Below are 924061 nucleotides of genomic sequence, written 5' to 3'. Positions count from 1 at the left end.
GATATGAGAAATGAGCTGAATGCTAGCTGTGATTAATTATACTACACAAAGAATTCACTGATGGTACACTCTGAATATACAGTCGCATCTCTTAATTTAAGTCAAAATTAAAGATGAGATTTGAGTCCAGTTAAATCAATAGAGTTTTTGCTAATGACTTGATCGGAAGAGTGGTCAGATTTTGTTTCATATGTGTTTGTCTTTGGGGTTTTGTTGTGCTTTCCTAGCTTCTTCCCTGCCCCCCCGTTCCACTGTCCTGTCATTTTTTTTCCTCTCCACCTCCTCAAACTCTTGAAATCCTTAGCCCAGTTTAAATGGGTGTAGAAGTCTGCTGCACATTTTATGAAAATTCATGGCAGAGTAGAGAAGAGGCACTTTAATTAGGCCCCTGCTGATGGAAAGGCTGCAGTGAGATCCTGATGCTTTTGTCTTGTTTGGCATGGGAGGAACTGAATGTCGATACTTTCAGTTAGAGGAACGAAGTGGTATTGTATTAAGGAGAGGTGGATGTCACAAGAGACATGGCAGGGCAGTGAGAAGGGGACTGAGGAGGGAGGTTGGTTGGGGAGGGGGTGGCAGCCTACAGGCAGGCTGCATTTGTTCTACTGCTCATGGACCAACTTATCTCACAGAAAGGATCCTTGAGTGCTGACAGCCAGAAGCATTTGGTGGCCAGTTTCTTGACCTGTTTCAGTTTCTTTTAGTAAATCAGAATAGGTAAACTGGTGTTATCTGCTTTTGCCTGAAAAAGAGACTAATAATAATTTTGTAGCCATTGAAGGAGTGATGAGGAAACTTAGCTGTTCCTTACATAAAATAAAAGATTTAGCTAATATTGAGCACTCCATTCCCATTGACTCAATAGGAGCTACATGTGCAAAACACCTGACAGGCCAGCAATGCCTACATATATTCTGAGGGTGCGTGCAGGAGTAAATGAGTTAAGTGTTCATGATATTTGCCAGCAGCATGAGATGGAAATGCTGCCCACTGCATCAAACAGATCCACCACCATCTGTTAACAAAGGTTTGCTGCATTGAGAGGAGCAGAAAACTGTATAATTTTCCTTCTATTAAACCTTGTGAGAAATCTGCGTTTTTTTCTGACTATTTTCTCTGAATTCAGGTCAAGTCTTTGTTCTTAATATTTTGAAATTTCTGTGAATGTTATAAATTTAAGTAAAGGAAGCCTTATCTATGTAAGCAGTATTTTCCTCTATACTGATCAACACTAGATTTTACTTTGCTTTGCTACTTCAGCAAATATATAAACACCATAATTAAGGTCACAGGCAAAGCAATCAGTTATTTGGATCATACAATGTTTTTATATATTATTGAAAATGTATGTAAAAGGGCTCCCTTCACTATAATCTTGTACTTACAATTATCAGGCAGTCAAGATATATATATATTTTTAAGACTTAAGCAGATCAAGTAGAATAAGCAACTGCTGCCACATTTGTTACAGGTGGGTGTTTGCCATCACTCTTGAACAAATAATCTTTTCTATTTTTTTTTTTTTTTTTTTTTTAACATTGACTATGTAGGCCAACCAAGGCTGGCTGGTAGTCTGTAGGCTGCAGCCATTAATATCAGATACTAAAGAGTTGAAAGGTAGAGTCAGCTGGTCTTAAATACAAGTCTTGTTATTTTGTTCGTGTGAGTAGGGCAGTGTATTCAGCATCTTTTAACAATTATTCTCCCTATTGCAAATAGCTGTATGCTGCATCACTGAACCATGAAAAGATGTGATGTACAGTATATGGAATCTGTAGGCAGTGTATTCTGATGTTCAGATGGTCTCCAGTTTTGTCTGTCCCCAACACCTCTGTGACACATGAACCTACTCTGAAGTCATCAGCTTTCACTTGGCTAAAGAATCTGTCAGTCTTTTCCTGGTGAAAGGAGCAGCAGTTGCTACCTCTTACCTTCTGTCTGGGACCCCTGAGCAGGAGGCATCCAAATTGGATTCCTTCAGTGTTTCTGGCTGCTTTTTACTGGTAGCACTGTAGTACAGCACAGCTGTTGCAGCCAGGAGCGGTTTAGGTCAGATGTGAATTTGGCCTGCTTTGTATCAAAGAGCCAAACTATCCCTGGCAGCCTCAAGAGCAGCTGGGTGCTCTCCCTTTCGTTCCTGAAATTGGCTTGGAGCCAGCACAAAGATGCATTCTTGGCATTATGACTTGGCCCTTTTTTTTTCTTTTTCTTTTTTTTTTTTTTTAAGAGGGAGATGCTTCTGCATTACAAGTGACTTGATTATTTGGCCCTGCCATGACCAAGAAATGCAGTAGATACAAATCAGCTACTTGGCAATCTAGTCATATAGTCATTTATTATGGTTTATACAGCCTAATTTGATTCTTGGGTACTTAGACTTCTAGCACTAGTGTAAAGTCCATCTGTGCAGTTGTCCTAACAAAGTAAGGCACTCGGATTAATTTATAGAGCTGGCTGTTGACTGGAATCCCTGTTCTGCAGAAAACTCTGACTTGTTCCATTAAAAAAAATCTAAACCAAAACTATGAAGCAGGAATTTCAAAACTCAAAAAAACAAACAAACAAAAAAACCTTTCAACCATTTGGGAAAGTCTTGGACACTGAGCTACCTGAAGTGTGTGGGTGTTGGGTTGTGTGTGGGGGTGGTTTTTTGCACTGTTATGTACCACCTTTGTTCATTTGTTTTGCAGTCATGTATACCTGGCTATGCAATTTGCAGTTCATGTTGGTAATACAAATATATACATTAATAGCTAGTACATTAAAAAAGAAATGTAAATATGGATCCATTTCAATCCATTTCTAAACATTGGCCTGTTGACTGCTCCAAATTCCAGGGAACAGAGTGCTTCAATGTTGCTTGCTTTTTCTCTTGTTTCCAGCTGAGAGAAACTGAACAGATGGGAGTGGGAGATGAAATGACAAGCCAGCGCAGACAGTGTGATTAATTTGTTTTTAATTTGAGAGGACAGCTCACTTACGGCAGAAAAGACAGCAAAAATACACAAGTACGTTTCTAGTGTTATTTGTCCATGTGTCAGATGTTGCTTCAGTTGCTACCTGGATGTAGTGGGAGGGGAAATAGTCTGTGCTACTGTATACAGAAAGGTTTGCATCCATAAGGTAGTATCACCAGCAGAGTCTGAGAGCTCTGCCAGATGGTGTTAGCTATGCAAAAGTTCTGTGATTCATTTGGTAAGATGTTTGTCATGGCAACCAAGGAGCCTCAGACTTCAATGGTCTGGTTGATGGTAGAAACTACTATTGGCCTCATCAGATGCAAGCCTAGGCTTAAAGCAAACTTTTGATGATACTATTTTTCAGCCCGATTACTTTGCCCAGTGAGATGCAATTGTTCATTTTTTTGGTCTGTTCATCTTGGAGCTCAGCAGAACTTAAATTTACTGTTTCAAAAAACCTCCAAAAGTATACTAAAACATATGAGAAAGATTCACTTGATTTCCCCCCCCCCCCCTTCATCTTGATTTCACCCTATGTGGTTATGGGGGGGGGGGGGGGAAAAGATCAGTTTTCAGTTTCATTGAGTTCTGAAACAAGCGGTAACAGGACTGGCACAGGAATGTGATATCCAGCAAAATAGCAAAGAAGGAGTGAGGGGAGTCTAGAACAATGCTGGATTCTTTCCTGTAAATAACTCTTTGGGGACAAGGTCTGTAAGGTGGTGCTCCAATAGCCTATGCTAGCCCAACAAATATACCTTTTGCATAGCTTTGCTCCTTTTTTTTCCCTCAGTTATGCTGTTCTCATCACCACTTACACTTCAGTTTCTATTAGCATCCCAAAGTACCTCCTAGCTAGTAATTAGTAAGTAGTGATACTCTGAAATCTATCAGAATCATTACCCAAGGAATACTGTGATAGCTGCCCTGGAAAAATGAGTAAGCATCCTCAAAGGCAACACTGGATAACATGTTACAATCCAGGAAGGGCATGTATTGACAGGATGGATGTTTAGAGAGATGCAACAGAGGCTTTTTGGACTTCTTATATGCTGTTATAAATGAGGGAAAAAAATCTTCAGGGAGTGTGGATGACTGTAAACTCTCCCCCCTTGGTAAACTGAGCAACTACAAAAAAGATTGTAGTATCTGAGACTATTGCAACTCGTGTAGTCAGAAGTACCTATTTAGCAATGGGGCTTCTGATGTAGATAAGCGGTTTTGGAAGAACTCCGTCTCCTGCCAGAGACAGACTAGACCTTCTTATTTCTTTTCCGAAACAGGGACTTTAAAGCTTCTGAGCTTTCTAGCTTTCGCGGTAAATAAGTGACTGGCCTAGGAAGTGCTATATTTCCCCACCCCCAGTTCTGTTCATTTTCCAGAAATGTGTGTGTTTGCTGTTGTGGGATTGACAGACACTAGGGAACCTTCAGTTATGAAGTCACTTATTTGATCTGAAAATATCTTCTCGATACTGTAATCGAGAAAAGTGTGTTTAGAAAGGGCCCCTGCTAAAGAGAGATCTTCGACCTCAGTTAATGTAGATCAGCCTTGCTCTGTTGTCTTCAACAGACCCATGTCTGCTTGCATCATTTCAGGATCAGACTCACTGCCTCATTAAAATGTCATCCAAAGAATATATGTGTGTGTATACATACACATGCATAAAGGATACATATATATTTATATCTTCTTAAAATAAACATACATATGAAAATATCTAATGAAAATATAAGTATGGGGAAAATTTGCAAGACAGTTTTGCTAGCTCTTCTGTGCTTCATTTTGACCGGACTGCTTTTGTTCATGTCATCTTGTCAGCTCCGAGTAACACATCCTGAATGTTAGAACAGTTGCATAGCACCAGGGAAGGAGATGTAGTAATATACATATATAGGTGATCCTACAGACATGCACGCCAGATGATATCTGATTTAAAATTAGGTCACAGATTAGTACAGGAAAAGGAAGCAACGATCATCTGTAGTCATCATAAAGGGAAGCCTTTAAGTTGGGCAATTTGGAATAGTGTGTCAAAGGACATGGAATCACTGGTGATGGGGGGAGAACTTTATACTAAGGTGTACTGTAATTCACATAACGTTTTTACATTGCTGGTCTTTACGCTTAAGATGCTTTTTAGTAAGACTGGAAAAAGAAAACTTGTTCTTCTCGAATAACTGGTTCTTGAAAATCTTGATTCAAGGGAATGGGTAATGCTCTCCTTTTTTTACCAACTAAAATGTCAAAGAGAAAAAATTTTAGTTAGAATTACTGATGGAAAGTGCTTAAACTGCAATGATAAACGTGATCTCAGTTCTAGATTTAAAGTAATGTTCTCACAGCTGTTCTTCCAATACAAAATCAAAAGAACTGTTTAGGTGTTGCACATGGAAAACTGCCTTTCTGCATACATAAGTATTGTTCTACTGTGGCAGAAACTATCTCATTTTATAGAGGAGCAGAGGCTGCTTGCAGTGCCTTGTTTGAGTAAATGAGAATGCTGAAGTAAAGTGTGTTTTGGACAAGCTTAGTGGGAAGCTCCAAATGTCAGTATTTGTACTGACAATGTGGGATGGGTGTGGAGCATAGACTGCTACTAAACAAGCTCAATCAAAAGTCCTTGTAGAACAATAAGGGTTTGTAAATAGATCCAGCAGACTGCAGATTGTTTTGATCACACACAATGTAATAATAATATTTTGGACAAAAACAGTTTATTCTGGATTTCAGGCTAGGTGAAATTGATTTGAATACAAGTGGAAGGGTAGAGGTCACCTCGATGGAGGGCTGCCATTCAGTCCAGAATTCCCCGAAGAATACGGACTATTTCACACAGCTTGCATGCACTGCAGGACCTTGGGAGTCTGACTGTCTAGAATGAGGACTTGGTCAGAATATATCATGCAGTTTTTGGCCAGGTTTTCCTTCCTCTGGGAAAGAAAACAAAGTGGAGACGGGTTCAGGAAGTCAGCTGTAAGCAGGCACTCTCTTAACAAGGGTGGCAGGAAATGTCTCTAAGATGGTTGGAACTAAGGTGAGGAAGTAACAGCAACTGCAGCTCTGCTGGTCCAGCTTTTGTGTTCTTACAGAGGACCATGCTCTGCTATGGCTTTATGCAGTCAAGAAGTCTGGGACTAGGTTTGACTGATGCTGGTGTGAGACTGCTTGAGCAGAAGTCAGATGGGAAGGCAGGCACGAAAAATACTGACTAAGCTCTTTTGGATCTGTTCTGTATGTATTTTAGATGCTTTTAGCTTTTGGGTGATATAACGTAACCGAAAAGGTGGTTAAGTGTCCTGTGTGACTTCTAATGGTGAGGTGAGCCAGGAAGACTAGAGGAATCTGATATGCTGTTGTGGTTGAAGATACCTTGAAACAAAATAGTCAAATGCAGAACTGAACAGGTGGTAGTAAATGGCTATGTCTAAGCTAAGGAATGTATCCTTTAGGCAACTTGTACCACCAACTAGGAGTGGGAAGGCAACTTCCTGACAGGACGCGGGGGCTCACATTAGCTATGTAGGCTTGTTTTACATCTAGTTGCTGAGTGCTCTTGAACAAATTATTTCGGTGCTTTTTCTCAGTTTCTCCACTTGTAATGCAGGTAATTCTCCTTTATAAGATGCTTTCAGTTTGAGATGGGTTCCATTAAAGCAAGGCATTATTTTATGACATATGCCAGCACCTTTGTATGTCTCGCTCACAAATATGTACCTCCTTCTTAGCTCCGAATTAAAGAACGCTTCAATGAATGTGACTCCTGGAGTCAAATTAAGGCCTGTTTGAAACTGTGTACGTTCACACTCAGAGCACAAATGTTCTTTCTGTTGTCTGAAGTTAAAAACTGCTTTGTTCTGTGATTTTAGATGGATACCAAGTTTGAGGTTATTTTCAGAGCATGAATGCCCCACTTTTTCAAGAATGTAAGCCTCTAAAAACCTTTATAGGATGAGTACCCCAAAATCGAGCTATCCTAAATTACTGCACCCTTTAAAAATGTATTTTGTCTTGAGCAATGTGTTGTTTGTACATCTCTTAATAAGTGATTAGAAGGCTGACAGTTTGACACTTGACAAACCCCTTCCCTAAACCCAATTAAAGAAAATCCTTTTCATTTGATTTATTCAGGCTGAAGTAGACCATTGCTTGTGGAAAGTTAATTTACTGGAGGCAAAAAAAGAACTAGTTTATAGACTCTCACCTCTAAACCTCACTTACAGATCAACCAGACAGTCATATAAAGCACACTGAAAAGTTTCTGTCAATGCTGGATTTCAGTATCAACTGATAAAAGTGATAACAAAGGATCCCTTGATTTTTACCACAGGAGCATGTTGGCTTTTTTGTTCTATTTGACATCAACTAATTAGATTGGTCGGTTCTCAGAACGATTGCATAGAAACAGTTGCTCTCATGTATTGTTATTGTATGGCAGGATTTCTTTGCTTGCCAAATTGAATCCTATTCAGTTAGAGCTGAGGCAGAAATAGTATTGATTCTTGGGAAAATACACAGAACTCCTGAGATTTGGTGCTCACGTTTATGCATCTGTTTAAATTTAATGCTGGTCATAAATATGTGGGTATTTTGTATAGGCTTGGGGATGGTCAAAGCATGCTGAAATGTTTCCACCTGAAAATACATATATAATAACTTGCTTTTATATATGTATATATAATTATATATATATATATATATATATATAATTTTCTTTGTATGGAACATCAGTGACACCCAGTGGTTATATATGGTTATGGTCTAATATACATACTAAAATTTAATCTAAACCTTTTTTCCTTGTAAAAATAGGGCTCAGAGAAACCATGGAAAAACTGAGAGAGATCCATGTGCTTTTGTCAGGCAAAGTGTCTCCCTATACTTTAGGCTTACGAATTTGAATAAGCTTAATTAAAGGGAATGGAGGGGGGAAAAAGCATGTAAAATGACTGTTTTGGAATGGTTCTTGCCTTACTTCCTCACAGATTTAATGACAAGGGGGAAAGTGCCTTTTTGTGCTGTAAGGAATGCTCCCTTTCTGCTCTCTTTTCCCTATCTCCCCTCCATTTCACATTTTAAGAGTATGTTCTATGGTATATAATTTATTCTTCTCTTCTATGGCTTAGGTAATTATGTATAGTAAGCTGGGTTTACCATTTTACACTACTACCATTCCCTCCTTGTATCCTGCTTGTTTTGCTACAATCTTGACTTGTTTTGCAAATGTGTTTACTAATAACTGGTTAATGTTTGCGAGGTGTTCTGAAGCTATGGGTCATAAACTATTTCTTTTTACTATGCCAACTTTTGCCTTATGCACAAACAAAACCTTCCTCTGAAGTCAGTGAGAGTTCAGTCCTGCTAAGCTCTTCAGGATTAATTTTTTTGATCAAAATGATTAGTTTATTTTATTATTGGATAGAATTCGCCCCAGTAGAGGGCTCACTGAAGGCTTCCCACCTTGAGAGCTGATGTTTTACTGTGCAAGGCTTGTGTGCAGTGCAAACAGAGCAAGGCTATATTCATTCTGTTTCTGCTAGAAAGAATGGAAGATCGAGAGATTTGTAGATCCAGCGTGAGAGACGGCCAGTAAGGGGTGCAGCTGTCGTTCTTTCCAAAACCTTTATTTCCTGTCAGAAACCCAACTATTTAGGCTCTACATAGGGGAAAAATGGAATGTCAATCTTTGTTAGCAGTTCTACTGAACTGAGTATTTTCTTAAATTCCTATTGGAGGCTTGCTGACAAAGCTTGCTGGAATACTTCTGAGCCTTGAATTTCCTGGAGCTGATGATGCAGGGTGTTTTTGTTAGTGGTGGTTTTTTTTTTCTCCTGATTTTTGAATGAAACATCTTTAAAGCAAATTAAGTAATGTGAGTTCTCATTTAACACTGCTTCCTGACTGGAAATCCATAAGGGACCTGGGAGCCTAGAAATTAATGACCCTTTAATGTCTGGCTGTAAGCTGAATCTGCTTGCACTCTTTGAATTTTTGCCAGAGCTTGTTTTTCCTGTGGCATAAGGTCTCAGGATTTTGTCTAAAAACTGACCTGGGAACAAATCTTCTAAATGCAGATGTTCCCAAGGGTAGTGATTCCAGCAGAGAATGGGAAGGGGCCGGACAGTAGGAATTCATATCCCACCAACACATGTAATCTAAGAGGTGTAGAAAATTAGCTTGTGAACTTATCTTTGTTATAGCTAGGGGATGATGTAAACTTTAAGCTTCTAGGGGAGGATTTGAGTGCAATTCCTTAATTTCACACAGACTTGGACAAATCATATAGACATATATGTTCTTCATCTGTAAAACAGTGATGTCAATGTTTCCCTGTTTGTGAGAATAAGTATACCAAAGCCTAGTGACAGTATTTTTGATGAGTCATGTCAGTGCAGGATCCAGGCTTCCTAGGAAGGAGAATACATCTTTCACCAATAGGAAAGAACAAAATGACTTGTGGAGGAGAAAGCCTGTTGGCATTGGTCTTACTCAGGAAAAAATCCTACTGCTGTGAGGAAAGACTGTAAGCTTCCTTCGCAGGCAAATATAGTTTACAAAGCATGGAAAACCCAACAGTGTCTTTGATCTCCAGTTTAGAAGAAAGATTAGCTAGGATAATCAATTTCAATGTCATTGACTTCATATGGTTTTTTCTTTTTTTCCAAACTGTTGTTCAGTTTGTTTCTTAAAATGAACTGTCTTTGTGTTTCTGGCCTGGTAGCTATTTTCATTTCAGCAAATGCTCAGGGTAATCTTTCAGAGTATGGCTGCACTTTTCCAGTATCTGTTTCACAGGAGATGGTGTTGTGAAGGGGTTGAAGTCTTGGGATGAACAGCAAAATGAAATGACCGTAAACCTGGAAACAGTTACTTGGCTCTCAAAGTTTGTCTCTTCAGCAGATAGTCTCTATAGCTGTTACTGTCCATTCCTATGTAATACTAATCAATTTAGGACAGATAATATTTTCATTCAGAGTGGCTAGTACTCTTTATGAATGCAGGAGAGAGTCCATGAAATCGAAATGAGACCAGTGTGGGATTGATCTTCTTATATCTGTCTGTCTTTGTCAAGGCTTGAACTGAAATATTCAGATACCATGTTTTTTCAGATGCCTGCCTTTAACTACAGAATATATTTATCATATCTCCCAGAGAAATGAATAATACTGCAAGGAGGTATTTAATCATGAGCCTGGAGATTGCTATGTAGATTGCTGTACTCTGACAGTGCCAGTCAAGATTGAATAAGAAAAATAATGCTGGGAAACGAGGTGTCAGACTCGTATTTACTTACAAAGGAGTAAACATAGCCTGTACTTTCTACATAGCATGAAGAGAAATACGTACAAAGGGAAGCAACAGCATCTGTTCTTATTAGCCAAGCTTAGTAATGCAAAATTAAAATGATAACCCTACAGATCTTTGTCTGATATGTCTCAACATAATGTTATCAATTCTGGGAGGCAGCCTTGCTGAAGAGACTGAAATTAAATGAGAATATCCTGAGCTGTTTAACCTTTCACATTTAAAATACTGAGCATATATTCAGTTAGGTTATGAAGCCTGATAAACAGTCACAGACGATCAGCAGTAAGCCCCCAAGAACTCATTATCTTAAGTCTGTGCTGTGTTTGGGCAGTTCTCAGTGGTATAGTTTTACAGTGCATTTTGTACTGTCAGATATAGTCAAGCTGATATAAGCTGAACTTGTGAAGCTGCAGCGTGTATAGTGGGTGTGTTCCAGTGTGACAACGTTAACAGAGTTGTAGTAAGGCATGTTTCTTTCTCAGAGACCTGGCCTTAGGCTGCCATCTTTTAGCTTATAAGTGTGAGGACCCTTTTGCCTAAGAGGAACCTTAGTGGAAGAGAGAGTGCCATATGGAAGCCTGGTTAAAGACAAGTGGGTGGAAGAAGTTTAGAAAGATCAAGTGTAGCAATGTGGCTGCACACCTCAGCCAGGTGAAGCAGCAGTGCTTCACAGTGACAACTCTAGGACTTCTATAGCAGTGTGGCATTTCCCAGTGTTACAAAGACAGTCTGAGTTCTGGTTGTCTATAAATGCCATTTGGTATAGTGACAGGTCTTTCAAGGAAGGACTTTGTAGATGACATATCTACCTGAAGTTGTTTGCTTGACATCATCAAAAGAACATATGGATATGTGGAGGCAGACCAGCCTTGTGGGCTTGTATGTTTTTGCCTTTGCCAATGGTTGAGTATAGGCTTGTACCTACAGAGTATAGCTACAAGGCAGAGTTTGGAGCACAGCTATTGGTTCAGATACATTAGAGTTATTGCCACTGATGAGATGACATGGTTGCTGTGGCTGGTTGCATGTGCACTTTTTAAGTTTAAGTCAGATTTTAGTCTATCTAAGTAAGTGGCATTGGTGTATTAACACCCCCCCCCCCCCCCCACACACACACACACCCCTTCTCAAATCATGACCAGTCAGAAAGATTTCAATAAACTGACAAGTGACATTCTTCCACTTTTGCATGAAAACCTGCAGCTGAGGAGATGTATTTCAAATTCTTGGCTAGGTTCAGCTACTTGGAAAAAAACAATGAAGATACTTGTTTTAGGAGACTGAATCTGCACCCATAGAAGTACAGGTAAGAAGTACAGGGAAATGGTAAGGAGTTGCAGTTAGCAGAGAAGAGGAGTCGGGATGTCTGCAGCAATCACTTTCTCTTTAAAACTGGCCTGAGAGACTTGTTTTGAATGACTGTTAGGGAGGTTGTGGGCTATTCCAAGAGCTTGTTAAACTCTACTAAAATTTTAAGTCTCTTAACTAATGAGCCCTCAGAACTCAGTTTTTAATTAACAGCCTTTCTTTTTTTGGGCCACAAGTTAGACATAAGCACCAACTGTCAGACAGTGAGGTTGGTGCCCAGTATCCAGTTTTCAAGCAGTTGCATCTTTGTGTTGTAAAGTAGTTACAGTTTCTTTGCACTAACAGAGGAGAAGGGGGATGGCTGAGGCAGTGTCTTTTCATTCACCAAGTTGTTCACTTTTGGATAGAGAGAAAGAATGAAAAACTGTCTCGGGGCACATGTTTTTAGAAGTTATGAATATGAGAAATATGGTATGTAAGTAGAATGGGTGGAGTTGTTCTGCTGGGTTGTAGCCAATCTATCACAGCTTCTTTTTCAGGTTGACTTGAATTCTGAATGGCTGTTTGATTTAATCTTGAATAGGACACTTACATTTGCTATTCCTACCTTTGGGTTTCCCAGTCTTTCAAGGAATGGCCATTCAAACATTAGTGTAAGAAGAAAAAAAACATGTGCATGGAATGTGGATTGGTTACCTTCTATTTGAAACTGTTTCTTATTATCCTTCTGATTTCAGGAGAATAAATCATACTATCAGGGGGCAAGTTAGATAACAATTATACCATTGTAAAAGGGGAAGAATGAAAAGTGCGTAATTCTTGATCAACCCATTGGCTTGTGAAAATATACATTGTGTTCACAGTTCATAGTTGCTCAAATTAATAACTTTCAACATGAACAATTCCGGAAAAGAGGAATGGGCTAAATTTAGCAAAGTATTTATCACAAATAATAGCTCTAGTTTCAGATGAACTGTTTCCAAACATAAGTCACCTCCAGAGACTGCTGAAGTATTTCTTTACCTTAATATATATTTCTCAAAATGAACCAGCATGATAATATTATAAAATTACTGGTTTATATATTTTTTGAGAAATATTAGAATTAGGAAGTACAGCAGTAAATTCAAATTAAATATGCTTGTGATAAAATTAAAAATAAAAGGTAACCTCAGGATTTAGAGGCTAAGTGGTGTTTAAAAACAAAACAAAAGAAGGATCCCAGACCTGTTCATGCATGCACAATCTCCTACTGGAGTTAATTATTATGCTTTGAGCCCTGCTGCTGGTTCTGAGTTTCTTCTGTACATGATTTGAAAAAGTATAAAAGACTTAGACAGGTGCATAGTTAGAGATTTACCCAGCATGGGAGTAGGAGCTGAGTGCACAAGTACTTCTATGGAGAAAAATATTTTCAGATTTGAAATGTAGCATAGGAAGCAGAATGATGGCACTTGGAATTAAAGTAGCATTTATAAATATTCTGCTATTAAATAATGGGGTAGGAATGTCGATTCAATAAATAATTTGTCTCATTAGTATTCTTAGAATAATTTAAAAATATTTAATGAAGCTGTTACAAAGCATTTATAAATAGGACATAATCAGCTATTCTGACATATGTTATGACATATTGTAACACATTTTATCATGGTATTATGAAAAAAACCTCAACAACCTTTTTCCATTGGAGTTTGATCCAAAGCCTATTTAAATAGGAAAGATTGATTAGTCATTTGGTAGGATGATGTCTTTTATACCTTAATTTCTGGCATTGCCACAGAAATTATTAAAAGCTCTAAAAATATTGTTTTACAAAAACTGTATTGAAATACATTATTTGAATGGAATATTACCTATTTGAATGGGAAGACTATCAATAAAGCCTGCCATCAAAAAGAATCATACTTATGCTAAATAGCAAGCATGTATAAGCTCTCTAAATGGATTAAACTGCAAATGGCTGTTTTGTGTACTCTGAAAAAGAATCCACAGAAAAGAGCTCATGTCAGAGGAGATAGCAGACTGTGCTCTTTTCATCTGGTGGTTCCTTAGCCTTGTTTTAAGGTTAAAACCCTTTAAGAAGAGGTGAACTACAGAAAATGCCAGATTATTTGGGAGTGGGTCTGCGCTACTGATGCAGTCTGAAGAAGTTTAGTTTGCAGGAAAGAGGCAGGATTTTTTTTTTAATGACAGAACTGTGAAGCAGGATAAGGGAGAACAAGTTATCAGGAAAAGGAACCTTAAAGTAAGAAAGCACTGGCTGTGGATGTGATTTTGTCTGAAGGAGCGCTGTGCGTGATTGGCAGGCTCAGTAGGCATCCCATGCAGGAAAAGGTCCAAACACCATCGATGAGAGTTCTTCTGTGTTCAGTTCTTGCTGTAGTGAGACAGCCCAGCAGCCCAAAGGATCTTAATGTCTATGACAATCTCAAGACAGGCTAAGGACAGACCAAATATGAAAGTTCTCGAGTGGTATTTCCAATCCAGAATAAAACATTATCTGGATGCTGCAAAATCTCAGTCATACTTGACATTCCTATTCCATTCCTTTCACATTTCCACCAGTGCTTGCACTGTCTTCTTACATTTAGGTGATCAGATCCTTGCTAAGGAAGGGCAGAGAAATGAAAATTATCAGTGCTGTTGTGTTAGGTCAGTATTGCTGACAGATGTGGTGTAGTGGCTTACTGTGAAATGTAGGTAATGATTAGACCGATCCTGTTTCGCAGTTCCTGTAGTAAGTGTTGTTGCTTGGTTTATTTGCATTCTGGTTGAAGATGTATGGTAGTTTAACACACGGCACCAAAGCACTTAAATGTTTAATGAGTTTTGATTCCCAGTCCAATATCTTCCTTGAACAAAACTGCAGTAATTTCATTTGAAAAAGGAGACAGCCCTGAAAAGCAGTTATAACAACGTCTTTTGCAATCCCATTTTAAAGTGGCAGAAAATACTGGATTTTCTTATTCTTTAAATTAAATCTGTAAAATTCTAAACCTCAGAGTGCTGCAGAGAAATCAAACAGGGCTTTGCCTTGATGTGACTTTGCAGAAGGATTCCCTGCTCAGTAGGTTTCTAGTTTTATCACTGATTGCGTAGCTGTGCATGAAACTTGCACAGTAATTTCTTTCTTGCTCCTTGTTGGTTTGACTTTCTTTGTCAATTTTTGTTCATGTTATCTCAATTTTCAGATCTTCTGCATTGTTCCTTATTTTTCCCTCATTTTTTCTGAGTTAAATGAGTCTCTGAAATCACTTGTTTCTTGTTTTCAGTCATTAATCAGGTGTCTAAAATTCATCAGTTTGAAACTCATCCTTAAAACTCTTGCCAAACTTCAAAAAGTAGTAATTTCTAAGATGCTAACACTCTTCTGTATTCACAGGGATTTCTTATAGACGTCGTATATATTGCTTGTATGATCTGTGTGGATTTTCTTTATCAGAAGGCAGTCTTCACCACTCCTTACCATGTATGTTCCTCCCCAACCCTTAAAAGTAGAATTTCATTGGGATGATAACATTTCGGGTGGTGGACAGGCCTTCTGTGGACCAGCCGCTTCCAAGGGAAAACTGACATGTTTTAAAATGTAATTTTGTTGCATTTAATGATCATTAATACACTAGAAGCTGTTTTCTTGAGGTTGTTTTGTGCTGAGATGAAATTCTTTTAGCTAGTTTCCTTCAAGCAGGATTGCTAAGCTAAGATTGGCATCCATCTGAAGGGTCATACTAGTCTGTGCTAGAAAACTGATAATGTGACATGGGCTGAAGCATTGACAGGTCACAGTCCATACTGTCTAACTGGCAGCATGCACACTGCCATTGCTCTGGACCATGCCAGCTGGTGCTCTCTCAGAGGATGCCTGGGTTCAGGGGATAGCACAGGTAGGCGCTGTTCCCAATAGGCAGCATTAACAAAGCTGCCCAGGTTTGGGGTTAACAAAAGAGCTTGGCATTATCAACTCAGGCTGTGCCATGCTGAAGAATACAGACCTCTTTACAGGCAAAAATGTTATAGAATGAATAACAGTTGGGCCATATAAAAAGACAGCTTGGGTTCTGAAAGTATGTCAGTTTAGTTTATATTATAAATGGTTGCATTGCAATAATATTGCCTATAGATGAAACTTCATCCGAAATCGACAACTGTTCATGGTGCAAAATGTTAGTAGCAATGTTGTTGTTTCTTTCTTCTTGAGTAGAATCAAATTTAGACTTCAGTGGTGTTTTACAGTCTAATTTTTCTAATAGATGGATGAGCTGGCTTTGCTGCCAATATAGTTGGGACAACTTTGCAACTGAAAATCCGGATGCATTTTATTTGGGTGAGCTTTTCAGACTGAGTCCAAAGACTTTGCACTGTCAGAAGAATTGTGTTAATCCAGCTGGAATTTCCATCCAACTTTTTTTTTTTTTTTTTTGTGAAAAGTAGACAATATTGAGACTAGAGGAAGATGAAAACTTTTGCATTATACTTGGAAGTGTTTGTCTCTTGGGGGCACAAGAACAGAAGTGTTACAGCAAGGTCCTTCTGCCCTTTAAACCTCCCAGCAACTTGCCTGATTGGTGCCCTTTATCTCAGCTGGTGACACAACAGTTGCATGTGAGTGGCAAACCAAAGAGCTTAAGTAAAGTGCTGTAGGGCCAAAAAGGCCATATGTAATTTTTTTCAGAAGAGGAGCAGCACAGGAGGTGTCTGAATTAGGCCTTGATAATTGAAAGCAATTCTCAAGATTTCATGGAGTACTACTTTTCCATTTAATAAAATCTTATTTTTTGACTTGCAAGTAAATTACTGTTTTGCAAAACTCATTACAGTTTGTTCTCTTCAGAAAATGGGTTCAATCATGATGCAATTAAAATAACTAAATGGAAGAGTGTCATCCCAAAGTGTATGATGTGGCTATTAAAATAAATGCCACATTTAAGAAATTGCTTTTTGATGTGTCCATTCTTTTTCTGATTGTTCTTTGCATAAACTGAATGCAGTGATAGCTGCACAAGTAGGAACTGAACTGACAACTTGACTGGGTTTTGCTAATTGGTTCATGGAAACTTTGGGTTGGTTTGAGTCGTGTTAGGTAAACAGCTCAAATCCATCACTGCCAATTGCAGTTATGCGGTAGATGCTTCCAGCAGTGTAGAAGAGGGTGTGTTAAAAATTTTGTCTGCATCTCTCTTCTGTACGGAGGTTTACTCACGCGTGCTTACCCCAAACCACCGTACTCCAATAGCTGTTAGTGAAACCTCTTTGCAGTGTTAAGCAGTGGAATAAAATATGCTATCTGTGAAGTATTTCTACAGAGCAACTAATTCTACCAGTTCTCCATCTTACTGGACAGTTTTCTCCAGATTAGCTTAGTTATTTGCTGCACTTTGTAACTGATTCTAACTTCCAGTTTGCACCTAAGCATTAATTTTGGCATCTCTAGCAGTGTGAAGAGTTTCTTTTCTGTATCTATGCTCAGAAGTTCATACGAAGTAATTGCATACTAATCATTTTTCTCCAGTTTGAGAAACAACGAGCATCTAGAATTTTGTCCAAGTGCAGCATTCCATTCCTTCTCTCTCTCCTGAAGAAAAGTGGCTGTAAGGAGGCAAAATGTGCATTAATCATGAAAATTCAAACTTGATCATTTTTAAAGTCAACATCAGCTGAAGAGTTTAACTAGTGACCATTATAATCCCTTGACTTCAGATTGCAAATTACTCACAAAAATGAAGCTCCTATCCAAAGAGAAATTTATTAAACTATTGAGACAATGCAACATTCATTATAACAGCATTGAGCTGTGCTTAGGTTAAAAAGTCTTGACCTATCCCAGTGGGAGGAGTCAAACAAGTATTTTATAATTGTACTTCTTTTTTTTTTTTGTTTGAATTGTGTAATAGTATGGATTTTCCAGCAGAGGGAGAAGTATACTGAAATATTGATAGTTGAGCTATAATTTTGCAATGCCTGGTTCTGCAAAGCTATATGCAAAGCTGGAGATTCCTTTGGACTGTTTGCTTAGAAGACATACTCATTCCAATTGTTCTTTCAAAATGTCAATACATCTTTCTGCCAAATTTGTTACTAGCAATTTTTGTATAATCATTGTTTTGGTATTTTTAAAACCATAATCAAATACCTGAGTGCTTGTTTTACAGGTTTTTTTCTCCACATGTATAGTAAGTAGTCTGGTCTAATGAGGCCACTTTTCACTGATTGCACCGATAGCTGTTCCTTAATTCTTAATTAAGCTATGTTGAAATATGCTGTAAGGGACATGTGTGATAACATTGCATGTCTAGTCATTATCACAGTAATCCATGTGCAAGGGCTGTAAAAAAAAAAAAAAAAAAAAAAAAACTGAACAGCAGCAACAATAAAGATACTCTTTGTTAGAACGATGTGTTATTTGAAGAAAAAGAAAAAAAAAAAAAAAAAGAATGCAAAACTCCACATAAAGAGAAATACCCCTTGATGTGCCAAACTTGGTATACATGTTTTGGCATCGCTGTTCTTCCTTTATTGGCCTCAAACCAGTTCTCTTCCTTGCTTCTTGCTCAGCAAAGCACTTCAGCCATGTGCTGAGTGCTACTGATGGTTTTGCTGACAATGCATGGCTCGAAGTACGTATTTCAGTCCATGGAGCTACAGTACAATGTCTTCTAGGTGCTGTTTTATGAAAAAGAGTCATGTCACCCCCAAAGATTTTTAAGCAATAGAACTTTTTGTTGCAGAACTCAATAAAGTTTGATCACTGCTGTCTCAGCAGTTTCAGATTTAACTCTGCTAAAGAGAAAGAGAGAGAGAGAGGGAGGGCAGGGGAGTCAGTTTAACCTTTAGTGAGGCCGCTTCTACTCTCTGTAACAATATTAACCAATATGGAAATAATTATTCTGCAATCACTAAATCCTCTGTCCTTCTTGTGAAAGTGGCCACGTTCGGCAGTGAAGCTAACAACACTGGGAATATTACTGGATAACTTGCCCTGGGAGAGCAATTCATGTAACACTGTCAGATTACACAATGTCAGTGCAAGGTATTGAACACATTACAATGACAAATTAGAAGTGCAAGGTCCTCTGAATAATGTAGTTCCTGTGAAGGTGGAAACACATTTCAGAGGAGCTCTTGGGACTGCACAGGCTATCTGGGACTTATGAATATGGCAGGTATTTTGCTTTTAGGATCTGGGGAGGGGGGAACGTAGCTCCACAGTTGGGCTCTTGTCCTCACTTACTTGTTCATGTGAGATGGCAATGCGTCTCACAGCCTCACCTTTACGGGAAATTTGCGTGTAACAATTGTTTAGGTAATTCTTTAACTCACAGTGCAAGAATTGAAAATTTACTGTATAGCAATAAGGAATTATATACATCACTGTACTAACAGATGTGCTGTAAAAAGGTAGAGTTATAATTCTAAGCCTTTGCAGAGACATAGCCTGCTTTAATTGACGCTGAATGTAGTTGCATTGAGCAGAGCTCTGTGAAAGGGCAGACTGAATTTTTTCATATCCAAATGGATTGGCAACTAGGCAGAGTAAAATAAGATGAAGAGCTAGATCCGTAAAAGGATTTAGGAGCCCAATCCATAACTGCAGAACTTAAAACTCATCTGCTTTCCAGGCTTAGAGCAGCCTGCCAGAAGTCCAAAGGAATTTAATTTTTGTCAATATTGTTTGATCGGCATCTAAATGTCTACTTTGGGGCATGCTGAGAAGTTCAGCTTTCTTGATAAAGCAAAGTAGTCTGGTGCTTAACTTCTGCTTAATCTTTGAGCCTAGCATCTTTCTATCAATATGGCCTTTGAGGCTTATCTCAAAATGTATTCTCAGAATATACATAGCAGATCATGTTTTTCAGTGTTAGAAATATTTTCCTGGATAATAGTTTTTTCCCAGTGAGTTGGCATGTGCTACACGCAATAGGAAGAAACTGTAGTGTGAGATTCAAACTAATGCAAATTTTGGGAAGGCAAAAGTTTAGTCTGTCAGTGTCTACAATATCGTGAAGCTTTGGGCAGTACAAAGAGAAAATGAACTTTGTGAGTATGCTTTGGCAGCTTTGTAATTTAAGGAAGTACTCTTTGTGTATTCTCTTAGAGAAGATGATGATGTATCATTAGATATTGTGAATCCAAGTCTTTGGTAGCAAGTTCCAGCAGTTTTTCTGGAAAGTCTGAATAGTGTTTGCAAATGTGTTTTTTTCCTTCAGAAGTCTTGTGGAGTTTAGGATGCTCAGGCTTTTTTTTTGTGCTTGATTCTTAGATATCAAGTGTTGTTTTTAAAGCCTTAATTCTACAACAATGAGCAAAGATTTGCTTTAGCAACACTTGTTGCTCATTGTTTCTTTTTTTTTTTTTTTTTTTAAAACTTGCTCACACCTCTACCAGTGTCAGCAGAATTGAGTGAAACTCAGTCAGATCTTCACCTGTGTTCCACTGAAACTATATGAAACTACAAGTTGCTCATGCCCACACTGAAAAGCTGTAATTCTGCTGTGGTTCATTTTGCAACAGACCTGGAACGTCAGAAGATTTTAGCCTACCATGATATGAGTTCCAAGGTTATTGCAAAACCAAAAAATGGGCCAGCTTGCATGATTTTTTGCTTCATTATGAGTATTTCATGATGAGCTGGCTTGGTTCAGTGGTTAGCAAATGGGTTGACAAACAGTCAGTGTGTTTTTACATTGGAGAGTTCATCACTGTGACATCTGCAGTGATACTTGAAAATGTAAGATTATTTGCTGAAAGCTGTCTGAATTCTTAAGTGCTAGTGTTTTAGCAGTCTAAGGATATTGAGGGAAAGTGTTTCTCCACTTTCATATCTTGGTAGTCTTCTGAGCAAAAATGCAAAAGCATCTTCTAGCCAAGTGTCTCTGCTGAATTGTGTAGTTCACAGTGATCCTAGCTTGGCAGCAATGAGATTGAGTTTCCACTTTGGCATGTGTCAGTTGTGCTGATGTGGCAGCAGCAGAATGTCTTGGCTAAACCACATCTCACAGGGGAAGAGTCCTCTGGCCTTCTCCTTTCCCCTGCATCACAAGGGAAAAGGAACACCAAACATGACCCTGCTAAGCTTTATTTATTAAGTGGACTGAGTGATAGACTGTGTCAGGGAAAAGCTTTAAACATACACACGTACATGCAGAATTAACTGATACCTGCCCCAATTATCACTCCAATGAGTAGGCACAGTCAAGCCTCGGGGAGACCTGACGTGCTCTGACTGGTCTCAGTGTAAGGCTGTGGATGGCAGCTCAGCCCTGACACATAACCACTCCACTTTGGGTGTGTGGTAGTGGATGTATGCATACCAATTCCAAGCCCCTTCTCCACTCTTGAGGTTTTTACAGCCAGATGTCAGCACAGGCTGTCATCAAGTCAGTCCATGATGGTGTCAACAGTACACCTCTCCAGCAGCTCCAGGTATTGTTCGCTGGTCACTTGTTAAGCCATGATTCCTCCTAGGGCTCGTTATGCTCCATTCCTTGCTTGTGTTGTCTAGTTGGCCGTGGCTCGTTATGCTCAGGTCTTGTTTGTGTTGTCCTCTCAGACGTGCTCATTCTACTCAGTAACTGAACTCTTGATCAAGGCAAGGTTGTGGTACTCCCATGGCACCCTGTGTCAAACAGGAGCAATGTAGCTCCCTGTGTATGTACAAGTAGAGGCGTGTGGTGATTTGGGCTGCATTTACTTTCACTGAAGTAGCTAGATGCTAGCTTGTAGATTCTGTGGGCCAGACCCAGTCTTCAACTATTAATTGAAGTAACATCTCTATATAGATGTTACTGAGGTAACTGTAGGAAATAATGGATTCTTAACAAAACTATATTTAGGTAGGAATGATATGCAAATAAGAATAAACTAGTAAAATGATGAAGGGAAAAAGATAAGAATGTGTTTTAGGCAAAACCAGTATAGCACCATACCAGCAACATCCAAAGGCACATGGGAGGACATGTGCCACAGCAAAACTCCTTTCTGTTCATATTCATGATTATATTTACCAACCTATTTCAAAAAGAACCATTTCATGTAGTGAACCAGCTGACAATTTTAATGACAATGATATCATCCCCAATGTGTGGGGAATTCATATTTATTAATAAATCAATTGTAATAGCAAAGCTTTTAAGATTGTTTTGTGCTGCAGCAGTGGTTTGCAATGCTCAGTTGTGACAAATGGAGTTTTCGTTAGTGGACAAATGTAAAAATGAAAGAAGCAAAATTGTTTTAGTAGTCAACCACAATATCTTGTTTCATTTATTTAACCTTTTTTGCTCCTACCTAAAACTCTCTGTTGATTCAAATACTTGACTTAGCTATTTTCAGGCCATGCAGGCTTTTTTTCTTCAGCCAAAAGTATTTGCTGGATTAATAAATAGTTTTGACCAACTTCAGACTGGGTTTTCCAGTGAGTTTTTTGTTTTATGCAAAAGCTGATTTCGCTCAGCCTGCTCAGCAAGAAGAAGGTAGACCCTCACACAGTCAAGCTTAGTCTAAATGCATCTTTTTTAGTAAGGTCCTTTAGGACCAGTCCTCACTACTGTTGATTATAAGGGAAAGTGGAAGAAAAGGAGAAAAGAATGAAATACAATGAGAATAGGAAGAAAAAGTAGGAGGAAAGGAAGCGAGAAAAGGGGAGATGCAATGTTTGTTCAGCACTTTCTAGCATGCTTTGTGCTGTGTTAAATATTTGGTAGGCATTGCCAGGAAGTGGAAGTGGCCTGAGTGCCTTAGCAATATTCAAGGAAGATAGATGGGCCTGTCTCTCTGAACTCCTGTCTTTTCTTCTCTGACCTCCTAAGGTTTTCTGTAAGCCCAGTTACCTCTGCCAGGGTTTGCTGAGCTGATCATTTGATCTTACACGTTCTCTCTCTCCTCCATTACGGCACATTTTCACCAAGCTAGAATAAAATCCTGCTTTATCTAACTGTATTGAACATGGTGGCATTCATGATAGGAACTGGTTATGTGCAGAAGTGTAATTACAATGTCACTTTCTTACCCTAGCATGCTGTGGAGTGAAAAATACTGAGGTCATGGGAAGGTTTTGGTATTCTTTGACAGGCATCACCTGGTTTACTCTGAACTTCCAGTTCACCGTCATGACTACCTACTGTTAAGATTACAATATTATGATTTAGTTAATTTCTTTAGCATTACTAATAGATTGCTGTATCCAGATTTACAGCTGTGGATCTGTAAATCCACAGATTCCAGCCACAGCTGTAAATGTTGCAGTGCTTTCATTTTGCATGTCTGCTTTTATGCTTTTGATTTTGCTGCTGCTTTCATGCATGATATTGGCAGAAATACCTGGAAGATATACTAGAGTTCTACAGGCTGTAGACTGATGAAACTCTGACAATTTTATTCCATTTAGCATCTATATGTGACTTTATATTTTGTGTACTTTCTGTTCATTTAAAGCAAGTGTTTCCTTTTTGCTCTTTTATTCTATCAAATATTTTAAGGCTTCCTGAAAGTCCAGCTTTAATGGTTAGAAATCATCTTAAAAATAGATTGCATCAAGCATTTTAATTTTAAGTAAAAACAATTCCCTCCTTCTTTGCTTAATTTTGTCACAGGAAAAAAGTCAAAATGTGTGACAGGAAGGTAAGAATTAGGTAAGAATCCAATGTAAAGATGGTGCAAAATCTTAAGATTAGCGTGCTCAATCTGTACAGTAGAGCAGAAATCAAACATGATCTAAATCTATGTTATAGTTTAACCTAAAACATTGTTAGGTTATTTAGCTGTTTAATACATGGAGATGATTATATGCTTTTCAGCCTGGTCTGCTGTGGGTTACGGTACCTGGCATTTGCATTTTGAAGTCTTGGCTAAAAAGGCATAACGAGCATTTAACCAAATGTACACCAGTCACATGAGTTAACTACTCAAGAGGTGTTGCATTCAGCCCTTGCTTTCTCTCTTATCAGGAGACACAAAGATCTTTGACACTGCCAGACTGTCTGACTGCCAGTTGGCAGTGCATTCCTCTCACCTCCCTTCAAGGGAATTTCAATGTGCTTATTAATGCTTTGTGCCTTCCATTCTATTTGAGTAACTGTATAACTGATTTCACATATTGCAACAATGAAATGCATCCACAGGCACCTCCTTTTATAAAAACCCCTTATGTGGTAATTCTGTAAATATTTCCAGCACCATTTTCCCTCTGCTAATCTCCCATTCCTGCTTTCTCAGTGGGAAAGTGGAGGGAGTGCTGCAGGATGGAAAAATGTGAACTGTTCCTATGGCCAATGCAGTTGGACACAAGCGATTGCCACATCGGCCCCCTCAGATGACAGTCTGGCACAAGAGGAGGCATTTGATGGCCTGTGCAGTATTGTTGGGTAGAACAGACACTCCCCAGCTCCTTCTGGGGAGGGCCACAGCCTGCATGAAAGCAGTAGGATCATGTTGGGCTATAGGACCCCTTGAAGTCCATATTACTTCATTCCATTTAATAGGAATTAAAATATCAGACCTCATCCTCTAATCTTACGTACTGACCAAGTGATATTCTAGGCAGGTCTGAATATGGACTGGAAGGGGCTTGTGCCATGGGCTCATCTTGGTCTGTTATAAACAGTTTCTGGGCTGCTCTTACATATTTGTGGTGATATTCATTATCAAAATCACTTTGGATTTGCATACAACTGTGATGACTGCAGCTTGCGTTAACTTACTTGAATTGACTTGGATACAGGTATGTGGCAGCACTGAGCTTAAGGTGAGCTACCTGCTATATAACCAGCTTCTTGGACTAATTCTGCACTTGCTCTCAGGCTCTAGGTTGCTGCAGAAACTGAGTTCTAGGTATCTACGAAGTTGTTACTTGTGCTGGCTGTGCCTGAACGAGCTCTACTCCAGCCAAGGATTTCCCGTATGCTACAGGAATGCTGGAGGTTGAGGGTATTGTTTCAGGACACTTCTAGCTGCTTTTTGTCACCTGTGTGGGCTAATGCTCTTGGAAGAGAACAAAGTCTTATGCCCATGGGTTTTTGTTTTTGATGCTGTTGTGAGCAGAGCAACTCTCCTTAAGGGAAAAGAAATTCAAACCGCGAAAAAGGTTTTACACTAAGGGGAAATGTACATTTTTAAATAGAACTGTTTGATCCAGATTTTAATGGGACATTTCACTCATGCATGTAGCTGAATAGATATTAAAAGCTGAGAGATATTAAGGTATGAACAAAGTCATTTTGAATACAAGAGCTATATTAGGGGCAGGCTATTACATTGTAGTCCTCAAGAAGAGAATTAAGTTAATGGGCAGAGGAACGGGGTGTGATCCCAGTGATAAAAATGTGTTTGCTAGGACAATATTTTCTGCACCAGTTGCTCTTGCAAGTATCCCTCATCTGGTGTGTGCTGGATTACCTCTTCACATAGTCTCTTTCTGCAGTTTCTTTGTACTATGCTTAGACGTTGTGAGTACAATATATATGTGAGAGAGGTTTAACATAAAAGGAACTGTCCTTTGGTGTTTCCGTCATTGACCTAACAGTTCCTGTTAGTGAGCAAATTAGATCTGGTTGCCGTTATCTGATACACCAATTACCATGTGAAATTGTCCACGCCTTGGAATGCATGTGACAAGATAAAACGACATTAATCTGATGTCACTTTGAAGTAGCCAGCTATTAGAGTTAGACAGGATTGTCTCTGGAGTAATATCTTATGCCTTGGCAATTACTGCAAAATAAACTTCTGTAGTTTCCTGTTTTTGAGGATGCCTAGTTATGTACTTGTTCCGCTGAGGGGGAGTATCTTTGAATTCAATTGGATTGCCCTTTCCCTCATACTTCACTTCAAGCTGAAAGAATAGAGGAGAAACAAGGCATGAGTGGAGAGAAAAACATGCGAAAGAGATGAATAAAGAAGGTGGAAAAGGGGATGTTTGCTTGTGACAAATGCATAGACTAGTCAGTGCTTTGGCTCCTTTCTCATTGGCACTACAGAAAGAACGGTTCTCTTGTCTTGATTTTTCTTTTGTGCTTTTATGGATTTCATAGTCTGGGCACTTAACAAGCGTGGATTAGTGTAAAGCTGCTGGAAACCAGAGACAGGCTGAGGAACTGCTCCAGGAGGAATTACTCTGGAGCAAATGTGGTGTAAGCAAGATCAGAATAATAATGTGTGCCTTTATTTAGCTCAGGTCCTTAAGCAAAGGGATGGCCAACTCATGAATAATATTGGCGACAGTGCATTCAGCACTTCTTGGCCTGAAGGATAATCAAAAAGCCGAAATGTTCAAATAAGAATCATATAACGAATGGGGCAGAATCGCTAAGCAAAGAACACTTTGTTGAAGGCAATTTGAGTAGAAGGTAAATTACAGTCAATATAAAGGACCTGGACTTAGGGAAAGTGGGAAGTGTCTGGCAGTTTACTACTATCTTTAGTCTGAAGTTACTGCCTCCCTGAAGCAGCTGGTCTTTTGCCTAAGCCAGAGTTCATACCAAGACCCACTACTGTTGAAAAATGTTCCCTGCACAAACCAATTTTCATATAACCAGATCTACATTTCAAGTGCATCTGAAGGGCTAGCTTGGTTGAATGTATTTAAATAAACCTTCATCTATAATTTATGTACATTGCTCTTGTCAGGTATGTATTGATTACCATTCTATTGGATGTCAGTTCCCTCTCCCCAGAGATGCATGGAGCAAAGCAAGAAGCTGATCCTTCTATTAGAGCTCTATTAAGCTGTAATGATTTGCAGCCTTGTGTACCACAGAAGCTGCGTAAGGTCATGGATTTTGGGACTAGAGCAGGCTGACCCATGCAGGGCAGAGTTAGGCCACTCTGTGAAAAACCTTTGCTGTGTGTTTTCACATAGCGTGCCCACCCAGATCTGTAGGATAAGATTGCTCTGGGAACTCAGCTGTGATACATATCTGTGTGATGGGAAGATTTTAAATGTAGGCAGCTATTCCTTGGTTTAATCAGAGTGCAGTATATCCCCATATCTGCCTAGGAAAGTGTATGACCTGGATCAAATCTATTATGCCTTTGTTCTTTTTAAAGAATCATAACACACACACCCTTTCCTCTGCCCCCTTTCCCTTGTTAGTCGTAATACATGAGATGAATGTGGTTGTGTGTTTTTTTTTTTTCCCTTTTGTTTGTCAAAGCCAGGAAGGGAAAAATATCCTGGAGAGAGTATTTGTTTAAAATGCCTTTTAAACCTGATGTGTCTTTTAATTAACTGTTATTACTGGTACTTACTACAGTAGCACTGCAAGGCTTAAATCGGCGTCAGGGTCTAATGTGTGAACTGTTGTATAAACACAAAGGAAAATTCATCTGGTGCCATAAAGAGCTTACAATCTGGGTAGAATTAGAGTGACATTGTAGGCCCACTTCCCCTAAGTTACATTAACCAATCTGTTGCCAGCTGTGTATGATCAGCAGCAACCAGTGTGTAGATATGGCAGCTTAAAACAGTTTCGGTTTCCTCTGCATTCCTGTAGAGCTATATCTGAGGACCCAAGCTAAGCCAGGCTGGTTGTACTAGAATTTTTCCCTTGCAGAAGCTCTGTCTGATCAGGTATGCAAAAAGACGAAGGAGGTATTGTGACAGAAATGCGGGTGGTGCAGTAGTTCAGCACAGGCTGCCGTTACGCCAGGGATGCAAGGACTTTGGCTGGCTTTATGCTCTTGAAGATGGACAGAATCTCTGACTGGTGTCAAGCAGGCTACTTTTGCGGTGAGAAGTTGCACAGCTGATGCAGTCTCGCAGAGCCAAGCAGGATATTTTCCTACAGAGCAGTACTGTGCTATGCTATGTAGAAATATTGCTAGGAGCAGCTCAAGACCGGATGTCTGTCCGATACAAGCATATCCTTAGCTTCCTGTTCCTCACTGCTACAAGTCCATTAGAAATTTCCCAGAGACTCAGCATGGCAAGTGAAAAAGCAGGCCTCCCTGGGTGGTGCAGGGGGCTTGGTGCCCTGCCACGCTCGGGTGGCGGTGTGCTGAGTCATGCAACTTTGTCGCTCTGCACAAGCAGAGTTAATTTTGTTTTGCCTCCAGTTTTGACTGCCATCCCGAAAAGAAAGGTTGGATGAAAAGAATTTTTCAAAAACATGTCTAGGAGGAACAAATACCACTGATTAACTTAATGGGCGAATGAGCATCACTGTGCTACAGGAAATATATGTCTAAATAGGTTTCTTAGTGGAAGAAATCCAAGGGAGGGAGCTTGACAATGACAGATGTTTCTGTGTGTGGTTTATTTGTAGACAAGGAAACAGGTTTTATGCTTAAATGAAATATCTAAGGAATGTCAGGGTATTCTTAACACTTCTATTCACCTATTTATGCTATAGATGTTCACATTTACTTAAAGTAGATCAGAATCAATATAGGGGAGTTGGGTGTGGGGGATGTGGGGAAAATACTTGTTTTCCTTCAGTGCCGGTCTTGAGGTTTTTGAGACCAACATCTGTCCTTGCAGCATGCTGGCTTGGACTGAGTTTGTGTTGAAGTTCTGATCCCCTTCTGCCTCCTGGATTTGTGGTTTTTGGCTCAGGCAATAGGGCTCATGATCTGGATTTCTTGGGTCCATTTGAGAACCTGCTCAAAGATGCAGCATTTATGTTTGCAAGTATTAGCCTGTGTTGTATGTAGATAGATAACATGTAGAATCTGTGCTTCTGTCAAAAATAAATAATAAAGTCTTCATATAAACAGCCATTGCTGTTTAAATTTGCTCATTTTGTAGCTCTCTAAGATGGAAGGGAAGTGTCCTTTTGTGTTTCAGAAGGGTTTAGGCAGGAGGTAGGTATCTGGGTGTCCCAAGTGTGTCCCAACTTTGGCACAGAGGATATTGTTAAGCAAAGCAGGAAGGCTGTTAGGCTATTGTAGGGTTATGTGTTAAGCCAAAATCTGGCTTTAGAGCTCACATATATCCATTACTACATCTAGCTCTCCATCTCCCATAAACAGCAAATGATACGCACTAATGCACTGGGACATGTTACAGTTTCTTAAATCTCACTGCCCCTTAGCTTAGAGACTACTGAATATTTCAGAGAGAGGTCTTCTTTATACCAAATATCTCTTTTCCCCAGATATAAGTGTAAATATCTGTATAAACTGATCAATGATAGAGAAATTGTTACACTACACTGAAGTATCGCTGCTTGTTACCCTGATCAACAAAACCTTTTATTTCATGCCTGAACGACTACTGTGACTCACATGAGAAATACTAATGTAGTTTTTATTTGTTCAAGATGTGCCCTTGACTTTTTGTTGTAAGTCTAGAGGCAGTTTTCCCTGCTTCAGGGAACTGAAGGAAGTGGCTTGTAGAAATCAAAGTTAACTTTTTATTTTTTCCTCTCTTGCACCGACCTTTTGGGATAATGCACCTTGTAATTGTGGAAAATCCAGTGAAGAATTTCCCTTTTTGCCATATAAGTTGTATTTGCAAATACAACTACCTGGGCAAAGATATATGTTGATGATTTCTGCTATTTCTGCACCAGCAAACATTCCAGTTAATGTTGCAAACTGGCTTTCATTATAGCCCTCTTCTCCCCACCAACTCATACATTTTTGAAAAATTCTCCTGTCTCAAAACTGCCATCATTAGTCTCAGCTCAAAAGTTTTGAGGAAGGTTTCAGTTAATTTGGTCGGCTATTATGCAAGTGGGAAGAGAATGCACAATTTCTATTACTTTTGTTTTGCACATAATAGCTTGAAAATAGTTACATGTGTACTTCAACTGTGGTGAAACATGAATTGTGCATGCAGGGTTGTTCCTGCTTTCAAAGGTTAAAGAATTGTATTTTCCTTATTCCTACCATGATAATTAAAAAGTGAAACTAACATAAAATCCTATCAGCTTGTTTTTCCCATATTGAAACATTGATATAAAGTGGGAAACAGTTTGTTCTTTCTGTTGTGTAGGTGGATTAGAAAGGCAGTCATCTGTTTATCCAACAGACTATGTATGATTTTAACTCTTGAGGACACTTTATCAGCAGACAGAAGAAAGAACCTATCTTTGAATTTCATTATAAGCACTATTGCATTCTAGTTCAAATATTTTTTGTCATGAAATCAGTTTCAAAGAAACACCTCTGTTAATTCCCTCCCCCTTCAATACTTTCATTTAAAAAGTTAGTTTGTTCCTTTAAAAAAAAAAAGACTTTATTTTTCCATGATTTCCTAAGATGTCAGTACTATTGGCACAGGAGACCATAATCCTTATTATATTGAATTGTGATACACTGTGTCACTACATGTGTGTACATGTGACACTTCCTGTTAGAAAAACAGGCAAGATGGTATATATATTTTTTTAATTCTCTTTAAAAAAAAATCCTTAATGATAGCCATGGTTTAGCACTCACTGAAACATACTGTAATTAAGATCAAGATCTCAAGTTTGTATTTGTAATGAGAGAGTCTGATATTCTGACAACTGATTAGAAATAGAAACTAAGCACTCTGAACTAGAGGCACAGCTGTCTGCAAAACCTTTGTGTTAGCCTGCAATATTCTAGAAATGTTCTGAGATATAAGTATTTTTCAGACAAAAATGTTTCCAAGTTATATTTTGGATTTTTTTCTGAAATGACATTTTGCTTTTCAAAAATACTGTGCGAAATATTTCAGTTTTGACTCTTCTTTCTGCTGGGAAGCAATCAGCTCTTTTTGTAGCACTGAAGTGCAGAAAATAAATACTCTGCAGTTTGCTAGAATTACTTTACCAATAATATAGCTACAGAATTCATAATCCTTTGCCTTTGTAAAGGTCTGACCTGTCACATTTTAGTATTAAGCTCTTCTGATGATGATACATTGGGAAGAATGCAAGAAAGGGGTTGATTAACATTATGATTTTTAACATACGCTTCTCATTTCTTATATGAGAACAGGGTTGATTGTAACAGTGGAGTATTCCACTTGTCTGCTTTAAACTTGCTGATGCTACTTAAATTATTATAGAATTAATGTATTTGTGAGAAAGTGGGTTTCCACAGTAAGCATTAAAACCTTTCATTCATCTTGAACAGTCATTTGAGTAGAAAATGTTGTCAGAGGTGGTTTTGGGGTCAGGACCAAATCCAGGTATTTCTTCAAGAATTTAACCTATTTCTGTGAACTCCTCTGGATAGTTAACCTGTCCTCTCTAACTGGTCTCTCTAGATACAGGTCTTCTCATAAATGACTTAAGATGAGAGAAGAGATGTTCTGGGATTCTCCTTAGCTTTGGCAAAACATTTTAATAGAGTACCTGTTTTTTAATCTGGCAATGTTTTCTATGCTGCCCAAAACCTCTACTGCAAGAAGAATATGGTAGTCAAATGAGGGAAGAGATCCTCTGTGGATCTCTGCAACACATAGCGTAGACCTTGTTCAGCAGAGTGATGAATTGAGGACACCTTCTTCAGACGCTGACTGCTACACCTCTCTGCTTATCCCTTTGTCTTACATCATGTTTTATAGTCTCTATATTCTGGGGTGGTAGAATGTTTTTACCATTTTATATCTGTCTCGCGATGGCCTTATGTTCAATTTTCAGTGCTCTAACCTCAGTAAGCCTCAAAACCTTTTGATCAGTTGCTGTCCTTTGGAAAATGGCTGTTAAGTGACAATAAATATTATCTTGCTGTCCTTTAATCAGTGCCAGCAGTGCATTTCCCAAGGCCTGCTGAAGTCTGCCAGGTGGCAAAAGCAGTCCGTATTAACCATGTTTAGATTCATTGTTCTGTGCCTTCACAAAATGGCTATTTTCTTTTCTCCCCGCCCCATGCTGCTGCAGCATGGAGTGAACCAAAGGCTGCTGGGTTGTTGGCTGGCAAGGCAAACTTTTTCAGGGTGTCCATCAACCTGTCAAATGTTTTTCTGCCTGTTACAGACAAGCACTGAGCCCTGTCCAAAAAAAGATGCATCGAGTTGGCCTTAGTTTTGAAGAAAAACAGCAGCAAACCCTAATAGCTTATCACCACCAAGCTCTGAGTTTCAGTCTGTACAAATAATAATGTTTTTTGTTGGCTCGGAGCACTTGCATGTTTCTTCTTTTGCTTCAAGGCTATGAGAAGCAATGCTGTTGACTGCGTCGTATGTAGTTTCTGGGCCTGTGCTATGCTGCTTTTAAAGTTTACTGATGAAATTTGTCTCACAAATAGAAAATTGCACTTCATTAATACATTAATATGCCTTCACTATCACTTACTTTCAAATAAGTCTGCATTCCAAATAATAGAGCTATAAATAGAGCTATAAAGAAAGTGTTTTCCAGATGCAGTGTGTTTCTATAGGTCAGGCAGTCCACAGCTCCTCTGCTGAAACGGCTCCCACATGCTGTGTGTTTGGAGCAGCTGTTTCCTCTTTCAACACGAGCCACCCAGTTGACATCTGATTTCCAGATGCTCTAAACATAACACTTTTCTGGGCTGTCCTGTTCTTGTTCTTAGGTTTTACTAGCTGTTTTCAGGGCAAATATTAGTTTACTCTGACCAAAAAAAAAAAAAAAAAAAAAAAGTGATGGATTTGAAATAAACTCGAGCACCTTTGTAAAGCCAGAGGATGTATGTGGCCAAGTTTGCTGCAACTTTGGAAACTCACTTCTGTGGCCAGAAGTGATTAAACTCATGGGGTAGGCATCTCAGCAGTGATTACTTACAGCTTTTAATTTTGACTCAGTGATTAGTACTGTTTAATTTTTCTCCTGACACCCTGTAACTTCTCTGGCTTTCAGCTGTGTTCGTCCTCTAGTACACCCCTAATATCTTTTAATATTCTTGACAGCTACAGTAGGTGTCCTTGGCCCGAATGCTCTCCAACACCTGTTGGCTTCCTCCAGATCCCACTTCAATAAATGTCTGAAATTATACATATTTTGGGGGGAAAGGTAACTGTTTATATATAGAGTGATGTGACTTTTTTCTTTTTCTTTTTTTTTTTACAATCAAGCTTATCTTCCAGTAAGAAAAATATACATTATCTTTTGTCTTTCATTTTCACTTCAGTTTTTCAATTTTATATATGACAAAAATATGCTCCTTTCATCCTACTAAATAAATATGCAATGACCAATGAAAAAGAAAGTAAAGTGGAAGAGAGCCTCTTTTTCTTTCTTCTACAGGAGTAAAAGGCCAGCATTACTTTGTGTTGTTTTTTCTTGCTTACAAGAAAGGGTTGAAACATATAAGCTTTTGAAAAGCCTTCTCCCTTGTATTGCAATGGGTGAAGGAAAAAACCTGAGCCATTGATATTCTTCCATGCTTCACCAAAAATAAACATCACAGTTCTGAAACACTGGGAGATTTATGCTCCCTGAGATTCTGAATATATAGTTGGCTCTCTGTGGAACTAGAGGATGTAAAAGGGAAGTTACTGTAGATTGTAGACATGGCAGTAATGTTGTTGTGTCACTGATGGCCTAGGATTTAAGAAATGCAGTGTTAATAGGGACAGACAATGTCTTTTATTAGACCAGCTGGTATATTTTTCTTTTGTGCCTGTCTCTTATAACTCGTCTAATAAAAGACAGCCTGTTATTACAAACCTTGCATCCCTGTGGACGTAGACCTTTTTCCAGGAACTTTTTCCATCATGCTCTTGTATCATTGGATTCCACATATCATCAACGTTTTCTCTCACTGCAGTGATTTTCAGAGACAGAGCAATGATGACTCCCATTGATTTCAGTGAAAGCTGTGTATGCCCATCACCTCTGAAAAGCAGTTCTGTTCCAGGCTGATCACTTGGGAGTCCAGGCCTGATCTCCTCAGTTTGTGAAGAATTACAGCATTCCTCTGTCTTTATTGGAAAGCTTCCATCTTAAAGGGTTTTTTGTTTTCCTCACCTGTGGTCCCCTCGGGCTGTGAATTTGGCTTTCACAAATAGAGAACTGCAATAGCCAATTCCAAGGTAAACTTGACCTGAAATTAATTATAATGATAAGTTTATACAAAAAACTGCATAATTTTTCTTCAGTTTAGCAGTTCTGAGTTCTGGGCCCTTGGGCTTTGAGGGCCATATGCTATTTGCAGCTGGGACTTATATAAATAACTGGGATCACAAAGAAGAGGTCTTCGTTTTGTAATCTGTGTTCTAAAATGTCACCTGGTTGTCACCTTTTAGTCTTCTGTGCAGATAGAGCAAAAAAAAAAACCCTGTTTTTTTGGAAGTTGATGTAGGCTGAGGCTTCTTTTTTTCACTAAGGTTTACTAGTTCTAATCCATACTCTTTTGTTTACCTGAGTCCATTAAAGACTAATGCTGAAAGTTTTAGTCTGTTCACATCTCCCAGCACAGACCATGTGTTTGTATATACGACATCAGTGTTTCTCTTGCACACTCTGTGAAGATCAGCATGATTTCAGGAAAAAACAAATTCTTTATTGCTGGTTAAAGCAGAAATGATGTCTTGGTTTTGTAATTATCTTGCTCTGTTCAACGTGAACTGGACTTTAACTGAAGTAGCATCTAAGTTTGGAGATGACAGATGCATATGTTTGGACTGAATTTGGAAGGGAATAAAGATGTGTTAAAATTAGAAAATAACACCTAGGAATAAATGTTAGAGCTTGACAACTTCACTGTACAAGACAACTGTGCAGGGAGACTGGCTTATGACGCCTGTAGGTTTAAAAGAGCACCATAAATGGGCATCATTTATTCTCAGGGAGGTGAAATGGGATTAATTGTAACAAAGAATTTACTCTGATTTGGGAAAAATGTGGTGACTGTAGAGATGTATGGGCAATAGAAGAAGTGGTGTAGGGTGGCTGTTCTGTCAATATTATTGGTATTAGTCAAAACTAAATTGGTAGTCCCTCATCCATTAGGGGTTCTGTAAGGATAAAAGAAATAAGTCTTTGCTGACATCAGTGATCTAGTAAACCTACTTTTACATCTGCATGAACTTTCATTTATATTAAAAACTTTATTCCATTCCTTCCCTTCCTTTTTTGCTTTTGAATCTTTGTAACCTGATGTAGTTTCTTTTTTATTCTTCAAACATTACAGCTGTGAAATCTGACTTTCTGAAGCTGCTGCGGTGACTTGTCGTCTTCTGCTGTGCACTCATACAACATAACAGTTGTAGAAACATCTTGGAAGCCAATTCCAAGAATACAACTTCAAGTAAATGCACATTTTCTTGTAGAAATTCCGTTATTACCACTGAAACTGACAGCAACGCTGAATTCTAAAGCATTGCATTAACTCTTGGTACTCTTCCACATGCTTCTCCTTTAAGAAATTACATTTCTATAATTAAAATTTCATGCATCTGCAAATGTCTACTTTAGACAATAAATCTGTTATCTGGGCCAATCCCTTTTCCCTCAAAGTCAGAAGTCATGAGATGTTAAGTAGTCTCAACAATCAGCGATGAAGGAGAAGTGTCAAAGGCCTGTTCCTGAGGGGCTATTTTATGGTACACAGAAGATTTTTTTGAAAAAAAATGGGAGAGAGAAAAGTAAATTAAAAAGCCAACCTCTCCTCCACCATGCCACCTTGCCAGCTGAAATCTTTGTTTTGGTATGAGGAGAAGGGCATGCTTTTGGTTAAACTTGCCTTTCTCTTTTTATCTGACTCAACCAACTCTGTGGAAACTGTTACAGTTTTTGGAGCAGCTTATTTTCAGGGAATATTTCCATTCACAACAACAGCAGGCAAATAGGGACCTGTATATGCATGACTGCATGTATGTTCCCTTCTTTCTGATGATAAACCAATTTCCTGTTTGCCCTGGGAGAAAATAAGTCTGCATGAACTTCACACATTCAGTGAAAGAGATCAGTGTCATCCTTTTGATAAGTAAAGAAATGCTAGGAGTAAGTCTGGAGGGGATGGGGATGGGAAAAATATGGGAAACTATTTACTTCATGATAGTGCTGTGGTTCTTGGGCAATATGTCTGACTGGTATCCACGTGCAAAATAAACAGTTGGTCTCTTCAGAACATCTGCAAAGACGTAACATGGTTGATTTATTTTGTGAGGCTGCTGTGGTTGTTCTAGCTTGTCATCAGAATCCACATGGACATCTAATATAGGGCATGAATGAAGAGTGTTTTCTGATGGGCCTTGGAGGAAAACAAAAATAACCAGTTTTTGATATGCACCCTTGGAAGGTCTAAGCTCTGTTAGATGTCATTTTTAAATATTTCCAATGTTTTCTTTTACTTGGTCTCAATACGTCAGGCTCAGCTAAACGAAGAACTAAATTAAAACTGTCATTTCAGCTCATAAATAACAGATGTCTCACCCTTTTAATTATTTATAGTCTTGAATCTTTCAAAAATGAAAATGGCTATACACATTTTTAATGTAGTTCTTGGTAATTTGCTGCATGAATGATAAGATTCCAGATAATCCCAGCACACAAACATGAAAAATAAAACTTTGACTGACTCGCTTATCTTATGTGACTGCTTCTTCAATCCCCTGTGACTTTTTTTTAAATTAAAATTTAAGTGAAATCTAATCACAACAAAATGATGTTCATACACCGACATTAATAATTTATCTCCCAGAGATCACAGTGCAGGTAGTATGGACATTAGAGATTCATTTGCTGCCTGAAAATCAATGCTTTCTTTTTTTGGTGAGATTCGTCTTTTCATCTTTGTGAACTGTGTTTGGATGAATCACAAGTCTGAAATATTAATGTTGAAAGGAATTGAAACTGTGCCAACCTTTTTTTTAAAAAAACAAAAAATAAAAAAGCTCTCTCCTGTATTCCTTAGCTAATGATAAAATTATGTCACTTGCCTTAATGACTTATCCTCTTTCTATGATCATAGCTAATCTAGTTGATGATGAACTTACTGGGTTAATGAAGATTTGCTGGCACAGTACACAAACCAAACATATAGTGCGCAAGCTGAGAGATGAACCGTATGGGTGCGATGTTCATTTTGCAGAAATGCAATCTCGGACAAAACACACCTATTCCTCTCCACCTTGGAGCAGCACAGCTCAGGTTCCTTTGAGAGGTAAAGGGAAATTGCTGACGATCCTCACCTGTGGAAAAAGCACTGTGTTGGGTTGTTCTGAAATCCATACTATGTGGCATAGGAATACTTTGTTTTGGAGCTGAAGAAGTCAGGTGTCATTGCTTGGGTGGAGAGGGAGCTTTGTGGATGGGTGAACTGAGGGAGGCAGCAACACTGAAACGTGGCTACGAAGGAGTTATATGTATGGTTAGAAAAGCATTTGCAGAGCAGTTGTGGAAAAAAACTGAGTGGGAGTTAGCATCTTAGCAGGTTGCAGGCTGCTAAGAGGCTTAGCTGAAGGAGTAAAGAAATTGTGTTGCTGTTTGACTCATAGTGTGTTCAGGAAAAGAAAATCTTGGGTGTGCTTTTAGTAAGCAAGAGAAGTATCTTATGCGTGAGCATATATTGCTAGTTGGAACAACTTTTGAGACCCTAATATTTTGAAAATACTTGAAGGGTTGCAAGCAAAAGACTTTGGTATTTGAGACAAAATATCTCTGTACAAATGAAACAAAGGAACTGTGAGTGGCTTCACCAAATTTCTCTTTGAAAAGGAATGATTTTGCTGCTTGCAACCAGGCACAGCAGAACTTTATTAACCAGTCTTTTATTGTAACTTTAGCAGACATAAACCAACATTGATCCTTTGAATTAACAGAGTTGCTGTAAATGGTCCCTGCAAAAGTTCAAGTCCAGTGTTTTCAATCAGGAACTGCTCCTTTGAGGGGGAAGATACGGTACCATCTGGCCTGGAGAGGTTATGCTGGACTTGATTTTGAAGGCCTGCCTAAGAGGAATTACTTGTACCTGCAGTGTATTGAGAGGAGGCATAACTGTTTGCAAACTGGATTACTTTGAAGAGAACTAGAAAAGCACTGTAGTGGGTTTACTAGTAATACTCACCTGTCTTCCTTTTTGGTGCTTGTTCAAGCTGAACGTTTTCATACTCACCAGGAGGAGTTGTGTGCTTGCAGTCTCCCTTCGCTGCGAGCCTGGGGGAGCGCTCCCGGGGCCGCTGGCTGCCCTGAGCAGCTCTCCTGCCAGCAGGGGCTGGGCTGAACATAACCAGGGCTAATCGAAAAAATTGCCCCCAGGAATGAAGAGGGGAAAAATGATTTTCAAAAGACAAGTGGAACATTCTGTAGGAAGCATTTTTTTAAATTTTGGTCTGCTTTTCTGCTGAGCCAAACACAGAAAAGAACTTTTTATTTTTACAAAAACTAGCACTTTCTGTGTGAAAAATTCACTTTCTCACTAACTCTGCTGATGACATATGACATGTTAAATTCCTAAGAGCATTTTGTTTCATACAAAGATAGAGAGGATGTGTTTTTTCCCGTGTTTCAGCAAGGTTGCTTTTCAGTTCAAATATGGAACGCTTAAAACAGATTCTGAAATCTCAATCTGTGAAGATATTAAAAAATCAATGGGACAAGGCCCTGGGCAACCTAATATAACTTTGAAACTGGCCCTGCTTTCAGCTGGGTGTTGGACCAGATTATCTTCAGAGCTTCCTTTCAATCTAAAGTAAGCTATCAGTCTGTATCCCCTACAAAGAACCTTAGAAAAATCCTGTATCTCCTCAGTCTCCAGGAGGAGAAGGCCACAAGCAGGAGGTGTTTGCTCTGAAAGACCTGTATTGCTGCTGAGGGAAGAGGCTGGTTTAGGAATTGTTCTGCTGCTCTTGGGTGCCTTACTGTAACTGAGAAAGGAAGGATTAAAGGGTGAAGTAGATTGTCACCTTGCTAGGTCTCAGGCTGGATTTTGATTTTGTTGTGAATCAAGAGGTTAAAAGATTTTGGAAAGACAGTTTGAGAGAATTTCCCTTGTTTGCAAAGTGTTCCTTCACCCATCTGTATTAAAAATAAAATATTTAGGAGTGCCCATAGTTACAAGTCCCAGTCCTGACTTATAGGTGTAAGTTTTGGGAGGAAAGTGGGCACGGTGAAAAAGGAGAGGTGCAGGGATAAAGGTAGGAAGTTCTTCAGGCTTGTGGGAAGTGAGATAAGAAATCCCACGTGGAGCTGAGGAGTGCAGGCTGAGTGAGTGGAGTTAAGTACTGCCATGCCTGTTGGTGGACAGATGGGCTGGACAGTTTGAAGAGAAAGAAGTAAAAGTTGGGAAAAAAGGATTGCTGTGGCCTGGGATAAAAATGGAGAGAAAATAACAACTGTATTTCTGGCACGTTCAGTAAGGAATTGGGCACACAGAATAGTTATGTGGCCTCCTTGAGCATCAGAAGCTGCCGCCTATGTCACAGAGGAAAGACCCAAGAGAAGCAGGCTGTTGACTGACTAAAAAAAATACAAGGAGAGTGCTATGAGGGAGGGAAGACTGCCAAGGACAGGAGGAAGGGATGCTGGTCAAGGAGCTGAGGAGAGCTGCTGGGCCTGGTTTATTCATGCAGAAGGCAGCTCATGTTTTGAATATAAGTGACTCTGGAATACCCAAATAAGGTGGTTACAACTTCCAGGGTGCTTATAAAGCTGAACTAAAGTTAGTAAATAGATGTATAAAAGCACTTTTATACATGCCAGGTGACGAAGCCAGGAAAATGAATCTTTTGAAAACACTACCCATCCAAACTTGGCTTCCAGCTCCGCGTATATTGTAAATGTTATGTCAATGTGATACCACATAACAAAGGAAAAAGAATAGATTGGCACCCATTTTCTCAGCTGCAGGGAAATTTCACTGGCTATGTAATTGGAGAATGACAAATCAGGATTGCAAACAGATTTCTATTCTAAGTTTGCGGTGTATAAGAAATAACAAAGGTAAGTAAAATAATGATTTTAAAAATCTGATTTAAGCTGTGGAAGTGTCCCTTTAATGATGTTTTGCACCAGTGCAGAATTACATATTGCAGCTTTTTACTAGACACTGCCCTTTGCAAACTTTCTGGAAAATATTTTCCATCATTCTGACATTTCATTTAAAATGAAATATAGAAGATATTAGAAATTCATGTTCGTGACAGGTATTATTTGTTTGACTTTGAAATATACAGCGAACACACATTAATGCACAGTGACTGAAGTGTTACAGGGGTGTGCGTCTGCATATTCATGGAGCACTTCTTTACTCCGCAAGAAACAGTTGCAGAATCAGAAGAGGAGTGACCTTTTATAGTACTAAAAATCCATGTGTGTGCACCAATGAATAATTTAAAAAGGGGCCAGTAGAAATGACCTCCTTCCTGCTACGTGTGTGTGTGTGTATATAGCGAAGAAGGTAAAATATTATGCTATTTTTCATTGCAAAGGTGCACAATGCCACAATGTCTTGTAAGTTGTTTCTGTTTTATACATTCAGCACAAAAAATTCGTATCCAAACAGTTGCATTTATATAGGTGTATCAACATTTTAGCTATGAGCCCAGGATATATATTGAGGGACTTGTACAAAAGTGCTTGCTACGAATGCTAGCCTCTCCAAACAGGAAGAACCAGGACAAGAACAGTGTTACTGTGTTCGATCTGCGAATCAGCTGAGAAGATATGTCCCCTTTCCAGTCATTTTTTTGGAGCTCCGGTTGGGGAATATGATGGTATTTGGTTCAGGGTTGGAAAAGGGGCTACTGCAAGTTTATAATGAAGTTAGTCCCAGCTGAATTTTATTCTCTGAGAAAATCTGTTCGGTTAGGAGTCTTTTTAACATGAGGCAGGTTGTGTTTCTTTTCATACTAGAGAGGAAAAAAAGGGGGATACATTCTGTGGTCACCTTGTACAAGGATACTGAGTGAGATTTTTATTAAAATACACATAGGCACATACATGACCAGAGCTGTGAGTAAGTTGTACAGTGTTTGGAGCTATTCTGAGCACAAGAAATTATTGATTGATAACTCCTGTTTGTTGGGCAAATGAAGATACAATCCATTTGCATTTGAGTCAATGGTTGCCTTCCTTTGTGGTTTAGCTGCTGTATAAAGAACTACTCTGCATGTTTTTGACCAGATTAACTCTATTACAAACCGAATGCATGTTGCCAATGTGGTGAGCAAGGCATTTTAAATCTTTTTTTTTCCTTCCCTTCTATCAAATGCTTCCTAAAGAATATATTGTTACTGAGGAACGTTATTTTGATTTATAGAACTTCTGAGGTGGGGTTTGTCCACAGTTCCAAGTATTTGTATTGAACCTTGAGCTCAGCTGACTTCTGTATTTAATGCAGTCACAAAGTTTAGTATATATTTGTATGGCTTGTGTATTTCTGATCTTGAACTTGCACCTGCAAGTGTTGAAAAGTTTGGCATAGCATCTTTGTCTTTGTAAAACTGACAGCTACAAAAATTGAGGTTTGTTTATACAGCTGGAAGAACCACAGGCTTGCTCCCTTTGCTGAGGTGGTATATTGCTTTTGCCTCCAGAAAATCCTGAAAGTCTCCCCTACCAACCCTGGAACTTGGTGCCTTTCTGGAAGAGTTACGAGACATTGTTGCTTGGAGAGGGAATGGACTCAACCTGATGACCCTTCTTGTCCTTTGCTCCTAACGCTCCTATTTAAGCATAGTGACTGCCATGTTTTTAATGAAGCCCAGGTTTTACTCTACAATGTGCAACCATGTTTTCCTGTACAGTCATTGCAAGCGTACGTGAGCATAGGAATACTGCCTGTGCTCAGTAGTTTATTAGCTGCCTACGTGCAATCACTGAATTTGCATGTGTACTTGTGTAGTTAGGCAATACCCAACTCTTGGTAATATAAATAACTTCTGTTGGCAATGTGCATCATAGCAATCAATGTATGCATCTAATGCAGAACAGCTGGTTATATCATTAGAAGGATGTAAAATCCTTCTTAAACAGCACTAGGAAGTCAGTATCTTTTTCAATGGGGTATACTTTTTTAAAATGACTGATGTAAAAGGAACTGTACTGGTCTGCTTCCCAGTTTGACTTGTACTGTCTGGAACTGATGTCTCTCTCTAGCTCTTACACCATATTTGTATGGTCCCCAATAAATACTAAGTAAAGTAAACACAGAAAGTAAGGAAGAACCAACCTTGTGTATGTGCATTTGTATGATATGTTGGTAGAAGTCGTAGGTTAAAAAATCTGATCAGTGAAATTGGCATTTGGATAGTATTTGCCGCTTACATCCATGGACCAAAGCAGCTGGTTAATTCATTATTCCCTTCTCCATCTGAACTGTGTAAAACTTGTATGATAAATTATTTTATTCAAATTCAGATAAAATAATTTTCCAACTGCCCCTTGATATTTTCCCCATATTTCCAGTTACAGTCGCCCCAGTCCATACCATTCTGAATGCCAGTGCTGGGTTGTTCTCTCCTGCAAAGTGGTCTCTGATCAAGAGCAACTGATTATGTACTCTCTCCACACACATCGGCATGCTGATTATATGAAATCTCATGAAGAATTACAGTCAATGCCAATCACTGTCTAGCTGAAGGTCAAAGTTTGCATTCCTCTATTGATGTCACCAGTTTTCCCATACTAAATCTATATACCATGTAAGGAATTCTTGGATACGTGTTCTTAACAAAATGCAGGGTTCAAAGTAGATTAGTTAAGATATGTTTTTTTAAAATGCTCTTAATCAGTCCTGTATCTTTTCAGATTTACTCCTTTTACACTTAACATCCCTGATTAATTGCTACCTAATGGTTGCTTTGTATTGGGCTCCCATATGAAGCAGACAGATATTGGGCAGATCAAGACAGTCAACAAACACTTCAAGAACTTTGGTCACAAGAAAGGTGTCTTTGAGAACAGATGGTACCTGCTATTGAAATATCTGGGTGCTGCTCTAAGCCAGTGTTCACTCAGGAAGCGTTGGCCAGGTAAACTCTTGCTGAGCATAAGTCAAAAACGTTCACTGGTCAAAGCCCGAATAAATGCAAAATGAGTTTTTAAAAAAAAAAAAAAGAGAGAGAAAAAAGAAAAAGATTCCAATGGCATGCATTGTGTGTAATGTCAGTTCCTTGCATTTGAAATGTCAAGGCCAGAGATTTTGAGAAGGCAGCTAAGCTATATTGATTATGTGATGTCTGTGTGTTATTTGCAAATAGCTTATTTTACATGCGTATTGTTCAGATATGGGCACCAGAATTATGTATGTAGGATATAAAGATTCACTTCTTCTATTATATTGCTGCTCATTTGAGAATTAAGGCTGCTTTCTTCCCCCACTTCCCTGTTATCAGCTGTGTAATAGAAATCATAGCATGTTGTTGGGCTTAAGAACCAAACTTTCATTTCCAGATTTCGATATTTTGCTACCAACTTTCAGAATGTAAAATGATTCGGAAATTAATTTTGCATTTTTTTTGCCACAACACTATACTAACTCTGCTACGTCTTCATGGCAGAAGCGCAATTTTTTCTCTGACAAAATAGGTGCGTTTGTATTTTGCTTTCTGTACGACTGTGTAAAACGGGAAGTTCACTTAAAGGGCTAGGTAGAAACTTTGTCCCAACAAGATTTCCTAAGGCTAAATCCTCTGTGTACTCTAACCCACATCCTGGAGTGTTCAGGGACAGCTACATAGAAGGAACTGGATGCAAAAGGTAGCAATCTATTTTTGCAGTGTAGTGTGATGGATTCAGCAGCTCAGAAAGTAGAGGTAAATAACCATTGTTATTCATGGTTTCAGCCTTTGTTTTCCCATAGGTGAGAGGTACATGAAAGAGACTGAAATGACTTGACTAGTATTTCACCAGCAGATCATTGCCATATATTTTTGCATAGAAGCTTGTTGCTAATGGTGCTCATAAGAGAGAAGTTTGGCCTATTTGACAGATTTCCATTGAAATTGCTTTTAATGAAAGAATGGAATTTTTATTGTTTTGGGCTCTTATATAATGTTCTCTATGTATTGGAACTAGCTTTTCAAAAAAGGTGTAGAGGCTTTCTTATTTTGCTTATAACGAAACCTCCAATCCATTTGGATTCCGGCTTACTGCTGCTGTAATTTACTGAAATTGTAGGCTGGACTTTTTTTTTTCCATCCAAGGAGATTTTATTTCTTAGGATTCAGTAGGATCAGAATCTTCCTGTTCCCTTTATGAGAAGAGAAGTGGTGTGTTGTGGGAGGTAGAATCCAGCTGGAGATCCCCATTCATATTTCATTATGCATGCTTACAGTACCTGTAATATACCTCCTATGAGGCTCAGTAGTGCCTGATAAATATTTTTTTACTGCTGATTAATGGCTATGAATCAATATTTTGCTGAAGTCAAAATTTCCTGAAGAAGGAACATTTCCTCACAAGTGCTAGAAATACTGGGTCTTGTGGTGTTACCTAAAGGAGGACATGAGAAGAGAAATAGTTATGTATTTTTCATGGGAGCATAGTCCCCAGAAATACAAGCTCTGTTCTGCTTCAGTAGCCTTGGCCAGATTAAACCCCAAACCATTTTCCTGCATTTTTATAAGTACGCTAGGATTTTGTCAGTGAACTAAATAAATTTATCAGGGCTTGCCTGATGGGACTGGTGCCAGTCTGGTTCTTAGCATTGAACTGAATTTCAGTGAAGAATTTCTTTTCTTATTACTATTTAATGCTGATATGAAAGGAAGGCAGAAATAGTACGTCTCATTTATTAACGTCTGTAGTCAAATTAATGCCATTCTAAGTAAGATGGCATTTCTCATTTAATTTTTTGATTTGCATAATTTAGATATAACAAGTCAATATGGCAAAGAGAATGGTACCCCAGTGTGATATCTTCTAGGACTGCTATCAGGCGATATGGCAATAGATGTGTCAGTTTAGTCCAGAGCTGGGAGTTCAGGCTCATGGATTTTTCACATTAACCATTCCCAGGATTATGGGCATGGGCTGTACCTAGGCCCAGCCTCATAAGTTCAAGGTTTGAAAAGTTACATTTGAATACTTGGTCTGTTTTGTATGGAGCCAGTACTGTTGAAATAATTATTTTCTTGGCTTGGGAAATAACCCAAGTCATAGCTGGAGGAACTCATATTTTTAACAAAAACATAGAAAAGAAGAAAAACCTGAAGGCAAAAAGCTTAAAAAAAATATTTACCAGGATATATGAAAATGTTCATTATATATTTTAACTTGAATTGCACTATAACACTTCTGCTATATTATATTCACGTTTTACAAAATGTAGTGCTCAGCCAGAAAATACAAATATATCTTTTCTTTGATCACATAATATGACTGCATCCAAATCTCCCCTCTCTCTTCTTTCCTTTTTAAAGCAGACTCAAACAGCGGCTGTGGGCTTGAGTCACTGTGATACAGTTCCTAAAAATGTGAATCAGAACCTTCGGCCTGAAGATTGAGGACCATAGTCCCATATGTTATTTCTTGGCCACACCTTGATTTTCAGGGAGTCAGGACTAAGTAAAAAAAAACATTTTTCTACCCTTTATTAATGCATTCATCAGACTTGAAGCACCTGAGGTTAAATAGCATATGGGAGCTCAGCCCAGTATCAGTTCCTAATCCCAGTGTCTTACAGATGGATGGCTTCTTGCTAAAAGACTTCCTTTGCAGGAGTTTCATAGATGTGTCAAGAGATACTTGTGGTGTTACAGTATTTATTTATACTGCAAAAGCAGTAAACCCTATCAGATAGGAATCTCGGGCCTCAAGAATTTTTGCAGTCACATTGTTCCTGCCTGGAGTGACTTTCCATCTTAAAAAATACATTTCATCTCTGCTCTTTACATAACCATGCATCTTTTGTATGCGTTATTTGTGTTTCCTTCCCTTTGTTTGATTAGATCAGGTCATCCCCCAAATGCTTATGTTTTAGTTGTTCGCTGGCAGAAGCTGCTGTCGATAGGAAAGCTGATATTCGTGGGTGTCTCAGTTCTCGGTCAGTAATTCTTTATCCTTCTTTCCAAAGTGTGATTTTGATGATTCACTATTTGTAAGTTCACTTTAGTCATGATTTTTTTTTTTCTTGAATTACCTTATTTTGGTGACAACATTTTCCATTGTGACTTCCTAACTGGTGCTGAAGCTGTATATGCAGCCTGGGCAGAAGAATGATTGACCACTTCCACAGGAAAGAATACGCTTTGCTGAAAGATACCTCGGCCTGTTGCTTCCATTACGGAATTCCCTTTCCAGTCTCCTTTAAATTGGTACCAGCATGACTACCCTAATTGTGCCATTACCCTGTCTCACATGTCCTCCCCATTGCTTTCAACTTTTCAACTATTTTATTGTTCCATCTATTACTACTATTCAGCTTTCTCAGTGTTGTTTAAACAGAAAAGCCAGTTACTCTAGCATTCTCCAGAAAGGGATTTTTAGGCCAGGTGTGGGCTGCTTTTCAGATTGCTGAAGCATTTGCTGTTATGCTTCTGATGATTGCTCCAGAGCACTTATTTTTGCTGTAAATGTTTCTGTGCAAAATAAACACTCACCATAGATCTAAAATTACACAGACTTCTTTGCTTTAATTCACCAAAGGCAGTGGAATTACAGGTAAGACATGATCAGCTGTTTCTTCTTCTACTGGTATCGTCCACATGATACAAGATTTTGCTAGCTGACGTTTTTTTTACTTTTAAATGCATCCCAGAGAGTTTGTAGGAAGCTCATATACTCTCAACTCTTACTATTTTCTTTGAGAGTTGGGAATGCTCCTTACCTTTTGTAAGAGCAAGCCTGCCCTGCTAATGGAGATGATTTGAGCAAGCCACACTCACGATACCTCTGCATATAACAAATGGACCATGGGCATTATTCTAAGGCATAGGCTGAAAAATGAGTAATGGAGGAGTTTAGCTGCAAACTAAGTTTTTCACTTGATTTAGGGCCACTTGTTGGACTTCTCTGTCCTCAGCTCTTGCTTCCTTAAAAAAAAATTATATTTCTTTATGCTGATGGGTGAGGTATATAGAATAAATACCCTTTCTTTCTCAGAGTGAGTCAATTTGTGATGGGTGTGAAACAGGATAGCCCAGCAGTGTGAGGAAACTTAGGTGGTGGTTGTTCCTGTACCATGAAATAAAGGTTTCCATTTTTGAGCTGTTTGTTCGGTAGCTTTCACAAGTGTCTGTGAAAACTCCACCCTAAGAGTCTGCAGTCTGACCCTGAATTCATCTTTTCTGGGTCCCAACATGGAGAAGATGAGGTAGGGTTACTTTAATTAGAAAATTTCCAAATTGTTAAGCAGCTCTGCATTATCCACTCCAATTCATGTCCTGCAAGTTCATTGTGTAGGATGGTATTCTGTTTTGTGGCCTCACGTGGTTAGTTGTGTTATTAAGCAATAACATGTGTGCGAACATGTTTCAGAACAACATGCCAGACTTTGTCTATAGTTAATTCTTGAATGTCGGTCAGCAACGTATTTTGTGTCTAGATATCTCTGGGAGCAGACTGACTCTTACGCCTACCAATTTGATTTTATAAGTTTTCTTTGGACCCATTTAAGGGTTCTTTAGATTCATATCAACTATACTTTTTGTGTTCTTTTTATTAAAGAAAGTATCTCATCAAGTGCATATCGAAGATTGTCATGTCCAACAATACCAAATTGTACATGAGCTTCTGATAAATGTGGCTGCTTATACTGTGAATATGCAATGATTTTACTATCCTACAGGGTTAAGCAAGTCAGAGTAAAAATATATTTTGACTATTAAAAAAGTAATTAGCACAATAACTGAAAAAAAACAAGAGAGAGAAGTAAGACTAGTCTGTGAGTAGTATGTCTGTAAGTGATTTAGTAGAACAGGTGCATTGCTCAGTGAGTTATTTCATCAGAAATTAAATATTTATTAGAATTTAAGACTGCTGTTTCTGTAGTGTAAATAGGCGTACGTGTACCTTGTGCCATTTAAGTGCAGTCGTCACTTATGTTTGATACTTAAAAGAAACGTAGTGCTTACAAGAGATGACAAATCAAAGGCATCTGAGTGAAGTTCTAGTATTACCCATGGAAGATGAGTAAGATAAGAAAAACTTCACTTGCTCAAATCAAGGATCTGTCTAGTCCAGCAGCAGGTTTTTACAGAAAAAGTATAGAGGAAAGGGTCATTTTATATATATATATATATTTATATATATATATATTCTTACAGCTTTTGGCAATCAACAGTTTAAGGACTTTCAAGTCAAAAATTACATCCAAACCATCACATCTAATATCCATTGCTAGACCTATCCTCTAGGAAGTTGTCTAAACCTTTTTGAAGCTATTTATAGTTTGCCCTGGGCAACATTTGTGGCATCGAGTTGCACAGTGCAGTTAAGTGTTGTGTGAAAAAACGCTTCCTTTGGTATGTCCTGTGCTTGCTGCTTGGCCGCATGGCGGTGTAGTCCTGTACGTGCTGTCTGTGATCGTGCCCTTGCACTGCTTCCCTGTTAACCAGGCAGTCACTTGAGCAAGGGAATATGCGTAGTTTTAGCTGCTGAACCCCCAATGGCTTCCATAAAAGCTTGACTTTCTGCATGGGAGTAGTCTTATTGAGCAGTGAGATCTCTCATCCTGAGTGTACGTCTGTTGCTGCTGGATTGTGGCATTAGTCTTCATCATGATTATTAAGGATGAAGTTTGAAAATTCAGAGAGACTGTGAAAGCAATATCTGTGATTTGCATGTTGATCAGTATGCATAACTATATTGCATTAAAGACACTAAACTCCTTATCTATACAGTAGAAGTTCTGTGATGATTGCTTCCGTGTCACTTCATCCCCACAGCCTACTTGATCATTTTGTCTTGAGAGGCATTCCCCTCAAGCATTTTTCCTCGCAGATATGCAAGTTTTGCTACGGAGGCGTCATTTCCCCTGAAGTTGCTTTCCCTCACAGAGGAACTTCTTTATGGCATAATAGTTTTGAGGAGTGTTAATGGAATATTCTACTTTTATAGGATGCTTTTTTTTTCCACAAAACACTTCAGGATAAACTGTTCGTGGCCTGGGGCTGCCTACCTTACTCTCTGTACCAGGAAGACTGAGAGATAAGTCAGTATTTCTCACCAGAACTTTATGTGAGGCTGAGGATGAGAGAAAGAGAGAGAGATTGGATAAAGGGTCTGATTCTGTTCAGCTGCTTTGTTGTGTTCTGATGACTTACAATTCTTAGAACAGCATCTTGCAGAATCCCCTCTGTTTAATGGGATTCCCTCTACGGCTTGATAGCTGGTGGAGAAATCACACAATGGGGCTGCATATAGCCTGGGGGGTGAAAGAGGCTGGTGTGTGTGTGTGTGTGTGTGTGTGTGTGTACTTTACTATATTCCAGCTCTTCTGGGCAACCATACAGATTCAAGCAGCTGCACAAAACCCTAATTCAGGCCACTTTGGGTTTGTCCCCAGTCTTCTAGAGGATTATCCCATAATTCAGAGGACAGATAAGATCATCTTTGCTCTTTCTTAGTCTAACTTCCATTTATTCCATGGTATGGCATTCAGTTTGGCCCAGTGTTTCTGCCTCTAGAGAGTAAGGTTGATTCCAGGAAAATGCTATTTTACAAGCAAAAGCATTCAATATGTGCCAAGAATATTGATATTAAGAGGAGTTGCTATGTCTGTATTTAGCAGGAGGAGGAATATCCATTGCAACAGAAATGTACATTGATTTTACAGCTCATTGCAGACTTTAGCGTGCATGCATTCTCCTGTACTTTTCACAGGGAAAATCTCAGAGAATTCTCATTGCATTCTAGGGCGCCGCAAGTGACCTATAAGTGGGTCTATCAAAATAAATGCCATACCAGGAATAGTCACCAAATGTTCCACCTGACAACCGAATGTTCATCGTAATCATTTAAAACTTTTGATAAATATTTTTCCATGTTTCTGTTTCTGGTATGATGTGCCTCTGTTACTCATTTAAGAATGCTTCATTTCCAGCAAAGTGTGGATGATACCCGATACATTTTCAGATGTATATGGCCAATGGGTTTTGGTACATAATGTTTAAAATTTCAGTTTTGATTTCATCAAATTTGTCTGTGTTTTGTTTTTTAAAAAAATAATTCCATAAATTACTTCATAGTCCAGGCAAATTGAGTGTTAGTTTAAATTATCACAAATTATGCATTTTGGAAAGAATAGCGGGAAGGAACCATGTAGTACAATTGTGGCAGCATGTAATAAGTAGAGAATTTTAGAAGTTTTAATTTAAAATGAGTTAATCACTCAGTAACTATGCTGTGGCAGTGGGGCATTTGGAACATTACTTATTTATTGTCATAATAATTTATTAATAAACAATATTATTTATTTATGAGATATCCATGCATGTGCTAGGCAACTCATAAAATAAAGCTGATATTTACCCAGAAGAGCTTACATGATTAGACAGGAGAAAATCTGTCACACATGGATGGCAACACTCCAAATGACACCTGTAAGTCCGGGATTTTGATGATAGAAGACAGTGGGAAATAATGTTGTTGGTTTTTTTTTTTTTTCCCCCAAAACAACATTGTGGAATTTTATTAATTTGCTTTTGGGTCTCTGCTTCAATACCATCTTTTTCTACTTGTTTTTATTTGATCTCTTTTGACATTTTTTCTAATAAAATACTTGCTTGTCATCTTTACTATATACTTTATCAGGGGCATATGAGAGAAGAACAGTCATTTTTGTATTTGCAGTTCAAGTGCTTTAAAAATTGCTACATATTTTGGTGAAAAGTGAGTTTGATATTTTATCCAATACTTACAAATCTTATGACTTTTGGGGGCAAAAATTTAACGGAAAGTGTATTAATTTTTTGTTCTGTTCAAAACAAGAATTGTCAGATTTTTCCTTTGTTGTGTAGTACTCTTTATTTTGGAGAAGAGACAGGAAAAGTGGAAGTAAATGCATATGGTGTTGATTCTCTTGAATTTGAAACAAATATATTCTGTTTTGTTTAGCAGAAACATCTAAGGGCCTAAAGGCCCCCAGCCCCAGATACCATGTTTTCACTGTATTCTAAGTATTTCAGTTAATACAGTTTTCTTTTTTAAGCCAGTTTGTTTCAGTGAGATGAATGCTGTGAGCATATACTTGAGCTTTCTATATCTGTTATTTTCAACTGATGAGGACCTTTGGACTGCTAAAATCAGACTTCCCTTCCTGTGGCTCAAGAAATTTCCTGTAACAACACTCTACCTTGATAGGTTTAATTTTTTGCGTCTGTCAAAAATCCCAGTGGAAAATGCTGCTTGAAACTAAAGGTTAATTGTAGGAATGTAAGGTTTTTTTGTCCACAATGCAGTTTATGGTTAAAAGCAAACAGAAAGGAGAGGCCACAGCACAGAGTAGTCAGTAGCTTTCAGACATACAGTCTGGGATCAACCCATTTTATTTCTGCCTTGTGTGGCTATCTTTAACCCAGCTCTCCACATTCCAGGTAAATCCTACAACTTTTGGACGATGAGGTCAGTTCCTCTGTAACCCATAGGATACTCAGGTATAGAGGCACTGAAAGAATGATTCATCTGACCTATTGGTTATGTTTACTTTAGGGTAAAGTGAATTACTCATAGACTCTATGGACCTTTGACTAGATTTCTACTGTTTATGAAGGAAGCCTGGGGGGAATATATCTGTAGCCTGTAATAGAAGATTAAAACTATCCTTAGAGTTCCTCACCAAAGAGTGAATTTTAGTTTATAAGAAACATGACATATTTTAAACCATAGAAATCTTCCGTTCTCTCCCTCAGGTAGACAACCATGTAAATATCTAGCAGTGTGTGTATGTATTGAGAAAGCTTTAATTCAGGAGCAGCTACCTTATGACCTACTGACAGAACCAAACCTTACAGAACAGGTCAACCACCCTGTGACCTGCTTTCTGGCACCCTCTTGTTCTGCAATCTTCTCCCATTAGGTAACCAAAATTAAGGTTTTCATGGCATGGACACACATGTATATTGGTAATATAACTGGAAACCCTGTGTAACTTCAGCCATGGGGTGATACAGCGCTTGGTCATATTTTGATGACGTATCACAAAAAGGCAGTTCCATGCTCAGCTGACATGGCACCCTCACCTTATTCATGAGGGCCTATGTGAGGGTAATGTAGCTAGCCCAGCAGGGAAAAGGCAGACCTTATTTTGATTTTGGAAGAGGCTGGAGGATGGAGGCTCCTGAAAAGGCATCAGACTTTGTTCTTCAGTAGGTCAGTATTAATGATATTGCAGTTGTTTGCCCTGTTTCTTGTCCATCAGTATGCCCAATAGTTTTGTTCTTTGATTTTATTCAAATTAGATGATAAGACAAATTAAAGTCTACAGACCTGCCCATGCATTTTTCTTTCCTAGAGTTAAATTGATCAAGAACTAAAGAGATGTACAGTTAAATGCAATGTTATTCTAAATTCTAAGTGCTTTTGCGAATGGGAATTTGTTTTCATGACAAAAGTGGTTGCCTGAAGCCCAAGCTAATCATCATCTGAAATGAAAGAGTAGTTAGTTCTTTTCTTATTGAGGTGGGAATTCATTAACACTATTATTAGACCTTGCAGCCTACTTACCTTACTTTGTTAAAATGATAAACTCTTTTAAATGCTTTCCTTAACACATGAATGCATGACACAATCTGATTTTAAAGGCATTCAAGGGAAAGAAAATTCCTGTTTACTAGACTATATCTTATGAACATAAGTGACTATAATAAACTGATGTATATTGTATGAATTTAAATGTGTACCATTATGAAATAAGTTACAACCCAAATGAAGGAGAAAACAATGTTAAGGGGTAGATTATGAGGAATATAATCTGCAATGTCAGAGAAAGAAGGAATATGGATTTTGTATAGCTTTCTTTACTTTTGACATAGACTTTCATTATTTTCTGACACTTATGCAGATTCTAGCCACCTCACATTATTTACAACGTAACACTCGGTGGAGAACTTAAATGCCAAATGTAATTCATTTAATCATTGACTATGCTAATACCAAAACAAATCCACCTTACAACTCTGAATCACAAACCCACTGGGATGTGTCAATCCGTCTCTGCCACAAATGCTCACAGAAAAGATGGACTTTGCCAAGTGCCCGGAATATTAATGAATGAAGCCCTGAATTATCTGAAGCTAGAGCAATTGGAAACAAGCATCATCCTCAGCTGACAGATCTGTCTAGCCTTAGAAGTCCATTCACACCAAATGAGAATTTGACATCTTGAACATTATGACCTAACATCTTATTTGCTGCATGAAAAATGAGTGTCCTGCCTTCCTGATGCTAGGGGCTACCTGCTAATTTTTCTCTGATATAGCGCCATCCTTCAAATACTTACAGGTGGCCCAAAATCGTCTCATTTAGTCTAAAGGCTTGTCTGGCAGTTGCCATAACCAGTATTGTTCTGGTGTGAAACAAAACTAAGGAAGTCAAATAGAAAGAATGGGATTAGCTGGTTTTATGTTCTACACGAAAATGTGCTTCGCAGGAGTTTGATGTAGAAGGAAAAGAGAGGAAAAACTGCTCCTGCTTAGGTTTCTAAGGTATGAAAGAATGGGAAATTGAAAGGTATTTTAGAGATTACTGCCTCTACCTCATAAGATGTAAAAATCATTAAATGTCAGCATGATTCAGGATGCTATTTTATCAAAGCATTCTTCAGTTTTTGTTGCTTCTGTGAACAAAAGTGTTCATTACTGCCACAATGACATTGGTACTTCAGATGTGGCAGGGCTGCATGATGAGCTTGACCAGAGTATGCACAGCGTGAAGGAAACTGCATCCCTCGTTACACACTGAATTTCACATTACAGAGTTGTTTCTTGATGGTTTCTATCTTCCTTGGTACAGTCAGCATAGAGTCTAAGGTTGTTTTTAGGGGTGGTAGTTTGCAAGGGAGATCCATCCTAACCTTGGAAGAATTTATCTGTATTTAAACAGCAGTCTTAATAGTAGTATATGATTTCTTGGTGGTGCTCTTGCGGGCCATTCTTTTCCTTGGTTGTTTTTTTTTGCTTTAGAATGACAGTTCTGTCTGAGATGTAAATTAGATGCAAAGGAAGTACAGCATAATTTCTAAATTCCTGACTGGCAAGAAGAGTAATAATGCAGTGGGTAAGAAGTTTTGAGGGCTGTGACACTGAGAGTCTTCTGGGGCCTCTGTCAGTGCTTTGCAGTGTTAGCTGACAAGAATGCAAATCTGATTGTCTTAGCCTTTGGTCCTGAGTCTGGACAGAACTAGGTGGTACAGGAGAATAAAAACACTTGGGTTCTCTGTACTTAAGTCATGATAGGATTAAATAATCTTTGATCTTCCTGCTCTGTGCAGACATTTATATTGCATTCATCCTTGTCCTATCTGAGCGTACCAAGAGAACATAGCCTCAGAGGACAGAGCTCTCTGACGAGAGCATGTGCACTACTGAAGTGCACGTTGTGGTTAGAACGAGTCTGCCTGCACTGCAGTCACTCAAGTGCAAAACAAGAGCTAACGATATGGACACTTGCTTTGTTACACCATTCACTCACGGCCTCAGCGTAAGAGTCTGGGATAAGAGCCAGGACACAGAGACAGGGGATGTTCACAAAGACATTGTGAAAAGGTGGGGGGTGGGGGGGTTTTTTGGTTTTTTTTGTTTGTTTGTTTTTTTGGTGTGTTTGGGGGGTGTGGTGTTGGTGGTTTTTGTTTTTGTTTTTTTGGGTTTTTTTTAATCCCTCGGTCTTTCCCCAGTGAGCCTAAAAGGCTGGGCCTTATGTTATTTTTTTTAGGCAGGTGAGAAGACATTTTGTCAATGGGTGTTGAGATTGTACAATTTCCTGCTTGTGAATTGTGAATATTTTCTGTCCGGATAAATCTCTGCTCATTTTTTCCTGCCAGATGTGTTTTGGACATTTCTGTCAGTGCTGTGGTGATAAGATCCTTCTGCCTCAAGGGACTCGGTTCATGGTAATGCTGACACCAGCATAACTCCCCTGAAGACACTTTATGGGGTCTTTCTGCTTTTTAGGCTATATACAAGGCCAGAAAGGCAAGCTGAGAAAGCACTGCCTATCTGTCCTTTCTCACCCAAATGAATAGCATCTCTAATGTGAGCAGCCAAGGCAATGCCAAAATTGCTATGATTAATCAGTCACTCAATCAGTGCTGAAGGAGCGAATGCAATTCAGAGGCAAAAGAGGCAAACGGGGTGGGAGGATGCCTTGAATGAGGACACAGGTTTACTGAGTGATCCTATCTAGGAATCATATTTTGGTGGAAATGAACCACATTGCAAGAGAAGCAGCATCTGAAATTTCCCCGATCAACAGTTTATTGCATAGGGATGCATCAACCGGCTGTTAGTTTTTAATGTAATACTTTCAGCTTTCCAGCTTTGTTATTATCATTAATCACTCGTATTATTAAGAGGCCTGAATCACGGTATAATCAAAGTTGATGCAAACATAGACACACAAAAAACATTCTCTGTTGTGGAAAGAGCTTACAATTAAAATGAAAGCTATGAGACAGCAGATTAGAGGCCTAAAAGGAAGAGAGACTGTATTAGTCAGCCTGCTACGCCAGTGGTTGTAGTTCACCTGTAGCCTAACCATCATGCAACATAATATAGGGCTTTGAGCAGGTAAAGTGTTTAGGAAGGGATTAGGTAGAAAATAATGAGGTGGTTTGGTTTGTGATGTTCATGAGGAATCTCTCCCACCAAAGAAAGAGAAAGCTCAAAGGTTCTTCATTTCAAATTCAATGAGCAGTTGCAGGAAGATGGCATCACTCTCTGAAGGTGGAGGAGACCTCCCAAGACTCAGTGCAAAATGGTCAAGGCAGATGCACAGTGACACAGTTAATGTGACAAGCTGAGAATGCAGCAGCATCTTCAGTGCACATTGTTTTTGGCAGGGAAAGGTGGTATTGCAGTACATGAGTCACTGGAAAACGATAACTTGGACAAAGAGTTTGGCTGATGAGCAGGAAAGATGGATTCTGCTTATGTTATTTAGAAATAATCTGCAAGACTATCAAGTAACTTGAAAGAGCTGTCTGTTTCACAAGTGATTTTCTGGGCTGAATGAATTCCTGTTCAAGTCAGAGGAATGACCTAATTTAGCCATTTTTGTCTCAGTGCAACAGAACATTGTAACTGCACCATTATCTAAAACTAATCAGCCAGCTCTCCCTGCCTTTGCTGCTAAATAATTCGTCACTTCTGCCTGTGCTCTGGCCATATTCCATGATTTTTGTCTCCACACTACTTCAGCAATCCCATTTGCAGTGAAATGCAACATACTGCAATTAAATCTTTTTTCAAATGCAGTGCAGAACTCACTAATTAAGAATATCCACAAACATGGCAAGCAGCAGATGTTATCTCTTTCCTATCAAGAAATTTCATCTCAGACTTTTTCCATTTTTGAATTTTTTTTCAGGTTTTCTAATTTTCCTAGCCCACACTGCTTTTTTCCAAGACAGTCAAAAGTCAGAAACCTCGGACAAATCCTTCCACAGTCCCAGTGCCACAGGCTACTGCGACAACACCACAGCCCTGTCTCTGCCTGAGGCAGACAACTGAAGTAGCCGCACTTCAGCAATGACTGCTCTTGGGACATGGGAAACTATTCTGAGGTTGTTGGGCTTTTTCCTTTACATTTGACTGTGGAGAAATGAGGAAGTTCAGACAAAATCTAAATGATAAAAGCTTATATGATTTATTTTTCTTGATTCTTAATAAGAAACATTTTTGGAAGCTTTTCTGAGATACATGGGGTGGATTTAGCAGTGTTTCTTAGTCTCCTTCCTGTTTTCCAGGAGGAGTGCAGGGCTTGTTTTGCAGTCACACAGCCTGCATTTTGAACTAGCCATGCCTAAACCTTCTGTTGAAACTGGGGCAGTCTCCCCATTCTTAGCAGAGCAGCCTCAGTGCTTTCCAAGGTAGACATCTTTTCAAGCAGCCCCAGGCAGTGGTTGCGTGGGTTCCCAACTTATCCAAGATAAGATTCTGTTTTCTCCCACTGATACTGTAGAGATAATTCCTGAGGTCAAAGATAGTCATTTCATCTTTCAAGTCCTCTTCCTGTTGCTTTCAGTACGTGTCTGTTCCAAGAAAAGCCATATAGAAGTAGAACATACATTTCTGCCTATTGTACGTCACCAGGGAAATCTTGAAATATTCTCCAAGCCTGCCTTTCTCTGATGACACTAGAGAGGATTCTTGTGTAACCAGGTGGTACAACAGAGAGGACGTTGCCCTCTTAATTGAGCAAATCTGTCTGATGTTACCGAATTTCCTTAGAAGACAAATCTTTTCAAGAGGTTCAGGACAATTGCTGACCTAGGTCCTTCTTAGACATCAGATGCATTCACACATGCATCTTCTTAGCTTCATGTAAGCAGAAGGAGGACAGACAGTGTAGACCACAGCTTAGACTTACAGATGAGTTAGGAGAATGAGGTAATTTGCAGACCGTGTCCATCGTAGCACCTATTCTACATTTTGCTTGAAGTCTTTTCTGACATGCATGGTTCTGTGATGAAAGAGAATTTGGAACTCTTGGGTTTGTAATGTGCTCTTCTGTACTGTAACTGTATTATTCTAACAATACCTAGGGAAATGTAGATTCACTTCACTCTATCAACATTCTTTACAAGGCATCTTTGTAATGGCATTTTTGCTTTCTTGCCTCTATATTTTGTTGTACTATAAGTGAGTTGGTCAGCAAATAAGTCTTACGGCAGCCTTCAGTTTTTCTATTTTCTGTGATGTGCTTTTCCCTGCCTAATCTAATACTACTGTTAGATTTACTCTGATGCAGTTGCAGTGGCAGCCTGGAACCCACATGTAAAATTCTGTTTTGGAAATTAAAAGTCACAGGTCTAGAATACCATCCCTTTTCGCTTTGAGCTGGGTAGAGTTATTCATTTAATTAAGAATTGGTTTGTTTTACAGTGTTTTTTGCTTCATATCTATTTGATGCTTTCAGGTTTTGAAGTTCTCCTTGAGGTCTGTCTGTGCAGTTGTTCTGGAAGCTTACTATCATTGTTTGAATTCCTCTGTATTTGGAATAACCTGAGCGTGCTCTCTCTGTATAGGGTAGAAGCATCCTCCAATATCGTGAATGAGATTGCTTCTTGCCAGCAATTCTTGGATGGTTCATACTGGATCACTTAGTTATCTGAATAGAATTATTCTAGGTTCTTAATTCTAAAACCAAAATGTCCCGGTAGCACTTCCTTTCAGGACACTGAAAAATCATTCTTTTCTGAGTTTAAAACATGAATCGAGCAATGATATTGTACATATAGATAAATATTACTCGCATTATTTCTTTCAGAAAGAGCCCAAACTGTTTTGAGTTCATTAGTAGCCGTAAATTCCAGCTTGCCTTACTACAGCTACACAGGCAGCCAAAATGTCTGCCCATGTTAGCTGTCTTCACATCTGAAGGTTTGTCCACTTTTAAATATATTATGTAGAAGAAGCCTTCATTTAAAAGAAGGGGGAGAAGGTGTTATATTCCAGGAAGTCACAGAGTTTTTGAACATACAGAGCAATATGCTTCAGCTGCCTGTCCCATCTAGTGATGGAATAGCTTGGTCAAGCTTGAATGGTTGCTGAAGTCAAGGGACTAGATGATCTGCACCAGCTGGAGATTCCGCTGAATGGCAGGGTGTATGATGGTCTCCTCTCCTGCGACAAGGAGATTGCAGCACGTAGGTGTAGCTAAGCAGAAATTTCCCCTTCATTAACAGATTGACTCTCTTCTGTACCTGTTTGGTTTTCTGAGCGAACTCATCCATGGCCTTTGTAGCCTAAGTTCTCTCTGTTGCTTTTAACCCAGATCAGACCAGCTGAGAGTCTCCCATCTCTGTCTAAGGTCAGAATGTTAAGTTTTCTGTCCATGCACCCTTCCCTCCCACCCCTTTCATCCACTTCTGTTGTTCAGGAGTATTCCACCGCATGGCTAGGGACAAAAAGGAAAGTTAGAGGCTCTAGATATGTAGATAGTCATCCAGTTTCTGTAGCCAGTTCCTGCATTTGGCATTCTAGGCTTCTTCCCTCAGCCACTTGGAGGTTGGATGAACTGCTTCAGAAACTGTATTACACACTGGTAGTCCTACTGCTAAGCATTAACTGCAATCTCTTCTGGTAGTTAGACCATCTTCTGTGCGATAGTTGTAGTGTGAAATCAGATTATGTATCTCAGAACAGTTTTGTAGGAACCGCTCTGTTAATTTCTCTTTATTTCATAATCTAGGTGTTATCTTTGTAAACACTAGTAAAAGCAAGCTTTTGTAATGCTTGTTTTATATTTTGGAGCATAATTCTGTGGCTATGTGAGTGGATTTCGTTGTGAATTTTTTAGTTATGTAAGCAGGGTATGGGGATGCCCTGCAAGAAGCTGTATCAAAATATGTAAAGGAAGAATGTTGACTTATTTAAATTTCACCAGAATCCTATTAGTGGCTACAGGCAGAAAAAGTCTTAGATTAAATCTGAAATCACTTGTGACCTTGTTGAAAGAAAAAGGAAAAGGAAGATGAGTGTTTTTTAGTAGTTTACCAACAGCGACCGCGTAACTACATAATTAATAATGTAATTTCTGAACATCAGTCAAATAAAAAAAAAAAATTGAACAATGGCCTTAGATTTTCTTGAATTTTTTGCAGTGTGTCAGTGTCATCTTCAGTCACTGATTGCAGGAAAAATGCCAGATGCCCAGCAAGTAAATAATGTGGCTCAGGCTGCGATTGTTAATTACAATCAGTACAAAGGAATTTGGTAGAGATGATGATCTCTTCAACCCAAGAGGAGAAAAAAAACAATCAAAAGAGTTAGACAAAGGATGTTCAGGTAAGGAGAATAAAAGAAAAAATCCAAACTTTCATCTGTGAAAAATCACTGCAATGAACTTTTTATTATAAAGCACTGAGGGACAAGTGTTAAGGGGTAATTTCCTGAAGGACTGGCTCCTGAACTCTAAAGTCTTTATGCAGAAGATAGTGCTAAAAGGTAACAATTAATCATTTCTGCTTAAATCTTCCAGGCATTGCATGAACAAGACTTAGCTGCATAACTCCTGTGGCTAAATCCCATGCAATGTTGAAAACGTAAATGATAATATCTCCATCAAAGAGCTCAATGCCATGGCAGAAATATTGGAGTCAGTCCCTGTGGGAAAATGGTAGTGATCTAATGGCTGTCAACTATGAGATATCGCTCCCATTTTTGTGTCCTTGCATTACTCCCAGGTTTTGGCTACTGCAGAATGTGGTTCATACTGTCTGTTTACTGAATAGCATTTAATAACACAGGAAAAGGAAAATGACACTTGTAAAAATATGATGCGCATTTGCTTGAATAGACACTTAATTACAGGGTAATGTAATCCCATTAAGAACATGTTTGATCGTGTGACTACCTGAAAGATTGCTATCATGTGACCTCAGAAATTCTTGCATAACGTGAAACTAGGAACATTACTATTTTGATGTGTAATTTTTTCACATCAAAGATTTTTTTCACATTCTGAGATGCATGCAATTTAATATTGTGACTAAAATGTGTTTAAGTAATGTTCCTGATATGCTATTGGTGTCATCTTTACAATTACTTTATTAGAATAATGTGATGCTTCTGTTGACTGTCGAGAAGTCTTACTGTCTTAGCAAAAGATAAACCTACTATTTCCTGCTGCTGGAGCTTCACTATCCCTGTACATTCATGAGGAAGGTGGTAGTGCCTCCAGACAGAGAAAACCTAGAGATATGGACCTGTTCTCAAAAAAAAAAAAAGTCTTTGAATATTTTACTTTGCTGCTTGAATTAATGTGGAGAAGGTGTTAATGTAACTTGCTACCTTTCATACAGACTTTATTCCCGGTATGGATGATTCCTTGGCTAGCATGACCAAGACAGTGCCTAATCTGTTTTTTGTTTTTTGGTTTTTTTTTGCAGGGACTTTGAGTGGTTCAGCTGAGCATTGCTGGCAGGCAGTCTAGAAGCTGTTGAGTTTCAACATAGTATGAATACATGTTTCAGAGGTCACTGATGTAAAAAAGATAAGAGCAGAGGTGCAGGTCCAGAACAGCCTTGAAACTTTCTGTTTCCTGGTGAGATCTAGCAGCCAACAGGGATTAAAACAGGAGCGAGTGTAACTATAGATTTAATAAGGTGAATGTTTGTAAGAATGATGCCTGTTTTAACTGAACGTATCAACCAGCTCTAGTGTCACAGGCTATACAAAGGTTATATCAGGAGCAAATGGGGAAGTCCTCCTGCCAGCAGCTGGCCTCCCTTTTACAAGCAGAGCTCCCATCTGTATAGTTTCTAGAGCTGCGTTATGGGCCTAGATCTGACTGCATGTAAGAATGAGGCTGGAGGAGTAAATACTGAAATTTGGGACTGCTGTTTTCTTTGCAAGATCAAAACTGCCTTTTTTTTTTTTCCCCTCCCTGAACGTGCTGAATTCAGACCTCCCTCCCAGAGCAACAAAGTTATTGTAATTCTGAAATGTGGAATTTCTGTACCACACCATGAGATGGGGACAGCCATCTGCAAATGTGACAAGTGTGGCTATACTTAAAACACATGTGCTTGCTCCTGCATTTGGGGTCATATACTGGATCACATCATGAGAAGGACCTGTTGCACTGGACAGCTATTGGGAATCTTCCAGCCCGTGTTCATTTTGCTGTAATTTCTTTTGTGCGCTTGCCCGATTCACAAGAAGTGGCAGAATGGCTGATCCACTAGGTTTAGCACATACGGTCCCACAGCACAGCTGCTCTGTAAGCAATTTGTTGCCGAAGAGTACATTCTCTGTCAAAAAGTAAATCTCGCAGTCGGTGCAGGAAACCTGGCAGGTCTATGAGACAGTGTTTGGGCTGCAGATCTCCTGGAAATTTTCGTCTTAAAGTATTTGCATTTTATTTTATCAATATTTGTCTTCTTATTTAGCCTGTATATCAAAGTGCTGTGCTTAGGATGCTGCCTGAAGAATACTTTAGCTGAAGTCCATGGTTGGAATCGTCACCAAATACAGTTTGGCAGAGTTTCTTTTGGAAGGGTGGGATTATGCTGATTTTATGTTAACCGCGAATGTGGCCTACTTGGTGCTAGGATGGTGTGACATTGATGAAGCTGCAATTACAATGAAGCTCAAGTCCTCTGCATGTTGTTTTCTAGAATCCTGTGTGTAGGATTTGGTTTGCTTAGGCTGAATTCTTGATATATTTACTGTCTTTATATTGCGGTATTACATCACCAATTTAACTAGAAAGGAATGTCCTACTTAAAAATACTGCACACAGTTAATGGATAGACAGGCTGAACTTTGGGCCCAGAGGATCTTAAAATCTCTATAAAATGTCAGCTTAATATTACTGTCTGGCTGCTGTTCGCTTATTTAGTATTGACATATAACCTTGATTATAGATTTCAGTATTTAAATTGACATAACTGTAAAAGAAATAATAATGGGGCTAGCAATGGCAAATGGACCAGATAGCTCACTAAGGGTAGACACCTTATGTTGATGTGGCAGTTAAAATTCAGAACAAACTCCCTCACCACACCTCCCAGACCCTTCGGTCCTCTTTAAAACAATTATTAGCTTACTTTTGGTCATCAATAAATTTCTAGCTGTGTATTGCTTGGTGTCTCTTTTGATACAATATGGCTCATTTTCATCACAAGAATACATAATAAAGGTTATTTTTGCATGATCTTCAAGCATGCTAATATGTTTGACTTAGCATATTCTTCTGCCCATATTCTCACTTCACTTGGAGTATCTTAGAGCTTGCTTTTATGGAATGACTGAGAGGCCTAGTTTGGATTGAATTGAATGGAAGGGCAATGTAATGACTTGATGCTACATGTTGCGGTCCATCGTATGCACAGACAGGTGAGAAAGAGCATATTCTAAGCTATTGCGTGCATAATGTTTAGAAGGTTCCTAGCTGCCTTTAAGCACAGCTTGGCATCCCACGACGGCTGACTGATGTTCTTAGCAGTGTGTGCTTTTCAGCTTGGGGCGCTGGTAACAGTATTTATCACTTTGCTGTTTAAGAGCTGATGGGCAGCCAGAATTGGTCCCTTTGCCATTCACTGTTTTTGGGGTTGACGCACAGCTGACATTGCTTCTTAAATTGTGCTTTGTGTTTAACAGCCAGCCGGAGCTCTGCTGAGTTTCTGGAAGGTCTTGGAATGAAAGATTGAAGGGAAGCTATTATAGAGGCTGTTACAAAAGTGGTGATTGAGCCAGGAACAGTACTATGGGGCTGAGAGTCTCGTACAAGAAAGCAAGGCTTGGTCTGTAGCAGTCAAAGTGCTCAGGTAATTTGTGACAATCCATCCTATGCATCACTTGCTCTTGGCTGAGTGCAGCTGCAATGCTGCCCTTGACACTAAGCAGACTGCAGGGGACCGGAAGTTGGACCAAGCTTCAAAGCCTTGACTATCGCAGTGGAGAGCCTTGCCTTGAGCAGACATCCATTTGCTTGTTAGGGGGAAGATGCAGTCTGCAAAGTTGCATTCTGCTCTTTTTTCCAGAGTTCCAGTCTTCAGATGTGTTCTCGAATGAAGTGGCACGCAGTAGGATGATAGCTGCTGGCACAGCAAGAGAAGAGAGAGTTTAGATTGACGTCATCAAGTAGAAGAAAACAGTTTAGTAGAAAAGCTTTAACAGTGCTTTTTAGTTCATTAGAAGGAAGACACTGTCAGCTTTATTTAAACTGTATTTTTGAAAGGATTGCAGGAAACAGGCTGGCATTGTCTTTGCAAGTTCTCTCAGAGTAAACTGTGGAACTCGGAGCAGATAAAAGGACTGTATCCCCATTGTATAAATATGCTAAACAACATGGGTTTTATATTTTGCAGTCAATTTCTCATGCAGTGCGTTGAAGGGATAAGAAAGCATGCTAAAGTAAAAGCAGCATGATTGGTTATGACTTCAAATCTCGAGGACCTCAGAGACTGGCTAAAATGCTGCTCAAGGAATTTTGTGTTAAGATATTGTCTGTCCTTCTGATACATCCTCCTATTTTATTCTGGGCTCTTGAAGGACATGCACTGAATCTAAGAAATACTGTTTTGGTTAATATTTTTTATAAAAATTACATAGTTACTTATGCAATAAAAATAATTAAGTCTGAATATTCATCTCAGGATAGATCTGCCAGGTCTTCTGTCTGACTGCTTCTCATAGTACACTTCAAAGAATATGTACGTAAAAGGATCCATTTAAGGTTCTTTTCTGGTGATACACTGCTCCAGAAAGGAGAATCTTGGTTTTAGAGACCCTGTGACTCACTTTACATGCTCTGTAGAGTTCAGCCTCTGTTGCTGTGCTTGACATTCAGGTTGTATTTGGGCCCAATAAAATTTTGTAGAGCTGTGAGGATTATTGTTCATTCCCGGTACCACTGAAAGCCAGAAGTTCTTAGCTGCTTCACCAAAATCTGTTTCTTCTTGCCACCCTCCCCAGCTTTATAAACCTAATAAAATGAGAAAAATCTCATCCTATCACTCAACTGTAGCAAGTGAGGTTTTCTGAAAATTCAGAGGTCACAGATTTCAATTGGTAGATGGGTAGCTAATTCTCATTTATGCCTTTGAAAACCTCCCACAAAGACCTTAGAGCTGTTAGAATGTTCTGAAATGATACTTCTGTTTAAAGCAGAAGATTTGGGAGATGAGGGCTGTAAACCTCTGCAAAGAGATGCATGATGGTAATTTCAACATGCCACTGACAGCTTGAGATTGCGTGTATCTTTAGCTGTTTACTAAGCTTCATTTCTTTCCAAAAAATTAGACCTGCAGTTTCCCAACTTGTAGAAACAAAAATAATCAGCTTATGTAAAGTGAAATAAAAATGAAAAGTTTAATTGGTAATCAGCAAAGATTATTAATTGCCAATTGTTATTGGATAAAATTTGTCAGTACTTAAGAGACTAATGAAATCAAATTTAGGCATTTGAGTCTCTCAAATTCTTTTGAGAAGTTGAACTAAAATCAGACTATGGATATGCAAAAACCTTTAATTATTAGGAAACTCTTGGCATTGCTGCTAGTAAGACTGCAAAAGTGCTAAGGACCATATTGATTAAAAGTGAATATCCAATAGAATGGTGCCTGTGACTGAGTGATCTATATTGCACTTAAAAAAAAAGAAAAAAAGAAAAAAAAACAAAAAAAAATCTATTTAGAGAACTATCCCATTGAAATGGATGGTATCAGTATGGCAAACATCAGAAAGTTTCTGTACTTGCAGAGTAGTGGTTGCTGTTTCGAATGCCACCACCTTTTCTGTCGAGTTCAGCACATTTCTACTTGTGAATTGCATTGTCTTACATTAAGAGTGCCTGCAATTGCAGAGATAAAGGCAATGAAATAAATGTTATCAAAGCACTTTCTGAGCTCCTGGTAAACTGATTTACATGCAGCAGCTATGGGGCACTCTGAAACAGTAATTGACCCCATTGCCCTCTTCTGGTTATTCAAGGTGGAGTAATCTCAGGGGAACCCATTCGTCTCTGTACCGTAGTGCTAGATGACTGCAGAGTAATTACAGGGAATTCAGGTTTAGACTTATAAAGATTTGTCACTAGCCAGTGGATATCACTGGGCTCAGTAAAATCAACAAGCTTATAATTAGTCCGAACTATCTAACAGTAACCTAATTTTAAAATGCAAATAATGAAAACATCTACCGTAACATTAAAGAAAGTCTTAAAATATTACTGATTCCAGTCACAGAAAAGAGTGCTGATCTTGAAAAGCTTGATGCCAATTATGTGCTTCACTGAATTAAAATGAACTCATGTTATTAATAAAGACTCAGATCATCTAGTCTGCTAGTCCAACCTTTTAACACCTCACTTTCATTAGAAATGAACTTTTCAATTAAGAACTGTCTTCTAAAACTTAGTATAGTTCCAAAATTAAGTTTTCCAGACTGTGATTCAGTCACATCAGCTTAAGAAACACAGAATGATCTTGAAAAATTTGGCACTGTGACATGTCATTCTCTCGTATTGTATCATGGGTCCTTTCACATTAAGTGATCACCTTGTTCAGGCCATTCACAATGAAAAATAGATCCAGCTGAGTGGTGAATTTTACAAGAATAAGCTCAGAAATAAGCCAAATGTATACAAAGCATGACACCTATCAAAGGCAATACTGAAATCTGAAAATTAAAATGCAGCTATCAGAGCTCTTCTGATGAGAACAAGCAGCAATGGATGGAATGAAAAATATTTAAGAAAGCTCTATGCTAACTTTGTTTTATTGTTCAAAGAACATTTCCTCATGGAGAGGCCTTATTCTAATACTCTTTAAGGAAATCCCATTGATTAACTTGTAAATATTTGACATATGGGGCATTTCCAGACTTTGAGGGATGATGGTGTTGTGATTATTAAGGTTAGGAATCAGGACATGAGGGTTCTGTGACTGATTCTGTACTGGACTTTTTGTTTGACCTTGGACAAAATTTCTAAAGATTTATATAGGTATTCAGGCTAGGTTCTGTACTCTCCATGGCTTTCAATGATCTTTTTTTTCATCAGACACCTTTGATGTTATGTATGAGAGTGGGGTTTGATTTAAAGGGGTCAGATACCACTAGTCTGGGGATTCTTTCAGTTGTAACTAATCTATTGAAAAAATTAAAATAAAAAAGATGGTTAACTGGATACCCTATGTAGTGATACCCGTATCTCCTATGATGCTTAAGGAATTGTAAAATTAGAATAGGAATGCTGTTGTGCTTTCAGAGGAACTTGTCTGTGCCGAATGGTTGTACATATTCCTGTGTCTTTGTGGCTCTGCAGAAGCAGATGTATTTGTTATCCTAAATCAAGAAAGGCGTAGTATTTGGCCTGAGCAGATTTTCCACAAAATGAATGGTGAACTTTAAAAGAGAAAAGCAAATAGGTTAGTTTGGTTTGTGCCCAGAGGTGTCTTGTTTGAGCTGGGCTGTGCTGACTTCGTATGGATGCATGGAAATCAAACTTCTTATAGAAGGCTTATTTTTTATTTGAACGTCCTCCTTTTATTAAAATAATTATGAGGTCAAACTTTCTTATGTCAGAAGAGTCAAAGGAAAGACTGCAGAAAATATTCAAGTGCATATCTTTTAAAGGTAAGACAAAATGCAAATACTTCGTGTGTAAGAGTGCTTTGTTTTTTTAAAAACATTCTTCTTTGGCCTTAGGCTTTGTTATCTGTTAATTAAAATATCATCTTGGTGAGTATTGGACTTCACAGATATTCCAAAAATAGAGCTTTTGGGAGCAGATGAAGGCAGGGCTTTCTGGATATTGGAGTGTGGGTACTAGGTTTAGAGGGATCCAAAAGCTGTTGGGAGTAAAGACCACAAAGCAGAAATGGCTTCACTCTTCACAGTTCTCAGTGGGATGTAAAATTCCACAATAACTTCATTCCACAGAAGGTGAGAAGAGCAAAAAAGCACAAATCCGTAGATGAAGACTGAACAAGCTCCTATCATCTCCCATTTCAGTGAATTTTGATCAAGCACAAAAATGTAAACAATTATCTTTACAAAAGGTGCCCCAGAGTAGCTAGATCTCTGAATGAGTATTCAGGGCAAGGTCTTCTGAAGCATCTTTATATAAATAGTGTAACAGATTGCTTTGGATTTATTGCTGGGGAGCAGTCCCTCCAGTAACTTCCCTTTGTGGTGATGAAAATCCTTGGTGATATTATGAAATCATTTGTAGTATGTCTGGGAGTGGATATTGTCCCATTTTTTTTCTTAATGTTTCTGTGTATAGCCTTTATTTTGTAGCATGCGATATTTAAAACATAATTTGTTTGTCTGAATGTTTTCTTCTGCTGTTGCACCTATAGCAAATGCAGAAGCTTTTGTGAACCTTGGTAATTGTTCCTTCTCCAACCCCTCTTTTTTCTTACAAATAGGTGTCATTAAATTTTCGTCCTCTGATTCACTTGCGTGGTCTGCTGAGCCTTTGCCTTCTTTATCCCTTACAAGCTGATATTTCGGTCCTGAAAAATCTTCAGCTGTTGTAGTGACAATATTTAGCTTAATCTTCTCGGTACTAGTGACACCAAACCTTTTGGCAGAGAGGAGGGCCTGTGAAAAGTTGTGTGAGGAGTAGCTGGGCTGGCATTCACTTGCTTTCATTCCTTATGTTTGAAACACAGAACACAAAGGAAAAAGCGTGTTGTTAGAGAGAGGAAGTATGTCTCTCATCTAAGATGACAAGTGCAGCCATGTTATAATAAGTTGTTTTTTTAAGTGGCTACCAGTGCTCTTTGCATGTCAAATTCCAGCTAGCACTTTGAGGTTCATTTCACTGCAGATACTGAAGAACTTCAACAGAGGATGACAACAGAGAAAAAAGGGTAGTAGGAGACCAATTGAATGACGGTTTCTCTGGGAATCAGGCTCCGATAAAGTGCTTTTCTTCTTTGATTTATTTTCTTTTTCTATAGAGGGAGAAGCTAAACAATTCATAACCAAGTGCCACTCACTACAGCGCAGAAAGAACATTGAAGAATTTACTAGGGCCCAGAGCAACAGTATCAATCAAAGGCTTGGAAAAATCTCCCTGGAAGAGTGTTTGAGAAATTTTGGAATATTTGCCTTAGAGGAAACTAGTAAAAATATATAAATAATGAATGTAATAGGAAATAAGAGAAGGACCAGTATACAATGAAATTATATTGCTGGAGAAGCAAAGCTACTTTAGGATTTTGTATTTTTAAGGATTAGGATCATTTTGCCTATGGGTTTCCTAGGCATCAGCAAAGACAGATGAGACCTGGAGATCTTTCGTTCCATTCTAGCCTGTGAGAGTAACTCCAACCTGCCCAGTCCTGGATTTCCCCTCCACTGGCTTTGCTTCTTGCTGACCTCATCTCAATCTCCATACAGCAGATTTTTCACCTACATTTCCTTGCCAATATTCTACGAAGCCTAGTTTATTTACCTGGCTACACTATCTAACTTCTATATCTTCATTTTTATCGCTCTCTCTCTCTCTCTCCTCCGGGCTCACTTCCAGATCTCTCCTAATCAGGAGTCCTTCTTCAATAGCATCTCTTCTCCCTTCACCTCTCCAGCTTCTACCCTAGTTTCTCTGCTTAGCAAGCGTACGTACTCCTGAGTAGACCTAGTTCCATCTACTCTCAACCTTTTCTTCTGACCTGGCTGTTCTGGACCTCAATCTGTCTTTCTCCCACCCGTCTCCGGTCCCTTTTCCTCTCCTCAGGCACCTTGTCCCAGTTGGCCCCCTGATGGATTGGTCTTGTCTGCTTCATATATGAGTTGGGAGCTGCCTGTTCTGTGTTGCTTGAATCGAGTAAGGAGAGTATAGAAAAATCAGAAAAGACCTCTGGCCTCCGCTCAGATTGTTAGGCTCAGATGTGGTACTGAGCTGCAATTGCAAAGAAGGATCTTCTCAGCCTCCAGGAGCGTGTCCAGGACAGACAGTACTGTTGGCAAGTACAGCGGCTAAAGCCCAGGAAGTACTGACTGTGTACAAACCACAGGACTTGGGGATTTATTTTCAAAGGCTTGCAGCAAGTTGGACAGTTTAGAGTGGCTTTTCAGTGAGAGTGCAAAAGGCACAAAACCTACATCTCTGCCAACTTGCAGTTCCTCATTCAAAAGCATGAGATTGCTTATGCTCTCTAAAGAAAGGTCTTCAGAATCTTTTAACATTGTAAAGAAATGCCGTTTCTGCCAGCCTTTTTCTCTGGAGTGGCTGTGGTGTCTTGACTGAAATTTTCCAGTAAAATTCACCCAAAGCAGAAATATGACACAGAAGGTCAGAGCTTCAGCGCTGCTGTAAGTGGTGAATCTTAGGTTGGGGAACCATTATATTAGAGGGGGATATTGGCCCTCCTACTTCAATCTTAGTTGAATAGTATTCCGGTAATACAATTTTTTTTCCATCTTTCTCTGCAGGTGTATATTTTTTATTTCTTCTGTTTTTAATAACCATTCCTTAAAACTTGTTTTTCTTTTCATCTTTCTCATTATTATTTGAGTACCTGAATAAGCAGGTAGTGACATTGCAACACTTGACATTTGCAGTGAAGGCTGACCATTGTTACATTACTTCACTGTATGTATTGTGTATTCTTGATAATGTTTCATATTATTCTTAAATAAATGAATTAAAAATCCAGGAATAAATGGATACATCTTTTGAATAAATTCCATAAATGATAAGACCAACATTTTGATGTCATTGCATTCGAAGTGGATCAAACAATGATGTAAATGACCTCATCTTTCATACCAGCAGGTAAGGGAAGTGATAAGTAAAGTATAGTGAACCTCTTTTTTCCTCTTCTGGATAGAGCATAGTTACAATGAAAATTAGATCAATAATAGCATAGATGAATAGATCTTGACTTTCTTACTGGAATACTATGTTTTAAACTCTGTTGTATCCAACAATGTATTTATCTTAGACATTCTGTAGGCTGACCTGTACTCTGCAGAAAAGCCCTTAACATAGACAACAAAGTTTAGTGAAAATGACTGTTCAACTGTTACCTGGCAGGCAGTTGAACTGTGCGAGCGGGGGTGTGCGTTCTAGAATAGCTCCAAATTCTTGTAGCAATGGAAAAGTTGCTTCCCTAACTTCATTCCCGTGTTAGAACACAGGCATGCCTATTATAAATTATTACAAATGTACTAGACAACTGTACTATTTCTTATCTTTATACCATACAGTAATGCAAATCTTTTAAAGTGAACAGTCTCTGGGAAAAGATGCGTTCATGTAACTTATGTGCTTGTTTCCTTCCTCTCCCCCTCCCTCCTTTTGTCAAAAAGAAGAAAATCATTTTAATCCCGTGGAAATGCTTTTGTCCTGTAAATTTGAAAAGTGTTCCCTGACCCTGTAGATAGAGAACACATTTGTTTCTACTGTGATAAACACAGCGCAGTTTATCAAACCAGTGTAGTATGTGATGCTCCATGTGCTTTTCTACCAGCGTAAAATATGTGAATCTCTTTTAGGGGAAGATATTAAATGCAACAAATTTCTAATTCCTAGTTATAACATTTTGATATTTTTGCTATCTAAGCTTGCTTTTTTTTTCCTTGGACTTGGAATAACAGGAAGGACTGGGTAGGCACAAAGAATTTAGAGACACAAGATGGACTGTAAAATGCTCCCTTTAAAGAGAACGGACAAAGATTTGGCAATGGGATGTGGGCTTCTGTTCCTAGACTCTGCCTTGAGTTTAAGCAAGGCTGGTTGTGATTAAGATCAGTATTACTTCTTCCTTTTGTACAGAGCCATCTAATGAAGACCAGCTCACAGGCACTCACTGATACTTAAATTTTAACTGGGAGTCCTAGGAAGGACAAGATGGGGAGGCCAACGTGCATCCCCGTGTGGCCCACCCAGGCTGAGGCTGAGCCACTGTGACGGGCTGTATGCTGAAGACAAGGTACAAACCTTCTCCATACTATACTTACTAAGCGGCTAGATGAAAGATCTTGTCATCCAGGCCTGATGGCATTAAATAACTTTCCTTGTTTGTCCAGTTACTAGTAGAAACTGCTTAGTTGTATTATGAAAAGAGTTCCAGAAAGGGAGGTGATTTATTCTATCTGCATGCTGGGTTTTCCTGTTACCTGAGTGTATCCTAACACCATTTTTAATGGAAGGCAAAGACTGAAAAGAAACATTCCCTATTATATTTTTTTCCAGCATTAGAGTGTGGTTCTGTAAATGGCTGAAGACGCTTGGTGATATTTGCCACATATAGGAGAATAATATGGGGAAGGATCTTAACAGAGGATGGAGAGCACATATGCATCATAAACTGTTTCATAATTTAATGTTTGTCACTTAAAGGAGTCCAGCGTATAATTTAATGTCATGCGGACTGCAACCGTTGAAAATGCTGTGGTTTTCTTCATTAAAGCATTGGAGCTTTAATAGCAAGTGGCTGTGTTGATGAGTTATCAACATTATTGCTCAATCTTCTTGGAAAGTATCTTGGGGTGCAATAGAATCTGGCACTCAGCGTAGTCCTGCTTATGGTCCGTTTTGTGGTGTAGGAATAACGCTTGTTTTGGATGGCTGCATGAATAAACTCTGTTAAGAAAGGACATAGTTGGATTCCATAGCTTATCTGCAATTACTTTTCATAGAAACATTTATTGCAGGATTTACTATATCAAAGGTACAGGACAGAATTGTCTGGGGAAAATTTCATTATTCACAAAAATTGTTTCTGGAGTAGTTTGTGGTCATCCATCCTTTTTTTTTCTTTATCATTTACTTTAGAAAGTGTTCGAATGTAATAAATGTTGGCACAGTCTGTTCGTTCTTTCTTTCTTTCTTTCTTTCTTTCTTTTTTTTTTTTTATTCATGGTTTTTGATGACTGTTTAACCCTGTAATGACATATTCATTGCTCCCTGAAAGATACAGTGTCCCTTGGGAATTGATGACTTCCCATGGCTGGCAGTGTAAAACAGACTATGTAAATTGTGCAGCCTCCCCCCGCTGCCGGGGCGTAGTTTTTCATTCTCGCGTTGCATAACACTGAACTGCCAAACTGGTTATTTAAATCGTAACTGCTGGTTGATGGGCAGAAAAAAGTGAAGTTTATGTGCCTATATGAATTATTAAATGATACCAATAATACCTAAAATCATTTTGTTAAAATGCCATAATATTCTAAGCAGTTGCCTGAAAAACATGTTGAAAATGGATCAATTTGCAAGATTGTTTAGACGTCTATTAGTGACTATTGCTGACAAATCACAATGAGTAATTTACTTCATGAACTACATCTTCTTCACAGAAAACTTCTAAAACCTGTAACTTTCTCAGATTCAGATTTTTTATTTAGGAGATGCCTGTGTGATTTGAGCAGTCCCGCAGTGCCGTTTCTGGTACGGGGTATTTGTAAGAGGAGTGCACATGCTGCCGGAGACGCTTGGGCTGAGGCTTTATGCGGGCCGGGGAGGCCTGGCTGCAGCGGCGTGTGTGAGCGCACCGGCACGGCGCTGTGGGTAATTTTCAGCTGGTTTGCTCCATGGACAACATCCATGTGTGTGTTCATACCCTGACGTACCCATCAGAAAATACAAAGCCCATTGTATTCTTTTCCCCGAGAGATAAGCAACCTCACCCTTTTCTGAGGTAAAAGCATGCAGAGTTACCATGGAATGGCTGATGGACTCTAGCTTTCTCTGCAGTGAAGTGTACGTGCTGATGACCCTCCTTCAGGCTATAATGCCAATTGTGGAACAACACACGAGAAGGAAAAGTTTCTCCTTAACCTCTATCCGAGGTTATTTATAGAGCTATGGGACACAAGTTCTGGATTTATTTTCTTAATGCCTTGGTGCATGGGGATTCAGCTCTCACTAATATAGTTGTATTTCTCCTCATTATCCATAGATGTCTAAACCTTTCTAGTTTCTGGTATGAATACTTGAAAGAAATTAAAAATTCAGATGTGTTCATTCACGCTGGTGAAACTCAATGAAGTGAATATTCATGGAAAGCAAATACAAGAAAGAAGTAAATGTAGCCAAGGCAAATTTATTTAAATTTCTTTTTTTTTTTCTTTTGCAGTATTTGCTGTCTCTTTTAGTAATCCCGACAGAACAAATGAGTTATCAGAAAATGGATGAATGAGTTACCTCTGGAAGCAGAGTTCAGTTGGGAAAAATGCCAAGGAATGGAGAAGAGGTATCAAAGAGCATAACCAATACTGCTGCGCGGAGAAGGGAGTTGGGATTACTCAAGACTCACATAAGTACATACAGTAAGTACAGTCTGAAAATTAAAGGAGCTCCTTTGGACAGAAAATCTTTGAATACTGTGGCTTTAAAGAAAGTGCTTTTCATAAATATTGAATCTGAATCTCAAAGATATAATCTACATAAAATGCAGCCAGAGGATATCCGAGTAGGTTCAAACATAAGGCTTAGTGAAGCTGTACCAAGATGCATAAATCTTTGGCATGTTTTGTGACTAACAGTATTTTAGGACCTATATAGAATTAAAAAAAAAATGGGCTTGCCAAGAGGTAGGAATTGAACTGTGTTAATTGTGAATTTTTCTTTTTTTTTGTGGCCACATTGAAAAGCAGGTATGAAAAACATGGCTGAGTTAAACTAAAATAGACATTAGCCAGTGGTTTTGGATATTTTTGATTTTAAATAAAATTTGAAACTTTTCTTTTTGAGTCATCAGAAAATCATCTCAGGTCAGTTTTGTAAAGAAATGAAAATATGAGCTGTTTTGTTTGGAAAAACAAAGAGATTAAAAATATATTTTTTATTTAGAAATGTTAGAATTCAGTATTCAGCGTTCTTTTGAAATTTCCGTCATTTTACTATTTTGGGGCTGACACACACCTTTTCAGGCAGGTCACTGTTTGAAGAGGTTTTTTGCCAAAATAGTCTAAAGGCTGAACCAGAGGCTTTATTGTTAAAAGCATGAGTCTTTATAACATGGGTTAAACTTCTTGTGGCTGAGGACGTTTGCAGTTTTTGTTGGTTTGTAAATGAGGGGGCAGGCAAATTGCTAATTGAAATTGTACAAGAACTTTGTAGTTTTTCTAGAGCTGATGTTCATGCTTAGAAGCGTGAAGATCTGTGCTTTTTGCTTTGAAGAACGGTGAGCTATAATCCTGTACTTTGTCAATAAACTAAAAGAAATTTATGGTCTATGGCCTTTAAAATATTAATTTATTTTGAAACTCTAATAGGATGATACATTTGTTTTCAGCATCTTATAAAGGAGATCTCAGTCTCTGTTCTCTTTAACAGTTTTTCAGTGGAGCTATTGTGTTATCAAACTGGTGGGCACTCAGTGAGATGTGATGATATACTGATGATAAAGTCACTGAGAATAGAAAATGCCAGATTATTTGATTTCTTGCAGTGCAATTTGTATCAGAACTGTCATGTGAAGGTCTAAGGGAATATTTGTTTTCTATTAGATGTTTGAGTTCTATTTGTTTCCTATTGGATACCTGTTTGTTTTTTATAATCTATTTGCATGCCCTATAAAGAGATTGTGTATTTAGGGCCTGCCTTTTCCCTTATGCCAAAGTAAATAAGTAATTATTCTGAAGGTGTCATTGACACTGTGCTAGTGTTGAACTGGCATGCGATAAGAGTGCCAGCAAAACTGTTGCGATGGGTGCAGTGGGTGATCTGTGGGGTTTTGTTATTGAAGAACTTTGTTTGCTTTGTAAGGTGAAATAAGGGTGCAGACCCTGTCTCCTGTGTGTGCTCCCCTGTGCAACTGCAGCACGTACGTTCCCTGGCTCAGCTCCCTCTAGGGCGCACACATAGGCTGGGTGGTACTCTAACAGGCAGGTTCACTTTAGGGTCCCCATTAGCATTTCCCAAACTGGCTTGTGTCCTTTCTTGTGAGGGGCACAGCTTAGTTATTTAATCTTATGCTTTCCCTGGGTGTTGTGGGTGCTGTTGCTGGGAGACAGTTTGTTTTCTAGTTTTTCTGGGAGTCTGTAATGTTTTTCTATTCTTGATAGAGAAATCAGCATCCTGATTTCTGCCAGAGTCATCCAGTTGATTTTTCTAAGTTCTGTACGATGAAGTAGTCCACAATTACAGAGTTCTTAAAAGAGATTTTGACACTGTTTTATCTTGCTGCTGTGAGTCATGTAGCCTATACATGCTTGCCCTGAGCTCTTCTGTATGTTAGCCGCTCTGAGAAAGGAGAGAACCTTTCTACTGCAAAGTGTGTTGTCTGCACTGATGAGCTATCTGTAGGTTTCTTAGGAAAAGTCAAATGACAATATGTCAGTTTTTCAGTTTTGGAGAAATTATCCCACATTACCTTGGCTGTGCTAATAGTTTACAACGGTCATGGTCTGTAATGGGCTGTTTGCCTTAAAGGGCTTTGACAGTTTTGCTGGACTTAACATGTACTCAGCGAAAAGATGATCTTTCTTTACTACATTACTTTCCGTTTGAATAGGTCATATTTTGATGAGATGTCTTTGATTTGGTGACTGTGAAACTGTATAAATCTTCCTTCATGCTTACATATTTCTGGAAAGATCCACTCCGTTATTCTGAGAGCAAATACCTAATTATTTGCTGCTGAAAGCCTTGTAAGAACAGTGCCCTATATTTCTGAAATGCTGCAGTGACATCTGCCACAGTAAATTTTCACCCAAAATGAATAATGCAATAGGAAGTGATTTCTTTCCATAGGCTTGTTGAACTGGAGTCTGGCTTTGTGCTAAGACAAAAAATGAAGCCAGAGTGTGTGAGAGTTGGCTTTCAGTAGCTCTTTTAAGACTATGCTAATATGGCTGAGGTAGTGAAGATCTGGTCAATGTATTAGTTTATTTTTGTTTATAATTGTCTGTGTTATAGTCTGCAAGTCTGGGACTGAGTACTTGTTGGTGTCATCGACGTCAGATGAAGCTGTACATGTGCTTCTGCACATCTCAAACACAGGTCTCCTAAGAGCCTGCCTCGGAAACTGGTTCTCTTTATGATGCATGTCTTCCATCATAAACTTCTAAGCTGAGTTGTTTCCTGGGCTTCCAGGATGAAAGATATGGCAGTTAATTACATATTGGAGGGAATGCTGTCCAGAAGAAAAGCTACCTGTGATATGATGAAAAGAGTTTGCTTATGCTCTGCTGACTAGGAGGATCCGGAGAAGTATTTGTAGGGCTACCAGGACTGAGTGTTCTTAGTGAGTCTTGCACTGCAAAATGATCTGAGTTTTTCTGCAGGATCTGGATTTCTCTCACAAATGTTTTCAGTTAGTAGTGTACTGGTTATGACAATGGAAGCCAGCAAAATAAGTATGTCGGCCACTTTGAGCATCTGACAATGCCCATAAAGTAGCTTGTGAATGTTAAGCTAATTCTATTCCACCTCTAGTTTGGATCTGTGAGGAGGAATTGTCTGAAACTGGGCTTTCAGCCATCAGTGCTCGTGCTCATCAGTGCTGAAAAATGGTAACAGTCATTCTGTTTATCACTCGTAATACTTGCCCATATGCCATGTGTTAGGTGTCAGGTGGAAACTTCCTTACTTCTGTACTGTGAATTTCAACCTGGCTATTTTCAGAATCCACAGAGTACATTCGTTTTGGCCGGAGGGTATCCCATTAAGCAGAGTAAGGAAAGTCTCTTGTGATCGCTGATGACCCTCTTCTTGTAATCCCTGCTGGTCCTGGGAATCTGAGGTGGAAACCAAACCTAGATCTTTTTCTGGCTTTGTACAGTTCTGCAACACTGTCTCCAGGGCTGCTAATGTATTAGGGCCAAATTCTGCCAATCTTATTTTCACAAAGTAACATTTTGTTTCAGAAAGGTACTGGCTGGCTTCAGTGACAATTGTGAGATACTGTTGCAGAAACTTCCGGTAGCAGAATCTTGCTTTTTTTCACAAGTAGCAGCTTTAATTCCAGCTTAGGAAAGAGCCATGAAATCAGAGAGTTTTTGCAGGTAAATAAAGCACTTGACATTCCCTTCCACTTTTTCCCTGACACCCCTAATGATCCGATTTTTGCTGTACCAGACAGGTCCGCCCTGTGAGCTGATGGGTGAATTATTTATCCACATGTCCATTCACAGGTCTGCACTTGTCCCACCTTTGGTATGTATCTAGTTTTGACACTGTCTGGTTACAGGCTTCCCCTTGGTACGTTTCGTTCCCTATCAGTCTGCCACTTCTGTAGTCGTCAGGAGTATCTGTAGCCTTGGTGGTAGGCCACTTAGTTGTGCCTTCATAAATAATTAATAAATAATACATCAAGTGCTGGAATCTTGCTTTACGCTTTTGAATCATATTGGGAAAACTGTAAATGTAGCAAGCATTAATTAATGGATGACTCTGAGGCTTTATGATCCATTTCAATTTCCACAACTATCCTGTATATGAGTGAACAGAGAAACATTTCTATTCTGAAAATTAGTCCTGACATACATGTCTTTGTTTTCTTTTCTTCTGTGTTTCTGTCACTGCTCACCACTCTTTTGTGATAGAGCTGCCTCCCCCCCCCCCAGCTTTCTTTTTCATCTTTCAGTTAACAGAAAGGCAGTGATGTTCAACAGAGAGAACATTTGTTTGCTTTTCAGTTTACTGAATGAAGCTACCAACATCTCCAGGTGCATAAACTTCAGTAAGTGGAAAAAAATAAGTCTATTGATCATATCAGGAATGGTGTTACAGCAACAGAGATAACAAGATCACTTGTACCATATTTAATGAAATTCACTTGCAAATGTGCTAACAAAAGGGCTGTTTTAAGTTCTACACCAGTTGCGCTACCATAAGCCATGCTGACTGTGAGGTGATGGCCGATATAAACTCTGCAGGCAAACGCTCGAAGTGCAAGGGCAAACTGTGGTTACCTACTGCAGCGATTTACAGCTGCATCCATTGATTACCCAGTGCACAAATGAGAGATGACATCAGATGAGCTTTTTGCTAGAGACTTGATTAAATTGGATGCTGCACCAGACAGAAAGGATTACAATGATGTTAGAGGTTCTAAGAAAACATGTAGCACAAAAGACTAGACTATACCTCTGCCAGCTGAACCTGACAGCATTGCTCTGTGAGAGAAACCTTTGAAGGTAAAGACTCACTCTAGTCTGATGTACTTTGTGTCTTTCCACTACATCAAGCTTAAGGTTATTTAAAATATGCTTTTCATGCTGCCTAGGTTGGATAGAGTAAGATGACTGACTTGTACTGTTATTTTTTGAGATTTCAGATTTTGCATTGATGTAGATTCTTATTACATATACGCAATATGCCAAGTGCACAATCCTTTCGAGGTACTGTGAATTAGCTGCAGTATGTGAATCTCGGCATGTAATAGGATAGCATTTTATTCATGTTGGAAGTAATGATTGTATTATGTGTTTCATGCCCAAAGAGAAATAGCGTGACTTCAGGCAACAGAAATTAACAGTATGAAACATTATTGTTTGTGATGTTGTTGATGTTTTAATTGCTGATCATTAATCTGTGTTCTTCGACTCTAGTGTTGGTGGAATTATAATTAGTCCAGTGTGTTTTGTTGAGATGTAGAAAACAATCAGTCTGCCATTAAAGATAGGGCATGTGGGACTCCAAAATGGAGTAGCAAGTCAGTACTTCTGTACCTCAGTGCATATTTTTTATACTGATATTTCTGGAGAAAATTTTGCTTGTCAGGAAAATAACTTAATCCAGAGAAGACTTAAAGAACTTAGAAACAATTTTTCAAAGAAAACCTTGCATATTTTGATTAATTTCTATTTAAATGCTGATTACATTATGATGTAATTACTGTATCATGGTACAGTGGAAAAAAATTGGATATGCATACTTTCTGAAAATGTAAATACTATTGTTGTAATTGATCGTAAATGTGGCCTTCACTCTCTTCTATAGCTGTTTGCCCAGTTTATTAGAAGTATGTGTACTCCATTTATTCTATGTTTTTTTTAAGTAATGCAAGGCTCATGTTCATCATAAATTGACACACGTGATAATGTGCATATGTGGCATTAAAAACTGTGTACATGTTTCAGGATTAATTATGCTGTAGAAGCAAATCTAGCTCTGCTCTTTGACCAAACTCACTTTAAGTTGCAATAATTACTGTTCCATTTTCAGCCTTTTATGTCAGAAAAAGACCACTGATGATCCCAGTCAAAAAAAAAGAAAATCACTTTCCTGTATGTCACTGCAAAAGGAGCCGAAGAATTGTGGATTAGTTGCACAACTTTACAACTATCGTGGCAAACATTTCCTAGAATAAATTTCTAAAGGATATAAAACAGCTTTTACTGCTTTGCATTGTCTGTGCTAGCAGGGCTTTGTCTGTATGGGTAAGATGCTCCAGCCTAACCCAAGGTGTGACTATAAATGTACAAAAATGAGTTGATGTAAATTCCATTTTTCTTCATTTTAGCTGAAATCAACTGGAAATAAGTTTTAGTTAAGCCAAAAAAGAGCCTAGAAACTGACTAGTGGGTGTCCCACCAAGCGTTTTGCACTCTGTGACTATGTTGGCTTCAAATGCGTTTAGGTCACACTGATACATTATAGTTTCAGAGTATCTGTAATCTAATCTGACTCCAGATGAAGTCAGTGAGACATTGCCACTTACTACAGGAGAGAGGGTTGAACCTCTCTTGTAATGAGACAGGGCCAAGTTCTGATTTGTTGTAAATCAGTATTTAATTAATTTTTTCCTGGCTAAGAGTCTGTGCCCTTCTGTTTAAAGAATAAATTTATTTCCTGGTTAGTATCAATCTGTAAATTCCTATACTTACTCTACTAAAAACCAACAACTTGTATTCAGGTTTAGCACAGAGCAAACCAGTGTTTATTCAGAAATTATTGGGTGTACTTCTAAAAACAGCTGTTTCCACACTACTCTAATCTCTGTAATCTGCGATGACATTCCTGTTGCTGGCAGACAGCTGAATGTCTTAACGACTGGATTTTCAACAAGGCTCAATTTCACCTCCATTTCAGATACAGTGGGGCTGTGAATTAGGAAAGTTACTTGATGGAATGAAGTACATTTCTCATAATGACTGTTGAACATTTAGGAATTTCCTTTTTCTTACAGGGAACTCTAATGGTGGACAAAATTTTGGATTTAATGTCACTTCATTTTTGAAAATCCCAAATCTGCTTTCACAGCAGAGTTTAAGGTGTATTAGTTTATGACTAAAAGCTGATTCTAAATACCTTAGTGGTAGCATATTCTACATGGGGGTGTCTCTATGGATGATGGAATGTGCCTGACTCTTAAATGAGATCTGAAAACAAAGACAGGCATATGCACCTATCCACGAAGAGACATATACCTAATAATAATAACAATACAATAAAAATAATTGTTTATGGCAATGATTTGAAGCACTTCCAGAATGTGGTAATTTTTAGAAGCAACTCTGTTGCCAAGCAATGAAAGGCTTATAGCTGTAGTTAGATGTGATGAATGAATCCAGCGAATACTTTACAAATTCTTCCATAAAGAGAGAAAAAGAAGTTGTGCCACTTCAGGACCAGCTGTGTGATGAATTTGTGTAATACTGATAACACAGAGAATGTCCCAGAAGGGATTTCATTACAGCCAAAGAATTTTACATGGGAATTTGCTCAGATTTATCCTGAGATGTTCTGGTTTGAAATGTCAAAAGTGGGGAAAAAATAGCATTGGCTGCCATACGGCATAGGAGTTGTTAAAAGTTACCCACAGCTGGTGTTAATCCTTCCCAAACTGCAAAGCAGACTGAGACTGGCTATTTATTAAAATGAAAATAAATGTTGGAACAAACCTGAATGCTCTATGACTAGTATTGTTAAGACAACACTCAGTTCATCATATCCTTCGGGATCATCTCATGCCAATTATAACCAGTAAAACAACCTACAGAACATCTACACAAGCTGATGACTCTCTTCTTTGTTGTCAAGTGTGAAAAATTGCATTTGTGTGAGATTACCCAGCTCGCTGAGCTCTGAGCAGTGGCATTTCTTGGCGGAACGTGCCATTACTTGTAACAAGATACAGTTCAAAGCATCATGCCACACTGCACCAAACCGTATTCCAAAACAGTATAAACCTGTTCACTTACCTTTTTTTGCTTTCGTTCTTTATACCTTATCATGGAAGCATTAAAAGCCACCAGCTTTTTGCCTTTCATGCCTATGTGAAGGTGTAAATACAACATTTCTGGTGTCAAAGAAACTAAAGAATCAGAATGAGAAGCTCCATGAATGGAGGAAGGGTGGGAGGGAAGCAGGAAAATGAGCAAAGGAGAAGATGAAAGAGAAGCACTGAGGAGAAAAACTATTTATTAATTACACGATGAACTTTCTCTTGCAGGCCTTGATCTCACCCTAATTAAGGTAATTGGCATGTGGCAGTGTGATACAGATGGAATTCAGACGCATACTGTACTGGGCAAAGAGGGTTTGAATTTGCATTTGCTAACTAGCTTGCAAAAGAGCTTTTTTTTTTTCTTTCTTTCTTTCTTTCATTGTGTGCAAAAGGAAGAGCGCGATTACGTGGCTGCTAAGAAAGAGGAGGCTCGTGAATGCACATCTCTGGGTGTTCCTCTTTAGGCTCTACTGCCTGAACATATACACTCACATTGCATTCAGAAGGAGCTAGAGCCCCTACAGGGATGTCCCTGTCATAAATCCTCAGAATGTTTTAGAGGATATTATGTTGTTTGGGGAGATTTTGTCTGGCCTAGAAGCAGACAAGAGCTATAGCTATCAGCGTCTAATCTGAATTCTTCTAAAATGACTGGAGTGACACTGTTTGAAAATCTGGCCTGTTACTCTGCTTTACTTCTTTCTATTCTGTGAATTCTGGTTAGCTTTTTGGTTTTAAAAAGTGAAAGCAGGATAAAGGATAACAGCTTGTTCATGTTTACAATAGAGAATTTAGCTTCCATTAGTGGAGAGAAAGCAGCATGTTGGTAACTCTTCTCTTGAAGACCTTGGAGCATATGCCTCGTCAAATGGGTTGCAGAGGCAGAACACTTGCTTCCTGGTTCCCTAGAGTTTACAGCTCTCGAAGTCTGATCTTCTGGGTCTGGAGAATCTCTTCATGCATTCCTTGATCTTTCAGAAAATTCCAGATTAATTTGGTTCAATTAAAAATAGGTCTGGCATAAGTTACTACTAATGGCACTGGAGAAAACATAAAAGCCTGAATTGTGTCACTGAGGTTGATTCAGCTCCTAGCATAAGCTCTAGCTGCCTGGAAACGTCTGCAGACAATGGACAGTAGATTGAAGTCATAGACTAACGCTTGGACGCTGATTCCTGCGGTGGCCTCTGAGAAATCACTTGAAGTCATTTCAAGTTTTCAAATTGCAGATTGCTGAGGGAGGGTCATAGTTTAAGAAGTACAAAGCTTGTACAGATCTCACTGATTTCAACGTAGGCTGTGGGCTTTCACACAGCCGTGTCTCAGGACGCTCCTGCAGAGCTGGGTGTGAAAGAAGGGAGGTTAGCTGCCTTTGTCCTCAGTTACCAGGTCTGTAAAACTAGGATGGTTACTAGGTCCTGTCTTTACATGTCTTTACGTGAGAAAAAATATCAGCTTCCAAAGGCCAGGGGACTGTATTACCTCTCAAGAACACACGTCTGCCTTCACAATAGAGAAAAGACTGAGGAGTTATAGACATAAATGAAATTCTTACTCAGAATGGTAAGCAGACCCTTGGGGCTTATATGTCCCTCATTCTGTTCACAGTCTGAGGATCCTAGTGTGTGAGCCATACTGAGACCATTAGGGTGGGTTGAAAACCTTGATTTTTTCCCAGAAAAATGTGTTATGACTGTGTTCTGATGACATGTGCAAAGAGCATGCAGTCGGTGGTATGTCCATGCAGGAGCAGGCAGAGATTACTCTGCAGGATTAGCCGTACCGTCCTGGTACTTGTATGGATCTCACTGAAATGCCACTGATTAGCAGGCTGCGGTGACTTTGAGTCTTAGTTATGTAACGTGTTCTTGAGTTTTGAGGTTTGAATTTTCTGTATGTACAAACAGAAGTGTTCAGAGCCTCCGAGAGCAGCCGGTGTCTGGCTGGAGCAGCATTGTTGGGAGTGTCTGTGTTCGAGTGACAAGTGCCTGTGCTCTGCGGATCGCTGTGCCTGGCAGGCGGCTGCTGCACTCCCGCCCCCAAGGTTTCTCTTGGTGATTGCAGCAGTCTGTGTAGCTAGGTCAAAGAAGGACATTATGTTCTCAATGGACCAAGAGGTATTTGAAGGCCTGCCTTTCCACTCAATGGTCTTCAATTTGTCTTCAGATCCTTTAGAGGGAATTGATACTTGAGGGGCAAACATACCCAGATCCTCTCTGCCCACAGGTTAAATGCAGAAACCGATCAAAAGCACCGGTGTGTTTCCTGGTAGGAGAGGTTCACTGATCTCGTGGGTGACAATATCCTTTTCCTTCAGCTTTGTGAGAGTTGAGAACAGTTGGAAGAAGGCAGCGAATCCTTTGAAATGGTAAGGAGTTTAAATATGGGTACACATCTTCGTTTCATCCTGTCACCTGAGCAGAGCAGGGGGCGAAACCCCACGAAGTTCACCATTGTCACCTTCCCTTCTCAGCTCTTGTGTCTCTAAAAGCGAGGAAAATGTCATCTTTCTCTTCTTCCAGTGACTCAGTATTCCTCATTAAATGTTTTACAGGCTTTTGCATGGGAACAGGACCTGCAGTGGCTAACTGTTGGAGGGCAGACATGCTAGGCATAAGCCTAGCCTATTTCATAGGTCTGACTATTATTGGAAGCACAGATACACCTAAATTTAATTTGAGTCAGTGGGACAGAGACTCAGGTGTGCTTTTAAATGCTTTTCTGGGATGGAGCAGCATGTATTACTCAGATTTTTGTTCTGGTCGTGCTACACAGATTTCTGTAATTGCTGTAAGGCAATTATGTTGAAGATTGTTTTGTTTTAAATGCTTGAACTGAGTTGGATAGTTGTTCTAGAGTGCCCTGCGATACTTGGGTGAAGCAGTTACTGACTCGTTCATGACACGTCATTGCTGTGTGCCTCTGCTTGACCATCTACAGCTGTAAGCAAAACCACGCTATTTAGAGGGAACCGTTTCTTGTTGCGTACAAAGTGACTGTAAAAGATTTAATAGTTTTTTTTTTCTTTTTTAATCTGCTCTGTTTACGGCTCTCAGAATGGTTTCTGAATGTAAGTAGGAAGCTGTAAGGTGAATACATGGCACACTCTGTGCTTTGAGCTGCATTTCCCGTCATCCTTTTGCATGTGTGACAGATCTGGTATTTTATGGGGAAAAAGTTATAATTTTTTTTTAAGTTAGGAAAATAAGTCCAATGAATCCAGCTAAAAGGCAGTCAGTCTCATGCTGTTGTCATTAATGGCCTCCCCTGAGAAACTGGCAAATTGATAAATTAAGCTTTCCCTCTGTGACAGCCTCTGATCCACTCAAGATGCAGTCCTACTTTAGTCTTCAGCAGCAGATAAATCAATCTACTGTAGAAATACTTTTACCTTACTACCTAGGTACAAAATACATCCAGCAGCTTGGTTCCTCCATTCACTGTGGTTAGCTCTAAGTCAATCTTTTGACCATTATAAGAAGTTTGAATTTTGTATTTCTGTTGCAGTACATTTCTAATCGAGATGTCTATACTGCTTCCAGCTTGTCTTCTTGAAAACTAATTAATACATATCACACTAAAATACAGTCTTTTTATTAAGACTCAATTAAGGAAGATATAATGAGGCCAAGCTAGGCGAAGCTTTTAGTGTGTATTAAACACAATAGATCTTGAAAAATAGTTTCAAAGTCAAATCTCCCTTTGAACCTGCTTTCATCCAGTAGTAGTAATAAAAAAATCCTGTGTGGTGCCTGTTCTAACAAGGAGCTAATAAATAAATAAAAAAACTAACCAAACTAAAACCTCCTTCCTTAAGTAAGAGATGGATTTTAGTTATGTCACTTGTGGGCAATGGAAAGTGATATTTTTCTTCCAATTTTTTTTATATGGGCTGATAGCTCATTTCATTGACTATTACCAGATGCTACTAAATCATTACCATTTGTATTTTAAGTAGATGCATCTCATTTTTTTTCTCTCCTCCAACTGCAAAGAGTTTTTATGTCATCTTGGACAGTTATTTAGCCAAATCGCCTTTATATGCACCAAGGGGTAGTGTTGTTTCTCTGGACTCTATGTGATATTTTGCTTTAAAAATGCTGAGAGTGATACTTTGAAAGAATTATGATATCGTTCATTAATGCGTCTGATGATAACCACTGAAGGGAGATGCTAAAGGAAAATCTCTTTTGTGTGAGGATAGCAATAACAGCTGCTACTGGCTGGTGTTAGTAGTCTGTTGGCCAGACTAATGGAAAACATGGTAAATTTGCCTGAGCTTTTGCCAAAAATCTGAACTTAAACTACAGTTTTTAAGAAAGTTGAATACAGTCAGTGTAGTTGATAGTGATGTCATTGATGATTTGCAGAATATGGCTGAAATAAACACAGGTTTATATATTATATTCTGTTGTTACAATATATATGTTATCAATACAGGCTATAATTAAGTAGAATAAGAAAGAAAGATGATGAAAAACTGAAAAAAGAAGATAAAGTGGAGGGAAAATTGCATAGGTCATCCTTGCAAAAAAGCATCTTAAATTATGTAATTGTTGTGGACTCAATGGATCTGACAGCATCTTTCTTGTTAAATGAAGGGCTCAATTGTTCTTTCATATTTGCAAAGGAAATTAACTTTTTTGTGTCACTTTTTAAAAGATAACTATGATCCTTCTTAGGAATTTAGAGGGTTGGCTTTTTGTTCACCGTTACTGCTGCTAAGTGCTATTATTCTCAAAACAAAATCCAAAGCAATTGGCAGAATGTCTTCATCTTTATTGATAATTACGATGCATTAAAAACAGTAACTTATAACTAGAATAATGCTGTCTCTGACAAGTGGCAGTGCCAGAGAAATTTTAGGAGAGCCATGAATCTTTTTGTTTTACTTTATATGGGTCTTTCAGGTTCTGCCTTGTAAATGTTTGATCAGTCTGGCACTCCTTGCTAATCTAGGGTGACAATTTTAGTCACGTACTGAAATATTTGGAGCATCCAGATGCCAACAGGAAAGCAAGAGAAACCAAAGTCACATTCTGGCCCCTCAATCTTCATAGCTTTGTTACTGAGTTGTTTCAGTAACTCAAAACATGCGAGTAACAACTGACAGCTCTGCTTTCTTCTCTATCTTTGCTGCTGTTTATTGGTGCTTCTAGTTCACCCTCATCTTCCTTTCCTATGAATCCTTTAGCATTTTAGAAACTGTTAACACGTAAAGGATTGCTCTTTTATGTTGGTGCCATATGCTTCTGTGCAGATAGATCACAAGCAGTGATAATGGCCATTAATTTTTTTAGTTTTGTAGTCAAACTTCACATGATATCCTACTCCCAGTGTACACCCATCCTTTCTGAGCTGTGTACTCCTGGCTCACCTGGTCAGGTTTCTCTGTCTGTCTCTTGTTGTGCATCCAGCCATACTCAGAGAACATATGTATTCTATTTCCAGGTTCTCAGAGTTTTAATTGTGGGTTATAGTCAAGTCATTCTTCAAATTCTGAGATATAGAGCCTTACTTTTCTTTTAGGAGGTGAAAACCTCAGATTACTAGATCCTATCAACAATTCATTGTCATACAAGCTGGCGAGGGCTGAGTTAATTCCAAGACAGGAAAGTAATTAGTTGTGTTTGCATGTTGCTGGGATGCCAAAGGAGCCTTTTCCACACAGAAACAGGCAGCAGGGTGAATATTTAAGGGAAAAGGTATCAAGGTTGGGGATCCCTTCTCTCTTTAGTTTTACAAATGAATGAGTGAGTCTAATTTCTTGCTGAATGTTGCATGGTAAACAGCCCTACGTGCAGGGGTAGCTCTGGGCGTGGATGAGTTTAACAGTCCAGTGATTGGGCTCTTTAGCATCAACTGGATCCCTTAGGTCAGTGTACATACAGATATTTGTACATATAACATGTACTTGTTGAGCATGCAAATATGTGTGCTAACACTGATACACACTCACATCCATGTAAAGGTAAAGTCTGTTGCTTTATAGAAATTTTGGTTTTTTTCGAAGTCTGTAACTGAAAATCATATGTAGTTGGTTCACTGATCCAACTCCCAACCACTAGGAAATACACTGAATTTTGGAAAAATGGGAAGAGTATGTTAACTTTGGAGTAATTGATTTTTAAATGGAAAGCTGCTCTCTGAGAGGTGTGAAGGTACGCAGTCATTTTAATGTCATGCTCCCCACTGAATGCAGGCAGCCTGCACGGACAGACACAAGCTGAACCAGCAGGTCTGAAAAGTGTGAGTTACTGTATTAATCTTACCAGTTATTTTCATACTGTTCGGCACCCATGCAATGCCAACTTTTGAGAGGCCTGTGATGCATCAGATATGCCTGTCCTAAGCTCCTTGACAGCTTTCTGTATGATTCCAGTTGGCCTGTTCTCAGGTTCAGTGCAGAGAAATTCAAATGCTCTTGTATCCCAGAATAACACAACGAGACAGGGAAGCTGAATGGATGGGCTTTTCTGCCCTTTGGACTTTGCTCTCTCATAAAGAAGAAGTGTTGTTCCTGGATACCTAACAATCAATATGAACTCTATTTCCATGAGAAAATTAGAGAAAGGTGGACTTACCTTTGAAGTAAGTGTTTGAAATCAAATTTTGGTAGGATTTTCAATAAATTTTCCTGTGTAATTACAAATTAATCAGAGTAACACTCAATGGATATTGGGATGGTGATAGCTCTTTTATACATAGATATTTATCAAAATAATAAAGCTGTTCTGAATTATCAGTTTACATGTCTGTTCTATGGAATAAGAGAATTTTGTTCACCATCTGAAAATGGGAGCCTCAGGACCTATTTGCTCAGCAAATCCTCTCTGTGAACAGACAGCTATAAAGTGAGGGCACAGACTCAGAGAGAAAATGATAATGCAGCTTATTTATGCTCAACAATTAGTGCATGAAACAAAAGTTAAAAAATTATATTGATTTCTTTTCCTCTCTGAAGAAGTTGACACAGGAGTTCAACAGATCAGTGTTTCCTGATGTTGTGCTCCTTAAACAGGTTCACATCCTAGAACATTAATCAGATCATATTACATCCTTTCGAGCTCAATGAAGATAATGTGACATTAGTAATGGTGAGGGGTTATTGCCTCCAATAACAAGGAATGAATCTGCTTTAAATGGTCAATTAGGGAAGGGAGGGATAATTTGTCTGTATTTTACTGCCAAAACACAGCAAAATCGGTAATGCGCTATGAGTTCAACAGTAGGGAGAACAGCAAATGATCATTTGGGTGCAGCCTGTTTTATTGATCTTGGTTTATTGGAAGTTGAGGAGCCAGATCTATTAGGTTATTTGCCAGTTCTCAACCTCACAATTTAAATCTAGAGTGCTGTGTTGCTAAAACTGGGATTGTGGAGATCCTGGAAATACTGATTAGCTAAGTAAAAAAGTATAAATGTTCTGTGAGAAGTTGGTAGCAAGTTTCATTGTAGTTGGTGACTACATTTCTTTACTGCAAGATGGATCTCTTTCCAGGAGAGGCATTAACTTGTGTGTGTAGGAAGACACACTGTTTTCCATTTTAAACTCTGTGCGCAGTCTTGGCAGATACTCACTGTATCTCCTTATGGAGAAATGAAGAATGCTCCCTAAAACCAGACACTTGTTTCAAAGGGATTACTTCTACCCCCAAATGTGGCTTATGTGGAGACATGAAGTTAAACAATACCCCAAGCAGGGAAAAAAAGGATGACATTCTCAGAAGTGTAGAAGACCATAGTCATCCAGTGTTTTAGGTTCCAAATCGTCTGAAAATAAAGTTTGAAAATGGTTATGGATATGTATTAGTTTATTGTTCTTAACATACAGGATGTGACAATAATTATGTTATTATAATAATTGTGTTATTATGTTACAATAATTATTATGCTATTATGTTGCTATGATTATGTTATAAGGAGACTTTGGGGCAAAAGTCCTTCTGCTGTAAGTCAGCAGGGTTGCTCCACTTAACAGTAGTTGAAGAGCTGGTGTTTTTCTTCATGTTTTTCTTCTTTGAAGAACAGGTAAAATTCCAAACCCTTGAAAAGGTTTTTCTGAAAATACTTAAGGCAGATGGACACTGCCAATGGTGATCACTGGACTGGAAATTGCATGAGTGTAAATCCATTTTCAAATATATAACACAACACAATTTATTTGGAGAATTCTATTAAAAGTAAAGCAGATATTAAGGAATCTTCCAAAAAGTATTAGTCAGTATAGCTAGGTGAGTTCTGTAGATAAATACTAAAGGGCTGTAGAAAGATTAAAAAAATTCAGCACACCTTCTGACAATATCTGTTAATCTATTTAGCAGGATTGAAAGTGAAGTGCACTTTCAGCTAGGTTGCTGCACTGCAGTTCTTTTCTCTTGTTTTATAATAGATTTTAGAAAACTCAATTAATTTGCACAGACACCAGTTTGTTTTTAACTTATTGTTAGAACTCTTGATGTCACATCACCCACTATCACAAGATTTTTAGACACATGGATGCAGGCTGATTGTCTTCTGAGGAGGTTAGTCCGAAAAGATCAACATTTTCCAAGCCATTGCTTGTGGCTGCAGAGAAGGAATAAATAAGGATTTTTGGAGTTTACTGCTAAATAAACTTCCAGTTCTCAAGTATGACTCCATTCATGTGTTGGATTTAGCTAGACTACAGTCCAAAAAGAGGTCACTGGGCCTTGATCCAGCAAAGCACTTAAACACATGCATAACTTTAAACACATGAGTAGCTGGATTGAAATCATGACCTTAAGTGCTTTCTTTGACTGGGGGTCCACTGATTGCTTTTTGGCACCAATCTCATTCTTTCTTTGAAAGAAGTCAGTCAAGAAATCAGAAGCCTTAGTTCGCTTCCTTGTTCCGAGAACAATGACCTATGCAGGGCTCTGCTGATGGAGCTCTGGAGGGGGTGAGTAAGACCATTTTGGTACTGGAGAAAACTGTACTGTACATGACTCCTGTTAATTAGTGGTTGGTCTGAAGATCCTTATGGTTCTATCAGGTTGGCCTGGCACATCATCCAGTCATGAATATAGCCAATTAAGTTTTCTATTTTCAAGTTCAATACAGCAGTCACTCCCTTCCCTTTAGGATTCCTGTAGGCTGTGAATGGCAACCAGTTCTTAGGAGTGTCTCTGGCTGCAGGTGTCAGTAGTTTGTTTGATAGCTGGGGCCAGGAAGTCTTTTCAAGGCAGTGAGTGGCTCTTTAACAGTGTAAAAATAATAACAAGAAAGGACTCTTTTCCATGAGAGAGTGCCATTCTGCCTCAGCCATGTTCAGGCTGTTTTGGAAGGATGTGATGGTGAGTTACTTCAGATCACATAAAGCAGAGCTTCAGGAGATGAGGAGCCATTTCCTGTTACAGGAATGTCCCTCTGTGCCAGAGCTCACCATAATGCTGAAATAGCAGGTTTCTTTCATCCCCTGAGCTTCACTCAGCTTCTACCCTTATCATGACCTCCATAATGTCTCCTCTGGTGATTGTAGGAGGCATGAAGTAACTGCGATACATGTGAATATCTGCTTGGCTTCCTTTTCTGATATTCCCTCCTTACCTTCCTGTAGACCAACTCTGGTTAATTATTTAAATAGCCCCTATGAATCAGACTGGAGAATTAGAGAATCTTTCCATATGGCAGAATGTCTAGGTTTATTCCCTAGCAGGTTTAGACAGTCTTTCTCTCAATTCTTATTTTTCTGTGAAAAACATATTTTAAAAAATCCTGGACCTCAGGAGTCTTCTTTTCAATAATCCAACTAAATACAGGGAATCAAACTGAGTTTACATTATTCTTTTTCTTCACTTTCTTTCCTTTTAAGGTGGAGTGTTGGGGTTCCCGACCTGCTTTGAGCCTAGAATCTTTCATAGCACTGTGCTGTCTGCTCAGCAGCGCAGCCTTGCCTTCCGCACAGGGGCATAAGCAAGAACTACTGATGCTACTGGTAGTGACAGTGACACAGCCCACCCAACAGGCTTGGGGACACTTGTCATAGAGGCAGACTCAAACTGAAGAATTCACTTTTCCTTGCAGCGTTCATTGCTGAAGAAGATGATCTCTTTCCTTTCTGGGACAGGTGTAGAAAACTAGAGATACCAGACAAGTAAAGAACTTTTGGCATTGGCAGGGCATTAGGATGCTCTGTGTGTGACTGAATGTGTCTTTGCTATTTTATCATCCCTGGTCTGAAGCTGAGAATCAACTCCAGCAGTGTCTTCCAGTTTCATTACAAGAAATTGATTTAACAGTAGCATATATTTTCTGTGATTATTCCTTTTTTCTGATAAAACTATACGTCTTGACAGAAACTACTCATGGCTGTTGCAAGAATGAGCAGGAAATGACATGGAGACACAGTGTTTGGTCTTAGACACTATGATGTCGGTTAAAAGGTGGGAGTCCTTACGGGAAATCTATCCCAGAGGAAACTTGAAAATGCTGTGATAGCCAAAGTCTGTTGCAGATTTCCTCATGAAACTCTATTTTGTTTAGATAGGCAAGATGGTTCTACTAAACTGCTGAAGAACAATTGTAAGGAAAGTTTCCCATGAGAAGAAATTCCTGTTTAAAATTAAACATGTCATTAAAAGGTCTTGCCTGAATCAAGGCTATGGGAACCCAGATCAATGACTCTGCTTTCACACCTGAATACTTATGAAGCAAAATGTGTGGGACCTCCTGAAGCTTTTTACTCTGTTCAGCTGAGTGGTTTGGAGATGACTAAATTCTGTCCTACCTTATTTTTTTTTTAATGTGATAGCATCCTAACTGGAAAAAGCATGCTTATTAATGCATTAAAATTTGTATCTCAGGAGTGTTAATTTTTATAGATCCAAAAATGTTTGCCAAAAGTGTTTTCCTAAACAGACAAATGGGAAGATACAAGGCCTAAAGAAACTGTGCTCAGTGAATGTGTTTGCCAGATAAGTCAGAATAGCACATTTGGAAGAAAAGTTTGATAGGAATCAATGCTTTCTTAGCCTGACTGGGGACTTACACAGACCAAAATTACAAACTGCAAAGAACGGGAGGTAGAGGGTATTGGGACTTCACAGAGTCTCAAAAGCTGTGCAAAATCATGGCTATGACCTTCTGTATTTCAAAAACTTTTTCACAATGAGAACAGTCAAGCATTGCAACAGGTTGCCCGGAGAGACTGCGCAGCCTCCATCCTTGGAGGTTTTCAAAACCTGACTGGAAAAAGCCCTGGGCAACCTGGTCTGAGCTCATAGCTGACCCTGCTCTGAGCAGGAGGTTAGACTAGAGCCCCTGTGAGGTCCACTCCAATCTGAATTATCCTAGTCCTATCCTATGCTTTGTCTAGCCAATGCCCAGAGTGAATGAGATTCTTGGCCATTGGTATTTTTCATAAAATGTTAAGGTCAAGAAGGAAGTCTGAAATCTTGACCAGTAAAATAGGAGCATCTGACTCTGTGGAGAGCCTAACAGTGCTTTTTCTTTGAATGTTGCACTCTACAATGTTATTGGACCTGTTGAAATGTAGACCATAAAAAAATTGTTTGAACTGCCATAGCACTAAGCCAGCAGGCTCACATTAGGTTCTGAGCTTACTCAGTTTAACGTTGCTGGCTCAGTCATGCTTATACCTCTCTCTTAAGTCAGTTCTCCTGCAGTCTTCACTGAATTTTAACTGATTCGAGGAAAACAACTATTGCTTGATGCACAAATCTTTTTTAGTTTTTTGCAAGGTTTGCAGCTGAAAGCTAGTGATGTGGAGGAGAAGTGGGAAACATTTAAACTAAAGAGAGGAACACAGCAAAGATAATTATCTTTGACTTACGAGATCTTAAGATACAGAGGACTTGAGTAGGTAAACTAAGTTTCTCTGTAATCGCTTGCTGCCTTTTGAACATAACAAGAATCTCTGCTCTGTGTGGAGAACTGACTTGGGAAAAAGAAGAAAAGGAAGGAAAAAATTGGTCTAAAAATCATCTTTGGGTAAGTTTGATACTTCTGAAAAGTTGGTTTTCATTTATTTATTTTTTTGGCTGGTTGTGGGGGTGGAATGTAATTGCAGACATTTTGGCAATAAGTTGCCATTCAGACTCTGGATACTAGAAGAGCTGTTCAGTCCCACTTCTGCACATCAAATTGGGTGTTAGAAGGGGGCAGTCAATGTCATAAACCACTTTGAGCTCTTATGTAGAAGAAATGACAATGGAAAATATTTTTGCTTCTACCCCCTACTCCTCTTCCCTTCATGCTGACTGCTGAGAGGTTTTTAAAAGCCTATCGCCATCATGAGCACATGGTTGGTTTTTACCCTTTATCAGGCACAGAGGAGGCAGGCCAGCCTTTTGAAATTTCTCAGCAGTCAGCAAGAATAAAGTGGGCATCCTAGTGGTAGGAGTAATTTTCAGCTTCCTGACAACAATTGGCAGAATGCTGGGAAAAGCTATTAAAAATGAGGTTCGATCACCAAAGTCTGTTTTGGCCTATATTTAATGAGATGTGTCAGCTAGAATTTACAATAAGTGGCTAATTGTTAATAATAGGCTTTTCTAAGACGCTTGGCGACTTCAGCAGATCTGCACAATACAACTCCATGTGCTTGCTAGGTTTTTCTGTGTTGGGTATCACAGGTCAACTTATCACTGTAGTGGAGGAACAGGATGTGACGGGAACAAAGGCATTGTTAACTTTATAAAAGTGTATTTATTATATAGTATTGAACATATTATAGGGGAGAATTACAAAAATAAGTTAAAACTTAAAAACGAAGATGTGACCTCATTATAGCAGTGGCATTTCATCCCCCTACCTAATTGTATCTACAGAGCTTGAGTGTAAGATCTGTAAGAAGAATATTTTGCATTTAAGGCACTATTGCAAAAGCTTTTTTGTTGCTCTTTTTTGTTGGGGCAAGTTACTACATCTTTGTGCTTCAGTTTTATATCTTTAAAAGGGAGTGACACTTTTCTCTCTAGCAAAAGTGGAGGGTATATACACACTAAGGTGGCTAAGGGGTAGTCATAAGCTCCTGTCAAATAGATTTGTGACATAATGACTTGATATGAATAAATCTAGACCTCCCTTTGTTAAACTTTTGAATACTAACATTTCAGTCAGCTATGCCTGTTAAATTAAACAGTGCTCAAGCTCCAAAAAATGTTAAAGCACATGTTGTGCCCACATGTTTGTCGTTTGCTTGAAACTTTAGTTTCATGACTGGAACTCTGGGTGCCTTAGGCCAGTGCTCTGGCGTCCCCCTGTAATGTATGGGTGTAGGGGGAGCCAGGACTGCTCCCCTCAGAAAGACCATCGCCCGACTGTGACATGTGCCGGCAGAAGTCACCACCCGCCGTATGGAATGGTTCAAATTTGCTTCCAGAAGTTATCCAGAGCTCTGCTTTCCCTTTGTTTTGCCCATGTCTAGTTCAACAAAGCTTTCAGGAAGGGGTGATAGCTTTTGATAGACTGATGTAGTTGAAGCAAAGAGCAAAATTTTAAGACATATAAATCTTTCTTCAGATTTGAAACAAACCAGGCCTTACTTTTATCCCTTGACCATCCTAGATCAGATGCTATAGTTCCTGGCCTTACTTCCCAATGATCGTTTTCCCCTCATGAAAACAGAATCTACATACAAAGATTATCTACTTCTCCATCCTCTTTATCGGGCTTTTCAGGTTTCTGATGATGAACAGCAACTGGGAGCTTGTTTTCCTCATAAATGTCCAAAATGCATACCGACAGTCTCGTGTAGTTTCTATAATCTTGTACATTGTCAGGAATCTCAGCAAGTGTAGCGTAAACGATCAAAAACAAGTAACAAGAATTGATGCCGATGATCCGTTTTATTTTTTGCCTTTAAATAAATGAGAACTATTTGTTGAAAGGGATGAAAAACTGATAGAAAGTGTAGACACTTTTTTTATGGTATTTAATGGAAAGAAGGTGACTGGTAGGCACCAGTCTAGCACTGCATATGTTGAATAGGCACCCAGACGTCAAGAAAGCTAGAAAAACACCAACTGTGTGAATGGGCTTATGGTGGGTGTGCGTGCTAAAAATTTGCTCAAATTAGAAAGTGAGCTTGAGAGATAGATGGCACATCGTTATCGAGAGAGCTGCACACAAGAATGCGTCTTGTTAATTGAGAACGTGGTCCAATGTTTCAGTTGGCTTGTTCTTATAGTAGTGATCTTTTTGTAGATGGGGTTATTTCTGAGCAGTAAGCTTTTATCCCCTCTTTCCACCTTCTCCAGCTAACAGTTTCCTCCTAAAAATGAGAAAAGTTTATAAACCCACCCAGTGCAGGAGAAAGAAAAAAACATAGAAATTAAAGCTGAAGGGAAGGTGTCCAGCCTTGGAGGTTTTCATTTCTTCCTTGTCTTGCATCTCCCTGACAGGAGTGATGCAGCTGGCTCTGAGGTAGGTCCCTCTCCCCCTCAAAAGGAGATCAAACCACCATAATTAACAGACCTGTGGGCTTCACTGGGCTGCTCTCACTGAGTCTAAGCAGCATCTCTCTCCTGTTGATTTCTCAGAGCATACTGAGATAGATAGGGCACAGATGCCTTATTGTGGTTTACGGAACAAGGTAAGAGGCACAGTACCAGTGCTCCTTGCATACCTTTACATCTCCTTGCACAGGATACATTTTTAGGAATTTTTAATACTTTATTTTCTTCCTTTATCTTCATTGATTATTTCACAGACACCACTTTTTCTGTCTTCTGTTGCACTTTTAAATCCTTTTCTCTAAAGAAAACAAAAAAGGAAGAATTTGAAAACATCAGAGTAAAACAATCAAGCATTCTCCAATCCACAGGTCACAATTACCCTAAAATTACATTTGGAATCTCACTCCATCAGCTTGCATGTGTGTATTTAGCATTTAGTTTCTTATTGTGGAAACAAATGTTTAGTTCATGTACCACCTATCTGTCTTTACGAAGTGCATTTGTAGTCCTAGGAAAGACTGTTTCAGGGTAGAATTTTGTAAGTTTATTAATCTGATTAGAAGAAATATCCAGGAATGCCTTACCATCTTCTGAAAAGAATGTTCTCAACTTCTCAATTAGTGAATTTTTGTAAAGCAGTCTAGATCTCATCCAAGATCTTCTTACTTCCCATGGCAGGTATATTTAATTTGTTCTCAGTAATATGTTGTGTTCCTTCAAGAAATGGCTGGATCATTCCAGGTGGACCTCTGAAAGGTGGGATGAGATTTCTGCTTTCTTGGGAGAACACGTTTGAGAGATGAAAGTTTGTGGTAGGCAAAAAAGTTACACCAGTGTATTGTAAGACTGCAGCTAAAGTGGAAAGACTACAGTGAAGAGTAGCCAGCAAACCCAGAGGAGACAGAGACTCTCCTAAGAATCAGAAAGGACTGGGCAGAGTTTTCTGCAAAATAGTCGCTGAGTTAACTGCAGCCATGCCTGGAAGAAAAGGTCCAATGGAGACATAGTTTTATTCTGCCTTCTCTAGTTGGGTTGAGATCTCTCTGTTTAAAAAGTTAAATATTCTAGTTCAATTTCTACACTCTTTTTTTCTTTTAAAGTTTAAAAACTTCATAGGATTCTTTGTGCGCTTGCTATGGGAGAAAGGTCCACATGAAGGCTCTGGCTGACGTGGTGTCCCACCATAAATATCATTTTAAAAACCTAATGAACTTTTCCACTCCAAGAGTGATCATCTGAAACAACTCTAGCACAGATAATACTAATCCTAAAGAATTATATTGTTTGTAACCTAGCAACTTTTAACACAAATAGTCCCGTTAGGCAATTTTTCAGCAGAGGTCTCAGGAATTTCAGATCCTGGTAACTAGATTCAGGCTTCACTATCTTTTGTTGTAATAGGCTAGATTATTCACCATTTTTGCAGTCAATACACTATAACATCACGTAATGCTGAACTAAGCAAATGAGCCTGAAATTCATTTAAATAATATTTCCATAACTAAGGTTAGATTTTCAGTATTTTGGTAAATTATAATTTCTGTGATTAAAAAAAAGCGTTGTTTGTTTCCTGGCAACTAGTGTTGTAGAATGCTGATTTTGGTGATTAAGCCCAGGTTATTTTCTTAACTGGTAGGAAAAATATTCTAATGATGCATATGGAGGGTATGTCCTTATGGGGTGTAATTATGTAATAGGTGTGAGTCATGAACAATTACTACTAGGCCATGATTAGTCTTCTGAGTTTTCCTTGTCATTGTTTTGTCTTGAAGGAGGTAATAACAAATACTAGTCATGTAGAAAAATATTAAATAGATCATTTAGATGAGCTTTCTTTTTGATTTGTTTCCATTGTAGTATGGAGAGCAATGTAAACTTTATATACTTAAAGAAAAGGGTAGGGATTATCATTGATAGTTATTTGAAAGTGTATAATCCTCGTATTGCTATTCAGTCATGTGAAATCGGGGCACACCTTTTATTCTAAACTGCTGTGAAGTTGTAGAGGACATCTGGCTAATTTCCAAGTCAAGCATGATTACAATGCTGTGCCTTCAACAGATTTCACACAACTAATTTAGCCTTCAAAGGCAGGAGAGGTTAAAGCTAGGTCAGCTAACATCCTTCTTGCACAACAGCATATCTTCAGTTAATTATGTTGCATCTAAATGTGTGTTCTGTGTTGTCATACTGACTAAGCTAAGCCTAAAAGCACAAAGAGAGAAAGAAATGTAATTGATGAAGATGAATGCACAGACTGCCAGCATGGCGTGTTCAGTAGCTTCTTCAAACACATCAGTGAGGGGGTTCAGCTCAGAGCCCACTGTCCAATGCTATTGCAGATCTGTCCTACGAGCAAAATCTTACCAAGTGATAATAGAGGTGATAATGTGTTTTAGGCTAAGCTCTACTGAAACATGTATGAAACCATTAGAATGTATCAATTCAGCTTGAGTTATACTTCTAACAATAAGAAGTGCCTGCAGAATTGCATATTCATAATTTTACCATATCAAATAGATTATAGTGGAAGTTATACAGCTGTTTATTAATAATTAATCCAGTACATAGACAGCTCTAAACTATAACAATGCCACATCATTTAAATTACACTGCTGAGGCCTCTAGAAGATAATGTCATAAATTACCTTTAGGTGCTGTACTGTAAGGAAATTACTATATAGATAATACAAAACTGTTATACATGCTACTGGTATATATATAGTATTGATAAAGGCTTGTACTCCAGACAAATCTTGTGGCTCTGTCAGTTTCTGTTCCTGATGAATCCTATTCATTCTCATCTTAGTCTGAAGGTTGTGTAAATCACCAGCAACACAAAACCGTCGGCTAAAGAGAACTGATATCTCTGCTCCTGTTTGTAATTTAGGGAATATGTTTACAGCAGTAGTTAGGAGCACATTCATGTTTGTACATTCTGTCCTTTCATATCCATAAACTTGGCATGGGCCTGTAAGCCCTGCACAATTTCTGGTTATGTAATTGTGTCACTTGTCACCTGCTTTTCTACCTGATCAGTTTGCAACATCACTGCAGCATAGCTAGACGCTGTGGGACATGACCCCAGAACTCTTGCACTGATAATCCTATTCCATCTTTCTATGTTTGCAGCCCTCTCTATAGCTGTATCCCTCTACTCCATTGCTAGCAGTGCTGCCGTTAAGGACTGTTAGCCGACTTTGCTTTTCAATTCTGCAGTGTCTTCCCAATGTCAGCCAACAGAGCACAGCTGCATCCTGGAGAGTGCCTGGAGCAAGCACTGCAAGCCATATGATTCAGCAGCTGCAGTTTTCTCACCTGCAGACACACTGGGCTGTTGCATTGCACAGGACAAGAGGAGTGTGAACCAGAGGTCTGGGAATTCTCTATCTACGTTTCTCTGCTGTTAAGAGCTGAACACTTCTGGCCGAGGCTTCAGATACAACTGGTAGCAGCCCCAAGCACTGAGCCGCATGCCTGCCATAACCCTGTTTGCAAAGAAGGGGAATTTCTGGATACAAAGAGAAGGAAGAAAAAAATATCAAAGTTGAGAAGTCCTAGGACATAACTGTGGTGATGACCCTTGTGAAAACAGGGACTCTGGAGAACTCCCCATAGGATGCTGTTCCTCTGGATGCTCCAGGGAGGAGGTTCAAAAGAGCTGTTTAACCGTGGGTCCAGGGATGCCCTCACAAGAGAAGATCTTGAGTAACTGGAGCATCAGTCCGGTAAGTATTGCTTACTGTTTCTATTGCTTTGTGGGGAGCTTATGTGTAAATAACTCCTTCGGTGAATCTGTGCTGTAAGGAGGAATTCTTGCTTCTTGGGGAAAAAATAGTTCTGATTCAGAGCAGAAGCCATGTGAAGCGTTTGTTCAGAGGCTCGCTCTAGCTATGCCACTGCCATGTGCTTGTCAAGGTGGCTCCCAGCTGTGGAGTACATATATATGTGAGTAGATATATGCACCAATGTATTGTAAGACTGCAACTAAAGTGCATATATATATATATATATATATGTAAGTATATATAGGTCAAAGTGAAAGATTCTGATCAAAATAGGATTGTTAATTAACCTAATTTTAATAAGTTATTAGTATTAAGTAGCCTAACATTATTTGAAATCTTTAGCTGAAGAAAAGCTGTTAACATGCAGAGTCACAGGTCTTTGCTAGTCCCATTCTGTGGAATCTTCCCTAAGGTGGGGGGGGACATTGTTCTTGGTGGTGTTCTTGGTAAGTGCCACATTCATGGGCCTCCAGAATATGTATTTCCTTGGTGGGTTGTTCACCGTGAAAGACAGACACCAAGTGCTCTTAAAGAACCTTGTTCTACTAAAATGTTCTCCTCCTGCCTTCCACACCCCTGTTCAACCTGTGCTACCAAACGGCAACTTGCAGCTGTCCTGGAATTTCCTGAGTGTCGGGGAGCACGTGGGTATGTTTTCTGTGGTAGCCTGCAACTTTATTTCCCCAGCTAAGACATACAAATTCCTTTTCATGAATGAGACAGATTGTGTCAGTGGAAAGAAGTGCAGGTGGAGAGGCAGTTAAGGCATGATAGAATTACTTCAACATGGTAGAAGACTCCTGAAGTCATGCAGTTTACTTTCCTGCTCTAAGCCAACTGCCCTGTACTGTAGGGATGAGCACATGTATGTTTTTGGATGATCTTTTTACTAAAAATTTGGATTAATTTGTTTGATGTTTCAGACCAGTAATATTCCTTCAAAAAGGTTTGGACAATGTAACTTTTTGTTTTGACACTTTCAAAACAAAGCTCTGGTTTTGTGTTTTTATTATGTACTTTAATGTTTATTATAGCTTTTGATTTTGAAATTTAAAATTATTTAAAAAGTTTTATAAATATTTATAATTTGGGGATGAAATTAAATAGTCATTTTAATCAGAAGTGTTTTAAAACAGTTTGGTTCGCCGAAAAAGTCTCTTGGGGTGAACACACACATTTTTTATTAAAAAAATCCAAATTTTAGGAGTCATGCAGTTAAACAGTATAATTAGAGTAGATCTTTATAACCAGTCTGTTCTATAGCTTTCAACACATCCCTGAAAACCTGTAGATTGGCTGCTTTAGTAACTGACCCTGTGCAGTTTCCTATGGCTGCCAGTGTTTTCTCTGCATGAGTTGTTGGCTTGAGCCTGAACACAGCCAGTTGCAGTCCTGCACAGTTGCTTAGAACAAGAACCTGCCTGGCCGTTGCAGCAGGAGGGGTGTTAAGCTACAGCTGTGGAGTTGAGGAGTGTGTTTAATAAGCAGATTGGTGGTGGGAGGGCTTCTGTCCTGGCACAGGCAGCCAACAGAGCCATGGAGGGAGAAGGAAGCAACAGGGCTGTGCCTGATTGTATTGCTGCTACGTGGTAGTACTTGGGGTGCAATAATTTACCAGCGTGCGAGCTTTTTCAAGGGTTGCTTTGTTAAAATCTTGTCCTTGTTTGGTTTTCACATTGTAAAGAGTTTGGGGATGTATTTAGGAAACTATGATAAAATAATCTGAAACCACTAAAAAGGTTCACAGTAGAAATACTAAGGACTGAACTGAGTCTGGAGACTGAACAAGCCTTAAAATTGAAATAACATAACTAATCTTAAATGAGCTTCATTGTGCAGGGAATTTGGCAGAACAGATTTCAAGGGAAAGTCCTGCTGAAGAGCATAGGAATGGAGAATACGTATTTGCTACTGAAAGAGCACATATTGACAGAAGTCTGGGTGATGTACCCTGCTGAAGTTCTCCCCTAATCTCAGGCGGACTTTGGTCAAGTGCCGAGTTCGAAGATGTGACTGTGGCTGCCTGCAGCCAAAATGCAGGGCTTGGGAGCTGTAAGGAGAGCAGCTCTCTTCCTCTGACCAAGATCCTCTATCATAAATTTGTGTGTGTAGCCATTTCGGGAATCTGCCCATGCTACTGAGAAGCAAGTGTGGTTGTGAAATCTCAGTAATATCTTGGTTTCATGTTGGACAGTAAGAGCTCCTAATTTTCTGCCTGCCCTGTGCCAGAACTCAGACAGACAGTAGCTCAAATCTAACATTAAGAAGTCATTAAATGGAGATAGTCTGCCGTTCAAATACAAACAGCTACTATTTTTCCTTGGGAGGATTGAGATTTTTCAGGAAAAAAAGTCACTGGGGGCAGCTCTGACACTTAGGTAGGGATCAGTAATAGTTTGCAGATCCTGTTAAGAGAGTTGCAGAAAGGTTGTTAAGGTACCTGCTGAGGCCTTACCCTTCCCGAGGCCCTGTAGGCAGCTCAGGCCAGGACCTTGATGGGGTGAGAGGAGCCGGCCATCTCTAGCCTGGGGCACTTGGGAGGGAGGATGTGCCTCCGGTAAAGGCACACATAGAAAAGTTTGTTTTGTTTTGTTACATACAAAAAGTTTGTTTTGGTAATACAAGCGATTACAGCCTGTCCTTTAAGTAAAGCCCTGGAAGTGCATGTTTGGCCTGTTCCATGTGCCTCCTGAAGCTGTAGTCCAGAATGCTAATGCTTAAATAGCCTGGGAAAGGGCACGGGTCAGCATGAGGAGCCACAGAACAGGGAGCGGGATTGTAGCCTGGAGGAGGCTTGTAACGGGGTTTGGTCCTGGCGCATCTGGGGAGTCCCCGAGTTTGAAGGGATTCGCATCTGTTAGGATGTGGATTCTTGACCAAACGACAGAAACGTGAGGGTCGCGGGAGGGACTCGCAGGTGCAGGCAGGAGCGGCTGCCTGGCAAGGCAGCGCCACAGGGGGCAACCAGGGCTGTGACCGAGCTAAGGCAGCGTGGCTGCCGCCACCACTGCCGCGAGGAACGGTGACCCCTCTCCCCGAGCCGTGCCAGGTGGAGCGCTGCACAGCAATGCAGTAGGCTAATGGAAGGAACTGATGTGGCTTAGAATGAAATCAGTTGGTTTTTTCGCTGAGTGAGATCTAATGAGAGTCGCTCCTTTGTCCGTCTCGCTGTGCGGCCACATGAAAACTTTTGCTAGCACGTGGGAGGGAAGAGCGAACAGGGCAGGGCTGAGAAAGTGGGAGGGGAAGGACAGAACCACAGCTTTCCGTGGCAGCATGTTTTTATGTAAGGGTAAAATGTAGAATCTGTAGTCCTGGTAATTATTTAAACTCAAAGGAAAAGAAATCGCCTCAAGAGAAAAGGAATTTCTCCTAAAGCATTCACGTTTTGCAAGCTACTTGGACTGATACCACCTTATAAATTATTTGGCTACCACAAACAATGAGTGAAGCATGGAATAAGCAGTCTGTATTTCCTGACTAAAAAAATCTTTCCAGACGGGGAAAGGGCTTTCATCCATCCCAGAGAATAAAACAAAATGTTTTAGTTATCAGAACTCAGAAGGTGTTTGCCTTGATTTGTATGTTGTAGTTTCAAATAAAAGGCAAAGAGAGGCTTTCTTCCTAACAGTGCTGCCTTGTTTCTTTATAGAGCAAACGGGCTTGTAGTAGCACAGCGATAGCATCAACAGTATGCCTTATGCAACCCTAAGGCACTGCTGCATTTGATGCTTTGAATGCAGAAAAGGAAGCCTGGGTTCTTTGGTTGTGGTTTTAACTCCACTATTGATGTTGCCAAATGTGCAGTTAGTCACCTATCTGCTGCTTTCTCCTTATTTCAGAATTGGACCATACTATTATCATATTTAAGTTCTGGATGGCAGCAAATATTTCTGCACATTTTCTTATTAGCTCTCAGATTAATGAGATTCACCTGACTAAATCCAAGATGGGAGAACAGTGTATGGCTCCGGCAGCCTGACGATGGCTGACTGAGCCTCCCATAGAGAGAGAAATCTGTGCTAAGAGTGTGCCTTTTAATGAAAAATTATCTCCTGTTTACTTCAAGACTATAAGATGACTTCTCTGAGATTATGTAAAACCAGTACTGCAAAATTAGGATTCTGCGAAATTCAGATTCTGCTGTGGAGGGAGAAGTCACATGAATGGATGCTTATAAAGAAGCACAGAGATTAAAAGATTCAGGATATCATCTCTGTAAACTATAATTTAGAGAGCTGCAAACTGTGTTCTGTAATCAGTGAAATTATAGGAACACAATTACTGTTTTCTTTATTAAAGCTTATATTTCAATGTACTGTTGAAAATTCATCTTGTTCTCCAAATAATATCAACAACTCATCCTACCCATCAATACTCATCAGGGCAGAATTCATGGCAGGGTTGTGTGGAAGCATGCGAGGGCAGGAGCCTCGCTGCCTGCGGGTGCATGCTGTATGGCAGCGGCGAGGGAGTCCATGCTCTTCCAGTGGGGCAAGTGCGCAGGACCAGCTGAGAGGTCGCACGAGAGGTGAGGTAGTACTGCAATGTCCAGCAATTAGAAATTCAAACCATCATGGACATGCACATACAGTTACCACCTTCAGCTCCTTGGCTGCAGGCACGCATCTTTCTTCAGATCTACCTCAAGCAGTTGAATGCAGTTGTTGTCATGGCACAGGTGAGTAAAGTGCCTTAATCTGCCATAATGAGTGCCATCTAGGTTAGCGCAAACTATCTTCGGTGGTGCACCCTAGAAAGAATTGGGTGGACGAGAAAGCTTGCTGCACCTGGCTGCCTCTGCTGTCTCTTCAAAATTACCTGTGATTCTTATGTTTGTGCTCCTTGATGTGCTTCCACCAAATTAAACTTAGCAAAGACTAGCGCTTTTACCTTTTTGATAACCTGTCTGGAAGTAACATCTTCAGCTGCTCCAGCTGCATCTGGAAGAGCATTTCTGTTCACAAGCTGAGGAACTGTATTCCTAACAAAACTTCTTCCAGTACAACTTCTCTGTAGACCAAACCTCAGTATCCAGCACAAAGTCTTCTTCAGACTTCTTGCAGAAGTCTGAATTTTCCTATGGGTGGCACTAAAGAGTAGTGGCACCTTGGAAGAAACCTAACAAGATCAAAGAGGGTTTGTAATTACTGTCACAGACAGTCCTTTGCCATTGGTCAAGAAATAAGGTCCTAGGCACTTCTGGAAATTAGTTACAAAATGTCCTGAGTTGAGCAACCAGTAAACAAGACACTTAAGGTTAATGAATGCTTCTAAATACTTGGTGGTTTGTATCCTCCGGAAAGACTGCGAGGCCTGCCAAAGATTGAGGCTGCTCCAGGATGCCTGGCTTACACAGCATATGTAGTATTTCCTAAGAATGATGCACACCGGCAACTTGGACTAGTGCTGCTTTTCCCAAATGTCTGTGCGCTTTGATTTTGTTAGCCGCAGTCTTTTTAAAATGCTTTTGAAATCCTGATCTGCAGGAGTCAGTTAGTGCTTTCAATTTCTTCCGCATACATTAGTCACTAGATTGTTAGTTTAAATTTCCAAACAGGGGGCTTGCATTCATATGCAAACTAAATTAGGGGTTGAGGCATGAGAACATACCACTTCTTTTTACATTCAACTTTCAGGCCTGAGAAATCCTAATGTGCACAAGAATATGTCGGAAGTGCTCCTAACGGCGCCAGCGGAGAGAATGGTTAATCGGAGACTGGATCAGCGGTAAGTTCTTACACCACCGTGCTTCGCTTTGGAAGACTCATTTTAACAGGAAGGCAGCAGAGTTTCACGTGCAGTTAAAATCTAAGATAAAGCCATGTATATTAATTATTCTGCAGGTTTAAGGAATCCTAGAAAAGATGCTGGATTACCAGCTTTATTGTCATCCTCCCTTCCCACTCCAAATAACCATTTTACCTTTATGAAGATGTGTTTCTGTTATATTGCAAATGAATGCAGAAGTTTGCAACATTAGATAATATTTATCAGTTGGAGTACAGTGTGGAGCTTCGACATTTGAGTGGCATCAGTAACAATACTTGGTGTTGCATCAGACTGGTTATTGAAGGACTGTTATGATACAAATATTATGCTTGACATGAAAGGAGGAAGGAAATGCAGATGTGAGTAAGAAAATGGTGAGGCTTGCTGTCCTATCACTTTGTGCATTCTTGAGTAGCAGTGACCTGCTTTTGGGTAGTACTCACTTGAAAAGTGTGAACTTAGGTCAGTTTTGAAGTTTTGGATGTGTTTATCAAGTGCTAGTGTCTGTCAGCTTTTCCCCAATTATGTAAAGATATAGTTGCTTCTTTGGAAAGGATGTCTGTGTTCGGCTGTTGCACTGTCATGTGCCACCTGTGTTGTCTGGTTGTCTTACACCTGCTCCTGCTCATCTGCCTTGTAATTTGGGGTGTTGTCCCTGGGCTGTGGGGTGGTGTAATGGAGGCCTGCAGAGGCAATCGGGGCAGACCGCTGCTTTCCCTGGGGCAACGACCTGACCCCAGCTGTCCTGTATCCTGGAACTGCTCGGGCCCTCCCCTCGTCTGCCTCCGCACCTCGTCAGCCGGTGGCATGCTTCCTGGCAGCGTAGAGTATTTTGTGTGGACGTCTTGACTTTGCATTTTCCCAGTTAATTTGGTGCTTTGGGAAAGACCAGGCTCCTTATGCATATGCACTATAGCTGCTGTGCAGTAAAGATAAGGATGTGATCATGTGGAGTGGTCTGTCTTAGTCTGTAGGGTTACATCCTGAGATCTAGGAAATTCATCCTATATAAACTAAATCAACTCTTCAGTTAGAGAGGGTTAATGCTGCCCTATTGCATAAAGCTAGTGAGAAGATGCAATCACATAGCAAGTGAGAGGGTAGGCCAGGGGAATTTAGTACTGTTTCTCTGCAATGCTGTTTTTTTTAAGGCTTTCCAAGCTTGGCCTATGTCAATGAAAGTTTATCTGGATGGTATTTCATTCCATAAAAATGCACTCTTCAAGTTCTGATTTTCTGCTTTGAAATAACTTTGAATTTTTCTCATCTGCTTTAATGAAAATTCTCAGATGCTAATATTTATAAAAGTGCAATCCAGACCCATTAAATTATATTTTTGATTAGTGTTAGAGGCATTTTAAAAGGTTGGTATGTGACCCATGGTAGTTGCTCTGTGGTCAAGGCAAATATCTGCTTTGGTAGTGTGCCTGCAGAATCTTGTTTGTTTGATCTTGAGTCTTGAGGATGTTCCCAAGGGCAAGCAGAAGTGCTGAATGCTAACTAGCCTGCAGCTTTAATTAAATGTTCTTCTCAAGCCCTATCTCTAAAAACGATTCTCAGGCTTTTTTTATTTTGTTCCCTGACTTGGTTGTCCTCCAGCGTTTGCTTTGCTCCTCCGTGTTTTTTCTTAGTTGAAGCTTATTTTCTATTTTCTTGTTTCTAGTTATGTACCATTTTCTGGTTTAACTTACGGAAACGGTTTCGGCTAGGCTGTAGCAGCTGAGAAGCGCATATGCTCCTACTCGCTGCAGGCAAAATTATGCACACAGCTTGACGTAATCAGATCCCCAAATACCTGAATCTCTGTGTAGTGCATATGTAACAGTTCAGAAGCATATGTATATAGTATGATCTTGGGTTTCCTGCTTTTGTCAGGGTGGAGGCACGTCAGGCTTGTTCCATTCTGGCTGTTTTGAGGCAGAGAGGCAAACAGAATGACTCTCTGCAAACAGCATTGGTAACCGCAGTCCCAGAAAATATGCTGAGTTCTGCTGTTAGTCAAAGGTTATTGTAAAGTAGCTTTTTCTCTTCAATTAGAACAACTTCAGGAAGGGAGGACATGCCATACCATTAGAGATTTAATGTTGAGATACCTTGGTTACAGCACATAATTTCTCCAGGAGCGAAAAATTGTTTTAATCCTGTAGAGAATGGTGAAACAATGAGCAACTGAGAGCTGAAACTAGACAAATTCAGAATGGATGCTAAATATAAATTTGTAAAGTGGGGGGCTACTAACCGTTGGAATAGGCTACTGCAGCCCTGGGGAGTGTTGGATTCTCCATTGATATTTCCAAAGCAAGCCTGAAAATCTTGCTGTAAACAAATACAAGTTATTTGGCTTGATGCAGGCATAACTGGCTGAGATTTAATGGTCTGTGATATACAGGAGGTCAGCCTGTATGATCTAATGGTTCCTTCTGGCTTTAAATTCTGTGAATGAGAATTGTAACAATGTATTGCTTCTAGTTCCTGTATATCAAAATAAAGTAATTCTTTATTCTGTGTCTGGCTCAAATCTGAAATTGCTTTTTTTCTATTTTTCCCCCCTACAGGGGCAGCAACTCTCTCTGATTTATATATCTGTAAGACTGGCTACTTCTGTGTTTAATATACAAGGTCAGTAGCTTTTGATATTTCTTTTGGGCCCTGGTGGTCTGTATAGAAAGCAACTGGGACCCTAATAGACTTAATAGGCTTGACCCAAGCATATAACTTCTAGTGCCAAAGGCTTTATTAGCCAGTGATCATAGAATTATAAATGTTGTGGTTCACTGCTCATCAGCCCATTTGCGGGAAAAGAATTTTTTTCAGTCCCTGTATTATCTGCATTTACAAACATGGAAAAAGTGTAGGTAAATGAAATGAAAATCCTGCAGTATGTAAACATAGCTGATCCTTCTCCATTCTTTTCACATCTGGAAAGCAACTGGGAGAGTTTAAATGTGAGTTTACCCCTGCACGCTAGACGTAGCACACTCTCTGTCATTGAAAGGAAAGACAAAGTGACTCAAAATACGTGATAATTCAGGTTAAAACTGCAGTGATTTGTTTTTGAGTTGCTTCCCTTGTATTAGCCTACTTTGAGGTGAGAACCACCACAGAACGAAATAACATTTGAATTATTCCATTTGAATAGTACTTTCTCGCTCATCAGCACAGCTTACTTGTGAGCTAACTAGATAAGAAAACATAATGGCATTATTGTTATGGCTGTATTACTATAGTTATGCTAATACAGCTCATGTGAACACACTCTTCTGAGTTATGAAGATGAATTCTGAACCCTTCCCAAAGGGAAACTCTGTCAGTATTAGTAATTTGGTATGATTATGCCCATTTCATTAGGAAGGAAATTTTACTATGTAATGTCTACTATATCTTAGTTTTGCTGGACATCCTCATCATTTCTGCATAGATATTTTGTCCAGGCAAAAGGTAGGGAACTCTTCTAATTTTTCTAAGGTTTCCAGGTATTTGTTCAGAGAGTCTGATGCACTCATGGTTTGTGGTACCCAATGCAAGGAGGTAGGTCATCTGCTCAGTGCCAGCACACTAGTCACATTAGTCGTCTAATACATCTTAGATAGGTCAGTCTGTGTGTGCATGTGCTACTCCATTAGAGATTAGGATCAAATATCCCAGCTTGGGAAACCCTGTAGCAAGCTGAACAGTGTGATGATTTCTTCTGCAAAGTGTGGACTGGGGGATCTTGTATATCAGTATCAGGTAGGAGGGAGGTAGTAGGAGGTTAATGATGCTCCGAGATGCTCACCACATTCGTTCTGCAGAGCAGCTCTGATTTTTTGCATCCTTTTGAGCTGAGTTACTTGTGCTAAAGGGTGGGAGTTCTGCATGCGGATGTGAGGTGACTTAGGGTTACGTTCAAGTTAACTTTGCAGTACGTTCAAGTTAACTTTACAGTGAAGATGTTGTAAATCTCTTGTTATAACTTGTAGTAAGAAGAAAAGCTAATTGCATATACAGTCTGTTTTGGGGAATGAAATTCTGCATTTTCCCACCGCCTAGTTTCCCAAGGGGCTAATTTTTGAACTGGGAAGTAGGTTATATAATCTGTATTCAGAACTTTAGTCTCGTGACTGAAACCACCAAGTAGCAATTACTGTGATGATTTTTTGATATGTACAGCTGACCGCAAGGATCTGGCCTGTGAACGAATTTCACACAAGTCACCATAAAGTGCCTGCTGGTATTTTTTTCTGTGATTAGTGTCAGGTGTGGGTTTGAACTAGTAATCTGGAGAGGAAAAGCTTCATATATCTTTACCAATCTCTTGGCAATCAAATGCACCCTAGTAAAATGGTCTCTAGCTACTTTTAAGTTTCAGGTATGTTTTTTGCCACCAACTTTCTCACTGTGAATGGAATCGACACTCTGACAAAATAATTGGTAGTAATTGTTGTACCAGTGTCAGTTTTAATAAACCATTCAAGTAGCAAATATTTTACAGATCCAGCCATTTCCTATGTGTCACCGGATAAAACTTTCACATCCTTCAGCACCTGGCTCTTAAAGCTTGTATTTTTCTTTCATGCTATATTTTTTTCTTGTTAATAATAGAGCTGTCATTTCTAATAAAATATGAAACAACCATCCGGGGAAATAACACCAGTGATAGATAGAGCAAGCTGCAACACTAGACTGAGTGAACACAAATGCTCACTAGTTTGGAATATAATTCTGCCATTAAGCGGAAGCTGTGGAGGGACGAGGACAGACTGCACTGGCGGGGCAAGCGCTTCGTGCACAGGAGACTGATTCTGCTTTGTGGGGATTGTTCAGGGTGCTGGAGTCAGATCAGGCTTCTGAAATTTGAAGGGAGTCCTGCAGTGGAGGAAGAAGGGCTGTTAAAAATTAGGCTGTGTTGGTCTGTCCAGCAGAGATCCCAGAGGAAGAGGCACCAAAGGTAGAGGTCTTTTGTCAGCCTCTTTGCCAAAATATTCCCTTTATTTGTCCCCTACTTTATTGAAGGAAAAGATGTTGAGTCCAGTCAGAAACCTTGCACAAAAAGGGATCATGGGGAGCCCTATGGATCTTATTTTTCTTTTGACATTAACAGCTAGGATCCAAGGCAGGAGGAGTGGTGCAATAGAGACACCTCCTCTCCCTGGTCTTCTCGAGACAGACATGACCTGTGTTGGAAAGATTTCTTTTATGTATGGATCTGGGGAGTATATGTTCTCTCTCCTTCAGCCCTCAGTAAGGTTTGTCCAGTAACTCAAGTTGTATGCTGTCAGCCACGGGGCAAATTGTTTCTCCTCTCTGTGCTTCTGTTCCTTCCTTCTGAAGTGGAAATAAATATATTTCTTTCCTATCTTTAAAACATACTATGACGGCTCTGGATGGACAGTGCTTTAGGAGACTTCAATACTGCTGTTATTGTAAATTGTGTTGTTCTTTGGCCCAAATATTGAAGGTGAATATATTTGGGGGGAAGGAGAGATTCAAAGTAGATAACAAAAGTAAAACTGCCTATTCAAATGACAACTATGTTCTTCTCATCCTCCAAGTAACAGTAAAAATGTCGGTGTTTTTCTTGTTGAGCACTCTGGTTGGCTAATGGACGATGTCTATTTGCAGTTAAAGCTATCGCGATGTTGACAATTAAGCATGTACGTGGAACAACATAATGGGTATGAATGCAGCTTTATCACTAACGTCAATTATCTAATATTTCCCAGCTTACAATAATGTGAAAATTCCTTAGGCATAAATGGAAATGAACCCATCAATTACAATTTTTCTCAAGATAATGGCTGACAGAACATTTGCCGACCCAGAAGAATGGAAGCAAGAGAAAAATTAACAAAATTAGCAACTTATTTGTTCAGGCTCTATAGTATTTAAATGTAGCCATATATTACATGGTGTGTACTCTCATTTCCTCATGGGAGGAAATTTCCAAGTCTGGAATTACCCATACAAATCTTCTTCTTCAAGAGGTTTGTATCTGCAGCCACTTCTGAAATTTCTAAGGAAAACACCTTTAAAAGCAGTGGAACAAACCCTGATCTTGAATGTTAGTTTTAAATGAGAGCAGAATAGGTCCAAAAGGTATTGCTTACTGTGCTAATCCTCATGGGTTCACTACGTCAGTGCCTAGGAGCCTCTGGCCCGCTTTATGCAGAAATGAGGCGAATGCTCTCTGGCATATCTCCTTCATATTCCTGAACAACTTGCCCTTTTCATTAGTTCTGAACTGATGAGAAATAAAATCTCAGTTATAATCATTGCAATCAGACATTCTCAAATGACCTTTAAATTTTGACGAGAGCCACCAAAAATTATTTGTTAAATCCCTTCCTCCAAAGTTGAGTAAGTTAACAGGGAGTGAGAGGAACCCTGAATAAGCAATAATCTTCAGGAAAAATAATCTTGACAGCCTCACAAGCTCTGTGATCAATTTTCTTTTTGAAGTTTATCTTCAGATGAAAAGTGGAAGACACTACATTACTCTCTTTTTAAAAATTAAAGCTGAGAGTAGCGATGACTTTTTGAAAGAATTCCAGAAACCAGGGGACCCAGGGTTAAGGGCTTGCTGAGCTCCAAAGGGAAGTATAGGACTTCTAACTTCCTTTTGCATGATACAAATGCTTGGGTTTTAATTATCTGGCCACAGCTAATCCTCCTTAAATATTTAGGTTTCTTGAGCAAACTACAAGAAACTGGTTTGCTCTCAGCAAAATCCCCAAACAGCATGCCTCTCAAAACAGAGTTTAGCTACTTTATCCATGAAAACAGTGCTAATAAGGAGGGTTTGGTGTAGAATATTGGTAAACTACTGTCATTTCCATTTGTGTCCCTTTGGGAACTTCAGAACTATCTCTGTTACCAGTGGCCAGATGACTTTACAGGATGTTCCCAGTTAATTTAACCAGGTTTGCTTTGCATGGACTTTGTGACTGCATCATTCTACCTGTAAACTTTTGGCAAGCCTTCTTTTCTGTGTTTTTTGGAAGCAGCTGTTCTTTGCTACATGACCTTTTAATTTGAGCCAGTGCTCATAACCTGTTCAGAATTGCTCGTGATAGTCATCTTTTTTCCTTTTTTTCCTCTTTTTTTTTTATAATAGATACTAAAATATGTCTGTCACAAATTTTCAGATTTAGTCCAGGGAAGAGTGCGCTATATGCGATGAGGTCTGTGCGGTAGAACTGTGCTGATGTTCCTGCTGAGCACTCAGCGTTGTAGGCCTCAACTTTGCTTGAGAAGCCCTAATTTTTGTGTTTGTTTATAGCAACAGATTGATTCCTGCCATGTTTCCAGCCCATGACTGCTAGCTTGTCCGAGAAACATTAATGAGTTAGGTCTTGCGTTCACCGTGTGATGTGAGTTGAAATATCTTTCTCCTTTCCTTCCAGTTCAGAAGAGGAGGTTGAGATTACCCAAATCTTCTTGTGGCAGAGGAGAAGTATGGCTGCTTTCTCTGTCTTCTGTGATAACCTGTTATGTCAGACTTAGCTCCATTAATGACGGATATAGAAATTCCAGGGCTCTTTGGTGAATTTATAGAACAAGGAGATAGCTATTCAATCTGGTATCTGTAATAAAGCAAGTTTAAGTCACCGCCAGCCATCACACATGCCAACCACTGACATAGGTCATTATATCACTCCTTCGCATGTGACAAACTAAGGAATTATATTTGCTGGGTTCACTTTATGAATCACTTAATGATTCTTAATATAAGCTTAGTTGGCTGAACAGGCTGAACAGAGGGTGTTTCTCCCAAAGTTGTAGTGTATATTTTTGTATTGCTGACAACTGTGAAAATCTGTTTTTTCAAGTAAACTCTGCAAGAGTATGTATGGACTGTGGCAACGTACCAGTTCAGAGTTGGGTATTTTTTTCCTTCTCTCTACCCTCACAGAAAGCACTTTAGCAATTGCATATTCTCTTGCCTCCTCTGGCTTTCCAAGCTCATGAAAATTGTTGGATTGTGTTCTCTGTTTTGTAGGTTAGATGGCTGAGTTTCTTAAAATGTTTCTTCATGTTGACCTTTTACTGCTCAAAATAATATCAATTTCTATTTCTTGTTACCCAAGATAAAGAGATCTTTATCTGTGCCTCATTTTTCTCACAACTGGTTTTGGTGTAACCCAGTCTGTATGAATTTAAAGAAATGTGTAACTCTATTTCTCCCCTGAGTGAGCATTAGTTAACTAATTAACTTGTTATGGATCTTTGTTTACTTAATTGTAAGCCCATTTATTCTTTAGAAGCTTTGGTTTTCAGAATGATCAGTGAGTCGAACTCATGAGCACAGCAACTTTATGGCCAATTGCCCAAGCATTGTAGGAATCTGTATGTTTTCAGCATAGTAGCAAAATAAAAATGGAGGTTAGCTTGAGAGAATGGTGCTCTAATTAATGATGCTGAAGCACCTGTGTTCCTGTAGGCTCTGGAAGGTGAGCCCCGGCAAAGCAGGACGAGGGCAAGATACTTCAGAGGCCTTGTGAATCCTGCGGCCGGTCCAGGTCTTGGGCAGGTGGTGCGTTATCCTCAGCAGAGAAACGCCAGTGTGTGCTGAAAGCTCACCCAGGAAATCTCATTTCCTTGCCACAGAAATGGGTGCTGCAGCTTAGCACAGTTTGAAGATGCTGATTTTAATGGGGATGCGGTCGGCGTGTTAGAGAACTGCGTGGCCTGGGCAGAGCTGTAGTACAAAGGTGGCTTCACACATGGAAATGGAGATTTGATGAAGGCATTCCTTGCAGTGTCTCTCACCATAAAGCCTGATTGTTTTAATCCTTCTAACCAGAGTTTTAACCAAGTTATCACATTGCCACGCTATGGTTGTCATTGCATATGTGGATTTATGTGCTACGTATTAAAAATCTTGCAACAGAAGCAACAAATTAAAAGCTTGCTTTTCACGCAGTAATATTCTTCCAGCTTTCTGCTATTATGCAGTTGGATGTAATTGCTTGTCAGGAGGTAACTGCTTAGGAAACATTGCTACCCAGTTCTAGAGACAAGGAAGAAAAAAAGTACAACTTGCATTAAATCCAGAAAACTAGCAACTCAGAGAGAAATTTGACTTAAAAATCTTACAAACTCCAAAAACTTCAAGTCAATACATCGATTGCTTACACTGGGTATGTTGTAGCTTTAATTTCATTCTGTGATAAAAGCACAGTATATTGTTCTTTTTTATATATATATATATATATTTTTTTTTACCTCAAATCAAACAGGAATTTTCTCTCCTAAGGTCTAGGTTTTAATATATAGGCATTTCTGTAACATGTAGCATCATTATGCCTGCATGTTCCAGAAGATTGAACTCCATTTCCTTGCACATAGAAAACATTTGTGCTTATATTTATGTGGTAATTAGATTCTGAAAGTGTCTGCCAAATCTAAGTATTGCCTTTCAAGAATGGGATGTTTTGGCCCATATCCTTTTTTTTTCTTTCTTTCCCTTTTCCTCATTCCCTGCAGTACAAAATAAATTTAGGATAGTCTTTCTAATATTTGTTCCATTTCTGTATGTAACCTGTTTCTGCTGGGAAACAGTATTAAACAGTTCAGCAGAAACAGTTAGAAAACACACTAAGATTGAGTGAACCTCTCACTTTTAACTTTCACATAAATTGACTCATCTGTTGGAGATGAAACAGCCCTAGTAGATCATCTGCCTGATGTTCCTGTAAGTATAGGCTTGTTCCCCAGGAACGCTTTCTTGCTTTATGCAACCAACCTTTAAATATTTCAAGCAGTGGACGATACTTCCCTCAGAGACTAATTTACAGGCTTAACTATTTCTTTAACACTTTTGTTGTGGTTATTGATTATTCTTGGTGTTACTTGCACTGTGATATGCAGCGGGGCCCTGTGCATGTGTACAGCGAAGAGCACGCCCCCGCCTTGTTTCCCCGAGCCAAGCTGGCCTCTCAGACATCGTTCGCGTCTTTCAGCGATGGCATGCTCAGATGCGAAAGTGCTGCACCCAAAATACCATACTGGCCTCAGCATAGGTCTGTCTTGCCCTACTGCCTGAAGAAGCTTTGCTTTCTCTGCTGTGGCAGGTGGTGGCTTTGCAGATGTTGCTCCAGTTTGCCACGCCATCACTGCATACGATAAAGTTGTAGGTGAGTAGCTGCAAGCAGCAGTGCGCAAGCCTTTCAGGTATCGGCCACTGCTCTGAACTGTTTACTTCCCAGTATATCGAGCTGCCTTTCTTCAGACTGTCTCCTGTTTCTTTTCTGAAATATTGCTAGGCAACATGCTCAGAACTATTAAGTCAAAAACCTTCAAACTATTAGCTAAGTGCAATAGATATTTCCAGCTAACTTCCTGCCTCTGTGGCTTTGGAAGCTACGTGGCTAATATAGCAGGGCTTAGTGATCACAAAGATCAATTCTGTGAATCTAAAAAGCAGGAACCCTAACCCTTTGCATGTTTGAGCAGTGCCAGGTAGGTTATAGCCCCAGTTCTGGCTGGGGTCTCTGGGCAATGATGTTATGTAAATTTTACATTGGTCAGTGTGAATTAGAATCAAGCTTGGGGCAGTTCTGATTTCTATCAAACAGTGTCTCTGTTGCTTAATTATAGGATGTGGTAGCCAAATAAATAAATGTGATTTGCATTGATAAGTTAATATGATTTTTATAAAGATAAACTATTAGTGCTACAAAGCAAGGTTGTATTTTTTTTTATCAGAAACTACAAAGTTCAAAGGACGTTGATCCATGCTGAGTTGTTTGTAAGCAGATTGGTTTTTCTTCGTATGAAGACCTTTCCCCTGAAGTGCTGAATTTTTCATTACACCAGGGTAAAAAAAAAACCCTGAACAAAAGTGGTTTGGACCATATTCATGGAAACAGTTCCTTAATCTCTTTTTGAACTTGCAGCTCATGTTTTAGTCAGCAAAGCAAATACACTGCTCAGTGTTGTAGGCAATGATAACACCAGGGTAAACACAGGAAATGCTTTTATTAATATGATTTAATTGCCTTTCTTGTAGTTTAATCTTATCTTTACACACTGAAGCAGCGCATATTGTACATTTTTGATCCTCAAAGGACAACTTTCCATACGTAGAGTAAGACATTATTACTGGAAGCCTGACAGGCCCGCAATGTCGCTTATCAGCTGAGGGGTAGGAATTTTGTTGTAATTATGGTGGAGATGTACAAAAGATCACGCTTTGCAAAAGGCAGTGCTGCATACCGTTTTGTACGTAAAAAGAAGGGTGAAGTGAGGGTGTGCCGAGAGGGCTGGGTTCCTCTGAGAAGGGAAGTGGCAGAATTCAGTGAGCCCCAAAGTGGAGAGTTCAGTCTCCAGGTGATGTATTTACAATCAGGTTTAAAACTAAAGCAAGAAAGCTTTAAATTAAGCAAATTTATTTTTGCTTAATTATTAAGCAATACTTAAGAAGCATAATCCCATTTTAAGGAGTCAGTAATTTACTAATCTAAGGCTGGAGAGCTAAAACTTGGAGGGTGTAAAGTTGATCTGCCGGTAACCAGAGGGAAGACGACTGCAGAACTGCTTTAATCTCCACAAACCGATTTTCTAGAGCAGCAGTTTTCATGTTCTTCAATTTAAACTTTCCTTTTCATATTATAATCACATCTCTATTTGTACCTGTATATATAAAGAAACACAAACTGAACTAAAAAGGGAAGTGTGCCATACTTAAAGGGGAAAAAAAAAAAGTCTTCAAATATGAGTATCACTACACAGAGCGGGGTTTGGGCTTTCCTAGAGAACTTAAGAAACAGAGAACTGATGGCCTTGGCCTTTATTATTCTTTCTTTTTCCTCTGCGGTTCTACAGTAATGCCCGCAAAGTTGATTTGCCTCCGTTTTGTCTATACCAACAAAAATGTGTTCATGCAAAATAGATTAATTACACTGAGCCATTTGGCCGGCGTGGCCAGGATTGGAGGCCATCCTAAGAGCGACTGAAGCCATCGACCTAAACATGCCATTGGCCTTTAGAAGGGGAGACATGGGGAGAGGGCCACAAGCCCTGTACTTAACGTACAGGATGCTTAAAGGTGAATTTATTCCTTTCTTCAAAGGAGCTGATACCACCTTGAGTTGCAAGTGTTTCTGACCAATCTGCTTGGACTTGCTGGTTTTACCTGCCCCTTATGTTATCCCAAATAAGCTTCTCAGTCCACCATGGTAGTGTTTCTGTGTTATTCCCCTGTAAGGCTGGCAGATGTGAGCTCTCACTCAGCCTTGGCAAAGAAGGTCAGTGGGGGTAATTTCTCACTTCACATATTCAAGGTGAATTTGGTGAATCTGAATCTTAGTATTTAAGGGATCCTGGCCAGGGCATCCTCTCCTGTGAATTTGCTGCTGACTGATGTACAGAGTAAAAATTATCCTTCATCTTTGTAAAAAGTTAAATTTACCCTTCAAGTTAATTATTATTGTTATCATTATTTGTTTGGATTTTAGGGCTGCAGATATGGGAGGCAGATGTCAGATGTGTGGGGCTTAGGGGCACTAGTACCAGTGTTCCCCTGTGAATCTTTCTGAGCGTACGTTTTGAAAAGGAGTTAGAAAAAGCTCTATTATAAGACTATTTTACAATCTAAATGCTCTCACAAGAAACCTGCCAGCCTCTATGTATTCATGGCTAGTATAAAACTATTTGCACTTGTATTATTGTTTTATAGCTTAAATAGTTCTTCCCTGGAATTTCCCATTATTTTCTTCCCTCTTTGCCTCTATATAGACAAAGAGCAATCATATTTCCTTTCATGCTTCTTTTTACCAGCAGTTTTAGTTTATTCTCTAAAGACAGGTACTACAGTTCTTAGAGCCCCTTCTCTGTTCCAGTTCTGTATTCCGTTATTCTTGCTTAAATGTGAGTAGCTAGCATTGCATGCAGTCTAATATGTCAGATCTGGTTTCTCCAGTGTTAGGTATGGTAACCTCAATATTTTTCCATCTGTATTGAGAATATCTCCCCTGATATATTCCGAGTCTATGTTTGCATTTTTCATGGTAGCACCACACTAGTGGCTAATTTCAAATGTCAAATGTGAAATCCCAGTGTGAGAGTCTCCCTAATCTCTAGCATCCATTCCCTTGACAAAGAATCTGTTGGGACCGTCTCTCATTCATATGATCTATCTCCATAAATGTGGCCAGCATTTTATCCTGTTTTTCCTTTCTGTACTTTTAATGCTTTTATTCCTTCTTTTAAAATGTGCTCTAAAGCACTGTAGGGTGTAGAGATCCTAGAACAAGACACAGAAGAGCGAGCAGGCATAAATTATCGCTCTGCCAATAGGCTGCAGCTTGCCTAGAGATGTGCTGTTATTCTAGGCTGGTAAATCCAAGAAGCCAGGCTAACTTGTTGTTACACCCCTGCATAAACTCTCTCAAAAGAGTTTTCAGTTTCAGTCTGTATGCCAAATGGCAATGTAGTAGGCAATATGAATATAATTGCATGTGCAATAAGTTCCAAATTAATATGACTTTATTCAGAAAAATAGTTGCTAAGTAAAAATTCTCTCCCTCCTTCAAACTTTGAAGAAATGAAATATAAACATTCACTTCAGATATTGTGAGCATATTTCTTTCAAAACAGACTGCCTTTCCTAATCCTCTAAAGACCATTTTGAGGGCTGTCTTAGAAATACTGTATTAAGCAGCTAAAAAATCTTTAAATAGATTGTGAATTATGTATGTCCTGGCCTCTTCATGCATAATTTTCTTGCAAAAGCAGAATTGTATAGCACATTTGTTGTAACTAAAATCTGCTACAGACCAATATCCTAAATTTAGACCACTGACATAGTATAGTTTGACCCTGTGTAACTAATTAATTTGATGCAACAATAAACTTATATTGTCTCAGTAATGGAGCATGTCAGAGAAATTTCTGCAGGGCCTCTGATTTATGGCACTAGATTACAAAGGGAATCTTGTTTTATCCTTTTGCTATTTTCAACAAATACTTAAGAATAGGGATCACCTTTTCCAGCTTGAATTTTCCGGGGATTATAGGCTTTAAAGGTAAATGTAATCAAGTGCATAGATATTTAAATATTACATAGTGTTTGCATAGCTGTTTCCTCATGTTGTATTTCCTCATTTGTGAGACCAACAATTTATCAATGTGTTTTGGACAACTGTCTAAACGGTGTTCTATATTAAATGTTACCAGCAGATCTGTACGTGGACTTCCCTTAACTTTTGTAAAAACTAATTATATGAAAAGGTGCAATTTTAGTACCATACAGGTGTGTATCCACCTTAACTTCTTCAAGGCCAGGAGTCCTGTTTCTCCTGTTTTGCTTTCACATGAGCATGGCAATATTGGTTTCAGTGGAATTACTTCTGATTTACAGTGGCTGAAACCAGGCTCTAGGGTAGAATAATTGATTTGGTAACAATGTAAAACAATAAGCATCTGGGCCAGTCCGTTCTGTATAGATTTATATATGATAAGGGTGAGCACTTGGGAAAGGTGAAGACAGTATTAATATTATTCTGTGTGTTTTTCTATGAGCCTTCTGCTTGGTTCTTGAACTTGAGGGGTCTGTTGGGAAATTTAAAAACTTTTATCAATTACTCTAATAATAAATTTGTCAAGACACAGCTCTTGTAATACTTTGTTCTTGGTTTTGATCCAGTTATTTTGACATTACTGAAAAGAACCTAGAAATGTCTCTGCACTGGGGAATAGAGAGGCAAAAAGAACAACATAATAAAGAAGTCATGAAGAAAGCTTTGTGAAGAGCCAAGTGATTCCAGAAACAGACAGGTGGAACGTTTCTCATTTCCTGCTGTCCCATCTCAATATACTTCAACAAGTGAACCGTATTTTACCATCAGCCACTTCCCTATGACCACAACAGTTTTGCTCTGATCAGTGATCCTTTGCCTTTTACTGAGCTGAGCATAAAGGATTTTGAAAAAGGGGGTGGGGGAAAAAAAAGCTAAGGATTTCTTCAGGGACAAATCATCTTAAAATACCGCAGCTCAGAAGTGGCTAGATTACTGGAAAGGTCTGTGTACTTTTTTCTGCTTCTCATACCATTCGGTGGAATGTATAGAAATGGTATTGAAATGAAATAGCATTGATAAAAACATTAAGAGAAGATGTAGCTATTTGGTTCCCTCTGGATATGAGATTGAAAAGCTTTGTGTTTAATAATAATAATAATAATAAAAAATGTACATTATTGATACAATTAAAATCCCAGTTATTAAGTATCAGTTCCTTATATTTCATCTTTCACTGTACCTCACAGGCTTAGTTCAAAAGTTGAATATCTTAACAGATAAATGAAACTTGCATGGGAATTACTCTGCATGACAAAGTCATATTTGCAGTTGTTCCATCTCAGTGGAGAGCTCTGGAGCTTTTGCTGATGATCTGAATGAGTCCACAGAGGTATAGGTCACATTCTAATTTTTAGTGCATGGTCCATTACTGCTTGGCTTCTTGGGAAAGAGAAGGTCTCTGCTCAAATTAACTCAAATGCATTTCCCATCTTTAGATTGTTGCGTGCTAATGGGGTGTGATGGTACTCAGATAATCTGTGATTTCTTTAATGGGAACTGTAATTGTACCGTGGGCTTTTATTTATGTTAATGGCAGTGTCGCATGAAGTATTTCAGTTTTGGATTACTTGTCCCATGTTTTCAATTGTCTTATGTTGTCATTTTTGAAATTCATTATTCATTAGCTCAGAATAATAGGCCTTGACTGTTGGGCAGGGCTACTGTACTGCTGGCTTTCCCAGACAGGTGGTCTTTCTTGACCTAAGAAATCCTACTAACATGAGATTTTCAGTTTTAGGATACTTGCCCAGGATTTTTGAGCATATTGCAGCTTGGTCTGTTCTGTTTTTCTATGGCTATAGGTTGTACAAATCTGGAAATCTTGGACTTGTCCAGCTTCTGGTCAGATGTCTTCTCCTGTTCATGGGCAATAGCTGGACTGCTCTGGGCATGCCCTGCAGAGCTGCCATCTGCTTGGGTTTGAGCACACATCAACGCTGTTGCTTTGTTGGTGAAGTGAGCTAACTGGTTTGCCTGTGCTGCGTGTGCACAGTAGGTCTGTCCTGTCTCAGATTGACAGGTTTCACTGAACATTTACTGCACAGTGCTTCAGCAGGTGTTTATGTCTGGGGCATCTTGCACTACTTTATAAACAATAATTTTTTGTTCTTACGTGCTCTGTATTGCATGGAGTCACATATTATATAAAGCTAGAGACTTGCTGCATCTTGTAGAGCATGAATCAGTGTATAGGAGAAAAGACCTGCTCTTTTCACAGACAAATTTGCTGATAAACCTAGATTAGTATATCTAATACAGTTATTTTATGGCTGTAGACAGTTTTTTTTTTTTAATGAGCATACTTTTATTTTTAGTTTCTCAAATGAAATAAGCATATATTGGCAAAAAATGTGATTTCCTCTCCTGCCATTCTGACTACACCTCCACAAGTAAGTTGGCTAGGAGAAAAATATGTTTGAAAAAGCAACAACCTTAATTGAAAAGACTAGACTGTCAGGAATCTCTAGCATAGCCAAGATCACAAAATTAAGGACAAATCTATGTCCCTGGTGAAAAATGCTTCCAATCATAGTCTTATATATATAGCTCAGTATTGTTTGGCACTGCTGCCAAGCTGTTTTTTTTTAGAGTTCAAGAACTGAGCTATCAAGGAGATAAAAAATCTTTTTCCTTTCTATACGTGTCATCTCTGCATCAGGTTAAGGTCACTTGAAAGACAGCCCAGGGGAGTTTGCGTTGTGGCTCTGTGTGCACACAGCTGACCTATTGATAAATAGGAGTTTGCCTTACAGACATGCCAGTCTGTGGTGGTACAATTATTTACTCAGAAGTGGAAATCAAAATAATACATGAAGACTGAATTTTCAGTTCTTTTGGGACTTGCTTCTTGTCTTCTTTTGGAAAACTCTATTAAAAGCTTTTCTTCCAAAGAGGATATTGATGATGTGGATGAGCTAGATCTGAGTGTGCTTCTAACAACTGGGAAAAAAAATTACTCTGGCTGACAGCTGAGAATTTTTATAGCGATAGTGAGATACAGTTAGTGTCTTAACAAAGCTGCAGATCATCTGCTGTAGATGTAAATAAATATGTTTAGGGAGCTGTTATTTCTTCACATATCTATTGTAAGAGGTGATCTTGGCCATCCACCAGTGTATAGTGTATGAAGATAACAGAAATCACTGCTGATGGATACCGGTGATCTGCTTTTCAGATGAGCTTGCATTTCCTACTCAATATAAAGTGTAGTTACCCAATGCCCTTGTAGTTTAGATCATTAATACTTCATTCTAGCCATGCTCTGTAGTATTACATCAGTCCCTCTGATTAATTATGTATTTTAGACTTGTCTTGATTTATTGCAAAGTAGCTTAATTCCATATGATTTTGTATTTGTTATTAGTGCTGATTTAATAATATTCTTTATTTTTTCAAATAAAATACAAATGAAGATTTTCACATATTGACCCTTTGGTTGTTGCTGGTGTTTTTTTAATTTCCTTGTGCCATACCCTTTCCCCAAACCAAATGCAGAGGTAGCTGTTTCCTAGTAAGCTGTAATGGCTCTAGATCTATCCATGCGATTGCTGTTCATGTTCCTCAAGACAAGCAGAGTTCTTTTCTTCAAGCAGGACACACTGGAAATAAATGACCAATCTATGTTGTACCTTGTACGAGATCTATCAAGCCAGTTTTATCGGATCAGTCTAATTTCATAGATAATGGCTGACCCCAGACCTGTAAGATCTGTATAGCAAAATTGGTGACATTTCTTTACACATCCCCCTGGCTTACACACTCTCTCATTTGCCCCTGTGCCCAGTTATACTTGCAAAAAGCAGGACCTTATACTCTCAGAAAGGTGTAGTCAGTTCTCTGTCAGATACTTATTTAATGCTGGGTGGTCATGTGTGTGCAGGGGGAGGTTATCCTTCTTCTCATTGTCTTGCTTCTAACAGTGATTTTGACAAATAGAGTAATTGTAGACAACAGTAAAGAATCTATAAATTGTTCCAAAGCCAAATCTTGTTGTAAACTAGCTCTTAAGAAGTCAGGAGCTTTGTAGATTATTTCTGCCCTTAGACGTTTGGCTTAATGACTTGTTTCTGATGGACCATTACTTGTGCCTCTGGAGTTCCCATAGAGGAAATTCAGCATTATATTTTAAGCAGGATTTTTATTTCTTCATTTTCCACCTACAATCTTAATTGCAATTTTCAAAGTTTGCTTCCAGTGAGAATGAAAAAATCAGGTTAAAGTAGAAAAAGAGTTAATACAACAAAGTGTCACAGTTCAACACTGAGAAGAATTGCTTGGAACTGAAGCAGGGAGAGAGTGAGTTATGTCAGAGCTGGAGCCTGTGCTCCAGGACGCAGGGTGCAGTCTGCCTCCCCACACGCGTCCGGGAATTCCCTCCCACGTCCGCACCAGTGGCCTTGTCAGCCCAGGCAATGGCCCTTGCTGGAAGACTAGGCTTAGTGGCGCAGTAAATAGAGATTGCTTGAGTCCGTGCAACATGTAGATTCACCTTCTGCCCAGAAGACTATGAGACCACTTGACATGCTGCTATATCATGAAAACCGGCTCAGGGCTCTTTTCTGTTTGTTTGTTTGTTTCTTTCTTTCTTTCTTTGGTAGATGCTGGAGAGGTAACTGCGCAAGAGGCAATCCATCTGAAGATGGTATAGCATTAGATGTGCTATTTAGAAAAAGATTTGGTTATTTGCTTTCTTGTTGTCCAAATTTCTGGGAGATTTGGGAAATCTGTAATTGAAGTGAGCTATGTTCACACCTTGGTGTTAATTTTAATATGCATGTCATGTTTGAAAAATGTCAGCAGAAAGGACTGAATAATACTTGTTGCGTATTCATCTGAAGTACATAATTGCTCCAGCTGACATGTATGAATGCACTTTCATTATCGTGTCAAGAGAACACTTTGTGCTTGCAAACGAACAATGTTTAGGGATGGCAATAAAATGGGAAGCACTTGCTTAAATAAAGTTTATTACAGCTTTTTAGAAAAATGTAATTATGAAGTGTTCATGCTGGATGAGAACACTGTTTTTGAAGTGTTAACTTTAATATGAAAATGGAGTTATGGCTTAAAGGGGAAGGCTGTATGGTGTTCAGGATTTACTCGAGTGATCACCATACAAACACTAAATAATGCTGTTTGATGCGCATGTCTACATGGTACTCAGTGGCTGTGTGAGGTGGTCCCACGAACTGGCAGAGGACTGCCAACTCGCTGCACTTCCTTGAATCAGGCCACTTCAGTGACCACATCAGTGGTCACAGTGACCACAGGTGGAAAACAGTGTAGAGATTCGATTTGAGAATCCAAGGTGAAGTGTCCAAGGCTGCAGTTAAATCACCCTAGGAGCTAATGGCAAATCTAACCAGAAACACCAGCCTTTACCTACAGAAAAGAATTCCTGTTAAACAAGTTTTTAGATTTTTTTTTATTTAATGAGTAATAACGAAATGTATTAGTACTAAAGTTTCATTCGGCATCCATACAACACCTCATTTTAAAAAAATGGAATTCGAGGAACTGAGAGTAAGGCCAGGATTGTCACACTTGGATGTCCACTGTTCAAAGCCTTTTGCAAACATCTAGTATTCACTGGTGCTAATCAACCTCTGGCCTGCTGTTTGGCTCTAAGTAGATGTGACACATACAGAGAACTGTGTGGGGATGTATGTGTCTAAATGTAGGTACCCAACTTGCATGGGGTAGAAACATCCAGAGCTTTCAAAACTTCGGCAGCTTCCAAGGCGTCATAGCTAGGACTCAAATTTATGAGCTGCTGGCTCTCAGCCTTGTGCTTGGCCTATTTATTATACTCCACACATGGGTTAGGTTATGATTCTGACTCCTGTGCTGCTCTTGGTTTAAATCAAGGACTGTTGAATTAGGGACTGCAATCTCTGGAGAAGCATTCGATAATTCTCCTATGTAATCTGTTAATGTCACCTCCACTGTAGAGACAGACAGTGTAGGGAAAGGTAGGAAATGAAGCACCAGCTGGATGCAGCAAGTAGGAGAGGTGCCGCAGGGTGTAGTCTCAGCTGGTGGTGGACATAGCAGTCAGCAGCAGCTGGGAGGACCTGGAGATACACCCATCTGGGGGATGGAGATGGAGTTTAGCCTGGGAAGCTGGAAAATGCATTGAATTGTCACCTCCACAAGATACCTTCTGCCAGCCAGACTGCGATGGAGCCTCTGGCATCAAATGAAAGCTGAAGCCCCAAGGGAGCCCAGATGGCAATATTATTTTCCACTGTGATGAATTCTCTCATGTAGGTACTTTTTGCACTCCGCGGCGATAGCAAGAGTGAGTCTGATCCTTATTGTGTTCAAGACTTAACAAGAACTTGTTTATGTTGTAGTGCCTTTTGCAATTATTCAGTATTTCTATTGCTGTGTAAAGATAAGCTATTACTCTTAAAAGAATGCTCTCCAAATAAGAGAGATTCTCAATTCCATGTTTTCCTCTGTTCTTTAAGAGCCGTGCTGCTGTGTTTAAAAGAACAGTCACTGTCCCAGCAGCGAGGCAGATTTTGTACAAGGGAAATGATGGTTTGAGTCCTGTGAAAGCTTCACTGCCCGTTTATAAAGAGAGTTTAAAGTATTGCACCTGTATTTAGTAGTTAGTTTAATAGTAGTTAGTTTAAAGTAGCTCCTGTATTTTTGTCTGCATTTTAAAAATATTGCAACTTCAGTGTGTCTCCTATTTGTCTGTAGATGTGTAAATGCGTTTTTTAATGTTTTTTGGAGAGTTTGTTTTTTGAGGGAGAAGGAAATAAGAAAAGTAAAATAAAATCAGTTTAAAAATCTTTCTTCCTCTTTTGGACAGGAGCTTTTTCCTGCTCCAAAACTTCTGCCTAATCTATTTTTGGTTGTCTCGATAACCTCTTGGAGGTATAGAGGTGCTCCTACGAGTCTTGCTCAGCAGTCCTCATCCCTGCCAAGCGGTCCCTGTAAACGTGAGTGCTACCATTCACTAGATACTCTCACAGGAATGCTGGTTTCATGTAATGTCCACAGAATCACATTTCGTCCAAAGGCCTGAAACCTGCAGGGTGTTGAGCAGCTCTAGAAAGGTGAGAGGTGTTGCTGTACAGGATCACCCTCCCGTTTCCTGCTGTTGACGTATCAAAGGAGAAGTCTGGTTCCTGTTTGTGTTTCTCTGTCTGCTGTTTCTTTCTGGCATGCCCCTGCTTCACTCTTTATTGAAAGAGATGATGGTAGCCAATCTGAAATTTAAAAATTAATATACTCTTTTTTTTCTTTTTTACTTAAATACCAGTGCAACTAAAGAGAGCCAGTCCTCTCATTGAGCTAATTTTATTTCCCTTGCTGATGCTAAGCAGTTGATGCAGAGATATAAAAAAATCCCTTTAATGAAAGTTGGGTTTTACTACTAAATATAAAATCTTTTCCAAGATTATGTGTTAAGTATCTAACTTAAACTGGTTGAAGCAAAGCTATGTAGCACTAAAGCAATCTCTCCATCCTTAACTCCCTTTGTGTATGTGTGGTATGTTGTTCCTGGGATGTTCCATAGTATTTAAACTGCGAGTTTCAAGCATAATGATGAGAAGTAATGGTGGAGGAGTGCTAGGCTTAGCTCTTGGTATCATTGGTCTTGTTGGATTAAATTAGATAGCACTTCTGTGAACTTCTGGGTTTTGTGTGCATTCCTATATAGCCAAATAGTGCAAGTTAATTTAAATTAAAATAAAACAACCAGACAAGCCTCTATTGATATAGTAATATCAGGTGTGATATTGTAATGCTAAGGAGATGGTGAAAAAATTCTGTTGATGTCATATTTCCTACAGTTTGAAAGGAAAACCTCCTCTGTTTTAAACTGCTGGACTACCTCTGTTGGTATTTCAGTGGATGCTGTGGATAAATCTTTAGAAATAAAAAATCATCTTCCATACACCTTGGAGACATACCTTCACTTTCCATCCTGATGTTTCACTGGGATTTGCTATGGTGTTAGTGTGACTGCTGGAGGAGTTATTTCCATCTCACACAAAATGGGAAACTCCTGCTGGCATTACACACTGGCTCAGCTGGCATGATGTGCCTTACTCCTGATATAACGTCACTGGAAGCAAAACACATCCAATGAAACAAGTTTCAGTGACATGATGCAAACTAACCATTGCAATTCCAGGTTTGAGACAGTGGACTTGTATAAGCAGTCTGACAGCACATATTATGCCAAAGAGTGCTTGCATCTGCTTTTAAAATTAAATAACAGAGAACTGAATTTTGAATTTAATGTGGATCAGATTTTATTTAAAAATTGATTTTTAAAAAAAAATTTTGTCAGGAGCAGGTCAAATGTGTGTTCCTGGATCTAGTGAGATGAGTAGTAAACAGTTCTATTGATTTCATTGACCTACAGGTTTTTTGTTACTGTATGGAGAATTCTTGCCGTGCCAGAGAAGAGGGTGCTATTTTCCAATAGCTCTGAAATGCCTCTCTTTTTTGCATTTCTGGACACACCACAGAATGGGAAAGAATGTAATGCATTGATGATTCATTTGAGATGGTTATATTGGACCATACTCTTAGTTTTCTTACCATAAAATAGCAGAGTAGAATGAGATACCATTGGACTTGTTTTGGAGACGAGAAGTTCACATTCACTTTGCAGAGCACTTGCATGTTGAACCGCACAGCGCTACGCATTGTGATTTTATTTGCAACTAGAACATAAATTCCTAACTCTGGAGGCCACAGGGGACCATTATGATCATCTAGTCTAACATCTTCTACAACGCTGTAGAGAGAATTTATCCATTGATACTTGCACGTAGCTCGAGGATACCTTTTAGAGACGTCTGAGCTAAAATCTTGAGGTAAAGGCTCCAAATGATAAAGACCTCACCCCATTCTTAGGGGAGGAAGACTAATGTCTAATTATCTTCCTGTGAAAATATTGCATTTTATTTTTAACTTAAACTCCACTGACTTTATTTTCTCTCCACATGGTCTTGTTGTGCCATCATCTGTAACTTTAGAGAGTGTCGCTACAGACCCAGCAATTCAGCATCTCTGATGTTGTCATTTCTACAGTCCCCACTTTTTGACATTGTGACAGCAAATTACAGTGTAGTTTTAGCACCAGGCACATGGCAGACTGAGGGGTAAGTGTCTGGACTTCAGCCTTCATGGAAAACCCACAGTATTTTTAGGTCCTGCCATTCTTTGTTTTTTAATAGTTTGAGGAAAAACAAATCTACTTTTGTAAAGAGATTCTTATACCATATGTATTTTTATCAAAAGGCATAAAAGGACATTAGCATACAGTGGACATGAGATTACTCTGGTGTTCATAGGAAAGATCCAAGTCTACCTTATTAGAAACATAGTAGTCATGGAAAAAGAAAGGCTGCAACACTAGCTGTTAGCTTACTGACTGTTATGTATGTTTAATTGTTTCATTATTAGCCCCTACAGTGCAGTATCCTTTTGTGAGAAGAGTGAAAGATCCATGGTTACATTTTTTTGCTTCCTGCCAATGAAGAAAGATAGCACTTCCCACAAGTAAGTTAGTTTTCTGCACATAGAAATGAAAGGCATTAGATATAATTCTCCATTGGCAGAAAAGGGAAAAGGGAATAACCCTATTTTGCTTTGGTACAGAAGAAACTGGAAGCACACAATCTCTACAGACATGTAAATAATCTGTTTATTTTATCTGCAAGAATGCATAGGAACGCATAACTAAATTATAACTGGTTTGCTGTGTGGGTTTGATTATGAATTGGCTAGAGGTTTGCAAAAGAGTTATTTAATTCTTTGTTCTTTTAAAATGTTAATTTACATTGTTTTAATAAGTTCTGTCATGACAAAAGCAAATATGAAAATGTCAGTCATAGCTCAGCTTTTTGCATTGCCAGATGTTCAGTGTTTCGAATGTGAATTCAGCACATTCTCATGGTTAATCTCACCGTTAACATAATAATGTTATTTTAGATAAACCTAAGGGTGATAACAAAAGGTTAAACTTAAGTTAAAACAAGTCATGTGCAAACAAGACTCTCAAGAAAGGAACCAGGTGATTGCTGTGGTTTCTCCTTAATTCTGTTTTACATCCCAATTCTGGAGAGAGTGAGGGGGAGGAGACCCTCATTTCATACATCCAAGCCAACCCTGGTCATTTCATGCCTGAGTAGGTTGTGTCCAGTAGCAATGTAGAGCTTCTGCAAAGGGGGATATTTTATTTTCTGAGGGGATTAAGAGGTGGAATAAATATTTTCCTCTATTTTTTGGCATTATTCAAGAATTGTGATAGTTACTTTTTTATATTTGGCTGAAAACTGAAGAAATAGACCATGCCAAGCTTTTGTTCTATCAAGAATATGAAAGCCTTTTGTTTTCAGTCCAGCCTGTCACCTATTCCATAGCAATCTACTGATTTAAAAAGTGCAGGATCTTACGATGGTGATAAATCTTGAACTGACCAAGCGAACAGAAGAAATACTTTAATTCCATACGTCAGTCCTAATATTCTGGTCAGGATTTCTCATGGTTTATCAGTAACCTCGGCTGAACCTTGAATACCAGTTCTGACAGCGAGCCGCTGGAAGACTTCAGTGGGGATAAAACATGCTGATAGTGGTCAGAACTGAGCAGTGGAGCGTGGGCAGAGCAGAGGAGCACCGGGGGATGCACAATAGTTATCGGGAAGATCAGAGGTAAAAGAGGTGGGTAAGAAGGATTAGAGTGCGCTTCAGTAGTTAAACCATAAGAAAAGAAAGGTGAGCCACGAGGAAGCAGGCCTCCATTGCTAGAGAGATGGAGGCAGATGGGAAGTTTTCAGTGTCAGATGTAGTACGTATGAGAAGATTGCAGCCCACTAGGCTGAAGTGGCAAGCAGGCAATCTTTGAGAGGTGCAAGGCTGAACAGAAAGGAGAGAACTGGCTGAATGTAGCAACATATCTTATTAACGTAGAGCACTCGCTGCCTTCTGAAGCAGCTCCTGGCAACTGTCGTACACATCCCCTCTGTTTGATGCTGCCTCTCTACAGCAGGCATATTTTGATTTCAAAGTTTATTCGTCCCAGCTGGCTTGACTGTTTTCACCAAACGGGCATGGAGTGGGTTATAATGCGACGTCAGTGACAGCACTGCCAAATTAGAGGGCATTTTCTTTTCCCCTGCCTCTAAGTATCAAGCGCCTAGAAGATTGCACGGAGACCTCAGGCTCTGTGTAGATTCTTTTCAGACTCCCTGACTGTAATTATCAACGGCAATAGAATAATTCCTGGTGCTAAAGATGTCATGCAGGAAGCAAAAATTACAGACTGTCGTTTCAAAGTCAAAGGAAAGAAAGATTCTATTTTTCACCATATTGCCAGTTCCTGTCACTGCCTGTGCAGGGTGCTTGCCAGCAAGGCCGCCCCGAACACTGACAGGAAGGTAAGGGAACTTGGGACGTGTCTAAAATTGTGAGTGTCCACTGCTCATGAAGATGATGATGATGATGATGATGTCTGATGCAGTTCATTTCCCGTCGTATCTTAGCTTTTGGAAGATATAATGACAGTACAGATCTGTGTTGAGGAGTTTGTTTCAGTCATTTCTAGAGCATTTGTGGGCACTGACTAACTGCAAGCAGAAAGTTGCTTTTCTGGCAACCTAATTAAGAGAAACATCACAGAGAAAGGAAGATAAGAAAGAAAACATATGGAGAAAACTCTTTTATGAGCACTAACATTTTGTTATGGTAAATTTTATTGAAAACTGTATATTCTCGAGGTGGAATGTTAGAATTCATGGTAATCATAGGCAAATTATGAAGACTTTATTGTAAGATAGTCTTCTGTTTTAAAACAGGCAGCATTTTATGTATAAAGGGAATATGGCAAATGCTCAGTCCCATTCTGATTTGGAATTTTATGACAAAACATGTCTTTATTAACAACTACTGATTCATCAAAGAAAAATAATTTTTGAAAACATATCAGAGAAGTTGAACTTCCATCTGAATGCAGATTATTTTCTGTCAGAAATCTGTGTGGTTTCTTCAAGTTTTACTGTAGGACCAAATACTCTGGGAAGGTTCTTTGCCAGTGAGACAGAAACCTTTGCAGCACAGAGCTCAAAATTCAGATAACTCCAGTGTGTCTGAAATTAAAAGACTTAGAGTTTATTAAAAAATTCAGAACAGTCCATTTCATTTTGAATGAGAATGAGAGCAAATTCCCAGTGTTAAATAATGTTGTGAATCAGAAAATCACAGGGGTCAGTCTTTTGACCGTCTGCTTCTGCTTGGGCAGAACAGATATCCTCTGACTTCTGAACTCTGTATCCTTGTCTTAACATCGATTCACAGGAGGATTTCTGTGTCATTTGGGCTGCTCAGCTGTTCTCTGCTGGCCTGGTTAGGATGGTGATTTGAATATAGTGTGTTGTATTCGTTATTTCTGACTAGCTGAGACACAATTGCTCCTTAAGCAAACCTTATCAAGTGAATCAAGACTAAGCTGCAATTTACTTGAACAAATAGAAAATAAATCTGTTTCTCAGATTTCATTCATTTATTTGGATCACCCTGTACACCTGAATGCGGAACTGGTTTGCCCAGCGTCAGAGTAGTATCCTTTCACTTGTGAGTCAGAGGCTGCCCAGTTCATACCTGCTGGAATGAAGATGCCAGTCTGAGGTGGCCATGGGTGGGAATTTGGTATTTGTTCACCCCCGAAGTCCCAGAGGTTAGAAAAACATTTAAACTTAGCTGAAGTTGGTTTTTTGCCCTCTATGTGTAGAGATCCAAAACTGATTTCAAGCTCCTGTCAAATTTATCGCTAGGAACCAGGCCTCTGACACTTGATATGTGATTCAGTTTGGTGCTCTGCAGTACGTAGGGGGCTTTATTAATCCCTGTAAGGGCTTTAATTTCTAGTGTCCCTTCCTCAGTCAGCAATATTTCTTCCCGTTTTCCTTGCTCTGTAGTCATTGCCAAGCACTTGCTAGTAGTAACACTATTGGCTATAACCAAGTATGAAAAAACAGTTGAAAATTGCCAAGTAATCTTGGCTTAGTCAGTACTTTATTCCATATATATTGTGCACAGGGGCACAAACCTATTAATGTTTGACTTGTGTTGTTATTTCTTTTCGGTACCAGGAAGGTATTGTCCCAGGTTGCCGGCATTTGTTTTAAAAGCATTTTGAAGTTCTGACTGTATGGTGCTGTTTAGCCGTACTGAGGCTTTTGTGTAGGAGACTGATTTGTTCTAACTGAATGAATGAACAATTATGTTCTCAAAAGAGGATTTAGAGAGAGATACAGTATTAGACAAGATTGGAAATAACACATCAGTAGTGAATGATATTGAATTATACAGGTTTACTCCCAGAGCGTACTCCTGCATAATGATTTTGGCCATTACAATGAAATCATATATTAATGGAATAAAAGATTGTCAATAAGGTATTTAAACTTCTGCTGCTGAACCCAGAATATTTATATGTTACCTTTTAATGGCAAATAAGATACTTCACCTTATCAGACTGCAATTGTTTAGGAGAAAAACTCAGTTCTTTTAGTCTTGTATATCAGCCTTAGGGTGAAGGTGGGGTTATATTCCTCTGCCTAATGCACATTTGTTCTCATCACAAAGCTAATCTTGTAATTTTTCACAGGACTGGCAATCTTGGGAGAAATGAGCTAGCATAGAGATTAAATTATCTCTCACCCTAAAGGAGGCAAAGGATATTCCTGGATGAATGGCTCAGCATGATACACATTATAGATAACCAAGGTGTTGCATAACACAATTCTTGGCTTTTGGCTAGGGAAAGAACTTTAGTCCCATATCTACTAGCATAACTATCTGGAAAATAATTCAAGGCTTTTTGGAATAGTTCAGTTTTACTGGAAATCTTTAAACTCAGACTGTCCCATTTTATGTTGTCTGTTGACTGCCTAGCTCAGAATTTTCAGTAATGCCTGGAGCCGTAACACATTGGCTTTCTAGCTTAAAAATGTACGGTGTTGACTTTTTGATGAAATGTGGGCAGTATTTGGGAATTTAAGTACTGTTTTTTGATTTATACAGCGATAAGTAATACATAAAATATATATAATATAAAATATATTACGTAAAAGTATAAGCAATAAGTTGGAAAGGCTGAGAGAGCTGGGTCTGTTTAGCCTGGAGAAGAGAAGACTGACTGGGGTTCTTATCAATGTACACAAATATCTTAAGGGAGGGTGTCAAGCAGATGGGGCCAGACTGTTTTCTGTGGTGCCCAGCGACAGAACAAGAGGCAACGGGCACAAATTGAAACATGGGCAGTTCCATCTGAATATGAAGAAAAACTTCTTTACTGTGAGGGTAACTGAGCCGTGGAACAGGTTGCCCAGAGAGGTTGTGGAGTCTTCTCTGGAGATGGTCAAAACCTGCCTGGACGCGATCCTGTGCAACGTGCTCTAGGTGGCCCTCCTTGAGCAGGGGGGTGGGACTAGAGGATCTCCAGAAGTCCCTTCCAACCTCAACTGTTCTGTGATTCTGTGATAAGTGATTAAATTCATTTTTTTGAACAGAGCAATTAATCTAAACTTTCTAAAGCCCTCACATGGATGCTTGCAAATTTAAAGAAAAGGAACAGTGAAATACTGTTTCAGCGATTACTTAAATTATTGAAATGAATGAAGCTAAGAAAAGTTAGGTAAAAGTTAGATAAGTTTGCTGAAAGCAGATTTTGCAGTCTGTTTCTTTATTACTGAAAGTACTGATTCTTCTTTTTTGAAATAAAATAAATCATAATAAGCTATAGAGTCATAGAATTGGTTGGATGATACTCCTGGGATCACCTATTTAATGCTTATTACCCAACTGCTTTTATCTAGTAGTAGATTGTTTTTCATTATTTTCACCCAGTCTATCTGAGAATAACAAGAAATGGCTAGCTCAGCAGAAAGTAATGGCATTAGAATATATGAATGGTTCTTAAAAGCTTCAAAGAAGGGCAGTATTTCAAGGAAAGGTCTGTACTGAAAGAAATTAGAGTGCCTCTTAAAATTAAGATAACACAACTGTGGTTAAAGGTTCAAAAAGTTGAGTGTTTCTTGAGAGTGAAATCTCCCCTCATTTGCCAGTAGTGAGGACTTATGTGGAGAGATCCACTTCACTCTTTGATGTGTCCGTGGAAAAACTAGGTGAATTCATCCATTTTTTTGTACATGCTGATATTTTGGTTGGCAATGGAAGACATAGTAATCAAAATGGCAGAGAATTTAATACAGTGGCAAGGTAAATGGGGTGTTTAACCAGTGAGGTTTTAACTTCATGAAATGGGGGGTAGACCAATAAGAAGGTCTACAACAAGCTTTGTTGTATATTACTAACAGTAGTTGGCAATAACAGATATAAAAAACTTTGTATAAATGTGTAGGAACATTAACTAAAAATAATGGTTTGGTGAGGGACTAGGTAAATTAAGACATTAGGGATTGGAATCGGCATCATATAATTTTCCAATAATATTCTGAGATGGAATTAGGTTGAGTTTGGGAATTCTAGTCCTTTTTGATTTTTTTTAATAGTATTTTATTTTTAAAAGTGCTTTTTCTTCCTGTACAACAAAGGTTGGTTTCTGTGACACCTGTCATAGGAATGAAACTGTATGGATTTCATCCATTACTTCTGTCGTCTGGGCTAGTAGATTAGACATCTGAGTTAGATAAAGGATACATTCAATTGAGCGCCTTAATTCCTGTATTTAGGTGATCAGAGTTATTAATGGAAATAGCTGAAGGACAACTCTATTAATGTGTGGACAAAGATAAATAGTCATAGTAAGGTGATCTTAAAGGGTAATAATCACAATGACCATAAATCAGGCAAGATCAAGAAATGCTTACTAGTGACAAGAACGGCTCTTATATAACGTTGCTTGTTGGCGTATCGTTCTTGTTCTGACTGGAGTTTGTATCATTATGTAGTGCTGATACAGGGAAGTGAAAGCCTTGAGCGGAGTTTGGGTCTGTTCGGGGTCTGCTGTGTGCAGAAATAGCTCCTGAGCCATGAATGAGTTGCCCAAGTTCTACCAATATCAAACCAATGAGAGATTAATTTTATAATAGTCGGTGAGCATCTTTCCATACAATTCACCAGCCTCATCATGGTATCCAAAGATTTTCTTACTCCTCGTTTTTGGTAATTTGAGTGATGTTTCTGATGGCTTTTCTGCCACCTGCTGAAAGAGCATTAACGGCACAGGGAAATTGCAGGGAGGTCTCATTGCTCTGCTAATGCGTTCAGAGACAAAAAGGACCTTTAAAGTTAAAACTCCTCCACGCTTGCTTTTGATCTGTGGTCCTTTGAACTCTCTGATCTGCTGGTTGTGTGGGCAACCCAAATAGCTGCCTTATCCCGAGAAAGCTGGCATCCCTGCTTGCGGAGGAGCCGTGTTTTCAGAACAGTTTCACCTGCTCTGTACAAATCTCTTTCCTGCTCTGGCTCTAATTTTTTTAAGAGATTCTTTGTGTCTGTCACCCGCTGCTACATGTAGATTGTATGTGTCAGGGGACTGACACACAAAAGGCCTCAATTTCTTCAGATGCTGCCACCCGATCACCTAGTAGGCTGTCAGTTTGACTGTTTAAATGAGACACCGCGCGGGAGGGAATGACGCTTTTAACAAAAGGCTGGTGGGTAGACCGGGAGCAGCCTCCCTTCCCTTGGCAAGGCAACTGGAAACGCGGTGCTTGCCCAGAAGGGAGATTCTGATGAAGGCATCAGCGCGGAGAGACTGGTGCTCAGATAGGCTGTATTAACAGGGCATAGGGAGCATTTGTGACAGCAGAAGGAAGCCCATAAGGAATGAGGCTAGGAGGATTAGAATTACCTTAAGCATAGTGTCTCCTTTGGAGGATACAATGTTTAAGGCTTGTCTCCTCTGGTGATGACTGCTGTTTGAGCCGTATTTTAAAGCAACAGCTGTGTGGGTATTACAGACGTGCGCCTGACTGAGCCCTGGAAAACAGTGTTTGTACGTCTGGCAGGTGTTTTATGCCCCTAGAGGAAGGTGCATCTTCCAAACTGTACATGCTATTATTTGGTTAGGTATTCAGATCTTAAATTGTGTGTGTCAGCAGCCTCCCAGATTGGCCTGGCTCACCAATAGAGCAGGAGAGGTTAGAAAATGCAGGAGAAGTTTAAATCTCTTTGGTAGCAGTGATATATTTGAACACTGCCAATATGAGAGCACATTTACCATGGTGCTCATAGTAAGACCTGTTTCCCTAAAGCTGTGGAATCATGATTTGATAGTCACTGTTCGCTTGCCACGTGTGGCACTACTTCCTGGCCAGAAGTTATAGGCAAATACACTTCGATTTTTATGAATTTTTATGTAATCACTTAACACATACTCTGTGCAAGGACAGTTTCTCAAAGTGGTGGATTTCTCTTGGACTATAGAGTTGACCGTTGTTCACTGGTACTAAGAGATTAGTTACATAAATTGTGTGTTGTCAGTCTAGCTCTGCTGGCTGACTGACACGTTACAGGCAGTGAAAAAGCACTTCTGCCATGAGTAGAAAAACACTGCTGTTCGCTAACAAAAGAAATAGCTATGTAAGGAAAAGGTACTCTGTGCATTTGTTCATATGCTTATTAATAGAAAAGTGTATGAAAAAGAGCTTACACAGGTCAGAACTACTTGTATCTATCATGGTGTTGAGAATGTGCCACAGTTAAATCGTATGTTGCCTAGCCTTTATACTTACCCTCCCTGTCTGATGTAGATTTAACACCAGGAACTTCAATCTCATATGTAACCAAATGATCTTTGCATCTCCTAATATCATAATTCAATGTCCAGTTCCAGTTCATTCTTAGAGTGGGACAGTTTAAAACATTTCCAGATTCCATTTTACAGGTAAGAGTGCTGTATAGATGACCACTTATTATGTAGAAAATGCAATATTTAATCTGAGCTTGTTAGAAAAGAAAATGTTAATACCGAAAGTGTCTAGAGGGTGGCAGTTCCAGAGTTGCAGCCTTATGACTGTCTACTGGGATTTGTAGCATAGTTCAAAGCCTGGCGAGTTGCAGTGTGCTGCCCGTCAGAAGATGCTTTGTGCAGTACTACTGAAAAGGTATCTGAGGCTGATTTTCCTTCTTTGCTGTTTCGCTTCACGCGAAGGAGAAGAACATCCTTTGATGTGGGTTCTTCAGTCTGAAATAGGAATTAGTTCAGAGTAAGGACTAGAGAACATTTCATGTCTTGGAAAGTCCAAGAGGACAGAGAGGACATGCCTGTAGCCCCATCCGGGTTTGCTTCCCTGGTTTTAACTCTACTAGGAAAATGTGTGTTTTCTGCACCTCTGCTTCTTCTCTAGTGCCAGTCATCAGTGGAGATCAAGCTCTGGTATCTCACCATGCTGTCATCTGTCCTGGCTAAGACAAGAGATAGATGCCATGGTAGTAAATGTCTGCACCTGGTCTCCACTTGCACGGCTTGTTGCTAGCACCAGTGGGTCTGCACTGGCTCTAGGGAAAAGTTTCCCCTCCAAGCACAGGTGCGTTGCCTGAGCTGCAGTAATCCGGCACAGCTTTACCAAACAAGCACAGGACTTGGAGAGAGGTGCTGGAATGCTTTCCCAGTGGTCGGGGCTTGCTGTTGGTAGACAAGAGAGACAAGTCTGGATACAGTAATGTTGCCCTGTCTGCTGCCGTTTGCTGTTTATATGATTTCTTTTTAGAGTTTAAAGACCGAAGTGGCATGATGGGAATGTGGACAGAAGCTGTTGGTTGGCATGTTCTCTAGCAGCTTAAACTCTTCTTATAAATGAAACCTAAAATCCTGGCCAGGTTTCTTTTGCCTAACCTCATTGCCCGCAGAATTTCTGTACAGGTGCAACATATATTAGATCTTAAATATCCATTTATCAAATGGAAAACCCAGTTCACGCTGTTTGGTGCTATATGCCTTTTGCTGGCTATCTAGTTCTGGAAAAAAAGATTTCTGTGCTGGAACAGTGTTTGGGGTGTGTGAGCACAGAACATGAATCATCCTCTTGGAAGGATTGTTTTCAGATGTGTTTACTGCAAGGAGGCCATTTCAGAAAATGTTTGGCCTTAAGGGAAGAATTTCTAGAAAGATAATTAGCATTTGCATGCCACCTCATGGAGCACCTCTAAACTGCCAAGCTTGTTTGAGTCTCGCTTTATACTGTGGTAGACTGTGGAAGACCTGCCCCTGTTCTCACTAAGTGGCGTCGCAGGTGGGTCTGCAGAGCTTGCAGTGCATCAGAGCTTGAGGCGTTTATCATGATTTCATTTTGGAAACTGTAACCAGACCCTCTGCTGCGTTCTTCAAGAAAGATGGAGAGAAGAGGTCTGTTTCTCACTGAGACAGTGAAATAATCACCTTTCCGGTGCTTGGATTTCTTCCATGATTATTTCCCAAAGAAATTGGACTGTCTTTTGCAAAAATGAATGGCCCAGAAAGAAGCCATTATAAGCCATGGCCACTGTTTCTTCCTCCCTACTCCTGCATGCTGGGTCACTCGTGCCTTTGGCTACCTATTTTGCTGATAACTTGCCAATTACCGGATATTATGAGGTGGCAAGTCCCATGTGTCTGAATGTTATTAAATAAGCCGTTTACCAGATGGCTGTAATATTACATCTTTAAATAAAAGTACACAAGTTTAGTGTCAGTATCTTATTTATGGAATGCTTTTGGCTCCTGAACTGCTTGTTGAAATTGTTGTGAGCCATTTGGTCACTGAGAAGTAATTGTGTATTACTGTAGACAACAAGCTGTTTGCATTAATTAGCAATCAAAGCATATTGCCAAATGGGGAATAACATGTCTTTGACGTCTCTGCAGATCTGATAGCTGAAGCAGTGCAAAACCATGGATTTTCCTTTGCTGCATGTTTATAGTATGAACTTCCAGTCCATCTGCCCACAAAGCCATCTGCAAAGTCGCTAGGGCAACAGCTGATAGAAATAAAATCCCAGGTTGGAGAAGAGGTATTTGAAGGTACAAGGGGGGTTGAAAAATACACTGTCTTTTGCAGTACAAGTAGCTTTTAGGACCATCTCATGCAGTTTGCCCCAGGAAAAGCCGTGAATGTTTTGCTGTTCATAAGCGTTCTTCTTCACCAGATTAGAAAGAGGTGTAGTAAGCGTGATCGCAGGTAACCTGAAACTAGCTTTAGGGAAACACAACAGAGTGGGACAGAAGGGCAAAGAAAGATGGCACATAAACCAACACCAGAGATGGGCCAATACACAGATAAGGGATGTTATTAATCACATGGAATTAACTGCAAAAAGGATTAAAATCTTACCATTCTCCCCCTCCCCCATGGTCTTTTTGAAGGCATTGGCGTTAAAGGGGTTTGCCTCTAGACAGCAATGCTTCCCCAGAGGCACATTTGCACAAAAAAGGTGCCTTTAGCTTGTTCTTGGGGGTAGTTAGATGCAATATTATTTTTTGCTAAAAATAGTCGAAAGAGTATTAAAAGACTGGGAAAGATTTTAGGAGAGATCAGAAACTTGCTGTTCCACATGGACTCAAGAGAGCGAAGATAAAAAATTATCTTCTAGAACTGATACTACAAATGATGCTATGGAGCTTTTTTCCTTTAGCCATTAGCTTTCCCCTTTCCTTCTAAAATATGGTACGTGCTATCAAGTGCATTCTAAGCAGCAATCGTTTATGGCATGCACTCAGAAAACCCCAATATTCTTAATACATTGTATGTAGAGTGGTTTTTCCTCCTGAAACTAGCTTTTCAAAAGTGTTCTTCTCCCTAGTAGGAATGTTGCATGTGAAAAATGAGGATTAAAGAAAACAGAATAGTCTGGACCCAGGTGAGGGTGGTAGATGTGGGCCTCGAGCTCTGGAGTCTCTGGTGCCTCCTTGCTTGCTAGTCCCAGGTGCGATTTTTGCAGTTTCTTTGTTGTCATTTTTTGGCTAATGACCAGAAAAGTCCTTCTTGACAAAGTTTGTCAAAGTTTGTATATTTCTAGGAAAAATCGCCACTTTGATGAATTTGTGCTTTCTGATTAACAGTCCCGTGTTCCCCCCCCCCCCCCCCGCCCCCAAACCACCAACTGGAGACAAATTCTTGCCTAGTTATTTTATTCCCCAGCAGGATTCAGCCTGTTAACTTTTTGAGGCATGCTGTTTGAATTCTATAAATTCCCTTCACATTGAGGGAACTTAGCTCTGAAAGTGGGATCCAGATGCAAAATTCTTGGTTTAGGGTAAGTGGCACTAGATACAAAATACCCAGGACTTTGAAATCAGGCAAAGAAATCCCAAAGCTGATGTCAATAGCTAGGAATTACTGACAGCCGACAAGTCACTAGAGCACAGCAGTTCCACTTGCAACAGCCCGGTCTGAGAGAGAAAAGGGAAAAGCAAGATAAAGAAACTGTATTGAAACCTCTGGAGGTTCCAGAGGACAAAGGCTCCAGTCTCCTCTGACTGCGTGCAACCACTGACACATTAGCCTTTCTCGCTATATGTGTGTACTTGAGGCGTGATACTATCAGGATCCGTCAACTGCTGTTGCAAAGAACAAGGTGTAGGAGCAGTTGTATTAGATCCATCAGGGAGGAAGGCAACTTTGCCCATCCACGGCCAAGTCCCGCTTGCACAGGACAGCTCTCTCCTGCTGTGATTCCAGACTTGCGCCTCTTCCAGGCTCACATCGGTGCCTTTGCTGCCGTGGCTGTTTCCCTGGTTGCCAGTAAGCCCATTCCCCGTTTATGTCTCAGTTCTCTGCTCACTTCCGACCTTTGCTATGATGATACTACCTTTATATCACTGGCGCCTGAGTTAGAGGGGTAGAGTGCGTCTCTTTGTTGTGTGACAGCACATCTTGGAAATTAAAGGTGATAAGCAGGTGAACTGTCACTGTTTTTCATATGTCGCTCTTTTACTCTAGTGAAAACCAATCTTTGGGATTGGAAAGTCTCATGCCTTGATACAGGAAGCTGGAAAGAGTGAACGTGTCTTAGTTTTTTATAAGAATTGAAATTGTTTTCCCAGAAAAGTACTAAAATGTACAGGCTAGGCACTGCAGTTGTGGCATTTCATTCCAGCAAGGTCTCAACAGAAGTTGCATTTCCAGCTGCTCAGTGTTAGCCTACTCAAGACCTCAGCTGGGGTATTTTGGGGAGGGGTGAAGGTGCTAGGGAGGGAATTTACACAGATACTTCCTGAACTTCTGCTGTTTAGGGTAGTCACACTGTTGATTGCTTTTCACCCAGCTGCTAATAAAATTGGAGGTTTGACTCTCAAAGCATTCTGTTTTATGCATGAATAGCAATGTGTATTCCTTAGAAAGGAAAGCAGCTAGGTGCTCTTTCTCCAGGAGCAGGAGGCACAATGTCAACTACGTGCATTTGTCTTGTAAAATCAAATGAGGCAACTAAGCTTGCGGTGGCTTTACGAGTCATCTTCCTGGACCCATGCGAAAGAACTGTGTATCTCACTGGGAACAGTTGTGCAACTGTAGTGGGCTGGAATAATTCTCTGTGAATGTTCCGCAGTATTCTGACTCTGACACTCTTAAATATTGTGGCATTTTACATTACTGAATGAATGGGAATTGAGTGCTATGTTTTAAAACAGTTTGGGACACTTTCAAACAGTTTGAGAGCTCTGCTTTGTTGCAGTAGCTCCCAGAAGCCTGCAGAACAGCAGTACATGTATGAAACCAGGTGTGTGTATTTGTACATAGCGAGTAAACATGGTTATCTGAAATCCAGCTGTGTCTGTGTGGCTTCTGCCTATTCTTGTGTGTTGTGTAGAGAGCAAAGACACAACGGGAGAGAAGAAGGAAAAATACATTCAAGTGCAGATCAGTGCTTTACATTTAGACTTTTTGGAGGGAACGCATGTATTGGGAAATGCATTTATTCATATATGCTATGCTTAAGAAATAAAAGTATTTGCTACTAAAATTGATAGGTTCTCTGAGTTATTAAGCACAGCATAATGAACCCTTTGCAGAAAATAACTAGAATGTGATCTATGTCTGCAGAGGAAGCAAAGTGGCAAAACACATTAAAAAATAAATTAATATAATGCAAAGTAACCTTAGTTCCACTGCACAGTAATTTATAATTGCATTGATCTTATTAAGCTGCTCTTCCAGAAGATGCTGCACACTCTTTGCAGAAGTACAGTATGATGATCAGTGTCATTCAGAATTAGTATTTTTCCTATTTGGAGTGTTTTGCACATGCATTCAGCCTGCGCCAATAGGGATGCTTCTGTGAAGGAAGATGTTTTCTAGTCCGGAACTCTTAGCAAACAACTCCAGAGTTTTGAGTTGTTTTTTTCTTTTTTCTTTTTTTCTTTTTCCTGACATGTATTGCTTTCTCTGTTTAAATTCAAAGGGCAGTGCATCGACATAATCTTTTAGGATCTTGGTCAAACTTCCAAGGTTGCGTTGCAGGCCAGGCTTGCATTCGTGGCTCTTAGTGGCTCACAGGGGAGGGATTTGACTGAATATTCATGCACAGGTCAGTTTTGGGATAACTGAACAACTTGCTGTGAAAGGATAAGCAAAGCTAAAATATCTTCTCTAAAAGCCACAGATTTAGATGGACAATAAATAAATAACAAAAATTCTCCCTTGCTGTGCTGTCTCTCAGGGTAGCAGCTTCTCTGGAGGGTCTTTCACACATTCAACGAATTCCCAGGCTTAGCTGAATGTGGCCTTAGTTACAGATCCAAGACTTATTTCTCTTTCTTAAAAAACTTCCTGGGGCAAATAGGTGCCCTGTTTACTCCTGGGGGAAATGCAACTGTGAACAGAGAAACACAGTGTAGGATGCTGAAGGCCATTTAATAGGGGACCACGTTTTCTGCCAGTAATGAAAGGAGACCATCGTTTCAGACAGGTTTCTTGCCTGCTCAGGGAGATGTGCAAAGCGAAGGAAGCCCCTGTGAGGTTTGACCAAAAGATAAATAAGTGCGCGAGAGATGGCAGAGTAGGTCGTCACCGTAGGGCCTGTAAGCTGAGAGGAGCAGGCTGCAAAAGTGGAACGCGCTGAGAGGAGGCTGGCGTGCAAGGGACGGGCAACTGTGACCGTAGCCCTCGCTGGGCTCGTCGCGGGGCAGCTGGGTGCTGGCAGGCTCTCCCCGCAGCTGAAGCAGCTCTGAGATGCTCGTTTGTTCACATTGGTGGTTAATCAAATTAGCAGGCATACCATAGCACTGCAGAGCTCCTTATTACAGATCGAATTATGGTGTCTGGAAAAGAACACCTCAACCTAGGCTGTAAAAAAAGAGAGATTTTGTTTCTTGTCTTTTTCTTTCCTCCCATGAAAAAATTTAGTTTGCCTTTTGTTGTTTTGGAAGATTTGTTGGGCATTTTCGGAATGACTTTATTTACTCTTTTTTTTGTGTGAACATTGACCCAAATTGAAAGGGAAAAAAAGTGAAAGAAATCGATTTTTAAAATTCTCCCAAGTTTAAAAAGCCTACACTTTTCATTTTCATTGAAGTGAAACATTTAAGGCTGTGTTTCACTGAATTTATGACTTTCCACTTTTTCTTAAAAGTGTGTTTATTTGCCAGGAGGCTGAGTTTTTATAAGGGGGTAAGGTCTGCCTTGAGAGTGAAGCTGAGGAGGATGCTTTCAGCTTGCCCAGCTTGGCTTATTTTTCAGGACCAAGCGTCGCGCTGCTGTTGAGCCTGTTATTCTCTTTGTCATGCAGCTCTGCTTTTCCTCAGGACAGTCCATCGGGTAGGTTTAGATGTCTTCTGGGATGAAAAGGCACAGAAGTAGACAGGAATGCCACCACTAGCTCATGCACTGTGGAGCAGATGCAATTTGGATCTTCAACCTAATATGGTGTTTTCATCTTATATAGGTGTGGTGTTTTAATTTTATGATCTTATTTAATCTTATATTAATGTTCATTATGTTTTTCCTCAGACACGAAGAATTTAGTTTTAAATAATTTATTTGATAGTTGAAATATTTCATAACCCCAATGCTTGTTTACTTTTGCTCCCTTCTAGTTTTTCCTTGTCATACTTCTTTGTGGTAAAAACTATTTATTTGCTCTTCTTGCTAAGATATGTAGGTCTGATGATGAAAATTGAGAGGTCATTTTCAGTCTCTCTTTTGAACTTCAACATAGACAGCTATCAACAAAATATTTACTTTTTTCAGTGGTGATTAAGGATAAAGCTGCATATATCAAGGATGTTCTATATTTTATAAGCTAAACTGACAAGCAGTAGTTGAATCTGGAGTTTCACTAGGACTAGAAAGTGCCAGACTGACTCTGTGAACTCTGAGCATGACCATAACCGTTGGAAATAGTCCAAATCAAGGCTTTGACCCCAATGATAAATTATTTTTGCTACTTTTCAGTTAATTTCTACCAGTACTGTTCTTGATGTTAGGGTGGAGTGAGAGAAGATAAAGTGTTCCTCTTACCTAGACCCACAAAAATTCCACATGCTCCAGTATTTTTCCAAAAATTATTAAAACAAATCATTAAAATAGTGGTTGTCTGCACCATTTGAGGGCCAAAATATATTTGGAGTTGGTTCTAACATCTTTTTAGCTAACTTTCTGGATTGGACATATTACCAGAAACTTTCTGGTGGGCAAAGTTAAATCTACTTTTAGTTCCACAACATTGGTAAAAAATAGTTTAGCCTATTTAGATAATTAGCTGCAGTTTGACATATCTGTGTAATTTCCAGTAAGTTAGGTCATATTCTGAATTCTTTCATGCGAGGTCTTCTTCCCTCCTAATTTCTTTAAAATCTTTGGTTTAAGACCAAATATCTGTTTTGATATGTCCTGTAGCCTGACCAGATGTTATGAGTTTGATGAAAATGTCACCAGAGGCTTCTGAGAAGTTTGGTGATTGTAATGATATCTATTGCCTTTAAATACTTATAAACACTTTTGCAATGATTTATGACATACTGTGACATATTAGTCTCAGAAATTCCTTAAGGGTTGGTCAGCCACTGTCTCCCTTTTGGCAGCCCCGTACAGAGAGAAGCAAACCGAAGCTCCTTCTTCAGCTGGGTGGTGGGAATGCTTTCCCCCAAGAGCGGAGCGAAGCTGTAAGCACAGATGGGTGTGCGACTGTGATACAGTCCACTAAATAGGGACTGTGTGGAGTGGCTGTCCATCATTTGTCACGCCAGTCTGTTGGTCTTCTGGGAGGTATAGAAAGCATAAAACCCAGCTGGGTGAAACTATCTAAATCTTTCTTCCACATTAGAAGTGTTGATTTTTAAAATTTTCTTGTGTTATTACCTGTATTTTCACACCTGCATACACAGTGCTGCACAGAGACCTGGCTAAAACATAGTAACGGCTGCTACTTGCTTCTGCTCTTGGGAAAGCCCGATTAATATAGTTGTGCCAAAGGCAATCTGTGACGTTGATGCAAGGTAGGTGTTACTCCAGTGTGACATGCTCTGCCCCTTCTACCCAAGCGCTCTGCCAGCTTCATTTTCTACTTCTATACTGTGTTGGCACTGGTGTGCCTTTGGGACAGCTCCACTGATGCAGGTGTCCAGTTACCTGATAGATCCCAGCCCTATTTGCTTAAATTGTTATAGCGCCTGTCAAGGCAGGACATGGACTGTCTGCTCTCGGAGGCTCTAAAACTTATGCTTAGAGTCGGCGTCGTTCTAGCCCCTCTTCGGAGCAGAGAACCTCTCCCCGGTGGCAGCCCTGGCAAGGAGCTGCGGGAGACCCACGTCTGGTGCTTCCCGCTGACGGCCAGCGGCGCGGCGAGCAGGACCGCCGGTTTCCGAGGCAGGCCGGCTTGTGTACGCCGTGGGGTGCAGTTCTGGACTTTTTTCAGACTGGTGGGTTTTTTCATTGGGAGGGGGAGGGAGGAATAAGAGGATTTTCCTCTGATCACCTTTCCCAAGAATAAAAAAACTTTACTTGGATGAGGAGAAATGTTTGTGGGTTTGTTTTTTTTTGTTTCTTTTTCTGTTTTGGAACATGCTGCATTTGATTGCACACAACTAACTTAGAAAATTCGTGAGGAAGAGAATGCTGGGCTTTATCAAGAAAATACATAGAATTAGATTCAATATTTTTTAAAAATAAGAGATTATATAAAGGTTTCACTGTCTTTAGGAAGGAGCAAGTTACTCCTCGTTGCTGGTAATTATTTCATCTGATAATTATTGTCAGGGAAATGAAGTGCCCCTGGGCTTTGTAGCCACAGCTATATATTCAAGTATGTCCCTGTAATACCTCCTCTTTTTTGGTCAAAGCTGTGTTTAGCATGGAAACACTATACACAATATCAATATGCCCAACATGCATCAGTTTTATAAAATATCTATATCACTAGTGGACCACATTAAAAGCCAAATTTCTGAAGCACATGAATGCACAGAGAGCTAATATTCCTTAAATGAAGTTAGAATTATTTTGGTATGAAACACAGCTTTTGACAGGCTACTCTCTGTCCTTCCTGCAGTAAAATAGTGGCCTTTGTAGGTTTTTTTTTAATTATTATTTCTAACTGGTGTGCTTGAGGTATCCATTTCAAAGAGTAAGGAAAAGTAAGACAAAAAGAAATTGTTACTTTCCCCATCAAATCGGTTTGATTTCTGTCATTACAAAGCAATACCTTTTCCTGAAGATGCCTTTCAAAACCAGCCAACACTGTGACAGATAAGTTATGGCTGGTCTGATTATTCATGCAGATACCAGCAGGTTCTTCCAAAAGGGCTTTATTTCATATTGTTAAAGCTATTCTCTAAAAGAAACAGTAATCTTTTTGATGAGCATGGGGAACAATTTCTTCAATACCAATCCAATTTATTTGGACCCTCTGATTGGTGCTTTCAGCTAGATCTCTAAGCACAACATTAATTATTCATCAAGGTACTTGAAGGGAGAATATTTGCATAGCCATACTGTCAGAATTGATGGGGCTTTGCATATGCACCATAGGAATAGCTTTCAGCCTGGTGCTAAAACTAGAGATGATCCTAATAAAATTAAAAAAAAAAATCTAAAAAGCCAACAATAATTTGAACTTTCTCTTAACCACAGCACATTTATTTTTATAGCACCCACATGTCCTATAGAGAGACCATGAAAATATTCTTCCTACAACTGGTCATGTGGATATAGAGTAAAAAAAAGTTGAAGAACATTTGTATAATAAAAGGTCATAATGGGGATAATAGATAGTAAAAAGGAAGAAAGAGACTTTGTGTGAGTGGGAGGAAAGAGAAAGTTTAATATACTTATATCCACTCGGAAGCGCACAGCCCGTGTTTATGGGAAGCTGTGTTCGGTAATGCGTGCGTAGATGGGCAGGAGATCCGCCAGCCCTCGGATGTAAAACACTGGCTGCTAAAAGACTGGGATCTTCTCTTTGCTTGTGCATGTTAAGATGCAGTTACTTCTGAAACGGTTTCATCTTGGTGATCTGGAAAACTGTGCTTCTGGCTGTGCTAAAACTTGGCTGCAGTCCCCATAGATGTTTTTTAGATGAGAGAATAGGCCTTAGATTTAATCTCATTTTATTCCTTTATCCCAGACCTTGGGCAGAAGCTCTCACTTCCCACCACGCTGGGTTAGGAAGGAGCGAGTCCAGGAGCCTCTGCCCCAGCCGCCAGGTATTCTCGCTCACTTTCTCTGCATCTGGTCACGGTAGCAATGCCAGCGACCCAGTCTGAGACTCTGGTCTGTATTTGCTCTTACGGCTCCCTTGTTAGCAGAGGGGGAAATAAAGTGCTGAGTTATGAGTTTAGGGAGTGCTGCCGTAACGTTTAGTAAACACAGAACTAAAATTGGTTGGTTCGTCAAGAAGCAGATTTAGCAGCCCCTGGAGTGGGGGGGGAAACTCCTGGTATGAGAGGTGAATTTTGACACCCAAGAGTATAATAAATAACATCTGTATAATCTTCTTTTGGAAGGGACTGAGGGACACAGGGGCTGCCTGCCCCATTGCTCACTACTAGTCAAGTTATTCTTTTTGCGAAAGTGAGATGAGATTTTAATTTTTTCGCTGAATTTCTACCTCTACGGTTACTCTAAAGGGATCATGCTGCATGTACCGGCTCGGCCTGTAACAGCACTAACAGTGCTCTCAGTAATAAAAGAGAGCATCGTAATGGAGACGTGTGCTTTACCTGGCTTATTTCTGCATAAAGCTTTATCTTTCCTCGAGCCTCTTTCAATATTGATATGAACAGAAGTGGAGGTCATGCGTGCATGGCAGGTCTGAGCCTCAAAGGTTATATAGCTTGCCTAGATCAGAGTGAGATCACTGGAAATGTCAACAGTGGATCAAGAACAGCATAGACCCTTCTTGATATTATATATATCCACAGCAGCTGGTTTCTGCGATTTTATTGAGAGTCTCAAGATACTGTGTTTTTATTTAAAACTAAAGGTCTGGACTGTGCAGTCGCGAATATGTGGCTTGTTTGCTTCTTCTCTAAGCAAAATAAGCTTCAGGCTTCATGACAAACTTCAGTCATAATCGTTCAAAACAAGAAGGCAAGAAGTTTGTTTTAAACATTATGATTTTTAAGCCTATGTAAATGAATTTTAAAGGCAGATGCATCTTTTGTGAACTTTTTGGGCTGGCTAAATTGCATGGCATATTTGCATAAAGATTCTGTTAACTTCTTTTGTGTGAATTTGTATGTATCTCTATGGAGTGTAACTTTTTTTTTTTTTTTTTTTTTTTTTTTAATAAAACCATAAAATAATGATAAGACTTTCTAAATACGAAGGAGGAAAAGTTAGGAAGTATTTGCACAATGTCTCTTTTTATGCACAACTAATTTGTCATAATGTAATACTTCAGCACTTTTTGAGAAAAATAATGAGTTCGTAAACTTAAAACTGGAAACTAGAGGGTAGCATCACAACAATCTCAGGCTGGTTTTAGTGCAGTTCTACTGAGTCTTAAAATGTGATTATTCCAGAAAACTGATTTTGGTGCAGGTCTGTGGAGAAACTGTTACAGTGTAAACTGAAATATTGCCAGATAAGTTACACTGTCATTGCAAAAATGAATTAAATGAAATACAAAATAATATGCTTATATAATGCTATAGTTCAGAAGCAAAACCAGAAGTGAAAGTCATTCCTAGTTGAGTGCTGCAGAGTTGTTTATACTCAGCTTTGTCATATCTCAGGAACTGCAAAGCAAATACACTTAATGATGCAAGGTTTGGAAATTTCTTAATATGACAAGATGTGAAAAATCAGAGGCCAAATGCTGCACTAAATCAACTTAAGTGTTCTTGCTCTTATATGTTAGTTTAAAGCTTTCCAACTCATGGAAAGAATTCGGATGTTAAATTTGTGTTAAAACTAAAGGGAATCCAACATCTCAATCTTTTGAGAGTCTTTGAGAATATGATAATCTTATCTAAGTCTCATTTACCTTTTTACCTTTAACAATTCTATATATTACCTCAGTATTATTAAAGTATTCTTTAAAGTGAGCCTGATAATATTGGGTTTCTGTTTCCAAACAAAGACTAAAAATAGTTGAAGACATTAAGAGAGAGAAAGACTGACTGTTAAGGAGTAATGAAGGTTAGGAAAGGCACACATACGAGTCCTGTGCTAGGCTGAGAAGGCACCTAACAATGGAATTGGAAAATACGGTGCTACAGTAGAAGAGAATATGAATTTCATCAGTATTCATAATGTATGCTGATATTCTATCAGTGAAACACGGCTGTAAGCATCAGCCCATTTGCATGCAGAGCAGTGCTCTTTTAAATAGGAAAATAAATGAGGAGTTAGTCCTGATATAGGAAATGTTTCAGACTATTTCCTTGCATTCAAAATTCAGCATCCTTGGCATGATTGCTGATTTTCAAATTTTTAGAGAAATAACCATGGGATGAAGTAACCAACCACAAGTGGTATCAAAATAAATAATTCAAAGGAGTTTTGATAATCATTTGGGGTTTTATTTGAATGCAATATTAGACTTTAAAGTTGTTCCACTGCAGGAATTTTTCCTTCTTTCGCTCTTTAAAGAGGTGGTGACAGTAGTGCTTAATAAGCTACAGTACATGGAAAATCTCACAGAATGCTGCCACCTGCTCAACGGCCTTGGTGGCATTCGAAGCTTGCGTTTAATGGCAAGGAAGAAACATGGCAAAAAGAAATGATTACAATGGTCTCTACATGGCAAAATGACATTGCTTTTATGCTGTTGATAGGAGCAATTTTCTGTGCAGCTGGTAAATGAGATGAATGTAAAATCAATGCTTATGAATACCATTTCTAGAATGGACATCTCTTTTGGTGGTTAGACAGCCTTTCATTCTCACAGTATACCAACACCACCAAAATCATATTTTCAAAGCCCCCCAAACCAGAGGAACTTAATTCTCACTGCCTTTTAAAATGACTTCATCTCTTACTGCCTATGTTATTTTTGAAAATTGGCCTTATGCTTCTAAGTCACATGTGAGATTTTAAAATTATGGAAGTATATTTTCTCATTGTCTCTGTCCTGGTCTGTGGATCATGAAAGCTGTGGTTCAGGTACTCATGGTATACTTCATGTGTCAGCAGTTCTGCGTACCATGGGGCCCCATCACTCCCAGGCAGCAGTGGCCACACTTGAGATGAGCACAAACCCATGAGTGGTTTTTAGCTGAACAGGGAGTTTAATAGGACTGTGAGAAAAGGGGGATGGCAACTAAACCCAACTTGCTCCACAGGACTTCTCTGTTGTAGTGACAGGGGCTGGCTGTATGCAAGATGTGAGGGGTTGTGAAGAAGGGAGCAAAAATGGTAAGAAACTGCAGGAATGGATAGCGCTAAGGCAAGTTTCAGGATGAGGTAGGTGTTTACGTACAGGGAGTGGCTACTTCATCATTCAGACTGAAGTAAACAACACAAAGCCTTTGGTAAACATGATCCCTAGGGATTTTCATCTTGCAAACAACCCCAAGTAGCCAACATCTCTTGGAATGCCGCTGCTTGGTTTGGACAATTCAAGCACTGCTGCACATTGAGTATAAGGTCCAAAACATCTGTATCTCTCTGTCTTGTGCAGATCCCCTGGCTACCTGTCTATGCTTCTCTGAAAAGGAACAATTTTCTTAGACCTTTCTTTAATTTGTTTGTCTGTGGATTTTTTATGTCTAAAATTTACAGGTATCTTGGACTGTGTGTAAAAACATTAGGGTAGAGTCACCTTTCACTTTCCCTCTGTCAACATGTTAAGGTTAACTCCCTGCAGTTCAGGGCTGTGTTGATCAGGCTACGGTTGCCAGCACCTTCTAATAACATACTTTGAAATTCAAGCTGAGCTTAGCCTGCATGGTTGATTTCACCCATTGAAAGAGTTACATCAGCTACGACTGAAATTAAATGTGACATCAAAAGTCACCCAGATGCCCATCAGCATAATGGGAAGGTGGGAACCAAGTTTACCAGTGAGTGAAAGACATATGCTTACATACAAGATGCTACAGCCCTGTCTTTTAGCTTTGATAAAACATTGTCTTACAGCAAAATCCACTGCTAATGCCTAAAGACATATGTGTCTGTAATAGTAGTGAGCAGCAATTTCAATGTTCCCTGTTTACGGTGTGATAGAAACATTTATAAAGCTGGTATAATTTAACAGAGAGAAGGAATCAGTAAGCTTTTGCTTATTGCTCATTCCACTCAGAGTGGATTAGAGTGCCCCCACAGGGTAGCAGCTGAACTGAGAACATGAATATTATCCTTTGCCAACACATTTTACTGGAAATTATTTAGATTATATTGAGATTATGTCTATTTGCTTTAGTGTGCTTTTTTCTTAAGAAGATTAAGTAGATCTTTTTAAATGATTAAGTTAATGACTGTATACATAGAACAAAGAGCTTTAAATTTTGTTTTTATTTTAGGCTAAATATATATGATTTGATATGCAATAGTTCAGATCTTTCTGTGTAACCCTATAGCATATATCCGAAGCCTGCACTCAAAACTGGAACCTTGGATGTGGAGGTCTTTGCACTTACTGAGAAGGCTGGAACCTCCAGCGGTTTTCTAGTTGTCGTTTGGGGAAACATCAGTGTCGCAGAAGGCGAATATCTTGGGTAAAGAGCTGGTCTTAGGAGATTACTACTGCTTCAGTTTGTCATTAATTTTACTGCTGCCAAATGTGAATATAAACCCTAGCTCCAGGTCTGCTTCAAATCTAAATTCTTGTTTAAATTTAACTTTTTCTGGATCAGTACTGCCTCCTTGAATGATCTGACTTAATTAGCAAATATAGTTCCAATATTTAGTGCTGTGAAGTACTTTGATTTCAGAAAGAAACATATGAGATTTTATGAGGAAACAGCTGCACTGAGCAGATTTTGTCTTTAAAACGGGATTTGCATTAAAAGAAACTTGGCAGAAGATATGTTTGGGCAGTCAGTATTTTGCAATTTTTGCTAGGGGTATAGTAGCAGTTGTAATTAATAAATATGTAGTAACCAAAGACAAAGTTGTTAACCTTTGCAAATAGCACAACATATTTTCAGGTAAGTGCTCATGACTTACTGGAAAAGAAAGCAAGGTACTGCATCTAGAACCTCCACTTTCAGAGGTATCTATCTCATTTTTCTTTTTTCTTATCAGAAGCCAAAGAAGATCACCCATTACTTAACAGACTGTTCAAGGGGGTCTGGTTAGGATCTTTTAAGTGAGTTTCATAATGAGAAGAGGCTGGTTGAGGTTCCGTGCTGGGAGGATGTTCCCCCTAATAACTGCGTAATGGTGCCTGTCTGTCGGTCTCTGTTGCTGTCTGTCTCCTCTGTCTTGATGTTGTTTCCAAAGTCAGCGCTGCTTTGGAGTTTTCAGATCACATTTCCATGGCCAATTGATTTTATGGCATGATGCGGTGTCAAGTTAAATAGGTTAATTATTTTCTGCATTTATTGTTATTGCTTTAGAACAGGTGCTTATCAGTATTTGAACAGCATACAGGAAACATAAAAGACAGAGGCAACTAAAAGGCAAAATGATAGCTGGGCGTGGGAGGACCTTCAAGAAGTACAAGCTCATGCTTTTGCTGCTGACTAGTACAAATCAAAATAATCTAAAAGTTATCTCTTAATGAATGCTGCTGGCTTGAAAACTGTCTGTCCAGTTTGGTCCAGCTCAGTTCACAGGCAGTGTGGTGGTGTTTCCAGGGGTGTTTCAACTCTATTCTATGAGTGCTCTGCAATGGTTAAGGCAATGTTAAGCACTTCTACTATGTATCCTTTCCTCCACGCTCCCTTTACAAGAACGCTCCTAGGTAGCCTTTCACTGTCAGGATCATTGTAACTTCCACAGGATTAGAGTTGTGTGCTTCCCTAGGTCACAGGACACTCACAGATCTCTATAGGTCACTAGTGCTGATATAGGTTAATTTTTGAGCTGCCATGAGAGATTATTTGCTATTCCTTAAATCCATTTTATTCAAGTGAAGTGGCCATGATTTGATCTTCCTGAGCTGCTGTAAATTAGAAGGCATTGCGGAGAAACAGATAGGAATTTAGGAACAGTTTTACAAGCTTAACAATATCAGTTTAACTACTGTTAAAATAGTAAAATCCAATTAGGAATCATGCATGCCGTGCATTTTATGATATATATATCCTCTTCCATAATTATATGAGTTAAAATTAATGAATAATCAGAAAGAGACAGAAAATTTTCAATATGCTTGTAGCTCATTGGCATTTAGTTTGTTGGCATTTATCATTAAAAGTCTTGCTATAAAACACTTTTAGGTTCATCTCCCCCAGTCTTCTCTGCTGAAGCTATTCAGTGTTGCATGAACAATAACCCCGGGAGTCAGCTCTCCACTCACCTGCAGCCCAGCTGAACTCCCTAAGAGTCACTTCTTCTCCCTGTGATCCAGTGAATATCTTATTAATCTTGTCCTCTGAGAAATGGGAGATTAGAGCTCAGTTTCTATCTCCAGTGTTAAAAGAAAGGAACCTTTATTTTGTGGGTTTTAGAAAGCTTCAAAATGCAGAAAGCAGGTCACAAAGAAAAAACCTTTCTCATCTTCAGTTACCTCGTTTTTCCAGACTGGTCTAGCTATGTTTGGTGTGGGGTTTGGCATATCCTTTGCCTGCTTAATGGATTGGACCCTACGGGCAAGTTGGATGTTGGACAACCTAACCCGTGAATCCTGCTCCCATCCTTAGCGGGAGAGAAGTGCTAAGCAGCTTAGTGCTGACTGGCCTTGGATGCTCTGTGCTGCTTGGTGGCTACAGTCTAGAGGACTTTGTTGGCAGACGTGGAAGTAACGTAAGTGTGCCCCCAGGGTTTAGCAGGGATGCCAAGGCACTACGTTCTGCTTTTGCATCTAGGTGCTATAGGTGCTGATGATACAGTATGTCTCTGCTGTAATGTAAGGTGTTTAGGTGGTAGTAGAAACTTCTTCTAGGTTTATAGCACTTTGTCTGAATTCAGTGGACACAGTGGGCACTGGCTTTTTTTCCTCCTGTGTGTCCTAAAGTGTCACTTTCGAGCATGGTATCTGAAAATGCTGTTGTGGTACCAGGAGACATTTTATTTCCAGATTCTGTGATAACATTTCTGGAGATATATTCTGCCAAAGGCAGTAATTAACATACTCAGGCAATCTGCTGCATGCATCAGCAAGCTCAAATAGTTTGCTGTATTCCTTTCTCTGATTTAATGGGTCTGGGCTGCCTGAAGCCCGTTGAGGGTGGCGAAAATAGCTGCCTTCAGATTCTGGCTCTCAGTACTACTCCTTAGCAGATTGCCTTTGCGTATCTCTACTGCCTCCTCCTGCATGAAATTAATCTGAGGTAGCGTGAGGGCACGTACCCGAACAAGTTACCGTGGGAGAAGCCATGGCGCGACTCCGTGTGATAGATAACATGTCAGGGGTTTGCACTGGATTGCGTCCTCTCTCGCCGAATATGAAGAAGCTGTGGGAGAAGTAAGCTTCCCCGCTCATGCGGTGTAGTGTGCGAGCCGACTCACAGGCCATTAGTGAGTAGTGGATGTGCTTTAAGTCCATTCCTGGCTTAATCTGCAGTATGTTGTTCATATGTCCACACCGCTAAGTGCACATTGATTTCTGATGGTCTAAGAACTACCCAGACAAAAGAAGACTTATTGTATTTATAAATACAATCTTTATAGAAAGGGTTTTACTTTGGTTTTGGGGCCTTTTTGCTAAAACTGTGAAAACATGTTTATCTGCAACAGGGTCCTGGGGTCAGTTCCTTGTGCTGCATAGAGTGAAATAAATCCTGTAATTGTTCCTCATGCAAAATACATCCTGCACCGGAGAATTTTGAATGAAGTATATGGGGTCCAAACTGGGTACAGGAAACTTGGGCACAAACCTAACCAAGGAACGTAAAGCTCAGGTGTAACAATGCTCCCAGCCAGTTGCTGTTCAAAACAAAAATGTGCTAACTTCATTTCTGAGTACCTGACTTTGCAGCCTTACTAATGTTCTTTTTTGTGTGTAATTTAGTATATTTTCTTTGCCTAGAAAAACATTGTCAAAGATGTTTGTTCATGTAATTTGGTGAAGAATGTGGGGACATGCTGTCAAATTTTTGCATTAATCACATGCCTTAATGCCCCCCTCTCTGATCCTGCATTAGGCAATTTAAGACTGCGGTGCCAGAACAGAGCGCTGTCCTGTCCTCTCCTGCCCGGTAGCCTTGCACTAGCAGCAGTACATGTACGGCTGCTCCGAAAGTCACATCAGCTCTCTGGTAGATGTTGACCTGTGTGGTTTTGGGCTGACTGAAGTCAGTCGTCAACCTTCCCCTGCTGCCTTGCTGGGCAGGTTTTAAAGGAAGTGGCTCAGGAAGAGCAGTCAGAAGGAGAGCTGGAAGTCTAACCTGGGTGAGACCGCAGAGATTTTTTTAAACGGAGGATTCTGGCTGGAAGGGCAGCTTGGATCCTGAGTTACAGCTGAGGAATCCAGCTCTGAGACTTCATAACTGAGACTGGTGGCAAAGCCGCGTTGTTGGTTCCTGACGATTGTGGGTGCAGTTAATGTCCTTAGAAAAAAGCACAGTAAATTCTGTGGACTGCTCCTGGCGCTGTGAGAGCTGGGCCCAGCCCGCTAGTCAGAACGCACGTGAAGCAACCTCACCCAGAAACATGCCCGCGCTTGGCTAGCTGAGGGGGTGATTCGTCAGGGCTCGGGAAGCAGTCAGCCTTCAGGAGGAGGAAAACACCCGTGGCACACCAACCCGTGACAGCTTCGCAGAGTCATTCAGTCTGAATGGAGCAGGAAGGGAGACCTTCTCTGCGTGTTGCCTTGAATTCCTCATCCTTGAAATTTAGAACAATGTCAGCATTGTAACCTCCGGTGCGGTCGGAGCTTTGAGCGCCTTGGCGTGAATGTGCCGAAACAGCATTCTGAACACATCAGCACAAATAAATATATTTGGCAGTACAAAAGCCGTGAACTGCAACTGACCTTAGAATTTGTATCTTAAATATGCACTGTTGAGCTCTTCACGGCATATGCTTCCTTGTCAAGAGGTTCGCTGTTTGTCAGCCTGTGACACAGCCAGACGCAACCAGCAAAATTATGTTGGCCTAAGCCATAGGGGTGGGAGGCTTTCATCTGGGGGCAGTCACTTAGTATTCTCACTTCTGGTTTGGTGAGTATAAGTTATGTTTTCACTTTCTTAGGAAAACTATGTTTAATAAGTCCTCACAATAAATGAAAAAAGAATTTTTATTCTCCATTTCTTAGTAAAACAGGTGCATTCAAGGATGATCTGGGTGATTAATGAACAGTGCAAGATACCAAGAGTAACACAAATTAAGCCAGTAACACAAATTAAGCCAAGTTTTTATCACTTTTAATTCTGCATGGAAGGAAACCCTGCTGCCGAAGTACAGGGCTGTTAAGGAAGTTTGGAGAAATAGTTCACTTGCTGTCAAATTGAAACTTTTGAGAAATCTGTTCTTTCAAAAGAAATGCAAAGGTTAAAATTGAAACAAAAAAGGACTTTGTGACTTAGGGGATAATCTTGTAGTTTGGTGGATCAGAGACTCTACCAAGACACTGTACTGCAATAAAAGTCAGAGACTGACTACACTCTATGAAAGAAAGCAGAATTACCTTTTGTTGCAGAAATTAGAAGACAGCAGGGAAAGACAGACTCCTGAGTGGAGAGCACGGACCACAGGAATCTAAAATACTAGAGAGAGAGAGTGGGATAAGTAGAGTTTACAATCAAACCCTCTTAACTTCTTACTCCTCAGAAGAAAAACTCAAAATGTGCCAACCGGTGGAGCTGCCTATTCTCTGGACAAACAACCTGTGATGAGGCAATGTTCAGCAGTTAGAAAAAGTTTGAAGAACTACAATAGATTACATTATTTGGCAAGAGCTCACAAATGTTGGTAGAGCGTGAACAGCTTGGTTAAAGGTGATGTTGACAACTCCCTTAGCTCAGAGGAATGTCTTCGTTAAAGTAATGGACACCAGTGCAGCAGGGAATGAATAGATTACTGGTCTGAACGCAAATGAGACAGTTATTAACTTGGAATTGGACACAGGTGCCAGAGTCAACTATTATGCCAGAAATGATGTTGTTGGAATTAGGAAGAAAAACATACATTAGAGTGAGTGAGCCCCAAGATTGCGGTCTTGACTTACTAAGACTGCAATGAAAGAACTATGCGGGAAAATATGAAAAATAGGAAAGAAAATATTGTATTAGTATCATATTGATTAAACATATATATTGAAACCATTGGTCCCATCATAATGGCACAATCTTTGGAGCAGAAGAGGACAAGACAATTGAAGAAGAATTTGTGGATGCTTTCAGAAGATAGGGAAGCTTCCACAAGAGTACAGGAGTGAGTTAGAGGAGCCCATTCCACACTTCACACTTTTAGCAAGGGTGAAAAAGGGAGCTTGAAAAGCTTGTTGCTTGGGATTCAAAGAGAGACTAAAAGAAAAGTCAGGTCTAACTGAGTAGGAAGGCTGCTGTGGAAGGTACACTCCATCAGTGCTGACTGATTAATGAACATCATGGATGTCACTTTTGTCTCCAAACTACGTTGTACTGGATAAATGAAAGAGTGAAGGGCAACCTGCAGCTAAAGATGTCTAAGGCTAAGATGTCTCAGGCTTTTTGAGGAGCGAATTTTGATACCCACCTGAGCATCCAGTCTTTTTGGAAAGCAGCCATCAATGCCATAAAATCCTCATTACCAGCAGCGTATTGGGGAAAGCCCTCTCAGTAACCTCTGTCTCCGCCAAATACTACCAAGATCCCAGTTCTTTTTCAGTCAAGCTACAGGACATAAAACACAAAGCTGGAAGATGAAGTATTTATCTCTGCAAAAGAGAGACTGAAAGATGATTTAGCCATAGATATTTTCCTGCCTATCTCAGCAGGATTTGATATGATCAGCCATGGATTCCTGCTATTCCATCTCAGACACATGACAGGAAAATGCATTTGTCATTGTGTTGAATATGAGTCCTTATAACAGACACCCTGCCAGGGTGTCTTAATGTTTAGTCTCAGATCTTATGTTTCCACCAATAGTGTTCAACTCTTGCTTGGCTACAGCTAAAAGACTGGATACTGTTTATGAAGCTTAATCTTCCACTGCAGGGTGATCTGGCTTCCCGAGTGACGCGTTCTTCTAGTGTGTGCTTCAGAATGAGAAATGGATGCGAGTAGAATGAGTTAAGAGAAGAGGGAGAAGTATCCTTTCATCCTGCAGCTGGAACAATGGCTTTTCATTACCTTGGATGTCTTGTTGTCATAGGAAAAAGTGGTATTACAGATGGACTGCTAATGTCTTCATCCACATATATCCACACAGAAAAATATAAGTATTTTCATAATCATAACTTTGAAGAATGCTTTTGGCTATTAAGATATACAAACCTAATGTTTCTCTCTATATATGCAAGAAACCGTTTTAGATATATTTATATATAATCTTTTTCTTGCAGTATTTGCATACAATATTTTATGATTTGCAAGTATTTAGTAGATAGGGTATCAGTGCGAAATTTATACTTAAGATACATTCAGATGTGCATCTCTGAACATCTCTTTCTGCACGTTATTTGATATTTTTTTAATTCGTATTAGGGAGCTATTTCAGTTGTGTGATCAAAATTTGCTGAACTGTGGTTTATAGCAGACAATTAACAGCTGTTAAATAGGATTATTGCAGGCTGTTATCTTCACGTAGCATCAATTCAAATGCTAATTTCACTCAATTTACTGCTCATAAGTCCACCCTACTTCCAGGTACACTGTGCTCATGATGAATGACAAAATGCAACTGAAGTGAACGTAGCCTATTTAAAATATGTATCGGTAGATTTGCGGCCTAGCTGCCAGCTCATTGACACGGGTCGAAATTCAGGAGTAGGGTTGTATCAGTGTAAGGAAGAACAGACTCAGGCCTAGCCCAATAGAACGGTGAGAGGAACACTTTTTCTTGGATTTCTTTGGCTGTGATTACAAATACAACTTTAATAATGAAAACACACTTGGCTTTTCACCTGTCATTCTTTTCACCTGTGGAAGAATGCCATTCAATGTGGGACATACAGAATAAGACTGATTTTTTTTTGATAAGTGATGTGTGCTATCTAAATGATGCACTTCTGAAGAGCTGTAATTTAAGATTCAAACTGCACTTTTTTGTATGAAGTTAACCGTCCTTTTCTTCTCTCTAACAGTCTCTTCCTCCTGTCCTACCTCAGATATGGCCAAGAGTAGACGTTTCAGTCTTCCCAGGTGAAGTCCAGGGTGCAACAGTTCTCTAGACTGTGCTGTTGGGATGGTGTTGTCATGGGAAGGCATGGTCTCATCTTCCTCTTCCTGCTCCTGACCATGTATTTCCACTGTCTGCCTTCTGCTGACAGTAGCGCTCATACAGATTGATCCAATCTGACGGGAGAAGAATGTGGCAGAAAATCTCAATTTTCAGGTGAAAATTCCCTTCCTTAGTTCTATATGTGGCCGCAAGGCAGTTCGGCATGAATAGATGGGGGTTGGAAAGTGGGATTGCAATTTTGGGAACAGTACAGGCTTAGACTGGCCCCTTGGAACCAGCTGGGAAGCTATACCCTTAAGCTGAGATTTCTCATTAAATTTTGGCTCATCTTTACAAATAGTACATGTGGTCCCTTGGTATCCACACTAAGGTCTTGGCAATTGTTCTTTGAATGCTTTTATTCAAAGGAGTATTGGGTATGCTAAAGGAGAGTTTGCAAAGTTTATGCAGAAATCTTCTGTATAAACAAATCTTACCATTCTTATCTCTAATGCTTATTAAGGCAGCAAGAGACCTTTAGGCAGCATTTCTCTTAAGTTTGACTTCTGTGCTTTTGTCCCTACTGTTTGGTGCCTTTCTACACTTACAGTTCAGTTAATAGTCAGGTGTTCTAGGAAGATAATTTTGACTACTTTCTGCTTAAGAAAGAAGGGAAGAAAGAAAAAAGAGGATTGCCTTGCAGTTTCAGATTTACTGTTGTCTCACATTCACAGTGACTCTGCAAAAATGATCTTTCATATATAAACAAAAATATAATTCCAATGTATAATGTAATAGGCTTACTGCTACTGCAGGGAAAGGCCACGTAATAAAAAGGATATACTGTATATTTTATCCATTCTAATTCTTCTCCTGTATACTTGTATATATTAGGTGTTCTATGGTTTAAGTTTAGATTTCGCTTTCCAACAAAATCTTAAACAATAGTTACAGCAGGTGAAAATATGAAACCCAACAGTATTTGCAATGGTGTTATATAGCCTAGCGATCTCCAAACTGTAGCAGTCTACTTTTATGTAAGGCTTCTCCTATTATCTGTAAGATTCTGCCTAAGTTTTATTCAAGCAGGTCACAAGAGGGGAAATTAAAAGTTTATCTGGATGCATAAAATGGTAATAAAATTTGAATGAAGTATCACTGGCAAGTGTCAGCCATCTACAGTTTAAATAAACGTAATCAATCACATCAGCATGACATTTTCTTCAATGCAAGGGCAGCAATACATTGTTCTTAATTACATCCAGATTTGTAGCATAGGAGAATTAATGACAAAAGGATTAGAGTTGCTATTAATGCTCAGAAAATCTTATTAGGATAAAGGGTTTAAGATCTTCCTACTTTCATATGGGTCAAGATTAATTGTAGTCTTGTGCCAGAGCATTTCACACTTGCATTACAAGCAGCATGCATCTATTTTTGGTACGATAGTGAGGTAAAATGTATATTGTTTTGGCAGCTTTCAACAATCCAGACCTGAAACATAAAAAGGGGATTGATAAATGTATGGTTCTCTGATTATAACCCGTATAAAAGGAATATATTCAATATACAACTTTGCCTTGCACAAATATGTTTTATTTCTCTTTTGCTCTGTAGAGTAACAAATAGCTATGTTAAATTAAAAAAAAAAATTAAGTAGTCTGTCCTTAGAGGACATAAATAATCATCTGTTTTAGGACTGTGCCCCTTGCTAGTCACAAGAGCTAGGGAAATTATTAAACCAACAAATTTCTGATAAATTAAGCCCTTTTCTATTCATGAAATGTCCACAAGCGGACTTTGATTTTGATTGTTTGTAATCATTTGATTACAATCATTTGATACAAACATTTTTCACTTTGTGGATTATTTGTTAAGTATTTTTCTAGCAGCTACTTTTTATTTATAACAAGTGACTGACTGGTCATGTAAGCCACACTTTTGTTTTCTCTGCTTGTGGAAGAGACAGTTTTTAAACTGTAGGAGGATAAAATTGTTATGAATGACAGATAACCATATCCATCTCTAAATCTCCCTTTCATGTCTGAAGTATGGAATGAGGCATAGCTGCTCTCCGGTACCTTTCGAACAATAACTCATTCACATCTGCACTCCCGAAGAAGCAAACAAATCAATGTTCAAGCACAGATGAAGAAAACATGTCTGGGAACTGACCAAAAGACTTGCAGATAATTATTCCTTATATTTATCTCAGTCTTGCTGTTAACTCCACAGGATCTATTAATGTTCCCATTGAAGTCATCTGGACTTTCATTTAATAAAAATTCTTGAAAACAGAACTTCCATGGGAGTGGCTCCTAGCCTGGTCAAGTGTCCCTTGAAGATGATGAAAGCCCCACAGAGCTTGGAAAAGGCTGTGTTATACATGAGTAGTATGTAGCATTTAACCCACCTCAACACAGGCAGAAATAGCTGTCTTGTAATTTAATTTATATTTTTGTTCTTTCTAGAGTGATATCTTCCCCAGAGCTGTTTTTGGAACTCAGTGCAAAATTCAAATGAAAATTTCAAGGGCCTCAAACCTGCCGTCAGATATTTGTGTATGTATTCTTTGAAATTCTAGCCCTTCTTAATAAGCAAGTCAGACTTTATTAATGGGGTAGGCAGATAGGCCCTAGCAGCAAAGACTTTTACAGAAAATACTGTATGCTTTAACACCGTAAAAAGCTCTAAAACCCTGTTGAACAATGGTAGTAAATGCGATTCCACAAAACTCTAGCTGCCTCTTCAATCCGAACGTAAAACAACAAATAAACCCAAAGACACATTTCTCTCAAATGAGTAGTACAGGTACACTGCAAATAAGCTTATACTTGATACCAGATTGTGTGATTGCTGAGAGCTATGCCATGGGCAAAACCGGTGGGGGTGAGGAAGGCATCTTTTGATCTTAGCACTAATCAGACCTGCAGCAATATGATTCTGTCAGCATCCACCATAAGCGTAATTAGGAACATTGCCTCACGTGTGTGTGTGTGTGTGTGTGTGCACACGCATTAGGTGGTATATAGCACAGTACACTGTGTGAAAATATTGTAAGCATATACAGGCAGAGCGGAGGAACAAGGTTTGCAGTTAAAGGCATGAGACAAAGCTACTAGAGTCTAGATTCATGCTCCATCTTTGGCTCATGTAATCTAAAAAAATCTCTCTGTGATGCTGTTTATTATACAATTAATGGGAATGTCTCCTTTACTTGGGAATGTCTATTTGAAACTTGTCAGAACAGTGATTATTTCCATTATACGTTTGTGCAAAACCTAGAAAGATAGGGTCATGCTACCGTAATTTCAGTAAAATTGTGAGACATTCTTTGTCAGAGACACTAGAAAGAATTCCTGAAAGAATGTGTTGTATCGAGAGCTGGCACTGAAGGATTAGGAATGAAATCCCGATTCAGTTGGCCTCATTTTCGGAAGTCCCAATGATTTCAAGGTGGCCAAGATTTCACTTTGCATATTCTGAGGAGTTCTGAACAACACCTTAGACTGTTATCACAAAATACATTTTTGTGTTCACATGTCCTATTGATGAAGGAATAACACAGACACCGTCACTTATATTTGTATTATGTGATAAAAGTGCATACCGCATAGATGAGGAATTATCTTTGTTTCCTATGTAAACAGTACTGTTCCTGTGCATGGGAGGGTGTGTGGAATTCAAAATAGAAGTGAAATGAAATGAAAAAGGTGAGACTGCAATCATAGAAAAAGCACATTGTACTTTGTACAGTGTACAAAGGATCTCTGTGCCAAGTTCTGATCCATTTGTATTGATGTTCATGAATAAAGTGGAATTGGTGTGGTAGTATAACAGTCATACAATGTCATGCTTATTTTAGAAACAGCCAATAAAAATAAAGGAGTAGTAAAAAAGTATGAATGTCCATGATCTGTGGCCCTAGTTGCATTGTGCACCAGTATATTGTCCAAACGCACTGTTCGTGCCCGTATCCATTCTTCAGACATTACAGTACATGTTCAGGATTGCTGCATGCTGAAACCATGTAGTGTCTGTGGGTACTGCAAAATCACTCAAGTGGAACATGAAACTTCAAATTTCTCTCTCTCCATCTGTTTTTCAGAAGCTGCTTAATGGAAAGCAGCGAGCTTTTAAATCGCTGTAATTTTTAAATATTGTTCATAGAGGTGTCCAAGTGCTCTCTGACCAGCCCTTAAACTGGTATTTGAAAAACTAAGTGGAACCCAGGTTTGAATTTGAACCACTGGCTATCATCTCATCTGTGTTTAGTATTGGTGTCATAGCAGCCAGAAAGAGAAATAATAGAAAAACAAGAATGGAAATAAAAAGAACATAATGAGACAAAGGAAATGCATAATTTGTAAGTAGTGCTGTGGATTTTCTCCTTTCTGGATCCACTCACCCTCAATAAAGCAAATGGCATATGAAAGGATCAGCAGTGATTCATATGCCATTGTGCGTAGCTGGTTTGAGAGCGCCAGATGATGTATTTGCTATTTATGTAGTCAATAGGCAGAGTTCTAGGAAGCTTCTAAAGTGGTTAAGAGACAAAGCATGATTTGTCTCTGCACTAATGACAGGCAGCTCTTCTGCAGCAGCTTCGGAGCTCAGGCAAAGGGACTAATCTCTTTCAGAACTTCAATATTAGCTTGTCTAGAAAGTATAAATTATTCTTATGCAACAAGACCCCGAAAAGCAATGCTGAAATACGTATTAAAATAACTCTAAATGTTAGATATAGGCAGAAAATAAAAGCTAACCTAGAGAGCTTAGCAGGTCAGATGTCAGCACAGAAGGACTGAACAAAAATCCCCGCTCCAAATTCTTTTGAACTTTCACAAAGTTTGGATCCAAATAATATGATTTGAACAAATCTTCAGCTTTCTCCATAATTGCTCAGATAACCAAGGCCAGTCTAGAAATGAATATCCACTGAAAAAACTTTACTTTAAATTGATTATTTTTATAGTCAGTGAGGTAGAAGTATTTGATTATCACTTCTGTAAACTTTTAAATTTGAACTTCCAATGTTTTTATGAATTAAAGATTTGCAGGTTGTCAGTATATCAAATGATAGTACAGATGGTATTTTTTCCTTTTTTTTTTCTTGTTTTAATCTTTAGTTTTGCAGCTTTGTAACACTTTGAAGCTAATTCACTGTTTTTAGAGAAAGAATAACAGGCAACAGGATTACAGGGTTATTTTCCTGAAGATGATGAAGTTTTGAAAAATTGCACAGTAAGGAAATAGAAGAAAAAATAAAGATAATTTTAAGTTTTCAGTATGCCCATTGGAACTTTTTGGCCAAATAATGAATCTTTGCCAGTTATTAGTTTTAAGCACCAGACATAACGAAGCTTGGCCTTGCCTCCTGACAGAAAAATTACCCTTAAGTTTTTTTTTCTATCTGTAGCTGTTGTTCTGACAGATGAAATGGCTTCTTTTTGTGCTTTCAAATGTGTGTGATTTCAGTCTTTTCAAGGGGTCTTATGAGAGGCAGAATGTGTTATTGGTAATTGGCTAGTAAAAAACCAGAAAGGAAGGGCCTCTTTCATGCAGTCTGCTCTAAACCTGAAAGACTTGGAGATTTCTCTCTCTTAAAGTGGTCTATGTGAAAACACAGATACTTCCCTTTGCAAGTAATACTGCACTGCAGACCTCTGCTGATCTTCTGAAAGCTAACCGAAAGTTGGGAGGTGAGGAAGAATCACATATTTATTGAAAAACCATTTTAGTAACTGAAACGTTCTCAAAATTCCCTCAATTTCAGACTCATGTTGAAAGTTTATTCAAAAACAAATAGATTTAGTAAATATTGGGATATGCTCTTTTCTAAATGAAAAGCTTTATTTTGGAAAATTTGAAAGCATTGCAAGTTTGGTAGAGACTTTACAAATCTTTTTGTAGTGAAAGTGATCTAAATTTTCCCCAAAGTGGTGATGGTGAGGGGGGCACGAAGGGAAGGGAGGCTTTTATTGTCTGAAGCCTCGTGAGAAGGGCTCGCAGACACTTAAATGCACTGGCGTAGTCAACCCGAAATCGTCTGTGCTCCAAAAGCCTGCCAGCTTCCGTGCTCCTGGGGGGCGAGCTGATTTTTCTGTTTGCATGTGTGGAGGGGAGGGATTCTTCCCTGCAACCAAAAACTCATGATAATTGCCAAGTTTGCTCCTTTGTGTACTCTTGTCCTTCGTTAGGCCACTTGTTTGTACGTCTGCGGGTCACAGGTGAGTTCCTCAAGAGCACGTGAAACCTGGGTCATTCAGTGCTGTTTTTTCCTTTGAGAAATTAATTATCCTCAAAGCTTCTTGGTATGTTGCCCTGTTCTGTCAGACTGGGAAAACACAGAACATAATCTGACAACTAATTTCCACGGCAAATTATGTGCGTGCTGATCTGCATTACATGTTGGAAGGAGGCTGCATGAGATTCTGCCCTTTAGGTGGATTGAACTTGTCTTTAATTTGTTGGGTTTTTCCTTTGCTGCAGTGTAATGGTAGACCTTGCCTAAAATGATGAAATGCTGGTTCCTGGCCAAAAATTTAAAGTGACATATGTGTATTTTCTGCTAGGAAAGTTGATATTAGCTCATTAGCATCTTTCACAGCTGAAATAACACAGTGAGCCAATGTGAATCAAACATTCCCGGGGGGCTCATTTCCTCCCACTGGTTGGAGAGTGATGAAAACAAAGCATAAGAGGTCAGCCTGCGTCTCGTCTCAGTAAATGCCCCAGTGATGGAGAAAACATCTGAGATCAAACGACTATCAGCCAAGTGTAATCCATACTGACCTGATCTGTGAGAAACAGTGAAATTATCCATTATAATACTATTACCATTCATTATTATGAAACATGTGATAATTTTCCCGTACAGCCTTTTTTTGCGCACTACACAAAATCCATATTTGGGTCATTACAGTTCTGTTGAAAATTGAATTCATTAACATGATACCTGGCAGTTAGTTGGCAGCTGATTGACAAAAGCCACCGTGACCAATGCGAAGTCACAGCTCTTTGGTCACCTGGCTGCTGAAGGTGGAGAGGGGCTTCGCGTTTCGGGTCCTTGAGGAGCTCTCTCCTTCCTGGAGCCAGACCCCCTAGCTCACTGCGTCGTGGGGACACATCCTCAGCTGCTCAGACGCCTCTGAAATCAGCAGTTGGAAATAAACAAAATAAAATAACATTAAAGACAAAAACTCGGCACATAACAGATGCACAAATCAATGCTGAGATGAATGCGGCGTGGGCTCACAAGTTAGCTGTCACCACTCCCCACTGCACTTTCCTCCCGTCCACGTGCCGCGCACCTGTGGCTCGCAGACAAAGGCTCTGATTGCGCTGCGGAAAACTGGCAGGCGAGCGAGAACTGCTGCCGCCGCCTGTCGTCCTGCCTTTGTTCCCTCCTGTGAGCTTTTTACGTGCTTTTCTCCCATTTTTTTTCTTTTTACATTACCTCTGTGTGGTCTTTCAATTATTGTATTAGTACCCTTTGCTGCTGGTTTTGAGATACTCTAAATGTAGCCAGGGGAAAAAACAGTACACAGAGTTGAGTGAAGGCACTGTAGACAGAGGAAAATAGATGCTCTGCGGTCTCTGAGGAGCACAGAAGTGTAACTGGTGTCGTGGGCACTTGAGACCACCAGGCAGGAGGAAGGAGCCAACTGCGGACCGTCCCCTCCCCCCAAATCCCATCATCAAAATTAAGTGAACACCTGCACTAAATAAAACCGAGCTGAACCAGCATGAATATTAAACTCTGAGCCTGATTTACTGCTGTGTTACTCCAGTTTTATGCTGGCATAAATTCCCTTTAAAGCAGTAAGACTTACGCTGTTATGAATCGGGAGTAATGCGGCTGTGAATCAAGTTGTTCAGGCTCTTTCCTGTGATGTCAGGTGGTTTTTTTGCTTCGGAGTATCAGCGTAAGTGCTATTTTATGTCCTTTCCGGTAGAGCTTAGTGCTAGAGACGCGCTGAGGACTGCGTGGTTCAGGAAAACGGCAATCCTTGGAAGACTGTGGCTCGCCAGTCGCGCTTTGTTTCACAGTCTCCTTCGGTTCTGTGGGGGTTTGGCCGCTGCCGGCGAAGCCCCGCTTGCTCGGCAGGCCGGCGCGGGCTCCGTGCCGCTCACTGCAGCCGTGCGAGATGTCTTAGGCGCCGCTCAGCGCCGCATGAGAGCTGGGGTGCTGGGAGGCTGCGTGTGTGGGGAGCCTGGGCTGCCTGTCGCTGCCAGGTTGGGCTGCGCTGTGGGCCCGGCTCCTCCTGGCAGGCGCGGGGGGTGCGCTTAGCGTGGGGTACGCGTGGAGCCGCCACGCGGCATGGGCGCCGCGTGGACTGCGAGGGGCACTGAGGCGGAGGCGGCTGCCAGAAATGTCCGCTGCGTCAGCCCAGAGGGAAATGATTTTCTGCTGCTTCGCAGGGGCTCGTGCTGAGCTCGGCCGGCTGGGTGTGCCGGCAGCTCGGGCTGCCCCGTGGGGGCAAGGCTCGTCTTAGACTCATGTGGTTTGTTTTGATTTTCTAGCCAAGGTTTGGGCTAATTCTTTTACTGGAACTATTTTGTCCATCCTAATGATGAATTGTTCAATTTTCCAAGATGTCATGCCTAGCTCACCACTTGATCTGTGGTACACATCCTATTTGCCCGTATTTTCCCTTCTGTGAGGGAGCTGGACATATTAAAGGAAACAAGTGATAAAACAAATAGGGCTGTGCAGAAGGTGCAAGCAGCTAGAGAGACACACATGCGGCGGCAGGTAAAAATGTCAGAAGACAGAAGCATTTTGAGACCTTAACCTCAGTTCCCTGTCTCCTAGGGCTCAATCTAAGATCTTTTAGAGCCCGCTGAAAGACTTCAACTGACTTCAATAGGCATTGGATTAAGCCCTTAATCCTTTATTTTAAACTTTCATTGACCCAGATAATGGTTTAGTTTTTTCAGGAAATCAGTGTGATTTTTTTTTCTCCAGGTGTTGGGTAGATAATTTCACCTTTCCAGGACCTATAGGACTGTCTTATCCTCTCATTCAGCCATACATTGCTAATGCCTCTCTTTGTTATGAGTTTTCCAGCTATCCTGGGTAATTTATAGCAAGAAACTTCAGTTCTGGGGAAGTATTTGCAATGCAAAATCATCCTTAAAGAAACCCTCATTTCCTTTTATAGTTTACTTTTCTGTAACAGTTTGCATTCCAAATTTATCTTTATGGAAAATTTTCACATATTATACTTTTTGGATCATTGAGCTAACTGCTCGTATTATTAATTCAAAATGACTTGACAAAAACATTTCCAATCTCTTACTGTACAAGTCTAGTGAGAATGATACTAAGCCATCCTGGCAGTGGCATTGCGTTTTCTATTGATATTTCAGATGATAGCAGGCCGAACGCTGCAATAATCACTCTTCCACGTTTCAGCAATCTTCTGCTCAGTATTCCTTGTGTTCACACATATTATTGACTCTATCTTAAGGCCTTTTGCCAGTGGCCGTTGCTCTATGAAACACAATAAATTTGTAAGGTAAAAGGTGCCTTTTCCATAGATGTTATCCTCAGCCGTACGTAGCCCACCTGTGCTTCCCTGGTCTCAAAGGCCATGGAGTTCTTGTTCTGAAATCCTGGATTGCATTTTTTTATGCGAGCCATTTATTTGGTGAAAAAAGCTATGTGAGCTTGACCAAAATAATCTGCAAATTAAAATGGAAAGTGGAAAACAGCTTCAGCTGAATATAAAGTGTCAAAGAATCAAAGAATTTTGTTTTGATAGCCTTTTGTTTTTGATACTTAGAAACAAATTGGTTTTGCTTAAAATCGAAATTTTGTTTCAAACCTGAGCATCATGCAAAAAATCAAAGTATGTGAAAATAAAGTATTCCTTTTATACTTCTTTTGTTTCAGCACAAAAGAAAAATGCTTAAGATATTCCAGGACTTTTTCTAGCTTTTCTTCAATCTCGCTCTTGAGCTGTTCAGACACTTTCCCGGGTAGTTCAATGGGCAACTCAGGCAGATCCCCATTAGCTAGTGCTGCTGGTGCCTGTTCTAGCTGCATAGCAGGGGGTGAAGGAGTGCAGAAGTATTGGATCCAAACTCGCTCAAAGCAGCGTGTAGAAGCATGGCAGAGACTGTGTGATTAAGAAGGTTGTTTATTTTCTAAATTCCAACAGGTTACCAAAGCTATAAATCTGAGCAGCAAACAAGATGTAGACAGTCCATGCTCTACTGGACTATTTTTATTGGGTACATAGATAACTAAAAAAAGCTAAGCGGAGACATATAGTCCCTGTTCACAAGATCTCTCTAGGCCATTAGCCAGATGTCCTGGGAGCTGCAGGACCCTAGAGGCTGTGCATGTCAAACGGAGCTCTTCTCTCCAGGTGGGCGCAGGCTCTGTGCTCTGGCTGCCTTCTGTCAGTTGGCTTTATTTGTGGCTGGTAGCTCTTCCGTTTACTTCAGAATGTGCTTTTCTTCCTCCAGCTGTTACAGTCCTCCCTTTAGTCCTGTTCAAGGAGTCTTAAATTGGACAGTGGCAGCTGCTCTTCTCATTGTTTGATTTGTTTTGGGATCAGACACTGATTGCTTATACTCCCTGTTGTCTACACCAGCTCTGGGCTTCTTACCAGGTAGCTCAGCCTCCATCTCACAGCCTCTCTCAGTCTTATGGCTCTACGGGTGCTAATATGTGTGCATGCGTGTCCAGATCGCTCCTTAAATTTGCACATTCATGCCAGTATGGGATGAGTCCGAGTTTGTCCTGATATTTCATTGGTCTGGGAAATTTGGAAATAGTATTAGATTCTGGGGTTTTATAATTCTAACAGTTAAACAAAGATATGGAGTATAATGCTCACATATATCGAATCTCTGTTCTTGCAAAATCAGTATTTGATTGCAGAAGGGTAGGAAGTAGTTATAGAGTTCCTTCATGCATTAACAGAAATATAATTGGGGTCACCTGTGTATCAGCAGTATTCTTTCATCTAGTGAATAATTAGCTGAAAGTGAATTTGAGATGACCTGATTCTTTAACAAATACTTACTTTTTGCGTATGCGGTTCTGTGCTCTCATCTGCACTGGAAGTTTATCCTGGTTCAGGTACTCATCAGCCAGCTGCTAATAGGGACTGCAGTAATCTGCCACAGAGACGAGCATTTGTGCCTGAAATGTCGCCTGAGACCAAGGCGTGCTCAGGCTTAGAGCAGCGGCTGAAGGCTGCAAGCAGCCCAGCAGTGGGGCTTTAATTGTGGAGTAGGAGTGGGGCAGCTTTCATTGCTGCTGTTCATACAGTATCTCTCCTGTTCATAAATAAAGGACTTTACTCTTTGGAGCTGCCAATTGTGAACTTCTTCTAAGCACGTAATTTTTTTTCTCCTAAAGAAAAAGAGGTAGTGAACATAATGGGACTGTCATCTTTGTATAGCAAGTATATTTAGTATTTTAATTGCAGCAACACTGATGTAATGAAAATTAGCTCATGCTGCTGGGAACTTTTTAAGAGTCCTTCTTCCTTGATTGCAGGTGGGTTTTAGTGTGCTAGTCTCAAAGCAGACGCTAGCACAGAACGTCAGTTCCCAGGTAAGAGGAACCTGTAATCAGCCCCCTTGATACTTGCAGCCTGACAGCTAAACTGTCTTCCTCAAAGAGGTTAGATATACTTAACTAAGCAATAAATACCCCAATGACATATCATAATGGTTTACAAAAAAGAAAAAAAAGTAAAGGGAAGCAAAAGCAGAATCCTACAGCATGTTGAAAAAAATCTAATAATTTAGATATAATGAATTTCAGCCAATTTCCTGAAGTCCAAATGCACATTAGAGATTAAAAATGCTCCAGCCTGCTGCTAGTGAAGTGAATAGGAGCTTCCCCTGACTTCCATTTTAGCAAGACTGGGCTATGTTTGTGTAGCAGTGCACTCTACAGGTGCTTTTTGCTTTGGAGAGCTGTTCAAGACTTTCTATGCCATTTAATTTCACTAGATGTTTTATGCCAAGAGTTAGCGGCTGAGCAGCTGAGATGGAGTGCTCTTCACTCGCTGGCTGCTACCAGTTCAACAGAAGAGGCCTCGCTCCTGGGCTGGCGTTGCAGGTTGCATGGAGACCAACCAGGCAGTGGAGAACAGTGGGTGATGCAGCTGGTGCGCTGCTGCCCCGGCAAGCATTGTAAATGCCGCGGAAGAGCTGCAGGCAGCGAACTAGCAGGAAGGCTGTTGCTTGTTGTTACTCTGATACTCTCCTGCTGTCTTGGATAAATCAGTGCGGCTCTTGGGGCCACACAAGCTGTCGAAGGGCTTTAGATCAAATTCATGAATACCAACTTGTAAGGCTATAGGTGGGTAAATTAGGGTTCACCTTACTGGAGGAGATTCCTAATAAAGTCAGGCACTCGGCACTAAAATCAAAACCAAAGTGAGCTTTCACTCTTTCATTTTCACACCAAGCAAAATCAGAGTTATGATCTTTGGGATGGCTTGCTTTTATAGCATCAGATGATGCATCTGAACAGAAGACACTGAAGTAAGTATTGACAATAATTTGAAGGTAATATCTAAGAGTAAAGAAAAATCTAGTCATGAAGACATTAAGCTGTGATATAGAAGAAGTTGGAGAACTGTCTTTTGACAACATAAGTTTTACAGACAAGTAAATCCATCATGGGAATGAAATGTAAAGAAAATTATTGCATCATAGACTCCTGGCTGTGGTTAACCTCTCAATAAGGAGCTATGGAAGGCACTGAAATTTATTTTAAAACAGTCTGTGAAGATTTTATGTAACTTTTTTACCTGTTTTTTATGCTGAATTTTAAATCTTCACTGTAAAAGCATGCTGTAGGAAATTCAGCATTCTCCTCTTCTCTCTCTCCTTTTTTTTTTCCTTGTGGTGAGTTAGTTTATCCAGGCTTCTTTCTCAAAATTAAAGATAAGGGGGTAAATTCCTTCCCAGTTAACCTTGCTGACAATACGCTACAACTGAACTTGGTTGCATGGCTTACAGTAGGCTCTCAGAAGTGTGCAATCATAAAATATGATCACTGTGAAACAGGTACTTCATGTACATATGGGCAAACCTTGCACATGGACTTGAGCAAGCAAATGAGATTTACAGGTCATGCCTGATTTTTAAGAAGCAAGGAAGTATATTTTTAAAAGGGCCAATAGATCTGATGTTTTCCTATGATGGGTAACAAATACCTAAAATAAAGGCTGCATGAATCATCTGTACAACTACTCAGGAAAAGACGTATCACTTTTAATAATGACAGCATTTTTCCAGCGATTTTTATATGTTCTCAAGTAGTTTAAATGTGTTTATTTATTCAAATAGTCCATATTTATTCAAATAGATTAACAGCTTCTAGAAACCCATAGCAATCTGGAAGCAATGGCAAAGGATTCTGGATCTGTCGTTAGGTTCTGTAGCTCAGCCGTGTTAGACATGTTCTTCAGTGAGGCTGCTGTACATTTTTGACATGTTATTTAAAGGTCTCCTTGACAGTAAAAGAAAGTAAGAGTAACAAAGTAGCAGTTTCTTGATACTTGAAGGGCTTTTCAAGATATATTAAATATTTTATCAGAATTAAATCTCATAGCTTCACAATGGCATGCTGCTGTAAGGAAGTGTATTGAAAGAGGCTGAAAACCTGAATTTTGTCCAGACTGAAACACTGGGTTATTTGTAAAATCTATAACATAACCTTGCACTTTTATGGATAAAATGCTTTGTAAATAGTTGAAGCCTGGAACAAATCTTTTCCCTAAATTATCAGATTCCAGTGGATGTGATAGTGATCTGTCTAGTGATGGAGAGCTATCAGTAGTCGATGGGAGCACTATCCATTCCAGGGAGTGATTAGGCTTAGATCATTAAGCATTTGGTGTAATTGGAATAGAATGTAGACACAGGATAAATGTCTTCTGCTCTGAAAAGAAGGATCTTGGCTTCTCATTCATGTTTATTGCAACTGATACTTATAATTACAAAATGACTGAACAGACTTTTTAAAACATTTTAAACATTATTCTGTAAATCAAAAGAAGAACCTTTCGCTCCAAAGCAAATTATGCCCAAGTTAGTTTATGTATAAATATTACTCCGTCCTTGAATAAATGTGATAGAAACAGCTGTTTGGCTGTAACTAATTACAGTGGTGGAGTTGGGTGCTTCCATTTCAATCACAAAATGCCCTCACAGGAGTAAAACCACGAACAGTAGGGAGTTTGCAGAAGTGGGCAAAACTACAGTGGTCTGTTAGAGAATTTAGAAATGCAGTGATTCACTGGCAGTCAATGGATACCTTCTGCGACAGAAAAGCCAAAGAAATAATTACTGAAGACTCAACCATACTAATCTGGAAACAGAAGGAATTGTCCTTGCTAGACGGTCTGCCACACTTACTAGGCAGCCGTATGAGGAGGTGAAGGAAATCTGGGCTGAGTTCTTCATAATCAAACAGAAAGAACAAAACCCTCCTAATATTTCTGAGCAAATTCTCTTTCCATTCTGTATCCTCTCTATGTTTCAATAAGTTCAACTCATGGAGTAGTCATCTTTGTGAATTAAATTTAAGTCTCTAAGTGCAAAAAAAAGTATGTGGACAATATGAGACTGCTAGAAGGTAAGTTGAATAGGGACAGGAGACTAGGTTCATTAGAGGGAGATGTAGGTTCATTTCTTACCACTGTGAGAATCTGAGTGGGTGACTTGAGGCAGGTGCTAATCCATTCATTGTGGGAGAGGCAAGAGATAGCTCTCATGATGTGATACTTTAGACCTCTAAGTTACATGGCTTAGACTTCCTTTCAGAGGAAAGAGATAGGCTTCTAACTTAGGCACCTAAGTTCTCCTCTCTTTCTACTTGTAGTATAGTATTGATAGTTTCCTTCTACCATCGTTTGCTAATTATGATGGTAACCTTTCTGATAAACAGTGCTGCCTTGCCCAGTAAAGTGTTAATGTTTGCTAGAGATTTTAGGTGACACCATAATATCAACAATGAAAAGTGGTTATTGGTTGGTGATGTTCTCACTGTCTTTATATAGTTCTGCAGTGTCAGCTATGACCAGTCCAGAAATGTCTCTCAAAGTCCAGATCTTAGCATGTCTCCAGCTGGGGAAGTTAGTCATACTCAGTTCTACACTTAGTTTATGTGTACATACCATAAACTGGAGGGAGAACCACAAGAAAAAAAAATCACAATTGTTTTCTTGCTTAGGACATTAGCCAGTGCTGATCCTTGGTCTTCACAGGTTAACCTACTGTTTTTTTTTTTTTTTTCCTTACTCAATTTCGTGGTACAGGTAAATGGTTATTAGGTTATTTAAGATCATATGGGTCCTTTAAAGAGTGACTTTTAATCTGCCTGTTAAGTTAGAATCTAATTTTGTCTCAAATGGCTTTTTACAATGTCATAGTATTCCTGAGGGATTCAAGTTTCCCTGTAATGTTTTAAATTAATATCTATGGTTTTCATAATCATGGCATACTATTATATGCACTTCTGGTGAAAAATTGTAATTATATGGACAAATTTCCAATTAGCATAATATAAGTTCCAAAAAAGTGTGAGTCATCCTCATTGCCACTTTATGGTTACCGTGATGTGCTCATGTTCCTTACCCATCTGACTGCTACCTGGTGTTGCCTGCTTGTGGTTTTCTAATATCCTGTGATATTAGAAAGATACGATGCTAGAACAGAATCTAAGCAATATGCCCCTCTACCAGTGCAAGGAAAAAAAGAGCCTAATATACATAGAAGAAGGGATATTAGGAGATAATATGCCCTTATCTAAGGCAGAAATACCTTTAAAACATTCCTCTCAGATTGCTACCTGGCATTCTCATAAAAATTTCCCCTGACGGGGATTCCACAGGCTCCACAGACAAGACTGCTGTGCTTCATTGTCATTCAGCATGAGAAAGTTTTCTGAAGTTTAATTCTGACTTGCTGCAATGTAATTGTTTGCTTCTTGTCCTCGTCTCTGTGGACATGGAGAACAGTATTAGCTCCTGTCTTATGATGGACTCTAATTATACTGAAGATTATTATCATCTCCTCAATCTTCCCTTCTGTGGACTGTTATACTGTTCTTTCAGTCTTTCTTCATGACTCATTTTTTCTAGATTTCTGGTCATCTGTTTTGGTCTCCTGTAGACTGCTTTCTTTTGCTCTATGTCTTCCTGCAGCAATGTGACAAAACAGAATATGATATTCCAGCTGAGATCTTAAAATGGATGTGGCTGTTACTACCTATCATCATCATCAGTATTATGCAAGAGGACAGCAAGATTTTAAAGGATATGAATAAGAATTTCTAAAAATATGTGCTTAGGTGTGTTCACATGACAGTCAAGCTTCAGAGAGTGAATCATATGTATAGTGTTACAGATTTGGCTAAGAATTTGCACAGCTAGGGTGAAGTACTGCCTCTGCTCTGAACTGTAAACTGCTCCTTCAAAATGAACTTTTTTTCTAAAGAAATTATTTTCATTGAAAAAAGCAGCCTATTTTTAAGTGCAAAACTCTCTCTTCTCTGAATTAACTTTTTATATCGGAACAAATGATAGTTTTCAAATTTCAAATGTGAAAGAAGCATTTTAATCAAATTTCCAAGTAACGTATGGTTTCGAGGTGTGAAGTCACATGAGACCAAATAGGAAAAAATGTTTCTGAGAAATCCTGCTCTCTATGTGCTGTGAATTTTCCACCACTCGGTTGCTAGCACTCACTGTTTGTTTGGCCCATGGAAAATGAGTTTGTGGTCTCAGTTCAATTCCCAGTAGAAAGATCTATATCTCTGAAGCTGTCACTCCAGTTAGCACCACAGCTGGCAGCCTTAGCTGAGATCTCTAGGAGTAGATGGGCCATGCAAACTGAACTAGTCGCTTGCTCCCGGGGGCAGTACTTCTTGGTAGGTGTATCTATCGATCGGCAAAGGACAGGAGAAAAGCAAATGTTCCCTGGGTAAACACAGCCTTTCTTCACCAAGACCTGTGATTTGGGGGTATTCAAGTACAGGAGGTTGTCCCAGGCAGCAGCACCATTGCAGTCATATAAATGACTTGGGTATTTTAGCAAAGTCCTTAGGTTCTTTGCGAGGTTAAATTTGTATCAGCAGAAGGATCCATTGAAATATCTATGTTTTTGAAGACTGCTTTTAAGAAATGACTGTATGAACCTCTCTGAACAGAAATTGTACATACCATGATAGCAGCTAGACAGGACCACGGGACCCTGTGAAGCAAGACACCATACACAGTGTAGCAGTCTCCTTTGCAAAATGCTAACAGTCTAAACAGTCCTTGAAAGCTGAAAGGGGCAATGATCTAGAGCATAATAAAAGACTAAATCCGCACTGGGACTTGCATGAAACCCTCACCTCATGACAGTAGTAGTAGTAGTAGTAGTAGTAGTAGTAGTAGTAGTAGTAGTAGTAGTAGTAGTAGCAGTTGTAGTAGTAGGATTCATACATGCAGGCAGATGGAGGATTAAGTTTTAGGGAATGTAAGGAGAGGAGCAGTCCTGTATTGTTTGAAAGTAGATTAGTGCTTAGCTCTGAGCAGGACTGAAGTGCTCATCTCTTCTCAGTACTCCCAAACATGATCTTTTTCTAGAATTAGGTGCATAGATTAAGTCATATCTCTCTCTCATTAAAATAAATAAAAAAACCCCACACACCAAGAAGGAAATTTCTTCCTCCATTTTAGAAAATTGTCCATTGGTGTGAGTATTCACCTGGAGAGGAATATTAGCACAGGGACACAAATCCAGGTCTCCTCCCATATGGGAGAGTGCCTTATCTGTGAAGCGTTTTGGGATGGTATCCTTTAGTACCTTTGAACCAAAATTAGGTTAATAATTCAATATTGTTTGGGTTGGGGGGAGAGAGATGGAAAGAGAGAAAGAGGCCGAATCTATTGATTAAAACTGTCAGCTGGATATTAAGAAAGTCATATTCAAGTCCTTACTCCAATTAATGTGTGTGTGCATGCATATGTGTGTATGCATCTATATATTATATATATAATTCATGTGTACACACAGCAAAACCAGATTGAACAGTACCCATCCAAAAGCCAATAGCCTGGTGTTTTGGGCATTTTTTTTGTTAAGACTGCGAAAAAATGCAGGTGTTGCCGTTGCTTGCTTTTCTCTCGGGGCTCTAGTCTATGTAATCTGTAACAGGCAGCCATCGTGGCATTAGCTGGGAAGCAGCTGATGAGTCACGGTGTGTCCTGCCTCCTCCATGCCAGCTTGCTTTTTAAATCTGTTTGGGTGTAGAAGGTATTCTAGGGCAGAGGAACTTGACGATGTTCTGTGTTGTGCTGTGGGCACTACTCGGGTAGTGCTTGGCCGCTTGGGAGAAAGGTAGCCAGCTGGGTGTTAGTCTGAAGGGCATCTGAGATGGTGTGTGCCGGCTTGCGTTATTAGGAGGTGGGATAAACCCATCTTTGCTGTATGTGAATGAGTTCTGAGGCACTTCAGATGTAGCCTTTGAAAACTCGGTGAGCTGAGTGACTTCACCTGGTTACAGAATATGACACTGCTGTTGGTGGAGGGGATATATTTTTGATATGTGGATTATTTTTTGCGGACTGTCCAACAGTTTTTGTTTATGTTACCAATAACCAAAGGGAGACAGTGATGCTTCTACACAAAATCACGTCTGAGCCCGTGACAGTCATTCTCTAGTTTTCAAACAATATGGCTCAGGACTGGTTGGTGCGCATATACGCTCTAATGATTTTCTATTTTGCAAAAAGAAGAACCATACTCTATTCCTCTTGAACCTGTTCTAATTCTTTAGGCATTCACTTAATTGCAATATCCTATTTCAAAATGTTCAGATGGCTTTGAAATACTGCAAACTCATGTTCACCTAATTCTAAGACAAACAAGTTTGAAAAATTCATCTGCCTGGACTAATAGAATATAATCCCAAGAATATAAATGTTGCTTGGCTTAGGAAATAGAATGAGCATGTAATGTTTCTATACTAGGTTAGCAGTACAGTAAAAAACAACCTGTGCTGTAAGCTGTATGATAATGAGAAATGCTGAACCAAGAAGCAATCTGTGTTCACACATCATGTTGTTCTTAATCACATTAGTCTCAAATATGCATTGATGATTTTTGTACTTAAAGCTGCTGCTGTTGTTTATTTTTCAATTTCTTCATTAATGCCAGATTCATATGGCCTTATGCAACAATTTGCTGAGGTACTGGCATATATTTTATTGCAAAAATGTAATCATGCTTGTCAATTATAAAACTGATTGCATTATATGTCCAAGTTACTTTTGCTTCATATCATTTAGGAGAAAAAGAGGGTCTTTAAATTTTTCTACAGCAGAATAGCTTAAAAAATTAACATCTAGCTTATTCATTAGTTACATCAACATTAGTAGCATACAGTGGTTGACAAAACCGTGTCCTGTAACAATGTGTAATTGTTAGTTACTAAAAGGGATGCAGTTCTGAGACATCCACCGTTTGATAAGCAAAACTTTCTCTGAGGGTCTTGAATCCATGTTTGCAAGTTTCTTGTGTGTGTGTTGAAAGTTCCTGTAGTGTCGGTATAAAGGTTTTACTGTGGGTGGTGGGAGTGGTGCAGCCACTCCAAAGTGATGGACGTGGTCCGGGTCATTCCAAATGGCTGATATGCCTGCCACATCATTGTATGTTATGCCATGTTAGACAGAAAATCCAGTTTATAAATATTTTAGGATTTTTTCAGTTAATTTATTTGGGAGAAAGATTTTTTCCATCCTCCTGGTACTTTATGAGTCTTGATCTACAAAGCTCACAAGAAGGGCAACATTGAGACCCTAAGCTCTGTAATGCGAATTCTCGGGAGCAGCAAGAGCTACAGGAGTACTGATAGAGGAGCCTGTGGAAAGGCAGGAATCTCCCCTTTGTGAGACTGAATCTTCTGGAAGGAGTTTTCAAGGTTCCCTACAAGATACCCAAGTTTTGAGCCTCGGTTTGAACGTTGTTGGTAGCGGGGCTGAGACTGTGGCCTTTTCTGGTTTGGCAGGGAATGGGAGTGAGGAAAGGGGCATGTACAGCTAACGAGGGAACACAGAATTGGAAGCTGAGGAGAAAACACTACTGGGGCAAGTTAGCAGCAGAAATAGTCACTATTTAGATTTGCTGTCCTTATGCAGTAGATTAGTGGGTAAAGTGTAAGTGAACCAAGAATATGATACAGACATGCCATGAATCTCACATACGTGTAGGTGTATCACATGTTTTTAATATATTGTAGTGTATTTTTCACCAAAAGGAGAAAAACGGAGAGAGAGAGACTGTTCAAGTCAAGGAGCAGGGCAGAGTAACTCGGCTAGAAGGGGCCAGAATCAGGCGGTAACTCCACGCTCCGAAGCCGGGAAGGAGGTTGGCATACAGGTGAGCTGCCGGGCACATGCTGGCAGTGAGCCCTGACCGACACTCAGTGCGACGGGGAGGCAAGACACAGAGTGTAGAACAGAGGAGAAATATATGTTGGATGTGTCCAAGACCTTTCATGGCTCTACAGGCTCCTGTAAATTATTCCAGCTTAATTTACAAGGAAAGCCATTCATTATGAGACATCTTGGTCCGTGGTGGTATGTTACAGACCTAGAGGGGCAGCCAGAAGCAAAGCATGTGTCACCTCTCTGGGCCACACTACAATGAACTTAGGACTTGACAGCTGCATTTTAAATTGCAGTTCTGTCAAAGGCAGGCGGGGAAGAATGGAGGAATAGCTTAAACTTTCTTATAAAGCCAACAAGAAAGTTCAAACTATTCCTCCATTTTTCCCTTCCATTCTACTGAGGAGAAGAGCGTATCTGAAGAAGTGGATATATCCTGATCTCAAAATACGTGTCATTAATTGCTCTGTAGTGCTGAAGGTGTTGTATAGGGCTGCACAAAGTGCGAATTCAGACGCTCCGGTCGGGATTTTGAATTCAAGCTGGGATAGATCCAGCCGGTTCCATGAAGCGTCAGTGTTTGTGGCTCTGGATTTTAGGTTATAACAAGGTGTTTCTTCCCAAAGCCACGTGGGTTTTTGTAGAAATGATGGGCTATCTATTCACCAGAGGGAAAATACCTGGGATGGCATGTTTGAATTTGTTCCTTTTCTCAGGAGATCTATCCACAAGATAAAGAATAAAAAGGAAAACAAAAATCTTAGACCTGCACATTTCTTGATGTGAAAGGTTTATGAGAGAGAAGCACGTGCAGAGGGCTCTTGCTCTGGGACTCATGTCGGTTACAGGCAAATAGTTTGGCCACCTCTTCCTGAAGACTGAAAAAGGAAGAGATGTTTATGAGTGAGTGGTTATTACACACATGTTTATACAAAGTATGGAAATTATATGCTACTTGCAGTCTCATCTTTTCTACTGATGACTTGCTGCTGGCAAAGCAGATGTTTCTGACAGGCTTTTGCTTGGCCGTTTGTAAACAGCTTCTTTCAGAGCCATTCCCAAGAGCCTATACTTTCTTTTGTACGCTGGTATCTTTTTCCCATAGTCCCTGTCACCTTTTGTGCCCCTAACTTTTGCAAAGCTGCTTTGAAAGTTTCATTTCTTCTGAATGTCTGTCTGGTTTAATTACTATAATTTACTCTGCACCATTGTTTTTTCTATTTAAAATTATTTAAAATTATTTTCTGACTTGTCTATAGTAGTAATGTTTAGTAATAGACAGTATCAGGCAGTTTCACTACAACACCAACAGGAGACACTTTCTTCTGGAGAAAAAAATCTGTATCTGTTAAATGGTAGCTGCTTTTGTTGACTTAATGGAAAAAATAAGGGCATGTTGCAAGTGGTCTGTTATATCATTTTATCTAGACAATACTATTAAAAAGGGGAAAGTTAAAATTTAAAAACAATTTCTTGAAACATGTTAAAGTGTTTAGGCATTTGGGAAGTAGAGTAGGACAGCAATTATTATTATTAAACTGAATAAAAATGTGGAGTTTCTCTACACAGTGGGAATTCTAGGTTTCAGCTAGTTTTAGGTAGGCGATCTGGATTCACTTCTAGCTTTATCACTTTTACAACATCCTGTTTAATGTCCTGCTTTCCCTGTATCTAAGATCAGCATAATATCTCACTGTCTTATTAGGACAGTGAGACATTTACTAGAACAGTGGGGCATTTTACTAGGACAGTGGGAAATTATTTAAGTGAGACAATTTAAGCTCTGTACGTACATTGAACCTCTCAGGTGGAAGCTCCTGTTGAAATATGGCATTGCTGTTCTGAGCAGGTGGGATAGTGGCAGACGATGGGAAGAATGAAATTCGTACAATTGGAGTCTTAAAACAAACAAGGTGTGGATTTCAAAATTTAAAGTGTTTTTACAGCCCCTTTCATCCAAAGATCATGTAAATATACGTATATATATAGTTAGAAGACATGCAGCAATCTGCAGGTTGAACTTTGGGTGTCCTTACCAATGAACACCTGTTCTTAACAACGGCTTTACTGTCAGCTAGTAGTTATAAAACTTGAAACAATAGCTGTATTATGGATTTGCTGCAGGACCCTTGGCTTTAAGGGTGTATCAAGCGACATTGCAGCCCTGCGTGCTTGCCATGTTTATAGTCTTAGAAATAATGGCCCCTGTATTGTTTCCCTGAAGTCTATATTAGAACAAAATGTAATAACATCACTGCTCAATTCAGAAGGTGGTAAGGCATCACTGCCTGCAGCATTATTCACACTATGAACTCTCTATATGTCTTTACTTGGGTTAGAGCTGAGTAGAACTAGATGCTACTATATCATCAAAGGACAGCAGACTTGCCTGAATAGAGTTGCTCTAAAACAGGTCTTTGGGCAGACAAAGTTCTACCAGAAAGCACAGTAGACTGTGGTTTGTGATTAATGTTAATCTAGTTTTAGTTAATGGTAATCTATGTAATTAGATGCTATATCAGCTACTTTTAGGAGATGAAATATTTGTGCATTCTTAAAATTATCTCTGCTTTATATAGCTTTGTCAAGTGTTTTGAAGAAGCAGCAGCAGATGTGGTTGGAGAGTCTTTTCAAAGTGTTTTAGCTCCCAAAGTAGCTCATGGAGGTGCAGTCAGCTTGGCAACTGCTATTTTTGCAGAGGTAGCTGGCATAGTACAAAGGAGACATGCAGTCGAGGAGGCAACAAGGTTCGTAGCCACATTGAAGATTGAGGCCTATTATAGTTATATAAGCGCTATTTCGTGATAAGCCAACTCTTGGTGTTTCTTTTGGAGTTAGTCCTTCTGAACTATTCATGAATAGTTCCAAATTTGCTCCCAGTGAAATCAGGACAAGTCTGCCGTTGCTTTGCAATGCAGGCGAACTTTATAATGAGGGTTTCGTTCTGCCGCTGAAAGGAGTAGTTCTTTTGAAACAAAGCAAATGCCGCTTTCTTGTTTCCTCTGTGTGTGTCCTTGTAGCCCCAAAGCCTCAACAACTGGGAAATTTGGGTGTGGAGGAGGAACTGGAGAGTGGGTTTAAGCAGAAGGACCTCATAAAAATTACTGGTAACTGTTGTAAGCTTTTGCCTTTTTCAGGAAAATTCATTCTCGCCATTGTGGAAGCTGTCTGTTGCTTTAGAGCTTTGTAGCCTGCTTAAAATTGTGTCTGATTCCTCCACATCCCAGCATCCATCGAAACTCCTTTTGTATCTATATATTTACTGTATGGGGGGTGGAGAGGCACAAGTAAGGCTATACTATTTTCTAAAACATCTTTTATGGTTTATTTTCCAAGATGACAGTAAAATATCTGCTTCTGATTCCTAATTCAGTTCCTTAATTGAAGGGTGCCTTCAGCTGAGCTGTTAAGAAGCATCAGTCCACTTAGATGCTCATTCCTTTGAATCTTGTTGGTTTGTTGGGGATAAGGTAGAATCGAATCAAAACCATGCAGGCCAGACTGATTCATGACTGAAGTCCATCAAAATGATTTGAGAACTTGGACTGGCAGGACAGGACTTGGGATGAGCTTTGGCATGGTCAGGTATGAGGAAGCGGTTAAGGAGAAATACAAGAACCAGTTGGAGGAGCTATAGGAATATTTTCTTTCTTACATAAGTTAATTGACAGAGGTTGTAGAAACATTTTTCTCCTGTAGAAAAAACAAATACTCTAAAATATGTCATTTCTAATTTTCTTCAGTGGAAGTCTTACAGCAACAATTGCTTCTGTGTGTGTGTCTCAGTAGTCCCAAGGTCTCTGCAGACAGCCAGAAGATTTGTATTTGAGTCAAAGCCACTGCATCACACACAGGAGCTCGCAAAAGTACAGTAAACATCCTTCAAACAAATTCTCATGTGCCCTGACTACAAAGTGAATGGAAGGCAATACACGGGGTTGGAAAGGAACCACATTTCTAGGTTGGTTTCAATAGACTCTTAGTGTTCCCAGTGTATTAGTACTCACCCCGAGTCTGCTGCATCCTGCTCTCTCCCCCACCACACAGCTGAGCTGCACTTTGTCTACCACTGTGACGTTTTATGAAAAACCAACATATCAAGAAGGTTTATCTTTAAAACAGTAAAAATAATAACTCTCGGTACTTGTATGGGATCTGGCTAATTTATTCTCTCAAAATGTAGTCAGTAGGGACATAGAAAAATAACAGTTTTTCTCCCTGCACGAAAGAAGCAGGAAAGGAAGTTGATTAAAGCAGAGTCCAGTGTTAGTTTAAATACCCTGAGCCATACTGTGCCATTGATTTTAGAACAGAAATCCCCATTGAGCTCAGTGGGGATTTCTGCTTAAAAATCAATGGCACAAAATGACACCCTCAGATTGAGATACAATATGGAGGATGAGTCTTAACTGGTGCCTTCTTGTCGGGATAGGTTTCCCCTATAGAGGGAGTTGCTGTTCTTTTCACTGAATAATAAATAGTAAAACCTGGAGAAATTTGCATGCAAGAGGATTGTTATTCTAACGTTATTCCTATTGTAAATCTTACCATACGTTAGATTTCTCCAGTTTCATTAAAACAAACACAGAGGCATATTAAATATTCATCATTTTTAGATATTAGGTAATGTGAGGAATGTCTATGAGAAGCTAGAGCGCGCCGCTTGGGCAGAGGGAGGCGTGACGGTGCGCTACGTGCTGTGGGACTCCACACGCAGAGCTGGTCTGAGAAACAAACTGAGGACTTTTTCTGTAGGGTTTGCTGCAGTAAGAGTTTCATACCCATTAATTAATGTGTCCTTATCAGATTCTGCGAGATGGAGCAATTACGTGGCCTCACTTCACAGACGGGGAAATAAAGCAAGGCACCGTAGCGTGACTTGCCTGTGTTTCTTCGGGAAATTGATGGCAGCGGTGGTAGCTGAAAGTGGTGTTCCCTACTCCGGAGGCAGAGTTATGAAATCTGCTATCTTCTCTTTGGAGGAGTGGGAGTTTTTTAAAAAGAATACATTTTAAAAACTTGTAATTGCAACTATTATTATTAATAAGTGGATGAGATAATGAAAGGCATTTATGAAAATTCTAGAGCCAAAGAGGAAAGAAGAGGATGTGTTTGAAGAAAAGGTTTTTGCAAATAGTTGCCAAGCAATGGGATAAAAGCTGACAGCAGAATTCCAGAGCGAATCCCTAGGACTGTTGCCTATCCTTGTCTGACTGTGAGAAAGGCAGCAGGAAGCAACAGTGCTTTGAATGATTTCTGTAATTCATCTTATTGGTCCATAGGGCAAATGAAAAGGTTGGTGACTTTCTTTGCCATTGCAAAAAGCAAGTCTGGACCTTACTCAGAAAAGAAATCCGTTGTGATGCTGTGGAAGAAAAGCTTGGAAATGCTGAGACAAATTTTGGCTTGAGGCTTGCCCTATAGAAACAGACAGCGTAGCCTAAATCCTCTTGACTTAAAAGATAATGATATTCCTCGAAATAAAAGAAGACAATTTGGATGGGAGTCATGCAGTTGTTATAATCTGGTGACGGACACTTTGAGACATAATTTCACTGATTCTTGCATAGCCTAGTCGGATCTGTTCAGAATTTATTTCCATTAGAAATGTCAATCTTTTGTTTTAAAAGAAAAACAGTCACATAAACAGATGGCTTTTTGTCTCTGGCTTCCACAACTTGAATGTAAAACTCAAAAAAATTGTTTCCTGAAAAAAATAGGCAGAAAGGCAAAACTCTTTGATTAGAAAAAGTAGGTATAGGGGGGGGAAAAGCTTTTTTTCTTTCAGTCCTATCCATAATCGAATACTTCAGAGCTTCTCTGTGCATGTGTTGTTTAATTTATTAATTCTGAGGAATACGTGTCTGAGATGGCTTTCTGTTCTGAGGGCACACAGAGTTTCAAGCTACTCCTTCTGTGCAGGGAGCAGTTCTTCCAGGCTTTGGTTGTGTGGCTTTGTTTGCACTATATTCTATACGTTGTGTATAAATTACTTTTAAGCGGTGATCAAAAAGCAACTCGTTCAATGGGGGAAAGAAATGACTTCTGAACCATGCCTCTGGCATTGGCTCTGCGGGCTCGCGGCTTGCCCTCCGCACCGCAGCTCTCCCTTGGTAGGGCTCTGTGTAGCTCAGTGACGGCTGGGGCAGCTGGGCCGGTTTGGCACACAGGTTTCTAATTTGGTAATCGGTAGCTGGCCAGTAACGACCAGTTCTGTATGTTTTCTTACAAGTGGGTGGGGTAGGAATGATCCATCATTGCTGTGTGTGCAAAGAGCCAGAAATGATACCAAAGCTGTAGCTGGAGCCAGTTAGCTCTCTTGCTGTTAGACAGTTTTAGGTATCTGCTCATCCCCCTGATGGCATTCAGGATTATAAAGGGGGAGAGTTATGCAGTCTGGGAATAGGCAGGCGTAAGTGTAGGAATACACACCTAATTTCCATTAAGTAATTCCTCCTGTAAAGGGCTGTAATGGTTTGTAGGCTGTAGCAGCTGAATGAAGAAATTGCAGGATATGAGAGTATAAATGTGCTTTTTCAATAGTTTCCCTCATTTTTTGAAGGTTCTTTGAACCACCAGTTTGTTTTCTAGGCAATTTCCTTATAAAATTGCACAACATTGCAAGACCAGAGGATCATACCTTAAGAAGGAAAGGAGGAGAACCTGAGGAGTGCCAAGGCTATATTGGGATATTATCTAAATAACAGATTCTAGGACTGGTGCTTAGGGCAATGTAAATCTGGGCTGGAGGCTTACTTTTGGCCAGAACAGGCCTCCAGCTTTATGTTATAGCCAATATTGCATTTTTTTCTGTTTCTGCAGGCAATAAACTCTCCATTTCCTTTTCATCCTCTGAATACAGATATCTTTTCATCTTACTGAATATCTCAGCAGAGCATCCTCACCAACAAAAGTGTGCAAAATGAAAATCCAAAGTAAAAGATTCCTTATGTAAGGGCTACTGGGTGGACACTTCCTCTCAGGTGAGAAGGGGTGACTTGGGGCCTCGCTCTGAAAGTAAGGGTGGAGAGGCGATGGCGTGCCAAGGAAAGGGGAGGCGGATGCTGTTGTGGCAGGAAACTTTCATCAGGAAACTCGGAGCTCTCTGCAAGAGGCACGGAGTCAAAACCTGGGGATCTGGATTCAGGTTTGTGAGGTGCCCTGCCTGTCAGCAGCAGGTTCTGTGTCAGAGAAGGACATCTACCATTTACATTTAGTGTTGAGCACTGATTATTTTCTGTTGTTAGTTATCATTGTCCTTGAGCATGGGTTAATGTTTGGAGATGCTGCATCTTCTCCAAACCTTTGTTTTACTGGAGGGAAAAGTTCCTGTCGTGACTTCACTCTGCTCATGTACCTTTTCTTAGCCTTGCTGATGCTCATAAAAAGACTTGAAAATGTGAAAATGTTCTTTTTAAAGTTAATTCCATCTGAGCCATCACTTCTTTTCAGGCTCCTTGGCACTGGAGCCCCAGGTCACAGTGCAGAGATAGAAAATATGTATTTCATAATTAGCTTATAAATAATGCAGTGTTCTCATTCCAACTTCATCCTTTGAACATGCCCATGGATTATTGTTCTCGGTGCAGTTTGTTTCTGAGCTCTCTGTGGCCCAATCTTTCTGCAGTTTAGTAGGTTAATTTGCTATTACAGCACACTCAAAGCCCCCAAAATGCAGTGGTGGGGAGTCTAGGCCTTATGCCTAGTTTTCATTTGTTTTTCTGTCAAGAATGTAACAAATAAATTATATGGTGCTTGTAGTCAGGTATGAGTCTGTGTATCTGGAGTCTGAACTGTTGATGCACTTACTCATGTTGTGCTCCTTTCTGACCTCAAAGGTCTTTTTGTACCACAAATAGAACTAGATTGTGGCTGTTTGCGACTGAGATGCACTAATAGGTAGTTTAATAGAATAAAGAGGATGAAAAGGGGACAGAGATCACATGAAATATTTGGACATAAAAATGAAAACACCATTCTTCCTTACAGTTTCTTGGTAAACAACCTCCAATGCCTCTTAGAAACCTGGAAGGCTAACCCATTTGAGAAAAAAATAACATTTATTTTATAAAAGACTCCTTTGCTCCAACAGATGTTTGCATCTCAAATTTAACAAAACAGATTATTTTTAATTGCTGCTAGAGATTTTGCACAGGGAAAGAGAGGGTACCTCAGAAAATTTGCCCTAATTACCCAGTCTGCTCATGTTTTTGTTAAATGGGTGCTGCTATTTGTTGCTGAACGCAGACCACGCTGTCATTTTCAGTGGGGATTTCTGTGGTGGAAGGGCAGAGGGTCAGAAAAACTCTCCTTGAGGAACCACCTACAGTCTTTTATTATGCATCCTCCCAAAGGTAAGGTGATTAGAGGGAGGGAGGAAAAAAGAAGGCATGTCCTATCGAAAGGAAGAACCTATAATCTTTTCTTCTACCTCCACTCCTTGCCACCTGCCAAGTGACCATGTGGTGGCCTGGTCCCCCTGGAGCTCAGCATCACGTGTATGTGGAAGCTGTTCGATAAATACGTGCACCTTCCTTCTGATCCAGTGTGTTGATAGAAAAGATTACAGCCCTTGATGGGAGACTGCAAACTAGCACGACTCCAATGCCCTTTTCCCTTTGCACAAGGAGAAGGGTGTAAGACCTAGGCTACAACAGGGACACCACAGCAGCCTCAGACCTCTTGGCTGTTAGCCTGGAAGAATTAAAGAGAATGAGGGAGGTAGTAAAACCTGGAAAAGAAGAAATGTAATGTGCTCATTGAAATGGGAGGGGGAGGAGCTGTGGACAATATTCCAGCTTTTATAAGCATCTGAAATAGAAGAAGAGTAGCACCCTAAGTGAGATTTAAGAACCATTTTTAGTTTTTCTTTCAACCAGTCTAATTTTGCTCTGTAGCTATGCATAACAGGCCTGGTGAAGAGAGAAGAAACTGTTTGTCAGCTTGTGATCTTAGTAAATCTTTTGCATACTTTTTTGAAAGGTGTTTTTATAAACAAAGTAGAGAAACGTAGTCCTAATGAAGCTTTCACTGGAAAGTGAAAAACTGTTTTGATAAGATAACCAGAGAATACTGACCAGAGAATACTTCTTTGTCAAAGCAGAGGAAGTATTGGTTGAAATCCCATCTCAGACTGCCTTGATTTAGTGTTATTCAGTATCTTGATGAAAGACCTGGGTGATGGAACAGGGAGTAAATTTATAAGATATTCTGGAAGGACTCAACACTGGGGAAGGAAGTGCAGACGCTTGGCAGGACAGGACTGGAATTCAAAATGGTCTCACTCAACTGAAGAAAGACTCGTCTAGAAAGTAGGATGAAATTCAGCAGTGACAAATGGTCTGTCTTGTCCCATTTACACAAGAGTAATCAGCAACACAAATGTAAGAGGAGGAACAATTGATTTAGGAGGAGTTTTTCAGAGAAAGAGATAGGGTTATGGCAGCTTATAAACTGGTCAAGACTCAGGAGTCTTGTACTGTTGCAAAAAGGCCAGACGTGGTGCTGGGATGAAGGGGACATAGCTAAACCACACAGTTCACTAGCCTTGAGTGAAGAGAGCCTGGCTGTACCATATACGTTACAAATCTTCTGTTCTTCTCTGCATTGGTATTTCATCTGGAATGCTGTCCCCTTTGGGGACACAAAATTTTGAGGAAGATTTGAACTACTTTATAGAAGGCCTAAAAGGAAGCAAGATTTGTTTAGAAAAACATAAAGCATGAGGGAAGATTTTAAAATATCAGGGATTTTAGCTTGAAAAAGAGTCTGAGGGGGGCATGGTAATACTTAGGTACATAAGGATTATTGCAAAATGGAAGAGTTTTTCTCCGATTCCATGGTGGCTATAATAAGAAATAATGGGCTTAAATCGTATCAAGAGATTTTCCAGGGAAGGCTTTCCAAAGCAAGGGTATTGATACACTGTCCGGGCAGTTTTTGAAGCTTCAGTTATTGGAGCTCTCTAAGAGTGGGTTGAGCAAGCATTTTAGGTATGATGGAAGTAGAACTGATCCTGCCTTGGGCATTGCAGTGAGCAGTGACCTCTAAAAATCCCCTAGAGCTCTGTGTTTTTGTGGTTTTATGCAATAGTAGTATGGAAAGAAGTGTTTTAGCAAAACAACTTGTCCATTTCTAAAAGACATTCTGCATTGTTCGGAAAGCATGGAAGTGTCCCGTATTTCTGCTGTCTGAATTATCAGTGAATTATTCACTGCACTGCTCAGCATAATCATCATTGTTTCTGATAAAACATTGCATCTCAGAGTTCATTTGAATTTATTATTATATGATGAAAGACTAGTTTGCAGTGTAATTCCCAGATTAGACAGCACTCAGTAATGGAATTCCTTGAATGTGTGAGTGACACTAACGTATTTGCTGTGTCGGTGTAAATATTCATAGGGAGATTTTCTATTTACAGCATTATCTAGGAGGTACAGGATATATTTTGCTTTTGCAGAGATTTCATTGGGATAAACAAAGACTGAATGTTTGTGCAGCCGTAAGTGATGGGGAATAAGAAAAGGCAACCTACCACATTCTTTGGTTTAATAAAACATGCTTTAAAAGGGTTCTCCATTGTTTTAGATGATTTGAGGGCTTTGGTTAGAGTTTATTTAATCATTTAATTAGGTAGCCAACTGCAAGTGCGAGACAAAAGGCTTATTTTGTTTCACAGGGAGAATTCCTTCATTAATAAAATTGACAAAATAGATTAAAGTAAATGCAAATATAGGTTGTTCAGTCGTACACGGAGGCATTCAGAGCAGAGTGGAAAGGAACTGCTAATTGAGAGTATGTCCGTTTGCAGCTGTATGAAACCTCTCTGGGTTGCACTGTGTGGAGGGTCCAGACCTTCCAGTCATTTCCTGTTCCTGACTGGGAGTTTATTGCGTTTGGATTTGAATTGAGGCTAACGCTGTGGCGTTGCCAGGAAGTCCAGGTTTTGGGTTGACATACTTTAAACAGTGGAAATCAAAGGTTTCTGTCTCAGTACGCTCTGATTTCTAGTACTCATCTTCAGAGGCATCAGATGATCAGGCAGTTTTGGAGGAATAATGTAGTGAGATTCTTTTTTTCTTCGTGAATTACATGATATGTGTCTTTCTGATTATTTGAATAAAATCACTGGTAGACTTGTAGCCTACATGACAGCAGTAGGAAGATGGAGATGAGCTGCCAAACTGCTCTGTAGACCGAGGTCGATTGTTGAACTCTCCCTGACTGCACAGTTATTTTCCCTGGCTGCGGTGGAGCCATCGTTTCACAGGGCAGAGAGGCAAGTTTAATTTCAGTATATCATTTAAGAACAATGATGTTAGAAAGAAAACAATCTATAAGAAAGCAATACTGATTAGCCTTTGTGAAAAACAAAGGTCTATCAGAAAATGCAGAATAATATTCTGACTCTCTCAGATGATATTTTGCTGTTAACTTCTCTGATCTACCTTTTTTCTTAATTGCACTTTTTATATTTCTGAAAGAGGTTTCACAGAGAGAAACCTCCATAGGAAGTTTGTTTTCTCTGGCTATCCTCAAAGGCTCTTGTATCAATTCATTATCACAATAGCAAGATATGCACGTACAGTAAATCAATGTAGGTTAACTTTTTAATGGGAAAGGCAGTCTACATTTCTGGCATCAGTCTTTATCGTGTTTCAATTATAATGTCTCTCACTGGGCTAAACATTCGTCTCATAGGTGCGCATATTGGCGACGACTTAATATTCAAAGGTCAAGCTGCAGAGATCTGGCCAGTGTGATGGCATCTTTGCTCTTTAATAATCAGATGGGATGTCTGTGATGTCTTGAAGTGCTACTTCTAGGTGGCATGTACCACTGCAGTAGCTAATTGCCTGTTAGCTTCTTGGATCAATGTAAGAGATGTGAAGATTTTTCCAAAGACTGCTTGCTTTTTTCCTTCCAACACAGCTCTATTTGAGCAACTTCTTCTGATTTACCCCAAAATAAGGAAATTTCAATACTCAGTTTAGGGAGTTGCCTCAATTTTTTTTCCCTGGGGGAGGTTGGAGGGAAGAGGGGAATTCCCCCTTCCCTGCACTAGGGACCTGGTGATTATTCACTACATAGAAGAGTGGTCTGTGCTTTCTCAGCTGCCCTGAGGTGCCTTGGTGCCATGTCTCCAATGGGGTCAGTGATTCTATTTAATCCTTAAGCCTTCCCTCATGGGGAGCCGAATTCATTACAAATGTCTTCTGTATACAAATGCATTCTCCATTTTTCTTGAGCCCTCTCTCCTTTCCCTTGGGTGAGGGAAGAGAGAACATGTCTCAGATATCAAATGACTCTCCATGTGCAGCCCCAGAGTCTCTGTTTGCAGTTGAGAGAAGCATGTTTACTTGCCGGACTTCAAGGACTGGCTTCACTAAGCCATCCCTGACACTGATGGCCATTTATAGGAGGTTATGTTTTGATGTTCACATGCTATAGGAATAATTTGTATGGATGGATGTAATCTGCCAGGTGAGTACAACATGTAGCTGTGCGTGTCTATGCAGAATATGTCCACTGCCTGTGTCTGGGGACATGAACACATCCACTCTAGGCAGATACTGCCAGCTGTCAGAAGGCGTGTGAACTAATATGTATAGGACCTGAAGCTGGCTTGTGCCCTAAAGAACCTCCCTGAGAGTGTAAGAACTATTAGTAGGATCCCAACTCTTTAAGAGTTCTCATCTAAGTTCTTGTCTCCTTGATATGAACTTGAATCTTGAAATAAGAAAGAAATAAGAAAAAAAATGAAAGCAGTGAAAAATGTGTCCTGGTCCTCCTCTCTTTAAAGATTTTCTCCTGTCAAGGTTGCAATTCCCAGAAGGCTGAGATTAATGCTGCTTTTCACATCAATGCTCACTGTATTGTTTTTTGACCACAGTCATGTCATAACATCCAGTGTAAGCATTAACATCAGTTTGGGAGAGTCCCGGTAGCTCACCGCTTTTCTAACGGCTAGCAGAATCAAGGAGCTCTGAAGAACAAGAAATGAAACTCTGTCATTTGTTAAGTTTGGGATTTATTTCACTCCTTTAACGTTATGAGGAAAAGGTAATCATTGCCCCACAACTCATTCTACATTTTTGCTTTTTCGGGAACTGTCAGGACACTGTGATAGACCAAACTACCAGTCAGTATTGTAATAATACCAGTTCTTACCAGGAAGCCTCTGAAGGCCTTTCCATTCTGGCTGACCATACCTTTCCAAATGCCTTTGACTCAAGGGAGACGGAAGAATTTAGAGTGAATCCGGCATATTTACAAGGATGTCTTGTACTTATCAGAATAAAGTAACTTTTGGTTATCTAATCACTTTGAAACTGATCAAGTATATTCTGAACAAGACTCGAGACACATCGATGTACCTATGTGAAAGCTTTTGAAAAATTAAGGCTGATGTGTTGACAGCTGTAATACCACTAGCTTTTAATCCTTGGTTTCTTTTTTTCATTATTAGGGATTCCAGGACATGGGTAGCAGAAGATTAGGTTTACCCACTAACAATATAAAATCCTGTAATCCCTTGAAAGTTTAAAATCTTCCTTGGGCTGGAGAAGGAAGCACTTTATCAATATGTACAGCTAGCGGGCTCTTTAAAGGATAAAAAGCACATCTAGCTTGGGGGAAGAAGAATCATTTTATAATGGTCTGAAGAATTTCAAATTTGAACCTGTGCCTCAGTACATGGAAAAGGCTTGGGTGAAACTACTATTTTTTGTTAATGTTTTCTCTTCTATAGATATTATTTAAAATTCTTGAAAATACATGTTTTTTAGCTCCTATATCACTTTCCATGTATAGATTTCTAAGAGCTTTACAAGGGTCAATAAATATTTTGTAACTGTTCGACCAGGCATTGACTGGCAGCAGTGGGAGCCTCTTGAGGTTCTTATTAAATAATACCCAGCAAAGACATAAACACCATCCAGAAACCTGAGAAATTAAATTTAATTGTTTGCATATTGTCTAAGTGATACTTTCTCACACGCAAGTGGTGAGTTAATCCAATCAGCTTAAACAAAAAGAACTTCTTTTGGAATGCTGAAATAAAAAGGGAAACATGGGAACACATCGTGAATAGTCTCCAGAAGACAAACTACCCCCCAGTGCTGCAGTAGTAAGAGCAGTAGTCAGGTAGTAGCTCTCTTTCTTCTCCAGTTACACCCACTCACAGGTTGTCTCTGAGGAGGGTGTTGAGTTTCCAGGACTTTTCACTTCATCCAAACCTTAGGAGGTGGGTTGGGGAAGTGGGACCAGACCAGTGGGACTCAGCAGGAGCTTGGAGGCAGAGCTAACCCACCTTCCCCTTAGAGTGGAGCTCAAAACACCAGAAGGGTTGTGGGTCTCTAAAATTGTGTTTCATGAGAAACACGCTATAATCAGATAAAGGAACCTCAAATTGGCTGAGACAGAGAAAAATAAAAGGTTTTTTAAACAACTTTCCTCTGACATTCTCTCTGTGAGAGTCCTTTCCTCTGACATTTTGGGTGACTTCCCACTTTCCATCCTAAGCTGGAAGCCTTCCAGTGTCTGCCTGTGTTGCAACAAACTCTCCAAAGACCCCTGTGGGTCACCAGGAAAAGGATCTATCTTTTCATCCCCTCAGGCTTGGTTGTGTCTGCTCTCTAAGGTATGTGCATACCCTAGGCTTATTTGCTGTATTCCCGCTCTTCCCCACCAGAACTGCCCTGTGCTCTGGAAGATCTCTCAGCAGTCAGACATGCAGAATTTCTCTCTGGGAAGTCGTACTGCATCCTTCTGCTCCCCCGCTTTCCGAAGGGTCAGCAATCAGCTGGAGGTCACCAAGCAGCCTTCCTCTCAAAGACCAGCCACACCTGTTTTTAAAAGAGTATGTATCAAGTGAAGGGTATAGCATACATCACAGGAGGCCTCCTCAGACCCCTTTCTAATCCTGATGTACCTCATTGGCCATTGCCTTTTGTTCCTTCTCACCAGCTTTCCCATCAGTGTCCAGTCAATGAATTTGTCCTTAACTGCTCCTGTTCCTGCTAGCTGTGCACCCTTTTGGCTGCTCCCATGCATGGCTAGTCCCCCCATCACCCTCCAACAGTCTTCTGCCTTTGTTGCTTCAACTCTTGTAGAAACGTGCAGTGACAAGCAGGAAATGTCGAGTCCTTGCCACGGAGTAGAGGCTTTCTGGATGGGTTCTTTCTGATAAACCATGGGATATTTGCCTCAGTTTCTTTGTCATGAAGTTGCAAGTTGCAGTTAAATCCAAATGACTTCTTCCCCTTGAGCACATCTGGCACCACTGGGGTTTTCATGCTTTGCACAGTGTAATTACAGATAAATCATTCCTTCAGACTCACAGTTTAGATGTTTCTAACACAAATATCTCCAAAATATGGCATGTCGGTAGGAAAGCAGAATGTTCCTTTTTAGGCCTGTACGGTTCTCTTTTATCTCTGCTAAAAGCCCCCGAAGTTGTTCCATCCCCATGGACTTCCACCTTTGGGACTTGGTTTTTCTGATGATGTTTATCTTTATACTACCTTGAGACAGAGAGAAGTTATTTGTCCAGGGAATATGGTCAGATAACAGCCAACTCCACAACAGAGAACCAAATCTCACGACCACCCATTCTCCAGTTTGTCTTTTTAGCTGATGTACTCGGAGACAGATCTCAGAGGCACTCATCAGGTTAATCCATATAGTAGAAAAATGTAAGCAGCAAGCAGTGCTGCTGGGACCTGGCTGCCACACTGTGTAAACAAGAGCAAGCAGCCAGCAGTTGCTTGAGAGCAAGATACATCCCTTTCTGCAGCACAGCACATGCCCCAAGTGCCCAAAGGTAACCGAGCCCTCATCTGCCTGCTGCTGTTTGAAGCTGCTTTTATTCCTTATAGAAGCCTATTTGTCAGTTGAATGTAGTCAGTATGCTCTGATATCCTAATTTAGATGTATTCTGCTATTTACTTTACTGAAGTTATCCCATCTGCTGTTATACTGTATAACCGAGATCTGACCCTATTTGTGCAAACACCAAGTGCCGGGTGATTTAACTGAAGAGTAGTGTTCAAGCTGCTTTTTATGCATTTTTTCCAGTGAATAAGAAAATGCATATTCAACTTGATTAGTGGAGAACTAGAATTAATAATTATTTTCTTTTTAAAGATGTAGTTTCTTTCAAAGAATTGTAGCTTTTTATAGGAGTTTCGGAGCTGAGTCACCATGTTAAAAATGGTCAGGCCAAAAAAATAGTTGTGCATTTTCCTAGCTTTGCCAATTGCTCAGCAGTAGGGCAGCCACTGGGGTCAGCAGAGCCAGCGATGTGTGTAACCCCCTCCATGGGCTTCCCCACAGTTCCCTCTTGATTTCTTACAGCATGTAAACTGAGGTTGTTGGGGAAGGCAAGTGAGTCTTAGTGCCTTACGAACGTAGCTTCCTGGATAGCGACATGTATTTCCTTCACATCTAGACTCACAGCAGCAAGATATTTACATGGGCATGAACATTTTAATATTTCAATATTTCCTTATAACTTACAGGGGTTGCTCATATCCTTATGGGTAAGCACATGGTTACTTTGTTTAAGCAATGCTTCAAGCCCTGAAGTTGTTACTGCATGGTGGGAGTTGGAAAGTATTTTTCATTGTAACTTTCTGAGGAACAAGGGCTTTGGAGAGAAACAAACTTAAAAACCTTTTCTGACTGGACTCCTACATATACAGGTGACATGTAGATACTTTTGCGCCTAAGGCAATTCTAAAGACTCATGAAGATTCAATTGTCTGTCTTTGTGTATATACTTGATTATCATTAAAGAAATAATAACTACAGACTGAGAGATTAGAGAAAATTCAGTGCCACCTTACTAAGAAGTTATATAATTTTTCTCTGATAGCAGTTTAATTTGCACCAGTATTCATTATGAGTGTGTCTATTTGTGTATGTGTGTGTATGTACATATATATGTTTCGTCGTTACGATAATCAGTGAAAACAATTCTTTCACTGCAGTAGCAGCACCAGTTTGCTGGTATCCTAACACAAATTGCTAAATCTGAACTCAGAAGTCAGTAATTATTTTTCTTCAAGCCTGAGTAATTTTCAACACTTGGAAGTATGAGTGTGATTAAAGCCTATTGGAGTCAATGGGAATCTTTCCAAAAACTGCAGTGGGTGCTGGAACAGTTCCATCATGAATCTCTCTACTTTTCAACCTGTTATTTTTTTTTCTTTTTAATTTAGTGAACTAATCTTTCTCAGTTTAAGAAGTATTACAGTAATATAGAGCCAGGTCTGCCAGTGCATATTTACATCCATACCTTCAAACATGTGGACAGTTCTGCTGAGTTCTGGGGACCATCTGTATGCATGACCATGTGCTTTTATGTTTAGGGATTAGGACCCTAAATACCTAAGTGGGTCAGGAAAAAGTTATTTAGCAACTCTGTGGCTTAGTCTTCTTCTCTGAGATACGGTCCTAATGGCCAGTTCAGAAGAGCATTTCTTTGATCGTAACTAGGGAGAAAGGGAGACCATCCTGCCCAACGAAATTAAGGGAAATTGCCCCGTAGAGCCATTCCAACAATCCCTTGCATGTTTTGGAGCAAAACTGAACTTTCAGTGTATAACTCCTGTATCTCTTTCCCTGTAAGGCTTGGAAAAACATGTTTTTAAGGCTTTATAAATTGTTTGTAGTTCTACCCTGTGTGTTTGCAAAGAATAAACTACTAGGTACACTCCATAATTGCCTCAGAGTGGTGTTCTGTGACTTAGAAAATAGAAGAATACCTATAGCTCTCATTTCAGTTCTTCCAAATCCTGAAAATTAGAAGTAATGATGGGACTGCAACATATACTTTGTCTTCACTTTTCTGGATATGCATACAATACAATCTATTTTTATGTATTACCCTTCATACGGAGTATCATCACTAGAAGAATGGCTTGAGGCTTGTCAGGACTGTGCTACTGAAGGTGATCTCCTTAGATATTGTCCTCTCAAGATCTTTTCTCCAATTCTGCTTCTGCCACTCTTGAAATCATTGGGTGTGCTGTTGATACTGGTCCTAGAATAAAATCCTTAATAAAAGATTTCAGATTTCTATAGAATAACGTTATCTCTCTCCATCACTGTCATTGCAAGTGCTGCTATAAGCATACTGCCAAAAATGCTATGGAGAGAACACGCAGCTTGTGTACTGCTTAAAGTTCTGGCAACCTGATGTTTCCATGTTTTCAGCTGCAGAGGAAACCCTGAGTTACTTCCATTTCTTAATTTCTTGTTTCTCAACTTGGCGTGCATAATATTATTTTAATATAGATAGCATATGCTTTATTTATTTATTATATATCCAGTTTTCCCTAAAATATTCATTTTCTCTCTTCAATTTCCTGTGGTTTTAAAACTCTCTTATTTTTCCTGTACTTCTTTTGGTCAAGGAAAGACTGTTGTTATTTCTTTGCGCACTGGAGTCCCGATATGCTGGGTGGGTAATAGCAACAATAATCCGTCAGGTTTATAGTGCAGAGCCAGAAGTCATGAGTCAAGTCCCAGAAAATTTTGGAACAGAACAATATTACGACACTTCAAAAAATGATACATTTGTGGATCTTTTTTTTGCCTTTGTTTCTTCCAGTATTCAGTAGTGTCCTCTCTGAAACGAAGAGACCCAGCAACACTTTTCCCCTAGTCATTATTCATGATGGTTGGGGTTATGTTGTACTGGTTCCCAGTCGTGGGGCTTCAGCGGAAGCACTACCTACCATGAAACGCAGCGTGCCTTCGCCTCCCGGGGCTGGTCTTGTAGCGTCCTGTAACTGCTGGCCTCTGTTCAGCCAAGCACACGAGCAGAGGCTTCCTGTCGTCGTAGCTCTGCCTGAGCGCTCTGGCATTCAAGCAGGTACTGCTGCCGCTCACCTGGCTGCGTTTTGGTCACATACGCATTTTCTAGGCATTTTCCAGATATAGGTGAAAAGTATTCTGCTCATCAAAGATTTAAGTCACAAAGCCAAGATTCACAATCTTCATGCTGATAAATATTCTTGTCTTAGCTCAGTAGGAGAAAAAAAAAGAAGAGTTATATTTTTTAATTATCCTGCCTTTTTATACTTTATCCTAAGCAAATGTTTGAGCATCTGAGACATTTCTATTTTTGGTGAGTAACAGTGTCAGTCTTTTTTGCTTCATTTGCTTTGCATATGAGATTCTTGCCAGGCAAGAGCAAAATAGTCAGGTCTCATTTACATTGAAAATTACTCTCTCATGGTTTAGGGGAAAAAATAGAGATGTTTTTTTCTGACAGGTGTTCTTTTGTTGATGATAGTACCAGCAGCTATAAAGTGATGTTCTAGAAGGCTTTAATGCTTTCTATAAGTGCACAGGTAGTCTTTAAAGACCGTAAATGTTAAAGACCTATTCTCCAGGAAAAAAAATCAGGCTCTGTCTTTGGGGAAGAAAATGACCTGTAATAGCAGAGTACTTTGATTGTGCAAGTTCAAATCCCTGACAGATTCACTCGAATGGGAGATATAAGATGCAGCTATAGGTGAATTCTGTCATGTTTTCAGGCCAAGCATCTTAGAAATCAGATGATTATCTGGTACTTTGTGGCCTAAAAGTCTCATAAGAGAAGACTTTAACTGTTTTCACGTCAGGTAGTAGTGCAAGAGAACTAGGGTTTTATGCACCTTTTGAAGAGATTTCAATGACTGACTTTGGTCAAAATAATTGATTTTTTTTAAATAGTATTTTAAATCTTGATCTGTTTCAGATCTTAAGTGATACTTTGTTTCTCTTGAGCTTATATTTTGAATTTGGCACAGTTATCTCTTCTTCCAGAATGGCAGATATTTAGATCATTTTTCTTATTCTTAAAATATCATCCTGGTGCTGTAGATATTTTTTCTTTGCCAGTATTTCCAAAATTGAAAACTCTACAGAGCAAACATACGGGAATTTTCAGTGGTAGGAATGCATCCAAATATGTACAACTGCCACCAGGGCAACTGTTAGTAACAATAGGTTTTCACTGCGATGAGGAACATGGTGTCGCACATAATCATGGGAACTTTTGCCAGTGAAGAAGCAGCTTTAAGGGGTGCTTCTTTCCCCCCATCTGTCTGTTCCCACCATTTTCATCGTCTTTCCTAGACAACCGTATTATGGTATGCTTCACAACTTGTGTTGTCCTCCAGGATGTAGGTTCTGGGTAGTCAGATCTAGATACAGAGAACAAGATAATGGGAGAGAAGCGGGAAGACGGGTTGAAGAAGAAGAATCCCAGTGCACTGAGCTCTTCAGGAAGTTCGGAAACTCTGGAGAACTTTGATTGGGGAGTGGATTTATTTTATGAGTAGGAAAGGATTGATATTGAAGGATAGAATTTGGTGCAACAGAGAGAATGTCAGGGAGACCTTTGCCAAATTCAAATCCTTTGGGTCTGGGGAGACAGGAGAAGAGAGAGATCATGAAATGCTATCTCTGTATGTGCTTTAAAACTGTGAACCTCCATCACTACCTATTCATTGTAGTGCTTTAAGTCCCCCTGTTGTGCTGTTATCAGCTGCTCACATCTTCTTGTATCACGCTGCTTGTCACATAAATTGTTTGATCTTCTCTTGTACTTTTGTCATAAAAGCTACGATGAACTGGACTGAAAGCATGAAGTGATCTTGCTGAGCTGTGTGCAGATGACAAGGCCAACTAGTGACAGCCTGCTTGATTTGGTGTCTGTGCAACACTGCAGAAGTTCAGTCTGGAAAGATATTCTGGATCCTGAAGTGTTGGAACAGAGATAGCAAGTAGATAGTTGCATCTGGATGCACTGAGCTATAAGCAAACAAGTTTTATGTGGTTCATAAAACTATCACCTTTACGTCAGTCAAAGAAGAAGTGAAGCTGATAAGCATTGCTGAAATTATGGCTAATGGCAACGATAAAATTACAGACCCACCCAATACATAAGGCTTTGTTGTGATATGAACTGCATTGTCCTGGCACATGGAGAAAAATCCGATACACCAAACTTAAGGTTTTTTATGAGCTTACCTAGAATACATTGTTCTCAAAAGAGAAATCATGTTGAAATGGGTCTTATCAGCTACTACCAGGCTTTACCAAATTGCTTCTCATGTGTTTAAAAAGCAAAAACAACACAAAGTGAATTAACCTAGAAGAACCAAAGGGGGCTTCTCTCCTATAAATCTACTGAAGGGTATGGGACAAAGCTCACTTTTAATGACCTCTAACACTACCTACGTTTTAAATCAGAAACAGCATGCCCTTCGCTACTGAGCAGCAGGCGTTTGGGACTGTCAGTGTTCTTGGGTTCAGATGCAAAGGGCATGTGTGGAGTCCAAATTCAGATTCATTGCAAGTGCTCTGGAACCACAACTTTTGTCTTTAACTTCCTTCACTAAGCCTGCTATTACCCTGAGCAATGAAGTCTACCTAGTAGTTAGGGTTTTACTTGTGATTAACAGCTGTTAAGTTACTGGGTTTGCATCCTTATGCATTGACCACTTGTTAAGGTTACTGCAGACTTTACATTTTCAGGTGTTCTCTGTATTGTTTGAAATATTAACGTGCTCTGTTGCTACCTAGTGTATACTAAGAAATTATTAACTATCAGCTGGATATGGCAAACTGTTGTAACATTTTTATATATTATGTTCTACTCTATCAATATATTCCATGATGTTTGTTCTATTACTTCCCCTTTCCAGCTACTACTATGGAGGAGAGTGATCCTGTCGTTGCATTTGCCCTTGGGGGAACGCTGCAAAGCACTTAATCACCTACATAACGGAGTGGCGTCCACGGTGCTCAGGCAGTCTCTCTGTGCATGGGTGAGAGGCACTGTATAGGTTAAGAGTCTCTAGATAAAATCCTAGAATGACGTTAAGCAGGTACATTGTGGTAATGCTCGTAGCTAACGCACAGTGGTACTAATGCAATAAAAAGAACCTGATGAATTTTACTGTTGATTCCCAGTATTTTTGTAACAGATCACAAACTGAAGATCATCTGAGATACGTGAGAGGATTTTACCTGTGATAAATACTGCCTTTTTCCACACTTCATTCCCATTTTAGTGTCCTGTTTAAAAGGATGAAGTGCCAACTTCTTTGTAGGGTCTGATTTCAGGATGATGTGGTCTAGGACACTGACACATATTCTTGTGTCTCCATGTCCATGTCTGGCAATGTTATTCTAAGACCTAACTATTGGCCCTTGAGACACTGATATATTTAATTGGATTGTGGAAAATGGCAGAAGTTCATTTTTCAGGCTTTAATCTTGGGGAGTTTCCAATGTATATGCAGTTAGAGTTGTAATTCTCAGTTGTTGCAGAGGCCTAACAGATTCTAAGTTCATTAACATTATGCTCTTTGCGGCACGGCTTGGCCATAAATTATGCTGGTGGGAGGTCTGGTAGAACGTTATGAGCTCAATTCTGCTGAGGCCTTCAAACCTCGTGCTGTTATAGTTGTAAGCAAGGATGCAAGAACTCATTAAAAGGAGAAATTCTAACACCAGTGCAATTTTTCAGTAGAATCTCATAGTTCTGTGGAATTAAAGCTCCCTCAAATCACTTTTTGCCATCATTCAGTTCTAAGGCACTTTAAATTCTTGTTTTGTTTATCTTTTATTTCTGCTTAATTTTTTGCTCATGAAATGCTTTTAAATCACATGGCTTTCCAGTGATACTGTGCATTAGTAGGAAAAATGCATTTGGGCTTATAGTTGCTCTTTGAAAAATAGGTCATTCCTAGTCATGTTTAGTATTATTATTATTTCTCTCCTAAGGATGGAGTCTGCTTTCAGACAGTTTCTCAGAGGGGATAAGGATTAGTGAGTGCCTCTTTATCAGTGTTGTCCATATCCTCACCCCGTACACTGTATTATCACTGCAAGAAGGTGCTTCTCAAAGGCTGAGTTCTGGAGCTGAATCAAGCTTCCAAAAGCTGAGGAAAATTGAAATGTCACTCTCTACGCAGAGCCTTAGGAGTTAGACGAAGCGTCTACCTCAACACAGACCATCCGTTCTGTTGCCTAGTTTAGAAACTTTCAAAATCAATTTAAAATCTTTTCTTTGTAACTTTCATATCCTTTCTGTATAATACTTTTTTATTATTACTGAGTTGTCACGGCCAGAGCAACATTTGGGCAGGACACTGATTTGTTAGCTGCAGTGACTACTGTTCTTCCTGCCGTGGCTCTGCCAGGCACCACATGGCCTGCAGAACGTCATGTTTGTGCCAGATGCATTCGGCTGCTGTGCTGTGTGACAGACAATCCCTCATATCCATAGAGCTAGCAACACTCTTGCAGGCCAAATTAGATTTATGTGGGATGGTAGCTGAGCTAGCGGCATTATGTACCTCTAAGTGACTATGTTAATAAGCGACCAAAATATAAATAGTGGCATCTCCGCAAAGGAGAACACTGGCATGCTAAATACATCTGTGGCGAATCAAATTAAGAGAAATCCCATTATCTTGCTTGGGATTCTGCTTTTCTGCTTTCTACTGACCACATGTCTCAATGTCTGAGCAGGCCCGTTACTGCAGAGATATTTTGTTATTCTAATATGCTCTCTTAGAACAAAGCATGGAGCCGTAAAAACTAAAACCAACCCCTAAAAATGCTACTAGATCATTATTTACAATTAATGTGAATGCACAGATTGCCTTTTTTTCTTCTCTGTGTAACTTAGATGAGATTACAGAGTCACCAAAGCACATGGTATGTTCATAATTTTAAAGCAGTATATAAATACTTCTGTTTACATGCTGTTATCATAGTAATACCAATGAGCTGTTTGGAAGACAAATATTTTTCATAATACTTATAGCCTTGTCTTGCTCTGGGGTTTGTTTTTAGACTTTTATAAACATTCACATAGGAATTGAGTGTAGTCAGCCATCCATTCATCTCAACTTTATAATCTTTACCATTTTTCAGCAAGGAGTAGAGAAAACAGTAAGTTTTCATCATTAAAAGCAAGATTATTTTATTGCTAAGGCCTGAGAATGAAAGACATGAACATAAAAAGAAGCAGATGTACGAATTTCTCACACAGAGTGATCCTAGGGCTTGGGGAAAATAAGAGCAAATAGAAATATATATTAATCCCTTTGCACCTTTTCTAATGTAGGATCATTAAATTCAGCTTGATGGGCAAGATCTGATAATTAAGTTGTATATTTAACTAGGCTTTGGAACTGACATTTTCCAGCAAGGAATAAGAGAATTTGATTTTCAGTATACACTATCACTACTTTAAATATTAAAGAAAATGTATGTTTATTTTTTGAATATTGTAAATGCATTAAAAGCAAAATATCCTCAGTGGAATGTAAGCTCAGATATCAAGTACTTTCACTCACTAAATTTCAATTAGGGAAATCTGAAAATAAAACCTCTCTCTTTTCTGCAGGCCCTTTCTGTTAAAAATCTGTGCATGGAAATAAAATCCAACATTTTAATGTAAAACATCAGGCAGTATAATTAAGGGCTCCAGTAAAGCAGCTGTATCATTTCAAGTATTCTAAGTTTGCAGACTGCCAGAGATGCCTTCTTCCAGAGAACTTCAATTGAGATAATAACATACACTTTAACAATTCCCTTCTGGTATGGCTCAGATTATTAATTATGTTCATATTTGCTGTCCTGACTTTTTACTTCTTTGCTTACACCTACGTGGTGTGGGCTGTGTACCAAAACAGTGTACTGGGTGCTCTGCGATGGCCCTTTCCCTTCAATCTCAACATGGAGTCATGAGTAACATTGAAAATATCTATCATTATAGTTCTCCTACCATCATCTGTGCTTTTTTTTGTTTACCTTTATTTAGAGGGAATACTTAGTCTTCATGAAAATACTACAGTGAGAGCACTGAAGACTTCTGTGCCCGAACGAGAAGGCAGACTTCGGTGCAACCTTTCAGGTGGGATTCTGGGGCACTGTCTGTAAAGAGCAAGGAGGTGCAGTAGCCACCAGGGTTTGCCAGCTGCTGCTATGCAGCACTCTCTTGGGTACTTCTCTCTGCTATGCAGAGTACTACGGTACGTGTCATTCAATGGTATGGTATGTGACACCGTTGGAAGCGAGTTCTCTTTTTATATTGACTACCTTTTTCAGTTCCCATATCCATTTGATCTTTGGCTTTTACTTAGACTCTTAATGATGGATAAAATTTGCCATTGGCAACTGTACAGATTATGGTGATTTACCATCATCATTCTAAAAATAAAAATAAAGATCAACACATCCCCCATATCTCCAACCAGTCAGTGTCCTGGCAGTGAAATCACTGCGTTCTGCGCCGCTGCCTGCGCTCTCAGGGGTTGTGCAAGAGTCCTGCGCCCAGGGCAGCTGTGCCCTGCAGCCGGGAGGACTGCTGTGGTGAGAGGTATCCAAGTGATGTGCCTTTGTGTTGTGGAATTTGGATTCCTTCCTTTGCAGAAACAGCAAACCAGGTTTTGGTTCTGAGCAGTAACCATGTCGTACAGAGAGTAATTCTGTTAGGTATTTTTGAGCTCCTGGGTAAATATCTTCTGGTCCTGGAGATTTGCTGCCATTCAGTTTTTTGATTTTGTTCTGTAAAATTTCTTCTATTCAAATGGTTTCTCAGACTCACCTGTTCCGGTGTGGTAATGTTGCAATGTTGTCTGCAATGAACAGAGATGCAAGAAGTATCTGATATATTAGGCAGGTTCTTATTGCTAGATTTTATGCCTCTAATAGGTTACTCATCAAAATCTTTCTCCTGCTTTGACAATTTTACATTTAACTTGCTGGACTTAAGGCTCTTTTCTATTTTTGCATTTAGGTGTGACTTTTACTTTCTTGAAGAATGTTCTTCTACTGCTAATAACTCCCTTTACTCGGCTATTAAAATGTGCTAGCTTAATTGGGTAGTCCTTTCAGTCTTTAATTCCTGATGCACATTTACTCTGAACCTCAAATGTGAGATCTTTAATCGGTGTCCATGCTGTTTGCAAGAATTTTACTCTTTCAGGTGTTCTCATTAATGACCCCTTTCTCTGTTACGTGACTTTTAAAAGGCTGAAGTCTCACTGATGTGGAATTTGTTTTTCCTTTTGGCTTTTCCACCTGCGAGGATGCAGAGTATGATGGCGCTGTAGTTGTCAGCACAGAGCCGCTTTCCGTAGTGAGCTTGTGAACCGTGGCCTCTTCCTCGTCAGGCTGAAGCAAAAGCTGTTTCTCTGGCACCTGCACACGCTAGCTCAGGTTCTTCCTGCCCCCCGTGTCCCAGGCCCTCCAGAGAGATACGGTCTTCTGAGGTGCTTGTTTGAGCTTTTGGAGTATTTGAAAAAAATGTCAAAGCCTGCGCCTATCCTTTCAGATTTTTCGTGGGATGTTTCAACAGGATATTCACAATCTGTGTGTGGGGAAGGTCGACTCAGTGCTATCATTTTCTAGAAAGTTCTCTTAGATGTAGTTCCTGGCTCAACACACTTAAATCAGGTGCTTGACTATTATTACTGACCTAACCAGTCTTACGTACTAACCAAGCCACAAGCAGCCGGCGCCTTGGTCGCCGGGCAGCCCGTGCTGGCCCGGGTCGCTCCACCTGCAGCAGGATGCTGGGAGCCGCGGGGACGCTCATCTCCTCGCAGAGCTCCCTGCCCATCGCGAGCCCTCGTAGGAGGTACCAGCTCTGCGTCGGTGCAGAGTCGAGCTTCTGCCTTTGCCATGTGGTCGTGCCGTGTGCGTGGACACTCACGACCGCGTCCGCGTCCATGCCAGGGCTGCCGCGGAGGAAGGCCGGGAGGTCTGCTCCTCAGAGCAGCGACGGAGTAAGGAAGGGGCGTCAGGAAAGGTAAATACGTTTAAAACAGATGTGTAATGCTTGCCCATATCAGATGATGTGCAGTTTTATGAGGCATCACTGAAAGTGCTAAAAATTATATTCAGCAGCATGTATGTGTGTGCCTGTGTGTGTGGTTGTGTAAGAGCAGACTGAGAGTGATCGGGCAGGTTCCCCCAGGAAAGCCTGTCTCCCAGGACCAGCCGCGAGCGTCTGCAGGCGGCTGGTGTCGTAACCTTAGCGTACCTGAGCTATGTACAGGTTAATTATATTCCACTCTGCTGCAGCTGTGGTTACATTCATGGGACTTTGTGCCTAATGCTGCTATTTAGTTAATGTACCACTGTAGAGATGAATTATATTAATGCAGATCTGAAATTATTCATGTCAATTACAATAACTTATTATACTTAAAAAGTAGAGCTAGAGAAGATTTTTATTATGAATAATTATGAATTTAGTACTTTTGGGAAGTGCTGTTTTCTTTATTTTCTGCTATCGCATTTGTTATTTTTTAATATTTCCTTGCTAGCCTGGACAGATAATTTTCAGCCTGTGGGCTGTGATCAGTAAAGTTTGACCCTTTCTTGTTTGCTGTTCATCTTTTGTAATGTTACTTATACAGACTGGTTAGAAGACCAGGACGTTCTAACAATTATTGCAGGAAGTATTTGTAACAGGAATTTTTGTAGGTATGTGAAAATTATTGTGAGTACCCAGAATTACTTGAATGTTTTTGAGTGCCAGTGTTATCCCACAGATTGGACCAGACTCAGCGCCTTTAAAATTTACTTTCAGACAGTTCTTATTTGCTACACTCTAGAAATATTCGGTATAGATCTGTAGGCTGACTTAAGATCTAAGGGAAATGGTAGGTCACGTAGTCGGACTTCTTAAAGACCTAGGAATTTTCTCCTGTTGTTCTCTCTTTAATATGACCGCTTGTTGGAATAAGGGAGTTAGGTGTCCATTTACAGATCCGGCTTCACCAAGTTAAAGCTGTGCGTTACCACCTCTACGCTGGCATGGTCCCACCATGCAGAACCCCCTGTGAGCTCCCCCAATTTAAAATCTTGTGATAAGGTGCTGATGTTTCCTACTGCCCTAACAAACTAGATAGATGGGGGCACAAAATCAAGAAGAGGTGCAAAAAATAGGTTCTCCCTTCAAAAGTGCTCTGTCTTGGCAGAATTAGGAGTAGACTCTTAAGAGTCTTAAGTAAAAGTCTTATTTAAGACTTCAGTAAGAGGCTTAAGCAAGTGTTGCGCTTTGATGTTAAAGCTTGAAGGGGGGTTGCTAAGTTAAAAGGTGCTACTTTTACACGGTCGCGTGTCAGCAAAGGACTAGAAAAAACACAGAATCCAATCTCATCCCATCACAGGGAACTATGTTACATAGCTGCCTTCATCAGTGAGCAAGCCTTGTCTCACCGAATGCCTAGGAGTTGTGTTCAAAGGCTATTTCAGAATCTCACTACTCAGAAACAGGCTTACAATGTCAAGCCTAAATTTGTCGGTGGTGGTTTATTCCTACTCTTATGCTGTACTTCCTATTCCTATTCTTGCCTGTACTCAAAAATTTTCTTCCCCCTCCCAGTGTCCATCTCTGTGCTGTTTCTATAGACAGCAGGCACGTCTGCTGTCAGCCTCAATTTGTTAATGTGTAAGGCCAAGCCGTTTTGTCATTTCTAATAAAACAGGTTCTCCACTGCTCAGGTCATCCTATAAACATCTCCCTGCATGGGATCCAGTTTATCTTTCTTCTTTAAGGGTCATCAAAATTGTGTACATTGTATTCCAGCTCAGATCTTGCTGGTGTCATTAACTTTAATAATTCCTCATTTTTATTTAAAATCTTTCTCTTCCTACATCTGGGATTAGCACTGCCTTTTTCATGACCAAGTCAGAATGCAGATGTGCTTCCCTTCTTTTTCTTGCTCCTCTGTACCACTGTCACCAGCTTCACATAGTTTATCAATTGCTTTGAGATCTTCAGATGAAAAGGGAAATGCTGAGAGAGTTTGCATTACAGCAGGACTTAAGGGCAAAGTGCTTTCTTCCAAACAGTACAAATCACTTTTCATGTTACTTTCTGTTATTGTAGCAACGGTCTTAAAAAACAAAAACCTACCCTGTTGAAAGCGAATTTTACTGGTGCAATATGGAAAATGAGAAAGGCAAAAGAGCAGGTACCTGTGGAGATAATAACCATGATCAAAAGGAACTGTACTTGTAGCTAAGGCAGGTGCTATTATTAAGTGTATCTGTGGCTAGGCTTTGCAGAACCTCTAAGTGTGCTTTTTCTTTCGGAAAGGTTCTCCTTTGGTCTTAGCCACTTCACTGATAATTACCAGGCATTCAGTTATGTGATGCAAAATATCAGAACTCACTCCTGTGATCATGCTCCTGCAACATGTTCACTTGGACACTTAAATTACCACAGACTGGATCATGACTACTGCAAGTTTTTCTATATTAGGGAAAGATATATGCCCAGGCATTGAACAGGCAGCACTGGTTAGCAGAGGCGCAGGGCCGTGGAGCATCGTAAAAGGGAGCAGCTAGCTCACGTCTCTGTCCATTTACAACGGTGCTTTCTGCCAAAGTTTCTCCCTCTGTTGCTGCAACTGGTTTGAAAGAGTTATTGCTGGTAAGGTCCATAAGGGTGATTTGTGAATGAGAAAGGGGGCCAGTCTAAGCTGTCTCAGTATAAGTTAGCACTAAGGAGATTAGCCCTCAATCATGGTAAATCTGTCCTTAGTTATCAAGCAGCTGCTGATATTTTCAGTACCTCGACCTCAAACTCTGCACAGGCCCTGTCGCTTAGGAGAGCGCTGGCTATCAGAGCTCAGAGGTGTCCCTCGGGCTCGGACTGTATTGCTGTTAGAGCAGCTGCTGTGGGAGCTAAACCAGAACCAAACCCACACATTCACCTCTAGAGCAGAGGAGGATGCAGCTGCCCTCAGAGTACAACATTTAGGCTGCACTGAAGAGCAGGTGAGGTGGAACAATTCCAGTGTACTTTTGTCCACACTGCGGCAGTCAAACAGTTGTGCTGTTTATTTTGTGTGCTGCTTATGGGGCAGTTCATTCTTTAGTAAGCCTAAAGACCCACTGTTTTCCCTGGGAGCTTGAATATGCTACAGACCAGCGCTCTTTAAGCATTGACAACAAAATGTAATGGTGGAAATTACTTAAGGTGGAGCCCCAAAAGCTTATTTTTCTGGACATGCAGCATGCCAAATCGAGCTATTTTTGTGTATGCTGCTTAGGCAGCTTCTGAATAACAGAACCTGGTGGATGCTTCTAAAGACAGTTGAGTAATACATTATTGTTATGCATGGCAGTAGTATTATGCTATGTTTTGGACATGAGATTTCTGTATTGCTTTAGTTTAAAACATCTGTCTTCTGGTGAAATCAAATGTCTGAACACTTGTGTTTACTAGTAGACAAGAAATATTTCCTCCCCATGTTTCCACAGAAGATGTTCTTCCCTATTCAGATGTATATAGCTGCGATTCTGAGAAAGAATTGCACATCCACATCCTTTTCCCAGTTGAGCTTCATGTAGTTTTCAGCCAGTTCAACTGTTAAAAGGAATTGTTTCCAAAATGTTATTGAAACTTTTTTTCTGTGATGAGAAGGCCATTTTCACATGCTTATGCCTTGAAGACCTTTAGGAAACTGCTACAGTACATCAGATTTATTCATACAAAGTGTTAACTTTTTGTGTAGTTACATCCATGGACGTACTTAGACTCCAAACTTTCCCTGATTCTGTGGTCAGTTTTGTCATGTTTCTTGCAGGGTCATGGTGAATGTTGCTCTGCATCTTATGTCTCCCAGCTTAATGGAGTTTGGCCTTCGAATTACTCCCTAGCCTAGTGTAGCTCTCATAAATGAAGAGTAAGCATGACCAATATTTCCTTGTCAGAGAGCTACAGTATCAAATATTTGCTGTTCACAGGAGGCTTCACGGGGACCATGTGCAGGGGAGGACCGAGAGTGCTGAATGTACTGAGCTGCTGCCACCCCTGGTTAGCTCCAAAAAAATCCAGGTTCACTTAGACTTTGCAAAACACACATGGCATCTTAGAGGAGGAAGACCCTAGAGCAGGTTTTTCCTCTTCCCATCCCCACTTTTTCCTTTCATGCCAAGAAAATATTTCCCCGTGGAAGAAGGATTTCCTAACTAGATTATGTGTGGAGTTTTAATTGTTGAGATAAGTTGTTTAGATTATACTATTTTTTCTACTTGCTGACTCCTCTCTGAGCACCTTAGACAGACTTATTCCTGAGTTTGTAGCCAGCTGTAGACTTTTTCGCCACAAAGCCTCACATTAACTAAGGCTGTCCTTTACCTTCTTAAGTGTTGCTTTATACAGGCACACAAGAGAGAATAGAGAAGGTGTAATGAAAGTGAACAAGTAAGTTGCTGAACTGATATGAATCTTAAAAACTAGAATACTTTCCTTAAATGGTAGCTAAAATCCACAAGTTGTACTTTGCCCTGGTTTTGGTTGTACCTACACAGTATAATCATGAATGAGCCTGAATTCAGTGGTTGCACCCCAGCTGGAGAAGAGTCAGGATCGTCATTCATCCTGTGACACTAAGGTAACAACTTTGCCTTCAGCATAGTCAGTCCTGCATCCTGTGAGACAGGAACAGGTTTTTGCAGGACAACTTATGGCAATAGAGTTTTGTCTTTCTTCCTGCCACTGTGATTACATGAATAAATGCCTTCTGTTCCGCGTACCAGTATGTAAACAGAAACACATAGACCTAGTGATCTTTCTGAGTGATTATAAAATACAGTCACTATAATGAAATATCACGCATTTGAAATGGCCTGTATGAAATGCAGGTTGGATGCTGTGAAATATTGCAGGTCTACATATGGAGTAAGCATGTGTATAATCACAACATATTTAATTAGGTGGTGTAAATCCCAGATTCTCCCCTCTAAGTTTTCATAAAATGAAGCTACAATTCTTCTGTAGACCAAAACTCTGTAGTAGACCAAACTCAATCACTTTCTGTTTTGATTAAACATCTCTCGGTTTAGTAGCAGGAAAATAGAGCTTTGCGAAGATGAGAAAAGGTTCAGTGCACTGAGCTGCTTCTGATTTCACAATATTAAACTGGTGTATCCCCAAAGGACCAAATTCTGATCTCAGCTATTGTGGTTTTCAATGAGTGTACCACCGTCAGTTTGCCTGGATTTATTTCTGTCTCTCACTGCTGTGCATGAGAACAGAATTAGACCCTTTTCAATATTACATGTAAGTCTGTCGCAGATGTTTGTGCAGTGTGAAATGGCTGAGTGGCTGATGGCTCACCATTCATTTTCCGTATCAGGCAATTCGGGATCCTGAGGCATTCTAGTCACGATATGCAACAGAACCCCAAAGACAGATTATGCAGTCACAACGATGAAAATTGATTACTAAGCACTCAATGAGTCATCTGCCTCAGGAAGTAACTACTTCAATCTATTATTGTCGATGTCCTGATGGGTCAACCAGGACGTGAAAAGGAATTTGCATTAAATTGATTTGAGTGTTTTTTCTAGAAATAACATCACTCAATCAAAGGAAACATTCAGACAGAGCTAGGGAGAACTGACTGAATTTGATTTGGGGAGGCAGAGCAGCAAGGGATGAGGAGGCTGATTCAGATAAAGATATAAATGGGATTTAGAGCACCATAAATCTCATATTACAGAATGAAGAGTTGGAACTGTTGTTAAGAATTTCTGCAATGCAGACTGGGCTGCGCATTCTGGAAACTCTTTGTTTGCTTATAGATGTGTGTGCCGTGCACATATATACATGTACACTTCGCCCAGTTATGTGAACAGTGTATTTAGGCAAACAGTGTATTTATATATGTACTCACCATAACAAGTTGCCATCAACTTGTTTGCCAAAACACAGCAACATGGCTTGTTTCCAGTTACCTTGGACTATGTTGCTGTATTGACCTCATATAAAAAATGGAGACTGGGACGTTTCTCTTCAAATATTGTTTCCTTCTCAGAGCTGAAGTCTTTCAGAATGAGCAGCCCACCGCTCAATAAAATTCAATAAGCGATAAATCATACTGAAATGTCACTTCCTTCTTATCAGTCTTATTCTTAGAGCAATTCATCCTGTCTCTCATGCTTGTAGTATGGTGTGGGTGTGTTGGCATCTTAAACCACCATGGATTTCTGCTGTCATCTTACCCCCAGTAGCTTTGTATCTTCTTCCAAGAGCATTACTTGCAAAATTTGAAAGTCCAATTAAAATCACATATTTAAAGCACCTACTCCTTACCCTGTACAAGGTTTGTGATTTGTTCTCCTGTTGAGTTATATATAGTCAGCCTTTAAGACTATTCAAATAAATGGAAGTTTTACTTGAGTAATGATTTAGTGATTTGGCTCAAGAAATTACAGCAAGATCTTCAAAAATGATTAGTGACTTCGTGTGTTTCAGTTCCTAGCCACTTTTAACCATCACAGTTTTTCCTCTTGGAAATGTCTCAAGCTGAAACCTCCAAAACTACGGTATTCAGAATCACTATCATGGTTGGAACACCCTGGCCCTTATAAATAAGGTTTAACTCTGAAGTAATACAAGGGGAAGAAGGACAGAGAAGAATAATTGGAAAGGCATATGCTAATGCATTAGTGAAACTGTACAAGTTTCTGGACTGTACAAGGATCTGAAAGCACCAGCTCAGTGCTGGATACAGGATGAGGAAAATCTCTCAGCGAACAGAGGAAGCACCACAATCACAGTCCCCTCTGGCTAATCTGTAAGTGTCATCTCCTTCTGTCGTGGACTTGGCCTTATCCAGTCTGGTTTCAGCCAGGCATGAAGAAAGCATTGGAACTGCACTGTGAGGGAGAGAACTGGAAAGCTGCCTGTTATTTCAGGCCAGTAGCGCAGAAGCCCGAGCTGAGATATCCCAGTTTTCATTAGAAACCTGAAGAGCATATAGAGGATTTTGTTGTGCAAAGGCTTGTACCATCTGTATATGCTATATAAATAAATACCAACTTTTTTTTGTCTAAATAATGATGTACATATACTGAAGATATAGAAACGCATGTTTTATTGAACAAATACAATATTGCTTTAGCTGTCAGGAGCCTAGAAGACAGCAGAAAGCGATGGTACTATTGTCAAGAAAACCCTCCAGCCATCACATTCACTGTTTTCCTGATCAAAACCAAAACACTCCAGCTGGGAAATTTGATACTTTGATGGTATATATTATTATTGAGTAAGGAAGATAACAGAAAGTGTGAACTTAAATATCATATCTTCTTCTATCATTCTCGCTTTGTTCTATTCATCATTTGTTCTGGCAGTAGAAAAAATACGCTGCCTCTTGTCTCCCCCTTTCCAAACACAGCTGCTTATGCTTCTCCTTCAGGAATTTAATTGGCTGATATTGATGAAGACATAACATTGATAGTGTCTGTATACTTTCTCCTGATTTACAGATCTGTGAGATTAAGACTGAGTATTAGGTATGGGCAAATGACAAGGAACTGAAGTTCTGTTGTTTTGACAACGTTATGAACATATCCAACAAGGAATTAAATATTTGAGAATTAATGGGAAGTCGTTGTCAAGCCACTTAAAATGTGTGGTGGGCCACTGATTACTGGGTAGTTGTGAAAAGACTCAGATTCTTTCCTGCTGTAAATTTCCATAGCTGCATTTTCTTCATTTCCCATAAACTACAACAGTTTACACTAGCTGAAGTTCCTCTCTCTAACTGTGGATGCAAATAGCAAATTCTGCAGTGCCTAGTAATTCTGAGTAGTAGCCATGGGAGTAGGATCCTAGAGAAAGCCTTTTCATTTCATTTTGTGCCAAGCGTTTTACCAATGCATAACTGGATACAGTGCCTGCCTGGCACGGCAGGTGTGGAAAAAGGCCTGGGAGCTGGAGAGTGCAGTCTCTGTATGAAGAATAAGACTCACTTTTGAAGTCTTCACCTGCATGGACTAGATTTGCAAAAACATAGGAAAAGGAAGTGTTAGGGACTTCCTAATATGTTCCTAAAGGAAGGGAAGTCCTCCCTACATAGAGGAGTCTGAGGGTGCATCTACATTTGTGTTTCATTTTGGTTAGGAGCTCATTTTTGAAGAGGAATCTCCTGATGGTCTCCATTTAGTGTGCTTTGGTTTGCATCGGAGGATGGTCTTGGAGTGCACTCAGATTCCTGTCCAATGAAACTGAACTGAACACGTGTCCCAGAAATGCACCCAGTGCATTCCAAGCGCTAAAGAGTATTCAGTGCCTGGGACCAGATTAGCGCTAGTCCAAAGTAAACCTCTGAAACATATAGAGTGACGCTGAGCCCTGAGAACAGCTGGTTCACTCTACTGAAGCACTTCTGTGGGCCTGCACTACTAGATGATTTAGATGTATCCTGAGATTGCACAGAAACTTATGTCCTAGTTCAGCAAACAAATAAGCACATGCCTTATGTTAACATTTGCGATGCACAGTGGTTGCTGGTTTAGGTTACTGGTAAGAACCAGAATGAACAGGAGCCGAAGTGAAAAATGCTAGAATTTAGCAGAGAATGACGAGTGGTCAGGGCAGACAGTAATCTGATGCTGAGCACAAGCACCAAGATGGAACATAGACATCGATCAGTTCCTATAAATAACATGGCTGAAAGACTTGAAGTACCTTGAACATAATAGGTAAAACTTTTAAATTATATCCCTGCTCTCAAAAAAAAAAAAAAAAAAGGCGAGAGAGAGAAAGAAAGAAAAATATCGATGAAGCTTCTTAATCCAAGAGGTAACATGATCAAAATGAGTTTCAGGACAGCTCGTCAGGGCACTGCATTCCACGTAGCCCGAGTGTGACAGACAGGAATGAAAGCAGGTCAAGCACCGTAAGGGGAAAGTTCTCACAGAAGTTTGGACCTGGAATTTTGAATTCTTCTTCCAGCAATTTCTGAGTTTAAAAAGAATCAGATTGATTGAGAAAGAATCAGATCAGATTGAGAAAGATTTGGTTTAGTTTTGAGGGAGAAATTACAGCTGCTCAAATACCCCTGTAAAACCACTGTTTTGCCTTCTTTGCCTAGGAGTCCTAAAAGCGAGAGAGTAAGTAGACAGTAAGGTGCAGGGAGACTGATACTCCCTCAGATAAAGATATGCAAAATGAGGTAACTTCTCGAAGTCGAGGAGATGCACCTCTCCTAGTGTGGTCTGTGTGAGATCAGCAGCAATTCCAAACCGCCCTCATCGTCTTAACTGCGTGCTGTAGAGAGCAGTTACTGTCTGAAAACTGCAGCCTGCTGTTGAGTAAGGCAAAACATTTGTCTGTGCGCAGGCTCGGAAACAAAGCTAAAAAATCCTGAAACAAGAAAAATGTAGTCTAGTAGCCTGGCTTTCCCCCCAAACAATACTGCACATACATATACAGCAAAATAGAGCCATTATAGTACTCTGATTTAAATCAAACTCTTGTAACTCATTTACTCTGGAACTTTTTTTAAATTCTGCCCAGCCTGTACTTGTGGGAGCATAACTCAGCTCGCGCACTTAGCTCGCGCACCCCTGCCTGCACACTAGTAGCGCCCCTACAGGCATGCTGATTAATGCGATAGACTTCCTTCGTGAAAAGGACGCGACGTTTGCACAACATGCAAGAATTAGTCCATCCAAATTGTACTTACTCATATTTAATAACATAGAATCACCCATGTACAAGTGAAGACTGCTTGCTGAAAACTGGATTGAAAACTGGTAAAAATTAGTATTTTTATTAGTATTGTTTTTCAAATAAGCAACTGGTGATCCTGTCCCATCTGAAGGGTCAAGAGCATTCTGCTAGCAGATCTATTAGCATCAGAGTTAAAGAAGAGAAACACCAGAAGTATTAGCACTGAATGTCTGCAAATAATGATACTCAATATTGAGATAAAGAGCTTGGTAAGGTTTGAGCACTAAATTGTGCTCAATGTAAGAAACATATTTATTGTTCCTCAATATAAGCAATGTGATTAGAAGAGCATAACCATAGCTTTGGGATGGCTAAGGTATGAGCTGGGGTGTGAACACTGATGAATTTTAAATTCTGTCATTTGAAGCCAATGAACAGTGGCATTACTTCAAATGACTTCTGAAGTAAAACATGGTTTAAATTCTGTCATTAGGTGTGCGTATACAGATATATAACTATTGTGTGCCATCCCGTCAAGTTAAGGAAATCATCAGCTACCTCTACATGCCAATAAGTGAATTGCATTTGAAAGCATAAACAATAGTGGGCTAGAGATATGAATCAGGATGAGATGAACTATCCTAGATTTGCTTGTCCTCTTGTTTTTATAAGTCTGGCCAACCTTTCATAGACTGGTGCACTGGCTCTGAGTTATTTGTAGCAGAAGCCCCACAAGGCAGGAGAAGCATACACTAATGCTTTTCCAGAATATTCTTTTGGTTTGCAGCAACTTCTGCCTCTGGGTTTCCTTGAACTAGAAATGAACTGAAGGACACTTCTGCTGGTTTTAGTTACCTACAAAGAGAATACAGTGAGTTCTGCTTGGGTAACAGAAGTGGTCTCATACTTGCCACAGAATATAAAAGAGGAAGAGAATAATAGAGACAAGGCAAAGCGAGGTAGGAAATTCTTTGGTAATTTTGTTTACAACCATGTTGTCTCTTTCAGAAAGTCTCATAGGCAGCTCTGAAACTCTGGACTACTCATAAGTGATTGTGTCATAACATCTCATAAGTTAAGCAGCAGCTTTAGGATTCCTGATCTCATATCAGGGCATAGAGATGTTCTCCTGTGGTTGATGTAAGCAGTCTTAAAACTCAAACTCTTACTAAACGCTGGATTGTAGCCGGTTGTCACTTCTCTTTGAGCTTGGCATTTTGAACAGGAGCCAAAGAATTTAATCAAGAATGACAAGTTATAAATAATTGAAACAAACTTTGCACGCCTTGTAGAAGGCCAGAAGGATTGCCACTTCAGCCAGGAAAGCCAGTGGAGGATGAAACAGATCTCAATCTGCCCCTCTGCACTTAATCCAAAAATGGCTGGAACAAGGAACTGGGGTGAGATGTGCATGCTCGTGGAAACAAAACAAAACAATTTTAAACCTAAATTACTGAAGCAATTGAAAACAGAAGCTCAATGTTCTGTATTTAGTCTACAGAAATCACTGTTAAGAGAAATAAATATTTCTATAAGGTGAGGAATGCTAAATAAGGCTGATCTTATTTGAAAATCTAAATAAAAAGCATTTGCCAGAGATGAAGAGAGGTAAAATTCAGTGGAGAGGCCACCCTAAGAGAGCCATATCAGTTATCCTGTGGTTGTCCTTTGTCTCCCGAAGTCCATATGTTGTCCAGGAAGCACTAGCTAAGTACAGCTTCCAGGTACCTTTGTAAGCATCAGCAGTGCTGCCTCGTCAGCTGGCTGGAGACATTGTACTAGAACCTGGGGTGTCAGTGGCAAATTGCAGCAGAACACCCCAAGACAATCACAGACATTTGGAAAATATTTGTCCATAGAGTAAAAACACAGGAGTGAACGAATAATTTTGAATTTTCCTGTTAAGAATAGCTCAGGAAACCATATCTGATATACATTTACTGCTGGCCTGAAACGTACATGCTTAAAGTTCCCACTGTCTAATTGGCAGGATTTCTATCCCTTATAGGCGAATGCAAATTGGTTCCCTTTTTCCAGATTGCATCTCATACTATAGCATCTAGATCTCCCGAAGGCAAGAGGCAGCTTCCCATGGAGAAAAGGCAGTTCAAGCGATATTGTTGCAGCAGTTCCAATTTGAAACAGGAAGAAAATCACTGAGCTTATTGTGCCATGCATTTTTTTGAAAGCAAAGCTGTCCTGGTTTTTTGAACTATCACACGCAAAAAAGACCAGATTATTTCCATGTACTTATTTTTGTCATCTGATTTGCTTTGAGAGCATCCCTGATGGGTCTCCACAATTAGCCAACATTCAATTTTTACTGATTCTTTTGAATTATTATTTTAATTGATTTTTTTAAATTGCTTTGGTTTAGAAGGAGGCTTTTAAGTATTAATCAATATAAGCCCATCAAAGTTAATGCAACTGTACATATTTACAGTGGTAAAGGTCTTGTCCCACTGTACCTCTGCCAAAGAGGCAATCTTTTGGGACTTCAGAGAAGAATGAGTAAAGTATCAGTGACAGTTAGGGAAATCACGGGGCTGTGAAGTGTTTTACTGTTTTACATTGCTTTTCTATCAGAGGAAAGAAAGGTGTCTAGAAAGAATTCAGGCCCCAAAATAATAGGCTATGCTGAAACGAGGAGTGAACAGCTGAATAGCAGAAGACCTGAGAGAACAAGGCTGATGCTCCAGTTGGTGGTAGCTGGCTTGTCAGTGCATCCGAAAACTACTTTTAAAAAGAGTGGGTATTGAGGGGAAGACATGCTAGACAGTGAAACATACTGTGCAGAAGATTTTTACCAAAAAAAAATCAATGTCTTTGAACTGTATAGACTAAAATTTACTGAGAAAGCTTTCACTGTGCATGTTATACTCTTTAGTGTGAAAGATGCCTATTGAAGTAGGCTGGAAAGGGTCTAAAAATAAGCTGTAACAAGTTTAAATTTTCTTTCCTCTGCTAACGACACATAAGGTTTCTCTTGCAAAGTTAATGCTGAAGTCTGGTGTTTGTATGAGCTGCTGTGGACATTGCTGGGCTAGAGCAGATGTGAAGGAAACAAATGTTGACCGACAGTGAGACCTTTCATGGGGAAATCCATGTGAATGTTTCCTATGTTTTGGTCTGGTGTTCACAAGTGCAACAAGCAGACCTAGTGCATCCAAGGGACGTGAGAGCTGACAGGAATACACCGAATGAAAACCTGACCACTGCAGGGACCTGCTTTTTCTTAGCAGTAGGATTTAGGAGCCTAAGGATGCTCGTAATGCCTCAAGCTGTCACCATGTCGTCATGTATACGTCGTGGCCACAGTCAGCTCAAAAACCTGAGGTATGTTAATAAGAAATAGCTTACTCATCACCTTAATCCCCAATTGCTGAAGACTTTCTTATCAGTTAGCATAAGGTTCTTTTCCAGAAATATTAAAGTTGTTTGGTTTTTTTACTGTTATACATCTGGTTATTCTCACATAGGTTTTGTTGCCTGTCTTTTTAGCTACCGTAATGCTGGGTTATTGGCTTCAGTATTATCTTATGAGTTCCAGAGGCTAAACATGCATTGTATCAAGTGCTTTTATTTTGTCCTTTTTTATAGATATTGCCTTTCAATTTTCTGTTTCAGTAGCTCACATTTTTTAGAATATTTTTTACTTCTCTTTCTCCAGGAGAGGAAAATCTGAAGTTCTAGGGAAGCTGTTTTTGGAGTTACATTCCCTGAAGTATGAGGAGGATTATCTAAAACCTCATCATTATCTTACAGAATTGCTTTTTTTTTTTTATGACTGACCTGAGGCTGAAAACAGGCAACCGTTGCCAAGTTGCACGTGAGGAAATAGTTTAATCTGTCAGTGAGGCCATTCCTAATTTAATAGGGCACAGTAATTTCCTATTTATTGCTTCATGAAAAACTATGAAACACCTCTTACAGAATTGGTCTTCAAGATAACTTTGTACAAGAGCGAGGAGGATAAAAATCGATAGACGAAGTTATATGTCATAGAAGAAGGTAGGACGGGAGTGCTTTCTTGGTACTGGCTCCATCTTAATGAATCAGTGGATGTTTTTCCTATTAAAAGCTAGCATAGCTGGCCCCGGTAAACATATGGAAGTATTTTGTTTACCTTTTTCGTACAGGATGAAGCCTGCACATAGGTCTTTAATGCAGAAAGTCTGTTGTTTTAGAACAATCCAGCAACTTTCTGGAAATGTAGCTATTCTAGTAAATACATGAATAGCACAGGAATAGTGGTATTAATCGTACTAGCTTAGCAGTGACAGACAGGGGAATACGCATTTGACCTTTCAGAAGAATTTGCTTGCAGTATATTCAAACCTTTCTCACATTTGCTTTTCCTTAGCAATTGAGGGTTTTTTTGCATAAGTGTTCACAGAATTGTTTGAGTTTTCCAGATCTCTTCAGTAGTATTGTGTCCTGGCGACTATATTTTAAATGCAGTGCTTTTGCTAACAGGGTCACCCAGTCATGGAGCAGAAGGTATACCAAAAGGCCTAACTAAGCATAACTGCCCAGTTGGTGAATACACTTAACTGATTTTTAAGTATTTTATTTTAATAGATTCAAATGATATAATTTGTATTATTAAAATCTTCCCATTGTTACTGCATAAAAAGGAAAAGAGGGGAAGTTTATTGAATGAGGTATTCTTGTGAAATATTCACTCCACTTGAATTATAAATAAATGTATCTGAGACTTTCAGTGCATACAGAGGTCATTGTCTGTTTACAAGAAAGCTGTAAGAGGTCTCTAACAGAGGAAGAAATGTGATGTTAATATAACTGTCGAGACTCATGCAGCTAAACACAAAAGATGCCCAGGCCTAGTAAAAAAGGAAAAAGAAGAACAAAACATAAATGGGTTTTTAAAAATCTAGGAATTTGTTTAAAAACTTCCTAAAACTGCCTAAATGTGGAATGATGGATATTCTTCCATGCTGTCATATTTATAATTTAAGGCTTTCTTATGCGTTGCCTGCCTTGCAATTTCTTCCTGAGAGAAAAGTTCAAAGGAGACAAAGCTAGTCAAGCAAAATACAGTACTGCCAAGGGAAGGGCTGGTGCTGGATAGCGTAGCCAAGCTAGAGAAGTGCTAATATTCAGACATTTTTCACCTCTCTCAGAATGTCGGGGGAGTTTTCAGTTGCTGTCCCATGTTACTTACCCTAATCACGTCAGTAAAAATGGTTTATCTGCAGTGTATGAGCTTGCAGGGCTACTTCTTGCAGTGATTAATGGTGAGTAACCGATTCCCTTTCCCTCCCTGTTGCTCGCTAAGCGGCTGAGGCAGTCGAGAGTCAGTACGTTCCTGCAGGGCCACGGCTCAGGAAATAGCCACACAGCTTTGGGCCCTTCAGGCTCAGAAAGGCTGTCTACAAGACTGTGAGGTGATTTAAAAAATTCAGTTCTGGTATTTAAGATTTTTTGATTTTATGAAGCCTACAACTGTCTGTACAGGCAACCTACTTTCTCTGATTATGCAGCTGGAGAGTTTTCAAAATTGTATTCTGGCTGTATAATGTTGTTCCTCCTTTACTTTTGAACAGTAGTGCTTGTAACACTCTCTAGATATTTAATGAGAGCTCATTATTACTTATGGATACCAGCAATTTAGGAACTTGTTGTTAACATCTGTAAAGAGGTGGCTGATACAGAGAATTTTCCTAGGTATTATTTTCTCCTGTGATGTTGCTCTTAACATGAATTACTTGGGTATGTTTAATGCACAGGTTTGGATTTGCATTAATTTTGAAGGGATTGCCCTGCATTGGCAAAGCATCCAAACAAAGTTAGACTAGATGTATACAATAAATGGGTTTCCAGTTACATCTATATTTTTGCTTAATGATCTCCATTTTAATAGAGTGCTGTGGTAAGTAATGCAACTTAAATATTTAAATTAGAAAGTAAACTGGTCTTCCTTGGCTCATTTCTTAAATGTGCTTTCATCTCCTAGTTGCTTCAGCTCAGATAGTTTAGCTCCATATAGAACTTGGAGGGACGTTTTCCATTTTGGTGAAAAAATATGTTTTGTTGCAATGAGAGGGGGCAGTAGGAAATGGAAATGTACTGGAGTAGCTCATCTGTCTCTTAGCAGGATTTCTCTCGTGTAACATATGAGGTTGTCAAATCCCCTGTCATCCTTTGGGCTAAAGCAGTTAATACTTGAGTCTAGACCTATTAAGATGATCGGGGGTACATTGGATTTCACAGTGCGGTGGTGTGAATCTAGAGAGGGGGGCAGATATTTCCGAGGATGCCCAGAGGGTATGTGAAAGGAAGAAGATGAATAAAGATATCAATATGTTGTTGTCAAGCCAAAGCCCCTTAGCATGTGCTCATTGAAACTTCACAGAAAAATGGCTTTCTAAAGAAGCTGGTGTTAACATTGTCTAACTTGATGAAGCCAGAGCATCTCTGTAACCTGCAGGGTAGTGAGTCTGTGGTAAATAAGTATAGTACTGATGGTTTACTTTTCTCCTTTTGGTCATTGGATTATCAGCAGGTATTTATTCAGGTTTGTGAGAGTGCATTGATCACCTCTAGTAACAAGCTAATCAGAAATGCAGCTACAGCAAAATTCTGAGACAACCAGCGCAGGTCGGTTAACTTTACTTTGCTCACAGTATACCTCTCATCAAGCAAAAATAATTTAAAGTTCATCAGCACCACCATATTATACTAGTACAGCATTTTATTTTACGTATTATTGTCTAAGTTTTCAGTAGCCAATTAAAATTGTGAGAACATATTTTTAGTCTTCGCGTGAGTCAAGGCAGGGAAAAAAAAGACATGAGTGCAAAAACTTGCAAGTGGTTGAGCTGTCAGACATTCCTGAGGTTTTCTCTTCACTATTAGCAGAAACAAATATGTTATCAGGCATTATAATACCTCTTTAGTTAGTCCTGGCAAAAGAAATCTAACTTTATTTTCTTTGTTGGAACAAAGGGAGACTAAAAATCATATCTAGTGGCAATATTAATCTTGTTTGTATGCCACAGATAAAAATAGACTCCCATTCATGTTGGTGTAGTTATGCACAGAGTGGATTGGGAAAATGCTTTGTTTTCCTTTGCATTTGTTTAATGAATATTTCTGGTGAATACAGAGAAGATACATACTTTCACTGGAAATCAGTGACTAAATTGCTGAATATTGTCGACAAACCTTTAAAAATATCTATGGTTTCAGGATTGTTTTAGCATTACTTTAAAAAGAAACATTCTTCAAATATTGATTAAAGCCCTCTGCCTTGGTATTCCTGTTGCAAAAACAAATTGGGAAATACAAATAAAATCGTGGAAAAACATTGTTTAAAAAGGGTTGCTGGAACTATATCCGTAATCTGGAATTCACAGAATGTAACATTTCTCTTGAATTATTACAAAATCTTTACTTGCAGAGATGGTGATGACATCTTTCAGATCTCTACCTATTTCTGTCTTTGCTTTTAATCTAACTTAGTTCCTCTAGAGCCTTTTAATGTGCTTATTTTCTTGTAGATTATAAGATATCGCTGGAATACAATGGTGCCAAAGGGGTGTTTCATCTGGCCAAAAGTAGTTGTCCAAAGTGAGCTAGTGTCTAGATTCCTTTTATAGTCAATAAGTACAGCAGGAGTATGGTTCACCTCATTCAGAAGTAGACATCTAAAATAGGTTAGATGAACTGATCCTTTAAAACGTGCAGGTATTTCCAAGTTGGGCTGTAAAAAGATCCCGGAGTGATTATCTCAACTGTAGATGTCTTCATGGGACATGTCTAAAGCTAAGTGAAATGAATCTTAACCCTGCTGGCAAGTGATAACTGTGTTATCTTCCTCTATAAAACTCTCTCAATATGAAATTCGTCCTATATGTGGATGGTCAGAACAAGCATTTGAGGGTGTATTAAAGTGCAGAGGTTTATTTCTGGCCTTTTACTAGAGTATGAATTTCATTCCCTCTATCTTTTGGGTGGTTGTTGCAAAACCTGGAAAAGGTTAATCCCTGTATCTTAAGGTTGTAATTCCTTTAAGAACTTATTTTTCAACTTTGAAAAGAAATCAGAACTATGGTAGTGTATTTATGGGTAATGCATTCTTGTTATCCAAAAAACATGAGGTACTTTTTGGTTTCATTCTGTATTTTATCCTGCAAAGATATACAATTCTAATATTTTCCATGAAAAATCAGATCTCATATGATGAAAGTAATTATTTTAATTTGTACTTTTCCTTCATTATGCTGCCATCCCATTTAAAATGCTAAAGATTTTTAATGGCATAAATTACGTGGCATGTATTGTATAAGAGGAGCAGTAAAAATATCAAGTTGCGGTGGGATTTAGAGTTTTTCATTTTCAAGAACTGATTATATAAACTTCAAAAGCGTGGCTGAACAGTCTTCATTAGTATAGCTAAGCAGTCTGAACTTAGGCAACAGACTGTGATTCTTAAATGTTTTTCATCAGTTTAGGACTGTTAGTGGTTTTTAACTCCTTTCTTTTGGCATCCATCTGTCAGTGACACTCTCCTTCTGGCTAGACATACTAAGGCACTATGATCATTTCAGTATATGCTAGGACAGAGGGAGGGATTGACCAATGAATATCTATTTTTGTAGTATCCTTCACATCCTTGGTGCTTCTGATGGCTTTTATGTCATATGCCAAAGGCATATGCATCTTGGGTACTATAATGCAAGGATTATGGGAGTAAAGGGGAGGAACTGAAAGTTTTTAATCATATTATTGAAATGATATAGATAGTTACAAAGAATGGCATGAACTGTGCAAGAGAAAAGACAGAGGTAGTTTTGCCTTGTATGTCAAAGAATTTTTGAAAGCAAAGAAAATTTAGGAGAGAAACTGAAGCTATGAGGAAAAATGGATATAAGGATTAATTATAAAAATACATATAGTACACACTGATGAGCAGAAGGTAGCAAAAGATAGACCCAGAGACTTTCACGAGTGATACTCTCTGAGTACCTTCCATTTCTAGTGACAAAAAAAAGGCCGATGGGGCTGGCAGTGCTGTTGTGTGGTAATGTGGGTCATGAACTACCCACCCATCTGTTGGAAAGGAATCCAGTAAGAAACAGATGGCCCAATATCTGCTTAAAATGTTTTGCAGCTTTCAGATTTGCAAGAGTGAAGAAGCAATTAAAGGGAGGCTTATGGATTGCACCGTGAGCATCAGAGACGGACAGGTGAAAATGCAAAAGTGAAGGGTGGGCTGCTTTATAAAGTTTATGAAATGTGGAAGTTTCTGATACAGAGGAAAACAGAGAGAAGAACAGATTAAAAATACTGGACTTAAAGAAGGGATACTTAAATGCCTTAGTATATTGGTATGTAAGAGCCTGTGTCTGTGCAAGAGAAAACAAATGGAAGAGAATTGGCAGTACCTTAGAGAACTGCTAGGAAGGTCACGGACACCAACTGTCCAAACGTGAAGGTTAGTTAAATCATGAACTCTTCAAGTACTCAAAAATCAAGAAAGAATTGTTCAGAAATTGGAAACTAGGTCAAATTACTAAGGATGACTATTTAAGAGTAACACAGGTATATAGGTAAAATACGAGAAAGGCCAAGAAGAACCAGCTGGAAAGGAGCATGAAATATGGCAAGAAAATACCCCGTGTGTGTCAGTAACCAAGAAGTGAGTTATTTCACTGCTTAGCAGGGAAGAAGAAGCAGTAGCAGATACTGCCAAAGGGGCTGAATACTACTTTTTGCCTTGCTTTTCACTAAAAGGTTGTTTTAACCATATGATCACAACTAGTATGAAAGATGTCATGATAGAAGACCTGCAGATCAGATCGTGATCTATCTGGTACATATTTTCCGAATAGGTAGGCCTGCAGACCTTTTCTTTAGAGCACTTAGAGAACCAGTTAAAAATCTTGGAGCCATTTGGGATTGCTTGGAAATTTAGGAAGGATGAGTGAGGCTCCAGAAGCCACATGTAAAACTCTAGGGGAACTGTAATTGAAGAGTAGTTATTAATGGCTTTGTTGAGCAGGACTGATGTATCAAGGGGCCTTTCAGGCTATCTGTCTGGGGTTTGGGACTGCTGGTACATTTATTAAGTTTGTACATGACACCAGCTGAGGAAGAGCTTCAAAACCATTGCAAGACTGATTTGTTCTTTAGAATAACAAGCTAGAGAAATGCTCTAAAGTAAAGAAGATGATAAAATTAAATTCAGGCAAGTGAAAAGTTGTCTTCTGTGGCAGGAATACTATTTAAGTACAAGAGTGACAGATCTGTAGATGAAGATCAGGCCTGTACTGGATCACAAGCTGAGCACAAGTCAGCAGTGTCATACTGCTGTGATAAGGACAGGCATCACAGTGGGAAGCACAAAAAGGTGCCTAAATAAAAAGCAGATGAAGGATCTCTTTCACACTAATGACAATAGCAAGGCCGTAGTTAAAACATTGACTCCCCTGCAGTCACCACCTTTGAAGAAAGACGTGAACGAAGTAGAATGAAACTATAGGAAGAAAGGTATTTTTTGTTCATTAAAGTAAAACCAAAAAAGTTGACAAAGCTAACATTAGGCTGCCAAAAATGTTAAAAAATGTAAGGAAGTATAAGGAAACATAAATAATCATATAAATAAATACAAACCAAACGAAACCTGAAAAAATGAGGAAAGGAAATGTAATTGTTCGTCTTTGAAGGAAGAACACCCCGAACCCCAAAAGACTTGGAAATGTTATCAACGTAACAAAATACCATAAGTGTTATTGCAGTTCTTGATATCGCAAAACAAAGAGAGAACCTAGAATTGAACAACAGTCTGATAGTAACAGGTGGAAACCTAGTGAAATCTTCTTAAATGAGCGATTTCACCAGTCTTTTTTCACATCTTTGCAAAGGATTCCTGATGTGCATGGAATAAATTGACAGAAATCTATTCTTGCAACAGGGGAGGGATGAAATTCTTTCTCACTTGATCAGGTACAGAATAGCCAAATGATTTGACCTTTTTCCCGGGGAGCTCCTGGATAGCAAACAAAGCAATCGATGCGGCTCCTGTTTCCGGATATATAATATTTGAATGTCTTACTCTTCCCTTCCTCTGGCTAGAAGGAGAAGTATTTAAACAGGAAGCTGTTGGGGGCCCTCCAGAAAGATGGTAATTCTCAATGGATCCGCATAGTTTCTGAAAGCTGTTTTGCAAATTGTCTAGTTTCAGGGAACTCACTTAAAAGCTTGCTCCAGTCCCCGTGGCTGCCTTTTAATGCGAGGAGCAGAGCTAGCCTTTTTAGTGACTCTGCAACTCAAGTGGAAGCTCTAGCACCCAGACTCCTAAAGCCGTTCAAAGGTTTGTAATCACAGGGACTCGTGTTCTGCAGTTCCTGGTTCAGAACGTACTGCATGCGTAGGAAGTTACCTAAAAGCACAAGGAGCCACATCCTGCCAGAAGCAAAGGGGACTTTTTGCTGACATTAAGGGACACGTTTTGTTAGGTCTGTTCCACTCTGCTGGGTAATCGTTCCTCTCTTCCCTTTCTGACTTAGCATGTTCTTCCCCTAAAATGCAGATATTTTCCTGAGCTTTGATGTCCTATCAGGTGACACCTGTATATGCTGGTTACTCGTACCAGTAGCTATGCTGATAGGTACTTGACAAAAATATTTTTTCGCACCAGACTAATATCCTGCAAATTAAAAAATTAATTCTAGTGTTACCAGAATGTGGATGCGAGAAAGGCGAACCCTTCCTGAATTCCCAGGCTCAGAGTGAGTTTACCGAGCCAAACTAATTCCTAGCTTAACTTCACAGGTGAGTTCCAGGGCTTACCTGAAAATGAAGGTCCAGCTACTCTACAAGTGTGTGCACGTGAGATATGCAGCTCTTGCGACAGAAGAGCTTTATATTCAATATACGCGCGAGAATCCATGTATGTTTACACAAACGTTTTTGCAAACCGTTAGTTTCAAATCACGGCGATTACTACCAGCTGTTACTCCGAGCCAGTGCAGCGGATGTGTCAGCGCGGAGGTGCTGCTGTTCTGCACGTAACGGCCGCGTGGGAGGGGGGAGCGGCAGAAGCGCACAAAAGGATCCTGATTCATTCGCCTCCCATGTGCCTGCCCTGCCGCTCGCGCGGGTCAGAGGGCCCTGGCTGTGCCCGTCTCGCAGCAGATCAGCTTGACTGCAGATAGGGCTGTTTATTCAACTTACAGAAATTAGTACTTTCTTTTTTTTCCCATCGTTTCTGTGCGGCGCAAGATGATAACTGCCGTTCTCATTTAGAGCGGTGATCTTTGGAGAAGCTTTCGGCAGCGCTGCCTGTCTTTAAAGACCGTGTAATTACAGATTAGCATCTGTCAGAAAGGAGCATGTTTAGACTGTGTTTGGGATGCGTGATGTTGGTAACCTAATGTCTCAAAATTGTTCTTCCTGTCAGCTCTGGATAGAGCCTTTTCATTTGGCAAAGAATATGTTTTTAAATTGAATTGCGCTTTTGGGGAGAGAACTTGGAGGCCGGAAGAATAAATTTAACTTGCAGGAAAAATTAGGAAGTTTAGCCTAACCTTGAAAATAGGTGGTTCTGGGGCTCTTCAGACCTTTGAGTGTCCTGGGACCAGCCTCTCTGTGGACGCCGCTGGCTGGAGGCACGAGGAGGTTTGCAGCAGGGGAACGCTGCCGGGCCGCGCAGGCGAGCGGGGCCCCTGCTTTGGCAGTCGGGGGGGCTGAGTAAGGCCTGTCCCCTTTCAAAAGCAGAACAAAAGCCAGGCTCAAGCCCAAAGCTTTCACGTCTCCTGTTTGTTAGGTTCTTTAGAATCTTTTCATTACAAAACCCCCCAAAGATACTCTGTTATCAAAATTAAATTGCGTTTGATTGTCGACAGATTAAATCCTGAGGGAGAAGCACCGCCTGAAAGGAGCCCTCTTAAAGCACTGTAATGGCTATATACCCTATTTTGTGCTGACTTTACCTATAATAAGTCAAATGACTTCCTTTATTGTTGTGTCTAGCAAATGTTTCATGTACAGAATGCTGCCTTTATATTGTTTTTTTAATTTACTTCGGTTTTATCTCTTAACACTTTAGAGCCCTTGCCCCAGGAAACATATCCTGCTCACAATTATTTGGCTGGCAGACTGGCAGATGCAAGTGTTTTGCCACGGGAGGATGACCAAATTACACTTGTATGTATTTATTGCCCATCATTTTTCAGTATAGCTGAAATATAGACAGAAAGTGAATAAAAGACGTCTTCTGTAAGAATACTAGTGAAGACTTCAGAATTAAAATAGCATTGTTGGCAACTGTCTTTTCCAGAAAACTATTTTAAGAGTGAGTTAGCGACTGATAATTAGATATTGAAATGCACCCAGTTTCACATTTCAGTGCTCCTTTCCAATTAGAATGGCATTAGAGTGAAAGTGTAGCTATATAATTGTATGAAGAATAGATCCAATTTTCTCAGTGTCACTGCAATATCACCTTTCAGTAGTAACGGCACTGAATGATTACGCATATCATTTAGTAATAGTATTTTATCCATTTCACAGAGAGAGATGATTTTTTTTAGAGCGGACATGTGATCAGATTGTAAATGAGCATATTGCAAGGAGGCCGTGCTACACACAAATATGTCAGCGTTAATGTTACTGCATCCTGAGCTGTTCTGAATAACGTGGCATCGTGTTTGCTAACATTCGGCGTTTACGGGCAGGGTACATCTTAACCGTCTCTTTAATGATCAAAAAAAGCAATTGCGAAAACCTCTTAACCGTGAGTTAAGGGAAGAGGTCTTTACAATATCTTTTCGGTCTGCTACTGTACGTAACTACAAAATGGACTCTGAGCCAGGTTTGGGATTAGAGACTGCCGTTAGCCTTGCTGGCTGGCAGGCGTTTTGTATGCATCCTTCCTTTGTGGTCCCTATCGTTCGATCTCGCTGCACAGCAAAGCGGGCTGCAATCCGGATAAGCCCGGTGAGAAGGTAGCGCTCTGGAGCTCAAATCAATCGTGCCAAATGCTACCGGAAATATTTCTTATAGGTTATGGTTGGAAATTTATCCAGTAATCGGCATTTAAATAGCAGCTGCTAGAAGCAGAATGTATAGGAATCAGCATAGCGTCTTTAGGCCTCAAGTTATGTCCCTTAGGACTGTAGGAAAGCACAGGCCTCTTTACTTTAACACCGTAAATATTAACGCAGCAATGTCTTGTACGATTGAAGCTACATTATAAAAGGAAACAGAGGCACCTGAGTGGGTTAAATTTGATACACCGTATTTGTTTGGGGGCATTTCCAAGATTTGGACAGTCAGGAATGTTTCGCTTTAACAGCTGATGCAAAAGCATTTTGACGTTTAACCTCGTGTCTAACCTTTTAGCTAAGAGTTTTTCACATTACTGTGACACTTGTTGCTCTTCCTGGTCTCACCTACTTCTCATGTCTTTCTTTTAAAGGAATAGTTTTGCTTGGGGTAGAAACAGTCTCTCATTGCGTGTGTTCGTTCCTGGCGTTACCGTGGGCCATCTTACTACGTCCCATCTCGGCGTTAATTCTTACCCTCGTGTTGGCTCTCTCATACTACCCAGGTAAGTCAGGGACGAAGATCACTGTAGCCCCAAATTCCTAAAACAACTCTTTGGCCAGGGTTGCTCATGCTTTATTCATTAAAACCTCCTTAACTTTATAGTATCCTGTGCTTTCAGTGCAAAACGAATGGACCGTCACTGGTGGTGCTTTGATATCCTAAAAGAAATTTTAAATTACAAAAATTTGGAAGATTTACAGTTTTAAGCAAGGACTTTAAAAAGTGGCTATTGCAGCTGTGTCTGGTGGGTTGTTTTGAAGGGCCCAAGTGTACCTACTGCATCATCCGTTGTTTCTCTTCGGAAAAGTAGAATATGCCTGTAAAATGTGTCTCTTTATGTGCTGCAATTATGAATGCAATAAACCAGGATGGTTCTGAAAGATATATTGACAAAATAATAGTCTGTACTTTTTGAGAAACTGAAATACTTACAAGGAAATAATTTTTGTCTCTAGGGTAGAAAGATATATCACAAATGATAAAATTAGGAGAGAAAAGAATATTAGATATGTGTTTATAGCATATGTTTTAAAAATCCAAGGGATTCAAATTAAAATTGACACTCCATTTTTAATTACTGTTGCTGTTGGTTCTTTACATAATAGCAGGCTGAGGGCAAAGGATGAATTATCTAATCTGGATGAATTTGCCATCTTTTCTATTGTTTAATGGTGATTTGCCTTTTTTGGAATTATGATCATTATGAAGACAAATATAATGTAAGAAATTGGAAATTGCAGCAGGGTTCTGACATCATTAATGTTTAGTTTGCTTTTCATACTGAGAAATAAAACATTTTCAAAGAACAGTATATTCAAAAGCTGCTATAAATTCCAAAAGAAAATATTTTGATGCATGGAAATCTTCCATGTTGGTGTCAAACAGAAGCCTGACATATGTCTTTGCTAAATTCATATTAAATACCACAGAGTGACATAGCTCACTTTTTTTTTTTTCCCCCAACACTAATGGGTGCCTTTTAGAGATTGCTTTTGTTTGTGGAAATGAAGTTCCAGTTTGTTGCAATCAGTGCAACCCTGCTACTTCCAGCAGCATTTGGCTCCTTGGAAATGCTGCGTCAGAAGCAAGGGCTGCAAAGCGTGTCGTTGTGTTGCTGCCAAAAGTAATTCTTGTACTTATCATTCCAGACATCCTTGAACTTAGCAGCAAAAAGCACAGATGGCCAGTGAAGGGGACTGACTGACTTGAACAAATTGAAACCTCGTAGACTATCTGTCGATTTGGTTCTGATTTTTTTGAGTTCCATGGCCACATTTTTGTCGTTTGTGATGGCAATGGGAAAAGCAAACAGGCTAAAATATTCTGACTGATGTATTGTGGGCCACCAGAGCGGCGGAGTTTATAGTACATAAATGGTCCTTTATGTAGCCAGGGATTTTCCGGGATAAAGCGTAGGTGTGGGTGTGTTATCGTGCTTCGCACACTGCTTGCGGTTGTTTGCCAGCGTTAATTTGGGCTTGCAAATTCTATTCATCAGTGTTTCCCCCCGGCGGAGCCTATCCAGTGTGCTCCACCTTAATGTATTCTAGACATCTGCATTCCAATAATTTATTCATAGGCTGAAATCTCTAATCCTGGTTTGGGGTGCAGAAATGTTTACTTGGTCACTTATACGCTGTTAATCTGGGACGGTGACAGGCAGGTCACCCGACGCTGTCCTTTTTCATGCAACTTTTTGCACAATGGATTGTTAGTCATTCTATCAGAGAGCCAGAGGTAGCAGTCTGTGTGGATGTATTAAGAATCACCTAATGGACAGAAAGTACCTGCTCCGACACATTAATTCCCTTCCCTGTCAGCCTGCATCATCGTAGAGTGTGCATGATGGGAGGCAAGGTCCCATCGCACTATGGCACCTGCTGCTTTTCCATCTGCCGAGCGCAATAGCTTCTTTGATTGCCCATTTTTCAGCCTAATGGCTTTATTCCTTTTCTCTTTGTAAAGTTTTTACATTTTTTATTGTTATTTCAATAGGCGTGGATTGCAGGGCTTTTTTTAATGTCCTCCTCTCCACTGGGCACTTAAAGCGTTGATAAAAGAATAACTAATACAATAATATTGCAAACCCATGCCCAAATTCTGCTTGCCCCAAGTGTTGTGTTTCATAATTTATTCTGATAAAGTTGTCATGGTGATAACATCTCCTGAGAATAAATTTGCCATGTGCCTGGCTGATTACAAGAAACAGCTCAGATGGTACATAAACTGGTAAATATTGAACCCATGGGCAATAAAACTAGCCATATTTTCTCCACTTATTTATTTATTTATTGCAGCTCTGGTCAGCTTGATTATGGAAAAAGTGTGACAGTTCATTTTTTACTTTACGTACGCTTGGATTTACGAGCACAGGAGATGGGTTTTTGTTGTTTTTAGAATCCAGTGAAATAAATGTTGGCTGAGTTCCCCGAAATGGCCTTTGAATTCTGTCTAAAGCTGTTGATTTGGCTGGATTAGTCAAAGCAGCAGATCATTATTACATATCGAACATCTGTCAAAAATAGAACTTGCAATTAGCAGATACATCCTCTGTAAATTGTGGCTTCAGATTTTGTGTCAGAGAAGTACCTTTGTGATTCCTGGCAAATGCTGACTTCATTTATTTAAAATATGTAGGTAAAAGTTGTACTTTTAAATATATTTCTTTTCCATCAAGGAGGAAGCAGAATAATATAATTCTTATTCCAAACACTGATCATGTTAAAATCAAAGTATGCAAGTGTACTCCTTGGAGATGCTGTGTAAAAAAATCCTTCAGTGCTGAAGTTCTAAATTATACACTCAAAAAAGGAAATTGAAGATTCTGCTGTGGTTTTTCATACATTTATTGTGCAGTATAATCTTTACTCTGTGTTTGAGATATACCAGGTAGTAACCTGCAGGTTTTTTGCAAATAAGCACTATTAGTAACTAGCCATATTTCGGTTCTTCCTTTTGCATAATAATTCCTAATAATTTCTGCTGATGTAAGAGACTACTTAGAAAGGCACTAACTACATTTAAGTATTCTGGTTTTGGAGGTGGGGGGCTTTTGTATCTGACTCCCGCTGGAGTTTTTGAAAAGGTTTCCCACTTCTGACTCTATATACAGGATTCTTCAAATAGTTCTGAAGAACTTAGTGAAGGAGCTCTCAGTAGTGCCCTTTAAACACCTGGGAAAAACCTGTCCTTACATACAGAATTTTGAGCCCTGAAACGTGTATTTGGATAGCATATGTAAATGGACTGGGCATTGGTTAGTTCAGTTTGGAACAAGATACACAAGGACTTAGCCAAAGCACCGAACAGTGCCGTGGGACTGGTGGAGAGTCCCCGGGCAGCCTGGAAGCTCTGTCAGCAGAATGTTTTAGGCAGTGTAGCGTGCGCCGAGAAGAGGACTGCTGGCAGCGTCCGGAGAAACTGGTGGGGTTGCAGGTGGTAAGGAGATGCTTCTGAGGAGGCTTTTGAACAGGAACACACCATTTTCTGCTTTGGCAGGAACATACAATCACTAATGGTGCTGGGAAAGTGGGTTTCTCCAGAACACACCTGATGCTAGACACAGAGCCAGGCCTACTGGCTCCTTTTCATATGCATTGAGCAAAACAGAGCAGACTGGCAATTTTTCCAGGCAAGCTCTGGCTGGCAGGCAGCAGCAGGGATGCCAAAGACATTGCACTGAAGTCTTTCAAGGTCATGGCAATATGAGCACAGACTGTAGTGTCTTGTGATGGACACCTGCGAGGGGCAGCAGCTTCCAGTTTCTAGTGGCTCCTGATTCCAGATCCAGGAATTCCTAGAAAGCATTAGGAAAATTCTGACAAAGCACTGTGGAAAATTCATAGGAAGCACTAGTGGCACTTCCTAGAAAGCTTAGGGAAAACTCATAGAAAGTCCCAGAGAAATTCCTAGAAAATAACAGAATTAATGGAAAGCATGAGCAGAATTCCTAGAAAACAGTAAGAGAATGCCCAGCAAGTGAATCCCTCAGAAGCACCATGCACAATTCCTAGAAAGCAGTGGGGAAGTTTTTAGAAAGCATAGGGGGAATTCCTGGAAGGTACTGGAGAAATTCCTAGCAAGCACCTTGAAAGAAACAGAAGTCTTAGAAAACTCTGTGTTAATTCTTAGAAAGCACTGGAAACTTTCCTTGAAAGCACTGGGGAATTTTTCTTGCCTCAGTAGAAATCAAAGCACTTCACAGAGGAGGGCCGTCCAGGGCTGCCGTTCGGTAAATGTCCTGAGCTCTCTCCCCCTGCCCTGCTGCTTCTCTGGGGCTGGCTGAGGTGTCACATCAGCCACCGTGCTACGGCCCTCAGAAGTGTCCGATAGATCGCAAGGGCCGAAGCACTGATCAAGGCAAAACTGATGCAGGCAGAGCAGGAGGTCTCTGTGCCTGAACTGAAACACCCCTACCGTGCTCAGGGCTCGGAGCAACACAGAGCCTTAGGAGATATGTTTGCTCCCGCACCGTAAGTGGTATCAAACATGCAGCGTTCAGTACTTACCTTCTTGTATTCCTGCATTCATCTGTTGCATCCTTCAGTGTAAATCCAGAGACTAGCCAGTTCCTTGCTCCTCTCATCACAGGCAATTCTGAAACCATTTTCTAGGGTTGGCTGTTGTACGGCCCAGATGCACCACACAAGCATCACGGAGAGCCTTATAAATGACTATTTAGCCTATTCTTTGGAACACAGTGGCATGAGCTATCCAAGCATTACATTGTAAAAGTCTATGGGAAGATATGAAGCACAGAGGATGAACAAGGAACTGCCTGAGAATTAGAAAACTTTTGTAGTCAACACGACACCTGGTTTCACAAAAGCAGTGTGAGGGTTGACTTTGAAAGCTGTAACGACTTGCTTACTCTCCTCTGCTTCCCACTGAGTGAAGAATGACCTCTTTTCCTTTGTTTTGCACGTGAGTCTGAGCAGGTTCAGTAGTTGACCCCTAGCTCTGGCACTGGGAGAGACACTTGCAACAGGCAGTTCTTATCCCTTCTCTCTGCAGATCCAGATTTTATATACCTCTCTTATAGCCCTTGATGTTGTCTCTTTCCCATGTTGAAGAGCCACCATCCACTTTCAATCATTCCTTGCTGCTTCAGGAGACACATCTGGCTGCACGTCTTTATTCCGAGACTGTAATCCCTAATTTGAAGAAGAGAAATACAGTTTGGCACAGCATCATAGGAGGACCAGGTGTCTCCGGTACCAGCTACGCCTCTGTTGTGCCTGAGGGAGCCTGTGGGGCTGAGCCTGAGACCTCTCTGTATTTCCCAGCCTTGCTGCCACCAGCACGGGAGCCTGGCAGGCTCAGCACACAAGGCTTGTAATTACTCTTGCTGTAAGTTGCCATCATGCTGCCCGGGCTAATGGAGAAAGACATGCACTGGGATCCTAGTTGCAACTTTGTTTTTGTTTTGTTTTAAATGAAAAATTTTTCTTTTTTTTAAATCCAAAATATTGCCTTCTAATAGATATTTTGGTTCTCACTCTATGACAGAACTATTGATTTTTCCCTAGAAACTTGGAATTTCTACCTTGAAGATACTCCACCTTTCAAACAGTCCTCTCCCGACATTGTTTGAGTCAATAATCCTGGCATGACCTGTAAGTTTTTTCATGTATTTGGAATTTCACCAAATCCCCTCGTCTTTTAATATGCAAGGAAAGTCACAGCTGCAGCCCTCCAATGATACCAGTCACAAACTGCCATTGGACCAGGATTTCTTACTAGGGCCGGGATTTCACCTGTGTCTGTGTGAGAACAAATTGATTCACAACCCTGAGCTCCTGCACCGGAGGGGAAAATTAACTGCTTCTGCAAGCCATCAAATTGTTATTAAAAAACCCCCTGAAACTTATTATAAAGTCAGTGTGAAAGTATTCAGTCCCTGACACTTCTCTGTTTCTTATGAGCACTTGCAGTATATTTAGCTCTTTGACAAGGTTATACATTACACCTCAAAAGAAAGGGGAAGGAGACACTGCACACTGCAGACAAAGGCTGGAATTATCTGTGATAGGTGAAAGACAGCGGTGACCCCAGCGCGGGGCTGTGGTGGAGAGCTGCTGGTGTGACAGCTCCTTTCTGCGCTCGCAGATACAAAGCGACAGATGGGAACAGAGCGGCGTTCTTCTACTTCCCTTTCTGCAGGAGTCAGAGGGGGAGTCGAACTTGGTGAAAGCAGAACGAGACACTTCCACGGTACTTTCAAGTAGCTGGAAGCATTTGAAAGACTTGAGTTTCTGTGTTATCTGAACACCATTGACAGGAAAACGAGGAAAAGGGGAAAAGCTGCTACGTGTCCTCCTACCAATGATTCGAACGCTGGCATTCACATATTTTTTACTTTTTCTATTCCCAGCTGAAGATTTCAGAATAGCTCTGTACACATTTGTTCCAGGGAGAAATAAGGGGGAATATTGAAGATCCAGAACATGAGTGCAATTAAAATACACCAAACCTATCTTCCTTCAGTCCTTCAGTGGCCCCCAAATGAGACCCCCTGCCCAGCTCTCCCAGTATCCTGTTTAAATGTATCCTGTTAAAGTCCTAAACCGGGACTGCTGCTCTGCCAAGCAGGCTAGCCGAGCACCCAACAGCAAACCGTTTGCGTTTCAGAAGACCTGCAGCCCAATATTAATGCCATTTGTGAGAGCTTGGGTAACACACTAATTAGAAAGCCATGAAATAAATTGAGAAGAGTTTCTTATTAAAAGACCTACAGATGCTAAAGAGCAATAGGGAGAAAGTTTGGGGGGTTTGTAGAATTATTCTAAAGCAAATATTAGAGAGAACTGTCCTGCAGTTATACAAAGCTGTGCATCAAACTGACGTGTGTTTGCTAATGCGAGTTACAGTGGCACCTCTCCTGCAGGCTGGCTGAGCTTCAAGCCCTCTGCAATTTAAATCCTTTGGTCTTAAAGCTCTTATTCAGCATCTGAATCAGTCTGGTTGCTGTTGCAGACTCGCACACATTGTTCTCAGCAAGTTCCTAGCAGGCTTTGAATCCCAGCGCAGATGTCCCTTTCCTCTAATAGGACATTTTGATTTTCAGTGGTCAGGAAGCAAAATGCCCTTCTTGGCCTTCTTGAAGAAAACCTCAATAGGAAAAGCATTTTAATTAAGAAAATATACTAATTAGCTACCACCTGACGTGACAATAAGAGTTTCACTTCATTATCAAGGCTGGGTGTGTTTGGAGAAACTCACCTGGCAACAAGAGGACTCATTTTTCAGGCTATTTTCAATATTACTCATCCTGTGGGGGGGGGGGGGGGACAACAATCTTAATTAAAACCTGTGAAAAGCAGGGCATTTTTAGCTGGTAATTTACAAAAGTTTGAATAAGTCAAAGGAGGAAAAGACACCTTTTTGGCAAATGCTGCATATAGATGCCTGCCAGCAAGCCTTCACTTAGCAACAGGCGCTTTTTATAAACCCCAGAGAGGCTGCTGTGCTGTGGGAGCTGCAGGGTTCTTCTGAGATGAAGGCTGGGGTCAGTGGTGGTTGTGAGCATGTGTCCCCTGACCCAGACATGGCCTCTAAACCCTTCCATCCATACACTGTATAATGCACACTATTTGTGTGCCTGTCAGGAATGTTCTGTGCTGCTACAAACCAGAATTGCACAGCCCTGTGGGCAGCCTGCACACTCATCTCAGGGCTGTTTTGCCCAATTCCAATCTCCTTCTGCCCTTGCCCCAGTCTTTTTCTTTTCAGTCTTTCTTATAGATTCTTGAAAGAAGGAGAAAAAACAGAAAAGTTTGTTTTCAGTATTTAGTGCTTGATTCCTGGCCTTTGCTATTGCTCTTTCAGTCTCTCCCACTGCCACACAGAGACCCAGCCTCGGGCTTAGCTCAGACACACGCTATTCAACCCGCATGCCTACAATGAGATCGTGGTGCGGTGTGAGCTCATTCTGAGCGATTCTTTCATGTCAGCGGCTCCATTTGGTGCTTGCCCCTAGATCAGCTTGAGTTTTTTCACTTGTGTGGAGTTCAGTGATTTGTGTTTGTAGGATTTCTCTTCCTCCCTCTTCTTTGTCAATTGTTAAGACTTAGTTGTCCTTCCCAGCCAAATGAGCCCATTCAGGTGCATGATGGGGGACTTATGGTCCAGAGTTGCCGTGTTTTGACAAGCCTAACCGTTGGATTAGAAGCCCTGGCAGACCCTTCAGCAAATGTGCTAAGAAGGCTGATTAAAAAAGTGCACTGTATTGTTAGTGCTGGATTAACGCAGAATCTTTAGATATTGGCCTTCTTTTGAAGATGAGGAGGGAGGTATGGGCAAGTGCTGCTGCTCAGGTGGAGCCTGCAGATGGCATTTAACGGAAGGCTTCTGACCTGACAAGACTGGAGGGGGCTCAGGAGTTATGGCCAAGCCAGGCAGGCCTTGACTTGAGTCCATTGAAGGTTTGGTGAGCCTCAAGATTTGACTGCAGCAGAACTAGAATTCCCCTGTGTTCAGCTCTGTTTAAACAACCTGCAAATCCCCTGATTTAAGAGTTTTCTAACATTGATGCTGCCATTGAAGTTTGTCACACACAGCCCTTTTGCTTCCCTCTTTTCATCAGTATTACTTAAAAAATGAATTAAAAAAGATTCAGCAGCAGTTTAGACGTCTAGAAAAAGACGTAAATAGGAACATTCTCATTAGGTGGGTGACAAATGAGTCAGATTTTTTGGCAATGCTATTTATAGTAAATCTTTTCTCCTAACAATTGTTTAATTATAGCAAACACTGAAGAAACCTACTAACTGCTGGCCTGATACATTCTTTCCATTTAAAGAAGAAAAAATGTGATTTTTTTTTTAAACACCAGGCAAATGAAGCCAGATGTACAGACACTAAAGGAAAAAATAGTGCTGACATTTCTCTATGCATTCTGGATTCCGTCTTGAACACACAGAGCGAGAGACAAGCAGTGCAGCTTTTGGCACCTAGCCAGCAAACCCTGACTACTTTAAAATCAAGCCTTATATGCATCAAATCTGACAACAGTAGCATCCAGCAACATACATCAAGCACTAATCTTTCCTTCTTCATGGTTGCTTTTGAGGGCACTTAGGTCTTAGGCACTTAGGCACTTAGGTATTCATTGTAGGTGCAAAAGCTGACTGGCATGTAAACCTCTTGCTTCCAGAAGCTTATGTTTAAACTTCACCACTGATCTGTATTTGAGGAGCATTTCAAAATATTAAGCTATCTATTAATCTCCATTCTTAGCATAGAAATTTTAAAAAGTACTCAGTTTTTAAAACTGTTAACATCCAAGTTGGTGGCTTTCTCTTATTTTTCTCTTTCTCTCTTTGAGGTGTCTCAAAGTAGACAGTAGGCAAGTGGTCTCCTGTTTCCTCCATTTCTGAGAGATTATTCCATACTCATGTACTTTTCCTTTTTAGAGAAAGGGGGCTACGTGCTACTCCCTGTCTCCCTCTGAACTGGGCATCAGCTCTGTGGTTTAGAAATGAGCCTGAAGAGTTGATTGCTTTCTGGTATTGTGTGTCAAGCATCATAGCAATGCAAACGCACACTTTCTACACATCACAGAGTTGCAAGGCAGCCATGACTGTTCAGTGTCCCTTCAGTCTTACTCTAAATTATTCCATCAGTGTGAGCACTTTAGATGTTCTTGTAAGGCTAAGAAAATGTTCATTATGATATCGTGGGAACATATCTTACCAAAGCATTCACAATAACTAACATGCCTTGAAATGACACACTCCGGTGATTCTTGGAGGAGCAGAGGCTGTGCTTGGCTGCGTAGGCAAGTACTGTGGTGCCTTCCTTCCTTCAAAGGATGCTGTCGTGTCCATCACTGACACCTAACAAGGCTAAGTAATAATTTTGCACATCTGCCTAAGTATTATTGACAGGGCTGGCCAGATGATACACTGTGCCCTTAAATCAGTTGTTTGCACTTAACAGGTAATTGAAATCTTTTATAGGCATAAAATACAAGTCCAGTTTGACAACAGCAGGTCATTAAATTTGCTTAGTCTCCACATGAGTAATTTTGTTTCACTGAAAATGATACAGTTTTGCTGGAAGCTCATGTTGGAAGTTAGGGCATTGGCATAAACTGTTTGAAAGCTTTTATGGACAAAAATCTTTCAGCTGCTAACCTTATTTCTTTTCTCTGTCCTCTCCTTTTCCATATCTAAGAATAAGCCCATATGAGCACAAGTTTTCATTATTTTAAGTGCAGAAAACTTTGTGGGGAGAGTTAATATCTTTTATTGGCCTAACTGATATAGTTGGGGAAAAGCAGGCAAACTTTAAGGCGTATAATTGCTCAGATCATTGGAGAAGGACATGGGTTCCTGAAATCTTATCTTCTTCTAAATGTGTCAGTTGATCTAATAAAAAGTTTTATCTCCCTATATACCTTCCTTGTTTATATCCTTAGACCATACCAAGAATATCATTATTTTAATACACCATAATCACACATAAATAATACATAGACAAATTATCTTGAGTTTCCCTATAGAGCATATTCTGGAAGCCAGAGAAAGAGCAAAGTGACCTAATTTATTCTCTTTTTTTGGAAAAACAATGCTGTGTGCTGTCTATATTCCTACCAAGCATTTTTCTCTAGCTAATTACCAGCCTATTTTCTCTATTTGTGGGAGTCTTCAGCATGTAAATAAAATTCAGGTATTCATTCAGAAAAAATCCTAGCTGGAGTGCCATATGATTCTCGAGCTGGCAATTGCTGAAAGACTTGATTTATCACATTGTCTTGTGCCACCGAACCAAACCCCCCGATCACAGTCTCAGCACAGGTGTGTTAATGCAGGTGGCATTGTTTCCAAATATTTTTGTTCACAGCATTGTTACAGGTTGAACTAATGATGGTAGACAATAGTCAAGGATAAACACATGCAACAAGATTCCAAAAACGTCCAGTGCTTCCCGACCAAAGGGCAGCCGGAGGCGGATCTTACCCGTCTCCATTGGCGCAGAGGTGTGGTTGGGTCAGGGAGTCTGGCTGTGCTCTGAGAACTGTTACTTGGTATAAATGAGAAGTTCCTCCATGATTCCATCTTTGCGGGCAAATTCTAAGGCAGGAACTAGTAAGTGGCCCAGTTAAAAACACGGGTAGCACCGAGCTTGTAACTGGACCATCATCATAAAGTAATTATATAAAACAATTAAGTGCTTGTACGTTTTTTCAAATAAGTGTTGCGTCTTGTTTCACAGACATGCTGGAAGCGTGTATAAGCAAAGTGGAGTTAATTATGTAGGCAGCCTAGAACCATTTCATCTGAAAAGAGTAGCGGCCTATTACCTAAAAGTGATTACTTCAAGGGTCATGATTTTGAGTTGAAGCTGGTGAATGTTTTTGTGTGGAGAAGAGAGACGAGAGGGCCACTGCTTTTGAGGGAGCTCTGTGGCTCATGCCCAAACTCTCAGAGACAGGAGCAGTGACTGTTCAGCTGGGTGTGAGGGTTATTGGTAAGATGGCTAAAGTCTCCCACCATCTTAGTCCAGCCTTGCTTCTGAATTGCTAGCCAAGCATGTCTCCTCCAACGTTAGTGCTGCTGTTGCCATGAGTTAAGAACTCAGGTAAGACAAGGTTTGTAGAGAGAGGTTGTATCACTTATTAGACCTACTTGCCCTGCCATCTGCTCCCCTGCGCTTGGACCTGTCTCCCCATGCATGCAGCAGCCCAACTGGAAATTCCTAGGGTGAAAAATCAAACCTGGCACGGAGTGTGATGGCACAATAAAAAATCGGAGAGAATTAAAGTCATTTCTGCTGTCATAGCTTGCAATCAGTTATTGGAAGACTGTGGCAAAGGCCCCCCCATCATTCTTCTCCTTCTCTGCTTTCATAGGATTTATCATTATTTTCCCAAATAAAACCGGTTGGAAGGTAGAATTCCTCTTCTGAATGGGAAAGCAAAAGGAAAGTAGTGTAGAGCAAAAACTGAAACATTGTTTCAGGAAAAATTGAAATGGTATTTTCATTCAATCATATCAAAATATTTCAGCAAAGTCAAAACAATGCTGATTCAACTTTTAAACTGTATTCAGTTATAGCATGTTATAATAATGATGTTTCAATACTATAGTAATCATCATAATACCCAAAATATTTTAACTATTTTAACTATTATTTAAATATCAGAACACTGAACTTGTCTTAATGAAAAGTTTCAGTGGTTTTGTCAATATTTTACATGAAAAGCACACCTCCAGAATTTTTTAATTTACTCAAATATGCCTTTTCTTATAGAAGATCTTTCTGCCTGGAGTTGCGACCACCTCTGTCTGCAATGTAATGGACTTCTGGCTCCCAGTATTGTTGCACCATGTGCCAGTGAAGTATTTTGAGAAGCTGGGTTTTTGACATCCAAGTTATAACTCCGGGGGGTTCAGGAGGTAGATCCAGTTTAAAGCCTGGAGAACATCCAAATTGTATGGGCTGATTTTCAGATCCCCAAATTATATTGGCTGATTTTCAAATCCTTTTGTGTTCAGCAGATTATGCTATTTAGATATCAGTTTTGTTTAGTTTGGTTTCAGTTTCGACTCAGTCTGGTTTTAGATTAAATCTCTCTAATAAAGATGTCTTCTGCATGCTCAGTGGTTAGTATGCATGTGAGCTTCCAGGAATACTGAATCCTAATCCAGCAAAATGCTTAAGGATTTTTATAATTTTAAGCATATGAGCAGTTCAGTTAAATTCTAGGTGTTGTTCATACGATCCAAGTCGTGAGGGCATTTAGAGTTGAAAACGAGACCTTGTAGGAATACAGAAAATGCACAGGTAAAGTTGAACTTCAAAACATGGCAGGTGTTTTACCTTAATTCTGCTCCACAGAGATATCAGTCTACCGTTTTCCCTCCTTGCGTAAAATTTACTGAAGGTATCTACCACAAGCTGTTATTTTTATCATCGTTTTTGTTCTTGTAAGACTGATGATTTGTATCCTGGTGTCACCAAACTGACCTTTCTCCTTCTCACGGAAACGCTCTGATCATGCCATCTGACTACGTGAGGTCCCGGTAGGGAGATCTTTGGCCAATAGTGCTTAGATTATTGGCTGCTGTAAAATGGTTGGGGCAGGATCTGACCCTCAGTGAAGAATGGGAAGTGGTTTTCTTTGACATTTTGTTAATTACCATTCATGTTAATTACCATGACAATAAGAAGAGTGACTTGGGTTATAAAGTTACATTTTAAAGCATTCTGCTTTTTATAGTGACTGCTGAAATAAAACTCTACAAGTAGATTGGTAAATAAGCTTGCCTGCGTTTGCCAAAGTCTTTTGGTGATGACAGGATTAAGGTGGTGGGAGCACCTCCTTGGAGAGAAAAGGCCGAGTGAGAAGAGGTTTGGTGTGCTGTGGGGAGATCCCAGTTGGCGTTGTTTCCTCCCAGTGCCTCAGGCCTGCAAAGGTAAGAACCCACAGCAAATCACAGCAGGCTCCTAATCCCTGCACAGAGCGTTTGGGGGGAGCAGTACTCTTGGTTCCATTGCTAAACTTTCCTAATGTCCCCCAAAAAAGGACTCTAGACTATGTATTTCTTTTTTTAAGAAACTTATGTCCTGCTGTAACAAGTTTTCTGGAGTTGCTTACCTGCAACTACATTACAAATCCCAAAGGTAGTAACTTCCGACATTAGCCTTTAGTCAGCTCAGATTTGGTACTGGCCATTGGAACCTTCCTCCCAGTGCTGAAATCAGGTACTTTTTTGTATTTATTTATTGTGATCTCTGTTCTGTAATCCAAGGTGGAAGGATGAAGAGGTATTTTCTGACCTGCTTGGTATATCTCCATTCCTATAGCACCATGGGTCACAGCAAGAAAAAGAGCCTGAATTAGAAGGATTAAGGTTTCTCTACCTTAAATGGAATTAATAATGAAAAAAAATCTAAAGCATATCTCCATTTCTGGATTAAAACTTGCTAGGAGTAAGATACAAACTTTTGCAAGTTGAAACCATCTCATTTACTACCTCGCTGGTGAAGGACTGACATCCTAATTGACATGAAGGATCTAACTTCATTTTAAGACATCATAGTATCGAGCAGGACTGCTGATACGGTGAGTGGTGGTCCCCTGGTTACACTTGGGAGTGTGCTGAGGGCTCTGCTACATGACTGGTAATTTCAGGCCTTCCAGACCAAGGCTCAGACCAGTGCCATCTCACCTAGCCATACAATTTGCAGACCTGATTTTGGGAAGCTGCATTTTTACCCTGTACATTTGTCTCTCTCTTTCTTTACATACTAGAGATACTTCCCCTTTCTATTTGCTCTGTGTGTGTGTGTGCGCGCGCGCGCGTGTGTGTGTGTAATGGTTTTGGGACATGAACAGGTATGTGTGAGTTCAGATGTTAACATGCACGTGTGACATTCCTGAAGAGTTTAAATCTGGAATCTTTCTTTGTGCTTCCTTATACCTAAAACTAAAACAAATAATGTGGTCATCTCCATGGCAGAGAAAGTGTTGTTAAAATAAGCATGAGAGATTATGAAAGATATTGTAGCAAGTGTCAGTAGGCTAAGGAATTAGAAAACTGCTAACGTATGTGAACTCCAGGACTTTATACATGCTTTGAGGGCTAAGAAAAAGTCAAATGCTTCTTATTCTAAAAGGTTGAATTGGTTGGACTGATTACTTTGCTACAGCAGGATGCTGTAATTGGGATATGGGTTTAACTGGGCAATGCCTCCTTAAGTTCTCAGGGTGACTACTTGCATCTTCTTAAGAACTGGCTGTGCTGTACAATCATATTACTTGGTGGCTGGCTGTATTAATTTGATGACTTGGTTAGGTGGTGACTCAACTCAGAATCACTGTTAATGCATTGATTTTATTGACTCCATTTCAATTGTGACCTTGGCTTGTACCATCTAATTTCAATTGAGTAAAAGCTTACAGTAGAGACCTCTAGCAACATGTTAGATCTTAAGATTTCTCTTTCTTCAACTCTTAAAAAGAGCCTGTGAAAAATAGATAGTGCTCATTACTCTTCCGACATAGCAGCTTGAATGAAAACCTCAAATATCTAAACAGATGAGGCAAGGAATCTGAGAGCCACTTTGATTTTTGTCAGAGGATATATGATTTGGTATAACTGGGTTATCTAATCAGATCCTTACTGTCCAAATCAAATGTGGGAGAAAACGCCTGCAGTGGCCCCCGAACTAAACCAGCAATATTTAGGCTGTTATTTATGAGGGTTTTGGAGGGATGTAAATCAGGTTTATGAAACCTATTTCCAATTGTAATTACTTCATAAAAACAAATGATACAGTACTGTACCTAGGCAACAATGCCAAACTAACAGGGCAGAGTAAAGCTGGCAAAAGAGAATGACATATAAGGGATAAGTAGTCATAATTTGTTTGGAGGCTTTGTTTCATGATTCTTTAACATATTTATCGGGCAAAAGCAGGGGGATTTCAAAGCAGCTATTCTGGGCACTCCTCCAGAATTAAGTGCAGCTGTTTACGCCTTAAAGTCAGTTATTTTTCATGTTTGTTCTCTAATAACTCATTATTTGTAGATGCCACGAAACAATCCATGAAGAGCTGACAGAACAAACAGTCCCTTTAGATTTTTAAATATTAATCATATGCTTATCGTTTGTATAAGGTAGTTCTTTGAACTCAGCAGCATTCAGGGTGGAGAGTGCATGAATTTAAAGCCTTTTTGCACTATTAAAAATCAAAGTCCTATTTATTTTTAAAATTGCTTGTTTTATGTTTCCCCTTTCCTTCTGCCACATGTTACTGTTGGGATAAATCTATTAAAATATGGGCTGAGTCAGTGTGTATCTATTACAGAGCGAGCCTTTTCAAATTAATATTTCAAACAAGGATTTATCTCTGTCACTTTAATGGTACAAGTACCTTTGTCCATCGGAGGCTGGCTCACCTGCCGCTGGATCCTCACCTTGAGAATTTCAGTAGGGGATTAATTATTAATAGAGGGCAGATATGATCCTTAGCTACACTGAAAGAGAGTTTCAATGAAGAATGCTCACAGAAATCATTATGCTTTTCAATTTAGTTTTGTGAGCTTTGTATAGCCTGAGTAAAAGCCCAAGTCACCCACATTTTTATGAGCATTAATCTAGAAAGTTGTCTTAGATTTATTGCCTGGAATACGCGCAGAAATAGCTCGGATGGGTCCCCATGGGTCCATCCTAGTTAAACAGGATCTAGCAGGCAGCAATTATTTCAGGTGCCACTAGATGACAAAGTCTGTATTGCGGAGGTATCTCTCTTTTCTGCAGTTAGAGCAGTGTTTCCAGGCCTGGTCTGTCAAGCCCTTGCTGGCCGCGGGACAGGGTCCTGCAGAGCCGGCTGCTTGGCGGCAGCGCGTGGTGCAAGTTCTCTTTCCTCTCTTCTGTTTCCTGGTGCCTCCAGATCTGCAGGAGCAGAAACAGGGGAGGAAACCAGTCTCGCTGTGCCTGTTAAAACCTACCACTCTTATCTACTAGAGGAGAGAAGAAATACAGAGCACAAAAGGCCCCGAGCCATTAGTGGGACCAGAACAGCTGTGGGATTGTCCATGGAAAGAAAAGAGGAGGGGACAGCATAGGAAGAAAACCGAACATATTCATGGGGAGAGAAAGAAAAGATGTCCAGTAATAGAGAAACGTGTGTAAGAGGACAAGGGAGACAGCAAGGAAAGACCTACAAAAAGCCCATGTTTTCCACTTGACTGCCCTTGCTTTGGATGCAGGCAGCTTTCATACGAAAAGAAGCTGGCATTTGAAAATAGGGTTCAATAGGGTCTAAAGGCAGACTGTATTCTGAAAAGCTTCACTATGGGCCCAGTCCTTCTTTCCTATTCCCGTGGCGATTATCCCAGCAGAGAGCACAGTCCTGGTTTTTATCTGGGCATGGGGCAAGCAGAAAATTTCTGCTGGAATAATTGGTTAATCAGTAGCACTGAAGGGGCCTAATTCAGCCTGTGTTTTCCAAAGTAAATCAAGGAAGACTCAGCTGAAATAAAATGAGTGTAAGAGGGGAGTAAGAGCCTAGATCCACTCTCCCCTTAGATCGAAAGAACGGGGGTCAGTGTGTTGCCCATGCATCTCTGCTAGTGTGTGAACCCAAGGGAGACTTGCCTGTGGTGTGTAAGAGATAAACAGACACTGGCCATATCCTTTGCTTTTTGTGTTTCATGTCCAAATCCCTTCTTTGTCCTTCAAAGGTGTGCGGTGACAGCTTTAACCATAATCGGCCCCATTCTCTTTCCAGTTAAATCAACGACAAAACTTCATTCCATTTACAGTCTACCCTATTTATGCCTAATAGATGCAGATGGCAATAATAAGCAATAAAATCACAATCAATCTTTTCTTCTTCCATAAAATCACAAGCCTCCAGTTTGCTTTTTCAATTGTGTACTGTATTAGTTTTCTAATTCTGCTTTTAAGGGAGCATTGGGGCTTGCTTTTTAAAGGGTTAGCAAAAGGCTGAATTTCTTGCAAAAACCAGGATGCTGAGCAGCACAACTGCACATGCAGGGAGTGACACTGACCCGTGACATTTAGCTGCAGTTGGCAATGCGAGCTTTCCCATATATTGCTACTTTAGCCTCTGCTAGATAGTATGGTATCCAACACAAATACCTTCAAGATGCTTCATTTTGCATCTCTTACTATTAAAACAGATAAAAACGGGAAGCGTAGCAAAGTGCTAAATAAATGCAGATCGCCTGTTTTTCTAGAGTATTATTCTGTAGCCTTCAGCATGTTCATCTTTGAAAATAAGCTGTTGCACAGAGGGAGCAGCTAGTGTCCATCGGAATTTTCTTGCAATTGAAATTGGCTTAGCTCTGTATTAATTAAAATATTATTGAAGACATTTTGGAAAGGTGAATATTTAGAGAACAGTCTAATAATTTAACCACACAGCTTAGTCCTCTCTATTCCGCACAAATTCCCCCCAAAAAATGCCCATAAAGTACAAGTCTAAGAAGTGTCATTATGGCATTGGCTAATATAAATTGTGTGATGCAGCACTGTCAGTCTAAGAATGAGTGATTGCTTTGTAGGAGAGGGTTTCATGACTGATGTAAAAAGATGCTGGAGGCTGAAGCACTTGCAGAGTGATGGGTGGATTGAGTGCTTTGATGCCAGCCCAACTCTGGTGTATACCCAAGAATCAGAAATGATGTTGCTAGGTAAAGGGAAGTATTATAGTATTCAACCTTTGCACACCCATGATTAAATCCATTGGAAAAGATACCATTTATTATGATAACTGTCATTAAAAATTGGTTTCTACCTTCCACCCCCTCTGAACATTAATGTGGGTGTAAAAATACAGCAAATTAGCACACAATGAAATGTAATTCCAAGCAGAAGTGGCAGGAAGGGCAGCGCTACTTCTTTCTCTCTATCTATAGGACTGAGTTAAATTTGAGCCCTATTTTGATCCCATAGCTATGAACCCATCACCTTTCACAAATTCTAGTTTCATTTAAAATTAACAGCTTTTGAAAAAAAATTATGTATTCATCCATCCTTTTGGTTGAAATAGTAGCTAGGTTCATGCAGCAGAAACACTGTTTTTGTGATCTGACAAGTTGAAAACTTAGAGACTATGGATCTAATTCTGCTCCTTGGTTCAAATCAGGTATAATCTCAGTAACTTCTCTGAATCAAATTATGGCCTCACTTAGGCCATTAAAACTGGAGATATTCGGCAAAGTTAAGACAGAAATTGCAGATTTACACTAGTGTAAGTAAGTGGAGAATTCAGCCAAGTAGATCTGTAGAACTTTAAAAGAAAGTGTGAGAGATTAAAATCATGTTCTGTGTCTAATGCAGTGTTCAGCTAAGCTCGTTGCACAGTTCCTATACATCCCCCTGAGGTCTCAAGCACAAAGGATAATGCACAGACTGTCAATCTTAGCTCTGAATTTCTTTGATTTGGCTGGCATGTGTCATGATGACCTGAACATCATCTAAGCTGAAAAGGTGGGGTGTTTTTTTAGTATGTTAGTCTCCTGTGGTGTTACAATACATTACATGCAACATTCTAAACGTGGAGCGATTTATCTATTTTTTATAAAGGTGGTAACATTAATTTTAATGTTAGCCTTTGGTATGACACAGACTTTGTCTTCATTATTCTGAAATATTGTTTGAAAAAAAACCACAAATCCATTTATGTTTTCAATTTGCTTTGAACTATTTTTCAACAACTCGGGTCAGGACCTAATTTCTGAAGCAATCTTCACTGTATTTTATTGTTCACCAGTGACTTGTACATGATTAAGGAATCCATCAGGAAAATTCTCTTTCTATTCTTTCTGTAACATCTCCTTTCCCAATATCTCACTTGCAATGGTTTTTTAGTATGGGGGCTTGAATAAAATGTAAGGAAAAAAATGGATGCTATACTTCAGAAACTGTCAGATTCGTTTCAACTACCTCCTTTTTAATTTTGCATTTTGTATTACAATAAGATATTTCAATCATGTACAAATGCAAAAAGTCATTCGAGTGTTTGTAACACGGTGTCTGCTAGAGGTGTAATAAGGCACTGTTGTTTGCTTTCAAGCCTAAGAATCCTGCCAAAAATATTCATGCTGGCAAACATCAGAGTAACCTAATTCACCAATTCATCTGTTCATAAATAAATAAATACATAAACAAATATATTTATTTTATTTATTAATATTTAAGTGTGTGTTTGTTTATATATATGTGTGTGTATATATATAAATAGATAAATATATATGCATATGCACATGTGCATGTCTCTGAAACACAGAAGCCACTAGATTTTTATACTTACAATAGGATACCTCTGATACAGGCTTTTTGTAAATAGGAGGGCAGCCAGATTTCCCAAAACTTCAGTCCTAACTGGTGTGTGGTGGAAAAGAATGTGCATGTGTTCAAAGCAGAGAGCTTTAGCTGCTGTCTTGCTTAATTATACACTCACAAAAACTCTTGTGCTGATAATGGGTTCTCTGCTGCTGATTGCATGATGTATAGAGTCAAAACTGCCAGCTCAGATTTGCCTCCCCAGACATTATTATGCTTGATTTCTGCAGCTGAAATAAGCTGAAACGATACAAACTTTGATTCACAGTAGAGTTAGTAAAAGATTTATAACACTGTAAAAGGCATTAAAATTTAGATTTTTTTCAACTGCAAAAGTATAAGACACAAGCTATTAAACTCCATTTATAATACCTCTAATATCTGACCTACTCATCGTGAAAGGTTAAATGTCATCAGGTCCCTGATGTGCCACTACAGCAAAGTGCTAAATATGCATATATTTTATATGCCTTCATATATACCCCTTATCAACACAAAGCTGCAACATATTAAGTTATAGCGATCCATGGCAAATGGACTGTGTGCTCTAATTTGAGTACCCCGACACCGTCACAGCTGCTCTGTGCGGGGAAGTATCCTGGCCTGTTTATTACACAGGAATCTGCCTTTACAGACCAGTTGCAGAATTGTTTGATGACTTGAACGAGCAGGAGTGGTCAACTTCACTCTGTGGATTCCCACCCAGTTAAAGAAAAAAGATCATACAGTGGATTGGACTTAGAGACGCCTCAGTCAGGGTAATTAGGATTGTAAGAGAGTTTTCATAGGCTAGGACCCAGGACAAAAAGCTCAGGATTCATAGAAATGTATTTGGAGGTAAGATATCAAGACTAAGACATGCCATCAGAAGAGCGCTTTTGACAGTAGAAGTGTTGCAGAAATGCAGGAACCACAATTGCTGTCAAAGCAATTAACATTTCAGAGCCTATTTAGGAAATTGTAAAAACCTTATGGGAATAGACATGTCAATTTTGGCAAAGGCAGGTAGGCAAAGCGCTGAAGAAGCCATGCTGCATGTAGCCACGAGTCAGCAAGACACAGCAGTGCCTTGGGAATGGTGGTGCTGGCCGAGACAGCAGGAAGAGTCTTCATCACCCTTTATTTTCCCAAGCTCTACGAGATTTTCTATGTTTATGGCTTAATGGGGTCAGACTCCGTTCCAGCATTCTGTGGAGCTGAGGCCTTTTTCTCTTTCTTCTCTTTCTGAGGTCTTGTTAACCCTGCTGGTCTTCAGCTAACGTCAGCTAGTTATCTCTTCCATCACTTGCATATCTCCGAGGCCTTGTGTTTCAAACAGTGCTCCCAGGCTGGTACCTTCTTGAAGCTATGTAATGCAAAGGAGTTGGTACCAGCACAGCATTTATCAAGGTTAAGATGAAAAATCCCTTCTTGGGTTTTCTCTGCAAATACACCAGGCGGTGCCATGGATGTTTGCTGAGACAATATGTAATCACTTTCCTTGTTCTGCCAGAAGAGCTTTAAAAGGCCACATGAGTTGTACCTTTTCACTTGCCCCCCTCTTTTCCCTCTTGCTGCCTGTGAGTCACTTGGAATCTCTTCTGGAAATGTCTCCGTGCTCAGTGGCTATGACCCCAATTACTCCTTCTTGCTTCCTTCCTTCTCTTCCCCTCCCTAAACACTAGTGGATTTTCTTCTTTGCATTTACATTATGACTAAGAGTAACGACCCCCAGCCCTTCCTACTAACAATACATGAATCTTCAATCTGGTATCTGATATGAAACATTTTAAGCCATATAGAACTGTTCCGTATCATGTTGTTTGGGTAGTCTGTTAATAGAATGGAGCGAAACAGGTTAAGAGATAGACCTGCCTTTTAAAGCAACAATAGTTTCATTTTAAATGAAAAGGTAGGTTCCATTGATTCTACACTTATCACGCTGGAGCTTTCTAATTCTGTACATGTCTAGATTAACGCAGGTAAAAAGACTCTTTTGAATAGCAACGTTCCCCACAGTTACCACTTTCCTAGCTCATATCTGGTCGTCGTGATGATCTTGTAGGGTCCCTGTCCAGTCTGCCACTGTTCCTGCTCCTATGCAGTGAAATGTGAAATTGCAGTCTTCTGCACCAAGAGTGCGAATGGCTTGTACTAAAGCAAGCATTGGTGCGTGTAATGGCAATGGCCATGAAAAAGAAGTTTACAGCAGATTGCCCTTATGCATGAGGCATGCGAGAAGGTCATTACCTGGCTGATACTTGGACTGAAGTTACAATTTATGTGTAAAAAATATCTTATCAGATACAAATATTTTATGAGACTGATGGCTGAAGCTGACAGTTGTTCCCCTTTCAAAGTCCTTCACCAAACCGGGTGAAGGTCATGTTCATATCACTGAGCACTTGTTGACTGTGATCTGAATGCTCAAGTACATATTTGTCATTGTATACTTGCACATATCCAGCCAACCAGCTATGACTTTATCTAATCCACATGTCATCTATAATGGACTCTCCGTAGGCAGAATTTTTTTAAGATTGAATTAGCATCGAGTTGCAAAGGTAGTTAGCAAGCACTGGTTTGGACTGTCTTACCTGAATGTTGTAAATCTCCAAAGTAATCTTCTAGAGAAAAGTACTTAAGTTTCAAGACCACTTAACGTTTCTGATAAATACCATTCTGTGTGACAGCAGGGAAGACCTGAAAAGAAGACTGGCAAAGGGCGGCCATTCTCTCAGTCACCAACTATTTAGTGAATTTCCCATTTCTATCTCTTTTTGAAATTTTACACCTTTTTCAAAAAGTTTTCCAGTTTGGAGGAAAAAAATCAACCCCAAACTCTGCTTTCGTCTCTGCGTTGTATATGTTTAGACCACAAACATGCTCAGCTAGTTGAATTCCTTATAAAACTTACCTGATAGTCTTTGTGTATGGCATGAGTATGATTGTACCTCCTGTGACTGTTAGAGGATTTGACTGTACACTTCCCTGTTAACTGCACACTCTTCTCCATTGTTCTGTGATTGGTTTTGTTGTAGCGAGATGCAGGGGTAACGTCCGAAGTAGCTTACAGAGTGTACACAAAGAAATAATAGATGTTTTGTAGTTCTTCTCCTCCCTTTTCGTGATTATCTGTATTTGTTTTTTCCTCCGCTGTCTTCCATCTCCAACTCAATTTTAGAACCTGTTTTTACTTGTGTTATTTTCCTTGTCCCTCGATCCTTTCCCAGAAATGTCTTCCAGATGAAACTCGAACCAAGTACAGATTACTTTGAAGTCAAACCTTCAGATTCACAGACTTCCAGTGTTTTTTAACATTAGTTGCAATGAGCTAAAACATCCCTCACTAGAAGTATTTTGAAGTGGCAGGTAAGCCTCGTGCACTCTTTGGGCTGGTGATGGAGACTAACAGAATTTTGAGCCACCTCCCTAAAGAACAGCCCTGTGACAAGGGCAGGACCCAGCTATATTCAGGATAAGGGGCAGCTGCAGATGCTTTCTGCTGCAGTAAACAGTGCAAATAAATGGGTCTTAGTCCCTTAGTAAATCCATGCTTACTTGTAAAAATATAAGCTGTAACCACATGCTGGCAGAAGATAAAGAAAGAAGCGATTTATGTGCTTAAATTTACATATGTACATAGCCACTGTGTGTAGCACAAAGGAGTTGTCTGTATTGTATTGGAGGAGCAGTATATTTTCCGTGGTATATCTGCTTATATTACTTTGGCTGACAGCATAGAGTTAAATAAAAGAGTGGTGTTAGGAGAGGAGAATTGACAGCAGATGAAACAATGGAAGAGAAGGAAGTGTTTCCAGGGATAATACCAATGTCCTTGAGATAAACTGTAGGTGAGATGATGATAGTGTTTGTACGTGGTGGTTAATGAAAAGGGATATAATATACGCTACATATGTTAACACAGACTATAGGAAGGTTGTTCAGAAAGGCAAAGAGAATAAAAAGCTGAATTTCTTGTCTGCTGTGCTGCTAGGATCTCTCTAGGATCATACCAGCCAAACCAGTTCTTCAAGGAGGAGGTCCTAGAGGCCACCTATCTGCAAGCAGTATCAGTCAGTATTCACCAAGAAATGCCTGTCACCAGGCTCTAAGACAGATCTGTTTAGTACCGGGCCAAAGGCTAGGTTCAAAAGAGCACCAAGGCATGAAATGCACTCATCAAAGATGAACTATGCAGAAGGTTTTGGGGTCTTATCACTTAAAGAAATGGAGCACTCAGCAGGGCTTGGAGTTGAGGTCAGGGCTTCTATAGCATGTATCTGACACAGGTGCTCTTTTCTGAACTTGGAAAGAAGTGGCTAGCTGTAGGCCTTTTGGAGGGATGTTTCAGGTCCTGATTTTCTGTTTATGTGGGCATATTTTGTGTTTTGTGTTTATAGTGTGTCTATTTGGAAGGATTATTTTCATATTCTGGGTGAGCTTCTAATGGCAGTGATTCCACTCTGTTAACATGGTTAGAAATGGGGGTCTCCATATGAGAGTCCAGTATAACAGAGTGAGATGCATAACTTTTCATCCAGAGAGAGATGAAGTTAGTGAAACATGCCACCTGTGATCCCACCAAGGAAAACGGGGTGCGAGTGACCCTGTAACTACAGCAGGATGTTGCGGGAAGGGAGAGGGGTTACAGGCCAGTAATTGTGTCCAATATATGGTGAAAAAGAAAGCTGAGCTTCTGGAAAAGGCGATGCAGAGGCCTCTAATGTGAAAAGATCACAATATGAAGGACCTCAGGTGCGGCATTCCCCTTGGTGCTGCGTACTGTGCACGCTCACAGTAGCAGCACACGCATTGCCACTATGTGCACACAGAAGCGGCTCTCTGGAAATGTGATCTTTTATCTCTAGTCATAGGCGGTTTGACCTAGAGGTACTGCTGCACTTATACAGACTCATCGTTTTTTCTTTTGCAAGTTCTCTTACCACCTTCATATGATCTCATTTCCGTACTTTTGGTGGATTCTGTATTTGCTCACAAGGCTGAGAGAGGAAAGGAGAAACCCTTCCTGTTCCAGACACACTCATATGCAGAGTTATATGTGTTATATATGTAGATAAAGCCCCATGTTCTTCGGTCGGATTTTTAAAATTGGAATTTTGCTGCTGTTATAGTTTAGCCTCAAGCTGGTAATTTGGCGCTTGCGTCAGTCACTTTCCCCCTGCCTGGAGAAAGCACAGAACGGAAGAGAGAGGCGAGGAGGGAGGGGTGAGAGAGCATCACATTTATACCAAATAACCAAGTCCCCAAGCACATGAATTCAACCAAACTTTAAATATCCATTTGTTTTCCCTGAACAGAGTAGAAAAGAAACAAAGAGATTATGCGCTGATGACAGAAAAGTCTCCAGAAAAGCCTAAAATCTAATAACACTGACTTTCCATCCAACCTCTCACACATGTATCAGAGGAAAACGTCTCTTGCTAAATGCAATGAAAGTTCAGTGGCAGGGTAATTTATTTTCTTTCTAATACTGCCATTCCCACAGATATGAATATACTTATTCTATCTCTGCACATATCTACACATGATATATCACTAATCTACATAATTCACAGAGGCTCGGTGCAAAAAATAAAGAATTATCTCATTTTTTGGCCAGTTTTCAAAACTGAAAATAAGCCTTACTAGTGCCACCTACAAACCTTTCCTTTTGATGTGGCTAGAAATGTGAGTGGGTGTCACTGGCCTTCAAACCGATGTCGGGCATTATCAGAAGGCTCCAGAGTTTCCTTTCAGCTGCTGCAAGCTGTCTGGTGCAATCGTATGCTCTTAGGAGCCCAGAATTAAGTGAACAGGACTTCTGTGAGGCTGCCCCTGGGGTCTCTCACATTGCACTCTTTGTATAAGCCTCTGTGTGGGCTATTTAAGGAGCTCACATTTATTCCTCACCACACATTATACAAAATTATCGGTCCATAATGTGAGATGCTAACATTTTCTCCCAGAGAAAGATAGAGGTAGTGAAATGTGTCACCAAAGTGTTGTTAATAATTTGGGTTTGATGCTTCCCAGAGCGAAAGAAAGGTTGGGAGAAGGAACGAAAGAGGGGCTGGTGGCCAGGCAGGGAGGCGGGAAGCGCTGGCGCTGCTGGCCTGAGATCCTCCAGCTGTGCAGCGGGAGGAGCGGGGCGTTGAAGCGGGGTGCAGGTGCTCCCCGTAGTGCGGCTCCCGGGGCTGGCTGGCAAAACGCTGCAGTAACTAGCCGCAGAGAAGCACGTTGGAGAGGAAGTTGTTGATTTGTGGTAGCAATATTCTCTACAGCTGCAGTAAACAGGCACGGTTTGGGGAGAAGGGAAATTACTACAGTGGACGCGAGCGGGCAGCTCCTCCGGAGACCTGCTTTGTTGTCCACATTAGTTTGGCCCTGGATTCCTGAGTCTCCCAGTTTTACAAAGCTGTTGCCATGGCGCAGGAGCTGCATCTCTGTGGATACATGTAACCGATACCCCTGTGGATGTTTCTGTAAGGGAGAGAGTTGGTCCCATAGGTCCCATTCATCACTGTAGGTTCAGGGAATCTGAGTTAGCGTAGTAGGTGTCATAAATGGGGTTTTTATAATATACTGTAAGCAGGCTGGTTTGGGATCCAAGTCCTGTTGTATTTTTTAGCGTATGTATAAGTTTACTTAGAAGCTCATATTAATTGAAAGAGATGTTTTTACTCAGCCAGGAGTTATTGACCACTTTGACAAAAAATGTGCACTCTACCAAGCTCAGATTACACTATTGTTCAAGTAGGACTAGTACCTCCTGTGGCATCTTTAGTTGAAGGGAAGAAATAGTTACATTAATCAGGACTTCTGAGGGTGCTGATAACGATAATTCTTTTCTAATGTACTGATATAACTCTCAATTGTTTCATATTAAGCTGAGAAAACGGGAAGAGTTAGGAGATGGTACACATTTTAATAGAAGCAATAATTCTGCTCCAAGGGTTGTCTGAATGCTGTGCAGAGGAAATGAAACCAATAGATCCCATTCTACTGAATATAGCTGAAGGAAAGGTCATAGCCCTGGGCCTAATTCTGTTACTGTTTTAAAGCTGACGTTAGCATTTTTCAATTTATTTTCGTTTCAGAAAGGAGACAAACATATAAATGTAATAATTACCACACACTGTAAAACATTTGCCGTGGTTTGTTTGGATCACATGCTATAAGCGTATTAGCCGGTGTGACTCAGCTGCCTTCCACTGTCCTCAGTTACACCAGCTTGCACCAGATAAAGATCCAGCTCGCAGTATTTCTTTCCTATTGATGATTATTTAAGAGGCCCTCTCAGGACCTCTTACAGTTTTTGTTACTGATGGGCTATTTGCTGTTATGGGCAACCCAGCTATCTAACACGGTCTGCATTCATACCTAGAAGCCTTGCTAAGTCAGTAGTAGCAAGTGACAGCTTCTGAATTTTCATGAGTTAAGAAGCATCACGGGTCAGATTCTCATTTAGTGTAAGGCTCTCCTGGATGCTGTGGCATTAAAAAGTGGCCTTATTATGGATATTAAATAACCATAGGCTTTTGAAGAATGAGACCACATCATTTCTCATAGCTCTTTCATCTACCATAAGCACTTTGCAGTCCAATCCCATTTTCCTTTGTATTGTTTCCTTTTGGGAAATCTGAGCGGTGAAATCTTTAACACAGGCCTCAGGCTTGTAGCCACTACTGAGAAAAGGGGTCACTGCCAAACCTCGTTAGTACTGCCTGTTAATAAGTACTGTCTCATCAGATTGCCATCGCTGCTTCAAAATCTAGACGTATTTTTGTACTGTAGCAAGTAGTGACACGGTTCAATAAATAATAACATAAATGGTCAAACTTGTTCGAAGAGTTTGTGGTCCCAGTTGAGAGAGAAGAGGAGATACTGACAGCCTTTAGCCCACATCTTCCAGTACTCTCCCCCTAATTAAAAAGGAGTCCAGAGCTCAATCACCCTGTCTGCATAGTATCTGTAAACACAGTTAACGTGTGTTTAAGATAAGAACTGAAAATAATGTAGAAACTACTATTATCTTCCTATAACTAAACTGTCTGTTTTAAAAATTCTGGCTTAGATGATTTAAGGTCTTGGGTATGTAAAATCATAATGGCCAACAATCTGAGTGTTTTCATCTGACAACACCCTGCTCTCTGGTGCTGAAATATTTCCTCATTCTCACTGTTGGAGTGACACACTGTGTAGACCAATATGAAAGCTTCTTAAAGAGTTAATAAGGTTAACGTACCTGCTGTGGTGTACATGATTCCTTAAGGAAATTCTTCCTGTCTGCTAATTCAGAAGCAGTGCTGCTGCATACCCTTCTCTGTTTATAAGGCAGTCTGGTCTAATTGTTTTCCTTGAGAGCAGAACTCAAGAACCATTGGCTTCAAATCCCTTGTCTATTCCTAACCCACCCTGAGTCCTGGGGAAGTCTTGGTGCCTCAGGTGTACCTTGGAAAAAGTAAGAATAATTCGTTTGCCCAACTCACAAGGCTTTGTGAAGCTTACTGCACTGTGATGCATTTTGTTTATTTTACTGTGCAATAGAAGTGCTGTTACCGTAGCACCGTCTCCAACAATGGTATAAGCTTGAGTTAAAAAAAGTAGATACCAGCAAAAGTTGTGTTTCCTAACAACTGAGATATTTAGAGATTTTTAGAAAATGTTCATATATATTTGTTTTGATCCACTTTCTACCCCACAGAAGGTTTATGCTGCACAGGCATTTACGTTACTCCATAGTTATACCACCTACTAACCCAAGGTTTATAGCAGACTCTAGTTGAAGAAAAAAAATGTGCTGCCACTGCCTGTTTTGTATCTACTTCTGTGACTAAACAGAGGACTTTGTTTTTCTAGACTATTAATCTACTTCATTTCATAAGCATCAAAATGAAATGAATATTTGCAAAGGTCAAGTTACAGAATATGGTGGGAAAAACATGCCAAAAACAATTAAAATTGCTAGAGTTGTACAGAACAGTAATACACACCACATATTGCTCACAGGTGCTCTGCGTGAAGCCCAATCCAATAAACGTCAGTCCAGGCATTTATACCAGGAGAGTGCCAGTCATGCAAAAAAGAAAGACAAGAACAGATGCTTTATGAGAAACAAAACCCAATACAAATAAATTCAAAACTGATTATAAAAAATTCACACTAAACAAGTATTAAAACCTATCTGAACTACATTTGGGATTCAGTGAATGCTTTTTCTACATTTGGGATTCAGCAAATGATTTGTAAGGCAAGAGACAAATGATTTATCCTGGTTTGTAAGTCATTTGAAAACTTGTCACTGCATCTCTGTGAGGTATTTTTTTTTCTGTTTAATTCCTCTCTCTATCTCCACTCTGAACCTCAGTTTGCACAAGGCCAAAGTGTCCACAAAAACATGCTGAAATTTCAGAATTTCATCTGTTTGGGTGTTGGGTGTCTTTTTATTTGAAGTACTGAGGACTGAAGATTTGGCTTTAGCAGATGTTCTGGAAAGATAACACACCTCTAGCTGGAACTAGGACTGTCTTTAAAATCTGCTAAAAAGCTAGCTATGTGGGTTTAGTGTTTATTGTAAACATTTCACAGTTATCTATCTTTGCTGAGAGAGAAGTTAAAGCTATTATCACCAGCAAGAGAGAGCCAGGTTCATCAGCTACCCACGCTTCCCTTCCGTGTTGGCAAGCATTGCCTGTATGTGCTACAGTCATGGCTGGAGAATCCCGTACAGGTTGAGAACTACTTGAATATGAGAGTATTATATACTACTTGAGGAAAGAGTTTGTAACTGTTGGATAAATGTTTATAGACTCACATCTTTTTTAGGTTGATGTTCTGCCTCCTATAAGCCAAAGAAGATCTTGTAAGAGGCTATAGATTCTGCTCTGGTGACATTTTTATTAGTCCGATTTCAGGCAAGCCCCAAGCACTTGTGCATGCTTCAGGATACAGGCATCCTAGCCAGATCCAGTCTACAGTGCTGCCAGCCATTTCTGGCCTGCTGAGATTTCAGGAAAACTGGAATCAAACAGAGCTGGTCTGAGCAGATTTTTAAAGGAAAATTGAATGTGGTTTTCATTCTTTTTTTCTTTTATCCAGAACAAACGTAGGAGCCCTAGAAGTTCGGGAATGTGTAGACCTCAGGCTTGAACTTTTATGCCCATCAAGATGGGTGTGGAGCAAGCAGCAGTAAAGCTCACCGGATAAATTGTCTCAACTCTGACCTAAGGAGACCACACTTTTGGGTGAAAAGCTAACTTGTGTTCCTTACTCATTTAATCCCCTGCTTTTCTGCTGAAAGGGTCATCAAGGGACTCGTTCCTACCAGTAACTGGGCTGAAGCCACACGTACGTTTCATACACGCCACTGAGCAGATTTAGGATACTAATGATTTTCAGCCACCATGAACTGGGGTTGGATCTGACTTGTGACCAGGAGGTTAAAGGCTTCCAATTCAATTACCGAATCCCAGAGCTATGAACTCCCTTTTGCTTGAGCATGACATCAGCACTGATGGAAACTGCGGTGAACTATTGTGTTCAGCCAGGTAGACCAGCAACACGAAGGCAAGTTGCTAGGATATGCACCTTTCATACAGCAAAACATATTTCAGCTCTTCTCCTTTTGCAGACACTTTGTGTTCATCTTTCTTCAGAAAGGGATTGTAGAGCAGTTGAGAAGGATGCTCTGCACATAAAACGTACAATTCCTTTCTGGGCACTGTGTGTGTTTTCAGTATTTAAAAATATTAGGTGATTCCCAAGTGAAAAATTGACTACTGCGTATAGTTTATTCATGGCCTATCTAGCACTGACATTTGATATTCAAGAGTCATTCTTAGCAGCTGGTTGATGCAGCCTCTTGTCTGTCTTCTCTTTGCTGGTGCTGCTGTTCTGTCACGACTGAGTGTGACACACACCTGTGCACAGGCAGGCAGTGGCTGATGAAGTGTGAATGCACGGGGCTGCTCTGCCTCTGAGCCAGCCGGTGCTCTTCTCCTTCGCTCGCGCAGCTGTGTGATGGCAAAGGCCCAGCTTATGAGCACAGTTATGAGCTTATGAGACCTCAGTTATAGGCAAGTTCTGTGACAGTGGTGGACAAGGAGGTTTTCTGCTGGGCTTTGGCAATTTGGGAAGGGCAAAGGGGGTTAAACAGAGAAAGATCAGAAGCACACTGCAAGACAGGAAAAGATAGAAACTTAATAGGAGCAGAACCACTGAACTAATAAATTCCATCCACCTGTGTGATGGAGGTGTCAGAGAAGAACTATGATTCAGCCAGATCTTCTCCACAGTTAGGGCTTTTCTTGAGCATGTGCTATATATTTTTTATGGTTGTTTGAGTTCTTTGGGGGGAAAGTAAAGAAAGTCTCTTAAATTCAACTACTAAATCTGACCTTGTTCTCAGGACAGAGAGGTAAGATCTTGCAAAAGGGCAGGATGATTTTTCAAAATTTGAAATTTGGAAATGAATTGGACAAAGGAATACTGGATAAAGTTACCTCAGAGTTGAAAGTGTTCAGAACACAAAAGCATTTTCCTTTTTTGGGGAGGGAGGGTTATTTTTTCACAAGATGACCTCTCAAGAAGACTATAAAAATAAAATATAGTAAATTTCTAAACTCCTCTGAGAGTTCTAATAAATGATGTTACATTGCTGTTGACCACAGTCTGTTTGTTGAGAGATAACCTGGTGAGAAACAAAATAAATAGGAATGATCATAATTTAACTACTGCTATAAGTAGTACTGCATTCAGTTTTGTTTTATAGGATAATTTTAGTCTCTGTGGGCATAGGAACAATTTATGTGTGTTTACAATATAACTTACCATTATTTTGAATGAGTACAGGTAAAGGTCCTCCATGAGGAAAAATCATTTGACCAGTTTGTTATCCATAAAAGTCTCACAGTAACTGTTATTAGTATATATCTTCAGTGATTTTTCCCCGAACAACAGTAGAAGCAGTAGGCTCAGGGTGTCTCATATCCGAGCCTTCTCAGAAACATCAAATCTCATTTTCTGAATAAGCTCTGCTCCATTGGAAGAGTTTATTTCCACTGCCTATGGGCAAACTCATTTGGCAAATGAATTCTACGAATGGCTGGATATCATTTTATTTCTTTCACTCTTGCACAACCGAGAACTAAATGAAATGAGGTAAATGGTATAGCAAAGAGTGGAAGCTGTGGGTGAGATGTCAGATGAACTTCTTGCAAGCGTATACTTTGTATAGTGAAGCTCAAGCCTCAAATGTTTTACTGTGTTTGAGATTTCAGTCAATGCTGTTCTTTATATGCATTCCTTCGCGTTGTAGGCCCTGTGATTGCATATACCAGGACAGGCATGTTCCTAGAACTTGGGCATCTGCTCTCGTTGCAACAAAATTGCAACCACAATTCTGTGTAGGGCTTGTCAGAATGGAGTGCTGTCTAATAAGAAAAGCTGCTGTGAGCCAAATAGAGTAAATACATCTCAGCTAAACCATCACACCTTAGCAACGTCAGTGATGGCTGTAAAGCTGCTTCAAATACCTTATTGTAAAGCTAACCAGATGTAATAGTTATTTTGCTTCAGCTCAGCTCCAGTGTTGATCCTCCTGCTTTATTCAATTTGAAGGGAATATTACACACAGGATGATCTATTCTTACTTAATTTATTCTATTTAGAAAAGGGAAAGTTCTCTTTTGAAAAGGCTTTTTTCAGATGTATCTAGATGAAGACAAAGCTTGATCCTCTATTAATTATTTTCTAGCCCAAACCAGGACTAGATACCCAGAAGAAAATAGAATAAATTTTGTATATGTGTGTGCATGTATATATTTCCCAGTGGGATGAAATTCAAACAAAACTGTAAAGAAAAATAAATATATTTGTTTTAATGAGCTAAATGAGGCTTGAATGTGATGTGAACATGTCTGGGCTTGGTTTCTTGTTTGGGGGTTTTAATGTTAGATATAGCCTCGAGACTCCTGGGGATTATAAAAAATTGAATTTTTATGATGAAGGATTTTATGGCATTTCTGAAGTATGAAATGTTCTCAGCCATTGCTGCAAGCTCAGGCTAGCTTAACATCACCTCCTCAGCATGATTGGCTATTTCATTATGCAATAGAGAAGCGGTGGAATTTGCTTAAGATTTACAAAGAAAGCTTCATATGCAAGGGGCAATTTACTAGAATTTAAATGTCTCTAAAGGAAAGATTTAAATCTGTATAGGAAAATATAGGCACACTTTCTCCATTACCATTTCCGACTCTTCATGTATACACTGTAAATCTCAAGAGGAATATGTGCAGGACTTCATTCTAGGGAAGTGTACACAGTAGGTTAGTATTTTACATTTTACCCATAAGGAGAAGTAAAAAGTACCCTATTGCCTTCAAAGGGAATTGTGTTGAATTCCTGACTTGAATGCCATTGCAAATAGTGGTGCAAACAGTGAAAATAGAAAATGATATTTATTTGTTGGTTGCCTTCTTCTTTAAAGTGCGTTTTTTAACTGTAATTCAAAAAATAATAAAAATGGTGCAGATGTTAAATTTTTCCTCAGCCAGTGCTAGCTCCTGCACGCCTCTCCATTTTTACTTTGCGTGCAGTGGGGCAGTCCCAGTAGGCAAGGCAAGCTTTAATGAGCAAACAAGCTGTTCCTCGGGTGCACTAGATCTTATGACGGTACCTGGACTGTTTATACCTCTTCCAGTGCCTTTGGTTTGACTAACTGGTACTGAGTACGACTAGCTACAAATATGGGGAACAGAAATATTGTGGTCAGTAGCAGAAGCTAGAGGTTGCCCTAACTCACACCAAATGGACAGAAGATATGCAACTAGCCAGGGATCAGGGGAGTACAACTTTACCTTAAAGACACCCTTGTGCCCTTTATCCTGTGCTATCCCTTCCATCTTTGTACTGGAAGAGCCTGGTCTGCGTTGTCAGCAACCTATGTACTTCCTTGTTGCAACATATGAAGAGAAATACACATTTGACTATCAGATTTCATACTTCTTGGATTGCAGAGTCAAAACATTCTCATTTGACGTGTAGCCTGCATGCTTGTCTTCTCAAAGGAGGGATGCCCAGGCTGAAACACATACAACCCAGTCGCTGTCTGGGTGGCAGACCCTGATATGCCCCAGAAGGCAAGACTTTCCCAGCAGGATAGATTTCAATTCCTCCCAACCCCCAAGTTAGATGTTTCTACATGGGATATACAGGTAGCTGTAAATCTCCTCTGAAGACCCCCAACTCTGTCCTTAGCCTGGCAGCTGAAGTACCTAACCTGATGCTCTGGCACTTGCAAAGTTCAGTGCTGGGCTGCTGAGACCACAGTGGCTGAGCCCTGCTGTTGACTAAGCTCTCCCCTAGTGAGCGTGAGTTAGAGGGTCACTGTTGCCCTTCGTGATAAAGTCATGCTAACAGACAACTAGCAAACCTCCTCCCATCCCCAGGGCTTGAAGCATGTAACAGGCTTATATAATGGCACCTGGAGGAAGGGAAGAGCTGAGCTGGAAACCAGAATGGCCTAAACTGTCTGCAGATGTTGTGGCATCTTTCTGCAGGTGGTCAGTGATGCCAGATCCCTGGGAGGGCAGGTGTCACCTGCAAGCTTACTGCCCTTGTGTTATGCACCACATAGTTTTTAAGACATGTCAAATCCCCATGTTTATTCTTATGAAAGAAATGTAGGGTCATGTGAGGCTAAGATTCAGAACAAAGATTGCAAAAGGGTGTTTTTTTCTGTTAAGGTAAGTAAATTACTTTAGGAAAACATATATTTTTAGTATGAAATAAAAACCTTGCACAGGAAGATGGAAAGGGCTATAGTATTAACATAGAAGGCTTGCATAAAAAGTGAGTCTCTACCTCTTCTGCTCCCTTCTTCTCTCTCTTTTGTACATTTGGCTGGTGAAAAAGGTTTATTTTACTCTGTATGAACTGTAAATTTTGAAGATGTTAATTAAAACTAGTATTTCATTGCACAGGATACTTAATCAATTAGCTGTATTTGCAAAGCACTTTTAAGCACTAATTACTGCCAAATATTAAGCTGAGGGGTTTTCTTAACTTTCAGAAACAGAGGATGTCAAGAGGATGAGAGCCCTGTAGTGGACCTCAAACAGCTTTTGATCCTCTCCCATTCTGATTCAACAGGAGTGACCAGGTGAGAATCCTGACACGGCAGCAGATTTCATGTAAAGCAGGGCAGCTCCGCAGGTAGGAGCTGTGGGGCTTTGAGTGTGCAGGCGTGCTCTTTTGGTCCATGTGGACTTGGGTTTCCAATGTGTTAGATGAGACACACTGTTCATGTTCCTGGGAACATGTGATTCAGATCCTTAAGTGTGTGGTCAGCCCTGTGTCTGAATCCTCTGCGGGATCAGCTCTCCCAGTGAGGGAGCTGGAGGAGTCTGGGTCGGTTGCCGGCACCGTTCCTAAGTGGCAAACAGTGGGATTGCCAAGCGATTTGGAGTAAGGACGCTGTTCCCTGTTCCTCCCACTTGACACTGCCCTTCGCCACCTGCAGTGGTGATGGACCACAAGAAACAGCTTTGACAGTTACGCCCTGCTTTCCCTTCTAGCAAAGGACAACAGAATTTCATGGTGCATTGAATGCAAACTGATGGACATTGGAGGAGGAGGTATAAATATCAACACTGCATGAGGGCTGACTTGAAAGATGCCTTGGCAGCCAAGCTATTGAACCACTGACTGAAGTGTTAAAAGCAGGAGCATAACAAGAGTATTGGTGATAGTAATGGAGAAATTGCATGGCAGTTTGTGGTTAAGAGAGAAAAGAAAAACAGGAGATGTTTCTAGCCTTGACTGAATAATATTTATTAGACTCATCTGTACTGAGCTCATAGGGTGTTTTTCTTTAAAGGAAGGAAGTAGAAAGCAACTAGGGATGTACATGATGGGTGTCTTTGCAATAAAAAGCAAGCAGCTACAGAGAGAAACATTTCAGATCTCAAGGGAGAAGGATGCCGTTCTTGTCAGGAGTTCCAAATTGTGAAGAGCACACAGATAATTCACCAAAGGACACATGTTCTTAAACACTACCCTGAATAGAAATTAAATCACTAAATTAAGGCCTAAAGGTCCAGTCCTATCTTTGGTAGATACAACAGCAGAGAATTAAATGGTACTTACATTTCTAAATAGTTGTATTGACTTCAGTGGGACTCTCTGGGAGATTTGTCTTTAACTTTGCTATAAAGAAATTGTAAGACTGGACTCCAAGCAGTGCCAGAGGGGCAGAATGAAGAGATTATAGCTGTCATTGGTCTTCTGTTATTCTGGGGTCATCCACAATGTCATGCAGCAAAAGGATAAGTGTTGAAGAAATCTTAGAAATACAAAATTTAATTTAAAAGAATGTATTAAAAATCTCCCTGTGTCTTTACTATTATCTATGTAATAAAAAGGAATATAAAATTGACAGTGGTGCATGCACTCCTCTGCAAAATAGAGATTACTTACATGCATAAATGAGTCTATGTTTACAGCTCAGGTTTTTAACCTTAACATGCAATTTCTTTGCTTTTGTGAGAGTTAACATCTCTTAGATGCAGTTACTGCGCTTGTTAGCGAATTACCTCTTTTGGAAAGTAAAAGCATAAAAGAATATGAAAAGAATAGTTTACCTTGCAGTGGGAACTAAGGTTATGTATTTACCTATTGACACAATAAGGTATTGAAGAACTATTCTAATTAATCATGGGAAAATTCTTACAGCCAAGTAGTGAACGAGGTGCTGTAATGTACATCCCTTTGCACTATTGCCGCAGAACAGAGGAGCAAGTAACTTGACAGAACCTCCTGGGGATATGTGCTGAATGCTTGTTTTTCCCTATCCATCAGACTTTGTAGTCTTCGATGTAGTAAGCACCTATAGTTATCCCCAGATGTGAGACAGGCCTACAAAGGTTATAGACAGCAGTAATTCTGAGTAACAGTGGCCTTTCTCTGAGCTTACATTGTGGTCTCATTTTATCAAAGCATATCCGGATCTGAAAACCAGTCCTTTTACTTCTGGAAACTTTGCTCGTGTGACTACTTCTGCTGTCTTGTGTGTGGAAGTGCTGCTTAAGTGAAGTCTGGAAACACTTGTTCTTCTAACGCGGCGGAACGGGCTGCCTTCTCGAGGAACAGGAACTCACTTTCTGTTAGTGGATGTTGTGTGTGCTGGAAGCATACTCAGCGAAAACGGAAACTTGAAAAGACGGTGTTTCTGAGATAGCAGTCTGCCTGGCTAAGCATAGAACCACTACTTAATTTATCCAACTATCCCCTTAAAGCACCAAAGATTCCCATTTTCATGAAATCCTTGCATGCCAGATTTCAGCCTAAAACACACTCTTATGGGCAGGTTACAAAGCCTTAGAGACCTACTCCTGTTGACTACAGCAGTGTGAATTGTGCTCATCTTGGGTTTAAGTGCTGCTATTTATATAAGTCTTGGCACTAGATGCATCCTTCCATTAAGACAGATGTGGAGCAGAAGTAGGTAAAATGGGTCAGAGAGGGCGTAGGGAGAGAATCAGTTCCACACGCTTATGAAAGGCTATGTATGAGGGAAAGCATAAATGAATCTTTGCACTGAAACTCATTTGTTGTTGCATCATATGCAATGTTATATGAACTTAGTCCACAAAGTCGAAATTGATCATTTGATCTCCTTTTGAATTAGTTTGTTTTGTGATGGTATCATGCATTATCTTGGCGGAGCAGAATTTCAAAATCTTCATTCAGTGTCTTGGATATACCCCACATATAAGTGAAAACTCTATACTGCCCTTGGAAAATGAGTATTTACAAATATCTTTGTTTGGAGGAAGAAAAAAGGGCTTGATATATTTTAAGTGCCAGTCTTTATTATTATTATTATTATTAGCATGATAATAACCATGGTCACTTCTGACAGATTTCTTTTTTTTTTGAAGAAGTTTTTCTTTTCATTTTGAAATTATCAAGATGAAGCTGTTACCGTATGGTCGAAAATGGATTGTCTCCTGAATCCTGTTTTCTAGTGTTCAAACAGTAAAATCATCTTAAAACTCTGAATTCTTTTAAAGGGAAAAAGGACACATTGACTTGAACATTATGTTTGTACCAAACACTGTTGTGGCAGATGTCTCAAATGAGCATCATCCAGTGGAAAGTTTTGCAAATTATTCCGTGCTTTTGACCCTCCTCAGGGATGTTCCATCATGTCTAGCATTTGGATTCCTCCCCATTTGTTTGAACGAGTGACCCTTCTTGGAATTTATTCTTTCTTTTTTTTAGTATATATTATGTGACGAGAAATATCGTCTAGAAATGTCAGGGGAAAAATTGGTAGCAACAGTATCTGAAACTGCTCTTTAAAATCCTGACTTTAAAAGCAGCATCAGCTTGGCAAACTGGTAGCTACAGAGCGGAAGAGGTAAAAAAATTAAAAACTTGGTGTATTCAATGTAGCGCTCTCTGAAGACCGTGTGGTTAGCATTTGCCTGTCACTGTTCAAATAAAGGAGTAAAAATATAAGAAAGCCTGATGGCAAAAGATTCATCTTGAGATCAGATGAACAAAGAGAAGATAGTTGGTAATAACTACCCTATTTCTTAGGATAAAACAGTTTATTCATCAAAGGCAGGAAAAAACTCCAAACATTTGCTTTTCATAACCTTCATGTGATGTGTGTTTCCAAAAGACCCAGTACTCAGTATTGCAGTCAAACTTAGATTTCATTTGCTCAGAGAAAATTGTAGTTCACTGGTCACTATGAACAGCTGGTGCTTACTATTAGATACCACATAATAACAAGGGCTATCTGCTATCATGAAGAGCTGGAAAATATGTGGTAGCTGTAGGTTAACCCATAATTGTTTCACTGAAAAAGTTTGTTTTCCTGCTGTAATCCAGGACTTGTGAAAAGAGTATGTAGTTGATTTCTTTCATCTCCAAATGTAAAGATTTTGGTTATTATTCAGAATTGCAATTCCCTGTTTTCTTTAGTTTCTTCTTTCACAAAGTATCCTGCTAAGATGTAGCTTATTTTCACCATGAAGGTTCAGATTCTAGTTTCTTCTTCAAAGAGAGCCAGAGATCTACATCAGAAGGAGACGGAGTCATTGTTTGCCTTATTGACTCACTAGAAAAGATTACGGTTTCCGATAGCCTTGTCTTCGGTAAAAGGCAGATTCTCAGCTGCAGGTAGGGGCAGTGGCACTTTCCTGCCATTCAAACTCAGATGTTTTCTACTGAAGTTAGATGAAAAACTGTAAAATTCCAAATTATTGTTGTTGTTGCTCCTAAGTAGTAGCGTTAATAGCAGAGCCTCATCTGCATGATCACATGGTTACTGGCAAGCTGCACCTTGGAAAACCTGGACTCTTCCCAGACCTAATCAACAGGCGAATGGAGCCAGAACTTAACTGGCATCACACTAGGTGGGGAAGATATCTCAGGTCTCCCTTCTTGCAATCTGATTCCTAATTTACAAATCCATATACATAGCAAATATTTCTTTCTTACCTAGATTAGAATAAGATTTCCATCGACAGTGTGGATTTTTCCTATCTCTATTTTCTAAAAGTTTTTACTAACTTTTTGATATTTAGTAACATTTAAGTGTATCCTACAATGTTTTATATGTTTGATTAAACAAACTACTGTAATAATAATAAAAATGGGGAAACTGGCTGAGAACTATTTGCTGTTTTTTATTCCTTTAAGTCCTGTTTGGTATTTGTTTCTTTCCTGAAATATGTGGTTACATGAAGTCCAAGGCAAGGGAAGCAGCTGGAAATACTACAGCATGATGCTATTTCACGTGGAAGTCATAGCTATGAGATGAGAGTCAGACCAGGAACCCATGATGTTTTTCATCGGTTGATTATTTGCCTAAAGGCGGGGAAGATGCATCTCTTTTGTTTACTGAGGCCAAAGGCTTATCATGAACATAATGTTAATTGACCAGTATTTTCTTGGGACATCTAGGATCTTATTTTCAAATAAACTAATGCTTTAGAGGCCTGGAAAATTGTGGTTTGGCATCTATTTGAACTGTAATTTCCATATTCTTGGTTTGTAGGATTTGCATTGTGCTGTGATCTAACATCAGTCACTAGATGAATGCTTGGAGTTGAAAGAGCAAGGGTCTGAGGTTTAGGTGTTACTTTGAGCCAGTGACCATCAAATCTAAATTGTTTTATGTTTGCTGCCTCTTGACGTTTCTCAGATCCATCCATTCGTTAGCCCATTCTGTTGTTTACTGTGCACTTTAATGTAACCCCTTAACCCTGTTCTCTCCACTGCAAAAATTTATAGCTAGGAGACTGGAATAATTTCATTCAGAAGCAGTTTTAATAAAACTCCTAAAGTGCAACATTTATTTTATGCTTCATATAAAGCCCTGATACTTTCTGATTTCTTTACGTAAGCACAATTTGAAATTTAGTAGGAAATGGAACTATTGGGAAATTAGTTTTAAAGATGGCAGTCTAATAAGACCTTGTTTTAAAATTTATATTATTTCCAGTGATTAAGCTGAGTTTTGGCATAGCCTGGAGTGCTTCGTTCATGGGGAATGATTGAGGAAGTAATTACAGCTACCTCTTTGACAGTGTCTGCAAACACTAGGACTGTGCTACCTGATTAAAATTAGACTTAGATCCCAGAAATTATCACCATTTTAGAAGAACAAAGCTATAGATTGTAGGGAGGAAATATTACAAGCCAATCCATGTATTTAGTAGAATTTTATCTGTGTTTCTGTGGTTTTATAGTGTTTTATTTATAGTTATAAGTAGTATCTTAATATATTATCCCAACATATCAATATCTCAACTCAGAGCAATATTGAAATGTATTACAGCTCAATCCCCCCCCCATTGTAAGAAAGGAACTACTAGACTGAACATTATTTTTAACACTTTTCTCACATTTTTTAGTCCATCTCATCATCAGTAGAAAGCACAAATCCCTTGAGGAAGAATCTGCTTTTGGGCGGAGGAGCAGAGAAAGAGGGTCAAGGTTGCTGGAAAGTGAACGAAGCAATCCACAAAAATTCTGTAGATTTCCTCTCTCCCCTGAGGTTTCCTCTGCTCCCCTGAGCACTGAGAGATGCTCACTTGTCCTTTCCATGGTGACAGAGCTAATGCTGATGCCAGTAAGACTGAGCAGTAATTACCCTTCTCCGGAATACTGGCTTCCAGGGCCAGGGAGTAGCGTGGCTCAGCAGTGGGGCTTGGTGTTCCCCCGCCAGGTCGGTTTGGTGCTGTCACACCCTGCTGAATGCGCTTCACCTAGTTAAGCGTAAGCAAGCAGATTTGAATGCAGTTCTTGGGTTTACATCAGAAATGTCCAGTCTTATCTGTATGTGGACAAAATGGATATTTAAAAGAAAAAAAACACTTTCTGGAACATTGAATCATCCAGGTTTGTTGTGACTGTGTCTGTGACTGCGCAAATCATCCTGTCCCTGAGTGCAAGAACTCTGCTGTCTTACTGCACAAATGCTGGGTGCAGCCAGGCACCATAAATGCAACAATGAGCCATTAAATAAGGCACTTCTAAAAAGGTCATTTTTTCCCAAATCACTAGGCTTTCACTGTGGAGAAAATTAATTATAATAAATACAGTGGCCATATATTTGTTTTTATAACCCCTTGTCTTCCAAGCAGAATAAATTAGTCATCATCATCATAACAGGCTGAGATTGAGATTTATGGTCCAACTTCATCCCTGGTGCTATTTCAGCAGTGTTACACCAGGATTGACTTTGATCTAAGCGTCTGTCCTGCAAGTTGTGGAAGGTGGGGGGCCACCTTCTTCCTTTTCATTATTAATCGTGCTGTATTCCCTCCTCCTAGAGAAAAATCTGTCCTTTTTTATTATGGTTGCTCTTATTCTTTTAGCATTCTTTCCATTCTACTTGTGAACTCTTCCACTATGCTGTGTTGTTTTGCCTTAAAGGTGAAGGCCCTATGATAAGAAATTCACATCTCTGAGCTTTCTCTACAAAGCAGTTCAGAAGAAGAAGATTCAAATGCACTGTTGGACCATACATAGTTGAATTTTTCCGACCTGTCATCCGAGAGAAAGTCAGGAAACTCAGTGCTTCAGAGCTTGTTTGACAGAAGTCTTTGTCCCTGGTGCCTGTTAGCTGTGTTGTATCAAAAAAGCCTTTTACTGATCTTCAAGAGGAGAAGACAGAAGAAAGATGACCTTTAAAGCTGCCTGAAAGCAGACTTCTTTGGACCAGTCAGGGTTACAGATGCTTAGTTCTCTGTTTTGTCCTCTTTGTGACTCAGCACCTTGCCAGAGTAGGTCTTTCTATACACATGCCCAATAAATTAATGAGTGGTTCAGATACTGGCAAGTAAGACTCAGTTTTTTTTCAAAATGGATCATCCTGGCTGTAGAATTGGCTAACGTTAGTGAGGAATAGGTTTTACTTTGTATTTCCAGTGCTTCCTTTTAAGGTCATCTAGTTAGAAAGCAGTATTTTGCATGAACATTTTCTAGAGGAATTGTTTTCTTTCATTGTTTTATATTTTGGAAAACTAGTTTCCTAAGCCAGATATTTTTAATTGGTAAAATTTCTTACAAAACAGAGATATCATGAAGCTTTTCCTGTCCAAAAAGAGTTTTGATGTGAAATATTCTGTCGTCTCTACTTCTAAGGTATCTGCTTTGATCTGGGTCAGTATAGATTAGGAGTGCAAAACAGATGATAGGACAGAATAACATTTGTACTATTATTATCAATTGTATAATGCTAGATGTTGATTTTGAACTATATAAAAGGATTTATGCAATCTTTATCTCTAATAGCCCTAAAAAAGAGAAATTTGATTGTTAACGATACTGGGTGAAAGTCTTCTCTGTTACAATAGTATGACCCCATTTGAAGTCATTAGAGTGAACTGCAGGGAAATTATTCCCTTTTAGATGTCTTAGTCTGGGTACCACAGTAAATGTGGATACCATGGAACTATCTTAAATACATTTTTTTTTGTCAATACCCAGATTTTCTGTAAAAATATATTTTCTCAGCAAAATAGTGCTAAACATACTTAATTAATGCATGATTACACAAGAGCAAAAATTATATCTGTTCATAGGCTTGTTTATTTTAACTTCCTGAAAATACTAAGATGATTTATTTTTTCTTCATTTGAAAACATCTGAAGCAGCAGGAAGAGTATTGTTTCATAACCCGTTGAGCCCAGCATACGCTTCATGCCCAAATCAGCTGTAGTTGAGCTCTTTTGCTTAACACTTCTAGTCTTCTTTCATGATATTCCTGGGACCTTTGCCATGATGTTGATGAAGATATCGAACAAAATGTTGTGAGTGAGATTTTTGCTACCTGGAGTGTGAGATGTATTGGCACAAGTTGGAGAAATGAACTTTAAAATTCAGACTGTTTATTAGATTTATTTGTGGAAGTGAAATAGTGAATGTGTGAGAGAGAGATGCATTTAATCAAAATATCCTTCAACCACTGCAAAAAAAAAAAAAAAAAAAAAAAAAAGCAAAGCCACAGATGAGAGCTGCTGTTAATATGAATGCTCAGCCTATCACTTTAAGTCGCATAGCAGAAAATCCGATGGGAACAAGACCCTGATGTGCAGGACTAGAGTTAAGGTCTTTTAATTAAATTTAAAGATTTTCTTCCTCGTGGGAAAGGATGTGATTAGCTATTTTCTGACAAGTATTTGACTTGAAGATACTTGCATCAGCAGACAGAGGAGTACATTGAGAAGTACTAGTAGATGCTAATTATGAGATTTTGGGAACTGTTATTCATGTGATATCTTGTTATGTAAGTGCTAGGATAGAAACCTGGTAAATAAGTATCAGCATCATATATAATAATTATGAACTGTTTTAAATTGATGCTCAGGACGCAAGGCTGACTTGAGGAAAGGCAATTGCCATATATTCCACTGCAGTCCACTGTTGCTGTGCTTGCAGCTGATCCCAACTATACTCCAACTTAGCAAGCAACCAAAATAAAGATAGTGAAGTAATATAACAAAGATATGTCTGTATTAAATTTAAGGGGACCTTAAAGGACTATAGCCAACTTACCCCTTTTTTGCCTCTGCTAACTTCAGTGAAGTTAAGGCAAGGAAAGATTTTGGTCCCTGAGCTTTGGACACCCAAGTCACATTCTGATTCTTGCTGCTCCAGCAAGCAAGCCTGTCATGTCATTGCAAATTGACATTCAATACAGTACATACTAATCTCTTCAGTTTCATATGATTCTTCATGCTGTAGAGGCAGTAGCTGGGGTGAAGGCAGGTGCCCAAGAACTAAATCCTCATTTGGTGCATGTATCATAAAGCCAGCAGGGAAGTTTCTCCACCAATATTATTGCATGTTCTCCTTGTCCCTTTTTATGAGTCAGAGAATTGCTACAAACACTTTAATTTGTACTTAGCTTGATTTGTATCCTGTCTTTTACTGTCCTGTTTGAGCAGATAACAGTAGCCATTTGGTTAAAAGGAGGTGGTTTTATGTCTTAGCATGACTATGTTCAGTGAGGCTCATTTGTTGGTCCAGCATGGGAGGAAAGATTCCCAAGGCTATCCTGAAGGATTCTTGCAGGAAATGCTGTACAGAAGTGGTAAATACTGTAAAGATTTGCTCTACACTAATGAAAATTGTATTTCGTCATCTCTGAATTACACACTTTTGAGACACAAGAAAGTACATTACACTCAGAGAATGCCAAAAGGAGCTGTATTCTGAAGCAGGACATCTTCCAAGAAATCAGATGACTGATGTGCTAGAGGTTGCTGTTGATTCCACTGTATGTTGAAAATGGTTTGGAACAAGCTAGATTTAAGCAGGTGCACTAATGCTCCTCTTCAGGATGCTTGAAAAAGGACATGGTTTGTTTGCTGAGTAAATTTGCAGCTACTGTGACTTTAATGCTGAAAAATTAATTTGAAAAAGGGACCCGGACCTTCCTATGTGCAGATATAAAAAGTGAAGAAGGTATTACAGACACCTTTTCCTTTCAATCTAAAAGTGAAACCTCTTTTGGAAGGCTTTTGAAGACAGAAGCTTTAGGTGACAAATTTGTTACCTTGTTCTCAAGTGCCTGGGTAAGGGTATTAGTTAGAAGTCTCCTCTTCCGGATTCTTCATCTGGTGAGAGGCTTCAAGCTTTCATAATCAAACTTCTTCCCTATCCAAAAATTAAAAATAATAATAAAAAAAAACAGAAAAAGAAAAAAGGTAGCTACCATTAGATCCTAAGATTAAAAGCACAAACTGTAGCAAAACTACAGTTCTGAAAGTTGCACTGATAAACAATTGCTCAGCTCTTAATGACCTACTGCTCTAAGACAGAGCTGAGAAGCCTCCTGCCAGGTTGGTTGGTTTTTGCATCCTTGCTGTCTGCTATGTCTGTGTCTTGCCTGGATCATTAAGGGGCTGTGAAGCTACACCACGTTGTCCTCTTCCAGTCAAAGCAACCTGTGGTGCATCTGTGAAAGTAATCAGAGGTTTTCAAGGCTTTTACAACTCTTCCGCTCACCATTGCATGTCCATAACTTTGGATTCATGGAAAAAAGCAGTTGCAGCAGCTGTACTATTCTCTAGTAGTTAGAATGGTGTGGGTAGCCAAAATAGTAGTGTTCGAATCAAGCAGCAAGGACACATCTATGGATTTCCTTGAGCAAACAAATTACTCGAGATACACTTTTTGCCCAAATACAGAGATCAGTGTAAAACACACATGCGTGCAGTCAAGGGATTGTTTTCAATCTCTGCCTAGGGGCCCAGATTAGCACATATTATCTGTGTATGTGCATAACTTCCTTTTAAATTGAAAGAGGAGCTGTGAAAGGAATAACTTTTCAGTTAGTCAGCTTAGTTTGTACTACAGTACAGCAATTTTACGTGCTCAGTAAACTTAGGCTGAAGGAATAGAATGACTCTTTGGAGCAATTAGCTTAATACTATTGGCTTCTCTATGACCAGATAGAGAAAACGAGAACCAGAAATTCATCAGTCTGTTCTGGGGGGGTGAAAATAGCATGTGCTCTTGGCAAAAGTGCTAAAGGATGTTTAAAGTGGCCACAGTGCGAAAAAGATCTTCCTCTAAATTTGACAGTTGCATTAGAATTGTAAAACACTGGGAATATTATCTACCTGTAATGTTCAAATGGTCTGTGGTCTTTCAAGTTAGCTTTTGATAGGTGTTCAGATGTGTGGTTTTCACTTGCACAAATGCAACCAATAAGCAAGTTCTGTACTGAAGGTTATGGGCATTTGGCAAAAAGGCATTTTAAATGATTTTTTTTTCATATTCAGAACATGGATTTCTTGCTGGAGTTCGTGCCTTAGCTAATAAAGGACAAATTCTGAAATGTTGCAATAAAATCTAGACCTTGAAATCAATACTGTTTGTTAATTACAGGTTCTCTGTTAGATAACCTTGCAAACCTTGGAAATCTTTTGTGCCTCACCTGGTTTCAACAATATGTAGTGAAAACTGACACACCTTTGTGACCCACCTTTTGAATGACTATTGGTCTGTTGGCATCCTACAACCCCGTGATAGCAAAGGTGTTTCTAAACCTGCTGGGTCTAGATGGTTGTTGATGACTGTATCTACCTCTTGATTTCTCAAACATGCATTCATGCATGCATCTCATGCAGGTCTAATATCTTCTTTTTAAGCACTGAGACTTTGTAGGCTGACTTCCTAGAACCAGCCTAACCGCTCTCTGAATTTGCTACTTGCCTGAACATATTTGTCAAACTTGTTTTAATAAGAACTGCCAAAGTCCTGTCTTCTAAGAATTTATCTCTTTAAAAGACCGTGTGGCAGAAGGACGTTGAACGGAAACAAGGGAATCTTTTAGTGACAAAGATTTTTAAAATGTAAAATTGGCTCCAGGACTGTGGAAAACAAAAAAAAAAACTAGTGATCTCAGTTCTCTGCCACCTGAATCCTGGGTTTGAACCAAATTATTAGGAGACAGCCTTGCCAACCTTGACGAAGTTGGTATAACTGGTTTTGCTGGAAGGCATGTTCTTTTCGTAAGGTATCACCTGTCCTTCAGGCCGCTGCATGTTTCCACCATGAAATTCCAAACTGTAGCACTTGTATCATTTGTTTTCTGCATCTTTTGGTGGAAAGTCCCTTGTTTACCTAAGAATGATCTATTCAGCACCAATGGCTCAAGATTATTTTACTGCAGCTACTCAGACACACAATCTTCCTAAGATTCAAACCTCTGCTATAAACTAGGTAGCTCATGAAGATATGATCAAAGAGAAACAAAGTGGAATTCATGTCTTGGGCAGACAAAACTCCAACTGTTGGAGACAAATTGTGGCCTTCCACTTGGAAAAGCAGATTATCTCTTCTACTGTTCTCATAAATCTGATGGATGCGTTAGTGCCCAAAAGGTGTCTAAGGCTTGCTTGCTATACATTCTCTAAAGATCTTATGCACTGACTGCTGATTTAGAGGAGTGCCATCTACTGATTCTTAGCACCACTTAATGCCACAGTCCGATGTTTCTGATGGATAGCAAGAAGATTTAGAATATTTAGGTTATATGTCTTACTGCTTTGAAACCATAATGTTAACACATGTATATTATTTCATTTCAATTATTTTAAGTGTAGTAGTACACACACACACACACACACACACACAAAATAACTGATGAGTTGTTGATATCATGTCATAAGTCACCAGCCTCATAAAACATGACATTACATAAAATTACCTCCTTTTAACCAAATGGTTGCCAGCATTTTTTTCAGTTTGTAGAAAGATGTGAAGAAAGATGTGCCCAAAGTGTTTTGATAGTCACTATAATAAGCATGATGTGTACACTAGGGGTTAATTTTCTTGACTCCGGATGCCTGACTAGCAATATAACCATGTGCCAGAATTGCAATTACTTGCCTTTGCTCCATGAAGGTTTCTTGCGAAAGGAGACTTTTTACTCAGCAGACCATGCATATCCACAGATAAGCCCTGTGAACGGTGTGCTGAAAGGGCAAAGGAACCACAAGATCTACTTTAGGCTGCAGTAATGGTCATAGAGACAAGAGAAGCTAATAATATCCCTTTCATGTGTCAGCCATTCCCCTTGGTTATGTGGTTGTGTGAGAGGGTGGACTCCTCAACACAGAGCTGTAATTTTCTAACCTTGCTGTTGCATTGGGGAGCCAGCCTAGCATCTGTTTGGTGTTCAGAGAAGGCACTGGAACAGGTCCCAGTTTAGAGTCAGTATCTTTTTTTGATACTCAGGTCTTTGGTAAGAATATTTGCAAAGGAACAGTAAAAATTAAAGTGCACTCTAATACTCTTTACTCACCATTAACTTCTGAAATATTATTGCACGTTAATTTTAACAGTTACTTTACAAAACCACTTACCACTGTCTTGATGACAGAAAATGCTATAATGCTGTTGATGTTACATCAGAGCATCCCACAAATTGGTTCTTGATGCGCAGCAGTCTAGCTCATGCCCATCCTGTTACAGCAACCATCCACAGTGCTTTTCTCCTCTTCTAAACATGCATAAAATACTCAGCTGGAAAATACTCCACTGTTTTTCTATTTAAAACTCAAGTTAAATTTAAACAGTTGCTCTCCTGTGGCTTCAGATTAAAGTACATGAGGCTATAGTATAGCACTGATGCTGAGTTTGAAATTTCAAAAGAAAAAAGTTGTTTCTTTTTCAGTTGGTATTTGTAAAAGCTTTCTAATTTTCCCACTCAAATAATGCACAGCAGCCACTGATACAGTGGCATTAAACACTTATAAAAGTCAATTTATCGATATAGTTTAAAATGCTTTACAGATATTAACACAATGTTATCCACATTAGTAGGGGAAACAGAGCCACAAAGAAGCTAAGTGATTTAAAACCTCATCTCATATCTTAAGTATCATTGACCTCTTCATTGCTGTGCCCTTATTAACCACAAGCTACCCTGGCCAAACCCCACAATTTTGGCTCAAGTAAAATTCCATGCTGTAGAGGACCAGTGTGTGTACACTGCAGGGCACTGATGTATGACTTTGACGTATGGAGTCAAGAAAGACCCTCTGCTTCATTTAACTCTTCATCAGGACCATAAAACTATGGGGGAATGCAAGGGAAGCCAAGCAGACTACATATTTTATGCTTGATGCCTGCTCTAGAAAAGGGCTGTGCACCAGCCCCATTTTAGGACAATGCCTTCTCATTTTTCAGAGCCAGCAGTACACACGTAATGTGTGTACTAGACAGTCCAGGCAGTTTGTAGGTATGTGGTCTTTTTTTTACCCTACCCTCTACTTATCAATCAGAACATTTGCCAGAGAATTTGCCTTGATCATAGAAGGCCTAAGAGAGCAGAGTAAGTCTCAGGCAATTCTTCACCTACCTTGAAAACGATACTGTTGATTACTGGTGACTCTTAGAAGTCCTACAAGTTAGTAGCTGTATGTGTCAGAAGATTTGCTCATTGCCAAAAAACTCCCCACTGGCTAAAGTAACTGCTCATAGTATTTGAGAATCAAGATAAAGGCAGAACACTGAGGTTTATCTAACTTCATTAACTAAAAAAAAAAAAGGAGAGAAACAAATTGATGCAATATTTAAATCAGAAAATCACTATAATGACAAATGACAACCCTGCAGCCTGCAAAATCTGCTAATAAAGTGTCTGCTGTGGTTGTTATTAAAACTAAACTTATAATCCATGATTATCCAACCATTAAGCATAAGTGGAAGCTAAACTGGATATGTGTCAGATGATATTTTGCTGTTGTCTGGACTGAGAAAATTACTCATCAAATTTGATTTCTGATGCCTCCCTTCTCTGAAGATTAGCCCCCTAAGGAGTTTACGGGCATTTAGAAAGATTCCTTCTGCCCCTTGTGTCCTCTTTCTCTTCAGCAATTACACTGTAAGCTTTCTTTAAGTTTAACTTGTAGACTTTTAAAAATGACTCCTGTAAAGTAGTTGTGCTGTGGTGTGGTGGGTGGCCCCGCATTAATTCTGCTTTGCCATAGGAGCATCCTTCATACCTGCATAAATTTATTTTTGTCCAGCTGAAACATGTTACATCTTTAGCTGAAACATGTTACATCTTTAGCAACAGTAGTCTGGGTCCCTCTATCAGTCAGATTGTTTGAGTGCCTGGGTAATCACTCAGGTTTTTTTTACCACAGATACATTAGCAAAATTAAAGTTAAGAAAAAGACGCATTCAACTGAGATAGTTGGCACATGTTAGACTTTTTTGATTGATATATGCTAAATTTATTGTTGTCAAAAAATTGTTTGTACCATTTGCCTAATGGGATGGATGGTCTGTTTAGGACAGAAAATAGTTACATATGGCAATGGAAAAAGCTCTTGTTTTGTTGGATGGCTGCCCACATACCAACAAAATGCTGCATATGCCTTCAGTCCTAGCCCCAACTGGATTTCACCGTAGCCAAGAGAGCTGTGAATGGTGAAAGCAGTTACGGAGTATTTCTTACTGAGACCAACAAATTACATGACTACGGTGCATTTTACCTTCATTACTTCTCCTGGAATGTGGTAAAGTAAGTTCAATGTATATTTTTTTAATTCATGCATGGTTCCACACCAGATAATTCTTTTTAGAGGCTCTGCAGTTCCCACTGCTTTTTCTGTTGCTAGCAAATATCCCGTCAGCAAAAAAAGTCCGGAGCTGACCTTTAGATGATGAGGCTGCAACTGTAAAACCACCCACTCTTCTACCAATGTATGAAAAAATGTCATATTAAGTACTAATTGCTTTATATGAAAGCACTTGCAGGTAATGGGATGGACAGATTTACCAGATATCTGAGTGATTTACTGACCAGCTTAATAAAACAAAAATATTGGAGAATGATTTTTTTTTTTGCCTTAATCAGGGAAAACACCAGAGTTTAGACTGACTTGTGCGACCTCCTTCAGTGGAGGTGCCAGCTCTTTGCTTATCTCAGCCTTCTTTTGGTGGCGTGAACAGGAGAGAGGAGAGGGTTGTCACCAGTACCATTATGTTCTGCTACGGACTTTTATCTGGTAAGAGCTGAGCTGAATTGAGACTGACTCTCTCCATGGGTCACTAAGCAACGTGGAAACAATTTTCAGCCAGTGCTGCTGTGAGCAGGTAGCTTGGAGGAGAAAGTCTCTGCCTGCAAGATATCACACCCTTAAACCATTAAGATTTGCTCTCTGATTTCTGCATAGCAATCATCCAAATTACAGAGCAAAAGATTTTATAAGTAATGTGCAGAGTACAGCCAAGATTCTTTTAAAAACCTAACAGTCAATAAGATATTCATGCTTTCTGGAATGAAGTTGGGCCTCTATATGTCAGTTACTTTATTAATGATTTAATTTTAAATATTGCTATCCTGATTCACAAAGGAAGCATTTTCCATTCCATCACTCTTCTGTTAAATAACCAAAGTGAGAATTTTCTGCTTACGGAGAAAGTAATCTTATAGATGACCACAGCTGCTGAGGGCCAGTTTCAGAAAATGATAGTCTCCTCTCCTCTTTCTCCAGAAGTTCCTGTCCTTGTTCATTAGCCATACACAGCAAGAGATATGGAGCAAGCTGTATGAAACATTGTAATTGGTTGTCTCCTACTGATGCCACATTAATATGTCATTAAACTAATATTACTGACACACTGATATGATTTAGAACAGATTTAGAAACCTTACAAGCTGGATGTTGCATTTGAAAAGATTTAAATGTTTTACACATCTCTCATTTATAACATTCTTAAATTGCAGGGTTCCTCAAGATCTGGCAGAGACCCTACCATTTTAACACATCATTATAGAAAGCTGGTTGCCAAAAATATTTGTGAAGCAGTGGGGCATAGTGGTGGTAGTGCTACTAAGAAGTTCATGCTAAAACGGTACAAAGTTCTGAGACCCCATACTCTAAGCCCTGAAAGCAAGATAGCCAGTATTCCCTGCAAATTGGTTGTGCAGAACGTAACTGCAGCACTTGCTGTATGTGTATAGGGCTTAATTTCTTTACATGAGGACATATAATCAGAGAAATTTAACTTTCTCCTTACAGTCAGGTGATATGCACTCCTACATAAAGACCCAACCCCAAATCCAAGTGCCTTGTTAGTCCATTTGGAGGCTTTCCACTAGTCTGATGAAGAAGTGGACCACAGCTATAGTGTATGATCTGGGAATATGTTAGATTTCTTGCTAAGGTGGGAATTCTCACTTTAAGTCCTGTGTTAGTCATAAGTAATTTCAAGGCAGGCATATCATGGTTTATACATGATGCTCCTTTCTCACAAATAAATCTCAATGGCCGAAGTGCTGGAAATAGAATTTTTTCATAATTTTTTAGATAAGTGGCAGATGGAGAACCTCTCCCCAAGTGACCTTGGAGCATGGACGTTGTCTTGGAGAGAGGAAAGCCTGTCTTTCTAAAACAGAGAGCTGCAAAGAAAGTTTGAAGGGCCTGTACCCCTGAAGTGCTGCCTGCCCTTCTCTTTAGCAGTGTGCTAGGGCAGAGTGAATTCAGTTTGAATGATTTCGGCATATCTTTATGCTGAAGAGCTTTGTGTTGCTAAGCAACATTTAGCAGTGTGTAAGCACATAGAAGTTGCCTTAGATACTTTACATGACTGTATCTGCTCTCATACCTGGATTCTGTTAGTCAGATGAAAGGTCCTTCTATGGGTTGGTACAGGATCAAGGTGTATATTGAGAATGGCACAGAGATCAGAAGCTGAGCTCTTTCAAACCTAAATCAGCCATAGACAGAGTGCCAGCTAGACAAAAAGTGGGACTCAGTTGAAAAACCATGTTACCATTCTGTCTCCTTTAAACTATGAACTGTCTTCCTTGTTGCAACTGCAGGTCTGTTTACTTTCCTTCCCAGTGACAATAAGAATAAAAATCTGTTTAACGTGTCTAAAGGAGTCAATGGCACAGCAGACAGAAATAGCTTTTGTGAAGAATAGTATATTGCTAGAGTAGGTATAAAGACTTAGGCAGCTTACTTTTCCATACCAGCAAACAAGCTGGGCTCTTGTACAAGCCAGGCCACTCGTGAGTAAGTTGTTCAGAGAGCTTCAGTCTGAAAATTTTCTTGTCACTTTTAATTTCTGTCCCAGATCATACTAAAGTATAAGGGGAATAAAGAAACTGTTGGGAGGGGACTTGTGGTCTAATGTAGTTGATCTTGTTACATTTTGTGCTTTGATGCAATGTCCGTATGATCAGATGGGATAGCCTGAGGCTTGATGTAGTAGAAGGCCTGATTTGATATTCCAGTAATGTAAACCAGGAGCAACTCCAGTCTAGACAGATGTGTTACAAAATCCAGACTCTAAGGTGCCAAGCTTGCCTTCCCACTTCCATGTTTTAGGAGATGCTCTATGAAGGCAAGATCCCTGCACTATTTGAGAACAGGCAAGGGTCTGCTTTCAGCTTCTCTTACACTGTGACATCCTCAAAGTCAAGGACCATTTTAGCTGTCACATCTCAATACTGCCTTTTACCTTTTCCTTTCTGTGGTGGCAGTAAGGTAAGAAGAGGCCCTCAGGCCTAAGCCAAACATATAATAATATGTTTGGGGTTGTTCCCAATTCAAAGTCAGTAAATCTGGCTTTAGTCTTGATAGCAAGACAAGCAAGGTTCTGGGAAATATTTTAGGTAGCTATAATTCAAAGAAAGCCTGAGCTGCTCTAATTTTATATATAGCAATGTAATAGCCCTTTGCAGCCTTCGGGAGGAAGGGAGTGTGAGGATTGTGGAATAGCAGCCTCCTAACTGCAGCTTGGTGTCCCATAGCACACATAGCTTCCCTGAACCTGAGGGCTGACGCCATAGCATAAGCTTCTGCATATGCTCATTCACGCTATATAAATTTAAAAAATCAGATGTATTTGTAATTAAAATGCTGAAGAAAGCCAAAGAGCTTATAATCAATGAGGCCGTTTGTTTTTCTAATACTGCATCACATGTTTAATCATTCAATATATGTGCATGTACACCCAAACCTAACAAAATAGGTTTGACGAGTGTTTAATTTCAGACGAGAGTTTAAACTGTGAACTTGGAAGTTAAGTTTTTTAAGCTTAAATTCAAATATGTGCTTATTGTGAAGCTGATATGTTATTTTTTGTAACGAGGCTTTGTTGTACAAATCAAAGGCCTGAGAAATCTTACTGAAGAAAGTGGTACCTAACCTAACTGAAGCTGCAGTACCGTAGATAACTTGGATACTGTCATTTGTTTTGCTTAGAAGATAAACTCTCTGAGACAAAGGACCACTGTTTTAATCTTTATAAAGCACCTGATACGTTGTATTCTGTTCAGTTATGGTTCCTGTGCTCCACTGCCACGTAGGAGTAAAAATCAGCTGATTAATGTAGCTGTATAGAGGAATTTGTCAAATAGTAGAAAAAGCAGTTAGTAAAGCTTTTCATCACACTTTGTATGATAATATATGTTCCCTTTTCTGTTTGCAACAGAAAACACACATTTTTAGGGGCATCATTACATATTTAATTTTGTGAGTTCATTTTTGTGCTCGAGATGAAAAGCCAAAACAGTAGTTACCTTTTTCTTTAATTTCAAACTGTCATCATGCCAGAAGAAGATTATGTTCTTGCAATGTTAAAGTGAGAAGTATTTTTGCATAACTTTTTTCAACTTGATTCCAAAAAGAAATCTGGCATTTCTGGAGATAAAAATTTCCGGTATGTATTGTCTTTCAGAGAATCATCAAATATGTACATTCCAGAGGGATGCTTGACCTGAACTTAGATCTGCTGCCTCTATCAAGATTCTTTCATTATAGACTAATTGAAGAACAGTTAGTCAGTACTCAAGGCATTAGTTTCTTTATTTGTTGTTTAAATTCAGGTATTTCTGTCCATAGCATAATACATAAGAAGCAGTGATTGTTGCCTCATAACTTTTTATGCAAATAAATTACAGCAGTAACTGTCAGTTGCACTAAAATTAAGGGGCTGTCAGTGCTTCAATTACAAAACTTTATTTTCTGCTGTTTATAAGTTAGTTATAAAAGTTCTGTACAGAATACAAGACATAAATTACCTTGAAGACATAGAGTGAAAAGTGTGTTTGTTTACATCTTTAATGATCTTAGGAGGCTTAGTTAATTAAGATTTTTAAAGTACTTTGAGATCCTCAAATGATGGACTCAGTATAAAGTGCAGAGTATTATTAATATTTTGTTCAGTTAGTTCATGTTAACAGCATATAGCATAAGGACTGTTTCAACCAACTGTGTATTAGATCCCACAATGGATCTATTAGGAAATGTCTCATGGAAATTATTAAAGATTCAGTTGAGATTTAGTGATGACTGACTTTGGCAAGCAGAAGAATTACGGAAATGTGGAAAGATGATAGCCATCTAGTGCAGATGGATTTGAGAAAACATGCAGTATTGGAAAACTATCTTACACTGGTCCTTTATGAAAGTGAATAGCCAAAGCTATGCAGCATCCTTTTAAGGTGAAAGATGAACCAGTGCCTTCTTGGAGGTGGTGAGAATGGGGAGAAGTTGCTTCTGTTGTATGTACCATAAATGTGGAAGTCCTGGTTAAAAATGTATTCAGATAAAGATATCTATAGATAGACTATATCTATAGATTTATCTATCTTTGTATGTATTATTATAATAGATATCTTTATAGATATATAGAATATACATATATACAGACACACAGACAGACACACACATGTATATATGTAGTGTTCATTATTTAGACCTGGATTCAGTCCACCCGAGGAGGTGCCAGTTTCATGTTATAACTGAGCTAGCTACTGCCAAACGTGGGTTTCACAGTTCCCTTTCCCTCCACACCCCCCCAGCTCTGTTCACAGGCATATGATTACCCTGGGTCTGAGTCTGAACTAACTATTCTCACTGTGATATGAGCTGGTCCAGGGAGCTAAAGATGACAGGAAACAGTTCATTTTTGGAGAGCACAATCAGTTTTCTATAGGTTTAGTGACCTGAACCAGTTCACTGCAGGGCCAAACAGGTATTGGAGTAGTCAGATGAAGAGAAGAGGTATGAGAACAGATCAGCTTAATGAGAATGTCAGATTTTACTGTGAGTTGGGAGTAGTCCCTCTGTATTTGATGGTGAGAGCCAGACCCTGCTAAAGGGTGTGCAGGCCTTAGGTTGGTTTCAAGGTCCTTTCTTCATTGACTGCAGGGGAAGGATAAGGTCAGAGCACTCTTAATGTAGCCACCTCAGTTTAGTACCTAAAGTTAGATCATTTGAATCTCAAATAAACTCAGTCTTGTTTAAATGAAAGGTATGATTTTTCCTCATCTTTTTAGGATTTAAGTTAGGGAGGAATATTGCTATTTCTCTTGGACTTTAAACCCAAAAATAACATTTAAAATGTTCATCAAGTTTTCTTTGAAAGCTATTTAAATATCTGAACAAAAGGAGGAAGATGTATTATTATTTAGAGCTCCTTGGAGAAACTCCAAGCTTTAATTGCTCTTCACTTTCATTTCGGTAAGAATGAATTTGAATGAAAGTGACTCAGTCCTGTAGTGCTCTTTCATTCCCCATCGTACTTCCCGTGAAAAAAGCATTCTGGTGCAGCCAAACTTAGCCAGGCCTCTTCCTGCTGTTGATTTAGACATCTCTTTTCACTCCCAGCTAATTTTCTCTTGTTTTGAGAATAAATTAAAGGCAAGTTAGAAAGTAGCAATGTCAATTTTCATAATTATCTGAGACATGGTGGCTATAAATACCACACTACCTATTAAACAAATATATTCAAGGAAGTTTGGTAGATGATATCCAGACAAGTTAACTTTTTACAGGGAATTCAAAGTTTCTTGCTGGGATTTTCAGGCCAGGTAATGTGCACACAGTGGGCCCAGCATGATTCTTCTGGGTATGTTGCACCTACTGTTCGTGTACATTTGCAGAAAAGTGATCATGTTTCCTAAGAACTTGCTGAGCATGTTCTCTGGCATCCCTCTGTGCGCTGGCTGTCTCTCTGCTATGTCTATGTGCCACAATAGCCAGAAGACTCTCTTTTTCTCCTCCCAGAAATCATGAGTTGAAAGAGAGGACAGTTCTAGAGAAACCCACGCCTAGTTATTTTTTATTTGGCTAATGAGAGCTGAACTCTCTCCATTTTGCATCTAACTACACCTGCTCAGATCCCTGGCACTGCACTTACTTACAGCAGTTTCCACTGGAAAGCTGAAGGCTGAGTTTGTCTTACCTTATGTCGCACTGGTTTGTTGAACTCTACCTGAGTTTTGATGTAGTGTCAGGAGTTCTTTGTCAGCAGAACAAGGAGCGCTTGATGTTCCTTGATGCTGTTTTTCTGTTCCCAGGCCTGTTGCTAACAGATTTCCTCTTCCCTCCTACAAAATACAGATTTTTCCACTCTTTTCAGTGTCTTCTGACATAAGAGGTTTCTTGACATACACTTGAGATCTGTATGTGCAGATATTCCCCATAATGTCTGCTGTTCTAATTCTAAACTAAGCACACCTTAGGGCTTCCTCTGGTAAGACAGTCATGCTTTGAGAATGTCTATGGGACATTATGTATTTAAGACTTACAGCATAAGTTCCTTTGGGCCAGATTGTTCAGCCATTACATAGACTTAGCAAAGTTAATGACTGTGTTCATGAAAGTGAGAACTGCGATACTGGATTGTAAATCGAATTTTATAATGATGAATCTGGTTGTTTAGTACATATAGGCCACTGAAACTTTGGCCTAACTTTAAATAAACGTTAGAAATTGTGAGAATAGGCTGTGAAGTCAGAGTGCTTTGTTATGCCGGCTCCTAAATGTCTGTAAAAATTGCAAAGCAGAGGAAAATTGGGCATATTTGTAATTGTCATTTTAACTTATAAAAAGAAAAGGAAGAAGGGCTTATATCTCGTGAAATGTGAGGTTCCCCTTTCTGAAATTAGTTCATAGCACCAGTTATATTGCATTTGAGTTTCACACACTCAGAGCACTTTTAATGTTACAAAATCAAATGAAGAATCTGAAGAACAAAGGCATACTGGAAACTTTTGTCTTTTTCAGCAGCATGATCTTTTCTGTGTCATTGATAAATGCATAAACAGTATATCCTACTTGCCTTAATTTAAAACAAAACAGTGTAATGAGTTATTGTCAAAGCTATAGGTAGTTCAGGTAGTAGTACACTGTCTTACTGCACACGATCTTTACGGTCAACAAGACAAAAAGGTTCAGTCGTTGTGTGCATTTTCCTGGGTTCTGTAAAGCTCCAGTGAGAAGTCCTGCATCCTTCTACCTGTTTGTATGTGGGTGTAGACCTACTTGTGCCGTGTGAGTAGTACAGGAATCCTCTGTGTATATTTGCCATTTCTTTTTAGGACAGTTTAAATGAGCATGGGAAATTACCAAAAAATGGAGTAATTTCCTTGGGACTTACCCTCAGAGAGGAAGTAGCAATCCATGTTCATTGACCTGCAATGAGCTGGTTTGTCCATTGCTGGCTGGTTGCTTTGGTTTCAGTTTGTGTTTTTGATGATTTCATCTGGATGATTTCAGTCTGTTCAGAGAAGAGGTTTTTTGCATGTTTGCGTTGTGAGGAAGATAGAGGCTGCACCATTAACAGACTGAGAGACTTAATATTACCATACTGGCATTTTTTAAATTTTCTTTTTAGCTGTATTGCTTACGGTTTTCTCACGCATATGAGGAAGTATTGATTCTATTGAACCATAAAAAATACTGTGTGTACTGCTCCTGTTAACCTTGTAAGGAAAACAGAATGTGGTACAAAGAAGAGCTACAGGGATTTGGAAGCCTGCCTTGTAAAAGGAAGCTGAAAGCTGCTTTGGACAAGGAAAACGAAAGCTGAAAGAGCATAGGTTGTTCTCCCTAAAAATCACGAGGGTTGGATGCGAAGCTCTTCATGAAATTCAACATACTTTGCACATCTCATTCAACTTTGCACATTTGATAAAAGATCTTGCAGGAAGTTGAGTGTCTTACAAGGTGCTAAGAGGCTGTGACTCCTGTTTAAACCACCACGAGCTGGGCACACTCAACAGCTTCTAATGAGCTGTTTTGCACCTACAGACATGCTTAGCTCTATGCAGCTCTTCACTTTGCAGTTCACTCATGATGGACCATTGAAAAACCTTCTAAGATGCACCCACACTGCCAGATACTTTACAGAGATACCAGTGTGCTGTCACGTCAGGGTATGTGTTTTGTATGCCTCACAAAACGTGAACCCAAAAATATAAAGTGTGAATATATATAGATTGGATAGATACATCGATTTTTATTATGCTGTTGTTTTTCTAGATTTTTTTTCTAGTTGCGTCACAGTTTAAAACTGGCAATCAATCTCATGCTTATTCTAGCCTTCCTCAAGCTTTCTCATTGTTAAAACTTATCTTTAAATAAGATGGGTTTCCTTAACTTTTATATAAAAAATATTTTTTACCCTGTGTAATATGTAATACTTTCATCTACTGTAGGTGAAGGAAATGTGTCTTTTTTTTGCAAAATCTTAATACAAGACTACAGAACTGTAGACAACAGACAGTTCCTGTGTAAGCTATTAGTGTATTGTTCAATTCATCTACATGCAAAGCTGAGGTAGTGGTATTCAAGATTCATATGCGTGGGCTAATTGGATTTTCCATTTTGCATTACTTCATTGTTGAATACTTGCAGGCTTAAAAGATTCAGGCTAATAAAACTGGCATAATGCTATATGTATATGATTACCTCTGTCTTGTCAATGACTTAATCCCAGAGTTAATGTTATTTATTTTTCAGATGGGAGAATGACCCATCATCTAACAAAATATAAAACTGACTCTCATGCTACATAACAGATTTGTAGAGCTGGAAGTGCCCTTAAAGGTTTTTTCTTTTCTTTTCTTTTTTTTTACCAGTTTGAAAATGAATGCAACAAGATCTAGCTCATTCTTGGTAGTATATAGATTGTCTCCTGCTGCATGTTGTCTGAACAGCAGGCTGGGTGATGGTAGCTAGAGCATGATCTTTAAGTTGTCTTTTTTGTTAAACTCCTTAGTAGCTCAACGGTAGTAGTAAGGACTTGGGATTCTGTTGTCAGAGCATTGATTTGCCTTATTTTTCTTTCTTAATGACTTTAAGTTGTTAAGATACAGAGGACAAACAGATACAAACACTGAACATAAAAAGGAAAAATAGACTAGGAGAGTTAAGGTAGCCTTAAGGAGTCAGGCACTCATTCCCACTTAAATCCAGTATGTAGGGCTTGGACACCAGATTCCAGCGGACAGCTTGGGAAATCCTGGTCTCCCTGCTGTCTGCTTTCCATCTTTTCAGTAGTCGACATTCTGAAGGTTTCTTTAAAGTCTCTGTCTTGATAGTTGCTGAAGTAATATTAATGTCCCAGTAAGAGAAAAGTTAGGCAACAGCTCTTAGCTATTAGACATAGTTGTTAAAGTAAAACATGTTCTCTTCTTAAAAGTGATATACCAAAGAGGAAGAGGATGCATTCTGCTCCTGAGTGGAAATGGGGTTTTTTTGGCTAAGGAGCTGAAACAACCTGAACAGAGCTCAGAAATGCCATGAAGATGCATATAAGACTTGTCCTGATGAAGGGCACAGCACTCCATCATATATAATCAGGGGAGATGTAATGGTTTGAAAAACCTCCTCTTATAATGCAGTTCTTTTGTGCCTCCCCTGACATAGTGGAACAATTGGTACCAGGAAGCAGCATAACAAAGAATCTTATCCAGCAGTGAAAGATGGGTAGAAAAGTGTCAATATGAGAATAGAGCCACTTACCCTGGGTGGCAGTTACAGAAGGGTAAAGACATTGGTTTTGCCCCTAGCATTGTCTAACCAAATAATAGACCTGGCATCTAAAGACAAACTTGCAGTATCTTGTGCAGCTTTCTGTGTCTTGTCTCCCTATTTTCTTTCTCTTCTTTGAAGGAGAGTTGCTTACTAGTGTGTATAATCATAGCTTTGTTTTACTGTGGTAAGGTTGTCAAGCAACACACCAGCAAGAGTCCGGCAATATCCCCAAAAGGCCATCCAGAGCATTCGTGCAAGTAATCAACAATGATAAATTTAGCATGAAACATTTGGCCATGTGAGCTGCAGATTGAGAACAAAAGATCTCTCCAGCTATGATAGTAGGGACAGGGATACGCAGACTGGCTGCACCCCATCCACTAATTATCTGTGAAAATGAGGCTTGGGGTTTGCTAAAAGGATTAATTATTTTGCAACTGCTGAAAATTATGGTGATTTTGAGAAAGTAGCAGTCAAAGAAAATGTTTGTTTGCCAAAAATAGCACAGCTAATACATGACCATGTTTTAAAGCAAAATGAATTCTACCAATACCGGTATTGTTTGAATGCATAAGGAGCTGAACTAGCAGCTTGAACTATGGCAACCCGAGACAGTAAAAACCTCTAGGAGAGATGTGAAGACACCAAAGCACCTATCACTTGCCCCATTAGTTTTGTGCACTTGTGATGGACCCAGGCCCTGACAAGGAGCTGGTCTTCTGTCAGCTAAGGTGTGGTTATACAGGTGTGGCAGTCTTCCACTATTTTCTGAAAACGTGCTAATATGCGGGACAGAACCGGTGAGACATGAGTGGTGAAAATGTTGCAGAGATTTGCTTTCCAGGACAGGTTTTCTGTGGCAGATGATGATGTGGGCCCTTGTTTTTGCTGGTGGAAATTTTTGGGTGTAATGGAAAGAACAGAGATGCTATTAATAGTCTTACTGGGGGTAAGTCGTACTGCCTCAGTAGAAGCAAAAGCATAGTCATCCCGTTTGCTGTTGAGAACATGCAACTTCTCCAGAAGATACCTAGCTTTTCTACTTCAGGTAAAGAGAAATCCAGGAAACAGACTGAGAGTTGTCTGGGTCTCTGTGGGCCTACTCTTTTGTGGAGACCACTGGCCTATAGGTTTGTCCTATTAGTCAGCAATTTCCAGGTCTTTCTCCTAGGTATCTGTCATTGTATGGTTATTCTAACTGCTTTTAGGAAAGAGTTGTGCAAAACATATTCACTGCTTTCTTTTGTACATAGGTGTTGGTATTAAGAAAAAGGACATTTTAAAATACGATGAAACTTGAAGAAGACAAGAAGACTGCAAATATTCATAGCTCCCTTAGCTACAATTTTGAAAAAATCTGACAATATATCTTTATATTACACTGTACAACCTTTGAGGCGGACATCTCCATCACATACAGACCACAGTATATTAGACAGCACACTGAATTCTGCATTAATGACTTTCAAATAGTCCTCACAACTCATGATATTGCTTGAGCTGTGGGAACAGTTTTCTGTGAGGCTTACTGCCAAATCCTTCACTTCTGTTATTCTCTTATGAAACTGTGGCAATTTAGCACAAGCCTGTACTAAAAGCTCACATTTTATATACTCAAGAAGTGCAAAAATCAATGCATGAGCAGGTAAAGAAATACTAAAATGCTGGTAGTCTGAAAGGGGTCTACTTGCAAACCCATTTCATCAGTCTGGATAAGTACCCCAAAGTCAGGAAGCTTATCTGGTCCGTCTAGATTTCTTGATGATGGAAATCTTGCAAAAACAAAGGATTTCTGAGGCTTCATGGTTTCAGTCATTCAGAAAATACCATGAGAAGCACTTGTGCTTCTTTCTCATTGCATTTGTTCCTGTCTTCAGACAGAACAGAAAATGAGAACACTGAACAATTCTCAAAAAATAACCTTTTTAAAAATCCCCAACATTTTTGGCTCATATCTAATAAAAAAAAAAGATGTAAATCAGTTTCTGCTTTTGACTCAGCTGACTGATCCTTGCCAAAAATGAGTGTTCACATTTGCTTATTTCTATAAATAAGACATGAAAAGGATGTCAGGGACCAAATTCCAACCGAGTGTAAATAAGTGTAATGCTACGGAGATCGAGGGAATTTTACCCCAAAGATTTTTAAAGCCTTTCATAGATGCGAAGGAAGTGACCTTTTTGGTTGTGCTTTACAAATGTTTTGTAATGAAAACAGAATTGGTATGAAACTTCATTATTTTGACAGAGCATTTCATACTGTGACAATCCAGCCCCCTTCAGAAAGAATAAATGCAAGACATTGTCCTAATCAAATGGCAAAAATGCCTATTCCTGAGGGGGTGTCAGCCCTGAGTTGCTCGATGGTAGGATGTTTCCTGATCTGCCTACCTCCCGTGCTCACTAGTCAATAGATCCTTACTTGGCAATACAAGTGCTTTGGCATCCTGTCATTTTCCCAAGAGACATTTTGTCTTTTGCATTCCAACTTCCCATATCTGCCATGGTGTTTAAATAAAGAATAAATGCAGATATAACAATGGCCTCACTCAAAGTGTACTGCAGTTCCAGAGGAACTGCTCGTTCTAGCTGTGCTGTCTGTGGTGTGGGGAAGTCTTTGAAACCTCTGCTGTATCAGAAAAGAGACCATACTCTTTTACCGTGCCCAGGCTCCAAGGCAGAGCCTGGATTGCAGCAGGCTAGAGAACCCTGAGAAATATTTTCAGTCACACATGCTCCTATCCTCTCCTCTCATCACCCGCCACACAGAACAGCTGCTGCTAACTACTCATCCCTTTTATAGACATCTCAGAAAATGAAACATTTCTTCAATTATTAGTGATTCACCTCACCAAATTATTAGCTAAAACAGTCTCCTCAGCCTGAAATTAAGTTTTAAACAGAATACAAAGTTCCCAAATTCTATTCCCCTGAAACTGTGTTGCCATTTCATGTGTCTGTGCATGTATTTAACGGTAAAAACTTAAAAATATTAAGTTTAATGATCTTAAAATGGAAGAACAGCTTACAGATGACTCTAATGTATCCAGAGTCATGGTTGCATTTTTGTTTTTCAAAGGAAAGTTCAAGCCAGATCCCAAAGACAAAGAGCCAGAAGACACATGAAAAATTATTCATCACATTGTATCCCAAACTAAAGCAGTAGGTACTTGATGTATTCTGACAGAAGTGCTTCCTGTAAATTTCCTAGACTAGATTTTTGAATGTACTTTTAGGAGTCGAAGAAGCACCTGAGCTATTGTTTGCTGATCTGAACCAAAGCAAAGCTCTGTTTGCAGTTCAGCCACCTCTAATCAGTGGAAGTTTAAAGGGCTTTTGAAAGACTAAACAAAGCGCATGTGGCTAAGACAGAGTGCTTGGCAACTCCAGGGAGTAATCCAACAGTTGCAAGCCAGAGTCAATCTGTTCCTTGCATGACGGCACAGATACAGCCACAAGCAAAGGCCATTCAATTTACTGAGAAATGTGGAGTCAGCTATGACCAGATTCAGAGAAATGTGATCCTTTGTGTTTGAGGTACCTGCTAGAAAGAACTTGTGCCATGGCAATATTTAATGCTCCAGATGGCATAGTGTCTCATGAAACAGTCTTGCTGCAACCCCTTCGCATTCATCGTGCAACACATTGCAGGTTTATACATCTCCTGCAGTAATGTTTTCTTCAGCCAGCAAAAGGGAGTCTGTAAATGATGCTGAAACTATTGAAAATGAAAAAATAGATGAATATTTCCTATGCTTAATTACGTATAAAAATAATGTTAGCAAGAGTCGGGAACTCCAGAGTTTCGGCTTTCCAGAGCCTGGGTTGCTGTCCAGCTTTAATTCTGTATGCTTTCTCCTCATGCACATGCATTATGATTTACCGTAATGGTTTTACCACTGGGCCCTAGCAGCCCTCAGTGCAGTATATGTGAACAACTGTTCAGTGCTACATTTTGTCCTCATGACTGATTGACATGTCCATGCTCCTCTCCAAAGATAAAATTAATAATTCTCCCACAGGTTTTTCTATGATGCAGATCACCTGGCAAGCAGAATTGCAGACCAAATGGTTAAAGTTTGTCAGAATTAAGTGGTATTTGAAAATGGGGGTGTTAAAATGGAAATCACCAGACACACTTGATGATAGGAGGCACTACCACTCCTACCTGTATTAAAATTCTGCCACTGTAATGTTTTTAAAGTGACTTGAACTGGAGCAGGCTGCTTTGCCCATTTCAGGGTGGGTCAGAAGGGGTAACTAACTGAGCAGCAGTAGTACCTAAGGATCACAACAAACTGATATCGAGGGATTGCTCTGAGTCAAGCTTAAAGACCATGCAAACACATAAAAACATCTACCAGCTGATTTCCAGAGTACTTGATGAGCTCAAAGTGCATGTGTTCAAATGAGTTACAGCTGGGAAAGTGACTGTAGTTGTCACAACTTTAAAAAGATACATATAAACATATCCTTTGCAGTGAATGCCTGTTCAAGGACATCACAAATCTACTGTGATATCTAATGTGACTGTGGTGTACTGAAGATGGCCTAAACATTTTCAGTAATATGTACAGATAGATGTAAAATGCCCACCATGAAGAGAAAATGCATGTTTCATACAAGGGTGCATATATAAACGGGAAGCTTTAGTGCTGTGAACCAAGCCTAGTCAGAGAACGAAGTTAATCCTCCAAATCTAGGGAGACCGTAGTTTAAAAATCTGCCTTCCAAAGTCTTGCTGTTAATGGTGCAGCCTCGACAGAGCACTTAGTTCTCCCTGCTCTTTGTCTGTGATAATTTACCTCCAGAGCAATATTATAGATCAGTCACTCTGAATCAATAATATTTGCATGCACTTATGTGTAGTTCATGCTAAGGAGGGTAAGCCAGAGCTAATCAAGCTAAAACATCATTTGTACACTTGGCAGCTCCCTGCTAACTTTGAACAGTCCAGTACATTAAAGCATAAGGATCAAAAGATCTAGAACTGAAATACAGCTGATTTTTAAATGGAATGACTATAAAAGTCAAGTGCCTCGTGAGAGTGTATGGGTTTCTACAAAGCTAAATGACGGATCCTGTTAATACCCCAATGCAGGCAATAAATTACCCACAACCAGCCAATAGTTCTCAGATCTCTCTGGCTAACCATCATAGTATCTGAATACCTCCCAGGTATTTAAAAACCAAAATATTTCTTTTTCAGAACTTGTTGGAAGAACAGCTTGATAGATATCTATTGTTTGCTGGATGATAAGTGAAAGCAAAGATCAGCCTCTGTGCGAATCAGGATTTCCTACTCTGTGAAGAGATGAGTATTTTATTTTTCAGATCAGGTTGGTTTATTTTATTTAAGATCCTTAGATCAGGACACCAGGTACCTACCTCAAGCTGAAGCTATATTTTATTCCCCTTTATAAAAATGGCATCATCGGCAGTGTACCAAAGCTTTTTTAAAAAGGGCAGTTCATTAACGAAGTAAAATGCACATGCAATTACATAGATGCTGGACTCAGTGTATGTGGGGATTAATCCATTGAGTCTGGCATCTGTACCTAGCATACTTACTCTCCTTCTAATCACTTGCAGATACTCAGAACCTGCTTGTGCATAAACTATTTAACCCATCCTAACCTGATCTGAATTTGCCATCTCTCTGTAGAGAACTCACAGCTCTCTCTCTGTATTCCAGACCTGTCTCATTCTGCTCAAAGAGAAATTGGTCCATCTTCCTGGCATCACCTTGTGGTTGTCTAGCCACCAGCTTGGGCTCGACATGACTAAAACAGAGCCTTTAATCTTCCTCTCCAAGCTACTTTCCTGCCATGTCCCTTCTTAATCACTATGGACAACACTGCCATCCTGCTGGTTGCTTGGGCCAGTAGCTGGAGTATCGTACTTCTCTTGTAATGCTGTGTGTGTCCTCACAGTCACATTATATCTAAATCCTGCAAAATTGTTTTTTTTGTTGTTTTTTAAATCTTAGATATAGCCTTTCCAATCCTGCCCACACAGCTAAAATGCTCATCCAGACACTCCTCATCTCGCATCTTGATTACTGCAACACCCTTTTTACTGACCTTGACAATGCATTTTGCCCTGGCCATATCCATCTAGAACGTTGCTGCCAACACCATTTTCCTAGCTTGTTGTTTTAACCGTATCATCGCAGTGTTATAGTCAATGACAAATGCAGACAGTGGAGTTTAATTTAGGCAGTATTTCTCATTTACACCAAATAAATGAATGCACTCTATTTTATTTAGCACTATTTGACTGGCATCGTTGTCCTAAAACATCCAGGACAGAAGCTTGCATTCCCTTCCTGCTTGCCACTCTTGACTCCCTCCACTAGCTGGTTTCTTGTGGTGGTTCACCCCTTCTGCTTTTCAAATGAGCAGCCAGTGTGCTGTTCTCTGTTCTCTTTATGCACAGGCAACATGGACGAAGGGATTGCCCAGAGGTGCTTCGTTGTTCTTCTCAAACATCTATTTTGCCATCATATGACTCTGTATATTGAAAGTATGCAATCTATCATCACATGTATGCAAAGTGTTAGTTTATGTCCCATCCAAAACCACCTGTCTGAGGAGTATTTACAGAGTTATACTTGAGCATTTACACACATGCAGAATTGAATATTTTCAACATGTATGCACAAAGGATTGTGTTTACGTACTATGGATACATTAGCCATGGATAATAGAGTGGGTGCCTGCACAGACAGAGAGAAATTTGGAGGGAGAAGAAAATGTGTATTCTCTGACCATTTTATTATTTTCAAAATAGTATACAATAATAGCAATGATTATGTATCTCAAGAAAACATTTTTTCATTAAGGAGAAGAGAAAAGAGAGACAGAAAACTTAGATCTTCTGCCAGCATTCACCACAATCTTCAGCTAATCTGATCTGGGGAAAAATCCAAAATTAATACTGTCAAACTGAGCAGCAGATGTTGAAAAAGAATCAGGCACTGCAAGAAAATTGATGTGCCAATGAAAATTAGACAGACAGGAAATTCTCACTAAATAAAACCCAGCAGGTTACAGGGGCACAAAAAAATTAACTTAGATCATCTAGCCAGTTCATTTTTGTGTAACCATATTAATGAGAGGGGTTTTTTTTTGCTGATTATGTGTATATTTGTGTAGTAATAAGAAATCTTTTGTACACTGTTTTAACCTTCTGCAAAACATCTTTTCTGCATTCATGAAAGGCTTAGCCAGATTGACTTCACCTTATTTACTTGTGAGACTTTCTGTGCTCTCTTCTAACTTGTCAGCACTCAGTTCTCTGCAGCAGCCATTGTTTGCCTTTGTATCTGGGTGCAGACAAAAAGGCTTCTGTTGATTGTTTGCAAGAATAGGAAATACATTTACATTCATCAGAGTAATGGGTTTCCATTTCCAGGGGCTGAGCCAGGGAGCATCTGAATTTAGAAGCAGCCTGGTTTGCGAGGTTGCTGCAGCATCAGTCTTTGAGTGGCTACACACAGCCTAGGCACTTTTGGGGTATAGAGTTTATGTTATCCCTAGATTGTTCAGACAAGAGCCCAAATATTGGAATCCTTTTGCCAGCTACAGCTGCCAGGCCTCTCATTCAAGTTGTCAAAACAGCCGTGATTAGGTCAAACATTTTTCAGCCAAAAGCTTCACAAACATAATAATTTGAAAATCAAAAAAAGACTAATCTTCTGTTTCTTCTAACTCATCTCATGTTTTCTCTCAGATAGCAGCTGCTGCTTTAGGTTGCACGCAGCATTATTATTTTTATTTCCCCAGTTTGACTCATTTCTCTTGAAAATAGATCTCTTTGCTTGTTTTTGGCAAGCAAAGAATTCTGGCCTGACTCTAGATTTTTCTCTCACTCTCACTTGCTCACACATACTTTGCTTCCTTTGCCGTTTTTCCAACCTTTTAACTGTTTCTCCCCCTGCCATGTTTGCTACAATACTGGGGCCTCATGCATAAGCATCAGGCAGTATCCATGAGCTAACAGTGTTCAGGTACCAATGCACTGACTCTGTTAACGCATTAGCAAGTAATGACATGCTGAGCAGATTAATTTGTTTTTGATAACATGAAAAATTACTCAAAAAAAATTTTTTTTACCCTGTTTAGGTGTGTGTGTGTGTGTGTGTGTGTGTGTGTTAGAACTGTGAGAGGAAGACTGGAATTGTCGTTAGTGTTACTGGCTTTGGAGAAATACGTATGTCATTCACAGTCCCACTCCGCTCATGTTTCTTTGGACAGCTCATCAGCTATGGAGTGGGGATACCAGAAGTTCTTTTCCTGATTTATTTGTGTGGACAGTAACTTTGGAGAACCAAGCAGCACACACTTTGTGGCTGTGTCCCTGCCCTTGAACGGGGTCTGCGGACTGGATACCTGTGTGAGGTCGGGAGCGGACCTCCTTCAGACTGCTCTGGTGTGAGCTCTGGTGCTGAGCTGAAGCTGGAGTACAAAGATTATAACAAGAGTCTTTGCTGACAGCTGGATAAACCATCCTTCTAACCTGTCACATCAGCAAAGGTACCAGTTCCTGCCAACCTGCTAGTGTAGCATAAGGCCCAGGTGTCCCCGGGGGGACCTACCTCACTGAACAGGAGAGAACTGGTCCATGTGCTCAGTTACAGATGCCCAGGAAGTATGACATTAGCTCTGTGAGGTGAATGGATGGCTGTTGGGAACCGAACTGAGATCATTGCACTTGCTGTATTTGGGCAAAGACAGGTTGACGAACCTTCCAGCTGAGATAGATCAGAATAGGTAACCACAAGTGTGCAGGCAAACTAGTGCACTGGCAAATTTCTGGGCTTTCCTATGCTTATGTAACTGATCTCTTGTTTCCTTAGGATATGTATGAATGTAGGTTATAGCAATGCAGATTTTAGTATGCCTTGCTAAAGATGGAGACAGAAATCCATAGAGCATTATGTACAGTTTTTCTCTTGGAGGCAGCACCATGGAAGTTTTTCATCAGTGAAACACTAGTAGGGACTGTGCCACCACACCAGTAACGGCTTGTCTGGGCAGGATAGAGAGAACTTCTGGACAAGGAACAAGTAGAAGCCAAATCCAGAGCTCAGTGAGGCTCAGAGGAAAGTTCACCTGAACTCTTTGTGATTCCTGTCCCTGGCTCTGGGTATCAGCACAGGCAAACAAAGCAGGTATTATCACAAAGCTGATGCAATTCAACAGGTCTCATAAAAAAATCACCCCAGGAACTGCGTATTGATTTTCTAAAAAATAAAATCTCACCTTAGTTCTCCAGTTGTCTGAATTTTGCCAAATTTTAGGTTTGGGTATGAGTTTAGGATCTGGGGTTCATTTTTTCTTATTATGAGCCTGGAACACCAAGTGAAATAGGTGGATGTGAAGACAAGCAACCCTGAGCAGCTGTGGGTTCCCACAGAGTCATGCACAACAAGGTGAGTTGTTCTGCAAAGCTTTGACGAGGCAGTGAGGTTCTGAACTTACTGTCAAGCCTGGAGGTAGTGTCAGGATGAGAAGATGTTATCAATACATTCCCTGCTCTGCTTTATAGGGTGTTTTTCTGAAGAGATTACAACCTGATGGAGCTGTTGGATAAATTAATGAGTTTGGTGGGGTAGGGAGAATAGAGGAGCACAGTTTTGGTATATCCGACTTGAGGTACCGTAACAAGCCTGATTTTCCCGATCTGAAATTCAGGCCACTGAATCCTGAACAGAGCTGACTGAAAAGCATATATTTTGCTTAAAGTGTTGCTTTGTGTTAAGCATGTACTTAACTATTTTCCCAAGCTGGCACTTCTATCAGGTTTTATTAGCACTCTTAGCACCCTGAATAAGATTGGATTAAAGAAAGGAAGCAAAATTTGTCTGACAAATACGTCAGCTAAATCACTTCTTTTTCCCTGAAGAAGGTTCTAATGTTTTTTTCAGATCTGCATAGGAACTAAAGTGATACATGAGCACTTAGCAATAAACATTTTTAATGGAGACCCCTATCCCCAGCTTAATTTCTGCCCTCAGTCATATTGCATTAATCAATACTAGTGATGTTCCTAGTGCTTTCATTGCACCGTGTGAACAATCTTGCTGCTTGGAATTATAGGAACGTGCCTTGAGTGTATTTTGATACTCAGATTTAATAACAGGGGATCCAGTATTGATTTTAATGGGAAATTGTGTATATGTGCATGCACATCTGTCTTTTTCCGTGCACTGGTTTCCTCTGCATTGAGTAGTTATGCTCTAACCTGGCACTGGCGAATATTGCAATACTGAAATATTGGGTATCAGAAAAGGTACAAATCATGACAATGGTAATTAGAGAAAAGTGATTAACTGATTAATTTGACCCTTGTTCACTGCAAATTTTATACAAGTTCCAGAGACATTTTATTATTTGGTGTTACTCACATAGGTGCAATTTCTACTGAGCATTCTTGGCAGCATGAGTACTCACAAAATTTAGGCTGTGCCAAATGACACTCTGTCATATGATGTTATTGAGCTTTTCTTTTTAGGTGCAGGTCTTAGAACTGAAATTCTGAAGCTGATATGTGTAGTTATTCACAATTCCTTTTCCAAGTGAAATGTAATCCCTGGGCAAACAGGCAAGTGGGACCTTAAACAGGCAAATGAGATCTACAGATTTACAATGGGCTTTCTGAGGATAATATTTACAATTATTCACAATTGTGTAGTTGAATTTGATTTTCAGTGAAATTTACTCCTTCACCAACATCCAGTGAGACATATAGGCACTATTCAAATCCATTTCAAGCCATTTTTAGAGAGCTTATATGGGCCATTAGGACTCTGTGCTGGGGAGTTCAGCCCCTGGGAACAGTCTTTGATTTCTGCATATTGTTTTGTTTTCACTGCATACCTCTCAGTGCCATAGAGCATGCCTGCCCAGAGCAAAGGCTTTGGGCTGTGCATGGGGCCAAGCTTTTAGCAGAGCTTCACCAAAACACAAATGAAAAGCCATTGCAAAAAATCTCTAGAAGCAATTTCAGCACTCTATTTGAGTATTTTAAGTTTTTCAGACCATGCCTCCAACTGCTAACACAAGCCACAGCACAGAAATGTTTACAAGAATGTGTACTTATTCATTACTCATGGTTGAAGAAAAAATATACCTCTGTTATTCACGGAAAATTCAGCCTAATTATTTCACAAGCTGATGATTCTGCAGTATTTAAGGAAAGGTTAGGGGTTCTTCAGTCTACAGGTAGCCAAATTAAGGAAGAAAATTAAAATGTCTGGTCAGCTTTAATTTTTAATGGTTCATAAATTTCCAGGCAATAAACAGACCTTTTTTTTAAATGGGAGCAAATTATTCCTTGCCTTTATTGGGATCTGAAGGCTCATCTCACTTGTGTTCTTAAAGTAACTTTCCTTTAAATAATGCACTTTTATCAGGACACTTTTGTACAGTCTTCCAAAGTCCTGTTCACTAGCACATCCCAGTCAATATGCCCTTTGAGTGGGTCAATAAAACACCACTGCCTTTCTTCCCCATTACATCGTGACCAGAGAACAGGAAAGGAACATTGTGCTGAAGCTGATCTTTCACAGAGGTACAACCTTAGACCTTTTGCTTTCTATGCAGGTTAACAGAAACCTCTTCCTGCAGGTAACAATTTTTTTTTTTATGTAACAGGATTTTTTATTATTATATAATAACAAAAACAGACATCCTAAAGCTATATCTATATAAATTACTACAGACTGTACAACTACTCAAATTAAAATATAGCATGGATAACCATTTTTAATAGCCATACCATACATTTCTTAAATATGCTTCCAGTTACCAAGCTGCTCTGTGACTTTTCTCAGCCATACTGTTTCAGCAAAAAGGACTATAACCATAATATATGTACCTTTGTGGTATGCAGAGGAAAGGCCTTTCACTTTTGATGAATAAAGTGTTTGTATTCAATTTAAAAACTATTTAAAAATGACTGCACAATAACAGTGCATAAATTGCTGAAGCCTGCCTGAGTTTGTAGTTACACACACAAGACATACAAAAGATTTGTAAAGGGGTTATATTCAATATTCATAAAATAAGAAAACATTAAATCACAACAGCTCTACTACTCTGAAGATAAAGAGTGCTGTCTTGAGCAATATTTACAGATGTGCCTTTGTACACAGATGGAGAGGATGAGATTAATTCATAGATTTTTGGAGAACACAACAGAGACTGTCTTCCCTGGAAGCAAATTCTGCCATTTTGCTTGACATATATGCAGTAGAGATACTCATTTCTGCCATGAGAAGAATATCTACTTGATTTACTGGATGAATCTTTCTTCAAAATCTTTGTCCTAATCAACCCCTAATCTCCATAGGTCTGTTGTATTCAAGATTTTCTCCAGGCCTCATGAGTTATGAAATGTGTTTTCAAACTATGTGAAAATAGCTATATCTCAGAAACAGGGAAACATGGAGATATTACTGAAATTCTAGTTCCTTGAGCAGTTTCAGATGAAAAATGCATACTATTTCACTTGTGTTTAAATAGTGCCTACACATGAGCTCAGGGAATTATTGCTTTGGCCAAAACACAGATATCATAAAAAGGTAATTTGTGCATCAAGATTTTGCACGTTACACATATGAGACAAAGGAAGTGTGCACGATTGCAGAGGGGAGACTGAGAAATTAAATGCCTTGCCAAAGAGCGCATGGCAGGTGTGAGGCAGAACGTCTTGGATATCCTTCCCCACAAAGCACCCCTCCTCCTTTGCCGAGCCAAAGGGATGAGGGGCGTAGGCCGTTCCTACAGGTCTGCACTGCTGTTGTTCAGCAGTGAGCTGCTCTGTTGTACTTCTAAACGGAGCTGGTGTAAGATATGTTGCTGCCCAGAGCATGCCTTGCCCTCTTCCAGCTGCTGCTCTGCCTAGTTTCCTTAGGGTCCCAGCTGACACTTGCTTTACATTTGTTGCTGTTGTGTCGTGGCAGCAACAGGAGCTGCCACTGAGAGAGGCTTGAGTATGTTTGTCCAAACTGGTGCTCTTCCAGAAGAAAACAGGGGCATGGGATGGATAACTGCAACCCAGACAGGGCACAGCCAGGCTGTACACGCAGCTCGGGGTGTGGGGAGCCAGGGTACTCTGATGGTTGATCACGCACGCAGGACCAAGCATTTTACCGTGAGCTACAAAAATAAAGGAAATAAACTCCTGTGAATGGTAAAAGGACTAGTGGGTGCTCTTGAAAGTGAATTTGAGTTTAGACATAGGGAAACATTTTCCATCAATAAAGAAAAGCCCTGAAGCTGATTACCTGGGGATGTTGCAGAGACTGGAACATCAGAGGTTTTTATGATCCGACTGAGCAAACTTACCTCAGGCATGACAGAGGAAGAGATGATCCCGTGAGTTGGCCTGGGGACTGGATTAGATCCCCTCAGGGCCTCTTCTGTGGTTTCCGTTCTGAGTTCTGGCCCAGGGGGCTGACGATGCAGAGAGACAAGCGAGGGGACACCAGCTCACATCGAGGGCACATCTCCCCTGCCTTTCTCTTCTTGCCTCCCAGCACTGCTCGTTCTGTCTCACCCTGAGGCTGGTGGGCCAGGTGTGCCTGGCCGGACAGAGGTGTATGTACACACACACAAAAGGGGCAGAGATGGATTTGGGCCTTTACGCTGTGCACTGTGCCTCCGGGAAGTTGGGAGAGCAGCGTGCATAATGAGACTGATCATCAGGAGATGAAGCAAATTAGTACTGCTGTGCTCGAGACTCGAGTCAGCAGAGCGGGTTCAGAGAGCAGCCGCTGGTCCACTGCCAGCAGTAAAACAGGCCCCAGTCGGGGTCATCTCTTCTCCCAGACCCAGAAGCATGTAGCGGACATGACCCTCTCCAGGGGCACGAGGAATCGCAGAGCATCTGCTCTCCCCCTCGCCATCTGGGCTGTGCGAGCGCTGATCAGAGGCTGACGCTGGCAGGCCAGCTGCCTGCAGCGGTTCGAGCAGGACGGTCGGTGGGGACGTCACCAAGGCCCTCGCTTCCCTTCTCCTTCCCGAGCATCCCCGCTCCGCACTGCTGGCTCCGTCCCCTGCCACGCAGCCCCTTCCCCCGAGGCAACGAAGCTCTGCAGCGCGGGTCTGGGCACTCTCCTGAGGTTGAGGCGGACGCTGGGTTTGTAGCAGAGACTTTGCCCGTCGGCGGAGCAGGACGCTGCCTCCAGCAGCGGGCAGGTCCCCCCGCCATTGCACCGCTCAGGCCCGGCCGGTAGCCGCTTCCGGAAGGTTCCCGGCGGCACCAGGGCTCCCCCTGCACGACACGGGGAATCCGGCAGGAATCTCTCCGGAAGGTTCTGCGGGGCAGCGGCAGAGGCGCGGGCATCCCTGCCATTGCTCGCCCGCCCGCGCGAATGGCCAGCCGGGCACGAGTGAATTACAGCTTCCCGTCCTCCCGCCGTAAGAGCAGGGCACGGCGCAGCCCCGCTGGGGGCCGGGGTCCCGCCGGCCTCCCCTCCCGCATGGCGCCGCCGGGCAGCCGCGGCCCCGCGGCCCTGGGCCCCCTCGGCAGAGACTGCACCGCTGCCTTCACCTGCCGGTGTCAGCTGTCTGAGGACGCCTAACGCAAACCAATGACTTGTTTTAACCATGGTGGGAAGGGAAATTTGGGCCAAGAACATACCCATAAACTTCAGGAGTTTGTGTGAGTTTCAGTGAAAAAAGACCAGGAAGGCTCTTCAGCAAAGCAAGCTGTTTGTTCCTGTCCTCACACTGCTTCGCTGCGGCTTGGGCAGGGTCTGATATGAAAAAACACTGAAATAAGATGGCCTTGCAGCATTTCCACCCTGGCACTGGCACCCTGCAGGTTTCGTAAGGTCTCGACCCCCACGTCGGTGCTTCCGCAGAGCTCCTGGTTTCTGAAGCCGAAATCGGGGTCTGTTGGCATTGCCGTCATCTGCTGAAGAAGAAGGGGAAAACTTGAAGTCTAGATAGGTAAAGTCGAGTTAGTAACGTACAGGTTGTGTTTCTCAGGATGAGCAGGCACCATGCTTTACAACTCATTCCTTTTTTTGCAGCTGTACCCTTGGCAGGGTTGGCAGGGTGGGCGTCTGCGGACTGGCAGTATGAAAATCTGTCCCAGGGTGGCCAGACGAGGAGGTTTCATGATCTCTTGCAAAGTAAATGAAAGTAATTTTCTGACTGAGACTATTACCTTTAATTCGTTCTTCGTATTACGTACGTTTTGGTTCTCCTAGCCAGTCCTTGTACGTTGTTGTTTTTAGTGTGAGCTATTTTCTTGCTATAAGCTGAACCAATGGCTACATCGTTTCTATGTGTACGTGGCTTTTGTCTCTCTTTGTTCTTATTTCTAGATGCCGGGGGACCAGTGTGTTGTATTTGTTAACAATTTTTTTATAAATCTGTCTTTCTTTTCACTCCCACAGCGTGCAGTCTCTATGGCTGCTGTGTCATTCCTCTCCTTTAGGTTTTTCAGTAACAAAATCCAAGTGATTGTTTTTTCTGATGAAGAGTAAATTTGAAGACAGTTGAATATTGGGGAGAACAAACTCCTTCTGGATTCAGGTTAAATTCAGAGAATAGTTTAGACCAAAAATTGATTAGCACATGGAAAAGCTGAAGTGTTTAAAGACAAATGTTTTGGGGGATTTTTGGGTTTTGTTGAAGAATCAGAGCAACTCATATGAGTAAAGCCTAAACAAAGGGTTAAATCGCTGCAAAGTATTTCATATCAGAATTAAGGGAATGTTTCATATGGACCACAAATCAGTTTTTAATCCTTCCCTTCCTCAAATGAGGTATCAGTTTGATGGCCACTTTTCTGGAGGGAGGTGTTTTACCTCAAAGCAAAACAGAGAGCTTAGCTTGTAATTCCTGTTTGCTAGGGGATGTGGTTGGGGAGAGGAGGGAGGTCTGTGTCAGTCCTCCAAGGATCTCCTTAGTCTGCCGTTGTTGAATGGGATATTATCCAGAGATAGCTGGCTTTGTGCCACCTTCCTTGCACAGCGATCCCCCTCTGCCTTTCCAGCTATTTTCCCAACCCAGCAAGCAGTTCTTGTTCTTTCACGTATATTGCTAGTGTCACTTTAATTTTGGTCAGCATATTTATCAGTATAACACACCTGTCTTAATGACTGTCAATACATTTCATAAGTCTATTAATACTGTGTTGCAAAATGTACTGTCCTGGTTCTCAGCAGCTTTGTATTTTTGAAGATGTTTACACCAGAGCAAAATGAGGATAAAATCAAACTAGTGCTGCTAGATCGGGCATTGTTACAGTCTTTTTCTCCTGGTCAGGTCCTTAGTGGTGTAATGTGGCATTACCCCTTTAGAGGGCAGCTACACTACTGTTATGTTAAAGTTTGTTAGAGTAAGTGGAGTGATGCTGGTTTGCTCTGGCCGAGGACCTGGCCCTCTTTTTGCCATCATTTGTTCTGCTGAAATGAGTAAAATATGGCACTTTCTGGATTCTCAGTGAGAAGGTCACTTTTTCTCCTCTGTTCATTCTTGTCCACTCTAACTGAATCATCCAGTTCCAACTTTCAATTTTTTTCTCTTTAGATTTGACTCTTTGGCCAAGAAGGGAAAAAAAAGGTCAACGGTGCATGTAAAATGTGTACGTGAGCACATGTAAAACTAAGGCACTGCTGTTTCTGCTGCCAATAGCAAACAAGGGATGCTACTGCTGCCTTTGATTTCCTAGCCCGGATGCCTGTGGCCCCTTCATAGTTGGTCCAATGAAGAACTGCCTTCAGATCAATACATAGCTTGCAGGCAAGATGAGAACTCAAGTTTCTACATGGAGAGACTTTGTCTAGGATGCTTAAATGATAATGGATGTCTAGGATGTCTGAATATTTTAGGAAATAGATCCCCACTCCGTCAGTACTTTGTGACTTTTGAGAGAAAACAAGCCTACAGTCCTTGAGCAATATCTTGTGGTTTTTCAGGTTTTGGTACACTGTCTCCTCACCTTTCTCTTCCATCTCGCATGTGCCTACAGTCGCTCTTGCCCCATATGCAGTGCAGCCCTCCCGCTTTATTACCTCCAAGTTTCCCTTGCTCCCTCTGCAATCTGTGCAGGTGTGCATGGTGCAAAATGCTTTGCAATCTCCATGTGGTTAGTACAGAGGAGGAGCATAGCAGAGCTGGTCCTTTTCCTCTTCTTATGAGCAATTAGACCACTAGAAAAGACCGAGATACTCAGAGAGACCGTAGTTTAACTAGCTCTTGTAGTAGATTTACATCCATCAGGAGGTAGTCAAGGGCAAGGCTGGAGTTCTAGCAGTGGTACAATTTGTAGCTTAACTCTTAATATAGCAACAGAATATGAAAGTTCCCAATCCTAGAGAAATGTGTTTAAACCCCTAGTCCTAAAAAATGAACACTTGTTTTAAAAAGCTGGCCAGAGGTGAAATTCCTCACTATCAGATCAATCACTAATATAATTGGAGTCATTAACATAACCGATACAGTTTTCCCAGCATGCTTCTGTGTTGGCTGTGCCTTTAAATTTGGCAGAGACAAGCAGCTGCAGTCCTGAAAGGGTCATTACCAAGCTGCTTTCAACACTGCTGCTTCCCTTTGGTAAGACTTTTCAGCTCTTGCTGTACAATCTTCTATGTTCAAAAGCTGGTCCTTTCCCACCTGATGTTCCTGTAAAGGCTTGGCATAATGGGTAGCAACTTTTGAATTAGTTGTAACAATGCGTGTAATTTTTCCGGGGTATAAACAATTGTGTTTTGTTACTATGTTTTTCAACTTCAGTCTTGTAAGCTGGTTTTAACTAGGATTCTTTTTTCTTAACTATCGGCAATACTGACTCTGTCTGGTGTGTTTTAATCCTGTACACCTTTGTTAGAGGATGCCAAGGTGAGGTGTTGGCTAGAATTTGCATTTAATGTCTGATTTGAGGCAGTTGATTGTTTAGTTCTGGGCTGAACAGTAACGATTTAAAAGTTATCAGTTGATTGTTGCTGAGCAGTTTAAGTGAAATGAGTTTTTGGAGCCTCAGTCAATTTTTCTGTGGGTTGTTTTCTAAACCACGATTGCCCCCATCGCAGGCCTTCCCTAATGAAGGGTTGAGTGGCCCGTATGAAACAAACTCTGTTGGTCAGAGGGGAGGTGTATTGGCAAGGCAGTATGGGGGGGCTAAATTGTTGTTGCTTGTATTTTGTGTGTCTAGCCTTGGTCTGGCATGCCTCACAAAGACTATATTCACAGAAGAGACTTACAAACTGAAGAAATTCTGCTCCTAGAGCTGTTCTAGTAGCATTATCAATGGTGGTGCATAAACAGGGAAACAGCCAAAAGAATAAGAAGGCCAGGTGATTTCAGTTTAATTGAAAATGGCTTTAAGAAAAGGGAGAGAGCATAGTTATCAAAAGGAAAAGTACAAAATTGATAGAATAGTAATGCTAGTTGTAAGCTTCTGTCAAACAACACAGACTAAAGAAAATTGCTTTTATTTCTTTTTTAGTTTGTTTGGATAGCTTATTGGTTTTATAATGAATCACACAAATACAAGGGAGAAAACAACAGCAAAGATCTGCAGTGAAATACTGTGGAGATTTATAAGGCTGTGGAAATGCACAAGTGCTCAAATACATTGGCCTGTTTTGATTAGAGGTTCATGGCTACAACCTGGCTTATCTCTTTGCATCTCCCACCAATGTGTTTAAGTCAGGAGAGCATAAAAATGATTGTGCATTTTGCTCAAGCACACTTGCAATGCATCCTGCAAAATAAAAATAACTCTTGGCCATGACAATACTCCCATTAATAAATATCCTGTTAATTTTCAGAAATCTCCAGTGGGACATCATTTTCTTAGTGTCTTCTCACAAATAGCTTATAGAATCATATGCATCTCTTGCTGGTTTGGTACTGTGTGCTATAGCTATATATTATTTAACACTTTGGCCAAGTTTTGGTTTCATGAACAATTCGTCTTCTGTGCATTTCTGCTCTTGTGATTAATGAAGGTTACCGGCCTGTGATTGCGAAGTGCCCTGGGTTTTCTCCCTTACCTAATCCTGTTTAAGTGCATTTTGGTCTAGCTTTTTCTTCCAGTCTTTCCTTTAAGCTAACAATTCTTCTCATAGATGCTGAATAATTCCTTCGTGTTACATATTGCCATGCCAATGTCCATAGGGAAGCTACAGAGCTCACTAATGCTGTCACACCCTGTATTTATTGTCAGGAATTCTGGTAACACAAAGTGCCTGGGGTCAAAGGAGCTGAAGCTTTTAGTTTATATTTACAGATTCTACTAGCTTTTCTGATTTATTGGCTTTTGTGATCAGTTTGATAAATGAAGACATACTGGAACCATACAAGAATTACTAATCTCTGTTTCATCGTGAATCTTTGGTAGTGTTAGGGTGTTGTATAATAGTCTGTTGCTGTGCAGCTATTCCCATTTTCCACAGGAGAAAATAATTAGTGTTTTAAGATGAACCTGCTTAGTCTCTTGTTTGGTAGAATACGAGCAGTATATTTGTCTGTATTTCACATCACAGAATTTGCAAAGGGCTAGTCAGAATAAAATTTGTTATGCCTATACAAAATAATGTCTACACTGAGTACTTCTTAACCTATAAAGAAAGGTGATGAAGTGGGACTTTTTAATAGTGTTTCCTTCCTTTCTTTGTTTCTTTCTTCTGTCCTCCTGTGTCCCTTCTCTGGCCCAGCTCCTGAGCCACCACAGTCCCAATATATTTACTGTTGTGTAGGAGATTTCCATGAGGTTATTGTTGTGTGGGCTTTTCCCCTTCCAGAATGAAATATCAAGCTCAGGCTGAACTATAAAAACAGTGTGTAAATCCAATCAGGACAGATCTCAGCTAGGGCATATCGGTTAAACTGTCATGTCCGGCTTGTACTTCTCTGGAGTGAATTTGTGTATCTCCCTTGAAATGGATGGAGCTAAGTTGCTATGTGCATCCTGAGAGCTGGGCTCGTGCTCTAGCTAGATGGCTTCACAGGTCTCGGTGAGTCCTACTGTCTTCTGTGTGAATTAGCTACAGTACGAGCTGGGGGAGGAATTCATCTTAATATCCATGTCAATGCCACTTTGCTGCACAGAGTACTAAAATGACAGGGAGTGATTCAGTCATCAACCATCACATATGTTAGCTTGACAATGCAAAGCATAACACCTTGCTATTGCATGCTTTTGCTGTCCATTCATCATTTTTATGCGTATATATGTATATATATTTGCACACGTGTGTGTGTGTGTGTGCACATACACTGTATGCCTATTTTATGAAGTTGTGGGAAAATAACTTGGTCAAGGTTTAAAAGTATGGGGAATATATGCATCCACACAAGCATATATTAGGAAGATGAGAGCTGGAGCCTTCTTGTTGTATTAGTAAATTGTTACTCTCCCCCCCCCCCCTTTTTTTAAAGCAGAGTTTAAAGAAAAAAATAATCTCATGCCACTGCGTGAGATGATGTTCAGAGCAGCATAGACTGTTCTAATGGCTGATTTCAATAATAAAAGACAACAGGGGACGAAAAGGTGCAGTGCAGGAAGCTGAGCAACACATTCCTTTCCCCAGAGGGTGTACTTAGCTTTGTGCCTCTGATCACTTGAAGTATCATTAGAGTGCAAAAAGGCAGGCACTAGGGAACATTATGGCAATTATAATGTGCTCGTTTAAAAAAATTTCAAAGAAGTTTTAACTTATTTGGGAGTTTTCTCCTATGAAGGACTGCTCCCAGCTGAAGGATAAGATGCTGCAATAGATAACATATAGAAGCTCCAGTGGAACTGTTCTTCAGCTATTGACTCCCAAGTTAGCTCCAGTGCAGAACAGCCTGTGCAGAACAAACTATGTTTACAAGTTCAATAAATCTAATCTGTGTACTCACTTTATCATTACTTACTATTTGTATTGCAATAGCACCTGCAAGCCCTTGGTACTCAACTAGATCCCACTATGCCAAGAACTGTACAAACATAGAACAAAATAAAACAGGCCATGCCCAGAAAGCCTTCAGACACTGTGGCTGCAACACAGTTGTTGGCTCTTGGAAAATCAGTCTATTTGTCTAATACCTTGCAAATCACTATGCAAATAAATGTTGTAGCTTTTTCTTTTATAATATTATGAATGGATTTGTATTTTTATTTCTTAGTTGTTACAATGGAGAAATTTAAACACCAGTGCTTTTTTAAAGGTGTGTGGTTTTTTCTTTTGTTTAGTAGTGCCTTTGCAATACAGAGCTAAACTTTGCTTTGCTGTGACCTCAGAGAAACCACTTCTTTGATCAGTAGAACTTAGGGTGGTTGAGGCACAACACCGGATGAGTTAACATTTGTATACGTTTCTGCTATGTGCAATGCTTTGGCTGTAAAGCTGATGACAAAGACATCCCCCCTACCCCACGCTGCCGAGGGCCAAAAGCTCTGTGTGAATCATGCTAACTCTAGCAACCAGGGGTGTGGTGTGTGTTTGCAGGTGTGAACGGGAACATGAGCTAGAGGTTTTCACATAACTTCAAGCTTTTCAAGCTTTAACTGAAGTATTCTGGAAACATACTATATGGTATTAAGTAAAAACATTAGGTGACTAATAGAGCAAAATGCAAGTCTTTGATATAAAACAAGAATACTGCAGACTCAAAGTCTCATGTCATCTGCATTGTCCTTGCACATAGTGCACAAAATCCAATAATAAGCACAGCTTTTAAATATGTGTTTTACTACCTCATGACAAGCTGCATTAATTGTGCACACGTGCAACATCCTTGACCATCAATATAGCAGTTAAAAAGAGAAGAACAACCTAATTTGGGGGGGGAGGGGTTAAAGTTCTCATTGGACACACATGGAACAGATCTTGTCGTAACATAGCAAAATTATTTCAAACAAACTGTCCTTTCATAATCATCAACCAAAACAGGCTGCCCACATAGCCTTGGCATTTCAATTTTCTGCTCATTTTCTCTAGCCTGTATCATATGCATTGCCCATTTTCTGCAGTTCATGGATTTCTCACTGTGATAGGAGCCTGGAGAGCAGCAAGCACAGCCCATTTTCAGAAATGGCAATTATAATGAAAAAGGAAAATACAATAAAACAATCCAATTCCCCAAGACTCTGCAAATTATTCCATCAAACCAGAGTTAGAAGTGATTCTCCTTTTCCTGGTCCTCTTTCCTGCTTCTTTCTTTTTTGCAACCACTTAAACATTATGGGATTAGTGGCATATATAACTGCGTAATGTTTGTCTCCTGGCTTCCTTTATCTGGCTAAGACGGCCTGCCATAGTACCGTTTTATAGGGCTGAGCTGGAATGAAAGCATGAAAGGCCAGAGGAGTATATATTTCTTTTGTGTCCAGTGCTTTGGTTATAAAGCTGACACCAAGAATGATTTCCACTTTTGTTCTTTCTTGACTCTTCTGAATATCAAATGTATGTGGTTGCTTCTTTATATAATAAATGTAAGAAGAGCATGTTTCACTGGACAGAGGAAAAGATATAGAAAAGAGATTAGTTATGGAGGTGTTACAGCTTATAGCACCTGACAGAGAGGCAGGACACTACTGCATTTTCCAAGGTAATGAGCTTTCCAAACATCTGTTGTGATGACAAGTTGCTTGCTTGTCTTGGCTTTGATTCTGCCTTCTGTGAATGGGATTGCTGCTTTTGTCTTTGGTAGTGAGAACTGATGTGTGCTCTACATTGTGAGTGTTACATATTCATTCATTCATGCATTTATATTCCCACTGCCCATAAGATTTGGATTTTTGCATTTTATGCATTAAGAACTGGCTGAGGTCCACGGGATCTTTAAATGCTGAGCTTCTACTTTGGTATCTAACTTACCATATATTTCAATGGGGAATTAGTTGCCTCCGTATCTTTGTGGCCTCATACTAAATGATTTGCCCAAAGAGACATAGGAAAATATGGTTATTACCTCCTGACTGAAGGACTGGATTGCACTTCTGCACTCACAATATTATTATAAGTCTTTAATAAATTAATGTTTTCGCAAGATGTTATAAACCTCTTAGGAGCAGAGCTTTGCAAGTACAAAATGCTATTTTATTCATGGACTTCTGAAACCTTCTGCACTTTAAAAAGTGGGGGCAAAGACAGAATGTGTAATAGAAGGCGAAGTTGGACAGTTATAATCTCAGTATCTCAGTATAATTAGGGAAAGGAAAGAAACAGCAGTAAAATACAGAATCTTCCCTGAGAATTCTGTGACTGAGGGTAAAAATGAAACTAAAATGAGTCAAAAGGTAAGAAAAGCCATGATACAGTGTCACCCACCCAAGAGTCCAGGTTATTTCAATCTAAATTATTTTCAGGTGGCTTCACTTTCCCCAACCAGCTTTTTATTGGCATGACACCTAAGGCCAAAACAGCCTGATAGTTTAACTTCCCTCAATCAATCCAGAAGACATAATCTCTACCATTTATATCACCTTCCATCTTGGAATAATTCAAAGACAAGCTTTGGACTGCTGTTCTTGGAACACCAGAAGATGGTAAAATAAGAAATTATGAAAAGACCCTGCAAAACCAGAGACTGTAGAAAAACAAGAAACAATAAAAAAAAAAAATCCACAGGCCTTGAAAGGCAGAGAGAGCATAATTCTGAATCTTGGGAAGTATATGATGTTCTTCCTCATCATTTCTTACTCCTAAATGGTTTGCTATAATTCAAGAGCTTTGAAAACAGTTTCAGTCCTTCAAGAAATGAAAGCTCCAAGATGTCTTCTGTAACACAAAAGAAAAAAGATAAGGGCAGCACCAGCCCAGAGTACAGCGAGCTGATGCACTTCCTGAGCCATGGTTACAATATGAAAAATTCACGGGAAAAATTTGTAAGTGCAGTTGACAGTATCTTGAGTCTTTAAAGATACTCTTTCTTTAAACCTAATGGACTATTCTTCACTATATGGAACTGTGTGAGGAAGATTGCTGCAGATTCTCATTTGGAGTAGATCAACACTGTCTGTCCGATTTCACATAGGAGTACTAATTTGCACTATCTGCAGATAGAGACTTCACTGTGTAGAGATAAAATTATGGAGTAATATTTCAACACTTTACATTTTGGGAGCTGTCAAAAGTGAGGGAAAAGCTGCAGAGAGAAAAGCCAATTGGAAAACTCAGGTATGAGTGCCCCCACCCCATACTCTGGTATTGGCTCACTGCTATTTACTGTTCTAAAGCAAATTGAGTGACTTCAAGGTCACTTCAGCACATGTAACATACAGACTCCTAATTAAATGTTGGATGCCAGTTAGAGACAGATTGGAGAAGGTACCAGTCTGCCAACTGTGCCTTGTCTTTTTCCAAGCTTGGTGTCATTGAGAACTGTTTAGCTTTATTTATTAAAGGTTTTGAAATGGATCATGTTGCAGCTAACTCATTACAGAAGTTCCAACACCTGTCTGAAGTGAGGTTCATGCCCATAGTTGCCTCTTGACTTGCCAACAAAGGCTAAATTAATGCAGTCAGCATCATCCATAAAATAAAAAGTAGTGGTGGTGCTCCTGCACTATACTTTGTATGTAATTTAAACTTGGATGTATATAACTCCCTGCATCATTAATTGTAGAACAAAAATATATTCCTGGTATTGCATGTGAGTTACAGCTGCTTTGACTAATAGCCATAATGGCAGAAAGAATTTTGACTGTGAAACGAGGTGTTTGTGGTGGGAGCTCTGCCAACACATCAAATCGAGCGGGAGGTTTGAGCGTGCTGTAAACTGGTGTTCCATATGCTCAAGAGACTTTTGGAATCGGCCCAGCCTACATATGCTTCTGTTGGCAAGCCCTCGAATAGAAAGGAAGATGTTGTCCTTGCCCCACCTAACATACCTCCCACTCATTCGAGATGCTCACTTGCAAAGGCAGAACACGCAAATCTGAGAATGATATTGGCACACACCCTGTCTTGATACAGCTGGATTGGGGGGGGGGGGGGAAATCACCAAAAAAAAAAAAGAAAAAAAAAAAGCAGAGCGAAAAAGATTTTGATTTAACAACGTTAGCAAAAAAGCATCTGAGATATTCTCCTGTCCGTGATCTGTGGAGTAGTAATGAAGAATAACTTTTGCTATTGTAGTAAAGTGCACAGACTTCCCTGGCCAATCCATGGAACCATAGTTTGCTAGAACATGCTCTTGGGAACAAAACACTCAGAACAATCATCTTCCCCTACTTTTCTGACGTTACAGTAAGGAAGCTGCAATATCAAACAGTTTTTCACTGGGCATCAGAGATTGCAAAACGGGCCGGTCTGGCAAGATAACTTAATGTCTAGTTGGCAAAACCTTCAGCTTCTACATAAACAGCAGAAGAGGAGATGAAATATTCTAGGACTGGTAGTATGTCTGGGCATCCTAACGAACAGATTGGTGGCAGAGCCGCTGCAACTTTTAGTCCTACCCAGTGTGACCACATCATCCATGTTGTTTGGGGAATGACTCAAAGATAAGTTTGGCACAGGCTGGTATCTGCACTAAAACATAATGTGGTTGTGCAGTGTTTAAGACTGGAAGGAAATGTCTGAGAAGAATGACCATACGGTAGCTAGCTACTCAAATATATATTACTTCCATTAATTTATATCTACTAATGCAATAGATTTGAGGCAGCAAAAATGCTAGTGTATTTAGGGTTGTACTATCAATAACAGAAGTGGTTTTTACCCAGAATTCTACACTGACTAGTTCTAATACGGAAAATTCTGCAGAGAGAAGAGTCAGTGTGTCATAACCTGCTGAAAACAATTAAAAAGAGACGAAGTGGATAGATGGATAGACAGATTGTGAGTTTGACTTGATTTAGATTTTGTGTCATGTTTAACTGCTGGATGCTGTTTCTGTCCTTATACTGTCAGTTCCACACTTGGCTCCACACAGAAGTGACAAATTGCAGAAGCTCTTTGGTTAACTGTTGTGACGTGTCAGAAACAAGAATATTCTCAGACAGTTATCCGGCTGATGCTCTGGCCAGAAATGGGATATGGATGTTCTGGAGGAAGAAGCCCCCTTTCTCTTAGTGTGGAGGTTTGCTGTTGCGACAAGAAAGGGAAAATGGAGAACATGCAGGATGTGCAAATAGCCCTAGCAGGAATCTGTTTCTAGAATTTCCCAGCTTAATACCTGCCATCACAGCTTTGTTTATCCACTCCCATAAGCAGAATATGTTGATGCTCTGAAGATTCTTTTCCAGGCAGAAAGACAAGTTGTAGTAACAGGAGGGCTGTGGAAAGGAGCCTTGACAGAAAGAGAGAGTTCAGAGAATGGGGAGCTTGCTAGAAGAGGAGGAGTGCCAGCAGGAATGTGCCATGGCAGTGGGTTTGTGAGGAGGGGCATGGGGCAGCTGCATCTCGCAGGGCAAACTGAGGTGGAATGGCAGAAACGGTGTATGGAGCCTCCAAGTTGGGGTGAGGAGGATAAAAATACAGAGGGAGGGTTCAGGGCATGTAGCAGAGAGGAAATGGGGGGGGGGGGGAAATAAAGAATCCCTGGACAGAGGGATTTGGAAAGATTCAGAAACAGGATTGTGGGCAGGGAAAGAAGCAAATTTGTTAAGGTTAATAAGTCTCCACAAGTCTGCCATATTTTGCAATGCAAATCACAAACCCAGGATAACTGTTCAGTCTTCTCCCCTCTTTGGTTTGACATCCCAAGGAAACCATCTCACCTGCCTGTTTGAAATTACTTCTCACATCTCCCAAAATCTCTCTTCCCTTTTTCTGCAGTGTCGCCTTCCTCAGCTTTTTTAGTTATGTGAAAGCCTGGGTTGCCCAGATGTGAATTGCAGAGCAAGGCTGGAGTACACCACTTGCCCTTCACTCCACGAAGGCAGATGCTGCACATAAAAGCCATGGGGACAATGCTTGGGTGGAGGTTTTGTTTTGCTTTAATGAATCATGCTGTCTTGACACAAGTGGCACAGATGAGCCACACAAAACATCCTAGATTAAACAGTGCAAAGCGAGAGCTGAGCTGGAATGCATTTGTTTTATATCCATTCCCAGATGGTCCCCACTGGATGCTGTTGCCCTTTCAAATGTTTCTGTAATACCAGGTTGTGGCAAGTGCCAGACAGCTCTTCCATGAGCCTGGCCCATCACGTGCCCATCGCTGACACACGGTACAGGTGGCTAGCAAGAAAATCATGGCTATCACCTCACTTCACAGATATTTTTATCACTGATATATATCAAGAACTTGATTGCTTCTGCTCCTCCTCTGCTGCCCTACCACCATGCTGATGATTTGCAGAGGGATGGTAGGAAGACTTTCCAGTACATCTGATATGCAACACATACTTTCTGCTCTCCCAAATGTGTTTTTTGAGGTGTTTCGATGCTCTCCTCATGGTACTGAATGCGGTTGTATTTCTGCTTTCAGCAGTCATGTTTCCTAACACAGAAAATTTCCATTAGGTTCCGTTGCTCCTTGCCTATTCCTGTGCCTTGTACCCACCACCAAGCCTTTTTTCCTTGCCTTTCTTACATGAGTCTAATTGCCATTATGAGAATTTTGGTTGAGTTTGTAGGGCTTGGCAGCAAGATTGTCTTGGTAATCCTTAGCAAACCTTTACCTACCTCTTCTTTCCTACGTGTCCTTGCTACTGTTAGGTGTTAAATAGCAGTAGTGGGAAGAGTTTTGCAGCATAGCCAGTGCTCTAATTTCACAAATTTCTGTCTTTTGATGGTAAGTTCAGTTGAATTTAAAGGAATGTTCTCTCTTTTGAAGAAGAAAAATCAGAATATGTAATTTACCGCCAGATTTTGTGTTGACTTAATTTTTGTCTCTTGTACCTTCAAAACTCATGTGATCCTCCCTATCATTTGTACATCAGGTATTTTCTGTAACAGCTCCTCTGTGAAATGTGGTTATTCCCATACTACAGGTGGCAAGCTAAAGTATAAAAAGATCTGGGGAGAGGTCTGTAAATCTGATGGGTTTCCTTTAGGTCTGGTTGGTTTGGGGTATAGAGTGAAGTGTTACTTCCTCAGATCACTCTGTAAACATTTATACTGTCTGACTTTACTGTTATGACTAGTCCTGCTAGAAAAGTGTATTCATGGTAATATATTAACTGTGTATGTAAGTGTTTACAGGATTGGGTCCTGGGCCAGAATTGCGTAGGTGGGTGGTGTGTTGTGTAAACTCACCTTCAATAACATATTAATATTGTTTTAACAATTGGAATGAAATGACCGCACGGGCATATTGAAGTTCCATGTAAAAAATAGCTGCTTAACTTTCTATGGAAAACATAGGCTGTTCATGCTCTGTGAAATATCTTCTTTCTTCCATTTATCTGCTCCCTGCATTGGATTGGAATTAAAAACACAAACAAACAAAAGTTGGTGCAATTAAAATGGCCTCTGAGAAGGCAAGAGGCTGCTCTTTGTGAGTTTACTGCAATCGGCAGTGATTCCGGCTTTGAACCGCCTCTAGTACAGTTGCTATCACTTGGTTTGGATATCTTTTTTCCTCTTATTCAAACTTCTGTTACATTTAGGACTTGAGTAAGATGGGAGTGTATGCATGTGTATGCATATACACACAGGCATTTACATATATTTATGTACATGAATTGCTCTTATTCACCACTGCCTCTTCCCTCTCTATACTCTGCCCTTGTTTATCCTTTTCTTCAGAAAAACAAAAATGAAACCATTTGGAGCTTCATAACTTTTCTTTTCCACTCAGACGCAGAAGGCTTTGGCCTGCTGTTCCTCCTCCTACCCACTGCCTGAGACTTCCCGTTCTGGGAGTTAGACACACAAACATATGTCACACAAAAGTGGCATAAATACCATATGCAAACAGACTCTTCTGTGTGGGTGGGAAGTACAAAACCCAGCTTCTGGCACAAAAAAACCCCCAGCTCCCTGGAAAATTTTAAAGAAAAAAAATTACACCAGGTAAAAGCAGCATCAGATAAAATGCAGCCTTGTCAGGTTTGCTTTTTGGGTAGGACTGAGGGATTCCTGCAGAGTTTGGGGTTTTTCAAGCCTCCTGAACCACTGCTGGAGTTCACAAGGGCTGCAAAACTAGTTCAAATTCACACCATATTTTTTTTCTTCCTCTTTTCCTGAACTTATAAACCCTTGTGGTTTCCAAGAGCAATTTGATGTAAAAAGGAAAAACCTCTAGCTAATGGAAAAGCACGACTGAACTGGGATGGAAGGGCAAACCAAAAAAATAGGTTGGCACAAGCATATGGCCTATGTATATATGAGATTTATACTGACAAGGAGACTTATCCCTGCTGGCATGGATCCCAGAAACCACAGTGGCTGGCAAGTCTGCCCAGAAATGGATTGCACCAATAGTGTGAAATGCCTATTTCCCCCTGCATCTCCTGGGGAGGGCTCAAGACACGATAACTGCTGAGTAACAGGATTTGGCTGAGGAAAGTAAGAACAACCCCCTCCATAGTGGAATCTCCCAAGGGAGAGGGATGGGGGATGTTTGCAGTGGCAGATACAAGTTGAGCCATAAATCTTTTCTTAATTTGAAAGTATTCTTCACTCCTTGCCCTCTTTCCACAATCTCTCTGCATTGGATTTCCATCCTACTTGCTCGGTGCTAGTCTGTTTGCACACTGAACAGTGTGGGGTTTTCGGTTTTTGTTTTTGTTTTTTTCCCAGGTCTTTTCTGGGCACCCAAAGTCATAGCCTCTCCTAACCATCACACTAGCCCAGCTGGGCTTTTAGCTGTGTACCCCACAACATCTGCAGGTTTAAAATGGGTCAGCCTGGTTGGGAATGGAAAATTTTGTTGTGAGAAATTTCACGATTTTTTTCTCTTTTCTTTCCATGCCTAAATATACCAGCTGAGTCTGTATTTATTGCTTCAAATTTCCTGCTGATTATTGAGAGTTCAAGCCTAGAAGGTAAAATCTGTACTAAACACTGGAATGGTAGCTGACAATTTTTATTATCCCTTTTTCAATAAGATTAGGAAAGCATCACTTTAGAAGTAAGTGTAAAAATCATAATTTCAGTAAAAATAGTAAAGGTAGATGAGAAATCATGGTTCACATGAATAGTGTCAGCGCTTGCACTGAAGTAGGAATTGAGACAAGTGAAAACGCTCCAGTGTATTGTGTCGCACTCGAGTGCTAGTTTTACTGAATTGCTTTCACCATAGTTGAAATGACCGCATCTTGTGCTGCTCGTCTCCAGCTTTGGATCCACCAGATGTATGAGAGCATGTCTCTAATTCCTGTACAGCTGGGGCTGTATCTTCAAGTGGGCCTCTATGTTCAGCAAGGCCAGCTTGAAGGATGTGTTCCACCAGCCAGAAAGCAGCACCAGGCTGTGATTTTGTCAATCTCTAATTTTGTTACTGTATCTGATAGAAGTGCAATAACTGGACTAGCTCCTTAGCAGAGGTAAGTTCTGCAGTGCCACTGATGCTATTCTGCATCAGCCGAGGATCAAGCTCCTTGCGTGTGCAGACAGGGACTGAATCTAAAAACCTTGACTCACTTTGAAGATCCTTAGCAAAAGGGAAAGTTCAGTTATGTTCTTGCAATTGATGTTTTTCTTTCTCCTCATCCCGCTCTCCCCACACCACAGCCACCAGTATAAAATTTCAGGTAGTTTTTTCATCAAATAAAGTGTTGTTTTTTCTTCTGTTTAGACTGGAGAAAGAGTGGGAGGTCTCTTGTCAGTCTTTCCTAGGTTTTCAGTATTCAGTGGTATTTCCAAAGTTCAGCAGATAACAAGAAGGTACAAATAATTCTTCCAGAATCTGGACAGCCTGAAAATTTCCTGCTGCCCTCTGTCAAGCATGGCACCATGAGCTCTATCTTGGAGATTTCTTTCTTGCCTCATTCTTTTTCAGAGCTATCAAAGCTGACTGTGCCTGTGTACTGCCTGCCTGTTCCTCCAGAACAGTGTGAAGCAATTAAGAGTCAAACGTTTCCAGGGTGACAGTCATCTTTATTTGCAAGCTTCAAAGTCAGAGCACAGATAACATTTATTTGTAAGAGATTAATAAAAGTTCTTGGAATTTGGATAGAGCAAGAAGAGTAAGTCAGTCTCATCTCAAATGTGTGAAGAGACCTTTCTAATCAAGGGGTGGTCCATAAAATGAAAAAGGATGCATGTAAAACTCTTTAATAACTAGACTGTGCTCCAGGTCCTATTCCTTTCACGTGGTGTATACACAAAGGCTTTTCAGCAGCATTATGACCGTGAATCTTAACTCTGTGGTCCAGTCCTATGTACCTGGAAATGTTGGCTTTTTGTCTTGTCTCATCTGGCTGCTTTCCTGGTAGTCCTTGTACTTACCTATCACTAGGAGAAAACAAATGATTTATCTGTTGGCTTAGTGGGCAATGAAATGAAAGGAATTTGCATGCAGAAAATGTCTCTGAGAGTAAATATTTTCAGAAGAGTTATAGCACTTCTATCAGTCAGTCGAAGCTGTTCCTGATCGCATTTGAGATGATAAAGGAAGCCCTAAACCATGTGGCGAGATGCCTACTTCCTGGTCTCCCCAGAAATATTCTCTCTGCATCACAGGCTTTTACAGCAAAGCTTCAGTAAATAAATTGTAATGAGCATCTTACTCTATTTCCACCTTGCCTTTTGTATCCATGAATCACGATAGTTGGGTGTCTCCCCCCCCCCCCCCCAAACTGGTCTGTATCTGGAGTAGATTCTGACCTGTTTATTCTTAACTGATATGCTGTGAGTATTCAATAACTGCTTAAGGCACCTGTGCGTTCTTTCTGCTGGATTGGATGACTGTGACTCTACAAATTTTTAGTGAGTTTCCAAATTCAGTTTGCTTCTGAGAACTACTGTGCGGAAGCTTCCCACTCCAGTGAATTTTGAAGCAAGAAAACTGATTCAAATCCAGTGGACAAAAAGCCAAGAAAACAGGGTCAAAGAGATTATAAGATGGGGGATGTACATATGGAAAAATTCCTCCCAGGAGAGATTATTTCTGGCTGCCTGGAGATGAATGATGACTTCCATGACATTGTGTTCCTCTGAAATTAGGATAACTTCTCTTAAAGCAATGATTAAAGTTTTTATTGGGATTTTATTGGGATTGACCTTTTTCTCTTTAGTAATGCATTCAGAGGATATCTGGAAGGACTTGGCATGCTACTTCAGTGTACCAAAGCTGCAGAGTTTCACTTAGTGCTGTGAAAATACCAGAGGGGAAAGCTTCCTTCCCCCGTTAGATTTTTATAAGTTTTCAGATCCTCTCTCATGCCCTTTTTCCTTGACTTACATCTTTCAAAAATCATATTTTTCTTGATTTTTTTTTTCTCTCTCATTAGTTCCAAATTAACGCAAAGACCTTGGTGGTTGGAATAAGGTACAGGTCAGTTTTGCTAATGAACTCAGACTTAAACTGTGAGATGTGAGAGGGAAATCCCTGCGTAGAGATGAGGTGGGCATCCCCAAAGGGTAGGCTGCTCTTAGTCTCTATGTTCCTGGATACTTGCAGCTGTTAGTGACAAGCCACTGTAGTTAGCGCTGAGAAGCTGGGAGATTCATTTTTGTTTGGGGATTTTTTTTGTTTTCCTCCTTTGTATGGCTTTTTCTGATCATTAGTTTGATGGGAACTATAACATTTTCTCAACAGGACTGTTCTGTTTTAGGTAGCAATAGGTCATTGCATGGGAATCAATGTCTCAGTCCTTATTCTAAAGCTGATATTGTAAAATTATTACACAAGGTTACCCATGCATACCCCTTTCTATTTGGCTTTAATTTTGATATGGTCTGTAGTATAAATGCTTAAGTTTAAAACTAATTACAGAACAAAATCCTTGCTATTTTAGCTGTTGAATCTTTAGTTTTCTGTTTATGGACCTAAACTATTTTCCTCCCCTGGGTTAGAATCTAGACTGCTTAATGTTAGAGCTATTTATTTATCATAATAGCATCCTTCCTAGAGGTATTTACTTCTCTTTAAACATATGGATCAGTTTACCTCCATCAAAATAGAAATGCATAATGTTTACTTCTCCAAGAACATTAGTCCCAATTTACCATCACATTATTACATATACTGTGACTAAGAGCTGACCAGTGAAACCTCACTGTATTAAGCACTGTACAAATGTAGAGTATTAGAGTGTTCTTGCTCCAGTGACATTACAGGCTTATTTATGGCTCAGTATCAGCACAAAGCCTTTCTTTCCTGAAGATACCTTGGTAAGGGAAAAGATTACCACCTATGCTGACTCTATTAGGCTATGTTTACTTGGGACATTGTCTTCCCTTTATCAGGCTTGAATAGTTTAGCTGCCAGTATTAGCTTCTAGGGGTTTCTTCCCATATTCCACGCACTATGGATGAGGTAAGATTAAGTAATATTTGTGTCTGTTGCTTCCAAGGAGTCTGTGTCTAATCTCAGCATGATTGTTTTGTGGCAGCGTGTCTATACCAAACTGCCTCATCAGCTTCCATTCTATTAGTGTTCTGTGCATGGTTCAGCATATGTTAGGGAGTTCATTTTTTAATCAATAGATGCACTGAATTGCTCCAGCAATGCTTTCGCTTTGGGTAACACTTTGTCAGACAAGATTACCGAAAGGAACTAGGCAGTGGTGGATTGGTCAGGTGCGGTCTATTTATGATCTTTTCAGTGTTGTATCAGAGGTACTTCTCCGACAAATCTTATCTATGCTCAAATTTGTTTGCCTCCGAATGCTATTTAATTTCATTTTTTTTCTCCCTTGTTCTTATGTACTTATGTCTCTGCATCTGTGTTGTTTTAACTGGTGCTGATTTTTTTGCTTTTGAAAAGGTATTTTCGTTCTCTTGGAATCAGTATTTTGTACATTGTGTGTCTGAAAGAAAACAAATTGTGAATCTATTGCTATTCATAAAAAACAAAACAAAACACTTATTTGGATCCCAGTATATTCATCCCAGTTCATACAGTGTTTGAAAACTTCTGAAACTTAGCAGCCATTAGGTTTAGTTTGAATATGCTGCACACATAAAACAAAAGGTGTATTTAATGCCCCCTCTTGTTTTCTTGAAGTCAGTGACAGATCTCAAGAGGAGCAGGAATAAGGATTTAAATGCAGTAATTCTGGGCAGTTATGATTTAACTGGTTAGACTATAGAATAGATGACAGGACTGCCATGGAATCGTTGCTCAAATTAACTTTCCAGTGAGAAAATAGCTCAAAAACTGTTGCAGGTCTGAAATAATTGCCATTTTTTAATAAAGATTCTTATGATTAAACCTGCTCTATCAGTGCATTATTGCATCTCCTGGCACCAGTGAGCAAACAGGCTGACACAGCACAGCTCCCCACTGACCTCCCAGCAATGTCTGATTGACTTTGCAAGGATTTTTCATTTCAAAAACATGTGCAATTTCCTGCAATGACTCCAAAGAATCACATCATCTTATTTTGTATTCACATTTGCTTGCATCAGTTATTTTTGGGATAGGAGGGGGGGGAATGAAACTTTCATATGAATAAGATGGATATATTTCATAGCAAGGAATGTTCTGACCCTGGCACTGTTGTCTTTCTACCCAGCTATATTGGAGTAGGATTTCATTGTGCTGGGACATTGCAGGTTACCCAGAATCCCACCCATTTTCTTTGTATTGCTGTGAAGATGTATCATAATAGCTTGCTTTCTGCCTTTTGTTAAGAAATAACACAGTTGAGAATCAAAAATAATGAAGATGCGGATGATCAGAAGAAGACATGAATGGTTATAGCTGTTACAAGGAGTTGTCCACCCACAGGCTCGGCAGGTTCTAGAGCAGTCAGCTAGGAAATGGCATATTTCCTGTACAGCATTTGCAGGTGCTTTGGTTAGCTTCATTAGAAACCCCTTCAGAAAGAGAATACAGTAAAAGGACTTTGAGTTATAATCTATGCCCTGTTCTAATCTATGGAATACCTAGAATAACATCCCAAATTGTGGCCTTTACAATATACTTTCTTCCTCTTCTTCCAGGGAATAATTTGTACAAAACCATGAAAAGCAACTATATAATCTATGGTGGACATTTGCACATAGGTGTCCAGTTCATGTCACAGCTATGTCTCTAAGCCAGAGCTTCCAGAGAGAAATCTGAAGCACAAGTAAATGCATGTGTGTTTTTCTTTATATGGGAAACTCTGCTCTGTTCAGCTTCTGCTCTTTCCCTTGATTCTTATTCATTTCTAAGTTGTGGTTTTGTCCATATCAGTTTGTGGGCTGGGACAGCTGTAAAATCTCTGTCAGACCATTTCAATTTGCGAAGAAGGAAATAAAGCTGCAGTAGGGCAGAGCACAGTTTCTTTCTGAGTGTGGCTAGTTACATGGGTATCAACTCTAAGGTGAACTGAAGGAAAACCCAACATCATTGTCACTGATTCAGAGCATGTGAAACTCGAATGAAAGTGCCTTATTGCTTCTACCTCAACGGTGATTTCTGCTCTTCCTTCCCTTGCTAGTGCCACAAATGTTATTTTGGGAGAATTTAGCTAATTTGCATTCATTTGAGGGAAGAAAGCATGAATGCAAAAGGACTATAGGCAGTGAATCTCTAATCATCTATATCATAATTTGTCTGATCATCTTTCCTTGGGTGACAAGTGAACTGCCAGGTAGAAGGTGCATTTTCTAGCTATATGGAACTGTCAGCTGAGTAGAATTTTTGCTGTCGGTTTTCATCTTTCAACTTGAATTTCTGAGCTGAAATAATAGGTACAACATAGCTTATGAAATATGGTTGAACCTCCTCAGTTTCTGTAGATATGACTATAATTGATAGTGCGGACATAGATGTGTTTTGCTGGAGAAATTGCAGAGGGCGGAGAATTAGGATTCCCTGCCTCATTAGTGGAAGTCCGCATTCTTTGGTGCAATATCCCATGTAACACCTTGCAAAGCACTTGTCATTTGCAAACTGAACAGAAAGTTGGCCCTCATAGTTATGGCAGTAAGGAGGTAATGATGTCCACCTAGATGAGTTTGGCAAAGAATGACAAAGGTTGTGCAGCAGATCAGAAGTAGAAAGGAAAACCCAGTGGCTTGCTCTGAGGGTGGAATGAGAATGACTGCTGAGAGAGGAAAGGAAGGTAAAATGAATCTGCGATATGACTGCTTTGAGAGAGGGTTTAAGCAGCTTTGGGATGAAAGGGGTATTTGTGCATTGGGTGGTACAAGCTGTTAATTTTCCTCTCACTAAGCCCCAGTATGCAGCAGAGAAGAGAGGTGTTTGGTTAACCAAAGCAAGGACTCCATAGCAAAAGAGAAGAGATTTAGTTCAGATAAAATATAATAACACTTTGCTTTTCTATAGCAGCTTTCATTCAAAGGCCTCAGAATGCATTACAGTTAGAGTTCAAAGAGAGGTGAAATTATCTCCTTACCTAATAGGTTGCCACTGACTAATATCAATGCTCTAATTTGCTCCTGTGGTTGAAGTTTTCTGACTAAAAGCACAAATACAAACTTCACTATCTCGGTTTTCACACACATAGACCTGTAAACCTATTATGCTGCTGGGACCATCAGAGGGAGATATGTTATTGCTTATACTTTGTGAGCTTTCTTCAAGCCTTAGTGGCAATTGAGATAAATATCAGAATGTTACTTTAACTGATTCTGTGTTTGTGCAAGACTGTTTTGCAAATCCAGGTGGTAGAGAGGTAGTGCCATAAGCACAGTTACCATTTTTCTTCAGTGTTTTTACTGGCAAGAAATGCTGATATTAAGGAGTAGAAGCCAGATTTATGAAGGTTTTCAGGTATCTATTTTTAGACATTTAGTGTGATTTACAACAGCAGTTCTACAAGTTAGAGTTGTGCCCAAATGAATTAGACATCTATTACCCAAAGCACCTCTTTTTATTTTTGGAACTCATATATTTTAGAAATACTGCCCCATCCACTTAAATGAGGACTTAAGCTGAAATGTCTCTGAAGAAAGAAACTTGTCTGTTTATTAGTCTAGGTCCTATCACAGTGAAGTCCTACTGTATAGTATCTTTAGTCCTGGACTATGAAACATACCATATTCTAGACACTGTGATAATGCAGATGATAGAGCTTTGTCTATGAGTAAAGAACACAAAGTTATCTACATCCATTATAATTGTTCTGTGTATTACCTGATTTAACTTCTGGCAGTATGCATATTTTAATAAGCATTCAGAGTCAGCTGGTGCACAGGAAGAAGAGGCACTTTTCTTTGTTCATTCCAAGTCTATTAAAATGCATGGAACATGTGAAGAGGAATATTGGTGCCATTTAAGTCCATGGCAAAGCTCACATAATTTGGTAGTGGCAGGATTTCAGAAGAGTTAGTAGACAGGACATGCTCTGAGCTTTCCAGTGGATGTTAGCAGCAGGGCTGAAGCCATTTTGTTCAGCTCAGTAATTCATCCACAGCTCATGACATGCTGCAGTTCCTCTTCAGCTCTCCTTGCCCCCATGTGCCAGACTTCAGGAGCTGGGCAAATTTTCTCTGATGCAAGTAGACAGGGGACCAAAGTCTCTGCCCACATGGTACCAGGCCACAGACCTGGTCCCTCCACAGGGGGACCCATCAAAGGAAGTGGTCCTTCTTCCCATTTCACCATGAGAAATCAAGGATATGGCAGTGGAGCTCAGTCTTCCCCTTTACAGCAAGACAGCATCCATCCCTTCATTAGCGTAAAAGTTGCCTTGTTAGCAGAGGCATGGCGCTTGATACTGTGGGGCTTGGCAGCAGTGCCAGCAGTAGCAGTTCTTAGCACTCCTAGCATAGTGCTCCATCCCCTAATCACACTGATGCAATTTGCTGGACTGCAAACTGGAGCAGAGGGCAAGGACTCAGGGAGACCCAGAGGGTCAAACCAAGGCTTTTTTGGAGATGAGTCAGACTTAATATGTGATTATAATTGGATTAGCTAAATCTTGGCTACTCTAGTTTAATTACAGTTAAACTGGCCTTAATTTCATTCTGGAACTGAATTAGGCAAAACTAAACTGATGCTGCTACACATCTGAATATAAGTCCACAGCAGGATATTAAAAAAAAAAAAAAAAAAATCAGTAAATTAGTTTTACCAGGTAGCATGGATTAAATCTCCTGAGCATCCCATGTGGAGAGCTTGGTGACTGATGTCATATCAGCTCATTAGCTGAGCATTGCTGTACTAGTAAATTATACCCAACCTTACATGCCACCATAATTGTTTGCCCTGTTGGGGATAATAGTATGTCTCTCCCTTATTAGCAGTCTTACTGTCACTAAGGTCAGAGACAGCACAGTCACCTGCATCACTATCAGCTTTACTTGGGAGTGCATGATGTGAATCTGACCTGACCCACCTCTCTCCTAATAGCTTTGTTCTTCACAGTGATTTCAAGTTTAAACTCGGCTGGCACTGCAGTTCTCAGAGGTGCTGTTGCATGCAGTCCCTGTTGGAGGGGTGTCCTTGCACCATCCCTCCAGTCTCTCAGCTGTGAAATCTTAGAGACAATTTTGCACATTGAGGCTGCTTCCTAGAAGTGGCATGGTTATTTGCTCAGGGGCCATGCCTAGAGCTCTTTCTGTTCAGTCTCTTTTCCTTAATCTGCTTCTGTTTCGTGCTTTTACTGATGCTACAAGAACCCAGCAAAATAATAATTCAGATGCAGACATGTGATCTGACTAGCAAATTTTTAACCTTTCATTCATAAAGCCTTCAGAGAACTGGATGCTGACTTTCCTGGTCCGATCCTCACCTGTGGCCCTCATGAAACCAGGGGAATTATGCTGATTTATACCAGGTGAAGATCCAGCCTTGTGTATGCATCTCAATATGAGAGGTCTTAGTTTCCTGTTCACTATCCTTTTTTACATAACCTTTTTATGAAGCAAGCTCAGCTCCTCCTTCCTCACCATGGAATACAAGTGAATTCTGCCCATCTTTTCTCAGGGCAGATGGCAAAGGGCATCAGTAAGCACAGCAATTATTTATGCTAATAAAGGAGTACTTATGTCTTCCCTCTAAACAGCCATTCTGAAAAGCTTTGCTGGGTAACCTTACACTTGAAAGCCAGAGTCCACACACTATAGTGCAACACATTGAATTGTGATAAAAGAACATACAATGTCCGAAGTCAGTGTTTCCCAACAAAAGTGTGATTTATTTATTTTTAATATGTTATATTGCAGTTTGGCTAAAAAACAGTGGAATGACCTAAAACCAGAGGGTTGACTCTGTTTCACTGAAATGGAGAAGCTGGAGAAAATTTTAAAACCTTAATGGTAACAGCAAAAGTCCTGAATTAATAGCCTAGATATGAGCTGCCTGCCAGAATATATTGGAAGTCTGAGGTCAGATGATGAGGGAGAATTCAGTGAGGGAGAAAAACATTGAAATGTTAGTAATAAAGAAGCTTTTCTAGTCAGGAATAGAAACACAGGGTGCATTGGAAACAGCTGGATACTGTGCGTACTAGTCACTCAAGTTTCAAAAGTGTAATAATTTCTGTGGCTAGGTCTAAATTATCAACTCTGTGTGTGGGATGTGTGTGTGTGCGCGTGTGTGTGTACGTGAACTGAAACCTAAAGCCTTAGACAAATTATGAGGAGGCTCCTGCGAAGGTAAAACTCTAACCCAGCAGAAGCACTGTTTCCACTGAGCAGCAGGCAAGTCGAGAGGCTTGGCACCCTCTGATCCAGGAAAGGCTTTAGAGATACCTCCGTGTACGTGACAGGCAGAAGGATGGATGCATGGGGGGAGTAGGTCCATATTTTGCAGGCGAGAAGAATACAATCTACTGATTTTTCTTAGGCTTTCCAGCAGCTTCCTGGGATGGAGTGTGAAGAGCCGAGACAGGTCCTGAGACCTGATGAGGGACGTGGTTTTGTGTCTCTTCTGTTGAAACCGGATCTCCTATATGCTGGCAAGTGTTCTAACCACAGTGCCACGGAGTGAAAGAGGCACAGCACCACCTTCTATCCCGACTCTGGCCTACTTTTTTTTTAAACAGGGTTTTTTATATGCCACTGTGGCAAGAGAGTTCAGGGCTTAGAGTGCCAATTTGACAGCAGTACCTCTCCAAGGCCAGTATTTAGCTGTGTAGAGAGGGCAAGATTTGAGACAAACTATCAGCTCTCACGTCGTGCTCCCCTGCGGCAGGGCCTCAGGATCTGTGCTCTGAGGGAGTCGTTGCACAGAGGTTAGCCACATCGCCTATCTCGCGCCTCTCTGTTATGCCAGGCTCCAGCCTAGAAAAGCACCGGGTATTGCAATGGCCAAAGTCTGACCCAACCCTGTATCCCAGGTTTTACTGCATGTACCACATAGCACCCCAGAACCACAAATGATAGCTGCAGCAAAAGAAAGCTGTATCTAAGAGAAATAAATCAGCCAGTAATTATTTATAGAGAAAGGCCAGCTGAATATTAATTGGAATCAATGGCAATTACCATGCTAGGAAGAAACAAATTAAGATTAAATCAATTAAAGGTAATGCCTTGAAGGAAGGACAATGATATTTAATTTAAATTGTTTTAAAGAATATTTCACACTCCTAAGCTGTTATTTCCATCAAGACATTTTAAACACTTTAACATTAAAAATTGAATTGAATTTTCTCTTCAAAGGCAGAGAGCAAAAAGCAGCATTGGCAGCTTTTTATTCCACAAGATAGGTCAGGAATTACATAGGTAGCACTTTGCAAATTTGAAAAAAGCTAAGATAAAGAACTGTAAGTAGTTTTGTTGGGAGGGGGGCAGTCTAAATGGTAAATAACATTCACTGTTTTTAAATGGATGTATTTTATATTCTGGACTTCCTGGATTTTGTTTATTCTTTCATTAAGTTGCAATCCAAGCCAAATCATTCCATCAGGGGCCTGGTTATATATATTTCTCGTAAATGTTCTTCTATAGATCCAGCATGCACTAAGCTGTGTATAGTCCCTGTATTTTTACTTGTTATACTTAGAGCTGAAATCTCTGAAGTTGCATATTCCTTTTTTGTTTAGCTTCTAAACATGCAAACCTGGAATACTAGTTGAAAAAAATATTCTTCTATTTTTCTTTCCTATTATTTTTTAAAAAAGGCAAGTAACCATCTATGTTTTCTATAAGGCCTCTGTTATGCCCTGAATCAGAAATGTCCTATAATTGGTGTCAGGTGTAACTAGCTCCAGTCTGGTTTTACAGCACATGAAAAAAAAATAAGAGATTTTCAAAATGTGTTAACTACTGCCATCCCATGGTCCCTGTGCAGAGATTTTAATGCTGACTACATGAGCAATATGCTATACTCCATGTAGTATATATATATCTGTAATATGATCTCCTTTCCTGAGCCTTTTGATTGTACAGATTGAAGGACTGGTCTTGTAGCAGTAACATGGAAGGAAATGTTTCCTGAGTGGAAATGGGTGCCCTGTGCCTGATATTCCAGGTTCTCTCTCTCTTAACGCCAAGATCCTGCCCTCATTCCTTCAGGGACTATAGAACTAGCCTCCCATTCTGGTATACTTGGTTTAAAGCTTTTGTCCACACACATATGCATGCACTAGTATAGCTTTTTGCAACCCCTGTGCTGAGGATTGATGCATTGCTTGGAACAGTCTATAGAGGATGCCTTAGTGTAAACATTACCAGTTGCAGGAGGTTGGCATTGCCTGAAATCCTGATGTAGCAAACAAAACAAGAAATACCCCTCAACTCACAGCAGAACTTGGTCTGATTATGAGACCAGGATTTGCAGCAGCTCAACCTTTAGTGTGGGTTAAGGTGAGGACAGCTGATCGGAAGGCAGCTCGTGCTGTCCAGGGCTTGCCAGATATGGTGTTTCTTAAAGAGGTTGCGAACCACTGTCCTAAGGCATATCAAGTGCATCTTAATTAGACTTTTTCCTCACAGTCTGTCAATCTTTAGCAAAGTAGTCAGAGCAATAATTTAACAGAAAAGCTGTAATTGCAGATACCCTTTGTCTGAAGCTTTGCATATTCTCTGAAGGATGCACATTTTGAATTCGTCAGGCCATCTGCTTGGGGGATCCCAGCAGCTCAGGCTGCTCCATGGCTTAAATTACATGAAGTTGTTATTTATATTTTGCAACTGGCTTGATGTCAGCCCTATGCTATAGTGGCTTGATGTTGCCTTTCCAGAGAGTGCTGTATGAGTCCCTCACTAGCACTTTCTCTATGGAACTCATCCTCTTGGGTGAATGTCCCTGTCTCTCTCTCACTCTTTAAAACCCAGACAGGCTTCACTCAAGGATCACGGTGGGGCCAAAGGAACACAATTCTCCCTTAACTGACAGTTGTTTTGTCTAATGCAGAGAATCTGGTGTTTGGGTTATTTGATCAGCTTCAAGACACAGACTTTGCAGATTAGTTCTTTGTAATTAGCTCTGCATAGCAGTGCAGAAGTACTGTCTTGTTTTAGCCACATTCAGGAAAACCTTTTTCTTCCCTGAGGAGGAGAAGAAGAAAAGCTCATCAGATTTTTGCACCCTTCTCCTTTTAGGAGTTTTAAAAGATGCTACTTTTTCATCTACTTTCCATCTAGCTCTGGTAACATGTGAAGATACTAGTTTTGAAGGTTTGAAGGCAATTCCTTTCTTAATTCATGAGATAGAAATGCCAGGAATGCAGCTGGGAAAGTGACTCCCAATTCTGTTGTGCTTTGGGGTGAAATCTGTAGCAGGGCCAAGTAAACCATCTAGACTTTGGGAAAGAACGCAGCCCACTCCTGGAGCTCAGCAGATGTTCTGGAGCAGTCCGGGAGGACCCCACTGAATTGGTCTGTAGTGGGCAAAAGTCTGGACTTCTCGTAATATCACATTGTTGGAGGTTTTCCTTCCACTTGCACTAGGTTTTCAGGGATGTAGCTTCATAAGCTTCATTGTTACTGCTGATTTCAGCATTGCTTAAATGAAAGCACAGTATGATATGAAGTCTGCATGAAAATCACAGAGACCTTTCTTTTGATGGGTTCAGCAAGGTGTTTTATCAAATTTTCACAGTAAGCATCAATTAGATAAGAAACCATTTCACAGAATAATCATAAAACTCTTGTTGCTATAAGTATTGAAAATTTCCCCACACCTTAGGTACAACATATGCAATAATTTGAATGGGTTTTATGTTTACTGTGTATAAGAAAAGTGATGTTTACTGCCTGTACAAGCCTCCAGAGAAACATTCTGTGTAGCTCTAATTCAAACTAGACCAGCTGGGCAGATAAATCATTATGTAAAAATGCATCATTTCTATTAGAGTATTTTACAGAAACGAACAAAACTAGGTATGCTTCCCTTCATAAGTTTTCCCTAAAAATGCTGAATTTACCATAATTAGTTTTGTTCTGCACAGAACCTTCATTTAGTAGTAACACTATTAAACAAGTGAAATACAAATTACAAGTGACATTTATATGATCATAATCACTCCTTTCTGGCTGCCAGGAATATTTTTTCAGAGAGGAACCTGCATTTTTGCAGATGGCATGAAAAAAAATGAGGCTTGCAGAGCACACCATTATTCCTGCGAGGCCGTCAGTTCATTAGTCGAAGCAGCCAAGTCTTGACGAGCTGCAACTGATCAGCAAATGGGAAATGAGCAGGAGTATAAATTCCCAGTAAACCGAATCATTAACATTTGCTGCCTGCATCCTGGAAACACAGTAAATCAAAAGTGTCATGATGTATCAAGACAAAATATCATTACTAATTGGGATTAATTTGCTGCTGTGGGATTGCTGACCTTTGCTGAAAGAAAATAAAACTGCTCGTTAACTTTTGTTACTTAATTTCTTTTTTCTTCTTCTTTGAGGATGGAGTAAGATTCCAGGATAAAGGCTCTTCCAAACAGTACCATTTGTGTTACAGTTTGGTCCTTTGATGGACAAATATGATATTTTCATTTAAGAAAATCCTTGTTGATTTGGGGGCGGGGGGTATTAGATGATGAAGATGGAATTTTGTATAACCTTAAGCACTGACTTTATTTTTTCAGTTGTGGAATGGAGGAAGATCCAATGTGGGAATATCAGCTTCACTGAGCACTTATTAGTGTTCCTCAAAATGCTCAATGGTATTTCCAAAAGTTTCTGAGGTGCTCTCTTCCCACAGTGCGTTGCAGCTGCAGGCCAGCCAGTCTCTAGTGCTCTTCTGAGCAACCGGAGCTGAAAGGGCTGTGGAGGTGCCCGGGCAGCTGAAGCCCGCTGTGGTCTTCAGAGAGCTGCCGCAGAGGCCTGGGGAGCGATCACTGAGGGCTGCAGCCTTCGCCCTGGGCATGCCTGGTGGGGAACGTGGAAGCAGAACAGACCCACCAAACAGCCAGTCCTCTGCCCTGTGCTTTATTGGTATGATGGTGTAAGTGAACGTGATTTAGGATATTCTTCACTTCTTTATACTTGTACTAGACAGAGGTTGTCAGGGAAGGACAAGCTGGGCCTATAAGCAAGACAGTAGTATACCAGGCTGATAACAGTTGGATAAGCAGGATACTTTCCTCAAAAGATAGCTCATGTGGCTGAACGAGGGAGTGACAGTCATGTGTGGGACAAGGTATTAGGCTGCCCTGGTATATGCTAACTGCAAAGGAGTATAGTTTGGGTCAAAAAATGCATAGTTCCTCCTCCTCCTGCATGGTCTGTTCCTATTTACAGTAAGCAACTGGGAAAAGGGGAAGAAAACTGAGGCAAGAAACAGGATGGCACATGTGAGAGTAGAGATTTTTCTGACCTGTCTACCCTGACAATTACATTTTTTGATCTGTTTTCTTCTAGTACCATCTCTGTCAGCCTACCTGCCGAATGGGATAAAGGGGTTGCTGCAGGCTGTCCTGTTCAGACTTCCCATGTCTTGTTTTCCATCCTTGGGTTCATACAACCAGCTGTGGTGTAATCCCCCAAAATGCTCTTATGGTTCTTTCTGAGGAGGTAATACGTAGTTAAGCTGACAAAATATTCCTCTTGTTCTTAATACTATCAGGCATTTTGATGCCTTTTTCAGTGTATGCAAAGTCACCATGTGCTTGAATAGTTGCCCGCTGATGAGTTGTTCCCCAGATCTTCCTTAATAAGTCCCCAAGCCCTCACCAAATTGTAGTTAAGCATCTATTTATTCTGTGAGATTTATGCATGTTCTTCATGTTTTTCAATGTTCTTCATTAATTTCTGATGCTTGCCTCCTTTGTAATGTTTCCTTGGCGCTCCTACGCAGACTAAACTATGGTGTCTCTGGAAATGCAGGACAACGTGAAATTATTATTAGAGCTCCATGATTGTACTGGCAGTGGGGAATGCTACAGTTTGGACATTTTTTTTCATGTGATTTGGGTTTCTGATCTTGTAACCCTCCTCTTTTATTGTCTAATAAACTGTAATAATATAAGAGTTTTACCTCTTTCTTCCATTTCTTTTGGCCTGGGGTCCTTACCCTGTGTTTATTTCTAAGAGGTCTTTTTTGTCTGATATGACAAAACCCTCCTCCCTACCTCCCAAGTGAGGGCAGAAGGTGTATTGTGTGTAGAGGCTGAACAGGCACACGATAAGCTATGCTACCTGCCTTGCGCGCCCCCCCCCCCCCCCGCCTTGTATCCCTGTGAGAGGATATAACAGTTCTAGCACCACTGACTGTACTGAACAGCCATGCTGACACAAGAAAGGGAAAGGGACAATAGTCTATAAATAATTAAGAAAAAGAATAATTTGTTCTCTGTTTAGTGCTCAGAGATAAGCTCCTGTTTCAACTTGAGGTGTGTTACAGCCAGAATTGATAGGCCAAGGTCAGTCTGAGTTTTGCACAGAGCCCTCCTAGAAATAATTTTCTCTTGCTCAGAACGAGGGACTAAGCACAGCTTTCGTACAAAGCTCCAGGTGTACGTAATGTGTTGGATACAGTGTGTGTTTGGATGACTTACACTCCTGTTCAGAGGGCAGTGAACTCTTCAAAATAGAAGACAAATATTAAGAAACCAACCCTGTGTTCAATGACTAAATTAAAAGGAAAAAAAAAACTCACTATGAAGTACTGTTTTATCCTTGTGGCCTAGATCTTGTGGCTCATCTGTTTAATATGTGTGTAGGATGGCTTCAGACGCATGATAAACTACCAGCTTGCCTACTGAGCTCAAGCTGACTTTATTAACACCATCATTAAAAGCACATAGACAGTATTTCATTAATTTAGAAGAAAGAAGTTGCTTTAATTAGATAATGTAATTCAGCTTAAAGTTCCCAATACCTAACCTCAGATGCAGTCACCTGAAATCTAGCAATGTATCAAGAATTGTAACATTGGTATTGGCTTATTTAAGGTGCACAGCCAAAGCCTGGAGTGTGGTCTGTTGCGTTTTTGGATTCCGATTCCTCTAACTAGACAGCTATGGATTAGAAAGATTGTTTCTTAAGTCACTTCATTTACAGTTTAACTGAACTGATAGTGTTTCATTATATTTAACATAGATTGCTAAGGTGGGCTGTTCATACCATGGCTGTGAATTCCATTTTTTTTCGCCTGCATCACTTTCAATGTATATACATATACACGGAGGTATATATTCACATTAGTATGATGAAGTATTAAAACATTAGTAGGCTATTTTAAATCCTAGTCTATCATGGACATTCTTTTTTCTTTCACCCAAGCATAGCTGTTGACACAAATAATTACTTTTTCAACTGATTTCTGCCTTATCAAAAAATGGCACATGACAGCAGCTGAAAGCCACTCTGGGCTGGGAAGGATTCTGGCACAGCAAAGCCTTATCTGTCTGCTCTCACTTTGCCATACTTCAACTTTCAGGAGCTTATGCTGAAAAAGGAATCTATCCATTTCTAATGCAGTCACCTTGTAACACTTGCCTATTTGAGCCCTATCTGTTTGTCATATTGCGCCTAACGTACCAAGACTACCCTTGTCTGCAGAGCAGTTCTACGGGGACTCTTCAGTCTATTTACTACCTAGTTATTCTGGTTTTCAAACTGTGTTTGGATCATCCTTCCTGTTGACCTTATAGGCTTCTTGCAGAAACCATGTTATTCTCAAAAAGACATTGCTCAAAGCGGTTCTGGATATTCTTTCACTGAGGCTTGGGTTTTGTAAGTCAGTCAGAAGTTAAGAATTTAATGAACAAGTGATCCGTCGTGTGATGGTTTAATGCATCCTGCTTTTCTAACATAATATGATGCAAAATTTTACTTTGATGCCATTCTTGAAAGTTTCAGATTTCAAGATGAGCTGTTTGCTACATTATTTTTCATTAAATGCTAATGACGGATCAGGAAGTACTGACCATTTTAGTGTCCCATGCAGGTGTCTGGCCAGTTTAAATCGGGAATAGCAGCCGTTTTTCATAAATGAAGAGAAACTCTGCTTTGTCACTATGACCTCTGCTATTAAGGGGAAGAGCCCTATAAACTGCATGGGAATCCAGATAATAATGAAAATGCAAGTATTGATGAGTGAATAATATACACTGAAAGACAGAAAACAGTTTTCCTAATCCTGTATCTTAATGAGCTTTGTTTCTTGCTATATAAAAAAAAAAGCTGTGAATAGTTTTATCAACAGAATATAAGATTTTTAAATTGCTGTTCTGTTAAGAAAACGACCAGTGTAAGAGAATACAAAATGGAAATTTTTAAGAGATTATTCACTGTGTTGCCTGCACTACAGTACAGCCAGCTGCCTTATATATGTGGACAGGAGTCTCTTAGAAATTGAATGAATTCACATTCAGGACTCAAAATGTAAATGTGAATGACTGTGATTTGCTGTGGTAAAGATTCATTAGTGCCATATCCAGCATGCTTCTCGTCCCGTGCCAGAAGGGGAAAAGTCTTTTGCTCCATGACGCAGTGCAGAGGAAGCCCTGCAAACTTTCAGGAGTTTTGCCCAGCACTGCGCAAAGCCCAGCACAGAGTTCCCCAGGTTGCCTAAAGGTGATGGAAAACAGTCAAGCACAGAGAAAAATGTCACCAGTGACTTTGTTCATTTGAGCAGTCAGCATAAGATGCTTTCAATTCCCTTGGACTGTTTTCTGGAAAATCTCTCTGAAAAGAAAGAATTAAATCTTCTGCCTAACATTTTTCTTAGATTTTTTTTTTGTGCAGATGAAGAAATGTCTGCCTCCTTAGGAAGATTAGGGTCTGCCCTGTCCTGCGTTACTGAGTAACGTATGGCTCCCTTTGTAAATAGTGTTCAAAGGAAGGATTGTCCTGGCAAGTGTTTTGCACCTCCAGCTGCCACCACAAATACTGTGAAGTCATTCATAAAACAGTTCATGAATGAAGATAGTGGGATATTGTTATCCCACACTTCTCTTAGATGAGCACCATAGAATGAAAGCAGGGTCACCTACTGAAAGTGGCATATTCCCACTATTAGAAAAGAATATATCTATTTTCTCTTGGGTGTTACTCCAAAGAGGATGTGAAGGTGGGGACAAACCCAGTGTCTCAGTCCCAAAGTAAATCAAGTGTTTGTAAATTAATAATTTTTAATATTTATCAGTAACTTTTCAGGAGAGATCTTAATACAAGATCACACTGTCACATTCAGAGGCCACACTTGAAAAGTGCTGGATGCAAATACATACTGAAAACACAGCTAATGAGCGTTGGTCAGGCTAAGCTCCTAGATCCAGAGATCTACGCCAGTAGTTTTCTGTCTGTTCGTTTTTAGCGTGTTCTCTGCCAAATGAGTGGCCTGACCTTCATAAGAGTGTCTTCCTCAGTTTTCTCCATTTGGCATACTGTATAAATATATATGCATACCAGTATATTTATGCATATATGTATGCATGTATATAGATGTATGTGTGGGTTTATACACCGGTACATTTTATCACCTAAGTCAGCTGTTATATCATTTTATTTGCAATATATCACTGAAGTCTTAAAGGATATTTCATTGAACTAGCTGAAGCTCACCTGAAATCTTAATTTCTTCCATTGAAAATACAAAGTTCCCATTCACTTCTCAATTGCTTTAGGTCAAAGCTGCAACAAAGGAGAAGGACAGGTGTTAACAAGAAGGAATGTGCTACAGAACAAGTAATTTTTTTACAGTATCTTGTCACAATACTTTCAGAGGAGCTATTGTTTCAAGCACAAAGCATTGCCAGGAACATGCAAGAGATGTGATAACACATTTTTGGTAGCACTTTGTTTCCGAAGCTGTATCCCAGTTGGAGTGTTAAACATTAAAATCAGAAGTATAAATCTTCATTTTTTAGATAAAGGAATGAAAAGTAATTCTTGTATTGTTGACTTTAAGGAGTGATCTACTTGAAGATCTATTAGTAATTGCTAACCTTTAAAAGATAATCTCAAAAGTTTTAGCATTAAATTGAAATTGCAAAGTTAGTTTAGAATTAGGGGCCCAAATTCCTCAAAGCATTTTACACACTCACCCTCCCTCCCTCCTTTCCTATTCAGAGAAGCACTAATGTATTTTAAATGAAACATGCTGAAGTGATTCTAGGTATATATTTCATTATTGCTTTTAGGAAAACATGGTAGGGGAAAAAAATCCAACAGTGGTGAGGAGGTAGTATGAAAATATACATAAAAGCTTGAAAACCAAGGTAGTTCCAAGCCCACAAGAGGTCAGCTTTATTAGATAAAAATCTTTAAAGAAATAAATATTGTAGTTTGACCTAAATAGCAAAGGCATTCCAGTTCAAAATCTTCCTGAATTTGAGTAGAAGCTGATTCAGGATCTGAATGACTTTACTGATGTTTAGTCCACAACTTATTAGACTTCTCTGCATTTAAAAAGCTTTGCATGGGATTTATGTTCACTAATCCTGTTGCACAAGGAATTAGCCACCAAGTTTCCATTACGTTCAGTAGTAACAATATGGCTAAGCCCTACACAATTCAGTGCAAATTCAGATGTTCCTTAGCAATGTTATATGAAGACCTGGCATTTCTAATGATTTGTTCTGGTGCAATGAATTCAGATAACTTTGTTTAGGCAATACATATTTTCCTGTTTGTGAAGGAAAAAGGTTTGGTATGGCATGTTGTCAATGGAGCTTCAACCCTGAAGCGCTGTGGCTTGTTCTCTTAAGGCTGTTACTGTTCTAGGACCTGCTGCTGCCACTTCTCCCAGCCCTCCACTTGCTCTTTAAGTTTCTCTTTCGTACTGCACCACGTAGTAAACAACACTGGGCTTCAGTAACTCCTTATCTCCTAGAAATGAAAGGGTCACTCCTGGCCTAGTGAAGTCATGAGTTTTACCATTGTTTTAGATGTGACCAGAACGGCAGTCTAACAGGTTGTGTCCTTTGCTTTTAATGATGAATACAAACCAGAAATTGGAAAGGAAGATTAGACTAGCTAGTTTGTCTGCAGTTGCTGGAGAAAATGGAAAATCTTTATGGTGGGTGTCTGTTTTGAAATAAGTCAGCTACATGAAATGCTTTATATATGATTTAAGGAACCCTTCTCCTTGTATAATTCAATCACTGTATGGTTTGCTCATGATATCAATTTGTATTCATGTCTAATGCTTGGCCATTTATTTCATTGTTGTCACTGGTATCTCTAAGTAACAATCAGGAGCTCTGAGTGTAGATGGAAATGTTCATTGTGCAGTAGTATTATATTAATATTACTACTAAACAGCCCAAACATTAGCATTGCAGAGAATTCTCCATCTCTTCAGAAAGTGCAGTGCAGTCCCATTCTTTTGTCTCTTTTGTTCTGTATTATCCTCACATCAGGTAATAAGAGTTCGAATTATTGTTATGGCCTTCAAAGGGGCATAATTTGATATACTATAGAAAATAGTAAATGACAATTTTCTCCGTGTTTTGAGATACTGATATTACATTTCTGCCAACCATAGATCATTTGAGGGACAAATTGCTTCTGCAAATATATTTAACATTAGATAACATAAACAAGAATGTACTTCTGCTATTTTTTATAAGCTCTGGATATAATGTTTGATCATTCTATCAAATATAAAAGCTTACATTTTAAAGAGGACAGAGTCCATAGAAGAAATAAAATATTATCTGCTTTTACCACAGTATTTAATGAATTTTCATCAAAGTTTGGCTTGTGGTAGCAACCCAGAACCCAATGAAGATGTGTATCCAAGTTTTGAAATAAAAGTGCCTAGCTCAACTGCTTGAGTAGTTTCACTGAACTAGAATATTTTAAGTCATTGGTACTAGTTATGTTGAGCACATGAGTAACTGTTTGCAGAAGGGCCTGTGGCAAAGATGAGGAAAGAATAATACCAAGAAGGGGACAAATATGCCCAAATGGACCAGTTGCTACTGGAGTGAAGAAAGTGGCTCCCAGTTCTTCTGTAAGGAATGCAAAGTGCCCAGGGAAGCTGGAAGGACCCCAGGAGAAGGGAACTAGAGAAGTATGGCTGGCACTTGCAGAAACAAGTCATAAAAGGAAAAACATTACAAAGTTGCTGCACTTTTCCCAGAGTGTTGGTGTTCATGCAGAGAGGACTGTTCTTCAGTTTTTAAAGCTGATAAATTGTGTATTATTGATAGAGATTTATTTTTAATTTGTTAGAAGGTATTTTGCACTGTAGTTATCATTGAGTGCATTTATTTTTCATTATCAGTGTATATGTAGCTCTGCTGTACCGAGAGGGAGAATTTTCTGCTTTGATTTCTGAGCAAATGAGAATGATGCTGCTACTAGTAACTGTGATGTTAAGGATTCAGGTTCCCCAAAGGAGAGGTCATTAATGGCAAGTCCTAAAGACATCCCAGTGTGACTTGGAGAAAACCCGCTTTGACAGGTGACCTGCTCTGGTGGTCAGTGAGGTTGCGCTGCTTGTCCTGGGGCTGTAAGCAGTCCCACCTGAGGGGAATATATCTCCCTCTATTCCCACGGCCATGGCAGCATAGGCCATCAGATGTTTATAAATCTTTTAAATTTCCCTGGTTGAATACTGTTGATACAGCATCTTAAAGTAGTGTTCCTTTCTAATGGTGCTTCTTTTTCAACATCTTTCTCATCACAGGAAGTCAGTATTCCTCTTGTGTCCCATTTGTCATGTTTGTGAGACGATTCCTCTATTTGTCCTGTTCCCTGAGATAGGTATTTAAAATTGTTGCCTTCCTCTTACAGTTTTGGTCATGGGCTTGATTCAAGACTAACAAAAGTCAGTGTGGATTTTCTGGAGGTTGGACTGACACCTCAGAGCTTTATAAAGACTACCAGTTGATACGAATATTTTGGCATTCACTCAAGTGCATTTTTTAAAGTTTTTTGGGAAAATGTTTTTGGAAGAAGACTATTTTCTAAAGTCTGCTGATTAGTACAGCTAATGCTAAGCCATGTGTCTACACTATCATCAACTTTGTATTAGCAAAGTCTGTTTTCACTGGATTTTCACCAGCTTCTCTGTTGTCTTTTTTTTCTGAAAAATATATATTGGGGATCCTAATGGAGCCTGTTCAGAATATCTAACCCCTGTTCATGGCTTCATGGTTAAATTGATAATTGCAATGGAGAACTCTGCATTTTTTAGATCAATCTATGTTGCTATGAATTTAAAACTTGATTTAGCCCCTCTAATTCCCTGAGCTAAGATTTTCTAATGAACTAACATTTAATGTAAGGATAAATTCTCATCACAAAGCAGAGCTCATAACTGTTTAAGTTCAGTTTATGGTCTGTTGATTGGCTAAGGCTGAGTTAATTGAAAGTAATTATAAATAGACAATTTGCAAACTGTGAAAAAGAAAATCAGAGTGAAAAATTAAGCCTCCATGGTACAATTCAGTAGGTCTTATGGTTGGAGGAAAGAAACTATAATGCAAACATAATTCCTCAGCAGCAGTGCTCTTCCAACTATTATTATTTGAAAAATAAATGTAAACAGATACAGTACTTTCCACTGAACAGCAGCTCCTGTTGCTTTTAAATCTCTTTGGTATAAAACATTTTCTTTCTTTCTGGACTTATTCTAAATGGGGTACCATACTCTGTACTCAAACTAGCCCTTGGAAAAAACAGATCTTGCAAAATATATTTATGCAATGACCTTGTAAAAAATACTACCTAGGGCTCATCTCCTTGTTTATTTAAGATGTCTCTTTGGAATTGCTTAGTCCAGGAATGACAGAGTGAATTTGGATTAGGAAATCTGAGCACTCTTCCCACAGGGCAGATGGACTCAGAGGCTGTTTTCGGGGTGGCATTTATCCATTACGAGATTGGGCAATTCAGAGGGGAATAGGCTGGATGAGAGACCTGCCTTGGCCCTGTTTAGATGCACAGCTTGTGAGACAGTGTGATCTGGTGGTTATGGTGCTGCACTGGGAACCAGTAAATACGAGGTCTGCTGTGAGCCCAGGAAGAGACCTTTGGCAGATCGCATTGTTTCTCTGTCTTATTCTTTTCCTTTACCTCCACCTGAAAGCTTTAATTTTATACTCTTTGCTAATGGGATTGCCTGTCTCTTGCTATGATACTCAGATGCCCACAGCTTAGACTTAGCTGGGATCTCTGGGAACTACGTAATGTAAATAATGCTACTGAGAATCCTATCATTTCTTATTTGTTTATAAAACTCTAGATACAGCCTCAGTGTGACAGAAGATAAAAATCAATAATGAAGTGGCATGGGGCAAGTAATCCAGTAGCATAAAGGCCCATCTAGACTCCAGTTCTTACTACAAGAAACAAGTCACTATGTGTATACTCAGCTACCCTACGAAGTGATTTTAAGAACTTTCCACCCACTCAGCTTTTCTGTCTATGTTGACTACTCTATCAGAGCATTAAAATGAATTTTAGCTACACAACGTTTTCATGAAATGTTCTCATAGGCACTTATCTTACTGCTTTCATCAGAAGTCATTATAAATAAAGGGAAATGTTGTTAGCAATGACCAGCTGCCCAGATGTCTACAGCACTGCATGGCGTCATCCTTTTCCTACAGCAAAGATACCTTCCATATTCAGATATTAGCTTTGATATCACACAGATCGCAAAGCATTGGCTCACTTCCATGGCTGTTTCCAGAAATGCATCATCTTCTGAAAGTGAGAGAATAGTCTTCTAGTCATATAAGAATAGTATAAAAATCTAGGAGCGTCTTTTTAACTGCTAGCCTATCAGTCTGACCTTCCAAAAGGAAACTTGCATTCACAAAAGACCTCTCAGTACCTGTGTACCTGGAATCGATAGAGATGGAAAGGAAAACATAACACACTTTGCAGGCTGTAAGATGGGGAAGGGTGTTTTGCAGATGCGTTTGTCTTAAGGCCAGCACTGAGACCAGGGTTGTGGATGTTCTGTAGATGAGATCAGACCTCTAATTGTAACTGCCGAATACTAATGGAGAAATTATGGAATATTTGCAACAGGAGATCCTGAGTTCTTCTGAAAATATTGTTTGTAGGTTTTGGCACCTGAGAGCCTCAGGCCAGCCTTCCTTTTGTGAGATGCGTCCCTGTGTTGCTCTCTCACCGTCTCCCCACAGTGTCCTTATGTGCAAAGAAGCATGAGCTACCCAGAAAAAGAATTTCCAGCTTTATAGACCCTAGCCAAAACTGCATGGTCTAAATTAGTAAGTTATATGCATATGTTCAGAATTTTATTTGTGTTCATCTTCCTTCCTTCTTGCAGCCAGGGAAGGATAGGTATAGCCCCTGTGTCAACTAGTCATTTAAAGGCAAAAGTCCAAACACTGCACTTCTGAATATTTGGAAAGCTTTATAATATGGACTTTCTAAAAAGTGAATCTTGCAAATAAATTGCATGGTATGAGAAATTATTTAACTGTTGGAGGGCACCAAGGCTGGTTTTCAGAAAAGCAACTAAAAATAGAGAACAGGATCTGCCCAGTTGTGCTTGGCTCTATTAACATGGGAGAGATTATGAGCAAGCAAAGTGTGTCCAGGAATACACAGCTCAGTCCTAATTTAAAACTAGATATTCATCAGACTCTGTGAGTATATCTGTGTAAGTAAAAGTAAAAACATCTGAGAAAATCTTTTACAGGTAATCATTTCATCAATAGATTTATCCTCCTTTTCTCCCTAAGGAATAATTATTGTAAGTTGTTTCCTTTGTGAAGGTAGAATTTAGTCTCTTATTTAATAAAAGCTAGACTGATCTTTTCATGTTCTGGAAAATATATTGACAGTTTTCTCTTTAGCAAAGTTTCCTGGGGCAGCTGAAGTTCCTGATGAATGGAAGGCTTAAACCTTCCTGTGTTTGCAGTGCATAACATACAGACAGTCACTATGTGTAGAGCTTGTCAAAAATATGTTTGGATGGAAAATAGACTTTCTGCAAAACATAGTGTTTTCAACTTTCTTGTTTTTGGGGATTTTATTATTAATAATCATTTTGCCTGAAAATGGGGAGTATTTTACTATGAGCCTATCTCTGTTGCTATCTCATTTTAGGGTACATTAACGTTAAAGTTCATCTGCACATGGTGTCTAACAGCAGCTGTGGTTTTATGTGACTCGCTGTGATCCTTGTGCTGCTTGCCAGTCTACCTCCTCCATGATCTACCAGGGTCTGCCCTTCAGCTAATTCATGATGCATCCTGGGAAACCAAGGAAGCTTATCTACAAAGCTGTGTCAGCATGCAACTGAGCCCCCGATTGAGGCTTACCGTCCTGAGCATTCACATGGCAAACACTCTCAAGCACAGCAGTTCAGAACCCAAGCACAGATGTAATAAATTGAAAGCAAAAAACTGTCCGAGAGAGCTGGCTCAGCCATTTAGGCGTTATAGGGCTAAGGATTACCTGAACCATAGTCATTACTGCAGCACACTAGAAAAATGCAATTTAACTGTAATCTAATTTGGAAGGACATGTCATCCAATTCCATCTACACATCAAAATACAAGCAGTCAGCATTTTGGTAGGGGTTTTGTTGTTGTTCACTGGAGCCTTCTATCCAAGAAAAATGTAGATATTTGAGCTTTCTGCCCAATTCAAGACAAAAACCAAGTCAGAATGTTGAAATGTACCACAGTGCAGAAATTCCTTTTTTAATGGAGCTCTGTGAGTTTATACAAACATGTCTGAAACACCTAGGGTTGAGCAAGATGTCTGGCTGCCCTTGGCATTAGTTTGCATCACCAAAATTCACACTTTTGAAGATATACCCATTATTGTTATGAGAGCTAAATGAGCACGTTGGCAATAGCTTGCTTTTGGGGAGTATATAATGATGTATATTAAGACATAAGAGGTATTTTGTACCAGCTAGAGATTAAAAATGTGAATTTAAGGCATCAATCTGCAAATAAAGCCATCTAATAGCAAGTAAAATGTGAAAGGTGATAAGAGAGTTATGATTCATGGCATGAGCCAGCTGCATTATGAATGATCAATGAACATTATCATCAGAACAATGTCATACTCTTACAATTATGGTGCATCATAAATGCAAATATAATTGCTTTGTATGTAATGAAACACAAAAGCTACATTTAAATAATAATGTTAAGGTTGTGATCCAAATTGGCAAAACCTTGAATAGTCAGCTAAGCTGAAATGGTTTCATCCTTAACCTTTTCACTGCTGTCAGAACACGAATGTGTTTGGAGAGTGTTTGTTTATGAAACATCAAGATTTCCTGCTGATATTGGAAATGTATATTTTTTCCTTGTAGATGGGAGGCCAAAGCAAATAGATAAAATTTCTTCTCCTCTATACTGAGGTCATCTTATTGATTTCGAAGTTGCTCTCATGTTGCTGAGAGAAGAGGTGAGCCAAGTTCTAATACAATTCGCTATACAGGGGAAAAGAGACTTCAGGAATTACTAACAGTTACAGACACCAAAAATTGCTGTGGCCATCCCGTGAGTTTCTCTGTTAAATTCTTCATATTGGGGCAGACATCACAGTGCTAGAAATGGGTAAGGTGACATTTCTATAGTCAGTCAATCACTTAGGCAAAGTGCACAATGGTGTATAGGAGTGTATACACTCAGTAATTTATTCGGTGAAGATTCCCAGCGTAGTGAGGTTCCGCCACACTACTGCAGTGGAGAGCCAGTAAGGCCTGCAGTTTTCATGCCGTGTTTTTAGAAAGGCATGGTATGTGTTGCTAATGTCGGCCAGTGTAAATAAACCACAACAGGGAGAGGGAGATGCAGTGAGCTGGGCAGAGGCCAGGTTTATTCCCTCCTTTTGTTCAAGGAGTACAAAGAAGTAAGGAAAAAGCCATGGCTGAAATCTTGGCATCACTGAAATGAATGACAAAGCTGACTTTAATGGGATCAGGAATTCACCTCAACAGTCGTTCCTGACTGGTGCTCTCCCGTGGTGGAGTCGCAGTGTAACCTTTGCAAATACTGACACTGCACTTTTCCTCGCATTCCTCAAATCATTGTGCATTCCTCTTTCCTCGTTTGCACTGGTATTTTGATATAAGCATGAAGTAATACCCCAGGTGAAGGTAGAAGCACATCCTGAACTCTGAATGCAATGATGGCTTGCAGTTCCCTGCTTTCTTGACATAGCCAGTTATTTAAAAACGTCCAGTTTCCTCAGTTGATTGAGGACTGGCAGCTGCTATCTTCATACCACTCAGCAGGGGACAGGTGATGTCATTCCTCAAAAGATCTCTTAAATACAGGTTTTATTCTGGCAGATTGTCCAGGAGCTGTGGCATTACAAAGTTCGCACTTGCCATAGAAGACCCAAGTGTGTGTATATATATACATATATATATATGTATGTATCAAATATTAGTCTCTCCCTCTTGCTGTGGATTTTAATAGGGATGTTGTATCAAGTAAATCTTGTAAGTGGTTCAGAGAAAATCAGGTCAAAAAGACATTCAGTAATGAATCCTGCACAGATGAATGCCACAACAAGCGTCAGTATTTTGCCTGCTTCATTGATATTATTCAAAAGGAAATTATAAGCATTCTTCTGTCATGGGATACATGTAATTCATTTATTTCAGGGTAGATTATTTGAATTCCACATTCACTTCTTGCTTTCAGTTGTGCTGGTGTGACTCTGAACAACTTCTCTGAAGTCATCACAGTGCCTCGGATTTCCATTGATGTATTTCAGCAGAGAATTGAGCTCACTGGGTTATCTCGGATATACCTCTAGTTCAATCCTACTCCTCAGTTTTAGCTTCAGTAAATTTATGGTGGGCAGGCAGCATGCTTATATTCTACATATAAATGTTTATGTGCCCAGCAAGGGGACAAAACAAGAAAAAAAATTCATATGCTAAAGTTTCTCTCTAATCTTCTGCACGTTAGGGTCTTTAAAAATGAACAAGAAGGTGTATTATCACCTGATGCCATCAGTGTAATTACCATGTGCAGTCAGAAAACAATGGTTTTCAGCATATAAAGATAAGGTTAATAAAAACAGAGCTGTGATGGCAGGGATAACTTTTCTGGCATTGCTGCAGTATGTTAAATTGTCTAAAAGTCTCCATTAAACTCTACATGAAAACATTTGACCCTTTATTATTATTAAAACCTATTGGGTTTTCAGAACGTCAATGTCTGAGTTACCAAAAGCAGTTAAGTTAGAATAAGGCCCCGCATGGAGATAACACCTCTATCTATAAAGTGCAGGGAACATTAAGACTGTATTCAATAATAAAGCACTTGACCCTTTTAACCCTACAGTTTCGCTAAGTTTATAATTCTTACGTTAGCAAGAGCATTGTCATTACCAGGAGTATTTTATTCCTAGGCAACTTCAGTTTGGTTTGGAATGTGGTCATAAAACATTAGATAATGAAAGGCTTCATTCCTATAACTTTACTTTAATTGAGTGTGATTTACATATCTCTTAATATGCAGTTTCTGTTAACACTTCCTTAAATTTGCAAGGTGTGATTCAAAGTTAGTTGTCTGTGACAGGGATCTTGTGAAGATAAAATGTATGGGAAAGTCCATAAATGCCTTACTTATATGTATATCCCAACAAGACTGTGGGCTGAAATTGGTGGGTATTTAAAAACCTGACGTGGGTCAAGATTGTTTCATGGATTGAAGACACCAGTTCCCATCTCGGAGAATTCTAGGAGGATCAGATTCTTTTAGGATTAAATTGTTGAGAGACTTAGGTATGAGCTTCAAGACTAAAGCCATACTTAAAGACTTAATAACCTGCAGGGTCTACAGTCAAGGTTTCCATAAAAAGCAAGTACAGCTGATTCATGCGAAATACCAAGTCTCAGCATATTGAATAGGCATAATGAGTCATCAGACCTGCAAGATACAAAACGTGGGACTAGAAGGATCTCCGACATGTTCAAGTCCTGTCTATCAGTCAGTTATGTTATGAAATTCACACACGTATCAAGCTCCATCTTAAAACTAATGAGATTTTGTATAGTCTTGCTATTAGATTCTTTCAGGCAGGTCACAGTTCTGATATTGTCTTTTAATTTCCAAATTAAATTTACACAAGCAATTTAAATCTACCTGCTGTTCTACCAGCATTTCAGAACAAATAGTTCTGCTTCTTTGGCCGTATTAAGCTCCACTGTATTTACAGAATGTAATCATGTCCTTCCTCTTTCTGCCTTGCTAGGTTGAGCATGGCAGGCAGTTGTAGGGAAGTCCGTGTGGCCTTACCTGAGCCAGCTCTAGAACCAGCGAGCGGGAAGCCCCACGGGGTTACAGTTAGGCGCTTCCAGCGCCCGAGCTAGCAGTGTGTTGTGCCATGCTGGGTAATGTTTTTCATGTGGATGATCACACCTAATCAGATTACATCTTGGTGAAGCTTTGTGTGGTGTAAATATTATTTATATCATATTATAATGCACATGGTGTGCAGGGGCACTTCAGGCATTCAGGAACAGACTGTCTTCTCCAAAGTCAACTGTCCTAATCCTCAGCAAAACTGCACAGTTTCTGTTACAGTGCTGGCTGATTTCTGTAGGAGTCCGGGAGGGCACAGATTTTCACCCTGGCAGTGCATACTGGAGGACAGATGCATGGACTGGCTGAGGCACTAGGAATAGGAGCAAAAATAGCTAAAGAGATTATACACAAATGAACTCAATTTTCTTTAGGTCACTGAAAGAGACTTTTCAGAGGATAATTGTATAAAAATACTAATTTCAGATAGAAGAGGAAGGGTAATAGGAAGAAGAGAAAATGTAATCAAGTATGTTTGGCTTTTCAGAAGTTATATGACGAAATGAAAACAAAAGCTCTTCAATCTTTCATACATAGTATATATATCTCACATGCGATCACCTGTGGTCTCTCTTACTCCTGATCAGCTGCAGATAGATGTGGGTGTATACATCCTGGTTTTGATTAGTTATGCTGCCCAGTGGCTGAGCTCTAGGCTCCTGTCAGGCTATGTCTGTTCACTTTTTTCTGTCAACACCTGTTCCTCTCTACCATCTTTTGCCTTTAAAGATGAAAACTTGTATATAAAAAATAGAAGGCAGGGAAGATGGAATTCAATCAACTCAGTAATTCCCAGTAGCAATAAAACATTTTGTGATTGTTCTCTCTCTGATAGGTACTCCTCACTTAACAAAGATTTTTGCCTGGGAACTTACTTACCTTTATTAAAGGAGAGGAGGAGGTTTTCAAACTGTTCCCCTCACACCTGCTAATTTCCAAAGGCCTTTGGGGGCTGAGCTTTGTGCGGCTGCCTGGACTCATAAGGAGAGGTCATCTCCTGTGAAATTGCGGGGTTCACGAAGTAGGGCAGCAGATGCACTATCAAAGTGCGAGCTCTAAGAGGTGTGCCTTCATTACTCCTGTGAGTTTGGGGCTTGGGACAAAAAGCCCAATATTTCTGTACCTTTTAGAAACTCATGTGTGAGCCTTTTGAAACCCACTTGGAAAAGCTGTGGGCATCTCACTTTACCAAGTTCCTCTAGACACCCAGACAGCGAGTCCCCTTCATCCCTGAAAATGTTGCTACCTTTTTTACTTAAAATTTTGAAAGTAATCATGCTGTGATATTTGTATGGTTTGGTATTGTTCCTTGCTACATTTATCCAGAAATACTTTATATGATAGTACCTATCATATAGTTTCTATCAGTAGGTTTTTGTAGTAAATCCATGGCCAGTGAGAAAACACATTGGCTGAATTTAGCATGTGCATCTGGGGAACAAAGTGATCTGTAATGACTGTAAAAATTAGCTTGTATTTAGGATGCAGATTCTGGGGACGCATGCAAATGCGAACTTACCCCAACTGTCCCCTCCTTTTCATTCCAGCAAACAGCAGTGCATCCAGTGTGCCTGCTTCCCTCTCACCTTACCCCAAAGAAAGATATTGCTGGTAGGTTGGTTTTTTTTTTCCCCTCTGCTCTCATATTTTATATGTAAAATACTTTACAGTATAACCTGATGCTTGACTATGAAGAATCACTGCAGCAAGCTTGTAAATGATGTATGAAATGCAAAATTGGTACATTGAGAAAAAGCAAGCACGTGAGTGCACAGAGGCAGACATTATCCAGTTTTGCAATTGACTTCACAAAGCTGAAGGGTTCTTTTTGCAGGGGGAGGAGATGGGCAAGGTGAGCACTGAACGCCTCTCAAACGGAAAATCCATTTCAAACTGTGTCTGGAAAAAAGAGCGTATTGACATTTCTTTGGGAAAATGCACGTTTTCTCTCCTAGCACACACCAGCCCCGTTCTTCCTTGCTGCTCCTCCTGTTTTATCAGGATGATTTGGCTAGCCTTGAAATAAAGATGTTAGCTATCTGTGGTGCTGGAGAACCCCAGAGAGCAAAGTGCCTTAAGAGGAGCCACTTGTGAGGCAAAGTTGGTCTACCTTACCTGTCTCTGAACCCACCGCCTCCTGCTCAAAGGCAGATATTGGAAACTGCTTATTAGTTTTCCCCTCATGAGTTCATGGGATCATTCTGGTTCTTTGCAGAGATGTAGCCCTTGCTGCTTAAGTGCTATTTTATGCTTTTCCGGAGATGTTGGGACATTCATATTTATCAGATGTTCCAGAACTGGGGATATCCTGTCTCCCAGGTCTGGAGGGAGACTGGTTCTGATGCCCACAGTGCTTAGGTCTGCAGGCACCAGGCAGAGGAAGAAGGACCCTTCCTCAATGTCAAATACTTGGGGGGGTGAGGGGGGAGTGTTTTTTAACTGCTGTGATTTCCCCATAGCAGAAGTAGTGCTGCACTTCCTCAAGAACCTGTGATTCAGATCATAAATCTGTAGTACCACTTTATAAATCATTCACAAAATATGCACTATGATTCATTCCTTTCCTTATGGAGAGTATTATGAGAGAATAGGAAATAAATGCATTTTTAATAGGGTCTGATAGCCAGAGCATTGTCTCTCCAGGAGAGACCGGAGTGCAAAAATAAACCTCTGCTGCCCGTGTGTTAATTAAACTGGCCTACCTCCTTCATCTGCACTTCCCTTCTACCTGTTACATCAATAATTGGCTGCTGGGAGCTGAAAATGAAATAGGAAGCTAGTGATTGTTGGGTGGGGGGGATCGGAGAATAAACCATGTATTTTTATATATAGAATAGTAGCATAGAAGTGATATATATGTGCTATCTTAATGTCATTTTTTATATTTTCTTTTGTATTTTTATCTTCCCTTTTTTTCTCTTTTCTTTTTTGGTATTATATAGTACTATGAAACAGGCTATTCTCCTAGTATTCTGGCTTCTGCTGTAGTCAAGAGTTTCCACAATGAAGTCAGATTATAAGCCCAGAGAGTTTTGGATAATTTAAAGCAAATCTGATCTAAAAGTTTTTAAAAGATGTTTATCTAACCTCAGCGCATAAATCTCTCCAGCTTTTACCCATTTCTACCCAAGCTCTGTATTGTAAGCTACTACCTAGACTATATTCCCTGCTTCATTTGCCTTCGGAGTTGATACTCTAATGGGCATCATTTTGTGGACATACTTGTGGGCATACTCTAACTGTAATAAAATGCACACCCAGATATTTGTGCCCAGTGTTACCATGGTTTCAGAAATTCAGGCTCCAAAACTAAAACACATTTTGTTCCTGATACTGCATCCCCTTGGGTGTGATAGTTGTTCAAACTGAGATAAATTTCAGATTGTGAATTATATAGTCATTTCATAACAGTGGAGTGAGCAACTGTTGTTCCATGGCATCACTATCCATCAGATACAAGGGTTGTATCTAAATAGCCGTAATTTTGTATAATAGAACTAAAGTCAATAAAGCAGGGAATTATCAGAGTCTCTACCTCTGAAAACCAGCTGCCCTTGGCATGTATCTAGAAACACAGAAGCATTATCTAGTGACAATATTCTATCCATTACTGCTATCTCTTCATTATTTCAACTAGCATCTGTATTGCTCTGTCAGATTGCTATATGCCTGACTGGTATCACACACTTTTATTATTACTTTTTTTTCAAAGTATTGAACTTTCAGGAAAAGAAATATTAAATTCCCCTGTCATGGTGTAAGTTATTTGTGACTTACCTTCCATCCAACATTAAATAGTATTTTATGTCCTAACGCAGTCCCAAATCCATGTATTTAGTGCCTGATCTAAAGCCTGTTCAAACCCATGAAAGTCTCTACGGGCTTGGGCTTCACATAAGGCCCTTAATACTGCTAATATATACTACCCGATTGAAGGTATCTCTGAGTAGTAATTACTGGAGAGGAGTAGCAGTGACTGCTGGCTGGGCAGAAGCACCTGGGGTTCACGCTGGAGCTCCTGGAAGGTTGGTTTTTACCGCGCGGGAGGGCTGTGCTCCCCCGGGGTAGGCAGGCTTTTACGTTTCATTGGGTTTGATGCAGCCTTTGAAATTCTATAGCAGGTTTCTGTAAATGGATGAAGGTCTTAATTAAATGATCAGAATTGTAATTGGCACAGTAGCTGCTGTTTTGCGAGCTGCTAAATAGAATTGGTTTTACACTTCTGCATTTTTGATCCCAGTGTGTCTCAGGCATTTGCAAATGACTTCTCTGCCAGAAGAGTTGCTGGGAGGGCGAGAGAGGATGCGGTAGGTGGGGAGGCGGTACCGAGGGGACGCAGAGTTGCTCCGCAACTGTAGCTGTAAGCACAGGGACCGAATGTGTCTGCAGACTAATCAGCCTTGCAACAGTTAACTGTGAGGGGAGGGGAGGGGATGTCAGGGTTTCAGTTAACAAACATTTGAGACAAATGGTCTATTTTCTATTTTCCAGGGCTATCATTTCAAGCAGTGGGCAGGCTGTAGAGGAGAAAGCTGAATGGGTTTACATGCAATTCATGTTTCTGAGGTTGCTCCTAGAGCTGCAAGACCTGGAATATATCTAAAATAAAAAAAAAAAAACCCCAGTCTTACAGACTGGCTTGGTGGCAAGGAATGATTTTCTCCTACAAGTTCCAGGTAGACCGAGTGAAGCACTACTTCGTGGTTACTCCTGCTTTCATTCACAGTATCGTTTCCACAGGCCCTGGGATTGTGCCACAGGGAACACAAAAGTCATTCTTCCATGGCACCCATTTTTCCCCATAGCTGGAGATATGGGGATTTATTGCCCTATACCCTATTGCTTACAAACTAACTCACAGGAGCAGAGAGGTAAATATTACATTAGAGCCTGAGAACAACAAGGAGAAAAAGGGCTTGTGGGAGGGTGAGGCAAACCGTAGGAAGCCGGGCTAGCAGGGAGCTGGGCTCGCCCGGCCCTCTCGCGCGGCGCCGGCAGCAAGCGCGCCTAGCCTGTCCCGTGCGGAGGTCTGGGGAGGAAACGTTCGTTCCTGCCTGCAAGGGGAACCGCGCGGCTGAGTCGGGCGCTGCGGTAGCCACGGCCTGCTCCGAGGGCGGACACCCTCCAAATCCCTCCTTCCTTAGGATCAAGCTAAGACTTTCCCTGCTTACCTTGAATTTGTCTCATCAGCTTTGCAGAAACAGCACCATCCCAGTTTTCCCTAAATCTGAGTAGACTGATGTAGCTGTAGGAAAGCTAAAGCCAAGGAATATGAGTAAATGCAAGTAAAGCCCAGCATGAATTCTGACTGCTGCAGCCACTGCCCCAGTCTTTCTAGTGCAACAATTTTTCTGCCCAACTGAAAAACCTGCCTTTGCTCTAAAAATGACCCTACATGAATTCTAAAACAAGTTATAAGCAACAGGTAAAAGATCTCTAAAACTAGTTTTAATTTCAAAATAAATGCAAGGGCTATCCATTAAACTCTATTAGCAAGCTGCTGGAGCAGCCATTCTGCACAGTAGCTGGAGCGAATAACCTGAGAAGATGGATGGTTCAGGAAAAAACAAGAAGTTCTGACATTTTGATCCTTAAGTCAATTTGCCCAAAGATCAAAGTACTTTAGTAATATTAGTTTAAAAAGGCTCAAAAATAAAAGAGAAGTAGCAGGGAGTCCATTTTACAGAAGTTAAGCCAGAGAAGGTGACTAATAGTTGAGTGTTATTCTGTCATTAGGTAGATTTAACTGTTTGAATTTTAGAGCAGCTATTTTACAAATGATTTAGTTCCTCAAAGTTACTCTTTACTGAATTATATATATGTTTTTTGTATGACAGCTGAGCTATTTTTGGAGAAAATGCTTCTTTTCACTTTTTTTTCCCTCTCCAAAACTTTTGGAGAACTCTGCTGCTAAATATTCCACAAGTGGATTTTTAAAAAACAGGGGTATGCATATTCTTATACCTGTATTTTCCATTTCACTGAGAAGGGAAAAATAATGGTTCATCAAGATTTTCCCCCCTTTTAAGCTCTTCTCTGTTTTGGATCTTTGCATAAAATCAAAGAGCAAAGATAATAAAATTAGAATAGAAGCATGTTCTTCCCAGCCTACCCTGATGCAATTAATAATGAAGATCAAATGGCTTGTAAAATACCTAACAGTATGATTAAAATGCTGTGAAAAGGTTGCTGTAAGAATAATTGCCTTTTGTTTAATGTAACCAAAAAACAAATCCATGGTTCAATATCTTTTGTGTTGTATGTTTTCTGTTTTTAAAATTAATGTGACATAAGGCATTCTTTATGCTAATGTTATAGCTCCTTGTTCGAGTTTAACACCATTATCTTCTTTAATGAATAATTCATTCCCTGTTGAAAACTTAACTATATCATTTTTACAGTGTGTAAATGAAACTTTGAAGTGCAATTTAACTTTAAGGAACTTCAGATTGTAGAGAATTCCCATAAACCACCAAAAAATGCTGTGCTAGTAATACTGTCTTGCACTCGAGTGTAATCACATTATGGTGAGCACGTTTGCAACTCTTAATTTTGCTTCTTTTTTAAAAAAAGCCTTAGAAAGGATTCTTGGATTCTTGGGTTTTTTGTTTTGTTAGTATTTTATGTACTTTCAGTTAGGTCTTTGTTTTGTTTTTGGTTTTGTTTTTTTTTTTTGAAATAAGTATTATTTGTTAGCACAGTGAGCTGTCCTTAAATATTGAGGAAGAAACTGCAGGGAAAGGTGGTAAAATTGAAACAATACTTTTTTTCCAACACCTGCTCTTAGCCTTCTTGTGAGAAAACCCCAACAGTCAAAGTCCTTGGTGCAAGTGGGAGGGAAGATCGATGGGTTCCAGAAACTTTTCAGATTTCTGTTTGTGTCCAATATTCTTTTCTAACCAGGCGAGGGCTTCAGTATCACGGGAGGTTATTTGTCTTTTTGGGTAGTGATTCCTACATGTTGTGTTACCTTCGACATTGGGCTCTGATTTTGCATGAATTCCTCTGCTCCAGGAGAGCCAGGATCTGAACCTAAACTTCTTCTTTTCCTCCCGATAGGTGAGGTCGCTGTTTAATGTGGGTGTGACGAGAACAATATGGGGCACATGATATCGCTGAAAGATGCTCACCCAATCAATCATGATAGCATGTTGACCATAAAACATGGTCACAATATATGAAAATTAAGTTCAGATTTTAGGAGGAACATTCAATTAATAGGTCAGTCCCAACCAGTCTTCTTAACACTGAAATATGCATGTTTGTGTTTATGTATCATATTTGAATTTAATCAGTTTTTGCTGATTTTATTGCATATCAGTTCATATAAATTTTACAATTCTGGTATCTAGTGAAGAATTTTACTGGGCCACTGGGCTCGTTTTTTTGAGGTTGTTAGCTTTCTTCCCATAGATACAGTCATCTAACTGGAATATGTATTTATATCCATGTAACGATGACTTGTTTCCTGATGCTTACGGAGTGTCACCTGTAGTGAGACATGATTGATTGCTGTGCTTTGATGATAACGTGGCTGAATGGGGCGCTGCAGGGCTGGGGATCAGATATGACTCCTCCTGGGTGAGGAGGTAAATGATAAAACAGAGGAATGTTTCAACAGAGGCATTTCCCATGCACTAATTTCATGCTAAGCCATGCCTATTTTGAAAGTTTCCTGATAGCTCTAAATCTGCTCTGGAAGCTGGAGATGCATATTACTGTGCAAGTTGTTTTTATTCTCAGTAGAAATAATAGCTTCTGGGTACCAGGGAGCAGTGTATGCTCTTTCTTCCTTGGGGAGCACATTATCTGCTTTATTTTTATTATGTCCTTGCAACAAATTTTCATTTTAGACATGTTAAGACTGAGAGCTGTGATATTTTGTAAAAACCCACTTAGTGAGTGTGTGTGTGTGCGTGTGAGTGTGTGTGCGTGCTTGCTCTTTTGCTCTCCCCTCCCCTTTCTTCTAACGTTTTGGAGCTTGCAAGACAAAGGACTCTAAAGGGCATTTACCCTGAGTCAGGGAAGAAACTGGCCAAAAAGCAAACAACTGTACTTAATTATTTCATTTACTTATTTATTGTAGTTCTCTTCCCTGTGTTAATGATTTCTCTATCTTTAACTGGTGATATCCTCAGAGAAAACAAGTGCATCTCCAGATCCGTATTGCTTTCCTGGCCTAGGTGCCCTTTCCCTAGGCAGGGAGTTCCTCAGACACGTCCGTCCATGTACAACTAGGCAGCACGGTTTTCTCAGCTAAGATAAAAATTTGTCAGGTATGTTATCCATGGAAAAGGGTGCGACTGGGGAGGGAGGCTTGAATCATAGCACTTTGCATAATATGCTATCCCTGTGACTACAGCTGGCAGTGGACATAAAACAGTATTTCTTCAAATGAAAAAATAAATCCTGTGGTATTAAAGGCTCCTAACAATGGCAGTTCAGCAGTCTTGACTTGTGGTCTGGAATTGTGAGATTTTTGTTAAATTTCTGTGAGCTCTTGTTACCAAAAGCTTTACACTTGTCCATCTGCACATTGCAAAACCTTTGAGCATTTTCATTTTACTCTCGAATCAATCATTTGAAGTAAGAAATGCTTTATGTTTTCCTAACAAGCTTGGATCATACAAAACATTGAAATAATCAGAGGTTATCCTCCTTTTCAATCCAGAGTTCATGCTCTTGTCTCTTCCTTTGTGTTCCTTTCTCTTTCTTTTAGTCAAATGAAATCCTTTGAAATTGAGCACACAGAAAAGTTCATTTTTACCTTGAATAACGCAAGCAGCGATCAACCATCAACTATTATACAGGAGATTAGCTTTGTCATTGGGAGGCATAATCCCTACAATACTCCTATTCATCAGGTAACATTTAAATGAAGAAAATGTGTGCAATTTATTCTGTGGTCCTGGCAATTGTTATTAGAATATTAGATAGAATTCATGTAGGCAGAATGAAAAAATAATTAGGACACCTTTTTTCTCTTTGACACTATTTGTCTTAAGATGCTCAAAGGAAATTTACAATCACCATTCAATAACTGTGTTTTCCGTATCATTATTATACATTTCCAAGTCTCTTAAGTTTCATTTAGCTCTTCTTATTCAGTGGATTTATTGATCTATGATGCATCTCAATATTTTTCTCAATCTAAGACAGTACCTACTTGTGATTATATCAAGTAATTCCTTTTCTTCATCATTGTTTTGATATCAAAAAGATGCATTCACTTGAAAATAAAGGTGACACTTTTACTTTATGCCAAAGAACTCTGCTCTAATAATATGGCCTATTTAACCTCATACTGGAAACTCTAGCAGAACGGTGGCATTTGGTGAGTTGAGGTAAATCTATGCTGGAGGAACAAATGTCACAGAAGACAGGTTGCTGTGGGACACAGCAGCCAAACTGCAAGGCTCCATAAATCGTTCAGAGCAAAATCTGAATCAGGGCTCTGGGGAGCCTGGGTGGAAATGGGACTTCTGTGCATGTGCTGCCCGTCTGTCCCTCATGACTTCTGAATTTTCTGGTCAATTTTAACCAACTTTGAGGGAAGAGTTGAAGTTTCCAAGGTCGCTAAGTTGTTATATGGGTCCTGAAAATCAGCAGCAAAATAGATGAGAGAGATCCAAATGGCCGTTTCCTTCAAGAGAGGCTGGCGCAACTCAGCCCCTGGACGTTGTGCTTGGCAGCAGTCAGCCGCCAGGCTGGCACGGGGACGGCCGAGACAGGCCACAGAGGACTCTGTCCTTTGGCTAGTGGGAATGCCACAGAAAACATGGAGGGAAACTGCAGGGAAAGAGGGATGCGAGGAAGCAGGAGCATGTCAGGTACGAATCCACGGGTTAACAGGGTATGCTGTTCCTACTGCTCCTTAGTTTTGCTGTAGACTCTGTGCTCAGACTGTATTGGCCAAAGCTGTGAGTGAGATTGAACCCAGACGTGAGTAACGCTAAAATAATGCATGGCTGGACACTGCACATAAGCAACTTTACAAGGAATTTTACTCCAATTAATTCATTTAGGAGTTCCAGTTAAACTTGGTGTTGCCCTTTTCCTTGTATTTTTGTCCCATTGCTACAGATGGTATATTGGTGTTTGAGTGAACGTTTTCTAGCTGGAAAGTGATCTTTCATTGTTGGTTTATAAGGAGGAAACTAATTGAAAAAAATTGGCAAGGTGACTCCATGGATGGAGGGATTCATGTTATGTGCTGGTGCAAGTCCTGGCAGAATATTATCTTGGCATTATATTATCATTATGCTTTTGGTGTCAAACAGCCAGTTTTCAGATTTTTTGACCCTACTGGTATTTCTTATTTGTAAAGAGTTATGTATGGCTTGTTGATTGAGTTCGACAGCAGGGAAGGCAGCAGTGATCAGTTTTGCCCTAACTGAGAATCATTGCAGTCAATGGGAATTTCTGTGAGAGGTTTCCAGGGACAATCTGCCAGCCAAAAGGCAAAGGCAGAACTAAATTATAATAGAAAATTGCAGCAAACCTAATTAAGCTGGGTTTGTGGATAGAGATATTGGTTTTAACCACATGAATATCTATTATCTGCAGTCACTAAAGATGCTTACAAAACAGCCCTCTCCAGCAAATCAGGCTGCACCTAGCTAAAATCTATAAGGACCCTCTCTCTCGTGCTTCCATATGGTACAAGGTGTTTAATATTAATCCTTAAGATGGCAAGTTTTTGTGACGTTTGAAAAATGCTCACATATGCTCATGGTGGGCACCAATATGGCTACAAACGATTTGTGCAGTGTGGATGACACAGCAATCTGCTCTCTCCAGCAGCAGTTTTGCAAGACAGAAAAATCAGAGAAGCATTTCCTGAGTGAAAGCAAATATAATGCAAGAATAGCGCTCCTTCAGAAACTGGCGTATACAAGGCACCGAGAATCTCGAACGCTATTCAGTACCAACTCTCTCTCTGTTAGAAGGGGAAGACGCTGAAATCCCATTGTAATATTTTCATCAAGGCAGATGACAAAAGAGGTGGAATGACCTCATGCTGATCTGAGAAGACTGTACCAGTGTCGCACACTCCCAGATCAGGCTCTTCTCTGAGAAGAATTGATTCTCTTCTGCCCTTTTTCCCTCCGGCCAGGATTATCATTATTGATTTATTAAAACACTGTCCAGACAGCGCAGTGAAGGCCAGAGCCCCATTGCTGTGGGTCCTGAAGGGTTTACAGACTGCTGCAGAACGGGCCCCATTCTCATTAGAGCTGCTCTGTGTTCTGGGAGACACAGCCAGGAGTCCCTCCAAGAGGGGTGGCAGCCATTCTTGTGGTGTCTTTCCCAGTACGTTTATACTAATCTAGGGCGTTACTGTCCTATAGTGCCTGCCGGTTGGCAGGCTTCCGACCTGCCAGTAGTGTAATATGGATAAAGATGATCCCTCAGGAAACTCCGCTACAGCCTAAACACAACACCAAGGCTGGAAACCGAAGGCCTGAAGATCTACTGTGTTTCTGACCTGTGTTTTGCTTAGGACATTTGGAAAGGTGGGGAGAGGGGGGAGCTGGAGCAGGTAAGTCAACGCCATTTTGGCCTCCTGATTTACTCGGTGGTTTTCACAGGCATCTGTAGTGATGGTTGTGAAAGCCACTGCACTGTGTGGGAGTCACTAGGGGCAACAGAGTCTGGTCAAGTCCTGGCATGTTTGCTGAGAGGTAGGAAGGAGTAGTATTAAAGCTAGCTGGGTTAGTAATATTCATCGTTCACTTCCTGGAGCAGTAACTCTAGCTTCTCCTTTAATTATCCAAAGGTAAACCTGGGCTTGAAGTTTATGTTTAACCAGAAATTAAGTTCTCTGTAGGAACAGATGAGTGTTTCATGTGAACAAATATGACTTTCCCAGGTTTTATAGGAGGATGTCTTAGGCTTCTCACATTAAGAAAATATTCTAGAATGACTATTTTCTCCTCTTTGTTATGCACAATTCTTTGAGACTCTGAGTCATTCCCAGAACTTTACTACTCTTGGCCAGAAAGCCAACAAAATCTTGTGGGCCTAGAGTCAAAGAAAATGTTTACGAAGTAATAATTACAGCTCTGTGGTGGAGGAGCTGAAGTTAGCCATCCTGTCATGCAATGAAAATCTTTCTGTGCCTTGTAACTGTGCAAAACACAGTTAACAAGTCAACATAGCCCTGTAAAAAATTTCAGCATCTGAAGAGAGGCAGTTTGGGGCAAAAAGCTTCTATAATAAAATGTACAGAATATGCTGACACAATAAAAATATTACATTGTTTACTCTCTTCCCACATACACCCTTGTTTGATTATAAAGGTTGCTTCTTAGTATCTTCATTTTTCCATGTCTTCAGACATAAATCCCTAGTAAAAATTCACTGAATTTTAATGAGCATATATTTTGCAGTATAGCCTTGGAGTTTACAGTGCAGTTTACAGTACAGTACAATTCTGACAATGTAGGGTTATTTCTTTGCAAGATAAACAATTGTATTAAAAATATCCTAGCCCCTGAACTATCATTAAGGTGTGGATGTAGACATGTAAATACTAGCTATTGTGTGTGCAGATAACTACTTCTGTAAAAGAGAGGAAGAACTAGAGCTTCTTTTGCAGTGTGGCTCCTAAAAATGTGTTTGTACAGGATCATACTTACAGGGGTTTCCAGTAAAAAGTTAGCATATGGGAGCATACGTTAAAAAAAGAAATCAATTGATTGTTTAAATGCAGGGGGAAAATACAATATATAACGTGCTACAGTGAGATGCCCATTACAAATATAGCCAAAGGTTTGTTATACATGCTGCTGAGGGTAAATCTGTCTTGTGGTGTTCAAGCTGAATGATAAGATAAGGTGGTTCTAGCTTCCTGATGGATTTTATCTGGGCTGAACTCTACCATCTCTGTTAAGACTTGCATTAAACACGAAGCCAGTGTAAACAGTCACTGTCGCATTGAAGACAATAGCTGTTAAAAGAAATCAAGGAACAGCCCATTTTTTAATGGACGTTATGTCATTATATCTGTATTTGCCAAGCAGGAGATTAGTATCACAAACAAGTGAGTTATGAGGCCACATGTGGAATGCAGTAATTACAGGTCAGTTTGTTGAAGACTATCAGGGAAATACATAAAGAGGGTGGCAACTATAATGTTGCAAGAAATTAGGTACTTTTGTTTTTAAGATAAGCTTTTCTACCAAAAAAAAAATCAAAAACCCCAACCTTAAGGCTGAAATAGGTGCAGTACAGAGAGAAAGTGGTGACCTTATTGAGGTATATAAAATTCTGAAGAGACTTGAGAGGATAGGTGCTACAAGGCGATTTGAGCTTGTGTCAAATGCAAGAACAAGAGGCATGAACTAAAGCTAAGAAAGGGTCAAGTCCTAAAGGGATGCGAGCAGAGTGTGTCTGTGCACAGAGAATAGCTATGCTGTATTAAAAACAAGGCAATGATATGAACAATCATCATAAGAAACAGGGCTAGGCAAATATCTAGGGAAAAACATAATTGTGGGATGTAGCAATTAGCTCCAGACAGCGCAGTGATGCTAAGAGGATCTGATGGTTGCCTCTGATTTTGCAATTCCCTTGCAATTTGTATGTTTAGATTAAGTATATTTCTGTTAAGCAAGAACTGCTGTTCCTGCTAGGGGACACTGGATATGTGCAGTATTGGAAGCAGCAACAGGAGCAGTACGTGTTTGTGCTGCTTGATAAAAAGTTAACTTACGTATGCATGTTGTAAACTGCATGAGTGAACTCTATGCAGAATGTGTTCACAATTGCCACTCTGCATGCCATAACCACTGCACTGGATTTCTTTATTTACAGCTTATCTGACTGAGGTGAAAAAAAGAAAAGAGAAAAGCAGCAGGTTCTCTACCCCACTGAATGCCGAATGTAGGGAAGAAAAGAGGTAACTAGGAAGCTCCTTGTGGAGAGCTCATTTCCACTAAGGCTTTCAGTGACCTTAGAGTTTCTTTAATTTGTGATATGGCAGCTATCTCCTGTGTCACTCCCACTTCCTTCCTTAATATCATAGGACATATCAGAGCTCAGCTGGACATTGTGTCTTGCTCGGTATCCCCAGGTGGGAAGTTAGAAGAGATTTCTTCTCTATAGATGCCTCTTGAGATGTGCAAGGGCAGGATGACAGACCACAGTCCAGTTGAGCACTTCATGGATTACTACATTTGTAACAAATTCTTTATAAGAAATCTATAAAAAAATTAAATCAAAATAATTGTGAAGATCCTTCAAGAAACACTGTGATTTCCAGCGATTGACTGTACTAATAAAAACACTCTGCAAAACACATTTTATTTCAGGGCATAGACAGTCCAGTTTGATGATTAATTTGTGCTAAACATCTCATTAATAGCACAGATTGTTTTGCCAATGCTTCCGAACAAATATAATTGGAAAATTTATCAAAAATTCCTTAATGTATTTAGTGTTACAAAAGACAAAATAGAGAAATTAATAGCAATATCTAATGATTTATTTACATGTTATGGTGTGCTGTTTTGCCTATTATGTGGCTCGGGATGAGAGCTGTAGATCTATATGGCTTGCCAGCTCCAACAGCAGTATTCAGCTGACAGCATATACTAGAGCCCAGACTTTTATGTGGAACAAGCCTTGACCCAGTCTTACAGCTGTAAGCAGCTGGCAAAACTCTTGTATCTCAAGGAACGCCTGTCAGCTGGGCAGAGTGAGTCAGGTGGGGCTCGCAGCAGAGCCCTGCTCTCAGCGGTGCAGCTCGGGAGCCTTGCTCGGGCTCTGCCAGCTGGGGCACCCAGGCTGCTTTCTGCAGGGTGTAACACAGGGTCCGTGGTGCGCCCTGGAGTGTCGCAGAGGCAGGGGGTCGGGATATTAGGAGTGTGCTCACCTGAAATCAGAAGCGTTCCTGTGTCTGTCCCTTTAGGCATAACCAAGAAGGATGAGTGTGCCCGAACTCATATAGCTGTCTTAGAGTCTGAGTGTCTTTTCTTCTAGCAGATCTTATTAGCTGAGGTGCAGTGTCATAGTGACATGGCTCTTCCTCTGTCAGTCAGCTCGGTAAGAAGTAATGCAGATATTTTTGCACAGTGCGCAGTTGCACAGTACAAATGTGCCCAAAGAAGGTGTTGATTCAATTTTTGGCTCTCTTGCAAAAAATCTTGTGACCTTGGCAACTGTCAGATTTCTTTGCCTTGGTTTCACATCCACAAATAGGATTAAATTCCTTGGTAGCCTTTCGGTTTTATGTTTTAAGGTCTGAGGGATAGGTATGGTCTTTACTGCATAGTGTACAGAGCTCAGTGAGACATCTATCTAGTCAGAGGTCACTGGCTGCTGTAGTAAGATGCATATTTTACTCAATAATATAATTAATAGAAAAAAGTAATAATAAGACTTTTGCAGACGGGGAAATGCATCAGTGCCTGCACTAGTTAATCAAGTTGACCTGATATTTTGCTATACTGAAGATGCTTCATTGTATCAGAGGACTAACACAAACAGCCTATCTGTTAGTGTAGCCAGCTGAATGTTCTTGTAGATCCCAATTCTGAGGTGACAGCAGTGGGATGTAAGCTCATACAAATGTGCTATGTGATTAGAGGTGGATGTTTGGGGCTTGAATTTTTGTTAACTGTGGTTTTTAACTCAGATGTAGGTAATGAGATGAGTATGCAGTTCCAGCACCATTCTTTTGGAAATCTTTGGGATCAGACATTAGCCTTCAGATGATACAAATCTTGTCCAGTAAGTTAGTCAAATGTCATTTCACCCTAGAAATTGGTATTAGAAATTTAGGATATCTGAACTGTTAATAAATTTCTTATATAACAGAACCACAGAATGGTTGAGGTTGGAAGAGGCCTCTGGAGGCTGTCTTGTCCAGCACCCTGCTCAAGCAGGGTCAGCTAGAGGAGGTTGCCCAGGGCTGTGTCCAGTCAGGTTTTGAATATTTCCAAGCATGAAGACTCTACAACCTCTCTGAGCAGCCTGTTTCAATGTTCAACCACCCTGACAGTGAAGAAGTGCTTTCTTGTGTCCTAGTGGAACAGTTACATTTATAACTGGATGGAGGAATAGGATCTCAGCTGCCTGTTAGTACAACTACTGCAGAGATCCTTTCCAGCTACAAATATATTATCCTTTACTCCCATTTGGCAACTAACACATCTATGCGGTTTTCAGATCTTATCCTCCTTGCTGAAGAGCGTGCTTTATTGTACTTTACCTGACAGCCTGAACTTAAGATTTTCTCCATCTAGATGCCTCTTCTGTGTTCAGTGCCAATACTTGGATTCAGAAAACTAAGATTCTCAGTTGATATCAATCTCTGCAGCTCCTTTAAAGTCAATTGTCTATCTAAGCTGACACATGTCAGCTGAAGATCTAGCTCAGATTTGTTTTATGACATGATTTTGACATGTCATCATTGGACGCATTTTCCAAGTAATTATATATTGCAGCTGTTGTGCCATAAAGGTGCTGAATATTTTACAAAATAGCTTTTGAAGTCCATGTGCCACCTAAGCATTAGCTGGATGATTTTGGCAAATTTATGATGGATTGAGAACAAGCCAGCCTGCAGTTTTCGTCTTCATCTGGATTCTGTGAGATCTTATATGGTGCACAATATAAAGACAGTTTATTGTGAAATCAGCTCCTCGGAAGAGTAAATGATTCCATATTCATGGACTGGTATGTAACCAAATAACATACCTATGTCAATTTAGATGTCAGAGACAATCCTAATGGGATGCCACAGTAGCAACACAGAATTAAAGCAGAAATCTCTACTTTGTATTATATGTCAATAGTGAACTTAGGAACTAGAGAATATTCGCTTAAAGAAACAGATGTCACACGTCTGCTTACAGGCAGAAGAACCCTTCTGTTGAACAGCGAGCAATCAAACATCAGTCCAGATTTAAGCTTGGTATGATGACAGTAAGGAAGGTACCCCTTTTCCTCAGAGAAGGTCGGATAGAAGTACAGGTAGTTCCCTATTTGCATTAACAATTATTTCAGTACTCAACTTCATTCTAGCAGAGATTTCTCCTTTTACTTGTCCACAAACTATTGTGGTCACTCGGAATGCTGAACAAAAAACAGTTAATAATAAACTCCTTTCCCTGCTGCTTCTATATAGAAGTATCAGAATTAAAACAAGCAAACAAACAATCTTTCGAAAATCATAAATATATAGAAGAAAACTCGTATCTCTAAACTGGAGAGATTTTTCAGCCTTATCTTTGCTGGCCTTTCTCCAGGTCCTTCAGATGATTGGCCCCTTTCTGCAAAAGCACTAACAAAGAGGTGGAGAGAATTCATTCCTGTGAGTAAAACCTAAGAAAGGTCTTTTACTCAATTAGAAAAGAGGGAATCATTTTTCCCCAAAAGAGGAGCAGATGCATGGGTTTTCTCTAATTTCATTGTGCTGGGTTCCATGCCTTGATTCTGCTCATTATAAAGATGAGGCTGAAATAGGAATTCAATGCTGACATTTTGGAGATGGACTTTGGTTCAGCTTTTGCAATCACACTGTATCACAAGGGTGAAATTCAATTTGCTTTGCATTTCCTAGCACTATAGGAAAAGTAGCCTGCATTCTACCTTTGAAAAATAGGGGATCTTGAATTTAATTGAAATCCAGTGTGGTGGTGATTGGCTAGATCTTGCTCCAAGTTATGGTACTGTGACTGCAGGGTTGTGCGCATAGTTAAATGATCATGCATAAATTGCAGGGGTGGTCTTTTCAGGAGGCATAGACGGAGCTCTAGACCTTATTAATACAGTCTAGTAAAACGTACGTTTGTTGTCATGTGCCTGTGGAGAATTGTACATCTGCCCTCCATCGTCGTAGCAGCTGATCTGGGAACAGAGGAAATAAGACAGCTACAAACATACTTACTGTTAGAATGTTGCTTAAATATGTCTGTGCAACCAAATAGTGTTATTAATGGCTATTTAGAGAAAAAAAGAACACAACAGGAGAACGCTGTACATCATTCAGGCCTTCCACACAGACTGCGTATGATTGTTCTTTTAGTTACACTTATCCACCTGAAAGTGCTTTTCTTCCGTTGTCCAATATACACTGTTCTCCAGCATCCTTACCATCCTTCACATTCCTCCTTCATTTTAATGAACTGCTCTCATTAGACCTTTGCTCCAGATGATTCTTTAAACATACAGCGTGGGGAGGGGAGACAGAATATTTCACAGTGGTATTTTATCTCACTTGTTCCTCAACATGTTCAAGCCTGTAATATTGTTCAGCCCCCAGGTACAGAACATGAACTCCTGAGGTTGAACAGAATGATTCACTTGTTTCACTATGAATTCAAAGTGGATATGAAGCATAAATCCCCCTTTTCCCTCTGTAATATAGTAGCCATGAATCACAATGTCACGCTGAGTCGATCATAATCTAACACTTCACGCCTCAGCCAACAACTTGATTTGTCAAGAGAACAGGCCTGCAAGCTGCCAATAGCATTGATTCCCATTGGAGAAGAAAGGATAATTAAGCCCTCAGTGAGCTAATTTCTTTTTTCTTTTATAAAAATAACATTTACTTTCATCTTTTAAGTAAACACAAATAAAGAAATACTACATATGTATATGATCACTAAAGTGTTTACTTTCTAAATCACTACTATGAGTTTTCATTCCATTTCCACCTGATAAAATGTATCCAGGATCATTTTGTCCCACTATTTTATTACAATAACATACTGTGCTGCATCTCAATTAGAGAAACTGAAGCTAAAATTAATTATATGCAGTCTGCACACTAACTGGCCTAGAACAGGGTACCACCATTCCTGGGTACAAGTGTGAAGCTGTCTCTCTGTGAGCTTGATGAGAAGTGTGGATAATCCTCGTGTTTTGTTGAACACTCTGACTGAATTCTGGTCTGTGCACTTAGCTAATGCCCCGAATGGCTCCGACTCCTAAATATGTCCCATGAGTCCTAAATATGTCCCAAGGTCAGCACCCTTTTTGCAATATGTTGTGATTTGTTTCCTGCACGGAGATGTGGTATGTGAAGAGGTCGGTCTGTAATGAACAAAATTTCCTGTTCTTTTCTGAGAAGGAAGGATGCCTTGATGCTTTGCTTTCACTGTTGGTGAATTTAGCCAACAAGTGGAGGCCTCTTCTCCATACAGGGAAATACTGATAGAAATAAATATCTTACTGGCATGCAGATACTGTTTGAATATGCTTATAGATATTTACTTTAAAATTTGATTTGGCTTTTGCATTTATGTCCCCAGAGTGCCTGGGAATTTATGAAACTCCTAATAGTCCATGTGCAACCTGAATTAACCCATTGATTGGGCTGTGATAGACCCTTCAGCTATTTCTCCTTTCCACAACAGAATGGAAGAGCCAATGTTCATCTGTCAGGGCCCAATCACTCCATCCTTCTTTCTTGTTAAGCTTCATGTCTGGCAGCACAACAGAACAAGAGAAGCACAGACTTCCAGGCGTATGAAATAAGGTTGGAAGGGGCAATGTTGTCATCAAGTCCAATTTCCTGCGATCCTTAGCAATGTTGTAAAAGGTTTCTATTCCAAAAGAGTGTCCGCTTGTTGTGGCTGCAAAGCTCTCCGCAGCATCCCAGAACAAACTCTGCCCTTACAATTTACAATCAGACCAGTTGTCAAGGTGGAAGAGAGTCTCTTAACCTCTGCAACACAGAGGAATTTGCATTCCTCTTGCTTCCATGGCTCATGAAGCTGGAATGCTCTCTGCTACACTTATTATGTGAATTTTCAAGGACGGGCATTTTCAGAAGGCCGCTGCATCAGGGGGAAGGAGCTGTTTGTATCTTTGTCCTCTCTGGAGCACCGCACAGTCCTGGGAGAGCAGGGGTAGACTTTGTGTTTCTCCTAGCACCTCTCCAGCAGCAAAAAAGACACAGCAAAAGTACACTCATTTACAACCTCACTGGACAGCCAGACTTATTTGTTTCAACATGGTTATTAAAAGGTTTCTGGTAACTTAGGGCCTAATTCTTTACTTCCTACTGGAGTGAAATTGGATATAGTTACAATATCATGTAACTATACAATCTTTTGTCCTCCTAGTCATTTCTTTTCTTCTTCCTACAACTGTATCTCTTAACAACCACTACCTGGTTTTCCTAATACATATTCTATAGTTGCTGGGATACATGCCATTCATAAGCCTCCTGAAACAAACTGTCTTTTTTGGCACTGATGAAGCTTAATGTGGCCCAATTGTACTTGCCTTTTTCCAAGTATTTGTTTGGGTTGAATTGCTAAGATACCATGTCTCCTAGCCTCCTTCCCTGTTCCACTGGAGCAGAATGCAAACAGTCTCTTTAATATGGCTGTTTTTCCACTAATGTTATCTATATATTCTTTTTTTTCTTTAAAAATAATAATTTTGCTCAGCCACCCAGATGCTATTTAAATTAAGTTGTATGCAAATCTTGCGTTGAAGGGAATTTCTTAAGTGAAAATTCATTTTGACATCTGTTTAAATTTTCTCAGATTTTGTTTGCAGCTAAAAGCATTTTAAAAGTCTGTCAAAAAAAAACCCTCTCCTTTAAGTGATTATTTACTGAGGGAAAGTAGCGTAAGTTAAAGAGGATTTATCAGCTGTGGCCGCCACGTGTTTGACTGGTGTTTGGAAGCTGTAAGGTATATTTCTAAATGCTGTCTACCTGTTGTCGAGTTACAATCACTTTATCCTTACAAAGCAGATTGTTTCTGGCACTGCGTCCTTACTCTTTCCACCCATCTGTATGACAAGCGTGTATACTTTGGAGGGATCCGCTCTTTAATGCATGTTCGTGAAGTATCCAAAACAGTCTGGCACAGGTTTCTGAGTGGTCCTCAAATTGCTAGGGCATACGCTGCGTATGTGTGGTCCAGAGCAAAGGCTTAGCTCCCCACTGGAAGTGGAGAGACAATTTTACATTAAAAATAAATGGTAATATGTGATTGAAAGACTTTTCTCAGTCATCTGCTCAGAACATTCAGTACCTCGATTAAGCATAAATGTTTGCCATTTTTAGTAGCATGTATAGTACTTACTGTATAGAGATTACGTACATCAGAGAAGAAAAATAACTAAATTGTGTGGGAGGGCAAAGAGAAGTAACAATTTGAAGATCTTTATTATTCCCAGCTCTGTTAAAATCTCCCTGGCAAACTCAGATTTATCAGTTCCTTCAGCAACTACAGAAATTAACTTTAGTATTTGTAATTTTCTGTAGATTGTATAGTTACTACAGTAACTAAATATATGCAAATGTAGAATTGTGAATATTTAATGGTAACCCATGACTGCAAATATATGCATACTTTTATTTTAGAGATGAATTCTCCTGTTACATTCGTAGCACATTTATCTCTTCGGTTTCATATGACACATTCCAGCATAAAAGTCCCTCGAAGCTGGAGCATTCACTTTTCTTGCTTGTCAGGTTTAATTCTATTGTGTCAATAAAGGCCAAGTCATCTGATGTTGCGCCACGACAGCAAACTTTTGCCAGAAATACGATTTCAAGCCATGTGATAATTAGCATATACCACATAATATTTATGAAATTGGTTACAGCAGGTTTTTACCTCTTTATAGGTCTGTATGTGTCATAGAGCAGCTTAGTCACAATACACACCATTATCCAGGTAGACCTCGTTCCAACCTGAATACAGACTTTCTTAGCTTAATTTGGCACACCAACAGTTTTGTTTTATTGTTACTATATATCAGTATAAATGCTCAATGCCAATTATGGCTCAAGATTTGTCTTAGGTGCCAAATAAACACAGAACAAACATGCTCATAATGCTAGTAGAAGGCAAGTGATAATAGTTTTACTGTGAGAGGGGAAGCGCAAGGGAACAGCATGATGATATTGGTCAGCAGGGTAGGAAGCTGTTCAGATGACTGCTATAGTATTTTATGGGAATCCTTCTGAAGGAGGGCTTTATGGCGGAGAGTGAAGGAAGGAACTTTGCAGCTGTTCTTGGGAAGTGAGCAGGTTGATGGGAACAGCAGCACAAGGGGAACGGTGCCATTTGCTTCAGTAATGCCACCCTGGGTGACGCTAGGGAAGGAGTAGCCCAAAACATGTTAGAAAGACTGCCTCTGAGAGCTGAGATTTCTCTTTTGGGTCACTTTACAAACAATCTGAGCATTGTCAATTTTTAGAAGACATTTTTGAGCAATATGTACAAGCTATTTTGCAGCAGAAACATCTTTCCTATGTTAATTGACAACTGCAAATGTTTTTTTTTTATTTAGCTATCATGTTTTAACTAAGGCAGAGACCAAAACACAAGTGAGTACTCTGTAATTGTAGTAAAACAGCACTTAATAATAATTGGATTTGCATCTTGTGTAAAGACACTTTGGTTCCTGTAATTCATGCATCTCTCCATAGAAAATAACAGAAACTTGAAGGGAGATATATTAGAATCAGGACAGAGGGTTTTATCTAATGCACTTTGTAGCTTGACTTACTGTTTTTGTGTCTGTTATCACAGATATTTTCAGGTTTTGCCTTCTGGGAAAAAAGCTAAGTTTGTTCAGTGCAAAAGTTCAATGAACATTAGTATGCAAGAACAGCTCTGAATTACACAGGACTTATCCCTTCAGTATCTTTGCTTGTTTAATGTGGTTTTAAATTAAGAAAATCTCTGCATTAGTGCAAAGTAAAATTAGCTCAAAGTATCATTTTAGCTAAAATGATATTTTCCTATGCCCCCAACAAGACCACTAGCATTTTGTCACTTAGGCAAAGAGCATCATGGCATTCTTTAATGCAACATAACAAGATAATACACATCAGTGACAAAATATCGACTCCCTTGACATACATTTATAGTATAATTTATACTTATTTTCATCTGCAAGAGCCACTCAACTCACGTAAAGGCCTCCCAGTAGACAAAGTGACATTAAACCTTTACAAATTAAATATACTAGAAAACTGTACATGATATTTTGCATAATAAACTAGCATGTTTGTAGCTGATATTAGTTATAAGTCTTTTTAGTCATCAAGTAATATAAGAGGACATAGACTCGTGTGAATGCCTCCACTTTAACTCTTCCTGTTTTTTCCCTTGCTCGGGCAAGGGACATGTCTTAGCAAACGGCTGAGTTAGGTGGATTTGCCTGAAAGGTCACAAGGATCATGAAAGTGCTGTAACTGCAACTATCATGTTAACTTGGATAAGGCTTTCTTTGGCTATGAATATCTTGAATGTCTTAGAGTCAGTTTTGGAGAGGAAATGATGACAGGCAAGAGAAGCTACCATATAGGAGAGAAAGTAGGAAGAAGAGTTAAGGCTGGACATCTCAGATGGGATATAGAGTTTCCAGGTTTTTCTCCATTTATTTATTTGGCATATGAGTTTTGACATATGGAGACTTGGGCAGATATTAGAATATCAGCTAAAAATGCTCCATGGAAAGCCCAAAAGCTGAAGAAATTAAACCTTGGATTGCAAGCAGTGAAAACAAAATGTGCATAGCAAATAACACTGCAATGTCCAAAGGGACTAAAGGCTTGATTCTGGCTGAGCAGTCTGGCCTTAATACAGCCAGACACTTAACCTCATGCTTATCTTTAAGCATGTGAGCAGTCCCATCAAGTTTAAGCAGTCACATGCTTGAATGCTTTGCTGGTTTGAGGCCAGAGTGCTCTGAACCTTGCAGGATTAAGCCCTAACCCGATGGCTTCTCAGTCAAAACTTTAATTCATCTCTAAAGGCTTTCATCTCTTCTTGCAATCCTGTATGCAATTGGATTTTGGGAGAATCTGCTTAAATGAATAAAAATTTGCAGAACTGAGCCATCTCAAGGAGATGCAGCACAATGTTTGTATATAAAAACCATGCTGTGTAACCGGTACTGGTTACTACAGCATTTGTTCAAAAGGTTCCTGCTGCCACCAGGCATGCGTAGGTTTTATCATTCGCAACGACAGTGAAAACAGTAAGGGGAATGCAGTTTAAGAAGAAAACCTGCATGAGTGGTTTTCTTCTCTTTTTGCAAAACTGAACATATTTACTATTATTTTTGTAGTTCAGGCTTTCATGACCTTAATTTTAATACTGTTCTTTTATTTTGCCTTTGAATTGAAGGAAAGTTAGATCATATTCCATGATGGGGTTGCAATCAGTCAGCAGTGCTATCTGTTTATGATGACTTTTTGATTACAGTTAAGAGAAAATCACACTTGCCAGGTTTCACTGTTGATTTTGCTAGGGTTAGGATTTCCATACAAAATTAATCCTATAGCTTTCTAAAATCAGAGCACTGCACACGCTTGGAATATCTGGCTATATGCAAACTATTCATTGTGTCTACAATTTTATTTGCCTAAAGTAAGCTGCCTTTGCCTTCTAAATGCCTCTATTCTTTCTCTAAGGGGTCAATGTGACTTAATAGAGGAGCTCCAGCTGAATGAAAATCAGTGAACTCCATTTCTGAAATCCCTGCAGTACTTTCTGATCTCTCACACAGAATAAAGGAAATTGCTTTGTTTAACAACAGCATGTTGATATTCGTAAGCATGTAACAAAGGAGGAAAAGATGACGATGCAAGCCGCCCTTAGACATGAGAAGCGGCATTCTGCCTTTGAGAGCTGGGACAGGTCCTTAGCCGGATGTCCTCGTGGCAGTAGAGTAAAGCTTGTTCTGCCAGCATTATGGCCCACGCAGTCATGCATGCTCTTCAAAAATCTACTACCTCTGCCTGCTCCTAGGCACTGCTGAGACACTGTAGAATATAATTTCCTGCCATATTTTCATGAAATTAATACCATGGAGTCAGTCTCTCTCAAAATAAGTATCATGGGCCTCTTTTCCCAAGGCATCCATAAAAACTGCTGCCAAGATAATTTAATTACATTCGAAGTTCCATGGAAGACAAGGAAGACGTACAAGTCATCGGGGCCCATTTCCTAAACTTCAGAGCAGAATAGAGACACTTTAAAATCAGACAGATAAAATTTTCCCAGTTCCTCTTGTTAATCTAGGGTTATTCCATAGGTTCTGCTATGTGAGTTTGGATTTGCCCTGGTGCATTTGAAAACAGAGTATGGAATATAGGTGAACAGAGGCAAAAAGAGATATGATATGCGATTCCTAAATATCTTTTATTAGGCTTCTAGTGGAAGGGATTTTAGCTGAACCTTAGAAACGCCATAAGCAAAATCTGTCATAAGAGTATAGTTCTGTGAACGTACTTCTTGTATGTCAGATTTTGATTCTGGAAATTAAAAATTACTCATTTAGTCCTGCAGCTCCTGTTTGTGTGAATAGTCCTTATTTACACAGCACGTGGAACTTCTCATCAGCCTGGATTGCTCCCATGGGAGGTGGATCAGGCACTAGATCTGTATTCGTACGTTTGTGAGAGAATTCTTACATTTGTAAGAATCCTAATGACAATTTGTTTTACTGCCATAACATAGATAAGTATTGTAACTAAGTAGGTTTTAGTTCTGTATCAGAGACTGAAGAGACTTTTCATTTTCAGCAAGGTGAATTGCAATATTAATTCAATTAAAAGCACATTGTGAACAGCTATTGACAATTTCCCCCTCTCTGTCTATTAAATATGCTTGAATGGTAAGGCAGATTCTGTTCTCAGACCAGATTTATACCTGAATAACTCCACTGACATCCATGAAATTGCTCCTAATTTGAACCAGAGCCAACAAGATTAAGTAAAGATTAAAAGCTCTCTTACTAGCAGTTTTATTCTGTATTTGGTGAGCTTATTACTTTATTATAGCTCTATTTTAGTAAGTTCATTGACTATTTTATTTTGTTTTGTGTGCTACAGAGCTAGGGCTGCCTTTTTTTTTTTTTTTAATCTCTGTCAGAATAACACCACCACTGGCCAAGTCTGCATACAGGCTTGCTTCTGAAAGCAAATTTGCCGGATAAAGTATTACTGGCAGAGGAGGTTTCATTAGAAAACATGCTTCATATTTATTATTCTGCAAAGTATATGAAGCAAGGGATCACCTCTTGTCCTGTGTTTGCCCTCTAATGTACTAGATCTGTATTCATAATTGGGGGTCCTAAAATTTATCATAGTCTCCATAATAACTGGTAATAGTCTAAGCAAAAAATGACTTGATTCAAAAAAACCCCATGCATTTCCTACTTACTGTTAGGCCTCTTGAAATCTCCAAATAGTGCTGCATTTGGAATCAGGACAAAAGCCAGGTTTCCCGTGAAACAAATTTTGAAAGAAATTGGTTTCACATTAGTGTCATGGAAACAGAAATGCTACAAAATGGTCACTAGCCTTTATCTTACCCCCAGAATTTTTGTCAAAATGTGTATGATCTTGAGGGAAAGCAAATTTAGAAAGGATAGGTTTTCCCAATAAAAGCTTTTCTGACAGCAGTTGTTCAAAGCTCAGTTTGAATGATATATGTAGAGAACAACCTGAAAGAAACTGTTTAGATACTCATGGGAAAAACTGATTTAAAAAGTGTCTGAAATGGACTAATATTGTTTATTTCATAATGAATGAATGCAAATTTGCATGAGTTTAACTAAAAGGGCTGCTTATATTCTGGGTCTTCTATCCCAAAGACACATGATTGTTTGTAATGCTATTATTTTTGTCAGGCCATTTTCTGCTTTGATGAAATGAATGATTACTTTCTAAGGTTCATTGAGGGAAGTATGTGTTTTTCTTTCACGGTTAAATATATTACACTGTTTTCTTCAGACCAGGCACCTCCTTTAATCAGATTTTAGAGACAGCTGTATTTAAACAAGACTATCCATACTGATGTTGTGCTAACAGACATGTAAAGAAGCTCTTCTGATTATCTTACTCTGATTATCACAATAAGGTATTACAGGCCACATAGTGTCTTTCAGTTTTCTAGGCAGCATGAAGAATGGAGAAAAATATCCCTGAGCAAACAGAACTCCCCAATTACAAATTCTGTGGGAAGAGAAAGAGCAAAAAGTTGTTCTTTGTTGTCTTTTGAGAACTACATACAGGCAGGCCTCCAGGTATTTTGAGAAGAAAACAGCTGGAAGAGAAAAGGAAATGCAACCAGGCTTCTGTGAGGGCATGTAGCTCTACAGGTACCTGAGAAACCTAGATAGGAGTGATAGTTGATAGACTGGGCAAAATCTTGGACAGAATGAGTAAAGGGTCTTGCTTCTTATACAAACAAGGAGGGAAGATGAAATTGTAAAAATAACTACACCTTTTCTTTTTCTATATGACAAAACAGAAATGTTGTCTTTTTTCTGCTGAAATATAGACTTCTACTGTGGTGGGTATAATGTGCTTAGCTTATCTGAATCTTTCAGAAGTGCAACACAGTTTTGCTTGGTATTCATGTAGCATCCAAGATTATTCTGGATTTTTTTATTTGTAGCATGCAAAGCACCCTGCTCTATAGAATACTCCTAAGAGCAATCATTGAAATAAATCAAGTACTTTGATTTAATGCTAAAGTTCAAAAGCATCTAGTTCTAGTCTCTACTTCTGGACAGTTTTGCCATCCATTCAAGTGAAGCAATATGATTTAGCGATGATGCTGCCACCTGAGCAATACATCACCTGATTTAGTACAGGTCCTTCAGGTTACAGTGCTGCTGTTGCATTTTCACTGATATCTAATCTAAAGGAAAGAATCAGCCTACCATATAGTTTTGTGGTAGCTGCAGCTATTGCATTCACCCAATGTCACATCCTTGATCAAGACTCATGGATCTGTGAGACCATTCTAAATTAAAATTCACTTATATATCTCCTCAGGACCATGAGAAAAGAAGCAAAAATCCATGTAGAATGGAATGATTAAAAAAAAAAGAAGAAGAAGATCCACCAGAGGCTGCACTCAGCAATAAAAATGTATGTTGAGATTAAGTCTGTGACACGTGACATCAATTTTACATTAGTATAAAAGAGGTCAGAATCAGGTCCCAGCATGTATGACTGTGACATAAATTCACTTAGGCAAGTTAAGGTTGGGTCTTCCCTAAAAGTGGCGAAGGGCCAAGCTGAATAAGGAAGAGCCTGGGGAGGTGCTTACTTGATAGGATGTCGAAGTATAAATACATCGCAGTTGGCTCTGATACCTGGTTGAAGAGTGATGCAACTCAAGGAAGTACTGATTAAATGCCAAGCAGGAACTTTATGGCAATCAGCAAATATACTCAGCTCTAATTAATATCCAGTTCTAAGGTGCAGTGTTCTAAGCCCATAGCGTAAGTGAGGAACAGCATCACGCCATTGCAGTGGTCCAGTTGGGGACCATGTTAGGAAAAGAAAAGAGAAACCTTGACTCACTTGGAAACTTAGGTCTCTGTCCCCTTCACCCAGGGCTCAGTGTCCCATCTCTCTGCCACGACCAAGTGGGTCATTGCGCCTGGCTGCAAGCAGAGCATTTTGAAGCCAGCTTCTCTCATTGCCTCTAAACCCCTGTGTAGAAGAGTTAAGCAGTTTGAGCCAAGGCCACACTGCCTCCTTCAGCTCCCTCGCCTTTGAGCAGTGCTTTTGGGGGCGGGGGGTGGTGTACAGGTATGAGCAGCCCTTCTACTCTGTCAGGCGGAGGACTCAGCCCTTAGGCCCCTGAGACCCTCAGCCTGGTGTGAAAGCAGGAGAAAGAAGAAGCTCCTGTTTCTGCCCCTGTCACCCTGTGTCAGGAGCACTTTAACCTATTCCTTTAGCAAAGAGAGCTCAGGCACTGCACAGAGTTAAGTTGATGATGTTCTGATTGTCTAAAGGAAATAGCTTGTTTTGGAAACAGCCTCCAAGAGGCTATTAGCATTTTTAATTACACAGATTCTGTTTAATGCCACCCTATTTCCACTTCCCATTCTTCTCATCCTCTTCATTCCCTTGTGTGGAAATTGCATTTCCTTCTGCTCAGATGCCTTGTTTGTGCCTTGTTAGCTTCCCTGCTCCTGCCCAGAAGTATGCTCTGTCCTTGCTCTGAATATCTGGTAGTTACTGACAGGTTTGGTTATACAAATACGCTTCTGTGCAGTGTTTTCATCAAAATGATCTCAAAACTCAGCCATGTCCATACGGATGTGCTTATTTTCACTTTCTTCTTCACCATTGTCATCTGCTGTCCAGCTAACACATGTTCTCTCAAGAATGGAAACAAAACTCCCGGATCACCTGTTTTTCAGTAAACTTCTGGGTGTGCTGTTTGTGATGCTTCCCCACTTTCTAACTCTCTGTAAACTTCCATTCCTCAATGTCCTGTCATTGTGATAACTCGTTAGGATTCATTTTTTCAAGGATTGCTATGATTTTGGAAATCAGAAAACAGCTGATTTGGTAGATAAAACTGCACTATTGGTGTTGCCAACAACTTGCTAAATCAACCTAAGAAAAAGGGGAAAGGATTAGGAAACAAATAGTATTTTATGTGCTATTATTTTTCAAATCACCTGGTCACAAATTCCTGCTGCCTTATGTACAGAGAAATGTCTTTGTCCCAACTCTTAATTAAAAGCACAGTTAATTCACTAATATGATCATGATTATTAACTCTTGTTCCTGTGTGTTATTTTCTTAATATGCACATCCAATAAGAAAAGGACTAAATTATATGTTTTCAGGGCCATGCTAGCACTAGGAGATAGAAGATGAAGTTCTGTTCCCACAAGCTTTCTGTCTGATCCTAGGTGGGTCTTTTCCCTTTTTGCACCTAGCCTTTCCAGGTTTAACTACTTACTGCCAGCGTTTTCTCCAGCTGAAGTGCCAGGCATGGCCGCAATTACTCCCTATCCAATGGCAGTCCAGAGATGTGTCCAGTAGGTCCAGTAGTTCAATACATTCTTTGAACACCTTCCATCAGCCACTGCCAACATCATGGATTAGGGCCTCTGAAAAAGAACCCGTGAGGGTGGCATCCTCAGCACCAAAGGCCGTGCTTCCTGTCCTCTACCTTCAGGCATCTTGCAGACACTCTGGCAGAAGCCAGATGAATATAATTCATGTTGTGCTGGCTGAATGGACACACCTGCTGTCACCTGCTGAAGCAGGCTGAATTCGTATTCATAAAATCCTGCAGTAGTCTTAGGCACTCCCTCAGGTTGCACTTTCTTCTCCCAGGTGAAGGAGGTGGAAGTTTGCAAGTTTTCTTTTCCTTTCTGCTCTCCAAAGGAGACACCAAACTCTGGTCGAGTGCAGTGTATTGCGCATGTTCATGTCAAGTGGCTTCTTCCTGAGCTGTACTGAATCTTGACAGTTTGACAGGACTAAGCAGACCTGATGTGCTCTTCCCTTTCTTTTTGGTTGGTCCATGGATTGTTCTATCTTCTCAGCTCTCTTCATGTGAGCCGTCTCTCTGAGATGTTTGCTCCTGTACAGGCACTTTATAAAGAGAGATATACCAAATGTTTTTGTAAGTGGAAAGGGAGGGGGGGAGTGTGAATTCATACCACAGGGCACGTGTGGCCACGATGAGAATGGAGTGGGCAGCTGTGCGGTTGTGAACATGTCGCATAAGAGCAGTGTCTTTTCCTCTCAGTTTCCTCTCCAAGCGCGTTCCCTTCCAGCAGGTCAGCGGGGGGTTACTTGTGCATCCGAAAGAAGCACGTGCTTCCCGAGTGCTGTGTAGATAGAGCTTTACCTTCTCCTCTGCTTTGAGAGATCATGTACAATTGGTCTTGGACTAAAAGAGAAGCCATGTTCCTGAAATAAAAATGTCAGAGGGAATTAGTTCTGAACAGCAGGAGGAGGAAAAAAGGAAAATCCAAGCACTGTGATCCTTTCTTTACTGTGATGTTTTTAAGATACCGGCTATTGGGAAAAGACATTCTGGGGAACGTTGCTAATAAAAGAGATTAAAAAAGGGTCAGAGTGGTTAGATATCAACAGATAGGCAACATGCCTGGCTAGCAATGTTGAGACTGTACTGGGACACAGGGTCTTGAAAGTCTGTAAGAATTTAGCAGCTGTTGAAATCTTTGGGAATTAGCAGTCGAAACATTCAGACTCTTGATTCCAAGATAAAGGAGTTCTGTGAATATTTGGGGGGATATCATTTTTCTTTTCGTGGAACATTCCTATTTTCAGGCTTTTCTACAAAAGTCTTTGTGCTTCATGTGCTTTCAATTCACCAGCCTCACCAACAGAAGCTGTGAGAGGTATCAAACTGAGTAAATAGGCAGATGCAACTTTAAATGCCTTGTGTGAGCAACCTGTCACACTCCCCTTGCCAACTATTTGACAGAAGCACACCCCGGTGACACTACGAGCTTGTGTGTTAATAATAGTCAAAGGAGAAGCCTCTGTTGATGCTGTAACTGGCAAACAGATGTTAGCTGCAAACACCAAAGAAAACGGGCAAGAACTGTTGTGCAAGTCGATGGTTTGAAGGCTGTTTGCTATAGGCATTCATCTGTGTATTGCTGGTGGTCATCGATTCTAGTCCAGTGTTTTCCTTGATTCCTGATAATGCCAGGATGATGATACATCAGGCTCTGAAAGTGTACCCATCCAAACCGTCTTCAAGCTGTGGAAATAATTTACAGTTAAAGTGGCCTGTTTTGAAGCTGCAGAAAGCACCTCAGGCCCTCCTAGGTTTTTTTAAGACTTTGTTCATCCTGAGTATGACAAGAGAGGCAATATGAGAAAGAGAAAGAAGGGGAGGAAACTCCGTGAAATGTTGAGGATAATGGAATTAGGTACCTGGCGTCACATCTAAAAGGAAACATGCAAACGAGTGCCAGCCTTCAGGAGCCTATTGTTTACAGTACATGTGTTGTATTTAAAAGGTTCATTCAGATGCAGCAATGGGTCTGTTTTCTGGGTCTGTCTCAAGATGGCAGGCTAAGAGTAATTACTCACTTCAGGAAAACAAACGCTCTGCAAGAAGACTTCTAGAAGCAAAGGACGAGAATTATTGAAACAGCAGTTTGCCAGGATAAAAACAAACTTGTTCATCTGTATCTAATAAGATTGGTTTAAAATGATACTGTTTTAAATTATAAAGAACTCCAGTGAATATGTGCCTACATCTGTTTTCTTTAAGGGGAAATTTGTGATTTAAAATATTCAAAATCCGTTCCAACTCTGCATCCCAGGAGTCACTGGCACAAGTCACAAAGCATTAGGAAATAGTAATGGGCAAAACTTGGAAGGCTTTCAGTTCAGGTTCAGTTTAGATAAGCCTGCAAAAGTCTGGAGGCTTGCAGCTGGCACGGTTAAAAATTTGCATTTGTGAAAGCTCTGATTCAGCAAAACACTGTATTCAGGAAAGTACTTCAAGTTAAGCACTTAAGCAATTTCAGTTGTTTTGCTAAAAAAGAATAGGCTTAATTAGGCGTTTACGAATTTTGCTCCAACCACTGCCCAAGTTACCATGCAATGCCGTCTGAAATATCTCAGTTTCCCCGTCCTCAGTATCAGGAAAGAAATGTAGTTGAATAAAATATCTGATTTGGGGTTGGGAGTTTTTTTGAGAGAAAAAAAATGCATTCAGGGTCGAATGTTGAAGGCAACTTGTACGATGATGATGTTCTGCAATATCGTAAAGGACCTGTCAAATACTATCTGACTGAAGTATGTGGGCCAGTGTTTTCTCTTTGGGTTGGTATGGGTCTTATTTTTATTGAAGCTTTTCATCCCTCTCCTCCCCAAAAGAGGATTCCGCATGATGCAGTTTTAATCTGATAAATCGGAGTGCTGCTGAGATATGCTATAATGAACTGTGCTCATGTGAGTTTCCTTTTCGTCATTGTTGTTGGCCTTTTTTTCTAAAAAGTCTGGTGGTAACATAGTGGTTCAAATATATATGAAAGGTGATGCAATTGTGTCCCTAGATATCCTGCACTCAGGAATGAAATTGTCAGTCAAATCACTGGGAGATTTTTTGGCTGTAACTAAGATTTGAATTTTCCTTTTTTCCTGTTTGTATGGTTTTAGTTGACCTTGAGACTTCTGCTTGCTCTTTCAGATCTTGTGCTCTCTTTTTTTTTTCCTTCTGATTAACGTTTTCAAAAATAAGTCATGCAACATTTGTGTCATAATAAATGTCTTCTCACTTGTCATTTCAGTGCAGAAATGTTGCTGCATCTGGGGTAAAATTTAGCTCAATAAGCAAGTAAATTCTGAAGCCTTCAAAGCGACTTAGTTCCTGACTTAGAGAGCACAAAGGATTTTCAGCATTTGTGCTGGCATAGTTTTTAACAACTGTATTAATAGTCATGAGGTATATCGCTCTTCAGTAGTCTGTACATTTTCACTGTAAAATAAATTTGTATTCATCATCCCTTTTTTAATACTAAATCTTTTAATCGGATTGTTTATTGAGTATCATTTCCTCTGGTTTTCTTTCTGAGACTAAAGAATGGCTATTAATGTAATGCATTTATTAAAATGTTTAAATATTTAAACTATTCTTCTTCAGTGTGAAAGCTACCATTTTAATGCAGGTGCATCGTTAGAAGAAAAATGCTTCATGATATTGGAAAATACCATACACCCACAGGAACAATGTCTGGTTAATTACTAACGAATAACCTCCATCTGGTAGATTTGTCTTCCCCAGTTCACTCTAAAATAAGTCTCCAGGTAACCTCTGAAACAGTCGTCTTAAACACACTAAGGTTTCTGAGGTTATTAGTAGTAATTGTGTTGCACAACCAGGGGAATTTTATTTAGCGTGGTGGAGGAAGCAATGTCATTATTAGTTGATTAGTGTGAACAATCTTTGACAATATGTAGCACCAACTATGGTTTCCACTAGTGACACCTCATTATTCTGATTGCGGTTTGATTTGCAATGTTAGGAGGCAACAGGAAAGAAAGCAATCATCCAAATAGACCTCCGTCAGCCTAGGGCGAGGGGAGGGAGCATGCGCTTCACGGCGTTCTAGAAATTTCATTCCCACAAGCAAATACGATCCCGTTGTTGACAAATGACTGGCACTGATTAGGAATTAGCACAAGCACCGTGAAGTTTCTAACCTGCGTTATTCTATACGCGTGCTTTGCGGTGCTGGAAATTGCTAACAAGGTTAGAAGCATACGTTGTCGTAGACTTTGCATTCTCTTGAAATCCAGGTTATTTAAAGCAAAGGTGCCAGATCTCAAGATATGACAAATCAATTGCTGTTTGATATGGATTTACCCTTAAAGTTAAAGCCAAAATCCTTTGGGTCAGGCTCAGCGCTGCGCGTCGCAATGCATGTGGCATAAACCCCACTAAAGGCAATATTTCTACAGTAGTTGTTGGGCACAGAGTTTCTTCCAGTGTCCCAGGAAACCGCAACGCAAATGAAGATAAGAATCTGTGGGGCACTGTTCAAATGGCAGGTATCTGAGTTTAGCTGGTATTCCTACAAGTACCGTCTCCGGAGTAATTCGCAGGTTAGCATCTCTCTCTGTGGAACGTGATAACAAAGCTGCTTGGTCCTCTTCTGGCGAGGGAAGCTGGCTCGCAGGCCGGATCGGTCCGGGCTCTCGGCAGCTCTGGCTTGCGCTTGCCGCAGAAAGGGGCAGTAGTTCTGGCTGTAATCATGCGAGTAATCTTAACTGGTTACATGTGTGAGGTTATGCAACCGCACACACACTTCGTTAGACTGCGGTTTCTTGGCTACTTGGGCCAAGGTTGCAATCTTGTGACATCTGTATGCTTGATGTAGTCAAGCTGTGTGACACCTGTGTATTTCATTACAGCATTTCGCACAGAAGCGTAACAGTTTACTTTGGATGCGTGGATGTGTACTTACATATAAACCCATGGGGTGAGGAGATCTGTGTTTTCGTTGGTTCGTTATACGCAATGCCTCTCACATTAGTATTCCCCTTAGAAATCCCTTGGGTGGTAGGGGATGACTGACCTGTTTAGAGTACTCTCCTCAAAAAGCTGTTTTGAGGTTTTATTTTTGCCCAGGATGATATTTTTGCAAAAATTAAAATTCTCAAAAGTCATGCTTATTTTAGGACTAATTAAATGATTAATAAATGCCTCCAATGCTTGCCTCTCCCTCTTCAAAGAGTACTGATTTAAATGGTGTTTAATACTTGTTTAACGTGTTTGCCATCATTTAAACAAGTAATTGGAGCACGTGGTACAATCAGTAGCCAAGCAATTGACTCTTTATTAGTAATCTTGGGGGAAAAGGGGAATGAGGACAAGGTGCTTGTATTACTGTCTATACTAATTTGGACTTAGGAAAATTAGCATCTGTTCAACCTATATATATTGGCAGGAGCTACAACTGAACTGGGAAACAGAGTGGTAGCTTAGCATGAAAAGAGATTCAGGACATTTGTCTTCCACCAAGGACAAGCAGACTGTTAGAAGAAATGTTAAAATTATAATGCGTGCCTCTCAACTTTGAAAAGTGTTTACTGGGGTAACTTCTGCTCTCTGTTTTATAGCAGGAATGTCAAGGAACTCCATTAAATTAAACAGAATCACTCTGTCCTTAGCTGCCAATACAAGCAACAGCATAATTTGGACACGTTTCTAAATCAAATAGACCAAAAGGCACCGTTTCCATTAGAGTCTTCTGGCTTTGCAGAACACCTGTAGGCTGGGGGACTGGGCTTCCAGCACATCTGCAGAAGGCTGCCTAACTGGAGTAGGACTGTCGGTAGTAATAGCCGCAAATACAATGATTAGACAATCAACTGAGTTAGTTAGTTATTCTTTTCTCTGAATTCTGTTTGATTAGAAGGTGCTTGGGGTAATGACAGTTATTCACATGTACACAGAGGCTCTGAGACAGGGGCATACTCGCTCAGCTAATCTTAGCCAATACTGCAAAATGTTCATTAATTTCAGTGCCATTTCATTAAAAAAATAGGTTACGTAAGGGGGTGTCTTTAGAATTTAAAAACAAAATGGGAAGAAGTGTTTTGTTTAATTTGCTTCATATGATGCAGAAGACTATCAAAGCCGTTGCAAGCAGCTGCCTGCCATGAGGCCTGAGCTGCGGGCTGAGGGGCCAGCGTGCCTCCGCAAGCAGCAAGCGCTCCATCACCTCTGATGTCAAGCCAAACTGGAGCCTGGCTGAAAACAGACAGTGTTTTTGCATATCCACTGTTGTTATAGGACTGTGATGAGTAGAGGAGAGGGAAAGGAGTTTAAGTGTCTGTTCCTGGCTGTCATTGTCTTATTCTGGAAGCATGGACAATCTCCCCCCCCCCCCACCTTGTCTTTTGGCCTATTTTCTCCAGCTGCAGAATGGTTTGATGATCTTTCTGTCCATGGGGCACTGTGTGACTACATTAGCTAATATTAATAAAGTGGTTTGAATTCCATTGACAAACTTCATACAATAACGAAAGCCTTATAATCATGACATTTTGTGTTTGGGAATTATTTTTATACTGTGAAAAGTGTTTCTGATTGGCTGGCTGTGACATTATACGCTTATCAAGTGTTCCCTGCTGCTTGTATTTATGGCTATAAACTCTGTTTTATAAGAAGACATTTCGCTCTGCATTTCTGCAGGACTACTGCGCATCTCAGGTGGTAGAGTACCCTGGCCTACGGCTTCATGCCTCATAACAGCGCCTGAGGAGTACAGTAATCACTCATTCACCACTGCCTGGTGTATCTCATCGTTTAAATGCAGTGTATGGATTTAGAGGAATGGAGAAAACAAAGCCAGAGTGTGGCTAGGTCCAAACGCATAATGCAGTTTACTTGTAGAAATTGATTCCATGCACTCAGATCACGGCAGCTGAAAAGCAGCAGGAAGAGGCTTGCATCAATTTGACTGGCAGGAAAGCAAATAAATGTGGCGGCCTCTGAACTTGTGCTCTCCTTCAGGTGAGCACACGCAGGTAATGAGGTCTGGGTGACCATCCTGGGACACCTGCCTGCCTCTGCAGGGCCCTGTGTGCTGAACCCTGGAGGTTAAATGCAAGTCTTGCAATAGTCCTGATGCTTTTTATTACATTTCAAGAATAGAAGTGTAGATTTGTTTTCTTTTCTTTCTTTAAATGGCACTGAATGTATTTGGGGTCATGCATCCCTTTTTGAAAACAGTTCTTTCTTTGTCTGCACAGCTTTACTAATATTTTTAGATTTCTACAACATTGCAGGCTTTGGGGACTTGGGGATTTTGCAAATACATACTACTTGCTGCTGAAAGACAAGAGTGCTGTTCAGAAAGCGTTTTCTTTGGCAGCTCCAGCCTGCAAAGTGACTTGAAGTGTTTAGGCCAGTTGCGATTAGGGGCTCTCACACCTGGAGTGGTGCAGTGGCCATGTTTTAATAGCAAAAAAACAAACCCCAATGCATGGAACAGCTTTACCAACGTTCACACATCTCTCTCAAGCTCTCAGCCAAATTTGAAGTGAACCTGCGTTCATTTATGGGTTTGGGTGGAAATGGAAACTATGTCAAGGTCTTTGGTTTGAGTTGAAAGTCAGCCAAACTTAAGGTTTTACTATGCGGTAACTCTAGCAGCCAGAAAAATACACACAGAGGCAAACCTCCCGTTGTGAGGCTGCACAGACCCCCCTCAAAAGCTGTATTTGACTAAAGGCAAGAGCACGACTTGCCATAACTCCCCTTTCACTGGGCCTGTTTGGAGCTTTGGTGTCTGGATCTCGGTGCATCTCAGCGTTAGCAGCCAGCCTTCAAGGAGCTGGCTGCGTTAGCCCCAGCACACGTTAGAGCAGCCTGCAAAGTACTTTCAGGACTTCCTTTGCTTCTGGTGCTGGTGAAGGACCTGTAGGGTTTGAGGAAATGGCAGGCACCTATCTCCCATTTACCTTCATGTGCCCCTGGGTCAGGGTCCAGGGAGCACCCACCAAATTACTCCCGTAAGAGGGTGAGCAGGACTTGGCTTGGGCATAAATCTGTGCTGGCTTGAGCATGAGTCAAATTTCACTGAATTCAGTGAAATTTCTTGCAGTTCAGTTTAGTTCTTCAGTTCAGTTCTTGCAGTTTTGATATATTTTAAGAGAGACTTTATTCTGTGCACATCTCACTACTACAACAAGAAGTCTGGATATGTAGTTGTATTTTCTGTTGGGTCTGGGCACATGTTCCCAGAAACACGGTAATGAAAGCAACAAGGACATGGGAGCGCAGAATATCAGAACCACCAAACGACGCCTGCAACAGAGGGTTGCTCCTGAATTGTTGCGTGCGTTATTGATATTTTTAAAAAACTGTTCTTTTTGTTAGCTATAGTACTATAGTTAGCAATATAGTACTTAATCAAACTAAGGGCAGAAGGTCAAGCATTGATCACACATTACTGATCATGACATCTGCTGACGTTTCCTGAGAATGTAATTCAGCGTACTATTAAAGCCTACTTGCTATTAACATGCTTGAGAGGATGTGAAAAAAGGTTCAGCACATTCATGTTTGGAAAGCATAATAAAATGTGTTATTGTCAGGAAAGCCCACACTAGAGCAGGAGTCAGAGAATGCTACATTTGCTATTCTGTATGTATAATAAATAGCTGGTTAGGTATGTTACAGCTGAACTGTGAAATGTCAGTTTTTATTAATGAAACAGATAGTGCAGAAGGAATGATGAAGACTGACTGGCTGTGCATTGCAAGCGGCTGGCTGGGGGTAGTGCTTTTCAGAACAAGTACGATCCAATCTGAGGATGTACACTGGTTGCAGAATTTGTGATTCGGGGAAAAATGCAGATTTAGGGCTTGTGATACAGAAAGGAAAGAACATAAAAGAGCTCTTAAGTCGGAAATAAAGGATGTAATTCACAGCCCATTGAAATCAGTGGGAATCATCTCATCTCAGTGGGCACTGGATTAAGCCTCAAAAGGATTGGAGCAACATAGTGTTATTCAAGGAAATTTCCGTTAGTACCAGAGCGTGAGAGCTGAGGTGTTCGAAATGAGAGTGCTTTGGAGTGAGCCGAGGCACAGCCACAGGCACGTGATGGCGGTCTGAGTCTCCTTCACTTCTTCTCAGCTTGGGCAGAGTTCAGAGTAAGGCATGCCAGTTATGACAGGATCCAGCATGGCCAGAGCACTGAGGTGGACCTACCCAACTGCCTCTTGGAAGTGAGAATGTCCAAAAGGTTTCACAGTCTTTAAAACTTTATTTTATTAGAACTCCAAATTGATACATGACAACAGGGGAATACTTTAAACAGAGAGAACTCAGATGTGCTTGATGAGACAGAACCAATGAAAGGCTGGCAAGCAAACTTACCCTTAGCCTGCCCTGTCCTTGCTGAGGATGAAAGGGTGACCTTTTCCCTCCAGCTTTGCTTTTTAGTCTATCAGCTTTCATTTTCTTTCTAGGTTGCAAAAACTCCACCATTTCTTTGGATAGACCTTTGCAGACTCTTCAATCCCTAGAGAAGTTTTCTTCTATCAGTCACTTTTTGAGGCTCTGCTTTTGGGGCTGTGTCCTGCAGTCCCCTCTGCACTTCTCAGGAGTGCTCTCGGTCTGCGCTCGGGTTCCAGACTTCCTGTACACCAGGGCTTCCCCCTCAGCCCAGCCCAGCGTCTGTGCCGGAAGGCTCTCCCGTGTCCTGTGTGCTTACTTGCTCTTCAGTAGCGTTTACTGTCGTCACTTCTTGCAAACAGTTCCTCTTGAACCAGCTTGCAGCAGGAAGGAAAATGTAAATACTTTTTTTCTCTGCTGCTCACCAATCACAGTCACTTCAGCAGAGTATACTCTATACGCTGACTGACTGTAGCCAGTGAACAAACAAACCGTAAGCATCAGACGAGGCTTTCCAGTGGGTGTATGTTTGAAACATATGTTAGGTGAAACGTCATAGAAAAAGTAGAAGACTGTGGTTCAGTTCTCCCTCGGTGCGCTCCCTGACATGATACACCCTACTTGCGTAGGAATGTGTGCGTCAAGTGCTTTGTTAATAGAAGCCAGTAATGTGGTTTTCCTGTATTTACAGATCACTTTGGTTTTACGATGGCAAGCACAGAGCCATTCCCAGTTTAGGGATAATCCCTCTTGTTGCTTCTGTTTCTGTATTGCAAGTGCTAATAGATTCCACACGCAACTGTGTCATTACTGGGGTGTCGTTGGTGTGGAAGTGTTGTGCCACAGGTGAGAGATGCTGTTGATCCTTATGTGTTTCAAATGTTGAAGCTAAGGAAACTGAGTATCTATGAGAAATGGACTGTGGTGTAATTTCATTTGTCACAAGATGGATTGTTTCCTTTTCTGTTCTGGGTAACTTTCTGATAGTTGCCAAGTGTCTTTTATGGATATTGTATGTGCAAGCATAACATTGATAGTGACCACCAGATTATTGCCAAGAGCAATAAAAATCACAATTCCGCTTAGATCTGATAAGTAATGTCTACGCCATATCTGTCAGTGAGAAGTCTCCTGTAGCCAAAGGCTGTCTGAGAGTCCGGTGGGTACCACTGTGTACCGCTGCCCTTAGCGATAGCAGAGCAGTCTTAGCTTTACTCCCCACTCTTCTTGTTTCAAAAGTGGCATTTCTCCAACTGGTGCTGAGAAAGCAGAACCACAATTGTTAGCTGATCGCAACATTTTTACAAGAACCACGAGACAGCAATCTGAGGAATGATGGCATGTCAGTACGTCCACTGGTATGTGTGCACTGGGTCAGAGACCAGGGTGTGGAATAACGTACTAATCCTAAGTAAGATCCATGCCATTTTTTGGTAAGTTACGAAACTGTCTACCCTTAAGTATGTCATCATATAGGGCATATATGGCATATAGCTGTGATATTAAGCATGGCAGGCTTAGATGGCTGGTACTGAGAGCTGAGGGTACACTTTGCTTATGTGTACTCTTTGCAGGTTTTCTTCCAGATTAAGAGAAAACAAGCAAGCAATGGCCTTTTAGGGGTGGGTGGAAAAGGGCAACAAATCATCAGATCTCACTAGGCTGCATGACTTTCAAAGAGAAAGGAAATAATGAGCTTAAGCTGAAATAAATGATTTTTATATTTTTTCTGGAGAAAATTTTCAAGTATGCAGAGGGAGTGCACAGTGTCTGAGCTGCCAGGACTGTCAGTGCGCTGACAGCTAATATGACTAAATGAGATCAGCCCACCTATCAGAGCGTCAGGAAGGGTTCAGAGATTGCTTAAGATAAAACGAGTGGTAAAGAAATGAAGTACAAGAGCTTTCTTCTTTTAAGGTACAGTAGGCACACAAATCCCATTATTTGCTAATAGGATTTTGCACACACCTCTCCCTCACCACTTTGCAACTCATTTGAACTGCTCATACTGTTCGAAAAATGTCCTCTTTGGTTGTCACTGGTGGGACATCCATTTGATTTACTTTGCTGCATGTAAGTTAGTCAGAAGAATGAGGAGAAATGGCTCTCGGTGTTTTCAGCAGATATTTGGATTTTTCTCCTTACCTATATTTCAGGTACAGAAGTACATATACTTCAGGACAGAGGTATTTGGTGTGTTTTTGGTTTTTTGTTTTTTGGTTTTTTTTTTTTTTTACGAGGTTTCAAGTCTAAAAGTCTGAGAAGAGAGTGCATGGGTCCCCCATCTTCCATCATTCTGTGCGCTCATGAATCTGTCACTGAAAAATAGGGAGCAATGAATATTATTTTACAAATGGGTTCAGACTTACATTAAATATTCAAGAGGTTTCAAATGAGCTCTAATGTATTTAAATGCAGTTTTATCCATGTCATTTTTGTCTGCGCTGTAAGGCACGTTGCCATGTTCTTCATATGGTCTGGCAGATGTATCTGCAGCCATAGGATAGATGCATATGAAAAGGTGAAATGATTAGTTCCTATGCAAGTAACATGATTTGCTTTTCAGTAAGTTGCACTGAATGCTCAGATAGTCTCATACATAGAAACTTTCAGATGTGAGCCTCACTGTATTTTTAGTCCTTGAAAATCTTTTGGTTACAGCTTGGATTTCCCTTTAAGTGGCCAAATTAATACAGTACCTTCCAGATGTCTGTGTAGTCTCCGTGCTTGGAGGAGGTATCCTTGACCTATAATCCTTCTCTGCTTGCCAGGCCTAGATGAGATGGCTCTGCTGCAAAGCCGTCGCTACAAATCGTCCTTGACTTCAGCAGAGGCAGGCCGTTCTGCCCTCCCTCGTTCCTGCGAGGGGACTGCCAGGACTGACAGAGTTGCGCTGTTCTAGGAGACCCGAGAGCTGAACCAATCTCAGCTCCTTCCGTTTGGGTGTGATGTGAGCTTTGTCGTGGTTTTGATAATTGCCACAGTACTCTAGATGAGGACAGAGCACCTTTCCTGTGAATCCATAGAAAACATCTAGGGGGGGTAATGAATTTAATCTGATGCCTGCTTGTTATTCTTAATCAAATCCTTCCAGGCTGGGAAGGAAAGTTTTGCAGAGGATTGTGGCACCAGTTAGTTTTACATGGCTAGAAGAGCTATACTAAAGAAATCTGTGATGAGTCTTGACAGAGTTACTAAGCATCAATTTCTTCCAATTTTTATTTTGGCAAGAAAAAGTATGAGCAGTTTGCAGAGCCAAATGTAGCCTCTCCTGATGCTGCCAGATTGTTTTGACCTCACTTAATTGGGCTTGAGCGAGGAACAGAAGCGTGTGGAGACAGCATGGCCACTGTTTGGTTCCTTCGGCTTCTTCTTTTAGCGCTCTTCACAGTTTTGCAGTGAAAAGGTTCCTGATTGACAAATAAAACCTTTAGGCCCCAAACCAACTGGGTGCTGGGAGCTGCTGAGCTGGAGGCGATACCTGCTCCCGTGACATGCCCAAGCTAACGTGGCGTTTCTCCCGCGAAGGCAGTGCCCGGGGGCTGAGAAGGGGCCTGGAGCATCATTTAAACATTAAACTGAACTTTTGAAGGGAAAAACAGCCAATATAGTATGTCCAACACGTTTGGACTGCCCCGGCCTGCTCTGTAGGGTGTCGGGAGAAGATGGCACCAGCTGTGTGCTAAAGCAGTGTGCTGAGAACCTCCTGCAGGGCAGAAGAACAAGGCCCGGCAGCCGAGCTCGCTAAAGCTCTCGTCCTCATTGCTCACGAAAGGCCGCTATTTCCTGGCTATCCAAAAGTGATTAAAAAAAGTCTCCCCTCCCCCCAAAACACAAACACGCGCGCACGCACGCAGACGCTCTGCTTGCCGTTGTCTGCCAGAAGCAGAAACATGCCCCACTTGAAATCAGGAGACGAATTACTTCAGTAAAGAATCGGCACGTAAGCGTGGCCAGGTCCGTGTTTTCAGAGCAGCCTTTCTGCAGGCTTTCAGAAATACCTTGTTATTACCTTTAGTCATTACCAGTTGGTCAAAATGTGAACAGAGCTGTCAAGGGACTAGAAAGGACTCTATCAGCGTCCTACCAGCATTGTCTCAGGACTTCAGTGCTGTAGGTTTTGATTAAAGCAATATCTTCTGCATTTTTTTCTCTAAATGCTTTACTACCCAAAGTAATAAACACAGATAGATATTCTGGACTCTCTTGTCAAGAACAAAAAAATTTGTGCAATAAAAGTCCACCTTTTAAATAGAGAAACTGCAAAATAGCTCTGCTTTCCAAGTATTATTTAATGGTAATGAAGAGAGCAGAAGATGAGCTATATTGGAAAAGTAATAAAGGCCAAGTTGCTGTACATGACATCTAATTTCTGTATCAATTGATTCACCTGCTATTGATGTACTACTGTATTTATATACCCTGCCCCCAAAAATGAAACATTAGGTATGGCAAACAGTTCGTCCTTGCTGAACAGCAGTGTAGTTATAGTCTGTGCTCTCTTCCGATTACCCTGCTAATAGGATAGCGTAAGCAGCATTTCCCCCCCCCAGTCTGGAAATAACTATATGCAATTAGAGTTGTCTGCATACCTGGCTAAAGAGCCTGAAAGCACAAGACAGCAGCTTTGTGCAGAGGCTGTGATAAGCTCTGTGCACTGAGAGGGGAACGCGTTGCAGTCTGTGTGTGCATTTCAAGTGGGGTTCTCAAAAGCCCTCGATGTCGGCCTTGCTCTCACCGAGGTCACTGGAAGCGGTTAGGTCACCACTAAAAACATCTACAAAATCCCATCCTTCCCCTATAAAATGAGGATAGAGGGCTGCATGGCTGAGGAGAGTTTTGTTCCTGGGTCACTGGTGAAAATACGATTCAAATCCTTTCGAACTGACAAGTCATCCCTAGGTGACAGCTCTCAGAGAGTTCGTGGTTTCACTCTAGCATCTAGTGGATAGTACAAGTTGACAGGAAATCCTGTTAAGTGCTACCAGACAATTTCTCTTCCTGGCAATCTCCGCAAAGAAGCAGGGGTTGAAAAGGAGCTCATGAGCATGAAGCTTAAATATCTCTCTCGCTGCTAGGTTATCATGGAGGTGAAACTAAGGCATATTACTAGGCAACGTGAGGGCAGCTTGGCTTACTGATGAATCTGCTTTGCAAATAAACAGTGACATCTACTTATCAGACTGTCCCACTGACATCCGTCACACGAACCAGGATCACTTAGCTTTCTAACTGTAAGAAACGTGATCATTTTTTACCCCTCATGTGCTCCCACTTCTGTTACAATTGTACCAGAAGTAATTTTCCTACATGTCAAAGTTATATGCCCATGACAGAGGCAGGTATGGTTCAAGTCTAAGTGAGGAGCGCGTGCAGTCAGGGAACTTTGACCATGTCACATGTCAGAGAACAGGAGGAGGGATAACTAAAACTCGTCCCTTTGGCTGCTGCAGTAAGTCCAGCCTGTCCCTGAGGTCGGCGTGATGGTATGTAACGATGTTGTTCTACTCCAAATGTACTCACAGTTCTAGCAAATGTAGTAGCTGCTGCTATAAGGACCAAAAAGTAAGTATTTCAAAATACCAACATTTAATCTGTCATCATTAATTTCCAAATCCGTATTCTAAAGAGATGAAAGCAGGAGGCGCATATTTTCTGAAACCAGAAGGCCACTGAACTGAGTTTGCTTTAAAAACTTCTACCAGGGCTTTCTAAATCAGCCTGCGAAATAGCTGATCAGACAATACTACATCCAATTGCATTCGCCTCACGTGGCTGTGGATGTTAGAAACTGACTTTTGGCCAATGAAAAACTTGAGGCTGCTGTAACGAGGGCTTCGTTAGAAAGGCACAGGTAGATTTTAGCCCTGCCTATGCTGTTCAGCATCTGGCATTTGCTGAGAAATTATAGGCTTCTGTGTTTAGATGTCTAGATGCTATGCAATGTTTCATAGCTTACTGAGGAACAATTTTTTTTTCAGCTCAGGAGAACAAATAGCTTACATTGGCTTGTTCTGTCAAATTCAAGCTGACACAGTCGCTCTGTAAGAACATCCATATTTCCAGTATATTTATGACCAAATGTTTCAGACACCACAGCTAGAAAATGTAAAATAATTCACTTAAAAGACAACACAAATGGGATGCATTCCAGCTTGGGGCTGGTGGAGGTTACAGGAGATTATGTACGGACATATGCAGCTAGCAGTGCTGCTGGTCTAGCAAAAGGATAAGAAAAGGCCTTTAAATAGCCTGGAATATTTGAATAACCTAGAAAGGCATAAATAGTTTTAGAAACAATGGATTGGGAATATCAAAGTGAAACGTGTCACTAGTCCTGTGCAGAGGCCAAGATTGGTGGGAGGAACAGAAAGCGGCTCTCAGGATGGCCTTCAGCATTTCTCATGCAGTTTTTTGTCCTCATCTGGCATAAAAAGCACAGACCTTCTCTGCTGCCCACGTACTTCCGTCACTTCCGTGCTGGGTAGCAGGCGGGTCCCCCTGTACCTTTACACACCTCCCTGCCACTCAGCATTGCCAGAGGAGCTTGCTCAAGCTTTACATGCTGCAGTGAGTTTTGGCCATCGTAACTTCATTAGGTGTGCTGACAAACATTACTAATTTAAAATTAAAAAATACATATTTTTAAGAGATACTCAAGCTAATCTGGACAACTTTAAATATCTTTCAAATTGCAAAGGAAGAAATGCTGTTTTTAACAGTTGATCTATGCACAGCTTAAACACCAATACGATTACTGTAATTAAGGTCGTGTTTCCTAACAGAATAGCTATTTTAATATACTACTTACTATGGATTTAGTTATAGTAGCATTGCTTTAATTTTTAGCCTTGCAGGAATGAGCAACACTTCTATGTGTATTTTTATATACCAATAGAGGGAGATATATAGCTCTGACTTTATGGATGTAGTGAGGCAGCCCGGTATGTGTATACATATAAGGCTGAGACCCACAAAGGCAGCTGAATATGCTTGATTTTGATAAAAGGCTGGTGCCTAAATGCTGTGGTATCATGTAGGCCATCTAGAAATGCTTCTCGTCTTGTACAGAATGTGGAAAGTTCTCATCACCACCGCCACCAGTGAAAAACAGTGGGTTTTCGTGTTGGATGCAGAGAATTGTTACAAAGACAGTTTATGTATCCTTTTGCTATCAACAGCACACATGCTCTGTGCTCTGCAGCATGTCATCAAATGCTTTAGTTAATTACTCACTAATTATAACACTGTTGAATGGCTACACTGTGGCAACCATATAATTACGGAGCGTAAAGTACTGAGCACTTGCAAGACTGAGCATATTGACTGATTACAATAAATCCCCTGCTTATTGTTGATATTCTTCACCTGCTTAACATTTGTAATGTTTGCCTATCGTACCCTCAAACTCAGAGCGATATATGAAGTGTTAGTAGTAGAAGTTAATTGAAGTTAAAAGCAGGTAAGCTGTATTGAAATGGTAATGTATAATGGGAAATGTACGTTGAAACAGAAAGCCTGGAAATGGCCCCTCGCGTCTGCCGGGGCATGGTATTTCCCGCACACCCGCCGCCTGACTGCCCCCGCCCCGAGGCAGGCAGAAGAGGAATGGGCCACGGATGTTTTACAAATACAACGTGGTGGGTCGAAGTCTCAGGGCAGCTCACAAAAGATGGGAAGGAGTTCAGCTGGTCTGTGCTTCCCGGCCCCCAACATCACCAGCGAGGGAAGTCATTCAGAGAGCTGCTGGAAACTTTGCCAGCTGCTGGGTGGGAAAGGGAGGCCCTGGCGCTGCCCGGGGCGCCTGAGCCCTGCCTCACCAGCCGCTTGCCCATCGCGGGCGGGCGGCTAGCGGACGATGCGCAGCTAGCTGCCTTGGGTTATGCCTCCCAAACGTGCTCTTACAACCCAGGAAATGTCAGATACCATCTTAGGGCAGTTTCCTAGGCTGGTTTATGTTTGCTGGTACAAAGTAGAAATAAAGATCTGCAGCTACCCTTTTTTATGTTTAAGGAAAAAAAATCCAGCCTCAGGACAAAGTATTTTTCTCCTTGTACTTCTCACAAATCATTGTTCTGACCCCTGAAAATACACTGATGTTCAGGAGCTGAGAAAATGCATACTGAGCTGTCACTGCCATTCATATCTTACACCGTAGCTCCAAGAACGAGATACAAAGCTGCTCAGCAAAACACACTAATTCATTAAAACTCAGTGAAAGCCTTGCTCGCGCGTGCTGCTACAAGTAGCTCTTGCTTTGTTCTCGGAATGGAATGGCAAAGCAGGAAATGTCTGATCAAAGAGTTTTCAACTTCATATTTAGGAAAGTGAGTCACTCGGAGTTTGTGTGGCTCTTCATTCACTAACAATGCCACCTGCCACCTGCCGTATGTGCTCGGAGGAAAGCTCAGTGATCGTCATGTGCAGAATATCTAAGTAGTACATAGTCATCCTTTCAGTTCCAAGTAAATGTAAAGTTCTTCCCACAACGACAAACCTTTTTTTGTAGTGTGCTGTGCTAGTTCCTTTCCTGTGAATAGAGGTTGACTCTCAGAGCAGCCTTGCCTTTTCTCTGTATTTGTTAAGAGCTCTGGAAGTTGACAGGAAGCCTACAGTGTCTGTGTGGGCTATTAGTGTGAAAGGACTGACAGTGTACTTCGAAGCTTCTGTCTTTATTGTTGGCATTCATTATCAAAAAGAATAAAATGCTTTAGCAAGATGTGACAAATTAATGCCATATGGCAGATTGCAACAATTGGTGGGTCCAGATTTGGAATATACTATGAAAAAGATAATGCTGGTGTAATTACACGCAACTCCAGACAGTGGTGTAACTGAACTTTGGTCATTTTTGTGCCCATAGTAAAATAATAACAATAATAATCCAGCAATAGAATATCACCCCATTCTCCACTCAGCATTGTCTTAGAAGTGTAACGGCCGGTAATGCGTCTGCAGTCTGTACATTTTTCTTGAGTGTTTGGTTTGTTTTGGAAATGTTCCATTCCTCAAACATCATATAACCTTCAGTGTGAATGAAAGCTTGGACTGGAAGAGGTTCAGAACACAACAAGGAGGGCATTTACGGCTTTTCAATGCCTGTTGAGAGTGATAGACCTGTAGATTCTTCTGGGGACAACATATGTAAAATGTGTAGATATTTGCTAAGATATTTGGTATATTTATTTGAAAAAGTGGGTTACTAAAAAAGCTGACTCCAAAGAGACAGCAAAAAAGCTCATCACTCTTTATTCTGTATCCTGCCATAGCCTGGTTCCACCCTTTTGGGCAGGGGGTGGGTTGTCTGAATTCAATTACATATTTTGGATTGTTGTAACTGAGCCTGATTCTGGCAAATCTGCTATGACTGTTACAAGAGCAAGTCTTTGAGATACTGTCTGTCTTTGAATGTTTTTCTCATTCAAACAAGCATTTCCTTTGTAATTCAAAAACAATTCATCTTTAGGATAATTTCTGTACACGCATTTCTTCAACATTCCCAGAGTCATACCAGGGGCGAATTTGACCCCTTTCTTTTCAGTTAGTGTGACTCTTAGAAAAATAGGACTCATTAGCTTTAAAGCTCCTTTCGTTTTGTGAAGATATGGCCTTGAGAACATTGCCAAGAAAAGACCAGGTTATAAGCTGCAAAAAGAAGAGGCCAAACAGGTTTCACTTGCCCATTCTTGTGCCTTCGTATTTCAAGCATTTTAGGTAGTCTCATGTGAAATTTAGACCTGCTGTTCACCCATTAGACCTGCTGTTCACTTTTCCTCCTTCCAGACTCTTTTTGGTCCTTAGAAGCTCTTGTGAACCCGAGTCTTGGACAGTTTCCCTAAACTTGGGTGCAGGGAGTTCAGATCAGGGGACACAGGGGAAGCTGCTGCATTGCAACCCTGAGCAGACCAATGTGGAGCACTTTGGTGGGAATAGTGGGGCCCTTTAGCATGAGGCCAAGTCACATTTGGAAAGCATCACATAATAGCATGGGGTCAATCCAGTACTACTGCAATAAATAAGAGCTTTGTAATTCATTCCCATGGATTAGCCAACAACACGTAGAAGAAGTAAGAACACTAGACCAAAACACTGCTTCTAATCCCTGCTCCATGAAATGTGGATGTCGGTCAAGTGTTGTTATGAATTCTGAGAAGTTTAGTGGTCTGAACTTTTACTAATTACAGAGTTCAGAAAAGAAGGCTGCTCTTGTAAAGAAAGGAGCCAGAGGCCTATGTGATGTAAATCTGCAATTTCATTGCCTTCAGCAGAGCCAAGCAGGGTTGTACTACATCACAAAATATGATGGGAAGTGATCAACAAATAATGGGAAAAGAATAATCGTAACCCCTAAAAAGCCCTATCAGCTTGCAAAAATCTCAGTGACGCCTATGCGAATCGTAACGGCATAGGTCTGACCCTATGGCTGAGAGCACTTGTGATAGGGTTTAGCCTCTACGTTCTAATTAACCCTGAACTAGAAAAGGCATCTGTGTTAGAAAGGTGATGGGTAATTTGGCCATGGGCGCTGGCAGTTCACTGCGGCCCAAGCCCTCCACACAGCAGTGCTGGGGAATGAGCGGAGGCAGCGGGGAGGAACGTGGCCCTTCTTGTGGCATAGAGAGGAATGATTTCCTTTGTGGAGACTTCTTCCTTTAAGTCTGCCAGGGATCATTTGCTGATTTAAAAGAACATTTTACTCTTTGAAAGGAAACAAACAGCAGCTCTGTTTCATCTATATCAAGAGGTACAGCAGCGTGCAAGGGTAGCCAGGTGACAAATAGGCGGCCCGTGCCTGAGCACTCCCGTTGTTAAACGCGCATGCAGAGCTGCACCGTGGCAGGAGATGCGGAAAGCAAATGTTTGTTGCACATGCTCCGTTAGTCCCGTTATCGGCTTTGTAACGAATAAGGAAAAAGGAGCTGTTTTGTGACATAGCTGCTAACGCTAACACACACTGTCATTCATGAAGGAAATTTAATCTTGTGCTTGCAATTTAATTCAGAATTATCCATCCATCATTTCTTCCTCCTCAGATATAAGAAACTGGCTTTGTGCTAAATGCAGCTGTAGGCAGGCGTCTCAGCCGGGTGCTGGGTGCCGGTGGTGACTGCTGGCTGCAGGCGAGGGGCACCGACGGTGCTGGCCCTGCTGCGTGCGGTGCTCCGCACCACGCGCACCGCAGCCTGCAGGCTCGGCAGCAGCCTTCTGTCAGGCGTAAGCCGCTCATCTATCAGACAGACCGGTAACGTTGCAGTGATCCCCAGCTCTCCTGACTCGATAGCCGTAGCGCACCAAAGGTGGGTTAACTCCCGGCCCTTTCCCCCACCCGCTCCCCGCCGCCGCCCCTCGGGCCGGGAGGGTGCTGGGTGCCGGCGCTGCGCAGCCCGCGGCGGGGGCCTCAGGCGGCCGGGCGACGGCACGGTGTCAGGAGCCCCGAGAGGCGAGGAGAGGCGGCTCTGCCGGGGGAGCACAGCGTAAGGTGGTGCTGAGAAAGAGCAGCCTTATGATCCCGCCTGCGCCAGCCAGCAGCCAGGTGCGGTGCTGTATCCCCGAGCTCACGTGCGCGCTGGCACCGGCCCAGGGACCGGCTCGCTCCGAGGCGTGCGGGGAGCGGCTGGGGCTCACCCTCTTCCACTGTATTTTCAAAAGAACTTTTCAACTTTCTGTTTTTGTGCAGTATTTTTCGTGAGAACACGAACCTCGGTTCACAAAAGAATAGGTAAACTGGCTGGGTTGGATGGAATCAACCGTTTCTTCTTGTCTCAAAAGAAATGTTTTTTGATTTGTCTGCAGCTTTGCCTTTTTTCCTTAGCAGATACAGGATACGAGGAAATCTCAGTTTGTTTTGGTTTGACCTGATCGTAATTTTTCAGCTTTCCCTTCCCTTCCCTCCCTCCCTCCCTCCTTTTCCCCTCTGGTGACTCTTCTTCTCTTCTCAGAATCACCCTGTGCTCGTGTCAGGCCTGTGCCTGGAGTTGGCACAGAGCTGGTTCTTCGACCTGCTCGGAGACTTTCTATGCCAAGGGTATTCTTTAATGAGACACGTCTGCCCAGTGACCCAGCTGTGCTCTAACTGAGCTGGTGCAACAGGGCCTTAGGGCAAGGATGGAACAGGCGTACTGTGGTAATCCACATCCTCAGTTACTTTTCACCATGTTCATGTCAGATAAAAATCCTAAACATCCCCCCCCCAAAAAAAAATTCAGACAGCAAAGCCACACTGTAAGCATGCAATCCTCTTGTCGTATTTTCCTTCCTAACAAAGCAGGAATAGGAAGAATACTTCCCTTTAAACCGATTTTCAGTTTGGCACTTGTTTGCTAACTTGTGATAAAAGCTTTAGACTTGCTTCTGTCAGAGAGATCTAGGCTACCTAATGACCTAAAGAGACATAAGATCTCTCTTGCTGTCACTCTGTGCATTTTTCCTTTTGTCCTTTAAATTTGCATAATGATTTTTCATATTTCTGCTAATGAAAACAATCTCAAACTGGTTGAGATACAACTATGTAAAGAACAGAGCCTCTTACAATAGGAAAGGGGGAAAAACATAATAGATGACTGGGCTGTCTTCTTTCATTTTTTGACCTTTAATTGAAAGATTGAAGATAAGTAGTTCCTGGGAGAAAGCAAAAGGCTGATTCACTTAGCCTGTAGCTTCAAGTGAAAAAGCTTCCTGGAAGCCTTGCTATATATTATGAATCATCCTCTTGTCATTCCAAGAAGTTCATAGCCAAGTAAAATGTTAGAAATGGATTGATAGTGGAGTGACGGGCAGTAGGGCCTAAGTGAGAGGTTAAAGGTCTCAAGATAATACATTCATGCATCCCTTAGGATATTTTTGTAAAGCTGATGTTTCTGACCTCCGGAATTCTTGTCTCACTGTATTAGGATTCACTGCTCTCTTAGAATAATGTCATTTTGAAAAGTTCACTTGTTTTATATGAAGTTTTTAAAAATGAAGACTGTTTCAGTTGTCTTTCAAGGAAATCTGGCGGAGTCATGATTGCTTTATGCTTGTGGGATTGTAGAGCATGTGGGCTTGACTGATTATAAGTGTGCCATTTCAAACCCTGAAATGCAAATGAGGGGAGTAGCTATAAAACAGGTTTGATCACAATAAGAGCAAAGGAGTAAATTATTAAATCCTTGAGTGTGGTAGGGTATATCATGGATGGATAAGAATAGGTTTTTGCCTCTTTTGAGGAAACAGAACAGGAGTCAGAAGAGCAGCAATTCCTCTATTTGGGAAAGGGATCAACTATTTCACAGTATGGCAGGATTTCAATTGACCTTGAAAGTATGCGAGCTGCTTACTCTGTTTTGAGGACCACATCCTCTCAAGATGCTGCTTAGAACAAGTCCTTGCTGTTGACATGGGAGTTTACTGTATACGCTCTCCAAACTCTATTTAGGAGTTTGCTATATATACTCTTTCTAAAATGTAACTACTCCTCTTTTTTAAGATAAATTTTTATCAAGATGAGAATCCGGTGACCACTTTTTAAGCTGCGTGTCAGAAAATTTAATCCCAGAGAACCAATGTTCCTATATGCAGTCTTTTGTATGGTGTCATGTAAATATAAGTTCAGGAATGCTATGTTTTCTGTAGTCGTTCATTTTGAACAAAAGGAGAGGACAGGGGATGAACCCGCCTCTTGCTCTGCTGTGATCTCTTCCGTCACACACACCTGCTCAATGTACAGCGCTCCGAACCTCCGCACGGACCATCCCACTAGCCCTAGTACTCTGCAATGAGAGACGAGGAGGACCGCATGGCAGGGCATCATTACAAGCTCATTCAAAAGCCAAATGTAGCCAAATATTTTAATGCCTTTTTTAAAGCCTTTATACTTAGGACAGGCGTAATGCTACAACTCCATTGACATGCTCCTGATTTACATGAGAGCTGAAACAGGCTGAGATGTTTCTTTGACTCACTGAGCGGTAGCATTTAAAATGATCGCAGCTTGGATTTGAAATGAGCACTTCACTGGGGTGAATATGGTACCGCAGAGTGAAGGCTTATATGCCTTTTTCTGCTGATATTGTTTAGCTGGAGACAGCTTTCTGCAAGACTGGATTACCAGGGCAAAAGTGCACTGATTTCCATTCTGAAGGTTATCTTTCCAGTGGAAAAAGGCAGAACAGTACGTGGGGTTTTTTAAGTGAAGATTTCGAGGAAAAAATATATGATAAAATAAAACTAGAGTTGAGGGGGAATAGCAGTGTGTGGATTTCTAAACAGTGAACTTTAATACTGGAGGAGCAAGGATTTTATATTCTGCTTGACTTTCAGTTGTTCCTCCTTGTATGCTGGCATGCATCACAATAACGTATTTTCACCCTTGCTTTTTGCTTTAGCCATCAACTCATTGACTTGTTTGCTGATAAAAGATAATCAGTTGAATGAATTCCAGAAGGGGATGACCAGATATTTGATCACTAATGGTACAGTCCCTCAGACCCCTCTGTATGGAATGTCATTTGATTTGATTTATATGGTGAAGACTTAATATAGTGTTATTCAAAATGCTTTTTAGGATTGATCTGTATACTCCTACTTTAACATTAATTGGAAACTATCTATTGTTATCTCTCTAAAGGTCAGCTTCTCCTCTGCTTCCTCACATGAGTAATGTAATTGATTGCAGTGCAGCTGCTTATGAGAATAAGAGGATTCCGGTTTGATGCCATGTTAAATGGGAATAGCTCCAGTAAGGCTCCGTGTAGATGCTGAACAGTGCAGCTTCAGAGCAGTACACCTCATCTCTTGCATACCTTAGTGGAGCTTCCTTTCCTATTTTGTTTGGTTAGGGCACTGTTAAGAATAAATCGTGCCCTTTTACACTTGCCAGGTCTACCGGTCATGAGGTAACCCTGGACAGCCTCGAATCCTTCCCCAAACGCTCTGTGGTTTGGTCACCGGCCCTCTAGAGCCAGGCTGGACAAACAGACTTTTCTCCAGCTCTGGGCACTTCCTTTGCGGTGCCAGACCCCCCGTCAGGGTCAGGTCACTCGGGAACGGCGTTTCTCCATTGCTCGGCATGACGCATGTGGTGGTGTCAAGCCTTGGAATTTCTGCTCAATATGTGAATACAGAGGGGAAAATAAGGTTTGAAATTTGAAATAGATACATAAAGAAGTATGCAAAAATATTGTTTATGGGGACTAGGTCTACTTGTATCTGCACTTTTGAAAATCACTTCTATAATTCTGCCTTTCTGTCATTTTTCTGAAGGGAATGGGGTCCATATGCTTGTTTTTGTTCAATTTTTGATAGTGTTTATTTCTGACGCATTAACCGATCTCTTGTAGTCACAATTATCTCAAAGGGCTGGAATTAACATTCTAATAAGATATAATCTACTTCCATTCATAACTTTTGCGTTTTAAATTATAACACGTGTAATACGTTAGGTCTGAATCATTTGAGGGATTCTACAAAATGCAGGGATAATTGAAATGAGGATTTAAATTTGGATTATTGAAAGGAGGATTAAATTCAATCTGTGAACAGCTTGAAATGTTTTATGTTAATACAAACGCAAAAATTCTGTCAGATTTAGAACATGGAACTTGCTGTTCACTGGGAGACGAGAGAGAGAGAGATTTTCCTCCAGATTCGAAATAAGTTACAAGTGGAAAGGGGAAGGAGGAGGTTTCATTCACAGCTATGGAACATAGGAAAAATGAAGTTTTGGGGTTTAGAAAATCTTACGCCAGTTAAAAGAGTTCATTCAATTATAGATAAATAAGGCTAAATAGTACCTCATGCCATCTAGTCCGACTTCTTCCTCCAGTGCAGATCAGTGATATTTGTCAGTCCTGACAGATGCGTACCTAGATTTAGCCTCAGGTCCTGCAGTGGGAGGGACTGGCCAGTCTCCCCAGACAATCTATTTCCAAGCTTTATTACCTTTCCCACAGGGAAAAAACCCTTCCTCCTTATAATTACCCACAATTATATGTCCTGTTCATCTGGACCCAAGCTTTTTCTTCATTCCTCCTGGCAACTGACTTCTGCATGCTCGAAGATTGTTATATTCCTCAGCCCTCGGCCCACACACAGACACATTTCTTTCCTTAGGCTGAACTACGCAAGGCCCTTGGCGTAGGGGGAGCTCCCTTGGTCTTTTGTGCCAGCGTGACATCGTCCACTCGCCTTCATTTGTCTGTCCGCTACCTGGACCCGTGGTTGTCCTCAGTCCTGCAGTTCTGTCCCTGACTCTTCCCGCACCAACATAGTTCCCTATCTTTGGCCTTAATTAGTTTTATCATCTTTTTTTTTCCACACCACTTCTTCAGTTACTGAAAATCATTTTTATTTCTGTTCCTGTTCTCCAGCATACTTTCAGGCCCTCCCTCTTTGGTGTCATCTGCAAATTTAAGAAGTATCTCCGTGATGAAACTTTGACTAGAATCAGGCTCTTCTACCCTGTCATGGAAGGAACTAAGATTTTTTTCCACATAATTTCTTTTTGAAAAATTCATGTTGGCTGTTGCTTATCTCCTGGTTGTCTTGCAGGTGCTTACAAATAATTTCATTGCTTCTGCCCAGATTTTTCAAAGAGTTGAAGTTAAGCCGTTTGATAAAATTTTCCAGGTAATCTTTTTCGTCCTTTTTAAAAACAAGGACGGTATTTACTCTTCTAATATCTCCTGCTCTCTCCAAGTTCTCATCAATAATCACTTCTGAGATTCCTTCAGCTTGTTCTCGGCATCTCTTACAGTGAAATTTATCAGGCTTAGGCTGTCTGAAATCACCTTAATTACCTAAATATTCTCTAGCCTATTCTCTCCTCCTTCTCCTCGGAGATCTTATCCTTTTTTGGAATTAAATGCAATAGCCTCCTACTCACAGATGACTTATGATTCTCTCTATTAGTTTATGAAGGCGTAGACCCCCACCCCCCATCCCTGAACGTAGTACAGTTGGTGCGGTTTTGCTACACCAGAATTGCGGAGGTTATGAAGCTGCTGGAGCAGAAAGTTCACATGCCCCATTGCTGCTCTCTGCGTACGGGTACCGCCGCAGCCCCCCGGCAGCACCGCTCGCAAGGCTTCCCCAGGGTCGGCTCGGCTTTTACAGGCAGTGCCGTCCTAGCAATTCTGCTGCCTTTGAGGGACTTTTGCGTCCCTCATTATAAAAGCAGAAATTTTAACTTTGTTTGGTTGCAATCTTGCAGTTTGCCCCTGTAACACAGCTAGGTAGCTTGTGGTCAGCCTGCTAGCCATGGAGTCATGGCCAGTGGGGATGTGGCATCCTCGCCAGATCCCTGCGCCGTGACAGAAATAAAAATAGGAGAGTTTTGGACGGATGTGTGCCTTATCTGTTCTTAAAACCCCTGCAGCCCTTCTAAGTAGTTCTTTTAACGTCTAGCTCTCCTAACAACCAGGAAGCATTTGCTTGTGCTGTCTAAATAATTCTCATTGTATTGTAAGGCTTTTATTTCCTATCCTGTCCTATCCTAGTGGAAAAGGAAAGCAGTTTATTATCCTCCTCTCTGTGGCAATCTTGTATGTACTGTAAGATTGTTATCTCATGTCCAGGCAAGGTGATTCTTCAATATTTACACCATTTCCCTGAAATATTCTATAAACGTGTTGGGAACGCATAGTGGCTTGTTCAGTTTTGGAGCTGACAGAATGTGAAATCATGTATTGATTCTGCTATTAACATAAAAAATGTTTGATCAGCTTTTCTCAGTTTTCACTGCACAATCCTCTGTAATGCTATATTTTATTTTTTATTACATCTTTATATTGTCACTGTTACAAGTTTAAACAGGATGAAAACAGAACCTATGGAAGAATCAAATATCAAAACAAATATCTGATTTTATATAGTTTCCAGAAAGCAAAATTTATCCCTAGTGTGAGCAGATACAATTCTGTGGACTTAGTGGGGATACGCTGAGTTATCGTGAGTCTGAACTGCCTTTCGCTGCAATATTGTTTATTTTGTATGTGTAGCAGCCACAAATCTGCTCTCAGTAATACTCCAAGAAATACTAAGCATATAGGGACACATATATATGGTTCCATGGTGATATTATGATAATAGAAAGTAAACTGAGGCTGTTAGAGTAATGTTAGGTACCAGACATCTGCCTGCAAAATCAATGAAGTAAACTATATTTTTAAACCAGGTTGTAGGGCATCAGCACTGCAGTATTTTCCAGGCTGTGGGTTAGATAAACTGCTTCGTGTTTAACAAGACACATTTAAAGACTGCAAGCTGCGTAGAGCTCCCACAAGCTCAACCCCTTTTATGGAGTCCAAAGGGAGAAATATTAGGATAAACAGACCTGCATCTGTAAATTTATGAATGTACAGAGTGACTTGGGGGGAGGAAGAGGGAAGAACAGTATCAGTCAACGAGATTATTATTCAGTAGAAGCAGCCAAAAATAATGATAATGTTGTCCTCCTTATTAAAGATCTGATATTGATCCCTCACCCTTTGGAGGGTGACACTTGAGCCCAGAGGACTCAGCCGGCGGAGCTGAGGGCATACAGAGCGGTATCTGCATATCATTTCATCATCGCACATTTATAAGGCTGAGCTCTCTCGGTGGTACTGATGCCACACAGAAAACAGTATGGTCCTGAAAAAGAGAAGGGAGGAACTGATAACAAAGGATATGGTAGACGAGACTATATCAGCATCAAACTTGCTAAGGGATTGGATGCTACATGGTATGAAAACTATATTGAGGCCAACTTCACTCTGGGAGCAAGTTGCTTTTCTGATACAGAAGGCAGAGTGGATCAATACACAACTATTATTTATGTCTGCATAATATCCAGGTGGGTATAATTCATACTCCATTTGACTTTCCATAGCTGCATGACGAGCTCGCTACATCACTGCACACATTCACAGAGTATTTGGTTGGTTACTAACCGGACACAGCATCTGAGATGGCTTCGAGTAAAAATCCATAATTTTCAGCATCATGTGCTGCGTGGAATCACACACATATCAAGGTGTTAAGACTTAGCAGTAATGTTGGAATTAAAAATGAAAGGTATAAAAATGTAGTTCTGGTGTATAATTAACATGAAGCTGGAGCTCATTTAAATACTTTTGTCAAGAGTCAGCATTTGACTTTTTAAAGGATATATGTCTTCATGAAGTGATTAGTTATTCCTTCTTGTTCTGATTTTTCTTTCCCGTGTTTTCTCTCTGAGTAATATTAATCAGACTACATGATGTGAATTAGATGTTGCTCTTAAAAGACAGCTTCTTGGGGAGATACATAGCATGAAAGATCTTAGCAATAACTAGCACATGTAAACTCTGCTGGGCCTGAATGGTTAGAGAAACCTGTAACACCCTTTTCGTGATACTACACATTTATGAGCATCCCCAAAAAGTTGCATATGGGAGAAGATCTTTGTGGGAAAAGGACATAGCCATTGGCATATTTGAGATGATTGAAACCATTGACCAAATGCTTGTTAAAAGTTAGTTATTAATATTCATGCTGAGATTTTCAAAGGAGCCTAAGGGAGATGTATGCTCCTGACTCATTGAAATTCAGAAGGAATTGAGTGCCTAACTCCCTTAGCTTCTGCTGAAAATCCCAGCCTTAATCTCTGTGTGACAACCTGATTTTGATGTTTTACAAACCATACTCCCAATAATAAAGATATGCTCAGGAAGCTGGGAGAATGCTGTGAGTGCTTATATGTCGTGCCTTTATTTTGACATAATTGTTTAAAGGACTTTAGATGAAAATTTGTAAAGTGAAGCAATTTCCAGCTGAATGCCTCATAACACGGGCTTCAGTCTGTATTAGTGATGTAAACACATGCATTAAACTTTGTAATGGAATTTATGAAACTTAATGAGCAAATTTTTATTGTGCTGTAATACTATGGTGAAGCTGTTCTTCCTTCTTCATTTTTCTTTGCCTACAGCTACAAATAAATTTGACATGCCGTATTATTATGTTGTCCTAGTTCACTGTAAGTTTATAATGTTACCTGAAACCACAGCCTTTATTTGAAATTGCTGGCAAAAGTGATTGTGCATCATGCCTCTCACTCAAATGAGAGAGTGATACATAAAATGCACCCAGTCATTTGAAAAATAAGTTGATAGCAAATATATTTTATCGTATTTATTTCTAATGCTGTTGTGACCGTGAGTCTTCAACTAACCAGGGTAGGCCAGTCAAATTCTACTTCAAAGACTTGCGGCAGCATTGTGAACACATACAAAACAAATAGATAATGTTAATTTTAACTATCAAATGGTTGCTCTTGATCAAAAGACTAAAAACTGTGTGTCTATGTATGTGTCTATGCAAATTCAGTCCTCAGTTATACTCCTGCAATTTTACTGTAGTTAATCTGGTTGCGGACGTGCAACCAAAGGAAAAATTTTCACTCTTACTGATACATCTGTGAGCCTGGCTCCATAATTCCAAACTATTATATTTGTAAGGCACTCGAATCCTGCCCAACTCTTCCCAATATCTTCATGGAAAAGGTAGGAGTCCATCTGTTCTAAATTCTTTTTTTTTTTTTTTTTTTTTTTTTTCTCTGTGCAGAATCAAAGCTCAAATTGGGTTTATAAAAATGTTCTTCTGAGGTTTTGGGAAATTTGGGTATAAAATTTCCAGTGTTTTACCCAAGTTTGTTCATTTGTATTTTTTCGCTTTGAGCCTGAATCCTCAAGCATAACTGAATCAAAGAAAGCCAGACAAAAACAAAACTTCCTGTGGATCCAGTGAAATATCTGACCTCCAATGAGTCCAAACTGCCAGATTTCACAGCTTGAGCTGTAACCCAGCTGCACAGATTCAAAGGAGAATACTGTAGCAATCTGAAAAGTTTGAAGGGTGAGAATAATTTAGTATTTCTGCATGTGTTCTGCTAATTGCCTTCTCAAAAATGAAAAAACCCACAAAGTCCAAATCTTCCTGCACAATTGGAAGTTGTGCCAAAGTCTGTAGCACTGGGGTGGCGGAGGATTCCTCGCTGCGCCAGCGAGCTCCACCTTCACTAGCCTGGCCTGTTCCACACCACTGCTGTTGTGAGGTATCAGCTTAAATCACAGGTCAAGTGTGCTTATAGACTCGTAGAAATACCCTGCAAAAACTAGACTGATTGCTAATCAGTGAACTATTGTGGTCAAACTACATTGTGTTATAGTGCTGGAATAGGATCGTTTCAGTCTTTCAAATGACAGACAGCATTTTCAAAATGATGAGTCTTTAAGCTGAAAGTCTTGTTTTGAACCCCAAGATCTGTAACAAAGAAGAGGCAAAATATGTACGATTCACATTAACATGTTCACAGGTATAAATGGGGAGGTGAGCTATATAGATATAAACAGTACATCTGGTGAGAGACGAGCTGCTTTATCATTCTTCTTTTATGTGCTGCGCTAGTACAATGGGCCGTGGCGCAGGACTGGACTGTTTGGCTCTAGTGCCATGTATTTGGTAAATACTAACGGAAATAGCAATATCACGCTTCACTGTCCAGCTGGAACTGGAGGATTCTGTACTTGTTTAAAGAAATATATACTGAAACAGATCTTAAAGTTAATCTTATTGCATGGTTGAAGGGCTAAATACCTCCCTCCCTGATATTTTTTAGAGTATTTTCACTGAAGGCAATAGACATGTTACTACTGTAGCTAACGGATCACTTGGCTTAGACTTCCCAGGCATCCAAGCATGGAATGCATGGAAGCATTATGGCTTCGAGCTCAATTAGCTGGGGTATTTTAATATCCTTATGCCTAATTAAGAGTCCAAGTAACACACAGAGCTGGTTGAACTTCTCTCAGTTTCAAAATGTAGGAAAAATAATTAAACAGAAGAAAAATGTCAACTTTTTTTGTTAGCACCTCTCCCCACCCACTATGATTAATTATGAAGCACTTTCCTTTTTCAAATTTGAAGGATCAAAACAACAAAGAATGAACTATTCCACAATTTCATAGTTTTTCTTTCTTTTAAACACAGAACTCTAGAAATGAACCATATACTTCCTACCATGATTTAAGTTTCTCTGCCCAAGGCATGAGAACATAAGATTCGATAGTGATTGCAAACAATAACTTAGGTTATCTTGGCTTCAGCCGCTCCTTTCAGGTCTTCCTGCTAGAGAAAATCTTTGGTACTCAAAGATCACATAGTGAAATCCTAGCTCCACTGAAGTCTCCAGTAAAACCCCAATAAAGTCAGGTGCACTTACTGGTATTAGGGTTTAGCATCTATATTTAGCATAGATATGCCCCAACCTGTATCTGCAGGGGTCTTTTCGTAAACTTTTTTTTCAATCTAACTATTCAACAAGGCGGTGTCCAAGTTGTAAAGAACCTATTAAGCATCGCCAATCCTGTTAACGTCATTGTGATGGACACAAGTGCAGTAAGAGCTATCTGACAACAGGCAGCAGGGCAAACTCTAGTCTTCGTAAGTAATTCTGCCCACAAAAGTGTAGAACAACCTCTTCATCCTTGCTTTGCAAATGGAAGGGTACCTTTGTCTTCAGAAACTTGTAAACTGTCATTGCCTGAAACATCACGCTGAGCCTTGTCATGCCCGTTTATGAGAGACTGATTGTGTAGTACTAATCTACAGGCTTTGAAACTGCTTCACTTCCTAAATCCAGTTGAAGACTGAAAAGTGCTTGATAAATCCCTAGAGTGCTTTAACTTAGGAGAATTCTTTTGCAACCGAAGCAAACAGGATTAGTACACATGGCCTCCCATAAGGGAGCTCTGGATCTCCCTTGCACTGACAGAGCACCCTTGTCATTTTTCCTCCCTTTGGCACCTTTTGATTTGAAAGGTAAAGAGATCAATAGGTTTATAATAGCATCTTTTTAGCCTAGCCCTAATAAAATATCTGTTGAACTCTCTGTATTACAAGACCGTGCTTCAGGGTCTTCCAGTTCAGCTGTAAAACATGTTCTGGACAACATTTTCTGATAGGAAAGTGTGCTGAAGTCAGTGGAAGGCTTTCTAATCAATTCCCGTGGCTCTGAATCAGATTATAAAATTTACTCTCTTGTTTTTTCTTTTCTTTTTTTTTTTTCTTTTTTTGCTGTCCGGATTCTAGGTCCCTCACTAAATACATTCTACCATTAAAAAAAGTTGTAGATAAATCAAATCTCAGATGATCACTGTAATTAGGGGTTTACAGATAGTTTCGCTCTCTTAGGTATTTTAAGTGACTGCTTTGAAAATGAAACTCTATAAGCTGTTAAAGGTTAAACAGTCTTGTGGTCCTTTTGCAGGTATTTCACCTGTGTGCACAAATGGCTTTTACCTTCTTCTGCATTTGCTGAGAGTACAGGCAACCACCGGGCCTTGTATTCAGGGGAGGAGCAGACTCTTCTTCTCTGGCAGTTGGGAGATGCAAGCAGGGTGGAAAAGCAGAGCCTTATACTTACAGCTTTTTCCAAACATACATGTCATCATGATCCAGTTTGTAAAGGCATTGGAGAACCATCTTGTGTGCTGCACTTAGTCTACAGAGCTGAGAGAGAGCTTTCACTACCAGGGAAAATGCCTGGCAGTTGCAGTGCTTGGGGATTTAGCTCATTCATTCTGGAAGTGCGCTAAGTCCTTCAGAAAGAATTCTGTCCTGGGACATGAAAACACGGGTGACTGAGTCACACAAAAGCCCTGCTCAACCACTTAAATGCCTAAGGAAGCCTTGGTGCCTTTTGGAAGGCAGTGTGCTCATTTTGGTTGAGCCGAACACTTAATTCTCCCTGCAGCCATTCTACAAACGCAGATGAGGTGTTCTTGCACTTGATCCTCCAAGACAAAGACCTGTGCAGAACACAGGCACACACACTGACAACACTGAGATCAGCTAGTGGTAGCCACTGACATGTAAAGGTTGCTCTGATATTAGTACAGCTGCTCGCAGTCTTTATATAAAGGTTGAACAGCTAAGAGCATTGCCCTAGAAAGTGTAAGATCTATTCCCTAGGCCTTCCTCAGGCTGAGGAAGATCAAAGCCACATCATGCAAGGAAATACTACAAGCACCACACTACAGGCTCTGTCCAAAGTGGAGGCACCCTTGACACTTCGTATGAGGGGCTCATAAGCCTAGGCATAGCACAAACAAGGGTAAATGAAGTGGGTATGTCTAGGCAGAGCACTAATCATGCTGAGAATAGCTCAGGCAGCAAAAGTAGCGTAGCAACGATACTTCTCAGCAGAGCTCTTTAACTCAGGTGGAGCAGTATCCTGAAGACTCACAAGGAGTGAGCTCAGATAGTCCTTCAGGGTACCGTATTGTGTGGAGAAGATACTCGCAGAGAGAGCCAGGAATTCAGAAACAATTCTCTGCTGAGCATTCCCTGCTCATTCATTGAGGCTTCTCGCCCCCTGCTTAGCGCTCTGTCTCCAGTGAATTCCCTTCCTAACCACGATGAGTGAATTCTGTTACCAGAGTTGAGTGAGTTTGTGTCTGGGCCTTAGTCTTCTTCCTGCCTATATAGTCTCTAACGCAGTGCTTTGTGAATAACAGCAAGTGCTTTGGCTTGCAACATTTTTCAAATCATGTTTAGCATGGAGCAAAAGCATCTTTGACAGCTCTACGGAGTCAATTTTGAGATACAATAGACTCTTACATTGCTATAGTTTAAAAAGTTAATAGCATACAGTCTAAGAACTGATTGCCTAGATAGTAACATGGCAGATTTTAAGAGGCTGTAAGCCTCTCAAATGTAAACAGTGCTAATGAAAAAAATAGTTATTTCAAGCTTTTTTCTATTTTTGTAAGGGGAAACCCTGCAAAGATGGCAAATGTGTATGTTTAATTTTTCTGTCACTTCATAGAAAGGCAGCAAAACATACAGAAGAAAAGCCTTTCTCTCTGGCTGATTTCCCAAATGTACTTTGAGTTACCAACCACATTTAAGAGGCTGCTGGAGCTTCTTTGTACAGTGAGAAAGTGCTGAAACAGAAAAAGCATTGAGCAGAATATGCAATGACTTTGTCACAATTACGGGCATCAAACACAGGGTTTTCAGACACAATCCTTTATCCTGCAGATGTTTCAGCTCAGTGTGTTCATCAGCGCATTGCCCCAGGAAACTGCCTTCCTGATCAAAAGTGTCTGTGTGTGCTCCCCTTGCACATACCCAACACAGTCTTTCCAGGACAACTACTAGTTTGAATATGCAGAAGCTAGCAGAATTGCAAAGAGTGGTTGAAGCGTTGCAGTGGTGCACTCATTAGAGCGCTGCATCTATAATAAGCAAAAATTTTCTTTGTTACAAGTAACATTAAGGGCTGATGATGTGTGTAAGAATGCAACCTGTGCCTCTTTGTTTAATGCTCTCCCTTGGGAAACTAATGCCCTTTGAGATATTGGGATGTACATTCTCGAACAGTCATGGTAACATTTGATTTTTCCTTTCAACTTGCTGTATATAAAGTCAGTCAGTGAGTGATAGTTATTTTGATACTGTAGACATGGGGCCACATTCTCTCCTGGCATTCTCTCTTTCACTTCAGTGAAATCATGTCAGAAGAAAATTTAGGTTTCTACCTCTGTATTATCTCTTTTGCTGGAACAAACTGTGACTGCTGTGTAAAGTTGGCTGAGTGCTGTTCGTTTCTTTCTTCACCAGGAAACGTCTTTCCTTCTTCGCCAAAGTGATCAGTGAATTTGCACCTCTTCTTTTTCAGATGCTCACCTAGTGCCATTTTGCATCAGACTTTTGAAGATACTGAGTGCCAGCAGCTCCTGTGAACTTTACTGCCAGCTGGGAGGACTCATCACTGCGAATACATCTGTGGGTGAGCACTCAAAAACGGAGTTTCCAAACCCCTGTGTTCTAAGGAGCTCTTCAGCCTTACTTGTCTGCCTGTGGTGATCAGACTTCTAGCTATAGGCTACCTCCCGTCAGGCTGATGGTTAAGAACTGAAGAGTTGGGCCTGGGTTCACCTGCTTAGCTCTGGACGTTTACCTGAGACATCAGGTTCATTGTTCAATGCCCAGAAAGTCACTGATATAGGGAAGGTTGGTCAGTGGCAGGCCAAATCTCCCACTCCCTCTCTCCTCACTGGCATCCCAGATTAGTGCCTAACATTAATGAAATAACTCTACTTTCATACTGTGTCAGGGAAAATGAATGTGTGGCAAGGAAACGCAAGGAAGTGCACAGGATGGACCACCACTTGTGGCGAGGGGACCAGTGGGTCCGTACCTCCTGGAGAGGGTGCGAGGAGAATGCAGAAGGATTGAATCCTTCTCCCCAGTGTCCTCACTTAGCGTTCTTCCAACCCAGCTGAGCAACCAGAGGGAAAAATAAGGAAACAGAGTATTTCTTTGCCTTGCAAAAGGGAAAGGAGGACTAAAGTGTGATTCTCCAGCCTGCTGTTTCCTAGAGCAGCTACATGTGGCCATAATTCAATCTAGTGCTCACTCATTAGTTCTACAAGGCATTTGCACTTTTATTCTGAAATTGGATTTGGTAAATCTGACGTGTTCTACTGTGGACCAGAAGGGAAGTTCATTACAGAAATTGCAAGACTAAGGCCTTTTTAGCTTGTAACGAACCTTTGGATTTTGTTAATCAGGTACATTTGTCATTTACACTGATGATAAACATTTGACAAGTAATCAGCTCTGGGAGGAATATGATTTACTGCTGCAATCTGGGCTTGCGCTATTAATAACAATAATAATGTTTGGCACTGGTATACCCAGTGTAAGCAAAGGACAGGACAGACTTCCCAAGCACTAGCTGGCTGAATGTGGTTTTCTGTGCCCTGTTGAGAAGGGTTTGCCAGGGACAGGCCTGCTGGGATCGATAGGGCATGGAAAAACATGAGCAGAGACTTGGTGCAAGTTTGTCATTGTGTTTGAGGATGGATTACTGGGCTTGATAGGATTTCTCCCATTTTATTTCTCTCGGATGGATTTAATATAAGACTTTGAGCTTTTCAATGCAGTGCTGTGAAGGGATTTAATTTTTGAAGAGAAATTTGAGTAGGATTCTGTCTAAACCATGTTGAAAATTTTGTCTTCATCTTTTCTCTAGCAGAAAAGTGTGCATATGTTTAGGTAGTGCTTTCATTTTTTTTTCTTTCACAGAAGTTATCTGTTTTCTTTTAAAACTAAAGGAGGTTTGTGTTCACTGTAAGAATGAAAACCTGCAAACCTGACACATTTGTTTTGGTTGTGGATCCCACGCCCTCCTGTAGTAATTAGAGTTTAGCTGTTCAAACTTTCACTGTTTTCAGGGAGGTGGGAAGGAAGAATCAGGACAGAGGAGTTTCCAAAACCTTTGATACCTGTGCCCTTTTCAAGGGTATTCTCCTGTCTCGGATATATATTTGTGTGACTTTATTGCAGACCTGTCTTTGGTCCAGATATGTAAATAGGTGCAGTGAAGACAATTCCCACCAGGTCCATTTCTGCACTTCTGGGTGGTTGTTACTTTTCCTATAGTTAATATACCCAGAATCAATACGGTTTCCTTTCTAACTCAGTTATGCAAAAGTCCAGACAAGATTAAGAGCTGTTTGACTGACAGCAGAGCAACTTTACCATTAAACAAATGTGAATCACTCACATACGTGAGAGCCCTTATCCTCTCCAACAGAAGCAGGTATTCACTGACTTGTGCATTGGTGCAGTGTTTCTCTTTTATGGGTGACTGCTTAAATGGTGCAGCTGAGACCTGCGTGTCCTGCTGGTGGAACGTGATAGGTCTCCGAGGGCAGCAAAGGTTATGTGCCATTTTGATGATTTTATTCAGTTTGATTCCTAGCTTTCCAAAGCTGCCGCCCAGCCCTTTTCTGAAATCTTTCTGATAGCTGCATCATTGCAAAGAACTATCGCCAACATTTTATTCATATATTTACTACTTTATTGAAAAACTGTTTTCCTTTCAAGTATACCTGTTTGGAATGAAAATACTATTTTTGTAATGCATTTGAATGTTTTTCATTTTGTGTGGATACAAGGTTTGGTCTCTCTTTTCATCCTTTCTATTGCAAGTTTATAATATATTTGATTGATAGATTTTATTACCATGGTTACTCCTATTTGATACTGTAGATTTTATTTGTGAGAGTAGTATCAAGCTCTGCCCTCATTCAACCTACTTTGTTTACTACTGTTTATTGTTTTTGTTTTTCCAACTGCTTTCCTTAGAAACAAGCTTGCCACAAAATAAGGGGCTTCTCATGTCTGTAAATCCACTATGTTCAGTACTGCCACCTGACAGAGAGAAGAATCTCGTGTACTGGAATACCAAGAAATTTTGCTGCCCATGAGAGTTCAGAAATGAAAATCAAGCAGAGAGCTTCCATCTTATGACATGGCTTTTTTTCTCCTTAATTTTCAAAACTCTTCATTAAAAAAAAAAATCTTACTGGGCAAGTCACAGTGATTTACTTGCGTGCTGCAGGCTGCTTTAGGATGCTTATTCGATCAGTCTGCTTCTAATGACACTAGAAATACTGTAATGGATGGAACATTCCTGGCCAGTCCTAAATTGGATTAGATGGTTTACTAATGTAATACAGGCAAGCCAAATCAGCCTGTGATGCCGTGGGGATTAATCTATAGGGAATATTTGATCTCTAATGCCCATGTGCTAGTTGAAGTGCAGTCATATCTTTTGATTTAATAAACCATTTTTATATTTCCCGGTGGTATGTGTGTGTTTGAGCTAGATGAGCTAATTGGTAGAATTACCCTTTTTAACAGAAACTTCATAACTTACTGCTAAATGAAAGGATCCTAAGTACTTCAGTCTTAAAAGATTTGGCTGTTGTTCACACAATTTCTCTTTGGTAGTTTAAATGCTAAGGACCACACTAGGATTTGGTGTTCTCTGTTAAGAGAACAAACTAGCGATGCTGATATATCCTGTGAAACTCTCATTCGTTACTCAGCTGAGAAGTCGTAAAAGGTACACATCTCTTTAAGCCCAATATATTAGATCTGGTTTTATTTTGTCCGTCACATGATTCCATTAAAAATTAACCCTTGCCATACAGACATTTACAAATTAAAGATCAAAGAAATGGTTAGGAAATAGATCGAGAAACAGAGAAAAATTGCAAAGTGTTCCTGTGTTCCTGGGTGTTACTTGTTAGCGCTGAGGTGTTCGCTGCAGACGTGTCTAACCTTTGGCTGAGAGGTGGCTTGTGTGGGTGGCAGAAACAAAGGCACAAAAGGAGGAGTAGCAGGACCTGATGAATTACAAAGCCAGAACTTCCTCTCTGCTTAGGTGTGTGCATCTTAGTGCACTTGTAGTAATAGATAGCTTTTACTAAAGGTAATATAAAATGTCTCCATTATGCCCAAGTAACTTTGCTGTTAAGTAACTCATGCTATACCCACAGAAATCCACTGTACCTTTGTGACTGATTTTGTTAGTGGCAGAGGAAGTCTCTTGGTGATATTAATAAATTAATACATATACATATATATATGTGTGTGTTTGTATATGTATTTTCCTGGGTATAATTGCCTAATTCCTATAGTCGTGGCATAATCTACAGGGACATGGAATAAACAAAATCTTTACCCTTCCCCTTGCCGTCCGACTTAGCTCGTTCTATAGCCAATATTTCAGACTTCGGTACAGGCGACATGCGCATGAAAAAGTACCTACCACAATATTCTTTACTTTCTTTTACAAGTATGGAATTTTCCTCACCAAATTATACATTCCACACCTATCAGACAGACACGTCTTTCCCCCTCCCGGAGCTATTACAAATCCTAAACCGAATACCCAGACTAACACATGAGTTTGATACACGTAGGATATTCCACAACACAGTCGGGATTACTGGTCTTCCAGTAATTTGTTTTCAAGTATGTACCAAATGAAGTGTGTTTTTTCTAACCCTGGCCATTCACAAAGTATCAGACCATAAAGTAATGACATCTTATATATAGGAAAATGATTTTAGATCTTTTTCGTGGATGTAAAGAGTTTATTGTTAGTAGTATTTCTATCATTCTGTGGCCTCTTCATAGTAAGTAAATCTATTTTTTGAGAAGTTCTTTGAAAAACAGTACCATAAAAACAATAAGACTCCTACAATTTTTTTCCAAAAGCCTTTTCCAAGAGGCAGCATAAACAAAAAGCATGAGAGTATTTGTTGGTCTGTGTCAGATGTTTTGGATGACTTATGCAATCTCTGTATAACTGGTATCAAAATGTCAGTCAGTGCAATCCTTCTGCAGTACATCACTCTGCATCAGAGCTTGAGTCTTCTCCCACTGGTTTGCCGGTAATTAGGATGGGTTTTCAGGTGCTTTGCTTCAAATGGCAATCTATCAAATATATCAAACAACAAAAATCATGCCATGTGTTTAGGTTCCCCACTGGGAAGGTGGCAAGAGAAGTTCGATTTTCTGACTGCTACACTGAAAATTGTACTTCCCACCAAATCTCCACGCATTGCCATATCAGCTAGAAGGAAGCTTGGCATTTTATGTTACATCCAAAGTGTTCTTGCTTGCCAGAGCTGCCATATCCTTCGTCAGACCAGGTGTCTTCAGCTCACATATTTAAAATAGAATATTTTTCCCTGGTATTGAGTCAGCATGTGATGTGTACATATTTCCCGTAGGTTCCTCTGAAAGTCTTGTCACACTATAATGTTAAGTATCTCTGTTTCTCACTTTGTCTTGCTATGTAGACCAGAATCTCTGCCATGGTCTGGGTGTGTGAGGAGACAGAACGGTGAGGAAACACTTGCAGAGATTGTTTCCTTTGGCTAGTGTGGTCGATCATGACTTTTTTTTTCCATCAGGGAACATTCTGATAGACATGGCCAGCTGTCCTTCAACTTATGCTACTAGCTATAAAACTTGTCCAGCAATGGTAAGACACTCGTGATAGTAAATCAAGCTGGGAGAGCTGGCGTGCATTATTTGTTGTGTTTGTATGCTACTGACATGAAGGGACAACTTTTTTAAATACAACAGCTTGAATTGTGCACAAGTATTTCCGTGCAGGGACAGAGACTGAGTTTTGCATTTGATCAGAGCTTTGCATTTGTTTGTGTCCGTGCCTGAGCGAATGCCAGCTGTTCTGTCTTGAGGAAGTACAACCGAGCTGCTGATGTACTGGAAATTTGACACTGAAGGACATAAATCCTACAGGGCATGTGAGTGTTGCTGTCATGCTGTAAATTTTAACTGTAGTAGAGTTAGTCAATTTAGAAGAGGAATATAGTTTAACTGTAGTAGAGTTAGTCAATTTAGAAGAGGAATATAGTTAGAAATAAAGTCTATCCTAGAGATACATAATCTCAGGAAACTAGGAAAATTGAACTATGTGCACTTGGTACTTGCTTGCTAACACTAAACTTTTTATAACTCTTTTTAGTTAACAATTATTAATTTAGTTAACAATTATTAAGCTAATTATTAGTTAACATTTACACAGCATTGCTAGATACGGTCATGAAATAACTGTCTTTGACTTTACTTTTGAATAATGAGGAATAGCCTAAATATTAGAAATGGAGTGATGTTACACATTAAGAGTATATCAATGTATTTTTGCCTGTTGACATATCTCTATGTAGTGCACACATTCCTGGTACCATGAAAGAGAAGAGGCTACACTGCCTTTGCATCACAGCTATGTGAAGCCCCAGGGGTCTGCCTAGCTCTTGATACTTAAGATCTGCTGAAGAAGATTCGTAAACATATCTGTATAATTATTTATCCCATGTGCAGCGTTGATAAGCATATGATGAATATATTTATTTAGCCTGACATGTAGTAATTTGCAAGTCATAACCGCTCTGAATGAAGCTGAAAAGAACCAGGAGAGGAAGTGTTAAAGTAATTCCAAATGCCCCGACAACATCTAGACCTTGTGCAGTCACCTCAGTGACTGGGACACTTCGATCTGTATCTAATATTTCCAACAAGCCGTTATTTGGAGGGCATGCTTAACTTCCGAGCATCTGGGTTATCCCAGGCTCAAAATGAAAGATCACTCCTTTTGGACAATGATAGAGAATTACTAGATTTCCGGTGTGAAATAATAATAAAAGCAGCAGTATTAATGATGTAGCTGTATATACAGCTGTATGTATATAGAAAATATTTACTTTAAGTTTGGGATTCATTTCCCTGTGTTCTGTCCAACAGTTCAAACTTCTGAGATACTTTAAACCTTTTAAAGACCCTGCCATAAATCCATCCCTGCCTTTTCCCACAACTATGGCAAGTCATGAGAAATCAGACTTTGAAACTGCTGCTCACTGGTGCGTGCATATCAGCTATTGGAAATCTCTTCTAACTTTTCTCGCTGTCCAAGCCTTACAATTGCTTCCAAAGACATCTGGCTTCACTGATGAAGAGCTACGATAAATAGTTTCAGTAAACATTTCCAGAAATTTTCTGATGGCACTCAGAGCCACATAAAGGTAGAGTCAGTAAACAGCAACAAACAGTACATCACCGTTGTTACTCTGCCAGCAGGATCTGCATAGCGCTCGTGAGAACGTTACAGTACACATTACCAAGCCCACCCTGCCTTCACCAGAGAAAGAATAACTGGAGGATGGTGATGATGACTTGGAACAGCACAAGAATAATGTTCTGGTTTTGTACTCCAGCACTTTGTACTCCTTGACTTTCAGAAGCGACCATTTCATAAAAGTCGTATTTGCTTTCCTGTGATTTACAATTATTGAAATTTTAATAAGGATTGTGCAGCGACTCCAGACATCACATACTGTCAGTGAGGAATTATAACTTTATTGCAGCACACACTGACAGCCAACTCATAAAAATGAATGACATTCTATATCATAACATCTCGTAGGCTGTTCAGCATGTTAATAGCTCGCTTCATCTTTCTTTAGCATAATGAGGCAGACAGTGTACCAATATTCAATGTGAAAATGAAGATTAAGAAAATTTGAATTGAAGCAAGAAAGTAACATTTAGCAGAAATTCAGACAACATTCAGATAAAAAGTTTCAACTAAAGTACTGTTAGGGAGCCTTTTATCACTGGAGCAAAGCTTTGTTACCAAAGACCAACACTTACTGCAAAAAATGTCTGTTTCCAGCTGTACTTGGCTTTTGAAATGCTACTTCTGACAGTATCTATAGTCTTTCTCTTATCCCTTATGATAATACTTTCTTTATAGGTTCAATTGTAGAAAGTTAGATTGATTTATAATAAGACATTATTTCATGGTAGATCAAATTTAAAATGGAAGCAATGTTTAGGAAAGGGAGCAGACATTTTTAGGGATAACTCATAGCCAAGTTTTCTTTATGTTATTCTACAAACAGATAAAAATATTTGGTAGCCAGCCTACAAACTGTTGCAATATAAAGCATCGATTAGAATGTATAAATGTCTCTGAAAAGGATATTCATAGATCTACTTCAACTCCAAGAGATGCAGTTACAATAGGAATATTATCATCCAGAAGTACTGCTTAAAGATATACTTAAACAAATGTAAAACAAAACCTCATGGCTGATCATCTGTCAGTTTGCATTACAGATTGTTTTTTTTTTTACCATTTATTGGCAGTTCTGTACATACCTACCTAAACACAGACAAAACTGTCCATACGCTGCCCCAAATCTGAGTATTATTAATCAATACATCTGTAATTGTAAGAGCCCTTGTTAAGACACCACTGTGGTCTCATTGTGGTCAAGTATGAATGCATCTCTTCAGTATGACCCTGCATCAACCAAACGTAACTACTTACATGAGTAAAATTATGCAGTAAAATTATGCAATTAAAGTGGCTGCTGGCTTTGCTTTTGATGATGATCAACTACAAACTCTCACTTTAGATTGGTAAGGACTCTGTCTTCAGCTCCAAAAGAATCAGGATTGAAGACAAGTTTTGGAAAATTCCTAAAACAAAATATTTACTGTTGCATTTTCAAAATATATGTGCTTTTTAAACAAAGTTTCAAAGGATCTGCAGTATGTATTGCAGCTCCTGAGCCAAATATAGCACCCTTGATGTAGAAATATATATTATATCTGTTGGAGGGGAAATGTGTCCAGCCACCTGGATAGAGAACAGTAGGTTGATATTCCTTTCCGGAACAGGACAGTGGATTTGATCCTTTATCACTCCGGAGGGGTCTTTCCAGTGGATTCTCTATGTGAGAAATGCCGGATCAATACATCATTTCATTCATCCCAGAAATACTTGTGACTAAACAGTCTACTTCGGGATCAGCGGTGACCAGTGCTGGAGGTTGTTGGTGCTCCAAGGTACCAGGCTCTCCCAGCTAGACTGCCTGCCACAGAGAGCCCTCTGCTGTTGGAAGTGGCCCCAGACCCAGGATAAAGCATTTTTTTTTAAATCCCGATGTTAAAGAAGACTACTCAATCTTCAGGCTTCTTTTTTTACCATTATTCAAACCAGAAAGTGGCTTCTTCTGAGCACTACCATAATTTCTGACACCTGGAGTGTTGTCAGCAGGGACCGAGGTACATAAAGTAACCGTAACATCCTGGAAGCACTACTTAAGACACATCCAAATTTCAGCTTACTTAATTGAATGCTGTATACCTGTTCCAAGTGCAAAGAAATCAGAACCATATGTTCCAGCTAAAAAAGACACTCCTAGTGATCTACGCTGTCTGCGGAGACCTGTGTGCTCATATTTAATCAGTCTCCTTTGTTTGTCTGAACTGCTTTGGCCACTGTTTTTTTCATCCTTTTGCTTTTAAACTGTTCTTCCTTCAGCCTGCTTTTCAGTTCATGCCATTTGGGGTTTCTATCACCAGCCAACCATTCATTCTGATTTGTTAACTAATGGCCTAAGCTGACTCCTGATTTGATTCTTCACTCATTAAGACTTTTCATTATGGGTGATTCCGAAATTTATGCTGATGCTTTGGAACATTCACTCTTACAAAGGTTTAATGATTTGTTGAATCTCCTTAGTTTATCACATTATGTTAATTTTCTTTCTTGCAAAATGGACCATACATTAGATTTGGGTATGTTACTTAATCTTCATTGCAGTAATATACTGCTTTTTTTTCCTTCTCATTCATTTCCTCATTATGGACTGACGGAAGGTTTCTCTCCCTTTCCTTGCTTTTCCTGTGGTACTTACTAGCTACCGCGGGCTCAGCTGTGCTGCAGGTTCTGCATCCTTGCTCCTGACACACCGGACTTTTGAAGTCGATGCAGCAAGCCAAAGCCTCAGCAGCAGTCCCTGCCCAGGACCATCCCTTTGCTCTTCTGCTGCCCTCCTCTGTGCCCTCTCCTTCCCTCAGCCCTGTGGGATTCCTGCTTGCGGTTCCTTTCCCTTAATTCGTTTGGTTCACTGCAGTGTCAAGTACAAAGTGGTACTTGATCACCATGTTGGTATTTATCATATTTTTTCATGAAATTTTGGATTCACTTCTCTGTATTTTACAAGCAGAAAATATTAGGCTACATCACTCTCTTCTGATGTTTTTTACCACACTTTCAATTTTTTTTTTTTTTGTTTCCACAGGCAACTTTATTCACTGATCTCATGATGATGAGATTAAAGTTATGATTCAGAAAAATACTTCTCTTCAATCATTTACCCTTGTTTGCCTTGTTTTAAGTAGGCTGTATTAATTCCTAAGGCAAATCATCCTTCTGCTGAATATTTTTTTTCACTCAAGGTCAGCTCCTAGCTTGCTAGAGTATACTGCAATTACTTTTAGAATTAAGAAAGCTTGGATAGTCTGACTAAGTGTAGTGAATTTTAATCCAGTCTATACCATTCCTTTTATTTCACTGGCAGCTGAGAAGGTGTTAGTGAAATAGCATTTGCAGCAGCTTCATGTATTTGATTTTATCGGTAAGTCTTAGTTCCCAGATCTGATTGTTCATTGGAAAAACTCAGAAGTAATTCCGCGAACTAGTGAGTCTAATTTATCCCTATGTCGTAAGTGAGTTCCACATAGGACTGGAGGTCTGATGCGCAGAAGTACTATCCTTAAAGTTATCTGGCTTTCTGTAGGGTTTAGGAAGTATAGCTGCAGTGAAGAGTAACCAGAATATAACCACTGTCTGGCAATGTCATGAGGACCAACAAATTTCTTGAAGGAAGTACAGAGCTAGCCATATCCCTCAGCTGATGACAGGTGGGCATTGTCTCCTCGGGTGGTGGAATCACCTCTCACGCTTGCAATACAAATGTACCCTATAGCAGAAATTATTTGGGTAAAACCAATGCCCACGGGATGGCTCCAAGCACCTGTTACTTCATTTGAGGGTTGCCTTGAACGCATCAGTGTTCAGTAGGGTAAATCCTGTGCAGTATGAATAAAATTATGCAGTTTGAACCATTTTGCATCAATTCATAGAGTTTAAACTTCTCAACTGGTAGTGTGTGGCCAAAGAATCTCTCTACCTGATGTTTCTATTTTCCTGTTTATAAAATTCCTTTCCTTCATGATCCAGGTGTCTGATATCCTTTTTCTGCTCACTTGGGATTTTGCACTGGCTTATCAAATTTTGTTTATCTGTCTTCTGTTATTATTTAGCTAATGCCATGTGTCTGAGGATTTACTATTGCAAACTGCTGAATGCCATTTGTGGTCTCTTTTTATTTTGCATTTACAGACTTCCCCCAGGTAACGTTATTCATACACTTTGTTTGTGGTGTCATTGGTATGCCGAAAATACTCCAATATACTTTACAGCTTTCACAGATTTTGAAAAGCAGTTGATGTTTTGCATAATTATCTGAGGGATATTCAGTAATAGATGGCTTCAAATTCCTTTAAACCTAGTGGGTAAAGTGCAATCAAGTACTGAATTTCTGGGTTTCCAAAAGAGTATTCAGGGTGAAACCAGCAGCTCTCTCCACTGTTTTTACTATTAAATAAATACTATACTTGTTACTAACATTGTCTTCAGGTGATTTGGGCTTTTTAGCCTGGTCTTATGCCTCAGTGTGCAATATTACTTTTTCTTTGTTTTGACTTCTCCGAGGAATGGAGATCCACAAAGAGTAGGAGAAATTAAACAAGCTTTTTATTAGTAAAGCTTTTCAAGCACAGAACTTGCTCTCAGCAGTTCAGCTCAGCATACAGAGGCAGAGAGCAAGAAATGGTATCCTATAGACATCTCCATGCCTTTTTTAAAGAACCAGTGCCCCCAGCAAACCTCTGAAAAATCATCTGCAAAACAGTAGAAATTTGGAGATGACATTAGTGGTGTCTTTCCATAATACCAGCTTTGCGAATGTGGATCACATGATGGGGAGGGAGCAGTGCCATCTGGGATCGGCCCTTCCAGTGGCAGCTGCAGAGCTACCAGGGCAGGGGAGAGCTGGAGTATTCAGGTAGTAATTGGTAGTCAAGCAGCTGGGATATAGTGGTACACCATACACCTCCACTTTTTATGGAGAAGAAAAAGGATTAATGAATTTAGCAGGAATTCAAGATGTCCCTACAGATACTTGTGATCACTGCTAGTAACCCAAGTATAAAATGCGTTCGGCACTGGGCTATACTGGCCAGGAGGTCATGGAAGCTCCAGCACTGGAGGTTTCCAAGAACGGGCGAGACAGGAACTTGCCAGCAGTACTTCAGGTCAAATTCATCTTGCCTTCTGGAAGTAGCTGGGTGAGATGACCTCCAAAGGTCATTTCTAGGGCCTCTTCTGTATTTCTATGGCTGCATTTGTTAAAGTATGTAACAGACTTTCAGGGTCAGGAAGGATTATCATTACATTTCCTATCAATTAGAGATACTGTACTTTTCCGTTAGGAGAGTGCGTCTCAATCCCAAACTTAACGGTATCTTTTGCTACATAGTTTATGAAATCTGCTGTTCAACCTCTGTCTTTGTCTTCAGTGAAAGACTCACCAGGCTACACAGGACAGCATATAGGAGTATCTCAGATTAGCCAGCCCCTTACATTTTAATTATTTTTAGTGATCTGCCAGGTAATTGCATTCATGGTTGAAGTGTGCATAAGGACAGTGAATGATTTATACTAGTCAGAGTAAGAGCATTGAAACATTAGCAAGGATAATGTATGATGCTGTAGGTCACTTACTTATTTTAACTCTCATAAAAAAAAGAAAGAGAGAATCTAATACGGCTGTCTGACAAACCCTCCTTCATCGTGTCTGTAACTTTCCTTCCATCCGTTCAAGGATACATTTCTCAGTCTTATTTTAGGCACTTCATTTAATATTGTGTTGTTATCCTCAAAAACATTGGATGAAACTTCAACTGTCTGCCTTACCATTGCCTTGTCTCTGTCCTCCTCTGTTCTGGGAGGTCAAAGCTCTCCATGTTTCCATTAAAAAGAACATTTAAGTATGGAGGAAAGAGGATCTTCTATTTACTTTAAAAACACAATTTTCTTAAAAAAGCAAAACCAAAAGCATTTGGCATGGGTAAGTGCCAATCAGATATGTCTGTGCTTTAATAAGGAATACCTAAGAACAAAAAGGGAGGGGCAGGATAATTACATAAAATCAGTAATAGATGTCTAAACTGACTGTATTGCCTGAAAGAACTTCAGGCTAATTTTCCCGATGTTAAAACAACTGGAATGGAACTGAGACCAACTCGATGAATTTCCTTGTCTGTCTGTCTCTTTCCTGATGTGTGAAACAGAGATAATAATATTTTCCTTCCCAAAATGGTGTTGCAAATCTCAATTAACATGCTTTGGTTGCAGCAGCAATAAAATGTTCTGTTCTCTTGGTCTAAATCCAATGTAATATCTACACTTGTGCAACAGCAGAATTGGACTCCGTGGTATTATGACAGTCCTAATAATCGTAAGTCAAATCACAGTTAATTTCACTTAGGGATTTAAATTTACAAAATGTGAGTTCTCTGTGTGTCTTATGAGATCTAGAGCCACTGTTGTCCACAGTCTGAGATGGGAAGGTGGGAGAAATGTGAGATTAAACCCTTGCTAAATTATTGTCAGTCGACAAGTGCAAATTCTATTGTGTCGACAAAGCATTAGAATAGCCTAGAACTATTAAATGATAGTCTTCACAATGTTTTATAAGCAGACCAAAAAAGGTTTTTTGGGGTTAATGCAAGGGAGTCTTATGCTGCCCTTTTTAACTAGACACAGTGAATACAAAGAGACTGAATATACTGATCTTAAGTCTGCAGTTAGGAGTGTTGTTATGAGTCTAGTATTGTAAGATATGTCTTTTTGATTCATGGCACATATTCAATGTTTTTTTCCATATATTTCTTCAACTACTTTGGTTTAAATCACTATTATCTGAAAGGAACATGTCCTACAAACCAGAACACAATGGATGTTAAATATTGACTTTTCAATGGGAAAGACATATTCATTATCCAGCTGGAATTACCCTATCTTAAATGTACATAAGGAAACAGAATCTAAATGCTAGAGAATTCCTCTTGAAAACTAAGATTTGTAGATCAGTAAGATCAGTAATGCTCTTCTGACTCTGCTTGCTGTTACTTCTGCTGCCGTCAGTTATCTGATGTTAGATGCTACCTTCCCATTATGGCTTAAAAAACTTTATAATCTAATTTAAAATTGTGCACAACAGACTGTTCTAAAAATCACTGTCACAGGTTTTGTAGATCTGGTATTACATTTTCTAATTTTCTGATACTGGCTAGAGTCATCAAATAAATACTAAAAGCTGTCCTTAAAAAGGATTTTTTCCCTCTCTTTATTTAAAAGTTCAGAAAAAACTTGTTGGGCTATTTCTTTGTATCTATTGAATTCCCACTAGGCAAAGCAGACAGGATAGCAAAGGAGATGCTAAGCCAGTGTTATGACTCCTCACATCCTGAGTTGTCTGAAGCCCAAAGTAGGACAAATCACTCAGACCTAATTTATTGCAACAGAAATAGTCTGCTAGCCTAAACTGAGGCCTATCAGGCCCTGCATCTGCTGGCTTCTGTCATTCCCAGTATATGTCCATTTGCAGACGATGAATTCAGCTGTCCCGGCTCTTTGTTGCTAGCTGATTTTCCAGCAGTCCCTGTGTTGCAATGCACAGGGGACTCAACCAAGACCGAATGTCAGGTCAGTTCTATATGTTCCTGGCATAGTCCAATCTGGACATGTTTTAGTTTAGTTTCAGTTATGATTTATCTTTAACTGAAGCTGTTCTATTTTGACATTACAGTTCAGGTTTAATTCTGGCTGGAGAAAGTAGTGATTGAGACCAGTTTTGGCTTGGATTTGATTTGATTCCCAGACTCAAGTAGGTCTGCTCTGACCACCAAGCTATTGTGTCCATCCTTCTTTCTTGCAACTAATAAACATTTATGACAGCAAAGATCAGCATGCTGTCCCATGCTGCTGATCAGGGCATTTGCCTGGAATATTACCCCTGTTCTGCATAATCCAAAGCAGAGACATAGTCTGGGTCTCATCTGAGTATCTCAGCCACTGAGCTATTGACTATTTGGATCTTTCCTTCTATTTTTTTCCAGAACAGATGTTCTACACCCAACTTCAGGAACCTTTCAAATGAAGAAATAACCTAGCAAATATCCTTGACCAGGTTTAACCTTCAGCCACAACAGTGGCTCGATGTTCAGAAACCCCTCTACCATTGCAAACTGCTGAGAGGAAGGACAAGCGTGCCTCACATCATGAGAGTAATTGCTACCCTTGAATCCCTCCAGAAGCGCTTTCCTTGCAATCATTATTTCTCTCCTTTTTTAAGTGGGCCTGAGGCTTTGACCTTCTGTTGAGAATCTTTTCTGGGAGAAATTAGAAACTGAAAAATCCAGGTTTGATTAAAAGATGTAGAGCTGAGTCACTTCAGCAGACTGATAATGCTCGTGTTTTACAGTCATCTCCTTTGGCATCATATCAGCAGTAGTTGAGTTGTTGGGGGGGAAAGCGAGAAGAACCCTTTGGGAGGATGAGCTTTTTAGTTATGTGAACCAGCAGCTATATTTCTGATACCTTAGATACCAGTTTTCAGCTTAGTGGAGCTGAAAGTTTTTATTTTTACAGCTTTCCTCTCTACTTAGCTTCTTGCCAAGTCATAAAACCTAAGGTATTGCAATATTTAGTCTATTCATGTCTATGTACAGGGCTTATATCTGCAATATCAAATATAAAAGTGGCTTTGCATGACTCCTATTTAAGCAGACACTTGAAGATCCCCACAATAAGGGAATATAAGAAGAATCATTCATCGTGTAACTGCTTGAGAAGTTGTAATGCATTTCCCTCCTACATCCAGGCATCCTTAAATGCTGATTATTCTGGACTGCCAGCATGGCCTTTTGTAGCCACAGGTATCGCATATAATTGAGAACATCCATCAGCTATCTCTGAATTCTGCCAGAGCACTAAACCACTAAGATCCAAATTAAACCTGGTAAAAAAGAAAAATGTGATGGAGCAATTTTCCACTGGAAAATGCAGATTTAATTTAACCAAAATGTTTCAGAGGAATGTATTTACTTTATCTTTTTTTGTGATAATAAAATTTAGACTTAAAACTCAGGTAAGCTATTTCATTTTGACTTCATATAATAGCATATAATCAATTAAAAGTAAGATTAAAATGATTCTGAGATGAAGTGAAAGGCATTATTGAGATGAACTGTTTCTCCAACATTATTTGACATTTTTATAAACATTCTTTCAGAAATTTTAATTCATAGGAAGATCCACATTTTTGACATATTGTTCTGACTCAGGACAAAAGAGAATTTCAGAGTGGTGATAGATGTTTTGCAGAAATTCTAGTTCTATGATAAAGAGCTCTGTAAAATATTTTGAATTTCAGTGAAAATTGTGACAAAAAAATCACAGAAAGAGTCAAGTTTTTCAGCACATTTTATGCAATTTTTTTATATGAGTATCTGCTTTTGGGACCAGCTCACTTTCTGTAGGGATTTAGCAGCTCTTAAGATAGATTTAAGGTTAGACGCAGGAGTCCCAGGACTAGGAGAGCCCGAGGCAGAAGCAGGAGGCAGGGGCCGAGCAGGCAGGAGCAGGAATACGAGATGGAAGCAAGAGCTAATATACAGCTGTATTAAAACTGGAGCAAGAGGCAAGAGCGGTGGTGTATTTTAAAAGGTTTCATTCCTGTCTGGTGTGAAGACGCGGGTGCCGTGGGAGCTTCGGTGGCAAGAGCCGTCAGCTCCTTGGCCGCCGGCGCCCAGCAGCAGCGCGAGACGGGCTCTGCGTGAGCCGTTGCTGGGTCGTGGCCCGTCCCCTGCTCCTGGCTCCCAGGACGTCCCTGCAGTGGAGTGGGAAACCAGAGGGGTAAAGGGGGCCTCAGGCTTTGTAGTATGTTTTAGCAATTGCATATGTAAAAGATCCCTTTGTGGCATTAACTATACGTGGCATTAAATGCCTTTTCACTTCAGCGATCACCAAAAAAAAAAAAGGACATTTGATCAGCCATGTAAGACTCGATTCAATTTTCCTCTGCCTGTGGGAATGTTCTCCTCGTGATGCCACAGGTGAAAACAGTATCAGCTGGTACTTGAAATCTGGAAGGTACTGATTAACATGTCAATATTTTTTTCTAGAGTATGGATTTCAATATGGTGACATTATCAAGCATATAGACAGAGGCTTTGCTAATATACAGTATTCTGATCAAATGCAACATCTACAAACAACAGAGCAAGCTTTTTAAATTCAGGAATGGAGTTAGAAGGGGCAAACTGTATTCTACAGTAATCACTACATCTCAATAATAGTAAAGGTCAGCTTTATGAAAGTCCATCCAATCCCAGCCTTGCAAAAACTTATCAATCATGGCCATAACTGTTCTCTTGTAAATAAAGACAAAATAAAATGTGTATATTCACCACATAGACTTTCGATTTTCAAAACTGGGCAATAATTTTTGATGTCTCTTATGTCTGCATTTTTAACACCTCTAAATTTATGGAGGTGTTAATCCACCTGACTTAACTTATGGAAAATTAGGTCTTTTTATTCTTTGGCTGCAAGTGAATCACTAGCCACTTTTTAGGAAATGTCCTTGCATTAAAAGCCGTGATGCACATGAAATAAATCAAAGGAGTAAGAGGCAGAGTTCCTACATTATGCTACTCTTGATCTCTGAGAGGAAGGGGACAAGTTTCAGTTCCAGCAGTAGTAAAATATGCTGGAAGTAAATTTTAAATAAAACTATGGTCAGCAGCAACAGTACTGAAAAGCCCTAAAAGGTGAATGTCACCTGCATCAAAAAGCACCATCAGAAAACAGTAATTCACATTTGTGAAGAATCACTCTGCTAGAAGTTTTGCTTTCCTATTCAGAAAAAGGAAGCAGCAGGGAAAAGAATGGTTCAAGATAGCCACATCCCTCCAAATGCTTGGAAAAGAGTGAAGGATAATCCCCAAACTATTCATTTTGAGGATTCTGTGTCTTTCCTACATTCGAATGGTTTCAAAAGGTCAGGAAAAGATGGTCATTAGTGTAAACTGCTTGGTTTTGGTTTCTGTACTTTTTTATGATGTTTTTCCCTAAATGCTTGGGTACTATTGCTAAAATAAACTATACCTTAAGATGGTATCTGCTCTCTGCTTCCCACCAGTCACAGAGCTCCAAAAGGAATTACAGCACATTTTAGTTAAAATCAGATTATGTATGGAACTGTGTAACCCCAGTTATATGTGCCTTACCTGGGGTACTCACACTGTCTCTTTTTAACTACTTTGAATAGCTAATACAGACACTTCTAGCATAGTAGCCAGGACACCATGGTATTAAAATAGTTTGCAAAACAATCTGAACAGCTGGAAAGGGAAGACCTACAGAAGGCCACCCCAGGAGAGGTTGTGGCATGAGAGCTGCTGTTTCAGGGGCAGTGGAGAGAGGAGAACTGAGAGAAGAAATTCTCTTAGAAAAAAAAAAGAAAAAGAAAAGAAAAGAAAGAAATTGCTGTATTTCAGTCCCTGTAAAGCAGCAGACTTTTTATTCAAAGTAGTTGCTGAAACTTTAATCTTGACTTGATTGTGTCAAGGTATCCTTTATTTTGTGAATATTCCAACATCTAGCCTTTGATGTTACCTTTGAGCAAAGCCTTATCAGTTCCTGAAAATAGCTTCAGACATGATTTTTTTTTCTATTGTATTAGCCCTGTTTGAAAAGAACCTAATTGACCTACTGCAATAATAGGTTTGACTTTAAAGTTTGATCCCAACTTACAAGGGTTTGTGTCTCTTGGTTCTGTCTTTTGAACACTTAATCAAGGGACATTTTTCAGCTTCTAAAAAGCTTTTAGCTCGTGTGTGTGTGGACACTACCTAATGCACCCTATCCATTTATTCACTGGGCTCCACAGCTATGAAATGTGATTCCTTCATATTTTACAACTTCAAAATGCTTTCCATTTTTAGGTCAAAATGAAAAATCCATTTATCTTATTTAGCTTTTAAAATATTTATTTTATAGTATTTTACATTCTTTGTGCTTTTGCCCAGGGGTATTTGTACAAAACATGCACGTGATTGATTTGATTTTTAAGGCTGGCAACAGGAGTCAGGTTTCACTCCCTGTGAAACTGCAGGGAAGTGATGGGACTGTGTTAGAGAAAGGAAATATTATATTTGCCTTGCAAGGAAGAAGAGAAGCGATACTGAAAAGAAGAACATGATGGGACTTCAAACAGACTGGGTCTGATTCTTTTCTGGAGCTCTGCCAGCTCTGCCAGGTGAGAATCTGGTCCAATATTTTTCTGTATTCTGTAACCTGAGTGAGACATAAAAAGTCAAGCCAACAACATTTTATTGCCCATACGTCTGACTGCCTAAATGGAGAAATATGATGATTTATATTACCAGGATGCAGAAACATTCTCTATTTGCAATGTCTCTCAGCCTTTCACTCTACAGGCCAGGGTAATCTAACATGTCAGGTCAAAGGATGGAAAATTTTCCTTGCAGAGGAAAGCACTGACTGAACCGTCGATGGCTGATTCTGCAGCTCGTGCTCAGGTGGAGTGGTTCCTGCTCACTTAAGCTGTCCTACTGATGGGGGCTGGAGCTCTGTACTCCGCAGCCACCGGGCCAGATCTGAACAACCTCACTCCATTTTGATGCAGTCAAAATTCTCTCTTCAGTTAATGGGAATTGTGTGCAAACAACAATTTAGCAAAAAGTGAGGATGGCAGGATTTGGAGCGCTGCCAGGTGCCTGGGAGAAGGCCGTGCTTCCTGCCCTCTCCGTTAGAAGTTGGGTGTTGTGAAGCAGCCAGTAATGCCAAGAGAGTTGGCAAGTGAGCAAGACAGAAATAATAGAATTAAAGGGGGGAAGGACTTTTTGCAATTAAAATTGCATGTACTGGCATTTCCAGTATGTGGCAGAGATCCTGCACATTTTACTCCTGAGTAACAAAGAACAGAGCTGTGTATGTCACCATGGAAATGTAAATGGAGCTCCTTTGACAAACAGAGAAATGTATGCCATTCCTTTATGCTCAGATGAACTGTTTGTAGTGGGATGCAAGAGAAGAATGAGATGCCTGTTACAAAAAGATATGAAAATGTGATTGTGGTACCTTATTCTCAATTCCTTGTTATATTTTAATGGGAGTTTGCAAAACATGGGACAAAATGGAGTGGTTTTTTTTTTTTTTTTTTTTTTTTTTTTGTAATTCATTAATCAATACAGTATTTATAGCAAGCAGTATAAAATGACAGTGATCACGCATGTGGGAGAGAGTATGGAGCGAAAAGCGTGGCGGTGTATGCGGTGCTGCTTCTACCTGGGCTCTCCGCCTGCCGACTTGTTTGAGAGGCAGCAAATTCTTCGTCGTGGTGACAGGTTCTGTTCCAGCCTGAGCAGCCAGCAGCAACGGAAAGGATGAATGGATGTTTTAGAAAGGAATGGACTGCTGTGTTCCAGCATTATGGAGTTAATTGGAGAGAATTTTTGTTTAGTTGTTAGAATCAACAGATGTTTGCTGATTTTGCTCTAATTCTGACTGCATCATTCTTTTCTTTGTTGGGGCACGGTTTTGTGTAGAGTACATAGAGAAAATGGTGAACAGCAACCTCTGTTGAGAGCTGAAGAAGTTGTAGCTTTTCTAATATTCTGCAGATAGCTGTTTCAATTTTGCTACGTGGCTTTAGGGACAGAGAGCTAGGTAAATAGCGTCAAGTATTTTCTGTTTTCTATGTTGCTGCTTTAACATAGGCTTGTATTTTCCACGTGCTTGATTCTGGCCCAGGTTCTGCTCCCTCAGTGACGACGAGAAGCGAGTATCTAGCTCGTATGTTTGCATATTTGAACTAGAAGTGTTTTAGGAGATAAGCAAGGGAGATGAGTTGCCAAGTCAGTTGCTGTAGAGTCAAAGCACAAAGGCAATGAAAACAGAAAAGGATTTAAGTCCAAACTCTGCATTTACCCTTCGTTCCCCATAGAGTTATGTTTTATGACTGTCATAAGATGAAATAAGTTTAAACTCTACACCAAGGCAATAAACTTTACAGTATCCTGTTTTCCTCTTAGGAACAAGGCCTTGGACAAGGTTTCTGCAGCACAGAAAGGAAAAGCTTTAAGGTTATCTATTATTCACTTAATCTTGCTTATTTTCTTTCTCTAACAGAAACAGCCCAGTAGCTTCTTCAAGCCATATCCTGATTTATTTTAGTCCCTTCAGGGAGTAGCAATGATGCTCCACCCAGCTCATGTTCTGAATATCAAATCTTAAATTTTCTCCGGGAAGTTTCTCATCAAGATAGAGGGTACTTTTCGTAACTTGCAGAAACGATTTTTGAGTAAAGCTGACTGACAAATTAATGGAAATCATAAGCACTGTGAAGATTTTCTAGTAACAGAAAAGGGTAGTAAATTAGTAACTACCCCTCAAATATAACCATAAAGACTGCCTAGTGACTAAATTAGCTTATTAAAATGTGCTGAGGAGTGACCATTACTATATTTTGTATACGTTATGAATTAAGTCTTTTTTTTTTAATGTGGGAGATTTAAGAAGATTCAGAAAAATGCAGTACGTTCAAGCATAGTGATAATCACATAATTTGTGTAGATTTTTTTTCCCCCAGAGTAAGCTAAGATGATGCTTTTTGTTTCTTTGGTACTAAAATGCAACTGATTTTGCAATGAAATATGCCAAGTGTTTGATACCAGCCTGCAACACTTTGCAGTAGCTTGGGACAGAGAGTAGCCAGCTAACAACACAGGATCACTTTAGGGAAACGGAATATTATGTGGTCAGAGTGAGAAGTGCTGGGGAAAGGGCCACGGCAGCTTGTGTCATCACATTTCACATAGGATCTATTTATTTGCTTTAAAAGTTAGCATTCCACATCCAAGTAATGGTCCTTCAAGGTAGTTGTCCCCTAAGCATCTTCTGATGGATGCAGTACTACTACCTGATCACTGTGTCTCACAACCTAGATTTTGTCTTGAGACCTTTTGAGTAACAGGATTTTGTACAGCTTGATGTGACGACAGACTGCAGCATCCTCTTCCCCCCTGCTCCGCCGTATCTGTGTACTTTCTACTCCCTGCTGTTGTCCTATGGGCTTGAAGGAGAAGTTACATGCGGTTGTTACCTCTTCATGCAGTGCTTAACTATTCAGAAGTTAAAGTCCCATACCACCTTCTTTACTTCTCACTTCGACTTCAGTATCTTTGTTGCTAATTGGTGCAAAGTTCTGCACTTGAGCTTCATGTTCTGGGAAATGTCTCATGATACAGCGTTTTGCTGCTCTGCTCCGTGCTCTGTTTTTTGGGGGAGATTTTTTTTTCCCCCAGGACATACTGTAATGTGCTTCTGAGGAAGAATAGAAATTCTGGGATGGAATCGAGCTAACAAGTGGTTTCCTTCATGAAATCCAGTGGTTGTTAGGAGAGGAGTTTGCACTGCTCTCTGTTGGCCGAAAGCAGCACCACGACCAGGACGACTCTCGCGTGGACGGCACTCAGACTCTCATGAGCAGCTGGGGTTGGTGCTGCAGCTTTGTAGGGATTAGGATGCTGTGGGGATGTGGCTATAGCAGGGGAAGGAAGAGCAGGTAAATAAATTTGAAGAGATACGTTTGCAGGCCTTTATCTGAAGCAGTTATAGTCTGCTTTTAGAGTAAGTACACCCCAGTTATACTGGCATCCCAAGGGAGCTGCTTTGCCTTGCAGAACGCATGCCAAAATAAAGTGTGCTCTTCGTCTCAAGTTCCCTTTTATGACACCTACAGTTCAGCATAAAGCACACTACAAAATTAATAGCATTCTGCAGTAATTGTTCTGAGCCCAAGGGGCTCAAGCAACCCTGAATGCATATAACACCTTAAAATCTCCATGCTTTTTGAAATGTCTCTGTAGCCTAATTTGGGCTACTTACCTCATAAAACCTCATCTTAACCCAAAGCAGAGTGAATTAGTGAAACTGAGAGCCAGTTTTACAGTTGCTTTTCCTGTATCCGTGGCTGCAGTAAACGTTTGCTTTGCAATATAGTTGGATTTTTCACCCATCTCCCCTCACCTTGTGATGAGCTCTGCAGGAGGAAGGTGAAGAGAGCGGGCATGAACGGATGAACAGGGGAACAGGCTTGGGAAGCAGCTCGAGAGGGACATATAGGCAACAAGTATGCCTGGTGCTTTGGGGATTTGTTACTGCAAGGACATAAAACTTCATAGCATTAGGTTTATGGTACTTTTATGCTATATTGACTTAAGAAGGAGAGGATTAAAAGACAATAGGCAAAAAGAGAGCTTTACCTTCTAATTCTTCCCAAAATGGTAATGAAGAGCCAGATCCAGAGAAATGAGATTTAAATCCCTCCCTGTACAGTTTATAAGATAATACCATTCATTATATTTAATAATAGATCTCCTTCTGTTCTATAGATTTTCGCATAAGGATTGATGGAACATGTAAATCTGCTTTACTGTACAATTTCTGACTGTCGAGAAGTGCATCCTCCTGGCCAGGTGCCTCCCAGGTGCCACAGGAGCGGCAGGGCTGCCCGGGGGCTGGCCGTCCCTCCCCAGGGCAGCTTCACGTGCGGGTAGCAGTCGGCTGGGGGGGGCTCGTTCTTTCGCCTGCTGCTGGCAGCTCCTGATAATGGTTTCCAGTTCCTCTTACTGTGGCCTGCTGAGGAGTTTTAGCGCAGTTGCTCTTGTCTTCAGCTGTTTTTTGCCAAACCTTTTCTGCATTGGCTTGCTGCTAAGGTCAGGTCTTGAAAGACTGAATTTCATTTAAGTTTGCTGAATCTCATAGGCGCCTTCACTCCTTGGCAGGGGCTTGTTGTTTAGTCCACCAAAGAGATAAATCAAATCTAGGGCCTCTAGCGCACACACAGGTACCTTAAAAACACCAGTTTTAAAGAGGATGTGACACTGGTTATGTGAACTCAGTTCTGCCTGGGGCCTGAAAAGGACTTTGACGGCCTGACAGCCTTTGAGGACAGACAAGACGGCGAGTCCGTATGAGCCCAGAAGTGCTGTGGATGCCCAGATGCAGATTTAGGATGCAGTACAGTGAGAGGATCATCAGAAATAGCGTAGGAATGTGTTTGCTGGTCCCCCAGGACAAAGAAGTGTTAAATGGTGTTACTCCTGTTCCAGGAACGCTACTCGCTGAGAAAAAAGGTGCCAAAGATGGGACTTGGATTTAAAAGATTTTAAGGATAACAAAGAAAGATCCATCCCCAACTCGATATGAAATAAACACATAGTTTCAACATAATTCTTCAAATATTGAAGTCACATAGCAAAAATTAATGGAATTCATACTAGCTGGGTTTCAGTCGTTGGATTCCTCAGGGTTCAGGTCACACGCAGACTTCCCTGGCGCCTGACTTCACGTGGTGAGCTCTGCTGAACCAGCGTGGGCATGGTGTGCAGGTCGCTATGGGCACTCTCACGCTGCAAACTTTGACTGTGAATCTGCTCTCTATGTAAAGAAAAATGGAGCTTTCAGGGCTGTCAGTCAGGCACCATTCACAAGGAAAGACTTCATTTTAGAAAAGAAAAAAAGAACCTGTGCAGAAAAGACTGGTTTGGAGAGACAAGAAGAGCAGCCAGTTTTGTACACTGGCAGGAAAGGATGTCATGAATGAATGAACGGCATGGCTTTCTGTTAATTGTGGGGAAGGCAACACTATGACATGGGTCTTAGCAAGTTTTTTCTGAAAATGAATTCCAGTAATGATGGAATTCAAAAGAAATAGCAAGATCATTTCCTATATTTGAAAACACCCTTTATAACACAATTTCCCCCTCTGCAGAGTAGGCAAGGGACACAGTGGCGAAGGAGAAATTCCAGAGATGGAAGAACTCAAGCTAGCTCAAAAACCTTGTATACTAAGAATCAAAATAGGAAAGCTGTCTGTATTGCTTTTGGTAGCATGGCTCTCATGGACCTCTGAAGCTCACAGCAGAAAGCAGTATCAAATGTATAAGCTGGTTCCAGTATATAGACTGTGGCACTGCAGATACATGAAATATATGAGATCCAGAAAAGTGATGTCCAGGAGAAAATCTACACAGCTGATTTCTCTAGCAAAAACTGAAGAAAAGTTCTCACATATTTTTTCTAACTTTCTAAAGATTACAGTTTTTGCCATCTTGGTAAACTGGACAGCTATGTTTACAGGAGACCTGCTGTGTATATACTTGTTGCTCTACTTTTATTATTACTATGTACTAGAACATCAGTTATAGACATGAATTAATATTGCTACTAAAACTAGACAAAAAGCTACATTACAATGAATAATGTTTTACCTGATACTTTCTAGAACCTCAGAAAAGGCTCTTGGGTGAGATAAAGATTTAAATTTTCAAAATATCTTGTTCCTTAAAAATTGGTGCACAGACAATTTTCTCTTTGGTCTGTTTTCTTAACAGGAATTCCCTACATGCATTGCATGCCAATCAGTAGGAAAACACGCAGTACAGAGCACATAGCTCATTTCCCAACTTATTCTTTCTTAGTGTCAGAAACATAATGCTGGGTGCTAGGTTTGCAGGTGTAGACACATCTATGAATGACAAACTATTCTACATTAGGAAGGCTGGAAAATTCTCAGTGAAGTAGACAGCTAGAGAGCTTCTCAAAGAATAATTTTATGAAAAGGTTCCATTTCACTGAATCTTTTTTCCCATGTGCCTGAACATCTGCAATAAGAAGAATCTTTCTATATGTGTACATATGTAGATAGACAAAATGATAGTACTGACTTCTACCTACAACAAATTGGTATCTCGTTTGTTCTATTTGAAGGCCCAAGGGTATGCTATAGCCAGGAGCTGACAGATACCAGGGCTCTGCAAAGATTTATAGAGAAGAGTTGAACAAATGCTTGAAGATAATGAAACAAAGAAGAGAGAGATAAGAACAAACTTGGAACAGTTACACTGTTCACATGAAACAAAGTTAAGAGACATTGCGTTGGTAACATCTTGTTCTACCAGTGAGAAACAATAAGCCAATTCTGGTCTAATTTACCTTGGTGTGCATCTGGGGTAATCTTGTGGCAATCATAGAAGAACCCTAGACTTGCGTGGGGAGTAAGTTGGATCAGTATCAGCTGCACTAGTCACACTATAAAATTCTACAGCTTACTGTTACAACTTATTTTTTTAAAAAAACAGATTTCTACAGTGATATTTGCAAACAGATACTAAACTTGCTAACTTTAACCAGAATCACTTTTTTTTTTAACTAACCTTCTGGTCTAAAAAGGCTAGTGTACTGATTCATAGAAAATCAGTAATAGAATAAAAAAGACAGCACGGTTATACTAGTTTGTCAGAAAAGCCTATTATCATTCTTTTTGGTGCCAAAAGTGCATAGCAGTGCTCTTCACAAGAAGGTATTCTTATCTGATAAAAGATTCCATAACAAAATTCATTCATAAAATGAAGATGAAACAGTTTTCTTGTATCTCTTCTTTCTGGAAGGTGGATCATGACAGCACAAATGAAGGTTAAGTAGACTGGGAAGGCTTTGTAGAATAACTGTGGGGGTATCTCACGTAGGTGTATCTTACAAAAAAAGCACTGTAGCACCTACCACATCATGTGTCATGTCAAGTGAGAAAAATCTTTCCTCAGTTCCCGAGGCATTTCAAATATAATTGCTCTAAATACAATGGGTGAAGAATCATGTTACTTATGAGGCAGTGTTCAAATCATCTTTTTCTTTCCGTCTGTTTCATTATATATGGTTGGTTTTTCCCCATCACTTCAAGCAGTACAATTGTTTTGAAGACTATATTGAAATAATTATTGAAACTGAAGCCGTAGGAAAATGTAAGAGATGCAACACCACAAGTCAGGTGGCCCTGCATGGACAGGACAGCAGGCAAGGAGCCTTCCCCTGCCAGGCACATGATCCAGGCCCTATCTGCATCCTGCTGTGTTAAGTTCGAGGCAGTGCTACGACTCCGTTGGCAGACAAAGGCAAGAAGAAAAAAGCTCTGAATTATCTCTGTATCCGTTGGTGGATTTGTGCTCACATGGGACTGGGAAAGCACATGTTGCAGACTGTAATTTTATGAGCTCTTTGTAGTGTGTGCTAAGACCCCGTTTTGAGGACATATCTTCAACCCCAAAATGGTCAGGGCTGGTTAGTTCTGCTATTCATGAGATTTTATTTAAATTAAAGAAAAATAAATGCTCTTTTGGCCCAAAGCAGGAGTTTTTTAACTCTAGAAATAGTGGGCCCAAACTTGTAAGAGGCTGATTCACTTCTGTCCTTTTCACTGTTGGAAGGAAAGCTTGCAGTGCAGGCGCTGGTATAACCTAAGAGTGATAGACGCTGTACAAGTATCACCTGTTAGGTCCATTTGCGAAGAGCAACCAGGCAAAAAATCCAGCAAGTTAAAATCATTGATGCCAAAACAAAATCCTTCAAGTCCAGATGCCAGGCAAAGTCGTCACATTAGAAGGCAACGTACCACAATAGGATTATGTAGCACTCATACCAGCCAACACAGAATTCAAGAAGGATCATATTAAAAATAGGAAAGATATTTGTGGCAGAAAATAGAAATGTAGCAGAATATAGAAAGCAAAGCCATGTAGCACTAGAACAAAAGTGAGAGTTTTAAACTCAAATGCAGTCTCAATGCTAACATATGGCCGTGCGAGCTGGAGCTACCCCAAGTGTAAAATCAGACACCCTCAAAAACAAATGTCTGTAAAAGATTGTGATCCTGGATAAAAATACTTATAACTGACGTGGAGAGATGAGAAATCAAAATCACCAGGCAGCCGCTTATCTCCGTCAGTATGAGGAGCACAGGGAGTCGACGGGGAGCGTGTACTTTAGGTGCCGGCACCAGACACTCACGGGGCTGTCAGACGCAAGCGGGCCGGCGTGAGGGAAAGAGGCAGCCAGGGAAAGTCCTTGAAGGAGCCATTAGCAAGCAGGACGCATTAGCAAGTCAGTCACAACACGGCAGAGCACTTGGAAGCAGCAGCAAATGGCAGAGTGAAGTGGAGAAGATTAGTTTCTGACCTATTCACCTGTGTTGGCAAGGAGTTATTAAGCCAAATAACGCTATTATTAAAAGTGATCACATCCTTAGTTCAAAATAGTCCACCGATTTTTTTAATTCAGGTGAACACACTCTTTTACTAAAACTTTGAATTCTCTAGCTCTTGCAGATGATCAAAAGTATCTAATAACAGCTGCATCATTTGAACAATTATTTTCTGCAGAAAACAGAACTTGCTAGAAACAGCAAGATGCTTTACCAGTATGTAGGAAACCAGCGGGTTTGGGTGATGGGTTGACAGTTTAGCAGTCTCTTTGCTGCATGCGTTGCAAACTGCGTTCCTCTCCCTGGCTCTGGGGACCCAAGCAGTCCGTATCAAAAGGAGCACATCTGGGCCTCCCCTCTCACGCTTGGAAGTCAGCAGGACGAGAGCGCTGAGCCCGGTCCCTCGGGGTGGGAGAGCCCCCTCCGCTGCCCGGGGCTCCATCCCGCGCACCGTGGGCACGGCCAGGTGCTGGGAGGCTGCGGCAAGGGGACACCGGGTCCCAGGTTATGAAGAGGGAAGGATACCTGAGCTGTGCGAGCAAACGAGAGCACCTTGACTGCTTGAGTTTGGGTGCCCTCCAGCTCTGTAATCCAATATATTTTCAGTTTCTTCATTAGAGGTACATAAAGGCACCAGTACAAGACTCTGTGCAGTTCTGCTGTGGAAGAATTTATTCTGTGAAATAAATAAATAAATAAACCCAACAAACTTGTTTTACAAAACTCTGAGGAGCTGCACATCGCCTGCTGGCACTTCTGAATTGAGAGTGCTGCATATCGAACTGTTTCTGCATGCCTGTATTTTGCTTCCCTTTCAAAAGCTTTTCTACTGCAATTTGTAAAACATCTTGTGGGCAATTCCTCTGCTCGCAGCCCTGCCTGTCACATTGCTTTTCCTTCACAGATAGCAGAGGGAAATAGAGTATGACTCTCCGGGATGATACAGCTTCTTTTGTTGCTATTACATATGGACAGAGTTGTGTTGTGAAATGGTTACCACCTGTTTTCTTCTGAAAATAGGAAAAGCAGTTTTCTTTCTTCTTATAAAATACTTGAAACATCTCATTAACTTTGCTCGTAATTTCTCATTTGCATAATAAACCCACCTAGGACCACATGCTGAAATCTCAGGCAAAATTCTCAGTCTTCTATTGAGACTTTGTGTGTGTTTAATAGCCACATCTGATGGTTTGGCCAGCTGTGGGGGAGAGGTTTCACACTCTGCTACCAGGTCAGAGAAACCCCGCGCAGGATTCGCACTCACTTTTTGCTGTGTGTTATCGCAGGGTATGTTCTCACTCATATAACGTCTTCCACTGGGAATGAACAGAGTGACAGTGGAGAGGGACTGAGACCCAAAAGATGTTGGGACTTCATTACAATTAAATTCAAACCTTTTAAAACTTCTGTCCTGTCTCAAACCCTCAGCTTCTCCTTTAGACCCTTCAGCCGGTCGGCGCTTCAGCAGGTGCCTTCTGCTGCCCAGCGTCTTGTCGGTTATGAGAATAAAATACGCAGTCGTGAAGCTGCCTGGAGGAGGTTTTAAATAAATCTGTGCACGTTTCTAAATTCAGATGAATGTGTAACTGTTAAAGTCCTGCATGTTTCTGTGATAAATAGTCGTCATTTGCTCACCTCATTTTTAATTTCAGTGACAAAAAACTTGTTGCCAAACATCCGAATAACAGAAAAAATTGTAAGGCACAGCAGAATACAGTTGTTCTTTTTTTTTAATATTGGATATGGAATAAATTTTTACAGTTTTGCTAAGAGCTTTTCTCCATGGACTGTTTAAGGGGGAAATGAACTATAATTGTGTAAAACACGGAGTTTAATTATTCTGTTTAGTCAGTGGCGTGCTGGGGATATTGGCCTGAGGGGTGCTGGCCAGGGAGCAGTGCCCGGAGGAAGGCCCTGTGCGCTGGACCTCCGCCGCCGTGCAGGCCGCGAGGCCTGGGAGCGGGGCGGCTGCTCCGCCGCCTGCCCGCACCGCCGAGGCAGGGCACCGGCGTCTGCCGAACCGAGAGCGCTGGCGGCTTCTTCGAGCTTCAGCCCTAACGGACCAAAGAGCAGCCTACGCACGGGAAAGGAGGTAAATTACCTAATCTTTCGTCATGAGTAAAGAAAAAAACATGGGAGAGCAGCAGTGTGGTAGTCGAGGCCGAGCACAGGTAAATGGAGTTTAACCATGTATAGGGAGCCTCTCTAGGGCTTGCGGTGCCCTTTAGAGCAGCTGTATGTGGCTCTTGGGTTGACTGCAACACACCAAAATTATCTGCAGCAAAATGTGCCTTTTCTTTGAAAATCTATTTTTTTATCTGAGGCATTCAAAAATTTTCAGATAAAACAAGTGGAAAAAGAACTGTCGGTTTTAGAACAAAAAGCTGTTTTTCTCACAGAAAGTTACGTCCTCCTGCAATGGTTCTTTTTTGGGGGAAACCATTATTATCCAATTAAAAAGACTGTCAATAATGTAATATAATCTAACTATTATGCCAACATTTCTTCTTCATTTGAATCCTGAGGCGGTGTGGTACTGTGATGACTGGGAGTGGGTCGAATACCTCTTCAAAAAACTACTTTGCAAAGAGCAGATAAAAATAGCTTGGTGCTTGGCAAGTGGCTTTTGTTTTCCTCAAATTTTACCCCTTCTTGGGGATAAAAGGGGCAGTCGATTTTAGCTTCTTCAGCTCTAATGACTAATTCTGTGAGTTCTCCAGCCTCCTACCCCCTCTCCCTCGCTGAGATGCTACATGTCTCAGCATTCACTGGAGTGAATTAATATTATTAATACTCCGACAACTCCAACTGAGAAAGAGGGCCGTACTGTGCCCGCTGCCAGGGCGATGCGTCCCGGAGACATGACGGTCTAACCGAACGCCTGCCTGCAGCAGAGGCGGGGAAGCAGCGCCGCGCGGGTGGCTCCGGCTCCGGCTCCGGCCTCGGACCACGCTGGCTCCGCTCGGCAGCAAATCACAGCCCCGCGCCCCGCCGCCTCCGCCGCCTGCCAAGGGGCTCTGCGCAGGTAATGGTTTTGGCAGCCATCTTCTAAATTAGTAAGCAAATTATGAAATGGATGCTATCTGTGGTGTCTGAGTGCAGGGAAAGGCCTTAATATCCTATGATATGTAGCTATCCTAAATTAATTCCAACAAGGTAACTGGTTAATTACATATTTCTAACTAAATACTTGTGTAATTTTAAAGGAGTATTTTTCCCAAGGTGGTCATAAATCGGAAAGATAGATTGCATTAGGCAATTACCATTTTGAAGAATAGATGTTGTCACCATTAAAAGTGGGTACTTAGGACATATAATAGCAGTGTCACATTCGTCACAGCATCTAAGAGACAGGATGCTTAAATGCGGTGAGAAGGCTATTAATGCAGAAAGGTTTTAAAACTGCCATCAGGTCTCTTGTAGTCAATACCGGTGCTTTACATAAAAATTGCCTGCGCTGATGATAAGGTAACTTGTCTGAGCTCGAATCATTGGAGAACAATCAGATATGATAAATGATTGCCAGGTGCTGCCATTTTCCAAGTGGAGACACAAACTTATGATAATAGAGCTGAGCAAAATCACGGAAACTTCGAGGGGGTGACCCCTCAAGTATTGTGTGGCTCCTGGCACTCAGGCAACGTAAATGATACCTGATTTTTAGGGACAATAACAGGTGTGTTTTCAATAAATACATAAACATCTATCTGTGTGCAGAAGGCACAGCCTGTACTGAAAAGCAGCATTATATGTCCAAATTATTCACATTTATTATTTAAAATTGCTATATTGGCATTGTAGAGACTCATATAAAATACTCTCCGACTATCTGAGAGGATTTTCTGAGAGGTTGAGCAATTGAGGTTGTTAACTTTGTTCAAAGTTGAGAGTGCACAGCACAGTCAAAAATGAGGCCTAAATGAAGTTCCAATTCAGTGCACCAGCAGAGTAGGCATTTTAAGTGAAGTATAATTTTGATTTTATAATACAAAATTGTTATAAATATTGTATACTTTTATGTTTAGCAAAATTCCATGCAATCACATGCAGCAGGGTGAAAATGTACCTAATTTTTTCAATAAGAAAGGAAACACCTGTTTGGGGACCAATTATGAACTTCACAGAACTATCAGTCCTAATTGCTAAATAGCTACAGGATTCTCATTTAAGCAAAATCAACCATACTTGAAAACTAAACTTAGAATGCAAATGATGCAATCATTCATAATTCATTCTGCCATGGTACACAAAAGCAGAGCCTACAGTAGACGCTTTTTAAATTTTTGTGCATAGATTTTAAAAAATTGTTAAGGAGAGACAGACCTTTTAAGGGTACTGTTTCTTACCCAGCATTTTAAAACTGATCTTAAACTCAGATATATGTGCTTTAAAAAAAGGCTTAGAAAAGAGAAGATTATAAGCGGTTTGTCTTTGAGGAGAGCAATCTGTATTTGCTTCTCAAGAGAAATATTAGCTGCTCATTAAAGAACATGGTTGTATTACTATTTGCAAGACCCATACTTACTAGTAACTGGTGAGTTAAATCTTAAATCTGGCAGTAGATTTTATACTGCCCATACATTAGTGGAATCAATGATCCAAGGTAATCCAAGGATAATATCTCAGGCAAAATAACTGAGGGCAAGACCTCAAGATCTCAAATGTGGCTACAGCTCTCTTGGGGGACGAGAGAAGACTCTCAGCATCACTCCTTGATTTGCAGGTCTCAGCCTCTTTGCAGGCTAGAACAAGTGTGCAAATTAGTTGTCCAAGCTCAGGCTGAGGTTCGCTGCTGTTATCCTTATCCATGGAAACTCATTATAACAACTGAATATCAATTCATGTTACGTGTCATTTTTATGTGAAATTGCTTTTTGCATTCAGATAAATACTACCCTATGCACACACAAATATTAACCCCACAGAAAATTGATTATTTAGTACACTGAATTCCAAAGCAGCATTTCTGTGGTTTATAGTGTTATTTACTTAGGATGTGCAAAGTTTAGCTTGGAGCTGAGCAGTTTAATGTCTATGGCATTTCTGTGTACCAGTACTAAATACTGTGTAAGCCAGTATTAATCCTGTGAGCAGCTTGGGAAAGAATTTGCAGTAAAAATATACAAATCAAATTTAGTCCTTTTCTCCTGTTTGCAAATTGCTCAAACAGATTATGAGATCTACTTATTTGTTTGCTATCCATTATTCTTTACCAAATATTTTGGTGAGGAAAATTGAGCCTGCTGATTGATCAGGAATTGTTTGCTGATATTGTAAATATCCTACATATATATAATGTATTCTTATATATATAATGATTTGATGTGCCATCTGTGTGATTAGTCACTTCAGAAGACATTATTCAATTCCCTGTGCCTTAATCTTTTTTTCAACACAAAATGTTACATTTCTGCAAAATCGCTTTCCACAGACGTTCCTGGTAGTAGACCTGTGTCTCACGTGGCTTCTCCGTGGCCTGGCCCTGCGAAGGCTGTCTAGCTATTTCACAGTCTGGTGTCCATCGGTTACATGCAGGGTTGGCGCTATCAGTCGTCCCGATGTGTATGGCATTAACAAGGATGAGCAGTAACGGGATCGAAGCAAAGTTGTTCAGACTTCCTTCCCCAATAAGGACTGGAAAGAGACTATTCTGCTAGAGCTCTCTGTCACGAAAGCTGAGCTAGGAGCTTCCTACACACAAGCCTGATAGAGTGGCCAGTAGAGTAACCAGGGTTCGTTTGGTCGTGAATAGAAGTTACAGCATCATCTTTTTGTTGTTGTTTTGTTTTAAAAAAGACACAGAATTCAGGTCACGATTCTGGAATTTGTTCTTGGAATTCCTAAAGCATATAAAATGTTGAGGATTTCATGCCTAATTCTTTTTTTATCAAGTTTTTGCTTTTAGTATGTAAAGTCTTATATAGGTAGTGCCCTTGTATCAGTGCAGTGGGTACTTAAAAAAAGGATGCTCTGGACGAGACGGCAAGGAGCGTGTAAACTCTGTTTACCGTTGGTTAGTCCTGATTGTACCACATCAATCCTGGTGATACTCGATATTGCCTCTTTTTATTCTCACTGGCAAATCAGATTAAACGGGACCTTCTTGCGGATGGTTCCTGTATGAGTACTTCTCCGGTTGAAGTCAGGTGCTGTTCCAGGAACCCAGGAAACCATGGATGCCTGTCCTTCCTCGTATGCTCAATGCCTGTAGATTCCCTCAAGCTTTCTGAAGTAAGGTTTGGGAAGAGTTAAATTCCCTCAAGGATTTGACCAGATTTTTTATTTAATTCTGATTAATTTAACAAGTACAATGCATTTGTATTTTCACATGCATGTAGTAGGGCAGAAAAATAAATGCTGTAAATGAAATTTAACCCCATATTTTGAAAATCTGCAAGTGATTTCAAATCTGTTACTGGTCACTTTAGATTCCATTAAAGATTAACGATATGAAAAAATAGCAAGCCACAGTATTCCTTCATAATTTGAACATATAACATTACTAATAATTGAACGTTAATTGTCTAGAGGTTCAAGCAAGTGTTTCCATATACAATAATTTATATAACCAAAAAGAAAACCCCATTGTCCACTTAGTAGGATGTTAAAGGTAAGGAAGTGGGAATATAAAGTGTGTATGCAACCTAACTCTTGACATAATGGCATTTGTGTCTGTTTTGTGCAAAAGACACATAAAATCATGCGTTTTAAAAGTAGTATTTACTTTAAAGAAATCTTCTCTCTGCACATGTATTAATAAATGTAAAAGGAAAATGTAAAAGTTCCGTCGCTCAGTATGTTTAACCATTTATGAGTTATTTATTAATATTTTATTAACCAGTGCTTAAGAGAACAGAAAAAATGCTGCTCCCAATTTAGAGAAAGTAAATGATCTTTAGCTTAATGATTTAACATATAAGTTTTATGAAATTATGAAACATGATTGTTGCTATGTTACACGTGCATTTCTCTGACAGAAGAGGGAGAAAAGTAACGTAATACACATTGCTTTCTCTTGCATGAAGGATATCACGCTCCTTTTATGTCTGTCTTATTTTTTTTTCCTCCTACAGACCTCATGTCCTACCTTTACTCTTTCTTGCTGTACTGCACTCTTTGCTCATGGTAAGCATGTACCCAGCAGTTGAATGGCCACCTTTTGGAAAGTGGACAACCTTCTGATGTACATTTTAAAAGTACCTGCAGTGTTTACTGTAGTTGAACTATAACCGATTTGGAAAGATTGTGAAAATTTTTGCCATTTCTGTCATGAAATGTAGCAAAGCTGGAGGTGTTTCATGAATGCAAAAGCTGTACAGAAAACAGAGCTCAGATTCGTACTGAACAGAGTATTATAGCATCTTCTACATAATCTTTCCCCATTTTCTGTCTTACTCTACAGGATACAAACTTTCATAAACCACTCATAATAATAATAATAATAGCTAAACTAAAAAGTAGTTGTGATTCTGATTATAATTGTCTTAAAATGTCAGGTAACTACAACAGATTGTGCAGTTTCCTGTTTGCTCGTGTACAGTCTGGAGCCAGCTGTCAGTAGAGAGGGTAGAACTGAAGTTACTGAAACCTGTCAGATCATTTGTGTGACTGGAACATCAAAATCGATCGTAATCTCAAACATTCGAAGTTGGTAGAAAAAAATTATACTAGGAGAGGGGATGTAATGTAATATGAAGGACATGTAAATTTATAGACAACTCAGAAGAGCCGTCTGGGACAACCTGGGAATTTTGCAGGTGAGTGTGTTGACTAGCCAGTTCCACAAAGGCATGCCTTTTCCAGCCAGTACAGATCATCAGTCCAACTAAAGAAGAGATGAGCACATCCTTAGCACATAACTGAGGTAAAAAAATGAGGGTATTTTGGTTGACTTGGTTTGGGAGAAAATGCTGGAGGTTGCATGCAAACAGTATTAAGGGATCATTAAAGTTCCTGAAAATTTACAGACCATTTTCTATTACAAAACCGGTTCACCCCGAATCAGGCCATTCCATTTCTACTTGCTTTTTTTGGTGTGCACAAATAGGAAAATCCCAACAATTATCAAAAGGGGCTTCACTAGAGGAAATTATGATCAGGAGGAAAAAAGAATTACGGATGTGTAAATGAAAATTCATCACCAAATGAGGTTACTGCTAGTGAGTTTCTATAGGGTTCAAGCGGAAATGTGAATCCTTTCTATAAAGGTCTGGGAGTATGTGTAAAACTTCTGCTACTACAGCTCCTGTATGAGCCAGAGGTTGGCAGAACAGTAAGTAACACTGAAGGCAAGATACCCAAGCGAAATAATGGAAATCGCTTGAAAAGCTGCCTTATAGGAGTATCTTAAGATGAGCAGATGCCAAGTTGCGCATCCTGAGATGGAGGAAGCAGGCCTTCGGGCCAAAGCGTGCCATGGAGATATCCAAACAAGCTCTAACCAAGCCAGCTCAGCTGTGGATTTACAACAGCTATGGCAAAACAGAGGCCCAAGCAAACTAACCTATTCTGCCAGGAAGCTTGGTTAAAACTCTTTGGAGTATTTCAGTGGTACACTACAATGTATGACACTGATGTACTCATAGTTTTGTAGATACGACTCCCGTATCTGCAAGAGATGTCTGGTAAATGATGGGCTCCTTCTGTTTGCTTATTAGGCTTTCTTAAAGTTCTGCAGTAGCTCATCTCTTGCTCTAGGCATGAAGACTGAAAGACATAATTTTCATCTGCAAAAATCTCCTCCAATTATTTGCATCTGTCAAAACTTTGCATGAGGTCTGGAATCTGTGCTATGACTGTGGATAATTACTGTTTTCTCTGTGTATTTATCCCTTTCCTCTATACATAAAAAGCAGTCCACATGCAGGTACAGAAAAGGCTAACTTTTATCAATGTAGCCTAAAATATATTTGCTCATATTTCCCCAATCTGTGTGTGTGCTTAGTGTGGGACTGTTGGCCTTCACTGAAAATGGTAGTGTCCAGGCTCTCATTCAGGGCTTCTCTCATCTAACTTGTCAAATTGCAGGTCTTGCTTCTAACCTGGAGCGCGTCTTTGTTCTGAGATCTTAGCTGCCACTTCTTTGATGGTTTTCATCAGATAATATTTATGTTTTATGGCTTTATTTAGATCACGTGGATCAGTTCATATCTGTGCTTATTTGGATTTGCAATTACAAGCATAGAGTGAAACCTGTCTGTAGGCCAGCTTACCTTTTACACATCTCTCAGTTCTTCTATTTATCAAACTCTTTTTTAAAATTTATTTTGTAAGGATTTTTTAAATTGGTGTCTGGTTCACTAGAGATACTGATTTGTGTTACAGCAATGGAGTATTCTCCTTTAAAAGGTTCGAGACTAGAAAAATGTTGCAAATTTTCCTATTAACTCTGTACACTTTGCACTATCCTGTGGAATTTTGGCAAGCATCTTTTTCAACTAGCTTCATGTCTAGGCAGGTTTTATCATAAAACTGGTCATATATCAATCTACTTTTTGGAAGTGGATTATTAAGTGACGTGGAAATTTAAAACAAGACATAAAGGTTACTTGCTCTTTTACTGGTATTTTATGCCCTGAATATGAAATAAGTTTTGGCTTCCACTGTAATACCCTTTTTTAATCTGAAATATTAGCACAAGGATAACATGCCATTGTGTGTCATTATCTGCTTTGAAACAATTCTGCTATTAATGTCTAGTTGTATTCTGCAGTCTGAAGCAATTTGCTGAGCATTCACGGGGCCTGATTCTCCAAGACCCTGAGCTTGGTATAATCAGAATAATAGTCCGTGTGAACTTTGCTTAAGGGTAAATGATGATAATTAAAGGTAAATAAAATGTACATTAGGAAAGATCAGACCTTTCTGCTTTGAAATTTTCTTCACAAAAATGTGTTATATGCCCTTTATAAGAGACATTCTGTCGTCCACTTGCTTCACATATTTGGGTTAATATTGCAGCTTGAAGAACTGAACAGTTGGGATTTGTTATATGAAAGCTGAAATTCCCAAGCATTAATCTGTAACGAGAGTCAAATTCTTTCAGATTCCGTGATATCGGAGCATGCAGAGATTTGCCTACATGTTGCCCATTCTAGATTAGCCTATTTTAAATGTACATTATGTCTGATCATTACAAGGAATGCTATTTGAAACACTGGAATGGCTAATGTATTTAGAAAATTCAAGAGGATATTCCTGCTTGTTTCCTGACCCCAAGAAGCAGAACTAATGAAGGCAGAGATATTTAATTTAATTACAGACCTAAGAATTCTGCCGCCCCCACTTAAAAGTTTGCAGATTTTCTACTTAAAGATAAGAACATCTGTGAGATGCCTGATTCCAGGTTAAAGAAGAGATTTTGTTTGGTTTGTCTTGTTTTTGAGAGGAATACGTCGATTCTAATGTAATGCTGCAACCACATCAGCTGAGGAAAAGAAGCACATCAGTAACAACAACCGCTGCAGAAAAAATACAGGGCCACGCGAAGCAATTCAGATAGCAGGACAGGGACAGAGACTGGAAGCCTAAGCCTGTGCATTTGCAGTAGAGAGAAAGAATGAAAATGCTTATAGGAGATGAAGGGTTACGGGGCAAAAGAACCACTTCATGTTGCACTGCAACAGCTATCCAAAAAAGGGAAAGCACCTACAGCACTTGAGCACATTGTGAATTCCTGGGAGCAAGAGGGTATCTGCCATATGACCTCAGCTGCTCCACAAACTCCTGATTTAAATGCTCTGTAGAAAAAAGGCTGCTGTAGTTGCAATTGAGCTATTAGATCAGCAACCAATTCAATTCCAGCTGAATCATGGGACCAGCTGCAATATGAGCCCCAGAAATACTGATAATATTACAAATATTACACAAGAGTAATGTAGTTGAGTGCTGGTGATATACGGTATGCGTACACTGAGTCCTGTAAGCAAAAACAAGCTGTTAATAAGAAATCTGTGAAACAAGCAGCATTATCTCTCGGAGTCTGTAACAGCTGACAGGCAGGAATCTCTTGCTGAGCAACAGCGTAGCATGAAAAGGAGCAATTTGCTCACCAAGCACCATCAAAAATATTCCTAACTGGAAGAGGGAGGACAACAGCATTCCTGTGTGATGGGGGCCATCCACTGCTCCAGCAGCCCTAACAAAGCAGTTGAAGAAGGACCTGGCATGTCTTCAAAGAAAAGGCGTGGTTACATCTTCTGAAATGAGCACAGTGTGGGTCTGCCTCCAAACAGTGGGGACAAAGGCTTTGGTAAACTAGAAATCAGCATTGACTCAGAAGCACTTAATAGTGAAAAACAACATTACTCGTTAGCAGCCCCAGCAGAGCTCCTGCCTGCTTGACTCGTGTTCAGGAAGGACAGTTTCATGTTCAACCAGACAAGCCCTCCAGTCACCTGACAAACTTTTCTTCATCTTGTGGTGAGTACCTCCAAAAACGCATACCCATGGACATATTTTCCCTCCCAGAAGTATTCTAATTTAAACTGGACTTAGTATAAACTGAATGAGGTAACACCTCCTAAGTGTTACGATTAGAGCAGATAATAGTTTTATTTTATGACATGGAAAGGGCAAAGAAGAAGTAATTCAGGGCTCTCAGACCACATTACAATGACTCCTGACTAGGAATAAAAAGAAGAAATTAGGCTGAGTGGAGAAAAGCCAATAGTAAGGTTCTCTACTTTGGACAGCTGTTGATTTCTTTGTGAGTCCGTCCAAATCCTAAGAAAGCAGGAGAAGTACTACCACAAAAGTTAAACGAATTTAGAATTTAGCATAAGCTGGCAAATCATCCTGGTTTCTACACGTCCATTGAAAAAGTAACTGGAGAGTGCACCCAAGAAACAGGAACTAATATTGAGATATCTGGTGCTACCATGCGAGGAGAAGGTTCTACCTAGGAAAGCCACTAAAGATGTGTCCACAGAATTCGCCTCCTAAACTGCAGTACAAGTAGTTCTTTGGAACAGGAGATAAATTGTGAACATGTCCTGTTTTTCCATCTATATTTTAGCACCTCTGATATGAGGTTTCAGGAAACCTGGCAAAGCATCTGGAAGGATAGGAAGATAACAGGCAATGACGCAATGCTTTAATGGCCATCTCTCTAGGAGAAAGCTCCACAGTGTACCACTGACTACCAGTTTTGTGTGCAGACCAAGAGCTTATTGGTATTGCTTTTACAGATCATTCTTTTGGGGGTTTTCTTGTTGACACCAGGAGCCCTAAAATGTCACTTGATTGGCAAGTCAATATTTCCCTTGATAGACACTTGTAAGAAAAACAGAAGAAATGGAGGGTGAAATTCAGGAAGGAGCAAGTAATGCCCCTGGTTTAAGCAGGAGCTGTGCTGTTTGAACGCCAGCGGAGGCTGTCAGGACGCTCTGGGTGCAGTTCACTGGCTTGTTGGTGATTTGTACCTGTGATCCTAAATCGCCGGCAAGTGTCATCCACCTCGGCTGTGAAGCTGGGTTTCTCCAGGTACTCCTGTCGGAGCTCCGCTGGGCTCCACGTGGAAATAAATGCTGAAGGATGAGCGGGACTCTGTAATGTCCTGCTTCTCACCCGAGAGACTGAAGAATCTGATCTAATTCCTGCTCCAGTTAATGTTATTTGTACATATTTGTACGTCCCCAGATAACTGATAACTTAGTGGATGGACAACGTGAATTCAGATTCACTCAGGCAGAGAACAGAGCTAGACCTGGATCTCCTACATGCTTGAAAATTGTCCTAGCCTGCAGTATACTGTCAAACAAAGGATTGATGAAAACCATTCTGCCACATTTGTGAATCTTGTCCTGAAACTATCTTATTTCCCCCTGCTAAAACTATTCAGCACGGATAATCCAAATCTGTAAGTAGTCTGAGGATAAATGAAACTGCATTTGTGTTGAATCTGTTATGTGCAAAAAAAACCCCAAATCAGCCAGCTTTTATCCACAAATTTCTTTAAGGGGAACTCAGCAGAAATCCTGGGTGGTTTAATCACTAATGTTGTAAGACAGATACACGCTTCACAACTTGAAACAGAGACATTATTAAGAAAAGCTGAGGGGGAGCATTATTTTTTCCAGTGATGTGTGTGCAGCTGAGACCGTTTATTGGACAGTAAGGGAAGTGCAAAGAACATAGTGACTGGCAGTGAAAGGGTATTTCTGCCCCGTGTACTCAGTGTAATTCTGTAAAAAGGACTACGGGACAAAGCTGCCCTGACTGTCGGACTTTCAGACAAGAATTATAATCAGGAAACTACAGGTGCTACAGTCTACTGAAACACTCTGTTCAGCCAGTGGTACACTGCAGTGAAACGCGAGTGATTCGTTGCCAAATGGGAATTTCAGCAAAAGATATCTTGTCTTAGGTACCCGCAAAGCCTTCGGGGGACTCAGTGGGAACGGCAGCCGAGGGACTGGCGGTCGTGGCGGGGGGAACCCCTCTCTGGCAGTCCCAGGCCATCGCAGCGCGCCGAAATCCCTCGCGGCCCCGCTGCGGCCGAGGTGCCTCGGAGCAGCTTCTGTGCCCGGTGCAACCGCCTCACCCAGGGGGACGGAGGCCGCACCGCGCCGCTGGGACCCCTGCGCCGGGCAGGCCGCCAGCAACGGGAGACGTCCCCTGCGCACGGGTGGGCAGGGCTGCAGGCAGCCTCCAAGCGCCTACGCAGAGCAGCGGGCTGCATCAAGGGCTGGTGCAGCACAGTCGTGCTAGCTGGGTCTGGGTTCGTGATAGCAGCGACAAAAAAATCAAATGTGATTGCAAAACAGTGGCAAACGGTGAGTCCATCCCCAGTCCTGAAGACAGAGCAGGGGACCTTAAACACCTGTGGAAGAGTAGGAAGCAATGAGGTTTGGAAACTTGTAAGCTGCCACTCCACAAAATTAAGGCAGCAACAGCGTTGAAGCGAATCACCCACTGCGAGTGATAGCGGAGCGGCCGTCTGCAGCAGCGCGCGTGTATTCGAAAGACCAGCGGAGGGCCAAGGGCCGTGGGAAAGACCGTCCTTGAGGAGGGCTCTGTGCTAGCAGACGGAGCGCGACAGAGCTGCCAGCAAGGGATGCAGCAAAGACCTGCATGCGCCATGGATGGAAACGGAAGGAGAGACGGTTTTGGAGGAGATACGAGGAAGTCAGTCCCCGGCACATGGCTTGAAGCCAAGCTGCAGTTGCAGAATCTGAGAAACATCTGATTGTCACTAGCAAACTTTCAGCAGAAAACTTTGCATATATTAGCATCCTCATCCCTGTGCAAGTATTACTTTTTCTGACTAACAGCCCCTTTCCTTATCTGTAGTGGGACCTGTATGTGGAGAAGGAGGCGATTATTGCTTTAATAAATCATGACTGATGTAGGTAAACTACAAATTAATTTCCCTTATATGCTTCTTTAGCTTCCATTTATTTCCAAAGAAAATACATCTGAATTCAAGTCCAAACCACCCAAGTAATCAATTTTGTGGTTTGTTTTTTATCCAGTAAAAACAATAGTAAAACAAGGGCATTCAGATTAGACATTATGCTGTGATCCCCAAAATATGAGATTTTAATGAACAGCAACAAATCAGAAGCTGCAAAGAATGAGCTCATATTTATATTTCAAGAGTCAAGTTTAAAGCCCGTTATCTCTGATGCGTAGCTGAGAAATAGAATATTTGTTCTGAAGATTTATCGTTGCAAAATCTGCGACGATACAAGACAATCCTGATCTCGGTCTTGCCGTAAAGCCGGGACCGGGGCTGTTGCGGATGAACTCGGACCCCGCTGAGAGTGAGCCCGAGCGGTTTGCTCTAGGTCGGTCGCAGGCCTTAGAGAAGGAGCGCGCAGCCCAGGCAGCCCTTCCCAGCCGAGGCAGCCCTTCCCAGCCCAGGCAGCCCTTCCCAGCCCAGGCAGCCCTTCCCAGCCCGGGGTTCCTCCTGCGGCACCGGCAGTCGCAGAGCCCGGCGGAGCAACGCGTGCTCGCGAGGAGCGGGGAAGTTCGCCGGGATGCAGCGCAGGAGAAGTAAAACAATTTACTTTCCAGAGGAGAATCTCGGTTTGACGCCTCTGCCCGCAGCCAAGCCAAATGACTTCTGTATCGATTGCTGGCGAGCATCCGCAGTGCCGGCTGGAGCCGGGGGCGGCCGGGGCAGGGCGCGGGCGAGGCGCCGGGGGCGGCTGCCGGCCCCGCGCGGGGATAAAGCGCGCGCGGAGGGGCCGCGGCCGCGCTGCCGGGCGCTGCCTCCGCGGGGCACGGCGGAGACAAAGGACGGGGAGAGCCGCGGGGGAGCGGGAGGAGCGGAAAACGAGAGGAGCGGAGAGGGCGCGGACGCCGGGCGGGGAAGGTAACGCGGACAGGTCCCAAACCCCCAGAGGGCCCCGCGGATGGGGGGACGCGCCCGGGCGCGGCGCGGCGGACAATGGGGCGCGGGCGGCGGCGCAGGTGCGGCGCGGGCGGCGGCGCGGGGCGGGGCGGGCCGGGGCGGGCGGCGGCGGCGCGGGGCGGGCCGGGGCGGCGGTGTGAAGTGCGGCCGCACGGGGCGGGCGCCAGCCGCGCCGCGCCGCGGAGTTTGCCGCGCCGCCAGCCGAGCCGGGAGCCGCGCTCTGCCCTGCCCTGCCCTGCCGCAGACCCCAGTAAGTCCTTCCTCCTCCTGCTCTTCCTGCTCCCGGCGCCGCCGAGCCGGCTCCAGCCGCCGCCGCCCCGGGCTCCGCGGCGCCGCTCCCGGGCGCGCACCCCCCGCGCAGCCAGGCGGCCGGGCGGGTCCCGGCTCCCGCCCATTGTTCGCGGGGCGCGAGGGCCGCGGGCGCCGGCGGTACGTGCCTCCGCGCCGGGCGCGCCTGCCGCCCCGTGCTGCCGCCGTTAATGCCTTTAAGGTGTTTCTACTTTCCAGTTATTCTCTCAGCTGGGGGCGCGGCGGTTTCTCCGCGGTGGACTGAGGAAATGCTGTTTTTTTTTTTTTAAGCGCTGTTCTGCACTTCTCGGTCACCGGGCAGCACAGGCGGGCGCGCTGCCGCGGCTCTGCTCCTCGCTCGAGAGCCCCTTCGCCTGCGCCCGCCGGCGGCCCCCGGGGCGGAGCGGCGCGGAGCCGTGCTGGGCCCCCCCGCTGCCCGCCGGCCCTGCGGGCGCCCTGCGCCGGGGCGAGCCCGCGCCCCCCCGCCTCGCTCCCCGCCCCCGCGGGGGGCACCGCTGCAGCGGGGCGAGGTAGCGGTGGTTCAGAAGGCGCCTTTTGTAGCGACCGATGCAACTCACGACGCCCGCGAGTGGCTCGGGGCCAAGTGCTGCCGCTGCCGGGCTCGGCGCGGGCGGGCGCCGCGTACCTGGCCGCCGGGACGGTCCTGCCGCTCCGGCGGGGCCCGGGGGGCTCGTTCAGCGCCTCAGCCGGCTGCAGCGGCGAGTTTTCAGCCCCAGGAGAAGCGCGCTGAGCGAGCGAGCACCCTGCTTCCCTCGGAGTTTGCTCTCAAAGGGAAAACCCGTGGCACGGAGCTGGTGTTGTGACTGTGGGAAGCGATATGGAATTCATCTGAAAAAGAGGAAATTCGGAAGTGATTTACAAAATGCTTTTTAATGATAAGCTTTATAGTAAGCTTTTTTACAGGAATCAAATGTTTGCATTATCTGTTGTCAATATAGTCATTTATTCCCTTCTGCTCTAGTAGCAATTTGTTTTCATTTTCCAGTTTTATTGCCCTTTCCATATTGATTTTCTATTGACTGAATTCCTTTTCTTTCCTATCACTGGAGATGCTGATCCCTAATCCAACCTTTAACTGCATTTGTAACTACAGTTTATGCCCTCATCTTAAGGAAAAGTGCCAAAAAAAAAAAAAGCTGTACCCGCCTTAATTTCACAGTTCTGAATTTATAGGCTTGCATTCAACATTGATCCCTTTATTGTCCATTTGTGTTCTCTTTCAAATGTTAATATAATTTGGCCCATTTCAGGCGGGTCTCGATTAAGAGAGAAGGCAAAACATAAATGAATTTGGCTACCTTTAATGACCCTTTTAGCTAATTCCATTGTCTGTTCTCCAGTTATGATACGATGTGAGTTGTAAGTCTGTATTTGTCTTTTCAGGCATTTTTCCCTCCTTTGGTCATATTCATTTTTTTCCCCCTCTTTCCTCTTGTGAAAAATGTTTAGTAGTCAGCAAGCCTGTGGTTTCACAGAATTAAAATTTAGTTAAATATGGTGCTAAAATATGCAGGACTTCCATGATTTTTCCCCCCTTCCTTAAGAAAAAAAGGAATGAGTTTAGATGCATATAAGAAAAGATTTAATAGACTGTGGAGAAGCAGGGATTTCTTTCTTTTGCAAAAGAACCCTTACCAATGTTTATTGAATTTGCTCCTCTGCATGAAGAAAAGAACTGTTGTTTTGTTATCTAGCAGCTGTAAGAAGATTGACAGCTACAAATTGCAAATCTATGAAGGATCTGTCCATGACACAATTTTTAGTTCATTTAAATAGTTATCCTACACATCTTGTCATTTGCAAAATTATATAAACAAGATCAGTAAGTTTGTGCAGAAGATATAAATGCAGTGAATATACTGTAAAGATTTTGAAGCTCTTTGGGATAATTAGCAGAGCATGCTCTTGCCTGAAATGTGAGATTAATACACTTAAAATATGAACATACCATTGTAAATATTGTACTGTAGAAAAGAAATACATATTTTTAAACATGCTAGCTTTGTTAGACTACTACATTTAATGTTCCTCTTTGTTAAGATAAAGAGAACATCATTGATGTCATAGCGTGCTTTGCATTTTTAAGCAGAATCTAATGAATTACAAACATTCATTATGCTAGAAGCAATTGCTGAAACTTCTCAGGACCCCAAAATAGAGAGTTATTTGTATACTGATACTCGCATGTTTTCTGATTATGGTTTGACTGTAAAAACAGAAATAAATAAAAAAGCCATTGTTCTGAATTAAATGTACGAGATAGAAGTAGACAAACAGAAGATTTGGACCTGGCAGAAAATTCATGTTTAAATACCTTGGTGTGCTCAGGTCAGAGACCTTCCTCTGGGAAGTCTGGGAAACCTGCGGCAGGGGACGGGGAGCAGCCTTTACTGGATCCTGTAAGAGTTAAGAGCGTGAAGCGCACTGAGGAAGGTCAGGTATACTAAATGTCTGAGAATGAAGATAGCCGAAACTTTCATAGGTGAAAAAGAGCTATGTGCTAATATTAAAGGACATCTTAAATAAATATAGCTTGTATTTGCATGTCAAGATGCAAAAAGCAAAGATTAGATACTTTTGGGGCTGTGTTTTTATCTAATGTTTGCATTAACAGTTCACCTGTTCATGTACAGGTATTGGTAATACCGCTACTGTTCTTATAAGGCCATTTTATTTGCTATGGGCTCCAGAGCAAGTCGGTGGAAATGAGCTGTGCTTTCAGGCCCAATCTAACTTAAAACTTTTGAATGCCTCAGTTCATGGCAGTCCTTGGCACTGCATACTGCCGCTTTCCAGAAATGAATTTCTTTGCAATACGTGGGTCTCTGGGGTTCAGTTTTGCTTCCCCTCCTAGGCAGTTCCTGCGTGGGCGTGGGAGAGGCCGCAGTGCCTGTCCGGAGGCGGGCTGCGTGGAGCTCCTCGGTGCCTCCGCCTTGACCCGCCAACGCTGTAGGCTGGCAGGTTTATGGTTCAGAAAGCTGTCTGGCTGAAAGGTCAGTGTGGGTAAAGTGAGGTGGCGGTCCCCGTGGGAAATGGACGGGCCAGGAGGCTGACGTCCTCTCCCGTTCCCTGAGCATGTCCTGGCAATTCCTTACTGTGTTTTGCCACTACTTACAACTCGTGTTTGAGTTTTTCTTAACTATTGTATCTTAATCCATTGTCTTGAGACTGAATTCCTGCTGTGGTGCTATATTTTTAAATTAACTCAAACTGGAGTGGATTCAAAATACAGGAGACCATTTTGTCAGTGATTCACAGTGTTGATGGTAGATCACAAACTACAGTGTTTGGAGGACATGTACCGGTTTAGCTGTTGGCTTGTAAGAGAAATGTAAAACTCAGGAAGATGTAACCTGTGAAGTTCTCAATGGCGTGGGAGCTGACTGATGTTCTTGCTGTGCTGTGCTGCAGCTCCTTTGGTTATCGCAGGTACACCAGGCGATTCTCCTTGGCTGGATGTAGTGAGAATTGCAACAGAGGGTACATCTGCAGGAGCTCTAGGCTGTAGAACCAAATTTGTTGGATCACTTCAGATGAAACAGTATTGTTGATCTCAAGGGAAGTGCATAATGCCCATATCTCTCTTTTTTTTCCTCTTTTTTTTCCTCTCCAGGAGAGAACAGTTAGTAAGGATGGCTGATACATGGGGAGTGAAGTTTTATTGGAGAAGAGTCTGTCTTGAATTATGATGGTGTTTTTCATAGATGATTTAATTGTTAAGTAACATAAATGGTGTCTAGAAAAGCAGACAGATCTTCAAAATGTAGTTATAAATAAGAAGCGGAAAGAGATGCAGTATTTTTGAAGGCTGATATCTGGCAGTGTTTCAGGACTAGGAACGAGCATGGCTCCATGAAAGAGCTAAGGAGTTCTTTTTCTGATGCTGTAAAGTACCTGTTTCTTCCCTTGTATATTAAAGTCAAGCGATCTTCAGCCTTCAAGTCAGATGTCTGAGATGAGCTTTCTTTGGCAAGGGGTGGTCGCCATACTTCTGGGTGTGTTCTGCTCCAGTGGCAGGCCTGCACACACAGTAAGTGCTCGCGATGCTGTTAGCCAAGGGATCGTTCCTTTAGCTCAAGTAGGAACGATCTTTGCCTGGGAAAAGGGCTTTTGAGCTCTTACTTCCAGAGTGGGAGGAGTCTCTTGTCAGTTTTGCTGTAGTATTTTTAAGCACCTTCGATTACGTATTCTTGACTCTGTTTCACTGCTGGGAGCTCTCCTTTCCATCTGTCTCTGGCCTTTCTCAGTCAACTTAGTTTCCACTGAAGCCATCCTGCCTGTTCTCTTACGGCTGTCATTCCCCTTAAAGTCAACCTTTGCCTTTCTCTATTCTGCCACTTCTGTTTTCGATCATATTTCTTCAGTGCTCAGAAATACTTTGGATTTATTAATCCTTACTTTCTCTCACTGATAGGCCACTTCTATCTTCGTTAGTATACCCAAAGAAGCTCTGATCCCTTCTACCTATCCAACTGGTTTGTTCACCATCTCTGAGGAGATCCCTTTATACCTCCAATTTCTTCTCCCACTTCAAAGCTAGTCATGACAGTGTGACAGTACACTTTTTTCTCTCCAGCTGTAGCATTTGTCTGTAATTGTAATATTTCTGAATTTGAACTTTCATATTACTAGCATTACACACCGTATGTTGTCCCTGTGGAGAGAGTTCATCCCAACAGATAGAATTATTGTGGAAAAGGGCGATCTGTCCATCTTGAAAGCCAGCAGAATTGATGTTTGAGGACTTGGATTCTGTGTGTGAGACCAGGACCATCACACAGATTATTTAAGGGAAGTACGCAAGGCTGAATTTATTTATGTTAAATACTTAACTGACAAACTGCTGATGGAGTCTGTTCCTACAACCACGAGAAGCAGGCTTCTCGGGTTAACAGCCTGTCTCCTCTCCTTCGCCAGCCTCCCAAGGATCAGGATCCTCTCCTGAGATCCGTTCCCTTCTACAGGGGTTAGTTTCTTCTGCAGAATGTGGTATAAGCTCTGCGAGAGCCTAAAGTACAGAATTCCACCCTACTGCAACTGCCCTAGAAAGGAGCAGCACTGAATTTTGTGTGTGGATGGTAGCTGCTTGCTGGGTCATCCTAGGAAATATTACTGTAGTTCCAACATTAGCCAAAGTTATAAAATCAACTTCAGAAAGTGCTTAGGCCTTAGTTATTTATTTGGGGTTGGGGGAGACAGTTCTTTGTATATAATGAACGTGCCCAGTACTGAGTCAGACCTAGCCAACCTGAAAATGTCAGGTTATAAAGTTCAGCATTTTTGAATTGGGGTTAAGGTGGGGGAGACCCGCTTACGATTTTGTCATTTCAAGTAAGTATTACTTTTTCACTCTCTCATAATTCAAAGAACAGGTGAATGAACTGGTCGCAAGCTGTAAAATTACAAAGAAAAATCACCTCTGTAAGGAAAGGAGACCAAGCCTTTCACAAAACAAAAGATCAAGATGGGGCATTTCAGCTGTGAAAAAGAAATTTCACAAACATTAGCATGTGAATGAGGGTTTACAGTGCAAAGTCTAATGAAGAGATAAGTACCATCTTACTGTTTTATACACAATATAAAAAGTGAAAAAATCCCAGTATATTAACATTAAAGTCACAAATTCAAGTATCCAGAATTTAAAAAATAGTAGAAGTTGGGTTTAGAATTTAAAAAACAGTGTAAGTTGGGTTTTCTAGGCAGTCTCCAACTGGGTCTCTGAATTACATGGTGACAATTTTTTCCCCAAACTCCTTATTAAGTGCCCAGACTGCAAGACATGAGTCTTCCAATATCCTGTTCAGTGTGTGGCCACTGTATTTACTGAATAGTATTCTGACTTTTGGGAAGTCAGAAGTATTAATAATCAAATTTGTGTTCTTACTGCACTTCACGGCTATTCATGAGTTTTTCAGAGCAGCAGCAGCACCATCTGGGCTGCCACTGATACCCTGTTGCAGGTATGAGTATTAAAACTTCTGCAAATTGGATCCTGGGCTGTCGTGCCAGTTGCTGAAAACCTGAGGATCATGCAACTACTGGTCACAGCTGCTAAGCTGGAAAGAAGGTCCACTCTGCATCCCTGTTGTAGAGATGGGATTAGAATCAGGTTCTCCAGTGCAACTTCTGATTACATTTATTGATGGAATCGTCCTTCTGTCTTCTGCCTCATTCAGTGCAAACCTTAGATTTTACTACAGTAATACGGGGGTCATATATTAAAAACTCCCTTTGTGTTTGGTGTGTTGCTGTGTGGGTTCTGGTTATCCTCAAGCAAGAGTAAGGTGACTGAAACTATCAGCAAGCTTGTCACACCCAGCTTGTGAATGCATAACACTACAATTTTTCTAATAGTGCTTTTACATTGCTTTGTGTCTATGCCTTCCTGTTAAGAGGTAAAGGGGAAGATGACAAACTCTGCTTGTTTCTTTAGTCTGTGAGCAGGCTTTGAACCTTTGGATCACCAGGCAGGTCTGTGCCACCTGAGGGAATGAAGTGTTAAGCAAAATTGCTGGTTCTGTTTGAACTATGCTAGTGGAGAACATGGTACATGCTTTGCCAGATCTACCATTATTCTACCATTTGTCCCAGTACTCTTGGATCTCGTTCAGATTTAGAAGAGAACTTCAATTCATTCATCTAGATTCACATCCTGGCAATTGGATGTCTCTTTATCCACAGCCACTTGTTCCAGTCTCCGGTGTCCCATATAAACCTGACCTGGTTTCTCATTCCAGATTTTCCCACTGCTCACACTCATCATCCCAATTTTGTTTTCCATTCCCAGGCAGCTTTTTCAGATATCTTGCCCAGTCACCAGTTTCCCCCCTCCCTTCCTCCTTCCCTGTCCCCATTCCCACTTCCCCTACCGGTGCACTAATCTCAGTTTTTCTTTCTTTATTACTCTCATTTTCGCTTCCCACACGATCTCGGTTGTTGTCTGCTCTGGAGCTTCCTTATTCTGATCCTATTTCCAACAAACAAACAAAGTCTTCCTCCAAATTATTTGTGAGCAGAGAAGTTTAACTGCTCATTGCCTAGGTACCCAAAGCTCTGCTGGCTCCGCAGCTGAGGCCAGAGTTCGGGAAGGGTTTTTTTCATGCCTCTGGACCTTGGAGGTAAATTATGTGGAAGATATGCTGAATTTCCAGACAACATGGCTGTTAAACTCTGGATCTCTGCAGAGAATTTCACATGCTTGTGAAGCAAACATCTATCCTTCAAGGTGAAAAATTCGTCTCTGTCATTAGGAGAGTCTTTCTGTCTCCACCAATGTAGGAAAGCCTCAGCCTTTCTCAGTAAAGCACAGTTTGTGTTAAAGCATTCTTGTTTTCTCTTAATCATGCTAAAAAAGCAAGGTGGTTTTGATGAAGCTCGTACTGAAAAAGGATAAGAAATAGTGTGTTTCCCCCACACTCATGCTAAAACTTCAGCAAAATGCTGTTATTGGACAGCTGTACCCAGCCAGCTGCGCTTGCGCTGCCAGCCGTGTCCTGTGATAGGAGGTGCTGGGCAGCACTAGGTGGGCATGCAGCTCGCGTCCTGCCTCTGCCACGTCGCGGGGGACCCCGTCTGGGTGCACGCCCCACGCCTGCTGGGACGTGCCCACGCGTGCACGCTGCGGCAGTACTGAAGCCATTTAATTAGATGAGAAAAGCAGTGTAAAGGAATGCAAGCAGAGTGCTCTACCACGAGGCCTCCGTACGCCGCAGCTCAAGAATTCTCACCAAGCACTTGCGGACACGGCGTGGCTCTGCCGCTCGTGGGAGATGGGGTGTACACCGAAAGGCGATTACAGCCGCAGGTGTGCAACTAGCGTGTGTAACAAGGGTATGGGTGAGAGAGAAAATACATGATAATGTCAGAGACAAAGATTTCAGTAGCAATCCAACTTTAGACGACTGTGTTAGTCACAATTTGAAGACATATATGTGCTGATGGATAGATACAGAGAGTGAAAGCAATTGGTTTGTGTGTAGGTGTTGATCTGCTTGGGAACAAGATAAAGATAAAATGTAGTTAAAATGTAAAAAACTGTGCACTCTGAAAAGCAACACTGTTCAGTAACTGTTTTGCCCTGTAGAAACCTTCACGTACATGGTTCAGCTCATTACCTGGTGTATAGGGTTTTCGAAGATTGCAATTAACTGCCAAATTGGGATTTACCTTGTTAGACTTTGAATTTTAAAATTGCTTTACCACTTAATTTTGTATATGATGAGAGCAAGTACCTAACTTCCATGGGGGCTTTCTTAATTTGACTTGTAAAGGTAGAAATTGTTCTTTTACCCATGCCTTACTTCAGTGTGCTGTGAGCCTTTAACAGACATACTCATTGCGAAATTGTTGAAAACATTACCACATTACTTCCTGGATTATAGTGTGTCTTCCAGTTTCTGTCAAATGAATTTTCTTGATTGCCTTGCAACATATGTGAAGTAATTAAATGTCCTAATTACCTCACTGAAGACTGGGGCGGGTGTAGGAGGAAGAGGACACAAAAGAAAAGGAACAGAGGCAAAAATTCAGCTATTGATAGATGTGGAACTTCATAGGCATCAATGCCTCTCCGTGTCGAGGGCTATCAGTGTTGGTGGGTGCCGATGCCTCACCGACAAAATTGGTCCGAGAGCGAAAGCTGTGGATGCGAGTCAAGATTGAGCGGAGTAGTCACCTATCCCTAGGGATCGATAGCTCAGGGTTTTGTTCCCTGGCGATACGTATGCGTATCGATACTCACCCAGGCCTGCTGATATTGAGAACAGTCAATGCTGATAGCTGCTGGTGCGTACGGACCGCAAAAGTGGTCCAAGAATGAGACCTCTAGATGCCTGTTGAGATCGAGAATTACGGACGCCTATTAGTAGAGATTGTTACTGATGGTTATCCATGGCTGTTGATACCTCTTGATGTCTGTACCTATTGACAGGTAAGGAATTGGATGGATAGGCCTCGGTCGTGGTCCAGGATATTTTCTAGGACTGGTATAAAACTAGGGTAGCTTTAATTTTGTCAACAGGTATTGTTATTAAGAATACTTATTTCATGGCTGTAATAAATGACCAGAGAAGTATCAACATGGATGAATACTGATATCTAGCTCAGTGTGTGTAGAACTGGGAGCTTTATTTACACGTGTTGGAGGTCATTCTCCTAGATCTAGGGGTAACGACAGGATGATGAAAGAGAGCTGGAATGCCTTCCCTTTTACTGAGAGCTTTACTTTCCATCATGTCTACAGTGTGAGGTTGCTCTTAAAGTCTTGCCATATTTTGCTCTTTAGCATATGAGCGTGATCAGAACAGTGCAAGTGTACCTTAAGCCTCCACTGGTGAAAGATGTCAAAAAAGGGTGAAAGCCTTTGTGGAAAACTTGCAAAATGATTCCTGTTGGAAGTCGGTGTCTTTGTCCCTTCTTAAACTCTTCCCCTTTGTGCTTGTTAGTTTCATCCTGACATTCAAAGTAGTGGTTTTTATTTATAAGCCTTAAATAGATTTGGATCTGCTTATGTTAGTGTTTTCTCGAGACACTGTCACAGTACTCCTGCTAGTACCTACAGGTGCCCTGGGACTTGCTTAATTCTTAAGTGTATTTTCTTAATAGTGCTTTGGTTTGCAATGCTCTGTCCCCTTCCAAAATTGTGGGCCACGCGGTGTGTCCTAGGCTGCTGAAATGCTCCTGCGTTTGTGCAGGTACTCTTGGATGCTGAGGTTGCTTCAAGCAGGATTTCTATCAAGTGGAAAATTATGATTTAAAAAATAGTCATGATTGCAGCAGGACTGGTAAGCTGAAAATTTTTGTCTGAACTGCTTTTCAGGGGAAAATGTTGCTTCTTAGAAAAACAAAACCAAAAGAGTCTTTTTCTGAAAACCCCATTTCTAGTTAAGGGAAGAAAAACCACCCTGAAAGTAATTGTGTTGGAAAACTGAAAGATTTGTGGAAAGTGGAAATGGATGATGAAAAGATACTCTGAAGATTTCTGTAACTTTGTAGGGGAGGGAGAAGGTAAGGAAAGTAAGGCTTTGACAATAATAGTGTATATGGTAATATTTTGTATGTGTCAGTTTGGGGGACTTGTCATGAGGCAGTTGTACACAGCTGAAATAAGTAGAAGAAGGTTGTCAGACCAAGAGGATCACAAGCCCAGTTTATGTAAATCAGTATTACCCAGCAAACAGAAAGTACTTGTAATGCTGTCACTTGAAAACCTGGTCATAAAACATCCGTTTGTTCACACTGAGCTGCATTGGGATTGAGCGACCTCTGTTTTTGATCAGTTGTTAGACATTTTTTTTTGGGGGGGGGGGGGGATCCATAGGAAGCTAAAAATAACCTTGCCCTCTCTCTGGGGCATGTATCCCTAGGGACAGGTCCAGGAAAAAAGTCTGAATTTCAGTCTGAAGGCTTCTTCAGTCTTCTTTGTATATGCAGAGAGTGTTTAGGAGATCATGTTTGATGTGCTGACATCAGGTTGGTTAAAATAAGCCATGAAATGACTATTAGACAGATTATCAGCTTTAAACGATCATATGCATCTTTCATCTTAGGTGCCGCTGTAATATAAATGCAATAACAATAATCTGCTTATTTAAGTTCAAGCAGGTGGTCCGAAGGGAAAGGATAGGAAGGTCCTTCTGTCTTCAACAGCTGAATAGGTAATTATGCAGACAGCTGGGGAAACTGGTAAGGAGCATTTTGAAGTCCCATGTTCTAGGTCCCAGGTTTTTGTTTTGGGGGGTGGGGGGGGGACGACTCTTCTGACCTACTGGTTGCATGACATGAAGGACTCTCTTTTCCTGAGGAGAAGAGACTTAGGAGAATTGAAGATCACTTGTTCTCTTATCTGCTTTGTAAAGGGGAATGGCCTGTTGTGGCAGGCTGGTGAGTGGATTTCCCTTCCAAGGTAAATGATGATCTTGCAATCATTCAGACTTTGTTACAGAAAATAAATTATAATTATTCTCCTCTCCACGCAGAATGCACAGCATTGATTTTGCTCCTGCTGCCCTCGAGGCAAAGTAACTCTGCGAGCAGAGAGGCTGCAGGACCAGCTTCTGCTGTGGTGTGCGCTGGCTGTGCTGGGAGTGTGGCGGCGGCGGCGGCAGCAGAGCCGAGCTGGTGGCTCCCTGCGCTGCTGCGTGGTGGTCCCGGGGCTGGGCTGGCGCCTCGGAGCCAAGGGGAAGCCAAAGGTTCGTCGGCCACCTAACGTCCTTATAGTCGATTTAGTCCAAAATAAATTTAACTCCTGCACGTTGCCTGGTAACGGGATTTGGCCCCTCCGTAACTGACGGGACATTCTGTTTTCCTCAAGCTGTTCAATGTCCAAATTAACTTCCTTCTTGGAAATAATTTACTTGTTTTAATGGCTGTTTGTAGAAGTAAACATATATGTCACGTTCTTAAATGGATATTGATACTATATAAAATACTTTCATGCCTGAAAATAACTGTAAAGCTACAAAGGAAAAACAGAACTGTACAATTTCTCCTGGGGATCCAGGAGCTGAGTTAGTAATTTTTGGTGTTTCATTATAGGCCTTAATTACAAAGTTTGGGAAGCAATTAATATCAGTTGTTCATAAACAATTTGCAGTACAGTATATTGTACTAACTTAGTAAAAATTCATGTGACCACGAAATTGTCTGGTATAAGCAATCATTTCTGTTGTCATTTAAAAATATATTCCTTTGGGTATTTTCTAGGACTGGTGTAAAACTAGGATAGCATTGATTTTGTCAGTAGATACTATTATTAAAAAAATGCGTATGACAAAGCTGTAATAAATGACTGGAGAAGTAGAAATGGGAATGAGACACAGTTTAAGGTTTCGAAATAGATATAGGAGTTGTGGTTAACTAGAGATTCCCTAAGAGTCATTGTTCTTTTTTTAATGGTTTAAACCTGGCTTAGAAAATTACATGGAAATCCCTTGACCTACAGATACAAAAATAAAAGGCATGAGATGTTGTGGTAATAAGTTGTGCCTGAATTAGCCTGATTAGTGTGCTGGGGCGAGGAGCGGAGGAAGGAACTGGGAAGAGAAGGGAGCCAGAAAAGCAACTGCACCATCTTTGTTAAAGGTGGTCTCTTTCCTGCATACAGCCAAAAACTCCTATCTTGCTTTTCTTTTTCCTTCCCCCCTCCCATCTGTTCAGGGGAAAGCTTATGCGATTTGCATTTTTTGAATGCTCATTCTTCCTAATTCATATCCAGACAATTTGTTTCTGCATTATGTGGCTTTGTTTGGAACAATGCTTAGAAGAATATTCAAGAATGAGTGTTGAAAAGCAGCGTGCTCCACAAAGTGAATTTCAGAGCAGGAACCCCTACGACTGAATGGTATATTATGTACAGCTCCTCCATATGCTTGAAGTCTGTATATTGCAACAAGATTAACGGCTACCCTATGAGCTAATTGGCTGAGTAAGAAGGGTGATACAACTCTCCAGGCTGGGGTGGAAACGTGCATTCAAGCCAGTGCGTTTTCAGACCTTGCCATGATCTTGGTTTCGGTTCTTCTTTATGGACTGTCCAGACAGAGGTGCCAACCAGAAGTTACACTGCAGAGAGAGACAATATTTAACAAGCACAGGAAAAAATAATTCCTGTGTGTTTTTTCATGCTGTTCCACAAATTGCAAGCAGAATGAGCAAGAGACCGATTCCTCTTGAACTGTGGATAAAGAGGGACTCTTCATTCTTCTGTCTCTTGTAAATCCAGTTTGCTTTTGAAACTGAGATGCTCTTCACCTGCATAAAAATCCGAACCAGCTTTCCTAGTTGCCATAGGTTTCGCTCACAGGAGCGCAGGACGTGCTGTATACTTCACCACAGATTGAGCTCCTTGGAGCGGAGTGGAAACGCGCATTGGTGGGACATGGGAAGATCTCACACTTCCGCTCTTTCTTGCGTTTGAGATGACTGACTGACTTCAGGACACCAGCTCTCTTCTTCATTTACACTTTCTCTAGACACCGAGGAAGAGATTCAGGAACCTAAACATAGACATCTAATACCACTTTAGATGCTTTGGGTACCTAAGGCAGCTGTCAGAGCTAGCAGGTGTGACGGACAGCTGAATGCCTTGGAGAGCAGCAGCTGAGAGCCCGGGTGGGATGCCCCGGGGCAGTGGCGTGGAAATGGCACTGGGTGGCCAGGCTTAGGTACCGGCGTTGCTCCCTTGTGCTCTCTTGTAATGAAGCAGATCAGGGAAAGATGATTTAAACAGTTGTATAGATATGTTCTTGTGTATTTGAGACATTACCTTGGGTCTTCAAGTTTGGTGCTGGAAGATAGTGAAAGAAATCAGATTTAAGCTGAAATTCCTGTTATATCAGTTTAAGTTGCTTTAGAAACTTGCTTTTAAGCACAGACTCCACACAAGCTTGCAGTTGTACAACCAGTGAGGTAGGGGCTTTTCTTTTTTAAATGATCAGTTTAAAAAGATTGATATCATCACTCATTACATCTAGTTTTGTATTGTTTTAGTCTGAACTACTGAATGTTTATGAGATAACCAGTGTCACATTCGCGTTGCTGGATTCGGGGAGATTTCCATCGATTTGATTAGGAAATGACTGTTTTCATTTAACCGGGGCCGTTGTGGAGATAAGAGCGTAGTTTGTGCCGTGCTGCGACTAGGCAGAGCCGGGAGCCTTTGCCGGCGAGGTGGTCTCAGCGCCAGTGCTCTTGCTCTGCTGTCGGAGCGCCTTCCTGTGCCGGGACTGGCACCCGTGCGCTGCTGCATCCTTCAGCTTTTATCACAGGAAAAATGCAGGGATTGGGAGGACGGAGATTCACGTTCTCTCCTGCCGTACACAGGTTTCCTGCTTCTCATTTGCCCCCTCAAAGGCTCTTGCCCGGACACCATTCGCTTAGAAATACTGGCAGCGTTTGCTGTCCTGAGGCGGTCAGTAGTCAGGTAATGTACGTATTTAAGTAGGTTTGATAAAGGGTGTTCTGGCAGTGGTAGCTATCCATCCTACGTTCGCTGGTCAAAAAGAAGTTTTGAGTATTCCAGTGTTATATTATGTATTTGCATTCTCCACAGCCGATGTACGTTTAAACAATAAGGCGCAGCGGGGAGCGGGTTTCAGCGGGATTGATGCACGTGTCAGAGGTGGTGTTGGGAAGGTGGCTGGAGAGTAAGCTGCTCTAGCTACCTGAATGGCACAGTAATCACTCATCAATTCATTACCTGGGGTGCCGCGTTGCTATTATGAAACAGTAATTTCAAAAAAAAAAAAAAATCTAGTAGCTGCTCTTCAATTAACAGGGGATTTTAACAAAAGTTTGGCATTGCTGATAGCTAGTAAGGAAGTGACATTTCTTGTAGTGCGTTCTGAAGCGTTTGCTTCACTCGCATCGAGCGCAGCGTGCCGGGAGGTCCGAGCTGCTGGGACCGCGGGTGCACACGCCACTGTAGTCAGTAGTCCCAGTAAGTTTTCCTGTACACGATATCCATAAATTATTGCTGGCTTTGCTTAGAATAAATAACCTGTTGTGAAACAGCTAAACTGGCTGAAACCATAATGCAGTACGAGTCCAATTTCTTATTAGAAAGACTAAAAGCAAGTTCCATTAACAATTTCTTTTAATAGCACTTGACACTTTCCAGTATGAAGCATCTGGTTAACCAGTATGTTATTACAAGATACAGGAGGAGCAGAAAAGAGTAGGAGCTGACTTCTTGTTTCTCTTTTTTGTCTGATATGCAGTCACAGTTAATATGAAACTTTTTTATTTTAAAATATGGAAATGTATATATTCATAGGTTTTAACATCTGTTCTTTTCCAATTGTTTTCTTACCAGCTACTCTTAAATATTTCAGAAAAAACCCAAGGGCTTATTAAAATTTTAGTAAGAAAACTTTACTTTTATTTTCAGGGCGCACAAGATGTTACCTTAAAGAAATACTAGTGAATTACTCCTTTCTTTTGACTGTAATGATTTTATAATTATACTTGGGCAGAAAGGGAATCTATACAGGTTCATTGTTTTTCATTTTTTTCGGGTAAAAGCTAATCTTGCCCTGGAATGTGGACAGATGGGAATAAGCATCATAAGCATTCGTCGCAATGACTTCTGTGCAAAAATCAGGGGTGTTTTAATGTTTGTTTTTAAGCTTAATTAAAAAGCACATCCCACCATGTTTTGGTCCCTCTGTATGGTGATAACTGGAGAATGAGACACAGAAAGCCAGAAGTGATGGTTGCATAAATGACAGGGACAAAAGTGTGCTGTATTGTGGAATATATCGCGATTAAGATGCGTGCAAGAATGTAACGCTTCTTAGTAAGCATACGTATCATTCTGGGGTAGTATGTTCCCTGATTTGGGCTTGGAAAGAGAAACTTTTCTGTTAGGTTGGCCAAGGCCATTAGTGTCTTTTTGTTGTCATCTTCATCATGGGGTATGATCTGTTTCCGGTGCTGTCTGGAATATTTCATCCAATTTATTCTGTCCGGTGCTGTCTGGAATATTTCATCCAATTTATTCTGTCCGTGTGCATGAATATAAATACAGATAAAGCCTTTGGTTTCTTCTGTATGGTGTTGTTTCTGACACTTTGGCCTTTAGCATTAAGAAAATATCAGTTTTTGTCTAAGGACTGAGTTAGCTGTGAAGTATTTTGTGGCAGCCAAAGGAGCCTGGGGGCCCTCGTGGATCCTGCTCGGTAAATGCCTGTTCCAAGCTGTGTACGAGCCCGTGAATCCAAAGGCGTTTCCAGTCCTGCATCTGCGCTCCAGGGCTCCAGCCTTTCATAAACAGCAAAGAAAACTAACCTGCGATACTGCGACTGTCTTAGGTGCATGTAAAATGCACACAGAAATTTCTCACATAACATTTCTGTTGTTTGCTGTCAAAGACTTGCAGTACTTCCTAATGAACGGCTAACTAGAAATCATTGAAATGAAACAACATGTCTTCCTTACTCTTGTCAGTAAACAGCTGACCAAAGTATGAGGGTTTATACCTCATCCTTTAACTTATTTATTTAAGCTTAACTAGACTGAGGATACTGTCCTGTTGTCTATCTGTTTAAATATCTAATCCTCTCTGAATCCTACTAAGCTCTTGGCTGCAAGTTTCTCCTGTGGCAAATAAGCTCTGCAAGTTAGTCATGCACTGTGCAAAACGACTTTCTTCTCAATTTTAAATTTTTGCCTTCCAGTTATATTGAACCTTTGCTCACCTTATGAGAAATGGCAAAAAGAAATGTCTGATTTAGCCTCTCTGCAATTCATTGTTTTGCGTGGCTTTATTGTATCAGATCCTATGTACTCATCTCATGTGGAAATGAGTTCCTAGTCCTTTAAAGCTGCCTTCCATGCCACTAATCATTTTCATTGCCCATCTCTGGTGCTCCTCAATGTTGCTAGTGTTGACTTGTGTAATTGTGTTATTGTATTTTCAATATTAATTTCCTTGGATGCACCAATAGCACGTTTGCCATTTTTTGGCTGCTGTTACATTGAACAAGGGTTTTTAATGCATTGTCGTCAGTGATGCCCAGAGCTTTTGCCTGAGTGTCTGCAGTTGAGGTTGAGGCCAATGCGTAAGCAGGTCTGTTCAGGAGGTGGTTCAGTACTGTTCAGTAGAACCTCTTTAAAAAAAACAATTTTAAAAACAGTTGACAGCACTTGGCTGTTGGAGCTCGCTCCTGTTGTCCAGCTGCACCCAAAGAGCAGTCCCTGCTGTGTCTTCGGGAGTGAATTGCCTTGTGTCTGTCTATAATGAGTTTGTTAATTTGCCAGACTACTTAGCGTTACCATCTGACTAGGTGCTCTTCAGAGGCAGGGCAATGCGTTATGTCACTTTATCGCTTTTGTCATGGTAACCAGGCCCTGTGCTAAGTAGGAGGGCAAAGATCTAGTAGCCCCTTTACTGAGGGTCTGGATAGTAAGGCTGGAAACCTGGCCAGGTACCGGCTTTGAGCATTAAAGTCTGCCCACTTTCCCCAACAGACTCAACTCACTGGTGGTGGTGGTGGTCCCGGGGGGGTTCCACTCCTCCCGGAGCAAGGGTGCAACACCTGCTGATCCTGCTCCTTTGGTGTAGTTCAGACCTTGCAACTCCTCTCTGAGCTGCCTAAGTAACAGATGATGTTTGTAAAATGTGTAAAATGCTTTCAAGATCTTGAGCATGAGAGGCACTAGATAAGGGTGGAATTTTATTACAGACTCTACCTGAGACCTGATTAAAGCCAGCCAAACCTGTGGCTGCAGAAACTCTTTCAGAGAGGGTAAGCTGTCAAAGCAGTTTTATGTGAACCTTAAAAAACACATTTCACTTAACAAACAAACTTTTTTTTTTGGTAGCTCCTGTGTGAAGCAAGTTCAGTGTAATTACAAAAAAGACCACTATAGCGTATATACTGACGCATGTCAAATTAATCCTTTAAACTGGTTGACGGCTATTAAAATTGTTCTACACTTTCCAAATCAGACACTTCTTTCAGGGGAGAAAAACATAAAGGTCTGAAATTTGTTGAATGTAATTAGCCATAGCCTGCAGTGCTGGTTATTTGCTTTCCTTCAGCCAGCCCTAACTCGGTTACCCCACACCTCGGGATATTGCAGATGCTGAAGGAGCTTGTGAGGAACCCGCATATTACGAAGTGTTTGAGTGACAAGAGGTTTTCAAAGCATTTAAAAAGTAGAAAATGGAAGGAAAAAAAACTCCTGAGGGTTCTGACAAATATGGGGGTATGGGAGTCCTACACAATCCATCCTACAGTGTTTCTGTGCTGTTCAACTGTAGAATGGGTAACTTGGCACACCTCCCAAAAGACATGAGAGGTCTTAAGAAATAATTCTTCTTATGCTGCCTTTTTTTAAAATTAATTTTAAGATGTAAGACACTATTCAGTGTTCTTGCTGTAAATGTAAAATTAGTAACTGTTGGATCTTTATTTTGACAGGCATACTATTATTCAACTGTTGCTTTGTATTAAGCATGTGTGCAAGTGTATATGCAAATAAGAATAATCATGGAATAATAACTGTAAATAACATTAGGGGTTTTATTTTGTGTATGTCATTGCAATATTGAAGTGGGTGACATACAAAAGTATTTTCAGCCTTTGAGGATGAATTTTCATATTGCCAATATTTCAGTTTGAACTGTGCTTTATTTTGTACATATATGCATACATATTACAGTCTTATGGGAAGGGGATGAATGGCTCTTATTTTAAACACAGAATAATCTTCTGTTGAGTTTGACAAGGATGGATGTTAAGAGGGGGGGAAAGGAGCTGCATTTGGAGTAAGGAGATAAACGTTCTTTTTCTCCAGTTTAGTGTGCAGGACTGACCTTTCTCATGACTGCTTAACTCGCTGCAGAAGTGGATTATGTAGCCTCTGGGGCCTACGTAGTGCATGCACTCTGGGAAGCAAGGAAAAATACAAAACTTGCAGCCCACATCATGGGCTGTTTGGAAAAAACGTAAGAATAATTTTTGCATGTGCAAGTCTTGGACTTCTTAATCAGGCTTCCATAGTACTTATTGATCTGCTAAAGAACTAATAAAAAGAATTTAGATCCCAGAGTAAAATATTGAAATTGTAGGCATACACTTTACATGCAATCAGTGGCTGCCTTTTAACATGTCTGCTAGTGCTGAAAGCAAGCGAGCGGTATAACACAGTTCTGACTCCTCTGCTTAGAGATTACATCCAGTACAGCCTGGTAAGGAAGCACATTTATAAAGGAGGAAGAGAGCTGTATACAAAAAGGTTACAGTCATGCTATAAGGTCAGCGGTTATCTGCGCAAAGCAGGGCATAGTGTCTAGAATACTGCACACTTCGTGTCCTGCCTGGGAGGAAACCGTACCGTAAACACTGAGGTAATGCCCGCAGACAGCGGGCCAGATCCGTTATTGACGCAAGCAGGTACGATCCCATTGACACATCCGTTGTCATCTGTGCTTTCAAGGCTTAGTATTAACTCTTAAAAGGAGCTAACAAAGCTAGATGAGTGGGAAGCCGGATGGCACAAGAGATTGATTTTTGACAAACGAAAAACTGCTCACACTGGAAGAACTTCATGTACACATTGCTGCTTCCTCCCCAGCCTCACGTACAGCGCTGCTCCACCATTAGCTCTCTTTCAGGTGATAAATCATTTTTTGGGCCTCATCCACTTACTGACTTCTGCTGTCTGTGGAATAAGGTGGCGGAATCTATCCTTAGTAAACCCAATTACGTCTCTCTCTGACTGTGAGAAATCATCTCTTTGTTTCAGAAAAGATTACCTGTCTCTAAGACAACCCTATGAAGCCACAGAAAACCCAGAGAGAAAACAGCAAACTTGCATGCGCGAGACGTAATGCTGCCACTTCAAGGAATTTGCCCAGCCACTCAAGAAGGAACAAGAGAAACAGTGGCAGGTCTCAAAAAATATCTGTCTCTAATCTTCCTTGCTCTCAGCATGACTTGGGAACACCCGTTTCCCTTGCTGCAAGAAATCCCGGGCCAAGCGTGTGCCCTGTTCTAGGGGCCCGCTCAGCCGGTGTGAATTTTGGGAAACGCTGCATCTTCCCTGAAAAAACATTCCCCATGCCGTAAATCACTTCAATTGCTTTCTAAATAAGTTCTATATGGGTTTGTCTTAATTGAGAATGGCAAAAGTGACTTCAGTGGGGTTATTTTTCACATTGCATATTTGCGGTGCTAGAAAGGAAGGAAAACAGTCTCAAGGGCAAAAGCCCATCCCTGACACTGAACTTGCAGTTTACTGAACTTACAGCTGAAGGCGATCCGGTCTTGTTGGGGTTTTTGTTTGTTTTAACAATTGCTGGTGTTCTTTGACATGTTTTTTTTCCTGTGTTTTCCAGAGAAACTCTTTCCCTTTTTATTTGTCTTTCACCCTGTTGGTGAATTGATGACAGTAATCTGATTGAATTGCCTGATTTTCATGTTTGCTTATTGACTGAAATTAAAGCTGAGAAAATACAGCTACACTGTTTAAAACATAGTAGCGTGAACATTATTATTAGAATGGAACTTCTTCTTCCATCAAGAGGTGGTTTTATCTCTATTATACCTCTCGCGTATCTGTCATTTATGCTTACGTTCTGCCTGTCCATCATCACCTGCGCAGTCTTTGGTCTGCTATTGAAGCAAATTGTTACGTTCAAGGGACAAAACGAACCAGCTCATATTGTCAAAACACTTGTCAATTTTTCACATTAGTTGCAAATTAAAAGAAATATTTTGCTAAGCCTAGCTACTATTAGGAGCTATATTAATAATGAAAGATAATTTAACGGCACGACTGCACAAGAAGAACGAGCCTTTGAAAAGGTCCGAACTTATGACTGTGACTGAATAAACCCATTAATTCCTGACACATTTCCTTTCTTATTCCAGGCAATCAAAATGAAACTATGCAATCCTTTATTATACAGACAGAAGATGCGCTCTGTTCAGGATATCACTGTACAGACATGGCAGCTTATTTAAAAAAAAATCATGCAAACTGGGAACAGTGGGTTTTTTCTCCATCAGGAGGAGAAGACGGGTTTGTGGTGGAGTTTATTGTTGTGTTTAACAAATCAGACTAAGCAATTAAAAGTGAAGAAAAATACACCAGCTCGCTGCTTTCTCATGTGCACTGAGGAAAAAGAAAGGAAACTATTGAAGCATTAAAGTTTCTCTTCTACTATTGATCAAACTACATTTGCATGTTTTTAAATGCACCATTATAATATTGGTGGAGTTATTAGCAAATGTATAAATTCATGCTTGAGATGCACTGCTGTGATATGTTGATATGTCATTTTATAAAAGTCTTGGTGGAGAAGCTCTGTCATTAGGCAGTAGACCAGAAAGGATGAACATTGGTTAAAAACAAAAGAACTGACAAATTGCCGGGGCTGGATCCCCTAGGAGAGAGTAGGGGGAAGTAAAGGACCTACAGCAGGTGCCCTGATCCCTCACTGTCCCTCTCTGACCCGCTTTAACTGACCCAAGGTCCTAAATGACTTGAATCTGGTGTGCAATTGGTCTGTGGTGCTGTTTTCTACCTGCCGCTATCTCTTCAGAGAAACGGGCAAAAGCCCTAATCCGGCTCTTCTCTGTTGCCGCTTGCAGCAGTTCCAGCAGGGAACGGGAGTTCTCCGCTCAAGCTTCCCTGCCGCGCTGGAGCTCCGACAGGGGAGCGAAGGCGCCTCTCCCACCTTCCCCTGGAGTTGTCTGGATACTTGGTAGACATGAGTAAACTTGATAGGACAGGGAAATATGAGGGAAGAAAATACAGAGCAAGAAGGATTATTTTAAGAGGAGAAAGTACAGGGGAGCGAAGGAGGCATAAGAAAAGAATAAAAAGTTTACAACTGAGGAAGAGAAAATGAGGTGGTAATGTGAAGGGATAGGATAGCAGGACGGGTACAGGGAGAAGCCCAGACTGACGTGCAAAGAGAAGGAAGGCAACAGGAAAGGAAGGAAACTGAAAGAGGATGGTCACTTCAGTCTCTTAAGCTAATAACTTCTCAACCTTTTCCTTTAAAGCATCTTTTAAAGTCGAGAAAATAAATAAGAGAATACATCCAAAAGACTTACTGCGAAAGTGGCTGACAACAATCAGGAAATTCTGCATTACTGCTAACACTATCTTTACTAGCTATTGTGCTGCTTTGTTTTTGGGGATGGTTCGCACTATTGTCCTAATCTTTAATACAACACAGTTTATTGTGCTTCCTATTGGGAAAAGGACATGGGTCCCGAATTGCTACACCAATTATTTCCCTTATCATTCTCTGTTTAGACTTTGCTTCAGGTACTTTTAAATGAGAATTTCTGAAATCTTGAAGTGAAACCTCTAGTTATTAGACATGATTCTTCCTGCCTTGCGTAGGGAGTAAGACCTTTTCATTCTGCATTTGATAGACACTTTCTTGCATAAATAATAGAACTGCCCTGAATGAATTTGCACAGGTTTTTGCCTCGGGCAGAACAACAAGCTTAGGTAGATGACTGAGTATGATCCTTTGTCTGTTGACATTATTTTTAAACTCTTCTTCCTTCAGGCTGTGGCAGTGTGCATTAAATAAATGATAAACCCCAAACCTAGCAAAGAGCCTGCTAACACTTGGGCTACAGCGGGTGTTTCCCAGGTAGTTAAGAGGTTTATATCGGTGAATTATTTATTTCTTCTGAGGGGTCACGTTCTCTCCCCAGTTTTCTCGAGCAACTGGTGCTCAGCAGTGGAGGTGGATAGTATCCAGCAGCACTGTTAACTGGAGCCTATAAAAACCACTACTGTGATTCACTAATTGTTACATTGTGTCTGAACCATCCAGCCTAGTGGCTTAATCCAAAAATGGGACAAACTGCTGTTTTTCCAAATGGCTGAGTTGCTAGTCCTCTAAGTTCTGTCACGGCAATTTGTCCTGGCAAAACATAAGATTTGTAATGGTGAAAGTGCTGATTTGTTCTCTGATAAGCCAGATGTGCTAACTGCTGAAATACTCAATGAGCCTCTTCTAAAGGCCTGTTTTACTACTCGCTTTTGATAAATAGAAAATGAATTGTTGGGGACACAACCATGTCCAGCAAGCAGCTCTAACAAGTGGAAAAAGTGGCTTGATTCCACCTTAAAATGCAATGAAAATACTATCTGTATTCAGGATGTGGGTGTCCTTATTTTTCTTTGGCTGCTGAAACAATTAGCATAATGTGCTCACTTGCTGCTTTTAGAGCAAAAAAGAAGTTTCAGCTGAAACAGTGGCAACTGTGTTGTCATGATTCTGGAGCGGATTCACTGCACCGAGGTGGTGAGGAACAGCCGGTCAGCAGGGTCGCTCGGAGAAGGGAAGCCCATCGGTCAGTTCAGGCTTCTCTACTGGGAGAACTGGAGCAAAGATGGAGCCTTTGAGATAATGTCTGGTCTAAGAGACCTGATTATTCCACAGACCATCCTTTCTGTGTTTTACATTTTCTGCTGTAAACATTTATTATCCTCTTATTTTGTTTGTTTTTTCTAAAGGTAATGAGTTCGCTGAAGCAGGCAACCTCCCCCCTCTGCTAGCCCAAAAGGAGACAGAGTGAAAGGGATGTGTCAGGAGAAACCCAGCGTGCCTGTGACGTGACACTTTATCTAATACACTGCCATGTTATTCCTACAGAAGTGTGCTAATTAGTCATTAAACTGAAGTTACCCCTACGATCATGTCCAAAATGTCACATGTGTAACATTCATTCAGAACCAACAGACTGAGATGATGGTGGTGGTTTTCAAGCTATCTGCATAATGTTGCACTGTCTTGCGTGGTGCCTTTCACTCCAGTGCTAAAAGGGCACCTGCTGTGCCCAGTGGCTTCAGTGAGACTAAGTGGGAAAGCAGTCCTAGGACTTAGGTAGCAACGTGCGGGTCCGTCACTCTGGTACGGAGCCACCAAGCCTTCGAGTGCCTCTGCCTGTGTTACAGCTCTAGGCTGGATGCAGAAACTGGTATGGGGGAGCGACTGGGGCAATATTCTTGGGTGAAGAACTCTACCCTGGGTACGCTTAGATTGGAAAGAGATGCCGTACGCTTCTCCATGCCTTCTGTTTTCTGCTGTGCCTTGCCTTTCAAAAAAAAGTTATCATTTTATGCAGTGCTGTAAATGGGCACTGAGGGGGAGGAGGGTGACCATAGGCACCAGCTTCATGACCTAGCTGCAGAGAGCCTCAGTGGCTGTGTAGCAGCCCAGGAGCACATGTATACATGCCCCTTGTCTGCACTTAACGGATTTCCTCTCTCTCTCTGCCTTTAATTCCGTTTTTAACAGAATTACTAGCCAGTTAACTTGCTGCAAGCTGCAAACATTTGTAGACTGCCCTAACGGACAGATATTTGGAGAGTGCCCAGCCTAACCTTTAGAGAGGTGTTAACTACTCTTAATTATCTGGCTGTTGCTTAAAAAGGTAAGAGCTGCCAGGCCTCCGAGAGCCAAGTGGGCACCTCCACCTGACTGGGCAGGCAGGTGGCTCTTGTGGCCAGCCAGGAGGGTCTCACCTCAGGTTTGTGCCCAAACCTTCCTCTTTTAACTAGCTCTGGCTTCTGCATCGTGGTCAGAGAGCAGTGAACTTCCCTGGTCATTTCAGCAAAGTCTTAATTTAGGCCACAGCTTCGCGTACTTTTTTTCTTTTCTGCGAGAAAGTGAGTTTGAAGTTCATGTCTACTGTAAGCTCACCTCTTCCCTCCCTTGTGCCTTTACAGGGCTTGGTTGGGTTGCGCCTTAAGCCAGATCGCTAAAGCGAACCAAGTTTTAAAAGAAAACTGAAGTGTGTTAGTGAAGTGCACGTTTTATGGGGTGAGTATGGAATGATTACTAGCTTCTTAAAATAATTGTTCATGTGAAACTGTCGGCAGTGGAGGTAATCTCTAATTGGGGTTCCATATTGTCAAGCAGTTGATGTACGTATATCACTTCCCCCCCCCCCCCTTAAGGAATGTTGTAAAATGTTAAATTATGTGGGAAAGATCCATATACATATATGAGGAGTGGAGGAAATATCTGCAGTGAAAGAGCTGATGAGCTAAGCCAGTGTATTTTATCAAAACTTGATTAGGTGATGACTTGATTAACCTGCAAAAAGGTTCTTTAATTCGGTGAAAAAGGGTTAAAAAAAAAAATCCAGAAAACTGTTCACATCTGAAAGATGATGCTTTTTAACAGTGTCTCTGATTAGCTATTAAAAGAAACCATTGATAGATGCAGTGAATTTTATATGTAGCGATGATTTCAATTTGGGAGCATATGCCTGGGAAGTTTCCCAATCTTTAAATTGTTAGACTACTCTTAATTTGTTGTATTCACCAGGGATGACCCTTTCCTCAAACTTGTAAATGAAAATATTGAAAGGGTGTTATAATTAAAAAGAAAATTCTAGGCTTCATAGACTCCCTAGGGATCATTTTGTCATGGTCTCGTAGGCCACAGCAGAAGAACAATCGTGTTACTGGAAGTAAGAAACAATTTAATCAGTGGCTATTCTGGTTAATAGATTCATAACTGAACTAACTAAGGAGGTCAGATTTAGGTCTTTAGGTTTTAGTGGTCTTTCTGACTTTAAACTCTTGTAAGATGAGTAGTAGTAGTACCACCTCTCTTGAATCAAAAAAGGCATGAGAATATCGAAGTTTGGAAGCCTAGGAAGATGTGAGTGATTGTGGAATGACTCTAGAAACTATTTCATATTCTGTTGGCCTTAGTTGCCCAGGCGATTGAGTAAGGTACCGCTGGCAGTTTGGGAACTCCTGCAGCAGAACAGATGCAGCTGAGAGCTTGAAACAGCAAATCCCAGGAGCAAAGATACAAAACTCAGCCTTTTTCACTCCTTTTCAGTTCAACTTCAGCTGTTATCAAAGATGTGGAAGTGGTCAGGTTTATCTGGGAAGTGTTCACTTGAATGACATTTTTTTATAGTAGTATTTTATGAGGATGGTTCCCCAAAACTTTGAGGAGGAAGAAACATCATTTGTCTCTTCCTCTTAATCTTTCATTGGGAGGAAACAAGGCATTAATCTCTCAAGTCTATCTGTTTGAGTGCCTGTCAATCAATTAAAGGTCACATGCAATCTACACACCAAAGCATTTCAACTGAGTCCATGGCGCCGCATTTGCAGCGTAGTGATGCAGTCGGTGCAGTCAGTGCAGCTTCCTTGGGCAGACGGTACCTTGCCGGTTGCCAGTTTTCTGCTTTCTTGTCTTGTTCCTTTTAGCAGTATCTCGCAGGTAGGGCTATGTCATTATTCCTGCACGTTATCTCCTGAAGTAGCTGCTAGTTGCTGATATGCTGACTGACTCGCTGGGGACGCTGGTATCCCTGGCAGCCTGCGCGCTCGCTCTCTCTCGCACACGGGAGCTGTCTCCCTCTGGTTGTGCCGTGCTGGGCGAGGGCTCCCTCCTCTGCCCCTTGCTTCCAGAAAAGCTTCGGTCCAGCAACTCTGCTCATAAAAGGGAAACTTTGGTAGCTGAATTATTTTCACTTTAAAAGGGAGCCTTTCAAGTCAGCTCATTTCTCCAAAAAAATTGAAACCAAAATTGTTTTCTAACCTAATTTGTTCTTTCATTTTTGTTTGACCTATATTCTGGTGAGATGCCAGCCTGTTCATTGAATTGACTTAAGAAAAAAAGCTGAGGACAGCTGTAGCTTGCCTTTTAAGATGAGCTGGATCTTTAAAAACTGCTTATATGAATAATTGGCTGTTGTGGTAGGCAGCATCTTGATAAAGATTTTGAGATCTGCTGTTGGGAAAAAAAATGTGTGTTTGATGTGCTCTGTAGTAATGTATGATAATGCCAGCTGATACTTCTTGGTGCTCTCTGTCACTAAAAATGCTGTGTCTGGTAGCTGCATATTAGGCCATATCTTCCCTTTTTTGGAGTTTCACTATCAGCTTTAATGAGAGCAGGATTAGGCTCTTTGCACATAATCATTTCACTATTTATCAAAAGGTTTGAGTGATCGTGTGGGCATCTGCCTTCAGCAAATGGTTATGAAATGAGAAGCTCACAGTGCATTCCCAATATTTCTTTCAAAGGCAGAGTCAATTTATCTATAAGTGACATACTGCGCTCTTTGTGCAATTACTTTTGGGCCTCAACCAACAGCCATTAAGTAAGTGGAAAAGCTCCCATTGACTTTAATTAGAGCTGGCTTAGTTGCACATTGAAGAAGACTTAATTGCTGTCTGAAGCTAAGACATAATGCTGAGAGGTACTTTATAACTACCAGAGATAAACAGATACTATTAGTCTGATTTTATTTGTATGTAAGTAGGAAGTACAATTGGCCATATAATTCTTTTTACAATTTTTATTGTTAGATGTTATTTACTAATAAATAAAATAAATGAACTTGCTTTTAAGTTGTTGAGTGACTATACCATGACTCTAGTATAGCATCAGGGACTGATGCTGTAATGCTGCCTGATTTTAATTTTCAAAGATGGAGCCCCAAGGCATTCTTTTTTTTGTTTTTGACTGTCTTTGTATTAAATTTAAAAAAAAAAAAAGTAAAAGAAAAGTATAACTCCAGACACTTCTAAACATCAAGTTTTCATTACTCGCATTATTGCTTTTACTGCCACTTATTTTATATTTTCATATAAATGTCAAAGAATGGCAATGATTTGTGGTGAAACAGAAGAGATTGGTAATCCGGAGAGGTTGTCTGAGTGCTTTGAATTAGGTCTGGGATTTACCTGTATCACAAGGCCTTACTCAATTAACTGTTGCAAGGAGGAGACTTCTCGGCCCACAGCACGTGACAGCTGAAGAGACGGGGGGGTCTCTCTGTGTGTAAAATTCCTGTTAGTGTTGATCAGAATTATATGTGCACATCATAAAATGAATAAATTAGCTGATACTGCCTCAGTTTTGGATAATTTCCACATTTTTTTTTTACTCCTGCAGAAACGCCTCAAACTTTTGCAAATAGTGCCAGTTTTCTCCAAAATTTGTATTCATATGGAATCAGATACAACAGAGAGGAAAGCTAGTTACTGAACACCAGGGATAGGGGAGCATGACCAAAGCAAAAAGCAGGCAAAATGATTTTTACAGCAGTGTTATTAATGAGTAAGGTCAGAGTGAATCAATTCACCAGGAAGAGAAATGTTGCAAAGTGAGAGCTCAAGTGAGAATTTTAGATGGATGGATGAGAAATGCCATGTATTAGAAACAGTATTAAAAAAAAAAAAAGTTGCAAGACTTGTGACTTGGGTTCAGGAAGAGTTTTTGGTAGATAATAACGGTCAGATTTTGTGATTGGAGTCAGGAGGAGGCTAGGTTTTCCCTCTCGGTAGTTGAGAGGGTGAGAACGGGAGGAGGGTTGCGAGGGCAGCAGGTCAGAAGGTCCGTTTGGGGCTTGGCTGAGGCTGGCAGCTGGGCAGCCCTGGGACCCCGGCGGCAACCCGAGGCTCGGTGCAGCTGCAGAGGGTCGCATCCTGAGCAGGGAAGCATATTCGCAGCTCATCCATATGACAGCTTTAGCTGTGAGTGCAGAGGTGGAGCTGACTATTCAGAGACGAGACATGGAAGAAAGAGATGCGAAGGCTGAGCCGTAAGGATCTTAAGCATGGCATATGGGAATAAAATCAGACAGGTAGACAGAGAATCATGAGAAGACAAGGCCAAGGATGGGAAGGCTCTTGAGAGGTGTGGGGACAGTGGTTTTAAGCCAGGTGTGAGGGTGAAAGGAGGCTGGAATATTGACCGTTTCTAAGCTTTTTGCTGGGAATTGTGTGTTATATTTTTGGGCGAGCTGGGTGTATTAGAAGAGAAAAGAGGAGGAGGAGTGTGAGCTATTGGGGGAGATGTTATGGGGCTGGCAGGGAGATGGAGATGGTGAGAGGGGAAAGGGTTACTGGAGAAAATAGGGGATAAAGTATGAAGAGCAATCAAAAACTTCTGTCCCCTTAAAAGAAAGGGAAGAGGTGAAAAACAAAAAGGATAACGTAGGGAAAATTGGATTATGTTTTGCCTATATTCTCTGAAGAAATCATTAGGTGCTGTGCAGACAAAAGAGGGAGAGAAGGCTTCAAAAGAAAAAAGGCAAAACAGCATAAAGAAGTCCAGGATTACGAGCAGTGCATTCTGTCAGGGCAGAGAAGTAGAGTATTTTAGCTAGGAAGATGTCAGAGCTGAAGGGGAGAAAATATAGAAAAAAGATGTCAACTTGGTCCCTTTTGCCCTGCCAGGAATGCCTGCAGCAGGCACCTAAGAGTAGAGAAAGCAGCTGCTGTGGGTGGACTGGACCTGCAGGTTGGCAAGTCCGGCGTTGCCTTCAGAGGAAGGAGGAGAGCGTTGCGGTTAGGAGTACAGCCTGGAGAAAACCCAAAATTCACAGAAATAGTCCTGAAGGAAAAGAGGGAAGAGCTTTTGGAGCAAAAGAGAAGTCATCGTTGTGCATGCACTGGAAGTCATTGCACAGATACGTGTGTGAGGGAGAGGCAAGGGGGAGAGCGTTTTGGCATTAAGAAATACCAGCCGGTACTTTGTCAGAGCCCTTCCAATTTTGGGACATGTTTCATGTTAACAAAAAAAAAGTAAGATGGGAGCCCAGTTTTATGGGACCAAAAATACAGTGGTGTGTTATAGTGAGGGCATATTTACTTAGCACCTATTGGCTGTATAAAATTGCTTTTGGGCTGTTTTTATGATTCTTCATAAAACAAAGACTTATTAAATTTACTTGGCAGCTGTAGGGTAAGGTAAAAATGAAATAAGCTGTACTTTTTTTTTTTAAACACCCTTTGGCAGTTCTGTCTTTTATTTTAAGCAGATGAGACTCGAACAGAGATTACATTTAACACCTTTGGAAACTTTTAAACATGATATTTGGCTATCATAAATTTTAATGGGAAGTGTCCTGGAGTCCAGTTTGTGCCCTAATTCCCTGCGGGTTTAGTGAACGAGGTCGGTACTGGGTGGCGCGGATGGCGTGCCACGCTGCGGAGCGCTGGCGGGAGGAGAATTGTACCGACCCAGTTACCGCTGTTGAGCCTTGCAAACTAAAATAACAGAATCCTAAATAATTAACTTACCAAAATATTGATGTTCAGATCCTGCACGGGAAACTTAAACATGAATGGTTGCATTGATAGGGCAAAAATATTTACCAGGTTTTTTTTTTTGGGTTTTTTTTTTTTTGGTTTTCACTGATAGAGTTCAGGATTTCTGTATTCAACCTCAGGGGAGTCTTATCCAATTTCCCTTTTTCTTCCCCTGCCCCATTTCAAGTCATTGCAGGCTCTTTCTTCACTCAAGGCAGGTTGCAAGACTATAAGCCATGGTTTCTGCACACAGAACATGCCACTGTTTTTTTCATTTAAAAAAAAAATGATTTCCTTTCATGTGTTTCGACCATTGCTTAATTCTGTTCAGCTTTATTTGCTGACAGAAGCTTTGCTCTCACCGCTCCTGGGAGCAATGCGGAAGTTCAGGTGCATGTGCCATGCCGCCGGCTGGAGCGGGCCGAGAGCCGGTGGACGGGCCGCCTGCCGCGCTCTGCGGGCCACCGCCGCGCTGCCGCGAGGGGACCGGCAGCCTTGGCCACCAGCAGCACCCGCCTCAGCGGTACCTTGGCGTGGTTCCCCTCTTTTTCCTCCTTTTTGCTTTGAAAGGCCACATCTTCTGATGCCTCGCCACTCGCACCAACTTCTCGTCTTATGGGTTTGTTTGGACCCCGTGTTATTTTTTGTCCTGATGTAGTAGGTTAGCTGTCATCTGGCTGTCGATGTCGGGCATTGGCTTTCGAGGGTAATGTCCAGCATTAGGACCAGATTATTTAATGTCTGACATTACCGTGGAGGCAATGGCAGGCTCTTCTGCTGGACTGTCTTTCAAGACTCACTACTCATTTCCATCCAGACGGCACCATTTTAATGAAGAAGATAAGATTTATAGAGCTTTCGTCCCATAGCCATGACTGACAAAGCGGTCTCCAATATGTGGTATTCAAATTAAAATAAGTGACCATTTTCAGTAGGTTTAAGCTTCAGTAAATAAAAAAGTTCGTGTGGTGACTTGCCATCCTTGACGTTAAAATTAGGAAAATAAAGCAAATGCTACCTTATAAATATGGATCAGTGTTTGTCAAAGCTTTGGATTCCTTCTCATGTTTTGAATGTGGAAGCACTTTCCATTCCCAGTGAACTTTATTCTAGGGCTGTGACTTCTCATTCTGGCAAATTTGGAGTACTTCAGCATAGCTTAATTTTGGATACCTGTGGGGTTTTTCTGAAAATTTCAATTTCAGTCTCTTTTATCAGAGTTTTCGCTTAAACGTCTGATATGTTGCATGTTCTTCCATTGTTTCATTTACCAACTTTACCTTCTGATTGAAAACAAATATTTCATTTGTGTGATGTATATTTTTTTTTCCTTCCCTTGCATACAAGACTCAAATTTTTGTACCAGATTTACCCTTTCCTGCCTGAGTTGATTGAAGACAACACATTGCAGGAATGGGCTGCGGTTCAGACCTGACTCCTGTCAGACTTTGTAACTGAATTCCTTCGTCAGATATAAAGCAAAACTCTACTTTTTCAGAGTTTCAGTTGATGGGGATTTGGGCTGTTCTGTTCTTCCAATCAAGGGGTTGAGGGGCAAATTTTAGTAGCTGTATTTGTATTCTTGGTTCCTTGCGGTATTCAGAAATCGCCCTGAGATACAGGGAATAAGAAACTTCAGTGTCTCCTTTACCTGCAGTCCTGCTTGGAAGAGTAGGAGCCTGCTAAGGGCGCAGCTCCTCACTTGTCAGCCATCAACCGTTCCAGCAGTGTCAGCCCCAGCAAAGTCGAGTCTGAAGCTTGGAGAAGGGCGATGTAATGGCAGAAGAGTATTTTGATACTAATACCCTGTTGTTTCTCTCAGGGTTGTTCTTATGTTGTGGTTAATATGCAACATCGCAATTAACTAAAACTCATCCAGATAATGTTGAGTTCTTTCTTTGGACCTAGTAACTTATTTGATGTTAGAAAGTGAAACTTTTGGCAAAGTAAAGTCAGCATCCGCTGTAGAGCAAAGGGGGCTGTTGTTGAGCTGGAAGTGAGCAAGTGCTTCGACCATGAACGGGACGTGTGGTGTCACTGGCCTCCCCCGGGTGCCTCCACTGCTTGCCCAGGGCTTTGGGGACAGGCTCCCCACTGCCGTTCACTGCTGAAACACAAATGCCCATCTCACATCGGTGAAGTAGAGCCAGCGCATCAGGTGTTTGAGTCGTTGGGGGAATGGAGCAATGTGGATTTCTAGTTTACTCTGGGTTTTCCTGGAATTAAATGTAAATATTCTTGCCTAAAATCTGATTTTTTTTTTAATCATCTTCAGCAGCCTTGAAAAAGTATTTGTGTGTTCTTTTTTGCCCATGGGGTCTGCTCATTTGCTCTGTCTGTAAGTTTTACTATTGTTTTCAACCCCTCTTTTGAAAAGCTTTGGTTATTGCAGTAGGGTGAATTTTAGTCATAAGTCTCTTGTTTTTTGTTGCATAGTTTTTATGAGAATTTATTTGCTTACTGATAGAAAACCAGCCACAAATTCATTTACAATAGAGAGGAAAATAAACTGAACACTTGAGACGTATTTACCAATGGTCAGTGATTAAGTAGAGTTTTGTCAAAATCGGTTCAGTTGGAACTTAAAAATAACTGTTTATTGCTTATTTATTAGAAATGCATTTGGGCAAATTGAAAAGCTGTCTGCTGAAAGAGACTTGATAAAGCTGGGGTTAACGGCGTTATGCGTTGCCGCAGCCCTGAACAGAAGTTGCATTAGAAGTCTGCTATGTTCCATTTGTTGTGCCTGAACCTTTAGATATTTGTGCATATAAACAACTTTGCTTATTTGCGTAATGGCTTCCATCTGTGTGCGTATTGGCAAGAAGAGGTTCTTAAACATTACAACAACTTTACAAAACTATGGTGCAGGTCTCATTACCTTCATCTGAATTTCTTAGTTGTCTGTTCATTAAGATGCAATGTCATATGTGGCCTAGCGTAGCAGCTCAGTCGACATGTGCTAATTGACTTTTGGGTTCTTACATTTTTAAGAATTAATCTTTTCGAGTTATGAGTGAGCACCACTGTGGGAAAGATCTGTCACAGGACATGTCCAAAACTTTCTAACTTGAATTTCTCTTCTACACGCTTGGCTATTTTGTTCATGTCTGCAAAACACAAGGGGCAAATGCACCCATTGGGCTCACTGAATAATAGCCTCCAGCTCCTGAAAGAAATATTTCTAATGACCATTTAACCTAAAACAACAGTGGGATTTGGGGACGGAGTGACCTGTTTGTGCAGACAGGATGTAGCTCAGAATAGGTAGGTGTGAGGAAGGACCAGATGTTGGGAAAAGGAGGCAGAACGAAACCAAGGAGTGGAAGGCACCTGCCAGTGAGGTGCTGGGAGGATGAGAAGTGCTTGATCATAACCAAAACATTTGAAGATGCAGCCGCAGTACAGCTCAGTAGCATAATGCCTCTATATGTATGCAGGCTTCATAGCCAGTATTATGTATGACCTATTAAAAGGGAGAGTGCTCACAGACTGCCCAGCAGAAAGCCATCGAGAAATTCAGGCAGTGAAGAAACAATCATCTGGAAATTGCCTGATCTAAGAGAGATTAAAGAAAAATGTTTTTTTCAAAGGAAGCAGGACTTGCTTTTCTCTCTACATAGGTCCATTATGCAGGAAAAGAGGCAGAAACTAGTTCCAGTAAGGAGTGATTTCCAAGCAGGCTCACACTTGTGCTCTTTCTCCCTGCCCACCCATGAGCTGACTGTACCCAGCTGAGCTATGGGTACGTAGCCAGCGAAAAATGCTGCTGTCCTAGGACTGCGAACATTCAGAAAGATTGTTTGTCACGTTTATTTAAAGATGGCAAAAACCACTGACCTTGCTAGCATGCCAGTCATTTCTGGCCTCTCCAGTTTAGAAGCATGAAATGAACTCACGGCAGTATTGATAGCTGCTCGCACTGCACTATAAATTCAAAGGTCTGAAAATTGTTAGCTGCGTCCCTCAGTGCACTGCTGTGTCAACCTGGTGTAAAAATGAAGTTTTACGCTGAAGAGGGGTTTTCTGCAATTAGCACATTTCTATTCAACAAGTCTCCCCACTTATATATGACCTTTCCTTTGCCTGCTTTTTTTTGGGGGAGGGTGGGGGGTGATGCTGTTTATAGCTGTCTTTACAGCAGATGATTCTGGTGTGTAAAATAGGCTAATGCCTGTCTCTTGTAGCTGTTGGCAGCTGCTTTGCCTTTCCAGGATCACCTCTAAAGCCCTTTCTTCTCGGTTGATGCCTGCAATGACACTGAAGATGGTGGGTTTATAATTGTGTCATTTGGGGATGGAGCTGAGGGCCCTGTGGGTTTACAAAAATCTCTTGATAAGACTGCAAGGAGCTGATTTGGCTTCTCGGGTTTAGGCTTCATTTTCGGGCCCAGCAATTAGCAGTAGGGGGCTGGAGGAAGCTCGCCTGGTGAGCTGCTTGTGTTTTGTTGGACAGGCGATGTAGAGCCACGTGCGGCTACTTTTATACGTTCTTCTATGTGGAACCATACGTTGATGTTTCACCTGTAATATTACTGTTGGCATGTGTAAACCCAGACTTCCACAGGGGTTCTGCTTTGTTTTGTACCATGTTTGTAATTTGTATTACTTCTATTCTATAAGCAGTAATAAGCTAAGCTAGAAGCAGTGGCAGAAATGGGAGGTAAAGACAATACAGGGTCAGTGTGGAAAGCTACTGTCGCTGCTGGTACTTGCCCCTTGTGAGCTTTTGGTGCTCTAAGTGCACAGCCTTATCATTGCATGAATATGGTTTGCATACTTAACTCTAAAAAGAATGGGAAAATGTTGTCCTTGCATATTAATATAAATATTAAATGTTCGCCATTTAAATGCTAACTGAAGTGTAGCATGTTCTGCTCAACTCCAGCCGCACTTTTCCATGGAAGCCGTTGGTGGATAATAGGGGTATCCATTTAAGAAAGTGTCTTTTTAGGCTCCTTTTGCACACAATTTACATAGCTGATTGAAATATGGTGAGCTTGCAAACCATGTATGCAAACACACCAAACAACGTTGAAGTCCTTTCCCTCACAACACTGAGCCAACCAGAGTTTATCCTTGCTTGCACATCCCAACGCCAATTGGCGGCTGTGGGCTTTTCATGCTTAATGTGTGCAGGGCCAAGTCCCCATTTCGGTATATAATGCCCAATACAAAAATGGCTGTTGCAATATTAACAGTCTGCCACTAATGGGTGCAAAAAAAGACTTAGTACAAGTTTTTCTTTTGTCTTTGGATTATATTTTAGTTCTTTTAAATCTTACCAGCATGTCCTGTGACTTCATTGCTGGTTCCTAATGTGTTGAAGCTGATGGTCAGCTTCTATCTTGCTTCTTTTACTGCTAATTAAGTTTGATTTATAATGACTTTATTTATGATGGCCCATTTATAATGTAAAGCTTTGGTCAGATGTGAATGGGGTCTTACATTTTCAGGAGGAAGTGTTTTCTGAACAGAAAGTTAAATGTGTGGAGGCTTCTGGGTATGCATTAAAACCAAGAGCGATCCCGAGAAAACTTTGTCTTTTTATAGCATAGGAAGCCTAGTAGCTGCATAGCTACCTAATGCTTATTTGAGGTGTAATTTGTTGAAACTTGAGTAGGTGAAATAGAAAATAAACTGAGAGAAAATGTTAATTGAAAACGAATTTATGTGCCCCTATATAGTTTACAGCAACATATGAAATCTAGAGCTGCATTCAATATTTTAATGAGTATGTCCTTTTAGAGCAGAATAATATATTGCTGTGGTAGTATTTTATCAAAATGCAAGACTTATGAGAACAAATGCTCCCTTTTGTTTAACAGATGAGTAAATAGTGCAATAAATATCCACACAAACTGTCATCAGGTGTAATTTATAAACCTGTGGCAGACAATTATCCTTACAGTTTTTAACACCTGCATTTTTCTATTAATACGTATGAACCTAGTAAATTATAAAGAAGTTGAGCCATGAGGAATGGGGAGAAGGCTGAAAATATGAAAATATATTTTCTTTTGGTCCCTAAGTGGGTATGAGAAATCCAATAAATAATAAGTAACTGTATTAAGTAGGACACACTACTCTTACAGTCAAGCTTCACAACTCCTGAGTAATCATCTTGAACTCACACTGATAGAAGCCTTTATTCTACTGTGTTCTCCAAAATATCTCGGCGTATACAATTTTTAAAGGTATTTTAACATGTTAGGGCACTGCTGAGCATCCTGCCACGTGTTTGTGCGGGGCCAGGAGCAGAAGGGCAGCACTGCTCCCCACCAGTCTCGTGCTGGTTGCTTCAGTCCACGTTACTCTGGCCAGCACAAGGGACCTGGCAGGGGGTGAGGTGTGAAAAGCCAGGAACTCCCAAATTAGGCGGTACGTCCCTTTCAGGGTCTTCTGTAAGCTGCAGGGAGACGTATCACGTCCTGGCAAGCCAAATCCTCCGCGGTGTGGGCGTAACGGGTGCCGAGGCTGGGACCTGGGGTGGGCAGCTGGATGCTGGGTCAAGATCTTGGCTTTCCAGCCTAACTGCACTCACAGTTAAGTGTAGCCTAAGAAGTAATATTTGGCCGTGGTGGAAACTTGTACTAGTGATAACAGTTCGTGTCATCATCTTTGCACAGAGAGATTCAGTGTGGATGTTGGTATCCTGCATTAAGACTTCCAGCTAAATTACGTTCATAAATACCGTTGGAATCGGTTCAGGGGAAGAATTGGTTGAGCAGTCAACAGTGAAGGGGGAGCCCTGTGCCTTGAACCATGAGGGATAAACCTAAATGGAAGTGGTCCCTCTGGTCTGCAGCGCATGAGCTGCATTACAGAAGTCACAAAACAATATTTTTCTGTTTTTCAGCGTAATTATTTTATTTACTTCAAGGGCACAGATTTCTAAGCACAGCTGAATTTAGACAAAATTATTTTTTCCTTACTGTGGAAGGAGATCTGTATTTTAATTTCCAAGAAAGAAAGATATATACTGCTACTGTGGAAACTTAAAGACTGCTTTTACAGAACTGACTACCACTAACACATGAGTATGTAACATTTGAAGGCTGCATTTACCTAAATTAAAGAGCAAATGATGCACATCCAAATTTTTATGCAGTGCAGTTTTGATTGCTTTGGGATATTTATCGTAGGCAATAAGAGTAGAGTTGATCAGCACAGTCAAGAAACAACAGATTTTTCAGTTTTATCAACAGAATTTTGCTAAGAATAATGACTTTAAAAATATCTCAGGAGGTAGGATTAATCTGGTGACATGAACTAGTTAAACTGAGATTTAATGAGGTTCAGGTAAATCGGAGACAGAATTATTTTATTATTTCAGATAATATAGCAGTTTCGTTCTTGTGAGATAGAAGTGGAAAGAAACATATGACCCCATGTTTGAATAACCTTGTATTCTCTAAAAAGCTCTGCCTTTATATTGTGACGTATTAGTTAACAAAAGCAATCATGCAAAAAATAGAGTACGTTAATGCTAGCCAGATAACTCTGCATTGTGTACAGCTGTACAGGAAACTCATACAAAGTTAATGTTTAAATTTATCAGATATTTTCCATTAACTCTCTATTTAACAAATGATCAGCTATTGTATGTAATATCCAATCTCCTAAAGTCTTAACGATCATGGATGTGCACAGTAAGAGATTAGCATAAAATTAGCACTGATGCAGCTATTAAAGAATCTTGAAAGATGTTGCTATCCTGGCAAATAAATTGGGCTGCAGCACATATCTGAGCTTTGTCAAACCCCGAGGCTCGCTGAGTGAAAGCATACTTTATGTTCCCCTGGGGTGTATTCCCCCTACTCCTACCCCCTGTTTATTACTTTGTACTAATCTTCAGATTCAACAAAATAATTTATAAAGCTGTAGGGGACATGCTACCAGCTGATTCCTCTTGCCAGATCAAACCTCAGAAAGGATGCAAGTTGCTGAGTGAGTCCTGGGGGGCACTAAGAGTTTTCACATCTATATTGGCTTTTCCAGCACAATGCCAAATTGCGGGGCCTGATCTTTTTTCTTTTTTTTTCTTTTCCCCCCTTTGAAGTTTGGACTTCTTGCAGAGGTACACAACAGTCATACTGTATAACATGTTAGGGTGTCTACTTTGTAGATGTGCTATGGCCTGGTGTTATCTGGTAGTTATCATACATTGATCTTTTTAATATACAAAGTAAATAATACATTTTGTGATAATGTCCTGTTTTCAGTGATTTCCCTCAACCCTGCTCTTGTCATGGGAACACACTAAATTGTAGCTTTTTCCCCAATTTCCTCAGTCTGCTGAATGCCTCAATTCTTAAGGTCTTTAACAGCACTCCCTGGGAGCCGAGCATAGTTTTAAAAGAATCCATTAGCCCTGTGGGAATATTGTCACCAAAATGAAATATTTCCAAGATGAAGGAAACTCTTTAAATAGTCTGAAATTAATTCTGAATGTTTTCAGAACTGGAGTTCGAGACGATGTTTTCTTTCGTACTCCTCCCCCAGCCCTTCAGACGGGCTCGCCAGTCCCTACTGGGTACAGCTTCCTGCTACTTGCAGAGCAGTAATTATCCTAATTACACTCCAGCATTTAAAGCCATCTTCTGGAAGATGATTTACAAGAATTACATAAAAGAGATCTATATACAATGACACACTTGCTTGTTTGGCCCGAAGCATTTTATGTTTTCCAGCGAAATCGTGATTCGTTTGGTAAGTTCTAATGAGTTCCTACACGAGCCTGTGCCGGAAGATGCAGTCGGAGCCGCGCTGCTTGCTTCTTTCTCCAAGAGCAGCTGAGGTGGTCAAGCGGTCCTTTGTCACTCTGACTTGCCATGAGCATTTATTGGGAACATGTGAGATCACAACTGTGACTCTTTCCACTAGTTGAAAAAGTTAAAAATGAGAAAATACTTAGTGGAAGCTGAAAATAGTGTCAATAATAACAGGCAGATTGATACATCGATATGTGCCAGAATGTGTGCTCCTCCTCAGGACAGCTCAAAGAAAACATGAGAATGAGATGGTCTGTGAAAAGCACTGCAGGATTTCCACCTCTGCTCTTGCTATCTCGGAGGTGGAGCCTGGGGCACGGATTCAGCCCTTGCAGGAGTGTGTGTGTCTGGGGGGGCACAGCTGTCTGATTTTCGCATAGAGACACTAGGGCACCACTTGGCTCTTCGCTTTATCTATTTACCAGATACTGATCAAACAGCTGAACATGAGCGGTGGGGCAAGATATGGCAGCAAGTTGATTTATGCCCTTTTGGAGTTTTGTAGTCGTTCCTAAGATTAGTGTCAGCTCTGTTCTCCGTGTGTCTCTTGCAGAGTTGGCCACTGACCCAAGGAGATCATGCATGCACAGTAAGCTGATCTTCCACGGTAACATAGTAATGAGAGACAAGAGTCCTAGTGCTTGAATCACCCCTGAAAAGCCCGTGTGAACATGACAATATGCCTCTAGATTTAAATCAGAAGCCCACTTTGAAACATACGTCATAGGCAGACTGCGTTTCGTGTGAAATATTCTTTTTTAAGGAATTTTCTGTGCTCCCAAGCTCCAGTTGTGTATTTCTGAAGTACAGTGTTTGCTATGGTACAGCACTAAAAGAGCAGGATGAACCTTAAGCACTGATTACTCCTGACCCTTTACGAGGCTCATATGAGAGGATTTAGAATGTGTCCCACTGCCGTTTTACTTATTACATCTTGATATACACTACTAATATTATGAAGCATTAATATTAATTTACGGTAGCTGAGGTACATTCAAACCTGGTTATAGAATTATTGAGGAGCTGTGTTTTTGCGGCTGCCTCTAGAATAGCGACTGGGAAGTGTTTTCAGTACGGAAAACCTGGTGGCTTCTTATGGTAAGACTATTATAACAGAAGTGGTTGTAATGAAGGGGAAAGTACCTGAATCATCAACCATAACATATTCTACTTTCCAAGTGTTGAGGTTATGATGATATGCAATCTAGTTCTATAAAACAGTTAAGCACTTTCTGTAGATGAAGCGGGATAAGCCAAGCTGTTCCATTAAGTGAAATGCCCTCCTCCAAGGCCCTGCTGTATGTTACTGCTAGCACTGGGGAATGGCTCATAAAAAATAAAAGATTAGTTGTTGCTTTCTTAAAATACAACTTTCTCTCAAGCATATAATGCCCCAGTTTTTTCTCATTGACTTTAATAGTGAAAGGGTATTGCATCTAGTTTTTCACATGGTGCTCATCATCGGTATTAAACTTTTCTTACAGGGTAGATTTGCCAACAGACATTTAAATGAATTTCTAGAACTACAATAATACTTCAGCTGCTCACCAAGCAACTGAAACCTTTCCTACGTTTTGACATTGGCTGAAATCCTGCTCGTATTGACAGTGACCTGGAGTTAGTGGGTGGGGGTGCTTCGGCAGCCCTTACGCTGTGCAGTCGTGGTCTTGATCCAGTATCTCCCCACACTGGGTGTGAATGATAAAAATAATAACTCTCTAATTATTTTACTGTCTATTAATGAAAAGTGTGCAAAATAACTGTGATATAAGCGGGCAGACAGATTTCATGGACGTGCATTTCATGCGGACTGAAAGGAGAACTTCTGTTTACGGGATGGATTTATTTTGAACGCTTCTTTGGTTTGGGAATGAATTAAGCCCTCTGATCATTAGTGTGCAATAATTTTCAAGCTAAATATGACTTCAGAAACTTAGCAATCAAATTGCTTTCCAATTCCTTGCTCTTTTGCTTGCTTTGATGCTCGTGCATGTTATTTGCATACAATGGGTCAGAGTGTCTTGTACTGTGGGGAAAAAAATGGGCAAAGAGTAATGAATTTGCAGATTATGCATTTATTTAGGAAAATTGAGACTGAACAAGACTGTGTGGCTTAAAGCTTAGCTAGCGATCGGAATAATGGAAGGTGAAATGTGATATCGACTAATGGAAAGTAATGCACATTAGAATAATTTAACATGCTATTGGAGTTTACTGGCACGTAATTAACTGTAATCACTCAAGAAAAAGGCTGAGGTATATTTGTAGAAAGGTTAAATAGATATCCCTTTGAAGTAGAATATGGTGGTCAGGAAAGTTCATAAAGTTGGATAAGCCTTGAGAATGGGATTTAAAAAAAAATCTGAAAGTACTGTAATTCTTTATTTGGAATCAATATTTTGCCACCACTTAAAATGTTGTATTGGGTTCTGGTCAGCCATTCTAAAAATGATACTGCAAAGAAGATAAAGATAAGAACTTCTGGATTGGTATTCAGTGCTATAGGATATCATTATAGCAAAAAAGCTTAGTAGGATTCAAGAAAGGATTAGACATTTCCTTTTAAAAATAAGAACATCCATGTTTATAATAAATAAGATAAAACATTTATGATAAAGGTACCCTAAAGCTGTGAAAGGTTTAGAAGTCAACCACTGAGCAGGGGTGGGTAGAAGGCAATTTCTCTGCAGGACAATTGCTCCATTATGGGACTTCTTGTTCCCTGGGGCTGCTCTAGGAAGTGGCTCTGTGGACAGACAAACACCTGTGCTATTCGGTGGGGCAGAGGTGGTCCCTAACTGCCCTCTGCCAGTATACAAAGATACACTGGTGTGACCGTATTCACTGTGATGAAAAATACATTGCTTTGACTGCTGATATTATGTGTTTACATTTAAAAAAAAAGTAGTCAAATTCAGGCACGCGTTCTTCATTGTAGGGATTATCAGCACAATCAAAGGAGCTCACAAAGCTGCTCATATTTCCCAGTGGGTTTTGAGATCTCTTGCTGAGGGTTTTAGTGTTACTAGTGCTGATAGAGATAAATTTTAGCAAAGAAATTAAAGAAAAATAGTGTCAACAGGAAATCATCCAGCCTAGATCTTATTAGGATGAAAATTCACACCTTTCTTTTCCGCAGAGTTTCCCAGTAAGCCTTTGTCCTTGTTTGTGTGCTTTGCCAGCCAATTTTATTTAAAAAATATACATTTCTATTTTAATTTTTTACATTTATAAAATATGTTTTTTTTAATTTAAGCAGCAGCAAAACTATCAAGAGACAAAAGTGCACTGTAGGGATGCTTTTTTTTTTTTTTTTTTTTTTTTAGGTTGGAACTTTTAGTGTGTTAAATTATTCCTACTGTGCAAATTAAGAAGACAACATTTTAACACTCTTTTCTTTTTCTGGTTTTTCTTTTCCCCCCCTCAGCCTAACGCGTCGCTGTCGAAAGGGGCACTCGGTGAGCGTAAGCTTCTTCAGGGTCACGGATACAGGCCCTGCCGCCCGCTTGCCCTGAGACGCTGTCGGAGCCCAGCTCGTGGCACGTGGTGCCCGCGTCTGGCTCTGTCACCGCGCTGGCGAGTTTGAAGTTCAAAGTTTGGCTCCCACCACCCGTGCTCTCCTTCATCCAGCGCGTTTGCTCTCTACAGGTCCTGCCCATCTGCATAGAGCAGCGAGTTTCCCTTTCACAGGACCCCACCAAAACGGGGGGGAAAGCGGTGGCAGCGAACAGCCTGGCTCTGCTTGGGGCTGGGTGAACGCGTCGATGGTGGCTTGGGCCTCTTAGAAGAAGAATATGGAGCTACTGAGTGTGCTCCCACTTTTGCTGTTGGCATCCTGCGACAAACTACCCGTATCAAAGCCAAAGATTTTATCACTTGCCATTGCATATCAATGGGGGGAAAAAGGACTGCTTAAACAATCTTTCCTAGTGTTTTGGTTTATCGTAGCCATTCCTGTTCAGTGAGACACCTCTTCTGCTGAATTAGCTTTCCTGGAAACAATAAGCTGTACTTGCTGTCAATCAGCTGGCGGGAGCTGTTTCTAAGAGTGCTGATTAAGCAACATGGGAAACCTACAGAATCACTTAAAAAAACCTTCAGTGAGAACATTTTATGGAAATACTTTTGGTAGTCACGTGTGTTTAAATGAGACTGATTGATAGGAGGAAAAAAAAGCAGGAAAGATGGCAAAATGTAAAAGCATAAAGAAAATAGGAAAGAAGAGAGCTGATACATATATCTCTCCCATTTACTCTCCTCTTGTGCAGGCTCTGCCTCAGAAGTTGAGATTTCCACTTTCTCCCCAGAATGCTTTCATATTGTTGCTTTTTCTTTCAACAGCGTCATCTTTCTGGAAGTCTAGTAGCGTCCTGGTACATCACGGCTTGACACCCTATCGGAAGGGAAATCAATGATGCAGAATTTTTGTAACTTATTTTATTGTATACAAATACGCAAGTCCTGGAAAAAGAGGCAGCTGCAAACACTACACAGGCACTCCTGCCTTCCAGAAATCTCAGTTCCCAACATGCAGTTCCCAGGAATCGCTTCCAAATATAGAAGATAACCCAGAGAATAAACTCTATGATCTGCTACCACTTCTCTCATAGTGTCCTTAAACAAGAAAACAAAACAAGTAATTCGTCTTTCTGTAAAGACTAAGAACTTGCTCGCACTGTAGAAGAACTCATAGAACTGTGTATAATAGTACTTTTTTGATTCCTGAAGACTGAGATTATGCTTAATGCTATGTAACATAAGGACAGCTGTACAGAACCGTGTTAGGAAATTGCATCTAAATTATTCAGGATCGTAGCCATGTTTATCTTGTTTCAGAGAGACAGGTAAGGTCCTGATCCTACAAATTGCTTATTGCTTTGTGCCAAGTGCCTTCAACTCCTTACCTTTAAGAACAGATCCACGTGTTTTCATGCTGCCCTCAAATTACACTCCTCAGACATACACCCACCTAAAGCATTTTATCACTCGTGTTTTGGCTTCAGGCCATAGCTGCTCAAATAGTTTGAAGTGCTGCTCAGTGTTGGCACTGGCCTGTAATCTAGCAAGGCCTCGAAGGGAGCGCGAACCCCAAATTCCCCGGGCGGGAGGGCGAGCGTGGCTGTGCCGGGGCAGGGCTGGCAGCGCGGGAGCTCGGGTCGGTGTTGAAAGGTCTGTGGGGAAGGCGAGAGAGACGGAGATAGCGCAGTGCTCAGCAGGCGAAGGCTGTTGGACGTGGCAGCTAGGAGAATGCCTGTTCTCGCATCTCTCTATTATTGATGTTTAGATGGTTTTAATTCCGTGTGAGTCAAGCAGCTGGAGCTGATGAGGCTGTAGTTTCTGTGGTGTGAGCAGGCTAGGAGCCGGTCACAGTCTAGACTGTGTGTGTATCTCTTCTGCAGCCCAGTGGAGTGGGATGGGACACGGGGCTGCTGCGACAGGGATGCAGAAAGGAACCGTTTTCTCTTTAGCTTACTGCCGGAGTGGGTTATTGTATAAGAAAAATGCTGGGCTCTTTGGGGCTTGTGACGTTGCTAAAGTGTGGTGAGGGCTTTTCTATAGCATAAGAGCCCGGAAAATACCAGATTTCTAAAGGTTTTATTTGGACGTGGGAAGTCTTTGCTAAGGAGAGCCTTCAGCAGCCGGGGGGTCGGGTCGGTTCTGTAGAGCCTCTGAGCGCAGCGCACCTGGAGAGGCCTGTGAGGGAGCCCCTGATGACTGCTGAAGTTAGAAGCGCCTGTTCTGCAGAACCGGAGCCCCCAGTTGTGGTGGTGCGCGGCACAGCTGCAGCAAAGCAAATGCACAGGCCCCGGCCCCACCGGCTGCTCACTCAAAGCCGAATTAATATGACTTCGGAAAATCAGCAATATAATATACTCCAAAATGGCGCTGGTATGGAGTATCACCTGCCTACAACAACAGAAAAGGACCAAGGAGCATCTTCTCCTGAATAAATGCCGTAGGTTTTCTTTTTCTGCCATTCTTACAAAAGTAATACCTTTTCCAGGTTTAAATTTGCAATATCAAGTAAGTTGGAGTTGCTAGAAGTCAAGCTGTAAATAACTATTCAGTAAAATCCTGTGAAATTATTAGAGAACAGGTTTTTTAAAATGTTGTTTGTAATGACTATATTATTTACCCTTGCATGGAGAGACGTGTTCTTTTCATGGATTAATCTTTTCTTTTTTCCTTTGGGGAGCAGAAAATAGGCATTTGTTTTTCATGGAAGAAATCAGAAATATTTCTGAGCCCTTGGGCAGAGAACAGGTGATGCCAACTTTGTGACAGGTTTTGCCTTAACTGGGGAAGGACCCTTGTCTTTTTATTGGGAACTGAGGGAACCCAGAAGCAGCCTCCAAACCAGGTCCTGGTAGCGAGTGATAGATGGCTCTGTCGGAGGTGCCTGCAGCTTCTCCTGCGCTTTCCCTGCAGCGACAGAGAGAACATTAATTTTCTGTAAGTGTATTGCTGCAAATATGACTTTAATACAATTCTCAAATGTTTGAGTAAAACCCTAATGTCTTCCAGTAATTTCCTTCTATAATCCTGTGTCACTGATGATTCCAGACAGTGACAAATGGCAGACTCTGTCTGGTTGCTTTTTTCCTTGTCTCCTGCCTCCAGTTACCTTACTGGTTTGGGTAATGCAATATTCCTTGTTAGGCTGTGCTAAGTTTATTATCCTTCATATAAAAGGGCTATGGGCACTTGATGGATAGGCATATCCCACAGTAGATCTAAAGGCCTGCTAACCACAAGGGAAGGGCAGACATGAAGCTGGAGGCGATAACCACTGCAGCCGAAGGCATAAATGGGTATGTGCTCATGGCCGATATATGCCATATTCCCCTAAAAGCATTACTTTGCAGCAGCCAGCCTGTTTCTCCATTCCTTTCTTCTTTACATATGTACTGCACAGATATCTTGGTATTGCTCTTCTGCTGCAGCATTAGATTTCATTACCTTTATTTACACTTTTCATTACTGAAATCCAAATCATGACCCACATGCGTTCGTAGAGTCTTGATGTCCTCCTGGTATCCAAAATTTCCCTTGCACTTCTGTTCTCTCCTATATATGCATTTCGGCCTATACTTTGCCTCCCTTTTATTCAGTGTCTGTTGCTGGCGAAGAAAACATAGAGGAGGGGAGAGATTTGCATTGAGGAAGTTTTTTGTCTGCTGCAATCCTGCTATTTTTTAGCATCCCTGCTGGAGAAAAATACTTGGAAGTGCTGCATTTGCGGCTTTAAACAGCATCCCTGATACCAGGAGAACACTCGTGTAGTCACTGATTAGTCTCTACTAGTGTAATTGAATTTGGATTTGTAGGAAATTTTGAAGGCTTGCAAGAATGGTAGCTGACACTAAATTACTTTGAACATTAGGAGTCCAAGCAAGTGCAGCTGCCCATTTGCCATTATGAAAAACCTGTATAAGCAGTACAGGATCTGAGAGGCACTACTTTGAGGAAGAAACCATTAAAGGAAACTGATTTTCAAATGCAATTGCTACTAATTTCTTAGCTGCTGGGCAAAAAGAATAACTAGAAGTAAATTTCTATACAGTCGCACTTAAAATTTGAAGTCTGCAGCCACTGTGAGCATGTTACCTCAGAGAATTTAATAATAAATGCTATTTTGATTTTGACCAAAGAAAATAATTTATCTGGCTTAATATTAAGAATGCTGTGCATTTTACTGTCTGTGAAGAGGAAATAGATACTGTTTAGTTTGAAACAAAAAATCACTGGCTTGTGAAGACTGAGTGGGTTCCTTTAATTGTTAAAATAGTTCTGCTGCTGGGCTATAGTATTGCTTGCATCTTCTTGTGTGTGGGTTGAGCTATCTAAAGCAAATTTTTTATGCTTTTGTCCATATTGAGGAGGACTTAATGAGTAAACATAAGAGAACATAGAGAGGGCCAGATACTCTGTGACAATGTTTAAAACACTCCATCGCTGTTCATGCTGCTTGGAGATGACTTCTTTCCTGTTAGTGGAAATATCTTTTTTTTCTTCTTCTTCTTTTTTCTTTTTTAATTAACTTGTCTCCTTTTATCCATGCTTTGGGCAAAAAGGCATTCTGCTCTTTATTGCTGCTAAAATTACTTTGGAGGTAAAGTCAGTAGGGAATATGTTGGTCCTGGCAAGCAGAAGTCACAGAGCGGCTCTGGGCGTTGACAGATGTCACATGTTGCTTTAAAGTGTAAACCTGTTTATTAGTAGGAATGCAGTAAAGACTGTAGTTCATTAAGAAAATAAATGTTTGGAAAGAATAAAACAGCTAATCGAATTTCTAGGAAGGACGGTGCCGTTCCCTCACTACCCTTTAGCATTGACAAAAGGAGATGCTGTGTTTCCTTTCCAGTATTCCCCTGAATATTTCCAGTTTCACGGCCTCATATTCAAGGGATAGGGGGGTCTCTCTAGATAGCATGTGCTTCTTTTGATGGGAGCAGTAGGATTGCAACTATTTTTGTATTTATGCAAAAGGGCAATGTCCTGGGATGTTCATCTTGTCATGGTGTTAATTTGTCATAGCGGATTGTCATCAGAATAAACAAGGCTGTCACCTTGCTGTTTACTGTATCCCGACACTGGTCTTGGTATCCCAGAATGTGTTATAGGTGCTGTTTTCTTGGCATAAGGCTGTTCACAGAAAAATAGGACGATCATGCTATGGTTGAGTACAGGTTTCAGTCCTATAAGTTAAGTTTCTGTGAGCTGGCAAACAATAGCCCTTTGCAGATTAAGATGCATACTTTAATTCAAAACGTGTATCTCGCGGAATTGAAGCACCCCGTGTAAGTATTGCAGTTGATGATCTTTAGGAAGACCATTGCACTGTGGATGCCATTATTAAGGCTTTCACTGTTCTCCTGGAGAGTGTCAATTTATGCATGTAGTCCTACTGCTTTTAATTGAATAGTCTGAATGGGGACAGAAAGAGCTCTCTTCAGCGGGCTGAAGATGGCAGGCTCAAGCACGTGGATTAAGCAGTCGTGCTTCAGGGAGGAGCATTAGAACTTAATAGTCAGGATATTGCCACCGAGATAAGTATATTAAGCTAAATTCTCAAAGGTTTGCAAATGGTTTAACCACATGTGCCATTCAAATCAAGGGGAGTCACATATCTAAAACCCCATGTAATGTTTTGAAATGTATCTCTTGGGTGTTAATTTCATCATCTAAAATATATAGCATAATGGGTAGCTGCTGCATGAATACGAAGTTTTAAGCCCCTCTAGGGGCTCCGCTAACAGCGCAAACCATGAGAGTGTATCCGAGTTGTTTATGAACAGAGGCAGAGTCCCAAGAGTGATATACAGCTATAAATTCACTCCAGTCTGTGCCTATCTTGTTATGTGTAATGACAGAGAGCAGTTTCCCACTAAAACTACCTCCTTGAAGACCTTTAACTGAGGAGCTCTGCCTGCAACTCAGTCCTGATAGCCGAGGAGCTTTGTTGGGGAAGGGACTCCATTTTCCCTATCAGCATTCGTGTGTTTTATCACACTTTCATTTTGTACTTAACACAGGTATTTAGTGCATTCACATGAACATGCTAGGTATTTGCAACATTTTATTTACTTACTGGAGCTTATTTGATAATAGATATTCTAGTGCGTTAATGATATGTTTTCTTAAAATGTACTATTGACACAGGCTATAACAACTTACTTAAGAGATCTCTTTACACACCTAAAATGTTGTGGATTTTTTCCCTATCTAAGAAGTACAAGGTGAGAAGCCTAATGAACTTCTGGAGCATTCGGTTGTTTTTAACTGTAGAACAGCCGAATCCTTTTCCCGTCAGCGAACCTGCCTTAGGCCCCGTCAGGCAAAGCAGTAACACGCCGCGGGGGACACGTTCGCTCTTAACCTCAGCATAAGCCTCTGACGAGCTTTTATAAATGCAGAATTTTGCATAAGATTTCATTTGGATTAAAGCGATAAAATGCTGCTTTAGCTGTCGTTACAGTGACCTAAATAGCAGCCTATTATTACTTTGAATTGTATTATGCATACATCTAGACACGATAAAATACATATTCTGTTCATTTAGTGTGACAACATGCACGCAGGTGCTGCCGAACTCGCTGGGGGTCACTGGCGGGCGGAGCGGCGCCGGAGGGACACGCGAGGCGTCCCTGGGCTGGGGAGCGGGGCCGCGCCGCGGCAGGCAGCGAGGAAGGCTTGGCGCGTGCGTGGGGACCCGGGTGTCTCGAATGCCTTAGGGAAGCCAGCGGGATGTTCTGCACCTGGTTTCTGCGTTTCCCAGTGAGAAACCCTGATCTCTGCTTTCGTCCCGCAGTGGTTTGGGCTGCTCCCCGGAGGAGCTGAGCACTTTCTGCATAGCACGGGGTTGCGGGGGGTTCTGGTGGCAGGTTTTCTTGCCGCATGGCACTGTGGACACTGTCTTCTCCAGCGTAATTCTGGTGGTGATGGAGAACACCAGTCACCAGCAATGCCAGTTCGTCTCGATCTTGCATAAGGTCGTTCGGTTGCTCGTTGGTACCCTTTTTGTTTGCTTCTGCTGTGCCTGTTCCCTTCTCGAGGGGCCGAGCGGCCCGGGGTGGTGCCCCAAAGGGCCGCTGTGGGCTAGCAGCACCCTGCCGCCGCTGTCCCGGCCCCCCCCGGGGCAGGTCGTCCCGCTCCCAGGGTAGCTGGAGCCGTTCTCTGAATTAAGGCATGGTACGGAAGTGCCTCTTCTTCCTTCTCCCTGTTCCCATTCTTTCCCCCCCCCTGTTTACTGCCGTATTTCCCAAATAAACCTCAAAACCCCTATTTTTGTGTTCTGTCCCTTCAAAGCTGTCCCTTGCCTCAACTCCTGTGTCAATATACTGCTTCTCCTCTGTACTCCTCTCCCCTCTCTCACTTGAAATGCTTTCCGGTCGTCTTTCTTGCCATCACGTTAATTCACGATCCGTATCTCATTTCGTCTCGGATCGGTCTCCCCTGCGCTGCTGCCACGTGTCCCTTGCCCCTTCCCCCAACGTGGGGTATCCGTGGCCTTCCCCAGGCGGCCCTGCGAAGGCGGCGGCGGGGACCGGCTCCGCCTTTCGGCCCGTGCGGACACGCAGCGGGTGAAGGATGTGCCCGCCCGGCGGCCTTCTGGGGCTGCGGACGGCTGGGTGGCGATAAGGGCCCGTCCGAGCGGCCAGAGCCGCGGCTGCCCTCTGACGGCGTCCGTCTGCCCGCCGCCGCCGCGGCTCGGGGCTCTCCTCGGCTGTGGACCTGCAGAAGGAAATGGGGAGGTTTCCCGTGATCGTTAACTGGCATCATACTGGGGGACGGGGTGTTGGGTTTTTTGTTTGCTTTGTTTTGTTTTGTTAAGCAAAGAAACGTAGTCACTGAGCAGTGTCCTCAGTCGAGGCAGCGGAGGAGGGTTTAACTTTGTCCTTGGTCAGCCGCAATAAGGAACTTGTGCGTTTTAGACTGGGTGTGATTGTAGCTACGCTTGAACTTCAGTAGTGCTAGAGTTTTCTGTAAAACTGCTTTGGTAAAATACATCTGTGCAGTAAGTTTTGAAATTCCTGTACGTTATGATTCTGCAAAGTTGCTGGTTACCAAAACGAATTTTGCTGTTACCGTGCAGCTGCCTGGTAGGCAGCAGCTCGTAAACCCTTCTGTCCGTGTGTCCTGGAGGCTGCTCTTGAACTACCTGGAAAGGGTGCCGTGATGTCCCTGTTCCTTCTTTAGAAATGTTGTTCCATTGAAATAAGCAGGTGGGCCTAAAATATGATCCTTTCGAAGTCTTATTTTGGACTGCTGTGTTTAGTTTGATGGAGAGAGATTCTCCTAAAGAGGCTTCTGTGATAGCACCGCAGTTGAGTACTTGATGCAGGTAGCAGCTCTTTCAAGTGGGTGGCTGTTTTGTGCACACAGCAGTCTTTTCTTTTCTTTTTTTACTGGAAAGAACAGAGAATGGAAAAAGTATAAAAACAGTAACTGTGAAGAGAAAGTTGGAATAACACTAACATTGCAATCAAAAGTATATTCAACAAAGCTTCGTGTCTATCAAGTTATTAAAACTGTGCAAAACTGGTAAGGTGAAAAATGTGGCAGGTTTTTTCTTTTTGTTTTTTTCAGACCGAAATCCTTTTCTGCAAACTCAGAGTGCCTAAGCAACCAGGACAGGAGCTATTCTGTGCTTCTTGGCTACGCCTTGACTAGGATATCTTACTTTTAAGAATTCTAGTTAGTCAAAGGAGCAGCTCGGACCGTTCCAGCACCAAAGGCAGTCAGCAGAAAAAGACCTGCCAGCTGAAGTCTTCCCATTCACTTCAGTGCTTATTAGATGGGCTGCATAGCACTTGGCTTCTTGCCTTTGTCAAACTCCAACTGCAAGTAAATTTCAAGAACTTGTGGAAATCATACAGTCTTTAAAAATAATACTTAGTTTCAGCTGTGCAGTATATCTAAGCAACTGCTCATAACCTTAATGCTCTGCTACTGTGTTCTTACCTGCCTCCTGCTGTAGAAGAAGCCTCGTTTAGATATATTTCAGCCACCTTAGAATATTTAAAATAGGTATGTTTTGCATAGCTTTCCACCTGTGAACTCCAGCTCCCTCAATTTTATGAAACTTGCTCTCAGTATTTCTGAGGAAACCTCTGTGGGTAAAAATGTTATGATATGACACAGAAACATCAAATGTAAGAGCAAAGTTAGCTTTGGTTTTCAGTAACATGATGTGTGGATCACAGCTGTCGGTTAACAATGTAAGCTTGACAAAATTAAGAATTTTCATTATGAAACAGGTTCTGGCAGTTGATACCTAACCGGGAACCGTCCTCTTGTTCGCCCTAAACACACGGCAGAATTTGAGGCTACTGAGTTACCCTGGGGGTGCTGGGGCCTCTCTCCATTAAGATGAACCTGTACCTCTTCCACACTGTTTTCCATAGCTCTCGATGGTATTTTTCCTTATGCCTCTTTTTAGCATCTTCACTAATTACTTAGAGCAGAGAGTAACTGGCATATTAATGAATTTTACAGATGTTGTTATATAATGAGGCATTTTGAATAACTGTGAGAGGATTGTGATTAACAGAAATCTAAAATTACAGCTGTTCGGTTTGGTAAATTTTGCTGTTGCAAACGGAGACTTTCACCTTTAGTGAAAAGTTTGTACTGTGCTGTCGGAGGCGGCTTGAGTCAGGGCGATCAGTGCGACTCGGTAGGTCTCACGGATGAAGCCGTATACCTCGGGGAGAGACGAAGGTAGGAACGGTTAGGTCTTCCAGCGTCTTCAGGGTGCAAAGGAGGTGGCTCTGCTGAGCCCCTGCAAAGTTTGGGAACGGAGCAAAGCAAAGCAGTTGGATCCTAGGGCTGGTGACTGTAAGACCTGTGAAGCCAATGCTGTACAACTCATGTGCGACTGTGAGAGCCCATCACTAAGCCATTGCGTTCAGATTTACTTGTCTTAATTTAAGCCATTAGCATAGTGAGAAAGGTTAAGCTGACTATTATGAATAGCAGAGCTCAAGAACATGTGTTCCAAAGGCTCTTTGAAAGCCCACAAAATGTGGCCTGAAGGAGCCAATTCGTGAAATATTATTTGGTCTGTTTCCATGGGATTCCTGAAGTATTTCCCACTGATAACCATTCTTTGTGTACAGTTTCTAAGACGGTTTTCACTTTCTTGGAGTTCTTCCACAGGCCTTTGTGCTCCTATTTTTAAATAAGCCTTTTCCCCCCTTTCTTTTCACTTGTAGGAAAACTCCTTTTGAAACTGTGAGAGGGAGAGGTTTGCATCTGTCTGCCTACAATGACTTCTGACCTTAAAAGAAGGTCACGATTACTTTTAATTATGTTTTTTGAAACTTTTCTGGGTGTTGCATGCTAACCTTTGTTTTGTGCAAACAATTTACTGTTGAGTTTGTTAATGAAAGCTTCCAGCAGCGTTCAGGGCAGCGACGGGGTGGTGATTGGCGTGAAGCAGGAAATGAGATTGTACAGCAGAACTAAAAAGTGGCGCAGCGTTTGCCAATATTCAATCTTGTGGTTCATCAGACTTGGAAAAAATATTGTTCTGCTCTACTGCTCATTTCTTTTACTGCCTTTAAGACTTTAGTGTCGTGTGAATAACTTCCCATGCTTTTTTGGTTTTGTCTTAAACAGGCATAGTCTTCCCTAGGCTTGTAAATGACTGAATAGAAAAGTTATGATTGAGAAAATCGTAGATTTTGTCCAGCAATATGTAGATAACGTGACGTGTAGCATACTGTCTCCTCTGCCTGTGATTTCATCTCTACTTAAACACTCTTTCTTAATCTAAAGAAAATATTTAATGTGCAATTATACATTTGAAAGACCTCTCTTTGCTTTTCTTTCCTTAAATTTTACCAAAAGGACATGAAAAGATCTACCCCAAATATGTTATTTCCTGCTTAAGTGTTATCCATTAGAACTTAATGCTATTTACCCAGGAGATGGCTTGTATGGTTGTCATCTGAGATAAAGGCAGACAGTAGTTGTAGTTAAAAATGGCTGCTTGCCATTCTGTTTAAAAGAAGAGCTTGTGTGATTTTTTCAAAAGGGCTCAAAATCCACATTGAACCTCTAAGGCTGGCAGCATCAGTATAGAAAAGAGAAACCAAGTAGGTTTATTTAACAGTTTAATCTGCCTAAAATGTGTGTGTCCAATTGCCCGTCCCCACGGAATGAAAATGCTCAGAGAACAGGTTCTGAATTCATGCTGAGTTTATCATCGGGATTCTGCACATCCCTTAAAACCTATTTAAGCTATGAAATAGCAGGAATGAAAGCAAAGTCTGATCTATCAAGCATGGCAAAGGTTTAGGTTTTCCGGGGAAGAGTACTGAGTCTACCCTGGCTTGCTAACTAGTGTTGTATGTGCTCTTCTTATATACAGAGAAGATCTCTCATCAAATATGCATAAGAAGTGATAACAAGTAAGCTTGTGACAAGCACGTAGACATTTGAAGAGGACAAAATCTAGAGGTTTATAGCATTAATATTCATACAGAATTAAGTCTCCCTTGCAATTTCTATCAATTTTAAGATTTACTGCACTCTTTCCCCCACCCTCTGTTCTCCTGGAACAAAAGGAAAATCACTCTATTTGTCAGTGATAGTTTTTCCACACTGAACAGTAACTTGCTCTGTGAATTGTCATATTGAAATTAGAATCTAAGCTGAAAAATATGCAGTGAGAGCAAGCCTTGGAAAAAATCTACTTTTATCTATATTCTAATCACTTAAAGAAGTATGACTTAATCTGTGATCGATCGATCATAGGCAGTCCAGCCCATAAGCAATGAGAAGAGTGTCTGCTGTATTACTGTGTTTAAAAGATTAACCCTATTTCTGCATTAAGCAAGCTGTAGTGACAATGAAAGTAATTAATGAATGTTCAAAGCTCAGGCTACTTTTGACTTGGCTGTAAATGAAGGCCATTGTATGAAGTGTTCCAGGGAGTTTTTTTTAAAGTAGGCTGTAAAAACAGTTACTTGGAGTATGCCTACTGTTGAGATGTCCTCACATTGCAGTATTATTTGAGAATGAGAAAGAAAAGTCATAAACTTACGAGAAATAAAAAGGCCTTAGGAGCACCTTGCAGGACAATGTTCCACTAATACTGAATTTATTTATTTATTTATTTATTTATTTATTTTTGGCAAAAGAATTGACCCATGAATTTTGCTATGGTGCCTTGTTGGTATAGAAGCTGAGGTGTCCCAGGATGCCCCTACATTAGCACTGGCACTTGGACCAGAAGCGTGCCTTTGAAGCGAGTCTGCGAGTCGTTCTCAGTGTGCTTGGGTTTGCTGGCAGAGCAGTTGTGAAGTGCAAACTGGATTTCTTTTGCACGAAGCTAATCAGAAGGTGCACTCCGAGAGTACGCCTAAGGCGTCCCAGCTGCTAGCTGGAGTTCAGTCCATGGCAGCACCCTGAGAAGCATATTGGGTAGATACCCGATCCTCACCACAAACTCCTGCCATGGTCCATGCTGCTTGTTCACAAAGATATGTTAGACAGTGTAGCTAATGCCTTAGCTCTTCGCTGGCTATAGCTCTGGTCTGATGGTGAGAGTGTATTTTCTGTGATGTCTTTTCCACAACTCCGTGTGTATCATAGACTTGTTCCATGGTTTTCTTCCCACCTGTAAGATGCAGACTCCCAGGAAAGCTGCGCTGAGAAAACAAGAGCTAAATTCCCATGGCAGTGGGGAACTGTGAATTGAAAACTTTACAGTTTCTTTTTCTTCTGTAGATCAAAGGAAAAAAAAACAACAGCAGAAAGTAGGCTCTTATCAGAACAAATTTTGTTTTGATAAAAATTCAACTTGATCCTAATAAACTGTTTTGGTGATTTTCTTTTTTGCAATCCAACCAATTACATGTCAAGTTAGATGATACTCAGATGCCGTAGTTGAATATACGCTGTCTGTTGCACTAACAGTAATAGGAAGCCTGGAAGTTGTGCCAAGTTTCCTTTTAACTATCTGAGTCTTATTGTGAAGACAGTGATTTGCGTGAATTGTCCCGATTTAGTCAGCTCCCTGGCTTTCATAATGGGGGCATATTTGGTTGCTTGGTTACCCATTTTGGATCATTGTATTTTAGATAATCATTGATGGAAATGTTACTCAGAAGGTGACTGAACAGCATGATGCAGATTTTCAGCAGGCCTCAAATGTAAAAATATATCTCTGCAAAAAAAAAAAAAAAAAAGTAATAGATATTTGCAATTTACATATTTGCTCACACTTACTGAACATGTTCACATGCCATTTGTATATGCCACTTTGTTGTTGTTATATCCTTAAGCGAAAAAAAAGTAGAAATTACGGAAGCGTGTGGTTTGGGTCAGCAGGAGCAGCGATGATGTGCATCCAGTAACAGGCTGAGAGAGGAGAAATCAGGTGTTCGTAGTGGATCAGAAATCTGTTTCTTCCAGGGTCTGCAGCAGCTCAACCAACCTGTATGTCACAAGAAAACATTGATTTGTTTATAAAGCATGAGAACTGTGATCCTGAGTACATGAAATAAAAAATTAAAATGTTGTTTCCAATGACGTGCCAGCTGTTTGACATGACACAGGGCAGCAGTTGAGATGTAGGCCACGTAGGGATGAACTCGTGCTATACAGTACAGTGACATCAAGTATTTTAATGGCTCACATCTATTTAATTTTTTTATTCTTTCAAAAAAAGAAAAGATTTACTTCCAAATCTATTAAAGACAGCTGCTAATTTTGCTGTTATAATGCAATTTCCACTGGGATGACTTATAAAAGAATTAAGGAAAATGGCACCATATACATATTGCAGGTGAGTGTTTTAAACTGCTTCTACTCCATTATACCCCAGAACATCAGCGTGGTCAATGTTTATGATAGTGGTATTTTTCCTAAGGCTTAGCTTCTGAAATCTTTATATGAATCATAGGTCTCAGTATACATTTAAAAAACAAAGTAAGCTTCTCTCTATGATGATTGAATAGAATTGCTTGAAAACACAAACAAAGCATGACCTGAAGATGGAAAACTGAAAAGCAAGGAAAACAAACTCAGAATAAACATGACTGCTTTACAGGCAATCTCAAAAATTTTAGAGAGATCTTCAGAGTCTTTGTGAGCTCAAGGGCCCATTAAGTGCTCATTAATATTTAAATGCTTTAAACCTCAGATTGTTTTAATCCCATTTTATCCCCCAAACATACAAGATGAGATGCAGGTGTCACTGATTTGCCCAGGAAAACTGCTCACGGATAATGGGAGAGCCAGAATGGCAGTTTCCAGTGTTGTGGTGGTGGTTTCTAGCAGCAACTCCCATGTTCTCCGTGCAGATCTGAGTCTGTCTTTGGAAGCACTGTGCCGATATCTAGTGTAAGATACTCTGAAAGATTTTTGCCATCTGGTGAAGACTAAAGGCAAATTATAGGTATAATAAATAAAACAGGTGTAGAAGGGAGAATGGGGTGAAATTATTTTTAATTTTTGGAAAGGAGAGTCACTGGGGGGGGAGCCTAGCCAGGACTCAACAGTAATGTTCTGCAACACTTCCAGAAGATGAAAGAGGATTGTGTTTTGTACTTCTGAGCATTCAAAAACATGCGTTATTCACCAAATTAAGAGATTTTTCTACTTTTTTTTCCTCAACATGTAAGTTTTTGCTTGCAGTCCAGTTTTTGAGCTTTTAGGGCATACTCTGATACCGTGTTCAAGCTTCTGTCTCATAACTACAAGAATTAGAAACTTCTTGTTTTGCTATTTGTTGCAGGTTTTAGGGAGGTTCTTTGTCTTAAGAAACTGAGACTTTATTTGATCACTTGCCTCCAGGATCTTGGGATTTCAGGAAAACACTTTATTCTGCAAACCTAGCAATGCTGAGGCCAATAATCGCGCAATCCATGAAAAAATATTTGGGGAGAGGGTAAAGAGTCAAATTCTGTGAACGGCCTTAGATAATATGGTGTATTCGGTTGTAGTATTAGGCCGAAACTGGGATGTGTGTTCTTTTGGGGCACGAAAACTCCTTGAATTATAGCTAATTTAGCTGTGTACAGTTGGAATTTTTTCCTCCCCCGCTGGGGCTGAGTAATTTCTCGCCGGCAGCGTTTGGCGGTTTGCGTCCACGCTCCCTCCCAGGACGGGCTGACAGCCGGAGGTGGTGTGAGCGTGGGCTGAATGGAGCCCGGGCAATTCACCATCTTCAGCTATGCCCGGATCCTTGTGATCTACGTCTGTGACATAAATCCCTTCTTTTTCTTGTTTAAAAACACAACAGTCTACTCTCTGCTTTGGCATGGGGTATCTTGCTTCCCTTTCACCCGCTACCAAGGTAGGAAGAGGTTTCTGTTAAAAACATGTCTGTTTTTAGTCATTAGAAACCCTACTGCCATATAGCAGCTATTTAGTGTTTTAACTGCAATAGTACTTCTGCCTTGTGGGTCTTTGTATTGAATTCTCTTGTGGGAAATTTAACCCCACCATTCAAGGGTAAGTAGTGGAACCAGCTGTTTGCAAAGCCAAAGAACTTTTCTGGCATCAGAAATGGCAGCAGAACTTGTGGCATCATTACGCAGCTAACCCAGCTCACGGGCGAGGCTTTCTTCAAAGCGTCCCTCCGCCGTTCCCTTCTGTTTCCAGCACCAGCGCTAAAACCCTCGTTCCCTTTCGTGGGAGCAAAGGTGGCCCAACACCGAGCGCTGTGTTCTCGATGTGCTGCCCAGGAGTACCGTTAAAATGGCAACTTGTGCAGCGCCGCAGTAGCGATAATGCGTCATTTGTCAAGCGGGGCGATGGAGAGGAGAGCAAACCCGGACTCAGGTTCTGCGTCAGAATTCCAGGGCGGTGGGAAGATTTCTGATTTTGGGAAGTATCCGAAACTTTAAGTGGGGTTCTAAGCTTTTAGCTGGACAAATTCCCACTGATTTCGATAGAGCTGCATTTTGTTGGCCCTCCATGGAATTGGGTTGCTCTTATTCCAGTGCTTGTCTATAGGAGATTGTATCTATTTGCAGACTTCCAAATTTTAAATATTTTGCCTTTTTACATTGCAGCAGAACATTTAACAGATGTCATTTGTTTTCCATACCGGTGTGGTAACAAACCTATGCCTTGGGTGTTTAGTAAAGGAATATTAGTGTATTTATATATGTGTGATTTTAGATGGAACAGTTTTGTTTTAGCAAAAGCACATTTCGTTCTTGCCTTAAACTCTTATCTGATTTTAAAGTCTGAATTTACCAATCATTCAAGTCATCCTGGAAGAGACTTTACCTGGGATTTGAGTCCTTTGGGCTGTATAAAAATAGGATTATAGAACATCTGGCTGCACAGTAGGAATATTTCACTCTAAAGTACAAAAACAAAACTACGAAAGATTGAGAAGAGCATTCCAGGCAAGAAATTATCCTTTCTTTATGTTCCCTATATCCATCAAGTACTAGCATCTTAGAGAGAGAAGGCAAGGAGACAACAAAAGAAAAATAGAGAGAATTAAGGAGCCAGATCATATCATTAATACTCTGGCAGTTTTGACAGCCTTAAGTAGCACTGAAAAACACTGCTGTTTTCAAAGTCTATGATGAACAGGGAACCCAGCAGGTTCCCAGAATCAGGCCCTCAGTTCAAATTCACAGAAAATGAGCATCCCACACTGTTGCTGCATGATGATGTGTGTAAGAGCAGAGAATTAAAATTATCAAATGTATTTATGAAGTAATCCCTAAAGAATGAATTTCTGAAAGTCTATGACAAGCACTGAGGATTTTTTAAAAAGAAATATTGTAGGTAATTAAAAAAAATAGTCTTATTTTCTGGAGTCATTTGCTTACATCTTGTTTGGTAATCTTCTGCATCTCTTAGTTAAATACCCAAAGGGAGCACTTACTGGAGCTGAGGAAATGTTTTTATTCTCTCATTGCTACCTTTCACTAATCATTAATATCGCTAATTATAAAGATATCACAAAGATATGTGGTCTACTGTATTTTCATTAACACCTTGTCAACCCGAGAGTAACTTGATGCTGACAGTTGTTGATAAAGTAAAATAGTAGCTAATGTTTTGGATATTACTTAAATATTAGTGATATTGCCACAAAGCAAAAAAACATGTTCATCGTTCCAATAAGCATTGCTTAATTACAGGGCAAAAAGCACTATAAAAATGTGAAATATTTTAGAACTTTAATTAAAGCCTGGAAATACCCATGTGAATTAACTGAGTAGTATTTTTACATTGTGCATAAAAATTATTTATGGGTAGGTATATTAGATATAGAAAGGGATAGCTAGATAATGTATTTCCTATTTATATATGTATCTTGTGCCTCCAAGTTGCCCTGATCAGGAATGACTGGAAGGATGAACTGCAAATGAGATGTACTTGGATAATGCAGCCTAACAATACCATATAATAAAACCATACAGTGTATGCAGTGATTTAAGAAAATGGGGCAATCCAGATAAAAATACCCTTTGTACTTGTTTATTAGTGAGCCTGGGCTAAACAGCCCAGGCTGAAGACGTGTTTGCTTGAGAGCAATGCAGGGTTTACCTCCTCTGTATATGCTTTCTTGCAAATATCAGATCTTGCCCGTTGGGATGATATTCACCATTTTCAGCCAATACATGCATTCAACTTCACGTTCTGAAGCTTCACCTGTAGACAGGCCACCAGTTATGGTATTTCTAGGTTTTCCTGCTACATCCACTGTCTGTGTAGTAAAGAGAATGAAATGCTCTAACACAGTGTGATAACACATGGTGGCTCTTTTCCTGTAGAAGTCAGTATTTTCTGTGTTAAGGTACTGCAACATATGGTACTGGATGACCCTTTACGTTGAGTTTGTTAATGCTCCGGAGACCGTGATTATTATTATTGCTGTTTTTAAAGCAGTTCTTCTAGAATCAGTTCCTCTCAGCATTTGTGCCCGTGCAGTGCTCTCTGGTCTTGCAGGTCGTCTCCTTTGACTAGAGGGAGATGAGAAGCCATCAGCAGGCACTTCCACGGTGCTCTTCAGGGCCTTCATGGTTAGTACGTGGGGAAGCTGAAGCTGAGGTCTGTCATGTTCCTCTGTTTAATGTTTGCTGTCTTCAGGGAAGGAGGAATGTGTTTGCTCGTTCTACGTTGACAGCGCTGACATCTATTAAACATTTCAATTAAACACAACGCTGCCTCAACACTGCTTATCTCTTGTATGGCTGACGACAGGCATGTGGCTCGCAGGCAGTGGCTTCCCTTTGACAGAGTGAGACACATTTCTAAGAACAGGAACTTGCTTGAGGTTCAGCTTTCTTCTGCACTGCTCTTTGCTGCCCTGGCTGTATCTGCTTGGGCATGGTACAGCCTCATAGGAAGGTAGGTGCTTGCAGGGGGCTCGGGCAGGTATGTTCACCAGTGTCCTCTGCCCACAGTGGTGCTTGAGGAGTGCAAAGCGAGACTTGAAATGTCCTCTGCTGGTTGGAGGCAAGCCGCCATCGTTCCTCAGATACGTAGGATCTCGCAGCATTCTGGGGAGTTTTATGTAATTTCTTTCAAATTGTTTGACACCTTTATAATGTATTGAAGACTCGCTGAGCAGAGATAGGAATGATTTGTAACAGATGTAATATCTTCTTAGCAAATTTCCTTGCCACATATTTTAATTTTCCATGATGCTTCACCCACACTACTTGGAGACCAAAATCCAAAACTGCTGTTGTGATTTTAAATTCTTTTCAATCGAAGTTGAAAAGGCAGATTTTTCTTCTCTGCTAAAAGATGGCAATTATCTTGAAATGAGGTTCATGCTGAATCTTGCTGATTATTTCAGTGATCACTGACTGCATTTTAATGCCAGCATAAAAGTTAGCATATTAGAATAGTTTTTGAATTTTACCTCTGTCTTAAAGCACATTAAATAAATAACAGAAAGAAGGGAAGTGTCATTTTGTTTAAGATGGACATTTTTCATTATTAAGCTTTTTTTTTTGCCACAGACAGCAGAAGCCTTAAATATTTAGTTATTGTACATGTCTGTCTGGATGTGTATGTAGATATGTATCATACCAGAAAGCTTTGTGCTATATAAAGTAATGAAAAAATATTTTGCTGTATTTTGCACTTACTCTCTCTGTATTAAATATCATTATAATCCTCCCTGTTCCAACATTAAGAACTTGTCTACCAGGGAAGGTTGTGTGGAATAGGTGAGGGTATAATTTAACAGCACAGCCACTCTCCAACTGAATGCTCTTGTACCTGCTAAGCCACCATATATGAAAGGCATTTACTGTAGACAGAGATGATTATCATGCAAGTTGTTAGTTTACAGTGCATGAAAAAATTATTTATTCCACATTAACTAATATTGGCAAGCCTTGCATTATATGTAATGATTTATATTACAGCATCTGACGAGGTCCAGCTGAGATAGCGTCCAAATGTCCTAGATACTGTGTAGAGGTATATTAAATGATGATCCTCACTCATAATCGCATAAAGGGTAAATGAGTCACATAGCTAGATGGGGTATAAGGTACTAGGCTGCCTGTTGTGAGTTGCATTAGAAGCACGTGGAAGATCTAGTAATAGAGTTTAGAGTTCCTGTAATCTAGTCTGGTGTTGTAAACAGGCTAGTCTTTGCTCTAGATACAGGCAGCGTAGCATTGGCTTGTGTTGCGTACCCACAACTTTCTGCAATGCCCTTCTGAGGAAATGAGACTTGTGAAAGCACACTGTCTGCGTCTGTCTGTCTGTCTCTCCTTTTACCCTTGTAACTTCTGAACCCATGGTCCAATTTCAGTGAAATTAAGCAAGAGGTGGAGAACTTGAAGAAAAGTTGTTCTCCTCAGTTCATCAAATGGGTAAAAGATTCTGTTTCTGTCACACTGAGTGAAAAGCTCTAGAAGGAACTCCTACTTAAAAGACAGATCTTAGGGCACAGATTTTATGAAACTAACTTATGCAAAAGATCAGTCAGCAGTTGTACCTTGCTAGACAAAAAATGTTGAAGACACAAATCTGTAGAAAACCAGATTGCCTTAGCTGAAATGCTCAAAACATTGCTTGTTTTTTGAGAAAGTGGAGCATGTATAATATGGACTGGTTCAGTCTGCTCCTTAAGCACCAAGAGAAATGCAGCCTCTGCAGGGGTTTATTTCAAGTGAGGTGGGCACAGCTCTCCCTTGCCTTGGTGCAGTGCCCAGGGAGCAGGCTATGCCACCATAGCACTGCATATGAGGGGTGGTGGAAATCCCGTCTGTAGGGGTTAGTTGTCCATGACAACTCCAAGAAGAGAAACGTGTGGAACTATGTAGCATGGAAAAGGGTACATGGACTTATCTTAAAAATGTACTCAAAAGCCTGGTAAGCCACCAAAAATGACTAGTCCTGAAGCTCCATTAAAACAGACAAATAAAGCCTTGTAGAATAGAGCCACTGTTTCATGTGCCTATGGAGAGGAATAATTCCCAAGATAAGGATACATTAAGCAAGTGGCTGGTGCTGTGTGGAAAAGGTACTGGGACAAATTCTTGGCAACGTGATACTGAAGTTCAATGGAGCTACACAGATGTTTGCTAGGAGAGGATCCGTCACATTAGGGAACTGTAGGTTGGAATTTCGCACTGAAATAACTCATGGAGACTTAATGCCCAGCTTATGTTCCTGTATTTATTTTTCCTGTTTCTGTATTAATCTAGTTATGTATATCCTGAGGAACTATTTTACCTGCTTATAGAAGTAGTACTAATAGGGAAAATGTGTCTGACTAATCGTAATAAAAACATGGACGCTGAAGTAGCTTCTTCAAGACAACCATCTAAATTATCATTAACAACTCCACCATTTCTGTTTTAAGTGTTTTTCAAGACAGGCTTTAGCGTCATATAACTGTGTTCAATTTATTTATTTTTATCCTCTGCTGTTACTTGCAATTAAATTCTAAAGAGATCAGACATTACTGCTCAAGGGCTGAGTGCTGATCCTGTATTTAAAAGGATTTTTTCCTTGGGAATTGAGTGGGCCCAACCAGACTTGGAATGCTGTAAAATCTTCAGAGCAGCTTTTCTGTTCTGTGCCATAATTCTTGTATAGCTCTGCTCTTATGATTTTCAAACCTAGAAATGGCATGTTTTACATTAAAGAAATTGCACAATTCAGGGATATTTAAAATGCTAAAAATACCTTGCTGTGAAGTTGAATACGTGTTGCAAACCTGATACCACAGGTTTGCTTAAGTGACAGGGAAGGATCTCTTGAGGTATGAAATGAGCAGGGTATCAGCCCATTGTATTGTTCTTTATAATCTGTCATCAAAACTTTGTAGTCGTAGCAATGCAATGTTCCAGCCTGATTGCAATGAAGAGTAGTATCTCTTATCGCGTCATGGCACATGTGTCTTGCAATGGTTGTGTCAGAGCCAGTTTATGGATATAGTCACGCTAGCCTTTCCTCCTCCCCCTCTCCCCCACAGCAGAGACACTGCTATTATTTCTGTGGTTGTAATTATGCAAGGTTCTGTTCCAGTTCAGTTGGAGTATCACTGACAGAAATTCTTCAAAATGTCTAAAAAGTAGTGTATACGATGAATCATTCCTTCCAGCAGCCCCTTTTCATTTATGGACTCTTTACCTAACATGGACCTGGGTGGAAAATTTCGAGGGAATGAAGTTGCTGCCAAGGTGCCAGTGTTTTTGTGACCCCCATTTCTAACCAACTCAGATTTGATAATTTTAGAAGCTTTCTGTGGTATTTTTGTCTGTCTCTTTCTTGAGGCTTTGGCTCTGCAGGGAGTTGCTCAATAACAACCATTTGTGAAGGCTGATTGCAGTCTAAACATTCTGGTTAACTTAGGGCATCTGAACAGAGTGGGAAAAGGCAGCAGGCATCATTTACCGAGGGAGAGGAGACAGCGGTGTCATCTTTATCCTCTGCAGAAGAGAGAGAGAGGGTGGCCAGATAGCCTAGAAGTGAAACAGTCGCATCTGGTAACGTGTGGGCTTCAGCCTCTGAATCTGTGACTATGTAAATGTTTTGTACAGAGGCAGGAGAGCTGGAGAAAAAACTCCATTCCTCAGTTTTGTCTAACATGAGGGCTCAGCTTCTTTCTAAGCCCTGTCTTGAAAAAGGAAGGATGGGACTTTAGGATGGGCCTCCTCCCTCCAGCATGACTGCCCTGACCACGAGGCTAAAGGAAATAGCAGAAGTTACTCCTTTTGTGTCCAGTTTTGTGACCGGCCCCTCCATCACCTTGGGAACCTGGCCTGGGACCACCAGCAAGGACATGAGGAAGGCTTATGGCACGTTCGTGGCTCGGTGCTTTGCAAACCTCCCATGATGGCTGGTTAGTCCAACGTCAGGGCCGCGTTTGCTTGGCAGAGATGCCCACCGGAGGAGAACAGGGCAGCGTGTTGGTGCACCCAGTGCTGAAGCTTGGCTGACAGCTCTTGTCGCACTCCTGCCAGGAACGGCAGCTAAGTGGTGCAAAAGAATTCAATGTTTATACACGAAGAGTTGACAGGAAAACAGGAAATGTTTGTGACATTTATTATAGAGATTTTCGTATGATTCATGAACATTGGAATAATTGCAGGTTTTGAGGGTATAAACGTGAGCTGATTAGGCCCTCAGCTGAACACATTTAGGTTGCAAGCAAACTTTTGTTATAAGCGAGGTCAGAAATGCAGCAAGCCTGTTGTTTCAGGAGTGACGCCGGATGCCTAGATAACGTCTGTGCATGTGAAATGCGAGATGCATCTGAGCAGGATAACAATAAAGTGCAGCAGAGATAAAGAACTGACATGGTTTGAAAGGGGTATCCAGTATCATTTTCTAAAAGACTAGATAATATTAGCTTCAAGCCAAACACAGAAGATAGAAATCTTTTTTTTTTCCTCTTTCTTTTTTAAAGAGGTGATCACATACTTAACAGCTGATCAATTCACTACAACACTAGGAATTAGTACTTGGCAATTAGGAAAGGGAGAGAAGCTTTGTTTGGCTAAGATGTTCTTTTCATGTGCCTTAGTAATTCAGATATTCATTTTTATATCACTCTTCATTTTGCTGCTCTTTACTTTGCTGCTACCTTTATTTGAATATCATTAATTCAGTTTGATCCTGAGCACAGTTGGTTGCAAACAGCTGTAATCTCTGTTACAAATTGACTTTTCCTTTAAAGAAAAGGAGGGAGGGGAAGAGACGGACAGAAACGTCAGACTTGTTTCACAGTGGAAATGCTGAGCATCGGAGCTGGCTCCAGCACAGTGTCCACCCAGTGGTTCTATGAATAAGTGCCTATAGATTATACTAAGCTTTCTAGCCAATTCCTAGTGTCTCCTAAAATTACTGCCGTAGGAAACAAAAATGTTAATCTGAAAAACCAAAGCCTTCATTTGAGTTGTGTAAAGCTATTATTCTACTTTATGTGCAGTTTGCTAGAGGACAGTAAACTTATGTGTTTAAACAATACAGGAACACAAGACTGACTCCCTGCAAGCTTGCTTCTGACTCCAGTGATGATTGACAGTAACACTCTGGTTTGCGTGACTTTTTTTAGTTATTGGTTTTAGTTTTTGGCATTTTGTTTTTTTTTTTTTTTTTTTTTTCCAGATGTCTCCGGTAGTGTTTTGGGGTTAGGGTTTTTTTTTTGTTGTTGTTCTTTATGTTCTGGACTTTCTGGTGAAGTTGGTAAAATCCAGTCTTTGGATTGGTTGTAGTCACATTCCCTGTACCATCCTCTCTGTGTATACGTGCATTCTTTCCACTGTTTCTCCCGTTGGTTAAGAAGGTAGAGGACGCAAATGAAATGAAAACAAATTAACTTGAAAGAATCGTAACTATTGACAAAAGTAAGCATTTGCAGAGGACCAAGTAGCTCAAAGAAAGCCTATAAAAGCTCTGTCTAATAGGCATTAGGAGAATGTGCAAGAGCACATACCTGTATCTACCATGCAGGATCATGCAAGAGATGAAGTCCGTTTTTCTGCCATTCCTATTAAGCAGCTACACGTGACCTGGTCGATATTGCTTTAACTCATTGATATCAGTACTTGCCCTTTGAATGTTTAATATGGGACACATATGCTAAATCTTTCAGTAACTCAAGGTTATAAGTATAACAGTCACTAAATGGTACACAGGAAAGAGTGATTAAAAACGCTGAAATACATGCTGTCGAAGCTGGCGTTGTTCTACAGTGCCACTCTGCTGCTGCTTTTTAAATAGGATGGGTCATATATAGACACACAAAATGCTATACAGTAAAAAGAAAAAAATGAGGAAAAATTGTATACCACCTGCTGATGTGTGAATTGGATAGCTACACAGGAAACGACATGTGTTAAATTACTCTGATGATAGGAGGAAGAAAAGTTAGAAAGTAAATGATTTATTTTAAAACACTGAATTAGAACATAGCATGTGTTCAATTTGAAATACAAAAGCTGGGTGCAATATAATATTGGCTACTGACATTTGAAGTTTGAACAAATGCAATGGTTCTAAAATCTAGACATGAAATAATACTCAGTGCATACTGCTATAATGTATGCGGAGGATTAAAGATTATACGTTATGAAATTTGAATCACAAGTCTGCAAGCCTTTCAGGCTTGAGGTCCATTCATGTAGGAGTGTGTGTGCATGTCTGACTGTACTTGTATGTATGAAATACAATCAGGTTTTCAAAAGCTCCATGGACTGCTGCACCTGCGGTTTCATATGCAGATTGTCAGGTATAGGTTTTTTGCACTGTAATTTGTCCTACATGCTGGGAAGGTAGATTTATAACTTTACCATTTGTATGTCCTTTTCAGCATAAATACTGCAAGGAGAATTCCAGAAACAAAGATACTGGTTGATTTAATGTGATTCCCTCTATTTATATGACCCTTTAATTGAAACACATTGCTGTGCATTTGAAACGTCAAACTCTTATTTTTCTATTAAAGTATTAATTATGAGACTCGGTAGCTTCTGCTATCACATATCACTAAGGTAAGCAGTTGTTGTCTTAGAAAAACTCCTCTTCAATGCAAGTCTTTGCTAGGAGCTTATTATGGTGGAATTGGCGGGGGCGGGGCGGGGAGGAGGTGGAAGTTTAAACCAGGACTGACTTAGGAAGAATGCATTTGGTAGCCAGAAAGCCCCAAGTCTAGTTTTAGGAGTGAGGGAAGCTTTAGCTTAAAGGTAGTTCTGACTGCGGTCTGAACTGAAGACTGGAAATGATAAGAAATGAGTAACTAACTATAACAATGGGGAAAAATGATAGTAAACCATATAAAGTAGAAGTAACAAAACAAAGAAAACCCAAGTGGAAAGGTAGAACTATCAGGAGAGATGGTGTAGTTGATACAGCCACAAAAATTAACAAAAAATTGATAAATTAAGAACAGAACACATCCTAGCTGGTGTTTCGACCTGTTAGAAGAGAAGGGTGGCAAGAGCATCAGCAAAATGACACAGCAAAGACTGCCAGCGCTCATTTCCTGTTCAATTTCTGTGCTGAGAAGGATGCAGGATAATGTGCCTTGATTACATGAAGCAAATGACTCGTCCTTTTATAAGCGGGGAAGATATTAACCACCATTTAGGTATAAACAATTCGTACAACATCTGTAGGTCTGCTGTTTGAATGCTCCATGCAGTTCAGAGGCCCCCGTTTTTAAGTGATGCTGATAAATAGGGGACGGTGCTGAAGAGAGAAATGAGGCTGTTATGCTGTTATTTCCCCATGAGAAAGTCTCTTCTTTATTCTGCATGGCTCTTAGTCTAGGAGGTAAGGTTGTAAGGAGAATCATCAGGTGGAAACTGAAACAAAATAAATTCAAATGAGAAATCAAACAAACTGAACTGTGACGCTGATTAACCTTGCACAAAGCCTTGTGCTGAGGTTTTCCAGCTCTCGATAGACTGTGGTCAAGATTAGGTGCCTTTTTGGAAGGTCTTGCACAAGATTTTAAGCTCAACAGTAGAGTAATTAATGAAACATAATGGTGTATGGTGTGAAGGAGGTCCCATGACCACCTCTGACTTAAAACATCTGAATTTATTAATCCTGTGGGATGTGGAAAGCTGGAAGCCCGCACTGGTGCCTCTGAGACGGGGCGAAAGGCGGGAGCCCCGCCGAGCTCGCCCCTGGCCGCTGCTGAGCTGTTGAGGGGAAGCAGCCAAGGGAGACGTGGCCGGGGGGGACATGGCCTGGGGGGCAGCAGGCTGGCGCTGGGGTGGTGGGAGCTGCAGGCGCTCTGCAGGGAGAGCTTCAGGAGCCTTTCCCTTCACGGCCATCCCGTGTGGATGCTGCTGCTCCCACGCGCCTCTGCGTGCATCTTGCGGCATGGGCAGACCTGTGGACATCTCAAAGACTTGCCAACACGACCCCATCCCCGGTGGTTGTCCTACCCCTGGGGTTTTGACCTGGCTCTGCCTTCCCTCTTGCACATTGCCAGTCTCTCATCCCCCCCTCATAGTCCCTGGAGTTCAGCTTGGCTTTAACGCAGGGCCTGGCCCACGCTGCTCATCTCTGCGCTTGCGTTGCGGGTCCTGGGGCCGGCTGTCGTCGCTGCCTGTGCTCGGTGTGCGGCGGTCCTGCACCGCGTCCCGCTGCCTTCCTCGCGCCGTCGGGGAGCCAGCTCAAGTTTTCCTCTGTGACTTTTTTTATCCCAGCGAGGAGATCTGCCCATCTTTTCGGATGGTAAGACCTGAGGTACCTGGAGCACTGCTAATCGGGCTCTTTCCCCCTGTCAGCAGCTGTGTCACCGAAGGCTGCTACGCTGCGCACCCGGCGCTCAGCACGCGAGAACCCACGCGTACGGCCGTGCTCCAAGCAGCTCTTTACTACTATGAATAAACATGTGGGGCTGTGCTATTTAGATGTGCTGTTTGTCTCCGGCGTTCTGGTAGCTTCTACAGCAGATCACAGGCCACTTTGTGAATAAAACATTTTTCAATTCTGTCGCCTGAACTGATCCAAAATGAAGATTCTTGCTGACAAATCACCACACACACACGCAGGCGTGCGCACGCACACTTGTTTCAGGTAAATGGATTTCTTTTTCCTGCCTGAAATGAAAAGTTGTCTGGCATTTATACTAAAGAAAGCAGCTTGGAAACGAGCCATAATCTTTGAGTGGATTTCAGTTCTTTTGGCCAAGCGGTGGAGCGGGCACTGTCCACCCCATAGAGCTCAGTGATTTGATGCTTCCCCCACAAAACAGAAGGAAAAAAATATTCATAGGGACTTCAAAACCCTATCTACTACAGATAATATGTTGTAAGCAAGTCTGGGATGAGGAGGAGAAGGAATGATATTTTGGTGCCTTGGGACTTTCCCCCTGAGCAGGAGAAATGGATTGGCAGAGGGAGAGCGTGGGCCGCTGAGGAGCGCGTGGCCTTCTGCAGCACTGCTCTCTGGGCACCACGAAGCGCAAAGGCTGCTTAACAAAGAGAAGGAAATGGGAAATACAGAAAGGAATAAATGATTGAGAAGCAGATGTACCAAAACAATAATAAGCTGCTGCCCTAGGGAGATGGAAGAGTACACTGTAATTTTGACGGCACCAAAAAACAACAGCAAAACTCATGAAATATTGGCTCCAGAAAAAGTAATTTTTTTTTCAGGAAACATGAGACGGTTTTGTGAATCAGCCAGAGGTTAAGGTTAGTCTGTTGGTCATCTTGATGGTTTGAAAAAGGTAACAGGTGTGGAGGCTTTTATTGAAAAGATGATGAAGTTTTCACTTCCAGCAAAATGTCCGTGCCTGCTTTTGTTAATGGACGAGTGCACGTAGGGTCCTGCATCAGCATCCTCAGCCCAGGAGGGAGCCTGTGCATCTTAATTTTTTTAGTACTGTGATGATCTAGTCTGAGATAGCAATTCGTGTTTAGCAATTCTGATTTAATTTACAACTCAGCTAGAATATAATTATTTTCTGATTATACTTCAGATTTTGTGAAAGAAGAAAGGTTATTTTTGAAGCTTTTAAGTAGAGAGATTCATAATTTTATATAGTCAGCATTTATTTCAAGAAAGCTGATCTTTCTGTTAATGCAGAGCAGGTGATGAATTTTTGAGTTTTGTCTAGCCTGAAGTGAGAATTGATCCCAAGCTGAAGATAGGTAAGGGTTAATGGATTTCTTTGTTATAATCTTAGAACTCTGCTGTGCATGCATTAACACATCTATTAATTTGTACCAATGACTGAGAGATTTGCAAATCAGCTAATGAATATGGTTAGAAGAAAAATGAAGCTATACATCATATAGTGCAATGCATTAATTCTGACAGACACTGCATAAGATTTGGATATTTGCTAAAATGCTTCACGCTGTCCTAGAAAACATAGAAAATAGAGACTTGGGAGACCTTAGTTTATTTAGTGCTGTGTTTCTACTTCAAGCATTTGTCTATATGCCTGTACCTTTCCTAGTATGTATGTTGTGTGGTTCTTCTCTTGGTGAGTGGCCAGCAGTACCCCGAGGGGCACATTCAGCCTTATGGTCCTTCTGCATCGTGCAGAGAATACGTGGGACCAGGCATGTCTCCTGTGTGCCAGCGGCTCGCGGCTCTCTCTTGGTTCAGGCCTTCTACTGTCTGTGTCAGATCTCACAAAATTCCATCACTCTACTCTGATTTTTTTGGCAAGAGTTCTCTCAGAAAAATCACCATTGATTTTAATATATTCAATATGCTTAGTTCCTTTTTTTTTTTTTTTTTCCTTTGTAACTCTCATTAGGTTTAGGATAGTATTCTCAAGGCCAGAAGTGTTGTCCTTTCGAGATGATCATACCAATTCAAAGCAGATGCTGTAAGTATCTCTAATTCTTGGGAGAAACAGGTATCCTTGGTACAGCACATTTATCTACAGGACAGGAGGCATCACACACAACACCAGAACTCCCCAGTTGCTTCCTTAGGAGCCAAAGGTACAAGCCCAAGCTTATTAGCTCATGAAAAGCCTGCATCTGCTCTTGGCGTACCATCCACCGATATTGCCTAGAGGTCTTTATTAGAGGAGGTAAAGAACAGATGGATTTTCAGAGATGAATCCTTCTGAAGTGCTCCTCCACCACCAGGGGAAGATTCCTCTCCTTCACCCTGTGATCCTACTGCCATGTCTCAGTCCCAAATCATTGCTGATGGCTGGTGCGCACTGCAGTGCTGGGAGCTGTCACCGCAGCTCCTGCTCTGAAGCAAAAACCTCCACTGGCACAAATTCATGAGCTAGCGTAGACTCTCGCAGAGTTAATTCATCACTGCAATCATATGCCACATGTTAGCCTGCAGAAATGAGAAATCGCAACACTGGCAGACATGTTCCCCACTCCAACCTGATTTCATGCAGCTCTTCTGGCTTAGTCCTTGTCTCTGATGCCAGAGCTGTGGGTTGTGAGCTAGCAGATTCATTACGGACAGAGGAATTGACGGTGCTTCCCCAACCTTGTGTGCCCTCTCTATCTGCTCCCTCTGGCACAGCTGTCCTAAGGTCTCCCTTGTGGACCAAGAGCAGCGAGTTCCCTGCTGCATTTCTAAATGAACTGATTTTGACAGCTATTGCATTGACAGAGAAGATGGAGAGATTGCTACAATGTAGCTTCATAGTTTTTTCTTCCTTCAACAGATTCACTTTCTGTATTTACTGATAGAATCTCAGTATACGGGACAAGGGGCAGCAACGTGGTGGTTCACTGGAGGATTTGTTCATCTTAGGCATCTCTGTAATAGTGAAGTTCCCTGACTTGCAAGGTCTCAGGAAACTGTGAAGTCTCTAAAGCTGATGCTGGGTTTGGTGAAGAGGTGTTCCTGTAACTCGGAGTGAACAGCTTTACTGCTTTGCGATTGCCAGTAGCGGAATATGTGTGTGGACACTTACTCAAGAATTAGGGCAGAGTTATTTATAATAATTTGTAACTTTTTTAGGAGGTATTGCCTGCATGCATGTAGCTTTGAGTCTTTTACACGTGAAATTCTGCACCTGAAAACAGAAGTATGTTGACAGAGGCATTAGTGCTTCATTGGTTACCCTTTGCGGGGGGCTCTCAGGAGGAAAAAAACATGAGAATCCTTGGTGTATGGCTGGCCAAATGTCTCTGAACTCTAGTGCGAGAGGTTCTTGCACACATACTCTTTCATCATGTTGGTATACCAGTAACATCTCATTTTAAATCTTTAAGCAGGGAAAAGAGATGGCCAGTTTTTTGGAGGGAGATGTTGTTTGTTTTTAATAACAATTAATATATGAGTTACTTGAAGCACATGTTCCTATGTTCTGGGTGGTAACCGGAAGAAATTTATATTATACTACTTTTGGGGTAGGGTTTTAAAATGTTCCATGTTTGCGTCAAAACAATGCATCCTTGGTGTCTGCTAACAGTATTGAGAGTGTTTGCGCGTTATGACTTCATTCAAAACAGCACAAGAGGAAAATGAATGTGATAGGGAAATCCTTGTGTGGATGAACCTTTCTGAGGTGAGGGATCACAGGCAGCTGCTGCCTTGCTAGCGTAGCCACAGTTTGCATGGAAGAGTGGCTCCTGGTTGCAGTCCTTGGGTATTCACTGTGTCTGGATCCAGGTACCGAATGCCTGGAGATCAAAGCAAGAGCTGTTAGAAATAAAGAACCACATTTCTCCTCTGGGAACTAGCATTGAGGGTGGCTTGCAAGACATGCTGATGGCTTCTTCCAACACTTCCCCCTCTTGGTCCAGATGGGTTCACCGGTCATGCCTTCCTGCAACGGCCAGTTGCAGAAGCTGAGGGTAGCTGTAGTCACAAGCGTGAAATTTGCCCTTGTGCAACACCCACGTGGAATTTGAGGCCTCTCTTCACAGAGCTGAACTTAACCCTGGAGAGGTAACAACTCCATAGATAATGCCCAACTTCTTTGATTTTCAGACTGAGGAGTTGTAATAGTGAAGCAGTTAGAAACTGGGAATAAAAACAGCAAACTACAGGCATGGCTATTATGTAATGAGGTAGTTAATAGTATTGCTGTATACATGATTCACCTTCCTAGCAGCTCAATAATATATAATCCCATATTTAATTAATAAACAATTTTAAAAGTATTATAATTTTTATTCAGTTGTAGGCTTGTAATAAATCTCTAGGCATAGGAGAGTTGATTAGATAGGCAGATCTTCCTCAGTTAGGCCCAAAGCTCACATTAGTAATAGCGGTTGTGTGTTGCAGATGTAACATGCAATTTGCATCCATGCAAGGGAGGGAAATCCTCAGTCTCCATGTGCTTCTGTTGATTTGCATGAAAAATGCAAGCATGATAGAGGAAAATTTGATAGAAATACTTAACTTTACCATTCATGCTAGCTTCTTAAATCCCTTAATTTATGTATTCTGGGTAGATAAACAAACCTGATTAAAATTTGCTATGCAGGACTTTGAGTCATATAAACAAGCTGATTTATTAAGTACATATTTAAATATTTTAGCAAAATTAATGTCAATGGGTAAAAAAGATTACCACTTACATTTGAATATGTTACCCTTTTAAAGTAATGTTAATTTTCAGAGAAAGAGTGGAGGAAGAAGAGACATGATATTAGAAGCCAGTAGTAGGTGCCAGAATACCTTTCATTTCACTAATGATAGCCTTTTCCTATTCCAGTATTTAAAATGGTGGAATTACATTACTAGTGTCCCTCAAAGGATACTTAAACTAATCAGGAAATATCTGAAAAAGCTTCTGTCTTCCCAGAAGAGCCCGATAGCGTTGTCGCAGCTGCCATGTATTATTTGCAATAGCAAAAAAGCTTCTAGGAGTCCGTAATGGGGAAGGCTAATGGCATCATGTCTATTAATGGTCAAAGCCTGAGTAAGAGCTGATGCCCCTAAAACAAGTGCTGATTATGTCCATTGGGAAACATTCCCTGCATAGTGGGTTTTTTTTATACATACATACATACATACACATATAAAAGAGGGAAAATATATTAGGCAAAACCACTTCCAAGATTAAGGAGTTCACGTGCCCTGGTCAGGTAGCGAAGGCCAAATCCTGAGACCTGTGGCATCTACAGCCTACAGCTAGTACCAGTTTCATTCAAGGCAGGAGGTTTCATTCAAGCTGGATAATCTGATCTAACCTCCTGTATCATAGAACACGGCATTTCACTTGGTTACAACTACATGAGTTTTAGTAACTTTCTTTAACCAAAACAAATTCCAGACCATACCCAGCCTAATTTGCTAGTCAATGCTCCACTCCTCCTTACACTCTGTAACGGTAAATCCTCAGTTTAAGAAAAAAGGAACTGTACTGTTAACTTTAAATTTTCTTCTCTAAGCTTCCGGCTACTAGTTCTTGTTATTTCTTTTTTCACAATATTAAAGAAGACCTTTGTAACGAGTGTTCCCTCCTAAGTTCTGGTTACTCCTCAGTCTTCCTTTGGATAAATTTAACTGATGGAGCTCTTGAAATATTTGAGCCCGCAGACATTTCTAATCTTCCAAACGTTTCTCTGGCTCTCTTTTACACTTCTTGTTGAATTAGGGCTTGTCAACAGTGGAATTCCTCCTCTTCACGAGGAAAAAATATCTCATTCTGTAAAGACATATTTTGAAAGCAGTCACCTCAGACTCCCACGATATTCTTTACCAAGACTGAATGTCATTTATGTTGACTAAGCATAAACAGTTTTCACCAGGGAATAACGTATCTAAATCAAAAATACTCATTTTTATAGTGGATATTTTGTGATATTTGTTATGTTCTTTAAAAAAATAAACAGCAAAAGAATATCAGGATTGCAAGATCAAGCACTCAAAAGGTAATAGGTGTGCAAACAGAGGTTGCCTTATCCTGCTCCTCCTCTTCTCCTCACCTTATGCACACTTAAACCCTGCAGTTTCTCACCTATTGACACTGGCTGCGAGCACTCCCCTAACCTGGCACCCAGTGTCACCCAGGCCCCTCACAAGTCCTTTCAAGATATGCTCAGTGTATGTGTTTTCAAACTATGTATTTTCCAAAAGCTAACAAGCTTAAATGATCTTTTGCAAATAAGATGTTTCAGAGACTTCTCTTGTAGCCAAATTTGCATTTTCTTAGAAACAACAAAAGGTACATCCTGAAACGCAATTGAAATCTTGTGTTCCCCACACCAAAGCTCTCAATTAAACAATTGAAAATGTATTTCTGTTGTGACATATTGAAGCAATGTATTTCCCCTAATGTCAATTCAAGAAGGGGCAAACTGTTTAATGCATGTTTTCAGAAAAATTCAGCTCTGGGCATGAACCCAGCGTAGAAAACTTCTCCTACTTTCTCAAACATAAGGAGGAGTGAGGCAAAGACCTAGACTGCTTTGCCTTCCCAAACGAAGGATTAGCTGCGTATTTGAAGCTGCAGAACCATGGGCACCCAGGGAATTTTAAAATCTGTAAAGTTTAGGTGTTTTCTAAGTGAGCTGGCAGCTAAATGAGAATTTTCAGACTCGTGTTTTGGGTGTAGGCACCCATGTCCTTTACCGATTTTGTCATATGCATCCTGAAAAATCTCAGAACTCCCCAGAAGCAGCCTTGTAATGAAATGCTAGCTGATAAAGTATGGATATTTGAGGCTTTTACAAACCACTTGGCTTCTCACAGCCCTGTAGTCATTCATTGTAATTTCATAGGACAGAAGAAGAATATTCTTCACAAGGGAAACAGTTGATGGCATCCCAGATGAAATACACAATTAGAACAGCCGTGCCATATACAGTCTGCTGCTCTTCCACCATTTGTCTACTTCCAAATTACAATTGGTTAGTAAAGTGACTTGCATTTTTTAAATACGTTCTTTCTACATTCTGTGGCAGACAATTTTTCCCCCTTATTTCCGTGTGGATTTTAGTACACTTAAATTTGGACAGTAGCAGGAGATAGCACAGAACTTTTTAAGGAACGGTGGTGATCAATCAGGCCTGAAACTCAGACAATTACAGTCGCAGAACAGGACTGAAACATTTTTCTATTGAATATGTAAGACAGTGACCAGACTTAATGCACAGTATCAAAAATTATGCAAAAACCCCACTGATGTCTTAGTCAGGCATGCATTTTTATTAATTCTATCCATAGTTAATTAAGTGATTTACATTAAAAATAGGAGTTTTAAATAAAGAATTCAAAAATTAATAAGTAATAAGTCTGAAAATTGTTGAATGAAACCATTTATTTTATTAAAGGTTTTGGAAAGTACACTTTTCATTTACTTCTTTTAAATGCATGTAACAAATCAGAAGATAGCAGTATTTGCCCTCCTATTAAATGTAACCAGTGAGTATGCTTTTATGGAGGAAGTCAGGGAGAAGCGATTCGCAGTGTAGGAAACCTGGGGATGGTGGAACAGGCCAGAACACTTCTGCTCCATGAAAACTCCATGGTACATGGGCATTAGCTGCCCCTACGCAGAAAGCGCTGTGACGTTAAATATAAGGCGTGTCTGAAAGCACGCTGCCGCTGTCCCGTTGCGCTTGGTGGTAGCTACTGAGGTTTGGTTTTGCAGCTCGTCTTCCAGCCCCTCAGCGATGGGCTGGGTGAAACATGGCAAACGTCGTTTTTTCGAGTTTTGTTTCCCAGGCCAGCATGTGACTCCTCATTTTCACGGCCTTGCAAATGTCACGTACCTCTGTTTCTCTGTGTAGTAAATCTCAGGATTTACATAAGTAAATAGCCTTCGGCATTCTTGAAGCTGCAACAATGTATGTGTGTGCTGGAAGCGGATGGACTAAAAATTATAGAAGACTGCCCTGAAGTGAATAAAAACTTTGAAGATTAAAAATACTATTAATGATTTCAATGCACTGTTTTTATATTGAGATTACTGAGCTGGCAGTTTGAGCTGCTATATTAAAGTTTTGGTTCTTTATTTTTAGTGTGAGCCTCTCCTGAAGAAGTTTGAATTTAGAAGAGCAGAGTAGGGCAGAGATGTGGTTTGCATACTGAATTTACCTAGCAGCTAGTTCAAAGATTTTCAGGAGCAGATTTGAAAATGTACAGAAGTAAGACAAGATAAAAGCTTTTATTTAGAGCAAAATGTGAGTGTCAGCAGAATGTTAGAAAATCTATATGTTTTTCCACATCATTTTTGCCCAAGATTGACCTCCTTCCATACAATTGCCACTGAACTGTGTTTTCTTTCAATAAGAAAGGTAGCTGGAACAGTGCTCTCTGTTTATAGTGTTGTTGAATGTCCCCAGCCTTGGGGTAGGTAATCCCCCTCTTCGGGTAAAGGCTGTATGTATTAAATTATGCTTGCAAATTTGCTAGCTCTTGGGTTCTAGCTTAGCTTTTTCCCAGAATTACTTGGGAGAACTCTTCACTGTAACTGATAGGCTAAATCCTGAAGTCCTTTATGCCACCAGTTCCTGAAGCAAAACTTCTACTGATGTCTGTTTTGGTCATTTGGTCACTGGACAAAGATGCATACAAAAGTTAAACGAGAGCTTAAGAGTTTTGCTCCGAAGAAGTTTGAGTGCAAAGTTCTGTATGAATTTGGATCTTAAAAGATAACTTGAGTGCAAATACATTTGATTTCTGGAATATATGTGACTTAAATGCACTAATGAAACAGCATAATATTCAACCACGTCTTTAGTTTGGTATTGTTTACTACAGTAGAGCCTTGATGCATGACAAAATTCTTGAGTTGTTCCTGTAATTGAAGCATAGTACAATTTAATAATAATAGCAATATTTTACAATACTTAAAAGGACAAGCTTTCTGCTTCCTTAAAACAACCTTGGATATGAAACCATTGCTTTCAGCGATCTGTTCAAGTTTCCCAGCCTGGCCACAAGTGCCTACAGAGAAAGTCTAGTTAGGATTAGTCTCAAGGTGCTCGGTTCTGCTCAGCTGCTGGACGTTTATGCTGGCGCTTACCCTGTGGTTGCCTGTGCCATGTGAACTGTCCTGACCCGTCTGCCACAGTCCTGCTGCAGGAATGCAGATTACAGGGAAGTCACAATATCCCTTGGACTTGGCGTGAGTGTGATGTGCCAGGGTCTGAGTGTGCCCATATAGGCAGCCTGGGTGGTGGTTTACAGTCAGACTCTCCGTGTGCCCTTCCACTTCTCTGGTGCGAGCAGAAAGCTGAGGATGAGCCCGCTCTATTGCATACGCTGTCTGGGTCCTTACCCTAACTGCACTGCCTTCATCCCTCTGCAAGAAGTGGCAGAAGAGAGCCGAGGCATGCTCTGCAGGGAGGACGCTGCCATGGCATATCCAAGCTGCCTGCAGCGGGTGCTTTCATACGAGGGATTACTCAGGACACTTGGATCTTGCTCAGAATGTGTTGTGATTGTATCTGGAATTGTCTGTATGTCTTCATATTTGCACATAGAAGGGGGGGGGGGGAAACCAACTTAAAACATGCCTGTAAAGGTACTATGTAGCAACTGTTAAAGCTGCCTTTTGTTGGGCAATAGCCACTGCTATCCGGTCACCGTATTTGTTTGTTGTTCTTTTGCCTTTCCTGCATCTATCTGTTGCTTTTCTGCGTGTCCTTTAGAAGGTTAATTCAGGAGATGATGCCTTTAACGGTGCTCAGAAGGCACCTGTCGCACATGGGACGCTACTAGATGTAACACGTTACGAAGATAATCAGCCCCAGAGCTGGAAATGACATGATAGTAGATGTGAAGCCTGTAGATTCCCAGTTCCTCTAAAGCCTGTCAGTTATCTTTAATCTTTAAATAAAAGAGCTGAATTGTGAAAAGAACTTCACAAGGAAGCTGCAGAAGGGATTTGAATACCTAGCTATTAAAATGAATAGTAGTCTAATGTTCAAATTATTTCAGGGGCAGAAAAATCTGAAATACTGTTTACAAGTCCATTTTAGCAGGACTCTCTTTTTTAGACTCTTGTGACAGTGGCTATATAATAAAAGACATGCAAACTTGGCCTACATTATGATTTTGTGAGTAATTATTATTTGCATCTACCTCTTAATTATACATAGCCCTTCACAAAAGTTCATTGTAGAGAGAGAGAGGTCTTTGAAAAACCTGGAACGGCATCAGAAGGAATAAGCTTATTGTTCTGCAAGTTCACTCTTTAACTTAATGTGCAAACCATTGGATTAAACTCGGGCGGTATCATAGGTCAACTACCCTCACTAATCACTGCCTCCACAAAAGAGGTTGACTTTGTTGCTAGCTGGCTGCAGGAAGAATAGTAAATCACTTCACAGACTTTATATTTATTCAGTTCACAGCTTGATCACTATTGTTTCACCTTTTTTCTGAAAAATGGTAATGTTCTTTGCTTTGTCCAGGAAATGGAAATTGCTCTTGGAATCTCCTAACTATTTGTTTTAAGTGAATGAGCAATGCAGCTTATGCCCACTGGTTCCTGAAATGAAGCACCGTCATAGCATGGTGGTGGCATTCAGTATTTATATTGAAGTTAAAAACAAGTTTTGGGGGTTTTTTTGAGACTGCCTCTGACAGATGATTGTGCTGCTTTGTGCGTTGCTGTTTCTGTACGTTGTTATCTGTGACGACCGCCGTAATACAGCCTTGCAGGTAGAACTGCGGGCAGACATCCTCTGACAGTGATTGCATTACCATGCTAAACAAAATTGCTGTAACAAAAATGTTTAGCCAAATCTCCATGGAAAAGGGTAACATTCATCCAAATGCATTTTCAAAGGGAATCTTCTGAAATGGAGGAAATACCTAAATACGCCTTTGAAATAACCAAGTATGCAGAGGAAAGATGAAAAATAAGTGTTTGTTGATATACCATTTCACTTTCAAGCTATAAACTAGAATTTTAATTTTATTAGGAGTAAAGTGATGGCCTGAATACTTATTGACACTGATACTTCTCTGTGCCAAAAAGGAGAGTCTTTTTGTTTAGAGCCAGGTTTGGAAAAAGAGGCTTAGAGCGGGACTTGGGCCCACAGTGACGGGCTGCCACGCGGGGGCTGAGGAACAGGCAGTTTCTGTGGGCCCGACACAGAGACCAGGAATATTCTCGTTAGAGCAAGTGTCCTGTTCCACTGGCTTCACTGGTCCAGGCTCATGTGTTACAAAGCGAAAAGACTGCCTCAAGCGCGTGAGCTCCCAGGTTCAGAGGGTTATAACCGTAACGCTAAGTTTTATAGCCTCCTAGTACATCTTTTTGTAGCCTATGACTAGATGAAATTAAGTTTAAATGCTCTGCTTGCTTTTAGGTATTTCATCTCTAGCTCTTAACTAAACAATTTCTAAGTGAGTTATAATTTGAATGTGATTGTAACAGTTAGTTATGTGGTCTGACCCTCTTGGAAGGAGGAAGAAATGGCTTTAATTCAGAGATATTCCAGCTCACAAAATGGGTTTTGAAAGGTGCTGAATCCTTGCCTGTATAAATATTTCAGATCCCATTAATAGAGTAACGTGCTGCTATTAGACAACCAAATCAAAGGATTATGGTAGTCCTTTGTAAATTAGTGGCAAGAAAAATCAGAGCACAACAAACACACCAGTAGTCCAAGCCAGAGTTTCCAAAACTATAAGCAAGTGGCACACACACAGTTACATATAAAAGAGTGTGTGCTAGACATGCAATTAAGTTGGCCATGGTGCAGCTAATGAATTATAAGCATTATTTTTCACATGCATCTTTCCAAGTATTCAAGCCTTTATATATATTAGTGTGCTCTAAGGCAGGGTCTTGAAACAGGAGGAAAAAAAAAAAAAAAGATGTGATTGCCTATTAGGCACAAAAGTAGGAAAGCATAATATTGCTGTAAAAGCTAAGGATATGTTGATACAGAGATGATAAAAGAAAAGCTGTTCTATTGGCTGCCATTTTAAATGATAAATAATGGCATAGAGCTCTTCCACCGTAAGCGAATAATATCTGTTCATAAAAGTGTTATGTGTCATTATTACTGGGTTTTCCATGCTTTTTGTTAATCAGCATACTCTTTGCAATTAAGTCTCTAAACGTTTTTTCTGAGCACGTAGAGGCCCACCCCTTCAACGTTAAGGTCGCTGATACTGATGTTGCAAGACACCTTGTTATGATTTTTACTTCGTAAGAGTTTTCCCTGCCTTGGTATCTTTAGTGTCCTTCTAGGACTGTAAGTGGTTGGCATATGAGTCAGGTTAAATTCAAGTACTTGTTAGTCAGAAGATCTCAGCTGCATCCTTTTGGACTAGAAGCTGGGTAGAGATGATGGTTAAGTATGCTGCGTTTCATTGGCAGGGGCTAATTCTTAGGGAAAGTGGGGATGGGTATGTTATGGAAGACGCTACTAATACCTGGGCAGAGAAGAATCCCGGTTCAGCTGCGTGTGGCTCAGGGTATTAGCTGCTGCCTGCTGATGGAGAGAGCGTAGTGGGGAGCTTGGTTATTCCACCACCTCCACCTGCAGCAGATGAACCAAATGCCGCAATCATTTTATGTGGCAGTGCACTGCAGCGAGTTGGATGGGTGGTTTCTGAATACACATCTATTTTTTTTTTATGTACGTGTGGGTGTGTGTATATATATATATATATATATATATACACACACACATGTAGATATACACACTTGCATTTAACTAGGTTTTAAGAATAGCGTGGGGCACAAGTGCAAAGAATGTATACAGGCAGCATATAATGAATTCTTAGACTGTGATTCCTACGGATCCTTAGAGAGCATGAGTAACTCCAGCCTAATAAATGTGTGCCCTGAGAAAGGAAAGCAGCCTTGGCAGACAGAGGCAGACCCTCGGTTCCTCTGCCGGAGCGGGGCGCGGGGGGCAGAGGCAGGGCGAGCCGCTGCCTGCAGGACGGTGCCCCAGGGATGCGGTGATTGACAGGGGAGCCCAGATGTTCTTCTCTAAGCTCTGGCCCTGAAAGGCCCCCTTCTCCCTAGAGGGATGATAACTGTAGTCAATAAAATACTTTGTCTAAAGGGAAATGAGGGACTGCTTTCTCTCTGGGTAGGAAGAAAAAGTCATCTACAAACTGTTTCCGTGGTGGTGATTTCCTATGCCTGTGCCAGGCCTTCAGATTATTCCAGTTTAGGAATACTTATTATCTGCTTCTGCTTCTTCATTTCTTCAGCTAATGTGCATTGAAAATGTTCGCTTATCCACCTGGGCTCAGTGGAGCTTTATACACCATATGTATTTCTGTTAAAGGCTGAACTTATTTTTATATTGCTTTAGGTTTTCAATTAACCTTGCTTCCATATATTTCACAGTATTAAGAGCAGTTCAGTGTTAAACATAACTCACTTCTCCTCACCTCCCCCCAATCCCACATGAAACTTAAAAATGCAGCTTTTCTATGCTGTATGCAACTTCGTGATATCTGAGTTATGTAACCGATTCAATGTTGGATTTCCATTATTTCTAGCAAATAGCACCAGCAATAATTTTCCAGTGTATTACACCACTTTCAGATGTACTAGCAGGCGTTGCTACACTGAGCCGTATTCACTCTTAGTAAAGCGTGGGCATCAATTTTTATGTCAAGGTAGATAGGCAGATGCAGCTTTTCAACGTACGTGTATACATCTAAAGAAAAAAAATGATTATTATTTTGGAAAATTCTGTTAAATGCAATGCATTTCATTACATGGAAAGAGATGAAGTGTAGATTCATAAAGGAGAGCAAAAACAGCTAGAAATTCCATTCTAAAATGTTATATTTGGGGCTGCTGGCTTTTTCCTTCTGTTGTTTCACACAAGTACTTTACACAGATTAATCTAATGTATGTGCAAATTAATGAGTATTTTATGGTAACCTGTTCAGACAACTTGATTACATTAAGATGTAAAATTAAGTATTGTTATGAATACTCCTTCAGCAAATCGTAAGGTGTTATCTCTTTAACCATTTGCTGCTCTTTCTCATCTTTCAGTTTTTGAAAGTGCTTGACAATATTTGGTCAAGAATAATGTTTCTCTTTTTAAGCCCTTCCCCTTCGTTGTACTTCATACCATTATCTGTGACATGTAAGTTAATGAGCTGAAGTCAGAGGTGCCACCACAGACCCTTCTGATTTGTGATATAAATCTCATCTTCAGGAACTGTCCACTCTGTCCTCTCAACTATTTGCCTGGATGCACACTTGGGTGTCACTTGTGAAGATCATTCTTAAAGTTTTTCATTAGCAAGTTTGATTTTTTTTCTCATTCTCACTGCTTTAGTTGCAATTCCTGGCTCTGCCAAAACAGTGTTAAATTTCATCCTGATCATTAATAAGAAAATATCTTTGTCCAAAAATCCATTCTCGATGTCTTACAATGGCTTACTTTCAGTAAGCTTTCTGGAACATAAGTATTCATAATATCCCCAACCTCGCTCTTTCTTCCCAGGACTGTAAATTTGCCTTATATAAATCATAACATCAGCTTTCCTCAGACACCGTATCAGCCGTTTGTCTGCCAGCGCTTTGAGGGGCTTGCTGCTGCCTCTGTTCGAAACTATATTACATGTGTTGAAATCCTTCTGTATTACCAGAAGTGTGGTAAGATTGCTAACATGCATCTTATAACCCTAAAATGGACTTGACTATGAAGAAAATGGAAGATTTCAGCCCAAGTCATCAAGTATTTATGTCCTCCCACTGAAATGTAGTTATATCCCATGAGCATGAAATATTTCATATGTTTTTCCTCCAAGTACAAATCATAGGAGTTCTCTAAGATAAAAAGTATACTGGGACTTAATATGCCTGTATTTTTAACCAGTTCAGGCATGTGAATGTGAACCAGATATTCAGAGACCTTGTCTGGTTTTGCAATCATTTTTGTAGTGCTACAGCTCCATGGTAAATTAAACTCATCCACATGTCAAATTCATTTCATCTGTGTCTGAGACTCTTAAACAGAGACCCACTTATGACTTGGTCTAGCATGGGTGACAAATATCCAGTGACTTTATTGTCCATCCTCCCCTTGGTCTCCTTGCACAAAAGCAAGCGATGTTCCTGAACTGATTGAGTTCAGAATCTGCCTTCTCTGTGAATCTCTCAAAGCCATCATCACCACAGTTCTTATAGACGCTTTCTCTGCTTGTTGTTTCATGCAACAAAGCATTTCTGGCAGAAATCCTGTGAACAAGCTGACTTGCTCCACTGCTGTTATTCTTTCTATTTAACTGAGAGGAAACTCTCCATTCTGTCAAATGCCTAGCTGCTATAATTGAAACCTACACCCATGGTCCTAATCTCCTCTTTGCCACCTTTGACTCATTCCTTAAACCTTCTTCTCCTACCACAATTTCTTACTCTGAAAACGATCTTGACAGTTTCTTCCCAGTGAAAACTGATAGATATGATAGGACCCTCGTAACTCCTCCTTCCACTCATTGCTCCCTTCCTGAAACAGCCCTCTGACCTCTTGCAAACTGTGAAGTTCTCCATCTGCTGTCTTCCTCTGCTCTTCCACTTTATCCGGTAAGCCCATCCTATCCTTTTTTTTTTCTTTTCCCAGTCAGTCACTTTCTTCTTCCTCTTTCCCCTCACATTTCAGTCATGCCTTAATGTCCCACTTTTTACCCTACGTACTCTTGTAATAAGCTCCCATCTCTGAATGCATGGAACACGCTTTACAGTTCCGTTCTTTGCAGCCAACAAAAAATGCTCAAACCAGTCTCTAATGACTTTCTTCAGCCCAATCAGTCAACTCTGCCTTTGACCACCTGAACCTTGATCCTTCAGGGTGTACTCAGCTTTGATAAGCTTATTGTAATCCTCTCTTCTTTGGCTTCCATGACTCCATCCTCTCCATTGTGCACCCTTTGGTGAAGCTGCCGTCTCCAGCTGCAGAAATTTATAGCAAAGTCAGGTTTTGACTCTTTTCTTTCCCTCCTCCCTAATTTATCTAGGCGGATAAATTGGCAAGCACAAATTCAACTACCATGTTAATGAGATTGATTAAAAAGTGTGGTGTACCTGCCTACTTCAAGCCTGCCTTATTCTACCCAAACTAAGGTCTCAGTCTTTGTCTGTGTAAACACTGAAGAGGTATCTCAAACCAAAATGGTTAAAGCACTGGTCCTTACTGTTCCTCCAGAAGCCCTCTCCATTACTCTTTCTCACAGTGCGTATAAACAACTGTACCATCTCATTTATCACCCAGACTCATAACCTGAGCATCGCCTTCAGCTGAGATTTCTCTTTACCACCTCAAATCCGGCTGACATCTGAGGTCTGATATGTGGGCTTTCCAGTCCATCCACCTTGGCTCTTGGATTTCTCTGACTGTAAATTTCTTCTCTCAAATATTGACAAAGATAATCTTACCCAGGTCAAACAATGCTTCTAGAAAGCCCCTTTTCCTAGCTTCATTTTTTTGGCCGTATTGCTTTCTGACCATATCGTTCATGTGTGATGTGTGACTCCCCTTTCCGTCTCTCAGGCAGCTTATTTTCCCTCTCTCCGCTCTGTGTCATTGCTTACTCGGTATGAAAGCAGCAGCTCCAGGCTCAGTTTGATTCACAATGTCCGTTTCCACCTCAACTCTCACGTTCCAGCCAGCACCTTCCTGCTTTCTCCCTTCAAAACTCTTCAGACGTTTCTGCAAAACTGGTTCTTCAAATCCCCCTTCAAAATCCTTTGCCAGGTTGCCTACAAAAAACTGCTGCCTGTCATAATGACCGATGGTATCTTGTTTTTTCTCTCCTACCCCGTACTGAGCTAGTGCCTTGTGTCCTAAATCTACTGTATAAATTCTTAGAGGTTTCTTTCCACTATGCATTTGGATAGGGCTCAGGCAGTGAGGTCCTGGGCCTCGACTAGGCCTCGGAGGTGCTATGGTAAAATAAACAGCGCTGAAGGGAACAGGAAAGGCCAGGAGGAGCTGAAGTCATGGCTATATCCCTGCAGAATGGGCCTGGCACACTGTTCTAGCAGTTAATATTGTTGGCAAAAACACAGATATGGAAACTATGTCCATGGCCAGATGTGCACGCAGCGAGCTGCCAAGACAGAGCAGTGTGCGCTGCAAGATATGCTGTTTTCCCCAATAACGTGCGCAGCGATTCTAGTCCTTACCTTGGAAAATGTGAAGCACTGAATAAACTCCGGGATCTGCAGCTATGGGTCTGGGGTGATTTACAGTATTGCAAACTGATGCTTAACCAGCTAAGTCATTCCCTCCAGCACCCTTTGTTGTAATCTCCCTCCAAAGATATTAAAAATAGAGAAACCCTGGCCAGGTTGTATTTGATCTAATTTATAAAGCATTTTCTGGGTATTAAAAGCTAGGGCAATGTACTAGTGGTTTTAAAATTGTGTTAAATATACTGTAAACGCCCAGAAAGATCCTTTCATTGAAGATTATTGTATGAAGATTTGAAGATTAAAGTGTCTAGATTAAAGATTAATGTGAAGTGCACTGGGAAATGGTTTGATGCATAAGGAGCTATATAATATATTAATCGTGCACTTTTCAAAACTGCCTGAGGGAATTAGACACCCAGTTCTCTTACATGTCTTTGAAAATCTCTCAGTAAAAAATTTGTTGTTATAAAGTGAAAATGGCAATATTTTCATTGAGAGTTTGAAGAAAAGAGAAAGAGATGTGGAGACCTTCGGTACTCATCTAGACCTTGACTTTAGCTCCTTACAGCTTTTCCTGTTCAAATTTGCTCTGTAGGTTTCAGAGGTTTTTAGAGCATTTGTTACTGTATAGAAGCAACTTGGATTAGAGTACTGCAGGTTAATAAAACTGGTCCGACCTAAGCACACTTCTCCACCTGCCTATATATTTTTTGGTCATCAAATCCAATTCTTTTTTTGCTTTCACTTAAAGATAGTTCTCCTAAACAGAAGTAATTTAAATAATTTGAGAAATCAACCATGTAAACCTCAGTGAAACAAATTTATACATATACATATTTATATTTACAATATAATATACATTAATTAAAGATAATCAGAACTGATTGTGGCAAAAATAATTATACTTATCTATATACTTAGCAAAATAATCCTCTTGCAAGAGTTTTTCTTAGTAATGCTTTTTTGTGTAGAAATTTCAATACTGTTATCAAAGAAATGTTCCACATATGGTAGAAATTACAAGTTTGCTTTCCCTGAAGTGCTGCAATACAAATAAGCTGTTAAATGCCAGCTCTGAATGTTATTTTTTTAGATGTTGAGAGATAATCCTGTACTAAAACTATTAGTAGGCAAATTTATTTGAACTTCAAAACATCTTTGATCTGGAACGAAAATGAACTGTGTATGAGTGTATATTCCATTAATCTAGGGTTGGCCACTTGTGTGCGTTTTTGTTTGCTTGTTTTTCCATTCTCCATCTTTCTAATGCAGTTTATTAAAACTAATCTTGCAATACGCTGTTATTTTTCCTGGTAGAATCTGTTCCGTTGCCTTCATGAAAGGACACTTTTTCTATAGAAAGTACCCTGTGGGAATCAATATTCAGGTTCACAGTCACTCAAAAAGTCAGCGTGCTGGTGTGCTGCATTCAGATCTATTTTTGTGGTCTTATCATTAAACCTGCAGTAAACCTGCTTATAAAGCAAGGCTTCCATGGGTACTGGGAAAGTGTGATTAAAAATAATCATCTATCTGATGAATATTTTCCTCTGACTTTTGGCAGGATCACCCATCTGAATTTGTGCCAGCCTCTACAGGAACACTGATGCCAGCAATTTAAGGATCTTCACATTTGCTCTCAGTGGTAAGATCTAAAGATGTCATAGTAAACAACATTAGTATATTACTGTTTTCTGTCATGTTGCACTAAAAATGAATCCGTGTGAAAAATGAACTCTCTCTCCTTGACCATTACAAGGGTGCTGAGATGTAAGAACATATACTGATCTGCAAGAGACTGAGCTAAGGACACAAATTCTGAGCAATTTTCATCAGAGTAAACCTAGAGAGGATAAGAAAAATGTTTTTTCTAATGTGACTGCTCTTGAAAGGTTTGACATTGTGCATTTTGAAGAACACAACCATTTATAGAAGGATGGTAGACAGCCTCCTTTGAGAAGGTAGAATACACAGAAAGGAAATTTCAGTAATTTCCTTTTACAGAAAACTGAGCAACTAAGTTGCAAAATTGCAAATAATTTTCCCATCTAATGCTGACCTTGTTGTAACTAATCTAATTGTCCAAACCTTCAGTCAGACTCTCAGATACTGTCCCACACCCCTTGTGCTGCTGTGGAGACCTTGCAAAGGGCATTATCTGGTTGCATCTGGAAGCTCAGAAATTCTTTTGCAAAGAGAAATTGTCTGCTGTAGTAACAGCGAAAAGGAAGAGGGAACAGTGGTGTCCCACCATAGTTCTGTGTGAAATTGGAAAGTATTTTCTAGAAAACCGTGGTTGGGTAATGTGGAGTAATTCTTACACTGTAACAGAAAATTACGTGCTGTATAAATGTTCACTTTTTGGGCTAGGAAGGATCTAATTCTTGCATTCTAATATTGTCTATGATAAGATTTTTGGTCAAGTTGTTTCTCACCTTATGCCACCTACTTGCATTAAATATTTTCATTTATTTTAATGGTTGCTCAGCATATAAAATGCTGGCAGAACTGGACACCTTACTATGATGCATAATCCCAATTTTCCAAATACTTGCAATAGAGATCCCACCATGTTATGCATTCACAGGCTATCTAATTCTCAGCAAATATACTTAATATCTTTTAATAGCATTTGTCCCTGAAACAGGTGATCATAGAAGAAATAGCTACAAAATAATACACTAATTTGTGCAGCACTTTTCTGAAAAAAAATATTGATTAGCTCTCACATCCCTTTTAACCTAACATTAAGAAATATTTATTAGATTATTACTTCTCAGTAGAACACTGTTTAACATGTTTATCTTGGGACCAGTCTTGGGAGATGCTGCTTTTCAGCTCTTCCATTTTTCACTTTTGCATACCCTATCTGATGTGCACAGAGTGGTATTTTCACACACAGCAGTACGTGTGTGGGCACCGTGTCAGCGCAGCCAGTGCTTTAGCAATCACGGCAGCCAGGCTAGAGCTGTCCTTGAGATTGAGTCCCTGCATCCTGGAGAAATGCAATCCAAAAAGCAGTGCTAGGGAAGAGGAGAGGGAAGAAAACAGCCAAAGTGCCCCCTTCCCCCAGTAGAGCTGCCCTGAACCCTGTTCCCCCACTCAACATGCTGCTTCTCACCCAAACTGCTGTGTAATTTCTCCAGCTGGAAGGAAAATAAATACATGGACTGCATGGGTGCGTCTCACACATGCCACCTTCCTTACTCTTGAGAAGCAAAGCTTAAAGGGGGCTATGGAGGATCATTGGTTATGAAATTGGACACTTGCAGCACAGTGTCCTCGTTGGCCTGACTGCTCCTGTGGACATGAACGTCCTGGTAGCTTGCAGCCCCGGCCCCCTTGGTAGCTGAGTGGCTTTGCTCGCCTTTCCTTCCCGGGTCCTCACGGCCCTGGACTGCATGGAAACAACCCACCCGGGGCACGGCTCTACCTTTACTCTTTCAGCCTGCGAAAGATTAGTCTAGGCCTAAACGCAAAATGACTCGTAAGAAGTAACTGTGTCTAAAGCTTTCCTCTCACATTAGTGCCGATAGACCCTGGGGGTCTGTGCTGGGGGCTGCTGGGACCTGGGGAAGTGCAGGGGCTGAACTGGGAGGCACCACCACATGTGATGTTCTTCCTGTAGCGTCAACTGTTGCCCAAGGGTAGTGGCAGGAGACCAGCGTGGCCAGGCCTTTGGCTTCACCCCGCCTGCTCACGTTTATGTTCTCTGTAGATCACTGTGATACAGCATTCAAGTACACCCCTTGCAAGTCTGGCCCATTCCAGGCTACTGAGACATATATATTTTTTAAATTAGATTACACCCCAAAATCCGGAACTCTTCTGACATGGAAACAAAACCTGTATTCAGCATTCCCCTAGCAGTTTAATGCCATTAACCTACCTACCTACCTCGTAGTTCAATGAAACCTCTGCTTCAGTTCAAAGATAGACTCAACGGCAGTAGCTTTCCTATCCCATCATATTCTTTCCATAAAAAAAATGAACATGATAATGTGTTATCATGAATCCTGAAGACAGATTACAGGTTGTTATTGCTGTCTAACTTATGTAAACTTGAAATATGTCCCTAATAAAGGACAGTGTCTCCCTCAAAGCATACTGTACTAGTGTTGCTCTTTGCAAGAATACGTCAAACTTATCACATTACTTGATCGTATAGTCAAGGTGCAAAACAACAAATTGTCAAGGCAATTTTGCAGGGAAATAATATGCTCCGAATAACAATTTTCTAATTTTTCAATTTTTTTGATGCCACTAAATTCTGTATGCACTATAACTTAGAGAGCTGAAAGTCAATACTGTTGTTTGCTATAGGCAGAGTTTGTGAAAACTAGAAGTCACTGGTACTAAACTACTAGACCTTTTTCCCCTGGAAACAGAAGACACTAATGATCTACTAAAGGAAAGCAGAAGACCCTCATTTGTTGCTTCTTAACTAAGGCAAATGAAAATCCATTACAAGTCATCAGAGGCTCAGTCCTGTGATAAAGCTCCCATTAACTTCGGCAGGAGCAACCTGAGTATCACTTAAGGACAGGAAACAAACATTTAAGCATGAACAAATATAACTACTTTTAGATGAAGTTCACTAGGCTCCAGGAGCAACAGTTGACTAACTGTGCATGTTTACAGAGACACACACACACCCCGTTCCATGTTCCCGTTTTCAGTAAATATATAACAGATGCTTCATAAGGATTAAGGACCGTCAGGGTATATAGAAGACCAGTTCAGTTCTTCCATTGTTATTGAATCAAAAAATAGTTCAATATTCTGTACAGTTAAAGTAAAAATATGTATGTTTGTGTGCGTGTGTTTTAAAATGGGGAAAAAAGAGAGAGAGTTCCTTCTGATTGCATTTCTGTGTTTGACCATGCCTTCACACTTCATTTCAGCCTTTTTATGGTTTTTGTGTTGATACTTTATTATATTTTCTTGAGGCAAGAAAGGTTTTCAATGAGAACTTGATGAATGTCCATATTAAATTGGATCCCCTTTTTTAATTATGTTCATCTAAATTTAATTTTGCAATTTTACTTCAGTAAACTCATCTGACTCCAGATGTTGAATGTGCTTTTTCTATTGCTGTTCTCATATAATTGTACCTGTAAAAGATTTATGACTTAGAGAGGCATTTCTGAACACTTTAGAGTGTTTTCAGCATATGCTTCATGGATGGCTAGTAACATGAGCAATTAGCATCCTAAAATACTGTTCTGTATCCAAGATTTCTTTTAATAGGATGTTACTTTTATTAGCTTGAACTTTAAACAAATAATCAGTTTAAGAGAAACATTGTTATCAAAGGATATCAAATGATACTGAAATATTGCCACCTAAAGAAACTTTGAAAATGAAAGAGAAAAATTCAGAAGCTAAAAGATGTGATAAAAAATATAAGAAAGAATTACTCCCTTTGATTAAAGAAAACTCCAAACAATTTGTGGGTCCTGGGTCTTTTCTGTTCACTAAAACTGTGGAGGTGAGTTGTTTCATGGTGGTGTTGAACTTTGTAAACAGGGGAAATACATGCTCAAGTGCTTACAGTTTCTCAAAGATTTTTAAATGCTTTTACTTATTTTGCTGAAGTGGGCAAAGATTTTGCAAATTACCTAATGTTGCTTCCTTCTCATACTCTGTCATGACTTCTCAATCATCGTAAATGGCTCTTACTATAAAAATTACCTGGAGTTCTGTAATTATTTGGGTTCTGCCTCTTCACTCCTTGAAAGTGGACATATTCAATAACGTTATATATGTCATATATGGGACATTGTTTAATGAAGAACCTTGTCCTCACCAGGGAAACTTATACCACAACTGAACTTTCAGTTAATACTAAAAAGAGAAGAATCCAATTGTAAAGTGAAAAGATGACCTTCTTTTTTTCCTCAAAAGCAAATCAATTTCCATGAGATTTTTTTGCTATTGTAAGTACTCCTGGTGTATTAGTTTGAAATATTTATCTGTTCAGTAAACAAATCCAGTTCTGGATATTTGTGTAAATTCAAGGCCCATAGGATGCGAAGTGCTCTGGACCGGTCTTGCAACGTGTCACTCCAGGTTAGTTTGGTGTTTCTCCAGTGCAGGTAGCACTCACTGCCAGCGCCAAACCTCAGTAATGCAAATAGGAATCAACTTCTCTGTTTTCTTCTTTTATATTCCTACAAGCCTCCATAATATAGCGTGGCATTTATTAATGACTTCTAGGAGGTGCTGTTATCACATGGCGCGTGTGGGGATGGGGACGGAGGAGATGCCGCGGTGGGTGCTGTGTGCCTGAGAGCGGTGGGAGCTCCCAGGGCCGCGGTGGGCTGCAGAGCCCAGGACCCCGGGCACTGGAGGGCGGCAGCCCAGCACCTTCCCTGGCCAGAGCAGCAGTGTAAGCCCCAGCGATTTGGCCTTTCTTTCTTGCTTAGATCACATCTTTTTAGTGACATGTTGTGCAGAGTTAGACTGGGCTGCTTTCTCATAATGCATTTTGCCATCTTTATTCTAGCTCATTTCTGAACTAGACTTTTTTCATTCATCAGTAGAGGGAGTGTTTCTGCATTGTTCCTCCCACCTGACTTCTCAGTGATGATGGATTAAATGAGCAAGTATACACTGACAAAAGTTGCAGCAAAGAAACTCAAGTAGCTCATTTAATTTCCAGCAGAAGAAAGAAACATAACAATACTCCTCCGTTGGGTGAAAGCCTTCTGAGTCTTAAAGACTTCATGTGGGAGTCTGGATGGGACCCAAAGAAGGGAACCACTTCAAAATTATGAAATGACACAGTTTATGTTACTCTTAAGTTGTCAGGATTCGCTGTATATTTGCTGAGATGGTAACCACACAGGGTGTTTTCAAAGACGCTAACTAGAGAAGGGTACGTTAAAGCTCCAAAGTCTTAAGAATGCCTAATGACTGCCTGCCAGTACAGCCAAATCCTGCTGGGTAATGGGGGAATGCCTACCATGTAAATATAAAGGGGGTTATTTAGGAGACCCAGTGAGCTGTGAATTATTGCCTAGGTTGTCACACACAAAAAAAAAGGAAAATGAGTTGTGAAGAGGAAAGAACGTGCACTGAGTCCTGAATAGCTTTCTGAGACTTTTTTGAGATAGACGGGGAAACGTATATGCACTCTGTGCAAAAAGAGATATCTGTGTTGTCAGATTGCAAACATACCAGCCACCGAGATTACTGTGAAAATCCCGTTGCAAAAACAAAACTGGGTTATTTATCTCTGACAAATGCATGAATCAGAGGAAAAGAATATTTGTCTATTAACTGATTTTAACATCTGTATTGATCCAGCTCCCACTGAAATCAGTGGGAACCTTTCCACTACTTTTAATGGGATTTGGACTGGACCTGGGTGTGTTAAGGAGTTAAGAGCCAGACTGAAAGGAGAGGTAGCAGGCAATAGCTGTCAAGCCTGGTTGTATTCTGCACCATTAGCACCAACCGACTGAAATGATAAACTTGGAAATACTTAAAAATAATTTGTCACTTCACGTGCTCATTTACTGAATCCCAAATGAACAGTCTGGAAATACGTACTGTGTACTTCCATACGGTCACATATGCAAACCAATTTTTGAAAATGGGAAGGATTTCATTTAAATTATGTAGTTCATCTTTCTGCTTCCTTCAGATGCTCATCTCAGATGAATGCAAAGAAATACCAGGGGTATTTAAGTGGGGATATCTTGGGTTAGAACTTCCTCAAAACTCCAGTAAATTTAGACCCAGTTACCAAGAGCAATAGGATTTAAATGGCACATTGTTGCTATTATATTGAACTAGTACAGGCTCTGTCTTTTCCACTCCATTATAGAGCAACAGGGACTTACAGCTCTAGAGGAGGGATCTCTCCCTTATCCTTATCTTTGTAAACAGAGGCTATCAGTTCATAAGTATGGGAACAGAAAAAAACAGAAAATGAAAGTAACTTATGTCAGCTCTGTTGGAAGCTTTCAGTAAAGCTCGTTTCTTTGAACTGATTTAGCTGGAAATATCCCCTTTTCGTTTTAAATGGTAAATGGCTTTTCAGTTTGAAACATTTTCTTGAAATTCTGCTTTCAGTAGAATACATGGTATTTTACATAAATAAAAACTGGAGAAAAGGCAAGTTCATTTTTGGTTGCTATTGACTGCAGAAAGTGTTTTTCTTGGCGTTGGCTTCATTTTTCAATAAAAAAATTTTGAGGTTTTATTGCTGAAAATGAACAACTGAAATTAACAGGAAAAATAAGTGTTTTTTCATCCACATTTGGAGGTGGGGCAGAGTTCTTCTGACGGTCTCTCAGTATTGTTGGTAAGGTCTTTTGCAACAGATCTCAGTGATTCTAAATTAAATGATTCATTTTTCAATATGAATAAGATTTTCTTATCAGTCAGCTTACATGCAATCAACTTAAATGCAGTTTTAGAAAGAGATGAACCATTTCAGTGTAATTCCCAAGAGGAGAAATGAATACCTGATGAAGTTCATTCTTCTAAGATTAAAAAAAAAATACAGTACCTTGGCATTTATTTTTCCTGGTGATTTTGTTAAGTAGCAGTTGTGGGGTGGGTTCTTGTTATACAGAGAATATTCTCTGTATAATACATACATGGTTACTCTTCTTGTACCATAATTCCATTATTAGTGAAATATCCCCAAATAGGTTAATTTTACAACTAAGCCTTTCTAAACTAAATTTAACATGACAAATGAAGCTGCCTTAAAAAGGGAGAGTGAGATTTGACCAAAAACAATGGCAGTAAAATGCTGAGTATGGACGCGTGCTTTGAAGCAGTTGTATTTTTGTTAGGTTTTGTATGACATAGGTGAGTGTGAAACAATAATGCAAAAGGAAAGCCAGGCCCCAGAGAGGAGATAGATACTGATGGTAGTAAGAAAAAGTGAGGTAGTACAAAGGATTTGGGATTAAGCTGAGTTGAATTTTCTTCAGGTGAAGTATAAGGTGACAGCACAGAGCCCACGAGAGGTCTCGGTGGGGACTGTAGGCGGTTCTTCAGGTGCCTCTCATGCAACATGGGTTAGTTCTTCGCCGTGGTGTTAAGTAAAATATCAAAAATGCTGCTGGGGAGAAAATACAAAGGCAGATCATTACAAAATCTTATGTCACGCTGTGGTGCTTCATGAATATACTGCACATATGTGCAGGAAAGACCTCTTCAAAAACAACTCCCCTTTTTACCAAGATTCAAGTTAATGGCCCACTGGATCGCTGTGTTATGAGATGATGGGATCTTACTGTATCCCATGACAGTGTAATAATTCTTAGTTCATGAGAACTAATAATACATAGTACAATAAACTCATTAACTATTTTTTAATTCCTTTTTTGTACTAAATCTTCATTGTCAAAGTGCAAACAATAGTTAAAGAAAAAAAACCCTCACACTGTTGTATCTGTTACATGCTAGTGCAGAATTACTAATGAGAACATATTTATGTATAAATAAATCTTTTATCCTCATTATAACTCCACTGTGTTCCTACAATGAAGTCATCTACCCAGAGCTTCTTATGGGTTGAAAGCCTCAATAGCCTCTTTTATTTATAATAAATATTGCATACTAATGTTAACAATGTCATTGTGTGATGTCTCAATAGAGGATTATGACTTCATGTAATTTTAGCTTGATGTCTCTTCTCTCCTGTAATGAAGCTGATTTTTCCTTAAAAAGGAGATGAGAATCGTTTATTCACAAACCTTGTACCAAATATTCTATGTACAAACTATGTTAACCGAATAATAAGTCAGCACAATGAAGCTCAAAGCCAGGAATATAGAGTTAAACTTCAGTGCCTAATCTTAACTTAGCCCTATTGTGTGCACTAAAATACACTTTAAAGTTAGAAATGCTTATTTCCCCCAAAATAGTATTTGAAGCATGAATTACTGCATTTTCAGGTGTCATTCCAGATATAGTTTTATGGAATATTCCTGAAATGTGCATGTCTGTAAGTAACAATCATAAAAATGGTTTTGTGGCACATAGCTAGTGCAAAGAGAGGATAAAATGTATTTATATTAATGAGCAAAGAGTAAAGCAATCTTCCATCATCTACCAGAGATGAACTGCACGTTGGGGAATAGGGGCCCATCTCAAACAGCACTTATGCACATGCTTAACCTCAATTATTGCATCAACGGGATTTCAGTACAATCTTAAAGTTAAACACCAGGGGGAAAAAGGAACTAATGCATTGGCATGAAGACTCATATTTATATAATAATGCAAAATATTAAGTAAACTATAGCACATTCTTTTGTGATGTATGAATATAGATATCTTGTAATATTAACATAACACAATTGGATGTTTCGCTCCTGAACACGTTCAAAATAATTTATATGAATGCTCAAGAGAGAAGTTCAGGCTAAGATGAAAAGCATAAATCCACCTAACAGCTAACAAATAATTCACGTAACTGTCTGAAGACAGGTTCAGAATACAGGATTTTATGATAATCAATGAGCAGAGTAGCCCAGCTCTAGTGAAAATACTAGGTCTTCAGTAGCGCATTTGCAGCTTACATGAGAAATCAAATTAAACAGTAGTCATGCTAAAGCAAAACTCAAATGGAAACTGTATTCGCTTTAGTAGGACAGAACAGCTCTGGTAAACTGTTTTGGAGCTGACGCTGTGATCCCACGTTGCTCACGTCTGTACGAAAAATAGATGTCACATACAGGCTAGCACAGGTACTGGAAATACACAGACGCTTCGTATGGGGAAAAGAAGGCGCAATGCTCGAGGAAGAACTCTTTCTCACCTAAACTAAGCCCATGTCTATATTTTCCTCAGAACAGCACTCTAACTGCAGTGTAGTCCTGCCTGAGGTGGCAGGAGATTTGCAACGTGCTAATATTTTTATCTACAGTACAAACATCTTATTCAAGAGGTGGTATTTCATTTAGGACTTGGGAACTGTTAGCTAGACCGGCTTGTTCCTACCGGTGCCGACGTGGAGCTGTGCCACCCCTGGGAGCGGGCAGCTTTGCATTTGCACCACCCTAACTGCAGCTTTGCGGCTGAAAACTGGGATAAAGCTTTTGCCCTCTAGTCTGTGTTTTCGGAAGGTTTCATCTTCTAAGCTTAACTGCATGTTCATAGTTTAAGAGCATAGTTCTGTTTGGGATTTCTTTTTATTTTTGTTGGAGCGTGCACTAGTTAGGAATAATTTTAACCAAGGAAAGGGCGTGGAGCGCGTTGGCCAGGCCGAAGCGGAGGGCGCAGGCCTGGGGCACCCCGGGCTGACAGAGGTGACGGGCTCCCATGCGCCCGCGCGAAATGGGCTGGGAGCCGCCGGCGGTGTTCTGGTGCATGGTCACCAGGAGGAGGTCTGGGGACAGGGCTGCGCTGCGTGCGCGACGGGGGCCAGAGTAGGTGGCGTTTCGGCTTGCGGGCGAGGCGGGCGCCAGGGCCTGGGGGCAGCGCTCCGGCGCCTTTAGACGTGGCATTTGCCACCTCCGTGGCCGCAGCTCAGCTGCAAAACCCTCAACTTGGCGCAGTTAACCGCGGCCAGCCAGGTCCCTGAGCGGGCGCAGGGCTCGCGGCCGGCTCGGGGAGTCCTCCGGGTTTTACGTTGCGTGTGACTCAAAGCGAATTTTCCATTGCTTCTGATTTAATTTTCTTTTACTTCACATCTGTGGGACTGTTCGGTTGAGTCGAGCCTGTTGCGCACGTTTGCAGGATCGGAGCGTTCGAGGGGCGCGAGCTCTGCGGGGCGCCGCGCCGTGCTGCTCCTGCCGCAGCGCCGGGCATGGCCGGGCCGGCGCGCCTCAGCGTGGTGTAGGTAATGACCTTAGAGGTATTTATAAAGCAGGGAAAGAATTATTTTGATCGCAGTTTCCTAATTTAAAAAATTCTAATGGGATTTTTGCTTGAACTTTTCAAATATCTGCTGAGATCATCTAACAGCCCAGCACAAAAGCTGCAGGTTTTGCAAATGAAAAATGACTGAAAACCCAGATATTCACTGATACTGTATTTCCGTTGTGTGGGATGTTGTTCTCAGCTGGGTTTGCACCGGTCCCGACAGACAAGGGCCCCAAAGCCCCCCGGTGCGGGGGGAGTCCCCGGCGGTGCCCCGGCTCGGCGTGGATCGCAGCCCCTCAGCCTCTCCCCAGTGAAAGCCACCCATTAACAGAGCCTTTGTAAACAAGTAATTAGCATCATGCTTAATTATAGCTCCAAAAATTGTCTGAAAACTGATGTTTTAAAAATTAAAAGCGAATTAAAATTTCTCTCACCGCTCTCATTAGGAAAATCCTCCCCAAAAAATCCTCTCTTGCATAGATAAGCCTCTACGTACAGAAATAAAGGAGCCAAATTTAGATTCAGGTTCAACATTCAGGAGAAGTTTGGCAAATCTAATGTTTTCAGATCAATTCAGTAGGTGTTGTGAGAATAACATCAGTAAAAAGGTTACTTTTAAACTTCTTTTAAAATTTCTTTAAAAATGTAAGGGAGGAAGAGGAAAGTTGGCATAAATAAAGAGGAAGGCAGCGCTTTAAATAGCCAGAGCAGTGATAAGGCAGAGAGCTTCTAAATAAATATGAGGTGTGAAGATCTTTTTTACTCCAGATGAAAACTGTATATTCACCAGAATGGCTTTAAATTTTGTGAAACAGGACAGCAATATATTTTACAGTTTTCAGCAAGGAAACAAGAGTCTTGCCATCACAGAATATGTACTAAAGCCCACCAAACAGGACAAGTAACAACAACATCTAAAGCTTTCACCTTGACCAAAGCAGTTCTGTAAGCTAACAGTAATTTGGATTTTGCCACAATAAAACAACATCAGAATTTGGACTTTGATAAAACTGTTCTGCTGGCTGGGAGGTTTGCCTTTCAACTGTGTTTGATGTGATACTCAATTCATTTTGCCAAAATATTTTATGCCAAGTATTGCTATTAAATCTTTTATGTTGCAGAGGTTTTTGTCAACAGACACACAAGGATAAGGTTTTAAGTGGAGTTAATCATTGAACTTGGAGAAGAGAAACACTGGGGGAGTACTTCACTTACACAAACAAACCACCACGCAAGCTTCAGCCATTTCTATAATTATTACCCTGTTTTCAGAGTAGTGTAGGTAAAATATAAAATCTGGCTCCCCATCTGATCTCTATTCTTGTTTATGTCTTGTAGAACTTATTAGAAGAAAGGGATAATTAAAATAGAAAAAGCCATGTATTTGCTGCTGCTGCTGGTGTACCCAATCTTTGAAGTCTGCGTTAAGCAATTATATCTGAGTACTTCTTTTTGGAAGCCTCAGAAATAATGTAGAACTTTTAAAGATATCATTGTTTTCTGAATCTTTCTACTCTTTGTAAATACTATATGTCATTATAATGATAGATTAAACATTAATCCTTTTAGTCTTCAAAAACAAACCTTAAAAGAAAACAGATTCCATAAAAAGGATTCATAGAACAAAGTAATGCCCGTCTCTTTTCCCTATACCTTCCAGCATGTCTCAGTCACTTTTTAAAATAATATTTTTAATTGGTGTTTGTGGTTTCATTGTAGTATTTGATTTACATTGTAAATGTAATGTAGTGCTGTCTCTTTTCCCTGTACCCTCCAGCATGTCCAAACCAGTCACATTTTAAAATAATATTTTAATTGGTGTTTGTGGTTTCATTATACTATTTGATTTACATTGTAAATTTAAGCAGATCTTACAAATGCAAAGGTAAATATACCTTGTGAAGGTGTGGTTCAGGGTGCTGGTTGTGCCTGTGTGCTCAGGTGTGCGTAGCCAGTGAGTGCAGATTAGCTCTGTCATGGGAGCCGCTAATAATTGTAGACATTTGGAAAGTCGTCCCCTTCCCTGCTGGAGAGGGAGCCAAGGGCATGCTCGGATGTGGATAGTACTGAGTAATGTTTAGCGAATCTAACTGTGCTATTACTGCAGCTCTAACTTATAATTCTTAAAGCAAGGTCTACCCTCCGTCACCCAAAGCAGTGAGGTGTGGTAGTAGAGTGTGATTGGGATGTGGGAGAGAAAATATGTGGCACAATCCAAGATAAGAAATAAATCACAGGCTGACAACAAGGCAGCTATCGCTGCCTAATGAAACCCTGGTTCCTAACGAGCTTGTCCTCCTGTGCCGTAGAGGATAATGGATCTGTGTAATTCTGGGCTCCTTTCTCCCATCGCAGAGCCCAGGTCCAACTGGGAGGCACTATGGCGTAAAGGGATGACTGCCATTTTCCACTGCAGACCCTTCAGTTAAAATGATTTGTCCTTGTGTTTCTTATTCTCCATAGTAATCACTACCATAACTCTGTGTCCAACGGCGTCTGACTGTGAAAGTGACACCCACGCTCGGGAATACAGCTAGAAAGGGAGCAGACGATGTGGCAAGTGTTGCTGAAGTAGCATCAGTGCTGATGGGCTCGTAGCACTCGGTCCCACGCGGAGGCAGAAAGTTATAACACGGAGCAAACGGTGCCTGCGCTCGGGCCCTGCGGTTTGCCAGGTCCAGGGGCCGGTGTCCTCCGTCTGGGTCTTGGATGAGGCGGTAGGCAGTGTTGAGGAGGGTTGAGGAGCATCGGGTATTGTGTAGAAAGTGGTGACAGCGCACAGCAAAGGCTGCTGATGTTCAGGACCTGCCCTTTGGTATGCTAACGGCGTGCTTGCTAGAGCCGGCACGTGTTAGGGATGGCTTGGCAGTGCAACAGGAAAAATCCCAGTATGGGTATTCCACAAGTTATCTTTCTTCCCAGATGCTGAGACTTTTACGGGAGCAACCCTAGTCTGTCCTGGCAGCACCCAGAAATATTACTTTTCCTCACTGCTCTTCCTGCTTTTTGGCTGCTGCTGTTGCTTAGCCAGCAGCTAAGCCTGCACCCTGCACCAGTGGGCTCCCTGTACGGCTACAAACAGAAGTCAGGCGAAAAGCAATCCCAGTAAGATGTTGGTTAAGAAATCCCTGTGCCACTTGTATAGCTCCCTTGAGATGACAGCAGAGACATAGCAGTGGCTCCTCCAAAAAAAGATTCCATTTCTCAATGTTTTGAGGAAAGTGGTATGGCTACCTTAAACTTTGAGAGCGTATAAGAAGGGTATAAATAACAGCTCTCTGAGCTGTTTTAAGCATTTGAAGTGTTGTATTCATCAGGATGGATGTTTTTGTCAAAAAATCCTTCCAGCAGGGACACGTCTGTCTCAAGTACTTAAAAATAGATCCCTAAACTGAAATTTCCAAGTTAAAAGTTTTATTGCAAAATAAAACATTTTAGCACACATTTTGGATAATTTGACTCTCTGCTAGCTCCAGTTGCAGCTGTAAAGGCAATGCATGGTGTGGGAAGGTGGGTCGCTCAGCCTCGCTCACATACGAGCAGTCGGTGGGTCCAGGAGATGGAGCTGAAGAGCAGCAGGATAAAGGGAGAGACCCCGACTCATGTGCCCACCGCTGGCAGCAGCTGTGGCTTGCACCAACCTGGGACTCTTGTTTAAAGAGCATTTCTTTTTGGGGTGCTACCAGAGGCTGCCTGCCCCCTACGCTAGTTTGTTGTGAACTGGACAATTGTTTGTGTGGCCTTTGTTAAACAGCAGAACCAGCATATTTTTAAAATAATGTAGAAAAAAAACAGTCCAGTTTGCTATTCAGTCCCACAAATATCTATTTGGGGAGCAGTACAAGGGCAGAAATAAGGAAGAAGATGCAGAAAACGTCTTGTTATTTTTCAGCCCAGAACACACCCCCCCGTGGCCTGTTGAACACTTTCGCTAGCACAGCTGGGGAGAATACTGGGGTACAGAGCAACGGCGTGTGGACAAGGCTCCTTCAGCTCTCACTGCTGTGGATTCAAGTCCTGAGAAGCCCAAATGAGCCAGGAATAGCTGGGTCTTGCACCCTTGTAAGTCCACAGAAGCGAAGGCTTGAGTCCATTCCCAAGACCCGTTACTATTGGTTTTCTTTTTTCCCCCCATCCAAACACTCGGTCTTTTTCCTGAGTAGATGTCCAGCAGATACAGCAATGCTATGCTGGCACAGATAGGTAAGGAATGATTTTCCATACAGAAGTGGAAACAGGTGCTCAGTGATAGCGCTGAGTTGCCTTGAAATAAGAATCAGAAAAATGCGGTGTCCCTTGCCTGTAAAGTCCCTCTGAGTCTTTAACTTTGTGCAAATCAAAAGGTATTACTCTCCAAAAAATTGCTCCTCAGTTAAAAAGAGGAAAGATGCCCTTTGCTACATTTGCCTAGAGCCCAATATCTTCCCACACTGAAGAGCAGCTGTGGCAATGCTCTGCTTAATGCAGAGAACATCTGGGCTGCCTGCAATTCTGGGAGAGTGGTGTCAAAAGTGTCATAGACATCCTTGAGCAAAGAAGGATCTTCACTTTTATTACACAAAAGTGTCAGAAACAGCATTATCGAACATCAGGTTCCAATTTGGCATGCAGAATACAACTCTGAATAGATGTGACAAAACCGCTTCTAGGAAATTGCTACTTAACATTATTTTTTCATAGTTTCAAATTAGCATTTAAAGAAAAAGAACAAAAGGGGGAGCAGCTAGGTAATCCTGACAGTGAAAGATGCAGTCACTCAGTTTTGGCGCTTACTTCCCAACCTCATTGCTATCCAGTGAGCGACCTGAGATTGATTAAGTCATTGTCATCATTGATGAAATACGCTGTATCGATCCAGCCTCAATCACCAAAGCAACCGATGTGGTACAGCTAATCTGGTGTAATTGAAAGTTCCCACTCCAGAAGGTCACTGAACTCAACTCTTGTCTGGATGGGACTAAAGTTATCATTTTATCCCTGGAGCAGGGTCTGCTCTCCCAAACAAATATGATAGCTTTGGTGTCACATTCTTAATTGCTTTTTCGTGGCTCGTGTAGGGTAAACCCAGGCTTTCATATTTTGATTGAATTTTTATGAAGGACAGGAAATAATTATCACCTCTTTATGCTTTTTTTTTCTTCAACTAACCCAAAACATGGGCTTGAGCTTTTGTTTCTTACTGAAGTACAGCTCTGATAGAAAAGTCTTCAGGTCAGGGCAGCAAATGTCTTTAGCTCAGGACAGCAGTGTGGCACATATGGTTATGTATTTAATGTTAAAAAGGAAAATATTGCGCTAGTTAAAAGTTTACTGTAATGGTGTTGAAAGAGAGGCTTCTCTCTCCTCTTATCATATTTGCCTCCCACCTTCCCCCTCCTCTTTCCTTCTCTGCTCTGCTCAGGGGTGCAGATGTGCTCTCAAGGTGAACCAAGGCGCGAGGCCTTGGGGTGAAGTAAACTCTGAGGTCCCGCGGTCCGAGGACAAGGAGTCGCAGAAGGACGTGGGCAGGCATCGAGGGTGCCTTTGCCGAGTTCCTGGCACTGCCAGGTGTTTCACTAGAAACCCCTCTGAAGGGGCTCCCGTTTCCCAAGGCGAGGCTGTGCAGTAAGCGTCTGGCCGTCTGGCCCTCTGCCTCGTGCTTCAGGAGCGACACCAAAACTACACGCCGCTGTAGGAACGGGTGGTCTATGTGAGCAGGGCAGAGCGAGCATGCATATGTAAAAGCAGTTTCTCAAAAAGAAACCCAGTGCGACGCTGATGGCTTGTACCGGTACCTAGGAGTGTTTGGAAAAATTGCTTCTTTGTACAGAATCGAGCGGGCAAGGCTCGGGATTTCAGTGGTCTTAAATGCTGTGTAATTCCTTCGCTGGCCCTTGGCGTATAGTGAAATTAGCACCATATCTGAGTTTCCTTCCCTATGTTTGCTGTTAAAAAAGTCAGCATATCCCAATAGCTGCCATTGCTTCCCATTGCAAGTATAGGTCAAAATACCAGCCTTCTAATGCTGAATGTCATGTATAATTTATCATAGAAAAAGTACTTGATAAAATCTCTGCAATAGTTTCTTGTGGCTTTATTATTCAGATAAGGGTTTTTTTGGAAGAGCTCCTTCTATCAGCTACCCAGATAAAGAAGAAAAAAAGAAAAGGCACTGAAATGAAAATGTGCTGGTAAATAAGATAAAGGACAGCTGTGGTGCTCTTGTGGGGACACTGGCTTGACATTATCTTTTTGTAATAGATTAGTATACCTTAATGTCTGAGTCAGCCACAAGTGATTTGTGGGGAAGGATCTTCATAAAACAGTTTTTTATGATGATGAACATAATAGCAAGTTAAGACAGTTGGCTTATTCAGTGAGTATAAGATAAATATAAAAAGCAAATAAATCTATATAGAAAGTTTACTTAAAATTAGCATTTGGATATATTTATAGAAATAGGAAGCAGACCTGTATCAAATATGTAAATTTTGTTTTATAAAATACAGGTCTAATCTAGGCCAAAGGGAAATGACAAGTTGTCATGCAATAGTTCTGAATGCTTTATGTTTTGTATGTCTTTCAAAAGTTTCATCCTAGCAGCTTTTAAAACAAAACTTGCAATCGACAGATCCCACTGGGCTCCTATTTATAGTATCATAATTTTCAAAGAAAGCAAATCAGGCAACAGTTTTTAACATGAATAATATTGCTCCCAGCATTCTGCCTGCAGCCCACACATTGTGTTTTTTGGCATGATCATGGCAATTAAAAAAAATAAACAGTTCTTTTTAATTTTTTTTATACTTAAGCTATTACAGTCAACGCTGACACAGCTGGCAAAGAAATTCAGTGAAAGGTAAACATTCTGCTCAAAATGTAATATAACATATTGTTGTGTTTGGTTGTTAAAATGTAATCCTCCTGAAAGAATATTTTAAAAGTAAGTTTATTTTGTTTATTTCTCTACAGAATTTCAAGTATATTGATATCTGATAAAAAATTTAGCCTTTTAAAGAAATGACACTTGTGGCAGTGGATATTCCAGTCAACAGCTTATTGAGTTTTTTTTAAATACTCCTACCAAAAATCAGGAAAGCAAATGAGATATGATGTTTTATCCTTCAGCAAAATATAATAGTCTGAGCTAGTAAAATCAATTTCTTTTAATAAAATTCTGTCAAAAGCAGGAAGTTCAATAATAAATGTCTTCAGCTATTTTTAAAGAAAGAAAACTTCCCACAGAATGAAGATGAGTTCGAGACTTGCTTCAGCAACAACAAAAAGATCGTCTAATTCCTTGACATAATTAATATGGGTATATATAAAGTGAGATTATTGCATGATGGTATGGGCTGCAGTAGAGAAAGCATGCAAAGATGTTTCCTTTAGGTAAGGGCGATAGGTGAATAGTTGTCTGTCACCCACGTCCTGAAGCTCCTGGTTGATGTGTGCTGGGCTGACGTGCGGGAGTACGCGCTGTGCTGGTTTTCGCTAGCTGGGCATCGCACTAGCCTTCTGCTCTGGCCAGCTGAGTGCCTGCCACAAGTGGTGACCCTGTCAGCTTGCCTGTCACACTTCGGTTAGGTTTGAAAGAAACTCTTGGAAAGATCCAACTGTTCTTTTTGCTGATTAGAAGTCCATCCTGGGCATTGGAGTCTTCCAGCTCCCAATTGTTGTTTTTCTTTCTCTCAGACTGAATTATAAAAAGGGCAAATGTGCTGCAACATAGATATCTGCCCTTTTATAATCTAGTAAATAGCTCTCTGGTTATAGACTTGGAGTGTGTATGGATTCGAGGTTGTAAAAGGAAATGAATAGTCATTTTTAATGTGTTTTTAATAACATGAGATGAAGGGAGCATCTGAAGTTTAGAGCAACCTTCAAGCAAGAAGAAAATTGTCTTGTGGATTCTAGTGTTAATCTTGGAATGTGTTTCAGATGTTAGAACATGAGTATTTGGGGACATCCCACATGGTTATCTATTGGTTCCTTAATCTCAATAGACGTGCCCTACCCAGCTGTCCCGACACTAGCGTGCTGGTGGCTTTGAGAAGAGCCATGCACTCCTGACCCATGGCCAGCGTCCTGCTGTTCTTGCTGAGTTTCAGAGCAAGCTCTTCGCCACATGCAAATCCCACATATGATAATCGGAAGGTCAAATAAAGTTAACAGTGTGCTATCAATTATGATAGAGACCATCCAGGATCGGAGAGAACACAAGTTTTATGTGCCACCATCTACTATTGGCGGTGCATTTGGTTTGGGCTTTCAGAGTTGTTGGTAGGTGTTCACATGCTCTCTCCTCGTGTGCTTAGCAGCCCACGCCAGCCTGGACACAGGGAAAGATCATCTCTAGCTGGTGTAGCCCTGACAAGTAGGAGATGACCTGTGCCTCTTCCCTGCCCTGCGAATTGTGCGGGAACTCGAGTCGAGCCTGCTGGAGCTGCTCGTGGGGCTGCTGGTGTGCACTGCCCGTGCTGGAGGGCAGACTGTAAATTGCCAGTCTGCCTCACATTGACGGGAGAGAAAGTAGTGCGCTGTGGAAGAATCCAGGTCTTTCGTGGTACACAGCACTATGGCTGTTATTATACACCCTGTATTAGGCCCACGTAAAATGAAGTTGTTGATGTTAAACACAAAAATATCCGAGACAATTTTATGTCTGTTCAAAACAAGGGGTGAGGGGAAGAAAAGAGGCAAAATGCAGGGGATCGATGTTTTCTTAATAGAAAAAGACAGCATCTGTAGGGAGAAAATTATATTTCCAAGGTTTTTAAGACCATTACAAAGAATGGAGAATAAAAATAGAGAGAGGTGGAAAAAGCAATAAAATCTATAAACATTAATTCATAGTGTGCTTTTTTTGAAGTATATGACATTTTTTTCCACAAACCCACTAATAGAGTTCTAAATATGAGCGAGAATAGTGGATTGCTTTTTCCATTTCTGGGATCTATATCTTCACCTCTATACTTGAATAAAAACATTAGCCAAGAGACAGATTTGTATTTCTTTTGTTTATGCTCAGCCTCAGGAATTTTTCAGCTGAAATCAATAATTAAAATGTTTATTAGCCACTGTAGTGTTTCAAATGCAACTTTGTTACGTATAAAGAGGTGTATATGTATTGAGGATAACTGAGATATTTATGTCCAGATTTTTTTAGCAAATTAAGAGAGGAGGGAGGAAAGGCAATATATAACATCATATTTACTCAGTAGGTATTGTATTCACTAAAGAAATTCAAACAATTTCTTCATTTTCTTTACAGAACAGAAAGCAATAGTCTGTTCTTAAGAAGAAACAAATTCACACAGGGTTTATTTTAAAACTGTTATAGCAAGCATAGGGTTTAATGCAAAAGCTTCTAAAAGATCACAGAAAATCCTGGTGCAACCAGAACTTCAAACACTGTCCTGAATGAATGTAAGTATCTGATTAATCAAAAATAGTTAAAATATCTACCTGAGGTTACATATGTATTTTTATATGTGCATATGAAACAAGTTAATTTGGGTGTATATTTGAGAAGATAAAATGAGACCTTAGTGTTAGAGTACGTATCTTGGCGTGTAATGTCTCTACTATGTCATCTATTGTCACTGACACTTGCAAAAGAGAAATTTTAGTTTAGAAAAAAGGTCTCCATCGTGGAGATACTCAAAAGCTGTCTGGACAGGGTCCTGGGCAACCTGCTGTAGGTGACCCTGCTGGAGCAGGGGGTTGGACTAGATGACCTCTCAAGGTCCCTTCCAACCTCAATAGTTCTGTCATTCTGTGAAATTTCATAATGAATTAGTTGAACAAAATCTCTGTGGCAGGTGTATAAGGTATCGTCATGTGAACTGATACTCAAACCGAGTGTTAGAGTGCACGTTTTGGGTAGAACAAGGATTGTATTCCCATATGCAATACTCTGCCATAGAGAGGCAAAGGTTAAATAGAGCCACACTTCTGTTCCTCCTCTTCCCTTGGTGCTCTGGCCAGGAATGGTTTTATTGCTGAGGAATGAAGACATAGTTCTTGCTTGTTAGGCTCCTGGGACTGTAACACTGAATATAGTGAAAGAAAATAAGCCTAAAGCTTTTGGGAGCTGGGAAGCTTTTCTTCAGATATCCACAGAAGCAGAAATATAAAATTGTTTTTATTTATTTTTTTTAAATTTCCCTTAATGATTCCAGGATAGCAATTCCTTTGCCTAGATGAAACAAAATGCAGTTTCCTCTTTGCGCTCCCTCGGAGCCTCCCCAGCTCCGAAGTGCAGCCGCACGCCCAGCTGGCAGGGCGCTGACAAGGGAGTGCCACTTCTCTGGCAGCCTTCTTCTGTCCGCCTTCAGCGGCAGTCCCCGAGCGAGAGGCAGTCAAGCTCGGCTGGATTCTTCCTCCCAGCCACAGAGCTAAATCCACGAGGCAAAACAGTTGCCCCCTTGCTCTTCGCCTTATGCCAGTGGTTCCAGCCTGGAGTACTTCATTCCCACGTGTCTCCGTTTTTCCCTCCAAGGCTTTTCATATGAAATGCTGTAGTTTAATGAACATGTCAAATACTCTTCTTCTCTGAATCCCTCCTCAAAGCAACGTCTGCTGCTCAAGAAGTCACTCGTACCCAGGGACAGCGGGGGCTCTGCGATAGGCAGAACGAAAGGTGGAGATTTTGTTAAAAAATTTCAGATGATTTTGGAATCGTTAAACTGTGAAATAGCTATTTCTTTAGCTTACCTTTTTTTCTGCACATAACATTTTTTCCTCCTCATCATTCCCTCCTTTTGCTTCTCACAGCCATTTGTTGCATCTAGCTTCAGATGAAAGTGTAAATTCTGAATAAGCCTCGTATCTTCTGGTTCACTGACCTTGCACAGTGAAGCCAAAGGCAGCATGCCCATCCTTGCAGATAATAGCCAGCCCCCTCAAAGAAAGCATAGGTAAGCAATACCTTTCTCGGTGTAAATAATCACCAGGCGTAGATCTGCTTCATATTGTAGTCCAGCAGGTTTCTTAGGAATTATATTCTCTGGACTGTAGTCTCGTATGCATATCTTAAGATTAAGCTATTATCCTATAGGTGAAATTAATTATGCCCACATTTTAAAAGAAAACTAAGCATTTGGATTTGAATACTCTGTCTTTTGTTTGTGAGAGTGGAGAACGTTGAGTCTAACAAGAAACTCATGATTCCATATCCAGTGTAATAAGCACTAACAACAAATTTCTAAGGTCTGTCTAGAACTATTTTGTTCTCAGTTATTCCAGCAATGATGCAAAAAAAATCCATTTGGCTCTTTGGGCTTATTCTGCACTGTGATCAGAACCAGACCCTTTGCTTGTATTGATATTCATCTGCCAAAGTTTCTGCCTGACAAGAAGCTTCTTCCTTCAAGTTTGGTGAAAGACTGGAGGATTGAAAGGCTGCTGTATTGCTGTCCTCAAAGGCACTTTTTAGTCAATGGCTCCCTGTAGCAAGAAGCGACTAGTTGAACATTGCATCCCTAAATTGGCTTCTGGTTAGATTTCTGTAAAGCTCTGGAAGGATAAGTTTTAAATTACGTGTATTTTGTTAGGAGCTGAGCATGCCAGAATATGTCCTTCTCTTTGCTTCATTCACTGTTGCAAATCGGAGATAAGTAGCGCAGCTAAAAACATGGGCTATTTTGAGACTGATAAAGGAAAGTATCATGGAAGAGCAAGGTTATTATTTCTGGGTGCTTGCATTTAATTGCCAAAAAATTTAGACAGAATGAAGAAAAACCATTCATGCAGTATAGAGGCTGTGAGATGAGCATCATTTTAAATACTCATCCCCTCTTCTCATCTCTCAGCCATAAAGGGCAGGCTAGCACAGTGAAGGAAAGTGCAAGCCTGGTAGACTCAACTGTATTTTCAGAATCCTGGATATTTTGTACACAGGCTGGCATAGTAGCAAAATATTGCAAAAAATAAGTAAACAGCCATTCTAATAATAATTAATAATCCTTAGCTAAAGAAAGAAAGCATAGCTGGTGAAACTATGAGGCAGAAAGGACTCTGGCTTCCTGCTCTGCCATCTGGAGAGAAGATGGGTTCTGGATCTGCCATGGCTTTCCATGCCTGGCCTGCAAAGCACAATGCTGTGTGGGAAGCCACAAGTTTTCTGGTGCATTCCCATGCCAGAACCTCCCCTGATACTGCTCAAAAAGGCAGACGTGCTTATTTAAATGAGAATAAGAAGTTAATCCAAGAATATCATAAACGTCACAGGAACTCTTTAGGACAGGAAAGATCTTCCTGGTCTGCCTTTGTATAAACCCCAGGGAAGGTTAATACTGAATGTTGATGCCCAGTTTTGAGATACCCTGGTAGCACGCAGTTCCTTCCAGGCTAATTTTCCTCCCTAGCAGGGCCAGTTAGCCCTCAGGGACATCTGCACTCATATAGCTGGACTACTTCTGGGCCAGCACAGCTCGGTGATAGCTGCACCGTGTCTGGGGGAGGTGCTCCCCATAGGGGCTGGTCAGGACGGGGAATTTTCAGCGTTACAGCAATGCAAATAATACATTCTGCTAGGAGGCTTTGAAAGAGAAGCGTTTGACTGTATTGTGCAAGTGATGCTGTTTGATGTACCTCCAAGGTAGCAGTCAGTGGGTGAGCCTTGCAAAACTCAGCTGCTTCTCTCTCAGCAAGTCTCCGTCTTGTAAACAGGACCTTTGTTTCCATGCGGGCTCCGACACCTTGGATTTTGCTTTGATGTATGAATGAATCCGGTGCTTCAAAATGAAGCTTAAACTAGAGCTGGAGAAGCATGGAGGGAGAGAGGAAAGAAGGGAAGAGGCAAATGTGGCCTTGAATTGTGTGTAGCCACATTAATAAAGCCGGTGAAAGTACACGTCTGTGTACTTGCTGTCTGCGACCATTTGGGGCAGTTTAGGCTTGTGCATATACCCGAGGTTACATGAGGTTTTGGCTGTTTGCTAGCACCTATACGTGTGTGAGCAGGGGCAACATAAAGCAAAAAAGATTATGACCACCGACCCACGGACTGAAACCAGTTTGGTTTGCGTTCGCTGTTCGAAGCGCGCAGCCGGAGGACGACTAGCCGCAGCGCGCTGTGAGCAGCTCCACGGCAGGACTTCGCTTACACGGACTGTCTGTCAGACCACCCCGTGCAGCAACTAATCCAGGTGAAAACGGTAATCTGGTCTTGGAGCGTTTGCAGGCAGACAAACGGGCCGTGGGTGAGGCTGCTGTGGCCCATCCACGGGGGGTAGCGCCCGGGCACCCCGGAGCTGAGGCAGGACTGAGCCTTTCTTTGCACCCCCCCACCATGCCGCAGCTCTTGGTCTCTAAGGAACCTTCAGTTGATCAATTACCCCGTATGGAAACAGGAAAGAGAGGAGACCGATGGCTTATTGCACCCTTCTCTAGCTGTTGCGTGTCTGTGTGAGAGGTGGCAGAGGTGTCCTGGTCGGGGTTTGCTAGGCGAGAGCCGGGGCTCGGGGCGGCTTGCGGCACCGTGTGCGGGACGGGCCGCCGCTCCCCTCTGCGCCTCTGCGCTGTGAGCTGGAGCCCCGCTAGACCTGGCCCTCAGGTTGTCTAAGAAAGTTGTGTGCTATAAGTGGATCAGCCAGTCGGGACTGGAACCGCAGTCCTCGGGGAACCTGTCAGCAAATCTGGTTTGCGTTTCAGGTTGCAGTGAAACATGAAACGAGGTGGGTTTCATGTGGTTTCAGGTTTTGTTGAAAACCTTTCAACCAGCGCTAGTCAGTAGCTGTTGCTCTTTCAGCTTCCTCCTCCCTCCCCCTGCTCCGTCTCGGCGTTTCTCGCTGGACGTGGCTCAGGTTCGGGGCAGTCAGGGGAAGGGGCGGAAATAAAAGCCCCGAAACGTGACTGCCCGCGCTGGGAATGGGGACAGAGGGAGATGCGCTTTCTGTCGGGTTCCTGCTTCCAGCCCCGCTCCCCGCGGGCTGGTCCCGAAACTTCGCTCCCGTGCGGGGCTTCGGGGACGGCTTAACCGCGCTAACAGCGCTATCCCGCTCCCCTCTCGCGGGCGGAGGCGGTGGGAAGGAGCGCGGCGCTGCGGCTGGCGCGAGGCCCGAGCGGCGGCCGTCCCCGGCTGGCCGGGGCGCTGGCGGCGGCAGAGCCGCGGGGCCGGGCCGGCAGCAGGGAGGTGCGCGGCTCCCGCCGGAGCACGCTGCTCTCCGTTTGGCTGCACAGCTGGAGCGGGAGGCCAAGAAAAGAGGTTCAGTTCCCATTAGCCTGTCTGGAGCTTGATTTGCTTCCTTCGTTAAAGGAGGCAGAGAATACTGATGTTGCTGTGCCAGGGACAGGACTGAAGCTGAGTGGCACGGAAGAATAGAGGCTTAAATAAGCGCAGCTCGCTGTCTCCACTTGCTTTTGTCAGTTCGTGCAACAACCTCGCTGCCAGCAACCTTCCTCGCTAAACGGAGGAAAAAAACGGGGTCACTGGGAGGTGATCGTGCAGTTCTACATTTAGTATTTCGGATTGTTTTAAATTATTACAGCATCGGTCAGAGCACCCATTGTTAGTCTGAGCAGCGTCTTAATGGTTTAAGTGTTTAGGAAGAGCTTAGTATTTGGTGATTCCTTCCCAGGTATATTGGAAAATGTAAGTAATAGTTTGACTATTAGAAGGTTTTTTTTAAATAAATCACAGGTATTTTGTGTGACAGACAATTCTAGCTTCGTCTGCCCTGAAAGCATATTTGTAGCATATTAATTTTTTAAGTGTGCAGTAGTTAGGAAAAGGACAACAATAGATCTTCTGTTAACATGCAGCTAGCTCCATTGTAAAACCTGATTATTTTTTTTTCCATTGCCTGTAGTTATTCCATTGGAATTCGTGGCCTGGTTTTAAAAATCATTCCTGATTTCCATGCCAGTCTTTACTGGAGATTGTAATAACACACTGTAATTTAGGCAGCTCTCTGAAGGTCCCGCGTGTAAAGTTTTCTGTGTAGTGCTTGCATGATCAGAATCCAAGTCAGCCCCATTTTCAGCAAGCACACAATATTAACATTTTTAAATGACTTCAGGTCCGTGATCCAGTAAAAGCCAGGGGAACCCGAACGCCAGGACGGGGCACCGCAGCGGTAGCATGTCTGTCACCTGGCTGGCACGCAGGGCCAGCAGCCGCGAGGCGCGGCAGCACGTCCGTCGGCTGTGGAGCCCCCGCCGCCCTTGGAAGGCTCTGCGGCCTGGGCCGCAGCCCGGGCTGACGTCGCCTCCCCCTCGGGACCCGCGCTGGCAGGCGGGCGCCTCGCCTGGTGCAGTCGCAGGTGCGGTTTTTAGTGTGCTTCTGGGCCCGGCGTAGACACGGCATCAGTTGCTTTTGAGTTTCAGTCCAGATTTTTAGCAGGTAACATCCCCACAGAGACGCAGCCAGGGCTCTCTCAATAGCTGCTGAAGGCCCTTTGGTAACGGGCTTACTTTGAAACCAGTCTCATCACGCCACAGCCAGATCCGGGGCCGCAGATGGGCTCACGAATGCAGTGATTCGGAGGGGCACGCCGAATCAGTAGGCACGTCTTGGGGAACCCTGTGCATCCAAGGGCATGTCTTCAAAGAGCAGGGCTAGGCTTTGTGGAAGCGCTCCAAGCTAGCTGAGGTACTAGGAGCAGTGTGATCACCTTCCTCTGGCAGTCGCCCAGGCTCATTAATTGCTTTGTAGCACGTTATACCTGCCCTGGGGTCCTGAACGGGCTGCTGTGCCCTCAGCTGAGGGATGAGTCACCAGGGAGCAGCTCTCAGTTCCTTCATCCAACCCCAATGTCTCGAAGAAGCTGATCAAGGAAAGCAGATGAACCAGGTAGCATCTTCTGAGCCAAAGAGGTATTGCAGAGCACCTCAAAAATACGTCATTGTATGCGGCGCAGCAGAAATGAAGGGAAAATAATATACTCATGGTTACATGGCCCAGTTACAGTGATACAACACAGTTTAAAATAGGCACTCTTACACCTTCACTAAAGCTCACCAGCCTATTTTGACTGAAACACACGTAGCAGCCTGTACACAATGCACAACCTTCCAGGGGAACGTGTTCACCAGGCTCCACCTTTGCACCCCAGGCTGGATTCCCCCATCCGCTTGGAAAGATGGTTTCTAGACTTCTGCCCAGTCTTGGTGCACCACTCACTCGCATAGACAAACATACATTTGGCCCATCTTTATTCCCACAAAATTCCTTTTTTTTCCATAAGCATAATTTTAATCATTGTATTTACAAGTTAGCCCATTTTACTTTAAAAAAAACAGTTGACTGGCATATTATGTGAGCAATAACCTATGAACTGAGGATTGTTTTACACTCGTAAAGGCCTAAAATAGCAAGACTAATTTGTTTATGAAAAAGTGATTGAAAAAGACAATGCCTCTTGCAGAGACTTTGTACACCACCTTTCTTTCTGGAGTACATCTTTATGGCTGTGTTATTAACCCCTCATAAATGGGTTTTGTAGTAAAAGTGCTGCTACAGCTTTCAACTATAGAATCTTGAACAGCAACATTGCAATAAAAGATCAAACTGTGATGCCAGAATATCAAGAAAGAAGCATGATATGCAAAAAAGAGCAGAAGATTTTATGAGTATCGTAATATAAAGATCCTAGATATCTGCAAAAGAAGTAGCCAGCCAAATGCTTAGACCAGCCCATGGAACATTATTCCTTTGGCTTTTAGACTGGCTGCCCTGGGGAAACTGGGGTCTTGGTGTGTGATTGAGTATCAGGTCCAGAGAACTGTTGACACTCAACTCACTGTACCAGGTTTCTGTCCTTCACTTTTGGCATGTTGTACTGGAAAGTTCAGCTGACTGTTCATGAGCAGCAGTCCATTTGCACTGCACTATGCAATCCGTAACCTAGGGACCTGACAGAAATGCGCTTCTGTAGGGGGGCTTCAGCGAGAGGAATCCAGAGTAGGACATTTGTGCGGTGATGCAAGCTAGTTGCTGTCCTTCCACGGTTTTGACAGCAGCCAAAACAGCATCCAAGTCAATAGCAGCAGTCCGTGTTAAAAGGGGTACCATTTGCCTAACAATTTTTTACTATTGCTTTGCATTTGTCAGATTAGAAGGTCTGTTTGAATTAGTGGCGATCATGAGGAAAATTATGAGTTTAGCCAAAGAAAGATATATGGTGATTATGTATTTTAACTGAAATGGCTGGGGGGCCCTCTTGGAAGAAGTCCGAATATGTCAAGTCCTTTTGTTATTGTTCAGCTTGGATGTACCTGTAATACAGTGTACCCCATGCAACTGAAAATCAATTTGTTCTCTCTCTAAGCTAGCTCTCAAATTAAGCCCTATAAAACATTTCAAATAGAACAAAGAAAGCTGGCTGAAATAATATTCCATCTTTTGAAATAAGGATTCTTCAAAGCCAGTTGCATTACATGTGGCCAAGGAGGACAGTGCTCATTTGAGAGGCTGTTGAGAGTCTGAGAGCTCATAAGTTCAAGTCCATCTGCTGCAGACTTCATGCACTACTAGATATTGCACTAGCTTGACAATAATCTTAGCATCATCTTTTATTCCAGTCACAAATGGCTGTCAAAAAGCAAATAGTAAGAATTACTATAAACAGCAATGATTCAGTCTCAATGGCAATGGCTCTCTATATTCTAGCAATGTAATCTACTGTTCTACCCTTAAATTGGATATAGCATATGAAGTCCGTCAGCCATGCAGAAAGTGAAAATGTATATTGTCAAGGCCTTTGCTGTCTGGAAAACTGCTGATGAAGAGTCACAAAAGGAGTTTTAAATGCCCTAGAAGAAATTCCAAGTAACATTAAAGTCACAAATAGCAAATTTGACAACTCCCTCTGGACTAAGAAAATGCCTTCAAGAGTTTTATATTAGCTTCATGCATCATTGTTATAATTTATTAATGTACAATTTTGAGATTTTTTTTCAGTCTGCATGGCTGGGGAATGGTAACTGTAACTTCTTTTTCATGATAAACAGCTGCTGAAAGATTTGCCAATATTCTCCTCTCTTATAATTCAAAAATGCCTGCATCGCTTTTCATATTTCTGTTTCCCCAAAAGCATAATAAGATACTATATTTATGATTTAATCAATGAAACCTGTTCTCTGTGGATATAATTACATTGTTTAGATTGCTAATGTGTATATTTGCACCTAATCTATTAAAAGTCTGATATCAGGGTTGTAATAGGGCATATGCTGGGTGAAAAGCATCTTCAGCACCTTGGCTTTTTCAGTATTCAGTAATCCTCTGGCTTTTCCTGTTCATCTTTGATTACTACCTCCAGAGCTTGGAAGAAAGAGACAAAACTGATAGGCAGTAAAAATACAGAATTTTGAAAAGGTCACCTGCTAGCAGGATTAAAAATTTGATTCCACCTGCTCATTATAACATTTCTTGTAACAAACAAGAAATGGCATAACTTGGATCTGTTTTTCCAGCTATGATTGGTTTATAAGATTAGCAAATGCTATATACCATTCTTACCGCAGTCTGCACGCAGGAGGAACCTGCCCTGGCTGGGTGTCGAGCGTGCCAGCGCCTGGTGCGTGTGCTGCTCCAAGGAAGGGCGTTTTCGACGCTGCAGCCACTGGAGCTGTTGAAGTTTGCAGTGCCGGTCTGTTCACGCTGCCGCTGTGCACAGTGTCCTCCTCGGTGTTTCACATCCGAGATCCTCCATGGCCCATAAGACACTATTTCCAGTTCCCCTAAGTGTATGGTATGTACTTGAGCTTAGCGTGTAGTGTGTAAAACCAAAAGAGCACAGAGCTGTTTTTATGAGATATGTTTGGATTACAGAATCCTTAATTTAATCATACAATAAAACTTCACACCCGAGGTGTTTGCCACCTTCCTTCAGAGGGAAAGCATCGTTCAGTTAAGGGCTTGACTAAAATACTTAAGTTAATTAAATGTAATGAGCTTGTTAATCAATATTTGTTGCAGCCAAATTCTTCATTTTATCTTAAGCAAGCCTCAGAGTAGATTCAGGTAAATGAGAAGAGAGAAATCATTAGGGAAAAATTTACAATTTCCTATTAAATTGCACCCGAAGTACTGCAAACACTAGATAATGCATTTATCAGGTTATTCCCACTGAACTGAATGACAAAATTCCTGGTTTTATTTCATCTTTTGTGTACCAGTTATTACGTACAATCTGCTTTTTGGTAATAGTTATTTGGAGTCCTTATCTTTGTTCCTGAAATGGTGTGCTGTAACTGGCGATAGTAGATCCGTGGTATAGTGTGATTTAGCTATTGATACAAAAATGTAACGCTTTTCTGCTTCCCTGCCTCGCTGCACACACCACTGGGTGCAGCCGCTCGTGCCTCCCTGCCGGCTGCCTGCTCCTCGCATCCTCGCTGCCCCCTTGCCGTGTGGGGAAGTGCAGGAGGCCGCCCAGAGGATTCTGCCCCAAACCCCTGGCACTCGTGTACAAACTCACGTTGCCCTTAAATATGGGGCAAAATCCATCTGTATCGGAGAAGTACTAGAGAAGGAGGCTTCCAAAGATAATTGCAGGGGAAATGGTGTCGCTGCGTGAGGAAATATGTGGGGGGAATGTGCGTGGAATTTGAAGAGGGTGGCGAATATTTTCGTGATTTATGTGCGTGTTTTTAAATAGCTTTCCTTTCATGACATTACGGAAAAAGAAAGGCAGAACAGCCCCCACTATGGGGGTTTGACACTAACTCGTTGTTCTGTAAAAGCAGTTAACTAATAGTCCCGTCCCCAGGCTGTTCCAGCACATATCATTGCAATGATACTGGCGAACAATGATAGAAGTCGTTTTGGCTTCTGCTCTACCATAAATGAAACAACTCAAAATGTTTCAGAATGTTTGCCCAGTACCTTAGATCAACACAGTAACAGCAACTATCTTAATAATTACCCAGGGACAGATAAAGTAATGGCACAAGCAAATGTTTGCTGTGTAGGCATTTAAGCAATGGCACTAGTAAGTTATGATAAAATAAAGTAATATCATATTTTGCTTTCCTGGCACTGGCCTCAGGAATTGCGCTCCCCCTGCAACGCCGTTCCCTAGCTGCTCACCAGCCCCCGTGCATCACTCCTGCTCGTCTGTCTCGTAAAGCAGAGAGATGCTGGCGTTCATGACCAGATTTCACCTTCTATTTACCCTGGCCCAGATTTGGAGTAATCCCATAGATTTCATCAGCCCAGCAGTGTTTCTAACTGAATGAATCTTCCTGAAGTTTATCGTCATATCATGGATTGCTGTAAAAAAATCCGTAAGATTTATATGGATGTTGCATCCATTAACACTGCATCTGGGACTCAGTAAGTTTTGGGTTTACTGAAGAGTTTAAAGTATCCTAAGCTGAGCGAGTGGGAGAGGAAAGGTGCCCTTTCAATTTTATTATGACTTCCTTGAGACTGCTTCGTAGGGGAAGACTATCCAAATCTGAGCGTAGTGTGGAGGTTATGAAAGGGTTCGGTTATGTCTCTGTAAAGCATCCTAGTCAGAAATGCAATTCTCCTAACACTCCAGCTATGTAAGAAATTAATATTTTTGTTTCTTGAGGATATGGCTAAATCACAGAGAAGCCAGTGCAGATGCACAAAAGAATTAGGACAGTTTGGCATTTTGTTTTCCACATGTTCTGGCTGTTTATTGTCTTGGACTTCATCACTTCCTTTCTTTCTGCCATGTGTTATTACTTTAGAGAGGCAGGAAGCACAGTCTGCTTTTGATATGAGCTCCATTCTGCCTGTATTTCAGAAATTGCTACATCGCTAGTGGATACAAAAGAAATGAAGGCCGTAATCTGTCCACAACTGCAAGTTAGGTAAAATGATTGAAGTGACTCCATGCATAAAAAGGAAGGTGGCTTTGGCCCTATAATAAAATAAGAAAATAATTAAAGGAAGTGATAGGGGGATTCAGATATTTAGACTACCTACAATATTTATTTTTAGGAGTAAAAAAAAGCCCCAGTAAATCCATTTTAGTGCAAATATGATGAGAATCTGAGCTTGGCTGGCCTGAATTCTGCAATCTGTAAGCTAAATTATTCTTGACACTTACTGTTGAAGGATCATTTGACCTTGCCGCCTTCTTTCACCTCCCACCAGCATCCACCCACTTCCCAAGTCAGACAATGCAAAATTTACACCTCCACCTAAGAGGAGATGTGTAATGTGTCAGGAATATACTTAGCACATTTGTGAAACCCTTTTGCAAGTATCTGTCACTTTTTAATACAGGTATCCTTCTCTCATGATCCCAGAACAAATAATATGGTGCTAATCCTTTTCATTTAAATATTTTAAAAACTAATAACTAGTGCTTTAAAGTTCTCCTGTCCCACTGGTTCACTCAGTGTTGATCTTTGCCTTCTCACTAAAATAACTTTTGCTGCTTGCTCTTCCTCTGTTTTCTTCACATCCACAGCGCTGCCTCCTCGCTGTCGTTCTCGTACCTTCCTCCGGCTCCCTTCAGCAGTTAATGTTCCCGTATTGATAACGCTTGTTATACTAAGTGTACTGATCAGGAAGGCCAGGATGAACTATAATGTCTGTCACAGGCAGAACCGGGCACATCTTGATTCAAGATTAGCCGAGTGTCCAGCAACACCCAGGGGCTGAAGGCGCGGGAGTGGTTTGCATTATACGAGCAGATGCTCTCAAAGTAATGATGGTTCTAGGGGAGACAGGTTTTCTCAGACAACTCCTTCTTCCACACAGCTTCTCAGTCCTGCCTGATTGAAGTCTAGCCACCCATATGGTATGAAGATGTCTGGTTGGGCATAGTTGCACACAGCTGGAAGTTGGTTCATCTTTTCTCACCTACTTTCCAAAAGTTTCATGCTGATAATGAATAACTTGGGAAAAGTCCTGGACCAGGTTAGGGTTTTGAAGGTCAAGAGACAAATGCCCCTGAGGAACCCTCATCAAGTACAAAGGGGAGCAAAAATGTTGGATGAATTGAATTAAAAACCCACATAAACATCAGGAGCTAATTAATGGCGCAAGAAACACAATAACAGCCTCTTTGCACATGTGGCCCAGAGTACAACCACAGCTCACAGCATCATAGCCAAGATCCTCTTCAATGACTCCAGCGTTCAGTAAGAAACCTTAGACTAGATCCTGCTCTTAACTTTCCACATTAAGCATTTTCTTCTTTTGGTGTAGATAGCTTAACACATCTCCAGACACCTTTTTAAGCTTTGTGTCAAAGCTAGGGACAAGATAGAGACTGGCCATGCCATTGGAAGGATGTGGGAAGAGTGACTCACTGGTTACTTACTAATTTGGTAATGTATCATTTTTCCGTCAACGTCTTTTCACCTGCACCGGGGTGCCATTGCAAGCAGCTGAAGTGACTGCCCGAGTGAATGAACCGATGTCAGCTTTTCCATGCTAATTCATGGAAATGTGCAGCGTAGTCTTGGTTCTGGAGCATGGATCGTGTGAGAGAAAATATGAACTCTCTCTTAATTGCATGGGTGACAAGAGCAGAACTTCACGAGGAAGTCAAAACTGTGGTTTTCTGTCTAAGAACTGTGAAGCAGAAAAGCAAATCACTCAGTTTCCCTAGCCTTAGGTCTTTCTTCGGTTACATCTCCTGGTGCCGCCATTATGGGGGAGGAATGCCGCGAGTCTGCAAGTGTGGCTTCGAAAGCAGTGTGATTTTGGAGTGCTTTGTTCCTTTCCCTATGGTTTTATTCTAGGTGAATGCACATGGGCAATTACAATTCCTTCCACAGATAATTGGTATTAATTGCATTCTTAGTAGTAATTATGAAACAGCTTTTTGACTGCTCTTACAATGGCTGTAGGTAAGTAGTTGCACGAATCCTCTAATCTAGCTCTAAAGTGATTCTTTCAAGTTGAGCTTTCATGATCACTATTCCTGTACATCATTTGCCAGTCTTCTACCCTGTAAAAGGAAAGGAAACATCCACTGGATGTTGTGCTAGTCATTCGCAGAGTAAAATCTGTTTGTTCATCTTCAGTGAATGCCGTTTTCATATTGGTTTACAATATACATTACACTCTGACTGTTACTGCTTTATTACAGTTCAAATGCCTTTTTCACTAGGTTTGAATCAGGGAAAGTACTGACACCTTTTTCAGACTGGGCCTATAAATGATGCCACTGGTTTCCACCAGGCCCGCGGAGGAACAGATACGAGTTGCACAAAAGCAAAAACTCTTTATACTTCTGTCTCAACTTACCCTGCATAATACCCAAACTAATATCCCCTCTTATTATTTCCAGTTGTTTTACACAAAGGCTGTTACGTTTAAGGCCAGAATATGTGCAGCATATGTTAAGCTATTTATAGATTTACAATTACCTCATCAGCCAGAATCAGGCAGATGGTAAACATTACTACTAGGCATAAGTACATTTAGAATCAGACATTTAAATAAATTCAGATCTGTCTGAAGCTTATTGAAAGGGTTTTATCTCTTAAGCCATTTGAGGTGTCTGGTTCTGCTGAGTATTTGTATCACTTTGAGATATCAGGCTGTATGACCACAGCCTATAGATAGCTGGAGAAAGCAGATGACATTAATTCTTGTTTTCTGAACCTGACACAAGCAATTGAACTAGTAAGCCAAATTAATTTGAGAATAAAGAGAATAAAACTTCAAGATTGGAAATGACAATGGCTGACTTCTCTGGTGTTGAAAGAATATACATGCTTCAGGGAACTTCAATTGGTCTCTCTCTAAAGCTGAAAGACTTCATATAGAGATTAAAAAACTGACAAAGATACATGCCAGAAGGCCAAATTATATTCTTTCAACTTCAAAACCTCAGGCTATGGTGGCTTTTCACATGAATCTTACAGAGGAACAAAAATAAGGGTTCAAACTAGATCTGAGGACTGAATGAGCACTTCAGTTGAATGTGATTAAAGTTACTTCTGACTGCTTAACAGCATCTTTGGAGTCTTCAGAATTGTTATTTTTAGACAATTTCAGAATACACATACAGTTAAACAGTGTTGTCAAGTTGTTACCAAACATAGTCAGAAAAACAGACTTTGGCATTTGAATTGATCTACCTGGTGGTTTTTTGTTTTTTTTATTAAGTGTCAAGTCTCATTTTGTGTATTTCTCCAGAATTCTTCACCTTACGCACTGTGACACAGACCCGTTAACCTGCTTCTCGTTAGGCGGCAGGGAAGGAGGCAGTGATCCACGTTGCACCCCCGTCGCTGCAGCGTGGTCCACAGCACCACCACGAAGGTCAAAGCGATTCTGCCGAATTGCCGCCGGCTCGCGGCTGCCGGCCGGAGGTGGCCGTACCCGTCCCAGCCCCGGCGAGGCGCAGCAGACCTATTGAGGCCTGCTGGTATTTTTCTAAGACCTGGGTAGGGCTTAACCTCCAGAGTGCCCTAAAACTGAAAAACACAGTGCAGCATGAGGCAGCGCAGCGTAGCCCGCAGAGCTCGTCGGTGCTGCCGGGCCCGGGAGCGCGGGAGAGGCTTTGCAGCACCTCCGCCGGCGTGCAGCGGGCACGCGGTTACCTCTGCTTGCCTGTCTGCGCGACCGCGGAAGGTCCTGTCCTTCTGCCTCAGTAACGTACTCCCCTCTGGAAGCTCGTCTGTAAGGTGGGTATCTACTAGGATGTGCCCAGTTCAGCCCTCCTGGGGGTGAACCCAAATGAACATTCAGATCCGCCAGCCTCGTGAGACGTCCGCTGGGCTTTTTCGGTGCTGGACTTCACTGTTAGTTTAGGGATGCGCTCCGCTCTCTGCTTGAAGGGTAGTGCTTATAGATGTTTTGCTTTTTTCCAAGTGTTTTATGGGAGCGCTCGAGTTGTTTTTGAAAGACCTCATCGGTGTCCCAGAATTATTAGGCACAGAGTAACACAGAGAAGAAAAGTGAGACTAATGTGCAAGCATTTCTAAAATGATCGCGTTTGCCACAGTAATTGCCACATAATTGCTGGGAGGGGACTCGGTTTGCCAAGTAGCTGTGTTCCGGGATCTGAGCTTTTTTTGTAAGCCTAAACCTTTAATTTTTACAGTTGAAAAGTAAATCTTTGAGACAGTCTAGATCTGTCTAAATGTGTAGGAAGATGCTGAGCACTGTCTGGATGGCACTGGAGTTGGTTTGAGAAGGGTGATGAGGGAGAAGAGGAGCATGAGTGGGGCCACGGCTCTGTTAACGCTGCAGTCTGCGTATCTGCACCTTACTGTGGATCCCCCCGGAATATTATCATTAACAATTATATTTTTGTGTCATGTATTGATACATACTGCACAGGATACAAAGCTATCCTAAACACCCTGTGGACTTGTACATTCAACACCAGCGACATATTACCATCACTCTTTCTGCGTGTTATGAGATAGCAAACAAGATATCTTTATTTGGTCCATGAGTACATTAAACTCTAGACAGAACTGAGTCTGAATACAAATAATCTTCATACTGCAGCAAGTGATAAGTATAAATTGTTTGTCCAGCACTGTCATATCTATCAAGCTCTATTGTTAAAAATGCAAACTGGAGCTGGCCTGGAACTCGCTCACAACTTGATGTGTTATGCTTGGTTTCTTTAAAGGACTTGCAGCTCTTTCTCTGTATATATAGAATTGTCTGGGGGCTTTAAACCATTTTATTCTGTACTGAATTAACATGCTAAACCTGATCTCTGCTGCCAAAGGAGATGAAGAGTGAACATAACTCTTTTATTGCAGGTGGCTCAATCCTCATTTCTCGTTTGAAATTTTACTCTGATCTTGTATTTCTGTACTTTGAAACTTCTTCTTCTTACGTTGCCTTTTCAATAACTGAAATCATATCAGGAGGGGCAAAAAAACAGATTAATGAACCTTCTACAGATAAAAAAGTAATAATAGGCTTACCTTCAAAATGCTGCCTGATACTACAGATAAATCATGGAGAAATAGAAAACATAGTCTAGTCTAGTTAATTATAAATGGATTAATACTGCACAGAGTCAAACCCTAAATATTTAGTTCTGTGATCACAGTAAAATATAATTATACTTATTATAATTATAATTACTTTGACTGCAGTTTGGTACTATGGAATCAGTAGGATCACTGTGCTGCCATGTAGGAGGCTTTTGGAGGTGCGGTTTACAGAACCATCTTTCATGGCAGCCAAGTTATTTAGGGTAAGAGTGTTGCTTTTTCTTTGCTGGTTAAACCATCATTTCTTTCTTCATGTGAATATAATAAGCTTTAATATAGAAAAAGCTGGTCAGTAACATACAGCCTTGCTTTAGTAAGTTGTCAAAATAATTGCTAAATGTAAGTTAATCATTTAGGTCCTTGATGTGTTTAGCCTGTTTCGTATTAGTTGCTTTAATTTGTTTTTTATGTGGTTAAGAGAAAGCTGCTTTGATCTGAGATTGCTCTGTTTGTTTCGTTCAGTATCTTTAACTTCTAATGAGTGTAATTTTCCTGATAAAAGTGATTCCTAGCCAAAGTGTTGCATCAAAGTCTTTACAAGGAAATAGAGGAATTCACTGTTTGTGAAGAGAGCTAATCTTTATTTTCTTTATGAATCTGGAAGAGAAAGGGGGGAAGATACCATAGTTGTTAGTAAACCGGCAAGGGCGGTCTTATCTGAGCCTTCTTGAGTCAGGCCTCTGACGAGTACAGGCAGGACAGACTGTTTATAGATTTAGAAGTTTTCTAAGAAACACAGAAAAAATATTCATGGATGAATTGAAGGAAACGTTTGTATTTTATCAAGTAATTATTGTAAATACTCAGAGTACTGTGGTATCTGGACTTCTATACAATGTAGTTTTGAAGTGTCCAAAACCAATAACGGTTTTCAAAAGAGTTCAGCTCATGTCTAGGCCCTTAAGTGAGTGGAAATTTTGGAAATCTGGCCAGTGGTGTCACACTGAGAACTTCAAGTGGCTAAATGCTTTGAAAAGCCTGTCCTTAATCTTGTGCCAAAAGGGAGGTGAGCTCTTTTGATAATTTGGCCCGCTATTTTGTAGTTAAAAGTGTGGTTGCAAGTCCACTTGGAAACATATCCTTATAATGAATTTCCTAAGTTTTTTCTATTACTAAATGCCATTAGGAGGACAGGAAATCTCTACCGCTCAGCTTTAAAATGAAGGATGTAGAAAAAAAGTTACATTTCTTTTTCAATTTCTCTTAGAAGGTACACACTAGAAATGAACTATTCAGTGGGGGAGCACTAAGATACTGTGGGTTCATTTTCAATCAGTGTATATTACTTTCTGAACTTGGAGGAAAACTACTTTTTTTCTGCATTTACACTGGCTCCATGTAGAGCATAAAACATAAATCAGGAAAAGAGTTTGCATATTTCATATGTCAGCTGCAGACATGTGCAAGAACAATTTACAGAAATTTTGGGACATGAAGCCAGAAAAGATACCTTTTGCCTCCAGCAAAAGTGTTTGATTCTAAATGAAAATTGGTAAGAAGAGATGAAGGGACAAAAGAGCTACTAGCAATCTCTTCTCGCTCTCACTGCCTCAGAATCGAGGGAAAGTCCCTGGAGACATTAAAAGATATTGCATATCTGTGCACTAATGCACAGCTTTTTGGTTGCTGCTGCTGAAAGTCTTGGTACTATCTTTTTGCCAAAAAAAAAAGTTGCTGTACAATGAAAAATCATGTGCAAATGTACAATAAAAGTGACTAGCAGCTCCTCTACCCACCAAAAAGAATATGGCTTGAAATTCGCAGTGGGAAGCTGGTGCTATGCCATATGGGTGTCTCGCACGTGAAGTGCCTTGAATGCCTGTGATACGCTAAGGTGACACAGCTCTAGCTCTGTGTTAGAAATGCAACATGGTATACACATCAATTGTTAGCAAAGAAAGCCCGATGCCTTTCATTTTCAGATGTAATAACTCATTGTACAGGTGCACACCAAATGTTTTGCACACCAAATGCTTTCAGTGATAAGCAAGCTTGCCCCTAGTTTTCAAAGCTGAATAGTAACTTTAACAGCAAGGCTGTCTCCAAAATATATTTCTGTTTATCCTGATGTTTCACTGATGATATCAGAGTCATCAAAATAGGGAAATGCTCACCCTGCCATAAGGAAAAATGTGACAGGAACATGTTTTGCAACAGAGAGCTTTCACAGCCGAGGAAAGCTGAGCGCAGTTCCCAGCGGCATGACTTCTTTCCAGAGGCCTGTAGGCTACAAGGGTACTGCTTCGCGTCCTGGGAAGCTGCACATGCAGCAATAAATTCAGCCGTAGGACAGGTGATTCTGTTAATTGGGATTGGCAGGCACACTGGGGCTAGGATCACAGTCACACTGAGTTGATGCATGCTGACTGGGCTGAAAAAATGCCCGCACTGGGACAAGCCCCTGGTGGCATTCCTCATCTTTAAGGATATCTGAGGGGACACCAGTAAACGTGTTCCTATGTTGCCATCACCATTACTAAATAAGCTAATTAGAAATATTAAATGTAGGCGAGTTAGTAGCACCTGCAAACAGTTATATGAATAGAGGCATGTGTCAGGCTGTGATATATATCCAGTGAACAGGAACTTTGCATGCAATATGCAATCACTGAATTTTATCTGGATAAGTGATTCATGGCTGTACTTAAGATGGTCATCCAGGAAAATGCAGGCCGCTTGGGAGCACGTTTTGTACGTGCTGTATTGCACGGAGAAACCTGAAATGCACTGGTGGTTCGAATGCACTTCCACATGAGAGTTCCTCCCATGCAAATCTCATTTTATTTAAAACTCGAGATAGTGGGTGACACCACAAACAAATGTATCTGTAGAATTTCCAAAAGGGCAGAAATTGCAACAGCCAGGCCACGGCTGCAGAGCTTCGGAGAGCGGGAGGGCGGAAGCCTCCGAAGCCAGCGTTGCTGGTGGGCGCTGGCCACACGAAGCCCCACTCGGAGGCTAAAAGCAAAGCACAGTTTGGCATTTGAAAAATGCGTGTTTCACTCAACAGAACTCCAAACTCTATCCTAATTCATCTTGCTTGGAAAAATGCGATTCGCAGTCAAAAAACAATAAACTCACAGGTAGTTTATTTGGAATATGAGGTAAAAACAGCCAACGTCTCATGGTATTTATAAAAGTGTCATCCAACTAGTTAGCTGTGGGTCCACACGCTGTAATGTTGTTACGGGATTTCTCTACAGGAAAAAGCAATTTTATCAGTAGGTCGATGCCATTTTAGGGTTATTATTTGACAAGTGCAGGAGTCTGCAGAGCAAGAGGAAGGTTCCCAAGCGGTGGCGAGCGCTGCCTCCCCGGGAGCGGGCGTTGCCGCAGAGCAGGCCTCTTGCCACGTGAGCCCAGCCCTCGCCGCCGGGCAACGCTGGCTGCTGCCCGAGCGGGCAGGGCAGCCCTCGCAGCCCTTCTGTGGCGCTTGGGGCACCGCTGCAGCGGCGTCGCTGCAGCAGCACGGTGCCAGCAGCTGACTGCTCCTGGGCTTTTGTTTCAGCAGTGCTTTTTCTCCCCGCTGAACAGGAAATATTACCATATGGGCCCAAACATAAGGTTAGAGCTTTTACTCAGAAAGAAAGGATCTGAAAAAATCAGCTTCCTTATGTCTGTGGAGATATATGTATGTCCTTATATCGGCCAGCTGCACATGTACTGAGAGATGTCTTTGGAGAGCCGTGTGGCTTCTGCAGGCAGCTGCTATCGTTTCTGCTCTCCGGGCTGGCCACAGCCCCGGTGCAGCGGTACCGCTCTCCAGGTTGTTAAAAGGACAGCTGTCTGTCAGTCCGTGCCAGGCGGCTCAGAGCTGGGCTTTCGGTTTGGGGCTGGGGTTGCAACACCGGGTCGTGGGGCCATGAAGGAAACTGTGAGTTTGGGAGGAAAGAGCAGGACGGTTGAAGGAGGTGGGTTATGGAGCTTCACATTGCGTGGGAGCGGCGATGTTTGGGTTTTTGCAATTGAAGTTGAATTTTGGTGGCTCTGGAGTGAGTATTTCCCTCATGGAGAAATGCGGTCAGAAGGAAAGCACAAGCAAAATGGAACAAGTCCTTCTGTAGCAAGGGAGGAAGATGGTACTTACTGGATGTGGATAAACAGGAAAAGGAATGGAATGAGGCTCAAGGAGCTTAGAGAAAACAAGTTTGTATAGCAAAGAGACTGCCGAAGTGCAGACTGAGACTGTTGAATCTGGACAGGACATACATCAAATCAAGTTAAGGGGATGCAGCGCACGCACCCAGAACCAAAATGCTGAGACAGGTAGACACTTTAACTGTAGTGCAGAAAGTGTATATTCTGTAGTTTCTCTTTGCCACTCAGTCTCCTCCATCTACATACTGAGCAGGTCTAATTTTGTTTAGCAGGGAAGATCTGATAAAGACAGATGCAGGTTAAGCATTTTCATCCCATTATTCCCTGAATTTCTAGGATGAAACAATGACTTGGATTCCATCCAGATTTTTCACATAACATTGCATATCTCCGCCAGATATAGAAGAGCTGTAGAAACCTAGGAAAACTAATGAGAAATGTTAATTAAGTGCAACCATGACTAACGATAGCTGTAAATGCTCTTTCACATAGGCCGTGCCCAGCCTCAGCTTGTGAAATTGAACAGGATAAGGTCTAGGAAGAAAGGTGCTATTTTGCTATTTCAGGTTTTCACAAGTGTGTTTTCATTTCCATCCTGCTAAATGATTGATCTGATGCTGTTATATTTATATCTTAAAACATCAGCTATGCCTAGAACTAGTGTTAGGTGACTGTGGCGGCACCCAGGGCTTGGTGAACTCCCCACTGCTGTTGGACGTCCAGTGCTCCATACCAGCAGCCGAGCTGGCCCCAGGATGGCGTCTGTAGGTAGCCACAGCCCCTCAGAACTATGCACACTCCCACTGACCAGGTAAAAGCATCCTTCTGGTGACGAAGATGCCCAAAGACGGTCAGGGGAGCCAGGCTGGCTGCTCCGGGAAGGGCGTAGACCTCGCATCAGAGGCCGTAGGTGAGCAGAGCTCGGCGTGGGATCCGGGTCCTTCAGTAAGCTCTGCCGTGAGCCCAGCACCGGCGCTTCCCTCCCGCTCCGACACGACCACAAGCAGGAAGGGCCTTGGCTTTTGTAACCCCGTGCGAATGTGCTCGTGTTCTTTCTAGGCTTGCAATTACACCATAAAATAAATTAGATCACATTATAAATTAATCTCATGCCTAATTTCAAGCACATGAGTAATCCGAGTGAAGATTTAAGTGCTTTGCAGAACTGGGGTCTAAAAGAGGTTTGTTTTTCTGGGAAGCAGTTTCCCATTTCGTCTGTAAAGTTAACTAGATTCACTGATGTGAGAACAATGGAGCAACTATAACTTATCCCAAGTCAGGACAGCAGTGCACAGTGCACAATCACAGTGTGATCTTTAAACACCAGAGCGATTATGTCAGGGGCTAAAAACCAAGATGTTCCCATCTCTCCCTCTCCCAAACAAGATAGTTCAAAAGAGTCGGAATGTTTTTACTTCTGCCTTTCTTCAGGCTATGGCCAAGCATGAGAAATTTTAGCATAAAAGTTTCTTTGAAGATGTTTTAGCATGCACAAAGTGATGAGGTAGAAGGGAAGTATCATCTCAGCCTTAACTCTCAAGCCTTTGCTAAGATACATCTTGAATTTCTTTTTAATTTCTGTTAACTGTAAAGTGTCAATGTTAGAGTTTTACATTATAAACAAAATGTTTGGTTTGACATATTTAATAAGATCTCGTATCAACAGCCTGTCTGAATTGTTAATAGTTACCATAGCAACTTCACAATTTTCTTCTCTATCATTATTTGCAACCTTTGGTCACATCATTTTAAAAGTTTGGTTTCTGTGATGGCATAGCCTAGTTGCAAATTTATTCATACCATACTTTTTTTTTTTTTTTAAGAGTTACCTATTTCTCTCTCCCTGCAGAAGTGTCAAAGTTCCTAGTACTTAAAAGCATACCTGCTGTCATTTTTGAAGCATTACACAGGCAGTGGCTAAAATAGTGGACCGGGGCTAAATAAGAAATGTGCTTTAGTCCGTGGTTGATAAGTAGCTTGTGGTTAACTTTGTCTGGTAACCTTGAAGAAGTCTCAAGTCTGAACTGGGTGAATATCAGGTGGATTTCAATTTTCCATCTATAAATGTGTTTTAAATAGATAACTTTTTATGGATAACCTCTTTTTTCCCTGCTGGCTGTTTTGTCTCTTAAACTGAATACTCCAGAGAAGGAGCTGTCTTCTGCATGTAGGAGCAGCCCCACTTCAGGTGGGTCCCACTCCACCTCCTCGCTGGGCTCTTCCCTGCGTTCTCCATCTCTGAAGAATCCAAGGCCCAACTAGCCAAGATGTGATTTTTCTCTCTCGGCTGTATCATGGCAGTTGACATCACTTTTGATATTCAGAATTAATTGCCAGAGTTGACTGGTCAGGCAGGGGGTGTTGCAGTAATTTAATAACACATTTTAAGTGTTTTTGCTAAACCGCTTTTGTCTCAGGACAGTTGTTCCATGTCATCTGGTAGAATGTTGGTTAGTTGAACGTTATGGGATGTGTCATAGCCACGATTTATCCTTCTGGGCTTTCTTTGAAAAAGGAGTAGGTTAAGATGGTGGTTGCTTGCTTTTGTGTGTGTGTGTGTAACATTATTGGTAATTACAATGCATTGATTGGACGAGGAAGGGTTTAATAATTAATCTGTGAGATTCACAAATTTTTCATTGGACACATGCCAACAGTGAATGGATGGCTGTAGCTAAAAGCGGAATATGTGAAACAAATAAATGGCACAGTCAGTAAGCTTTGCTTGCTATTTCACCTCAAGTGATCCTTACTTTGGCTTTCTTCCATGCCTCAGAGTGATAGCACATTCGGTCCCTTGAGTCCTTATATTTTTCAACCCCCCCCCCCCCAATGTGTTAGTACTTACACCTAAGTAATACAGTTCTGTATACATACCGCTTCTGGTGTGTCTCACAAAACCCCTCTGTATTAATTCACTCTGGCCTTTTATTCTGTGTCCTTTCATCTAAGTCTGCCATCTTCCAATAATGACCACAACATCCACTCACTTCTTATCTAGTTCATCTACTTCTCTCCCAAATATTTTTGTGCTTTTACAAAAAATGGTGAGAACATAGATATAGCATGTCTTTGACCCAGCTGCATGGGCAGGCTTATTCTAATGATCCCAGCTGTTTTTCCTTTGAAGTGTTTGACTTAACAACATTTAGCCATTTTTAAATGTAGTTATGTGTAAAATTATAAATGCATCACATTTTCTTTCCATTTTTCCTCTACACATTTGTATGGAGAGCTCTTATTTGAGAGTCTTAAGGTAGGATTAACTCTTTATATATATAAAGTGGCAGTTGCCTGGCACATTGTGGCTTCCCTTGGACACAGAAATAATAAATACTTTTAAGGCACCTCCTTTGCTATATACAATAGCAGAAAGATTTTTTTAAAAGTGCTCCTAGGAGCATTTGAAGGCATCTCAAATGTCCTGCATTAAATGTTGTACCAGTTAGCACATGTCGCAATAAACTTTCATTGCTTGGCTTTTTTATTGGCCTCCCCCTGATACATTAGATAAAACTGAGAACAGAATGAGTCCCACTTTACCAAGATTATCAGTACTGAGAGAACAGTCAGGTGCTGCCTCCTGGAAGATATGGTGCCGGAGGGAAAAAAGACAGGCTGACCTTGAGCTGTATTCCCTGTACGTCTCCAGTTCTGCTCCTCCACTGGCACAACTCCACCGCATCATTGCAGTCTGCCAGTGGGTGCTGCTATGGACACGGGCAGAAAAGAGCCAAGTGTGAGACAGAGAAAAGGCAAAGAAGACAGAAAAAAGGGAAACCCTTGACTGAAACAAAGAGGAAAAAAATGTGATGGGTGCTATGGGTACTGATGGAGCAGCTCTACAATTTCAGCTTAAGTCCCGCCACAAATGAGATTTTCTACTGCTCTTCAAAAAGTGTTGAAAAAAACTCCAGTCTTTAAATAGCTAAATGTTACATCTGCAAATCATCTGTGGAAATAATCCATCTGTATTTTAAAATGGAGCTGTATTATCCTCATCTGTTTCAAGGGTTCAGGCTCTGAACTGTTTTATTCTACAGCTGTATTCTCCTAGCCCTCCGAAAGAACAGCCAAGAGTGAAGGCAGGCAAATTAACTCCAGCTTGGTTTGCATATATTTTGTAAAGTGTTGTTCTGAGCATAGACACGGAATAGTATCTGAGTACTTTAACAGAGCTGATCTCCTTCCTGAATATCTTCATTCTTACAGCTGCTTTCCCTTTAAAATCCTCACATAGGAAATACTTTTCATGTCCTTTGAAATGTGTTTCCTTCTGCGCCCTCACTCACAAGCCCTTTAAGGGATTTGTTGGTTGAAAGGCTGTGCAATAATTACTTTTGTTGCTATAATACTGTGATAGATGGGACTGGGAGTAGCTCCCATACAGAATCACCACGGAAAAGCGCTGTTCACATTCGAGGATATTTTGAATATTGTTTTCCAGGCATAAAATCCTAAACACGGCGCGGAGCTGGTTGTGCACGACCTCCCAGCGGCAGCACGGTGCGGTACGGCACGGCACGGCACGGCGGGTCTGCTGCCCGTGCCCGGGGGCTCGGCCCCTCCGAGGGCACAGCCGTAGGGTCCCTGCTGCGCAGAAGGGGCTGGCGCTTCCCACCAGGCTGCAGTCTATTTTGATCTGCAATTGATTAGTGCTTTTTGCAAAAAAGTGTAGCAAATCGATTTGCAAATTAAGGTAAATCAAGGCAGCCTGCTACGTTATCCATCATTTTGTGAATAAAGGAGACACATATTGATTTACATTGTATCTTCCGGTAGCTGTTTGCGATTAAAGCTCTGTACGTGGCTGGATAGGAGGCATCCTGCTCTTGGGGACATAAGTTCTTCTCCAGGCTTTTCAGGTCTTGTTATGCTGTTGATTGGCTGGTGTCACATCCTTTCATGTTACATCAGCTCCTGTGCCGGTGTGGCTCAAGGTCAGTAAAATGATATTACATAGTGGTAAAACTGGAAGGCAAATACGCCTATCTTTGGATGAAATATTTTACCTCCTATCAGCTCAGATAGTGGACAGTCAATCCCAGTTTAAGGCAGATAGTTAGGATTCTGTTATCTGCTAAAAGTGGGTAATTTTCTCTAACCTTGAACCATCCATGGAGACCAAAATACTTGTCCTCCCTATCTCTAGTAGGTGCGCCGTGGCTGTGGCTGGTAGTTTTGTACATTTTTTCCCCTGAGGAAAGATAAAGGAAAAATTGTTATAATGCAGCAATAATCTTTGCATTGCTAACCTCAGCCTCACGGCAAGGCAGCGAGCCCGTGCGCAGTGCTGCTCCAGCAGCGCGGAGGAGGCAGCGTCTGTCCCTTTCTGCCAGCAAGAGAACAGGAAATTGGGCAGAATGGGCGGCTTAAATGCGTGCTGGAAATGGGAACCAGTTTGCAATGAGGCTTCCACCATTAGGCCTCATTCAGGAGCAATCTATAATGTAAAAGTCATTTCAGAAGATTGCTTACTTGTTATTCTTCTGCTTTCTGTACATTAGCGGGAATTTATAATGTGTGCATGGTGGGTTTTTTGGGGCCGAGTTGCTTTTTTTGGTTTTCCTTTGTTGCAGGGGGAGGTTGGCTGGTTGCTTGCTTGCTTGCTACAGCCAGGACTTTGAATTAACACTAACAAGTCCAACTGTAGGTGCCCATACTGTAGGACCAGCCCCCTTGCCCAGCAACATCAAACACCACACCCTCAGGAACCAGACTGTTCTTCAAACACAGTAAAATATAATTTCTACCTCTAAACCCAGCCCTTTCTTCCCTCAGCCAAAGCAAGCTTCAGAGAAGCCCTCCCACCCCAAGTGCGGTCCTGCAGCCTGTGTAAGAACCACTTCCCACCTGGACCTGATAATTGAAAAGAGCTGGCTGGCCCCGAGCCCTGGCTCTTTCTGGGGCAGACCACCCCCGTTACATGTGCCTTTTCCTCAAAACAAGATAGGTTTTGTTTTGCGACAGGGGGAGAAACTTCTAAATGAAAGGTGGCAAACACTGAAAAATACCTATCTCCAAAAAACATACGTATATTTTTAGAAGCTGTAAGATCTTCACAGATTTTGGGGGGAAGCAGACATATGCAGCATCTGTGCATATGTCTTAAGATCTGTGTACACACAGACGCAACGGCTTGACTCCGCACCGAGCAGGTTCCCCTGAGGAGGCACCAGGTGACAAAGCGGGAGTCACGTAATCCTCCAGGTGTTACAGACATGCCGACCTGAACCTGCTCATCCTGCTGCATTTCGTACTGCTCTAATGCAGTGTCGTGAAAGCGCTTGGAGAGATGGACTCCACATGATGAAAATGTGATGAAATTTAGCCAGAATTGCCTCTCCCTGTGTTTGACTCTTCTCGGTGCTGTCTTTGACAGTGACAGCAGGGATTGGGAATGCTGTTTTTAGGTTCTAAAAGTACAATATTGCCACCCTTTTTCCAAGCTCGTGGGGTTTTTTCCATTTCAGCATTAGTGTTTTACTCTTCACATGGACTTTAATCTCCTCTGAGGGGGAAAAAAAAAGAAGCTGTAATTTCTATATAAAATATATAAAAAAGGGACATCCACAGGTAGAAAACTCTCAAAAGGGTTCTTATCCTGGTAATATTCCTCTAAAATACCTAGAAATTCAAGAAAAGGACAGGCTTAACAAGGCCATTTGCTAAGTCTGAGAAAAAAAGAAAAGGCAACTAAAAGAGAGGATCCAAAAGCCACTTAAAATCACTTCCAAAGTGCAAAGAAGACAGGAGGTCAGTAGTCAACAAAATGACATTTCAGCTGTAAAGACACTTTATTGCACCTTGCTCCTGTATCATTTGAGGCATGATAAGGGCTCTATCAGTGGGAATGGCAGTTTTGCTTGTCCGTGTTATATTTTTTCCCCATCTTGTTGTAAGTGCCTCTCTGCTGGGATTCTTCCATGGGGGGGGCTGGAGTTGTCTGTGGCTGCTGCCTGATATAACTTTGACCCACGTCAGTTCTTTTCTGGACTGAATCCAGATGTCCTTGAGGTTATGGGTGGAGATAAAATGATTTGTTACATCCTTGGTCCCTTTTTCCACTAATCTGTATTATTTCATAGTGTCTTACCAGGGTGTCCCAGGGCAGACCTCGCTGCGGTGTCTCTGCAGCAGTAGCATTCGCTAGGAACAAGCTGGTAAGAGAGCAAGCAGGAACGTCATGGAGACCCCCAATTCCCATCCTGGGCCATCTCCGTTCTTTTGGCTGGCGAAGTCAACAATAGCCAGTTGTTCCTCCCCCCCACCCCCAAGGAAATTAAATGTAAAAGATATGTTAGCTAACATATCTGACATATGTTAGATATGTTAAAGTTGAGATTTAAACATGTTTTCCAGTGTTATGATTCCCACAGCAATTGTAATTCAACTTCACTGCACATTCTACTGTAAGGCATAAAAATTATCATCACACTGTATGCAGCATTATGTATTACTGTAGCACTGCCTGAAATACAGTAGCAATTTGAGAACAGCATTAGGTTGTGTCCACTCCAAGCTGTTGAATGAATGTGTAACTTTAAGCATTAATATAGGAGTCGTTCAGATTTGGCTTGTGTTTGCAGTCCCAGGTTAGCAAGATTTTGTACTTTCAGGTAACTTGCAGCACCTGATTTTTGATTTTTTTGGTTCTTAGGGATTGCTCAAGTGCTTAAAATCACATGCCAGCTTAAATACCAACCTCATGAGGCCAAGGCCACAATGAAAACTACCTGCCCGTTTCTGCTCAGGGGTTATTTCAGCAGCTGCTTATATCTTTCTGAACCTTTCAGTTTTTGAGCAAACATTTCCCATCCTTGGTGACTCTTTCTTTTATTACATTTAAAAATTAATTTTAATAAAGCTTGAGCAAGAAATGTTTCATTGTTTTTTGAGAATGAGGTGAGGCAAAAAGGTCACTTTTCCCATTATAAAAATTGCATGTGACTTTTATTGAACAACTCAAAAGCCGCAGCGGTCAGGCTGGGAAGCTTAAATTTGGCAGGAAGACAGGCGTTGGGGGAAGAGGTGCCTTTAACTGTTCCGGTAAAAATTTATTTTGATTTGCTGAGTGTTGAGCGCTTGGAAACCATCGCTCACTCACCCTTGGTACTCCTGCAACAGCGACCTTCTTCCTCTGCTGATGTTCCAGAAGGAAATGGGCTCCATGGCTGGTGAACAAGGACTCAGTTAACTGCTTAGGGAAAATATGATGAGTTTATGTACTGGAAGAAGCAGAGATTCATGTTGCTGCACCTACTTTTATTACTACTTTAACTCTCCCTTCCACTCTTAATCTACTGTGGCATTAGACACTGTGCTGGGTATGATTTTATGCTACATAACTAGCATGTTGCTCTTGCTTTTAAAAGGGTATAAAATACAGTGAAAGTAGCTTGAGATTTAAACCACTACCGCTCTAACAGACTGAATTTAAAAGTACCCACAAAACAAAGACACCAGCTTCTGGTCAAAGATTTCTTATTCCGCGTCGGTGAAGTGGCTGGGGATGCGGAGCCGGCGCTCGGTTTGCGAGCAGGCTGCCGAGCAGGCAGGGGTTTTGCGCTTGGTGCGCAGGATCCCCGAAGCCCGGGTCTGCCGAGCAGAGTTTATTATTGCAGCGTGTGGAGCCAGCTGGTGCTCTGCTGCGAGGGCTGCTGGTTTCTGCGTCTTTTATTATCATAAAATACATACCATGGCCAGAAACACCTCTGTCTGGACTAACTTCATATATTTTTCTGGCCTCTTCATCCTTGAAGTGCGTGACTATCCAGGGGAACGGGCACACACGGCAGCTAAGGGAGGCCGTGCATGTGAGGAACACCTGGCTGTTAGTCATAGCGTGGGTTTCCGGCAGCGCTGGCAGCGACCGCGCCGTGGCGGCCGGCAGCCTCGCTCGGTCGGCAGAGCCTTTGCTCTGCCCATGCAGCCCGTGGCAGCCCCGGGCACAGGAGGAGGCTCCCAGCCCCACCGGCGGTTAGCATTAAATGCTATTAAATAGCATTCATTATTAAAATAGTGAAGTATCAACAGTGTTTGTCAGTCAGATTTCGGGTAGATTTCTCTGCAGAAATGAGGAGGAGCAGGTAGAGGGTTTGAGCAATATTTTAGTCCCCGCAGTGAACCTACAGGTTGTAGAAGCAGGTAAACGAATAGTGCTTTCCCACACAGGAATACAGTGATGCTGGAATTACAACAACAAGAGTTTAACTTCTCTAAAAACAACATATATTCGTTATTGGGTTGATATATAAAATCTAGACTTTGCAAAAAGGGCTGAGAACATGTTATTATAGTATAAAAAAATGGGCTCAGAAGGGGCCCATCTAATGTTTGGTGGGCACCTCCGAGCCGCAGGTGCCAAGCACATAATGAACGGCGAGGTGCTCAGGGCCTCGCAGGGGTCTTCCTGGGACGGCTGGCGCGGAGGAGAAGCTTCCCAAGGAAGCTCTCGCTGCAGCACCGGGTCAGGCGAAGGCGGAGAGGCTTCAGGACCCACTGAGCTTCCACAGGATCAAATCAGAAGTTATTACAGTGAGGCAAAATAGTTGTGCGTACACAACAGATGAGAACAGCTTATAGTTTTAAGCTGTTTTTTTCCTAGCTATTCTGCCATCTCTTATCTTTACATAGACTTACAGAAAATTGCTCCAGCACAGCATCCCGGGTGAGATTAGTAATCCAGTTTTGAAGTTGAGTGAGCAGGGAGTTGCTGCACCTAGAAAAAAAAAATCATGACATTTATGTTTTTATTATAGATTTTTGCCCATTTCTGGGGTTCAAATTATTGTTCTCTTCTCCAAACTAATCTCAGGACTGATAACATTGTCCAAAACCTTCTGACCTACCAGAGAAGCAATATTTTAAAAGTCATATGGAGTTAAAATTGCATCTGCACCATGTCCAGAGGAAAGCTGATGAGCTGGAGTCTTTTGCCCGTGTGTATTAGTTTTGTTACAAGCCAGAGTATTTGCAGGCATCTGCTATTAAAGTAATTCTGTGGGTTGGGCACCGAACTGATGTACTACCTCTGTACTGACTCTTTTTCCTTAGAAGCTTTTTTGACACTGCTTGCGTTTTGTAGGGAGTCCTTCTGAAAGATTTCTTCTCGTAGCAGTGTTTATACTGTAAGTCAATGTTTATTCAATGGTGCTCTAAAATATCTTGGTATATACGGGTTTTTCAGGTTTCTGTTTCTTATTTGTGCTGGAAGTGCAATGAGTGGGGCAGACTTGGAATCATTAGATTTAGGGAGTCTTCAATATTCAGACCCCTGAATAAACAGCTGCACTCTTCAGCAGAATATTATAATAATAAATACAGTTTTATGGAACATCTGTGCCCAAAGGCCTCTTCAAAAACACATTTAAAATGTTAGCGTATTGCAATCTCTTCTGCTTCTCATCACAGTGCTTTAGCTGAATTGGGAAAGAACTGCCCACAAAACAGTCCTGCCAAGATGTCACAATAATCAGCGCTTACAGGGGAATGGTAAGGTAAGAGAATAATGGGTGAAACATATATGATTACAGAAAAATTCTTGGTTTCCATATAAACAACACTTTATCAATGTCAACTGCCCCAAAATATTGTTAATGTAGGTTTAAGGTTGCCCCGTAATGCTCTCGCCTAGCTGGGAGAGCAAGAGCTGGCTGGAAAGCCAGCAGGGCGAGGGAACTGATTTTTCCCTATTCCTCAGGATTTCGGAGGCCACGTCTGGAATATTGCAGCTGGTTTTGGGGTCCCTGAGTACAACAGAGAGTCCAGCTGAGGGTCACCGAGATGGCCCTCGGAGCATGCAATGTGTGAGGAGAGGTGGAGGGAGCTGGGTTTGTTTAGCCTGCAGAAGGGAAGGCTGGAGGTTGTGGTGGGGGATGCAATTAGTCTTTCAGCACGCAAAGACGGGTTACGGAAAAGGTGGAGCCAGGTTCTCCTCAGGAGTGCACGGCAAAAGGACAGGAAGCACCAAACACAAGCTGCAGCAAAGGAAATTTTAATTGGACATCAGGAAATAATTTTTCACAGTGAGGGTGGTGCAGCAGGGAACAGGCTGCCCAGAGAGGCTGTAGGATCTCTGTCCTTGGAGATTTTTAAAACTTGGCTGGACACGGCCTTGAGAAACATGATCCAACTTTCAAGTTAGACCTGCTTTGAACAGGAGATTGTGCAGGGGTCCCTTCTAACCTCAGTTTTTCTGCAATTCTGTGATTCAATTCAGTTAGGGTACAGACTGTCCCACCCTAGCCAGGCGCTCTTTCCCGTTCCTTCAAGCAGCAAGAGTCACCAGAAATTGCTCAGTAAATGAAGTGTCAAAGAAGTACAGAGAGGGAACGAGTATGCACAACTGCCACTGTATATGTTGTCCTGAACTCCTGCAGAATAAAGGCATCATGGAGAATGGTTTCTCCTGGGCTTAGCAAATGGAAGGGTGGAACATGGGATGGGACTGGTGAGAAGATGGCATCTTACAAGTCCAGGATATTGTCAATGGAGCAGACTTGGCATTTGAATATAGGTAGTTCCTGCTCACTACCTGCAGCTGAGGTCTGAGTTTTGATTTAGTAAAGAGTTAGTAAACTTTAGTAAAAAGTTAGACTTTACCTGCAGCATTCATGGTGTCTAAAGCCAAGTGTTGTGATACACTCAGAGAGCTGAACTCAAAGTTACACTGTGAGAATGGTAAGTAACTGAACTTGGTATTAGAGATTTATGTAACTGGGAAGAATTAAGAAGCTTTAAGAATTAAGAAGAATGAATTAATCTAATTCTTTGTTGCCTGATGTCCAAGCTTTAAATTTAAATGTGTTTGATACTGTGTGAGATCTTGAAGCACGCTATTGAATCTTAATTCTGTTGTCATGATCATTTGGGGTAGTTGATATAAAAGAAAGACGGAGAGGGGTACTTCAAACTCATCAAGCATGCATGACTTTATTCATACTGCTATCTCTTCAGCTGCTGTAGATGAAACTCTTTATAGTTTTATCATGCTTCAGATAGTACTTGTGCAGCTTTCATTTATGCATATAAGGATGTAAATATTTGTTTTGCTCTAAGATCTTGCTGCTGATAACTAACTATCAGCTAATTTGTTTGACTGTCTGCTTCTAAAAATATTTAATGGCAAAAATAGTGTGGTGGAAAAGTGCAACCTATCAAAGTTTTCGGTTCATAGCAACATGTAGCAACTTTTTGTCATTATTTTTGTGTTATACCCACGTTACTAATATAATCACAGAGCAAACTTAACATCTTATCACTAGAATAAACTGTACTGAGTATCATACCTGAGACCGAGAATTAAAGAAGAATACGTATAACAAAAAGTGATTTTCCAGAAGTGAGTTTTATCTGACCATAGAGGATGTTGCTTGCTTTTAAACAGCATGTCCAACAATGAAGTATAGCTTCAAAATATTTCAAAATCGTCATTGCTAAAATAAAATATGCCTGAGCAGCAGCGAAAGGTGTGCCTGCTACTCGTGATGCATATGCCCAAGCTGGTATTAAGGTAATTAGATATGATATAAACCCCAAAGGGGCTCCAAACGCAGCTAGGGATCTGTCTGTCCAACTGCTAAATACTGCCCAGTGTTGCCATAACGTTCTTGTCGCAGTGCCTGAGCTAGTTTAAAAGGAGATGCAGAGCATCTAGATGCGCTGCGGTCATGTCGTTGGCTTCAAGACTTGCCCTAAGAGGTCTCCTACGTAGTTTGTTACAGTAAGAACAGTCTGCAAAGTTTCTGTCAGGAAAAATAAAAATGCTATGATAATGCATCTTCTTTGCCAACATTTTTTATCAAGTGGGTGATGTTGGTTTTAATCAAAATATTCTCAATTTGTGGAGACTTTGGGATAAAAAAGGTGATGACAGTTAAGGCTGGGTGCTGTCCTTGATGGGCCAGCCTCCAACGGCTTTCAGTTCCCAGCTCTTCATGGCGACATACCTTGTAATCTCACCTTAAATGAACGCGCAGGCTCCCAGTCTGATCCAGTAGCCTTTGATGCTGGCCTCGCACTAGTATAAATAGCTGCAGTGGGAGCCAGAAGCAGGACAGTGATGAATTAGTCTCCCAGTGTTTTCTGATGGACTGGAGCTGTATAAGGCCATTAAATCAATTAGCTCAAGAGCCTCTGATTGACTGAAATGTACTTTACTTTAGAACAGATCCAGGCGAAACTGTGGCGTAAAATTCTTACTGTTTGTTTAGCTACTTAGCCCAACAAGTTCCTGAAAAAGTCATCACGATGTGCGGTAGGCGAGGAGGTAGAGCACTGCCGCCGTAAGCGCAGCAGAGGAGAACCAAGGTACCTAAAGCTAGCGCTGTGTGGAAGCACAGAGACATGCAGAGAAGCTTTTCCTTAAACACGGTGACACGGCTGCCGCCTCAGCGACTGCAGCTGGGGTCGGCCGCGCATTGACTGCCTGGTGCTGAGCAGCAGGCCGCGCGCAGCCTCCTCGCCGTGCGGGCCCGCTCGTGGAGCGGGTGAGCCAGCGACTTGAGGTGCCCCCATCAAAGAGTGCTGATATTGTCGTTAAATCTTATTTGCTCACTGCTGACATTACGTTAAGATCTGAACTGGGTTGCTTTCTGCATTTTTGTGGAGGGAATCAGGAACGGTTGGAAGGTACTTCTCAGTTTTTAATGTGCTGCTTTGCTGAAAATGGAGCTCATGACCCTCTGGTCGTAAAAGAAAAAGAAAGGACTCCACAAACTAGTGACTGTTTACTTAACTAGTGACTGTTTACTTTAAGTGTACTTCAGCTGCAGTTAGTGCGTGGTGCTGCAGTTAACACAGGACACGTGTGTGTGTGTGTACATTATGTACATACATTAAAGAGCCTGAATGGAAGGGAAATGTCTATAAGCAGAATGCTGGAATGGACCAGAAATGTGACACCCATCTGAGACTTTATTTTTGCCCTGGCATAGTGTTACCAGTCACCCAAATTGTCAGCTTATAAATGGCCCCTGTAGCCAGAGACATTGAGAGCACAGAATACCTCCTAACGGGTCACAACAGGCTGTCAGCTTTCCAATAGGAAAACTTGATTAATCTCTTTTTATATGGCACATTATGTTTGCATTAGCATGAGCTGTTAGGCAGGCTATGTTGTTATTGCCCTCTTGAGCTATTACTCAACGAGATATTTAGTGCATCTCATATGCAAACTTTTACGACTTGAGCTTTACCTTTCATTGAAAAGGTCACGAGTTCATTTCCCAGCGCGACTGACTTTTCAACCCACTTACCTGAAATACAGTGTTGCCATTTTTAGCTGCACTGCCATGTTCATTCCACCAGAGAGAAAAACATCTTGGAAAAGCACTTAGAAATAAAACAAAGAGCTGACCTTATCATATTCTGCTTTGTAAGAGCTTACTTGGTATCTGTATAAATGGTCCCCATAGCCGTAGATATTGAGAGCACAGAATCCCTCCTAATGGGTCGCGACAGGCTGTCAGCTTTCCAGTAGGATGCTAATTGATTATACAGCTCTCAGACTTGCAATATGTTCATCCAGGGCCCAGCGTTTTACCTGTTTGCGTTGAACACTTTTCAGCCGCACGGGGCTGGGTTTTGTGATTTTAGAGCCGGAAAACGCAAGGAGGTGTATTTCAGGTTTTTTTTTTAAAGTATATATTATTTGAACCTAAATTACATGTTTTTACAGTCAGATGCTGTGAAACTAATTATAAGGAGTCTATGTGCATTCAGTTCTGCTTCTTCAAACATGCAAATAGCTCCCTTGTCATTATTATGGTTCAGTGAATAGGAACAGGGCTAAGGAGGGAGTTTAGCTATTGATTTTTGTGGGGCAGGAGCTTCGCTACAGAGCTCTCACTATTCTGGCTTGGAAGGAAATTGTGTAAGACCATGACAGTAAATATTCTCATCTCTGCTACTTCAGCAGTGTTTAAACCTGGGCTGCAAGTTCCCTAATTGCCAAAAGGGGGTGGTGATCTGTGCGTCCTGCTGCAGAGGGGTGAGGAATGACGGGTGACTTTGGCATACGTGCCAGTGGTTACGGCTCAGGTGAACGCGGCGAGCAGGATGCTTAATTACTCTACGGGAAATGGCAGGTTGCTGTACTCTGACTAGCTATTTCCTAGGCGGGGGGTGCCAACGCAGTTCCTAGCTGTGTACAGTCAGGACATGCTGCAAATGAACTAGAATCATCATAACAGCCACAATTAACTGAATTCAATTTGCACATTTTGCCCAGAGAATTTCTTCTGGGATTTTCATTTTTGGCAGAACCAAAAGTTATCATTAATGGCACAAGCCTGGTGCGGACCCGAGCATGTGCAGAATGATTACCTGGGACATCTAAAAGGGGGGTGAAGAATGGGAACTACTGCTTATCCCTGGCTGAGCCCCTGCGCCACAGCTCTGCTCCCGCGCCACGGCTCTGCTCCCACGCTGCGGCTCTGCTCCCGCACCACTGCTCTGCTCCCGCAGCTCGGCTCTGCTCCCGCACCACGGCTCTGCTCCTGCGCTGCGGCTCTGCTCCCTCGCAGGGCCCCTGGCGTTTTTCACGTGCTGGGTTTTCCAGTGTGAATCGGTTCAACCAGAATGGGAGTTGCTGGCCCACTAATAGCCATTATTGGAACCGAATTGAGAAGCTTCAATCCCACCAGAGACAGAGCTGGTACTACAAAATGCCCTCGTTTGACTGCCTGGAGAAAGTCTTCATAAAAATGTATATATTTTAAAATGTAGCTCATAAACTGTATGAGGAAGTAAAGAGAGAGCCTTCGCTCGCCCCTCGCGCGGGGAGGCCGGGAGCCGCGTGCTCCGGCCGTCCTCGCCTGCAGCCCGGTCCCCTCGCTGGCGCGGCCCGCTGCCACGGCAGGGCCAAGCTGCTTAGCGTAGCTCCTGCGGGCCGAGGGCAGAGCAGGTTGTCGTAGGAATTTAAGGAGTTGCAACTGGCTTTTTGCTGGCTGCCCACCAAGGGAGAAGAGCAAGGGATCGTTTCCAATTCAAAATATTGTGTAAGAATAATATACACACACAGCGACGAACTGCATTGCTTAGGGACCGCGGTCTCTGTGGGTCAGACTGAAGGCGATGCAGACCTGCAGTGAAGGCCTTTTGATACATACGCTATTAAGAACAATAATAACGTCTGAGAAAGGCCACGTCATCTCCCTTTGAACCCGTATTGCTAGTCGTTCTGAGCTTCGTGCGGAGCCTGTTTCCGTCAGGCCAGGCCTGCGCTCCTGCCTGCCGGAGGGGCGTTGTGCCATGACACAGGGCGATGCTCGTGCCACCTCGAGACACGCTTCGAAAGGGACCCGGGTGTCCTGAATGTATTACAGTTGGAGATTATTAATTGTGAGGCTTAGCTGCGGTAGTATTTTGCTGCTAGTCACAGCTAACAAAAGCAGCTGAAGTTTTATGGCTGGTGCAGTTCATCTTTAAATTTATACATTCTATAAAAGACATAACATTGTTATTTTAATCTGTAAATCAGGTTTGTCAAAGACTGCCCAATAAGAAGGGCTCCCGTGCCCAATATAACTCCTCGCAGCCCCAATTTTGGTGGATAAGTGTTGATTTTAAAAAGACTCTTATGTTGCGAGCTCGTCACACTCCTGCCTGCCTCACACCAGTCGTGCTATGGAAAATCAAGGGGGAAAAATATTTCTGTTAGTGAAACATTTATTCTTGGCAGGCACTGAAACTTAGGTGGATTTTCAGTTCGACCATTCCCCAGGACCAAGACATCAGTCTTCTTCTGGGAAGCTGAAGCAGGCGTGAGCGGTGGGGCCAGCCCAGGCCCTCCCGACCACAGCTGGCCTGAGCTCGCTGGCCTGCAGCGCGAGGGAGCTTGTCCAAATTAACGTGGCGTTTGGCAGCACCACGGCAAAAACACCTTTGGGAATGTCATGGAAACGTGGGGCAGAGGAAGGTTGTAAAGGCAGTGCTAGAGCCGCCTGTCACCGGGGCATCCTCCGGCAGGGTTTGTGGGCCGCAGCCCAGGAGAGGAGGAGGAGGAGGAGGTACCTACCGCGTCTGGACACCAAAAGCAGAGAAGCAGCTAGGGAACACAGGACAGCTCAGATCGTACAAGCTGCCATCAGACTGAGGTGAATATCCTGACAACTTTTGAGTTTCTTTGGGTTGCCTCCATGAATATTTTAAGATGTCCCTGAATTAATTTTGCATTTTATCCGTTAAGAAGAGAAGATGACACGTGAAAACAGGCTGGTTCATGATGAGCTGGCAGGATTCAAAAGATGAATTCTTGCTCACAGGTATGAGCTGATTGTATATTTTCAAAACTTCCAGCAAGCCATGAGTTTTGGAAAACTTTAGTCTGGCCTCTTCTCTTATTGACGGTAATCCTTTCCCAATCTTGTCATTAAACGGCAGTTCTGCCCGCTCACACTAGCAGCTTTACTGTTCTGTGGGTTTTTTTTTTTTTTTTTTTTTTTGGAAGGAAAAAGAAAACAACATTTTCCAGCTGGTGTCCAAATGCTTTTTTCAGATAACAGTTATGGAAATGCCCTCACCTCCTGCACAGGGGAACAGTGGGAAACGAAGATTAGTGTTGAGTTGTACGTGGCCTTGGTTACTGGAGGGAAGTTCCCTTAGTCTGAGCACTGTCTTCCCTAGCAGGACAGAGGAAGGTGTTCTGTGGTTGCTGCTGAGTGTTGCTGTGGTCACAGCCGAGCAGAGCAGGACACCATTCATTTGAGCATTGAAGCTAATCCGGTTATTCTGGACAAGGGCCGCTCATCACTCAAGCCGAGGTGGGGTTCGCCAGCCTCGATCCCCGCGGCACCCGCGCGCTTGCAGGAGCGGCTGCCACGGCTGGTGCTTGCACCGTGAGTGCTTCAGCGAGAAGCCCTGGGCATGGAGAGATCTTCCTTTCTGCAGGCCTCATTAGTTATTTTCCATCCGGGCAGTTTCTCTTGCTAAAGATGAAAACACATATTTCTTTCTACATCATTTCATCGGCTTTCCAATTTAGATATAATTTCAGCAGCATCAAATGTAAAAAGAAGCACCTTTGGGATAGCCTGTTCCTGGGAAGGAAACAAAATGCCTAATCCTAATGCAGGGCAGATTTTAGATGTTTAGAACTAGAAACGAACCCGAGTTACCTAGTTGCAGCTTACGGTGTAAAATAAAAACCTGCACATTTCCAGTAGCCTGCATTTAAAAAGGTTCTGATAATAAAATGTAGTGCTAATAAAACAGATTGTGCCCTCTCTGTGCACCCAGCTCTCAAATGCTTTATGGTCGTTTTGCCTCCTGGTGCTGGCGTCCCTTACCCTGGAGATGCTTCTGCCCCGTGCGGATTTCAGAGAAGGATGTAGAAGGTGGTGGGCTTATTTGAGTAGATACACCATTAACTCTGTTTACACCATCATCTCGCTTTGAATATTTGAATAAGAAACATGCAGATTTGTTATGTGGTAGTTAATGAAAGATTTTGCATGGGCACATGGGCACGTGTGGTGTTTGGCCAGAGAAGTGAGTGCGCGAGAGCACGAGTGCCAAAACCCCACACGTGTGCATGCTGGCTCGCAGCGTGAGGGAGCATGTAGCCTGCCTTGCTCTGCTCTGAAGTCGTCGTGGTCAATTCTCGTTCCCTTTGACTTAAATATAATTAACAAGAGCAAGGTTTGGCGTCTGAACTGCAGAAACCCATATGTGCTAGTCTTTCCAAAAACCTTCTCCTATCTGTATTTGTGGATAATTTTGGTATTTTAACACTGTATATTTCTGTGCTCCATTACTGGAAAATGTGTCTGACCTTAGCCCTCTAATTGTGCAGTAATTAGCATCTAAATACCATGCAGAACTCTCTGCAAATCAGCCAATTGGAATATTAATTCTTAATCTAAATATATCCTTTAAAAAAAATTCTACAAGTGCAAATTCAGTCAGTAGCAACTGGTATTTCTGCATCTGGTATTTGAGTGCAATGAGATGGTTTGTGTTTTGCGTGTATCTCCAGATGCAGGAAACTGCCTCTGAAAGTGACTGTGAGAGACCCGACATCTCCCGCTACTCTCAGAGGTTTAGGCACAGGGACCTAAATAATGTTATTCCTTATATACACTCTGAGAAGCAAGAAAATCAAAATGTGCATCATGTCAGATCTTACGTTCCATTATTATTGACCATAACCATATGGCATATCACAAGTCTTTCATGATTTAATAGAACAGCATTAGTGGTAGCAATACATTTTGTCTAGACAGCTTTGCTGACAAGTTTGAGTCATGAGTACTAATCTCCCAGGACATATCCAAGTAATGAATAATTAAAGCTAGGACTCCTCATCTTGCAGACCACGGAAAGGTTGGCGTGTCCTTCCCGTTACCTACCCAAGAGCGAGAGGAGCGCTCACCTGGTGGATAGTCAGGCCCTTTGTGTGCTCTGGATTCAAAGAATATCATATCAGCTTTGTTCTAGGATTACGAAGGCAAAATTTAATCTAATAATTTTATGAGCAGAGAATTTCAATTCTGCTTTTTAGTTTTGATTTTGAAAAAGAAAGATGTTTCAACTGTTCTGACTAAAATTATCAAAGGTACTGGGAAGGCAAGGGCATGAAAAAAATTAACCACAAAGGTGAGTCAGCCTCAGAGTAGATAGTGCCTAAGGGAATTTTCCTCATTGAACACAAGGTTAATCCTGAAATCTGCACCTGGAAATTGAGAGAAAATACCTCTAAAGTCAAACTGTAAACAAGAACGTTCTTTTCTATTTCAGGCACATGTTGCTATTTATCAGATGAGCCTAATTCAGTACCATTTGTGTAAGTCTCCAAAGTTGTGCAAACAAATGTGTTGATCTGTATGTACATTTTGATAATCAGAAAGGTTTGGGAACTTTGGTCACTGTAATACTGTGATTGTATTTAATATATGCAAGTCTGAAAGCTTTGTGTCGTCAGTAGCAAAACATGAAATACTATGAATTAGGAAAAATCCAATAACAAACAGCAGGATGCTCCATGCATACATATCACTGTTGTGGTTATGAGCAAATACAGGACTGTACATGATTAACTACGATTTATTCTTACTATAAACCCAGCAGACGGATGCAGAAGACATACTATAATTGCATACACATTTCCTCCCAGAGCTCAGAACCAATAAAAATATGGTAATTTTGTATAACTTAAGACACATTCTTTACCGTTTTTAAATAAATAATAGGGTTTTAACATGCTTCCATTGTTTTCCTTTTTCAGTTTTTGGAATAAACTGTGTTTTGAATGCTGATATGTAGTGAATTAGAAGCAACGTTACCTACAGGGACACTGATATCATTTGTAGGAAAAGATACTCTGAATTAAATTTATCAGCCCATGAGGTTTTTTTCTTTTCTGCAGTCCCAGCTATCTTAACACGTTCTGGTTTATCCAATATTCAGAGTTTTGACTGAAATGGTGTTTTTACATAACATTTTGCCCATCTCCGGAAAGGATATTTTCAGTTGCACTAAGTGTCTTGAATAAAGACAAAACAAATATCCAAGCCAAAATCAGCCTTCAGAGCTCAGAAAGCAGCTACGAATTTTGACGGTAATTAAAACTACGGAAACATCAATTGTCTCAGTGCTATTTTAAACTAAACATTTCTATACAGAGTCCCAAAGTGTAATAAGAGTATATCTAAATATACTGTTAATCGCATCAAAATAGCGCATCCATCTGTGAGCTTTGTGCTAAGCTTGCTAAGCGAGTTGAAAATAAGGAATGTGATCTGCAAACGAAGTAAGTTACTAAGGAGTCGTGGAAAACTTGTCCAAAGAAGGAGTCGGGCTGCCGACGCTGCCCGCCGCGGTTCTCACTGCAGCCGGAATGAAGCAATTTCATGACGGGCTCGACAAAACCAACCTCCGCAACGTAAGCTGTTATCCAGACTTGACCCCCGTCCTGCTCCTTCCGCCCTCCCGGTTTCCCTGCGGATGGTGCCCGCGGGCGAGGTGAGCACCTCGCAACGATGCCTTGGGCCAGGGCAGCCGGGAGCCTTCGTCGGCCGCCCGCGTGTTCCTGCCGGGACGAGCAGCAGCCCCGCTCGAGGCGTCCGCCGGAGCCTTCTGCGGGCCGCAAAGCGACCTTCTGCTGTTTGTGTTTGCGACCCGGGAATCCAAACAAATAAAGTGGCATGTGGTTGCCGAACACTTAGATCTTTAGGTAGAGAAAGACGGGTTTTGTCTTTGGTTTTCCAGCCTGATTAATCCTTTTAAGAAACGGAAAGCCGCTAAGCTCCGTCGCCGGATCCCATGACAGCGCGCCTTTGTGAGCCTTCCTGCCGCTGCCGCGCACCTTCAGGAAAGCCTCTTCCAGAGGGGCTTTTTAAAGCGAGTTGCCTCCACGTATCACCGTAACGTTATATTTTAATTACGGTTTGCAGTGCACTTCAGACGCTCCAGCAGGACTGCCTAATTAACAAGGTTCTTCAGCTTTCACATAGTATCAATCAACTAGTTGCTGAAAATGTCTTGATCTCATTTTCTGAGATTAAAGTATAAACGAAGGACACTTTGCTCCATTGTTACTAAACTAAGGCAGTACCATCTGGTTTGCAAATGTGATATTAAAGTCTTTGGAAATGTCTGAGGCCCCAACTCAACGCAGCAGTAAGCACATGCCTACCTTTGAATATGTAAGTCGTACCATTTATTTCAAGGGAATTGCACGCTTAAGATTGAACGTGCGCTTAGGTGTTTTCTTTTAATCAGAACTTCACAGACTTATTTGAAATACAAAACCGAACTGTTCAAAATAGACAATAATAATGAATGAACCTATTTGTAATTAGAGAAGTTGTCTGATCTTTAGCATGTAGAGCTCAGGGTAGTTTGAACAAGCCAAATATCCCCTATGGGCTGTATCACATGAGGCTCAATAATGGTGTCTGATAAGATAAATAATGTAATTTTAATTCAAAAATCTTCCACAGAGTTTTATAGTTAGATTCAAACTGTAAAAAAGGCTATTGCAAGATATATACAGAAAAATGAATGGGAGAAAATGGCTGTAATTAGAAATCTTTTTTTCCCAGAATTTATTATATCCAAACATTGACTTTAATGTCTGTTTGAAACAGTGAAATCGTGCTGAGAATTGTTATTAAACTAACAGTTCAGTGGTATTTTAAATAGATTCAGATTCAAACTAAGATTGAACTGAACTAGATAGCTTACCTCTCCCTCCTCCCCTCTCGATTTGCTACCTTCTGTGGACACAACTGGTGAGAAAATCCTTACTCGTGAAATAAGAAAATCAATTCTTTCCCCTCAAATTTGGGAACGGTTTGTGGCTTTGCTCCCAGCCCCAGGGACGCTGGACGGGGGGCTGTGCGTGATGCAGGAGAGCAGGTCAGTTCCCGATGTTCGGCTGCTGCAACGGGAGCCAGCGTGCACCTGCCCTTTCCCGGCCCCAGGTCTGCCTCCGCGTGCACCTTGCTGCGGGGAGCCGACACCTCGCCCGCTCTGCCCGGCTGCCCTCCGTCCCCTGCGGGCAGCCACGGACGGCAGCGGCCGCCCCTTCTTCGCCCCTAAGGCGCCGCATGGGAGGTTCGTGCAGCGGGGACAGATGGTGCCTGCTTCCTCTGCGTTGCCATCACTTGGCACTTGCAAAGCTGAACGCGATGGCTGCATGAATGCAAAACTGAGCTTTGAAATACTAGAAACTCAGATTCACCCCTCTGCAAAGAGCAGGAGCGAGACCTCTTCACCACTATCATACCACTTCAGTTCTGTTGTGATGGCATATGTGAGCTTAAGTGGTGCTCAGGGACAGATTTCACTCATAAAATCATAAATGGATTTCATTAAACCTACATGGTCTTTAATATATCAGACATAGTTGAGCCTCGGGAGTTAAAAACAAAGAACAGAGAAGATATACTGGCTCTTTGCCCTCTCCCCCAAGCGTGAATCATGGATGTTGCTAAATCAGCACTGAAAAATAAGCAAAATTAGAGTAAGAGCTGCATAAAAACAAGGTGAAGTGGCCTTCCTGGGAACCAGGAGAAGTTAATATATGTACATAGGCATGGATTCAAATCAAGAATAATATTTTTAAGCCTAATTAGAGAAATATATAATCCTCCCTGTTTGGAGCCCTGAGGGAAAGCCAACACAAGGGTCCATGACCACAGAAGGCTGAGTATTCAGTGAAGCAGAACACAATATCATCTTTACTAGTTTCACTAGTTTTGAAAATAAATGTTTCAACATCCTTTTACCTTGAAACACACACTTTTTCTTTTAAATTACATTCATTGTTGATGTGTTGCACACAGAAAGGCCAAATCCATATAGTTTCTGCATTCTCTGTCCTTGCTCTTTGAACAAGTTTTTACAGGCATAGCGTATGCTTCCATATTACATTGGACCTAAAAAAAAATTAAAGAATGATTCCTATATTTAATGCATGATTTTGAAGGGAGAGCTTTTTCTTATAAATGCTGATATTTTATTAATGTTCTGCACATGAATATCAGAGCAAGTTCTGGTAGTTGTAGTATGCTGAATAGCCAGCAACTATTTAGGTTGAAAAAAAGAAAAACCTTCTGTGTTTCTGCAGTGTGGTTATCTTGAAAAACCACGTAGCGGTAAAGCTTTGTGGATTAATGCCTTTGAATCAGCAAAGCTGCTTCAGATTAACAATTCTTTTAGCTGGTGGCATATTTTTTATTCTGTATAATAACAAACATGATTAGCACAGAAGTACCGTGCTCTCCTTAACCTGTTTGTAATTGGGAGAATCTGCAGTATGTATTCTACAGTCCAGCTCACACTGAACATTGAAGTGTAATTACAGTATGCGCAATCTCATCTCTAGTAATTACAGCTGTCACCAACGATCCAATTAACCAGGAGAACTAACTCTGCTGAGTCAGAGTTGACAAAGCTTTCTGGCTAAACCCAGATTGCCGTACAAGAGTTTTTGTTGGTTTTTTGAGACTTTTCGATTGCCAAAATGCTGGTGCTTGAAAAAGTAGATAACAAATATTGCGGTTTACGGATTAGAAAGCTGGAAGCAAAATCTGATCTCACTACGTTCTCAGGATTGGAACTTCCAAACGTGCTTGCAAGGCGAGCGTGGAGATACGAACAGAGCCTGAGGTGCATGAGGTGGGTGCGGAGAGGGACAGGAAGGCTTCCCGGCGTACGAATCCACGTACGTTGGGTCCCATGCAAGGAGAGCACGGTGCAGAGCATCGGGCGGCACTGCCGGAAGGCAGGTCAGCGGCGGGTGGTGCAGGGTGGTGCGGGGAGCCCCAGCCCACGGCACGGCGGCGTCTCTTACAGCGGAGGCAGAGCCGCAGTTCTGTGCCAGCACCGCTCCACTGTTCCCAGTGTATGGGTTAGCCTTGCCTCCCGCAACTGCTTTGAACTGCAGGAGCAGGCCAGCTCAGCTGTGGACCTGGGATCTCAGCACCCTGCTGCAGCCCTCGGGGGAACCATATGGGCCCATGCATTGGTCCACCAGCAGTGGGGTCCTGCACATCTTGCTGCAAGGTGCCCAAGAGCAGAGTCTGGCCCAGCCCATGGACAGATCCTCTCATCTCTCTCCACACACCAGTTCTCTAGAGATGCTTTTAGGCACTCACTGGAAGTATGCTGCAGTCTAAACCATCTAAAGAGGAAGATAGATCTCAATGCATAAGGCAATGCTCAAGCTCAGAGTCAAAATACAAGCCCAAGGACTTCTCACTTCTGACCAGGAAAGGAAATACTCAGTTGCAGCCTCAAAAGCAAGTGATTATTTTACAGGAGCTTTGGCAACAACAGTGCGGTTTCCTCCGTTGTGCTGCCTCGGAATTGCTTTTCTTTTGTGTTGTAACACACAGGCACCTGAAAACTTCCTTATGTGCAGTTTGACTCAGCTGCTTCTTCTGATTTTGCTCTATTACAAACCGTTGCCTTGCCACCTTCTTGATTGCTGACACTCTAGATTTAGGACAAGATTGTGAAATCTTGTGCGAGTATGTAGTATGTCCCTCACAGGTGTTTCTCTTGAGTTCTTTGGTAGGTATAAAGCACTGTTCTGTGGGTTTAAGTGTTTGTTGACTAGCTTTTAGGTAACAGAGTAGACTTTCTGATTCTGCTTTCAAGCACTCTTCCTAATCCAAGCTGAACTGTTAAAATATGATGCCACTAGACTGTGTGATTTTTATAAAAACAAGTGGAGATGTAAATGGGCCACAAGATTTGATACTTACTTCTTTCAGAAGACTCCAAAGTATTGCTAAGGTAGGTTAGAGTCTTCAATATTGCATTTCTGTCCCTCTAACTTTTTGGGAAACAATACAGATTTTGAGGTATTTTTCTGTTTTTAGGACTTTTTCCTGGATTCCAAGTGTATGACTTGGAATGACTTGACAGAAGGTTTTGAACAAAGCAGTGATTTAACACTCTCTCTCTCTGAGTTTTGCCTAGATCTTACTTGACCTTAGCAACACTCCAAAATAATGCAAAATGGCCATTATGGCAATGCTGGCAATGAGAGAGTGACAACTGTATACTGTGAAGTTGGAAAGTTCCAAAATAATTCACCATGATGCCTATCAGGAGAATTCCATTTAAAACATCAGGAGGAGAAACCTAAGGAAAGTGGCAAGTCTTACTAAAATCTGTCCGAACTGCATCCCGAAGCATAGTCACAGCAGGATAAAAGGCACTGTAAATAGACAGTCGTAACTGATACTTTGTAGTGTCTTCTCTGGAAAACACTGGGCATGGAGAAATTCACCTTTCCAAGAGCAAAGTCATCAATTTAATCAATATGCTGTATGAGAATGAATCCACACAGCCAAAATCCAGGGCATCTTTCATTCCTCACTAAAGCGATATACAGTTACCTTATGTGCAGTACTTTGCTCTTAGTTGTATTTATAGCCTCACTGAACGAAAAAGTCTATTGGATGTACTCACCACGGGGCCATAGGAACTCTCGCATCCGAGTGGGATATAAAATTACCCACTGGGTGCGGGGACTGGCTGTGCACTGCACATTCTTTTCTGGGTAATGTCAAAAAGAGTAAAATATAAAAAAAGAATTGTGAAGCCATGTCCCATCAATAATATAAGATATTGTAAAAGGGCCATAAATTGAGAGGACAGCTTGTTGGTTTGGGCTTTGGTTTTGTTTTGTTTTGTTTCTTCAGTGAATGTGTTTGTCCAAGAAAAATCTTGCAGTGAATCAGTGTTGTGGTGGTGCTTGTTTTTAAGCATGCTGTCTAGCTTTCTTTTTGAGTAGTGAAATTAGCAGCCAGGTTAATGAGGTGATGTTTTAAAATCCATTCAAGTCTTTTTGGTCTAACACATTTGCATATAAAGGACTTCTAATAAGAAGGACACCTTAGAGGTGTGTTCCCTGTCAACTGGAAACTGTGCTATCTTTCCTTCACCTGCTCGAACCCTTGCTGTTTTGCTCCAGCACCGATCACTGAGTTGTGCGGTCTTTGGGGAATCCTGATTAACCTTACCAGAGGAGAGGGTTTGGTAGCTGCAAAAGTGTAGGAGCTAGTTCAGCAGGCAGTGGGAAAACGCCCATGGACTTCAGCGGAGGCACAAATAAAGGCATGCTTAGCACTACAGAAAATCCTCCTCCAAGCAGAAAAAGCAGATGCGTGGACTTGGTCCTTTCTTCGAATGACTGTGCACAGCCCTGTGGTAGATTGGGTCTAAAATTACATGTGAAGGATGTGACAATACAGAACTGAACCTTTGCTACTGCTATACTTTAACAGTGTCTTCTGGAGGGCTCAAGAGCAGGTCCACACAAGCTGGCTTTGCTTCCTGTGTTTTAAGTCCTTGTGCTTTCTGTAGGCTATTTCTGTTCAATGGCATGTTTTTCTCATGTGTGAGTGTTTACATACGTGCCTGCAGCTTAGGTCGTGCCAGGTGCATTGACTGCTTTACATTGCCCGTGCAATGCCACGCGCCACTGTGCGTCTGAATGGCACATTTTCTGGGTGTAGGACTTAGTGTGCATGCTGTATTAAAATTCAGAATTAGATCTGTAAACTCCTAACAAATTCTGGGGAAAAAATCATGATCCGATGTCTCTTTGTTCAGTTTTTCATTAGAGAAAAATTCTGTGAGTTTCCTTTCTCTCAAAATGTAGATCCATAACCTCTGTGAAAAAATACCATCTTTCCCAGTTCTGCACAGCTCATTAGCACTTTCCTCCATACACTTATTTCTGGTACCATTTATTTCTTCTGATATTATATTATGCAAATGTAATACACAGCCTTGCTGTATAAATAAGAAACCTTCCTCAGCACTCACTTCTTTTTGCAAGCTCTACAAAGTGCATTTCATGAGCACAGTTGTTCTAAAACAATTGCATGAATTGGATAACAGATAAAAAAAATACATATGAGAAGAAAATCCCCAAACAGTTAATCTGAAAGGTCACAGACCAAAGTAGTTTAGCTTCGTAAAGCAGGACCCCGTGTCCTGTAGGCTGGCCAGGAGAACCTTGGAGCGGCTCCTGTGAGCCGAGGTGAAAATCTTTGTATGTCTGATGGCAGATTTATGGCTAGACAAGCTCTGAGGAAGTCTGTGGTTGTTTTTTGTAATCCTAAACACAGCTGTTTTGTTAATTGGAAAGACCTTTTAATAAAACTGAACGGTGGGTGCTTTTCAAGTAACCCAATTCAACAGCTAAAGCCTTGCTTGAAAGCTGAAGCAACAATGCTGCTTTTCCCGACAGTATACATATTTGGAAACAATTGTTCAGTTTTATACTTTTACCAGAATGTGTCAAGATTAGAGCTGGATTTTTCTGCTCGTGTCTAGCCTGGAAAAATATATTAAAATGTCAGTCTCAGCTGACACAAAACATTTCGCCTGACCCAAGACAAAGAACTGTATTTTCTAAGAGGGCTATTTACCCTTTTTTATCCCTAAAAACAAATAGGTCCAGCAGTTTCAAAATGCAATGTCATTTTGAAACAAAAAGTCAAAAGTATTTCACCTAGAAAATATCAGTGCATAACATTTATACTTCTCTGATTTTTTTTTTTTACTTTTTTTGGCCAAACTATTCTACTACATGGTGTGACTTTCCGAATAGCTTAATTCCCCCTGAAACTGCATATCTGCAAATTTTATGTACTCTGAAAATATTTGCAACCTTCTCTAGTAAAAATGGAGGTACTGCTCAGATTTGGATCAGCTTCGATATCCCTGCAAAAAGGCACATCTTTCGCTCGTGCTTAGGAAACGTGCGCCAGCGGGAAGCGCCGGGAGGTCTCCAGCACCGCGTGCCGCGAGAGCGGCTCGGCCCGGCGGCCGGGGTCAGAGGCGGGTTACCGTAGCTCCCTTTCATAAGGCGTGTGCCAGCTCGCTCGATGACTCTAATCCTGTTATCTCCAGCCAAAGAGGTTTTTTTCCCTCATATCTACACATATCTAGGACCTTATCCTGGAAATTCTTGCTCATGCCAGTGAATTTCATAGCCAGGAGATTCCCTTTGAAGGCAAGGCGAGTGTTTCCAATCTGCCCAGAAGTGAGGGCAGACAGCATCAGGCCTACAATCAATACACAAACACTTGTACAGCCAAACATTGCATTTGTATATGCTAATCTTTTACGATGTTAAGGAAGTGGTGCTAGAAAAGCTCATTTTCCCCAAAGATTGTCAGCCTTAATAAGAACTAAGAAACTAGAACAAAGTCATCGTGAATTCTAATGTATTTGAACATATGGCCCTAGGACCTGTTATTACCATATCAGTCAGATAAAGGAGTGGGAGAGCGGTTGCAACAGCACAGAAGGAAAAATGTTAGCACAGCAAAAGGACTCTTTTTAATTTTAAAGAAATACTCAGTTCATGAATTTTAGTTTCCAACTTCAAGAATTTCTTGTGGATAGTAAAAAATTGTTGTTATTCTTATTAAATAGTATTTTTACCATCACTGGCGGAGCATTTCTTTTCTGTTTAAATTTTTTTATGCTGTAAATCTACCTATAGAGAAAATGAGGGTGTTTTTCATAGAAATCCGGTGTTTTCTGTCCATTCATGGTAGACTAAGAGGGTGAGCAAAATAATCTCAAGTACAGAGAAGTGAAATCAGATGAGAGTCAATCTCTAAACCACATCTAAAAAAACCGATCAGTTCATTTAGTCTCTGTCCTCCAACTCTCAAACATACAGGCACAAACATACTGTCCCAAAATCTCAAAGCAACAACCAACTGCCAGCTGCCAACCAACCACTGCCAATTGCATGTGTGCGCGTGTGAGAGGGGGAGATCTATGAAACCATTCAAATATACGTGTCTGGAGAAGAACCAGACCTGGGATTGCTAAGAACTCGATGCTGGGTTTAATCAGGCTTAACTGTAACTCAAGATCCTCTAGAATTATAGACCGTCTTAGACAATTGCAGTGTGACTTTTGTCATTAATTCATTGTAGAGAATATGATATTCACAGAATTTTTTTAAGGAAAGAGAAAAGCTTTGTAAACACATTTGATATTATTATACAATTTGCAGGCAGCACGGATGCCTGGCAGCAGGTTAGCAAGTCAGGATAGAAGGTCTGGTTGGATTTCATGAGTGCAGATGGTGCGGAGCCAGGATGGATGGTGGTGTCTGGTGATCAACTACTACCACCACGTTCCAAAGCATATTGCACCATCTGGATTGTGATCATTTGAAAATTTTCTGGTTTATATGTCATTAAAACATTTCCAAAGCTTTACTAGAGGTTTAAACCAACCTTTCTGCTAACTTTACGGCTGAGCAGATACAGAAACATTTGGAGAAATGCTTTTAGTAACTCTAATGACATTCATCAACTTAAAAAAAAAAGATTTTGCCTTGACAATGTCCAAGTGTCTCCTGTCCTTGCTTCTACAGATATCCTAATAAATGAGTTTACTCAAGATAGGTAAAATTTACCCTATTTAGAGGCCTGTCACAGAGTCTATATATCATTTAAGTACCATGTTTACTTTGAAATAAAGCTGCAATGACACCTAAATGCAGTTTAGGAGGTGCAGAGGCAGTGAGCTGGCCTTCTCTGCAAGCTGTATTTCACCCAGCTTGTTCTTTTGCTAAAATTCAGGTAGAGCTGAGCAAAGAGTGCATTACGCCCTGATTGACTGGTTAAATTGAAAAACTTGGGGTAATTGTTTTGACCAATGACAGTGTCCCTGTAGTCCCTATATGAAGGTTTCAGTGATAAAACAGGAATATTTAAGGTACTCAGGCCTATTTAGGAGGGGGCGGTATCAGCATTACTCCTAGACTAAGGGAATTCTAGTGAAGAGACAATTACAACCCAGAAACAGGGTTGCAATAGGCAGCAAGCTGTGTGTTTTTAGATGTTTCTCCGTTATGCCGTTTTCTAAGCATTCATATTGGAGCTTCTGGGGAAAAAAATGAGCAGATGGGGCGGGGGGGGGAGGAGGGGGCCAGGGCCGCAGTGCTCACCGGGGGCTGCTGTCCTGCACCTCCTGGCTCTGCCCCCCCCAGCCTTGTCCCAAATATACTGAAATACGCTTGCCTAGCCAGCCCTAGCCTTTGCCACTGGGATTGAGGTTTGCATAGTGAGGAACATGAGTTTGGTTTGGGAAGGAAAACGTGAGTTATTTTCTCCTGTACTGAGGGTTAAGCTGAACAGCTAGGCACTGTCTTTCCTGAAGATCAAGTCCAGTAGGATTCACAGCAGGCTGAAATGTGGCTCTAGGAATGACCTTCAGGCTACAAGTGCCTGTCTTCTTGCTCGTAATTCGATTTTGCAGATAAGTCTTGTGCAATGGTCATTCTTTTTGCTGGTTTTTTTTCGGTGGCTGCTTTTGTAATTTTGTGCCTTCATAATATTTTCAAAGAGAATTTCTTATTACTGCCCCCAAAAGTCAGGCAGAAGCCTTTGTGGAACACTGAATATTAACAAACTTAATGCTGAGAGTAACTGTCATCTCATCTAAAGAAAGGGACGGAGGCCTGTGCCTCCATCAAAATTTCTTAACATCTCTTGAGCCTTGAATATCCCAAAGACCTGCTAAAAACTCACCACATACAAGCCTAGGATTATTTGCTGAAATGGTTTGCCAAAAGATTTTGAATTATGAATGAAGCAAAACAAGTTGTAAACTGTTCACTGACAGATCACAAACAGAACGAGAGGCTAAATTTGTGCACTATAAATTCACTATAATTTGTTTACTCAGCTCCAGCTAGTTTATAGGTTGTGCTGGAAATCTGCCAGGTCCTGTTAGGGCTGAGGCTCAGTAATTCAAGAAGAAACCTTGTTACCGCTTATGATAAGAGGTTCTCGGTACTTCTCATGATGGAAAGTCAAATGAAATGAGAGTAGATCTCGATATACTCAGCACTGAATTTCAATATGACTTGTGGGCAATTAGGTCGAAACATCAAGTCACTGGACTCGTGCCACCAATCCTGCCTGTAAACCTGGCTGAAGCAGTAGTTATCGCCTGTCAAACACTGATGTCCAGGAAAGAACAATGTTTCCCACGCAGAAGCCCAGGAAGCGAGGCGGGTAACAAGAGGTGGACCAGGATGTCTGAACACCAGTTTCCTAGAAGATTATTAGAGGGCCACCTGACTCAACTGCGACCACGAACTGTCAAGAAGTTTCTCTTTGTGCCCTTGAATCGTGCCCATTTCCGCACAGCCTGGAGGACAGATCGCTGATAATGCAGCAGAGGGCAGCAATGGAAAATGACCCTTCGAGATCCCACGCTCAGTGTATTTTGCCAGCAATAAACATGCACAGGGTAAATAAAACATAAAAAGACCAGACCAGAACCAACCCTCAATAGATCCTCTAGGAGCAATCCCACAAAAGCAGAACATTCAGGCAATGGAATAACTTGGAAAATGTCAGTATAAATATCATTCTGTTCTCCTTATTCTCAGCCTTAAGCGAATCTTCTGCTAAAAGAAGTTTTTTACTACAGACATCAGGAAAAGGGATGCCACAAAGTGTCCTGGGGGACATGCAAGCCCAGCGACTCAGTATCACGCTACTGCATGAAAAATGCCATGCAGAAAAGACTGCTCTTTTCCATTGTGTAGGGAAGAGAAATGAAGAAGGCACACTCATAGCAATGAGAAGCAGAAATTTGGTATTTAACCTTCTTGCACAGTACTAATTGAAGAGGGTGTTGACACAGTTGACCAACTGATGCAGCCTGCTACAGCTCTAGTGGTTGGAGTGGCCACTTGCCAAGGAGGCCCCCACCCCCCATGCTCTGTCTGTGTCCCTAAAAATCCATTGTTTTTAATTAGACAGTGTCCCTCAGTTAATTAAAATAAATTAAGTTTATCCTTATGACACAATCTGCTATATTCAATGGTTTCAAAAACAATCTTGTGTCTAAAACCCATTTTTTTAGAGTTAAACAATTTTCTGTGAGTCAGCTAAGAGTAATCTGCTACAATCAGAGCTCTGGGTAATGGATAAATTTCAGACATACATTATGTGCACTTTAGGCAGATAAGTGTTAGGAAACTAAGTTGGAATAGCCTTCTGTGGCTGCCCGCGGCTGATAGGGAGTGGGAAGGGCTGTCTAACCGTGAAACACGAACAAAGGGGAGACGGGGATCGTTGGGAAGACTTAATTCGGGAACGGTAAGCATGCGTGAGGGACACGTGAAGACAGGATTATTACGGTGCCGGAGCACTTCATGCCCTGCAGAAGGGAAGAGGGTAATTTGTATCCATTTTAATTTACCAATCATGCCTTTTGAAGTGATGGGGTTTGGCAAGGATGTTTATGACTTGTTTAACAATTACTAAATGATCCTTTCTGCTAAAAAATCAAGCTGACTGGGAAACAGACTCACCTTTCTCTCAGACATGACTGCGGTTTGATTGTATTAGATTAAATGATGTCCTGAGACCAACGTAGCCCTCAGAGAACTGTCATTTACAGTATTTAACATTTATCGAATGAACAAAGATTATGCTGATCGAGAAAGCAGTAAGCAAAAAAATCCTGGGTGATTATAAAGATAAGTGTCCCAGTATTTGATTTGGAGAGCTGTGATCTGTCTGCTCTGACGTGCGGTGGAGATTTACACTTTCTACCCAAGTGTTCTTCTGGAGATATTTACTGTAGCTACTGCTGAGGGATTTGCTGAAACTGCAGTCTTAAGGATACATGTAATGTGATTTGAAATCAATAAGATAACTCCAGTGCTTCACTTTAAAGATTAAACTTTAGGAATTTTAAAGAAATTCCAAGTAAAATTCACTCATGCTGCAAATATTGCATAAATTATTTGTTCTCCAATTTTATCTTAATTGAATGGCAACTTGTTAGCATCAGTATTCACCAACACATTTGTCTGATAACCATATGAATAATAGCGGCAAGTGAAGCTTGTTAAATATATACATTGAGATTTTTTACCTTCTGCCACCACTTGAGGTAATCTTAAAATATATGCCTCACCTTCAAATGTGGCAGCTGTTTGGTTTGTTTTTTTTTTAAAGAGCTTCTACCCATATTATATTAGTCTGTCTTTGGTGCTAAAAAGAAGCTTTGTGCATTTTGGGTTGCTGAAACAAAGACTATATTGTATTTAGCATATTAAAGTCAGCCTATTAAAAAATCAAGCACGGTGTTTTCTTTACAGTATAAAACATTTGTGAATCATTTATACAGTTTTTGCTGTCAAATGATGTTTGACAATAATCATATGATAATGAAATGTATAATTAATAATAAAAATGCCAACATCTGTTAGGTTGTCATTACAGACTGATTCTAAGTGTACTATTTGGAATATGTCATTATTAACTTAATTCATATTAAAATCCCTTAAATACAATCTGTTTTCATTAGTTACTAATTTAGGTAGGCACAAGGCAAGCAGAGGAAGTTATAATTTTTCCCTTTGTCAATAACCAAATTTCACAAAAGCTTTTAAAACTGTTAAATTAACCCAAGTGCCCAGTTAACAGATGGATCCAGTTAGGTGACTATATTGGGTTCAACTGTGATTGATTAGCCATCACCTGAGCTAGGTTCTGCAGTCGAGGGGAAGAGCCCCTTGCAGGGGGGCTGTGCTGCCTGGCATCCTGCTCACTGACCTCTTGGTCATATAAATGCATGTATTTATATATGTATGCATACATGCATATGTTATGTGTATTAACCCTTGCCAAGAGAAATATTGGGTACTGGGAAAATCTGTTGTGTGGTGAACAGGCAGAGGTGGTAATACAGAAGATATTTGCACGTATGTGCTATCATGCCATCTGCAAGGAAGATCTTACCTATGGGGCTCACTGTGGGAGGCTGCAGGAAAGCAACCTATAAAGTAAGTCTGCCTCTCTTTTAACATGCACATTAAAGTCATCCTCCAGTAGTCTGAAAAGGCTCTAGGGATTTGTGGAGGCCATCTGAAAGCTGCTAAGCTTCACAATAATGGGGGTGAAAACATCTGGCCATGGATGAAGATCTCCCAGAAACATCCCATTCTTCTGGCCACAGCTGAATTGGGAGGTGTTTTGTCATTTTTGTGTTTGGAGTCTGTTGGCAACGAATGTCCCTATAGTCTTTCTCTGAAAAGTTATTCAGTCTTTTGAAAACCGCAGAACCAGCAGCTCAGCGCAGAGATCCACTTCATTCTGCCTTCTGAAACTAGTATCTAAATACTTGAGATAAATGATATTTTTTTAAATAACTTCTGCATTTTAGCTATAATCAATAAATAGGTGTTGCAAACTTCCTTATGAACAATGCGCACAGCAGAGATTTGTTACCTTCTCCCTGTGCTACAGTTAAAGCTGTCTATAAAAAGTGCCCCTGCCTCCATTTTCTGCTTGGGAAGGGCTTGAGCTGAAATAAGTGAGACCTCACATTTTTTCACATCTCTTTTCCTCTTCATTAAATTTTTCACCTGCCGTTCTAAGCAGCCCTGCTTCACTGAATTCAACAGGAAGCAGCCAAGGGTGTTTCTCTGGAGCTGCAATATACAATTCACAAGTTAGCACTAACAGATTGTAAGAATACACTAATTACATTTAAAAAAAAAAAAAAAGAAAAAAGAAAAGAAAGAAAACCACTGTTCATGCTGACCAGAGAAATAAGCCAGCTTTCTTCAGCTCACAGCAATGTTAAGGAAATCAAAACCTTTAGTGGGTCTTTGTATTTAACTAAACAAAAAGAGCAACATCGTATTAAAACATGATCTGTAATGGTTGAAGCTTCTGTAGTGCCCTCCTTTTCGTAGCGTTTACTGCCATGTCCTCCTCCATCTGCCGCAGAAAGAGGTCAGTGCCTTCCGATACCAACGGGCTTGCGCTGACACGGGTGGCTTTGGCTGGTGTCAATGGGGGAGTGCTGGCAGCTGTAGCCAGGCTGGCAGCGGAGGCTGAAGGACAACAGTGGTGAGGCTGAGGGCACGTGTCACTTCTGCTGGGGGCAGCCGCGATGGCGCTGCCGTGCCTTCAGCCCAGCGCGTTAGACCACCTGCCTGGGCCGGGACTTAGGTGAGATGAATCACATCGTTTGTCTCTATCCTTGCTGTGATGAGGGACTCGTTTCTGCTGGCTCTGCTGGGAGCTGTGTGTGTGCAGCCAAGAGAAGTGTCAGACCCAAATAATTTGTAACGGCTTTTGTGAATGTTACAACAAAAAAAGCCAGCACTTTAAAACAAAAGAAAATGGTGCAATGGGCAGGTTCCTCCTCAGCTTCTTTGCATGTGGCGGTAGGGTGGCAGAAGGTTTTTGGGCAGGCTGTTGCGGTGTTATTAGCAGTAGTCCAGAGGTTTGGAACTGGTTCCACTCCAGAAACTTTTAATACTGGCTTGTAATTCAGTCCTGGATATAAAGACTGCCTGATTCAATGATTATTGAAGCTATTGACTTAGGAGTGGACTTTTCGTGTGAAAATATGAAGAAGGAATATATGTGTGTGTGTGTGTATGTGTGTGTATATATATATATATCTGAAGGTCCCATCATTAAAAATGTAAGCAATTTTTTTTTATTTTTATATTTCATTTTATAGAACTCTGTATTTTCTACTATTTCCCTTGTCCAGTCAAGATTGTTTTATTAGATACTACTGTTTAATCAGTGATTGAAACGTAGATAGATCACTTTTTTCCTTTGTGGTGTTAATGGTTATAGCACATCTTTGCTGAGAGTTTTAGCACTTTAGAAGCCTATGAGTAGTTCCTGTGCAGAAAGTGAAGCATAGCCCTTTGAGGATGTATCATAAAACATCCATGAGGTCTGGAGGAGAGAGCCCATCACATGAGGCACTGTAACCAATATATCAGGCTTCATTTCTGGGCTTTTTGCAAACCCCCTCAGATCTCCAGATTCCAGTGTTGTGGCAGTCCAAGAGTACTTGTTGGGTTGTTTTGTTTTTCTTTTCTACCTTCTTGTACTGTTCTAAAACTTGTTATTCTCAAACCATTTTTAACTATAGTCTGGAGTCTGTATGTGAGTGAATAACTAATTCTGTAGAATAAAACATACCAAAGGGCTAGCACTTAAAATTATAATAATTTAAGACTACCTTTACCTTCAGATCTGGATCCCCTGGAGGTAGGTTTGCAACATGACTGTGGTTCTCCTGCTATAACTATGTAATATTAATATAAAGGGACCTTTAAATGATGCACTCCACCCTTGGAGTGCCCCATCACCCTCTTTCCCTCCCTAAATAGATGTAGTTCATATATTTCTAATGCTGAATGTATTCAAATTGAAGACATCAATTTTCCAGGGCTCTGAGGCATTCTCTCTGCTCTGAAGGGAATCAGATCACATGCTTAAGTGGCAAAGGTTCAGCTATTTTGAGAGATGACAGCAAGTCCTACGGAGAGATGTATGTGAATGCAATCAGGCAGAGAGTAGGTACATCACCGAGGTGGGCTAGTGCCAGACAAAGTTTCCGTCTGGGATCAGCAGTCTGTGTGTTGCCCCTCAGCAGCTAGACTCAAGGAATGAATTCTGATTCATCTGGTAATTGAAAGACCCCCCTCTGATAAGATTTTAAAAACCACAATCCAGTAATAGCTGCGTGGGTAGAAGAGAGGCTGGAAGTGCATTAAAATAAGATTTCCTGGATGTTCTGATATTTCATAACAAAAGAGCAAATGTAACAAACCACATCAAACGTGTGCAGCTGAAATGATTAAAAACATCAGCAAGTCATTGGGGCACTAATGTCCCTAAGGATTAGTGAGGTGTATTGTTTCCTCCTGGGCTTTAAGGACCATCACAAGTTGGAGAAAACTGGTCAGTCTCTGTAAGCAGGATGCATATTAAGAATATTTTCTTTATGTCTGAGCTGGGGTGGCAGCATGGAGCTAAAAACAGGGTTAAGGAGCAGAGAATGCCAGTATTCATCATTGTGGATTTATTTATTGCTTTGCTAGGCCAGTGCACGCCCTTCACATGAAAGTGGTATTAACTGAGGGAAGTATTCATCATCTGCTTTGTTTGACATAAGATATGAATCTGCTCAAAGGCTGCTTAAAGGAAATTATTCTTGAGGATTAAGTAAAATAACATCTTGGTTTGGTTTTCATCACGGCTGCAGTTATGGCCACAAATAGCTAAGTAGAATACCATTTAATTGGGCTGTAACTGGCAGCACATTATATCCCCTGAGCTCCCAGGCTGCTTCTTGGGCTAGTCACTTCTCACTGAGGCACAAGCACCTCTAGCTTGTGATGGGTATTCAAAGACCAGATAAAGCAGTTTGCATTACTATATTTTTTTGAGTCTAAACTTTGTGATTACAGTTTTCCTAAGAGACTAATGCTTTCTATATGAAGTATACTTTACAATGTATTGGATTTTAACTACAAAGATATACACCTTCATAAGTACAGGCTATTAAAACAATTTAATAGTGTGTCAACAAGTCCCGGTATGTCCATAAAAACAGAATAATTTGGTTTGTTTTAATGCACTGAGCCAATCCAGTGATGCACCATCGAGTGCTGTTGAGAATCACTTTGCGCTAACAGGCTGACACGCTGGAATCACGTTCAGCGCGCGTCGGGGGTCTGCTGAGCGATCCAGAGCTGAAATGAATGACTGACGCTTTGTGAATAAAAGTATAAAGCGATTGTGCCATTTGCCCTGTGCCGAGGATAAGAATTTACTTTCCTTACACTGGGTATTAAGATGCACTATGCTAGAGTTCATGAAAGTAGGTGGGAGACTAGGACTTGGTGAATAATTAACAATAAGCCATTTATCAGGCAAATTTAGTTTGTTCTGCTGCTTGTAGAAAATCCATAAGCAAATCACAACTGCTTCAAAGGTGCTTGCTGTTCGAGCCTATTTTAGAAATGATTGGATTTTTTCCAATTTTTAGCACTTTGGATTGATTGTAATTTGTCTTTTGAGACTGTAAGATACTTGTTAGTCATGTAGCATTGACTAGCTATAGGTGGTCATATATAGGTCATGTGACTATCTTTCCCCTTCCTAGTTGGATGTATTTGCTTTCCCACAGCAAATGTCGGCATGCACACATGCAAATTTAAATTTGTTCTTTACCACTATCTCTTCAGTGGCACTTTGAAGGCCATTTTTGATGAATGCTGGTGCCAGGAAAAGGAGATCTGAATTTCTATGAAATGTAAACAAAAGAATCTGGTGCACAAGTAAATCCATTTAAATGATGACAACATTTGCAAAGTATTCCAGTTTTTTATTCCGGTTTCTTTACTAGATTGTATCAATGGATATTTAAATTAGATACAAATTAGATAGATAAAGAAGCTGGGTAGTTATCAACAACAGTTCTGACATGCAAGATATGCAACAGATAGCAAACATCTGCGTTGCCATTTGCCGCACTCTGCTACAAAAGGCGTGTTTTGAACACAGGGACCATGAAGCTATTTTTCACAAAACTGTTTTTGTGTCTGTGGCTCCACTGAAGTAATTTGGCCATTAACTTCAGAGAGATCAGTATTTTACTGGGTACAATTGGCCATTGTCCTTCGTAATGGCCCAGTGCACCCGGTTCTGCAGGCTCCCTCCTTCAAATGATAGGATCCCTCACGCCACATATTTAGCTTTCCTCCCCTAGTAAGTGCCGGTATCTGGTTTGAGATCAGTGGATTAAAAGCTTTTCAGGAGTGCTGAGAATTATTATTATCTTAGTTATCACTATATTTCAAAAGCACATGCCGGGAGAGCAGAAATGCTGGGCCTCTCGATTGCAGGCTCGGGCAGCGCTGAGTGGCGGGCGCCCTCATAACCGGAGAGCTGCTCAGACAGAAAGGTGGTTGCCTCCTGCTTCTGATAGCTTTCAGGTAAAGGACGGATGTCTGGAGGGTGCCTGTGGGAAGAGATCCATCTCTAATGAAAAGCCATCCAAAAAGTCAATAAAATTAATTTCTTATTCACAGCTGTTAGAAGAAAAGCTGCACTCACGCTAAAATACAGGCGCTGAATCCCACTAGCAAAACAGCACACACCTTATACTTAAGCGTATATAAAGCTCTCTTTGAATGCCTTCTCAGGGCTCTGGTGTTGCCAAAGGTGGTGCCTCCGGCTTTGATGTGCCAAGCGTGCCTGCGCACCTGGCAGCGCGGGCTCCGCTCCCGGGCCGGGGCGGCTTGGGTTACGCGTGGGGCGGGAGGCGCTCGGCAGCAGCGGCTGAGGGGTTTTTTTCTCTTTTTAAGAAGAAAAGCTTCAAATGGAAAGTGTAACTCAATGCTTTCTAAATGTGGAGGCACGCTTAAAGAGCAGTGCTATTTGGTTTCTCTCTACTTTGGAGAAATTTAAATCCTCGGTAAATAACTCCAGCTCTTCAAGCACTGAACAAACGAAAAATCACCTGATCAAAATTTAGACAAGCTCCCGCTCTTGCGGCACTTTCCAAATATTTCCCAGAAGGATGGGGAAAGAGCCAAACCTGCTGGAGCGGAGCAAGCTCAGCCCGTGGCGGCTGCAGGGAGCTAAGCTCCGTCGCGGGGTCAGCGTGGGTGGAGCGGGGCTGCCGGGGGACGCGGGGCAAGCACGGGCTTGGCCAGAAGAGGCAAGGGGGAGATAATAGGGAAAACAGAAACATCGGGAATTTTTACAAGTGCCTAATATATGTGGAAAAATTCTTTCAAGTTCTTCCACGGTTCAGCTGTGTAGTCGCAGGTGTGAGCGGGAGCACGCGGCCTCGCAGCGGGGGCCGTGGCAGAGGAGGAAGGCTGTCCGAGCTGGCCAAATGCTCTCCTAAAGCGTTGCTGCTGGGACGTGATCTTATGATATTTGCACTTGTGTGATCAGGTTGGCGGTCAGAGAAGTAGCCAGGGTCTGGTAGTGCTGGGGCAGGGCTGCTCAGGCCTCTTTCCCCAGAACAGTTTGGTTTGGGGGTGTCGTCCCCCCCACCACCCCCGAATGTCAGTCAAGCACAATGATCCCACTGCAGCCGCTCGCTCGCGCCTGTTCCCCCTGAGCAGCTGCTGGAGCAGAGACTCGAACCTGCGTCAGGCACGCCAAAGCTGAATGCTCAGACTGCTGGACTGTAGAATCCATCTCTCATTAAGTTTAATGAATATTTAGTCACTTCTACAAATTGGAACAGCTCAGGAGTGACAGAGAATCCCTCCTCTAAGGTGACCAGTTCCTAGCAGTTACAGCATGTATCTGGGACATGGAAGTTCAGGTTTTTGAGTCCTTGCTTTAACTCACTTGCGGTGGGCTTGAGGACATGAGTAGAGGGTCCTAACCATGAAGCTGTTGACTGTTTCATTGCTAGGCTTTTTTCTGACCCCTTTTAGGCAAAAGAAGGCAGCAGATATAGTTCATCCTCATGAAGTAGAGGATCATTTTAGAAGCTCCCAAATATTTGATAGATGGAAAATCTTTTTTCCCACCTCGTTCCTGGCAGGAGCACAAGTACGTGTTTATACTGAACGCAAGTTAAGTGCTTCACATGCAGAATAGCTAGATCAAATGCAAGGTCCCAGCTCACAAAAGCTGTACTCAAACATCTGGGATAAAGTCAACCTTGTGTAGAGGGGCCAGGAATTGGCTTCTATATTATTTGCTTCTTATTTAATGCCATATAAAAGTTTCTCTTTCACCGCAAGGACTGCTTACTCCCTCTCCTCCCCCCAACCCTATTTTATCTTCCATAGATGAAATTCATTAAATCTTCATTATGTTATCTGCTGCCACTGTTGTAAGCAGAAAGTATGCAAATCAAGAAAGAAGATGGAGAGGTATAGGCCACTGCCACAAGGCACGCACAAACTGAACTTACTCTGCATCCTCTTATGGTGCTGGGAGACTACTGGTGGAGGGCAGAAGAGGTCCCACAAGAGCAAGGGGCCTTTGGTGTATTCTTCATGTTTTTCCCACAGATAATTTAGAAGGAATAAAGTGTACTTTTGTATGCCCCCAAAGTAAAATTACAACCAGCTGATGGAACGATCTCAGCAGCTACAGTGAGAGTCAGCTCAGAAAGGCAGGCTTCGTTGCCAAATAACACAGATTGTTTATAATGAATATAAACAATTACACTGCTGACCAGATTCCCAGTACACTTCCATCCACAGAATATACAAAATACAGCTCTGGCATGGGTCTCCCAAATATTTGCCGTAATATTGAGCATTTTCCCTGAATGAAATTCCATGGAAATGGAGCATTCAGCGAAGATTTGTCAGAGGGAAAGCTGCACCATGCTGTTCTCATTCCCCAGCGTTTTTTTGTTCAGCACCCTTATTTCTGCCTTTCATTTTATAATCATATAAATAACCAAAATGCTTCCTGGTCCATCAGGATCCCTTGCTAATTCTTTGATCCAGCATGCCTTTTTGTTTCCCTCTCATGTAGCGAGTTTAACACTGAGGACAGGCACGCATCTGAGAGGTGTTGGGAGCAGACGATCAGCACCTCGCTGCTTCCTCGGCAGCACTGATAAGTCGTGCGGTTTGGCCTCTTACCACCTCCTCTGGCACCTCTGGCTGCAGAGCGTGACAACTTGACTTGTCTTCCCAGAGCCAGACCATATGTACATTGGAGATAGTACAGAAGAAAGGCTTTTCACTGCAAAGTCCACTGCCAAGGGTTTATCTGAAAGCAGAAACTGAAGAGGTTTCTAGTGCACTGTAACACTTTAAACCCTCCTTCTGGCTAGTATTGAGGGAACAAAAGTATTCTCAACGGACAAGAGAAGAATCTTGCAAAAGAAACCCCCTTTCCAAGGCCTAGTGATAGAAATATGTTATGTATAATGTTAACACAAATAATTTTCAAGAAAAGTTCCATAAATCATCGTTTCAGTGGTTTGTGAACTTCAAACTGTGCATTCAACTCAGCAATTTCATTAGTGCGGAATAACCTTATTTCCATACGGAGCGCAGTCATGGTGCTAATTCTAAAGTAACAAATTGTTCTTTTGTTTCAACGCTTATTATTAATGTCGCTGACATTTGACAGCTGGGGGGAGGCAGACAAGAAAAGCAGGCTTTCCAATGATGTTGTCCACAGAGGGGAAGTTGAAAAATGGTGATGATGATGGTCCACTCACTACAATTTTCTGTTGGCATCAAGGGAATGTGTTTTGCCAGCTGAAGATAAGTTGCATTAGTTCCTATTGGAATCAAAGGCAAATGCTATACAGATCAGTTTGGAGCACAACTTCTATCAACGCCTAATGGGTTTTAACATTTACTGTAGTTTTTGAGTCGTGTTGCAATGCAACACCTGTCAGTCAGTACTGTACACACAATATCCATTTGCTTAAATAATATTCCTTGCCCATAAGTAGTTTAGCCACTTTGAGTGCAGCTATCTTTGACAAAGTTTTACAAATAATGGTCTAGCTAATGTTTCCCAGTTGCTCCCTATGTAAAATACTGCAGAGTCGCACAGAATAGCTGGGGTTGGCAAGCACCTGGGAAGATCGTCTGGTGCAAGCCCCAGCTCAAGCAGGGGCAGCTGGAGCAGGTTGTCCAGGACTATGTCCAGTCGGGTTTTGAATAGCCAAGGAGACTCCACAACCTCTCTGGGCAACCTGTTCCAGTGGCTGACCACCCTCACAGTTCTTTCCTTACATTTAAATAGAATTTCTTGTATTTCAATTTGTACCCATTGCCTCTTCTCCTGGTGCTGGATACTGCTGAGAAGAGTCTGGCCCCATCTACATTACTCGCTGCCATCGGGTACGCGTGCACATGGATAAGATCCCCTCATGGCCTCTCCTTGCCTGACAGATGCTCCAGCCCCTTCATCATCTTCTTGGCTCTTTGCTGGACCCACTCCAGTATGCCCAGTACTGGACACAGCACTCCACATGTGGTCTCACCAGTGAAATAATATCTGCTAACTTCTGTGTCCTTGTGCTGCATTCACATATAGGCCCTCAGAGCTCCCTTTTTTCCATAGCAACCTGCTCCTATCTCCTAGATGTTTTTCTCATAAGAAACAAGAATTAGTGTAGCACGGTTATCCATGGATCTGTTCTTTCCTGGATTCACCTCAGACCATTGCTGCTGACTTTACTGAGTGTTTTATGAAGGTATCAAATGGGTGAGTTGAGTAAAGCTGTTCCTGTCTTTGTAAAAGCTCTTCTGATGCTGCCGCTTCATTGTAGTGCTGCACCTCTCCCTACCCGTCCCGTCTGCTGTCCCGGGTCACGCAGTCAGCGACAGGCCCTGACGTTCTCACCATGGGCACAGCTAAACCTGCTCTTAATATTTAAGAGGTTTCCCAGTTTTTAGTTTTGCTGGCTGCAGACCCAGTTGTGCACTTCCTGATGACATTGCCACTGACTGGATCAAAAACAGGCCTGGGCCTGTGATGCTCTGATTAAAGTTTTGGGTGAAGATAGAGACTTTTCCGGAAACAGTGACCTGTCCTGCCATGTTGAGTGCCAGCAAATCAGTCAAGTCATTTTCTTCGTTTCACTGTAAAATGCTATATGGTCTTGGATATAGCAAACTTGAAAACTAATGATAAAGTATGATACATTTGAGTCTGGCCTTGAAAATCTGGAGCTACTGCAGCTGTGGGTGCCTTACGCTAACTATATCCTGTTTATAAACAGCCAGCACAAAAATGTCATTTTTCTGACTTGGAGCCATTTGCTCTAGTCAAATATGTATTTGATGATAACAGACTTATCATAGCCAGTTAGAAATCGTTTCTCCCCCCCTCCAACAAGCAGGGATCAGCTCTCTGGTTGGTGGTGGCTCTTCACTCTGCGTAATCACTGTGTGGCTCCGGCCCCCCGTGCTATGAGTATGCAAAGGTCTCCACTCTCATTAGTTCCTGAAGTGGCTCCACATGCCCTGCTTTCCAGGGTTGGGATTTTTGAGCTGTTTGGGTAACAATACCATGGCTTATCACCCTCCACTGAAGATGACGATAAGTCAAAAATGTACACAAAAGAAAAAAATAGCCTGCCACAAAGCAAATAGGGTTGACTCTTGAATTTTCTATCTCAGCAATGGGTTTTCAGTGCTACAAGAGGGTGTTAAGGAGACACCTCTTGCAGCTGGGCTGCCCGTATTTGTAAGCTCTGGATTCGACAGTAAGTTTGGCCATGCCAAGAAGCCTGGCAGGGTGTGTTTGCAGGGTTGGGGACGTGAGCAAGGCACGTTCTCAGAAGCGAAGCTGGTTTGACGTATGTGCACGGGCTCTTGTGCTCCGTACAATGTCTGCTTTCAGTGCGCTGGCCGGCTCAGCTCAGTGCCGCTTTCTATGTTGTCTTGGTTTATTTTTTTAATGAAAGCAGACTCCTTTAAGTTCCACAGCTTAAGTTCCAAAAAATATATTTGTGTTATTCAAAAAAAGAAAAAAAACCTGGATCAACAACTCTTTGTGGCCTTATATGCAGGCTGCATGAGCAGGTTTGGGAAGGGTGTGTACATGCTGACCTTGCAGAGATTTACATCTAAGTGTAACCTCCCTCGCTGTTCACAGTGCCAGCGAAGTGGCTGTGAACCTGCAGTATCAGTTAAGAAACCATTTCTGTGGTCTGAGACATTGCTGCTCTACCTTCCCCAGTGACCAGTCCCGTGGCAGACATTTCCCCACATTTCTCCAGCAGACTTGGTCTCCAAGACTTCCCCCTAATTCTCCTCTGAGCTGTTGTAGATTAACACTACATTAGGTTTACGTAGCTTAGGCGGGTGGTTGAGCTGGCCCTGATGAGCACGGGGAGCAGGCGCGGGATCCCTGCGGGCGGCAGAGGGGCAGGAGAAAAGTGCAGGGGGCCTGAGACTGAGCATCTGGACGGGCAGCGCGTGCACAGCCCCACCGCCGGGTCCTGCAGTCAGATCGGTGCTGGCAGCCTCCTCTGCCCCAGCAGCGCCCCAGTGACTACCTGGGCCGGGCTGGGGAGTCCTCTGGCACGCCGCTCGCCGCGGGACTGCCAGCTCTGGTCTCCATCAGGAGAACAGCCAAGACCATTAATGGTCCCAGTCTCCTTCAGCGAGCCCTAAGTGCATGTCAGAGGCTGAGCCGTCCGCAGGAGGAGGGGAGCCTCTCCAGGGAGGTTAGCTAAGCTGCAAGACTTCGCACTGAAGCAGCTACTGAACGCTCACCCGCGTTTTCTGTCCACCCTTCAGTGGCAGGATGCAGTGTCTGACGAGCAGGTGGCAACGAGCAGCTTGAGGAAATTGCTGCATCTGCTTAGTTAAGTGAGCATGTGTCGAAGCCCTGAATCCATCTTTCAATCAAGCTTTTAATAGGAAAATGGGATCCTCAAAATGATATTTCTGAATGCGGCCCAGTAAGGAATAGATGGAAACATAGGCACGATATAGAGTGAAAACAAAAAATCAAAGTGCTGTAAAAAAAAAAGAACACACACAGTGCTGCAAGCAATTGTAATTGCACCAGCCAATTATGAAACTATACAGTGAAGTGTGAACCTGGCCAATCTTCTGTCTAGTTTCACTTGCAAAATTGAGTCTAACTTGAACAAAGAAAATCAACAGTAATCCTAAGAAAAATCGTGGAGAGCCCTGGATCCATTAGTTACATTGCCATCACTTTCACTGGACTATGCAAGAGAGCGACTATAAAATACCAAACTGCAAAATATAATCTTATCTTGCTATTCCCCTTTTGAGATTGATGAGTAATAAAAGCAATTAGCCAGAAATGTTTTTAAAACTTGCCAGATACGTTATTTGAAAAAAATATATTCATAAATCGTGTATCAGGGCACAAACTGGGTGAGCTCTGAAAACTACTTCATCATTCGAACACAACTTGAAAATCTCATTTCATCCCCGATGAGTCACCTCCCCCCATTAGCGCCGCTGCCACAAGCCAGCTGGCGACGTGTTTATCCTCTGCGTCGTTCCCAAGCGCGTCTCGGCGCTGACGCCGGCCGCCTGCACCTTGCGGATTCGCGCGCGGGCGAAGGGGCAGGAGGTGCGGGGGAGCCCTCCGCGTCGGCGCGGGCGGGAGGCGCTTCAAAATCGGTGTGTCTGTTGGGGTTTGGGGCAGCCGCAGGAGTGTTTGTCCTGCGTCGCAGGCTGACAACTAATGGCGTTGGGCTCTGGCAGATGCTTCACCCGGCGCCTGTGCCCTGCCTCGCGTGCCGTGTGCCGGGCTGCAGCAGCCGGGCCCTGGAGTGCTTTGCGTTGCGCTGCCGGAGGGAGCCGAGCGTGGGCTTGCGATGCTGCCTGCGAGCACGCGCAGCCCTCGGCCCCGGCACGGTCCTCCGGTCCTCCCGGAGCTGCGGCCAAGCCCAGCTTCCCCAGGGGCTTCTCTGAGGGAAGAGCAGCTTTGCAGGCCTTCACGCGCTGTACGTCCCCGCATCACAGGAGGTTGATGGTGCTTCCGTTGTCCACTCTCAAAAAGCTGGTTATACGCTGGGCTTTTCTACCATACACCCAGCGTGACTTGCTGATGAGCTGGCTGCACATACGCTGTTTTGGTGAGGCAGAAATATTCCAGAGAGATGCACAGGTTTCCACAAACCTTTCAGCAGGAGAAGATTTGGATCTAAGAGGAAGGTAAAGGGGGGGGGGGAAAGAAAGAGGTCCGCTGTTCGAGATGGAAACATCCAAAAACATTGCTTTTGGTGCAGTGTCGAGTGTGAACCCTCTACTAAGCCTCAGAAGTTGCTGCAAAATGGAATTATTGCCTGCTGCATCATTTTTTCCATTTCACAGACTGAGAATTTGAGGTCTTAGCTAAAAAGCAGAACCCGTCTTCCCTTCTTGAAGTCAAGGTATGCACTCTCTCGCTTGCTTTCTCCTGAGCCTTGTTCCAGCTCATCTCTATTAATTTACAAAAAGCCATACCATATATTAATAGACAACTTGGCCTTGGAGTTTATTTTGCAGGAGATTTTGTTATTGCCTCATAAACACAGAGCTCCTTTAAATTGTCATCAAAATAAATCATCATAAAATTACTGAAGCAATAGGAAAAAGAAGAAACCTACAGCACTGCTACACCAAATTCTGCTTCACGTAATATGCTGCTCTTTGGTGAAATTCATTGTACTTGCAGGGGTCGAGCAGCATTGCCATGTTCTTCCACCGATAGATGTAGTCTAAAAGAAGCAATCACGTTTTCAGTAAAAGGTGATTTAATTTCCATGGGACTATGAGCTCCAGTCTAGTAGGACCATCTTAACTCTGCTTATGCGCAGCTGGCACTAGCTGCTGTTCTTCACTACTTTGCACCTTAGACAGATATTTATGTCAGAGTAAAGGAGCAGTAATTTATATCTGAGCAGAGCAGGGCTCTTGACGTGGCAGCACTTTGCGCAGGTGTAAATGACAAGCCCAAGGCAGCGGCAAGTCCCGCCGGGGAGATACCGGTAGCCCGTTTCGGGGACGTGGGGAAATGAGACTGCTGGCGGTGATCTGCGCCGGGTGGCCGTCAAAGGCTGTGCGACGCTTTGCAGAAGAGGGAAGATCTGCTTCTGCTGGGCCCCGCGGCTCGGTCCGCGTTCGGGGGTCCATGTTCGGGGGGTCCACGCGGGCCGTGGGAGCCGGGAGCCCCCGCGCGCCGCCCTGCGCCGCCCCCAGGCACGCGCCCGGATGATGTTACGCCAGGAGCGGGGCACTTCTCGGTAAATAAGCTGTTGGCAAATGGCAGTACCAAATTAAATTGCAATAAAGTGTTTGTTTTGTTTCAGTTTTATGCAGGTTTTAAGAGGGAATCCGTGATGAACTGCGTTGTGTATGCTTCCACTGAAATGAAGAGGGTAGCGTGGCATATAAATAAGTTTAGCATTAGACCAGTATCTTTTCCACATTATGACTTGCTAACAGTTTTACAGAAATTTGATTACAATGTTGCTGCGTGGAGAATTCTTTTGCATCTGTTTCACAGATATTCACCTTCCAAATTTTATTTAATTTGTATTGATTTTTGCTGCACTTTCATAAGCAGATATCACACATCTGAGCACACACAAAAATGATTACTTAAGTGATGATTTAAAAATAATGGATGTACATTAGCACATGAATGATTAATTCCTTTTCGTGAGTACAAGCATCCAGGCTATGGCTGAGTAAAATATTGATGGTACAAAGGAAATGAGCTGTTTCTTAATTTAGTTTTGTTCTGGTAATGTGTAACTAATGTTGTTTCCTTCTAGCAATATGCATTTAGTGACCCTTTTAAATTTTAATACCTAGTGATAGCTAAACTAATAGCTTCATGGGACATACAAGAGGGGATTTTGAAAAGATGCAGATATCGTTTACGTACATTAATTTGGGACTCTCTGTAACATATTTAATACAGATGGTACTACCGAAGAGTCTAGATCAAGTCTCTGCACGTAGCTGGCTTTTCGGTAGGAAGCTGCGGCGTTTTTGCGCGAGGCGCGCGGGCAGGTGGGGATCTCCCGGCTGTGCTGGTCTCCTGAGGCTGCGGCGTACGAACCCCGGTCGCGAAGGCCTGGCGCTCTCGTGGTGCCCCTGCGAGTGCGGGGATTTGTGGGGCTGGCACACGGCGGGGACGGGACCGCTCTTCCCACCTGGTGCTTGGGCAGACCTCTGCACGGCAGCCCCACCTGCGCTGGGCTCCGGTGCCACGGCCGTCTCGCGGCTGCCCTGGCTGCGTGTTCCTGGAGGCCCTCGCCGTGACCACGGCCTCGTCCCTCCAGGCTGCTGCGGAGCCCGTGTCCGCGGCGCTGCCGGCCCGTCGGACGTGGAGCGCCTTGCCGCGGGGCCGCGCCAGCTCGCGTGTGAAGTAGGTGCCCCCGGACCACGGCGCTGCGAAAGCAGCCTGTTGAAGATGGCAACTGACACTTGGCTCTTCAATAGGCTATTTTTGGAGTGGGAACAGTTGCTGGCAGCCAGTGCAAAGGGCCTAAATCGGCTTCTGTTAGTCAGCTGCAAAAAAAAAAAAATCTCATTTGCTACAGTGACAGAAGGTTTGGGCTAAAAAGCAAAGCGATTGCTTGCACTTGCACTTGCCGGCCTCGCATGGGTGTGTTCCCTGCAGCTACTTAATCCCCCTGCACCGAGGTGCGTGGCAGTTTGCAGGTGGGAAAGGGAGAGGACCGATGTAGTGCTTTTGAGACAAGAAAGGGTGCTTTCTTATTTAATTTTAAACCGTGATCCTTTGATATTTTCCACTGCTGCAATGGATATTATATGGTAATCCTGCCAGGACATTTTATACGTGAGGAAGAGTTTGAGGGTTGGCTCCCCAGAATGACATTTGAAAAATATAGGGTTTTTTTTTTTTCCATTGTCAACGGAGAGAAAAGAGGGATCTTCACGCCGCCCCAACCAGGCTCTCTGCTGCACGCGGGCAGCCGAAACGCGGCAGGGCGTGAAACCCCGCGGCTTTGAGGGCAGCCCCAAGCGCCCACGGCCCCGGGAGCACGTGCGGCCGTGATGCCCTGCTCCTCCTAGGAGGGACTTGGGTTGTGTTGCCAGGCTGGTTCCAGCCCCGCTGCACGGGACACATGGTCATCACGGGTCCCGCAAATGCGGGACGTTATCCGGGAAGCACCTGAAGAGCTCTGATAAAAAACCCATCCCTGAATTGATAGGAAAGCTGCGAGTAACCTGCAGTTATCTTTGGCTACTGGAGAATAGAGACATTATTATAAAATGATTTACTTGCTATAACGTGGCTGCTAAAATCCTGGCACCTTGTTATGCGACTAATTAAAAAGAGACGAATCTATAAAAGGAGCTGAAACACTTTGGCTGGAGCCACAAATGCTATTTCTTCCACTGCTTCTCAGATGGAGGATCACTTTTTGCGCCCTCCCCGTATCCCAAAGGGGCAGGAGGGAGGTGGGCGGCCGCACTCCGAGCAGCAGAGCGGCTGTCGCAGTCCCGGTGCCCGGCTGAGAACGGACGTGTCGCGGCTTCTTCTTATTAAGCCGCGTTAGATAAGAGCGTGGGCATTCCTGCCTGAGCCTATTTCTCCAAATCAAGAGCGTTTGGCAATAACTTGGTGATGACTGCTTGCTGCTTTGTCGTGTATTTTCGCTGTGCTAGTTCTTCCAGCCTGTGCTGCCCAAGGGAGGCGATGTCCTGGGCCAGGCTAGGTGCCAGCGCTGCGTTGTGCTTCCGCGGCTCCGAAGCGCTTTCTACACTTTGGACCCCGCGCACACCCCTCTCCTCCCCGGCCGCTCCCTCGCACGCCCGTTTCTCGCACGACCTGTCGCAGGAGTCAGCATTTCCCGGACGCGGGCAGCTTTGCGTTGCTCCCGGGCGGCGGGCTGGCACGCACAGTCGTGCGGCCGCTGGCAGGTTACGATCACTGCAGCGGCGTGGAGATGAAACGGGCCGTCTAGCTCCCCGTCACCCCCTGCCACCGCACGGCCGAGGAGGAGCAGTCATCCAGCGCCCAGGGCAGAGCGGCGGTCAGCCGTGGCCCGGGCCGGCTGGCAGGACTGCGGCTCTCGGGAGCGGAGCGCCGCATCGAGCGCTGGGGGGGACCAGGAGTAGCAGGAACTCCGGAGGAGGAAAGGTGCTCGCACTCGCTTTTGCATCTCAGTTTTTGTAATGAGGAACACAGAGAAAAATGAATGTTGTTTGTACTCACTCACTCTGTGTAAGTGGAAATTTTTCTCCTGCGCTAACCTGCAGCGCACAGCACAGAGAGGAGCGATGCTTTCATGGCTGCCTCTTACGGCTGTTCCGTAGAAGAGACTTTGCAGCCCACAGCTCATGCACCAGAGGGGACACGGAGGTTTGCCAAAGCTAGAAGTCATTTTTCAAACAAACTGCAATATCAGATAAGGCCATAAGTGTTGAAAAAATAATTAAAGGTATCCACCTACGTCCCAAGAACAAAATATTCTAGGCTAAAGCCAGATACTGCGACGTCAAGGGCCAGGCACTAAGCAGAAACTCCGGTTAGCATGCCAAAGACAGCAGCTCCTGTTACTACGGCTGCTGCGCGGGCTGTGAACTCTCTGCGTGTCACGGAGGTAAAGGTAAATAGCTGATCACCCCTCTGCAGACCTCGGGCGAGCGGGTGCTTGCTGCCGGGCGGGAGTGGGCGGGGGACGCGGCCAGGCTTCCCGCCGGAGTTCCTGCAGACACGCGCTTCCAAGCCCCTTGTTTACCTCGCTATCTTTAGTGAGCACTGGCGTTAGCTATTTTCTAAGTACCCTCCCTCCGTCGAACATGAAAAATGTCTGTCTGATCCTGTACAACTGTTTCCCGTCACCCAAATGAGGCCGGGTTTTGGCTCCTGCCTCCGCTGGGGCCGGACAGCTGCTCGGCTGCGCCGGCCCAAGGAGCTACCTCGGCTCGCACGAGGGATTCGGGCCGTGCGCGACTGCGTTCCTAGGCTCATATTTAGGGCCTTAATCCCTTGGGTTATATTCGGCGGGACAGCGAAGGAGCAGGGCTCGGGTGCGCCGGTGCCTGCGTGAGCCTGCACACGCGCCCTTGCCCAACTGCTGGGTTTTCCATAACGCTGAAACCTCCGCGACTGTGAAACGTCCTCCCTCGGCTGTCACCTGCGGACTCACCTCCGCATAGGACGCGACTGCTGCTGTACGGAGCCAAGCTGATTCACTCTGGCTTTTACGGGCCCTGGCATGAGTAATGTGATACTGATCTACAGATAAATTAATCCACCGGTATTTATAACCTGGACACAATTGCCTCTCCCACTAACTGCAAGTTTGGAGCTGGGACGCTTAGGCGGCAGCTTTCCTCTAGCTCTGGGCTGTCTGCTGCTTCCTCTGGAAGCTGTATGATTGACTAAATTTCTAAAGGAATATTTGATTTACCTTAAAGAAAACATCAATCTTGCCCTTGGTCATTCTTACTGATAGGCAGTAATATATCTTTTGAGCCAGGCCATAAAACACTTAAAGTCTGAGCCTAGTGAAGTAAATAAAAAGATAAAATTATTGTCTGTTCCCATCCTACATTATCTTGTAATTTACACATAAATAACAGTGAAATAATGAAAGTTTTCAGGCCTTTTTCTGTTGTGAAGGTCATTGGGTCTCCAAAGGGCAAGGGGGATTCATCACACACAATCGATTACAGGATTAGGTAATCCCCTAAAATGGGATGGAAAAGTGATTTTGTGCAACTTAAGTTGCTATATATAATTAAGTAGAAAACATTAAGTATCTTGTCATCATACTTGCAATTATATACCATGGACGTAGATTTGTTACTAATACATCTTTTCATTTGCCTCTGCCTGAAAAAGGCAGTATTTACTACTAGTGAGGAACAGGATGGGTACACGCTGCGGATGGTGAATCTGTACTGACGGGATAGCTGCACGACAAATGAAATTTTGGAAATTAAAATCGTAGACTGTGGTGGAGATCACCTATCAGTCTTGGAAGTATGCCATTAAATCTGATTAGAGTATTTTGTTTATATTACTTCGGATGTTTGAAGTGAATTCCCTCCCTACCAAGTGATAGGTGAGGTAATATACCCACCTGGAGGGCTAATGACTGTAGGGAAAGCAGGGGGACTCTTGCTCCCGGTGATTCCCGGAGACATCTGAAGTGCTGAGAGGCGTCAGCAGCACCGGCACCACGGCAGTGCCGTCAGCGGGGCTTCTCTCTTCCCAGCCCTGTGCCTGCTGCCCTCTGCGGCCTGGCCCTCTTTGGGGCTTTTCTGCAAGATTGTTCTTTTGCAAGGACCGGGAATTAGTCACGTATTGCAGCAATCCGTGCAGGAAGGTGCCATGGCCAGGCTCGCTGGCCTGAAGGCGCTGGCCTTGCACAGCTGAAGGTGGCGGGGAGCGCGTCGGCAGGAAAGACCAGTTTTGCAGCTAGGCTGTGCCCGGTTACCTTCCCTGCTTGACACCCTTTTCTTAGTTTTGACATAGAGACATCCAGATTTCACTGTAAGCACATTTCAAGCAGTAAAAGGCACAGTGCGAAGCATTGCAAACGCTGCGTCCGTGCCTTTCCCCTCTCTGCTGACGCGGGATTCCCTCCGCCGGCCACGAGGCCTGGCCGTGGGCCCATCTGCGCCAGACCCCACGCGGTCCCATCTGCGCCAGACCCCACGCGGTCCCGTCTGCGCCAGACCCCACGCGGTCCCGCTGGCTGACCCACACAGTGCTGCCAAAGCATAAAAACCTATTTGTGTTTCAGTTATTTTTATTAATTACTGGCACATGTCCTCCGCCTTCCTAGAGGACGGGGGGGAATTGAAGAGCAAGTGCACTGCCTTTCAGTCGGACTTTTGCCTAAGAAAGGACTGAGAGCAGATATTAGATTTATCACTCAGAAGTGCAATACAGCGATAGTGTTGTGTGTGCGTCTCAAGGCCAGGTGACAGCTGATGGTCCCGGCTGGGCATGGTTTTTACACCAGCTAGAAAGACGAACGCAAGAACGGAGGCGTGTGCAGATGTTGAGACCAGGCAGAGCCAGGCTAAGCTTGCCAAGGTGGGGTGCACGTCCCGTCCGTGTTAGTGGAAAATTATCACTCCGTCTTCCAGCTGACGGCATGCACCTGAGATTGCCGCACATCCCCAAAGAGGAGGCAGGCTCGACAGACACGAAACGGAGAGAACAATGATGTTAAATTGAGGTTTTGACAGTCAGAAATGCTCCTAAAAAACTACTTTAAAAACAATTCTCAACACAGTATCCATGAAGATCTTAAAAGACAGTGTTGAAACTGTTCTGAGTCTCCCTCTGTTTTACCAAACGCTAATCACGCGGAAGCACCTCCTATAATTTTCTGAAAACTGACAAGGGTGAGAAAGGGGGTTTCACATCACTGGGAAAAAAATGAGATTTTTTTTTTTTCCTTCGAGCTTTATGAAGAACTATGCTTGTGTGCTACCTGAATCAGATACTACTTACAGAGATAAAAATCACAGTGTCTTTTTTTAATACTTACCACTCTTTATACAGTACTTGACTTATGCCCAATTATTTGCCTGTATCAACAGAGCGCAGCCGTGCTACATTAGCAGTTTGCTATTTTTAGCCAATCGGTGTAAATCATGAGCCACCGTGCTCTGAAACGTCTCACTTCTGGCGCGTGTTGATACTGCTGCAGGCGCCGGACTCGGGGAGCAGCAAGCGCTGGCTGCACTGGTGCGCCTGGCCGGCCGGTGCCATCTCCACCACCGCTGCCAGGCCGCCCGCGTCGGGGCGACCGGAGGGACGTCATCGCACTGCGCTGCGGGCAGGGTGAGGACCCGCCCCGTGGGATTTAAACCGGGGGGGAGGCAGTGAGGGTGAGTACGTGGCCCCAAGCAGGGCCGTAGCCCCGGCGAGGGCTGGTGGAGGCGCGAGGCTGCGGGAAGATGGAAGGCGTCCCTCTGGCAAGCGCGAGGGAGCACCGCGGAGCGAGCGATGCTGCGCCGCGAACGCTAGCAGTGGACCGCCGAGACGAGCTGTTGGCTTCCACATGTGTGTCTTTAACCGTGTCCTGTGATGAGCTGAGAGATGCTATAGGTTGGGCTTCCTATTTTTTTTACGTTTCTGTTTTAAAAAGTCAAAGGAGAGAACTGCTCACCGATCAATAGAGATGAAAAGCCTATTTTTCTTGGAAATTGTTCCTCATTTATTCATGCGCTATACATGGCTGTGACTATCTGCCCTGCCCCATACGGCAGCTGCCTGGGTATCGACAAGGCACTAAGGCACATAAAACGGGAGCTGCATGAAAATAGTACTTCTAGGTTGTTAACAGAAACTGATATTGTCAGACAGGCTAATATTTACCTCTGCTTTGGGAACATTAGTTATTGAAGAGCACCTTAAATTGTCCCACTAATTTTATGCATTCATAATAAATAAAGTCTCTTCTCTTTTTTATCAAAATGAATTACAATCAAGATCAGTCATAACATCTGCACATTGCAACTTAGATCTAAATACAGTGAATATAAAAACGGCATATGTCTACTTCATCATAAATTGCATAGCTAATCCATAGTAAATTACATATCAATTACTCTGTACGGTCCCACCCTGCAGACAGATGGCTGGAAGCGCTGTTGGAGTGTGGTGCTTCTTGGAGGAAAGAAAAGGAAAATATTTGGTTAAAACATAAGGACTCTTACAATACAACATCATCACATCCTGGCGTTACCGCACTTTGACCGTGCCTCTAACCGACAGTCGCTGTTTTCATTGGAAGTGACACAGCCCAAATGAACCTGTCCTCCAAACGCCAGCTCCCGTGGCACTTGGCTGCCGTGGCCTCGCGGCGCTCGGGTGCTGCCACGGCAGAGCTGCCCGGCGGCGGGGGCACGAGACGGGGCGCCCACCCCGCGCCGCGGCCCCTCCGCAGCCGTGCCCACCACCGCCGGGCTGCCGGGCTGCCTTCGGCGAGCCGCTGCGCTCCTGGAGCCAGCTCGGCCTTGCTTATACGCCCAGTGGAGGCAGTCAAGTGGGATAAAATGTCCATTTGAAGCACCCATTAGTTTAATATTATCCACATTTTTCATAAAGCAAAACCCCCAATTTGTTGTCCTAACAGATGGTGATTCTTCTACGCGTGCATAAATTCTGAATAGGCTGCTCGCATCTTCACACCGGTTAACAAAAAGAGCGGTGCTGGAGTCTGCACAACGCTTTGAGGGTGGGAAGTCTGGCCGCAGAGCGGAAGCGCCCCTACTTTCCGCTCCCCTACGCTACGCCTGGGGAGAGGGCTGGTCCTGCAGGGCCGGCTCAGCGCGAGGGGCTCCTCCGGGCAGCGGGCGCCCGCTGGCGCTCAGGCCGTTTTCGCCTGCCGCTCTATTTCCGATTCTGCCGATGTGTTTCTTTTACAAATCAGTCACTGTAGAGGTAATTAACATTTAAAAGCCAGGTTTCTTTTAATTCCATTAATATATTTGTGACAAGAAATGTGCTGGCAGAATTCAAAGGTTAAGAGTTACAATGAAGAACAAGTTTTAGGATAAATGAAAGTTAAGGCCTAAAATAGCTTGACAATACCCCATTAATCTGCACACTATTGGCACAATAGTGGTCTGTTGTGTCAATGAGGATTTAAGGAGCTTTGCAGCACATGTTACTGATGGTTTATCATATCAATAGGCGCCTGCATATATTTGTGTTAAAACCTGTGGCTGTATAATTCCTTTACTGACTGCACACATATTGTAAATGCACATACTTTAAATGCTTCCATAAAGTGGTTTCTAGCCATGCAGCAAGTTTTGAAAGTGTAATAAACCACCATATTTAATATTTAAAGGTACATTTATGATTATGAGACTCGGCTACACCAAAATCCTCCAACACGTCGTACTTCAAGCTGAAACCCTGTGCCCTCCAGGGATGCACTCCAGCGCTCAGCGTTGTATCACCAGCCTAATTGAAGCAAAAGGAGATTTAACCTGCATTAATCTCTCATCCTGATACATGCAAGCCGCGAGTCGCACCGTGGTGGGGAGGCAGAGCGGGGACGCGCTGTCCTGCCTGCGCGCTGCGGGGCGGAGGGGAGCCACGGCGCGAGCGGACGGAGGCTGCCCCACGGCTGCCCGAGCCTCCCCGGCCCTGCCGCCACGGGGCACCGCTGCCCGGGACCCCTGCAGCCGGCCACGAGAAAGGATATGGAGAATGAAAGCACGGGCAGCCTTCGAGGCCTGTGCGTTTTCTGGCCGGCGCCACCACCAGGCATTGCAAAGCCAGGGAAGCAAGTCCCACAGCTGTGATGTCCTGGCGTGGGCAGCTTGCACCCAGGCGTGCCGCCCTGCTCGAAACCCGCGCGAAGCGGGGCTGCGCGGAGCAGACGTCCAAGCAAAGGGCTGCAGAGCTGCCTTGCGCGCTGACGCTTCCCTTTGATGCAGCCCCGCTTGCACTGTGGGCTTTCCTTTTGTCCGCAGGCTGCGATTTGATTCCTAATCAAGCCGGTAGTCTCCATCCCGGCATCTTCGCGCAGCCTGCACATTTCGATGCTTTTCAGCTCGGGGCTGCTCGCGCGAGGAGGAAATAAAGACTGTCCCTGCACCTGTAACCAGGCCAAAGCTGCCGGGGCGCAGCGTGGCCGTGCTGCATGTTGCTGCGAGGAAGCCCGTGAGGATTTTGCCTTTAGCCTCTCACCACTAGGAAACATCAGGGGGAGACAGCCAAGGCACTGAGTTGCCAAAAATGCCCTATTCCCATGGCTGAGAGATTTTGTTGGCACGGTCTCTAAAGAGAATTTACTAGGGGCCAAATCCTGGCGCCCTCGCCGCGATGAGTCGGCTCTCGAGAGGCAGCGCTCCCACGGCGAGCGGGGGGGGCGGGGGGGGGGGCGTGTGTAAAACCTGCAGGATCAGCCCCAAACACAGCCTGCGCGCACCAAGCGCTCCTCGTGGGAGGGAGGGAGGGGAGGGCCGAGGGGGGCGGGACGGCCCTGCCCAGCAACCTGCGCGCAGGGGCAGGCGCCGGGGGTCGCATCCTGCGAGCGGCAGGGCCGTCCCCGCAGCGACAAGCTGCACGTTGTTTTCCCTCCCAATTTTTCTGTTTTCCCACCGTGCAACAAAGCGCGGATGATACAGTTTGGCGAGTAATCCTCTTTCTTTTTTTTTTTTTCCCCTTCCAGGGGCATCCAAAATATTTCGTGCAGCTTTAAGCCTTAATTAATTCATATTTCATGTGAAAAAAATGAGTAAGTGACAGCTATTTCCTGGACTTCATTTCTGGGATTAAACCCTTTGTTTCTGCAATATCTGACAGGATTTGGGACAGGCACTTAAAAAGATGTCATTTCAAGGACATTCCCCACCACCGCCCGCGAAGTACTTGTCTGCAAAATTGAGTCTCATTAGCCTGCAAAATTACATTGCTCGCAATGACTTTTCTTTCAAAGTAGAAAATGAGAATTTCTGTATTAAGAAGGGGAGGCGGTGACGGCGAGGGGAAAAAAAAGAAAAAGCCTTTCTGATGGCTTCGCCCCAGCTGTTTATCTTGGTGGTTACGGGGCGGCGCCGGGATGGGAGCGGGGTTGTTTTGGGGGGGGGGGGGGGGGCAGGTTTCCCAAGGAGGGGGATGAAACTCCGGCCGAAGTTGGCCGGGGCGCCGCGGGGCCGCGGTGAGGGCCGGGGAGGGGACGCGGGGAAGTTGGCAGCGGCGCGGGCGCGCTGTTTGCGCGGCGGCGGGGGCGGCGGCGGGGGCGGAGCGAGGCCGGGCGCGGGGCGCCGCCGGGGCGCGGCGGGACAGCGCGGCGCGGCGCGGCGAGGGGGCGGGCGAAAATAAATACATGAAAGGGAGGGAAAGGGGGGGGGGGGGAAGGCAGCCGCCGGGAAGGGGGTGGGCTCTGGCGGGCGCGCCGCCCCCGCGCTGGCTCGGCACCGAGCGGAGCGGCAGGGGATGGGGCGCCCGGCGGGGGCAGCGGGCGGAGGAGGCGGCCCCGCCGGCGGGCGGCCGTGGGCAGCGGCGGCGGCAGCGGCAGGTACGCGGGGCGGCGCGGGGCGGGCGGGCAGCGGGGGCAGCCGCGGAGGCGCCGCTCGTCCCTCCCGGCGACGCGGCCCCGCCGCCCTCGGGGCGCTGGGGGTGAGTCGGGGCGGGCGGCCGCGGAGCGCGGAGGAGCGCGGAGGAGCGCGGCGGGGCAGCGGGGCAGCGGGAGCCGCGCTGCCGGGTCCCGGTCGGTTGCGGACGGGAAGGAGCCCGGGAGGCGGCAGGGACCGAGCCCCGAGCCGCCCCGCTCCGCGTCCCCGAGCCGCTGCGGACGCGGCGCCGTTCAGGTGCAAAGCGGAGAAACTTTTTGTGCTTGGGGGCCGGGTGGGGGGTGAGGGGGGGCGTTTCGGCTCTGCAGAAACCGATACGGCAGCTTTCAGGGAGCAATTAGAAAGGGTTTAAAGCCTTCTTCATTATTTATAAGCGCTGGATGGAAATGAAAGGTCACGCAGATATTTCTAGGTGGAGATTATGCCTGTGTTTTGAAGGGGATCTTTTTTAGACTATGGTCGTTGTGTTTTGTCTTGCAAGTTGGAATATGCTGTTAAGTGTGCTTTAGGCTGATATTTTGAAAATCCTGTTCCAGTGGGTGTCCCACTTGTTAGCACGAATGTGGTGCTCCGCTGATCAGTTAGCAGTTGTCCTCTCATCTTTGAGTTGCTTCATAATTCTGGTCAGATTATTCCTCTGCTGCTGGCATTAACCTGCAGTTTTAGCAAAATCCGACCCTCGGTGTGTAAAGTCATCTGTATTTACGTGTGCGTGTGGTTCGGAATACATTTACTTTTGAGCAGAGCAGCAGCTATGATGGTTCCTAATGCTCGCATATGTGGTAGTTGCTGTGCAGATGGTATTGTAGCTTATCCGTGTACACACACACGCGTACACACACACACTTCACACGTAGCGTGCGGGAATTGCAGCAAAGAACTTCCTCCAAAATACCAGGCAGTGCTCTGTAAATACATGGCGTTATTTTCACGGTCATTTTCTTCAGGAAAAACGTGGATCTTTATTAGGATACGTACGTGTTTGAAGCTGTTAGTGTTTTGAGGAGGTAGACATGTTCTTCATTAATGTTTATTAATTCACTTAAATATTATTTGAGGGGACAACTTGCTACTGTGTTAGAGGCTTTTAATGCTGGTGTATCTCTCTCTCTCTCTCACACACACACGCACAAATACTTTCACAGAGAATTTTCTGAGGTTCTTTCTTTTTTTCCAAGTTCAACAGGAAGCTCATTGTGAAGCTTTGTAATCACTTTTGTAGCTAAAGAGAATAGACTTTTTTTCTGCTTTATTCACGCTGTAAAATTCTATGCACCTCTAAAGTCTACTTAAGTTACTATTCAGTAAATTAAGCTGTACGTAATCATGTTTAATGTAGTAAGTGACAGGCATATTCTGTTATGTTGGCAGATATTGTATAAACATTTACTCTGGCTTATATAAATACAAATTGCCAGATGAGTGCTCTGATTTTTTTTTTCTTGTCTATATAATCATGAACTTTAACACTTTTTGTAGTAAGCAATATAAAGCTCAACTGTTTTAAAAACAGGAAGAGAAAGTTTGTATTGGGAATTTATTAGCATTCTGAATTATGTAGTTCAAATTTGTTTTCAAAAGGACAGCCAAAAAAGTGTAACCCAGAGGCTTTAAATGGGAGTCTTTAAAAGGCTTCTCACTTTCATCTGCACCTTTAATTACAGTGAACAACTACCTTCCTCCTTCCTATCCTGCAGTCTGTTGCTACCTCTTCTCATTTATGGGAGAGATGCAACAAAGATAGCATCCTCTCCCAAACGGGCGCCGTGCGATGCAGGGGAGTGTGCCAGGAATACAGCCACGGCCCCGTCAAAGCCCTGCACACTGGCTCGGTGGCTGCCTTTTTTTTTTGCTTTTCTTTCTTTTTTTTCCTCCTCCTTCCTGCAGTTACTCATGCCCTTTTAGCTGGACCATCTGAACGTTTCTACCTCTTTGGTTTGGCTGATCTGAGCTGACTGTTACCGCCGACACGTTAGCCCTTGGAGCTGCTGTAACTTTGATGTAGACTTACGAAGTGCACACATTTAGATAGCATGCCTAATTATATATGCAATTAATTCTGACTAAATGGATCTTAGATCTGATCGGTCCTGTCATAGGAGATACATGAAGGCAGAGAAAAGTAAGTAATAGAAGCTCACTTTAAAGTATTTGTAATAAGGTGACTGCTGATGGTCTTACAGTTAGTCACATGAAGATTGCAGCTCTCAATATTTTTTTTTTATTCTCCTTAAAATCTTATTGCACTTAACACAGGGTTCAACATCCATTGAAGTCCGGATAAGTCTGGTTAGCTGGACGGTACCCTGTTTAGCAGTGTTGAAAATGCTTTGGATATGCTTCCTTCTGAAAAAAATGTGAAATCTGAAGTCAAGTGAAGATGATATGTGAATGTGGTCAGTTTTTATCAAGTGTCTTATGAGTGACATGACAGACAGAGACTTACTCTCCTGGCAGAGACCATTTTAGTGCCAGTCTCCCCAAGCAGGACAAAGGAAGTACTTCTACAAGCAGCTTAAGTGTTCATGTAAGCTTGTGTTGAGCGTATTTGTGTTGCAGTCTGATAGTTTGCAAAGAATACACTATATGTTTGCTTTGCTTAATGAACAGCAGAGATGGTGGTTGATTACATATTTTTGTGTTAAACATACCTATAATTCCAGTTTAAAAAAAAAATCAGACATCTTTCCATTGGATAAAGTAATAATTTGCTTCACGGGTAATTAAGAAAAGATGGAAGGCATATTATTTGCATTGGGTAGTGTAAGTTATTTTCAGTCTTAGCAGCTCTCTATATAATTAAAACAGTTCAAATGTTGCTTTCATCAAAACTGCTGTTAGAGCAGATGATCTCTTTTTTATGCATCAGATAAGCTACTGCAGTAACAGTTAAAATGTATCTAAGCCATTTTATTAAGTTGTTGCTTGTTCTGTGCATAGCTGCCAGGCTCAAGTTGAGGAGAAGGTGGGCTCCGGTTTGCTCCGCGCCGCGTGGAGAAGGTGCCCGGCCCACGTGGCGCTGCCGGCTGCCGGGGCTGGGCAGAGCCGTGCGTGGAGGCCGTCCCGGCCCGCTCTCCCCTGTCGCCGCTCGGCTCGGCGGTGACTGCAGGACGGCTGATCCCAGAAGTCAATGTGGTTTATTCGAGCAGGAAGGCTGCTGAGTGGTCTCGCTTCCAGAGTCAGATGTTTGCGTAACCACAGAGATCGCGTCTGGAGCGCACGTATATGCCGTGCGAGTCGCGCTTAGCCCCCGACTTCCCTCTTCCTCGAGGCTTTTGTTCGCTAACCCAGATTAGCATTTTAACAACCCCAAAGTGAACTCCGGCCATTCTCCGCGCTTGGACAGTGTGTGTAGGCCATCCATCATCCTGTCCTTGGCCACAACAGGCTACTGGCTCCATAGCCGTGCGGAGCCACGCCGAAACCACCCGGCTGTGAACGGCACAGCTGGCTGCAGCCATTTCTTCTTCCGCGCCGCCGGCAGCATTGTCCGGCCGCGGTAACTACAGCTCCCCTCCGGAGCGCGGCGTCGCTGCGCTCGCCGGCGCGGGGCCCGCCACAGCCCGCCGGCACACCTGCAGCCCGGCCCTGCTCCGCCGTGGGAGCCCGCGAGCTGAGCCCGGCCGCCCGCGGGTCGCCGTGTGCCTTGGACGACGCGGGACTTGCTGCTTTAACGGAGCCGCAGGCGCTGCCAAAGGGCTCAGACAGGAACGGAGAAATCCGGCTGCGCGTTTCACACATTCTTGTAGAAGCCTTTTCAGTTCCCCAACGGAAACCACGTGGCTTCGCAGGATCTGTGCCCAGACTCTAATAGTTGCTGCAGATGCGCCCCTTGGTTTGCTTTGCAGATCCGGGAGTGTGATGGAGGAGAAGGTGCTGCAGGATTTATTGCCTTCTTAACCCTGCCGTGTTCGAAGAGCGGCAGGTGAAGGCACTCATGGCACCATCCTGGCTTCACTGGCTGAGATTTTTGCATAATTTAAGCAGATTGGCCCCGCGCGGCTCTGTGCAAGACACAGCTTTCTTCCCAGAAGAGGATTCTGGTTTCAAGAGCGAAGGAGGTCAAGAGGGGAGGGGTTGGGATCGAAGTGGAGGAGCAAAGAGGTGGTGATGGAAGAGGAGGAGCGAGGACCTCGAGCAAGCAAGTGACATTTGTTCTCTCCAGAATGGTTACAAACCTTGTAAATGAAATCGCTCCCCAGACAGCTTTGATTTATATTCTCGCGCAGCAGATTGGCCTTGGTCTGCCCGACCTTGGTAACATTACAGAGGTCGGATTTGCACACAGATACTCTCCTTGCGGGAAGGTTTGTTGTTGCTGTTGTTTTTGTTAACCATTGCGCCGAAGAGCCCCATCGCAGGCCGGGTTGCTAATTTGATATGCGCTGTATAAATACGGGGTAGAAAAGGTGGTTCCTGCTCCCCGCGGTCGATGGTTTAGGGGAGGCGGCAGCAGCGGGGCGCTGGCAGGCAGGCCAGGGCCGTCCAAGCAGTGCGTGCCGGGGAACGGGACACGTGTGTCCGTAGGCTTCGGAGCCACGCGGGCGCTTTGAAGAGGCTTCGGGATGGGAATAACGAGCTAATTGGCAGCCGCGTGCTGGGGGCTCTTCAAGCGCGGCGGCCGGCGCAGAGGCGCTCGTTCGGGAAGGGGACGAGCGAGAAGCCGCAACGGGCCTCGCGGGCCGCCTGCCTGCCCACCGGCCGGGGGAGCACTGCGTGGAGGGATGGGAGGCGATCAGCTGGCCGCTCCTCTCGGCTGTTACAGGAATAATAGGCTTTTCCTAACGCGGGCGACATGGTTCAGCTCTGTCACGCCAAATGGCGGTGACAGCTGGGCCGCCGCTCTCCGGAGCAGTTGTGATGCGCTGGCTCGCGCCGCCGCCGTGCGGGGGGACTTTCCTCGGAGCGCGTCACGGCGTAAGGCTAAAGGTGTTTCCCTCGGGCACCCGTGTCCTGGGGCAGGCCGGGCCTCGTCCCCCTGCCCTGGCGCGCGCAGGGCCGTGCTGGGCCGCTGCCCCCTTCCCCGCGCGTTTCCCGGTGCCGTCAGCCGACGCCAGCGGCAGCAGCTCTGCAGACAGCACGGGCAGGAAGTGTTGCTGCTATTCCCGTCTGTGTGTATCATGACAGACACTTCAGGGTCAAAAGAAAACTCTCACGCTTGTATTTCAAGCCCTTGTTTATATATCCCTGCACTCCGGTGCGTGCACGTGTACACACGCACATGGATGCAGGCAGCCAGCCCGTGGTGCGTGCAGGCGCTCTTCTGGCCTGCCAGGCTATGGCTCCATCGTGTCTGTTTAACTCACAAGAGTCTTAGGGTGAATAGTTAAGACTGCAGTCTTAAAATTTTACATGGTGTTTGAACGTAGTCCACGTTCCGTCCCGCCGAACGTTCGGTCCCACGCTAGTGAGGAGGCGGTGATGCTGCCCGCTGCTGTGATGGTAGTTAAAATTAAGAAAGGGCCGTAACTGCTGTGCGGGTCCCCAAAGCCAGCAGCACCCAGGGACACGGCCGGGTGCTGCACGTCGGGGCCCTGCCCGGGCCCGAGGAGGGTGGGTGTTTGCAGAAGCGGCACCGAGCGGGCGCGAGGCAGGAGCGGTCGGTCCCTCCGCGTTGCGCGCGGCCGGCGGGGAGCCGCCGTGGGCACCTGGTGCAAATATGGCCATTTTGTGCATCGCCACCTGGGGAAGAGTGCCGAGGTGAGGGGGTAGGGAGCAGCGGAAAAGCGGTGGCATGAAAGCTGTCAACAGTGTCCCCAGGTGTCTCATGAACGGAGTAATAAGGGAAAAAAGCCCTTTTGCAGAGTTGAATGGCTTCCTTCAATTTGCAAAGTTCTGCTCTCCGTGACAGTTTCTTAAACCCGGCACATGTTTATCAAAGATGAACACTGAAAAGCCAGTAATTTGTTTTTGCTCAGTGGATCATATTTCCTTCATAAAGTAAGTGCTGTGTGGATATTTTTAGCAATGTGTAATTTTTTTTTCTTCTTAATGATAACCTTGGACAAAGATAATCAAATCCCCTGCTCAGGGAATTAATCTGATTCCCTGCAAGGGTATGGCTAAAACTGGTTTGGTTCTGTGTACCACTGGGCAGGTTTCGCTATGGAGCTGGATTATGGCTTTTCCTTCCCCGAAAGCATCAGGTTTTCATCCTCGCCAAAGACATAACAAACATGACTGAAGAGTGGCCTTACGTGGCAAACTGTGCCAGCACAAACATGCGTGTATTTGGTGCAGCTGTAGAGATAAATAAAGCTGTAGAGATAAGATGCACATATACGATTACTGGCCCAGTATTACTAGCGATAACATGGGGATTTAGGGGAGCCTTGCGATTGTATCGGGGGCCGTGCAAGGCAGGTGTGGAGGAGCGGCTGGGACAGGCTGTAGTGTAGCGCTCTAAAGCCCTAAGTCTCATTCCCTGATTTGCCACAGATTTCTTAAGACCTTGATTCAAGCGCTTGTGGTCCATATGTTACTGATTTAAATGTTTTTTTTTCTTTATTATTATTATTTCTAAAGCTCTGATCCACAGTTTCGCTGTGGCACTAGCCAGAATGTCAAAGCAGTGCGATACTAACTCTTCCCTGCCTTGCAAAGCCTGTCCTGCGGCGACGCGGCTCGCGTAAAGGCGGCGGGGCGGGCGAGCTGGTGCGCCCTGGTGCCAGTCGTCCATCCAAAGCACCGGTGCCTGCAAGGTGCTGAATGCACGGGCTCGGCAGGCTGCGGTCGGCCCGTGAAATGATTGACCCCAGCCCACGGCCTCCTTCCTGCGCTGTGGAGGTTCCCCGAGGCGGTGGGATGCCTGGCAGCACGGGTCGTGCCTCAGCGTGGTCCTGTGCCAGGATACCTGTGGTTGTGCATCGCTCCGATCGTGCCTCCAACCCCAGACCAGCTTCTGAAGCACCGGGGAGCAACAACATGGATATAATTTACCTTTCTCCATTTACGTCTGTTTAATAACTTTTGCTGAACGTGGGCCAAGGAAGCGCCAATATGCTACACGGAGCCCAACGATATCTCCAGTGTAAAAAATGTCTCGCTGCTACCCCTCGGCTTTCCTGATAGTCCACATGCTCCCAGGAGAGCCGGCCTCAGCACCGCCCAGGATGCGCCTCAGCAGCTCTCCTGGTGCTGGAGGCACGGGGGGGTTCCCGGGGGGTCACAGCCAAAGTGCCAACGTGCCCCTCGCCCCGCAGACATGATGACCTGTATGATACATTTACAAACGCAGACTCACAGACTACCAAAGCAGCAAATGTAATAATGTGATCCAACTGCTCAGTGCAAGGCTAGAAAGAAATGTTTTTCTGCCATTATGTGAAAATTTAGCGTGACTGGAACAGAGTCTGCATTTGATTAGGCAATTTAAGAAATGTAAGAGACTTTATACTGTAGGGCAGTGCTGCAAAACAATTGCTCGGAACATGTTCTAAAATTGGTTTGCTTTCACCCGGTCTCCATGTGTTTCTGCACGACATCTCAAATGAAAATATGAGCAGTCACATGGCAAATGACTGCATTTGGATATTATAGCAAATAAAAGCAACAGTTTATACAATTTTGCCAAACTTTGAGTAGCCTTTGAGAGGAAAAGAATATATATCTAAAACTCTCCCTCTGTTTACTTTCCAGCATGGGAAAAACATTTCATAACACATCCTTTCACTGGAGTAGTTAATCTTTAACGCTTAACAAGATAATAGCAAACGTTAACTTTGAGCTCGGCTTCCTCCCTCTTCCATGCCTGCATTTGCACGTATAATTGATTGTGCCAGGAAAGTGGCAGAGCACATGCTTTGCATATACAAACAGGGAGCTGGGTGGCCAGCTACCAGATTTGTCCATGCAGAAAAACCACACATAGTTTGAAAACATGTTGTTCGCCAGCCTCCCTAGGCAGTCCTCCTGCGGGCAGGACTGGATGGGCGCGCGGCTCCGCGGACGGCAGGCGGGTAACACCCGCGCGGTGCTTGGGACGCCGCGATGGTTTGTTGCCAGTTGAGAGCCTTCTCTCTCTCTCTCTGCCCTCACGTTTTCCATTTACTTTCTCGCCGAAGCGAGAGCGATGCCGCTGGGCAGCCCCTCTGCCAGGCGGCAGCAGCGCCCGAGCCCCGGCGCGGATCAGCACCGCTGGCGGCGCAGCAGGGGCGGGCGCCGAGGGAGGGCTGCTTCCCGGGCGAGAGGGAGGGCGACGCCGTCTGCGCCGCCGCCTGTTAGACAGCAGATGTGCCTCCTCCGCCGTGCGAATTCCCTTAGGCTCCAGCCGTCCCGCTTGTTGGGGAATATTCTCCACCCTGAACCTCGCTCCCGTTCCCGGACGGCCCGTTCCCGTCCTCCCGCAGGTGCACGCCGACCCCACCGTCCCCGGCAAGGTCCCCGGCATAAGGGGTAAGGATAAGGTTGCTTTCTCGCCGCCGTGGGGCGACCGGGAGCCCCGGGGTGCTGCCGGCAGTTCGGCCGGGCTCGGCGTGTTGTGCCCGAGCCCTGCGCTATGTCCCCACCTGCAAACGCTGGTTTATACCTGTCCCAGGGCCGCCTTATCAGATGACGCCTAGTCATGCTGAAACAAGTGGCAGTTTTGCTATGTAAATGAGGTACTGTAGGCCTGCGGGAGGAAGAGTTATTTATTGCACTTATGGTGCTCGTCTGCGTTTGTAAACAGCTCTCTGACAGGGAGGAGAGGCTAACCCTAGGCCTCGGCTTAGGGTTTTGTTTGGGGGTCTAGGGGGCAGCTTGGCTGCTTCTAAACCTACATCCAAGCCTACATGCAGTCACGTAAGTAGTTAGATCTTCATCACCACAGTTCAGGCGTTCTCGCTTTAGTTTACAGGCTGCAAGGGCTTGACGAGAGCAGTGGAAAGAGGTGGCCACGCGTGGGCCGGGGGCGCGGGAGGTGCCCGCGGTCCCCGGGCAGCGCGGCGATGCTCTCTGCACCCGACGATGCTCTCTGCGCGCAGCCGCGGCAGCGAGCGGCGGAGCCGTGCTGAGGATGCAGCACGAAACCCAAACGCGTCCTGCGCGCCCGGCCGTCGGCATGCTCGCAAATAAACTGAGTGTTTCCCAAGGCAGTCGCAGCTGGGCACAAGTGGTTCGAATTAGTAAGCTGCAGGCTTGCTGAGGGGGTTAATCCAGCGGGCCGCCTGAGCTAAGGGAGCCCGCGCCGCAGCACCTGGCGCAGCCCTGGCGCGCTCTCGAGGGGCGTGCGTCCTGCTGGAGCCTCGCGCGGCACAGCAGAGCTGGCCGTAGGGGCGGGCTGGAACCAACGGCTGTTTTCAGCTGGAGGACTTCTGCATAATGTTGGTAAAAGGAAGGTAGTTAACGTTCAGTCTCCAAAATTAGTTTAAAATATATATAATTGAAGCAGTCATTTCTGGTTTGCTCAGCATTTTATTCCCTTTCTTGCTGAAACTACCTTGTGTTCACATACATTTTTGCTCACAAGAGAAATTAGCCCTCAAAGTGCATCTAATCAACCACTAAACATTTGCATCATTAAAAGTCACCCCATCCATTTGCAGGCATTTTGTCAGCTTGTTCCAGCGCAAGGTTTGGGGGGGGGGGGGGGGTGCGCTTGCTGTAACGGTAAGAGCCTGCAAACAACTGAAGTGTAGCTAGCAATACCATAAGCCAATTAAGATGAAAGCTGTGATACTCAGTAGTGGGTTTTCATCACTTTAATATTAGACTATCTCTTTTACTTAGGAATAGATCAAGAGGCGTTAATGCAGAATCCTTAAAGGAAGTCAAGCATTATCTTAAAATAACAGACCTGTTATTTGCACTTTCATGCTCAATTAATATCATGACCTCCAAATACGCTTAATTTTTTCTTCAGAGCTGCAGATTTTAAAATTGTCATTATAAAAAGTATGGATAGCTACACACTGCAAGTTAAAATTTGAATGCACCTTTATAGGCCAGAAACAGTTGTTTCTTACCCATTCATTTATACACAATCATGCTATAACTTTTAAAATGGACTACAGGAATTGTTTAAGTATGCATCTTTTATTAAAACCACAAATATTTTCCTGTGTTATTTGATAATTAGCTGAAACAATCTGTCACCAAACTCCACAATGTGGATATACCACATCACAGACAATCTGAGATTTAAATGTACAGTAAACCCCTGTGTCAGGCATTGCCTCAGGAACTTAGCTGAAGTCAGGCCTCATTAAAAGAAACACATTTGCATTTGCACCACAATGCTGTTTGGAAAAAAATCTTTAGTGCATTGATGCTGGGTGTTATTCACTTGTTCTGGGAGTACTCACCAGGCGATAAAGGAATCGTCTCAGTAGAAAACCTGTGTGTAGACATGACCTCAAATGGGCATCTGATCCTCTGATGCTCATATAATAGACACTGATACACATTTGTAAGGTAAATGCTGTGTTTTATGTGGAATGGTAGTTGGCATGTAAGCAAATATTCATTATTATCTATTTCACAGCATGAGACTTAAAAGGCCCAAGACAACAAAAAGTAGAGGTAGGATGAGGATTTGCTTACTCCCTCTCTAGAGTTCAAGCCACCAGGCCCTGGGCTGTGCTGGTCTTATATTTTGGTTTGGATCACACAGAAATGCTGCATTTTTGTGTTTCATCTGCCAACACGTGCCTTGGCCTGGGCGCTGCATTGGGTGGCGTGGCTCTAGCGTTGTTTTGCTCCACGGGCAGCAGGGATAGAGGTGCTAGTCTGACTGAATAGCACGCTGCAGCCACCGTCACCCAATGTATGAATTTCTACAGCGGGTCCAGGCGCCACAGAAGAAGGTTCCTACACAGTTGTGTATTTTGTTCTCAGTATCTTAGCTTCTGAAAAGATCGGCCTGCTGGACAACCCCAAATTCAGTAACCACCTGCCTGTCCGTACTGCTGGCTGGCGCGTGGTGCTGCGTACTGCCCTGCTCGCCGGTGCCGCCAGCGAGGCCTCGGCCCCCGAAGGCAGAGTCGGGGCCAAAACCGCCACTCACTTTGCAAAGACCAGAGTTTGAACCAGACCCTTTTAATTGGTGTTTCTCACACTGCGGTCTGTGGACCGTAAAAGCGCTGTAAGACATCAAAAGATAATCCCTGAGGCTGTTAAAAATATATATATATATGTATATATACTTTTTATACATACATATATATATATTAGTCTATTCACACCTAGTCCTCTGCGTGCAGAGGTGGGGGAAAGGCCTAACCACAGGTGCGCCCCATTCGGCGCCTAGCGTCAGCTGTGCGTGGTCGCGAGTGAAGCCCTCGGCGACTCGCTGTGGCCAGGCCACCAGCTGCGTGGTTGGGGCGGTCTCCTGGAGCAGCAGCGCCTGGTTTAGCCCAGGGTGGGTGCCGCGAGGCTCCTCGAAGCGGCGCGGGCGGGCGCTGGGCGCTGAGCGGGGGCGGCCACCAGCACCGCTTGGGGCTCTTCTGGGCAGAGGAGCCGCCGTCCCGGCAGTGGGGCTGGAGAAACGTGTTGCACAGCCGAGAACTAGCAGCAGCTACTTTTGGGGGTTTTTTGTTTTTTTAAAAAAAAGCTTTGTCTTATTATAAATGTGAAGTTTCACACTCAAATTGCAGCAAGTACCTTCTGAGCAACACACTAGTAGTCAGTGCCCTCCGGGACCCCTTTGCCCGCAGCGAGGAGTGGAGGAGCGCAGGGACTGCCTGATCTGCCGAAGTCCGGGCCCCTGGGATGGTGGCAACCACATCACGTAAACTGGCTAAACTCAGCATACTGCTGCTCAGCTCTGCCTGGCCCCTCACCGTGAGGGCCAGGGCTTGTCTGCATCCCGCTGGAAATTTTTACAGGTAGTCTAGTAGGGGAAAAAACAAAAAATACACGGTGACCTCTAGCATCATGGTTAAAACATACTTCCAAGCCCAAAGGAGATCCTGGAGCTCTCCTAACAGCCTGGCTTTCTCTCATGTCCGGTGGAGATGGAAAACGATGCGGTCTCATTTAAGCCTTTTTTGTGTTATATGTCTGTCTTTCAGCTTTTATTAGGATCACAACCCTTTTTGCCTTTGCCTGTCCAAAGTTGCCACAAGAGAACGAACTTTCAGGAGCTATTTTTCATTCTAACCTGCCTTGAACTTGTGTCTGGATTTGCCATGCCCCACTCCAGTCTGCGCCGAGCACTTTTGAGAAGCATTTATTGTGTTAAGGCGATTTTTAATAAGTTTTTTTTCTGAGCGAATAAAAGCTATTGCATCAGTCTGGGTTGAAGCTATTTTATGTATTGCTTCTCTACGGCTGGCTGGATGCCCTTTCACTTCCCTTCCTCTTTTACATGGCAGAGCACGCAGAGATGATTGATGGCATGTCACCAATAAGTTGTCAAAGTCTGGAGTAGATTAATGGGTAAGAAACACTGGCCTATTCCCCTTCACATGGGATTGTTTGCAGGAGGGCTCATATTTTACCAGGAATGATATCCTGCCTCCCTGGACCTCCCCCCAGTCAGGAACTGAAGGATGGGCTTCGTACCCGAGCGCCAAAGGTGCTGGCCACAGCCAGGTCATGCTTTGGGACAGCTGCTGCCTTTCACTTGACCAGCCCGGCACTCGCCCGGGGGCCTTTTTTTCCATGCAGGCTGCTGTCTTTACAGGTGCGGATTTGTGCCGACGGTTAACATTTACACCGCTTTTTGTTTGGCCTTGCAGACACACGTTTCAGAGCAGATGCCAGGCTCTCTAGGCCGTCCCTAGCTTTCCCCCCGGGGACGCTGGCCCGCTTGCCTGGGCTGCAGGGCGAGCGGTGCTGGCCACCCGCCGCGGCTCAGCGCCTCCAGGGAGGCTGTTTCGGTGGCTGGTCCGGCAGGGCTGCTGCGCCGGGCGGGAACGCCTGCCTTCCTCTGTGCCTCAGTTCCCCGGCTGCTGACCAGGGATAGCAGCATGGTAACTACCAAAATTTACACTTAACCGTAAATTATGGGTGCAGAGATGCCAGGAATGCAATTCATTAGAGAAATTGATTATCAAAGACAGGTCTGAATCCTGGCTGGGGGAAAAAAAACAATCAGACCCAGAGTGGGAGTGTTTCCTACATTTCCTTGAGGGCAGACATTGCCAGCATTTCATAATCAGCTGTTCTGGTCCAAACAGATACTTCGGCGCTGTTATTTGTATAGGCCCCAGCAGTGGCCTCCATTAATAGGGCTGAAAGAGGCAAGAGTTGTGTCTTTTGCGCCAGCGTATCTGTGTGCAGCAGAAGCGTGCACCTGGCTGTCAACAGCCCCGCTCCGAGGGCTAGGCTGAGTCTGGTTTTCTGATTAGCCTTGGAACAGCTATTCTTCAAGTGGAGCCGCTTTTTAGCAGTGCTGATGTCAAGTCTGTGGCTAACCAGCTAAAGGGTAGTTAGGGGCAGGTAAATTCCTCTTAGAGCAAGGGCCTTTTTTTGTCTAGTTAGAAATCAGAGCTATTGGTCATTGACTTACACTAGTTTAACATGCAAAATACTAATGAAATCTGTACATTTTATCTCGCGGGGCATCGTTTGCTGATCCAGTCCAGCCATCTCCTCCGCTGGCCTCGTGACAAAGCCCCGCGCGCCCGTCCCCAGCTGCAGCGCTCCCGCCATGGGCGCCGCGCGTGGGCATCCCTTCGCCGGGGAGAGCGGCTTCACGCCCCGCTCTGGCGCAGCCCTTGCAGCCGCCCCTGCGCGCTGACCCACCTCACAGCCCACGCGCCGCCCCCTTTCTTTGCCGCCTCTCACCTGGACAGCCGTGGGTTGGCTATTTGGAGCCTCTGTGTCTATTTAAAAAAAAGAAAGGGGAAAAAAAAAAAAGACTGTGTAACCATTAATGATTTGTTTATGTGTCCGGGAGCCACTGTGCTGCAGGACTTTGCTCTGATGGTGCTTTCACAAGAAAGAACTAATTTGACTAACTTTATTAATGCCAGTTTGTTTTAAGTTTGCTCATTAGTAATTTCATGCAAGATGCTTCGGCTGAAGAGGCCATGTCAGGACAAGGAAGAGCAGAGGGAAAGTGCCAGGAATCATTAGTGTTTATTAACCACTGCACTCATCAATCTCGGCTAAGAGCACAGCCCATCCGTTCTGGACTGGTGGCCTGAGATACAGAAATATCATCAAGAGCAGAAAAATGCTTCTTTTCAGGTCAGGCCATAATGGACAGGCTTTCAGAACCCCCCCTTCCCCCCGCCAAGCACCCCAGCACCCAACATTATCTCCATTTAAGCTGGGCTCATCACTTCTAGCACAGCGCACAGCAGCCTTGCGAGAAGAAGGAGCCTTGCCCCAGCCAGCCAGAGTATCAATTAACAAATACAGTCTTTTCAGCCCAAGTAAACATTACTAAAAGGTTAAGTGTTGTTATGAAGGGTTTTTTTTGTTGTTGTTTTAATTGCTTTTCAAATTATTAAATGATTAATACTTATGTACTTCACTGGATCAGGCCTGGCACACTGTGCTGGCAATGTGTACCTCTCACAGCAGTTCACAAAATAGCGGAATTGAAAGTTTTTGTTGTTGGTTTTTTTTTCCCCCCCTCCTGTTAGCCAAAGAGTTTAGTAAGTGATTTCAGCAACTACAAGGCATTGGGTTGGTGACTCAAAGCTTTCTGACCCGTGAGTCAGGGCTGAATGAATGCCCCCAAATCGCAGGAGAGGGGACAGTGCTACATCTGCCAGGTTTCTAATGGGAATTATAACCCCTTCCCAGACCACTTGTGGTCATTAAAGATTGCATTTCACGTTGAGATGCGTTTTCTTGCATTCTACCCAAATTGCAACTTGAGTAGTTGCATTCTGCTCACTAAAATATCCCTGTGGTTTAGTTGGAGAAGTTGTTTTCCTTCCCCTCTTAAAAGCTTTGTTGTGCAGTGTTGCGGTCCTATCATAATATGATGTGCTGTATAATCTATAGAGCACTAAAAAAAAAGAAAGAAAAAAAAAGAAAGAAAAAGAAACACCCTAGAAGGTGCTGCTCAGTTACTTGCTGTCTAGCCTGCTGCAGAAATTTAGGAGGAAAGTAAAATCTTGGGAACGCAGTTGGGCGCCGTCCCCGTCCTTCCCCCCCCCCCAGCCTCTTTGCCACCCTTGCGATGTATGTGACAAGCCCTGTCACATTGCAGCGGCAGCACTTTTACACTTGCTTTGCACGTGTAAATCACTGCACAAGGCAAAGCGCCACGTGTCGGGTCTTAGACATAAGGTCTTTGGCAATGAGCATGTTAGGCTTAGTATTATGATGCCACAGCCTAGAAACACGCAATAAATTTAAAACATAGCATGGATGTTCAGACAGATTGTGTGTGTCATGACTTTCTGTGGATAAGATTTAGGTATTTTATGAGGGAAAGGTTTTATTGGCTGACATTCAGTGATAGAGGGGATGGAAAGAGATTGCAGTTTAATTAAAATTCTAATCCCAAGTTTGACAATTTTTCTTGCCAGGTCAGCAGCCTGCATGTGCTGTTTGCGATTCTCGCGAATTAAATGGGCTGACAGTCATCAGCTTCCTCCGAAATGCCTGCAACTCCAGCTAAAAATTAGCAAACATCAATATGGTTTGCAGCAGCTTTGAGCAGGGATGTGTCGCGCAGCAGTTTTCCACCAGCGTACATACAGAGAGAGGCCTCTTCATAAGCACCGATTTATTCCACTGCTGCTGATGATCAAACACAAGTTGGATCGGGGGGACAGGACTTCTTCTCTAGTAAGAAGTCACGTTTATTGTCCTGTGCTGCTGAAATCTCACCAGCACGTTCCTGTTTTCCAGGTAGTTAAATAGTGTTGCACAGAGGTAGCGCTCGCCTTCCCCAGCCATGAGGCTTCCTCTGCTCTGTGCCTGGGTGATGCTAATGAGCCTGTGCCGGAGCCGAGCCGTCAGCTTCCCCGAAGACGAGGACCCCATTAACGTCGTTGACTACCACTGTAAGTAATCTGCAAATGGCGCTAACCACCGGGGGAAAAGTTCTAATGCATTTTTTTTTCCTTGGGAAGCTAAAAAAAAAAAATGTTTCCTTTCAAATTGAAATGTGTTTACTGGCTTTGTATCTTTAATAGAGCACTTAATCATTTTCTTAAAAAAGCAATCAGAAATACAGCAATAACTTCAGGAAAAAAGAACATTTGCTGACATTAGCCATCTTTTTTTTTTCATTTATATTCAAGACATTACTCAAGGAATTTAGTTTAAACCCTTCTACACCTAGTATATACAGCTAATCAATGCCATATATTGATTCTTTAGCTCTATAATCCTGAGTGATGGTGTAGCCCATTTTTACTTGCAGATTCAAGGCAATATCCAGTATTTAGAGGACGCCCTTCAGGCAATGAATCTCAGCACAGACTGGACTTCCAACTGATGCTGAAAATTCGAGACACACTTTATATCGCTGGCAGGTAATTTTCCTTTAGTCAGTCATTAGATTAAAATTCTTTTCTCTCCTCCTGGTTTTGCATTAATGTGTAAAATTCATTTAGAAAAATCTGCAGAATATGATAAAAATTAGAGCTGGGAGGAGGACTTCCCAGAGAAATATGTCATATCTATGGCCAGTGCATGAAAATTGGATTTGAAAGCTGCAGTTACTGCAGTTATGCTAAAACCAATGATCAAATACCCTTTTCCCTCGTTACATTACTGCTCTGATAAAAACTTCTCCTGATCATTTTAAACCTGGACTGACACATCAGGGATGTAGGAATGAGGCTAAAACACTTGAAATTTACAGTCTGGGTTGTGCTTCAGCAGTATGGAAAGACAAGAGATGGGTAACTGGAAAGTAAAGATGCTTTCTGAGGACGACACCATTGAAAATAAAATATACTGCCTGTGCCCAGCCTTCTCCTGTTTTTGTTGGGAAAAAAATCTATAAGGGTTTCAAAGACATATCTTGTCTAACAAAACAATCTGTAAAATAGATTGATCTTATCAAAAATAAGTCCAATAGATTAATAAATTCACCCATATCTTCTTACTCTCTTTGCAAACAGGGATCAAGTTTACACTGTAAACTTAAACGAAGTTCCAAAATCGGAAGTTACTCCAAGTAAGGTGAGTAGATACAGGGGGATGGCAAGGAAAGGTTGTTCTTTTTTTTTTTTTAATTATTATTATTTTTAAGATTTTTGTGGAAAGAAAGTCATTTTCTTTTCTCATTTGATTTAAGCAGAAATTAACATGGAGGTCAAGGCAGCAGGACAGAGAGAACTGTGCTATGAAAGGCAAACATAAAGTAAGTTTATCTGATACACTGTAGAAGAAAACAACTCTAATATTAATTGTGTGTGTGAAGTCTGTGATTTATATATCTTATCCTCTTTTCAGGATGAATGCCATAACTTTATTAAAGTCTTTGTTCCAAGAAATGATGAGATGGTGTTTGTCTGTGGAACAAATGCATTTAATCCTATGTGCAGATACTATCGGGTAAGAACATTGACTAGTATGTCATTAATCTGTTACTGGTTTTGCTTGCACTAATTATACTACAGCAAGTACCTCCGGTGTGATGATATGGAGCGTGCTTCAAGGTGAGATTAAAAACAGACAGCAGCCAACGTGCCAAATTAAGTTTTGGGGAAAACCAGTATTATGCTTTTGTGCCACTGTACAAAATAGAAATGACACTACTACCCATTTATTTTTCTTCTCCAGCTGAATACCTTAGAGTATGACGGGGAGGAAATTAGTGGTCTGGCAAGATGCCCATTTGATGCCAGACAAACCAATGTCGCCCTCTTTGCTGGTAAGAACTTTTGCTTGTAATGAGTCTAAATGATTAATGACACCAAAGGAACCAGAGGGCTTTTAAAGAAAGCTTTGAAAAGCTAAAGGTGTCAAGGTGCCTCTGATCCTAAATTTTTTAAATGGCCTCCAAAGGATTAGAACCTGAACTGTTAATAAATAGGTTAGAGCAATTCAGGGAAGAGTGGCAGTAAAGACATGGGAAAAAATACAGGTTAGTCAGAATTCTCTATTATTGAAGGCCTTTTAATACCACATTTTAACTTCCATTTTAGATGGGAAATTGTATTCGGCAACAGTAGCAGATTTCCTGGCGAGTGATGCTGTTATTTATCGCAGCATGGGGGATGGATCTGCCCTAAGAACAATAAAGTATGATTCCAAATGGATAAAAGGTAATTGGGTTGGGGGGGGGGGTCCCATATGTATGGTGAATGCAATTTCAGTGGCACTGAGGGTCAGGTAATTCACAGCCAGCATGCTCTACCCATATGCCACAACATCAGTGTATATGTGGCTTTCGATACTACTGTATTGCAATAAGAAAGCAATTTAATGCCCATGAAGCAAAAACCTTTGTTAAATGCATCAGTGAATGAATCTGCAGTAACAAAAACCTTAGCTGAAATGCAATTCCTTTGAGGCCTTTTTACAGTCCATTAGCCAACGTTAAAGACTCTGAGTTCATTTAAGCTCGAGTGCACCCATATTTGGCCATCCTGAAGTGTGGGGAGGACTGGAGCACACCGTAGCTGCAGTGGGCTGCGGAGGGGCCGCCGAGTCACCCAGTGTCTTCTGCCAAGCAAACACTTCCTGAAGTAACCTTCTCTTTGCTCTTTCTTACAGAGCCACATTTCCTCCATGCCATCGAATACGGGAACTATGTTTATTTCTTCTTTCGAGAAATTGCTGTAGAGCACAATAATTTAGGCAAGGTAGGTGTCATCACAGTAAGCTATCGGGTAGCCGTGAAGCCTCATCAGAATGAGCTCTACCTAAAACAGCATCAGTAACAAGCATAGTTTACAATTTAAAGTGGGGATCAGTACACAGTTCATGTAGTTTTCCCATCATTATAATTTGCCGGGAGGGGGGGCTGGATAGAACAGTGCACTCTTCAGCTATAAAGTTGTTTGTACTTTCTGTGCCTTGCTGTTAAGAGAGTTCTCTACAGGTGTCTTTTAATGCTGCTGGTTCCTTAGCACTTGCGGAGAGTCATGGATTTGTTTTTGTATTTCATGCTTATTAAAGAAACAACAGAAAACAACACAGAAGAGGGGTTTCAAAGCAGGTTCTCTCATGTTTCTAGATATTGAATAATTCAGTCATACCAACACAGCATATAATACTCTTGCCTCACCATGGAAGGATATTCTATAATAAATTATTAAATCCTTTACATGTGGTTAATTAAAGTCTTTAAATCTCACTAACAATATGGTTTTGACGGGGGGGGGAAGGGGAGGGGGCAGGCTGGCAGAGTTGCATTTGCTCGGTGATGCATTAAGATGCCCGTGCACTAGCAGCTAAACGTTGTTTACTTTCTTCCTGTCTGTGCAGATAAATGGCAACTATCTTCCCGTTAACAAAATTATCTTCAGTGTGCTATTAACAGCCCAGAAACAAGCACTGCTTTCCTTGCCACTCTCAAGCCTTCCTCCTTGTTTTTTTGTCTTTTGCAGGCTGTGTATTCCCGGGTGGCTCGCATATGCAAAAATGACATGGGGGGGTCCCAGAGAGTCCTGGAAAAACACTGGACCTCCTTCCTGAAAGCTCGGCTCAACTGCTCCGTTCCTGGGGATTCATTCTTCTACTTTGATGTGCTGCAGTCTATCACAGACATAATAGAAATCAATGGTGTCCCCACTGTCGTCGGCGTGTTCACCACACAGCTTAACAGGTGAGAGAGGCACAACCTTACATCAAAGGGCCTTCCTGGTTCTCGCGTACGCTGAGATTGGTGCCACTGTAGCCTGAGTTCTTGCAACGATTTTTCTTGCTCGACAGCATCCCTGGTTCAGCAGTGTGTGCTTTCAGCATGGATGACATTGAGAAAGTCTTCAAAGGGAGATTTAAAGAACAAAAGACTCCTGACTCCGTTTGGACAGCTGTACCTGAAGACAAAGTACCAAAGCCAAGGTAAAAGATTCTTGCTCCTGATACAATAGTACTGTCCTTGTAAAGAGCTACCTTAAATCAGCTGCACTCTTGAGTGTCTTGCTTGGTAAAAACCAAAGCAGAGCTTTACACTTCAGCCATACGAATGCTCATTAGCAGGCTGCCTGCTCTCATTAACTAAAATACCAAGAGGAAAAACAATGTTGTTTTCCTTTCAGACCTGGCTGCTGTGCAAAACATGGCCTAGCAGAGGCTTACAAAACCTCCATTGATTTCCCAGACGAAACACTCTCCTTCATCAAGTCTCATCCCTTGATGGATTCAGCTGTTCCCTCAGTCATTGAGGAGCCCTGGTTTACAAAAACACGTGTCAGGTATGACATCATTCAGAAATAACAGATGTGAAAAGGAAAACATACTGGTAATTAATGATAGGCCTTTTGGTTTTGGTAGATACAGACTGACGGCAATTGCTGTAGACCATGCTGCTGGACCCTACCAGAACTACACAGTCATATTTGTTGGCTCTGAAGCAGGAGTAGTACTTAAAATCTTGGCAAAGACCAGATCTTTTTCTTTGAATGACAGCGTATTACTGGAAGAAATTGAAGCTTATAATCATGCAAAGTAAGTATTTCCAGAACACCTAAAATATGTAGCTCTTCATCTAGTCTTTGGTAGCTAGCTTAAAAAAAACTAATAGTGGTAAAACAAACCCAACTCATTATCACCACCATCATCACTTATTTGTCATTCCACAGTGTTTCTTGTGTTGAATAACCTGAAAATATTTGGGTACTTGCCATTTTTCATGGGTTGAGTGAACAACCCAATTCCACTCGAGTGACGTCAGTGACACAGTCTAATACTTCTGCAAGTAGATACACTTTTTCCTGAATATCAAATATCAGAACTATATACTGCTGTTAAAAAGAAATGATGTGAGCTTATCTTGGGGGTTTCTGAAGAGTGACCAATAATAGATAAGTCACTTCTAATCATTTTAAACTTGTTTATTCTGGAGCAAAGACTTTTGGAACGGAAGCATTCCAATTAGGCTCCCTGGGCACCCTGCACAGCACTCCTGTTCTGCTCTGCTGAGATGTTTATGCCAACTGAGAGAACAAAGAAAATGGGATGTGGATTTTTTTTTTCCTACATAGTTCAGCAAGATTGTCACCTAGCTGTAAATAAGAGCCAGAAGCCAGCCTATGGTAACCCATAGGATTGTTTAGTAAACACTCAGCAAAGACTCGTAAGTTATGTTTATATATGCAAAAAGTCACTTTTCAGAATCTACGCAGACAATAAATCAAAATGTTACCTGTGTAAGTATGTGCTGTACAGAGTACTACGGTTACTAAAATAACGGCTTTGCATTACTTTTGCAAAACAGGTGTAGCGCCGAGAGCGAGGAGGACAGACGAGTCCTTTCCCTGCAGCTGGACAAAGAGCACCACGCGCTCTTCGTGGCGTTCTCCAGCTGCGTCATCAGGATTCCTCTGAGTCGGTGCGAGCGGCACGGCTCGTGTAAAAAGTATGTCCCTCTCCCCAAACTCCTCCTTAAGGGAAGGGTACAGCCATCCCTAGGGAAGGAAGTTAAAAAAAAATGCCTGAATTTTCTCACATTTTTCTCTTGCAAGGTCATGTATTGCTTCCCGGGACCCGTACTGCGGCTGGTTAGACCATGAGGCTTGTGGAAGAGTGAAGCCAGGCATGCTGTAAGTGCTGCTTTTCAAATGAGTCCAGCGTCTCTACCGTATGTTTGATAGACCACGAGAGCCTGTATCATATGCCTGCTCCCTTGCACTCAATTAATAAATCTCCCCTTTTTTTAGAGCTGTTTTTTTCATGTACTGTCTATGTAGAGGAACAGAATGCTAAAGTCTGACCTAATTCTGCAATCTCTACATGAAGATTTGCTTTCAGTGGGAGTTTTACATGTGTGTAAGGACAAGCAGCCCTGTAGGAAGAGCAGTGGGAAGTGGGAAGGTGACAAATTGCTGCCTGTAAGCCTGAGCAGCTCAGTGCACTGTCTGTGCCCAGGCACACTCATGGCCTGGGCGCATTCAATTGCAAATAAGAAAATAAAATATTTTGGACTGGAGAATGAATAAGATTTTTGGCTTCATTCTGAAGCTAGGGCGATATATACCCATCAAAGGCATTTTGCACAAATCAAGCCTATAATATACAGTGCATTAGCAACCGTACCTTAAAAAGGGACCACTGTAGCATGCCAGCGCAAACTTCAGCTAGTATAATTGGATGGCGGTATCCAAACCAGGAGCAGTCCCAGTCTAGAAGGGAATGATGAAGTTACTGTGAAAATTTGATCTTTTCTATTTCCTGACATAAGCAAATACAGTTTTAAAGACTTGACATAACGTATGCATTTTGTAAATAATTTTATGATCATGTACTAGCTCTTGTCTCTGTAAGTTGACTGAATAAATATGCTTCCATTTGTTGCTTCCAGAAAAAAAAAGAAAATCACCCTTTGTTTCCCTACCAATACTGTTAATTGCAGGTTCTCTTTGTTTGTTTCATACAACCACAGCACTGGAGGGTACGTCCAAGACGTAGAGTACGGCAACACAGCGCAGCTTGGGGACTGCCACGGTAAGACATAGCCACTGCTGCTCGCTTATAATGTGCCAGCACTAATTTGTGGCCGCACTTCACTGTGGATGTTAAATTTATGAGCTTTTCAGTAACACGTTGAACACATCACCTGGCGTTACTGTGAATGTTCACAAAGCTGAGCTTTTTGGTCCTGGGTGGCAGAGTTTTACCTTTCTTCCCCTTCGCCAATTTACAACTATTTGGGGTCTACAGCAAAGTACTGAAGAATTTATTTTTTAGAACCAGTAATATTTTAATTTTTATTTTCCGTCACTCAGGTTTGAGATCTTTTGCTTTCTTTTTGTTACTTTTCACTGATTACTTGTTCCTTTAATTCTTTTAGAAATTTTGCCTACTACAGCTACACCAGATTACAAAATATTTGGCGACCCAACATCTGGTTAGTTTTTTTTAATTTTTTTGAATTAATGACCTTTACTTTCCTTCAGTTCAGCATTTTCAGCCCTTTTTTCCTTCCTTTTGCACAGTTGGCAATCCTCCATTTTTGTGCTTTTACTCATGTTCCCACTGATGGTAAAGATAGTCAGACTCTTCTCACTCAGCACTTCACCCTGTATAGTCGCATGTTAACAGCTCATTATTTATTGAGACATCTTTTATTAAAGAGCCTGATTAACATAGATGACATCTTCACTGCACGAATGTCCACTAAGCTTTACTCTTTTCCCCAGCCATGCATTTGTGAATGCCCCTATTGGTCATCTCTAGTAGCTGAATGGCAAAATATCATCTTCCTTCTTACCTCTCCTTTCCTCTTTCCTTCTTCCCAACAAACCTTTTGCACAAATACACATTTCCTAAAATGTGTATTTCTACATTTTTTGAAATGTTTTAAGGCGTTTGTGCTAATGGAAATAATTTAACATCACAGATTTTGTAGCTGAATGAGGACTTGTGTAGACAAAAGTGGATTAGAAAACTTGATGCATTGCTGTCAGATGGACTTTCACATCCTTTTCTCCTTCAATGATTTTTCTAACGGTGTTTCCATTGTCAGTCCCTGGTGTTCAGGGAGACAGGACCCAATGCTCCTCTGTTGAACTCAAAAGCAGAACCTGTATTGACTTCAACAGGAGCAAGGCCCAGCCCTTATTTTCCAGTGTTTCCTCCTGGAACTTGGTCTCTCATTTCAAACTGAAGGCACATATCTGATTGCTAGATCTGAAAAGACTCTGTATTTTTAACTTGTAAGAGTGCAACAAAACACTATTTTGTGTTCTGGTTTCTGATAATATTTTCACCTCTGTAACTTGACAAGAAGTAATGTTTGAAACAAATATTTTCCAGATTTATTCACCGTAATGTAGGATAGAGAGTCATTTAGGAGAGCAAAACAAAACTGTGTTACAGGAAAATGCTAATTTGCTTGCATGAATGTTTACTTTATCAATTGAATTTTCAAAGTGGTATTTTAGGACACAGATATAATTGAACCTGCTTTTCAAATCCTGCATTAGCATGCTTTTTGAGTAACTCACTTTTCTTAGTCAGATCTCAAGCCACAGACATTCGTGTCTAAACCAATCTGGCCAGCGTACACAAAATGCTACTTGAGCGTGCAAAGTAGACTCTGGGTTGTAAACCTGATTCGGTCTGTCTCCTCCTCATGGGTATCTCCACCTAGGCCATAGGGACTCCATTCAGCAAATATACTAAAGGGGAACCCAAATCTATACAACTTTGTTCCTTAGGAACCATTATAAAATAGAGGTTAAAGAAATTCCTTCCCCTCCCTCCAAAGAAATGGCTCACTTCAGCAGTTCCTGGTAAACTATAATAGCACTCATGGAGCTGATCTGGTTTCTCAGGAGTAACCTGTCATGAGCATGTGTCTTTCCAAGAGCTTTTTTTTGTTTTTTTGTGGGTTTTTTTTGAAGATATTTAAAAGACAGCAAAGTATGTTGTCTCCAGTGAACAATATACCAATTAAGTAGAATAAGTTGTGCTTTTCACCCTCCACCAATTGCTTACTATAACTTTTGCACTGCTTTCATGTTTGACTTCTGTGGCTTTTTGTCTAGCAGCTGTTGATGTTTTAATGTATTTTTTGTACTTAAAGTTTTGAACTGATTGATTTTAATCAGCCCTCTGTACTTCTGGAAAGTGTAGGGGTCACGTTTTGCTCTGACATGTAACTCCCATTAAATACTGTCTCCAGCTATAGCTTAGATGTGCCATGAAACACTGAGGAAAGCCTGACTGTAATACACATTAATAAAAATCTGTTTGCCACCACAGACATGGAGTTCTCCTCAGCTTCCATTACCACAATGGCAAGTATCCCAGTTATATCACCTAAAGTGATTGGTTCCTGGAAACCTAAAGTGACTGGCTCTCGGAAATTTGTAGTTCAAGATGACCCAAACACTTCTGATTATTCTGATCCATTATCAGGTGTCCCAAAGGGTAAGGCCTTACCAGGGAAAATACATTGCAGCTGAATGGAAACCTGATAGTCTCAGCATTTTCTAAGATTTAGACATAACAGCCATGATTGTTGGGCTACGTTTTATATCCATTTCCTGTGAATATGCAGACAGTGCAATCATGTTTCTCATGCCTATTTATCTGGTGTACGAAGTGATGCTTAGAGCTTATAATGGGAAACACAGATAATAAGCTCAGCCTTTTTTTCCTGGGGTGCTCCAAAGCACCCATCAAAATCAGCAGGAGTTCTGTATGCGTTAAGAAAAATAAATAAATTCAGCCTTACCTGCGCTTTGGTTGTTTGTTTTTAAACCTGTCTAGTTAGGATAAGACTAGTAGTCCTCAAGAATGGTTGTTTACAGGCAGCACCTAAAATAAATTTAATGTTTTGGGGGTTGGGACAGGAGAGGGGAAATAAATCACAGAACCTACTTGACATATCCGTGCTATAAATGGGGCACATCCCAACTCCTTCTGCTTGCAGCAGGTTTGTAAAGAACATGGTTCAGATCTGAGTAAGGACACACTGCATTTTTATTCTCTGGTGATGAGTGCAAGTGTACACAGGATCTCAGTACACACAAACACGTACACATGGCTTTTAATCTGAACACTAAAAGAAGCATCTACCACATGTAATTCTTCTTTCTGTAAGCCGTTCTTCCAGCTAAGTGAAACTCAAATTACAGCCGCAAAGATTTCAGTTCAGCAGGACAATATCACAGTCAGCTAAAGAAACCAAAGCTTCCAGTCCCATAGCCAAAACTTAAAACAAGTCTTCACCAGTACACAGAATAGCCGGATGACAGACATGTTTGCACAATTCTGTATTTACTGAATAATCTCACCAGCTAAAAACCATTCCTGTTTTATTACCATTCACCAAAACATATCAGGTTTCCTATCAGTCATTATGGCAGTGCATTTGTCATTTTAATTTGTTGCAGTTATTTTCCATTTTGTTTTGTTTAAATTTCTGTTATCATTTGCTCTTGGTTCTCAGTCATATTTTGTGTCATAGCTATTAGTGAACTTTACACATGGTTTTTTCTTCTTCTGCACAGTGCCATTAAAACCTATAACCCTGAACATTAACAATGTTCAAAGGCCTTGCCTCTAACAAAAGCGAATCTGTTCCTTCATTCTTGCGCTTTCATTTTAACATCCTTTGGGATAGTTAACAATTACTTTCATTAAAAACTAACATAGTCTTAGCTGCAAGATGTCTGTGGTTGCGCTAAAAATCTCAAAAAACAAAGGGAGCCTGTTATTAATATGCGAATCACAAACTAATCCACTATTCGACTTCTTGGTCTAAGCTAAAAGTTTTCTAAATTTTAACAATCTCTTATAACATCTTTTAACCTTGCGAAGCTTTTTAATGATATGCCAGTATGTATGTTCATTATTGACTAAAAAAAAAAGAGAAGAAAAACGAGCACATTAATAGAATAACATAGTATTGAACTTTAAAAATTATACACTTACATAATGCAAAGTGTGCCACTGCAAGGCTAGCAAACTATGGATGTATTAGTTGACATGTTCTGCACAGTATCATATTAACATGGTTATAACAACACAGTATGTACCTTGTACAGTTTTACACAACATTTGCATAATCCTGTCTCTCTTTTGATACTGATTTATGAGTTGGGCAGGAAATTGAGAAAGAAATCCGTCCATGAGTTATTAATTGCTGTCTGGCCACGTAACACCTTCTAACCTCAATTTTCTAGCAGAAATCGTTAATGTTAATAACATACAAGCCCCTATTGGTGAGCCTTAAAGGAAATTTGGGGACAGACTAAACCAATAGAGTACAGTATATAACCAAGCATAATATGAGAAGTAAAGCACTGACAAGCATTCCTCATTAGCAAAGAGAATGGACAGTCTTCATTTGGACTGATCGATACTAACATAGTACCTTTTATTTGTAAAACTACTTGCATTCACCAGTGCTTTAGATTTCAGAATCCAACTGAGTTATGCTAACACTGGGTACAGAACTCTTAACAAACACTTAAATAGATACCGCTGTCCTTCCCTGAGGCAGGCTATCTTCTTCTGAAATGTATCACTGGGAACTACATGCTAATTTATCATATACTGTATGTCTTTTGCAGGTGTAAGGTGGGAAGTACAATCAGGAGATTCCAACCAAATGGTACATATGAATGTCCTAATCACTTGTGTCTTTGCTGCTTTTGTCCTGGGAGCCTTTATTGCGGGAGTGGCCGTTTACTGTTACCGGGATATATTTGTACGGAAATCCAGAAAAATACACAAAGATGCAGAATCTGCTCAGTCCTGTACTGACTCCAACGGGAGTTTTGCTAAACTGAATGGGTTGTTTGATAGTCCCGTCAAGGAATATCAACAAAACATCGATTCACCCAAGCTCTACACAAACCTGTTGACTAGTAGAAAGGAACTGCCGCCCGGTGGTGATACGAAGTCCATGATGATGGACCCCAGGGGCCAGCCTCCCGAATTAGCTGCACTGCCAACTCCTGAATCTACGCCAGTTCTTCAACAAAAGACTATGCAGGCTATGAAAAGTCAGTCAGACAAAGTGCATGGTAACTTCAATGCCTCACGGAAAGAAACCCCACTAAAAAGCCCTCAGTTTTTTCCTTCCAGTCCTCCACCCCATTCTCCTCTAAGTCACGGACATATTCCTAGTGCTATCGTTCTTCCCAACGCTACCCATGATTACAATACATCTTTCTCAAATTCTAATGCACACAAGGCAGACAAAAAGATGCAACATATTGATCACCCACTTACAAAACCATCCAGCAAAAGAGACCACAGAAGATCTGTTGATTCCAGGAATACCCTGAATGATTTTCTGAAACATTTAAATGAAACTACTAGTAATCCCAAAGCAATTATGGGAGATATTCAAGTGGCCCACCAGACTTTAATGCTGGATCCAATGGGAAATATGTCTGAGATCCCACCTAAGGTTCCCAACAGGGAGGCGTCTTTATACTCTCCTCCATCGACTCTTCCAAGAAACAGTCCCACAAAACGGGTGGACGTTCCCACCACGCCTGCAGTACCAATGACCTCTTTGGAAAGGCAAAGAGGTTATCACAAAAATTCTTCACAAAGGCATTCAATATCTGCCCTTCCTAAAAACTTAAACTCACCAAATGGTGTTTTGTTATCCAGACAGCCTAGTATTAATCGTGGAGGGTACATGCCTCCCACGGCAGGCACAAAGATGGACTACATGCAAGGGACGCCTGTCAGCGTTCACCTCCAGCCTTCCTTGTCCAGGCAAAGCAGTTACACGAGCAACGGCACCCTTCCTCGTACAGGAATAAAGAGGACACCCTCCTTAAAACCTGACGTGCCACCAAAACCCTCGTTCGTTCCTCAGACAACTTCAGTCAGACCACTGAACAAATACAGCTACTAGGACTTGTCTGTGCTCAAAATGAGTGTGGCATTGACCTGTACAGGTTGTGAGATGATGTTGTGGGAGACACATAAGACAGAGACTTGCTTGTAATTAAAGAGAACAAAGTGGCCAAAGAAACTGTCTTTACTTCAGCAACATTTGTGTCTTGCCACATGTAGCTATAGCAAGACTTTGTGCGCTTGCTAGGAGCAAACAAAAAAAACAAAGGAAAGTGCTGGTCATTACATTTCTTTTGTTTGGAGCTAAGGAGACATGTAGCACAATGGGGTGGGGGCTACTTTACTGTTCTAAATAGCTGAAAAAGTTCCTGGAAAAAATATCTGTGAGCAAATACTTGAAAAATGGGTTCCATTTTTGACTGCCATTAAGCGTGGTCCTTCCCATTAAATGTGAACATTTTAATATGTATGCATTCACCTTGCCTCTTGCACAAATGTCAGAAAATGGTAATGTCTCAATGAATATCTGGGTTAATAATCAATTTGCTGGAATTCAGTCTCTGGCCCAACTGTAGCATTCTTTTTTTTTTTTTTCTGTCCATGTGTGTGGCATTTTGTTTGTGCCACAGATAAAGCTGTGCGTGTGTGTGGATGTGCGTGTGTACTGTACACACTAGGATGTATTTAGATCCCCATTGCATCTTTTATGCTATGGAATTGTTTACATTGAGCATGACTGAACAAACAGATGACTCTTCCTTCTGCAGCGTTTGAGTTCAGTGCGGAGACGGCTAAGGAAGAACTGTGCATCTCTGCCAGCCTTCTGAGTGATTCGCCTCGATGAAATAAGTCACCCAGTGAAAGAGTGCATATATGTTTAATTCTTCATAACTCTGTTATGCTGCTATTGATTCAGAGCTGTACATTTCAAATCTAGTGTTTTGGGCTGGAATGGGGGAGTTTTACTGTGCTTCCACAGTTCCCCCATCCAATACCTGGCCACTGTGAACTCGAGCCCCTGTACTTCTCATTGAGGGCAGCTAATAATCAACAATTTGCTTGGCGGAGGCCTGTGTAACGACAGAAGGTTACGTTTTTGTTGCATTTAATAATGCCCTACACTCTGATAGACTCTTGTCAGTAGAAAGGAAGAACCATTAATTGGCCTGGCAGAAGCAGTCTGTGAAAACTCAACAGTAGTGCAATCAATTTGTTTTTGTTGTGTAATGTAAGGTTTTTTTCCAAAGTCATGCAGGTAATGACAATATTCTGTAAATATTATGTGTGAGTTTACCTGAATCTGTGCATTTTGTGCCTTATTCATGCAAATGATAAAAGTACTAAAAAAAAAAAAAAACTGTCAAGTGTTCTCACTATAGCACATATTTCCCGAGTGCCAGTGTAAAAAAACCTCTCAACAGCACCCAAAAAAAGATGAAAAGCAAGAATAATTAATGATAACTAAAGGCAGCCTACAATCCAAGAAGACAGCAGCATTAAATCACCTTACCATGATAAACATTCCACCCCAGCTCTCCGAAGGATCAAACAGTTATAATGTGAAATCAAATGAGGTTTCTAGGGTAATGGAACACCTGCTGAAGTTGTGTAAGCCATTTAGTAGGTTTTACAGTATCCACTTGCAGCTGATGTTCAACACAGATGGCTATTTTAGCTTGCAAACGACACACTACCACATTGTTTATTGAACATAACTGTAGAAATAACCATGGCAGAGGAATATTCATGAATTAGCAGGACAAATAACTGCAACGGGTTTCAGAGACGATGGAGACTTATATTATCTCTTTGAAGGGGAGAAAAGGTTAGCCACTGAAAACTGGATCTCTGTTATAGAACAAAGAATAAAGGATAGAAGTAGTCATTTTTTATGGTAAGGCTGTAAGGGACATTTATTTCCTGAGACCTCTGGATCCAAAAATCAATGATCTCTCTTCCTAAACACTTCCGTCTTGCAACTAAAACACTACAAGATTAATAACTATTAAAAATGTACTCAGTTGTCAAAAGACAAAAACTGATCCGAATTCACTTTACAAATATTAATTCAGACTTGTGTGAAAACGAAAGATAAATGTATGTGAACCCTGATAACCTCCTGTAACATTGTGCTGCCTTGTAGATGGTAATGTGAGTTCTCTCAGTATTTACGTTGAAATTTCTAACATTCAACCTAGTCTTTATTCTGTTAATTTAATAATAAAAGATGCTTTATCCATTTGTGCAAAGGTAAACGCAGATTGTATCTTTTTTAATGGTACGGCATAAAAAAGTAACCCTTAAATGAAGCTGCTCTATACTATAGAGTACTTTAACATGTATAGATATCTTGTAAACTTGTATTGTGGATGTGTAAATAATACGTTCTTTGGGTTTTTAACACCGCATGTAAAGTCAAAATAAAATATTCCAATGTACTGAATGTCTCACTTCACTGTTATTGAAGGTAGCTCTAAGTGCATCGTTCCTGAGATTACAGTGGAGGAAAAACTGCTTGCCTTTAACCATCTGGGGAGGAAGGCACAGCGACACCCTTTCATCAGCATTACGGGGCATCGGGCAGCTTGCCGGGGCCGATAGCGAGCCACACAGGTGCATTTCCATTCTCCTTGTAGTCGTGTGTTGACATGCGTGTTCTTGAGGGAGAGAGTGTCTGCAGACGACTGTCAGCCTCCTGAGCTAAATATAAAACATCAAAGTAACTGGCATGGCTCGTGAGAGTGCAATAGAGTCAGCTTAGCCCGTATGAAACCCCTACTGTAGCTTGATCCAACTTTCAGTTGTACTCTGGTTCCTCTGAACCCCTCGTGTTAGGGTTAAAAAACCCACCAATTTTGTGCAAATACAATATGTGTTTTCCTCTAAAATATAAGCTACCAAAAAAAAAAAAAAATCATTCCTGGCAAAATTAATGACAGACCTACAGATCAGGATATTCCTAAATACTTACTAATGCTTAATAATTGAAATTCATGTTTCAGACAGATAATAGAGGCCCAACAGAAATATACATGCTGTGTATTTAGTATGTGCCAATATCACATGTAATTTTAAAATAATCAGGGTAATTTAGTGTCACAAAGCAAATATGAAGTATTCTTTTAACTAAAAGTTGATTTGAGATAATGGATAAAAGTGATTTGTAATGAGTTTATGATGTCAAGGTATTAATCACTTGAAATTACTGTGCATGTTACAACAATACAATGGCACCTAGTTGTATTTTACTAAAAAAAAAGCACTTTTAGGAAGATAGCAAAAGGAAAGGAAACACAGTACTAAAAGAAATACCTCAAACCTGTAATGTCTCAATGTGTATTTTTCTAATGTAGAAGCCAATTTGAATTTCTTTTTACTGATGTGATTTTTATTGGATGCATACATGAAACGCAGAGTCAAACACATATAGCTGTCATTTGCTGCAAGCCTATGCTGCTTTTCCACTTGAAAATTAACTATGCCTTTAATGTGGAGGTGCCAGCCCGTACAGCTATAAGTGCTCTTTCTGCAAAGGGGCAGTAACTCCTGAAGTACGCTGGCTTGAATAATTTTCATTTAGGCTTTAAGGGGTACAAAAAATTACAAATAGTTATTTTAATGACACACAAGTATGCACCCAGGACACAAACAATGGAATATTTTTGCTTAGAAATAGCTGTATTTATTCTGTCCATACGGTATCAAGTGACCGTTTTCCACCATCAGCTTTTTTGGTGTATATGAAGGCAGCCTGCGCTGACCCGGAGTCCCGCGGTGGCTGGACGTGTCTAATGGTGCCAGCGCTGCGGCCACCCCTGCCCCGCTGGGTCACACCACAAACACACCATGCAAACACCACAGAGGCCTACAGAAAGCGATAGTCAACGGTGTTAGGAAAAACACAAGTATAAGAAAAGTTCTTCTGTGTTTAAAAAAAAAAAAAAAAGAGAGAGAGAAAGAAACGTAGTCTCCCCATTACTAACAGAGAGAGGGAACACAGCAGCCCAAGGCTGTTAAACGATTTTGTCTTTAATGATGCCAAGGTGGACATCAACAATCTCCTCAACAGGAACTGCGACAACCACCGGAGCTGGCGAGACACAAAACAAGAGCAGTTTCAAGCAGTTTTCTCCTCAGATGCTGTCCTGGGCTGGCTGGTTTGGCTTGAGGCACCCTATAGTTTCCCCGGAATAACGACTCGCAGCTCCAGAGCCATCCCGTGAGCGGGTACCAGGTGCCCGGCGTGCCGCCAGGGCGCTCGGGGCAGGCCGGCCGCGGCGGCTCAGCCCGAGCCCGAGCCCTTCCCTGCGGGCCCAGCGGCACAGGGCAGAGCTTCCCGGCCGCCTCTGCCTTCCCTTGGGTTTTGCAACACTCAAAACAGCAGCAAGGCTGAAAACCAAACAGAACGCAGGCAAGTTAAAAAAGAAAAAGAAAAAGGAAAAAAAAGCTGCGGGCACATAGTAGTGAGATGACTACAAGAAAACCAATTTGTAAAGCTGTGAGAAGTTATCTGCATGACTGTGCTGCCAGCACAAACTTGCGGCCTTTCAAATTGGGGTCTTAAAGCAATCAGAGTAGTTACAAAAATCAGGATGCCTCTGTCTTAGTGCCATCTTGCTAATGACTCACTCAGTGACCCTGGGAAGATTATGCAGGGTTTGTTCAGTATAATAAATGCTCAGAAGACAGTGTTCTTATTTAGAGCCTGTACAGTTGTTATGTTTGTAAAGTTTTCCACTTATGAGGGTTTTCTTCATATTTTTCCTCCTCCCTCTGAGCACTGGCAAGGACATCTTGCAGGTAAATAAAGGGAAAGAGAAATCCTTTTCCATCTGGGAAAAGGTTAGTATTTGCGGGAACAGGGAAGAGTTGGTTGGTATTTCCCCAGGTAGCTATTAATTTCATGGGATGGAAAAATGTTTTTTTTAAATTGATCAGGACAAAAAACCCTCATAAACGCAGCATCTGGACTTCAGCTGGGATGTGCAAGCTATTCATATAAAAAGCAGTACCAAGAGACCCACGTACCAAGACTGCATTTGTTGTTCAAATGTCATCATAGCACAGTGTGAAAGAGCAAGAAAACAAAGGATTTGGGAGGAAAAAAAAAACATTAAATAATTAATTAGATTCAGCTTTGCTTAGTGAACTAGAGATTTTTGTATTTTTAGTCAATCACACTAAAAAGCTACTGGTGTGGGGGCCTGACTCTGGCTGGACCAGCCACTGCTGCCTGCCTGCAAACATTTTTGTAGACACATTGCATTGGCCTTACACACATCTGAAAGTATAATCTGTCCTGAACTCTCGACTGAGAAAATGTTTCTACTCTGCCTGAAATGAAATTTATTGGAAGCTCTGATTTTATTAGTGCCTTCTGAATTCATCCGATGACCTGATTTATGGCCCGCTTGCTTGCTTTTTTCCTACAGTCACCAACAACTTTTCTGAGCTCTCCTCATTAAAATCCTAACTAGATCCAAGTCTGTGTCCTACGGTGAAGGCTGCTGACCCGAATGCAGATGCCAGAGGGTGACAGTGTTTAGGTAAAGCGTGAGAATACCTCAGGCGCCTGCAATGACACTGAATCCTCTCAGCCAGACAGGTACATCTGCCCTTCGTGTCAGCCAGGAAGAGCGACATGTGTTGTATTGCTCTATCTCCTACTTTAAGGGCAGGGAAGGAGAAAAAAAAACCTACCACATAGACCAGCTAGGCTAACAATTGTCAGGAATGGTCCCATCTGTTAAAAAGAAGAGGATGTTTACTGCAGGAAAACTTGAACGGCAAAAACCCAACCTGCACACATCTTACTGTCCATGTTTGGCCGGTCATCGGCAGCCCAGACAGCTTTTCCACGGCTGAGTCCCACCGACTTCAACAGAAATGAGCAAAGGACAACAGTTCTCAATAGAGGCTCTTTTTGCAGGATCATACCTGGCTGTAACAGCCAGTTTCTGTAACTTTTTCCAGTAGCTGACCTTAAGCATTGGCAGAGGCAGACCATGAGCTAATGGCTGGCTCTGGAGCTGTACGCCAGCCTTTTAGCACGCGCCGACTCCTCACAGAAATGGAAGCGATGCCTAGTAAGACAAGAAAGGTGGCAACTGAATTTTAATTTGGGTCATTTTAAGCACAGGCTTATTTCTCAAATCTTTGATTTACAACACTGACCCCACACAAAAAAATAAAATAAAATAAAATAAAAGTAGACCAGAGCAGATGAATCACAAAGGCAACGCACCAGCTAACTGTAACTTCCCTTTCTGTGCAAGCAGCATCCACCCGATTACTCTGATTTCCTCAAAAATACTCGCGGATCAATTAACACTTGAGATTTTTTTGCTACGCACTAACAGGAAGCTTTTATAATCAGGCCATGCTGCATAACCGTGAACAGCCATCAGTCACAGGCTGCTGTGCCTGGCCAGCCATCAGGTGAGCAAGAGCATTTCCAGTATTAATGCTGCATGTGAGAACTGATTTCTGTGAAAGCTTGTGCAAGGAGCTCCGACAGTCAGTCTCCGTCACTGCTAGCGCAGGTGAAATACGGACCCCATCGAAGGCAGCGGCACATCGCAGAGCTGCCTGGGGCCAGGCCATCACCCTCAGTCACTCAGAGGCTCCCGGAAAGCAGACACTGAGCAGGCGTGAGCAAGGCACAGCAAGATGGGATGCACGCTGGGAGGAAAGTATTTGTTACAGCCAGACACAGCCCCACCATCATCTCTGGCCAGGTGTGCCATAATCTTCAATAAGGAGATCTGGGCTTCAGAGTGAGAAAAACGCGTGTGCGGAGGGGTCTGCCTTTGCCTTGGCTCCAAGGGCTTTCCAGGCAGCGCTGCTGAGCTGGGCTCGTCCTGCTCCTGCCATCCCCAGACCACTCTGTGTGGTTGCGTTTGCCTGGTTTTAAATTCCCCTAGCAGAGCCCGTGAGGTATTACGCTGAACTGTGAAATTCGGCTGCAAAGCCCAAGCTGCCAGACGCCCAGAGAAAGCTGTAGGAAGGCACTGCCCCGCGCGCAGCGAGACCAGCCTTGCGGAGAGCTCCCGCGGCTCACGGGGACGCGCAGCAGACGGCATTTCAGTGGTTTCACTTCCGCTGCTAACAGCTCAGCTGAGGGGTACCAAAACACCAAAACCCACTCAAGCATCTACCAAATCACTGACCTGAATTAACAACCTAAACTGAAAGACAGTAAAAATGATTACTCACCCTTAATATCTTTTCTAGGACAGCTTTCAGATTAAACTGGTCTTTTTGCATAATGCTTAAGTCTTCCTTCTCTGCAAAGTGAGCTGAGTTTGGATACCTAACTACTACCTTCACCGCAGCAGGTATTTTGCTTTGACATGCACAGGGAGCACATCTCAAAGAGCCCTTCACCACCAGCTCCTGGGGGACACCAGCTGATCTCAGCGCACAACACACCGCTCGCCGTGCGAGGTGTTACCTGAGGCGACATCACGATCAAAACCAGGTTACACAAGGCGTGACAAGCTGGGGAGAAAGTCCTGCCACACTTCAGAGCTGCTTCATTAGTGGGATGGTTAGTTCAGAAAGTGCTTGAAAATGACACTTTACTATACATGAGATATCCATATTACAAGCATTCCTTGATAGTTCCTGCTGCTTCAGTTAAACTGCAATATTCAGTGAAAGGCTGGGTTTTCTCCTCTGGAGGAACAAAGCTGCAGCCACGATTTCTGCCCACGCTCCGAGGGAGGCGACGTGCCTGGAAAGGCTCCGACCACGTACGAAATTCCGGGGCAGGAGGAACACAGAATCACACAGGCCACAAAGCAAAATCTGCTGCCAAAAGTACACTATTTGTCACATTGCAGGCTAAAACCACTTAGAAAATAGCCATCAGAGTTGGGGGGGGGGGGGGAATGCCTGCTCTGAGCCTGCTGACAAAACGGACAGCTTCACGATGGCTTCCAACAAAACCCTGCGCAGATGGCACACAGCTAACAATGCCAACAGTGTCCAGCTAAATCCAGTACTGGATTTTCTATAGCCTTCCTTGTGCTCTCTAAAACATCATTTCACCTGTCCTGAATAGGATCATAACTAACCTATCTTCAAGCCTCATGTACTTATTTTATTGCTTATTTGTTTTTTTCATAAAGTCCTTCCAGCCAAGGCTTCCCTTCTCTCTGGCTGCTGTTTCATAGGTCATTTTAGACCCACTCCTCTTGGCTTCAGACCCAAGGCCAAGTCAGAGTTAGAGGAGCTCCAAAAAGTTAAGCTACACCTTTGCTACGCCACCCACTTGGCTCCTTCAAACTTGTCACAGCACAGATGACAAGACCAAATGATCTCCAGGGAAGTCTATTGCTCCTGCCTATCCTGTCAGGTGTGGGCTCCCCCACCCCATCAGTGTAACAGGGGCATTGGCATCTAGACCTCTTATCTAGACTGGCAGCCATCAAAGACCCTAAGTGGCTGGTCCAGGGAGAACAGTGGGGAGAACAGACTCACAGTTGACCAAGAATCCATAAGCAAGTCTGGAAAACCAGTAGGAATCATCAGGAGGTACATGTCGAAATACCACTCATGCCTTTGAAAATCCCCTCAGCTGTTAGGCCCATTTAATCCTTGCTCTCTCTATTCAGCATTAGCGAAGATGCCAGCTATGACGTGCAACAGCCACCCTTCAGGCACAGGAAAGCAGCACGGCATTTCTGGAGAGCACACCCAGCCCCCTAACTCCAGCCCACAGAAGCTACAGACACCAACTAGCTAATATTTCATGATAAAGAGAGGTTTTCAACCAATAACCACAGGCCTATGAAGTCCCAGATACCTAATCTAAGCATTTTCAAGCTATCCAACATTGCAGAACATGTACTCGATTTGGGAATTATTTTCCCAGTTGGATTGCTTTGCTGTTATTGCTGTTGTTTTAAAATTCTGGATTATTAATAAGTCTATGCAGGTATTTTTCCCCAAGAATATTAAAAAAGTTGACATTAAATGTACTAGTCTGAACTCAGTTTCTTTCTGATTTATTAAGTTTACGTCAGCCCACCAGCAATACATTTTTTTAATTAACCCTGGAGGTTAAATAGAATTTTACTAAAATAAGAATATTTTAAATGAATAATTTGTCTTGGCTTATTTCAAGAAGACTCTTACCCCAATAATCAGTTCAGCTGCAGAGAAATCAATAAGGTACTTCAATCCAATGAGTAGAAGGCATGCATTAAAAAGTAGGTAACAAACATGATAGACTGGAGAAGCTAATACAGTCTATTATATTATTTTGACACTAAATCTATCTGCTGAAAATTATTGAGAAAAGGTTACTACCCATATAATAACTTTGCCAAATGGAATAATTTGTTAGTGATCCTTGAGCAGACTTCCTGGCATTTATCCACAAACGCCTATCTTGTCTGTTATATCCTCATTACAGAAGAAACCAGAGTTTTAATTCCAAACCCCAAAATAGTTGCTGAGTCTTCTCATCCCATAAATGGACAAAACAGGCTACCACTCCCCAGCCTATAAAATTACATATTTTAAGAATCTGCCTGTAAGATTAAGGCTGCCCCTTCCTTATTCAGGAGGTTCCCAACCTAAGAGCTCACTAGATGCACCGTGCGCAGCCCCAGATACGATGTCCCCGCTCCCTTTTTCACTTGGAAGCTGTCTCACACAACAACTGCTATTTGTTATCCCCAGGAGTGGTCACTCAAGGCAGTCCACAGCAGGTTATGCTCAAGAGCAAAGACTAAATTCAAGGTGATTTAGTGTCAGCCTCACTGAAGCACAAGGAACAATACTAAACCCTCTAGTTATCTCCTCTCTTTCGCTGTAATTTGAATGATAGTTTTAGGTCATTAAATATAGCTACCATCATATTTCTATCAATTTCTTAAGCCAAACGTGCGGACTCGCAAAGAAAGGGAGTGAATTCATGAAAGAGTCAAACTAACAAGAACTTAACGACGGCGCGGCCGCGGCGGTGCACACAGCTTAGCCGCACGGCTCCCAGCAGAGCAGCCACCGCTCCTACCTCCAGCGCAAGCGGCAGAGCTAATGTGCTAGACGAACTTCATGCCGCAGAATCCCCTCCATGGATTTAAATCCCCAGAGAGAAGTATCTTGGTTTATTCCCATGATACTTCTACAGAACAGAAATCAGCTGGCAAATTACTTCCAGTCATGTCAGGCAGGGATTTACCAGCAGTGCCTGGGACTCGTCACAGTGTCAGAGTTTTCCTCAGTGGCCCCCATTTTGCTCTTGATAAGTAAACAAGACCAGCACTCCAAAAAGTGCTCCAAGTAAAGCACTTTATATGAGGTGCCTGACTGAAATAAGCATTTCAATTAGATTCATTAAGGAAGTTATTACTTGTTAATTGAATAGCAACAGACTGCTAAGGATCACTTATTGAGGTCTAATAAGTATGTAAGAGCAAAATCTACTCCTCATGTAATTCCATCAGCAATAAACTAGTGCAATTAGCTCCTTACTAACAAACTTAAATTGTCAGGAATGTTGAGGCAGATAATTGGCACTTAGGAGACACCTATAGTAAGTTAGTGCAGCGTCAATTAACATACTTATTAAATGTCCGTTTAAACTCCGAGCAACTAATTGATACCAGTGGGCTGTGGGTTACCTGGTTAAATGCTATTTAATGCTTAAACTTTTATATTCAGAAAAAAAATTAAAACAAGTCCTCTGATTGCTCTTCTTTAAAATTCCTATATTTGCCTCATTTCCAGGTGCATAACCCACAAATTATGTGCAATAACCAACAGCAAGGACTCAGGGGTGCAGGCTAAGCACACACGTGTGTGTGGGTAATTCAAGGAGATGGGTTTACCTAGACCACTGTCTGCTCAGGAGCCCACTTGCCGCTCTCCCTGCTCCCTCAGACTACGGGCAGGTTATTTAGCAACTCATTTTCAAGGACTTGTACTTCTAAAGGAGCGTGAGTCATCCGAGGACAGGCTAATCCCTACTCCCTGCACCTCACCAGACAACCACCACAGGACCTCAAACGCCTTCCCAACATGACCAAACGAAGGTTCATTACAAATCCCTAAGACTAGGGAGCCTTGTTTTACAGATGAAGAATGTGATGCGCCAAACCAGTAGCTGAGTCGCCCAAAGGTCCCTCAGACAGACCAGGGGCTCTGGGAGCAGTTCCTTCCCTAGGAGCTATGGCACGTTTATGCACCGTATGGGCTCCGACACCACCCTGAGCTGGTGGAACAAGGTAAAAGTAAGTGACCACCTGGTCAGGACAAGCAGCAACAGAAGGACCCTTCCTGCCTCGTCCTGTGCTCTCGTCGCAGCACTGTCTCCTCCCTAACATCCTCCGGATGCTGTGGAAAGGCTCTGCTGCCTGTTTGCAACGGAAAGCCCTCTGCTCTCTCTTTGACTCAACGTGCAGCTTGGCTGTGGGCTATGAAACGCATGGCAATGGCGCGGAGCTCCCGGAGGACTTCTGTCCGTGCGCAGCGCCCGAGCCCGCGCTCGCGACGGAGGCCTCGGAGCGGCGGCAGGCAGCGAGGGGCGAAGCGACGCCGGAAGCGGAGCGGCCTTGGCCGTGAGAGGGCAGGGGCTGGAGCGGCGGGAGGGCGCTGGCGGGGCCGGCAGGCGGGACGCGGGCAGGGAGGGACGCGTGGGAGCGCAGAGCCGGGCGTGCTGGGCGCGGGTGGGCACCGAGGGACGGGCGGCCCAGGAACCTGCGAGAGGAGGGCGAGGAAGCGGGAGGCTGCTGCGGAGGGCAGTGCTTGCCATTTTAAGGGCATCTGTGCAAACCAATTTTAGAAACTTCTATTTTAAAACAGGTTCTGCCCTCCCCCCTCCCCACACATACATACTCACACTGATCCATCATGTGGAAATACTTCAGGCTCCTCTATTAAAAAAAATTGACAGCATATCCCCTGTCAGCTAGGAGTGTGATTTTTTTTTCAGCTATGCCAGCAAAAGCCCTAATGTAGGCACAGCTATTGTATGAGCAAAAGGAAAAAAAAAGTTTATTTTTGCCAATACAGCTTCTTTTGCTCAGGCAAGTGATACAGGCTCTATTTCTCACGTTTTTTTCCTAGTGTAAGCTCCTTCTACACTCAGAGCGACTGCACCGTCAGTGCAGCTATACCTGAATAACTAGGCTGCAGAAAGGTATCGTCAAGGCCTCCAGCTGTGCTAGAGAGAGGACAGCACCTAGCACTGCGAAATTCTGCCGCTGCCTGGAGTCTGCGGGTACGGACGAAATACAAATACAGAACAGTAACGCGTCCTGCATCCAGCTTCTCCAAGCCCCAGAGCAGCGGCAGCCAAATCCTTCCCGCTTCCCCAGCCTTTCTAACAAGCAGCTCCGACCCACTGCAGTGTTGTGGGTAATCCACCTCTGCCTAGAGCAAACCATAGCTCAAAACCGAGGGCTGGCCCGGTGGCCAAGAAAGCCTCGGAAAGTCTAAAGGTACGGGAAGGACTTTTCCATTCTGCACGGATGGAACAAAGCATAAGCATTTGGGAGAAAGGCAATCTCAAATAATAAATAATGCAGAAAATCCAAAACACCTTCTAAAGCTTCAGTCCCCTTATAATTTAATGTTTGAAATGCTGTGCTATTCCTTTGGAAGCCTTTTCTCTCTCCACTGCTGATGATGGTCTGTCTTCTTAGACACTTGAATAATGTCTCTCTTCCTCTTGTAACATCTTCCTTGACTACTCCTCATGCATAGTAATGCTAATAATCTTGCAGCTTTCAGCAACATTTTTCTTCCTTTAAATGAATGCCTGGTTTTATGCCGGGCTGTTCTGTTCAGCACCTTGTCTCCTGCATGCCTCTTTCACTACGCAGTGTACCTACATACATACGAATGTCTGTTCACTGCTGCCCATTATGAGCTGTTCATGTGCCATTTGGCAGTATGGCGAAGAATCAAACTAATTGATTATATTGTATAAATTGTAGCTGAGCACATATGATGCAGTCAAGATTACGCTGCTACTATGTTGAATATTGTACAAATGTACATGTAAGCATAATCCCTCCCAAAACAACTTATACCATCATTACCTAGGGACCTTTCGCACATGAAATGGACTTGATATCTAGCAAATTATGCAGTGGATAATACTATGTGCAGTCATGTAGAATACATATTTTATACTACTTGACCACCACAGAGTTTTAAAGTTCTTTCCTCAGAGAAGATGAATTCAGATTCTATCATCTCATAAATGTAATAATGTAAATATGGACAATAGATAAGTATTAAGCTCATTTGTCAAAGGGAGCTAGGCAATTCATCTCAGGTCTTCAAGCAAGAAAGGACCAGAAATGCAAATGGAATCCAAAATGTAACTGTTAGTTCAGTCCTGTAACTGGATGGTGAACACACTAATGCACTTCATGCTTCTAAGTTATTTTTAAGCACCTTCTCAGTCATCATTAAATGTTAAAAGGATCTTGTATCTTTTGGAGAGGGTGCAGTTAAAGATCATTGCTGTTTCCAAAGCTTCCTGAAATAGAAATCCTCACGTGTAACTTGCCAATATAGGATTTCAAATGTATTTCATATAAATAATTCTGGTAGGAACCCCTGACCAAAATCATTCTGTTGGCTTTGATACAACTGCACAGTTGGTTTGGGAACTTCCAGGCATTGCAAAGAATAATCACACTAATCCAAACACCATTCCAACAGCCTGCAATGAAGAAATGACCACCAAACCGATCGACTCGGCCTCCTCCTGCCTATGTAAACGTTCCTCCTGCTACACTTCATATTATCACCATAAAACCTACAGAGAATTTTTTGTTTAAATACAGGCTTGAAACAAAGTTGTATGCCACGTTCTCACAAGCAGAGTTACATACTATTAAGCATAAGCAGCAGATTATAAACAAGAGCTTAGAATAAAGGTGAAACACACAGACAGCTTCACAACATTGAACATGATTAAAGAAAATGCCATCGTTCGCTTTTCCTTTGAATTGATGTTAACAAGTAAAGCATTTTACTTGTCTTTGTTTACTGGGGGAACATAAATACTGCATTAACTACATTTTCTTGCCAACCAAGCATTGTCTACATGATGGCAGCTTGTTCTCTTACTGTGTTTGTACTTTCAAAGAGTTGAATGCTCAGTGGTTGAGCAGGAACAGTTTGGGATGGTATATGCATATGAAATGTATTTTTCATGAAATAACTATTTGAGAAAACCTTAAATGTCTCAGCCTGAGATTGCCCAAAGATCTGCAGCACAGCTCAACAGGATATACCTCAAACAGGTATTTCACAAAACACCTGAAGTGGAGCCTAAGGAGCCTAAGTCTACAAAGCAGCTTTCTAAGGTACTTAGGACCAGCTTTTCCAAGGCAAGTAAAGATGGCAATAGACATCCAGAAAGTGAATCACAGCAGTACTCAGGTCTTTTTCAGATGCCTGTGCACTCCTAGCAATCCCCAAATGCCCCACCTGAGTCTCCTGGGTGCTCCAGCTGCCCTAGCGCTGCCCAGAGGAGCCTTCACCGCACGGACACAGCGGCCGCTCAGAGCGCCGCTTCCAGTAGGCAGCTGCCCAACACCTGGATGTTGCAACACCAAACTTCACCATACTAAGATCCCAGGTGATTCTTCCTGTCAAGAATTTATCCTACTCCAGAAAATACAGGGCAGATAGGCACTGCTGCATTAACTGTTACAGCACCTAAGAGCTCCACAGAGCCATACAGCTAGTTTGGGCAAATTTTATAAGCCAAAACTTCGAGATGCCTCTGAATGCCAGTGTACCTACAGAGCTAGCCGGGCTCCTTTTGGATACTCTTGCAGAGCAAACATTGAGTGATGTTGCAGAAGCAGCATCTTGCAGTCTTGTGTGCTGTTCAGTGGGGAAAGATGAAAGCCCTGTCCTAAGTCTCCCACTAGGCAAGCGTAGGGACTTTTGCCAATTCAACATGAGCTGATCTAAACTTAACTGTTTCAATCTGTTTATGATGGGCTGGTTCTGCCTCCAAAGCTGCGAGCTGGCTGGAGACCCGTTGTTCAGATCCACAGAATGACAGGAAACCGAAACAATCTCCACAGCCTTTGTGCAAAGGCTGAGCCTAGCCTGTGAAAGAAATGACAGTATCATTTCAAAATACATCTTTCAATCAGTCCAAGGAAGAAGTGCTCTAGGTGCTTCTGTCTTGCTTGAACACCCCAATTCTGATTTCCCATTTCACATGGAAGCAAAACAAGAAAATGATATGCCCAAGAGTGCCTGCTCAGTTTGGGTAATATGAACAGGACTGTGCTCTATAGATTAGTGAATGAAATATTAGCATCAAGTACCACCATGCAGTGTGCAACATCTGGAAAAAAGTTATAGAGCAATTTTCATGATTTTTATAGGAGAAGAGAAAACTGCAAATGGTAGAAGGTATAAAAGGGAATTCTAACAGATTGTACATTGTCGGGGACTCTCTTTCCAGCTGTAGCAAACCTGATAATAAAACACACAATCACCTCGGAGCTCAAACATCAGCAGAAATAAGGCAACCCCTGTGGAGAGTTTCCATGCGTGACGGGCTTTCAAAATGGCAGCTCCCCACAGGTAGGAACCAGTCTAGATGCTCTGGAGAAAGCCTGAAAACATTTAAAGGATCAAGGTCTAGCCTTGAGTGTGAGGTTCCTTTTTCTTTTTTCTTTGGGGGATGTTTTCCCTGTTTTGTGCATGAAAAAAAAGAGAGCACACACTTTACTCCTGAGAGAAGCCAAAGAATATCCCTGATAAGCATCTATTCTTAGGAGAATAAAGTGGAGATGATTAGCAAGCAAGAACAAAGCAGACAGGAGGAATTCTAGCAACAAAATGTTCTTGACTGGATAGGAAGAAAAAAAAAAATCAAGAGCTGCTAAACAGCAGCCCATGTTATTTGCAAACACGCACCAAGGAGGCTGAGAATAGATACAATGACAGCTGCAGCCTAATTGATAGGAGACTCGCCTAACAGGTTGTCAGACTGCTGCGTGGCTTCAGTCCAGGCCACGTTGCTGGAGGCGCAATGTTAGAAACACTGACAAACGTTTACTAAAAATAAATAAAAAATATTCCAGGGCAAAGGGAAATATGGCTCCAAGTGACTACTTGCAAAATTGTGTTAGATCTCTAGGAAAGAGGAAAGCAAGCAGCAGAACGTGTGAGAGTCCCCCCAGGGCTCGCAGGACAGGCGCAGGCAGGCTGCCAAGGCTCTCCAGAATTGTGCTGCCTGTCAGGAGCGTTGGCTCGGGGGGTGCTGAGAGCGGACCTCCGCAGAGGCAACAAAAATAACTACCAGATCAGCAAAGAGCACCATCGGGAGAGCCGACTAGCTGCAACAGAAAAATGGTATTTGATGTGCACAGATGGACCTGCCTAACGGCAGGCAGGAAGGCACAGGGGCAAGTCTTTGAAACCTTCCTTTCCTGAGGAGGAAATGGGGGCACGGCTTGCTTGGCCAGCAGGGTGGGAAGCATTGCGAGAGCGCTGGAAAACGGCTGGGGAACAGCCCTGCGCCCGTGCCACGCAACCCCGCCAGCGCCCAGGAGTAACGGTTCGGAGTGCTGAACGTGCTCAGCTATGGGCTAGGACAGAAGGTTCGAGAGGACCTTTGGACTCGAGCTCCAAGTCAGCGACGCATCCAAGCAAGCCACAGAGCACAGTCAGGAAACAAGAGTGCCAAAGCAGAGAGGAAAGGGGAAAAAAAAGGGGGAAGAGGGAGAGAGAGAGAGAGAGAGGGAGAGGAAGGCAGAGAGGCATATGGATGAAAGCCTCTTAGGACCATGAAGACTGGTCTCTCTGAAGGAGATCCAAGTCTGGTAAATCTGCTACTCTGACTGGGAGGGAAACAATCTCGGAAGGCACCTGACATTATAAGCTGCGCTACTGCTGGGCACGTGTGCACAGCGGGCCCTTGAGCTGTGGGAACGCAGCCCCTCCGGATTTACTAGCTCTATTAAGGAGACAAGTAGCAAAGTCAGTGCCTGAAGAGAAACTTTCCACACCAAATGCAGGGAAGAGAGCAGACACCAGCAGCACTAACCAAGCAGTCTGTCTGCAGCTATTCTCCAGCTCTCCCCGTTGGCTTGGGGTGAGCATGCTTTACATCTCGCAGTCCATCTCTGGTTAATAGTGAAGGTCGTCAGCAGATTAACAAATTCAGAATTCCTTCCTAAAAATACCTTGTTAAGTCCTATGAAAAGAAACTTTCTTGATTTGGTCAAACCATCATATTTGTTTCTGTCTCTGAGAACATCCAAAGAGGTTGCAAAATATCTGTAAACAGTGTTTTGTAGAAATAACCAAGTGATTTTGTCTAACAAATTCATAAACCTCACTGTCTCTGCACACTGCAAAACAAAGGCAATATTCACAGAAGAATCATTAGCTCCTCTCTTCTTTATGGAAAAGTGACATTAGGTCTTTATGAGCCCTGAATTAAAACTCAGAGGGAGCTTTTTTTCCACAGCAACGTACAGAAGTCTAGCACAAGCCTATCATGAAAGTTAATGGAGCAGCCACACAGCTAACAACTCTCTGAAGTACTCTGAATATATGCTCCCCAGCACTTGGCGAATCCGTGGGCAGCCCTATCAACAGGGGTGCAAGACAGTCGTGCAGCAGCTGGGGGAGTCGGTCTGAGGGAGTTCACTGCAGCCAAGGGTGCTGCTCCACGCGGGCAAGACATTGGCAGAAATAGGGTTGAGAAGTGGGTTTCTGTGTTGTCCTTTCAAATCCCAGCCTGCTCATCACCATCTGCCCCTGAAGAACAGATACTAGCAGACGCTTCTTTATTATGCCAGTTCTGCAACACAGTTTCCAGTACAGGAAATACAGAAAAACAAAGAAGAAATTCTGAGTAAGGATCATGAAACACAAAGTTACCAACCCAGGGAGCCAAATTCTCAAGAGGCTCCTGCTTGAGGGATGCATGCGAGAGTGCTATGTACATACAATATCCAATTTACGCATGCAGACACATCAGAGATCTTTCTAATAATTACAGCAGGAGGTGAGCCTATTTCCAAATTTTACAACCAAGTGTCTCTGGACTGTGCACATTCTGAGAGTATCAAATTAAGAAAATTAAATCACTCAAAACTCTGCAACACATTCCCAGTCCCAGATCTGGCTTAAAATATTAGTTACCCCTGTCTCCTATTAGCTGTAATGAAAATTCAGTCCCTGGACTTTGGGGAGCATAAAATCCTGCCGAAGGTTAGGCTTCTGCTTCATGCGGCCCAGTGTTCAATGCAGTGCAAGGTGCTGTGTGGGGAAAAAGGATACAGACAGAAAGACTTTTTTTGTACTGCCTATGAAACAATCTCTTTGAAGTGCATGCTTGTGTCGCATTACTGCATGAATCTGTGCCTGCACTGGAAACGGAGTGTCTCAATTTTTCATACAGAATCTTTCTTACCCCCTATAAAAGACCCCTTACCAGACTGGGTGAAATTTAAGAGCATGATCCTCTTACTGACTTTAATAGGAACAGGACTGAGCTCTATAATAAGCTTTTATTTAAGGCAGGCATGCTCTTTTGTACTGTGTTTTTGTCACTTCACTAGACCTTAGAAAGCATTAACCTGTTTTGAATTCACAACACTACTCCTTAAATAGTGGACTCTCGCCCCAGAGACTCAGGACACTGAAACACTGACCTCTTGCATCCAGCAATTTTGATCATGAGTTTGCATCCCAGAACTGCAGGTCAGGTTTAGATCTCAGCTCAGTATATGAGCACAGAGTGGGACTGAGGAGTTATTTTCTAGGGCACGTGAGTTAAATGCTCCATGCTGATAAATAAAATGGCATGGTTACAGAATGTAAAGGAATTACTGCTTCTTCACAGCCAGCCCACTTCAGCAGAAATCCCTGTAGGAAATAATGTAGCATCACTTTCTTACTGAGCAAACCACTGAAAGCTTGCTTATTGACAGGGAGCAAGAGATGAGAAGTAATAGGGTATAGGAGTATTCAAATACAGCTATAGGCTTTATAATAAAGATATTTTCTGAGCTTTTATTTAGAACTGCATAACTGTATATAATCATAGTCAACCCGTTTCACCAGAAAGCAAAATCAGAATTTTTGAAATGCCATTCATACGTTGCCTCTGTGTCATCCCAAGCCTGTCTGGCCACAGAGTTCAAAATCTAGAAAAGAGTTGAGCATATCAGAAGAGGATCCAAAGCCCCGTGCAACAAGCTATGACAGCAAATGTCCGCAAAGAAGTGCTTCATCCCTTGTTAGAGCATAAGTCCCAGCAAAGGCTGCAGGCCTTTTCAGCAGGGCTTCACCACCCCCAAAATGGTACAACCCAACTTTTGTATAGTCACTTGCACTTTCAGGCACTTACCTGCACTCCGTGTGTGCTGCAACCAACCTGCATTTGATTCATCTTTCAAGTAAAAATAAGCTGTCTCAGTACTACGGTTTGTAATTCAAGTAACGTGAGTTTCAACTATCGTAATAAACAGCTGATATAAAGCAGGCATCAGGACTGTAGGTCAAGGCCATTTGTTGACCATTCCTGATGCTCTCCAACTTAGTAATAAAATTGCTCAAGAACATATTTTCTTCTAATTTGACAACAGCAACCACCAACTCTGTTCCTTCAGTACACTCATACTTTCCTTCTGCTACGAGGGTAAAACTCATCTCTGAGGGATACTACGCAGTGCTAGACCATGGGAAAAAAAAACCCTCCTCCAGAACCCCTGTGCATTATGTCCCCACCTTCCACACCATGATATTTCTACTGTTAAAAATAAGTCCCAGCACTGACAACAACAACAAAACCAATTCCCCACTAAAACCCTATTAAGACAAAACCCCCTGTAGCCCAAGTGACTGCTGTGGGAAGGTAATATGTGATTAATTTAACTGTACATGACAGATAAATTATTTCAGGCACCACTGGAAGGTACCTAGAGGAAGGATAAAACAGTGACAGAGCAGAGCATGGCTATCACATCCTGTTGTTGGAACAAGTTATATGGCTAAGGAAAAAATGAATGAAACTTTGTGGAGAACACGCATGGAAAAAATCAGTGGCAAAGAGTGGCTTGGGCAGTTGTAAGGCTGTAAAAAGAGATATGTAACAGTGGTATTTCTCCTAACCAATAAGTCTTAATCATAACCAATTAGACTTAATCTGATGGGAAATATGGGTTGTTGCCAAAAAAATAAGCTCGAAACTTTGTGAGCAGATGGATGAGCCCTTGCAGAGCTGTCTGGTGTTGCTTAATAGTTATTATCCCCCCACACTTGTCAGCTTTGCAGTGGTTCAGGTTGGCTGACTGAGAGGAGCACTCATGACCTACCAGAGTGTAGACTTCTGCCTGTAGCAGAAGAGCAGCAATATCCTGGGATCACCAGCCTACGCCCTTTGCTTGGTCCTGTTTCAGCAGTACCCTCAAACAGAGGAAGAGCACAGCGGGTTAGCAGAGAACAGGGACCTTCTGCACAGCCGTGGCAAAGGCCTTTGTCCTTGTGTTTTAGCTCCCCACTGGTAAAAAGGGCCAGGCAGGAGGAGAAAGCGCTGAGCGATAACCCAGTAAGCAAGCAGGAGCTTCACAGGTGTCCTGAAGAAGGAAACATATTGTAACATGCCAAGTCCTTCTGTTAAGTAAGTTTAATTTTGTTTCAAATGCTTACCTTTTTTCACTGTCTAGCATAACAACACGATTAAGGATCACCATTCTAACACATAAATAAATTCCATCTATTCTAGATTACAACAGTAACTTCTTATGTACAGTATGACAATTCAGTCATAACTCTCTGAAAGTAATGACTATATTTCCTAGAAAGACCCAACCCCCCCCAAACTCTGTTATTATTTAGGTGGTTTTCTCTACATTTGTCAATTCACCTAATCAGAACTTCAATCCCTTTGCATATTTCCAATTCAGCAATATCACCCTTTTAGCTATTGCATTTGCTCTTAATAGAATTTTTTCCCTGTGGTTCATTTAAATTCAAGAGACAATTCAGGTCACCCAGTGCAAATATTTTTGGATCATTGGCGATGTCATTGTCCAGATTCATATTCACTCTATTTCCTCCGTTCCCAGAATGAACTTACTAGGTATGAGATGCTGAAAAAAAGCCCTTGTTCTCATTCATCTCATATTTAACTGAAGAAGCAAAACAGAAAATAAATGAAATCTGATTTGCATGAAATTGTGCATTCTGTATCGCAGTACTGAAGAGAAGACTAGACATTGAGTTCTGTCACGTCTGTTTTCTAGATTTAATTCTTCTTCTTCTTGTCCCTTTTTTGTTCTCTGTTGAAATGAGGGAATGATACAGGCAGGTTTCCATAACTTAATATTTACCACTTTGTCTGGCTACTAACCTCACCCTTAAACACTACTTTCCTTCTAGCAGCAGATCCTGGGTTTGTGTCCATCAAAACTTCTGATCCTTAATAACTGAATCTAACTCCACCTGCTCAGAAACCCCCAGGGAGGAGGAGGAGGAGGAAGGGAAGGTCATCCCCGCGGGCTCCACGGCTGCAAGTGGCATGATGTGGCCACCCCGTGTTTGCATTTCTCAGCTCCCCTTTCCAAGGGGGACCATGGTGCCCCTTCGCTGCTGGCTGCGCTCTGAGCCTGGCCTTGCTCGGCCTCTCCCAAGCTCTTCTCCAGGGCCAGCCCCAGACAAGCCTCTCTCCAGGAAGCTGCAAAGTGACAGATCAAAGCCAGAAAACCGCCAGCGTTCCCAACGCTCCTCCTGCAGTCTGCGTTTTGTGAGCGCCCCTCCGCACCCGGGCAGGCTCTCGAGCCCCTCCAAGTAAAACCTGGCGCCTGAAGCTGTATCAACAGCAGCGCCAAACAGACCCCAAAGGGCCCAGCGATCAGATGACCTGCCAAGTCATACAAAATTAGGCCCTTGTTTCTCTTAGAAGAGACAAAGGAAATGAAAGATGAGCTGGAAGCGAGGCCGCGAGCACCCCCTTCTCCTCGCCCGTCCCCTTCCCCGTATTATTTACAGCGGCAGCGAGAGCCCGCAGCCTGCCTGGAGGAGCTCGCTGCGGAAGGCGGCAGGAACCCTTCCAACGACTCTGTGGCCTTGCTGAAAATTGCTGAGGTTTGGTCTGAGCTCCTTTAAGGCTGCAGCAAGAGTATGAGTAGTGGGACACAAGCTAAATTGAAACTGCTGTTAGAAGGAAAAAGAAAAAGCTAACTACTCTCAAAGCTAAGAAAAAAATGAAAAAAAAATTTCCAAGCAGTTTTTTCAACTTTAAAGAGCAGCTGCAGCTGGACTGGTGCCAACCATGCAGACTCACTCAGCAGACACAGGCTGAACATCACAATAGCTTTGAGTATTGATGGTTTTAAGACCTGAGGAGTTGGAGGGTAGTCAATGTTTCCTTTTCCAGCCCTTTAACCCTCCAGATGCTGTTGTATTTTCAGGGCCCTGCTTTAGGGATTACTTCATGGTCTCAAGCGTGGGCTGAGGAATACCTACTGCCACGAGAAGCAGGTTTAATCCCAGTACAGCCAGCTCAGCTCTTCATCTTGCAGGGACAGATAACTTGAACACCATGCAGTTCACTGAGCATGGGCTGTTCAGACAGGGCATTAAAACCAGAGTGGATGGGCTTTACAGCATTTCTCTAAGTGTAGCAATTTGCTTATAGCAGTCCAAGGATAAAACCTCCCCTTCTCTCTGCTGCTTTATAATATGCTAGATGAGATGGTTGCCGCTACTGCCATGTGGTGAATTTCTGTGACCCATCAGGATGAAAACAGCTGTATAAAGGTAAAATGACATATAATCACAAACGTCTGCAGTCTCCAGATAAAGGCAGAGCACAGAATAATACAACTTGCTTAAATAATATGATTGTGATCAAAAACATACCTTTTTTTTTCACCTGACACCACTATTCAGATGAACAAACTTTACTCAAAGGCAATCTGTTCTCTGTAGGCGAGTGGGTGTCTGCGTTTTTATTTAAAAAATATCTTCCTAAGCTTGAGTGTCCCAATTTCACAGCTCCTGGATTGCAAGAGGGGTTGCTGGTACCGTGTCACCCTGCGGTGAGTAAGTACCCTCAAAATGGCACTAAGGAGGGGCAGCACCTGAAGCCCCACTTCAGATACAGGTTTTAGCTGCAGGGACTTCTCAGGGTCACAATTAAGTCACCCCAAGTGAGGGTAGGATGACATGGTGCTGTGCTGCCATCCAAAGCCTCTTCTACCCTAGCAGACCGGGTATCACTAACCCGAGTGAACGGTTTTATACATGTTTTCCTACTGCTGTCAGACAAACAGGAATAGTATTTCCTATACCGCTTCCTCTCTTCTTATAAGATGGTGTGGAGACCTCAGATGCTCTTTCCTGATATGTGGGGAGGAGAGAGGCAAGGAAGAGCATATCTACAGAGCTGGTAGGAACGTGGTAAGAGCAAAACCAAACAACAACAACAACAACAACAACAACAACAACAAAAAACAGGCAGCCAGGCCAGAAAAAGAGGAAATGGCATAAACTTGCAAAAGCACCAGTCAGTAAACTGAATCAGGAACTGTAAGTCACTGAAAGGGGAGTGGAAGTTTTAAAAGTTTTGTGCGGTTAACGCATGGGATGCAAAGCCCTAAAAGGAGAGCTCTTCCACAGGTGACATTGTTTCCAGATTCCAGGGGAGCCACGGAGCTCTGCTTGGTAACACAGTCAGGAAGCACAGAGATTCGGAAAGACTGAGCAAAGCAAAAGAGGAGGGGGGAGAGACAAAGAGATGGATGAGGAAGGGGATATTATTTTGTAGAGCAACACAGTACTCTGCTGGGTCACAACCAGCCTCTGAATGCACCTTAAACTCTTATTTCCCATTTTTTCCCAGCTGGATGGATAATTGCTTGACTGTAGACTTATATTCATCATTTTTATGTCTGTGATCTCTGATGCCAACACAAGGGGTGCTTTTACACAAAGCTATGTCTCACCATAGGCTGCAAGAACAGAACAGGACCCCCTTCCCCTTCTGTATTTGAGATCAGTCTCTAAGAAAAGCACAGGAAACATCAGGAATTCCCAAGGATCGATGGGGTAAGATATTCCTATGGTTTCAGGCACATATATTGTATTCCTTCCCCAAGCCTTTCATACACAGCCTGATTTATTAGCCTTAGTCAGCATTCTGTCTTGTAAGGCTGCCAGAAAAGCACAGTGGGATGAAACATCTGGTAAATTTGCTCAAATTCTATTATGAAATATCTTCAATCCAAGTTTCAATGAAAAGTAAACAAGTCATTGTCTCTAAAAAGTGATTCGCTTCGCTGTCAGAAAACACTGGCAAGCAGCAGTAGGCATTAGTCCTTTTTTAAGACTGTCAAGGGAGAACAGTTCCCATTGTGAACCACTCTGGGCTAGGTAGAAGATCATGCAACTCACTGCTGGTTCAGTGAAATTTAACTTGTTCACCAGCGGCTGCATTGTTTGTCACTGTCTCACCGCCACGCAGCGACATTTGCTGACATTTTAGGAGCATCCAGGGGATGTCCAGGGAACATGGCACACAGCAGGCTTGCGTCTCCCCTGCAAGGCAATGTAGTGCCGAGGTTCCCAGTTCAGCTAGCACCGAACAAACTGGCTCCAGATCTGCATGGAGTTTATCCACGTATAGGTACGAGCCTGCTCAGAGCTAGCACAAGGAATTCTAAAATAGCCCAGCACAGTGCCTTGCAGACAGTCCTGAGTGAGGACTAACACTAAGTGTGGTGGTAAATAGGTCCGGCCTGTCCAGCTGTAGTCAAGAAGGGGAGATGCTTACAACACTCTGTATTATGCATCTCCAAGCTGATTCCATGCTCATACAAATCCATTGGCCCCAAACTCCCACATTATCCTTCCAGGTAGGGCAGAGGCCAGAGGCCACTATTTCAGCCTCTAAATTGGAACAACACCTATAGAGAAGCTGCTCTTAGTTTCAGCAGGTGAATTCCAGGCCTCCTCAATCAGCTGGGCTGTTTCGGGGGAGAGGTGAATGCCCCATCAAAGGCTTCTTTAGCAGTAGTTTAATTTTGGCGGAAAGGCATTCCTCTCTTAGCATCACCAGCTTTGATAACTGGATGTGCTGTAGGAAAAGAATCTATTGGTGGGTCAAACTAGAGCTCTTGACTGTGTTCATCCACAGGGGATATTTTTTAATTGGTAAGGAGCCCTTATAGAGCCGTTTGACTTTCACATATACCTGTGGGGCATGGTATATGTGAGACAAATTTAGGTAGGAAAGGACGGATCAAAGAGACAGTGAACACATTATAGATCATCATTACAGGGAACAGAGTGAACTAAGAATTAATCCATCTGTAAAGGAGCAATTACATGCATTTAGGGCAGGTTATGCACTCAATGATGGCACAGTAGAGGATATGCTTATCAGCGCAATCCACACAACACGCTGCCTGCAGTCAACACACTCCCATATGCCCTGGCTTGAGCCATTTGAAACTAGTTTTCCATTTATGCCCATTCTCATATTACACCATGCCAAGCTGCTGGAACTTGGACACTGAATGAGGCAAATGTCTGCCGTGCTCCTTGGCTTGGCGTGGTTCCAGTACAACACAAAGCACTGGGAGTAAAACAAGATACGACACAAAGTGAAAAACCAAAGCCATGAGGAATGACATCAGCGCTGTGATTTCTCTGGGAATGTGCAATACAATTCAGAAGGTTTAAAAACTGCAGACAGTAAAATACCTGCAAAAAGGAGGGCAAGAGTCAGAACAGGGAAGTCTTCTCAGGCCAGGGCTAGTCCTGAGGAGTTTGACCTTTTTCACAGCTAGCCTGGGCAAGAGAGGCTGAGTGGGGAGCTGTAATACAGAGATAGCAGCAGTGCTGCAAACACAAAACATCTCAGAGATTTTTTGAAATACAGTCTGGAAAAGATGCTTCTGGCAACAGAGAAAGATTTGGGGCCAACCTAATAGCAAGGCACCAGTCCTAGGTGTGAGCGGTGCTTCTGAGAAAGCCATTCGAATTTGCTGAGCAGAGGAAGCCAGCGAGCCCAGACCCAAGGTGAGAGGAGAGGACGGTCCTCTTCCGCTGCAGGCAGGGCAGAGGATACAAACTACCATGAAAAAAGAGGCTGGAAGCAGAAAGGTGCAAGAAACTCAGATCTGCAGCTGACTAAAAACCGTATGCCAGGGCCGGGTCTCAAGGCGGTGAGCCAGCGACGGGCAGGGGCACAGCGCAGCCGAGGGGAGCCCGGAGGTGGGAGAAGCAGCTCGCCGCCGCGCCAGCCTCCGCGCTCCCTGCCATCGCTCCGCTGGAGCCGGGAGCTCGCGGCGGGCAGGAGCGGCGAGCACCTGACCAAGCCGTTATAGAGCATTTCTGCTGGGCAGGGCCAGAGCAGGAGACTCAGCAGGCAGTCACCTGTCGCCTGTACACAAACGGGGTGGAAACTTAGAAGTTTCTTCTCTGAGGAAATGCATAACTTTGTTGCCACAAAGTTGATAGAAAACCAGATTAAAATATTAGCCATTTCACATTCTAACGAATTTTGTTTAAATGATGTTTTTTTTCTGCATCTTCTCTGTAACAAAATATGTTGCACCTGCTGCATCTTACCACCACACCGCACTTAAAAGGAGAAAAAAAAAAATAGAAAATATATCCTGACCACCACATTTGGAGGAAGGTGGGCTCTGCATGAACAGACATTACCTCCCTACAAATGCGTAACATAGATCAAGTCCACTTTTGAAATGTTAAAATTAAACAAAGGGTTTTTCCATGCTCAAGGTAACATAATTCCCCTCTGCCAAGCAAAGCCAACAGAACAGACCAGGCCTATCACCTGCCTCCCACTTCTGAGACGGCAAAGGACAGTTGTAATCTCACAGCCCCAGGCAATCTGCAGGAGCCTCTCTCTCCCCCAGTTCCTCTTCCTCACATTTCTGCCCTGCTAGGAAGAAAAAACCAGGAGGTTGAGCAGCAGAAAGAAGTACGAGCTGTCAAAGACCTCTCTCACAAGGCCCCTGTAGCGCAGTCTGGTCTAGCAGTTAGCAGAATTCAAGCTGGGTCTCTTGCTCCAAGCTCAGAGACTGGGAAATAGCAGCAGGAAGAAGGGGATGGATGCAGAATGGGCAATGAGTAAACCATAGGACAGCTGGGGGTAGGGGTGTGGAATAGCTTTCTTTGTGGCTCCCATCGATGTGCGAGTTACCTTCTCACTTCAGTTGACAGATTGCTATTTTATTTCTAGAGGCTCTTGCAGGCTTTATTTTTTTTTTAATCTCACTAGCTGCCATCTCAACAGAACTTTGTTTTCCATGACTTCCACTATAATGGCAGCTTATTCTAATCAACAGAGATAATGATGAACAATCAAGAAAATATAGTGGAGAAGAGAGGAGAAAGCCCTTTTCCACTCTGACTGAGCTATGGCAAAGTGGGGTCTGGAACAGGAGCTGAGACCAGCAAGGCAGGTTGCCCAGACCCTCTTTGTTCAGTCTCTGCAACTAAATCCCAGCCCCAAGAGGCCAGGCCCCATCTTCTGCTGTGATGACCTCTCCTCAGAACAAAGGGCTGCTGGGGCAGAGCTCATAGCTCTGCTCTTCACGGTCCCTCAGCTCCAGCATATCCCATCCAGCACATCCTGCTATGACAAACAGGGGCACGGGGGCAACTTGGAAGACACCCGCTGAGCTCCTTGCTGGAGGTGGCTTGGCAAGCATTGGTGAGGACGGTTGCCAAAAGCCTGGCACATCTTCTGGCTGTGGCCTGCCTGTAGGGAAGCGCAGGAAGTCCGATGGTGGTCTTTCACACTACACTGCCCTCTCCAGCCCTACACAGGCCACCAGGAAGGGGAATGCTACGTTAGCCAGTTCAGCCACTGCACCTGCCCTTCGGCAGTGCCTGAGGAGCACACAGGACTTGCACTGCAACTGCGAATTAGGTCCACTACTGGCAGACTGGCTCATCAGCCCAAACTCAGCTATGAAAAAGTGACCTTTCAGCCATCCCACACCTTCTACCCTCCACTCTCCAGCTCATCTTCAGCTTGCAAGAGCCTCTGGTATCAGAATGCCCTAAGGCAAGATTGCCCAAGATATCAGTTTGAGGCAGGATGGGGAACAGAAAGGGGCAGCAGTATTTACTCTCCTCTGTTCCTTGTGAAGCTAGCATTGCCTTTCTCCTCCTCCTCCTCTTCCCCCCTTGCTGCTTCTAAGGCAGGAGGAAAGATTTGAACAAGAGAAAAAAAAATCTTTTAAAATGCTTTGGGGATATAATCAATATGAATTAATGGATTTTTTTTTCTCCCCAGGGAAGCACAGGCTCCATGCTTCCTTCTGTCTTTTCTTGCAGCCCCAGGCCTTTTGTTCTCTGGCAAAGCTCCCCATTGAAGTGCATGGCATTTTCTGGGCACTATATCTTCAGTATATTCTCTGCAGCAGTGTAATTTTTTTGATAGTCACTTGAATAATCAGCAGTCAGTGTTAAAATACAGCATTGTACATTGACACCCCTAACCCCCGGGAAGCAGCAGAAGATGAAGAGGAAAGCCTGCAGTTCTTACTGGCCTCATTTTTTTTCTTTGAGAACTAACTCTTTCTTTCCTACACACAAGCACCCCACACAGTTAAAGCCAGCCCTAGTTATCTATAGCCAGCTCTTGTTCCTGCTCTTAACAGCACACAGCCACAGTATGGGGACTGTTTAGGCTAGTAAGAAGCTACCATGGGGCTTCTGAAGTTGTCCCAAAATGAGCTGCTTGCTTAACAGCTCTCTGTGCTGCTAACCTGAACACCTCCTCAGAGGTGACGATACTTAAAAAGAGCTGTAGAATATTTTCATTTGCTTATCCTGGTTAATTTTCTAAACATTGACCATAAGGCTAATAAAGAAGCTTTTAGGTCCTACACTTTTAATATTAGGATGTATTTTATAAATAATTTAACAAGACAGCAGAAATTAAGGAAGGAGACATAGAGCCAAGTGCAAAGGAAGGAAAGACTGCTCTCTTATCACAGCTGAAACCATTTACTTTTGTTACATGTAGTTGTATTATTTTTTAAGTACTCAGCTTTTTTAATGCTAATTCAAGTTTGCTGTTTCTTGCAGACAGCCAGCCATATGTGACCCCTGTTCTTTATAAACATTACACACTGTGCAAGAAGATTGTGTGGATGCAGACAATGGGATTTTTTTTTCTTCCTGTAAAACTAAATTCTATCAACCAGTACCAACAGCTTGCTGTTTTTTCCCTGTCTTTACAGCAGAACCTGCTCTGAACTTGCAGCATCAGAGGCTGAGATGTGAACGCTTTTTCAGTCAGGAGTGTGTCTTAGTGGAGGCTCCTTCTGCCTCCCTGTAATTTCAGGCTGCTCTTTCATCCTACAGTGCTCTTGTCCTCTTCCAAGAGCTCAGCTGCTGCCACCAAAAGTTAATCTGAAAACCAGAAGAGGTGGTAATCTCACCTGAGACCACGTAATGGCTTTCAGAGGGCTTGGGGGAGAACTATCAGCCTCCTTTACTCTTGCCTACCTGGTAAGCAGGGGGGATTCTGAAGTCCTTGAACCATCCTTAATTAGCTGCATTGCTAGTAAGTGTATTTGTGGACCACTGTGACAGCTGTCAAGAGAATAAAGTCACAGAAGAATCCAATTTTTGACTCAAGAATTTCCAGCTTTGCTATTGGGGAAAGGAGGTGCAGGAAAACGATGGCCCTGCAAGCGTATGTATGCAAAAAGGCCTCATCAGAGTAGGTGCTAAATACTCCCACAGCACAGGGGAGCAGGATGCTCTGCATGTCAGGCAATACACTGCATAACAAGCAGAAGCTGACCCAGAAATCACAGGGATAAGGCTTTGATTAAAACAGAGCAGAGAAACGAGGCCAAATGGGAGCTCCGTCTTACACAGTCATTAGGTGCTCTCTCAAACACCAAGCAGAACATCTACATGAGAGACAGCAGGGGAAGAAACAGCTTTCAAGAAACAAAACTCTAAAGGCCAAGTACGGGCTTGCCATATTTGGGAATTTGGGAGAGTGACTCAGATAACTGCACTGATCCTATTTCATTTATAGAGCAGCCTACCCCAGTAACAAGATCTGCTCAGGTCTCGGTCTAGTGGTGTCCATAAGCACAGGACCTGAAGCTTAGCTTCAAACAAAAGCAGCTTCACTGAGGACAAGTGCCACCAAGGATCTATTGCTTGTTGAAACACTGCCAGTCCTTCTGAAGGTGTTTCCTTCAGATATACCTCAGCAAACAGCGATCCTTTACTATTTCCTTTCCTAGGTTTGTTACTTGGCCTTGGAAAAAAACAAAAATGGAACAAAGTATTTTGTGATTCAGCAGATTAAGTTTTCAAAGAATGAAGGCACTCCAGTGTGCTAAATCACTGGGAGAAAGGACACAGGAAAATAAATGAATGACAATATAACTGAAAGGTATGAAAAAGGCATTTGAGACAAGAGGTGGACAAGGAAGTACAGGAACAAAGCTACAAGAATAAAATCTGGCTAGGAAAGGCTGAAAGGAAGAGTGAAACAAGATTCTCAAGGAATAGAGACAAAAAAGATTTTTTCAAGTATAGAAGAAGCAAAATGTCAGCAGGGCATCTAAGAGAGTGTCAGGGTTATTTAGTAACAGAAGAAAAAGATAACAGAAAATTGAAATGAAATCCTTACCAAGTGTTCATAAGAAAGGATGAAGGACTGAGCAGGAGAGAGAATTACCTTTCCCACGAGAGGGGGAAAACACTGAAGGAACTCCAGGTCACAAGTGAGAAAGAGTAAAGAAATTACAGTTCTGCATAGTACAGTCAGTCTCCCACACAAAGTCATAGACAAGGCAGGGAGGTCTCCTAAGAGTGAATCTTAAATACATTCTTTGAGAACCAGGAGCAGAAGAAAAACTGGTTCCCTTACATTTATCCACTGCACTCATTTGTTCTATGTGAGGCAGAAACCTATATAAGCTTCCAACCTTAGGTACTCTGAGAGCAGAGGTCATCCTCAAGAAATCAGCCCTACATTATTTTAGTCTCTCTGACACTGCAAGGATCTTTGAAGGAAAGACATTGTGCGTGCGGACTCAGCTGCTCCCAGCCTCAGGCACTGGCCCCGCTTCCTCCCCCCAGCTGCTGCGGGAACAACAGCCAACAGCAGTGCCCCTTCTCGAGGTTCATAATTCAGGAAGGGATTTCCAGGTGGTCCAAGGCGGACCAGGCTCACCTTGAGTGAAATATAGTCAGTGAAAAAGTAAACAAATACATGACTTGTACGGGAAGCATTCACCAGAGGCATGATGAGCAGAATAAATTGCAAACAAAAAGCTATGAGGAACAAAAAGTGAAAAAGGGAGCATCTCTGAGGTGGGAAAGGCTTCAGGCAAAGACCACTGGAACTTCACGATCAAACTCTACCCGCTGTTGTCAATCCTTTTTTTTTTTTTTTTTTTTTTTTTTTTTTTTTTTTTTAAGTGAAAGACAGGATATTCACAAGGTACATAAGTGCATGACAAGAAAAGGACTTCCTCATGTATCCTCCCATTGGGAGAGCAATGAAATGGCAGCTGATGTGCTTTGAGTGAACCACATCTGGATGCTCGTCCTTGAGCACAAACATTGCCGAATGGCTGCACCAACAGTGTACCGTCTCTGGGCTGCCTAGCCCTGAGCGAGGCAGCAAGGAATCTACCTGCCCGGAGAGCAGGATGGCAAAACAACCAAAACACCCACATTAAGTGCTTGCTTTGTATTAAATCTTATTCTGTATACACCTTTTGAAAACAAAATGTATGGGCATAGGGTTGGAATCAATATATTGTAGCAGCTTAGGGAACACTGAAGAAATAATAAATATTGTCAAATGCTGATGCTTTCCCCTTTAGTTGCTTTTGCTCAACTTGGTGCTTTTTTCTCAGCCATCTCTCCATGACTGCTACTAGACCACAAGGTGACCTTTCCATGCTTAATTACCCGAACAAAATACACAGAACATTAATGCCAAAAATGCCCCTTGTGCATTCTACCGCATTTGCAGATGTTTGAAATAATCCAACTTAATCTCTTCTTTTTAAGGTTAGCATGAATCTGGTCTGGAATAAATGAAGAAAGCAAACAAGAGAAATGAGGAAGGAAAACACATGTTGACAAACACAAGCTCAGAGATGGAGTCAACGTTAATGCGAGTGTACATGCAGCAGACTGTTTCCCAACAGAGTCCGATCCTGTTCTGAAAGAGCCACTTGATGATGGTGCTTTGCCTTTACATAGCAATGTTCATGCAAGCATCTCAAGGCATCTCAGAGAGTCACATGCAGTGCACCATGGCAACTCGAAACTACTAGCACACCCATTTTACAGAAGAATAAACCGGTTCATATGGGCTGGATGGTTTATCTCAGGTTGTTACAAGAAACCCGTGAAGCCAGGAGCACAGCTTGGCAATCCTTCCTTGTGGGGCGCTGACTATTAGCTCTGATCTGCAGCATTCACCCTGAGCCGTGCAAACTGGCCGCAGCGTGTGGGGAGGACGTGCTCCCTCAGCCAGGAGCCAGGCTGGAGCACAGCCCTGCCCCAGCGCTGCTCAGCGCACACGCTCACAGACGCGTCTTCGGTACCACGGACTGAAGCGCTGCCCGCTTGCCTCGCCAGCTGGGACTGGTGGCATACGAAGCCAAGCTGTGGCACTCGAGCATTTTGCCCAGAGCTCCCGTGAGAGGGCTACTTCACAAACCTGGCTGCTTAGCTGTGCTGGCAGAGGGGGTGAATGGCGATCCACATCCATTCACACAGGACCAAGTGAGACTGGTGGTACCCTACAACATGGCTGGAGCCGACCTGCCTGCCCCTCACGCTGGAGCAGGAGGAGGGTGAGAGCTGCTGCTGCGTCCTGCCCAGGAACCGCTTCCAGAGATCCCCACAACCAGTCTCCGAGGCAGGTATGCACCTTGCAGCTCTTGGCTCGGTCGCAGCCGCCTTAGGCCACAGCTCAACGTGTCAGGCAGGTCTTTAAGTAGAGGCCTGAGACGACCCTCATGTAAAAGCACCTAAAAGAGACTGGAAGCATGATAAACCCCAGGCACTCTTTGGAGGAACCACACTGTGGCAAAGAAAATGTTAAAATCTGTCCTGTATGATGAGGCACTTAAGTAGTTCAGCCAATTAGACTGCTTGATTGGCTGACATTGCTCTCACTATCATTTTGCACACAGGGTGCCTCACGCATGGATGAAGATGGCGTTCGAAGGTTTTGCCTTTTGTCAACCCTTTTATGTTCCTTTGTGGAATAAGCACATTAATATTAATTTCACTAGCATTTCGACTATAAATGCTTTGGGCAGCTAATAAATTAAATTACCATTTATTTAGTTACTGTTTGGTTATTTAAGAGCTTAATAACAAACATATGTAGTGACCTGAACAAGTTTCTCTTTAAATTACAGAATTTCTGATCTGCAGTTTAGATATCAAGATAGACTAGCTCAGCTTCACTTCACAGCCCTCAAGCCTGGTGCCCAAACGGACACGGGGGCAATTGAGATCATTCAAATGCAGATACCTCCAGGGTGCCATATGCAGTTAGAGAGGAACAATTGGGAAATAAGAGGCACATTTCATACAGGAGAAAAATGCTCCTTAGGCAAAGAGTTTACTAGGCACTAGAGAGACTGGTGAGATAGTCGCTTTCCTGCACAGACAGGCCACACAAATGGCGTGATTGCGTTTGCAGGTCCCTATTGTGCAAGCATCCCTAGAAACATTTCTAAACCCGTCCTGTACCCGGCATGGAAGAATCAAGGAACTGTAATTATCCATATAATTTCTCTTGTCTTTCACTAAAATAGTGCTACGCAGTTATACAACACCCTTCACTAGAGACCCGACACTTCCAGATGTAGGCAATCATCATCTCTCTTTTACAGATGACAAGAGCTATGGAAAAGATAGAGCTAAATGAGGAGTTACTCCTAGTTTTTTATGCCAAATTCAAAATAATTAAGGCATTATCTTCTAATGCATATAAAAAGGTCTGCATTTATTTAAATCACAGTAATTTCACAGGGGAATGTAATTTGGCCTAAGCGATATGCCCAAATTCCTAGAGGAGTTCTTGGGTACACTTCTATACAGACAAGTGCTCACGGACCTCCTCTACTTCTCCTCTGCACTGGCCAGCTAAGGGCAGGATACAATTTGGAAATCAGTCCACGTGAGTTTGACCTAGGATGTGCCACCCTGCAGCAGCACTTATTCTGCAAACCTCCAAGAATGGGATGCGTACACATACTCACTAATGGCTTGGTAACCCAAGCAAACTACAGTTTACCTATCTGATTGAAATAACAGTCTTGAAACAGTTGGTTATTCCATAAGAATATAATCACAATCCCTGACATATTCACTGGAGTGATGCAGGTCCTGAAGGTGATGATAAATCTCTCCCGATCGACAAATTTCAGATTATCGACAGAGATTTAAACACAATTAGCCTGGATTCGCCTCTGTGTCACTCCATTTCTATGCTGGTAAAATGGTGCCAGACTTAATGCAACTATCAGCTTAGAGCTGGAGCAAGGCAGAGCTCTTCACTGGCATAAGGCTGCAATAACATGGCATTTTGAAAGGATTAGTAAGCACAAACATTCAGTGGGGCTGGGATTTCAATGGCCCTTGTCTGGGTCTAATGTTCTTTGCAAGCTGAAAACACCGCAGAACTGTGGAGGTAGCAGGGATATCTGGGAATCCCACACTCCCCTCCCACAGGGCAGGACCAACGCATCTACGACACTCTTGACGGATGTTTGTCCAACCTGTTCAACAGTGCTCTGTGTCAAACGAGGACTTGGTCTTTGACTTTATCCCAACCCCCAAGACAAGTGAGAAACCAGGCATGTTTTCTGTATATACCGAGATGTCACAGAAATTAAAAAAGAGATGGATTTTCATATCAGACTGTTGAAGGCTAATTACAACAGTGCTTTCCAGCAAACCAGTGATTGTAGGCTAATTTTCTGTTATGAAACAGAAACCAGGGTTAATGAGGCTAATTGTGTTTACCAATGTTTCAAACAAAAAGGAAGCCAACTCAATTTTGATGCAAGTTCTTTGTCAGGAACAAATTGAGGAAAATTGCTACAGTTGTATCAGCATTTCCTAAAATTGCTTAGTATCATGCTTGGGAAACTAACACTGTAGAACATAAGCTAGTGGTACAGAAAATGAAGCTTATTAGACAGTAACTGTATGAAGTTTCAAATGCATGGCTGTGTGACTGACAGCGATAGTCGAGCTGTTGAAAGCACTGCAACAGGGAGTCATTAATAAAGTGACTGACCCTCAGTCTAGCTCTACTGAGGTACTTACAAAGAGAAAAAATTAAGAAATGAAGGTAGGTAGCAATATCCATCAGACAAACAAAAGCTTCAAGTTCTGTCTCTCAGCCATGACTGATTAATTAACTACATGAGCTGGACTAGTCAAAAATGAATGCATTCCTGCAAAGCAAAATTCGCAAGCAGTTTACATCCTTCAGGAAAAAACAAAGAGAAAAGAAGGTGCTCTCAGTACAAGCCAGTAATTCTAATAATTACTCAGAAAAGCTGAGTGACTTTAGTGACAAAACACATAAGCAGTTTGACAAAAAAATCCTTTCTGCAGCACAGCACAAGCAGCTCCTCCTGGGGAAGCCCCCTCCCTGCCAAACACACTCCTGCTGCTGTTCCCACTCCCTCTCTGTCGCATCCCCAGCCAGGCCAAACGGCAATGCACTGGTTTTGCAATGTAACCAACCAGAACTAAAATGCAGCCACATTCATTTGCACTCCAGACTGCTGCCCAAATCAAGCTCGTGTGTGCTAGTAAGGAATACCAAGGCTTTCAGCTGAAAAACACACAGGCACAGGGGCCGAGGTTTTTCCTTACTGCAAAATCCGCAAAAATCTTACTGCAAAAAAATGCAAAATGCATTTCCCTCGCCTCTGTGCGCCCAAGGCAGAAGCAGCCTGGGATTTGCAGGAGGGCTCTGGTCTGCTGCAGAGGGGAGCTTGTGTGGGGACATCTAAAGAAAATCCACATCCACACAAACAGCTGTCCAAAGATAGCTACTCAGGAGGAGAGTGAGTAAGAAAAAGACAGTGTGCCAGACAGCAGCGACAGTAACCAGGAAAACGGAGAAGCGGAAGAGGTCCTGTGGGGAAAAATGTGGAGCTGAGGAAGGAAGGGAATTAATAACGTAGTAATACATCAACAGAAGAGATGATAAAAAACAGATGGAAGAAAGGGGGAATCTGAAGATTACACTGAAATACGGAGGGATACTGGCCAAAAAGGGCCATGAAAACCTGCATAACGTCAAGGTCTGTAAAGGTCACCATGTCTTTGTCCTACATCTCCCATTGGAAAATCTGCTCTGGGAGAGAGGGGGTGAGGGAAGCAAAGGGAGTCCCGAGGCAGGAACGGGGAGCACATCAGCACCTGGCTGGGGTCTGAGCTTTTATAGCAAAAGGCCCATTTGATGTCTTTCCATTTTAAGTTTCAGCCAGCAGCTATCCAGCTCCAGCGGCTCGGCTCATTTGGGGCCTTTTGCAGACCGTGATGTGGAGTCTCGGCTTCCCTTTAGAAAAACGACGTCTGCAGCCCTTCTGCTTTGCCAAGATACAGCCTTCACTATGTAAATCAGTGCTCTGCTGTCTTGTTGAATCTGCAGCCTGAGGTATGAACATCTCCCATTCATCTTAATGGGATGTTAACCTCAAAGCCTCATTGTGACTATCCGAATGCTAATACTGTATTAAACAAGTTGTTTAACATACAAATGCTGGGCTTAAAGCCACTCACATTTGTACTGGAGAGCTGGATCTAGCTTTGATTCTGCATCTGAGACCTAGAGAAAAATCATCCAAACAAAACAAATACCTGAAATTCCAGTCAATCTGTGGTCGTCTCTGAAAACTAGTTTTATTTTGGTTTAAACATTCAGGGAGGGGGCTTCGGTTTGAATGACTGCTGTATTTCCTTATTTATGATCTCCAGATAGGAAAGCATTTCTGCTATTTGCTTTCAGACTTTCTCTTCCCTCTTCTCCTAAAACTGGTCTCCATACCACTTGGGTTTACAAACCTTTTTATTCCTTTTTCTGGGCTAGCCTCTGCCATGTTTATTCCCTTTCTCTGCTCTGTAAGAAGGTTTCAATAAGACATGGAAGAAAGAGTTGAAGCACGAGGCCTACAAGGACTATGAGAAGGCCCCAGGTGCCCCTTCACTCTTGCCACGGGCTGCGACGCTGCAGGGTGGTGGGAGAAGACCCACTGCTGGTTACCTAACCGACGTCTCAGGAGCCCCGAATTCCCTGGTAGCCCTAGGAAGCCTTGGGATCGGCCTCGCTCAGAAGTCCCAGTCAAGCCCACAGCACGGACTTGGCCTTGAATCAGGATTTCAGTGCTGGGCTTACTACCAGAAGCATACACACATCCATCAAAAAATAGATCAAAAGACAAATGAAACTGTCTCCTCAGATAAAGCCCTTTTCAAAAAGTTGGGGGGGGGGGAGGGAAAGAGGGGAAAGCATGCAAGAGGATTTAAAGAAATATCTGTTGAAAGATAAAATAAGCAAGATACTGTGATGAAGAAAGTGAACAATGAAACAGAATCCAGCACAGACAGAGCAAGTGAAAAAACCCCACATTGTTAACTACAGTAAAGATCACGTGTCTAACATGTATAATTAGAAATTCACACACACAAGAAGATAAAAGTGACCAGTGAATGGTACTGTAATCAAAAATAATACAGCATTGTATATATTTAAAAAAATTCTAACACTCTCCAAAAATAGGCATAATGGGGCTCATTAATAGAGTTTTCATCTGAACTAAACAAGTTCCCTTTATCCACATCTTAATTTTTCTTAGCCTGCCAAAAGAAACCCTCATGATAAGGCATCGCGGTCCAGCCCCCCCGCCCCACACATCTGTGGGGGAAGTTTAGCTGCAGACTGGACAATGATCCCCAAAGAAACCCGCCTGCATTTCACAGACTTTCCTTTTCTTCTTAGCTCATGTTGCTTGGACTGTATCTGGAAACGGAGCACAGAATCTGCGTTTTCCTCTTTGTGCAGAACAACAGCTCACGACATGTCTCAACTCCCCCAGTGCTCACACACACCTTTGGCTGAAATGCAGATGTTCAGTCAGTACGTGACAAGATGCTACAGTGGAAAATCTTCAAGTGCTTTAGACTGACTACTTAGAGGAAGTATTAACATTTCAATAAAATCTGGAAGGCTTAACACACCTGCCTGGGAAAGCATCATTTTTTTTCTAAAAACAAACAAACAAACAAGTCCAGTTTTCAACAGTGGAAGCAAGCTCTTTCCTTGTGGTTTCTTGGAAGTTTAATTATAACATATTATTATTTGCACGCTGGTATCTCAAGCAGACACACAGGCAGAGACAGCTACTATTTCAAACTCGTAATTGGTGAGAGGGTCAGATTTCCATGCACGTCACAAGCGAGAGGTCTCCTACCTCCCAGAATCCCAGGAAAGTCACCAAAAATTCAGCCGTGAAACCAGGCAAATCTAAAGAAGGGGGCATGATCAGGATACAAAATAACAATTTAGTATCTTATTTACTATTATTTCCAATTCTGATTATATGCTAACAGTACTGTGCACTTGACAAGGTACTGTCAAGGGCATTCATGACTGCTAATACTGCACCATTCAATCTCTACAGAGTGAAATTACTCTGGAAAGACCACAATCTAGGAAGCTGGATTGTTTCTAGTCTCTCTGGACTATAAGACTAGCAGAAATAGAGTGATCTGGAAACCTGTCTCTGAGCAACCGCCAACTCTTCCTGTTGTGCTACAAAGGAAAATAAATATTTGTTACACTGCACTAGATTTATCCTTATTATGTCTCCTAGGTGCCATTTTATGCCACATGGAAAAACACTCATCAAGAAAAATCACAGAAAAAGAAGGCAAGAGATAAAATATCTAGTCAATGGTTCTTAATTTGACTTTAAACCTTTTGCAGTCTTTTTTTTTTTAAAAAAAAAAAAAAAAAAACACTAGGCAGCCAAGTGCTTTCTGGATTCAGATGCTGGGCAAAGAGGGATATTAGTGCTCAGCACCTCTGATAAATTTACTTAAGGACCTAAATAAGAACCTAGTTTAAGTCCTACAGGTTTAACATTTTGGGTTCTTTACTTAAAAACAGTGTCAGTAAGTCTCCATTCTTCAAAAGGAGTAGTGATTTTAAACTTAAACTTCTTTCTGTCCCCCAAATTGGTTATTAATAATTGCATCATCAGTGCAAAACAAAGGCAAACGTAAGACAGGAACTGAAGTCCAAAACCAACCAAATATTAGATTTAGATATTATTTGTCTCTTACTAAATATACAGTACATTTCAGGCACTCTCTCTCATTAATGTTATTCACAAGTAGCCAGGCTAACAAATACTAATCAAATTCACACCTTAAAAAAAAAAAAAAAAAAAAAAAAAAAAGAGGGAGAGGGAAAGAGAAAGAATGCATCAGTGAGTCAGGAAAACAGCTCCATGATCTTTGAGTCAAATTTTCTTGCTGGAAACAAACAAGCATACAAAAAGTTTCCAAAGCTGTTCATGGAATAGTAGCAACTGCCAGTAACTTTCCTCCACAATAAGTTTTTATACATATTTTCTTCACCTCCGAAAATCTGTGAGCCACCTATGGCGAAGAAGGGATGAGGACAGAGAAGATGAGCAGTACAAGAAGAAGGGCATGGCAGCCTGGTAGGGTCTCCTAATGCAAGGGGTTCTACAGAACAGAGGAGAAAACACCTCAGGTTGCATATATGCTCCAAGAAATATCATAAAATCTAAACAGCAACTTATGAAGATAATGGGACCTATGCTTTTCTTACTGAAGTCAGCGATAGCTTTACCACTGACATCAGTGGGAGCAGGACTGGGGCCAATAAATTACTATAGACACTCCTGAGAGAAGCATTCCCAGCAATTGCCTGCAGTGGTTTGGATGAGCAGCTCTAAAAGAAGACCTTATTCTTCCCAGTAGCCTGCCCTGCAAAATCAAATACATTATTTCACTGGGGGGGGGGGGGGGGGGGAATCTAAGTCATTAGAGTCATTAAAATACCTATCTTCAAACAACAAAAAAGTCACATCCACTTTACATTCTTCAGGCTAGAATAAATAAATTTCAGGCTTAAATTTGCCTGTTACATTTTTTTTTGCTATCATACTGAAATATCTCTCCATTTTCCTGAACTAACACGTACAGTGTGGGTTCAAATTAGCATATGATCAGTCACCAAAGATGTTAAGTGCACTATCGAGATTAGTCAAGTATGAAATACTACGGAGGAAAAAATATTTCAAAGAAGATGTAAACTGACCTACTTTCACAGCCCATTGTTCCAAATTATCAGGATTTCACTAACGATTGTATTTGTTTCATCTTGTCAGAATGACTTGCAGCTCATGAAATGCATTGATCTACAGGCAAGAATTAATCGTAGCACCTGGTGACTTCTGTCAAAGTAATATACTTAGCTATAAACCTTTCTGTTGTATATCTTTGTTGGTGTCTCCAAAATTAAAATTCAAAACTCACCAAAAGCACAACTCCCTAGAAATCTCAAAGCATCAACTAGAACTTAACAATTCTTTCTCATTTTGTATTCCACACTAAACCCAAGGTCAGTTAACAAAATATATTCTGTGAATAAAAGCATAATTATTGGTGTAATTTGCAGTGCAAATGAAAGAAAATCATTACTGCCTAATTAACAGTACATATGTCAAGAATCTAGTAAAAAAAATAGACTTAGAAATAAAATAATAATAATTTAAAAATCTAGAAGCTTTTTTATCTTCTGCTCTGAACAGAAACCACAAGCACCGTATGTTGCCTAATTTCTTTTATAAATAATTCACTTCAAATTGTGGACATTTTCTGTAGCAGACATTTAAATCTCAAGAAGGCTTAGCGCACTAAATAAGAGGAGCTTCATTAATCATTCTCTGTTCCTTGAAGCTAATTTTTAACTATGGCTTCTTGCTGCAGAAAACATATTTTTTACTTTAAAGTTCTATGTAAGAACTTTTAATAGCATCTCCTCTAGGTTGTCTGAGAAATTTTAGATATTTTCCTTAAAAAAAGCTGAGTGCTTTTTAGCAGAACATCTCTAGAAATTCTTTAAACCAGGGCGGGATGCAACCCCAGCCAAGGCAGAGCGTCCTGCCGGAGGCTGGGCCGAGCCCGGCGGGTTCACCTCTCCCGTGGCTGCCGCGCCGAGGCTCCCAGTTACAGCAGCACGAGCTTAGCAACAGAGATCGGGCGCAGCTGGTGACGGTCAAAGAAACGGCTGATTTGCTAACTGGTGTTGGGGGAGAGGAGCAGAGGCGGCAGCTCAGCCCGCAGGGGCGGCAGCGGTCGGCCCAGGTCCCCCCGGCTGCCCTGCCGCGGGGGGTATCCAGCGTCGCCCCCGGGCTTCCCTGCCTCGCAGCCGCCCTCGGGGTCTCGGCGGGCACCAAGGCTAAGAGCAAACCCCACGGGCACCGGGGTACTGCTTGCAAAATAACAGCAACCCAAGTCACTGGCTGTTTCCAAACAACAGGCGTAGAACAACGACACGAAGGACTAGTGCAGAAGGAAATGGTCCGGTAAGCCCCCAGCTAAAGAAATACGTTCTGTCAATAATCTCCATACCAAGGGGAGACTGTTCAGGCTAAAAAGCACAAGGCTGCTCAATGCACAGGACCTGCCCCAAAACTGGCATACTTCAAAAATGAGTATTGTTTTCCAGGATGGAAATATAGCTATGCTGCTGATTTCTGTGACAGCTTTTGAAAAAATAATATTTCTAATAACTTTTCCATTTCAAATATTAGGCAAGTGGTTTAGTTTTAAAGATATACAACTTTAAAATGAAGTTTCCCCCAGGTACCATAACAAATAACAAAGTTCCAGACTAAACTATTCTAATAAAAGCCACAGTGGGGTGAAAGGTATTACCATTACTAAGCTATGAGGAAAGTGTATCAGTGAACAGGTGAAATCAAAGATAATTTATTCCTGTCACTATACAAGTTAGTTAAGGTTTTTCTTCTATGGCAATTCCTACGGGCTCCATGAATCCTGAGCACTCGGAGCGCCTAGACCACTGTTGCCAATCCCTCCACATAGGTGAACATTGGGGACCCTGTCTGCAGCCTGCTGCATGGGTAAAAATTACCTGTCACTACAGCTCTGCCCTAGAAAGACTCCAGAGACAATACTCTTTTTCGGTTCCCCACTCAACGCCATTAAAAGCTGACTATACGGCTAGATTTTTAATAACCAGGGACAACAGAAAACACAGCACAACCATCAGTTTCCAAACAAATCAAAGCACATTTAAGGCTACCCACCCAACTTTCCTGTAAGAGATGTGATCGTCCACAAAGCGGGGCAGAGGGCAGATTCAGAGACAGCTTATTACAAACTGGCCTCAAGAGACAATATTCACTGGGTGAAACCACAGGGTGTCTCTGGATCGTTAAACCCTTGTCTAGAGACATTCGCATCTTCAGAGGACTGACACAGAATTAGGAATAATTAACTGCATTAGCATTCGCTACAGTGCCAAGCATTGTTCATCCCCTAGTAAGACGAACTTTGTATTTTGCCTTGATTAGCGGCCACAATCAAGGAAAACAAGTCTGAACACTGAAATTTGCAGACAATTTTCATGGTTGAGGAGAGAGTACTGTCTTATTTTGCAGCACAAGCACTGTATTATCCTTCAGTTCTACAGAGGAAGATGTCAGCATCAGACATACTATATGTGACAATTTAAATGCGTGCCCTAGGGCTTAAAGTAGCACAGCGCCAAAGTCTAGTGATACTAGCAATCACAGACAGGCTGACCTCAACTGCAAGACTCAGAAAATAGGCTACATTTCCTAAATTCTGAGCTGGACAAGGCCTCTTTATAAAAGATCCTGGGAAGAAGCTCATTTTCTTTTTTTAAATTGCATAGTCTGCCAATAACTTCTCAGAAACTTGAAAGTAAATGAAGAAAATTTTCTTCCCTAAATCTGTTGTTTTTCTCCTACTGAAAATTATATTTAACAATTTTTTGAATTGTTCTGCTCAGACAAGGTACCACGTGAGAGAATGCATGGACGACGAGCTCGGATAGCATGCAGCAGCATGGCAAGGAGAGTCAATCACTTCCATACAACTCACCTTCTCCAAGGGGGCTTGAGAGTGGGACAGGGGAGAGACGTGTAGGTGAGGCCATCTGAGGGATTCAGGGGGGACATTTATTGGCATCACTGCCAAACTCCCTTCGACTTCAGTGGAAGCCTGGGCTGCAATCACAGAGCTTGACTGCAGTGGGACCGAGCCCCACTAAAAGGCCATCTGCCCCAGCTTCTGGTGCTCACCGCTTCTGCAGCGCAGGCCCACTTTCTGTGTGAGATGTTTGCCCAACCTGCAGGCAGCGTCTCTAACAGCATAACTGTTTCAGTTAGGTTTGCAGTCTGGAGCGATGTGTAGCAATGCCTCCCAACATAGAAACAGCGCTACGTTGATATAAAATGGCCTTAAACCACTGTTGCAGCTCATTCTCCTCACGTGAGCACTTTAACAGTGGTATCGCCACATAGACGCACAGCACTATTAAGGTGGTATAAGCCTCTTAGCACGCTTACAGCTATGTAGCTGCAGCAATATGCTCCAGCTATTCTTACATGAGAACCAGGTGGTGTCTTTTCTAGGCGAAGCCCTCCTAGCTCAGCCAGCCGTCCATGCCGTACTGTCAGATGCCTGTAAACAAATACTGCTCGTTTTGCTTCGCAGTTTGAAAAGAGCACAGATTAACCCTGCTCTGTGCTCCCCTCACGTCTGTACTTGCCTGGACTTCAAAAAGGGGGTCTGCACCCACCCACGTTATTTCTGTCAGAGCCATCACACCACTTCCAATGTGCCGGTGAATCTGCCGATATCTGAAATCCATGGCCACTCCCCTTACAGGCTCTCCCTCTGCTTGTGTTAAATGCATATTTGTGGATGCTTGTTACAGGATACAATCTGGGGCCAGCAGAAGAAACTCACTGTAAATCTCCTATTGTCAATTCTTCATCCATTGAATAACACACAGTACCAGACTGGAGAAGGGCTCTCTGACTCAAAAACAACAACTTTGGATACAAAACATATAAACATGCAAGACTCTGTACATAGTTCAACACATCAGAAGAAATCCACTTTCAAGTATCCTTCAATGAGGTGCTAGAGAGGTTTGGAAACCAGAGCTCTGCAACTGGACCTTTCCAATTGAGTTGTGCTTTCCTGAGCCCACAGAGCTGGTTTTCACACGTGTCCTCCTCCTCGGGCGCCGCAGGCAGCAGTGCACAGTTCTGCCTTCTGCAGGCTCCATTCATGCAAACTTCTGCCCTGGAATAACTTATCCTTGGCTGCTCAGCTATGTCAAACACATATTACTGGGGGCTCGGTCCTACAGGTGCAGAGATGTTATGAAGCCAAAGCGCTTGGCACCTTCTCAACGAGACACAACACTATCCTATTATTTTAGAGCACCATTGCCAACAGGCTTGGCCACTTCTCCGGGCATGCCTGTCAGCTACTCAAAGACAAACAGGCTGCCTGCGCTGCATTCCTTTTGTTCTCTCCAGCCTTTGCCTATCATCTGTTTTCCATCTCATTCCTTTACCTCCTGTTCTTTAAAAAGGATTTGTAGGGCTGAAAAGTATCCGTTGGTCTCCTGGTGTCTGCTGCTGGAAGCAGACTCGGTTTTGTTACTTGTTCCAGGGAGCTGGCCAGAAGCAGCCAGTCGCAGAGAGGGTCAAGCCAAGAGTTAGGGTTTTGTGAGGTTCACGTTTTTTCTTATAATCTCTGCAGCCTGCCCTGAGATTTTCCAAGCGTGCCCATAGCCGCTGGGCCTGCCTGTGACCCGTGCTCCTGGCGGGTCCCCAGCGCCCCAGGCAACTGCCCCACACACTGCCACCGCTGCAAACCACCGAGCTGGGAATGACGCTGGCCTTCCTGCGCACGCGGCTGCCCTGAATGCAGTTAAGAATTTTAATTGATTTTAGTTAAAATAGTGCAACTCCTGCTCTCAATTTAGTCTAAGAATAGCTTATTTAGATTTACTTTACACTTGTGCTAACTGATTAAACCTAAATAAGCCACCTTCAAACTAGAATCAGTGCACAGGTTTAACTAACCCAGAGCCAGTTTGTCCTTCCAAATGTGTACAATAACAACAAGCATACAAAGGCATGGAGTGAGTATTAACTTGGACAGTGAAACACAACATTAATCTGCCACCCTCTGACCCCGCACTGTATTGCCAATATGTCAAACATCTTCACTCTGCTTAGCCAAAGCACATTCTTTGCACTCTGCTCTTTGTCAATAGCTGTTCAAATCTTTCTCCACCAGTGAAAGTCTCAACATTTTCCTACCCCCTCTAGCATCAGCAGAGTTTCTTAGCTGTTCATGAAAAATACAAATTAAAAATATCGACAAGCTTTTCATTGCTGTTAGGCACATACAAAAAGCAGCTTCATCTGCTTTTCCCCTTCTTTGCAAAGGGAATGCAGCGCCTGTGGATTTTTAATTCCACCTTCATCTTCAAGGCAGACTTGAAAAACTGAGAATCTGTTTTTATGTGGGTTTTATAAGAGCAATTTCAGAGCTTCTCAGAAACAGCTTAACTGAATTTCCGCAGTCCTACATGCAAACTGTTTTGTGAAGAGCTTTTGAATCCTTCAGCACAAAAGACGCTCTGCAAATGGACAATATTTATCATTGCCACAATACACACACAAACAAAACTGACAGAAAAGATCTCCCTGCAAATCAGGCCCACTTTCCACTTACCAAGTCCAGCTTCTCGCAGCAGCGACCTTCTACTGCAGCTCCCCAGCACACCCTACCACCATCTAAAAGAGCACCAAAAGCTCATCTCAGGGGGACGCGGTTAGCCTCCAACCTCTTTCTGCTAGGAAGTACCTTTTTTTTTTTTTTTTTTTTTTTTTTTTTTTTTTTTTTTTTTAAATTATGCTAGTGACCAAGAGAGTTAACAGCAAAAGAAAAGGAGGCATCTTTTGATGTCTCGCAAAGAGAAGACCACCAGCGGAGCACACGCCTTCCCTCCCCGCTTGGCAGCGCAGCCAAAGGCCACAGGGCAGCTCTGATGGATCAGGCCCGGGCCACCACACATCTGCACGCCTGCGCAAGCCAGGGGCTGCCCTGGCATCTACCTCGGAGGTACCTGATCTACCTTTTAACATTAGAAACTTAAGAAAGCAAATGAAGGGAGGGAAATAAGAGAATACCACCAGACTAAAGAATTTGGGGAGAAGGTTTTTAATGGTAAATTGATGACTTTTGTTATTTTGGGGAAGGGAGAGAGAGCGTCTGATCCTTTTTGGAAGTGCAATGAAACCCCTCGTTCTCCACAGACTCTTCCAAACAGAGCCCTACGTTATGTCTGGAGCACTCTTCCTCAACAGAGTTGCATTTATTACTGCTGTAGACCCAGTGCCCTGACTGATGCCTGCAAAGTCACACCGACTGCAGTGGTGCACGGTAAGAGTGGAGGGACCTTGCTCTGGGATGAAGACACTATTGAATTATTTGCTCTACTGAGACTACACACACTTTCTAAATAAATCATGCAATTAGTCTGCTCCACAAAGGATTTGCAACTGCAAAGGCACAGACTTCCTTAGACCTTTAAAACTCCCCTTGTAAAAAGATTGTTTCTTGAGTTCTCTCAGCACTTGCTACTCCCGATCTCAGAGTCTGCTCATGGTAGTTTCAAACAGGAGGGAGCAAAGCAATGAGAGAACAGCACAGGCTACATTTCCCTGAATCGTCCTGAGTTTTTATTTAAGCTCTCTCAACTCCAGCATCCATGCCCTATTTCTCTCTGGAAGATTCTTTTTGTGTTTTTGTACAGTTCCCCCAAATAAAAAACAGCCCATCAGCTCCCATGGCTCTGCACTGCGTGCTGCCCCAGAGTTCCCAGCCCTGGAATAACTTCTGACTAGCCATGATTTATCTGGCTGGTCAGAGGTTACTGTACATAGAAATGCAATTTCTTCCCCACACTCCCTCTACCCTTCTTTGGCAACTCCAGGTGTCATCAACAATCTGCTGCATGCCATTTTATGGCCTTTCCTCCAGTATTTAATTCAACTGATGCCCCTTTGGCTGAGCAACATTGCCTAGAAAGGTCCAGAGCTCTTTTTTCTATATATATTTAACTAGTGTAACTGCCAATTTATGCACTAAAGAGTTGAAAAGTCATTTGCTATAGTTCTGTTCCTGCATTGCTATCTGTGTGTTGCCTGAGCTTGACATTTGAAGAAGATGTCTTTTTATTCCTGACTGCATTCATGCCTGGAATGATGCTCCTCTCTGGAAATTAGCGATCAAAATTACCTGTTTTCTCCTTAGTTTCTCAGTTTCAAGTTACATTAAATACCTTTACAGTCTTGCACTAGGCTTTTTGAGTTCAGTGCCTTAATGACCCACTTGAGCCTGGCAACTGACAATCTCAAAGTCATCTTAATTCTTGGAAAATAAATATGTTCCTATGTTCCTGATGTTGTTTTAAACAGAGGGCAGAAAATTCTGCTTGATGAAATAAGCCTTTACTACTTTCTTTGCAACAGTCTGTTGCTATGCTGCTTCGTCCAACCTCCTGTTAGATAATCAGCATATATTATCAGCAGTCCTATCATGTATGTATATAAGAATTTGTTTGGCTTTTTTCTGGTTTTTGATCAATGTCCCAAGATAACCTACAGTAAACCACTCGGATCATCAGACTCATCGTCAACTTCAGCTCCCTGCTAGTTAAACCTGGGTGAAGAGGAAGCCTACAACATGGCTGAGTCCAGTCCAGAGCCACAGAAACCAAATGAAGTTTTCTTTCTTCTTAATTACTCATTTAGGATATTGTCAGTGACAAGGACAAATTATTGTCTTTGGCTTTATCATATCTTTATTTGGTAATGGCCATGCTGCTCTTTCTGCTGCAAAATTTTCAAAATATTTCTATCGCCAGCCCACCCTTCTAAGGATGAACAGAAATAAAGACAACTAAGAGGATATTTCATTAAATAATTCTGATCAGAAATTGCTTGAGGATTTGCAGATTATGTAGGAGCTAGTTTGACCCACAAATACTGCTACTTTGTCAGCTATGGTCTAGACCTGTGCTCCTAGGGAGAATGGGAATTTTTAGCTCCCTTCAATGGGAACACGATAAAACTCAGGATACCTGAGAATGCAGCAATGACCCAAGATCAAAAGGACAATTCACAGTAAGGAAAGACATTTACTGCACAGGAATATAGAATTTCTTCCCATTTTTCTTACTATGTGCTCTAAGATGGTCTAAAGCCTCATTTATGGTATTCAAGATTTACAGCATTCAAAAATCCTATGCACACTGATGCTTTTTTTTTCTTTTTTCTTTTTTTAAATAAACACAGAGGCCTTTTTCCCCTATTTGAAATAAAACTGATGTAGATTACTGTCTGAGGCAAATTTACATGCCAGCATTCATCAAATGAAGCCACTAGGTCCACTGCTGGCTTATTTAAAAAATGCTTCCAGCTAGGGTTGCCTAGCACTTTCACCAAACCAGATGCACAATTATGGCTTCAGAAGGCTAATTTTTAAGCACCAGGGACTGAAAATATTGGCCTAACAAGAAGTCAGGAAAAGTATCCCCTGTCATTTAAAGCTAGCTGAATGAGAATGAAGGTGGCACAAAGAAGTCAGCCAGCCAGTGATCACATTAAAGAACACGATGCTGTTATAGGAGCTCATGACAGAAGAAACAAACAGGCTCTGAGCACTGCTAAACCATCACAGAAACAACAGACAATTTTAGCACTCTACAGTACCTTTTAAAAAGATTTAAATTCAAGCAAGTACTTCACAGGCACACTTTAATCTGACATTCAATTTACAAATTATCTTCCAAAGTGACACACACAATTCTCTCGAAGTCTTTCTAGGAAAAAAAAAGACATCAGCCCTCATAGGATTAGGCAGAATTTCATAGAGGGTCAAAAGGCTGAGCAAGCACATGAACAAAGTAAATATTATAAAAATGATCAATTCCATAAGTCTCAACATTAGCATTAACCATTTAAACCGGAGTAATAGTAATAAATATATTCAGCAATACATTCAACAGCAAATATACTCCTAAATGTATAAACATGGCTTTCTATACCAAAAATCCCTAACAGTCCAGTGAATTGCTGTCGAGTGCTCCCATTGCCTGCACGTGCTCCTGCCCTGGTTATCACGGTGTCAAGGGGGACAGAGTCTCCTTAGTGGATTATTTTAAGATCCATATTGAACCGATCAGGATCTTTATAGCTAACTTTCACAGAAACACTTGTCTGGTTTCTGCGCCTTTTCTTTTCCTGTGTTGTTTTTGGTTGTTAGCTTGAACACATGCAGCTCAGACTGCCTGAGGAACAGAGGGACAAACTTTCCAAACCTTTTGCTGTGTTCGCAGATGATAACTCCAGATTAACATTAAGCACATGATGCACTGGTTCATGTTACATTACTTCAACCGTAGCATGTCACATTAGGTCAGCCAAGGTCAACATTCAGTGTGACATGATGTGATCTAACACGATGCAAGGTTATTGCCTCCTGTGCTAGGAATCTCGGGCTAAGAAACAGAAATAGAACAAGCAGATACACATAGCAGATCACTGCATAATACTCCTGGGAAAGAGAGTCATTATTAAACGCACTGCAAATTTTGCCAGTATCCTTCTTACTGGATTCAGCTGGGCCTCCAACCTGCTGTGACATGTGGGGTTTTTTCTTTTCTTCTTTTTCTTTTTTTTGAGGAGGGCTCAAGACTTGGTGAGTCAGATTGGTACTTGGACCTCACCAAAGGAAGAATTTAAAATAATTCAGTAGACTTCACATTCTCTGATCACTCTCCTAATATTTTCTGCTCTCCTAGACTTCAGTGACCTCTTGTTTCATGAATAATGTGAGTGACAGTAGCGAAAGAAAAGTCCCAGGGGATTTTGATCGCACTGGGTGATTGGGTTTTTGGCCTGCAGACTGACAAGCCATAGAAAAGAAATGTTTAGCTGCCGTACCAAGCTCAATATGTATCAGAGAAAGAAAAAACTTTAAAAGAACTGGTAAGTGTTCCAGGGTTTTAACTTATTTTCACACACTGTGCAGCTTGCAAGGAGCAGGCTGAACTCCCTCCTCACTTCCACCCCACGGACCGTGCCCGGGCGTTGAGGCCAGCGCGCAACCACTGACGGCAGCTTAGCAGAGGTAACCTCAGGCACGAGGCAAAGGGGCTGGTTATACTCAAGCTACTCTGTTGCATGCATACAACCTCGCTGAATTTATTCTTTGTGCCTACTATAAGCATAGCCAATATATGAAGCGTAAGGAACATGGTATCCAGCTCTGCTGACACAAAAGCCAGTCCAATTCTCATAGAATAAAGACAGGAAATTCTCATATTAGGTTAAACTTCTCTTTTCAAATTAGAAGTAGTAAAGTCCCATAAACTACAATAGAGTTATCTGTGGCCATTGAGATCATCTAATAGCTGGCTAAACAAAAAAGTAGAGCTTCAAGAGCCCATCTTGTCACTGGTACAACACAAGGATGTATCATTTTGAGAACAAAGGGTAAGCTAATCGCAGCTGACTTCACATTTCTCTATTTTCTGTTCGCCTTTGTAAACACGAAGGTAATGTTTTTCTTTTTAGTATTCTGTGACAACAGAAAACACAAGCATTATTTTATTAACCTTTAAATGCAATTTGGTTGTTCTCTTTCCATTTCAGCTCTGGAGCTTTGATGTCTGACTGACATGGGATATACCTTAAGGGCTCAAAAAAAATTCCATGGGCTTCATAGCCTCAGCATAAAATAAAGAATAGGGAGAGAAAATAAATAAATAAATGCATACACACATATTTCCCTCTTCTGTGACTTTGAAAAGCCGCAGCTGTCATTTGGTTCCTCACTCTTTCCTTGGGATAATGATTGTCCAATGAGATAGGAATGAGCACGGTAGACTCCTTAGATTGGAAGCAGAGAAGCCAGTATTTTTTTACCTAGTTAGCTGGCATAGCTAGATAACTCCCCCACCCACCCCCCCCCCAAGAAAAACAAAAACAACAACCAAAAAAAACCCAAGCAAACAAATCCCAGCTCCTACACCCTTAGCTCTAATCTCAGGCAGACCTGGACAACCACTCCCCAAAGCCAGGGAGTGCTGACACCTGCACTTAGCAGCACCACCCGCCTCCTATGTCTGTTTACTCGCCAGAATTCAGCGATGAACTGGACTCCTGAACCTTAATATTCCAAAACCTCGACCCAAAATCCAACATCAAAGCAAACATTAATTCAGGCCAGAAAAATCAATCCTTGGAGTGAAACATAAGGCACTGTTCCCTGTTCTTTATTCTGAGATACCTTCAGCACCACAACCCCAATTTTAATCCTAAATTGAACCCTAATTATACCAAGACAACCTAGAAAGCAGAACACAGGTCCAGACCCCTGTTGACAGCAGCCTCTTCTAACTCTGCTAGCAATAAACTGGATTCTTGACCCTTCCAATATCTAAATCCCTAATACTACTGCTAAGAAAAAAAAAACCCAAAGCTGAAATTCAGGAGGGATTGACCAGACAACAAAAGTCAACATGAGACACGGCCTCTACTAATATCACCTCTCTTCTGAATTATGTGATGTGTGCTCCAAAGGATAAACTGAGCTCTGCCGCCCTAACCCTAAACCTCAGCCTATCTCCTCATAGAGATGAGGGACCTATTGCTTCTGTAAAAGACAGTATCAAGTATTGGTCCCTACAGACATCTGTCATTTTAAATAGATCAGGCCTGCTTCTTGCAGCTTCTGGTTGCCAAGTCCTGCACCTCCCACCCAAACCTAAGCCTAGCCTCACTTTAAACACAGCCAAGGAGTCAGTCTCTCAGCAAAAGCATAATTATTTTTGTTCTGTCAACAGTAGTCACTTGATGGTAGTTTCAGAGAGTTTACAAAATCTAGTAATACACATTACCCCTTAAACCCCATCCACTTTCTCATGTACCACAGGTTCCCAAAATGAGAACAGACCAAAGTGGCATAAGGCAGACACTGGCTGTGAGTGTAATACTCGCAGCTGCTTTAACCTAGAATAATTTAAGGCTCAGAATCTCAGTCAGAAAACAACTTCTGTGAAGAAAAGAAACCATAATTTTAAAATTAATATTTTCACCAAAACAAAACTATACCTGACTCAAAAGCCATACTTAAAACCACAACAGTTTTCAACTCTGATGCTGTTGGTTTATTGACGAAAATTTAAACAATTTAAAGGAAAAATGTTGAGGATAACTCCATTGTCACCAAATTCTAGCGGAAAAAGGAGAATTCCTGAACCTCACGACTGCAGACCATGATGAGCCCCAATTGACAGGAAGGTAGGCAGAGCACAGGAAGAACATCTTCCCACACGCCTTGCACAGGAGTGTCACAAATCCATGACTAGTCAGCCAGTTTCACGTGGCGCCACACACACAGACTATGCCAAAAGGACAAAGCCAGTGAGCATCTTCCACCATCACACTTGTCTACAAAGCAGTAGTAGATAAAATGGCATTATTCTGCAAGCCACAGAAGACTAGGAAGGAGCACACTTCTCTGACTCTCCTCCTTGCCTGCCCCAGGGATCTAGAGTACCACGACAGACTAGCTTATCATCAGTGCTACCTACCTATCTGGCTGCTCTCGCTGCCCAAAACCTCCAGGCTACCTGCAGAGACACAGCACTACAGAACATTGGTAGAAGAGCAAATGTAAGAAAACCTAGGTCACAATCCAACAATGTGGTTCTGAAAACCATAACACAGCCATCAGAAATGGAAAATGAAACACAGGAGCCTGGTGATAAATTATCTTGTTCTACTGAATAAACCTAGAAAATAAACTTTGGTTGGCCAGAAGTGCTGCAATGGCTCATCCTGTACAGAATCATGTGGCATCTGCTAGAGACTCCTTCAGTCAGAACAATTAATGTGAAATTATACATTTCAGCAAAAGCAGATCTACAGATATTTAAAGTTAAACCTATCTACTACCCTCAAGATAAACTGCAAATCAGCAACACAAATCACAGTTAAACTTGCTACTCGTAAGGAGAAGGCCATTGCATGGGCACCTTATACAAATGGCAGAGTACGTATGACAGTAGGCAGCACTGTGACAGTAAATCAATTTGTGTTTCATATAGCTTTTAATAAGGGTGGCACATGAGATGTAGTATCACAGAGCCAGCCATGGGCCAGAACTACAGAGATGTCCATTCCAACATAGCGAGTCCCAACTCAGCCTTTAGTAAAGGCCAAGATGACACGTGTCACTACAGAAGTGGCAAATCCTCAGCACTTGGTCTTCAAATCAAGGCTGCACTTCTTTCTTCAAGATATGGAACAGCTCAAGTAAGTTTGAAACTTGGTTCAGAAATGAGGCAGTGAGCTTGCACCAGACTGATTGCACCGATCCTCCTTTTCTCAATCAAGGATCTGTTTGTATTGTATTGAAAAGATTTTTACACTTAGATCCTGCCCTCATCAAGACAAAAGGAGCCAAGTTACACATTGCTGTACTGCTCTGTCATTTGCCAGCAAGAAACGCAGAAAGCAAAGCAGCAGGGTGCTACAGTGACTGTAACTAACATTGCTAAACATCACAACTTTTTCAGCAAGTCTGGCGTCTCTCCTAAGTAAACAAGAGACGGTAACTGAGCTTGGTGACAATGAAGAAAAATCTGCTCCTTCGTGGAGGTGGGTGGGTTTTACTGCCAGAGTTATGGGAGATCCAGTATCAGTGAGGTGTTCTGATTTAAGCTAAAGGCAATTCTCTCCAGAGAGCAGGTAAATTCCCAAATACTACATACCCAGGCAAAAGATAATATAAAGGACAGTACAATTTCTAGCAAGAGATGATAGAGAGGAAATGGGCATTTACATTTCAATCCCACAACAATATTCACTGCAAGTCTTTGCTCTCTTGAAATAAACCTGACAAAGAAACACCACTTTCTTTTTCCAATGCTCCTGCCAGACCTAAGCAGGCTATGATTTTTTAAAGAGCATACTGAACTTCTAGAAACACTTATTAAAAATGTGGACTACAAAATGCTGTTCAGAAAAACCACAGAGCTGTAACACTAAGCTATAACTGAAATCAAAGTGTAAAAGGAAGAAGATCCAGTACAGAAAAGCTATGAGAAAGCAACAGAGGAGCCAGAAGCACCAGCTATCCTATAGGGATAAAAACAGTGGTCATATTGCCTCCACCGTTAATTGGGTAGGGCAGTGTCAGTGCAGAAGTGAATGCAAACACTGCTGTTAAGTGCCTGCCTGATCAATTTAGCATACTTCAGATACTCAAAATTTATTTCCCTTTGAATTGAGAGCACATTTTAACCTATAGAAGGCTTAAAAACAGAATGAATAACCACGGAACACTTTGCCTGCAAGTAGAATATTTTGGCTCAAACATCACATAGCCTAAATCACTGTATTTTCTCTTCTGTCAACCTTTATTGTAAAAATGCCCATTCAAGCTGAATGGCTGTCTTCTGCTTATGGCCTTGATTGAAGCCAGTCCTCTGCTGGAGATGTCATCATCACCTGTGCACCTGCAATGTCACATGCAAAGGACTATAAATTTAGGAGGGAGATTGGGAGATGGTGTAGATGTGCTTTTAAGCAACAGAAAGTCCCTGCTCATGTAAATGTTCCAAGAAAATGGACAATAAGCATTGAGAGATGCAGATCACATAAGCTAGTACATGCAGAAGGATTTCAAAATAAATTTGTTTTTCAAAAGTACCCTGGGAAATAAGCAATCTTTTAATAAAGTACTTGGAAAAACATACCTCACTGAAGGCAAAATTTAAAAACAGGTTATTAGGTTACAGGGAGAGAAAATAAAAGAAAAATAAGAGATTATGTATGGGTCAGATGAAGCTACTCTTGATGTCAATTTGGATGAGGTTATTGGCAAATATATAAAGATATTTTAAAATTGTGAAAGTTACGGTCCTGTGCTGTCTTTCCAATCACTAATCGTGCTAAGAAATTTTGATACTGGCTTGACTGATATTTGACATAATGATCTTCAAAGCAGAAGAAAAACAATCTTTAACCAAGGCAACATTGTCAGAGGATATGCTGCAACACAGCGACAACCTCTGGGTTATTTCACCTAATGAGGACTATCCCATAACAGTAATGAGCCTGTGAAAGAAGGGTTGCAGCACTCTGACGTTAAGAGAACCATCTTGCTGGTCTTGAAGCGGAAAAACTGAAGCAGTGCCATGAACAAGACTTAGATTGGTGGAGGGAGAGAGAAATGGGGGGTTCCAAGAATTAGATTAGCTTTTACTGGAATTCTTTCGTATCGCCAGGATAGATGTATAAGCAGAAAAACAGAAATTGGGTAAACTCTGCCAAAAAGCATCCTGCCCTGGTAGCAATCTGCGCAGTAAACTTGACGCTCCTGCTTCATCATACATTTTCCAATTCCAGTATCATTAAATAGTAATTGTTCTGCTCTACTTCTCATTTTGAAAAATGCTACATTTTACTCTGCCTTCATAACAGGCTCTTAAGTCATTTAAGCTTTAATACTTTCACAACGAATGGCTATGAGGGAGCCTTGCTGAACTTTATAAATTTCTTTCAGGACTTTGAAGATGCCATCATTTATATTAGTTCACAATTATTGTAGCTGTCACTTCCGAATACCTCATAACGCTTCCATGAAGCGGAGAAGTATTAAAAGAAAAATTTTCAAAAGGATTCAGAGTTCCTATTGTGGTTGCTGGATACAACCACCTACTATATTTAAGTGGCTAAGGAAAAAGCAGAGAGTTCTTTCAACAATGTGCCTGGGAATGACTTGGTTTCATGGATATCCGTGTCAGAACTGGGAGCCAACCACGCATCCGCAGCAGGGAAAGGACCACTGTTCAAATTGGACCTGGTACCCATGCAAGCTAGGGAGCAGCAACAACAGTTTGTAACATCCCAACATGTTGCCTCTGCAGGATACATCGCAATGCTACAGAATAACATCATCCAAGTCCAAAAATATCAAGCAAGGGCATGCAAATTCAGGTGAGGGTAATGGTTTAGTTTATAGGAAACAAAATACATGATATACTCAGAGGTGGGAAACAGAGAGGTAGGAGATAGTGAGAAAATGACACTGCAAAATTAAGACTGAATGAGTAAGAGATAAGGACTGAGAAGAAAGGGAGGAAAGAGACACAATAAATATCCATATATGTAAGCAATCTTCCACAGCTACCCCGGCAGTCAAAGACTCTCTATATGCTATATGTTGTGTTTGGTATATTCGGTGCTATACAGCAGACTCCTTCATCTGCGCACGTGCACTTTCCTACTGAACTCCATTCTGTACGTGAAGATCTTTATACCCTTTCTTGCACTTGATGAACAAGGTTGTGTTTAAATCCAGCGCAGCAAAAATCAAACAAGGATCAGCCACAACAACAGGAGGGAAAACGCACTGTGGCTGCATTGCGCCCTCCGTCCCCCCCGGCTTGCTCCGCCAGCCTATCAGAAACGTCAGCAGAGCAGAAAGCAACATATCAAACGATTCTTCGCTGTCGTCGCACTCAGCAAGTTTATAACCACTTTGTAGTGACACACACTCCATCACTGCCCTGCTTTGCGGTTGTCTTTTGCAAACAGCGCTGGGCAACAGGCGCGCGTCAGCCGCGCAGCTCCAGCGAGGGAGTGACCATCGCTCCACCCGCGACAAGCTCCATGCCTGCTGACACATTTACTGCTGACCTTGCCAGTGGTTAGAGCCTCCGCTCCTAAGTTCAATGAAGTCAAGCTGGACTTGTTGCCGAGAGGGCTCTTCCATCCGCGTTGACAGTGACATCTGATTGCCGGCCTACCCGCACGCATCCGACAGCTGTGCTGCCGCTCGCTCCAGCCCCCTCGACTTCTGCAGGGCACTCGGCAGCCTCCGAAGCTGCAGGCTGTGGGCAGGCGAACAGCCCCCAGCCCGCTTTGCTCGGCCCCCGGCACAGCCCCCACGTTGGCACTGGCAGGTCTCTAAGCAGCAAGGCAATTCATGAGGAAGATAAAAGATCCGCTGCCGGCTGCCCCGTAGGCAGCAGCAGGGACGAAAACGCCGGAAGAGGACCCACAACTCGGCCCCCAGGCTGAGCACCCTGGGAGGAGGTGTGGGTATTTACGTGAGAGGAGCTACAGACCAAAGGAAAGTGAGAGTTCGGCTCATCCCGGGAGTCCCAAGGGAACTGACAACCGTGCAGGAGCAGAAACTCCCTTGCCTTCCGCTCCAACGAAGTAAAGCCCATTCCCGACGTTTAATTATCAGAGAGAGTGAGGAAGCTGGAAAAAGACAAAAGAAAGGAACCTGGAAATTAAGTTAAAATTCAACTGAGGGCCATTGTTTGGAGCGGGGGTGGGGAACACAATCACGCAATCGGGCACTCAAGAGCTTCCAGGACAGGATAATTACCTCAAAATCGGGAAATCCTGTCTTCAGCATGAAGGTCACCGACACTGTGCTACCTTATTTTCTGCAGGGTGTTCTTAAAAGCCTTTAGCCAGACTACAGAGCTAGATCACACACACGCTATATGTCAACGTGTTCACGCTCACCAAGACAAGGAGGAGCTGCAGAAAGGTCAGCTCCTCACTACAAAAAGCATTTCCCAAGGGGCTTGGGGCTTTCCTGCAAGTGACTTTCCACCCTTCAATCTTTCTTTCCAGCAGCCCACCAATACTGCATTTAGCTATTTACACGTAGGTGTTCTGGAGGATGGTTATAAAGACCAGATTTTCATAGATAAAAGTAGGAATCCCAAAGCCAAATACTTCTTGATTTTGGCAATCAGCACATTCAGCAATTTTGGGCATGTTTCTCTACTATTCATGTTTAGTAGATCCAGGGGAAATAGTTTAGATAATCCCAGGAGAAGAATGTGAAGGTGTCACTGTTTCCTCTGGAAAATAAAATTAATTCTGATCAGTTATCCCTGGAAAACCCAGTTCAGTCAGTGGTGTTACAGCAAACACATGCAAACTCCCTGCATTTGTGTACTTCTGAATAAAAATTAAAAATCAGCTAAAGCTGAAAGAAAACTAAGAGAGCTCCTAAGTATAGAAATGAACTAAAAATGGTGGGAGGATAAATGGTGCAAGGAGAACTCTTGCACTGATTTTAAGGGACCTAAAATAAATTAAATGTTCATTTCAACAATGACAGTGGGTGACACTAGAACAGAACTTACCTAGGTGTATATGCTCTGAAATCACTACACCAGCTCACTACCCAAGAGAATTAATTATAATACAAAACCATCAACCCAGGCTTTCTGTTAAAACAAAACAAAAAACACAGTTGAGTTGCAGTAATTTGAGCAGTTGTGCAAATGGACTGAAGTGATTAAATTAAATTGAGCGCTTGACCCTTCCTTCCTACTCACTGACCTGTAGATAATACAGGATTATCAGTTAGCCAAAGCTCCCTCAAGATCTCTGCTTTCTTAAACACTTGTCCTACCATAATTGTGAGTAACTTCTCATTTTGAGGTAACCTAATTGTTAATACTGAATTTTTGCATCAGTAACCCTAGCTATTTCAAATAAAATCTCAGCGCTGGTTTCATGAAGGAGAAGATGCCCCCAGTAAGCCATTTCACTAGCAGAGCTTCCACCACTTGGACTAAGGAGATCAACAAGCCAAATTTAACTGCTGAAGACAAGGAGGCAGAAAACCCCATTTACAGGAATAACACAGTTGTAAAAAACACATCTTTGCTCAGAAAGCAGGCTTTCTGGATAAGGTGAAGCATTCTCAACTGGGCAAGGTTTCTCCATCCTTGCAGCAGCAGGAGATGGGGCCCTTGGCAGGCAGCAGGGTTGACTGGCCCCTGATGTCGCAGGGGAGGAGAAGAGGAGAGGAGGGGCCAGGGGCTCGAAGACGACGGCAGCCGCGGCAGAGGGTAGCTGCACTGGCTGCAGGAATGCTGCTCCCCCACCGCTGCATCCCCCTTCCTGAGCAGGCACAACCCAAACCAGCCCACCGTGGCCAGCAGACCACGGGCGGCAGCCGCCTGGGCTCCCGAGGCCCCGAGCTGGCTCTGCTCACCTCTTGGAAAGCAAATGCCAAGTGTTAGCAATTAAAATGATGCAATGCATGACACACATCAGTCAGAAATAACCCAGCAATTGGATGCCTACACACTGTACTGCAGATAAGCAAGTGCTGATAACACTTGAACTTTTATGTCTCTTGCTGAGATATTTGCCACAATGCCTATTTTGTTCTCTGCTCCTAATTCTGTATATTCAATTAGTCTATCACTGATCACAGCAATCCTGTGTGGACAGAGGGGATTTGCTGAATCCAGGAATAATGTAATTTGTGTTTGAAGATACATTTCACTGATTTTTTTTTCTTTAATCTTGGAAGTTATGCAATAATATTAAAAACTGAGCCACTCCAAATAGCTTGGTTTGGAGAACTAGAGGGACAGACACAACCTGGAAAATCCCTTTACAAGCTGTTTTAAGAACCTGTCTCCACTGTAAGGAGTATTAGCACATTTAAATATGATTTGGGACTCTGACAGGAGGCAAGAAGTTCAGTGGAGCGCTCACCCCCAGTTGATTATGATAAATTGCAGCGTGAGGCACTGATGGCAACGAGCAGTTCGCTGGCTTGGGAGACCCAGGTCCTCTCCCAGGCAGCAGCAGACCAGCTGCCACCGTGGGGGAAGCAGCTCTTCCCTGCAACACCAGCTGCATCAACGCAGTACAAGGTGGAGCCAGGCAGAGAAACATGACTCAGTCTCTGCACAGCTCGCTCAGAGCTACCTCAGATCCTAAAAACACCAGTCACATTGGCATGGCACTCCTGTCTGGGCACGGCTAATGAGCCTTCACGAGTATTGTGCAACAGTGCTGTCCCACTCCCTGTTCCACCTAAACCGGTCACACAGATCTTCTGGCTGTCTTACTCGGCCCTGTTGGTTTAGGTCCCCCGTGCTCTTGAACAGGGCCTGCTGGTCGGTTTAACCGTGCCGAGCGCCAGCCTCAGGACCACCGGCTGGACAAACCAACGGTGCCAGTCAGCCAGGCTCCCCACAGCACTCGGAGCAGAAGAGGCTGAATGAGGGTTTCTCAGCCTGAGCACGGTTAAAACTGCATGACCCGAAAGTTCCTAATAAAAAGTTGAAAATGTTGCAATTGTAAAACATGAAAAACCTCAGATCTGTACATGAATGGACAATACGCACCATAGAAGCAGGTGGCTGAAAAGGTTTCTCTGTACTGTAACACAAGTGCCTGATTTCTGCGAGAGCAGCCCACATAAAAATAGACGTAAGTTACCTCAGGTCATATTTACTAGTGTTCCCACTTCAAACAGAACACCCACAACAGTTATTTTTGGAAACAAGTTATCTGCATGTATTTGGTGTCCTACTACTACTCCACACTTAGAAATCTTGGCAATACCTCCTAGTCAAACTCAGTTACAAGTCTTACACAGACAAATTTTCCTCGTGTACATAGGCTTACTCATGCTCAGTAGTAAAATGGATTTGAGTGGCATATTTACATGAGTTTAAGTTTGCAAGAAATGATCTTAAATGCGGTGATGGAGAAGTCAGTATTTTCATACCTAATTAAATGAATTTGGAAAGGTATATTGATGAATAGGATTAGACTATTATTAATACAGCAGATCAGCTTTCATTGCCAATCTATTTTAATTATCAAGGAGCTTTTGGATAGGATTTAGTAACTAGAAATTCTGTACTTCAATATATCACACGCTGTCAGGGTGGTTTTTGCTTTTTCTATGCCCAGGTCAACCAACTACATACTATGCCTCTAGCAAAGAGTAGCCATTGAACTGATCACTCCTTAAATTTCATTACCCAGTCACACTTAATAACTGTCTACCCCAAAATCCCTGCTAGGGACAGGAGAGTATCACAGTGATACAGAGCTCACATCAATTTCTGTGACACTGACTTGGGTACTGCTGGCATTAGAAATGCTCCTCTTTCAGATGGAACTGCCTACAAGCCCAGAGTACAGTCCAGGGAATGCAAGATTAATTAAGGGAAATCTAGGGAACTGGGACTTTTTGCCTCTTATCCAGGCACTTTTTAAAAAATATGACTTCAGAAACAAGTATCTGATATTTTTAAACACACAGATAACAAGAAACCTAGGAGGAGGCATTATTGGTATATGCACTCAATGCTTACACTTGACATATTTCCTCCAATCCCACAAAACTGATTTTGATTAAACTGGTCACACATACACAACTTAGATTCAACTCTTTCCAAAAGGAAGTAAATCTAACAGTACAGCCTGCAGGCTTTAATGCATCTTATTAAGCCCGCTTATTAGGAAAAGTGGGTGATCCCTCCACAGTCCTGTTTAGCGGACAATGAGCTTTGGTAAGGAAAAAGTGGTGGCTTTGAACTGAATTTTCTCCCTACTGGTTTATATGAAATAATATTTTTGATTATTTTAAAATGTCTATCAATTAAAGTAGAAACTACTGAATATCTTGTTCTAACATCATAATAGTGACTTTGCTGAAAAAAGGAACAGTGAATCAAGTGTGTCCAACGAGTAGTGGAGTGTCTTCAAAGCAGTTTGTTGGCAGCTTAAAGGCTCCTAAACGTTATGATGTCAATACAGCTGTATTAGATTATTCACATTAATCAACACACATGCGTGGGAAGGTTCAGTTCTCTGCACGCTGAAATAGTTTTGCCTCTCTGGTTTCCAATGGGACACTGTTTCACGGCTCAGTCCTAAAAGGAGATCAAAGTTGGTGAGAGCCTCAGTGGAGGCATTCAGTCCTACTGGTGGACTGTGCTTCCAGCTGCCGTTGCAGAGAACAGGAGTCGTGCAAAGAATTAACACTGTATTTCATCCATGTCACTCGTAATCCTTTTTAAGAGATTAAAATTATGGGCTGCCTGGTTTTCAAACACAGCATCATCCAATTTGCATGGTCCAGGTCCTCTTCTGCAATGACTGATGGGCTCAGTAAGTGATATTTAGCAGTCTGTCATGGCACTGCACTGCAGCTAAGATGCACTGAACCTACAGAAAGGCAGTGTGGAATTAATGCTCAGAAGCAATTCGTATTCATTTGACTCTTCTCCTATTTTACCTCCGTATCTCTGACTCCAGTGATTTCACATCAGGAGAAATAGGCAAAGCCTTGAGCACTCTCAGCAAACATCAAAATGTGAACTGCTCAAAATCTATGGGGATACTGCCAAAGGCACAAAATGGCAGCCAGGAATTCAGCTTTCACTGATGACCCACGATACAGACGAAGTCAGTAAGCGTGGGATAACTTAGCTGGCATTTTTATCTTTGAAAAGATCTCCCTGTGGCCAGTTACACATGTCTGCAATTTCACATTGTGAAACCAAATGCCATTCTAAAACATACACCCATATAAAGGCACACGCTTGCACATGTTACACAGACTCGCAACACAGATCAAATGACTGTTTTTTCCTCCAGGAGCCTCAGAGGCTTTCAACCACTGAAGTTAACCCTCAGCCTTCAGTGTGTTCAAACCGGTAGTTTTACAGTGCTCCACAACATCTAAGACAACATCACTATCCCACTCCCTTGAAACAGAAAGGACTTAAAATGCAATACCATGGTTTAGTGAAGACCACTTTGGAATCTACCCCGTAGCCATTCGTTGTGACAACGTCAGCGTATCAGGAATACATGCAATACATACAAAAACCCCCATCACAGCTCTGCTGATGTTGACATCTGCCTAAAGGATGTAGGAAAGCTACACTGTGCTGAAAGTGACATTTACACAGATAAATCTATATCATGACGTTTCACTTGTTTGTACACACACGGGTAATGCATGCGCACTACTCCCACACAAAACCTTCCCTTTGGGAGCAAGCTGTTATGAATATAATTGCCATGACTTGTGTTGCAATGTCAGTGGGGCAGGACAGCTTCCCTGCAACGTATTGTATGCTCAGCCAAGTCAGAGGCACAACCTGTTCCTCTGCCCCAGCGCCCCGAGCAGCAGGCTGCCGCTCCGGGTAACCGCGGTCCTTCCTCCGACACAGCCCAAGGTCTCGGAGTCGCGAGTCGGTTGCCATCCTACCCGCAGCTAGTGCTGCTCCCACCGGCGAGGACAGGAGGCACGCGCCCCTTTGCAGGACAGATGCTGACGTTTCCCGCGGAAGGAACTTCTAAAGCAGTCTCTTAGAAACAATCACTGCTTCATTTACATAATTTCAAAACACAGTTGAGCCTGAAAGCGCCGGCTCCCCAGCTCCGAGACTCTTGGCTCAGCAATGACGCTGAGCGCTGCCAGGCTCCCCGTGCCCCGTCGGGCTCCTGAACTGACAAGGAGCTGTAGGAGAGAAAGAAGCCACGAGTGCGGGAACCGAGGCTGCTGCATGCCTAGCTGTGCGGCACGCTGCCCTCGGAGCACCCACAGCGTATGCCAGGCCTTGCGGGATCTCCGGAGGCAGTCAGCATGTCAAGGCTCTCCTACAGCCACAGACCTCACGGACTGCCAGGAGCCATGAACTCAGGCAAGAAGCCTGTCAGAACCCATCCCATGTCGCTGCAGAAAATCACCAAAGCTGATGTCTTTGCAGAATATTTCAGTATCAATGAGTCTGCCTGTTCTGATGGAAAACTGTTTTGTCAGAAAGTTCCCAACTAGCTCCAGTCTGTAGATGCCTTAGGCAGGTTAAGCATCAGTAAAGCTGCTATGCCCATGTCCAAAGTTCTTGTATAAAATTATCTAACCACTAATTAATTTAAACCATCACTGCAAAGAGTCAGACTTCTACTGAAACCTTCAAAAGAAGAACAGTCCTTTAAATGATGTGCTAGATTGGACCTGTGTTTCATTCTCGGCTTCACTATTACACTCTTGTGCTCCCTGCAGCCCTGTTGAGCTTCAACGTTCTCCTCCTTTTCTTTGCCCTGGCTACAAGTGCTCTAAGGCCTTTTCCTACTTTTTTCCTGATGAGATGCTTTCGCAGTCATGCAAGCAACAAGTTCATACCAGTTACAACCCCAGCATTTTCTGTTTCAGAGGAATGACCTCAGCAATATGTTTTTGCAGTGACTTTGTCCTCCAGTACTAAGCAGTTGCAAGAAAATAAAGCTGCCTATAAACTTGGGAGTATTTTACATGAAAAAAGATCTCTCCTGTAAGGTTTTGGGCTCTTTTAAGGTACATTGAGAACACCAGCTAAAAGCAGGTGTTTTCATAAAATGAATTCCAGCAATACTAGTTCAGTCTAAAGTAAGGTGTTCCCCTTTAAACATAAAATGGATGCTTGCCTGTTGTCACCATTGCACTGTCGTTGCCTGTATTTCGTATTGCTTCTATAAACAGCACAAACATTCAAGTGACACCAGGCAGGAAAACTTCCCCCCAAAATGTTTTAGTATGGGGGGGGGGGGGGAAGACATTATCTTTTTGTTCCAATGACAGCCTCATAAAAGGTCTAAGCAATATTTTCAAAGTCCTGATTTTTCCAGACAAAAACCATTACTTCTTTATGCAACAGCACAAGGTGTTATTGTAAGACTTCTCTAGTGAGCCCAAGCTACATAAACTAGCTGTAAAGCTTTTAATTTGTCTAAAAAGATACTTAAGCTGGATCAAGCACTCTCAGGTGTTAAAACTCAACAAAGGTGTTTTGAGATTATTCCCTTGAGAGAATAGGAATTCCACTAACTAGTATCACTTTTGTCTCAGGTGATCCAACACACAGTACCTAGCACAAATATATTTGATTTGGCCTACTTTTTAGCACTGGAGCAACTCTCTTCACCTAAGTTGCACACAAATGTTTGCCATGGACTCAAATCCACGCACATAATCATTGATTCTATACATATACACACATATACATATATACAAACACACACAACTTTTTTGAATGTAACCCACCCATGCACACTACCTGAAATTTGACTTCTGCCTTCAGCTTCCAGTTTAATTCAACTGGAATAGCACCATTTATATGCTAAAATATTCCTGGTTCGAAGGATGAGATTAGTTAGTATTTTATATCCTCAGTCACCTCCTTAAGACAACTACTTAATGGGCAGGAAGACTGAGCTAATACAAGCAGACACAATTTGAAACGTACTGCAAGGTCTAAGCCAAAAGCCACTGAAACCAGCTGAAAGAAATTCCTTCGACTCCCATGGTTTCAGATCTGGACTCAGTAAATGACCTAAGAGAGATACTGATACATAACCATAACCATATTCTTTCAAATTTCACATTAGCAGATGGACAGGGTTATCTGAGGTTTATCTCGATATGATCTTTTTCACTCCATTTGGACACAAAAGAGAACAGGGAATTTAATGGGCTCTGGCACACCAGGATCCCAACAATTTTGGATACTCTCTGGCCTGTCTTTAGCTACAGCTTCTGGTGAGACCTGAACAGCCGCATTCTTGCTGCCATCCGACAGCAGCTTCTAGCTTGGCATACCCCTACCAGTGTTGTTCTACAGTTCAGCATAGGCTCTGTATTATTTACTGTAAAGAACTGACAACATACTAACAGAACCTTTAAATTACAGGCGTGGCAGGCTTTACCACAGGCAGCAAAAGCTGCTTCGCAGCTCATCGTAAAGGACTGGCAACCCGCAACTGCAGCAAGGCACCATCTTCATCTTTTTTTTCCCCTCTTCCAACCGGCTAATAGATTTTGTTGCTACTTTACATTTCAAACCTTGATTTATATATATTTGAAAGATAAGCAGTACCCATACACTGTGAAAAATATTACGCTACCTGTGTTTTAAGTGCCAACTAGCTCCTCTCCTTATAGCCTTAAGATTAAAAGATTCATGACTTCAACCATGGTTAAACAGCTGAAAAGCTGCCATCACTGCATACTGTATAGCCCAACACACTTTTCTGGAGTCCTTCCACTCCCCCTCTGTACCTACTGGCTGCCGCTTGTCATATCCTCTCTGGAGCTTGTACAGCACCCGGCACCGTGGGTCATGGTCAGGAACAAGGGCTCTTTGGTACTGCTAGACTACAAACACATTCAACGCAAAATACCAGGCTGATGCACTAGGCTTTCTTCTATGAAAAAAAGGATTTACAGTTTGTTGTTATTTTCATTTTATCATGGTAAAATCTTTGTATATTGCAAAATCTTGTTAGGAAGCAATAGGTCAATGAAATGCTGAATTCGTTATTCATTAAAAACCACAGAATCCCAATTCGGTGTGAAAAAAACACTTTTAGGAACACAAGGAGATCCTTCAAATCTTACATATATATGTACACACATGTATATATGTGTGTATATATGTATGATATGTATCATACATACATATCCATATACATACATACACACACACACACGTATATAAAAACTGGCCATATCCTTAGCTGTATCGAAACAGTATTTGTAAAATACACTATGACTATGGTCCTTGTGTAAGCAAACATTTCACCGATTCAAAAACATACTTTTCAAATACTTAAACGGACCAAGTATTCCAAAAAGTAAGACAGAACATGCAGCTACAATGCTACTGGAAAAAATAAATAAAACTAATCATTGCAGGTGAAGTCAGTAAAAGAAATGCTGCTAGCTGTGGTACAGCATAGTGAAAGGAAAAGATTACAGTTTGTTAGAAGAATTAGGTTTTCTAATGATTCTAAAATCTATATAGCAGCATAGGTCACATAGAGCTTTCCACTCAATTTAGTGACTGGAAAATTTGATCCCCCATTTAATTTGATTTAAAGCTCCGGAACCAAAGCATTTGTGTGTGCAACAATTTCCAGCCTTTTATTTTGATCAGTTTTCAGCACTTGTTTCAACAGTGCCTACCTCATAATTGCAATTCTGTCACCGACTTGTAAAAAGACGACATTTAATTAAAAATGCCAATATTAAAACAGCCTAAGAGCAGTCCATTGAAAGTTACGCTATTTGGGTCATTGGTGCCATTATAGATACTTTCCTGTTGTTACTTAGGTTGAATGGAGCAACTTCATGCCCATATAGGTAAACCACACACCGACCACTTCTTTGCATCAATGAAATAGGAGCAGATGTTTTCAAAACAACAGAAAATACAAGGGTGCACATATAAATTGAGTTACACTAAGCAAAAGGAAGCTATTCCTGAACTGTATGGGTTTATTTTCTGAGAATTTGACAGCTGTTACTCTGGCCAATACATATGCACTGCTGCAGTGTCCTGGGTCTGTTTTCCTGAGTGAGAATTTCACAGCTGTGCAATTATTGCTAGTGCTGAACAAGAAAATGCACCAATTATTGCCTTCACCTTCCTTTATGAGATTCAGTATCAATACAATGCTCATAGCTACTACTCACGTCAATTACTTGCTAGAATTAAAATTTGGCAACTGAAACACCAAAGTAGATGGGCCTTAGGTTAAGACAGGGGAAAAAACAAAAAACCAACTTTTTAATTATCTCAAAGACTTGTTTTTTCCCTCCAAGCAGAAGGAGCCCAAGATGAGCTGCTTTCCTGGAAATCAGCATGCCATGACCTCAGTCCAGTAGATTTCTCAGTGGTCTTAAAATTCAAATTAATTTTCTGATTCCCAGCTCTTTACCAGTAATGCTCCTCAGAGACCATTTGACTAAGAAATGTCTCTTTCCTATACCCCATGAATTGCTTTGCACTCTCAGACTCGCACTCCTCCTCCTCACCTTCTCCCCTCCATTCTCTTGTTTCCCAAATTCTCAAAAAAAACCCAAAAACAAAAACAAAACAAAGCGCTGAGGTTTGGTTTCTGTTTTGATTTGTTATTAATTTGCTGTGACTGTTCTCTTCCTCCCCGCTGACCCCAGAGCTGCATGTTGCAACTGGTGGAGCCCTGGTGCGGTTAACGGCTGAGCTGGGGAGAAGAACAGAAGCTGACACTGGCGGGAAGAGGAAAGCTGGATGATTTTCAAGCAGCCGACTACCATTTTACTCATAACAGAGAAGAATTGATTACAGAGTAATCACCAGCTATGGGCCTTTTACCTGTTCCAAAAGCCCCCACAAAAAATAGACCAGAATATTTGCATAGTGTCTCTTATCCACAGGTCTCATAGCATATACCATCATGATCCCTTTTACGTGGGGGGGGGGGGGGGGGTGTGGGGGGTGGGAAATGAAGCTACAGAAAAATTAGATGATTTTCCCACATTAGCAGCAGAAGGGTAGATCCTGGCTAAAATCTTCCGACTCCCAGAATGAGCCCAGCAGGTCCCTCCAAGGCTCCTCTGCTCACGAGAGCTCAGAGCGAACCTGGGCAGAATAAGCACGGCGGCACCGAGCGCCGAAGCACTCACTGCACTCCCTGGTGGGACCGGCAGCCCTTCGCAAGGGGCAGCCTGCGACACAGCACTGGAAGGCACAAGCCACCCCGATGCCAGCGGCACAAACCGCACGGCGCAGAAGGCTAAGCCAGACAGGCTCCACGCTGCAAGCGCACCGGCTCCGGTACCCCAGCTAGGCTGCATCTGCCTGCGCCCTAACCTTCAGCAAATGCAAACCTGAGCCCTGCGCTACTGCAGTGACATGGCTACCCACGCTTAAACCAACTAGTTTAAAGCCTATCTTGCTGAATGCAGGGGCTCTAACATGCAGGTTGCTGAGATTTCCAATAGGGAAAAGGAAAGAAACTTGAACAAACAAACAGATTTCCCAACTCACCAGGGTGACTCTTTCCTAAGGGATTACTCAGGATCTGTCATCAGTTTACTGCCTCCCTCAATCTGTCTTAAATTGTGCGTGATTACTTTGTTTAATTTTGCTGACATTTGTGTTTTGTTTAAGGGTCTCTTTGTGAAATCCTTTGTGTCTGCTTTAAATAAACACTCTTCCTGTGCTTGTAGCAGCATGCCTGGGTTCAGCGAGATGTCTATCACTTAATAACCAAATGAAAAGTTTAATCGCCCAAAAGCTAGCTTTCAACCTGCAGTTAACAAAACAAAAAAGCTAAGGGTGTTCCACATGCATTTTTCTCTCCATTTCTTCTGTTATCACATTTGCTAGTCCAAGCAAGTTTGGTGCTGTGTACTTAGTCCTGTAAATATCAGCTCAGCATGCAGAAACAGGCAGCATTTGTTCTTACTCTGCAGTTATCAGGATCAGTCCAATAAAGCAAAACAATTACTCATTCCAGTTCTTCAAAAATGGTTGGTTTTTGTTACTAATCACTGAGAACATATGAAACAGAAAGAATATACACTAATGGCTTGCTGAGCGCATTAACACCAGAAAATCGGGGAAGCATATCTGTGCAAAACATGACATGGAAACCAAACAGGAAAAATACAAGTCATGCCAAGGTGTCATTTTTACAAAGTGACTTTTTTAAAAAACCAGAGAGACAAGTTAATGCCCCAATATGGGACAATAAAGCTATGTTAAAAACACTTGCCATTAACAGCCATCTGCTCTCTGCAATTTGGGGGTAATTTTTATGTACAGTTGACAGCTTTGCATCATCTTTCCTCCTTCATGAAGGATTGTCTCTGCCTCTAGCATGCAAAGCCTCCGAGAAGCAGGATCTGTCCATTACCTTGTGGCTCACAATAAACTGGTGCTGCTAATAAACACACAGCTTTCTGTGCTGGATTTCCAAACAGAAATCACACACAAGGTCTGGAAAAAATATATATGCTAATAATATTCCAGTCCTCCCTCATAATATTCTGTTCATGCCAGCATTGCCTGTAAAAATCAAGAGGCAAAGTGTGCTCACTGCCCTTGACATATTGTGATGGTAAGGAAAAATCAAGACTGCTTTCTCGCTCTTCTCTGAGAACAAGGACAGATCTATGCTTAAGCCTGTCTTTCTTGATCAGAATGTCTCTGGTGTCCTTACGCCTTCTCCTCCTGTTTGAACTTGTCTCTTCAGAATATTTAGTAAATACATTTCATGTTCACACCTAAAGTAAAGCTACCTTCTTTTGTTTTGTTATGTGTTAGAAGTCTTAAAATACACACACACACAACAAATGGTGGGGTCACACTTCCCTCATTTGCAATCCTCGCAAGGAACGCTTATGCAAGAAAAGTGCAGAGAAAACTAAAATTCTATTAACATTCAAATTGTACTCTCACTACCATTTCCATCCCTCAGATCTGATATAATTTTAATATACATTAGGAATAAGACCAGAGAAGGGAAAAAAAAAACAAAAAAAAAACCTGGAGCAGCTGCTAAAAGCGATTTGCCTATTGCCTCATAGTACTTCCTTCACCACACAGGAGAGGGTGGTCAAACCTCTGTATACTTCCCCCAAATCCAGATGAACGCTGTGACTGTACCTCACCACCCACCCACCCTGTAAACACTCAGCACATTTCCAGTGCATCTAACACATGGCAGTCAGAACTGCCGGCTCCAGGCTCAACCCGACGGTGGAGCTCACACTCAACCGGAACCTCTCCCATGTTTTGAGCACCCCGAAGAAAAGGCTTTATTTTTAGGCTTCATGCACTGAAACGAGAGAGGACAATTTTCACAATTAACATTCAGGATCAAGTTACAAACATCTTCAGCTACCAAAGACAAGCCTTGAGTTTAGTTTAGCTGGACCCACCTAGAACGCAGCTAATCTAATGTATTTTTCTCTTAAAGAAAACCTATTTGCCTTAAGTAATTCTCTCGAGTAGGAATTTACACTTGTATGGACACACACAAAGTCTTATTTTGGAGTTGAATTTTCTTTAACTTGTAGTGATCTACAAAATGGGATCCACAATGTCATGCTAGTTCTGTTTCATGCCCTCATCTTCCTGATCCAAAACCAAAAGCATAACAATGAAAAGACTCGATTTTGACTTGAACCGGCCCCAGATCACTGTCAGAGTCCTTCTGCGTAATACCCAAGCCTTTGTGCAGATGACTTGAGAGAAGGTTTCAGGCAATACTTCCCCATGCAAACTGAGAGCCTCGTGTTCCCGCAGCTGTAAAGCAGACAGTATTACTGCCTGCCATACCGCCAAGACAACATATAGCTTCACTATCTTGGAGCTAAGCCTCTCTTCAGGTAAGCCAGTATTTCCCTGTAACAGTAGCCATTTCTGTGGTACAATCCACTGCACATCTCACCTCTGAACTGTATTGCAAAAGTACTGCAAATGAATCATGACAACACCACTCCATAACGTCCTCTCTATGAGCATTTTACCCTCCTGACTCTCCATTCTGCTTATAAGAAACATTACATCGAGTTGCAATTTCAGGTAAGCCCTCGCTCCCTTGACCCTTGGCTAGCAGTTCTGCAGGAGCCAGTTTCACAGGGTGAGACTACCGCGTCCTTGCCTCTCAGCTCAATATTCTGCAATTCCCACATGCTCATAAACCACATCCAACAGTTCGTATCCACGCTAGCCATCCTGAAATCCTGCACTGTACGTGATCACAGGATTCCCAGCATCCCTGCATCCGCTCTTAAGCCTATTAACATTTTGCTAATATGGCTTAGTCCCATATAAATTCCAATTAATGGGACTGAGCACCATTATTGTAACAGCTCTTTTCTCTCACGTGGCCGGCACCTGTATAAGAGTTGCAGAGGTTTCAGCCATGGTGCTCTCTGTCAAGACACCAGTAAACACTGGCCGCTGCGAGGCCGGTCGGATGGGCAGTGCCCACCTCCCTGCCAGCGGGCTCGATGCTAAGTACCCGCGGCTCTTTTCAACCTGGTCTCTCTATTGTTGCCTTTGGGATAGCTGCCACAGGTGCTCAGGTATTAACAGCACCATCTATATTTCCCTTCTCCCTGTCTCCTCCCCAGCTCTAATTTCTTTTAATAACTACTAACCTTCTCTGAGAACACCTTTCTCTGTCTCATTTCCCCACCTATCTTCTCTTTCCTAAATGTTATACTTTCACTTCCTACAGTGTTTTGTTTCCTTTGAAACAGTCATTCATAACAGAAGAAGATTTGTGCTTTGCATGTCTGTAAGCATACAATAAATAAGAACCATGCATGCACTTCACATTATACTGACATGAATACTTATTTAGTTATCCATTCCACATATGCATTTATCTTACTTCCTTAGACCTCTTCTTCAGCTGGAATCCACTAGAACTGAAGGACTCGCTGCTTTCAATTCTACGTTTCACTGATTAAAATTAAGGATTGTGTCTTAGCGTACCATTCAGTTTGCAGCACACTGAACATTTCAAATGTCTTTGCAAAGCCCAAGGCGTGGAGTACAGCTGGTACAGGCAAACCATTTAGATTTTGCAAAAAGCTTATCAGCTAAACTGTGATTCTGCAGACTAAAACAGATCCAAAGTCCATTGAACCTGGACAGAATACCTTCTGCAGTTTCAGATTTCCTATTTGGCCCTTTTCTAGAGAGAATTATAAGCGTCTGAATGACTGAATTGGTTTGAAATCTAACCTCAACCCATGTCTTCCCCCAGAATTAGTCTCAGAGTTTACACGTCTCTGAGATTTTCTGACTGTTCTCATCAGCTTCTTCCTGTGGGGCCTGCAAACCACTCCAGGAAAGAAGCTTGCCAGGATATAAGAGAAATCTCACGAGAAAGTCTGTTGTTGGTTTATTTCCAGGAAAATTCTGCAGACTCAAGACACATAAGTAAATTTCTCCAAGTCTGGGAGACAATACCTGCGCTATCTCCAACAGCAACAGTGATCACTTCCTGAAAGTTGCTAATGGTCTCATTTGTCAGACCCTGGTTGGATGTGAAAATGTCATTTCCAGTCTGAGCAGCACAGTCATAACCAAAATTTAATCTAAAATAATGAGTTTGTTTTGAGTTCTACGTATAGCTGCAGAGAGCTTGCTTGGAATTGAAAAAAAATAATAAATATAGAGGAAGAAAAGCCTTTACTTTCCCTCCTTCCCTTATTTTCTCAGGCATAAGACCCAGGTGTTTGTGGGTCTGGTAGAAACTAATTTTTCTGCTTGGCCCAAGGCTATGGTTCCACGAACACTTCTTCAGAAACTCTGTCGACCCAATTAGCTCCAGAAAACCTGTGCCAGGCAGCAGGCATCTCTGCCGACACTTTCCGTGGGTAGAAGTGGAGGCCTCTGAAGAGCCAGTGTGCTACGCAGGGAGCAACGCGGCACGCTCAGGCAGCAACTTGGTAGCCAAAAGGAAATGGAGAGGATAGGAGGACATCTGAAATCTAGGAAAGCTTTCTTCAGGACTAAGTCTGAAGTTAAGTATCTCTGTCTACTTGTGAGCCATAGCTCAGAATGCTCTTGCAGCAATATCTTCTAACTCAGCAAGATGCACTTAAAAAAAAAAAAAAAAGAAGAAGAAGAAGAAGAAGAAGAAAATCCAGGCGTGACAGGACCTACAAAAAAAATTTTTTTTTTTTTTTTTTGTAAACAGTCATTACATAAAATCCCCAATGCAGACACCACAGCCCAAGTTTCCCTAATGCCAATACCAGGACAGTATCTAATCCCTCATGCTCTGTCACCTTGCCTAACAAATCAGAGCATACACAGACATCCTCCTCTGGATCCAGCTGTGCCTGGAGCGAGGTTACTGTTCCCAGCTGCTGTTACGGCCCTCCCCACCATCACCACCTTGATTCAGCTAAGGCTGCCAACGATAGCCAACACCAATTAGAAAAAGCTCACACAAACAGCTCTTTGCAGCCTGACCAAGGGCTCTGCTGCCTTCTTGAACATCCAGACCCCCTAAAAGGCCACTGGCTCTGCAGAATGCCCAGCGCTGTGGGCGCACGACAACAACACCGGGCAAACTGGGCTCCTCAGAGGAGACACACGGAGGAGTCCCACTCCCCGGCGGCTTCGGGTCACTCCTAGATAGCAGCCTGCTCTGACTTGGGGCCTTCTAGACACTGATACAGAAGTTCAAGCAGCTCAGAAACATTAGTGCTAAAAACACAGGATCAGTGGAATTCAGGCATCTCCAGGGCCAGGCAGCAACTAACCTGGACCACAGTTGGGTGTTTTTTTTTAATTAATATTATACACTAAAATCCAATCTTAGAGACCTACACCTTTTGTAAAATCTAGTTCCAAATTACACACCTTATCTGCTGTACCGAGATAATATGAAGAGAATGCTTCCTTGCTTAAGCCATTTGCATAAAATACATGCTAAATAATTCAGGAGACTGAATTGTAAAAGGTGGAGTCCTTACAAACAAGAAAGGCTACAAACAGAATTCATGGGAAACATCTCAGAATCCCCAGGTGTTCTGCTATTAAGCCTCAAGTGCTTTCTTCTATTCAAGGAAGAGAGGGATTTTCATTTCTGAGACAGGTACTCATCTTGCAGAATACACCCCTCGGATACACGCACCTCAGCACACCATTAGGCATATAAACTCAATTTCTCTATCAATGAAACACTTTCCTTGCCTTTAGTTGACAATTTTTACCCAATTGCTAGGCCTGTCTCTAATCCATCATTTTATTTTTAGCAGTCAGAATACAGCATTCCCAGGCATAGTAAAATTAAGGGCCAATCTAAAGCCCACTGAAGCCAGAAGAAAGATTGTCCAGTTTCAGTGGGGCAGGGAACCAAGCAGATAGAAAAGTGCTGTGCAGCTATTTGCCACTGACTAAATCCTGGCAGCTTGAAATAAATACAGTTTACTTTGTGGGTTAATTTTATACCAAAATATGAAAGGTTCATCCCTTGACACAATCAAAGCAAAGCAGCATATCCAGATCAATTGAATCAGAGGAAGTTCCAATTCATGAACTATAAACCTGTGTGGCCAAAGAGCTTGCTAAATGAAGGCAACAATGTCAACCTTTTACATTCTCCTTTAACTCCTTTAGCTTCTTCAAAATGATTTTTGTTGTTTTATAGTGGAATAACTATCAAGTTCACCAGCTCAGAGAACCTTATGAAGTTGCCAGTCTAACACTAACTACTACGTTGTTTCAGCGACTGAAAGCAGGCTGTATGCAATTCCCTATGAGAAATCCCTCACCAGCACGCCAGGACCCTTGCTCTTGGGTGTCTCTTTGTAACCTGGGTCTTTGCAAAGTGTAGTAATCACATTTCAACAATAAAACTTCTAGAGATAATTTGATTTTACACTGCCAGCCAGCACTTCACTGCTAATACTTGCAACGCATTACGTATTTGCCCGAGAACATTAGCACTCAGATAATTAACTCTTCTGCCGGGTGTCCAGTTTATGCTGTTGAGTGAAAACACACTGCTCCCACAGAGACATGCCTTGTATATAAGCAAATCTAATCCCTAAATCTCTTATGTGGTCAGTAAATTAAAATCTAGGTTGTAGCAGTTAAACGAATTCCCTTTTCCTTCCTTTTCTTTTTTCTTTTTGGCACTTTCTAGCAAAACAGTTCACATACAGTCACTCAGTGGCTGGAAAGGAGGTTTGGCAGACAGAGCCGTGGCTCAGCATGACTCAAGTCAAGACAAATGGCTGAATTATTGTGACGTTAGTAAACAGGTAATTAGTTTTGCATGTCATTGTTCGCCACCTCAAGCTCATTACCAAAGTCTTACAACACTCTCTTTAAAAATTCAGACCTGTTTGACCTGCTACCAGCTATAGTGCATTTCAAGCACCCATGGATAAAGTGCAATCCTGTCAAACTGAAGACACCTGCTCCCAGCAGGAACACTACTTATTAACTGCCAAGTCTTTTGTTACAGTACCTTGAGATGCAATCATCTTTCCATCTGGAATAACCAGCACTAACTTGGCTGCAACCGCTGTAAAGCGATCCTTGAATATTTATTACCCTGTAAAGTATACAGGTACAAGCAGGATGTACATAAATGCAAAAAGGGAGAAGATCACTCAGTATAACTTTTGCTGTTTGCAATACAAGCTTTTGAAATCCATTTTTCTTCAGAAACTGGCTCCTGGCAACAACTTGCAGTTCTTTTGTCTCCAGCATTAGGTCTGTCAGAGTGAAATTCACCCCTGCTCAGGGGTGTACATAGCTTATTTCACAGGTGACAAAATTAACATATCTTCTCTTTCTGTGTTATTCTCATGCTCAAATCCAGTCAACTGTTGCTTATCTAGGGGTGGAAAATTCAGTTTATGGATTAACCAGCTCTGTCCTTACCTCTCCCCCAAAGCCCCTGCTGCAGCAGAGCACCTTACTCACTTCAGGCTCCACTTTGCCACTGCTGTTTAAAGCTGCCCCTACTCCCTTCTTCACGAGCCTTTTGGAGAAAAGTACACTAAATTATTTTTTTCTCTTTTAGCTCAGGTTTCTGCTTGGTCTCTTTTCTTCAGCTACGCATTCTCCTGGATAGCGGACCGTGTATTTCAGTTTAGCTCTAGATTAACGTCTGTGTTTAATCTTCTTTGTTCTGAGAAAAGCATTAGTCACTGGGATAATTCTTCCCTTCTCATCTTCACTTTGTGAGGGTGCAAGCACTGATTTAAGCTCATTACTTTTTAGTTATTGCAGTCATTAATAATACAGTAAAAGGGTAATCTAGGACTTGGATGGCAATATCACAGAATTTGGGCTTATTTTCCACATTTTCTTTGCTTCAACGTCTTCCATAAGGGCAATGAAAAACCTGATTAGGAGCTCAGTGCTCCTTCTGTAGGCAGCTTAATTCAACAACACATTTCTTGCTATCTTCTCTGCCCTTAAGAGACCTCAGCAAGCAGAGTCCATTCTGTGTCACTGAATCATATATATGTAAATGTTCTATTTACAATTTGGGGCTAACCGTGAGCCTATTCTTCTTAACCTGTTACTTTAAAATGTACTTTAAATCAATTTTGCAGTAAGTATGGGGTATGTTTCAGTAACAACCATTTTTCTCCTGATTAGTAAATTACTGTTGTTTCCCATGTTTCATTCTAACTACTACTTGCTCAGAGTCACAGGAAAACAGAGCACTTAGTCAAGACCAACTTCCCCCTCCTTCCATCTCGGCAAAGCAAGCTCTAGATTACTTTTGGAAAAACAGTTTTCAGCTGACAAAGTGAAAAATGTTGCATAAGAGCAAACTTATAACCTGGGAAGAAAGTTTTAATAGAAGGATTACCACTTTCTGTTGTAACTAGTTTAAAAGTCCTTTAAGACTTGCTGCTAAGAACAGGCGATTATATTTGCAGTATTTATGTAATTTCTATTGGCTGGCTGTGTTAGAATTTATGAAAGTTGTGACAGCACAATGCTTTAATACAGATGAAGCTGTATTGAAAGAGGAAAATACAGCGCACTGGCATTTTGCTACACAGCATGCCAATCCCAGGATCACCTAGAATTTTAAAACAATTCTGTTTGAAAATATAAGTTGCCTTTTCCCAACCAATGGACAATCTCTCACAAGCATACATTTTTCTCTATGGGGACGTATTACATCCATCTATCTCGTTACATGATGTTAGCTGTATTTCAGACCCCATTCAGGCAGACTTAGGAAGATATAAGTCATTCACGTCACCTCAGAGAAAATAAATATCCTTTATACTGTATCACTATGCACTCAGCATGGGCCATGCGTCTTAAAATTCTTATTAGTTCTATTTATATGTATTTCTCTTCATAAAGCTGGACAGTCATAACGTGAGTCTTTGAGAAAGGTGAAGGTTTCAGCTTTCTAGTCCATAGCAAAACTGTCCAAAATAGCTCCAAAGAGTTCATACAGAATAACTGTGATTGTATCGGTGCATTGCGGTGTGGAAAAAAGGAAAAAAAAAAAAAAAGAGGGCTGTCCTGTTGGAAAGCTAGGTAACTTCTTTTTAATGGTATAGAGCTCTCATCTACAGGCCTGATTGGTAGCAGATACTGGAGACCAGTTTTTCATGTAAGATTTTCCATTCAGGACAGTAATTGGAGGGTAATCTAGGTTTTTCTTTAGTTCAAGGCTGTTTTGGGCTGCTCAAGAATTTTAAGGTCAGGGAGATCAGAGGGCACAGCATCAGTAAATTGATCAAAAGTATAACATAAATGCAGCTGAAGACAAAAATTTCGTATGTGTATACCTGTGGATGCACGCAAAAACATACACGTGAGCACATAAAACCTGCAGATCTGCCTTTTGCATTTGCCAAGTCCCCATTTTAATTAAGATCAACTATAATCGTATGGTAAGCTAGGCATAGCAACAGTAATTAAGACCTTGGCCTCTTAAAACACATCGGACCCATACACACACAGGCAAAATCCAATTTAGAGAAACGCTTGGGGCATTCAAAGGTCAGCATTGAGATTCTATATAGGATAACTAAACAAACATGCAAATCAGCCCTATTTAACAATAAAAGTGTTTTCTTGAGACCTCAGGAGGATTTCCAATTATTCACAAATGGCTAACCGTGCGCTCCCTTCCCAGAATTATAAACGAGTCACCAGAAAATAGCAAGTTTGACAAAATTGTCCAACAGCCCATTAACTGTACAACTGTGCTAAATAGCCAGAGACGAGTCTAAATCTGCCAGAACCAGTGTCTCTTGAGTCTGCCAAGTGGATAGATATTTCAGCTGCAGAAATATCCATTTGCAGCTTGCCACCATCTGGACCTTGCAAACTAAGCACAGAAATGAAGGGCTGGCATGATCCAGCACAGTAAATGGCCTTGTAGTTCTTCGGAAAATCTTTATAGCTAAAGATGGTCATAGTGAGAGGTACTCAGGGTTGTTTGAATGAGATAGACTCTGAAGAAATACACGTAACAAAATAAATTTTTTTGTGAATGTAAATGTCTACTTGACATTGAATTCTAAAGATTAACTATACATGTGGCCAGTTTTAGCTGTTTTCTGTCAAAACTCCTAAGGCCCCACAAACGGGCTTTTTCGTATGTACAGACTTGCATATAAATTCACCTCATTTCATCTAATTTTAAGGTTCATCCTGGTTCATCCGCCTGAATGGCACAACATGCCACAGGCGCCTGATCCAAACAGATCATCTGGAAGGAGGGCTGTGACTTGCTGTCTGAAGTTAGACTGGCCACATGGGGCAACGTGAACACAGCGAACAAGGAAGTGACACAGCAGGGCAGCAAACTCTTGGACGTGTTTTGAAGCACCCAGCACACCCACTGGTGCTGTAACTCATGTCAAACTGATCAGACTAAATCTAGTCTGTAACATGCCCCAGGTAATAAAAAAAACTGAGCATCTTCTAAAAGTCAAATTTTCAAAACTCCAGTGAAGCTTTTCAAAAGTTCAATAAACTGGTCAAATAACCTTCACATCTTAAAGCATTTATTTACCACAAGCAAGGGGGAAAGGGGAGAGAAATCAAAACTTCATTTTTTGGAATAAAATTTAATCCCGTCAGTTTTGAGTTCAAGCAATCTACAGGGGGGCAGGGGGAAGACACAGTCACTACAGCTGATACTAAGAAATATCACTATACAAGATTTTTACAATGAAATGTGTTCTTGGCTATTTTTAGCAATGCTGTTGTTTGCTTTACTATTGTGAAGACAGGATTAAAAGGCCATGCTTAACAACTTGTGTATTGGTTGAATACAAATACTTATTTAGTCCAGCATTGCACCTTCAAGCACAGAGTTCTCTGAAGTCTGTCGTTTTCGTAATCTCCCTGGAGAAAACTGGCATATCAAATATTGTTCTGAACTTACGTTGCAGCAACAGAACTTACTCTGATTTGTGAGCGTGCAAATTAATTTTGTTCATCTCATGTAAAATGATTCATAATCTATTACGGTGCTCATATCAAAGGCTTCCAGTGATCTTCGAACCATCAGAGAAGCAGCCATCTCATCGGGGGCAAGCATACTTAAAGATCTCGTGAAATCACCCCATTTCGACTTGTGACTTACAAAAAAGCAGTGTTCAGCTTCCCTGGAGGCTCATGTTTGACCCTGGCACCAATGAAACAAGAAGAAATCCTTCAGTTCAAACCTGAAGTTTGTTCTCAAGCCATCAAACAAGTCCTACTTAGTCTCTCCAGAGTTGATTACTATCAAACCACATCGCTCATCTGTGTTCTAGAGGAGGCATACATAAAAATGAGGGTCAGCCTTGCAAATTTATTAGTTTTAGAAATATCATCCCTGGTTTACTTCCTTGAGCATTACAGGGCTTAAGAACTGCCTTCAGAGTTGAGTTCTGGGGAATTTTCCACATTCGCATTCACAAACCTGGACTACTGAGCATTCTTTAATCACTTAAATTCATTAACCATTTTCTCTGAGGATGACTTCTTAGCTCATTAACAAAATCTTGGATTCATAAAGTTATTTAGGAACCAAGTTCCAGATATATCAACAGGACTTTACTTTTGAAAGTGGGCCATAAAATATGGCCTTAAGAAAGGCTAAGCACCCTCTCCTACCCCAGACTAATAGGCACTCACACACTGGCAACTGTGTAGATTAATCTCAGCCCTGACTTTAAGAAGCATTTCTTATTTATTGGCAAATGCTAAGTAGTGATTGAAAAGAATGGGTACTGCCTTTCTAGGGCCCTTGTTCTTCCTCTAAAGACATGTTATCAATTTCCTTAATTATCACAGTGACAGGAAAAGTTGGTGAAATATTTAAAAGGGGAAGGGAGGGGAAACCTGTGTTTATGTTCATTTAGGACCACTCAAAAACAGGTTACTTCAAAAACGGAAAGAGAAATCATTGGACATTTAAATAATTAATTTCGACAAATCCATTAAATGGGAACCAGTGTAGCATTTTGACTGATTCAGCACAATCTGCTTTCACTGATCAGCTTCTAAATTGCTACTTCTAAATTGCCACTTGCAGGAGTTATAGCATGGCACCGTGTAAATCACTAGTCAGTCAAGCGCCCCGCGTACCAGACAGAGGGCTAAAATGCAAACAGCCTGGTGACAGCCTGGCTATGATAATTAGATAAAATCATGCAAATGAACACAGAACTTCTATCGCTTCCATCTCTACAAGCAGCTCCACTGTTCCTAAAATACTAAACAGTGGACATTTATTTTAGATAGCTAAGATTTACAGCAAATCTTCTGACACATTGTTGAGCACTAATATGTTCCTTTGGTTGAAAAGCAGAAAGCATGATTTCTCAAGCTTCATTGTTTTGCTGGAAGATGAGAAAATTAGAAGCAGCAGCCTGGTTAAGACTGCTCTTACCAGCATCTTTATCAAAGCAACGAGGCAGGATAAAAAGCAGCTTTTGCTGGATCAGATCAGCTCCATCAATTCTCTGCTGCAGAGAGCAGAAAGATATTCAAAAACAGGCAGTTGCACAAGGTCAAAAGTAAAAAGGGCAACCTCTTAAAAACTAGCCAATGTTTCTCCATGCTTGATTTTTAAAGACAAAAATATACCTGTAGAGCATATACACTTTTTTTTTTTTTAAATGCAAGACATATCAGCCCTGTACTGCAATCTGAGCTCTGTCAAGCTGAGTAAGCTTAGAGAAGGGAGACTCTCCAAAGACACTGCTGCTCTAAGTGCTCCATAGTTTGGTAAGCAGCACCCTTTTTTGTTAACAATGCAGCAGTTTAAAATGCATGCTTTTTTGTGAGGTTGTGCTGACAAACAGGCAGATGTGCTTCTTCTGTATGAAACACTACTTAACCTGCATCCCAGCAAACTGCTTGTCACTGGAGATGCAATTTTTCACACAAGCTGTAAAGGCATTTGCGAACCTTTGAGTTCAGACCCCAATTCACATGGTACATTGTGTGCGAAAAGCAGCGACACCTCCCAATTTCCTACCAGGTCCCAGCTGACAATTACATTCTGTCTCACTACATTCTCCCTGTACTTTGAGCTTAACACTGTGTTTTTCCATTTCTATCGCATGTTGTTTTGTTTCACTGTGTTCTGCCAAACAGCGACAGAACTGCTATAATCTATATATAGTTTACATATTGATTTGTGTAGTACTTTGAGATCTTTCAGATAGGTTATCACAATATAAGGTTCCTTCATCTGTCCTTTAAGGTAACCTTTAAAAGACACAGAGTTCAGTTCAGCCCAGAGGTTCATCCAAGCCATTCTAAATCTCCGATATCTGGAAATCCAGAAGGAGCAGGCTTTTGACAGACTCTGAGTACTACTTAATACCAATTCAGGCAAACTATCACATCGCCCTGTCACTGTAATCATACAGGATACTAATAACACCTACCATCTCTGTAGAACCTTATGAAGATGAATCACCACAACACAGTCCTTTGCTGTATTATCCCCATTTGACTACTGAGGAAACGGGGTGTCTGATATTATGTTATACCATTAAGTGACCTGCTCCTTCAATCTAAAAGAACAGCAACAAAAGATGCAGAAGCTCTTACTGTAACTTTCCCAGCCTTTGTTTGGTTAAATGCTGTTCAAATATTTAGCTCTCTCAAATTCTTTTTACCATCATGGCGTATTGTTAAAAGAGCAGGTCACTGAATAATCTCAGTGACACTCTGTTTTGAACTGTGCCTTTGCAGCAATATTTCACTTTATTGCAATTTCAATCAGAAGAGAAGAGTCGGCTTAATACAAAGACAGATATTGTTCACTCTTTCTCATGCAGCTTTGAATGCAAGATCCTATCATTTAGATAAAGCCATCAACTTCCTGAAATCAGAACAATTCACCAAAGAAAAACAACAACACTGTGTCTGTATCACAGATCGTAGTGTAGTCTTATTTAATCCGTGGAAATACCTCCTAGTTTCTATCTTCCATGAAAGATCAGTGGTGTGGGGTTTTTTTTTTTTTTCTTTTTCCTTAGTTCTTTGAAAAATCCCAGTCTTCGTGACTAATGTCATGGGCCTTAAAGAACTTTGGAGAATGCTCTTATGAACAATATTTTTATATCTCTATTAGAAATATTAAGGACCTAAAACCAAGAGACGCTGTGTTAAATTCACTAATCATAAAAGCCAGAATGAACAAAAAAAGTGATCAGCATAATCTTGGACTCACTTTCAACTGAATATGCATGTGTCAAACTCTAAACAAGCTGAAAAAAAAATCTGCAGTAAAAACAGGCTCTAAAGAGCTAATTGAGTGCCAGTTTGGGCATACTTCACAATGAGCAGAGTTGTTTAGTAGAAACTGCAGAAGAAGCTGCCATGATTCCACTTCCAACTCCAAAAAGTCAGAAAGCTGGGTCTTATCGTGAAACACTTCAGTGCAAGTTTAATGTTAATTACACTCTAAATGACAACAGACACTAAATGTTTCCATACAGATGAAGTATGATTTCCTGTTATATATCGACAGGACCATAATGGTTCCATGGTTATTGTTACCAGTTTGGCATTTTCTGGTGAAAAACTCTTCAGTTAGAATCATTTTGTGACTCTACCTGCTAGAGGAAACCAATTTACAAGAAATGGGCCTCCCCATCCCAGTTCTGCCCTTTGCAGCAAACTGCAGAGGTACCAAAAGAGGCTTTCATTGTACCAGTTCTGTAGACAGATGGAAAAATTAGTTTCAGGAGTTGTATACTGGTATGTAAATGAAGAGGAATCACATGTTCATATGGATTTTAACCAAGAAATCATAATTCAGAAGTAATTCACACAATAGTTGATCAATAAGTCATTGAATAGAATACTGCATCACACCACATAAAAAACAGAAAAAAGCATTAAGTATAATTAGTAAAGATGCAGCTGCATCATTGCAGTATTACTATAAAACTAAAGAACAGACCAGGCTCTCCCACTCCATTTTCATTAGGGAGCCATTAGGGACCCTAAAGGATGTTAAGCCCTTGACAACAGTACTAACATGACAGTAAAGAGTCTCATCCTGTCAAGCACCTTCACACTCACCCCACCACCAAGCAGGAAAACGAGTACCTCTCAGTTTCTTTTCTATTCTGGAAAAGATACCGACAACCAGTCCACGTACCAGAAAAAAGAAAAAAAAAGAAAAAAAAAGCCTTGGAAACTTGAAGCAAAGCAAACTCCCAAATGCTGCATGTGGTATTGTGTTATCTTTGATATCAATTCTTTGTGGCAGGACACAACCCTGTGCATAGTGTACTTTCTAGGCACAACATTAAAACTGGCCAGGGGTATTATTTCAATTTCTAGAAAGGGCAGCTGATACAGATGAGAGTCAGTGCTGTTAGCAGAGGAGACAGCAGCACTGACCCACATACTGTAACAAGGATGTGTGCACATGCAGGATAATTCTGGTAATTCACATCAAAGCTACATATATGAGAGGTGCGGAACTGGGCAGATGATGGTAATTGAACATGAAGACTACAGCAGTACATTTTCATAGTGTGTTTGAAGATATTAGAGTAAGAGGCTTTAAATACATGGATGGTGAGCGAGCTCCTATTTTAAAATCATCCTCCCAAGGATTCTACAGTCCAGGAAGCCAAACTCCAGATCTGTTACAGTCCAGATTGAGTTGCATTGCACAAAAATGCCTTCGATCCACAATTAGTGTTTTGTTGCATACCATCCAGCTTCCTAGCAGGCATTACTGAGTCTGCTTTAGAAGCAAGTTTACCAAGATATCAGATGGCTGAACCCACTATACTGCATGTGGAGGCACTCCCATTCTCCAGGCAAGTTGCCTCGCCATTGTGTCCCATCCTCACAGCCAGTGCTCTGGACTGGACATTCTGTTGCACGCAAAGAAACTGTTTTTCTTAAGGAGGGAGAAAAAAAAAAAAAAAAAAGACTCATTGTACAAAATATCATATTAGTCTGCAAGGCTTCTAGTATCCTGAAATGTCACTGCCAATCCTGGTCATACCAGTTCTGGAGCACTATCCTCTCACTGCTATTAAGAAGTCTAGAAGCAGCATCCATCAAATTAATTGGGTATAGAAAAAAAAATATAAAAAGCATGCAGTATTGTTCTCAACCATCTCAGCCCCTTTTCAGGGGTCCTCATTTTCCTGTTCCCAGAACTTTAAACATTATACCCACAGCCAATTTATATGGCTGTGAAAGTCACCACACAATTATTCCGTTGTGTGTCTTAAGGGCACTATGGAAATGGTGATGGTGTTCAGAGAGAGAGAGAGAGAGAGAGAGAGAACTAAATCCCAAAGATGAGTCACAAGGATTCCGTTGGACTCCAATCCCAGATTCCCACTAGATTACAAAAGAAGTCCCAGAACACAAAACAAGGAAAATCCCCAAATGCTTCCACTATAGCAGCAATGCATCCTGAGATCCGATTTTCAAACATCACCATAATGGCCATCCATAATGTTGAAGGGAAGCAAGGTTACTGCAAAGCATTTAAGGCCTATCTAAAAATCTACATCCAGGTGAAAGTAATAGATATGCCTGTAATTTGTATCCAACTAGCCAGCAACCAGTCAACATTTAGAAGGAGATGACTGATGATCAACAGTATTTAATTGTCTGTCCCTTTGCCACATCCAGCATCTGTTCATTACTCTAAAGGGATGGGAAATAACTATGAGCTTCATAAAAACAAATGCAATGCTAAAATGGCACTAAAAGCCTGTATTTGGAATACTTCTATCTTAGAAAAGGATGGCACTTGAATTTTGCAGGCTGAACCTACATTGCTATCATAAATGTACTGCCATTTCCTTATAGCACAAACAATGTATTTTGGATTTTGATCTTCCACACTATTACGGAGGAGGGCAAGTTAGATATCCAAAACTCTCACATTTCTCAGCATTTTCTAACAGAAGACAAGCTATAGAGGAGCATTATGGGTCCTCTGCACAAGAAAAAGGTTTGGTTCACTCTCCTTCTGAGAAAAGACTTAGTATGTATGATACAGCCCCTGATACAGGTATAGAAAACATGGAGGGGCCTCATTTTCCAATGCAAAGGGCAAATCTAAAGACAAAGTCTGATAACGTTGCCGATATAAGCAGCAGTTACTGGACAGCAGCCAGGCAGATAAAGCTACAGTATTATCAGAAGCAATATTGGTAGTGTCCTTCTGGAACAGTGACTTTAACTACCACCGGTAGAGAAACACAGTGGATTGAATACCTCTCTAGCTGCTTCATGCACTGGAAAGCTGCTCTAATTATGTAGCTGTGAATTCTCCATGAAAAGGGAATCCCTGGGTAGAGAAAACTAATACAAGACACATCAGACACCTGCTTCCATCTTCTCCTGGGCTGACTGAGCTTATTTTAAGTGGTCGTGTAGGCACTATGTAGTCTCCTCTGTCTCTTGCCATTGCCTCTGTTCGGTCCTGTTCCAGACTTGATTTAAACACTCAGCAATGAGGCACGACAACAGTTGCCCAGTGTCTTCGCTGGAGAATGATCCTTATGAGAGAGTGCTCTCATGATGTAATTTTTATGGATTTTCCCTTAAGAGAAGCTAGAGATCTGATCTGATGTTTTAATGAAAGAAAGCCCGAGCCAAATAGTAGTTAACATAGTCAGGTAAAACAATCCCCCCCAAACCCCAAAGCCCTTCACACTTATCTCAGTATATTCTAAAACTATTCCTCTTATTACTCTTACTTTTCCCACATTTTTGTTATTGTTTTGCTGGCTTTTTATCTTCCTAGAGAAAACCTAATGCTCTTTTTATTTGGATATTCAAATAGTAATGCAACACAAATATACTATTAAAGTTGATAACAAAGTTTCTTTTTCTATTCATAATGGCCTTAATTCAGAGGATGATCCTAAGGAAACCAGAATCACATTGTTAAAAATCAAAACATTACTTCATTTTGTTCCAGCTATTTTGGACCTTGCCAGAATTCAACAACAATAAAATGTATTTGAACAGGAGTAGAAAAGATGCATAGTTTTCCCAATACCCACTGACTGTTCTGCCTCACCAGGCTCCCAGTATGACATTTCACAGAGCCATTCCCTATGTCCCCGATTCTGTCTTCAAATAGATCTTAAACCTTGGAAGTCAGAGAAGCAAGTGGAACTAATTAAAATCAAAGGGAAAAACAGACCCAGAAGCAAAGGGAGAAGCCATGTTTAGAGTGAATGGAGAAAGAGCCAGCTAATCTGCAAGAGGTGTCAGATGAGCACTTCAGTACATTTACATCATAGCAAAGAAGAGTGTTAACCTTAAAAGGGGTGGGAAGATCTTGCTTCTAATTTTCAGGTTCCTAACCACACTGGAGACCCGGACATTGGCCCGCCACTGCACATAGCGCAGGAAGATGCTGCCACCTACGGGGTGAACGTCACGAAGGCACTAAACCAGAACGCCTGGATCTCCACTAAATGCAAAAAAGTGCATTAAGGAAAGCCAGCAATCCATAATTACATGCTACCCACAACAACGAAATTTCATCCTATTTCTTAATGCTCTTTCATCTTTCCTATTGTTCAGAGAACAATACCTGTGCATAAAACAGGACCTTCTAGACAGAAGAAAATAAAAGCCCTTGTTTTGTAGTTTTTAGAGTGCAAGGATCCTCTCCAGGAAGTACAAGACCTCTTTCAGTCCTCAGAGTATGGCACTTCTACTCCAATGATGCAAAGATTAAGTTATCCTTGTAAACAAATCTGAGAACCTGATCCAATGTTCCATCATGTTAGCATTCAGAGAGGTCAAAATACTTCACAAGGATGTGCTCTGGCTTGAAAGTTGCGTAAATTTGAACTTACAGATGTTTATTTTTAGTTCCATGGAGAACTTATATGTACATTCATAAAGTATTTACTCTTTAAAACAGGAGCCCAAGAAACGCTAAACTGAGAAAAGCTTTTAGAAGAAGCTGAAACGATCAAAAAACTTGGCACAGTAGAAGAAAGTTGTCCTTTACTGTAGTTCTCAAAGAATCGGAGCTTGGCATGTAGTTACCATACTCAGTGAACATATTTGCAAGGGGTCCATTTTATAGTTACTTGGGAAGCAGAGCTCTGAACAAAATATGGAAAGTCTCACCTCTTGGGTCTAGTTTATAAGTTTATGTTCCCACAGTCATGCACTAGTAGTGATAAATAAAAAAAACAAGCAAGAAAAGCTTGCAAAACAGTAAGTTTTAGGGAAAAAGCGGCTCCTTTTATAAGAGCTACTTCTCACGAACAGTGTGTGTGATTGTTAAACCACAGTTTAGAACGCAAATACGGTATCATTTTTATTTAGTAATGCTCTCATCAGCATGCCAACCTGCACAGCTTTTTGACCAGGAACACAGTAAACCTACAATAGCTGCCAAAATTTACTCCCATGACATGGTAGGGGGTCTCTAGAACATAGCTGAGGATTGAACTTCCCTGACTGTCATGGGTTCTGTCTGATTAACTGATATTTTACATAACTCTTGTGACCATCACGGCAGTGAAAGAAAATAAAACAAGTAATCTACAGATGCAGGGGGCACCTCCTTCCCACATTCCCTGTTCTAAACTCAGGCAGTCAGATTGTTTCATACTGTGTAAATAGCGACTACGCTAGGACAGACATGGGAGCTCAGTCTGCTACAACTGCCACGTCTTGTGCCCTGGAATATGAGTCTTCTTTCTGAGAAGCAAACAACACAATCCAATCTTAACTTTTATGGGGGCAGAGAGACCTGTAGGGTTGAATTGGATCTACCCACAGAGGCACCCTGGACTTGACAAGCACTCTGATAGCAAACAGCAGTACAGGATGCCTGCAGGGAGATATACACGTGAGACAGCCAGCTCCTCTGCCTGCATGCTGAGCTGGGCAGCCAGGAGCCAGCTCTGCCCTGAATCCTGTAGGTGCTTGGAGCTGCCCCCTTGGATGCATTCCTGAGACAGTCTGCACAGATGTCAGGACATCAGCTATGCATCAGTTTGCAACAAGCTCACATTTTGTGTATGACCTCTACTGCAAAAGCTGCAGTAACATTGTATAAAATTAATACGTTTCTTGTCCCCACACTTCAGCCTACCCCTCTAATGAAGCATACACATCAGTCTTGTCAAGGCTTATAAAAATATCTGACACCAACAGACAACTGCCACCCACTTGCAACATGCTGGGGACCTCCATAGCTAACAGTATGTTATGCATCAACTTGAATAAAGCACTAAGGCTTTGTTTCTAATGGCTGTAATAATTCACACCTTCTGCAACAGGCACAGAAGACTACCTGAGACACATTCATGCCAGTGGATTACACATGCAAATTGCACTTTGTCAGGCAAAGAGATTAAGAGATTAAGCCTGCAGCAGTTGTGGGGTTTTTTTATATTCATTCCCATTCTATATCTCATTGCATTTATCAAGATCTAGACAAATTCATCATTGCTATCAATACATTAGCTAACTGAATATATGCACTCTAAGAGGGGGAAAATACACACTTTGCTGACTTTCTTCACACTTATTACTAGTCAGTCAACCCTAGATCAAGCAAAGCTGCCAGTTATATTGGCATAAAAGTAAAGAAGAATAAGGCTTCATGCGTAGAAATAAAATACGCTAAAATTTAGTATAACAAATTCTACCTTTAAAAATTCAGCGATAATTTTCTTAATTTAAACTCACCTACACTGCGTTAGAACAAAACAATGGCAGCCTGTACATCAACAATGCTGAAAACAGCTGAGAGATCTGGGTAAGAAAACTCCTACTTCAATGCCATTCTCCTCATCTTGTCCAGCTGAGCAGAGCTGGAAAGTAGTTCTGCAAATGGGATGCAAGAAAGCGAATCAATTCATCGCAGCAAATATAAAAATACAACACTATTACATTGGTCACATTTTCCCCCATATGCAACAAGCAATATATTCTATTTTCAGTCTAGAGGATTTATTTCCAATTATGGAAGACAAAATGAGAAAATGCATGTCCCGATACTGCAAGCAGCTCTATGCAGACAGACCACTGTCTGCATGAGTCTCCTGGCAGAATTATGGTCAAAAAGAGTAAAAACAGCTTCACCTCATTCTCAGTCTAAACTGGGGTGCCCAGAAGACCACCATCTCAAAGACATCCCTGTAAATTCTCTTAAGTTTAGATCTGCAGCAAAGAAACAAAAAACAAACAAACAAAAAAAACCCCCCAAAACACAACCCCTCCCCAGTTCCCCAAAGAAAGAGATTTCCTTTTCCTCCCATTTTTACACAAGTCCCATGTTCAAACAGACATAAGAATTAATTCCTGGCCCAACTCATTGCTGTACATCACCGAGGGCTTTCATCATTTATATCCAAAAGTAGAAGGAAAGCATCTTTGTTTCCTTCTTGCAGCACCTACTGTAGCCAAAAATCAATTCCTCCCGATCCCAGTGGCCAGTCAATGTGTGATCTAAAGCTCGCAAGAGCTTAACCCTTCTCATTTTGTAAGTTCAGTGAGAGACACTAAAATATCAAGTCTTCTCTATTCTGTCCAAAATATACTCCCATTTAATACTACAGGACCATCTAAACATGGTTATTATGTCAACAGATAGCATCAGCATATTTCCATGTAGTGATGTCCCATCACTAAGAGCTCACTATTCATCCCCAACTGAGTTGCAAGCTGGATGTTCGATCTTGACTGTCCAAAATTCAGTCTCCTCCTTACAATTTGGCATTTTCTGAAGTGCAAGGGAGAGGGACATCTTAAACAAAACCAAAAAAAAAAAAAACCTTAAAATTTCATCCAAACTTTAGAAGTACAGTTAGGAAATCTCAGCAGACAGGTAATTCTATGAAATCATTTTGAGAAGCAAAACCCAACCCAACCCTAAAATTTATGGCAGTAAAGAGGCTTCTAGGGTTGAATCAGATATACACACAGAGGCACGCTTGGACTTCACAAGCACTCCAACAGCCCACAGCAATGCACACCAGCACACAACATTAACAGCATTAACATCTGCAGGGAGATGCACATGCGAGACTGCTCCTCTGCCTGCATGCTGAACTCACCAGACAGGAGCCAGGTCTGCTCCAAAATCTATTGATGTGTTAAGGCAGACAGCACCCCACCTAAACAGCAGTAGCCTTGAGTTCCTGGGAGCGTTCTCTGGCCAGTCTGCACAGATGTCAAGGAATCTGCTGTTGCTGAAGAGTCAGGTCTTTAGGAATTGGAAAGCACAGGAATCAATGCTATCTTGATTTAGATTGTTTCAACATTTATCAATTCCAATTGGCCTTAAAAGTCACATAGGTAAATTCTCAGAATCTGACTCAAGCTTCAGATTTTAAGGTCTGGATGAAAAATGTATTCCTGTTTTTTTTTTTCTTCATATTATCAGCCATTAAATTCAAATCATCCTTGCCACTCACATGCAATGTCTCTACTGAGCCCTTCCCACTGTACAAGTTGAGAAAAGAAAATTCAGAAAAATCTTTGGTCAAGTGTAATGGTGCATCTCTCTGCTCTCTACGTGCATTTTGCAATGTGACTCCAGGTTTCGATAAGTTCGTCCATAATGCCCATGTCACATGATAAATGATTGACTGCTTAGGCAAGACAGTGAGACACAAAGAGGGACACTTACTGCTTTAATGCTGGGATTGTGCCTTGCGATTTGTATCATCTAAAAGATCTTTCATTTTGGCAATACAAGCAAAGTTAAAACACTACCACTTCCACATCTTGTAGTGGCCAGAACTAACACAGCAAATCAATACAAAGCACCTCTGCAGCGGTGAATGAGAAACTATATTATTCAGTTCACATAGTTACACACCAATAAAATGGGGTAAACCAGTCTGTAATCCACCCTTGGGTAAAAGGCAGGAAAAAGACTTTGAGAGGTCTCCAGGTGGGTCTAATAGGCCCCCAGGGGAAGCCATCTTCTCTTTGACTCAGTTGATCCATAAAGCGTGACGAAACCAAATCTGAACAGAAAGTGGATTCTGCATATGAGCTGCTCATTATGAAATTCCGTTACAAAATTTCAATATGAATTTGTGTGTCAATATTTTACAAAATAAAAAAAGATAGAAAGACAGGGGAAAAAATGCAATCCAGCTAGGAGCAACAAAGAAAAACAGCTGCTAGAAATGTGATAATCTTCACTCTCATTAATTTCCACAGCACAATCTTAAGAATTTTTGAAAAGTTTAAGACTTTAGAAAAAATCAAGTTCAGGTATGTCATTATCAGTAGCTTTATACTGATGAAAATAGATCTACTAGTGTTAGCAAAGAAAAGTCATTCTACATATTTCATTACATCCTTGCATGTACCTGCTCAAGGTCTGGAGTCCAGTACCTTGTTTATACGTATATCTCTTTGGGTACAATCTTATTGTTGGGAACCCAGTGCCAACCCACATGATCTACCACCATCCCAGGTGTTCTCCCATACAGTTATCTTGGCAGATTAGATCAAGAATATGCTATGTCTCCCTTCAACTAAGAGGCACGCTTGGCTTTTTTGGTGAAACCTAAACAGTGGCTTCTCTGATTATATGCCATTCACTAAGTGATCTCATTTTCAAACCTAACTGACTGAAGCCAACTCTTCATAAAAAAAGCTTAATTTAAATGAACCTGTCTAGCCCAGAATTTTTAGTAACATTACTTCAAAGCTCCAAAATAAAGACTCAGGTCTAGACATTTATTAAAAAATAACACCCCAGGCATAACATTTCAAAAGAACAAAACCTGAAAGCAGTAATCGAGACATTTACAGGAGGAAACCCTTTCCCCACTCATCCCTATGAGGTAATACTTGGTGATGCTCTGATGAAGACTACTTCTTTGTTGATAAGTTACCTATATACTGTACAACCCACAATATGGTTTTCACAATTTGTTCGTACTGTTGAAAAAGAGAACCTCTTCTGATGCACACAAATGAGAAGCAGAAGAATAAACTAGTACAAACTCTGTCAATAAGTACACACCTTGACAAATAGCTTCCTAGTTTATAGCAGATTTATAGTTCTTATCTCAAGTTTCCAAAGTTCATCTGAATCTCCAATACAGGGAATTTCAATGTATCAGTAAATCTTTTAAGCCACGAAGAAAACTCACTCAGAGAAGCAATGTCCCTTATCGGTGGAAGAAGTGATAAATCTGAAATAATATATAATTCATGATGACACATATCAAGACATTACACCAAACACTGACACAAGACCTATTTATGACATTGCTTTGCTAAGCGTATTCCCTACAGAACCATCTCCTCTCTTATTCTGAACCAAACACCTGCTTTGATAATGCACATCTCTTCAGAGCTGGGAAAAAAAAGCAAATCTAATCCAACAACGATTTCTCATGATAGAAAACTAGTGGCCCTCAGCTAGCAACATATAAAAGTAAATGAAAATTTAGGTGCAGATCAAAAAGAAATGCAATGCATTATGGCTACTTTAAACAGAACTTATGACCTTGGACATCAAGCTCTCCCATTGTCTAAAACATGCTAATACGAATGTTAAACTGTCCTTGGCTGGGGAGCAAAGTTTTGGTTTGGTTCATTCATTCATTCACAACACCTTCCTCAGTCTCCATAGTTTAACAGATATAGAGGTTCACAAGCTCTGAACAAATGAAGAGACTTTTTGAACCTTTCTAATATGGTCCAGTGAGTTAAGGATCACAGATGTGCTGGTCAGCAGGCATTAATGCTGCCACTCTGACAATCACGACCTGGAAGTACTCTGCAACACTCTTGGGAGTGAGGCCACTATTAGATACATCTTAGAAGCACATTTAATTCAGTGGCTACAGGTGACATGACTGGTATAACATATCACACGAGTCAGTATCGCAGCCCTTGAATAGTCAAAATAGCCTTTTGAATAGTCAAAATATCACTGAAACTACCAGGAACATTGTATAGTTTAAAAAAAAAGCATGCATATACACTTGACCAAAAAAGAAAAAAAAAAAGTATTTCCCTGCCAAGGCCATTACTGCAGCTCTTTTTTGAATCAAAAATAATGTCACAGAAACAAAAGTAACTTTACTTTCACAAATATTTCTTGGAGAACCCAGCAGGATAGACATCTTCTTCTCAAGACAGAACGGGGAAGTAAATACTCCCCTGATTCTCCTTGTACCATCAAACCGTGCCTCGGGCATTAGCCAAACAACATACTTAAACTGGTTGACAAATCAGGTTAAAACTAAGGAGACACCAAAGACTGGCACATATATTGCCTCCTGAGTGTCCCGAGTTTCACACTATTTCACCATTGATGGCTTTCCCTTTGATCTTTTTAGGTTAGTGATACAGGATAACAACATTTCAAATGTTAATCTTTGTTCTGACCAGAGGAAAGATGCCAAGTCTGGCTGCACTTCCATCGAAGCAGCAACGTGCTCAGACCCAGTAAGCAGCAGCAGAAGCGTTGCCTAGAAAGCCAGTTCAAGAAGGTGACCAGCCTGTGAGATACCAGGACTATTAGAAGAACAGATAGGACATGTACAGGCTGAATGGGACTACATTTTCACAAAATACGGTCTAAGTTTTTGTTTGTTTGTTTGTTTTGTTGTTTTTTTGAGGGTTTTTTTGTTTTGTTTTGTTTTTTTTTTTTAAGAACCAAGGAAGTGTTAACATGAGAGTAGGCTAGTGGAACAGAGAAACAAAATGCAGACTTAGAAAATTTATAGGGAAGCCACACCAGGAGAAGAATAAAACAGATAAAATACACAGAGAGGTAAGCACCAAGGTAGCCATATTAAAGTGGTGCAGCAGGAAATGGTACAATGTCTAGAAACAGGAGTGGAACGATAATCTAATTTCCCAAACACATGATTTCTAAGCATGCATTTTCTTGTCCAATTTAGTTAGGCTAAGGGCTGATTGAATCTGACAACAGTTCTTCCTCACCAAAAACACAAAAAAGCACACAAAAGATGATTCCCCAAAGATATGCTGCAATGGCAATGAGTAGCCCAGCAGTTCAGCATGCCTCATTCTCCATGTCAGACTATCATTTTGCAAGGGAATTTTCACTTATCTTCTTCACAATGGCACACGCAGAGCAGATGAATTTAGAAATCTATACTGACTGAGTATTCCTGTTCACCAGTGCCCTGGGCTGCCTGATTGCCTTTTGCAGTGAGGAATCGAAAGCTCAGTGACATCCACTGTAACCTAGTCCAATTTCCCCCTTAGCACAGCAAAAGACTGATCATTTCTGGCAAGCTCTTGTGAAACATCTCCTCTGGCTAGGACAGGCCATGTTGACTTTTTCCATAATAATAATAATAATAAATATATATTGACGATTCTTCAGCACCCTAATAGGGAAGTCTGAAGTCTCAGGGACACTCAGAGAAAAGCCTCAACACAAAGTTTCAATCATGACATGGAAAGCCAAAACATAATATATCCATGCCACTGTGCCAGGAAAAATACCCCGCACTTTGTTAGGGTAACACAACCAGACAATGCTGTTCTCCTGTTTGATATTATGAAATGAAGCTAGACACGAAGGGACTTCACAAGACAAGATAGATGTTCTAACTGGCAGCACGTTCTTGGGCCAAGCCTCTGCTCCATCACAGAAAAGGTGACAGAGGCCAAGTTACTGTCCAGACCATGTACTGAAGGTGCCTCACCCAAGCATCACTAGAGAAAGCTTTGAGCAGTTAAAGCAACCTTCTACCTGGGATCACCAGATGTTGGCTCCCCAATTTGTTACTTGCCCGCAGAGAGCTTAGGGCTGGCAGCCTAGATGGTATGTGTTTCAGTTACTAACTGCTCTCCTGAATTTAAATTCAGTAGTAATTGGCATACCTACACTAGGCACAGCTAGTAAGTGATCTGAATGTGGCCCTTGACCAGTCAAGTGCTCCAAGTTTTCCATCTTTATAATAGTCTCACAGACAAATGGGAAAAAAAGTCCATTAATAAACATGCATCACTTAGATCCTGTGATAATGGAGGGTTTACAATAAAGCTAAGATAAAAAGACGCGAAGACATATGGCAGCAATTAAACCGTCTACCTCATTCAAAAATGGAGAAAAATCTCACAGCTAAGCATATCTGATATCTTCCACTAAAATCAAAACATTTTCTGGTGCAATCATAACAGCATATTACAACACATCCCATTCCATTCCCAGGTGTTCACAGTTTTAAAATGGCACAAAAGGACCTGTATCAGTATAGCCCAATCTAGTTCTGCCAATGAACCATAAGTAAAGAGGTACCTTGAACAGTCCACAAGCATTTACAGGAAAACAAAACACACACACACACACACACACACACACACACACACACACACACACACACAAAAAAAAAGCCCACACCTTAGAGGGAAGGGGAAGGAACCCACATCTCCAGCGAATCTTTGTGTGTCTCTGGAGAAATTCACTTTACCATCTTCCTTCCTAGTCATCTGAGCAATAAAAGAAAACAAGGCTGCTCCTGAATACAATGTATTCTACATTTGAGCTGCTTTATGTCATACTAGGAATTTTTAAAAGATGAAACTATACAACAACATATTACAGATTAAAGGAAGCTAGAAAATGAGGAAGTAGTATTCATCTGGCATCTATAAGAGCAGAAGATCAAATGGACTGATGGAAAAGGAAAATCACCTCCAAACGCTAGGTAACCTTGTCCGTCACTAGTCTCAGAAGCACAACCTGCAATTAGAGGGTTCTGAACAGCAATGAAACTGCACAAATGCAGTTGCATTGGCATCAATAAGTCCAAGGCAAGGACAAATCTAACGTTCCAGTTCTGCTTATTGGTTGCAATTATTCTGTTCCTTCTTCCTCTTTTCTTACAGAATAAACAAAGTCCAGAGAATTGCCCCATAAATTACGCTTATTTCTAAGAGAGCAAGCAAGTAACAGGTATTCTCTTGACTTCCAGTGGCTGAGAAACATACCAAATATGTAAGTGGGTTTATTTAGTAAGTGTTCATGGACTGAAACTCTGAAGATCTTAAACCAGTTAAATATTATAGAATGATTGCTTAATGCCTTGCCCTTTAACAACCCTTTCCTTTTAAGGTCATGACAACAGAATAGGTGAGGACAAATGACTTTTCCAGGATCTCTGAGGAAAACTAGGAAGGACCAGAAAAGATTTTTCTCTGACAACTCCCAGCACTTTGTTTATGACTAAAAGATCATCCTTTCACACAAAGTGTCAAGTAGGAATGGCTTGATAATGGGTCACATGAAGTCCTGGCCACTGATGTTTTTAAAAAGTCGGATAAGTTTGGTAAGAGAATAACATGACTGAGTTTCAAACTGGATGCTTTAGGACTTTGTCAAGGCATACCATTTCCCATCTCCTCCCTCTCCAAAACAAACAAACATAAAAACCTCACAATAATTCTGTTAAAATGAAAGAACATCACCACTGAAATCTCTATGACAGATCTGAAATATAATGCTCTAAACCAGCTTAATTTTCAGCAAACACTGTACAGATGCTACATAGATGACACATTTCTTATAACACCATAAAAATGATAAAAGGCCCACAATGGAGGTATTCAAACAAACAATAACAAGAGATCACCTTCACTGAAGACTAGGAGAGACTCTTCTTTTTTGGATAGTTATTTACACGCAAGGAAATAAACTAAGAACTAAAGTGGTATGAAACAGTTTAACTTTTGAGATAGCAACACTAAACAGTGGAAAGACATTCAAGGCATTTCCCTATAGCTTCACTAATGTGGGACATTTCCCTTTTTCTTATTGACTTGCTTGTTTCGCTGATATAATAGAACCTCACTAATTCACACTAATGACTGGGAGGCCGATTGCAAATTACCAGACCTTGCAAATTAGCAAGTAAGCAAACAAATGCTATTAAAAAAACCAGTCAAGGATATCGCAACACATCATTTACTTCGTTCATTTATTTTTCAAAAGTGTAATTTAGTTTTATAATGCTCCACAGCATACCAGTAAGAAAGGTGGGCAAAACAAGCACAAAAGCCCCTACCACAAACATCCCTTTTTTTGGCTTTCACAATCATTTCCACTCAGCCTGTTTGAAAAGCCAAGGCTGTGGTCCTAGGGACATTTGGGAAAATTGCGATGGCAGTAGTGCTACGCAAGGGAACCCGCATGTGCACTGGTGCAGCCTCACTAAATGTCCGCAGATGCGTAAGGAGCCTTCCAGCCCATAAGCAGACATGAGGTGCCCTACTCAATCAACAGCAGTTGGGATTTGCCAGTAGCAATTCATTCAGGGTGACTGAGCACTAGAACAGGTTGCCCAGAGAGGTTGTAGAGTCTCCTTCCCCGGAGATACTCAAAAGCTGTCTGGACACAATCCTGGGCAACGCGCTCTAGGCAACCCTGCTTGAGCAGAGGCGTTGGACTAGATGACCTCCAGAGGTCCCTTCCAACCTCAACCATTCTGTGACTATTTGTAAAGCAGAAGTCACCACAGAGGTTAAGCTAAACCATGTTAGCATAACCTATCTGTTGATCAATTCTGATGGAGAATGAGTCTACAAGAAAACTGCAATGCCATTTGCAGGTAATCTGCAGCAGGATGGAGGGGATAGATTCACAGTATCAACGGCTAGCTGTATCTCTCCAGTTCTTACTGCCAAGGTAGTGCAGTAACTATGAGCGACTGCGAGAGCTCAGCTGCACTCAGTTATTAACACTGCAGAAAAGTGGGGCAATACAACAGGGTCGTGACAGCTATCAAGTTTGCAGTTCTGCCAGGCTGGAGACATTTTCACAGTATGCATTTTGCCTCAAGGATTTACTCTGTACATTTAATTCAGATAGCTTTGTTCTTATTACTCCTCCCAGCTCTCTGATGGATTTTTTTTTTTTTTTTTTTTAATAGTAGGAATCTATGACATATGGTACAACTACTTGGGTGGTGAGATAGCGTCTACTGCTCAGCTCCAAATGCAGGCACAGACATACTGGCAGCGGACTAAAATTTTAGCAGTACTAAGACATTTCCGTACTACTCTGAGACAAAGGTGCCCCAAAGATTTTTTAACCAGCTCTCCTACAGACAACAGAAGGGTTTGGGCAAAGGAAGAAAAACTCTCTTTCAGTAACCCCTCACTGCTACAACAGCCCTTTTAAATGTCTATTCTACACACTCGGACCCTGGAAACCAGCCTGGTATAGATCAGCTGGCAAGCAGCAAAAAAGTGCTTTGTGTCGAGGCCCCCCCGAATTGCAAACTGTGACCTGGCTCTTTAGAGGCATGTCTCTCAACTTGTACATTAGAGCATAGGGTTCAACTTTCATCTGCCTTGCCATTTGCAGTCAATTCATTTTACAGTGAGTTACTATTCTGCACGTCTTCTCTGTGAAAGAGCCATGTTAACCTTTCTGGTTTGCTCCATTTTCAGCAAGGAACACCTCACTCAAAGAATCCTGCAATGGAGCCTTTCCCTCCTGCACCCCATCCCTTTCCACTTTTCTGTTCAGAAGTCCAGACCATGCCTCTGACTAGTTCATACTTTCTTAGCCCCTCTTAGGCAGCTGAGGGGCTGTCTCATCTGTGTTCCAGCTTAAGGAAAAGGAGCAAAAATAATCGAAGCCAAGTTTTCCTTCACTTTTTGCCACTTCTCTCATTTGTTTTTTGTCTCGTCATATTCTCAAGGTGCATTTTTTGCTCAACACATCCTCCTCTTTTGACCTTCCCAGTCTTTAAAAAAACCCATTTATTCTCCCATCTTAAAGTCTTTGCAGCACCCAGGTGATCCAGCCTTGCCTGTCCTTTATAGCCTCTACCAGGACAGACAACTCGCCTTCCCCTCAATGAACATCCTACTGCTTGGCTCAATTTTTTAACCTAAAAAAATCCAGAAGGATCTCTTGATCCTTCCTGACTTATGCTGCAGTTCTCTACATAGCCTACTGCATTAGGTTCTAAATGTGCTTTTTCACACCTACTTTTAGAAAACAAATTCATATAATAAGCACTTCCCTTTGGGTCTCCCTTTTCTTCCTCCTTGAAGACCCCATTCCCTTTGGAGCACATAGCACTGAGTAAGATTTAAATTAAAGTATTTCAGCACTGATTTCCACCACCTCCACTATCCCTGGCAAAAAAAAAAAAAAAAAAATAGTACCTGTAACCATCCATCTCACATCCACAGACCAAATAACTCTGGAATCTGTAGGACTCAGACACAAGTCCACAAAGCAGTATTACACATTGTCTCAAGTGAATGAAATGCGGGGTGGTACTCTCTCCATCAATCCAACCTAGTGAACTAATCAAATAACCTCCCTCTTCTCCAAACTGTGGCTAGGATGCAACCAACTGATATGGCACTAGAACTCCTAAGCAAAATTGGAACCCCAGATGGTTTTATTTATCTTCTCCTTTGGGCCCTGGTCTAGTGCAACTTTTCTGCTGGATCAGAGGGGGCTGTTTGCAGTGGAAAAGCTCTTCCCTAATCTCATTATCTGTGAAATTTGATCACTTTTCTCTACAGTGAAATAACTTACACCAGAATTGGACGAATGCCAAGTAGTATCAAATATTAGTCTTACTTCAGATGAAAAACTCTCACAGCTCTGTCAACTCTAGAACTTCAGCATCTTTCCCAAGGGATTCTGCAGCAGGTCCTCACTGTTCATGTACTTAGAGATTTTTCCTTATTGTTCAGGTTTAAAATAAAATTAAGCAGTCCTTAATATGCTTTACAATTCAGTCTTCTTTCTCAGGATTTGAAAAAATAACTCTAAAAAATGCAAAGGGCAAGTCCTGTACCTCCTAAGCCTGTTTTGGGCTTTTCTGTGCCCAAAATCATCTGCCTTCAAAGCCCTTCCAGTGTGCACTCATCTGCAGTACCTGAGGGAATATACTTAATACATTCCCTATGACATCTCCTTTACAAACACGTTCCCATACAACTGTTGCTAAACCCCTGCAAACTTTCAAAACAAAACAGCCTTACATAGAACTGCTGGAAGATCGTAGCAAAAGACTTTCTTTGGCAGAATTGTTTCCTGTAGGTTCAATACACTTCTTTCTCCCCTCTCCCTTTTTTGTCCTCCAATTCACTGTATTTTTACATTATCAAGAAATACCACAAGGTACCAAAGCTAAATCCAGTTTTAAGGGTGAACATATTTTGTTGCTTATTTCTTTCTGTTTATTTTGGTCACCTCAAAAAGAAAAGCCAAGAGACCTCTTTTTCTGCATCTCTTCTACGGCACACAGTCACACTGCAGGAGACCACATGGGGAGCTTGCAGAATGAGATCAGTGGGCCACATGACAGTTTCATCCTCTGCAACTTTTTTTTTATATATATTTTTTTCCAGGTATAACATGAAACCTGTTATTTGTCTTCCTTGAACTTTTAAACCTGTAAGTCTCTGGGCTTTCTTCCTCCCCACAAGCCCACTATGTGTCCAAAAGACGAACAGTGCTTTCTTCTCAGAATGCACCCAAAAGAAGCTAACCAGCAGCAAGGAGTTTACTAAAGAAGCAGTTTGGGGCTACAGTTCCTACCGCCTTACAGCCCTCTGAACTACTTCAAGTTTTTTTTGTGTAACTGTAAGGGGAAACTGGAATCTCTGGGAACTATGGGAACATAATACTCATCATCTATTTGCTGTTCACAATATTTACAAAGATGCTTTTTTTAAAAGCAAAATCTAAACAGGCATTGCACTTCAGAAAGTGGAGCTTAAATTACAAGCAGCAGCTTATGAACTTTGTCATTGCTAGTTAAAATGGCAAGGAAATGCATTTCCAGAGAAACAATAAAATCATCAAGGTTTATCATTCCAATTTAACTGGGTCAGATCCTTGGTTGGCATAACCTAATACAGCTGTATGGACTTAAATCTCTGGAAATGTGCATAGCTTGAGCCATTCCAGTGCCGGAAGGGCCCATTATGTGCATTTAAGTAAGCTCTTTTTATGAGACGGGCCCAAGGAAGATACCTATTTATTCCTTCATCGAGCCCAATAAAACCTACTATTTAAACTAACCTAGCATCTGGCTCACATATAAGGGTACTAAAATCTGGCAACACAATCAATTGGTGCCTGTTGCCAGTCTATACAATGTGCTGCCCAAGGTGTTGAACACTCATGTCACAGAAAGCAAAAGAGGCACTGAGGGTTCCCAGCTTACTCCTCTCTTTTCTCTCTCCACGTTCCCTGTGATATTCACACGCTTTCTGCCAGCCAGTCCTGAAGAGAGAAAACAGTGGTCCACTGCGAAAGGAGCCCTGACTGAATGAACCATGACTCCATTTCATCCCATGAGCTGCCCAGCAGCAGTGTAACTGTTGTGCAATTGTTCAGAATGCTGCTTCGGGGATGCCTGTAATAGATACCTTGTTTAGCCGTTTGTGCAGAAATCCTGGGCTTTGTTACATGGTTGGATTTGCTTTGAGAGCCAGTTATCGATATCCCTTTGGGGGGAGCTGGACTGCACAGGAAGTTCAGGATGCACAGCACCTTCTCTCCCCTCAGCACCAGACCGAAGGCAGGACAATTGGGGTGTGGAGCACACAGTTTCTTCCAGCTCGCACAGTAAATTGAGTCCGGTTTAAGGAGCAGGGGTGGCTATTCTTAGAACAGATGCTAGAATGATAGCAGAGGTCCTGCCTGTACATTGAAGCCTGACCTATGGGTCTACATTTGCAGCAGTATATTCATCCACCGTGATAACAATACTAAACTCAACCAGGGAAAGTTTTTAAAATATATATTAGATTCCTGATATCCTTGAGGAAATTATTTTGACCTTATATTGCTGAAAGTTCTCCCAGAGTTATACTGCCAGAACTCCTTTGTGGCATATAAGTTTATTAAAAAAATGCCTGTTGCAGATTTTCTGATCAGAACCTAGTAATGCAAGTCAGAGGCTTCTTTCAGCTGATTCAGTGATAGCTCTCTTCAGTAGGGAGAAATTACTTTTGTGTAAGAAGCAATACCCAACTTGTTTCAAACCTCAGCCTCTGGCAAATCTGTCATAGCAGGAGACATTCCCTGTTTCTTTGACAGATTGGCCTGGGGCTGAAAGTTAATCTAACATGTCAGAAAAAGTATACAGCAGGTAAAGAAAAAAGCTAAAGCTAACCTTCTCAGCATTTTACATTAGGGCATATTTGAAAGAAATGCTCATTTAAAGATAGTGAAAAATATTGCTGTAAGTCTTTAAATTAAAAGAAAAAGGCAGCACAAAGATATGCTAACAATAAAAAATAAGCTTACAGAATAAGCAGACCGGAATCAGTAACCTACACCAGGGATAAAAACCACTACCACCAGCTAAGATCTAAGACTGCTTATTTTTGCTATTACAGACCAATTTTCTTTCTCCTTATCACTCAGTGTGCCAAATTAATAACTGGTTTCAACTACCAGGATGCATGAAAACATGAATTTAAGGTACTGTAACACTTCAATAAAAATCAGACTTGCCAATGCTATCAATATGTGATTTTGTTGTTGTCGTTCTATATATCATCTAACTCAGCAGCAAGAATTTATTTCGGTTTCTCTATTCTTTCTTGCTGATAAGGCCTCTGAAGTTATATAAACCATCACTGCTTAGAAACACACAAACATGCAAACACTCTGTACTTTTTGCTTTAAACCTTGGCCCAAATTTTAGGCCAAGTCAACAGAGTTACTATTGGCGAGCACCAGTCTAGGAAAGCCAAACCAGGCCAGAACTACTTTCTTTGTGGGAAATGTAGTTCTGTCAAAAGTCTCAATATTTTGCAGGAATATTTCAATGACTTAATTCCCTTGACAAGTACTGAAGCAAGAAGTGTTGATGTTATTTTGTTCCAATGATTTGATTTTCTCATTTGTACCAAAAGGGTATGATTATATTTATGATTTTACATTAGTAAAATGAGAACACTGAAGATCTCAAAAAATTTATTTTCCATTCAATGAAAAAAATCTTGGAATGGGGGGGAGAAGGGGCACATTGGAGGGCGGAAGGGTCTAATATAGAATAAAAACACATTTAGCAGTGCTAGATTTTCCCAGGGGGGAGTTTTTCCAGCCTGTTACATCCAGATGATTACAACAGAATGAAATACTGCATGCTATTACCATTCTAAACATGTAAGCAAAATTTGATTAAAAAAAAAAAAAAAAAAACTTTTCATGTTGTCAACTTTCTTGGGCAAAGCAAAACTCACCATCGATCTGGAAAGTGTTTATATTAAAAGGCTAAAACTGCAATAAAGGAGTGTAATAATCTTTAATCTTTGCATCATTTTATAAGCTAAAAAGAATACAAAGAAAAAAGCGAGTCATCAGCCAATCTAAAAGTTCTGCTGAGGCTCTGAATGCTTTTACTCAGTGTCACCTGAAGCATCATTTTCCACACTTCAGGTATTTAACTTCCTATTCCAATACACCAACAGTGTTTCTCCCAATTCATTAATGCCAAAATAAGCACAATTGTTAAAGCAAAGTGTGTTTTGCAACAGCCATCATTTGACACCGTTTAGTTCTCCTACGTCCTCCTCTGTGCTGAAATGAAAGGTGCTGCTGGGCCAGTCCATTTCCTCCAGCTCTGCTCCCTGCTGGACGCTCCCGTACTCACACGGCTATGGACAAAGCACAAGCCAAAAGCGATATTTGCTCTCAGCACAAATCATTATACTGAAACAACACAAGCAGCAGGACTGGCTATATCTGGAAGGAGGTGGCAGGGCTGAGTCAGGGGAGGAAGCAGCTGGGAAGGCGGAAGGCAGCAGGAACATCTAGAGGAAAAGGCACCACCTCAAGCCCCTTTGCTACTTCTTCCACTCATGCACCTCCTGACTTGGTGGCCTCACATGTCACTCCTGACCTCCCATGACAGAGCGGCTGCCTGCTCTGCCACCACACCCTGCTCCTTAGGGCTGGGTGAAGGGAAAGGGAAAGATGAAGAAAGTAAGCGAGTCTGAAACAAGCAGCGACATCAGTGTTCTTCTGACATGGGCAAGGCTGGCTGGGCCACTTCAGAACCACCCCCACCCCGCCAGGATGGGGAATCAGGCCCAGGAGCAACACTCAGTATAAGCGAGAAACTTCGCCTTTCTGCAGGGCACCCTCTCTCCCTGCCAGAGCCCTAAGAGCCACAGCACTCGCTGCCTTCTCCCTGCAGCTCTGCAGCAGCAGGTCAACTGGACATCTCCCACTGTGCTTACAAGTCTCAAGTAAGGATGAGAGCAGCGGTGGGGAGAAGGGAAGAAAGTTAAAAATATTTGAAAACTAGAGACTGGCTTCTACATTGACTAAAATTCTCTTTCCAAAATTCTGCTTAGGCACATCTTCTGTGCCTATCTGGAGATGATTTCATGAATGGCTGAAAAGCACCTTGAAAACATAATGCACTAAGCATTGTTCTTTTTATGATGTATGTTTTGAAAAATTGGCCAGGCTCATGTTAATCTAGTAAATGGCAACTTTCCAGCCTGATAGCTTTATAATGGGTAACTTGGCCTTTCAAGAGTCTTTTTTAATCCCTCAGAGAATATATATTTGCAATTGCATGTGAACTACAGGCCTCAGGAAGGAAGAGGTTCCACATTATATTTTGCTGCTAGCAAACTTCTTGTAATGAACGCATCAGAATCTTCATCCTCACCATTCTGATTTTTCAGGGGAGTATTTTTGACAGCAGGCAAGAAGAATCACCTCTGATTTTGTGTGTATTTTGCTCTCACAGTTTTGGAAGACGCTACAACACATGAATAAAAAGATGCAATATTTCTTCTTTTTCTAACAAGAAAGAAATCCAAGTATTATTAACAATTATCCATCAATGTAGCCTTTGTAATCGTCATGAAATGAGTTCCACTTGCATACCTTGTGAAATAACTTTCACAAGCTAAATCCAAGCTTCAAAAGACAAAATTTTGCAGACTAATAGCACAGAAAGTCAACTTCAGTTTCTCTTTTAAATGAGTTCTCCTACGGTGCACCAGCAGCACTGCACTGACAAATGATTCAAATGAGCTATATTGTAGGGATTAGGGATTTCTCAAGCTTCATTCCATATGAATCTTCCAAATAATCACTAAATACTTCAGTCATACTCCAAGCATGACAGTCAATAATTTTGACAGTGTCACCAGCAAGAAACAGCATCATACATCTGCCAATTGGTACTGCCAAACTTCAGCATCACATGAATGAAAATACAGATGTTCATATGGAGAGGACAAGACACTTCACACTAGGCTGAAGTCCTCTGCTGATCTTCACACGTATTCCTCAGTGCAGTATACTGCAATGATCTAGGTGGAAGTGACTACAGGGATAGGCATGAAAGCCATGTGAAGAACAGAGGTTTGGTTTCATTAAAGGTTCTGAGCTTTCCAACCTTCAGCTTTGTTCCAAATCTGAATGGAAATTCATGAAAGAGCTTCCCGTAAAACGATTACAACTCAAACAAAATGTCTGTTCACTTCATGTCACTTCAGTTATATGCTATACATGAGACAAAAATTAAAGCTTTAAAATGAAAAGCTGCTTTCACATTAAAAAATTCTTTTAGTCCCCAAAAGGTGAAATGGGAACAGCATCACCAGAATTTTTTTCCAATTTTCTTCCAAAACAATGTCCCAGTTAAATCAGCTTAATTTGGCATGACATTTTGGTTCCTATGAATGAAAATATTTTTTTATCCCAGAAAAACACGCTTCTGTTAGAGTTTCAGACTAGCTTTGGAAGGCCTACCACTCACTCCTCAGAAAGGGCTGATAGACAGCACTGACAAATAGCATGGCTATTGGTCACCACATAGAAGAAACTATGTGAGTTGCATAAATCCAAATGAGCAAAAAGAAAGTAAAACAAGACTCTTCATCGAGAAGTTCAGCCCAGACATGATCACTGGCTTTGTAGCCCTCCCTTCCCACAGGGAAGCTTCCAACCACATCAGTAAGAGGCAGAGAGACCTTGGTGGCCCGGGAACTACACACTATTCAAGAACGCTGTAACATAAGGGTACATCTCAGAAGAACAAGAACTTACTATGACCCCCCAAACTAATATTTTTTGGCCCTGATCTTCTACTTAGAGATGGACTACAGCCTCTGATACTGTATGAACAAGCTGTTACCATTTTTCCTATCAGACATACAATAGGCACAATCCAGTTACTGTTTCCTGTTTCATCATGTGAGGCAGGGGGTCTATCAAACTGCCTCTTCACAAAGGTTCCTGCCCTTTAGCTCACAAATACCAGCTTTCTAGAAACTGCTGCCAACTACGAAAGCACATCAGATTGGCTTCAACAGAAGAAAAATATTCCCCCTTAGGACACTGTTCTCAAGCGCTCCCACCAAAAGGCTTTTTCTTCTGAAGGCCTCCTCTTGGGATGGAACAAGTCCAGTGCTTTGTCCCCTGTGCGCTGGCATTTAGCGCAAGACCAAAAGAGCTCATATGAGGAGTTCTTTGATTACAGGAGAACAGTTGCAGTGCTGTCAGCATGGCACATGTGACCTTGCGTATGTCTCGAGTAAGAAGGGAGCAACAGATGTGAGGGGGAGATCACTGCAAAATGGAAACAATTCTGTTTCCAGTCTGAATGCTCAGAAGGTGTCACAGTCCAGCCTGCCCTCTGTCTCGACAGTCTTTGATTTTGGTTTCTAACATCACAGGCTAAGCTAATTTCCCTTTCTGCACCACAGCTGGAAGAAAACCTTAAGTAAAATGTCTTTGTCATAAAGGATATTACTCTCCTGCGGTGCCAGATGGGTCCAGGGACATGCAATTTATCCAATATCAGGAGGTGAATATGGGGTTAGCAAAACCATTTTCTCAGTACTCTCTTAAGCCTTTCTTGCTTTTGCTATCCCAGGCTAAAGTTCATGATTTCAGGGTTTTCCAATATTGCAAGAATTTAAATCCTGAGCACAGGACAAGGAGGGAGGAACGACATGTGCTGAAGAATGTTAACCTGAATTAGTTTTCAAAATGGAATCGTTAAACAGAGCCCCCCTGCAAATACTCTCAATGAAAACTAACATGGCATTAATTTACTGGGGAAGGGAACGCAATCAAATTTTAACCCTTTAATTCTGAATAAGTAACTAGATCTGCATGAGCTGAACAGCACACAACTAGCAGCCAGCAAGGTGGTGAAAAGGCATCCAGAGGAAGTGGTGGAGGCTTGTTTGTTGACACAGGGAGGAAGACTGTTTAGGACATGGCACATTCCTGCTCTCTGTGAAAGGAGTCCATATTACTCAGTTTGCCTAGAGGAATCTAGCAACTCTAGGATCACAGCAATAGACATCTAGAGAGAATAGAGCTGATGCTGATTGCTAACTATCCCCTAAGTCTCTCGTATCCAGTGACTCTGGCTGAAACCATAAGCAAGCATCATCTTATCCAGGCATGAAAGAAAAAGATCCAGATGGGTTGTTTAAGCCAGCCAAAATTACGGAATTGTGACCCACTCTTCAGGGCACCCAAGCTGGCCATATTCTCTGCTTTGGCTGATTTAAGAAGATGGTGAGAATTTGGAGAACTTCATGACAGTCATGAAACAGTAATTTAAGACCAGATCTCTGACCAAGTGTGACCCCTTCCTTAGCTGGACAATCTCCTCTCTATTATATGATACAGTAGGTACAATTCCTTTGCTGGAGTTTTTGTCCAACACAAGGGTTTATTTTCCAGAATTGGCAGAAGACAGAACACCACATTTATGTGTCTGCAATATTTAAGTAGAGAACCTACACTCTCATTTGCAAGAAGAAACCACACTGAATATGTATCATATCAAGAACAGGGGAGAGAAGAGGGAACAGACTTTCCCAGGACCCCCACTACTGCAACACCAATACATCACCTACACTCCTAGCCCAGCTCACCTTTCTGGCTCCAGAGAACTGGGTCACCCAGCACTTTTTCCAAGCACAAGAGTAATAGTCCTCACTGTCTGAAGAGTCCTGAACACATTTCCAGAAAGTTAAGAGGAAAAAGCAAACCACTGTGGGTTTGAAAACTGCCACACTAAGGAAATCTACAGGCAGCAGCAGAGAGAACGTGGGACGAGGCTGCTGGGTCAGACTGAGGTCCTGCCTTCACCTGGAAGGTGTTTCTGCAGCTCTAAGAAAACCTGTGTTGTTAGAGAAAACATATTCAGCACAAGTCAACCGCACCCATCCTAATGAATCCTACTTCTCAATGGACAAAGTGTGTTTACCCCTAGTTATACTTCCTTTGTATTCCTGCAGTTTTTGAAGAGCGCTAAGGATTTTTAACATTGTGTTTAAGGCACGTTGCTCACAAGGAGTCAGAAGAACTTCAGAAATCTTCTGTCCAACCCAGTCCACTTTTGCCAGCCATTACAGATCCCTAATAAGCGCAGGGCCACATGCTACGCCCAGCCTTCCCCCACTTCTCTTCACCAATAGATATACTGCTCACGCACGGTAACAACATAAGGAGAAAGGACAGAAAAAAGGAGATAGCTAGGAGCAGGCTATCCCAGCTAAAGAACCACTTCTTTTGCCTGCAGACCTCTTCCAAGTTATCCTGGGAAGCTGGCCAGATTAATTACCCTGGTGGACCACACACAGTCCATGGGCAAGCAGTTTTTGCCTTGAAGAACTGACTTGAATTATGAAACTCTCTCTCTTAAAAGCACTGTCAAAGATGCCAGGCTTGAAAAATAATGCTACATAACCCTACCCTTATTCAGATGCTATGTTTTGAGTTGTTCTAGCTTAGGATTCAGCCTATTGCACCATGTTTACAGACTGCCGTTTGGAGGGGGAGGGCAGGGCTGTAGGAGGGGAATTACAAAACTAACCAGATTCTAGCCTGTCAGCAGGAGGACTTCCAGAACACCGAGTCTGTTTTAATCACAGACACATGTATGCATTTCCCACCATTCTTCAAATCTCCCTGCCAGATCCACTTTATACGAATGAGTAAGGTATCGAAGCCAGCAAGAATCCTGCTTTCACAAGGTCCAAAAATGCAGGATCTCAAATCCTGCCAGGTAAGAGAAGCCAAGGGACCACACAACACAGACTAGGTGGGGGCTGAGATTACTACCAACCCACCAGGCTGCTGCAGAGCCAGGCTTTTGTCAGTCACACATTGCAACGTTTGCTTCGGGAACCAGCCTTTGAGTTTCACACAGAAAGAACTGCAATTTGACTGCAATGCAAAGTCATAATTTCTTTGGGTACCCAAAGTGCTAAATGACCTCACAAGTATCCAAAGCAGCACAGCTGTGCTAGCAGGGCCTGCTGAGTGCCATGCTATTGCAGTGATCCTACATCTGTATCGCCACACTGGCTATATGTGCCATCTGAATCGGTGTGCACTGGAGTTGCTTTAAGGTGGACTGCTCCAATCCTCTGTTCTTGTAGTACAGCTCACAGAAGAGCACACGCACCCTTGCCTGAAACACGCTGACGTGCGTTAGCATAACCTAAGCATGGATTTGTTCCATGTGAAAGAGAGGTGGTGCTCCCTTATGCCAGCTCTGCTGCGGAGAAGGCAACCTCTAACAGAGGGACCACGGCAGATCACTGCAGGGCAGCGACAACTTAAATTGCTGCAGCCATCTGTTCAGTGCACAGAGGTCAGAGTGCTTAGCCTTACCTGAGCAAACAGCAGTGGGGCTGACAACTCCGGCAGCAGGCACTCAGGCCACAGAGGGAGACTGAATCAGCCTCTCTGAGAAAGAGAAGTATTAAACCCAACCAGCGGAATTTAGGGTCCAAGAAGCACCTTGGATGAGAGCAAGAGACGTAGTCCAAGGCAGTAACCTGCAAGCCTGCATAATAAAAGGACTTATCTTCCAAGGTTCCCTTCTTAGACATGGAAAATGCTTGCAATCAGGGATACTTGGACCACTTCCCATCTTTGTTCTTCAAAGCTTTCTGGAATGTTTTTCCTTTGTCTATCTGGATTTATTTCCACAAAGTAGCTGACAGCCTGACATAAGCCTGATATACTTTGTTTAGTTATTGCTAATTACACAACACCTCAGCAATAGATAGTACAGTATTCATAGAAATCCTGCAGGAAGTTATCTCAGCAAGCAACTGTTTGCAGCAAGCCAATGAGCAAAGCTTTAAATCAATGCTTGTAATACCTTTCTCACTGCTGGTAACTATGCCTGTGAATTTAAGACTAACTTGTTACAAGCTGAGCAGTATCCACAGCCACAAAGGAAACTCAAAGGCAGGTGGAAGAAGGAGCTTTGTACATAAAAATGGCAGTAGTGGTCTCCTAGCTAAATACTATGAGAGGGTAGGAGCTGGTTTAGCAGGACAAATACAAACTTCCTAGGAAAAGATTTTTAAAAAACAAAAACATGCCAGAAACACCCTCTTAGAAATCTTACTTAATAAACTGCTAAGGTAGGGAAAGTCCCTACAGCCTTCCTGAAAGGGCAACAAAGTCCTAAGTTGTCAGGGAGAATCACCATAAAACAGACCACAATGACTCTCAAGTGTGAGGACTTGAGTTTATATAGCTCCCTTCCATCTCAGAACTTGAGTAAAGGTTGAGAAAATCTGTGCAAGTAGCAATATTGCCAAATACAGATCCTCTCTGGAATAAGAGGAAGAAAAAACAAGTGAAATAGAAAACTCAACCCTCTTCCCCCCCCCCCCCCCCCCCAAGCAGCAACCAAAATCTCTACCATAATAAGAGAGGCCAAGCTAAGCAAGATGGCTCTACTTCGACCCTGACAACAGCCAGATGCAACTACTATCAATACTGCACACCATGAGCAATAACTGCAACATTTGGCATCAACTCACCACACAAGGAGCCCACTTTGACTGACTGTAAGTTGAAGCTCCAACAACAACAACGAAAGCACCTTGAACTTTCAGCCACAGACAAGATGAAGGCTGTCATCTAAAGAAACCCAGTGAAAGGACCACTGAGGACAACAGTTCTAAAGTAAGCTAAAGATATGGGATTATCCAAGTTGTTTTTAGAAGATCCTTTTTAAGAACAGGACAAGTCTTGATACTCAGAACTCATCATCAAATAAAAGCCTTTTCCTTTAAGTTTTTATACATGTGTGTGTGTGTATATATATATTTATACAGAGAGAGAGAGGCAGGCAAATCTCCGTCTGACGTTGGATAATTTAGAAATAGGAAAGTCAGAAGCAGAAATATATACAAGAAATTCTAATAGAAAGTGCACCTAGAGTGGTTAAGGGATGCACAAAATACAGACCTGGCGATGCAACATATAACTTAAGAGTTCCTTACAAGGCTTTGCATGAGCACAACCACTGACTCATCCACATCACATTGCAGGATTATGGCCTATTTTAAGATTCCTAGGCAAAACAGCCTGTAACAATTTCAGTCAGAAGCGAGACCAAACCAAATCTAGATTTGAATACTTTTAATGATTTTCTAGGCAGAGAAAAAGACAGGACTCAGTTACTGATCCAGACACAAGATATATCACTACACACTAATGAAGTGAAAATGTGGTATGCATCACCCCTAAACTCTAGAATTTTAATCTCACAGTTAACATCTGAATCCACATTTCTGGTTTGAAATCACCTCCAAATACATACTGTTGGGAGGGCTAAAGCCATCTTAGATCGTTTTGGAGACGGACACCGGCAGCAAGAACAAATAGTTCCCTAGACTGCTTAGGCACCGATAGCTAATCTCTGCTTCCTTCCTTTTTTGCCCTCATTCTTTGAAATTTGGACGGACTTCAGAGGACACAAATGAGTCATTTAACAGGCTTCAGTGACATTCTCTCCACATCACATTAAAATAATAGTGTGTCGAGAAGTTAAAAAGAAATGCTGTATAACAGAAAAAGGATGTTTATGCTTTATTGCTACATGTTTTCTTTTATAAGAAACAGTGAATAGAAAAACACCTGTTGGATAATCAGGTTTTTCTGTCCAGTTCAGAATTACTATCCACCAAATATTCTATTGATACAGCATTAGAGGTTATTCACAAGAAGTCAAAACTGTTTATAAAACATTGTAAATTTAGCAGGTATTTCCAAACAAGAAAATACTGTAACATGCTTCTAAGTAAATTACCATGTGATTGTAGTGCTCCATATGCAGCATTTCAGAGGGACAATTTCAAATATGCAACAGAAAACAGACCAATATTTACATTGTTTGTTATTAAGCTCACTGCCAAGCAGGCTAGGGTTTTCAACATAAAAACAGCACAAAAGCTTTACAGCTGGTTTCCCCTGCCTGGGCACTCAAGTCTCCCTGACTACAGACCAATTTAGGGGTTTTTAAACTTAGGTAAGACCTTGTAACAGAGTCAGACTATTTCCCAAACATATGCACCTACTATTTAGATAACTAAATGCACTAGTGCCACTTTGCTCTTTTGTTCACCTTCACAAAAGAAAGAAATTTGTCCATATGCCTAATGTAAACATTTACATAAGACACATTCTGCAAGCAACAGAAACCGAAAAAGATAATTCTCTGACACACAACTCACTGAGTCTGCACATGTTTTCAGAGCAGGATTCTATAGAGCACACAATGTTTTTGCTAGATTTAGAGAAACCAATAGCTATTCAACTATTACAATCTATATTACAAAGGAAAGGGAATGCAAATAAAGCAAAAGAATTACTTACCAGTACTACTGATTGCTTCTGCCTTAAACACAAATGACCCTTGGACCCAGAAAGGGTATCAGGCAAGTTCTGGCATGTATTCCACTGCACTGACTAACTAGGAATTATCAATACTTAAATATCCACATCAAGAGCCAATTTTTTTTCCAAAGGTAAAACCTACCATTTAAATGAACTACAACCATATTTTAGGTGACAGTACTGCCGCTGCTATTTCTGCCATGAGTTTTTATCAGTTCTTACCCACTTACAGCTAAAGGAATCCATAAGGCGATAGCAAGCTATGCGCTCCTGGACATGTAATTAATAAAGCCCTGGTGTTAGTCCATCTAAGTTACAAATACAGATTGTACAGGAAAAGAAAGAAAGAAAGCAAGAGAAGGAGGGAGGGAGGGAGAGAGAGAGAGAGAGAGAGAAAAAGAGAATGAATTATAAATGCATCTAATTTGGCGATAATACAAGCTGCACATGTGGACTGAGAAGAGTCTGTGGCCCACAGTGTATAAGCTGTCAACAAACTGCATTTTACTAATAATTCATATCTGTAGCCAACAAATTAAGTCAGCCAAATTGCCACCTACCCAGGTACTATGCTGACTGTGTTTAGATATCAGTTAAACACCTACAGCTTGTTTTTGCTTAATATGGCTTCTCTTGAAATTTTGACAGCTGGCTGAATGCTCTAGTAGTTTTTAGCCAAATTATTGCAAGGTTTCAATTTCCATCTTAAACCCTACAGATAGGTATGTAATCATATTATGCTAATAAATAACCAGTGCCTTCAAGGTCAACAGAGGAAAGGGATCTAAGAATTGTACAAACCAAAAATAAAAAGAAAAGTCTTAAGCACGTACTAGCTCTAATTTATTTCACAATGATGCTCAACACTGTCGGTCAAATAAATGCTGTTTTGCTTTCATTTCTGCCATTCATTTTGATATCCCGAGGTACTGTCACCAGCAGGAGGAAAACATTAGTTATGATAGAACATTTGCTTTCCAGAAACTCTTAAATTCCCCAGATATCTTGACTGCATATTTGGGTATATAATGGTAGCGATACACTAGCTGGAGTAAACAGAAACCTCAGGAAAACATCAGCTGTTTCACACACACAATCTTACTGACTATTCATACAAGCTAATTACCTGAGAAGAAACATTTAAGATTATCTGGCTGTGATTATTTCACTTTCAGAGTATAACGGCAATAAGTATCATTTACACACATAGACTGCTAGATCCACGATGACTTAGACTCAAGTATTTCATATTTTATTATGTCCCTCCAAAACTTCACGCGACATCAGAACATGGTTCCCTCCGATGCAAATGCACAGGACCTGTCACTTCAGCTAAAAGTAGATGGTCTCACTGCTGGAGTCTGATGTATAAAAGCAGTGTAAAATTCCTTGCAAGAGGATAGCGGTATTCCCACACCGGTCAGCTTTAACCACACTGGATTAGCACAGGTAGCAAACAGCCTAATTTTTATACTGCTTAGACAAAAAATAGAATATCTACAAGTATTCATGAGCATAGCTGCTGATTAACAACCACCCTGTTTGCACTTGAGATTTGTCTGCAGCTGGATACTGCTACCAAGCCTCAGGATCTGCATTGGCAGCTTTGAGATTAGGAGCTGAAGGCTGCCAGGACTTGGTAAAATTTTCTCCTATGAAGTATTTTAATTATAGCATATCAAACAGTGCTGCAGAAGGAAACCAAAAGTATGGTTCTTGAATACCTGAATTTGACTATCTTTCTGATGTACTATGTACATTTTATTTCTATCAAATAAATGGGTGTGCACACGCCTAAGTATATAGGCCTATCTGTCATCAACATTGATATGAAACTAAGAAGTAACTTTTATCTGTAAAATTGTTAAGATGAATAAAATGTCAGTTGCACACTGCAGTTGTATATCCCCCAGTAGGGAACACAGAACGAGGCAGCATGTGATGGCAGCAAGCTCTAGGACATTAGGACCTCAACAGATGCCGTCTCTCTGTCAAAGCTATTAGAAAATACTTGATCACTTTTTCCTGCTTTGTCCATCATGTACAGCATAATTAAGAGGATGACTTCTCAAGTAACATCTATCTCTAGGCCCTACGATTTTTCTGCCCCTATGCAGGCACCATCACTGTCCTCATTTTAAAGGCACAGAAACAGGAGAGATTTGCTACACTCACCCAGCAGGGCATTACGGACCTTCAAGACAGCAAACTCATTCCCTCTTATGAAACCCACGGTGCACTGAATACAGTTACAAAAATATTCACCATGGGCTGTTGTAAGTCTCTATTCCCACCACTGGCTTTTAAAGACATTCCTAGCACGACTGCTCAACGAGATCAGGCTGCAGATCTTAACACACTCATTCTGCGCCAATACCAGCTGAACAGAAACCGCAGCCAGAGCGCTCAGCCAAGCATGGATCTTGCCCAGCATGCTGAGAGCTTCCTAGGTTGAAAGAGAAGATTGCAATAACCTTGGGCCTTTACGGCAACAAATACTAATCAACACATGACACCAGCAAGTCTTGCTTTCTAGTAAAGTACATTCATTTTCATATGCGTCATCTTGAGAGTCATCACTCTATTCCTGTCATCCCATTTTTAATTGCTTCATACACTGCAACGATGGTGCCCAAGACCCTTATCTTGAACTCGTAAATCACTGGGGTCCTGTTATGCAGTAACAGCATGAGGAGACATTGCTACCCATGGCTAAACACTATCTGCAGTACACCTGTCAGACAGGAAGATCATTTCAAATCTGTACGTGAAGCAGGAACAAATTTATTGGGAAAAAGGGAAACCGCAGCACTATATTGCTTCCATAATCATTTTCAATTATCGGATTCTCTCCTCTATGTCTGCACGCACAACTATCTATAAATATTAAAGGGAAGTACGTGAAAACAAATGGGAAAATACAACCTTTGCTGATCTCCCCAATAGCTTTTAAAATATCCCTTCCCTGCCGCCCCTTAGTTTTGGATGATCTATGTGGACATAAGTTACCTGAAAATAGCTGTACCTTTAAAGCTTCCTTCTAGCAAAGGATACTACTTAAACAGGTACAAAAATACATTGCTTAAATTCTTTGATCTGAACTTCACAGGCCTCTGCCAGTTATCAACACCTCCCAACCTCATTTAACTAGTTTTCAGACCAACATGTGTTGATACCAGCAAACATTATAAAGAGGGCTGATGAAGCAATCAGTGACATTAATAGGAATTAGGGAATCATACTAAAACATATGGAAAGCATACTTGCTGTCTCTACTATCAACAGTTTGCACCTAACCAAGAACACCTGGGTAAGAGATTCACTTAACCCTGAAAAAAACAGACCACCAACAAAAAACAGTAACATAAAAAACAGGACAGCCGTTCTACATTTGTATTAGACAGCTTGACTTTTCTTATCACAAGACACTAGACAAAGGTGGCATCAAAAATGCATAAAAGTGTAGTCAGAAAAGGAAGGTGGTTGGCCTGTGTCACACACGTGTGAGGTGTCAGACACTAGCTATAAAAGATGAAAATAAACACAGGACATTTTGAAAAGGCACAAAGCTCACAGATAATACAGTACGGGCATCAGCGTTACTGGGAAAATCATTGCCTAGTAGGTACCATTTCAGATTGGCAACATAGCTATAAACCTCTCTCAGAACTAGATCTATCCTTTACTTCTCAATTCCAATACAAATAAAAATTAGTTTTCTCTCACTGTCACTAATGTGGATTTCACATGGGTCTAACGCTCTATGAGATGTGACAAAGTGGTGAATATCTCCATCACTTTACAAATATTTTGCACAGCCCCATTTGATTGTTTGAGAGATAACTTGCCATAGCCAAGATCAAAGAGGGATGTTGGAAGAATCAGGCAGGAAAGAAAAACAGGACTTAGATGAGGAGCATCCCAGCAAACATTCAAACTACAATAGACAGGCTATTAGCTGTGAAGAAACAACCTGCCTGCAGCCAGAGAAGTTATATGGCTGCTTTTCCAAAGCTAAGGGGAGAGATAAAGAATAAATAAATAAAAAGCATAACAAAACATTGGCCTGTTAAAGGAAAGAATGAGCAGGGCAACACACTGACACTTTCAGAGCATGCTGCAGTCATGCAGTCAGCAGCCAATCCACCCTGCAAAAGCCAGAGTCAAGGTCAAAGCTGTAGCAAGACTCACAGAAGCTCTTCCTTGGGTTACTTTGCATGCTGTTTACTTTTGAGTGAAAGAATAAACAAATGCTTTGAGCTTTCCGTGGAGAAATAACTTGTCTCACCCCCAACTAGGAACTGCTTGAGCAAGAGACCACCAAACAACACTTCAGCGAGGGAGATGAGAAGGGTAGTCTTTGATGTACCTTAATAGTACATCAGCACTACAGACAGCATCATAACGGAGCATTAGCAACCAGGCTTGAGACCTAGAGGCAGTCCCACCCGCAGGACAGAGCTCAACCAGAGCCAGCTAACACTGCTTAGAAATACTGCCCTCCTCTGCTCCAAGGCCAGACTGCAAATGCCAGTCCAGACCAGAGCACGTCCCACAAACCAGTCAGGCATCCAGTTTGGTTACTGTGTCTCTCCATACGAGCTGGCATAGTAGGGGCAGAGCAACATTCATCCCATTTCTTATCCACTTCCACGGAGGTGCAAGAAGCATACAGATATTAAGCACTTTATGCAAGGACCACTCTATGCCTCCCTTGGCACAGAAGCAATGTGACGGTTGTGATCTGACCATATGCATCAGTCAAATATGTCCTTAAAACCCCCAGAGTGCCTCTCAGTGCAGGACAGATAGATTCTGCCCAGGACAGTCAAGTGTTTGGCCAGTTGTACTCGTGTACAAGCTTGCATAATACAACTTCTAAAAAACAAAGATTTTTTTCCAAAAATCATATATGAAATTCTATTGGAAGCATACATTTGTCATGTACCTCCCTTACTGTGCTCTTTGTTGCTGGGCCCAAGGCCAGAACAGTTCTGCTTTCCAGATTCCAATCTTGCTTTTCTCCGGATGAATATTGAAGCGAGTACATTGACAAAGGACAACACAGTGAAATCCTCCTTAGGAGGGATGAAGGTCACAGTATTTATTGTGTGGCAGCAAGTTTCCTGCACTGCCAGCAGTATGACATGTTTGGCATAGATAATGATTTCAGTTTATATTCACATACTCATGGTTGCACACACTGTCCTGGCAACATGATGAACAACACATGCAGCTCCTCTCAATGAGCTATGCTTTGAAAATTGTCTTCTCCGAGCAGGAGGAATGCTGGTCTTCCAGTCCTCAGGCAGGCCATAAAATTTAAGAACTACTGACAGCCTAAAAAAAGTTCTGTCGCGGTACAATGCAACAGGTCTAACTTCTTACAAGCCATTCCTAGCCCCATGTTGCAGGGAGACTTTTATGCTATCAACTTAATAACCCAATAAAAGGCAGAGGACAGCTTTAGTTATAAGTACCAAAATATAAAATTTCACCATAGATAGTGCTGGGAAGATAAAGTCTCTACTCACAGACTAGAAGTGACAGCTTTGCATTAGAAAGTGGCAGTAGATATTCAAAAGCTCCAGGGAAACCTGGAGTAAAAGCACCAAAAATCAAAGTGCAGCTGCTCTTTTTACTGTTTAAATCATTATATATTAGCAACAAATCTTGTTGTTGGCCAACACTCAGAAATGGCATATGGCCAATAAAAGGTTCAGTGGAGTTTTCCATCTGTCACTGAAATCAGCTATGGCTCCAGCTCATACATAGTAAGTTTAGTGTCATAATTTGTGTACTAGACGTCAACCATTCTTTCTAACATAATCATTTGATTATACAATTTGCTAAATATACTGCCCAAGCAAAGCACTATGTAACCACATATCCGAAATGCATGGATTGAGTTTCAGTGTACAACGAATGCACTCATACTACGACGTTAGCACTAACAAGAGGCGTACATGCAAATAGAGCATGGTCTCTGGCCACAATAGGTTATGCAAACAGAAATACTCTAAAGTATCCTCTGGATGTGCAACACATACAATAAGAGGCAACTGTGCTTCTATTAAAATCAAAGCTAAACCAAATTTATGCAAGACAGCAAGTTGGTAAGCGATCACCACAACTTTTTTGCCTGCTTGATCATTACAAACACTAAGCGTATGGATTTACTTCATAGTCTTTACTGTCCTGTCAGTGCAAAAAGGTGGACTGACAAAGCTTTAAACTATTTATCTAGATTCAGTAAATACCTTGATAATAGGGTTCTTTGCATTTTTTTTAAGTCTTCCCACAGTGTTTTCCATGAGTTTTTTGTAGTGTCAAACAACAACAACAACAACAATTTTTTCCCTGTCCTCCACAGCACTCCAGTATTATGAATCCTGCACTGTTAGGTCTTTATCACTGCATTTCTATCTGGATCTCCAGAAACCCAGATTTAGATTTCAATCAGCGAAGAACCACAAGTTGTTTGGGCCCAGATCTGGGTGCAGGCACAAGCACCTCTCTATTTTCTAGTGCAATCAGAAAAATGCATAACCTTACCAAATGCAGAACTTTGTCAAAGAAAAAGATTTTCAACAGTGCTGGAAGTCAAAAGCAAGAGCAGAAAAGTATTGGTTTACAGTTTGTGTGCATTCACAACATTATTCTTTCTCTTCCTTGAGCCTCACAGCTCTGCATCTGCTGCAAGGGAACTGTCAGGGAACTTCAGGGCTACTGAATCAGGTCCTCAGTGTAGAGAACCTGGGTGATGAGGAGCATGGGCAAAGAGGGATGCAAGAATTCACCGAAACATTTTTTTTAATATTTATTAATCCCTTTGTGGTTTGGTCTGAGCTGGCACAACTTCATAGCAATGAGCCGATTTGCACAGAAATTGACTCACGACTCCAACAGATTATAGCAATTCACAGGGACAGTCTTCTGCTGCAAACAGGGTCCTATACATAATGTTCTTTTGCTCATCAGAAGAGGGAGAAGAGTGGGAACAGATTATCCTTATTTATTTATTAAACTCATAAATACTGACAATAACCAATGTTTAGGCATCTGAATGTTATCTTGAATGGTACTGGATCCTTAGAGTATCTATGACATTCACGTGAGATTAGCTGACGTAGCAGAACCTATTCCAGCACAGCAGATGGGAGGCAAGATACCCTCAAGCATCTACAGGGCAAACACCTATAGTTAAGCAACTGAATAGGAGCCAATAATACATTAAAACTCTTGGACAGCTCTGCTTATTCCATTAAGCAGAGCTAGTAATCAGCATCTCAAGGACAATTAAATTGAACTTTTTTTAAAAAAAAAGTCTATTTAAATTTGTATCATTTTCTCAATTACTTCTGTAAATTTGAAAGAAATATTTAAATCAGAAAACACATGAGAAAAACATTTCCAAGCAGGGCTTTTTAAAACCTTGAGTCTTATTTTTCTGTTTGTCCTGTTTTGAAGGTTAAAGACTGTGCATTATCTCTCACAAAAGCATGAACTTACTGGACAGGCTGGAGATAAATCCAGAAAGATTTCAAGAAAGTCTTTCAGGAGAAGACAGCTTTAAAAAGACCCCAGAAAGGAACCGATTAATACACAATACATGCTGTGAGGACAGTTTCCCTCACCTTAGTTAGAGCAATCTTTAAAACTAGGAACTGCTAAACTGAGTGGAAGAATTAGAGCAGGCACACTCACTTCATGGTCACTTCAAGGGAAAAAGGAAAAAAAGACCAAACGCTTCACTTCTTTATTTACATAAAATGTAAGTATATACACCATATCTCCAGGGAATCAAAATAAGCATAGCAGGGAAGGAGAAGATGATGACAAAAAAGTTGCATTATTGCCAGCATATTGCCAAATATTGACAGCATAGTGCCAAATATTCTTCTATGCTTGATTCATCAGCAGAATTCAGGCCAGGGCTCCTAAAACCCCCCGAGAGCACAGATGTACACATTCAACACTTCACTTAACTAGGAGACACCATCTCATCCTTCATGTTGACCAGAGGGTTATACTTGGTCTCTCAGAGATTTCCTAAGAACACAAGAACCCACCTAAAGCCACCCCTCGATTCCGAGTGATTTTGCCTTGACTCCAGGGGGTGTAAGCACCAGAAAAGCACAATGAGAGGCTCCACACGGTCTCAGAAAGAGCTTCGGCTGCTGACCAAATGTAATGTAACCCCGGCTAATGGAAATATAGTTGGAGGAAAGTATGGAGATACATCACAAAGCTAAGGCTGTCACCACTGCTTCTCCTCAGACAGACAAGAAATGATCACAAAAAAACCTGTCACTTTGCCTAAAAGTTTCTCAAAGTCACAGATGAAATTCAGCAGCAATGTACTTGAGAAAGGAAAATCCTAGCTCTACATTTACAACGACCTCTACGTTTACAATGACCTCCGAACCAGCCATTCTCACTCAAGAAAGAGATTTTGAAGATACAAAAGGTAATTCAGTGGAAACCATCAGCTGAATGCATAGCAGCAGCTGAAAAAGCAAATCAAATATTTGGAATTATTAGAAAGAGAACAGAACAGAAGATATCTTTATGTTATTGTATAATTCCACGGAGTATCTACATCTTGAATACCATGTTCAATTCTGAGCTCCTTTTCCCAGAGGATATGGTAGAATCCGAAAAGGTATAAAGGCCAATAAGGACATCTAAAGGAATGAAATGACTTCTACACAAGATACGATTACACGTGCTCTGCAAAACAGATGGCTGAGGGGGAAATATGATAGACACTGAATGCTGTAGAGAAGAAGAGCAGGGAGCAACTGCTCCATGTGTATTGTAATAAAGGGAGAGAAGGGACAACAAATAAAATGAGAAGGCAGGCTGAAAACCAGCAGAGGAAGTTGTTGCCTCTTGCTGCACGTAGTCAGCCTGTGGAACTCGCCCCACCTCAGGGTGTTACAGAGAAGAGTTTCCAAGTGTTCAAAAGTGAATACACAAGTTGACATAAGAAAAATCCATCAAAAAAAAAAATCTACTAAACACAAAGATACCAATCCTGGGCTGCAGTTGAAGACTGGAAGAATAAACTAGCAGAATATTCAGACGTGCTTACACCCTACTTAAACTCTGTGTTACAAATCCACTATTGCTGTTGCCAGAAACAGAACTGGACTAAATGGAGCTATGATCTGATCCATTAAATCTGTTCTTGTGTTAACAAAGCATCTGCAAAAACGTCTAAAGGGACATGGGATTTTGAGATGAAACTGTAACCCAGGGCATGCTGGAACTGCTTTCTGTGCTTCGTACAGCCTCATCACACAACGTCAGTTGCCGCACGAGGCTGACTGCTGTCTAGCTCTTTGCCTCTGTCAAGCACTTGGGCCACAGAGGAAAGCAAGCTCAGCGCCTGCTCCAGATCAATTTTGGTAGCTCTGCTTGGTAAGCAGAACCAGTATCAGTAGTGGATGGGGAAGGGAGGAATTATCAGGATTTTCCTTTCCCCAACAGAATGCTTTGTCTCCTCCAGCACAGACATAAGAGACTGGAGCAAACGCTTCCTAAAGCACATCCACTCACTTCACCCGTTGCCATCAACAAAGCGTCTATTCCGTTGTTGCTGATGTGCTTCCTTATTTCCCCAGCAATTCTTTTAATCCCCTGCTGAGGACTTCCAGCCTCTCTATTACGCTGAATCAGCTATTTACTCAATCAAGCTCTATCCGAGAAATCTTTGGCAACAGAAAACTTTAAAAGTGACTCAGAAAAAGGTAAGCTGAGAATTGTTTGTAAAAATGTTTTATCAGTAAACCCATCGGCACTGAACCAGCCTTCCTGTAAAGCTGGTGCGGGACAGCAGCTGAAGACCTGGTTGCCACTCCAGTCTCCCGATTTCAAGGAGAACAGTCCACAGAGGAAGTGGTGTAAACTTGCATATACTGTGCACATCATCTTTGTGGCTGCTGATTATGTTTATTAGTGACAAGTCACCACAAAGAAATGATGTTTCCAGTGGCTAGGGAACAGATACGCAAGCTAGAAGCTTTTAAAATGGATGAGAAAAGCCTAAATTATATAGAGGTTATGATACTTGAGAACGTGACAAACAAGTTTTAATGACATAAAGACATAATAATTGTTTTATCCTGAGGGGAAAAAAAGTTTCAGCCCTACCATGTCAGTCTCTCCGTAACCATGGCACACTTCTTGTAAAAGATACAGTATTACCTATATATCATGTGCTAGTGATTAAGCAATCAATATATTATTTTAAAGCCTGATAAAAACTTTGAAGTTGCCCTAGAAAATTAAAAATGTTATGTTCCAGCATTTATAGCAATGACAGAATTCCTCTGAAATCTGTGAGGTTTCATACAACTTTAAAAAGCTCCACTGTGAATGGAAGTTAACACTGGAAGGAATTACTGGAAGGAATAATCAGTAGTAACTGGCCACACGTTTATGTGAGCTAGGGAGAAACGAAGTTCTCAGACAAAATACAATCTGCATGTCTGGTGATGAGGTACCTCATGAGGAAGCAGTGGGGGACTGCACCAAAGCTCTCCAAGGACCCACAGTCTCACAGTCTGCAAGAATGTTATGCTTCAGCTGCCCACACAGCTCCGTTTGAACAGCGATAGTTGTCATCTCCTTGACAGGAGCACATAATTGATTTTGTTCCTTCATCCTCATGTGGAGCTCACAGCGTTTGCAGAGGAAAGACAGGCATCTGCACACATGTATAACTTGTGTGTATTAGTCTGGATATAACTTACATGAACTCTACACAAAGCATAAACCAGGAGAACAAATTTTTCAAAACATTCCAGCTGAATTTCAGCCAGCGTTCACAAACTCCATGTTCACAGAGCTATCTGTTGAGACCATCTTTCTGGCATGCAGCCACTCAGCTGTATTTCATTAGAAGTTTCTGCTCTTCCATTTGTTGCCCTCCCTCTTTGTTGCAGAGGACGCAACAGGTTTACGCTGCACTGTCTAGCCAGGCTGCCGCGAAGCCCCCTGCTCCGGCTCCCCAGAAAACTCTCCCCGCTCCCCTCCAAAGGAAGAGCGCAGCCATAAGCCAACCAAGCGGTTGCTTTCCCTGCTGGCCTCACCCCCGAGGCTGCACGGGCGGGAGGGGAGGAAAAGAGAACTTCCACAAGGTATCACAACACGCACAGTTAAGGTAGTGAGGATCAGCACCACAGACTCTACACCACAACCTGAAGATACTTTAAAAGGCAAGGACTCTCCTCTAGTTTGATACACAGTAAAACAAACATACGCAAGTAGTATTTTTGCAACACACCGTATTTTACTAATCAATTTCTGAAACACAGGAACTCCCTCAAATCAGCAACACCTATTACATTGTAAATAATGCTAGTACATGCTGATGTTATCTGGTGAAAACAACTTGGTAGCCTACAAAACAGAATTAAGTGCATCTCTTCTCTAGCATGTCAGTTATTATTATTATTCTAATGCTTGTTCAGTTATACGAATACATGAAAAGAAGCAATCACACTGAAGAAAACACTATTTGATGTTGTTCATACACAAACACTTATGTGCTGAGAGCTCGTTTCATCTCCAAAGATATCACTGAGGTAACAGAACTTGCCAGAAATAACCACAAGAGTAATATTTTCCATTTTATTTATGTAAAATGTAAATCCCTGAGTGTTTATGAACTCAAGGTCAACTGAAAGTTGCCAGAGAAGCTACACTTTCACCAGCAACACACACACACAGAAAATCCAAAACAAAACAACAACAGCAGAAAGCAGACTCCCCAAAACTGCAGAGGCTGCAACCAGCTTCACGACACAGCTCTTGATCTCCAAGACAGCACAAGGGAAGCACACCGAAAGGATGGCAGGCAGCGCACGAAGCCAAGCCTCAAGACAGCCCGAGCACAGAGCTAGAGTAAAAAAGCCATAGAAAGCAGACTTGAAGAAGTGGGGAAAACAAGCATATACCCCAGTGTAAGTACGAGCACAAGTATTTGTTAAAGTGCCTGTGTGAACAGGAAGAGGAAAAAAAACAAAACAAAAACGCCACAGAACAACAACCAAAAAAAACCCACAGAAACCCTAAGTGGAAGCCCCCTTGAGAGGGGCCAGAACTCAGTGCACAGAACTGGCAAGAAAAGACAACTTAGAAATCGCAACCAAGGCAGTAGCTTCCTGTTCTTTGATTCTTCTGTGTCCAGGGAAAGAGGACTTTGCATATTCAAGCAAAAAGCCCAAGCTTGTATCAAAGAAACAGCTGACTCATTTATTGTCAGTGTCTACTCCCCCCAACATGTTTTGTGGTATATTTACCTGCCCTGATGACACACCAGCGTATCAGAAATAGAAAAGGTGGATGTGTATTTGTTATGTATATGTATACACGTACTGATGGAGCGACAGGTATGGAGCCACCCCAAGGGGTCATGGTGCATTGTTACTTTTATCCATACAACTTCCACACAAACCTCAACATTTTGCTTCAATTCTTGACCATCCTGCATGCAAACACCTGACTTGCATGCTTCAAGCATGCTGGCTCTATTTGCAGAACATCCACAGTTTTCTATCTTTTTTAGACTAAGCGCAGCCTTCTGAGTTTCACAGCCTTAAGATAGTCTAAAGGCACTAGATATATCAAGATATCAGACAAGAACTTTATAGAGAAGTTTCTCTACAGAGCATCTTATAAGTCTCATTACTGGGTAGCAACAGCCCTGCTTTCCTAGTAGTAGTTGTGCTTCTGAAAGAGGACTGCAATATAAATAGGACTATCTAGCCTTTAAGATAAGATTTTCTGATGTGATCAATCTAGGCAGTCAACCAGCATCAGACATTCATTTTCATGATACCTAAAGCACCGACATTTATAATGCACTCCAATTGTCCTAATAAGGGCTTTTAACGAAAGGAAAGCAGTTAACATGGAGGAGTGTTAAAGACACTACTGGAGGAGCTATTATTGACCTAAATCCTAGGAATGCTTAATCTGGAGCACGTCCAATTTTCAGTTTGAGAGATTCTTCGGATGTTCTTAACAGATGATGACACCAGCCAGCGAGCAAGCCAAGACCATGATAACTACAACAGAACTTCACCAAAGAGATGGCAGATTAAGTGAGAAAGGTCTTTGGGCCTGAAAATGGGAGGCACAATTTAGTATTCTTGAATCACTGGGAAAGTAAAAATCCACAGGCACTGTCTTCTCCACTTGATTGTAGTACAATCTCCTTTCAAAAGGCATTCGAGAACAAGCAAGCAAAAATCATACCATGCATTTCTAGCTTTTTTGACATTGCAGGTAGCCTTAAGTCAGACTTTGCCATCGTCAGGCTAAGAACACAAGTCAAGCCTGCAAGGTGAATGAGATCCACACTACCACAGGGGCTGACTTTACTCCATTTCAAAGCTTAAAAGAAAAATGTTTCGCAACTGCAATCCCCAGAGAAGAGAGTAGTCCCAAATGACTTCTCACCACAGCTTCCCTCCCACCCTTGACTATGCAGCCTGCATGTTTCCACAGTCTGTCTGCCAATAAGTTACCTCTTCACTCACCCTTAGTGACTGAAGTACAGTTGAAAGCAGTCAAATAGCACAACTGAAAAGCTGGAGGCTTCCTGCATTTAGCTTACTGACATATTAACATTGAAGTCTAATTATGAACCACCTAAAAACATACACTTTTCATGACTTCACAGCTTAGAGTCAATAAAGAAACATTCACCTCACGTGCAAGCCCAGAACACAAGGGCCAAAAGTTGTTAGCTTCACATCAGCTCTAGAAGAGATCCGAGTCACACAGGCTTGTTTTGCCTACCACATCCTATTCCTTCACAGCTCAACAGCATTTCTGGTTGTCACCACGGATTGCAGTTTAATTGTGTCTTAGAGTGATTTTCAGAGGTATTAACAGCAGAACATTTGGCTCTCGGGTATCTCAGGGAGCTGAGGGTCAGAAATCCAATCCTTCCCCTTTTCATTGTTCTAAAACCAGGAATTAACCCCATCACCCCTTACTCAAAGTCATGAGACGAGCTTGAGAATAATATTTTAATTGTCATGTGAATCTGAAGTTCTAATGCTCGGAGGAAAGTGCATTTTTAAGCTTTCTCTGAAACTATTCATTTGAAAGAAAGAAAAAGAAAGCTAGGATTCTTGTATGGTTAACATACATCAAGAAGCTGATGCTTCAAGAAAAGCAGCAACCATCATGAGAGTTGGCAACTCTCAAATCACTGGTTATTGAGGAAAGAATATTAAACAGCTATCATCAATCTATCTAAATCCAGGAAGTGAGCCACAAAATGCTGACAAAGTGGAATACCTAGCCTGACAATGACAGTATATTTATCTTTTAAATCAAGAATAATGGAGTTACATTGAAGAGACTTATTTTAACTCTGGAACAGTGAAGTATTTACCTAGGTACTTAAACATCCCTCATCACCTTAGGGTGATATCTAAGCACCTCAGGGTGGGAGAGAGAATTTATTCTATCAGCTCTTTTAGAGACCACCCTTCCACCTATATAGTTACTCTGTCCTCCAAAAGACCACCACCAGTAGCATGAACAGAAGAAAGGGAGTGTGGAAACCCACCTTCTGAATCTTCTGCATCCCAGCACAGCCTCCCAACGCAGCAGTAGGGCAGTCATTCCCTTTTTCATCCTCGGCTTCTTTTCTGCCAAATGGGGATAATACCAGATTATCACAAGAATAGTTTTTTTAGAAAGAAAACATTTTCAGTTATTTTGCTTCCCAGCACATTAGGCCTCATGACAGGGAGCATATCTGGAGGATCACTTGCACAGAGGATCACATGAGAAAGGCATGTCTGTGCACAGGGTCACATACTGGGACAGGTGTCATAACACTAGGGCACCACTAACAGCAAGCTGCACTCCTGCCAGCCCTGGGGCTCTCTGAGCAGCACACCTCTAGTGCTTATCCAGCCCCAAATTGGACTGTTTTTACACAGACCATAGCAAAAAGAAAACAAAAAAGAACCCCACCCCCCAACCACCACTAGCTTTCTGCCAGCTGAAACAGCCTACCACAATACAGGCGGGTATAGGAGACCTTGCACGGGAGAGGGAGAGCAGAGGAAAAATCAGTGCCCAAACCTTGACCTGATGTGAGACTGAAACAGTAGGCCACTGCTTGAGCTAGAAGAAAAATTGCAAGTACATAGACAGCTCAAGGAAATCAGATATACTCCGTGTCCAGTGCACAGCCACATACTATCATCTATACCTACCAGCTATAGATACCTAAACTAGGGGACTTGGTCAGGGGAATCCACAAGCCTCCACAAGCACCTCCTTCCTCCCCCACCCCAACAAGACTAGGGCCCAGTCCTCACAAAAACTGTTTTTGCTGTTGAGAGCTACTCATGGACTCAGCATCTAATTCCCATATCTTTGTTTCATCTGAGGACTAGACCCTGGCCAAGCCACTGTCCTGGATCCTACCAACAAGGACTCATATTTGCCTCACATTCTGATAAACCCACCTGCTTTTCCTGGATGTCCACATCTTGCCTGCTGACATCATGAAGAAAGTGAATACACCTCAAAAGACACTTAGCAAACTCACAGCAAAACTCTTCCTGTGCCTTGCACTGACGTCCTACCCCACTCACAAGAAAACAGGCACCTGCTGTCTGGAGGCAGAACAGCTGATCCCAATACGCTTTTTCTCCCACCTCTTCCTGTTGCCCCATCAGCCTTTCCTTCAGACTCTGCCTCCTGTATAGCACTCAGGTGGACTCAGCCCCATCTCCTCTTGCTTTAAGTGGTAGCAAAGACGATTCTCAGTCCTCCCTTAAGTGGGGTCTTTCACGTGTAGGATAAGCAATTTACACGTGAATGAGGACACTGAAGAAGGAGCTATGGCTCCTACAGTTCAATGCTACCTCACTCTTTAAGAAGTGTGTGCTCCCACAGCCTTTGGAGGTTGTGGCACATCCTAGTCGGTGGCAGAACATTAGTATTAGCAACCTGACTAGCAAATGCTGCCCTTCTCTCTCCTTCAGAAGCCCTGAAGAATTTATCTTTTGTTTTGTTTTACCATTAAGGACTTGGACTTCATCTGAACAGCAGCCAAAAAATGCAGCAGCATATAATAAATCTGCTCTACTAGTTGACTCACCTTAGCTTTGCAGAGTACCGTCCCAGACTGAAATAGCCCAGACCAGGCAGCCAGGAGCCATGCTGAGGCCAAAACACGATCTGGCTGGCTGTTTTTGCACTGGGTCAAGCAGGCAGATATGTTTCACATGGTTCCTCATGCTGGGAAGCTCTGTTTTTTTCCATTTGTTGCTCTCTCCAGGGGTGTCCTTTGCAAGGAGGGCATGAGCGCAGCAATCACGCAACTTCTCAGCAAAATAACTGGACTTCAGTCTTCACTAAAATCAAAACTCTGCTTTTGCTTCAGCTATGCACAGACAGGGAGTGCCTGTAGAAGGGAATTAGAGCTTGAACATGGAGCAAAAACAGACCATAGTGAAACCTCCAAATCCTAAAACCACATGACTAAGCTTTCCTAACTACACAGTGAGCACTATGCTATTCCGGAGAATTCATTCTCATCAAAACAGCTGGCTTGCACATAATTTAAACCTGTAAAAGACAAGCATACCATCAAAAAATGTCTAAATTGAAATGAAACAGCAGATATCAGAAAACTGTGCTGACATTTTAAGAGTGGACAAATGATAACCTTAAGCTTTGTGGAAGAAATCCAGGCAATGGCAAGGAAGCTGCTTACGTTGATAATGAAACGGTTTCTGTTGGTCTATGTAAGGGAAACCGACACCAGTAATTTAGCCAGGACTCTGGAAATTCCTATTGTTTTACTCTGGTGGAAAATGGGATTCAGGAGAAAATCCTTAAATCTTTCAAGAGCAAAATGATTTATTTCCTCCTCTAAAGCAGGAGAAGCAGCAGCTGCCACAACTCTGGTCTGCTTTTCAGAAAGCATGGAGACCTCATTCTCTGAAAGTTAGCTGTCAGCCCCAAAATCTTGACCCTTAAATTTATTTACTTTAGTAAAAAGCATTCCAGGTCACAGGGGGATCAGAAGTAGGCAACAGCAATTGCTGCAGAATTTGTTGTTCTAGAATTTTTTTTTTTTTTGAGGACTGGTGTTCATATTCTAATGGTGGCTGTACAATATTTTATCAATTCAATCTATTTTGTTACAGAAGAAAAATATTCGTCCACTTTTTCACCTTATCTCATCTCTGTATACTATAGTGAGGTTGATGACATATTAGGCAACACGGATTTAGGGAACAAGACGAATTTAGAAGGATTACATGCAGTGAAGCAAAACAGTATTTTCCAGTTTGTGCTTATTTCTCACAAAATGTGAGCATTAGCCCTGCACCTAATCAATGATTAGCAGTAACACTGGCACTTCAAAATGTCACTTTGCATAATAGTATTGAAAATGTTCATGAAGATAAGTTTGTAAGTAATTCACGGGAAACCTAACTCTTTCTCTTCCGGAACCAGTGCTGGGGGAAGGGGGCTACAAAGCCATCTTGCTAAAAGACTGCATTTTACTATTTAATCCTCCATCATACACATGACTTCACCGTGGAAAGGTCACCAGACAAAGGAGTTCAGTTAACTGGGTCCGACGCGAAGGCTCGCGTGGCCGCTCCCCGCCGTGCTCTGAGCGCTCACCCAAATGGCGCCAACGGCCCTTCTGCCTGCGGGGAGGGCAGGCCCCACACCCGCACGGCCAAGCACGGGAATCGGGGCGCAACTTTATTCTGTGGAAAAAACTGAAGTTTTCACAGCGCAAAGATACAGCCTCCATCGTAACAGGGCAGTGAGCCTACACCAACCTTTTACCTCTTCAAGCACCTGCACCGTATCAGGGTAACACGCGGGCAGCTTGCACCTAAAGCCTGCTCGCGACGGCCAGAATACCGCACCCCCTCGTCCCCCCAAACACAAAAAGGGAGACGGCGACTACCAAAGCCCCAATGCGGTGCCCAACCGGCTCCATCCCCGCAGGCGCGAGGCGCCCCGGGGCCCCAGCAGGCCTTGGCGCCCCGCACGCCGCCTCCCCGGGCGGGAGCCCCCGCGGGACCTGGCAGCTGCCGCGGCGGGGAGCAGCACCCGCGGGGGGGCCGGGGCCGGGGCCGGCTCCCCACGGCCGCAGGCGGGCGGAGGGCCGGGCCGGGCCCTCACATGACCCTGGCGGCCCCTAAGCCCCTGCTGCCTCCGCCCCCGCCGCTCAGTGCCGCTCGGGGCCGCCGCGATGCAGGCGGGCGCGGGCGGGCGGCGACGGGCGGTGCCGGTGCGGGCGCTCCTGCTGCTGGCGGCGCTGGCGGCCTGGCAGCCACCGCCGCGCGCCGCGCGGGCCCAGCGCCTCGGCGCAGACCCAGGTAGGGAGGGAGGGAGGGAGGGAGTCGGCCCGGCCGGGCGGCGCGCGGGGCGCGAGCGGGGCTGCCCCGGCACGAGGCAGCGTGGGGGGGGGGGGGGAGGGGGGGGTCAGGTGCGTGTTTCGCCACCTTAGGGAGCGGCCCCCGCGCGGGCTCCCTCGCTGCAGCCGCCCCGTGTCGTCGAGGCCACCTGACACCAGCGGTCCGCAGGGTCTCACCCCCCCCCCCGCCTCTTTATCGGTATGGCTGCAGCTATCCCCGTCCCCAAACTAAAAAGGAATCTATTTAAAATAAACCCGCTGAAGCCCTCCTCCGTTGACAGTGATAAGCCGCCGCACTCCTACCGCCTGGAAAATAAGTAAGGTGCTTGTTGGGATGCGTAACCCCCTTGTACCCGGTTTTCAGGAAACGAGACGAGCTGCCTCCCCTCTTCTTCATCAGAGTTTCCCGAAGGATTTTTTACACCACAGGAGAGGAAGGACGGAGGAATCGTTATCTATTTCATAATTATACTTTACATGTTTTTGGCGGTGTCTATTGTGTGCGATGATTACTTCCTACCCTCCCTGGAGATTATTAGTGAATGTAAGTGCACGTCCTGACCCTCCTGTCAAACTAACTGCTCCGCGTAGCACCTCGTCCTGGAAAAGCTGCGGAGCCAGAGTTTCCGCAGATGAAGCTGGAGAAGGTCCAGCATCTCCGCGCACAGGCTCAGACTTACCAGTACAATATTTAAAAGCAAACTCTAATTGCATTCCAAGTAAAGCACTTACTTAACACGTGCTTTCCTTATGCCCAGAAAAACAAACCGTAAAACTTCCTCAGTATTAACTAAGCTGACAGTATAATGGGGTGAGCAATATTATGTCTAGGTTACTAATAAAGGCCCCCTTAACAAAAGCCTAAGAAACCAAAACTCTTCCTGTATTAAAACATGGGAAATAATTTCCTTGCTAGTTTCTGTATTTCTCTCAAAGGAGTGAACAAGAGTCATCATGAGCAACTGCTTACATATTGAAGGTAGAAAAGAAATTCCACAATTACAATAGCTTGGTGAAATCTAATCAACCTGTAATAATTCTCCAGCTTCAGTAGGCTATATTGAAATATGACTGAATTAAAATATCAATGAAATAAAAAGAAGATGGTTTTAGCAACTGTCAAACAAACCAACAAAGCTAGGGAAACATATCCTTGAACACTGGAAAAAGTTCTCCAGGATCAGAACATTTACAGGAATTGTAAGCTTAAACATTGCTGTGGAGCTGATACATCTTTTTACTGATGATAAATAAGCATTTTCCAGACTGGTTTTCCACAGTTAGCCGTACTGCTCTTACTGTGTGAACTTGATCCAAAAAGTGATAGTTACATTTCAAAAACAGCTTCAGAACAAAAATCTCATTTCATTCAAGCAAGACACAGGCTCTTACACTGTCCGTAGAAAGTGAGTATTTGACCATAAGATCCAAGCAGCACTAGTTTGAATTTAACTGGTATGTCTGGTATGTGAAGACACAGCAGCATGGATTTCCCTGAAAGATGGATAAACTCGATGTGGATCAGGTAGCCATATCACCCTAGAGTCCAAGTAATCTCCCTGCAACTGTTACCCATATGAAGTAGAATTAAAGCCTAAATAAGTACGCCTATTTTAAGATCACACCCAAATCTCTTGTATTATCCATAGTTCTTTTCTATTATCTAAACTCATTTTTGTAATAAAGCTAGAAATAAATCAGCCCCAACCTATCTGCTAATAAGTAAGCCTGTTTTCAATATATTATTTTACTAATTTCAAATAAATACATGCAAACTGTATAGAAGTAAGCAAAGCTAGTTCTATTTATATTACAACATAGTAGCTTCTAACATACACAGACTGATGTAAGTAATGGGTACCGACTAGTGAAGTATATGGGGTTTTGGGGTTTTTTTTTTCGTTTTTTTTTTTTAAGCAATTCTTATACTCTATCCTCAGGCCTTGGCCTCTCTCAGGATGTTGCTGGAGCAACTTTTATGGCTGCTGGAAGCTCTGCTCCAGAGCTTGTCACTGCTTTTCTAGGTAAGAGACACATGTTTTGACTCCTCAGAATCTAGAATTCTTTTCTTTGCATGCCAAACTGGAACATAACCAGAAGGATTCACTTTCCTTACAGGAGTCTTCGTGACAAAGGGAGATATTGGTGTTAGCACCATCCTTGGATCAGCAGTCTATAATCTTCTTGGTATTTGTGCAGCTTGTGGGCTGTTTTCTAGTGTGGTATGTATCATCTTCGATAGTTATGCTCCTCAGAGCCAAATGATTATCCTTTCTGATTTAATGACAAAAGCCAAGAGAGACTTACTATGACAACTGTCAAGTTTATTATTTAGTAGCAAAAACAGCATGTAATCAGTTTTAAGATAACCTGCTATGAAAGTTTTTAAAAACACTAACTTGTTAAATATCATACTTAAGTCATTCCTAAGAATCTTAAGTTTTTACATAATATAGAAACAACATATTGATGCAGCATTTACAGCACTTAGTGAAAGTATTACAGACAAGTTTAAAAAAAAAGTAAATGAATGTGTTCTGCAGGTTTCGAGGCTATCCTGTTGGCCACTGTTTAGAGACTGTCTGGCGTATACGGTTAGCGTAGTGGCGGTCCTTGTGATGATATCGGACAACAGAATTTACTGGTAAGAGCACAAGTAGTGTTGAATTCATGTTGACTGGAGATTAGTGAGAGAGTGTTTAAAAACAAACAAACAAAACCCACCAGATTTCAAGCAGCCTGAATTGCCATTCACTAACAGAAACAAACATCCTGCTGGCTTTAAAAATGTAGAAAGTCACAATACTTGTGAAAATTATTACAGAAACATTCAAACCCCGCATATTTATAAAGTCTGGTCTGCATAGGTTTCTCTCTACAGACTTCAAAATTTGTATCATAAGTGTTTTGGCATGGCCTTTAGTCTTCTTAGTTTACTCATTTCAAGCCTCTCCTTGAATAGCATCACTGTTACCAGAAACATTTGTCTGCCAGAAGCAGATCATAAGCTGCTGATGTTAACTCCCTTCAGTCAACACTGAAATTCCTGTTGTCTTTGCAAGTCAGACAGATCCAGTACTAGATCTCTGGAGTTTGACTCAAAATACCACATACTATCCCTCCCTTTAACCATCACATGAAGACTCAATTTTGCAAATGTGAGTTGCTCAGTCAGTAAGTTCCCCTAGAACACATGCAGTTATTCAATACACAAGTAAGACTCAGCAGGGTAGAGGAGTTAATCAAACTGCTGAAATATAAGGAGACACTCATGAACTTTCATGACACTGCCCATGCAAGTGCAAATAAATGCTTTTGCGTGGTCTGCTTTTGCTATCCAAACAAATTAGTTCTTCCTCCTTACCACAGCCATTTTAGTGAGTTAATCTTTTTTTTTCCTTAATTACACATCATGTAAAATCCCTTTCTTATCCTAGGTATGAAAGTGCTTCCTTATTATTTATATATGGAGGTTATATTCTGGTACTGTGTTTTGACATTAAAATCAATCAATATATCATGAAGAAGTTCAGTCCCTGCTGTACATGTTTTGCAAAAGCTATGGAAGAGAACACTGAGCAGCAGCCACTAGTTGGATGGAGGGAAGAGAGTGGACCTCTAATTCGTCAGTCAAGACAAGACAGTGGAATTTTTCAAGATGAGCTAGACTACTCACAACTTTCAACAAGCTTGCATGGGCTTGATGAAGTCTCTGAAGGTATAAGCATTATTACAGTTGTCTCTGTGTGCCTCATGCAGACACTCTGCATGCCTGTCTAAATCAATTTTAATGAAGAGTAGGTTTTAAGATGTTCTTAATAGAGTATGAATGACTTCAGCAATAACTGCTACTGTTTTCTGCTACTAGATACTGTTATTTTATGACAATGGCAGGTTCATAGCCCAAAATAGGCATTATAGCAGAAGGAATAGCTATGATGTGGCTACAGACCATCAGCTTCCTCTTCACTTAGGTTAGAAAAAAAATACAGTAGTTTGTACTTATTCTTACTAAGCATTTTGTGTAAACTTAAATAGAAAAGTTCATTTTTAATGTAGCTTGGTTCTCCTGGTGACATGGTAATAAAGTTTGATTTCTGAGTTTAGTCCAGTCTGATGTAGGTAGTAATAAGGCTACAGTTAGAACTTCAGGAAGAATTTCTTTTACCTTTTTCCAGTATTCTCACAACTAGGGGCATGTTGTATGATTGTATGCTAACACTTTAAACTTAATGCTACAGTTTAAAACAAGTTACTTTTTCTTCAACAGGTCATCCAAGCGTCTTTACCATGCCTGAAGCAGATATGAAGAGAATTTTGTGGGTGTTATCCCTTCCTATTATTACACTACTCTATTTGACCATACCAGATTGCAGAAGACAATTTTGGAGGAACTGGTTCATGGTGACATTTTTATTTTCTGCAGCATGGATTTCTGCAATGACTTATGTTCTTGTATGGATGATAACAATAGCAGGTAGGCACCCAAACTGTTGCTGCTATACAGAATCAACCAATCAAGAATCACTGAAAAAAGAGCAGTTTTCTCCCTGTGAAGAGTTTTCTTTCCCACAATGACGGTCAGAGCTTAGCAGTATATATTTCACTGTGCAAAAAAATAAAACCCACAAAAGTTACGTTTCAGACTGCTTAGTTTACCTTCTTCTTCCCTCTAATGAAAACCACTTTAGAGTTTAGCTGCTTCAGACTGCTTACCATCACATGAATGAGAACTTGTTCACATAGCTCCAAAAAATAGCCTACATTTAAAGAGACAGACAGCTTCATTAAACTGCTTCATGAAGTGAAACAATTAGATATATAGTGTTAAACTCATCAAGCTGAAGCTTGACAAACATAGAATCCACCAAGACTGGAATTAACGGTTCAAGTTTTCATAAAAAAACTATTACTTCTAGACCTGTAAATTTCTTGAACACTTTAACAAGAAACTTGGCATTAAATTAACTGCCAAAAAAGATCCCCATATTTGTGTACCGTTCTATTTGAACTATAGTATCATGTGTTTATTAACCATTCTTCTTGTGCATGTATTTATATATCTCTTACAAATCTGCATCATAAAGTGAAGCAGTAAAAGCATTACATTTAAGTCTCCCTACCAGTGAGAGAAAGGGTGCAAACTTGCATAAAAAAAGCAAATAATTCATTTAATACCTCAAGGTTTTTCCTGTCTCCTCATTTCATTATTTCTACAGCCAGCTTGTGAAAAATCAGATTTTTAATTTTAAGAACAAACAAAAACGAGAAATCTCCAAACAAGAAAATAAAATGGTACAAAGCCCGCCATTTCCACATTATAGCTCACTAATCCTCAAGTATTCTGCTGGTTCAGCATCTTAAACTTGTTTTCAAGTAAGTTCAGTGAATAACTCCTTATTAAGTGCAGAAAAAGACTCACACATTCAGTAGACCTTTAAGAAATTAATAATAGATTGCTAGATGTAACACCCACCAGGTTCACTCCCTGGTCAAATAATTCTCCACTTGTATCTAAAAAGCAATGGTTTACTGTCTGAATGCTAGAAGTCTTTAAAACAGAATTCCCATGATTTAAAGTTATTGCTGTTCTACTAGACAAAGCAGTAATTCATATGAAAGCAGGTACACTGGAGTTTCAAATAGTGTATTAGTGTTAGTCCACTTTGAAAAGTCATCACAAGCAGCATTTGGGTCTTTGTCCCACTACATCTAGATCAAATATGTTCTATTTACACATTAAAACTCTAAAAAAATTACATATATATATATTCTCAAATCCAGGTTTTTTCATGAAGGATAATTCAAAAAGGTGCTATAGTTGCATAAACTGCCTATCAGAATCTCATAAAGGTACCATAGCTGGGGACTAAATTTTGATGGTCAAGAGTGAATCTAATTTAGTATACCAACTTTTGGTGCCTGCAAAGAAGTTTTGATTACTAGAGCAAGATATTGCTACTAATACACAAAATGAACTAAAGGTTAGAAAAATAAGACCATTCTCTCTTTATGGCTAATTGCCAGAAAAAAATTGCCCTCTAATGAAAAAATAAATCTAATAAAAAAGAAAAATCAGGTTCACCTGAGTTTACGTTCTATCTTATAACCTTCCGAGGGGCTATAAACTAACGTTTGGTGCATATGGTTAGTTAATTCGTATTTCAACTTGGTTTGCTTGGCATGAACCATTATTTTCCAGCCTGGATGGTTTATGAACTGATCCTTTTGGTCCCTGAACCTATAAATCTCTTACATTAGGAGTGATGGAAGAATAAGTGCCACTACAAATTCTGCGTTGGATCACATTCAGCCCCTTTGAACAGACAAGCAGTTCAGACCTACCTGGACTAAGCTAAAATGTACTAAGCAATCACTGCTGGCCTAGTTTATGGTGCACTGCTTCTTATTTTTTAACTTTGCTTATTATTGTCAAACCACTATAAGTAAGAATTCAGATTTCAGCAAAAAAAACTTAGGATACTTTTTAGTCACCAGAAATTTAGAACAAGCTGTAATTATTTAATAGTTTCAACAGAGATATCAAGTACTTCAGCATAATCGATCCTCATGAATGCTACATTAGGAGAACGGCTGCTTTGAAAATGACCCGAATCCCTGTTTGAAGTGAGAAAATAATACACTTTCAGAACATGAAGGGCTAAACATATAGTAGGAAAGAAAAGATCTGCTGTTTTAATAATTTTCTTAATTTAAACTAATATTTATTTAAAGGAAACTGATGCTTCTAAAATTATTGCACTTACGAGTTATTTAACAATTCTTCCTTTTCCTTCCTTCCTTCCTCTGAATCCAACAAGAAACTGAAAAATTTCAGCTTTCTAATTGAATTGAAATGTTAAAGCCACCTAGTTGAGGAAGTATTGTAGTAATGATCTTAACCTTCCTCCCTAAGAAAATTCATGTGCTTTTTTTTCTCCCCCTTCAAAGAGCAGATAATTATAAGAGTTATTGCTTCATGTGACTTTTGAGCACTAACAACGAGATGCCCCAAAATATAAGAGACTACTATATGTTTCAAAAGTGTGTGTGTGTGGGGGGGGGGGGGAGATATTTAAATTTTTACTGTATCCAAAAGACCAGTTCCTAATTGGCACTCTCTTGAGTGCTGGAGACCGTGTACTGAAGTCTTTAGAAGACTTATGAAATAAGATGGTTATTATGCTATAGTTCCTCTTTTTTTTTCTTTTCTTTTATTAAATTAAAGAACAGGGACAGGGTGATGTTTAATTTTTAAACTACTTTATAGTTCAGTCAGTTTAGATTTAGTCAAGTTAGCTGGCAGATTCCTTTCAGAATTACCATATGATTACTAATCCTTCCTCCAGCAAAGTCCAAAGCAATTTCTTTGGATGAAATCTAATCATACTGGTGTTTTTTACCATTATTTATCAACTACAGGTGAAACACTGGGAGTTCCAGAGTCAATAATGGGCCTCACATTACTAGCAGCAGGAACAAGTGTACCAGATACAGTTGCAAGTGTGCTGGTGGCTCAAAAAGGTAAAGATCTTGATATGCAGGCTCATTCCATTGAATGTGTTTAAAAGGAACTATGGAAAAGAATCTTGTCAATATCTCCAAAACTTCAAGGAGCAACTTTAAATTGTTGTTACTACTTCTAGAACTTAAATTGACTAATACTAACTAAAGTAGCTTACCTGAAGTAGCTATGGCTCAGCCATTTAAAAGCTCTAGAGTATCTCAGACAAGTATTCCAGATTAGTTTGATTTGCTGTTGATCAAGTGTTACAGTTTTACTACAAAGCACAACTGTAGGTCATGGTATTTTAAACATGACTGGATTTTGTAATTGCCTGACTAGCTTATTTTAAGTGCAACTGTGCAGATGCTGGTGATCTAGGGAGACAATTCTTTTTATGACTGTGGTACCTAAAACCATGTTCTACATAATCATGTCTACAGTTCTTTTAATTAAAAGTCTGAAAAGGGTGCTCTGTGAGAAATTGAGGGCTGACAGTCTGTTCCTCCAAAAAGTTTGGCAATTTCATATGATACAATTAAGCAGGCTCATTTATCTTTTTTGTTTTGCAGGAAATGGAGATATGGCTATGTCTAACATTGTAGGATCCAACGTATTTGATATGCTGTGTTTGGGAATACCCTGGTTTATAAAGACTGCCTTCATAAATACATCAGGACCCATAGAAGTGAACAGCAGTGGTTTGACATACACAGCCATTTCTCTTATCTGCTCTGTTGTTTTTATTTTTCTGGCAGTTCACCTGAATGGCTGGAAAATAGATAAAAAATTGGGAGCAATCTGTCTTGTACTGTACTTAGTATTCACTATATTATCAATTTTATATGAACTTGGCATCATAGGGAACAATCCTACAAGGGTCTGTGGTAACTAGTTTTAATCAGTGATTATGCTGAAGAAAAAATAAAAGCAAGAGAGAAAGATCAGTTTCTTCGTTTAGTCAAAAAAAAATCCAAAACTCCCACTGGGCTCTAAATCTTATTTACAGAACTAAGTCATGGCATTAAAGTAATATTAAAGTAGAACAAAAACATCACAGCCTATTTGGAGCCCTTTCTTTTAGAGTCAAGAATTACAGTATGACTACAGTGTACATATAAAACCAAAATTCTGAAAAAAGACATCTAATTTTTACACTACAATGTTGATACAGGCTGGGGAAAAATCAGAAAACACTAAACAAATCCCACTATGCAATCTTGAGATTAACAGAGAAAATGGCTTATTTTATTAAAAACAGTATAACCATTCATTTAAACTGAATGACTAGAGACACTTGGCCTAATTTTCCAAAGGCGCTGAGCATCCAAAGCTCCCACTGTCTAATGGGACCTGCAGGTGGCTCAGTGCCTCTAAAAAAAACCAAAAAGAAAAAAAAAAAGAAAAAAAAATCAGGCAAATTGTCTTTAAAAACCAAACATAGTAAGATTCAGTTAACAAGTATCACAGTATATTAAACACTATACTGTTAAAGGCTGGTGGGATTTAAAAGTTCATTTTTACAGCTTTTGTAAGCATACAATGTTACTAAAAATGACTTACTAGGATAGAGAAGCTAAACAGACATAGGAATGTTCCTGAACATATAGTTTTAAATTATGCATTGCGATCCAAGCGTACGTCAATTTCTCTGCCACTGATTTTTATGCCGTTCATTATCCTACAGGCTTTTTCAGCAGATTCTGGTGAGTCAAATCTGACTGTTCCACAGCCTTTTGATTTTCCGTTCTCCATTTTTATTTCTGCAAACATTACATGACCTGAGTAAATAAGTTAAACAGCAGTTATTTTAAGTCTTCAGTGCACTAACAATTTAACTCATTAACAATGATTTAAAAAGACATTTTTAAATATAATCTACAGAGACACATAAAATTAATACTTTCAGAGCAATGGCCATTCAGAGAAGGTGACATGGGTCAAAAGAACTGTGAAGAATCCAAATCAAGACCCACTGTTTCAAGTCTTTCTTTCCTAGGAAGATGAACTATGGCTGTATTTGACCTCAAGTTTGAAAAAAAGTGTCCTATTAGGCTAAGTTTTACGTTTCATTCAGCCACCCTGCCAAAATATGACTATTTACACTGAACTGTAATTCATCTAATGGATCTTATCCACCACATTCACTACAGTATGACAATCACAGTAACATACCAAGTAATCACAGCAATCGAGTAATTTTGTCAGGGAGTTGCATACCAAGATTAGAGACTGAAAAACAGTAAAGTTACCACTTAAGCGTGGGGGATAAGGAGCATGCAAAGCCCAATTCCTCCCTCTGTTCCCTCAAGGATGGACGCTATTTACTCATGAAGCAACATTTTTTATACAGACACCTTCATAACACAGAAAACATTCAGTGCTTGGAGCTAATGAGTTTTTGATTAAGGTACTTTGTAGCACACCACCCCGAGCCCCAAAATACTAGTAAGAACAAGCAAGTCTCCCTAAAATACATACTTTTTTAAATGTCATATAATAGAAGACTGGCCTGTCACTGAAATAAATTGAACATATGAAGACATTCTTTATAGCCCCTTATGATACTGACATGAAAACAATCTGTTGCTTATATTTGTGCTTATCGTTCTTAAAAATCATTTAACATAATTACTGCATCTGTTAGTTGCTGAGGAGATAACTATAAAGAAATCTGAACTCTCTCCAAAGGTTGTCCATACAATTAAAACGTAAATAAATAAAGAGAACCTGTTTAGTGATATCAATTTTTAGAAAACAATAACCCCTCAGTATAAATGTAAATAAAAGCTTGCTGTTAACAGGATATCCATAACTTTACAAAAATGCAGATGCTCAACATATATCACTTTATACTACAACTGTACTTGCACAAGAAGTTGTACTTTAAGAATGTGTTTTAAATACTTTTTAGCTAAAAATGGCAAAGAACTGTTTAATAGCTCTGCATAAGGATGTTTATTTTCACATGTCTATCCATATTAGGGGAGAAGGTGGAGGGCAGGGAAAAAGAACATGCAAAATAACTTATGAAGATTTCCGAAGCAAAATCAAAGATGAACAATGTCTTGTTGGTTTCATGGATGAGCTTGTTAATGAAGATTAGATAACCTCATGGGTTCAAATACTGAACATGAGTTATGGGCCAGGGTTTTTTTTTGTTTTTGGGGGGGGGGGGGGGAGAGAGAGAGAGAGAGAGAGAGAGAGAGTTAGTTAGTTAATGTAGTGCTTTAGTTGAGTGGAATCCTTAGCACAAGACTAGGATATGGACCTGCAACGCCCAGGAATTACGTTAACAGCAACATAGCCCTGAAGGCAGAAAAAGGGGGAATTTCATTCTGAAAAGATGGTGCCCTAGATTTGGCTATAATTCAGCAACAAAAGCTTTGAGTCCTTGAATGCATGCATACTTTGAGTTCCTCCAGCTGGAAAACATTTGAACACCTGAAAGTCAGCATAGTTTAACTGCAAGTTCTGACTTATACCAAATTTGCAAATGGCTGCGTGAAGACTGTTTTCACTATTAGATATCAGCATTATGTTTTAAGTTATTTCTCTTTCCTGTCTCTCCAAAATAAGCAAAGCTGTCCTGTAAGCCAGTTAAAACTTTCCATTCTGAAAGTAAGTTTAAAAAAAGAAAACAGTCATTTATTTCTACATCCAAGCTTCACTTCTCATTCATTTCTGTAGAAAGACAAGTTTTCTAAATTAGAGAATTACTGTATATTCAAGAAAGCCTGTATCTTACATAAAAAGGGATTTTATTTTTTAAGGAAAAGGGAAGCATTACAGCCTGCAAATATGCTAATCATGATCGCTTACCTTAATAAAAATATATTTGCCACTTTGGCAAAATTACTAACTCTGCCTCAGTGCAATACCATTTCTGCAAGGGATGTATAACTTGGATGAGGCCCACACCCCTGCAGGAATTTGTCTCAAAATAAGCACATTGTTATAGACTATGTATCAGCCAAAGGATACATAATACCTGCTTAAAAAAACAAGCAAACAAAGAAACACCTCAAAGGGAAATTTTATTAATGGAATGGATTAAAGTGTGTAACATCTGAGCACTCAGAGCCAAGATAGGCCATATTGTACCTTGGTTTCATGTTGTAGAATCATGTCTAAGACATGGCTAAAAATTATTTATATAACTCTCAGGAAAGCAAGAAAGATTAGGCTGGCCAAACTCTTCTTTAGGATAAGGCAACAACCTCATCCTACTGTGCTTGTCTAATACACATCATATAGACCATGAAGTCAGTGGAGCTTAGCAGAGATGAGATTCACATACATACCACATTGACTGAATTTCTCCTTTAGCTTCTGCCAAGTCAAGTCAAAAGGAAGCTAGAATAAAAAGGCATATTAATATAACATTAAATATTACACAGAGAGGAAAAGCATGTAATCAAACACACACACAAAATAAGCTAATGTTTTCTATGTATCCAAATGCTTACATTTCTGACAAATATCTGGTTGCCTTTAGAGCCTAATCTCTCTCTCATGCCACCTCCCATTGGTCCAGCCACAAATCCTCGATCCATATCGATGTTCCTGTCCAGGCCTCCACCCATAGCTGGTCCCATTCGATCAAAACCAGAACTCATCCGATCCATCCCCATTCCCATTCCGCCAGGCATACCGCTCATACCACCCATTCCACCACCTACACAGAGAAAGAAAAGGAGAATTAAAAAAAATTAAATGCACAAATACATTGTAAAAATTAAAATTTTTGTCAGGAGAAAAAAAATCTTAATAAAACTGGTACAATACAGAGCATAACTTCATACATGCGGTGATTCATACAGTAACATGCCTAATATTTTAAGAGTGTTAGAAGATACAAAGCGTCAGTTCCAAATAAACACCAAACTGCATCAAGCTGCTAGCCATACCATCTAGCATAGCAAATGTTGAACACCACATGTAAGAAATTGAGATTTAAAGGCTTTCCAGTTTCATTAATAAAAATCTTATACATCACACCAAAACCAGATTAAGTAAATAACCATGGAAACATTAAGATATAGATAATGACCATATATACCACCGCAAATGCAGGAAGCAAACTATTCGGCTTTACTGAATGCAGCTATGCCCACACTTAACACCACAATCTTCTAAAGAAATAACACTCTGCAAAGAACAGATGCTACTGCAAGTACTGTGAAGAATAGAAACTCTTCTAGGATACATGCAATAAAAATATATTAATGCATATTACTACATAAAAACAAGATTAATGGCATTCAAATAATCCATTAATTTTTAATTATGAACCTAGAAAGCTTTTAGTGCAAAGCAAAACTATCAAGATCATCCATGAGTGACATTCTCTTTAAGCAGTATGCCTCTCAAGATAACCACTAGCAACATCTTAGTTTTTCATCTACTCTAGCTTGAAAGACTCAGACATTTGCCATAGTATGAACTCAGTATTGGAGCTTCGCACAAAATTAAACTAAGTGATAATCAGAAACTCAAGCTCTGATTGGGTACACCAATAATCTCTCATCATTGAAACGAATAAATTCTGCTTTATGAAGTTCACGCAAATAAATTTTCCTGTAACACAACTTTACTTGAAATACTTCTCCATCAACATTAAGAACGGCAGAAGCCCAAATGGTTTCAAGATAAGATTAAGGGAAAGACTGTATTAGTACATTTTCCTCTGATCTTTTACCTCAACAAAACAGCTTCATAAACTATTAGATCTGCAGTCACAAGAGACAGAATTCTACTTCTTTCATCACTGACAAGACACTACACCACAACAAAATCCTCCATGTATATGTTTATTATATCATTACCTTGCCTACATATTTGCATTCTATTGAAACAAGTCAACCTACTCAATACAGATCCTACTGGGCCCATGCTAGATGCTCCCATTCCTCCTGCAAAAACACCAACCATTGCACCACGTAAACAGAAATAAATAAATAAAGTGACATACGCTGAAACTAGTAGTTAATGACAACAACAAAACGCACACTGATTAAGAGCAGTCATCTCAATGTCACCTGGCAATTCTTTTCTATAGAACACTTTTGCCTGTGCCTTACTTTATTATGCAAACTAGGTAGGAAACATCCAGTTAAAAAAGAAAAAGTCCCCCCTTCTCTATTACAGGTTTTAAGCTACTCCAGTTTCTTTCTAGCTACAATTTTCTCTCCTCTGACCATCTGCCAGCAGCATGAACAAATTAAATAAGCCATTTCCCACTTTGGAAAGAACAACCTCATTCTCAAGGCTGAAGGCTTCATCTTATTTGTACTTCATCAGGTAGAAATGCTCCAGTTTCCCTCATTTTAAAGAAACTGATGCAAAAACCTAGAATTAGCTCTCTGGATTTCCCTCATTACAGTGTATATATAGAAAGAGTCAATAGAGTTTGGTGGGGAAAAGGGAGAAGGAGAAAGGAAGAGAAGAGATGCTTATTAAAGGCTGCCTGACAGGAACATGGAACCTCCAGAATGGTATCAGAGACAACGATTCCAGTATGGATAAAAAAAATGTAACCCTTTCATTGAAGTGTTAAGGTTTAGAAAAGTAATCCCAAGGGAGCTTCTAGAACTGTAGAAACTAAATGTCTTTGATGGCAGAACAAAAAAAAGTCTGCACAGGTTCTGTAACAAGCACTTCCATTTGTTCTAGAGAACAAACTAGGCAAAATTCATTCCAATAAACCTAGCTTCTATTTAAAAAAAACCAAAAAAAACGAAAAAAACCACCACTCTGAAGACAGAAGAGGCGTAACAACAGTACTGACCTGACAAAAGACAGGTTCTTAAAATAATGGGCAAAATTTTCAGAATATAGGTAATAATCCCTGCTAATAACCTGTATCAAAGGAAGCAGTAATTTGCAGGTAATTCTGGAACTCAACTACTACATTTGCCTTGCTTGATTTTCACCCCTAAGAGAAACAGCTCAGTTTTTACTTACAGCAAAATAGATTAATAACTGGCTTCTTTAGGCTATACACCATTCTTTGAATATCTAAAAAGGATCACTTCTGATAGGGATATATTTTCCACATAACGAGACTTCCATCATATTCGTTTTCTCCATACAGTTCAGTACAACAACAATTATCCTCTGCCAGTCTCTTGTCTGAAGGAGACAAATGTTTTTCACAAGAGACTGTCATAGCAATACCCAGACCTCAAAAAATGGACTAACCTGTTTAAGAGGCTATGGTTGTTCAGCACCAGCAGGATTATTCCCAGTACTTCAGCCAACAGTTTATTATGAGGAAGCTCTTAATACTTATTCATTAGGATCTTGCACTGAAACACCAAGCCAAATTTTGAGTTTGCTGTCAACAGGACTGCATTTTCCCCCCTAAATGGAATTGGGAGGGAAAACAAAAAAAATCCCACTTTTCCAGAGATAAAAAAGAAAACTTTAGTTGTTTGTGAGCATACCCTAGCTACACCCATTCTCTTTTAAAAGGGAAAGAAAAAAAAAACCCTCTGTAACTGAGTCTACTAAGATGCAATAAAAGAAAGAAAAAACCTGAGGCAATTCTACTAAGCAAGCATTCAGCAGTTTCTGACCTTAGAAACATCTTCTCCCTGTTGTCTTCTCCAACGGGCTTTTTACAAACGAGGAATACTAAGCTCAGAGATCCACTATGAAACAACCTTCAATTTCTGAATATTTCAGAATTCTAGCACTTTAAACAGACAACTCTAAAGATGCTGCTGCAAATTAGACACCCTCATTTTTATTAATTGAGGCCATAGCCCAATCAAACACTGTCTTATGTTGCCCTCCCTGAAGCTGGCAGAGAGCTGAAGCTGAATGCACTCTTAGCACTCTCCTTAAGTAAGACGTCATTAAGCTAAAAACTGAAACAGAAGTACAGGTCTTCCCTGACTAAACATCGCATTTGTTAACTGTCACGTGTGTAAAAACTTAATTTCCATTCACTCGTTACAGGTAAGTTGGGAAACTCTTAAGTTGGTTCTCTACAATCCATAAATTTTAAAATTGCACAGCCTCAGAAGAACTTTATCTCCAAACATAACAGTATTTAAACTGTAAGGTTGCTGAGAAGTTTTAAGCTCAAGCTTGCTCAGATCTACAGAATGAATGATTTCCACATCCAGTTTTTCCACAGTGACTATGTTTACCTCTTTCAATACCAGTCTCAGTATGACCAGCGTGTGTTACTAGAAGACTTAGAGCTCTATAGTTTGTATGAGCATTTATAACTAAAATGACTGTGGATTTTCACTCAAGAAACAGATGAGATGTCTATCCCATGTTGCAAGCACAGTGAAAGCATATGCTTGATTTCTAAGACATTAATACTAACTCAACCAGTGACTTTACTACATTTTTACCACTTCTACACAGTTACAAGTGCTTGAAAAGAAGCACACAAGGGTTACCCTTTGCTATGATTTGCCCTAATTATATATATATATATATGAGAGAGAGAGAGAGAGAGAGAGAGAGAGAGAGAGAGAGAGAGAGAGAGAGTTAGTTAGTTAGTTAGTTAAACTTTTCCTAAAGCACAGGAACCTAATCACAGCTCTCTGTTTTTGGAGTGAGAAATTAAAGGAGCAGGGATGGAGGAAGGGGGGGGGGGAGAAAAGAAAAAAACCACACAAGAACAAAACCACCCAAAACCACCTTTCTCCTCTAATGCATTCATCCTGGTAAGAGTACAGTAACAAGCTGCAAGAAGACTCTATGCCTGGGCACTTCCAGGGAGGCCTCTTATGCTCTGTGCACAAAAGAGTGTCTCATTTGAAGGAATCCAAAAGTACCAAAATGAAACTTAGTCAACAACACAGCAGTCATAAACTAAATAAAGCTAGCTCAGCTTCAGAAGAGGTCAGTAAATCCTGTTCTAAGCTGCATGAGAAAAAGCTGGAAGAAGCTAGCATCTGCAAAATAAAGAGGACAGGTAAAAATATCTAGAGGGCACCAGAATTTACCATTCCTATCAAATACTACCTGATTTGCAAAAAGAACAACTTTTCTAGCATGCCTTTCCAAAAGCAGGCTCCCACAAGTTACAAGGTTAGCACATGGACAGCTTGTTCAGGATTTCCCAAAGCATGTTTTAGTACCCAAACTATGTAACATCTGATAGTTAACTGTATGAAGCTAGATATTTCATTCAAACCACTATCTTACTTATATTTTACAGAGGAAAAAAACCCCACGCTTTAACCCCCATCTTCAGAGATGGCTATAACGAACACTTAGATTACACCCTTACAATAAGGATGGGGGAGAAGGGGACAGGCAAAGACGACCAAATGAAATCAGGCATTTTCTTGGTTTGTGTATTAGTAAAGCTCTTCCAATATTACGTTGTGATTTGCCACAGGAAATTTAATAGTTATCATACCCATCCTTCCAAAAGATTCTCCGAAACCACGGTTCAATGCCATGTCACTACGCCCAAAATCTCTGTCCATATTTCCTCCCATTCCACCACGGAACATTTCTGTAGGGGACAAAGCACAAAATGGAAATATTCTGTTACGTATATCAAAGCTGATGTTGATAAGAGACTTGTTTCACAGCTGCTTGTTGAAAGAGAAGTGAGTTTAAAGCACAAGTCAGAGGCATTTACTAAATGCCTCCCATGCCAGCTGCCATGCCTCCCATGTCAGCTCCTATGCCTCCACTCATGCCACTGCCCTTGTTTCCTCTGAAGTCATCTACATTATCCATCCCCATATAAAGGAAGGGGTTTTGATAAGGCTCACAGATTAGCAGTAAGAAGTGAACAGGAACAATATTCACCTACCTCCCATTCGGCTGACTCCAAATCCTCCTATATTAGCCATTCCTTCCATTCCACGAAAACCAGGAAGCCCTGTATAATAAGGCAAAATGTTTTCCATACAACAGTTAAGAAAAAAAATTACTTAATAGAAAGAACTTCACTGCACATACCACCTCCGATTCTGTTCATTCCACCAAATCCTGGACCATCCATTCCCATACCTTTAAACCAAAAAGACAAACACCATTCAGAAGACAGTTAAGATCCTACTAGATTTCATAAATACAGAGACAGTTAACATTTCAAAGGCACACTACACAAGGCTTGCTTTGATAGGAGTATATCATTCCTCCAGACACAGAAACAGCAATTATAAACTTAAAGTTCTGGAACTTAGAAACTAAGAGCACAGATTTACCTCCTGGACCTATATTGCCCATTCCACCACCCATGCTCAATTGTGTCGCACTGATGGGCTGTCCACCTGGTCCAAGTCCCATACCAATGCCACCAAGACCACCTTGAAAAATCAAAGTAAGTATCATCAGAAAAAAACCCTCCTGTATCATAAGACCACACAGCTATCCGTAGTGCCAAAGTAGTACCGAAACTGTTCCAAGACTCTTTATCTAAAGTGCGGGGGTGGGAAACACCTCTCCCCTACCCTACCCGAAAGACAAGAGTCTGTACTCACGAGGTAGCTGTGGAGTTTTGCTGTCTGCAACACGGAAATCTTCATGAGGAATTGATTTGTCATCCTGATTAAAACAAAGAAAAAAGGCAAGGATATTACGCTAAGATTCTTTTAATGTTTTAGCAGAGATATGTAAGACAGAAATAAATGTAAACGATTTACCATTTTTACATGCATGGGTCTATCAAACAAGAACTGTCCATTGAACATAGCTGAAGAAATGCAAGTCAAAGAATTTAACTACAAAAGACAACTCAATTTAGAGAAATCATTGTAAAAATTTGTTTCTCCCACCATTTTTAGCAGCCCTATCTTTCCTTGTCTAATCCATAAAATGACAAATCAAAAATCGCTACATTTCACTTTAAAAGCTTTAGCAGTGACTTAAAGCTGTGGTAGAAGAGACTATATAAACTACTAGGAACATGAAAGTTGTTTTTGTACATGTCATGTTCCATATTTTAAACTTGTTCAACATTATCAGAAACACCTTTATAGACTTTAGCAGTAAATTTGGTAATTAATAAAAACATCTGAATATTATACTCTAGTGCCTATACACTAGCTGCAATGTAAATAAGCACCATCTGCAAAATTACGCTATTAGAAGCCGTTAACAAAAGATTAATCCATGTATGACAAATTATTTTTCAAAACCAAGGATACATATTGCTTGAACAGCTTCAATTGCTTGTTCAAACGTGACTGTTCCCATTCCTCGACTCTTGCCATCTTTGTCTTCTTTGATGTCTGCACGTTTTACAGTTCCAGCAATGCTGAATACCTCCTTCAGTTTCTTCCAGCCAACTTTGAAGTCGAGCTTACATATAAAAATATATCAATAATTTCAGTGCACATTTCTGTTCTGCCATTCAGTTTGGGAGATTTTCTATACTGTAATAGGTTTCCTTCAGGTTCCCAAAATGCTTGATATTTATAAATTGCTACGATTTTGTAATATACACACACTATAATCAAGCCTAACAAAAACTTTAAAATCGGTATACATAGTATAAATTGTTGTTTTTAAGTTACTTTTCGAATTAACATACTAAAATTGAGAGGCTAGGTTCTTTTTAAGAGCAGCTGTACCCCATGTGTCCCCCTTTAGATATATTATAGTCTATTTCTTAAATTTGTGCATATAAAGAACTGCTGAAGTGAGCATCCCCACCAAATATAACTAAGGTAATCTAAAGTAATTAGCAAAATAATCTGACATGTATATTGAATTTAAAAAATATAACGAAGAAATACCATTGTAAATACATAGTGAAAAGATGTGCAATCATCTCTTGATCAGAATAAATATTTTATACAATAACTAAAAGTGTGTGGCAACTTTGAGAGTTTAATATATCTTCCATGTCCAAAATCTGGCTATATATCCTGCTTTTTAGCCAAATACACTAATTGTGAGCTAACATTTCTCATTTCCTCTTTATATTAAAACTGAATTATGCAGAAATATAATGCATTTCAGGAAGATCAAATACCACAGTTTTAAAATTGATACTTAAACTTACATTAGCAACAAAAATAGTGGACCCAAGCCTGCCTGCCTGCAAGTTACTGATGACCTCAGGAGGAATGTTTGGATTATTGAGAATAGAAGGTGGTAAATTCATTAATCCAGGTGTCATATCGGGTCCATGTCCTCCTGGGAACTGTCCTCCTACACGCTGTAGTGCCCTACGAGCATGTTCACCATCAGGATCCTGCAACACGTGCAAAAATAAAGCTAGCTTAATCATCAATAGCAGGACTAGTAACAAAAAAAGGTACTATTTGAAATTCTACATAAACCCATCAAAATTATCAACTAGTATCCTTGTCCATGTCAGAGGGATCAAGAACTGTATTAGCATGGAGACCTAATTCCCTCACCTCTAGAGGTGGGTCCTTTCAGATGAGGGTTGAGGCATATTGGCAAAGCACTTGTTGAGGAAGCGTGCACTGCCACTTCACATGCTGTACCTAGCCTATGGACAAGTAGAAAAGATTTCAATCTAAAGGACTGTCAGTCTAGTACCTTCTTCCAAGAACTGAATTAATTTAATAAGTTTTCTTTGATGTGTTAATACCATTATTAAAGTTATAAATGGACATAAAGAACTGCATCAGACACCATTATATGCTACAACACTACAATAAAAACTTTGACATTAATTTCACTTTTCAAGCCGCACAAGTACCCTACTCCCAGCCCCCCCCCTTTTTTTTGAAAGCATTTAGTAGTCTGATACTAAGCTTGTTCTGCCCAAAATCAAATTTTGAAACAACGAAATAATCTCAACATAACAGCAGCAGACCACACTCAGGTAAGAATATGATGTTAAAGACAAGATTGTTTAAAAGAAAGATAGCATTTGATTACTTTGACTTTAGGACACAGTCTTTTTGTCAGTTCACGTGACAATCAAGATTTTCTGCAAGCCAGCAGGCACTTTAGCCCATTAAGAAAACATCATAAAAATAATTAAACCAGAAATTACTCAAATAAGACATTCAGAAACACTATAATGTCATTCCAGTATTTAGTGTCCTCACTATTTCAAATTAAGAGCAGCAGCAATATTCATACCTCTTTAATATTCAGGGGTCTTCCACTAAGATCATATTTGTTCATAGTTTCTAATGCTTTCTTAACAAATTCTTCATCTTTGAATTCAACCACACTTAGAGGGAACAAAATATTTGAAGCATTAAAACAAAGTTTAAAATGTTAAAATTAACAGAATATTTGGATAGTAATGTGTCTCTGCACACATAGAAAAAAGAAACTTACCCACAACCCTATATCCACGATGATTTGTCATCATATATAAAGAGGAAAGAAAGAAAGAGAGTCAGTCAGCACATATAATAGAGTATTTAACATTCCAGTTAAAGATCCCAGCTCACTGTTAAGTAACTAATCATCAAGTTATTTTCAGCTTCAGAAATCATAATACATGTTCTTTACATGTAGCCAAGCTGAATTTTTTCTATTCTTTTAACATATATACCATTGAAATGCAAGAGAATACATTATATTATATTTTATTCTCTTTGAGCCAAACCAGAATCGGACAACAGAAAAGTGCCACACAGATCCATGTAAGGACAACTAGGGGGGAGGAGAAGGGAACAGGAAAAAAACCCAAAACATAACCAAAAACTGATCAAGACTCTCATTGTATCATTAAAAGCTGACAACTGACTACAAAATTCAAATCCACATACATCAAATACACCAGTACAATGAACAAGGAGTCTGCATACCTCATCAGTATTGCTAGCATATTTGACAGATTACTTTGTAAGAAAATAACCTTATTGACTGCACCAAAATCCTTCTAATAAAGCAAAGAGTTTAGGATTGCTCTAAGTAAAGCAAAGCTGAAAGCATGTTTTAGTTTTAACAAGCATTGAAGAAAGTCATTTACAACAATTGTTACAACTTCAGTTAAGACTCAAACCTGCATTTCTCATGTTCTCACTGCAGGTTCGAGCTGCTATCAGCCAAACTTTTGACTATTTTTAGAAGACAAAGGAGCTTTAACCAATCTTCACTCTCAGTGCCTCATTGCTGGCACTCCGTTGGCTACCAACCATCTCCATCCATTTAGTTTTAAAAAAAGCAAATACATTAATCCAGTGTTCAGAGTACCAACCCTGCAAAGCTGTCAAATCAGGCACTTCAAACAGTATATTCTTAACTAACATTTTTAAACTTATTGGACTCAAGAAGAGAATACTACACTAACAAAATTTAAATCTAATCAGTGGTTTATTGAATGTCCTTTATATGACACAGATTTGTAACAAAAACAAACATGTTGGCTAAAAAAAATTAAGTAAATGCTATTTGTTAACATTTACAAAATATTGTCCTTTACAGCCAGCTAGTTTGAGTTGCATGGAAGTGTCCGACTATTTCTAATACAGAACCCTCAAGGCTATCATAATGAAAAATCAATGTAAAAATGAAACTTACTTTCCAATAACTGGTACAGGTATTATACAAAAATAAAACTGCTGAGGAACTTTTAAACCTCTAGCAGATTGTTGCCCACGGCACTTACCCTTGATTTTCCTTCAGCATCCTTAAACAGCTCCACGTATGTAACCTCACCAACTACATAAGACATACAAAGGGAAAATACCAAGAGACAATGCATTTAAACACCAGTATCTTTCTTTACTGTGCCCCTGTGCACAACTCTACAGAGAAGCACCTATTATTCACCAACAATCAAAACCAGACCAACGTACCTCCTGTCAATGGCTATATAATTTAGCTAATTTTCAGAAATATGCAGCAGCCACATTCTCAAAAACTAAAAACAAACAACTATATTTAACCTAATTCATACTACAGATCATATTTTGGCCAGTATGATATAGTTGGTGAACAAATTCAGAAATACACATAGTCCCTTAACCTAACAAATGAAACGTCAACGTTCACTGAAAAGTGTTACGTTTATCATCCTACTCACAACACCTGTTTTAAGGTGACTTTCTACCTGAATGTCTTCAATCATAAGTTTGCCTTCAATAATAACCAAATTTACACATCAAATATTTCACAGCAAGCCACTCACTTTCTAAAGTAGGAAGTTTCAGTAAATAAACCAATCGAATAGTCATGTCACCTTACAACAGATACACCAGCAGTGACAAAAGGGTTTTTTGGCATATTTCACAGCCTAGAATCCAAGTGTGCTTTGCATTACTTTTAAAGAATCAATATTTTCAAGAAAAATACAGGACTAACTTTTTACGGAATTCATATATTAGGATTATTTTCCCCAAACTTAAAGATAAGGAGTTTGGGGTATTAAGATTACTCTATCAAAACTGCAACAATAATAACAAGCTTTTAATATAAATCTCCAGACAAACAGTCATGGCAGTAGTGACAATGCAGACAAAAGTTAATTCCACAGCCAGATTCCACCAAAGAAATACAAAACAACTTTTGAAAGACATCCTTTATTATTTGTATGTTAACACACTATATGTGTTGCTTAAATACAATAGCCCTTAAAAAAAAATCTACGAAGACTACAACTAGACAAAACACAATCTCTTTAAGAAGACATGCATATACTCTCTACTGTCACACTAGAATGGCAGAAGATCTTAAACACTTCATTTGCCCATCCTATCCTGCAATGCAATTGTCTCAGATGAAAGAGGGAGAAGGAAGATAGATGTACCAAGTAAAGGCCCAAATAAATAAATAAAAATCAAATCTGTGTGGCTCAAAGGACATGTATATTGTAAGCAAGTTCTTCCCCTTTCTATAATGAAGTGTATTATTAGGAATAAGTTACCTTTCTCTCTCATAAGATCTTTAATAGCTTGCCATTTCATGTCATATGGGATGTTGCTAATGAAAACTCTATTACGATTAATAGTTTTCTTCTCTCCAGTGCCCACATTCTTGTCCTTTGAATAGGGATGGAATCTATTCTTGTTTCCAAGAGAAGGGATTGCCTTTGGTTTTGGAACATACTTCTCTTTCACAGGTGCCTTCTCTTCTTTTGCTGTCTCATCATTATCCCTACATTTCAAAAAAAAAAAAATTAGTTTTGCATTGCATAATTAGACTATTACACTAGGCTCTATACTTCCTATGCTATTAGAACTCCCACAATGCCAAATCCTGCTTTTCAAACTGGGAAAAATTATTTCATTTTAGCAGTCTTACTTCAAAAGATGGTGCTTTATTTGGAACAAAAATGGATGATATAAAAGATTTATTCTATACTGTAATAGCAGAAATCATATCTCACTACTTCAGCTACATTCCATCTCCATTATGCCTTTCAAGATTCAGCAAGACAGTATTATGAAACTACTACAAACATTAAAATACAAATGGCATATCTCAGTTGAAGAATAACCCATGGCATTTATACTTTGGTGCTTCAATAGCTTTCACATCAGACTTGGCTAAGTTGCACAACATTCGCCACATAAGTGAGACCTGAAACAGTCTAATTCATGGAAGAGCTTGGTATATTTCATTCAACATAATAATAAATATATAAAAATTAACTCTAATAGGCAAATTACATTTTGTTAACCACATCAATAATTTTTATTCATAATTTATGCCAGACTGCTTTTAGAAATTAAAATTCAATTAAGAAGCACAAATGCATGTTTATTTTTATTAGTTAACAAAGTTATAATTTGAAAACATGCCAAATGATAGGAAATAGGTGTAGTAGGACATGTTCTGCATCTAAGACTAATTAAGTCGTCAAATATTATCCATTAAAAACAAACAAGAAAAAAATCTGGCCCTTTGTCTTACAAAAATTTTGGAAGAACAACAGTTTTTCTTTTAAAATGTCTTCACTTTTAGATGAAAAATGGAAGAAATTATTTTTTAAAGCAGTCTATCTCTCAACTTTGATAAAACCATATTCTTTGAACAGAATTAGATGAAACATCCAAAACAGAAGCCAAATCTCTTCAGCACTCTTCAAAGTGTTAGTATCAAAAGCTGATTTAGTATGCTAACAGAGGATCAAGGTGCCCAACTTGTTACTTTCAAGAGAACTGAACCACTGAACTGAGAGGCTCCAATGGTAAAGCCACATAAACGTGATCTATTAAACATATGCCACTTAGATAGAAATGTCTCATTAAAATCTCACTGCAATGTAAAGAGAAGCTTAAACATGACTTTTACACAAACTTTCATTTTAAAAAGTCAGTGTTAGCCACTTGAGTTAGAACAATTACTCAAGTGTTCTACAGGACGGTCAAAGAGGCTGATTGTGAGCCCTCTTTCTTGAATTACATTACTCTCTTCACAATTTTTCTCACATTTCAGAAGGCCAAGTGAACCTGAAGTTTTTAATCCAATTTTGACTTCAGGATGCAGCTGGGTGTAAAATAAGTCAAAATAGGCATTTCAGTTATACAACTACAGTATCTGGCTAGATCATTGATTTTAATTTATTGAAGTGAGCATTTCCATCTCTCTTTGCAAACTTATTAACAAAACAGCGAGTGACATTCTTACACTCAAAGCATGTGCAAGTTACCTTCCACGTAGCTAAATTTGTTATTTACTCAGATTTGGGCACTTTTCAGGAAGGAATAGCTTCAAATGCATCACTTCTCTCTCATGATTTTTTCCTCAGTTATAAAGCATTTGTATGATATGAACTTCATGGTCCGTATGTTTACAGTTGGATTAATGTAGGACTGTCTACTGAGATATGCATGGACACTGTTCTGGGTTAAGTATTTGTAAAATTTAAAACATTCAAAGTCAACAACACATTATCAAGTTCAAACATCCTCCAAGCTCCCTCTGCATCATCCCTCCTCCACACCCTTCTGTCTGTTGTGGCAGTACAGTTCTTGTGCGGCTGCGTAATCAAGTGAAACGGTGGGGGGAAACCATGCAGCAGCAAAACAACTGGAGGCAACTGGGAGAGAGCAGGGAGTAGAGAGGGTAGAATATCAGTTTTCCAGTCAGATTAGTTCCTCTGAATCCAGTTCCATCTGCAAATGCAAAACTTCTGTCCACTGATGCCCCCAGTAAAATCTGAGTTCTTCCTTAAGTTTCAGGGTTAGATCCATGGATTCCTATTAGCCTTTTAAGCTCTTTGCTGCTTAAAGGATTATGAAACAGCACCTAGGTGCTCAATGTAACGCACAGGAAAAGCTAGGTCTCCAAATATGGAATCCACAGGATCTACAGGACTTGGCTGTATTAGCCAGTAGAAAGCACAGAGGAGATGAATCCAGCACAAACTCTGATTTTTAAGAAAATGAGACTCTTAAATCTGGGAAACAAGAAGACACTTCACTTGGTCCAAGCATCATAGCCACATGCTTTCCTGAAGTTAGGGAATTAAAAATCAATCCTTTTCACAAAGATCATCTACCAAAACCATCAGGCCAGTGACCCTTCTGGAGGCAGGGATGTCTTTCAACTAGTTGTGTTTAAGATATATTGTTTCTTAAAAAACAGTACATTAGAGTCTCCGCAATCAAAACTGCCTGCGTGACAAAATCCTTTTGTGGATCAAGCCCTTACTCTCCAATCTAAATATTAAGAATACTTTCAATTGAAGAATACATTCAAAGCAATGTTGCCTTAGTCACTTGTAGACCACTGAAAAGAGCCTTAGAAACTGTGAATTACCCTTTCTCAAAACAATAGTAATTTCTATTCTTCTACTCTACTTCTACTCTTAATTAAATCTTTTTAATAAATTAATCATTTTATACAGGGATCTGTCTTAATATTTGCCTGTAAAATCACTAGCAGATTTCTAGGGTTGAAAAGAGATGTCTATTTCTTACAAAAAGTGATTTCTTACAAAAAAGTACTTCCTCATTGATTAAAAAAAGAATGTTAACCTTTTGAAGAATAATGGCTTCAAACGTCCAAGAGTTTTGGAAATCGAAGGCAAGCCTTTGATATATAAATACAAAAATAGAAGCCCCCAAAACATTAAGCACAAGACAAATCACTCCGAAAACCCCAAGTGCTGATTTTTTTCTACAAACTTCTATTTCTCTGCTGACAAGTGGCCCTATAGACTGTAATATCAGTGAACAGAGAATTATAGAAACTCCACAGCTGCATGTGTGATTCTAAAGCACATGCATCAGTTTAGCTTCGTTGCGCTGAACAGTTCTGTTGCTCAATACAACAAGCTTCGGGAAGTGCAAGCTGAGACCAAGATTCCTAACCAATTTATTCCGAGTCTTAAACAAACCTGGTTACTAAAATTAGGTAGTAAATTTCACTTTCATGCTGACAGCTTAATCCTTTGCCTATGTGTTTTGGGGAGGATTGGCAACTGCAATGAAAGAATAAGATTTGAAACCCTGCCACCAAGAACTTCTTTGCATTATTTTCAAACTTAAGGTTGTGATTTCTGTCACACAGAACAGCTGGGATTTTTCATTTGCTTGTGTTTGGTTTTGGAGGGGAAAAAAGAAAAGTAATGACAGAGGTAGGGATATAGAGAAATAAAGCAATTGTTTTAAGAGTAACAACCTAAAAAGGCTGTGAAATATTACATCCCTTGAAGATGTGAAAGGGTAACAATCTTCCTGTGAAAATACAAACTATAATTTGTGTAGGCTGGAACCTGTGGGCTAGGCCCAGAAAAAAATAAAATGTCGTCTTATAGTAATGTAAGATTTATAACATATGAACTATACGAATTTTATAGGGAGTCAACTAAAGGCATGAAATATGCCTTTATTCCTTCAGCTTTACACAGAACTTGATCCCCTATGTATTTTTAACACAACAGTATCAGACTTCAGCTGCTTGTAACATGTCAAAACATCACAGATCTCAGCAGCCTTCATGTACTGCCATAGTAAGTCTGCCACAAAATGTATTTTCCCTCCAAGATGTGAGCGCGATAATAAGAGAAGCTGAAATTCCAGCAACATGAGGCCAAAACCTAGTTCAGCCAGAGAATGACAACCCTGGAAGCCTGACATCAAGAATAACAAAAACTTTAAAGAAGCCATTCACTTAATTCTTCCAAGAGATGATATTTCAGGCTCCCTTACACTAAACTCCTTATAGACACAGCATGGTTTACACAGTTCATATAAGATAGTTGTGCTATTTAGAGAAAAAGTTCGTGTGCTGTTTTTAGTAAGTCACTAAAGGGCTTTCTCACCATTGTCATGTAAATAACGATTAATTCAAAGGCTTTACAAGTCCTATCAGTACAGTAAAAAGTGGAAATGCAAACAGTGAAAAAAGAAACAACCCAGAACACTTCTTAGAAGCGGATCCTGTGGGAAGTGGCCTACCCAGAGCACGGTACGGCACCTGGAGAACCGGCCGAGCGGAAGTCCCGGCAGGGTCTGCGCTCTGCCCCCCGCCCCCGGGCAGCGGCAGCCGCCCCCGCCGCCGCTTCACGCCCCCGGCACCTGCTGCCCGCCCGGCCGCGGCCCCCGGCACCCCCCCCCCGCCCGGCCTGGCCCGGCCCCCCGCCTCAGCACCGGGCCGCGGCCCCCCCGCGCCCCCGGCAGAGCCAGACGGGGCGGCAGCCGCCTCCCTCGGGCACCCCGGCTCCCGGCGGGGGCGGAGCCCGGCCGCGGCGGGGGGAGGAGAAGGCAGGCCGCCTGCTCCTGCCGCGGCCTAGGCGGCCCCCGCGCCCCCCGCGCCGCCCCCGGCCCGGCACACACATTTTGACGCCATTAGCGCTGCCCCCGCCGCTCTCGGTGGCCGCCGCCGCCTCGTCCTGCGGCAGTTGTTGTTGCGGCGGTGGTTGTTGTTGTTGTTGCTGCTGCTGCTGCGGCGGCGGCTGGCTGGCGGCGGCCTCTTCGGCGCCCCGCGGCGGTGGCGCGGCCGCCGCAGCCTCCGGCTTGTCGTTCTCCGCCATTTCGCCGCCGGGCTGCTGCCCCCGCTGCTGCTGGGTTTGAAAAGGGCCCCGAGCGCCTCGGCCTCCCCGCGCCGGCCCAGCCAAGTCTCGCGAGAACGGGCTGCGCGGCGGCGGCAGCGGCAGCGGGGGGAGGGGCCGCGCTGCGCGGGTTACGGGTTACCATGGCGACGCCGGTGGGCAGCGGTGGCTATGGCGGCCCCGGCCGCCGCCCCCACCTCGGCCCGCCTCCCCGCGGGCAGGGGAGCCGCTTCCCGCCCCCGGAGCCCGGCGGTTATCTCCCCCGCGGGAATGGCTGCCTCCCGCAGGGTCGCCGGCCGCCGCTGCGGTGCCTGTAACGCAGCAGGGGCCGCGGCCTGCCCGCCCGCCGCCCCCCCGCCCAGCGGCCGCTGCCCCGAGCAGCTCCTCCCCGAGGCTCCGTCCTCCAAATGCCTGGAACATCTGCAAAGCGATGCGGTGCTCATAATAAATACGCTCTCCACCTTTACATTTCTAGGAATACCCACTCCAGCAAATGGCTGCTTGACCCTTGATTTAACCGAAGTGCGTTGTGCCCATCGTTTGGTGACCCCTGGTACCCAAAGCAAGGCGCTGCGGCCATTGCTTTTTTCTGTATTCCAGAAAACAGACTGTAATTCATGATACAAACTTTATGCTATACTGAATGAATCAAAGTCATGATCTCTTAAAATAAAATTTGACCTGCATTTTTCCTGTGTTTATAGTCTGCTCATTCCTTCAAATGTGGTCAAACAAAGTACTCCTCCTGCCTATAAGATGTCATATGGTCTTTTTCCACAAACATTTCAGTACCTCCAACATTAAGGCGATCCCCACGTTCATGAGGAAATGAAGGTGCCTGAACGTCATGGACCCAAATCACCCCCTAGCCTGTGCTGAGGCAGCTCACAGACCAAATATAGGAACAACCCATATACCTAATCTGCTTAGGGATGCTGTGCCACTCTTCTAGCACTGGCTAAAGAAAAAAAGAACAGCTTGCACCTGAATTCTTCCTCCACTGCAGATATCTGTCTATCTGTGGGACATTTAGTAGCCACCACACAGAAACATCCCGGCCACTTCCCGACACGCCTGCTGAGGTGAGACCTGCGTGGCTGCAGGTGTGTGCTGGGGTGAGATAAATTTCAGCACCCAAATGAATTCCTTACCACCAAACAAGACATGTATTTCTTCTCTTCTTTCAGAGGACATTACCTCAAGCCACAGCTTCAGGACATTTCTGTATGTCTTCCCACAACCCGCTTTCTTGAGAAGATTGTCACAATAATGTTACCTTGATGCATGAGTTTGAAATCTTTGCCTCACTTCCCCACACTGATAACTTAACAATTACGCATTGCCATAAAACACTATCAGACTTAATACACACGTGTATATATGTAAACATAACAAATATAAACATATAAACCTAGTGGGTAGATTTAAGTGCAAGTTCAATTATAGTTAAGGCATTAGAAGCTTCTATAAGGGCATTTATTTTATTGTTAAATATAAATAACAAAATTAAATAGAAATAGATGTAATTCTTCTATAAAAATATAAAATTACATAGTCCATGCCACACAGATACTACTAAACATTCTGAATTTTCTATTACTTGTCCTGGAAGATGTTCATTTACTTACAAAGTAGATTCTGAGACATATTCCTCTCAGCTTCCTTTGGCTTACTCAATGCCAGTTTCTCTGTATCATTTTGGGGAAAATGGTTTTCAGCAATTTTTTTAAAGAAAAGAAATAATTTATATCATTTGGACAAAATTCATTAATTCCACTAACCGCAGTTACATAAGTATTTCTAGAGGAGTCAACAAATGGTATATCAACGTCTACTATGTAAGGAAAACCGTTCTGTTCTCTATAGTGAATTTAGACCAGTGGCTTCTGGTGGTTGACCCATAGGAATCCATACACTTCTTTTAAGAAATCCATAAACGAAAGGTAAGAAAAGCTAAATAGTGCAGAGCCTCCACACCTTTACTGGAATTTGTTTCTAGCAAGAGACAGTTAAGAATCACTGAGATCTGGAAAAAAAATAATTTTTGAACTAAGTTATTTTTGAGCTGCTAGAACTCTCGTTTATTTTCCGTCTTCATGACTGTCCCACTAAGCAATGTTGATAACACCTCAGATTTTGGAGGAAACTCTAGATACTATGAAATACCCTAATAACCTGCATCCCAGATGAAGGTCAGAAAGGCATGTACAGAGGTCAGGTGAGAGGACTGATGGTTTCTGTTCACACATTAACCACAATTAGATAAATAATTTGGTATTTGTGATAATCATCATTGAAATAGTTAATGTTTACTTTAAACTGCTGTCATTACGTTTTACAGCTCTCACTTCTACATGCTGACAGGAAGCAATTCACACGTTTAGGTTACTACACCCTGCTACTGAGTCTGCTGCTTAATCGTGCTTTGCACAGAGGATTGTAAGTGTTGAAGAAAAGGGAATCCTATATTCCCTAACTGAGTATGACGGCACCAAGCAGCTGAGGGCGAATTCTCCTGCCTGTGGGCCCATGGATGCTAGTAACAGGAAAGATCACTGAATTTCTTAACACACATTTTTTCTACCTGGTCTGGATATTCCACTGGCTATTTCGACTGCTGCCTCCTCAAGCACTAACTAGCGTTTGTATGCCTCTTTGGCCCAGCCTACACATAGTTTTGCACCAGTACAATTAGTTCGGTTACCCAACGTCTTTTTTAATAAATATCGATAACAGTTCAATCTATACACTGATACACATCTACAAATGCAGAGGTGTTTTGTACTGGAATTGCATAGGGGCGTAGCGTAGGTTAAAGTCTGGAAGAACGCTATTAGCTTTGCCCTGTCCCCCTCACCCTACAACTCCTATTTTCAGCATCCTATTTACCTCAAATGGCAGTTTCAGGCCTTTTATGGGAGTTTTACATCCTTTTCTAGAAGTGTCACACATAATCACTCAGTATTTCTGGCACCAAAGGACAATAATAAAAATGAGAGAAAAACGCCACAATGAACTGCTAGGGAGCTGACAGAGGTGAATTAAGATTAAAATGTGAGATTTCTTTGGTCTAGAAAACTGTGTTGAAAAAAAAGTCAAAGTTTTGCCCTAGAAAAATTTCTATGAATAAAATGATTGAAATAAAAATAATAAAATCTCCTTGGCACAGTAAGTGAGGTGGAAAAAGGAAAACTGGTATCTTTCTGTGCATTGTATTTGTGCTGAGAACGTTTTTATTGTTACAATTTACCAATCCCACTTGAGAATATTTTAAAATTATGTTTTGATTCACAGACTGCCAGCATCTCTTCTACCTGTTTTTATGTCCTTACGGGAGACAGACATTGTCTCTGAGGAATGCTCTTATTACAAAAAGATCCCCCATATAGTACGAAACTGCTAAAAGTGTTCTTCATCTGCTGACCTAACAAATTCCTCTCATTTCCCCCTAATGTAAATAGTGTTTATTAGTTATGGGTAGGTGTATGGCATTAGGGGTGTATATTCTTGGCAAGCAGACAGCTGACAGCACTAATTTACAGAAAGAATCAAGGATAATGGAGTATTATTAGTAGTCTGACATGTATATGTACATACAAGCGCCTGTAAATGAAGTATTCTTGGAAGTTTCTTGCACAGGAAGTACTTAAGGATAAAGTAATTATATCACATGTTCTAAATATCAGCATTCTTTTAATACAGTAACTCTCCAATAACTTCAAGTCTTAATTGACAAAGAAATCACTGCTCTCAACTTCCCAATGACCAAATATATATTAACATCCTCTTAGAAAAGATCATTTTAATGGGTCTTCAGTTTATTTCAATACTTTGTAATTTTGGTTTTAGTTAAGTCATGATCAAATGCAGTCTATCAACATCCACGTCAGGTGGCACTTGTGAAAATGTTGCATCTTACTGAAAGTCAACTAGTTTGTATGTCATTTTTGAGCATGGGACTTCTGAGCTTCATACATTTTCAATCCACTGACATTTTTTCTGTAGATTGCTTTCAGTCAGACCTTGTTTCCACCTATATGATGCCTGCCTGGTGAACGTGCGTGGCACATATCATTACTTTTCTTCTTCATTTGCTATGGCACCTCAACGTGCCTAGCATTTTCTAAACCGTCCCTTCTCTAGAAAGCCCCGTTTACAGCTGGAAAAGGGTTGCTTTAACAACAGATTTGCTTGGTAAATCGCTTGACTTTTGCAGCTGATTTAAAGATTCCTTTCTGCACAGCCACAGAGATTTCCAAACCAGTCTGCTTTGCCTAAGGCTGCACCCAACCTACACTGTTTTACTCATTATTTTTTTGTTAAAAATAATAACTCTATTCTGCAGGTAGGCACCCTTTTTTGCATAGGCATAATGGACCTGAAGTAAGGCAAATATTATCTTCCCCAAACCCTCTTTGCAATTAAACATCATCTCTCCAGCCTGAGAAAATAAGTTGTTGTGTTTTAACTTTGGAAAACAAAACATTTTACTTCAAAGGGACAAACTATCAAATGCAACAGACTGTCTGCCTGCAGACATCTCCCAGACACACTGCAGTGGTAGCACAGCCATTTCACAACTAGAGCCCACCTACCGCACAGACCTTCACACCTGCAGCTGTGGTGCTGATTGCTTCTCCCTCTCCCTCCCCCATCCTTTCAGCATCTTCCCAGCTTGCCTTCTCTTGCTTTTTCTCCTTCTCCCATCTGGAATAAGTCATCGACAGCACTGACTGGCTCAGACCCCCCCCCCCCCCCCCCCGATAAAAGATTATGCAGATGCCTGGTACAGGATTAGTTCTGTGCATCACATATTTATAAGCAGAAAAACTGTGCAGCATCCTATACCCACAACGTGGTATCAGCCATACAGGAGACCAGCTCTACTTCATCTGCAGGGATCTAACCTCTTCCCTCCTCTCCCACCCCCTCCCCCTGAGGCTTAAATCTCCCTAATCCTAATCAAAATCTTCTTCAGCATTATGCAACCCTTAAACACAGTTTAAGAGCCTACAATTTAATGCCATATTTTTTTACCCCTAGGAGTAAAAGGCTGGGTAACAACACTAGACTTTGCCTGCTAAACTTTCTACTACTCTTATATTGAGACAATTTACATCACCCTCCCTCCCCCTATATCATTACCATAACTGATGAAGTTACCAAGAAAAAAACTTGAGCAACCCACTTGCAGTCTGGTCCTTCCTTCCACAATAGCTGTGGCCTCTTCTGGTGAGCTGAGTGCCCCTAGCACAACGACCACCTTCCCTTTTTGCCCTGAGGCAGCAAGTACCTACCTCCTGCAGGTCTAAAGAGAGCCCATCAGAAACCCTCTGCCCTCTCTCTGCTGCCCAGAGGCTTTCCCCGCTCCCGTAGCGGAGAGCTGGGGACACGTCCCACCACCTCCTCCTGGGCCAGCCCACCTGCCCCACTCACACCAGGCGGCACTGGTGGTTTTCACCACCTGCACACACCCTTGCACCTTCCCAAACGGTACCGCTGGCTTGTGCTAGACTTAAAGCAGTGATTTGCAACCACCTTCAGTTTCTGAATCCCTAAATATTTCCTACTAGAGGTGCGGGGCTATTCAGGTATTTAACATATGTAGACTGCTGTGCAGAACTTGCTTTTCTGGCTCATTCTTCGCAGTCACCTGAGAGGTCTCTTACGGATCTCCAGGACACTACAGGCTACAAGTTCAAATCACTGGTGAAGTCAGTACTGCTAACAGCACAGTCTTTGGAAGAGCACAAAGAGAGGTCCCGGTTTTTTAAGAATTACAGAAATAAACATGATAAACAGAACTGTTTATCCTTGTTAGAACTTTAAATACCCTGAATTAAAATGCACAAAACAATTCCCACTTATAACTCCAATCAATACATGCCTTTATATATAACCCTTCATCTTTCATTATGCCCCCCTAGACTCTATTACTCCTTGCATCTCACCCATATATTACTGCCTTCTGTTGGTGCATGTTCTCATAAATTTGCTTAGGCTTGTAGGAGGGGAATCTTGACTTGATACGTTTCATAATATGCTTCTGAGCTCAATCTTCTTTGCTGACTCTACCCTCATCAGCTCATTTAAAACTTCTAGCAACTGAAGGATGAGTTTATTTGTTTGTGAAGGAGGAACAGTCAAAAAGCTGTTTTAAGCTAAATTTAAAAGCAAGTTACAATGGAGTCAGTTATCCCTCAAAATAGTTACATTTTCTTGACACTTCTGCCACTCAGATGATCCTCAAACATTAAAAAATCTCAAAGAGATAATAGCTCTAAGAGATCCCTATTGCCATTCAATCACTGGCACCCACTTGGCTGTGTCTTGCCAAACCGTAAATTAGGCCAGTTCAATTTGCAGAGGTCAACACACCAAATTACTAGATGATTATAAATTTTCTATTTCTGTTCACAGGCTCTCCTTTGAGGCCACACTTAACCCTCCCACAGATAAGGATCAAATCAATGGCAAAAATGATTGAAGTCAGATGGAAGCAATAACTATATTGTTCTAGTCTATGTAACTATAGCAATAACTATATTGTTCTATTCAACACAAGAGGATGGAGCCGGATAAAGAACTGAAAATTGAAGTGTCCATGCATGCAGGATGGCCACACACACACTGTTATCCCATTTGCCTTACCAAAAAATCTCTGTTCCTGTGCAAGGACAAAACTAGTGACTTTCAAATGAAAAAGCAATGAAATACAGGACTAAATTAAGTAATTTCATTGCTTTCCATTTTAAAATGTAACACCTTCAGCAGTATTGCTTGTGTGTTGACAACCAGCGGCTGAAGAGGGAGTAGGAGTCTCATTCCCAGCTGCTGGCTGTCAGTTTCTTTTCCAGCTTCATTTCCATGAAAAGTGGCTCTCCGACACAAAAAAAATCATAAAGAAGTCTTTAAAATTGAACAGTGAGTGTCAGGTTCATAAAAATAGTCACGTGACTTCAGCATCCTCTATTCTGCAACAGTACAAGAGGGGCAATTAATTCATGGGGTTTTTTAAATCACAATATTAATTCCTACAAGAATTAGAGGAAAGAATAATATTAATTCCTACAAGAATAAGAGGAAAGAATAATATCATATCATATCCTTGGAGAGGAAGATCCCACAAATATGCATTTCTCAGGGTAAGTGGTAATTAAAGACCCAGTGTCCATGCCCAAAACCTGTCAAAAGAGACGAGACCTACACTCTCAGGGATTATGTATTTCCACTCCCAACATTGCCCTTCATCCCCAGCCAAGGCAGATGAAGCGGTCCTGGCTACTCCCAAGACCTAATTAAAGAAAAGGATATTTTGTTGAGCAACGCTCAACAATTACCAGAAAAGGCTAGATTTATGTCACTCTCCCCAGAAAGGTTGTGCTAGATTCATTGAGGGACACCATGAAAATCCGAGCCCTTGTGTTTTCGCTAATCCCAAACCACAGCTGTTCTCCTTTAGCGAGGGACCTCCATAGGACCTCTATTAAACCAGAGACAAGACTGAAAAAGGAAACTACGTCCCCTTAGGAACATAAGGGGCTCCTTTCATATACATATGCTGAAAGCATGGTCTTATACTATTTAAAACAATCTATTTATAAAGTCCTCATGGATCCTTAAACATGAGAGGCACTTCAAAAATGAGCTCGAGTTATAATTTCAGCAATAGACATTGTTTATCACATGACTGACATTGCAACATTAACAGACCAAACCAATAACCATTAGTGCATAGTAGCACAGGCATTAACCATTAGTTCTGCTAGCAGTAGAGAACATTTTTTAATGATAATACTAAGAGCTTAGAAGCCCATTGCAGATATAGCAGAGGGATCAGGCATTATCAAGGCAAGCAGTACAAAATCCTTTCTCCAGCTCGTGTTAGGGAGGTTTAACCTATCATAGTGTTGTTGCATGTAACAAGAAACGGTTGCGGGGTTTTAAAATTATTTTCCAATGAATAAATTCTACTAGTAGCTCTACAGCGGCTTTCAAAAATCTCATCACGCATGGCACTGTGATGCACTCCTGTTTCAGTGACCCATGCGCATGCTTCCAGGGCTGTATTCGCCGTGGTAGCATACAAGCATGGAATCACTATCATTTAAAACAGATTTGCTGTTTATTAGTGCAATATATAGTTCCAGCTTTGGGAAAAGAAATCCTATTCCCTTATCCACCTTAAACACCTGCTGTTGTGGCAAACGGAAGGCTCTTTAATATACAACCAGCATCAGCAAAATATAGCTAATGAACGGATAAGGCGAGAACTACGCTTCGGCACGAACAGCAGCTCCCAGCCATATGTTGCCACATGGCCTAGACGTCAGTCGTTACTACCGCTAAAGCTGCTGGGAGGGACCCACACCTCACGGCAGGGCGCGGGGGCGATGCAGGGGGCTCTCCGACCTCGCCCCGCGGGGCAGCGGCGCCTCGGCGCGCCGCCCTCGCCCGCCTGCCCCGGGCTGCTCGGGACGGCAGAGCGGCTCCGCAGGTCCCGCCGGCTGCGGCGCCGGGGCCCCCCCCGCACCCCGCCCCGCGGCGGGCACCACCGCCCCATCCAGCGGGCGAGCGGCGGGAGCGGAGCAGGAGCAGGAGCAGGAGCAGGAGCAGGAGCAGCAAAGGAGCCGCCGCCGCCGCTCCGCAGCGCCGGGGCGCCCCGCGGGCCGGGCCGGGCCGGGCCGGGGGGGCGGCGGGGCAGCGCGCTTAGCGATGCGCCGCACGTAGTGTTTTGCAGGAAGTTTCCACGCTCCTCAGTTTAATCCGTACAAAGGGGGGTTGGAGAGGAGCGCGGCTGAATAGCGATGAAAGGGGGCGGGCAGGAAGGAGGAGGAGGAGGAGGAGAAGAAGGCCGTGTTTAATTTTTTAATTAGGGCGGCTTGAGCATCTCCCCGCGGGGCCGCGTCGCTCGGCGGCGAGGGGAGCGCGGGCGAGCCGCCCCGGCGGGGCAGAGGCGCCCTCGCCGCCCGGGAGCCCCCCGCGGCCGGAGCCGTCGCGTCGCCAGCCTGGGCTTTCGACAGCCGCCGCGCGGCGCCGGGACCGCGGCCACCTGCGCCGGGGGCCGCCGCCATGGGCAGCGCGGGCGCGCAGGAGCCGGGTGCGTACGGCGGGGCGCGGCGGGGGGGCGGGCGGGCGGCGGGGCTGACCTTGCGGCGCCGCCCCCCCCCCCGGCTGCCCCGGGCCGCGGCGGGGCGGGGGCGGGGGGCAGGGGCCGGCAGAGCGTCCTTGAAACGTGCCGCCGAGGGCCGGGAAGGGCGTAAATCTGCCCCCCACCCCGAGGCAGCGGGGCCGAGGGAACCACAGGCTGCGATACGACCGCGCAGCAACAATTGCTCTGCAGATGCTCGGTACCTTGAGGAGAGGCAGGCACTGCTTTCCCACGTCCACAAGTTAAGGGTGACACTACTATTTTACCTTCGTGCCTTTGTTATCCAAACCTACATCATATATATGAATTCAAAGTACAGCACACAGCGCGGGATCTCTTGTTCAGTGGGGACTCTAGGCTTGTGTGTTTACTAAGGATAAAATCACGTTTCTGCAATTCATTGCTTGTCTGAAGGCTGGAAATGTCACTGCCCTGCTGCTGCTTCTTTGCAGAGGAATGCAGCTTATGTGAAAAAGTGCAGCCCGCGCCCCGAGTTATCATGCTGCAAAAACACTGCATGTCTTTCGGGGGCTTTGCTACACGCACAAAACAGTTCACCATGCCCCTCATTTGCTGGATATCCATGCGCGCACCCCCTCCCTGCTGTCTTGGAAACCTTACTCTGAAGAACGAGTCTTCCCCCCGCTGCGATTCAGGGAACACAGGCAGGGAGCGCGCAAACAAGCTGAGGAGAGGCTGGCTGTGCAGTCGTAGGGCTGGCTTTGTAGCATTTCTGGACAGGTGTTGTTAACTCAAATGGCTCAGACCCTTTGGAGAATTTCAAATTCATGCTGATTTTTGTTTCTTTAGGTCTTCTCCATCGTTAATCCTTTCACCCTACCACCAGTTCCTGAAATAGCACTCTTGAAACACAGTTCTTTCCTTGACCAGCTAGCTAAGTGCAAATGAGCTGCCTCCGAAAATCCCAGAGGATGCCTGTTTATGTCCCTAAACACATAAACACCTTTTAAAGTCAGGTTTGCTGCTGTCACTCAAAAACACAAGCCAGGGACTGAGGCTGTTTGAAGTACCTTCAGAATGACCACATACATGAACTAGCAGCTGGGCCTTCAGCACATCCAAGGGGGAACAGATGGCAGCTGATTTAGTTTATTTTGTTACACACTGTAGTTTATGAAGCGAGTTTTCAGGCACCTGAGGCATAATCCACGCCAATGCCGAGGAATGAATGCTCCCAACTTCAGCAGAAGTTAAAGGTGCTCATTTCCAGTACTGGACCATTACAAAAAAAGGGAGGGGTGTGTGTGTGTGTGTGTGTTTGTGTTGTGGGGACGTTGTGAGAAAAGGGCTGAAACCCAAAATATAAGGAAGATTCTTGATGAAGTCTTTATTTACTGGCTACTTTGCCAGGAAAGTCTGGAATTATCTGATCTCAATATTTCTGAAAACATGAGAGTGAAAGTTAAGTCGGAAAAAAGACATCCAAGCCACCAAAGAGCTGGGGCAAGGATCCTCAGTCCACACCAAACATTAGCAGAGTTGGGCTGGTGATGCTACTAGAATATTATTAAGAATTTCAACATCTTTCTTCAGGCTTCCTCACAACGCCCATGGTTCTTCCCCTCGTCCTCATGGGTGCAGCCAGACGGCCCGCACATACCTCCACACTCCTAACCTCAGTGGTCTGTGCCAAGTTATTTTCCTAATTCATATTTTCTCTTGGACTCCGAATGTTTCTTCTGGTCTCACAAGGGCTTCCAACGGTCTTCTGTTTCACAGCAGGATGTTAGGGTGCCTTTCTTTATGCCAGTGTTTTTTATGTGGGGAATGAATCAATCAACAGATGACTTAGAATCCTGCCCTGTAAAAAAAGTCAGAGATCAGTCTGGGGCCAGCCCCTACAAAATGACTCTGCAGATTCTGACAGCCTGTCCCCATCGTACTGCCCTAGAGGTTATCTTCAAGGATTTTTGGATCTAGGCCATGATAGTACTCATGGTCTTCTGACTCATGATTTTACGCATACTCTAGAGCAAGTGAAAGAATATCTGACCAGCTGGGAGAGGACTTCTAACCTGTATGCAGCACTGCAGTGTGAAAACAGTAAAAATGTACTCAAGCTCAATCTTGGTATCACAATTTTTGTGATACATAATTAGAGTAAAATCTTCTGTGAACGTTAAGGCCTCAATTACAATTTCTGCAATTCAGAAGAGGGGAAGGAAGAACACAAAACTGCATATTTTAGACTTCCAGAACCAATTCCCACACATGGGGAATACCCACTATATTCTCACGCAGCCAGCTGTGCCTGGTAGGCTGTTCCAGCCAAACTCCTGTCGACTGAGACCGAGATATGCATTTCTCACTACTCCATGTTTCAGTGCCAACCAGAATCTGCAGAGATCTGTCCCATTATTCCCACCATCAACAAACACATAATGCACAAGCAAATCCCACTGATTTCAGTGTGTAACCTGCTAAATCAGTAAGACTGGGTTTAAGCTCTTTCCTTGGAATTTGACTTTGGAAGCAGAAGAAATGTCACCTAGAAGATGTACACATTTCTCTGGACTCAGCTGAGATGCAGGATTCTCCAGGGCCATACTATTTTGCACAGATTTGTGCACATCTTTCAGGAGAGCAGTATTTTTTTTGGCTCTAGCTTTCCAAGGTAGTGTCTACATATCACTTCCCTATATAAGCCTTCCATTTTAATTTTTATATCCCAGTGTTTTAGGAATTCTGGAAAGATAACTTTCTTCTTGACTGGCTATTGTTCAAATCAGCTGATTTGTGACACCATTGAACTTTCTGTGATTTTTTCTATGTAAGGTCAAACTTACAGAAAAACTGGAAGTATGCCTATTGAAAATCTATATAGTAGGTGGCTTTATGACAGATTCTCAGAAAATAACTATTGATTATTGTTGACATTACTTTTAATTCCCACAGATTGTATCTGGATCTTTTCTCCAACTGAACAGGAATTAAAACAGTATGACCCAAGTAGCAAAATATAATTCAAAACAAGTAAGAATCTCATACACAGCTCTGTATAATAGACTGTTGGGTTATTATGCTCTGCTGAATGTCTAAAGAATGTAATAAGAAATTGTACTACTTAATACATACTGTATTAAGGAGAAGTGCAAAAATAAAAGAAGTCTTATGTCCTGCCCTTTTAATCCTTCTTTAAAGATTTTCATTCTTTGGATAATGTTTAAAATCCCACAGATTTTTAATATAAGAAAAGAGACACCAAACAAGATAAAAAATCTAGTTGTTTCTGTCTTCTCAGGAATATGAAATCTTCTTATTACTTTTTTGTTGTTGTTAATTCTAGGCTGACTCAGGATATCGCTACAGTGCAGTATCAGCTCTGACTGCAGTACAGAGTAGAGATACTGGAGCTCTCTTTAAACTGGCTAGCACAGGTACCTGTAACAGTGTAGTCATGGCAGCACAGAGATCTGAGTGGCCTAATTACTCTGCCAAGAAATAAATGTATACTGGGAATTCCCTGGGGGGAAAGATGGTTGAATTGTTAACAAAAAGAGTTTTCCCTTGAGGCACGTTATTTTAATAGGTGTTAACAAGAGCCAAAAATCCCAAACTCCAGTGTGAGAATAAAATACCTTTGTCCTTTGCCTCTTCTGATGTCCCAGTGCTTCCAGTTCTCCTGCTGTCTGTAGAGACATAAGAGAGACAGGATTTTAGTAATTGATGGGAAACCTAAAATAAAGCAAAAACAACTCCCTCTCCTACTAAAACCTGTACATAAGATCTCAGTATAAACACAAAAATAAAAGTCTCTTGGCTGGAAATGCACAGAGCTCTAATGGTGGTGATGGCAGGATGGAGACACTCAGTGGAAAGGCTGGTACTCAGTGCCTGCGTAGGATGGGGGTCCCTGTCGGTCCCCTGAGCTCCAGGAGTGGCACGTTCAGATGTGATGTTTGCTGTGCCTGTAAAAATGGTGGAACGACAGCTCAGTAACTTACTAGTCCCTCAGGGCTCACCCGAGGTGTTGGTCACTGGCCATGCTCCCCAAACAGCTTAACCCACTCCACTGGGATTTTGCTAGCTTCTAGATGGGCAAGTATCTCTCCCCTTCCCCCTCCTGGGACACCAGCCCCAGCACAGCCTATTTCAACACAAGCACTCCAGAAAGGAAGAAAGGTTCCCTGATGGCCACATTGGCCAGCATCGTTACACAACAGGAACAAGGATTTGGTCCTCTGGCATTCTGGGCACATGCCCAGCTCTCACACTGCCCACGAGAGGAACCACTGCCTGGAGTGTGTGAAGATGCAAGACTTGCACTTGTTGAACTTTTTGAATGAGAAATCTGTTTCAAGATTCCTGAATACTTGGGTTTATATCTATATCTATATATTTACATATACGTACATATGTATGTATGTATTTAATGGAGAAAAGCAAGGAGAAGAAACAATAAGAGAAAGATTTAGGGTAAGGGAATTTAATTGTGTTCTCTCTTCTCCCACTAACCTTTCCTCATACATGAGAATATATAGGGATTTCTAATTTTTTGGCAAAAAGATATATACAGCATGTGCCCTTGGCAGCTGATACATGGTTGGAACATAACCTCAATGGCTCAACCTGCCAATCTGAATATCTTTTTCAATAGTTTGTGTTCCTATGCAGTTTCTGATTTTACGCATTAGTGAGTGGTACTCCCTTCATGGGCGAGTATATAGGAAAGTGAAGGGGCAATTGTAATAATTTGTTCATTTCTAGTTCTTGCAAGCTCAAACCATCTGATCATGTGCATACCGCACTTTTCTGAAAATGGAGCCCAAGACTTTACTAAAATGATGCATGTAATTTTTTATTTAACAAGTTGGATCTATTTATTTAGATTTCTAAGCTAAACTACATGAGCAAAATCCACATTACTTGGCTTAAACTCCCTTTGAGGTCAAATGTGAATTTAACTAGTTTGAGGACTGAGGTGCAAAGCCATTAGAGAAAACATACTTGTTTCTCCAGGTGAAGACCTTGTGAGTTCTGCCTAATCAAAATCTGCAGGTTCGTGTCAGCTCTGACAAAATGCTGTTTGCAACAGCCATGAATTGAACTTGCTCTATTTTGAGGAGGGAGAAAGCCAGAAAATTATGAGTTTGCTGTCTCATTATAAGGGTCAGTAAGTGAATGGTGCATAGGGGGCTAAAAGGTGTAATTTTATCAGATTAATTTAAATGTACAAAACCCAAACCAAACCAAACAAACCAAAAAAATGAGGAAGCTACTGAAATCCAAGCCGTTTTTCATTTCCAAATGTTCATGTGCTACAACTCAGACTTACACACCCCACTTAGACCTAACCAAACTGATTCTACTTTTCTATACAGGCAAAGAAGCAATAGAGGTGAAAATCCCACAGAATCACCAAGATGTGATGCCTAATGATGAGCAGTAATTACTGCAGCAACTCTTCAGCCAGCATGAGTGTCAACGAAATGTCTGCCTTCCCTCTGACTTTAGAGCAAAAAACTGGCTTTGCCTTTGTGGGGATTTTATGTGTTTTCTTGGGACTTCTAATTATCAGATGCTTCAAAATCTTGCTAGACCCTTACAGTAGCATGCCTTCTTCTACATGGGAAGATGAAGTTGAGGGATTGGATAAAGGGACATTTGAATATGCTCTTGCATGAAAACTTAACAGAATATCCTGCCTTAAATTTGATGTTGATTTCATTTTGGAAACCAACTGTTGGTACATTTATTATACATACCTACATTTTGCAGATATGCTGGTGGCATCCATTTTGTTAAATAAATATTTGTTGCAAACTCAAAAGGCATTTCATGTTGCTTTTCTTTGAGGAACAGTGAAATGGTTGATAAGAAACAGATAATGGCAAATAAATAGTTCAATAAACAATTCACTAATGAGTTAACATGGTAGAAAGAATCTGATCATATTTGCCTCTTCATAGGAGGATCCTTTTTCTACCTTGTCTCATGATGGGCAGGACAGAAAAGAGAAAGGTGAAGGACAAAAGACAGGGATGATAGATGCATAAATAGTCACTCCTTCCTTCTTTCCTGACAGTATTTTTTGAAGCTCAGAAGCTGTGCTTGTATATTGAGAATACAAGATTGAAGGACAACAAATGGTCATGGCTCAGGGGAAGTGGCTGCAGAAATAGTCTATTTGTGTGTCCACATTGCTGAGATAAGATGAACAAAGGTAGGTTCATGGACTATCAGAATTAAGGAACTAAAGAGAAAGCTAACAAATCACATCAACTCACCAGTCACTTATCTCCCACCTTCCAAGAACAGCAGCTGCTGACTGTATTTGCAAGGATAGTGTATATTGCTTCTCCTATGTGAAACATTTCTGTAGTCCTCTGCAAACAATGCAGGTCTGAGATTTTTTTTTCTTTTTTTATATAGAACAGGCCTCCCTTCTCCTGCTCTACAGCAACAGAAAGGCAGAAATAGCAGAAGGGAAATAAACTTCATTACAGATATTTTGAATTCTACAAACATTCTGCAATATAGACCATATTATCTGCTCAAAACTGCAGTCTGAACAGAGAACCCCACAGTCTCACGAAGTGACCAGTCTTCCAGTCTAACTGAACTGAGCAAGGCATGCCACCCTCTTACTCCTCATGGTTTCAGCGGATAATTCAGTTTAAACTGTTCTAGCTGCAACATATTCTGGCTGGTTAACAGCTCCCAGCAGAAGCTACACCAGCCTGGCATGGTCAATCAAAGCAGAGGTAGTCACACTACACACTCATTTGAGCCCAGCCCCTTAAAGGACTGGGGTCCAGAGCTGGCTGGAGATCTCTGTGCCCTCCAGGTCCTCTCCACAGCTGTTCATTCTCCTTGTGCTCCTGCATCCTTGCACACTGTATGGTCTACACTGTCACTCTGAGGAGCTGGTCACAGGAGATCCTATCAAGACAGAAGAACTAATAGTGAAAGCAGAGACTAAAAAATAGTTGCTCAAGGTCACCTTCATATACACAGCTCTTTAGCAAGTGTGACAGTACTTGACAGAAATTCAATTCAGTTTCTGAGAACACTGGCATCACAATTTTAAGCACTGTCACTTTTGCTAAACAGCTCTGCAACTAGGTGCAAAGACAAGGAGATCAGTTACAGCAGTTGGTTTCTTTTGCGCATATTCTGAAAAAATACATATTGCCCCTTTTGCCCTATTTGCTAGACAGGGGCAACCAAGGGAATGCTGGACCTCAAATGCCACTTGGAACATGAAATACTGGATCGTACAGGGATGCACATGAATCTCCTGCCTGAAGACTGTGAGAGAGGAACAGCCAATAATAATCACACTCCTCTATCCAAAGTTTATAACAAACAATTGTGTGAATATAAGAGCTCTTCAACTGCTTCAGATTCTGTATAAGAAAAAGTGCCAGACCCTCAGAGATTTAGTCTAATGCATTTATCCTAGTCAAATTTAACCATAAAGTCAAAGGCAGATTTTCATTCGCTGATTCATGTGATCCGATCCATTATTGCGGGATGGGACAAACCACTGCAGAAGTCTGACACTGTTGTTTTTTTTTTTATGTATACCTAATGGTGTGCACACTACAAACATCTCTTGGCATCTAAGTCACTTCCCCAGTTACTTTTCCAGATTTTGCAGCTTGTGCTGAGCTCTCTGCTGCCAGGATAGAGTGTTGAAGGTACATAAATTATCTCAGTTAAATATAGTTCAGGTATCTCTAAACTACACTGCAAACAAGGTAGACATATCCAAAGAAACTAAAACACTGTCATATTATTTTTGTTCTTGATCCGAGCCATTGTTGGAAGCAATAATCAAATTTCCTTTTGATTACAAAGCTTCATAGTTTCCTGCCTGCCCCTCTATGCACTCCCAAAAGACAAAGGAGCCCCAGAAGGACTGCACAAAACACAAATTTTCAAAGATTTTCCGCAAATACACATAGTAAAAGTTTGACCGGCGTTAGGAGCAAATGGTTCAAAAACACACGTGGGACAAAGGGACCTACCCTGGTTCTTAAAGAGAACCCACGCACCCACCAGTGGGTCTTAAGAGAGGACACAAGGCATCCCACTGACTTCACTGGAATCTCTTCTGCATGAACCATGCAGAGGGGAAACCTGAACAGAAATAAATTCTTGCTATGTCCATTATTAAATATGAAAAACTGAAAATAGATTATGATCTCTGCACAGAATCAGGATAGCTGAGAGGGAAACGGAGGTAATGAAAGCATTTTTGAGCCCCCTTGGAAATTTTGCAGTACCATAAACCCTACAACTGTGACGGGTAGGAACTTAATTTTTTCATTGATTTTCATGGAAGTGCTCACCAGGTAATGTAATACTCATCTTGAGCATGTAGAACAGAACTGAGCAAACTGTATTCAAGTATGACTTTCTAAAAGCAAATTTCTAATACTAGATTTGCAGATGCTTCAGTTAAAGTAAGGGAGCACCCAGCCACTTCTTTCCTTTCTTTTACTACCCCACCATTCTGAAAGCCCTTTAGTGTATTTTTTTTTAATAACAATGAAAGCAAAAAATCAGATTTCAAATGGTATTATCTCTGATCTTAGAAGACATAAAGGATACACTGATACCTTGGTGCACATGAACAGACCCATAATCATTGGCTAGATCTGTTATACCAGCTCACGGGTGCCTACAAATACATTTTATGAATCTTAAGAAACAAACTAAACAAACCTATGAAAGAACAGCTTTATTTCTTCCAAGAATGAATAGGTACATTTCCTGGTTAATAATTAACAAGCTAGAATGTTTCTCTAAATCACCATCTAGAAATGTTTTAAAATGTGTTTCAAAGAGAGGGATTGGATGGTTTATTCAGTATATGAAACAGGAGAAAGATCTGGCCAATAAGACAGAGTCTGTAATGCCTCAAAGAGAGGGACTCACTACATACATGAATAAGAGAAAGAGACAGATTGTCCTTCCCTAAAAACACAGGTTTGAGTGGTAAGTTGAACTCTCCTGAATAAGGCAAACGTGCTAATTTATGCATAAATGCTAGAATACAAAATGCAAAATTAATGGCAAATAACAGTTGAGACACCCCTGGAAATACACCGTGAAAAACAAAATATTATTTTCAAGAACAGCAGTAAGGTAAGAGACTTTTTTTTTCTTAGCAAAGTAGTAATACTATGGAAATAAAAGAAGACAGTGAAATTATGGAATTGTTTTACTTTGTAGCAAGAGTCTCATTGTCATCAAAGAATCAGAATTTCATTCAGTCATGGAAAGTCATGGAGATTGAAACAAACTTAGTTTCACTGATCTTAATGACAAAAGATTTGGTTTTGCTCCTTCATACCTGGAGATGAAACACTTTCTGACAATTTTAAAAGGCTAAGGGAAGCAGAATGCTATATATGATCAGAAATGTGTAATAACAACAGTAATATGAATCATCCAAAACAGTTGAAAAGTAAAAGAAACTAAAAAAAAAAAAAGTAACATCTCGCTGTGAAGTCACAAAACGTTAAGCAGGAAAAACAACATCATGGGTTACGAATATGAGGGAGTTATAAACTGGTATCATTACAGAGAGGTTACAGCAGAATATCATCTACAGCTGATAGAATATGTCAGGAAATATGCTTTAGCTGCATCTCATACTGAATTTGGAGGACATTTGATTATCAGCTCTTCAAATTATAATTTTGAAATGTGATTTTAGGCAATATTTACACTGCCAAGGTATAAATATAGATACAGTATTTCTCTTTTAGTACAAAGAGCCGAATGCATTTCACAGAATCATAGAAAAGTTTAAGTTCAAAGAAATCTCTGGAGATCATCTAGTCTAACCTCTTGCTGAAAGCATAAAACTTTGAAAAATTTCTTCTTATTTACCCAAATTTTCAGTTCATATATTCCTTTATATAGATATATTTTGTTTCCAAAACTTTCTATTATATACACTTGTAAAATTTCAATGTCTAGGCATGCTCTGTTTTAGCCAGTTAGAACAGGCCCAAGCTTCCACTGAAACACATAGGTCTATAGACTCACAGTCCTTCAAGTCCCTCGAAAAATTTTTCAAGATGTACGGAATGGCATTGCCTATATCACTTCAATAGATCACAAATAATATGTAGTGCATGCCATTTCAGAGCTTTCTGGGCCATTGTGCAAGTTGCTGCAAAGTACTTAACCCATTAAGGCCTTAACTGTAAATACACCTCTTGCTCTTGGGGTTTTTTGTTTGCCTGAGGGATCTGTGTGGAGAAGTGGAGGTGGGAAGCAGATCGTACAGCTATCATGTGTTCACCTCTGTATGGGCTGCCATTTAGAGGGACCTAGACAGGCTAGAGCAACGGGTCAACATGAACCTCGTAACATTCAACAAGGACAAATGCAAATCCTACACCGAGGACACACCAGTCTATCTCCTGCACTCACACGGGTGGGGCTTCACTGCTTGGGAGCAGCTCTGCTGGTAGGCAGCAGGCTAAAGAGGAGTCAGCAGCATACCCTGGGAGCAAAGGTGAGCAGGAGCACAGCCAGTAGATCAAACAAAGTGATTATTCCCCTTTACTCCGCATTCATTAGACTGCATCAATTTCTGATTTTATCCCCCACCCATATAAGAAAGATGCTAATAAACCTGAGCTAGTTTTTGGAGGGCCACAATGAAGGTCAGGGCTGGAACACTTGCCCTCTGAGGGTGAGGGAACTGGCCTTGTTTAGCTAGGAGGAAAAAAGGCTTTGGGGGACCTAAGCAACCCTCCATTACCTACACAGAGGTCACAGACAAGGTAGAGCCAGATTCTTTACTGTGGTGCACAGCAGGAGAGTGAGAGATGATGGTCACAGAGAGAAACAGGGGAGGTTCCAACTAGATATAAAGAGAAAAAATCAGTATGAGGACAATTAAGTATTGAAATAGGCTGCCCAGGCAGGTTGTGGAATCTGTCCTTCAAGGATTTCAAGCCCTACCTGGTCAAAGCCCTAAGCGACCTGGTTTGCATTCAGTGTTGACCCTACTTTGAGCAGAAGGTTGGACCAGATGAGCTCCCAAGGTCCCTTCCAACCTGATTGATTCTATGACTTGCTTCTATTTCTTTCAAATTGTCTTGAAGGATGTTTTGAGTGCACAAGTGTAAAACTGAGTGTCAAATTCTATGAACCTTCTGATGCCTAAGAGTATTGTTAATATGTCTCAATAATTACTACTCTGCCACAGTCATTTGGACACATTCATTTATTTCATCCATTACAGTTCAGCAAACACAATGCTATCTTTAGATATGTTTCAGTTGCCTATTTATTCCTTCTTATGACATTAATTGTATTTACATCTAAAATGAATGATTTGCTATGCTTTAATTGCCTGCTCATAAATTGTCTACCATCCTGCAACTATTGAAAACTTTAACTTTTGTAGTTAACTTCCAAAAATACGTTTGATTCAAACTTTTCACATCAACTTGCTGCTAGACTATGGGAAAAATATATGTAGTATCATAATACTTCCATGGAACATAAACAGTAAATGGTCTTCATGGAGTCTGTGTTGCATCTCTTTTATTGTATTGCCTACACTTTCACTAGCTTCAATTAAACATTGCATAATTAGGAGAAATACTACATTTGATATATAATTTTAGGTGCTTGGAATCTGATCCAAAGCCCGTTTTCAATGGATGGAAAAATCCCCACAGAGTTGGTCTTTGAATCATCTATTGTTTATTCAAAAAATCATAAGATGACTATCTCTTGGTGACTGGGCAGCGGGGTTTACAGTGGAAAATTTACCTAACTGTGCAAGTTAAGAGAAATGTTCTATTTATATTTTTGATAGCAGAACCACAGAGGACAGCAGTAGGAAGACTGCTTAGGGGTTTCAAGAAAAAATTCTGAGAACTGTTACTCTAAGAGCAAAGACTTCAGATGCAACAGCATTAGACCCTTTGCTGTAGCTACAGTAGCACTAGTTGCAGCCACGGAAGAGTAGAAGAATCAGTAACCTAAGCCCATAACATCCCTGAAGATGTCAATGAATAATTCTCCAAATGTATTCTTGGATCCAAATGCAAATCGGTTTCAAGTTAACATAATTAATGAAAGCCACGATAACAATGAAACATCCCAAGAGGACGTGGGCTCTGACCCACCACATTATGAAGAAACATCTTTTACTGATGAAGCACATAACAGACTGAAAATCAGCTACAGACCAGGAAAGAGAGAATTATATGACAATTTCCTTCAAAATGGGGAGAAAACAGAAGCTAGTTTACATCCCTATGATACTCACAGTAATATGTATTATCTGCAAACTTTTGGCCATAACACCGTGGACCCAGTTCCTAAAATTGATTATTATAGAAACACTGGCAGCGTCAGTGGGAATAAGCTCAACAGACCAAGCTTATTAGAAATTCATGAACAACTGGCAAAGGTAAGTGAAAAGGAAAGATACAAATTTTCTCTATTTCATTTCCAGGCTGTTAATTCTGTTTATTAATATGAGAAAGTCCTTAAATTCATGGACCTTGCTGAAGAGAAAAAGTACAGCTAATCACTTACCATATTTCCTTTGCCAGCTGCAGTATGTTTTCTGCTCTGTACTCTGCTTAAGCAAAGATTATTATTAAAGGCTGATAGTAATGTATTTCATTAGCAGAGAAACATGGCTTAATCTTGCCTAGAAGTATAAAACTACTAAATCTCTTCTGTTTCACTTACAGTTAGGATGGCAGATAATGAATATCAATTCATAATTTAACCAAATTATGCAATTCATATTTATTCTAAGTTTGAATCTAACGTCAATTCTTAGGTTTCAGAGATTCCTCTGCTGTATTCATTAAAATATATATCCATAGCTATTATAAAAAAGTGTTATAATATGTAACAGATGCAATTTCAACTAGTCAGAAATCCGAAGCATTACCTGTTTATTGCAGTAACAAAAGCATTCAAATAGCAGGAAAGAATCCAGAACAAGGGGGTTTAGGTGGAAAATATTTGCTCTGAAGAAGAATAGCAGACAACAGTTTTCAGGTACTGATTCAGTGGATGAATTTAGTCCTTCATGCTCATTAAACCAATGATTTTGGAGAGAATCTGAAGAGCCACTTGAATAGCTACATATAAAGCATTTATGGAGGAATAATTTGGCTAAATTCCTTTTAATCCATTATCCAGAAGAGCTGTTTAGACTTTGCTCATATAATAGATGATGGGACTATATCCGTGCAAAATAAACTTACAGAGAGAACTACAGAATAGGATACAGTTGCCTAAACTGCCTTTGAAAGACTTCCTAGAGCTCAGTTTTTCGTCTCCCCTTCTGAGGGGAATATGGATCTACTTTTGATTAACACAATATAGCGGTTTACTATTGAGTAAACTCTTTACTATTCCCCTCAGCAGACTCTTTCTGTTTGCTCCATTTTTATTGCAGGGGCACTTCAGTAAATGAATAATGAAATACCAAAACCAAAACATACCCTTTGTCATGATAATCCTTAGTTTTGTCACTCTATAGCTACTTTTGCAAAAATAAAATACATTGCTCAGGTACAATCTTTTGGAGTTTGCACATTCAAAAACTCCATGGGCAAGAATCTGAGAAGTTGATAAGAATAAGTCTCAAATATCAGACTTTCACTAAGTTCTGTGTTACTGCCTCAGCAAAATCCATCTATCTAGGAATCTTTTAGGGCTTGATTTCCCTCTACAGAGGAATCACTTCCCTCCAAGTGAAGTAAGTGTGGAAAACTGTTATGAGAGCTTTTGGAGGACAAGAACAACTAGATTAAGCTCCCTGAAACAATTAAACTATTTAAAAACCTACTGGCAAACATTACTGGAATAATTTAATACTCAATTGACTTTGGTAAAATTAGACTCTTCCCCTTTAAGCCACAGTAATAAGTTCTCTATAAAATAAAGCAGAGAAGAGACACAGGATAAAACTTTCGTCAAAACTTTTTTGAGTTTTTTAATTGGGCATTTCAGGGCAGGGCTGGAAAGAGAGGGATCACCTCTATATTCAAACTCAAACTAAGAGTGTCAAGATGCAGCAAAAAAACCCTATTCTTTTTCTGTGTCAGGCAATAGTGAAATGAGAAGTCTCCAGAGAAACCATGTTCTCATTGCCATTCCACTCAGTTTTGCATAGTTTTGAGGTCTGAATAATTTGGACAAGCATCTGGTTTTAGGATGCTGGTCCAGACCTTGTTCAAACTCCAGTTCTCTGGAGATTCACCTGTCCTAAGGAGGATTAATACAAACTAATGAAATCAAGCAAAAAATTAGCCATTAGGAAAATTAGGACCTGATTCCTTGGGACCTGATTAGGACACCTTCCTAGCTTGGACCTTACTTATTTAAATTACGGTCTCTGCGGACCTGGAAAAAATGGCTTACAGAGAAAGGAGAACTATGTTCTCTGGGTGATCACTTAGATTTCCCAAAATGAATGTAAAATGGATGTGAAGAAGGGGAGAATATGAATTTGGAAACCCTACTCATTTGCAGATGTGTAAACTGCTACTCAAGGGATTAAACACACTTCCATACTCAAAAGAAACTTCCTATTATAGAAATAATTTGCACTAGTGGAGGCCAGAGAAGGGATAAACACCAGTGTGTTTTGGCTTTGAACATATACTGAATGAACATGTACTGAACATGAGCATATTAAGGAATTCTCAGTTTTAACAATAACCACCAAATTCATTTTTTTGCTGTTGTACATCTCATTTGGGCAAGCAGGTTTGTTTTTTTTTTTTTACTTTAACAAAATCAAATGAATTGTCTAGGGTTTGCTAGGACTTTCACCTAGAGAAGGTTAAAAAGAAGGCAGCTTTCAGCTTTCATCCCAGAATAAACTGAAGAGAAAATTGCTTCCTTCCTTTACCATCAGGTTTCAAAGGCTGAGAGTGTTAGGGAAGAGAAAAGACCATCGTCTAGCTCAGTTGTTCCCAGACTTTTTCCAGTAGCAACCCTACTTATAGAAAGATAATTTTATGCCTCTCAAAATATGAGGGTGAATGTCAGACATAATGGGATTTTTGTCACGCTGGCAACCTGCTGTGTCCTTATGTGAGGTTATGGCCCCAGTCTGGGAGCCACTGACCAAGGCACTGCAATATACAACCAGCCATTACCGTGGCTGAACTCCGTTCCTGGCTATGCCATGAACTCACTCTGTGACTTTGGACAAACCACTTAGGTTCACAGAGCACAATGCAAAGCTTTACTGGGTTTCCAGGCTAACGCTGAACAGGATAGTTCCTGAGTTAGAAGGAATACAGCAGCCACTGGGCTAAAAAGAACAGGCATAGCACCACACTGATTCAGCTCCTGGCAACAGTGCAGGAGCTGCTAGGTACTATCTAGACATACCAGCCTCACTTGCATATCTCCAAGTGCTCTGTGGTGTTTCCTGTGGTCTTACCTTAAATTTCCAAGCTTAAATTTCCTCATCTGTAAACCGCAGGTATCGATATTCAGCTAGACCTGAGACAGATTCTGTAAGATCTAATTTATTGACATTTGCTAAGTGTTTCGAGACCTTCCCCTGAGATGTACCACAGAAAGATACAATCAAAAGCAATTTGGGTATTCTGGAGAATAAATAAATGAGTGATCACCAAATAGTAGATTAGTAAAGCAGGGCATTAAGGTAATAAGAACAGGCAGAGCTCCTAGCAGCTTCTATGGGAGGTGAAAGGATTCTGCAGTACGTGCGGCTGAACGGGGTGCCCATCTACCAGCCCCGGGGTGCAGCAGGCTCTCTAGCCACCACGAAGGCAGCGAAGAAATGCTACGTTGAGTGTGTGGGGATTAGACTAATAGCCCAAGATTCACTTGTGGAGAAGATGCTTTATTCCTTTTTCTTCTTTAACAGTAAAATCTGGACTTACCACATTTTACCCCAAGCAATCCTCCTCCCCCTTTTTTTGAAACCCGAATTGTTGAAGACAACTGGTTTGTCAGAGCCCATTGCCAGACTCTGATAAGAAGTGACATATGTTTCACTCCAGATTTCTAAGCATCATGTAAGTGTTCCCATTGTGCTTTGATGCTGGGCTTAGCATCAGAAGATAAATGTGAATATTTAATACTTTTTTTAATACGTAATTTTTCAAATGTCAGAATGTAACGCAGGCTGAAAGGAATTTCAAAAATTCAGTTCCTACACTGCTGGAGTCAAATGTGTGTCATCTTTTAGCAAGATGTGCTATTTTTTGCACATACTAAGTCACAAAATGCCAATTAAATACCTAAAAAATAGTCTAAGTGCTATTTCACAGCTGATGGCTGATGATTATTACTTAGGCTTAATATTTACCCTACATAAGAAATCATCTAACCTTTCTTTGTCTTGGCTATTCTCCATGCTTGTTACAGAGACTTGATGAGCTTATCATCTTTAGCCCCAGGCAAGATGAAGGCTAAACTATTCTGAAACAAGGAAAGGAATTTTTTTTTTTTTTAAAAAAAAAAGCAGCTAACTTTTGATTTTGGTAGTTTTTCAAAGTGTCTTGTCACCTTTATTTCATATCCTTAATGCACAAGTAGCACAGGAACAGCTGCTTGGTAAATAATCAATCATTTGCTAAAGCACACCACTTTAAAATGCATTTATGGAAGGTTTAAGGCCATAATTTATGATAATGGCATGGGAGAGCACAAATTAATTCAAAGTACATAGGAAACAACTTGTTTCAAGTACAAAATCTAAGCATTTTTATTTTTTTCTTTGAAATGCTAACCACTGTATATGCAAATAAGCAAAAAAAGTCATATTATTCTGGTTGCTAAACCTCCTTAATTCACTTTAATATTTTACTGTATTCTGAACAAACACAGCATTGTTATTCTAGGGTGAGAATTGTCAAAAGTACCCAAGTAACTCAGGAGCTCAAAGTCACAGACCTTCAAAAGATCTTATGCTCCCATTTAACTTTGGGCCAAAAAACTCAAAAAGGCAATAGGCATCCAGTGGAACTTAAGGGGAATTTAGACACCTATATCAAAAATTCTTATCACCTGTTCTCCATTTGTTAGCAGAATCCAATATTTATTGTGTCGAAGGCATTCCACAACCTTGCATTGTAGTGACTAAAGCTCCTGTTTATGAGCAGGGAGTCTAAACATTAGCATAAATGCCATATACAATCGGCTTTTATGTCTGTAATGCATTTTATGGAGTCAATGGACAAAATACAGAAATAGCCTTGAGGCTTAGGCAAGATCTAAGATCTCATGTTTCCCATCCTCGCCTTGTATAGTTACCTAATCTGGAAACGTCTTCAGCCCCTCCAAGTCCTAAAAGCATCTTGATTCCCCTCCATAAGTGACACACACACACACACTTCTGAGCCTCTCTGCCAGACAACAGTAGGTGCAGAGTCCCACCTGCAGGTTTTTGCACTGGGCCCAGACACTACTTGACAATGGTTAGCCTAACTCCTCCCCAAAACCAGTCAGAACTTTGTTTAACAAAATTTAGAAGAAACGGAGCAGCAAGGACGATGAGTATAACCCTCAGTACCATAACTAATTCCTATTCAAACCGCAAGAAACACATCATGGAGCTAAACTACCTCAAAGATTCTGGGGTAGAAGAACAGAAGAGATAAAATGCAGATTTATGTCCATAACTACATGTGGATTTTCCAAGATTCTGGGATATTAATTCTGGCCCTTCTCAAGGTACAGTGTGAATAACCTGTGTGGAGGAACAGGTCCCTTAAGATAGAATACAGGCACTTGTTATCTTTGCCTTTGGCATAATGTTACATCACTAACATGCCAATATTTAATCCTATCTGCTATGACTATATTAGAGCTGGCTAAACCACAGAAAGAATTACCCATTTAATGCATTATTTACCACATTTCACCAGTATTTCTCTGACTGTTTTCAAGAATGTTACACATTTGCTGCTACAATTGTGTTTATACTTTATCCAATAGAAAATAGCAGAGTTCTTCACATAACTTATTTGCCATGCAGCATTCAGCTAGGTTTGTTTTCACTAGTCAAAAATTAGCCCTGCTTCTATACTTATTTACTATTATTCATATATTGTTGCAGCAGCATGTAGAGGCCAAACAAGAGATCCTCAATATGTTAGGTGCTCTTCTAACATATCAACACAACACATATGTTGTATATAGTTTACACTAAAAACAATTTAGCATCAGATAATGATCTATTTCCTCAGCTAAAGTGATTCTTTCATGTTTTCTTGCAGTTAGCAAGCCCACCTGCTGATACCTGCTGTGAGCAGAATATTGCACTGTAGTTCAGAGGCAGTAAAACCCAATCTTCTTTGGAGTTCCTTTATTCCATGTCTCTCTTATGCAGCCAGGTGTCATCTGCTTGGCACAAAAACGTTTTTGTTTTCTGTGTGATCCTTCAGAACATAGCCGTGAACACCAGCTCAGTCGAGAGAGTGGCTAACGGAGAAGGCACTGCTGGAGATGACACAGCAACCAGCAAGGAAGAAGAAAATAAAACAGGATTTGTTAAGTTCGGATGGGTGAAGGGTGTGCTGGTGAGCAAATTATCTGCATTTAAAAAAAAATTAAAAGAAAATAAAAATTAAGAATAGTTTTGTAATACTAAGGTCTTTTAAGATGCAAGAGAAGAAAGAGGACTTGAGGGATGTTTGGGGTGCTTTTTAAAAGCCTGCAATGCACATTATCACCCTTCTGATTGTTAACACTATTTTCAATGTTACACTGATACAGCATTGTTTGTTTAAAACTTAGGTAAGATGCATGCTCAATATCTGGGGCGTGATGCTTTTTATTCGACTTTCCTGGATCGTAGGTCAAGCAGGAATTGGTATGTACCTTAATATAATTTTCAACAGTGAAAGGGATAAAGAGGATAAACTATACATGATCATGATTAATATATAATCTGAGATGCACACTTGCATGTTGAATTAAATTATGTTTTTCAAATGTTTGCCAGGGTAAAAGATGTTAATCCTCCAAACTACTGGAATTTTCCAGACTCCCAGCCAAATTACTGCTTAGAGGCATAGATCTGTTAACTATGTATATAATCATCACATTTGAATATTTCTAAGCTTTGGTGAAATTTGTTTTTAGATTCTGTAACAGATTTAAACTTTGTGACTCGGGCCAATTTCTAATACGGGCATACAGAGTTAACCTTTAAGAGTTCACACCTTGCTTATCTGTAAATCCCAAACCCTGTCATCTACATATTGAAAACAACGCTTCTTTACGCTTCTCTGCAAAAATGAAAACAGAACTGGAGGGAGGTCTCATCTCATCTCATCAGGACTTTGTTATTTTTAACTATAGTACAGCACTAGTTACTAGCATACTATGCTAGAAATACCAAGTTATTAAAACTCTGTTACAGCTTTCATATAAATTAACTAAGTACATTTCATAGTGCTGTATCTTTGCTCTTTCACTGTGCCTATTAATTCATCCAACTCCCAGTGAAATCAGTGGAAAAACTCAAACCTCAGTGGCAGCTGGATTGGGCCCCAAGGGCTCTGCCCAGCCTGTTGTTGAGTGTTCAGTGAAAAAAGTGGGAGCGAAAAGTGCTCACAACTCTGCAAGATAGAAACACTACTAGAAGTAAGGCACAGCATTTCAACAGTTGTGTGGTGCAACTACTTTTTGGGGGAAACAGAAACGTAAGCTGTCGATGACAGCATCACTCTGTATGTATACATTTGTAAGTGCCTGGAATGAGAGGGCCCTAATCTTTGACTGGCACTTGGACAAGTTAGTGTCATAAAAAGTAGGAATCCAAAGGGCTGATGGCAAGCATTTCAGTTTGTCTTCTCATAGAATGGAAATTTTAGGTAGGCATGAGTTGGACTCCAAACTCTGGCCTCTAGACCTCAACACTCCTCATCTTGGATAAAACTCAGTGCTCAAATTTGGAGTGAATGCAAGTATCATTCATTTCCTTGTTACTGGCTGAAAAGAAATACTGAATGGAAATACCTCCAAAATTTTGTGTGCTTGAAGTCTCATTTCCAGCAAAACAGTGACTTCCCTGAAGTTTTGCTTGAGTGAGACTGGGCCTTAAAATAAATAAATAAATAAAATGAAAATGCTCATTAAGAAAAAAATCTGCCCACAAACTTAGAGACAGAGGTGGAAAAAACAGAAAAGTTCCTGAACTAAGCGGAAGAACTTTGCCTGCTTTTGCAGTGCTCCATGCGTGGCTTTAGCACTGTGCCTGACAAAGGGGTGCTTGCTGATTTTATGATGCATACCAAATGAGAGCATACAGCCCAGGGCACTCATAAGTATATGCCTTGCCATGAAAATTCTGCATCTTAATATTGCCAAGACTTTGCTCTGGGGTTTCATGCAAAATTAGTTTTTAAGGGCAGTTTAGTAACTTATTGAGATCATCAAGAAGTATTACTTTGTTTTGAAGTGTGAGAACAGCCATTGGCAAGAGTAATTCATTTTAGCACAACTTACTTAGCAGCCATATGCCTGGGCTTCAATCTAAACTTTAATCAGATTCTAACATTAATTTGCACTAACATCAGTTACAGCCATTCTGCTTTCACATTTAATTCTACCATTTTAATTCACTGATAAGCAGATCCTCCTTTCTTAGGGTTTATTGCTCTGCTGCTGCTTTTTAAAATTACATGTCTTATGTAAGCAGGTTAGTTTTACTTCCGAAATGAGAAATCAAATTCAGTTTGAATAATCTCTAAATGTGTTTTCTGAATGTCTTGTGAGCAATAAGCTTTATGTCCCCAGCCTAGCTGCTTAAGGAGAACAGTAATGGAAGCTCATCATCACCAAGGCTTGGGGATTTCACTGGGTACTGCTACTAACATGGAAATAAAATGAGTCAGTTAAACCACCATCTGGGCACCATTTATATCCCCATCATTAGAAGGCCAAAGAGAGAAAACCCAGTTACTTCCATTTCCTGATAGGCTGTCTTGGGTACAAGCTATTAAAGGGGAAAAATAACATTCCAACAAGGTCCTCTACTCATCGTCAGCTGTGAAAAAAGGGACAGTCTGCCCTGACAAGGTTCCAGGTCCAAAACCAGTCTGGTATTTCTGCTCAACATCTGGGGACTCTCCAAAGCCTGTGTATGTACTTATACCTGGAATGCTAAGCCAAAGGCAGGGGAAAAGACCGAGTTTAAGCTAACTGAAAACATGCCCCCAAATATTACAGTTATGTTACATTACAATAATGTTTTGGTTGGTTGTTTCATTTATTTTTTCTTACTTACTGTTACCATCTTTTCAATATTAACAATAGAGCATTTCCAAGCAGATATGAGTTATCACATTAGCAAAATATCTGACCCTATTTAGCACATGCACTTTGACAAAATGAATTGTGAAATGTAATAGAAAATCCAGGAAAAATGCTCTTCAGAATATACATGTATTTGCCCAGTCATTTCAAAACCACTTCAAAAATAATGTGCCCAGTCTATTCAATTTAAAAGTTAACAGCTGATTAAAAGTCACACTCAGCCACTTCCTGGGCACAAAATTTGCATAGAGTTCAACAGGATCTTTCTATGAGGCATGTGATGGTACCTGACCAAAACGAATGACCATTCTGACTTTTTATACAGAACTTCATACAAAATAGGTGCATGGCTTCTTATAATAAAAGCTCAGAAATCAATAGGATAAATGTAATTTATTAGAGACTCCAATCACTTTAAATATCCTACATGGTGTTATATATCATTTATATCTCCTGCATTACATTGCTCTATCTTAAAGGATTGTGATAACATGGCTATAACTTAAGCAGCAAAGAACATTCATTCAGGGATTGGATGTCTATAATCATCCAGTATGAAATGAAGTCGAGAATCTGATCTGAGAGCCAGAAGGTAGAAATAGAGCAGATAAATCAATATGTTTGGAGTACCTCTAGCAGGCTGTCAGTTGTAGGATCCAAGTTTCAATTTGGATGAGCCCTGGTCAATAAATATCGCTACAGGCAATGTATAATCTTCTGTTCCACGCTGAAGACCTACTTACCTTATGGGAACAAGAGAGGTATTGGAGCAAAAAACACTGAACTGCATAAGTGTTAGCAAGTTCAGATAAAGCTAAGAACTGATTCAATGTTTGGCATCAAACTGTAATTGTTTCATCTTGTTTTATTTATTTATCCCCCTCTCATAGCCATAAACGTGAATAGAAACAATAAGGTTGAGAGAAAATGCCATATTATTTCTTCACCTGACTTCAAACAAGAAAGTATTCTGGAACTACAGAGCCAACCTCTTCTCAGTAGTGCCAGAGAATATAACAGAAGCAATAGCCAGAATTACAGTTTGGAAGGTCCAGGTTGGACTTGAAGAAAAAGCTTTTTCACTGGGAGGGTAGTGTAGCATTGGAATAGGTTACCCAAAGAGGCTATGCGATCTCTGTCCATGGAGGCTTTCAAGACTCAACTAGCTAAAGCCATCACAGATTTGATCTGGCGTTGGCATAAGTCCTGCGCTAAGTGGGAGGTTGAGCTACAGTCCTTCAGAAGTTGCTTTCAACCAATGTTTCTACGATTCTAAATCTTACAAGAAAACTCATAGTCTTACAGTTTCTAGCACAGTTTTACAGAGTTAAAAGAAGCCTGACCATCTGGCCAAAGACTACAAACATACTCAAATTTAAGAGTCTCATCCAAACAGAAACGCAGTTCACCTAGCAATACTGATCTTCAGATGCTTGATTACTTACATTTTATTATATGGTTTTGTGATATCACATAAAAAAGACAGTTTCCTAAGATTATTCATTACAGGTCACTTGTTAAAGTAAATAGTGTCTGAAAAGCAACACTTCTATTCTGGAATATTTGTCCTGTGTTAGAGTGAAACTGCTTTTTGCAGGGAAAGAGGGAGATGGGGGGGAGGGGAGAAGGCTGCAGTTGATAGCCTGGCAAGTAAGAATATAGAAGGTTCACATTCAAGTCTTGTCTCTCTACCTGATAGGGTAGAGTCTTTGTCCTAATGCACTATGAAACCATACAGTCAATCTTTCACTTTCCAATTCAATATTTAGTCAACTGATGAAAGATAGAAGCATCTTACGAGCAAGAGTTTTGGTTTATATGGTCAATCCCTTTTCTCTTAAACAGCCAGGATGTCTAAGGCAGGCATAAGTATCCATGCCAAGCAACACTCGTTTGTTCATTTCATTCAGCTAATAAAGAAAAATGCAACAGAGCTTCTGGCTAGCCTGTTCCTATCAGAAAACATCACTGCTTGAAGACAGATGAAAATAATTTACTACTGTGACATGGACTCATTGGAAACATTCTGCAAACTGCAAGTGGTCAACAAACCATCTTTCAGTTTACAGCTCTGATTCTGGTCTGAAAATTTAATTTAAAGAGAGAATGATTTGTAGGAATCATGGAACATAAGTAAAATATTTTATCTTCTTATTACTGACAGGTCTTGGAGTAATCATAATTCTTCTCGCCACGATGGTAACCTCAATTACTGGGTTGTCAACTTCTGCAATAGCAACTAATGGGTTTGTCCGTGGAGGTAAAATCTTTAGGGTTACTAATGCTTTCAAGCCCCCAAAAATTTTTATGTACTATTTTCATATGAGGCAGACCAGAGGTCTTGATCTCTAAAATAGCAAGAAGGACGATAAACCAAATCGTACATCTAAAGGAACTAGAAGGTAACAATTCTAGCCAACCCTAATCACAATTTACGGCATACTTGAGTTGTCACTTTTAATAAATCCCAGATTTCAGTTCAGTCTGTAAAGTACATTTCAGATGTTCCTGCCTAATGCTGATTGAGGAACGGCTTCTGGCTTTTCACAGAGTTCTTCTGTTCTTACCTTTCAGCAGGTCATTCTTATTCAGAGCATTTCAGGTTGGATGTCCTTGGACAAACTGAATGCGAGGCATCTCTTCCTCTTATTTTAAAGACAGGTGATATCCACTGATATGCATCAAATACCTTCCTGTATAACTCTTTGCAAAACCTTTTACATTTCAGCTACTCCTTGGAAGATGAGTAAATATTTCTGCTAGAAAACCAAAGCACATGTCAGGTATTTTATGAAAAAAAATTTCAGTGCATTTCAGAGCCTTGAAGTTATAACTGCTCTGTTCTAGCCTCTGCGGAAAACAGCACGTTCTTACTACATCATTTAAGCAGAGCAGGTATTTGAATACACTTGAATATACCTTCTTTTTCGGATCTTTCAGGTCTCGGAGTCATAGTTATTGGTCTGAGTGTAGTAGTAACAACATTAACAGGTATCTCCATGTCTGCCATTTGCACTAATGGAGTAGTAAGAGGAGGTAAGTGAGCATGACTTCATGAAAAGTACAAAAATCTGCACAGCTGAATTAGGAAAAAAAAAGGGGGGGGGGGCGGGAATTGGGATAACTGTGTTATAAGCAAAGCAAAAATAAATAAAAAAATATTTGGGGAGATCTCTCTTGCTGGGTCCACCTTAAATTTAAATGTATATAATCTTAATACTTATTGTCAGGAAGCATTTAAGTATCCTGATGATAAGTAAGTATTTCATCCCAGTGAGATAGGATGAAATAATAATTGACAAAGTAATATGCTCCATTTATGGTGATATGCAAAACAAGATTAAAGATTCGTTGCATCACTCTGCAGAAGCTTTAACAATATATAGTACCTCTTCATATCATAGAGCATGATTTTTCATGCTAACATTGGGATGGATCCACGTAAGTTGGGCCTGTCTTGGGGTGAGGTTTTCTCTGCTACTGTATCATGAATATTTGTTTAAAGGTCTAGTTTTGCACACTAGCATACAGTAAAAAGTCTCCTGTAATAGAAAGATGTTTAGAAAAGGTTCTGAAGGCAGAACCAGTACAAAGCATGCTCCTTGTTTATCAGTTTGCTGTATATGTTCTTTTGCATTAATAAGGAAAATCTTGATTGTATTTATTAGGCAAAAAGCAGAAATTCCTGTGGTGGTATTATGTGAGTAAAACAGGCAGCAACTGAGCATCTTAAATTGTGCTGAATAAAAATCATTTCTGTCTGCAGGTGGAGCTTACTATCTTATTTCAAGAAGCCTAGGCCCAGAGTTTGGTGGATCTATAGGACTTATCTTTGCCTTTGCAAACGCAGTGGCAGTTGCTATGTATGTAGTTGGATTTGCTGAAACAGTTGTAGAGCTTCTTAAGGTAAATGTAGATATTTGCTGTTTATGCTTAAACTGGGGATTATTTTTGTATTTGTTTAAATGATGACACTTTTTAGCTGAGGCTTAAGGGACATCTTTAGCAGGGAAGCAGGCCTTTCTAAACATGCCATAAAGTGCTTCTCCATTATTTCTACCTTATGCAATTTTTCAAACATTTCAACAAGAGCCTCAAAACTATAAAAGGAAAAAGATCCCTAATTAGTCAGCCAAACAACCCCAGCCACAAAGGGCTACCATGAAATACAAACACTTGGGCTCACATGCCCCTGAAACTGAGTAAGTTCTGACAACTCCCTCCTTCCTGTTTCACCCTGTTATCTGATCCCTCCAGCTGGGTCAAGAAAGACTGGTCCTAATAACATATCTTACCCTTTTCAGGAGAGTGATACGATCATGGTAGATGAATTCAATGACATCAGAATAATAGGCACCATAACTGTTGTATGTCTTCTTGGCATCTCTGTCGCTGGCATGGAATGGGAAGCAAAGGTAAACCTTTAAAAGAATATATAAGTAAGCAGTATGTAGGACTACTTTACAAGGTTTGTGTGTGAGGAATGCTATACAGCAGGTGAGATTTTCAAAAGCATTCAGCTTCAGGTTATGCTTGATCTTTTTAAAAGCAATAGCTGTTTAATCATTATATTTAACGAAAGCAAAATAACTCCATGGGCTTCCTTGAACATATATTGAAGAGGGAAGAGGAAGTCTGTGTTCTGCAGACGGTTTGAGTATATTGATTTTTATAATTCATGGCATCATTTAGAGCCTTGGGTAAATGCCTCTTTTGCCCTTATTTTTGATGCAGTGTGGCAGAATAAGCAGTAGTAAAAACTAATCTTACCACTGTACTGTCTCAAACCCAGCCCAACAAAAGGACAGCTCTATTTACTATCCATTCCTTAATCTCTAATGATTTCTGCTATTCCTTCACCTGTACAAAAGTTCAAAACTATTATCCTATTGGAGAAAATACTTGCAAAATGAAGGACTGGAAATATTTTGGAGAATGGGATGCAGCTGTCTAAATCAGGTCCAGAATAGCAACCTGATTTTTATATTCTGCTATGATGGAAACTTAGAACTGTTTCTAAAAGAGGTCAGAAAGCCAATTAGATATTATAACCCTTGAAGTGACAATTCACTGCAACTAAACAAATTATATAACTATAAAATGTCTCATACTTGATATTTATACATTAGCTGTTTCATTTTCCTTCTTCCTGCAAAGGAAACTAACATAAAATTAAATGGTAACTATATATTTCATAAACCCTCTTAGTAAAAACTATTTGCTATTGTCATGAGCTGAGCTGATGGCAGTATGTCTTTTCAGCTATCTTGATTCCTGGTGTTTTCTAGAACTGCAGAAATTTGCCATCTGTCATAAGGACTAAGGAGCAAGGAGCACATACAAATCACTAACTATATAACCATCTCCACAATCATTGCAAAATAAAACAATCAGTAAAATCTTTCTGTTTCTATTAACAGGCTCAAGTTATTCTTCTAGTTGTTCTCCTTGTTGCCATTGCAAACTTCTTTATTGGGACAGTCATTCCTACCAACAATGAAAAGAAGGCAAGAGGCTTTTTTAATTACCAAGGCAAGTACTGCTGTCTATCACAGAGTAATAAGTTCACATAGTCCTTGGCCTCATACTGAGTTGAAGATCCCACTGAAAAAGGTCACAAGCTCAGGATCTTCTGCCCAAGTTTAAATAACCTTGTAAACCACAGGAACCAAAGTCTTTTTTAACATCTGCTTCTGAGGGACTGAATTTATTTGATTTTTAATTTTGAGTTTTTCTCTCTGCTGCTGAAGCTTACAGCATGGTTAGTGGCAGCTTGAGTCATTTATATACTGGCAGAGCATGGGCAAACTTTCGCACAGAGCTATGTGTAAGTGCTATAGTCACACTCCTGTCACTTCAATATGGATCTGTAGTTCTGATATGCAGACAGCCACATACTACTGGGGACCAGACTGAGGAAGTCAAATTCACTTTGCTTATGATACGAGACAGATTCAAACCCAGTTGTCCATGATGTGAAAGACTAGCTTATTCACCTCCTTCATTAAGTAACTTTGGAATCAAATCCTGGTCATATGTTCCATTTTCATCTATATTTTCAGCATCAATATTTGCAGAAAACTTTGGACCAGATTTCAGAGATGGAGAAGGATTTTTCTCGGTGTTTGCCATTTTCTTCCCAGCTGCCACTGGCATTCTTGCAGGAGCCAATATCTCAGGAGATCTGGAAGTATGTATTTCTTTAACTTTGTAATACTAGCTATATGGTGAGAAAGAACAAGAAAACAAATTATGAATCAGCACTGTATTCACTATTAAATCATGGCTGATTTTGGAAAGCAAAACTCTCACTTCCAAGTACGTGCTTTATTATTTAAAAACATCAGTTCATATTTTCTCTCTTAATGCATTATGACTATTTACACAAATTTCTGCATTCAGATTTGGGTTGCTCTATCATTTAAAAGGATGTTTCAGTAACCTACAGTAATATAATATTAATGGTCCATTAGCAGCCTGTTACTTAGAGAAATTACCTGTGTAACTCCTGGTGCTCTTCTTTTGCTAAATCTCTTGCATCATCCCAAAAAGCATACTTCTAAAACTCATGTTTGTACTCACAAAAGAGCTTATGGAAGAATCAGTGGACACCAGCTTTTTTCCATGCGGAGTCATAGCAAGGGCAGAGTAAACAGAGCATTTAATAAAAGCAAATAAGTTCCAATACCCTGTCACTGCTGCTGCTCAAAGGAAAAGCTGCAGGTTTGCAGTTGCAATGAAAGAAAGGAGTCTGAGGAGAAAGGAAGGGGTTCCCAAATGTCTGGCTGTTGCCATGCTGCCAAGTGCTCATCTTGTGATGTGGCAGTTTCATGAGATGTTTCCAATATCTAAACAAACCAGTAAATTACAGACAGGAGTTAAGTTTTAACTGAGTGCCCTCTAGTTTTCATGGTTTTGCACAGTGCATTTAATGCAAAGAGTGTTTAAAGATGAACTAATTCAGCAAAGCATTTGGTAAAATGTCTCTAGTAAATGTGGAGCAATGTAATACTTTGTAGTATTATAAGAAATTCAGAAATGCACTTGTGGTGGGCTGTGGGGCATCCATAACTCCTCAGCTGTTGGAATCTAGTACTAAAAATCAAATATGTTACCAAAAAGAAGTGGCTCACACCTTGACATCCCTAGCCGGTCAAATGAGGTTATCTGGCTTTATCATACAGACTCATTGTATAGAACTATACCTTAAGAATTCAACTAAAGATCTTATATTTCCATATTGACATAGTAGTCACAAGTTCATCAGAATCCTACCACCTCTAACAGCCAGTTTCATCTCCCTTCCTCATGCTGAGTTGTATGACTCATCTCCTTTGTTTTCAGAGGACTGCTTTTGAATTCAGGCACAGAGAGAAATTTGTAGAAACTGGGCCACTAATAAAATTTGTGATGGATTCCATTTTTAATTAAAAAAAAAGAAAAATCATTGTTCTTATACCTACTGAGACTCAATCAGTCTCACATGATCTCCATCCTTTTATCGAACAAAAATAATTCTTTTGCCATATACGGGGGTCTATACAAGTAGCAAGCTCCAAAACCACCATTGCTTCTTTCACAAGCTATTTGAAAGAGCCTGAGCAGACCAAGGGAACCCATTTTCCCATTGGCCCTCTACGGTTACAGTTATTTTGTTCTGGCAATAAGCAGCCTTACGGCCAACTCCTTCAGGCTGCAGATTCCCCATTGACTGTGCTTAGATGCATTAGACAGGTTTAATGACATTAATCAGTCTCTCCAGAAATCCAAAACACAAGCTAAGTATTAAAAGGTGTAAAATAGGCAAACCAAAATTTCTTTCAAATTTGTTGCGAACACCTAGGTATTTGCTTCTGTTGCTGCTGTACTCCTGCAGTAGTGGCCTACTCCAAAGCCCACTGACACTAACAACCAGTCTTACCAGTGACCTTAGCAGGTTTTGGAGCAGGATGTAAAATGGCAACAGCACATTAGATAAGTGTTTAATTATTAATACAATTTAAAAGTTGTAAAACTGTAAGAAGCTTTAACCTTAACATTTAAGGTTACAGTGTTTAACATTGCAGCATAAGGCTCTATGAAAACAGCAACTGAAGACATGCACACCAGAACTGTATAAATGAAAGTTATCACGATCTGAGGTCAAAAGATCTTTGCAGCTGAAGTGACTTTGCAATTATTTTTCAGCTCAATAAATCTTTACCTCATTTAAAAATGATATTAACTATTAACATAGTTAAGTCATTCATCCATGCTTCACACAATGACTCTTCAAATATGTATTTTTTTTCCATGAAATAAGCACAGTAGTTATAAAAGTAAAGAAGTAATAAAAGTTAGGAAGTTTATACCATGTATGTTTGACTAAAAAAATCTCACCAAATTAATTTAAGAAGAAAATTCACAAAAATTGCTTTCTAGTCTAAACAAACATGGACTAAGTTGTAAGGCTGGCTGATATTAAAATTCCCTTTAAAATTACAATGTATAACGCAGATCTTTGAACTCTTACCTACAGTCTCATGAATGATGCTGATATTGCGTTGAGCCAGTCTAAGAATACTAACACAGCTTTACTGAAATATCTAAATTAAAAGTCAAAACAGTGAAAGGAAGCAGCTTAATGTTAAGACACAGCTAACGATTACTAGTTGCTAATCACAAGAGTGCTGTGTTCTGTTTGGGGTGGTTATTTGCAGTTATCTCACTGATTAATGCAAAATGATCTAGTCTTGTCATCCACAAGAGCGTGATGGCTTAGCCTCATAAACTGCATTAATGCAGAAGTGCTTTACAGAGGATGGGCTTACACTGAAGCCCTGGTCTTTATGAAGGCACAGAAGAATTAGTGTTGAGCTAAAAGGAAAGCATCAGCTGTAATCTTAGGTCTTAAAGTGGCTGCCTGCACGACTATTACCTGCTGCTGAGGAAAAAGCAGCATGTTGAACGGAAAAGTCCCATGGCCTGGAAGTGATGAGCAGGCAACCATCTGGACCCACTCTACTGAAACAAGCAACTAGATGGTTCAGTAAACGCTTAGGCATTAAATCATTAAGACTTTAAAATAAAGCCCATTGCGAGGCAGAGAACTTGGTGCGCGCAAAAACGCACAGTTCAGGACTCTCTTGCTGCTACAATACATGAGCTCTGGTCCTGCAGAACTTCTTTTGCTGTGTCCAGGATAGGAAGACTGCACCACAGAACTGCCTCAGTCCCATCTACATGCTGGGAACAAGAGGTACTGGTGCAGATCTAAGTAATAAAAATCCACCCTCTAAAGCTATCTTCATACCACAGTGTGGCAGCACTCACTGGTAGACAAATGCAAGCAGAGGGCAGCTTGGGAACTCACAGTGGTTTTTGGTCACTGTTTTCTTTTAAGGATCCACAAGGTGCGATACCCAAAGGAACAATGCTGGCCATTTTCATTACAACTGTTGCTTATATAGGAGTTGCAGTATGTGCAGGTAAGCAGTGAACATGTTTCATGTCATAATTAATACAGTTAAAATGTTTTAAAGCCTGGTACACAGATGAATGATTAAATTCATCACTTTTTCATCCTGTGGATTTATTATGTAGTGAGATAGTTGTTTAAATTTACTGTATTTTTAAAAAAGGAAAAAAGGATAAACAGCAGGGAAAAAAAGAGTCTCTATTTGGAATTTGCCCTGTTTGAGTCTACATATGAATAGAAGAAGGATTTCCTTATAACTTGTATGGTTACTTTTGCATTTGATTCAATGATAAAGACCACTAGCATACAGTATCCAGGATCATAGTAAATATTAAAGAAACCTCAGATCAATTAGCTGACCTTTTGTTCCTGACTCACACTGAAATTTCAGATGGCTTCTACTTGCTCTTCGCTAGTCTTACTGAACACTTGTGAGTGATGGGGTAACATAAATACGTTGTATGTCATATGTCAAAGACAGAAGTCAATTACCTCTCTGGAAGAAGGTGCGCTAGGTCACAAGTTGCTCTACAGTATCAGAATGTGAGGTAACAAAATGGACACAGCCATAAAAAGGAGACCAGTACTGAAGCCATACATCTGTTGGAGGAACGTGCAATTAAATTCTCATTACAAGGGTACAATAAATCTCTGTTCAAGAAATAAAGAGTTCTCTTTTCCGTATTAATAACACTGCAAGAAATAGTGCTGGAACACTATTCCTTATGAGCAAACACCTCAGTACACTATGTCCTCAGGGTACTCCCCTTTTACAGGGAATGAATCTCAAGTCTTCTCGACTTCTGTGGTCTCTGTACATCATGCAAAAGGCAGAGCGCTCCAGTCAAATTTCAGCTCAGGTTATTGCATTACTTGGATCTAAATCTCCCCTGCAGTTTCAGTTGAAGTAGTCATTCTTCACTTCCTTTTCTAAACCTGTGTTAATGTGTTCTGTTCTCATAAGCAATAGCTATATTTCAGCCTCAGAGCTGGCTGCTTTTCAGTGCAGTAACTTTTTTTTCCGTTTGCATATTGGTTTGCTAAACAGATAATGGTTGCTTTGGGATTCTCAATAACAATGTTTTTGACACATTTGAAAATACCATATAAACTTACATTTTGGCTGCTAAAGATGCTGAGATCAGCATTCTGCAAGTTAACTCCATATGTTTCTTCCCATTTCTGGTGACAAACAAAAAAGACAGTATAAACATTATTAACAACAACAAAAAGACTATCAGCAATTTCTCCTGTTAAAAGTTTTTTTTCTTTGTTGTTATCAGTGAGGCTATGCCAATTTGACCAGCTGAGGATCTGGATCTCTAAAGCAACTGTGTTTCCTTGTTACACAAAAAAAATATGCCCAGACCTAAGACTCTTACTGAAAACATGTTACCTTTGAACACTGGCACTTGTAAAAGTGGTCACAGATGGATAATGTACCACTGAGTTAGTTGGTTAATTTTCTGTTGTTTTCCAAAGTGTCTGGTTTTCTGCTTTCATAAATGTGCTAAGTCCCCAGTTAGTTGATTATTTTAAGAGCAGCAGAAATAAATATTTTCTTAGAGATAACATGAGAAACTAAGACACAACATGGGGAGGTAATCTCTGTTTAATACAAAGCATTACCCTTTGGGATGGGACTAAGGCTGCAATTGTACAAAACATCAATGTACAAAGAGTCAAAGTATGGTAAGAATGTTCTTCTGGTGTCACAAGGAAGAAAAATGATAATATATTGTTGTTTCCACAGCCTCCTGTGTTGTACGAGATGCTACTGGGAACGTCAATGATACAGTTGTATCTGGAATGAGCTGTAATGGATCATCTGCCTGCACCCTAGGCTATGATTTTTCCAGATGCAGAAATCAGCCATGTGATTTTGGGCTGATGAATAACTTCCAGGTTTTAATGAGATAATATGTATAATCATAAGCAATGCGTGAATGCATAAATATAAACAAGGAAAAATATTGTTTGCTGACAACTAACTACAACAGGATGTCCACTGTTATCTAAAAGAGTCAAAAAGTATAGGAATAATCAAAGGGAAAAGTCCCCTGCATTGCATGTTACCTTCATACTACCTATCAGCGACCCTCCCAGCCTTCTGTTAAGGCCTTTACTTCCTCTTTCAACAAGTATCATGCAGCAGTATACACTGCAGCATCTTCAAATTCATAATGTAGACTTAACAGAGACCTCAGGAACTCCTGACAGATAAAAGCAACTCATCTGACTGTTCCTTTCACAAGGATGTGATTTTACCCTAAGGGTGCTGTGGTCGCTGTTAAGGGTTTGTGCCATAGTACTAAAACCAGAGTAATTCTTCTTGAAAGAAGTATCCAAGAATAGTCAACTGAAAATCAAGCAAAAAGTGAAGAGGTCTTTCTCCTAGGCCAGTGAGACTATCTACCACTTTTATTCTTCAACATAAAGCTTAGGCAAAGCATCAAAGTAAAGCAGTTCTTCTGCAGTCCCATGACCACAGCTCCCAGATGTCTTTTCAGTCCCTCTGCTTCAGAGCCCGCTAGAGGAGCTCACCACCCACCTGCAGTTTCTTTTCAACTAGCCAATTGTAGCTTTCAAAGTCTCGCTTTTTTCCCAGCTGGCTTTGCTAAATGACAGGGCTGGCTCATGGCCTTTAAAGAATAACCTGCCCTTGTCACAGACTTCTTTTCTATCCTTTCTTGATTGTCTGCCATCCTCACCCCCACCTCAGTTAGGCTGTCCAGACCCAGGGCAACCCTTAAAATCAATGACCTCACGAAAGCTGTCAATACAGTTTCATTTCTTGCACTTATTCTTGACAGACTGAAGTCAGAAAAAAAAAACGTCTTCAGCTGATAAATCTCCAGGATTAACTGGTCTCTCTCCCGGAGTACTTCCTACATACCAAGCACTCGGCAATCACATCCATCCACTTTATCTTTTAGCTTCCTTATCTGGTGCTTCCTAGCTTATCAGCGCTTTCTTTTCAGTGGCTGCAGAGGCCAGTAATAGCCTTCCGGGAGGGCTGAGGGAGGCCTGATGGGGCCCAACTTTACTGTCTGTGGTACTGCTGTTGTGCCAGCATAATCAGGCATTCTCTTTTTCAGCCATAATAATAATAATAATGAAAGCGCCTCCGACCACATTTAGTTATTTGGTACTCTTTTCTGCAGTTTCCATTTTCCCTTATTGATACAAGCTGACTATTTACCCATCAAGTAGAACCTGTTACTTAGAGCCACCACGTAGCAAAGGAGGTGAGAAAATCTCAGAGTACTAGCTTGCCTCAGCAGACAGCTGAATATTTGTGTAAAAATTTAGCAGAGCACAGTTGCTTTTCATTAAAACAGGAATAATAGTATTTCCCTACCTCACAGTTGGTTTGTGGCGAACTGAATTTAGGATTGTGAAAAGCTGAGACACCATAGTAACAGGAGACTTAAATCGGTCCGTAATCAAAAAGTATATCCAAGTGCAAGTCTGACTACTCATTTTTCCTTCTTCTTTCTAAAGGTGATGAGCATGGTATCCGGCTTTGGTCCTCTCATCACAGCAGGCATCTTTTCTGCTACCCTCTCATCAGCTCTAGCATCTCTTGTCAGTGCACCCAAAGTTTTCCAGGTAAAATAAAAATTTTAATTTCCTTATATTTTACTCAAAGACATATGATTTGGTTGAACTCCATGTGCCAAATGTGATAAATATTCAAACAGCAACACATATATAAGATGAAGAGGTAGGGAAAACAGTACATAGAATGTTTCTCTGCAGAAACAGGCAGGTCTTATCACCTTCATACAGAACTAAGCAGTTAGGATCATAATGTGCCTTTGCTCAGTGCTCAGCTTTGCTGCAGGAGCAGGGGATATATGTGTGTGCTTGTTATAGATGGCCTCAAGGTTTCTCTCAAGATGACTTGTATCTCCTTACAGAAAGCCAGCCTGTAAGTTCAGGAATGTCAGGAGCATGCGGGAGCCCTCATGCGTAAGCAGCCCATCACATTTATGTGCTGGCAGATGTGCTCAAAGAGATCTGGGCAGCAGCAGTGGGGACAGAGTGGGAACAGAGTTCATGGGACAGAAAGATAACTTGCACATCTTACACAAGCTACTGATTTGTGCTTCAGTTTCCTCCAATTTAGATTCTTCCTAAAGTTCTTCTTTTTTTAAAAAAGCACTGAATTAAATGCCTGTGTTTTTGTTTCGCTGCTATATAAGAATATAGTAGGGTATCAGCTATCAACTTATCGGAATGGTTACCTGCTGTAGCAGTAGACATACTTGAAGTACACTAAGATAGATTTAATTTTTGTTTAGCAAAAGCCTAGCAAGCTGTCACTCACAGAGTGAACTTCTGATGCAAAAAAAGCACTGGTTAACAGGATTAAGTTCTGGTTTGTCTACCAGGCTCTTTGCAAGGATAACGTCTACAAAGCGCTCCACTTCTTTGCCAAGGGATACGGGAAAAACAACGAGCCCATCAGAGGATATGTTCTCACTTTCGTGATTGCTATGGCATTCATTTTGATTGGTTTGTATATAACTTTTACACCTGCTATAATCTGATCTTTTGAAATTATATAATCTGGTAGGTTTATGCAATTCTTTGCTTATGGCAAGAAAAAACTCCATTCAGGTCAACTGTGGTATGAGTCCAAGCACACTCAAAGTCCTGGCAGCAATTCCATTGTTTCCAAAGAAAGCAAAGGGGGAAAAAGAAAAAAAACAACAGGGACTCTAGTAATGCCATGATAGCCTGATTTTCAAAGATGCTAAGTAGGTGCAATTCCTGTTCACTTCGCTGAGACAGAGCAGTGCTTAGAACCAGATCAAATAAGCTAATATAACCACTCTGAAAATGTTTTTCCAGTTTATATGACATGTAGCTCTGAGGTAATTCTGAGATAATTAGGACGCATTATCTGCCAAGCCCTTTCCACAGCCAATTCTAAAGCAATTCCCAAACTGCTAGCACTGATGGTAGAAAATCCCAGCTACCATATTTAGTGCACCATCATCATTGGCAGTAGTTTGGGACTGTTAGGATTTTTAAATTAGTTTTTCCAAGATTTCATATTCAAACTGCCTAACACTGTCAATAAATGAGTAGTATATTGGAGAGAATTCAGATTGCCGTTTAAAAAGCAAAACAATAAAATTTAATAGTAAGTCTTTTAAGAAATCTATTTGTCCTCTCAATTATACATTTAGAATTCTGAAATGTACAGTGGATCTGCACATTAATAGCCAATCTGTAGAATAACTATATTAAATATAACCTTGAATTTGTGCATATTTGTGCAAATTTCTGACTTGTGTGTCTTGCAGCTGAACTGAACACCATTGCTCCCATCATCTCCAATTTCTTCCTGGCTTCATACGCTTTGATTAATTTCTCCTGCTTTCATGCATCATATGCAAAATCTCCAGGTGAGTCTGCATTTTCCACTGATTTAAATATGGGCTTTACAGCCTGATCTCAGCAAGCTTTTGACTGTCTGTCAGAGAAAGCTGCAGTACCTGTAAAATATCTAAGCTACGTGATCTGAGGCTTTACTGCTCCCATTGAATATGATGACACATTTTATTTATCTCCAAAAGATAAAACTAATGGCTCTAGTCCTTGCATTCCTTCTACACAGCTGTATAGCATGAAAAAGACTTCAGAGGATCATACTGGAGCAGTAAAGCTCCTTCCTAGGATGTTTTTTCCTCACTACTACCCAACATAGGTGGGTAAAGAATGATGCTATCTCTGGCCATATGAAGTAAGCAAGGTGTGGTGGTAGGGCCATTATGCCCCTCACCCACAAATCTGCACTGAAATTTGCAGAAAGTTAATAGGAGCAGTAACTGTGCTCAAAGTGACATGCCTCATAAGGGAACATGTAGATCAACAACAGGTCCACAAAGCAGTATCAGCACAGCTCTGCAGGGGCTAATAGCAGAACTGTAAGGTGGAGCACAATGAGGCCCTGTACAAGGGTAACTGGAGAGAGGTGCCCCCTCTCTACATTTGTGCAGCAAGGGATCATACAGGCCTACGGGCTTGTGCATCACCACAGCAGAATTATCCTCACCATCGTCATGAATGAAGGGTTGACACCCAAACACCTGAAGTCAATCAGCTGAGCAACACCCTTTGGGCCAACAGGAAAGGCAATTTCCTACTGCCCTGAATCAATTATTCAACCTAAGCAGTGAGGAATACATTTTTGATTTCCAATATGAAGAAACATGCAGTGGTCGCGTAAATGCCTACCTCAACTCCTTTCCTATAGATCCGCATGGTGACAGCTGTTCAGAGGGCAGAGAAGATTAGCCCTTCTGCTAATTAGCTGCACAGCTGAACAAATGTAGATCTGCTCTGCACTGCCTTGAAGCCGAGTAAAAATTACCTCTACAGACCTCATGTGTGTGCATCAGGCTCAACTCTGCCACTACTTAACATTTCAGACAAAATCGCAGCTATTTTTTTCTTTTTCTCATTTCCTCCAGTTAATTTCTGCCAGTTCACAGTGATAGATTATCATAATTGCAAGACTGCAAGACAGCAAATTTCTTCACAGCAGGACCTTCCCATTCTCTCATTATAAAGATGATCCAGGATAGGGTTGCTCAGCCTCTCCTTATACCTTCAATGGTTTTCCCTCTCAAAAGAGTCTGTTTTGAAGAACACCTGGCAGAGACCTGCAAACCATGGAAGCTCACTGCTTGCCTCATCATTTTAACTGCTAGCAGGGGAAGGATTCAATACTACAGCTGAAGAGCAGCAGGAATAATGTCTTTTTAAAGTCAGTTACAAATGTTTTTTTTTTCTTATTTTTCTGCAGTGAGGCCAGGCAAAGTTTAAAAGACAGCTGCATTTTAGCATATACTCTCCCCTCAGCAAGTGCTTAGCTCCTGCTAACAAGTTCTACAAATATGCATCGGAAGGACAAAATAGCCTATTACCTGAAGCTAAAAGAAAACTTATTTTCAGTTCTGAACTGGTGAGCTCTGATTTGGCAAAAATACATATAAGCAGACTGGCTATTCAAAGCCAGGCTGCACAAAGCAATAGAGAAAGGATTACAGCGAAAGGCTTGTAAGACCCAGTATTCAGTATGTATAGAAATCTGCATCAGCTGATACTTGGAAGTGTCTGTTGATACCCACAATGCCTCAGAGTTTGCATGTACCCCTCCCACCTCTTCTGAGAGAGCCTGAAGTAAATTGCACATGGGTCTGTATGTGCAAAATCAGTGGATCACCAATTGCTCAACATATTTTCTGCTCTTGCTCCTCCAATTTTCTCAATTCTCATTTAAACAGGTTGGAGACCTGCATTCAGATATTACAACATGTGGGTGTCACTTTTTGGAGCCCTGTTGTGCTGTGGTGTCATGTTTGTCATCAACTGGTGGGCAGCTCTTATCACTTACGCCATTGAGTTCTTCTTATATATTTATGTAACATATAAGAAACCAGGTAAGGCCAAAAGACACTCTGTTACTTTGTGTATATGATACAGAGCCACTGTGGACTTTACAAGTGTTCCTAAATCCACTGCTTAAAGAATTAGACATTCCTTTTTCTGCAAAGACTTTCTCTAAAGGGAAGCCTAGAGGACCACAGAATCCCACTAAATCCCACTTTATATATAGATTAAGGCAATAAGCTGGTGTATTTTTGCCTGTTTAACAAGCACTTCAAGTAAAGTCCAGGACTTTGCTTACACCTGTTAGCACACCAGTTTATTCCCACCACATCTTTGCTACAGATTAATTTGGACTTTTACTTGGGTATCACTTGTAACTTTTTTCCATCTACACATAAAACCTTATCTGAATTTTGGCATGCTCTTAGCTGGCTCATTTGGGGTGTTCACTCAAAATGGCAACCTGCTGCCTACTGTACAACAAAAAAGTAAGCTAAATTACTTGTGAACTGATCATCCTCCAGCACCTCCCTACAATTCCTCAGTAAGTCAAGAAGAACAGGCACATTTTACTATCGGAAAGAATAGCTCAGAAGGCTCAGCAAACCCCAGGAGCTGTCCCTAGAAATCCCTATGAGCTGTCCTTAGAAATCTATGCCCTAATACAATACAGCACCAATATGAGACTTTGCAGTCTGGTTACTCATACCTGGGACAAAACCAACCCAGATCAAGACTTCACTGCTAACCATCTCAGTTACTTCTGCAGTGGAAAGAAAATACAAACAGAAGAGATGCAAACTCCCCCAGCATAGGATGTGGTTTCGTTGCAGCTGGCTTGGGATAGCAGCACCTGCTCTGAGCCTCTGATTCTTCTCTCTATATATTACGGCACTGTTGCATGTCCTCCCTGTTTCTGAGCTCTCACATGCACTGGGATATTCTGTGATTCTCTCCCTGTTAACATTGTCAGTTGCAGGAGAATGTGCCTATCTTTCAAAAGAAAGTTATCAGAAACGCATTTGAGGACTGTTAGCCTTTGCCTAGTATATTGCCAGTGTCCTTATTGCAAAGTAGCAGCATAACGCCAGGTTAAATTCACTGAAGACGCTGTACGAAAGCTCTCTCCCACTCTCCAAAATAGTGACTTCTGTTCAGCACTTTTTTTTCCCCCACCAACAACTGAAGGGTTAACAAAAGTGTAATATTCTTTGGAAAAGACCCCTCCACAAAAAACTCCACTCAGTTGCACTGAGTAGCTCTGTATCCTGGCATAACCAGACTTGATCTGTATTCATGCAGATCTCAAAGTACAATGTGGAAAGCTGTTTCTTATCTGTCTCCCTCCACCAAAAACCCGTACCACAGAGAAGAGATAAATGCCAAGATTGTTATCGGAGAACATTTTTTGACTCATGTAGTAGAATGATCAAATTCCACCATATCAACACATGAGCTTTTAAAAATAAACCTGACTATCCAGATTTTTACATTAGATATTTTCATAGCTAAATTAAACCCAAAATTAAATTATCTGACATAGCTTAGGAACCAGACCTTGCTGGACTTTCACTGTCCAGAGAATGGTAGGTCAGAGTTTGCTGCAACCACAGTGAACTGACCTTCTCTGGGTTTAAAGGATATGCTTCTCCTTCCAGATTTACTGTAGGGTTCTTCAGAGCAAGATGGACAGGCTACCTTCCAAAAGGCTTCTTAGGAACTATTCCAGTACGGCTTCTGCCCTCTTCAAGTCCTGAAAGTGCACTATTGACTACTCTTGCTGTTATGGAGAACTAATGGTTCCCTTCTTCCAATTGGGTGGATATAGGCATTTTTTTGCCTCATTTTATTTCCCAAAATCTTGAATGCATTAAGAATTTAATGGCAAAACCCAGTCTATTGGATACAGAACTGCCCCTTGAAAGCTACCTTTAATACCAGTTCTATTACGGACTGAATATCTTTGAGTTTATATTAAAGTGAGAACTGTAATGAGAGGTTGGCATAAGCAGCAAGAATGATATAAACACATACTAACACTGCACAGGAATTCTTCAACAAAAGATGTTCTTCGTCTCAAAAATGTTAGTCCTCTGAAGTGAAGGGACTGGCATAGTAAGGATTCAACGGCCAAACTAACATGAAGCTGTTCTCAACACCCTAGTTGGACATGCACTTTAACATCAAATATCTTGTTTAAAAAAGTATTATTCCATTCATTGGCACTAGCAATGTTCCCTCCTAATGGTTTAATTTGAACTTGCTGAAGTTCCACAGCAAATGAATTACTCAGGGTGTCTGTTTTATACCTGGGAGAAGGGTACAAAGGTAATGATGAAACAGAGAGGAAAACATTCCTTAAGCAGAGGAAGCATATACCCCATGCTTTTTGTATAAAGAATGAGACAAGATTTATTTGTATGTTTGCGTTTGCATTACACAAACCAAACACATTCTGTTCTTATGAAGCATGAGGAACGATAGATCTGCATCTATGAAACATGAGAGAATATACTGTGCTTTGGCTTATAGGTAACTTGACTGCTGACCTTTGTAACAGAACATAGGGAAAAGCCTGTGGTTTAATGTGCATTATTTATCTTTATTATATGCAGACGTAAACTGGGGCTCTTCTGCACAGGCTCTTTACTATATTAATGCCTTGGACAGCGCTCTGGCATTAACTACGGTGGAAGATCATGTGAAAAACTTCAGGTAAGATTTCCAGTGAACAACAGAATGACTTATTCAGAATAAAAATATTATCCAACTAAATGTAACCTCCTTTTCCTCCTAACAGACCCCAGTGCATAGTATTAACAGGAGCTCCCATGATCAGACCTGCTCTGCTAGACATCACACATACTTTCACAAAGAATAACGGACTCTGCATCTGTTGTGAAGTGTATACGGTAAGGTCAACTCATATAAACCTAAAAACTCAGCACCAGTGGGCGCGGCAGATCTCCCTTATACATTCCACGCTCACCTGGCACACTATGTCCCCACTGGTGCTGACCGGCTCCTGTGTAGACCATGAAAGAGATTTGCACTAAGAATAAATTTTGTCATAAGTCTTGACAAGAAAGCTATCAGCTGATTCACAGCCTGCTGGTAAGTGCCTCACTGAGGTGCATTTCAGAGTTCATAGTAAATGGACCAACAAATGATAAAAATTTGAAAAAATAAAGCATTACAAGGAAAGATTTTTTTCTTTTAAATGGACAGAGCAAGGCTGAAAAAATGAGGGAGGCAGAGTACTTGCAGGAATACAGCACAAGAATCAAATTACCCAAGCTCTATTTTCAGCTTTGTCACTGATTTGCAGTGTTGGAATTGGCAAGTATTTCAGCTGTGTGCACAGTGGTTTCTCCAAAATTGTAGCAATACTAATTTTGAGGATAAGACATGCTCTTCTGAGATCTTCTAAAGAAAGGAGCAAAGTGTATTTTTAGTTATAAATATACAGGAAATAATGTATTTTAAAGGATGAAGAGACAATCTTTCGTAAGGACAGAACAAAACCAGATGAGTTTGTAGTGTGGAAGAAAAAATGTAGCTTAAATATTACAACAAGCTTTTAATTTTGAGAGGGGGGAAAAAAGGCTCATGTCACCAAAAGGGGCTGCAGAATCTAATAGAGTCAGTCCAGCCAGGCTAATGCATTCCTCTACATGAGCGTAGGAATAATTCATTTGCTGCTGTTACATTGCAGAAAGGGAGTATAGGAGATCTACATGTGATCCCTTCCAAATCGAATGAATCTATAAAGAGTGAATAGCCCTAATCCTCTCTACTGCAATTAATGGGAGCTTTGCCACTCCATTCAGTAAGCACAGAATCAATCCCTATGAGATCCTGAGACTAGGCAGTTCCATAAAGTTAAATTTCAGCAAGTTTTCTGAATTATTAGGCATGTTTCTCTAATACTACCACTTTCCATTTTAGCATTTGAGATTTCATTTCAGTCTATAAAAGCCTAAATCTATTGTGCTAGTGTATTTTCATTGGTTTTTTTATTATTATTTCTCTAGCAGTTTAAGCTAAATTTAATTTAGTTGGTAATAAAAGTGCAACAAAATGAACCTTTGTGATTTCTAAAACTGTGGCAACAAGCTGATGATAAAATGGCTACATGTGGTCAGTAGGAATACCATAATGTCAACAGAGGGCACTTATAACTAGCTTGCTGTCACAGTACAAGCTGGTGAGCTTATGCACATAAGCTTCTGTACAAAGAGAGCCATGACTAGGAACCCAGGCATCATGCTGAAGAACAGCCTACCATGTATGTCATAACAAATGTAGCAATACTACTTAGCTATAAATGTAACATCCAACATGTTTTGCCTCAAAGGCTGACATACCACAAGCTATGCATAAAGTTTTGGGACACTGTGCCAAGAGAATATCCTCCATTTCCTCTACCCAAAGGGGAGCAAGAAACTTTCCAGGAATGTGGTGAAAGATAGTTCAGAGATGGGAAATAAACCTGCCAACTGAACATAAAGATGGTTTAAATACTGTATGTCTCTAAGGCTTTTGTCGTGTGTTGGCTTAAGCAGTCCAAGTTACCAGAGAGAAGGGCAATTCTGCTTTTACTCTCTGCCTTCACATAAAATATTTTTTGCAAGGCTAGTTTTCATCCAGTCTGCAAATTCACTGGACTCATTGCACAACCGCACAAACATTAACTTGATTACAAAAGGATGAGTAGGGAAGCATGGCTAGGCAAATCACCTTACACAGTGCAAGCCAACTGTGAAACTGTATCCTTAGAGACTCTCCTTGGAGAGAAGGGAAGAAGGGTTAGACTCTCTTGTTTTTTTAATAGGACATACCTGCAAAGAAACTTCAACCTTATTGTTCAGCCTATTATTCCCAAGTCTTCACACTACTCTTTCAACTATCAGGATCAAACTCTTCTTCAGTTAAACCCATAAAATCCAAGGAAACACCAGTGAATTTACTATCACCCCAGAATGCAGCATGATCGCAGTAAAGAAAGATCATGCAGATCCTCACATCCTTTTTTTTGTACTCCCCAGCCAAACAGCCATAAGGAGGTAAGAAACATACGTAAGGAACAATGCCTAGGCTAGCATCAACCCAGCCTACTTTTGATCAGATTGAAACACATAAACTTTTAAAATTATAATAAAAATGTGCAAATAAAAACATGACATGTAAAATCTGCCAGATGATTTCACAGCTTCTTTCTCAATGCTATTTTCTGTTTTTTTAGATGGAACTAGCTGGAAACTTTATTTAAGGCCTTCTACATCAGCCAATGCTAATTCACTGAAACTAAATATATTATAGTTATTTCTTTGTCTATATAAATGTAAAGGGCATCCCATTTTCTTCCAGGAAGCCAAAAGAGAGTTTCAGTAAGGCTGAAATGTTCTGAGAGAAGGACATTTTTGTTTTACATTGAAAATCACCTCTTAGAAATTGATTTTGAATTAAGCAATCCCTCCTATACATTTCATTTTGGAGAGAATTTCTTTCAATTTGAATTTTTACAGTATTCTTGAGAAGAAAATAAATTCTAGACTTACACTATTTGCTATGGAAAAAATCTAACTCTCCCTCAGCTCTGTTTTAACTAGTTTCTTAGCTTAGCAGAAGTTACTATATAAAAACTTTCACTTTTGAAGTTAGTAAGTATGAATTTTGAAATAGAATCTCCTGAGCATGAGTCCACCAAGCCATCCTGATTTTATACTGCATGAAATGTTTACCGATTCCTCTAGTTATCTGTTCCTTTGGAACCAAAACAACTGCTTGCCAGAATCCTCAAAAACACCAGGAAAAAAAGAAAAAAAAGGAGAGAGCAAACAAAGGAATAACTTCTGCATGAAATGAAACTTTGCAGCAAGCTAAACCACTTCCTTATAACAAACTAGACTGGTACCACACGTACAGCCAGGCACATGGAAACTTACTTGTTGGACTCCAAGTACTGCCAAGCCAACTGCCTCCTCCTGGCACATCCAGTCTCTGATGCTGCTGGACATGCTCCCGGGGTTTACACCTCTGTCTTCTACTCTTCCTTAGAAAGAAAAGACTACCTGTCCAGCCCAGTCACACGCTGGAAACAGGGTCCCAGACCTCCTGAATGTCCCCCTCTCAGATCCATCTTGGCTGCAGAAGATCTGGACTTCTAATTCTGCTTCACAAAAGACAATGTGAAAGGAAATAAACCAGGCTTAGCAAACTATAACCTCATGAACTTAGGAGCATGGATCCTTGAAATCAATTCAATTCCAGATGCATGCTCCCCAAACTCATCTCAATCTTTCTAAAGGCTTGGCTTGCAGCATTCATGTCTTCTTACTAATAGCTTTTCAACAACATGTCCAGCACATACATTTCCAGGGCAGGCCAGGTGCCTGGAAAGTCATTCAGTATGATTGCTGTCAGTGAATTTGGTGTGTTGAACATGTGTCTAAACTCCATTTTGTCCTGACATGGTCATTTACTGCTTTGTCAGAAAAGCACATATATCTGCTGAATGTGAATTTTCAAAATGCTAATAGGCTTCAGCATTAGACTGTATTTATAGTAATTAGTGATGTCCCCTGGGGCAGATCTTTTGGGGACCCACTGCCAACCCATTCCCCACTATAAAGTCAGTGTATTATCTGTCTTGTGTCTTGGATACACAGATGATGGATTTTGTCTAATTAAATTGTCAGATGACCACTGGAAAGACCTGGTGACAAAAGCATTTGCATCTTTAATTGCATGGCAACAACCCTTTTTTCTTATTACTAGTAGATAGTAGCTTAATGATGTATATTTAGACCTGCTGAGCCTTACTTATGTAGTCAAGTCAGGGAGGGAGTTTATTCACTCTGAGATGCTTCATCATACCTTAGATATTTTTCTAAGATGTTACAATCCAGAGTAGTCCTTCTTTCTGTCAGAATCACTATATTTAAGTAGCATTAACAGCCTCAGCCCTCTTGAACAGAATGTGAATTATGTTAGCAGCACGGTTCTTTTCAAAGGGTTGAATCTCTGTGGACTCTTTTTGGAAATGTATTTTTCTGACTCTCTCCCTTCGCTCCCACAGCAGACAAGGTAACTCCTTCAAAATCACTGTGATGTATAATACAAAGCCTTCTTAATAATATTTTACTGTATCATGCAGGGACCACGCAAGCTGTGTGTTAAGGAGATGAACAGTGGCATGGCAAAAAAGCAGGCCTGGCTTACAAAGAACAAAAGAAAAGCCTTTTATGCGGCAGTGGCAGCTGACAGCTTCAGAGATGGAGTCAAAAGTCTCCTTCAAGTAAGCTTTTTGTTTACAGAACACACCAAAGAGTGTTACATCAAAGAATCCCTCTATGTAAAGCATTATTGCTTACTTGTTAGGAAGTCCTACGTATAAATGCAAAATGTTATAAATAGAGAGGGGCATCCTGTGTGTACATATGTTTATATTACAGGTTATTTCATAAACAGACCTGGTTCTGGTCTGCAGAATTATCAAACAGGGCAGACAGGCTCTTGTTCATTTAGGAGAGAATCAATTTCTATAAAGAGAGGCACCTATAGGGCAACACATGAATGTCTGTGCAGCCAATACTTGGTACATTTCAAAATAAGTCTATTGCTTGATATTAAATAGTTCAGAATAATTTTGCATTAATTGAAAACTGAAAATATGTAATAAGCCTATGTTTTTGCAGCGAGAAGGTCATCTAAACAAAAATGTCAGCAGTATTTTTCTATTACTCTAAGGATACAGCAGATCGTTTCCAACAGTCCATTTAAAATGGCCTTAATGAAGGTCACACAGAGGCACTGTTTTCATATTTCCCATTTCCCCTCTCACACATACATGAATACTTAAATGTATATGTGCTGAGACAAAATGTGGAGAAAACTCCCATCCTTTGCACAAAATACACTGTTGAAAAGACATTAGTGCAAACTGAGATAGCAGGGAATCAACTAAAACACTCTGGGTAACAGTCACCTACTGGTAGCATACCAGGGCTCTTAGTCTGCTTGCTGAATGGACGGTACAACTGAGCAAGATGAAATATTGAGAAAGATCCCTTTGTTTTATCAAAGCCTGACATGGATACTTCAACCTTGCGTTTATGCATTGTCTCAGTAGGAGTTCCTTCTGATGTTTTTGAGAACTATCATAGTCTGATCATCTCTTCTTTTCCATTACTACTTAAACACTATCACTGGACCACAAATAGTTCCCTACCAGCAGATGAGAGGATCACCATCACTATAACATTCTAAAAATATTTATATTGTTTTGTAAAACATCTATTCATTTCAATATATACAGTGTGGGTGTATCAGCCCTACTAGGAAAAAATAAATAAAACAAGATTCCAATAGTTCTTATTCATTTTCTTTTTGCTAATAGTAAAAATTGGCAAATTGTGTAATAAATTGACAAGCTATGTACTTGTGGATCTCCTCCCCATGATTCCTAATGCATTGAATATTAAGGTCTCTATGAAAATAAGGTTGGCTGAATTCAGGTCCGATAACCCTTACCTTTTAGTTAAAGTTTTAGCATCCACACACAGTTTTGGATACAATCTAACATCTTGACAAACCATTTATTCTTTCTAAGTGTTATAAACTGTAATTTATCTTTAAAGTATGTTCAGCTAGTTTTGGATAATCTTTTGGAAAGAATACAATAAATAGAACAACGACCATTTCTAAAGCAAAGGCAAAAAGGTTATTCTTAAGAGGGTAACCATTCCACATTCTCTGCCTGTGTGTTTTAAGAGACTTCAGACAGTTCATCTGTGGAGTATTCCAAATCTGATAAAAGTTTTATGTTATTATGTTAGTATAAGCATACAAACAACACTTGAATTCTCTCTTGATTCCAATTTATTGAGCCATTTTAATGAAAGCATGTCAGAAGAAATGCAAATGAATGCTAATTTAGCAAAACTACATTTCTGTCATCTAAAAATCACTTATAGTTGGGCTGATTTAGAACTAATCTTTCCACTTTCTGCTTGGGTATGGGCATGAAGGACATTCATGAAATGCAATCTCATTGTAAGTGTCTCCAGAACATTACTTCGGTTATCTTTTGCCATTACTTCTCATTTACAGTAAGAGCATGTGTGCGCACCTTATCAAGCAGTGTTTTAATATTGTTAGGCCTCAGGCTTGGGGAGAATGAAACCAAATACGCTGGTGATTGGATTTAAGAAGGACTGGAGAAATGCTACAGCTACGCAAGTTGAGAACTATGTGGGCGTTATACAGTAAGTCACAGTTCAGCATAATCTTTTTTACTCCCTTTATACTAGATTATAGCATTTTGATACAGAATGTGATGTGTAGAAACTATGTAAGAAAACACCTAGAGATCTGGATTCACAAGTGCTAGCTCTGTAGCAGAAGTTTCTGCACATTAAAAATCCTCCTTGGCTTCACACATCTAGCAAGATGCGCTCAGCAAACATCTGGCACTGTCAGAGCTGAGGTGACTTCACAATGCTACATAAAAAAGTTTTGCAGAACTGTATTTTCCCATTTTTTGTAGGCTGAAGCACAGAGAAAAACAACCCTAATGTACATACATAGGGAATATGAGAACATCACGGAATTCTTCTTTTAAGCCAATAGGATAGAGGAAGAATCTTGCTTCAGATCTCATGTGTGCCTAAGGCTTAGCAGCTCTGTGGGTTGGGATTTAGCTAGAAAACAGTCATTTAGAAACAGGCTTCTCTCAGATTCTTGCTGAAAATTTGCCTGAAAGCTGCAGAACATTAAAGGAGAACAAACCAACCCCAGCTTTTTTATTTCCTCAGAGAAGGTAGAAATAATTACCTAATGGCAATCTACTACTTAAAGTGTTGTCATAAAAGGAAGATCCATTGCACCAATAGTCTATCTGTTCCCATGCCCAATGGCACCAATGACACCTCTTTTTATGGCAAAAGAAAGTTGGTAGAACTTTGCTTAATCCTCCCATAATTTTACCCAAAGCAGCCCTGTATATGGCTATAACACCTGCCACTGAGCACTAACACTTTTATTTATCTTCTCAAGTCAGCTTTCATTGATAAAAGGGATATCCTTTCACATCTGTCTGTCTCTCTTCTCCCCCCCCCCTTTCAGTGATGCATTTGATTTTGAGCTTGGCATGATTATCGTCAGAATTAGCCAAGGATTTGATATATCTCAGGTCCTCCAGGTTCAAGGTAAGTAGTGACCAACTAATGGCATTCTATTTAATATCCATACTGGTTGCATGCTTAGCTAACAAACTGGTTTTCCATCCTTGTTTCCAAACACATCAATTTAGTTAAGTCTCCCTTAGAGATTCTGCGGTCAAGGAAAAAAAACAAAGTGTCCAGAAGCTAGAAGTCAATATGCAACTATTTTTTACAATTAATGAAAGCAATATCAAAAATTTCAGGTACCGGCTGAAAGGTATAAATGAGATATAACACCAAAATGGTTAGCATAGACTACTTCCCTCTCAGGACAAGGAGGGCTCCAAATGATCTCTTAGAATCACAGTCTAGTATCTGGCATAGTTCCTAGACCTGTAACTTCTACAAGAACTCACCGCTTCTGCCCTGTAAGTTTGAACACTGCCCAAAATCCTTGCTGAAGCAGGATGCTCACTGGCGGTGGCTGAAGGAAGCCAAACTTCACAGAGTAAGAGGCTCTGCACTCCAAAAAACTCAAGTCCCAAAGCACTTCCAGCACAGGCATGGGCTAAAGCAGTAAAATCATGCACAGGTACAGTAACCAGTCACTCTGGACCATGTTTCCTCCCTGTTCCTGGAATACCTTCCTCACTCCGCCTACGTGAGATCTCTTGGACAGGTGGGAGTCAGGAATCTGCCACTTTCTGCACGACCTCTGTGGAATGCGGTGGCCCAGTAAGTTCCCACCCATGCAAAAATGTTGAAACCACAGAAAACATGAGTTCTCCTCCTCATCTCTTTGTTCATTTTTCCTCAGATTAGTGGTGAGTGTATTAGCAGGGAAGACAAAATCTTCCACCATAACATGACAGCTCAGGGAGATGTGCTATCCTGGCGAAAAGGCAGGGGAAAAGCATGCAGGTGACTGCGTCTAAACAAAGGGCTTCCGAGATCTACATACAACCTTTGCCTTTGTTTTTCCTTTTCCCCTTTAGGACACAAGTGTCTTGCCACTTTCCCAGGGACCCTGGGAAGGGAATGACTCCACATAAAACTCCATCAGAACAATTCTCAAGATTTTCAGTAGGATAATTTTCCCACTTCCCATTAAGCTGGAGCACTTGATGAGACAGATTCAACCTAAACCTGGAGATTACACCTAGTGTCCCATGTCCTCCCTTCCAGAGAGACTTTTTATGTTGTAAATGAATTGGATAAAATCTACAGACAAGGAACACAGGCAGTAATAAGAAAGAAGAATGGTGACTCTTTGCTGCCGCCTGCTGTAAATTCGCCTTCCAGTTCTCCCTGCAGCATCCCTGAGACACAGGCTGCTGTCAGGACTGCCAGGGAGAAAACCTGGAAAGAACGTAACTGCCTTACTCAACTAATTAAAATCAAAATTAACTCCCCATTAAATAAGATGGATTATAGGATGGGGCAACCCTCCAAAGCAAATCACCTTTAAGGATTAAAAGGCTTCAGAAACTCCTTTAAAAAAATAAGGGTAACTGAATACTTATCTGGCAGACTCCCTGGTAGCTTGATTTGCATGGAGAGCTATAGTGCAATACTGTAGGGATTTAAGAAAAAAATCCAAACTGATCTCTGCTTTTTTTCCCCTTGTTGGTACCTCAAGGAGAATTGCCTACCTCTTTGCATGCTATATAAGTCAGAAACTGACTGAAATGGGGAAGAGATCATTGTATTCTGTTACCTTTGCTTAAGAGAGAAACTGAAATTTTAGTTTTGAATAGCTATTAAGTTAGTGGCTATCACCATCTCTAATAATCAGAAGAACCTGGTTGTCAATCTGGATTCTAAGTAAAAGAAATGATAGTAATTGAGAGTGCCAACAGAGCTAATGTATAGCAGATGAGTTGTGTGTTTTTTTTTTAAAACACAATTTCCTAAATGTATTTACCTCACTCTTAGTCCATGTCTCACTCAAATAAAAATTTTCCTTTTCAATAAAGGTTTCAGCAGGCAAATGCCTATATCACACTAATTAGTATCTCGCCATAATATATTCCATAACAATATATGGTACCTTTTTCTCAGAAGCAGGCTAATATTGCCAAGATAGATTTGTTCATTTGTATTACTGAATTTACAGAATTGTTTAGCTAAATCTTATGTCTTTGCAGCAAATACTGAAAAACCACATTAAAACACATTAAAACAGTTCAGCATAGAAACTGATCATGTATTCAGCGTCCTTATATATTTCCGAGAATTTCAAAGACCAAAGAACAAGAAACAATAATCAAGAAAATCATGTCCTCTGTTCATAAATTAAGGTCTGGTACACTGCCAATGGCTGTATGTAGAGTAGACTTCACAAATTTCAAAGACAGCAGTAGGGGCTCTAAGGAAAGGACTCGATACATCAGCTTCTCACTTTAGGAAAGCAGCTTTCCTAAAGGGTTTTCATACTCTTGAAAATAAAAAAAAAAAATTACACAAGTAAAATCTGATGTAACTATAAAATACAGTAATTCTCCCACATCTGATCTGTCTGATTAAGAAAAGGGAAGTCCAAGAGCAGCTTACCAGCACTTTAGTATATGCCATTGCTGTGGCAGACCTGGGCACCCTAAATAAGAGCTTTGAGAGATAAATTCAGCTTCTTGCTGCCTACCAGCTTGCAACGAAAAAGCATTTAAAAGTTTTTCTCCCAACAGCTTTATGCTATGTACTAAGTGCCACAACAGCAATTACAACATCACCATTATTTCAATAACAGATTAAGTCTAAAATAGCAAGTGATGTGTCACCAGCTCCCTTACTTTCTTCCCAATATACAGAGGAATTAGAGAAGCTGGAGCAGGAGAGATTGGCACTAGAAGCTACCATTAAAGATAATGAATTTGAAGAAGGAAAACATGGTATCCGTGGATTCTTCAGAAAAACCAGCAAGTTCAATATCTCAAAACACGAAACAAAAAAGGGTAAGTACTGAAATGAGAACTCTCTCCCCTGATCCTTCAATTCATCATACTTTCATTGATATACAGTGACTCTAAAGCCAAAGCACCAGAGCCACACAGAAGCCTCTGGAACAGGAGCTAACCCTGTGCATACCTGCCTTAGTTGACCATGACTTTGTAATGCAGCATAGAGCGAGTGTCCTCTGCTGGTAGGAGACTCTACTTGGTACGACAAAACTATTTCTTCTCATTTGCTAGATGAGGTTCACAATCCTGCTTATTCTGAAAGTATTTGTCAAAAATAGCATGTGGTTATTAATGTTAGATGGACACAGAAAAAGTCTGGTTTTTTTATAGGGCATTTTCCATTTTTAAACAGAGGCCATTTTTCCCCTTTAAAGAAAGAAATCAGGAAGTATACACAACATTCAAGGAAGAAGCAATCTCACTTTACTTAACATTCACACACAAAAACAGTATCCAGCTGGAAACCAGGTAAAAGTGGTAATACAGCTCTAGGTTCTAAGCATGATTTCATAAAAAAATGCACAAATGAAGGTGGTAAAAGCACTAAAGTACACATACAGCACGCTAATATAGAACTAATATAACACATACAGAATAACTAATTAACACATAACCTAAACATATAGGCGATGTAATCAAAACTATACATCCCATATAGTAAAATGACATAGAAGTATACCCAGAATTAAAGGTCTCATTTCTCAATTGCTAGGCTGTAATGATAATGACCCACCTGAAGCCGCGTTGGTAGACAGACAAATATTTTCCGAATTTTCACCTGCAGAGACCATTACATCTAGCTGTGCACGCAACTCCCACAGGTATCAAGAAGATCTACAGACTGGAAACATAAATGTCATTATTCTTTACTTGGCAGACTTCAGTTCATTTTTGCAGGTTTCAGTAGAATATATTTTTATAACAAATACAACAAAAATGTGTACCCCTGCTTCAACTACCCTTTTCGATTTAGTTAGAAAGGCATAAAGGACATACATATTGCACACTTTGGCTCTATATATGAGATAGATTATATTAATAAATATCCCTGCCTCTCCATTTTGCTTATACATCCATCCTCCCCAGAGTTGTTGCATCATGCGGCATAGATGCTAGAACTGCAGAGGATAGCCAATAACTGTTTTAGATCTTGCCCACACCCCAGGAAGAGTGGAAAACTGAACAAAGCATTTTCAGAACCTAGTAGATCAGAGCAAAACCTCTAGAGAAGCCTGTCTGCTCCATTTTAAATGCTGCTCTGACACCGTCTCTTTGAAATCATTGAAAGAAAAGCAGTAATAAAGCCATATGCTTCAAAAGATGGAATGGAAGATGATACTGTTAGCACACAGGCAAGAATGTACATTTTAAAGCCAGCCAAGCAAACAGCAAAAAGCAAAGTATATTTTCAATTAACACAAAGACCCTCTCAAGAACAGGGCGGTGGCCATGTATGCTTATGTTTTCTGTCTTCTACTCCTAGCTCAACTTGTATTCTCACTGTATCTTGTTAGCTTTGCCCTCCGTAGCTGCACATTTTAGGGACTTCTGTATTTTACAATAGATAGATAAGCTTCTAAAGGACACAAACCTCAGTGGCCATTTTCTTCTAAAATCTATCAGACATTTCCTCACTGTTTTCTTATGCTTCAGTAGATTTTAGGTTAGTTAATAAGATCCAGAGAATAGATAATAAGATAACTCTTTTAAAGATACTTCAATTTAATGACACAGTATTACACAAGCTCAGGAGCTTTGGTTCCTGTTCAAATTGTTTGTACTGGTATACTAAAAGTCCACAGTATCTGTGCAGTAAGTTTTTGCAGATTTAGTATACAGAAAATATGTCAGAAACAAGTCAGGCCCTGCACCTTCAATATCTTGTTTAAAAGTATACCCAAAATAGTGGCCTTAAAGCAAACATTGACACACCTGCTGATTTTTAAACATGATGGTCAAATGAAAGCAAGCAGAAGCATGTGATAGCAATCAAAGAGGTATTTTCCTAGTTCCTCATGGGCAATCAGGTGACACACAAAATACCATGACACATTTCTAGGAGATTTTTTTTTGTTGTTTATGAAGGTATCAGCCAATTTGATTCCTGTAAGTAAATTTAACCATACATAGAACTGTTCACACATTTGAGGTTTCAATTAGTTCAATACAGTAAACAATGCCAGGTTATGAAAATTATCCATTGTATTTGAATGTTATACAAATAAACTCATAAACATATTGTTTGTTCCTAAGTAAGAGGCAAACTATAGTAAGAGTAGACAAAACTTCACTAGTCTTCTTTACTCCATTATTTTGTACCAAGGAATGTAATTTCTCCCCCTTCCCCTCCCCTAAATGAGTGAACAGGGGATTGGGGGGAATTCTCCTAAAGCTTTATTCTCCACCTGTCTCCCTGTTGCTTCACTTTTCAGTGATCCTTCACATTCTTATTTCTCATTGCAGAGAGCACCATTAACACAATACAGTCAATGCACATGGGTGAATTCAATCAGAAGCTGCTAGAAGCCAGCATTCAATTTAAAAAGAAGCAAGGAAAGGGTACAATTGATGTTTGGTGGCTGTTTGATGATGGAGGTAAGGAATTCAAGTAGAGAGAGATTTCTGTGTTATCAAACACAAAAATGTACTTGGGAACTTGCACAAAACCGCTGGCATTTAGATTATGTAGCTACCTTTCTGTCTGGCTTAAATATTTTAAGATAAACTTATGTCCAAGCTGCCAGTGTGAAGGATGGAGGTTTTTTGTTTTGTTTTTACCATACAGTGCACTAATTTGATCTCCCTACAATTTCGTATATTCTTCCAGGTCTAACAATCCTAATTCCTTACATTCTAACTATCAGGAAGAAGTGGAAAAGTTGCAAATTAAGGATCTTTACCGGAGGAAAAGTCAATAGGATTGAAGAAGAAAAACTCGTGTAAATATAACTATTTTCACTCACTGTTTAAAGAGTTTGAATTGATGTTGAATATAAGGCATTTATAGTAGAAAGCTGGGAATTCTCAGCACAACTGGCTTGTTGTACTGTGGACAGTATTAAAAAAACAAGGATGTACTTCACATAAAGGTGTTGAACACATGGCATGGCCCTCAAGGATCGGTGTAAATGGTGATTAGCATAGGAAGTTCATATCCAACAACTTTTCTCATTAACAACTCATATTCCCTTCTCTGAGAAGAATGTTCTGCAGTCTTTAATGAAAATATCATTAGTTTTATGGAATTTACACAAGACTGTCTAGTTAACAGTAAGAAAAACTGCACGTGAAGCTTCTCAGATGCACATACCATAGACAGATAGCCCATATAAATGTGATTAACCTGGGTAAACTTAAGACCAAGTTGATTTTACTTATCTTTTCTATCTTAATCATTGTTTGCCTTCAAGCAAAACAAAGGTGCTACTATAAGCTCATTATCATCATCACTATATATAGGACCTTTTCTTCCAAAGCACTTTACACACTAGAGGCATAGTCATTTCATCACCTGTGGAAACCCAGGCAGCTTGGAATGGAACTCAGGAACTGCTTAACAATGCAGCAAGTTAAAAACAACATATCTAATTAAAGTTCAGTGGAAAAAAGCCAAGATGGGTGCAAGGACAGGAATTAGAATTTAGCCAGTATCAGCAGGATTACAACACGGTACCTCATGAAGGCAGCTTTCCACAGGGAAGCTCTCGTGAACTTCTGCTTTCACATACGGCATAAATTTATCATTCCACAGGTCTCTCCACACTCTGTTGTGGTACAGACTGTGTAAGGATTACCCTGAAGTTCCCACATTTGGGTAGAAGAGATTTACAAGTGTTTGTACAAACCATTCTTACAGTTAAAAACAGCTGTGCAGCACCTCCAGGGGCTGAATGCAAGTGCTCTCTACTCCCATGCTGTCAGGCATCTGCCCACGCTTGGCTGTTCGGGACAGCAACCGCCTCCTGGATCTGGGCTTTGGACATAAGGCACTGAATTTCACCTAGAGAGAAAGCAAGAGGTTCTGACATCAAATGGGATTTGTTAACACACAGATCTTTATACATGCAGTTCCAGTATCCATAGACACTGCTTTTTCTACAAAACCCAAATTCTAATCCTGAGTGAACAGTGTTGTCAGTATAGTTGACAATGACCTAGTATGTCGCCAAGAAAAACAAATACATATATTTTAACTTGAACATTAGTTTTCCTCAGCAGAATATTCTATCCATCATACACAGCAGCCTCAGAAAGACAAATCCAGAGGGCAGTTAGCTATTCTGTTCCCTAGAGAGATCTAGTACAAGAACATCCAAGTACAATTCCATCCACTGTATTTGCCAATTCAGAAATAAAATTAATCTGGACTTTTGCTTATATGTAATTCCCCAATATTAAAACCTTCCCATAGAAGCTGAGACATTGCTCTTCTTGGTGTTCAAAACAGCTATTGTCCCAAAAGACTTCAAGGTTTATATAAACACCACATTCTTATTATAAAACAAAACCAAATATAAGTTCTCAGGTCATAAGCAAAAATGAATTTCTATTATGATCTGCTCCTAGGAAGTTTCTGACCTTTTCAAATTCCAAAGCTTATATACAAAAAAAAAGTTCCCAATCATACTTCAACCAAATGCAGAACTGACCTAACTCTCTGCAATCTGAGCACAAACACACACAAAACTCTAAAGCATTCCTCCTGGCAATTGCATAAGATCAAAACGTAAAAAATAAAAACAAAAAACTGCACACACATAAAAGTGAACCAGTATAAATTCAGAGGTGAAAAAAATAGTTGTATATTACACATGAACTTTCTGGATCAAATTTTCACCAATGCATACACTATCGGTGTTGTACGTACTCCATGCAGAGAATCTGTGTAACAACAGAATAACAGAAACCTTCATTAATTATTGGGGAGTCCTGTCCTACAGTGTTTTAATACATTCCTTTATATTTCAAGCCTTTGCAAATATTTGATCAAAGTACCTTTTCTTCCTAAAATGTAAACATCGTTCCCTCTGTCAAATTTTTATTTCTATTTTTTGTGATTTTTACTGATCCTCAGTTAAATGAGTTATACTGCAGCAATCATACCAAGCAGGTTGTCTAATTGGAAACTGAAACACTAAAGCATTTAAAGTAATTTGTTGTATAGTTAATGACACAATTGCATTTGGTATCTTAACTCATTTATGAGCGCTCTTTGATTCAAGGCACTCAAAAATATAGTAATGAAATGTTATCTCTTGTTTTCAGGATGGCTTCACTTCTAAGTAAATTCAGAATAAAATTTGCTGACATTAATATTGTTTGTGATATCAATATGAAGCCCAGCAAAGAGAGGTAAGAAACATTATCAAAATCCATCATTTAGCAGCAGCCCTTTATCAGGAGTTTGTTTCTTTTATGTTGATCATAAAAAATATCAAAGGATAATAATAGAGTGATTTTATTGCAATTATTTTCCAAGATCTAGAGCGGGGAAAAAATGTTTTAAAAATCACAATTCAAAGGGTCAGAACTATAGGCAGCCTTTTTCTTTATGTTGTAGTGATAAGATTTAATTTTCATACAAAGACTAATTAGACACCATAGTTAGGAGTCACTGAATTTTATGGCCATCATTATATGATGGCTTTTAATATCCATTTAGGTTGCAATAGCCTCCATTTCACCATATTGTTCAGCCACAGTTCTTTCATACACCTACTCTCTCAGCTGACTTGGTCTTCTGGCTTTTATCATGCCAAGCATTCAGAAACTTAACATTCTTCAGGCCAAATGCATGCATACTCCTCTTTCCCATGAAGGCAGTGTTATAGCACTCTCCCATCACTCAAATATAATGAAGGTTCAACTGCATATTTTTAAAAGTTAACTTATTTACAGAATAAATGCTCTTAGGCAATGGTGAGGAAGTTGGTAACGGTACTTAGCTTCATCTCCAAGCATATTAGATATTTTCAGATCCATGCCACTATTAAACATTTTGCTCTTCACAGCATATTAAAAACAATCTGGCCTTCACAGTTTCCTCCTTGTTTTTTAGGCTTGTATTTTGACACTTTAGATAATGATATCTTCCACACACATGGTACAGAAGGCCCTTGTTTCAAAATCTATCGTAGAGAAAGCCAGTGTGGCAGGCAAATGCACCTTCTCTCTTTTGCTATCATGAGTGAGGAACGTTCCCTTATCTCTGGATTTCTACTTCTGTGCAATGTAGGCACTGCACATCATCCAAAGTCTTCAAGACTATCTGGTTTCAAAAGCACAGTTTTATAGAAATAGACTATTTCTTCTGCTTTATTTACAGAAAAGTATACAGTACTTTGATCAGTGAGCAACTGAATCCTAATGCAATTCACAGTATCACTCTTGGTCTTAAAGATCTGCTGAAAACATTCTCATTTTGCTATATGCTCTTCCATCCCATCCCCTACTCCTCCCCATTCAACACCTGCAGATATCGTAGTCAAAGGGCACCCCCCAGCCTTTCTTCTGCATGCCGGTGCAACCTCAGGCTACTCTCCCAGTCCCACTGGGGCTCTATTCCCTCGCCTGTAACTTTGTAAAACCAGTAATAGGTTCACTAGTGTTTCTACAATGCATTGGAGATTTTTAGCTAGGAGATGCAATTTAAAACATATAAATATTTTATTACTAGATACCTACAAATAGCTAAAGTCCACTTTTTCATTAGTCCACTTTTGATTCCTCAATATTTTGTTTTCAATTAAACAAAGAGCTGTGCAGAATATGATTTCTTCTTTTTTCCAGTACTAAGCAATTATTTTACAATGCAAAAAGCTGAAAGAAACACACATGCATTAAAAATCAGAACAGAGTTTGTATTTGGCATTAACATAAAAAATACATTTGCCACATCAGCACTGTCAGAACAAGTGAATTGACCAGACACTTGCTAGACCACGGTGCTTCTCTCCCAGCTGGCATCCGTTTATTTCACTAGGGAGATTATCACTATTTTGCATATGGAAACAGGCACTAAGGATGTGAAAAAGCTGTCAACTTAGCAATAGCAGTGTAAAAGGCTGTATGTCACAGACTTTAACCCTGCTCTTGACTTGCTGGCCATATAGCAAAGTTAGACCAGTGCCCAGGCCTCCCATTTCCCTTCACAGTGAGGCCTATCAATACAAAGAGCTAAAAGCAGCACACGTGCATTGACACAAAAGAGAAGCCCTGAGGTCTCTGTGGCATGGTGGAAATCTCAGCGAAGGGACAAGCAGGGAAGCGAGGAAGCACAATGAGCTCTTCTGGGTGGTGTCAGTCAAAGCCTTAAGAATTAACCCAAAACTTACAGAGAAAATCTGTGGAAGAGTTGAGAATGAACACCCATCTGAGCCAAAACTAGGGGTAAAAAGAAAAAAAAACAAAAACAAAAAACCTGCACCACTTCTCTCAACCCCTTGCTATGGGAGATATATTTTGCCTGTTTCTCTACTTCATTAAAACCGTAACAGTAACACTGCATGGGTCAAGTCTTTGCTTGAGTTAACGCTAAAACAATTTGAATAACAACTCAGTATTTATGAGGAATCCCATATTCACTATTAATGTTAGTAACCAATATATTGCATTTTGGAGTTACTATAGAACTCATTTCAGTATCTATGCTACAACCAGGAAAATGCAACAAATTCCCCTCAACTATAATAGGCCAAATGCTGTCTTTATCCTCAAGTAACCTCAGCATATTAAAGTGGCAGACATAACTTAGGGCACAATGTAGCTCAGAACAGTTAAAGATTTTGCATGTTTTTCAGTTACAGTTCTGTAGTCAACAGGGCCTGTCCTACACAGACTATCTATGAAATAGTAAGTTAGTATCCTGCAGTAAGGCCTCCTTCCTAATTGCTGTTTCAGCTGGAAATTCTTTGAAGAGATGATTGAACCATATCGCCTCCATGAAAGCTGCAAAGATACAACAACTGCTGAGAAATTAAAGCGAGAGACTCCATGGAAAATTACAGATGCAGAGCTGGAAGCATTCAAGGAGAAGGTAAAGCCTTGCCTAGCTTTTTACACTCGTACCTTTTCTTATGATGTAGACTACATGTTTGAAGCAATTAGTAAGAAAATGTGAAATGCCAGATACAGAATTAGAAATACATGACGTGTATGAATCTACTTTTCATATTCAGACACTGGATTTTTATTGTCAGCGCTCCAGAGGTGTAGTACGATTGCATTATTCAGCACTGTGTAAGACCTCACTTGGAGCGCTCTATAGGCACGTTTACAGGGCGTTTTCCAGACTGACAAGAACAAGCTCAGCCCACATTCGGAGTCAGCCAGATTAAAGCCAGCTCTAAACCAGAAGCCACAAAGTACTGTGCTGAGCCTGAGCTAGTAAGCTCTGCTCTATTAAATTGCTTCATTGTTTTAGAGCTTGAAACCTTTAAAAGGGCGGGGTAGACATATCCATCCATGCACCTCTGAACAATTTCTTATGCAATAATACACACACACTGGGAAAACACTACAGGATTGCTAAATGGAGCAAAATAATGGAGGATTTTAGCTGTAAGGGCAAGCTCAAGAGCTTGGGTCTGCATTTCAAGATAAAAATCTAATTTCGTTATCTAAAAGTGCAAGTGCAGTTCCAGCATTCACTACTCTGGGAAATTTAGAGCTGAATCCAGACCCTACGACTGGCTCTCTGAATTTATCCAAAGCAGAGATTTAACACAGATTCTTACTTCAAAGGCAGAGCTAAGTCCAAACCTGCCTACAATGTAAAAGCTCTACCTGCAGGTCAGAGGCACTCCGAGGTTGGTGTTGCCTGATCCACATGCTGAATTAGAGCCTGGGTTTCTCTTTAATTTTGTTGGACTGTACCTTTTCAGCAGAGCTGCGAAGGCTTCATCAGGCCAGTACTGACAGAATACTGAGAACCATCCCCACAGTGCCACCCTGAAGGGACAAGTTGTCCTGCAACTCTCAGAGAATTAATCTAGAGATCTAATTTATGGTTCCTGTTGGATTAACCTGAGTGTAGTGAGAGTGTGGTTATCTCCACTTTATGGTGCTGGTAACCTCCTCAGCACAGCAAGGATTGTGAGTCAGAGCTCTGAGCCGCCAGAGGTCACAGCCTGCCATATTAACATAAGCTGAAATCAATGGTGATTTGAGATAACACACTATACCACAGACTGCAGCAGCTGCGAAGCAGAGTGACTGCTCACTATATTACCCTTTCTATAGATTTGATAACCAACAGAAAGTTAGGGTGGACAGCTGTAGGCAGACAACTTTTAAAGCACTCTCAGCATAAATAATCGAAATCTGAGAATCAGAGCCCTTATAATATCCCAGCATAAAAGACGATGGGAATATACTCCCAGACACACACCCACGTACAAAAACAGTGAAGATGCAACAAGAAAGAAAACAAAAACATTAAGCTTGGTCTTGTCCACATCAATAACTGAAGAAGCAGGGGGAGGAAAACACACAAACAACAAAAACGACAACAACCTACACTGAAAGCAGTCAGCAATATGAAAATGCCAAGTCTTTCTAGAAAAGAAGACCAGCAAAAAAAATTTTCGATTACGTGCCTGGAAAGGCACGTCCCTCATTTTCAGTGCTAAGTCATTTCTGGGAACTTTATGGACTACATGAAAACACATTTAAAATTCAGGAGAAAATAGGTGGCATCATCAGAGATAAACAGTGATGTTATAGGGTGACTCTCATGAAATAATTGAATAAATTATGAGGATTCTTACTTATATAACACAGGGTTAAAATGAAAGCAGAATTTCTGCACAGAAGGAAAATTTAAGGTCTGACTGGAAAAAAGACAGCTTTTTACCTTCTCTGGTAAATGGACACAGTAATCTGGTAGGCTCACTTAACACACACTTCTCTCCCATGCTGCAAACTGTATGCGACTCTGCCCTGCTCTTTTGTTCTCTGTGACTTGTGTTATATTTTAAAAGCTTTGAGAGCCTGAGCATGACTGTAAAGTAATCTTGACTGAATCTCAAAGTAACAGCCATTTATGCAAATCGTAAAAGTCCATACAAATACATTACATATAAAGAAGCTAATTCTTTTACTCTATAATATAGGGAGACCTCCTTATCTTTTGATTAAGAGAAGAATTTCTGCTGCGTGGCAAGGTGGCTATTTACATACTGCTGTATAGTCCTAGTGGCATGGCAGCTGGACACCAACAAATTAGATGAATTAATATATTAACTGCCACTAACAGATAGCACAAGAGTCTGCACACAGCTCCCAAGCAACTATACTCCACAGCCAAACACACACTGAAAAAATGTCTGACCCAGTTCTGGCCCTGTGGCAGTACAAAAAAGTCTCCATCCCCAGGAAATTTTACAGAGTTGTCAACAATTCTGGTCCCCTGATAACAATAGTAAACAAGCAACATACCCTAGACAGCCTCATATTTTGCTGTCTCTGTCACTTTGGACCACAGAACCGTCCTGGCTTCCAGTGGTGCCAAAGCAACAGCAGAAAGTCTTGGGGATAAGGGGCAGTCTAAGTAGGACTGTGGGGCACTGATCTAACTGAATCTTTTTTTGGTTTAAAAACAGAGTTACCGCCAAGTCCGTTTGAATGAACTCTTACAAGAACATTCTAGGGCAGCTAACCTCATTGTCCTGTAAGTTTAACAATTTTGATTTTCACTAGAGAATAATCCACTGTGTGTTGGGATTTCTGGACTAGACCAGCAGAAAGCATTGTGTTCAGGCTTGAGAGCAAAAAATAACCTAACTTAAGCATCTTTTGAGGGACTTAAATCTGGACTGATGGTTCTCTGGACTGTGCTGAATATGAACCTTACCTAATAGTTCCTTACAGCTTAAAGCAAAGCTCTATTCATGAAAATGTGTTGAAAACATCATTTACACATCCAGCTCTAAATTTTGAGTGTTATACCTGCTTACTCACCTGCCAAAACCACACATTTTTCTTTCATTTCCCCCAACTATTAAAAATTCAAAGTTAGAGAAAGGATTCTTTTTGTTTACATATCATAAATTGAGTGGTTAGCCAGAAGAACTTTCCATAGAATCACATTTCTCATACACAACTTGAATAAATCAGTATTTGTGTTGCACAGATAAACCTCTTCAGCTCTATTAACTCAGTCTCCAAAAAGGAGATTATCACATAACGTTTACAGCAAATTGAGGCATACTGTAAAACTCTCATCTCACAGTAATTATACATGAGGAAATGAGCTGATGGACTGCCTAATTTTGCATGTGCTATATTTTTCTTCTCTGTTTTTTATTGTATTATCCATGGGGCTAATGGTCCTGAACTTGAAAATGCTTCTTCATGTATTTAAGGTTACTATCACAAGGACTCCACATATTACAGTGCAACTAATCATGTTAATGGCACTAGCCAGGTGACCAAGAATTTGCAAGATTAAGGCCTAATGGTACCTCTGTGTTTTACAAGATTAATACAGTCACGTAGCCTGATCAAAAATATTCAGCCTGTTATATAAACAGTTAATGTTTTCTACTTAATATTTAGCAAGATGCATGTTATCAGGGCTAACACCGTCTTTATAACAGTAATTTTATTTCTCCTTCTATTGGAACAGGAGTCTCCCAGTGGCAAGAAAAGGAGTAGTGTCTGATCACCTGTATATGGCTTGGCTAGAAATTCTCTCAAAGAACCTCCCTCCAGTCTTAATGGTTAGGGGCAACCACAAAAACGTACTGACTTTCTATTCATAGCGAAACTTATGTGCCTAGAATAGCCCATGCTTGATTTCAACATGCATTTTTAATGACAATGCTTTATTGAAGACACACTTATGCAAAACAGATCTAGAATTTGACCTATTAACAGAAAATTTTTCAAAAATCCAAGGCAGAACACAATGGGGAGTTAGACAAGAAAATGTGACTGGTCCCTACTGGTTTTACACTCCAGTACAGGCAAAAGAAGGAAAATCTACCTATGTATCACAAGCCTGACAGCATTTTAAAAACACACACAAGAAACCGCACTCATTTTATACAATCTAAAAATGCATTGCATTTTATGCAATATAAAATCCTTTTGATACTTATCTTAGAAAGCCAAAAGTAACAGCTACAATACAAAAAGCATTAAATCTATAAATAAATACTTCTTTCATACCACATTGTCATAGTTGCTAATAGACACAGAAGAGGATTAAGATACAATGCACACACTTGAGAGATAGAAAGAAACCTGCATGGTATCCATCAAGTCAAAACCATAAACATAATAGAAGTAGAATACTTGCAGTGCTGTTTAATTATAGCAATGCCAAATTACTATCTATGCCAAAAGCACATGCTTTTACCAAAATTGTTTTCCTAATTTATGTTAATTCAAATGCTTTCTAATCTGACAAACAGAAAAGTTATGTATACGAAAGTAAGGATTCTATATGACAAGAGTTGATAATGAATTTTCAAGCTCTGATACAGAGTGGACTTAAACATACGACTGCAATAATTAAAGGCAATAAGTAAATTTCAAGGAGAAATTAGTGAAATACTAAATATTCTGACAATTTTTACTATGAATGTTGTACATTAATATAACCTGAGATTACAAATTAGGGATCATATATATAGTGATTTACATAAGTGATTACAAAACATAATAAACTTGATGTTTAGTCAAGTTGCATGCCTATTTTTTTTCTGATTTATATAGAGTATTTCTCTATTTCTCTTATTTTTAGACTAATAGTTGTTATACACTAATTTGAAATAAAGGAGATCCACTAAGATATGCAATTTTTCTGTTTTCTATTCTGCAGTGTTATAGTACTATATTATTTCAGCTGTCAATAAAAGCAACTTCTCTTTTTAATGGAGAAACTTTATCCTACATGTGTTATTTAAATTAGAGAACATTAAGGGGTACAAGCTAGTTTAATCACTGAAGTTCCGCAAGTAATTGGAGAGAGTGAGATCTAAGCCCTAGTAAAGCCAGGGGACCCCAAATTTCACCAAATGTTTAAAGCAGATCTCATACTCCTTCTTCGCTTAAATTATGACAATTGCTCTTCTCCAAAAATGCAGAACATTTGATATTCACGTTTTTCCAAGTTCAACAGCAGCAATTCATCAGAACGTGATAATGTAGCCCAATAGTCTATTTTTAATTTTCTCCACCTATTAAAGGCAGGATATGAAATACTGGTATTTTCTCATAATGTTCTTCCTTCGATCCTTCTTACACATTTACAACCAGGTTGAAGGATTACTTTGCAGTTTAACTGCAAGACACAGATACATGGGTTTCCTAGATATACTAGAACTCCTGCACTGCTCAGAGCAAAGAAAACCTCAAATTCTGCATCTGTAGAACGGAGATTATTCTAATTTCTAACAGTGATGTGAACAGTGACACAGTACATGCTGTCAAATCCTTCTGCCTTTGTAGAACTGCAATGGCAACGACTCTTTCCACCTTACTTGAGACACCAAACGAGTACAAGGCATGAGTGCTACCCAGTCAGTGGAACAAAAGAGCCTCCAGGGAGGCTCCAGCTAGGCCCTCCGCAGGTGTCTCTCCTCTCACAATCTATGGAAGGAGCTGGGGCTATTATGAATCTTCATTAAGCCCTTCAACTATGTACCTAAAGTTAGAAATGAACACATGACAGTGAGGATTTTTTCCTAAATATTCCAAAATACTGTAATTCTCAGCCTACAAGGATGATTGCCCCAAACATATTTTGAGAACCTAAACTGACCTAAAAAGAGAAGATGCACAGTATTAACCAGCAATGGCACTTTCAATGCTATTCACGCTTTTCTTTTGCAAGCACACCCGGGCATTGCTAAAATGAATCCTCATGAAAGGCATATTTCTAAATGAACAGTTATTGAGATTTATAAGGGATCTATATATGGGTTTTACAACCAGCAGCACAAACTCTAGACACAATAGTGCCTAACATCTGAAAGCAAAGCAATATTTCCACAAATTTAAAAGTAATTTGAACACAGCAGTTTCCTTAGAGCTTCTAGAAATCATAGTGAGGAACAGAAAATAAAGTGTGTGCACAACTAATTTGGGGAGCATGCCAATTATGAACTCTCAAATTTTAACTTCAGATGCAAAATTTCATTAGTCCGCCTATCTCCTTTTCCACTGTGTAACACACTTCTTCTACATACATTATGCATAAAACAACTGCTGAATTTTAATCAGTGTTAGTAACTGAATTCTAATTACAAGTTTGACATCTTCAGAAAAAGCATAGCTCTAAAACTGTCTAGCACCTTTTGAGCATATATGCCACTACTAACTCTGCAGGTTTATATAATTGAGGATTGATTGAATCAGCCACAACAAAAGTAAGCATAGATCAGGTGACCAAGGGTCATTAAAGTGAGAAAATACTGCTGATATGAAGTGGGGACAAAGAATATTTCGTGTTCTTCAAAAGTCTAGGCATCCCACACTTTGTATAGCTAAGCTTGTGCCTAAGAGCCTGTTAAAATGATCCATTACCGCTTGTCTCACCAGTGAATCTTATCTTTCCTTCCTAATGTTAGAGGAGCTCACAGAAGGCATTTTGGTACAGTTCAGGGAATCTATTTGCCTAAACTTTTTCACAACCACAGGCAAGTTGGTCAACTTGATTGCATATCCCTACGGCACAGTGCTTAGTGATGGTATTGGGTGTCCCCACCTAGTGCTCCAAAACAGCATTTTTCCAACGTGCATGTCACCAGCCTTCCATTCTCCAATGGACAAGAGGTTTACTTTATCAGCAACCCAAGAGGGAGAATAGAAGATCTACCTAACCAAAAAGTTACCACATTCTTAAGATAAAACAGCTGCAATTGCTCAAGCCACAGTGCAAACAATATGCCACTACCATACTTCACACCCAAAGGACTTCTCCACTGAACTATCGTAATCACAAAGCACAAAGTTCAACCCACTGCAGAGGCGGAGGAATTTTACCGTGCAACTTCCATTACATCTTTGAGAAGTCCTAGCAAAAGTCTTCCTGGCTAGGCAAAACATGACAGCTGTCCTTCATTTTCAGAAAACCTCAACATTTCTCCTTTTCTCTCCTTTTCTACAGTCTGTCTCATGGTATTTCAAGATCTTTAAGGCAAGAGCTGTTCCAGCAACTGATTGGTAGTCTGCAGGTGACAGTAATTAGCACTGAAACTGCAGATATGGGGAAGACAGCTGCACAGTCTTACCTATTACTGACTCTTAACTCTCCTCCTGTTTGTTGCCTCCCCTCTGAGAGGCCCCTGACTTATCAGTAAAGCTGGGAGGACAGAACACGAACAATCCTCAGTCTCTTCAGCTTCAAGTTCAGTGGATTCCCTTAAGCTGCTACAGCTGGTCATTTGACTGCGTCACTGGACTTTGATGGAGTGACTGAGGATCACTCAGTGGTACTGCCCTGTCTCCCATGCCACATGACTGTAATTTTTTTCAGGAGGCAGTAATTCCTTAAAGTGTTGCAGCTGTTTGCTAAACAAGCATATGGCACAGCCCTCAAGTTAGCAGTGCAGGTCAGGAAAAATCAAGGGTTTTCCAAAACCCTACGGCAGTGCTGCACACTTCCGGTGTTTATCGGACCCCTGTTTAATTCTGTTAATTCTGGCACGTGGTTATGTGGCACGGCTACCTGGCAGGTGGGCAGCACACTGAGGTGGTCCAGCCTCTTCTGCTGAGGGAACACCTCGCACGAGCCTCGACCGTTAGGATGAGAAGCGTGGCTGTACCAGTGTAACCACCAATCAAGTCTGGCAAGTTTTAACTCACATTCTCCACAAATAACAAGAGCAATAATCCACAGCTATGCCATCACTGGAATTTCATCAGAGGAAATTTAGTTCCAAACAAAATAAAGCATTAAGGCTGTTTTGGAACTGAGTAAAAAGCAGTGGCAAAATTCCACAGGCCCCCCATGCTGAACAGCAAAACACAAGATCAAAAATAAAGCTTAATTGCAAAGAAACACTCCCACAGCAGCCTTTTAAATTACAAAGTTAATCTGAAACACTGTGAGAGAGACAGCTGTTCTAAGTGAGACTGTGAGGGGAAAAAAAAGCCCTCCCTTTTAAAGACACAATTTTCTTCTAATAAAAATGCTCATTCTAACACGAAAACTTCAGGAGGGAAAATGTGACAGATTAGTATCCCCAAAGCAACTCTATAATCTGTTTCTTTCTGCTTAAAGAAAAGCTGCTTCCACTCTTACTCCGAACATAAGCAGCAGGCAGATAATTTCAGTTTATCTCACTTTTATTTTTCAAAGCTGGGAATGCCCAATGGATAGCAGCACTAACCAACAATCAACAGCACAGGAATGTGAACCAAATTACTTCATCTACACAGCAAACAGAACACGCCCAGTACCGAGGCGTTTCAACCGTTTTTTTTTTTTTTTTTTTAACCTGGTATATGTACTGGAAGCTGGTACATTTTCAGTGAAGAATAAATTTGAAATGGAGCTCAGACCATTTAGAAGATTAATCCTTTTCTACAGCAGGATGCAGTTGTAATCTCTATAAAGGTCTGTGTAAAAAATAGTTTATAATTAGATATAACTAAAAAATCTAATAAACTGTGTAAAAATATTTTATAATTAGATATTAATATAATTAAAAATTCTGATCCACTTTGATTTGTGGGTGGCTTGTAATAAGACTCATAAAATACTCTAAGCATCTTTTTCACATAGGACTATGATTTGTACACCTCCTCATTTAAACAGTGCACATTATTAAGGCTGAAAGCGATGAATAATATAAACTTGCGAATCAGGAGGACTTTCAAAATACTGTTTTTCACAATCCAACTGCAGCGTGCAGCAATGGTTTCACCGCCACCTGGCTGCATTTAAGAAAAAACGCGTTACAGCAAGGAGACAACGACAGCTCCGTCAGTAAAACGGGCCCCCAACGCACGGCTGCGCGGCAAAACCCGCCGGGCCGAGCAGCGGCTGCTCCGCGCCCAGACAAACACGTCGTCGCGGGGCCGCGCGCGAGCTTCCAGCCGTCAGTCTCCTGGTTAGCGTCGGCCCGCGCCACCGGAACGTGAGGGGACGCGACAGCCTTTCGCAGACAACGCGGCAGAAGACGGCAGCCAACGCCAACACCAGAGGGCGGGAGCTGCCCCTGCCCCCGCCCCCCGGCCCCGCCCGCCGCGCAGCCATCGCGCCCCCGGCAACGCGGCGCCCCCCCGCGGCACGCAGGCCCGGGGAGGGCGGCGAGCGTCGCAGCGGCGGCGGCCACAATGCTGGCCAGGCGCCTCGGGCAGCTGCTCTTCCCCCGCGGACGCAGTAAGGGGGCGGCGGGAGGCCGCGGGCCCGGCCGGAGGCGGGCGGGGACGGAGCGCCCCACCTGGGGCGGGCGGCTGGAAGGGCCCTGCCGAGGCCGCGGCTGAGGAGGGGGTTAGGAGCCGCGGAGGTCGGCGCTGAGGAGGAGCCGGCAGAGCCCATTCGCAGCGGAAGGGGTGGCGTGGGTGCCGGCGCTGGGCGCAGATGGGGCCGGGGAACCAGCTTCCCCCTGCCTCCGCCTCGCAGTCGGCTGTGCCGCGCGCGGGCTCTTCGCGCGCTTTCCGTCCCCCCCCACAGCCGCCCTGTCGCTGCCCCCCCCCGCTGCAGCCATGCCCTGCTCCGAGGCCGCCCCGCAGGCGTCCCCCAGCAAGCGGCCCAGGGCCGCGGCGCCCCCCGAGCCCGCCGTGCGGCTCCGCTTCGCGAAGCTCTCCGAGAACGCCTTCACCCCGTCCCGGGGCTCCACGCGCGCCGCGGGCTACGACCTGTACAGGTGAGGGGACCCCCCCCGCGGGGCCGAGGCCGCGTCCCGGCCTCTCTTCTCACGGGCAGGCCCCGCCACTACCCCCCCCCCCCCCCCCCCGGCGGGCACCCGGCGAGCGGCGGCCCTGCGGCGGGGGAGGCCGGGCTGGCCCGCTCCTCCTCCCCCGAGCCGCTCCCGCCAGGTGCGGAGGCCCCCGGAGGCCCGGGGATGGAGCCCTGGGGCAGCAGTCGGGGCTGGGCGCAGCCTGGGCTCCTGTGGGCGCCGACAGGGGCCTGGGTGCTTCCTTAAGGGGGAAAACCAGCACTGCCCGCGGGCCCTCCGTGGTGCTTGTGCTCCGCGTGGCCGCTGGGCTGCCCTGATGCTCCCGGCTGGAGCTGCGTAGGGGGCTGCACGGACGTGGTTTTCGGTTTGTTTCAGCTGAGCGTAAAACTTTTCAAGGGTTTGCACCGTATTTGGGAATAGCTGCAGTTAGACTTGGGGCTGTTTGCATAGTGCTCTTGTGATCACATGCAGTCATTAATTACATCTGTGGTGCCCTCTACTTTCGCCTTTTCTACCTTCTTTTTAATATTATTTAGAATATGTAGCTTGTAATGGCTAATGTCTTCTGGCTTTGCACATCTCATTTCCTTTTCTGAACACCCTCCTGAAGCTTTACACATCTCTGTTTCACCACCTGTGGTGCTTTTCTCTGTTCTTTGCCTCTCCCCAGGTTTGTTCTTGTACTTCCTCCAGTGTTGCCCTGCACACTTGGAAAAAAAGTCTTTGAGTGCATAGAAAAACTTTAGACAGCTTCACGTGTTTAAAGGTCAAGGCCAAAATAGGCTGGCCTAAAACAGTAAAACGACCTCACTGTGGTATTGTCACCACTCCCTTTCTTTGAGCCTCCGACTGGATAGCTTCAAACAGTTCTTAAAAGCTCTATAGCTCCAAGATCCACAATCAAATTGTGTGAATTGTGAACTTCTAACTTGCTCAGAATAAAAATCATTACCTGAAATTATTTTAGGTTGCATGCCATTTCACTTGCTGTAGAAAGCTTAATAGGAACAGTGTATTATGATTCTTAAAACTTCTGCTTTTGCACAGAAAACCGCACATCCACATTGACCTCATGGTTAATTTCAAGTTAAACTGGTATTTTTGTCTCATTTACAAGTTAAAAACATGCAAAAATAGCTATGTTAAGATTGTGCTGTTCAAATGACTCTCCTGAAACCTTAAGATAGCACTATCAAATTAGGGATATCCTGTGTTTTACAGATTTGCAAAACCTGATGCAGACCCTAAATATTTCTTGTATAAATACTGTGGTAGGTCATCTCTACCATCCCCGCAGGAGTAATTACGGGTAATTTTGTTTCTAAGTTACAGAGAAGAAAGGTTTTTTTATATATATTTATTCAACAGAAATTAGTGTTACTTTCTTTAATTTAGTGCCTATGACTGTGTGATACCACCTATGGAGAAGGCTGTAGTGAAAACAGATATTCAAATTGCACTTCCTTCTGGATGCTATGGCCGAGTAGGTAAGTAAACAGGCTGTAAAAAAGACTTTAGTGAAACAATTTTTGTAACTGCAGACTGGGCTCGAGGTAGCGCAGTTACATGCAGCCTAGTTTAGTCACCCCTTTCCACTTTGATATAGTCATACAGATTTATTCCTTGCATATATTAGTTTGAGCAGCTGCACCCAATTGCACCCATGTAAAAGTCATTGTAGAAGAGGCTTGACACAATCCTTTCATTTAGTTTGGGTCTAAAGCTTTCCGGATTCTTCTACACAGAAAAAAACATGGCTGTGTGATTTATTAAGCCTGGTACTTTTGACATTTCTTCTCAAAAACACTTGAGGTTTGATATATATCACATGACAAAGAAGTGATTAGCTAGTAAAAGTTTTCATAACTTCCATACAACTTTATAGGCTATGCAATAATCCATGATTTTGCTGCAGTTCTGGTATTAGAATCACAGTGTCAGGGCCTGAAGCGCATCCCCCTTCTAGGACTTTAATTGACTTGGCTCAAGATGGCCTGTGCTAGCTGTCAGGGAGCTGTGCGGGCTGGCCACTCTGCAGGGGAAGGTGAGCAAGAAGCAGAGCACAATCATAAGGCAGGCAGGAGTAGTGACCTCTCCAGCAAAGAGCCAGGATGCAGAGCAGCAAAGACAGGTCAGGATCAGAGACAGTGGTCAGGGTCAGACGCAGTGCAGTGGTCACCTGGCAAGTCTGCAGTGGCGAGGCAGGTCTGAGGTGAAGCCAGGAGGCCCAGCCGATGCATCCAGCTCAGGGTCAGAGTTGCAGAGGTACGGGACATAGCTGCTGCATGGCTGTGATGTAGTGCAGGCAGGGGCCAGTGATAAAGCCTCAGCTTAAAAGCAGTTCCCAAGCGCAAGGAGGAGCAGGCCCTTGCTTCTAGCTTTCTTAACAATAGCTCTTACCAGTGAAGGAGCTGACTTTGGACTCAGCCAGCTAAACTCTCTAACTTAGCCAACTAAACTATTAGAAAGGGGGTGCATCCCAGGCCCTGACATGCTTATAGGCTAGACTATATACACTTCTAATGGGTAATGAGCACATGGAAAACACACCCCTGGCTGTTTAAAAACTAACCCTAAGAGTACTAGTATAATAGAATTTGACTAGTTCCTGAGAGAACCTGTGCAAGGTATTTTGGGATATTTTGTGCTTTCTTGTCTGAATTATTTATAAATTCTTAATACAGTAAAAAAACATAGCCACTCCAGTGGGAGAATGTGATCAGAGCTTGTAATGCAAATGTAAAGGGAGAGTGCGCATGCATTTTTCTTATCTCAGAATGAAAATTTTGAGAAGAGTGATATTTTAGCAGCCCTATCAAAGTAGGCTAAGGTAAGTAAAAACCTGCATGTCACTTGATTTATCTGTTACTGTTAGTTTTAATGTTCTTAACAAACTGCTTACCAAATATTATTTTCTATTGTAACTTGAATGGGTTGACCTAGTAGTCAAAATAGTCTTTTGAGATTATTCTAGAAGAGTGGTAACAGCCAAAATGAACCAAGATTAGATAGCCACTGTCTGTTCCAGCTTTCTGTGGAGAAACCTGTACTGCAGATGGTGGTCTAAACATGGACATACTCAGAACATTTAAAGACTGCAATTCTATTGTAGCATGTAGCAGTTGATATTTTGCTTAATGTATACCAAAGCACTTGGAGTAAAGTTTCTTGTAAGAAGCTCTTGTAAGATTTCTTGTAAAATCATGTTTGTTTTAGAAAGAGATGGGAAGAGTTCTCGTTGATAAGACTGTGCAACCAAACTATCTAACCTATAAATATCGTGTAAGAGTTAGAAGGAATATATTACACTTACAAACATTCTTGTTTTCCAGCACCACGTTCTGGTTTAGCTGCAAAGCACTTCATTGATGTTGGTGGTAAGATTTTTGTTCTTATTAATAAATTTTTGTATATCTTGATTGAAGAAGCTCATTAATTTCACTTTGTAATGTGTAAATAAGTAACACTAGTTTCATTAGTAGCTAGGCAAAAGGGGATAATGGAGTAATACTTCAAAGACCCTGTAAATCACAATTATTTTAAAATCTGTTGAGTTATTAAAAATAATGTCACTGATTTTCTTACAATAACCATATAGTATTCTTATGAGTAATGTCTAGCATAGATGTTATTTTTTGTCTAACACTTTAAAGATGGCTTTTTTGCAGTCTGTTTTCTCTATTTTGACTACTCATCTCTGGGCCTTTTCAGTTTAGTTTAGGATCTTAATGAATTAAATCAATAGCATACAGATATTTTATATAGAACATTTATAGTAATGATATTCAAAAGAAATAAGAAGCACTCACATACACCATTACTGTGAGTAATTCTTTACCTGCAGAAAATGGTTTATTGGGATGAAGACAGCTTTAATTTAGTCTAACTTATCAAAATGTAACAGACAATGATGTAATGCAAACTAAGTTTAAACTTCTCTGTAACTTGCACATTAATTGACTTAAACTCTGAAAGTCTTTTGAAACAGAAGTAAAACTTAAATCCTACTTTGTACAAGTCTATATTGTCTTTTTCAATCAGTACTAGTAACAGATTTGCTTTGAACAACAGGTTGTTTTCTTCGATCTTTTTTGAATTATGATTAGAAATTCCTAGCAATCTCTCCAAAAACATTTAGTATAGACACACCTACAATCTGAAGCCTTCAGGAGAGCATCACTATCCTTTTGCATAAAGTAAATAATGTTGAAGGTTCAATTCCCATTTTGCAGTGGAGCTGAAGATTACTGTGGAGTTATTCTGAGCACAGCTGTAACGCCAGCAATTTACCTAGCACCAAATGTATATTAAATTGTTGTAATTATACAAGAATACAATTCTCTGTTAAATAAAATTCTTTCTGCATCCTAAAATCCTGAGTAATAAATAGTCTTTGTAGTGAGGTTGTGTTTTTTTGATAATAGATTAGTATATAGTAAAAAAACCAAAACCTAGATTTCCGATGTAAGGATATAAAGAAGATGCATCTAATGGGTGTTCTGAAAAACATGCTGGATGGATGAGAGCACATTTCTAGCAAATAAGTGATAATTTGCTTCATTGCAGAAGTTGACAAGAAAAGTATGATTAAAAAGATGAGGCCTTTTCCTCTTTGCTAGGCTTTACTCAAAATTTTTCCAATGATAAGCAAGAGAGATTGTTACTCAGCCTTTACTTACTTGTAGGCTTGGCTCCAGAGGAGCCATGTTCAGTTTTTTTGAAAAGCTGATGGTTTACAAACCATGCATAGAAATTATTACTGACAGTTAGTAGGGGGCCTTTTTCTAAGGAAAAAACACAAAACAGAAAAAACCCAAACTCCCCATCATTTTAACTTGTCCTGCATAAATATTTTTGTCACAATGAAGACATTATCTGTTTCAGTAAAAATACATTGTTAAAAGTCCTAGACAGTAAATAAGGAGTCAGAGGAAAAAAAAAATTGTGAGCATTCAAGAATCTGTTCAGAATTCACTTCTGCTAGGTGTGGATGCTTTCCCAGCTAGTGATGTGCCAAACTTCTGACAGACTAACACAGTATGTCAGTCTGCCAGTTCCAATGCATGATTTTTCCAAAAATGACTTAGATGATTTCCACCCAACATATGTCATTTAGAAAAGTGCCTTCGTGCTCAGCAGTTTGTGTAATTATTGCAATTTGTTATTCTGGAATAATAGAATGCCAAGGGAGAAAGCTTTTTTTACACTAACATATTTTGCCAGTACACCCAATTACATAAACTGAGTTTCTGACCCTATACAGAAGGGAGGCTGTTTGGTCCCTATCCCAAGGATCATATATTCTCTAGAACAAACAGCATAGTCTGAACTCAAAATCCAAATGTTGGTCAAATTCAGTAAGACTATTTCAGTAGAGGTATAAACACATTTAAAGAGAAAATGATTGGTAGGGAATTAATTTGGCAAAATCTTTACACTGCTGTGTCTTTGGTGGAATTTGAAATTATGGCTTTGACAGTATTTTGGTCATTCAGCATAGCATTAGACTAATGGTCTTTGTCATGAAATACTTCAAAAATGTTGTTTCTTCATACGTAACTTCAACTCCAAGCGCAAGTTCAAGTATGCATTTGAGAGAGAAGTCTGCCTTTTCCCATCCTTTGGAAAACCTTCATCCTCAGAAGCATATGGGAAATGCAATTCCTGCCTTCTAGAAAGTATGTCTGAAACAATCTGTAGAATGTTTTAATGAGGATTTTTTTTCTCTTAATGAGTAATACAAATGACTTGTATTTTAAATATTGCTGACCTCAGTTCAGCCAAGATGGGTTTGTCAGTCTTTTCCATCTTGAGTTATAAGTTTTCAAATCCTAGAGAGCACACCTATCCTTCTCTTCCATCCTGTTTCATTTCTTAGGGCCCTCCAGTTGATTGACTCAGGTCGACAAAGACACCAAGTTAATAGAAACTAACTACAGAATTTGAATGAAGCTTAAAGTTATTTGTACTGTTACTGGATTGTTCCGTCGCTCTTTGTAATGTAGCTGTGTAGCACAGACTGAACATCCGCTAACGTATAACACAAAGTAAATTATTTGTGTAGCACTCTTTACCTAACACTTTGTGTAGCCTCTGGCTTAGCAATTGTGTGAGAGCTCTAGATTGTTCAGTATTTAAAAAAAGAGGAAGTAACAGTTCTTTGCTGGAAGCAAGGAGGCAATTTTTCTTTTTTCCCTCCAATAGTTCAGCATTTTCTGCTCATACACTGACACAGATGCATAAGGTTTTCTTACTGTTATTTTAAGTACTCAAATGGGCATTATAGGAAAAATGATGCAAAAAATCTATTAGATGCAATGACCAATGTAATTGATGTACTGTGATTTTAAAATTAGCTGAAGCACAGTTGACTTTCAGAAAGTTGATCTAATCTAAAACAAAAACAGAAAAGGACATGTGCAGAAGCCTTCTGTACATTAAGATCTGTCTGAATGAACTGAACGCTACATTTGGGAATCTTTTTAACCATTTTTTTTGATTCTGGACAATGTTGATGCACAGCAACCTGTAAGTTTTGTTCGCTGTTGTTTTTGACAGTGCTCTGTAATTAGGATCTCTTTAAGCGATTACACATGGAATAGTATAATAACCAGTGAGTTTACTGAGAACTGCATGCTTTTCTGATTTGTTGGAACTCAGGGAGATACTCCCAGTGTTATTAGCACCTTAATTAGGAAGCTGTTCAAGGATAATTAGATTAACCTGTGCTATTGCAAGGGAAAGATGGTTGGATAAATACTTTTTTCATACTATGCCTACATATGATGCAGAGGTTGTGGAATATGTACAGGATTATGTACAGTATGTGCTGTAACATTTTCACACAGTTGAACAAATTAAGAAAAAAGCTCCATGTTCTGAAGCACGGGTGTTGTGCTTCAACATTAAAACTCAAGGTGTAGGCTTAATCTTTATACTACAACTTTCTCTGTCATTTAAAATCTCTAAAGATAGTATTTTATTTAGAATTCCTAGAATGTCTTCAAACCAAATGTAATTTTAGCACTTGAGTTATTCCTATGAGCAGACTTCAAAATCCATACTTTGATCCACAAGGAAGCCCAAACTCTACTTTTTCTACTGGAAATGTACTACTGTATCTGAGAGAAAACAAGCAAAAAACAAAACCCAACAAGATGCATGCCCTCTCCTTCCCCCTTGCCCCCCTGCACAAAGAACAGGGAAGCTGAATTTGATCTCTTTAATATGTATTGGTAGATAGTCTCCTCAGCTATCTTAAAAAAAAAAAAAAATCATGTAACACTAACTTCTGCTTTACAGTGAAAGAGATGAAGTTAGCAGCACCGATGGACCGTGCATTTGCTACAGCTGTCTTGATTTCAGACAGGCTATTTTAACTAAAACTGGTATAAAGTAGTAAAACAGTTGATATGTGACAGTGTTTTTCAGTTCAGATTTTTGCAAAATAATTTGCATTTTTAGATATTTCAGTATTTAATATATATGGTCCGAATGTGCATATACTTAGTAGAAAGGATGTCAGGATGAGATACTGAAATCGCCTAATCTAAACCAACATTTTTTAATATACTGGCAACATTTAGTAACTGAATATCCTCCTTAAATCTGCTTTATGACAGCTGGCGTTATTGATGAGGATTACAGGGGAAACGTTGGTGTAGTACTCTTCAACTTTGGCAAGGAAACTTTTGAAGGTAAGTGTTAAGCTTAGCAAAGCCTGTTTTCAGCCATCTAATTGGAAATGAGAGGGGTTTTTTTTGCTGTTAAGTGGATGAAGAGTTACAATTAGTTGAGAACAGTTTTCTTCTTGCAATTAATAAAGACGTGGAAACTTAGTATCCTGTCAAGGCAACATGAGAAGTTTCCACTCTTAGTAAATTCAGTGGCATGGAAAAATTTAGCTAAGCTTTAGATTCATGAGCTGTACTGAAGTGCAACTTTGTGGTAAGTTTCTTTGTTGCTCAGCAGAAAAGACGTTTTAGTTGAACAATATTTGAGATAAACTTCAGGATCTCAGGAAATATTAGTAATAAAGATGTAGTTTTTGTTCAACTATGCTCTCTCTGCATACACACAGATTTAAGCTTCAGGACAACATTACAATATTGCCACTGTTTTTGCAGCCTTTTCTCACAGCACAAACTTCCATAAGTTCTGTGAACTGGATTGGGTACTAATCAGAGATAATCTGTTTTCCTATCATCATTTTTTTTCTCTGCTCTTTGAGAAATCAATTCCTGTTCACAAGGGAGCCCTGCCCTTCATGCAGCTATCTCACAACCTCTACAATATGTAGGCATCATAACACGCAACATGTGTAAATGAGAGGAAATGCCTTGAGCTGGTATTGCTGCTGAAACTTCATCCTAAAAGACTAAGCAGAAGTTTATTATAGCCTGTATTTTTGTGGGCTACTAATGTCTAAAGTCTGTTTAACTAAGTTACAGTACTTAGGCTTTAATACTTTCTGATACTCCTGTAAAGGGATTGTTTAAGCTTCGTATTGATTGTTCAGTTTTTTTCAAGGAAATACTAATACTTCAACTTTATTTCAGTTAAAAAAGGGGATAGGATCGCTCAGCTGATCTGTGAACGTATTTTCTATCCTGAGCTAGAAGAAGTTCAAGTAAGTTGCTAAAAGAAATACTTATGCTATTTTCAAGGATTAAGAGTTTAAGAAAGGTGCATATATGCTGAAACTTACGGTATAGATAAATGCATTGCCTTACAACACAGTAGCATTGTTGCCTGAGTAAAAAGTGTTTATGCTTACATGCATTTACCTGGATTTTTTTTTCCAAGTTTTAAGAGGTAGCATGCATGTGAAAAACACTTAAGTGTTTATTAGAAACTTGTTTCACAATGTGGGATTGTTTTGATTAGTACATGCTCCTGTAAAGCAGCCCTTCACGGTTAATATAAGGTGCACTGGCTGCTATAATTCCTTACACTTCCATGTGAGAGCAGAAGTTGGGATGCAGCTCTGTAAGCTGTGGTATGCATTAGCTTTCTTTTGAAAAGAACATCCTCCCCTCCCTCCCCCAGTTTTAGATGAAGCCTGATACTTTTTCTGTGGAGACAACATTTTTAAAGTAATATAAGGAAACAATAGTATTTTTCAAATTATCATCAGTTATGGACAGAAGGTTTGTAAATGCCTGTATTGTAAGTGTCTGGCTCCTAAATTTTTTGTTTTCCTTTAAGAATTATAGCTGTTGCTATATATGTTGCTACAAGAAGAGTGAACCTCTCTCTATGACTGACTTTCTGTTGTATATAAGTGTTAAGTTAATGCAAGTTAAGACACTTAAACAGCTTATCATAATTGATGTCTTTCAGGCTCTAGATGATACAGAACGTGGTGCAGGTGGCTTTGGTTCTACTGGACAGAACTGAAGATACTTTGAATATGCTTTCTGTAACTTTTTATGGTTATATTATCTAAGTTTTCATTTCAATCAAAGGTAGATTAAAAATAATTTCAAGGTTTTGTACAGACATCGAGATCTCTTTTCTCTCTGTTCTTACAGGCAGTGAATTCATTTGCAATTACGGGGAAAAATACATGAATGACTCGAGAGATCAGTTGCTGGATTTTTTTGTTAGATGTTTGGTCCTCAGTAACAAGTACCATTGTTCGTGATGATTATACTATAATAAATATCAAATCATCAAGTCATTTTTACTTTATTTTACTCACCTAAACTAAAAATAACTGTCTTGTTCCATTGCCAGTTTGTATTAGTCTTCTGAAAGCATGCTTTCCCATATCTCAGTATTTCATGCTGAACTTATTTCGTATAGAATCAGTGATAATACAGATATCAGTATAACTTCCTACTCTGTGACTCCTAAATCAGAATAAGCCAAAGATATTTAATATTGTCTTACACAAGTATTTTTAAAGGTTGTAGGTCATTTCAAAAGTAATTTGTTATCTCTGATCCTTAAACAACCATTTTTCAGCCCTTTATGAAAAAGCAGACAATACAATAAGTATTATCTGAGTTAAAAAACGCAACTCATCTGGAAGTAACTTACTATATAGTACATTTATGCCATGAAATATGCTGTTTGTTGACAAATTTATAAATAAATTACTATATGAAAGGAAGATTCTTACTGAAACAGTGTACAAACTGTTTTTTCAGTAGGAGTATTTGTTCCATTCTGGCCAGTTAACGAAAATCTATTTTGCAAATCTATCCCAAACCTGATTGTTTCTTAAACTGTAGGAATCTGTTACATGACTTGTAAATTTTCAGGTGAAGGAACATGTTGGGGGGGGAGGGGCAGAGAGGAGAGAATCTTAACTATTCTGCCACTTCACAGAAAGGAATTACAAAATGCAGTGAGGCTCTCAAACAGAATTCTTTCCTGCAGCTCTTTGTATCCTGCTTCTAGATTTTTCATAGCTGAAATGCCATGTGCTTTATGTGCAGTGTCTCAGTGGTGGAAAGGTAGGAGGTGGTTGTAGACTAACATGCTTACAGTGTTCTTTGTAGTTTTGGATTCTGTTGATATTAGCTGTGTGTCCTCTTCTGGGGCTAACCATTTTCAATGAATTAGGTCTAAAATATTGCTAACTATGTCCATTTCCTGCCTTCCCCAAGAGACTGGAAAATACACTGTAGCAAGACAGCATTCTGATTGCTTCAGCCAGTTGGACAGTAATTTCATTGACTTAACAGTCCTGAAACAGGTAGATCCATCTTTGACCAGAATAAAAAATAAAATAAAATAAAAACAAACAAACCATCTTTTCCTGCATGTGCATTTAACTTTGACTATCAATGCTTTTTTTCCCTGTACCCTTAGCATAAGGCTGTACACCACTTGTGTCTGTATACCCAGG

General features: G+C 41.1%; 5 protein-coding genes and 3 long non-coding RNA genes across 39 annotated transcripts; 5 read left to right on the top strand and 3 right to left on the bottom strand.

Annotated features, from left to right (window-relative positions):
* The first annotated feature begins 70744 nt into the window (after positions 1-70744).
* Positions 70745-677059, top strand: SEMA6D (semaphorin 6D). Of its 19 annotated transcripts, none has more exons than XM_064517340.1 (27): positions 70746-70886; positions 73032-73224; positions 98735-99243; positions 104943-105033; positions 107631-107694; positions 266296-266385; positions 416488-416598; positions 484125-484218; positions 547260-547340; positions 662079-662233; positions 662596-662707; positions 663302-663362; positions 663478-663543; positions 663636-663737; positions 663966-664056; positions 664331-664450; positions 664902-664990; positions 665738-665955; positions 666063-666194; positions 666392-666547; positions 666627-666800; positions 667570-667710; positions 667817-667894; positions 668704-668795; positions 669142-669198; positions 671058-671225; positions 673376-677059. In XM_064517340.1, the coding sequence occupies exons 10-27, from the start codon at positions 662125-662127 to the stop codon at positions 674677-674679; spliced, it is 3270 nt and encodes a 1089-aa protein (XP_064373410.1). In that variant the 5' UTR covers positions 70746-70886; positions 73032-73224; positions 98735-99243; positions 104943-105033; positions 107631-107694; positions 266296-266385; positions 416488-416598; positions 484125-484218; positions 547260-547340; positions 662079-662124; the 3' UTR covers positions 674680-677059. The 19 variants fall into 19 exon arrangements, with proteins under 19 accessions (XP_064373415.1, XP_064373417.1, XP_064373410.1 ...); XM_026097092.2 differs by having other exon boundaries at positions 98648-99243; positions 663481-663543; positions 668734-668795; XM_026097090.2 differs by having other exon boundaries at positions 98648-99243; positions 663481-663543.
* On the bottom strand, positions 643697-645100 carry LOC135329387 (uncharacterized). Its single transcript, XR_010390847.1, has 2 exons — positions 644861-645100; positions 643697-644220 (listed from the first exon to the last, which is right to left on the bottom strand). It is a non-coding gene; the product is annotated as an uncharacterized LOC135329387 (long non-coding RNA).
* Positions 677060-806343: 129284 nt separating the features above from the next.
* On the top strand, positions 806344-815003 carry SLC24A5 (solute carrier family 24 member 5). 2 transcript variants are annotated; one of them, XM_064517336.1, is made up of 9 exons: positions 806345-806514; positions 806917-807096; positions 808493-808576; positions 808671-808774; positions 809096-809196; positions 809990-810270; positions 810823-811029; positions 813975-814076; positions 814629-815003. In XM_064517336.1, the coding sequence occupies exons 1-9, from the start codon at positions 806388-806390 to the stop codon at positions 814949-814951; spliced, it is 1509 nt and encodes a 502-aa protein (XP_064373406.1). In that variant the 5' UTR covers positions 806345-806387; the 3' UTR covers positions 814952-815003. The 2 variants fall into 2 exon arrangements, with proteins under 2 accessions (XP_064373407.1, XP_064373406.1); XM_064517337.1 differs by lacking the exon at positions 806917-807096 and having other exon boundaries at positions 806344-806514.
* MYEF2 (myelin expression factor 2) lies at positions 808856-835023 on the bottom strand. Its single transcript, XM_064517338.1, has 16 exons — positions 834711-835023; positions 829850-830079; positions 828593-828645; positions 827314-827321; positions 827110-827203; positions 826052-826243; positions 825192-825345; positions 824688-824737; positions 824526-824589; positions 824250-824351; positions 824002-824052; positions 823853-823921; positions 823448-823546; positions 818526-818734; positions 818361-818412; positions 808856-815837 (listed from the first exon to the last, which is right to left on the bottom strand). Exons 1-16 carry the CDS (start codon positions 834905-834907, stop codon positions 815674-815676), a joined length of 1788 nt encoding a protein of 595 aa, XP_064373408.1. The 5' UTR covers positions 834908-835023; the 3' UTR covers positions 808856-815673.
* A 10375-nt stretch (positions 835024-845398) lies between these two features.
* Positions 845399-903252, bottom strand: LOC112981426 (uncharacterized). 8 transcript variants are annotated; one of them, XR_010390756.1, is made up of 13 exons: positions 902033-903252; positions 899203-899348; positions 896082-896189; positions 895476-895603; positions 888174-888397; positions 875932-875997; positions 875308-875415; positions 871355-871578; positions 869654-869779; positions 867926-868117; positions 862326-862535; positions 847676-847726; positions 845399-845898 (listed from the first exon to the last, which is right to left on the bottom strand). It is a non-coding gene; the product is annotated as an uncharacterized LOC112981426 (long non-coding RNA). The 8 variants fall into 8 exon arrangements; XR_010390754.1 differs by lacking the exon at positions 888174-888397 and adding an exon at positions 865989-866101; XR_003258706.2 differs by lacking the exon at positions 888174-888397.
* On the top strand, positions 847077-849584 carry LOC135329347 (uncharacterized). Its single transcript, XR_010390760.1, has 2 exons — positions 847077-847474; positions 849419-849584. It is a non-coding gene; the product is annotated as an uncharacterized LOC135329347 (long non-coding RNA).
* Positions 852957-908035, top strand: SLC12A1 (solute carrier family 12 member 1). 5 transcript variants are annotated; one of them, XM_026097057.2, is made up of 28 exons: positions 852957-853043; positions 855895-856494; positions 862481-862615; positions 862833-862908; positions 867523-867618; positions 868299-868394; positions 869125-869264; positions 869663-869773; positions 870779-870890; positions 871421-871548; positions 874741-874825; positions 876569-876720; positions 878320-878427; positions 879213-879336; positions 880134-880235; positions 882120-882275; positions 884841-884940; positions 885026-885137; positions 889385-889525; positions 891388-891494; positions 892354-892436; positions 895199-895342; positions 897812-897943; positions 898176-898287; positions 900614-900700; positions 903248-903383; positions 905950-906017; positions 906975-908035. In XM_026097057.2, the coding sequence occupies exons 2-28, from the start codon at positions 856084-856086 to the stop codon at positions 907108-907110; spliced, it is 3390 nt and encodes a 1129-aa protein (XP_025952842.2). In that variant the 5' UTR covers positions 852957-853043; positions 855895-856083; the 3' UTR covers positions 907111-908035. The 5 variants fall into 5 exon arrangements, with proteins under 5 accessions (XP_025952842.2, XP_025952841.2, XP_025952840.2 ...); XM_026097056.2 differs by having other exon boundaries at positions 852960-853193; positions 855898-856494; XM_026097055.2 differs by having other exon boundaries at positions 852960-853193.
* A 4524-nt stretch (positions 908036-912559) lies between these two features.
* On the top strand, positions 912560-922881 carry DUT (deoxyuridine triphosphatase). 2 transcript variants are annotated; one of them, XM_064517335.1, is made up of 8 exons: positions 912560-912683; positions 913008-913170; positions 914599-914690; positions 916536-916580; positions 920826-920900; positions 921762-921832; positions 922546-922624; positions 922737-922881. In XM_064517335.1, exons 1-7 carry the CDS (start codon positions 912638-912640, stop codon positions 922600-922602), a joined length of 549 nt encoding a protein of 182 aa, XP_064373405.1. In that variant the 5' UTR covers positions 912560-912637; the 3' UTR covers positions 922603-922624; positions 922737-922881. The 2 variants fall into 2 exon arrangements, with proteins under 2 accessions (XP_064373405.1, XP_025952837.1); XM_026097052.2 differs by lacking the exon at positions 912560-912683 and having other exon boundaries at positions 912734-913170; positions 922546-922881.
* The last annotated feature ends 1180 nt before the right edge of the window (positions 922882-924061 follow it).

Source organism: Dromaius novaehollandiae, chromosome 10 (assembly GCF_036370855.1).
Source record: "Dromaius novaehollandiae isolate bDroNov1 chromosome 10, bDroNov1.hap1, whole genome shotgun sequence".
In the NCBI taxonomy this organism is placed as follows: Eukaryota; Metazoa; Chordata; class Aves; order Casuariiformes; family Dromaiidae; genus Dromaius; species Dromaius novaehollandiae.
This window is presented reverse-complemented; position numbering and strand designations above follow the sequence as displayed.

Excerpts from the sequence above, each read along its gene's own strand:
- SEMA6D (XM_064517340.1), top strand. The coding sequence starts at position 662,125 with ATGAGGCTTCCTCTGCTCTGTGCCTGGGTGATGCTAATGAGCCTGTGC. Across the intron at positions 663,544-663,635 it reads CTATGAAAGGCAAACATAAA|GATGAATGCCATAACTTTAT; the intron begins GTAAGTTTATCT and ends TCCTCTTTTCAG. Across the intron at positions 665,956-666,062 it reads TTCACCACACAGCTTAACAG|CATCCCTGGTTCAGCAGTGT; the intron begins GTGAGAGAGGCA and ends CTTGCTCGACAG.
- SLC24A5 (XM_064517336.1), top strand. The coding sequence starts at position 806,388 with ATGCAGGCGGGCGCGGGCGGGCGGCGACGGGCGGTGCCGGTGCGGGCG. Across the intron at positions 806,515-806,916 it reads GCGCCTCGGCGCAGACCCAG|GAAACGAGACGAGCTGCCTC; the intron begins GTAGGGAGGGAG and ends CCCGGTTTTCAG. Across the intron at positions 808,577-808,670 it reads GCTTGTCACTGCTTTTCTAG|GAGTCTTCGTGACAAAGGGA; the intron begins GTAAGAGACACA and ends CTTTCCTTACAG.
- MYEF2 (XM_064517338.1), bottom strand. The coding sequence starts at position 834,907 with ATGGCGGAGAACGACAAGCCGGAGGCTGCGGCGGCCGCGCCACCGCCG. Across the intron at positions 824,352-824,525 it reads CAAAACTCCACAGCTACCTC|GTGGTCTTGGTGGCATTGGT; the intron begins GTGAGTACAGAC and ends TGATTTTTCAAG. Across the intron at positions 824,053-824,249 it reads GGGCAATATAGGTCCAGGAG|GTATGGGAATGGATGGTCCA; the intron begins GTAAATCTGTGC and ends TTTGGTTTAAAG.
- SLC12A1 (XM_026097057.2), top strand. The coding sequence starts at position 856,084 with ATGTCAATGAATAATTCTCCAAATGTATTCTTGGATCCAAATGCAAAT. Across the intron at positions 874,826-876,568 it reads AGGAGTTGCAGTATGTGCAG|CCTCCTGTGTTGTACGAGAT; the intron begins GTAAGCAGTGAA and ends TTGTTTCCACAG. Across the intron at positions 906,018-906,974 it reads GCAGCTAACCTCATTGTCCT|GAGTCTCCCAGTGGCAAGAA; the intron begins GTAAGTTTAACA and ends CTATTGGAACAG.
- DUT (XM_064517335.1), top strand. The coding sequence starts at position 912,638 with ATGCTGGCCAGGCGCCTCGGGCAGCTGCTCTTCCCCCGCGGACGCA. Across the intron at positions 912,684-913,007 it reads GCTCTTCCCCCGCGGACGCA|CCATGCCCTGCTCCGAGGCC; the intron begins GTAAGGGGGCGG and ends CCCCCGCTGCAG. Across the intron at positions 920,901-921,761 it reads TGGCAAGGAAACTTTTGAAG|TTAAAAAAGGGGATAGGATC; the intron begins GTAAGTGTTAAG and ends ACTTTATTTCAG.